Here is a 1,153,433-nt window from a genome sequence, read left to right on the forward strand (position 1 = left end):
TTTGGCACTTAAAATTTAACTTTAAGCAGATGCAGTTATTATACGCAATAAACAATAATTTAAATTATTTTTATTTTTCTCACTGATACTTTGGGGGGGGGGGATGTATCTCCCCCACCTAGTTACGCCACTACCTATATTGTTATGAGCCCTCAAAATGCGTCGTTGAAGTGAAAATTTTCAAGCAAAACAAATTTCTACCGCATCGCAATTATTCAGAATAAACCGTTCGGAACGAAAACCTATCGGAATAATTCCGAACAGAGTCAAGCACATAACCCCCAGGATTAACGAGATGGCAGCCGTCTCTTAATATTGAAAGGTTCAGTTTTGGCAATCCTTTATAGCGCCAGTAACCCCCATTTGGTGCGCTCCTAATAATATTAGTATAACATAAGTATCTCTCTTTTCTGTTTAAATAAATGCTATTTTCTGGTGTAGCGTGATGTTACGCCAAAGCTCCATTCCCCTTCCACCTCCCCCATCTCCTTTGCAACGAACTTCTCGTCAAAACAATGACATCTTACCGATTTGTGAACAAAAATACATGTATAAGAATGTTTGCTACGCGAAAATATCATTCATAACCACAATTTCAGCCCAACACTTGGAGCGTGCAATTGCGATTTATTTCACATGACCATTTATCTATCTATTGATTTTCTATCTTTGGTTGTGTTTATTGTTTACAATTTCTTCGTCAGCATCTCCAAGGGACCATTGCAGTTACGTGATAATTTGGTTTCATGCTACGTGTGCGCTAGTATACCCGCTATAGATACGTGTTGTAATTCCACATACACAAATCCCCCCTTCCTCCTTATCCTCTACATTGGGGATAACACACTTTTGTCACTTTCTCCACATTTCGGAATAATGTTTAAGGCCTCTCTTTCGCCGCAATAATAACCAATTCTTATTTTTTTTCGAAACTCATGATTTTTTATGGCCTTAAGGCTTGATTAAATTTTGAAGTATATGGGATAAAATCAACGTATGAGCGTTGAGGTTGGTTGCGTATTTGTAAGCGTCTGTTTTTGCTCTCAGAAACATAACTTAACCAGTTCTTTTGCAAACGACGCATTTCCAACTTGCAAATCTCTTACAGCATTCATTTTAACACTAACCGTTAGTTTCCGTTCCCGATTCAAAGTTTAGATTTGTTCAAGGAATATCGTAGGTCTCTTAGACTGTTATTACTTAAATATTAATAATTTTTATTCTAGTTTTGTAATTTTATCTCAAAATTTTGTCTAAGAGTCATCAAACACGAAAACGCATTTCAATTTTTATTTGAATACACAAATATTTTAATGAACGATTAAAAATTCGGTCTTTAGACGTGTCGTCACCCACCGCACATTTAAATGGGATGACAGAAATCGCCACTGGCGTCGTTGACGGCCAGGGCCAGTGGCGTAGCCAGGAATTTCGTTCAGGGGGGGGGGTACAAAATCAGGGGGGGGAAATGTTTGAAAAACAGGGTACTAAATAATAGATTTTAAACTATTTTTAACCCTTTTTATAATCGAAACACTTCATTTGTTTAAGAAATATTTTTTAAATTCACGATTTTTCAATATTTTGTTTTCTTTTATGAAGGAAAATAGTTGTGTTTTTATATTTGTTGTGTCGGTGGGAGGGGTCCGGACCCCCTCTGGCCACGCCTCTAACCAAGGGCAATCCTAATTTCATGGATAGATGAACCATGATTAGGACTCTTAAACGAAATTGATTGTCATATTCATAACTTTTGTGAATGTTGCATGGTGAATAATGAAAATAAAGGGATTGTTCTCACTTCATCGCTGCGCAGCGGGCATTTTTGAAACCATATTCCCAAAAAATGCGCCCAAAATAGCGACAAATGTCAAGGATTAACTGGAAGGACTGATAACTCCCCTATTTAAGTTGCCTTGGTTGAGTAGTTCGACTGGAAATCATATCTGTGAAATGCATTAGCCTTCTATAAAGTGGGGTTCTACGCTCCAAATCTCTCGCAATTCGTAGAGAATACGGAATTATTTCCTGCAGCTGTGTCAACACGATATAACCGCCCTTCGGACTGGAAATCATCAACTGAGTTATATGCGATCCTCATTTTTCCGTTTCCACGCTTCTTGAACGCCGCCTGCCGAAACGAAATGGACGCAGCTGCTGCCATCTGAGTCAGCTCGAGTGAAATAGCAGACCCGGGGCGCTACCGTAACGCTTCCGATTGCGGCCGGAGGAGGAACTAACTCGGATCGACTGTGAGCAAGGGCAGTCGATACAAGCAGACGCCGACTGCCGGCGTAGAACGCTTCCGTCGTCGGTTTGTCTGAAGTGAAATGAATTTTTACACAAGAAGCACAGTGCCTGGGTCCGTCAAATCTTATATATTTTAATAAGTTAGTCGGAAGGAAGCGGACGCAATTGTTTCAAGAGTGGTTTGGATAATTGTATGACGTTCTCGACCGTCCAATGGTGTTTGTTGTGCAATGAAGTTGAATTAGCAGGCTCAAGAGGAAGGCGTGTACGGGTGGAACCTCGTGCTGTGAGAATGTGTGTGATCTAATGGATGCATTTCATCCCCGGAAGCATCGTGTGTGCGAATTCTATGGCAGAAGAGGAATCCGTCGATATTTCGGCCAGTCGAAGTGGTTGTGAATGGGTGGGGTGTTGCGACTTCGAGAAATGAAATTATCCCTCGCCAAAGATTGAGAAAGACGGGCCGGGCACTCACTAATAGGGTCTTCGTTTAAAGGGAATCGTGGCCGCAATATTCTGCTGAATGGGCTTCACGTCTTACGTTTCGCACTCCGCCGTCAATGAACCGCCGCCGAAGTGCTGAGGATGTGTCTTGTGCGACCGATGATTGCTTGTTGACAATATTTGCTGCTTGTGTTTGTGTGTGTTATCTTTCCGCCTTCCACGCAATTACGAGTATGAATCATTTGTAGGCTTTATTTTATTTCTTTGGTTATCATATTTTTAAAGGGTGTGTGGTTGGTTCATTGGGCAGCTATTTTGTTTCCAATCTAGATGTATTACTACAGAAAAGGGTTTGTGGCTGACCCGAGCTCCCTTTCGCGGTGATGAAGCAGAATGTCGTCCAGAAGTGGCGTGTGGATTATTTCCATGCGACTGCGATTTTTTGGTATTGAATTATTCTCTTGAAGTTTTAGCGGCGTGGCACTGCAGTCGTGGGCTTGCCTCATTGTCGAGTACTTCCCTACGTCCCGCTCATGCGCCGTCAATAAGTGACTGATGCCTCGCCGAATTTTCTACAATCACCCTAGCTTAACCAACTCCCTTTTTGTTTACAAGAGAAGGTGAAGTGATGCTGGTGTATAGCAGAGGATTTAGCTTAAGTATATTCCTTGCCAATTTACTTGTGCAATAATTACATTGTTGACGTAAAAACAATAGCCGTCATTAATTGTTCGGTCCGAATGAAAAGCTCGTCCCCATTGTTAAGTTTCGGGGATCATCGCTTGTTTTTCTCAAATCTCGTCATTGTAAGGGACGGGTTTAAAATGGACAGAAGACGATAAGATCCCTCTTTCCTCTTGGAGGACGGGAGATAAATAAATGCAAGTGAAGAAGACGGTGCTCTCGATTTCCCGTTGTTGAAAGTGTTCGCGCCGTGCGCGAGTAACTTGTCTTTTTTGTTGTTGTTCCAGGGGTAACCTTCTTTTTAACGGTTCTGAGTGGCGTGGAGGGTGGGAGGGCAGTTTCTGTTTTGCTGGGGGTTGGTTGGTGAGTGGCGTCTGAGAGACAGAGGGAGGGAGGGAGTGGGGGTTTGGGAGCAAGTCAGCTGGTCGCGGGCAGGCGAAGAAGGGGTGGCCGACGACTTCCCGTCGTAGAGGAAGCAGGACCCTGACTCGGCATATTGCGCCGCCATGTAAGCGATTTACTACGTCAGCGAGGGAAACCCCGTGTGTGTCTGTCGACCTGACCCCAACTGTGACAATGGAGTTCGAGCTGGACAGCAGCCTGCAGGAGTGGGCGAAGGACAAGCCGCTCAGCATCCTGCAGCTGGACCCTGCGGACAGAGCCGTACTCCGCATTGCCGGTGAGCCATTCGTCACATTCTTTTGCAATCCCCTTCCCTAACGATTCAGGGGTTTTGGATGGGAATGATAAGGAAATAATCGATGACTTTAGCTTTGCAAATTGGAAAAGGGTAGGTGTAATTTTGATTGCTATGCAATCTCTGACCGATTCTGGAAGTTTTTTGTAATGCATAGAAAAACATTGATTAGGTATCATTTTCTCATGAAGTACGCGATTATACTTTATATGCATATTTTTGTGACGTTTTAGGGCGTGTGACGCAGAATGTTAAGAAACCAGCATTTCTATATCAAAGTGTCGCGAAGTGATTTGTTGTCGATGTGTTTTAAAATATATTTATTAATTAATTGTCGTGGAAATCGGCTGTATATAACCCTGTGGGAGACAGTTCTTCCCTGTTAGTACTTTATAAGTATCACGCGTTGCATTTACCTACCTCGTAAAAACATGTGGCTTTGAGTGTTGTAAAAAACATCGCTACACTCCACAATATTTGGAGAGAAAAATAACTTTATTTTGATTTTTCGTTTGCCTGTTGTCATGGAGATGTGCTTCGTATCCTTTCCAGTAGCGAACTCTCTCCTGACATCTTGTTACCTCATGGCTTTTTCTCAATTGAAGCGAACCTACTCCTGTATTTAATTTTTATATTCCGGTAAGAACTACTGCGATAGATTGTGAAGCACGCATTTCGCTCTCGGCGTGTCCGTCGCGATATAGAATAAATTATTCAGGAATCAGTTGTTTGTCATGCACCCGGTTAAAACCTACAAAATGAATAAATGCTACAGTCATATTTCGTTGTGCGTCCCTTCACATTGGTGTGGGGATTTATCACTCATCAGCATTTGAGCGATTTCTATCCTCTGTATTTTGCTATTTCCGCGTCGTGATGTGAGTTATGGCGGAGATTTTGAAGCGGAAGAATTGGTGAGTCCTGTGAAAGGGCTGATTGTGATGGGGACGGAGGGGGTTACCCCGAATCGCTCTCAGGGCTCCCGCCCCCCCCACTCACCCCCAATTGAATGTTGCGTCATATCTGTATCCCTCCCCTCCTTGATATAAGGTCTGTATGGACCGTTCCCCCCTCCCCTCTTGTGCCACACACAGCCTCTTCCGGATGCTGTGGGAATAAAGCGTCTCTCCTGAAATTCATACTGTCGGATAGCAAGTGGAATCAGTTCGTTCTTCAGCGAAATATAATTCTAGTCGCAATGGCTATTCATAGATGTATTTTATAGTATGGAATTTTGAGGCAAAAATTGACAGCAAGTTTACGAGTTAATTGTTGAATTTCGTCAGTAAGCTATGGCTCGTGTCGATCGACCTGTTAGTGTTCCAGGGACAAGATTTGGTATAAATTCAAGTTTTTGATCAACTGCGGTGTCATCTCGTTTATATCGATGAAATTTTATCCTGGTGTTGTTTGTATTAGTTATAATTCCTAAATGTCTATTAATTTAAATCCAATGAATGTGCTCCATAAGTATTCTCTAATTTTGTTTATTAGGGCACCATCAACACTAACAATAAGTCAAAAGTATCGTGAGTAAGCTTAAGATCATCCAAATCGTCCTGGAATGGTTGTTTGAATGTATTCATCATTCTAAATGAATGCATTCTGAACTGGAATTGTCAAGCTATTGGCTAAAAAATGTACACCCCATCATTGAGGATGTTCATATAATTTACCTAAAATTTGGAAAGTTTTCTCAGTATTATTTCTGATGTATTTTTTAAACATTTGATGAGAAACGGGCATCTGTTGGCAAATGTCTGCTCTTTATCCCTGCAGAATTTCAAGATGATTACATAAGTTTTGAATGACTGATTCTTCGCCAAAAAGGACCAAAGACGACGAGTCAAGAACGAGTGATTCGCCTTCTAATACTGAACTCAAGTAAAAGAAACACTTAGCACAGGCTTGGTCACAGTGAAACCAACCTGAAATGAAGAAAGAAAAACAAAAACTACGGATAAGTAAATAAGAGCCGTCCAGAGTTCGTTGCCATAATTACAAATATGTACGTAAATTGCAAGAAATTGGAATAATTGATATAATTAAATCTTAAGTAATGATAATTTGAATGGTGTGTATGAGTTTTTAATAAAATGATTCATTTTTTTGTAGTACTTGGTTCTTCTAGTGCAATTGCTGTTTTTTTCAGTACCAATTTCTCAATAGATTGTCTCAAAACAGAACTTTGAAAACAATCATTTGTAATTTCATGATGGACCTGTTGTAATTTCCGTCATTCCACTTAATTATTTTGCCTGCGTATTGATCGTAGGAATACGTAGAGAAGAGGGCGTCGTCGCCTCTTCACATCTCGAGACCATTTCTTTTTAGGGGGGGGGGTGCAGGGGATGAGGATATTCCCCGAGCCGTCGCCGCCGCATAAGTAAACACTCCCCTCCACTTACCCCAAATCTGGGCTGCTAGGAATCGATTTTCTCCGTCTGTCTTAGTCACTGCAAGCCACATGGATTGATCGAAATACATAGTGGGGATGTGCGTATTTGCAGTGTTGACGTTTCTTCCTTGCTGCTTCGAAATGCTGATGCATCGATCTGCCTCGCATCAATATATCGGCTGAGTTATCTATGTAATTGGGGCCTGTTAGAAACCATTGTTAGTGGTATAAGTAATTGTGTATATCCAGGAAAAACTTGGGTAATTTCATTGTTTTAAAACTGTATTTGCCTCCGGAAAAGTTTTTCTTAGGGAGATGGGGGGGTCGAGGGGCCTGAAAATTGTCTCCCCCCCATAGTGGATCCGCCGCTATTGATAGGAATTGGCATTTGGAAAATGTCTCTATTTAAATCACTTATCTGCTAACTGCTTACCTAGTTTTGTATCGAAAACTGGCGCTAACTTAAAATTCATGATTTTTATTATTTTCAAAGCCCGCGATAATCGTGTGATTCTTCAGAAAGGTGACTAACATTGACTCCCATTGACTTATAAAGTCAGAATTGCGCGTCATGCTTTCATTCGTTCGAGCTAGTTTCTATTATTTGGTTTATGGTTGAGATGATCAATTATAGCATGGTGTTTCACGTGTTCGCTGCAGCATTGCTCCTATTCATCGGAGCTTCCCCTGGGATTGTCCTAGACCCGTCCGTTGCATCACTTGGTTTGGATTTTCTCTAGGTCAGGGACGCTCGTAAAAATAGACGCTAAACTGAAGTTCCGCAGTACCTATTCCCTCACCATCGAGTAACACATCCAAAAAATATTTTCTTTGAGGGTGCTAACACTTCGCGTAATATGGATGTTGAGACGGTCACCGTTCAATAACTCAGAGCTTTGCTGTTGTACTCCAGGGGGCCTCATGGAGAAGGAGTGATCCTTGTTTTCACAATGGGTGCATTTAATCGGTTCTCAAAAATGTCCGCAACGCGGCTATGAGATGAGAGCTATCCGTTTATCTTCAATATTTATTATATTAAATTCACAATCTTGAGGAATTACGTGTATTGAAAATTTGGTAGATCACATCGTGACGATATATAAAATTCGTTTAACAGTCCTAATTGTGGCCCTCATATCCGTGAAATTGGAATCGCTTTAGCTGTCATCGAATTTAAATGCGTTTTGGGTGGCAAGACATAAAGAGGATGATTGGAGAATCCTCTATTGTAATGTCCGTGGTGTTGTACGACCGTTATTTCAAGATTCTAGCTATGATTGGGTGCAAATTATTAAATTTCTTGCAATCAAGAGTAATTTTTTATTTTACCATGAGGGATGATGGTTAATTGTCGAAAATTCGTCTCAGGAAATAGTATTCCGTCTCCTTTTTCAAATGTCGCGGGCAATAGAATTTTTGGCGCTCTGAGGACCCTGGCGATTCAGCCATCAGCTGTTTGAAGCAGTTTTAGTGATGCGTCATCGTTGCCTGCGACTCTATTTCTTGTGTGAAGTGCCACTTTGTGTTGGACGCAGTCCCACTTCACCCTGTGGATCGAAGCCGAGTGGATCTGAATACCTTGGGAATGACTTGTAACAGTCTGCAAGCCAAAAGAAGATCGAATATTGGACTTCAACTATTTCTTACCCATATCGCGGAGAATATTTTCTTCACACTGGAATATGGAATCTCTTCTCTATTATTGTATTGGATTAATACAGACAAAAATATTTTTTTACGGAATGAGCCGTGGCTCCCCTCAATTAATTTAAGAGTATCTTATAGGAATAAGTTTTCTTAGCTTTAAAAATTGTCTTGCAAATTTGTGGAAATTTTTAATAATTTACATGTAATATGAATTAAATCGTGTGTAGAAACGGGCGTAGAATCCTTCTTTGTTGTGATACCTATAAAGTATTCAACTTATTCTTAATTTGCTATTTCATAAATATTCAATGTAATGTTTATAGCAAACTGCAACGTAAACATTTGAAAAATATGATCATCATTGGTTCATTCGGCATTGAGACCACATACCGCCAGACTTGACAAAGAAAAAGTTTGGTCGTGTATGGAAAAGTATTCTATTTATCCACTCCGTTTTGGAATTCCGAGGTGGACGTCAACAGTGTTCCTTTGAATTCATCTTTACCATTCGGAGAAAATTTCGGGTAAGCGCGTTCGTCAAGGAAGAATATTTCTGTGGTCATTGCGCCGTTTGGTGTGTGCGTTTGCCAAACGGAATCCTTTCTCGAATACCATCGAATGTCATGTATACTCCATTATAAGAAACGTTCGACTACTTATGCGAGCGATATATCTTTGAATAATTTATTAATCGTGAAACAAAGGACGCACGCATCACGCCCGCGGATTTGTCTGGCTCCTGGTGTCTGTTCGTTTCCTCTTTGTGTGGATTCAATCAATACCCCTCTATGCCTAGCAGCCCTCTCTTGCCCCCTCCCTCCCATGTGGCGAGGGGGGGGAGGGCCTCGCCACCGCCCACCCCGTTCACCGTTACGTGGCATTGGGGGGTGAACTCATCTACCCCCCAACCCCTCGCGGAATGTCAATGCCGGCCGGAGCGTGGAGCTGAACCTGGACTAGATTGATTATGTTTCTGTATCTTGCTCGTTCTCTCCTCCACCTTACTCCAAGATGTTTCCTTGCTGAGGAAAAAAGTCCACGAGCCCTGCAAGTAAAATATCTTGTTAGTTTATCTTCCCCTTATGCTCCTAATTGTAGTGACTCACTTGTATAGTACCTATATCAAGGTTTTTATGTAGTAAAAGTTATATCCAAGGAAGTAGGAGCACTTACATTTACTCCAAGTCAACGCCTTAGGCAAGGGTTGATTGATTATTGTATTTTAATTCTAACTGCTATCTATTGATATGTTTGACAAATGAGGAAGCATAACGAAGAATGGGAGAAGAAAGGACACTATGGATCTCAGTAGGACAAGGAAGAGCACGTGGGCTGGTCAGGTAATGAGACAGTACGATGCCTCCACAGCAAAAACGCTCAACAATCGCCCACCGAATCAAATCCGTAGTCATCTAGTAGCCCAACAATACGAATCAGCTCAGCTGGCAATAGCCGAAGCAAAAATACTCACCTCCGAAGCTTGGAGAATAGTAGATGAGCGTTTGTGCGTCGGCTCTTGCCAGCTGAGTGAATTCGTATTGTTGGACTATTAGATGAGCGGATTTGATTCGGTGGGCGATTGTTGAGCGTTTTTGCATTGGAAGTATCGAGGATTTAGGTGTTAAACAATGGATGGAATAGTCTCCAGAGGAAGATCAAGGGCCAGCAACAATGGCACAGATCAAGAAGGAAACAAGGGAGAGGAGCCTCATGGAGAGAGGCGAAAGAACTAGCTGGAGGGCTGCTGTGCACCAATTTAGGATTGCATACTATGTATGTATGCGTTATTTCATTGACATTTTCGCCAGCTTGCGATGTCTTAAGCAACAGATGTTTGCTTTAAAAATAAAAAATAAATATCTGTTGCTGAAAATACTGCAAGATGTCGGTAATCTTAGTGATGCTAAAGTGGCAGTATGATTGTATTATAGCAGAAACACTTTATTTATTCACCCCCGAATGTGATAAATATCCAATAAGTGAGGTCTATCCTCAGCTTTTGATTTTATCCTTGCACGTTGGTGAAAATTTTAGTTATTGACCGTTAGGAAGAAAAAGAGTGAGTTGCAATGCTTTGTGTAGTGAATAAAAATCGTAGAAATTTTCTCTATGTTTTCATTTGACGTCTCCCATTGTTGAATCAGACTCATAATGCATGTTTATTGTCAGATCAATGTGGTAGTATTCGGCAGCATTACATTTTGTTTAACTAATTTGTCGAACTACGATTACTCGTATAACTCCGCAAAAGATTTTATTCTCTGCACAAGCCATCAAATTCGTCCAATAGATCCTCTTTTTCTGTTTAAACACAATTCCCTCGAGACCAAGAAATTGGATGTAAATTCCCGAAGTGGACATATGCTTTGAAGCACAGGAATAAGGTGGAGAAGCCAAAGGTGAAAAAGTGAGTAAAGTTCGAGAGACGTGGTGAAGTCCTCGATTTCCTTATGGTAGTGTTTATTTTGGCCACTTGGATTGTTTCATGCTGTTTGGTTGAATGCTTTACGGGTACTACATCCTAAGTTTCCTCGTTATTACATTCACTCATTTACAGCGGGTCACCCTGGTCTCACTTAAAAGTCAGTCAATTGGAGAGATTTTACTGAACGTGCTGTGGGTGGATTACTGAATATTAATAAAGCCAGCATCCCTGTTTTATTTATGTTTCTTTAACGTGGCATCTTCAAGCGCATTCTCTTGAAGTAATTACCCACATAAATTGCAAAAAACGACAATTATTTACATATACGCTCTTTAATTTAAATATTGCTCTAACTAATTTCTTTGGCTAAGTTACGGTTTATTGTGCCCGTGTGGTATTTATCGTTCAGAATGTATTGATGCTTAAAGTTGAAGTTCATGAAGTATGTAACTACTCCAAGTGTGTCTTTACTGTTGTTGAATTTTGATTATTATTGCTAACTGAAAAGTGACTGATGAAATGTACTGAAAGTTTTACGTAGCATAGTTGGGTATGTTGAGGATCAGTATCAGATGAATTTGATTCTGTTAGGATCTTTGTACGTGACGGTATGGGCTAAACTTCGATTGTACATTATTATTAATGCAACTTAGCTCCCTATTCGCCTCTGTTCGGTATGCTTGGAGTTTACTTCCTTGCCCATGTACTTTTGACATGGAAAAAAGATTGCTATTGTAAGTGATTCACAGGATCTGTGCCACACATGGCATTGCATCGTCGCACACATCTCCTCGAAATATGTAACTATCCATACGAATAGTAATTAGGCAATACTTCACGGGTGCGCTCTTCAAAAATGAACCCAATTAATGGCCGAGACTACGGTTTTATGTGCCTTTGTAAAAATATTTGCGAACTACTTACTACGGAATTGCGAGTGTACTTGAAAAGGCTTCCAGTTCAGCAAATTCGATCGAAGTTAACTTATATCATAATACTCATGTAATGAAATTGTGTAATGTTAGCCTCATGGACGTAACGGGATTGCTACGGAGATGGAATGTTTGAGGTTTTAATTCTCCATATTTCGGGTAGGCAGCGTATGTTATTGTATAGTAAAAAGTAACAGTCTCGCTGGCGCTATTGCCATCGTCTTCAAGTCGAAGAGTCTAAGGTGCTGGCGATTGTGCCTGCCTGAGAGACTTTGTCTTTTACAAAACAGCAACCGACGCGGCAGTAACCGAAGCAATGGTGAATTTGGAATTAAAACTCCGCATAAACCATCGTTTTGTGAGAGTGGAGAATCAGATAGAACAGAATGTGGTGTGCGAGTAAAGACGGGCGGTTGTACGGACACCTCGACTGTGTATGGCAGGTGTATGTGAGTTTTATTTACCAGAATGTATTACGCTGAATGTAGGTACTCTTACGGTGTGAAAGTTCATCATGCTCATCTATGCGGACAATGAGATTAACCTCTTTCCCGGAAAGCATCGCTCCTTGAAGGAAGGAGATTTCAGGAAATGTTGTGAAAAGCTTTTAAAATAACCCAAAACATGCTGGTTTTTAGTGTAAATCAGTGAATAACTGCGATGTATAAATGGAAGTAAATACTTGGGAAAAGTAACGGAGAAACAAAGCTCAAATGGTTTAGTGAAAATGAAAAGCAATTTCAGTCGTCCTAGAAAGTTATCAATGCTAAGAATTTTCAAACTATTTCATTAAATCGTTAAGGAGTCCCTGATGGTCCGAGGAAAGCACCGGAAATATCTAGTATCTCCATTTTTTGGCGTTTTTTTCTTATGTTATGTGGCGTGTTGTAAATCATAGATAGATTATCTCTTGCATGTTGGGTTAGAAGAGATATATTTGTCCACGTGGGCCTTCGATTGCCCAGTCTTGCGTCGTCGCGAACCACGGCATCCGCCGCTCGCCTTTTGTTTTGTGGGGATGTCATCGCATCGGGGATCCGAGGTGGATGATGCAGTGCCTCAGGGCTCCACGTTGGGCCCTCCTCTTTTGTTTTTTTTTTGCTTCAACCCCTCCTCGTTTAATTATACCCCTTTTAAAGAGATCTCTCCTCGTCGAACAGACGGACGCTTCCGGTGCGCTCTGAGGCGGGGCGGAAGTGACGTGCGCGCGTGTCTTTTAGGAACCAAGGCGCGCGCTCTTTTTCCATATTCTTGTTTTTTTTTTTTGAACAGCGATGGGTCGATCGCCTCCGCTTCTCCTCGCTCCATCTTTTTCCTTGTCAATCACCTTGAGTGGCAACCTTACAAATTATGCACTTATTTAGAGATTAACTTGGCATATATTCTCCCTCTATATGATTATTTGTATCACTCAAAAGTATATGTACGAGACTCGTAATTTAAGCGTTTTTCCTCAAAAAGTCGTATTAATTCATTTCGTTCTACTGAGGCCGTCATTTTTGTATGCAATAATGGATTAAGCAAAATTGAAATTATTAGTTATGAATTTTAATGTATTCAAATGCTATTTTATATTTAGCTTCTGCTATATTTCTAGTACATACTTCATGTTAACCCTTAGAATGAAATGCAGCAATGAAATTTCCATTGCTATTTAGCGTGTACATTTGTTTGAACCATGGAGGATACACTGGCTTAGGATGTGGGTGAATGGGGAACTTCCGAGTACCGAACTTAGGGTTGCAATGCTGTAAATGAGTGAAGGTACTAAGGTACTGCGAAGAAGTGAATCGAAATAAAGACAATTTTTATTTCAGTGTTGTTACTTTCCAAATTATAGACATTTTAAATCGTTCTCCCCTTACTCTCCAGAATAGCCATTTTTGGTGTATTTTCAAATGGCTGTTACTTCATGAAATATCGACTTTGCAAGTTCAGCGTGAGAATTTTATACAAAGTGAAAACAGAAATCAGCCAACTTTAGGGCGCATGGGAATATTTTGTGGAATAATGTGGCAGGTGACGTGATCAAGACTAAAGTTTATGTGGACTCCAGATTTTTATTAAGCGACCCTTTAACTACGAGCCATATCTTCAATGACTTCGTTTGTACGAACTACCTTGGGAATGAATTTTTTCGAATCCTGTGCTGACTGATATGAGTGTGTGGACCATACAAACTTAAGTCTGTGGCTAGAAGTCCTGCTTCTTGCTTTTCTGGCGTACTCTCCCTGGTAAGTTATCAAGGTAATCTTTGCCTCTATTTTTTTGCACCACTTAGATGAGTGTGAGCAATGGAAAATAGAAAAATTAATTTAAAACGCACGTTTTTATTCGAACGAAAAAAAGAAACCATTCTGCCTTGGACCAAGGTCCCAAGTCCTATATTTTACAGATGAAAAACTACGTATTGAAAACCAATAACGCCGTGCACATTTGTAATGCATTTAACTGGAGGAATATATAAGTTCATCACCATGCATTGGAAGTTTTAGCTGTGGTATTGCAATGAATATTGGCAGAGGAAGAATTCGACCTATGATGTTGCTATTGATGTGCCCCACGTTTTTAGCTATGAACGTGCAGTCTTTTATCTATGGAATTTGGAACTGGGCAGGGTGATTTATCTTCCTCTTTTTTATTAGAATAAAGTAATTTTTATGTAGTTTTATTTATTTATTTATTCTAGTATTTTCTTCTCAATTTACTTTGTAGAAATGAGGCCTATAAACCGAAAACTCCACCGTAAAAAATACTAAATAGCAAAGCCTGAAAAGATGGTAGACTCACATAGCGAACTTGTAAAAGAGCAACAAATGTACTGAAAAAGTAACTACCCTGCCAGGATTCTCTCCTGGAGTTTTTTGATGCCTCGTGGGACGCGTAATCCTTTGGACCAGTGGGCCCCTTATTTTGATGCAAGGAATTACCTATGTAGTTAAAATTTATTTGGTAGCTAGTCGGGAAGTGGGCTATATTTATTTCAATGTCAGTTTTTTTCAGTCAGATTTTTCCCGTATGGAGAAAAAGAGGCAAATAGACCGGAAAGTGACTTTATGTTAGCGTGGCAAAAAAATGGGTTACAATTTTGGCAAGTTGAAACAAGTTGCTTTCCTTTTCGTTCTTTTGGTTGTCTCCCAGAAGAATGAAAGGGAAATCAACTTGTGAATGACATAGTTTGTCGACACAAGTCGGTTATTTAAAGTATGTGGACGGTACAGACGTTGGTCTGTGACTGTAACCAGCGAAAATCAGGCTTCTCCGCGTCTGGGACTTCCTCTATTGCATGTGGTCCCCTGAGAGGAGAGCGCTGTGTGTATAGCCTGTGAGGATCGAATTTGTGGGGTAATGGAGGCGTGCTGTGTCGTGGGAGTGTATTGATTTTTTGCGTCCCCCTGTGGGAGCCGGCCACGCGCCGCGTCGCCCCTGGCAGCTGCTCCTGCTGCCAAGACACGAGACTGCCGTGCTAACTGACCACGAGGCGAAGGCGGCACGCGCGACCTTGAGAGTGAATGAATATATATGTATGCGATTATGTCAAGCTGTGGCCTCTTCCTGCTGCTTCTGCGACTGCGGTCGCAACGTCTCGATGCCCTCTCCTTCTTGTAATCATAGGTTATTACTTGTAATTAAGTTTTTTGTGAAAGTTCAATCAGTGTTTTCTCGATGCTTTTGCATTCATTAAAGCGCATTATTGCACTGTTCAAAGATAACAAAAAAGGAAAAAAGACATTAAAAACTGCAGCCTACGTCGGTTGAGAAAGTAAATTTGAAAAAATAATGTTAATAAAAAAGAGAGGAAAAAATCAGATAAGTAAAATAAATAACTTTGAATTTGGAGTTCAACACATAGTTGTTGTTTCTTGTTTTCAATTTGTTAGATTTAAGTTTCTCATGTCACACAAACAACATATAATACTGACAGCGGTATACACGTGCCATTTATTTTTTAATTGCTTTTGTCATCTGCTGGTTGGGGTGTTCTTTTTACTCTCCGGCACAGCCCAAATATTCGCGCGGTGATTATGTGACAAGGTACAAGTCAGAGGTATTCCAGAGAATTGTGGTTCTTTGAGGACTTAAATTTTCCTCCGAAATTGTCTATAGTCTCTTTACAAATATAGCAGAGATTTTACTGGTCCGGGGAAGTTCAGAAATTTTGAAACCATTTCGGGAAATGTTAGGGAAAGAATGTTTGATCACATTTATCTGTGGATTGTGTAAAAGTCGATGCCATTCTCATCTTCACGGAAATTACATTTATATTCATTTGGTCTTTATTTATATGACAATATATGGATTCTGAATTTGGCGCGGAGTAATTAATGAATGTCCACCTCTCGGGTGACAAACCGCATAGGGGTTTTGGTTGTAGACGGTTTCGGCAGTGACCGTACCGGTTCTTGAGGTCAAAGGTAGACCTTCATTTCACTGGACCCAGTAGATTCACTGGCGAAAGCGTCGTCAGCCGAAAGATCCTCCACGAAGCGGGTTCCCGAAAGGTGGAGCGCTAATAGTCGCACGATTCCGGGTTCGAATCCCGGGTCGAAGTCTTCCTGCCCCGGACCCCGGATTGAAATCCTGAAAGTGCGTGGCGAGGTGGCCTAGAGGGGATAGGAGCCGAGCCTGTGTTTGTCTGATGTCGTGGTCTTCTATCCCGCCTCATCCCACGGCATGTTGCGACATTTCTGTGGCGTGCGAGATCGCTGATTGTTTGACCCCAGCAATAGCGTTTTTAAACCCCTTTTTTAACGATAGTTGTGTGTTGATTTATATTTATTTTTCATTCGAATTAAGCACTCATGAAGAGTGATATTAATCAGGATTTTAACTACGTATATTTGTTAGTATTCAAATCAATAATTTTTCCATTTTCCTCAATGATGTTGATAAAATGTGGTCCTGTTTCAATGACATTGAAATTGGACCGTATAGTGATAGGTAAAGTGAATGGGGTGTGTCATTTTTTGCTCCATATCAAAATCTACTTGTGCGGAGGTAACTTGGTGCTCCGATCAAGAATATATCCTTTGAAATGGTCACAGGATTCGGAATGCATGGGATTTCTTTATGAGGTTATACTTTCTCTGACGTTATGAGTCGTTACTTATGAGCAATTTTCTCTCTCCGTCATGCATGAACAGCCTCGTCTCGCTTTTACTTTGGGGAGCGTGGTTGTCTATTGGGTAGACCGCTTGGATACTGATCGAAGGGTCCTGGGTTCACATCCCGGATTAGGCCTTCGAAACTTCCCTAGCAGAGTCCTCGTAGGGTGAGGTGGTCGAGGGTAAGGAACTTCCCCCGCCCACCATGGCATGAACGTAAAAAATTCACCAGGCTTATTTTGGGTTGAGCTCTACCCTCATCTATCCGAACCAACCATTCTTTGGTTGAATCATTGATTGAGTGTGTGAATGGTATTTCTTTTCGTCTGTTCTGAGAATAGGCATTAACTCGGAAATCTGAATTTTTACTAAGCCGCTTTGTGATCTCTTGTCCTTGAACTGCGTTCTATATTCTAATCAAGGCACAGAAGTAACCCGTACTAGTAATGCAGGGCGGATGACAAGTTTGCGTTCGGTCGGGTGAGTAAAATAGTTTATGATGACGGTGAATGTTTGATGCGCTGTCCGATCATTGCACCACGTTTCGGCGGAATCATTTGTGCCTTCGGGGTGTTTGGCGGCGCAAGAGCATCGTTTAAAACGGCTTACGTCTTCAACTCCACAGCGTAATGGCCAAATCCAGTGGAAAACCAGTCTCCGGGTTGAAGCAAATGCTGTTGGTGAGTGAGTGAGTGATGTGTCGGTTCAATAATTACTTGAGCCCGAAACACAAAGTCATTTGCTTCCGTCCCATTCGATCCAATAATGGCGACAAAAAATCCGATTCACGCGATTATTTACAGCGTTGGCTCCAGGGATGGGAATAGCATCCCTTTTTTCATCCCAAGTTACACTTCAATTACGAATATTTAAAGTGTGAAAATTTTAAGTAATTTATCAGTGAATATTTAGATGTTGTCCTCTTATCCTTTTCCCCATTACATAGCCTAATCGATAGAATCGACTGAATTTTTATTCAGAAATATACATATGTTTTATTGTGACCTATCATTACTCTAAACTCGGCTCTCAAAACTACAGTCTGCTGGACTGATGTGGCCCTCTTAAACGGCCAGTGAGATATTTTTATCTGCCGAGAATAGTTACGCAAATTTGCAAAGTTTAGTCGCCCGTCACGAAGGCGTTACGTTTATACCGAATGATAAAGAAACTCGAAGTTCCGCGTAATGCTTTCCAACCGTTCACTGCCTACGTAGCACCACGAAGAGGGATTTTAGGCCTCGGGCCCCAACGCTAAACGTTTTTCGTCCATCTCTGGCTCTCGCATTTCAACAACCGCTGAAAGCCGCCTTGATAGGCGTATGGCGGTGGGTGTTAGGGCATCAGAAAATAAAAGGGAATGAGATTCGCCCTCAGATACCCTCGTAGCACACGTTTAATTGCTTTATTGTTATCGAGGGAAAAGCGAATTTCTCTACCTATCCTTTCGGCAAAATATCTCTACCTATCCTTTCGGCAAAATATCTCTCTCGAGTTATCGTATCTGTCGAACCTAGAGGGCTGTGAGAGGATGTTCTCCTTGTAGCTGTGAAAGGAATCTGTTCTTAATTGCTCAAGCAATCCAAGCCAAGCCTCCGAGTCTCTCGCGACTCCCAGCCCAATTCGAGCGAATTCCTTTTTTTAATGGGGAGGCCGTTTATCGCGGAGACAGATTTGCTCGCTATCTGAGGAGTCTGCCACTGCAATGGGTCATCCAAATGCGATGATGCGGTCGGCTGGTGGGTCACGGGTCATCTTGTTCTTGGTCGTGCTGTCACGCCTCGTCTGGCGAATGCGTGAGTCGCACAATCTTCGCACGGGGCGTAAAGTGCTGCCACCCTTCCGGGGTGCGGGTCGATGCGGCGACCGAAGCGTAATCCGCGTGACGTCATTCAGAGGGTTAAAGGGGTCCCCCACCTCCCCCCCCTCTCTCTCTCGTGTGATCGAACCGCCATCCAGGGGGGGGGGGGCGACAAAGAGTGGGCCACGCGTCGTCAATGACGGCATAAGCGGCACGCTGCTCTTACCCACCCCTTTCCGCTCTCCACGATTATCGGATATCCCCGTTAGCGTGTACATCGACATTACTAACATAAGTGGATTGAGGGGGAGTACCGTCTTGTTCTGCAAATGGCGAGGTATCCGTGCGTGTCTCGCCATTTTTTTGTTTACTCTTTGAAGACATTCAAATGAGAATGAGGAAGAAGGTGAGAGGGAATGCAAAACATCTCATGACTGCGCTCTCTTTTCTTTCCAACTCCTCCGATTTCGACTTGGATAAGATGACAGCGATGACATCGTTTGTGGATAGCGAATTTACTTGGTGTGAGTGAATAATTATCAATAGATTGTGTGTATTTGAATCCTGATTCTTCTCGTTCTTCGTCTCTATTAAAGATTGATGGACATGAAATTTTCCAGCGAAATAAACAACACGCAGGGGAGGGATTACTCTTATTGAGCATGTCGAGAGGTATCAAAGGGTATTTTACCATATTTGTTAGCTCTTTGGAAACATTCAAATGAACATGTGAACGGAACTCAGAATAAATATTATAAATAGTGATCATGATGGCTGCGATTTAACCAAAGTCTGTGGACATTATTGAAACCCCTATCTTTAATACTATTGAGGATAAAGGGAAAGGTTAATAATTCAACTACGTAACTATAAATAGAATTAGTGGATGGATTTAATGAAAACTCTGTTTCATACAACATTGAGACCCCTAACTTTCGTATTACTATTTTGAGAAAGGAAATTAGTGAATTAGATATCTATTAATAGATTGGATTTAAGCCCTGGTACCTCTCATTCTTCGTGGTTATTAAAGTGAGGGCAAAATGAAATGTTGAAGCGAAATAAACTACACATAAGCAAACGCTATAACCATTGCTAGCCAGTAAAACCCATGCGATTTTTAAGGTGATCTAGGTTGTTTTTCCATTCTAATCTTGGTCTCTTGCGCTGAATCAAATGGTAGACCTTTTGAGTGTACCTATTTTCTCTATTTGGCACAGGTGCATCACATAGAGTAATTGCGAAGTGTTCTGGCAGTCTCCCCTCCCTTCACGGACTCTCTCTTCTATTAACGATAAGACCTGCTCCCTTTCATTCTATCTAAAAATCCTATTATTTTCCTTCCTCTCCTGCGTTTACCCAACATTCTACCCTCTAACACCGTTTTCAACATCCCCTCCCTGCTAAGTACTCGCTCTAACCATAAATATTGCATCTTCCGTATTTCATTTAGAAGCTGCCTCTCCTCACCCACCATGTCCAGCACTTCGTCGTTCCTCCTCCTTTCCTTCCACTTCTCCTTCTCCAGTTTTCTCTCATCCTCATTCCTTAAATGTCCGCGTTTCCCTACTGTAAATGGCTACACTTCAGGTCAGACTCTTCACCAACCTATTCTTTAAATTCTTGCGTAACGATCTTCTCATAAGCTCCTCCTTGTTCATGAAAGCCTCCTTAGCTTATGCAATTCTCTTCCTAATGACCTTCCTAATGGCCTCTAATGTGCTGCGCAAATAGTTGAATTGCTCTACCTGCTCACATTTTTCCCCACCTACATTCCAAGCTTGCAATGCTCTACAAAACCGCAAACCTTGGTCTTCTTGTGAGTAATTCACGTGTCATGATCTTCTCAACGGTTATCTATCGCATCCAATTGCAGCCCCTTATCTAAATGGCTAATGGATGACTGATCATCCGCAAGCCTCACTGATTTTACACCATCACTTTTACTTCTGCTTATAAATGTCCACATACTTGTATCTTTAGTCATCCGTGTTGTCCCAGAAAATTTCCTAATTCTCTCCGGAGACATATCACATGGCTGTAGTGATGAAATCCCGAATAAGGAAAACGAATCGATTCCGCTAGATCGTTTATTGCGCTAGCTTGGCGTTTTTTCATTAGTTCCGGTGGCTCGGGCAGGAACAGTGGTTTGAGCTTCGACCAGACGCCGCGCTATCATATCATCTCGGGGAAGACTTCAAGCTCTGACGGACGCAGGCCATCTAACGGAAAGTTAGGCGAAATATCATCCCGTCTATTCTGTCCTGCAACAGCGGTGAACAAAATAACGCGTTTTTGCAGATCTAAATATAACCTTATCATATGTTGTTATTATTATTATAATATTATTTTTTATCTTAGAATAAAAGTATTCTGGAATAATCAGGCATGATGGACAAGAACCGAATCATATTCGATTTTGTTACTGCGGTGGGCTTGGACTTTTTCTGGGCATTATTGCATGTCTTAAACGATATGATACCATGACAAATTCAATTTTTGTGATTTTGATTAAACTTGCGCATGATGAAGTAGTTAACGTCTTGGTTCCATTTTATGCGTGCATTCTATCGGCCAGGTAAGAGAGGATCCTGAGAAGCACTTGCAGATGTTGCAGCCAGCATAGGAATTGGATTGCTGCTGTGGTCTTGCACACAACGCGTATTTTTATTATCGTTTCGTTATCAGTTAGATAATGAAATGTGCTGGTCATAGTCACTTTGGAATAACTCTTGTATTATAAAACTACTAGCTGAACCTTCTAGCCTAGTAACACCCAGGAGAATGTTATGATAACTTGGGTACACATCTATTACGTCCTCCGACGAAATGTAATATATCTCCCTGAAATCCTCTCGCGTGTTATAACTGCTGGCGTTTTAATTCCGTTATGATCATTATTTTCCTCTTGGCCAGTTGAGCAGATTGTGTGTTCATATTACAATAGATGTAATACCTGTTAGATTCAGGATAGGGTGATACTTAAGAAAATATGTTTCGTTTGCCCCTCACTAATGTTGGTCAGTTATTAGTTTCTTACGAGAGAAATGCAGATGAAGAATCTTATATCAAGAACAGCATGGGGGAATGAGCTTAACGTAAAATATGGCAGTCGGGTTTTACTGAAGTCCTCTTCTCAGAGTATCGTCCTTCAAAACCATTAAGTTAGGAAAATATTTCTTAAAAATTGTTATCCTACGGCAGTTGAAATCCAACCTTCTGCGTAAGACGCTAATTTGCGTATGGTTGAGGAAGATTTCTGTAAATGCTGTATAGTGGCCGAAAATCCCATAGTATTTTACCGAATTAAGTATCTGTTTCCTCTTCGCTAAGGCCTAAGTAATCGGTTCTATTAATGCATATCTTCTGAATAGTCTGTGTACCTCTTTTTCGTGATGCTCTCGGCTTACTTGTGAGCAGCGACCTTGCGTCCAATTACTGTCTGCATATCGATCTTCTGCTAATTGTATCGTCACTCACACCCGCCTTCTCCGATGTCTACGATGACTCAAGGATGCGTCTCGTTCCAATAAGGCTGGCTGCTTTCCTCCAACGAATTATCTGGAAGCCATAGATGCCACTCCTCGAAGTACAGCCATTGTTGAGGCTATGAAAATTGTTATTTAACCACCTTGAGCACATGCAAATATTCACATTCCGTGATGCAGAACATGACCGTCGCATTTCGGTGGGTGAAACTGTAGTTACAGACTTGATTAAGACCATATTTTTCAGTTCCCCTTGTTGGAAGTGCTGAGAGTTTGTGCTGGGTGCCGCCAGCGTACTAGACTGAGGGCGAATTGAGTCCGTCGTGAGGTGAACTGCCCGAAAGTGTCATTTTCAAGAAAATCCCAACGAAGAATCGCTCTTCGTCGACTGAAGATAAGAAAAAAGGATTTCCGCGGTGTATTTTATGAAAATAAAATGTCTTACATAAAATCCTGTGGCGATGTTGGACTAAATGTGGAGAAATGTAGACTTCTGCTTGAAACAAATGTCGTTGTAACTCAAAACTGGTATGAAGTGCACTCTGTCATAATAAATTATTGCTACTTTTTGAGCTTTGTGAGAACATGAGAGATGATAGATAAGTCAAATCACGTTAGTTGCATGAGTCTAGCCTATCGGTTGACACAAATTGAACAAATTTAAACATAAGACTGTCTTCATACCTTTCTTCTTTGCATCACTGTTTGGCGAATATGGAATCAACACCTATTTTGACAAAATATGTGACAAGTGTTCGTTTTGAGTTGTTCAGGGACCCTGCTTAAAGGCCGTTTTACACGGTACACGGAATTGGGCAATCTGACGTACGTGCGAAGGCGCAATCAAAATTGCGTCGTGTAAAGCGGAGAATTGCTAGAACACATGCGTGGATGCGAGACGGCAAAATAGCCCCTGTTCTAATTTCGTTCATGCATTCGCGCAATTCCACGCCATTTTAGAAATGAATGCAGCTCTAACCTGCGCAATTCCGTGCCCCGTGTAAAACGGCCTTAAGAGGGCGCGCCACCTCCTTAAGACCGTTCTATTTTCATAGCGTATCACTCGTTTACTACTTCATGCTATTATGTTGACAATGTTGTTGTCTATGTTGTATGCTCTGAATATTTCAAGATCATAGCGCAAGTTTAAGATGTGTTAATCGTTGCGAAAAAAGAAAAGAATGTACAACGGGTTGAGGGAGAATTCTGAGCTGTCGTCATAGTGGTTGTGGTGACTGGCTTTGCATGTTGAGGTTAAAAAAGCCATGCTTTTATTACATGAGGAAAAGTTGGGGTCATTTTTTTAGCTTCTTGATTGAAAATAGACCATCCGTGCCATAAATAGAAGTCAATTATATTAGGAGTGAAAGAGAGTAAAAATTCTGACGTAATGCTATGAAATATTGGTTTTGCAAATAATTTTGAGGAGCCGTATTATTTTTGCAATTTTCAGTGTATTTTTTGTCGTGTAATGATGGAACTCGAAGAGAAAAAGATTTCATCTATTTGCATCGGTTGTTGTTGACATGAGAATCTTCCTTCGGGCGTTTTAGTAGGTTTTTCCTAATGATGGTACGATATTCTTAAGTTAGCCTACTTTCTGCAACTGTGTTCGTCGTCCGTTTTTGCTTTGGGGATGCTAAGTTCCCTCGATCTGATCGAGTGTGGCTGTGCTCCCTCCCCTGGAGTCAACCGACGAGTAATAGCGGATTCGGGTGACTCGGCATTTGCTTCTTGGGCCTTCGCTCACAAATTTCCTTTGCACAAATATGTTGCTCGTAGGAGCGTCCTGAGGAAACGTGAGGTATGATTTCTCGGGCAAGTATGACTGTTCTCGACGAGTTGTCATACTTTAGTTCGTGGTTGATACTTTCCGACAGCACCTGCAATTTTAGTCGCACTCTTTCAACATTTAGAATTCTCCATCAGAATCACGTTCTCAAAACAATCTTATCACTCGAGATGTTATTTGTGATTATGACTTTAAATCTTGCTCTCGGAGGGAGTGCAGATAGACAACATCTTATACGGTCTTAGATTATCCAGGAATTTTTCGTTGTCGAAATTCAATTTCCCGGTGCCTTAATATTACATCCATAGTGTACGTAATAATTTCGGCCTCAATCATGAGCTATTTTATCGGCAATGGGATGATGTAGGTTTGTTCATTTTCACTACTATTATCTGAACCGACTTAAGGAATTGGCTGCTGAGGGGTTTTTAATTTTGAAACCTCCAGAGCTAACATCGGTCTTACTTTTACACGCATTTCATATTCAATTTTTAGTCTGTATTTTACATGTTTTTCCTAGAAAAGGGTTCACTTGATGTGCAATGATTATAAAACTTATTATTTTCCTCGCGGTACCTCAAATCCCACGCTGTCTCGCTGTTACGTCAAAGCAAAGATTTTAAGGGTGTGAATCCGATTTGAAAAACAGCATTTGAGAGCAGTTGCGACGCCCTAGACGTCGCGCCGCGTCTTTGTTTTTATTTGCAGCACCGCCGTCTCCATGGGAGATGGAACGTGACTTCTCTTCTGCTGCAAGATTCTTCGCTTGCTATGAGAGCGGAGGCGGCGGTGGCAGGGGGTCGGGGGTTGCGCTGTGTGGGACCCCCTTTCAACGATATCCCGGCTGCTGCGCTTGCATCCCCCCCAATAATCCTATCCTTGGTCCTTTTCCCGCTGCAACATACTCTCGTGCTCTGCGCCGAGGGAAAGGGGTCCTTCTGCAACACACATTTTAAGCGCCTGTTAGGTTTTCGAGGGTGAGGACTGCTGGTGTGAAGAACCTCCTTCAATTCTCTGCGTGTGCAAAAACAGATCCTCTAATCTCTTGCTCCACGTCCTCTTCGAGAGTAAATATTTTCAGATTTTCGGATGCCGATGTACTCTAGAGAAACATCTCTGCATCATCCTTGTGATAGGATGAACTTCCCATCCGGTGGGAACATCAAATCCGCTTTCGCTGGTGGTGGCTCGGGAAGCCTCAATGGCGTCGGCCTGAAGTTCTTCCATTCCTCATCCCTCCATCCGTTTTCCCATTCTGGAGGCGTTGACAAAAGGCATTGCACGTAAGCGCCCGTTTATGTTCATCGTTCACCCGCATGTTAACATTTGCATATCAGCACACGACTCGTACATAATAAGGCATGCACACGCCACCATCTAAAGAATGAGATGCGTCCAATCACCCTCACATGTTCGAACGTACGCATGAACCACAAAGTGAATATAGAAATGCGCAATGCGCATTTTCAGCACACACAACACCGCCGTACAGTAATATCACCACCTTGGCACTATTATACCACCGTTATCAACTCTCGTCTTCACAACACTTTTATGTTACACACACACCCTTACCATCGAACCAAAGGGTAGGTTGAATTTGAGATGGTAAAGCTCACCCCAGGCTATGCCAGAGGCCATGAATTTCACATATTCTTAGGTAAAATTTGATTAACAAAATGAATTGCTACAAACAATTCCCACTCATCGGAAGGATCATAATACGTTTCCAACCTAAATATATTGTCTTTTGAGTTCTCTCTTCTATTCATAAAGCAAACCGTCATATGTAGGGTCCTACGGTATCAGATGAGGAAAGCGCTAGTAGTCTCAGGAAACAAGCCAATTGATCTTAAAACAATCGAACGAAGAGTAATGCAAACAACGGTGCCTAAGTGAAGGCGCCATCTACTATACTACGCTACAGACTTCATTGATTTTTGTTGATTTTTGACGAGCTGTAAAAATTAAACAAAATCATTATGAAAAAAATACCTTCAGTTTTACATGCCCTGGGCATTCCAAAATGCTGATATACTATTCCCGATGCGAAATGAAAAAGTCGATATTTTGATTTTTGGCTTTTTTCGATTTCAGCGGCGCGAGTCTCTCCCTTTCCTCTCATGCGTATTCTTGGAGGTGTCGTCGGCTTCATCATCCCTTCCCATTTCTTCTTTCCCGTATTGTCGTCTTCCTCCTTCCGAGGTACAAGGCGAAAAGACAAGATGCCTACCCTGCTTCAGGAGTGTAACCCCACGGGAGCACTGCAGAATCCTGATTCATATGCCTACTCTGGTGTGCAACTGTAATTACCTTTTAATTTGCTATGGGTTTTAGTCGTATTGTATTTTTTCATTAAATATTCCTCGTTTAAAACTTTCGCAGTCATCTTGAAAATTCCCGTGCATTTTCTGAGCCGGGGTCATCATTTGCTTCGATCTTAAAATTTTGATTCATTGTTTTCTCACTTTTTAAAAATTTACTGTGAAATTGTCATGCTTGATGTACGGATAAATGTAAAGAGCTCCTACTCTCCTTCATCTCATAATGTAAAGCTGAAGATAAAAAAAATCGTATTACATGAAAAAGGATAAAATGTGACCGGAACTCATTACAGATGAAAAGATAATCACAGTTCCACGCACACTGGTGTATTCGACCAAGGCAACTTGCAGGATATTGTATGCATTCTGATTTATGTGAAGATTCATTAGATTTCTTGGCTGTTGGGATAGTGTTCACCAACTACTTAGAAGTTCTTGGTGTCCTATTAATTCCTAACACTAGCATGCTGACATTCATTGAGCTCGCTGAGCGGCAGTGTTAGTTGCATTATAACTACAACGGGTGAAATTGGAGTGGATCGGCTGTCTATGTTGAGCCGTAGAATGCTACTTGTTCGCATTACCTGTCAATCGCCATCCCATCTACTATACGTCGCTTCATCGAAGGTGTCACCGCAGCACGGTCGAGCGAAGCCCACCACAATCGGCTATTTCTTTTTGTCATTTTTTCTCCTCTATTTTTTCATAGATGCGGTGGGCGGCGTTGCCTCATGCCGCATAGCGTCCTCCGTAATAGGATTACCTACAATTCCCTCGTTCAGCGGGGTTCCTCGCTGTGGGATTTCCCCGAACCAGTTCGTGACTCAAGGCGCGGGGGGCTATTTCATTGGAGAAGCTCCCCCTTTCAAGCAATCTCCACTTATATTAGTCCTTCTCCAATGAATTAGCGGCTCTTAGCTCGCCCTTTCTCATCAGCAACCATTGATTCGTCGGGAAACTAGGTGGTGTGGCGAAGAATTAGAGAAGAATAGGAACTGGGTAAAGCCAAACACTACAGAAGGAATTGGCCGGCAGGGCACTTTTTTCGTGATCAAGTGCTACAAGTTTAGAAACTATGATTTTCGATTGAAATATAATCATTTCTCATGCTCTGGGGTTGTCAACTGCGAATGTATCCGGTTATTTATTGAGAATTGTGGAAAATATGGGTAGGAATTTTACTCAACTGTAGATATGACAGTTGAGTAAAATTCCTTGACGACAGTTGTCAGCTTCAAGGACAATAAGATAACACCACTGCCTCTTCAACTGCTTATTTCCTGAGTGACAATGTAAATAGATGCATCATTTTAATTCATTTAGTTGTTAAAAGAATCATTATAAACTTTTTCTTGAGTCATCTGTATCAATTGTGTTGATGTTAAGAATGCATCTTTTACAAAATGAAAAAAGTATGGTTACTTCGGATTCAAACCCTCCCAAAACTTCACCGCAGATATCATGCATGAAATAAACTTACTCGGCTTAGGAGCCACGTCTTTGGCAGACATGAAAGTTGAGTCCAAACATGAGTCTGGAACGAGGAAAAAAAATCGCCACTGAGCCCGAAAGAAAACAAAGGCTGCAGCCTTCGGGCTGAAAATTAATTTTCTAATGCACGCTGAACCATTGAACAATTACGCTCTGCTTCCAAATAAGCGCTTCCATTTTTCTTATCGCTGCTTGTTTAATTCGCGTTGCTCAAGATTTCTTTAGACAAATAATCTCATTGCTGCGAAGTGCATACGCGAGAGATACCGACTGTGAGGCAATATCACTGTCCCTCCATGCCAAGAATACTTGAAAATCATGTTCAAGTGCTTCATATCGTTACGTGTAATCTCCAACGTCATGTGTGCCTACAGACGATATGTCACTGAAGTGAGCGGGCAATTATTTTCGTTCTTGAGATTAAAGTACACAATTTACGATTTTACAATTTCTCGACGAGCTATGGCCGTAATTAAAATCTCGGGCTCTACACCGAAGTGGTAGTAATTCATTTCTTCCTATGTTCGATAAGCCACTCATTCATGCATTCCTTCTATTAAAATCTATATAAAGTTCAAGCTTGTGGACTTAATAATACTTTAAATGTTAGCATACCTTTTGCACGCGTGGAAAAACGGGATAAATTACGTTTAGTTGCAGTGAGCTGTCTAGAATCGTGATGAATTAATATTATTTGTGGTGCATTTATAGCTGCCTCCTGTGTTTCGCTTTATCACTGTCATAAGTGCTTGTAAGTACAAGAATCATGTTTGTGTGATTGTGCCGTAATTGTGACAAAAATGCTTTTTTTGCTCTTGAAAACACATCGTGAACATGAGGAATCATTTATGCATCGTTGCATAACTTCATATACAATTGCAGTTCTATCTATCAGGCCCTCATTGCAGAATTGGTTTTATTTAGTAGATGGACTGCTCAGTGTAGCTCGCTGAAAACCGTCGCGGGATGTGCATTTGGTTGCATTCGGTGACCAATTGATGCACCCGTCATCGCTTGACAAGCGGTTGACCCCTCTCGGCCGCCCTCATTTCCTCCTCATCGGACTCTCCTCTATGCATTCATGGGCACGCTTTGACCCACGCCCTCTTTGTAAACGATGCCCACGAACTAGGACGAAATGGTGATTAAAAATAAATAATACGATGCAGCTCCGCACATCTTGGGTTTAATCATATTGTTAGTGTTTGGGTATGAAGCAGCCTTTCGCGAACTGGCTTTGCATTAGCTAATTTAAAAGGTTCTGTTTGTCATCAAGGCTCTTAACGATGCATAAAGTTGATTGAAGCGGCCGATATTCCGTCGAACTCCATTATTATCACCAGAACGTAATTGTTCTTCGCAAAATTACACTGAACATTGATTCTTTATTGCAGTCAGCATATTTCGCTGCACTGCAGCATCATCAAGGCTGAATTCACAGTTACCGTGGTGAGGAAGATTTGTTTTGGGTTAACCGTAGAAGGTCAATAGGTGGGGAATGAAAGTGAAAAATGTGGTCATTAGTAAGCGGTGTACGTATCATAATAGCTTTAGCATCCGAAGCAATGTATATTTGCTCTTAAATGTCCATCCTGGTCCCTGTATTCTCCTTGTGAACCATTGGTGTGTCTGTGAATTCTGCGTGATGTCCTTGTGTCAAGTGGTGGGGGGACTTTCTGGACAATCTGCCCCTGTTAAAGCGGTAAGTGACGTCATCGCAATCTCTTCTCGGGTTACGCTGCGAAGTGTCGCCAAACCCCAAATTTTGCGCATAGCTAGATTTTACGACTTACCCCAAATTTTACGGCTTTGCTATAAATTATTAACTTAATTTAATATATAATTTGTCCTTAAAAGGTATTTTGCGTGACAATTTGTTGAAGTATGTGAACAATAAGTTGTAGCATTTACAAATATGTGTTTTATTTTCATGAAAATGATTCAGATGGAAACCGAGTTACTTTGGTTGAAGGTGTACTATGAATGCATGATGGCAACTGTTCGTACTTCTTGCTGAATATCCAAGAAAAGATTCGTCGCGCCATCGTTTTCGGCGTCCCCAAACCCACCAAATCTTGACCTTCGAATTGTCCGCCACCTTCCGGAATTCAAATCAGTCATTTTAAAAATGCGATTTTTCATAAGCCTTTTACATAATGGCACAGCATCATATAGCAATCATGATAACCCCTTCTCTGATTCTGCCTTCTTACGTCGCTCAGTGTTTGCCATCCTCTTCAAATACCTACTTATCCCCTAATGTTTACACGGCCTCCGGCACTTTCGTCGGAATACAAGAGAATCGACTTTAAAACCGACCCAAAATTGAGGAAGATCAACAACTGGGCCGCGTATTACCTTATGCCCGCGACGGTCTTTTTATCTTCCAGATGACGTGCCATCCGCCCGCCGCTAGTCATTCAATTAAGCGAGACAGCTTTGCTTTGGGGGTGCCGCGTCATCGCCAGTGTTTTGTTCTGCGCCGCTCGAGTTGAAATGAGATGGTTCCCAGCCTTCTCCAACCTCTCTCTCTCTCTCTCTCTCTCTCTCTCTCTCTCTCTCCGTCGTGGTCTGTCTTGAGTGAATAGGCGATTGGAAACCGATGCTTTCGGATGAGCAGCCCGTAAATGAAGAGGGAACGGGAGCAGATCATGCAATGTGGCGTGTCCACTCCCCACATTCGCATCGAACGAAGAAAGAGCCACGGCAGGCATTTAATGGAGCCCAGTCGGTGGTGCTATTGTGGTGCGGGCACCACAGTGGCACCACCGACTGGGTCGTTGGGCAGCATTTGTCATCTTACAATAGAGATCGCTTTTCCACTGCTTTTATACTCGAGGCAGGTGTATAATCACGCTCGTGCATTTCAAAACGCATCGCATAAGGCCCCGGGTACGAAACGAGCGGCCGGCGGCGAGCGGCGTGAGCGGCGCCGCTCTGATATCGGGCCTCATTTAGTGGCGTGTAAATCCATTGAGGGTGGGTGCGATATATTTGAGCGGCGAGCGGCAGTGAGCGGCGCCGCCCAGTGCCGCTCATGGTTCCAAGTCCAGACCGATTTCTTTTCCACTGCCGCTCAGTAGATTCATCCTTCAGTGTAGTTGAAAATGTAAGCAGAGAAACATCAAAGTAGTGAGAATACGGCCAAACAAAGGAAGACTGAAGTTAGAAAAGGTGAGAAACCTGAGCGGTTAGGAAATTGCCGCTCGTATTGTAGCCACCGCTGCCGCTCAGGTTGCCGCTTGCCGCTCGCCGCTTGCCGCTCGTATCGTACCCGAGGCCTAACTCCGTGAATGAATTTATGCATGCTCAATTGCATCGCCGCAAGGTGGCTGGGGCTGCCCTGTTTCTGAAATGATTTGATGCCCAATTGAAAAAAAGATGATGCTTTAAGATGCGCTATTACGTCTCCGTGTAAAACTGGTTTAAGGGATTGTATCTTCTTGAGGACTGCATAGAGGAGGCCCAATTTCACCACATGAGTAGAAGGCTGTTGCCAGTTGCCAGTTCGATCGAAATTCAATCAGCTTTCAAAAATATCCGCGGTGCCGTTATGTGTGAAATACGATCCAATTTATGCTTTATAATATTTGTAATTACAAGTGACTTCATCATGTATATAAATATCGGTCGAAAACGCTGATTATGCCTAATTTCCCCATGAAACTAACAATAAGATCAATTTGTTCGTCAGCGACGCGAGTGGCGACTTCTGTAAACCCATTTCAAATCGCGGTGGTTGACAACACATTTAGATCTTGAAGATCCTCTTTTGTCAGATTCGTGGTTGTATCGCTCGCTGAAAACTTAACGACATCAGCTTGAAAATTTCAGCGACTGTTGAGTGGGCTTTTTCTGCCCCAATCTTAAACATTAAAAAATGGTATCCGTGGGAAATATTGAATTAAAATTTTCATGTTTTATCAATGTCCTTGGCAATATAATTTGAAGCTTTTAAGGCCATAGAATAAATAATTTTTATTCAAGCATCACATCAGGTAAATCAGAACTGTCGAGCAATGGCACCGTTGTCTGTTCTGAAATTGCAAAACGTAATGGTATGGTATTTGGAAGATGCGATTAACAGCCAAGGTCATTGGCGTCGTAAGGGAAACCCGACGTCGGAATTGACTAGCGCTTAGAAAAAGGTACCAAGGGGTCAGCGGCCTAACGTCTCATCGAACGGACGGAATGCTGTGCACTCCACACAACACTCAAGTAGGGATCGAGCAGTCTCTGAGGAATATCTGCCACTGCCTGGATTTGAACCCGAACCATCGGCGTATGAAGCCATGACACTCTAGCTACCACACCAAACTGTTCCCTTCAAAGCTTAATGCTCTTGCAGCAAACACCTGAAAGGTTTGGAGAAAAATAGGATAAATTCCGGATAAACTCAAGCGGATGTGAGCATTTGAAAAATGTTGATGGACCCGCCTCGTGGAGCAGTGCATGGATTTATATTGCTTTTCACGTTTAACCACGATTTGAAAATTACGAATTGGAATAATCGGAAGAGAACAATGTCAGCAGTACTGTTCATGAGTTGTACTTTTATCTCTTTTTCGTGTATGTGTGTAATGTACTGTGATCGTAGTTCTCCGAAATGTCTAGCTACGCTAACCCTCTTCCGATCGTATTTGCAATATTTGGTGACTATTAATGAATGCTCTATGACCTCCTGTATTTGAGATGATAACTGACGAAGATTTACGGGTATCAGTTGCCTTTGAATGTGGGCTGACATGTGGGCTATTCGGCTGGAATGATAACTGCTCTCATCTTTAATTGAAAATTACAAATTTCAAATTATTAATGTTGAGTGTAGTATTAGTTTGAATTGACATTTTAACTAGTGATAGGTGGTATTAATGATTTCTATTTCGCAGTTTTATTTTGAAAACCAAAGTCTGGCTGCTAGCCCAGTGATTGGGTGAAACGAATCGTAAGCTAGTTATGGATACACTGGTATTCTTCAACACCCGAGAGAAATTCTTCCAAGGCCTCATCCTTTCTTGAACTGTAATGTTGCTTTTGGGGATAAATTAGGTTGAGAGAAATGAAAATTTTGTATGTGTTTCGCTATCGAACTGAATGATTTGTAAAAATGATTAAGGAATTAACGTGAAATTTCTCACGAATTTCTATCATTTATTTTATCTCTAAAACTTGCCGGAGGCATTATTACTTGTTTTTTTTTATCGGTAAAAAAACTCTGGGCAGATTACTGGCTGGAAAAGATGAAGCTAAGTCGAATAAAAAATGTGGTGTACCTATGCTAACTTATTATTAGTGTGAGTTTTTCATGCCTGCCAAGCGGGACGAAATGTCTAGATAGGGTTAGAGAGCAGGGGACATGCTGGAAGAAATGAAGAAGACAAAGGATTCTTTATTAGAGGGTCATGGCTTTCCACCTAGACGGTTTGGGTTCAAATCCTGAACACCTGTGGATGGGGCATCGAAGCAGTTTCGATTAAGAAATGTACCACTTTACTGCGTAAGAGAGAAGGATCTACATCTACATAATACCCTGCGAGCCACCTCTAGGGTGTTTGGCAGGGGGTGATCAATCACTAGCATGCAGCATGCATTTGGACTCCCACATGCACACCACACCGTCCAAAAAACGTCCCGTTTACTAGCAAACTATACTACTATATGCTGTTAGAAATAATAATTGAATTAAGAAACATGCATTAATTTTTACATATGTTAGTAGGCTACACTACAAGTCATGCAATCTATTTACGAGTTCTATTGCTGCCGTTATAATCTCTTATTGATCGTGGAAAAAATTACATTCGGAATCTGTCTGTTCTACAATCTATCTCTCTTATTTTATTTATATGATCTGATCTTTCGTAGTATGTTGGCGTCCGTAATATATGGTTAACTTCGTCAGAAAAGACACTGCTCTTGAATTTATCTAAAAGGTTTAGTCTTTTTTTCAATCTACGGTCCGACAGAGATTCCCATCCGAGTTTAGATAGATGGATGCAGGTACTTGAAATCAGGGGAAATATTTCCTTAAGAAAACCAGCTCCGCAATGACATAACCTTTCCTTACCTATCACTCTCGCCTTAGTCTTGGTGATCTACCCGAGTTACATCATAAACTTAACCCCCTTCAACAACCTTAAAAAACACACTAAACACCTGTAAATAGTGGAAGTTGATACAGTTTATATTGTCCTTATATAAATTATTTCGGGTGTAGGAAGCGCTCTCCGTCCCCCACCCCCAAAAGTCCTCAAGAAGGCAGTGGGATGAGTGGCAGGGAAGAGGGAGGTCAACGACCGGAGAAGGAAATCAAGAAGTCGATGAAATATGCATCCTGAACGCTCGCTTCCTCTCTCCATTCTAATCTCAATTCTGACCTGCCGTATTGGCGATCATGAAATCAAGGTCAAGTTGACGATCAGCTAAAATGTTTGCAACTTTTGTATTTAGTGAAATGCTTCGTTCGAAATATCTAGCGAAGTAGCTTCGTAGTGAGTGGTACCTTCACTCTACACTACACCGAAGGCCATTCATATTGGCTCCTGGAAAGGCATGTGATTTTATTTCTCACTTTGATGAATTCAAACTTAATTATAATTACTGTGATTTGCATTGAACTGGTGTTATTGATGACAGGATTTCTATTGATTTTGAAGCACTTCCGACCTATCGTCTATTTAGGAACTGACCGCGAGGGAAAGAGAGGAGTGGTGGCTATTTACGTCCACGAATCCTTTCAAGTGGAACTAATTGGTTCATCTCCTAGTCTATATTCGAACCGGGCAGAGTATTTATACTTGGAGGTACATTTAAGGAATGTAAATGTGACATTTAATTAAAGGATATATACGCATTGTTAAGACTTATTTTCGTTCAATTGTAATAGGCTCAACTATGTGGAAGTTAACACTCGAAAATGAAAAGGAGACTTCGTTGATTTCCACTGATTTATTTCGTCCGTACGACATGTTTCGAACCATAGAGGTCATTATCCTCTTCTCCATTATCCTAGGATAATAACCTCTATGGTTCGAAACATGTCGTACGGACGAAATAAATCAGTGGAAATCAACGAAGTCTCCTTTTCATTTTCGAAGACTTATTTCCTTGTATTATCGCGCTTTCGTCATTTGCTTCCTTAGGGTTGTACGTATGGTGGTTGACTTTTGTAAGAGAATAGAGATATCATAGGAAAATACTTTAAGCAGGTGAAGTGTTATGATCCTTCCAGTGCGTGGGAATTGTTTCTAGCGATGATTTTTTATGATGTATCTTTATTTAAAAGTGAATTGAAGAAGGCAGTGCTAGAAGGAAAGGGAATTTCCCAGATCACTTCTTTAGTACTCCATGGAAACCTACCTTAATCGGCAGAATACTATAGTAATAATAATTTATTTAACCAAATTGTGCGCAATTCGTGGTCCCTTGCATAGTCTGGGGTGAGCTCTACCATTACCAATCCAACCCAACCGTGGGTTCGATCGACTGGGTGTCAATGTAACATTGATGTTTTGTGTTTTGATAATGAGAGTTGATAACTGTGGAATACAAGTGCTAAGTACATGCATCTTTCGGCAGTGTTTTGGGTGCTCATGACGCATTTCTATATTCACTGCGCTGTTGACGAGTCTGTTTTAATGTGTGGGCGTGATTGGTTGCATCTCATTCTTTAGATGGTAGTGTGTACATTGACGAGCCGTGTGCTGATAGGCGAATGTTTGAGTGCGCGTGATATCCATGAGCATTCACGGGGGTGTACGTGCCGTGCCTTTAGGGTCCCGAGTCCCACCAGAGGACGACGCGACGTAGCGTTTACTGCTGGTATCATTTCCTAAAAAAAGATTATAATTTCATTTTATGTGCCATTCCTTTTTACTCTTCACTTCTCGCTGACCCTTTGTAAATGATACTATTGAAATATGTGATTTTTTTTAATACACTGAGCAAATTTGTTTCATCGGTGCGACCAGTGTCACTTGTTAAGGCAACTTCATGTACAGCGAGCGATCCCAGAGAGAGAATGAGATAATAAAAATTAAGTCATATCATTGAGGCATGCCATGAATTCCATGGCTGAGCTTTCTTGGATCAGTGATCTAGTCAACTTGCAATCAACAAATAAGGACGTACTGTAGAGCTAGAATATGTGGAGCTAGTTGGTTGCTCACCAACGGTTATCTTATCCGTATCTTACATCTCCTGTCTCTTTTGAATATCTGTGGAAATGAAAAATTCCCACGAGCGAACAGAAGGCTTTACACATATTTTAAACAAATTGGGCTGGGAATTGGAGTTGAAAATTTAAATTTTATCATTTGGAGGGATTGCATTGCTTCCCTGTCCTTCTTATGTTGGTCGGAGAGGAACATGGATTGGTCAAAACTTCTGAAGCCCCCGAAGGTTATGTGCCTCACTAATGGGTATGGGGATTTAATACGTATCATATGCCAATGTCATTTTTTCGTGGCAAGACATGTTAAGTTCATCGAATATTTCAAATTTAACTACTTTATCAGGACTATGAGCACAATATAAGTCTAAAATAGATTGGGTATATGGCACGTTGGCTTGGTAACTATAGTGCTGAGATTAAATCCATGTAACATCTCCAATAATGTATTTTTTTAAAGTGAATGTTGAAGCCTTCCATCATGACCAAATTTTCATACATTGAGGCCTGACACCCGTGAAAGTTTTCAGTAAACCTTAAGATTTTGGGGGCTTGTACCCAAAACACATTTACGCGAATGAAACTTTAGGTGGTGGTCGACGTGCCTCTAAGCTTAATTATTCTGGCCGTTTCGAATATAGACTAGGAGACGAACTAATCAGTTCCACTTGGAAGGATTCGTGGACGTAAATGGCCACCCCTCCTCGTTTTCTCTTTCCCTCGTGGTCAGGTCCTAAATAGACGATAGGTCGGAAGTGCTACAAAATCACTATAAATAGATGGCTTCATCCTGTTTTCAATAACACCAATTCAGTGCAAATCACTGTTATTATAATATTGTTTAAACTCATCAAAGTTAGCAAATGGTGATTTTGCGTTAAGGAGAGAGATTTTTTATTTGTATCCGGAATTTGATTCCACCGTTTGGTCGCTTGTTGGGAAATTCCATCACTAATAAAAAATTATAAATCTTTTTTGAGTATATTGCTGAGACGGGAGTTCCCTCTGACTGATTGCCTAGCAAGGATAGTGCCATTTGTTGCCCACAGAAATTTCATTTTGCCTTTCTTTTGCATATCTCTTGCGGATGCTAAGAGTTTCCTGTTGTGTTGGGGGAGTGCTTCTTCAACATATATATGATTTGAGAGGGGGAGGACGATGTGTTCAACTGCCACCCAATCAATGTCTTTGAAACTTCTCTTGGCACGCCGCATTCTTAGTTGTTGATTCCTTGGCTCGTATACGGTATTAATAGTTTCATATATATCGGAAGTCACCGACAACGAATCGAATATGTACCTTGCCAAAAGGAATCGAAAATGCAGAAGAGCCTTTTAATCGTATTTGCGTTAAAAAATCCGGTGTCTCGTCGATTTATGAGATAGGCGGTGCTCAGATGATCCATTTCGAAACTATTCCTAGACTGCAGCAGCGCTCATGTTGTGGAGTTTATTATATCTCGATATGCTCCAATGAGCTCTGGTGTTATCTCTTTGTGGTAATCCGCGTTCACCGAAGAAGCGACGAGTGAGTAAGCTGGATGCGGATTAAGCTCATGCCTTAGATAACACAATTGCATCACGATGAATAAATAAGTGGGAGGCTATCATCATCAGGCAAATATTTTTAGCATCTCTGCATGCTTCAAACGTCATCATGCCGTAGCTTTGAAGTCGCCGTAAGATGTTGAAACTTTAAGACAAGTTAAACATTACCCTGTAAAACTACTTAGTCTCATTTATCCATGAATAAAATGTTTTTTCAATGCTTCGCACTGTCGCGAGTGTGACACGATGGGTCTAAGTCAGTTGATCTCATGAAAATCACGAGCAGATTAACATTTATCTTATATTCAACCGTCTCCATTTTTTGCAACCTAGGATTATCTCTAAGAAATTATATAGGAGGTTGTTACGGATGAATTATAATTTACATTCAGGAGGTTATTTTGATTGCGCGAATGAATTATCTTAATTTTGAAAACACATCGAGGTTAAGTGTTGCAAATAACCCTTAGAATATATGTATTCTCCTGCTATCAGGAACGATACCTGAGATTGGAATGCAATACCTCCTTAAATCTTTACTCCTCTGAGTCTCCCCTGTGATCCATTTTCCTCTCGTCGCCTTCATTTCGCATAACTTGTCCTTGGCTCATCCACTCACCTTGAGCCGCGCTCGTCTTTCTCGCCCGTTGGCTTCCCCCCCCCCCCCCTCCAGCTCATCCCTCATTGCTATGGCTTCCACGCGACCACCCCCTCGCACCACACAAACCCTTCGGCTTCATTTTACGCCCTCGTCTCAACGCTAAACCCGATTTCGGGCACTCACCATCACTCCATCATGAAAGAGAGTTGTGCGTTCGTTCCATTTCCAAGAAAATGTTTCTTCTCGTAATTTAGGGCTCATCATCATGATTAGTGAGCAATCCCATGGTTGGTTAGACGTATTTCTTCTCTAATATGTCCTTTTTTCCCTGTCCTATATGTAATTTATTCGGGGCCATCCCTTGCCCTTTATTCCCTTCCACTTGTCCTATGATTGTTTTAATCACGCCCCACGATGTGCTCAACTAAGTTGTTCCGTCTTCTCCTTAAGATTTTTAGAAGACTTTCTCTTTCCTTAAATATGGAGCGAAGGGATAGTATTCGTGATAAACAAAATTGCAAACTCCACACCTATTTTAAAGTTTCGGCAGCTCAGTAACACTTTTTACGGAAAGTAGAATGTGATGGGGAGGAATGGGGTGTGCATGACGATATAAATAGTGTATATAACTTGACTTTCCCGATGGTTGTAGCGTTGTAGAATGCATTGCTCGTGGCCATAGTTAGAATCATAGGGGAAGGTTGTCTAAATCGCACCAATTTAGGAAAAAACGAATAAACTCAAAAATAAGTGACGCAAAATGAGTTTTTAATCCTGCTTAATATGAATAGGAATGTCTACTTTTCTCACAACTTTTGGGTACAGTCAATTGCAAGTGGAACACATTTATAAAAATTCAATTTCAAACCTCTGCAAACGGCGCGATTGAGGCAACCGGTTTCCCAAATCGCACCACTGGAGGCAAAAATTAGGAAATGATGTTTCAGCGACGATAAGAGGCAGAGAGGCAAGTTATTTTAGATCCCTTGAAAAAGCAAACATTTGCATTAAAGTACCCTTAACATAAGGAACGAAAAAAGTTAAATAAGTCATATCTTTGACTTTAATAATAGATGTAGTTTTTTGCTTGATGAAAAATCTGCAATAATTGAAAAAAAATTTACAAGTTTTTTGTAGAAGTGTTTATGCTTTGAAATAGTCTTTTCACGGCAGCTGTTTTAAGACTTCTTACATCGCACAGGCATAGAGGGACGTGGTGCGATTTGGGAGCGACCGCCATTTTATATGACATAATTTCCACTGCCTAAACACGTGATCATACCATGCTGTTAATAGCACTAAATGAAGCACAATAGAATTAAAAAAGACGATATGTAGCTAAAACTATGTAAATACAACTTATTTGTTTTCAATATTCTTTTAAAAAGACGAAAGAAATAGCAGAAGAGACACTTCTTTTCATAATACTTACGCACCTGACTTGTCACTTCACTGGTGGCAACAATTGAAGTGTGGTGTGCTTGGTGATGCAGGAAGTTCCAATGCAGCCATGGGTTTGAGTATTTATCATCATCACAATCAAGAAATTAAAAAATGTTTCAGGAATACTGCATGAAAAAGTATAATTATGAAAAAAAAACAATGAGAAGGCTACAATCATCGGATTGAGATTATGTATAAAGCGGTACTCCAATTCTTCATATCCTGTGCCAATTTTTTTATGCTCCTGTGAATATTATTCCTTGTGTGAGTACTTCTTGACTTGTCTGCAGTACTTTTCTATTACTATTCTTAATATTTGTGGGATATTTTTCAGTCTTATTTATTTTTATACTGCATTCATAATCAGGTTTTCAATATCTTGATTGTAATGATGTAAAACCATGTTTATTCCGTAATTTATTTCAATGAAACATATGCCGTTTCGAATGTGAAAGTTCACACCCACCATTGCAGTAATTTTGCTCTACAACCTATTTATTATTTTCATTTTATGTGTCTTGTTTGTTTTTTTTTAATTGAACCAAAGGTCCAGTTTCTTTTGTCTGACGGTCTACATTTGGTGTCTTTTTTTATAATCTCTCGCATATTCTCAGAGTAGAACGATTACTTTAGCCTGTTTGTCATATGTCCATCGAGACAATATCGCCGCGATATATTCTTGATTTCCTTCCATTTTGAAACACTGTCGCCTTAGTTTGGATCAGATTCTCGGCTTGTAATCTGCATTATCAATGGAAAAATTTCACCTCGCGGCTACCTGGCTTTAAATAAAAAGACACGGAATTCATTCTTCAGGAAAGAACACGATGCATCACATCCGGTCTTAATAAAAAATAATACGAATGTTCGTGAATTAAACGTTGCACGCCTTCAAAACATCGTCATTGTTTAGGTTGTTGAGAAAGTCTTTTCGCTAGAGTTAAGTTCTAGTCGCCTAATTTGAGGTATTCGACACTTAAGCTCTAGTGGAATCCTAGTCACACTGACTAGAGGTGCTGCTACATTTTTTATCCTGGAAGACTCTGTCTTCACATTTTATCGTATGTGACCGGTATTATCCGTGTTAGTATTTTCTTCATTCGCGTTTATTCGTCAACGCACTTTTCAACCATTTTCAGGCTTAGTTCGATGTAAAAACTAATTAATCTTGAACTCATCTCTGATTTCGATGTCGAATCAAGGAATTACTGAATTTCAACGTAATTATGGTTTACTGCTATTTAGGCTTTTTTCGAAAAAAATTATTGGTTGAGTGGTAGAAGTTAGCTTCTTTTCCTGTAACTCTTTCCGTTGTAAATTTTATTTCAATTGCATTCATTACTCACCAAGAAGAGGAGGTATCAGGATTTGAATAAAATCGAAGTATAGGTGTTTTAATTAGCAATTTTTTTCCATTCCATTTTCATTCATCCATAATAATGCAATCCTAAGATTGATATATGTACATTACTATAGCAGCTATGCTATTTCTCCTTATCTCTCCCATGCCAGTTCTCTTGTTCTTCTGCCTCTCTCGGCCGCAAATACCTGATTATCTTACCTGTCTACCTCGAGGGACTTCACTCTTTGCTCCCATTATTTGTTATGCCGTGCGACATTGCATTCATATCCACCGGGTCCCCTTCTAAATCATGATGCTCAAAAGTCCCCTTCTTCTCCTCTTTACGCCTCCTCGTATCTCGCTCCATCCGCTCGCCTAGTATCCAGCATCCGCCGACTGCTTCTCCTCTCCAGGCCTTCTAATCTTTTCTAGTCAGCTCTTCCGATACCATTTCCCAAATGTTCATTCTCGCTGGGGGTGTTTATGTTGGCACCGGCTTTTGATTTTTGTGCAGCCTCCTCCAGCGATTTCGTTTCTTCACTGCGGTGTTTTGGAGCGTTATTCTCTATTTGCGAATGAAAATGACCTTATTCGGAAAGCGGTTGGATCCACGAATTAACTGTTCATTGAGGGATTCATTTAGGTGACAGCTAAGCCGCGGTGGAAATGAACCTTTCCCGGAGAAGTTGGCAATACTCGCGCGCCATAGGTGGTCACTTATTGAACTTCCAAACACTACTGCCCGTCATTTTCTTTAGTCAGCAATCCTAAAATTAGTTTCATGAAGATCTTCATTCCTCTCTGCTATCAGCTAGCCTTTTCACAGACTTCCCTTTTTTCATACACTGTCTGTACAATTCTAAATCTGTGATTTCATCCGAATTTGAGACTTAGGGCCGTATTCTTAGTCGACCCTACATATCCGTCCCTACATAACAAAAGGCCCCTACATGCGTTTCTCAGTCGACCCTACATAAGTGGTGGGGGGTGATTCCGTCGTCAAGTTCTCTGAAATGACGTAGATGATGGCACAACCAAGAAAAGACGCCCGATACTTTTCGGGCGTATTCTTAGGACCACGGACTTAGAATATGAGAAGGTCTGGAAACTCTCCGTCCAGGCATGGTCATTTAATGAAGCCGTTTCCCGTTTAGGCCGGTAGGGGCGCCACCTATCCTGAAGGGCAAGTTCCCTACGTATCTGTATACGATACTTCAGTAATTATGAACTAATTTATGGCAAAAATGAAGATAAACACATCGACAGTGGTTACAGTCAACAATTTCATATGCACTTAACATCTTGAGCAATGTTGAGCATCTTAACAATGTTGAGAGCCGTCGCACTTCTTGCATTTTCTCAGTGTTACTTCATTCCTCCACTGTGGATGACATTGACCACTGGAACAACAGAACCTGTAATTTAAAATATGTATAAATTTTGGAGCTTAATTGGCACACCCAAAAAAGGAATCGTACAGCTATTTCATCGCTTCTCAGGATCCTTGGGGACTCTAAAAAGCGAAATCCCCGAAGTCTTGTGGCCATAACCAGTGGTGCAACGCGATACCACACACGTCCACGGCATTTTCCTTTTTTCAGTAAATCTACAATATATATCCACGAAATATTAATGTAGAACAATAAGGAAATAAAGCAGAAAACTAACATATGAAAATAAATTAAAACTAAATCTTAATTAATTACAAAAATCACCATTTCCACTCACTTGTAGCACGCACTCAACGATAAGGAAATGGACTTACCCGCTAATGCTTGCCCTCCAGAATACGCAGCCCCAGCAAACGTGCGGCAGATTGAGGAAACGACTTCAATAAAAGACCATGGGTTCCCAATGGAATGGGTTAGGGAGTGTCATAGGGCTGGTTAGGACAACGAATCTAGGTAAATAAACAATCGGTGTAGTTCGCCAGGTCGTGTCGGCACATTAATTATCGCTACAAATAGCCTCATATCGAGCCCGAAGTAGAATCATATTGTCTTTAAATTACTTCAAAAGCGGTATGTACATGATAGTGATAAGTACGGGGCAAATATGATCATTAACGTGAGAACTTAAGTTGCATCATCAAGGTTCGTCATTCGCTTTTTCCTTCCGTAATTAAGTTTATTATGTGGCGAATAGCGGCATGAAAATATGTTTTCTATGGTTGTACGTTAACTATATTGGTTTCTCAAAAGCGTACCAAGTGCCAGACGTAAAAAATATTAATATATATCCGCAGAAACAAGGTGATGTATACCACTATATTTTACTTATTATTCTGCAGCCAATATTATTAATTATTTCACTTGATGGGTATAATGTGGTAGTATTTCTACTGTCTTTCTGTACACTTTTAAAATGGTTCGTGTGAGCTCGTATCACTTAGTATCCATTGTAACGTACATTCTTTAATCGAAGTGATCAGCGGACGAACTTTGGCGTGTAGGGCTGTTTCGGGTACCCTACATCAAGTAGGGCCCGTTTAGTTCCAAAAAACGGCCATATGTAGGGCGAGATATTTTTATGTTGGGGCTGATGACGTATTCAGGGTCGGTTGGCCCTACAGGGTCGACTTAGAATACGGGCCTTAATTTGGAAATGCAGACAGAATAAGCCCCCTGCAGTTGTTTGGCTGGAGAGATGTTTTGGGCCAAATTCAGTCGGGGCCTAACCTCGTATCGTGCAGTGTTTTGATCGACAATGATGATTGAATATCTCCCACGCGTGTCTATTCCGACTGTCCCTTTCATCTCGGTCTGCGCGTGTGTTTGTATGGCCTGTGATTGCGCTTGTGGAGAGTGCACCGCGCCCATCCTGTCTGATTCCCAGAATGCCATTCTCTCTCTCGCTCCCCGATTCGCTTTTATTTCCCTCGCTCGCCGTCGCAGCGTGTCGGTCCGATCGCAAAATCGCGCCTTCTCACTGGAACCTTCAAAAATGTTTATCAGTGTCCTATGTGTTTCCATAGTTCGCGGGTATGCTAACCTGGAAATACTCTGGAAATTATAGTCCCTCTGGAAATACTCATGGATGCGGCAAATGCCCTGGAAAATTCTGATTTTGACTATCAAAAAGCATTCCAATGCTTCTAATTCGTTCGATACACCCAGATCAAAGCAAAATAATAAAATATTTTAAAATATTTTTTTGTACTTTTCTGGGGAATCTAAATCCCTCTAATGAAAAATCCTCTTCAAGTATCTTTCCTATCAAAATAATTACTGCAAACTTGATACTCTTCTCTTAACTACCCACTAAGTTAGGATAACTGTTTGGTAACTGGAATTCAGTTTTAGATCAGATCTCCCAGAATAAACTCAGCAACAAGATGCTTAGTCGATATTAAATCTTAATTATGCACTTCTCAATTCTTAGGAGTCAATTTTCAGCCTTTGGTGACCGATGGGATCACCCAATCAGACCCAAAGTTGCTGCTCATTATGGGAAAACGCGAAAGAGGCGTGTGAATGTGAGGGTATGGATGCCATTGCCTTTCCTTCGACCACCTCACCCTATTATTAGGGGATGTCCGAAGGCATAATCGAAGAAAGGAAATTCAAAAATATTACCATAACATTATCATTTTTAGATAATTTGCCAATTTATATTTTTGAGATCGTCTGCGCACACCCTTAGTCCTGTATCTTGCAATGAATGTGTCCAGGGGCAAATCAGATTTTTTTCTCTCATGTCCAGCAGAAAAGGCTGCACTCACACATGTAGGTATTAAATGTTTGGCTTTAGAACGTGGGAATTCACAATCTCCCAAAGATTACCTTTCTCGCTTCGAATTTATCTCCAGTTTCCCCGATTGTGTATTGATTACAAGACTTTATGGATTTTTCCGCGGAAACGCGCACGTCTCAGTGTTTCATCGTTATAGTGATGATGTCACGATGGCTCTCGGCCAATCAATTGTCTCCACGTATTGACGGTTGTAGCAGCATGTGAACCATGACGTGTGCGATATATTTAACTCGAGAGATGTTTGTGGTTCCAATCCGTGTTCACTTATGTGTCATCAGTGATAAATAACGTATTCTGCGACATCTGGCGGGAAATGCTCTCAGCTAATTGTGATGGGATGACGCACAGCTCCTCCTCCACCAGTAAAATTTCGTCTCCTTACTGAATAACCTTTTAGTTGATTAAAATTAATTGTGTAATCTTTCAGTTTTCAGGTGATGTAAAAGTTTACCCTCTTTCATAACCAGGTTTATGAGAGCACTAAAAATTTCCTCAGCATATTCTCCAGCAGGCCAAATATTCACGTCTGTGATTGATGTGATTCTTAATGGTTCTCCTAGGGTTCGTAATTTTGCCATTTTTTCCTATAAGAAAAATTGTACGTACCTACCGGAAAAGATTTACTGCACCTTCGATATTTCGTATTTAATTTTTCATAGAGATCAATTTTCATCTGTAAGAATTTTTGCCTTCAAGTTTCGTCAGACAAAGAGCAAAAATATCATTTACTTTTTTGGTCGAAGTGGCGTTATACTTTATTTTCAGAATCATTTTTATCGATGAATTCGGCGTTAAAAACTTCAATATGCCATAATGAAACACTGACTTGCAATTTTCCACAAAAATAAAATTTAATTCGACTCGAGTTTCGATGTTACTACATCATTTTCGAGCACTTTCCACCCCATTTCTCCTCTCTCAGTTGTACCTTGAAAATGATGTAGTAACATCGAAACTCGAGTCGAATTAAATTTTATTTTTGTGGAATATTGCAAGTCAGTGTTTCATTATGAATCAATTCCACTCCATCTCGCTTGATTCTTCGAATTTTATATTCAATATGCCAGTTGTGTATCCATTTTTAATGTTTCAATGATTACTTATGCGATGCTCAAGGAAGACGTGACTGTGGTCAATCAGCGACTGGCGGCCACAATTTTGACCGTCGTCACTATTTCTACTCTAAATTACCCGACGCACGTGTCATCTCTGTTGATTACCCAGAATTCGTGACAAAAATTGTTGATTTTAGTCGAAGAGGTGGGGGAGTTACTGTATGTACCATATTTGTTTTGTCAATTTTAACTGATTTTCATGTTTCTTCAAATGTGAAATGTGTGTTTCGAATTTTTCTTTGCAAAATCAGGCTTCATGCCGGTCTGAGAAGTGGGGAAAATTAGGCGATGATCAGGGGTGAGCTCTGGATTCACAGCGAAAATATGCATATTGCGTGCTAGCGGCGAGGTCTGCATTTTGCTGCCATTATTGGCTGGGTGGCGCTGTTCGACTTTGTTTCTACTGATTGACTTTATGGAACAGCATATGTTGCTGCATTTTCCCATAGAATCCACAAATGCCACTGCCATGCCATTGGAATAAACTTAGAGATATTCGATTAGGCACGCAGCTTACCTCATTCCCTTGTTGCTAACCCTTAGATAACAACGCTTTGCAACGGTACGTGCTCAAGTCTTGATCCTGACTCAAACTCGACTTAGTTGCCACGTTGGTTGGAGTCGCCTAGTTTCAAGATGTCCGCCACCATCGCCTCACGCTTTTTTAAATGAAATGTCTCTCCTAAAAATTCTTCCACGTGTAAAATTGTACTCCAATGGTGTCATTTTTTGCGGAGTAGAAGACCATGAATGAAAATAGTTAGTTGGATGTATTACGATACCCCCACTGTAAAAACGCTCAACAATCACCCACTGAATCAAATCTGCTCATCTAGAACTATTAGGGCTCTCTAGATGAGCGGATTTGATTCGGTTGTCGAGCGTTTGTGCAGTGGAGGTATCGATTATTTTTTTAATATTCCGCAGTTTATCCAGGGAAATTGAGTTGACTTAATGATAGTTTTTAAAATACGAACTCAATTTCAACTTTTGATAACTGATCTACAGAGTCAGAGTGAGGACTGAAAGATTGAGTCAGGTTCCGGAATAGCTCCCTAACACTCATTTACAACTCCCTACCAATCCTGCATCGTATGTCCCGATATTGACTGTGTTCGCAACAGGGCGACAGGGCTGTGTTCGCAACTGCGTCGTCTTTTGTCTGTTCCTTCCGTGTCGCTCCTCTGCCAAAGTTAAGTTCCAATCGTGTCTGTCTTTCCTTTATTGGTATCAACTGCTTTGCGTCATACCTGCCTTGTCTCCTTATCCGACTTACGCGAAAAGCCTCTTATCTCGTGTATTTTATTGCCTACCCAATTCGAAGTTCTTGTGATTTCAAGCCTCCAAAAGGAAATTACGAGTAATCGAGGACGGCTGTGGGAATATTTGTTGAACCAGCTGCGGCAACGGCGATGAAAGACACGGAAATAGAGAGGAGGTGAAATACTTGAAGACCGGAAAGCTGATCACGAACTTTGGGCATTCCTGAGGGATTGTTGTTAAACATTAAAATGTAATATTATTCATGGAGGTAATGTGTTGCGGCCAACTTTCTTAAAAGGTAAAGGCTACCTTGCATGAAACATGTAAATTAGAAAACCCAATCAGACAAAAGACTTATATTAAAGTTACCTATAACATGATTCACATGACCTTTTATGTGTGAATTTATCATCTAGAACTTTAATGAGATCAAGTATGCTATTCATGGGTTTTTTACAAAATCTAAAGTTTCAACAAGTGCATAGGGTTATTAGTAATAATTGAGACAACTATAGTATTTTTCCGCGCATTTTTAATTTCACTGAACCGGTTTCCATGCTTACGCATCATTATCAAGAGGTTTCTCTATGCGTAAGCATTGAAACCGGTTCAGTGAAATTAAAAACGTGTGGAAAATACTAGTGTTGTCTCAATTATTACTATCTATGGACTTCCACAAATTCAACTCGTCGACTATTAGTCTGTAAGTATAGGGTTATTTTTGGCATCAGTACCTACAGGTAGGAGGCTGCGCGCTAGGCTTAGATTGCTTGAACAATTGAGAATGGATATCTTTAAGAGCGACACAGAGAACATAATATTAGAGCCACACTATATTTCCAGGTCCGACAGAAGCGATAAATTAAGAGAAATATTTTGCAGAACGGATAGATATGGGAATTTGTTTTTCCCGCGAACCATTAAGGACATTAATAAATGCTATTCCCAACTTCGTAGAGCACTTCATTTTTATGGGTACGCGGTGTAGACGGCTGGTGTCCTAACTCCCACCGCCACACGCCTTTTAGGCGGCTTGCGGGGTATTATGTAGATGTAGATGTACCTATCTCAAGAACCACTGAAACCGAGAATCAAATAGCCCTTGTATTTAGTAATGTCTCCATGTCGTGTTAAGAAAACGAAATTTATCACTGACATTTTTGTACCTACCTACTTATTTTGTAGGTGTACACCACCCGATGATGGGCGATATTTGTGTTAGATCTGCTGTAATGTTCGTGGTGCACACCTACTATTTGAGATTTTGGGAGCTGGGAGAAATATTTCGCTCTTTTCTATGTCTTTATCATAGAGTTTAAATTACCATCTTTATGATGGTGTTCCAGCGCTGTGCTACCAACGAACGTTTCCCCTTCGAACGCGGTGTAGCGACCGGGATGCTTAGACTAGACGTTTTTTGTTCGCGCGTGTTTGCGAAGCGAGGCGGGAGGCGCCCGTCACTTTTTTACTGCCGACGGGGGTCGCGAGGTTGAGGGAGGGAGCCACTCGCTTCAACAATGGCGTATTAATTGAGTGGGGTGGGGTGGGGTCGCGAATTCTGGGTGTTTGGCGCGAGAGGGCCGCGCCCCCATTTCACGCCCCATCTTCACTTGTCTTGGTGGGCGGGGTGCATCGCGCCTGCATGCTGCTGGTGGTGGAAGAAGGAAGTTGGAGATGAGATGGAATGGACAACCAGCCCCATAAGGCACCATAGCAATAGAGCCATTGCTATGGTTATCACTAACTGTATTATTTGACAAATAAATTCCTCAAAGTATGGATTAATTATTAAAAGGCCATCTTAATAGGTAACTTTAATTACTTATGATGAACTCTCGTAACTATTTATTGTACTTCAAAAGTGTTAGTGAACAGGACTCGGTTAGGTCTTGTATGTATTTTTCCGGCTGCGTATGATCAGCTGGGTAGGATGAATTTTGGCGTGAATTTTTCTGCATTTCGATTATTTTACTACTCATGATTTGTTTTAGAAACGTTAATGGCTGTCAGGGATGGGATGCTGTGGTGCATAGAAAGAGTCTGGCTTTTTTCTGGCTTTTTCCATCTACCACAGCACCGTTGTCCGCGTCCTTTTTCTATTGTATGTTCCCATCCCTTTCTTTCCTTACCTCTGAATTTATCTGAATGTTTTCGCGTAAGGCGTCGTGTGAATGAATGAAGTAGTTATATGTGTATAATAGCTTATTTATTTGACTCCATAGGCGGCGTCTGTGTAGGTAGCTTTCGAGGTTTTGCATCCTTTCCTTGGGATTGCCTGGGGAGAGGGGGCCATCGCTCAGGTGGTGTAATTCTCTGAAAACAGTGTATCTGTATCATTAATATCACAAATTTAATCCATTTTCGGGTTTACTTTGCGAGGAATGAACTTTGAATGTTCATCGTTCAATTCCTGCTTCTGGGGACGTCGTCGGGAGACTCGCATTGCGCCGATTGCGTCGACCCTCAATACGACGTTCCCAGCAGAAGGAAGGAACTATACTATGAGTACCTATTAAAAGTTCATTCCACGCATCAGTAACCTGAAAGTGGACTACGCTAGGTGTCATTCACGTGGGAGGTTGCCCGAGAAAAATTCATTTTTTGACATTTGTTTCATCTTGCTATTATATCTTGGTGTGTTTCAATTCAGCCGAAAGATGTACTCACAACATCGTAAAATATGAAAATCAAATGAAATTGAAAACTTTACATGAAATGTCTTTATTTCTACTTGTTGAAAACTTAAAAAATCGAAAGTTTTTTCTCATAGCAATCACACTACGCGTATCTGGTCTGGCAAACTGAGCCAGTAGTGTCCATGTGAGAAAAAAATATGCTTAAAAGTTATCCATCTGCGTAATTAGAGTTTTTCGTGGACTAAAGGTTCGGTTCGTAGGGAAATGCCTTTCTTCCAGGAAATCAACAACTATCTCTGAGTAAGCAAAGATTTCTTATTGTATAGTTCTTATGGAGTTGAGGAAGGCCTGCAAATAATGAAGGAGACTTATATTGACAGCAAACATATTGACGCTCGGTGGAAATGAAATTAGAAGTCTCAAAGCGTCGCGGAAAAGATAGCGTACGACCGGATGATACGGAATGTTGCATTTCAGGTTGTTGAGTTATTTCTCCCCGTGGTTTTTACGTGATTATGTCTTAGGCGAAAGTCGGGAAACCTCTTGAACGTTTTCTGTCGCGCATTCATGCTTGGCGAAGAAGTATCTCAGTCAGCCGTGAAATCATTTCGGTGGAGTGGTGGCGAGAGGGTGCGAGTATTTTCATTCGGAAAGGATTCTAGAATCAGCATTTCCTCGATTCAGTTACGAGCGCCAAAGATATCGTCACTATCCTGGAAATATAATTTATTTCATCACTTGTAAAAAAATTAGCGTAAAATCCAATTGTGGTCAAAATCGAGGTGATGAGCGTTCATCAGCATGTAATGCCACGCGTGTGCACGTCATGGCTATGAAGGGAAAAGAGCAATAATTGTGATAATGTGTACGGATGCATGCAGGCAGTGTGCTCTAGTGCTAGGTACAGAAACCCTTGCATCGAAAGCTAAAATTTGTTTCCAGTCATTTATTGGAATAAGTTAACCCATGTAGGGTTAGAACGAAACTTAACCGAAAAAACCGAATTACAGAATTATGGGGCTGACACTGAAAAATATTAATGAGTCGGGAAGTGAGGAAAACATGGCGAGGGCGGCAAATAATTTCCTTGGTTTACGCAACGGTTGTTTCCCGCGGATAAAATGAAATCTTTCTGTTCTGCAATCTGTCGGAATCCGCAGAGTTGGTTATCGTGCAAATCCCTAGTCTGTCCAGTCACAACCTATTCGACATAAGGTATTGATGTCTTCTAATATTCTATCATCTTTTACCTTAATCACTGCCTGAATCACAAGATCGTTTTTCCGTACTTTAGTGTAATGGCTATGAAAGTGGTCGCTCCTTCACCCATCATCTCATTCAGAATCACGCGGTCACAGAATCACGCGGTCACAGAATCACGCGCTTATTCCGTGCTCACTGCAGCTAACTGTATACAGCTGTGATTCCATCCAAAGCCAAAAGTTGCTTTACAATCGCAGTTGGTGGCCGTGCGTTCTGATTGGATGAATCATTGTACCAGAAATGGTTTCTGTCACGGAAAAAGGACGTGCCAATGTCTGGAGCAAAGGATGGGATTCCCATCCCTGGAGCCATCGCGGAAAATGATCGTGTGAAACGGTCATCCTTCCACCATCATTGGAGCTATCGCTCGAAAGGGACGGAATAAACAGATGATAGTGTGGTGATTCAGGATTTACACTTTCAGCATCTCCACCAATGAATTACTTGGTGACTTCGGTCCTTCCACTCCGATCTCTTCTCTTTTTCCTCATTTCCTTATTTGATTCGCGCTTTGAGTAGAAGTGGGCATTAGTAAGCGATACCTGTAAACGGAATGGACATGAGTGTAAAAAATGGGAAATCTAATTTGACTGTTATTCTCCGCCAGAAGGGAATGAAATGGGATTATAACTCCGCTGATAAATCGGGCGTATGTGTTTCTTCCCTTTTTCTCCTCGCCGCGTCGGCAGTCAGCGACCGCAAAGATTTTGGGCCTTTTTTCCGTTCCCAAATTCATACAAATTACCTTCACCACCGCGGTGCATGCTGTTTTTCGTCAGACCGAATAATGGGATCCAATCCAAGGTTCGTAAAAAGAACTTCGGAGCTCTCATTTTTCATTTGTTGAGAGGTTTGAGAGTTTATTTAAAGGAATCGGTAAATGTAGCGACAAGTCCCCATTCTCCGCATAATTTTTTTAGCTTCTTTTGTGCCGCAAGCTGTTCTACGCGGTTTATTTTATTTTAAGATCTCACTTTACAAATTATATGCATCGATGATGTAGCGAAAACTACGGATAATGATATGCAGACATAATTCAAAGAAACTTTTTTTAAATGAGTGATAGTTCCAGCTGCATGGTGTGACTGTTACGTTTTCCAATCACTATAAAGTAATCAAACTTCCATTGCGGAATTAATTTGCTTTTACCTCCGACATCGGGTATCCAGGAATTCAACTGACTTAGATTCCTAGATCGGTGATGACTTCGATGGGATAATATCTCGTCGTTACGTTGAGTGGAGAAATTGAGACATTCACCCGATATGAAACTCGATGAAACCTAATCTAATGATATACCTGTATTACTCACCGGAAAAGTATCTGATGTTATTAATTGATGAGCGTTCTACGGCAATATAGCAGTGATTGAAATAATTCCCCAAGGCCTTATATACGTACGCAAAAATCCCCGTGCTTTCCAATAATGTGGTGCAGATATGTTGGTGATATCTTCGTAATTTATAATTCTCATACCTTCCCAATATCTGAATGCTCTCTCGATCAGCTCAGTAATGTTCAATAAACTTCACCCGAGAGGTTTAGAAGTACCGCTCCCTTTTACTTTTAGGCATTTAAATAACACGAAATAATAGCGATAGATTTTCGTTCAAAATAACGTATGCGGAAACTCCATTTTTGCTAACAACCAGTGCATACATCCAGAACAGCTTCGTCGACCGCAGCGGTGCCAAGCGCGCAGCCTTCCCGTCATTTGTTCACCGGCTGCTCAATGTACCAATGAGTGAAAAAGAATATGAGAAAATGCGGCCTTGTGGAATTATTTTACACAACTTTATCAGATATGCGGCGGATCCAGGTTTTTTTTTCTTGGGGGGCAAAAGGGTCTGACAAGCAAACGGTATTCTCACACTTGAGATTAAAAACAAGGTACAGCAATTTTTGGGAGGAGTAAAACTTGGTTCATGGATGGATTATATGTGGAGTGGCGAGGGAAAAGTCTAACGAGTTGCTTCGAGTAATTACTTGTGCTTCTAAATCGTTGACTCATCTAACTTACAAACTTAATTCCTAATCGTGGAAAGTGAGGATGTAGTACAAAGCAGTAGATGCGGAACGGGGGTACGTGATATGTTAGTAAGTACCTCAAATTGGGAAGAGGCAAAATTGAATGACAACTTCTGCGGATGGAGTATGGATATTTTGAGCGAACCTTCAGACCACGTGAGGCATTTGCAAATCCACCCAATTTTAGGGGATGAAAAGATTCCCTATTCCCATTCCACTCTCCCCTCGTGCACTTTACCATAGCGACCACCAATCGCCAGTTCACTTCATCACGAATAACTTCTCATTGTGCCTACGAACACCCTTATTCACCTCACAAACATCCTTCCCCGAAACTCTACCCCCACATCACCACTAGCCTGTCTAAAGGCATAAATAGACTGTCACCCATACCTCCTGCGCTGTAATAATGGCGTTTTGCGCTAAAACCTTGGTCGTTCGAAATAATACAAAGCGATTTTATCTTGTGAAAATTGGAGATATTATTGGCTCACGTCATGTTCTAAACGGGGCAGTTCGTGTTTTTGCACATCGGCGAGACGCAATCCATAAGTGAGGGTGGATGGAATTTTTGAATCAGCGCTAAGGAACTGAGGTGGCTCAGTTGCCAGCAGTGGATAGTGTTGATAATAGGGAGTGGTGCGCCTTTTTCGGTAAGTGTAGTTTTATTTCCTAATTTCAACATTCTTTAAATCGAGGATAGTGATCTGTGCATGTGATGCACGTGAATGGTTTGTTGCGCACCGTGCAGAAATGCATAGCTCTATGAGCAGTTGGTAATAATCTCTATTTTGAAACAGTTGGATCAGTTCGTGGCATGGTGTTGAAAGTGCGTTCGATGGTGTGTAAGTGTGGATGCACAACTGGAGAATAGTGTGATATTAGTGTTTATATTGGCACCGTGAGGGTCATTGAAGAGGAACAGCCTACTCAGCGGTCCTCGAATCTTAGAATATAGCTTCAATCCCGTCGAGGTCGAGTGAGGAAAAAATGGCCCCACCTCAAAGGTAACTGTACAATTAATAACAATAACTGCATTTGGAATCTAATATCCTAACCTGGATATGAGCAGTTTTTCATAAGAGAAAAATTGCATTGAGTACATCTAGATTTCTATACGCGATGCGGCGACGGTGAAATTGAATGCATTCAATCTAAAATCTTCTCTTCTGAACGATACCGCTGTAGATTTCTTATATTTCATTGATGTTCGTGCAAGAGACGGCTAGGTGTCTAGGTCGATCATAAATATCTTATGTTTACATAAGGTGTGTGGAGTGGGATCTTTCTCTTACCCGAAATGAGAGAAATGGTGGATAGGTTGATTGCCGCTGACTGAATGTTATATATCTGAATTTGGTTAAGGTTCACTTCATTTACATCATTCGGTATCCCTTATTATGATACCGTGAGGATTACATTTTTATTGCTCTCTGGAAACTGAAACAATACACTATTTTCCGTACGTATTCGGACGGAAACAAAATATTGATTCTATTTTGTCAAATTATGAGATTTTATATGCAAGTAAACGAGAAAGATGTGCGTCTAATGCGGGCTTTAGGGATAACTGCAAGCAATGTAATCCATTCGAAGGGATGCACTTCGTTTTGGCATTTTTCTCTCATCTAATACCGTATGAATGTAACTGTAACTTTATTTGCAAAATAAAAGAGCCCCATACGATAGTTGGAAAAGATGTGTCGTGTATGTTGGAGGAAACCTGATTCTTTAAAAAGTCTATGAGTGGATAAGCGCCATCAACAACTCCAAAGTATGGCTGGGCCTCAACGCAGAGCATAAACTCGGTGACTAGAGGAAATGGCGACTGTCAAGGCACTTCAGGAGAATTCATAAAATATATATAAAAGCTATTTCAGGCCTTCGGGTTGGCCTCTCTCTATCTCTCATGCCTACTCTATGTAACAGTGTTGCGAAATAACAAACGTTGAAGGAACGATTATAGTTATATTTTATATTTGAATATTAAGGGCTAATGAGTAATGTATATGAAGTCAACTGTAAATACATTAAATAGTAGACTATCTATTCTCTATGACATGGTTGTTAAAAAAATACTTAAGAATCGGTGATGAGGGTATCCACGAACTCATGTATAAAAAGGTGTAAACGCAGGCTACATATCCTTAAGGCAAAAAATTTTAAAAAAATGTGTAAGAGTGAATTGAAAAGTTGCTTATAAATGCAACGCAAAAAGCTCCTTCAAATTTTGAAGACTACCGACCATGCGAATGAAATCTTATGTATCGATTTCTTCACTCCCTAATATAAATTCAAAAAGCACTATTTCGACGCATGCGCTTCAACACATGAAAAGAATTATTACGTTTAATTCATTCCTGACGAATACAACTACTCCACGCTTTCACCTTTGTGCGCGAATGTTAGTTGTACACCTCGTCACTAATTATCACCTGAAGCATTTTTTTTCAATAGCCATGCCTTGAGAAGGAGATAGTAAAATATTACACTCATTTACCGCAGGATTCATAGTCAATCCCATCATCGAATAATTTTTTTGTCGAATTCATACCTAATGAAAACATAGTGTAGCTACGTTGGAAGGCAACTAGATATCCCACATACTGATCAGTCTTCGCAATCTATGATAAAAGGGTGTTCAAATAACACATTTTATCGTTCAATACTTCAGGAGTCGATAGTTTTTTTCGAGAAGCTATCAGTAAACGATAAACGCGTACGAATTCGGAAAAATATTGATAATTCTAATTTCTTATACGCTTTTAGACACAGTTAGGAAAATATTGTATCTATGGCAAGTGAAGAAGGTTGGACATGCTGTGTGTGATAAAGTGACGGAAACAAAAAAAAACACGCGAGCTTTAAAAATGCCATTTCTTTATGAGTATTTAGTCTAAATGTTATGGATAGCTATGGTTTTAACGAGATCGCAAGCGTTTCGTTTCACCTGACGTTAGTGTATCTGCTTATCCGACCTATCCCCACTACCCCCCAACCCCAGTGTGACAATTGGAGCACTCCCCCGCAAGAGAGTGCAGAACAACGACCCAATGCTGCCCCAGCGTGTAAGAACCGAGGACTCGGTTAGCCAGGCCACAGAGTATATCTTCGTAATACTCTTCGTAATACTCTTCGTAATATACTCTGTGGCCAGGCCACCCCATTGTCTGTGTGGGACGGGGTTCTGATTTCGAAGCCCTGACCTGCCTTAAGAGTGCAAAAGGCGTGCAATGGTCAGGGGTGTGTGCTTTTCGGGGCCCTCAGTCAGGCCAAACCACTGGTCGGTGGCGACTGAGGGGGTCTTTGTGTAACAGCCGAAGTCTTCTCGACCTTCCGATCTCCAGATTGGAAAGCCTTTCTCTCCAGGCCGGAACAGCGAGTCTTGATTCCCCGGGCGAGGAGACTCCTTCGGAAAGTGAGTGCGAGTGATTTAGCTGCCGTGGGTTAGACCCAGTCGGACCTCTAAGTCGTTCCAAATCCCTGTCCCTATAACGTCGTCCGCCGTCGATTCTTCCATGACACTAAGCTTTCATTAGGTATGAATTAAACAAAAATATTAATTCGATGACGGGATTGACTATGTATCCAGCGGTAGATCCGATAAGCACGAGAGAAAGAAAGACGCCAACCCGAAGGCCTAAAACCGCTTCTATGTGCATTTTACGACTTCTCCTGATATGCCCTGCCGGGGGCCATAGCCTCTCCTCACCGACGTTATGCTCTTCGTCGGGACTTATCTCGTGGAGTTGGACTGCAGGTTGGGTAGCTCGGTGGCGTCCGTCCTCGTCGGCTTTTGGTCCCGTGAATGCAAAGGATTCAGGTTGTTTTGTGTTTCCTTCCAAGTTTTCCACTACCCGGCCCCATTTTTATGTGGGTCTCGTGAGTGTCTACATAATATTGAAATCGATACCACAGTGGCGGAAAATATAGAGCAAAGATCTTTCGCGTCTGATTGCCTCCAGCTCGGGAACTATTAGAAGTCATCCATCCTCCAAGATTCTTTCTTTTAAATGTTTTCATGCAACCGGTTGAAATACATGTCCCACGCACCGGGGAAATTCATTCATATGCATCACAGTGAGACAACGCGTATAAGACCCTACTAAGAATGTTTCGCCGACGTTTTACCTAGAAAGGAGTTTACTCTTATAGGAACATCCGCCGACGCAGCTGATATTTTGGACTTATATACCAGCCGATATTTTGGAATTGAAACTGCTAGAGACCACTAAGTGTCCGTTGGTGTGGTGGTTAAAGGTAAATGGGCCATTGGTCAAATCATGGTGACAGATGATAGGGTGTTGCACAGACTATGTGGAGATTTTTCTAACGGCAAAAACTTCGCATAGCCCAATAAGAGACGCGGAAGATGTCGCATGGCTATTGAACTCATAATCGCTTCTTTATTTGTTGATTTTTAACTCCTCCGTTGCATAATAATTTGGGCAGTTGACTCTAGAGTGAGAGTTGACCACCTTTTCGGTGTAGTCTCCATCCCCCCTTCATTGACCGTAACCACTATTTATGGCCTCATTTGCGATGTATCACGGCCCCTGCTAACTCCCCCATTTCAAGGGAAAATTATTCGCAGTTCGGCAGAGCTGAGTGAAAGCAGAGATTCTAGCCACATAAACCTAGACGTTTCCGGCCGTATTCATAGTTTCCTTAGTAAGCTACTAACGCCCAAGTAGCGTTCTAAGTAGTAGCATACTAGCAAAATGGTATTCATAGATCGTTAGTAAGGGCTACTAAGCTTAGTATGCTACTATCTTAGTAGCCGGTTCTTAGTCGCCCTCCGGCCTTGTTTAAGGGAGCTACTAAATATGGCGGACCGTTGTGAATGATCGAACTCCGGTTTTATTTGTATACTGTTATAGAGTTTTTGTGCATTTGTGCCAAAATGGAATACGAGAATCCATTCTTCAAGTAAGGCAGGCAACGTATGTAGTGTAATTGTTGGCAGGAATTGAAAGTTTTTCGTAGCTGCGAGGAAGCTACGACTTGCAGTGAGCTTGTACCTCTAGTGTAAGAGAACACAATTTGTACATTCAATGCGCCCCTAAGTGAATTGATTGCATATAGACGATGAAGTAAAGAGTGAAGCGACAAGTGAAGTGATTTGTGAGTGTATGAGCTTCGACAAAATTATTTATTTATTTCATACTGGTTTAACCTCAGAGTAAGGATGGGGGAGAGTGCGCTTTGGCTACTGCGCATTTAGTCAAGATCCCGCATATACAGCATATACATCCCACACTTCCCACAATTCTTCCCACAAGGGATTCCCGCACTACTTCCCACGATCACGTGATAACCATGTTGACTACAAGAATCTGTTACTGCGCAGCCTGAAAGCGCCCTCTACCCCAATCCTTACTCTGAGGGTTTAACCATTTCGATCAAAGGTATCTACTAGCTGTTGCGAAGGGGATATGTTTCATATTTGAAGCAGTTGTTCTTTAGGGATACAGCAAACGCTTATAAATTTTCATTCGTTTGTACGCTTATAATTTGTGTTTGATTATATTACTTATTCTAGTCACTTTATCGTGAGCTTTCGGCAGTGTTTACATTTCGCGTATTTCGTTGCGCTGTTGTTTTTGTTTTGGTTACGGTACGAGTGATAGTGGAGAGTGAGATTGGAAGTTTGTTGTTGTTATAATTTCTGGTTTAAAAATTTGTTTCAGCCTATTTATTTCATTGTCTACGTAATGGTAATTTTAAATAACATCAACTGATTCTAAATCATTAGTGATGAGTGGGAAGTGAGATGTGAAGAATTCTTTCGAACGTCAACGAGTGCAAATTCTTTTGGTGTGTGCAGAGTGATTGGAAAACTGATTATCATTGTTTACTAGAGTTACGTTATAGTGTTTTAAATTAAGTGTGAGTCAAGCTTTTCATTGAACCAGTTGATTCAGAATGTACGGATTATAAGTGTCATAAAGACAGCTCGTGAAATGTGAAGTGAAATGTTGTGTGTGTTGTAGTGCTATTTGTGATATGATCAGCAATAAATAAGTAAAACAAGTTACGTTAATTATGCTTTGTTTTTTACATTAACCACCTCTAGTTAACTATATGCCGTATATTTCCGCACGCTGTCAATATTTGAAATATTTAAATGTAGCGAAGCAGATTGTCATTTCCTTGACTAACATTTTAGGAGTTGCAAACATATGTTACTTATTGCTCGCACGTAGGTGTTTGTAACGTAATAAATGTGTATCATTCACACATTTATCTCAACGTTATTTTCTTAACGATTCATTTCTGCATTGCAAAAGTTTTCGTTTCTACTCCGACATTGAGGTGTATTTTTGCTTTCCGAATACATATATGTATAGTACTGACGTTGCTAGTTATGTTTTTCCATACTAATCACGCATACACTAATAGAAACAGATATCAGAAGTGCAAACAATACGCAATGTATATGATCAATAAATATACGGCCGTTTGTAAAGCAATAACTGCATCTCAAACATACAAATGCTTCGGTATTACTCATAAATCTACCCTTTCCCAAAGGTATTGCATAATGTTTGTGTACAGCAATCAAAAAATATGTCTGAGATGCGATATCACATCGAATTATCCATTATGAAGTAAAAATTTCAATGCATTTTGCTGAATCAATTTCTTTTGTTTGATAGTGTTACGAATTTTCCGCGCCGCGGAGGAGTCAGATGCAGTGTTGTCAAGCGTAGCCTAGCGGGTTGAACCCAAATCGCTACCGAGTATCGGCTGCCGAGCTGGCTAGTAGCATACTAAGTTAGTAGCTCTTATTAGCTCACGTAATACAATCCATGAATACCATATCTTAGTAGGCGACTAAAAGGTCTTAGTAGCCGACTAAGTTAGTCGCCCTACTAGCGTGTTTTAGCGGAAATCTATGAATACGGCCCTTCGATTTTGAATGAGGAACTTGCATGGGTCGTAGATTGCTCTAAAAACTATTTTGAATAAGTCAAATGGATACATTAGCTCGCAAAAATACCTTCAGTTTCTCCATTCAACATCAAAAGAAATAAAAAAATTGCATTTAAAATCGAGAAAATTTTCTGAGCCGACCACTGCGCGAAGACAACCGAGCTTTCCGAGGCCAGGCGTGACGTCATAGGTGCCTAAACAACCGTAGGGAGTTGGGAAATACGCTGAGCGCATGGTGTAAAATTTGTTTTGAGGGAGTATTTAGCCGCTCATCGTCACTTCATTTTGTTCTGTTATTCTTGGGCAAGTTTTCCTATTGCTATTGTGCCTAGATTATTACTTGGGATATTAATAATGCGACATCGGGATGATGAAGTACAAGCGTTTCACTTCGTATGTTTTAGTTATCAGAAAAATGGATGATAACGTTGCCACTCGTTCGAATAGTACACCTGAAATTCATCTACATCTACATAATACCCCGCAAGCCGCCTAAAAGGCGTGTGGCATGGGGTGTTAGGACACCAGCCTTTTTTTAGGACACCAAAAATTGATGCCACGACCCTCATGGAATTTGTTAAGACAAATTAGTCATAAGACGTCGACGATAATAAGACGTCGGCGGCAAATCGAGATGTAAAAGAAACTTGTAATACTGGAGGATAACGATCGTAAGCTGTGCTGTTGACATTAGAGTAAGCTGTGCTGTTGAATTTGGCAACGCCGAATTAACGGAGAAGGTAGTCCTATCCGTCCTACGGTACGAATTCACAGCAAAACAGTCTGCACACAATCCTCATGTGAGATCGCGAATCGGTTCCGCTGCCAACACACACACAAGCTACAACCTATTTCAATAATATAGGCAAATCCATAAACAATATACTAGCATATTCCATAAAAATATAGTGGGAAATAGCAAATACTCTTATCAAAAACTGGAAGTCACCGTCACATTCTTATATTCATCACGTACAACTTACAATAACAGAACTCGTTATGATGAAAACAACTATTTATTCACTGATTTAAACCCTTAAATTAGCCCACACAAGTGACACAGGTTACTTTTCTCACTACTATTCTTTAAAATAATGAAATAACAAACTACACACACAGTTTTTATTTCAATAGCGTGATCGTGAAATGTCATATCTACGGTGAACAACGGAGATTAGCAAGCCACTGACAATTTTTACACTACTGTTAGACATTTATCGATAGCGTAATATCACTTTTTACATTTCAATCACGATGGAACACTGATAACTCTTGGCCGATATTTTTCAACCTTGTCCAACTTTATGCATTACAGCCACTGGCACTGTGATCATTAGCTGTAGCTTAACGGGAGATGTCACGTTAAAAATAACACTATTTTGGCACAAAAATGTTCCTAGATGTCTCCAATCAGCGAGGAAAAGTTGCATTGACTGGAATTCACCCCATAATACAAGCACAGACAGTCCTAAACGACGAATTCTCCGGTACCAACGAATAAACGGATGAAGTTATTGTATATAAAAGCTAAGCGGACATTAGTAAACATCAAAATCGTTATAATTGCATACTTAAATGAATGATATGCCGTCGATAACATCAACTTACAATTAACGTATCCCCCTTCCAATGGCCGCGGATCAGACTCCTACAACGATGTTATTTAGGTACTATAAAATTTTTGGTTTAACTGCTCCAGTTTTGTATTTTATGCCCTTACTCAGATATTAATATTATAAATAATGCACAATATGAGGGCTTCCAAGCCTCTATCGTCGGATATTTGTCTTTAAATATAAAATAATCAACACGTCTAACAAACGAAGCTCTCACAACTGCTGGCAACTATTACAAACAATCACAACAATAGCTTCGCGTGATGTTTAGGCATCTTTGACGTCATCGAGGCTTCGTCGGCAGTGGCTCGGGGGGTGAGGGAGTTTTTCCCGCGCTTTAAAATTCGTTATATTTATGATTAAATATCTCGCGAAGGAAAACTCAGATACACATGCGGTTTTCTATGTTGTATTCAGAAAATAATTTTCTGTCCGCTTGTGAAATAAAAAAAAATCATGCAAGTTCCCCATTTTTGAGCGACCGCGTCTGCATTTCATCCGAAATGTTGAGCGAATGGTTGAATGAATAGATTTTTGGGCTTGCACGTCAATTTTCTCACGGAAGCGTATTACACGTATATTAATGTCCTACAGGACTGTATTACTATCAAGCGACTAACGTTATTTTCACTTTAAAAAAATAGTCTGCCGTTGGTGTGTTGTGCTGTTTATTTGGTCCTATTTTTAAATTGAAATGGTTTGTAGCAATGTATTTATTTATTCTCGCGGATTTTCGCGTCAAATATGCGGTAATAATACAATTATGTTAATTTGCATATCAATGTATCACATTTTTTATCTCGTGTAGATTTTGGTCATTTTACAAATATTTAGTTACGAACCAAAATCTTGCACATAAAATATTATTAACAAAGTGGTGCGGTAGTTTTTCTTGATTATCCCGTGAATAGTGATTGGTCGAATCTTGCCGTTGTCTTTGCAAAAAATCGATCCAGTAAGCCGCTGAACGTATGCTAAAACATTCGCATCATGCGTAGCAGAATATTTCTCCTTCACTTTCTTTTTTGCGGAATTTACTTAGGTCTTTACTAGGTCTTTACTTTACTAGGTCGAAGTTCACAAATATTCCGACGAGGGAACATTCCGTTTTAGGTGATACGTGAGCGAAAGCATAGTATTGAAAATTTGAGGGAGAATACTTAGTTTGGTATATTATGTGTTACCTTACTCCGAATGTCATTGAATTTCTCCGATACGAGGGGTACGTTGTTTGAAAATTCACGGTTGTATGGGAACATTAAGTGGACTAACTTTTGGAAGACGGACGTCTTGAAGTAGTTCCTGAGCTGGCAGTATTCAGACACCAATAAGATATGCGTTAATATTTTTCCGCCACTGTTCATTGTACGTATATCACGATCTTCCATTGTTTTCCTTATTATTTTTCGTCTCAGTCTCGAAAGATTCACATTCCTCGGTAAGATATCCTGCAGAAGATCTGAGCTGAGTTGGCACGCTCTTGAATTTTCACGAATCATTTCTTCAAATTGAGTGCATTGATACATAATGACAGTGACACATCCGAAGATGCAGCTTTACATCTAATGGCATATTTACAGCTGCGTCTTGCGGGTAAGGAGCCAAAATCTTTGAGGCTGAGAAGCTTGAATTTACGTTTTATTAAGCTGCTTTCCAAAATGCAACAATGCCTGTGAAATCGGTGAAAAAAAGGGAAATAACATCTTTCTCATCGCTTCTTGAAGCTAGTGTTGGCCCTCTCATTGCGCATGATCTGATGAAGAGTGACGGATTTTGTATAAAAATAGACGGGAAAGAGAAGAGTCACGAGTGCATTAGCTTTGGCGTTAACTTCACTTCAACAAAATTAAGTTAGATTCTCTTTAAATATGTATAAGTATCATTAAGTAGACGACTCTTTTTTCATTATTTGGCAATCCCTACTTACTCATTGTCATTGCATAACAACCTAGAGCATTAATATTAATTTTTTGAATCTTAATCTACATCAGTGTCCAGGTATTAGTCCTCTAAATGCTTCAGTAGGCGTGTTATGTCTTATGTTATATATGTTAAGTCTTATGAGTCAGCCGTTCGTTGGAGAGATGGTGTAATTGATTTAAAATACGATTACATAGAAATTCCTGTGAACACCTATCTCTCCAGAATATGTGCCTTGTTTCATTGTTTCTGCAAGACATGGGAATGTGGTGCAGTTCTTAGATGATATTCTGTGTGCCACTCTCAATGATGTCTGATGATTTTCAAGCATTCAATTATTCAAGCATCATATGCTTCTTACTCCGAGTCTCTAGCGTCCTCCAACTCATTCATGTTGAAATTGTGTCACTTTATAAAATCCCTGAGCAATCCGGAATTTATGTCAGAAATTAAATTCGTTCTTTTTCGTAATTCGTAATGTTTTGGAGGCGTTAAATATTACGCATCTTCGGCGCAGGCATAACGTTTCGATATTGGTACTTTAAAAAAAAATTATCGCAAAAAATTAAACCCGATTTTCGATATGTAGGAACATCATTAGGTCGATAAGTTACATATATTGAGAATTCAATGCTAATATGTTCGCAAAGAAGTGGGCAGAGCACATAAAAGTTTTACATAATTCATTCGCCATAACTTGTTCCACCAAAACTTGCCTAATACAGTTGATCATATCGGGAATTGATGTCAGTTGATTGAAAATGTACAGTATTTTCCTTTCTTTTTTGCACCTGCAATGAATGAAGCAGTTCCATTTGATAGATCGTGGTTTTTTTTCCTGTTTTTTTTTACGCTTTTAAAACTCCCGCAATCATATTGAATGTCAAGGTATACAAAGTGTATCTTTTTCAGCATTTGCCTAATCTTCAAATTTAAACATTTTACCTCGGTATCACCTCATGTTTAATGTATTTATATTCGAGATGGAGGCAAATGTTGAAAGAGCGAAGGAAAGTTTGTGCGTTCTGAAAATTTAAGATGACAGCGTTAGTTTAAAGAAGTTAATATGTGAGGAATTAAGCGGCCGGTAGAGCTGGAGGGAAACGTCTCGTTTTGAGTTTTTATCCATTCACGATGCAAAAGGGCACTCAATAAACTGTGTATGAACTTCTCTTTCATTGGATGATGAAAATTGAATCCTAGGAATAGTAAACAGTTATTCGTTTCCTGACTTTATCAAGCTTCTACGCAATGTTCAAATTCCACATTACTACCGATTTTTGGGCTCCCAAATTCCTTCTGATTGTGCTGGAATAGAGAGAGTTGGTAACACTGTAGTAGATACAAAATTTATTGTTTCGACAATTTTTCCTACGGTAGGTTTTTCATACGATTTTCGAAGGGGTCGATTCAATGAATTCTTGTCGTGTCTCGTCTCGTTCACACCAAACATTTGTATGAGTCAGTGGTCGTAAGTGGGTTTTATCGTCTATAGATTATGTCAAAAATACTACTCGAACGGAAACATGCGTTCTCTCTATGTTCATTCGCCACGAAAATGAAATCTTGTTTATTGTTCATGGGCTCGCTTCTTTTCCCATTTAGGTCGCTTCTTCAACTCCGTGTGGGGACCATGTAACACTATTAGTATCCCTCTTTTATAATCGTAAAGAGAAGTCGAAATTCCATTTAAACCCGTGAGATCTTTTCGCGAGTGGGCATTGTGATATTTGATTGTGAATTTCCGTGACTGAGATCATTAGCCGTGGCTGGCCAGGTTTTAAATCTCCTCCTAGGGTGTGTATATTACCCGCCTTCTCTCCTTCTTGCTTTCTCTAGGCATTTGGTAACCTGAGAGCGAAGACCCTCTGAGGGTATTAAGCCGAAATTCAGCTCCCTCCTGCTGCTCTGATTAAATCACTCCGTCCCCGCGTAGAATATAGCTATCAACCTATTCTCTATGTCTTTATAAGTAGATGGTTAGCACACGTAAACCTGCCTACTCGTATATTAAATACGGTTTAAATTCACGTTATTGAGTATTTGAATCAAGATTATGAATGGGATCCGTGTGATATGAGACTCGCTGAGGATTTAACTGAGAAAAGTTGTTCTTTATTTGTCGAATCATGAACTTATGGCGTGATCGAGTTTTTATCCTCATTTTTACCATAACGATTACTTCTAGGCTCAAAATTGTGTGTCATTTCGGAAGTGTTCGATGTTGCGTACATGGACCAGGAGCTATATCTCTCCAGAAATGGACATCTGTTCTCTAGGGTTTTCCAATTGTAGTCAGAAACATGTAAGCGTTCGCGGCCAGGTTATCAACCGCTTGAGATCTTTTAAAATGAGTAGATACTAGATAGGGCTGCAGATGGTTAGATAGTATACGTTGAACAACATGTCATGCTCTTGTCAGGGCGAATTAATTATTCTTCTTTTGAGCATAGAGGATTCTCATAAGTAGGAGAAATTTTCAATTTTTTTCAAGAAATGAATTTCATTATGACGTAGGTATCCTTACTTACTTACGTAAGTATTGACGTATGTTACTCGGTTAATTAGCAGAAACTGACCAATTTAAGATGTTATTTTGATTTTTTAATTTTAAATCATCTCCTAACTCTTTGCCCATGACGTCAATTTATCCCTCGTTGCAATGGCACGCGACTTCCTTTCTTCATGTTTTTTGACTCATCAAATATCAAACTTAGGTTTATTTAAAAAAAATCGTAACTCCTAATGTGGCACAATTTCATTAGATTTTGCTATTTTTTCCAATTATTCGTCACTAACTTACGCAAGGAGAATTTAGATCCGAATTGAGCGCGCAAGGAGAGAAAGAAATCCCAACTATCCCAGAATTTTCCCAGGACCCATTTTGACGTCGACGACATTGATTGGGCTAATGTCACGCATGAAGCGATGCATTCACAACTCTCGCGAATCCAGCGCTATTTTCGAAAGATACCGCATCCGCCGCTTACCCAAGACGTCAATATCTCTAGAATATTTTTCGAAATTCAAACGCGTTATTTTGAAGTTTGTTCTCTTAATGAAGCGCTAAAAAAAGACAAAATTCCCGAATTGGCGATTATTTTCTGTAGTCGGGGAAATGTGTCGTCCTCAAAAATTTTCGAACACCTCTCATTCCGCGAATCGACTCGATAGGTATTTTCACTTGAAGTTCCTTGTCGAAGCCTTTCCTCTATCACAGAATAGGGACATACGGAGGTTCGGAGGAATTCCGTAGGTCCCCATTCTGTGCCCCTGCGGAAGTACACTACATGTTTCGGGGTCACCATTGTGGTCTCCCTGTCTTTCTCTGCGGTTTCTCTTTCTTGCTTTTGCTATTCAACCTTCCCGAATGAAGGCGATGGTGGTGGAGCTTTATTAACACGTGCACGCACTTCAGGCGTGTCAAAAGCGAAAGAGGACAGAGTGGTGTTGTTTTAAGGCTATCCGATTACCTGTTGTGCTGGGTCCTATTCAAACTCTTCACTGTAGTCAACTCCGAAGTTTCTTTATGATGTCGTAATATTTTAGCAAAGAATTCGTCAGGAAATAACAAACAAATGAGGCTGGTCGAGCGGAAGTGAAGCTCTTGAGAGCAAACCGCTATCGATTGATTTTGTACCGATTTATACGTGATTCGATTAACAAGCCAAGATATTGCATATTGCTAAAAATATATCGCATATATAAGAAAATACATGCTGTTTGTGAGGTTGAGTTCCTGCCTTGGCTAGTATTTACTTCGATGATCATTATGTGGCGTGTATTTGGCAAAAACGAAAGTGCCTCTCCCCAAAAAGCGATCAATCCTATTAATCAGTACATGCGGTACATACGATAATACTTTTTACTCTCCATCGAATTAATGCGCTCATCACCTCTGCATATTATCTTTTTTTTTTCTTTTCTGAGTTGCGTAGCATGGTTCGTCCACCGTGTCACACTGAAAAATGACTTTCCTTTGTATTCATCTAGCGGATTTAGCGTTTCGTGATACTCCTGGAATTGCTTGCGACTCCCAACATAAACCACATGAAGGCTATTAAGCACATTATGTTCCCAGCTGTTCGTAATAGCTTTCTTCTTTTGCTTACTTCTAGAGTTGAATATTTCGATCGAAGGTAACAGACGATGGTTGCATATGCGAGGCGTTGTTTCTCTGAATGCCCATCTCCTATTTTTTAAAATCTATTAATGGTTCTCGGCTGAATATTTTCCCATGCCTCCGATTTTCCGAGGGTCTCCACATTATCCTGCCGTTGATCTGTTGGCTCCCGCCCACACACTATAACATATGGAGTGGTTTCTGAGTAAAGAAATTCGCAGGGGCGTGGGTGGGTGCGATGGTGGCTCCTCTCCCCCGACAGCGGCGCCTTGCCACATCACGGGCGCTTGTCGCTGGGCGTCGCCCTTGGCAACGCATGATTCACGTCTTACGTGTTTGGCGCCACGACGCCAGGATCAGAATCGAGTTTCAGCCATGCTCCTCAATGTGGTCGCCTAGGAGAAGGAAGCCACCGCATTGAGGGTCACTATTTTTACCTCCATCACGAGTAGTCACTGACGGACCCTCAGAAATTCGTGTTCGTGCGCAAATAATTCCCACAACAATGGTGTTGCTCCAATTCCACCAATATGTAGCTGCTATTGAGAAATTTCATAAAGATTTAACGGGTTTTTGGATAGAGGAATAAGACTTATGGGCCTCCTGTATGGAATATTGCGTTTTCAGTACGTACTGGAGCAAACAAATTAGAACTTTTTTAGATATCAGATGTTGAACTCTCTCACATTTTCAGTTATTACAATAATTTTCCCGAGAAAAGTTTCGGAAACAAAAGCTGAGGTATATCATGGTAACATACAGAAGGCGAACTATTTTATCGTCTGCCCAAAAATGAAAAAAAAACACGGAAGGCAACTCGAAGATAATGTTAACCAGTAGAGGTCCCTTACTTCATCGTGGGAGAAATTCCAAAAAAAAAAAATCTATGTTCAAAGCTGTGGTAATCATAACAATTCAGCTTGCCCATTAACATGCAAAAGTAAAACTCGTGAAGAGTACATATTTTATGAATCATTGATGACCCGTAAAAGTTGCCTTTAAATTCATTATGTTCATTGCACCCAGCTTTTTAATTGTAGTAAATTTTGTGGTAGAATTTTATCTTTCGGAACCAATTAATGCTAAAATTAAACTTCAGGTAAGGTTACTTGAGTTTATTTTTAAGCGGAATTTCTGTAGTGTTGTTTAAATAATCGTATTGAGTGTGTCAATGATGTTTTTCTTTGCTAATTTTGGTTATTTTGAGTAATTTATATAATTATTTCTATTTTTTAGGTAAGTACAACCCGTGGGCTTCGAAAACCAGTTGTCGAGAATTTCCTCTACTTGGGAGTTCACAACATCTGTGAGTAATGACAAACAATTGAGAGATCTACAGATCAAGACGATTCGGAGTATTGAGTCATTTAGGAGCGCATTAAAGTGCGCGGAAATAAGTCATACGGCTGTCTCCATTTTTTTGTGCGCAATGACTTTGTTGGGTAGAGAGTTGCGCATACCGAGGGACATGCGACGTCATGCGTGACGTCAACCAGATTCCATTTCCAACGATCGTTTTGAAGCCATCACTGAAAAATGCATTTGTGTGGCGAAATGAATTTGCTGTGTATTTTTGTGCGATATTTAGATTTAGCAATTGCAAAACGTGTGGCGAGTGCCTAGTCATGATCTTGGTCACGCATCCGAGTGTATCATGCATTTGAAGAAGTATTATTTGGTGTGGAATCTCTTAACAATTTCCAGCAATGAAAAAATATAATGTTAATTTTTCATTTGGAGGGAAGACTACAAATATTTCATTCCATTAAGTATCTGTTGGTCCAGGCGTGAAATTTACTTATCATTTTGAAATAATAAGAATGAATAACCTGTTCTTCCACGCACATTGCTCACAATATTTCTCTGCGACCTAATCTCCGAAGAGCACCAATGCAACAACTAAAATCTTAAATATATTATGATGTTGTATTCATAGTATTCCAGCTTAAAATACGAAGCGAATGCGCGCTAAGTTTTTGTTTTTGAACGTGTTGCCTTTTTTCCGTAAAATTTAAACTTGAGATGTTGGGACTAGGCAGGGTGGTTTATTTTCTTGATTTTAGTTCGAATGAAAGCGTGGGTGTTTAAATTAATTTTCAACTCGTTGTAATTTTTTAAGTGTACGATCTAAGGCGTGTCCTTAATTCTCATTTTGTTGATCCTGCCGCATTGCGTGTGGGATCTTGTTCGCGTCACCGTTACCATTCACGCCCATTCCTCACCATCCATTCCTCTTTTGCTTTCTTATTTCTATTGATCTTTCTGAGTCTGAAAAAACCTTAAGAGATCCCATTCACTTCTCGGACTGTTGATTGAGGAGTCCCATGGCTTACAAAGTGGTGAGGTTGGTTAATGTTTTCGGGAGCTATCGGAGTTATTTCCACTTTTCCGAAGAGCAGGGGAGACGACATCTTTCTCAAGTCCAGTGATGGCCCTTGGCCTCTCTTCAGAAATGATTTCACTAGATCCTCGATCTCACTTCAGAGGAGTGAGTGAACTCGCTCTCCCAATTCGTGATGCATTCGTGATGCTTGACAAAGAAATGAAAATCGTGTGCCCTTCGATTGAAAAAATTCCCACTGTTCTCCTTTAAATTTCGCTACAAATATTCGCTCCGCCTAGTTAACCTAATGCGAAGCGCAAAATATGAAGCATGTCAAGTTGTATTTTAATGAAAGGCCTAACATTGCGCACAGTGACGTAACCATGGGGGCATGAGGGGATAGATCACCCCCAATGCATCAGAGAAATTAAAAAAAATATTGCCTAGTTTTGCCTATTAATAAATTTAAATTTTAGTGCCAAAATTATGTAAAATGTATATTCAGGCATGTCATTTTTCAAAATATTTCCCGCCCCAGGCCGTCTCATTCCCCCCAAAGCATATTTCTAGTCACGCCACTGATTGCGCATAAAACTAGTCGTCCGGGTGTCGAATTGTTCGTACTCATTAAGTAGGAAGAAAGAGACGGTGTTGTGCCACGTCACCCAAGATCATTGGTTTTATGCGGAATTATATTAAAGTTTCCACTAAATTAGAAATACGTAATGGACGCATTACAGTGTCAATGGTGTCAGCTTTGTTTCTAACATCGACGAATTGTTGCCTAGAGATCGAATTCAGATGTTAATAATAAACCTTTTCCAGTGGTAATTTATTGCTCTACCGTTGTGGAATCGATAGATGGTTCACCCGCAGCACTACGTTGCAATAGTCTCCGAACGTTTAATTGGTTATTCATTGTCATTTGTATCGGGAAATTTAAAGTCATCATAAAAGTGGCGTGGAAATCAGTGCTTTTTCCAGTTATTGCCCACGTATGCACGGGTTTCAAATGTGTAAGTGTGTGTGAGAGGGACAACTAGCTTTTCTTGCGACATCAATTCTCTGCATAGGGAGACTATTGGGAGAGGTTGATAATTTCACCATCAAAGATGCTCCTTTTGTCTAAGTATTAAATAGTTTGTGGTATGTCTAAGACGTTTGAGAAATGGGCGCATTTTGCCCCTTTTTTGCCACCGGTCGATCTCTCCTGAGTTCCCCCGAGCCAACGAAACAGAAAAGCTTTGAACGTCCGCTATCGATAATCGGCCGATAGCTCATGGCCTCTGGGTATCTTTATTTGTTAAATTGGATATACGTTCTCAAGCTTACTCTCTTAAATGCTTCATAGACTGTTCGAGATGGTATCATCGTTAGGAAACTATATTTAGATCAAATAACGCTCTCCTGTGACCATATCACATGCGGGCATGCAGCAGGCATTCATTTCGATGAGTGGATTGTACGTCATGTTACATAAAATGGTTGGCTTGTCAACTTAGTTCAATATAAATCATTTCAACTGACAGGCAGTGGCAAAATCGGTCTCACATCCCCTGCAGCTGAGTTCGCTTTGGATATATGTACCTATATAGCCCTGCCTGAGGCCTCGTGCGTCGCGTCGTTCCTTTGTTTTCTCTGATCTAGATCTTTTTCCCCTCTGAAATCCGAATGGAAAGCCCTGGGTGGTTTATCGTATTCTAACAGTGTGGTCAGAAGCAGATGTGCCTACCCATAGCGGTTAAAAAACAACAAATGAAATTTTCAGGATAGTTTTGAGGGCGCTTATTAGATAAAATGGTGGTTCTCCGTGGTGGGAATGGGTGGTTTTGTGGCGTAATTTCTTTGCGTGCGTGACAGTGATTTGGGGTGCCTGTTTGAGAGTGCTTCCATTTGATCGTGTGTTCGCGTCTTGGAATGAAGGCCTTGAATCGAGAGAGGGGGGAGGGGATGCTATTCTGGTCGTCAGCGATCATCTCCCACCTCCCCAGCATCCAATCCGTGGACCGCGTGCTCTTGAAATGCTCTTTGTTACGCACCCACGTGGGGACTCGTGAAAATCTATTTTGGGAAGGGGCAGTGGCGAAAATTAAATCCTTAATTATAACACCATTGATGCGTTCGACATGGTTGCGATGAGAAACGAAGACGACGCGACGTCGCTATCTTGAAAATTCTATGATTGGGATTGATTTCGACTTTGAAATTCGTTAATGAGAGGAATCAGTGGATGGACTGATAACATGTGCAAATATAAACAATATTTTATATTTCTCGAGCTCTACCACAAGAATACGACAGGAAGTGACGAAATAATTTATGATTTTCGGGTAATGATTGCCTTAGATTCTGCCTAAAGTAATACTGATGCATAAATATTTGAAATGAATTCGAAAAAAGCTATTCGGACTTCCAACCGGGTGGTCTCCCTCCATTCTGCCGACGCACAGTGGTCTGAAATCGAAAAAAGCTGGACAAAAGTCCAAAATGACGTTTTTTGAGATAGAGACTTCAAACTTGGCCTAAATACTTATAAATGATTACCAACTATAGATGTATGTGCCTTTTTACATCAATACGACTCGTAACCGAGATACAGTGGCCCAAACATGACCAACTTTTTAGAAATACGCGCGATCTCGTTTTTCTTCAGAAACCTTTGAGTTTAATCAGGTGGTGTTGCGTTGGCATGATTTTTATGGAATAAAAAACGCAATATTCCTTTGACCTGATGCTTTGCCTATACTTTCCATGAATTTTGAAGATTTTGGTTCTCATTTGACTGGTTTTACAACGCAAAATGGCGGACCCGTTTTTCACGTGAAATTTGACGTAAAGTAGACATTATCTTTCGTTCACGAAATATATAACTCGGGAAATTCACATTATGGTGTAAAGTAGAGATTTCTTAATAATACTAAGCAGAAATCTTGGAAAAAAGTCTGCGACGAAGGAAATGAGAGCGATTTTTCGATCGCGAGTCAAGACTGAGCTACACGCCGCGGGACCCTGAGGCTCGGTAACAGAGGTCGATGTTTCAAGTTTTTTGAAACTTTATTCGTGAAAACCGTCATTATAAGCACAGAACCTAGTCAGTATTGATCTAAAACACTATACTGATGACATTAACAAGCATTATGGATCGACCGAATTGACCATTTAACGCGTTACTCGAGTGAAAATGCAAGGGATTGGATATTTGTCGGAACCAACGTATAAGAAACATGCTTCGGGTATTGAAGTGAAGTTAAGAGATTAAGTTGGCATACTAAAGAGAGAGAAAAACAAACTGTTTCCGTGAAAGGCAACTACCGATACCCTTTTCCATTTCCAACCTCGCCGAGGTGGGTCGCGCGGAAAGGGGCGTTTTATGACGACGAACAGCCTTTGAAGGTATTTAGCGGATTCTTCCTCAAGGGTTTTTCCCTTTCCTGAGCAAAAATACGTGTCAACTTGCAGTCTTATTTTGGAAAAGGTGAAGTAGTGTCGAGCTTGTTCTCCTAGTGTTGTGTCGTGCAGTAGTGTGATTGTCAAGTTCGTTTTGCCTATTGATTTCTTGCGGGTTTTTCTGAAATTCTACCTTTTCTCGGAGTTTGACGTCGCAGTGATTTTCCAGCTTAAATTTTAAACAGTAAGTTTATTTATTCTTTCCTTTTCAAAGATGAGTTGTTTTAGTTCATTTTTAAAGATATATTTTAATTACCTATCGATTTTTACTATTTTTGTCACTCAGTAACCATGGCAATTATGATGCGTGTTCCTTAACTTATATTTATAATTTTCAATTCGCCTCGTAGGGTTTCGAGCGCTTTTTGACGTACAAATGGATTCAAACCAAGTTACTCGTTTTGAGTTTCATTATGAATTATTACAAACGAAGGAAATGACACCAGGCCAAAAAATACACTTTTTGGATTTTTTGTAGCGGAGATTAAATGTTGAGAGCTACGAGGCTGCTAAAGATGGTCTCCGTGAACGACTTAAGTTGAGATTCTCGTCCTATTATGAAAAAATGTGGAGACAATATTGACGGAATAAGGAAATATTTTAGTGCTACATCTTCGGATCAACAGCTACGGTGGTGAATGATTTGAAGGCAATATAGAATCGACTTGTAGGTGTGATCAAATATCTTTTGGATTATCAACCTCACATTGCTACATCCGATTTTTTTATCGTACAGGATATAATTAATAAAGTTGCAGGCAAGAAAGAATACAACAAATCTGGAATCTAGTTCAATGGTGAAAATGCCTTTTTATTACGGCCAACATTCTTTACAGGCCCGAGGAAATCTGAAAACACTCCTTGTGAACAGAAAATTTATATTTTAGAATGATTTTAGAGGAAAGATGGGGTTTATTGTTCATATTCCAAGGCCTTTATCAGGGAACATGAATGACGGTAACATCGCGATGCGTTTCTTCGATTCCCCAAACTTGACCGATGATTAGACGGGTAATTGAGTAAATGTCGACTGTAATAGCATATGCAAACCATGCACTGTAAAGCATATGTAACATTCACGCATATTTGCATATGAAATGGTAATATAATTTATCTAAATTGTATGTTTTCATAAGAAAATGTAATGCACCATCAGAAGAAAATTAATTTTTCATGATTCCAGCTATCAACTTTGACCTCATTAAACATTTTTCCATCATTCTGAGGGCAATATCAAGTGGCATAACCTTAAATTATATAGCTTTCTCGGACTACTGCCAGAGAACTGCGGAGTTATTCGCTTAGATGTATCCCTGGTATTATATAACAACCACGGTACATAAGATGCATCTGCATAGAAGCGATTTTGCAAAAGAGTTGACTCTTCCTATGGGACAATTATCTGAGGGGGCATTTGGAGCCCGGAATAAGGACACCCGTAAATTCCGTCTGAGATTCAACAGAAAGCACTCCAGAGAGGCCTCGTATGAAGACCTTTTCAAACGACTATTATTATCGTCTGATACATTACTTCCTCCATCCTGGTATCAACTCCGAGGAGACCAAAGGAAATGCCAAAAGATTTAAGAGATCTTATTTTTTATGAGTGTAGAAGAGGAACAAACGCTAGTGAGGAAATAAGTTCATCGGCGGATTGAAGGTGGAAACTCTATAAATGAAAAAAATACAATTAAGCAACTATCAGTTATACAATTCAATACAATTCAGTAAAGGAAGAACAATAATGTGTGACAAATATGCATCCATTCTATTTATATCCCAATTTATGATTCTGCATTGATATTATATGAAAGTTTAAGGTAATCCGTGGATTTCCATCGATGCTATATTTTATTCATATTTAAATATCCCTATACGGAGAGAGCAAAACATTATCAAACATTTTTCCTATGCATTTGCATTATTTTATTTTCAATTTCCATTTATTAGACATGTTGCCACGTATATTGACTTTGCGCTAGACGACCGAAAGTGAAATTTTACCTGGTCAAGTTAACTCTTCATTTAACATAACATTTTATAATAATGAAAAAATTATGAATTTAAATTTAAACTTTTTTCCTTTACACTAAAACGTTCCCCTATTGTACATCTCATGGTTAAATTAAAAATGATAAAGACTGGGGAAAGAATCCGCTAAATACCTTCAAAGGCTGTTCGTCGTCATAAAACGCCCCTTTCCGCGCGACCCACCTCGGCGAGGTTGGAAATGGAAAAGGGTATCGGTAGTTGCCTTTCACGGAAACAGTTTGTTTTTCTCTCTCTTTAGTATGCCAACTTAATCTCTTAACTTCACTTCAATACCCGAAGCATGTTTCTTATACGTTGGTTCCGACAAATATCCAATCCCTTGCATTTTCACTCGAGTAACGCGTTAAATGGTCAATTCGGTCGATCCATAATGCTTGTTAATGTCATCAGTATAGTGTTTTAGATCAATACTGACTAGGTTCTGTGCTTATAATGACGGTTTTCACGAATAAAGTTTCAAAAAACTTGAAACATCGACCTCTGTTACCGAGCCTCAGGGTCCCGCGGCGTGTAGCTCAGTCTTGACTCGCGATCGAAAAATCGCTCTCATTTCCTTCGTCGCAGACTTTTTTCCAAGATTTCTGCTTAGTATTATTAAGAAATCTCTACTTTACACCATAATGTGAATTTCCCGAGTTATATATTTCGTGAACGAAAGATAATGTCTACTTTACGTCAAATTTCACGTGAAAAACGGGTCCGCCATTTTGCGTTGTAAAACCAGTCAAATGAGAACCAAAATCTTCAAAATTCATGGAAAGTATAGGCAAAGCATCAGGTCAAAGGAATATTGCGTTTTTTATTCCATAAAAATCATGCCAACGCAACACCACCTGATTAAACTCAAAGGTTTCTGAAGAAAAACGAGATCGCGCGTATTTCTAAAAAGTTGGTCATGTTTGGGCCACTGTATCTCGGTTACGAGTCGTATTGATGTAAAAAGGCACATACATCTATAGTTGGTAATCATTTATAAGTATTTAGGCCAAGTTTGAAGTCTCTATCTCAAAAAACGTCATTTTGGACTTTTGTCCAGCTTTTTTCGATTTCAGACCACTTTGCGACGTTTCGGAACACGAGTCTAAAGACGAGTTTGAAGACTATATAAGCTGGCAAACTTCATCCACCCACCATTAGCCCTGAGGATGGAACCCGACTCGTGTTCCGAAACGTCGGCAGAATGGAGGGAGACCACCCGGCTGAAAGCCCGAATAGCCTTTTTCGAATATATTCGCCGGGAAAGCATCAGATTTTATTTGAAATGAAATTGAAATGTCAAAAAAAGTGATGCCTACGAAATATTGAAAGGTTTAACATAGTAGAACTTAGGAATAAGGTTGCCATTGGTACAAACGCTTTTCCGGAGCTTCGCTTAGGCCGTAGTCAAAATGAAATTGGAGGGAATATGAGAGATAGTGTTGTCTAGCATGTGCTTACATCTCGAAGGCAACGCTGTGTACAGCTGGAATTTAATTTCGAGTGTTTCAAAACACTTTCGAATGATCCCCAAGATAAGCAGTTAAATATTTTTGAAATTCCTCCATCCCGCTGTCCTTCCCACATGGGCGGCTTCTTTGCCGCGACTTATGATCGCCAGGGAGTTCAATAAGCTGCCTAGGAACATTCGGGAGAACTTTACCTAATAATTTTTTTTTCAAATATGCTACCAAACATGTATTAATCCGTTCTTATTTATTTTCATATTTAATATAACTCTTGCTTTCACCTATATTATATTTCTTAAATATTTTATCTCTTGTGTAAATTCTACGCATGCGTGGGAAAGACACCTGTGGCGGGAGGAGAGGGGGTCGTGTTGTGGCCCCTCTCACACCCCACGCAAAATATAAACAAATGAAAAGCGTTGCGATGCGATGTCTCCAGCGACGTGGCTTCTCATCGCTTTTTCCACCGCTCACCGTGGCTGATACCGATTAAAGTGCGATTTTTGTAGACACTACAAGCTGCGTTTGGGTTTCAATAGTTCGAGAGCGCAGCAATGGAGGGCGATGTGAAAATTTTATGAGAAAAATGGAAAAAGGCCGTGGCGAATGAGACCGTTTGATCCGAAAATTTACTGTAGTAGGTATTATATCTTCACTATTTGCGGAGAAGTCATCGATAGAACTATTTCTGCGAAGAACATAATAAGTGATTCAACGCTTTGCTGTCAGAGGGCGGCACTAATGACCGTGACCCCTCTTGCTCTGATCCACCCGTGCATAAATCTCCCAAATTGCTCGGCCGCACGCGGCATCTTGTGCAATCACATGAGCGGATACCACAATAAGTATACCTGCCACTCCTGCGCCAGAAATATCCCTGGCTTAATATTTCAACCGAAACGTCGTGCTGGTGAAACATTTCATTTGTGGCCATTACGGCAATTCAAGATCCTCTCCGCTCTTTGCGATGAGAATTTTTTCTCGGCTCGTCTTTTATTTTCTCCAATCAAAGCTGTGAAGATGGATTGGTTCTGTCAGTGGGAGACGAAGGAATTGCACGCGTGGGAAGTAAGTACATTTGGAGGGAAATTGCTCCAAGGTTTTTTTTTTAGTTTAAAATCATCCTTGTCTCATAATTTTTGTCAGTTAGGGATGATTTTCTCAACGTGCGCACTGGTGATGTCATGCACGCACGAGTTTTTTTCCAGAAGGTTCTCGTTTTGAAATCCGTCGTTTTTGTTGGAGGAAACTGGAGTGGTGGCTTGTTTACATCATCAGATTCAACTGTTAGCGTCCACGTATTAAGTAATACTGGGTTAAGAACAATGGTTGCGGCCATTATTCTCAAATGCAGAGATATCTTTGTGTTGTCTTAAGTGAGCACTTGTACATATTTGACGCAGGAACGCGCAGTTTTTATTATGTTTCGCGTTGTTAAGTTGTTGATTCAATTGGCGTGGAATTTTGTACTGGTACCGTCTCATTTCAAAGCGAATTTCAACCTTTCTAAGGTAAATGTGACAGCCAAAATGCTCTTTTTTGTTTTAAATAGGAATATTTCATGAAGGAATCTGTCATAAGTCGAATCCGGCTTTGCATGTCGTGTTAAAAGATTTTAAATGAACTCCTTAGGAAGAAATTCACACTGGACAAATCATTGGACATGACCGTTATTCTAATTCACCCATATCCCCTTCCACTTGGTATAGCCTTACTATTTTTTCCAACTAACTACTTCTTACCGTGTAGCTGAGTTCGTATGCGCGAATTATTTTCATCACATAAAATTAATTATTATTTAGAAACAACCGTAGTTAGTATTTTTCCTTCCTTTAACTACGAAGAACAGTCGGTAGCTAAGTTAAAGTTGATACATTTGGCAGTTATATTCATCAATTTCAAAGATAACTTTTGAGTGAAAGAATTCTGTAGAACATACTACATTTAATGCGTATTAATTTTGCCAGTTGCAAAGGCAGCTGTTTCCTTCCTGTCCGAAATTTTGAGCAGCGAGCGGTAGCGTAGGAAGGTACGACATAGTCGTCAGTGCCATTTTTAGGGTTGATTTTGTCATTGGGCCATTGTTGTCCGTGACTCGTTCTTTTGTGTGCGTAGGAAGGGGGTGGGGGTGGGGAATGGAGGCTGGCGTACGTAAGTGCTTGGCGGTAAACATGAGTGGGTTGATAACTAGATAGGCGAGGGAGGGCCTTTTCGCGAGATTTATGGAATGAAAGGAAACGGGTATTTCATGGAATGTGCACTCTTCTCAAAATGGAAACCCATTATGATTATTCGAATGATAACCTGTGCTATTTTCGCTTAAACCTTTTGATTAATGACTTGGTCGCAGTACTTTTACGGCGCATCTTGGTGGAGTGTCATCCAAGACCTATGTTAAGCTTTTTATGGTGAAAAATTGCATGTTTTTTCCATCGTAGCCTTTTCGCATTCCCGTTTATTTCGGATAAAATTATGGTATTAATATAAAAACGATTTATGGGTTGCCTTACTCAAAGATGCCGGTGGAGCAGCATGTTAAAAACTGGAACAGGTGGGCGGAGAACGTTACAAAACTTTAAGGATTCGGTACGAAGACGTAGAAATCCGCGGTTAATTGTCGAGAGATTGAGCAATTGAAAATATACAACTTTTAAAGTGAGCCGGAGAACATCATCTTACAGTGTGTATACCGTAAGTTGGCGCACGGGCCCGCGAAGTACCTGGCCGCGAGCAAAGGAGCGGAGGAAAGGACTGACAAAAACAACTGTATGGGGCCGACAGACACAGGTAGCTGGCGGGTCCGTTCGCCCGTCCCTTTCTTCCCCCCGACGAAGGCAACTAACACCTCTAATAGAAGTATTAACTTTTTTTACCGTAACTGATAAGAACTGTATAGTTTTGTGATTTATTTCCAAATTAACGCTCGAAAATGGCCCATCGCATCGCTACGTTTCAAAGGCGTGACATTGGGATCCAGTTCTTCATTGATATTCTCGCTTCGTTCGGTTGCTCTCTTAATTAGATAATCCGTGTTGGAGGGTGTAAAAACACCTAGATCAAATTCTAAAGAAGTTCCTACGCGTATGTGAGCTGCTGACGCTAGTTAATATCGTTTGTCTACTCATGTAGTTAAGTATTGTGTGATATCGCCGTCTGTGTGGGACGCTTTCTTCCATTCAACAAGGAAAAGATGTCCGAAGTCTCACTCTAAGAAGTAGTGTAGAATGCAGAGGTCTTTAGAGTCCATGGTGGCGAAAGATTGAAAGAGTAATACTGAAATTATGCGAAGAATAGCGATGGGAAAAGTGTGCTTTTTTGTTGGAAGAGATGAATGCTATGCAGTGGCAGGGAGATAAAACCGAGACACATTTTGTCGAAGACATTGAGTTTCTGGGGTATTAATGTAAATAACCAAGGAACAGGTTCGCTGTACTGCTCATCACCATCACCACTGGTCAACATCATGCATGAAGATATGGCCGATCAAATTTCTAATTCCGTCCTTTTCTTAGCTTTTTTGTCTTGCAAAAACGGTGGGGTCTTTTTGTCTTTTTTGTGTCACTATATGCTTCCTATTTGGATCACATTTAGTTTTTTCCATCTCTGGTGAATGAATTAAATTAAAGTGACTGTACGTTGGGCTTTGCAATTGCGAAAATGAATTCGCAACGTTTCTCTACGCATGGCGTCATTGTCATGTTGATTAAAGGCTTAATTATTTATTATTTACGAGTATTTCTTTACTTGTGCTTGTTTACCGACAAGTATTCAATCGAGCTGATTATGACGCTATGCGTCGTAACAATTTATCGCAATCAATATGTGTACAGTATGAAAGAAAGCTTTATTTAATTCATTCATCATTTTTTTCCATCTCATATCGCGTAATACTATTGAAATCATCCATTACTAGTGATAAATTTTGCCCTAGCTATGAAGAAGGTGACTTGGTTTATTTCACAATAAGTATATTGGCATTACTGGAGTGATTCTTGGCATTTTCATGGTGGCTGCTGGCCTTTTGCTGTCACGTGGTCGTTTGTGTTGACCCTCGCCTCTTGCCGCTCCTTCATTCTGCGGTGGTCACCTCGCCATTGAACGACATTCTTCTCCGCTGACGCGACATTGATCGGTCTATCATGTCCACCTTGCGGTTATAATGCGTTGTTACCTGGAGCGCCTGTAGAATTCGAGGAAAGGTTACTCTCGGGGGTTGGAAAATAGGTTTGTTGGGTGTAAAACCATGATGAAACCAATACATGACGATTAATAATTAAGCCTGGTTCAGAGTAGTTAACTTAGCGTAACTTGGAGTAACTCGGGAGGCGTCTGTAGGCCCACAAGAGTTCGAAATGGCTTATTTGGAATTAGGCTAGCCGCTAACGAAGGCAAAGAACGCAAATAAATAAGGACAGAAATCAAACCAGACCTATCCTTGACCCTGTAAAATAGATTGATGCGGGCTTCGTGCTGCGATTAAAGTAGCATGTCACCAATTGGTTTCGACCATAATTAATTAAGCCGCGCTGATTTATACAGTTGAAAAACGAATGAACAAATTGAATTTTAGGTTAGATGATGCCTTTTCTTTATGTTTAGAGCGTATGCTCTTGTACTTGGTTGTTTTATTTTTCTTTGAATTGCTTGCGGCCGCGTATTGATTTAAATGGCACAACTTCGACTGTGAAATTAAAATATATACGCTATTCCAACTCTCTTGTATCTTACGGACATAATTCTGCTTTCGTAGATGACGCAGTTTAATGCAGAAGTTTATTTTTAAGATCGGTCTAATGTCAACATTTCATTCTTTATAAGTGCGATTCTTCCACCCTTTTGAACTCATCTCTTACTTTGTTCGTAGATGACACCTTACGATGGTAACAGCAAAAGTTAGGGAGTATGATTTTATTGTATTAGGAAATATTCAAAGAATATTATTAAAATTCCATCTTAGCCTGATTATTGAAACAACATTGAATTATATTTCTTACATTACTCCATGCTATTTTAAGAACTATAATTAATTTACATAAAGTGTGAATTGCACAGTTGGTAATGTTTGAAATTACTGATTTATCACCTTTATATGCCAACAATGACGCTATGTTGATTCAACAAGTTCATGAGATATATTTGTGGCGGAGACCTGGAGAAGCTTGAATTGGTCTAGCGTTTTTTTTGTAGGCTTTCGGATGGAAAAGTGAGAGAGAAGTGATATTTCGCACTCGCCTGGACACTCTTTTACGCGCAGCAATCGTATGGGATCCGGTGCAGAAATACTAAATCAGTGAACTCAATAAAATACATAGGGAAACGGCGCGACTCCTCAGAAACTGCTGCGAGCGAAGAGGAAGCTTTACACAGCTGTTACGATTTAGGCTGGAAGACTCAAGAGATTAAAACACATATGGTAATCTCCACACTATTTTATTTAACACTCAACGACCGACCATGTTTCCGACACTTTGTGTCATTTTAAAGGAATTGATAGAATTGAATACGAAATTCAAGGTCCTGTGTTTCCTAATGAGGTTATCAGTAAATGTCCTGCAATTATATTGGCAGCAATTCGTACTGCTAAAGTTCCTGGTTGGATTATATTTCTTAGTTTCAATTAAAACCATGAATGGTATTAATACTGCAGGAGTTCCTTGTGGGTACCTTGAAAATGATACAGTGTCGAAACCATGGTCGGTCGTTAAGTATGAAATAAAATAGTTGGGAAATTACCATTTGTGTTTTAATCATGGATATAGCATTATTCCACAAAATTAAGCCTGAAATGATTTTAGACTCAAGAGAGACTGGGACTTGGGTTTCTTGGTCAATTAACAACAGATACCTTACAGAGCGACACGGGTAAAATCATATTAGGACCCCTATTTTAGATGCGAAATAAAATGAAAAATTAAGGGAGAAGTTTTTTTGCCGAAAGTAGATAGTTGCCATAGATAAAGGAAAATGTTAAAGGCATATTTTAATTTTTTAGTCCATGCAGGCTATTTCAACTGTGATCAAGAGCCATTCCACCCATGGGCATTACCCATCACGTGAGAGCGTAAAGATAATTGTGAATTTGTAAGTGCCTTTTACATAAGACATGGCATGAAAACCTCTTGGGAAGTAGAGAAGTTCTCAGAAATTTCGCCATGGATTGGTGAAACTCTGGGACATCGACGACTCGTTTAGTTAAATAAGTGTTCGTTCAATGTGTTTAAAGTCCTTTTGATGGCCTGCATTTCCTCCCATTTCTTTGTGTGGGCTAACAAAGCGTACGCCGTGGAGATTGCGCGCCTTTCATGCTTACGTAAGCGGAATCTCCTTGTGATTTGATGATCATTACGTAAATGCGTGGCGAATCCATAGCCATTTGCTTCTGTTTTGCATACCTACCCCATTCCTGTATCCTTTCTCCCATTGAATGCCTCAAACCGTCGTCCCAAATGTATTTTAAGCCTCACAATGGAACGAATTGAGTCGTTTGTCTCTTGGCTCAATGATTGTGTGGCTCCGTTCGAGACAATATCACTCTCTCCTCTATCCGTTTCATATGGCTTATCCGTTTGATATCTTCCCGTAGTCAATTGGATTCCCTGCTCTTACCTCGATCTCTATTGTGGCGAGGCATTCTAAGCCGATTGGAATATGCCTATTGCTTAAAAGACTCTGCGATTTGCTTATATCCGTCCATTCTCTCTCGTGAATTACTTTTGTGGGTGAATCGGATGTGAATCGTTTTCGTTGGCCGTGAGAACTCCCTCCACAATTATCCTGACTGATATTTGAAATATTCGACTGATGACGGATGGGATTACACATAAATTATAAATCGATTGAAATCACAAAGACTTTGAAATGTTTGTAGAACTTTCGATAGAAATATTGTAACGTTTTAAGAATATCCACTACTAACCAAACAAATAATTTTAGTACAATTCAAAAACCAGCTCTATATTTTCAAACTTTGGAGCAAAAAAACAGCATCAAAAAGCCACCATGATTATCACAATCCCATTTATATTTTGTACTACCACTCACTGAACCACCGCCATGTACTGCACCAGTGTGTGGATCTTGAGTTCTGCCGTATTCCTTCCCTCCCGTTCTCTTCTCCTCTCGTAGGCGCCTCCTTTTCTCTGAATTCTCTTCTTCTCCCTGCCGATCTTGAATTCTGCCGTATCTCTTCCTCTGCTCTCTCAATACACCGCTACTTTAGTCTTTCTCCCGATCTTTCTTTTTAACACGTCTGCCTCCTCCTTCTCTCCATACACGACTGCCCTTTTTCCCTTCACAACAATCTCCCCGTCCCTCACTACCATTGTTAGTTTGAAATTACATACAAACAACATGGTGTCTTGTTTATGTTATGTTACAATATATTATTTCTGTATTGTGCACTAGAATTAAGAGAAATTTTAGTTTTTTTAAAGAAATAATTTATGTGAGCTGAATACCGTTGTTTTTCGGAGATATCACCAAGAAGGGCAAAGACGGTCTAGGTACCTACTAATAGGGTGGTTTCCTATTATTTTTTTATTGCTTTAATCGAAAGATTATTACTCCTGGAGTACGTATTTCACGCTTTTAGATTTTTAAATGACAACATCTATTTTTCGCGATTAAATGAAAAGTGAAAATTTTCAAGCGCGCGAAAACGCGACGCTCAAGTATGAATGCCGGGAAATATCTCCGTACGTCGTATTTCTGGTTCCCCCTCCCACCCGGTGTGGTGACCTTGAGGCGAGACTTAGCGCTGATACGTCGCAGGATGCTAGCGGATAGCCGAGTACCTTGCTGGATGGTAGCGCTTGGCTTAAAAAAGGTTTATTAATACCTTATCAAACGAGGAAAACTTTCCGACCTTAGCCAGTTTCAATAAGTGTTTATTAAGACATGTTTCCCTGAGCTCTGTGCCTCATGCATGCATTGGTAACCTCAGACGATGTATAACTCCTATCCTCTCGTGTAGAAACTAGGTCCCTGTGACGTCATGCGGAGTGGAATCGTATGGGCGCCAATCTGGCCTTTTTCAAATGAGGATAAAATTTGACCCTTGCCATTCGTCTAAACCGGTATTTCAAAAACCAAACAATTTGTGTATTATGAATACACTAATGGTGGGTAACGAATCGCAATCAATGCCTTTGGTTTTCTTTGATGAACGAAACTACCCTATTGTTTGCTACTTAATCGACTGACAAAAAGATAATGAACCACCCTATGAATACTACCTTTCTGAATTTTTTCTCTATTTGATAATGCTGTTTAATATTATTTTTTCGTTGTTTTTACGTTTTGATTACTATTTTTAATTGTTTTCTCTGTCATTGTGAGTCCTCTGTAATTGGCATTGTGCTGTTTTTGTACTGAATTAAATAAATAAATTATGAAGAAAGATCTGAGGTTTTCCCGGCGTATGCTGATGTTGAAGTTTATTCGGGATTGCCACTGGATAAGGTTCTCTATCTCTGCCGACGTTTCGATGGCCGAGTCGTCCATCGTCATGATAATAATGATCGTCAAATAAATTATGGGTTTATACTGCTATGTACCTGCCTATTTTTGGAATTGTATTTTAAGAATGGATAAATTTGCATTTGCGGTGATGCTGGTATCCATGCTGATAAAAATTGTAAATTATGACTTGAATACATACATACGATCAGAAAACTGACTGTACGTGTAAATCGTGTTAAAAATTAACCGCATGTACGTCGACATGCTCGTTAATGGGCACCTTTAGGAAATATTCACTTCAATTGTAGCCAAATCATGTTGTAAACTTGAAAATGGAGCTACGATCGGCTCATAACGCTTAAAGAAGCATTATTTCAATTATTATAGTCCATATTCCGTTGGTGCGTACACAATGGGAGATCTAGGAGGCCCCGGATTCCTCTAAAATTAGGATATGTTTTGGGTTCAAGCTGTGTACCACCCGCCTGTTTGGTTTATCCTAGTATTTCCTATTCATATATATAATGACTGTGTTACTTCATTATTTTTAAATTTCATAGCTATTTAAATAGAATATTTTTTTATGATTTTAATATAATTTTATTTAAAAGCACCTAACTTCACTTATATTAGGATCTTAGCTCCCATCAAATATTATCCCTTTAAGCCATTATTTATTTTCATACCACCGAAAACAGCTCGTGTTGGCCTTTACATCGGGGCTTTTCAACAAATATTAGCATACTGTGAGAGAATATTCGTCTTTTTTTACACCATCGTTTGTTTTTATGGCGCTTGCATTTATTTTGATAAATAAAATATGTAAAGGGAAATTGTATTATTCTGTGGTGACGGGCCTTCCTTAATTTGTGTTGAACTGCCTGACGCTAATCTTAAGCAATCTAGATTAGTTAACTGAAGCTGAGTTGATGTTGACGAGGTATACGTCATTCACTCTATTATTTGCTTTGTGTGGCTTCAGGTAAGTGGTCGTCTCGAAAGTAATGATTGGCTCGCTCGTTCTTGCTTCGGGGACAATTGGTCTTTCGTGCTGCGAGCGTTTCCTCTGCAGTAAACAAATGCAAGGACGGCCGTTTGATCTCATCACTTGCTCCTTTTTTTATTTATTTCTGATTCTCGAGGCCTTCCGTTCATTCACGTACCGGCTCCGCCTCCTTAGTCGTAAAAAATAATATCCAGTGAAGAGAGAGATGACGGAAATCTCTGCCATACATTCAGTGAATGGAATGTGCAGAATGTAGTAGTGGAAGCGTTTTATTGGTCGGATTTACATTCATTCTGTGGGAAGTGAATGTATTCGTAAAGGGAGGGAATTTAATTTGTTGGAGGTTCGATTAAGAGCCGGAGGTTCATTTCGATTGGAGTCGATGTGTTTAATAGGACGACTTAGTTTGGACGGTATTATTATTCGAGGCCGTTATTTCGGCGTAAAATTGAGGTTGCGGGAGGAGCAGTAAAGTTGTCTTGCACTCGCGAGTGGAAACGTCTCCATTTCAGCGTCGTAAAATTCCCAGCAGCGCAGCGGGCGAAATTGGAGTTGGGAAAACAACCTTGTTTGGGAGGAGGGGGTGGGGGAGGATGAAAAACGTTACAACAACTTGTTTCCGGCTTCGTATTTTTAGAGGCGGTCCGTCCGCCCGGTTCTCGAGTTATCGTCTTGATGAGTGCGTGCGATTCCAAAACCGGGCCTCTTACTTCGAATCGAGAAAAAGAAACGTGACAGTCGGAGAAAAAAGCTGCGCAGAATGTGTATAACTGTGAGTCCACTCAGCATCGCTTGAATTTATTGTTATGGTCTCCTCTCGGCGTCGTTGACATTTAAATATCGGCGTTCCCCTTCGCGTAGCGGCTCCATGGGGAGTGCGTGTAATACCTGTTAGATCATCCCTTGAAAATACGCGGGGAAGCGTTTTGTGGGGCGCAGCTTATCGTGTGATCCGTCTTCCAACCGTTTGGCTAATGCCTGGGCATTTTTTGCTGCGAGTGCAATCAGTCGCGGTGGCGGCCGAGTTTAGTCCTCGCATGATAATCCCGGGTTCGAGTCCCTCCCGAGTGGGTTTCTCACCGCTCAGGGCATGGGTGCATGTAAAATTATGCTGATTTGGTCGCTGTAAAACCTACATATACATAGACATAATAGCCTGCGAGGCACCTCTTGGTTGTTTGGCTGGGGGTGATCAATCACCAGCATGCAATGGGATTCCTACATGCAAGCCACAAGGTTTGACGTTTCTGAGGCTTAAAATTACTACATGTATTATTGCAATAGGGAAATTGCATACTTTATATAAACAGTATGCTGATATACTACAGTAAACACTTAGTACCGCAATATACTTTTTTCCGCTTAAAATTCAGTTTATACACTAGAAAATGACTCCCAAAAGTCTCCCGAGTTTCGCGGGCTAAAAAATACCGCCCCCACTAATCTTAGGCCGTGACGTCATAGTTCAGTATGAGTCCAAGATCCAAGCCCATTAACGTCGTAGCTACAGGTCTGGAAGAGCGAAGTCGCGTTTAAAAGAGAACATGGCTGAAATAAGGAAAAACTACAAGTGGTGCATTGATCCTCTGTGCAATAACATCCCAGAAAAAGTTTTCGTCAGCATTCCCACGGAGGAAATTGAACGAAAAGCCTCGATGCATGCCGTCTGTCGGGATGAGCGTTACGGACAAATAAGAGTATAATAAACGGAATGATAAACCCGTGTGCTATGTGAGCCAAGATAACTTTAATATAAATAATATTTCCATATTTCATCGACTGAATAACTTGAAACTGAGATTTTTCGATAATTCGGCCGCCGTAGAATAAAAACTCAACTTCTCAATAAAAATCGAGATAGGTGTTTCTCGATGGTTACGATGGACTCAAATTATTTATGGCACTTGTTCAATTTCAGTTACGGAAGGACATAGAAAATTCCATGATGTTTAAAATCAAGGGAGGAAATGTGAAAATATAGAGCAACGTTGATCCTCATGCATTCGAGTGCCAACCAAGAAGACAGCGTTTTCTTCTACTGTCGGCGTCAAAATGATGTGCCGCTATACTTTGCAAATTTATATCCTGGCTTCATAGCATGCTATAATAATGAATTATACGTCATTTTAAAGGAAATTTTATCCTAAATTCTGATTTATTTTATTAAAAAAAAATTGAAAAATGTAGACACGGCCAGTGCAATAAATGACTCCGCGCACCGAAAAATTAGCCGTTTTGTCAACTTCATGAACTTTGCAACTCAACGTAGGGAAAACTACTACGTCTACAGCATTCATCTTCCACATTAATTTACACTCATCAGTGCGGATTAATAAAATGGCTTTTGGGTATTTTTAGAACTTCTATTTTGTTATAAATTAATGAAAATATTTAAACATTATCTTGTCCCATAGTTTACCCCGAAAGATAAAGGAAGTTGTAGATGGAAAAAGAATGGAATCCAGAGGTGGTCACAAAAAATGAATCGCAGCATTCTTTGATTTTATTCTACGCCGTTGCTTGCTTTTCAGAAAAATTGAGTCACTAGAGGAATGTTCCGCGGCCCTTGATTTGGAAACTGTGGAGATAGAGGAAGACGTGTGAATCAGCAATTTCCATTTAGTTGGTTGTCAGGATTAACCAAGGATCCATTTAAAGGTTGTCAGGCCATCGTATAAAGATAGAACTGATGTGCACCACAGGGGAAATGGGGTGTTTGAGGGAAAGTCAAACCCAAAGTTGCCCAAAGAATGTGCAGTTCTATGTTGCTCTTTCCCCAGTTAAAACCAAATAGAAATTGGATTGGGATGATATTTTCACCACGGGTTCCAGTGGTAGTGAGAGTGCAGGTGATCACGGTCATCGTCGAAGGTCATCCCTCTAGGATTTCCGATACGGAATTTTAAGTGACAACCGAGCGCAATGACGATGAGCTCGCCTTTAGAGTAGGTTTCAGATATATCGTGAGAAAAGCTCCCAAAATATATTAAAGACTCTGTTTGGAAAATATTCACATTCTAATGCTACTTTAGGAAGGCTTTCATTACAAAAGTAACTTCTTAACACCTGAAGACGTTGTGTTTATTACATTGATCGAAGTGCGATTGACCGATTTTTTCTGCAGAATAGGAATTCCTATTCTGCAGAAAGAATCGGAAGTGGCTTCAGTGTTTTTGAGTCACAAGATGGTAGATTGTGTTGGAAATTCGTCTATATTATCGCTACTAAATTGAAACATTGATTGTCTGGCTTCCTCAGAGCTTCCTGTCGCCCTCCAGGCAAGGTATTTTTAAGTTGAAAGTATCATCGACAGCTTCGAGGTGGAAATAAGTTCACCATAAGACTCTCTACCGTACTGCCAAAAGAATACACATTTCACATGAGTATACGCTTTCACCAATATTATACGCAAGTCTCACTTTGTTATAAACTATAAAACATTTCAGATGCACATCAGCTACCTTTCCATATCTCGGCATCGACTTTCGGCGCCGACGAAGTCTACAGTTTCACTAAAATAGCCTGTTATCATGATGGAATCAGTAACAGGAAGCTTGCTAGGATCAGCCTAGGAATAACCATATTCCTTCATCTTTACGCAATGTTTCGCTTTCAATGGAGGAGAAATAGATCAAATAATAGCCCTGAAGTCACAATGAACAACTCCGAGACGTCTGCACTTCAATGAATGAATCATAACCACGCCGTCGCTTATATTCAAGTGTGCAACCTCTACTATGGCCGTGCCTCCTCGTACTGAACCACGACGTCACTTTTCTACCAGTCAATCATCGGGCGTTTTCGATTCTCACTTGCATTTGAAAATTCTCGTGATGCATTAAATATCAATGATCATTAAATATTTGATGCATTAAATATCGCAAACCACGTCATAAAATAATAAAAAAACTTTCACCGAGGTATGCAAACATATATTTTTATATAATTTTGGGGCTATTGATTATATCTGAAATATATGCAAGTTCCCTATTGGTGATGCTGATTCTGAAACGCTGATTTTTCCTTCTACTACTCTATTCTCATTTCTAGAAGAACTTTTTCATGTGAGAACTTTTGAATGTAACCCCTTTATTAATCAACCCACTATTATATCTACACTCTGCCCTACTCTCTACGATATCTAAACACAGGCCTTTTGGATTTCAGGAGCAAAATGGTTAATGGGACAGAATATTCAGATATTAGAAAAATTCTGGGGATAAATGATTACTGTGTGTACCTACTCAATAATGTTTTTAGCACAATTCCAACCTTGACTTCGGTCTCAGCGTATATCTGTAAGTTCGATAAGTTTTCATCCATTTTTATTCTATGAATAAAGTGTAGCTCAACCGTCGCGATATCAGAGTTGGATATCACAAAATTGAATTATGTACACATATTGGCGTTCCAAACTAGCTCCTGCGAATGAAGTCCAATAAGATTAGTACCGGCTTTGAAAAATTTTCTTATGATTAATTTATTGTAAATATAATCATTGAAGGTATTCTACAGGTGAAGGTTGGTTTCCCTGGAGCATTTCACGAATCACTCCGATTACCTCCCCTCGCCATTTTGAACTTCCTTTCTTCAATTCCCAGTTAAGTCTCTCCCTTTTCGCACCATCTACTAATCATATCGTCTTCCTCCCCCTTCCCATTCCTTATTTTATATTCCTTCTGACACGTTTTCAGAATGGCCTCTCCGCTCATTGAGAAGTTTTCTCTTCTCGCCCTCAACCTCCGTTCCTATCCCCACCCGATCACTTCATCTTTTACAATCTCCCCCTTTCGAAATAGCATTTTTTTGACAGACGCACAATTTGTTTTGAAATGTTGAAAGAAGACGCCAAAACATCCCTTATTCCAATTTCTCCATGTGTACGCACTGTAAAGCGCTATACTCCAGATCAGACACTTCACCAGCCTTTTTTTTCCTAATATTTACGTAACGACCCTCACATAAGCTCCTTCCTAATCGCATGCCCCTCTTTTTAACGCAGCTTATTTCCTGATGCCCGTAATGCTACGTCCGTTTTCCTGTAATTTGCTGCCAAACTTTTCCACCTGCTCAAGTTGGTGACCACCGTATTTCATCTTGAGCCTCACGTACTTGGAATGCTTTGCAAAAGGGCGTAACTTGGGTTTTTCGTGATGAATGGTGAGGGAATTGTCACCGGTTAGGGCTAAATCCATGAAATTTGGGGAAGGGATGATAAAGGAGATGGTTTGTGGGCTGCATGACTATGAGGAGGCGGTACATGGTTCTGTAATCTAGCTGTGGTTATAAGGAATTGTATCGTGCGAATGTTACTACCACTATCGTGGCAATCAACCTGTAGGTGCTAGTGAGAAAGGCGATACCATTATGAAGTCAGCATCCGTTGGCTTCCATTTCTTATTTCCTTCTCATGTGCTCGCTTATTTTTATGCTCTGAGGTGAGCGGTAAATATTATGGGTGTGGCGAATGGATATGAATATTAATATCGGTCTACCGGTTTTCAATTCACCCGCTCAAGCTGGTAGGTTACGTTCACTAAAGTAAAAATGGAAAGGTCTGGAGATAATCCGGCCTCACCCTCAGACCGCGTGAATGATTGAGAAGGGGTTTTTTCACCTCCCACCAACTCGCATTCTGTGGGGATGAATTTGAGATGGGGTGGGATAATAAATGAATATCCGCAATCCATATCCATGAGTTATGCATGTTAATGCGTGGAGGGGGTGGTTTTTTGTTGTTGCGGGAGGGGGCGTCTCCTGAGGTCACCCCTCCCCTCCCCCCCTCCCCTCTCTCTGGTGACGTCACCGCCCATTCTGGTCCACTCTCTCCCCCCCACCCACTCCAATTCGTCACCTGATGGATGTGGTCGCCGTTTCCGCCCGTGACGTAATCGTCATCCGCGCTTTCAAAAGGCACCAGCGGGTGTTTGCATTCATAAATGTGGTCGAAACGGTACTTGGCGGTCTCTTAGAGTACATATTAATAATTACGTCCATGATATACCTTCTAAGTCCACGTAAAATGGAGGGACAAATGCAAAGAATTTTGATCTCGGAAACCACAGAAGAATTTCACCTTATATTTTCGTATTCATTAAAACATGATTTTTTCTAACTATAAGGTCAGCAAAAAATATTTAAAAACGTATTTTTTCGATGCATTTTAACAGGAAATTTCTGTAATTATTATAGTTATCTTTGGAATTATATTTTATGCATTGTATATTTGTTAGAAAAAGTTCTGTGCGGTCATAATTGATTATTATGGTAATTCACATTATTCTCCATAAGAATGCATGTCGATGTTGCATTGAATATCTACAACACATTCTTGGTGAAGTATTACGAGTAAAATCCGAAGATTCAAGCATGATGAAGTGGAAAATTTTCAATATTGAAATAAACAAATTTTCCACGACGATTTGATGAAGATGATGAAGTAATATTGAAAACAAGTTCGTAATAAATTTTATTATCTTGGAAAATAGGAAGTATTTATTTCAACAGTTGGTGAAGTATAATTTGTTTCGATTTGATCCTGGGATATCACTTGGCATGCGCGTGTCTTCAACTAATTCAGTGCGTTATCAAGAAAAAAATTTCAGCTAACGTAGTTCGCAGTAGTCATTTTGCTGCGGAGTGGTAGTGGCTAGTATTAATATCTACTAGACCTGTGCAAACATTCGCAGTGCTTCATTGCGTCCCGAAATCTGGTCCGTCTATCTCTTCTAGTAGGATTCAAGGGAAGAAAATGGACTTTGCTGTAAATAGGTTGTTGCGACGGCTGTTTAGCTGTGAAAAATGGACGGAGTTAGGATTGATTTCAGATTTTGAGGGTTAGAAAGAAGATGTGAAAGAATTGCTGAAGGAAATGATTTGGAAATGGTCGCATGAGGCGAGGATAGAGGTGCTGATGGAATTTTAGGTGGCGGTATGGAGGAAATAACTTAAAATGAAAGGAAAGGCAGAGTTGGAGAAGTAACGAAGAATTTACGTGATCCCGCACGATTTAGTAAAAAAACACTCATTGTTTTTTTACTCAATCCTCTCAGTTGTGTAGAAACCTTTGGTGATTTTCAAAGATTAAAATGAAAAAAAACTAATCTTTGTCGGTTTTGCAGAAAAGTTTCTCGGGTTTTCCTCCGGTTGATGTCGTCCATGTCTCCCGACGTTTCGATCCGCGACTTGCTGATCTACCTCATCGGTTTGTCGGTTTTATCTAAGCTGAAATGTATTGTATAAATCGTTTCAGTGAATTTCCAGAAACTTTTAATTCACAAATATGTGAGAATTCCCCCAGATGAAGCCTGAAACAACTGCCTTTTTGAGTCATTCCATCGAGTCCTACCTGCTCCCCTCCATTGGTTCACTCACTATCAGGAGAGGAGGATATGGTGTTTGGAAATGCTCAATGCGCCATATTTCCTGTATCTCGAACCGGCCCTAACAGGGCTTTGAAATATGTGTAAGAAAAATTAGAGAAGATGTTCAGGACTGGTGTGTGCACGAAGAAGTTGTTAAGGTGGACAGGGGTGTTGAGTTGTGTGGTCCAATGCATGGGCGTACCCAGCGAAGGGCAGGGGTAGCAGCTGGCCCCCCCCTAGAGGCAAAAATCGCAAAAGTCTTGAAGCAAAATTAGTACTGAATTGAAACGAAAGTATTCTACAAATGTTCTTTAAACCCACGAAAAATGATATGTATTAGTATTAGATATATAACTAAAATAAAACTATCTTTTCAAGGAAATAATCTCATAGACTTATGAAGCGCTGTTATAATTTTCTAAAAATGTTGGTTTCATTACCTTTTCCCTGCTAAAATGCCACAACTTGGCATGCTCCCCCCTAGGCCATGGCTTGCCCCCCCCACTAGTTATGATCCTGGGTACGCCCTTTGCCCAATGTTTGTGTGATCCTACTGAGACCAAACCTCTTCCTTGCAACACTTCGAACACTAGGTAGCGCGTTTATTTATTGACAAAAAATGTGAAAATAGCGTTTTTGTGGAGAACTTCGGCCGTCACTTTGTGGAAGTCCATTCCACTTGAACAAAATAGTCTAGATTATGGTGAACCAACAAGTAGAACTTACATAGTACACTTCCACAAGATTATTTTCTTTAACGACCATCGAACAGTCGACGTCGACAAGGCGGAAGGTGGACCTGATGATGTTGACTCTTGGACGAGACGAAGCCATCGTCGTGAAATAAAGTGATACTGTGGAAGTGCACGGAGTTCATCTTGTTGGCACAACACGAGTTTTAGATTCCACATGGTTACGCCTCCGGAGAAACTTCAGCTCACGGATTTTAACGACAAAATTTTTAAGCTAGGTTATTTCAAGAAAATTCAGTACCTATAAATCGAAGGCAATCGCCTGAGATTTTGCTTATTAATGATGTGACGTATTTTAAATGCTCACTTTAAGTCCCCACCTCAGTGTTGAAACCGATTTTTGGTAATAAAATAATTGTTAATAAATTTTTTCATTTAAATATAGCGCAGCCACTCATTTTGGTGTGCTGATATGGATTTGTGCTTGCGAAGAAATGGTGCTAACGTCGAAATTTTCTTATGTGAAGCAAAGTAAAATCGTGAAATTTGAGAGCTATTCCTTAAGCTACTAGAATTACTTTGGGTGTCGACCAATATAACTGACAGCTGCGACGCCTACGTCACAACTTCTAGCCGTGGTCACCATAGCTAGTACTGCTTCCATGCAGCTGACTGCCATCCAATACTAGGATGGTCCCAATCGCCCACCCATGTTTTACTTTCCTTCCCATCGCGTCGTTAAGCGTACGCCATCCGCGCACAAAACTGCGCGTGACGATGTTCTTTGGGCGAGTGGCATTTCAGGGTGTCGGCCCTTGAGAGGAATCGGTGAGGAAAACAGATCGGAAAACGAGATTCATCCCTCATTGTCCGGCAACCTTTTTCTCGCCTACACTAGCCATGACCTTTAAAACGGTGGTGATGGTGGGAGGGAGGAACAACCGAAGACATAATCACTTATTCTTCACTCTTCCATCGCTATCCGAAACGAGGAGACATTATTCTCAGGGAAGTCTCCGCTCCTCCTCCCCCCACTCCCTCCCCCCCTCCGTCTCTCTTGGAGACGTAAATAAATAACTGGATTGAGTTGAGATGCGATCCGATGCGAAAGCCAGCGGGAGAAGTGATGTTGTTGGGCGTGTAAGGCGTGGAACTCGTTCGATTGCGTAGCTCAGAGTTTCCTGCGTGGCCTTTTCATAATCACGCGATTAATGGCGAAGCAAGGCAATCTCGTCGATGATAGAATAATCACTCGCGCCGACTCACTCACTTGACTACAAATCGACCAAATGTCATGTACCGACGCTTTGATCGTTGACATTTAGAATAGTGGAATGTACAGGTAAAATATTGATCATGATATAACACACATTTCATCTGTGAAACGCCTGGATCCTGGAAAAAGAAACACCATACCCTCTTGGTTCCACAACTGTACATGAGTGCATTTAAAAATTTAATCAGGACAAATGAATAATATTAGATTTTCAGGAGAAAATTTAGAAAGACCAGCGTTATGAAAGGAAATACTTGAATATGCCAAAGGAAGAGAAATAGAATATGTAGTGGTATGTATACTGGATCGGCTGTTTGGAGAGACAAACTTAGTCTTGGAAGTGTGATCATTTTATGGGCGATATCTTAGGATTGTTGACTAATGATGATGATGAGGCATTGTAATCTCTCCTTGTGTTTATTTTTTCTCCTCTAGCGACCCTGTACATCAAACCACCAAATAAAATTTTTAAATCCATCTTATACAGAAAACCTTAATTGTACTCGTGCAGGTCAAAGTTTTAAATCAACGAAAATGAAATTGATAACTAATTTCGTGTACAACTCAAACCAACCAACTAGAGTGAGGACATCGTTCTGCTACAAAAGTTTTACCTGATTTTCATACTATTAATGGTACCCCAACATTTTCAGTCATTAGCGAATGCCTTCCAAGTAACGACAATTTCAGTCTGTCTTCAAGGAAAAATGATTGCAAACTGTTGTATATGAAAGCAAGCCTTTATGGGCGGTTGTTCGATACCCTGTCCAGGGGATTTTTTTCGGATTCTGGTGAATTTCACCGCATTTCACATGCCAGGGTCGAAATATTACACATAACCCAAACATGAGCGGCTTTAGCGCAGTCTGGAGGCTCTCAACGGGCTGTGGCTTCGTGATGTCCTTTCTCCCGCGCGTTGCAATTCTTGGGTGTACCGCATGGGATTCACAGTCCAGGGGAATTATTTCTCATGGCAAATCACGTGTGCATAAAAGTAATTCACTTGGTAAAAAAATTCACTTGGAAAAGGGTGCATTTTACAAGTCCCCCTAGCTTTTCCTTCCCTTACCGAAATACACAATCAGTATTTAAATCGCCATGAGGCCTACAACACTCAGATAAACCTTGACGCACCGAAGAAAATTTTTTTCTAGTGAGGGAAAACTGGTATTTCGAGTTCACTTCCGCTATTTTTGTAATAATGTCGTCAATATTGACCAACTATGCAGGAGAGAGTCCGAAAGACCAGATTTTGCTCTTCCAGTCCGCGGAAGCCTTATTTGCGATTAATATGAAATAAGGATCGAAGAGAACCACCACTCTCTTTCCATAGAAACTGAGTGTAGTTTCTTGTCATCCGCCTGGGTATTTTTTCCAGAGGTCATTTCTCCAGTCCATATTTATGTCCATGCTTTTTCCATCCCCACATTTCCCACATTATTCCCATATTACACTTCCCACATCCCCACATTATTCATTAAAATCTTGTAAAATTTCATAAAGTGTAAATTTTTTTATTTATTTTTAAGTTAAAAATACCTTATTAAATGACATGTTTTCATGTTTCGATTAAATTCAACTTGATAAGCCGAAACTGAATTATTTACTGTAATATGCTATTTATTTATGTTTATGTGTAATTCACTTATAATTAATATGTTATCAACCGTATTATGTATGTACTTTGCTCACCACTAATGGAGCAAAAAATATTACTATTACTATTATTATTTTGTATCCCATAATTCACGGTTTGAGTGAACATAGCGTAGCTGGAAAGAGCATGAAAAAAATTATTCCGACGAGGCGCACTCGAAAAATGTCACCTTCATTGAAAATATACCAAAGCCAACGATAATTTTTCTGTTAATTTAGCTAGTCTCTGCGCTTATTTCATTTATGAATGTCACCATTGGACTCACGATAGTGGCCTAATCTCATTCCAAGCGGTCTAATATTGTCTATTAATAGGCCTTAATTTCACTAAGCATAGGTATGCCTACAACACCTAGATCACACGAGATTTGTGTGGCTGCCATCGCCACCACTGTGGCATGGAGTCTGCGTCGATTTTGTCGATGACGGCACGCTGCCCCTTCCATAGGAGAGCATGCCGGGAGAAGGAGAGCGCGCGCAAATGCGAGATGACCGCATCCCCCTTCCACCAAGGGATGGGTGGGGCTCTATTGGCGGTGTCGTCGCTGTGGACGACAGGTGGCGCTCGTGTTTCACCCCTCCCCAACCCCCTCGCCCCGAAAAATCAACCATGACTGCGCCTCCCAGAGAATGCCATTCCATTTAGTTGAAGTTCCTCCGTTTCCCTCCGTAAACTTATTCTTCCCCAGGAATTTCATTGAGGCCTTCATTTTTATTTTATTCTGAAATAATGCGTTAATTTCTTCCACTTGGAAATTGGGATCCCCATTTTAATTAAGAAAGAAAAAGCTTCCTTTCAGTGCGTTTTAATCGTGTCAATAGAAAAAAGGCATGTGTATCCAAGGCTGGAAAACTGCTAGTAAACAAGCAATCTCTGCCTAACCATATTTACTTTTAATTTGAGGGTTAATTCATATCATTAGGTATTGATTTTTATTTTGGCGTTCATTTAAAGTTTTTGTTCTAATTGGATTGCGTGGAACGAAGTACTCATTATTTTTTCTGTTATCTCGATACAACTTATCGAGTTTGACAAACAGGGTCGTGCGTTTGAAATACTGGGAGACTGCAAGGAGACTAGAAATGCATGATTGCATGTTCTCTCGTCATTTTGTTCTCAATTTGAGGTTTAGCATTGTGGTGGAGTGTGGCGAACTTGAGGAAATGGTGGAGGAGAAGACGAGGAAGGAAGAAGTAAGCGAATGAGTATACTATATGAGTATGATGAGTGAGGGTGAAGAGATTTCGATACGAATGCTGGAGTTGGTATTTGTTAAGAGAGCAAGCGGAGGAGGGGAAGGAATAGATTGGGATTTGTAGAAAGAGCATTGTGTATTAAAGTTCAAATAGTTCAGGTGATTCGTAAAATACCTTTCATTAATTGTGTTGATAAAATTTATTTTGATTTATTATGGAAAATTAGATATCTCTTCTAGATCACACTCTCAAGTAATACTACAATAATTATTTTTAATCTTTACATGACTATTGCTTCTTGTTAAGTTACATAATGTAAACCTGTAGCAAATGCAGGTACGGCGGAACCTACGCATCAAAGAATCTACGTCATTGAATCACTTGTCTAGACGCTTTAAATCGCAGTTGATTGCGCTATGGATTGATTACCGTTAGCCGCGTGAGAAGTCTCAGTGTGGGCTAGGTATGAAGCGTGCGAGGAATGGAGGACTCTCCGCCGAAATCGTGAGACTCGACCCCGATGGCAACGCCAAGGGCACAGCGGTCGTGATCGAGACCGCTTTCGAATGTTTGTGATCTCAGGTGCGGCGACCTTTTCCTTTGGGAGTCGTATCCCACGGAAATATATTCGGCAGTCGTAACCAAACACTTTTCTTCATAGTTGCTTTGCGGAATGATCAATTTCGTCCAGCTGTGCTGAATGCGTTCATTTCAATGGATGAGGGCTGTCACGATTGAGGCATGAAATCATTGGGGTTGTGCTTTTCCAATTTGGTCAAATTCGATACAAAATTGCATGCTGCGATCATAAAGCATAAGACGCATCCTTACTATAAGTCTATTCACCTTGGGCAGTCCTCTTTCAGTTTTGTATCGGTTAAGGGCTGTTAACTGTGAGGTACTCCATTTGGAGTAATTTATAGCTTCCGAAATATTCATTCCCCAAAATGCTAGTGAAATATTCTCCGCATTTTTCAAGTAGAATAAATTCATTAGAATTTATAGGTGCTATCGCTGAAGAAAAAATTCAATATGTCGAAAATTTTATGGCTTTACGAGTCACTCGCAATGGAAACCGAAGGTAGGTATCAACAATTTCCACGCAGTGTCGTGATTAATTGTTTCTAATATTTTTTAGATGCTGCGTGTCGATGATGATGTAATGATTGATGCGTACGAATGGGGAGATCTGAGGAGAGACGGAGGAAGTGTGGAAGGAGAAATTCGAAATGGCGATGACTGGGATTATTCGACGATGCGTGTTGTGGGCGGATGAAATAAAGTGAATGAGAAGTGCTATTTCGCACTCGTCGGGTCACGCCTTGAATACGCAGCGAGCGGATGGGATAAGGCGGAGAAAGACGAAGCCTAGAACTCAATAGAACACGATGGAGGGCTCAGCGATTCGTCCGAAAGCGATGCGAGCAAACGGAAAGTGTTTCACGGCTTTAACACGAGTCAGGGTGGGAGCTGCGTGAGATTCGGAGGCTGCGCGCTACGCTTAGATTGTTGGAGCAATTGAGAGTGGATAAGTTTCGGGTGGACAATGAGTACATCATCTCTGGACCTCACCAACTTGCTTTTCCCGTTAGAAATTATAAATAAAGAGAGAGATTTTTCCCAACGGAATGTCGTAGGAAATCATTTTCCCCCCGAACAATAGAGGGCTTTAATTACTACCAGGCGGAACTTCTTACGCTCTCCCCTTTTTCTTCCTTTTTCTTTCCAATGGCTGGTGTCCGATCGCCCCCTGCCATACGCCTATTTGGGTGACTCGCGGGGTAGTACCTAGATGTAGATTGGGGTTGCGGTAACACGTGGGACGGCGGGTGAGAAATCGAAAACCTCGAAAACAAGGAATGAATAACTTGGTTGATTGTTCTGGTATTCCCTGACAAATGTCAATAAAGCATTATTTAAAGCGATTGTTTAATGCCATTATTTACTAAATATTTTCTTTGAATAATGATTTACGATTCCGGTAATTTGAAGTTATAATGAACAATTTATGAAATTGACATTTCAGGTGAGATAAAATTTCTTGAAAATAACTTCGTCACATTTGGAATCGATAACGGTGCATTTAGGGAAGAGCTGGCGCGAAATACTACTGCGCGAATCCTAAGTCAAAGCTTTTAAGATTTGTTGTGAATTCCTATTCCTAAGCTTCCATGAAACACTGCTTTTGAAGTCGTTTGATCGATGGTTTTGACATTTTATTGGATGTAATTGTGTCTCGAATGATAGCGAAATCACCTCATTCCATTCGATTCCTCTCTCGTCCGATTGTAAAGTGATTCCATATGATCGTGCTTGGCATAATGGGGTCATTCGAGATCAGCCCTAAACACTCTTGATGCGAGATATGCATTCTAATACCAAAGAAACCTTTGTTTCTTTACCGAGTGTTCACCTCTTGCGATGCACAGGAGAACTCGCTATGTTAGAAAATGAAGAAAACTCATCTAATTCAACGGGTGCTGGAAAGAATCGGTTTCAGGCTCGTTCTCGTTATATTTAAGGTCAGCGAGAATTGTTTTTAAGTTTCTTCTTCACACAAACAACATTTCACACAACAACAGAACATATGCGCACGACACGGTTTTATTGTAATTTCTGTCTGACTGGTTGTGGTGAGGTTGGCTCACCGGTACAGTTTACTCCGATGCGCCTTCGGCGCGACCGTTTCATGTGCAGATCTGTTTGTAAAATAACAATGTTTACGAAACAAGGAATGAACTTACCTGATTGCCCTGGTTTTTACTCGGAAATGTAAACAAATTATTATTATTCAAGGCGAAGGATAAATACATTTATTTGTTAAATATTATGTTTGAAAAATGATCAACCATTCATGAATGTATTCATTTACCTAAAACTCCTCCTTGTTATCTGAGTATATGCATATTGCTTAAAATTCTTTAGGGACATGTTTTTGGAAGGTCGACTATATCAATGGACCTTGCCTGTTGCCTTCGTAATCACCTCGTTTCTGAGCTCATTGGAGCGCAGATCTTTGTCACAAACTGACGGTTCCTTCTGTGGATGCTTCGTGTGTGTCGGGCGGGCGTCAGCCCACGGAATTCCACTCCTTTGTCTTCGCACGTGGTCGTCCGTTTTCCTTTGCTCTTATCACGTCTTAGGCTTTCTTGAATGTGTAAACACGCCTCTCAAATGTCGAGTACTGCTCCGTGTGTGCTTCTCTCTGTTTGCTTTACACCACCTTCCTTCCCCGCAACCCACTCCACCTACTTCCTCCGTTTTTTGAAGGTGCACTGAAGATGGCGACCCTCCTCGTACTTACCTGTGCTCTGTATCGCGGTTCAATAATAATCAGCAGCGTATGATCTGGGCTTGGACTGATCTCTGTGCATCTTTGTACCTTTCTCTCTCTCTTGATCGGATCCTCCGATTTCTGTATTATTTGTATGTACAGTCACTTTCAACAGTTTTAGGACAAAGTTCGTGGCGCTACTTCTATTGTTCCAGAAATTTTTCCCCTTACTCCATTTGCAGTCCTTGGTCATTCACTGCAAATATTTAATTTGTGGGTGAATACATATGGGATCAATGAGAGAAGTAACTGTATATTACAAATTTATTATTGTTTTTCGATTCCTTTTGGTTTGAATGATTCTTCCGTGTACATTTAGTGCACACTTGCCCCCGCATTCACTGTTGGTCTGTATTGTAAGATAACCTCTGTAAATAACTGTAGCACGAAGAACTGAAAATGTAGTAAGGGAAACTAAATTTTCTTGAGCCGCAAAAGTGGCGCCACAAACTTTGTTCTGAAACTGTCGAAAGTGACTGTACTTACGTAAGAAGCGTGCCTGTTCTTTTCTTCGTTACACCCGACTCATTTACGGGTGGTTTGGGGTTTCATTGAATCGGAAACTATATAGATTTTAATTGAAAATATTTTGCAACGCCTACAGGTTATGATGCACCAATTGAAGGGATTTTTTTTAAATAGTGCACGCCAGAAAATGTATGCAGTATGGCCGGCCTTGGGTAAAGCCCTCGTTTGTCAAACAAGAGGTCTCGGGTTCGAGTCCCACATGGGTAGGTGGCCACTATTCTGGGCATGGTTGTTCGTACACGTTTAATTGTTTAATATGTATGTTGAAAACCCCGATGTAAAAAAGCCTATACGTGCAGTTTTCGGTGGAATTGGAATATATAAATTAAGGTGATATTTCTTTTTCGACCTTATTTTTCCCAATTGATTCATTAAGTGATCAATTCAGGTAAGTGATCGATTCCGGGTGCAGGGCAAAGGAGCAACGAGGAAAAGTTGCCCTGTATGCGGAATAATTGCCATTTTTAACATAGTTATTGGAGGTGGGGAAGTTTTAATATTTAGATTTTGAGCTAATATTTTCCGAATCACTTCTAAAAATTGGTATAGTTTTCTTTCATCGTATTCTTATTATTTTCGGATGTTTTTAATGAGCCGTAACTCCCTATTTGTTTATTTCCTGCCAGCTGTATTCAATTTGGAACTTGGATAATTTCACCGTGAAGCGTTTCAAGTGAAAAGCATTGCCAGTGATCGGTTTATCACCGTTTCCACCTTTGTGACGATGAAGCCTTAACCTTTGAAACGGCGATTCTTTATCGATTTCTTCTTCCTTAGATAATGTGCTATATTTAGATGTTCGACAGTGTCAAAACCTGAGGTCGAGTGGTGTAAGAAAATATTGCTTTTGGCTATATGGAAACAACCGGCACCATTTATTTGAGGATTATTATTTCGTTAAGTGTGAGAATTTCACAGGGTAAAAATTATTTATCTTCGACGGAATCCGAACCCAGATCTCCCGATACCGCTGGAGGATCTTTACCAAAACTCCGCTGAGGAAGAACGTCAGCCAATAAACCACGAAATAATGCAGTACAGGCCTTATTTCTGGAACATTTTAGTTGACAATTGTTCCACAGTTATTTGACCCACTTCCTGTGTAATAATCGATATCGCATGAATTTAGTATAATTTAATCTTTGTTTAGGCTTCGAGAGGCTTAATACGTGGTTTATTGGCTGCTAGTGCACGCGATGCGGAATCGTTGGATCCTGGTTCGAATCGCGGCTTATACAAATTACCATTACCCTGTGGAGATTACGGACTTCATCGCTGAGGATAGGTATGTAATTATTCTTAAAATGGTAATATTAGGTATTTAATTGAATCTAGTGTAATGTGTTATTTTTTGGAGAGAAACCTTTTACTCAATGAAATTGTCTCTGAAAACTGTTCTCAAGTTTTTTATTTTCCAATATTCATGGATGTTAGGATTATGGAAAAGACTAATTTATCGGGTCAAATCAAAATGGATTTTCTGTGTTTGTTGTTGTTAAATTATTTCGTATAATTAATCTCAATTGGCTGTAAGTTTTTGGTGAGTTGTTGAAAAGGCTTTCCAATCAATCTGAATAATTTTGAAGGATACAGTGCCCACATAAAAGCATTTGTCGTAGGCTAACTATAAGGATTGCATGTCTGATCGTATTGCTGTTTTATTATCGCAGAGATTCTTCTGGCTTGAACGCAATTTAAACATCGGACATAGGGTAGCGTGTGGAAATACATCTGGGCCTATAGTGTATCCGTAAATAGAGTGATAGTCATTTATCTCATGAATTTGTTGCTCACGGCCGATCTTCATTTAATTCATGGAAACATATGAAACACAACCGAAAATGCGTACCATTAGACTTTTCTTCGACTGTGCAGGCCATCTGTACTTATGGGCTTATTCATAACTCAAATTCTCGTGTGAAAATTAAGGGAGAAAGTTATAGTAATTTGGAGTATTATGTACTATTAATATCTACCCTGGCTTAGTGTAGGTCTGTGGTTTGACCTCCGGCCCGAGAGAAATTTTTCTAATGATTTGAAAGATAAATAGTTGAACATCTGCTATATTCACTCACTGTGTGTTATGTTACATCTGAAATGATTCATTCGTGATAAAGAAGCTGGTGGATCTCACTAAGGTCCGTATTCGAGAACGTCTAATAATGTAAATTGACGAGCTACGATCTGGACTCAGTTTCCACCAAGGAGGTTGTAAATATGTGGAGGGGGCAGCACTGGTTTCGGGCGTGGAGTGAAGTGTGGCCGGAATGGAGGTGCTTTGGTAGGACGAGCCACGCCCACTTTGACCGAAACATTGACAATCCCATGAGGGTCAATGCAAACTATTTGGTGAAAAATTTCGTGATAACTCATTAATACGTTAAAATAAACTGTTGAATGCTCAATGTAAACCTTTTTTCCTTCCTTCATTGGTTGGCTTCGGAGGGAAAAATTATCATCAATCACCACGGTTACGTTCTCCAACCAGCTGCAGCTGAAAATAAAATTTTACGAGAGTAAACTTGTCATCAAACCTGCACTTATACCGGTGTTTAATTTTATTATAGCCAACGGAAATCTAACAATTACAGTAATAAAGTATACTTTCAAGTATATCTCCACCAGTAAAGTGGCTAACAGACACTGAGTTTATACATTAATAGAAGTATCGCGAATGACGGGAAAAATCCGATGAAAATCATCGGCAAAATACTAACGTATATGGTAGCATTTTTCACTTAATGTAGTTCATTTTCAGAACAAAACTTCGCCTCTTCAAAATATCAGTCGGAGACTAAGTCCAAAAACTGTCAAACTAAGATGGCAGAACTTCGGCCGCGCTAAAAACTCAGAAACAGCGCCTCCGAATGTTTGCAATCTCATTGGTTGTCACGGAACCTCTATGGTTGCCACCTTAGACCATATAAGAACTTACTTAAATGGTCTAAGGTTGCCACGTTGCTTTCACGAGACCTCTCTCGGGTCGGAACTCAAATTGAATCGCGAAATCCCAAGATGTCCGCCGCCATCGCCTCACGTTTTTAAAATGAAACATCTGTCCTAAAAATACTTCAATGTGTAAAATTGTACTTCAGTAATGCAGGTTTTTTATGTGCAGGTGACCATTTGTGAAAGAGTTTTGGTGAATGCATGATTTTGCTAATTTTACTGATGTTAATCTACCTCGAGAGAGTTGAGTTGAAGCTAGTTTCTAAAAAAAGGAATTCTAATTCGAAATGGTCTCGAGTTTGAGATCCGAATCACAGAGGTGGAGTGTGATGACTCTAGGTTTGAGTCAGGCTCTGGAATGCGAGTGGCCCAATGCGAATATTTTTTGCTATTATGTTTGGGCGGCCATGTTTATTCGATGAGTGTAAATATTATTACAAGATGAGAAGAATCAGCCGCTGGTCGTTAAACCTGCGAAATATTCTATTTATCTTTGGCGGGCTGAGTCTAATGAAGGGTATTAATGGAGCTCTATTCATAATATTTGTCGGAAGGGTGAAGTTATATTTATGGGGCGAACTCTGACAAAGGATTGGTGGTTATTTGGTCAAGGGAATCTGACGATAGCTGAAGTCATTTGCGTCACTAAGGGCGCGTGGTTTGTACTGCAGAGAAATGGTTATAGATGGGGTCATGGGACTATTGAGAATGTTGTGCACCATCAGGGTAACCTCGTGAACAATATTTTACTTCATGAACAGGAGCAGCCAAGGGAACCATGGTTAAACGCACAATTAGCCTGTTAAATCATTCCGCCGTGGAAGTTCCTGTTTTATGAAAATTTGGAGATGATTAGTGAGTGTAATGTTGAAGAAACTATGTAATTGGTAGTAATTTAGCATTGTCTTTGTTTGTATAAGTCGTCAAATGTGGCCATCTCCGTGAGGATTAGGTAATTCTTGATGCAACGAATTGCTTTTTGCGTAATAATAGTTTGTTCTGAAAGTATCGGTGGTCATTGCCATTGGCACTTCATGGAATAGTCTTGATTTATTTAATGAACTACTCAAGTTAATTTAGTTACATTGAAACTAACCGCGTTGATAACTTTACCACCAGTCACCCGCAATGCACAAATAGTGCTAAAAGTCCACAGAGAAAAACTCATTTGACTGGATTCGAATCACGGTCAAGGCGAATGATTTTTCCTCTGTGGAATTTTCGCAACTACTTAAGTTATTAATTCATACAGATATTTATTTAACCATTATCTTATATTTTTCGTAGTTAACGAAGAAAGTCGGCATCTATAAAGTGTGCTCGGATGCAAATTGCCGAATGGATTACGTGTTTACAGCTGGTTTATATTTTTATTAAAATTTATCGATAGCCTCAATAATAAAAACTTGCACAAAATACATCGGATTTGGCCTGCAGCTTTAACTGATGGAACGAAACCGTTCAATTTCAAATAAGTAATTAATTACGTGCGACATAGCCACACTTGCTGTAGGAGTGTCTGTCGGCTAGTAGTTATGTGGTTCAGACAGTTGGATTCCTTAGGAAACCTCATGAGGTAAGTTTTTGATTTCGTCAGCGAACGGGGCTAACTTAAGCGCAACATCTATAAAGCATTGGGAGAAAATATGGTTCGCGGAGGTGAGAAGATGTCCCCGGAAGTGCACGCCTAATGAATGCTCTTGACGTGACTTTTTCGGTTAAAGGTTATTTCAGTCAAAATGATTGTGTATTAATTGGTGGCCATCGAAACATTGATATCGAACGCAATCTTCTCGGACACCGTCGAAAATTGCGAGTGCTGCATAACCTCGAACAGCGTGGACGCATTTTCAAAGCATAGATTTATGGCCGCCAGGTGTCAGACTTCGTTTGGATTCGGTCTTTACTTTGAGCTTTAGGTTTCACGAAAAATGCCGTTCACTGATGCGGGACATTGTATTGAGGATGGCATCGAGGATTGATTGATTTTCCCACGGCCCAATTGTGAGCGTCATTCAATCGGAGCGGAAAAACTAACATGTCAGCACTCGCTGTTTTTCTTTTTTTTTAACGGCTTTCCTCGCCGCCTATGTTTACCTTAACGCACTCCTCATCTCTTACAGCAGAGCAACGTGAGTAGTGTGTTCTTTTATCAGTTGTCCCTCGTCTGAAGCAATTCAGTTCAAGAATCAGCCGGTGATGTTGCCGAGTCATTCTGTTAATCCAGCTAATTGAACGGGGTTTTTCCCGTATTTTATCTTGTGTCTTAGCATCCGGATGAAGTCGATCGTCGGATGTGTGTATAGTGACATCCTCTGTGGTGTTATCCGCAAAGTATTCTCCACGAAAACTTAAGATGTGCTTCGGGATTCCTAGTGGTTATATTTTTTTTGTTGTGTACGAATGGATGATTCACACAAGTATTACTAATTCTTCGAATGAAACGTATGGTTTTTACTCCAACTCATCGATGAGATACGTTTGATAAGAATCCTTTTCTTCACATCGAATGATCGCACAGGCAGCGTCATGAGTGGCAGCTGAATGATATCATGTGTTCGCTTTCGCTACTCCGTTGGAAGCAACATACAATCCGAGAGTACCTAATCTTTTCACTAGAATTTAATGAAAGTGAAGCGCTACGAAGGCAGGACGAAGGAGACAAAGGTGAGGGTACCTCTATCAATTTTAAAAACTAATACCCTTTCTGCAATTTTACTTTTTCTGATTAAAATTTTGCATGGCTGGTGTTTTTGATGACGATCCGATTGTTTTTAGTAGATGTTTGTAGTCGGTGAAGAATATCGCCAGTAGATATTATCAGGTGAATTGTTAGTCAAAGTTTGGGATGAAATACTTACCCAAATTATTTCGAAGAATATTTTTGTGAAGGAGACGGACCGAAGACCTATGTAATATTTTGAAACCGGAGGATAGTTCTGCATTTACATAGCAGCATTTAGTCCACCGCCATGGTGTTTGGCAGGATATACTTTTACCCAACATGCTCTACGCTGCATATTAAATTGTTTTAGAAGCTGCCAAAATGAAACTTAGTTTTGTTCTGCAATAATTTAACTCTTTATCTAGGTGGAATACAATAAAATACTCTTAGTTAGGTAATAATGAGTTCTTTCACTAATAATTAATCAGACTCTGAATAGCAGATTAATTCGTGATTTTGTTTGGTGAATTTTGGACTGTAGATATTCTTATTATTAATAACAGACACTTTGTAAATATATATTGATAATATGGAGCTCTTACACCACGTACAAACTTTAAGTTTCGAAGGAGATATTCTTCGTCAGTAAACAGCTAACTTGTACATTAAGCACAAAAATCAGCGAAATTTGTTACTTATCAACGCTGTTGTTCCCGTTTTGTGACTGACTGATCTGCTTCCTTTCGCTGGGGGTGCGGGCGATGCTATCTCGCGCCGCTCCGTCACGAGAATGGGTTATTTTGTTCATCGAAGAAATCGAAAGGTATTGATTGCGATTCGTTACCCACTATTAGTGTATTCATAATATAAAAATTATTTGGTTTTAGAAATACCGGTTTAGAGGAATGGCAAGGTTAAATTTTATCCTCATTTGAAAAAGGCCAGATTGGCGCCCATGCGATGCTACTCCACGTGACGTCAGAGGGACCTAGTTTCTATACGAGAAGATAGGAGTTTTACATTGTCTGAGATTTCCAATGCATGCATGAGGCACAGAGCTCAGGGAACATGTCTTAATAATCACCTATTAAAACTGCCTAAGGTCGGAAAGTTTTCCTCGTTTGATAAGGTATTAATAATCCTTATTTAAGCCAAGCGCTACCAGCTGGCATGGTACTCAGCTACCTGCTAGCATCTTGCGTCGTATCAGCGCTCGGAGCCTCGCCCCAAGGTCACCTCACTTGCAGCAGCGGGAACCAGAACGACGTCACACGGGAGTTTTCCCGGCATTCATACTTAGCCGTCGCGTTTTCGCGCGCTTGAAAATTTTCACTTTTCATTTGATCGCGAAAAATAGATATCGTCATTTAAAAATCTAAAAGCGTGAAATACGTACTCCAGGAGTAATTATATTTCGATTTCGGCAGTAAAAAAATTATAGGAAACCACCCTATTGCATGGGGAGAAGCGAGGGACGCCCTTCTCAGTGAGGCTTGAGGGTTGAAAACTGCTATTTTTCGCCGTTGATAACTCGTAAATTTGAGTACGTTTCGTCGAAAAAAATGCATTTGTGAATTTTTAGTCGCTGCAGAATTGGAAATTCAAATCTTTCCTGGATATTAACTATTACTTATGCCACTTCTTTTTTTAAATAGCGCGACCAGGGTTTCGATGAATTATCATAATCTTCAGGCGCATTTCATGATCTATTGATAAATTTATTTAAAAAAGAAGTGGTATAAGTAATAGGTAATATCCAGGAAAACTTATAATGAAATACCACAAAGTTAGTACTAAGTTAGTCAATTTCGGAAATTCATAATTTTGTAAAAGAAATTTGGTGAGAAATTGACTCGGTGGCTGCATCACGCTTGTGTAAAATATTTCCGAATAAAAATGTCATCCCTTGCGATGCCTCTTTAAGTGTTCAGCAGCTTACATGCGCATATATATAATATTCCAATCCTTCCGTATGAACTACGGTGAAATTTATATGAATTTCCATGAGGATTCTCCTAGACTGAGAATCGAACTGCTGGATCTCTGGGTCACTGCGCAGACCACTACGCTATTCAGATCCCCGAATTCTACGGTAATTGTATCCAAGCTGATGGTTTCAAATGATTTTATCTCGCGTCGCCACATTGGGTGGACCGTGAGGTCTTATTATGTAATACTATGAGTCTCAGTGCAATTTCGGTGGGAGATTGCTTAGGCACCTGGATAGCGTAGCGGTCAGCGCAGTGGCTCGGTGAGCCTTTGGTCCGTGGTTCGATTCACGGCGCAGGGGAATTTATTCTCATAACAATTTATGTAAACCTGTGCACTCGCCTAAATTGCTATGACTACCTTGATTCGAAAGCATCTTTTTCTATTATCAATCAGGGATATTTTTAGGTCTTCTTTGTTCTTTCAAATTCTCAAGGGACTCCGTGAATTATGTTACGGTCTTCGATAAATCTTCGTTGAATGGTGAAGAAGAGCATTTTGGAGCCATCTGTTCCTCTCGCCCACGCCTCTCCTCTCTTCACCACTCCTATTATCCAACCCCAACCCTCCCACGACGGTCACGACTACCAATAGAATAACTATCCGTCTATCGTGGCGTATGAGACCTTTTGGAGTCGCGTGGGTGCAGGATAGGGGAGCAATAAAAGTATGAAATAAGTGTGGGTGGTAGTGGACGTGTTGAAATTTTGGCATCCACCCGCCCTCTACCATTCCCACCACGCATTTCCCACGCTCGCAATTCCGATAACAGAGCTTTCCACCGAATATTTTTGCATTCTACGTCTCTAATAGTGGCCGCTTAAGGCGTCAGCTGGCCAATTTAGAGTGAAATTGAATTGCGATTAGCCGGAAATTTGGGTTATGTACGAGGATTTTTCTGTTTATTTATCCAGAGCGAATTTGGTTGAATATATGAGTAATTTTTTTATCCATGTTAAGGGTAATCCTCGTTTCTCGCCGTATTGTAGAGAATCCATTGTGAATTTAGCTACCCACATTTTTCTCTGGCAAGTTGTTTTGGCATTGAGATGGCCATGATACAGGACTACAAATGTTTTTTTCTTACCTCTTTCTTGTGGAGAAAACGTGAAATTATACCAAATCATGGTAAAGTTAGAGCCTCTCCTGCTGTTGGGTCGAAAATGGTGTTTTAATATTACGATCAGTTTATGATACCGTGATACCACCTGTTCTCGTATTTCCAAATATGGGAATACAAATTACTATCTCACAATAATTTTATTCAGTGCAAATTTATTGATGGTGTTATTGTGTTGTGGTGACCATCCTACATTTCAACTAGATATCCCATGCCTCTTTTTTTAGAATATGGATTCAGTCTACATCGTGGTAAAAGGTGACTATCAATTTAGAGGATAAACAAATCCAATTTTATGTGATAATAAGATTCCGCAGACACTACGCTTTCGGGCACGAATCGTATTCGTTTGGTCATCATAGGAAACGCATATTAATTTTTTTTTAATGCGTAACACGACAATTTTACGTGAGTAAACCATATTGTAAATAAAATCATGCAACGATTACAGTGTATTTTTGTAAATTAAAGAATTCCATATGATTTTCAGTGGATGGTAAGAAATACAATGAATTTATGCTTCTTTTTGGTAAAATTATTTTTTTCCAAATTTAAATTTATGGAACTCACTTTACACGATTTTGAAATATGATTAACTTTCTTATTACCATAGTTTAGGATTTTTCCAATAACACAGCGCTGACTCCTGCGGTAATTATATCGTAGAATTGCTGACAATGCAGGTATCACCCTAGATAGCTCAGTTATCCCTCTAAACAACGTCATGATCAAAGCACCATAGAGAGTGTATATTAGGTCGGCTCTAATTTTTCAGAATTGGGAATATTTATGTTTTCCTAGTCTCAAAATGATCTAAATGAGGTTTATATTTAGATGTTAAAATTTGGTTACTTTAAAATAACGGCAACCCGTGCCCCAAGGGCTATAAGTATTGAGGATCCTCAATTGAGATTTTTGGGGCCGAAAAAGTTCTATTTCTATGTAAAACGTAAAAGTAAAGTTCTACAGGGCCGATTTTCTGTTTGTTTTGACCTATCTCTAAGCGTTTACGAGATATCGTCCGTCGTAAAGCAATCCACCCCCATGGCGCCACCCCGCACCGCGGCGCCACTGAGGTACGGCCCGCACCACTTACTAGACACTTCTCCTCCCCCCTCCCCTCCCTCGGCAAAGACTTTGCTCCTGCTGGCAAGATTTACATGCTAGTGGCACAGAATTGCCTAGTCGGAGGTTCTGCGACGCGTCGTTGAGGAATTCGTATTCGGGTGAAAAGGTGGCGTTAAGATGAATGGCTCGTAGCCGAGGGTTAGGCTAAATGTGATAGCATTCCAATTCATTGAAACTTCGGCTTTCGATATTTTCACTCGGGTTTCATTCGATTTTCGGCTGCCATGAGACTTCATTACAGAAGATCATTCATTATTTTTTACGTGGGAAAATTCGCCTCTTTTTCGGGTTCACTGACCTATCAAATTGATATCAAAGCTCAAATATATCGCCGAGAAAGAGACATCGCAGCAGTTACACTCAGTTAGTTGTAGCGTAGTATTGCGTGTCAGACGGCCATTAGCCGCCGTTCGCGAACTGCCTGGCCACTTTTCTGTATCGTCTTTGAGAAGCGATTGAATATAAGAATGCCACACACCACTTCTCGTCCATTTTGTTGAGCAGTTGAAAAGCGTGCCGAGTGTGACATGCCTTGGACATTCGTCTCACTTAACCTAGTCCCTCTGGCGTCATTCCCTGAAGTCATCCCGTTTGAGAGGGAGTGCTTGAAGTCGCCGCTGATGTCATTGCGTCGCCTTAGTCAGTATTTTTGATGTCAGGGAGGGGGAGTGTGGTGGGGGCCCTGCCTTCGGACATATTCCTGTCACGAATCCTGGAAGGGCCCTGGAAAAGGGACTGACCCCCAAACCCTGAATGTGTTATAATCTCACGTGTGTGGCTGGAGTGCTCTTACCAACCATCGAGGCTGAATCTCAGAATGAGAGAGTTTTTACTATATCGGTTTCAAATCGACGTCCTCTTGGAGAATAGCAATGAAATATATCTTAAGTAATCAGGCTGATATTTTTTTCAGATAGGTATTCGTTGTCTGTTAACTCAAATAATGATTTACAATCAGGGGCGGTCTGCGTTATTGGGGGCCCTCGGCTGGGCCTTATGTCGGGGCCCTTCTTCACGCGGGGGGCGGTCTGCGTTATTGGGGGCCCTCGGCTGGGCCTTATGTCGGGGCCCTTCTTCACGCGGGATTCGCAGATCCTTCTCCGGAAAATTTTAGGAAATTGCATGCCGGGAAATGGATTATGACGCTATTCTGCCTCCGAAAAACTGAATGAAACCTGATAAAAAATAGCGATTTCGTAACAAAAAATACTATGATAGGTGAGAATTTCACAGCTTACAAAATTAAATTACAGTCTGTATACCGTAGGGTGGCGCACGTGTCCGCCACCTACATGAGTCGGTCCGCGAGCGCCAAGGGAGGAGGAAAGGACCGACCATAAAAACTCTATGGGACCGACTCAGGTAGCCTGCGGGCCTGTGCACCACCCTACGGTATACAGACTATACGTAAATGGTTATATTATCAATTAAATTCATTTTTCCTTGAAACTGCACTGAAATATATATAAAAAATCCTATTCGAATAAACCTTTCAAAAAGTATCAGGGTATCTTTCACCTTCTGACACCTTTATTATTTTTATAAAATCATTTAACACTGGTAATGTTGTAAATAAATTTGCTAATGGAAACGTAGAATTTTATAATTACAAAAAAACGTAATACAATATGCACTCTACATACGAACAAGATACGTACCGATACCTTGTTCGTAAGTTGAAGAACCTAAGCAAGGCAACGAAAAGTGTAATTATCCGTCAGAATGCAACACTGCATTACAATTTTTGCGTTGACTCACGATGGTGACCAAGGAGGTTGTAAATACATTGCAGAGGGCACCACTGGTTCCGAGCGTTGAGCGCAGTGTGGCAGGAATGGGGGTGCTTGGGTAGGATCAGTAGCCACGCCCACTTTGACCAAAACATTTATAATCCCATAAGAGTCAATGCTATTCGGTGAAATATTCGGTCATGATCGTTGTTACGTTAAAATAAACTATCGCTACCGAACACAGTAAATCTTTTTTCTATCATTATGGGAAGGCTTCTTGAAAATATGCGTCGAATATCTTTTCCCAGGGAAAACGTTTTGTCAATCACCACGGTTCCGCTGTGCAGCTAGCTTAGCCGAAAATAACATTTTTCAATTGTATAATATCCATTCCCCTGCACTTTTACAGTTAATTAATAAGGTTACTGCCAATTGAAATCTTACGATAGCGGACCGGTCGCAATAATAGTAGTTACGAAAGTATGTTCACGACGATATATTATCACCACGATATGTCTAAATGGACAGTTTAATATACAGAGTGGTATGAGGAACGATCGGAAAATTCCTACGACAATCAAGAAGTAATTGTTGAATTTTCATTTTATTAATCAGAGGCGATATAAGGAATAAAATACTTGATTAAATACGTAACTGTTTGAGACTAACAAAAGTCCGAAAATTGTCAAACCAAGATGGCGGAATTATGACCACGTTTAAAACTCGAATATAGCGCCTACAGTGTATGTACAATCTCCTTGATGGTAACGAACTGATCTTGCTGTGCGTGCGACGAGGCTGGAGCCGAAAAAATTTTGCAGCTCGCTAAGGAAAAACGCGCGAAACGCTGAAAAATTCCTAACTTCACAGCGGTTTAATCGATTCTTCGCGTAGACTGAGCCCAAAAAACGAGTTCCTATGCGCTGCACCGCGTTTCCCTCGGACAACGTCACAGGCACCAAATTTGGAATTGCGTTTAATCAGAAAAATTTCAAGTGGAACATCGGAGTCAGTCTTGTCAATTTGCTTAATGAATAAGTACCATAAAATCACACCAATAATATTTAGCCAAGATGAATTAATCGAGAGGGAAGAATCAACTCAATGATGGCACGAGATATCGCCCTTTAATTACTCTCAGTGACGAATAAAATATATAATTCCACAACCTCTGCAAGTGAACATGCATTGATATTTCCGTTATTTCCCCCAAATTACTTCGGATGCAGTGGTTAGCAACGAAAAATTCGTGAGATTTTTTTTCGTCTTGAATAATTAGATTCACTAATTAGATTCCTTGCCAGACCTGCGGGAAGAACTACATCGGCGAAACAGGCAGGTCGGTCAAAACACGCCTAGAAGAGCACGAGAGAGCGATTCGACTGGGGCAATCAACAAAGTCCGCGGTAGCCGAACACGCAGCGCTTGGCCACATCATCGACCTCAAGGAAGTCAAAATCCTCGCCAAAGTTAAAGGTTTTAAACAGAAACTCGTCAGAGAAGCCATTGAAATATCCAAAGAAGATAGAGACACCGGCATTAAAATTAGCCGTACTTGGCAACCCGTAATAAGAAGAAACAAGCAGCAACCCACTCCCCCAACCTCCGGCTCCCCTCCCTCCACCTCCTGACACAGACACCTATATAAAAGGTCTTAAATTCCCATCTCTCCATAATCCCTTGAAAAAGCGACCAGCATCGGTCGGGAAACGTAGGGGCCACCCAAAGCATTGACGCGGCGACATAGCCCAAAAGTTTTTAATCATAATTAGATTCACTGTTTTAATTTTGCGTTTCGAAATGGATTCAGAGTTCAGCAAAATCTTTAGCGTAATAATTAAATGTAGATGGGGAGGAAAAGAGGTGCAGATAATTCTTTTGATGGTGAGGTGAGCATGCACTTACGATCTGTTGCATTCTTGCGGCATGTGATCGGATTCACTTTTTTCTTGAGGAAGGACGCATTTAATCAGTGCTATTCTGAAAGCCTGTCGGCGACACGTAACCCAGAGAATTACATAATTAGCAATTGGCTTTGTGCTCGGTCGCTGTCAAAGTTGCCACGTTATGTAGCACACGTAATTAATATGAAATTACGCGTGGAAGGCTCCTGACATGCATTTCGAAGAAGATAGTTTAAGGGGAGAAGTGATGACATAACTGACCAGGATTAACATTCTCATCAGCAGGCAACAATCCTAAAATTAGTTTGATATAGCTCTGCATTTTTCACAGTGATGTAGTTCTTTTCTTTTATATCCTCAATAATCTGTCCCATTTGGGGCCGCCCCTTGCCCTTCTTCCCTTTTACTTGTCCTTCAACGATTTTCTTCGTCGGGCCATGCTGGTGATTGATCACCCCATGCCAAACACCCTAGAGGTGGCTCGCAGGGTACTGTGTAGATGTAGATGATGCCTCAAATGTGGTCACCTACCTATTCCCATCTTCTCATTTAGGTTTTTTGACTACTTATCATTTCTCCCACTCTCCTTATCTCTTTATCATAGCTCACTCAGTCAATCTGTTTTGTCTTCACCATTCTTCGTTAGCTCCTCTTTTCGAATGCTTTTAGTCTTGACTTGTCTTCTGCTGTCAACGACGAAGGTTCGCTCCCGTAGGGAAACATGTTTCATACATTGGATATACAGAATTTTTTCCTTGGTTATCTATTCTCAGCTGCAAGGAGATTCTTCTTGTTGTGGAAAGCTATCTTCGCCTGTGCTGTTCTACGGACCATTTCTTTCTTGCTTGCGTCGTCCGTCGTTGGTTATTCGACTTTTTATCCCGGCTAGTGAATTTTTCCTTAGCGAATGTCGTTATTTTGTTTTTAGATGAAGTGCATTCCTCTTGGCATTCTAGTATCGGATTTTGCCGTCATTCAAGTTTATTTAGCCATTACATTATATTCGTTAATGAAGTAATGAGCCGTTAAATTCTTCATCGGGTTAGGCTGATTTCTTCTCTCGTCGTGTCTCCTGATTGTTCGGGCGTCTCTCAAGGCTTTCACAAGATGGTCCCACGTTCTATCTAACTGCTGTTTTTACCAATGTAGTATGTGCTCACTGTGTTACTCTCCAGCATTCAAATATTGTGTTTGTTGTATCGAAACATAGTTATTGTTACGTAAAATCTGATGCTTTCCCAACGAATATATTCAAAAAAGGCTATTCTGGCTTCCAGCCGGGTGGTCTCCCTCCATTCTGCCGTGTTCCGAAACGTCGGCAGAATGGAGGGAGACCACCCGGCTGGAAGCCCGAATAGCCTTTTTCGAGCATAATTATTGTTGCTCAAAGCTCGAAGGTTTTTCCATTCTCTGAAGAATATCAACTCCATCACAATCCATCTAAATTTAATATGTAATGAATGGCCAAATTAGGAAGTCATTTACTTTGATGCTCATATTTCACTCTTTTTGAGGTTCTGTTTCATTTTAGCTCGCCTTGGAGATTCGTCTATTTCCTTTGAGCGGTTATGAAAGCGGTTGTGAGTGCACCATGCTGGCAGTGTGATTAAGGGTGCAGCAGAGGGGGCTTCATGTCTTCGTCGCGGCTGTCGAGACGACGCCGTTCTTTCTTCTTCGCGCGTTGCATTGTGGGAGGACGTTTTCAAGAGGGCGTTGTGGCTTGTGACTGTGACAGAAGCATTTGGATCGCGTGACTGAGAGAGCTTGTAGCACGGGACGGGGCTAGCGTGTCTGTATTCTATCGAGGGGAGATCGCATCTAAATGAAATGCTTTCTTCGTTTAATTTTTCCCTTTAGACATTCATGAGACGAAGATTCTAAAAATCTCTTGATCGGTACTTAAAATTCCTTGTTAGTCATGGAAAACTGAAATTTATTGATATAACTTCATTTTTTCATCTGTGCGTAATTCGAACGATAAAAGAATGAACTTAAAATTTAAAAATAAATTTGAAATTCGTAATGACGATTCTTTGGCAGCATTAGGTGAAGTGTTTAAGGCTCAAAACATTCGATTCTCATCGGGTGGCAGCCAGTGAAACTTCGTGAGGGAAATAGCCGTCGGGCCTTCATTCTCAAGATTGAGGAGTTGATATTTTTCGCAAGCAGTGAGAGTTGATTATTAACGAGATGCATGCAATAGTTTGTTTGGCAAATTACATATATCAAACATGAAGATAAATTATGTAGAAGAAACTCTAAAATATTCATAAATTCAAATTTTCTAACAAGTTTGGTGTATTTGTCTCAGGTTAACTCGTGAAGAAAGTAGTTCATATATGTTGCAATTAGGATAATATTTATGGATCTCATAACACCTTTCTTACATCAAATTCTGCAAGTTCACAGTCTAGTATGGAATGATTATTACTTTAAGTCATTGTAACAGCGTGTGTTGAGATCCTATTGGCCAACGCATCAATCATGCTTGAGGAAGTGTATGTTAATAAATGATAAAATTAAACACATCCTTGAAAATAAAAAAAACACCCAATTCTTATTAATAATGAAAGACACTTTGTTTCTTCCACAAGTTCATCAAAATTTCAATCTTATTACCAGTTTCGACTATTACACCATTATCAAATATCCGGTGTAACAGCCGAAACCGGTAATAAAATAGAAATTTTTATAAACTTGTGGAAGAAACAAAGTGTCTTTCATTATTAATATGGAGCCCTTCCACCATGTAAAAGCTTCAAGTTTCGATTTGATTACCCAATTATTCACTTAGCATGTGTTTCTTACTCTAAATATTTCTTTTGCCTAACCGTCCGTTGCGACGATGTGTAATTAGGATAAATTGCGAAGAGGAGGATTGTGCGGAAGGGCAATGAAGGAGTGTGATGTGTTATCACGACGAGTGATTTTCGCGTCTCTATCTCTTGAGGAGGAGGAGGGGCGGTTGGCTTGAGAGGCCGCGTGGGGGGAAAATGCACCCTCTGGCGATAAAGACGCTCTGCTGCCAATTGCAAGGCCACGAAAAACGCATTTTGAAAATGTTGGTGCTCTTCACGTATTTCCATCTTCTGAACACGAACATGGCACTCAATAAATCGCATCACCTGCAGCGTTTGTACAAATCGCACAAACTCTCAATTTATGAAAATGCAAGGCATTGATATTGTTATGTATCCATCTCTCCACTTTCCCATGTGGAAAAATAATACATATAATGAAAAAATGAAATTAAATAAAAACAAAGTGAATGAACTTGTGAAAAATATTCTGCGTGGAATTGTGTGTAAATAATCCTCTTAGCATTTTTAATTCAAGGTTTGCTAACGCAAACCACACACTTCCCAGAAAAATACGCCAAATAATGACTGTAATGTGAAGTGGCGGGTTGTGGAGGAGTGTGCCGTGATGAACTTAGAGGCCACGGGGAGTGATGGTGATGTTTGGTACTATAGTATATGCATCTGTTCGCTGTGTACATTTTCCCAGAGGTTGATGGTTCATGCTGATATTCTACTTTATCATGATTCTTTTGCCTTATAGGTACGATGTACCGACCTACATTTTTGTTACCGATATTGGAGGAGTATACGATTTGCGCCACAATTGTGGGTGCTTTGAATGGATGGACTTTGTGTTTTGATACGATGCTTTGAATATCATCTCTGATTTCTGGAACTTTTTAATTCGCCTATTAGGTACTCCTACTTTTTCGAAAATAGTTTTTCCGCCGTTGCCAAGTGTTATTGTTCACCAAGGAAGAGGCAAGCGGTTGATTCTGTGTCGTCCGACCGGATCGCAAATCCCTCCTGATTCGGTCTTCTTCACTTTAAGCGTTCTTGTGTTTGTGTTCAGGAGGAAGCATCCAGTTCGTTCGTGCATTACGTCGTGAATCAGCGGAAAAATGCTTCCTGCCGCCAGTGAGTTTCGCCTTTCTCCAGACCACCTCTCTTTCTCTCTCTCCTCACCAGCCAACGTCCGCATTTAAAGGCTTTATTTATTCTCTCTGTCGTGAGGCTTGTGTGTATACAAAATTATCGATATAGTCAACTACACTAACCAATTTTTGTGAGATTTATGTGATCTTGAAGTCAATGGCGGCCTTCATAGAAAAAAATTACAGTGCGAAACCGAAGTAAATTACCTGAAAAATTAGCGTAAGGTTTAAACATTTTGAAATCTCTTTTGTGCGCTCTGCCGTAGTCATTTTTTCAGCTTTTTTTTCATTTTATCCTTGAATCAAACCGTGAATAATGGATGAAGGAATCTTGGATTGAAAAGTGACTCTGATTTTATAAGAATAGTCTTGGCAGAAGACAGGGAATATCAAATTTCAATAGTAAATTGCAATTCAGCATGCGCAGTGCTTTGATGTTAGTTCACAGAAGCAGGTGATAGATGGCGTCCAGTACGCGTTAATTTATTTAAGTACGCACAAGAGCTTTGAAGCTAATGAATTGGTGTAATTTTCAGTTTTTTTTTTCAAAAAGCGGCCTTTTCCTCAATACGCCTACTACGCTACGGTCGCTGCTGGTTCAAAGCCACTAGGAAAAGCGAGAATCATTCACCGTCACTGAAGTGAGATTGCCTGGCGAAAGAACTCTCTTCGGTAGTCATGTTTATGAGTCCATATAAATTAAATTCTCTTGTTGTCGTTTATGGCCGATGCTCATTAATTACACGATGTGGGTATGCGGATGTATGGACATAAATGATAAACTGTGCATTGCCCCATTTCTGCTGGCTCTTATTTTATAAAATTGATAATAGCCTTTGCCTGTTAAATATAAATAATTGAAGCAGATAGTGTTTATAGATGAGAATTTCATCTACTGTGTACTGATCTTTGGTTGCCATAGAATGACTTGTTTGAGAGTAGCGGGTCACCCACCGAAGTCCCCCGCTCGGCCCCCATCAAAAACTCTATCGCCCACTTTGTCGCCACCATTGCGAAAATATCTATTATCTCACGTTCTTTGAATAAATGTTATGCGCGATGAAGTTAAAAAGTGATACTCCATCAAGAATCATCTTTCATGTGCTTTTTACATCATCTCTCCTCAAACCATTGCCTATGTTAAATTTAAACCTAGAGAAACACAGAATTAGTAACTAAATAATGGAAATCAAATTGTCTTTAGTTTTTGTGCTTCATTGTATTATGCTAGACCGTAGGTTTCCGCGGCGATGGTTTGATCCCTGCATTTCTTCCGGGTTTCCTTCCGCGTCAGCTTGTTTGTAGAGAACAGTTTCGCTGGCTATCCTGCCAGCGTCTTCAGGTCGAAGGTGTCGGTTGTTGGTTTCTGCCTCGCTTATATACCGTAGGCTGGATGGGAGCTGCTCTGTGATATTATGTATTGTCATTCGTATCCAAGGGGATCGGTCGATAGATGTAGTAACCCCTAACCGTGGTGAAATCTGGGTGGTGGTGAAGATCGCCCGATTCCCTCAGACCCTTCAATTCGAGCACTCCGTGGCCGTGATCTCCCTCGCGCTCTTCCTTTAAATGAGTCTTATTACGACGCTGGATTTCCTTCCACCCCTCCGTCCCAACCCTCCCCTGTGGCGCAGATGGCCTGTCGCCTTTCTCCAAATACTATCCTTCATCCCTTCGCGTCACACCCACTTCTAGGGCACATAATTCCTTCGCCACTATTGGCCCATCTTTCAGGTCGTGACTTGAATCGTGAATCAGTGGAAAAGTGCTACTTACCTGCCAACGCGCATATCATCAATGTTTATATTACAAAATGAAGGAGAAAATAATGAAATGGATTTTTACTTTTCCCTAATAATAGTGTAAAATTAAAAATATTAGTGACCCAGCACATATAATAATAACTCACCTTTCCACCTTCTGGAAGGAAAAAATGTTACTCGCCCTGAATATCGTTCTTTAAAGGCATAGAACGAGGAAAACAATGCTCTGTTTGGAAAAATATTTTTAGACAATATGCCCCGTAGAATCTCCTTTGCGGCAGCGCAGTTTTTTCCCATTGACATTTACCATGGCAAATATTTGACTTTGAACCAACCAGATCGCGTTTTCAGACCACTGTGCGGCGAGTGGCGAGTTTCAGCTTCGCAAAGGTTTTTTAGTTGACCTCAGTGAGAAGCCACAACGCGTCTATCTCTCTCTCTCTCTCGCCCTCTCTCTCTCTCTCCTCTCTGCGCAACAACCCCTTTGCTTCGTGCGCGACCAAGTTCAAGACCATCCATCCGTCGGTCGCAGTGAAACCAGTCCTCCCCCTGCTGTCTTTCGACGTCTATTCGCGTGATTAAGTGGTCGCCCCTGAAGACGGAGTGATTCACTGATGGACTTTCACGTCGTCGTGGACTCCAGCTCCCGTGAAATACCCACCTTCACACCTTAATGAGTGTATTGCTCCGAGGGAAGGTAAATTACGCGCCTTGATAAGTATATTACCGCGTCGATATGACATAGATTCTACGAATGAAAGAGCCGACTGTATGAGGTGAAACTTTGTGGGAGAGAAGAATGTTTTAAATAAATGAAAGGAAAAACTTTTTTATTGCACTGAGGTCTGTGGATGACATGGTAATTCGAAACCGGACTTAAATAAATTTTCATGTGGAATAACAAATTTACGTTTTCATTTATTGTAAATTATAATTTTTGGCTGATTAAGTGGTGGGTCAAGCATGTTTTTGGTGGGTTTATCGTTATTCCAAACAGTCGCACAAGAAAGATGATGTACTTTCCGTAGAGTGCAATTCATAATTGGTATTTGCGGTTTTTCCACTAACATGTACAACCAGTCAAACTTTGACATCGATTTGAGAGGAAAACGCTCGACGAGTGAAATGGGCGATTTTCAAAAAATGCACTCGGCCATAAATTGTTTTCATTGGATTAATCGAATTTCCCAAATCTTGATAAATTTGGCTCATATTGTAACCAAGTTTCATCGCTTATAATTTTACCAATTTTTACCGATTTTAAATGAAACATATTTATGTAGTTAATTGCTCCTGAGCAGTGGCGCAGCGAAGGGGGGAGGGGTTTTGGGAGATAAACCCCCCCCCCCCCCCAAAGCTCAGAGAAATTTTTAATTTTAATTCATTTTACTTAATTGGATTGATATTATTATTAGAATAGTGTAAGGATTAATAAAATATCCCTCAGAAAGCCGTAAAACTCAACATTTTGAACCATTTATCTCAAAATTTCGCAATTTATTAATCCCGCTCCTATCGCTTATCCTGGTGGGTATTCCATACCCCCACACACCCTGATATTAGTTGCACCTAAAACCCTGACAGCCTTAATTCCTAGCTGCGCCCCTGCACCTGGGTACCACTCCGAGACTTCTATTCAAAGATAATAAGGACGATTCGTGCGACGCAATGGAAAAAATATTTTGCTGATCCTTGCACATCTTACTGGTTGAACGATGCAGCTGTGTGCGATTGGCCTCCGTCCTGCCGAAGAGCAGAGTCGCGTTTACGCAAATATATTCGTGCATTTGCTTATTTTTCTTGTGGTTTCCTGTACCTACGGTGAAATGACGTGTGCCTTACGTGCGTTTCTCTAGCGTTGGATTGCGCGCCTCACTCACGAACTTTGAACCCGCAACACGACCTCCACAGAAAATACTTCCTTCCCACAATACCTGCTAAAGCAAGGTAATAGGTTAAAGCAAGCATATAAATCTTTGGCTGCAGAAGGACAGTGGATATTTTGAACCGTGACCAAATTGTCAATCCAGAAATGGTTGTAGCGCGGGGTGAGGGCTTAATCCCTCTCCAACCGTCGAAATTTTTCACCTTTTGGGAATATCCGCGAAATATATATTATAGAGACCAATAGATCAGGGACACATATCCTCAGACTCTCATTTTTCGATATGTATAGTTTCATTTCATAACATCTACTAGTAAGCAACGATGACTTTACATTTATGCATTGTTCGATGGAAATTTAGAGCCTATTTTATGAAATGTGTGGTTTTCCGTTGCAAACCAATCGATAGCAAAATTTTAGTGCATGCTAATCGCATACCACTAATGGATCCCCCGAAGCAAACTTCTGGCTCCTCTTAGTTGCTGTCCTCTTTCTGAGTTTGCGTTGATTGAAGTTCGACATTTGAACCCCCACCAACCCGCTGTGTCTCCGTCTTGCGCCCGTGAGAAACGTGTGGGACGTGTTTATAGTGGAAGAAGGGTCGTGTCCGCTTGGCGTGCACGCACCCCCGACCGCGACCCCTCTCCTTTAAAAAGGCCCGCAACAACCCCCCCTCCCCACCCCCCCTTCATCCCTTTCGCCACTCCGTGGACGGAATCTAATGAAGAGGGAGAGAATTCTGCTGAAGCCATGGGATGTCCCGGACACCATCTTCATATTCTCTTACTCACTTAGTGGTTTGCTATCTCCTTAGACGTCTTCTACATTCGACGAATGAATGTGTACATGGATTAGATCGCAAGGGGCCTGCTAACCATGCAGCTTCGTAGGTTGGAGGTTATTGGTTTAAATCATCGAAGAACGAAGGTAGTCTCTGGGAATCAGGGAGAAGCCTCTTGCTAACGCTCAAATGTCACATAAAGTATTTCAAAAAGTCGTATAATTGTGCGTGCATGCGCTATAATATGACTTAGGCCACAATCAAAACTTTTTTAACTTTTTTTATTGTTAGGCAAGTCTTTTTAATCAAAATTTACGATGGTCCAAAAATATCTCACCAGCATTTATGATGCCGAAAGTCAAATACATATTCGATATATTTTTTTAAATCCTATCCTTTTTTGAATGTAGTCACTTACGACGAGGCATTAAGCTATCCTTTATGTTTGATTGATATTCAAAGTAAAATTTCAAGTAAACTTTATCATTGACGAATTTACATCAGGGTAATGTTTATTGCTCACGCCAGCTTTCGGTGAAAAAATTAAAATATCGGGTACATATTTTCGTACGATTAATTCGTTCATTTTAACAATATGTAGTCAGTTTTCACTTCAATATATCATTTTACGCAGAAATTTTCCTGAATAATTTATGGCCAATGCCGTGAGGGCTTTTAAAGGAACGACTTTTATGGCTGGGATTAGTGAGAAAAACCACAGAATCATATTATCCCCACCATCGCATGACTTGGACATTAAGTTTACCTCGCTCTGAGTGTGTTTGGGAATTTTTAATTATGAATTGAGATTGGGGGAAGGATAGTGGGAAATAATTTATTTATTGAAGTAAGAATAATGAGTTTGTGGGATAATTATAGGTGGCGAGGTTTCCAATGGGGGTGAAGCACCCTCTTCGCCATATTTACTCCTTCTCTATGAGTCGATTTGAGTGCGTGCCAAGGGTCTTCGCCTTTTCATTGATGAGTCGAGATGCCATTTGTAGCATCACCTCCCTTCCCATTCGCCCTGATCTGCCTTTGTCTCTCATCCATTTCAAACAGGCCACGTGTGGAAGCGTATCGGGCTTACCTTGGCGGAAATTTGTTCAATCTATGTCAAAATTTAAACAGTTGGATGTTTTTCGTGCAAAATATTTTAATGACTTTTCCGGCCGTATCATTGACAACTCCTGCCATTACCATCGACCAAACCCCGTCTTTTTCCTTTATTTCGCGGATTGCGCCGGATTCCATTTGCTTAATATTTACTCGAGGTGTGGGCTGATGTTTGCGAAATAACTCATCTCTTTCATTTTTTCTTCGGAGAATCTCACAGCACGTTTAACGAATCCAGGGGTCTTTAGGGCTCTGTAACAAATATTCAATATACTGTGTTTCCCTGCACGTTTTTTTAATCAAAATTTTAAAATTCTACCTTTCGAACCCACTTCAACGACCGATGATCTTAAAAAATAGCGTTACTGAACTTTATTTTCTCGAAGTTGCATTTGAAAACCCCTTTCTTTTCTATTAGATTTTCTTCAGCACTCGTCTATACATACGAAAAATGTTGATATGAATATGCCTAATTTATTACAAAGTATCTAGGCATAAGAGACGCTTTGAGCAAAAATGTAAATAAAGTTCTTTTTAGCCTAAGAAAAGCGATGAAAATAGAATTGAAGCTGGTAGCCGGATAACTTTTTCAGATATTATTACCAAACGAACGCTGTTACTGAAGTCAAATCACTATATTCGGCTCTACTTATACTAAGCTCGGAAGTGGAACGCGTTCGGAGGGGCACTGGTGTTGATATGCGACTGTCCATCTGTAGCATTGTTCCACGGACGGACTGCGGCCCTCGAGTTTGGGACAGGATTTCCTGGATCAACAAGAGGCTGTGGGAACTCTGTGTGAGCATTGGGGCAGAGTTCGTGGATCTTCGGCCGGTGCTTAGATCGTGCCGGGCTCCCCTCAATTCGTCTGGGGTGCATTATTCCAAAGAGGCGTCGGAACGGGTGGCTCGTAGGATTTTTGAGCACTGTAGGTATTTTTTAGACTAGAGGGTAGGTCATCTAGCGGGGTTATCAAAGATTTAATTGAACGTAGCCTCCGAGGAAATCCGCAATGCGAAATATACAAGACAGTAAGCTTAGAAACGTTAACGCCGGACAATAGCGTCATTATTCCCAGAACGCGTGCTCCAGAGAAAGAAAAAATATCAAATATTATTAGTACTGCCAATAAAATTCTCCCGCTGAGTATACAAAAGCCTAGAAAAGAACCAACCGAAACTCTAACTACAAAATATGACATTAACCTTGTTGTAGTTAATTGCCGTAGCGTAAAAAACAAGCGCGCCGAAATCGAGCATATTTTTCAGGACGCAGACGTGGTCATGGGGACAGAGAGCTGGCTTACGGAAGATATAAGCGACAGCGAAGTTTTTCCTCCAGAATATAAAATTTACAGATGCGATCGACGCAATAGAACAGGTGGCGGAGTTTTTATTGCAGTTAAATCCCATTTACAAAGCGCCGCCCACGAAATAATTGACAACGAAATTGAAAGCGTATGGTGTACAATTAAACATCGAAACAAAAGGAGTATTCATGTTTGCTCTTTTTATAGACCGCCGAACTCCGAAGTCGATATTATGTACCTTCTAGAAAATCAAATATCCGCATTTACTCAGAGAGACAGTAAAGGTGTAATAGTAATCGGGGGAGATTTTAATCTTCCATCCATAAACTGGGATACTTACACTGTAAAACCGAATTCAAGGAATAAAGAAATCGGCGAGGTATTACTCAACATACTTGCAAATCACTCTCTCGCCCAAGTAGTTGACAAACCTACGAGAGGAAACAAGCTACTAGACCTTTTAGCAGTAAGCGATCCTAAGTTGATAAAACAAGTCGATATTATTGACGGTATAAGCGACCACAGAGTAATCTTTGCAACGTTAAAAGTTGATGTGGTGTCAGCCGTAAAACCAAAACGCAATATTTACCTATTCGATAAATGTAACTTCACTAAATTTGGCGAGATGCTTAATGACTCCTACAAAAAATTCGTTGTTACATCAAAGGACCAAAGCACAGATGTAATATGGACACGTTTCTTAGAAATTCTGCGCCAAGGAATCAACGAACATATTCCGCAAAAACTGAAATGTGATAATAAGGAACCTCGCTGGTACAACAACGATGTCAGAAGAGAACTTAGGAAACAGAGAAAACTATACAACTTGTACAGAAAGTCCATCACGTCTCGTAATAAATCGAAGGAACTTGAAGCTAAAGAAAGTTACGCTGCTCAACGCTCAATAACCAAGAAATCAATGCGAACTGCAATGCGAAAGTTTAAGAAAAAAGTACTTGGTGAATTACTCGAAGAAAATCCGAAATCCTTTTGGTCGTACGCGAAAGAGCTTCAGGGAAAACATTCAACCGTAGATTCGTTATTTGATAAAGATGGTAAACTTGTCACCGAAAATATTGACAAAGCTAACACTTTAAATGCCCACTTCGAAAGTGTATACACTACTGACGATACTCAATTCAATTTAGACATCCCATATACTGAGGATTTGATGGAAGAAATATCTATAAAACGTGATGGGATAACTAAACAACTACAATCGATTAAGAATAGTAAATCTCCGGGTCCGGAGGGAATACCCGCGCGTGTCCTCAAAGAGTTAGCTCCACAGATCGCGCCTTACTTAGAGATCATATTCAAGAAGTCACTCTCCGAAGGGAAGTTACCGCCCGACTGGAAAATTGCAAGTGTTACACCCATTTTCAAAAAGGGAAACAGAAATGACCCAGGCAACTACCGTCCAATTTCCCTAACATCAATTATAGGCAAGATACTTGAACATATCGTTGTTAGTAATATCATGACTTTCTTGGACAGACGTAACTTCCTCCATGACTGTCAGCACGGATTCCGAAAAAATAGATCCTGCGAAACACAGCTCGCGCTCTTTCTTCACGACGTTATAAAATCTGGTGAATCGAAAAGACAAGTTGACGCACTATTTCTAGATTTTAAGAAAGCTTTCGACACTGTACCTCACAACAAACTTTTATACAAATTACAGTCATGCGGATTAAACGAAACAGTTGTAAACTGGATACGCGACTTCCTCAGAGATCGTAAACAAAAAGTAGTTCTTGACGGAATTAGCTCTGATGTTGTAAAAGTTACATCAGGTGTTCCACAAGGAAGCGTAATCGGCCCCCTGTTGTTCATTATATACATTAACGATCTGTGCTCCCGCATTAGCAGTAAAATACGTTTATTTGCTGACGACGCTGTCATCTATCGCGAAATTAGTGATCACTCTGACTATGAAATTCTATCATCTGACCTAAACAACGTTCATTTGTGGAGTCAAGAGTGGGGACTCGAACTTAATCTGAGCAAATGCATGGCGGTACATTTTTTGCGGAATTCGTCCAACACTAACAATGTTTATGCAGTGGATGGCATTAACATAAAGGCAACAGACGAAGTGAAGTACCTGGGAGTTACGATAACCTCGAACCTCACGTGGGGAACTCATATAAAGAATATTTGCGGCATAGCCCTGAAGAAATTAGGATTCGTCAAGCGTATTGTGGGAAGATTTTCGGATGAGAAAGTAAAAGAAAGGTGCTATTTCGCTCTCGTCCGACCGCACCTTGAATATGCAGCGAGTGTATGGGATCCAGTGCAGAAAGACTTAATCCGCGAGCTGAATAAAATACAAAGGAAGGCTGCGCGTTTCGTCAAAAACCGCTACGGGCGTACTGACAGTGTTACCCAGATGTTAAGCGAATTAGGCTGGGAGCCGTTGGAGACTCGGAGGCTGCGCGCTAGGCTTAGATTGCTTGAACAATTAAGAATGGATATATTTAAGAGCGACACAGAGAACATAATCTTAGAGCCACACTATATTTCCAGGTCCGACAGAAGCGATAAATTAAGAGAGATTTTTAGCCGAACGGATAGATATAAGAATTCGTTTTTCCCCCGAACAATAAAGGACTTTAATAAACGCTTGTCCCAACCTCGTTAGAGCAGTACTTTTTTTTTTTTTTTTTTTTTAATAGCTGTAAACGGCTGGTGTCCTAACACCCCCTGCCACACGCCTTTTAGGCGGCTTGCGGGGTATTATGTAGATGTAGATGTAGATATTTCATGACAATGACGCTCCGGTAGGCTCATATTGCTGAAAAGTTTCAATTTAAATGTATATTTAAAGGATTGAATCAATTATTATTATTTAAATTGTGCGTTTTAATCTTAATGGCTGTTATGCACGATGTCAAACTGTTTTAAACATGTAAAGTTATGATAGAAAACGTTTGTGTGGTCCGAAGATTTTTATTTACCGATCAAGTTTTCATTTCCAAACCTTCGAAATGACAGAGTCTAAAATTCTGAGGGCCACACCAAGCGGTCAACATAATACTTGTTGCACGGCTCCGCTAAATATCGCAGCCTGCTATTCAGTGGACTCTTAATGCGTATGTATTCCGCGAATAGTATTCGTTTCGAATGACTTAGAAGCGAGCCTACCTGCTTAACTTAGTTGGCGTTGTGTTAGAGGTCACGGGGTGGGTGGAGTTGATCTTGGCCTTCTCACTCTCGATATATATCAGAGGGAGAGCTGCTAGTTCTCTCAGGGAGGGTGGAGGGGGGTGGAACGCACGACATTATCCATGCAGCGAGTGGTGGAGTACAGTTAGGCCGTATGTATTACCGGGATTGGAAAGGGGGGGGGCGGAGGAGAGGTCGTTCACTCGGAGGGGGGGGGCGGGGGAAAGGAGGAAGGAGGGAGAAGCAGCCGACTGCGCTGTTGAGAGCGCGACCCACGCGCGCGAAAGAACCCATTGTGAACACTCGGGCATTTTCTTATAGATCCTTAAGCCTGAATCACACAATCATTTTATCCGTCACATTCTAGTGATCACTATCGCGATCACTAGGGTGATCACTCGGAAATGATCTTCGTCGGCAATTGTTTTTCGCGATCGCGATCGCGAAAACCGTCCCTAAAACCCCATATCAGCCAATCGGAACGCATGCCCGTATGGAGAGATTGCAGCGCAACGTTTGATAACAGTGGGAACTACATAGGCAAACATAAACACGCTAAGTATATATTTTCGTGATCGGAAATTATGCGAAAAGTGACGGCGGGAGGGATCGTGTGATTCAGAAAAATGATCACTCGAACGATCACTTTTCCCGTCGCGAAAAGCGATCGCTCTATTGATCACTTTTCGCGGCGAAAGAAAATGATCGTGTGATTCAGGCTTTAGACTCTGTTGTCGGGCGTCATCATTACTTTAAACTTTTCTTCCTTTTCGACCTCTGCTTCGTGTGTGCATTCGTTCAAGGTATTGCCGTCCTAAAATATGTAAAAATACTGCATTTCTCCATTTATCTCTTTGCTTAAGAAGTTACCTCACCCTTTCGATATTCTTTTCCCTTGTGTCCTTCATTATCTGCCCCAAGTGCTTATCTTTTGGATTTTCCCCGTGGAACTTTTTCTTCATATTTTCCCTCCATTACACATTCACGTAATTACTCTGTCTCATTACAAGATCGTTCCACCTACGGCTTCCCTTCTCTGTCGTAATATTTTATTTATTTTTATTATAATCTACCGATTCTGTCCCATTACCCGTACCTGGAATACATAGCCTGTGTTTAGGTTTTCCAGGGACCGGGCCTACAGAAATTTACTTTCACCCATGTCCTCTTGAATTGTGAAAAACCCACGCAGGCGGGACTCGAACCCGCGACCTCACGGGGACTTCACCTCGCCGTCACCGGGTCTGACGGTTCATCTACATAATACCCCGCAAGCCGCCTAAAAGGCGTGTGGCAGGGGGTGTTAGGACACCAGCCGTTTACAAATAAAAAGGAAGTGCTCAAAGGAAATTACGACTAGCATTTATTAAAGTCCTTTATGGTTCGGGGAAAAAACGAATTCCTTGTTGTGTGTTGTTCCTGTGGATCCATTCCTATCTTCTCTAATTCTTCGGTGTAATTCCTGATTTCATTTGTTATGGTAGTTAGTGATGTGAAGAACAGCCGACGCGTGCGCATTTAAATCACGGCCATGCGGAGGTATTTCGGGACGTGAGTGGTATTAATGGGCTAATTGGCGGGTTGGGCTCACATGTCTCATATCACCTCTGCTCAAAGCAGGAAGAGCGGTCCTCGAGGATATTTGTGATTGAGACAGGAACACGTTTATCTTCGTTTCGAAAGGAATTGAAGTTTTGAATTCCGAAGCTCGGCCATTATAATAATTCAGCTAATTGTTGAGACACTTCCACAGAAGACCTTCGTCGAAAATATAGCTATCATTTCGCATTCTCCTCTTGAATAGATTTGTTACTGTACGAAATTTATCTGTCCGTGGAAAAAATCGAATGAATGGCTCTAACACACCCGAAAATATACATTAAAAATGTTCATGCTTAATTTCTTCCAAGTGGACGTAGCCTTAATCGAATTTATGTTCTCATTTTTGACTTGGGCTTAAATAATAATTGCCACAGGTAGAAAGTTCCCTCAGACAAAAATGAAACCGCGAATCTTTGGATCTCTTGCCTGCCACTAAGCGATTCAAGAACCCTTATTTTTAAGACAATTTTAAAAGGTTCTTTATTGGTGTTGGATATTTTCTCTGCGTTCCATTGGGGTGCTAAAAGTGTTTCATGAAATCCACACTACTTTTCAAGCTGACAAGCTTAAACCTCAGCGGGGGAGAGGGGAAAGTACTTGTATTCGTAAAGCAACCTCGGTTATTTTACCAACCACGAAACTGAGGTTTTATTTCTTTGACTTTTTTTTTGGGATTGTTAGCAAGATTTTTAGCATGACTCTCGACTAACCGGTGATTCCCTTTCGATACATCGTGGATTCCTTAACGAGAATTGGTCCTCTGGAATTTTCGGATGTTCAAAACTCTTAACGATGAATCATAACTTCTCACCGCGATTGCTGCCATTATGATATGAAATTCGACCGCTTGGAAAAACAGGAATAGGAAGGAATGCACTGCCCTTAATTTTAAATCCCATCAAAGGACAATGAGGAGGGAATTATCGAGAATATTTCTCTTTTTCCATCTATGTATAAACAAATGAGCACAGCAGCCCGCAATCGTGTGCAGGATTTAGGTTATCCCGCGGAGCTTTTTATCTGCCAATCGCTTATTTTAGTTCTCACTTGATGTTGTGTGTGCTGAATCTTTCGCGAAGAATTTGTGCTTCAGCCTTTCAGAGAAATTAGATCGTCCTGGGGTAAAATAAATTAATCATTTCGTCCACTTCGTGCGGTTGTGGAAATCAACTCGTTTAAGTGTTTTTATTGGTAATAGTTGTAATAGAGGAAGACCAAAATTATGAAGTCAGCTTACTGCTATGAAGGAACAGTCAGCACATATTATTTTCTCTTTCCTTGCGCCAGCGTTACGCTTATTTATTAATTGAAAATATTATTATATACATAAGCGAAAAGTTAGCGAAAGAAAGGAGAAAATCATTTCTGTTGACCCACCCATCATTAAATTAAGTTGATATTATTCATTATAAATTCTACTTCTTTACGCTTCTAAAAAGGCGAAAGGCACTGAATTTTCGTACTTCTCTGAATGCGATACGGCTCCACCTCTCTCTCCCTCACACATTAAATGCAATTTGGACTGAAGGAAATTTGGTGAGGCCGCATCCCTGAAGGTTGGGTCTGGTCGGGGTCCTTCCTATTCTTTGCAGACCGATCCTATCCAAGTAATACGATTGGTGAGGCCTCGGCGTGCGAGCGATCCCGATAGAATAGAAAGGCCCCCGGCCCTCTTCTCTGGGATGTGTCCTCACCTCCCCTCAGCCGCAATTCCCGTCAGTAGCCAATCGCTGGAAGCACCACTGCCGCAATGGTCGGTGGATGTAAATCACAGCGTTGATATTTCGAGAAGACGTGAGTGTGTCTTAACTGCCAAATTGTTGGGTCCTCTCCCCTTGCGCTATTCAAAGAAGGAAGCGGTGGCCCTCGAGGCGATAATGGGCCATTCGCTGCGGCCCGAACGGATCGTTACCGCCAGAGATTCGTCGGAAGGACTATGGCCATGTCTTTAGTGGTTTCTGCCCACTCCCTCGCTGCTGTTACGTGTCTTGGCCCCGAGGGAAGAAAGCCATCTTAGAAAATGATTGGGGCCTTCTGACTCTCGTGTGTGGAAGATGAAAGAGAAAAGAAAAGGGAGCCGAATTCCATGTGTGCGTGCGTTCTCTCGTGTATGCTTTGCTGAGTGGGTGGGGTAAAAAGGGGGGAGATAAAAGTGGAAGGAGTTGGGTGGTGGATCATATTTAAGGGTTTGCAACTTTTATCTGAAAATGCTTGAATGTACGCGAAACATCGCTCGTGTTTGACACACCCATTTCACATCCCTGGGTAAAATTGGATAAAATAAAAGTCACCGACATCATTTCATAGATATTCAGTACTATTTTAAAGCTTGTACAATGATAGCCGCATAAATTACTGCATTATTCAATTTGAAATTTTAACTGCTTTCCATCTTAGTGAGATAAAATGCGTATAATGTGATAATAAAGCTGCCTATGAACAATCAACTTTTCTTTCCCATCGAAACTATCGATAAAAAACATTTTCAAAAAAAATTTTCTCTGACGTCTCGGACCAGAAGTGAGTCAAATCATATTTAAAGAAAAACGGGCAAACATTCAAAATATAATTGGGTCGCTTCACTTAAGTTCGCCCCTTGATAGTTCACCCATTTTCTCAAAATTTGGCGAATTGTCTTCATTTCATTAGGAAATGTAGCTATCATATATTTTTGCAATGCTTATGATATTTTAGAAGTCATTGCAATGTTGTAAAATTGTAAAGGTATTTACCCATGCAAAAGCGCATTTTAAACTTCTTTCGTTTGGAAAGATCCATCATTAATTATTTTTAATGAAATTTAAACAATTAAATAATTTTTATAGAAATACATAATTATAACTGATCGAGTTTTGACGATGTAGCTATCCCTTCTATTTTTCCCATTTTTTTATGTTTTAATGGGGGTTAAGTATTATTTTGCGAAGAATTTGTGTGATTGTAATGATTTTTAGTGTCGTTAATCCCCCCCTATAGATCACTTCCACAGTTTCCCACCCCTGTTTTCGTTCACCCTCACTCTCTTGTGTGATATCTCTTCTCGCTGAGTATTCTCTTCTGGAGTGTGGATGGTCTGGAGCTAAGGGAGCGTGGTTGCCTAGGTTGCTGAGAGAGCGCTCGGCTTGGAGTGGGTCCCGGGTTCCTATCCCATGTGAAGCCTTCGAACATCCCCAAACAAAATTCTCCAAGTGCGAGGTGCGATTTCACACGCCTGTGGATTTGTTTAGGGTGAGCTCTACCCTCACCTATCCTAAGCAACCTTCGGGATGAATTACTTGAGTGTGGGAATAGGGCTGGAGAAATGCTACTTTGATGATGGTTCTACCTTTGTCAGTGGAGTAGTTACATTTCGGATGATGAACTCTTTTCGGGCTCTACACCGGGTGAGTGAATTTAATGCTGCCAACGACGTTTCTAGTAGGACTAAAGGTTACCCATCCTGATGGCAAACGACCCGATAGTAGATTGTCCGCTGGTTTTACACGGACGCTAGTGGTTGAGTTTTTCCCATTCTTTGTATGTTTTATTGGGAGTTAAGTATTATTTTGCGAAGAATTAGTGTTATTGTAATAATTTTTAGTGTCGTTAATCCCTCCTATAGTTCACCTTTCGACCTTCCACAGTTTCCCTCCCCTGTTTTCGTTCACCCTCTTCCTCAGCCTCTCGTATTGTCAGTCAGTTGACCGTTGGCTTCGCTCTGTCCACATTCTATTCCAAGTGCAACCGATAGTTTGGTCCGAATGTCGGAGTAAGGTCCTCGCAGTTCTAATTTCCATCACTCCCCTCGTTAATCTATCTCAAAATTTAGTTTTTTATTTATTTATATTTAAGTCTTACTATGTTTAAAATTGTGTGCAAAATAGCGATTGATATTTAATTTTGACTTGGATATGAATCAATGGTGAAAACATTGTACGAATTCTGTTGTTTCGAGTTTTTCTCTATTGCCATGCCGTGGACACGCTGTTCACGGAGGCGGGAGTGAGGAAGGGAGTAGGGGTGGTCAGAGGTCGCCAGTGCGGAGTCGCTACATGAGTGGCGTTGATAGGAGAGGAGTAATAGCCCGGACGGAGGAGCTGACTGAGCAAACGGCCTATCGCTATCTGCTCCTTGAGTCGCCGCCGCTGAGGAAGCGGATGCCTTTATCTCCGCAATAAAATGCTTTCTCGCTGAAAATACGGCACCGGTGAGGATGGTGGACCGAGATTAGAGACACCGCGTTCTTCTTCCATGGCTTTCTTTTGTTGCCGTCTGCTTGGATGTGTGCCCCCATTGTTGTGGAGGAAATGAAACGTCTGCACGTAGGTTACAAGCCATCTAGAGGTGATTGGCAGTGGGTTGGTATTTTCATCCAACGCCTGTATTGTTTCCCACGGGTACACTGGTGAAGAAGAGGGTCCTTTCCAGCCTAAAAGCGATGACAGGCTTAGTCATTGAAACTTCTGTGCAGCGTCACACATCAGCCTGTTGAGGCACGCGATAAATCTGCTGCTATGCGTATCATTTGCTGGTGAAACCTGAGATCCTGCAAATATGCCTACGCGACGTGTTACATCTTTATTTTTGTCACTAAGAAAGTGACGCTTGGGCATCGCTAATTTTGCGCTCCTTCAGTAGCATCGGCGAATAAAGTGTCTCCAAAATTGGAGTGACGCCGCTCCTCTGCGAAATCTGACCTTCTAAACAGTTGTATGCTATTCTAGAGCCAATAACATGGAGATGGAAATGCATGCACCTTAAAATTGGATGTTCGATGAGGTTAATGTCAATGACTGTTAATAACCAAGCCGTAAGGAGAAATTTGTTAAAGAAATTGTATCATCATATTTGATCTTAGTTAAGTCTATGGAATCACTTTCTGTTGCCGTCGTTTTCCCATATTTTCAAAATATATTAAAATAAGTTATTTGATATTTAGATTTAGCCATGTCTTTGACCAGCCGGATTGTTTATTAAACCTTTCGTGGAAAAAATATTGTGAAATTTAGGTGCCATTTATGGATTTTAAGGACTAATCATTTTTCCGTTGGATGCGTTACTACAAATATTTCAAAGTTCCTTCCCCGGAGAGACTGGCGATTTGATGCTGCGCAATAAGATGCAAAATTCAATTTAAGTATTCAACTAAGTTAGTTACTATGCATATCCTTTCAATTCTATTATTACCGGTGATTCTTACATGTGGACAATTACGTTATCGTCTACAAATACTCGACAGGCCTTATAATGACAAACAGCAATAGAGAATGTCAAATTTCGATTAGGGTCAGAAGTGACGCCACTACTTTTTTGGAGTTATTTTTTGACCGATGGTATCCCGTGGTAATGGTATGCCTAAAACAATCATTGTATGAACCGGTTGTGAGAAAAAAGGCATTAAATTTAATGGTTGTGGAGAAAATTAACTAAGTAGCTACACTTTGTGGTGGCCAGTTTTTTAAATGTAGCATTATTCACGTATTCTTCCTTCATTCTTCGAAATTAATTTTTTTCAATTAGAGTGCCATATTTTTAGTTAAGGTATCTCACTGCATGAAACCATCCTAGTTTGATAACTTGAGGTTCCAGTGAATATTTTATTATAGCTGAATTAGCTATCATTATCTCATTAGGTTATTATTGAATAGTTATTTGTCGAATTCCCACCTCGCTATCCTCTCCATAGTCTTTGTTTTTACGGAAATTTTAGTTTTTAATTTCGATTCCTTTGTGTGACTAAAATATTTCCTTTCTTCTTTCAGGTGAGTTTAATCCGTGAGACGTCGCTAGTTGTTGTGAATGACCTCAACTGAGAAGTCACTAAAATCTGTGAGTAAAAACGAGTATCCACCGATGGAGAGACTTAAGTTCACTTCAAAATTATGATGATTTAACAAATTAAGTCATTTACGGCGTCCGCGGAATGTATCTTTAGTGAAAGAAGCCACGCACGCGACTCTCTTCAAAATGTTTCAAGTTAATTGGAGAAACTGTCTCATTAACGCGGAGAGGCATTGCATTCATGCATATAGCGCCGCGGAAAGCTGTTATCTCCCACACCCAAACAACGACCTTAGTAATAAGAATAATATTTTACTGCTGCGTAGAAGTTTCGACTGCAACAGAGAAACAAAACAGTTTTGAAGCTAAAGGTGACCCCGGAGGCTTTTGTCTGTCATTGGGATCTTTAAGAGAATAATCGTAATATTGGCACATTATTGTATAGCAAAACGCGTTCATCATTAACTCTTGTTAGATAAAGTAGTAAAGCTATTATGTAGTAAATTAAAACGAATGAATTGGAAAGTAATTTGAAATATCGCGAAAGGAGCTTGGAAAGTTTGAAAATGCTTCTATGAAATATCCTCTTTAATATTTTTTATGTTAAGTAACCAGAGTTAAGGAAGGCAGGCTTTGATTTTCTTTCTCTCTTTGATTGCTTTCGGCAAACTGTTGTCAGTTTTTGGTCCCAAGTGAAGAAAGCTCGTTTAAATAAATTAAAATTCGCTTCCCACAATTCACACCAAATATTTAATAATACTAACAATAATATTAATAATATTTATTCCGCTCTTTCAAAGATTACAAAATACATGTATACAATGAATTAAGCAGTGAAGTGTAATATAGGTACCATGTAGTTTAACCTGAATTGGGGTTTTCATTTTATATATTTCCTTTAAGCATTGGATGGTGCAGATTTCTGAACATGTTTTAAAAATCTAATAGCTTAAGAACAATTTAGATATTCCAATATATATGTTTGCTGTGCAAGAGTGGAATAAAGAAAAGAAAATTCAAGAATTATAAATTACGAAAATGCAGTTACAAATTAAATCGTGCATTTGAGGAAGGAAAATGTTGTGAGTGTATTGCATGTATCCGCCGCTGAGAGCACTTTAGAGGGCCTTTCGTCCATTAATTACTTCATTTGGAGATTTTTGGACCACTCCACCGTGAGATATCGTGAGATTTGGCTCAACCCCCTCCCACGGCCCTCTAATCTAAAGTGTGATCGTTTAAAATGTGTAGTTCCAGGTTAAGTACGTTAATCTATGCTTCATTGCGTTGGATTTATAAAAAAAATAATTTTTTAAATTATTACTAGTATTTAATATTACTAAGATCATCGCAATTTTACACTGTTTCGTGCGGATGAAAAATTACGCGATACATGCTTTCCAGGACCCTTCCTCTCCCCCACGTGAGATTGGGTGAGAAACCCCCTCCCCTCCTTTGAACGCCTCGCGTAATTATTGGATGCACCCTTCTTCGACATTTGCCAATCCGTTTAGCATATCTAGGGGATGGACGGACGCGTGCAGCCTCTCTTTCACGTACACCACCGCACAGTGCGGCGGAGAGCCCCCTCTTGTCTAAGAGAGCGAAGAGTGGGTAGTATTTGCGGCGACTGAGATGGCTCAAGGCGGGAAGATCATTTCTCACTCCCGGGATCATACGTACTACTCTCGGGTATTATGTGTGCGGCAGTCACCGTTCCCGGAAGGGGGATTGCAGAGAGCTCCAATCCCATTCGTCCTTTGTCCCCACCAGCAATCACTCGGTCATTCTCTCTGTCATGACGTAGCGTATTAACAATCGGAGGAAGTGTTCCACAAATATTTTAATCATACTTCACGACCTGTTCAAATAAATTTTGTATTACATTCCGGTTCAGATGGTGTATCGAAACCTTTCGTGGAGTGAAATTTAACTATTCGTGGGAATATTAGTTAAATGAGGCATTGCAATATTTCCACTGGATTTTATTTTAACACAAATGTATTTAGTGTTAAAATTAAATTCATTGGAAACATTGCAATGCCTCATTTAACTAATATTGACAGCTTCCACCAAATATCTTACAAGGTAGTCGTGTTAAAATGGTGGAGGTTTTTAATTTTCTGATACTATTTAGAATTCCGCGACATTAATCTTGAAACCACTCTAATTATTCTAATTAGGAGAATGCCAAGTATACTCCATTGCAAATTATGTTCTAATGATAGTAAAATTTTGAATCAATCGAAAAACAAAAAATGAACATTTGAGGTAAAGATAAATATTGACAAGTTTCTACTCTTTTTGAAGATATATTCAATGCGTAGGTTGGTTTGCAAAGGTGAAGCTCGCCCTAGTCTAGGCCACGGTGTGCATGTGAATTTAGCATGCTCAGGGTAGAGGCTCCTTTCCCCGCGGCCACTTCGAATTGAAATTTCTGAGTGAGATGCGTGACGTCATCACCCGAAATTTGAACCCGGGACCTTTGTGTCAGCAGCCAACCTTCGGTCTTCTTTATATGCCCTGAGCATTTGAAAATAAGAGGCGTCAATTATGCGTCACGAATAAAAAAAGCGGCATACACTCGTGTGTGCGTAACAGGCTTGACTTTTTGAAATTCTCTTTTATCCATATAAAAATCAAAATCCAATATTAACTTTCAGTGCAGTGGATATGCCGACCAACCAAGGTGTGCTCGGCACTCTGAACCAATATCAAGGTGGATAATTTGTTAGTCGGGACTTAATAGTGGCATGAATAAAGCCGAAAGCTTAGTCGCCGAAACTTTACTCACCCAATGATTTAAATTTGTGTGGAGAGTTAATATTGGGTTTTAATGTTGATATGAATGGGAAATACTCCCCCTTGGGCTGCACCACTGCATTCCCTCTCTCTCCACTTGATGGTGTCGCTATCCTAGGATCGGTTCACATAGAGCAGTCCTTCATTCCATCCCTCCCGTGCCACTTCTGCAATCCCCATGCAGTTCATCTTTCCCTTGAGTTCCTTCTTGATTTATCTCTCCCTCTCTCTCTCTCTCTACTTGTCCATTTTTCCTTCCATTTAGTTTTCCACTTATCTGCTAACTCTCATTTCGTGGCCAAGACACCGCGTTCTTCATCTTCGGCGCAGTAAAGTGATCCATAGTGTCCTATATTCTCCTGTTCTTCTTGTTATGTTGCCTTGTTCCTGATGTTATGCACTTCGAACATAGTAGCGCCCTCTTTGCCAATTTTTCCCCTTCGATTTGCTTTTGATCTTTTCTTGGGCTGTGCTCGACACTTGATACCTGTCGCGCTTCTTCCGTCCTTGGTAATCTCTATAGAAAATAGGTGATTGTCGACCATGGTGTATTATATGTATCCTGAATATTTTAAGATGTTAGCATAACTTCTGACCTCGTGTTATGTGTGGAAAAAAGGACCGATGGTAAACCCTTGAGTTATGCAGTTCAGGAAATCCTGAACCGATTCACAGTTCTGAAAAAACACCGTTTTCGAGCTCGGTGAACCGATTCAGCTGACTAAATTGGTTTTATGTTTATCTGCTGAACTGGGTTTTTAAAATCTTTTTTCCGAATAAGTTTTACGGAATTAATTCGGTCAGGGGTTTTCCACTAAACACGGAAATAGCGAACGGCTGGACACAGGGGCGCAGCCAGGAATTAAGGCTAGGGGGGTTTCAGGCGCAACTAATACTAGGGGCTTGGGGGTATTGCATACCCGCCAGGGTAAGCGGGAGGTGCGGAGGCCTTCCGCCGGAAAAAAATTAAGGTAAATGGTTCAAAATGGTGATTTTTACAGCCTTCTGAGGGATATTTTTATTAATCCTCACACTATCCTATAAGCAATATTAATCCAATTAAGTAAAATAGATTTAGCTTAAAAATTTCTGTGAGCCCCGGGGGGGGGGGGGGGGATTTTCCCCCAAACGCCACTGGCTGGAGTCACAGAAATGAGAACGTCGATAAATGTGCCCAGTGTGAATGATGAGACCCTATTTAGGGAAAAAACCGGTGCGGCGGTTCGCAATCCTCTTGAGGGAAAACCGATGCGGCACCGGTGTTCCGATTTCATTACCTGGAGTGAAGCGACCTGTCGATGCCGAAGGAAAACGAGCGGCTGAACCGGAAAACCGCGCAGCCCTTGTAAAAGCGGTCGCTCAAGCGGCGGAGGAGGAGAAGACGCCTTCCCTCGACACAAGGGCTGTGCTCTGGGAAAATCACGACCCTATGGTTGTGGGGGAGGGGGATTATCTGCTCACACATCATCCCCCCCTCTCTCTCCACCCCCCCAACCACCCCCCCGCGAAGCAGACCACTCTGGCGAGCGGCAGCTGTTGCGAGACGGAAGAAGTCATTCACCCTGAAAAGGGAAGGTTGCTCCGCTGTGAACGAGTCACTTTCACGGATCTCCGGCTCTATGCCTCTCTTCTTCCTCTCTCTCTTTCTCTGCCTCTGCTGCGAAAGTTAAGACAATACGTGTGTGTCAAAATGCTCGCTGCGGAAAATGACTAATTTTGGGGAATGCCCAGGACGTTTTCTTTAAAATGCCCTTATTGGTGTAAAAATTCGGGCTTGGGTTCACTATGTAATACTTATCCCTGAATTAAAGAGAAACAAATTATATACTTCATCGAGTTAGTTTATACATGTTCACAGTGACTGCGGAAGTATGTTTGAGGTGTACTCGGTTATCAAGTTGGCTCAAGGGCAAATTAACGTATTTTTTTGGGTTCATTAATTCCGAGGCACCTTGATGGTGTGCCCTACCCTTTAACGATAATGCAGCTGAAGTTGAAATACGTAGACAGCTGTTTTTTTATATTCATCAATTATATTTAAATATTGCTTTTTTAAGCTAGTGAAATACAAACTTACTATGGAGAGCCACCTTAAAAATGACTATCTTTTCAAATTTACCAGATAATGCAAGGGTAAGCCCTCCCCCCTTAATCAGCCGCTGAGGCGTTTCATTATTGTGCATTCATTTTGGTGAAAGTTAGCAATCGTGTTTTTTGTGATATCCCAGCGTACTAGAGAAAAAGTTGTGCTTATTCTAGTTAATTTTGTAGATATTCAGCGCAGAAAATAACTCTCTATAACATCCAATATTATGGAGCATGAAATAAAGTACGCTATAAATCATGCATGAATGTTTAACATGATTATCAGATGTCCATGCTGAAATTATGGCTTGTGACGTGGGCGTGAACTACGCGGTGGTATTGTGAGTGTCTCTCGTGTGTGTTTGCATTTCCTCGTGTTTAGTCTTCCCCATTGCAACAAGAGCACGCCCTCATGTAGGGGGCATCGAGGGATAGGGGTGCGGGGGGGCTGCCTTTGACTCTGATCGGGTGCAGCTCTCCTCCTCCTCCTGCGAGCCACATACTTTAGCCCAAGTTTTCTATTTTCCTCCGGGAGTCCCTTAAAATCCTCAGACGGATGACTTTCTGCGAACGACAGGATGTCTTTCCTTAGAGTTACCTCTGTATTGTGCGTTTTCATATTGTATCACTAGAGGTAGGTTTTGCATGGAGGCTTTCACGAATTAATCAATCACCCTGCCCTCCCCGTCTCTTATTCCTGGTTAGGCTGTGCTCATGAAAAATGTTCTAGGGTACAGTTAGCATGCATTCAAAGTCTACTGCTGAAAATTTCGGAAAATTTCATCCCTCATTCTTCCAAGTTTATTTAATCTCGAGCATCGTCGTGTGGCTGGTTTGCTATGGTTGCCCGACCAATGGTTTCGCTTGCCCATGGTTGTGATCCGCGGTGTGCCTCTACCCGCACTGATGTTTTCTCCGGAGATCTGTTTCTTTAAGTCCAGTGCCATCCTCTTTGAGCTAAATGGCGATACTTTAGTAGTGCATGTAAAAAAACCGCTTCTGTTTGGTATGATAGAGCCCATCATCTTCAGGAAAAAAAGTCTGCTTTGGGTCAGGGTATATTTTTCAGCCTTTACAGTCCTAGTGGAAGCTTACAGCGCTACGAGGATTTTGAGCCTCAGACTCAAGAAGTTCAGGCTTATCATTCGCCGGGAAAGTGTTAAAATGGAGAAGTCTATTCTCTAAATACTGGTTATCAGGGGTGAGCGGAACTGTGCTTACAGTTTTCGCTCCTAAGTTAGAAATTTATTGCATGTAAAATATAGGAAAGCGAAATCTTTGTTATTGCACACGAAATAGTACTCATTAATTAATTTTATTATTTTAAATGAAATGGTAGACTTACAGCATGATTGCTTGCTTAAAGTGCACTCATAACAATGGAAAATGAAACAATGAAGCTAATCTACAGCTACATATTACCCTGCGAGCCACCAATAGGGTGTTTGGCAGGGGTGACCTAAGAACTTACTTTTATGCAAAAAATTGACCGCCAACAATGTGCGTCTGTAAATAAGTGTGGGCTGTCATCAACTCTTCGCCCTCCGCAGACTTCTCTGTACACATGGGAATATTTGAGAGTGGCACACAGTCCTTCGTCGAGTGGGCAAATAGCATTGGTCTCCGCTGTGAAGGACTTATCGTTCGATGCCCGCCCGTATTCGAGACAGCCGTCGTGTGCGTTTACTCTGCTTCACGACAGCAAAACATCTTCTTTTGCCTCTTATCATCTCGATCGTTTCTCACTGGCTGACAGTACTCTATGGGGCGACTATCCGATCACAAAATAGTGTCAGAACCATGATGAGGATCATGGCAACTATTCCCACGCTACGCTCGTTTAAACTTGAGTGAGTCTTATTTTCGTCTCGTATTGCATGCAGGAGCTTACAGCATTTAGTCAGATAACGACGTTCCTTGGATCTTAAAATAATACCATGAAATTATGTTAATATTGATGCCTTTTGATGTGACTTGTTAAATGAAATGGAATCCATTATATAAGTGTAAATGTAAGTAAAAATTCCAAGTGAAAATGAGTGCTTGGAATGCATGTTTTCCATCGCAACGAGCCAGACGACAGCTTAGCGAACGGCTTATGAACGTCGGCCCAATATTTGCTTTGCGAGGCAATTGACTGCTGTCGGATAAAAACGCGAGCTAAGCTGTCGAATCCAATCGCGGTTTTATGACACGCTGTTAACTGAACCGACCTTCAATGTGACTAACTCGTTTCAACTCGTTCTTACTTCACCTTTCCATGTGAGATTATGAACCTCTCCACTTCAGCCAGATGCGGAATAAATCACAATTAATGTGTCGTAAATGATAAATTATTACTTCAACTATTTCGAAGCAGCCATTACCCTAAATGGAATTTTATTAAGTGGCCTGCTAAATCAATGAAATATTCTATTCATTTCGTTTGCTCTGATGACACCTACTCAATAAATATTTTTATTTCGACCCATAAGGGTTTTATATGGACTCACGTGCCGTAAAATGTTTTATGCTCTCGGAGGTAATAACTCTTTAGATTATAACCGCGAGCTTCAGCATTTATTTCTTGACACTGTTGAAATTGTGAAAACTGAGGACTCGCTGGCTATGGCAGTCCATCAAGTACTGTCTGCAGTCCATCATGCTCATTTAGATTATGCGATATATGTTAGGGTCACCAAACAACTTGCATCATTCGTTTCTTTAAAGAAAACTTGGAAGAATAGCCATAACATTGGCTGCATCTCGATGTTAATTCAATGGCACCCTAATCGAGATCATGTTTTGGTTTTTATGAGGCTGCATGGCTGCTTGCCTCCTCCAGAAAGAGATACTGTTAGAAAATATTATCTTTCTTGAGATATCCAAATTATCTATTCTGTCGATCGTTTTCTTTGTCTTTTGATGTAGATTAATCAATTTAAGAGCCTAAAATTCAATGTTCCAAGTGCACAAGCCCTCTTTGATTCAAGTCATCAGTACCATTTCTTGGAAGATCTTTTCATGTTACTTGTGCACTGTATTTTTCGTCGATCGTAAGCCGTATAGTTTACAAATGTATTGCGATGTTGTGTTCGTGACTTTAATAGCGTAGCCACTCTTCTAGAAATCCTGGAGAGCCTGAGAATTTCATTGTTCTTTGAAGCTTATGGATTTACTGGGAAAGTGAAAAAAATCCTACAAAAATTATCTTCGATGCTGCAAGTCAAAAGCAGTTGTCCTGTATCTCTGACGCGTATATTTGTGTTTCATAGAGGAGACTTTAGTCCATTTTTACGTTCTAGGGGCTAATTATTGATTCTGCTCCAAGGAAAACATATTTTCAACCATATTTTGTTTTTTTTATTTTCTTATTTTTTCAAATGACATCTCTACTTTTTCTTTTCACTTTAAGTGAGAGAAATGGAGCCTCAGCACTCGGGAAGAAATCCTAGTCGAAATATTTCGCCGAACTCGTACAAAATCTCTATATTTACCCTCGTTACTATGAAAACCACCGTAATGCTTATAGGAGAGTAATCTGGCCTAAGCGAGGATTATATCTTTTTTTGCTCGTGGGATCTGCAGCGGTGCTTTGATTTGTGATCGACAGACACCAATCGTTATTGCGTTCGACTCTAATTCTCGACTTGAGGTCGATGCGTCGGATGAGGTCTCATGCTGCGGTGCATCGTCTTGCGATTGCATCATTGCGAAGTCCTTAGGGAGACAACGCCCAGGCCCTCCCTTTGAGCAATCTTTCATTATCATCTTTGCTATTCCATAGTTTTTTTTTCTCCTTGTGTTTTTTGAGTGGGTGGATGTGTGGAGGACCTCTCTCGTGGCGAGGCGTTGGCCGCTAAGTGCTCTCGAAAAGCACATTCTTTCCTCGAGGAGCAAACAAAAGAGCATCGAGCGAGCGCCCTCTTCCTCCAAAGAGTGGATTGTGTTTATCTTCCATCTCCCCGTGAGCCCTTAAACTTCCCGAATCGCCCACAGAGCGAAGGAAATGGCATCGGATGCCCCTGCGGTGTAATGCAGCCCCTTGTAATTCGAACGAGTGCACAAAATTTGCGAATTTTCATTTTATGAGCAAGGCGGAATGAACGATGATAAAAGTGAGCGAAGTAAGGCAATTGAATGTCGAAGTCACCAAGAGCCACTAGACGATAATTTGTGAGCAAAATTGTCCGTGAGGAGAGTCATTACAATTGATTTGACACTGAAACGGCCTGGGGAATAAAATCTTTTCGATTTGAAATGATTCATTTTGAAAACAGTGAGTCTTAGAGTCATTTTATTTCGTGACATTTTATCATTTTGCAATTCAAACGTCTATTCTATCGTCTAAAACTATAAGCTGTGCCATGAAATCTTACAACTTAGGCCCAGTTTCGCCCACACGGATAATATTCTCTGTTATCTCAGTTTTCAAAAACTCGGTTAAAATTATTATCTCAGAAATGTGGGGATCGTGTTTCACCAACGACGTTTTATCTTAGTTTTCAAAAACCGAGATAATCAGAATAAATGGTTTGGCTCTTACGTTTTTCATAACTCTGACGTGGGAAAAATAAATGACGGTAAGCAACCGTATGACATGGAATCAGATTTAAGTGTGCAATCAAGTACAGAGAGAGAAAATGAACAGCAACAGTGTTAATATTGACCATGAGAGTTAGATAAGCTCAAAAATTACGTTTTCATGGAAGGATTTATTAATTTGCCTTACCGAATACCACGCACGGGTAATAAAAACTAAATAAAAAACAAATAGGGGAACCGCGTTTGGCAAGAGCAAGGAATGCGAGAATATTGCGGTAAAAAACTTGTAAGCACCTTTGTTTAATGCATCGTTATTTAAAAATGAGAATTTTTAATTTACCGAGACTCCCAGATTTAAATAAACACAGTTCTTGGTTATTTTGTGCCACAATAATTAATTACGTCTCACATGGGTAAAATTGCGATTTCGAAGATAACGATGCTGTTACATAGGTATTAATTCAGGAAGAGGACAGAGATTAAAGGTTTTTGTATATACATGCAAGAAAATTCAAAGAAAGGCTTGTTACATTAATGAATGCGAACATATTTTGGCAAGAGTTGTCGGAATCATTGGCTCAAGAGGAGTATAGGCATGGAAAAGCTCAAGTTAAAGTGAAAGAAACGTGAAATTGCTTTGACAAGGGGAGGTCACGAACCCCATGATGATGATAAAAAATTTTCCTCATGTCTATGCTTGCTTCAATTAAAATTATTCATATACTTGTCGCCGTATGATCAAAATGAAGACGACAAAAAAAGCTATGCAAAAGTTGCTCTCGAACCCCACCCCCCTGGGTGAGAGTCGACGACGGTACCACTATACCAACTGCCCGACAAACAAGGTTCCGCACTATTTCAGCAGTATACATCATTATTGTATAAGGCTTGTTAAAAGTACCGCATGAAAATTAATTCATTACAGCCAAACTAAGGCCCATTCATTAGAACCACTACCAGTTTAGAGATGTGTTCGCCATTCCGAATGCTGTAAAATATACGGCATTGGAAACCTCCACCTTCCCTTGTGAGTAAAATTCGTCTTCTTCAATGAGAGCAAGAACTGCCTTTGCAGTTTCATTTGCCATTTTGGGATGAGTAAATAAATGTATTTTACCATGCATATTAAAATAATCTGCACGCGCATTTATCCGTAATGAACGTGGTCTCCGAATAGAATGTTGATATTCTTCATCGCTGTCATTCGTATTTTCCGAGAGCTGATGAAGCTGCATGCGCGCCATGCCACGGTACATCTGCCCTCAGATTAACTCGGATAATAAGCTTTGAACGGCGGAATATCGTCAGTAAAAGTATAAACCGAGATAACAGCCCAAAACCGAGTTAATGCATCTGGTGAAACGCGATTGTTGTAATATCTCGGTTTTTGGAGAATATTATCCGAGTTAATTTAATTATCCTCGTTGGTGAAACTGGCCCTTAGTGTGGAAATATCAAATTTACCGTGAACGGGCGCGGGGATGATCAAATTGATCCAACTGCAGGAAATATTGTTTCGGAAGAGTGGAAAGTTCTTATATGACTTAATTTCGGTTTCAATGTGAAAGTCTAGGCTCTTTTTGTAAAATTATATCATAGGAAAAGAATTATTGCTTAATACTTAATTACAGAATGTGCGTGTTGCTAACGTGAAGGGGGTGAATTAGATCCCTTCTGCCATTGAAAAGGGTTTGGCGAAGTCCGGTCGTTCTTGTTCATACTCTTTCAAAGACTTCCCACCAGCACCATAGTGGTAACTTCTTTTTTTTGGGTCGCGACAGAGATTCACTTGAAGTAAGGAATGTTGAATTTAGACGAGAAACGTATTTGTAACAGTAACTAATGCTGCCATTATAGGAAAGTGGAACGTGTCTACTTTGGATGCTAACCTAACGTTATAAAAGAAGAATTATTCGTAGTTTTTCAGTGTAAGACATACTTCTCGATTCAAATATTCTTAGCTTATGTTGTAGGTTTCCATCTCTGAGCTAGACCGACCATACGACTTTAATATTGAATAAAAACACAACTTCTCGATAAACAGCTGAAACATGACTCGCGTGAATAGGCAGCCCAAAGGGCCGCGAAATTGCATGTTTACACTTCAGAGACCTCTCATGGTGCAAAGTTTCAATCGCTCAAGTGGAGTATTTTAGACCCCACGTGCACGTGTTAGCAACATTGCACGTCAAAATATACAGTAATCACTCGTGTTTTCCTATCATAATGAACTTTTTGGATGATGGAGGTATTTCCTTCTCAAATTTTCGATAAATATGACGCACCCTATGCTTCACCTCCCTGACTTCTGCTCGTAACCTCATTCACCATGCCAACGCATCCACAAAAATTGGCCAGCTTTCATGAGCCAACTAACACGTAGTGGTAAAGTTATATGTCTCCTTTTTTTAGGCGTATATAAATAATTTTACTCATCCTGAGGGTCTTTCTTGATAGCAAAACTACAGCTATTCAAGTCAGGGGTGATGGAAGAAGTAGAGGAGGCCGCTCGCGCAAAAAGTTTGACTCTTCATCCTAACTTTCAATATTTTTTTACTGACGCATCGAAAGAGAGTAACTTTTTTTATTGCTCTCCAATTAACGACTATTTTGCATGTTGCCATTAATTTATACTATGCATTATGAATCCTCGCGAAACTTATTTTTCCATATAAATCCAGGGCCTCCATTCGTCTCTAGAAATATTTAACATTTAGTTTAGTTAATACTGTTTACGGCTTAACATTTAATTCGACTATTCTCTCTCGTGTCGATAGCTATCAGCTATCTTTTTTCTCAATAGTCTCCTATTCTTCACTGTATCTACGTTACTTCTCATTGTCACCGACGAATTAACTGCCGGCTACAAAAATTTAAAGCCGAGCAAAACAAAGATATATTGTTTCGAGTCTTTCGGGCGTTCTTCCGCGTAGTGTTGTCTAAAGGCGACAAATAGATAACACTAGGAAAGCTCGATGGACGCTACTATGGTGGAGAAACGCCGCGGAAACCTCAGATCCTTTTTTTCAAGCTCTTCTGCAATTCTTGATTATTCCAACCTTTGTGCATTTAAAGAATCAATATTTTCACTGGATTAGGGCACGAATCATGCGCCTATTAACTTCTCCCCCCAACCCTCTCTCACCCCTCCCCACCCTGCCCCTCTCCACCGCCCAACGAACCCCGCTCTCCGCTGCGTCCTTGTTTTCTTTATCGACTGCCAGCCACCCTTCTTAAGTCTCCAAAGAACCTCAGTGTTGATTTTTCTTGGAGGAAACTCTCTCTGTTACTCAAATGAAAAGTGTTTCCCGAGTTCTTTCACACCGTCCTAGCGGCTGTGAAAGAACTCGGGTTTGAATTTAAAAAAGGGCGATTTTCGATTTCTGCGCATTCAAAAAAGATTGCTCTGGCGAAGTAAAACATCACGTGGTCTTTGATGGTTCTGATTGGCTGATTCTGCGGCGTTAGATTGAGTCCGATAGCTTTTGTATTCGTGTTGTTCATTTCATTTGGAAATTTTATTTTAATTGCATTGCCATGCTCTCGAAGAAGTTCAAGTATCAAGATTTTTTTTGGTTGGTTTTGGTTTTTTTTATATAATACAATATAATTTAAAGAAATATGTATATATAAACATGTATATAAGAACAGAATGTAATATACAAAAAATTTTGACATACCTCTAAACTTTGAACATATTTATTTATGTTTTGTTTCTAAGGTATTGCCACAACCTAGGTTACCATTAATTTTGATGTATTAAATAAAAATAAATTTTGCTGAGGTTATCGATGTCTGTTTTTTTATTACAACAATTTTTCGTTTTTGAAATATAAACCATTTCCTTGAAAAGTCTTTTTTTCAATATAACTTCATGATCTAAAATTTCGGCGTTCTCATAATCAAAACTATGGCCATTGCTTATGCTATGGCTAGCAAGAGCACACAGAGTTATACCACCTTTTACTGTTGATTTATGTTGTGAAATTCTATTTTTTAAATATTGTGATGTTTGTCCTATATAACAAGTGTCACAATCACTTTTTCTAACATAGCCCTGAAGATGATTTAAGAAAATAAATCGAAACGTTGGCTGCTAACTTTTGTATAAATGACCTATACTCCAGGAAATACCATATTATATATCAAGATTTTTGTGAAATCATCAGTTTCAGCCAGTCTTATCATCTGAACTTGTTTCATTCCATACGGGATTGTAACCCAGGCCCACCAAATGGGAAACCAACGCACTTATTACCGCCCCAACTTAAATCCGCGTACGCTGAAGTTGTCGCACCTCCCACTAATGTGACTTCATGTGTCGCTTTATGCTTTCTCCATCCACTTTGTATACTTGGTGATGATTATTGGGCGCAAGAAATGCACTGACTCTTAATGAGTTACTCGAGAATTTGATCTCAGAGTGGCCGACAACAAGAGAGAACTTTTCTACCCTGTTGCGACTTGCAGTGCGGCCAACATTGAAGTGGCAAAAACCCATATCACGTGGTATCTGATGGGTCGGTTTGGCTATGCCCCACAATGGCCTTTGATTTCGTATGTAGAGTGTATTTGTATTGGAAAAATCTTTTTCATCGAATCTGGTGCTCAAAACAGGAGAAGTATGAGGATTTTAATAAATTTTAATCATTGGTATTCCATCGGTTATCTGATTCCATTTCTTATTCCGATATTGGAGTTGATGATTTCAAATTTGGCCTCACCACCTGTTGTAGTGTATTCTGTTGTAGCCACCTCTAGCGCTCTTTTTTGTGCTAACTCGGAAAAGTGGAAGCAATCGTAAGAACGAACCAGTGACTCCATCTTAGACTTTGGCTCGTGGTCTTAGCAGAAAATATATTAAACGTTTTTTGGACTATCAATGGACTCCGGAAAATTGATCGTAATTGTACTGCTTATGAAAAGCTTGTCACGAATCACGAACTCTTACGATTTTGACCATGTATTGACGAGCAGCTCAATGAGTGGAGTAGTCACATCTCGATCAGCTAAAATAGTCGAGCCTCCTATTTTGATTTAGTTTGATCGAATAGTCAATAATGAATGAATGAACGGATGAATAATTATCGATTGGAACCTAGTCCAAAGGACTCATGGTTCAACATCTTGTACGATAAAAAACACCCTTTCCCCATGCAGTACTCTAGATCCTATCCTTTATCATACCCATTACCTCATCGGGTATTTCCTTGCTAACTAACTTTTTCCACAAACAATTTTTATGTGCATACGATCTTTGATGACCAACAACTTATGCTGATAATAGCATTGGAAGTACATAAGTGGAAAAAAATAGTATTCGGGCATAGATGAACCTCAGATAATATTCATTGAGCGGGTGGTTTGGGTGACAGATAGTACACACATACCTCAACAGCTGCCACAACCGTACCACTTTCCACCTCTAGATTAGGTACATAAGCACACCACTTGAATCACTCCAACATTGATATTGACCCTATTTGTAATAAATCATGTTAACCTGCAGAAAGGTAAAATCACTTGAATGGGTACATCGTTCCACTGCCTCCATGATTAATCTTGTTATTTGAACAATCCATTTTCATCACGATTGAGCCAGCCATCGACTTCAGATAGGATTAACGTCTGATTCATGCGATACCTTCTTGACGTACTCTTGAGTTCGCTGGCGAATGTCCATTCGGAATCGAGCAGGGTCGTGCAGAATGTGGTAGAGTCGAGAGCGGAGCACGCTGGGAAGAGCGGAGTAGTTAGAGAGGAGAAAGTGATTTAGAGTGACGGATAGATATCTATTGCATCTACAGGATACCCTGCGAGCCACCTCGTGCGATTACATCTTAGGATTATTAATTACGCGCAATTACGTGGCTCACACCAAGAGAGCGCCATTCATTCCGCCTCCCACATCAGTACTTCGGACATTAATCTCAATAATGCATGCAGAAATGCCAGAAAATAATCTAATGTTTAGTCGATACTTCTGGGCTTATTATTCGATGATAACAGGTAAAAATAACTAAGTCACTAGTTTTATAACGAGAGATGAGTTTTCATTTCGCGGTGAATTCTGTTTCGGTCTTTTATCGTTCTCGGAAAGAATGAACTTTTGTACCCCTTCGTCCCTGAATCCATCTTCCTGATTTTTTCATTTAGTGATTTAAATTAAAGCATGGATAGGTCATTTCATCTACCCGTACTGTTGGCATGATGACCGCTATGTTGTTTTCACATATATTTCCTGTGACACTTATGGTTTTGGTGTTTGTTCTGTATCAGTTTATTTATCTTTGGTGTTTATTTACTTATTGATGACTCTTGACACATAATAATACCATTTCAAATGAATCCAAAATTAATTTTACCACTTTTTAAAGTACTGCAGTCATAATGACCGCTTCGGTTACGATTCACTCCCCCTGCCAAACACCCTGGAGGTGGCTCGCAGGGCATTATGTTCAATGTTCATGTATATGCTTTAAAATCGATCCCGTTTACCTGTGGCGTCACACATCCACTTGGATTTAGTTGGACACCTCCTGCCACCCGCCTCTCTTTCCTTCCCTCTATTCTCATTCTCTTCCTCCTCTCGCTCTGATGGCGTTTCCGTTCCCCCCCCCCCACCCCTCCCCCCTTTCCTCCCTCCCTCTCCACTCAAGCAAACGGCGCTCACGGAAGAGGAGCCCCTCTCCGGAAGCTCCCTCGCCTCTTCTCTCTCGATCTCGAGTCTTTGCTTTTCGCCCTTCCACACCCGAATGATCCACTGGAAGAGATCCTGCTTGTGCTCTTCGCTTGCTCTTGAGTGTGTGACCTGGAGGTGTCGCGCCATTCAAGTATTATTCTCGGCTCTCTGTTGATTCTTTCTTATACAAGAGAGCACTTTGAAGGTCAGAAAATTCCCCTCAGGAGAGTGTCCTCAAATGCGCCGGAGGTGCCAATTTTCAGCATCTACTTTTATGTTCTACTTGTGTCTCCTTAATGGTAGACTAATGGGTTGACTTTTAGTTTTCTGAGGAAATGTATATCAATTGAGGCTTTCAGAATTCATTGGAGAAGAGATCTTTTCTTGCAATGGTGTCTCCATTTATATATTATGTTATGCTGTAGCCTTCGAAACATGTAATCCGTAAACACTGCTGTTTATAATGGAATGACACACCCATTCCGACGTTCGGGAAACCCTGTCTAGGCGGAAATGGAGCCTATGGTTTGGCATGCGAGGACTTGAGCCACTTAGCTCTTTTCATATCATGTTTGGATGGTGCTCTGAAAGTAAAGATTGCGGAATGATCCTCAAAAGGTGAATGAGAGGTTTCGCACTCGTCATGCCGCATCTCGAGCACGCGGTAAGCATATGGGATCCGGCGCAGAATTATCTAATCCGCCAAATAAATAAAATACAATGGAATGCAGCATGATTCGTGAAAAACAATGCGAAGAGAGAACAGAAAGTATTAAACAGCTTTTTCACGAATTAAGTCAGGAACCGCTAGATACTGAGGTGGTTGCTAGGCGTAGATTGTGTAGGCAATTGAGAACAGATACTTTCGGAATGATTCTGAGAACGTCGTCTTGGAAATGCACTATGTTTCGAGGTTTGACGACTTTAGGCATACAATAAGATTTTTCCGAGCAAATAGGTGAAGGAGTGCGTTTTTCCTTCGTACAATAAAGTACTTTAATGAATGATAGGCTGTCTCAAACTCTAGTTTCCAAATCTTTCAAAATACGCTCCTAAATTTGCATGAAGTCTATTCGGGATTTTCACCACTTCAAAAATTTGTGCATCTCCAACTTTTCAGCGGATGACTAGTCCATCATCATCAGGTCGAATGAGTGATTAAACCAGCCTGCTGACGATGGACGAGTCATTCGTTGAAACATTCATCTTCTTATGCGTCTGCGATGTGCCGTGCAAGTCATCACTAGATTGCGTGGCACGGAGGGATTCCACGCAGCACTCACTCGAGCCTTAATCAGAAACGCGTCCGATTCTTAACGATTTAAACTGGTGGAATCCCCGTGAAGACTTCAATAAAATAATTCCCCGGGAAAGAATTACGTCATATTACGCTCCTAAATTATTTGGTATTCTCTTGCCGGTCAACGGCTGGTGACCTAGCACCACGCGACAATGGAGGCGGATGGTATTAGTCAAGGAAATGAAGCTCAAAAAGTGAAATGAAGTGCAGAACCTTGCAATTTTTTCAAACGGAATCGATTTGCATAAAAAATTTGGATTAGACTAATCATACCCCCTACTTCAAAATCTATATTATGCTGAAGGGCGCTTTTTATCTTTTAGGGGTGAAAACTACCCCAAAATGCTAAAAATTATAATATTATATTTTAAAGCTAAATACGGGTAAAATTTAGCTTAAATTAGTTGTATAATTATTTTTGTATGTTTGGAAAATAATTTTAGAGTATTTCAACCATTAATAATCAACCCTTATTGGGGGTTAATTTAAAAAAATAATTTTCAAACTGAATCGATTTGCATCAAAATTTGTGATTATACTAATCATACCCCCTTCAAAAAAATTTTAACTTCTTCATGGTAACGTAAACAAATGAATGTATATTTATGTAGACATAACATGAAACACTATCAAACGGAGACTGTATGGCTTCCAGTCTTCCCGCCACATGCATGCACACAGGTCATGTGCGAGCGAGAGCACGCATACTCACATATGTGTATGTATACATACATCGTATGTGTATGTCTGTTTATTTTGTAGTAAATTTGAGGGTATCGTTAGCATTGTAAAGCACACAAAGTATATACTGGTTATGAGGAATGTTATGCTCTGAATTGTGGTTTTCGAATTTTTCGAAAATAAATTTGATTGGTATTTCAAACATAGCTCCTTTATTTTTGATTATTGAAAGTTAATTTAAATATTATTTTGTAGGGTATTTTAAGGACTACGAGCTTATGTGAATTAAGGTTCTTTCAAATCTTTATTTTTGAATGGGGAGGGGTTTAAAGGGTTTAAATAAGGTGGTGCTCCCTTGTAAATAGAGGTTCTAAACATCAATATCTCACCAAATATTTATTGTACAGAAAATTTAAACAAACCAAAATATTTGAAAATGAGGAAGCTACAATTCATTACCCCTACATTTTTTTCGTATCTCTAGTTTTTTGGAGTTATTTTGAAAAAAAAGAGCATTTTTAACGAAATTGTAGAAAATGGCTTTTCACTTTTACCTCCAATTTTTTCAAAATTGATTATTGTAAATTAACCAAACTTCTAGGATCAATTAACAATACTAAAATGAAGAGAACTTGTGAAGGGTATTGATCAATTTTAACTAGTGTGCGGTAATAAGGAGTTGTTTTCACTGATTTTTTCGTAGAAAAAAGTAGGGACTGATCTTATTTTTAATCATAACTCGATCAAATCTCAAGATGAAAATTTTTTTCTCATTATAAGAAAGTTTAAAAAAAAAATACTTTTAAACAGATTGCATCAGTTTTCCTCGAAAAATACAGTTTTCCCGCTATTTGGTATTGAATCTTTCAAATTTAGCGTTTGGCAGACAAATATAACCATCAACAAGTTGTACCTCCGTCCGAATTGGTCATATAGAAAATTTAAAATAAGATTTGTACTTAATGTTTTACAAGCTACAGTTTTGTAATTGACAATTTCCTGATAAAATTAATACTGTTCAAGTTATTTGCCAATATCCCATTAAAATCGTTGATTTTTTCGTCAAAAAACTGTTACTTTCAATCGCGAATAACTCGAAAAATATTAATTTGACGCAAAAAATGGAAGGAATATTTTTTTCTTAGAATTCCTTTTTCTGTCGATTTCTATGGTTAAGATGCTTTTTCCAAATGTCTTGAAGATGTAGGCCTGAAAAGGTGACCGCGAGTTTGTGGGTGCATGTAGACCGCACCCGGCGATCGACCGTCTCCTCCCGACCCTATCCTCCCCCATGCTCTGGTCGTCTCTTCTTGATTATCTCTTCGAGGAAATGCGGCGACCGCGGGGACTCCATAAGCAAGGTTACGGCTACAAAAGAATTAGTAACTAGTATGTCAGCAAAATATTTTCAAGGGCTGGCAGCCGGCGAAAATGAAGCCATCGAAACTTTGACTGTTTTAAGGGCACATTTAATTACAAATTCAGCAGACGGAAGGACATTTTTAACATTTGACGGAAATAAGTTTTAAAAAAATTGACGAACGCAAGAGCGTTAGAGAAACGTGAGGGAGAATTAGAAGTGAGAAGACCTCAGTGTCTAATAAACCAAGACCACGCGGAGCGCCTCTGCACCCCCGAACAGGAACTCGTGTGCAGGAGTCGATTTGGACGCCCGGGAAAAACCTTTGTGATCACACGCGCACTTTCTCTTACGGGACCAATCCCTTACAGCAAATATTCCATGTCGCACTCACGCCCGCGAGCACCATCTGGTTTATTTCCCGGAAATGTGGAAAGCTCTCGAAATGCCTCGATTGCCCGTTCACTGTTCCATATTGCAAGCGGTGAAGTCATTGGCTCTCGATTTGAGCCCGTGGACTCATCAACCAGCAAGAGCGTGCTGTCTATGGATAATGGGGTTGCAAGCCTTTTATATTGTAAGCATAGGCAGAAGGAAGTAAGAGGATGATGACTTATGTTAGTGAGTGAAGGGTTTGGCTGCCTATCGAAGGGTTCTGGATTCAAATCCCGGCGGATGCCTTCAAGCAACCCAAATAAAATCATCAAAGCGCGAGATGGCCGAGAGAAAAGGGTACCCTTCCCCCCTCCTACCTTGAATGTGACGTATTCACTCGCCTGTGGCTAAGTCTGGGGTGAGCTCTACCCCAACCAACCTTTGGCTTTAGTCACTGATCGAGTTAGGTGGATGGAAAGTATGTGAGAAGAATGAACATGATATCATTTGCTTAAGTTTCATGTGTGTTACTATTTGGTCTTTTTTCAACTGTTATTCCTGAAAATTGTTGGTAGCTCTGCCTCGTGACTAAAAGTGAGGGCTAATTTTGGGCAATGGCTGTTTTCGGAGTCCCTTATTTATGTTCCCCATTCGGAAAGAGAGTTATTAGGAAATGGCAAAGTATGCCGTGAAATTTTGCCTTGGCCCGTCTTCGAACTTGGATCTAAACTTAATTTTTCGAGAAGGGAATGACATTTTCCTTGAGAATTTTCACGTCGAGATTTGCAGCCGTGCGAGTGATAGCGCTCCTATTTATTCACAAGCAGAGTCTCCACGGAAAGACTCTTTGCTCTTCCCAATAATTTTTATTTGGCACACAATAGTTTTTATCCCAACCCAGCCTTAGCCCTGTCCTTACTAAACAAGGCCGCAGGAAGGCACTTGATATACAGCACTCCGTCCGTCGGATGGGACGATAACTTGTGGCCTCCTTGGCGCATTTCGTTGACACCAATTCAGGCCAATGGCGACGCCGGGTTTTTCTCCTTTCTTCCTTCCTTCCCTGTGGCCCTTCTTTCGTGGCGTAGATTACCTCTGCAGTCTCGGTCGTCTCCTCCAAATACCACATCGATGCACACATTTCCCCGTTTAGCTCTTTCCGCGCCTCGTTCTCGCATGGTGTCACCCGTGGGAGAACATTTCGCAAGCCTCCCGCCTCTTCCTCCTCTGTTTTGGGCATTCCACTGGAGACATTCACCCTCAACGAACCGAATCGTGCTCAAGCTGCTTACGGGAGTAAGCACCATTTCTCTTCACTCTTTGGCTCAAGTACGTAACATACTCGCGCAACGCATGCCGGAAGAGAGGACATTTTTGCAACGTCCGTAAATTTGATCTCCTCTCAGATTGGAGGAGTCTGATTTCCAGCCTCTTGGGGTGAAGCTGCGTATTTTTTTCCCTGAAAATGGAAGTGGTCTCTCAAAAATCCCAATTCTCCGGAGAATGCGGCATGGATATTCGCATAAATATGCCAAGAGATAATTATCTTTAGAGTCGAGGGTATAACCGGGGAAATTTTGGATATCTGAAGTAGCACGCTAGCCGCCAAGCTACCCCTACCCCTACTTTAATTGCCACGGGAAGAAATTACCCTAGACCGGGAATCGATCCACGGATCTTTGGCTTTCCAGGCCACTGTTATGGCCAATACGCTATCCAGGCTCCTTATTTGCTACAGCAATTGTAAGTTAAATCTTATTCTTGATACTATGCCTAATTATCTTATAATAAAGGAACCTGCCTGGACTCCAGCCAGCGCTGGCCTGAACTCCCGGTCCAGGTTCTTTTCTATGGAAATTAATGTGAATTTCACCTCCGTTGACTCGACAAATTGGAAATGCACCGCATAGTACCCGTATCCTTTTTTCCTTTTACGTAACGTTTTTTCTGCCATAGTTGTACAAAATGTCGGAAGAAAATCGGATTTGTAGCGGTAGCGACCTATGGTGGTCCGAACTGGTAAATGCTTTCTTTGTAGGAGTTTGCTGAGCCGGAAACCGCAGGTGGCGTCGCTCTCTCGGTTATGTAATCAGTCATGAAGTTTACTCTTAGTCTATTTTTTTTGAGCAACCATAACATTACACATCTTTAAAGTTCAGGTAAAAGCTGCTTAGTCATTTGTTTCACGCAAACCAATTATTATGAATCCGTCCCTCTTTATGGCTGCTTCTGGGGATATTAAGACCTCGTTAATATACATGTATTCTATATAAAAAAGTTAAACTTTTACTGTACCGATAATCGCAGCGCGAACTTTTAGTGTATGAAACGTTGAGTGATTCATTCCCCATTGGTTTGGAGAGCTGCAAAGCCCATTTGCTCAACGCCATCTCCTGATGATTATGTTCTCGTGGCAACTGTTGTTTAGCAATCCACGCAGTTTGTGTTGAATTTCCTTCCGCCGTTCCATGTAGGTGCGCGTCGTTGAGGCGCAGCGGTGTCACGCTAGCTTGGGAAGCCGCATACATACAGGCGCCAGGCGCCCCTCCTCGTACCCTCCTCCGAATTCCAAACAATTCCCCTCGTGACATATCCTGCTCATCTCTTGTTTTCCTGTGAACTGACGTCACAACACGGAAGAAGTGAAGGCGGTTACAAATTCGATTTCTCAAAACTTGACATTCCATCGTTGCTAGTGTGCACTTTTAATCTCTTGGCCATTGATGAATTATGTTCAGCTGAATAAAATGGAATATTCTTGTTCATCAATGCTTTCGATTTGGAATCAATTTTTGGTTTTGATGGAAGAAAGTTGTGTACATGGTTTAAATCATTGAGTAATTACAATATACCAAGTTACTCTTGAAAATTGAAATATTGAGAACTGTCTCAGAATCAAAATTGTTTCAAAATTGTTTGCGCCTACATTCCACCTTTGAGAAATTCCCCAGTTGAGTCCATCAATGCTTAGCGTTTTTTCATAGCTAATTGCTTATATATGGTTTGCGATTCAGAGTTCTGCCTGATGGGTCTTTGCTTTGTTTATGACACTATTGAGGACTGGAAAAAATGCAAAGTTTTGCGATTGTGGAGATGCAATTGTAAATGCTTGTACGGTTGCACAGAATATTCATTCCGTTTTCCTCCCTCCATTTAATGAGGCATGCGCGGCGAAAAGCGAGGGTTAATCTCTTATTCTGGCGAACCGTGCCTACTTGCCAAAATGGCCTTGGGAACCTTAATCAATAGGCATCAGAGCGTAGCTCCAACCAGATGCTGTCCACTTCCTCTTGCCTCTGTTTGATCTAGCAGTTTCCACTTATTTCTTAAGCATTACCCTAATTGTCGCGGTTCTCATAAGTGATTATTTAGAAGTCTTTCCACTATCATGAATTTATCGCAAAATTTTATTATTGAGTACTTATTTTTCGTATACATGTGTAGAGCTCGCAGGAGGTATGGACGTGTTATTCCACACTTTTCTCATTCTCCCAGCATTGGAGTGATTTTATGGAATCAATGAGAAGATGGAGTCAGTTGATCTACATAATATATTTAGAGTCATATGAAGGATGTTTGGTTACTGGTTACTAATCGCCAACATGCAACAAGATTTCCATTGAATAACACACGGTCATTAAAATGTTACCTATAATTACGAAAAATTGGTGCACACTCATGCAAAGGCTAGACTTGCCAACGTTTAGTAATTCCTATTGTAAATCCATGCGAGGTAAGAGCTACGGAAGAAAAAAAAACACGAAATGAGTTGTCTTGGCGAGTGATTTTCCTCAGTGAGAGAGAGTACATTCCCTTCATGCAAGGTCGATCGTTTATTCTCTCTGTATTTATGATTTCGTCAATCACCACCATTTTTGGTCTTGCCTCTTCCTCCTTGCATAAGAGTATTTTAACCTGTTTTGACGCCGGATGTGCATCGTGCAATGCTGTGAAACTTATTGGTAGCATAATATCCGTGTTTGAACTGTCTTAAATTATATGAATCATAGTTTAAATTTCTGTTGGCATTTTTTAACATTTGCTTTTTTATTTCTTTCCAGGTAAGTCCTTCATATACAGCGGAATGGTGCAGGAAGAGTATTTTGAATTATGAGGTCAGAGGTGCTCCATCCTTTTTGTAGTGTCTTCTAAAAAAGGACTTTATTATTTATCTATATCTGTCTCTCAGTGCTTTATTACTGATATGTGGAAGAGGAAACAATCACCGTATCAAACAATTTTTATCTACATATAAGTTTAGACTATGCTTTCTGACCAGATTATGTATTCCATACAAAAGACTGTATTTCATTAATTTTTTAGTGAGGAAAATTTTCAGTAATTGGTACAAGTTTTCGCGGTCCATGATGTCCTTACACGTTAAGCCGCGTCTTAGTTTAAAAATATATGTACCAACAGTCTTGTTTTCACTGCTGTTGATCTCTTCATTATCATGGTGTGATTGTTTATTGCACGTCAATACAAATGTCCATTGACGTGCATTGTACAGTCGACATCACCATGGGGAAGTCAACAGCGGCGGAAACGAAACTGTAGGTACATATATTTTTTAATTGTGATGCAGGGTTTACGAGTAAGGATATCGCTGAAAGATTAACTCTCATTTCTTAATCTGTCGATAAAATTATATGACCTCTCTTTCTTGGGATTTTATTCCTTTCTCTGGACCCATCAGGCAGATCCTATAAGTTTGTGGAAAAATATTCACCAGTAAAGTAAATATCATAACCTCGAAAAATAGATTTAGAATGAAAAATTGATTAGAAAATCCGTATAGAAGCTTTTCAAATTGGAGTAGGTTAAGAGGGGCTAAAGTTACTTACTCCTATTGCAATATTTATTTCTACTCCACAGTATTAAATATAGGTATCTTCTTTTGCTACATTTGGTTAAAAGCATCCTTTTTGAAAATGTCATGAATGCCAAAGCTAGGTTGCCTCCTGTGATAAAGTGCTGGTGTTTAAAAAGTACCTGTATTTTCTTTATACGTGCTGTTTTCTTAATAGCATTTCAACAGGTGATTCAAATACTGGAAAATCACCATCGAGATGCTCTCGAGTATTCTTTAATGTTATGATCATATTAAATTCCTTTTCTTCTGCTGAGTACGTATATCTCGTGTATAGTGAGTGCACTGATGTTGTTGTGTTGTCGATGGCATTTCATCTGCAGTCGCCCCCGATGACGCCTCTTCAGAGTGAACAGGAATCGCGATCAAAGCATTCGGTGCACCAAATGACGTGTGGTGACGTCGATGACGAAGCGTTGACGTCAGTCCCTCCTTCCGCCGCCCGCATCAATAAATTAGGGTCTACCCTTGGCAATGGCGACGCGACCTACATACCGAAACTGTGCGTACTTCTGTTTCGAAAAAGCGGCCTCATGCATTGACGTGAAAGTTTGCTGAACGAGAATCCAAAAAGTGCGTAAGTGTAGGTGAAAATTCCTAAATATGCTCTGCCAGAAATGGATATGTGAAACTTCATTGCTCCATTAGCTAAGAAACGGAACGGAAATTGCTGATGCGTAGCCGTGGTAGCTATAAGTAATGAGTAGTAGTCTTTGCCCAAAACACGCCATGTATGTTATTTTCTCTTCATTAGCTTCCTCGTCAACATGGGAAATAAAACATGTAAGTCATGGTCAGCGTGTCAGGCAAGATGTATCGAACAATCAAGATAAATCTCTTTGGTAAACAGCGTTGGTTGGGATTTGGCTAACTTTAGGAGGAGCGTACGTTGATTTCGCGTTCAAACTGCTGAGAAAAATTTTGGGGATACGTTCGCTTAAGTAGATTGACTTATCAGTTGTGTAGTCCTTACCTTATACCTCCTGTATGAATGTCCATTTTCCTGACCTTCGATCGACTGAATTTTTTAGGGGTAATATTCATTACCTTCTATCATTAGTTCGACTCATTTTCATCGCTATCGTACTCGGAAGTAACATTGTGATATTTTCTTTCTTGCGGTCATACTTGGACTCCTTGCCTCACTAAGTTCGGAAATGTTAACAAATTGATGCAACATTTCCGCCTTAAGACCTCTATTTCATCCGGCCATTTCCTGGTCTTTGTTTGAGGCACGATTAGCGCTGATTGTCTTACGCAATGATAAGAGGAAAATGACTTTGATAGCGAGCATGATTGATGTCCATAGTGTGGTATGGCGTCTTTGAGTGGGATTTCGTGCTCGGGGACAAATTGAATGTGGGAGTTTTCTCCTTGGAGGCTGTTAAGGGAAGCCGAAAGGACGAGCGACTCTAATGGCATAGTCTCAGCCAAAATGGCTTTCTTTGGGAAGAATAAAGCAAAGAGGCGGGCGGACAAAGGGTTGTGGGCCACGGTTGAACAATTTAGCCCAATTCCGCTATCCTTTGGACTGCGGAGGCACTCAGGGCCTTGGTGATACGAAGAAAAAAAACCCTCCCATCCCAATGCTTTCTTGCCCAAAAGAAATATCTCAGAACTCTGGTGCTTTATGATATAAAATCTCTCTTTATGTGATGGCCCTTTGTGAGGCTATAGAGAAAAGTAAAAGATTTTGACAACCAGTCATTGCGGAACAAGCTTCTTCCGAACCTGTGTGCTTGCTCCGGTTATTTTGTAGCTGAGGGTTGGGATATTGCTATCGATAGCTAGCGCTAAGAAGATAGAATAGGAATTGTTGCTGATGTATTCGCTATCTTGAGTGGGCGACCGCTGAAATGAATGAGAACGAGCACTCATGACTCAGTCCGAAGTTTTCAAGTGTAGGCAAATGGAAAACGCTAATAGAGTAGTTTCCTTCATCAGAGAAAAAGGAAATGCATTGATTGGGATTCGCTACCCACCATGAATGTTTTCATAATATACAAATTATTTGGTTTTCGAATTCCCAGTTTAGACGAATTTCAATGGCCAATTTTACCCTCATTTGAAAAAGGCGCCCATTTGATGCCACTCCACGTGACGTCACAGGGACCTAGTTTATATACGAGTAGATAGGAGTTTTACCTCGTCTGAGATTACCAATGCATGCATGAGGCACAGAGCTCAGGGAAATATGTCTTAATAATCACACATTAAAAATACCTAAGTTCGGAAAGTTTCCTTCGTTTGATAGAGGAATAATAATCCTTATTTAAGCCAAGCGCTACCAGCTACAAGGGTACTCTGCTGCCTGTTAGCAGCCTGCGTCGTATCAGCGCTCAAGCCTCGCCCCAATGTCACCTCACAATGCGGCAGCGGGAACCAGAATGACGTCACACGGGCTTTTCCCGGCATTTATTCTTAGCCGTCGCGTTTTCGCGCGCTTTAAATCTTTCACCTTTCATTTAATCGCGAAAAATAGACATCGTTATTTCAATATCTAAGAGCGTGAAATGCGTACTTCAGGAGTAATAATCTTTCGATTTAGGCCATAAGAAAATAACAGGAAACCACCCTATTCAAGAAGATACAGTGACTGTTGTACAATAGGTTAGGTTCAAACTTGTGTGCTACCCCTAGAATAGACGATGGTGCGACTTTACGAGTAGATAGGAGTTTTACATCGTCTGAGATTACCAATGCATGCATGAGGCACAGAGCTCAGGGAAACATGTCTCAATAATCACCAATTAAAACTGCCTATGCTCGGAAAGTTTCCTTCGTTTGATGAGGTATTAATAATACTTTTAAGCCTAGCTCTCCCTACTATCAGGGTACTCTGCTACCTGCAAGCAGCCTGCATCGTAGTGGCGCACATATCCTCGCCCCAAGGTCACCTCACACGGCGACAGTTGGAACCAAAATTACGTCACACGGGCTTTTCCCAGTATTCATAATTAGCCGTCGCCTTTTCGCGCGCTTGAAAATTTTTACTTATCATTTGATCGCGAAAAATAGATATCGTCATTTAAAAATCTAAAAGCGTTAAACGCGTACTCCATGAGTAATAATCTTTCGATTAGGCAATTTAAAAAGAAATAGGAAACCACCCTATTGCCAGGTTTGATAAGGGAAGCGGTCGAAATCACAAAGAACCCTATGGAATTGATCTGAGAGGTTGGGTGTAACCTTATCTCAAGTCACCGCTAAAATTTCTGATGAATTGGAAAAAAGGCGATCACCACTCAGCAGAGTGGCTATCGATTCAACCTGAAGAAGTCTCCAGGGCTGAGGACGAAACTGTTCTTTCTCTAAGTCAGCCGACGCGATGGAATATTCCGAATATAGTAACTTGGAAGCCAAATGCCTTGGAAACATGCTCCTCCATGACATGGATCTCTCTTATAGCTCATCTTAGAGGTTGTGAGTCACTTATGACCAGAGATGTGTGGTAAATCCGTATATTTTTCATTATTGAGAAGCTCACCCACTTTCCAGGTGTCTTGTTAAAAAGCAAAGATTTAAGTTTTCTATTTAAGGCCTATGAATACATATTTATTATCTTTAAAAACACATGTTTATCCTAAAATTGTAGCATTGGTTGATAAAATAATGTTTTAAGAGCAAATAATATGGTCATACGTTTGGCCCGAGTTTCTTAGTGAGGCTCGTGAAGCTCCTTTAGTGCGCCTTCAGCACTTCAAGCCATACCACCCTCTATTTGGTCGTGAAATTCGTCCAAAGATGAAAAACACTACCGTCACTTCCGGAGATAGGGAAATTTCTGTACGCCTAGATTACCACAAAGTGCATTGGAATTCGCCCTCAAAAGTTTTCGGTGCCGGCAGCCGAAGCCTTCGCCTCTCGTTCCTATGCATCGGGACACAGATATTAATGACTGTATTTCAGTAAATTTATTAAATTTACTAATATTTAATTTCATTTAAATTTAGTAAATTTCAGTATTAATTACAGTATGTCAGTATTTCGTTTTCCGATGTAACGGAAGAATTTTATGCCCCGCTCACCCTTAGTTTACACCCATCCTTAGTTGTGATCTGTTGGACTTAGTTATTATTCTAAGTCCGTGGTTGTGACTTCGGAAGGTTTTGGACAGGTTTTTTTTTCGATTTCTGTGCGTAAGAGACCGTCTCAAACCGGACACTTATCTCTCCGTGGCCACCAACACCAAGGGAGTCATTTGATATCCTCCGCGGGTTGGGTGCGGAAACTTGATCGCCCCTACCATACAAGGCACCAACTTTGCATTCGCCCGCCTCATGGCCTCACTGGAGAAATGTACTCTGTAGATTCGACCCCTCCTCTGACATTGAATTACCCACTCCACTTTTATCCTAGTAAGGATGACTGTAGCATACAGGGAATCATAGAATGATCCTCCAAAATCGTTAGAACATTAATAGCTTTGCTTGGTTTCGCTATTTAGTTGGCCCTCTTCGCATCTATAGCGTCGGGGTGTTTTTCCCTCGTCCCGTTCCTTCCGCTCCTATTCTATCCCAGGGGCGTCGACGGGCTCCTATCGCGGCGGCGCACAGTGAGCGAAATGCCCAAAAATATGGCCAAAATAGGAAAATATGAACTTAGTATAAAAGGTTGTTGAAACTTTGTATTGGCTAAAGGAAGAATGGAAGCGTCCGAAAATACAATTGTAAAGGCTTGTGAATATGTTTACGCGTTGATAAACCACTGTGAAAGTGATCTCCACGTGAGTAAGAACGGCCACTGAGCAGCGCAAGAATAAGTACTTGTACTTCATAATAACGCTACAGCTGGTGTAATTGGGCGATTTTCGTTCTGCAAAATGGATTTAGCCAAGCAATGTAAGTGCAATCTAAATACATTTTTTTAAATTGCTATAGGTTAATAAATTGGCAGCATTTAAGTTTTTTTTTTACTAAAATTATTACAATATTATTCGAAGACTTATTTAAAAATTAAGTCATAAGTTTAGCATTCTGTCGTATTCTGCGTACTAACAAACATATCATCAATCTTACACATTTAATAGTTATTACGAAACAAAAATTTGCTGCCCCAAACTGCCCCTCGCGAAGTTTAAGCCATTTAATTAAGATAATCACGTGGCCACGCACTGGGTTCCATAGTCGGGACTCTACACGCTCATTTTGTTTTCGTTAAAAACATGAATATTTTTATGCGAATGTGTTTAGTTATGAAATTCAACTAAGAGCATTTATTTTCAAGTTTCAAAAATTGTTTATACGTTTTGTTATTGACTACTAAAAATTTCAATGAGCCATCGAAAGACGTTATAAATTTCACTTGTGATTTCTATACTCTCGATCTATATATTTCGACGATTCCGATAATCTTCCGGTGAAAAGTACAATTTGTAGTTCCATATTTTTTTTAGGAGGAATGTGGGCTTGGTTTGGAGACGATTGGGGGAAGAGTCCAATTGGTTTTCAGCGCGGTGAATCGGCTGTTTGGTTTACGGGGAAGAGTCGGTTGATGGTGTGCTGGGACGGGGAGGGTACACCATGCACCCTTTTCCCAACTTGTTTGCGCCGCGGCGCCTCTTTCCTTTTACCCTACCCTCCTCCCCCTCCCCGGGTGATCGGACGTATAAACCACGGGCTTGATTCTAGGCCCCGGTGTGTTGTATCCCTGAAAGGTTCACCTTGAACCCTTATACTCTCTGTAGCATACAGGGTCTACCAGATTTGTAATTGATGCGTCTTGCAAATTTTCATCAGTTTTCATATTTCCTTAACTTTCAAGGCCAGCTATGTCTTAATCATGTAATTTCAGTACTTCTATGGCTTATCTCGTCAGTTTTTCTGCCACGACTCCTACGGTATTGACTAGATACAATACTTTAAGGGGTTATTTTCTGCGGAAATAGATATAAAGCTAATTTGTGCTTTGAGTTGCCTACTTTTTACGTGATTGACCTTTGCAGAGAGTATGAATTAATATCGCTTGCCGGAAAAAAATTACAGTTTGGTCGTTTTCTTATCTAACTTTTAAATTGCTGAGGCAAAAGTTTTGACTGATGCATGACTAGAATTTGTAAAATATCACGTCTCCGTAACAAAAAGGATTGAGATATCAAAGTTTCCTGAGCGTATGTTGTAGCTAAAGGCTTTCGCCTAAACTACATGAAGAGTCATTCTTTTAAGCACATTATAACTGTAGTTGTTTAAGAAAGTGTAAAAATTCGATGTTTTTTGATCAGTACACACGGTGGCATGCCCGCTGAGACCGTCTTCTTGCTCTAGAGTTCATCATAATTAGCACACTAATCATGCATGTAAGTAAATCTGCTTAACAGGTCTCTCGCTGGGTGTCATGCAGATATGTGTGGACGTTGTTGGTATCGTTTCTCATTTATTTCGGGTTTCGATGGTTACTTTTTAAGCTGTAATCGTTGAAAATCCGGTCCCCAATCTCTGCCTGGCCACCAACTGCAATGGAGTGATTTACTTCCGCCGCGAGTTGCACTCTTGAGTGTGTGTTTGGGAGGAGGTTTGACCGTTCCAGACGCAGCCAGACGGAGGAAGAAGTGTGGGTGGGTGGAGCGGGGGGGGGGCGTCAAATCCCCCCCTCTTACTTAACACGGTGGGGGTGGGCGGGCGGAGAAAGAGTCACGGTTGCGTGGCGACGGCAGAGAGAGAGAGAGAGACTCGCCGACCGGAACGAAGACGACGACGACGACGGCTGAGGTGGTGTGGTGTGGTGTTGGTGTGGCTGGAGAGTGGAAGTGGTGACGAGGAGAGCGGAACTATGGGCTGTATTATGCGAGGGGGCAGGTGCAGAGACGCACGGCTCAAAGGAACGACTCACGTGCGTGAGCGACTCCTGCCGTTCACTCTGACCCGCCATCACCATTCCATGAAAAATAAATATTCTTCAGCCACACTCTCGTAAGTTAAAAATCAGAGAACACGGAGTTACTGCCCACTTGTCAACGACGTTGTGGAAGTTCTGGTTCATTTAGTCGTTTCAGAGAGAACCGCCCATTGAGGGAAGGAAACGCTCACGAGAAGGGTAAAAAAAATAGCAAAGAACCGCACACGAGGCTCATTCACAGGGCTGAAAAGCGATGATCCCCTCCCTCCGTGCGAGCTCGTGACGTCAACAACTTATGTACGAAAGGGCTAAGGCCATCAACATTTACCTAATTTGAGGAAGTCGAAAATTACCAATTCATCATTTACAAATTACAAAGTGGGAAGTGGATGGAAAGGATGATACTATTGTCTTTGTAAATTTTAAACCCTCTCTCTGTGATTCAACCCGAGGGTTAGTTTGGCTATGTGAGGGTAGAGCTCATCCCAGACTAACCTACGGGCGTGCAATTTCACGCATTCAGGTTAGGGGGCGTTTTAAACCCTGGACCATCTCGCCCTTCCAGGATTCCAGTTCGGGTGCGTCTGAAGGCTTCACACGGGCTTTGTACCCGGTATCCTTCGATAAGCAGCCGAACGCTCTACCCACTACTTATGCTAAAACGCTCACGCTTTTAAACCCTGTCATAGAAAAAATATATTCTTGCGAAGGTGCCCATCGTAAGGAAACAACGTTTTGTCCGAGTCGTGGCGACAACCCCGAATCTGCTGAAAATGAAAATGGTAAACCTCCCTGAATGTTCTCATCATTTGAATGGATAATGTAATCAATCAAAGGCTCTTCCATTCATGCGACTCAATTTTTATCATCAATTCCATTAATACGTTTGATTTTTCGGGTCTCTGTGAACGACCTCATTTTCAGGAGAATAAAATTCTTAAGACCTGCACCTCGATTGTGTAAATGTCATACGCCCGTCGCTGCTGGAATTAAGATGTTTCTGTCAATATAAATGTGTGCGCGGTTGGACTAACTTTCGAGCGACTACAAAAGCACTCCCCTTCACACCACAAAGGATACTAATTCACCGTGGCATTACGGACCAATTACCAATTTATCGTTTCACGTCGAGGTGCATTGCCGCGGCTTCGCTATCGTCAGATCTCAGCTGTTTTAAGTGTTGACGGGGGTAGTGTTATTTAAGTCAATCAAAAGTAACAGAATCGCTCCATCCGCGCCGGTGTCGAATGTATGGACTAAGAACGTCTTAATGCCAGTCATACCAGGCTTATAAGATTTACAGAATCTGGATGGTGGCGGTCGATCTGATGACTTCCTAGGCAGCCTTTTGTGTTTTCGGGCCGATGCCTTCACCGCAACTTTTCACTTATTGCGGAAGTGGCGAATGGTCAATGTGATATGATAAATATTAGCGTCCTCGACAAATACGGTGCTTATCATAGTTACAGCATGATTTGGCGACCATTACTTTGTCTGCTGGCATTGAAAGCATAAGTGTTTTGTGCTTATTTAATAGAAGTTGAATTTTTAGTCATTAGTTAGCAAACATTTCTCCGCTGTCGAGGAATGGGCTATCGTATCGTGGGCTATGGGTATCCCTCCTGCTTTTTCTACGCACAGAGATATTTTTTACGAGGGGATGAGTTCTGCCTCAAATTTAGTGTTATACATGTATTGATCCGGAGGTTATTCACAGCTTTTCTTTTATAATAGCCTCCCCCTTATCCAAGGTATAATTCACTTTCTTAGATATGCTAATTTTTGACGCTAGTTGATTTGTGCTGGGTGAAGTAGAAGTATGGTGTGGTCATAAAATAAATATTTCCTCTGGTAACTTAGAGGTAGTGTTGACGTTATTCTTCCCTTTTTAGACAGATGAGAGCATGGATAATATGGGGTAAGTATCGCCCCCCATTGATCCCAAATTGAGCTCTCTTCTCATTTTCCTCCCTTACATTCTATCCATTAATCCAATTCTCTTCAAACTCTTTTTCCCCTTTTCTTGCTGCCTGGCATTCTTCCATATCACTCTGCTTTTATTCCCTTCCACCTTGTCCTTCCCGCTTAGCGCTCTCTCGCTTCACTCAAAACAACTGTCTCCACCATATTTCCCCTACAAGGTTCCTCTTCCTGCCACCCCCAACATCATGCACTCTGACGTTTTGAAATCGTTGTTTGGAATTTCAAATCATTTTAGGTAGATTTTTGTTCGAAATCGATTGAAATATAAAAGTAGAACCACTCGTGTGTCGGATCTAAAGCAGTTCCTGAGTTTTGTGGTTCTTATGTTTTTTAAATGTTTACCATCTTCTCATCTGCATGGTACACTGCGAGCCATCTCCAAGGTCCTGAATGGCACTAGACACTTACTAAAAAAAGTAAAATGACACTTTCACCTTTATGTATTGTATCGATCATCGTTAATCGATTGTAAAGTCATATTTCAGTTTTCACAACCTGTTGAAATTCAGCCGATGCCTTTTGCATTGTACACATTATTGTAGTATTGTTCTCGCGCGCATAGTTTACCCCTGAAGTGCACGGTGAGGCGAAACCGCTTCCTCCCCTCACCTCACCTCCCCTTCGGTATCAAACCTGCCCCCGTTGTCTCCACACCCTCCCCCATGTGTGCTGGGGGGGGGGGGGGGTTAGTGGGAACTCGTTGTCGGGCGGTCGCCGCCGCGCCGGAAGATGGCAGCACCGTCGCGCAGCGAATAATAGCCTCCAAGTTGTATTGTCCGGAAAATGTGAATTTAGATAGTCATCTGTTTGAAGTTAGTAGGCTTGTTTTTTTATTGGAGTTGGTGAGAAGCCATTGGGTAAAAGTGTACTTTATTCTAATCAGAGTGATACAGAAATTAGGCAAAGAAAACAGGGGAGATGTACTAGATAATTAGTAGCGTATTTGATTTTCCACTCTATGTTAGCACAGAGCGGAGACTCACGCGTATCCCAAGGCCGCCAAGTTTTTGTTTATTTTTTATGTTTATTTCTGTCCCTAACTCTGTTTAGAAAACATCCACTTGTACCCGTTAGCTCCCCACCCCCTCATTTGTCCTTATGCAAATTTTCTCTCTTCATGTTATTGGGGCAGATAATCGTTGACTGCTACCCTAAATTTTGGTTAAAGTAACCGCTACCGATGGCGTATATAGCGTTTTACGTGATTTGATGCAAAATAGTTGCCCGTCGTCCAAAGAAACACGCCGATCGGAGCAATATTTATATGCCATTTGTCTAGTTATTTTTTCCATTGATGTTTTCAATTAAAGAGTTGTGGCCGATAAAATTAGCCTTTCAATAATGTGTGCAATTCTTGCCGTTTCTCAAACTCTGTCACGTGAATGATATGGGAGTGACGAAACTTTTTATTGTTTTCTGTTATGAATGGCCATAAATTCTGCCTATGTTGTACTAATGCTTTCCCTAGTGCATTATCATTTTAATAAAATTTAATTTGTCCCATAAAATGAGGGTCCGGGCGACTTTATATAACAGTTAAACTTATTGCCGTTTGCCAGAGAAATCTCATTGCACGTTGCAATGGCCGTCAAAATGAAAGCCGGGGGGGAGGGGGGGGAGGCAGTGTTCCTTGCTGTACATCTCGGAGGATACGAGGGAATCGTTTTTGCAGAAAGTCGTTTCTGCAACCTATTGAAAAGATGACCCATGATACACGATTACGGGAGAAATTCACGAGTGTTTATGTTCAGCCGCTATTCATTAATACAAACAGCCTTTTAATGATGCAGCTTTTTTGATCATTACACTAAAAATGATGTTCTCAATAAAATAGTGCACATCTCGCGAATATTTCTGAAAATCCTCGACCACCCGGTTGTATCATCCTTTGCTGTCGTCGTCACTCAGATTGGAAAGCTAAAAATGTCATTAGTCATCGGTTTGCAGAATTTACGTAGGTATGAGTAATCACTGCACGAATCTCTTTGTCCTCTTTGAATATGTAATAGTGAGATTGATATTGAGAGCCGTCGTCAACAAAAGCTCATGTTCTCTGATATGCGGCCCCAATCATATGCACCTGATTTTGTTACAGGACAAAATATGACTGAAAACTGTAGTACTTACAGCCAACGAAATCATTAATGCGCATTACCACATAGTCAATATGCAATACGCACAATGTTTAGACGGGATGTGCGCTGTTCTTATCTTAAAATAATTACCACCATCTGAGGCGTACGCTGCTATTGAAAGTAATAGATTTTTACTTGTGGTTATCTGCCGTAGAAGTTATTGATACTCATCCTACATGAAAATGAAATGTACCAATAATAATTACGATTTACCTTAATTTTTCTAGAAGATAATGAATCCGTTAGCTATGAAGATCATGTTTATATCATAGACGTAAATCGCCTCTACGAAGCATTATTTTTGTTTCTTCTTTTATATTTCGTGTGCTTGTCGCTCTGGTTGTACAAATAGGTGTTACGTTGGTGTAAAATGTATAGGTTTTGAACATTCCATTTTTTTGACTAAAACCAATGAAGATATAATAATTATGCATGGGAGATCGTATCCATTTCATTGGAAGTAAGTTCATTAATATAGAGGCAATATAAAAAAGACAATCGTGTTTTAAATACCCCTCACACCATGGATAAAATATTCGGGTAGTTGTTGTGAGAATAACTGGATTAGCTTTCCTTTGACTCATTGAATGTCCGTGCTATTTTTCATTTGATATTCCAATAAATGTCAATGCGTCTGTCACCCACGATACTTCTTTTTGTCGGGGAAGTGTCTCGTGTGAGATGGCGTCATCATCGAAGGGAATCATGGGAAAGCCCAGTCAGCCAATAGCAGACAGCCGGATGGCGTGGGCAGAATTTTCATCGCTCTGGTCGTCCGTGTTCCTCGTTGGGTTTACGCACGCCATTGGATGTAATTGACGATGTCGGGTTGCGATAAGGTGGGAATTCCAAAAATATGCACTTTCAGTTGAATCACAATTTGTATACACCGTTTATTAACCAATAGTCATTCAATGCCAAGTTTCTGGGAATAGAAATAATATTTCACTCTTTTCATCTTCGTAGACTTAAACGGTTTCGCCGGCATTGCAGCTGCCTTCTTCAGACGTTTGAAGTGCAGAGTAATGATTTCGACCGTCTTTTATACACACCCTTCGCAGTCAGGCGTCTTAACGCAAGAATTTACGAAGGTAATTGGCGTCTGAAAGCAGCCAGCACGAGAACTTTATCCAGACCTCCAAAATGTTGTCCTCTTAATGCTCTCATAAAAACGGGAGTTTTCAAATCACTGTTTTATGAATTTTTAGTACCCTATCCTCGTCGTGCAGCACCGCTGAAGTGCATTTAGTCGCATTTGCGATGCGTCACGGCCTCTGCTTCCTCTCCCATTTCAAGGGATTACTCCTTGAAGTTCGTAAAAAAAACAGCGAAATTTTAAGCCACTTGAAACCTTGGAGAAATCTGTTTTATAATCGGCATGGTAATGCCCTGCTCAATATTAAGTTCAACTGATGATTGGTTTTCGGGTCAATTCCGCGGAAGCCTCCGTAATAATTAAGTTCAACTGATTTAGGTGTTATGTAGTGGAAGTGCGACATATTGAAATAAAATGAATCGTGGAAAAGTGCAAATTTATTTTCAACTGCTCAATATTCTATTTGCAGTAAAAGTTTCATATGAATTAAATTTGGATCACTTAACGAACTTAAATTTATAAAATCGTTGCCGCCTTGATTTGGTGGAAGTCGGATGTATCCATGATGCATTTAATCACAGGGAACGCAAAGCCGAATTGATTTAGATTAAGATAGATTTTAATGCCGAATTTTAGCTTCTGTAATTTCTTTCATATGGTGCCTGAAGCGTTTCATCAATGCAGTCATCAACTGATTGCTCTTGAAAAATGCATGCTTAAATGAAATTTAACCTTTGTTAACCTAAAAATTATAGAATACTTAATTTTTTTCGTATTTATCGAATAATAATTACCATTTGCCAAGCTAAAATTTGATGCATCTTATGGATTTATACATTTTACATGGCAATTTCCTCGTTTAAGCGAAATGTTTTGTAGATCAAATCCAATATTTGATGCCAGCTTTCTTTTTTAAACCCGGCACAATTATCCTCTTTACTCTAAAGCACATATACTATATCGTGCTGCAATTAATTTGTCTTTTCCTTTATTGTGTCTCAATAGTTTCTTGCAAAGCATTTATCTTCTATATTATTTCTACTGTATGGATACCTTTTTCTCAACTCATACGCAACCAAACTCTACAAATGAGGTACCAAAATGCACAGAATTTATCAGAGAACATGCGACGGCACACCTTACTTCCTAAATATTGCTATTTGTACGCGATGGGTACAAAGATAAATGATTTGATAAATAACCGAAGGACCAGGCGGTTTATGATGATTGAAATTGCTATATATTACAAAAAAAGGAGAACTCTCCCGATCGACCATTCTACCTGGCGACCAAAGGCTGACTGCCTACCCTCGTGCCGGAACACGTGGGGGCAGTTACAAAATTTGACTTCACACAAAATTTGACTTACTCTGTTAACAATGGAAAAACGAATTGAACTGGCGGGAACTCAAACTAGATTACACAGACTTCAAACATTCCGCCCACCTTCTCTTCGCAGAAGAGAACCATTACATAACAACAACAAAAATATTTATATGAACATAGATTTTAAACTCAGATTACAATATTCATTTTAAAATTATTAGATTATTCACTGGTCTTTTAAGCACTGAATTTGCAGTTTGAATTGTCACAACTCGGACATATCCATCATCACCCGGGTGAACTTTTATTACTCTGGCTAGTTGCCAACGCGCTGGTGGAGTGTTGTCGTTGCAGGCAATCACGAGATCCCCAGCCTTGATGTTTGGGGTTGATGTTGCCCATTTCTGTCGTTGCTGTAGAGATTGCAAGTACTCCCTCGACCAGCGTCGCCAATAATGCTGAAGCATTTGCTGTACCATTTGCCATCTCTTTAAAGTTGGAATATTTTCCTCAATTAATGCTGGCTCTGGAATTAGATAAGATGAAGATTGAATTAAAAAATGAGCAGGAGTCAACGCTTGGATATCATTAGGATCATCTGATAAGGGAACAAGCGGGCGGGAATTCAAACATGCTTCCACTTGACACAATAGAGTTGACAGTTCCTCGAAAGTCAACTTTGTTTCCCCGATAACCCGTCTTAGATGATGCTTTGTTGACTTGACTGCCGCTTCCCAGATCCCACCAAAATGTGGGGCTGTGGGGGGGTTGAAACGCCACTCCGTTTCATTAGATGCTAAGGCCTCAGCGAAGGTGCGGGTGAAGTTGGAAGATCTCTGGAACAGTTCTTTTAATTCTCGGTCAGCACCCACAAAATTAGTTCCCTTGTCACTTAATAACAAGGAGCAATGACCTCGTCTCCCAACAAATCGTCGGAACGCTGCAATAAATGCTTCAGAAGTGTAATTAGAAACTGCTTCCAAATGCACAGCACGAGTGCTCAGACATACAAAAACACATATGAAACCTTTGTATGAACTTCTACACTTTCCTGGTGAGGTCTTAATGCTCACAGGTCCAGCATAATCAACACCAGATTTTGAGAAAGGTCTGTTAGGCATTGTTCTGTATTGTGGCAAATTACCCATGATTTGATATGAAGTACTTTTTCTGTAACGTTGGCACACAACACATTTATGGATTATCTCTTTGATTTTCTGCCGTCCTTTCAATACCCAGTACTGTGTGCGTAGTGTTGTAAGAGTTAGCTGTACCCCACCATGCAGTGTACGCTTATGGCAGTCTTCGATGATTAAGCGTGTGAGTGGATGATCACTGGGTATGATCAACGGATGTTTCTCATCCTCAGAAAGTAATGAATGCTTTAATCTTCCTCCCACTTTTAATAACTTTTGATCAATAAATGGCGTTAACCTGATAAGCACACTGTTCTTAGGAATAATTTCATTTTTCTCCAAGATCGAAATTTCTTTAGAAAATGCTTGCCGTTGTGTTATGTACACTAATAAACGAGCTCTGATAACTTCACTTGGATTCAAAATTACATCGGCATTCATTAATTCAACATTAAACCATGATGCACTGAAAATTGGATGCACTAGTTTTTTTGCTTGTAGAAAACGTATCACATAAGCCATGACATGCACTGTAGTTTTTAGATTAGAGTACTTTTGAAAGATATTAAAGCCACTAGCTTTAATTGTTGCAGTATTTGTTGATAAAACAATAGGAATTTTAGATTGTTCATTAGTTCTTCTATTAAAAACTGTTTTTGGCCATAGTTGGTCACACTTAGAGAGCCAGTCCGGTCCTGACCACCATAAGTTCTGATTTTTCAGTGCAGATGCTAAGCAACCACGAGATGCTAAATCAGCTGGATTATTCTTAGTCCCAATATGACGCCAGTTGGCAGTTGGCACCAGGGTATGAATATCAGAACACCTATTAGCTATAAAGGTAGGCCATCTTGAAGGATGTTCTTTTAACCAACATAAAACATCTTGAGAGTCAGTCCACAGATGAATTTTTAATAATTCAGATTCAAATCTTTTTGTGTGGTGATTAGTTAACTTAGCAAGTAAATGAGCAGCTGATAACTCCAAACGAGGAATGGTAATAGTTTTCAAGGGAGCTACTCTTGTTTTAGCTTGAATCATTCTCACTCTAAATGATTTTTCTGAAGATTTATCACTTGTGCGCAGATACAAGACCGCACCATACGCTGATTTAGAGGCATCAGCAAATCCATGTAATTCAATAGCATTCATTGTTGCACTATAACCCAACCATCTAGGCACTTTGATATTTGTGATTTGAGGTAAATCGCTGTAGAAAGTTTCCCATTGCTCAGCCTCCGTTCGAGGCAAAGGTTCATCCCAATCTATCTTAAGGAGCCAAAGTTTTTGAAGAAAGATTTTGGCAGTAATTATCACTGGCGCAATCCAGCCTAATGGATCAAATAGTTTAGCTACCTTGGATAACACTAATCGTTTAGTCCATTGCTCTACCTTTTGATCAATTTTAACATTGAAGTTAAAACAGTCTTCACTGGGTTGCCAATTAAGTCCCAAAACTGCAAAAATGGAATCATTCGCAAAAAGTGATTCCGGTTCACTGGCTAATAACTCTTGTGGCAACCACTGAAGTAGAGTAGAACTATTTGAATGCCATTTGCGAAGGGAAAAACCGCCCACCATGCACAAATTAATGACATCTTTTTGCTTAGCCAATGCGGTGTGAATCTCATGATCACCGGATAACACGTCATCCATGTACGTCTCCTTTTCTAACACAGTAGAGCCTAATGGGAAGTTTACAGCTTCGTCTTTTGCCAATTGCTGAAGGACTCTAATAGCAATGAATGGGCTGCACTTCAACCCATAAGTTAAGAGTAGATAAGAGGTATATTTTTATTTTATGCAATGGATCAAATCTCCACACAATGGCTTGCAAATGTCTATCTTTTTCATGAACTATAATTTGCCTGTACATCATTTTAATGTCAGATGTGAAGGCATATCGATATTTACGCCATGATGTGACTAATGACGGAATTTCGGGAAGAAGATTTGGGCCTACATAAAGGCAATCGTTTAGTGACCACCCTTCATTGGTCTTAAACGAACCATTGAACACCGTACGTAGTCTAGTAGTTGTGCTACTTTCTTTAAAAACTCCATGGTGTGGTAGAAAGACATATTTACTTAAATCCACATCAATTTCATTAATTGGCTGCATGTGCCCCAAATCCAAATATTCCTGTATAAATTCACAATAAGCCTTTTGAAAATTTTCATCCCTTTTGAATTTACTTTCAATGCTTGCTAACATCTTAATTGATGGATGATATGAATTTCCAAGATTTCGTAATCTTTCTTGATTAACGGGAAGTCGTACAATATAACGACCTTCTGATGTTCTAGAATGTGTGGATTCAAAATGTTCTTCACACATTTGTTCGTCCGGGGTAAGAAAAGAGTCTTTAGTAGGCATATCTTCTTGCAGCCAAAAACGCTGAAGAAGAGAATCTAGTGGCATCTCACCATCATCTTGTTGAATCGTAAATACAGCTGAAGTGTGCGGTAGGACCGCATTTGTCTCACCAGATAAGATCCACCCTAGGGCTGTGGCCATGGCAATCGGATGGTTTGCTTCCCCTTTGACGACTCTACCTTCCACGACTCGGGCGTGCACCGCGGCTCCAAGGAGTAGATCGATTTGTCCAGCCTGGTAGTATTTGGGATCAGCAAGCTCCAACTCCTTCAGATGAGGCCAGTTATCCCTGGTTAGAAGACTCTGTACAACGTTACCTTGGGTACCACCAGAGCTTCAGTGTGACAGCTAAAAGTAGACATGAATCTTGGCTTAATTAAAACACTAACAGAGCCTTTGCATTTCATATGATGACTGTTACCAAGTCCACTGACAACCACCGAAGCTGATTTTTTATCAAGTCTAAGTCTTTGACAAAGTGATTCCGTGATGAAACTAGACTGAGCGCATTGATCAAGTAACGCTCTAGCTAACACAACATTTCCATGAGGTCCTTGCACTTTTACCCACGCAGTGGAAAGAAGTACTGTCTCAGGCTTGCTATCGATCACATTAGTTAGTTTACGTTCGATAGATTCTTCAGTAAAAACAGGAAAAGAGCTTGTTGATTGGTTCTTCACACAGTTTTTCGAAGATTCAGAATTAGTTGAAGGCTCATGTAAAAATGTATGATGCTTTTTATGGCAAACCTGACAGCTCTTTTTTGATATGCAATTTCTCAAAACATGTTGTCCAAAACAATTGAAACAAAGATTTTTAGAAAGGACAAATTCCTTCCGTTGCTCTACTGATTTATCACGAAAAGTTTCACAATACGCCAACCAATGGCTGCGGCCACACAAAGCACACAAGGGATTTTTCATTACGGTTGATCCGCCCATATGAAAACTCTTTGATTTGTATGATCCACTCTTTTCATGAAATTGACGTCGCTGTTGCATGCCCTTGGGAGATCCCGAAGATTTTTTTTTACCACAACTTTCCAGACTGTCCAAACTCATTATTTTTGTTTTTAGGAAATTTTTAAGCATCTCATAAGTAGGAGGTGCAGTTGAATTCTCTAATTTAATTTCCCAATCACGTCGCGTTTGTGGGTCTAATCTCCTTTCAGTTATAAATACAATTAAATCATCCCAGTGACATACTGGACGTCGCAACGCTTCAAGTGAGAGCAAGGGGTTCACTGTGCCGGCATAAATGCGGCGTAATTCAGATGCTGACTCGTTTTGCATCGATTTAAGATCAAATAGCGCAGCAAGGTGAGCACTAGTTATGCGTCTATTATTCTCGTAATAATTTTGCAAAGATTGCCACGCAAGAGTGAAATTTTCTTCTGTGATAGGAATAGTTCGTACCAGGTCAGCAGCTTCACCAGAAAGACAGCTTAACAGATATTGCAATTTAGCAACCTGCGAAATATCTTTGCGATCTATTATCATAGACTTCAGGAGATCTCGAAAAGTTTCCCAATTTCGGAAATCACCTGAGAATTTAGGTAACTCCGGGACAGGTAATCTAACAAGGTGATCACCCTCACTATGGGAAGTTTTATTCTCACCATTCCGTTCACTTTTACTTGATGCTGATACAAGGTTTATCAGAAATTCCTCAAACTCACCCTTTCGTTGCAAGTACACTTCCTCAGCATTATCTAGGAAATGAGAGCAAAAATAATCATTCTGTAAATCTAAATATTCACTTTCAAGTAATTGTTCATGAGCATCATTAATTTTTTGCCAATAATTGTCAATGCACTCCATTCGAACCTTACAAGATCCGCGATTCATTTTTGTAGCACCTTCTTTTTTAAAGTTTATGAAGGAATTATTAATTTTCCTTAGATAAGTCTTTTGCTTTTCGTAAAAGCCTTCCATTTTGATATGTCACTCAGTCAATCAGATTAGATAGTTCTGCTTGAGTTCGACAAAATTGCGTTCACAATATAACACTTTGATATCATTTACTTAGGTTAAGCCACATTAGCTAGATAAGATTTTCAATTTAGATGAAACTTGCTAAGTAACTTGGGCGTTATATAGATAAATTGAAACAATCTTACTGATTTTCTGATGACTGCTAGCCCCAAAGACGCCCTCTGCTGTCGATGTACGATGCCCTCGTAGACGTCCGATGATAGTACGAGCGGGGATGAATCAGCCGTTGCAAGGACGACGGCACGAAGCACTCCTTCCCCCTCCGATTTCCTCTTCTCCGAGCTGCTTTGAAGAGCTGTCCCTCGTGCCTCCGTCATGAGCCTCACGGTAGATAGGGATGACCAGCGGGACTTCTTTTTCGTCGATGAGTTCCATTAGTCCGCCGATACGATTTTTCTCCGATAAACGATAATTATATGAAACATTGACCGCCAAGATTCGCTAACAACTCCGTTAACGAGTAAACGGGACCGATAATCTGGTAAAGATTAATCCGGCAGAGATATAACCGGAAAGATATGTCCCGAGAAGATAAAACCGGTGATGATACGTACGACCTCTGCAATGCGATGATTTTCAATTTGGCGCTGCTGAGATCAACGATACTGAGTCCGGAAAGATAGGTCCCGAAAAGATGAGATCCTATGTAATTCAGCACCATCCGTCGCGATCCGATGAGTTCCGATATGATCCGACGTATCCGATGAAATCCGTTGACATCCGGCCCGAAGGACCAAAAAATATGTACGCGATGGGTACAAAGATAAATGATTTGATAAATAACCGAAGGACCAGGCGGTTTATGATGATTGAAATTGCTATATATTACAAAAAAAGGAGAACTCTCCCGATCGACCATTCTACCTGGCGACCAAAGGCTGACTGCCTACCCTCGTGCCGGAACACGTGGGGGCAGTTACAAAATTTGACTTCACACAAAATTTGACTTACTCTGTTAACAATGGAAAAACGAATTGAACTGGCGGGAACTCAAACTAGATTACACAGACTTCAAACACTATTGTTTCCTTAAATTGGTTTTTAAATAATAAAAAAATACAAAAACCGGTAAATATTCCTGATGTTAACGGCGCACAAACTAATGCATTTGTTCATTTGCAACAATATCTCGCATTCTTTAAATAACTTTTATCAAAATGCGGCTGATTCCACATCCAAGTGTCCTGTTGATACATAAGTATGAGTCATCATGTGCGTTTAACAGAGAATAGTGTAATTACTTCCAATGTTGTGCTTAAAGAGGTCCTCTCACTTCAGTTTGTACATGAACATTCCAATTAAATTTGTACATAAGACCCTGCCTTTTTTTCTACATTTTAAAATTAGAAACGCGCCTGTGGACCTGCATTGAAAAGAGCGGGGGAAGCCCGTAGAAAAGATAGTCAAAATTCTGTCCGAAGTCAACTGCCCAAATGTTTGTGCAAGGTAAGAGTGAAATATCAACAAATAAACTAGCGCTTAAGAATTAAAAAGTCTTGCGATATCCTCTGAACCCCTTACTCGGTTCTCCGAAGTTTTTAAGGTCGGATTTATTTTACATTGTGTATGCAGCATCAAATCATCCGCTATTGAGATTTGATCCGTAGAACTTCTGGGTCGCTGCCTAATTCTTTATCCACCACACCACCGGAACGATTCTGCTCTCTAGCAGTTTCGTTTCCCAATGTGTCGGTTGCGTTCCCAGATATCCCGAAGAAGAAGAGATCTCTATTCTAGGTGAGACGTGGGCTGAGCATTCTTCGGAGAATATGAGAAAGAATTCGTAGTTTTGTCTTGCACGCGTTGTCATACTGCGACGGATATGATTTTCGCTGTATAAGGGGTACATAGGTTTTAAAGTTCCCGGTTGTATGAGAACACTACGAGGACAAAAAGTTTGGAAGACGGTCGTCTTGAAATAGTTCCTGAGCTAGCCGCATCGAGACGCCAATGAGCTTCGCGTTAATTTTTCCGGCCACTGTACATGTATGTGGATGAGATGATTTGCATCAAATTATGCTGATATGTGCATACGTGCATGCAGCACAACTCAGGTGGTGTGTGACATTCATGTTATTTTGGAGGGGCTCCTTATGGAATAGTTAGTCATGACCGGAACAACATTTGGCCTAAGCAGCTAACGCGTCCACGGAGATGCATATGATCGAAGAGCCGACACAATCGAATCTCAGTGCGTGCGTGCGATTGAGCGTCTTTCCTCTGCGTCCCATTTCGACGCTATTTGTCGCGTTTAAAATGTGTCCGTGGAGAGATTGGCGGTGGCATCAAGGGAGCTCATTCCAACCCGCTGTGCTTCCGCAGTACTTGATTCTTTTTCTTCCGAGGGGTATCGAGAACGAACCAAAGGGTGGAGGGAGTTTCTGGGAATCGCCCATTTGCCCCAGGGGGTCGCTAATTGTGCCTAAGTTGATTCGCTCCTTGAAATGGACACTCGGCACGCTATCCTATCGTTGAGGTCTGGACTTAATTCCCAACGGAGTACCTTTCGCGCGCTGGGTTCGAAACTCGTGTTCGAATGTTCCTAATCGCTATAGCCTTGTTCTCGCGCCGATATCATGGCTTTTGTGCTCTCTGCCCAGGCATCTTCTCGCCTGCTCTACTGGAGCTAGTCGTGGCGAATTTTTGATGTTACTCCATTTCGTTGATCATAATGTGCGCTGTGCTCGTTAATCACAATCTGATTTGGTCGGTGTGGTTGCTGGAGTGTTGGCATCACACCCAGTGGGCCCAGGTTCTAATCCCTGCGGTGGCGGAGTCACACCTTCGCTTGAATGACCTTCGCACTCGGTCACATCTTTCGATTACCACACCATTTCGTTAAAAGATATATGCATGCTAATGAAAATCAAGGACTTCGTAAATCCGCATCATTCAGAAGACTGACCACAGTTTCGACATGGAGCGCCATCGTCGGGGGCATACACAAGACAACAAATGCATTGGGAAGTTTGCATATTTTGGCATACTGAATTTCGTGCTGGCAAGCTGCGCCCTGCGTCATAGTGTTACTGGATTTGTCTTACTGAAATCCTCCTCCTGATTAACTCCTGGTTAATCCAATATTCCATGTAATATTATCCCATCCTTTATATAAAAATGAAGTAGTTACCCAGTGGTGCAGTTGAGCCGGTACAAGCCGGGACGGCGCACAGTGGGCTGAAATCCAAACTTGATATAAGCGTAGCGGTTAAACTACCTTTTTAAATCTGCAAAAAATCGGAAATGATTATGTACTCGTTCAGCGTTATCTCGTGGCACAACTTGGAACTAATATAAGAGTTGGAATTTGACATTTCAATCGCGGACGGATGTATAATACATGTTCAGCTGTTGGCAATTTTTGTTGAGTACCGCCTAAATTTTTTCCCAACTGCAGTAATGTTGTTACCGTATCAACTAGTGAATCGTTATTATGAATTTGACGTACAGAACGCATATGTTAGTTTTAGTTTCCTCGAAATAGACTCACCCGACGTTCGCTCAGGGACCACCCAAGTTATAAACGAGGGATAAGCCTGACTGAATTCCACCTATTTCACTATATTTCCACTAATTTAATTATATTCCATTTATTTAACTCCGTTTTTTTAGGAAAAAACGATTTCCTATTTACATCCGTTCGGCAAAATATATCTGTTATTTATCCTTTCTATCTAACTTGGATGTGTAGTGAGGTTCTAAGATTAGTTTCAGACCTAGAAAGGCAGTTATCACGGTATTAAGTGGCTGATGCACGAGTCCCGTGGGTGGCTTCTTGATGAACGACTTCTGCTACGACTGCGATCATCCGTCCCAGCTGTATCTCTGGATACTTGGCGATGAGGCACGACCTTTTCATTCAGATTAAACCACTTACCCTCATTTCCCCAATTTATGGAATATATTGTGAACATTGAACATGATTTAACTGCAGCAGCTATGCTTTCTATTCCAGAAATTGGAAATAATATACCGTTTTTGTTGGCCATATTTCTTTCCCCTCCAATTATCTTGTCACTCCGATCGGTAACATTCGGACTGCTCCGAAATTGGATAATCGTTATCGATTGGCTGAAATATCGCGGATTTCATTCATATTTGTGGTGGAGAGGAAAATGCCACGGTGGAACAGCGACTGTGCATTCAAGTCGAAAGGACACTACCGCGCTCGATCGAGGCGCCATCCACTCGAGCCCGACCACCGCGCGCGCTTCATTTGTTCCCGCGGTGGGTGGCGGGCGACTTGACCTGATGGTCCAAATTTAGAGGAATCATTGGAGGTTAATAGCGTGGGCGACGAGGGAAACCAATCGAACTCGGAGAGGTAATGGCCAAAGTTTCGATGGCGTGCCTTGAATCACTGTTACCCTTTCAATTGCTGGCGAAGGGAGCGCCACTGGGCGCCATCCCACGTCGCAATTCCAACTCATTGCGAAGGGAAGTGCTGTACAAAGTAGTGGTTCGCGACCCGTGAAAGTGTACAGAGCACTTGGCCGGGAATTCAATCATGTACTGGTCATATCTTCCGCAATTCCTCTCCCGCAAAGCTCAGCAGATACAGTTGTCACCCTCCAAATGTTTTCCTACAGTTTTCACCCCCCCCCCCCGAAATGCACCCTACCAAGCTTTCTAGCCAGGCATATAAAAGATACCACACAAAATAGCATCTATTTACAAAGAAAAATTTGACCTCCTTTCATCAAAACAGAAAGATGGCTTCTTAATCTTCTTTTGAACTTTGGAAGGACTTTAGTCAGTTTTACTTCTTATTTAGGCTATTATATGCCAGACAAATGTGTGATATATTCCTGTAAATCCAAAAATTATTAGCACACATCTTTTTTGATAATTGTGTTAATCTTGTCATGACATGTCATTATTCAAGTGGCCAGGTAGTATGGGGTGGGAAGGTGTGTTTTGAAATCACGAAAACGCAATTCACATCTGTAATTCATATGGAAAGGTCGTAACATATTTCACGCCCGCAATTCGACCAATTGTGGTGGATCCGGTGGGAAACGAACATTTGGGAAATTGAGGATGGAAGTTGGAATGAATTCATTTTTTATGACTTTTGTGTGGGTGGAAATCCAGGAAAAAACATTGACCAAAAGGTTAGCGAGGCCGAACGGGGCATTAGGCATAATCTTTTCTGCTCGTGAGGCCGTCATTTTGGGCTGTTGTAATTTTAACTCTTCCAAGGAAACGAGCTATCAGCCTGTTCTCCCGGGCAGTGATGGATAAGCTGTGGCCATAAGAGATCATTGTGGTCCATTGCTCCTCTGTGCATTGTATTCATGAGATGCGGAACCATTAGCCGAGACTCTGTTTATATCTCCGCCCACCCGCTCGCGACACGCGCTTGCTTTCTCTTGTTCCGTTTGATATTGGATTATGTGCACGATGTGAATGTCATTACGCTATGAAAGAGTTGATTTCTCGATCACGACTCTTCAGTTTCGTCCCATGACGACGCGAATCAATTCATTTCAATGTTTCCCTTTCATCTTTGGCATTACTTTTGTAAATGCGTTGAATATGGAACAAAAAACTTGTTTTGCTCCGAAGATTATGTCGAAGATAAGCCTGGATTTTGTTATTATTACGACGTCGATAATAGGATAAGATGGATATCGGAAAGCGTCGATAGTAGGGATTGAAAAGTCACATGCAGAGTGCATACGTAGATTCTGCATTAATAATTTATTTTGACCATGATTTTGACATTACAGTGTCATTTTTAAGGTCACAATGACATCGTAAATGTTTTTTTTAATCGGTGGTTTGAAGCTAAGTTTTAACGTGCAATGCACAAAGTGATTTTTCATTAGAAATTTCGTTGTTCTGAGAATTAAAGCCGCAAATGTCAAGTGGTGAAGGTCGGTGGTTTTTGGATTTTTTTAAAATATACGTGTAAATTTTGCTCAAGTAATTTTGATAATTCTTTTTTTTAATTCGTCAGAACTTAAATAAACCATTTTATTTGAATATGGAGAAATTTTAAAATGGCCAACTTACATTACGAGGCATCTTAATCTGTAGGCAAGAAGACGGATGCCTTGGGCATAGCGTTTATCGTGAGCCGACTCATTCTCACGTGTGCCTCAACGGACAGAGCCACCACCCTCCATCGCAAAAGCTGCCGTTTTATACAGGTACAATGCCCAAGTCAACAGCTTCAATTTCTTATGTTTCAGCAATATCTGATTAAATCCACCGCATTCTACGACGGTATAACATCAGAATAATATACCACCACCTAAATTAAGGGACCGACTGGTGATGGCGTAGGATCCCATTGTCCTGTGGACACCAGGGGTTCACCAGATTCAATGCGAGTGTTGAAAGATATATTTGAGGGGAGACAGGGCGAACGATTGAGACGAGGCTGAAAGAGCAACCAAGGCGTTTGAGATTAGCGATCACGCCATTGAATGAGGAGACACCAAAATACTCGGAGAGATACTGGGACAGCATAATCAAGGAAGCCAGCGAAATACGCCTCATTCCAAACTAGAATTTCAGTCGTGATACTTGCTTTCGTCTGAGCAATACTTGGATAATGGTGTAAATTGTATGGAACACACGAGGAGAGAATAGAAAATAATTTTAATGAAAATTAAGAAAATCAACCAATCAGACGACGCCTACACTTAATTAATAATTGAGCCGTACCTACGGTAAATTCATTTCAGTGCGTTTGTAGCTGTAATGCAGAAATAATAGGCGTGAGTGTGATTGCCTCGAATAGCAACTGATTCCACTCGGAAGCAGCAATCTACACGAGTTGGAAGTCATGTGATTGCGAGAGAGTTGGCCGCCATCAGAGATAAGCAGGCAAGAAGGCCTTTTGAAAGTGTAAGTTGACGCGTGCTTGGTCACACGTGTTGGCTGTTTTTAGGCGCCTGGCCAGACGTGAACCCTTACCCCCTCCCCCCCCCCCACTAAAAGGGGTTTGCGAGTACGTGGGGTGGGGTGGAACGTGGGGGGTGGGGGTATGAAGGACGCGCCGAAAATAAAACACCATCTATGTTGAGGAGGGGGTGGAGGTGAAAGTTGTTTGAATGAGAGTGAAGTGCGATTACACTCCCACAGACACCATCACAGGAAGCTAATCAATCTCCTCTCCACACCCCTCTTGGAAAGTTCTCTTTTTTTCAATAGTCGGTGAAGTGCATTGAGATGGACATTTTTTGGAATATTCGTGAAAATTACCTTTTCTTCTTTGCTCGGCAGTGCTTTTCAAGTAGTTTTTGATAGTATATTTTAATGCGATCCTAATAATTTTTATTTATACGCTTTTTCTTTACTTGCGTCGTCTGTTTGTTCAGTCGATGGAATCTTGTAAATGACTTTTAATCCGCTTTCCATCGTTGGATCGCCTTGAAATTTCGCACGCATGCTTGCTTCTGATGACAATACAGTTTTAGATAATCAGGCATTTGAAATGCTGTTCCATTGTTCTCTAACTGATTAACTAAATTTCCATATGGTAAAATGTCTTTTAAAATTCTCAATTGCTGGCGTTAGTTATAAATATTTTGCAGAAATTTCTTTAACAGCTCTGGTGTAATAGATTACATTAGGGTGGTCCTTATTTTTCGATTTTTCGAATTTCTTTCGGGACACCCCCTCATTTTATGCCAATTGGTATAAAAACATATCCTGTAAAATATTATTGCAATTGGATGACGGGAAAGCGTGCCGCATCGCACCCAAAGTTGAGAAATTTTGGTATTTTCGGATGTTTTTCGGATATGAATGGCGATAAGAAGGCGCTGGTATTTTTCAACTGATTTTCTATGGTAACTAACGATACAATGGACATTTGGCATACTTCTCCTAAAATATTTTCCAATTGTGACCAGTGGTTCCCGAGATACGGCCCCAAGAGTGAGCGCGCCCCACCCAAGTAGACACTTTGGGTGGCACGCGGGTTGCAAACGCTCAACATTTGTTGATAATTCTCACTCACCGGAAAACCATAAAATTCTTTAGATAAACTTAATATTCGTCAATATAGCCTTTAATGCTATATTTGTCTCTGTTTATTGCCAAAACGAGCTTTTATTTGGACTTAATGATTTATTCTCCATAGGTTTTGAAATATTGAAAACAGAGGAACATTAGTGTCCGACGACTTCCCGATCTTCGCGTCGAGGACACTCTTTAAAACCAACTTGTATATATAATGCCGGCTTGATAGAAGCAGATTATCCTTTTTGAGTATCTGCTCTAACAAGGTGTATGCGTAACTGAGTCTCTCAATGTTGGTTGCATTAGTATCGTAGTAGAATACTTGGACATTTTCATGTAGGTTCCACTGCTTCAGCATCTGAAACACGGCAGCGGCTTGATATTTCCTGCTGCCTGATTATGAAATTGTAACCCCAAGTGAATGATAAGCTCCCGGACTGGTGGCTATGACAGGAAGCCTATCCAGCAGTTCTTTGCCCATCAATGCTGGAAGAAATATTCCGTCCAAGTATATGGTAACTGCATCCAGCTCCTCTAATACGAATACTCTGCTTAGATTTGCTGCGTACTCCTGCCGTAAAAACGCTCGCGGCCGTCACGGATGTAGTGCATTTTACACTCTCTTGGTTGAAAGAGTCTTTTTTTCTTTTTTATTTCATGCCTTATGTCGGAATCTGGAAAGGTTAAGGGGCTGAGAAGGGATCGCAAATGTTCTAGGACTTATGTTGGAGCAATGTGGTCCGTGTATCACTTAGTTTAAGGCTTGCTTAGTGTCCCGTAGACTTCCACGACGTCGACTGCTCTTGTTTATATTTACTCTGCGTGGGGGAGCACACGCGTGACGTGGCCCGCCTTCGTGGGTGGCGCCACCCTTGACGTGACGGCCGGTTGTGGAAGTTCCGCGCATGTCGCTCATGGTAACGCGTTAAGTATCTTTGACGCGACCCGCCTTTCCGTGATGCTCCAGGGGCAGCTGCTCTTCCATCACTCCAATTTGGAATGTAAATATTAATTTAAAAAAAATCGCCGCGCTGTTTCTTCGCATTTGCGATAACGTCCTTGAAATCCGTGCCGTTCTGAGAGTGGAAGTGGTTTTGCGTTTTTCGCTTGCATTTGAGAATTACGTGTGTATAATAATCTACGCCCTTTTCTCCTGTATTACCCCAAAAATTTAAGAGTAGGAAGAAAATGAAAACTATGAATGAAAAATGGTTTCTCTTGGCCCTACTCGCTTTGAGCTTGTGTTTGTATTTCCGGGGTCCATCTTACCAAACACAGAAAGTATTCTTAAGAGCATGGTTATTGGCATCTATGAAATAACTTCAATTCGGAACTATTTTTTTGCCGTAAACATCAGCTGAGCGAAATTCTAAAGTATCGAGACATATTATCTCGCTTCCAAGTGACTGCTATTTATTTATTGCTTAATATTTTTAGTTTTATAATTAGTTTTGTAGCTTGCGTATGCGTGAATTACTTCTGACAACGTATACTCATGTAAACGTTGACGTTGGTAGCCCCTTTTTTTCTCTGTCCAATGGGGAGGCGAGCTTAATGTTCGTGAATTTACATACAAATACGTGAAACTATTTTTTATTCATGTTTGTATGTACTCAAGTTTTTGCAGATTTGTTCATCCTAAATAATTCTGAGGTGAGCCGACATTTCCTCAAAATTATCTAACTTACATAGTATCGCCCAGCATTTAATAGTAATTGAGACAATAGTCTCCAGAAGAAATCCCAAAGTTACCATAAATGATAATAGTAGATCATTTTGTCAGACGGTTAAATTTGGTTAATGTCGCATATCTGTGTTGTTATGCATGTTAAATCTCATGCTTGCATACTGTGATTGGTGCCTTTTTTGTATGAAACCCGAGCATTGTGGTGAATTCATTCATCTTCAGTTTCTCACCTCTGTGTCCATTGTTTTAGTCCCGGTAACTGGAGAAAATTACAACTCTCTCCTCATCCGAAGAATTCTGCATAACGGTCTTCACATCACTGAAGTTTACTTATCATCCGTGCAAATTATGATAGAGAATTATGCTTAATGCAAAAGATGAAATAAATTTTCCTAAATATTTTCCTGAAAATTTTTCTGTCATCTCTGAAAATAAAGCTTTTACCGCATACTCGTATTTCAACAACAATCAGCACAAGTTTCGGATCCCTTCCATCGTGTCGAATAAGTATTCCACGAAACAAAATCCTATGAACTCCATTGAGTAAAATAAATGTTAATCATGAAATGAACGAATTCGTGAAATTAAAATTATATATTTTTAAAAACAAACATTTTGTATCAAAGTTCCAAATTCAAGGTGTGTCCTCAAACGTACGTTGTTGCACGTACGCCCATTTTTCTTCCGTGAATGAGCACGGTTCCTCCGAGAATATTTTTATGGGCAATAGCCAAACAGCGACATGATCGTCTTGATCTCTATTATGTAGTCAACGACCCGGAATATTACCGGGACCACCCAAAGTGTTGGAGCAGTTACTCCCGCAGTATTTTTGTTCGCAATCAACTGTGCATTGGAATTTAACTGAGTAAGGAGTATTCCCAAGCACGGATGAATAAATGGTACTTATGTAATGAAATCGATACTTCGTGGGCATGATATTTTAAGTACGTTTTTTGTGCAAAGCCAAATCCTGTTCCTCCATCAAGTGTAATTTTTAGGTAGATTGACAGAGGAAGTTCAATTCGATTGGTGATTCGTGTCAATCCGAGAGATTTCATTAACTGATAATTTTAATAATCGTCGAAAATTTCGATTCCTGGAAAATTTAGATCTTTCTTGAGATTATTTTTTGGGCGATAAAGTCACGGAAGATATGGAGCCAAAATCTTACGCATAATCTAGAAAATAAGAAAAAAATTAGCCGTTCTAATAAGGTGGGCGACTTAATCTCCCTTTCACTGCCTGAGATGTGTGAACATGTTTTGGGGACAATAAATTCATTCGTTTAATCGGAGGCTGAGTGCATGACGCTGCGCTCATGTGTACAGAAGATGATAAGCGAGGAGAAGTGTGTGTGGGGAGGGGGGAAGCAGATCATTGCTTCACCGTGGTGGGTGCGGGAGTTTTGCGGGAGCGAAGAAGCTCTCTTTGGGCTGCCTTCTTCTTTTTTATCGTCTTGGCATTGGTGAAATGGTGTGCACTTAGCTGCGTGAAGTGGCCGTGGGACCGATGGATGTGTTCGGAGTGACAGATTGTAAGTGTTGAGGAAGGAACATTACCATCGCGAGCCAAGGCATCGGTTCAGGTCAGATTGCATTACTGCGGCTGCCATAGAGTAAACACGAGGATCAGATAGAAGCATACGTGGTGCATTTTGTCGACGAGGTCTAGTCAAGACGAGGGCGAGTCAAGTGAAAATGTCTGCGTTATCGAAGTCTGTCTTCAAGAAATGGATATTTCTTCGGTCATATCGTCGGATTCGGAGCGTTTTCTGTGGAAGACTGGTTTCGTCGCTGGTATCTGGATAGTCTAGAGCTGGCTGGGAGAGAGCAGAGAGGTTGTTGACTATTATCGGAAGGCGAGGAGAATTCGAGGCGGTGACGAGCGAAGACTTTCTGAAAGGAGGAAGCTAATGGAGGCATTTTGATGATTATGCTCAATCAGCAAGAGAATATTTGTTTACAAGTATGTAAAGATCTCGGATTTTCTTCGTGAGAGGGTGGTGCATGTAAACGGCTGATTTCCAACCCTGCACCTCTACCAGCAGGTGTCATCTAGGTTCTCTCGGAATTCCTGGCCTTTCTCGCGTCTTTCTATTTGTCGAGACAAACCTTTTGTGTTTCCTGGAGAGGAAAAAAGAAGCCATCAGAAGAATTAGTAACTTTGACCTTCTTGCTCTTAATTATTGTCTTCTTTGTAACTACGATTACCTCATCAGAAGTTGTCAACACCACATTGAGTTCATGTGACTCCATATTGGTAATTAATCCTTGATATATGATTAATCGTTACTCTGACGATCCTGAGGTTTACTATTATTTTTGGATGAAACCTTAATTACCACGGTCTTTTGGTACCGTCATGGTGGGTTAGCGGTCGTTATGGTGCATCTTTTTCTTGTATGAATGGAAAGTTTCGGATGGACTTCGAAGCTGGCTTAAGGATTCCGGCGTCTATATTGCTGGGCTAGTGCATGTTAAACACCCTCGCTGGAAGCGTTGCCTTTTGTGTATTGCAGCGAGGAATCGTGTGAGAGCCACGAACGCAAATTGCGGGGCTATAAACGTCTGCTGTCGTCTCCTTATCTCGACTTCTGCTTCAGGTGACAGCGAGGCTTTCGCCCGAGGCCCTCTGGGGCTCTTTGCTCGCCGAGTGGGGCGCGACCTTTCCTTTCCTTGTTGTGTGTTTGGCGAGTGGAGGGGAAAAAAGACTTGATGGGGCGGACGACGTTGGACCCGGGAGAGGAGAAGCACGTGTGTCGCATCGCTGACCTCTGATCCGTGTTCTCATTGTTCTCGGGACATCGTTATTTCGTGAAGCCATTCCTTCAATCACATCTCCCGTCTCCTTGTCGACACTCCGCTCTTACACTCTAAGGAACCAACTCAAATAGGGCCAGGACTCCACGTTCCGTGCGCCGAAATCCCTCGCCCAGGAAAGTAAGAACGAAGAAAGAAATAATGTAAGGAAATTTATCCATACATTCCCTTTGTATCGATCCTCAAGTCTCCACGTCGACGTTCATCTCTTACACAAAGGAACGAACGCAAAATAAACTGGATTCCGCGTTCAGGGCATCAAAAATATCACACCACCGTGGACCGTTTTCCTATTCACCTTGAAAGCTTTCCGTTGACATCCTCGGTTCGTTCCACAGCCTCTCGCTGAATGCGAAGCGTCCCACGCGTCGAAATCGCTCACCTAGGAGGAACGCTTTCTGCGTATTGGTGATCCGTGTGCTTGTGTTTTCCCACTGTCGTGAGTGAGTGCCGTGCTGTGGAGATTGTGTGCTGATTGCCCCTGGTCAGCTGAGGGGCGGCGGTGTCTGCTCCTAGACCCCTGGCGCCGGCGCCACCCTGGTGTGGTCCTCGCCCGAGAGCGCGAGTCTAGTGATGCTGCACGCCAGTCGCCAAGACTACCTGCGCCTCGGTCTCCCCTCATCCCACACTTCCAAAGGTACGGTTCAGCCACCATCCCATCTCGGCGTCTCGAGTTGTTGGCTACTTGAAAATTTGCTGCAGAGTGTGTACTTGCAGCTGCATGGGCGTCTTTCAACGTTCTCAAGGACCCTTGTTGCCCTTAGATGCATCCCATTGTAAATATAAACAAGAGAACTTTTCGGGGCCGCCCGCTTAGGTTGAAATTGAAGCCGTTGGACTGCTGAATAATACTGATATCTGTGTAGAATCCTGATGAAGTAGTGCTCTAAAGGATATAAATATTTTGATCGTAAGCGTCATGCCTGATTCTCGTTACTTTCAATTATCAGGAAAATAAAGTGTTCTCTTTGATTTTGCAAACTCACCGATGCTTCTTAAACGGTGCAATCGGTGGAAACAGCCAATCAACGGCGTCTGAAGTCGTCGATTGTGGAGATGGCTCACGTGTTTTCGAGTGTTTTTATCTTGGGCGCATGCGCAGATTTCAATTCTCTTTCTTTTTTTTACCCTTAATCGGAGGGACGCATGTCAACTCTCCTACAAATCCTCCTTAAAATGTCATCTGAATAATTCACCATTGTCCCATCAATAATCTTATGTTTAAAAAAAATGTTTTCTGTTATTTTTTATTTATTGTGCTATTGTTCGTTATCTTTAAGGTATTATTTATTTAAGGAACATGGCAGAGAATCAATGTGACGAACCACCTTGTCAACTCACTTTATCGAACATGCGCGTGCATTCGATATATTCCCATCGTATCACGAGATCTTATCGTTCATTCTCGTGTTTAAGGCGCGCTTTAGAAATGAGGACCGCATCCCCAGCTAGCATGTCTATGGGGAGTGCTAAATGTACATAAACACCCCTTGACTTGCAGGTGCCCGCATTACCACTATCGCCGATAAATCGTCCCATCTACACATTTTGTCGGCGCTGCAATCCTCGCCGTGGACAACGGCCAATCTTAGGATACAGCCCTCTGGTTGTCGCAGCCGGATATTGTTTGTCTGCCTGTTTGTTTTGTGCCGCAGTGCCTCCATTCGGCGATTCGCCTGCAGCCTCTACCTCCCGCCACATTTGTCGCCTCGTAAACATTCCGGGATCGCCGATTTCTATAAAGTGAAAATTCATCGCCTGAGGGAAAGTTATAGCAGTGAAAGGTTTTAGTCGAGGTCAGATCAAGGATCGTAATGTAGATGCTTTTGTGGTGTTCGAAATTGAAGTTTTCAAAAAGAACCATATTTCATAACCCCGTGTATTTTTATGCTGTGTAATTTTAAGCATGTAAACTCGTAGTCAAGTTCGCCAATTCGTCGCCATGACAATTCCTATTCGTGGTTATTATTTTCATAATTTAGGCACACTATGAGTCCCAGTTGGAATGCACATCTGCAAGAGAATGACTTTGGAAGTGGAGTGGAGATCTCTTGAGTGGACTACTGTACGGCTATCGATCCAAATATCCCGGGTTCAAATCCCGAGGGTAATTTCGGGAACCCTGAGCAAAATCCGAACAGGGAACGTCCCGCGGAGTGTCCCAGAGAATGCAATTGAATGCGCGAAATCCACACGCTTTTTGCTTAGCCTGGGGTCAGTTCATCCCTATCATGTAAAAACCAGCCATCTTCGCCTTTAAGTGTTTGGGGGATATATGGTCTCGTTATTAGTCAACACACCCAGTCTTCGGGAGCCAAAACTCTCGTCTTCTCGAAACCGTCGTCTGCGGGAAACTGAGAATTCAGTTCAACGCGATATTTTTTTAAACTTGAATTGTGGAATCGTGTTTGCATTATAAGTGACTTCAAATACATTTTGATTGCGAACTAAGTTGATCTCGCGATATTCGATTCCTCCACAAGTCGCTTTGAGACTCTCAAGATCTTCGGCAGTGATTATTTTCGAACCGCCGGAGCGGGTAGAGAAGAGGCCAGCTTCCCATTGAGTGCTCCAAGAACAGTGATCGTAGCGCCTGTGCACCGACAATTGAAATCGTCGTGGGCGCATTTTTAGCGGCGTCCATGACGATGACATCTACGACGCGAATTGATCTCTAACTGTTTTATAAATTAGTTCTAAGGATTAGGAAGTGCTAATCTAAGATTAAATATTGACTATTTATTATAGCGCTGTGTGTTTTCATGGTGATACATATCTTCCTTTCTGTTTAGTCGGCACCGCGGGCTGGATTCGCTTTCGCTGTCGGCGTCGACGTATAGCCCTCGTTATCTCTCGTAATAGCGTTCTGATGTCACGCTAAATTGGCTCGATGCATAAACCATTGTGATTTAGTTTTTTAGATAAGAAATTTTCGCAATCAAACAAATGAACAGCGGTCAAAATGACTATTTTTTTGGTGTTTTCACTCTAATTTGAGTGTTTTCCAAATTTTTGGGACCGATAGGAGTCTCTTTTTTTCAGAAAGCACCATTATCAATTTTGTGAGACCTTTAAAGCATTAACGAATCATAAATGATAGCAGGCACTAAACCTTTGGCGGCGATAACCCAAAAAAAAGTTGCCATTGCTATTTAAATTAGAATTTCCGAATAAAAGTGCCTTAATAAAGTCTTCGCGGGAAATCAGCCGGGTAAGGATGGACATCAACAGCAACAGCAACATTCATATCAACAGCATTCGCCGGGAAAGCACCAAATCCTTCTTCAAAGTGCCGTAATTCAAAAAACTCCTTTAGTCTCTTTCCACCTAATTGTCGTTGACCCAATGTTTTCTGCTGGTACCAAGGATTTGATTAGGACATTTACCATTCAAAAAATGATTTTATGCTATTACATATTGCTGTGAAACTTTACTGATTAAAAATACTTATTTACTGTTCGCAAATACTTCATTTCATATCGGATATTTTTTTACCTAAACATGACTTACTCTTACACTATGTGAAATTATTTGGAACTTATAAATACGCTTTTAAAAATATTTGAACACATGATTTTCTCCCGCGCGTAGTTTTTGCTCTCCCATTAGAAATAAAGACTCTGCTTTTGAATGAAATTTACGAATTTTCCGTGACCAACAGCTGCGATTGAATTCCATCAAAGCCGATAGTATTTGTTATTTTTATTATTGGTAAAAAAGCTGCCGGCGAAATTATTTCCAGATCTTAACCTGAATATAACATTGAATGAATCATTATTATTAAGTTGACTGAATTGATTCACTTTCATTACGAAGTCTTGGCGCCTATAGTTAATTTCCCATTTAACAAATCTTTGTGGTCTTATGTGGGTGGCACTTATGTTTTTTCATACCATTGGTGGAACATGGATACGAAACGGCTCCAATGAAAATATGAGTAATTGTTCGTTTGATTGCTTCCTCCAGAGAGTGTGTGGCGCGATTGCGAAATTGAATCCAAGCCCACTGATCGGTATTTCGGTATTTTACGTGTTTTTCCAGGAGAGCATCTTGAATGAAGTGTTTGGACCGCTGACCTATTGGTGATGACACGTAGGGTCCTTTGTAGATCCTGTGTTTTTTTCTCGCTCGGGTGCAGAGAAAACTCAAGCAAAATCCAGGTCTTGTTAGGAGAATTGGGCGTTCAATGTGCTTTGATGGAAATGCGTGGAGAACCATCTTGCTTTACTTGTTTCATATTGTAGCTGTTATTCTGACTGAAACTTGGTCTGAAGTTACATGCTAGCTCGCACGCTACCTTAATATGCGCGTTAGAGTACAAACCATTAACAAAAGGATCAAGAAATGGAAGTACGGAGTTGTTCCTGGCATCTAAAAATATCTCTCTAAATATTTCGTTTCTGTTGGACCTGGAAACTCAGAAGGGTTTCTTCGTGTCACCCTGAAAGGTATCTGTTCTTAATTGCTCAAGCAGTCTAAGCCTAGAACGGTAGCCTCCGAGTCTCTAGCGTTATTCTTTTATAATCTCTGTAACGCTTTCTGCACGCCCGCACTAGTTTTTGGCGAATCGCACGGCTTTCATTTGTATTTTATTAAGTTCATGTGAGGGAATGGGACCCTTTTAGGTATATCTTTTACTCGCCTACTCGTTAACTGCGCTTAAAAATAGCTAAATGCAATTTATAACACTTTTCTACGCATATCTATATCTGCATGCATCTACATGATACCCTGCGAGCTACCCCGAGTGTGTTTGGCGGGGGTTGTGTATGTCTCCCTAGCATGCACTTATCTACGTGTGGATGTAACTTCGTGCACCCATATTTCAGGAGTTAGCTCTCCTCATCCGTGCACCATTTGTCCCGCTTCGACGGCATTTTGGGCCAGATCAGCATGCATCGCAAACTAAGGAAATGCGAAAAAGCTAGGTCAATCTCGGTCTTTTAGTTCTGTGGGAAATATTGATCGGCAAAGTGAGAACTCAACTGAATCCTACCGAACTATTGACTATGTTTTGAATGATAGTGAATTATTTTGTGATCATTTAGCGCTAGAACTAACTTGGCCCATAACCCCCTTCAACGGCCGATAATCTAAGTTGGCTGTTCATGCATACTGTAGAAATATACTAACTAACAATTAATTTTCTGCGGTTCATTTCTGCAGAGGATAGCCTTATACTTTAATTTCTTCCAGAAATTGTGTCTCGTAATAACCTTTTATCTTTCCGAAACACAATCTTTCTTGCAGAGAGATCAATTTGATTATCTTTGTAAAGTTAATGTAAATAGTTAAAGTTAAAGTAAAGTTTATTTGGTATTTCCATGCATGGTAGCAGGAATTGATGGTCCCGCTTTGACGCCCATGCATGCACTGCAAAATTGTAAAAGACCATGAAATAAAATGACCATTGCGCCCACCTGCATAGTTGTCTTTTGCGTATATTTCACTCAGTTTACCCTACGGTCGTGAAATATGTCTCGGCGAGAATAAATGACGGCTCGACTTGGATGTTGTCGCAACTATATTTATGAAAAGATGTAGAAAGCGCTAAAAATGCACGAGGAAGTTAGGAAGACGAAATTAAGAGCCGGCTCACGCCAACACAATAAGTGGTTTACACTCATGAACTTAAATTGGCAAATATGTGGAAGGCGAGGGAGCAGTTAATGAAATAATTGCCGGAATTGGTCGTGGGGGTCTTAGGAGCGGATGTCACAGTGTTGAGTGATTTATCTAAAAGGCCAATTTGGGTCACGTGTAAAAATTTGGTACCAGGGAAATCATTGCATTATTAAAGAGATTCCACCCGCGTTCTTGGCAGTTGGCATAATAGATACCTTGAGGGCATTTATAGTGTTAGCAATAGTTCGGTATCAGAAAAGCGGCATAGATTCCTTATTACTTGCTAATGATGATAATTGCATAATATTGAAGTAAAAAATAAATAAAGTACGTGCCGTGACAGTCGCGAGGAGAGCGATGTTATTTACCCAGGTACTACCTGGTCTTTTCCGTCTCTGTTTATACTGTTATCATAATTTCTGTTCTCTTTCATGAACATTCTCGTTGATAATAATGAGTTGCATATAAGTTCGAGACTGTTAGACAATTCAGCGTATAAATAATAATAAAATTATTGAAATTCCTTTTAAAAATCTGAATCAATCAATGAGTAAAAGAAATGACTTCTAATTTATTTTTTTTTTTCGATCTCCTCAAAAGCAATAGACGATCGGTGCCAGATGCCCGTCCATATTACTCGAGCATTGGTCAGCAAAAGGCGCAAACGCATCAGGCTCACATTGAATCAATCATGTTATTTTTTATGAGAGCAAGCAGCTAGACATAAGTTGAAAATGAATGCCAAGAAAAAAAATATTGGTCTGCAGTAAAAGGGAAAAGTCGGAGAGTGGTGAAATTTGAAACCGTAACCTTGAGGAGGTGAAGTAGTTCTGCTAATTTGGTGGCCGAGTGAGCAAAAATGGCCGAAGTGAGAATGAAATAGTCAGTAGAATAGCCACAGCAAAGAGGGAATTCATCGAGAATAGCAGTTTCTTACAGAGACTTCTTATCGCTGTAATTATAAGCGTTGAATTCAGGAGGCAATTTACTAAGATTTACATATTGAACATGCTTATCTATGTACTTATCCATATCTCTTATCGTGGTAGGGAGTCTTGAACGATGACGATGGTGGGAGATTGAAAATTGGGAATCTTTCGTAGTGTGGTGTGGTACGAGAATAATGGAGATTGAATGGATAGATGGTGTGAATTGTGTGGAAGTTACAAGAAGAGTAGGAGAGAAGAAGAATATTTTGAAAGCCTTGGTTGTAAGACTAAGTCTATTTAATCGGCTGCATCTCCGGACGCGATGGAATGGTGAAAATTGTCGTTGAAGAGGGGGGGGGGTGGGAGGGAAAAAGGGCGGGGGTGGGCCAGGGGAAGGGGAGTCAGAGGTGTTGGGGGTGAAAGATCAGTCGGGAGGAGAATCGAGTGGAGAGCTGCGTCAAACGAGGGTTGATAACCATATTAATAATGAAAGACACTTTGTTTCTTCCACAAGTTTATAAAAATTTCTATTTCATTACCGGTGTCGGCTGTTACACCATTATCAAATACATGTTGATGAACCACCAATGTCGATGATGATGATGAAGACAAAGCAAGGCCTGAAATTTAAATATATTGACTCGATCAACTTTTGGTCGCGAAGGTGGCTCCTCAGACGACTGTGCGGGAAAAGAAAGACGGAGTAAGAAAGGAGTAGTGCGACTACCAACCACCCTTCTTTCTCCCTCCCGTCCTTCCGTATCGGCCTCTCCTCCCCCGCAGCAATCGTAACGCGAAAACCAGACACGCCACGGAATCTCCCCCCTCCCCTCCTTTCCTTTCCCGTCGCTGCTGCCACGGTGACCTTGAAAACTCGCCACACCCCCTCCCCCATGCGTCCGAGTGGTGACAATTGAAAATCCAAACGCGCATCACTGGACATCGAAATTATTCATTTGCGGCCGTTTTCGGCGCTTCTCGATCACACGGGTGAATCCCTATTTGGTGATGCCCTTTTCTTCATTTTCGTAGCTGAGCCTCTGCGTCGTCCTGGCCCTCATATAATAGTTGATGTAGGCAGTTAATATAGCTTAATTTAAATTGATAAAGTGTGAAAGCAGTTATGCTTGGTTCTTTCTTGGGGGAGCACGTTCTTGGGGTTCTTTTTTTTTACGATGTCATCATTTTTATATCTTTCACGTCACCGTCAGCTTTTCTAAACATAGTCTCGATAGTTCGAAATTTCTTTCGGTGACTCGCTACGGAAAATTTTTTGATTGACATATTTCCGGGAATTATTGTTGCTCATTTGTTGAATTATAGTCATTATGTTTTGGTGGCATGAAAATACTGGACGCGTAATACTCATGGATCATTCAAAATTCTAGTGCAGATAATTTTGCAATTTTGGAACATGTACTCCTGTATAATGATTTTGAAATGTCTTAAGCATTGAGACCCGAAGTCGGTAAGAGTACGTAATCTAAATAATGTTAATCTGTGTTGGTGGTTGCTTTCGGGAAATGCAGTGTAGGTAACATCATCTGCTCGACGTTTCACTCCTCCTACTGGGAGCGTTATCAAGAGAATGGGAGGAAACCGTTCTCGTCCCGAGCTTATATAGGTTTCGTTCACCCATTGTTGATTCGATTTGAATTTCCCACGGAAGGCGATAGCCGTTGGTCATTAGATTGGGCCAGGAACTCACGGGACAGGCAGCATTTCCTGAAAGCATCCACCAACATTAATAAAAGAAGCTGTGAAAATCTTCATGCAGATGTTAATCTGTGCTTTTAATTTCTCTTCGGGTTTTACTTCTATTAGCCATCATGAATGCCGTCGTGAAAACGTAAAAAAGAGCTCTGTTTTTCCCGTCTACCTCCTATCTTCAGCTGATTATCTGTCACTCTTACCCACTATCTGATCTTACGTCTCTTCCTTGCCATTTGCATCCGCAGCAATCTGTGCTACGAATTTTCCTCGTATATTTTGCCAGCAGCGTCCTTTTTCGCGTATGATAGCGTATTTGTGTCGCGGATGATGAAATCAACTTTGGTGGATTAATAAAGTATTTACGTAATATCTTTTGGGGGGCTGTTTGAAGTCTTTGAATGCTTGATAAGAGTTTCGATGTGGCAAGAATATTTACAGCCGCCTAATTTTGGAACGTTGCGCAGTCGTATAAGCTTAAAAAGGATTTAATGAAACACCTTGGTTCTGAACTTTGATAACTTGCATGAGTGGTGAGCCCTCCAATTCTTGCTCCAGTGCCTGTGCTGGTGAACTGCAGGAGTCATAATTTCCTCTGGCTAAATGCAAAGCGGGCAACTTGCTGCTTAAAACACTCGGTACTATCAATATTACATGAATATTAGTCTCTGAGCAATTGAATTACCTTTAAAGCAAGAGTTTTTTATATCTGTCTTCCAGAAAGCTTTCGGCGGTATAGTAAATGCTTTCGTGGATGAAATATATTTTATGGATTTTTTATGAAACGTCCATTTTACAGATAATTTTTGTAAAGCGGCCGGATAAAGAAGCCTTAGCGTTGTTGTATTCGGCAAAATAATGATCTGTCACCGCCATTTGTGGGTCTTACAATGTACAATTGCGAAATAGTACGTTTCATCTGGATGGCTCCCTGATTTCCACATCCTAGAATGATAAATATGAAATCTCGATTATGTTTAGGTATTCTTAAAATTTAGTAGTTTTGCTCGGTGCTTATTTTTTTTTACTATTTGAAATTTCTGCTGCGACTAAAAGTGCGTGTGCTAACTTAGGATTACAATTTTGTTGAATCTCCCAACCGCGGGGAGGGGAACGTTTTGGGGAAACACGGAGAGAGGGGTGGAGTCAGTGGTAAGCGGGAAGGGGGTGTTAGAAAGCGTGTTAGAGGGAAGAATGTTTGGCTAAGCGTGGAAAGGGGTGGAATGGAATGGAATTTACCGATGCAATGAGAGGGAATAAGCCCGATTGGGAATTGCAGATGGTGGGTTCAATTTGGGGAGGGGATGATACGTGAAATGCCCCATGAGAATTTAATCATAAATAATTTAATAATGATACCACAACATTCCTGCTTCTAATTACCCCTTATACGTATAATTTTCTATTTCCTTTGTCACTATTGGTGATTTTCCTCCTTTGGCTTATTGTTAGTGGTAGTTTTGGTGGCAGCGAGGTATCAAATTAAGTTTCAAATGCCATCATTTCATTGACGTAATATTAATCACACAATTTGGTGTGCATTTCGAATTTCAACGTCAGGAAGCTGTGCAAAGTTATGATGAATCTAGGGTAAAGGATTAATATCAAATTTCATTTGGAAATGGTGTTTTAGCCGGACCTTATGTTGATTGAAGGATGATTAACGTATGATAAGCCGTTATTGGGACTATAAATGTTGGCACTGGTAAAGGATCAGAGATCTCTCGCATTGAGGAGGAATTTCCAGTCTGAATTTTTTTAGACATCCGCTGGTTTTACTTTATTCAATGTTGTGCGAGGGATTGTTCAAATTTCGTTGTTGAGAGTTTTTGAACGTATGTTTCTTGTATTTTCTTTTACACATTCTAGTGTTTAGAGGGCGCAACACTTCCGTTCAGCCGATCTTTTCTGGGAGCGTATTTATCCATTTAAAACTTATGCTATTCGCTTGAAACTTCCAGGGATTTTGAAGACGACCTTGGTATTATTTGTCTGTGCCTCGTTTTTAATATTTAACCTCAGTATTTTTTCATGTGATAATTTGTTATATCTTAGATATAAGCAATTGTGAAAAGAGTTCTGCCCTGAAAATTTAAATATGTTAACTTAAGTTTTTAACTCGTATTTATTGCGTCGCAAAGGGACAAAATGAGATCCTATGAAAGGCGTCGTCTCAAAATTTCATTTTCTTTTCTTTCTTTCTTCCATCGCTCGCATGAGATGCCCTTTTCCCTTCGTGTCCATTCGTGTCATAGGATTCTAGTGTACGTGGCCAATGTGATAGGTTGTTGTTTTGGGGAATTGGGGAGGAGGTCATTGCGAACCGTGGAGCCTTGGTGGTGTATAACTTCTCCCATCGGCTTTGCGTCTGAGTCCTAATATGCGTGACTAGTTGGATTTTAGATATTCATCAATCATTTAAAACATTTCTGAAATAAAAACTTTCTCTGGAGTTAAAGCATCATCACCTTCTCAGAAATTACGGGGTCCGTCCCTTTCTTCGCCAATTCCCATACGGAAACCGCATTAGCTTTTCCTAGAGACACGGAGCCTCCATCCCGTAGAATAATGGGCCATCCGCCCTGCTCTTGATAAGATTCAAGTATAAATTTCGTTAAAATGGCGTATTTTGGTCTCTTTAATTCACAAATTGAGTGAGTCATTTGTAGTAGCAAACAGACCCAAGTTAACTTTATATAAACGCTGTTTTTTACGTGGGGCCAAAGTTATTTCATTTACTGCCCACTAGAATTTAAAAAAATCAATCCTCAAATGTAATGTTAAGACTTGCTAAAGACTGGCTTTTCTCGCAAGAAATAGTTGAAAATTTATTTTGCTGTTATTTATTTAAAACACTCATGTATTATTTACTGCATTATTATTTTTAACTGCATACATTTTTGTCGTCTGATGGTGGCTCAATTCTGGTCCTGTATCACTTTGGAGACCACCTTAAGCTCCTTCTCTTTGTTAATCAGATGTAAAAACAAAATGTAGGAGTAAATAAATTATTATTATTACATTATATAAATTAAAGGTATGAGCGAATAAATCAACGTCTCTTCTGTCTTTCGGATTTTAACACTTTCCCATCTATTTGTTTTGCACTGCGCTTGTCGAAACAAGCGGATTCCAAATGGCCTGCTACTTGTATTGTGGTCGAGAGGTCGCAGTGCTTTAGTCGAACTGGCTTCGTGCCAGAATCGTTGGCGATCCCAAACGGAGAAAAAGTGTTGTCCTCAAGTCTCTTGATTGTGTCCCCCGCGTATGCAAATGCAAAGTTTCGTTCGCGTTGGAGGTGTGAGGAGAGGAGAGGAGTGTTGTCAAAGGGTTTCGCTCGCCCCTTGCTCCCTCGGAGCAGACTCTCACGATTGGAGAATGAGCTGAAATGGCCGCGAGGAGCGAATGTAAAATAAACGCTTCCTTAAAATTTAGACTTCCTTTTTAGCGGGGCAATGTTTCTAACTCGTCGAGATGTCCCAACGGCAGCGGAGAAGTCAACAGAGGAAGCATTCGAAATGCCATGCTCGCAATAACATCTCCATTCATAAACTGTTTACCTGAAAAAGCTGTCCTCAAATGTAATATTTCGAGTAAGAATAAATCTCAATAGCAGTAAGAGTTCTCCCCAGATATCTGGTGCTAACTAAAACGGCGCTCTACGTAATGAATGGGCACAAATATGAAATCTCAAGGAGATTGATGAGATCGTGGATTTTCCACTACTTCGAGGTTTAGTTGGACGAGAAAAGAAAAAATAACCTGCACACTGACTGTTGTGGCACCCGGAAACTTATTTAAGTCGAAAGGAACACATTTTGGTCGTATAGGTGGCGCTAAGGTGTAAAATCCATCTCATTATGATCGCTACAGGACTAATCACCGTCATCATCATACACTAGAACGATAAACGCAGCTAAAATCCCCTTCTTAATTTTTTAGTGCGCCCGATTTTGCTTTTTACAGGATCGCTGATTGGCCTTGTAACAGCTCTTACACATCGCTATCATCTGACCTGAAATCTCAAATGAATTATTGATCAGCAATGCGAAGATTGTTTTCTCTCAGTTCTCGTGTCAGTAGATATTTTTTATTGTCAACCCTTTGCTAGGTTTGTCAACTCATTTGGTACGATTAGGGAAGGTTTTTTTCAATGCTTCAAGTCCGGGAAGAAATATTAAATAATAAGAAAATTAAATTAAGAAATAAGAAAATAATTTTCAGCCTCGCTCATTTCCACGAATGAAATCTCCCAGACGCCAAAAATCCCAATCAAGGGCCAGCACCTATCAATCGAACTGTCTTTTCCTTTTCGTCCTTTATCGCTTTATTCGTGTAAGACATCTCTTTCGAGGTCTTCGTCCTCTTGTCCCACGGCGATTGTCTTCATGTCGCCCAAAGTAGCCGACGATGCAATGCCCCACTTTTTCTTGAAGGATTTCATCAGACTTTTCTTTTCTCGCTCCATCCGAAGCACTCCTCACAAACTTCTTCTGTTGCTCCATTCTATCTTCAGATGCTCTGCGTTCTTCTTCGGACTTCTTTGTCATCATTCCAACCTCTTTCTCTCATTGCCATTTCTTCCTCTTCCATTCTTCGCTTCACTCTTCCGATTCTCGTATGGTCAGCCACCGCCCTAAGTGCTTTCATACGCCTCGCTTCCCGGTGGTCCATGTTTCTGAGCCGTGTTCGGAATCAAATCCTGCAAATTTGTGGAATGCTTTCTCGGGTTTGCTACCGGGTAATGGCCTACGCTTCCACGAGTGACTCTCTCGTCGTTATCGCAACGTATACTGATGAAATATGATTGATTTATTGTAATGTATCAACATTTTTCATCAATTAACTTTCAATATTACTTTGCAATGAGACATTAAAATGAATTTTGATCCTGATAGACTTATATTATTAACGCGTCCCTCGTCACATCCTTCAAATAGCACTACTCATTGTTTTACAGTAGAAACGTATTAAATAGTTTTTAATCACAAAAAACATTGTAAACGTGGCAGCATAAAAAAATACAGGAAAATCGCAGAATTTTAATGCAAAAAAAACAGGATGACTGTTTCAAAATCTGATAAAAAATATTATCTTATAATCTCTCAATTTGGCAACTTTAGGTCTCAGCAATAGCACGAGCAGGTACGTCCTTTCCTTATAAAATTGCATTTTTATTTTTTGCGTGAACAAGTGTCGTAACACGTCTTTTTTAGGTCTAAGGAACGTCTGGACTGTTAAAACGCTAATAATTAAACCAATTTTACTTTTTGCGAATTGCTAAAGGGTAAATTTCGATTATACCAACCATTCTTCTGCAAATTGACTCCTGTTTGACTTCATTAAAGGTAGTTAATTCTCTGAGTCGGACTGGTAACTAATTCAAAATATTTGGTTCTGCTATATCTAAAATTCTGATTTCCTAAGTAATGTTATATTTCTCATTATGAATGTTATATTTTATCTGAATGTGGTACCTTGTTTATTTAGATCTATTGTTTTTTTGTTGCTAAGGAACTTATTTAAAGAAGGCTCACATGTATAATTTCTCCTCAGGCATGATATTCATTTGCTTAAAATGTTCAATTCCTTGATTTTATGGCCATTTTTTGTTTATTCGCCTTAGCTCTTGCGAAACTTTGAAAGATAATCATGGTATTTCATTTTAATCAACGCGTTGCAACGATAAGCCATTTCATCTGACATAGTATGTGGTAGATTATTTCCCAATTTTATAGCATTGACTAATAATGACCATTTTCAAGCCATAGATGTGAGTAAACTAGAAAATATTACACTAATTAGGGAAGCAGACTTTCAAATAACAAATATGGGTAATGTACACATTTTGGTTTCCTAATGTTTGGAGAGTTGGGAGTGGATTTTCCCAAGAAAGTACTTCCAATGAAACATGATGGTTGTGTTATCTTGAACTTATTAAAAACAAAAAGCTCTTTTCTCTTGAGGAAAGCTGTAGATAAGCTATCCAAGCTCATCTTGGGGGAAGTAACAATCATATTTTGTTAAATCGAAGATGAAATTGATATATGGATTTGAATTACGTTAGAGGTATTACTTTACTCATACCGCAACAGACCAAGTTACTCCGTTCCTCAAAGGCCAACTGCCTCATTTTTCCTCTCCAATCACTTTCTTGTCATATTCAGTAGGGTGGTTTCCTATTATTTTTTATTGTCCAAATCGAAAGATTATTACTCCTGGAGTACGTATTTTACGCTTTTAAATTTTTATATGACGATATCTATTTTTCGAGATTGCATGAAAAGTGAAAATTTTCAAGCGCACGAAAATGCGACGGCTAAGTATGAATGCTGGGAAAAGCCCGTGTGACGTATTTCTGGTTCCCGCTGCCACCCTGTGAGGTGACCTTGGGGCGAGACTTTTGAGCGCCGCTACGATGCAGGCTCTTAGAATGGTAGCAAAGTTCCCAGCTAGCAAGTAGCGCTTGGCTTAAATAAGGATTATTAATTCCCTATCGAAGAAAGGAAACTTTCTGACCATAGGCAATTTTAATAAGTGATTTTTTAAGAGATGTTTCCCTGAGCTCTGTACCTCATGCATGCATTGGTAATCTCAGACGATGTAAAACTCCTATCTACTCGTATAGAAACTAGGTCCCTGTGACGTCACGTGGAGTGGCATCGCATGGGCGCCAATCTGGCCTTTTTCAAATGAGGATAAAATTGACCATTGCCATTCGTCTAAAGCGGTATTTCAAAAACCAAATAATTTGTATATGTTGGGTAACGAATCGCAATCAATGCCTTTCGTTTTTTTTAAGAGGGAAACTACCCTATTCGCCCCTTACGCGTATCATTCACACCCTCCTCGCTTGCCCTTACAATTTGGACCATCGTAAGCCCATGCCATCCATTTAATCCATGATTGTTGACTTTAGGATGTTTTTTTTTAATTTATTAAATGCCTGCACCGAAGCTGCAGTTGCTTACTTCTCTACTTAGACACTTGGAATTTTTTCCCGAAAACTGATCTTCCTACGTTATTTGTGATCAAACATTTTACCCCACCTTATCTGATGGCTTTTAAGTCCTGCAGTCTGAGTGTACGTGTACAAACATCCGGAATGGACTATTGCCAGAGGTGTGATTGATGTGCATTCGACAAGATGTGGCCTTTTAGGTTTTTTCGTCATCTTATCTAGGTTTTCACGAAGCATTACTTCTCCTCTACTCTTCCTCGGACTTCCTCATACTAATTCGGTCTGCCCATTGAACCCTCGTCATTCTTCCGTAGCCTCCACTCACATTTCAGAAACCTAAACCCTCGATTTCTCTGCTGCTGTCATTCTCCATGTCTCATTTCCGTAAAGAAATATAATCCAAATGTAAGTTCTGATAAATTAGTTTCTGCGGTGTTGGTTTTTCACAGTTTTTCATCTTCCTGGAAAGTGTCTACTGAAATTATAGAATAGCGTTTAATGCGTTTTCCAGGTGATGTCTATATCATTTCTACGCGAAAACTCAAATGTCTCTTCGTAAGTACCGGATTTATAATATTTTTTTCCCCTGTACATACTGTATGGACATCATTCCTTTTTACGATCTGTGTGTGTGTGTGTGTCACCGTGGCGATCGATGCTGATAAGATGGCAGATTTGTCTTCCGGGAGATCTTCCTTTGATTGAGAGATAAGTAAGATAAGTTTTTTTTTACGATGGACGAATTCCTTTTTTATCTCCACGTCTTCTATCCATCCGCTATCTCCCACTTAGCTTATCTTAGGTAGGCGTGTACTATCAGTTTTCAATATCAAATTCAAACTTTAAATCCAAATGTGAATATTCGAATGCAAATTGAAATAAATGCCCTATTTCGCAATTATCTGGCCCCGCCTTGGATGCCCTGTGAGAATATTGAGTCCGGCTCTGAAAGACGTGGTCCTTGAACTGAATAAAATACAAAGAAAACCCGCACGATTCATGAAAAACTGCCACGGACGTACAGGAGGCATGTTTCACAGGTGTAGAGGGAATTAAGCTGGGGGCCTCTAGAGACGAGGAGGTCACGTGCAAGGCTTAGATTGCTTGAACGATTGAGAATGGATATCCGTAAGAGTGGCATCATCATAGAGCGTCATTATATTTCCAGGTCCGTCAGAAACGATTAATAAAGAGGGATGTTTCGCCTGACCAATAGGCGTACGAAATCGTTTTTCCCCCCAACAATCAAGGACTTCAATAAATGCGAAGTGGGACTCAGTAAGCACATATCCTTTTTTCATGCTTCTACTGTTTTTGCTCGCAGCTTGTGTTCCAGTGGATCAGTACACATCTGGGTGCGAGTGTTGGGGGTAGTTCTACAGAGTCAGTTAATTATGAATTCACTAAACTCATGGTGCCATGATATAAGTTTTGGTTTTGTTTCCCGGCGAGCAATTGCAGTGAAGTTTTCTCGGGTTTCTCACCGGGTCAGGTTCTCCATTTCTCCTTCCAACGTTTCGACGGACAATCGCAGTTTAGACCAATACCAATTCCTCAAAATCTCGGGGTATATATACATAATTCTGAAGTTGAGGGCGGTTCAGCGTCTCCTGATTGGCTGCCAGTCCCCTCGTATTTTTAGGAGGTGGTCCCATATGTGGCTTAAATTATAGCCGCAGTCTCTGTTGATGTTATTTCTGTTTTTCTGAATCTGAATGGATTCTTTTACGAAGCAGTTCCAGTATCCATGAGATCGACACAAAAGCTTCGCTTCTTTCCTGTGAATCATATGATTCTTATGGTGCCATGACTTGGAAATATTAGCCATGTTGTTGATTCAATTTATAATTTTAAATGGCTGTACCTAAGCTGCAGTAGCATACTTCTCTACTTAGACACTTGGAAATTTTTCCCGAAAACTGATCTTCCTACGTCAAACATTTTATCCCGCCCTGTTTGTAAAGTCTCTCAAGTCATGCTGCCGAAGAGTGTACGTATATAAGCATCCAGAATGGACTATTGCCACTGGTGACCGAAAGCTGATGTAGGCTTTGAAATCTGTTGAACGTAAAGAAATGGTGGTATTGATGTGGAAACTGGATGAACGTGGTGAATTGAAGCCTTAAAAATAGTTTTGATTCAGAGCCTGATACTTTTCTCTCTCTGTGAATCCTAAATATGGCGGCATTAAATATTTCACTCGAAATTATGGAACTTAAATCTGCAATTCAAACAATGGTATCCATGGAATCAGCCAATCAGCGCTCTTCCTTTACCACGTACACGTCTGGGTTCGAGGCTAGCCTCGTGTTGTCGGACTTCATTCGGCGGCGCGTTCCGAAATTCAAAAAAGCAGTACTGCTACTGCTGCTATAAAACGGAACGGAAAAAAGAACTGCCACTGTATGCAAGTCAGTGATATCGGAACGGTCAACAGTAGCTTCCGTCGATAATTTCACGGGAAACAATGAATCTTGCAAATACTACTTTCAAAGTAAATTGAATATATAAGTTGTAAGCATGAAACTTCGAAATTGATGGACTGCAGCCGTATGTAATATTTTTTCGTACCCATTGCAATCGAGGAGAGTGACGCAAGAACTTTAAAATTGAAAGTACTTCAATCTCAGGCTAAAAAATGCCTTCAATTTTAAGGTTTTCAGTGCGTAAACATAATCAAGAACACTTTATAAGAAATTGGTACTGGAATTAATTATCTGTCTCTCAATATTCATGGTTGAAGCAAAGTTAAATGCAATATACGCTATACTTCTCATTGTTATTTGTACTTCGTGCACTGACACAATATAAGTAAGTATCCTGAAACTCAAGTTGACGACAAGCTCACAAATTAAACGGTATGGTAGAACAAGAATTAAGTGAATTCCTCGATGCATTGCATTGATGAACGAAATCAAGAAAGATTATGCATGAAATTATGTTACACATACGTGCTTGGAAAACGTTATTTTGATAATGGTACCTTGCGTCGAAGTTTTCAGGAATTACCTGTTACCCACCGCTGGAGTTAGCGAGACATTATTTAAGACACCATCGGTAAATCACACTAAGTTAGCAACCAAATATTTCATATAGGTACATACTCAGTAAATCATTCGGGCACAACTTGCCATTTACACATCCAATACATATTTATAAATGGAAAATAGAGTTATTTTTTTCAGTTTACGTGAATATTCTGAGTTATGTCCATTATATTTCATTTAATTGCGTACCATGAGTTATCATACAAAGCGATTGCTGTGTTCCAAAAATAGGTGAACCGTGACTTCCGTCTGTTTACTGCCGCTGTTCCTTCCCTCGGCAAGAGGCTTTTCACGAGAGTGTTACACCTTTATTGACGGGGAAATTTTTTAAAAATTTTCGGCAATTACGCTGCTAACTGAGTCACGATTTACCGTCGTTTTAACACTTTGTTACAAAAAGCACATTTCATTAGGCTTTAAAAGATTACTAGGAGCCATGAAAGACCTGAATTATCTTTGTCAAAGTTAAGTCCACTGTAAATAGAATATATCCTGAAACGATGGAATAGATGTTAACTTTGATTGGACCATTAATTCCAAGAGAAGATGGCAAAGCAGCCTGATTTACCATCAGGCCCAAGGACATAATTTTTATCGGTTGTTAAACACTTTACGAACAATACCTACTTTTAAAAAGTAGATATTCGACCATTTCAGTCATTCAAAGTAGATATTATATGTGCTTAACAAACATTTTATTACCCTTTCCACTTATTATTTTGTGGAAGTGAAGGGATAACTCAACCATTTATTATAACTTGCATCTTCTCGCGCGCACAATGACTGCACGAAAAAAACACACCAATACATAACGCCAAAATTAAAATTTTCCCGCCAGTCGTCTGCTTCCTGCCGCTACTGCTGCTCTCGGCATGGTTTGGCAGCACTGTCAGCCCTGCCAGTAAATTTCGGAACGTGCCCATTGTTGTAATCTACGCGCGAGATTCAGTTTCAATCTTTTGTTGACTCCTATCCCGAAGCTTCATTTGTGTTTAGTATTCGTTCCGCTTTTCAAGATAGTAGCACAGTTTTTTCAATCTTCTTGTGAGTATTTAGCACGGACTTGTTCGTGAGGCACGCCCTTCGGTCCTGAGGCGGCTGCACGCCGAATTATCGCGTTGGTGACAGAAATGTCCGCTTAATTATTTGCTCAGATTGCGGTCACTAGGAAACTCGGCGAACGATCTCGAAACAGAGAAAGCCGAATTCTACTTAATTTCGATTCGACTGTCGATCATATAGTTCCGACGGTTGGGGGAAAAATCGTAGTCGGCGACTTGCAGACACTTATGATAGGTTACAATGGTCACTTTACGATAGGTAACACCTATTATGGCCTTAGGTCATAGGCATCTAATGCAAATAAATATTCCTCAGAACTCACTCACTCCGAGAATCAACCCGGTGGTTGGTTTTGTTTGGTGAGGGTAGAGTTTACTCCGGACTAAGCCATTGGCATGTGAATGTTTAAAAATATCAGCGTAAGGGGTCCAGATCCTTTCCATTGGCCACCTCGAAATGTGTGTATTAACGTTGGAAGTTTCCAAAGGAGCCTTTGACCTGTGATGTGAACGGCCATGCAGCGCCATGTAGCATCCTCAACGTAAACACTCCGTCCATTCTGTGGACTTTCATTGTAATATTATTTCTATGTAGGGGTAATAATCTTCCCCAAAATAAAATATACATATGCTGCATCAATATACATAGATATTCAAAGGTAAATAATGAGTACTTAAAAATTGCTTAGATTTTGATAAAAATAACATGTAGAAACAGAAAGATAATGCTTATTACAGAAAATATCAGCAATAGTTAAGACTAAAGAAAAAACGGACAATAAAAGAAATAATTTTATATAAAAAATACGGGAAATATCAGCAATGAATCAGTTTTAAAATTTATTTTACATGTAAACGAAACGGATTTGTTCAGTCGTTGGTAGAGAGGAAGGAAAAGGTCATATACATTTTACCTACAACGAAGTGTATTCATTTTGAGATTCTCATACAGAGTTTCTCTGTGTATTATACGGTTTATATGTATTCTTGCTTAATGGTTCAAATTCTTAGGTTTGTATCCGGCACATTTTCAAGCAGTGTTAATTAAATGACATAGCCGTTATAGCAGAAACAGAGAAGGATTTGAAAAATATTCTTGTTAATATGGGTAGGGTAATGAGTAGATATCAACTGAAAATAAGCACGAAGAAAACCAAGATCTTAGTATGCAGCAGCAGAGAAGAAGTCAAGACCAACATTAAAATAGGAAGGCAAAAACTGTTAGAGGTGGATGAATTCTGTTATTTGGGAAGCAAGATAACTAGTGACGGGAGAAGCAAGAAAGAAATTATCAGCAGAATAGCCCAGGCGAAGAGAGCATTCCACCAAAAGAGAGACCTGCTTACTGCGGGAAACTTAAATATGGAAGTAAAGAAACAATTTATAAGAACCTACACCTGGAGTATGCTCCTATACGGAAGTGACGCATGGACAATGACCGCAGCGGAGAAAGCAAGGATAGAGGCCTTTGAAATGTGGTGCTACAGAAGAATGATGAAAATCAAATGGATGGACCGAGTTAGTAACGAGGAAGTCCTAAGAAGGGTAGGAGAGAAGAGAAGCCTCATGAAAACCTTAATAAGAAGACGGAACAACCTTATAGGCCAAATCTTGAGACATGATGGCCTGATGAAGTCAATCGTCGAAGGACAGGTGGAAGGCAAGAATGGAAAAGAAAGACCTCGAACAAAATATATGGAGCAAGTAAAGAGAGATGTGAAAAAGGAGAAATACGTAGGTGTGAAAAGATTAGCTGATAGCAGAACTGAGTGGAGAGCTGCGTCAAACCAACCCTAGGATTGTTGAACAGTGATGATTATGATGATGATGTTCAACTGCCGTTCCTAAAGCGACCAGCCCCACGGCCTTCACTTAGGGGCACAATATAATTACCTAGGGGAATGGGATTACTTTTGGGAATGCTGCCTTTTAATTGGAAACTATTCCATTCTGAAGAGCATCATAAAGAGCGGCTATTATTGCTTCGCTCTTAACCCTGGCAATAGTATTTATGTCATCATCATAATTCATCAATCCGTAGTTTGGTATCTCTATTTCGCTCCCCTATCTGGAAACCACTTCGTAGTATTTGCTCATGTCTTCTATTTTAAATCCCTAATAACCTGTCTCTCCAATTTCACTCTTTTGCCTATCTTCCAGTCCTCTCGTTCATAGACGATTGTGTTCATCAAACCTCTTTTATGTTGTTTAATTTTTCTCCAACCCACTGAAAACATAACACTCTGTAGTTTTGTTTTCGTGCTCGTGGGGCAGTATAACGCTGCTTCGTTTATTACAAACTTTGCTTATTCTCTGCACAGCCATTTTCTCAAATCTCGCGATTCCGACACGATAAATATCGCCTTTATCCATGACAGCATTATGCGAAAAATCAGGCTTTGGACGTAAAATCTTAAGTATTATACTGCTGTAACTGATTCGTGGTTGAACTTTGCCTTTTTTTCGCGCCACAAATGTTTGAATTATCGTCCGCGGCTGCGCCGGCCGCCATTCGCTCATCCCATTTCCTTCGCGTCACGTGCCGCGTATTTGCACGTTTCCTCGCTCTAGGACAGATGTGTCTGCATTTCCTGCAACTCATGCATCATCATCCGGCTTCAGCTTTTTTGATCGCTCGATACACTCATTCTGTGGGGGGGCAAGAACCCTTCTACATCTACTACTAGGCCATTTATCGATTAGACCGAGAGTCTACAAACACACACGCTATCGGTAACAAGTTCGCGCTTCCCTCGGTAGATGGCAGAGTGCTCCGATAAGCTCCGATTTTTCGTGTGTTAGTGTGAGAAAGGACCGTGAGATGGCTCTGCTTTCCGTCCGCTCGCTGCTGCCCCTCGTCGCTGTTATCGTTGAGCAGGTCCGGGCGCGTGGGAAAAGAAGCGGCTTGTGCCGTCCTCCCTCATACCTATTATATATATCTCGGTGGGAAATGAGAGAGGCAGTCAGTGGCGAAGAGTAGATATTGTCTTCCCCGTCCTTCATTCATTCATGAGCTCATCGTGCTTCGCGCAGACGTCCTTCCTTCATTGAGGAAAACTAGCGGTTTGACGAGAAAGTTGCAATTGCAGTCGGGGGAAGAGTAATGCCTTCCTTTCCCTATTTTGTTTTCGGCTGTGAGAGATAGAGAAAAAGTTTGAGAAATCAAATGAAGAAAGAACGGGACTCGTGAAAAGTGGGCGGAAGCTCTCTAATTTCAAAGCTGTGAGGGATTGGCTGAATCATGAAGATTTTTTATCGTCGCAACTTACCTTTCCCTTCAATGTACCGTCTCGTTGCTTTATGAATCTCGGGTCTAAGTGCATAACCTCATTTCAACCTCTGTCTTATTGAAATAAACAAGGGGCTGGGACAATTTGATTGTTAAAACGTGGACGATTAACTATTATCTTCCTCAGTTCAACCTCGCTTTAATTGTAAACAGAGCTGGCTGGCAGCTGACAAAAGGTCTGGAATTGAGTGAAATTATCCACTTTCCATGTTATTGTGAAAATTTGGAAAATTAAATGACATGCAAAAAAATGTATGACGCAGTCAGCAGTGCTGTAGTTGGGCCGGCGTTCCCCCTAACATCCAAACTCGTTATAAGCGTATCGGTTAAAATACCTTCGCGGCCGGGTATATAATACATGTTCAGTAGTTGGAATTTTCGGTGAGTACCGCCTAAATGTTTTTCCAACTACAGCACTGGCAGTCAGCCAAATAGTCAAGAGAAGAAGACCGAGGGATAGGAACCTAGGATAGATCAAGATAGATACTGGGATGAAGAACCTCAAGGTGGTAAAAGAATGGAATTGGAAAAAAATGGAGAAATGAAGGGCTGAAGTTTTCCAATTTTAGGATTGCAGCAGGTACTATCTACGTATGCATATTTGACTAGAAATTGATTTTTCGACAAGTCCTGTTGTATATCCTTCTTCGTCAATGTTATATGCAATGTAAATTAAACTTTTTATCGAAAATTTGAAGAAAACATTTAAATATACCTACTGCTACGCCTCAAATAATGCTGTCGTCGATATCAGCCAATCAGCGGTCTTCCTGGACGCGGCATGATCGCAAGGGACGACTGCCGAGGGATTGAATGAGCCACTGCGATATTTGCATTTCCGTTGCGGTCAAATGGGCACATGCCGAAAACCGATCTCGCTTACTGTGAGGTTGCCACTATAGTTTCATCATTGTATGGAAAAGTGGAAAAATCTATCATATTTCTGTTAATACTTAAAGATTTTCGTTCTACTTTTGAATTTGGGCTCAAATTCGAATGACGTCACAGGTTAAATACGGGCATTGCTTGGAAGTTCAATAAGTGTCCGCCTACGGCGCAAGAGAAACCGCTCACTCAGAGTCCTCTATATTGCCATATAATAACTACGACATGATGAGAGAGTAGTGTTGAGAGAGCAATCTAGAGGACTCTGCGCTCACTTAAAGGTCTCACATCCGCAGGAACGATTCATTTTCGTCGTGGGATTTCTTGGTCCTCGAGCAATGAACGATATTATTGAACGATACATTTCTTGTCGAAACAGCTCTCCGAATGTGGTGATTCTCACTCAGAATTACTGTGTAACCCCCACACCTCTAAATGATGGCCTCTTTTGTGACGATTGTTTGCCAACTGTTAATTTAACAGTTGGGTCGTGGGTATTTTGAGTAAATCATTGTAGCTCACCCCCGTATGTTATTCATTATAGCTGAATGTCTACTTCTCCGAGCATTTGTAAGCATTGGCCCTGTATAATAGAGTTAAGGCAGCTCTAACTCCTCTCTGAACTACTGATTCTACCTGAAGGTTGGTTAGGTTTAACCCCAGACTAAACGTGGGGTGTTTGGTGTCACGTATTTGGAAAGGGTGCATAGATAGTGCAATTCATTTCCCACCTCGCACTTCCAGGATTTTTGATAAGGGGCGTCCGAAGGCTTCATACGAGACCCTTAGATTAGTAGCATAACGCTCTACCCACTAACATTCTCCCTATCACTCGCTTTCTTTAGCTTTTAAACTGCACACCCCTCAGAGGACGGATTCTCATTCTATTCGCCAGCGAAATATGACACTTTCATTGGTATGCAGCTATTTTCAACGTTGTCAAGTTTACCTGACCATGAAAACAGCGGTAGGAAGATTTTTGAATTCAGTCCTCCTTTAGAAGGGACTTTCCTTCTCAAATGATGAAATAATAGTCCGGATATCCCGGATCTGAAAACTCTCGCTGAGCCATCATTATTTCGGCCATAAAACAATTTCATCCACTTATATTCATCCCATATCCAATAAAACAAGGCTAAGTGCTCAGTGAGGAATAATAAAAGGGCCCATCATCGGTCTTACAATCGTGAACATTTCCAAATTTGGCGAGTAATGAGAGAGTTTTTGCATTTAAAATTGTCATCCTGCGTATTTTTGATTCTAAGGCGGTTGCTAATTTGCCTAATGTGTGCTGCTACCAACAATTTCTCTTGAAAAAACCTGAATTCACATGATCTTGAACTAACACTGAATTATTTCTCAATTCATAATGCTAATCATGTATCAATCTCGAAATCGATTGTGGAAGACATTCCATTTAGGTTACAATTTGAAACTGCTTTGCTCAACGAAGTCGATCGTTAAGGTCGACTCATACGTGTGGACAGAGAATTCGTAGAGAACAAGAATCGATTGGAGTATTTTTTCGATCTATTAGCAATTGTCGAAGCAGTCAATTTTGAATGCAGTAGGAGGACATAACAGCAGGTAATGGACATGTCCTATCCCCATCGCTCGGAAAGATTGTCTTTCTTAGAATTTCATGCTTTCTCGAAATTTTCCGATGTCATCAAAATATCTTATGATCAAGGCAAGTGCATATTTAAGGTATGCCCATGGCTCGTTTGCCCTTGAAAAGTCTTAATTACGTCACATGGCGACAGCATGAAGGTTTCTACTCCACGGCAGCAACAATGCTCGGCAATTCAATTGTATCCTGGATGCTTTGCTTGTTTGTAGAAACCGGAAGTTAATTGTCAGATGTAATACAAAAGGTTGAGTCTTTGCTAATCATCCAATGCATAGATTTGGATTTCGTAATGATTATGTGTGTAAATCAAATCTTAGCTATCATTATGCCCGAGACTCATTTCATTCGTTCAATAATTTGGCAAATAAACAATTTAGCTCTGGAATAAGCAAAGTATATCGAAAGGAAATTATGAGATGACACCCATAATCTGAAGTACTTTGTAATCGCTAAGTCTGACGTACTTGCGTTCTTTATTTGAGTGTTACCAACAGCTAAAATAACGTTCAAATGTTACATAAGGGTTACCATTGATTGTCTATATATCGCTAGCCAAGCTTTGCTAAAGTGATAAGTGGCCAAGTGACTTGCTTCATCCACATAGTATACAGTAGCCACCATAAGGGCCATATGAGACATACTCATAAGGGACATACTCATGCCTTGTTGTAAGTATGGCAAAGAACGGTCGATGATTTTTACAAGTACCACCAGCCACGGTTATGCACAGGCCTGGGTGGATAAATTGAAAAAAAAATTTAGAAATATGGAGCTGCTAACTGCCTTTTTTCTGGAAACTACGAGGATTGCCCAGAAAGTAAGGCGCCGTATTTTTTCTGTGACATTTATTCTTTGCACATTATGAGAATTGCACATATGAAAGAACGATGCTACAACTGCTCAGACTATTTATCCACGTAATCTCCGTCCCGTTCTATGGCCTTACTCCATCGCGACACAAGGGCGTTTATGCCCTGTCGGTTCCAATCCTTGTGCTAGTCCCGAACCACTGCAAATCTTGGAGTACAGCCGAACCGCCAACTGATATCCTTGTCCTCTTGAGCCCAGCGTCTTACCATACTCCTATTGACAAGAGATACTCCATAGACTTTGCACAAACGTTTTTGAATATTCCAAACAGTTTCTTTCTCTGGAATGAGAAATTCGATGACGGCACGCAGCGTACATGAGTGACAGAAGTCACTTTGAAACGGTCGTGCGGCTATGCTATCTGTTGTAGAAGATAGAAATTTTGCACGGGCACCCATGAAACTTCAGGTAGTGCATACGTAATGTTTCGTATTCGCACCATTGTTGTCGGCTGAGAAAAAAAGTGTGGTGCATTATTTCCTGGGCAACTTTCGCACAGTAAAGAAGTGATAGTCATTGCCTTTTTGCCAAGGTATAATTTATAATTTAGGCACCGCGGGGAAAATTCCTTTCGATTCGAAGGGCGGGTTCATGAGCAATGACCGAGGTGGGTGTAAAAACTTAAAAGAGTATGGAGCCGAAGGCGCTGGTTATTTCGGCCAAACGCTACGGAAATCCAGAGACCAATTGAAGCAACATAGAAATTTCCTTGATGAATAGAAATGGCCACCCAAAATTCTCTGAACATTTGTATTTTAATTTCAAAATGTCTCATACTTCAGGATATGAGCTGGATTTTTAGAGGAGTGAAATTTTTTGTTGTGAAGCTATTTAATGCTGTAACCATGTACCTAATATTAACCTACGACCTCTCCTAAAATTCATTTAGACTCCCTCAAAATTCATCCCCCCAGCACATCTACTCACCATATTTCTCATTAATCTCCTCAACACACGGACATTGCATTGGACACGATATTTGTTGTACGCACGAAAATGTCACACAACTGCCGAATATCGGGTCGCTAGATATCGAATCCACGATGCAGTTTTTTTTGTGTAAACTATTGTGTTTCATTGTGATTTTTACAACTTCCTCAAATTCTCGGCTAGAACGATTTCCTACATTCTTTATAGTAATAATGTCGAGTAATTTACGGTCAAATTGTGCTTCAATCAATTCCCTCGCCTAATGGGTCAAGCAAACGTTTTTTGGCACCAATGCGCCTCTATTTGCAATAGTATCCGGATTTCTTCATGTGAAAATGCATGCTCATAGGCAAGCATTGTCCTTGTGAATTATCAAAGCTGCGAAAAGGCTTTAATTACTGTTTTGTTGGTCATTGCATGGCTTAGGAATTATGAAACCAAGCCCACGAGAGCGATTTAATGTCTTTCCTTTCGCCGGCTGTGTCTAAGGGACATTAACCCTGGGCTTGCGTCGCTTACATCTTACACTAGGTGGCCAATAATGCATGCTGGGCGCGGAGGATTGTCTAGCAGGTGTCGGATGGGTGGGTGGGCGTTGCTAGGAAACGTGCCTATTAGGAGATGCTGAGCGCGGAGAGGTGAATGGCATGCGCTTACCGTTGCGCCGTTGTTTGACTGAGCGATGGGATGGGAGAACCACCACCCGCTATGTCGCTACTGCTGTTTGCGAAGCGGGAATAAAAATACGGGAGAGTTTCACGCCAAGGAGATGATGTTCATGTCTGTTGGTGTCGTGTGTGCTGCTCGCGATGAAGTCACTAGCGACTCCGTGGGGTGAATGTAATGCCATGCCACGGCGATGCGCTGCTGTTTTGCTGGATTATTTAGTACCCAAAACATATTACAATTCATTAAAAAATTAATTTAAAACGCCACGTTTTTATTAAAATTTAACTGTAATAATACATTCGCAAATTAGCCACGATATTTTAAACATGGAATACATGAAATATAAGAAAATGCCATATTTACCCTGTACACTATGCATCGTAAACAGAAATGTATGCCAAGAAACAGCGCCCATACTGGGATCAAGGGTGTATGGCGAAGGGTGTGCGTGGGCGATTCTGCGATGCGTGTATGTATGATTGAAGATTGCCACCTGAAGGGGAACGTGAGAACTCTTACGGACTCGTGTTTATCATGTTTGCCACCCAACCGCTTCTATCGTGTCGCAAAAAGGGAAGACATGTGTTCTCTCGATGTTACAGGCGTATCTCACGCGGGCGTGCAAATATTTCCCTTCGATGGAGTGGCGACGCATGAGTAATCCTTGTTGGAAGCCATCGTCAGAATACTCTGAAGAAAGGGTGACATTTCTTTGCTCTTTCGCCATACTCGTGGGGTGGTAATAGCATCTTCCGTGCCAACTGTGTTAGCGATCCAACTTTGGCGTAAAACGTGAGCTTTATGGGCTGATTGGAGTGCTGAAGGAGGTTAGGGCTGCGGATAATTATTCTTCTCTGGGCGCCCATAATTATTATTTTTACGGCTGCGTCCCTAAAAAAAACTAAGGCTTTGATGCATGTATGGGCAGATAATTACTAGTTGGGACTTGATACCGCAGCAATAGATGTCGCATTTAAAGCTCCAACAGCAGAAGTCCATTCCGTAAAGGTTTGAGACCGACAACCTTCTCTTCTTACCAACAACTTTCTCGTCTTCAAATGCCGAAGTCATCCCTTGAAAATGTCACCTCAAAGTGGTATTTTACTTTATTTAATGTCTATCTAACAATAAACTTAGCAAAAGCAGTCATTTTAGCCCCAAAGATACAAAATACTTTTCATCTAAAATTCCTGCGAAGTTCCATTGAAATAATGACTTTAGGTGCGTTTTATTTGTCTTTTTAATATCGTGATGCTTTAATGATGATCAAATAGGTTATCACCCCTGGCTCAGGCCTTTGCCCAAGTGTTGTGCATACAAATGTGTTTGATACTTGCAATTGATATAGCTATTTGACTTTGGAGCCATTATGGTAGCATCTTACGTATTTTTTCTCTCTTGGTGCTTGTTTTATTCGTTTATAACCTTGTTATAACGTTATTTCAATGCATCGTAAAATACCTTGGATCAGTTATACTACGTTTTAAAATTGCATCAAAACATCTGTGAATGAGTAGGTGAAATTCAGATTTTTTGTGACGCTGTTTCTAGAACGTAGAATAATAAAGCGTGCGAGAAACGTTACACGCTAATGCTTACGCTTTCGACCGAAAGCTGCCTTAAAATATATTTTTTTGCGCAAGAAGCATTCTCCAATTTGTTTTGATTCCTCTCCTCGAGAGCCAGCTTTTAATTCCAGTCGAACGTGTCTTTTTAAGCCATGTCGAAGATTACGACTCTTAAAAGGAGTGCTGGCGCGATGCGAGGCTCAAACCGTCAATTATGCATCCGAAGGTCGCGTGTTTTTATAGTCCCATCAGAGGGAGAGAGAGAGAGAGAGAGAGAGAGAGCCATTTACGTGCTCGCTGCTAACTTTCGCGCTTAACTCGACGACTCCCGTTTTACTCAGCTTTATCGGCGGGAGTGAAGTGTTGCTCTCCGCTGCAACCGTCGGCCTCCTCTCGATTTCCCACGGCGCGACGCTTTGGATTCCCAGATATCTACTCGTTGTTCGAATGTGTGTTTACGCCGACAGCACTCCACATGTAGGAGTGGGGGATTATTTACAACTGCGTCGAATATTATCTGCAATTGATAAAGTCTTCACGGGAAATCAGCCGGGTAAGGATGGACATTTCTACCAACGTTTCGATGGCCATCGCTGCCATCGTCTTCAGTCGTCGTCATTGTGTTCGCAAATTGTTATTGTTTTTGTTGAAAATTGATTGGATTTAAGTTTGTCATTTCACTCAACAACATATGATACTGCTAACGATACACATGCGCCATTTTTTAATTGCTTTTGTTAAAAGTACAAAACAATTGAGTTATCTTTTTCAGGCCAATCAAAAGACTCCTCTGTGTGTTTGATAAGTATCTACAGCTTCAGCAGAGAACATATCAAAATCAAATCTTTCGGTCGTTACCCGGAAACTAATAAGCCCCAACCAACATGTTCGGATGGGGCGTATAGAATATTTGTAATTCCTCCCCTCCCACCTTGTGCTCTATTATTTAACACATTGAAAGCACTCTAAGCGTGTACGATTGAATCGCATGCACGGACGTGTAACTTTCGTCTCGGATTCCACATGTGCACGTGGTCACCCTGGTGTTTGAGATGGAATCATGATTCTCGAATCCGCCATACATCTCTTCTGCTAAGGTTAATTTTTATTTATTCATCACATTCCGCTCATAGGAGGCTATCACCCGGGTGATTACATTCTCTTAACCGCTCGATCTCTTGGCTCTTTGAGATGGAAAACGAAATGTATCCCATCAGCCCCCTCTTCGATTTGCCGGCCTCATTTTAGGCGGAATCAAATCATCGCTTGCTGATCTCGTTTTGAGCCCCCCCCCCTCATTGGCTATCGTATTTTTATCACACTTATCACGCCCTCAGATAGATTGATACGCATTCTACTCCCCAGTGATGGTTGCCTAATCAAACGAAAAACCGGTTTTGTAGATATCAGGGGCGCAACTAGGAATTAAGGCTAGGGGAGGTTTTAGGCGCAACTAGACCTGGGGTTTGTAATATACCCGCCAGGATAAGCGGGAAGTGCGGTCCCCACTGCTAGATACGCTTCTATATTTCGCCATATTTAAGAATATGAGTATTTGAGTTGGCCTATGATTCTCTGATTCACCACTGTAACATAATGTAAACAAGCCTCCATGTTGTTTGTAAATAATTTAAAACTAACAATGGTAGTGAGGGACGGGGAGATTGTTGTGAACGGAAAGGAGGGAGTCGTGTATGGAGAGAAGGAGGAGGCAGACGTGTTAAAAAGAAAGATCGGGAGAAAGACTTAAGTAGCGGTGCATTGAGAAAGCGGAGGAAGAAATACGGCGAATTCAAGATCGGCAGGGAGAGGGAGAGAACGCAGAGAAAAGGAGGCGCCTACGAGAGGAGAAGAGAACGGGAGGAAAGGGATACGAAGAACTCAAGATCCACAATGGTGCAGTTCATGGCGGTGGTTCAGTGAGTGGTAGTGCGGATACTATAAATGGGATTGTGATAGTCGTGGTGGCTTTTTGATGTTGTTTTTTGCTCCCAAATTTCAAAATATAGAACTTGTTTTTGAATTGTACTGAAATTATTTGTTAAGCTAGTAGTGGATATTTAAAAACGTTACACCACTCATTGTCATATGTGAATTTCCCGCAGAGGCAATTGGTGCCGTTGGTTAAAAATAAGTGGTAAATTATAGATTTGACGTTCTTGCGAGGCAAAGGGGAAATTTGGCACAACCTTCTAATTACAAAAGAAACCACTACTCAACGTCCTTTCCGTCGAGCGGAGAGCTATGTTTGAAGTATTTACAGAAAAGTATGTGGAAAATTCTTTCATTTATAGAATATATTCTATATTTATAGAATATTCTTTTATTTCTGTGGAAGCATGGAATTATGGTTTCGCTAATAGTGGCCCGCATCGCCGCGGGTTCCCTCGTAGCCACCGAGAGACAAGGCCTGAGCAACCAGCCGTGACGTCACGACGAGAAGGGTTAGATTATTGCCACTCGTCGTTCGCTTGAACGATCGCAACTGGAGTGAGCGTAATTCTTTCTAATTAGATAGTCGAATTCCTTCGCATTTACTTTGCTACGTTAAAATATTTACCACAAATATTTCAGGTTTACTTTATTCAGCTCTTAACGTCCTTATAAATTTACGATTGCAAACTAAACCACCGAAAGTAAGCAAACGCAATGCTCAAACTTCTTGTTCAATAACACATTTTTGCTGCGGGGAATTCTTTGAAAAGCAACAGCTCATTAGTTTTCTCCAAATATATGATAAATTATTCCACGAGACGTTAATTAATACGTTTTAAAATCTGATCGGAATGAAGTAGCTGGCAAAGGCTTTCACCAAAATTCTCAGTATATCACTCCGGTAGCTTTAGACATCTCACTTACTTGACGAGCTCCTCTCCGAAATTGATTATCTGGATACCATGGACCTGTTTAAAAATAAAGGTCATAGGGGAGTGGAGGTGATGCATAAATAAGGATGTCAACAGTTGCGTATTAACATGTTTATTATTATCATCAAAACTCGAGTGTAATTGTACACATCACAGAGGACATTCTCAAATGCGGCTGCACACATTTCCCTGTTACTTTTAAGCAGAAGTTGAGAGATAGAGAGAGAGAGAGAGAAGAATTGCACTAAATATCTACATATCTGTGGAATAGTCAGGCTTGTTAACAGATTTCAAGGACAGGTGTTCGCCAATAAAGTAATAACAGGGATCACTGTCTGGCATGAAAGATTTTCAGTAATCAGAGGCAATGACTAAGGAGTCACTGCTATATCTACCAGAAGAGGCAGATCAAAACATTTGGGAGAAAGTCTCACCTAAGATTCCAACATTATAAACATTCTTGCGTAAGCTAAACTTTTTTTTTTTTTAGTTTTAAAATTGGAACTTTTTCAAAATTAACACTAACATTGCGTGCCTAGTTTACCACAACAGAGAGCTAAATTCAAGGTATGGGGTTGAGGATAATGTGTTCGGAACAAGTATGCAGTCATGCTTATGAACCACTGTCCAAACATTTCACAAATCAAGAAACTGAACTTTTCTCCAAGATTCACTAAGCTTGAAATAATATTCTGTCGGTCGTATTCCTCCTTCACCGTAATGCTCTCCTCCACCGTCTCTTCCAATGCAGAAAATTCCTTCACCTTTCTTCATTTGCCTGGGCTCTCCCGTATGCTTGCCTGGGAAGACAGGTAGATGGGGTAATAGGGAAGTTAGGATGTCACAGCGTCTCAATCGTAACCATTTCAATGGTGCGGAGAGTAATCTCGCTGCCCTCTCATCATACTTCCCTAATTCACGAATTATGCCATGAGGAGCAAAATTCTCTTCACACACACCTGTAAAAGTAATGCAATTCACTACTTAGGTCTCAGTGCAACAATCAAATTAAATATTTTACATATTTACGCTCACATAAAAAGTAATCCCTTACTTCCCATTTCATGATACTTTGAATGACTATTAATTTATTTTAAAGCATTTCCAATTCTTTAGACTACTCTATTTTTCCATTCTACCCCTCATGCCTTTAAGTTTTAACCTTGAGAAAACTGAGGCGTGTATAGGGAGACCAATGACTACAATATTTATTACGGAGGCTTCCGCGGTGAGTTATTTGGTGATTGGTTTTCGGGTTCATTCAGCATTGACTCATATTTTGCGGACGACAGGTTCGGGCGCGTTCCAGCTCCCGTCTTCGGGTACAAATGATAATCAATGATAATGTCCAATCATTTGGAACCGAAGACGGGAGCTGGAACACGCCCGAAACTGCCGTCCTCAAAATATGAGACCACGCGGCATGAACCCGAAAAACAATCACCGACAACAATATTTAACTATGAATAATCGAGAACTATGGCTTACAGGAATTAATAAGAATTGATTCACCAAATAGGAGTCATGAATAAATAAAATTTGACGAATTACCCAATTTTTTTACTAGAAAGCAATAAATTTTCTCTCGCTGCGATCAATACAATAAGCCTTCCAATAAAAAAGCTATTAATAAATGCTACTCCAGCCGATTGGATTTTTTATATTTGTTTAAATGATACCACAGCCGTGCTTCTTTTATTTATAATTAATTAAGTAAGTACTTGAATATTTGGCCAGCAAGACTAAATTTACACTCTTTGACTCCACCAAACAATAAAATTAAAATAATTTACACACTTCCAAGTACAGGAAATCTTGGACTGCTGTCAATTAAATTAAAAGAAATTCTAATTTTTTTAAGTGGTAAGTGAATGCCGCTATTCAACTCCTCATCTCTTTAATTATAACCCACAAGATTAATTGTAAATATTTATATTAAATCATGAAAATAATTCATTCACATCAAACGGTGACATAAAAACAAAGATCTTTTATGCAATGGAGTAATTTCACTGTGCTAACTTTACTTATTACTATATTAAGAACCTTTCAGTAATAGCTTAAAGCAATATCAATCTGAATTAAATGATATACTTCGATCCACCGAATGGGATTCATGACTAAATAAAACATGCCGAATTACATATTTAACAATGAATAACTTTTCCACCACTGCAATCATTACCAAAAAAGACTTCCAATAACTAAGGCAGGAACGTTTAATAAATGTTTAATCACTCAGGAGACTTTAAAAGTATCCATCGATTCATACCCTTCAAATTTAAACTCGGCAATTTCATCGAAATAATAAGTAGGCATCTTTAACAAAACCAAAAATTCTTTTGGACACACTTTCATCAAGACCTCTATAATTATACGATACGTACCTTATTGTTCTTTGTTGGCTCAAGTTCTTCTCTCATAATGGCACGAATGGATTTTTGTCAAACTTCTGGATCGCTCGGGAAATTGAAAACAGACACCTAGGGCCCCGTCATGTAATTTCCTCGGCAGTCAGAAACACTGCGGTAGTTAGGCTAATTGCACAACTTTTTACACTTTAGTAGAACTTCAGTAACATCCACTGCTACCGTAGATCGAACCACTGCTAAAAACCTCTTTAATTTCTTCAAATTATAGTTTTATTTTCACGTCTCACTCATTCAAACAACTTCTGTTTATCTCTTCGACAATGCTATTATCCTTCAATCAACAACTCCCTAACAACATTTGTAACCCCACTCGTGCTGACGTCACCGACCTTCTCTGCTCGCTTGCGTAGGCCTTGTCTCTCGGTGGCTACGGTTCCCTGCCCCGTTCCTTCACTATTCCTGGAGGCGTGGTCGGGCTCTCATGGCAACGCATCCTTTTCTTTTTTCCTTCCTCTGTCCTTCGCCTCCCAAGGTGTGCGGGTCAAAAGTCTCGCACTTACGGAGCCGGCCCTCCCTAGTCGAATCCCGCCCTGGGTACTCGATTGAAGTGCCATCCACATGAAACCGTAATAGCGATCGAAATTCCTGTGAAAAGTCTCTTACGCCTCCGGGATGCGAACCCGGAAGGACAGATGGCGGATTTTTTAATATTAAATATAAAAAAATCCGCCATTTATCCTTCTGCTAACGTTAATTTTTATCTATGTACTTATCACATTTCGCTCCTAGGAGGCCATCACGTGTTGGTTGCAACGAAGTGAGTGAAGTGCCTCTGAAAATAAGAGCGAAGAAAATTAACAAAAAATGCATCTACTGCAGGATACGAAAGATACACTTAAACGGATGCATCACCATTCAAAAATGAAATTTGAGCCCAATCTTCCGAAAGTTCCGATATTCCCTAATTACTCTTTATTAACCAATTCACTCTTTCAACGATGTAGGCACAATACCTGTAGCCGGTAATACAATTGGGATCACGGTGACTGCTTTTATCCATTGATTCCTGGGGCCGAATCCTGGTTTTATTGTGTTTTCTCCTATTTTTTTCCGAAAAATTGTGGTTTAATGGCGCTGCTATTGTTATTATTATTATTTAATTTATTTTCACAGCATTTTTGCTGGTTTTAGGCAAGGTACGGGTATCACCAAGCACTCTCGTCTTTTTACTCTGTGTTGAAAAATTTTCTGGCAATCCGACAGGCATTTAAAATAGCTGCTTTTTGTATTGTAATAAACAAGTTTTTCGGCAGTCCAATAATTTCAAGACCTTGATGGATTGAATGAGGCACTGCTCCTGTCGCAGAGATAATGATAGGTATTATGTGTACTTTCTCTGATTTCCACAATCTCTTAATTTCATTTTTAAGTTCTTCATACTTTTCCATTTTCTTGGTGTAGGCTGTAGTGATATGATGCGAATTAGGTACGGATTTGTCTGTCAAGTACGTTCCATTGTGAGTTTTATCTTGCACTACTAGATCGGGTCTATTGCTATGGACTCTTTTATCGGTAATAATTGATCGGTCATAATAAATCTTACAGTGATCGTGTTCAAGGATGGTTCTAGGTGTGTACTTATAATAAGGAACTCCATTTTCTATGAGTTTATACTTTAGAGCTAATTTCTGGTGGATGATGTTGCATATTAGATTGTGACGGTGCAGATAGTCTTTTTGGGATAAGTTAGTGCATCCACTTGTGATGTGCTGTATCGTCTCAGAGGCATTATCACATTTTCTGCATCTGTCATCCAATAAATTTGGGTTTTTAATTATGTATTTTTCATATTTTTTTGTTTTCACCAACTGGTCTTGTAATGCGATCATAAATCCTTCTGTTCCTGGGGAGAGTTGCCCATGCCTGAGCCATGCGTGCGATGCATTTTTATCGATTTCAGGGGCCTCCAGGGCATGAGGGTGTCTTCTGTAAAGGGATTTAGCTTTCCATATTGACATTTTACTGTCTATAGTAACAGTGGTTTCACTAATTTGCGTACTTTCGTCGGATAGGTTTAACGGTGTGTATTTATTGTCTGCGTCACAGATAGTTCTCAGGAGATCCGAGGTAGATTTCTTGCTGAAAAAATATTTCCGTAACTGAGAAAGTTGTGAGTTGTGCTGATTCTTGATATCTACGATAACCCTTCCACCAAATTTTCTGGGCAACTTGCTCCTCTCTATATTCGAGTTTTTATAGAGCATGTTTTTCTCTGTCATTTGGAACCGAATTTTTCTTTGTAGGTCGTCTAGATCTGTTTGTGGCCATTTGATTATACCAAAGGAGTATGTCAGGAGAGGGATGGCAAAGGTATTAATTGAATGGGAGGGAAAACTCAAAATAAAAAATTGGTTTTCGTTATTTAAAACCAAAAAGATATGAATGAAAAACGCACACGCCAAATTTTAGAGCTCAAATTCGATTTTTAACCGAGATAAGTAGCTTTGAAAGTCCGCTAGGAGCTTCGGCCACGCCCACGGCGCGAAACGTATTTCTATTGGCTGACGCCGCGTGACGTGTGAACCTCATGAATGTCGCGAGAGTAATGCTTGAAGAAGCCGTAAACACACTGCGTTCGTAGAAATAATGGCCAAGAGTTTATCGTCATGGCGAAACACAATGTTAATTTTGTTCTGACAGATACCAGAAGTGTACTGACATTATTAACAGGGACTCTGGACAATTTTTTGTCTAAAAAAGAATCATTTCTTTGAAATGAAACTTCTAAAGATGAAATGTTTACACTTTTGAAAGAGACAGTAATCACGGCAATTATCGTGGATGTTATAATTTGTGGAATTACCATCATAAAATCCTTTACTTATCACTGATTTTTAGTTTCCGGATGTAAATTGTGAAATAAATGAACAAATGTGCTATAGCCATAGCTGTTTTCTTGCCCCCTGAAGGGAGGAAATTCGGGGTTCTCTCCGTTTCTTTTAGGATTAGCATTCAAATTTCGTTGGAATAGCATTTTTTTTCAAAGCAGAGGTCTCGCTTTGGTCCACCTATTTTCCTGATAAATGTTCAAGTCAGTTACGTACTATGAAAAATGGTAAGCAATTTTCATCAAAATGAAAGAGTAACTCAGAGATGGGGATTTTTACAAGAAAATATCCGTAAGTTCACTATATTTACATAAGAGTTACACGTACAGTCACTTTCAAAAGTTTTAGGACAAAGTTTGTGGCACCACTTCTGCTTCTCAAGGAAATTTACCATCCTATAATCCTTTCGTAGTTATCTGCTGCACTCCGCTGACATTCCGCTTGTGATTTTATACATGCACACAAAGGGACAAATTATTTTATACTGCAAATTTATCATTACTCTTCTATTTATTTAGGGTGTAATGATTATTTCGTGAGAAGTTACTGAATACTTGCACCGGTTTTTACCCTAAGTGGTTAAAGTAATTATTATATAATTTTTGCCATGTGACGGGTCGCCGCGGCGGTGGCCTAGTGAGCAACGCTTTGAGCTCGGGTAGTGAAGAATGAGGGGTCGGGACTGTCTCTCATAATTTTTTCAGCTCCTTTTCCTACTTATTAACAGTTTTTTATAATTGTAATTTCGCTGTATTTGATATTATGCTTTTATTGTTGCCGACGCGAATTTTTAAAATTAAGAGAAAAATGGTGGATAAAATCCTGTCGTTAGCATCAACGTACAGTTTGAAGTCTGGCCAAAGGAGTCACACACAATTTATTATTTGTCAATTATTCTTTTTCGATTAATGATAGTTCAAACTATTTGCTAGTATTCATTCAGTAAGTATTTGCCTCCGGTTTCTCTGTTTTGTTGTAAGATTTGCAAATTTATCCGTTTTTATTATTTACTATTTGTTCTTCTACTTATAGACCTGGCGGCACCGGGAGTCAAATGTGCTTATTTCTGTTTATTGTGAGTAATTCGATATCGAAGTGTTCCTAGAGTACAAATTTGAGATTATCATGTCTTAGTTTGTACTATTTGATACATCACCAGGTTAGCGTCGAAGAACCTTTCCTTTGCAAAGGTTGGCTTTCAATGCGCAAGATAGAAACAAAGAGTGAAAACCAGGGCAAATATGTAGCAAATGCACACGAAATAATCATTATATCCAACATAAATTGAAGCAGAATGATATATTTGCAATTAAAAAGTAAAATTTCCCGTTGAGTGCGTATCTATTTAAGCACATACGAATTTTTTGCGATGTGTGGTCAAAGACAACAAAAGGAGCAATAGAAACTAAATCTCTTTGAGAAGCAGAAGAGATTTACATTAAAATGACCCTTACACATTCTATAACAGCCTATTTCTGAAGGAATATGCAGTCTTCGAGCAGCGTCGCACCACCGCCTTCCCCGGTCTGGGTCATTTGGCACCGCAAAAAATACTTTTCTGGCGTTTAACGAGAGGTAAATTCACATCTCGGCACACAACGATATACGTAAGGTTTCCTCCCACTCATTTAAAATTCTCCGTTTTATCTAGTATTTACTTATACTCGAAATAGCGAATGCGACAATGCACTCCTTATGCAAGCAATGCAGATATCATGAGGTTCACATGTCATCAACATGGCGTCGCCCGAGAAATACTTTTTTGGCGCGGAACTCAAGTTGAAACTTCAAACTGCTCTAGGGGCGAATTTATTCAGCGCTCAATGGTAAAATTTGGTGAGAGCCTTTCTTACACCCTTTGCTTTATAAATCAGACAAAATATTTGGTGGCGTAATCCCTTCTATTAGTGAGGTTTTTGCTGTTAAATTCCGTGCGAACAGTTTCTTGATTCTATTTTGGAATTCAGTCGAAAGTTTTTGCTTTTTCGTAGAGTGGTCTAGTCGTCTTGCTTGTTGGAATCCTAGGTATTTATGGGTATCTCCCTCATCCATGGCCTCTATTATTTGCCCATCCTGTAATGGAATATCATTCCTTTGAACTTTACCTCGGACTATTGTGATAGTTTTACATTTATCTATTCTATCTATCTATTATTATTATATTATTTTATTGTTTTCTTTAAATTTTCTTCAGTTTCCACCGAGTTGTTGTAGTGTAAAGAGCACGATTTTTCTCCAAGGTAATTCTTTACTGTTGAATTGCGTTGTGAAATTTTCTCGTAATATGACAGGTTGAAATTATTACAGCCTTTTACAATTCGATATATGTATTTGGATGAAGGTCGAGTATTTTGTATATGTTTTGGAATGATACCGGTAGCTGAGATGACAAATGGAGCTATATAAACCTGTTCCATATTCCATATTCTTTTTATTTCTATTGCCAATTCTTGGTACTTATTTATTTTTCCGGCCATTGTCTTTTCGATGATATGCGACAGTGGCACAGCAATATCAACTATGTAACAAGTTCTATATTTCTTGTCAATCAACATTATATCTGGTCTATTATCAATTATAGTTTTATCTGTTTGGATAGGCAAATCATAGTAAATTTCAAATGCGCTGTTTTCAAGCACTGTTTCGGGATGGTATTCATAGTATGGGGTCTTGGTGTATATTATTATATTGCTATGTTATTATTATATTACTATTATTATTATTATTGTTTATATTTCATTTTTATTACAGAATAAATGTATTCTGACTTGTACGGGCAGGAGCTAAGTCATATTCGATTTTGTTACTGCGGTGGTCTATGAGATTTTCTGTCAATATTGCATGCATTTAATCATGTGCAGTTATATCTGTCTCCATTTTTGTGAATTTTTAGTAGGTACGTGCCCATGATGAAGCAGTTAAAGTCTTGGTTCCATTTCATGCGTTCATTTCACTTTCGGTTAGATTGAGTGGTCTCAGTCGTAAGATTCCGAGAAGCACTGACAGATATTGCAGCCAGATTTGGTGTCGGTTGCTACTTTGGACATTGTGGCGGGCTGTGTGACATTATATGGCCAGATATATTTGCAGTCGCCTCTTAAATTGGCTCACCGCGCAATGTGGGAACAGACCTCATGATCAGAATGTATTTTGGGTTCTATTCCTATTTTAATTCCCGCCTATTTCCTTGCATATCTGCCGAGCACTCCGCCACATGGAAACGCACCCGATGGAAAACGAAAAACCCCGCACGGGTTATTATTATTAACGAATTCTGTCCTACTACTGAGATGTCCCTGGGGTTGGAGTACATTTGTCGCACTCCCAGTTGGGAGCCGCTGCCTTTCGTGTCAGGGCCAACAACTTCCGTGAGCTTCTTCCACGGATGGCGGTGTGTTGTTCTGCCGCGGATGGTGGAAGGGGTCGCTTTAAGGCGACCTTCCGTGCCCAAGAAGGGGAAGGTATACTCCCTCTTGGGAATTGCAAAGAATGATGGTCTTCCAGCCGCTACAAGCGCAACATATCAATGGACAATGTTTCCCTCGAAGCGTCCGCGGACCATCCAAGTTCTTTCACACAACGTAGCATGAAATGTTAATGAAATGTCTACATCAAGCGCTCAATGTCTTGGCTCTCATCAGTATTTACCCGACAGTGATGTGTAAGTGATCGTATTGTAGTGCACATCATGAGACACACTAGATTAATGAAAATTATCTTTGAAGGACAGGAGGAACGGCAGAGGTATGGCTCGGGTGAGATTCGTAGGGAGAGCAGGTGATGGAGGAGGTAAAGCAGAAGAATAATGCAGGTGTTAAAAGATTATTCAAGAGGCGGATTGAGTGTAGAGCTGCTATGGCTGTTGATGCTGTGAAATTGGGACACAACTGGTCCATGTTGGAGAGAAATGGAGGTCTATATTATGTCAACACTGGGAATTCAGTCTGATATGCATTCCATTTAGTCATAGAAAATGCCGCAAATGTGGCCTAAAACCTCAAACACTACGACAGGGGCTGAATGTCGCCAAGAATCGTTTTTCATTTTCCTTTATTTCTCAAACTTTGCTTCTCCTCAATTTCTTTTTCCTCAGAGAAAAATAATAATTACATTTTTTATATTCTTTCGTCAGAAAATCTGTAGTCCTGTGTACAATCGACGATTATGAGTTGCCTAAACATTTTATGGGAGAAATATCATTAAAATACACGTTCCATGCTGCTTTGCGTTTAAAGCTAACGCGTTTTTTCTGGATAAGATAATGTTTGCTAAATTTACGAAATCCTTGTCTTTGTGTTGGTGCGAAATGTGTCGTATGAGATTAATAAATTTAGGCTTAAAAGTTAAGCTGCTGACATCGATCCAACAAACCCTTGCTTATACCCTCAAGAAGCGTTTTACCCTCTCCCAGGGAAAATCTTTGAATGCGTGCGAGAATTTGATTGGTCATCCTCTAAGGGCAAAGATGCATCCTTAACAGGGAATAAACAATCGGAGATTCAACATATAAAAAAATAAAGTCAAAAGAAAAATTTTCAGCGTGTGAAGTTATGGAGAACACTTCACAGCCAAAATGCGCTCCAGTAGGAAAATTACGTCACATTAGCTATTCTGCTATCATTTTAAAATTTAAAGAGGTTTGGTTAGATATTTAAATTAGTTCTCCTAAAAGTCATGAGTTCCACAGGAGAAAAATATTCGTTGTTAGCATGAATTAACTAAGTACGACGGTTATTGAAGCATAACGATTCGAATAAATACTGTCTTAGATATAAATAAATAATAAATATATATTAAATACTCTTGAGATTTTTATGCGGTAACATAAATTTTAATTTATAATTCAACCTATGTATAATTCAACTCTGTAAAATTTTTAGATTAGGTGTTCAGCATTTTTCAACACATTCTATTGTTTTTTGTTATTCTAACCCGTCCCTTTCCATTTATTTATAGGTAAGTGCATCGCATGCTGAATGGTCGCTGAGTTGGACCGTCTTCTGATCCGAACGGAAGATGGTGGATGCTGTCCCTGCAACTTCTAGCCAAAGGTTTTTCGAATTTACGTTCTTGTTCTGTTGGTATATCGTGGTGCGCAGTCAAGTGCCTTCGAACTTATATCCTACGGAGACAGCGCGATGAGTGAAGCTGTAGTCCACCTTCCTGATTCATTCACCCCATGCTTCAGCCTTATTTTATCCGCTTTGACCGTATTTCTGAACTGAATAAATATTTACAATTAATACTGCAATGCGATCCCGAAATCACGTGGCGTGTCTTGGTGAACTTGAATGCAGGCGATTGAGAGAAAAGGCGATGCCATTGGGAAATTCTTTCTACTGGTGATGGGCTTTCCAGGTACTCTCTCAGAAAACGGTTGCAATCGTTCTTTTCCCTGGAAGTAACTGCTACTTTCTGGTAGTGAACAGGTATAGGTTCTTCTTGAACGAGACCAACTGCAAATTGTGACGACGCCTCTGTTCTCTATGATAACGAAAAGCATAAAGGACGCCTCAAATGATACAGAATATTATTTAAGCCTAAGCTATCATTTTACTTGTCATTTAAAAGCATAAATAAAACTATCACCAGTGCATTGGCTGTAAAAAAAGTGTGATTTACACAGCATATTAGTCAATTGGTCACTTGGTATTTCGCCATGATCGCGTTTCTCTCGGCGCTTTCTCCTCGCATATTCATGTCTGCCATGTTTTTTTTCTCGTCAACTATCGCCTGAGATTATTTGCATTCCTCGAAGCTCGCCTGTTTTTTTGGGAGGATTTCATTGGCAGAACTCATCTCCTAAGATTTCATTTGTCATTCCTCGCTCCGAATGTATAAATGACACGCGCTAGAGGTGACTGCTAAATAGTGGTCGTATTTGCCTCTCCAGTTCCAAATTCGTGCGTTGAATTCTCCTCGCTGAAACTCCAGTGATGGCAAAGTTTTTTAAGGAGTTGCAGTTTTAACTCTACGGAAAATCAATTACGCTTTTTTGGTGGTCTTAGTGTTCATATTTCAAAGGTGAAATATTTATCACGTTCGTCGTTAGCATGAACTCATTCTCCAGTCGAAGTGAATGCATTCGTTTTTTTCCGAAGTTTCTTTCGTAAAATAAGAAGCGCATTTTCGAAACTACCGTAAATTGGCCAAGTAGTTTTCTGGATAAGCCATTTAGTTTTGATGCCTCTGTAGTCGTTAGGCTGTGAACTGAGTATTTGCATGGACTTTTAATGCAACACATTCGTTTTTAATTAAATCTCAGCATAAAGATCAGTAAACATGTGGATACCGTGACGAGCGAAATTGTCAACGACTGCAATGTATGGAAATTTGAAGTCGTACTTTAAAAAAATCACTTTATAATATGCTACACATCAATATTTATTGTCCTCCACCGTTTGTCTACGTTCTAACTTAATTTTGTTGGTGCAGCTGCCACAGCTGATGGCCTTTGTTTTGAAGTGTTTCAATGGCGTCTAATGTGACGTTTTTACGTTGAAACAGGTTGAGAATAATAAATCCTCAAGTGTTGCGAGTTATTAAGTACCTAATTGAATTTTTCAGCCTGGAAAACTGGTTTGAATCTGCAACCAAGTCTGCTAAACACATTAATAAAATCACCAAGTGTAAGTTATTTCAAGTGATTTTATTGGTGTCTTCAGCGCGTCACATAATTTATGTCTCGGGAATTTATGTATGGAAAACTGGGTACAGGGGCAATTCTCCTATTCTTTCATTATCCTTCTCCTGCCTTTTTTATAATTGGCTTCCTTCGATATTAGGAGCAGGAGATACGGTGGTTTCTCAAAACGTCATTCCCATATTGCAAAGCTTTACCCTGAATATCCGTGTCACGTGCGTTGACAACCTCACTGTTGGGCGACACCAACTTTTCTGCATTTTTTATTTTCATCAGGGATTTTTATAATTCAAGCATAAAATTATCGTAACAAATACTTTTGGAATGGACTGTATAAAAAATAAAATTAATGATGAAGATGTAGGTGCGGGTGATTTATCCGGTGGCATACCTGACCGGCTCTAGGGATATCCGGGATCGAACCCCAGGTAATCCGAATATTTTCCAGGGCAAATGTAGTCTATGGTGTGAATATATGAATGTTCGATTATTGTTGAGTTTAGGGGTTTCAATTATTTCTATTTAAATACTTGTGATACACGAATATGCATAGCTACATTGGGTGAAAACATTTTCTCAGCGAATTGAGAGGCGTCACTTATAGCTGTGGATCATTTGTGATTTCCTCTTCTGCTGCATGTTTTTCCGAGACCACTCGCATGAAGATGGAAGTGTGAACTCCGTAATGCCACTTGCTGTTAGCGATATCCCTGACGTCCACCGCTGTAGGAAAAGGGAGGAAAAAATAAAATTTAAATAAATTTTGAAATAAATGCACTCTCAGTACTCTGTAACATAAGTGAAACGTAAAGAAATGCCTCCTTGTTAAGATATTACCATGCTGCGTGAACATACCTAATGAAAACCCTCGTGGAATCGTCTTAATTTGGTTGGAGAGAGTGATGTCGTGACGTACAAATTGCCTCGCCTTTTGTAAGTTTTGCTAAGTCAAATAACTAAATTCAGTAAATTTACCGTTAGAATTATTGCACGTTATTACCTTCGTCACAACGAGACCTGGGAATATAGACCACCAAAGATAGATATAAATACACCGCTACAGTAGAAGCTGAATTTTAAACGATAATGATTGTGTTGTCGCTTTATGCGTTGGTATACTTTTTTGACCCATAGTGCAGATCCCAAAGTGCTCTCGGTCCTTACTTCTCTTTCGAAATGAAGGCGTCGCGATCTTTAGGCTTGATGTCGCTCAACTTCCGCCTCCTCGTCAAATCTCTTTTCGGAGACTCTGCTTTCTATTCCGTTTTATCGACTCGCATTCATTCATTCATTTATTCGCCTCTCATCCACGAACGTCTTGTCGTTGCTAATCTTGGACACGAGATGGTTCTGCCTCTGCACGTGAGCCTCGTGCGAATTATGTGACGTGTGATCCGATAGCGCCATGTTGGGCGGGAACAAGACCCGAATAGGCCGATCGTGGAGGCCATTTTCGTCCCACGTCACCGCACACGCTGGATAAAACCACCCGGCGTGGAACATCTTCCGAAGCGAATTATATTAAAGTTAGTGCTACTATCAACCTCTTGCATTGGGTAATAATCATTGCTTTTGGATTGTAGTTTTGGTTTTTTTACTGAAACCTGCGTTTTGAAAATTTCTTTATTTTATTCGGAGTTTTTTTTACAATTTTAGCTTGACATAACTTTAGCAAATTTTTTGGAATGGGCGGTATAAAAAATAAGACTTAAGTAGAATAAAAATGAACTACGAGAAATTAACAACAAGGATGAAATTCGCTTTAAGAATATCGCTTTTGTTAGCCTGGATTGATTTTTGATAAAATTAAATAATAATAATTTGTGTTTGATAAACGGCTCAATCAGCAAATCATGGCCACGGTAGTTTAATAGCCAATGAGAAAAAAATATAGTAATCCCTGATACTGGCGAATTGCTTGATCGAAAATTAAAACTTATTCCTGCACCAAAATCCAAAAGACGCATAATTTTCATCGAAAGTTATCGTTCTAGCACTTGTCCTAATGCAAACCAGAACTCAGAGGGTTACCTATTTTGTCGTTTCTGTCGAACCTGGGAATAAAGCGCGCTTTTAAATTTGTGCATGCCTTCCTTCAACATCAGAGAGAATCCCATGCGGTAGACTCGAACAAGTATTCTCTGAATTAAATATTCCGTTATTCCCGGTTAGGAGGTTGCTTCCTCTGGCAAGTAATACATAGTAGCAAGCTGGCGCCCAAGCCGGCAGAAGCAGCGACTCAGGAGTGGACTTTTTTTACTCGTGCGTGGGAGCGTCGCGCCCTTCCGCCATGTTTGCTCTTCTCTTCACACGCAACGGTTGTCGATTCGGTCCGAGTAAAACAAACGCGTCTCGGCAGCCGTGCGCAGGAATGCGTCAGACGGAAACGCTTTTCTCTCTCTCTCAGGTTGACGGAAATCGACTGCTCCCGAGCACATTTTCGTTTCCATCTTTTTTTCACGATGCTAACAACTTGCGTAACTGTTTGCTTATTTTTTTATACCGTATGGTGCATTTTTTCGATGCGACTTCTTATGTGTCTCTGTGGCAAGTCTGTGCCTCGTACTCTGAAATTAAGAATTGGGAGAGGACCATCCACAATGGCCGATATATGATGCTGCCATGCTAAAGCGTCAAATAGTCAATTGCTGGACTTATATTCCGTAAATTTTTATGTCACCCAGCCAATGTCAAGTGGGCGTGTCCGCAGCCCACCCGAGCCCAACTACTCCGTGCCGTGTCGTCGAGACTGCTGACAATCAAATCATGAATATCCCAAAATTCACTAGGGCTCATGCTTAACATATGGCTATCATTATTACCGCTTAAAGCGACATTTTCAGTCGTCATTTCGCCTTTTAGAGCGTAGACACTGAATGCCATCGAATAGGGTAATTTCCTTCATCAAAGAAAACGAAAAGCAGTAATTGCGATTCGTTACCCACCATTAGTGTATTCATAATATACTAATTATTTGGTTTTAGATATACCGGTTTAGACGAATGGCAAGGATCAATTTTATCCTCATTTGAAAAGGACCAGATTGGCGCCCATGCGATGCCACTCCACGTGACGTCACAGGGACCTAGTTTCTATACGAGTGGATAGGAGTTTTACATCGTCTGAGATTACCAATGCATGCATGAGGCACATAGCTCAGGGAAACATGTCTTAATAATCACCTATTAAAACTGGCTAAGGTCGGAAAGTTTTCCTCGTTTGATAAGGTATTAATAATCCTTATTTAAGCCAAGCGCTACCAGCCAGCAGGGTACTCAGCTACCCGCTAGCAGCCTGCGACGTATCAGCGCTAAGCCTCGCCTCAAGGTCACCTCACCGGGCGGGAGGGGGAACCAGAAATACGACGTACGGAGAGATTTCCCGGCATTCATACTTATGCGTCGCGTTTTCGCGCGCTTGAAAATTTTCACTTTTCATTTCATCGCGAAAAATAGATATCTTCATTTAAAAATCTAAAAGCGTGAAATACGTACTCCAGGAGTAATGATCGTTCGATTTAGCCAATAAAAAAAATAATAGGAAACCACCCTATTCTAAGGAGGGCGCAAAGGTCGAATTCCAACGAATGAGGACACTGGGTAATGATTCTGTTGAATGCGGTCGTTTTAGAATTGAAAGTTGTGGATTAACACTGCTACCATGGAGTACATATTGAGTTATTTGGCATCGGGAGAGGAATGGAAAGGGAGGGTCGGTGATTTGATTTCAATAGAGGACCCTCAGATGCGATTTTGTCCCCCAGTTAGCGTGGAACTGGAAGTGGATTATTCTTTAATGTCTGATTGAGTGAAAAGAGCTTTGCGGGAATTTCAAACCTTGAAATGGTCAATTAAACGGATGATCTAACGATGGAATGACTACACAAAAGTAAGCCCTGCCACTCACTTCGTGCATTAACTGTTTGCGTTTTTCTTAATATTGCAGAAAGTCTGGTTTGCTGAAGTTACTATGTCCCAAACGACCTTCGTCTTTAGGTTGAATATCGCCTGAGAGGGCGAGGAATATTGTTTTTCCTCTTTTTTATGTTTTCACTCCCATCGACCGAATTGTTGAAGATCCTTCGGGTTTCACATCGGGTGAGGCTTTGTAAATCTCTTCCCAAAGTTTCGACGAATGGCACGCTCATCGTCTTCAGGACAATTGGATTCCTGGAGGACTGAAACTTTCACCTTATTTGGGAAAGCATTAGATTCCGTTTCAACTTCGACTTCCATTTTAATAACGCATTCTTTCGAGTACTTGCAATTTCGGGTTTGGCTCAACGACCCCTATCGGAGAATTCTGGTTCGTGTTCTAGTCAGTGCAAATGAGGTTTTCTTCTGTGGACCTTTTTCGCCAACATTTGTTATTGATATGCCTTCACCGCGCGCGAGGGAATTCCGCCGATGGGAGCGACTAATTCCCGCCTTTCTTGGGAAGGAGTAGGTGTGACCCAGTGGGGTAGACACTGAAAAATGATTCAACTCTGGAATTAGCCGATTAGGATACGCGCCGCCTCGTTCGTTTGTTTTCACCGTGGAAACCGATCGAGAGGCGCGAGGGCAATGATATTTACAAAACGAAAAAAAAGGTTACTTTTCTTCCTTTCGGAAGGCGTAGCCTTAAGAGATTCGTACGAAAATATCCCGCCCATGGGCAGTAATGGATGTGCGCCCTCAGGCGGCGTCATCAGCAACTATTCGTCTCCGCCCCGTGGCAGTCATTATGATCGGAAGGGGCGTCGCTGTCTCTTGCGACATGTCACCTCTCTCATTTTGCCCGCTTTTGAGGTCACGCCTCGGAGCAAATGAAATGCGTCGCTGCGCAAAGAAAAAACGCCGGAAAAAATAGAGTCGTTGGATCACAACTTGTGAATCGAGGATGGTATTTGGGAATCGTATTGTAAGACGCCCGGAATTGAGGCGCGGTTTTCTTATCGACTGGTTCATTATTACAATGCCGTTTTAATTTATTTCAATTCCATCCTTGTTAATTGAACACTATATATTTAGATGGAATATATTTAGATCTGTAGAGGTGGTGGACTTAAACATATTGGTAGGCTCATGTGAGAAGAATTTGGGTGTTACAGTTGCGGCTTATTAGGAACAGATATGCTACATATGTACGATGAACGGTGCATTAGAAAATGAGATGTTATTGCACTGTTAATGAGGAAGACCTTCGCCCGGTGGCGATGTCACTGAGCACTCCTTGGAAATCCTCGCGGTACTACTATTTACTTTCCAAAAATTCTTGAGATATTGTATTTTTACCAGGCATATTATTTTTATGTTTATATAATTATTGTTCATCTACAGTGGGCTCAGCCATCAGCTAAAAATCCAGCGGTGTACACAAACATGATTTTATTGTCCAAACTTTATTTTTATTGTTGTTTTCATTCATCATAACAAACGTAACATACCCCATAAGATTTTTCATTGCTTCAAGGGTAAAAGTTTTCTCTGCTTGATTATAGTTTAATTAATCACTATTTCAATTGCGTATACAGTTTCTTTAATTGTTTTTCGCTATATTTTGTCGATTGCTGTTTAATATATCTAACTATGAATCTTCACTCTGTACTGACTGGTTTGTTCTTTGATCATGGTATGTATTAGCATCAGGTGATGTTTTTATTACTCCGCATCTATTCTCAAGAAAGAGCGTTTTTCTTGAGTGTGAGGCACGCACTCGATCGGTGGGCGTGACAGTTGGGCCGTGGGTCTCGTCGATGGCCATTCCTCCTTTTAATGACTGAGCGTCGAGCTTAGTTATCAATTTGCTCCCATTTACTCGAGAGAGAGAGAGAGAGAGAGAGAGAAAGAGACTCGCGTGAAATGGCGGAAGCTCTTTTATTTGAGAGCCTTTGAGTGCAAAGTGCCTTAGAGGAGTTAATCGCTAAATGAAGGGTTTGAAGTAATGCATAATATTTAAGCCTGCATTCTCAGTGACCACCTTGCGGGTGAATGTAGCAAAAGCTGGGAGTAAACATGTGCGAGAGCGAGTTTTGTTCTCTGCGCGTGAGACTCAAAAGACGCAAATCAGAGGCGATGGCTTTGATCGGATGAATCCGACGACAACTTTTGTTTTCGTGTTCTGTAATCGATTTTTTTTTTAATCGAATTTTATTTTCATTAAATGAAATACGAATGAGGTGGTAACAGGATTGTAAATTAAATGGGCTTTTTTAATTTGCTATCTTTTTGTTACTTCCCTTAGTAATACTGAAGTTGAGGTATCAAATTTGGCCTCCACCTGTGGTTACCACGTGGCCACCGCTCATGTACAAAATTGCTCTGAGGTTGAAAGTTCTTGATATTCACTAAGTTAGCAAATTCCTATCCTATGTATTTTAATAAAACGACCATTGTTTTGACAAGGTTTTTACTAATATTCTGGAGAATCCATGTATCATTCCTTCTCTCAATCCAGGAAGGAATACTTCGCTATGTTCGAGAGCTGCCTCGTGTGCTTTACCTTATGTATGCTATAGTTTCTTATCTCGACCTTTTCGATTCCCAACCCACTTCTCTCCACGCATGACCACCAATGCATGCATTACGTGCAACCACTAAACGCGGGCCTTTCCTCTATTCTAGTGATGCTCAACTCTCCACTCTGATCATCTCCCTTGTGCCGTTCTTCGATTGAAACATTTCAATCGCAAATCCTGCGGATAAGGCTGAACTCGAAACTGTCGTTTAATCTTCCCTCCTAAACAAGGACTTGCGCGCCGTACTCAAAGATAGGGGCAGTGAAGGCTTTGTGAGCGAAATACATGATTAGTTTTGTCACACTCTTTACCTATGTTATTCTGAGCGGCGATACAGTTCAGTATTTTGTGTCAGCGTTGGTTCGTCTCCTTTTCTCTTCTCGTGTTCCTTAGGCTCTCTTTTTAGTCAAAATTTCATCTCGAATCTCACGTACGTGTTCCTAATGTAAGGACAGCAACTTAGCCACGTTCACTGTCTATGGGAATGAATAATATTCTTCGAATCGACTCGACATTGAAGGCATCGCTGATTGTGTTAGCTGAGTTGGTCGAGTCGTGGAAATTGGCCAATTGGAAATGAGTAATTCGCTGAGACATCCGTACAATATTTGAGTCACGGTGCCCATTCAACTTATCTTTCCTTACTTTGCTGTGGAGAATACAGTTATGCGCTAGTATTAGTTCTGTTTTGTTTTCTGTTCCTTAAGTAATCTCTCAGCATACATCCCAGCGCTCAGGAGTCTCGCAGCGCTAACTGTTTTGCGGAATATCCTTCGTCTGGCACCATTATTTTTTTATTTATTGCTGCAACGGTGGGGTATTCGGCTGCGGGAGAGTTTTTCAATGATTGTGTTTATTTCTCCTTCTAATGCTTTTTATGCTCTAACTGCAGTGCTTACTTGTCGTCTCTGTGAAGTGCTTTAAGCTGCCATTCATCTCTGTGATTGAAAAAAATGCCATTGAAACTCAACGGAATAATTTTATACTGGGACCAAATGCTATTAAACTCTTTGTGGTATGGGCATATTGTAATTGCAACTTCCATATAAAAGCCAGTATAGCAACCTAAAAGTGCCAATTTTACTATAAAAGGCATTGTGTGATAAAATATTATGATCAGATGATGCAGAATTATTTTTACTAATTGAGCATCACTAAGTAGGAAAATGATGTGTGAACCGTTAATTAGTTTTATAAAAATAGAAGTAAATCATGTTAACATAGTTATGCCGTTACCGAAAGTGCCAAAAATGTAATCTCCGCGTAGTAAAGAAAATGTAGAAGAGTATGAAGAAAAGGCCATATCCATAAAAAAAACGCGTACAAGTGAATTGTATCCTTCTCTTTAAGGTAGACGTTAATGAATCCAGTCTCACGTAATACCGGTTTCGGATGAGATAGAAAGTGTTAGCGAGTGTATTTCCTCGCCCCGCCTAAACTTCCGTCCAAGAGACGTGAAAATGGCGATCAAAGGCCCTCAAGTGGAGGAGGCCTCTCCGCCCTTCAAACATGGAAGAAACTCATATTTCCTCACTCGCTGCATTTCCAGGTCCGACGGAAGCGATAAATTAAGAGAGATATTTTGCCGAACGGATAGATATGGTAATTCGTCCTTCCCACCGAACAGTAAAGGATTTTTCATAAATGCTAGGCGGAACTTTGTAATAGAATTTACTTTTTATGCGTAAACGGCTGGTGTCCTGACACCCCCCTCTACTCGCATATTGAGGCGGCTTGCAAGATGTAATGTAGTCTATGTAGAACTCCTCCCCCCCTTCTCCTCTAATGCAAATGTAAATCATATAGAGCTGTATCACGCTGCGTGGAAGCCGAAAACTGAGGCCAATATCTAAATTACTAAAACTTCTCAAATATCTCATTCGAGCGATATTTTATGGAACAACAATTACAATTTCTATTCGGCGTAAAAGAATTTCACACTTTATTTGACGGAACTAGAAAAAGTAGTCTGCAATGGCCCTTATGTGAGGGATCGCGCGTCATAGGTACGAGACAAATTGCTGCCTTGATTTGCGGTAACGGGATGATTCGCAGCAGTGACCAACCCAGCCCATCAACCGGAAACCCTTCGCAAGCCCTCTCTCAACTCGAAGGGCACTTTGCGAGGGTTGAAGGGGCATCGCTGGGGTTGCGTTGGTCGAGATACCACACACGGGCGTACTTATATACAACACTTGCTCCTTGGGCTCAACTCCTGGAGAATATTCTCGAGCGATGGTAAAGTTATCCTCGACAGGGTAGGTGAACAGCTCGGTTTCGAAATCCAAGATTAACACAGTTGAGAGTTGTTTCTTCTCTCGTATCCGACGTGATCCCTGACGGCCATTGGAGACTTCTTTTTCACAATTGAGGCCGTTGAGCTCATCTTACCTGTTCTACCGTCTTTGACACCATCAGATATTACAATACTCTTTAAAGCAGCCATGCATAGATAATACACTCGTATTCTCCTTCCAAATTTCGCCCACCTTATTTACTTTATGCTGCTCAATTGGATGCATTGGATGCCTCATTTCCAAGCTCATTAAGCTTCCTCAATATCAATGTACTTATATATGTCAGCTCGCCAATGATCGAGGGACGACTTCGGTTGCTTTGCGGTCGGAACGACCAAAAAGATTTCGTCCTTCGTTTGAATGATCCAGTTCATCAATGGATCTCGTGAAAGATCTGGGTGGTGCATTTTGGTCGCTCACGAACGACTCATCACTCTCATTGAGTGATATGGAATACTTTTGTAATACTCTGGAAATGGTTAACGGTTTATTTGAGGTGAAAATCATGAGTTGATGTGCCATATGCAGAGTTGTCGGGGCGCGTAAGGATGTCTATCCGCTGCCAGTGGTCCAAACGTACGAAATATCTCCGCGCCTATGCTCCGTGCTGCGGAATAAAGTCGTCGAGGGTCTCAGCACATACTCTGCTCCGTTGACGAAAGCGCCGTTAATATTTATTCGGTTGGACGGGAAAACAGTCGAGGCTGTGGACCGTGGACGATGAGCTTTCGCAATGTTTTCCGTTCCGAATAAAATGTACATAATCGATGGCTCGTCTGACTTTCGTCACATTCTCTCTACGTTTCCTGATTCGGAGATGCCCACCTTCCAGTTTCATCGTAATTTGTCACGATGTCGCAACTTGATGCTTCGTTTTTTTTGTCCCCGTCGTAATGTGGCCGCCAGATGTGGTTCGCGTAGAGAAGAATCGATTTTAATCCTGGGCGCGAAACCTTGCGATCGTGTGCGAATTTCGATATGTCCTCCTCTCGATGCTGCCTGTAGGACTGAACGTATGCGCTATACAGCGACACAGATGCTTTTTTAAGTCGATAATACGATATATTCGATCTAAGTCTCTTCACACCGTTATCAGACATATTGCTCAAATTTAAAAAGTATCCGCCTAAGTTCGGTTATTTAAGTACAAGAATGGTTTTTATGGAGTGGTTTTGTTGAAATATTATCGTTGAAGATTATTGATTAATGTAAAAAATTGTTGATATTTTTGTCAATTAATTTCTTTTTTCCATCGCCAACACCAAGAATTTTTATTCACTTCACCTCACCTAGAACACCTGCAGAGAAACCTTTCAATTTCAGCATTTTCCCTGGACATGTGTTACGTATCAGTAAATGCTAACTCCAACATGCATTCGAGACAAATCGGTCGACGGAGGAGAGCTGCAAATATTATTCATCACGATGAACGAAGAGGTTACGAGGGAAAGTAGGCTTTAGATGAAACATACTTGGAAGAAGACGAAACAAAATAGATAAGAATTTAACATAAAAATTAGCGTAACGATTTTCGGCGTAGTTCTTTAATTTACTTAGTGGTTATTTTATATATAGTACTTTTGGTGTTAGAAGTTATTTTCTTAATGCAAATTGGAAATTTTATTCCATTTAAATTGAAATTCATAATATTCATTCTGAATTGAAACTGGTTATTAAGACTTTTATTTAGTAACTGGGACAGTTATGCTATTTAGGGAGGTATATCGAATGTGCTTATATAGAGTAGACCGAGGCACGTTTACGCGGATGTTTTCAATGAATTTTCTTATTTTTATGCTTTACCTTAGGAAATTTTAGACATTGCGATTTTATGTAGCAGTTGATGAAGTCAAATTTTGTGTAGTCAGTTGTTGGCCTATTTGTGTTTTTAATCGTAAAAGAAAATGCTTATAGGTCTAAGTCCGTTGCGTAAACTTACCTCACTCTCGGGGCAAGTTTACCCAAGTGACTTAAATTAGTTTTTAAATTTTAGTTTACTAGTTTTTTTTTAACATTTTACGAAACTGGCTTTTTAACTTAATTTTTTCCCATCAGTATAGTAAAGAAATTAATTATAGCATAGGATAAATATCAAATTTAAGCTGAACGGGCATGAAGACAGAATCGTATTATTTCTGGCTGTGAGGGACAAAGTTGCTAATTAATTAATCAATAAATGATTATTTTCGATGCAAAAGAGTGAAAATACAAAAAAGGCGGAATGAAGAAAAATAGCACTATAAGCCTACGTGCCTAGTGGTGTCCCGATGTCAATGCGTATACGTGCCCCGTCGCCTTGTTTGAATTTATTTTTGAAATGCTTCGAAAATTACTATTAATATTTTTGTTCATAAAAATGCTTTTCGTAAAAAAGGATAAAATTCTGCTACTATTCATATTTTTGTTGGTCCTTAACTAAGTATTATTAGTTCAAATTAGTTACCATAAATTCAACTCAAAATTTACTCAACTTGACAGAAAATAGGTTATCCTTTCCTCATTTTTGACTGATGCTCGACTGAAAGCTCAAAAACTTCTGAAAATACCCATTTCGGAGTAGCGTCAATGTATCATGACTGGTAGCGCGCCAGTTGTAACTCGTTTCGGAAAAAAGTCCAACTTCCGCATTTCAGCGGGAAATGATAACATCAAATTAAATACCGATGGTTACATTGTATTTAAATCCTGTTACTTTTCCTTCTTTAAGAGCAATTAATTCGATGCGAATGAAATCTCCAATAAAAGTAAGCAACCCGATAACAAATAGGTACTTTCGTCGTAGTCAGCCAGTCAGATCCATCTCCAGTTTTTTCTCCCCCCCCCCTCCTTCTCACGCCGTGGGCACAAGCGCTCCTCCGGATACACTTCCTCTTTGGTTCTGACCTATCATTTATTCATTATGGCCCGTCTGGGCTTGTATGCTGCGACACCCGAAGATACGGAAAGAAGCGGTCCGGTCGGTGAAAGTTCGCGGTTTGGGCGCCAGGGGGGGGTGATGGATGAGTGAATGGATGGATGGGGTGGGGAGGTGGCGGGAGAGGGCTACCGATGCGACTGAGGTCCCGTGAAAAGCTGCTCTCTCTCTCTCGCCTGTGTTAATAGTCACTCGCTTCGATTAGCCACCTTCGTTTTAAGTGGCGTATCAATTAGGCGCATTAAGTGAAAAGATAAGTAACGGGTAATTTTTCCCCTTCCGTCGGCAGGCCTTTGAAGACCTCCCCCTCACTCTCTCGGCTATGATACGAGAGATGAGTAAGAAAAGGAGACATCTGGGCCAAGCGATAATATATCTGGTGAAGTGAAGAAAAAAATCGTCGTTCTAAAGAAGAAAGGAGTTTTTTTTATTAGGTCGAGTGAAATGTCGTGGATGATAAGACTTGGTGGCATTATTAAGGTAAGGGGTCGCTAAAAGAAGCCAGTGACAATTCTGTTCTAGCCCCGCACTATCCTCTTTCCTAATTTTGTCACTCTTGCGACTGTCGTTTTGGGCGGTCTTAGTTGCATTTTCTTGGTCTTGATGTTAAAATTAAACGATGTCTTAAAGATGCTATATCACTTATTCATAACAAGTGGGAGAAATATAAGTCACTAATGAATTGTAAAAGTTAATTTGAGCATAAGGTGGTTAAGTTTTCACCAGATCAAAATCACTAAGAAAATTCCTCAACGTTATGCCTTTCGAATTATCAGCTAAGCGTCGCTATACATTACTTAACTCACAAATCCTTGATGGAATGGAAAATGTGCTGTAGTTATCTCATAAGGCTCGATATAGGTTCGATATTAAATATATTGTTTCGCTAGTCTGCTCCTCTTGAACATTTATAACCCATTTCGTTTCACGTTACTAAGAATGGCTGATGCATGTTGAAGCAGTACTTTTTATAGATTTAAGTATACCGGGACTATCCACGGAGATATCTTTACGGAGTCACCCGCAATGCACAAATTGTGTAAAAAAAACGATTAGATGTTTAGTTTCTGATCGTAGTCATCGGGAATGGTGTGCAGCTGTGTAGCTATAATGCCTAAGAAAGGTTGAAATGGACATATGTTCGGAAGTAGTTGCGTCGTAATCGTCTTAAGTAGTCGTAGCTATTGTTGCAACGAATAGAGGTTTAGTTTTTGGCCTTAGTCGTCGGGAATGTTGTGCAGCTGTATATGTAGTACATATTTGAGGTGAGCGCAGTGGTTGTCCGAGTCCGCTTTAAATTCGTTTAAATGCAGTCTGCGTGGGTGTCCCGCCATTCTATGAGCACTGAAAGCTCGCAGCAGTGCAGTTGGTGGGCCAATGGGAGGCGGGGGTCGAACCGGTTACGGCTTATCCATACGTTGGGAGGAGTTGTGTGGGTTGCAGCTGTTCCGGGAGCAGGAGTCGTTGCCTTCGCCTCTGCTACCCTCGCCAAATACTCGACACACTCGCGGTCAAGCTGTTTTCCCAAGCAATCTCCCTCAAACAGCTTCTAAAGTATGAACCGCCATTTCTTCTAATTTTGCATCAATAGCTTCTGTATTGCTATAAATATTCATCCATTTACAATGAGGCAATTCGAAAAAAGAGTACTGTTCCCTCCGAACGAATGCCGCACTTCGAATGGTAATATTTTATAGCTGGCACGTATTATATTTATCGAATTTGAATGAATAGTGCCATTATGCTATTTCGTGTGGTCTTCGACGGATCCATTTTTAATGCTCACTTATCAGAGCATATTTTGTCGCATCAAATTTCGTTCCTGTGGTCTCGGCTGCCAAGTGGGCTGTGGAGGTACTCTTGCCCGTGTGTGCTATCTCGTCGGGTGTGTGATTGGAGTGTGTCCACTCCCGCGCCGCTCCTTCCACTCCCGCGGAATATGTCCGCGCTTTCTAAACACTCCATCCCACCCCCCCACTGCGCTTTCTCTTCCCCGCCCCTCGTCTCGTAATGAGTGATCATCGGAGACGATAATTCGCCTCCTCGCGAGCCAAATCCATTTGGCAATTAATTTCGCCCTATCGAGAGAAGGCGCGCAAAAAAAAACTCCGGAAGCGTTATTGGCAAGTCCGTAATCAGTGCCCAGGGAAATGTTTCTTCTAATCTCTGGTTGGCTCTCGTGCGGAATCTAATGGATGAGCAGCCATGGTGGAAGCCGTTTCTGCGCAAATTAAGTCCGAATTAAGGTTTGAGCGGAAATAGAGGCACTTGTCGACGTGATATGGGGGATATTTTAATGCTATGAAGAAGACCAGGACTAAAGTTGGCGTGGAGGAAAGTGAGTAGCCTTCCCAACTCGTGATCATGGGTTCAAAGCCAGATAGTGGCGGGGATATATCAAAAGAATGAACCCTTCTCGTTGTGTATTCCGTGTGGGGTACGTCGAGTGCTGCGCGTGGTCAGTTGTGGTGAGTTGTCGTTTGGAGGACCCAACACTCCCGCTCGTATTGTTCGTCGATTTCCTCCCTTTTTACGTGATTCTTACTCAACCTATTATCGTGGAATTTCCAGCGTTTGTAGAGTAGGCCCTGATCAATAATCGTTTGTATCATTAATACTTCATTTTCTTTGAGAAAGTTTCTCTTCACCCTTCTTTCCGACCCATCCCTATGGTGAAAATGACGTTCGCGGTCTGTCCTGTTGACCAATTACCTTAATAAATAGATAATGGATGACTGCCTGATTTTGTTTGTCTGCTGCACTATCCTTTTAATCATGAGAAACTTATAAGATATTTTTAATTCATAAAAATTCTTGCATTGTCATTATGTGTTAAATTATTCCATTTAATAGGTGAAATATAACCCTGACTAAGATCATGACTTGAAAATGTCAAGGTATTAATTGTAAAGAGTGCTTTTACCGTATATCGTTCACGATTGCGTAACTGCAAAACGGCAGCTGTTTACAAATGTTCGAATTGCCGACAAATATAATGCTTCTTGCAATGTGACGAAATCGTATGTGAGTACCGTCTAATTATTGACGCTAATTTAGCATCCGGTGATATCATTTTTATGTTAGCTCTCCCAATAAAGACGCAACGCATTATCCGAATCACCGAAAGCGTTTTCTTGGCTCAATTTTTCCCTCCTTTGCTGTTGTAAAACCTCACCTCGATAACCCGCACTTTTAAGGGCTACTCTTCAGTTTGAGTGACTCGTTAATTCATCAGTTTAATGAGGCACTTTCCGCGCCCGGGGTGCCACTGCTTGATCACCAAAGAAGGTTGAAAATCGGACCCGGCCGGTTTCCATATTCGCCGATGGCAGGGCTCGTGACACACTGGAGGAGACTTCAACGCGCGTCACGACCCTGGAGAGACGAACGCGCGTGGGGTTCCGATCCGCCATATTGGGTCGCCGGGAGGAGTCAAAGGGTGCCGAGGTGGGTCGCATCGTTCGGGAGGAGCGCGTGGCGGGCGTCTTTATTCGTTGTGTGGGTTCGAGTGGTGGTGGGCAGGGGACAAGCCTCTCTCCGCTGGATGCTGTGGGCGAGCAGTCGCCGGTGGGAGGAGCGGTATGCCTTCACCTCGGCAATCTCGCCATCTGTGCACTTTTTCTCCCGGGTGCACGGACGACGGAATGCAGACCACATGACACTCTATCCTTTGCATTCTTTCACTCCATAAAGATGGAATGGAATGCGCAATTTTGACTTCCATACATCTATGCAATGGTCATTTGGGTTTCCTACCGCGTTACTTTTTCATTGTGGACGCATTTTTCGACAGCGTTTTAGTTCTTGTCTTCAAGTCCTCCTCTTTCTGAATACAAAGACTTGAACTTAATCAAAGCATGTTCTCTATCATGGCTGAAACATGATGGAGAGAATCTGAATGACCAGCTCCTTCTAAGTCTGTCTGTGGAAGCTTCCTTGCTGTCACCTATATTAATGTGTTTCTGTTTTCATTTACATTTGTCAGTATCAGAAGTAATGTTGTCATATTCATATGCGCGCAATTATAGCTGATAAATTTTCATTTTAAAAATAAATGATTGCGTAAAATTTAGATCAGATCTTGCATATAATTTTCATATTCAATCACATTAGTGATTTTTGTTCAATAATTGATATTGTCCTGGAACCATATGAGTCATGGGACCCAATGCTGGCTAAAGTTTCACACTAATGCTCAGCGGTTTTACTCGTATTATGGGTCTTCACATCGTAGACTCACCCCTTCAACTGAATCATTCGTCAACAAAAATACAGAAGTTCTTACGTTCACGGTGCGCTTATAACCGATGGAGACAGTGGGTCAAGAATGGACGTAATATTTATTATTAAATGTAAAAAATTGGAAACCGTGCACGCATATCACGTTTTGTTTTCTCAGTCTTTTTGGGGATATGCAGGAATTATTATTTACGAAGACATTCATTTCTCAGTGCGATAAATAAAATGCCACCATCGTCGTCATCACTGCTTGTATCTTTGTCTTCATGAGATTTGATTCGATAAATATCGGCCGGACACATAAAAAAAACCCTCATCCATCATGAATATTTCAATATACTAACTTCCTCATAAACAGTATCAAAACCAATCTCGCGAGGTACTTTATTATGGAACAATGTCGCTCAATAATTCGCTGTGACTGCTTTTATGCGTTGTCACATATAATTTTTATTTGCTCAGAAGGAGAATCGCTCGAATCAAAAGGCAGCTCTCTGCTCGGCAGACTCATGATCGAACTTTAACTCGCAATTTCAAAATTCCAGGTAACAGCCATCTATAAATTATAGTGGAACACCCTCAACCTGGTAGATGATTTGGAAATGCGACCGTCTTTGAACTATATCTCTTGTCATGGATTTATCGTGGCCTTTAAGATAGAGAGAGGGGTAACTGAGGTTTTCTAAGCATATCGTATGAGCATCCAGCAGCAGTTTCATGCATCCATTTCCCAAGACCTTTGCGAGTGAGGAGTTCAAGTAATTCTTCCCCAAATATTTGGGCGATACGGTCTTAAGTCTTCCCCCACTCCAAATGATTTTTTTCTGGCCACGGCCTTGCCATTTCCCTTTAAAGCGGTCGATAGAAGTGCTATCCAATTGAGAAGCAGTCGGCGCATTCCGGTCCAAGCGGATAGTGGTGAGGGGTGCCCAATTTATACGGCATTCTCCTTAAACGGTCAGCACTCGACTCCCTTGGTCTCATTTCGGTCCTTCGTCGTGCGACTGGCCATCGGTACACAGATATTAAGACGAGGTGGAGTGCCTTTTTTACTCTCTTCATTATGTGCAGCAATATTTCACCAATGCGACACCTTTATTGATGAATGCCACGTTATTTGTACATAGACCGAAAGCAAGCCTCATCAATGGCTGCGAAGTATTTATGCGGTGCATTCGAGCGAATTTATTTCAATTCACATCGCTGCCTGCCCTTCGTAAGAAAAATAAATTATAACCGTATTCATCATAGATTGTATGCGTATCATAGGTACTCTTGGCGTTAGTTTTTGCTTCGAGGGAAACGGTGAAAATCCGTTCGTTAACTCTAGCTCATTTTTGCATTGAAAAATACCTACAATGATCAACGATGTCTTTAGTTTCATTGAGGACTGATGACGTTATTGAGGATATAATGAGACTTCGATTGTAAAGATTCTTTCTACGAAAATAACTTGGCATAAAACAAGCACTCGTTGGCTGAAGCAAATCATTCCACGATGAGGAGGAACGTGGTCGTAAAATTCATATTAAACGTGCGAAAAAGCAAATTCACTGATATTTAATCACCAGCAGTTGCATGGGTTCGTGCCAAAAAAGGCAGAAGTGAATAACATTTGTTGCTTGGCGACTCGTATGGCGCAAAATTTTCGTTACGTAAGCTAATAAGTGTAAATGCAAGGAAAGTAAGGGAAAATAGAAATTTCATTCTGGACTTCGATGGAGTGAAATATTTATAATAGTTCTATTTATTTGAGTGAAACCATGTGAGTTACTAGAAATTGATCCAATGGTGGCTTTTTATAGCCAGGAAGAGTGTTCAAATGAATATATAAGGAATTCATGATACACATTCTGTCTCCATAATTTTCTATTTCACCTCGATGGATGTCTTCTTCGGACGCAGCATTTTTTTCATGGACTACTGCAAAGTGTATTTCCTTGTTTAGTCTTTGATGGTGCGGCTAAGAATCAGCGCAGACGTTTTCGGGATCTGCTCCGCGTGTGCCCACCTTTTTAGGACTACAGTTTCGCCGAAATTGCGGCTGGCCTCGTCAGGTGAATGATGTGACCAGATTTCTGATTGATTAGTGAGAATTGAAATAATTTCGCCGGCATCTCAGCAGGCTTCATCATTCTCATGAAGAAGGCAGCTGCAATGCGGGCGAAACTGTCGTCTTTGAAGATGGACATAGGCAGTGCATATCCCGCTTAACTCTCCGCCAAAGAGTACTTGTTTTGAATTTTGCATTCGCTAATCCCCCTGCTTGATATAAACGCACTATTCCAGCATGAAGTCTAACGATTGAAACGCATCTTTTGAGTTTTTTTCGATGATGAAACACCAATCTAAGAATCGAATCAATTGGGTTCCATTCCATCATCAGTGAAAAATGTCGACGTAATTATTTTAAAGCCATAGTAATGAATCCTGTTTACATCCGACGATAAAGGACCAATATTTGGAGCTATTACGTGTTATCTTTATTTTTGGGATCAAAACTGAATGCATGTATGTTGTATTTCTGGGGAAAACGTTCGCATATTTTCCCTCAATCTCGGCGCTTAAGCGAACAATGTGTCGTAATGTCTGCACAAATTCACCTGCACCTTAGAATATACCGGTTTGAATCCATCATGGCTAAAGGCAAGGTTACCGAAAAAAAGTAATCAAGCGTCCGTACTACTTATCTACTTAGCGTGGGATTCCAGGGGCACCGTTTATTTAAAAATGGCACGGATCCTGGTTTATTCAACGGGAAAATTATCGTGAAAATTTGGAACGTGCGGTGTCGTCGTCATTTTTTTCGTGCGCTTTGCAATTATATTTGCAATAGTTTAGTGTTTACCGCAAATATTCGAGGAAAACACGTTGAAATTATAAATAAGATGTATATAACATGAAATTGATACGTAAACTCCGGAAAAGATCTCGATGCAGCTAAGAAACGGCTCCACTAAATTTCAGCAATACCTTCTGTGCGGCAGTTTTCTATTATAGTTTTTAAGAATAATGATCGATGGCATCTAGTCTAAGCAAAGTTTTTCTATGAATAATTTATAACGTTAGTTGTTATTTATATTTATTGCTAATATTTCCTATGAAACGCCCTTAAGTTAAGTAACGAAATAGGAAATCTTCATGGTCTGCAGCTACGCTTTTCGCCGATGCTTTGAGCTCCCGCAAATCCCAAAAATTGCTGTCTCTTAACTATTTAGTGGACCCATCATCGGGAGACATTAATGCGATTTTTATCTGCTTTCCCCTTTGTTCAGCGATCGAGATTTCACGTTGGCTAGCGAAGGAAGAGAAGCCGTGTTATCGCGACGCCCTTTTCCCAATTGCAATGCGCGGCGCAAGTGGTCTTTAGCGCACCATATATCGGATGCAAAGGTCGCTCCGGTTGACGCGAGGAAGAAAAATGCACCGGGCTCCCGCTGTCCAGTGGTGCGTGTTCGCCTTTTAGAGACAGCCCACATAGCCACTATTTTATAAGATTTACGTCGTCGTCGTAATGTCCTTCGATTGGGTTTGCGTTGCAAAGTGACAAAGATAGGCGAACTTGATTCTGGGCCGGGACCCTGGCCACAATATCCACCGCCTTCTCGGAATATAACGATTAGTGTACGCAGTGATTCGCCGGATGTCCACGGTCTTCTCAGGAGTCGCCACTATCGGCAGACGGACTGGAGCGGCATTTGTTTTTATTTCAATTCCCGGAGAGAATGCACTCATCTCGGTGGGGCGTGAGGAAATCCGTGCGCGTGTCGTGGCTTACGCTTTTCTTCCGCCGTGTTTACTTTGAGCGTGGGCGTGCTGCGAGCGACCCGCCGCCGAGCTCGTTGCCGTCTCGCCATAACATGTTTTTATCGGTTTATTTTTGTTTTTGTGAAATGTGTTATTCAAGGGTCCTTTTCCTACGAATTTGAAGACATAATATCGCATAACTTGAAACTGATCGACTATTTTTAAACGTGGAATGCTGTGAATCAAAGATAAATACTGAATTCTGTAGAGGCGCCAAAAATAGTTTTTTAATATTTTAAGATGTAAAATCTTAATATTATTTTTATTTGTGTGTTTCATTCTTGGAGATTCATTGATTTAGGATTGAATAATGATATTTCTAGAACTCCAGAATACTTTAATCACACAACTGGTTTCAACTTATTTTGTATTACCGTCAGGTGACAATACTAAGAAATGTATTGAAGCTGGTTATTAAAATAAAAGTGGCGGTGGAAATTTTCTAGTAAGTTAAAATTGACATTATTTTGAAATTCCACCAGATTAAACTTAATAAACTCTTTGTAAAAGTGTAGAAATATAAGAATAGAACAAGGTATTGATTTATGCATGGTATAGGTACTTCACGTGCCGTAATTAAAATATCTGAGGGCGAGGGAGTTCAAATATATCTAAATTTGAACTCTCTCCCCCTTATTTCAGAATAATTTTACTACGAACGAAGCAAGTTATTTCGAATATTTCGAACTAATAGACGCCTCAGGTGGGGAGGGTAGAAATGCATTTGAAAAACAGTCGACAAGAGTAATCACCGAACCCGAGACCAAATGACCACTGGAAATTCGTCCACATCGAGTGAACTCCAATCTGGGGTCGTATTCTGTATTTCGTCGGTACCGCACCGATCGGTTTCCCTTTCAAGCCCACCGACTGGACATCATTCCGTACCGACAACGGTTTCCTTACCGACGGCACTTTCAGCGATTCTGTAAGGTCGTCGGTTTCAAACCCGTCGGTACGGTTCCCCTTCCTTCCCAAACAGGGAAAATCCGAGTATATCCGAAGTTAGAAGTCATCTAACGTGTTACCACCAATGAAGGAAGGGTAAAAACAAGTGAAGACTCATTGGCACAGTTTGTTGTCGTCATTCTCAATCTTTTTATTTGCGGAAATTACGACTTATTGCTAGATTAAGATAATCGATATGGGATAAGTTGTTAACAATGCTTATTTAATGTGTGGCATTGATGCTGTACCTACAGAATCGAAGGAAACAATATTACATCACAATAAAGTTTGTATGTGATGGAGATTGTTGTTGCTGGAATGAATTATTGAAACTATCCTTGAGGTCGTAGTTTCTTTTTTTAAATATAGGATACGTATATTGCTATTTATTCATGATTTGGTAATATAGTTGTCATTAAGTAAGTTCCGTCTAAATGTTATCAACGGAAGGTTATGCCATTGGCATCGTAGCAGACAAAAATCACATACTATGGAACGTGAACGTAGGATTCAAAAGCAAATGTAAATGTTATATTGGAGGAACAAGTAAGGAAAATGTTATAAAAATATGGACATGGGTGTAATTAAAAGAAGTGTAATGACGAGGAAGTAAAGAAATTGTGATTGGGTGAAATACATATGTTTAATTTGCGCATTCCAAGTGAGAGAAAATTATAATTTTGCGGCAAACCTCATACTTATTAACAAATATCTTCTTTTATCGTCAAGGGAATCAATGGCTGACGATAAAATGAAATATAGTTGCCTATTACAAATGAAAGAAACTGATACCACTGTGGCAAACTTCATACTTAAATAAAAAGATCTTATTTCTATGCCGAGAGAAACGCCAAATGATGATTGAGTGAAATAATAGTTGCCTATTCAGAGTGGGATAAAGTGATAACATTGCGGCAAAACTCATATTTAATCAAAAATATATTTTTTATGTCAAAGGAGCAAATAAAGGATGATAGAGAGAAATAAAGCCTATTACAAGCGAGTGAAAGTGGTAACATAAATGAGAGAAAGTCATTATATGTTAGCAAACCTCATGTTTATTAACCAATATCTTATATTTATGTCAAGGTAATCAATATAGATGATGACACAGTGAATTATAGAGGCGTATTCGAAAGGGCAGAAAAAGATAACATTGCAGCAAACCTTATTATTTACTCGGTTATGAGGTAAAAACAAAATAAAACGTACAATGCGCACCGAGGAGTTCATGAAACCCACTATTCGGTGGCCGTACCGACACCTTTTTGCTGTCGGTACGGCTACCGACGATCTCTCGCCCTCACGTCGGTGCCGCACCGATCGGGTTCGTACAAAATCGCACCACTGCTTGCCGGGAGTCGGCGTGACGCCGCACCCGACGAATCGGTGCCGCACCGATCGGTTTAGAGTTACAGAATACGGCCCCTGTAAGTCTTCGCATATTCCAGCCATCGCGTTGCGTGTGGTTGTGGCCGAGAGAGTGTGCGAAGCGTTGAAGCCGGAAGCGCAGCGGGGGATCGAATCCCGGACTATTGGCCGGATATCCAGCCTGTCCTTTGGTTCTCAGCGGCTTCGTTGTCCGTGAGAATGGTCCTCTCATTTTGTAATAATGGCCTTGGGGGAATTCCGCCGATTAAGGCGGGATTTAGTGGAATTGCGACTTATTAAAATTATACAAATGTGGGAAGGTGGAGTCGTTGTTTTGTTGTTATATCATAGAGGAAAGTGTTGTACGAATTATTAGGTGTCAATATCCAAAGTGACTTGGGCGAAGTGTGCACAAAAAATTTAGCCTCGTGAATTATTATTTGTAACCACTTAATAGCTAGTGATGGGTGGGCGGGAGTTGTAATTGCTGAGCATTTCTAATTTTCAGATTTTTATCAATTTTCAGGTCCTCAGACATAAAATTGAAATGAATGTGCTGCACATTCTCGCTTCGAATGCGCGCATCGAACGGATAAGTATAGCAATTCCTTCTTCCTGCGAGCAATAATGGGATGTGGTGACGAAAGGTTTAATACGCGAAATAAATAAAACAGTAAATGAGAGTACTGGAAGGGAACGCGATGTGTTAATAACTGGTCCGATCGAGCTGAGAACATTACACAGCTTTTACACTAACCAGGTTTGGAGCCACTATTATAGAGACACGGAAACTGCGTGCTTGCGTAGGATGACGGGAGAAATTAAGGAGTGACGTATTATATCGAAGTGTCGCAGATGACAGCAACTTAGAATCGTACTACGTTTTTAGGTCAGATGTGTGAGTGATATTTTGACGGAAGTATGAGTGTTGGAATCCATTTCTTCATCCGAACAATAAAGGTCTGTAATTCTAGAAAATAATGAATAAACTCGTAACGCAAGCCAAGACCTTACTTCCAGTTTAACATTTGATATCGTAACACTCCCCGCCTCACTTCAATGTAAGTGGCTTGCGGAGTAGTGTGTGCATGTTGTTTTGTAATTTTCTGGCATTTAAATTTTAGAGGGTGTTGAGTCACAGTATTTGAAGGGGCTGTGCTCGAGGGCGCTCCGCACCTTTTGTGGGTAAGTCTTAAGTCTCTTGTCCATGGCCTCCTGAGGCTTGGTCTCTTTCGTTATCCTGGAAGTAAAATCCCCGGTTAACAGAAGCGAAATCGTATTCAAATGTTGGGGAATTGGCGATGTGGTGTTCGAATTCTCACAAAATACGGCACTATGCTCATTCTCTCATGGCGCAACACATTATGTTGCGTGCCATCCCCTATTATTATTTCTCTACTCGGAGCTGATGTTTTGTTTTTTTCTCGAAGACTCACTCTCTTGTGGAGTATCTCACGAATTTACCTCAAAGGAGTTTTTTTTTCATTTAATTTTTCTCTCGGGTGGTCTTAATGGCCGTCGGTTTCTCTCGCTGAGGAATTTCTAAATAACACGTTGGAATCAAACGGTCGATTTGTATTCCAAAGCAAATGATGCGTTTCGGAAAGACAGGGGTTACCACTACCCGTTTGCAATTATTCCCAGAAACTACCGTCACACTTTCTTCGCGTCGATGACGAACGCCGCACATCTTCTTTGAACTCTATTCATCGCATTTTCTCCTGATTAACGCATTTTCTCCCGCGGGGCAGCCGTGGCCTAATTGCGGATGTGGCCGACAGAGGCTTTGCGGTCGCGGGCCGGATGCTATTTCGGTCGCCAGCCGCCAGAGCGCGCCCCGGTCGATGCGAGGTCGCTACTGCATTCTATATTGGGCGTTGCGGCGAAGTCAACCCTTTCAACTCCTTGCATGAGAGAGGGTTGGTATCCATCCCACCTTATATTGTGCGGGGAAGTTTCTCGAAGTTTGATTGAGGGAGACAAAGTCAATAGAACCGCGTTTATTTCGATCAAGTCTATGGAGAGTTCCTCTGAAGTATTAATTCAACGGAACCTTTCTCATGAATTTTATCACAATGCTATCGACAAAAGGAAGATTACCTTCTATTTCTTGAGATGATGCACAAATCCTGGTAATCGATAGTCGGTCCTGTCTCTTTTCTTCGCGTATTAAATTTCAAAAATTACTCTATAGTCCGGAATACTCAACAAGATCACGCCAAACTAAGTCGTTGTGAACAGGAATTGACTCACTGTCATTATACCGCAAATAAGAAAGAAATTCATCCATCTTCGGATTGGGACAAACGGGGCTAATTTGAAAAACCAAATTTCTGAGGCCCTTTTAGTCTTTCTTCGTTCAAATTTGTAAGCGATGGATTAATGTTACGTACGTGTCTTTACTCGATCGAATCTCAATCCATTTCTTTATTCTGCGCCTTTCGTGGCATCCGTGTGACCCATGTGGTCGTCGGACGAACAGAAGCACAGGGTCATGGGGCTCAGGGCTCATTATCCCTTGGCGTTTTTCCATTTGGCTTTTCCGGCATGCACTGCAATGCATTACGTCGTCGCGTAGCCACGCCGGGAAACGATCACCCACGATCAATGAGGAGGCACCATTGGGCCCACGAACCAACCACCCTCGCCCCCCTATCAAAGTTACCAATTATTTTCCTTTGTAATTGGAGTTGGGGGGGGGGGGCGATTTTCTGTGGCTTTAGTTGTGTTAACTGACTCATCGTGAGGTTGTAGGTATGCATCTGTGATTGCTCCTGGCCAGTTGTCGTTCTCTTGGCCGTGTCACGTGGCTGTGGTGTGGTCTTCGTGAAAATCTACTTTCTTGGGCATTTCATAATTTCCCTTGTTTTATTAGTATTATTTCAATATCTACGTTATGTATGAGCTATGTATTATGTTTATCTCATCTCTCTCTTCAATGTGAGCATTTTCTGCCATTATTTTTTTTGAGTTTTTTCCTGTTTTTTTTTTCATTCGCAATATCTTTGGATTTAACTTCACATTTTTGTCGAACTTAAAAGAGTAGATTGCGATATTTTGTGGAACCTTAAAACTTAATGACAGAAATACTTTTGTTTGGTTCGCACAATTTTATCTTTATCCGTCCTGGGTTTCGATAACTCACCTCATTTTCAAGGTGACTTTGGAAATGACATAAATTTTCCGAATTTAGGTGGGTTGGTCATAAAACTCTGGGGACCCTACAAACGTTTTTCTGTCATTATGTCGTATTAATTGTTACTCATCCGCTAAATTCTTTATTGGTATTTAATTCCTTGTAATTTGTCTAAGCACTTGATCAAAGCTTAGCGTATCACTTTATTCTGTGCTTCTCGTCGTGTCCGTGTGACCTGTATGGGCGCGGTCGTCGGGCGAACAGAAGCACTGGTTGGTGGTTGGCCGTGGGAGACGGGACTATTACTCCTTGGAGTTGATTTTTTTCTTTTCCATTTGAGTGCGAATGTATTGCCTTCCGCGGGGAAAGATCGTCACCCACGGCCAGTGCGGATTGCGGAGGCTGATCGTCCCACGCCCCCCCCCCCTCCCCCCACATTGACCGTGGATGATTTTCAACCCTCCCACGGCCTAACGGGGAAACAGTGGCCACAGTGGGGAAGGGTTGCTAACCCGAGGCCTCGTATTTAAAAGGAAGAAAAGCGTCCCGTTTCAAGCGGAATATTTAGCGTGGAAAGCGATCAGCAAATGTTTTCTTAATCGTGAATAATTGACCCTAATTCCCAAATGAACAAACCTACCATGCAGAATTTTATCCCCATCGTAGTAATGTCGCGAATGGATATTTCTCGGGCTCGCTACCGGGTTAAAAAAACTGAGGGTAGCTAACGTTTTGGTTTTAGACCTTGGACGATTGTCAGTCTTTTTGGTGCCTTGAGATCGGGTGGCGTGGCGGAACGCGAAGCTTTGGCTATCTTTGATTCTCTAACCCGGTGAAGAGCCCGAGGAAAGGCCATTCATATTATTTGCAGTGATATTTTTACATCATATATGATGTGTTTTATATCCAGTTAACAATAATGGGTTATTTATCGGTAAATAATCGAAGTAATGATGCAACTACATCGCCAAGATGCAAGCAATTTGTGACTAAAATTTAAGAAATAATCAGAGAGCTTATCAGTGAATGAATATGTTATTATTTCCGCGTCAACATCATTACGGTGAAAAATAACTTTCTTGCTACTCGTGTTGTATGCCTATTGAATGCTTACATCGAGAGAGAAAAGACTTTCCTTCGAATTGATGTTTACATTCTTTGAACGCGTCTTCGTGCTATTTTTGGTAGTGGCGGGTGCGGTCGTCATCCATCTTGGCGTAGACATCCGAACGATTTCGAGCCATTTGGAGGACTGCAACAGAAGCGAATAAATGTCACGCGGCCGATGAAGTCATACTCCCGAAGAAACGCTGAGCTGTTGCGGACACTTCTAGGCGAGGAATGCGCCTCTGTGTCATTCGGCGAGTCCATGCGGAAGCTCCAGAGACGCTGACGAGTCTCTCCATTAGGCTATCACTTCAATCATGCTCTTTCAAATTTAATTATGATTATTGTTATAATTATAAGTGTATTTAGACGTTTGGAAGTGTCCGAGGGGTAATTTTATGAATGATGGGAATAAACCAAACTCCGCCAGTGAAGAGATCAATCGAAACCCTCCCCCCCCCCCCCCGCCCTCACTCATTTCCCTTCATTTGCTTTCACCCTTTGAGTGTGTATAGGATTGACATGATGGAATATCACCTGAGGATGACACGAAATGTTCAAACCCGGATCGTGTGATACTTTAAATTCATAATTGAAATTCAAGGTTTGTTTTGTTTCCATCGAGTTTAGTGGTTGTAGTGTTCAGTGGTTGAAACCCCTACAGAAAACTAAATTCCTGCTACCTGTATTTGTATATAAAATCTTGTCATCCAAAACACCTGATTATCTTTATAAAATGATTATACGTCATCAGAGTGAAACTTGTGGCATAGTAAGAGCTAGAAGACGTTTTAAAATTCCAAAATGCCGAACTACGGTGTACCGATTGTCAACCTTAAACTTTGCCATAACAATATGGAATGAAATACCGGAAGAAATTGTTAACTGCTACGCTGTAAATCAATTCAAAATGAAAATTTTTGCTTATTTACTTGAAAAATATAATTGTAATTAAAATACTGTAATACTATACATCATTAATACTGTAAAATTGTATTTTCACTTTTGCTTAGTTGTTCACTGCTGAGACTTATTTGTAAAATTCCATGGGACAATGTCCTATAACAATAAACTTATTATCATTATAACATTTAGGGCCATAAGGTCCTCCATTAGGTTCAATGAACTCCTTTAATGATTAAAGTTTACTCTTTTCGGGTCTTGCCGCGTGATAAGGTTGTCCTGTCGTTTTGTGACCTCTCCTTCACTTCACTTCACCCTCGAAACTTCAAAAGCCTCAAACAATAATTTACTGTACAATCCTTTAAATGCAAAATCGTGCATCCATGTTCTGAGTTGTGGAAAATTCTCCCCAGGTGGCATTCGAAGCTATGATCTTTGGGTTGATTGGCAGGGACACATTATCGCCACCATCGAGACCGGCAAAATGTAAGTACCGGATAAGCACACTGGAGGCGTAATGTGTGCATTTAGCGCGTGTTTTAAGGTGTGCAAGAACCGTGTTATATAGCTCTTTGGTAGGCTAGATCGTGCAGGAAGTGATAAGAGTTCTAGAATGTAATGAAAAGTAACAACCATTATTACGCCCCACAGAAGAAAATTCAGTTCTCGATTGGAGGCAAGCGGTGCTGATTCGCAATGTACATGAGTCGTGATCCATGTATGCCTTAGACTTGACCATAGACTACTCGCAATGAGTAACTATCGATATATTTTTATCGTGTATATTTTTTTATATCGATCGGTGGTATGATGGTGTTTAACGTTTTTTCCGCCGTTCTACAGTGAATATAACCGTGCCAAAATTAGCGGAAATTACCGGAAAAACACCCGTTAAAAAAATACGAAACAAATATTTTTATGATATGTACCTATTTATATTAATCTACTATATTTGGTATCGAGTATCTATGCCGAAGAAATGGAAGCATTGTTGAACTGAATTAAAAGACTCTAATCTGAAGCGCCTTGATTATCCTTGTGGTGTTCACTATCGTGCTGTGTCACATCGCGTTGTGGTTAGGCCCGAGTTTCGGTGTACTCATTAGCCTCTCTGTACTGATCTTATCTATTAAGTCTTCTAAAACCCCTAAAGAGAAGATGGGACAACTTAGTCGGCCACATCACGGGGCATGATGACCTCATGAAAACGATCGTAGAAGGACAGGTGGAAGGGAAGAAGAGCAACGGACGGTCCCAAATAAGTCACATAGGAGAGATTATAAAGGATGTAAAAGAAAAGAAATACGTCGCAAGGTAACGGAGGACGGAATTGAGAGCTGCATCGAACTAATCTTAGGACTGTTGACTTATGATTAAAATGCATTATTATATTATTACGCATTTTATTCATTGCTAAAAGCTCTTTTTTCTGGAAAATTTCAGGGTATAAGTAGTAGAGCTTGGCAACATCACAAAATTTAAGGTCATAGGCCAATGTGACATGCTATAAAATTCTGAAATAAAATTGAGACGTGCAAATATTGCCTAAGTTACTCCCTGTATCCTGAAATTTTAAAGATAATGGCTCAAGTTTTAAACAAAGAATAACTCGCGAAAAGTGGTCGTTGGAGCGGGAATGTATAGTCCCCACGACTTTTCGTGGGCCCTTCAAAACAAATATGCTGACCTCTTCATTCAGTGCGTGACATTATTGCGCACGCACTGTCCATCAAAAAAAAGGTGGCCGAATGTGTGCGTGGTGAATGAATGTTATTAAAGCAAGAAAAGGGAGAGTTAAGAGATCACGACAGGATAGTTTGGGGGAGTCGTTAAACGGTAAAAGATAGGAGCGCTGCTGTTGTTTTGTTTTTCGCCCCATCATCTCATGAAATCCCCATTGGGTGGAAGAAAGGACGTGATATACGTGGAGTGAATAATCCTTTTTTCCTCCGGTTATCCCCCGTTCGGCAGCGGAAAGGTCGCCTTACGAATACTATCTTTATTGGTATCTCACGTCAGCGTATTTTTCGTTGCGCTGCTGGAGAATCGTAAAAGGAAGCGTTGAGGCAATAAATGGACGGAGTCTTGCCTTTGATTACGCGTTGGAATTTGTGTCCCTCGTGCCGACACAGTGTGGAATTATCATCATCATCATCATCGTTAGTAGATTCAACAAGTCTTTCACAAATGAATTGCCGTCTATGGCTTAGCGGATTGGCCGCGTTAGATGATAAATAAACACGAAAATGTGCTTAGGGAAATTCCACGGCTGCTAAGTGTCTTATCGTCATCAGGTTTGCATTTGGAGCCAAGTTTCAACCTCGTGCTCATGAAGGATCCGTGCTTCACTCTCAGTTCGGGTCGTAGCATTGGTTGGTTTCTGATCGCTGGTTTCGTGATTGAGTGCGACGCCGTTCAGTTTTTTAGCAAATTTTTCCTCGATTGCCTTAACCTCTCAGCTTCTTCTTCTCCAATTTCATTTTCATATCCTTATAAGTGCTCCGATCCCTGTGACTATTTTTTGTAGCTCTAAACATTTGTTTATTTGAAATATTTTATAAAATTTGTTTCGGAAACGAGGTTTCAAAACCCGTAAAATCTTCGATCAAATCAATACTTCGGGAGCAAAATGTGAGCCCCTTGGAGTATTTGGGTATCTCGGGTGACCCGCAGTAAGCCGTGTGTTTTTTTTACGAAGAGTTGTATTCAATTTTTAGTGGAAGAGGCATATCGCGTTATCAACATTCATTCCGAAGTACTCGTTGATCATTGTGGGATACAGAAGCCGCCATCTCCGAACTTACCTTACTTTATATTGCTTGACCATACTCTGGAGTTCATATTCATCCAACTGCTGATCTTCAGCTGCGAATAAAAAGCTCTGTTGTTAAGGTTCTCTGGAGACCTCAACGACTGCGCTCCGCCTTAAATTGCCTCACTACGCGCGGCGGTCTCTACTTCTACTCCTGACACTAATTCTTTCAGCTTATTCTATTTACCTAACGCAGCTCTAACGGTACGTCATATAGCTGTGTACAATTTCACCGATTTGACAGTAGTATATTCTGAAATGTTACGTGGAACTTTTGTTTACCCAATCGTTTAAGTTTGAACAGAGCACCTTATGTGTATTTAAAGAGCTGTTTTTTATTTCTTATTTCATGTTTTCATCATTGCCATCCCAATTTTCTTCATGATTTTTGTTCTTTTTGTGGTATTAATGCAAAAGTCTATATGAACATGTTAAATACTTCACTCAAACCATTTCCTTTGGGACACTTATGTAATACTATCCCACCTCAACGGCTTACTTATATATTTAAAAACACGAACCGATTCATAAAGTAGTACATAAATATTGCCACATCGCACTACCCATTGGAATCTATCCAGTGACGTCATGGCAAAATTAGAAGTGCCGGCAAGCACTTTCCTTGACTTTTTTTGGAAGTGAAATATTACTCTGTCTTTTTTATTACGAGTTATTATTTACATTTTATTGCAAATGTTGGTTTCGTGTTAGGCATTTTGAAGTTCGAATTAGAAATATTAGAAATTTTGAGGCAGCGAAATTGATAAAAGTGTTATTTCATATTTGACTAGTATGTCTTTTGTTAACCAATGCCGGAACGGCGTTCCGGCGCTTTCCGGAACCATGACAACTCTGAATCTATCGAAAATTTTGTCTTTTATCCGAAGGTTTCATTTATACTCTATTCAATGCCGCCTTTAAATTGCATATAATTGTCGACAAAATGAGTGCACGTAATTACGAATGGAATCTTAGGTGACGTTACTCAATGTCTGGAGTGGATTTGGGAGCGAATCTTCAGCTTAATTATTTCATTCAGAGTATCATTCAAAGTATCATTATTCAGGGTATCTTCAGCTTTGTATCATTAGCATGTCCTGCTCCATAAACTTCTGGAGGGACCACACGTTTTCATATAAAATAAATACTTTCATTCTAAATTTGGAAACAAACAGCGAAGTCGTCCGCCCCACCGCACGCGATGCCCATTTTTCTCTCCGACGTAGCGTGGATTTATGTCCTTCCGTGGAGGAGGTCGGCGTTCGAATCCCACGCAATCTCTTTCTCTCCTTGATTATTCTTGCCCGGAACTCAACCATTCGCCCTTATTCTCTGTTTTGGTTCGGAGTGAGCGACCTCGTTCCGCTGTTCCTCTTTCTGTCGTCGCGACTGCGGTCTCGCCCAGCAAACAACTCCTCCTCCTCCCCTTCGGACCTTCGAATGCCAAAATAAATTCCAAATGGCAATGTGAATGGCGTCAGGAAGACATGTAGGCCGTGGAAGGGATGGCTCAGGAGACGCACATTAGTTTTGTGCTCTTCGTCCAGCATCCGGGGAACACTTCTTTCCACCTTTGACGACTTTCACTTTTTTCCATCGTAGGTATGTGAGCTTTCCTCACGCTCACGCGTAGGATTATAAAGGTGTTCGTCACCAAGAAGGTTGCGATCAGTTTAAACAACATTGTCGCGGCAGTCTTTGCCTTTGAACTCCACATCATTTTGTCCGTGAATCTTTTATTCAGTTCGTTCACTCTGACCCAAATTTGCAAAAACGAATGAATATATGGTAAACGGAAAAGAGAAATGAAAGTAACTACGGCAAAAAAGTCATACTTTCCTCATTCATACGTTCTCTCAAAGGTTTGAAATTTGTAAATTATGAAAGACACTCGTCCAGCTCAGTGAGCAAAGGAATCGCTCACAAGAGTGTAAACAACTATTAACCATTTGAGACGGATGCGGGAGACCGAGGAGAAGCTAAAGGATCCGCTCGGCAATGGTTTTTGACGTCATCAACTTATCTGGGAAAGGGTTAAGGCCGTCGATATTTCGACGCGAATATTACGAGAAGAAGTCGACGGATCGAAAAATGAAAAGAGTGGAAACAACAATGCTGCTGTTTTCATTTTCGATTCTATCACATTCGGCGATTAAATCTAAATGGTGAAGCAGACCATTGTCCCAACTTCCTAGATCGACAGAAATTCACGTGGCCGCACATTAAATATCGCTGATTCACCCTAAAGGTCGGTTTTGATAAGTCAGGATAAAGCTCATTTCGGGCCTCGTCATTTATTGTGGATGCAGAATACCTTTTAGACTGAGATCTCGCCCTTATACCCAATGCCGACTGAAACTTTTCCCCCGTAACGCCTCTACGTTTCCCTACCGATAATTGTATTCATTTTGTACGAATCCATTTTCAGGTCTGCAAACGGCATCTCTTTAACTATTTATTCCATAATTAGGGCGATAGTTGGTGGTGAAAGTCGGACACGGTTAATAAAACATTCGAAGCTTCTTATATTCCGCTATTGTATTGATGAGCGTCAACCGGTTTCCACGAATGTCACGTGGAGGTGACACGACGGAACCGGTTGAGGAGACTCATCAGCACACCTCTGGAATATTCGGCGTCCAATCAAAACGGAACTTCGCTCGCGTTTTCGATCCGCGCTAATTTTTAAATCGGAGTCGAGGGTGATTGCCCTCAATGTGGCTGAATGTTGCTCCGGCTTCATGAAAGTTAATTTTTGCAATCGAGTGTCGGGGAAAATGAAAAGGGTTGGACTTGTGACTACTGAAACGATGACCTTATGGAGGTGATGCTGTGATGCAAACAAAATGGGAATTCACGAAGGGAGCAAGTGACGAGAGAAGATTTTGACGGAAAATACAAACATTTGAATGTTTCACTTGATAAATTGGGAGAGAACGGAAAATCGGATTGTTGACATGGTTACAGTTTTGGCTTTGCACCCATTCAAATCCCGGCGTTGTCAGAGATTTTTCAAAGATTGGTCCTCCGATCCCTGCTTGATTGTTGCGTGGAAGGCACTTTGAGCGCTCAACTCCGTCCGTTGGAAGGGACGTAAAGACGCGGTTCCCTTGGTGCCTCTCATGTAGAGCTGACTAATCACGACGCCTGGTATCTCTCCGCCGTTCCTTCCTCAAGGCGCAAATAACCTCCTCCAAATGATGATCGGGAAGTCCTGTGAAGAAGTGATAATGAAAGTTTCACGGATTTCCAACCGGGTAATGATATTTGTGTGCACCATTGCTGTAGTGGCGTTGCATTCCCTGGTGACCATAACGCGGTTAGAAACCCGTGCAACCCATATAAGCCCAATATGCCGGAAAGAGTCACTACTTTTCATCTGCGAAGGGGGGCTGGCCTCGCTTGGCATCGTCATTCCATCGAGCAGAGTCGTGCGGGAGTAACACTGTGATTACACCGAGGAGTGTATGAATATCGAATTGTCCCGCACCAAGTGGAAATCGCGGGCGTCGCGCGGTGAATCTTGAAAGAGTGCGACTGACGTCTTAACTCTTTCCTTTTTTTCCAACAGATGTCCTCTCCCTCCGAATGTCGCTCCCCCTCCGCCCTCACTCCCCTTACGCCCCCTTCTGGAATCTTCTGTTCCGCATCAATATACATATATATTCTCTAATGGATAATCCCTCGCAATGCACACTCTATGACTTTTAACTTGCTGTTCGCTTCACCGCCTCGCAGTTTCCGCTCCTTCATACCCTCTGCTTTCCTTTCGAATTTTCCTGGGCCGTCTCCTTCCTTTTATTTCTATCACTTTCCCTTCGTAACTGCTGCTAATGTATTTATTGTGAGTGGCTAAAGGTTCCAACTAAATTTATTTACCTCTCTTCCATTTCCGTAAATGATTTATGTTTGTGTACTTAGTTTGGGACTTTCGGATTCGTTTTTTCTTTTGATCCAGATCTTTCTAATTATCTTCCGCCGTATCCATATTTCAGTAGCTTCCAATGTAGTCCTTATGAATGTGCCTGGGTTGAGCCTCTCTATTTTCCACCAGGTGGCAGTAGCGATTGCCGGGACGCATATGGAGTAGGCACTTGACAATTTGATTGGTTTTGCCAAATATGTTGACGCCAAATATCTCATGCGCCCAGTGTTAATGATAATGTAATTATTCTCTCTCTCTCTTGCGCGGCCGTTGTCGAATGGGCCGCCCAGTCGTCGTCACCCACATTCGGGTTAATTTGATTTCCTTATTCGACCGATGCCATGACGACCTGCGTCGTTTCCTGCTGACAGGCAGTGTGACCTAAAAGGGACAGCTTTCGGACGCGACGAATAAGAGAGAGATCTTCCCTCGTTCGGAAGTCGCTTTTCACAGATACATCGCCCACAAGCATATATCCACCTGGGCATTAAAACCAACGGCCAATGGGAAGCGCCGGTTCATGAGTCCCTTCGGCTGAGGCACAGTGGGATGGGTATCTACGTAGACATTTTCACTTTTATTAATATATTTTGTTTTTTTTAACATTTTGATGAAAACGCGTTAAATGAAGCAATAACACGTTTTAATGTTTTTTATCACAGTAGCGGCACGGAAAAGTAATTCGTGTCTGCATTGCTTTGAAAATAAATGACGCACGATATAGGTTATGGGCAAAGTTCTAGGGTTCAAATTATACTCAACCACGAGTAAATAAAGCGAGGGATATAGTTATTATATAAAAATAGTATGGATTCTGAATAGCTTACAGTTTTCTCAGTGAAATAGTTCATATCTCTCGAATATTTCTCGAATTCATCTACCACCTGGTTTGATCGATCTTCGCTGTCATCGTCACTCGGATTGGAAAGCTGAAATTGTCGTCAGGCATCGTTTTGCTGATTTGTTGTGTAAATAATTGTATAGAACAGTCTTCGACAGCTCACCTACAAGTAGCTGATGTTTTTACAGATATGCAATACACAGTGAGGGCGCTTGGCTTCTGACTGAAAGATCATGGGATCACATCCGTGTTTAAGCCCTCGGACACTGGTGAACAAAAATCCTGCAAGTGCGAAGTGGGAGGACAACAGCCCCTCCCTTTTCACTGCTCTGTACTGACTTCATTCTTCTGTGGGTTCGTCTCAGGTGAGCTCTTCCCTCGCCTATTCAAAAAAGCTTAGCTTTGAACCACAGATTTCTTCAGGCAGGCGCGTGGGCTCCCCAAAGTGATGCCTAGCCGCCCAAATCTCCTTGCTTTCTCTCGTGACTTCGATTGCCTCTTCTCCCTCGCCTTCTCCTCCGCGGTCTACCTCACTCCATCCATTTGGATTTTGTTTTGCCATTTCAACGATTCCCATTCTGTTGGCATGACCCAACCGTGTCGGCTGTAGTGCCTTTGTAGAATCTTATGCGCTCATCTTCTTGACCACCATTCATCTCCGTATTCATTCTAATCCTACAACTTCCTCCTCCTTTGATTGGACCATTAATGCTCCTTATGATCTTTGTTTCAATGATTCCTTAGTCTTCGTACAAGGATATCAGAGGCAGAAATGCCAACAGAAGGAGTAATTAAACCAATATGTATGCGAAACAATTCACTCAAACGTTTTACGAGAGGGAACCCAAGAATAATCAGACGGAAATCGCTGCGCACGTAACTCTTATGTTTCGAGCTTCTCTCACTAGATGGGTGTTATTTCATCACTTCTGAGTCCGTATGCGAAACGGCGTAGATGTAGACGGTTGCAGCGAGCCACTGTGACAGTTTACGTTCGAAGAGTTTTTTTACCTCTTCGATTTTTGAAATGGCTCTTTTTCGAGAACGTCTTGCAGCGTTGAAATTTTGCTCTTTGCTGGTGGAATTGAGTCGGACACGGTTAACATATTTTCCTCAGCTTAAAAAAACCTAGCTTTAAAAATAGCTCAAGTGCGCGAGTAGTATTTGCAATTAAAACGTGGCAATATGTCGATCGAAGTCATTCAACGCCCGGACCGGCCTTCCAGGTCCAGAACTGATGAAAAAGCGGAAAAAAAACTCTTACCCTTGTGTACGAGGATAAGAGGCGTAATATTGACGGACTCGCTGAACTATCTGTTCATTCGTGGAGTCCATCACAGCTGAAGTTTAGCTAATGAGACGAATCGCGGCGAAATTCATCCCCCGTTTGCTTAATCCTGATTAAAATGCGTCACGTGATGCTGCTTGCCGTGACCTGAGTTTTTGGTTAAAAAATTGCATAGTACTGCTTCCTCACCCACCCTACGCACCAGATATCGCACCTTTTCCTAAACCGGATGAAAATGGTGATGAAAGGGAAATGTTTTGGTCAGAGGCGCACCCAGGACCAAAACTTGGGGGGGCAAGATATGGTTGTTCAAGTTGTTGGTAAGATTTAAGCATGGAAAAGGTGAATGAAATCAAAGTTTTAAGGAAACTGTATCAGCTCTTTATTAGTTTTTAAAATTATTTTCTTGAAAAATTTTTAAGACATTACCGATTTTCGCTTTTACGGGGGGGGCAGCTGCCCTCCCTGGGTACCCCCTTGGTTTCGGTCATATTACGGAGGTGAAAAGAAAATTGAAGGCGGCGCTGCATGGCATCGGAAACGACGAGTGCCAAAGGTTTCTCGCTCAGAGGAAAAAACGTTTTAACCAATGTATCTGTGTAATTGGAGAGTTCTTCGAAGGTGAATAACGTATATAAGACAAAAAATCAAATTTCAAATTGTGTCCTATTATTTTGGAAGGAAAACTCGCCAGATTTTACTAATCGCACGGAGTGACAATGTTGGGAGGATGAGGTTCGCCAATAATAATGGCAACCCTATTTCGGTGACCCAATAATCGTGTAATCAAGGGCAGACATGTCGTCTGCCGCTTGAACTCTCCCTTCACGGTCACTCGCCCCCTCCCCCCTCCTCTGTGAACGGCGCACTTAAAGACCGCCGCCGCCGCCTTTGACCCTAAACTGCATCGAATGGGGCATCATCGCTTTCCCATTAACTCCACTCGGAAGGTCACGGGTCGCGCTTAAAAGTGGAAGCCGCTGCCGCCGCACAAAGATGCAGACATTCCCACCTAATTTATGGTGGGAATGATAACGAAGAATGGGTTTTTATCCAGCTTAATTTAATAGCTGGAGGAAATTGACAAGCCTTAAATCGTATGTTTTTTTCATATCGAAGAAGGTGCATTTAAGTAACTTTTCGCGTATCGCTCTGAGGAAGAGCAATTTCGAAACGGATGCATCAGGTTACATCAAGTGAAATGTACGTATGTACTCCTATTTTTGTATTTTTAGCCTTCCAGTAAAACGTGTGTGAATTCAATTGAAGAATTTTCGCTCAGAATTGTATAATGATATTTACGTAAATTAATAAAAAGCTAATTGAGCAGGACATGAAGGAACACCCAATCAGTTGCATTTCGCAAATATTATATACCTAATAATAAATAATAAAAATATAAACAGAAAAAATAATAATATTATAAAATATAACATTACTCTTGGGTTAATCTCTCTCTGAATGAATAATCCAGTTTTCGTGAGTTTCCGATGTTTTGTTAATATACTTAAAATGTAGCATGCATCAATAAAAATGATCGTATTTTAAGTAAATATGGAGCTCGAATATCTTTGTTGTTTCTGAAACTAAATGCTTCAGCTTAGCACTGTATGGATTAATTAATAACCAGTTCCATTCTATCTATTTTTATTTCTCTCATCTTAGACACATACCGTGACAGTTTCATTAAAAATACTTTTTAAAAGAAATCTTTATATATATTTTTATTGTTGGAGATTTTCCACCAACGTTATTTGACCTATTGTCTATCTCATCTCTAGCCGTTGGCAGTCCGCCAAACATTGGAGGAAAGAGCTGAGACAAATGACTGCGGCATTGCGCATTCAAGAAATTTCACGACAATTCAATATCGGCCAAATGTTGCGGTAGTTTGTCCGTTAATATGCTATTGTGACATTTCGCTTTTATGTTTGTATAAACCACCGCCGAAATCATTTTTAGTTTAAGCGTCCTGGTAGCGCAACTAGTAGAGCACCCGGCCAGCAATCGGTAAGTTCTGGGGTCGAGTCCCAGTCAGGCCGCAATTTTACCCTCTGATTTTCTGACTTTTTCCATTTACCACAGAACCGTTGTCCTCGTCCTTTTTCCATTACATTTTCCTATCCCTTTCTTTCCTTCTCCACGGAGAAATGAGATGGGATGGCTAAAGGTTATATAATGTATGAGTATGTACGATGAACTGTGTGCCACAACATCTGGTACATGGTAGAGATTTAAAAAGCTGTTTTGTCCGTTTGGGAAATTTATTGATAAAGACTGCACTCACATTTGAAAATATTTCCTCTAAATTCTGTCTTGCGTTCTTTGGGTGGATAAATTATAAACACACGGGAGCCCTATATTTCGTTTGGGTTGTTTTTCAAACTTCCACCCACTTGTTCTTTATGCGTTTTACAAAATGGCAAGGTCATCCACTGTTTATAAATCACCTTTCTACTTGATTATGTATTCCCTCCATCTCTTTGATCATGAGTCGTTCCAAGGATTGATAATTGGCAATTTAGAAGTTATTTGTATATATATACGGTTCGTTTATCCCAATTGTTTTTATCCACTAACTGGTCTTCAAAAGGGCATAGTCTCATTGGGTGATTATTTACGTATGCGATATCATCTGCCAACCTGTCTGCTACCGGGGACCGCGCACAGCCAGCAAACTCTGCGCAGAGGTCGTGCTTAGGTCACTTAGTCTTGGGTCTTCTCTCCACTTTGCCGACGCGGATTCACCGAAGCGATGGGCGGCCGTGTATTATCCATCCGTGCCGCGACCTTTCCCGATGGAGGAGGTACGCCCTGAAGGAGTGTGGGATTCGAATCCCGGTGCCGTCTCTTTCCTTCCGATTTATGACGGGGCGCACAATGTGCCGTTCCGTCTCCTCCCTTCTCGCAGTCGAGTGAAGCGTGGGTCGCGGGAATCGAGATCATCGCCAAGATGAAGTGCAGTGCCCGAAGATGAAAGGTGCAAGTGAATCATAGACGTCCTTTTCTCATAATTGTGCAATTTGTGCGTTTGATTTGTATCGCAACCGTGTGTTGAAAGGAATAACAGGTTAAAGCTCGTCGAAAAGTGCGGATAACGTATTACAAGTCGAATATGTCGCGTAATCCAAGCGGAGACTTACTCATACTAAGAAAAATGAGCTTAATAGACGATATAAAGTGGCAATATAGGTATAGTCTCCAATAACGAGATCTCAGTTGTAATTTTCCATCTCGTATAAACGTATTTAAAAGCACAGGCATATTTATATGGACTCCTACTGGTTATAATTGTACATTGTTCAATATTTTACACCTAACTATGACGTTTATAAGTTGAAACGAGTTTTATGTTATGAATGAATGCTCTTGAAAGTATCAATAGATTTGCCACTTGAGATTCTGCATTCTGTTGTGTGCTTCATTTCTGTACCTTTGCAGAACTTCGGTAATGGCGGCTTTCCTCGATTATAGAAGTCGAAATGATTATAGAAATTACTTTGCATCGAATTAACATCGGCCTTAATTTATTCTTTCGGACTTTCAGCGTAAAGGGGTGGGAATGGATCATCGTCAACTGTGGTTCGCAAAGCACTTTGATTAGTTTCTGTGATGTTTTAGAAATGAGGTATTATTCTAAAGAATTAGGGTAATTCGCTCAACTTTTTTCTCCCTTTCTTCGACAATTCGGTCTTCTTCTGCTCAGCAAGTTTATCTGTTCTTTAACCCCTTAAGCTTACCTTGTTCATAATACCATAACCTCTCTGTACTGACGAAATTATCTATCGTGCAAAGTGTATTACGTAGTTTGTTTAAGGTTAGAATATCGGGGTAAACACGCTTCTGGTTGCATATGGTTTATCGGTATGTAAATGAAAATCTTTATCAATTCCAAAAGAGATTAAATGCTCTCATAGAGATTACCGTTCCCTCAAAAGAGATATTCGTTTCGTGGAGAGCATATCCTTTCGCGAAAGAACGTTTCTGGGGAATTTTAACTGTTTCGTGAATCAGAGGCGCTGTCCGTATAAACACGTAATTTTTTTCAATCCCTTTTCATGAAAGTCTAGCTTTCGTTGCAAGCTGAAGCGACCGGGAGGGAATGGTCGAAGATTTCAATCCTTACTATCTGGAATTCGAAGTCTTTGGTGAACTGCCTCCTAATAAGCCAGCCTCGAGTTACTTCACCATCTTCAACTAAACCTCACCTCTCTGCAAGAAAAGAAAGGGGCTGCCTTTAGGTTGATCATGATTGTCGGAAACTCCTCGAAACACTATGTAAATGTTTTCGAATCATCGCATGAGATCAGTGATTTTGTTGGCAGTCAGGCGCACGGGTACAAATGTGGAAGGGATGGAATAACTAGAGGGTTCAAGTAGCCTCGAAACCATCGGATAAGCCAAACATTTTTAATGGACCCTTGGTGCGTGTAGGTAAATGTTGCTCCTAAAACCGTTATAACATCAATTTCCGTGTCTTGAAATGGAATGGCTAAAGGGTATATAATGTATGAGTATGTACGATGGACCGTGTACCACAACATCTGGTTCATGGCAGAGATTTAAAAAGCTGTTTTGTCCGTTTGGGAAATTTATTGATAAAGACTGCACTCACGTTTGAAAATATTTCCTCTAAAGTCTGTCTTGCGTTCTTTGGGTGGATAAATTATAAACATACGGGAGCCCTATATTTCGCTTGGGTTGTTTTTCAAACTTCCACCCACTTGTTCTTTATGCGTTTTACAAAATGGCAAGGTCATCCAATGTTTATAAATCACCTTTCTACTTGATTATGTATTCCCTCCATCTCTTTGATCATGAGTCGTTCTAAGGTTTGATAATTGGCAATTTAGAATTCTCTTCGGGCGTATGAGCGACTTGATATGTTAAGGGTCACCGATTTTCTTCGCTAGTCGTTCAATTTGTTTTTCGATTTCTGCTCTCTGCTTCTTGATGAGCACCTACTCAGAATCATAGAATTTCGGAGATACATATCTTGCGTTAGTTCCCTTGTCTTGCCATGCGATACTTTCATTCATTGTTCCGGTCTATAACATCGATTCGAGTATTCACAAAAAAGTTCCCTTCCACCAATCATATCTTGCTTTGCATCCGACTTAGACATAAAAAAACAGTTCTCTTTGTTGTTTTTATTAGCTACCTTGTTTTTTATTGTACCGATTTTGATTTCAGCAGTGGTTTTTTTTCATGAAATACCGTTAAAAAAAGTGTTGTTACGACCAAAAAAGCTGTTTTCAATAGTGGATAACTTGAAAAGTAATGACTCATAAAAAAAACTTCATTCTGCTAAAAGTTAATATTCTCATAGATTAATATAGATTAGAGATAATTTTGAGAAAAAATAGTACTTCTCCCCCCCCCCGAGCAGGGTTGGTGTACACGAGTACGCTATGCAATTAATGTCTGTTGACGAATTCTCTAGCCATGTACGAAATTTTAAGTCAATTGGTTTTGTTTTAAAGAATTTGGAGGTTATGTGTGTACTGCTGATTTTCAGCTTCAATGAGTGGACTTTTTGCGTTTACGATTTTCAGCATTTGGAGGGAGACACATGAACACGCGGAAGAAGCAACTTGAGCGCTGCAAAATCGGCTGTTTGTTTTCAAAAACCTTGTATTCATAAGAAAGTCCTAGTTTATTTATCTCCGGATTATTATTATACAATTGGGTGATTTCATCTGTTATTTTTTCATGATTCTGAAGCCTCAGGCAGTTTTCCCCACCTACAGTCAAAGTACACTCTTTTGCCAAGTGAAGGACTTCATTACGAATTGACATCGACGTACACCAGATCTTCTTTCTTTTTATGTTTATAATTTGATATTGAGTTAATTATTAACATATTGAGGCTTTAAGCAGTGGAAGATACCCATTGTTTAAAAACTGTACCCCGTATTTACGCATAATTCTTGCACCAAAGGATAGGTGTATGGGTTGAAACGTATGCGGAAAGATTTTGAATTTGTGCATAGCTGTTTAAAGAGTATTATTAAGTATTTATTTGTTATTAGCAAGTAATTTTTCATCAAAAAAATGTACTCTTAAAAACCACCAGAATAACCAAAGTCGACAATACACCGCCACGGCGCGCCGTGTGAATTGGAATAAATGCTATTGTACTCGCAATACATTGAATAGCATTGCAGCTATAAGTTAATCATTCCCATGAATTATAATCTGTGGTTTCATTCATTCCATTATATCTTTTATGATCTTCGGCGCGCTCATGGAGGCAAAAAACAGTGAATTCGTATTTTAGGATCTTGACTTATTAATATATTCGAATTAACTGGTAAGTTTTTTGCACATTTGAAGCAGGCGAATTGAATTTTTGTAATCAATTCACAGAAATGAATTCACCGAATTTGTGGTAGTTACCCACATTCGTTATGAAAATCAATTTATATTTATCTATTACAAGTCGAGCTAGCTTTCAAAACCCAGGTGATGGAAAAACTGTGTGGAAGCCCAGGTCGTTTTGAACTTAATTGGAGGATATAAAGTTAACAAGTTTCATTGTGAATTGAAAATATATGGTGGCCCACCGATTTAATATACTACTTCTACTAATGACATATAATATTGAATGTATAATAATACAAAACCGAGTGAAATTTTATGTTTTAATTGTTATGCATCCTTTTAAGTTGTCTATGTCAATGGGTGATAAAACCATGAAGTAGCTTGGCAGGAAAGAAGGTGACCGACGGCTCGCTTTAGGAAAGTGCATAGGATAGGGATGGCCTGCTCACGAAGGAAGGTGCCGAGGAGACGACTGATTCACCATCCGACCATCCGACAGGCAGGGTGTTGCACTTTAAGTGCCCTATACTAAGCACTCACTTAAACCCTAATTTCCGCCAACGCCTGATTTTTTTAGATTAGTAATATAATATTCAATTTTTCATCATGAAATTAAGGCATACACTGAGGTGAGCTCTATCTTTACCTATCCAAACCAATTTTCAGGTTGCCGCACAGAGTAGGTGATATTAAGATGGATCTGATTCAAATTTTCAACGTTTTTGTCCAGCTTACAAACTGCGGTTGCCATTATACACTCAAGGAATTAATCATTCTCGTCATAAACGTGAAATTGATTCATTAGTGCTTTAAGTCGTCACAGGGGGTGGAATTCAAATGTTGGGCTCGGATGGAAAGAATCTGGTTCCGAAAAGTTGAGATGAGGTTTTGAAAGGGCTCGTGTTTGTGAACAAATAAACTCCCTGGTCATGGATTTTAATTGCTCGTCAAGGTCATTCATTTGGTGGAAATATCGCTGGTCATGCACTCCAGCGAATGACGACTGCAAAAATCCCTGTGTGTTCCTTTAGTATTTTCCTTCTCGAGATTTTTCGAAACGTGATGCTGCTGCGATAAATCGGTTTGGCCTGGCAATCAGGCTATGAATATAACTATGTAAGCTAGATACAACTATACAAGCTAAATCCAAGTTCTCATAGGGATAACATTATAAATTAGTCATTGAATACGTATGCTTTTTACGGGCCGCTTTTCACCTTGGGCAGCTGTAATGGTTGGTTTGTCTCTGGTATCATGAGGCTCAGATCCTATTTATCAGGTAGGCATGCGAAGGAGTTGACCCACAGCAAAGGTCATTCGTACCGCAGCAGGGTCAGGGAATAAATGGAGCATGGAGGGAAACCCAGTGTCGTCGCGATCTTAGCGATCGGTTCCAAGGCCACGGCAAACCATTCTATCCGACGGATTGAGCCTTGAAGGGTACTCTCCATAAAGCACTCAAGTGGCGGTTTCTGAAAAGTGTGGTTCCTCTGCCTCCACCGGGACTTGAACCACGCCCCATGGGTGGGAAGCCATCACTCTAGCCTCTAATCCAACATGAACATTTACAGAATGAAGAAAACTTACGATGATCGCTCACTAAGTCCTTAGAAATCCCAACAGATTGCACTCGTTATACGTATCAACTATTAATTTTTCCAAGTAATAAATACTCTTGGCTAGTTCGCTGTTAGAGTTTCAGCTGTATCCATGCCATAGTTTCAGTTTTGTTGCCGATTGTCGTGAACAACTTTAATTTGTTTATTTATTTTATTAAATTGATAAAAGTGAGTTTCGTGTGGTGATGAAAACATTTTGTTAAGAGGGTTAATGCTGAAAGAAATCAAAGCTGAGCAGTATGAAATTAATGTCACATCTGCTCTTGTGTTTGCAATTATTTATGATTGTATAAATGAATTAAAACGTGGCCGTACATCCAAAAAAATGAACACCGTTCCGGGCGCCGCTGTGGAAGTGTCTATACTCGAAATGATTGACAAAATCCACGGTAAGATTTTAACTGATAGACGAATGAAATTGCGCAATATAGTTAGGCCATAGGCGTATCAAAATGGACAATTGCCTTGAGTTTGCTCGAAAAATTGGGTGTGAAAAAAATCTCGGGAATATCGCGACCGCGTTTGCTCACAGTGGAGGATAAACAAAATGGTCGTGTGGTCAACTCCGAGGCTCTGTTGGCTCTTTTCCGCCGCAATCCTGAGAACTTTCCACGTCAATGCATAATTTTTTTATGAAAAAGGGATTCATCACTACACTACAGAGGCAAAAACAGGCAAAAAATGGAATTCTGGAGGTAAACAGGGTTCAAAGCAGGCGAAGATGATGAAATGGGCTGGTTAGGTCATGGCGACGACATTTTGGGATGCTTGCGGAATAATCTACATTGATTACTTATAAAAGATAAAAACAGTTACAAAAGAGTATAATGCAATGTTATTGGACCGGTTGACGGTAGAAATTAAGAAAAGCATTCTTATTGGAAACAGGTAACGTTTCTCCTTCAACAAATTAATGCACGGTTGCACGCCTATGCAATTGCTTTGGCCAAAATTACGGAATTCATGAGTCAATTGCTACAAAATTCACTGTATTCACCCCCAGAGACTTTTTCTCATTTTCTAACTTGAAGAAATGGCTTACCGGACAAAAATTTACATCTTAGCTCTATGTCATCGCCCAAAGCAATGCCTATTTTAAGGATATCCCGAAATTTTACTTTTTGCGCGGATTAAAATGCTTAGAAAAATACTAACAAAAATATGCAGGGCTAAAAGGAGACAAAGTTGAAAAATATAAATAACTTGACTCAAAATAATTTTAAAAAATCTATTTCTAAAGACTTACTGAACGACCCTCGTCTCATGAAACAATTCCATGCGATGTGAAAAACGCGCTCAGGATTCGTAAAACGCACTTCGCTCCTTTACGCACCCGTTTGGCGATTATGCCCGAATCCCACATTGATCTTCTCAGCTCACGGAAAAAATCATTTTGTAATTAATTTTGAGAATGGGCATTACATTTGAGCTGCCTTGTCTGTCGACACTTGGGCCGACTCTAAAACAATGCAGAATCGAGTGCCGTTTGTTTTCTTAGCCCGCTAGATGCCCCCGACCCAGCTTCTTCCTCTTAAGATCTGTGGCTGCGCATATTTCACGCGCATTCCTTATATCGTGTTCCACTAATGATGAAAGCACAAGGTTGCTAAGGTCGCTTATGTTGTCCGCCGTAGTCGCGAATGTCATCTCTAACAGAACTGGAGGCCAAAGGTCCGAGGTTCGATTCCCGGTCCAGGGTAATTTTTTCTCATGGCAATTCTTGTATATTTCACCGCCGTTCACGCGGCAGGGTTAGAAGTATTACACAAAAAACGAGACGTGTTTGGTGATAGATTAAAGGTAATCTGAAGATAAAACATCCCTGATTCGATGGAAAGTGAAAGTGAAGGTAATCTTTTTGAGAAGTTTTGTGCCTTTGACCTCAATAGAAGAACATATTAGCTAATAATATATTTAAAGGATGATAAAATTTTAATGGAAAATCGCATTTCCTAACGGAGATGGAATAGACGCCAAAAATGTTTGATTGCAAAAATCATTTAAACCCGGTCAAGGCGAATGATTTTTTCCCCGTGGATTATTCGCACAATTAAGTCGGATACTTATCTGAAAAGTGGAGAAAAATTACAAAACACGATTTTTTCCTTGTTCAATATACACAAGGAAATATTTATGCGCCTTTACGGCTAGAAATACTCTGCCTTAACTAAGAGCCCGTCGTGTCATGTTCAAATAGCTGCATGCGCATAAAACATTAGCAAATGAGTAGTTTTTTATGTTTGGAAAGCCCAGGACATCCTCGTGTACAAAAATGAAATTTTTTTTTCAAAAATATTGATATGAAGTAAGCAATGTTTATCACGTTAAAAATTCATTAAATTGACCACAATAGTAGCGTCGTGTTTGTCTGCTTTCTGTTTGCCACAATGTCAGCTTCCTCATATCTATGGGTCTGCTGTTGTTCAAATGAGATGCGTGATGGAGGCATATCTTGTGGAGGAAGTTATTGGGTTACTTCCAGTTCACCCACTCACGATTCGTGGTTACCTATGTGCATGAAATTATGGAAATACACCCCAGAACGGTGGGCTTGGAGCTTTTCTTTTTCCTTGTGGGCGATCCAACACCACTATCATTGGAATCGTCAATTTTAATACTTCAGTCGAAGGTTTACGCTCAGTTGAGCTGCTGTTTTGTCTAATGATTCCCATACCTCAAAAGCATAGCTGGTACTAGAAGTTCTATCTTGAATAGTACCATACCTACAATGCATTTATGATCCTGCGAAAGGTTCTAATTGAGGAAGATGTCTGAATTTTTGTGTTTTGTGCCATAAAAGAAACAATTTTATGGAGTTTAACTATTTTCTCTCGGCATTAGTGTCGTCCTAATTAAATATTGTCAAATTAATGGAGCACATTGTAGAATAAATACAGAACTATGAGAATCGGAGAGAATATTTTCTTGTCGTAGTTTTTTAGACGCATTATTGTTGTAATTAAGTTTTATATCTCGTGCCTCAAATGCAGATAAATTTACTACGAAACCAATCCTACTTGTAACTTTGTGCAGAGCGAATCCTTTTCTATTTTGACTGACAGTGCAACTGAAGAAAAAGGTCATTATATCACCATATTGGAAACCCTGACTTCATATTTATCGAATTCTATCATTTCGTTGAAGTTTTTTGTGATATTTAAAATTCTGCTTCAAAAATGCCAAGTTGAGAATTCCAATTATGAAATATTATACAGTAGGATCATTGGACCATTGAACCCCGTATCCATGAACTTTCTGAGTATGCATATGACCTCATCAGCCCCAGACGTATATCATTTCTCTCTGAGTAATTTTCTTCTCGCTCTTTGTTATTCTTATCTCCTCCCTTCCTTATCGCGTTCCCGAAATTCTTCTCTTGCTGTTAATATTTCAGGAATTTCCAATGGAGGTCACATTGGGAGTCGTCTAACAAAAGTCATGTCTTTGCAATTTGCCTCAATTGTGGAATTCGTGTCATCGCCTCCTCATGTTCTCCGAGCGTCTTTTTCTCCAGTCAGCCCTCCTCACGAACGACTGTGAACATTATGAAGGCGTAGATACAAGTTATCTGATTATAATGCGAGCCCAGAGCAAGATGCTGTTACTAGAATTTCTATGTTTCATTTCTAATGAACATTTTGAGAGATATATTTCCAGTACTTGACATTTTATTGGTCATCTTCTGTCCGGCGTTCGGAAAATACTTCGCTCCAGGCCCGCGAATTGTGTTACTGGTGCCAGCGAGCTCTCACACCCTCGAGACGTTCGCTTCTGGTGATGTTTCTAACCTTGCATTGCTTCCATTATTGCATTAGTTTGCTTCCGACTGAAAGAGAAATCTATATAGATGGTAACGTGTCTGTGTTTCATTTTTGAATCGAAATTTTATGGAGAAAGGGATATAATTCAGCAGACTGGTTTTCGGGGTTACTACCGCGTAGATTCATTTCTGTAGACGACAGTTTCGCCGGCATTGCAGCAGGCTTCTTCAGGTCAATGAAGTGGAGATCCGTGGTATCGCCCGTCTCTTATACACCTATACAACTGTCGTCTGCAGAGATGAATCTACGCGGTAGTAACCCCGAAAACCAGTCTGCTGAATCCTCACCACACCGCGAAAGCCTACACAAGGAAAGGCATATAATTTTTCTTAAGATGTTTCGACCGTTCTGGCATTAACAATATTTTCATTTATGTTTACACTGGGAGATGCCGCTATAGCAGCCCTTGTAAAAATGTGAAATAATTTTAAATTCTAATTTTCAGAAGGTGGAGTTGGGAAAGCCTGCCTTTCTGTCAGTTAGTGGATAAAACAGTTAAAGGAGAGCATATTTTGTAATTTTTATGGGGGAAGAAAGCGTGTTTTTCTTTTTTCCTGGCCAACCTCCTTGATACCTCTGGTAATGGTGAGTTTGGCGGTCTCCAATGTAGGTTTATGATTTGGACGTGCTCTCGGGTGGGATATGGGTGGGGTGGGCGCGAGAGGAATACGAAAACGAAGCGACGCCGAAAGCGATTGCGAAACTGAGGGAAGGCAGAGAATGAGATCGGCGTGAGGGAGGGATTTGCGAGGAATGAGGCGGCACGCAGGCGAACAAAAGCCGTGCGGAATTCGCAAAAGAGCACTGCTCGAGCGACGAGGAAAACGCTCTCTGAATTCCCTCTTTCCCACTTGTCATTTCATCGCGTGCATTTCAAAATACTTATCTGTTTCTTATTATGCATCACTGAATACCAACTGGAGAGTGGTATTTTGAATCCCATACATTTTAATAGGATATGAAACCCTTTCAGACCTGGCGTTCTGTAGGTACATCGGACACGCATTTTTAGCCAACTTGTTGATAATAATGACAATCTATGGTTAGCCCTAGGGCACTATGATCAAGATATTTGATGTCCTTAAAAACTATTGACTTCTATAAAAACTTGGCAAAAATTACAGATGAAGTTACATACACTCTTAAAGTTGGAGATAAAACAACAATTTTTTACTTTCTAAATCTATTTTTGTCTCAAGGATTAAAATGTATCAATTTCCAATGGCTCTTACGGCATTTTATACTATGCAAGCTAATTAATTAAGTGGAAAGCAGAGTCGGAAAATGGCATAATAGGGTAATAAACAATCATTTAAGATTGCTCATTCTATTTTTAGCGATCTCTGTGCCGCAGTACACGTTGTTTACAATATATGTGTAGAGCGCTTGACTAACAACCGAAGGTTCCGGGATCAAATCCAAAGCGAACTCTTTGTACACTCCCAAAGAAATCCTCGGAAAATGAGAATCCTGGGAAAGTAACTGCCGACCCTGAAATGTGTGCATTTCAAAATCCGGAGTGTGTCTGGGGTCACTCTATTCCCCTTCCCAAAGTCAAAATTCGTTATTTAATCGAAAATGGTCATTTAGTGCAATGCAATGGCTGGAAAAAGAAAAGATCCAAGAAAATGCATAATTCTCGTTTCTTCGTCGCCACGTGTCTAATTTTGCTTTTTCATGTTGTTGGATTTCGCTTGCTAAATAATAATATTTTTTTAAACAATACGTAACATTAGCAAAAAGAAAGGATGTGATTTGAGACGCTTAGTTATTTTTGAAGGCTTTATCTTGACTCTTAATTTTGAAATCTTTGAGCAATACGATGAAAAGCATTAGAATTTCCGGTAACGATTATATCATAAGGTGATTTCCTTGTGCCAATCAATCCATGCCCTCTGTCACCTTGATGATTTTGATAAACGGAATAATACCTCACGAAGGACTTTTAATTTAGTGCGCTTTTGTTTGCACGGCGAAAATGAGACTAAGACATTGAATCGTGGGATCCAGCCTCGTCGTTTTATGTTCGATGCGTTACGTTTCCTCGCTTTGCGTCGCAGTTGCACCGCTATCCGACCTCTCTCTCTCTCTCTTTTCTTCATTTTACATATATTGGTGGCAGTGATTCGCTTTCGTCGTAGTTTTTGAGAACTTATCCTGACGAAACGTAGGTCTCTCTGCCATAGTAATCGGATCATTACCCACTCAATCTGTTCCTCTACATTCGCCGAGTGATTTATTCAATGCCTCCTTCCTTAACGAGCGCCATGCGGTGGATTCGGGTCAAGCGGGTCATCCAATTTCAGGGGCAGCCGCTTCATTGGTATAAATCTCGAGGAACAGAAACCTACTCAGGAATTACGTTGAATTTTATCCGGTTGCATTGATGAGAAAGCTGTTACAAGGGGACACTTTTGGCCGGCAGCGGCTACATTTTTACAAATCTACTTCTCCAAGACATGCATTTACGGATCAAATCTTTACGTTCTCCGTTTTAACTAATCCTCGCCTCATATTGTCTATCAATGCCTCTGTCTCTCTCTCTCTATCTCTCTTTTACCTCTGCTTTAATCATGATTACACGTTCCCACGCATCGACGCTGAGGAAAATAAGTATAATTTTTTAAATCTACTGCCAGAATTTCAGGTGAATATTTTACCGGAATGTCTGCGTGCACCCAAAAGCAATGCTTGGTTCAAGGAGGACTTCTTTCCTTTAGTAGTCCCTTAATGAAGGTCACCGTGTCGTTTACCCTTTCTTGCACCCTCGCCACCCTACTCCCCTGCATGGCTGTGTCATAAGGGCCCCTGTAATCCTAAGTGCTCGCGCCATGTGACGTAGCTTCTGCCGTGGGCGCTTCCGCCGTGCGTGTTGCATACTCCCACAGGGGTAAGCGCCGGAAATTCCCATAATCGGAGGGGCGCAGATGGTGCGCGCAGAGGGCACGTGACGTATCGAAAGGAGGGCGACGCCCACGCCGCGACGCGGCCGCCCGGAGAACTGCGAGAGCGAACAAGCGACGTCTGCGATCCGTGGGAAGTGACTCGTTCTCCTTTCCTCTCCTTCTGCAGACCCCCCTCCCTCCCCCTGCCTTCTTGCGCGCCCACGGGGGTCACTGCAGACGACGCTAACGCACGCCAGCCAGTCACGCCTCGGGCAGCCCTTCCGCTTTAATTACGCTACAACGTCTAAATTTCCAGCGAACACGCCTACTCTCAAATGCAATGTAGAACTTAAGGAAAACTCTTAATAAACTTAGTATGCACGTGTGCCTACGTTATTTTCCATACGATGGCTCAACTTAGTGAAATTTCACCGTCATAGTGAAAGGAAAACTTAGTAGAAATTTCACATTAGTACTATTTCGCCGGTTTCGATGAGAGAGTCCACATTTTCAGGCCCTGAGTCACGCTTCCATTAAAACGGTTGTGTGCAAAATAATATCCGTCAAATTTTCAACGTACTTTCACTCTCATTTTTACCTGTTTTTATCCGTAAAAGAAATGCTTTCGTCTTGTAGAGGCCACGGAAAAGGAGCGCGGCCACCGGCTCTTCTAAGGGTACGAAAGCCCTCATGGGCTCCCGATACTCTTCTCCTGGAACCACACCATATTTCAAGCGATGAAATTCACTTTTATATAACTTTGCGTGGACTTCAAACCGTTAACAAACGTGTAATGTTATGTATTCCTTATGTTTATAAATTTCATCGTAATCCTAACCAGAGGTACGGCCCCGGCTTCCTCATTGAAGCTGCGCCGTGGACACTGGTGAAATGCATTGACGAGTGACGTCGAAACATCCGACCAACCCCTCCAACGTAGTGAATAAAGGAGGAATACGTGTTTTCAGAGTCAGAATGTAAATATTAAAGCGGAAGCAAAGTTGGAGTCAAAGTTGGACTGACTCCCTACCTTACGGAGATGAATCGTGGTAATTCTTGTAATAAAGTGGAAAATCAAAATCAAGAAATGTGAAAATCTTCAATCAAGATTTTGGAAGGCATTTCATAGTTCCTTTCAAGGTTTTATAGGATTTTGAATTGCTTGCCCCCTTCAAACTCCCTGTTTTCTTCTGAATTGTTGCACTTTTTCATTCCTTACTAGCGTGTTCCGATTTCTTAATTTTTTCATTGGAAGACCTGATCTATCATCACTTCTGTTTTTGCTTATAATTCCTACCCATAGTTAATTATTTTTTGGAGACTTTTTCATTACTTCCAATTTATTTTTAGTCTATACAATTTATGCCTTAGGGGTGGATAGTCACGTTATTCCTTTGCTTTTTTCAGCAACTTTGGGCTTTATTTTAGTGCTTGCAAAATTGATCGATACACTCTATAGCAAAATGTTTCCAATCTCGTCGTATGTTGCCACTAGAATAAGGGCGTCTTCTAGTTTATACCATGTAATCTTGGATAAAAATGATATTTCTGAAGGCGGGAAGTTGTAGAAAATTTACGGGATTTTTAATGAAATGGAGGTTGCCATGTCTTATGAAACTGAAAATTTAATGTATCCTTTAAAACATGCCAGGAGGTTTGTTTGCATAATGGTTGGGTTGAGTTGCATGCTTACCTTATATATTTGGTAGACTACCTGGACTCATAGAAAAGATCGACAGAAAATCTTATCGGAAAAGAATGCTACATTTTGCGACCTAGGACTAGTGGTGAGTGCTTAGATAAACGAAACGAAACGTAAGAAACGAAGAGTTGTACGGAGAAATTAGATGAGAAAGAAAACTGCAAAGCAACATACTCCGGTAAAAGACGCGGTGGATAGGGCATTTCATGCGACGCAGTGATTTCTTGAACTTAAGGAAAAAAATAAAGAAAACTTCCCCCCCCCCCTTCCCCGGGGGGAGGTCAAGGGAAACGTACTGGGGGAGATGAAGGGGGACAAAAGGAAAGAGATGGTTAGGTTTGGTAGTGGAGCATTCTATACTTAAGATTGCAGTTCTGTTCTATGAATGAGTGACCTATCGTAGTAGTGAAAACACTCTTCAGTTATAAATTAAGGTTTGATTAGATTTCTAAAGAAAATCAGGGAATGAACCTTGATTTCTCGTTTAGTGGTGTCACGCAGAGGAGGGTAAATCTGTAATCTAGTTTGTATGGTAGTAGAGCCCATGTGTGGATTTGTCTATTTAAAAACCCGGCCGTGTATACAATGGGTGTGTAAGTCTGCCTGCTCTTCGGCCCACTCTCATTCCGCGTCCACGTGGGATGGACGACCCCTCCCACTCGCTGCTCCTTCTTTCTCCCTTTGGCCTTTTAAGGCGCCACGCGCAGAGAGAGCCCTCATTTGGCCGGTGTGCCTCCGCGAACCTGAAGCCGCCGTGGGCGCGCGGACCGCACTTTGTAGGTGTGTCCCTGCCGTGTATCTTAAACGACCATGCCAGCGGATATCAACCCCTCTTCCTCCCTCCCTCCCTCCCTGTTGTTCACCAAATGAAAGAAACGCCAAGAAACGGAGGAAGTACCACTTTCGTTTTTAAAAATCCTAAACATCCAATAGGGTAGTTTCCTTCATCAAAGAAAACGAAATGTATTGATTGCGATTCGTTACCCACCATTAGTGTATTCATAATATACAAATTATTCGGTTTTAGAAATCCCAGTTTACACGAATGTAAAATGGTCAATTTTAACCGCATTTGAAAAAGGCCAGATTGGCGCCCATGCGATGCCACTCTACGTGACGTCACAGGGACCTAGTTTCTATACTAGTAGATAGGAGTTTTACATCGTCTGAGATTACCAATGCATGCATGAGGTACAGAGCTCAGGGAAACATCTCTTAATAATCACCTATTTAAAAAGCCTAAGTTCGGAAAGTTTCCTTCGTTTGATAAGGTAATAATAATCCCTATTTAAGCCAAGCGCTATCTGCTAGCAGGGTACTCTGCTACCTGCCAGAGCCTGCGTCGTATCAGCGCTCAAAGTCTCGCCCCAAGGTCACCTCACACGGCGGCAGCTGGAACCAGAATGACGTCACAGGGGGTATTCCCAGCATTCATACTTACCCGTGGCGTTTTCGCGCGCTTGAAAATGTTCACTTTTCATTTGATCGCAAAAAATTGATATCGTCATTTAAAAATATAGATGTGGTAAATTCGTACTCCAGGAGTAATAATCTTTCGATTTGGGCAATAAAAAGTAATAGGAAACCACCCTATTGTGACTATATTGCATCCACTGAAGACCAAAATAATTGGTATTTTGGGGAGGCGACCGACGGCTTGAGTCATTCGTGCCATGAGGGGAGGACAGGTGGAGGGAAACCCGGCGTCAACTATGGCCTGCTTTGCATATGAGGCGCCAAGAGTGAGTGCCCTGGCTTAACGCCCCATCCGACGGACTGTGTGCTTCATTTGAAGTGGCTTTAAGAAAGTAGGGATCGGGAATTCACTCTCAAATCAGGGCCATCGCCGGGATTTGAACCGGAGCCCACAGGGTGAGAAATCAGCAATGTAACCGCATTACCAACCAGTACCCATTTAAAGAACAATCTTTACATGCGTTATTTTCTGTAAATCTCATTTGAAAATCTAAAATCTTCATTTTACAATTTACACTAAGGTGGTTCTTGTCGATGATGAGCAAAAATGCTATGATGTGTGTGTGATTTCTGCAAAAACAACTGATATAATTTGTGCACAATTGTGAGTGATAATAGATACAATTGAATCAAATGAATTTTATATAAATCGCGCCAACTGTACATTCGGCTAGGAAAGTGATGCTAGATGGACTAGAATTCAGCTAGGTATACTAGAAAGAGTTGAATACAATTGTTGTCTCATTCGGAAAGAATGCTTATGATATTCTTATCTTTTGCTTGCAGCCTTGATATTTAGATAAATGTAATTGCCAGGATCTTAACTTCAGGTATCGTAAATATAAAAATGTAGGGATGGAAGTGTCCTTATTCATTGTACACCATTTTCGATTGTTAATCTGGATGGAGGATTTTTAAAACGGAATTGCTCTCTCAAAAGGACGCGCGCGAGAGGTGTTTGTTTTAAAATGGCCAAAGTGGGGCAGAGCTTAAAGGGCTGTTCCTTTTGTTCCATCCCCACACGAGAAGGAGAGAGAGAGAGAGGGCGCTTGGGGTGGGCGTTGGTGGCTGTGGGACGGATGTGTCTTTTTGGCTGCTTTGCCTCTCGACGAGGAGGAAAGGCATTTGCAGAAATGTGAACGTGTGCGTGGGATGGGTCGTATGCTTCTCTTCCTTTTTCCCGACGTATAACTTGATTAAAACCTGATGCTACAGACTTGAAGTGTTCTTGGTGAATATCTAATCGTAAAATAACTTGATCAGTGGTCATATTTATCTCATATGTGAAAATTTTCCCGTAGAAAAAATACTGAAGTAAAAATTACTTATTTGAAATACATGCTTAAAAAAACACAGGATATTTCGGAAATTTTAAGGAATAGTGTAAGTGTAATAATTTTATTGGTTATAAAATATCTGTACTGCGTGACATGCCAGGTTGAATTGTCTTTCGGTAACAGCAATAGTATTCAAAAATCTCACCTAAATTTCCATTGAACCTTTATCTTTTCGTTTCTTTCCAGGTAAGTGGATCGTATTTGGCGGAGTTCCCGAGTTGCAGCATTTAGTGCTGTGCGTTTGGACCAGAGGGCGCTCGCAACGCTTCAAACAAAAGGTTCTCTCAATTTCATGGGCATTTATCTGTTAGCAATATTAAACTTTTCTCTTTATGTGTGAAGAGACCAGCCGCAGTTAGATTAAAAAGGACACCTGTTCGGATAAAGAATCTAAAACGAGGTGTTCACTTTACAATGAGGTTAAATGCACGAATGGTGTCGGTATTTTCTTACAGTTCCACTTCTTGAATCAATTTTTCATTAGTTTATTTGAAGCATTGAGTTTTTATGATGCTCTAGGTGACAAATTTCCTGATAATTAATTCCATGCTGAAATTTTTAACGAATTTCTTCAATCAAGCAGAGTGAAAAAAGTGATCAGGATCAAATATTACTTATTTAAGATTTACGTGCTAATACGTTCTATCAATCTTTGGGTTACTAGGATCAAATGAAATAGGTTTTAAAAATGAAGTGACTACTGCATTAGCCGATCGCACCAGACAGACTTCTCGCCCGGAGACTTCAACGCCTGAATGGACCACTCAGTGCTGCTCACGCTCCTTGACGCTCCTTCCGAATCCGCGGTCGGTTGCAGTGGAAGAAGGAGTCCTTTTTCGTGGAAGAGGCCACTCGATCGCTGCTTTGGCAATGGACCGAGCAAGTGCTGCTGAGAGGGTTTGAGAGCCTTGTTGAAATTACGGCTCTCTTCAATTTGAGCCGGCCTTCCCGTTTTCGTGGACCTTAAAAGTTAAAAGTAAGGCCATCTGAGGACAGTCTGTCCAGTTTTACACATTTATCACGTCTCTCATTTTGGGGTCGATTTCTCTGTCCCTCATCACTCCCTGTCTATAATCCCTTACTGAAAATTTTTATTGCGTAGGTTAACCGGAGTGGCAGAATTCATGTCTGTTAGGCCACTAGTTTGACCCTCATTCTAAGGGACTTTTCTTCGCTGCGAATTTATACCATTCTTTAGAAAGGAGACAAAAACTGTACTTAGTTAAGGTATGCAATCACCAGACTTCGTAAAACGGACCAATGTTTTTAGTAGTATTCTAGTAATGCATTCCTCTTGTAGGTCACTCATTTTGGAGATCATCCTCAAGCCGTTTATATTTAGCGAATCCGGTGTTACTATCATGGAGTATTAATAATTAACAGTAATTATTCATGCCTGTGAAAAGTAGTACCTTTCTTATTACATCATGCTACTCGCCAATTCTCAAAGCATATATTACTCGAGACATTCAGTTTTATTTCCCATCTTAGAAAAAATACATAGACGGTGAATGCTTTCTTGCTGACTAATCAGTTTTTCATGTTAGCGTCGAATACTGTGTAATTTTCTCCTAAACAATTCGCAATAGAGTAGCCTTAAATGTGACGTGGTGAACGAAGAGATTAAGAATTTCGTAAGAAATAATTGGGAGAGTTGCGTAGAAATTTGAGAATGTATCGAGATTCAACGGAATGTAAAATCTGTGGCTTAGTATGGACTCCTTGACGGTTTGTACATCTTATTACGAGAATTCTGAAGCTTTAGAGCTCTATATCGTCTTTTAAATTAATTTAAATAAGGCGATTTTGAAAGCGATATCTTAATGATAAAATTCTTTTTAATGTGTATTTTAGTATGCTCTTCTCTATTTTGTCGATTTGATCTCCGTTACTTTCCGTTGGAATTGCTCTCTTAGACATGAGTGGGATAACTCGGAGGGCGAGCTCCTTGGGTGACGTCATTACTTGTGGGCGGCCAGCTCCCCTTCGTGGTGCTGGGGTGGGAGATGCCGAATCCTGAGCCAAGCCATTTAAGGCTCCCCTTCCACCTATTTATGATCCGTACAAAAAGCGTCCCCCTCCACGCTTCCCCGGATCGCATTCCTCTTCCCGAAGCCTCGCGGCCATCTTCCCTCTGGCGCCGCCCCTCCCCCTTCTTCCCTCTGACGGGACATTGCGAGCCCTCTTCCCCATCCGTGTCACCACACACATTTTGCACAGTCTGTCTTCCCCAAATCAAAGAGCGATCAGTTCCCACGCGTAATTGTGGCGTCCTCACTGCTAATGGATTATTTTCGGATCCCAAACAAGCAGGTTGAAAAAAGATACTGGTATAATAGCTGGCGTAGTGGTCTTTCTGGCCTTATTTAATTGTAATTTTGAAAAATAGCCGTGGAAATGTTGGAAATAAAATTGAAAAATTATGAGGTCATGCTGCGACTCTCCGACTCTATGTTTAGCGCGGTGAATGGAGTACTTGCTCTCTCCGCTGAGACTGACTCCTCGTGCTGCTATCTTTCCGAGTCAAAAGGATGCCTTCTCGTAGGCAGAGCACGTGATTACGTTCTCGATCCGCCAGACTTGAATATCCTGTCGCGTTTTGCTGTCATCTGTCCGATACTGTTTTGTTATGAACTGGCCTATCGTTGAGTATTTTCATACCCGAGGAAGGGAGATAAAATGACAAATAGGATTCCAATGTTCTCGTGGATATGATCGGAAGTCTGTCCCGGAAGATAAGCACTTCTTGGGACATAAGCACCTCCAGACCGAACCATTATGCATCATTATTACTTCGATCGTAAGTTGTTGTATTCCGTGATGGATTATATAATATTTTAATTAATAGAAGAGTTTACTCTGTATTATTCATCATGTTTCTAAGCTATCCCGGTACTGGTTGCATCACATTTGATACCCTTTCAAGGGTTATTAATTTTTGGGAAAATAAAAATTGTGAAATATGATAAATTATAATCATTTTCGTCGTAGTTTCAATAGATAATTCCGCGAATTTTCTGCGACAATCGTTTTATCGGACTCGATAAGACGACAGTGATCATCCTTATATTAGTAACTCTTAGGTCGATATCGTTCTATCTAAGTTCGTTATTCATAAGTTATCCATCCTAGTCTGACGTTGAATTTTCAGTATTTCCCTGAACGGGCGCTCAGATATTCACGCGTGGTAAGTTACTTCACTGAGTGTGTGTTCAGTGTGGTCGCAAAGGAATCAGCCTTTAAGCTCCTCCCACCCACTTCTCTCTTCCGAATGCCAAGTTACTCAATTCCATTTGCCGATCAATCGGCTGATTGATTGATAGCATTTAGTGGTGGGCGTGGACGGGAAACGGCTCCCGTGCCACCCCTTAGTCCTGATGGGAATCCGTGCCTTCCTCTCCCCCTCGTGCACGATGGTGCTCCCTTTGGAAGCACGCGCGTGTGAGCGAGCGCTCGGGCCCTCCTCGTGCCTTCGCTGCGGAAATCGCACGCGTTGTGAAACCCTCGCCTCGCTGCGAGTGGCTCCCTCCGTTGAGCAGCCTCCGCTATCTGCGATGCGCGCACTCCAATAGCTGCCGATGTGGAGAAGTTAATAATGATTATGCATAGGGTAATAATGGGATATTTTAAAATAATATAATGCTGAAAGAGGGAAATTCAATGTGGAAATAGGGACAGGCTGAATTGAATCGCAGAATACTCAGTGGAAGCCCACCTTAACTGATAAGATACCTACAATAAAGTGATATGGGATAAATGATGTAATGAATTTTACGTATATTTTCGGCATAGTTCTGTGGAGGAACTTACTAGCCTAGTTGGCGAACGCTGTTTCAAAAACTCTTCACTGAAAATCGGAGTGAAGCTTTTGGAGACTCCCAAACCAAAATCATGACAGTATACGATGACATATACCTACTCGTATGATGCCCCAGGGAAAGTAACTGGCCCCTTTACCTTGAATTCGTGAAATCCACTCGCTCGTGGCTTGGTCGGACGTGAGCACTTCCCTCACCTGTCCACTCTGACTCTTGTTTTAAAGTACTGAGAGAGTAAGTTCACCTGGTTCGTGTGGTATAACTATGGTCAGGCTTCGCAGGGGTTACAATCGTAAGCGTGGCATATTGCAGAAGCACTTATTGGTTTCAAACCCTTCATATTCGGTCGATGTGGTAATGTCGCCATCTAATCAATACGAGTAGATAATTAAATTTTGACCTCCTAAGAGAGATCTACTCCAGATCAGGATAGATTTTATAACTTGCGGGGCTTAGTATTCTTGTGATTTTTTTACAATTCAAAAGCAGTGTACCGCCGAATAATCGGTAATTATTTTCATTGCTTACCCCGTTTGCAAAATTTCGTTGTGCGAAGTCACCTCCTAATATCTCTGCCGAAAGTATATCCGGGCGTTGAAGTCTCATTTTCTCGATGCGACTATTTTCATTTAAGCGTATGGATGTAATGCAGAGTTGTTGTCATCTTCTTTCACGCATGCTTTACTTACGAAGTTGCATTCGATATAAAGTGTAATGATGCGATGCCATGTTATCACTCTCTCTTGCAACCGATCGTATTTGTGCCCACTCCATCTTCCTCACTCCGCCATCCAAGTGTCCTGACTCCGTCCGCCCACGCCCAGCCTCCGCCCACTTCTCACTCAGTTCCGAAGCGACGAGGTGGACGCACTCTCGCTAAGGTTATACCTTCACTCTTCCATGCGCTGCCAAGTTGGACTTTGCCAAATGCTCTCGAGGAGTGAAGGAATTCCAGTTCCCAGATGGTACTCGACAACCCAGACAGGTGCTCCAGTACGCATCTATTCGTCAGGGTAACCGAGAATCCATTCAGCGAGTAAGAAAATAATGATTGAAACGTGACGTCTACGACGGCCTCTTAAAAATAACACGGTATAATCTGTCGTATTTGTAAACCCTAACCCCTCTCATTATTAAGTTATAAAAAGTGCCAACCGGGCCCTTTGAGTATTTCTTAGGGCCATTATTGATAATGTTACCAATCAAATAGCTCAAGAAAAATTAATCTAAAGAAACACCAAAGCATATAATCTAATGGAATTCTATTGCAAATAATTATATAATACGACTATTAATTCTTTTTTCCAAGACAACGGACTCCCACATATAAAGAACACAGTCTAGGCGATGAGCGCTCGATATATCTGTCGAAGAATATAGGAAGAAGATAAGAGATATCCGTCGCCCAGTCCATGTCGAAGAAATGGCAATCTTGACAGTTACCAGACGCGCGACCGACCTCGAAGGTGAAAATTCCGCATAGAATTATATCAAGGGAATTCATGATAAATCCGATGTGAATTCGGCAGTCCCTACTAATCGTTTCATTTTGTAGCAATTTAAAGGCAGAATGAATGAGACACGCGTGTTGCATTCGTCGAAGAAATTGATTGCTCACAAAGGCATTCAGGATTCCGCACCATGTATTAAAGGTATCTTTTCACTCATCTGAGTACTTTTGTGTGCGTATTTAGAGCTAACCAAACGATTTCATGGGCACTCGAGTACCTTTATGGGCTCCAATGATACTTACCTAAGATCCTATCTTGGTTCTTGAGTACCTAACATGTAAATACCTACATTATCTTAAATTGGCGCACTCGTTGTGCCAAGTTAGCTTGTGTGGTCTTTACCGGGCGCAGTGAAAGTATTGCTGTCGGCAAGTCTGGACTGAGAAAGCAGTGATTTTGGTTGAGGTTTGGCATATAATTAGTTATACAACACTTTAATTCTGAGGCAGTTTTTTCAATGTCTTATCCCATATAATAGTTGACCTCTTATTCGTCATTTGATATAAAAAAATTGCATTCTCTTTTCCATATCACCATAACTCCATTACCTATACATAGCTATTAGCATAGCATTTTTTTCGTAATAACCAAAATAGAGAAGCTCATTTAAATGGTAGGATATTAAGGGTTTTACGGCTTTCTTTGTCTCGTAATGGTCAGAAATCAAATATTAGACTCACAGTTTCAGCTGAAAGGTGAACATTTGTTTGACTAATTGAAGTTTCCGATGAATTTACTGTGGAGGTAAGTCTTACTGGGTCCAGTGCTTTAGTGAAATTAAAAAAAAAATATTTTTTGTTGAAATTTCATCGATAAATCGCCAGGACATCGAAAAATAGACTATATGTGAAAACAATCGTGGTGATAGGCACATTCGTTAATATCTCGGCATAAATAAAGACTCGCATTGACCACCTGAATGAGCGTAGGAAATGCGAATCTTTTCTTATAAGGGACGAGGGAATGCGTGGAGAAAGCTTGTTATTGCGTTGGCTATGAATCAAGCGACCTTGAACTGTTGTGCTCATGTCAAACTATTCGAGTGCTTCTTGAAGTGGTAATTGTGAGACGGAAGAAATCCTCGCTGAGAGAGAACGAATGGATAGGAACACTCGGGACGCAGATCGAGAAAGTCTCTCTCGCTCTGGAGATAATTGTCTCGGCTTCTTGCCGTTCGGAAGTCGTCAGAGAGAGAGAGAGACGAGGAAATGCTCAGGGGCCAATCATCATGACGGTCGCTTCATTTGAAGATCCCTTTAAGGAATGACTCCATCGATCCACTTGTCGTTTTGAATAATGTGAATAGTTGAGAGTTGATCCACTTTCCTTCGGCCTCTTCCTTCCGCCTGTCCCCCCTCTGTGTGTCAACTGCGCTTGACGTATCGGGCGCACTGCTTCTCCTCCCGATCGCTCTTCCCTGGCATTTCTGACCGAATAATTAGACTTCTCCTTGCAATAGGGGATTCGCGGATGAGTATTTACGACAGTGTTTGAAGTCGCAATAATGGAATGTGCTTGGTTTGTTAAAGATATTCGAGAGTTAAGTTTGGCTGAGCATTTAACGAAACGACCCGACTTTCTCCCTCCCTCTAATTCTGCTTTCTTCTTCGATTCCCTGTTTGACGAATTTTTTTTCATTCGGTCCATAAACCCTTATCTATTCCTCCGTCACGTAGCTAACATTCTATCCTCTATATCACTTATTATAACATCTCCTCCCCGCTCAATAAACAGTGGGCGAGTGATGAGCAGTGCTCGCTCCATCCAAATCCTATGCCTCCTCCGTATTTTATTTTCATGTTTGTTATTCTCTCCAACCACGCGTTTTTCCCATATCTTTCCGTCCACTTCTCCTTTTTCATTTTCTTCCGTACACACATTCATCTGGATCCCGTCAACTCTTTCCTCGGTCTCTTTCCTCAAATGTCCGCACCGGGAAGCGCTCCTCTCCACTTCAAACTCTTCGCCATCCCCTCTCTTTGCACTCTCACTCAACCATCCTCTCTTTAGCTTTAATCATCTGTGCGCCCCCATGCTGGCAATTGTTGAAATTCAAAAAATCGTTATCAGTTATGAAGGCGCCTCACTCCCGCTCACCCCAACTTATTTCGTATTATGTCGTGAAGCAGTCCTTTTTTTAAAATCATCTTTCATCTTGAAACTTCCAGTGCATAGGAGGGAGACCAATAATTTGTAATTATGTGCTTGTATCTCAGTTATGAAAATATTTTATCTGACTAAATAATGAGGTAAAAAATTTCAAATTTGAGTTAGATGCAAATGTTGACCAGGGTATACCGTGGACATCGCAAGGTGATGACACAAATGTATCAATAAGTGAGACTGGTCGAGCGGTAGTGATGCATCCCATCCCTTCAATGGAAATTAAGAAATCGGTTGCAACGGCAGCCGTATTACCTTCCTTGCGCGTGGGGCGATTGGCGGGATGCGTGCTTGCGTGTGCCACAGGACGCGTGCGCTCGTGTTTCGGTGGGCCCGAGTGGGGGTGGGAGGCAGGTGGCGACAGGGGTGGCCACCCCCACCTGTCCCCCGCATTCTGCTCCCACCAATAGAATGTTGTTCATACGAATGAATGCTGTTCATGTGCACCTTTGAAAATAGCGGAATTGATGCGGAGGGAGTCTCGCATATAATTCAATTACTGGAATATAAATTTGACCGCTGCTAAAGCCGAGCGCTAGGGCTTTACTTTGTAAATAATTTCATTTTCCATCTGTATCCCTATGTATCTTGTTTATGAAGGCGAAATTTGATTGGAAGCAATCTTTTCGTTTAAACGGGATTCGTGGTCGCTCTTCTCAAAGCGACGATCAGGTTTGATTCCAGCTGCTGTACCGCCATTTATATTTTATATCATATGGATTTTTTTGAAATCCGCGTGGTTAATAATTTGTAGGGCATGAAATTTCGTTATTCTTTACTGAACGTGTACTTATTCAAACAGGTTCGAGATAAATTTAAGGGTTAGCTTAAATAAGTTATCTTGCTGATGGGCTATGAAATATGCTCGCTTATTTGGTTCCGCATCCTCGTATGCATGTGTGTTTTATGGGGTGTAGCCCCGTTCTTTCGTTCATATATTCATCGTATAAAGCCATTTACTTTCCTGACGATGCGTTGACCGCAATCGAGACAGGATTGCGTTTCGTGGATGGGGTGAAGAAATGTGTAACTGAGGCAGACATTTGGGATCGCAATCGTGTTCCAATAAGATCTTCCATTTTGAGAAATTTGTGCGTATAGATTTTCCTCCTACTTTCGCCATTAAACGGCTCATCAGGTTGATTGATTTATTGATATTTAACGGACTATTTAGATGGACCTAACGTAGAAATTCTCAGTTCAATAAGATTTCCGTCCTCCTAAAAATTAATATCTCAGAATGTATGTATATCGTCTCGAGAACGCGGGCAGATTTTTCGATGTTAACGTTCCTTCATTGTATTCAGTGCTCTAGTTTGGGCGTAAATATCGATATATCGTAGCGGCATTTATTTGATGCTATCGGTTGTATTGTATTGCTATTGTTGTAGTGTTTGTATGATGCTTTAAGTAGTCATTCTGTCCTTAACCATGATTCTTTGTTTATGAACTCTCTAATGCTCAACGTGAGTTTGAGATCTGGACGACCGAGGTGGAGTGAGGACTCCATATGGAGTGAGGTTCTGGAATGAATGCGCCCCAAAGCCGTGTGCTTTTTTGAGTCGGCTTACACGATCGCTAGGACCAATTCCCTTGCCTACCAATCATCTTTGTGCAAATGGCCCAAGTTTTAGACTGTCCCGTCCGAATAGCAACGTCGATCCCGGGTCACCTCGGCACGAGGGCTATCATATCTTAAAGGTACACACGTCCGCCATCCTTTGCTGTGCTAATGTGTCGCAACATTCTCGGGAAGCGAGTTACGCGCCTCTCCCTCCTTAGACTTTGAATAAAAGGCGTGCTATTAATTCTGGGAAGGAGTGGACTTGCCTCTTTTGGACGGGAGGAAACGGACGGTCGTTCGCGGAGGGGAGGGGGGGGAGAAGAGCGACCGAGGAGTGAAACCGATCGGCCTTGGATGCATTGTTGTGTCGCCGCGCGGAGAGGAGAGAAAGTGACTTTTTGGGCTCCTTTGGGATGCTGTGTCTCTGCCCACTCGACTACTTCCATCGGCGAAATTGGACGTAATAGGGTCAGGATTTTCGGAAAAGTCTGGTCATTCCAGCTCCGAATAAGGGATGCAAAACCCTGCCTTCTTTGTCCGGAATCGATCTGATATTTCGAGAGAGAAAGTTGACGCGCGAGTTGATACTTTATTCGATCGGGTGTGGAATTCATTTTTTGCTTTAGATAACGAGCTTGAATGTCTTTGCAAAAGTTTCAATCGAATAGTGAGCCTGATTATTTCCACAGCTGAATTGTATCAAAGTGATAATTGAATTCTAGCGCATCTCTTAATGGAAGCAAAAACCATTTATATCGAGTTTGGATGCATTTGTGTAAGTTTTGATGGCTATAAAATTTGTCTCCATAAATTTCCATCTCGTTCGTATTAAATGACCTCTGGCCATTTTTTCTGCTGAGCATATTTTTTATATGCATTCAGAGAAACATGTGCATATTTTACTCTTTAACACAATTTAAAATCGAGTCTTTATCTTTTCTTGCTTGGAAAATCCACACGTACTATAAATAGTGAAACTTTGTGTTATATTCGGAACCGAAATTAATTATAAATTATACTTTAAAGTTCTGGATTGACATCCGCGTGATTTTTTTTTCCTGCTTACTCTATCCCTCATTACAGTTTAAGTGTAGAGCAAGTGTATATATTTTTGTCTTTTCATATGCTCCGAAATCTGTCGAGAAAATCTTCCGAACCGGATCCGATGGCCTAATTGCTTCACTTGGAAACTCTCCTCGTCTTGGGGAGCGGGTCGCGAGCGAACGGGATCCCACCCCTTTCTGTTGTTGTTGTTGTTGTTTTAAGCCCATTGTTGGAGACGCAATGTTTTTTCCCCGCTGCCTTTGTGTCCGCGAGATGTCGTGACGCTGAGGTCCTTGTTGTCCGCCCACCGACTCTTGCATTCCCTAACATCACTCATCGCGGTCCCTCGAATTAAGGAGGCTTGCTTTTCATGCGATACGCAATCCACCCTGCAGATGTTCCGACGAAGCGACCGCATTGTTTTTAGGAGCCGTTTTTTAGGCCGGTTCACAGAAAACTAGTAATAAATAAACCTTAGAGAGTGCTTAAAGAGCATGAGATTCCGTAAGAAAAGGTCATCGAAGCAATTTCTGCCAACCTGACTAAATTAGTAGAAGTGATTTGAGCGTGATGTTTGGTCCATTTTGAATTCGTTTGAAATTTTCAGATCGCGCAGTATCGTAATCATTTGTTTCATTCGCTTTTGTTGCCGTGCCTTATTCAAATGAAACCGTATATTGTGGAGCGAGAGACCTCGGTATAAATAATAATACGATTATAATCAGGAGTGGAGAGTTTAACTCCGATAAATACGGCGAGGCAGCCAAGAAACACCTCTGCGCAGTTTCAATATTTCAGTGTGTGTGTGGGGCAGTCTGCTGCTACTTCTTCGGAAGAATGATAGATGGCGTTTAGTATGCGTCATAGTTTTCATAGCCATTTTTCCTGAGCCATTTAGTAAGTCCCTCATTTCATTTTTGGTTATTTTTTTCTATAATAAAGTCTTTCTCGATTCGCTTTGAGCTGCTGGTGGAAACTGGGTGTGGAGAAAGTTTCTCTCGTGTTTTTTTCCTTGCAGCATGTCGTAAAAGGTCAAAAGATGCTCTACGGATGAGGTTGTGGCAAATGACGAAATCGCTCCTAGATGAGAGCGTGTGATTGTGGGTCTGTCTGCTGATATTGTAGGCCACTCCGCCTCACCGCCACTTGTGAGTAATCAATGGAAACCCACGGCTACAATTTAGAAATGTTTGCAGTGTTTGCAGTTCAGTTCAGACACGTTTATATCCACGCATAGCATAGTGCTGATATCAGGCAACATCTTAAATGGTCAATTTGTAGAAAATCTCGCGGGCCGTTATGTCCAAGCGTCTTCTTCTGGATATTCCCGCGACACAGTTTAAAATATTCCCTAACTAGTTCATAATTCTGCTGGGTAATTACGCTTAGGAGGACTCCAGTAACGGAGGCGAAGCTTTAGTTAGGTATATTTAACTGTAACTCGGGTGTAACCTAAATCCTGGACTGTTTAACTGTGACCTAGTCTTGGATCTTAAATTGCGTTGAGCCTTGCGCTTCTCCTGGAATCAACGGGATGGATGGTATGCCTGCTACGGGAGTGGTCTTTTCTCGGCATTCACCCCGGGGTGGCCAGAAACCCGCAATACTACCTGTATGCTACTAACACTTCCTATGCAACTCCTTCTGGCGGTGTCACATCTAAATTGACATAATCTGTGAAAGAGATGTTCAGTGTAAGTTTTAATTATTTGCTTGTTACCCTCGGATTAATTTAAAACTCTTGGCATTCTTTACTTACTCGAGCACTTTCACATTTTTGTTTACCCTCCCCAAATTTAGACTTTATTTTCTCGTTCATCGCTTTCTAAATGTGAAAAAAACTCTACGAAATGAATGCGACGCCTGATGAAGTGAGGTGATGAATCGTTCCGTCGCGACGCAAAGTCAGCCAGAATGTCGACCGGGAAAACTGCGTGTTTTTGCTAATTATGCTTCCATAGCAGCCGACTTTATTTCCATTTGCAATATTTTCTCTCATGCTTAAAGAAAATTTCGATTTATGTTGAAGAAAGAACTTTTAGTGAACGTAGGAGAACGAAACAGTCGTTATTTCATTGCAAAATATCATCTTTAGTTTAAGTGTGTATCTACTCTTTAATTTTATATTTGTTTTTTTCCCGAAGCGTTATGCAATTTCTTAATTTTGTCTTCAATGTTTTTTCACATTCTATCTTTCGGTTTTGTTCCGATTTCTAATCCCCTTTCTTGATGGTGGCAGATGGCCCGAGCAAAGGAACTGACTGCCCGCCTACCTTGAATGCATAAATTAAGCACGTCACTGGTTTAGAGTGGGGTGAGCTATGCCCTCACCTGCCTCTCGGGCGGTTGAACTCGAGCTGTTAATTTTTCCAGCTCTGCGACAGTGATTGTGGCTCCTTTCTTACGTCACCTTATTCATTCCCACCTTTCACTTCCGCGACGTCATTCATTGGTGGTATAATCACTCTTCCTCCCTCCGGAAAAACTTGAAATTTCGGAATTAGCAATAATTGCTGGGCATTGGAGTAAAGGCATATTTGCTGGAAGAAGTGCTGCTAGAGTACACGTATTAAATAATCCACTTTTACTGCTCCCTCATTTAGCGCATTTACCTCGATGGCTGTTGTCTTTGATGGAAGTACTTTTTAATAGTGAAAGTTCATATGTCATTTGAATCGCGCTGTAGCTTACTGACCCCCCAAGGATTGTCACAGCAACGTGGTTAGTTGAGATTCGGAGCCGTGAACTCCAAAAGAGCACGAGTCTGTTCATCAAAATATTGAAGCAGACCTCTTCACGTTTGCGTTTTAAAGGCTACGAAAGCCTTCATTTGAATTGTCTCCATGCCGCTACCTGACATCTAAACTCGTGCAAAGTATTCGAAACAACTGCTGTGTCAGTCACAAAAGTAAACGTGAGAACTATTCATCCCGTGTTCGTGCCAAGTGGAGTTGTACCTCTTTGGGAATCTTGGATTCGTCAGGATAGAAGATCTCAATCAATTTTTTGTAATCCTCCACTTTTCAACAAAAATTTATGCCGACATACGATCCAACGGAAAACCGTCACTGCCCAAGTATCTCATCCTTAAGAACGACGATTATCCGCAGAAACCAGGTCAGTGTAAGTTTGACGGAAGTTTGGAAAATTACTTGAATCTGACGTGTGTTCTTATATCATCATAAGTGAAAAATTTCTAGCTCTTAAACCTGAGCCTGTTGATAGTAATCTTGGATTCAATTGTAGCGGGAGAACTATGAAGAGTGAATGGGGCGTGGAAAACAAAGTCGTCCGAGTGGCTCACTCTCTGCTCGACTCCACCCTAATGTGTAAATCATTCTCCCGTGGCTTAGCCTGGTGTCAGCTCTACCCTCACCTATCCTAATCAACCTTCGGGTTGAATCTCTGAGTGATGAAAAGAAAGGGATGTGATGGATTTTGCCAATAACTTGCCTCTCTTTAATGCATTTCTCATCATGGGAAGTGTGGAAAGAGCTTCTTTGTCAGAGGCGAGTGTCTTCTACGAATGAACGCTCCGTTTGATGTGAGCGATTCCAGACGCTCCACTCGGCCGATCCTGTAAACGGTCCAGTCGCGAAGAAGCTCGACTTCATTGCCCAAGGATCTTAATTTCACAATTATGGGACGGGCCGACCTGCGCAGAAGTGGAGTTGGTTGATACGCGGCCGCAAATAAAAGAAGTTCGCGGCGCGCTGCTCGACAAAGTGTGCAGGACTGGGTAGATTTATATCAACTCGTTTGTTCGACCGATTGTCTCGATCTATCGAGATATCGAGCCGCCACGTGTTCAGGCCACCCTGTAGTCGTTCCTCTCTAGTGATCAAAGATTCAGAAGAGCGAATCTCTCTGGATTAGTCTTCTGTAATTGTTAAGAAACAGTGAGAGTAATCCAAGGTATTTGCGAATCAAAACAAAGTGTCCAACACCTAGAGGTCAATAATAAAAGCTTTGGAAAGGTGATCTTGTGAATAACGCTGTTTGAGCGCGTGATGTGGTTTTCATGAATTTTTGACGGTGTGCGGAAATATTGCGACTAATGTCATCAATATTTTTTGTGACTTCGAAGAAATATACTCACATAAATCAATTCTACTTAAATATATTTGTTCAGCAATTAAGTTACCTCTGAACTGCATTCAGTACCTTTTGGGCACCTTTCGGGCACATAAACAACAACATTCGCGAACCAGACTTCCGCATAAATTTGCACTCTAAACAGCATTTAAGCTGGTATCCTTCGTTTTCAAGATCGGAAATTTTACTGTATGTGGTTTCACACTGAATTGACTTGTCTATGGCACATATCCGTCAGCAGATACTTCTCTAGACGAGTTATCTTTTGTCGTAATTAATAACTTGATTTGAATCGAGAAATTTCTTGCTTTCCCTCATAGGTGTCAGCCCAACGTTTATGTTAATATCCAATATATATGTATTTTTAAAGGTTATAGACTTGAATTCTGGAGATCATCGTTGAATTTTATTTAAAAAAAAACACCACTCGTTAACACGTAACACACAAAGCCGTTAGTACCCGATCAACTCTTTGTCGGCGATGATGCTGCCACCATCGGCTTCCTGATTCATTAATGTGAACTAAACTCTTGAAAATACGAACAGTGGAATTCATCTGTATTTCCACGAATCGAGCGGCTCTAAACTCCACCGTTGTTTTGAACTGGATGTTACGCATCCTCCACTTTCTAAGGAAGAGGGATTTGCGAGTAACATGCTCAACTACCATAATGTCGTAATTACTGCGCCAGTTTGGGTATTTTTTGCTTGCATGCATAAGGTTTAAAAGCGTGCTTACACGATGGATTCTCCCGCCCGAGCAGATGCGTAAATATGTTTACCGTCATAATTTCCCCGTGTAAACACTCAAAATTGCACGAATGCATGTCCAGGAAATAACTCCTCTTCTAATTACGTGCTTCTAACCGAGTAATAGTTCAGCAACCAGCTTGCATGGGAAAATGCGTCTTGTACACACGGCTTAAGTTTATAAAGCCAGAAATCAAATTCCTAACTTTGGAGAAGGTGTTGCCGCTCAATAATTTGACTTCCCTAAAGAAAATTTTTAAAATCTCTGTTGTTAAACTATTCGTATAAAATGCATTTTCCCCTATTTTCCGTCACATAATGAGTTGGCCGTTTTCGGTACACTATATTAAGTATCATTTTCGAGCCTCCCCTCCTCGTATACATATGTAATATGCCTTCCTTGACGCCGCACACTCTGCATGATGACGTTTCGCACGTGACGAGGACATTTCCTGCGCTCTGTATGCTACGTGGTGACGTAATCCTCCTGGGGCGTGGCTTTCGGTGCTCGCCGTCGACTGGGACGTGGCGCTGTCTGCGTCCGTGATTGGCGCCTCGGCTAAGCATTTCCTCGCTTATGCAAACAATGACGAACTGTGCTCAGCTACTAAGCATGACGGCATTCTAATGAGAGAGGCAGCCTCTCTATATCTCCATTTTTTCGCCATGTACTTCAAAGGTTTTTTTTTACTTTTCAATAATTATACAAACAAGTGTTTCTCTATTTTTCACTTTCGCAGACTTTATGAATTTCGGCGTCGCCATTAACGCCTTCCAATTCGAATACTTTTCCTAATATCGTGCTCCTATTCTCCGTTAATTTTTTCTGTGGATCTCTTTTAAGTGGTAGGTAATGAAATTATATTTTGTAATTTGTAATAAACGTAGAACCGTGAAATTAAATGTGATTATTAAAAATGGAGAACACAGCGATCGCCACTCGAATAAAATCATTTTAATCCTTTCAATGCATCATGTTTCATGAAATATTAATTAATCATGTATTTTACGTATGTTTTAACATTTTTAAGATTCCAAAATAATCATATTGTTCCTCTAAATAGTGCTGAAATTATGAAAATCCGATGACGAGATACTAGAGTCATTTCGCGGTTTGGCGTCGAAAGTTCATGACGAGCTAGACTCGTCATTACGGCGCAAGGGGTTAAGACGGGCTTTATTTACTTTTCCGGTGAGGATGATAAAGATGGCGTACTATTGTAGACCTCTGACAGAGTCCTCTTTATAGCACATTCAACACTATTCCCTTAGTTATTAAGAGTCCTGAATATTTTGAGAGAAATTGGAAAACAAGAGCAGGATATATGTGCTTTTCACTTTAATGAATACGTAAAATCCTTGTATAGATTATACAAACAAAGGATATAACCAGCATCTATACCGGAGGCTGAGTGCATTTTTCAGGTTTTGAGTTAATCTTCCATGATTGTCTCGGGGGAACACTATGAAGAGACTAAAATAATAAGAGAATTAGGGTAAAAATATCGTTTCGTTTTCTTGATCGATTGCCAACAAGACCCACTCCAGGGCCGGGCGGCAGGAGAACTTTTTGAGAGGTTTTTGTGTCTCACGCGCCCTCTGGAAAAACTTGGAAGGACAGAACACTTATTAATCCAGTGAGTGGTTTACTTGAATTAGAAAAATATCTATTTTTTCATTTATAAATAAGTAAATGACGTAAAAATGTAATAATTTAGCTTATTAATTATTTATCTGGAACTGTGAGTAACAATATCCATGAAATATTCGCAAACAAAGCGAAATACCAATTAAACCCGCATTAGCAAATTACCCCGATGAGAATACGTCCAAATAAGTACATGGCGTCGTAGGCTTCATTTTTCGGCAAACTGTCGCACTTTGGCGCTCAATCCAGTGATATCGAATGCCTCAACTTCCTCATTATGATGGGAAATTAAAACAGTTGGCAATGGAAATACATATTCACTGATTTTATTCACTTATTAATTCCAATTAGTTTCCTTCCTCTTGAGTTTTAAATTTAATGGAAATGATGTCTCCGATCGAAATAAAAAACATTAAAACAAGTGCAATTGTCGTACTTAGCCAACTAGACCCATCACGCTCGTATTTCCATCACGTGATCTAGGTTTTTGCCATTTCATAATCTTGGCCCTATGCACGGAATCTCATTTGCTTTACTTTTCTTCTGAGCCCTGGGTAACTGCACATACGTAAGCTTGATTTTACTCAGAAATGGGCTTATAGGTCTCGTGATTTCTGTTTTCAAACTTGTCCGCATGCCCAGAGGGTTGAATTGGCTCTTTCCCACCATAACGCCCGAGTTTTAGCATGCCATATTGAGTCACGTGAGGCAGTGATTGACCTTTACGCTGGTCTGGGCATATCTAATCATCCGACGTATTATTCGGAAATGTGTGGGTCTTAATGCTATCGAAAAAGGAAAAGTTTCACGTCTCAAAGTATCGGGATCTGGAATATTTGCTGGAATAATCCAGGGTTTTATCAGGGCAATAAATGGATAATACTTAAATGATATCCAGAAGCCATAGCAGCTGCGTGTGCATGGAAACGGGAGTGGAATATGGGAATAGGGTTGGAGAGGGTGTTGGTATGTCGTGGGCGTGGAATGAGAGGGACCTGAAATGATTGAAGGGCACTCATCGCATCGCCACTTCTTGGCCTCGGCAAATGACAAGCCGCTCTGGCGGAGGAAAAAGGAAAGTTGGAAGGAAATATTTGGCGTGGGAGTATACACAGGAATGAGACATTATAATGGCCCTATATATGTCCATCTATAGGGCAGGTGTGACTTTGTGATAATGCGCTGGAATACTCGTTTAGTGAAGATAAGCTTGATTTTACTTCGGGTGTGCTGTTGGAGAAAGAATGAAAGAGGCTCATTGTGATATCCGATCTGTGATTCACTTGGAATTCCGCGAATACTGTGCTGCTTGCGGTCGTCTCGCCTTGCCTTGGTGGATGTGGAGTTACGTTATTCGCAGATGGACACGATTCTGAGTTCGGAGGCGTCTCGTCTTTTGTCTCCTCTGTTGCTCTTCGATCGCGTAAACAGGAGTCGCCTTGCTTGAGTAAAACATTAGTCCCAGCCGCAAAAAGGAAATAACGTACTAGGCCGTACATTGCTGAAACCAAGAGCCGAGGACAACATTGGAACACCAACTTCTGTGAGGATCGGGTTGGTGTGGTTGATAGGGAGATGGCCTTCCACTCTGAGGATCCGGGTTCAAACACCGACGCGCCACTAAAAGTCTCTGCTTGATTCTGTGTGGAAATGCGCTTCAAGTGCAGTACTCGGTCCGTTGGATAGGGCGTTAAGTTGTGGTCCCCTTGGAGCCTTAGGTAAAGAGCAGGCTAATGGCGACGCCGGGTCTCTCTCCACCCTTCCCTCCCGTCACCATGGCGCTAATGATCTCAGTTGTCGGTCGCCTCCTCCAAATACCACAATATACCCAACTTCTGGATTAGTGGTGGAAATGATAAAGGACTAGAGAAGAAAATAAGGGCATTCTGGTTCGATCCAGGCTCCTTGTAATATCCCATACATATCTACAATATTGGAATACATATTTTCATAATATCCTAATTTCATGTATATCATATTTTCTTATTACTTTTGTCTATATGCTTTTAACCCTTAAGTCATGAGCAGCTACGACTCGAGGATGTACACGTGGTTGTTGGTTTTTTTATTATTTAATTGTGTGGTTAAATCGCCTCCAAAGCGCCCGTTCTAAAATGGTCGCTAATGCAGTCGAGAGAGCAAATCCACACTGAATGGTCACTAAGGAGATAGCGTTGAGGGAAGCTGATTTTCTCCCTCAAATCGTTTCCGAATTTCAACCGCAGATGTTCACCTGCACTCTCAATGCCGAAAATATTGATGGAATATAAATCTGCAAATTTTCTTTATTTTATACGGCTGGAGTTGATTTTTTCTGCGGAAGCTCTCTCTTGATGGCATAGTAACTTGATTTAAACTCTTTCATCCAAAACAGATTGCATCACCGAAGAATTCAGGTTTTGGGAAAAGTGAATTCTGCCTCTGAGATCCGAAACTGGTTTTTACTCCCCATATATCCCTTCAAATTGATCTTAATCAGAAATGAATTTACGATCGTCGACACAAATGTTATCCTGAGTTTATTTTGTGCATGTATCGATTCTGAATCGCTTATTGGATTATTTTTTGATGCAACATCTAGATCATTTCTCTTTCTTTTGTATACCTCTCGTTGATCTTTCGCTTACGTATTTTATTGCGGTGAGTAACGATAAAACTTCGGTCAATGGCAGCCGAAATTATTTTAACTTTTGAGCTGCGTAATCATTCTTTTCCGGAAATATGGGCGAATGTGGGTTTAAAGAATCGGAGGAATGTTGCAATGTATCCCCCTTCCGAGGAAAAGTTCCCCCCTGAGATGTACACTCTCAATCTGTGAGGGATCACGGGACAGTATAATATATGTAGATTCATCTACATGTACGGGGTGTGTGGCACGGGGTGATCCCACATCAGGCATACAGCACTCATCCTAGCCTTAATCAAAAACGGACTCAGGTCAAGCACACAGGACAGCGACACGCGGTTAGACTTGAAACTAGGAAAGTGGAAACGGACATGCAAACATGCAAATAAAACGATTGTATGGTAATATAAACACGAAAAGTTAGCATAGTAATTGATTCATGCGTGAGTTGTAACATGCCAATTAATCCATGCAGATAGTTTGTATTTACAAATGTCATAGATAGATAGATAGAAAAATATTTATTGTTCAGGAAATATTCCGTAAGAACAAAAATAATATTAAATTACATACATAAATTACATTTTGCTAGCAAATAACATTAAATACAACATAAATTATTTCAATGATAGCAATGATAAATGATTACAATGATATTGCATTTCATGACATAACCGATCATAGCAAATGCATGAAATATATAGTAAAAATCGGAAAATTAAGCATTTTTCCAAGCCGTATTTTACACAAACACAAATAAAAAGTCACATATTTCTAATTAAACAAAGAAAAAACAAAAAAACCTACAGCAAAAAAACGAACCATAATAAGCAAAACAAAAATTTGAAAAAATAATAAGTCAAGCAATTAAAAGCTATTTAGAACACACGCAGAACATACATTATTTTGCTTAGTCCGAGTCAAGCCATCCTAGGGCTAAACTATCGCCTGTACTATGATCCCTTATTGTGCGTGGAAAAAACGACATGTTCAATCTATCGGTGTTTTAAGTATACCGGGACTAGCCACGGAGAAAACTTTACGGGAGTCACCAGCAATGCACAAATTGTGCGAAAAATCCACGGAGAAAATATCATTCGCCTCGTCCACAAATATCCACGGGGAAGAAAGTCGCCTCGGTAGCTTAACTGGTTAAAGAGATTCGACGGGAAATCGGGGGATCCGGGCTCGAATCCCGGTGAAGACGAATGATTTTTTTTCTCTGTGGATTTTTCGTTCAATTTATCGGTTCTACAGTCTATTTCCCTTATCCATTCAACGCGGTCCAATGTGTTAATTCATGCTTTGCCCACTGTTAAGGCGTTGAAGGGAATTGACGCGCTAATATCAGTCTCCTTTTAAAGTTGAGTACTGCTAGAACTAATTATTAAATCGCCTTTTTTCAAAACTCTCATCTTGGACTTTTAAATAGTCCATTCAGGTACTTTTTTTGATTTCTCGAAAAGGGTCATCTTTAGAAAATTTGGGGATTGTTGTTTGACTTTTGATCGAATATAAATACCCGAGTTCGAATCCTGGCTGAAGACTTTTGATACCTCCGCTCAAAAATCTTGTAGGTGCGTGGTGGCTCAGACAAAGGAGATGCCCTGAATGTGTGGAAATCGGCCTAAGCCTGTGGATTTGTCTGGGTTCGCCTCTATCCTCACCTACGTTTGGGTTGAATCACTTTAGTAATCGTGTATGTGGAAACCATGAAGTATTTTGAGCGCCTAAGGGTGAAAGCAGAACGTCTAGCGGTGTTACGGCTACGGCCTGAAAGTGGACTTTATGGCGTGGTATTCAGCCAACCGCCTGGAGTTAATATAACCCTCTTTGTCCTCTTCCCGGAGTTTCTATGACCTAACCACATCTCCATATTTGGCTTTCGCAGGGGTCCATGCGTTGGTAGAGACTTCTGGACTCGCTTACCTTTATTGCCTACCGTGATTCTTTTTCATATCCAGGGTGACTGGCTGGCACGAAATATTACACCAAGGGTTAATTGCCACGGTTGGAATTGGTTGCTCTTACTCCATAACGTCTTTTTAGGAAATCACACGTGAAAAATCTTCCAAAACTGTGCACCGGCTTGCTTAAATTCAAGCGTTTTGAAAAAATATCTCATCGTGCGCAGCTGCCATGAATTCGTCCCTCTCTTAAACGCTGTGTGTAAACGAATTTAAAGAGTATCAAATCATCGATGATTATGACCTTTGATAGTCACATTTGACAGTAATAAATGAAATTCAGTGGGTAGCTTTAGGCCTGTTTGAATAGTGGTGGGTATGGAAGACAGAGGGCACAATTCCGAATGCACTACTGTGAGTAATGCATGACTCATTGTGTTAATAGTCTCAAAGCTTTAACATCTTTTTCAATACCAACAGCAGATTTCGAGGCTTTCCTCGGTATTTTTTCCTCTTGTTTATTTTCTCTTCGAGGTGAAGATACCTCTTCTCACTCAATGAAGCCAAAATCCATTAGAATCTTCTATATTATTTCAACTGTATAGATACACCGGACTGGAGCAGACCACCTTTTTCTCAAATTATACGCAACCAAACTCTGCAAATGAGGTACCAAAATGCACAGAATTTATCAGAGAACATGCGACGGCATATCTTACTTCCTAAATATTTCTATTGTTTCCTAAAATTGGTTTTTAAATAATTAAAAAAAACGGTAAATATTCCTGACGTTAACGGCGCAAAAACTGATACATTTGTTCATTTGCAATAATATCTCGCATTCTTTAAATAACATTTATCAAAATGCGGCTGATTCCACATTCAAGTCTCCTGTTGATACGTAAGTATGAGTCATCATGTGCGTTTAACAGAGGATAGTGTAATTACTTCCAATGTTGTGCTGAAAGAGGTCCTCTCACCTCAGTTTGTACATGAACATTCCAATTAAATTTGTACATAAGACCCTGCCTTTTTTTCTACATTTTAAAATTAGAAACGCGCCTATCCCTCTGTGGACCTGCATTGAAAAGAGCGGGGGAAGCCCGCTGGGAGCGGGCGCATCACGCTCGTAAAGTAAAATGGTAAACTTCCACACAATTTTATTTATTTAAGTACCGACCCGGTTTCGACACGTAGTGTTTAGTGCTTGTATAATTGGGGTATGCGCTGAAGAAGGAACATGCCATGTATGTTATATATTTACATTTTCTTTTTACGTAACAAATGACTATTGATTAGGAAAAATTAGTTTCCAGCCGCTATTTATGCGCTCGTGGCTATAAGTATTACGAGGTTTCCGTTTAAATTCATGCTTGACCCTATGAATGATGCGGGTTTACCATCTGGGAAAATTTTCTGAAAATGTTTATCTTAAATCTACATGAATGATTTACAAATTTACCACTTTTAATTTAAAAAAAATCATGAAGTGAGAGCAATTTAAGAAAAACACCAATCATGGTCACTCTGGCTGCGTGGAGGGAAACAAGTCACTTTGCAAATTTCTGCACTTTGGACATTAATAGAACTAAAATGTTGATATTTTTACCTTTGGATTCACATATTGTTGTAATATTTAATTATTATGAAAGAGTTTTACATTGAATGGGGACCGTAATAAGAATTTCAAAATTGTTAAAATATCAAAATTGTGTCAACTTGAACAATATTTACAACCATGAAAAGGGCTTTAAGAGCAAATATTAACTTGATGTGGAGTGCTTAAATGTTAGTGGGAGCATATTAAAGAAACACTTATCCGACTCGATTAATAAGTCTCATAATTCATGATTCCAAATAAGAAAAGGATCATCCGAATTAGAATGGATTTTTTCTCAGTTTCAACGGTTTCGTAAATTCGTTTTGGAAAGTTATTGTAATACGATATAATTATTCTAATATTAATGGGCATTTTTTCGTACGCTTCAACGAGTGATAGCGTAAGAGCCGGTATGAAAATGAGGATTTTCAATTGAAATTATTGAGGAATATATAATATTTCAGTGGGAAAACCTATTTTTTGGCCGTCAGTCGATAAAATAAGAGTAAAGGAGCGAATTTTACATTTTTTTTTTTGCGGAAACGACTCACGCGATGTGTACCGCAATGTTAATACATTTCGATCGGTAGTTTTGGTATTTTTGCTTCTGGCAGATTATTTGTCTAAAGTTGTATTTATCTTCTTGAGATTTTTAGAGAATGAGTAGTTGATACTTCTTGGGTTTGCCTACGAATCAATTTCAAGAACTGCGTATAAGGAAATGCCGAGGTCACATTTTCGGATTTGAGATATGTACAGGGAAATGCTGAGGAGGGTCTCCTAAACATTCTGCCCTCAAAATGACAAGATGACAGCGCAAGTTTTATTCGAGAAATACGTAACAAAGAGAGACGGAACTGTCGAGGATCGAGTCAACAACTGTTTATTACGCGGACATCAACCATTAAATTATATTTCTGGCAGTATTACAAAATGAATAATAACGCAAATTTATCCGCGTAGATGTTTAAGCTTTCGCCTCTTCAGCATTGCTGGCATACTGGAGTTTTGTTGGTTTTATATTTGCTCGATGACGGTGGGAAACCCGTAGATCTCTCGCGAGGCCATCACGGAACAATGAAATCTGTAAAATATCGTCATTCCAATTGTAAACTGTGTTGACGTCAGTTTCGCAGACTATGAATAATAAATGATTTAGCCGGAGTGATGCGTAATCATATCGGAATATCCTCCATTCTTATGAATCCTCTTTGTCGTACACGTCTCGCATTGACACACTGGCGCCTGGCCGGCCCTGCGCCAGGGTCGCTCTGCCCCTCGTGCAGAGTAGAGGGTCCCCGTGTGCCCCTGACCCCCCCTTCCACCCCCCTCACCCTCTTCCCTCTGTGCGTATTCAGGGCGGTGGGATTGACAGAAGGCGATCATGGTCAGTGCCTTCAGTTCAGCCGGGTGCTTCTCTTTCTCTCGACTGTCTTATGTTAGCCTCGGCTTTCGCCCCCTTTCCTGTCTCGCTTGGTTCCGCTCTCCTCTTTTATCCCATTAAAGATCCCTCGATCAAATACGGGAATGGATATGCCCTGCGTACACTTTACCGCTGTAGCAGTGGTCCTAACATCAACCCGAGCCGCTACCGTCTACCCGATAACATACATCAACATCTACATAATACCCTGCGAGCCACCTCTAGGGTGTTTGGCTGGGGGTGATTAATCACCAGCATGCATTTGGACTCCCACATGCACACCTCACAGCCCAAAAAACGTCCCGTACACTAACAAACTATACTACCATATGCTGTTAGAAATAATAATAAAATTAAGAAACATACATTAAGTTTTACATAGGTTAGTAGGCTACACTACAAGTCATGCAATCTATTTACGAGTTCTATTGCTGCCGTTATAATCTCATATTAATCGTGGAAAAAAAGACATTCTGAATCTGTCTGTTCTACAGTCTATCTCTCTTAATTTATGTATATGATCTGATCTTCCGTAGTACGTTGGCGTCCGTAAGATATGGTTAACTTCGTTAGAAAAGACACTGCTCTTGAATTTATCCAAAAGGTTTTGTCTATTTTTCAGTCTTCGCTCTGACAGAGATTCCCATCCGAGTTTATCTAGGAGGGCAGTTACACTAACGAGACTATCGTAACGACCTTTCACATACCTGGCAGCTCTTAGTCAGCTACATAGTTCGTACCTACTTGCTTACTCTGCCTCCAGACCCCTTCCCCTCCGGAAAAGGCCTCTTATTCATGGTCATTCTGCCAGTTCTTACAATTTTGTATTGCGGTTTGCTACTTAATGATATTTTTTTCAAATGGCTTGATTGGAAATAATCTATATTTTCACTTTAACTGGTATAATGAGCGTTTAGTAGATTACATAGATCCATTACAAAAATATATTTTCATGAAAAAACGTATTTCTAAGGAAATAATAGAATAAAATATTTTTTTAGGAGCCTCAGAGAGTATATAAATTATTTGCTTCATATACAGCGAAAAACGTTGGGGGCAAGTTCACTATAACACTCAACAGTATAACACATAATTTGTACTTAACATCATAGCATAATGAAAATACTAAATAAAATGAACGGCAGTTAGTTACACTTTAATTGATATTACGTATAAATTGAGCAATAGAGAGGTACATAGAACTTCTGCTCGCCCACGTCCGGCTTCCATGCGCCTTCTGGTTTTCCTTTGTCTTTTTGACTTCGTCTCTTTGACTGTCGGCGTTAGAATACGTTTGAATTCGCTCTCAATATATATCTGACATCACTCCCCACTCCTAATACCTATGGTCCCTATTTCGCGTGGGAGCTAGCCTTCGCTAAGACGCAGTGACCTAAATTTTAGGCATAAAATCTCCGTAGACTAGGTGTTCTGGGATAACTACTGAAGCTAGAACAGGTGGACTCATTCATTATGTTACTAGTCCTCCTCCGACCTTTGAGTAAAGTCTCTGTTAAGCGTAGAACTGATATTCCCCATAAAATTATAGTTGGTGTGATTTTGATTTTAACCCCATTCTTTCGAGTACCTTTCTGATATGCTTGCTGTGCAGCAGTGGTGTAACTAGGACTTGGCTTTTGGTGGGTGACGAATCAAATTGGACAGTGCATCATACCTAACAATAATACCCGAAATTTTGATTCACATTGAGTGTATAAATAAAATGAACGTGTTAGAATTCGTTAATTATTCAAATGAAGGAAGTAGTCGGAGGACAGGCAGATTGGAAGAAGGGCAAGGGACGGCCCCGAATGAGTTACATGGGAAAAAGTGAATAGAGGTGCAAAAGAGAAAAATACGACACTATGGAAAGGATAGCGGATAGGAGAGTGAAAGTGAGATTTGCATCAAACTAATCTTAGGATTGCTGACTCATAATAGTCGTGATGAATTTCTATTAATTAGTGATTTCAATAAATGAGAGAGGCAAAATAAAAAATAAACCATTTCATAACTGTATTTCAAACAAGTTGGATTGCTGTGATACGAATATACTTTTGCTTGGTTTCTTCCTTTGTTCGTGCACATAAAATTGTTGTCACGTGAATGTGCACGAATTCGCTTGTTTTTGACAGATGCCTTTGTGAGTCTATCCCCTCCAAATGAACTCCGATAATCTCTCGCAAAATAGTGATGACTTAAATGTGTTATTACTTCGGCCCTGCGCAGCATTTCCCTTCGACCGCTTTCCTGCGACTTGAGACGCCATTTTAACGACGTCATCAACAGTCAAACACGGAGGAGTATGAGTATCTGTAGAGATGCATGGTGCGAACTAACGGTGGAGTGCTGAATAGCTTTTTAGTCAAAATAAGTCGATGGGAGCCAAATTGAGAAATTTTGACTTTTTTTTACTCGTTCGTGACCTGTTTTTCTTCCTAAAATGGAAAATTACATGATAGAGAGAAAATTCTTCCAATGAAAGACGTCAATATTATGGAATATGAATAAGTAATATTCATCCTCTAAGTCGTAATAGGAGATTGAATGTCATATATTTGCATATGAGCTAAGACGAATAAAAATATATTTGTCTTCATTTTATGCTTCTATTGACAACATTTGATTTTTAGAGACTCCTCAGCAATGTTTTATCTTTATGAAACGTTTGAAAAGTCATTTAAAATCTCATATACTGTTAAGTAGTTCCATCTTTCTCTAGATATTCGTCATCGCTTTGCCTCCATCCGCTCGCTGTTTCCCCTTGCATCTTGAATTACAAATAAATAAAAGTTCACGTTAATGTATCAATAATTACAACTCCAAAGATTTTTTTCGTTTTTTTTTTTCTATTTCAGCGCTCTGAGCGACATCATTCGGCGTAAGATAGTCCCTAGAAAAAAGTCAAATTTCTCTTTCGAAAAAGACATGAAAGCATGGGAGATCATTGTGTATATCTAGGCGTATAAAAAATATCGCAAGTCGTCTGAAATCGATTTCACTATTTATGCGTGGTTTTTGCTGCCTGATTCATAATAAGTGTAGTTGAGCCAAGTCGAACGGAGCTTAAGCCTTTCCTCTTGAGTTATTTTTTAGGTTTCCTCTAATTTATCATCAAGGTATTCCAGAAAACTCCCACCTCCGCCGTATGCATGTATAACTTGAATCGTGGATGGTGGGGGGACTCTCGTCTCCGTACATGGGCGCGTTTTTCCTCGAGGAACTTGGAAGTGGTTGGGATGGCCTGCCCACGCTTATCTCATCCCGACTCTCTTTATAGCGATTTGCTCTCCTTGTTCCAGTCGTGGGATATTTACAGTCTTCTCAGTGGCGATGATCAGTCGCTGGAATGAGCGTGCAATCGAAGGGGTGGGACCTTGCGTGGGATATCAGACTCTTGGTTTGGTGGCAACATTTCATCCATGCTCGACAGGGAATGATTTCATTGGGGGAGGCGATACGAGGAGCTGGGCCCACGAACGTCCACTGCGCCCACTGTCGTCGAGAATAATCCAATGAAAGACCGTCCACACTCTAGCAATCAAGTACAAACTGCGAACTTCAACCTAAAAAAAAAGATAAGAAATATGACTTCTTAATTTTGTCAACTCATCAATGCCTCAAGAACATTGGTTATTGCAAGTTAATTTCAAGAAAAACATTGGGAAACTTATGGTGAAATCAACTTCATTTTATATGTATTTTAATAATTGAAGAAAGATTTCGTGCTTTCCCGACGAAAAGACTTAGTGAAGAGTTTTCGGGATCGCCACCGGGTCAGGAACTGCATGACTGCCGGGCAGTTATGTTAAAGACAGTTGTGCTTTCCCGACGAATAGACCTGGTGAAGAGTTCTCGGGATCGCCACCGGGTCAGGAACTGCATAACTGTCTTTAACATAACTGCCCGGCAGTCATGCAGTTCCTCACCCGGTGGCGATTCCGAAAACTCCTCACTAAATAATTTAATAATTGCTTCACAATCATCTCGTCAATTTCATCATTGGTCAACAAATCTGAGATTGGTTTGGTGCTGCTCTCCACTCAATAGGCCCATCTATTTTCCCTCTTACAAATTAGCTATTAGATGTATATATATAGATAAATTATATTTATTGAGGGGTGCTCATGAGTACTTCTGGAAACTCCGCGAAAAAATCCAAAGCATGCTAATGGTTGCCCTTGCGCTGAGCAACTCATGAGGGATGCGTCGCTCGTGGTTTTAGATCAACCCCCTCATGACTGCTGGTAAAAAAATGCTATGGACCAATTGTATTTCCCTGGAAACCCACGGGGCGAAAAGAAAATTCGCGAACTCAAGCGATGATCCACTCCCAAAGCTCCTCTGCCCCGCTTCGTGCAGTGAGTAGACTTGCGAACAGGGAAGATCGCCTATGACCGATTCCTCCGTTACAAGGGTTTGAATTCCTATCGGTGGGTCGTTTATTTAAATTCTTTGTTTTCTTCTATTTATATTTGAAATTAAATTATAGTAGAATGATATAAATTGGTCAGATACGTTGGGACCAATTGCATTTTAATCATACGGTGATTTGTTATTGTTTTCACTTGTTTATCAATGGCTTTTATCATGGAATATGGAGCACGTAATCATTATGCGGGTAGGGCCTTGGGTTTCCGATCAGAGGGTCCCAGACTCCAATCCTGACGAAAGTCCTGAATCTGCCTTTCGAACAATCTTAAACGAAAACCCTCTCGATTGGAGGTTTCCATGGGAGTTACGCCCCCCACATGCTGAACGATAAAAATTTGCTTGCCTGTGGCATAGTCTGGGGTGAGCTTTGCCCTCACGCGACCCTCCCAACAGGTGGCTAATCCTATCAGCAAAATCTGATTCATGGGTGATTTTTTTCGTAACCATTACTCTAGCCGCTCTATTTTATTTACTCTTCGACGCCAATTCCTCATGGGACTTTGGCTTAGTCTGGGGTGAGATCTACCCTAACATAACCAATCGATCCTTCGTGTTTGAATCGATGAATATCCTGGATATCGCATCAGTAATTAAACATGTGTGCACAGAAGTTTCGCGCTAATCCTTGCCTTTATGTAGAGAGATCTGCTCCGTCGACATTTTTTTAAATGGTCCCCGCCCCCTTTTCGGTGACGTTTCGCTCGCGAGTGGGAGCATTGTTGCGTCACCGTTGGGGAGGGACGCGTGCTGCGGAGGCCGCGTGTGGGACGCCCCTCGGCGACCGCCAACAACTGGAAAAAGTGCCTTATATGTTGTGCGAAGGGGCCACGTGGGCGGACCGGCAGCATGGAGGAGGAGGCCTCTCCGGTTGCTGCTGAATGGCGGGCGCGTGGGCCGCGGGGCTCCTCCTTCGAAGAGGAGGAAACGAGCAGGCCTTCAGTCGCCTTTGCAGCCGGGAGAGAAGAGGTCGTGCGCCTCCAACACCACCGAGTGTCCATCCATGTGAAGAGTCTTACAGAGAGAGCGAGAAACAGCTTAGGGAGTTTGTCGCGCATCCGAATCTCCAGCGGCGGAGGAGGAGCCGAGCTTGAAGCGGGGAAAAGAGCCCTCTGTTGGAAAAGGGGAAAGAAGAAATTCTCGCGCGCGGGCCGCACCGGGTTTCCCTCGTCGAAAAAAGTCATCTCGTGCGCGCGCATTGGAATTTCATCCCAAGGGAAGATACGAAAGAGTTTTATCAAATAACGTACACACATTGTCGGTGGAGAAATTGGAATACGTCCAGTGTCATCTTAATACGAAGAAAAGCAGAAAAAAACGGAATAGGTGTCGCCATAATCAATTCTAGAGGTCCTCGAGGCGTACAGGAATATTCGGACGGAACAACGTCAAAGCACTGCGAAGACCCAACCAGTGCGGTGTAATTGCTTTCACAAACCCCGCGCTAGACAACACCAAGTGGTTTGCAGAGCGGCCGCCGCACGCCGCCACACTCGCCGAGGTGCTCGCTGGCCCTGTGGTTGGCGTGGCAGTCGAAGAGAGAGAAGAAAAGAGAAAGAACGGGAAGACAGTTGAGTGTCGGCGGGCGACCGGGAGTGTCGCTGGGGTGGGGTGCGCGACCCCGTCTTACAACGAGCGATATAAAGTATTAAATAGATACGCAGCGATTCAGTGTAACGATCGAAATTGGTGTAAAGACAGAGAGACAGTAAGCGAAGACGTCGCGCCGTGTAACGAAGGCGGTCGTCTTGTAGGAAATACAATAGGAGTTCAACGAAAGTGCCTTACCTGAATGGTGTGAAGCCGCCATTTAAAGTGTGAAGATGATGATAGAGTAAGAAGACTGGAAGAAGTGCTGATTTACACGAGTGCCTGAATAATAATCACCGTACTACATTCCCGCTCTTTGCAAAGGCGACTCTCAATTTATAGATATTGTGTGTGCGGATCGGTTGTGTTGTGTGTTTTTTGTATTTGTGTCCGGGAGTTCACGTCCCGATGAGTACCCTTGTGTTGTTCCGTCCGTGTAGTCCTCCTCACCACTGAGAAAGAAGGACACGTTGCCTTCATCGAGGGAAATTCGGCCCTGCCGCTTCTGGATTGAATTCACTTCGTCGAGATGTCCACGCAGGCCTATTACAAGGATCGGCTGGGTTTCGACCCCAACGAAGTCACCGACAACGGCGGCTTGTTCGGCGGTCGCGGCCAGGAGGGCTATGAAGAGAACTTGTCCAAGTTCAAAGGTATTTGGAGTATATTTATCGCGTCCATAGGTACGGTGCAATTCTTATCAAATCATGTGTGCGGTGTTCGCTCCTGCCTGCCTGCCTGTCTGCGCATGGTGTGTTGTTGATGTGTTGCATGCGTCGCCACGCAACTCACACCTCCGACGCCGCCCCTCGGCGGTAACAATCAACACGGCACCGTCAACAAACATCAGGCAGAGATAACACGCCAGCCGCATAGCCCTGTGGTTTGAATGCTCTGGGAACCTCTGCCGCATGAACTCTTTCCTTTCGCCCTTCAGCCGGCGAATCAAACGTTTTTCCTTTGTTCTTGCTGACTTGGCGGCGGAAATGCTCGATTCTTTGGTGAAATTCCAACACACTGAAGAAATGCTCCGCCTCCGTTGCTTATATACATGGGCGATGTTAATGCTGTATTCAGATCGTTTAGAGTTCTTCCTAATGATAATTTAATACTTACTATTAATTACCTAATGAGCGAGGTTTCTTCGTGGCCAAATGTATAGTGAACTCGTTGTGAATGCAGTTATGACAGTAATATGCTGGAGTTAAAATCAAGTTTTCATTTTGTTCTTACTGACATAATGACGGGAACTTTCAGTGTCGTGCTCAACATATAACACTCTCAATACTTTTCCATACTGTATAGTTTGCCTGGCAAGTAGGAGCTATAAGTTCGCTTTCGTTACACCGTGTCATTCTTCCTTAATCATCGCGAAGCATTCCGTGTATAGGTACGCTGTATTAATATAATTTTCGTACTTGGTGTGCTGTTGGAAGTTTTGTCTCCTTCCTGCAAAACCAGTTGGTTCTTCTTTGGATTCGCAAGGTCGCATTTCGATATGTCCATGATTCATTGTGAGCCGGTATCTGTTGCGCCGGCTCGTGCCATCTTGGACCTCTGAGTCCATTCTTCTTCTTATTCCAGTTGGTTCTTCTTTGGATTTTCAAGGTCGCATTTCCATGTGCTAACGCCTAGTGTCCCCAGTATCGGATGATTCGAATTGTAAATTTCAAGTGGACTGCTTTGGTTTTCTTTTTTTTATGATGGCTTATTCGGTGGTATACACCTGACGAGGCAAAATACTCAATACTTCAGGATTGCATACAATTTTTGTTTCGTGAATTGAAATTTGTTGTTATCTAATGTCTGGTGTTTTCGCATAATGATAGTAGAGAGAATTGCAGGGAAAGAAATGATGGCAGTTTTATTGATATTAAGGTTACGTCGAAATGGTGTAGCTCGTATTTATGTTGTAATAATATTTCGGCATTACAGCGTAGGCCTTCACATGCCATGATGTTGTTTCACATCGTGTGGTGTTTTGTTTTTGTGCACCCGTTGTGTGCACTTGGGATCCTCTTTTCGAGGTGAAGGAGCCATCCGGCCTTCTCGCGTAACGGTACAGCTCGGATTCAAAAAAGCCATACATACCTCCTTCCCACCCCCCCCCCCCCGCCCGACTCCCTCCCCCACTCCGCAGATCGTATTTTACAGCAGCAGGCCTTTCCTCCGAATGCCAATGCTTCTCTTTCATTCCATTATTCACAGTAAGCGGAGACGTGATTTAGTAAGATCCGCCTCTTTTCGTTTTGTTCCCGTGGTTATCCGCGTGCGAGATCATCAAGGTTAAACGTCAAAGGTTGCGCCAGCTGTGCCTTAAAACCTCAGATGCGACGCCCTCATACCGCCTTTACCATGCAATTGCATAGCAATAGTTTAGGGCTGAAGTTTATATTGGGTAGTAAATTAGAAACGCAGCAATAAGTAAGGTCAGGCATTCTGCATAAAAGTTCTGTTTTATTTTTTTAAATTCATAGCTGGGTCTTATGTCGTGTGCGGTTACAATGCATAAGCTACTCTATGGTTGACTTCACTATGCATTTGAACGTGAGGAACAACCGAATGGAAGATTTTTTTATTATTTAAAAATAGGCATCATGTTATTTCACGAATATCTTTAGCCTCAGTTGAAAATTAACTCATCGGTCATTCAATTTTCCGCAATTAGTCGAGTTTACTGATTCACATAATATCTAAAAACAGTGATTAATTTCCTCACTAAAGTATCTCAATTACTAAAAATATTAAGCATCGCTTTGGTGCCATCAAGTATGTTTGTTGTTTTTAGTTTCTTTTTAAATTTATTCTTTTGTGTGGAGAAAACAATGGACAAATATATATTTCCACGCAATCGATCCGAATACGCTTTTTTATAAGTTCTTGTGACGTTTCCCTCGGGTGTTCTGGCTGCTATTGTCAACAGAGATTTAAATTTAAAAAATTACTCTCTCCAATTCACTCTTAAAATGTTTTATTACTCTCAATACACCACCAAGAACAGCAATCTACATCAAAACTTACGTGATAAACAAAACACTCACGCATGTGAACGAGCGCTTCGACTCTTGCGCTTCCCATTCACTTCAAATTGAAAACATTTATTCACCAAGCAACAAATCATTAAAAAGAATTCTCAACTATCTCACCTTGCAGTCTGCTCTCCATGCGATAGGTTTAACCTCCCAAACGGTTGTTGTCGCGCGAGCGGAGAAGTCAAGAGAGTGGGTACGCGTTTATTAAAAGCGTGCGTTACGTTTAGCGTGGGTGGGTGGCAGTCACGCGGGTGCTAATGTGGGCTGTCTTGTCGCCGCACTCGCCCTATTTCTCGTCCTTCATGTTTCAAGCGGTCATCTCTCAAAACATGCGCTCCGTAAACAAGGGCTCATATTATATCTTTCAGCCCTTGGGACGATGGAAACGTATTCTATCGAAATGTTGGCGAAAATGCAGAGCCGTTAATTAATACCTTCTCCTCCGTCGTATCGTCTCGATGACCTGTTTTCAAGCGGCGATATCGTTTTTTGCCTTATTGGGCAGTTTTCCATTTTCTGGAATGAGAAGTTTTTCTGAACCAGTTCTCTGTTCAAGGGGAGATAATAATCGGATGTTACTCTGTGGAACGGAGTAATACTGAACATGATTGAAATTTCTCTCAGTGCAATTCGTCTCTAATCATTGCGCTCGTCGCCCACATCGTTATTTTCACAATAACAAATTATTTCTCATTTTTTCATAATTTTATGCGACGCAATATATGACTGGAAGTTATGTTTTTGTTCTGCTTTCTCGAGGAAACGTGGCTGTCAACGTTGGAGCCGTCACATCAATTTGTGCATTTGGTGGGATGGTGAGCTGCATTCTTTATGGGTATTGAGCAGATTTCCAGTACCTATACAATCCTTCACGATTAACTAATATGCAATAATCCTGTGTACTGATATGTACGAAATGGACCCATAGTAAATTTACTATTCAAGGCTATACTATAGGCTACATAAGGCTACCTTTAGCTCCCTTTTTTTAAACAGAACGGTGAATTCTTTGATAACCTCTCTGGTAATTTGTAGGTAACTCAATAAAATATGGCCATAAGCCTCGTCTTACTAGCATCGTAACTCTGGTTGCTTTTCGTTGCAGTTCTCCTCTCTGAATCAATGCATATCGTGAATTATTGTCACGAGGGGCTGTAGATTACTCGTAGTTTCCACGTGCGTTTTAGAACAAGTTTCAATCATTTGCATCGCTGTTTTCTTGTTTCCCGCGAGACAGCTCGTCCTGAAGCACGGACATGTAGATAGTGACCGTGGTGAGTCACAGATGTTTATGCTGTCTCTCATTCCGTGCTTTGCCCGGTGGAGAAATGCGTCTTCCCTTTTATTCTCTTAGCTGCATTCCCTTTCGTCGTCTACGGCCGACCTGTCCTCGCAGCACCACTCGCTATCATCACGCATTCCGATAGCGTTTTGCAGTGTCGCTCGTGCTTTTCTGCTTCGCCTTCCCGACGCATATCTGGGCGGCTCTTTTAGCTGTTTGCATTTCGGCTTTCCCGGAGCGAGCGGCGGGGGGGGGGAGGGGTGAAATCCAGTTCTTCTCCTCCTCCCACGCCGAACTGGAACTGTTTTGAAGTGGAGGGTGGGAGGGAGGTCGCAATCCCCATGCGTTTATACACTCGGGGAGACTCGCAGTGGGACTGAAGCGGCCTATATACGGAGAGTCAGACGCTGGGAAGAGTCGCTCGCGTCCACTCTGCGGAAAAAGTGTTCTGCTCGCACGCCGGCCGGTGGTTTTGTAGGCCGCCCGAATGCTGCTGTTGGCAGTGTAGGTAAACTAACCAGTGAGCTCTTCAAGGAGCCCTTCTTCTTCGTTTTATGCATATGCATACAGAGGCGGACCATCCGTGCAAAGCTCTCTGCTTCAGCATTTCATTAATCTTCATCGCCATGAGCGCGCAGCGCATTTCACGCACTTGTAGCAGAGAGCGAATAATAACGTATGACTAAAACAAACACCCATGCCCCTGGATATAAGTCCCAATCATCGAAGCGATGTGTGCGTGTTGGAGAATTGGTAAAAATGCGTCCCAAGTGGTGACGATCATAAATCAAACGGAATGGACATGGGCCTTTGCCATTCATCTGTGTAGGAATAGTTAGTGGCTGAATTTTATATTGGGTATTGAATTAGAAACGCAGCAATAGGTATGGTCAGGCATTCTGCGTAGAAGTTCTGTTTTTTTTTAATTCATAGCTGGGTCTTATGTCATGTGTGGTTACAATGCATAAGCTACTCTAATGCTGTCTTCACTATGCATTTGAACATGAGGAACAACCGAATGGAAGATTTTTTTTATTATTTAAAAATAGGCATCATGTTATTTCACAAATATCTCTAGCCTCAGTTGAAAATTAACTCATCGGTCTTTCAATTTTCCGCAATTAGTCGAGTTTTCTGATTCACATAATATGTAAAAACAGTGATTAATTTCCTCACTAAAATATCACAATTACTAAAAATATTAAGCATCGCTATGGTGCGATGCGCCATCGAGTTTTTTTTTAGCTTTTTTAAATTCATTCTTTTTGTGTGGAGAAAACAGTGGGCAAATAAATATTTCCACGCCATCGGTCCGAATACGCTTTTTTTATAAGTTCTTGTGACGTGTCCCTCGGGTGTTCTGGTTGCTATTGTCAACAGAGATTTAAATTTTAAAAAATACTCTCTCCAATTCACTAAGCGTAAACATAAATCATTTGGTAGTCATAAATCAATCGGGATGACCTCCTCTTTCCATGGACTCTCCCTGGTGTGTTCGTTGGGGAGATTTTTGAGCTGAGCGAGCTTACTTGAGAGAATTCGCTCGGCGCGGCAAAGCAGGGCAACTCCACTCCACTTGAGCATCGGCCGTGGTCGTCACAGCACCTCTCTCCCTCGTTATGCCCGTCCAGCTAATTAATTCCGAGTGCAAGTAGAGTGACCGTTTGAGGAAGCCCTGCCTGCGCTATCGCAGTGGATTTAGGCCGCGCCGCTCAAGGAAATTATTTCCCTTTGATAATATTAGTTTTGCTAAACCATATTTTATGCTTAAATATGGTTGGCAGGAGGTCTGGGTGGAAGGCATTTACGAATACTTGGTCATATAAAATCGTTTCAGGCTTAACTTAGTGGAATAATGCTATATCCATGATTAAAACACATATGGTAATATCCACACTATTTTACTTAACACTTAACCGACCATGGTTTCGACACTTTGTGTCATTTTCCTTGAAAGGCCATTGAACCATTCCTTGAAAATGACTCAAAGTGTCGAAACCATGGTCGGTTAAGTGTTAAGTAAAATAGTGTGGATATTACCATATGTGTTTTAATCATGGAAATACTTGATCAGTTTTTTAATTTAAGTTTCCGATTTTATTCATATACGTGTCGGGGGGTCGTATAATGTTATTGGCCAATTTTTAATTCTTAATTGAATGCTTTGGTCGCGGGCTTTGCTTGAAGTGCTTTTGTGTAGGGCAAATATACGTCTCCGCATGAAAGTCGTTTCTACTCAGTTCTAGATGTGGTTGGGATGCTGGTTTAGGGATTCCGGGATCAAATCTCAGGTGTAGTCATCGGATGTCCCACGCAGAAATCCTGTTATCAGGTCAAGGCTACTGCCTCCCTCACCGTGCATGTGTGGAATTTTAACGTCAGTGTATTGGATGAACTCTTCCTTTGTCGATCCGTACCGACCATCTGGTTGAGTAACTGGGCGAAAATGTAAGTAGTGCAAACGAATGTATATAAATAGGATAATTAGGCACTCTGATCGGTTGGAAGCTCTGTAGAAATTGCCAGAACTTTCTTAATGTTTTTCTGTACAATTATTCTAATACGTAAGTTCATATTTGATATAGTACGAACGCTATCAAAAATGAACTTTTTGTTGACGTTTTGTACTGACGTTTGGCGTGCGAAACAACTTCACTATAATTTAGACGGTCAACTGTAAGTTGTTTTCCATTGGTTACTTAGCTGTCCCTGCTTAGCTGCTGATCCATGAATTCCACCAATTCAAATGTAGGAGAATTCCATATATTTCCCTCCTGGGGGAGGCGGTGATTTTCTGTGATTATCTTGAATATTGAAAAATATCATGCTGCGGATAACAATAGTTCAAAATGAAAAAAAAATTAAATAAAAAAATGTACTATTATATTTTTGTTCTTGTACTACTAGTTAGTTTTTTAAGCTTCTCCTTCACACAAACAACACTACAGACGACAACAGAGCATCTGCGCACGTCATCTTTTTTTTTGTAATTTTGTCTTACTGGTTGAGGTGAGAACCTCATGGCGTCCGAATAATTGCGGTGATATTTTATGGAGGGTTAATGGCAGAGCAGTATAAAAGGCAAAAATAAAAGTGCCATGGTATGAGAAATATATTCTTCGCGATTCCACGCTCATAGTGTTCGTCTCGTGTGTGTCAGCTTGCTTGCCACTGCCTACCACGCGACAGGATATCGAGTCATTACATTATTTAGTGTTTGCCACCGTCGTGTATATAGATGTGGCGCTGGGATAGAAGTCGTACGAGGTAGAAAATCTGCGATTTAACGATGAGGTTACCCGTTTCCTCCCTCATAAAGCATTCCTTCGCGGTGAATGTCGCCGCAATCCAAATTTCGCGATGCAAATTATTGTTGTATTTTTTTACAATAATGTGACGGGCGCCGTAAACCTATTAAGTTGGTGAAGGGGAGCTAGGCTGAGAGAATAGTCTCGAAGCTGCTTTGTTCTGTATTCAATCGCACTCAGAGAGTTGTCTTTTGTTACGAGGCGGTCTTAAAGTTTCCAAAGCAGCGCATTGGATAGTGGTCTCTTAAATGCCTCGACAGTAATGACGGGGCAAAGAAAAGGCGATAATTTGCGGTAGTGTGTTTTGAAATCGCGTAATGATCATGGCGCTGTGGGTATCATTACTCGATCTATCATTTTCTAGATCACCCGCTCAATTTTGTTCTCCCTCTCTCCATAATAATCCCATAATGTCTGCGAGTCTGATATTGAAGGCGAAAGCGCTGTTACAATCTCTCCTAGTGAATTGAGGACTCTATTGGCTGAGTTAGGTTTTCATATTTTGCTTTGGGAAGAAAATACCCTGGACCGTGATTCGAAGCACGGATTTCCCCATTTCCTATTTATGTTTTGCCTTTTTTGCTTATCCGCTGGCGTGAACCCTGACAAGGGTCTATCTGGGAAAATAAATGTGCGATTCCTGGTTCGAATGATTTTTTTTCCATTCCCAATTTGCATTTTACCACCGTACCCAGGCCAAATGACGTTTTTGTGGACAGAATAATCGCCTGCTCATGGAAGGATAATCTCCATAAAATGAGGCATCCAAGATGTAGAGATGTTCGAACCATTTTTTTTACGAGCCGTTACTTGAGCTATTGTTGACGGTATTGGTCGAAAGATGCTGATAAATCGATTCATGATTTTTTTAGAGAAAGACGCATAATTTGTTTGCATTCTAAGAGTTTTACCTTTTTTATGACTCCGCGGTTCCAGTTCCCGAAGCAGCGGATTGGATCTCGCCCACTAAATGTCTCCACTTATGACGGGGCGAAAAAAGACGATCTTGCGCCTTGCTGTGTGGTGTGTTTTGTAATCGCAAAATGGCCATCGTGTGGTGCGTAGTCGTGGTGGGTTGGCTAGTAGGTTGGTGTGGCTGGGCATTATAATAATAACGCCATAAATTCCTCATTCCAATCTCCTATTATTCGCTCTCGTTATAAGTACTCGAGCGTGGTTCGGCCCCAGCGATGTGGAATTATTCTCGTGGAAATGGCGGGGAGGAAATTACTGTCTTTTGCGGCAGCGTCCGGGTTGATTGGTGGGAGAGCCCCGTTTAAATTTATTCATTGGCAGGTTAATGGCAGGGGTGGAGTTTATTCGGCTATGTTATACCTTGAAGTCGGCCAAGCGTGGATTTCTTTCCTTCGGCATCTTTAGAGGGACGATGTTCTCGATTCCCGCGAACTTATTGGCTCTTTATTCTCCGTCGCTTGCGATATAAATCTGCCGATGAAGGGGTTGTGGTAGTAGATATTCCTTTTATTTTTGGGTTGGATCTTCTTTTGCCATACTCGGGTTCATTTAAGTCTCAACAATGGAATTATACTTAGGACAGGCACTTTATGATATCTATTCATATTTTGCCTTAATGCGGAGATGTCCTTCAGTGCACCTAAATGATATCCTGCGAGGCACCACAAGCGTGTCTGGTGGGAGGTGAGCAATCGCAGCAGAATCCTCTCGTGCACACCACACGGTCTTAAAGATATTACACATGGTATAAAAAATTGCCTACACATTCATGCAGAGCGACCATAGTACATCCATCGTGGCTTAGAAATATGGAAAAAGGTGAACGTGCAATGAGTCATCTTTGGGATGAATACTTCTCTGTGTAATGATTGAGGAAATAGTATGTTTTCCAGGGAAAAATTGTAGCCGCATTCTTTACCAAAAGAGGCCTGCTGTTGTATAAATTTATTCATAAAATCATTTGTGCGTTCGCGTTTGCAGACATTTCAAAGGCTGCATCCAAAAATCGCGGTTACTTATTAAAAAGACGCCGTTAAAAGTATAGGACAGTGTGTGATTGTGGTGTTAATGTGGAATAATCTCGAAAATTTTGAATCATTTTTTGATTCTGCTATAATTATTTTTTTTAAACTGAGCCACACTTCTACAGTTTGCACAGCTGACTTAGGCTAACTTCGCGTGTGAAGCTGTCGCTTTTTATAAAAGAAGAAATAATCACAGTCTCCGAAAACATTCCAATATTTGATAGCCTTTTCCTGGGAGAATCTTTAAAAATAGCTTGCAATAGAATGATGTATTTTTATATGCTGATGGGTTGCTAGAATTAGGAACTTGATTTTTTGTTCATCGAACTTAATATCTCAATTAAAAGCAACTAAAGAAACCCCTCCTCTTTTTAGCTCATCGTACATTACTATTATTTTCTTCTGGAGAACCAGTTCGGGACCAGAATATTTACGTCGGAGAGGGGAAGAATGTATTGCCTCTCCGGCGTTCTCTTCGTCGAATATTTTTCGCCTGTCATCTTTTTCAAGGTTCACGGAATGACCGTGGTGACGCAATGCGTGGGGAAGCGCTTCGTCGGCTGGCGTGCCTGTAATTTGGGCGCGGTGTGAATGGATTGGATTTCCGCGTGAGAAATTCGTCTTCTCGATTCAGATGCTTTACGTAATGGACCTCGAGTGTCGAGTATAAATCAAATCCAATGGCTTTGACTTCGTTGATTGGCGCAACGGTAGTAAAATTATTGGTGGGCTTTGGGAAGTTGAAGCGGAAGTGATTGCACATATTTGTCCGAGTAATTTCTTTCATATTGGAACGTTTACAGATTGCCGTCATTCCCCTAGTTTGTTGCTACATAATTGATGTATCGTGGTTCTTGTAGTTGCCGCCAATATGTCGATACTTTCGGTTGTGCCAACCGTACGCCATGGCATCTGCTAGTGGTGAAGGATAAACTCTAATGCGCTGGTTAAAATCCGACTCCACCGGAATGCTAGTAATATTTTACCATCCCTAGTTTCGGTGTACAGTTCATTCTTTGACGAATTCTTCTTCAATTAAATTGAGGGGGTGACTTCTTCTTGTAGTGGCTACTGGGTACTTATTTAATCGCGTCATTGACTTTTCTTCGAATGTAATCTCCCTCCGGGCTATTGTTGATCCGCTGTGCTTGTATTGAGCGACTGTGCAAGTACCTAGACGAAATACCTAGACTATCGTCGTTTTACGCTTTACGGTGCAATATGATTTTATTACAGTTTCCTGTTGGGCACGAGTGTCCCAAAGTTAAAAATGTTTTTAATGCTACTTATTTCCTTATCATCGCACCATTTTTTTTCGTTCGATTACCATTTTGGGACTACCTTCTTCATTAAGTTAAGGAATTTTTCCTTTCATCGGGTCCTCAATGAATAAAATATTTGTAGCGCATTTACTTTCGCTATGGAAGTTTCTCATGTTAGTTTTTTTAAAATACTGATGGCATCTTTTTTGCCTAATCAGTGTCAAATATCGAATATAATCTTTGTAAGGTTTTCTCCGAAGCTATCTCGTTTAGGACCGAAGTAATTTGGGATTTTTTTAAAGCTAATTCAATATTTTCTGGAATTTTTGAAAGCAGCACACATGCATTTTTTTACTTTTTGAGCGTTTTGCAGAATACATTTTCTTTTGCCGCAAGGACAACCCAACTTTAATTTCTTGTTGAATAGATTGTACAGTTCCATGTGTTGAATCTGTTTGATGGTGTTTTGAGGAGCAGATTGACGAGTCAACTGGAGACTGGAATTACCGGAGTGCTCGCCCCCCCCCCCCTAAAATCCTAATGGGAGGGGGGAATCACCCCAAATGGGAGACCACGCCCCCCTTCCGCTCTCTCTCTTTCTCTAGCAGCGGGGCCGACCACCTGTTGCGCCTCCCGCGATATCCGCCCTCTCTTGCCTGCTTGTTGTCAAGTTGTTCTCTTGCCTATTGTCACTCTTTCTCTCTCCCGTGAGTCACCAATGCACGCGCCTACCCCTCCCCCCCTCCACTTCAGTTCATCAATCATTCGGATCGATAGATGGCATATCGACGCAGTCGTGTCCGTTTCCGCGTGGACTATCGGTCCATACCTCTCTTTCTTGTCTCTCATCTCGTGCGCTCCCCTTAACTGTTTCCTGCATCTATCCCCCCCCCCTCTCATCCTTCCATCCAGCCTAAATCACGCCTACATCATTCCTCCCGTCACTCACAGTGATAGCTACAGCGATAGCTTTTCAGGGATCGAAACATTAATCGCCTCACCCATCCTCAATTTCTAAATCACACCGTCATTCCCACCGTCCCTTTTTTCCATCGCTCATTCCGTCGCTTTCCGTATTACAAATGTGTCATTCCATCAAAATACAAAGGTTGCGTTGCAATCGCTGTTAGCTACCGTGAGTTCTGATTGGTTGAAAGGCGACAGAAATATTGGTTTCAGTGTTGGAAAAAGAGACGTCCCAAGTGATGAAAAAAGGGATGGGATACCCATCCCTGAATCCATCAAGGAAAATGATCTCGGGCATTGGTCATTTTTCCGCTATCATTGGAGCTATCGCTGGAAAGGGGCGGAATAAATGATAGTGTGGTGATTCAGCCTTTGCCCTCGTTTGAAGCCCTTTTTATCTCTCCGCTTTTCTTTTCTTCCGCTAGATCGCTCTAACGATTGCTCTTTAAGAATCAGCGGAACGATTGCCGAAAGAGAACGCATCGCCCACGCTCCATCGCTTGTATTTTCTGTTTTATTTTGTCGTTTCACGTTTAAATTTGTTCCATCGTTTTGAAAGTTTCAAATATATATAAATCAAACCCTTGTAGTCGTCTTAAAAGTGAAAATGCTTTCAGAGTATTTTCTAGGAGCTAATAGTTTTTTTCTGACAAAATGTTTATACTTTTTCTAAGAGTTAATTTATTTATCTCAAATTTGATTTAGGGAAACGAATGAAAGAAAAAACATTTTTTCGTTACCAAAACATAACAATGAGCGGTCAAGCAGGGAGTTTATTCTTACAATATAAGGATTTCAGTCTATTGAAGAATAAATTAAGACTGCAAGAGTCCTCAAATATCATGTTTCTTCTGTTTTTGAGAATCCTTTGTCTACGTCCTCACTTCGTCTTCGTTCGCTTCATAACAGATTAACTTTCACTGCAGTGCGGTTCTACTTTGGACTGTGAATTTTTTTGCCAATGTCGATTGTGATCGGTGCGTGGTTCTCCTGGGAAGAATTTCATATTCGTATGTTTGCCACTGCGTGTTCTCCTGCATCCTACCCTACCCGAAAGATACTGTTTGCTCATTATTTGTTTGTCATGCCATCGTTGTCACTAAATCTGTTTGGTAACGTTTTTTTTAACGTTTGTGCCTCTGTTTGACAAAAACATATGTGCTAATTTGATTTTTTTATTTCTACGTGTGAATTTTTCTGTGCTTTGTTATAGTTTTATGTTATAGTTCTATGTTACTAATTGACGTAACTAATAAAATCGTATCCGCGGAGGAAAATTTAATTTCTTCTTAAGTGAGGAATCGTTATTTTTCGGTGATCTATCCATTAAGAAGAAAAAGATATTGTATTTGTGATTATTGGACTTGGATCTTCAAGTTTTACTTCTAGGATTTTTCTTCATCTCTCCCTCCTATGCAAGTGGTGGGAAAACTTATAAAACCATGGTTATGTCAGTATACGCTCTTGCGTTGTTTTTATGATGAGAAAAGATATGGTCATGTTCGATTTTTTCGTCGTTAAATGTATTCGTCGTGGTGATTGGCTAGTGTGAGTAACATCGGTTTGATGCCATGAGTTTTCTTCGCACTTTTTCTGTGATTTCTGAGGCCCATACTGCGGACATTATGATGCATCATAAATTCCAGTTATTGAGATGGAAATGCTGTGAAATTTTCTTTCTTTGGTTTAGTATTCACTCTAGGTTTCCTGTCGTTTTTTGAAAGGGTAAGTATATCGAAAGTTTTGAATGAGTTTTTTTATATATAATTGAAGGGGAGACACCACAGTTCGAGCAAAACTGATCCACTGACCTTTTTTTCCAAGACTTATTTCTCAATTGCACTCGTCTTGACCTTTGCAGAGTGTATTAAGAAGACCCACGTCGACAATTGCTTGTATCTCGAGCTATAAAAAAATTCTTCGGTATCTTCTCTTATTTAAAATAATCCTAATCCGTGAGATAAATGCAAATGTGTGCAATGGACTATTATGATTTACAGGAAGATTTCACGTCGAATAACTCGAGAAAAATGGCAATAAAGCGGAGGTGATTTGTCGTGTTGATCCCGATACTTCTCCTTATTCGTCGGACCCAAACAAAATGGTTGTGGAATTAAACGCGGAAGAGTAATGAAAGTGTGAACGTGTGTGTGTGTGTGTTTGCACTTGTACTCCGAACTCTAATCCTATTCGCAATTCCCCCTTTTATTTAATGTTTGCCTGGGAAGAGGGAGGCAGCTCTGATCGCACTCCATATAAGTGCATTGCGAAGCAGCGTAACCTCTCCTCCTCCCCTTCCCTCAGCACGCGTGATCCCGCACGGTATCAGTGAACTCGCGCACGGCCGTCCTCGGCGCCATTGGCGAGACCCGTCGCCCCGCCTCTTTCCGTGCGTGACGTCACCGCTCTCGCTGCGGTTGTGCCGAGTGGACTAAATTTACGGCTACGGTTGCAGATGTATTCTGCCCCTCCGTTTGCTTTGTAATCGAGGAGGGGGTCGGGCTGGTGTAAGTGACTAGAGCGTTGGCTTTCCACCTTGTGTGTCCGGGTTCAATTCCTGACAATGGCAGTGATATTTCGGTGAGTGCTCGACCGCTGCCTGAGTCACCTTGAGGAGGTGGAGGCACTCAAAAGTGCAGCACTCCGAATTCCAAGAGCATTCTTCCCGAAGGAGTCAACAATTGTATTCATCTCTCTCTTGTACATCTAGCCGAATTCTAGTCTATCTAGCGTCACTTTCCTACCCGAATGTGTAGTGGGCGCGATTTGTTTAAAAATCCATTTGATTTAATTTTATCTAGGATCATTCGCAATAACATGCAATATATATCTACGGTTTTTGCAAAAATAACGTACACATTCTAGCATTTGTGCTCATCATCGACAAGAACCGCCGTAAGTGTGAATTGTAAAATTAAGGTTTGAGATTTTCAAATGAGATTTACAGAAAATAAAGCATGTAAAGATTGTTCTTTAAATGGGTACTGGCTGGTAATGCGGTTACATTGCTGATTTCTCACCCTGTGGGCTCGGGTTCAAATCCCGGCGATGGCCCTGATTTGAGAGAGAATTCCCGATCCCTACTTTCTTAAAGCCACTACAAATGAAGCACACAGTCCGTCGGATGGAACGTTAAGCCGTGGTCCCCTTGGCGCCTTTCGTAAAGATGGCTAACGCCGACGCTGGGTTTTTCTCCTCGCATCCTGCCTTACCCTTACCCTCCCTCATGGCGGAGATGACTTCAGCTGTCCACGCTTACTACAAGTAACTTACCAAACTATTCCTTTTAATCGGTTTAAAAAAATACCCGCAGCATGGCGATGGGTGCTAAGCGATCCCTTTATCCTCAATATTTTTAATAAAATATTTGCGCTCGCTAGGAACAACTTTTGAAGCTTATGAGCTCCATCGATTGTCATCGCGGACATGAATTTCTTTTTACAGCCTTAGTTTTAGCATATTTCCCCGTGATAATCAGAACAAATTTATGCGTTAACGTCGCGAAGGCGATGAGTCACAATAATACATTTGGTGTTGGAACGGAGACACCTTCCCTTGTAATATTCTTGGATTGAGCTGGAGGATAGAGGGAGTTGTGCTTGCGTTTGTGCGCACGAAGCCCAGATTGAAAGAATAAATAAATAAATATGCAACCCTTCGCCATCGCCCATTTCCGTGAGAGAGAGAGAAAGACAGTTGATTGGCAGGTTGCGTGGAGAGCATTGTCCAATCGGAGTTTAATTCGAGTGAAAAGTTTTATTCTGTAGGATTTGGGTCTTACAAAAAAGAAGTATCATTATTAAGAAAACGATTCACGTTTACCTGTTGTATTTCCTCCCAATTTTATAGTAGGCATTACTTCCTCATTGCTTACGCTGTAGCGGTGACATTCCCCGGCTGGAAGCCCGATAAGGTTGCATCAACATTAATCATAAGCCTTAAGTCCTTCATTAAGCTGGAGCCTTTTTTAGGGTATACAGCTGTAACAGTTTTAGGGTATACAGGGTAGAATCTTGTCAGAATACACTATTATCCCAACATGAAAAGTGTTGTATCAGTATAGCTACTTGGATCGAATTCTCATGTAATTGCTATTTTTGTGAATGGGTCTGGGGTAATATGATGCCGTCCTAAAAATATGACGGAGTAGAAATCCTGAATATCTTAAATAAAGTTTTCCGATCTACTGACACGCCAGGATAATAAGAGTAGGTGCAATATGTTTTGCGGGAGTGGTATGTCTTCTCATAAGATAGAGATATAAATAAGTTGTTAAAACGTTCTCGGTCTAAATTTTGTCAATTGATTTGGGATAAAAGTTTTTGGTTATCCCGCGTCTTGTGGCTGAATAGTAAAAGTTTCTTCCTCACTGACGGGGATCTCTTCAGGACTAATGTGAAGAAAAACATTAGTCCTGAAGAGGTTCTCGGCCATGAGGAAGAAGCGTTGACTTTTAAGCCACAAGTCGAGGGCTGATCCTAAGGTTTGTTTATTATTTACTATATTTTATTGATAAAAATGAGTAACATAAAATAAAAGAATTACGTAAAATCTAATTTTCAGGTGTCCTTTCATTAGCTGTTTTTCATTTCCCGTGACATTGTTGGCGTTATTGCGAAGTCACTTGGTTTCAGTTTTTAGCGCCTTCCGTCGACACGCATTGTGCCGCTCTCATCTGAAGCTCAGACTCTTCAATCCACCCCCTCTCCACACCCACCCCGCCACCCCTACCCCTGTCTCCCGCTATCTCCATGTGAGCAGAGTTGCCGCCGCTGCTTGCTGGCTTGAACTCCTTTCCGATGTAACTAGAGCACGGACGTGCATTTTGATTCAGTTTGGCCGGCGGATTTTATTTATATTTTTTACCCACATTCCTCCGTCGAGAGGAGCACGAGGAATTCCCTCTCCGCGGTGGCGCTTTCTATATCTCTTTGGCACGCTCTTTACGCCAATAGCAGCTTCCTTCCCTTGTGGTAGTGGTGCTGTACTGTTACTTGGAGCCTTATTATTCTCCCATCTGTTCCAATTTTTATCAATATGCACCGATCATCTTCCTTTGCCAAGAGAGTTTGGTTTTATTTGGTGCTGTTCTCCATTAAATTGCACTCTTAGCCTATCACCTGCTCATGCGTTTGGTTTTCTTATCTTTTATATCTTTCATCATTTCTCTTGTTTTAGGCATTATGGTGTCCACTTAGACCCTAAATCGTATTTAATCAAAAGAAATCGGTTGATGGAAGCGAAAGATAAGTTTAGGTGAAAAAATCGTTTTCATTGTCAAGGTTTTTACGAGCCTTCTCTCCTACTTTTCAAAGGGCTTCCTCGATGCTTATTCGTTTGATTCATTTGTCCTCTATCATTCCTCAGTAGCACCGCATTCAGAATTCCCACATCCTTGGTTACTCTTCAATTGAAAAAAAATTCGCCACGAAATGACACTGTTCGTGGAGTGGAGTGTAGTGATGCGCCCTCTTAATGTACCTTTCAGTGAATCTCCCCTTGGTCGTTTGCGAGTGCATTCCCGGTGAACGGCGTCTCGTCCTTCACCTTGTCCCTTCCATGCTAAGCGGCTATGAATAGAGGGCTGCCCCCTAGCCGAGATGAAGGTCGCCACCCTGCTAGCAGCAGCCCATTGCTCTCTATCTATGCACTCGTGTGACCACTGCCTACCTAACTGCTTGCTCTATCCGCTCCGCCTTCACTGTTAGTGTATAGATAGATAACTATTATCGTTCTGGCAAAAAGCTTGACACCATTTCACTGTATCTCGAATATGAATGTTTTACCGTGCTGTTTTCGCCAAGGCAAAAAATTCGTATTTTGATACAGGCTATTGTTGGCAATGTTTTTGTCCTTTTAAGTTTCATCATAATAGAATACGTTTAAATCAAATATTAAAATATGTTTCCTTACCAAAGTATGTAAGGGAAATAAGCCAAATTACCGCAAATGAATCATCAACTGGGTTTGCTCTCAGAGATTTAATTGTCACAACATGCTTCGACAGATCACAGGTCTCTGTGTCTATAATCACACATTTGGAAAATTCGATTCACGAATCTTTCGATTTCAGTGTTAACATCAGTGTGTCATATCTTGAGACATGATGGCCCGATGAAGACGATCTTTAAGGGAAAAGTCGATGGCATTGAACGGAAATGGAAGACCTAGAATAAAATATTTGGAATAAATAAAGAAAAGAAATGCGTAGGTGTAAAAAAGATTATCTGACGGGAGAGTTAAGCGGAGAGCTGCTTTAAGCCTATCCTACATTGCGTCGAAACATGGGTATGAAATAACTTAGGTAATTAATCAGAGGACGGAGATCAGTTTACTATTAAATTTGTAAAATTCAGCTTGCACGTGCTTGAGTGGTGGTTGATCCTTTTCCTTTGTGGACAAAACACGATTTTTCGTGACCCCCCCGCCCGTTAGGTGCGCGAGGTGAAAGAGCACGATAGCATCTGTCGAGTGGCGCATTATTCTCTGTCGATTTGCGTTCGCGGCAGTGTCCGTCTCGGAGCAGATTTGGTCGCCCGAACGAGCTGCTCCATTTAATGGTGTCGGCGTTAGGACACGCCTCTGTCGCGTGCGCGCCGTCACGCCTTGATCAAGTCCTCGACTGACGTGCTGTCGTTGACCGGATTGTCCAGTCCGGAGACCTCGTCGTCGGGTCATTAGGCTCATCGCCACTAGAGAATTCACTGCCCCACACCATTTATTTCGAGCGTGCAGCAATTGAAGTAATATTTGTTAACTGTTTTATTCTGCACCGGGGCCCTGTCGTTATCTGTTTTTTTTTTCCATTTTGCCAAAGATTAAAAGTAGCGATGTCGTTCGCCCTACTTAATGTCTAAACCGTGGATGTTTCTTTAGAGAGCGGCTCCTACATTTTCCCGTGAAAGAGTCCCATTCCCCACTCCACTGAGTTGTAGGCACTTATCTAGGATGCTGCGAAGATTATGGCTGATTATTCCTGTCAATGTGTGCGCAGATTTTGTAATGTCGGTTTTTAAATGCTTTGAGACCGCTGATATGGACGGTGAAGTGTCACTTCTTAGTGATGTTGGTGACACACTTTTCTTCCAAACCAAAGGACAAGTCTTATCTTTGAGCTAGATGCGTTTTGATTCGCAGCACCGATAAAATCTATTGGGTTAGTTGGTAGGAATATAAAGCCATTTGAATGGTTTTTTTAAGCCATTTGCGATGGTTTTCAAAAGTGGATGAAAATATTTAAAAGGGACCGTTAAATCCATCAATTTGTTCTGTTTCTTTCTGTGGATATTAACTCAAATTATCTATTGATTTTATTTTTCAGTTAATCGATTTTTTTTAGATCCGTACCATTTTCAGAGTTTGTTTGTTGTACTCGAAGCAAAAGACAATTCCTTTGCTTTGTTTGCTGTTCACTCTAATGCTGGTATTTGCCGTTTCGCTGCGTTACTTTTTATTTCATCTATGCGATTGTGTAGCAAACCCATCTATGATAATAATAATGACAAATTGTGCGAAAAACTCACAGGGAAAAATCATTCGCCATGACCGCATCCCGGATGGATTTTTCGCACTGTGTGTGCATTGCGGGTGACACCCGTAGAAGTTATCACCGTGGCTAGTCCCGGTATACTTTAAATGATAGTAACAATAATTCAATTTTATTGCTTCATCTTATTGTATACGGAAGTGACTATTACCTGAAATGTGATGGTGATCCCTAAAGCGATCTGACGATGGGGTCACCTATATAGAGGGCTGTTTACTTGGCACATTAGCCCATACGAGTTTATGTCTAAATGTATGAGCGCGTGAATGAACGAAGAGATGAACCACTAAGCAATGGCGAATGCATTTATAGAAAATAGAGCCTCTTATAATTTGGTTCTCGCAATCTCACGTTATCCGTTCCGGTCCACCGCGTACGATCGTGCTTCATGACATTAACTCTCGCTCGGGTTAGCGATCCGTGTAAACAGGCATTTCAGTAATACATTCATAGCATACAGAATGACAACATTTCTCCGTTTCTAGAATAGAAGGAAATTTATCTTGTAACGGTAAAAGCAAAGGATACAGATTGCAAACTAGCCAGTAGTAGCCCACCAAACTTGTAATCACGGCATAAAGAGGGCGTTCCGCTGATTTCGCTGTGAATGAGAGCCTTTTCGCGTTCCTTTTTTTAAGCACCATGTGGATGTGAGCGGCTGCGAATCGGCTTGGCATCGCGGGAAGGAATTTCCCTTTTCCTTCCGGCGTGAGAGACTTCGCGCTCCGAGCGAATGACGTCACGGGTGGGTGTGTGTGTGTGTGGCAGCCGTCGCTTGGGGCGCAGGGGAGGAGCGGCAAGGCGCCGCCGCACACGCGCCCGATGTAATTCAGAGTCCTCTAGATTGCTCTCTCAACACTACTCTCTCATCATGTCGAGTCGTCGCATAGGCTTCCACTATGGCAACCACGACGTCCGCCATTTTCAGTGTAAATACTCCGTTTTCCCATAAGGAGATGTGGTAAAATTTCTTCGTTTTTTTGGTAAGCGAAGAATGTTGGTAATTTTCGGATAGGTAATATTGATTTTCGAAACCTTCAGTAACATAAGTACAAATTTTCTAGGCATGACAACAATGGAAACGGCGAAAATAAAGGTAAAACCAGGGCAAAGGCTAAACGTATTACGACCTAATCGAACCCTTGTTTTAATAGGTTGACACCCAATTGCGCTAAATAATCACTGAAAATACTATTAACGGAAACTCTTACCCTCAATAAAAAGGCTCTTTGCAAAATTTGTACTGACACAAGCAATTCCGCCGCGAGTTTAATGACTGAAATCTGATAGTAGGACAGCGGGTAGATGGGCGTAACCAGCTGGAGACGGCCTTTCAGCGGCGTAGTGCGGTGGGATAGGACCCCCCTGTCCCCGGACAATATGAAAACACAGTTACTTTGATTAATTTAAAAAACAAAATATTGAGAAATGACGAGTTTACAAAAAATTTCTTTGAAAAATAGTTTTTTCGATCATTAACCCGAACGAAATTCCTGGCTACGCCCCCCCCCCCCTTAAAAGCGAAAAGAAATTAAGCTCGTAACGAAAATTTTAAAGCAATTATTTAAAAAATTAAATTCGCATAAGACATGTAACAAATTTAAGTCATTCTCTTCATTGTATAGACCAATGAAACGCTGTCATAATTTACTTGCAATTTTGGCTTCTTCATTCTTTGCAAAAATGTTACTACTTGAAAGACCACGACATGTCCTCCTTGCTTTGATCCTGGGTACCAATGGAGCAGCAAGGGGGTTATGGGGGATAAATTCCTCCCCCAGAGATCAGAGAAATTTTTAATTTAAATCCATTTTACTTAATTGGATTAATATTACTAATAGAATAGTGTAAGGACTAATAAAGTACCCCTCAGAAAGCCATAAAACTCACCATTTATCTTAAAATTCGCCAATTTACTAATCTCGCACCGACCGCTTATCCTGGAGGGTATTTCGTTCCCCCATACACCCTGGCATTAGTTGCACCTTAACCCGCCCCCCCAGTCTTAAGTACTACCTAGGCCCCTGCAGGGTACTCACATGGATGGATGTGCTCAATACCAAATGCCAATGATAGAAACAGACAGAGGGCATATCTGTTCCAATGATAGTAGTATCCAGCGGTCTGGGGCCCTGATGGGGGGAATTCGGAGGTCTTCCTTGGAAAATTTTAGGGAACTGCATGCCCGAAAATGGATTTTGACAATTTTCTCGCTCTTAAATAGTAGATAAAGTGAATAAAAAAATACTATGAAAATTGAGAAAATTAATAATTTATTATGGAGCTGATATCTCTTTAATGAATTTGTCCCAGAAACAGCACTGAAATCTAAAAAAAAGAAACTAAATACAATCTTTCCAAATAACCATTCCAAATAAGCACTTGCAGTTTTTTTTTACCTTCTGGACACCTAACTCACTTCATTTAATTTACAATGAGCATGCAGTAAAGAAAGCAACCAATGAACACAAAAACTTTTTATAATTACAAAAAATATTGGTGCAAGTAACATAAGTAATGAATATCTTTTTTTAATTACACCTTTAACATCCCCTCAAGATGGAGCAGGGCCCCCCTAAGCTTGGGTGACTCAGAGATTGCCAACCTGGCCAGTCCGCCCTTGTACCCAAATACCAATGCAAGCGGGAATCAGGCTTTCAGCAACCTAGAAAAAACAAACTTGAATCACGGTTTAACAACTTGCGTATTATCATCCCTATGCAAGCCCTTCCACTGTTTACTGCATTACTAATTGAAAAAAAATTTAATAACTACAAGCCTAGGTGAACCACTGGGGTCTTTTCCTGGGAAATAAGTCCTTGGAATAGAGAACGCATAGCAAAAGAAAACAATTCTAAAATGAACATCCATACAATTCCTTGAAAAGTAAAAGTAGAACAAAATCTAACAGGGGATCATGTCAGACCATTCTCAAAAAACCTAGTACGTATACTAAGACGCACTCTTGCAATTAAATCAACATAAAAAATTTGTGGGATACAATGAATGAACGCCTAATAACACAACATAGCTCCGTGAACAGTTAATTGTGATTAATAACAGCAGTAGGTAATACTTAACTAGACATATAAAATTAACTTCTACAATCTGAGTTGACACAAGGGTACTAACTTTCAAATTCCAAGCAGACGCATTTGGTAAAAAATTTATTTATGACTGAAAAAGAGATCATTTCTCACATAATATCCCAATCCCAGATAATATATTCGTGATTATAAGCAATTCCCATCTCTGTTTAAGGTGAAATGAAGTGAAACATAAGATAAATAAAGAAGAACCAAAGTGCTCATGTTAAGGCCAAAATGCCTAATATATACCGGGGCAATAATGTAGGAATAAAATTCAATCTATATATGACATGAACTATTTTGCTATTAATCCAAAAAAGATTACTGAAGTCTTTTATGACCAGGACACAATTCCTGTAATGGCATGCCGATGCATTTTGTAACAAAACACTCAAAAGTATATGATAAGATATGGAAATAAGTCTTCCTTCATAGTTAGCTTCAAGTCAGCTAGATTGATATGACTTTTGTCAACAGCAGGCTCCTCATTTAGTCCACTCTTGTCTCAATTCAATTCCGTGAAAGATTTACAACAGGACATCTCTGTTAGCCTAACTGAAATATGCCATGGAATAAAATACAATTTCCATACACTTAGGTATCAATATCCTTAAATTGGAGATTAATGTGAATGACATCCATATCTTAGTAGTCATTTTTTACATCCTCATCATATGCTTAGGATAATTAACATAATTATAGAATGATTTCCATACGTCTGCATAATAGTTACAAAAATTTAACATGCATGAATCACCTAAGTTTATTCATGAGTCCTTTGATGTGATCTCATGTGTTCTCTCTAAACAAGTGGACTAGTAGTAGTACTGTATGGGAATAAATGTGAAAAATGGCTCTTAATCTTGACAATATGTTAAGCAAAGGTAAATAAATTTTTTAAAGACCAAACCATGCACCTTTTAGAAGTGATGTAAGAATCTTTCTCTTACTTGAAAATTCATTAAAATCTTAGGTAAGAAGTGTTCTTCGAAATCATTCCTGCAAATTAAGGACTTCTAAGGATATTTAAACCAGAAAGCTCTGATACTAGGTGGAAAAATTATAATAAACTTTGCTCTTTTTATGCCAAAATAATGAAATATCTGATATAACAGTTGATTTTATATCTCTATACATGACAACTTAATGCAAACATGTTTCACTAGAATGTGTAAAGCCGTCAACAATCCACATTAACCACGACTCAACTGGTAGATAACCAAGTATTCATGGTATAAACATTATACATATTGGTAATGATAAAATGTGTATATGCCAAAGAGGGATATATGCAATAAGAACTGATTAGTCATCGTATCAACACACAACAAACAAAGAGGGAAAAACCACTTAACCAGGCCAAATATACCTATGTCAGAGCATTAGAATAAAGGTGCTTCCATGCTATTGAATAGATTGCGAATTCCATATCAGCAACTCATCTTCAAATTTGATTTAAAGAACTCAAAAATGTAACCACTTATGTGAATTACCTGAGTAAAGCAATGGAATAGGTAGTCAAGAGGTAATCATATAAAAAATTACTCTTGTGTAAAATACATCAAGGCCAGGTAAACACTGACAGAAGTGATTCTCTAATAACTAGCTATGTGGAGCAACATCAAACACTTGCTCATAAATAAATAATACAGATAACACCCTATGGAATCAGTTTTAACATAATAGAAGTTCAATATGATTTAGACTGAGCATTGAACTTGAATATAGAAAAAACAGACAACAAGTTAGAAAATTTATGAAAAAATACATTTTGCTACTCCAGATATATTCTCTCATTAAGCAAAATACATGGTGACACCACAATGCCAATGCAGAAGATGATTGCTGTGAATATAACGCTGCACATGCTTCTTCTGCTTAGGTTATTTGGACATGAAATGCAGTAATTGTATCTTATCGTTGTAGAAGTCGTTCCATTATATAGCCATCAATTCATAACACACATGATACAACAGGCAGCATTGAATCTGGAACAAAGGAATAATCTTGGTGACATCAACTGTGTGAACTTGAGTAACATATAAGAATAAAACAAATCACCACTGGTATTCACATAACATGCATTTCAATTTAATGCACAATATATGCACTGCAGAACACCTTGGTAAGAGGACTATCCACTTAGAAAATAAAAAAAGCTAATCCGTACAATATTATGGGCCAAATTCAGTACCAAAATATTCTTAAGCACTCCATTTAGGAGGATCTGAATTCAAGATATTGCCCACCCTGTTCCTCTAAATGATGCAACAAGATGATGAGCCCAGATATGAAGAAACATTTATGCACATTATTGAATAAGACACTCAAGTTTAATGCAATAGAAGCATAATTATAATAGCATCCAAAGTATATTAATCAAGAAACGATACTGAATTTCAAAGTGTCAGAATGGCTTTAGCAAACACGATGGTAGTTCTCAAATCAGACAGTCACCAAAACAGCTTAACATAAGAGCAACCAGTGACTCCATTTAATTACTCCAGAAGTATTTTGAAAACACTTTTTCAATGTAAAGAAGCAATTTGGATGCTATGGAAGTAATGAAAAATGGTATACCTGAAAAATTGTCAGAATATAAGCAAAGGCAATGTGAAATAAAAGAACTTGCAATAGATATAGTTTAATATTACATTCAAGAAAACTTGTCAATTTGAGAAGCTACCTTATTTGATAGATGATAAGCATTAGCAAAGACTGCATGCTTATTTTACAACAAATGTGCTGACTTCTCAAAATATAATAGATGAATGAGAATGTTAACAAATACGTCATTTAAAAATATACACATGTAGTCATACCTCAGCAAAATACCAAGTCCAGGTGACATGTATGGAAGATAGGAAAGAATTGACTTACACCACCTAAAGACAATAAAATGAGGCATAATAGAAACAGACAAACTATGTACAAGAGATTTTAGAAGTCCATGAGTCAGGGTAATATAGGTGCTTATGACATGAATAAGCACACAAATAAAGACATGCTCAATATCTCCAGCTCATAAGACTGCATGTAGTCTTCAAAAAACACTTAACCTATCCTAGAAACAAGACCTTGGATTCATCCAGCTTTCGACTATGCCAAACATGAATTACACACAGGTGATTTTTTCCAAGGAAAACTATCGAGAAACCACTGGTCAATGATTTTGGTTTCAAACAAAAAATTTGCATCATTTCACATTTTAATATAGCATTGAAGTACTCTCTCAAAGAAGTAAACAAATGGGACTTTAACAATGAAAATAGCAATGAGGTACTTCTTAATTAATTACTAAAAAGTCCTCTTTATTTTCTTCCTTTAGCCGCAGTAAGTTCAAATATGGTATCACAAAATGAAGGTAGTTTCAAAATAATTTGAATTGTCAATATCAGCAATGTTTTTGATTTGTAAATTAGTTCATAGACCCCAAGAATACAATGAAGCTATGAAGGGAAAGTAGAGATATCACTTGCTTGTGCATGCTTGCCACTTCTTACTTTGTACAAACTTGAACCAATAATTAAAGAGTATGTTTAATTACCACTTCCTTTTAATAATAATACTTCAGGCAGCGCCTGACACCGAGAACCTAAACTATTGAATGGACGATGAGGATACATAAATGCTTTGTTGATGCCATTCCCTAATAAATGCCCTGGCATCACTATCAATCCACCAGTTGTTTGTAAGAAACATTTCCAATGAACCCATTTATAAAGGGATCGATAGAACTTGTACAATCATATTTTTACAGGCTAGAGCTAATAGGTAATTGTCTCTTAGGCTGGTTAATAATCTAAACAGGACAGCCGTTCGCGCTACTTTTGAATAATTTCATAATTTAATCGTCATAAGAAGAGATAAGTGGGCAGTGAAACTTAAGTGAGAAAGTAATAAACAATTGTGCTATCTGTTGAGCGTAGGTATGTGGGTGACAGCAAAGGACGATGGAATTGAAAATGCTACTCAAGATGAACAAAAGAAAACAAAGCCCAACAACCAGATGACTGATAGACAATAACCCAATTGAACGGTGCCACAATACTTCGTTATCACCAATAATAATACCGTTCATCACAATGCACTGACACTGATAACATCATAAACACACTCTCTCAGCAAATGCCAATAGTATGAATAACAGAACAACCTTAATACGTACATACCACACTCGATGGCTCTTCAACTTCAGCAAAGGAAAAGACTTTCAATTCAAGACCGGCAATCGAATATTAGAGGTCTCCTCATGGTGTAATAGGCTTCAGACGATTCGCGACGCCGAAAATCGTCGGAACATCATTGGGCTTTTAATATTTTCCAGCCTCTCTTCCGAGCGGATTAAAATTTTGATTCGTATAAGTGCACCTGTGGCAAGGAAAACTCGCAGGAAAATGTTTTCATAATGATTAAATGGCTAAATAAATACATGCATGTAATATATGTTGACTATAATATTAATTAAGGAAGGTTTCGCGGCTTATATAAATCGCATGTAATTACAAGGTGTAAAATCCAAAATGGATTCGAATGCAATTACCTACAAACATTCGTTACCAACAACATATAGTTCCAAAAGGGACATGAATATTACATGATTTCAGTAAGTCTTTAATGAAAACTGGTATCATTGATTGTATCACACGTAAAGTTCCTTACGATATTTCAAACGTGAAAGCACTTATATGTTACAGGTATAACTTTCAAGGACACTTACAAGTATAACTTTCACGCGACGAAATAATAACAACCTACCACATTCCATTGTGTGAATAAGTTGCGTATTCTAGTTTATTGTTTAAATTAATTAATTGAATGTAGCACGGGTTAATTGTATCATTATTACGACACTATCAAAGTTTAAAAACCATTGACACAAATAACCTTAAACCTATACATGAAAAACTCTCAACAATAGCAGGAATTATAATGCACTCTTTTCTGTTTACATTACGTATACAACGTAAAACTGATTGGCAAAGGTATTAATCTTTGAAGTAAATCGCAGCCTTTCATCAAATTATGCCGAAACTAAGTAAGAACTTGATCTTCATATGAATACTTACCCAATACATTGAATTGCATCAACTTCTAACTCACCTCACAAATAGTGGAAGACGGCTATGATTGCCACTCATCCATCCCCCACATTTGTAGCCATTTAGCCCTTACCTGAGGATTACAAGGAAAAACAAAAGCGCGGAACACATCCCTACAACTAATGGAACAGTTTGGTGCAGAAGAACCGCCAATCTATCTTATTTATCAATTACAAAAATGTAAAAAACTGCACCAACTCGACGTTACGCCTATGCTACAACACAGACCGCCATTAATGATGAGAGTGAAGATGGCCGACTGCGACGACTCAACTTCGTAGTTATTATATGGCAATATAGAGGACTCTGATGTAATTATAGCCGCCGCGCCGCCTGGGCTGGCATTCCCCTCCTAGCCGGCGAAACAAAAAACGCGAGGTGTCCGTCTTCTGTGGGCGTATTTTTAGAGGAGGCGACATTTGGATTCCCCTCCGCGGGACAACCACCTCGCTCGTTCAGGGTGCCCACGTGGTCCAGGCGACTGTCCCGGGATCGAACCCCGCCCGCGCCCGTTGTAATTGTGGCCGTGTAACCCCTTGAGATTCTATTTCCATCTCTTTAAGGTTGAACTGGTGCTTCAAATTCTACGAATGCAGTTCCATTGCATGGCTGTCAGCTGCGGTTTAACAATGGGCTGCAGGTTTTTGTTTTTTTTCAGATCGGTTTCTGATGCTCTAATAATCTCGCCTTAATTAACACTGTCCTGTCACGGTTGTTCGCGCCAAAGGCGAAGCTTCACCCAGTTCTCAGTGTCGGAAACCATTCTTAGATATTGCTTTTTGGATAAATTTTGCGGTTCAGAAATTCGATATAATTTACCGGTATTCAAGACATAATTAGTTATTGAAGCCTTTATAATTTAAATTTTAAAACATTCATAGCATGAATAATGTTATAAAATTAGACCCGAATTTTACTGTTGAAAGGCTATTATGATGGGTGCCTAATATTCTTTCTTTTGGCGAAAAAGGCATTTTATCCTATTGCACATTAAGTGGAATTACGCTTGTATTGATAAATTTGATCTCGTTTCATTATTTTACTGTAAGGTCTAATCTGAGGAGAATAAAAATCATCGCGCGCGTAGAATGAAACACCGAATGCGGTATTGCATTGGACTATACTTCACAGAATGCGGTTTTTTCTACATTTCTCTACTTCCATCCTACCTGAAAAAAAAACTTTTCAATTCTTTTTCTTTTCTTGTGGTGGTTATGCTGTTACTTTACGTGTGGTCGGAGAAAATTTACTTGCTTTGTTTGAGAATTTATCTTCGACCATATTTTAAACATTTATTTTCTTTTGTCGGCATTTATTTAATTGTTTGAATGAGTTATCAAATTTATTTTTTGTGAAAATATTCAGGCGTCAATAAGAATGCGTTCTTCATGATCCGTTCTAATGGAATTCGAGATTTTTTTCGCCTCTTTCCGTACAATCGGGACGTAGTATCTTCGGAGGCTGTTTATTATATTTTTTCTATATCTCAGCAAATGGGAAACCGGGTTAGTTGTGGCTTATGACTGCGGAAAACGCATTGGACAGGAGTTCTCGGAAGCGCCTCGTAAAAAAGGCCTAGTCCTACTGTCGTTGAGTGCAGTGGTGTGACTTGTGGAGTGGGTCCATCCATCCATTGTGGGGCATCTGCGCGTTCGCTTTCGCCTTCGTCCGCTTTTGAAAATGGAATTCGCCTCCCTTCCGGCCGTGCGGACTCACTTCTTTGAAGGTTGATGAGCAGTGGGTTAGGGGTTGTGTTCAAATCGACGGATTAGCAGAACCCCGCCCCCCTTACCGAAGGAACGATAATGCGCAAAATGAACTGTATTAATCGCCGCAATGAGAGATGTCGACTTTGCCATCGATCATTGAATTGTAATACGCCTCGTTCAAACATAGAATCAGCCCGAGTTAACTATATAACAAATAAAATGATGGGTGTGTATTTTAAGTCGTGGAATAAAGTCATTCTACTGCCTCTTAAAAAAAAAGCAAGGTACCCGAGTTTAAAGAGCTCTAGCGTCTAAACGAAGCAATCAATTTCAATGCAACAAAAAGCATACGAAAGAGAATTTATTTCTACGTTGTATCATGTACTTAAAAACTCTTCGGCTCAATAGTATTTCCTGTACTTAATTTTTTCTCAAAAAAAAAGTACCCGTTTTTTGCGCGTAAAATCAAGTTGCCCAAACTTTGAGCGCTTGGCAAGTAAGTAATCTATTGGAGATATCGCTACAAAATTCTGGTAGTCTCCAAAGTAAGCTCCTTCACCATCAGCACGCCTGTGGAGGCGAGTTTTTCACACTGCGGTTGCTTCCTGGAAGTGAACAACAGACACGTCCTTCAGAGCACCCGTGCCAGTCGCTTTGTCTGTATCCAGGGCTAAGAGTGGCAGTCCATTTAGGGTGGTTTCCTCTTAAAAAGAGGAAGAAAATGTGCTAGGGCAAGATTAGGACAGTTGGGGAGCTTGGGGATCGTTTTAATGCCATTCATTTTTTGCTAGGGCTTAGTAATCACGAATCCTGGATGCTGTCATAGTGGATAGCATTCTCTGAACGATTCTTCGGATGTTCACTGACAGACGCTTAACAAGCATTTAAGTATCGCCTGCAGAGTGAATTGATGCTGAAGGAGCATACTTTTGAGACTACCATAGTTTTTTCTTAGCTACGTATCATATAAATTTCGTTAAATGAAATTATGCTCATTGCTTAAAGTTTATACTTGGTATGTACCGGAGATAGGTAAAGAATATCAAAATACGAGCCGCCGAAGGATCAAATCCGTGATGGAAGCAGACGACCCCCTTCCCTCATGGCTAAGCCTTCCAGTCCTTTCCTTTCGCTTGCGTCGAGTGCGCGAGGAATTCCCGTCTCATTGCGTCAGCCCCTTCGTCTTGTCCTCCCCTTTGTGTATTTGCACAAGGCAGCGCGAGCCCTCTCCTCAGTCTTACTGCTATCCTCCTCCTCCTTCGTGCTTGGAGAAGGCTCGGGGTAAATGCGAATCAGGGGAGGGCTTGCTTATTTGCGCGCGATCTGGTGTGGAAATGACTGAAACCCCACATCTAGTGATCGGTCTCGTCTTGCTAATCTACGACGACTACGTTTTTTCATATTTTTAATTTCGATTTAATTTCCGTCAAATATATTTATCGCCGTGAAGTTTATCGGTGGATACATTTATAAAATAATTTTCCTTTGAAAAACATTTAATTTTCAATAACTACACATTGGTAACCCTGCGTGGAGGTGCCGATAAAAGAGGTTTTTAATGTCGAAGTTCTCTAGCGAGGATGGATCATAATTCCAAGATAAAGCCACCGAGGAATCTCTCATTTATTCTGAAATTTTCCTTCGTGCATCGGGGATGGTTGGGTTGGAATGGTTTACCGGAGAAACTATTGCAGCCCTTCCCAATTACTCAGATGTTCGTGATACCTCCTTCGAACAACAAGATGACAAGGATTTCAGGGACGGCGGCTCAGAAGTCGCATGTGTGATTATCGGCCCATGCGATGGCGAATCAAGGCGACTCAAATACAGCAGATCTGAGATCACGTGGCGCGAATCATTCCCACGGCGCGCCGGTTTACCATGATTTTCTAAATTTGCTTTCATAAATTCTTCAGTGTTTACGTTTTTTCCCGAACATATATCGCTATTTACCTCGGTGTTGTTTACTATTTACAAACTTTTCGTTGTCGTTTCCTGGTGACCGTGTTAGCCACGTGGTCCTGTGTTGTTGTGTGTATTTACGCGTACTGTCTTCATTGTGGTGGCGATTTCGTGAGAGAATGTGACGTCACCGTTGAGGGGGATGAGGTGCAGCAGCGTAGGTGGGTGGGTGGGCTGAGGAATGTCGAGGATTAATGGATTCCCCTCCCCCACCCCCCAAAGGAAATAGAATTTCGCGACCTCATGGCGAAGGCCTTCCTTCTGCTGCTCGTTTGTTTGTTCTCTTCTCCCCCCCCCCCCAATCTCGTCATCTCTCTCTCTTGTCTCATTACGTGAATCTGTCGTGCCGTTTTGATCGATTCTAATTATCATCGAATTCCTTCCGATGCTCGTAATGGCTTCAAATATACATTCCTGTTAGCACTGTTATTATGTCCACTGTTACTATGGGCCTTCATTCTTATCGTCCTTCCATGTGTTTTTGATTCCATTGTTAGTAACAAAACAGTTACGTGGTTCCAGTCTTTCTTATTCCATTCTTTACTAGTTTCTACGGTTTCAGGTCATCGTTTAATAAGGAGACGTGTGATATGAAATAGAAGTATGTTACAAACCTTACGTTCGAATCGCTGCCCAACTGCAGTTCATTTCTGCCCATTCATTCATTGCAGCAAATTAACAATTGTCATGAATAAAGTGCTTGTAGTTGCAGGTTTTTCTTGAATAACTACTTTTACGCCACTGCAAAATACGGAATACATATAATGATTGTTTTGCTGCATGACGAGTCCACCATTTCGATAATCCTCGACCTTCGCCTGTGGGAACGGAGAGGGGGTGGGGTTGTTGGTGCATTCCTCCCCAGCCCCTTTGAAGCCGTCTCGGCACTGTGGAGGGTGCATTGCCCGAATGCTCTTGCCCCCGCCCCGCCCCCTTTCTGCCCCTGGGGCGAAACGCCAGCTACATATGCGGGCGGAAATTCGAAACGTGGCAATAGTGCGGGATGCCTGCATCAATGGACAATCGACCTCTTATTGTTGCGTCTGTTTGTTTTGGATCGGAGTCATCTACGTACGACTGCAATGGAAATTGTTGTCGCTTCATTTGGGTTACTCCGCTTCGGAATTGACGGATCGGTTTTTCTTCACCCAATTTCTTTTACTGTAGTGGTCGCCCGGTGAGTCATCGTGTTTAGGCAAAATAATGTCAAAGACCTGTCACTGAGAATTCTCCAGTAAGCCAACCCGGAAGGGGAAAACCCGCCTACAGAAGTAGGTTGATGCCGCAGGAGAAAATGTTGTAGACTGCAACTGTGTTGATGCGATATCGCTGATAAATTTCTTTTTCATGGATATATTAGGTATTCTCGTCACTTGAAACACACACCTTGTATTGTACAGAATCGTTCCCAGAACTAGCTCACTGCATTTCTCATGCATTCGAATCATTCCTATTCGTTTCTCTGATTGTAGTCCAAACCTTTACTTTCCTTGGTATCTCTCAGGAAATTCACTCTCATTAGGTTCTCAGGGTGATGGTTGTAAATTAGATATGGCATTTGCCGAGGCCGAAGAAATCATTGCCAATATGGAAAATACATCTCATTCATTCATGTCATATCGTAGGCATTCCATTTCATTGCGACTGGTGCTTTGGAAGAACTGCTAATCCTCCTTAGGATGTTATGTATTTATCGAGTATATAGATGTAACTGATAGAGTTGCTTCCTGATTTAAGGTGATAATCGGTGTCTGGAGATCCGAATGACGATCGTGGCGAGGAATCTGCCGCGTCTCAGGCGCCACCCCTTGGCGCCTCTATCCCCACCCCCATCAGTCGGAATGGAAGCTGGAGCCTCCAGTCGCGGTTCGAGTTCCTCGTCTAGATTTCTGAGCGAACCTCTCTTCTGAACCCAGCTCTTAAGTTACACTCAATTTCGAATCTTTTTTTTTTTTTTACTTTTAATTTTCCTCGTATCCTGTAATCCATTAACGGGGGACGACTGACGAACCGTCGTGTACGTAATTCGCGTGATATCTGTATTATTTCCTGCTTAAATGGGCAGATATTCTAGCCTAGTTGGCAGTGGTACGCATGCTGTTCTAAGCATCCCATTTTCACATCATGATGGAATGGTTGCTATGCGAGAATGCGATGGCTCAGGGAAAATAATTGAATGACTTGCTTTTTCTTGAAATTCGCATTCCTTTAGGCTGCGCTGTTGTGAGATCGTCCGTCACCCGTCCTAACTTTACTTTTGGGCTAAATTTTTTCATAGATAGCATTTCAAAAGCCTATTTTTAATTTGTTCGATCCAGAATATCTCACGTAGTTGCATTTCGTTTGGACGCGTTTCTCCTTGGGGTTTTTGTCTGGGGCTAGGGAGTGAGTTACGGGCGGTGACTACCCTCGTGAGAAGGGTCAAACCCTGCAGGGTGCTAAGCGGTAACTCATGGCTCTGAAGGAAAAGTGAATCCTACGGGGCTGCTATAGATAGTTTATGGATACATTGCCAATAGGGAGTCTTCACTAAAAGAAATCGATGCGGCTAAGAAACAGCTTGCTTTCAATTTCAATAAATACCTTGTTTACGGCAGTTTGCTCTTACAGGTGTGCGGAAGTATGGTGGATGCTCTCCGGTCTGCGCTTTTTTTCGTTGCAACTGTGGTTCTTATTTTATCGTTAATCCGCATTGATATTTGATGGTATTTAATTCTCTAAACTGGCCTTCAATCTGCGGACTGCGTGAGTTTGCTCCTAGCAGAACCTCCTTTCGCCGAGAAGGGATCGCGTGAGATTATGCCTTCCACAAAATGAAATGCGATTATGATTTTTCCTCCACAGCCAAGAAATTGCGCATTTGGCCATCTTGGAAAATGCCGAGAGTATTAAACTTCCTTGCCGGGGATTCTTGCCAACTTGAATTTTTAGCTAACCAAATTTTTCAGATTGAACCGCGATTTTGATTGTAAAATACTTGGGCCCTTAACAAAGAGTTTAAGCAGCACAAAAAAACCTTTATGGTACAATTTTGAATTTTGCTTGAATTCCTATTTAAAGTACATGGCAGTCGGCTGTGTTGGGTTGTCTCGAACGGGTCTAAGCTGATTGGTTTGATGGTATAAATAAGTTGTTTCTAAGCCCTGATGAAGCTTTCATTGTTAACCAAGGAAGATGCTGTTTATCGAATTGTAGAAATATTTAGTGGAAAAAATATTATGTTATCAAATTTATTTTTCTAATTGTATGAGAGGCAGTTAACAAAATGCTGGGAACGATCCTGTTCTGATTTGTTGTTTTGTACTCCTTGCTGCTTTCCTGTGCTTCCGCGATTGCCGTGGTGTGTTGGAGCCCCTTATGCTATGATTGATCAATTCATTAATGCTCTTTGCTTTTGCGAGGACTCCCTTCCTCGCTGGGGTCGGACGCTGATCTCAAGCAAAGTCTTCAAGAAGAGTGACAAGCAATAACGAGGCGTTGCAGTCATTCTTGTTGATTTCCTCCAAGAATACTCTCCATTGCCCCATGATTGATATATTTCCGCAGTAAGGCTCCATTAGATCTTACGATAATTTTTCATGTTTATGGTTTTGTCGTCTTTTTCATTCAGTTACTCGAAAGTTGTCCAGTTTTTAAATGCTTGCGGTATTTCAATTATTTTCATTAGGCTTCACACAACAGAAATAGCATAACAGATTTGAATATATACGTAGAGAAGGAGTTTTACGTATATTTTCACGAAAATACGCATTATTTCACTTCAGTTAACAAAATGGTTTTCCAAAGACAATGTTTCAAACGTGATTTTTTCCGGCATATTTCGGGTAACTGTACTTACCACCGGTTTCTGCCTTGAGTGTCCCGGTAGTGGGTCGGCAACCAATGGCGATTCATCATGGTGCAAACCATACCATTAGGGCTGGCCGGGAGACGCGGAGAATTATGACTTCTTTTGTTGCAGTTGATGTTCCAAATGGAGGGGGTGAGAGGCCTTACGCATTCTGTGACATTTTGGAGATTTTTTCGAGGATTTCCTACTTCTCACAGCATGCCATTCCCATCTGGAATGCTTCGTAAATAAAATGTTTCTAAAATCGCTCATTCTCTTTGGAGCACCTCCTATTAACGAACTGGAAAGAGGGCTTTTACATGCGAATGGTTTGCTACGACAATATAAAAATATATTCAGTTAAAATAGCACAATAAATGAATTTTTCTGTGAAAAATATCACTCTTGTCCAGGATTCGAACTCACATTCTCCCTTAGCAGTTCATTTATGCTACCACTGATTTCTCCTAGTCACTTCAAGTTTTTGACTTGAGGTTCATGCCCCTGACTCAAACCCAGAATCCGCACTCAATCTTGCTGCTGCAGATCTCAAACGCAAGTGGAGTTTGAGAGAGATAGTAATAAGACTTTAAGTAACTAACTTCAAGTCAACTCACAATATCGAGGTAAACTGTGGTGAAGATTACTAAATAATGTATTTGCTCAAAATATTTCCATTCAAGGTGTTCTTCTCATCAGAAACTAGCGTTACTGGACTACAATTTCACGCGTGCAAATATTTTTACGAGAGGTATTTCATTGTAAAAGTGTGAGGCGATAGCGGCTGACATCTTTGAGCTTGGCGACTCAAATGTGAGTTGGGACTCAACTGATTAACTGTGGAGTATAGTCTGCGCGAGTTTCGGGATAAGAGTGAGTTCTCGTCATACCATCGTGGCAAACAAGTCGAGTTTCAGTCGGGAGCATAACCTGAGTCACGTTCTGTTATACGGCCCTTTTTTATGATAATTGTGTTGGGAAAACACATCATTGGTAAAGAATTGGGTTTCCTTGGGTTGGTCGGCTCCCAATTTTGAATAATTCGATAATCGCTGCGCGCGTCACTCGTGGGGATGACGTGAGGCGAACACTTGTGAGAATCGCGGCGTGGTTTTGGCCGTGAGGAACACGCGACGACCGTTGGAATGGAATCGGCCGTGCGCGCCCACAACAGACTGCTCAAGTGCTGGGGGGAGGGGGTGTGTAGAGGGGTGGCCGTGCGAATTTCCCGTGGGAACGGTTGAGCAGAGGGGGAGTGTATATCGCCTCTTCCTTGCTTCCGAAAGCAGCCGCTGTCCTTCGGAGGACTCTGCCTTCGTCGCCCTCCTCAAGCGAATAGGACACCACTTCATTCCGAAGACCACGTGACCCCTTGGCAGCGGCTTTTTGCAGTGGCGTAGCCAGGAATTTCGTTCGTGGGGGTCCAAAACCAGGGGGGGGAAATTTTTGAAAAACAGGGTGCTTAGTAACGGGCTTTAAACTAATTTTAACACTTTTCATAATCGAGCAAACTTCATTTGTTAAAGAAATATTTTTAAATTCATGATTTTTCAATATTTTGTTTTCTTTAATGAAGGAAAATGATTATGTTTTTATTTTTCGGGGGTGGTCCGGACCCCCCCTGGCTACGCCACTGGCTTTTTGCCTCTCATAAAAATTCTATGTTACAAATGCATTACGCTATGCGAGCCGTTCATTGGTTACTTTACGGCGACATGTGGCAGTTTCGTTTGTACATATTTCTTTATAACTTATGGTGTATAGCACGCGCATTCTATATGTATTCAGGCCTTTTCTCAACTTCTCCTTCAATTACACTGGAAAGATAAAACTGGTCATTTTGTCGCCATCTGTGCTCTTGCGCGCATAAAAACGCTGAAGAGTTAGTAATCAAACTCACCTTGAACACATCAACAGATGAGATGCTATCGTGTCTCCACCCTTCATGTGACGGTATTCTTTTGTGGTGACTCTCACCTTACAATCAGTATTAATTTTATTAAGAGGACAAATCACTTCCGTGAGACCGGTCATAATTTTTCCTCGTTGTTATATTGATGCATTACTGTGTTGATGCCGTTGTTAGTAATCATCTTTATCTTATGCTAATTTATGGTACCTATCAATATATCTAAATATCAATAACGGGGTCCATTAAATACCAATGCAATTTTAAGGGCGGACTATTAGAATTAGGGACTCTTTGATCTCGGATTATTATAAACCACGAAATAATTTTATTTTGTATATTAGTCTGGAGTAAAACATGATCTGACTTACTTCTGGCTCGTGGTGGCTGTAAAAATGGCAAAGAACATATTTTTCCCGCACATTTAATCGGCAATGTTCCTCGATTTTAGTTGGGTTCGTTTGTGATAATATTTTACGTATTATTCATTCACTATGAAGAGTTATGAACGTTTGTAACTTTATTACTGTTTTTTCCCTCTCTAGGCATTGTGTATTTTAGTTCTACGTGTTTTCATTTCCGCAGTTTATTAATTTTGAAATTATCCTAAACACGGGCTTGTTGCCTTACAGGCTTCCTGACATCCTTGAATGGATATAATAATCTGTAAAAAATATGTATGCATGGAAGAATAAATTAAATTAAATATCAATTCATATTATGCTCCTTTAGTATGCAAAAATGCTTTGAATATCAGTATCAGCTACCACGGGAAAGTATGTTTATTTATAACCTTGGGTAGAAGACGGAACAATTTATTTGGCTACACCATGGAATAATGAAAATTATTGTGAATGGGAAGTGCGGCCAGATACATGTAGGTGTACATACACTTACGAGCTAGGTGAAGAAAGATGCGAATCAGAAAAATAATGTAGGTGTTAACAGATAAGGCAGAAGGAGAATTGCTGCGTGTAAGGATTAATGACCGTTTATGATGATGATCTTAGAATGAGCGCGAGAGTGACGTTTTCCCGCAAATGTGTGAATTATCAAGGGAGCGCTCTTTAATCGAGACTGCTTGCTTTCTTCCTCTTTGTCTGTCGCCCGCTCTCCGCTGTCTCTCTTGACTGGATGTGTGTGTGTGTGGAGGGCAATGGCTCTTTGGCAATACGTATTCCGCTCTGCCGCCGTCGCTCTCATTGCTCTCGCGAGCCACTTACGGAACATTTCCCGACTTTGGAGTCGAAAGTGAAAGTCTCGGGCAGGCAGTGGGGAAGTGCAGTGCATTGCATTGCATATCCGCCTGACGACCACTCAAATGAAACGAGAACTGCCCTGGAATTCACTAGGACAACGTTTTCGGCGGAAGGGCGGAGGTCGTCCGCTACCAGCTGATTTTAGACGATGGATTTTGTTTTTCAGGGACCAGTTGGCTCATTCGGGTATATGTTTATCATTTTTGTTCATTTGGAGTTCTACGCGTAGAGACGTCTGTTCCGAGTGCAAAATGCCGTCGGCTATCGTTTTGATTCGTGCAATAGTTGGTGAGTGATGGACAGGGACGCCGACTTACAAAAAATATTGGGAGGGCCCAAACTGGGGATCTTTCCCCGGGAAATTTTATAGGTAGTGAGTTTTAAGTTTTTTATGCATTTTAGAAGAGTTATATGATCAACATTAGAACCCTTATAACTATAATCTCGATATCTGGACACTCAGGAGAAAATCGACAAGCCTGACACATTTTTTCCTCACACCCATAACGAATTTTTGAGGGGGCTCGGGCCCCCTCAAGCCCCATGGAGTCGGCGCCCCTGGTGATGGAACTTCGCACGCGGATGATTTTGTGTGGCTAATATTTACGAAGTTCCCCAACGAGCACGACCGCCTCAAGTCTAGTCTGCTCCGTTGGCGTCTGTGTAAAGTCCTTGCCTGCTTATGCTGTGGTAAGGGGTTCGAGCCTTGCCTGGGTGGCTTTTTCTCCACTCAGAACATGGGTGTACTTATGGAAACTTCTACTGGTTCATTCAGTGGAAAACTTAAGGGTTCGCTTTTTAGGATTTCGGGGGAATAACGGGCCACGGGCAGAATCGTCAGTTTTTAATTTTTTTTTATTATTTAAAGTGATCGGGTCCAAGGAGAGGTGCAGTTGTAACTTTGAGGGATGTCTGCGTTGACAATTGGTTTAGAATCTCAGTTTTTATGTATGTTATCAATATGGGTTTCCAATGATGCCTCGTTTGAAATGCCTCGTTTTTAAAAATGCATGTGTCCTTATTCCAGCTGTAAATAGTTTTCCCGACTGTGAGTCTAATCTAATTATCGGTCAGAAATTCTTAAGGAAGACTGTCCGGAATTCAATTATGTTTACTATTACGTAGTCATCAGAATTGAATGATCGATTTATATTGGCTGGAGAGAGGTTTATCTAATCTCGTTCTATTAATCTCTTTCCGTCTTATGAGGATCGCAAATGTGTCACCTGATCCATGAATAGTTCTGCATTCACTACGTCCGATGACAATTTTTTGAGCGACTTGGCACATTTTCTTTTGCCCAAGGCGTGAGCTGAATTGAGGCCTCTCATACGATTGCAGAGGGAATTTATTACCACGGGAGCGACATGTGTTTCCGAAGTTTTAGAGTGATTTTCGTTTATATTGGATGTAAAAATTGGATAAACCCTCCTTGCTTTAACGGCCCTAGTCACGCGCGAGCTACGCGCGCGCGATACTGTCTCTCTCCTATGTCCTTCAGCTCGATGGAGTCACCTCTCGTGCTGTATAGGAACCATGCGCCTTTGGACATCTCATTTGAAGTTGCGGGTCATCATCACGTGATTCCTTCAAGTGGAGTTGTAGGGGAACGTTTAATGAGAGCTGTTACTTAGGCATCCACCCAGGGGGGAGGGGAAATCACTGGCACTATGGAAAGGTTATTTGACACTTAGGCGAAATTTAGTTTCTATTTTTCGCTCTCTGCATATTTCGTCAATTTTCACTCAATTTTTGACATGCCTGAGGTCACTGCTTTGGTTTCCTCTGGTCAACGGTTTCCCCGATCAGATTCCCCAGCAGATTAGACATGTATTGAGGCCAATTTTCCTGTTCTTCAGTCATTAGAAATTTTTTACGATGCCTTGAGTTAAAAAATAAATAGAATGTATGTTATTACGCTGTTTTTTACCCAAGGCCTCATTTTTCATAATTTTTTATTTCAGTATTTTTGTTACGTTCCCACGGAACAGATTCGCTCCCTTAGAATTCATTTGGGGCGGCCATTCATTTGGATTTTTCTGTCACCTGATGTATTCATTCACGTTTATGTACCACCTATGTATGTTGGGTCCTCCACTAGAGTGATCATCTTCATCTTCCGATCCTATCCTCGTAATGCATTTCGCCGAAGAGAATATTAACTCCCTCTCCTCTTCTGCCAGGGTCCGGCTTCGTATCCCAGTCAAGGAAAATGATATTCAACTGTCCACTTTACGCTCTTTACTCTTTGCATATGCGAGTGTCTCTCTAAAGTTACACTACTGGATATTCCATAATTTTTTACCGCTGAATGGTACGTTTCGTTTCTAAGAATCACTTCCTCTGCTCCAATGTTGCGTTAGGACGTCGCGTATTAATGTAAGCCCTATAGTGTCTTGAAAGCGTGGGCTTTGTTAGCCATTGAGTTATTTCCTGGATTAAAACGCTTCATTTCTTAAGCATATCGTAAACAATGGAAATCGTTTGCGAAGGATGATCGGGTGTTCTGGAGACTTCACCTTCGCCTCAATTCGCGAGTGTTTTTTGCTCCACAGAACAGTGGCGCTTGTATCCCTATCGTCCTGTCTGGCTCCAGCAGACTCCATTTCCTATAGCAACGGAGATGGAGCGGAAAAAGGATGAACGGACAGTTGAGAGGAGAAAGGCGCTTAGAGGAAAAAAAACATCGGCCAGGGAACCGATAGCCACTCATAGCTTTATCGACTGCTTTCACAGTCACGACATTTGGCGTCGTTAACGCTAAATTTGATATGACTAATTAACACTCAGGTTTGAATTTAATTTTAATATGAATAAATATGTACTACTTTCGGAATCCCAAACGTATTTCATTTTATATTTTTGTGCCAGAGTAATATTCATCGTATAAAAGTTAACTTCGATCGCCAAAAGTTATGTTTTATGGACATTTGTAAGTGGTGTCTATCTCGCACGTTCCGTGAACTCGATTCCTTAATTCCACTGGCGTAATTTTCACGCTTTCAAGAATCTGTGCACTTTTATTCCGAATTGATTGCTCATTTTTAACCTCGTCATTTATTACACAAATATGTCCATATTTAACAAGCACGCTGCACACCGCAAAGATTTTTATTGCAGTATCTTCGAAATGATTAGCCGCGTCGATGAGCGCTTATTTATTCCCAATGCATGCGATAGAGTTCTTCACTCGCGCATAGACATCACTGGTTACAAATCCCATGATTGGTTTAAACATTGCTCTCCACCCAATTCTTCTCTTTCGCATTATTCTTTACCTCTTCCATATATTTCATTCGAGCTCTGCCTTTTCCATTTTTGCCATCCACTTGTCCCGTCTACTTCTTTCGCGAGGCTTCTCTCCTAAGGACCTACTCTTCTAAGGACCTGCTGACTCGGTCGATACTCTACATTCTTCTTATGATTCGGTATGATGTATAATTTAGAACTTAGTATATGTAGTTCATTTCCTCGCGATATCCCTTTATATAATTAGCGTCGCGACTTTAGGCGACTTCTGTAAAACCATTTGAATACCCGGTGGGCGATGATATGATGTACATCAAATTGCCGAGAATCCGTTGCTGCAATAGGTATTCGTGACTCTGGTATCAAGGTCTTCGAATCTCATGAATTTTGAACTGACTCAGATTATGAAAGGAGCGTTTGCCACGCATATTATTATCATCTCGAGGTGATTTCATTAATGCGCCATAATGAATGAATGAATTTATGAAAGATGTGAAATATGCGTTGAGTCACCATGAGAGGAATGCGTGGATAATGCTCAAGAGAAAGTGATGATTAAGGCGGAGGACAGTCATGCTATTCAAAACCGCCCAGGGGAATAGATAAGGCGTGCTTGTGTTGGAATTTCTGTGGATCCAGGTGGGTTGGATGCGATAGGGACCAACCTCCCTCTGAATGATAAGGCGTATTTCTGCTCTGCAGCGCTTCATTTCCAACTCCTTAGCAGTCTGACCTTTTTCCCCGACGTCTCAAAGGTCTCTTCCACCGATGCTAGATGCTAGTGTCGTCCTCTTAGGCGGTATTTATTGGTGCCAGGAATGTTTTCTAATGCCGTGTTTTTATTAACGTGGGGTCTGATCCAGAAAATTCTCTTTTACATCCAGCAATCGAAAGTTTGATCTGGAGATTTTCCAGCGCAGAAACGTGCAACTTTAAACAGCCTAATTTTGAAACCGCCAAACTTAATATGGGGAACGAGGTGGTGTGGCTTTTTTGCCACTGTATTACAGCATGTAATCTCGTACCTCAAATAGACTACTTAGTGAGCCATGATAGTTGAAAATGCGATGCTGATCTTTGCCTTTCGCTAGACTGCTCTTAAAGAATAACCCTCAATGTCCTTTGCTTTTCAAAGTCGTGTTTCGAGCCCGTTGGCTCCCATCGGCTGTTTGTTTCCGTAGAGTGCTGTCGAGGCTCCGAAACCGGTTTCCACCTGTACTTATTGCTATCATCCCTTCTTGTCTGCCTCGTTGATACAGCCACCGCCTGTCCAGTGGCGCCAGGCGCTGCTCAGTTGAATTTGCACACTCGGCAGGGGCATTCCCGTCTTGCTGGTCCATGGGAATGCGGTGTGTGGCATTCTGGGAAGGGTCCCGAGGACATTCCTTCGCCCCCACCCATCGGGCCAGACCGGTTGGGGAGGAGGAGGAGAGGTCCCGAGATGCCGTGCGCCGATATTTCCCCTCGTGTCTGCGTGCGTTGGGTGTGGGCCGTGGGTGCTCCCTTGGGATGCATCGCCATGACGATACCAACTGAAGAAACGTCCTCTGGACCACAGGGTGCTGCCATTGCTGAATCGAAGACATGTGCGGTAACGTAACGACGACGAAAGGCTAATGTAACTCCACGGAGGCCGTCAACAAGACGTAGTTTCGGCAACATCTACATACTATACGTAATGCGTTAAATACTGCTTGGGTGTTTAACAGGGGGTGACCAATAAGCAGAATGCAGCATGCAACAAGATTCCCTCATGCACACCACACGGTTATAAAAAATATTACGCGTGTTAGCATAAAATACGCACACATTCATGCAAAGGTAAAACTAGTCAACAGTTGGTTATTCCTATATTAAATCCTACAGTCAAGGCTAGAGCAATGGAAAAATTATAACATGCAATGAGTCATCCTAGCTCGTAACGCATTAATATTATTTATTACGACACCGTTGTTTTCTCTGATAGTAAGAGGAAAGAATGGAATTTAAAATCTCTCGGGTTTTCACTCTATTTCCTTTAATTTCTTCTGTTGATTTCGTCTACCATAGCACGACGTTAAACGGAGAATATTTTTCCCGTTCTGGACTGGACATTTTTAAAGGTCTTAATTAGTGCTAGGCGGAACTTCGCACGCGCATTTCAATTAGGACACATTAGGGTTGTTAGGACACTATATTGAGGAGAATTTTGTGGATGTGGCTGAATCTATGATTTTGCATGAGGAGTTCGCTGTGGACCACTGACGTTAAAAACCTACTTAGTCTAGGAATGCCTGCGCAATGCGAAATAATTATCTCGATACCATGTCACGAATTGTATCTTCTGGGGAAAATGTGAAAGAAATAACGTCGGTTGGATCGGTACTAACATTGGTATTAGTGTGTGAAGTGTCGCATACGTTTACGGATATTTTCGTAGGAAAGAACTCTCGTGTTACGAGCCAGTTATGTTTTGGAGACGAAGTTATAACACATGGAGAAATCAGGTGCCAGTGAATTGCGTGGAATCCCCAATCACTATCTGGACGTCCGAAAGGAATCGACAAAGTTTGGAGTATTGGCAACTCTCATTCCCAATTCTATTTTCGTATTCTTAACTCTTATTGGCAATTATCCTCGACCACTAGCAAAATAGTTTTTATCGAGTATCTTTTTTTAGGTTGTGGTCAGTTTCTGAGTACCGAAAGCCAAATCCTTATTAAATTTATTAACCACTTAAAAGGTCTATAGTGTGTATTTTATTAATTCAAGTTTTAGAGGTGAATAAAGCTATTTTTCCTGAAATTCTATGTTTCATTTATTCGAAAAAGGATCACCATCATCAAGAAATCAACAATTTCTCAATTCCACAAAATTAGAAAAATATAATCTCGATTATTACCCTAGCTTCGCCTTTGTTCACATCGTCAGCTCAGTGCTTGTAATAATCATTGTAATCTTCAGGTAATAAATAACTTGGGTCCTAATGAGAGCTTTTAATAATGTGGAATGGGTGAAATTTGATTTCTTATTGATGACGTAACTGTGCATTATATCGCTACAATTCCTGAATTTTTACGAAGCGGGATTCTTATTTTCCTCGGGGTGATGGAGAAGGGCTGTTTGAGAAATGGCGATGAGCAGTCGTGAGCACCATCGTCGCCTCGCCCACTCCTTGTTGACACGCTAGTCGCTCGGAGGGGAAGGTGACGTCATGGATTGCCATGACGACACGCCGACGCCTCCCTCCGGCGGAGAAGGGAAAGAACTCTGTCTGTATGTGGAATCGTACAAATGCCGAAATTTTATGAGGTTTCATTTGCCGTTGTGAGTAAGGGGTCGGACCAGGAAATTCGTCAGTGCGTTAAATAATAATCCACTTGGACTCGCCCTCTTTTCGTAGAGGAGGGGTGGAAAATATGTTGTTGCGGAGCGAAAGGGTTGTTATGAGGGAGGGGGATGTATAGCTCTGGGGTGGATCGAAGGCAAATGTGATCCCGTCATCCCCTTGGGGGTGAACGGAGTGCGCGGTGACGAGAGAAATGCAAATTCGAGTCTTGAAATTGCATGCTTCTTCTCCAGTAAATTATTACCTGCAAGCGGATTTGCAGAGGGGTGGGTTTCGAGAAATCTCACCCCTCGTCCGAGGCCGCGCACACTTCATCGCGGAACACGCATGACCTCTAAGCCAAGGAATGTTCGTTTCGGTGACGAACGGCGCATGACACGCGTGAACTTTAGATCAACAGCCATGGCTTCTACTCGTGGTCACCGCGCAGTAACGCCTGGAAACGGTTTTGGTAAATGTGGCATCACTCTTGGTGACGATATCGACTTGGGAGTTAGAATACAAATTAGGAATTTTTCGTAGTCAAAATAATGTCGCCTCGCTTTAATCTGAAGAAGAGAAATTTCGCGAAGGTGGTGGGCTACGTTATTTTATACTTACGCTGATGATGCTCATTTTTTTGTTCTATATGTTTCTTCATTGCAATCGTTATTGTTGCGTTCCATAATTATCCCCAATTCGTTTCTTGTCCACGCATTATTGCGTTTGGAAAGATCAATGGCGTTGGCCCATTTCCGTGGCAACCATAGTTTGTTTGTAGAAAACAATAACGACCGTTAATGCGTACCCTTATATTATCTCGACTGAATATTTTACAGTTAGTTTATATCATTGAATATAACTTGGTACATAGGAGCTATGGATACCAAAGTACTGCAGTACTATTATAAAGGGTAGTACTTCGAGAGGGTAAATCGTCGAGAAATAGTTTAATCCGCGCTTCGGGATTCATGTCTTCCTTGTTTTGCTTTTCTTTCTGTATTTGATTCGGGTAGGGTTGCTCCCTTTCCCCGCTCCTTGCCTGCTGCGGTTTTCGGGCGATGTGGCATCCGGAGTTCGCACGCGTATGGCTGCTTTGATTTTGCCCCCCGCCCCCTGCCACTCGCTCGCCCCTGCGATGCCTTTAAAATTCGTGGAGACGCGTTCGTTGGAGTTAGCCCACTTTGGCTGAAATCAGGATGCCTTTCTTGGAGGGAGTTTTCAACGAATTGATCCTGCCCCATCGTCTGCGTTGTTTTTTCATTCTTAGCGCGCGTAATTTCTCACTGTACGAGGTGAGTTTCATCGAATTCCTATTCCTCTTTTTTCAATTAATTTTGTTCGTTATTTTTTGTAAAAAGGAATAGTAAAAGCTCGTCAATGCAGGATGCGCGCAGTGAGAGGGAACGTGTATTCATTCAGCGTTTGTTTGACCATTTTTCTCAGACGAAAGCGCAAGAGGGATGACTGTGATGGATGCGTTAAAGCTAACTATTTCACTTAAGCGTGACGTGATTTTGCGATTCTTGAGTGTGGATTTCTGCAAAGTGTCTGCTCTCGGTTTTATGTATATAGAGTACAATTTGTAGATATTGGTACTAGTTGTGTTGTTAACGGTAATGCCTTCTGCATCGAAAGAAATCATCCGAAATGGATGAATTGCTCCACGGATTAGAAAGAAACTGTACTTAGTTCAGTTTTCTAGATTGAAACATAGCTGGCAGGATGGGGATAAATACGTCTAAAGTGAGTGCCTTACGTAAGATACATTCTATTTTGTGGAAAGCACTAGATATAAGTATGATGGGTGAAGTCTGAAATGCCTTGATATCTCTTGCAAAGTGTTGAGAGTGCCAACCGTTAAGTGCTTATCGTTACCTTCGCTACCCAAGTGTTTATGCCAGTAGCTGTACATATAAAGGACCATTTTATATTTGCGCACCATCGTTGTTATTAAGAATAGTATAAGTCGTGAGACATTGGTCTATATCTCCTACCATCGTATTACTGGCTGAGAGTATCCCTTCCACCATACGGTACTGGACACAATTGACCACCCAAAGTTGACACCGGAAGCTCTTTCGTTGTGGTTGCGAAGGGATTGTGGTCGGCTCAGATCTTGCCTCGAGGAGTCGATTAAGGACCGGGTAGAGCGGACAGCCTCGACATATGAAGTGCGCCCAAAACAGAAAAAATTATACTTGTGGACTAATCTTGACAGTTTAATATCATCGCCGGCCCATGTGAGATAATCATGCCTTTCAATCCAACTGACAACACTACGAGCGATTGCTTCTTCAAGAATCATTTGAAAATGCTGCTAGCCGGCAGTCAGATCGGTGGTTCATAGATACGGAAAAGGTCAACCGATTCTGACGTGATATGGTGGAAGTCAGACATATTGAAGTTAAAGTTAGTTGCACTTTTCCGCAATTGTTAAATGCGTACGAAGCGTTTTGGCTCACAGAGACATCATTCGGCTCAGGACGAATATGCAAGACAAGTGGCACGGCTTCGCGTCTACATAAAACCATAGAGGTATTATGTAGATGCGAAGCCGTGGTATCGCTAATCACAAAAATCCCTGCCGCGTCGGACTAAAAAGTGTGAAATTCTAACGGCTGGCTGAAATATTGTATTTGAAACGCCGCGTGTGCTGCTGTTTGGCTAGACGTGTTCACGACGCGACGCCTTACGTGTCTGTGAGACAGCCTCTCGGTGGTCGTGGTTGGGGAGTATGAAGCCGAAAGAGCCAATAATCGAATCGATTTCCACCTCACTCGATTAATGACGATGGACAATGAATTATGAACTGCATTCGGCGGAGGAGATCATCGCGGTCATCTAGCGGTCATCGCCGTTTTAATGAATTCGGTACTATAGGTACAATTGGAAATTCGAGTTCATTTTTTTTAAACTCGACGATGTCTTTAAGATTGGTGCTTTTGAAAAAGCGCGGAGTGTGTAACTGAGGGAGGAGTTGATCCTGGTGTCGCGTGGCGTGGGGAAGGGGCGTTGGGTGATGGGGGATTCGTGCCGTGGCACGCGTGCGCGCCCAAACCGGAATCCTCCTCGTCCTCTCGATTAGAAGTTCAGTTCGCTCATGGCGCTGTCCACATCTGGTTTTGGCAGTCCCCTGTCTTTTATGTATAGTGAACACTCTAGGAATGCACAATTGTGACCAGAAGTGAACAGTTGCATGATCCCAGTCGTCAAAAATGTGTTTGTGATAGTTTGCATGTATTTCTTACCTAATACTTTGATAGTTCATCCATTGTTTAAGAATAAAAAATGTAAAAGGAAAACCAAAACTTGTTTTTAATAGAGTTTGAAATCGTTCCGGAACTATTATAAAGTTCTATGCTTGGGAAGTTGTAAGTGAGAGACTGTCCCTCCGAGTGAAATGCTTTGTGTCATTTAGGTTCCATTGATTTTTTTCCTCTCTCGTCTCTTGAGATTAAAGAAAGAAGAGGAACTGCTTTTCTTTCTTCCGTTATAATGATTTATTGCAGCAGTTGCACGCGTCAAACATTGCTACTAATTTAAATTGACTCTTTACTGGTTAATATGTTGATGTAAACAAACTAGAAAAACTACGAGGTAAAAGCTGAAAATATGTGAGCATGCTAAAGAAGTGTGCGCAGCAAAAGGGTGGTGTAGTTAATTAATTAGAAAAAAATTATATTTAATAACGAAATCACCAGGTAGCTTGAAATTTATTGCTTTAAGTAAAATGAGATTTTTACATGTGGATCGTGTTGTAATGATATTTGCAAGATTAAACTCGCCGTTTTGATGCATTGAGTTTCATTATTTCCAGAGAAAGTTTTGTATTTGGTATTTTAAACTTTACGTTTTTAAATCCGTTGAATGTAAGCTAGCAGTGCGAACAGAGGGTGTCGAGGCAATAACCGTCGTTCCAAGTCGATGCTTTTCACCCATTGAAAATATCGTCCGGTTAACACAACCCCTGAACAGGGTTGCGTTGCTTCGGTACTGCATGCATCCACTTTTGGCATCACATGTGATTGCTTGCTCTTGATTTTGATAAAATACCGGCCGTTCTAGAAATCAGGGTGTCTAGAGATTCCAAAAAGGCAGGATCATGGCTAAATGTGCCACTCCTTGTAAAAGACCTTGACACCATCTCATTATTATGTAACAATTGGCTCGATTCCGGGCACCTCCTGTCACGTGACCTATTGGCGGTTGGCTTCGTATCACGCACGTGTATTAATATATTCTCGGCTACATAGCCTACTTTCTAAGCGGAGATATTGAGAGGCAAAAGCATTTATGATTTTTTTGCTCTCACGTCGTTGTTCCGTTTAGAAGGGAATTTTTGAGCGATTTTGTTCGGGGCGTATATCGCTATCATCACGTGTGATCGCCACGATCACCGAATTGCGGTCTGATTTGTGAAAATATTTCAGATGAGTTGGATTCAGTTTTAATTTCGTTATTAAGTGGATGATGAATGTGAAAACTCGGCGAGTGGGTTAGATTCATACTTTCCTTCGATGTGTGCGTGTTTCGGCTTATGATGTTCTCTCCTGTCTTTCGAGTCTCGATTCTTCCACCATTCAATTTTATTCTCTCCTCTTTCTCAATTATTTCATCGCTGGTAGCAATTCGGGTGTTCGTACCTTGAATTTAAAAGTTCCCAGCAGATAACGATGAGTTTAAAATGCTGTACGTTTCGATGTGTTTCCGCCATTCGTATTGAGTGTCCTACAGCCTCAGTTTCAGGAGAGTAGAGGGGGGTGGAGGGGAGGGAAATGGATGGGAAAGGAGGGTGGGGTGGTGTCTTTAGACGCGCGCTGATGTCACCGCTCGCATTTCTTCGCGTGCCGCCGCAGAGGAAAATTACTACTGCCCTTTCGCAATGTGCTGCTAGCGGCGCGGTGGGTGATAACCACTTCCTCCGGTGTGCGCCGCGCCGCCTTCTCTATGCTGTTATGCCTTGATGTTGCTCCGACCTAGCCCCTTCTGTCTGCTCTGGTAATAATAATACTAGACTTCACAAAAACAATGTGAAATCCTTTATCCATAACAACATGTACTCCTAGGTGGGTCCTGGTACGGTATTGTATTTGGAGGAGGCGACCGACAGCTGAGGTCATTTGCGTCATGAGGGAAGGGAATGGAAGGAAGGTGGGAGAGAAAATCGGCGTCGGCATTAGCCTGCTCTTAACGAAAGGCGCCAAGGGGACCGCGGCTTAACGTCTCATCCGACGGACGGTGTGTTGCGCTTGAAATGTCCTCCACACAACACTCAAGCAGGGATCGAGCAGTCTCTGAAAATTCTCTACCACTGCCGAGATTTGAACCCGAGCCCGCCGGGTGGGAAGGCAACACTCTAGCCACCACACCAACCCGATCCCCTAGGTGTGTCCTCTGAGGCCCCTTTCAGACGCAACGGCTTTTCGCCGGCCGCCGTCCACGGCGCCGCGCCGTGAAATTCAGGCAGCTTTCAGACGAGACGACTTTCCGCCGGTCGCCGTTCACGGCGCGGAGCGTCGTTAAATACATAGAACAGTACGGCAAGCAATCGGCACGGCCATCAGCGACATTTATTCAATAGTTCTTGAGTCGTTATCATGAATAGGAGCGAATTTTAAAATATTAAATAAATTATTATTTTAATTGTTTATCTATACTGCTGATATAAATTTTATCTATGCTGCTTATATATAAAATTTAGTTTAGGGAACCTCGATACAAATATAAAATCTGTAACTAGCCAATGAGTAACTCATTTGATAGGTTATTATTATTTAATATCTTTTTAAAATTATTTATTTAAGCATTATTTTACATAAAATTGTTTTTAGACAAAGGAAACATAAAATTTCATTACTAAAGAAAGATAATGTAATAGATCTTAACACTTTCGTGTGAGCTGGGGTGTGTATCATAGTGATTTTTTCATTCAGTCCGATTTTAGAATTTTTTATTGTTTACTTCTCAAAACATTATCTATCAGAAATTCTTTCCAGTACTTTCAAATAATTAAAAAGATCAAACAGGAAGAAAAAAATACAAAGAATTTTTACAAAATACATAAAATATTGATAAAGTTGAAACCTTTCGCTGCATCCCATATCCCAAAACACTATACCACTTCTCTCACAGAATAAGTTGACTGGTTTGACGGCGTAGAATTAAGTGATGTCGGAGAATGAATTGATCCTGCTAGAGGAGAAGAAACTGCTCGCAACTGCTGTATCCTCTCCAGAATGTTCAATACCTCGATTTGGTAGTTAACTGTTTCCGCGTCCTTGAGGTTATGCATGCTTGGTAGAGTTCCTTTAAAAAAGTTTAAATTACTAGGCTCCTCTTTTCCTCAGGCTCAACTTTTATGTCCATGTAGGATTATAAAAAAAGGATCACCGAGTTACCTCGAGATATTTACACCACATATGCAACAAAACCTATAGAGAGTGATACCAAAAGGAGAAAGCGACCACTCGCGACGCCGAAATTAAGATCGATTTTTCGAACGTGCGGCACAGTTCGGAGCTTTCAGCTGTCCACGGGGAATACCGTGCTCGACGGACGTTGGAAAGTGAATTTTTTAGCAAGTTAATTACATATAAGATATAATTTATTTAGTGCCACCTTCAATTTACATTTCATATAACCTAATTTCTTCGTTATAATTATCGATATTTATCGTCGATACGATACAAATTGTAGGACTGTTTTTCGTCGAAATTTTGTGTTTATTTGGGATCATAAGAAAAGGGTCACCGTGCTATCTCAAGATATTTACATTTAATTACATCAAACATTTTAGAGTGTCCATCAAAAGAAATCAAATACGACCATTAGAATCAACTAAAAATAAAAATCGATGTTTTTGCCGCGCGCGCAGTCCGCGGCAGCTCCCCGATCGTATGGAATGTCTAGACTCGGTGTAATTTACAATTGATATGTACATAAAGTCATATAGACTATTTTTGCGTATATCGTTAGTCTTATTATTTACTTAATAGAATACACATATTTAAGCCTTTTTTTCTCTATTTCTCCATTTAAATAAATGATTAGCTCTAGATAGGTTGATAGCTGTTGGACATATCGCACACGTAATTACATGACTTGGATTTGGTAGAAAAGCGTCAACATCCACTATAAAATCTCCCATCTCGTTCAAAAACACAATTTAAAATTTGGGAACGATGAAATATTATTCATGTCCGCATTTCTTCGCCGATCACGCTACTCTGAATTCTATAGAACTACGCGGCGGACGGCATAAGTCGTCGCGTCTGAACAGTCCAATACACCACAGTGTTTATTTCACGCCGTGGACGGCGTACGCCGGGCCGGATTGAAATGGGAGCCGTGGATACCACGGCGGCCGTCCACGGCGTCGTGTCGTCCACGGCGTGATTCGACTCGTCTGAAGACACCCATTGCTAACAATGGTTATTTAAAGGCATTGTGCCGTGCCGTGGACGGCGGCCGGCGAAAAGCCGTTGCGTCTGAAAGGGGCCTGAGGGAAACAACGCACCGGGGCCGGGACCCAGTAATTCAACTGATACGCCCGCGTTCGCGGGGAGGGGTTTGGATGGGAAGGAACGAGGAAAGAGGCGCCCGACGACGCCTCTGGGTTAGGGATGGAAGGGAGGGACGGGGTAAACACCTCTCCGCTACAGAAGCGGAAATAACAACATGTACTATTGGAAATTTGACATTTCCATCCATTTAATTGCTACGAACTGCAAATGCAATGCAATGCGCCCATTCGGCAGCCAGAAAAGTGCGCCGCATTTTTGGTTTTGACTTTGGCTCGATGAAATTATTGCTCACATCAAAGTAGTTTGAGTGCTAATTGTCATTGCAGGAATGAAAGAGTTTTAGTTTGGTGTACTTAGTTTTGAAATCGAATGATCAATCTTTGATATATTGAACATGAAACTCGGGTTGCAAATTGTTTCAACGGATATTATTGTGCAGATGTACTATGTGCGCGGGCCTTTCCCACCCGCAGAGAGAGCCATTGTATGTCCTCGTGGGGAGAAAGAGAGAGAGGGTGTGTGTTTTGAGGGGCGAATGCAATGGAACCTCAACTCTCTCTCCCTCTCTCTCTGTTGCCCTTCAAAGTCGGAGGGCGTTTCGCAGCGTGGGGGGTGTTTCCTCGCAGAAGGTGAGGTGTCCACGTGGCTAGGGGTCGTTTTTCTCGGATCACCGAAGATTACATTTTCAAACTAATGCTAGAAAAATTCCATACTTCAATTGAATTCACTGCTAATACATGTAATGAGAGCGGATGCCCATTTCGGAGTCTCGGAGCTTTTATTTTTACGTTTGGATTTCGTTTGCTTGTGATTGCCACGAAACCCATAAAATGGCTGTGACTATTCATTATTCTGGCGCTTTCCCCGCGTGTCAACAGGATAATTTTTTCTCGGGTATCCAACCGGGTGAGGAAGTCCATTAACTCCGACGTTTCGAACTACCTCACGTACCGTTATCTTCAGCGAATGAGTAACTCGAAACTTCTGTCATAATGTTCCACTCGTTTGGAAACCCGAGAGCTCTTATTCAAGTCCATGTTTTCTACTAATCACTATGTTCTGGGATTTAATCGTCGTTTATCTCGGTAAGATTGCGATTACCTGCGTCATCATTGCCATCCTCTTCGCGATGCGGTACCGTGCTGATGTCACGAAAGCCGTTACAGAGAAATCGGTTGTAGGAAAAGGGAGCGGCCCTCCTTGAGATGAGGACCGGAATGCAGCCTCGTTTCGGCGAAGAACGTTTCGGGTGCCGTCATTTCCCTTTGGTTTTTTCTGTTGCCACCCCTCCGTGACCTGCCACCCCCGGCAAATCCCCATTTGCATCCGTGATCACATCCACATGAGTGGATGGGGGCCTCGTCTTCATCTTCGGTTCGTTCCGCTGGCTGATATGCAAGAGCCATCGCTCGTTCCAAGCGATTATTCCCGCCCGTGAAATCACTCTTCAAGCATTTGGGTCGAGCTCATGTTTTCATCTCTCTCTTTCTATGTTCTCATGAGTTACATGTTCTCTATCGAGTGTTCTCATGATCTCTTCCCCCTTTCTCTTCTCTTGCCGATACCTCGGGAGAATTTTTGGCTTAAAGCAGCGCTAATTTAGCCTATAATCATAAAGGCTGGATCGAATAATTTTGCGCTAAGTGAAATCAATGATTCGCGAAGAACACGCTTTATATATCTGGGACGATTGTAAACAAAACGAAGCTGGATTCACTGGAACTTATTAATTCACCCTGATGACGATGGACGCGTTGTCTGTTGAAACGTTGGCGATATACTGCGATTCAAACTTGCGATAATTCTGGGAAGATTTAATGCAAATAATGTGCCGGGAAAGAGTTAAATCATATTTTGCGACCTATTTCAATCAGGATATTAAATCGAGGGTCTCTTACGTTCGGAAATTGCAGCGCGAGGCATAAAAAGATGGTGGAATTGCCAAAAACGAAGGTGGGAGAATGAAAGTCGTGTCGCTGCAAATAAATGCCTCAAAAACACGAACGATATTTGTCAAGTCGCTCAGAAAGTGAGATGGAAGCGTGTGAGATTGTTTTCTCCTCGTGCATTTTCTCACGGAGACCGATTTCTTCAATGGACAATCAAATTTTCTGTATTTTTTTAAATATATTTATTCCCGCTCTAATTACTTAACAACCTTATAAGATAATAATTATTATTTGCCCACATTTCGAGATGAGTTCCTGCGTTTTAAATCGTCTTTTCAAAATTCATCTTTGGAAGCGGCCGATTTGGGTTGAGTAAAAAGTCCGTCTCAATGGAAGTGTCTGTTGGACCCCCGGCGAGTGCGAATTCGTGGAGGAAGTTTGTCTGATCCATATTTTTCATGTCGCGAGAAGTGTTGCGGGCAGGGAAAGGAAGAAAGGCCCATGCGTCACAACAGGAAATGCCTCTGTCTCTTTAGCGGGTGGAGACCACGCAACGGCCAATCTAGAGGTCTGTGTTTATTCATCTGCGAATGATGTGTTCGCCACTGGTCTCATCTGCGGGACCTATCAATAGTCGATCGTTCATTTAGAACTCATGAATCACATATTTCGGGCATGACTTCATGGAATTTATTCATCATTTTGAAATAATAAGAATAGCATTGTTTTTCCGCATGGATTTATTTTAAGACTTTACAGTGACCGAGGTATCGAAGGGTATCTTCATCATCGGTCACATTGATGAAAGAAGACATTGAATGTATTTTCACAAAAAATTGGTGGAGGTAAAACAGGGACGAAAGGAGCCGAATTTTAGACGCCATGGAGTGTGGGGGGGAAAGCAAAGTCATCCATATAATTTCATTTTTTTTCTTTGTATCTTTAGAAACTCTGTCTAAGTTCCTCTTATCCTCAACATAGTTTCCGTGGAATTCTCTTCGACGGAGTAGTTTCTACGGAGTTATGCGAAGAATTCTCTCGGTTCTGCATTTTATATAATTTTCACTTTGGTAATTAGTGTCTTCTGGAAGTGATTTTGTAATCATTTTGATTTTTTATTTACAAAGCGTATGCTATGATGGACCAACTGATGCAGTGGAGAACCCAAGTTAAAGTTATCTCCGACACGGTTGTGAATGAGCAAAAGCAAGAATTAAAGTGTCTGTCGCATTGCATAACAGTTAGGAAAGCCGTAGATTTTTGCCTCTTCTGAGGTTTATGTTTTACTCTCCTGCGATCACTTATCTGTCGTGGTCTCTAATCGTTCGTTAACCTCTTGCGCTCCTCTACTAATATCTAGTCATTCATAGACTCGCACGGTCATCCGCTGTCTCCGGCGTGGAGGCATTGCATTGGGGAAACAACGGCGCTCACCCCCTTCCAAACAGTTGAAGGCGTCCGGGCGCAACTGCTTGCCCTCTTCCCTTTGTTTGGTCTACGTTTGTTTGGGCAAAGACAGCCGCGCAGCGGGCGGCGTCGTGCATTCCGCAGTCATTATATCTTAGGAAGAAGTTTCTCTGTCTGTGCCTGCGTGTTTTTCTGATCGTTTGTTTTCTTTTCACTTGTTTACTGAACTCATAAATGCTTGTGTGTCGACCAATCGCTTGCAATGCCCTCTTGGCGTTGAGTAGTGCCTGCATGTGGATTGAACTCGTTGTCTTATTTTCCTTTTTGTTGTCTTAGTTCCTTTTTGCCGAGCTTCAGTGAAGTTAAGCCTAGATTGTTTTACGGATGAGACCTTTTGCAATCCGTCAGGATGCCCGAAAGAGTCCCCTAAGGACCCAAAATACTGTTCTTCCTCAAATAAACTGCCTGTAAAAGTAACTTTCATGATGCTTTCTTCGGATATCTTTATATTTTAAGATAATTGTCCAGTATGCTCTTTTGCGAGCCTATTTTACTGTTGTCTGTGTATTAAATGGATACTTTACAATACGGCCATAGTGTTGATTTGATTTTCGGCGGTTCGTGGGTTTATCTTGAGAGTAGTTGTTTAAACTAATTCCCAGATGCAGTCTTTGAGGTGTTATCTCTTGAGAAGCACGATTTTAGATGCTCCTTTTTTTTTGTTCTGGGCCTATTTCAGTGTTGCCATCTGCCAAAGCCGCAGATGACGCGCGCACTTCTGACAGTCATTTGTTTAACTTGTTCATGTGAGTGTCTTTCCTCTCCACTGATCCCTCGCCTCCTCTCTTTTGCAGACGAACGCGATGCCATACAGAAGAAGACCTTCACCAAGTGGGTCAACAAGCACTTGAAAAAGGTAAGCGGCACCACCCTCCTCTCTAAAATGAAGTCACCCCGCTTCTCTGGAAATATGTGTATGGACTTGAGGAGCGCTTACGAAGTCCGCGATGGTCAACAAGTAAAAGCGGTTTGGCCGGCGACTCTCCTGCGACCAGCTTCTAGGAGGCAGGCGCGGTATTACGTCACTCAAAAGAGTCGTAAAATACAGAGAAAAAAGGGGAAAACATTGGTTATATTTGTGGCTTGGCTGAAGACACGTATGCGCGAGTAGTGAAAACAGCTCAAAGTAGTAACATCCCTGCTTTCTTTTCTGAGGTAAAGCTTGAGGATGAATAAAATAATAACATCCCATAAATCCGTCTATTATATATCTCATTTTAATTGTTGTGGTAATGTTAACATAGCTCTTGAAAATTATTAATTTACTCCATGTTTCATATGCCCATTTGTGTAATCTTTCTTTGGAGTAGCTAGACATTCCCATTGGTAAATGAAAAGTTTCCAGGAATTACTAGCTCTTAAGAATTCAAATAGATTAAGGAAGTGTGAAACAACTCTCTGTAATAGACATTCGTAAACAGGTAATCGGTGAAAATAATTGCAATAAAATGCACAGAAATATTATTAGAAAATAAGTTGTCTAACGACTATAATCACAACTAGAGTATTTACCCAATAGAGTCATTACATGTATATATGTACATCAGAATAGAAAAACATCGGAAACATTTGTTACTTGACGCGTAGGTATTTGAATTCCTGAGTCGGTATGAGTATATAATTGGTCAATCCAAGTTGGGCATTTCTGCTTTCTTTTCTCCGTCAAAGGTTGCGGTTAAACATTTTTTATAATCATGAATATTTGGGGGTTTAATTATTGCCATAAGGTCAGAAATGATTTTTGAAAAATATGTATTTTAAGTCAGCCTTTCGTGTCCTCGTTCCTGGAATATAGCCGCGGAGTAGCTAAACATTCCTAAATGAAGAATTGGTGAAAACCATGGCTTATACGTGTTTCTCTCTCCACTGTAGGACATTATAGCCTGCCCATCATCTGTGACCTTTTTTTTGGCTTTTTAAAGGTTGAAATTATAAAGACAACATTTACCTTCTAACTCACATTTTCAGCTCAAGAAAGCATGTGACACACCTAAATTTCTTTTAAAATTTAGTCATGATTATCATCAAAATTTCAAAGAATTTTTATTCATTCCCAGTGAAACCAGACGTCGAGGTGAATTTAAAGGCTGGAATTAAGCCTCTCGCTTTAATTTTCAGTATTTTTCCCTGAAAAGTTTCTTTCCTTCGTGGAGAAATTCATGAAATATAGCGATGCTTGTGCTGTATGTTATCAGTGTGAAAGGTCAGCTATGGCCCAATATTGACCTTTAGTTAACCGTTTGTATATTATCCAGACTCCTGAAACAACCGTTGTAATGTAATTATATTTTAATGCTTACTTCTTCAAATACCGATGCAATATAGTAATAATAATGGTCATGGAGTTTGCTGTGTATTCACCAAGTATCATGTGCACCAGATGGATTCTTTTGCCGCATTTCAAATTATTGAAACTCAAGTGTTCTAATCTCAAGATATGGTAATGGAAAAATTCGTAATAGCCGCAATTTACGGCACCTAATCAATAATTAATTAGTAATCATGCCCATTATCATATTTCAGGCAAGGATAGCGTGTGCATCTCTCTGATGGCCTCACTATATATGCATTTCACCGTGCAAGACGCCTATTAGTGGTTACAATTAAGGGTGAAGTTTTCTTAACATTTTTGATTTAATGCATCGGGTAGGTTTTAAAAAAGTCTCCCACCATGTTTGTTTATTTTTGGTCAGATGGCCCATTTTGCTGCTTGAAATCCTCATCAAAGAGTTAGGGGATAGAATATTAAAAATAATTTATCCACGTGTAGTTGCTAGCTGGTTCTTCTCCACTATTTTATATTTTAAAATGACATCGTCTGCCTCGCCTGGCTCTGAAAACACCAATCTTCAGAGGTGTAAATATAGGAATCCAGCTGACGCGACGATATAAGTGAAAACGAGTGGCAATAAATAATCCGAAAGCATTGCGGAAATGTTGTCGGATGGATTATGAATTGAGCGTTTTATCTTATCCGACCGATTGCGAACGATGATAGTGGGAAGGGAGCAGCTAATCTCTAATGGACACCGAGTATCCCGAGCCTATACCTGTTACGTAACTTTTTTCTTTAGCCGAAAAACCGATGAGGGTTTTATAAATCATCCTCCAAACCACTCGCGGTCCATTCTATCTCCTAACTCTCTGATGAGGATTCCAACTCTGCTGGTGGGAAGTCGAAGAACCACGCTAGCAGCCTCGCACGATTATAATATTTTTATGTGTGTACTTTCTGTTATTTTTAACGTCCATTTTCTTATGCCTGTGACCAGAAATAAATTGTCATTGTTTGGCTGAAAAGTATGGATTGGGTGAAACTGCTTTAAGGCGAAGAAGCTCATGGCATTCCGCGTGATTCAGTTGGGAACTATTTTCGATGCGGCTAATCTTGCCTCAATATTCATCTGATAGTTTTTGAACGTGTATTAAATCAAGGTGTGCCTATGAATGAATTAAAAAGAAAGTTCTGCTCAAAGTACATGCTTTTTTTGTAAACTGCAACATCTCTGAACTCGTAAATTATCTCTCTTAGCGCATGTAGACTCATCACCTGTTCGTCCATCCTGTGGCTCGCCAAACACGAAAAACTTCGTAGTCCGTTTTTAATTTGATTAAATCTGTGGGTAGAGGTTTTTTTTTCAATTTGGCCTGTGATCGCAATATTATGTTCGTCCTTTTTCTTGTACGATATGTAATGATATGATCATTTCATCGTATAAATAGTGATAAAATCTTTAGTAGGTGAGAATTGAGATGTCTGGTTGAGTTTAACTCAACGGGTTTGTAGGGCTCTTAATGTGCGTTTTGGAAATTAAATAAAGTGCAAGTCAAGGTGACGCCACTGTCCCAAAAACTGTCCCAAACGAGCAGAGAGCGTTATTCAGGTTTTACGCGATTTATGTTGGTGGTCGCTAGAGACCCATTGTCTTTTTTCTAGGCTGAGATAGTCTGAGCAAATGGGAAGGGCAATGTCTGTTTGAGTAACTTCGAAGAATTCATTTTGGAACCGCATTACATTTCCCGGTGAGATAGAAACGACAAAATTAGAGGGGTACTTTGAACTTTAGAAAAAAAGGCTTTGGCAAAATACAGTAAGAATCATTGCCACGAATTTTCTAATGAATTTTTTTGCATTGATTCAATAATTATTTTTCAAAATGCTAGTTTATGTAAATGTTTTATTGGATCAGTACGATGATAATCATAGGCAATTGAAGTGCAAATGATTGTTATTGTATTTTTACAAATGTTTTTACAGCGTGCGGATCAGAATAGGAATGATACCTTAGGTTTATTGTTTTTTTCTCCCTTTGATAAATAAAGGACTTCAAATCGAACCGAGGACTCAAACGAAACACCCACAACCACACACTTATCTCCATGACAAGTACGCGGCTAATTTCCATGCATCCCTTGCCATACTCCTATACTCCTACCGAGACGGTTTGCGGGGTAACTAGTGCTTAGGTAGATGCAGGTTTGTACTTCCCCTGGCTGGACCGTGTCGCTCCGTGGATTTTTTTTCCGTTTCCCGCTGCCCTTATATTCTCCCTCTGGTGGTTGAACCCCCCCCTCCCACCCCATCCCACACCCCTCGCCTCTGTATCGCTGCCACTCAGAATCTCCCTCATTATCTATTTTTCCCACTCTCTCTCCCCTTGCTTTACCCGCTCCAGTTTTCCCCTCAGTCAATCGTTTCATTTCGGACCGTAATCTTAAATTCTCGAGTGTTTGATTTTCGAAATATGGAGCGGTCCATTTCGGAGATTCGCAGCACCGATATTTTAGGATTCGGTTTAGGTGCCTCCGAAAATCCGGTTTCGACATTCGCATGAAATTGTCTGGGGGGGCGGGGGACCTATGGGGTGGGGGGGGTGGTTTTAAAGGGACTCGATAAGAACACCGCTAGGCCTCAAAGGTGCTCGATCGTTTCGTGGTTTCATTTTTCAAGTCTTCCGCCTCGTGTTTCCATAAGTGGCTCTCGGCAACGTTACAGGCGGCGTCAAATTTTGCCTCAAAATTGAGAGCTTTTTTTCTTCTTTGATCTCATTTCGTATAAGTGGAAAATCTTTAATGGATATATAATCTCCTATTCAAATGAAGTTGGAAATTTTAGAGAAAGTGATTTTGCTCCCAGCACCTGTTCATATGCCCTCTGCTGTGCTCCAGTTTAGAAAGTCAATTGATTTAGATGCCGCGCATTAGTATTTATTCAGTTTCATGTTTTTTTTGAACTCATGCACACTCTTACCTGTGCTCACGTTTCTCCATCGAAGTGTTTTTCGTACTCCTTATAGCTTTCAAGCGATGCAGTAATTGATCCTTCATAGGAATGATTTAATTAGTTTCCTTGTTATGTAATGCCTTCTCAATTGGATTGGAACGATTGGCATTTGATGATGGTGATGGATTCAATTGGAAGAAAATCCTGTCTTGAAATCAAGTTATTCAGCCTCTGAACTCCTCCAACAGGGAGTGGAAATCAACCGGTTTAATTTTTGCGCAGGATACGGGCGCAGCATTAGGATTTCAAATGGCGGCTATGGGTAAATTATTTTGTCTTAAAAGTGAGATTTGTGCAAAGGAGATGAATAATCAGCTACGTCTCTTTTTTGTATTTCATATGAATTTTTGTTTTGTTTGGCAAGTCTGGAAAACGTCCTAAAAATAGCGCAAGTCATCACTGACAAGAGTGTTTTTTATTCGCTGATTTTGCATTGCATGACCTAAAATTATCTTTTTTGCTCATAGGCACTAGCTCATAGAGCCAACTTGTGAATCTAACCATTTTTACCTCTCGCAGATTGAGATCCCACTCCCGAATCACGATGAATTAATCGCATTGCCCTATATTTGCGCGTGATTGGCTGTAATTGAGTATCTCCGATGGATTGAATTCCAAATTCTCATTACAATACGAAATAAAATCTCCAAAATAAGATCACTCTGACCACCAATTGGATAAAAAACTTTTAAAATTAGCTTTGAGGATTTAATTGTGTATTTTAACTGTAATTTGGATTTTCTCATCTTCGTGAATAGTCCCTCTGACTTGCCTCGCTATGGTTTTGCTAAAATTTACTTGTCAATATAAGGACAATCCCGTTTAACTAAATTTCACACAGGTAATGAGAAAATTGCTGTACTAATGATTGTCGTTTTTCCATGAATGCGCAACAGAAAATGCATTCGGGGCTACATCCGACCTTCTGTGGCCAATTTCGTGTCCGCTTTCTTCTTTCGTCGCCTTCCTGGTCGTTCTCTTGCCCTCGCTACTTGATTATTCGTTGGCGTGGAAACCCTCTTGTCAGGCTCTGCCACTTCCTGTTTCCTCCCTCTGGCTGCCGCCGTACGCAGATGCTCCACTTAAATATCCACCCTCCCTATCGCTTCACTTAAACTCTCTTGTTTTCGTGCGATGGCCTGCGGCTAGTCGTTCGCCAGGCATATGGCTGCCCTCTGCGTGGTGGGTGCTTCCCCTAGCTTCTTATTCAACCTCTGTGTCCATGCGAAGTGTACCAGCTCCGCAAATGTGCGAATTTACTAAGCTAGAACTAGGAGCATGTTTTTTTAGACTTTATCTGGTGGAAGCCTAACATTTCTATATTTGATACTAGCTTTTTTTCAAAATAATTTAGGGAAATCATTTTTTAGAAAATTTCCTGTATCTTATATTACTATAATTATCACGGTTGAATTCCCCAGATAGGTGTCTACAATAATGGTGACCCTATACAAAAAATATTTAGCATACGTTGTAATTGTTGGGAACTAAATATTTGTAAATATTTCTCGAATTTCGTACTATTTAATCGTATACAATCATTTGTAGCGCTGCTTTACTATAATCGTCATCTCTGAAAGGATTTGGATGTGAAGATTCTATGCAGACCTTTTGGATATTTTGATGCTAGTGTAGCCTTTCACTAGAAACTACGGCCATGATGATTATATGTTGACAATCACTTCCAATCGTTACAATTCGCATCAGTTTCACAAAAAATGACAAATTCAACATTTGCATCAATTATTTTCAATTTTATGAAACGGAAGAATATTTTTAACATAGATTAAACTCTTGTTTTTTGGATGAATAGAAGAACTCAAATGTTTTATTGCGGGTGGTATATGATGGAAATAATTTAAATATCGGTTGGCCATCGATATCAACTGTACGATTCTGTCGATTAATCCAAGTTTGCCTGAGTATGTCTTCTCTATTCTAAATAGTGTAAGGAGGGCAGAAATGGCCATATACGGTATTTCAGGCGGTTTATCGGCTCGATTGACGCCCCTTCGCCTTCTTTTCTGTTATTTTTCCTCCGTCTCGTTGGTCGTATGCGGCATCTGAGATGCCGACGCCCCCCAAATGTGTCACATATATAACTATATATCTGTCTCAGTACTCTTTTCCCTCGATTGATCTCCGCCTCCGTGACTACGCAATGTAATATCCTCTTTGTGCTTCGAATGCGCTACGACGAGGAACGCATCGCCAATTTTTTTCTAGGTTAGTTGGCAACAGTGGACAGCAGCGTTGAGCAACCGGATAAACTTCGATTTGTGCTTATTAGCCGCTCCGCTGACTAGCAAAGCCGCTTGTCATTGTTCCATCTGCGGGGAGAGATTTTGAGGTGGATGAAACTGTAATGGCTGGTCTCTGTGGGCCCATATTAATAGGCAAATCCGTCAGATACTGATGCCATATTATCTAGAAGGGCCGATCGGTTCAATTTGGAACTCAAAATTCTCGTAGCGGTGAAGTTCATGAAAGAATTTTATCTTACATTTTCGTCTTCTTGAAAGAATAATTTTACTTGCCGCTCGCCAGTGGCGTCAGTAAAAATAAAAAATAACATGTTTATTGATACTTTAAATCGACGAAGTCCATGGATTTTTAATGGGGTCTTTATTTTTAAATTTTACGTAATATTTTTTACTATGGAAGTAGATCAATTCGTTTGTAATTTATTATTACGGCGATTCATGTAATTCTCTGAAAAACTGTTAAAATTCAATTGAATTTCTATTAAACTTGCATTGTCATTCATTATTTTATTTTGCTTTCATTCTGAGGCGTGGCAAATTAGAATGTGCGCGAACTTTCACATAATTCAACTCAATTTCATGATAATATCAATTAAATCAGCAAACACGTCTTCAGGGGGTGGAAACTGAGACTAAATAAACTTTTATAACTATTAAGTCGATCTATTCTTTAAAATCCCTTCATTGACAGAGTTTAAGTATATTCTCAGTCACAATAAAAATCATTTGACGTAACTTGTCGTGACTTAAGCGTTGAGATGTTGAGATTAGAGTTCGCTAATTCACAGCAACTTCGTAGTGTCGTAAATCGACTTGGCGTCACATTTAGTTGAAAAAGTTCTAGTATTTTCTTTGTTTCAACCAAAAGTTAGGAATATAGCAAATTATTTAATAGTCCTAAGACTACAACGAAATTCCTTCAAAATATATATTTATCTCTTTGCTTTGAATGTCGAAAAATTCACTCCTCGATGTGATTCATTAGAAGTTAACTCACGAAAACTTAAATGTTTTGACTTAAATAAAAAACGCAATGGATAGTAATGCGTCTTATAAATTTTTGACGAGTTCACTTATCAATGCAGAAAATTAACAACAGCGGCACTGAACATTTTCTGCAGTCTTTTACCTTGTAATTTATTTTTTTAGATTATTTTTCTTTTTGAATTGTCTTTGGACTTTTATTAAATTTTTCTTGGTAACAAATGATGGCAAAGAATACCACCGTCTTTTTGTTTGTAGTTAATTACCTGAAAATTATTCATGCACCTATGTCATGCACTGCTTAAGTGGGCAATTAATTGACCGTAATTGAATTTACTAATTTCCTGATAATTCTCGGGTTTAAAAATAATGTATTACCTTCGTATAGAGGTGTCTCCATAATATAAATATAGTCTCCATAATATAAAATATTTTTTCGTTCAGTGAACTATCTATATGTCCCTAGTTGCTCATACTTTGGTTAATATCCAAAACTGGTGACTTGTTTCACCGACCTAGGGCACATCCTAGGAGACGACCCTGATAGTAGCAGCCGAGTCATAAAGTTTTTAATAGAGACCTAGCTAATCAACAGTGTTTAAATTCAAACCTTTTTATCATTTGACTACCCCTTTTATTTCAAAATCTTTATGAATGTTTAAATGCCTTTTTAATGTATCTTTTAAAATTTTGATTATATAGATTGTCAGTGGTGCAAATGAACTTAGTTGTCAAGGCACCCTAAAAGCAAAATACTACTAATACTTGTTTCACCGAAATTTATCAAAAATATTTTAAGTGTGAATATGTGAAATGTTTTCCATGGTTATCCTTCGAGTAAATTTTCAAAACACCGTGGAGATGTGTTTCTCGTTGGGCAGGTATTTACTGAGCACGGGGGGGGGGGGGGGGTGGATTGTTGCGTAATGGATGGAATGCATCGCGTTGACTATTTTCTTTATCTCCGCGGCTGCTGTCTCCTCACTTCACGCCCTTGATCGAGTGGACGAGCGATGGCGTGAAATTGAATCGGAAATAATTAACACGCTATCGGTGTTCGGATAAGCACTTTTAATACGCGCTATATGTACTTACATAGCTCTTAAAGTACTGCGAACATGCCCGCATGCGTTACTGATGGGAGTGTGACTAGTGAATGCTCCTTTGAATTGCTCCTCAGCGATCAATTCGAAGAGCTTGTGCGCGCAAATCCGTGTTTGTCCGTATGAGTATGGGGTGACCGGTGGTGATTACGGCCGCCATCAATACACTTAATGCTATTATAATGAAGATTAAAAGTTTTCTGGTGCCAGGAGAATGGGTAGTATCGTCCCTAAAGTGCTAACTTATTTCTTTCGCCACAGAAAATTGTGATTTCATTTTGAAAATGCTTTGAACTCTGAGTTACGGCATATTATTTTCTATCAAAATCACTGGTCAACATTTCCTAAGATTGTCTTGTCGCAGGTCTCCACTCAATCCTCCTCACCGCTTATCTTTGCACATTTGCATATTTCTTCTATTACACTTCATTATTTAATTACTCCTAGTATTTTATTCCAGTTCTTCCTTTTTTATGCTTACCATTTACTTGTCCCTAGACGATTGTCCACATCAGGCCACATTGCCTCAGTGTATGGCCGATTACATTGTTTCAATTACTTATCAAGATTTTCCATAGATATCTCTTCTCTCCTACTCTTCTTAATACTTCCTCATTGCTAACTCGGTCGATCCATTTGATCCTCATCATTCTTCTGTATCACCACATTTCGAAGGCATCCTCCGTTAATTTCTCATAATAACATTGATTTTATAATAAAAAATCAAGTAAATTTGTTTTCAACTAGAAGTCCTAGAACTTCTACTAGAAGTCCCAATCTTAGGTATTCCCTTTCGATAAGCCTCTAGTGATAGTTGACAGTCTTCTGTCACTCAAAGAATGCTACGATTCTTAGTAAAAATGCAGGTCATCCACACCACAAACATCTCATGGTGTTATTTGTTGAAACATAAATGTCACGCAACGCGTCGAAAATCACTCATCGCTTAACCGTAGGTTAACTTATTGATTTGAAAGCATTGTATGTTTTTATTGATATTTTTTCTGAGCTTCCACCGAATAATACTGTGTTGGAAATTGAAATTAGATACTTTTGGTAAACTTATTGCCCTTTTGATGCTAAGACTGTAGATGAGTTGCTTGGGAAAAATATTGGTCCTAACATCACAGCTTGAGAAGCTACAAATCATGAGGGGTTTCTCTCGAACGATTTTAGTCACATTTTTACGTCTGACTGCATCGTCTCCAAAGAGCTGCATCAATTTATGATTAAAACGTGTTAAAAATGTAATAAAAGATGCCGTATGTGGCAAAGAAAACTTTTAATTATGTAATGGGATTAAATTAAAAGGGATGCAATTTAAAAAAATGTTCAGCGTTTAAAAAAAAGAAGTGGAATTCAAGAAGATGAAGGCTAAAATGTATAAGTTGCCACCGTGTGTCGGCATTCGATGAGGAACGCGCTTTTGATTGAAGAATGCGATGTGTCTTGAGATCTTGGGTGGCTTTCTGCAATTCGATTGGTCGCCGTACATCACTGTTGGTTAAGAGCAAGGTTCTTAGAGTAAGTCTAAGAACCTTGGGTTAAGAGTACCTCCGCTGTTGAACGCTGTGTCGAAAACAGATGGCAGCAGTGTCCCTTAGAGAGGGATTCAAAAATCGACGCCGTCGTGATGTAAACAGGAGGGAGTGTGCGAGATTGTGGCCTCCCGAGGTGTTAACGCAGGAAGATCCGAATCTTGATTGTCATCTGTTTGAAAGTTTTTGGTCTGTTTTCGTGTATGTCCTTATGAGGATAGTATGATTTTTTTTATTGGACGTTGTTTGGGCAGCTAATATTGGGTGGTTAGCGCCGAAAGTTTCTGTAGAATAATTATCATCGCTATCAAGTAATCGCTGCTGTTGGCTCTTCAATTGTACTACGGGATTTTATCAAAGAGCACGTCGTTCAAAGAAAGACGTCGATCAAAATATTTTATTTTTGCATTCGGTAATTTTTCCCCTTTAAATATAAGAATATGTTTTTTAAATGAAAGAGAATTGGCGAATAAAATAAACCGTGCGGGCTTATTTATTTGTAAATGTTTCTCGATCTCTGCCATAAGGATACTCTGTCGCAAGCGACGATATTTTATATTGATTTCTCGTAATAATGGCGTCAAATTCCGCCTTTGAGTGTACTGATACTTTTACTAATTCATAAATGTATTAAATGAATTTGAATTGTCCCATAAAATGAGGCGAGCGACCGGATGTAGCAGTTAAACTTTATGGAGCTTTCCCATAATAATGCCGTTGGTGTAAGTGCATTTCCCGCCCTTCGAATTAAAAGTGGTTGGGGGAGTTAGTGTTTCGGCATCGAGAGGACATTAATTTCAAGTGCGCTCTGAAAGGGAGGCTTTCCTTCTCATCGACACTCTCGCTATCCTCCCACGCTGTCCTCGACTGACTGAGTGGCTCACTTGCGAGATGCACGCACTCCCTGCCCCCGTTTCTGATCGTGGGCGTGAGTTATTGCTCCGTGAACTCTTCGCCCTGCTAACTATCACTTAGGCATGGACCAAGTACCCCACTCCTCTTTGTTGTCATGCGTTATTCCTCATAGATGTTTGATGTTGGCTTTGACTTGTTCTTTTCACTCGTGAACACGTGAATAACTTGCGAAAACAACACCAATAAATACACTAATTTGTAATCTCGAATCGTAAATGTGCGATATCGGGCAGAGAGTTGCCAGACGAATTGCAAGCTTAGGCGTGTAGAGACTAGAGTAGGAAGTAAAAAAAGATGCGACACGATTAGGCCTTTTTCTTCCTCGCATAAGTATTCTAAAGAGCCCTCGCGATTCGATAATAACACGGGGGATAGCTCAGTCGTACTTTTCTGTTTATTTGCGGCTCTGCTCCCATTTCCGATCGCTCGTCCTCACACGCCTCTTCTATTTCCACGTGGTCTCCTCTTTTGGCAATTGGTCCATCTGGAAAGGGGTTGAATGCTCCTGTGGTTACCTCAGTATTTTGTGACGTTTCTCCTCATTAATATGTGACATGGAGCTGCATTGGTTTTGCGATGTTCTCTCAATTTAATCGAAGATGATGTCATGGGGTGAAATTGCCATTTGAAGTAAAGACATGAATGAAAATGTGACTTTTCCTTCATTTTCATGGATTACAAATTAAATTATTTTTGTAATAATATTGCTTTTGACTTTAAGTTAGCTTCCTGGCGTCTTAATATATTTGGAGTATAGTTTTTACCTAAATGCTTAAATTTATTTACTATGTATCATTGAATTAGTTCCTACACATCGTGCCGAAAGCTATAATTCAAATCGTGACTAGCGACGCATATGTTGTAGTCTCTTTAATTTTACTCCGTGACCGTTTTTCTTACGACCCGTTGCTCTATCGTATCAATCTTCCGATTTTTTTTCATCTATCGTATTCATACATGGGTCTTTCGTATGATGACGGCGTCTCTTCCAAGTGAATGTGTATATGGAAGTAATGTAGGGTGTACGTATGCGTAGTATGTGGTCCAGATACAAGAGTGCGCCCTTGTATTCTGTGAGCTTGCATTCTTTCCGCGAGGATAGAGGGGCATTAAGAGGAGGCGAGTGACGCCTACGCTCTCCATTAAGAGGTGGCAGCACCGTCGTCGCCGTGGCGTGTGTGGGAGGGCGCTGATTGATGAGTTGAACGTCGGTGAGCGTGGATCCATTTCAAGGCGATGACGGAGCGGGCGATATCGGCGAGGGAAAAAGAAACGCTGTTAGAGATCAAGTGGTGTTTCATCACGATTAGTGGCTCATATGTGCAGGAGAGTAATGGATCATGAACACACGTACGTTTAGAAAGAGCTCACAATCAATACGAGTGCGTGGTAGGCGAATTCCGAGGGCAACATTATCGACTTAACATTAATATCGATATTATGGCTCCTATCGAAAGTGATTGGACGTGAGGGTTCGTTTGGATTGGTGTGGATAGAGCTCACCCCGGACTAAGCCACATGATTACACATTCATGATAGGGGCAGATTCTTTTTATGGGGATCCGCGCACATCGAGTATTTTGGTTTCGAAACTTCATTCGAGATTTAAAACCCTTACGTTAGGAGCCCACGACTCTACCCTCGGGGCCACCATGCTTCCATGATTTACAACTTAGTTCACTCGCACGGTGATTCAACCCGTAGGGTAGTAGAGATAGGTAAGGGTAGAATTCACTCCAAGCCAAGATACAGGGGTTAGAACTCTCGCACAATGACGTAAGGGTGGCCCTTGTTGTTCCTTTCCCTGGGATAACTTCCGGGATTTTTTGAGAGCACAGGACAGGCTTCAACCTGCATTTGAACCCTGTACCCTCTGGCTATAAACCAAGCTCTCTAACCACATTTCTATGGTCTCCAGTTTTCTTTAAAATTCTTTCGCTATGTCTATGTCTCCGCTCCATTCATGCTCAAAAGAAAAAAAACTCACTCGTATCTTTTATCAACTTTTATTTTAGAGCTCACGCGATAACACGTCTCCTTTTCCGATTGACTTCTTCGATAGAATTCTTAAATAGCCGTCTCTATTATTGACTTCTTTGGAACACGAAATGTCTTCAGGCGTGAGTACACTCTTTGATAGTGAAATAAAGGCGAAAAATAGTCAGTGTTTAAATCCTGTTTCCTCTCCCTCCACCCGAGTCTTAAATTTTTAGTTGAGAATGACTCATTCACTTTAAGTGTACGGTCGAGCCTTTGGCTCATTCTTCATTCGCTTTCCCTCGTGAGCTTAAAATCACTCTAACCGCTCAGTTTACAATTGGAATTTACTTGTTCGCTAAAAAAAGTTGCGTTGTCAGTTTAGTGTTGTGCTTTTGTGAACAGGAAAGTTAAGGTTAAAAATTAATAGCATTGAATGTAAAATCGTGCTGGAACTTGATTATGGCATTTCCGACTTATTCTAATAATGTATCATTTGTATGAATTATTCTCGGTTGTTACACTGGGTCTGATGGTCCATGTTGGCCAACGCTAGACTTCTTTTCTAGCATCCTCAGGGCTAAGGGAAGAAGGCGAAGATCTGTATTTCCGATGAATAAGACGATTCTGCATTATCGTGGTCGTCGTTAATCGGAGGACGACGACCAAGTTGATGCAGAAACATATAAGCTACCTGTAAAGACAAAACTGCGGCATCTTCCTTTACGCCTTGAAATGATGGAAAATAATTCTAGCGAAACGTCGGCCAACATCATACCCGTTGTAGTACCCGAGAAGAATTCATTCAAGTCATCAGCTGGGAAAGCATGGAATATTTTATGTATTGTTTTAGTTTGGTTTTTAACTCGCCGCTTCAATTTAAACTATTAAATGGGCGGAATCAGCCAATCAGCGGTCTTCTCAGTTACGGAGTGCTTAGGGATGTGGGCTGGGAGATTAAGCTTTCACTCTCGGCCGCCGCATGGCCTCGTGTCGTCTTAAGATCCCTCTCTCTTTCTCTTTCTATCCTATTATGCTTCTTTCAATGTAAGATAGGGGCGGGCCGTCGCCGCCTTTGAAGCTTCCTCTCTTGCTCGCTCGGAGATTTCAGGATTAGGTGTTATTTCATCGCGATGGAAGTGCAGTAGCCATCTCCGACCATCATCGTGTCGCCGCCCATGAAATGAAGCTGATATATCTTTCCCAGGGCATTAAAAAAATCTATTCGGGACTGTGTGAGTGAGTATGGTTTTCTTGTTTCTTTTTGTCGGCCCTCCATATCACTGCAATGGAGTGAACTATTTTATTTCGAGCCGGGCGGGATGATTTATTTCCTCTACACTCGAGGCGGCTATTCAACTCTCGATCCTGAGTGTAGCACATACATATGTGCGTCCCAGGGCTTAGCAGGATGATCGGACAATACTTAGTCAAGTGGTGGTGTGTCGTCCCAATGCAATGTCAACTGTGAATCGGATGCATCTCCCTCTATCCCATATTTTGTATTCATCGCGACGAATTACTCGTTTTACAACCTTTGGTTACATTAGAGAATTAGCTGAAACCACTTCGCATCCTGAAAATCAATCAAAACGGAATTAGTTTAATTCGTGACAATTTTTTTATAGAAACCTACTGTTATCTCCCTCCCCGGGGAATTCTTTGTTTGTAGTGATTTACTCGTTACTTTATATTTTTTACGTCAAATCATCCGTGGATCAAAGCTATCTTAGCTTACACTTATGTACAAATTACTATTTTCCCTTCTATTTTTCCTGCATTTGTTTTTGATTATTCATGTTAAATTTTCACTCACGGGAATGAATACGGGTAGATTTTTTTATTCAAAGGGAATTTTATTTATTTATTTGTTGCTTTAACCCATTAATGCCCAGACGTATCTTTAGATACGTCACTTTTTAAAAATTCATAAATACTCTGTGGTTTGTTGCTTATGAGATTTCTTTACGTAATATGAAAGAATAAAGTCTGTAAATGGTATACAAGTGATTTAGATAATTTAAGCCAATATTTGCAATTTTTATGCTTACTTACACATGGCTGGTCATGAACTACTCAGAAATCGCTTCGTACGTACAATCGCTAAAATTAAATTTTCACATAAACCTTTGAGTTATCTGAATCCAGTTTTTACCTGGTTTATTTTAAATGTATAAGGAATATTATCTTTTTAAAAAGATTCATTTTTCCTTCAAGCTCATCAAAAAACTAATCAGTAAAGTTTTGACGTATCTAAAGATACGTCTGGGCACTCGTGGCACTAAAAATTCAAGTTTTGACTTATAGGTATGTTTCATTCTATTTATTGATTAGATGAATAAGTAATAATTTTATAAACCTAATTATGTGATAGATCGAAGACATTTTTATATTCCTGCCATTTCATGGAGTATAATATTGAACAATTAGGTAAATACAGTAAAACAGGAATTTTCTCAGAATTGTTGTGCATCCTCATTTGAATTGTGATAAAGTGATTTCATTGGAAGCAGGAAATTAGTCAGTATTTGATTTCTGGGAATGCAAATACTCGCAATATCAATTTGCTTATCCTGGCACAGTAGCGGATACAGAAAAGAAATCAAGGGGGGCACAAAAGATATCTTGAGCTATCTTTACTTGTATCCTAATGAAAAATAATCAAGTCACGTGCAAAGTTTGGGAAAGTTTTATTTAAAATGATTATAAACAAGGCATTATTATTATTATCATATGTATATTATATACAAGGCAATGCCATCTTATGATATGAAAGAGTTACAATTGTAGTTCTGCCCTGTTAGGCAATGCGGGCGGCCACGTAAGAGAGGGGCGCGCTCCCCCTTCGCCCCCATAAGTATCTGCCGCTGTCATGGCATTACTTGTATTCTGTATCGCCGACGGTTGAATGGATTTATTACTTTGTTTCTCGTTCAACTCTTCCCTGGCAATAATATCCAATTTTCAAGCCGATAATCACTGTACGAAATAAGCAACTTTAGTGAACATTGATAAAGAAACTTTGTACTACGCTCCATCACCAAAAACTCTGTACTTTGTATTCAAATTCGAGTCTCCAAAAGATATACCTGATATAAGGAGGAATCTGCGCTTTAAAAACTTTTCAACCGTCGATTCTGTAAATACATTTTTTTATTACTTTTGGTGCACACACCGCAAGCTATATAAGTCAAGAAAACAGCATAGTGGCTCCCATTTACCGCTGAGAAGAGAAGACGTACCTTAGTGATGGAGCAGAGGTGAAACAAATCTGAAATAGCTCTAACATCAGCGCTGTCAGCAGAAAAAATTCAAGACAAATTTTATGAACAATTGTAAAAAATGTTAGTACATTCTTCGTACGTACAAATCGAAGTGAATTATGAAGTGTTTGGAATATTGCTTCTCTCAGGTCACCGTCTACTTAGTTGATGGCTTTATCGGAGGTCATCTCCATACTGCACCATCGAAATACTTTATCAGTCAATGCGAAGGAACAGGTTTGAAGAAATGTTAAGGTTTTTGCATCTGGCAGATAATTATTATAATGGGAAGAATGATGGCAAGGATAGGCTATATAAAATTCAACCTTAGTTTGAGGTTTTGAACTAGACTTTCAAAATTTTAAGCGCTGGAGAATACTGTTTGGTGGATGAAACAATCAACCTCTACTATGGTAGATATGGCTTCAAGCAATGTATTAGAGGGAAACGAGTAGGATTATGGTTAAAATTACGGTGTATTTTCGAATCAAGTCAACCTTTATCATGCTGTAGCCAACCTTCAGTGAACAGATCTTGGTCAAGGAGATGTACTTTTAGGACTAGTGGATGAGTGAAAATTACCACTAGGTACAAACATATTTGCTGACAACTTATTAATATCAGAATTGATTACTATTAGCATACATAAAAAAATGAAAACTCCTGTTTGTTATTCTGTTTCCGAAATGCCAGAGGCGATCGCGGACTACAATTCTCACATGGGTGGAATGGACATGTGTGATCAATTCCTGGCAAATTACCGGACAACAATCAGGAATAAAAATGGTGGTTAAAATATTTCAGATGAGACTTGAATGCATCAGTTGTACAAGTATGGTTACGGTATAAAAAAACTCTGATACAGTATCACACTGCTGTAAAATTTCAAAATGCAAATGTAAATTGTTCACGTTACAATACTATAATAATACTCAAAATTATATTATTTGATGTATAATAACTCAAATTCAAGTATTAAAAACTACTGAAGAAGGCATGGGTAATGAATTATAAAGCAAAAACGTGCATAAACACATTTAAATGATAATGTGCATTTTTGACCCCTTAAGTGCCCAAATGTATCTTAAGATACGTGTAGAATTAAGTACTATGCAAGTGCTAGAGATTTTTTAAAATATTTTTTCCCGCATCAGGTATGTTGCCTAACCATAATTTAAGCAAAAAAAGTAAAATTTTTAGAAAAAAATCTTCTGGGCATTAATGGGTTAATATAGCAAAGTAGAAAACCCACAATACTATGGTTTCGAGCATTTACTATCGTCTGCGTTGCCATCTTAAAGTTTTATGGGTACATAGACTGCATCTTTGGCAGTATTTTTGTGCATATCAAGTATAAAAAGTTCGCATCTGTAAATACATAGAGGTGAAATACAAATTTGAAGCAAGCGTAGGGAATGGTCTGTTTTAACGAAGAAGATGGAGCACTTTTCCGCTAGTTTATTGCATAGCGTAAAACGCGTTTCGACCGTAAGGTCATTCTTAAGTGCACTCCTTCCGTTAACTCAGATAGCATAACTATTATATGATATCTACATTTTCTTCGGGCTTATTAACTAGCATTTGGGCTAATTAACTAGCATTTCGTAGTTCCATTATTTTATGTTGTTAAGTATAAAATGAGGGTTATAGTGGAACATGTGCCCAACATTTTTCGTTTTGTATGAAGCAATTTATTTAAAGACTGTATCAGGCACGTAGAAAATTTATTATATTCTTTTTAATTCGCGATAAGAACGTCGTTTTTATGTAAAAATATTTTTATTCTATTATTATTTCTTAGTGATGTTTTTCTGTAGAAACTAACGTTCCCATGACCATTTCTTCGGCTGTTGTTAAAGCCAAATACGGCGCTGGATGGCATTAGCCGAAGAAATGTTCCTCCCGGAATAAAAATGTCCCCGACTTCAATTAAGTTCTTTATTCAGAAAGATCGAACGACGCCCGTCAAGCCGTATCCTCCACAATGTGTCACACAATCGAAATTATCGCATCTCGGAGGTATATCGATGTACGACTAAGATGCACAATGACTTACTTACCTAAAGCATTAGTACCATGGTCACTCGTTTGGTCTGTATAAATTCGCGCGTCTACGTATCCGTAAGCCAGCCTCTTATTGAGTAATTGCAAATCAACATTCGTACCCAATCGGCTATGTGTTTTATGGTGCTTTATAAACTCTTTGTGTACTCTCTCACGTACATTCGCGGCCGGTATTCACGAGCTCAGTACCCATTCCGTGTTACTTCTGTGGATTTAATATTCGAATCATGGGAGACAAATGCTGTTGGAAACGAAAGAGAGGGCGATATTTCACGTTGATGTTAGAGCTGCTGGGAATTTCAATTTAGAATAAATGAATATTTTATCAACAGAAGAGTTTAGATTGCCTCACGCAATGCTATAATTTAAATTACCCAATGACAGTTATTGCAATCTTTTGTCTTCTGTTAAAAAAAGTTAATTTCTAATCCTCTCATTTGCGAAAACTGTTTTCACTGCGCATTGCTTACGATTCGAGTCATGGGCCTTTTGAAATGTCTTGACATCGACTGTAAATATGTAACCTCGGACTGGCTTTAGAAATAATTAGAATTCTTTAAGGTAAAACAGCGGTTTATAGAATGAATGCCGTCGCAGTTATTGCAAAATACTATAGTGTGTCTTAGCGCATATTTCACCTCATAGAACTTAGTTTCGTTTGTCTAATAGGCGCAGTTGCAGTATTCTCGTTCTGAATTTAAGGAATTCTGTTTTGATTCGCATTCTAATCATTCTCAGAGTAGTGCTTTTAATTCGTAGTTTTAATAAATTTAAGATATAAACATAAACAATGTTGCTATCTCTGGTTGCATTTTCTTAATTTTGAGTGCTGTAGTTATATTTAAGCAAGTTTAGGGAATATTTGAAAGAATTTTTCTTGAGATACTGCCTATTTCGATTATGAAATAATTTAATTTTTCAACCTTCTGAGTCATAAAATAATAGAAGTGCAGCAATATTGTACGTTGTACGGGTTTAGAAAATTAGGTACATTAGTGTTCGTGAAGTGAATTAAGTGTTCATGTTAATCCCACTTATAATAGAGGATAGTATCACAGTACAACAATGGAGGAACTCACTATTCCAAAGATTCTCGTTGGAGGCAGGCAGCAGCCGGACACAACCGGGGGCCTATGGTAACCTGGTCGCTAGTAGACGAAAACAATTAAAAGAATTCAAATGCTAATAATTGAATAATTGGCAGGGGTTAAAAAATTGGCATTAAAACGAATAATTATTTCGTATGAAGCTGATTTTTGTTCTTATAGCACTCTCCATGGCTGTAAAAATATGGAAAAAATTTATACGATTTATTGATTTGTGAACATCTGTGAAATTTTTATTCAGATTAAAGTTTTTCTTGGTAATTGAGGAGAATAATAAGAAATCAATTCAAAGTGAAGATATTTTGCGATATTCCTTATTAATGTTCAAATTGTGAACATTTGAAAAGTGACTCTCTTCCTCCCAGCTCGCTAGAAAGGTCGTTTTATCAACGGCTGTTATTTCTTGAATAATTTAATTAGAAAATGTGGCCAATTTTAAAAATTTTTAAAAATTAAAAAAAGGTGGCCAATTTTTAAATCATTCACATAAGTCTTTCGGAAAAACCACGACGTGACTCTGCGGCTTTTTTGCGGCTTGCATGGATTTTAATGGGGTATTCGGAAAATAAATCATTTATTAAAAAATCATTGTAGATTAATTCATCACGTTCGAGTTATTCGTTAACATCATCAAATCATGCCTTGTTTTCGCCTTGATATCCATAGACATTAACTGACACTGTGGCTTACGCTGATCTGACATCACTGTCGATGATTGTGGGTAATTCTTTCCGTTAGACTGTTAGTGGCTGAAAAATTTCACGTTCTCAGTCGAATGAGGACTTGTATGCAAGCGCCTTCGAGGCGTTTAATCCGTAGGGAGAAATGATCTGAAATCATATTTTACTGGAAATTTAATAAGTCGGTGTGAAATAAAAATGAGCTTTTACTATTTTTTCTTTCTTAGCATTATTTCGTATTATTTCTTTCTCGGGAATTGTGAACCATTTATCGGATTTTCTGGCTCCCTGATATCTCGAAGTCATCGATAGGGGTTTCAATTATATCGCTTTCATTCTATTGATTGAGCTTTCTGGGCGTGTCTTATTATGTGAAAAGTATTGGTGGATTTGAGTTGAGGATTTGCAAGTGAGCAATTGAATCACCCGGTTGGCCTTGTTATGATTATCCTTATTGATTGGAAACGACTTTTGCTCATATCTAGGCGCGCCCATTGGCTTGCTTTTAGTCAGAACGAGGAAATGTTAATGGGATGGCCGCTCAAGGTGTGGTCCATGGCCTCTTCAAGGTCATAGGCCTTCCAGCCATGGAGCCCACGACAGTGAAATGACCGTTTCGGTGCGAGTTCGGGAGGCTTGCTTAAAAAATTTGCAGATATGCCAAATATATGCAGTTTTTTTGTTTGAAAGTTGATTGAAACTCTTAATCCTTGTTCCTTCTTGTGGATTTTCGCACCGCGTGGATCCTAGTTTTCCCGCGTGAAAAAATGCGTCGCGTTTGTGTTCGAGTGCAGTGCCTTTTTTAATTCTTTGACTCCAGTGAAGGCTCTGTATTTTTTGTGTTCTGTACTTATTTCTCGAATTAAATTAATGATCGTGTAACGTTTGATGTTTGACATTCTTTTGGCTATGTTTAGATATTATTTTTAGGAAGTATCGTCGAAATATCCCGCGAAATACATTAACGGAGTCAGCCGCAGGAGCTCTTAAAGTTGACGTTCCCAAAAACGTTGATGATATCCAAGGAAGTACTATGGAAAATAATAAATACAACTCTTCCATCAAACACTAATGGACGGAGTCAACTTAATGGAGTCAGGTGAAGCCAATTACGGTAACTTTCCAATGCATTTCCAGCTCGTCTGGTATTAATAGTGCCATTTTTTATTACGTTTATTGTAGTTATTTCAAATACACAAAAGAAAAGCACAAAAATATTATGCGATAAAACTTAATACTTATAAAAATGTAAAATTTAGCTAGTAACAATAAAAATATAAAATGATTGAAATTAAAATAATTATTTAATTTGTGAAAAGCACTGTGTGCAATTGTTGAAAAATGCTCCAGTTCAGTTTTTTAATATTTAATTCTTAAGATTCTGCTAACACAAACAACACACTATAGACACAGAACAGAAAAATGCGCGTTAAAATGTTTGAATTCTCCACCGCCAGGCTTCGGTGAACTTAGATTTGCTGGAACTACCTCCGTACGCGCGTGCGGCGTGATCAGTAATGAGAAGAATATCCGCAAAAAGTGAGAGTGATAGCGGAAGTTCTCAACTATTAATTCGCTCGGGGAAAAGCACGGTCGAGTTGCCGTTAGGCATTCCTACTCGAAAGTTAAAGTTCATCATCAACCCATTTGCTTTCACCAACCCATCATCGACGCTATGGCGAGGCTCAGATGTTGGTTCATTTTGCTTGTTCACTATGTAAACGCATCCTAAGTACCCTTTAGTGGCTGCCGTGAGGAAGGTCGGGCAAGAATTCTCTCCGATTAAGGAAAGCACGATGATTTCACGGTATTCGTTGCTATGCGAACTGCGCATACTTAGTTCATTTCTTTCTCTCTGCAATGCACTCTCGTGTGGGTTTGCCGTGAATTTGCACAAGTTATCTTCCAGCACAATCGCCCCACCGTTCGCATTCCGTTCCCAGCCGCGCATTCGTAATTCTCGAGGCGCCCTCCGCTCCTCTTCTGTTTCTCATTTTTTTCGCATTGGTCAAGTCGTTGCCGTCGTCACTTGGTGCTCAATTTATGCGATGGCGGCGCTGCGCAACCTTGGGAGTCCTTCGCAAGTGGATCATTGCATGGCGGCCACCCTCTTTCTCTCCTCTGCAGAACGAACCCTTTTTATTTTTGCCCCGGCGAGCCTCTCCTCGAAGAAAGATCCTATAGTATTCATCTCCCCGCCTTGCTTTTCATGCACGCGCACCATAGGTATTCTATATTTCCGAATGAAACGGTCACATTCGGAGAGCTGTCGGATCATCAAATGAATCGTTCGATGATTAATCCATTGCTGGAGTGGTATCTAATTGTACCTCCAAACAATGTCCTTACTCGGCTAATGTTGCGACATTATCTGAATATTACTCCAAATTCGGAAACACAATGACCCCCCCCCCCCCCCTGGCGTAAGTTTTTGGAGTGCGCATCAGTTGATTTTGTGAATTTAATTAGCCCATTGCCTATAACCAGGTTATTGCTAATGGAAGGCTATTTCTTGTGGGCTTCTTCTTCTTCTTCTCGGCGTTTAATCCTGGGATTGCTCCGAAACAGCCTTCCACTTCATCCTGTCTTGGGCCAATCTTTTCACTCCTCTGTGCGATTTACATCCAAAGTCCTTCACCAACTGTCCCATCAAGTCTAGCCCAGGTCTGCTCTCATATTTTATTCTTCCACTGTGTCTTCCAGTTATGGTTTTGACCAAGCTTTCTTGTTAGAGGCCATGGCCCATCTGAGTGCTCTTTCTCTTGGTTAGCATTCTGTTCAGACACCGTTTTCCTCATCTCCTTTTCATCCGGTGGGCTTACATTTTTCATGTGCCTTTGTTGAATCTTAACGCCTCCTGCTCTGGATGGAGGGAGCTAATTCCTTCCTTAGAGGTGGCCAAATTCCGTGAGGAATCGAATTGTTCAACTCGACAACCATTTCTTCGTTGTGTTAGTTAGTGTGTTAGCTGCTCCTATCTCTCTTTCCTTCCCTCCCTTACACCTATCCATCCATCCCCGCTCTTTATGGCGTGAGATTTATTTTCCATGCTTTTTCTATTTTCCGTAGTAATATCGATGTTTTAGTTTCATTTTTGTCTAAATTTTCCGGCTTTTGCGCAGCCACCTTGATTGCCTTCTTTATGTTTAATCTGAGCTTTGTAACTTCCCTCTGTAACGTCTTTTATGCACCCTTGATTTTTGCTTCCTCTCCTACACCTCGGAGGGCAGCTTATCTCCGCGGCAGTTGGCAGCAGTGGGTGTCTTGGATTGCCATTGAGGCCCCAACCACTCGTGGCTTTCGATTCCGGAAGGAGGGAGGGGGTGCTCGAATCAAGTGGAGGGTGCACTTGAAGTCATTGAATGAATGCCCTCTGGTGCCGAACAAAATACAGTCGCCCTCATGACGACGCGAATTGAATGCTATTCAGCCCACCGCTCCACATCGGGCCACTCCCTCGCAAACGGACGAATACTGTAGTTTTCTTTTCTCATTCGAGAGACTCATCACTTGTTTAAAAATTGCGGTGACATCTTGAAACATTCGGGGTACATTTAAATAATGCCCTGTGAGCCGTCACTAGGGTGTGTGGGAGGAAGTGACCTATCGCCGGCATGCAGCGGCGGAATCCCCACATGGCTTTAAAAAATGCACACAATAACAAAATAACACCTGCCCATTCATACAAAGCCAACATTTTTCCAACGCAACGGTTAGTTATTTATGCATTATAGTAATGAAAGGTTTGTAGGTACATAGTCATTAGTCATCACCACAATTTCCCGTGCATAATACGTGGCTAGAGTGGCAAAAAAATTGAATTCTCGCTCAGATTAACGGCTGGTGTCCTTACACCTCCCGCCAAACGCCTATGGAGACGGCTTAACATGTAGTAGTAGGTTCTTCGTCTTGCTCGCGTGTAGATCCATCAATCTTCATGTGTCGCCCTCTTTAATGTAGACGTGGAATTCCTCTGAAGTGGCTGTCCCGGATTAGCGGACCAAGCCTAGGAAGTTCCGTGATTCACTATACATATACCCGGGGGAGGGCGTCACCGGCCGCATTTAGTGCGTGCGTAGAGGCTACCGTGACGTAACCGTGACTCACGCACGGAGTTCCCCGCTCCTTTCAATCGAAGGGCCTCCTCTCCCTGCTGCACCCGAGGGACGGAGTAGGGATGGCAAGAAGAATTATATATCAATCGATTAATCAATCATTTGATTAATCGTAAAAGCGCTCGAAGTTATTTGATTAATTGGTGGACAATTAATCGATTATTTCATAATCGGTTGTAGATCATATAATTCAGTTAGCACGATTTTTAATTTAAAAACAATAAAGAACTTAGATATTTTTACAAACAATTACAAAATAAGTTACATGCAATTTTTTATATTACTGATAGGATTGAAAAATACATACATACGTAATTCTTGGTAATTTGAAACCTCCACGTTAAAAAACTCCTTCCCAAACCCGAGAGTTCAGAAACAATATTTTTGGCTGCATTTTTTGTGGTCAGTCCTTTTCTTTTTTCGCTGGCCGTCGCTCTAGCCTCTGAGGACAATCGTTCAGCTGGTACGGAAGTACCTGTAAGGTGGCAGTAAGTTCATAAAGCCTGGGATAAGTGAACTTCATATCTTCCCATGCTTCACCTTTATTTTGCTTCAGTACAGGGGTATTAACTTATTAGTTGTCAATTGAATGAAATAATTTCCTTAGGGCGCGCTTTTTAGCAGGAAAAAAGAGGAATGTTAATAATGAGAAGTATAGGATAGGAAAAGCAAAGAAGTGATTGATGTGCCAAGAGCGAAAGGGTTTGAAAAAGGGAGGAAGAAATTGGACGAAAGAAGGCGCAAACACACACTCAATTAAGCAGATTTGCTCTCAAGGGCAAATTTCCGCGGAGGTCTGTGGCACTCACGCGCACACAGGTTTGCTAAGATTTCTCTCAAACGCCTGTGACCACACTCGCTCAAAAAATTTCGAATTATTTCACTCAAGAGCTACCCGGCTTTGAAACAGTCATTTATTGATTACAATTGTCAACATTTACCAGCGTCTCAAATTTGGACATTTTACCCCGGTATTTTCTCAAATTTAAATAAAGGGACATGAAAATGGACTTTATTTTTTGTTTAATCTCTGTAAAGTGTAAATAGCATAGCTTTAAGCTTGCATACGCACATCTTTCAAAAATGAGATCCAAATAAACTATCACGTAGTTTAGAAATTTTGTTGTAGCTTTTTGTAAATGTTCAATAAAAAATGAACCTAGAAAAAATTAATTTTAAATAAAATAAAAAATCAACAAAATTGCAAACTCTAAAATTACGTTATTAACAAAAGCGAATCCTACTGAAATAACTCTTCCTCCTCAGTCTTCATCAAATGCGAGATAAAGGTTATTTTATCTTCTGATGAAAACTCTTGGTCTTGACTTAAATTTGAGGAAACAATGTTGTAGGACTCTGAATTCTGTTTATTGCTCACCGCAGATATCTCTTCGCATTGAGAATCGTTCACACAACTCTCTTCCAAAACACGATCTAGCCCAATATCAGACTCCACGTAGATAATTCGTCGTTTGGTAGGTATTCGTCGTCTGACATACCTTCCTCCAACCAGGTCGCGATAGAATCATCAGTTAGCGCCATTTATTACTAAAACAACGAAAAATTAATAATTTAAGAAAAATCACTTCACCACCTAGTATGGATCTCTCAGACCCGATGTTTTAGTTTTTTACTAACCCGTGACAAACGCGTGCATGTCGGCTGAGGGATGAGAGGAAAAGGTACAGACACGGACAAGTCCATACAAAACTGAGGCAACGAAATACTTTCGATTATTTAATCGTTGAGATCTATGAGACCCGCGGTAGGTGGCTAAGGGTTAAGTTTGCTTTTAACAGCCGCTCACTATCATTAGTGTCTGAAGATGTGCACAGTGACCCATCCGCTGTCCCTTTCATCTGATCTCCGTGTTTTGAATCATCCCGAACGGCGGAGTGCCCTTTAAAACGCTCGTTGCACCACGAGGAGAAATCTATTTGAGTCACAGTATGGGATGACCGACTGCCGTGTCATGAACTTCACGGGGACTGTGAACTCCGAAGTGAAGCGATCGTGATGGCAGAATCATCATTCACGTCTGCCGCGCGAACCGGCAAGAGCCGTGATTGACATTTATAGCGTTCGGGTCACATGCAATTCTCGTCTCTCGTCGTCGCAGTTTGATCACGAGCCATCAATCACCGTGATGACTGACTCACTCGACGCAATGTGTGGACTGAGCGAAATGAAATGAGCGACATGGCGAAACGAAGCATATCGGCTCTTGCCTCTTGGAACGACAGCGCTTGTCTGAGCTCAGTTGTCATTGCACTGCAATGGCGCATCTGCTCGACCTATTCACGATATTGTTGCGTCTTCGCGGACGGCCGTTATTTATAGTCGCATTTGGCGAAAGATGAGGAGAAAGAAAGAGGAGAAAAGGCTTGGGAATTATCCTCAAACGGAACCTAAGGATTTTAATCCGTTACTCAATCTCTTGGCATGGCCGATATTCGGCTCAATCCCGTGAAAGGATATTTAGTCTGCTCGCCATTATAGTTCAGTATGCACACAATTATGAACAAGGGCATGTTTAAATACACTATTTTGGAGCCAAAAACGTTACTATTTTGATCTTGGTCCATTACCGTGTGGAAATAAAATGATAGAATAAGATACTTCCTTCTTCTTTCCATCAAATGGCGAAAGTTAGTTACCCACCTATCCTCAGCAGCACTAATTAAAATAAAATAACCCTTGGCATTCCACCTATAATTTCTGGTTTTATTAATAATTTATTTCCTGTACATATACCTACGATTTTAAAGTAATTGAAATGTTTCTCAAATCGCTCTCCTATAATGTGTTCTCGTAGATTGTGTGCGCATAATCAATCGAAAAGCAGTGTATGTTTCAAAATTCAATTTAAACGCTGAAACCGAAAGGGCATGCAAAAGAGGACGTTTGAAAGTGATTGTGTGAGGCTTGCGAATGAAATCTGTCAAAATTATCGCCACGAATTACCTCAACACTTTGTTTTTTAACTTGGATGATTTTGGTTTTGGTTCGTCAACTCTGCTACGATGCGGATCAATAGATTCGTGGAATGTTTTTAGAAAGATAAAAATGTATCCGTAAGTGATTGAATTTAAAGTCAAAGACGAAGTGGTGTCATTCATCCCTCGAGTCTCCAAACTGGGCAAGGGTTGAATTTTTCCCGTTTCTTGTGGTATCCTATGCAGTTCGTGAAGAAACATTTTTATGCTTTGATTTTTGACTTAAATAAATTTGATGTGATATAGATTGTCTAAAAAATTGTCGAGGAGGGAAGTGAAGTCGAGAACGATAAAATGGGATCCAGTATCTTAAGATAGAAATTTGACGCTCTAATAAAGAGACCTGCGAAATAATAAAGGCTCCAGGAATAGATAATATACGGTAGAGCTTATCGAAAATGCAGGAGAGAAGATTAGGGTGTCTTGCGACCGGGAAAATAGGATATTGCGCCTGAATTATTAGTCCCTGGAATTCATGAATTTTTTCTCCCACCCATTCTTTTATTTCAAACTTATTTGAAATAAATTTTTTGTGAGTTCAACGCTCATTTTTTGGCCTAAAATGCGTTTGTCGTAATTTTAAGTGCAGTAGTGCTGGGGAGAATTTTTACTGCCGCATCGAAACATAGAATGTCAGACCGACAACAGAAGCGAAATCGAAATATTTTTCGCAAATAAATGTGTTGTTACGAAGTTGCTTAGTATTTGTATGTATGAAATTAATGAATATTTTATGCCTGGATTTTTATATCTTATCTATTTATCAAGAAATAATTTGTTACGAAGTCAGATATGAAATTGTTAAGATGATAGTCTTAGTTAAGAAGAAAATTGAAATCGAAAAAATCTAAAAATGAAATGTTTTACAATGATCGAGGAATTGTTCGTAATTTGTATAAAAATCAAACAGCTGTGATCAAATGTGGACCCAACTGTGCAGAAGCAACACTGGCTAATTATTCCTCCGGGGCTCATTGAAGTTTAAATTTCCCACGTCACGTGATACGTACGGTGGGCACACATGTTTACTGAAGAAGTGCTAACCCCCCATCTCCCTACTAGTCCTAACGCTTGCAAACAGACAAAGATGAAGAGCATGCCTTTCCTTATAACTCCCGCCCATCACCCATCCAAAGTATCTTTCCTTGTCATTGACCTTTCGTGCGAGATCAGAACTCGTTGAACGTACGCCTTCGATTTGATGAAGTCGAAGAAGGGGTTGGTTGGGCGTTGCCGGATTTCTGGGAATGCGGATGTGGCACTTAATATGTATAGCACAATTAAGAGCACGTAATTAGATAATATTTGGCAACACGGAGCATGACCGAGTTGAGATGACGTATGTTGCGCCGTCTTTTGTCTCTTTTGACGACGTGTCACTCATCCTTGAGTTACCATCTTGAAAATTCTCGTGGATAAATATGTCCTGTTTTCGGAAGATATCTTTATCTAAAGAAGTGGAAATAATCTTGAGATTCCATTTCTGCCGAATTGTGTCACTAATGCTTATTGCACGCTTTTTCTGGCGTACCCACGGTTGTAAGCAGAACTGTTCATGAGGTGTTCTTCGCAAAATAATATCTTACGATATGGAGACCGCAGCTGCGGTGGCTTTTTTCCGGATGTCCTCTTCATTCAACGAAGTGGCGGGAACATTAACTTCCGCCTCCTGGAATAAGTGTATGTTATCTCTTTCATGAGTGTGCACATGTGGAAACTGCATTTTAACGAGAGCTGTATACTTCACTTATGTCCTCTTTATTTCATGAGTAATGAACGTATGGTATGAGAATATTGAAGGAAGGGAAAATTTAAGTAAAATATGGTAGCACTTTTCCACAATATTTTGGGAAAATGCTACCATCTTTAATGTAAATATGCCGAACTTCCACCATATAACGCCTGTATCTGTTGAACTGAGGTGGAGTATTTTTGAAGCAGCATTCGTTTATTTTTGAAGCATTTAATTCATTAAGTTCGTTGATTGTTTATGCATTTTGGCGTATCTGCTACCTTTTCTCTTAAATGTTAACTCCTAATTTGCCTTACGATTGAGTGTTACCTAATTCGCCTCTTTCTCCCTATCAGTTTTCCGAAGTGCACAACGGCCTTTTTATCCTGTTCCCTCAGCTTATTTCCGAGTTGAAGGCTTTGTGTTCGAGGCGTATCGAAGGGCGAGCCTCAACAATCCTATAGCGCAGTGAATAATAGCTTTTTCATTGAAATTGTGTATTCATTTTTTGTGGTTTAGTGGTATTTTCATTTCTGAAACGAGCTCTTGGTGAGGTTTAGCAGAAAATAGGCGAGAGAGAAATTAAAGCGGTGAAGGAAACAGAGAATTTTGATGGCCACTTTTCTACAAGACTGTGCGACCGACGTGGGTGTTTGGCAGAGGGTGGCGAATAACTAGAATGCAGCATGCAACAGGATTCCCTCAGCACACCATACGGTTATAAAAATATTACGCGTATTTACAAAAAATATGTGTAAATTCATGTAAAAGCAAATCTTACCAACCGTTAGCAATTCCTATTGCAAACCCTACAGTAAAGGCTGGAACAATGGAAAAATTGAAACATGCAATGAGTCATACTGGCAGGTAAAGCATTAATTTTATTAATTTAAGACACCGTTGTTATCTCTGATAGTATGAGGAAAGAATGTCATCTCTCGATTTTTCACTCTATTTCCTTTCCTTTCTTCTGTCATTTTCGTCCACCATAGCACGACGTTAAGGGAAGGATATTTTTCCCGTCGTCGTCTGAGAAAAACTTCTCTCCGAATTAACTTCGTTAATTTAGTCTCTACTTATGCCTCTCCGTTTTTTAACATGTTTGCATTGACGCTATCGAGGGGTTAGGTGGAAGAGAGGACTTCTTAGCCTCAACCTCGCCCGAATAAAGGCATATTATTATTATTATTACTTATTGTTAGCGATACGGTCCTGTGTACTCTCACTCGCTTAACATATTGCAAACGCTGCACTTTTTATCGTAACAACTCATCACGAGTATCACGGCCACCCTGTGTTGTATAATGTTGTGATTTCTGCTATCTCACCTACTTCATAAGGGCCCCACACGGTAGCAGAATACTTCAAGTGAGATATTAGTACGAATAGGCAAATGCTGGTTCACTGTCAGTGAAAATACAGAATTCCTTATCGAATGGACTTGTTCGTAGGATTTGAAAAGGGAGGGACTTTTGAGACAAATATATGCACGTCCTTGTGCCACAAGATAGATTAGTAGGTGAATGAAAATGAAAATAGCGTCGTGCATGACGTAATGAACATTCTTTGATCGTTACGAATTGCTCAGAGAAGCTTTTGTCCATCATTTGCGATGACTGTGGATAAGTGCCGACATGTTTTGTTCACGTGAGAGTTAGAGAGCCAATTTGGGGCCATTCACACAATCTCTGGTCATTAGTAGGCTCGTTAGAGTAAGGTCGTCTTACTTTCTAACGTTCCGCGTCTAATTAGAGACCTTACGTATAGCATACATCGTTAGGAAAGTTCTCGTTTGTCCTCAGATGTTTCAAATGTCCGAAGAATGTCTCAGTCAGCGAAAACGATGGAATGACTTGTGAGAAGGCACGAGAAATACTGAAGTGATTTTTTCATCTTGTTTTATGGACGAAAAATGTCCCACATTTGGTGATTAGTGTCTATGTTTTGTAATATTCGATTGGGAGTGGGCATTTTGGCTGAAAATCGGTATTTTGTAAAAAAAAATGTTTAATTTTCACGCTTGTGATGAAGTGAACGATTTCTTCTTCGGTCTCTCTCCGTTTACACTCAGACGGAGCTGCGAATTGACCTGCGCATACATATTATGTACATATGATGAGGGTATTATTATTATTATTATTGATGATTCGCCTAATGTGATGGGCCGCTGCACATTAGGCTGTGGGCGTTGTCCATCTCTCTCTCTCTGAGTTGCATGGCGTTGGAATATCCCACTCACGCGCTTATAATATCCCTTCTCGCGGAATATCGCCTCTTTTGCGCGATGAACACTCAGTTTAATCTGGCTAATGGGATTGACCGCCGCCCTCATTAGTACCGTAACACGCCGGGATTCACGACTAACGTCCAGTGATTTGATGGGTGGGAGGCGATTTTCACCCGATTGGTTCGGGCACCGCTTTTGCTGTAGAGATCCTCTCTCCATTCTGCCCCACCCGCTGCGCATTTGAATGCGTTTACAGGAGTGGCCACTGGCGTCTCTTACGGGCAGAGTGACCCGAATTTCACGGAGAAATAAGCTATCATTTAGGATATTAACTATCGCAAGCCAGAGAAGAGAAAGTTTTGGACAATAGTTTATATCTTTTGCGTACGATTTTGTGCCTGTAGGTTCATAGATAATTGCATAATTTACACGAGAAGACATTTGTGTTACCATTGATAGGTCGTTTAGCAGTGTCAACCCTATGTTCATTGAGGTCTCAACATTCTGAATTCCTCTGCAGGCGCATGAAGGGGGCATGTGGTAGGCGGTGACCCTTAACCCTATATTGACCACTTAAGCCCGAAGACCATTACAAGCGCCCGGCACGGCTACGGTCGGTTCTTTTGATTTTTGTGGAAGCCAACCTGAGGAACCCATTCTGAGCGTTCCGCACGGCACGGCTACGGAGTGGCCGGAATGTGTGATTCCGTTCACGCGGAATGGCATTTTGGTAATAGTATGAAGATTCATAATCTTCCTCCCTTCCTGGAATTCTTTTTTGCGGGCGGATAATTGAGACATTTTAAGGGCAGTATCCCTTCTAATCATTCTAATTTTTCTTTTCCCGGACAAAACTATGCTCTTAAGTTTTTTCATTATTACGAAGGGATACAACGCTTGGAATCAATTAAAGATCGTTTTCAAGGGTAGATTGTGAACCCCTTACATTGTGGACGTATGTTTACAATCCCATTATATCGCTATGAATTCATAGCTGTGATGAAGTCGGCGTATGTCAAAAATTACTTTTTATCGCGATTTAGTGATTTTTTCATTGGGTCACTTACGACGTGATGGAATATTTTATGAATAAAGCTTTTCAATTTATTCTTGGTTGCGTCGATAGTCCGTGATTGCTTCTCCACCCTTGTAAACCCGCCATTCCACCCTTCATCGCATTCATTGCCACCCCATCATCCACTCACTTCCCGTGTTGCTATAATACACCTCCAACGCCTCTTTCCTTTGATTAATCGCACTTTCCATTCTCATTTGAGTTCCCACCCACCAACCTCCCTCGCATTCCACCCCCTCTTCGCTTCCTCCTCCAGTCGACCACTCCTCTTGTTCGCCCGCCCTCTGTCATTTGTTTCGTATCGCTGTCTCGGATTATTGCGGCCAATTCCTCCGAGGATATCATATTTACTTCTGTATTTATTGCTGTGCTTTTCTCCTGGAACGATTTTGCTTTTGGAATCGGGGATCGATGGAATGATATCTTTATTTTCTGTTTTAATTTACATTTCATCGATGATAAATGTCATCATTATTCTCATGATTGTATGGCTGGAGGAATGAAGTTTTTTACCATTTTATTTTTGTATGCGATAGCATTTGTCTAGATTTTGCGCCTAAACACCAGAATAATTAAATTGTCCCTAATTTCTGCTGTGCCATATTTTTACTTGGTTCATTTCGATGTTGAATTCTTAGAAATAGATATTGCCTTTGTTATTTCTGCAAATGGCTTGAAATTATCCATGATTTAAGTATGTACGCTTCCGAATTCAGTTGAAACTCTTTTAAGTTATTTGAATGGACTGGCAAAAAATTTGGCTACGACTTCCTGGAAGCATATTTTTCAATTTTTTTTTGTAAGAGAGCAATTGTAACCCTATAATACAAGTATATTTTATCGCGATAAAGAAGAAATAAAAGTACTTCTCTTCCATCTGCTTGTAGAATAGAATCTCTCAAAAAGGCCAGGATCTTATGCTCTGTTCTCTGCTGAAGTAGTCTCCGTTTCCTGCTTCGCCTTTCCGCTATCACGTACGTATTTACGCTAATGGTGAAAAGCGTGGTAGTGGATCTAATCCAAAATTCGTCGATTACGTCTTCCGATATCTTTCGTGAGCTTACTCAATCATTCTCTTTCATCCCATTTGGAAGCTAAGCGGATCGGCAGATAATAGGATTACCCTTAAATCGATACCTGATCCACTTATCGAAATATCGCGATGTTGAAATAAATGATGGAACCTGGTACGTTGCTAGTGAATTAAAGAAATATTGGATATAAATTGTAGAAAAAAAGGGAACCAAAACGTTTTTTTTTTTCATGGAAATTGGTCATTTTTTACCGAATATGATGATATTACATCCGAAGACGGCTCCCTTTGATTATTTAGTCAGGTTTCAGAATTTAACCGCGCTTTCTACATATTGGAAGCATTCATAAAAGGCCGTTTGACACGGGGCACGGAATTGCGCAGGTTAGAGCTGCATCAATTTCTAATATGGCGTGGAATTGCGCGAATGCATGAACGAAATTAGAACAGTGGCTATTTTGCCATCTCACGTCCACGCATTCTCGCATGTGTTCTAGCAATTCACCGCTTTACACGACGCAATTTTGACTGAATCTTCGTACACACGTGAGATTGTGCAAGTACCTGCGCCGTGTAAAGCGGTCTTAAGTGTGGAATTGTGATTCAGGAAGTTTGTTGTTACATTTTGCAGGAGAGGAATGTAATTGAAGTCTGTTCACACTTATTGGTGGCGGTGCTCGCTGCTCAATATATTTGCCATGTTCATATTCCTAATTTATTTGCCCTCCCTTGCTATGTACGATGAAAGGCGGGCTCAGCTGTAAGTGGCCCTAGACGCAATTTTGCAGTCCAGCCCTATTGCCCAGCGAGCAATGGAATACTATGTTTTTGGCCAATAACAGTTCATATTAAATTTTATCAATCATAAAAATTTATTTCTGAAAATATTTTCTGCTCTGCAAATATCTTGCACTATTTCTGAGCACAACCTGCTATTGCCAGAATCGACTTTTGGCGAAACCTCATTACGTTTTTGTGGTTATTTATAGACATAGGATGTTCATAAATTTGTGTTCGTTGCGTCATTCATATATGATTTTTGGACTAAAGTGTATTGCTATCACTAATACTGGTGACGGAGCTCTTTTCGTGGTTGTTTTGTGTTTGAACTTTTTGTAAAGCTAACTTCAAATTGCTGTCTTGTACGACATTGCTTGGCATTTAAAATATTTCTCTCACTGATCATACTTCTCTTCTTTCTCTTTTCAGGTGAGTCCATTGTTTTTGTCCGGCCCTTCCACCAAACGGACCCCCTGTCATCAATGCACGGTAGTTACGGTAAAATGATTGTCCCTCACCTGAGGTTCGGAGTTATTTCTCTCCAACGAGTGTCCTCCCTGTTTTGCTTTTTCACTCGATTTTGTGAGCGAGATTATTTCCCTCAAGTTGAGTGCTAAAATACCATGGAGATGCAATCATCCGTTTTTTAACTGGACTCGAATTAGGAATGTTGCTTTCGTGCCGACTGATTTTTTTAAGCGGAGACTTTTTTCATTTAAACCACTCATTATTATATTGAAAATTTCAGGCTGCAGGTACATAGCATAAGGCTTATGTCAGCATTTTCCTGTATCTTAAAGTAAATCATTTATGTATGCGAAAATATTAGATACCGAGATAACAGAAATGTTCTACCCAAATAACAGAAATGTTCTATAGGATTAATATAAATTACGACTTTAGAGTCGCATATGACGGCGTCTAGGAATTTATAATTCTTGTGGAAAATTGTCTGTCTCGTTCGTTGTGCCTTTTTCAATATTTCAGCCTGTTAACTCATTCTATTCGGAAATCACGGATCCCAAACGTCTCGTCGAAGCATCACGTAACTGAATAACCATTATTGCTTCAAACTTAAATTAAAATGCTTGGATCAAAAATGTCGTATTCAATCTTATTTGAAGGCAACCCATCTATAATTGCATATTAATCATTTCATTATCTTTATATCATTATTATTCTCATCTTGGACGTTTCTTAAAACGTACAATTTGAATCTTGAATCGGCTTGAAACTTCATAACCATTATGTCCACTTTAAATTACTCAACTTCATTACGTCCAACAGGACAATTAGGTCCACTTTAAATTACCCAAATTACCTCTCTTTTGCGCATTAGAAAATTTGATGCTGTTGGATTTTATTCACTTTAAATGTCATTCCACACGCTATTTATTCTCACCTTTAGCAACTTCAGCAAGTCGCCTAAATTATTTGCGTTCGAATATCTCCCATCTCGAGTTTCTGATTTGAAATTTTTCTTTTTCTAAGTTTGAATTTTAGGATTTCATGTTCAAGCTAACTTGAGGAAAATTCTAATCGGCATCTCAGAAGGATAGCCTGTTGAGTCCAACTAAATGGGGATGAGCATTTTCTCTGTGATATTTTAGCACTTAAATAGTGCTTGCGACTTCTTTGAAAATGGTATTCAATCCTCTGCCTATTCCACAGTCTCCTCCTGAAATGTGTGAAATGGTGTTGTCAAATGGTTGATCAAGTGTGTGCCCATTGACGTGTGTGTTGGCCCTTCTTACAAGAGGCATTTTAAAGCGCATTCATAAGGACTTACTGAGCCCCGGTGACATTGCGGCGAATTGCCAGAACGAATGCACACACTCTCGATAAATATGTACGGTTAATTGATAAATATGCCTTTGCGGTTTAAAGTTCTCGAGGGTTCGGTCGAAATAACTTTCCCAGCCAATATTTTCATGGATTTCATTTCACATAATAATTTTCGTCCTTCGAAATGCTCTTTCTTTGCCTCATGAATGCTTTCTGGAAACAGAACGAAACGTTGGTCAGGCGTGTTGCTTTATCATTTCCACTTAAAAAAACTTATGTTGGGGGATTCACCTGGGGATGTTGTATTTACATTTCGGGTGGGAGTTAGTTGTATGGGGTACCATAAGTATTGGACTACCTTCCAACTCGGGAGGGGTTGATTCTCTAAATTTACTACATTTAATAATATTTCTTGGAGTTTTAGGTCGATTGACCTAAAACTCAAAGAAATATTATTAAATGTATTGAAAAAGGTCAAGAATAGAAGAAGAAAAAAAAGTAATAATAATAAACTTACTTCGGCTTTGATTTGGAACCCTCTAGGACTTTAAAATAGATTCAAGTGTAGCATGGTGGGAATGGTGGATATTCATGATGGAATGAGTAAATATTGTAATTTTCACAATTTATGTGATGATTACAAAGTTTACCAGCTAAGGAACTTAATTTCATACGTAAATATGGAAGAAGTAGTCAACAGAACTAATTTGTTAAAAAAATGGCCTCTGTGCTAATTTCTGTTGTGCATTGACTGGGTATGCATCGGGTTGTTAAAGTGAGTGCCTCTTGTGAAACGGACTCAAGTGTGATTGTATGTGTGTACGTGTGAGTGTGTGGTTTTCGTATTGCCTTCAGATGGGGTGTGTCCATTCCATTCATATTGATTCCCGCAGCAGTCCACTTTGAATTTGGGGCTCGCGTTTTAAAATGACTGCAGTCGTCATCGGCTGGCCACTTTCATTTTCTAAAACCCCCATCCCACCTTCCACCTACCCGTAGAAATGAAGCTCGATTTATCGTAAAGATTAGTTAAAAATATAAATTAGGATTAACGACAGCGCCACAGCATTCATGAAAATGAGCGTGGACAAAACGCCATCTGTCTCTCTTCTGCAGAACTATAACAGCGAACATCCGCACGTAACGTAGTATTGAAATGGAATTCAGTTGTTTCTTAGCCCCATTTATTGCTTTTCCGGAGTTAACTTTTCAATCCCATTTTATATCCATGTTATTATTCATTCTTCTATTATACACGTTTAGGAACAACAAAACACGGATGAAAGGCGTTTGAAAACAAAAGGCTGCTGCACTGCATGTTTCAAAGTTTCGGGCAAATTTCCCCGCTTATTAAAAATCGAAAACCCAACGCTAGTTTCACTCCAGGTGCTAAAGTCCGCGCTATTTTTTTTCTATAAACGCCGCCATTGAAGTATTAGTAAGTACTGGAATCTCACGCCTAGTACTTTTGATGCACGGTTGCACGGATTGCTATTTTTTTCTCTAAAGCGCCGTTAAGGCTTTTTTTGGGCCCACGTGGCCCTTGTGGAGTCTTCCGCTGTCCAATGACGACGGATGATCTGGTGCGATCGAATGCTTTTGCTGCGAATCGTTGGCGTCGACTTTTCTCAGGTGTTCTCCATCCGGGATTAAGGTTCCTTTATTTCCTCTCCCCCTTACTCACGAATGACTCTGTTGATTCGGATTTGAGGTGAGAGAAGAAATCGTGTAGTAATGGGATGTAAGAGAGCTGTCATTCAATCTTCGCATATAATTGTGCAAACTTCGTCCGATCACCTTCTGTAACTCCTAGTTACATTCTTGCTGATGCCTTGTTCAATGCATGTTGTGCACGCGTGAAAATAAAATCTGGATTTTTTTACACCGCGTCTACTTCTTTTATATTTTTACAACTATTTTTAATTTAAAAAAATACTTTTGTGAAATAATAGAGCGTCATTTGTTATATTGTTAAATAAAGAAAAAATATTATTTTAATGTTTATAATTTCTGGGAATATGTTATGGTAAAATTTTAATTAAAGAAACTGGTAAATATTGAAGGTATTTATTGGAAAATTGTGGGCGTTAGGTCAATTTCCACTCAATATTTTGCTGTAGATGCTGTTTTATAGATTTCCGAGTACATGATGCTGTTTCGATAGTTCATTTACTTGTGTAAATTAAATATTAATAGGTACGCACTCAATTCTATCGCCTTATGCGGATTGTTTATAAGCGTATCGGAGAGTTACTAATCCACTTTGGTTCTTAATGTTACAGGGCATAAACGTTAAACGTGAAATCAATTACTTGACCCAGATGTACGCGAACGCGTCGCTCTAGGATTTGCAATGTTTTTATCAATATTAAACCTGAAGTAGACAATGTACTCAGATGCTGTCGTCGTATTAACGTTTACCAGAGCCTCTTCTTAAACATTTCAGTTCTCCCAGTATGTGAAAGGACGTATGAAAATTCTCTTTTTTTATTTTTTTTAAGATCGGGTCAGTTGAATATCGCCCGTTAATGTTTTCCTCTTTTATTGCGTGTCAGGAGGCCTCTCAATTGGCTGGCGTGAATGAGGGAGAATTCTCAAGTGATGTATTTATCAACGCCTTTCCATGTTTTTTATTTATTTTAGTGCTTAGCAATACGCGCCCTCTTAAGCAAATGGAGAAAGAGTTCTCGGCTTTTATTTCGCTCCGAAACGTGATATGCCAGTAAATGCGCTAGCGATTGAATTATATCGTTTCCTTTTCAAATAAATCACTGTGCCTCTTAGTGTATCTGCATTTCTATCTCGAGATGTGTGTCTTACGACCCAACTCTATGAATTCTCCCCCTCCCCAAAAATTTCAAGGGATAGATAGACCGACCCATCCCGATATGCGGCAGTTTCGTCCGAAATTCTCAGCTGGGTTATTCGTCGAGATTAGTGCCCAACTCGGCCGTTGGGTAGGGCGCTGCTGCGCCGTTCCATTTAACGACGACCACTTCGGTCGAATATTAACTGCGATTGATTCGTAGTGGCTGTTGATAGGGCGATCTGTAGTGTTTCACTCATCCGTTAGTATCTATCAAGTGGAGCACTTTGTGATATCGGAAATAGTAGGCTTTTGAAGTACAATTTTCCGCTGCGCATAGCTTTTTGGTTGGCCTAAATAATATTCTGTAACGCTGTTTTACCCTCGTAATTGAGGCGGGATACGTATATGTATTGAACATGCTGGCAATGTAGCCACCGTGTTAGTCACGTGACTCTATTGACACCCATAGAAACGAGTGAATACCGTAAATAAATTATACACGAGGAATAGTAAATGTGAGAAATTGATGATCTTTACTTATTTGGAGTGGTGAAATGCGAGCGAATGCTGAAATTCATGTGTTTGGCATTCTTTAAACGTACTTACATGCCTTCGCCGTTTTAAGTTTTTTTATAGAGTTTATTTGAAATTTGATTGCAATCACCAATGCCTCTGAGAAATAAAGAAATGGCGACATTTCTTCGTCGCCTTACTCGAAATTTACAAAAATGATAATTAGTATAATTTTGGGGGGCTTTTGATCATCATTATTATGGAATTTAATTAACTTTGGACAGCGCCCAATAAATTGGACACTCAAGGTCCTCTATTCAGATTACTAATGTGATTGGAGATCTTTCTGGTTGTACAATGTGCACCCCCTAGTGCAATTTTCACCCCCCTTGTCTCACTTCCCACCCTCACGTGCGAGTGGGTTTTTTTCCCGGATAGCGAGGCTTGCGTTCGCCCGTGTTTGTTTGTCTGCGTGTCCTCCCTTCATCTGTGTGTTCTTTGTGGTCTCTTATTCCCCGAGGCAGCGTGCTGCATTTATCCATTCTCCTCGACTCCGTTATTCTATATCTCCCGATATAAATGACCACAATCGGAGAGCTGTCGGATCTTCAAATGAACCGTCCAATGATTCATTCACTACTCGAGGCAAAGACGCTGCAGCAATGGAAAGTAACCGTTTACGTAGAAGTGAGTCGCTGATTCGCGCGCACCGTAGGCGGTCACTTATTGAACTTTCTAGCAAAGTCCGTGTTTCTATTAATCTGTGACGTCATCCGAATTTTTCATCGAATGTAACATTATTTTTATATTTTACCATATGCCTACTTAAAATAATAACAACTAATTATTACAGGTACATTCCTACTATAGAACATACGGAAAAAGAAAAAAAAGTTAACGAAAATAATAAGGTGAAAGTGATTAATTTGCTATCGGTATTTCATCCCAATTCGTCGGTATTTAGTGTATCAATAAATTGAGTATCATCAGGATTAGGCGTAATTATATCACCGTTTATATATTGATTGGTGACAAGGACGAGGTACTAGGAAATTAAATTACCATTGAATTATAATTGAAAACCTTACTAGGAAGTGAATGATATCGTGGTAGTTCAATTATATTCATGTCAGCATTCACATTTATCATATTTAGCAATTTTATTGGATTATTTCCGCGTATTTTGTACGTTACTAGATCTAGGCATCCATGATTTACGTCATGTTGTTAATAATGCTAACGATAAGTTGATAGCAAAAGTAAATGCTGTGATTGAGGTGAAACAGCCCATGCCGTTCGAAAATGTCTTCTCCGTGTCCATAAACACTGCTGCTTCGCCTCCTACTCCAGGCCTGGATTCCATGATTCACTTCTCAAACGGCCTTGCACGCATTGCCCCGTGCATTGGTTTCCCGTATTTACTGAGAGAGGCTTTAAAAAAATGAAGTCCTAGGCGCGGCTTATGGTGCACGTAACCACTTTGTCCGCGGAAATCGCGTTTTTTTTTCTGAGCTGCGGTAAAGTCGTTTTGGGGCGAAATTGTGCGAGGACCTGTAGTCAACATCTCCTCCTTCCTCCGCTCTTGTGGTTTATCCCGGAGCCAGGCGTTTTTTCTCCACCGTGACCTGAATTTCATTCATCTGTTAACGAGGTTCCCGCGAAAAGTAAATGCCATTTTCATGAAAATTCCAAAGTATTCCGAGTTCCCCGAAGTTCTTTAAAAAAATCCAAACGTTTCCATAAAATGTTGCGATTATGCTGATGAAAGCTTTGGACGGGGGGAGGGGATGTTCCTTAACAGCTGATGAAATGCTGTTTCGATATGAAAACGATATAAGGTGCATTTAGCGTAATGGAAATGTTGCAAATAAACGTTAGTAGGTATGCCATTATGCTAATTTTTATGCTTTTTTCAAGTCAGTGTCGAAATTGAAGTAAAACACGCCATTTTAATGGCAATCGCAATGCGTTATTGTTGGGAGGGCCTGGAAAAACATTGCATTGAATTATATGCATATTCTTTTAATTTTCCGCATTGTTGGTGTCCTAATTTTGGTTTTTGACGCCGCAGGATGACACTTGTGGAAGGAAAATTATTTTAACTCTTTCGCTCTTTTTTAATCATTACTAATTAAGAAAAAGTGTTTGTTTTGAATCGCTGAGGTCCCGAGGTATCTGCTCAACCCGAAGAGCCAATATCTCTCCCAACCGTTTCTCCATCACTGACCTCTTTCCGATTAATCGGTCATAAGGTCGTTGCGTACTTCGCTTTTCGTCTTTCACTTGCTATTTCACGCACCATCGCTCCTCCTGATCGCTGTCGCGTGGTGCTCTTCTCCATGTTGGTGCACGCCCCGTCTTTATGGAAGACACCCGTCGTGTCTGGGCGCCACTGTTTCTTGCGCCTCCCGATCGGAACTAATACGGCGCCGCCTACCGCCAGGCAATTGTCTTTTCTTTTCGCTCTCGTCGTCCGCGAGGCGTGAAGGCAAGAACATTGGTAGAGTGGGGGACCCCTTAGCCCCCCCCCCCCCCCGTCATCGGGACGCGCTCATTGTTGCGTCGCCATTGTTGCGCTCCATCGACGTCAGTGGCGCCCCATTGTTCTGCGCCCAAGGGGACGAGAACGGCGGAAACACCTCGGAGAGTCAATAATGAAGTTGCACCATTAAAAGGATCGGCCCGCCATGATGATTCTTTTCACGCTAATTAATTTGATTGCGGCAATTTTGCTGACGTATTTTTTTATGTAGCCGTGGGCAAGGTTACGCTTCTTTATTTTCATGCACATATTGTTTGCCTTTTGGCGGATGCTTCCAATGTCCTTTCCGCTGTCGTGTGTCGTGCTCCATAGGTGCGGTGCATTTCTCGTTCTTGGACCCCTTTGCTACGTGACCGAGATATCGCTTGCGATATGAAGACATAGGGAGAGATTGGAATACATTACGGATTACTATTATCGCCCCTAAAATATGTGGAAGGGCCCGTAGGTGTTGATGTTTTGACTATGCTAGCCAGTGGATGCAATTAAAAGCCAATTTCTCCTTCAGAATCTTCCGTCCTCGGAATTTATGATTGTGGGGAAATACTAAACAGATACTAATGGAAAAACTATAATTCAATGAAAAGATTTTAATGCCAGCGTTAAACTTTTTCGCATATGTATTGCTAATTAAATGATTTGACGTAAATATGTCGACGGATAGAGGTATCATTGAACTTGGCAATGACGTTTTGATGAAGTAATGAGGAACATTTCATTACAATTGCGGGGGAAATCCTTTGTCGTCACACGGTCTGTTGCGTTTGAAATAATTTCGAGCGATAAAAAATTTGCACCGTCAGGGTGAATGCTGAAACGCTGACCGAATCAGTTCATTTCTCCCCATGTCCAGTTGTTTTCTCATCGAACTTGCGGTTCGAACTTCCCTCGAATTGAATCGGAATATCTCGATATCACGGCATGTCATATGTTTACCGTTCCCTATTTCCCTGTCGTGTCCTTTTAAACCTTCCCGGGGTAATCTTCGAGGCAATCAAAGCAGAAGGTCGTAATAATTCCTAATTCTCGCTAAATATGGTGGAAATGGTTACCACAGAAATAGTTAACAAAAGTCTAACTTCCGCCGGAATAGAGTGCGCGTCGGATTTCAATTCTAGTACGTGACGCTTAAGAATCACCGTTGAAATCTAGGTCTAATTAAATGTTTTTAGTGGAATATGGCGCGTTGTTATTTCAGTAATATGAACGAATCGGTGTTTGCCCTGTACTGTGTTGAATTGATCTTCGGACGGCTGGCACCCCCCTGGTCCCTTATTCTGTAAACTCGTCGCAGCAATGCGTTGTCGTGTTCGACAGTTTGTATGCAATTAGTTTAACTATTGTGGCTTGCCCCACTCTTCCATTGTTAATTGTCTCCCCCAACAATCCACCCAGTGTGTTTTTTGTGTGTAACTGTTGGCGTGAATGTTGTTTAATGATTGTGGCGTACCCCATCCCATTGTTTCCCCCAACAATCCACCCTTTCGATTGTTGGTCTCTTATAAATCTTGCTGTCAGTGTGTGTTTGTGTTCTTGTCTTGTTTCGAATCTAGTGCTAAAACCATATCTCTCTTTCTCCATTTCTTTCGCACGCTGCCAAAAGCACTGGAAGTATGTCAAGGTCAGTATACTTATGGATGTCCGCATGGTCTTATCTGTACTGCCCCTGCCCCCTCCTTCGTTCCGTTACTTGTATGTGCGTGTAGATGTATGTAAATGGTACGTATGTACTCGATGGTGGCGTAGTCAATGTGTTGAGGAGTGCCTGAACCGTTTTTCTTCTTCAGAGGAATTCATCTGGGAGAGAGAGTCGTGGGAATAAATTCGTTTCGGAGGAATGCCGTAGAGGATGGATGATGTTATACTTAATCTGTTACTTTAATGGCAATTGTATTCTTCGATCGTTTGCATGTGATACGTTGCATAAGTAAATGGTGTAGTGTGTATTTTGAGGCGGGTAGAAAGCATATTACTGTAGGCTTTTTTTATTTGAGGGATCGATTGGCGTCCTTTCCTGCTGCACCCATCGTGATTGGCTCTTTTTTTCGCTTACCTCCTCAGTTGGTTAATGGCGATTAAATTACTCGATCCCATTAACTTTCGCTTTGGTTTTCCACAATTAATTTCATTCGCCGTATTATTTTAACATAACTCTGCGTGCAAATCACGCTTTTTCACTTCGCTTGGTCATTTTAGTTCTTATCCCATTCTCTATCTTGCTTCAGGCATCGTCCATTAAATTTGAATATTCTTCTATCTCTCAAAGTATGATTATCGAATTCGGAAGTTCAAGAACGCACTCATGTTTTGGGGCTCTGTTTGCACTTTGCTCACCGACGCCGTGAAAGTGAAAATTGCCATTTATTTATCTTGTTAGAAACGTATCATCACCTTATTTTAAATTTGTTTCTTTTAAAATTTAAAAATTAGATAATATCCTTGAAATTGAGTTCATTACATCATCCTTGTCTTGTTTTTTGAACGACTTTTTTTTAATTGTAGGATCTTATATCCATGGTGGATACATGGCGCGTGTATGTTGACCACGTATCGCGTAATTCTTTTATTGATTTTGCTGTGTTGCCAGATCTCATGTCTAATTAGATTATGGTCTCTCTTAAGTGTCGTGTGAGTCGTAGTAGTGATTTATGGCGCAGTATCACGGTGATGAATGATATTTATCCCTGGAGAATGAAGTTTCTTCGGTTCTTAGGATGATTAGCACTCCGGTCAGGCATTGGCTGTCTTTCACGCGCTCGTCTTTTGGGCGTGGACTACGAATGGGCGGTCACAGCGACGGATGGGTGGTGCGAGAACCACCCTACCCACCTACCCGCAGCAGCAGCCCCCTTTTCCGCATCGCTGGTGGCGATCGTCTCTTAAACCATGGGAGTGTCATCCTGTGCTCGTGGAAGAATTAGAAGGCACGAGAAGAATGAGCCGGCCGTACTAAAGACAGCTCAATGAAAGAACAGAGGTCGCCACTGTAGCGCACACGAAAGTGAAACGGATACAGCAACGAGGACATCTGGAAGAGAATGCGTTTGCACTGGAGCCGTTCACGAACGGGGAAGACCTGATGAGCTGGGATGTTCCTTTAAATTCTAAAAAAAAAAAAAAAAACGATCTGTTTATGGAGAATTCAAAGAAAAGGCTTTACGGCGCAGATACTTGGACTCTCCGGAAGGAAAACGAAAAAAACTGGATGCTTCCGAGATATGAATGTGGAGAAGAATGGAGATGGTGAAATAGACGGAGAGGAGGGGGAACGATGAAGTGCTGGACATGGTGGGTGAGGAGGGGCAGCTTTTGTATGAGATACGGAGAAAGGAGGTGTGGATGGAGCGAATGCTGAGTAAGGATGGGATGTAAAAACAGTGTTAGAGGGTAGAATGTCGGGTAAGCGGGTTAGAGAGAGGAAAATAAGAGAGTTAATTGATGGAATGTTGAGGAGTAGGCCTTTATTGTGAATTAAGGAGGGAACTCCTAATTTGGAGAGGATGTAGAAATCAGAAAAAATGCTCTATGAAAACCTATCTCGATCGGAATAATCCTTTAATAGTTATAATAAATCAGTAAAATCCAAACCAAATCAATAAATTCAAATGATGTGACATTTTCGTTATGAGCAATGTGAAGTTTAGTAAGAGCGGCTGATGAGGCTGTTCCCATCGTTAGTAGTGAGTGAAAGTAGGAAAAATACTTGTGAAATACGTACATTGGTGAATCAAATTCTCACTAGAAGCGTCTTTAGATTTCCTGCGAACAAACGTTCGAATAATTGGCATTCTCTCCTGATGAAGTCACTTGGCGAAGCGATGGTTTCTTGAACTTGAAATTTCGCTGCATTCCTCCAGAAGAATCCTGGAGCAATGACTTTTGAGTACATCACGTGAGCGAACGTTTCCAGGAGACAAATCCACGAGTTGAATGCGAAAGTGGCGGTGGAGGTGACCTCTCAGTGAACTAAACGATGGTTGGGAAAAGACGATTGTTGGCTTCTGCGCATGCAGCCATGTTGGAAAAAGAAACTTAGTCACGTTACCCATCCCCCAAACTTCCATTGGCGTGAAAGAACGGCTATTCGCTGATTCTGTCAATAGCTTCATTTGATGAGTATCGGTGAGCTTAGTAATTTTGAGAGTGACCTTCATTTCATATGTTTTTCGGACATACTGTAGTGAGGTGTTTCTTCGAAAAATGATTATGGCATTTATTACACGGTTGCCGTTGTCGGAGGACTTGTTGGAAAGTTGGTATTTCCGTGTCTTCCGTGGTGGTGGCACGCGCGAGTACACGCAATGGGCCCGTCCCTTTTTTTGGCGCCCTCAACCGCGTGCGTCGTGAACCGGCATCCGACGCGGACATTTTCGATGCCAATTGTCCTCTCGGTAAAAATCGTGAACGGTATGGAACGGAAAATTATCTTATATCAGCTGAAAATCAACAAAAAGAAAGCAATGGTATTAGAGTGCAGCTCAAGAGAGGAGACTGGGACAAGCAGTGAACTATAGAACATTAAGAGGTGAAAGAGTGTGTTATCTAGAAAGCCGAATAACCAACGGCGGACGAAGCAAAAAAGAATTAGTACAATAGCACAGGCTAATAGGGATCTTCCTACAGCTGAGGACACAAGCATAGAAGTAAGGAAACAATTCATCATATGCTACGTATGGAGTATGTTTATCTATGGAAGCGAGGCTTTGACGTTGACAACAGCAGAGAAGTCAAGAGTGGAATTCGAAATGTGGTTTTACCGAAGAATGGTGAATGTAAAATGGATCGACCGCGTAAGTAACGATAAAGTCCTGAAAGAGTGGGAGAAAATAGAACTATTCAAAAACTCTTACAACTCTTATGGAGAAGATGGGGCAACTCAGTTCGCCAAATTTTGAGGCATGATGGCCTGATGAAAACAATCCTAGAAGGACGTGTGGAAGGGAAGAAGGGCAAGGGACGGCCCCGAATGAGTTACACAGGACAAATGGTTATAAAGGATGTAAAAGAGAAGAAATACGTCGCTATCGCAGGAGGGCAGATATCCGGGCGTTGTCGCTTTATTGGCGAAGTTTCACCAACAACACGGTGGTGGAGACTTTATGCGCTCCATATTTTTCAGATACCTCGCAATGCCTACAAGTCATTATTGGCTGGGGATAATTTAGTGGGAGCTCTTGAGCTTGCCAAGCCTTAGCTTTGGAGATTTCTCTCCTTTGTTCATTCAATTTAAAGACGTACAAGTTTTCCTATGAGCTAATGCAGTTAAACCTTTAGCAATTTGCGGTTCATAAATATTTTTGCGATTTATGATTGGCTATTGCTTAAGATAAAAAACGACAATTTTTCCTATTTAATTAGGCAGAATGTGAAATTTTCCAAGTATGGAATAGCTTCAGATATCTTTAAATGTGGAATGGGGTGAAATTGGAGCGAAGTTTCCATTCGTGGCTCGGCCTCATTTTTTTAACTGTGTCTATTGTTTCTTCCTTGCCTCGGTGTTGGTGTTACACTATGCAGTTCTAAAGCCGCAGGGGAAGCCGCGAAACACCGTAAATAATCGCCGAGAAAAAATCAATTTTGAAATTATCTACTTGTAGGTCATAACAGGGTTCGTGCCAATTTTTCTCACTGCCTCTCGATCGAAACAAACATGTTTAGTGGTCAGTGCCTACATTTTTTTTAATCGTCAGTTTTCTCAGTGAGATTTTCTTTCCCCCACTTGCATTGTGATGGGGAAACATATTATTCACCTGCTACTTCCCGAGCTATTTTATAGGTAGTCGTAAGGTGATAAAGGCGTTCAGGGGGAAAAGAGAATGGAAAACATGGGTAATGTGTGGGAAGATTTTTTCATTGCAGCTGAAATAATAGCAATGATATTGTATTGTGCGTTAGGAGCGTACGAAGTTTTTGTCTCTGATAATGTACCTTCTCTATTTACTCTTATCTGTCAGGCATATATATATAATGAACAAAGCTGAAATGATTCGCGGTTAAAAAAACCTGACCGGGATTTCAATGCGAATATGCTCATTGCCGGTGAGATACGCCCTGTGTTAATCTACTAGTTGATCTTTCGAAGCGAATTGCCGGGAAGGGTTTATACTGAACTAGGGCGTTTTCTTTTCCCAAATTTACATGTGTGTTACTGGAACTGTTTGAGTGCTTAAGCCATTCAGTATGAATCGAGTCATCATTTCGTCTTCAATAAAATGCTGGCTCCTTGGTGGCACTTCCTCAGCACTATTGATCGTCATAATCGGAAATGCTCATACCTCAACATATTGAGTATCCGTAAATCGTGTATTCCAATCTCAGTTTGAAGATATTCATGGCATTGGTTAATTTATTTAAGGCGGAAGGTCATTTGAAGATATATTTGTATCCCTTTGCTTCGTAGAAACTGTGTTTGGAGGAGTGATGTTGAAGGAATGGAATCGTGTAGGTTTCTATCAGTTCAGGGTCCGAGACACTAATTTCTTAAGTTGGGGTTAATGTTGATTTCATTTCGGTCATTCAGTTTGTTCGTTTTGACGAGAACAGCACCAGTTACTTCGCGTATGAATCGTGGTAAGATCAATTCAAAAGACGTTTACGGCAATGGTTCCGCAGAGCGGCAGCATAGCTGTCGGTCAGCTTGTTTCCCTGCGGAAGGCAAGGGGTCCGCAAGACGGAAGGAGGCCGCGGTCCATCCGTAGAAGCTCGATTCGTGTCCGTCGCCACTCAGCGCGCATTTTAGTATCGCTTTTCAAACACGCGCAGCGCGGCGATGACTGCAGATCGCGAGTCGTTTGTTTTCAACGTTCGCAATGTGGTGTTTGCTACCGCGAGAAGTGGTATTGAAAAGTAATTAAAGATTTTGTCATTTACGATTGTAAATTTCGGATAATAGTCCTATTCATTGCTTATTTATCCGTGTAATTCGGATCGCTTTGCCTGTCAGCGACGCTAGTGGCGACTTGAGTAAACCGTTTTAAAAGCAATGCTGTGAGTGACAACCAGGTTAAGAGGCCTACGAGTGGCGATTCCTCCCGTTGATGTTTTTCACGCGAAAACTTGCGTGAGTTTCGCCTCTCTCTTTTGTTTCCTTTCCTTCACTTGTCTAATTGGTTGTGTTTTGTTCCCCCTCCCTGCGGTGGTGCATTGTGGTGCTGGTGGTGGACACCCAGGCGTACACTTGTCTCCACGTTTGCTCAGAGTCTCCCTCGTCTGCCTGCTGTTCCCCCACCGTAAGTCTTCCTCCTATACGCACCGTCCTCTGCTCCATGCCTGCCTGCTCTCCATGTTATCGTTCTCGCTTCGTATCTATCTATCCTTCTCGCTTGCGTCATCAACCGTTATTTCGGCTTCTGTTATTTTTTTTGCTGACGAAGGCGTCCGAGGGTCGAGCCCGGGACGCTTATATAAATAATTGCACGTTTAGTTACCTGATCAAATGGTCGATTCCCGATCGCTTCGTTCGCATTTCGTTGTTTTTTGCTGTTGTTGTGGGCATGTCTTCCCGTTGATATTTTTTACGATTTTGTGTCCTCGTTTCTGTGTTTGTGTTATTTTTTATCGTTTCACATATTTCTTTTAATCCTGCCTGTGTTTTAAATTTGTGTTTATCGTCACGATTGGATGTTTTTTAATGTTTCTGATTATTGCATGAAGAAATTCAATGTGAAGGAACTTCACTCATCGTCTTATCTGTTGACAGTTAATTGGATGATCCTTGCCTTCCTGAACCCTTGAATAGCTTTGCTATGTTTTAGCTAGCGTAAAAGTTAGCTCACCTGAATGAAGTATAACTGGTGTGATCCTTTCTGTACCGGCAATATTAACTGCTTGTGATGGTGTAAGAAAAGTATCCCATTGTTTTGAGGCTGTCAGCCTTTCCGTTAAAGAACGAAGCCAAGTTTCTGCTTTCCTCATGTGTTTGTGTAGATTACATTACTATTTTTAGCGTTGTAAGATTTCTTGTCCCTATAAATTCCTTTGATTTCAGATTTACTGGCATTCATTGTTTTGAAATATTTCTTGTTGTTATGGTGAAGGAGTCCAGTTATATAAATAAGACGTCTTACCGATGAATGAATTCTATGCTTTGTGCTGTATCCGATTTTCTTCTCCCTAATCAACTTTGGAGTGATCACTTATCATTGGGAGTAGAAAAAGAGCATTATTTAAATTAAAAAACGCTCATTTATTAAAAGGGGTGCAATTAACTCGTGCCCGAGGCTTTTCTTTTTCTTATGTCGTAAAACATGTCTTGCGAACGCAAAAAGGCGATCTTGTCTCTGTCCCGTTCTTTTTCGATTGACGAACGAACGAGCGCAGCCCTTCCATAATTCACCGTTGATAAGCCACCCCAGAAGGCCGTCGAGTGTGTTATCAGCACTGGTGGGTGATTGCATCTTTGGCAGTTAACCCGATTGCTTCTTTGAAGCGTAATTGCACGAGCTAAAAAGGGATTTTTATGACTGCTCGTTTCCAAGTGTCTGAGTCGGTGGGTCCGGGTCGCATCGCCGAAAGGCAGTAGTGAGCACTTCTTCATCTTTGATCTCTCAATGCACACTCTGTGCTGCGCTGAATTTGATTTGTACTGAGAGTTCGTTGTCTGGAAAGGAGTGTGATTTTTACTTTTAAAAGGGCTGTCCTTGTGAACTGATCGACATTCACGAAAATTTACTGAAGATAGTTTTCTATCAGTTAGTGTCGATTTTTAACAGATAAAATTTAAAAGTTGACTTTTATAAAAAGAAACGGTTAAAGTTAAACCTTAGCTCCATTTTAAACTATTAGTTTCAGTTGTTAAATCGTTAATCCCAACATTGTGTGGTTGTTTCATTTGCCACCGGCTCATTTGGTCCATTTCTGTGGCGTCGTCGTCGTCGCTTGGTGTTGGAGCTGCGAGCTCAGCGTGGCTAAGGCATCTCCGCGCTGTCCACTAGAGAAAGGCTCGCTGCTCTCTCCGCCTAAGGAAGCCTTAAACGGGAGCGACTCAACTTGCGAGTCTCGATCGGCATTTTTCCATTTCGATCGCTGCTTCCAGTCCTGCCAACGTCTTGCATTTTTCTTCCTGATCACTCGTTTACTCTGTCTTTCAGCCAGTGACGTCAGCTTCTGTATTCTTTAGGATGTAAAGTGATTGGCGGAAACAAAGTAAAACTTGAAGTTTCCCGAGTTAAAAATGTATCATTTAACGTGTCATTCTATAAAATGACCGCAAAGTCATGATCAATTTCACTATTATACATTTCCGTAAAAGATGAAATGCCTTCGTTCTTTTATCAAGGCCGAAGGGCTCTGGGAGCGGTCTAGAGGGATATATTTGGAGGGTGGGACACTAGCATTTTTCATTTTTTTGAGTTGGGTACACTCTTTCGCATGGCGTTTTGTAAATGATCTCATTCCTAGTGCACTCTCCCTCCAAATGAGCATGTTGCAAATATTTGTCCTGATTATAAGGTTTGGTCGTATCCCTGGATAAAAAATTCATACCTAGCGATGAACACCAGGGAGCTCTATGCCAACTATTCCCCGTGATTACAAGCCCTAGGAAAAATGGGGATTGAATTCGCCAATTAATTTTCAAACGCTGCTCTTCACGAATGGTTTGGGGCTATTAGATGATGGGATGTTAATTTTTATTTTTTAGTTCCCAGAGGCAAGTGGTCATTTCTTAACAGAAAAAAAATCAACTCTCGTGGCTGCCATATTTTGTGTCAACTGCCTCGTTCAGCGATAATTGCTGTCTTTTAAATATCAGCTAGTTATTTGTCAATAAGTCAGTTCCGTCGAAAGAAGTTCGTCGTTTTTATCTCTTTGCACATATACTCGGGAAATTCAGTCCCCATATTAACTTGGTTCTTGCAGATTTCAATCGTCGCTCTTGCTTCTACGCATTCCCTACACGAGTCCCTTAAACCCTCCTGATGCTCTTCTTTGAGTCATTTGTCTCATCAGAAAGACGCCTTCTGCATTGTATAATGGATTTTTATAGTGCGAGCCTTTTTTTATCACGTCTATGGGCGTAATCTTTACCTCATATCGTTTCTTTGATTTTTTTATGATATTCCAGCGTCTGATTTTAATTTTTTTTAATGCTTTTTTGATTTTTATTACTTTGTATTTATCCTTTTTTGTATTTCATCGCTAATAATGTGCATGCGTGTGAGTCTGTCTGTTTGATTTGTCATTTGTGTGCTTGCATTGCACTGGGCTGCAGTGGGAGATGTGTGGTGGGGTATGCTTGATTATTGCATCTCCATCATTATGGCTCCGTCCAGCAGCCCTGTTCCGCTCCAAATGTTCTCCTCCTCTAATCACGCCCATTTCTCTCTTTCTCTCCATCCTACATCGATCGCTGCTGCTTCCTCCGTCTGCCCATGATGCAACATCAGGCGAGTCGCCATGTCAACAACCTGTTCGAGGACCTCCGCGATGGACACAACCTCATCTCGCTGCTCGAGGTCCTCTCGGCCGAACACCTGGTCAGTACCGCCCCATCCACACTCTTTTTTCTTTTTTTTTGCTTCCTCTCTATTTCATTGGCCTCGATTCCTTTGAGGCTGTTGGTTGAATTCATTGATTAATTTGAAATGTTAATTAAAATCAAGACAAGGAACAATGTCATTAAGAATTGACATGTAGGTCCTGTATGTTGACCAGGAATTGAAAATTTTCCAATTAATCTCTTTAAGATTGTATTCCTCCAAAGGGGGGAATCCCTCCCCCTCCCTCCACGAGATCTCACACAGCCTTATTCTTCTCACTTAGTGCTGTTGAAATTCTATATTTACAGATTTATTTAAATAAAATATGATTGACGCATTGTAAACTTACATTACGGGTGCTATTTTAAAGTTAATCCGTAGTTTTAACAAATATTAGCTTTGAAGGTGGGGGAGTGTTGGCTTCCCATTTAGTTGGTCCGGGTTTGAATCCCTCCGGCGAAAGAGATTTTTTTTTCAGTTTCTCCCCGATCCCTGCTTGCGTGGAGTGGTTCGTCCGTCGGATGGGACGTGCTCCCCTCGGCGCCTGTCGCTAGGAGCCGGCGCGGCGCCTCCTCTCTGCTTCCCCCTTGACTCATCTTTCCATCCTGGCGCCGCTGCAAATAGGGTGGTTTCCTATTATTTTTTATTGCCTAAATCGAAGGATCATTACTCCGGGAGTAAGTATTTCATGCTTTTAGATTTTTAAATGGCGATATCTATTTTTCGCCATTAAATGAAAAGTAAAAATTTTCAAGCGCGCGAAAACGCGACGGCTAAGTATGAATGCTAGGAAAACCCCGTGTGACGTCATTCTGGTTCCCGCTGTCGCCGTGTGAGGTGACCTTGGGGCGCGGATATGTGCGCCACTACGATGCAGGCTACTAGCAGGTAGCAGAGTACCCTGCTAGCAGGTAGCAGAGTACCCTGTTAGCAGGTAGCGCTTGGCTTAAATAAGGATTATTAATACCCTATCAAGCGAAGGGAACTTTCCGACCTTAGGCAATTTTAATAGGTGATTATTAAGAGATGTTTCCCTTAGCTCTGTGCCTCATGCATGCATTGGTAATCTCAGACGATGTAAAATTCCTATCTACTCTTTTAATATCTAGGTCCCTGTGACGTCACGTGGAGTGGCATCGCATGGCCGCCAAACTGGTCTTTTTCAAATGAGGTTAAAATTAACCATAAACATTTGTCTAAACTGGGATTTCTAAAACCAAATAATATGTATATTATGAATACACTGATGGTGGGTAACGAATCATAATCAATGCCTTTCGTTTTCTTTGATGAAGGAAACTACCCTATTGTCTCCTCCGCGCTGCCATACCACGGGTATTTGTTAAATAGCATAAGATTCATCAGGAGTTAGCTAATGCTCTCAAATTTGCAAGAATGCAATAAAATTTGCATAAATTAGCCGATCATGACATAAACCAGTGCTGGCAATGGGTGATAACTCCGCGCATCGTTCAATAAATTCATTTGTGGTCAATTGCGGTAATCGTTAGCATTGGCGATAAACGTAGTGTTCTTCCCTCTGTTGAATCGATGGAAAGTTACGATGTACGAAGCTTATTGCAATGCCGTTGATGACCTTTAGCTTCTATTGAGGAGTTTTCGTGCATTGTCTTACTAAATATTTCCTCACGGGTTTGAAATTCGAAATCGGAGCTTTCACTCCTCTGAACCGAGCTGTGCAATTCGTGATTCATTCGTGATCATTGCAAGTGGTGCGAATATTTTTCGAATTTCAATTTTAATGTTAAAATTTTAAATGTTGTTGTAATTATCGTCATTTTAGTGTTGATGTAAGTGGTTTTACTCGAGTTAAATGTCATCCTTGGCGATTGATATGGTTCACTGTCACAGCAGTTGAAATAGTATGGTTTATCGAAGCTTATCTTCAGTAGGTATGTGGATAGCGAAACACACTCAGCAAATCTCTCAGTCGCCATTCATATGTCGTTAATGCCATACAATAGTGTAGTTTCCTTCATCAAATAATACGAAAGGCGTTGATTGCGATTCGTTACCCGCCATTAGTGTATTCATACTACACAAATTATTTGGTTTTAGAAATCCCAGTTCAGACAATAGTTAATGGTCAATTTTAACCTCATTTGAAAAAGGCCAGATTGGCGCCCATGTTATGCGATTCCACGTGACGTCACAGGGACCTAGATGCTATACGAGTAGATAGGATTTTTACATCGTCTGAGATTACCAACGCAAGCATGAGGCACAAAGCTAAGGGAAGCATCTCTTAATAATCACCTATTAAAATTCCCTATGGTCGGAAAGTTTCCTTCGTTTGATAGGGTATTAATTATCCTTATCTAAGCCAAGCGCTAACTGCTAGCAGGGTACTCTACGCTACCGCCATGCTCGGCAGCAAGCAGCCTCCACCGTAGCGGCATTCATAGCCTCGCACCCAGGTGGCCTCACACAGCAGCAGCCAGACGTCACACGGGGTTTTCCCAGCATTCATACTTAGCCGTCACGTTTTCGCGCGCTTGAAAATTTTCAATTCTCATTGAATCGCGAAAAATAGATATCGGCAATAAAAAATATAAAAGCGTGAAATATGTCCTCCAGGAGTAATAATCTTTCGATTTAGGCAATAAAAAAGTAATAGCAAACCGCCCTATTCTAAGTGTCACCTAATGAAAAGATCTGCTTTGGCATATTATTGCGTCAACCTGTGCTAAATGATGCAGTGAATCCTTAGTACTCCTATTTGTAGTATAATAACTATTGTTTTGTGTCGACCGCGAAATGATTCGTCCGTAGCCGAGAGCTCCGGTACTTACTGATGCACTGGCAGAACAGTATTAGTCAATGGATCGCCTTCAAACAGTTCAAACGGTTGATTGAATGAGCTTGTGCTTTCGTTCCCAGCTTAACTTTGGCTAGACGTTGTTGCGGGGGCTTCGCAGTCCACTGCTTTGACCTCAGCGACACGGGTGACCTCCGCTCGCGGCGTCCTGTCGCGCCACCCCTGGAAATCCTCCCTCTCCTCCGAGTTTCTCCTTCTCTTTTAAATTTTGCTTCATTTTAACTGGCGATGGGTCAGAACTTATCATCAAAGCTCCTTAGAAAACATATGCTTTGAAATTAAGCTCTCTCTCCGTCGAGGGATAGTATAGTTTCCCTAGAAATTAATTTCGATGCCATCATTTTGAATTTGGCGGAAGGGATAAAATGACGTGATTCATATGGTGACAAAAATAGATCGTGCATTTTCCGTTAAGAAGGTCGGAGAAAATATTGAGGTGGTAAATTTGATGTTGCATGTAGTCGAAAGCATCCGAAATCGTTTATTCGACCGCATGTTTTAGCTGTTTTTCGACTGGGCACTTAGCTGGCAGCTGAGCAATCAGCTGAGCGTTTGACAGCGCGTTGGCGAATTTTATGAGAGTGAGTTGAGCGTTTGAAAGCGCATGGCGAATCAGCTGAGCGTTTTTTTAGGCACCCAGTGATGCAGCGTTGTTCAGAGGGAAGCTTTATCAATAATTTATTCATTAAAAACGGCCCTCAAATGCTGTATCTTTTTTCGCGTTTGAAGTGATGTTTTTTTTCTGAAAATTGATCATTATCTCACTTTGTGATATTTAATTACGATCACTACATGTTGAATAATTGACTTTTTTTTATAATATTAGTCTTCTCCCAGCAGCACATTTTAACGGTAGAGTAATAATGATAATAATAAAGTTATGGGTCACACGACCATCAGCCTCAGAAGTTATAATTGTGTAATTTGGAGTGTATTGATATATTTTTATGCGCCAGATATGCGATTACATGCTTATGAAATGTGTGTATGTATAATGTATTTTTTCCTCTGTTGCAGCCGCGGGAGAGGGGCAAGATGCGTTTCCACATGCTACAGAACGTACAGATCGCCCTCGATTTCCTCAGATACAGAAAGGTGAGTCACTCCACTCCTCTCCTCCAAGTATTTTATCCAAATGTTTTATGCAATACCTTTTCCCATTGATTAGATTTTCATCAAGTTTTTTTACGATTGACATGTCAACTACGTCCGTTACAAAGTTTTTGGACGTTTATACCAAAGTTCCTGGGGAAATGTTTTAATGTTATATTTCTTGGGACTCCTTTGTGTTTTGATTAAAGTTTAATTGTTTAACTAAATTTTCCGGCCTATGTGCCTTATGTTTTAAAGGGATTAAAGTCTCTAAAATTATGTGGCTGAATGATGACTACAGGCTTGGGAAATGTGTGATCATAAAGATAAATAATGGACCGAAAAATAACCGGTCATGAACATATAGTATACTTGTATCCACACTAACCTTTCTTGTGGCCTAAGTGGGACCTCAGTCATGAAAGCCGTGTCTCACCTGCAAGCCATGTCAATCACCCGCCATCAGTAAGTTCTCCACACTTCTCTACCCGCTAAAAAGTTCATCGAGGGTGAATGATTTCCCTTCAATGTGGGACATATGGAAACGGATCTTTTTTGCCAGTATTTTTTTGCTCTATCTTATGACTGCTCTATGAAATTTACGTTACGAGCAGTTGAATTTGGTAAGTGTTTTTTTCATTTCATTTTTGGAAAGCTTGAAGAAATGCTGTAGTGCAACGTTCATTGATTCTCGTTTCGCATTTGTCGATTGCAAATTCTCTTTGATCTACTCTCTTGTTCCCATTTTTGGAATCGACCAAATATTAAGTAGTTTTGAAGTACGTTGCATGGCTGACGTTTAACTTAAATAAACCTAATTTCATCAGGGCATCTTGGCATATTATTTAATTATTCAACGTAAAATAATGCCACCTTAAAACTTCAGTGTGCTCCTCTGAATTTTATAACTAACCGACGTAGGTTTCGGCAAATTTTACCATTGTGAAGGTGAAATTACACCCGCTGGAAGGTTTCAACTGTGAAAATTACATAATTTGTCGAAACCTAGCTGTGTTGATAATGAAATTATGTGGAGGAGCATAGCAAGCATTTTTCTGTCATTAAACGATTGCCTGTAACGCGGTTCCACCAAATCAAAAAACGCCGTTCGTAAACGTCTACTCTTTTAAGTTTTCTTCAGCATTATTTTTGTGTGATTGGATATCATGGGTATTTTTTTCATAATTCACGATTGGTTTGAACAATATATTCTCGCTTCATGCTTCTTCCTTTGCAATGCCACTCGCCTCCGAATCATTTCTTTTGTGGATTTAATGCCCTGCGATGAGTGATGTTTGTCCTCGTGGCTTTGAAAATGAGCCATTATCCTCTTGTCTGACACTGTTTTCTCCTCTCTCCGTCCTCCCTTGCAGATTAAGCTCGTGAATATCCGCGCGGAGGACATCGTGGACGGCAACCCCAAGCTCACCCTTGGCCTCATCTGGACCATCATCCTCCACTTCCAGGTCAGTCAGTCAGTCAGTCACTCTGTCATCGCGATCTCATCAGCCGTCTCTTCGTCCTTCCTTCAATATCCACCCGTCTCAAAACTGGACGCGCTACCCACAGCACTAGAGCACACACAACAACGAAAACAACAGCATACCTACCCTACGACCCCTCTCTCTACCCCTTCTCTGTATGTGTATTAAACTGCCCCTACGGATATTTCTCAGAATTTTGAAATCCCTCACTCAGAGATTCGACCTGAGGGTGGTTTGGGTAGCGCTCTCCGCGGGTTAAGTCTCAGGCGTGTGAATACATCGCGTTCAGGGTAGTGGTTTGGGGTCATCAGTCCCTTTCCTTGAGCCACCTCGCACGTGGAAGATTTATTAATTTTTGGAGTTTCCAAAGGACTCTCTGCGGATTGAAAACCGGGACCCCTCGATCGGCTGCCGAGAGCTCTACCCAAACTACCACGCTCCCCACCTAACAATATAGCCAATTGCAAAACTCGAAAAGGTAGGAGTTTCAGAGAAATATATAAAATCTGTTTTATTTTTTATCTGTTCTGTAAAAAGCGCTTTCAGTGCGATTTGTGCTATTTTTTCCTTCGCCTCCGATCCAATTTTTCTCTCACTTTTTTTCAATATTTTTTAGCTGAAGCTTTCTTTTGATCCGAACCAAACCTACTAATGCCGTACCTACACAAGATTGAATTGACTTCTATAAATATCTCGTAGTCACTTCATATGTGAATAGTGAAGATTAAACTGTACTAAAATTCCCGGTTACGATTAGATGCACAAGTCGGATAGAAATTTAGTTTCGAAGCTTACATTGGTTGCATGCATAGGTAGTTTGTTAATCATGAGTTCGCGTTAAGTAAGCACATGATAAAGATATTTTATTCTCATCTATATTGTTTCTTTTTTGCCATAAAAATCCTGAACAACGATGAAGTGTGTGCAACTTTTGCTGATGTGTTTAGGGACCTGTGCCGAGAGGCGATATTCTTCAAGTGAATTATTGATTATAGCGTATTGGTGAATGCCATTTCATTTATTGTCAACTTAGAGGCTGTAAAATAATTTAAAAAATTCCAGAGTTCGATAGATGTGTTTACTCAGCTTGAATTAATTGGAAAAGTCTAAATTCAGTAGCTTCCTTCTCCTCCTTTTCGCCCTCGTTTCAACGGCGCGGCGCGGGTTTCGCTTTCTCCCCTCCGCTCCCTTCGTTATGAGCAGAGATGTGCGTGTTCCAAGTGGAACTCCTTACCTCCTCCCGAGAGGATCGTCTTCTCAGCGAATTACTCCCAGTCGCTGTTTCGCAACCTTCATCTTCTCGTGCCACGTAGACCCGTCGGGAGTAAATCTTCATGAAGTGTGTTCGTTAAGGGTGCTTCGTCAGTGAAACGAAGGAGGGTCCATTTAAGTGGCGAAACGGGCGATCTTCATGACCTCCCCCTCTTTCCCGTTCGTCTGTTGAGCACTCTTCGTACGTGGGCGCTGCGCGAATTCGCTCATAGGTGGCGGCGGCGGCAGTTCCACCCCATCTTCACTCAACGGCCGACGAAAAAAAAACAATAACTCCTTCATTCTACTAATATCTCTGTCTCAAGGCCGTTTTATGTAAATTATTAGCGATAGGTCATAAGCGTAGGTAGCACTTGGCGAGAGATTCCGGTACACATTCCAGCATGTCAAGTCCAGCCTATTTTTTTACTGTAGCCATTGAAGCTACCTAAAGCTCCATTAATTTTTTGTTGTTAAAAAAAGTGTACATTCAAGGCTGGAGTAATAAATTCATTCATTCATTCAATTGCAGCGTTCAAGGAAAAATAAAAGCGCTTAACTCGAATTTGAGTGAAAGCGATAAAGTAGCAGCGTGAAATTTTGGAACGCGCGGTGCCGTGGCCATTTTTCTTAGTCTTTCAAGTGTGTGTGTTTCATTAATTCTAACCGTGGTTCATGGAAGAAGAGGCCTTTGGATGGAAAATGACATTTGGAATGAAATGGAGGAGGTAACTCCGAAAATTTCAAAGTGCTGTAAAAATTCACTTCAAATTGAATCAAAACTTGGTTCGTCCATCACATTCAGTTTGTTTATTTCGTCGCTGAGAGACTCCGCCATCGTATGCCCCCCGATTCTTTATTTTTTTTAGCTTATGTAAGCTGGGTGCCAATCACCTCGTATTGCGATTCAGGGAGTGCCAGACCGTGAGCTATGGGTGTGTTTTACGTGGAATGAAAGGCTTAAGAACGATGGCTTATCTAGCCTCTCAACAAAATCGCCTCTGAATTATGATTCCCTCCGAGCCGAGTGTGTTTTGTTTTCATCATCGCGTGCTCGTCTTCAGGTGTTCCTCTCATGCCTTAGTTTTGTGAAGGGAACGGTCTGGGCGATCGTTTCACGATTCCATCCTGCATTCACTGATATACATCTACCTACGTTTACATAATACCCTGCGACCCACCTCTAGAGTGTTTGGCAGGGGGTGACCAATAACCAGCACACATCATGCAATACAATCCCCACGTACACATTACACGGTGATGGAAATATTAAGCGCAATAGCAAAAAAATTATGTGCACTTTCGTGCTAAGGGAAAACTTGCCAACGTTTAGTAATTCCTATTTTAAATCCATTCGAGGTCGGGACAATGGGAAAAGATAAACATTCAAAGAGTCGTCCTAGCGAGTGACGCCACTAATTTTATTGATCGTTACACCTTTGTCGTCCATAATAGTTTGAGGAAAGAAGGACATGCTGAATCTCTCTGCTTTGCCTTCAATTCCCTTTATTTTCTTCTGGTGATCACGTCTACCTTGGTACGATGGCAAACGAAGGATGTTATTCGCGTCGCCCCAAACTCTTCTCCGAATTTACTTTGGACATTTAGCCTATAATTAGCCCTGCGGTCCTCTATAGATTCCGATGCAGTCAAAAATTAAAGATTCTGGTAAAGTCAGAAATAGCCAGAAACATTAAATCAGTCAATGATTTACGTCATTTGCATTTAAATAGTGATATGTAGTAATAAGGCTAAGAGAATCTCAAACAATTTCCGAAACTGCATCAGTAGATATTACAATAGACGTTATGTGGTGCTGATGGCGCATAATACAAACACCAATACAAGTAAATATGTGATAAAATGAATAAATTCCAAGAGGAATGGCCACAATAAGGAAATCACAAATGAAAAGGACTCTTACACGATACATTTTTAATTTTCCGCCCTGCATTTGACTTACGTGGCATACCTCCTGATATTTATTTGATTTATTCACCTGTCGTCCCATTCCAAAGTAAAGTAAATATGTATGTATTCCTTTTTATTTTCTAATAATTGGACTTCATGGAAATAGAAATTCACCCAATACTACTGTACACCTTCCTCCTCCTCATCCATCATTTTCCCACCATGTACCTATGTAATTCGGACTGACACCACTTCCTGCCATACGCCCATGCGACGGCTCGTGTGTAGATGTAGAATAATTATGCCGGGGTATACCATCCGCGGACTTGTCGTGTAGTGTTATAGCTAGATTTTAGTGTAATCCTTCGATTGATCGGTGCTTCAATGCGTTAATTGATACGTTGCTCCACTTTTCTCTGCTAGAGTATTTTCTCCATCAACGTACGTCACACTCCAAAGAGCCATGGACGTTGCTCGCGCACCGCTACCTCCACAAAATCCTCTAGACGCTGATTTATATTAAATCTTCTCTCTTTATATTAAATGCTCCTTCATCGCATTAGTGCGAAGAAACATTTTGCGAGGACTTTTGTTGTATTTAGTGGAGGAAAAGATAGCCAAGTATAGCTCTTATAGCCATGTGAAGCCTGCCGTTTGAAGAAACCTTTTGGCGATAACTTTTCGCCCCACTTCGATTTGATTTTCGGACGATTGGTCAAAAAGGCGGAAGGGTGCGATTTTTGTTAGTATGTTTCATCAGAGTGCATCGTAAGATGACGTAAGGTATCAAATATTTATCATCCCTTCACCTGGGAGATCTCATCTAATTATCTCTATCACTATGTTGCCGAGACAGAGCGTTCGAATCAAAAAGAGAGAAAATTTCTCTCTGAAACCATTAACATCATCATGGTAATTAGAGGCAAGCCCTCACTACGTGTAATTGATACTTGTATGATGTCAACTCTAACAAAATATATCTCCTTAATGATTTGCATAAAATCGTGGGGATACGCTTATAATCCGTGGTCGGTGATGAGCGCGACTCGGTCTTCATTTAATTTTTATTGCCATGGAAACTTTTCACCGGTGGGAATGAGGGTGGAGATGCTGAAGAATGCTTTGGTCCATTAAGTTAGTTAAAACACTACTTATCGTTACTATCAAATCATTTAGGTCTATGAATTCATCGTGGTAGTTAGAGACAAACTCTCTCCGTTTGTTTTTCCCTAATGCATCTGTGGCTTCACCAATGCTTATAATCTCCTTCCTTCACGATTTGCAAAAAAAAGCGAAGGGATAGGCGTGAAATTCGAGTTCGGTGTAGTGCGCGACTCGATCTTCGGTTGTTTTAACGTTGCCATGGTAACTCTGCGCCGGTTGAATGAAGTCAAGAGATGGTTGTCGTCTGCTTACCTCTCTCTCTCTCCCGCACCAGGCAACCAACCCTTCTTTCTCTCTCTCTCTCTCCTGACTCCAATCAGTATTCCTCTAGGCTGTCGACCGTCTTTCTTCCGCCTAGTGCTTTATGTCGCGAGCCCTTCGTTGAATATAAATGGGGAGGGGCGAGGGGGACTCTTTATATATTCGTCAAGTTTATGCACCGGGTCCGCCAAACCGCGAAGGGGGGGGGGGGGTGTAACTCATTCCACTCGCCTCCCTCCCTGCACGCCCCCCCTCCTCCCACTGCCAAGGTCACCTCTGTCACCGTGGGGCCGAGGCACCGGGCCAACAGCGGCATTGTCGGGCGCCATTGCGGCTTTCGCTTGGAGACGACCTCACCCACCATCACCTATGCATCCGAGTTCTCTCGCCTGTTTATTTCGCATTCGGAATTGATTTTTCCACTGCATTGAATCGAAATGGGTAGCTTTAATGTATCTGAGTAATTATTTTCACTGAAATTAGAATTTTAGTCCTAAAAATATTCCTTTGTGAGAAAAAGGCTGCTCCTAAAAGTGTGGCTGTTATAGTCGGTTGTCGTTCGCGGAAAATCAGAGATTTCTTTAATAAAACAGTGAAACATGAATGCTTTAAAAATGCATGTAGCTGAACTGAGAAATTGTGCTTGCTAGATTTAGGAAGGTGAGGTCAAATATGTGCAAAAATGTGACAGTAATTGATAGATAATCCTCCATGGTAGAACGAGGGTGATGATAGGCTGTTATATAGTTTAAGTTGGGGACCGCTAGAATCAAACTCAATGGCCACGAACGTTAGACCTAATCACGTGATTGTTTCAGTGGGATTTTGGTCGTTCTGGGTTACTGATGTGAAATGTGTGCTGGAAACCGTCCTCAGAAATATAACAGGATACTTAAATATTTTCTATGTTTATTATTTTATTTGATTTGAACTTTGTAGTTATGTATGGATTTAAATCTTCTATGGATCTTATGTTATGACGTATCTTACATTTATTGTCTGCTATGGCGAAAAATATAGCCCTGGTTTATTTTGCATTTTCTTACTCTTATGAAAAGCATCTTTGTTCGTGCATGGAGGAGTTTGTAGTTTTTAAAATGACTTCTCCAAAATAGTTAGCTTGAAGAGTTCAAGTATTAAGATAAAATTCTTTTATGCAAAAGGGAAGGATTTATTAAAAATATACTAGCTATAATTGTAATTTCATATCCTACGGTGAAAAATCGTCCTTATTTTTGAATAAATTGGTGAACCTTATTCAACTGTGGGTGGCTAAACTTAGGATTCGTGCTCGCTAGCTTTTGTTAAATCGCCGTAAAGTTAGATTTTTGTTCCAACGGTTGCCACGGACTAGATCGTTTCTCTTTTTTCCCTGATCGTCATTTGTCGGGCCTTTACTACCACTCCGTTTGAAAAGTTATGACGATAACGGCTGAAGCGGTAATTTAATGTGCTGGTTTCGTTCGTTGCCTGAGAGTTTTCTCCCCGCGGAGCGTTTCGGAGATATGTTAGAGTAAGTAAGCAGGTACCTACGCAAATTCTCATGCACTAGTACCAATCTGGTTACTAGATTACATCCTGGCCACTCGAATGCATTTAATGTGCTCACTCACCCCTCTTTGTATCCCCTCCTGGAAGCTACCCCTTCTCATTCTGCCCTTCCCGTTGTGGAACAAACAGAAAAAATCGCATCGCATCCTCCTCCGCGGATGATTTGTCAGATCATCTATGTACAGCATCTGATCGCTAGTCAGTATCTGACTGGCAGTGCTTCATCGAATGTACTTCGATCGACCCGTACTTGGTTTACCCGTCAACTACAAGATGTAGTTGCGCTTAGTATTTATGAGCCTGTAATTAGTGAATGGGGTTTATATTATCCTTTAATGTCTCATTTCCATTGGTGCGCAGCCAAAAGTTTATAGGGTCACCCACTTTTTAATTCGGTGAATGGATGTTATGGCCATAAACCCAAATTCATGATTCCCCTAGCGGAATATTCTCATATTTGATGTATGAATATTTTTGCTTACTTCCTTTAATGCCTGTTAATTACTTTAGTTCTTTACTTCGAAAATGCTTGTGCACCTGCAATCAGCATTTTAATTCCCAAACTATAATATCTCTGCGTGAATGCTTAGGTTCACTCCATTCAGTTTGAATTCGTGATGGTAGAAGACCATTTGCCTCACCAGGCTCTTGATTAGCCCTTATTTGAAATAAATATTTTATGTGTAGTTATATTAATTCCACGAAGTATCGCATCGTTGCGAAAAATATGTATATTCCTCGGATATTACTCGACTTCGTAAGTTTAGATGAAATTTTGGGTCATACGAGTGATATCTTGCGACTGGAATTTTCGAATGCGATGGCCCTATGAAATGTTGATATTGAGAGAAATATTATAGCTTACAAGATGGCCAAGTTGAAAATCCATTAAAAGTTGCAGGCCTACTAGTTTTTTTGTCCTGGAAGTGAGCGATAATTTTGATTTGACGATGTGTCACGCTAGAATGATTTTTTCGACTCGCAGATAAGAAGGCTTTCAGCTTAAGTTCTTTTTGCTTTCGCTTGGCGTTTCTTCCCATCGGCTGTGTTTCATTTCGTGTTTATCCGCGATAACCGTGTTTGCGCCTCTCTTTATTTCGTTTGCCCCGTCGCAGTTTCCTGTCAATCGTCACTTTGTCGGTGAATTCCTCGTTGGTGGTCGCGCCTTTTTCCCGAAGATTCGTCGTTATAGTAAGGCGCGTTTCTTTTCATTTCAATACAATTACATCCGAATATCGGAATCCAAATCCACCATTATCCCCATCGATGCGAATCTTACGAAATTTCCCCTCTTGGCATTTTATTACTCCAATTATTCATGCTATTTCCTTTCGACTGTTATTAGTATGGACAGCACGTGTAATTGATTGCGCTATATTGGGACCTTTGTGGTCATTATAACCAGGTAATACATTCCAAATACGATGTATCATGTGTAATCATTTATAATGTATCGTATATTTCAAAACTCTCACGGGAGAGGAAGACTTTTTAGATCACTTTCCTCGTATAAATATATGTATAATTACTGAAAATGAGGCTACTACAATTGTTTTGAACGACCCATTACTAATCCCCGTTTGGATAATCCCTTTTTAACTCGCTTTTTTCGCTCGGAGAAATGAATTGGCGGCTTTAATTCGCTGTCCCGAATCTTTTGTTGGGCCTAGTTCAACTCTTCTTTCTCTTTCGCCTGTGAATCGCATTGGAATCCCTCGTGAATTCACAGCGCCCAGTGCATGCATTCAGTGAGGCAACCGGTTTCTATAGACGCATTGTCGTTTTCGAGATGGAGATGTAGTTAAACAAAAGTGTAGGTCGCCCTTGGAGATCTTCGTCGGGTGCGGGAACCGGTCCAGTGGCTCAATAAATCTCTTCGGGGGTTCCAAGTTCATATTTATTTACGTCGAGGGAGAAAACCTCCCTTCGGCTAATACATCCCTTCTGCAGCAATATCGCCTTCCTTGTCCGACCTTTTTCCGCGAATCACTCGCAGCGCCCTCAGGCGAGCGAGGGGAGAAGAAGAAACAAGCGAAGGCGAGGCGGCGCTGTTGTCGCCGCGAGTGCTCCGTCTGATCATATCTGGAGGGCTCATCTCATTGGCTGCCTAACCGGTATGCGGGAGAGAGAGTACGAGAAAAGTCAGTGCCTACGTACGCCATGCCCATGCATTGGGCTTAGTAAATCTATGCAAATGAAGCACTATCTGTCCTCTTGTACCGAGCTCTACAGGTAGGGAAATAAAAATCGCCTTTTAAGTTCCACTGATATACTCTATGGTTTGGGTGCAAATTTTTACAGTCAATTTCTTCTTAAATAACGGAAAATCAGAGAGAGAAAAGGAGAAGATAGATGAGGTTGTGTGGGGGTGGGTGACCCCTAACCCCCGTAACGCAATCCCCATATCGCTCTGATTTTCGGGTATTTTAGAATTTGACTAAAAAAATGGTACTTTGATTCAAGTATCGCAACCACAGCAATGGCCTGGAAATATCCTGCGTCAAATTCGCGAGATGATTTTTATTTCCTTACATCGTGGTTCGACGAGCTCTATGTAATGGAAAGATTCCACTCATCTCCAGTGGAGCCGATAAATTTCGCATTGGATGGTGTTAGGCAGGAGCCCACCAAGTACTTATCTACTATTTGAGGTATGGGAAATTCGCTAGCATTGATACAATGTGAAGGACTAAACGCACTTTCCGGCTAATAATATGAGTGGAGTCTTCGAGAGCTCGCAAAAGACTCATCGGCTGGCCTCAGAATATATGGAAAATTCAGGAAAGTTATCACATCATTCCACGCACCTTGTTTATCAGAATGGATTGCAATTCAGATGGTATATCGCTGACCTCCGTCTCGATAATTTGCTCGCTTTTAATGGATCCAATATATCTTGCATTTGAATTGTTCACAGTTTACTCCATTCTTATGCTATCTCATAAGATAGAGTCTCTATGGATTAAAAGTTCTTGACACGATGTGGCCATTCGTAGGGTGCCAAAATGTTACAGTCCATGGTCTCCTTTGTCAACCCCTGTCGTTCAGCAAAGACTCTGGGATCCCGTGCCTTTCCTAAACTGTTGCTGTTGTTGAGGTTCCATCGTCTTCACTTTAATGTGCTCTGCGCACGCATTTCTCTCGTATGTTACGACTTCGGAATTTCGTCATCCGCAAAGATTGTCGGTCGCAAGGCGGGAAGCACTCCCATTGGCCGTCGAGTGCCATTGTTGCTCGCACGCACCGGATCACTGACTGCACAAACGCACACTTTTCACTCTCCAATTGAAGACTTGAGTCCAAGAAGCAGATAATAACCGAAGGTGAAGCATCGAGAAAAATGAGAACAAAACGATGTACTCGGAGAGTAGAATATCAGATTTCCGCAATGGATGCTGAACTTATTTGGAGGTTATTTTTGGAGAAAACAGTGTCTGGTGGTAAAGGGGTTTCATAATGTAATATATGCTGCTATTAGTCATTATTATTATTAATATCTGTTTCTTGCACACGCGTCTTCAATAACTCACTCACTCACGGTGGAACACGTGCGGCAAATGCTCACTCTGGTTATGCCTAGTTGTTGTTGTTCTTGTTGTTCATGTGTGTTGTAGTCGTAGATGTTGTTGATGTTTGATGTAGTGTGTTTAATTAGAAGAGACTCAAAATGTGTTTGTATTCCCGCACGGCACTTTTGACTAATCGAAGGCTCTTTTCTGCTCTCCCTTTGTGGCGTTCCAACCGAGTGCATAGGAGAGAAAGGTAAGCACATCCATCCATCACAATCACATACGCAACAAACAAAAGCTTTTTTTTATGATTTGCGCACTTTTCTCTCTCTATCTCTCTTCCTCCTTCACTGTGTGTTCGCTATGACTTTATATTTTTCTCGAATGTCAAATGACGCGAAGAGGCTAATCCTGAGCTTAGTGTAATGCCTAATTGATTGATTTGCTGCCCCCTGAACGACGTGGCTCTTGGGGTAACTCAAGGCATTAATGTGTGGGAAGCGTTTGTGGTTGTCCAGAGAAGAATAGAAAGAAGTGCAGTGATTAGTTCATCACTAAAATCATGTGCATGAACAGCTATGCTCCGACTCGAAAAATCCATCGTTCTGATGAATGAAAAACAGTATGAACGTATGGCGCAAAACGGTTGCTACCCTTTCACGGCCACTACTTTTCTCTTTACATTCACAATATTTGATTAATTAATCATACTGTAAATGAAAAAATAATACTTTTTCGTTTATTTCCTTTAATTCCATTTCTTTAGACTTTAATTTGAACTTATTTGGTGCGAACGCCCGTATTATCATGTAGGAGTCAGAACTTGATGATATGTCGTGGAAACGATGCCAGCTGTTGGCAAATATTATACGAGTGGACCTAAACATTTTTACCTACTGGTCCTGGCTCTGCTCCTCTTGATTGGACGAATATTTTTACTTAGCAGCAACTCATGTGCTGCTTACTTGATCCAAGGCGGGTCGCGTGGCGGCCTTCTGAATTTCCGTCATGGGGGCGGCGGGGCGGAAGTCGATGCTCCTCTGTTTATTCACTTGCACCCGCAGGTTGAATGGTCCCATAACCACCACTCGATGCACTTTGCATGTGCGTGCGAAGGCCCTTTTACTACACCCCTGCTCTCAATCATTGTTGGCTTCTTTGCTGAAAACCCGCCTGTATTTGCATCGTATGAATCGACGCGGAGCTCTTGAATTTGCACGTGAATGACACCGCTCGTTCCAAAATAGAGCTACCATAATTTTTATTGCATTATTTCGCTATTTATCACCCAATGAATATTCAAATTTGTAGGTGCTTTGTAAATGTTGAAGCGTTTTCTTATCGCTTTAGTACTTCCGGATCTTGCGCTGAAAAGTTGTCGAGAATATTGATAGGTATCCGCGCTGGTTCCCCCGTCGTGTTCCTTGTTTGACGAGACACTTGGGGGAAACACATCTCTCAACGGGAATGATTTTCGTCTAGAATGCGTGGTGTGCTGTGGTGAATACGTGAACTAACACTCCTAGAATATTTGCCTTTCACTTTTGCCACTGTCATGATTTATTTTTTTGGATTACACCGCCAAATATTCACCAGTGTTTGCAACTTTCTGCTTTTCGATGAATTGGCGGTCTGGCACCGCTCTCTAGAGCGACACTTCGTTTGTGAAATTTAATACCTGTCTCTCGACGACTTTTTTCTTTCTCTTTGGTTTAACGTGTCTTCGTTGATTTTTCTGATTTTCTATTGATCGAAACGCCAATTCAGGTTTTTACATTTTAGGTCTGCTGCGTAACATTCCCCCATTTGTATCGACTTATTTGGCTTCTCTGCTTTTCATGGCATCTTAATTTTTGCGTTATTTAAATTTTTCCTAATGTATTATCAATTGCGTCTTTATTTCTTGAAGCATGGCAATGTAACTGATGAATCATTTCTTTTCCGCGATAGGAAACTCATAGCTGTGTCGTCTTCCTGTAATGTCTCATGAAGGTTGTGCTCATGGGGTTATACAGAGGTGAAGGCCATCTTAGTCGATAAAGCGACACATATTTCACTACGGACGTGGTAACGTTTACTTTAGCGGCTGTAGCACTCCAATGTGGAAGACTAGGAGAAACCACAACATTATCATCCCGATTAGATTAGTTACGCCACTATTTTTTTCATATGTTGATACGATGAAAACAAGGCTTTGAAAATATGTATTTGTACATTTTATGATTTCTCCGCGCAAGTTCCTTAACTTCCTTACGGTTCGTCGTCTCTCCCGTGTAATTCTTTCTCTGACGTAAGTACTTAGTCTTTTTACGAGGATCTCTGTGTCTTTTGAGGCGAGTTTCAATTTTATCCGCCATCAATCCGCAATTGTCTATGGATTTGTTGTCTATGCATTTGGTGAACAAAACCTCCCTGACGAGCCATGATTCCCGAAAGGCGTAGAACGCTGTTAGTTTTGTTTATAGTCTCTCGTGCCTTTGATTTTTCTGATGAATCACCACTAGCACTAGAATAATCACCAGAATATTTGATTTCTTTACACAAACCATCATTTTTTTATAATCATAAGAGGATCTTTTTTTATCGTTTTGCTTTGGGTTGGCCATGGTTGGTTTCCTCAGCCTGGAGCCGTTCGCATTCTTTCTCTCATATAAACTCTAGAAAACCACAATTTCTCACACATCCCTAATTTTTCACTCACTCCGAGACCCAACACCCGATCACCATGAAACTGTTTATGAAGAGAGACGAACTTTGAGAATGTGGAATATAGACTTAAGAACGTTGTTCGACAAAAGGTGTTTAAGGATTTGTTTCATTTAAATACTATTGTAAAATTTCAGTCGCTCTTAGTTACGTTTCACTGCATTTGGAAGATGACTCCAATGAAGGAAAATTCCAGCGAAAATTAAAGTTTTTGACTGGAAAAAGATATTTCAACTCTGCCCGAATTTTTTTCCAACCATTTGTAAATATTAAACATCAATCGTTTTGTTTTTAATCTCGTCACCCCCGGCAGAACCTCCGTAAAATTCGACTATTCGTATCTGGCTGCGACAGATAGTAGTGCCTACGCGTGCTGAGATGATATTCCGTGCGTCCTGTTGTGTTGTGTTGGGCGCCTGCATTCCGACCGGCGCGCCGCCGCGAGTGCTCCTGCTCCCTCGCTCGTCTTCTCTAGTGTGGGAGAAAAAAGATCGCCTTCGCAGTGTCCTCGAGAGAGGGCAGCACCGTAGAGGCCTGGAATCGTGGTTTGGGTCGCCGCGGAGAGATGGCGGCGGCTGCCTTCTGGTGTTCACGTCACGGTGTGTCTTTCGCGGCTAAGCTTCTTTCCTCAGAGGAGCGTTCATGTCCCCCTTCCCCTGCTGATGATGGCTTATTCCTCACAAAAACAATGGGAATTTCATCCAATAAATTTATCAAATTCCCCGAATTTGTCACATGTTATGCGCATGCGTATCTAAGCCGAAAATCCCCCTGCGAGCGAACCGGAGGAAGCTAATGATTTCCGTCTAATTTGATTACAGTTTACAGATAAATGTTCAGTGAAATAACAAAATATTTAAAAATGTTCGGTCCATTATGCAATGACTGTTGCCGTGGGAGACGGGAGAAGAACTCTAATTGACGGAATTAGGCATTGAAGTCTCTAAATACTATGGGATGTCAAGCGTGAGGTAAATTAAGCAGCTTTTTTCCGGCTGTTAGGAGGAATAGGAAAAAATAATGCTTATTCGACGAATATTCAAATATGCTGTTGTGGTTATTTTTGTTCTCTTGTTTCGTTTTGAAAACATCTTCTGTATGGGTCTGCGTTGATTTCTTCGTTTCTTGTATGTCCAAACGAAGAATTATTGTGGTGAAGGTAGTCATCTGCCTTTAATTATTTTTTCAGGTTTTTTCAAAGTTTCAAACGATGTTACTCACATTAATTATCGCAGATTAAATCGTGAAGTTCTGCGCTGTAAAAGTCCTTTGGTGTTGGCGTTATCTCACACCCTTCATATTCCTGGTGGACTTCTCTCCATACACGTGGATGCGTAGTACCTCGGTGCCCAATGACCTTGTGGCTTTGACCCACTGACCCCGCACCGCCCCTGACCATCCCTCACTCCCCCTGGGTGGCCGGAGTGAGCGGGACGCCACCCGCCGATCATCAGAGCGAGGAGTGTTGCCGAAGCTGCAGGCGCGGTTGGGGGAAAGGGGCCTATGATGAATATCGAAGGGTAATTCTCGCGCGTCATAAATTGTAAAAAGGGTCGGGGATTCAGTGAAATGTTATGGACTTGTCTGTTGTGATTTTCGTTTTTCTAGAATAGACCCCCTTCCTCACTTCACTTGGGCACATTTGACCAAGCGCTTGAACACAATGCGAACCAATACGAGCGCCATACGGTCCCGTGATTGTTTGTCACTATTTCACTAATTTTTTGTCTCCTGGAGAATTCAACGTAAACCTTTTTTTAGGTCATTGGCCAGAAAGAAAATTATCGATTTGATACATTTGGGCATTTTAATGCGAAAAGCTGTTTTTATTTGTATAATTCTTGTGGATTTGACCAATTAATACTTGGTATGTGAAAATATACGCGACTATACGTAGGCCAACCAGACCAGGGTTGCGATGAATTAGCGTTATTTTCAGGTGCTACAAAAACCTACAGCGCTCGGTACTCATGTGTCAACATCGGTTGTTAGTCTGTTTAAGATCCCGAGTCATAAATTCATTGGCGAAGAATAACTCTTAAAGTGGGCCTCTTAACTCTTTAGAAATCGCAATCAGTCGACTGCTTAAGTCTAGAGTGGTTAGAAAGAGATTTATTAAAAAAATACTTAGCAGAAGACGTGAAAATTTAGTCGGTTGATGAAGGCAATCGTCGAAGGACAAGTGGATGAAAAGAAGGTCAAGGGATGGCCCCGAAGGAGTTACGTATAGGATAGGATACGTTACGTATAGGAGGGTTGTAAAGGATGTGAAAGAGAAGTAAGTCGCTATGAAATGGTTAGCGGATAGAAGAGAGGAATGGAAAGCTACGTCAAATTAATCTTAGGATTGTTGACTGCTATGATGAGTGTGATGAAAATTCCCGGTCGTCTGGAGGTGTTCGTCACTTGAGCTGTCTGGCTCTCAGGAATAGAGGGAATTTTCTCACTTTTGAAGCGATACTCTCATTACATGTGGCCGGAAGAAAATCACTGCGTGCTTGTTCCGAGGATAGCTTTTCCTTCATGAGAAGCAACTTCTTCCTTTGATGTGAACAAATGAAAAGTCCCACACTTTCCTCGAATTACTTTCCTTTTTCACATTCCTTAGCATATGGAAAGTACAAGTACCAGATTTCGTGTGCACTGAATTCGGCGAAAAACTTGGCCGTTTTAAATGTGCGGAGCTCCGATTACTTCGTCTTGATTTTTCAAGTAATGGTGTATTCGGAGCAGTAATCCTAAGATGGTAGGATGATTGCGGAGCATTTAAATTTTTATCGCCGACGTGTTATTGCTATTTAGTTTATTACGTCATCACTGACGATACATTATTCCTTAAATGGCTTTAAAAAATCATCTTTTCTGGGTTCTCATGCTGTATGATTTGCCATCATTGTACGATTGCGTTTTTGCGCAGTCTATGAAAAATGTAATTTTGCGAAGATTAGTGCGAGCTGGGTAAAGAGAAGTTTTCTTATAATGTTGCTATCGATGTTGCTGGTTGCAAGCCCTGGCTGCTGCAAGGCGTCTGGTACTGTCCTTGGAATGCCGTGTTTCCTACAATATCATTTCCGCAAGGATTTAATTTTTTCATAGTGATAGCGTACTTGCACGCGAATCGGTGAAAATGAAGGTGGTTTTATCGCAAATACTATTTTCAAATTGCTTCGTTTTGGTGTGACCTCATTTTTTTCCGATTTTCCCTTGTTTTCGACTCGGTTCTCCCACGTGGAATCAAACGCGCGATTGTTGTCCCCTTCCCACTCGTGTCACTCCCCCCCCCCCCTCCCTCCGAACTTCTTTCATTTCCGGCACCAAAATGGCTCCTTCCACCCCTCCCGCGATTGTTACGCCTCCGACACCAAGTACCGCACTGCGCACCAATCACATGCAGCCCTCCCCCCTCCCCTCAACACTGCAGTCTTTTGTTGGTGCAGTCGCGTTCGTGTGGCTCGCGTGCGCGCTAAAGTCACGCGGAGACAGAGTCCTCTAGATGGCCCTCTCAACACTACTCCCTCGTAGTTATTGTGAGGGAGGCCAGAGGACTCTGTTGGGAGAGTGCTCCGAAATCACAGGGTATTACGATCATCATTGTCGATAGAGTTGGAGTTACGTGAGTATTACCCGTGACGTAATGCCTCGCGTGACTCCCGTGCGCCCCCCTCAAGGGCACGGCTGCTCCTAATGGCTGCTGACCTCGAATGTAAATTCATCAATTCCCCACGCGAACACCCTATCGAAGATGCTAATGGGAAGAGTATGCGGAGTAAGTGCCATCAAGCTATCTTGATATAATAATCTTCTATGCGTGCAAGTTATTAGTTATGCTTGATGAAATCATTCACTCTTACTGATTACTTCTTTTGCCCCGCAGTTTTCTAATTTAGTCTGCTCGGACAGAAAATTTTGCAACCTTATTTCTGTTACCGGAATTTTTTTTTTTAGTTCTAGAGTCGGTCTTCACCCGTTGGAAATGAAAGAGTCTCGTCGATATTAAATACTCTAATCGTATTTTCGCTACTTCAAACCATCGATGTTAGTTTCGATTGCTTGAACCACGTTTAAGTAGTGGAGAAGTGATCAAGTCTTATGAAGCAACTGTCGGAACAACGCCTGTAAGAAGTATTTTTCACGAATAGTAGCTGGAATTAAATAAATTTAAGATCTATTTTCAGGTTCTGAAAGAGTTCTGATTTCAGGAAATGCGCTCGTTGCTTTCAAATGCTCCGCTCTCCTCAGCCCGATTCGGATAGAAATCCGTTGGCGACCCAATCCTTAAAAGCCTTATTCGTCGCTGAGTGATTGCGCCAACACTTGCAGCCCACGCTGCTCACTGGCGGCGAAAGTTTCATTTATGCCTAGACGCCTTTCTGTGTGTGTGTGTGGGCGCGTCGTATTTAGTGCGCTTCGCGCCATATTTCTATTTGACCTATCGAGGCGGAGGCGTTCGATTGTATGCGAGGATACCGAGCCACGGAATTCAAAACAATGGAATGGTGGTCGCTTAGCACCGAAATGCACCATGTGAGCAGTTGACAACAGACTTAGAAGCAGGGGCGTAGCCAGGAATACCGTTCGGGGAGGGGGGGTCCAAAACCAGGGGGGGAAGTTTTGAAAACCGGGGTACCAAGTACTGGGTTTTAAACTAATTGTAACACCTAACTTAATCTAAAAAACTTCATTTGTTAAAGAAATATTTTTAAAATTCTTGATTATTTAATATTATGTTTTCTTTTACGAAGAAAAATAATTGAGTTTTTATTTTCCGGACCCCCCTGCCTACTCCACTGCTTGGAACCACGGACGACTCTTAAAGTGAAAAATAAGCTAAAGTCGATTGAAGTAATAGTGCATTCTGAGGTGCAAAAACTATCAAATGAGACACAAGCAATTTTTATTCAAATCCGCAACCACATCCGAATTATGGGTGCGGAGAAATAAAATCAAAATAGCTCGAATACTCGTGTATGGAACGCAAATTCAGAGGTCCTCGTCATGATGGCTTGATGCGCAATGTCTTGGCTTCACTCAGAGAGGGGTCATCAGCATTATATTCTTTAGAGTATTTCCACTGGCATATTTCTTTTCGACCTATCGAGGTTCGATTATACGCGAGAAATCCTCGCGCACGTTGTGCAACCGCCGATCGGGTGCGGCGCCAGAAGAAGAGAATGGTGAACTGAAGCGCGGAATTTGTGTTTGTGTGCGTAGGCGCACGCTGCTTCCTTTTGCGTGGGGCCTTCCCAACTAATCCCTACGCATGTGCTGTTAAACCTCGTCTCGGTGGCTTTTGAATCGAATGTTTTATGGCGCCATAAGTTTCTTCGTGCTTGGACTCGTCTCGCCCGTGCGGCGACTCGAAATCTTTCTTTGCCCAAATTTTCCCGAGGAGTCGAAAAAAATACGGACGTCTATTGGGAAATAAACGCTCATTGTATTCGCTGTTTGTAATTTATTGTTTGGGTGGTACAACTGTTGACGTTACGCCACTGTTCACACGCCTAAACACAGATCTTAAGTGTTGCACTAGATGGATAATATCTGATTGTGAGCTGAGATTTTCATGCATGTATTTGTTTTATAATCCAGCTAATATATTACGAATGGAATAATCGAGGGATTTCCCTAAGTGTTATTACAATGTTTCCTTTCTAAATTTGACATTGCGTCACCTAACTCATTATATAATATCAACACTCGCCAAGTTTGTATATTGTCCTTGAAAATTTACGCAATGCAGTTTTTCCTGCTAACCTAAGGTTACTGCGCTAAATTACACATGGCATACGTAAAGGTCGCTGCTGGTTAATGCTGAGGAGTTGAAACATGATCATCGTATTCCAAAGCATTTTTTTCTGTTAAACTATTTTGGTACTCCGAACGGTTTGAATTGAACTTCCCTTACAATCTTCCGTTCGTAATTTTGCTTACGCTGTTGGTTTTTTGATCGCAAAATGGTTTCCTGGCGATAGAAGCTCAATAATTGAAATGGTAAATCACTCCCCCTGATGTTTTCTGCAGCTAGGGACTTCAAAACGGTGGGAGACTATTGTTGACCCTATCCAAAGCCCACAGCAAGGATACGTTGGAAACGGGAACCCAGGGCTGGCCCGCGGGGAAACACCTCTCGGGAAGTTTTTTTTTTCGAAAGAAACAGTGTAATATTGCGATATTTGTAATCTTAAATACTAGTCTTAACTACTCTCGAATAATAATAATTTTAAAAGTAGTGTTTTTTATAAATCAAACGCAATAAAGCAAAGGTTAAAGTATTTACGCTGAAAATACCAATTTTGAACAATCTCACATGAGATTAGAGGGAAGGGGTCGAGCCAAATCTCGCTAAGGGGGAGGCGGTAGGGGCTCCGAAAATCGCCAATACGTTAAGAATGGACCTCCTAAGAGCCTCCAGGATAGGGGAGGGGGGTGAAGGGGATGGGGAAATTTCAACGCAAATGTTGTTCTCTATCTATGTACTACATATATCTTATGTCTAGTCAACAGCATCTTCCCGTAATTATGTTGCCACTTTGCTCCTTTCTGATCTGGTCTGAATAATGTCCGCACCGCGGCGGTGAGCGCAAAGTGATCCATTTATTCCCAATGCTTGAAATTAATTATTTACATTCGCGGGGAAGAGCATCGAAAACGTGCTAATCGATGGATTATATTGTCTCGAAAGTAAATTTCAGTTAACGCCCCTAAACGGTGACGGATCCAGGATTTTTTCTGGAGGAACACAGGGTGTGACAGGTCTCCTCATATTTGAGATTTAAAATAAAATACAACAATTACTGTGGAAAATAGTCTCTTTATTTTGATATGAAAGTTATTAATATTAAATAATGATTGAGGCTCCGCAATACACAAAATAAAACGAACGTAATGATAGCCGTATTAAAAATCTTGTCTATTCAGGATCGGATTTAGGTGGCTGCTCCTGTGTACCCCCCTAAATCCGCCTATGACTCGTTATATAGTTTAATTCCCGTTGAATATCGAATCACTCTGTCGTGAATGGCGACTTTTGTGCAATCGTTTAAGTGCGCGGTGGGTGACAGCACAACTAATATTAGCCGACTATATAATCCTTGTCTAGTATCCCATTGACGTTCGATGTCACGTTATTTTCCGCGATTGGTAAATGTGACTGTATTTTGTTTTCTTCCATCCCGATTTCATGTCCATTCGGCGAACTGAGCTGTTGTCGGGAGGCAATGAATCACATTTTTCTCGCTAAGAATGCCTGCCTCTCGTTTAATCAGCTTGCTGCCACCCCAAAAGTCTTTCTTCCCTTCCTGCGGTTGGCATTAATCACCGAATGAACGGCAGTGCTTTTTAACCCTTTCGGAAAAGTAGACCGGAAAATTTTCGGCCCGGAGGGTGCAATCGCTCGGAACGAAAGGCAAGTGGCGTTCGCGTCTTTAGTGGCCAAAGGAGGTGCTTTATGACGCTGGGATTGATTCAGTGCGGAAGGCGGCATAGGAGAGCTCTTCGAACGGAATCATGCAGTGTGTTAATTCATTCCAGATTGTTCGAATGAAATTGCGTAAATGCGCATCTGGGTCAACTGCTTAATTACTTTTTAGATGTATTTTGTCATTCCTCTGTTGCCTACCACGTGGATTTGTTGATGTAAGCGACGGAATGTGTCCAAAAAGAAATACTAGGTCAATTAAGCTAAAAAAAACATTGATAATAAGCGTTGAACGTTGATAATACGCTTCGAACTCGCAGAGCTATGGAGCCAATGGAGTGAGTACCTTATCATGAACACTATCTAGTAATTCACGTGCTGGCGAAAAACGCGAATTGTCAGAAACAACGTCACTCCTACCAGTGACGTAATCTCCGCAATCATTGCTATGGCTCCAGACGGTCTGTCGCCGGTATCTCCCTGCTCAAGCGATTAGAGTTACGGTGACTCCAACAAGCGCCTATCATTGCGCGCAGTTGAATTCCGTTAGGTTTCCGATTCATCCCAATATCAGGCTCTGTGGGCACTACGTTCGGCAGTTTTTGTAATTCGAATAAATTATTTTGGAAATTGCGTCGTTCAGGGTCTTTTTTCAACGGATTTATTTTCAACATCGTGAAAATTCCATGAAGTAATTGGTATTTTGCCCGTTATTGAGCGTGCGTGGGCGATGAGCTTGCGCCCTCCGCGTTGCGATTCGTTTGTGATAGGCTTGCCGACTGTGTCATGAGATGGACGCGTGGGCGTGTTGGTAGTCACACGCTCTTAACATATATATCCATGGTGGTGGGTTGGAATTGCGTCTTCCACGACGCCGAGGGCTGAGTGTGAGGCAACCAATGAACTCTGCAATGGACGGAAATTATATACACGGAGTGTGGAATGGCCCTCCGCTTAGTTTCCATTTTCTCCGATTGACCGTCTTCCGAAGTCGCGTGGGCCGCTCTATAACCATTTGCCCACGCACTGTTCCGCACCTGTTCGCTGTAATGAATCCCATTGCGCAATAATCCTGCGCTTTCCTTTTTTTAATACCCAGCTGGAGTGATCTACTTATTCCATCATTTTTCCTCTTTAGCATACCGCGTGGAGGGCATGATACGACCGACGAAAACAATGACTAGGTCCATTTAGCAAATAAATATCGAGAATAAGTGTCGAAGGTTCACGTTTCACTACGAAATCGCATTTTAATACTCGAGTGTGAAAACTTCTGTAAAAAATATATTTTAATACTGTTAACATTTCCTTCAGGAGCACTTATATGCATTGATTTATTTTTTAATCAATTTTGAAGACAAAATTAAGCATTTCATATTTCTTTAAATTTAATCATTTTAAAAGTATGGATTTAATAACCACGTGGAGATTTCCATTATAGTTTGCTATGACTTCGCCTATAGCACTCAGATGGTTATGCAGTCGCGATCAGTGGAAGGAAGGGGTGAAACCGTAGGGAATGCGAAGTGATTTATTTACTTATCGCAAGTCCAATCAAAAATTTCACGTCTTATCCTTGTGATAAACGCACAATTAAGGAGTGTGTGCAGTTAGGTCACCTCTTATCGCTTCTTGAGCGCCCATGTGCCATTGTGCATGCGTAGACCGAGTGCTTTCATAGTCGGATCTGCGAAACAGAGCATTGCGCTGATGTCAAAAAAAATGAAGGGAAATGGAATTTGAAGAATGTGAAATAAATCTTGGAGATGGAGGGAAGCTTGTATGATTTCACCTTCCGCGTTGGCTGTGTGACATAACGAAATACACACATGGTCATCATCCCCTTTAGCATTCGTCCGGCTCTCAGCGTGTTCGGCTGGGGAGACTTCTCGTACCACTGACGACATTCCAATGACATCAACAATGCGAACTCCTTGTGCGCATGCGCCGTCCTCTCCTCTCTGCGTCTCCTTATACGCGCGCGGTGTAGTCGGACGGCCACTTTCGCCTATTTCGCCTTTTTTGGACATTCCCTCGGCCTCCTTCTTTTTTTCTCTCTCTCTCCATCCGTGTCGCAAGTCGCGATGATATGGCGCCCTGCCGCACCTTCGGCCGTGGGTGCCTCTGGGAATATATAGTGTCTCCGTTCGGTAAAGCGCGCCTTGCTCACTGCTTGTTAGCGGCGGACCTTTGACGATTCACATGAGGATGGGTTCGCTGCTGCTGCTTTACTTTCTCTTCGCGTCCAACTCCATGTCGCCTTTGTCGCTCTTTGCGTGCGATCGTCGTCAACTGATTGTCAACCTGGCCACTGTTACGTCCCTGCCTCCTCCTGTCCTCCATCTTCATTTCTCTTTCTCTTACTCCGTTCATCCTCACTTTCTCTGCCACTTCGTCTTCTCTTTTCTTCCTCCACTGTTCCCTTGACTGCTGTATTCAATATGCTCTTCCCACTCCAAATATCCTCCATATCCAAATCTTCTTTCACGAGTCACTTCCACTGGAGCTTTATATTTCCATCGTGTCTTCGTTGCTACCTCGAGAAATGGATTTTAATGATAATATGATTTAATATTTTATTGTCCATAATGTCTTGTTTACACAAACATAGAAATCGTCCACTACAAGCGTAAAATTTTAGCAAGAGTAGCTTGCAATTCAAGGTTCATCAGTTTGATATTGTATTTACGAACTACTCTTCCACAGAGTAAAAACCATTTTTTGTTAAAAAAATCTTAGATGCTATTTTAAAGTTATTAATGTGGGTAAGTTTATTTCTTGATGGAGACCATTTCATATTTTCCTGGAGCAATTATCTGGGCCATTCTGATGTATTGGTGGGCTATGGGAATTGACGTGAAAGTCACTCAAGTCCTTGTATGATGACTCATTGAACGATTCATTTGAAGCTCCAAAACCTCTCTCCGGATGTGGTCGTTCCCATTGACAATGAGATACACAGAATAACCACGCAGTGCCGAAGCAAACGTATTCGCATTTTCGCATTCCTTCTTTTTTACGCTTTACTTTTTATGCTTTCTTCCACTCCTCGTGGTTTTGCCTCGTTGGAATTAGCGGCCTCGCCCCACCAAGCTCTTCCAAAATGGAACACGCACGCACGAACGTGACTCGGAGGGCTCCAGGGGCGTGTTGCGGCGGGCGGTGATCCTCGACTGTTTGTCTGTTTTTTGTCTCTTCTTGCTCTTCTCTCGTGTCTATCGAGTCACACGTGTATCGCGAGTGAGCCTACCGAGAGGAAATAAATGAAGCTACCCGCTCTACTTATCCTTAAACGATTTACATTTTACCCGCTCCTCCTGTTTACATGTAAGCATTTTAAAACTCTGCTCTCATCCGTAAGTTTTTGCTAAATGCGTTGGAATTAAGTTGTGACTATCACTTGTAATCAATTTGTAAACTACCCTTTCAGACAACTGCCGATAGCGAGACTCATCAAGATACAGTCTGTGACTATATCTTGATGAGTTTCGCGGTCACCAAAGCCGCAACTAATTCGTACCAATTTAGTGTGTACGGCGGAGTTGAAATTTGCATTTCTTCTGCAATTCTTTCTGCTTCAATGAGACACTTAATGCGATGCTTTTCTGCGACGGTATCAGTTTCAGCTCTTGAAGCAGCTCCTTGATGAGCTTCAATGTATGCCTGAGAGAGAGAGAGAGAGAGAATAGCACGGAAGTGTGTGATTTCCTTTGAAGCGGCGCCGGGCGACTATCTTTTCTTTCTCTCTCTCTCGTATGGAATGGATAGTGAAACGGGACGTGACTTGCAGTCCGCGATTCAACCCCGTGAAGGAAGAGTTATTAAATAAGCGGCTTGCCTGTTGGCTTTTAAATTTGTCACGTGTCCTGACTGTCTGGAAGCACGCTTCAGGTTTTCGAACCCTTTTGGTCAGACGCCCTCCGTTAAAATTTGAATGATTTCTGCTAGAGCAAGAGGAAGTTATTTTCCGAATTTGCTGAATTTTCTTCTTCGCGGAATGTGACAGAATATGTCTACAATCTGTCGTTAAAATCTTTTGGGCACATTAAATTACGAATTCGCTGAATCATGCACTAATTTAGTGGCGTGAATAGAGAATTGCTAACGGAAATTGAGGTTATATTAGCCAACGAAATGAGTTGTAAACGGTGAGCTTAGTCACAAAAAATATTTTTTAAGCACCAATTGTATATTATTGTTTTAAAAATTGAAATTAAAAGTCCAAAATGCAATAACACTGGAATACTCATTTGTTAAGTGTAAGAATTGTTCTCATCAACGCTTCCCCTTATTCCACTGCGACCCCCATTTCCACGCCCCCCTCTTTCCTTAAATGTTTCCTTATCGGCTTCTGGCGTACGGTAGAGGCACAATCGAAGTATGGCTAGCGCAGGGAAAATATGCCAACATCCATCGGGGGCTTACACATCCCCACGTATTTTTGGGTGTCATTTATAAGTATTTTTGGCACTAACATTTTTATTTTCCAAAGAAAATGAAAAAAACGGCTCGAGTCCAGCGCCTCTTTTTGTGTGTAGCGACCGCACTAACCGCGCGGCAGGAAAGATTCTCTTGTTTTTTTCTCTCTCTTTCCCTGGGCGTAATGGGCCGATCTCGCAATGGGATGATTGCTCCGCGAGGGCTAAAACTCCACGACGCCGATGTGACGATGCCACCGGAACATTAATCGCGTTCCGTCTTTATTTTCTTTTCCTCTTTCGACCTCGAGAATGGTGTGTGTTAGTTTAAGTCGAGCGTTGAAAAGACAGGGAAGGTAAGCGGTGGTCGGTGAAGTATATAGAGTTTTGGACGTAGCATTAAAGAAACTATAACCAAGGGTAGTGGGATTTCCGTAACCAAATGAAACGTCGTTCGCAAATGAACTTTTTGCAGCTTTATTTGTGGTGAAACAAACCAATTTAATCCTTCAGTCATTACAATGCATCAATTGTAATCCAGTAGTTCATATGCAGTTGTCAATATATTACTTACACCTCTCTACAAACCAATCATCAATCGTAAAATTGATTTTGTAGGTTTTGCGATATAGTTTTATCTTTTTCAGCATATTAATTAAGGGTAGCCTGACTTATGATGATTCATTAAAATCGATGAAATTTCCTTCAATCACTACTCAAAATAACACTCATATCGATTTTATAGGACTTACAATTAGAAGAAAGCTTTTACGTCTTTCAGGAGGCAAAAATGTATTCCTAGCTAGGCATTTTTCGATTCCACGATAAATTCTCGTTTTTCTCTACTGAAAGCGAACATGAGTCGAACTTCACTCTTTTGAATCGTTTTAATGCTGCACAATTTCATTATCCTAATGTATTTTTGAAGTCATTTGTGCTGGAAATGCGTGCAAAATTCACGGCTTTGAAAGACTTAGCATTCCCCTTTTTTTCATCTGATAATTGCTTCCCCGGGATGAAACTGTTACCTTCGTTCGATAGCTGCTGCGTGTCCTCCCCGTTTTCCGCTCGGAACCTCATAACATTTTTTTGAAATTATCTATCCGCCGTCTCTTTAATTGCGCGCGCAATCTTTCCTCGGGCAGTCGACGTGAATTCGTAAAAGCGGCGAAACACACAACTCTATCGCCAAAGCATTCTCACGTTCCATCTGAGGAGGAGTGGGGCGCCCTCTCCACTATTAGCGGATCGCAGCGAGTGAGTGGGCAATAATCTCATCCCCCTCTGAATCCATCCACGGCCTGAAACGCCCCCTGTCGTCCACCTGTCGACGTCGCGCCCGTGATCGCGGCCTAGATGACACCGTGCGAATCACTTTGGTCGGCCCAAGTGGGAGTTGGGGGGGAGGGAGCCGGCCCTGGGCCCCACGCCCCCTCGCCCCCCGCCCACGCCGCCCTATCGCCCCCTGAGCACACAGTTGTACGCCCCCTCTATCATTATTGTTATTGCTAAGACCCTCTCTCGCCACTATAAGTGCTTTCATACTACCTCGCGATGGCCTTCCTTTCATTCTTTCCTCCTCGGCCGTTGAAGTCTCCATGGCTTCGGCGACGGCCACCCACCCACTCTTCGGGAATGCTCGCGCTTTTGTCCGGAAACACCCGACGCCCTTAACGCATACCACCATCCTCTGGTCCGACCCATCATCTTTGCTGACGGATAATTTTGTGCGGTCATCAAGAGAGATTCCACGCTTTCCCAACGAAACGCGTTGATGAGCTCTTCTCGGGCAGGCTCTACTCCATGTGATGATGACGTTTAGGGTAGCGACTCGTTACCCATCCTCAAGGCAAATATCACGAATCCTGACTGTGCGCTGGCTTTATAAGGACGTATTATTCAATGCATAGTCTAGATTCGTGACATTAGCCTTGAGATGGGTAACGAGTCGCGATCCGAAACGATTTAGTAATTAAATTCACTGACTCTGTGAAGAGCCGGAGAAAAGTTCATTTATTCAATCGTCTGTAAATTTACTGGTCTAGCAGAGTAGACCTTGTTCAATATTTTCTTGTATCAAAAATATTTCAAAATACGCGAGAAAATAATTAAAAGGCAAAATTATCAAATTTGAAGTGCAAGCAAACGTTGACAACGGTGTGTTTTATATTCCTCCATTGAAAATGTCTCAATGGTAGCTGTAAGTTTTGATAGAGTAGTCACCAAAACAGATCGGTTGTGAGAAATCGTTCTCTTGAAAGGGTCTCATCTTTCTCTCTGGACCATAATATGTTACCCGAATTATTACTTGCTTACAATTAACGCCCTCATTTTTAAATTTCCACATTAAAATTATTGTCTCGCCTTCCTTGTAAACGTATCTCTTTCGGTTGGTAACCTGTATCATAACAGTGAGTAAAATTTATAATGTCCTCTAACTATCCTTCTGTAATTCATTTGAACGAAAGGTTGAAAAAGCACGAATATTTTTCAAAATTAATTGTGAAAATTTTGCTCTGTGGCTAAATTTCCATTGAAAGAATGTTATTTATTTTCACGGCGCACAATAATTTATGACCCTCGTTATCATATTTATGTGCTAGAATATAGGTGACGCGAGCGGTAAACATTTTATTGCCGTCGGAAGATTGTTGAACACGTTTAAAGTCGTCCAGTCCTCAAGAGCTCTACGCTTTGCAATGATGGCACATTCTAAGTGCGTTACCCTAAATAAGGCGTATTGATTATTGTCACCATCGCGAAGTGGCTCCGTTTTTTCTCTCGACTTCTTTTGCGATCTTATTGCTCATGCAGTCCATGTGATGGTAACTGTATGGAATAAAGGAAGTAATGTATCGAAATACCTCATGAAAGAGTTGTAAGTGTCTTGAAATAGTTTTTTGTAAGTGTCTTGAAATAAAAGTGCTGTAAATACTATTTATACAATAATGCAGGAGGGGTCGAAGTACTTACGAAGATATCCGTGTGTTAATGTAAGTAAATGCCGCCTAATGGAGCAAGAGCAAAACGAAGAACGAGCAATTGAAACTCTCCACCATGGCTGAGTTCACAAAGGAGAGGTTCCACGCACAAGGTTACATTAGAAGAGGTCAAGCTAATATCCGAAGAACAGAGATAATTTCCAAGGATGATAGGCGAGGTCGTAGGAAACAAAAGAAAACGACTTAAAAAGGGAAATTTCTCTCGCCCAGGAATGGAAATGTTCATTTATGAAAGAGGCCATCTCCAACAACCAATCAGGAGCTATTGCTATGGGTAACAGCTAATTAGAAGCAACTAGTATATAAAGATTACTTCAGTAACCTGAAGAAGCCGGTTGTAACATTGACGAAACTGTTGTCTGGAAGAAATGTGGAGCGACGTGGAGTAAAGCCCGTAAGAGTTTCTTCTTTTATTGGGGGTCGAATATTTCAATAAAGGAAAATCATTTGCCCTATCCTGAGTTCTAATAAGCTAAAAACCGCATTCAGAGCAGGACATGACGTTTCCATTGTGATATATTTACATTTCGTGTGTAGGTACTTGCGGGTGACTCTGTGAAAGTTTATCGTCGGCTTTTCGTCGCTCATTCCGTTAAATAATTTTTAGAGAAGTATTTGTGAATATGTCAACCATCCCTTGTATACTTCTGTTGAGAATCATTTTGCCACCATTTTAGGCCGAAGTGATAGATTATTGGAGGAGGTACAGTTTGTGGAAACAAGTTAACTGTTTCACAGGAAAAATTAAGGAAATTTCATTTTCATAATTATTCCAGCATAAAATATTCTATTTGTCCTTTTTTGACGAACGAAAAAAAATAGCGCTTTGAAATCTGTATTCTGTGACTATTACCTTTTGCTAATCTGATTTTTAAACTGGCGATGCTGGTGCAACGATATGAATAATTTTTATTAATACTAGAATAATGAAGTATTCGGAAATTTTTGCTGCAGTGGAAGTACAATTAAGTGACATGAAAGTGGCGCTGGAGTGGACTTATAAAAGTTCAAAACGCTTTGGTTATAAAACGTTGACATTGAAATTTCCTCATTCTATTAATCCATATTATATTTGGAAACACCAGTTAATGTGATTTATTGGATAAAAAATTTAACAAAGCATTCGAGAATTATATATTTTGAGATGTTCCGTCGCCTGGTCACTTTCTTAATTTTCGCTTCTTTTGTCATATTTCTTTTGTTGTTTTTCACTTGAATCTGTACTATGGAGTGCTCATTCCTTTTTTCCCAAAGGAAGGCAAGAAATCGTGCGTTTGTCCATCTTGAAAAAGACCTCTACAACCGCCATCCATTTAATTGCTCAGGAGATCGCGCTACTTTTCCTCACCTCGTATGATAGCCTGGCTTCAAGTGCTTCACCTGCATTTCGGCGCATAGTGACCAGCTTTCCGTTATTTACATTTCATTGCTGTCGATGGGGTCTCGTGTGGGAGAGTGATGTCCATATCGACAAATAGAATCGTGTGATTGAGTTACCTAGAGGGTCCTATCATATCCATCCAGTGAGTGACTGTCTGGCTTTGTGGAAGGCCAGGTTGTCGGCTAGTGAGTTCCCTTCCCATTGTTGTCCCCTCCCCCACTTCCGGCCACCCTTCGCCTTCCGTTAGCCACGTCCGCGCCTCGCCCCCACCCCCTCCCCTACTTCCACCTGCTTCCCCGCAGCGGGCTTACTTACCCCTTGAAACTGGGGATGATACTTGAGGAGGCCTCCCTCTTCCCCCCAAACAATTCATTCACACGCCGCCGGGGAAAAAGGAAGGCTCATAAAATGAGGAATATTAGGAAAGCAATCGAATCACCTGCACGGTGGTGTTCACCTGGAACATCCTGAACTTACGAAAGTACCTCGTCTTGGCTTATCATTTCTCCAGCTCTTAAGATACCGACGTGACTGTTTAATTCATATTAGCATTCAATTATTTATATACTTTTTTGTCTTTTGGGATTGCATCCAGACGTATTAGTGAGCCTAATTATGTCACGCTTTTAGAAAGTGGAGACCTTGTATCCTGACAGTTCCTCACCAAAATACGGATCGTAGGCAGCCTCGAGAAATGAAACCGCTCCCCCACTGCATCTGTTATTTGCCAGGAAAGTGCCTGGCGAATCGCGTGCCTAAATTTAAAAGCACCAGCAGGAGAAGATATGGAAAAGTTATCTTCATGGGCGTCAACGTTTACAGATAACAAAATGTAGTTACGGAGGATATTGCGGAATAGTGTGTTTCTGAAAATCATTCGTCATGTTTCTTCGAGAGTTAATTCATCGCTGCGGATGAGAAATGGATTCGGGGAATAAATATTTGCGAACGATAACATTAACGTTTATAAAGATTTAATGACTCCCTCGTGTGTTTTATCTCGTGTTTGCGATTTGCCGCTTGGATTTTTCAAGTCGAAATCTGTTTTCATCTCCTGCTCTTTGCATTTCTTTCTTTTCACTCTTAAACTGCTCCGATGAAGGCGTCACGTGCGTGGTCACGCGATCGTCTCCAGCGAGCATCCTGTTCACTGTTTTTTTTTCTCATGCCTAATTTGGGACTTGTGGAATTTTGTCTATTTCCCGGTGTATGATTTGCAGGGAATTTTCTTGAGTTTGCTACCTGGCGTTGATTAGGGTATATGGCCCTGACGTTTCTTCGGCTAAGTCTGCCATCGTCTTCAGGACTGCCCTTACGTTAGGGTTCTACCCCTGTAGACGATGGTAGACTTAGCCGTAGAAACGTTGGGACCTCATATCATATCAACTCCGGGTGGGACACCCGAGAAACTTTCCTATCCTGGCAGTGTTAAAAAATTAACAAAAGAGACCCGTCTGGTACCGTTTCGGGAACCGTCGCCAACTTGACGTCACGCCGAGCGTGTGACCGCTTCTCCGAGACCCCTAGACGCTCGTGGGCACTCACTCGGCCTCGCGTGGTTCGCTTGCACGCCGTGTGAGCGAGGACTTCCCTCTCCGAGAGCTATTGTTGGCCTAATTAACTAGAGCACCCCTCGATGTCCAAAACAATGTGGCGGCGGCCACAATTCAGCGTAGTCGGTTACTGAGGCATCCTTAAACATATGCCTTTCAGTTAGTTGTCACAGTCATCAAACTTTGATCGGAAGTCGTCCTTAGCTAAGCGAAAGTTATTTATGCGTTTGTTCAGATTTCCTTATCATGTTCCAGGAGTACCATTCCTCATTGTTATTCATATTTCCGTCATCAAGTCTGTGTTGGAATTCTTTCCTCCCCTCGTCACCTTTATGGGTCATGGTGTAACTATTTAAAAAATACTATTCGACACTGGCTTGGGTTCCCGTCTACTTCCAGGATTTACGGAAAACTGCTGCTTATGTTTATGGTGAATCTGCTGCTTATATTCCGTCCTCCGTGTTGTGTCTTCGCTTCGCTATTGATCCCTTTATGGCCATTCGGGTGGCAATTGACGTTACGAAAGCAGGCTGACTTAAATGGAGACCTCTCCGTGCGGTGAATCACGGCATGTTGTCGTCCCTGAGATTACGTCATTCTATTATTCTCCGCGCGGCGTCCTCGTCGATTGATACTGAATGCCGCCGCCTGAAAGGAATACGTCTCTCTCCGTTTACCATTCTCTCGCTGCTCTTACACGCATGCGCGCTTGACGTGACGTCAAGGGAGGTACTACACATGCGCACCCAACTACATGAAGGCGAACGTAAATTCGACTGAATTTTGTTTAACTTCATGGAAACATTTAAGAAGATGTATTCAAAAATGTCGCTAATTGCATCGTAACTCGTCGCGATAAAAAAATGACCGTTGGACGGTGCAATGTGTGGTTCGTAATCGTTGATTATTTAAAAAAATCTGCTATTCATAATTCGGCAATTCTTTCGTTTTGTGGCATGGATTTCTGTGCAAATCCACAACGTTAGGGAATATAGTTGCCCCTTGGGTTTATGGAGGTGTCATTTCTGTTTTTGGTTGAACTGTAGTTGATGATATTTAGTTGATGGCTTATTCATTCTTAGTGTGGTAATTACGTGCCTATGGATTTTTTGTGGAAAAGTTGTCTTCAAACAATTAAGTAGGTATGTGACAATATATTTCACGAAAAACGTCTAATTGATGCAGAACTTTAACATTAATTTACTTAAAAGTTTAACCTTTGGTTACCATTGTTGCGGTAGGTTGCTTGAATATGTTTGGGCTGGGTTTACATTATCACAAAAGAAACAATTTGAAGAGAATAAAAACACGACAATCGCTTTAAGAGAGGCGGCGTTTTATGTGTGTGTGTGTGTGTGTGTTTGGTTATTGCTGTCTTACGCAAAGAGGAGGGACCTCTCTTTCTCTCTCACTTGTATGTCTTGGCTTTCATTACACCGCTGCTCTTCCTCTCTCCGATGGGCAACGGGAAATTTGTGCTCGCATCGCCGACAACAGGTGTGCCCCCGCCTGTGGCGGTGCCTCTCGGCCGGATGGCGCAACTATCTCTGGGAAGCGCTGCGGGAGGGCTCTGATTGGTCGGCCACGCACCTCCCCCTCCGTTCCTCCTCCTCCCTTGAGACCTCTCTCGGTCTCTGATCCAGGTGAGGGAGTCCTTCATCCGCGAACGGGGTGACGGGAAGACATCTGAAGGAGCGTTACGCGCAACACAACAATAGATATATTGACTCGCATCACACCGAAAGATCAACAAAGTATCATCAAAGAGGATAAACACGCACTGCTACACGAAAATAGAGAAGTTGGATGAATTCGCTCTTCAAATCGTAACAACAAGAGGAAGGCAGATAGGCGTGCACGGCAGCAGCCATCTCCATGGTCGGCATGGCGCAGCGGTGACGGATCGGCCATGTATCAGTTCGTGCGGGGCCCTCGTCTCTTCCTGAGGGCCACGCGAGAGGATGGCGACCCCGGTGACCTCAAGGGGGCCTCGTCGCCAGGCGCCGAGGAGGACGACCTTCGTCGGGTGTCTACTTGGCGCCGCATCACCACGCGTTCCTCGGGACACTCGAACTGGAGCGCGTCGACCAAGAGGAGGCAGGGCCCGGGGCCGGCCAGCACCCGGGTGGTTCGCCGCACCACCACCACGACGCTGGTGACGCGCGGGGAGGAGCGCAGCTTCGAGGAGACGTTGGTGCGGAGGCACCGCGACGCCGCGGTTGGAACCAGCACCTCCGCCGCGGCCATCGACAATGGCGGGCACCACAGGCGACAATGGGCGACACCCGGCCAAGAGGCTTCCTCGCGCTCCGTCGTCAAGGTATCTCCCTGCGGCCATTGTTGTGGGTCACTTTGTTGGCTGTGCCACTTGTGGATTACATCTACAGAAGATAGTGGAAGGATTACCGTATAACCCGATACATTTTTCAACAGTTTCAATTGTCTCTCTACGCGTTCATTGCACTGTCACGCGGGTGTGATGCACCTGAGGTGGTCTGTGATTTTCAAACGTGTAGTGTGATAATTTACTCTGTATTAAGTACTTCAGATTCTTCATTGGCAGTGTTGTAGTTTTGATTATGTGAAGGCAACGGTTCTACAGCGCTGCATCGCTGACGTGGAGTGTCTTTCCCCTCTTGACGGGTGTCTACCGCCTTCTTTCAATTTCGTTGACGAGTTTCGTAGTTGCTCCAGTCTCCAGTCAGGCCAGATGATCAGTCTAGGCTGTGCTCTTCTCTTTTTTGAAGAATCTGGTGTGTTGTGCTTTGACCTCAACCTATCGTTGAATGTCTTGTCTTTACCGGGTCATCTGTATATTTAGAATGGAATTGGTGTTTATAGTATGCCTATGCAGTATTACTAGTCTTATGTTTTCTGTTGCCTAAGGGCCCCAATGTTTTCGGGGTATTTCTCTCCTCTTCTCTTGGGATGCCCACCTCCTGCAGGACCCCCCCAGCCCCTCCCATCGTCGTGTCACTGCGTGTAGTGGGAACCCGAAATGTTTCTATGCGAATGGGTTTCGGCCCCCTCGTTTTGGAATGAGTTTCGAACCCGCGTTCCGGAGGCGCGAGTGCCCCTCCCCCTGGCCACACTCCGGTCGACAACCCCTTCCCCGACAACAATGGACGTGTGATGGGCGGGGCTTTCCCCCCACCCCCGCACCTAATTGGTCCTCTTCCGTCCGTCGCGTCGATGGAATTCGACTGGTTGGTGGTGTTTGACGGCCTCGCGATCGTTATCACAACTCGGTTTGATATGTCAACACCGCTGCTTATCACAGTTCGAAGTTCTCTTCTTTTGGATCTTATTCGTTTACTTTTTGTGCGTCATAACCTGCGCTCCACCAATCGGATGTTTGGCTGGAAGTGTGCGTTTGTATATAATATAACCTAGGTACCATTTAACATAATTCCTGCTAATGACAATAAAACAATTCTGCTCTTTCCCACTTTTTGATTTTTAAAGCACTCTATGTACTAGTTTCGCACTCTTCACCAGGGACATTCCGCCAATCACCTCTGCCGCTTTTTCGCTATAATCCGCCACTCCTAGAATCTTTATTTATAACAGATATCATGATAAAATAATTGTCTTGCAGCCGATGTTGGCTCTGTGAAAGTGATCGGTGCAAACACTGGCCTTGAGAGTTTCAAAACATCCCTCATGTAAACACTCGACAAAGAAGCTACGTTGATATCGACTTGTCACCTTACGTGTGAACATTGTTTGCTTATCAATTGAGTGGGCAAAATACATTATTTGCTGCAGTGCCTAACGCGGGAGATCAGCTTTTCAATTACTGCCTACACACTTGTGGTCTTTTGTAGTTCAAGATTAAAATAAACATTGGAATCGAGTAGAAAGGTTCATGTGATGTTTTATGAAACATGGTTTTAAAAATACGCAGTCCAGTTCCTCCTCATTTATTCCTTGCTGTCGCCTTCAGTGTCGTCTGCGTCATTTTAAAGATCTCATTGCCGTTGAATTGTTTTAACCTCTCGGTCATAGAGTCTGTTTCCATTCCGTGATCATCTTTTGTGTTTGGCCCTCAAATTACTTTCGTCTTCCGTCCATTGCCCGCATCACCGTCCATCGCGTCCGTCGGCCTCTTGTTTCATCCTTGGGCGTTCCCTAATAAGCTCATCCCGTCTCGTCTGCCGACCATAACCACCCTCTGCTGCACTGTGCGTGCGTGTCATGTGCAGCACTGGTGCGTTTGTGCGTGCGTTCGTGCCGGGCGTTAAAATCTCCCGACGCCTGCAGCGCCGCCGGCGGTGCCCTCGTGACTTTGCGTTGCGAGCGACAACGAGAAAGAGGGATAGTAAAACGACGCCCGAACCTCCTTCCCCCCCCCCCCCCCCACGTCCATTCACGCGTGTACGGAGCACGCATTGTCGCCGACGGATGGGGGCGTAACGCGCTGTGTAGATCCATCCCTCTGCTTCCAAGATCATAGACGCTCGGGATATTTTCATTCCCGCCTGTCGTCTTCGGCCGTGTCCCAAAGTGTAGAAAATGCTTCCTTCGCTTCCAGTAAAATTTTGACTTAATTATGTCAGTATCAATAGATAAATGCTGAAGGGACCATTTTCGTAATTGCCTTGCTTCTCTTTCCTGCCCCAAATACGCTGCATAGCTTCGCTAATTTCCGTTCAAGTTTCACGATTAATCCCTCAAAAACGCAATTTCAAGTTATTTCCTTTTGAATTTCAGTAGCAGTCTTTTCAAGACACTGCACGATAGACCTCATCCATCGTACACCTGATCTCCTCGTACCTCATGGTGTATGTGACGTTGAAACCAATATCCTTAGCAACGCATGCAGCCTAGAGGGTTTGCTGTCCTTCACCCTGGAGTTTTTCAGCTAAAGAGCCGTGACACTTTCTTTCTCCGTTGTCTTCTGCCTATTTTGGGCACGCATCCCGACAGCGTCACGTCTGATTATCAGAAGAAGTGACGTCCAACTAAGAGTGCGCGCGTGCGGCCGGCTCCGCAGAGCCTCGCTCCGAGCCGAATGAATGCCTTCTTTTTTTTTTGCACGCCCGCCGATGGGCGATGGGGCGTCCCGCGCTGCGACCGTTGTTTCTAACGACCTTTCTTTCCTTCAAACTCGGCTGCTCCCTCTCCCTCTCTCCCCCTCCTCATTGTGGCACCGTGATCCCGGGTCGTTGATCCTCGGATCTCTATTGGATTCTGCATGCGGTTGGTTCCTTTGGTCGCTCCATCCACCTTCTTTCCCTCCGCCTACACGTCTAAACAGCACATTCAGAGCGCCCAAGACATCTACATTGCATCTGCATGTTATTCCGCTAGCCGCCTGTGACGGGGGGTGTTCGGTCATTAGCTGCGCGGGGATTATTCAAAACATTTAATTGTGCGTTGTGATATATTTGACGATTCTCCTCATTACTGGTCGCGCCGAAGGCTTGTACAGGTGCTGTAGTCTGTTAACCAATGCTCACCACAAACCAGCCAGTTAACAATACAATTATCATTTTTCGCATTTGTCTTTGTAGCGTGTTGGTTGCGGTAGCAGAGGTTTAAAATTGATGTTTAAAAATGTGATTTAGAACATTTCTATGTAATCAATTGCGTACATAATATTATTCACATGTTAATCTATTTTTGACGTTTTTTATTAATATAATTCATTTTTTTCGTTATTGTCTATTTTTGTTCACTTTTTATAGCAATCAGCTATGTTTGCCTGTCTTTTTTAATTTGAATACTATGAGGATATTCAACATGTGATGTAATTAAATCTATAAGCAGTTGAAAGGCATAGACAAACTAGTGGGAGACTAAGTTGATGAGGCAGTGTGTACGTATTTGCAACTGTAAGTTTTGGCGAGATATACTTGGCTTTCATCGAAGTCCTTAATTGTTTGGGAGAATTACGAAATCCTTTATACCTATCCGTTTTGTCTGACCGGGAAAGAAAGACTAATATAATATTCCCCGGGTCATCATGTTGCCAAAGGTAACTGTCATCATCGGCATTCTCTCTTTATATCTCTTCTTCTTAAGTTATCTCTTTCCGACCTCTATATGCTCACTGGCTGAATGCTTTCTAAATCAGTTTTCGTTGTGTTCGTGGCAGTCAATATTCTTTCAATGCAACTTCCATCTCATATTTTTTTCTTTGACACACGTGTCTCCCCTAAGGCCTGTTGCGGTCCTTGTTATTCTCGCTTTTGTTTAGTTCCAATATCTCCGCAAAATTTAATCGATATGAGTCACCGGGAGGAAGAGATTTAGGCGTTGAAATAGCAATTTTAACAATGCTTTTCCTGTTCATGTTTCTTCAACTTCAGAACTGAAAGTTATTAACGCTGACCCTGGAAATTTCGTGTTATATTTTTTGCATTGAATATTGTATGATACTGATTACTGGATTTAAAAAAACTCAAATAATGGTCGCTCCTCTCACATCGAATTTGAATTTTTTTCCGCAAAATGTGTAAACAATTAATAAACAATAACGAAGGCGACAATATCCGAAGTTTGAAGTTATTCCAATATAAGGTCGCTGTTTTATTTGCCTCCTTTTTGAAAGTGACGGAGCAGCTCCTCTTTGCGTGACCTGATCGCTCATCACCCAATGTAACTCTCTTTATTCCTCCACTTAAATCATTGTTGAGAAGTCTCTGAACAAAGAGAGAAAACGGAAAGCCTAAAATGAAGCCGTAGTTAGTCAATGAAGTGGTTGAGGGGAGGTTTTGAATGCGTTATTGAAAGTTATGGATATCATTAGTAGTAGTAAAAACAAATTTATTTTTCTTGGAATTCGCCCGTTAAGAGCGAAGTGGTGAAAATAAATTAATTTGGGGCTCAGTGTAGGTACGTTTTAATCTGGAAGAGTTCCATTTTTCTGTTTCGTTCATTTTAATTCCCATTCGTTCGAATTCACCAGCAATTCACCATCTACCCTCTCAATGGATTCGCTCGCCCTCAGGGTCTCCTGGGTGGCCTTCTATCCTTCCATTTCGACCCCCAATGGGCCCCATCGCCCTCCGTGGCCCCCGCGTGGGCAAGGAGGAGTGCGCGTAGGGCCCCCTGAGGCCATTGTGGCTGACCCACCGAAGGGGGCGTGGCCCAACAATGCGGCCCCCGCTCTGCTGAAGGTTAATAAGGCGATCCCACCAACGCGAGCTTTGCGTCTGCCATCCATCTGCATTTCTCCCCTCTCGTCACCGGCGGGGAATATTCGGATTTGGGAATGTAAGATTCATCCTTAAAGCGGAGAAACGGGCACACGAGTGCTTTGCGGGATCCATATGAAACGCAGTGGCTTGCAAGGGGTTTTAAGGATTTCTTTTTTATTTCACTCGCAGTAAAATGTTGACATCAAGGGTTTCTTGTAATGTATTTCCACTAACTGGCACGGGGTGTTGTGAGGATCCTTTAATTGTGTGCCTATTTGTGTGTTTAAGGACGTCAGACAGGTATTGTATTGCTTCGTTGTGCAGATGTCAGCAAGATCCTTCTGGTGAAGACTGACTCGATGTCATTTGGTCATCGACGCGGGAGTAATCTTCGTCAGTGCAATGTTTCTTTTCCGAAAGAGCAATAGATCTAGAAGATAAAATTGATTTTGCTTCGGTGAGTTCTTCCTAAAATCATTCGTGTGAGAAGCTAGATCAGTTGCTCTTTTTTTACAAGTGTAGTTTGCACCCTCTCTGCATTTGGTGGTGGTATTTGAGGGGTGGTGTTGGTTCGGTGGGTTGAGGGAGGATTATAAGGGATTGTTTTGCCTGGGAATGTGGTGAGGGAGGGGGTTTTCAGAGGCGTCTGCCGGTTGGATGGCGAGCGAAGGAATTGAGGAGAAGGAATGCCACGGCCACATTTCACTTTCATTTCAATCCACTTTGGCACGCAAAGACTTTCAATTTATAACGTGATAAGGCCAGATATTAGGTTGTTGGAATCATTGCTAAAATGTTTGATCTAACTTTGTAAAGTACACTTATTTGAAATTCGGACGAATTTTTTCGTCGCAGTACATGGTACAGTATGGTACTTCAATTATGCGTCAAAAATTATTCACAAGTAAAATTTACAAAGATTTTTCTTTAGAAGGTAGAAATTTCTCCTAGTGATACCTCAAACTTTTGATTATAATTCGTCTAAAAAAACAAACGGAAGCGTTGAAATAAGCGGAGGCGTGTGAGTTGGGAGAGCATTGGGAGCAATGTGGGGAGCAGTGGTTAAGTTTGCAGGCATTAGCGCGAAACTGATTGCGGCTGTTTAAGGAAGGTTGGGAAGAGGAAAAAATATCTAATTACAACCAATTGTTTCATGTTGATGAATGTTGAAATGGTTACATTTTATCACTTAAAAATCTCTATTTGTCTCTCCTATTTATCTAGATTTGATCTGATAGATAGTTCCCCACATTGCTATTATCTCCTCTGATATTTATGTTACTGCTGGCTTCCTCGTCGAGTGATACCCCACTGCAAACTCCGAAATTTTATGGCCTTGAGAATTCTCACTCCCTCGGGGTATCACTTTGATTGCTCACGGTAATAAATCCCAGGTATTACCCGACACGACGAATGAGTGAAGAAGCTCGAGTTTCTCTGTGACCAAATGCGGTGGAGAGTGTTGTCGTTAAATGAAGGCATTTCCTCGGATTACTTTTATTGCCCCTTCGCTTTTCGTTGAGTGTACAGCACTTGAAAACATTTTATAAATGCGACGAAAGGGGGTGAGGTAGTGAAATTATTCTGAGCACACGATAGATATGGACCTCAATTGAAGATTTTTGGGTACTAGTGGCGGAGCAGAATATAGATATCGAGAGGAGTATTAAACTCTCTTACGACTATCCGTTACGGGATACTATAGGAAGTAGTATCAGCAGAGGTTTCATTTAATTTATTAATATTGAAATAAAAGGCTGGAATATTAATAGTGCTTTTATTTACAAAGGAATGATTCTTAATTGCGTATGAATCTCCGGCAAAGAGATATAGTTTGAGTGGTAGCTTAGTTTTGTATTTTTTTCGCCTTGAAATGATTTTGACTAAGTGAGGAACAGCAGTGAATAATCTTGTATGAATTAGTGAAGGAAGTGGGTGTATTTAACGTATATTTGGAATTAACGAGTTTAAAAATAATGATTAAAGCAAATACTTAAAAATGTTTTTAACTATTCGATTTAACTTTTATTTTTTATAAAAGTTAACTCATAAAATTTAAATTGCTTATTTTAAAATTAGCTTAAGCTATTTTATTCGTTTAATTTTGCCTGTTGGAATTTGTGCGCGAAGCTTGTCCCGCAGAAAAGGAGAAAGTGAAGCAGAGTCTTAAGTGTGCGATATAGTATGGGAGTTGGAGAAGAATGGATGCATTTATGTCGAAATATAAGGATCATCTAACAGCCAAGAGTCATTTTCAGTTCCAAGACGGGGAAGAAGTAGTACATATTTACGAGTTTAGCGGTGTTGACTATGTCTCGAGCTATTCTAGAAATATCTTTATCGAGTACAATACTGGTATTCTTTCTTCAGCTCAATGTGAAAATATGTTTATAGCTGCAGAAATTCCTTTTTCGGGCAAGAGACGGATGTCCGATTCTAAAGTTGAAATGAGAATGTTATTTAATTGTAATGACTTATTTTATTTTAACGACTTTATTCACTGTTAAATAAATTATTCTTGGCCCTAAATGATAAAATAACGTTCAACGTACGAGTTGCTTGTTTAATTTAAGCGGTTATTCTTTTAGAAAAGTACATTTTTATTGTAATTTCTAACTTTCCACCGGAGTTTATTGTAATTTTATTCAGTTTTTTTATTTTGGCAACTTTCACAACTCTGAGTTCGTGGTACGTGTGTTTGACATGGAGTGGTTTGAAAATTGTTCAGTGAGGGACTTGAACTGGTCATATTAAGCTGCATAGCGTGATGGTTTTTTTGGTTGAAGGGTCGTCTGTGCCATTTTTTCCTTTCTTGTGATAACTGTGAGTATAATAAATACAAAAAGCTTTGTCGAGCTCCATAGGCGACTGTTACGTCACGCTACTGAAAGCGCCAATTCGCGAAAACAATACCATCTTATCTGCATTGTTTCCCGTCTTCGCTATTCTTACTTTGAGTCATCGTCATGGGTGAACATTCTTGAGATCTTATGTCCTAGACATTCCACTTCGATGTCGTAGACTCATCTCTCCTATCAGCTAACCCTTTCATATTTTAATTCTTACATCTTATCTTTCGCCTCATAGTCACTGTATCTATGTTCGTACATTTGTGTGTGTTTCATTCGGAGGAGTCTTATCTTTTTCCGTCATTCCCGCCCACTTGCTCTTCGATGATTCACCTGATTATTACGATGTAGCCAATAGAGTTGTCCCTTTTCTCCCTTGAAGGATTTTTAGAGGCTGCTCCCACTCCGTTTAGCACTCATTCCTTCCACTCATTTTATCACCATCATTATTTTGTTCCAGTGTATTCCGAATGCATGAAAATAAATTCCAATTCGCTTCAGGCGTGCTTTGTGTGTGTAAAGGAGGAATTCCTCCTTGCTTAGACGAGCGCTTTCCAGCCTTCTTCTTTCTTTTGTTTCGATAGAAAGCAGGACGTGCATGTCGAGCGTTGAAGTCACCGCCGTCGTCATTATCTGCGATCGTGTCATTTTTTTCAGTTAGCGCGCGCGCGTTTTTTAGCGGCGCTGCGCCGTCACGTGACCACTCCCACGCACCAGTCTTTCAGTCGCTCCACTTTGGGACGCTTGTCGACTTTCTAAGATCCACCGCCACTTTGAGACGCACATGTGTGAATACTCGCACCGTGAGTTAGCTCCCGGCTTTTGTGGTGTCGATTCATTTTTTGGGAGGCAGCCGCGGAACTGTTGTCCTTCCAAAAAATGAGTGAACGCGGCAAAAACCCTAAGATGCGGTCATTAAACAACGGCGAAATCCTCCGTACTATTTATCCTCTCAGTTATTGATGGGACTCATCACTCGTTTTTTTTTTGTCTTCTTTTTGCGACGTGGTATGACTGCTTTAAATGTACGCTATCATCTCGAAACTTAACCGGATGCGGAGAAAAACCCACGACAACACTTACCTTCCTTTCTCTCATACTGTATAAAATCATTGCATCTTTGAGGAAAAAAACTTTCGAGCTTGAGATTCAGGCAAAGATTTGTTAGCAAAGCTCTAAAGTTGGGTGCCCTGAAAACGTCTATGAACAATCGAGCGTAAGTGATGCGTCCTATTAATTGTTGTTGCCGGCAGAAGAAGGTGCTGACTACTTCCTGTATATTTCGAAATATGCTGTTCTGATTGGTCGTACATACTTCATCGACTGACGAAAAAACATGCCGCTCTCCAAGTTCTCAGAATAATAGGATGGAATTCATGATTTTAACAAACCCCTCCTCATACTTCGATGCTGGCCTTAAGATAGCATAAATGTTGATTACGTGAGCTACAGTGAAATTAAGCTGTGGTATCTTGGAAAAGACTATAACCTATTAAATATGCGGATGAGATTCTCTCATTTCTTATACCTACTTGATAGCGTGGCGAAGCCCTTATTTATTTCATTTGGTGTCGTTAATATTTGTTTTAATAACTCATACGTGATACGTGGTAGTCAACGCATATCCGCAGTCAAATTCGTAACAAAAGGTGTCGAGATCTGAAGTTATTACTAGTTTTGAGGATTAGATTGTATCCTCGTGCGTCCAATCTATTTCTTTACAATAGTTCCCAGTTTCCACAGTGATATCGGCATCACTCCTAAGTCTCATGGAGTCGATGTTGTCTTCGGGTTTTAGCTTCTGCGCAGCCGCATTGGGATCTCTTTTTACACGTCTATATCTACATCTAGCCGCCTCGATCGGCGGGTGGCTAAGAGTGCTAGGTCACCAGCCGTCAACAAAAAAGGAGGGGAAAAGGAGATGCGAGTACTGAGTCCCACCTTTCCCCGGAATTCATTCAAATCTTGTTGTTATCGGGGTAAAAACGAATTCCCATGCCTATCGTCTCGTCAAAATATCTCTCTCAGTTATTCGTTTCCGTCAGACCTATAAATATGGTTGGATTCCCAGGTGATTTCCTTCGTGTCGCTCTGAAATTTATGTACTCTTTAATTGCTTAAGCAGTCTAATGCTAGCGCGAAGTCTCCGAGTCTTTATCGTCCCTCAGACTACTTTGTGCAAAAACATGTGTAGTGTTTTCTGTTCGGTTGTAGCAGTTTTTTAGGAATCGCGCCGCTTTCGTTTGTATTTTATGAGGTAAACTGATGAAATCTTGATGCGCCTGATCTCGTATGCTCGCTGCGTATTAAAGGTTTGGCTTGACGAGCGCGAAATAACATCCCTCTTTCTCTTTTTCGTCCGAGAATTCTTCCTCTGTACTCTTTAAAGAATCCTGGCTTCTTGAGGGCTGTTGCTCTAGAGATGGCGGCGAGAGGTTGCCATGGGTTCTACGTGAGCGCATCACCTTTCAAAGTCCTTCCTGTTTGCTCATTGCGACCTGCTCCAACTTCCTCGCTTTGAGTTGAAAGACAGAGAGAGAGAGAGATGCCTTCATTATTATTCCGGAATTGTTTCGTTTTTGGTGATCGTCTCGCCGCGCACAAACGAAATGGAGCCGCTGTGGAAATGGCACGTGGGAAGAACCGAGAAGAAAAGGGTGACTCCACCCAACCCTAACTTCCCCTCCCCTCCCTCTCTCCACCCTCAATCACCACGGGCGATAACCCAGCAGGGACCAAGATCCCCATTCAGGCAGCATTATTAAAGGCATTCTTCCGGTTAAGGTAGACTTACGTGCTGCTAGGCATTATGCGAATTGCCGCGGCCTGTCTCCACTCTAACGTCACTCTCCAATTCACAGTGAGGGGTATTCTTTTTCATTCTAAGTCATCCAGTCAGCAGGCGGCAATCCGGTGATTTTTATGGGGTTTCGCAGTGATTGGATACAATATTGTAGTCCATTTTCATTTTTACTGCTGGGTTGAATGAATTTTCATTCAATGCACCGGGAAAACCGATAGTGGATTACAACAGCTGGTCCTAAGAATGCTTTGACGCAGATCTCCACTCTTCTCCCCTTTTAGCTTACATTTTCACATTTGCGTGTTTTTTCCCTTTTCCATCCTTAATAACCGGATGCATGTAACTCATCAAGGGGCTTTCCTCCTCTCCTTACACTATTGTCGTCATTTCATTCTATATGTATCTATGAATCCCAGTCTCTTCCTTCATCTACTTTGCGTACCCAACATTCTAACACTATCTTCAACATCCCCTTTGCACTCAGTAATCCATCCGTCCGTCTTCTCCACAACTCATCTAGAGGTTTCCTCTCCTCGCCCACCATGTTCAGCACTTCCATAATTCCTCATACTCTTCGTCCTTTTCACCTTCTCCTTTGTTTTCCAAACCCACATCTCGAACGTCTCATCTCAATCGAGGAAGATAAGGAGTGGTAATTTTCGTGAAATATCGGCGAAAAGTTGAAGATTGATCAGGACTTTAATAAGAAGTATTTGATTTACTTTTACTAGTTTTCTAATGATTTTTAATTTGGGGTTTTTATTGCACTTTCTTTCTTAGCTTTCGGCCACTTCGCAGCCACCTTGAGCTCACTGTTTCTGTTTAGGTATTCTGAGGACTACTATAAGGGAGATGTGTCTAATATCTTAGTGCATGCCTCAGTCTTTACGAACCGCGAGGCAATTCCATTCCAGCAAAAGGTTTCCTCTTATCATCAGCTCGTTTTCGGGGTTTCATTGGCACCGAAAAATCATCCGCTTTTACGGCCCCCTTCCTTTCTTGCGATGCCACCGCCGCCGCACGAGCGACATACGCAGCTTCTCTTTTTGCTTTTGCGACCTTCTTCTCGCGGTGACCTCCTTCTGGTTTTCGCACCTCCCCTCTCCGCATGACGAGCTTTCGAATGTCGCGCTATTACTGTCCTGGGCATCCTAATCGACACCCGATGAAATGGTACGGGACGGAAGATCCGAATTGTGATTACCAAGTGTTTCAAAGTATAACGCCTCGCTTTGTGCATGTCCATATAAGTATAATGAGACTACCGTCGGAAGCGACGAAGATTTTTATTGTTACATTGTGATAGTTGCTTAAAATTCCGTCTTCAGTAACACTAACCTCTCCCTTAGTTCATAAGTACGATGAATGTAATTGAATTGGATTGTAAAATGAAGCGAGCGAATATATGTATACCTGATGGTCAATTTTAACGAACTCGTGCCGTAAGAATGCAATTTGGAAGCCCTTTTCCCGCGCTTCGCGGAGGACTGCTGAATGGAAGTGATAGTGTTCCGACCTGTTCATCTCGGGAGGCTATGTCGTCACCCAATATAGGTCTTTCCTTTTATATCACATGCTGGTTAATGAGATTGAATTTTCCAATTAAAAAAACTCCCTTGAGACGACTGGTCCCAAATCCGTGTCATACCTCCCGACTACAAGCGTGCGTTGCTACGCGAGCGATGGAGAGGTGTGGGGTGAGACGGGGAGGATATTAAGAGAGGTGAGGATTTTTGTTTCTGGAGGGAAAAGACCTTTGACCATTTAGGTCAATCCAGCTTCATGTTTTTTTTTTTTTTTTTTTTTTTTTTTTTTTTTTTGAAGGTCCGTGAACAAAATAAAATGCGAAGGGAAGAGGTGCGACTCTTAAAAACTGCTGCGAGCGAACCGGGAGCTTTTATTCGTTGGGATGGAGTGAGTTTATTTTGAGGTGAAGGATTTTATTTTGGAGACGATTCGAGAGTGAGGGAAAGATTGGAAATATGTAATGAAGTGGAGGTGGGGGGGAGGGGTATTTAGCGGAGGCATGCGCGTAAAGGGGTCGCCTTGGTCGGAGTGGTGGTCGTAATATGAGGAAGTGAGAACTTAGTTTCAAATTAGTTTGTAGATGATACAAGGGTGCTGAGACAATTTTAGAAGAGTATTACATTGTTGGAGAAAAACTTGTCATTATGCCCACCTCTGCAGGTGAACCCGGGCTCTTGGTCCTAAGTTTAATTCAATTTACTTCACATTTAATCACGTGGGGCATTTCTGGCCCTTGAGGCGTTAGAAACATGAAAGTGAATTTTACAACGAAGATAAATGAAAGCATGATTAAATTCAAAGGTTTCAATAGGAGGAAATAATACCAAAGAAACAATAAAAATTTGTCGTAGTGGAGTTTAAATCTGCTTAGAAAATCTCCTCGTTACGCATTTGTTTAGCGTTTTGCTCTCCTTCCGCTGAGGACAGCTGGCGCTAGGTGGCGTTTATGCTTTTTTCCGCCCGAGGTGGAATTGTAACTTTTCCGGTTGGAAGACGGACTCTTATCGCTCGTCGCGTCTTCTGAATACCCCTCCGATCTCATCTCCCTCCCACCCATCTTATCTTCGCACCTCCGTGATCGTGTTAGCGCGCACACGATCAAAACAACGGCAGCGACGCCATATTGATCTCAGTCGACGCGGCCGCCCGCCCGCCCACCGGCGCCTCGGCCGGCGCCTCGTCATGCATCGTCCCCTGTGGTTCTACCCGGGCGACTTCCCACCCATTGCAGTGGACCAGGTGAGGCTCTGATGCGTCATGCGAAGGCGCGATCCTTGCGGTGTCAGCGCCACTGATCTCTGAAACAATTGAATGCTGATAATGCTGCCCCCCGCGTGAAGATAAAAGGGTTGCGCGTTTGGACGCCGGGAATCGCGCTCATTTTCAATGCATCAGACACCACACCCCTTTGAATATATTCTTTTCTTAAAGTAAGGTTTTATAAATCGGATTCAACTGTTAGGTACCTGGATTATGAAGCACTGGGGCCGTATGCGACAGATTTATGCAATTCAGGGAGCACTATCCTTAAATTTGAATATTGCACATTTGCAGTAGATAGTGGTCGGACAAGCTAAGAGGTCCCCAACTAGCTTTAGCCTGCCTTCAAGTGCATTCATGGCGACCATCATCCCATTGTTTGGTGTTATGCGCATTAGGCCGAGATAGGTATTGTATAGCATATCACGTGTGGTTTGGCTTTCGGTCACTTGGCGCCGTCACGTCTTGTTTCAGTTGTGACCGTTGAGCAAGAGGTACGCCGTTCGATGCTCTCCTCGTTGTCATCGACAGCTTCTCGTCGTGGGAATGGGAGGTTGAGGGGAATGAGTTTTTCCTCGCTGTAGCCCCCAAGCACGCTGCCACCCCTTATACATCTTCCGATCAATTCACAGCCTTGACCGTGATCAGGTGCGAGGATGTTTGCGATCACGTGATTTCCGTTTACAAACTGATATTGTTAATGACGGTATAGCACTCAGTTCTTCGGAGCCACGCGGCAATTGACTTACACGAAGTTTTGTTTTTCGAGGAACCGATTGCAAACTGTGATGTAAACAAAGGACTATAGTAGCATTAACTTCGCCTTCTAGGTTCAAACTTATTTTTTTACGGCTTCTAGGTCCTAATGAGATCAAGAACCGCTACAACGATGAGGACTGGCTTACTTGCAAGGGTGAATTTTCTGCGTGCTTGACGCACCACGAAACTTTGCATGGAAGGAGTCCATTGATCCTCACTCGCTTGTACGCCTACTCAGAATATTGTTAGAGTGCGATTTTGCGATCGAGGTTTCCATAAGTAACTGTAGCAGCCGTACATATAACTGCGACTCGAAATGTTCCCACTTCCGATGCATTTCACCTTCTCCATTCTCTGAAGTGGCTATCGCAATTGGAATTCCGCCGTAATCGCCAAAAACTAGCTCTAATAACCATCGCTAGTATTACGTTGAGCTTCAGGTGTTTCGTATTCTAGGTTTTTCGCAGCGTGATTTTTTTCCTGTTTCAGGCAGCCGGCTCTCGTGTTGTGTTTAGGGTCACATATACCCCCTCTATCAAGTTATTTTTTTTCGTTTTATTACGGTGTTCGGATTTAGTATAAATATATGTATTTTCGTCCCTCCAATATAAGCGTCGGCGAGTGGTGTGGTGAATGATGAAGAGCCGTGGTGCCCCGTGTTCTCTTTCCTTCGAGTGCTGAGGCCTCGTTCCAGCCGGTTACATTTGAGGCCGCCCTATTCCCCATCCGGAACGATCTCCCGCGTGCTGCCGCACTCTCAAAGCATTCCACGCCAATCGACGCTCCGCACCCGCTGCTCCTTCGGAATGCATCACAGTTGGGCCCGGACAGAATTAACATATCAAAGTTGATCTCGGTGTAAAGTAACCAGTTTAAGTGAAAAGCTACTGATTAAATTTAAACTGGCGCATTTGACTGATTCGTTACTTTGAATGTTAGCCCCCTTAATATCCCTCCATGCCAGCCAGAGGTTTTTATTGACTCCCTTTCTCATGTTATACAACACTCTTGATGTGGACAATACACAATAGGATTCCGCCGTGCCATTGCGAACATCGTCTTTGATTGGTCTCGTCGACTTTCGTCTTGTGAGGATGCGTTGGGAGACCAATCAACTCAATCCCGATTTTGTTTGGATGCATTCGTGTAGGCCTATGAAAAGCACAAGCTCAACTAACCTGCTACATTCTTAGGTATCATTTTATTTTTCCCTCTGTCAATCGGAAGAGCTTCGTGCCCAAATTCGAATTGATCGATATTCACCAAAATTTAACGACAACTAACCAGATTTTGTTTGAATCGCTTAGTTTGAAAAATTTAATAAAAGATAGAAGTTAACTTCAATAAAATTAACATTTAAATGAAGTAATTAACTAAATTTTTAACAATCAACTGCAATCGTCAATTTTTTATTAATGGCAAAGTGAAATGGAAAGGTATCACTAGGTGAATCCCGAAGCTATTATTGATTTTTTATTTTTACTTCGTTAGTCGATATTTTTCGCGTGATATGATTTGGATTACCCACCTCATAGTTACGCGGTATGTGTGCTTTTTTCTGATAGTTTGCGCACGGATAAATTCCCGTTGTCTATTTCGATGCATACTTTTGAGCTAATTCTTCAGAGATTCGTAGTCGCGCGCGCGGCTCGTAAATGGGTCAAAGGAGAGAGAAATAAGTGGTGCTTGCTTGGTGGGTTTGACGCTGATTGCAATGACGCTGTCTGCTCCTCCGCTTCCGTCCGATGCGCCACCCCTCCTGCAACACAACTGCCCTTGTGTGTCTGCGCGCTTTGCTGTGTGTGTCCACGCCGACTCATCGTGAAGTTACGGAACCATGTGAAGACGGCGGCTCGAAAATATTTATGAAAATATGCCTTGATAACCCTGCTCATATCCAAAGTAACTCGATTATGAATTCCGGTGACTGGCCGAGATGGAAGCCTAAAGTATTTATTTTTGAAGGGGAACGAACCCCAGCGAAACACCTTGAATCTCTTTGCTATTGTTTTCTGATGTCATTTGACGCATAGCTTTTGGCGGCGACCATGGCGGCGACTGACACGGGCAGATCGTCTGCAGCTGATAAGCCGAGCTGCATCTCGTCTGGGTCCACCAAACGTGGACGACTTCCATGTATTTTTAACGGGAACGAGTGCAACCTTTTAATGTTGGTTTGAAGAGCATTTGTGTTTTGAGTTAGGGACTCAAATCGTCGTATGGTATCCAAGTACTTTATCCTCCAAATCGTCAACTTCTCCCAATTGAAGAAGCTGAGAAAAAAGTCGAAGTAGCAGGATTTCCCATGAATTTGAATGAATCGCCATCTAGAGGTCTTTCTCAATAAGAGGTCGACATCTTCTTGGATTTGCTCAGAGAGGGGCATCCCAGTGTTTTGCGTTCAGCGGCATTATAGGACTGTTTCGAACGGGGATGGTGTTTTTCTTTAGCATGCGAAATCTTATTGTTCAAAGTTAATCTATTTACTCTTTTGCGGCGAGAACCTATCTTTGTTAACTATTCTCATCATTTGCTAATTAAATTTTGGAAAATATTTTCGTATTCCTATAAAGTAATAGTTCTTTGGAGTCCTCTCACAACTCTTCAACTATTGATGTCATTTCAGAAATTTTGGAAAGTGAGAGTTACGCTTTGAGAGGCTGGAGCAAATGTTGCGAAGGGATTTTTCGATTTTTTTTCTTACAGGGCAAATTATCTTCTTGGGCGTATGGCAGAGGTCCACTTTTTCTCTCAGCAGTCTAGCCATGCCACTTATCCTCTCGTCCATTGGCTGGCTCATGCCACTTTCTCAAAGAACACTATCACTAGACTTTTTTCTCACCTGAGCCTTTGGAGAGACTTGGAATCAGGAAATTGAACCAACCATTATTCATCCATCCATAAAAATCTCTTCAATTTATAGCCATTAGAAAGCCAAAGTTCTCTTCAGAATGTGGTATGCCTTTAATCGCGGCCAAATTTTCTGCTCCTCAAACTTGTTGAGTCAAAGAAGGGAACTTTGCTAGCGAGGCTGTCACAGACAAGAATCTAAGCTCCTGACATGAGTATAATCTGAAAAATTCATATTTTTAGAGGAAAAGTTAAACAAAGAAGGGAAGTACATATGTGCACACATCTCATACGAAATATTTGAATGGTGCTATTTTTTAGGGAACTCTTAAATCATATCGTATTTCGCTTTGTGGAGAAAGGAAACAGGTGGACATACTTCTTATGTTGATGTACTTGACCTAGATCTATTTTTGGTAGCTCTTCCAACTCTTTTTTGGCAGTTCCCCAAGGTATTCTCTTCTGACTTTCCATGCTTTCTTATACTTTTTTATGCAATATATTAAAAGCCAAGTTTTTATAAATGTTTTATGATGAAAGGGCATGTCAAAAATAATGCTATGTGATTTTCATCTGCCTGTTTTAACTTTCCCTCGTGTGTTTTAATATTTGTGGTAATTCGATAGGTGAAGATAAAGTTTTTGCGCATGGGACAAACTCAACTTAGCTTTCATACTTACTCTGCTTGACCAAAGCTCATGTTGAATGTCAACATTGCATTGATTTCTTTTCCTCCTCTTTTTACCTGCTTTAGTGCATAGAGTAAATTGAATGCCTGATATTTTTGATGTGATTTATCATCATTTTTCCATAAGGTTATAATTTCACTCTTTCTCTTCCTCAACAGATCTCGGACATTGTCGTGGGTCAAGAGCCGAACGTGTCTGCAAGGGAGGCACTCATGCGATGGGCCAAGCGCTCCACCGCCAAGTATCCAGGAGTTACTGTCAGGGACTTCACATCATCATGGAGGGATGGTCTTGCATTCAATGCACTCATACACAGGAACAGGTGAGTTGCTGAATAATAATTAATTCACCCCCATTTGATGACAAATTGGTCATAGGATTTTCGTGATGGGTGAAGTGGGCATGAGTACCGAGATGAATACCAATGGTTATGTTTAGCCTGCACACTCACTGGTGCAAATTTTCTGCTGAATACTTCATAATAATAATAATAATCTTTATTATTCTAAGACCATATTTTACATGGTATAGGAGTCATCCAATTAACTATATTGCATGAATAGTTCACGATAAAAAACAAGCTTGTTTGTATGACAATACACAGTATCTACAATACACAGGGGAAATGGATCATTTGGACGTATTTTATATTCTTCTATAGAGTAGTACAATGTTGTGTATAAAAGTTTCTTCTCTCTAGATTTGAAACAATGAATACCAGTAATGCCTCTTATTTCTGTATGTAATTTGAATAACCACATTGATCATTTTCCTTTTTTTAGGCCGGACCTTATAGAGTGGAGGACCATAAGGTCTCGCCATGTGCGCGAGAGACTGGAGAGTGCGTTCCACGTCGTCGAACGAGAATATGGGGTCACAAGGCTCCTGGATCCAGAGGGTACGTTGCGTCCAAAATTCCTCTTACATTTGTGTTCATTTTTCACTTCTCATAGGCTCATCTCCTCTTTGGATTTCTGAAACGGTTCTTGTGTGACCAAGCTCTTTGTGTATCATGAAGCAGCTGAGAATTTTTATTGCCTTAAGGCTTTTGTAATTGAGTAATAATTTTAGATCCTTGATACTCATATGAATATTAATTTCATTGTATTGTCCAAAGGATAAAGTTAAATAGAAATATGGTTCATTGGATGAAAGAGTTGGCTGTCCACAAAACCCTATTGCCCTGTTAGGTTTTTTTTAATGTTTCACAAGTCTCATGGCAAGATTGGTTGTCTGTCTTTTATTGCCAAACTGTGAGTTTTAGATGGGGATCATAATCTTAAAAAATGATATCAGTTCATGATTAAAAAGGGGACAACCTGTTTCTTGTGGGCATTTGTTGTTGCTTTGTGTTGATGAGTTATTCTTTGTTTGCAAATCTTAGGGATGACAAAAGTGACACGAGAATGTACTGAATCATGATCTCGCTTTTCTCCAAGGAATCCCTGAGTGTGAGTGAAACTTTCTTTTATTTACAGATGTTGACACTCCGGAGCCGGATGAGAAATCCCTCATCACTTACATCTCTTCCCTGTACGATGTCTTCCCAGAGCCCCCTCCCATTCACCCTCTCTACGACCCGGTAAGCACCTTGCACTCAATTCAGGGGCGATGCTATTCAAATAATGGCTGACAATTAGTTTGAGGCAGATAAAGCCTTTTTTAGCCTGTTATCCAATCAGTTTCCTGAAGTTCAAGCTGCAATATATTATTCAATTACATATCTCATGTTTAAAGATGACGCTAACACATCCTCCTTCATATAAGCTGATATTGTGAATCACCATTGCAGATAACATTTTAACAATCCAGAGTTGAAAATATAAGGAGTGGAATGCATTTTAAATATGAATTAGAATGGCAGTGCATAGCTGAAAAAGTCTCTGGGTTGTTTTGATGATTTGATTAAAAAGATATTATATGTTATGTTGGGAGATGTGTTATTTCATACAGTCATGGAAATACATACCATGAGTATCTAGTGAGGAAGTAGTCATTGTCGACTCATTTTCTTCCCTCTAAGGTATGCCCTTTTCCTCTCTGATGGATGATTTTAATTGTTTATTTAAATCTAGGATTCTCAGCGGCGACTGGAGGAGTACCGTGAGGTAGCAAGTAGCTTACACATTTGGATGCGAGAGAAACTCTCGGTGATGCTTGATCGAACATTCCCCCCGACTTTGATCGAAATGAAGAAGGCAGCGGCCGAGTCGGCTCGCTTCCGCAATGAAGAGGTGCCCCCTCGACTGCACGACCGCAAGCGCCTCACGCAGATGTTCCAGGAACTAGAGGTGAGTGCAACTCTATTCAGACAGATGTGCAACATTCTCCTCTATTCATCTTGTTTATCATCCTAGGGTGGAATTGCTTATTCAGTGGGATCTTTTCCTGCGCACAGATATGAAGTGAACGCTTTGAATCATATTTTAAATGTGAGTGATCATCTTGGTCATAGTTTGTTGGCGTGACGTGCAGCAATGAAAGTTCTCCTCACATTACGACTTCCTTTTTGCTGAAGAGGTGGATAAGACTCAAAGCAATTCCTTGTTTTATATTGTAATGCTTGCAGTGAGTTCTCAATAACTCATATTTCATAAAAACTGTATTTATAAACATAGTGAGGGCTCCAATAAACGCTGTCATGAACAAAAGTGCTTGTTACTTGACTGCTCTATTTTTCTTTCTCATGGAAATGAGCTGTCTGTTTAGCTTGTGGAATGACTTGTTGGCATCATTTTTTTCAGAATTACTTTTCTCAGATTGGAGAGATTGACCTTCCTCCTGAGCTGCATGCCCATGCTATTGATAAGAATTGGACACGACTGATGATGGCGCATCAGGAGAAAGACCAGGCAATCCAAGAGGAGATCAAGAGGTACGTAGCGGTTGACCCAGCCCCACTGTAAACATGACTTAATTCTTCATTTTCCTCTGTCCCAACATGTGTTTTGCTGCTTGAGGATACGGATGAGGTGTTTTTCAATGGAAATTACAATTAATCTAGCACTGCAATGATTTTGGTGTAAAAAAGAAATTAAAAAAATATCAATTGGTAATTGCATGAATTATTTGGTCAGTCAATCGTCAATTTCATTGGCTATCAGAAGAGGAGTTATTCATAAATATCCTTCTTTGAGGTAGTTTTGCTTGCATGTGGTAGGTTTATAATTTTAGCCTTGGATGAGTGTCTTAATCTGCCCGCTCCCTTCGCCCCTCTTGTCAATATTTCTTCATGTCTTGCTATTTCTGCTCAAGTGATTCAATTCATCAATCTTCTCCTCAACCACTCTTCCAAACCCTTAATCCATTGTATATCCTTAACTGCTGTCCATGTCTTGCAGTCATATGAATCATTACTTGATCTAATTGGTTTTTTTTATGTTGTTAAGGAAATGATCATTTAGGTTTTGGTGCTGTGAATGGCAATGTTTGATATGATTTTTGTCTTTGGTTGTGTAGGTTGGAGAGGTTGCAGAGGTTGGCGGAGAAGGTCCACAGGGAAGTGAAACAGTGTGAGAGCCAATTGGAGGACCTGGAGAGGCGTGTTGAGGAGGAGGCGCGGCGATTGGACCGTCTGCACCCTCTGGATGCCAAAGCAAATGTGGATGCACTTGAGCGAGACATACGAGCCGTGGAGGATGCCATTCAGGGCATGTTCAATGACGTGCAGTCTCTGCTGGACGGACGATATCCGCAAGCACCTGAGCTGCACAAGAGGTGAGGTTGCGTGGCTCCATGCCATTGCAGGAGGATCGCTCTTGGTCTAATTGCTTGGGTTTCAATGAAAAAAAAACTTCTTTTTTAAGCTTGTGGCCATAGAATTCAGTCCAATAAGGATTTAATAGTTTGGAAAATCCATTACTCTTAAATCGTTATTCAGTAAGCAGAAATAATTTCCATTTAAGTATTTTACCAGAAGTTCAGTTTTAGACCATTCTAATGGTATATTAATATAAATCATAGCAGCACACTTGCCAGCCTTTCTTCTGTCATACTTATTTAAAGCTTACCAAACAGTTTTTTAGTGGATGGTAACTGGAGCAAAGACTTGAAAACATACTTTCCAGTTTAAATTTTTGATTTTGATGCCTTTTTGCTTCAAGCTGTGGTAATCTTTGTGAGCAAGTTATGTTTTTTTAATTTAAGAAGCCTTGCTCCAGCTCATGCCAATGCCTGTCTTTTCTCTCTCTGTCATTTGTCTTAAAAATGTTGTGGTGGTTTGATTGCAGAGTGACCAAACTCCACCAGCGGTGGGTCAACTTGCGCTCCCTGCTCCACTCGCGGCTCATCTCGGTGCTTGCGTCACTCTCGTTCCCCGTTGAGGAGAGGACTGTCACGAGGCAAACACGAACCGTGCTCGAGACCAGACTGGTGGAGACGAATCGGCATTTCCGGCAACTCCAAGAGTGCACGGAATGGGTCCTGACCAAATTGGTAAGCGTTGTGCCTCAAAGTCATTTGGGCAGTTTGCCATTGTGAATGTGATTTTATGACTGTCATTCTCATGAGTTGCGCTTCATTTTATGTCCGTCATTTTTCTGCAGAAACAACTTCAAGAAGCCGAGTATGGCAGTGATCTTCCAAGTGTTACTGAAGAACTAAAAACCCACCAAAGGGAGCACAGAACGATTGAACAGTACCATTCCCGTGTTCAACAATGTGTGGAGGCAAAGGTTGGTGTAAATTCTTCTTCACTCTCACAAAGTATTTACATATTTCCAATGCTTTCGATGCAGAAGTAAGCACAGACTTGGCTCCATGTTATCCATACATTCTGTTTTTTTTTTAATTTTATTTTATCGTAATTTCCACATTCAGCAATATGGCCAATATATCCAATATGCCTGATAGCAAGACAAAACTATAAATCAAATGTGTAAAACAAATACATATAAAATGTATAGCAAAGGTAATGGAGCAGTTGGTAAGAAAATGTATAAGAAGTGATGCTGTTGGTGATCAGAGAGTTGGGATGGAGCTGAGTTTATGATGAACACGTTAGAGGAGGAAAGGAGTGATTGTATTGTTCAGAGGAGGAGAAGGGAATGATGGAGAGTGAGGGGGGAGAGAGTGAAAAAAGAGTTGAGTTGATAATATGGGGACGTAGGGTATAATGTGGAGTGGAACGCTTATGGCAGGAGGGAAATTCATAAGGAATAGAAGTTCAGGATAGTCTGTGGTAGAGTTGAGATTGTAGTAAATTGAAATGGCATCAACATGACAGGTTAAGCATTTCTAATGTATTTGTTATGGTAACGCATGTTTTATTCAGGAAATTACTACTATATAATGCGTCTGGCCATTTTGATGTTTTAGTTAGCAAATTAATACATTTAACATTCCTTCCAGCATTTTAAATGGAAATAATCAGGCTATGTATCGGCATACCGAATGGCATGTCATTGATAAAGTAAAATGGACAAAGACAGTGGTGCTGTGATAGATAGTAAAAGCTGGAAATCAGAGGGTGAAAATGTAACCTGACTTGGACTCGAACCGACAACCTTTCATTTTCTGGGCAAGTGCTCTACCAGTAGTGCTACCAGGGCGCTTAGATTCACCATAATTGCGGTGGGGGTTAGAAGAATGGAAAAACCCATTACTTGGGTCTGCCAGAGTTTCTAATAGATGGCACTGAAGCAGCTCACCACTCACCAACTGAAGAAGAAACATCAAACTTGTGAATGAAAGTTGCCAACTGAAAAATTGTCACAATAGGCACTAGCCTTACTCTCTTCCTTCACCTGTCATAGTGTACTGACAGTGCCATTACACTTAAAGCCATAGTTTTCTTCCTGAGCTATGGATTTTTTCTGCCTGTGTTGAATATCTTCTTTTTGGTAATTTTTCCTCTTCCCCTAATTTGATGCAATTTATTTTTTGAATTTTGATAATCGCTCTTACGTTTGCTTGGAAAAGTGTTGTGTCAATGCTTATTTGTATTGCAGAGTCACTTCCATGGTGAGGAGCTGCAGCTGTATATGCAACATTTGGGACAACTGCAGAAGCACTATGCTGACCTACTGTCCACCTCAAACAAGAGGCTCGTGGATCTCGAATCATTGCAAGATTTTGTCCAATCTGCCACAAACGAACTGATCTGGCTGAATGAGAGGGAGGAGACAGAGGTGACAAGAGACTGGAGCGATAAGAACCTTGACATTCCATCCATCGAACATTACTATGAGGTGAGTACCCACTTGTTTCACTTGGGTATTCTCATTGATTTGTGCAATCAATAATCACTACATAAATTTTCATTTCATGATTGCATTCATTCAGGGAAATTGGAGGAGTATTCAAAATTCATTCAATTTTTTAATAATCCTTTCTGTTCTCTTAAGTTCTGTTTATTCAATGGGTTTTTATCAAATAACCATTTTAACTTACATTGAAATCAGGTACCTACGTTAACTCAATGGGAAAAATTGTAATGCAAATGCTCTCGGGAGCTGTCTACTCATGTAGGTACTATCTACCCTATTGTGACACCAGCCTGGGAGAAACCTACGTCTTTCAAAGTGTCTCTTTATTTATTTTGACTGAAGTTTAAATGCTTGGTATAAGTTTCATGGGTAGAAACATGGGTTATTTTGCTTGAAATATATCTAGTGTAATTATTAGAGATGGGTTTAATGGCATTTTTCTCGAATTCGAATGTCGAGTACAAATACCTATTTTTATTCCCGAATACCCCACTCGAATATCAAATAAGTACTGCAATACTGAATACTGAATATGCATTCTTCCACCATTTGAAATACAAACGGCAATAAAAAAATTCTGAATACTTTGCCTGTCATTCTACTTCAATATGTCACCTAAATCCTAACGTTACTATCATCCACGATTGGGTACATCAAACTTGCGTGCATGATAAGCACCGCAATTCTTTTGGCTTTTATCACATGCATATTTAAGGTTATTATATTAATAGTGCTTTTTTCGTTTATTGCAAATGTTAAATTAAGTAATGAATTGACAATTACTTTCAAATTAGAATATGTTAAACGAATATTTCGTCATGCAACGGAGTCATAAAAGGAAAAGCCAATATCACGAGCATTTGAAAGTATACATTCATTCTTCTTAATGTTGTTCTCATGGAGTCATCAGCATTATGCATGTTATAATGCTTAATGTTAATGATAAGTTTTCGCAAAGATATTATTAAAGAATTTAACCACCCTAATGTTAAAACCTTCATGTAAGACCCAACCACTGTCAATGGATTTAACTAGAATTATGGACGATCTGTGCTGTGTATTCGAAATTTGAATAATTGATAACTTTGTGTCATCGAATATCGATCAGTGTAAAAAGCTAATTGTTCGAGGTATTCGGTGATTTGACTATTCGAACATCCTATCCGTAGTGTACATGTTTATGAATTCATAGGGTAGGAAAGAAAGTGATAGGAACGCATGATTTTAAGAGGACGTGGACAACGGTGCAGTGGCAGATGGGAAAATCCAGAAATCAGAGGGGAAAAATGCAGTATGACTGAGACTTGAACCCAGAACCTCCCGGTTGCCGGTCGGGCTTGTGCGGAATATCATCTGGTTTAAAAAGCCCTCGTGATGCATTTAGTGCTCTTGTTTACTCATTCATGTGTGATCCAATGAGCTACATAGTAAGGAATCCATTAGATTTTTTATGATAAGAGAATTAATGTCCATACATATAATCTAGTTTTTACATGCCTGAAGTTGCACATGGATTACTTTTGTAATTGGTGACTACATTTATGTTCCCTGAGACCTTTTTCCTGTAATTACCAATTATTCGGTGAAGTTACTGTGAAGGTGTAGTACGTAATTGCATGACCCTGTTACCATTTCATATTGTGTAACTCTTCTTTTTTCCTTCCCTTTCCTCCTCACCCAGTTTACGTATGGTTCTGGATGTAAGGTCAGTCGTGTCTTTATGTGCAACGCTTTGTCTGCTGTGTGAACGAGTCTTTTTTTTCTTTCAGTGGGGAACAAGACTTCCTCATTATTTCAGTACACCTTGATGTCTCTTTTCCTTCTTCTTTGAACTTTCAGCCATTTGCTTTTTACAGCCATAACTCATTGTTGCCATTCTTCCTGTCGCTTTAACTTGATTTTTCCTCTTTGCAAACTCTTACTAAGTGAATGGCAATATATATCTGTGCTTTTCTTTCATGGCTATTTCATTTTATTCAGTGCCTGTCGTGCACCTCAATTAAATTTTATTCCATCTGTTGCCACATTTATGAAGTGGTATTTAAGAAATCAGGTCAATTGGTATAAAAACATATTTTAATAATTGTTGTGATTCATTGATGAATTTAGTTAACCAGATTTTATCTTTCCTTCATTAACGTAATTTTATCCCTCTTGGGTGCCTTAATATTCCATTGATATGGCATTTTTAGAAGCAAAAGTTAATCAGAAAAATATTATCCCATCATATCTCCCTATCTCATATACATATGTTGAAATGCAATTTAAGGCATGATATGCTGTGAATTTTCTGCTTTTTGGTCTTTTTCATTTTATAATATTTACATTTTTTGTCCTGGTTTGTAATAATTAGGTTTAGGAGTACATAATTGGGAATTTTGAGTTGAAAAAGTTACAACTGAGTTGAGAATTAGTTTCCAAATACCCTGATAATTTGTTAATACATGAGGCATTAAGTAAGCCAGGTCTGTAAATCAAAACTTTTATGATACCCATGCCTGAAGCAAATACATATGTAAAATCATGACAATTTAGCAATTTATTCTTGTCTTCATTATGGATGAATACGCAGTTTATTTCTCATCCCCACCAAAGGCAAACATTTACAAATGATAATGTTTTTGAGGAAAGGCTACAATTAGCTCTAATTTTTCATTGGAGGTCAATTTAACCCTTCTCAATCATGAGAAAATATTCATTTGTTGGCATGTGGAGGTTTTGACTGTATTTATTGACTTCAGCTGTGGTAGCTAGATGGCAAGTCTTCCCCCCTGTGCAGTGAATGTTCTGAAGAGCCCTGAAGAGGGCTAGAGCTTGTGGACGAGCCTTGTGATCCCCTCCTGTTCCCACTGGTTGAGGTTTTACGGCCTCTGGTCATTAGGTAAAAGATTAGTGCAACTTCTATTCATGGAAATTTCAAATGTTTTTATGGACATTGATTTATTAAACTGTTATTTTATGGAGTTTTGAAGGTCACTTTCTGGTCGATCCAATGCTAAACACCAAGGAAATCCAGTAAAACTTTTGCACAACAAGTAAGAATAGCAGAATGCATCATGTGTAGGCAGTTGTGAAGAAAGTTTGTAGTTCATTGTGCAGAATGGTGATGGAATGCTAGATGGTGAGGGAGGGAAACATATGTGTTAGAATAGAGTTTTGTCCCCTAAATATGCCTCTCAAGGAATAAGAATATGTGGAGGGGCTGGGGGAACAGGTAAGAACAGACAGTCAAGCCTACAAATTTGTTTTTCCCGCCATTGCCTCTACACACATACAGGTACATTCCACGCAGCTGATGGATTAAACCCTTGTAAAAAAGTTTTTTGGAAGATTGGTGAATTTATTGGTGTTTATTCTACTGGAAGTTCTATGAGTTAGCCTTGTGTGGAGTTTGTGTGTGTGTGACTAAGCAGCTATTTTTCACGTTCCAGTCCCTGATGAGTGAGCTTGAGAAGCGAGAGATTCAATTCAGCGCCGTTCAGGACAGGGGAGAGGCATTGTGTTTGCAGCACCATCCTGCCTTCAAGTGCGTTGAGGCATACATGAATGCGATGCAGTCACAGTGGAACTGGCTGTTGCAGTTGACTCTTTGTCTTGAGACTCACCTGCGCCATGCCAATTTCTACCACCAGTTCTACAATGAGATCAAGGATGCCGAGCAATGGATTTCAAAGTGAGTTATTCCCTTCTGCTCCTTTATTCCTGTTTGTACATACATACGTGTGCCATGATTGTTGTAGATGGGTGGGCTTAGCCATGGGATTCAACCTACCCTCCTCTGGGCTTCCCCATGGTCTGGGGCATCGGAATTAGTACCTATTTTCTAGATTGAAGGGTGTGGAGATTAGAATTTTGATAAAAGAGCCAGTAAATGTGGGACAAAGTGATTCAGGGAAAAAACAGTACATAAACTGAAAACAAATGAAAATTAATGTTATCAATGAAGAAAACGGTTTGTGGGATATAGGGGAGTTGGATGAGTGACTTCATGGCAAAATTAGCAGTGTCGGAACGCACTTTTGTCAACTTTCTTTAAGAGTGAAATATTACTCAGTGTGTGTTTTTTAATTACAAGTCATTATTTACATTTTATAACTAAATGTTTTGTTTTGGTTACGAATGTATATATTAGAAATTTTGAGACAACAAAATGGATAAAAATTGTTAAATGATGATTATGTCTTTTGTAAACCAGTGCTGGAACGGCGTTCCGGCACCATGACAACACTGAGTGGGGTGTGCCCTGTTGGCTTATCCACTTTGAATCCCATTGCCCCTGGATCGTTTTCATACTGCTGCAAATTCTCTTGTCTTTCAAGCCTGTCCTCAAAACTTTCTGCTTTCCTTGCCCCTAGAGAGTTATGGTCTAGCCTCATGAAAATCAGGTATCCATGTCTCATATTGCTCATGCATTTGTGTATTCTGTGATATTTTAATCAACTTTCATCAATATTACTGTGAGAATACTCATCAATGAAATCCTTACGTTTAGACGAGGGAATTGAACGACTTTTTTGAACACAGATGTGGAAATCACTTTAATATGCAAGAAAGATTTTGTTTCTCAAGTATTTGTGTTGGTTAATAAAAAGAAATTGGGCTCAAAACCTGATTTCAAATATTGTTGTAGCTAACTGATGCATGAGAGGAGATCTGCCAGAATATGCATGCCTACAATAATTTATTTTGGTTTTTTCAGGCGAGACGAACAGTTGAATTCGGTGTACAGTCAGTCTGAGTTCTCTCTGGATGAGGGTGAGCGTCTCCTCAAAGGAATGCAGGAGCTCCGAGATGAGCTCAACGAGTGTGGTGACATTGTGCAGGGCCTCGTGGAGAAGAGTGCAGAGGTGATGCCTCTGAAGCAGCGTCGACAGCCCATCACCAGACCCCTCCCCGTCATTGCCATCTGCAACTACAACCAGCTTAAGGTTCGTTCCTAGCAAATGCTTCAGCAAGCATCTCATCTCAACTTCAGAATTAGAGTTGTCCAAGTTTAGCATTAATCTCCTCCAAAAATTGTTGATGTGGTCGAGATTATTTGTTAAATTCATGAAGCAAAATCCTTCGTAGGACATAATTTTACTTACAAAAGTGTATAAGCACTGAATTTGTGAATTCATTGGCTATTCATGTTGAAACATTAACTCTTTTACACTCCATACAAATTACCCAACTAACTGCTAACTGACCATGGCTTTGGCACTTAAGACATCATCAAAGTCGACAATGATATCATAAAGTGAAATCATCTTCCATGGTTGGTCATAGCATAAATGTAAGAACTGTGCCTATCTTCATATTTCAATACGCATTGGTCATTCATGCTGATGACTATTTTGGTTTAAATACTCTCCCCTTTCCTTTGCCACTTTGCCTTTGCCTTTTCCTTTGCCACTGACCGTTTTTTTTAATGGATATTGTTGACTGCAAAAATGCTGATCTCCTCTCTCTCTCTCTCCCTCCAGATGAACATTGAGAAGGGAGACCAGTGCACGCTGCATGACAACTCGCAGAGGGTCAAATGGCGAGTGCGCAACGTGGCAGGAGAGGAGGGAATAGTGCCAGGAGTGTGCTTTGTCATTCCACCTCCGGACAAGGAGGCGTTGGAAGCGGCCGAGCGCCTTCGCAGGATATTTGATCGCTCTGTGGCCCTCTGGCAGAAGAAGCAGCTTCGCCTGAGGCAGAACATGATCTTTGCCACTATCAAGGTCGTGAAGAGCTGGGATCTGGCCCAGGTGAGAACTTCTTTTATTCATCATGCTGAAATGAGTGTAACTTTTTTTTTAAATGGTTATTGCTGTCCTTCATCATGAATTCAATTTGTAAATGATTGAATGATAGGAAATTCTTTAATGCTTCCTGGTTTTCTGTTAGAGGCCTTACAATTTGAAGAGATTTTCATTTACCTCATTAGACTCTTTGCTTATTGAGTTCTTAAAAACTGTATGTTGCTTCTCTCATTCACATTCTCAAATTAAGTATTTTCTATCCGTTTGTTAAATAATCATTGGTATGTTATAATTTATTCCTTGCCTCCCTTAATTGTCAGAATGTTGGTTTTTAAATGTGGAGTGTATGATTTGGACTTGGCATTGAGATTGTCCATTTGATATTGGAGTTGGTCCAGTACAGTTTGTCCAAATTCATCTTCCTTTTGTGGACAGTTCCTTGCCATGGGCCAAGAGCAGAGGAATGCCATTCGCAAAGCATTGAATGAAGACGCAGACAAACTGCTGCAAGAGGGTGATCCCAGCGATCCTCAACTGCGGCGACTTCGAAGAGAAATGGATGAAGTCAACCGTCTTTTTGATGAGTTTGAAAGGAAAGCCAAAGCTGAAGGTAACACACTCAATTTTCATTGCTAGGAAAAGTCATTGCTTATTGTGAGGAGGGAATTTTTTAAATCATTTTTGTTTATGCTGTATCTTGTTGATTTATTTTGTCAAAATATTTGTAGTTTTTGTTCGTGGCCATAATTCACCATCTTCAGTATGCAATTGGAAGCAACATGTTCTAAATACTGAATTACTTAATGATGGACTTCATGATGCCGTAGTTACCTTGTGTTCTAAATGTTTGTGGTCTAAATGTAAATTTAGATCTAGTCTCCCATCTGAATTTTAAACAAGAAGCAGATATTTTGAAAATCCTTTTGGCTTTTGGGAATACAGACTTAGTGAAATCAGAGGTTCACAATTTCTTCTGAATGTGTCTTGTGTAAGGAAAATTCTCAGCAGCGCACAAGCAGTTTTACTTTCTCTTCCACGAATTTCCAAATTCCATAAAGTAAAATCAATTGCGCTTCTTGGCCTTAAAGTTTCTCTTGAAATATAGGCATGCTACTTAACGGTTTCTATCGTTGTGAATTTATCTATTCTTCAAGTTCAGTGGCATGACTTCCTGTTCAATTGAAATGCAACTGCTGGTCTTGGTGGATGGTGAAGTGAATGTCTTGCCTGTGAACCATAAGATTGCAGACTCTTAACTCACCCTGATAGTTTTTAGTACTCTATGGGCATTTTATTAATGAATAATCAGAAAGACATACAATTATGCCATGTATTCATGTGTAGGCAACATGTAATTTACCTAATGTTGTATGCTCTCACTCTTTGTTTTCTCTGTGCAGCCCTTCCTTTGGAGGTGAATGCAAATACTTTTGTGGAGAGTGGACTGAGCGCCACGTCATTTTTTGTGTTGGTCATTTCAGAGGAGAACAAGAATGCGAGTCGTACGTTTGGGGAGCAGGTGCGCTCCCTGCAGGAGGACTTGGATGAGGCAGAGAGGGAGCTGAACACGAGGGCAGCTGCCCCGTTGCCACGGGACCTCGACTCACTCGAGCACCTTGTCGTGGAGCACAAGGACTTTGAGATGAGGCTGAGTGCACTGCGACCCAAGGTGGAGGCTACACAGGCGACCTCTCGCACGCTCACTACGCGCAGGTCATCGCAAACGACCATAGTCACGCTGCAGGCCCAAATGGAGCGGTGCACCATCAAGTGGGAACAGATCTGGAGCCTCTCACACATCTACGTGGAAAGGTATGCACACAATACTTAATGTTTTCTGCAGTTTTTGTATCAATGGCCATTTTGTCTTGTTTCTTTGCCGTGAGTGGAAGAACATCATTTCACATTTTGCTCTCTGAAACATTTACCTGGAGTAGATTTATTTTATTTCTGTGAATTTCTCTGTCTTTCTCTTTATGGATTTCAAATCAGTCCCATCACCATCTTTTATCTTTGGGGATTGGCTGTATTATCTATTTCAAAGTTTCATATGCTGTTTAAATGATTTATGCTGTATCAAGACCAGGAAGTAGGAATTTGAAAAAACCATAAAAGTTTTTTGTAGGGCATATATTTGAGACCTTATTTTTATAGTTAATTTTATTTTTTCTTCATGCCTCTTGAAGATAATTCTTTGTTGCCTATTCTGCTGTTGCTTTCTTTGCCAGACACTGCAGAAACTCCAGGAGACAGACTGATTTACCAATTAATCCTAGGTCATTGAATAGGTTAATCACTAATGCATCTCTTTATCTTTTTAGGCTCAAGGCTGTGGAAATTGTCATAACAGGACTGGAAGAGTCATTCGCCCTTGTGTCAGAGTATGAGACAAAGCTTGCTACTTATGATCAAATGCCATCGGAAATTGATGCCCTTCAAGCTGTAAGTGTTGTCTTATCAAGTGCTTCCTTTTTAAATTTATTTGGAGTCTTTTATCACTTAACTTGTTTGAGTTGAATAAATATTTAATATTTCAAGTGGCAAATATTTCAGACCATCTTTCATGTTGGACATGTTATGCTAAAAGGCTTATGTTCTCTCCCAAAATTATTTCAGGTGCATGAGGACCTTCTCAGGTTGCAGAATTCAATGCAGACTCAACAGACTGTCATTGATACTCTTAATGACGATGCCAATAATGCACGGCGCATTGTGGAGAAGACTCGTCCCTTGCAGCGAGGTCCACACCCAGACGTGGAGCGCATGGAGTCGGAAGTGCATCGCGTCACGTCTCGATGGAGTTCTGTCTCCAGCCAAGTGGTCGACAGGTAACAATGCCTTCTAGTGCTTCAATTTATTTTTATTTTGTCGCGGTGAAGGTTCGAGGCTGCTTTTTTCATGCATCTTGTGTAAATTCTGGATCGCAAGTAAAATTAGGTTGAAAGATATGATCTTGTGTAAATTACAAGGCCAGAATAGAGATATGAGGCAATTTTTTTGGTGACAGAATGTGTAAATTTTCCTGTGGTGAGGTTAAAATGAATGTAAGAATTTGTTAAGGTACAATAATTTCTATTTGCTAACGAACTTCAATGACAGACTGGCAAGAGTAGTAGTGAGGTCTCTCTTAACGTTCCTCCCAAAAACAATAGGAAAATCATGCATAGAATTTTGATCACTTGGGGAAGGGCAGGCTAAGCTCTGACCATGATCAAAAAATCTAAGCCGATAAATTTTTTGAAATATATGCACATGAGAGTGATTGGTAAATTTTATTTGTGAATTATCTATATTTCTTCTGAGAAAATTTTTTCCACATTGTTTCCCCCAACTTATATACTTGAGATCAGTAATTTCATTTATCTAGGTAATTGAATTATGGTGACTTCTATTTCATTTCAGGCTACGTAGCTGTGAAGCAGCGTATCAACTGCTTCAGAAGTATGCGACATCATACCAGACGGAAAGCAGCTGGGTGGATGAGTCATACACGAAGTTGAAAACAATAACTGTGACGGAGGAAGCAAAAGAAGTGGTTGAACCCGTGAAGGTGAGCAATGTGCTATTATTACGCTGAGAAAGAAAAAACTGATGGACTGAAGAAAGTTGCGATCACTTTGGTTTCATTGCCATGGTCATCATTTTTCTTGATGAAATGCATTTGCATTTGAATGCTTGCTAACTTTGTAACGTGCAATCTTTGCAGGCTCTATTCAATAATGTTGTGGAGAAGACACCAGCCATAGAACAGGTGAACATGGTAGGAGGACGATTCATTCGGGAAGCCAAGGTAATTATGTGTTGTTGTCGTTGCGTTGTGACGTCTCACTTCCAGGACGGCATGGGCGCAAGAGAGTGAGCGTGGATGCAGCTCCTTGTTTGCCTCATGTTTCATGCACACACAATTATGAACAGAATGGATGTATTTTGCCATTCTTTGTATATACTCCCAAATGACCCACCAACAAATTTAAACCATGCACCTCATGCACACATAACCATGTGAATCAAAATATAAAGCTATCTGTACATATTTAATTATTAATTGGCTAATACATCAATAATATATGTATTTTGTAATGAGGTAGTTGGGGATTGTAATGACTGTAATAATATTTGTGTCTGCATGACTTTGAATAGGGCATATTAAATTTCATAGTTTGCCTTAATAATCAAATATCCTCTTCCTAAGTAAATTATATGAAAGTGTAGGAAAAATCATGGTATAATTTTGGTGTATTGCTGCATAACTACCCATATCCAAGCCAGAGATATTAAATGTATCATATTCATAATAATTATATATTTATGCATAAGATGCCAGTCAAGCTTTGTTCCAAATGTTTTAACCTTTCACGTAACGAACCTCAAGGAACCTTAATGGTATATCCATTGCTGTTCATTCACAAAACTGCCATGTAAATTTCCCCATTCAGTTCACCACCTGCCCCAATGAAATGCCTCTCCTCCTCACCCGTCCTTTGCTAGACCGCTAGTTAATCGACCCTCTGGATTGGTCCCTCCAAATCCACAAAGCCATGGTCCCAGCCCAGCGCAGCCCCAAAACGACTTGACACACACTAATATGACTAACCAGGGGCATAACCATTAACTTGTCGCCCCCTTGTCACCCCCGCCCACCAATCAACGCGCAGATCTACGACCTGAGGCTGCAGAGCTATCGGGATGCCCTGGAGGACATCCACCCAAGCCTTGATGGGGAGGTCTTACTCGGCGCAAAGAGAGCCAGGCGCCAGCCGGGTGCTGAAGTGATCAGTGCTGAGCTGGACCTTCTCAACCGAAAATTCCAGAGCCTCTTGGACATCTTGTTGGATATCCTGCGGAAGAGAGATCCAAGCACGCAGGTCAGCAAGCCCTTTGTTTTCTCTTCACATGACCTCATTCCTTCATGATTATACAGGATTATAGAGAGATTTCATCGTTAGTCTCTTGAAAATATTTGGTCCATAAAATAGAATGAGTTTTTTATATGAAATAATTTTGGAAAATACTTGCCAAAAACTAGCTGTCATTCAATTGCTGAAAACATCACACTGAAAGAACATTGGAAATTGTAATTCGTTGTTTTTATGATTCAAAACATTTAGTATTGTTGTCTGTTTATTATTATGTATTGTATAATGTACATGCACTTGAATCCCATAAAATATTCTGATATGACCACATAAAATATTACCTCTCATTTCAGCCTATGAATAATTCTCAATTTCAGTTTTATTCACCATTAGTTATTCTCATGAGTTCTCAAAAATTCTATGCTTTCATTTCTTTCATTTAATAATAATAATAAATTTTACTGTCATTAGGTCAAATTAGATAGAGACAAAGTCAATGATGAAATTAATTCAAAGTTAGATAAATATATCAACTGAAATCATACAGAAAAAAATTCAAGCACTATTCATACAATAACATAGTTACATCGATGCAACACCTTTGCATTCCAGAAATTCAGCAAGATTATAGGAGGGATGTGCGACCAACCGGTTATAAATTTTATTATTATATACACCCATGTCTCGTATAGCGCAAGGGATGCGTTCCTTGGGGTCTTTGCGCTATACGAATTTGCGTTGTACGAGATCGTTTTAACATTGGGAAGATAGGGATGCGTTCCTGGTAGCATAGGTCTTGGGCATTGAATTTCCTCTAAAACATATATATTCCCATAAATAGCCTTAGAAAACATTATTTATATAAATTATTATAGTTTAAAACATCTTTATAGATAGTATGCACGCATTTGAAGACTTTTATTCACGTTAAAAAAAATTCTTACTCTTACTAAAAAAATCTCAGGGGTTCGTAATGCATTGCCGGCAGTTGACGATTTTTCAAACCAGTCTAAAAACAACTATTGTGTCACCCAGGCCCTTTTGTCGCTCATCGAAATGACAGGCAAATGCTACTTTGAATGCCATTTTATAGCTAGCGGAGTTTATGAATGATAAATCATTTTAATTTGAAGTCCTCCGAGTCTTTAGCAGCTACGTGAAACAGTCTTTAAATGCCTTGAAACCTGACCCAGGTTTTCCTTCCCTGAAAATGAATGAACGAGAATGCATTCTTTTCTAAAAGAATGTCGTCTCGTCAACACTAAAAACTAGTTGAGGGGAAAAGGAGCCACTTTCAATCATAGCTTGGAGTTCATCAGAAAATGTTGTGGTGACTGCGCTATCAACACTTGCAGATTCACCTGATATCGCCGCACTGAAAATGCCTGCTTGCCGTTTAAATTCTGGAACCAACCGGAGCTTTCACTAAATTTCTCGGAGCGTTACCACTCTCGTCTTTTTGTACTGATTCACTATGAACTTTCCGTATGTGTAGACCGCTTGGTTGAAGTTGGTGCGGCTGAGGTCACTGATGTTTTAACTTCGTCTTTATTCAGAATAAGGCATCGTGCGTTTAAACTTCCGCGCAATATCGCTTTGACGTTCTCCATTTTCAAAGCAATTGACCTATATCAATTTCTCTTCAAGGTTTATGGTTTTTCTTGATAAATTCTTGATTTTTCTACCCGCATTCCTATTTTTTGTCATTTTCTCTTGGTTTTTACTCTGCATGGCTCTATGGAAATCACCTTCTACTGCTGAACTGTATTCTTGAGACGCAGAGGGCCTACGACTGCGGGGAGGGAACGAAGCTATTGTGTTTGAGACTCTATAGCGGACCCTCTTACATGTTGATGCTATTCATGCGCAACTCGGCCACCACTCCATTTCTCCCCCGTGAATACCGATGACCTTGAAGGCTTTAGCATAGACCCTCTACCTTGAAGTCAATCGCCCGATAACCTATGGCGGCAAAAATTACGTCTCAACCAGTATTGCTTAAAAAAAACTCATTTCCACTAGCCCCACGCTTAATTAATGATCTAAATTAACTCATTCTGTTAAGGAGACGAGATAAATCACTTCGGTAGGCCGGCTATCTGGACCCAATGACGAGTAATACATTTGGCCATTGCACAGCAATGGATTTCGATTAATATATAAACAAAAAAGAAAATTTGAGGCAAGCAATAATATTAATATGCGTAAAATGATAGAAATTTCGTGTGTACTTAGCGCAAGTTCACGTTTTATCGCGAGAGCGTTTGATTAGGCTACACTGCGTTGCAATGTTTCCCCGAGGAACGTATTTGCGCTATATCGAAATTGCGCTAATCGAAATTGCGCTATACGAGACATGGGTGTACATTGAATGACATGCACTCCTTTGCATGTGAAGCAAGTCTGTTAAACAACTTGATATCCACGGTCTCATGGATATTTCTTTGTCCATTACTGTCATGTAGTTTTTTTATTGCAGAAGTTGGTGTCTAATGAAATTAACAAAAGTCTGTTATTTTGATTGAATGGGATTATTCATTATGTCCACTTTGTCTGCCTTTCTTGTTAATTGTATGTCATGGTATTTTGATTTGATTGGAAGGTAGTTGTTCTTCTTTACTAAAATTTGATCTTTTTTGCAGTATTCAAGAGAATCAAAGACTCTTCGTACATTCCGAACAGAATTCAACATCACGGAGACTACTGATAGTGAATCAGTAACCTATACCTCAACAAGTCACTTCAAATCACATCAGTAAGTATTTTTAATTTCAGTTCTTTTGTTGCGTTGAGTTAATGCCTTTTCTAAATCCTATTTATAAATGGATAAATAGGTGTTGGATGCCATTTACATATTACACACTCATAGTTTATTGTTGTGCACCATTTAGATTGTGCTCGTTCGTATTGGATTTGGTGATGCTACGTATTCTTATTTTGTTTAATGTAGGTACTTGGGAGGAATTTATTTTTCTCATAGAAAACGTAATTGCTGAAGTGGGAGCAACCTATTGAAGGACGCATTTGGGTACCAAAGGACGTAGCTCCTTAATTTCCTTGTCCTCTAAAACTTCAACAGATTTTGCTACCAGTATATACCAGAATACCAATTACAGTTTTGGCACTTTGATGATACTTAGGTATAATTTTATAATTTAATTTTCTTTGCTTAGCAGTGGTAAAGTCTCATTTTTTATTCCTCCTGTTTTTGATGACACATTATATTTTATGCATTTTTCAATTGAAGTATTCTATAATAATTCTGTTATTTACTTTGACTGATGCAATGTCTTGTGATTGCAATCATTATTAATTCTTGTCTTAAGATTGTAGATTGACTGTTAGTTAGAGAGAATATTAGCAATGTAGAATCCCTGAGCAACTCACAGATAATGTAATATTTTCACAATGCATCCTTAATTAAATGTTGACTTTTCCATTAAAATTATGCTCCATTCTAAGACAGATAAAGCTTATTTTAGTGAGCATGGTAAAGAGCGAGAATCTTTTCATAGCAAGTGATCAGCTGTGTACCTTCAAAAGGCCTATGATTTTCATGTAAAGAAATACAGTTGGATCCAGATCCAAGGGGTTGAGGTCCCGAATGCCAAACTATGCTAAATCCCCCCCAAACTATGAAAACACAATTACAAAATGTTGAAAAATCATGTACTTACTAAAGATTTCTATGAAAAATGCAGTTTTTTCCATTATGAACAGTGTTAAAATAAGTTTAAAACCCTCTATTTTCTGCTCTATTTTTAAAAAATTATCCCCCAGACCCCTCTGGTTTTGGAGCCCCCCAAACGAAATTAATGGCTACACCACTTTGTGTCATCTTTTAGTGGTTTATAACTAGTTGCCGTGAAAGGAAATGGGGGTGTGGATCATACTAGCGATGGCAAAACTAATAAAATTGAAAACAAGCAGACAATATAAAATAGACTGTGGCATGATTTTGTGAGAGATTGATATACAGGCATCCCCTGAGTTACGTAAGAGATGCGTTCCGGCGTAAGTCGAAATTTACATAAGTCGAACCTTTGCATTAGTGCTTCAGAGATTTCAATCGGCACGGTGAAATTCTCAGCGGAGAAATGCGCTGTAAATTCTCAGTGAAGTTTCATTCAATTCACTGCGATATTCATGAACTCTACCGCGTATTCTTGCATTATTAGATACAAAATCGATAAACATTAATATAGTCTGAGAGTTGCATCTCGAGCAATGCCAATCAAAATGCGTAATATTATTCTCAGAGTTGACCGATCGCGTGGATTCGGGAAAGTATGGTATCTCAACGCTACATTACTAAACTGAATACAGTGGAACCTCGTTAAAGCGAGTGTGGGCTATAGCGACACCCCCGATATTACGAGAGATAGCCTATGCACCGTCAATTGACCCTATAATAAGCGTGTTAAAAAATTCGTTTTTACGAGACCCTTTCGGCGTTGGCTCTCGCCATAGCGAGGGATTCACCGCCGGAAGACTTTCATCAAGACTCCTTAACCTCTGTAATTGCTAGCGATCTGTTAGAAATGAAGTTAATGGAGTGCTCAGTCTCAAATTTATGTGGTTAACTGTCGTTCGATAAATATAATGATTGACAAAACAATGCTTTCCATAATTTTCATTCAGTGCGGCGCTTATAAATTGTTTGAATAGTTAGTCGTTATTTGAGTAAGGAAATTTAGTGATGCAAAAAAACATCGCCTTTCGTCTGGATTTATGCTTACGTTTATCGGATAGATGTTTATCTGTCGCCGCACATTTCCTGTTCCTGTATATCTGTTCGCAACAGCTATATTGGCTATTATTTGCTCCACCTCCGGTAAAGCGACAATTCGCTATAGCGAGTGTTTATTAGTGCACCGTGGGGTGTCGTTATATCGAGGTTGCACTGTACTTAAATTGATTCACTATGTTATACTGCGATCTAAGGGCCCAAAGAATGCATTCTCTACCTACCTATAATCATTATATCTTCTGCCTTTTATATATTACGTTGATCAATGAATCTGGTGGTTTCACTGTCACAGTTAATATACGTAGGAGGAGTGTCAAGGATTACGAGCAAATGACACCCAAAAAAATACCCGTAAATTACTATATTCTTAGATACATTCACACACACATACACTCAATCTTTCACGCATGGAAACATAGTTTCATTCTCTCATATCTCAATAAAATAACATGAAAATATCATCATTTGAATATTTACTTTGCTGGAAACATTGAAGAGTATTTCCAAAGCACGAAGCTAATTAAAAGTGAGCTTTTATTCGGCCAACTCCGTCATTAACGTGCTACAAAGTTAGTGGGGAAAAGCTTTCAATGACGCAATATTCATTTACAGTTGCACACAATATGAGAGAACGAGAAAATTCAGCTATAAAATCTTCCGCCAGAAACATGTAAACAACTATGCAATTAATATTGTGTGTCAACTTTTTTGCGGTGTTCATTGCTAACACTCAAAATTTCAATGCCGTTACGTGGGTACTAAACAATTCTTTTCCGCAATAAAGATTTCTGCTTGAACTTCATTTTCTTATAATTCCACAGATGGATATGTCCAAACTTAAGGATACAATTTTTAAATAGTTGAAAGCCTGTGTTCGGGTGTGCATGCTGTTTAACATGTTGTATCGTACAGGAATGAGCACAACCACATCCATCGCTAGAACTGCAAATTTTCATGTTGATTGCTGACTTGGGATTAATAAGCGATTTTTCTACAGAAATTAATGAAAATTCCTTCGAGGAATGACAAATATGGGTCACTTTGTTATTTTTAGCGCGTAAAAAACTCGATAACCTTTCGATATTTTTTCTACCATAGGTTGTACGAGCGAATATCTACGTCTTCGCACTCGCATTCGAAAATTAACGTAATCATTTGAAATACGGTTATCACTTACGTAAGTACGGATTTACGTAAGTCGAGACATACGTAACTCAGGGGATGCCTGTATCCATGTTAGAAGAACACAAATGGTAATTTCCACACTTTCAATTCAAAACTCAACAACCGATTATGGTTTCAACACATTGTGTCAATTACGTGGTGATCCAACCAGCTCTCTCTCGATATATTTACCCAGGCCGAGGTAGGAGGGAGGTGGGGGCATGTGGAATTGGAGTGGTGGGAGTGGGAGGGGGAAGAGTTTGGGTGAACAAATGAATGAAGGCCGACAGCAGAATAAATTATGTCATCACTTGGTCATGAATTTTGTTTTTCACTTCTTATTTCCTGAAGCGAAACTCTTGGTCGTTAATCAATAATTGATGCTGAACTAATTCCCGGTGTTACCAGAGTGCTCGCTAAGGTGCAAAAAATAGATACACAGGTGATTCACTCATTTAATATTTATAGTCTTCCTTGACAAATGTTTTTGTGAGATTGCAATGTTTTTTAGTCGTTTTTCATCAATCAAAATGCTCAAAGTGGAAGTCAGGGAAGCATGTAGCCAATCAGACAACAGTGGAGAGTGACGTTGTGGGTAAAGGGCCGAGTTGTTGGAGTTGTGCCAGGTTTGCATGGGTTACATTGTTTGGAAAACAGGCAATCGGAAAAGAATCTAGTTGACATCAGTCTTTATGTGAGTTACGTCTTCATGTATTAAATCAGAAGATGTTTCCATGCCGTATAGTGTTGGTCATTCCCATTCTTGAAGAGCGAAATGGTAAGCATCACTGACTGATAGCAATTACAAAGGGAAACTTAACGTACAAAAGTACCTGTGACTTCAAGTGCTTGTATCCAAGCAATTGAAGTCACAGGTATTTTTGTAGGTCACAGGTATATCTGTGGCTGCATGATCAGCACATGCTCAGGCGCACGATAATTGCCTTCATGAGAGGTATAAGTTTATTGTTTCCAAGTGATGTTGTTGGTCATGTTGTGGATGATATAATAGTGCCACATTCTCATGGAAATGCTTCCCACTATGGCTTTCTGAAGCATTTTTAGATCAAGTTAAGGAAAATGTAGGTTATATGAAAATTGGGTTATTTATGCTTCAATGCTGCAATTGATTGTTGGATTTTACCATTAAAATATAATTGTGAATATATGGAATTAAAATAAGTTCTTCTGGAATGGCCATCCATTTTTTTAATAATCTGTGCACCATTGCTATCCTTTCCAAATACCTTTGCAATTGAAATGAGAGCGTGCGGGGGTGAAAGAAAGTTTTCTATCTCGTGACTTCATGTTGGCCAAGAGCAATGCAGTATGCAGAATCTACACTGTATTTCAGTGGGTTTATGGGCAGGGATTATTTTCCTCCTTTTTATTTTTCCCATCTCAGTTACAAAGATATTTGAATGGGATGGTGGTGCATATGATCAAGAGTTGCATATCTATGTAAATTCTCTGTGAGACTTTATAATTGTAGTAAATGAACTTGCATCCATTCAACTGCCTATGTTCACTCAGGGATTCAACCTGAAGGTCATTTTTGGTAGGTGAATGTGGAGCTCCACCTGAAACTAAGCCAATCCCATGTGATATCAATCTGAGGTTACCTTTGGCCACCTCAGACTTTATGAGAATTTTTATTGAGGAATGTTGAAGGCCTCACCTGAGAGTTAAACCCAGGAGCTTACAATGAATTGCTCAGTTGTGTAGCCCAATGGGTTGTGGCCCTTGCTCTACCCTCAAATATGCTATCATTTCACAATGTTTTATTCTCTTGCAGGGTTACCACTCGTACGGTAGAAGGCTTTGATAGTGGTGATGGGCCACAGCAACACGTTGGCGCTGTTACCAAGGTAATGGTTGGCAGTTCTCCAGAAGACCCTCATAATGAAAGGTTTTCAAGCAATCTGTCAGGGAATGGGATCACAGTGGAAGTTGGGGATAGGTCAAATGCCAGTCCAGTTGCGAAAGGTGGCACAAGCATGCAGTTTTCCAAGTACCAGTCGATCAGTCGGGTTGAGCACGCTGACGAGAGCGTGCTGGGAGGGTTGTGTTCCGTGCGGGGAGTCAGAGACCCTGTGACAGGGTTGGTGCTCACGTTGGGCGAAGCGATCTCGAGGCGCATATTGGACGTGAGGACGGGACAAATCCTGTCCCCAGGCACCACCAAGAGCTCGGAACCACGCAGACTGAGTATCTCAGAGGCAGCGAGGGCTGGGCTCATAGAGCAGGGGCTTGCTGATGCTCTGCTGTCTCCATCGGGCGTCGTCGTGGACCCTGTCTCAGGGAGAAGGATCTCCATGCTTGAGGCTATCCAGAGGGAGCTGTCGGAGGTGGAGGGTCATGGGGAGAAGGTAAGGCAGGGCCCTTTGACACTGGCCGAAGCGCTCTCCAAGGGACTGGTTGATCCCGAGAAGGGCCAGTTTGTAGGCGAGGACGGTTGCCCTATGGCATTGGGAGATGCTTTCTCCAAGGGTTATCTGAGCAGGAAGGGCATGGGATCTGATCAGAGTGAGCAGTGGGGTGGCATTGCTCTCTCTGATGCTCTTGAGCGTGGTTTGGTCAATGAGGATACTGGAAAACTCGAGGATCTAGATACAGGGGAAATGTTGCCGATAGACGAAGCCATTTCCAGGCCTTCCGTTCTAATATCAGGAATAGCTGAGGTGGTAGACCTTGTCAATGATAAGCAAGTGACTGTTCCAGAAGCATTAGAGGCTGGTTTGCTTGATCCGCAGGGTGGTCATTACAAACTCGTGTTGCCTGGAAAGTCAGGCGTTGAAATTTTAAGCCTTTGCGATGCGCATCAACGGCAGTTCATCTCCCGACCGTTGACTCTTCGTGATGCTGTGGATCATGGACTTGTTAATACAAGTGGTCAGGTGCTCGGACCATCACGCAAACGAGCAATGCCCCTTCTGAAGGCCATTGCGTCAGGTGTTCTGGATGCAGACTCATCTTGTATTTCAAATGGTGCGGGAAAGATGTTGTCGCTTACTGAAGCTCTTGCGGAAGGAGTTATTTTACCAGATGGAAGATATAAAAATGCATCAACACAGGAGGTCCTTTCTTTGTCTGAAGCCGCAGAACAAGGCTTGCTAACATCAGTTGCCCGTCGAAGAATATTTGAAATAGGTGCATTTAGGGATCCCAGCACTGGAGACTTTGTTGGATTGGAGCAGGCTCTAAGCCGAGAAATTGTGGATCCAAGAACTGGAAGTTATATTACTGAAACTGGTGCAGTAGTTCCCATGGGTGAAGCGGTAAAGAATGGATGGGTTCGACAGGAAGTCTTAGACATGTTATGCCGCCCAGTTGGAGTTATGGAAGATGATGGCAGGGAGATGACTGCAATGGAAGTTGTCATGAAAGGGCGCGTGGACCCATGGACGGGCCAAGTGTTGGATAATTCTTCTCTGGATGCCAATGGACTTCCAACTAGAATCCCCAACAATGAGGCCATCCAGAAGAGACTGATTACACCAGAGGGGGCTGCTCGATTGCGCTCGCTGCTGAATGTCACGGTAACAACTTCAACAGTTACTCGCACAATCAAACGATTTGTTACAGTAACGTCAAAGGGTGGTGGAGCTTCTGTGACATCAGCTACAAAGGAACTTCACATGTCTTTTGGTGAGGAAGATGAAGGGAGTCCGATGGAGGTTAGCCAACCATCTAGAGTAAACGCTGAGGAGAAAAGACCTACTGTTTCCAAAGTAGTGGTGAAGCTAACCGGGGATAGCAGTACTGATGGACCAAGCTTACCTTCTAACGTTACGACTGACAAGGAATTTGTAAAGGTGATCACTGACAGTTCTTCGACTTCCACCAAGAGGGTCATTATAGAAACTACAGAAAATTCAACCAAAGTCATAACATCGGAAACAAAAATGTATGAACTTCCTGCCAATGGTTGGTATCTCACTGAAGCAATTGAAAGGAATCTTTTTGATGCAGAATCAGGGCTTTTTACTATTCCTGGAACAGACAGATTGGCATCGTTTGAAGAGTGCATCAAATTGGGAATAATCGATCCTGCTTCTGTTTCAGTAATCATTCATACTCCATCAAGAAGGACAGCGACTATTCAGCGTTGCCTGGAGAAGCGTATTGTTGATTCAACAGGTCATTGCCTGCCCCCAAAAGGTTTCTATAAAGATCCTGAAAAGGAAGATATTCGCGTCACCTTGAAGGAGGCTATAGATTTAGGGTGGGTGATAGCGGAAAGGCGACCTTTTGAAGTAAATGATGATAAAGTGGAAGCACCCACTGTGCAAACACGCCACATTCAGGTGACCAAAGTCAGTGGGCAACCGGATGTCATTGAATTGGCAATGGGCCCAGTAGCCATCCCCATCTCAGAAGTCACGGGAGTGCAATCTCTGGAAGATGTGAAACTGGAACAGGAAGAAAATATGGAAGTCACCGTGAATGCTGAGAAAGTCAAACCTGAGAACATGGCCGAGATAAATGTGATTGAACCAACTTCATCTCTTGGAGATGATGATGACGAAGAAATGGGACCTTCAGAAGGTGAGCTGACGCGTGGTCGAGTTACCACGGAGCCAAAGTTCAGCGTCACGATTGGCAGGGCACGATCTTTCTCCCAAAGTCCTGAGAGGGAGCCAAAACCAGTCATTCTGCAACGCACAAGGAAGAAGTCTGTCCGAGTGCGTGACGCAGCCGTAGCAGGACTCATGGATGCTCCCACAGCACAAGTTTTGGAGGGAGTAATGTCACCCCTGACGGAAGCTATGGAGAAGGGACAGGTGGACGGAGGTTCTGGATCGATAGTGGATCCTCAGCGAGGAGATGTGCTCACCATATCACAGGCCATTGACCGTGGAGTCCTCGACGGGGAGTCTGGGAGGCTGGTAGTTCCGCTGGCCCACTCCCTATCCCTACCCCAGTTAGTCGAACAGGGGCTAGTGGCACGAGAGGGAGAAGTGATGCCTGATGGCCGCAAAGGGAACATTGTCCACCCCGAGACCGGAACTATCATCACTCTGAGGGAAGCCCTGGCGTGCGACATTGTGGATCCACTATCAACCATTCGGGATCCCAGCTCAGGGAAGTCAACGACTTTGCAGGAAGCAGTTGATGCTGGATTGGTGGATGCAGATGAAACGCAGGTCGTGGGAGAAGGTGGCAAGATGAAAGACCTCATGGAAGCGGTCAAGGATGAGATGTTTCAGGAGAAGGACAGGGAAGGAGGCGATGTGGAAATGGTGGCACCTAACTTCCTACCACCCATTGGCATGACCCTCAGCGTGGCACTCAAGCGAGGCCTTGTTGATCCCAAATCAGCGGAAGTAATCCACCCAACCACTGGTCAGCGATGCTCTGTGGTGGATGCTGTCGAAAAGGACTTCCTGATGACTCTCCTGCCGTGCGCTCCTATTGCAGGAGCAATCTCGTTGACTCAAGCTCTGGTGGGAGGACTGATAAATCCAGATGCAGGAACATTCAAGGATGTCCAAACGGGGAAGGAAATACCATTGGCTGAGGCTGTGGAAACAGGACGTTTGATCGTTGCCAAGTCTGGACCTCCCTCACCTCTGCTGAAAGTTCTGGAAAACTCCCCAGAAGTCCCCAGAGAATCTGTGATTGTCGAACGAGGCAGTAAAGTACCGAGAAAGATGAATTTATTGGAAGCATGCGAAGCCATGTATGATGAGAAATCGAAAGGATTTTTCGATCCTGCCACACGAAAAATCATGCCCCTGAGAGAAGCAATTGAGGATGGATTGATCGATCCCAATGAAATGATTTGCCTGCCAAATGAAGAAGGACAAATGGTTCAAGTCACCACGATGGAAGCGATTGAATTGGGCCTCTTGGATCCTCTCACTGGTAGAGTCAGAGACCCCAAGACTGGCATAGCAGTGGGACCAGCAGAAGCTGCACGCAGTGGCATCCTGTCGCTGCCAAAGGCCGTGGAGGAGGAAAAGGGGGAGTTGATGCCTCTGGTTGATGCACTGGTGGAGAAGGGAATGGACCCTAAAGTATGCACTGTGATCATTCCGTTGCCTGGTGGGGGCAAACAGAGGATGACTGTGGAAGAGGCCCTGGCATGTCGAGCCCTTGGTGCCGCCGATGCCGTCGAGGTATTGGGACCTGATGAGGTGCGGCTGGTTGTCGAAGACGATGAATCCATACGGACTCTGGTTATTGTTCGAAGGCTCCTTGACCCACTTGGTGCAGAAGCAGCTGGCTTTTACGATCCCAAATCAGGAACTTTCACGGAACCGTTCCACCGACTAGTTCACGAAAATGCTTATCATCCCGATATAGTGGTGGTGAAAGATCTTAGACAGGAAAATGAAGGAGAGGGCCAAAGTGAATACTTTCCGCTTGGTGAAGCACTTGGAAAACTGCTGATCGATAGGCACGGTGGCCACATTGTGGATCCACGAACAGGAAGGCGTGTGCCATTTTTTGAGGCTGTGGAGAGGGGATGGATCACGACGGTTCAAGGTCCAGGATTTGAGTCTGATAGCGCCACTTACACGCTGTTACAGGCCGTGGCTCAGAATATATATGACAAGGAAACAGGATTGGTGAGGGACGTGAAAGGACTTAATGAGGCTATAACTCTTGGCGAGGCCCTTGGCTTGAGAATAGTGGACCCTAGATCGATTCTAGTGAGAGACCCCGACCAGGAGGAGGTGGTAGTGCCCTTGCTTGAGGCTGCAGTCAACTTACGTAGGAGTGTTTTGCTGAGAGGTAGCGTAGGGGGAGAGATGGAATTGAAAAATGCCTTTAATTGTGGTTTTCTCTTGCCTGCAGAAAGGGTTCCTGTGTCATTGGAGGCTGCTCTCCACACTGGTTTATTTGATCCTACAACTGGTGAAGTCAGGGACAATCTTACAGGACAATCTGTCAGCATAAGTGAGGCCATAAAGAGGCGTATTATCGATCCCGACTTGTCGTATGTGTTGGATTCAGCATTAAATCAAATTACTTTAAGATTAGCTTTAGCATCTGGTTTAGTGGATGGCAATAATGGTGTAGTATTACTTGAAGATGGAAGCAAGATACCAATTGGGGATGCAATAAAAAGTGGTCTCATTAAAACTGGTAAGGCATTGGTTCCATTGGTCGATGCAGTGGCCTCAGGGTATTATTCCCCTGAGTCCGGTTTAATTTTAGACCCTTCCACTGGTGAGCAGCTTACCCTTGAAGATGCCGTGACCACGGGTGTGATAGATATGCAGGAAGCTAAAGTATTGGACTTGCGGCAGGATCGCATTGTTGAAGTAATGGAAGCCGCACGCACAGGTCTTCTGGATATGAGGCGAGGCTGTTTATCGTCTCCAGTGCCTGGAACTTCTCTTGATGTTGCCCTGGAAGAAGGACTCCTAATGACCACTCGGAAGCCGCTTGCTTTACCAGAAGTCTTAGCTCACGGGTGCTATGACATGCGCTCAGGAATGATTGTGGTACCACGCAAAGGAGGATCGGAATACCCTACTGAGAAGGATGATGAAGAGAAGGTCACTATTGAAGATGCCATCAAGGCTGGTGTGTTGAGCAACAATGCTGCTTCTTTCAGAGATCCCAAGTCGGGTGAGGTGATATCCCTTGGAGATGCTGTACTCGCTGGTGTTGTTGATCCCAAATCAGGAATGGCCATTGACCCTACCTCTGGATTTGAAATGAAACTTTCGGAAGCTCAAGAACGAGGACTGGTTCTCATGGCCAAGAGTCGTGTTTCGCTCCCCGAAGCGGTGTACTCTGGTCTGTACGATCCGGCATCGGGCACATTCATTTGCCCTCCTGGTGCCCGGCCTGGTGGCTCAATTCCTCTTGGACGATCTGATCGCCTTCCCACCGACCATGCCATCAGGGCTGGCTTCATTTCACCATCTTCCACTCTGGTGAAGGATCCCTCGGATGGTCGTCTGTTATCCTTTGCAAGGGCTGTGGAACAGCGTGTAGTTGATGCGAGAGCTGGTATGCTGCGAGAGGGAGGGAAAGGTGTTGCCGGAGTGGACTTCAAGGAGGCTCTGGACAGGGGTCTGCTCATCGAGGTCCGCAGGCCGATGCCTTTGAGTGATGCCATAGCAAAAGGAGTATGTGATGAGCGCACTGGACTCTTCTTGGACCCAGCCACGGGTTGCAAGATCACTCTTGCCCAAGCGTTTGATGAAAATTTGATTGACGGAGATTCGGTTCACATTAAAGACAGCAGGGGAGGAATGAAGAAAAAGATGTCATTGACGGAAGCTCTTCGCTGTGGTTTGGTGGATGGAGAGACTGGTAGGGTGCAGGACTTCACCGTTGCACCCCCGAGACAAATCACGCTCACGGAAGCAATGGACACAGGACTTGTTGAGGACGGAAGAGCTCCTGTTTCGTTACAGCACGCCCTGAAGAGTGGCTGGTATGATCGAGCCACGGGAACCCTCACAGATCCTAACACTGGGTATCCAGTTTCTTTGTTGGAAGCTATTCGCAGGGGTGTGATCGATTCTCGCCTACCCCTCTACTGGGACAGATCCAATTCTGGTCGCCTGCTTTCTCTTGCGGAGTGCTGTCGCTCGAACATCATCGATGCACGTGCTGGAATGTTTTTGGATCCCACAGTTGGAACTGCATTGGACCCCCTCCCTTTGACAGATGCCTTGAGCAAGGGTTACATTGTTGACATTGAAGGTTCTTTTGGATTATGGGAAGTACTAGCTATGGGATTATATGTTGCTGCTAGTGGGCGCTTTATGAATCCATCTGACGGACGCCATCTAACACTCAATGACTGCATTAAAGAGGGATTCGTCGATCCTAACCTTTCTATCATACGCCATGCTACCACTGGTCGCTTCATGAAACTTCCGGATGCCATTGCTTCAGGCCTTGTGGATGTGCACAAAGGCACCTACGATGTTCCAGGGAAGGGCTCAATCAGTTTGGAAGAAGCAAGACAGCGAGGCCTAGTGGTCACAGCTCGACGGCCTGTCTCCCTGGAGGAGGCTGTGAGGGGAGGCCTTTGGAATGCTGGAACATCTCGCTTCACTGATCCCGACCAAGAGGGTGACCTTGATGTCGCCACAGCATTGGCAATTGGGCTCATTGATGGCACGACGTGTGCCCTAAGGGACCCAGCCACCGGCCGCCTCAAGAGTCTTGGCTCAGCCATTCAGGACGGACAAGTGGATGCCACTCGTGGCACGGTTGCTGATCCACGCTCTCCGGGGCGATGGGTACCACTGGATGCTGCCGTGTTGCGACGAGGTCTACTTGTCACTGTTGGCCGACCCTTGACCTTTGGGCAGGCAGTCAGGCGTGGCTCAATTGACTTTGAGAGAGGAACGTTCCGCGATCCTAGGTCGGCAAGAGAGTATACAGTGGATGAAGCTATCCGTGCAGGATTAATAGACCCAGAAGAAGCGGTGGTGAGGGAGGCATCTACTGGCAGATTCAAATCGCTGAAAGCCGCCATTTTGGAGGGAAGTGTGGACCTCAGACGACGTTGTGCAGCGACGCCTGGAAATTCGCAGAAGGTGACTTTTGAGGGAGGCACTGCCATCTTCCTGAGGGAACCCCTGTCATTCGACAAGGCCGTGGAGCTGGGACACCTGTGTACCCAGACGGCACGTTTCACTGACCCAAAAACCAAGGAAGTGATGACCCTCAAGGAAGCGATAGATGCCAGCTTGATTGATCCAGACTCGGCCCTGATTAAAGACACGGAGAAGCACCGTCTGGTGCGCCTCCCTGATGCGTTCAGGCGAGGCCTCATCGATCCCGAAACGGGCAGCGTGCTGGACACTGCGTCACGTAGGTTGGCATCGGGCCTCTCTGGAGCATTGGAAGTTGGCTTGATTGCAACGCCCGGCCGTGGCCTGTCACTCATTGAAGCCCTCCAATTGAGTCTCTGCCATGCTCCCACTGGTCGATTCGCTGATCCCTTCCTACCCCTCCCGACTGCCGGTCAGCAACCTCCTCGCCGTTTGACGTTGTTGGAGGCCATTGACTCTGGTTTGATTGAGCCATCGTCAACAGTGGTGAAGGATCCAAGCACGGGCTGTGTGTCGGCTCTGTTGAAGGCAATGGAATCGGGCGCTGTGGATGGAAGGCGTGGGGAAATGCAGGACACGGTGGCAGGAAAGCGGATAGGTCTGCCCACGGCCCTGGAACGAGGCTATCTGTTGCCCGCTGAGGCGAGGGTAAGGAGGGTGCTCTCGATTAGTGCAAAGCGTGTGTTGGCCTACCCTCCCTGCACCCTTGTGCGCTTGGTGGTCTTTTGCGGGTTTGGGAACGATCTCCTCTTGAAGGCTGTCTTGTCTACAATGTCTACTCCCACTCCCACCTCTCTCTGTTTCGCTTTCGCGTCTCTTACAAGTCGGTTGCCATGAATTGTTCACATTTTTTCGTCTCAATTTTTTGTTGTTGTGCTGTCAGTTTCATTGTGAACACAGTGTTTTGCTGTTGGTGTACATCATTCACCTGGTAACAGTCCAGTAATTTTATCATGAACGCAACCTGTTACAGAACTAAACAATCAATTTTATAGGGTTTTGTTACTAACAGAGAGATGAGTGTGCACTCTATAAAATGAAACATTTAGTATTGAAACTGTTCGTGTTCATTGAAGAATTCTTAAAATATTACTGAGTGAATCATGTCTCCCAACATGTACCTTTTTGATAAAGTTGAGCTATTATCAGATCAAGTTCAAATAGCTTATTTGTTATAATCTAACTTTCTAAGTAACCAGTATTTGCTGCTATTATGTGCCCACATCATATCTTTTGGTTGAATAATTAATGGAGTACATTCTCTCCTTTATTTTAATGAGTTGATTCCAAGGGAGAGGTAACTACCTATCCCAGGTCTAATTACTTTCTATTTTTTGCTCTTGTAATAATCTTTTCATTGCTCGGAGTAAAAATGCGACGGACAGGAGGGGTCAACTCTTTCAGATTCACATGTAATTCCGGTATGACTCATACATTCCATCAGGCTGTCGTTTTAAGTCCTTATCTCTTGTGACTTTCTAAAGGCTCAGAAAAGGTATGGGTGTGAGCGTCAGTTTGGTAGACATGCCTTCAAAGGGATGGTTCTCCTTGACCTGAGTTGAACCTTCTTTGCTGCTGCCCTGCATTCATTTATTGAGTTTTGGTGTGATTTGAGTTGGGATTTTACTGTAGAAGCTTTTATGACTTGATTTCACTTCCCTGCTGGAGTCTTTCAGTGAATATATACATATATTCAACATTACTTTAATAACCTCTAGGCACCGAATGAAGAGGGTTTGCTGGCTGCATTTTGTCGAGTTGCCTGTGTGCATTCTAGGTTGTGGCTTTATTGAGGGCTCATGTTGTCTGGGACTGCCTGTGTAGTGGCTTTGGAAAGTTATTATCCAAGATCCCACCTCTCCTTGAATAAGTTGAATCAGAAACTTAGTCATGTGGTGCACAAAATTTATTCTCCTAATAATTTTTGGGCTATGAAAATAATAAATATAAATGATTCCTTTACTTAAAAAAATTTTGAGCATGTTGTGGAAGCACAAGCATTAAATTACTTACAGTAAACAGTTTCTGAGCGACATTGTTGTTTTCAAGCACGAGACTTGACTTTTTAGCAAGTCACCCCTTGAGTCAAAGCATTTGTTGTGCATTTTGTGTGTGTGTGTGTGTGTGTGTGTGTGTGAGTGCAAGAAAATATTTTTTTGAAGACTTTGTTGTGTTTGCTTGTGTGCCTCTCTTTGCAGTTGTGATACTTTCCTCTTCACAGGTCATATTCATCAAGTACTTCAAGTTTTGGTATGTGATGAAAGAAAACTTGCGTATGTGCCTTATCCACGCCTCTATACCTCATGTGACCACCTCCCCATCACCTCGCTAAGCGCTAAGGTCTTAAGGCTTACTCCTCACATGACATGCTAGCCACTAATGCAAGGAAAGCGGTGTGGATTGTTTGGGTAGGCTGAGAGGCCTGTCCTGGTTTATGTGTCAGTTGTGTTATGATATGGCTTGTGCTAGAAAAAAGGCTTTAAAATGAGCATAACAAAACTAACTGCCGTGCAATGTCAATAACCGATGATGATTGAATGATTAGTGTAATGGTTGAGAGGATAAAGACTAAAACCGAACTCACCTACTTGTAAGGTCATTCAAGAAGGGGAATGTGGTGTTCTAAGAACTTTAACGTTTTAACTCCGCTTTTTATGAATGAAACTACAGCGTTAAACATCATAGACACGTCCTTACTCTCCTTATTTGCCTCTGGTAGTGTGTGCTATTACAGATGATTGTGTGTGTTACATTGGATTTCTTTTGAAATTGAGTCTTACCTGCATATTTTTTGTATGTGCATCATGTTCTTTGTTCTTAGCACAGATGTCACTCTTTAAGTATCCAGTCCATTTTGTTCTGCTTTGCTTTGGTCATCATTTCATCAAATGTTGCTACTTAGATTGAGATGAAGCATTAAATAATTTTAGCTTTTCTGTGTGAATAAGATGTCAAACATAGATTCAAAAGTATGGCTAATTTCTTGACTGCCTAATACTAAAAAAGTTAGTTGACTTTAGTGGATAGTATGGTGCATTTAATGAGAGTGTTTTTCTTTTCTTCCAATCAGCAAGCTATTGAGGAAAAATATAAGCACTGTGATGATACAATTGCCAAGCTTCTATCTTGGATTAGTGAAGTGGAGGAAACGATTGCTTCACAAGGCACTGTGAAGGAAAATATTGACCAACTTAAGGGTCAAATTACAGCTTTGAAGGTATGTAGACTTCTTTTACTGTGTTGCTATTGTATTCCTTGCAGACACTGTAGAACCTTGATCATTTTTCATTTGGTATTTACGGTGTATTTCTGTATTATAATCAAGAAGGCTGTAATATGACCTACTTTGAATTGTTCTGAGTGGATGTAAATTTCCCTTGTTTTCTGGAGGGATAACACATTTCTTGCCTTTGGGCATGGTACCACTAATATTAGGTGAGTTGTCCTCTCATGACCAAATATGTGTGACCATTTTGTGCATGACGTCACCGGAGTGCAATTTGTGAGAAAGGTAAATAAATAAACAAAAGTATGTGGAAGGCATGGACATAGGCAATGAAGTTGCTGATGAAAGCTCATGAAAGAGTAGCAACAAAATTGTGAAAGCTGAACATAGTTCAGATTGTGATTGGTTCCTGAAAGTTATCGAGATTGAAATTTTGGGTTAGCATTTTTTTATTCTGTGCTGCACATAGTGATACCATTCTTGTTTTGATGAAAAGTTACCTAAAGCTTCTGTGAAAACCAATGAGGGAGTACATATATTTTAAGATCTACATGATTAGTACCTACATCTGTGAAACCTCAGTCAATTTTGGTGAGGAAAGCTGTCTTTAGTCTTTCTGATTTGAGACATGAGTAATGAAAACATTGTCATGTACTATACTTAAATTGAAGCTCTTTGTTGATATATTTCATCCTCCCTTCACTATCGCCTATCTTGTCAGTGTTCTCATATGCGCCAAAGACACACTTGAGGCCTTGCATGGGATGTTCTGAGCTTATAGAGTAGGACTAATTGCAATCTGGCTCAAGTTTCCAAGTGGCAGTTTGCCCTCCTCATCTGAGCGACTGTGCTGATTTGATGTGCTTAATGTTGTGCAGGAAGTGCGCGAGGAGCTTGCTGAGCACCAGCGCCCAGTCGCCTCTTGCTTGGACCAGGTGGCTCAGGTGGTGGCATCTGGCGCCGATGTTCTGTCTGCAGACGAAGTGCGTCTCCTCGAGAAGGGTGCCAGGTCACTCAAGAATCGTGTCGAGCATGCCTCCGATCGCTCAGACCGACTCTTGCGCAAGCTTGAGTCTGCTCGGGAGGAGTTAAACAAGTTCAGGTGATCAAGCTTTTTCTGGTGCCATAACAATTCACTGTAGCATGTTTCAGATTTTGTGTTTGTGAATATCACAAACACAAAATCTGAAATAAACAAATCCACATATCATGTTTTCTTGGATCTCAGACACTCATTGTAGTTTAGTTGCCTGATAATATTGAGAAAAAGCCAATTTTGTTACATCTTTGTGGAAGTTGAAATTTTTTCTTTACTTATTCTTCTTTCTTAAGTCTTAACTTATTTTCATTAAACTTTTCAACATTTTATACTTTATGTTTCCTTTAATTAGTATGGTAGGAGTTAACACATTCTAAAATAAACAAATCTTGAAACGAAATGTCCAAAAGGACACAGGTCTACTTGCCACAGATTTTGATTTAACAGTTTTTTTTGGATCTGTGGGGCCTCTAAGTCTCTTGATATAATATTTTTCTATAAAAAGTAATACATGTCGTAACATAACTATTTATTGCTGTGTGTGGAAGTGATAGCTTGTACAAAAAACTGGTCTCAGACTTTGCTGCATAAGCATGTGTTATTTTGGAATGCTTGGCTGCAGTATTTTTGTATACTTATTTCCAATGTTAAGTACAATATGGTGTCTGAGATTCCAAAATATAGCTTTCAAGGCTTGTGTCATTTTTTTGTAACATAATGAGTCTTTTTAGAAACGAGCTTTCCACGTTCAACACATGGCTGGAGAAAGCGTGTCGCACTCTGGAGGAGAAGGAGAGGTCGCTGACCAAGAGTCTCAGTCGCCAGGGCACCCTCGGAGTGGACACCACCAAGGACTTTGTGAGTGATGTCATCGCCCACCAAGCAGACCTGCGCTTCATCACTATGGCTGCACAGAAGTTCGTGGATGAGTCAAAGGTCAGGAAATATTCACTCTGGTTTTCTTGCATTCAGCCAGAATATTTTGCCATGACAGTCATATGAACAGGTTTTTTTTGTAACATTTAAAATCTCTTTTCTAGAATTTAATTAATTAACATAAAACTCGGGTTGGGTCGGCTGCACTTTATTTGGCTCCGATTCTGCTCTTGCCTTTGGTCTTCAGTTCCTGTTCTTACTTCTGATTCAAATTGCTTAATTTTTAATGGTAAATGGATTTTTTTGTCCAATTGGAATGCATATCCGGGATAATAATAACTGCATCTTTGAGTTAGTTTCCTTTTCCTGTCACTGTAAAAATTGGAATGCTATCAGAACCAAATCAGGTGAGAAGCGATTATGATGATGGTCCTCAAATCAAGAGCTATTGCTGAAATGAACTTTCAAAGGGACAAAAATATTTCATTCCACATAAGCAGAAAGTAACTTTCCCCCACATCCATCTTTCCCCCAGAGAGGTAGTTTAAGACAGAATAAGACAATGTATGCTATCTTTGCCATTGTATACAGTAACCAGCAACTTAATTTGAGTGCAAGAAATTAGATTCTCTTTTTCTGATGACTTTTGAGGACAACTTGTGTGAGAAGGAGATGTTTTAAAACCTCACATGGTCTTTTTTTCTCTGGGTTGATAGAAAAAACAAGGTCACGAAGAAAGCCTTCAGCATACAAACGTCAATAGTTTAGATTTCTGCATTAAAGGTCTTCAACTGTATGTCATGTCATGATTTTTTGTCGAAACTTTACTTTCAACAAATGAACAGGATTTAAACAGGTTTTCCTGCAATTTATTTCCATACTGATTATTTTTGGCATCGGCTTTGTTCTTACCCTTAAGGACTGAGAACCGAGGAACCAAACTGCATCGTAGAAAAGGTTGGGCAGGAAAATTCATGGATAAAAAATGAACCTTATATTCAATACTAATCCCTAATTCTCTCATTTTTTCACCATCATCTGCATTAAAAGAGAATTCCTTCTTCCAACGTTTAAGTGAATGAGCGTTGTTCTGGTCATATTTTCACCATCATCTGTATTAAAAGGGAATTCCTTCTTCCAACGTTTACGTGAATGAGCGTTGTTCTGGTTTCTCATTGCCCGCCTGTTTAGAGTGAATGCATCCTTTCACCTCTGCCCACAGGAATACCTCACGACTCTCAATGAGTTCAGGACAGGCCTGCCTCAGCGCCTCCCTCATGTCGAGCCTCTTGTGGACTCGGTCGTGAAGCGAGAGGTGTCGACGGCCAGTGCCACCTACCAAGACCTGCTCGCTCGCACCAACCGCCTTTCGGAGAAGACGTCTGGCGTTGGGGGGCGCCAGCGGGACCAGAGGGAGGCGCTGGAGAGGGCGAGGGCGTGGCTGCGTGAGGCGGAGGGCAAGGCGAGGCGCCTCCTCGCAGAGCCCATTGGTGCAGAGCCGGGTGCCATCTCGGAGCAACTCGACAGGACCAAGGCCATGTGGTCGGAATTCGTATCTCAGGAGAGGCTCATTGATGCGGCCAAGAAGGTTTGTGTGATGCTTGCAATTTGAGTTGTGAGGCATGAATTCATTATTTGTCCAATTCCTATTCAACGCGAATTTCCAATCTGTGTTGAAACCTGTCTAAAATTAGAGTTCGCTATTAATTAAGTATTCAAGTACAGCATGGAGCTCATAGAATACTCTGCTATATATATGTTAGTCCCATGCTGTAAATTTTTTGAAGGAGAGGCCCTCCTTCATGGTAACTTTTATTGTACACACTCATCAGTGAAACCTATTTCATATTGTTGTGTAAATTCATTTGAAGAGAGCCAGGGACTCATGAAATGATTTTGTCAGTATGAAGTTCCTCCAGCAGTGGTTATAAAACTTCCTCAATTGCAGGCAACAGTTGCCCTTGTTGAATCGCTTGAGGGGCAGTTGTCAGCCGAAGAGCGACGTGCCCTGGAAGAGCCAGTGGACGAACTTCAGGGCAAGTACACGCAGTTAACGGAAGCTCTTGGTGAGCGGTGTGGACAACTGGATTCAGCACTGGTGCAAAGCCAAGGGGTGCAGGATGCTCTTGACGGGCTCTCAACTTGGCTAGGAAATGCTGAGAATCAACTGAAGTGAGTGCAGGGCACAATTTGGCCTCTTTATTCTCCTCCCCTCTTGCATCAAACACATTGAATCATATCCATCCCTTTATGGGCTAAAACAGTACATTTGAGTTGGGATGAGGTGGAACTATTCCATGGAAGATCCTGTGCAGGTTCCACTTAAAAACTTATTCAAATGCACAGCAGCATTGGGGATTGTGTCCTCAGCTCTTCTTTTCTGTCCATATGTGGCATTAGCATTGGAAGGGGAGGCAGAAGGGTTAGGTGGCTGTTAGCTGTGGGAGAATACTCTAGGAATAGCATACAGTGCTCAGGTTGGTGAGATAATTAAATCCTTAACCCTCTTTAATGCCAAATATCCTTCTTCCTGGGGCACTGGCGAGAAATACTGGAGGGTATTTCCATAAAATGTAGCAACTAGGAAAAAAAGAACAATACAAATCTATTTTATTACATATCCATGTGCGGTTTTTTTTAAATTATTAAGGTTAAAATTGTTTATATTGACAAAATATATTTACGTTTACTGAAATAAAATATATCAATGCAATAAGTTATAGCAAATTAAATGATGCTCTGCATATGAGCCGATATATCGACCTGCCGCACTTTTCGCCGGAGCAGCAAAATCTGATATATTGGCCTGCTGCAGTAAAAGGGTAAACTCAACTGTCCGGGACTCAAATGGAATGACTTTTGAATAAACAGCTACGGCTGAATCCCAATGTGCCACAGATGCCAGCGTATTTTGGTGAATTCTTTTGGTATGTTTGCATAGGTGCAATCGTGCCGTGATGGATATGGAAAAGTATGAATGAATCATTAGGATGGTTATTGAATGGTATATTGCTATCTTTCATTCAAAACCAGATTCAGTCTGTATGTCTCAAAATTTAATCTGTTGGGAAATTAATTTGCATTAATGGAATAGTTTATATTCATTTTTATTTGAGTTAAAACTGTGAATAGTATTAGAATTAATTTGGCCCATTACTTTCCTGCTTTGCAGCTGTTAGTATAGATTGTTTGTAAATTGACATCAAATTGATTTTAATGGGATGTAAAAGTTCACTCACTATAAGAAATTTAGGTTTTTGAGTGTGGAGAATATAGAATGTGGCTAAATAACTTTGATGCTTTTTGTATCAGGAGTCTGATGAGGCCCGTCAGCCTGAGCAAGGAAAGACTTGAGGATCAGGTGAGGGAGCACCGAGTGTTGCAAGCGGACGTGGATGCCCACCGGGCAGGCGTGGAAAGCGTCTCCCACTCGGCTCAAGAACTCATGGCCACAGCCAGCAACCCACGACTTGCCAAGAAGATAGAATCCAAGCTCAAAGATGTTACCTCAAGGTATGGCAACTCGCTCAGCATATTCAACGGTTATGTATGTGTATGCATGAATTAAAACATGTCGTGAGTGATCATGGCTGGGACAAAGATTCAGTTTGAGTGAATGGCCACTGATGGAGAAGGGAAATGTTCATTTGAGCACCCTGAATATCTGGCATCATAGGAGTTACATTTTGCTCAGATTAAGGGTAACTTCTTTCAAAGATATCATGTTGCATGTCTCCCTGAATCATATTTATGGAATGCAAATATTAATACAAATTTTGGGATAGTAGTTTACCTAAATAATAATAGCTGAAAACGATTATCCATCATTTTGGTGGATGAATTTTCCAAATTTTGGTATGTTGACCTCCAAAGACTCAGATCATGCCTCATTCAGGTAGAAAAAACTCTTTGCTTGTCTCTGCCAAATCAGTGCACTCATATTTAACAGTTACTTACTTAATATCTGACTGAGTGTTCAAATTTAAGTATCTTTTCTCTTTGATTTTCCAGTGTGAGACTTGATTCAATTTTATCAGTGACTTCGAAGCATGAACGATACTGCATGTTTACTGGGGATCTCATGTGCATGATTCTGCCAAAATTATATACATACGTTCAAAATTCATGGTCTACCATTGTGTTTGTTAAATTTCCAGGTATGACAAGTTGGTGGAGAAGGTAGCCAAGCGAGGTGAGTTCTTGGATGAAGTGCGGTCTCTGTTGGACAACTTCTCCGTGTCTGCCACGAGGCTAGAGAAGTGGGCCTCTGAGGCAGGGGACTCTCTCGTGGAGTCGTCGAGGAACAGTGCCATTGACGTGGTTGATGGTAGCATGAATGGAGATGCAACCAACATGCGGATTGCTCAGATTGCTGCAGCAAAGGAGGGGCAGAATGCAGAGTTTGAGAACACGCTACGCTCTGGCCGATCTCTCCTATCGAAGAAGGACGTGACTGACGGAGGCCCTGTCCGTGACCGCATTAAGGTAAGCCCTGTTCCACTCCAAAATCTCTGTGTTGTTAGTACAACTATTGAACAGTTTGCAACATGTTAGTCAGATCAGATTTTTACCGCCTTCCTGTAATATGTCAGAAAATGTTACTTTAATTTCATTTTATTGTCTTGTACCAGCCTTGTGATCATTATTTGTCCGAAGATCTTGCCATCAATGATTGGAAATTGAGTTGTAATTGACAGGATATAACCTTCGGTCTAGTTTGTAACACAGTCATTAATTCTGGTTTTTATCATCTTCTCTTCGGTTATCCATCTTGAAATGTTACTTTAATATTGAATCTAGCTTATTTAAAATTAATTTTTTGTTAAGCTTGTGGTATTAATTCATTTTAAGCTAATTTTTGGAGATTGTAAGCTCTGGTAAGATTTCATTTGGCATAAATATGCAATAATCCGAGGTTGTATACTTTCAAAATTTTTGGGAGCAACCGTTTTCAGGGAACTCTTAGAGTGTGACTACCCCAAAATTATTCTGGCTTCAACCATTGTGTAATCTTAGGATTGTAGACCGCAGCCCATGCCTTTTCAAGAGTCAGACTAAATGGGGATAATCTGAACAAGACTTCTTATTAGCAAGTATTTATTTGAGCTGGACTTTTCATGCTTAGGCATGGTGTATCATCCACCTCTAATTTAGCTTCTACCGCACCAAGAACTTAAATCTTCATTTCCTTATTTACATGCAGAGTATGAAAGGTAATCTGCACCTACATTTTTCTTAACATGCCTCTCTCTGTATTTAATGATAGGATAGATCTTAATTAATAAAAGTCTTCAATATGAATATCATTTTCAAGGAAATTTATTATTCCGTGATTCTCATAAATGAGGTGTTCATGAAATTTCCTTGGTACTCTCAGCAGCTCTTCAGTTAGGTAGGAAAGGCCTTTGGACGATTGATATTTTGTTTTCCGCAGGCGCTGGAGGCGCTTTGGAGGGAGCTGGCAGCCATGCTGGAGGAACGGCAGCGCCTGGGCAAAGTGCGTGCCGAGCAGATGTCTGCGTATGAGCGGCTGCGTGAGCAAGTGATGGACTGGCTGAATGCAGCGGAGAGGGCGTTTGCGCACCTCGAACCTGTGGCCATTGACGTGGACGTCATCAAGAGGCAAGCCGAGCAGCTCAAGGTGGGTTAATTAAATTTAGTGCTCACTGCGCTCTAAGAGTTTGAAAAATGAAAAGACGTGATTTTTCCATTTTTCAATCCGTCACCCACTTCTTGAGCTATGTGTTGTGACAAATTGATGCCCTTTAACAGATGAGATGTTGTCACTGACACATGCAAAGTGGGTCTCTGCTTCTCAGCGACTCCCTGGCCTTGTGCCGTGAGTGCCACTTACTTATTCTTTAGATTTTAGTGAACCCTTAGCAGTCTTTATGGAGCCAATTTTGTGTGAATGCTTTTGATGAATGATGAGTCAACTTTTTTACTTCTTTATCAGTTTCAACTCTGGTTCGAATCCTAGCATTGGTTATTAGTTATCATTATTGATCAATCGTTTAATTGTGATTGCTCATATTCAAAAGCTATTAATGATTTTCATAATGGTGTAATGAAAACTGCCTTGAATAATGCATCATGCTATCTCACAAGTGATTGTTTCCTAACATCGCTCTGGTTAAAGTACGTAATGTAAATTGTATTTGGGAAAAGTATGCAATGTTTTCTCGGCTGAAGAACCCGGTTGAGCAGAGAAATGGAGAACCAAACTGGCTCATCCATGCTTTAGATATTCTGAGGATTTTCTCATTTGTGTGGTGCTTTGGTTCACAGCCCATGATAAAGGAGCACCGTGAGTATGCCAACACAATGGACCGTGTCAATGATCTCGGCAATGCATACGATGCCCTCCTCAGGGGTGAACGACCTGATTCACCAGCTCGCAGGCGGTCATCTTACAGCCCTGCCAAACGGCCCTCAGTGACAGCCAGTCCGAGTGAGTACCTGTGTTTATGTAAATTGGCTAGTAGGGACAAGCATTGGCATAATGGGTTCCAGAAGTTAAAGCAATGCTAGGCCCAGACTTAAGATTGGATGGGTGACCGACCATTCATGCTTTAACCATTGTGTTCTGGATCAAGCAATTTCTTAGTATCAGGGCATCTTGCCCCACCTAGTATGCTATGTAGTGACCTTCTTGTTAGTGTTGTAATATCAGGTCGAGCCGTACTGTTTTTTTTTGAGATATTAGGGGAGAATCAAATTGAGGAGGTGACTTAAAGTGTTGGCTTCCCTCCTATTTGACCTTGGGTTCATATCCAAGCAGTGGCATTGAGTCCTTTGCTGTGGCCACTTCCAGTGCAGCTCTCTCTCTATCCGTCAGATGGGACATTGATTAAGCTGTGTTCCTCTTGATGCTTTTCAATCAGAACAGCTTCTGCTGACTGGTTTCTTTCCACCCATCCCTCGTGGCACAAATGCCCTACCTAGCCTTCAGTTGCCCCCTCTAAATAAGTTCCTGTCTCCCGGGCAATTGGATGAGCCCCAGAAATCATATTTAAGATGATATTTATGTGTCTGCCATCTGATGTCTAATGCAGCTTTGAAATGGCAAACTTTTCAGTATAATATCCCAGCTTTTGATGAAGTACTTACATTATTTAGAGTGTTTTTTAATCAATTGATGATATAAAAATAATGGATCATTTCTTTCAAAGAAACTCCACTGCTTACTTATGGAAAGTAAACTCTTTGCTTTAAGAAGCCTTATGAAATGGATTGTGTAGCTATGAGGATGCTTTGTCATGCTTCATTATTTCGTCATGCAGTGCGTCGGCCATCCCAAGATGCTCGAAGCCCATCTCCAACGAAAGTTGGCCTGTCAGCTGTTCAGAGTCCCATGTCTCCCAGTGGGTCAAGTGGATTCAGCAGCCGACGCTCCTCCCAAGATGGATTCCACCTTGAAGGTAATATTGCCACCGTTATTATGTATCAGTAGGCCATAGTCATTTATCCTCCAGCTATTGTCATTCATATCCAATTGATGATTGTCATCTATCCGTACCTTGGAGGGTCATATTTCAAATCACTGTTGAAACTTTTGTACACTCTCGACCAATCAATAAACTGGAAGTATAAAGTGACTGCCTTTCCTAAATTGCCTTTCCCAAAATTAATCTCAAGCTGCTTTTTTTCTTCCATTTCTGTTTTCTCTATTACACCTATGATTAAAATCCTTTTGTCATCACATTATTTACAAGTGAATCAATAATAATTTCATATTTAGAGTATACATTATTCTAATTTATAAATAAACGTAATATGTACTTACTTAAAATTCCTGTGCCGAACCAACTTTTTTGATATTTTAATTTATTGTTGAGTTTATCAACATCGTATTCTGTAATGAGGGTCCTCAAATATTTGGAGCAACCGCTAAGAGACACTCATTAAGATTTTTAGGATCTTGAATAAAATATTGCTGAGCAAAGGCTTAACAGACTGAGTGTGAATGGTACGACAGGGAATTTTTGTCAGCACAAAAGGTGTTGGATTTGCAAGGGATGGTCGCATGGGTCCCTACTTTGTAAATGTTTTCGGGCCTTGAATAGTGATAGTAATAATAACTCCTTTTCTTCAAGAGGTTACCGATGCTAATGACTCAGTTATATTCTTTCTCCCATATCTGCCTCAAGATAAAATGGAAGCTTTAGCTCTTAATTGTTTAACATTATTGCTACTATGAAATTGTCACCCGTTGTCTTAGATGAAAGAAAAAAATTGTCACAACAGGCCTCAATAAGTGAAATTCATATAATTACATTTTCCAGCCATAATTTATAAGAGCAATGTATCATGGGTTGAGGTATACGTGTAAACTTAAGTACATATATTCAAATTGGAGATTCTAATCCATGTGATATTTTTCAATTGAGGAAATAAGCAAGCTAAACTCATTTTCCAAAGTAAATTATCTATTGCTCTGATTGTGTTCAATCAGTAAGCTAAGTTATCTTTTCTACCAGGTACCTACTGCAACTCATGTGCCTGGTTGCTGCAGGAGTTGATTGACTTTCGTTATACATAATATAATTACAAATACTTACAGTTGTACTTGAAGTTTTCTCACAAGTGATTGAGTGACTCACTGATGGCATAGCATCTGTCTATTTAGGGTAGGTAAAGCAAAGTATGCTCAAAGAAGTTTTCAAACTGGGTTTCGCATGAATTACTTTGGTACCAATTCTCGGCTCCTATTTCAGCTCGCTCAAGAATTGGTAGTACGAAAACTAGAGGACTAAACTGGCCTTAGATACATAAATATTTTATTTTTGTTTTTTTCTGAATGATTCCTTTGAATTTTTTGTTCTATTCATGCTATTTCTTTATATGTATGTATATTTTTGTTTTCCCAGATCTTACTCCAGTGCAGCAGCAGCTAACGGAGATGAACAATCGGTACAGCCTGCTTGGAGTTCGCCTTTTGGATAGGCAATCTGAGATAGATTCACTGCGGGAGGAGGTACGGAAGCTCTTGGAAAATCTCCGCCAATTAGGGAACTTCCTGGATCGTGTGCAAAGGCAGTTGCCCAGTGGCAAGGAGGAGAGCTCGGTCCCAGTCACCAAAGAGGATGCTGACAAGTTAGCACGGCAAATTAAGGTACGGCACTTCTGCTGTGATGACATTGTTCAATTTTATTTGCTTCTCTAAACATGCTGTATGCACCCAGACAGAGGACCAGGATTTTCCTAATTGGGCCTTTGCAATGTCTGAATGTTTGTTAATGTGGAGAAGACAAAAACTTCTAGCGGTAGCAGGGATTATTCGCTAAGCACATTGTTCATGCAATATCTTGCCTCAATTTTTAAGCGTTAATTTACCTGCTTTAAAAGTGTGTGTGAAACTTTTAATATACTGTTGTTATGATATTAAACTTTTGCTTTGAGAGATACTGAACTTTAGCGAAAATTATTATAAGCCTCTCTTTTTCCTAATCTGAAGGGCTGACTTCAAAATGTTGAAGCTTCTTATGTTATTATATCATTTGGTAAATAACGCAAATTTTTGGGATTTTTTTCAAGAGATGAGGCTTTGTAGTGGATGAGGAAAGATTATTTAAAGTATACTGGGGGAAGCCACAGTGATAATTTCACGGAGTTATCTGCAAATAATTAATTGGAGGCATAAGAAATTTTCTCACTTGTATTGTCTTTCTGATTAGTACATCCTGTATTGCTGTAAAATTTCTTTTTTTCAATTTATATACAGTGGAACCCCGATTTATCGTTCCTGCATTCATCGTTCGCCGCTCCTGGTCCCAAATTAAGTTCCATAAAGACAATGTAATTTTTTCCCGCATCTATCGTTCCCCGAAGTATCGTTTTCCCGCATTGATCGTTTGAAGATCGCGGTCCCGTTGAATAATTTTCCCGCATTCATCGTTTGATAAAAATGAGACAAAGTGTTTACAAAGTGTTATTTATGGCTAATAACAACAGACACATAGTTTGAATCTTCCCCAGGAGATTGAAATGCGATAGGGAGAAGCAGAGTGCCGTGGGATAGCTACATTAGCGCATTTCCCAAGATCCGGTATTCCCCTCCATTCAGCACTCGCCTCCCCCCGGTTGAAGCTTTCTTCTTCGCCGAAATAAAAAAAGGTCCCAGCTCGAGCAGGGATTGTATTACGAAGACCTTAGCTTCGAAAGAAAATATCAAGTTACTCGAGAACAAAAGAAACCTTTTTCACGCCTCCCCCTTTCTTGACCGCTGACTTTTTCTTAGCTGACTCGCTTCAAAGATCCCCACCTCTGGAGGTCAACTGCTGCATGAATCACCGATTAGCCAAAAAGGGTTGTAAAAATGAATTTCGGCAATTGGTATTATACTTTTATTAGATTGAGATATTAGTGATGTGCACGTAATTCAAAAAAGAATGATACCAAACATGACGTATTTCTAACGTTATCTAACCATTTTAAGCAAGGAAATAGTTGGAATAATACGATGGTGATTTCTGGCGAATATCGATATCCTCGCAGCTGATAGTGAGCTTCACGGCAGTTGATGTGGATTTTTTTCGAAAACGAAGGGCGTCTGGTTACAATGTACGAGTTATTCTACAAGTCTCACTTGTCTGAGGTGCTAACGAAGCGACATCTCAGGATATTTTGTTTCTCCCTACTAGCAATCTGAATTCATCTGCTCATCTAGAGCTACGCTACTTATTGTTAGAAATGAGTGGGTAAGTTGCCTTCTCTATAGGATAAAAAATTTCATTGCGAATTCATATGGTCATGCTTCACCCTCTGCAGTAAGCTCTGCTTACACCGTACGCAATAGCATTAGTGCCGGACTTCACCTCGTACGAGTGGTTCCATACTTTCCGGGGTGGATTGACTTAAAACTAGCGAGTGTTTTCCGTGTGGGTTCAATGGAGTCCGGTTTCATTTTCATTAGTTTTATTCTTATTCGTCTTCGGGCCATGGCCCTTCCGAAGACACAAGTGAGAACTTTAAAAGATGGACTGAAAATAATTGATGATGAAGAAAAGAATCCGGGCTAGAAATACGTGAATATTGCGGAACGCCTCGGTATATCCGGTAGCACATGACGGCAGGGGTGGGGGTAGAGCGAGATCCCTGGTGAAAACAAGAAGTGGGATGAAGCCGAGAATCAGGTGGGCGTGCCACAAACGATTAACGCTACATTGCCTCAATCATATTAAAAATTTAATTGCTAGAAAGGAACATTTCAAATAATAAACTATTTTTGGCCTTCTTGATCCATCTCATAACCAATCACTGCGACAGCGAAATCAGTTGTTTGAGGCATAACACGCACCTTTCTCTCGTAAGTACATGTACTTGAAGTGGCATTTGATGGATAAGAATTTTTACGTCAGACTGAAATGCATAATAGCAGTGAAAATTCCGAGTGGAGTGCAAACATTTTTTTAGCAAGGCGGCTTGTTCCTTTAGGATATTAGAAAGAGAGATAAGTCGAATCAACAATATGACCTAAGTGTTTCGATTAAGTAATAATATTCCTGTAATCAGCTGAAATCTCGTTTGAATCCATTAATGAATATCATAATTCGCAAAAATCCAGCGGATCCTGGAACATAGGCAACCCGGACAAACTTTTCCGCATCGATCGTTTTCCCGCATTCATCGTTTCTTTCATCCATCCCCCTGAAAAACGACAGATCGAGGTTCCACTGTATATGTTTTTGAGCCTATTGCTTCTGGATGTGCCAAAGAAATTACCCTTTTCCATGCCTGCTGCTGTACCCTTGTCAATATTTTCCATACTAGTGAATTCTGACTGAATATTGTTCTAATTTGAATTTAGAATGTGGTTGAGGACATGTATGAAAAGCAGTCACTGCTTGACAGCACCAAAGGGCAAGTGACTGACCTGCTTAAGAGAAAACCTGGCGTCAGTGGAGCTGACACATTACAAGATGAGCTGACTGAAGTGGCCACCCGATGGAAGAGTCTGCATGATCGGTGTAAAGAGAGGTGAGGTCCTAATTTAAAGATGAGGAATTGGGTTGTGAGCATTGGTTTAACCCTTCAACTTTGATGGCTTGATTATATTGTCTACCATAGTGTGTGGGAAAGATGCATTAAAGGCCAGAGCTCCTGAGACTCAGTGTTGGTAGAAGATCCTTAGAATGCAATCCAGTCCTCGAAATCCTGATGCAAGACATTAAGTAACTGATCATCTGCCCTTCTAATCTTTGGGTCAATTTCAAAGTGGGTGTTGATCGATAGAGCAAGTATTTAATTGAATTTTTCTGTAATTTTCTATTATATTTTATGCCTTATTTGTGGGAAATCTGTAAATATTTACTTTCAAGTGAGACTATTTGAGCACTTGTGACATATTTTGGAGAGGGAGGTCATTGTTGCGGACTTGAGGGATGAGCCTGGGACTAATTGGGTTGACAGAGGGAGAGTATACTTTATCTCAGCAATGATGAGAACAAAACTTTTGCCATGAACGACTGTGAAATTGAATGTACTCACTCTACATTTCTTTAAGCCAAAAATAATTTTCACAAGCACATTAAGGTCAGGTTTTTCATTTTTGTACTCATAATTATTGAAATAGAAGATGCCTAATTCTAAATTATCAGTTTGGGAAATGTATTTTCTTTTTTCTTTGCCTCCAAGATCAATATTGGCACTAAGTTTTGCTCCCTTTCACGTCGAAGAATCTTCTCGAGGCTGAATAGTTGTTTTCAGTGGACTTTCTTCATTTCAGGATCAAATTCATGGAAGACATGAAGGAATTCCATGACACGCACGACGGGCTGTCCAATTGGCTTGCGGCTAAAGAGAGGATGATGACCGTCCTGGGTCCCATTTCCTCTGATTCTCGAATGGTCCAAAACCAAGTTCAACAAGTACAGGTATCAGATGCAGTAGAATGTAAATTGTCACATGTATAACCAAAAATTGGTGTATGCTTTAGTCGTGTATTTTATATTGGTGAATGTGATTTACTCTATAAGAATGCAGACATGGTATCGATACTATTCACTAAACAAATTTTTAATTGAAATTCTGAAGCTTGAAGTGGAAATGAAGTTATTTTTTGTATTATCCATTGTTATATGTGGAGATTTATTGGCTTGATTACAAATCCTGTACCTATTTCTATGCAAGAAGATTTCTATTAGGGAAGTAATATTGTTAATACTAGGAATATAATTATTTGCAATTGCTTGATTTATTTATATGTACAATTATCTAGATGAAGCTAGGAGAAACCATGATTCGCATAAGACAAGCAGAAAATCGCATTTGTTGGCATAAAGCGAGAACTATACGAACCATAAATTCATAATTTTTTTAACCTTATAGATACGCATTGGCACTTGAATTTTATGAAGTGACTAATGTGGGCACTGATCCTTGGCAGGTGTTGAGAGAAGAGTTCCGCACGCAGCAGCCGCAGTTGAAGCACCTTGTTGAGGTTGGTGAGTCCCTCTTGAGCCGTGTCGATGAGAGTGGCAACGACGGACGACGCATCAGTGGCAAGATGAAGGGCATTCAAGACAAGTGGTCGGACCTCCTCGGACGTCTTGAGGAGCGGGCTGAGTCACTTGGCGCTGCTGCCGACACGAGTAGGGAGTTTGACGCTGGGCTGGCACGCTTGCGAGACTCGCTGCAGACGATCTCGGATGCATTGGATGACCTTCCCACGGACAGGGAGCCTGAGGAGACTCTGAGGAAAGTGGAAGTAAGTCTCAATGGAACATGCTCTTGCATCAATGGTAACAGAGATCTAATATTTTTTACAAGGAGTTTTGTCCTTATTGGACCAGATTCAAATTTAAATGTACATTCTTAAAAACTAGCAATCTGCCAATTTGCCCTTCACACAATTCATGCAGGCCCGATTTTCATGAAAGTCGTCAGAATTGGTTGATTGAAAAATTTGTTTTTTACTCAATTTGTATGTGATGCCGTTCCCTCTATATATATTTGGCACAGCATCGATTGACTTGATCCATATTTCATGAATGCCAGGATAAAAAATGAGCGCGTTGACTAGATTTCAGGATAAGCACAAATGTTCAACGAGTTTGCAGTAAAGCTATTTGTATTCCTTAGGCAGTGGGCTTTTGTTATTGTTGTTGGGGATTATCATATCTGAAAGGATGCACATTCTGACTTATGAGATTATTATACGTCGATGCATCCAGGAACAAGTGATAGGATGTTTTTTCATTGGGCGCAAAGTTTGAGTACCAGCCTGACACATTGACCATGTCAATACTCCACTTGTCTGCAACACTCATTTCTGGGAAAATCAAAACGCGCTCCCGTGCCGCTCACAACGGTACCCTTCAACATTTAGTGAACAACTTTGTCCGTATGTCCAACACAGCCAAAATCAGCCTTCGTGGAGAAGAAACAGATGAACTAGTCCATCTGGCTTCGCCAATACAAAAAATTTCACATTAAATCTGTGGCGTTTCATTTTTATGTCCTGGCAGAACAAAAGATTTCTTCTCCAAGCCACCATGTATTCATCTATGCTCAGATTCTACTTCCATAATTTGGTGGAATTATTCAACAATAGGCCTAATCTTGAAAATAGGGTTCTTAGAAAGAGTCCTTCAGCAAAAAATTTGTTTTCTCAACAACTGACTGAAAAAACCTATCTGTAAATGGGAAATCAAAATAATTGTGGCCTGTTATCACCGCGAAAAAGATCTCGGTTGGGAAGAGACACTCTTAACAATTCCGGAAAACAATCTAAAATAATAGACAATGTGCATAAGTAATAATTAGTGATGGGTCGGTTCGATTCCTCGATTCTTCGATTCCTCGATTCTCGGCCAAGAACCGGAATCGAAAACGAGTACTTGCCAAGGCAAAAAATCGATTCCGATTCCAGTAGTACTTCAAACAACAGTATACGACCGCGTTTCGAACAGTCATTTGAATTTTCGCGCCACGTAATCGTAATAACAAAACACATATCTTCTTGGGATGTGCGAGTACTCGAAAATTCAAGTCGATCGAGTAGTTGGTACTCGACTCGAGCGTTTTGAGTCGCATTACGAATGTCGAGTCGAGTAGTTAAGGTTACAGTGCTTTCGAGGCTAGTAGGTCCAGCAATCTGCTGACAGGAAGCGCTATCATGAAACTCATGTAATAATGCAGTTTTTAAAGCCGATAAGTCATTCTAATGCCTTGGCCTGGTAGTTTCAGCTTGCCGAATACACTTATAGTTGTCGACGTGGGCGCCGAATACCTTTACGCCAGCCGCAGCGGCCGATCGTCTTCCTACCCGGCGAACACTAGTCCGAAATCGGAAAAAGCTGGAACAAAGTCCAAAATGACCTTTTTGGGGATAGAGACTTGAAACTCAGCGTAAATACTCATAAATCATAAAGAAATATTGCTTTATATGCCATTTCACATAAATACGAACCTTAAGTGAGATACAGAGGCCCAAGCATGACCAATTTTTCAATGCCACGCGAGATATCGTTCTTCCTCAAAAAATCTTTGAATTTATCCAAGTGGTTTTGCGTTGGTGTGAGTTTTATGGAATATGAAACGCAATATTCCTTTGATCTGGTGCTTTGCCTAACTTTCAATGACTTTCGAAGATTTTGGCTATCATCTGTCGGGTTTTACAACCCAAAATGGCCGACCCGTTTTTCACATGAAATTTGACATAAAGTAGACATTATCTTTCATTTACGAAGAATATAACTTAGAAAATTTGAACCACAATATAAAGTAGAGATTTCTAAATAGTACTAAGAAGAAATCTTGAAAAGAAAGTTTGCGACGAAGGAAATAAGAGCGATTTTTCAATCGCGCGTCAAGGCTGAGCTACACGCTGCGGAACCTTAAGGCTCGGTAACTGAGGCCGATTTTTCAAGTTTTTTAAAACATTAGTCTTGAAAATCGTCATTTAAAGCATAGATAATCGTCTTCATTGACTTAAAACACTAAACTGATGATGTTAAAAAGGATTATGTATAGATCGACTTGACCATTTAGCGCATTACTCGAGTGACAATACTAAGGATTGAATATTTTTGGAACCATCCCACGCATAAGAAATATGCCTCGGGTATTGAAGTAAAGTGAAGAGATTAAGTCAACATGCTTAAGAGAGAGGAAAAAGAACTATTTCCGTGAAAGGCAACAACCGATACCCTTTTTCCCTTTCCACCTTCGCCGAGGTGAGTTGCGCGGTAGGGGGAGTTTTCACACCACAAGGCTCTTTTAGCCTTTTTTATTACTGCGACCGTCCGATGTGATATTCATTTGTAGTGTTTAGTTTCTTTCTTGAACTTAAAAAAAAGCAAGAGATTTTAAGGTTGATTAAATGACGTGAGAAATATAGCATTTTTTTTGGCTCTACAAAACTAAAGTTTAGTTCTATAGTTGTTCGCTTCGACCACTTGAATTCTATGAAGATTCAAGATCCAAAAAAATCGTTGATATAATTTTTAATAAAAATTCCAAAGTCTCCGAAATCTTGCAATTTTGGTGGGAAAGTACTTGCCCAATAACACACATGTGTAGCAAAAGGCAATTTTCTGCAGGCAGTAATACTGTAACATGGAGACGTCAAAACCTGCTGGCTGAGCATGTAGAATAATTGGTTTTTCTGCTTGAGAATTTGAAAGGGCCAAATATTACATGATTCATATACGTAGTATGTAATCTTTATTACAGCTATGAAAATTTCTGTACTCAGGTATGTTCTGTTTTGAAATTTAGCTATTATATTTTAATTACATAGTAATTATTTGAAAGATGCTTTTGTCAACTGACTCTTTCACAGGGTAATATTTTTTAAAGTGATTTTCTTGTTGCCTGGAATTAAGTGATATTTTTATTGGAGCCTATGGCATCAGAATCGATGGAATCGGTATCGGTAGAATCGGAATCGAAATGTCAGAATCGGAATCGGGATCGGAATCGATAAAATTTTGGAATCGACCCATCACTAGTAATAATAGATTGTTTGATTTATATACAATATGAAAATTACAATAAATAAAAGTAAAGTTTGGATTATCAGTGTGTTCCGATTTTGCCCCCCCCCCCCCCTAATTTCGAGACTTTAGTTATGGGGAAAATTTAAAAGATGCGTTTGAATATAGTCCCCCCTTTACTTTTACTTTGGGCATTTTTGGAAAAAAGGGGGACAATATTCAGAGAAATACAGTACTTTGTCGGAATTAGTCACGTATGGAAGTGGAGAATTAGATCTTGTGGCCCGACTGGCAGAGCGTGTCAATTTGGCATGTGAATGAGACAGTTAAGGTGTTTTCATTGTAAATCTTTGCTGAAAACAGGGAAGTATGTACGGTGTGGTTCAGGAGGCCCTGGTCCACCCTCCTCGCAGAATGAGAAAAATTCGTAGCTTTTAAACCGTGTAATGCATGCTGCTTAGGGATATTATAGTACATCCTTTCTCTCTACTAGTACTTGCTTTTTTGAATTTCTCATTTATTTTAAATGAAAAATATCATGAAGTATCCTAATTTGAAGTGATACTGAACCTGACATTGATTTTGCCCCTCCACCCCAAAGATATAATCCATGTCATATGGGTACTACTGTGTCAAAAGTTGACTCTTGAATTTTTTTCCTGTTTTGCTAGGGTCTTGAGCGTCAGCTAGAAGGCCTGCGACCACTCCTTGCGGATGCAGAGGCTGCTGGTGAACAGTTGTGCAGGGTGCTGTCTGACGCAACGTCTCGCTCTGAGATTCAAGGCAAGGTGGGCAGGTTGAACCGTCAGTACGCGACACTGCAGAGGAAGTTGGATGGGCGCAAAGCAGAGCTGGAAGCAAGCTTGCGGGAGGGGAAGCAGTTTGGAGAGAGTGTGGCTCGTACGCTCTCGTGGCTCGCTGGCGAGGCATCTGGGCCCCTTTCGGATCGGCTGCTCGTGTCCGCTCACCGGGAAACTCTGGAGCAGCAGCTGGAGCAACATGAGGTGCGTATTTCATTGCAACAGGTTTTCTCTTACGTCATCCCTCCGTATTCCTTCTTTCACTCGCAAGCCGCACCACACCCACTCAACTGCCATGTTGGCTTCAAGTAAGACTGCAGTTTTGTGATTCCGTCTGCAATATGTGGAATTGGAAAGTTCTCTCTACCCTCAGTCACTTGGTGGTGGAGAAATTCCTCTCCCTCAGGACTATTTAATGCACTCAGTTGTTTACAGTGATGACTTTTTATCAATCAGTTTCAACTCGTCAACAAATCCACCCTCAAATGAGCTCTTGAATAAAAAATTGTCTGTGGAAATGTTTTTCTATGAATGTGTTTTTCCCTCCCTCCTAGCCTCTCTACCACGAGTTGATGGCCAAAGAGCACGAGATAATCATGCTGCTCAACAAGGGAAGAGACGTGCTGCAGCGCCTGGCGCAGCAGCAGCGAGGTGAGGCACGCAACTTGGAACGAGACCTGGACCGCATCCAACAACAATGGGATCGCCTCAAGAAGGAGGCATTGGACCGACAGACTCGCCTCCAAACATGCATGGTGAGTGGGGGGGAGGGAGGGAAATTGAGATCAGATAGATGCATTGATGATGATGGGCTAGAAACATTGGACCCCTCTCAATTGTGTACAGCCTTTATATTTAGAGAATGGAGCCTTTTGTTACTGATCCGGTTTTGTAACTGATCTAATATGATCGAAAATACTTTTGATTGGGCAGTAAATCAATGTATTTAGGCAATATTTGTGTCCTATGCCTATTGTCAAATGGCTTTCATCTTGTGTAAAATTTTCAGTCTTAGCAGTCTTAAAACCATGCCTTCTTTGTTCTGTTTTTCCTTCTGGCCAGAATGAATTTCTTATCAATAAAGTTCTGATGTGCTGCATTTGTTTGTAAAATCCTTAAATAACAAAAAACAAATTGGGCCTTATGGCAGCTGAATGCAATCTAAGTTTCTAGGCTTTTTGGTTGAGATGAGAGAAAAAGATTGGTGATATCTTCTTGGAGTTGGAAGTAGGGAGTTATGGTTAGCCATTATCTTATTAAGTTGATTTTTTTATTTATTTCCAATACTTATTGATATGTATATTTTTCAGGAACACTGTCGCAAGTATCACAGGGCTAAGGATTCCTTCTTACCTTGGTTGACGGATGCAGAGGCTCGTTTGGAAGATTTGCAGATGGCCTCCAGCTACCAGAAGCGGGACCTTGAGCGGCAGATAAAGGAATTGCAGGCATTTTCAAACGAGGCGCTGAGGCACTCTGGAGAGTATGAGAACAACAGGACTCTGGGGGAAACATTTGTTGGGGCGTGTGACATTGATCGGGAAGTTGTGCGAAATGAACTCTCTTCTGCCAAGGACCGCTGGGATAAACTCAACAAGGGTAAGCATTGTGGATATTATCTTTTCTCGGTACCATCTCAACCTTAGTGAAATCAATGCTCTCTTACTTATCTATTTATGCTAATGGAACATTTATAATTTTTTCCCTCCACTCTTGAAGTAATATTTACTGTTGGAGAATAGGCATTTATAAAGGAAGTAGGTGAGGAACTGTTATCATTTTGTGGATTCCATAGTTTGTTTATCCCTTTATTTTATAGTTTTGCCTCTATCAATAATCAGGATTAGTAAGTTTTAACGGATGAAATATAATGCGTCATTGTGATTAATTCCAATTCTTTGCCCAGTTTTGAGGCTTAGAGTTGAAGTTTGAAGTGACGGCTGGAAATTTTTTGTTGCTGGACACCCATAATTACTTTTGGGCCCAAGGATTCATTTTATATGTGCACTCTACGGCCTTGTCTATCTTTTCCATAGAATGACTCGCTTAGAAGTATTTTATGTCCACTCATTCTCATCGTCTCTTCATTTGTGGATTGTTTGATGCATCCTCTTATGGATGCAAATGGATTTTCAACAGATTACAGTGGAAGCCCCTTATAACGACAGCTGTTGGGAACAGAGAAATCTGTCGCTATAGTGAGTTGTCGTTGTTACCGAATGCAATTACATCATCACAAAAAAATCACTCATCAGGCGTCACCACGGCTGTTACTGCTGAGAGGCGAAAATTACAGCATGATAGCCGTTTTAAATCATTATTTTGAACATTTAATTCACTAATGATCATATTCACTTTCAATCTATGATCAAATCATATGTAATTATGCAGGATGCTATATGCCGAGGCATTAAGAAGTCGATTTTAAAAGTCCCAGCTTCAGACTCACTCGTACTGAACTGTGCATTATGAGCTGTTATTATCCTTATTTCTTGGATGCTCCAAATATACATGTCATAACTACCAGTTATGGCTATGCATCAGACTATTAAATGCTAAAACTTCGGAATATGTTCAAAAATTCATACCTTCTATCTTTCCGAGTAGTAATGAAAATGATGGGTGGCTGCTGCAATTGGGTGACGAAAGGAGCGTGATAAAATTTTAGGGTTCCACATGAGCATTGCAATTCTATCTTTTTCAGGTTAACGGCGGAATAAAGGTGGAAGTAATCTTCTTATGCTTCAAGTCTGCCTGTATGAATGGTTTAATATCGTGTTTCAAAACAGCCGACTCAAATGCTATCGGAATCATGAAACCGAACAGCAATACGGCATCTAAAAGCATATTAGTCATATCAATTATCTTCGGTGGAAAGGGTGAAAAACTGTTTCAAATAAATAGAAGGACAAATGATAAATGAAGTCCACTCTTTGTCTGTCTGTTAGCAATATTTATGTTCCGTAGAGATTCACGCAATCAGACGCAATATCAGCGGACGTAGAGACCTCTAGCGGCAGTAGCGCACACTTTTTGATAGGAATGCTGACTGGAACTGAAGAACGCTTGTAGTGTTAGGCGGCAATAACACAATTTTAACGTTTCTTAGTTCTATTGGTGGGTGGGCTGGGCAATTGTCAATGAATAATAGTACTTTTTTATTCCTTCCACCAATCCTGGCATCAAACGCTCGTAACCACTGCGTGAAGATAGCAGCCGTCATCCAAGCATTTTAATTTGCTTCGTAAGTGCAAGGGAGAGTATTAACTCCCTTAAAACATCGGGGATGGGCGGATTTCCCCACCACGAACGGTTTTAACTTATCTGAACCATCCATATTGTTTCATAAAAGAACAGTTAAGCGGTCTTTACTTTTCTTCCCTCCTTTGCAGGGGTCCGTTCGAGTGGTGAGAGTTTTGTCCGGGAGAAGGTTAAAATATATGCCCGTCTCATCCGCGTTGTAAATATCGCAGGGGCTGTAATTGTCCAAATAGTCTTTAAGGACCGGAGCCCAGCCTTCCACAGCATTAACGTCAACACTTGATGATTCACCGGATAGTTTGTGAAGGGATATCCCCTTCCTATTTTTAAATCGTGCAAACCATCCATCCGAGCACTTAAAATTGTCTTCACCAAGCCTCTCACACAAATACTCAGCTTTAGCCTTCATCATTGGGCTGGTGATAGGAATCCCTGCGGCTCTTTGCTGGCAAAACCACGAGAAAAGAGCAGTTTCTAGCTGCGGATGCTCTCTGGGCCGCAGGTGTTTTTGAGTGCTTGGACGCCCTTCTTTAAGCACTCTCGAACGAATTTGTTCTTTTTTCATTAAAATAGTGAACAATGTCGATGTATTAATTCCAAATCGCCTCGCTATTTCACTCTTTGAACACTCTCCACTTTCACGATCTGCAATAATTCTCATTTTGGTTTTTAAATCCAAGGACTTGCGTTTACCAGCCATGGTGCTAGCAGACGGGCGGAATAATTTTTAAACTCACTGCGGAGGCGCGGGAGGGAGATGACAAAAGAGCAATGAAATGTGTACTCGAGAAATTTATTAAGGAAAGAAGAATAGGAGAATACGGAACATGTAGACGTCGACGTTGGCGGAAAAAATGCCGTTTTAAAAGCATTGAATTCCAGAGATGTGGCACGTGGTCAAAAAGTCAACCTGTCGTAATTACGAATGGCGCAAGAGAGGAATCGAGCCATTATCGCTAATACGAATTTATTTTACATTTAAATCATAGGGTTTAAAATGGTTCCTTGGGTAGCTGTCGCTAATTCGAGCTTGTCGCTATATCCCGTACTCGTTATAAGGGGCTTCCACTGTATATGCTCATCTTTGGCTTTACAAGTATTAATCACTTTGTATTTTGCCCATTGTTAAATCAACAGGTCTTCTTGAAACAACTCAGTCGTTAGAGGAGACTTTGCGGAAACTCTCACAGTTCACAGACAGTCTTCGGGAAATCCAGCATGCCCTGCAGCGATGTGAGGACCGTCTCCACTCCCATGATGCTCTGGGCGGTGCAGCTAAAGATCCAAAACTACTTGAGAGAATAAAGGTGGGTTCGTAGACTTGCTTGTCTCTAATATTTCAAATTCAAATAAGAGAAATTTCAATGCCTTTCTTGCAGTGATGGGTTAAATTTCTGATTTGTAGACTTGATTGAAAATCAAATACACCTCTTTGTAGAATCACTGTTTCCTGAAGTATTTTGTAATTTTCTTTATCCTGTAACTTCTACTTTTGTTTTTAACTGATTTTTTCATGTTTTGTAAGGGTTTAACTGATAAGCGGGATTCAATTTAGGTGATGGGCTTGAAATCATGAATGCTCATGAATCAATCATGAATCTGTTGATTCTAAGTTCACCATATCATAATATTCATGATGTTTATTTACTCCTCTTTTCATCAGCAAATAGTGCTTCCTTCTTCATCAGTCATCTTTTTCAACCTGGTTGATGGAGAAATTTTCAACTTAAGTGGTGATTGCATAGAACCTGCATGTTGAATATTTGGAACTCCTGCCCACGAATGGGATTATACTCAGAATCCATGTATTTGTTAGGATTATATTAAATCTTAAATCTATGCCCCAGCTGTACATTATCTACAATCTGGAGCTCAACCTACTGTTTTTCTATTCTAGGCATTGCGTTCTGAAGCGACTGGCTTGAAGAAGCCGTTGTCAGTTGTGCGGCAGAGTGCAGGAGATCTAGCGGCTCAGGCTGCGGCGCATGGCCTTGATGCAGGTCACTTGAGGGAAGATGTTGATGATCTATCAAACCGCCTGGATGACCTTGTGGCCAAACTGGACGACCGACTGAGTGAACTTCAGTCAGCTGCCACGGCTTTCACGCAGTTCAACGTAAGCAATTGTTGACAGAGGTTTTCAGTATTATCAATTTTTTGTATGCTTATTGTGCCACAAGATACCTACTTAAGAATAGTTCCCCAACCAATGGAAAATCAACCTGATGTGGAAGGGTTGAGCACGTCCATCATAAAATTTTTGTAACTGAGCTATGAAATCTGAGGTTGAAAGAAACCTCTGTCCTATTAATTCATTCATTATCATATTTTTTGTTGTAGGATCAAGTTAAGGCCTTGTCCCATGACTTATCTGGTCTTGAGGAAGAATTGGATTCTATGAAACCGCCTGGCCGAGACTTGAAGACCGTGCGTGTGCAAATCGATGACATCACCAAGCTGCTTAATAAGGTAAGCAATCGCTTCTTGGATTCATTAGTTTGAGGTGTAAGTTTGCTTTGTCTGTGGTAGAAAACAAGATAATTTGTAAACAGTGTGGTTTATAGCAGGATCAGTTATTCTCATGAGAGGGTCACAGTTTGCTAGGGCGGGAAGATACAGAAAGGGTATTCAGTTGAAATTAATTGCTGCCTAAAGTTTTTTGCTGAAAAATCTATCTGGAATCTAACTATGTAAATGGAACGTAGCGGTTTGAAACCATTCATCAAATCATCAAAAACATTGATACTATTCAGGAACTATTTTATTTAGTGTGATGTGAGCTTGTCTAGGCTGAACTATGTCACTCAACCGACCCTCTCACATATGCTCTTGGTTCAAAGGTCGGACATGAGGGCAGATTCACTGATATGTGCTCCTATTCAAAGGAATTGCGATATATTTATATTTTTATGGTTGTTTCATTAATCTATTTTGCTATGAAATATCATGTACATTAATCAGAATTTTCTTAATAATTTGCATTAGCATAAATATTATTTTGGTTGATTAAAATCTGTATGGAAAATTTCAATGTTTCTCTTGTTTGTGCAACAGATTGCAAGAACATCGAAGGATGTGGCAAGTGCTGCACAAGCTGGTGAGGAACTGGTTGAGAGTGGTTTTGTGCCAGATGCGAACGCCACTCGAGAACAGTCGGAACTCCTTCAGAGGCAGCTGACGAGGTTGGACGAGAGGGCGAGGTCTCGGGATGCAGAGTTGGAGGCGACACTGCAGCGCCTGGAGAGCTTCTACCAGCAGCACACTGCTCTCATGGAAGACGTCAACGATGTAATTACTCATTAATCATTATGACGCTATATTTCTCCAAATGTAGTCCTCCAATTTTTGAGGGGTAAATTTTGGAAGATGTAAGCCACTTGTGCTCCAATATAGTCCACCATTTACTTTACCCCAGGAGATTTGGGGTCTATAGAAAGGTAGACTAAATTCTGAGAAATATAGTGTGCGCTTTCATGTAATTTTATCCCATGAAAACCATTCACTCAGATCAACTTTTTATTTCTCCTGTTGATTTGGTCATGTAATTGATTTTAAATGGTGAATCATCTTCCTGATAATGTGTTACTAAGTATACTCTCAATATTAAAGCCCTTTTGTAAGTGAATTAAGACTGCCAACATTAAATGCCCTCATATTCAATAGTGTATGGCTCATCTATGTTTACATTGAATTTCATAAATGAAGCAATAACTTTTTTTTCTTCTATAGATTTAGTGTTATGTTGGCACAGATGTGTTGAAACATGTTGTGGCAATAAATTAAATATGTGGAAGGAAACCTATTATGTGCAGCTTTATATGTGTTATTAAATGCCCTATTTATAATTATTTGGTCTTGATATTCCCTCCACAGTTTAAAATTGTTCAACCATCAGCTTGAGCCTCCATTACTCTTTTTGCGTTGCAGGTGTCTGAGCAGTTGAGAAAGCTGAAGGCGGTTGGGTCGGAGGTGGAGACAATTCGCTCGCAGCAGGAGGAGTTTGCGTCTTTCCGAGAGATCCACGTGGATGGGCTGACGCACAGGGTGGAGGAGTGCAACCGTGCTGGCCAGGGGCTGGTGCAATCGGCTGCTGCCGGAGTGTCGACCACATCGCTCGAGAAAGACCTGGAGAAGCTGAATGAGAAGTGGAACAACCTGAAGGAGAAGGTGAGCTGGGAGTGGTGTTGTCTCTCTTTATTGGCCGAAATCGTTTCAAGTCGTGGGATGATGGCAGTTGTATGTGATAAAAAATGAGCAGAATTTGGGAAGCCTTCTGTAAGTGGATGCAATGCGGGACTTCTGGTCTAAAAGTACCTGAAAATGACATGAATGGTCTAATCATGTTTTTTTTCTTGAAAATCCATTTGGATAGTATGTAGAGTTTTTTTTTCATTTTTTTCTGCCCCCATTTCTTATTTTCTCTGTCTTGAGAAATTGTCCCATTTGCAATGAAGTGTTCTGTTGCATTCTACCTCTGTGCTCGCTTTGCCAAGCTAGTTTTGAGCTGAAGCATAAGTGATCAGTTACCTCTTTTCTTTGCGGTGGGATGTTGCTAATGTTTCAGGTGCCTTTGTCGTCATAGTTTCTTCTCATTATTCATCTATTTTTTGTGTTAGATTGTGAGTTAACTATGTGAAATATCACTTGAACGTCAAGGGGGTATTTTAATGACCATAATGATTACTAGAATATGGTATAAGTTTTTTTAATGAAATCATTTAATGATTTCTTATTTTGAGGATTAGTGTACTGATTTATATGTATTTCTTTACTGCTGTTAACTGTTTTTATTGATCTATCTCTATTTTGCTCATTCTCAGCTGAATGAGAGAGATCGCAAATTGGATGTTGGCCTGCTGCAAAGTGGGAAGTTCCAAGAGGCCTTGGATGGGCTCTCCAAGTGGCTTGCTGACACAGAGGAGATGGTGGCCAATCAGAAGCCTCCCTCTGCTGACTACAAGGTCGTCAAAGCCCAGATGCAAGAACAGAAGGTAATTAGCTTGCCAATTTCGTCTTCTGCACAAGTATTCTGGCATGTGTCTAAAATCTAGAACAATGATAGATATTAAGTCCACCATCAATAAATCAGTTGGAAGCATGAAAAGTTCATTTGTCCAATGAATTGCTTCCATTTAAATTTATAAACATGGCACTAACGCACCATAAGAAATCATATGTTGGGTATTGAAAAAAAAATCATCACAGATGTTTGATTCACTCCGTATCATCTATACACTCTTTTTAGTCATCAGTAAAATGACCTAATTACCTTGTCACTTTCTTTTATCTCATCAATCCATTTTTTAATGAAATATGTGTTTGAATCGCATTTTTAATGGCATCAAAACTACCCATGATATGAAGGCAACATTTTATTATTCTAACTTATCAGTTTTTATTAATTTCTCAATTAATCATAAAAAAACTTATTGTGTAAGTGGTAAGAAATTGCATGAAAGCTAATCTGTTTTGGAAACATTTAGTATTGTTTTTGGGTGGAAACTGACCCATAGCATACAGATTTCATCATTGCTTCTTATTAAGGGCTTCTTCCAATTAATAAATATATTTCATTTGGTTGAATTTGTTTCCATACTTTGGCTAGGGACTTGCGTGATCACTTCCCTTCTTCATTGTAGTTCCTCAACAAGATGCTCTTGGATCGTCAAAGCTCGATCTCATCGCTGTTTGCCATGGGCAACGAGGTGGCGGCCAACGCAGATGCACAGGAGCGCAAGCAGATTGAGCGCCAGCTGAGGGAATTGGCCGATCGCTATGAAGCCCTGCAGGATGGTGCCCAGCGACGCATGGAGGCCCTCACGGAGGCAATGGGTGTTGCCAAGGACTTCCAGGATCGGCTCGTGCCATTGGTTGACTGGCTTGACCGCACAGAGAAGAAGGTGAAGGATATGGAGTTGGTTCCCACAGATGAGGAGAAGATTCAACAGAGAATTCGAGAGCATGATGTGAGTGATGTACATTGCAGCTGTCCTCTCTTTTATATTTCTGCCGCTTGCCTCTCTCTAAATTAATACATATTTTAAATCTCTCAATTTTCCCAAGCAGTGAATTGAGCTCTGAATTGCAGAGTTTTGTGTTTGACCATTTTTTAGGGAGAGCAGCAAAATGCACTTTTCCTGCTCTTATAACCCAATTAAATCTCTATGGTCAATAATTTTTCAAAAAATTCTAATCCAGGTACAGAAAATTCAGAATAATTTTGATATTTTTAGTAGGCCATGTTCATTTATCTCCATGCTAGTTCAGTCAGGCTATTTTCATTATTTTTATTGATTAACAAAGTTTTAATTTGATCTCATGTCATTCTCATTAGAACCTTATTTATGCAAATGAAGAATGATATCTTTCTCCTTTGAGCATGTATAACTTTGGTTCATTTTATGGTCTCACGTCACTTCACTGGGGAAGTACACATTTTTCTTACCCTTTATTTGGCTTCATGATGTTAAAAATTTAATGTTTTAAATATTTAAATTCCTTTGGTCGTAACTATCTGATGAAAGAGCTCCTTTACGAATTGGAAGGCAGCTGTGATAATTTGGACCGATTGTTTTCTTTCCCCAGGCTCTGCACGGCGAGATCCTGAGCAAGAAGCCAGCCTTCAATGAGCTGACTGAGGTTGCCAGCACCCTGATGTCACTTGTGGGTGAGGACGAAGCCTCGATGCTCGCTGATCGCCTCCAGGAGGTGGCCGATCGGTACGCAGCCCTTGCCAATGCGTCGTGCAGTGTCGCTGACCTCCTGCAGGAATCTCGAGCTGGCTTGCGACACCTCGTGCTCTCGTACCAAGACCTGTTGGCCTGGATGGAGGACACGGAGCGTCGCTTGGGACGACACAAAGTCCCGCCTGTGCACGTTGAGCCCCTCCTCAGGCACATGGACTCGCTGGCAACCCTAACGGAAGAGGTTGCCGGGCGACAGTCAAGTGTTGATTCCACCGTGGATTCTGGCCTTGAGCTGATGAAGCACATCTCTGGTGATGAGGCCCTCCAACTCAAAGACAAGCTCGACTCCCTGGGACGCAGATACGCAGACCTCACTGCTCGTGCTGCGGATGTCCTCCGCCAGGCACAGGAAGCCCTGCCCCTGGCCCAGCAGTTCCACGATGCCCGACGAGACTTGGTGGCGTGGATGACTAATGCAGAGTCGACGCTCCAATCGGTGGACTCGTCATCTGGAGGGGGAGGAGGTGGAGGCGCTGGAGGACTCTTGGGACTTGGGGCTGAGTCTGAAGTGTGTCGGTTGGAGGAGGAAATTGCCGAGCATCGTCCCCTGCTGGAGACGGTGTGTCTGGTTGGCCCTCAACTCTGCCAGGTACGCAAAAGAACCAATCCATGTGAGAGAGCAATTGGAGGTGTGTAGGTTTCAAGATGTCCAAAAGAGAAGGAATACGTTGAAAACCCTTATTGTTGCCCGCTCCCATTGGAAGTTTCTTACTCCCGACCTCAGCCAAGTTTCCTTTTCCTCATTCTGGCTGTAATTGAAACCGTATGTGCCCTTTAAAGTGGATTTGAGCGTGTATGTCACCTGAAGAAATTGCTGCCAAATCAAAAAGCATTTAATTAAAGCCGAATTGGAAGGGCGTGCGAGCTCCTGCTCTATCCATATCACTGAGAACCAGAATCGTGAGCTTTTAGGACCATGATCTCATATTCGTCTTCCAAATTAATATATCCATGCGGTAAGTTGTTAGTGGTTAACCTTTTTATTAGAAGTGTATCTCAAGGGATGATATTTTGGAAAAAATATCTTTGTTAATCAGAAAAGAGTTATAAATATAGAGTCACCTATGAATGATCTTTACCTGCTCACAACTGGAATGGGTATCCAAATCTTAAATGTCCTAAGGTTCTAATGTGTTAAATAGATAATTTATTTATGTTTCAAAAGTATTTAATCATGAATAAGGTTTCACTCATAACTAGTTTTTACTTCAGCCTTCAAATCCTATCTAAGATCAGTTTTATTTTGGTAAAGCAAATATAGTGAATGAATTATCAAAATATATCCAAATTTCTCATATATATATATCCAAATTTCTCATACCCTCTCATGCATCTTTGCAGGTTTCCCCTGGAGAAGGTGCTGCCACTGTCGAAGCACTTGTGACAAGAGACAGTCGGCGCTTTGAGGCAATTTGCGAGCAAATTCAGCGTCGTGCCGAGCGTTTGAGGCTCTCGAAACTTCGTTCCCTCGAGGTTGTGGCTGATGTGGATGAGCTCCTGGAATGGTTCCGTGAGGTTGAGGCCCAGATCCGAGATGCAGAGCCTCCTGGCTCTGAGCCAGAGGTGATTCGTGTTCAGTTGAAGGAGCACAGGGCACTGAACGATGACGTCTCCAGCCAGAAGGGACGAGTGCGGGACGTTCTCTCTGCTGCAAAGAAGGTACGAGCTCAAAGACTCATTCTTCCTACCCCTGAATATGATATGTTGTTTCCACTCAACTAGTTTTTATTCATGACCTATTGCTATTTGACAGTTGAGCCAACACCTTGAAATTTTTACGGCGTAAAAAGGTGGTCATCGTCAGCATTTGCTGGTATTATAAATTTTACCCCTGTATTTTCTGTAATATGCTGATGTAGAATATTTTCTAGAAATTTATAATTTTCTTTGGATTATTTCCGGAACGTATGTTGATTTTCAGACCCATATTAATATAAGTCAAATTTTTTTGGTGTCTTCAAACTGGATTAAATGAGGTTTTACTGTACATCATATACGTGAGCTGGTAATGATATTATTACATTTCATAAAGGAAGTGTGTACTTAATATTTCAGGTGTTGCGTGAGTCTGCTCAGCATGAAGATGCTCCATTGATCAGGGAGAGGACTGAAGAGCTGAAGGAAGCGATGGACTCTGTGTGCAAGCTGAGCGGAGAGCGATTGTCAGCATTGGAGCAGGCACTGCCCCTTGCTGAGCACTTGCGTGACACTCACGGCACGCTCTCTTCGTGGATGGATGATGCAGAGAACCAGATTGCCTCGCTGACCACCCCTGCTTTGAGGCCTGACCTGATTGCGCAACAGCAAGATCGCAATGAAGTATGCTCTCGCTTGCCTACATCATTCTCAAGAATTTCATTGCTTACTGCAAACACATTTGCCTTTTCCAATTTGCCAATTCACCACAAAGTTATGTTTATATGGTCTGCTCTTTTTATAAATGCCAACACAAAGCTTAATGGGGAACTTGCATGAATTTTTTTTATTTCATAGGCGGACAGAAAATTATTTTCTGAATACAACAAAGAAAACCGCATGTAAATCTGAGTTTTCCTTCGCGAGATATTTAATGATAAATATTACGAATTTTAAAGCGCGGGAAAAACTCCCTCACCCCCCAAGCCACTGCCGACGAAGCCTCGATGACGTCAAAGGTGCCTAAACATCACGCGAAGCTATTGTTGTGATTGTTTGTAATAGTTGCCAGCAGTTGTGAGAGCTTCGTTTGTTAGACGTGTTGAATATTTTATATTTAAAGATAAATATCCGACGATAGAGGCTTGGAAGCCCTCGTATTTTGCATTATTTATAATATTAATATCTGAGTAAGGGCATAAAATATAAAACTGGAGCAGTTAAACCAAAAATTTGATAATACCTAAATAACATCGTTGTAGGAGTCTGAGCCACGGCCATTGGAAAGGGGATACGTTAATTGTAAGTTGATGTTATCGACGGCGTATCATTCATTTAAGTATGTAATTAGAACGATTTTGATGTTTACTAATGTCCGCTTAGCTTTTATATACAATAACTTCATCCGTTTATTCGTTGGTACCGGAGAATTCGTCGTTTAGGACTGTCTGTGCTTGTATTATGAGGTGAATTCCAGTCAATGCAACTTTTGCTCGCTGATTGGAGACATCTAGGAACATTTTTGTGCCAAAATAGTGTTATTTTCAACGTGACATCTCCCGTTAAGCTACTGCTAATAATCACAGTGCCAGTGGTTGTAATGCACAAAGTTTGACAAGGTTGAAAAATATCGGCCATGAGTTATCAGTGTTCCATCGTGATTGAATTGTAAAAAGTGCTACTACGCTATCGATAAATGTCTAACAGTAGTGTAAAAATTGTCAGTGGCGTGCTAATCTCCGTTGTTCACCGTAGATATGACATTTCACGATCACGCTATTGAAATAAAAACTGTGTGTGAAGTTTGTTATTCCATTATTTCAACGAATAGTAGTGAGAAATGTCACCTGTGTCACTTGTGTGGGATAATTTAAGGGTTTAAATCAGTGAATAAATAGTTGTATTCATCATAACGAGTTCTGTTATTGTAAGTTGTACGTGATGAATATAAGAATGTGATAGTGACATCCAGTTTTTGATAAGAGTATTTGCCTATTTCCCACTATATTATTATGGTATATGCTAGTATATTGTTTATGGATTTACGTATATTATTGAAATAGGTTGTAGCTTGTGTGTGTGTTGGCAGCGGAACCGATTCGCGATCTCACATGTGGATTGTGTGCAGACTGTTTTGCTGTGAATTCGTACCGTAGGGCGGATAGGACTACCTTCTCCGTTAATCCGGCGTTGCCAAATTCAACAGCACAGCTTACTCTAATGTCAACAGAACAGCTTACGATCGTTATCCTCCAGTATTACAAGTTTCTTTTACAACTCGATTTGCCGCCGACGTATAGCAATAATTTGTCTTAACAAATTCCATGAGGGTCGTGGCATCAATTTTTGGTGTCCTAAAAAAAGGCTGGTGTCCTAACACCCCATGCCACACGCCTTTTAGGCGGCTTGCGTGGTATTATGTAGACGTAGATGAATTTCAGGTGTACTATTCGAACGAGTGGCAACGTTATCATCCATTTTTCTGATAACCAAAACACACGAAGTGAAACGCTTGTACTTCATCATCCCGATGCCGCATTATTAATATCCCAAGTAATAATCTAGGCACAATAGCAATAGGAAAACTTTCCCAAGAATAACAGAACAAAATAAAGTGACGATGAGCGGCTAAATACTCCCTCAAAACAAATTTTACACCATGCGCTCAGCGTATTTCCCTACTCCCTCCGGTTGTTTAGGCACCTATGACGTCACGCCTGGCCTCGGCAACGCTCGGGTGTCTTCGCGCAGTGGTTGGCTCAGAGAAATTTTTCTCGATTTTAAATGCAATTTTTTTATTTCTTTTGACGTTGAATGGAGAAACTGAAGGTATTTTTGTGAGCTAATGTATCCATTTGACTTATTCAAAATAGTTTTTAGAGCAATCTACGACCCATGCAAGTTCCTCATTATGTAACGGCCTCCATTCCATCAGGATTAAACTTTGTGCTGGGGAAAAATGTGTACTTAATAAAACAAAAATCCTCACGAATAGCTTCCGCAAAAGACCTACTGGGCAAACCTATGTCACCTGAGACAAAGCACAAAAATAAGAGGGCCTCTTTAAGAGAAGGTAATCAGGTTGGGGGGTCCCTGACCTTGCCCAAAATTTCATGCTCTCTGGCTTCACTGCTGGGGCAGAGCATCTAAAAAGCAGTCTTAAGTAAAGTAGTAGCTACTTGATGTTCAAGTAAGTCTGTGATGATTTAATAGGTTTGAATGAATCCAATCGATAAATAATGAAAGTTTGTTTTTCTTTTCATTGACTCGCTTATTGAATCATTATGAGAGGCTAGCCTATTATTTCCCTTTATGTTTCACATTCAGCTAGTGGTTACATTAGATTAGATTAATGGCAAATGGGTGTGAATAGCTAATTGAAATCTGAATTTGTCTTCCCAGCTCTTCCTACAATCCATAAATGAGCACAAGCCTCTGGTGGATAAGTTGAACAAAACAGGCGAGGCTCTGATGGGATTGTGTGGAGACGAAGAAGCCATGCGTGTGCAAGAGCTCCTGGATGCTGACAACAAGAGGTATGCGGCGCTCCGAAGCGAGATTCGTGCCCGTCAGCAGGAGCTGGAGCGAGCCCTCCAGGAGAGCAGTCAGTTCAGCGACAAGTTAGAAGGGATGTTGAGAGCCCTGGGCAGCGCTGCTGAGCAGGCAAGTGTCTCTTCTTTCATGTGTTCCCCTCTCAAGTCAAAGAAATAAAATCTAAATCAAGTTGCCATTGGAAATTTGGGATTAGTTGATGTTGTGCTTATTTTCACTAATTGCATTACATTACTATTACGGGGGGTTATAAGGGGACCATAGCCTTTGGGTCAAAACACACACTGGATAAAATCGAAATTTTTGGGGGTTGCTACTTTGTACGAAAGCATTTGGTTATATTTTTCAATATATTTACCAACTTCAACAAATTGAAATGCATATTAGCTCTAAACGTAAGGTCTATTTTGCACGCTTTTGGCATACTACAATCCATTCTCAGATGAAGAGAAGGGCCATAGCCCCTCCTTAGGTATCCAATTTACACTAGGAAGAATGGAAATATTGTTCAGACCCCCCTTAACCATATCCTGTATCAGCTGCAGCTGGTGGTTGCTTAGTGAATTTCCTTTCCCCTCCCTGTGTGTGTAGGTGTCGGGAGCAGAGCCTGTGTCTGCTCACCCTCCAAGGATCCGAGACCAAATGGATGAAAATGCTGCTTTGGCCGAGGATTTGGTGGAGCGTGAGTCGGCTTACGAGGCTGTGAAACGAGCTGCGGACGATGTGATCAGCAAGGCTGGAGGGCGGGCAGACCCTGCCATCAATGGTGACTCACTTGCATTCTATACTTCTCCTGTAGCACTGTACTGATATATTTGGTCACTATCTTCTCTAATCTTGGTATTCCTTCAGAGAGCCAACTATAATTGATGTTGAAATTTAAGTTATGGTTGGTATTGCATGTTGGGAAAAAAATTTTCATGCAATCCGTTTATGTTGGGTGATATTTTTGTCATCAAGGAGGACACCTGTCTGTAAGAAGTATACATTTAACCACCTTTCCCTTATGGCATGAACCACATGCAATGTTCATTGCCTCCTCCAAGCACTTTAATATTTTACAATCCCATCCAAAGTAAGATTTTTTGGCTTGAAAAAAAGCTTCGTTCTTTCTTTTCTCAACTATTCATTGATGACATTTTATTTGTTATGTCTTAAAATATTCTTTACAATAATTAATTAAGAAAGTTTAAGGTAATTTAAATTGCCTAAAAAGGTTATGCATACATATGTTCTTATTTGGATGCTTATTTTTTTCTGATTCGGGCTCTTTATGAGTTTTTCATTTCTTTTGAATTGTTGTTGTTGATTCTCCTGCTCTCATGAATATTCTTGCACTTCAACTCTAAATAATCATATGGAGACTACTTTTAGGCTGACGAATAATAAATTAAAGGAGAGGATGAGTTTTCATTGGATTCTTCACTGAAGTGTTGCTAATTGTATAATGTTCTTTTTCTCTGAGTAGATATTAAGCGCAAACTGGAAAAGCTGAATAAGTTGTGGAATGAAGTCCAAAGAGCTACAAATGATCGCAGTCGCTCATTGCAAGATACATTAGCTGTAGCTAATCGCTTCTGGGATGAACTTCATGGAGTTATGAGGACCCTGCGTGACCTTCAAGATTCATTGTCTTCGCAAGAACCTCCTGCTGTTGAGCCCAAAGCTATACAGCAGCAGAAAGAGGCCTTACAAGAAATCAAGCAAGAAATTGATCAGGTAAGTTTATGGGAATAATCTAATCCCTTCCTAATACAACTCAGTTGAGATATTTTCATATTCGAGAAGTTTGAGATATTTTATTCCCATTGTCAACTCTTTAGAGTGGAAATATTTTTGTGCTTGAAGGAAAGATAATTTCAGTAAAAATTTTGGCATTATTATTTCTCGTTTTAGTTACTTCATTCATATTTTAATAAACCAATTTCAATTATTATTCTGTATTGTTAATGTTTTTTGTCAAGTTTTGACATTCATCATGAATATATCTTGCCGAGGCAATGAATTCAAAATTGTTGCATATATGTGGTCATACAAACTTCTAAGCATCAATTTCACTGTAATTTTGAAATTTCATTTCTGTTAATTGTTCTGCTTGATGTTTCTCCAATGTTGATTTCTTTGCTCTTCAAATCCTTCAAATTAGACCAAACCTGAAGTGGAGCAGGTTCGTCAAACTGGGCACAGCTTGATGAGCCTGTGTGGTGAGCCAGACAAGCCAGAGGTGAAGAAACACATTGAAGATCTCGACTCTGCGTGGGACAATATAACGGCTCTTTATGCCAAGCGAGAAGAGAATCTGATTGATGCGATGGAGAAAGCCATGGAGTTCCATGAAACTCTTAAGGTAGGCGTCTTTTATGTTAATGGTGGTGGATTCACAATTTTGATGTGATTACTGTGGAGGCTTGCGTTAATGAGTGCTCTAAATCCCTAGAAAATCACTCTCTATATCGGGTGCTCCTCAATTCCTGTATTCACTTTTAGTTGCAGCTTTTCTTTCGTATTGGTTCTATTTCACAGAGGAATAAGATCTGCATTTCCCTTTATTTGGGCTTCAATGTTATGGATCGATTAAAGACTCTGCGCCCTCAAGCTGAGAAGTCATTCAGTGGAGTTAAGCGTAGTGATGTAATCGGCATAGTTATGTGTATTGTATCCGTGATACTTCGATGTTTATTGGCTGATGAAATGAACCTCGTGCACTCCTTTTTGTAGATATTCTTTCCTCTGTCACTGGTAACATGAGTGACCGCAATAACTCTCTATTAATATTTATGTACCGCTCTAAAGGGATGTGCTTCACAATACATAGTACAGCCTGAGAGAGACTTCTCAGCCTCGATATCTCCATATTTTTACTGGTAGTAGCTTTTTGAAGGTACACTGTCAGTCACTAGTTATAATGCGATTCTTGCCAAATACTTAATTCACTTGCAATCCACTGTTGTTAATATTCACTCTGTGGTTCATTGTCCTAGTGAGAGATATCTGTCGTAATACATAGCTTATACCTTGGAGGGTACGTATCGGCCTCACTATATCCAATTTATTTTACATGTTAAACATAGGCTGTATGGGGGTACAAATACCATCACTCACTATAATGTGATTCTTGCAATGTGCTGTACTTGCTATACTGGGCTTACACTGTGTCTTTGGAAAATATTCACTATATTCAGTGCTCCAAATGTAATTTCCTCTCTTTATTTTGTCATCAGCTTATATTTAATGTTGTGTCCTTTTCAGAACCTTTTGGAGTTCCTCAACAGTGCTGAGGATCGGTTTTCACGCATGGGTGCCTTGGGCAGTGACATTGAGGCTGTGAAGAAGCAAATTGGACAGCTCAAGGACTTCAAAAACGAAGTGGATCCACACATGGTCAAAGTGGAAGCCCTCAACAGGTCAGCCTTTCATTTTTCACCTGTCGGTGGTGGTCATTCACTGGGTTAAATTTCTTGAAGAATGTAGCAAGATTTATCTGGTAGCCATTGGTATTAGGGTGGTAAATTTCTAAAATATGTATGTTTAAATTTTGTGAAACGAAATGTTGATGGGTGAAAAATTCAATGCACCAATAATCCTGGAAATGTTCCAGAATAGTTGTTCTCATTTTTATACGGTTGGGATGTTTTTAGGCAGGGGATTTCTCTAATTTATTAATTCTTGGAAAATTAGTGAAATGAGAGCTCTGATTTTTCCTTCTAAAAATTTGATCTGTACTACTGAGGCTGACCATTGATACATATAAATACTTTTCACCGGAATTTTCAGAATGAGAAAGATTATCTTGGGAGTTCTTAAATGCTGTTAAATATGATATGGTCTCTATTTCACATTGGTAGTGATTTTATTGTTGGTAATGGAATAGCTGTGATAATAGTGATTGTTTAACAATTGAGGATTTTTTTGTTGGTGCAGTATTGATGTTGGTGGGTTTATTTCAAATTAATTGAGAACAATTTCTACTATTAATCAGTAAGGATTTTAGTTGAGGAATACTGGAAGATTTGATTTGTGATAAGGTAATGAAAAATTGAAGGTAGATAGTTTTGTAGATCCAGCCATTTTGAAATTAAATTTAAACTCTCTTCTTCCATTGCATTCCAAATTAATAATCATGTGTTCTTAGGTTCCATTGAATTTTTGTAGTATCATGTGTAATATGCCCCTTTGCAGTACAATAAAATATGTTTGAAGTACCTTCATATGCACGTATTGGGCAACCTGTTGATTGCATTGAATTGAAGTGAGTCCCTATTTCAGTATATATATAACTATTTACGAAAGACTCGAGATGTATGTGTAAGTTTTAAATATTTCTAATTTTTACCCATGGTAGTTTATAAACCCTTTTGTGTCAAGTTAAGATTTATTTTACATGTAGTCTCTTAATCCTGTAGGATATGTGGCATTTTGCATTTTTATATTTTACAAATACATGTGTATTTGTGGTCCATGTGCACATACATTTTTCTGAAAACTGAAGAAGAATCATCTATTCTAATTGAATTCGAGAATTTTTTTTGAGGCAATAAACCAAATCAGTTGCAATTTGTTATGGTTTCATTTTAAAGGATTAATTGATAATTCTCCTTTTAAAAGTAAAAAAAGTTTACTCTTTTCATCCTTATGTCATTCTTCAATGAGGTTTTAATTCCACGAGAGGTGTGCAGTAACACCTGAATTAATATTTTCATATTGTGTCGGGAATGAAAACTTAACGAATTCATGACTAGTTTTGAATCATTTTTGAATTTGAGTTTTGCATTAATTGTCTTTGTCTTTCAGAGGTGCAATTAATATAATTTTCAGCCCCAAACTTTATACCCTCTGATATCAGTCAATCTCTGGAAGTATCTTACATCATGAGAAATCTCATTTTGGCTGAATTTTTGGCATAGTTATATCTGTTTTTAATTCCTTTGGTGATTTCCTACAGTCAAAACTTGGTAATTTAATGTGTGACTTGTCTCTCTTCCCCTTTTGCTGGCACATGCATTGAATTATTGAACGGTGATGATGAGGACAGGAGTTTAAGAAGGCAAGTCGTGTAGTGAATCAATAGAAAAACTCAATGTTGGCATTGCAGCAAATAAAGCGGAGCATAATGAATATGTTCCCATGCATGGCTTCTAGTATTCCAGTAGCATGTGCTGTGTGTGTGTGTGTGAGGCTGATTAAGGCCTGCTGTAATGGTGCGTATCATTCCACATGTATGCAATTTGAAGTTTGATTAGAAGAAAATCTGTCATTGCCTGAAGGTGAACCGTTCCCCTTGCAAAAATGGGTTTGACACATAAAAATTCTGGTGTGTGACTAATATGGCTTTACAAAATTACCTCGGTCACATAGTGGACTGTTGGTGCTGTTTTTGTTATTTATTTGCAAGCTCCCATTGGTCCTTGCCTCTGTCTTTGTTCATTTTCCAAATGTGCCCTATCATCAATCAGTAAACCGAACCTATTTGATTTAGTGCCAATTTAATTGTACAGGAACTGAAGCTGGCTTGTGTTAGGTGTAGACAGCATTGCATGTGATTTTCAAAGCTGGAGAAGGCGCTGAAATGATCTTGCAAAGGCAAAGAATATCTTTGTGGCTGTAATAGCTGTTGGCCTTTTTGGTAGAATGGCCAGGAGCTGAAATGGAGTGGCTTTATTTACCCCTTCTTAATTTCTGATTTGACTTCACTTGAGCCAGGCTAATATTGATCATATATGTACTTCTTAGTGGATGAAATGAGCAAATTCAGCTTGGTGTTATTTCAGATTTGTAATTACTGACTCAGGTGTCAATTGCTCTGCAGTCATTATAGAGGTCTTGATCATGTCATCAAGGGCTTTTATAATAAGGGTTGAGCAATTGACCGTGGCAGTACCCACCCTCTGGCCCACCCAAATAAGACTGACAAATTTCAGAATCAAAGTCCAAAGCTAGACTTTATTTTATAAAATCAAAATAAATAGTATACTACCATAGGCATATGAAAAACCACTCTGCTAAATTGTTAATTTGCTAAACAATATGTATTACCCATATTAACTCCATAAAATAAAACAAATGCAATCGAAGGGCATTTTATGATGACAAAGGCCCACTCATTTTATAATCTGGCCCACCCATGTGATGTATGCTAGAGCCAATGCTGGCAGTTGAAGCATCAGTTGATCATCGCTGATCTATGAAAAAGCTCGTTATTTATATTGTGTGGATATACATGTGACTATGTGAAACTCCGTTTCACGTATACACTTGTGACATGGAGTGTCACATAGTTACTGTCCAGTCTTTCCTTCTTTCTTGGGAGAGCCATTGTGTAATGTTTGCTCTATAATTTGGTTAATAACTGTAGACTGAATTTTGAATTGCCCTTTAGCTTACGATAACTATTTTGCACCTGAAGGCAAGCTCAAGAGCTGACGGAGAGAACATCGGCCGACCAAGCAACTGCCATCAAGGAGCCTCTGTCCACGGTGAATCGTCGCTGGGATGACTTGCTCAAGCGCATGGTTGAGAGGCAGCGGCAGTTGGAGAATGCCCTGCTTCGTCTCGGCCAGTTCCAGCACGCTCTCCAAGAGCTGCTTGTGTGGATATCACGGACAGACGGCACTCTAGATTCGTTGAAGCCAGTCGCTGGAGATCCTCAGGTGTTGGAAGTGGAGTTGGCCAAGCTGAAGGTAAAAGTCACCATTTCTCTCTCTTGTGATTAACTTTAGATGCTGGCTCTCACTTTAATAATAATAATAATTTATTCCCCGCAGACCATACAAATGTAGGTATCAGATTCGTCAGTATATAAAGTACAACATAATTATTTAAATACGAAGTACAAAAGCATCACAGTATACATGGGTCATAAAGAAAATGATTCAATTTAACATTGTTTGTGATCATCACTTAAGAATTCATTTACAGTATAATAACATTTCATTATCAGATACTCTTTTAAGAGTTTTTTAAATACTTTTGTTGATTTTGTGCACTTCACACTGTCAGGTAGTAAGTTATAGATTTTAGTACCCATAACCATAGGATTATTTGAAGATATCTTCTTTTTGTGAAAAGTTACATGAATATTGTATGCATTTCTTGTGCCATAGGGGTGAATTTCTTCGTTAGTATTAAATTTATGAATATTTTCTTTCACCAAAATTGCTACACAATATATATACATAGATGCAATAGTTAACAGTCTTAGTTCTCTCATTAGTGGTTTACGAAGTCCTTTGTGAAACACCCATTATACATCTAATAACTTTTTTTTAACTAAAAAAATTTTTTGGAGGAGGCTAGAGGAGGATCCCCAATGGACTATTCCATAAGAAGCTCTAGTGTAAAAATTTGAAAAATAAACAGTTTTCAAAACATCTTGAGACAGTGTTATAAAGAAACCTAATTTGATAGAGAACAGAATTTAGAGTAGAGCACAACTCTGAAACATGTATTCTCCAGCTTCCATTATTTTGCACATACAAGCCTAGAAATTTCACTTCCCTGGCAAGTGAGATAATGTTATCTTTAAGAGTTAATTCTGGCATATTATTTATACCGATGTGGTTGAACAGCAGAACTCGTGTTTTACTGGCATTAAGTTTTAGTTTATTGTTTTGACACCATTTGCAAATCTCTCTAGCAGCTGCTGAGTCTCTTTAAATAGCCCCTCCAGCGACTACAAAGCTATTGTCATCTGCAAATAACACTGTTTTCACATTACATGAATTTGTTATTTTGGGCAAATCATTTACATAGAGTAAGAAGAGGATGGGCCCTAGAATAGATCCCTGAGGAACACCTGCAGTAATTTCATAAGGATCAGACAAGCATTTCCCAGTTTTTGTAGTTATTTCAACTTTTTGTACTCTATCAGACAAGTATGAGGATAGCCATTTCAATGCTACTCCTCTGATACCTAATTTTTGACACTTACTTAAGAGTATTGCATGGTCTACCATATCAAATGCCTTGGAAAAGTCTAGGAATAAAGTCAACACATTTTAATTATTGTCCAGAGAGCTAGACACAAAGTTCATGGTGTTGAGGAGTGCTTTCTCTGTTGATCTGTCTTTTCTATATCCCCATTGACAGTCAGATAATATATTAAATTTATCCAAGAAGGCTATTAGTCTATTGTAATAAATAAGCTCAAATAATTTGGAAAATACAGACAACAACGATATGGGTCTGTAGTTAGTTACATCATCACTTGTGCCTTTTTTTGTGAATAGGTATTACTTTACTTTGTTTCAACTCACTAGGGAAAACTCCAGTATCAAGAGACTTGTTAATTAAAAGTACTAATGGCTGAATGATTAAGTCTTTGCTCTGTGGGACCAAATTTGGCTGAATAATAATAATAATAAATTTATTTCACCATTGGCAAATTATACATCTGCAAGGCTAAAGTCAATATGAGATACCAACATACATACATGATTGAATATGAGATACCAACATACATACATCATTGAAAATTTTCCAGGTTCTTGGAAATTCTCAAGATAATCATTTCACTATATGTACAAAACATTAGAAACAGAGCTGAGAGGGTTATAAACATACTAACAGGAAGTATGGAAAATTATTGGCATTCAAGTTGCCATCTAGAAAATTTCCTTTATAATGCATCCTCCAGGTATTCATTAATACTGTAATAGCATTTTTCAGCTAGGAGGATTTTTAGTCTCTTTTTGAATTCGGAAGGTGATTTGCAATTTTTTATTTCATCGGGAACTTTATTGTATAGGATCGAGGCAGAGTGGTAGGGACCTTTTAGGCAGAGAGAGCTGGAATATTGGTTTGAATGGATGTTATTTCTAGAACGGGTGAGGTGATCATGGTAGGTAGAGTTTTGAAGAAAATGGGAAGGGTTTGATTTGACAAAACAGGCACATGTAAGGATATATGTTATCAGTGTTATCAATTCCTGGAGATTGTTTTTTATTTAACTTTTGGAGGCAGGAAAATACTTCTTTTTCATTAGTGGGGGATAGATATAAGGAATTAGTGGGGTAAGAGTCATTAGCATTTCCATCATTGATGTCAGTTGTACCATAGTTACTTGGGCTAATTTTTGGGAGCTCAAGCATAAATTCATTAATTTTATTTGAAATTGTTTTTGGGTCAGTTATGGAAATGCCTTGCTTATCAAAAAATATTGGTATGCATCTCTTTTGAGTTTTTCCAAGCATATCATTAATTATTTTCCAGGATTCCTTTGTTTTATTCATAGCTGAGGATAACCTTGAGTCGTTAAAAGATTTTTTTGCTTGTTTGATAGCTGAAGCATAACTTTTCTTAGTTTTTACAAAATCAGAATAAATTTCAGGGGACTTGTCCAATTTTACATTAATTGCTTTCATTTTTATTATTCTTGAAAGTTCTATAATTTGAGGGGTTAACCAAGGTTTTTTTTATTACTTTGTTACTGCATTTGGTCACTCCGGTTGTTGGTATAGCATATTCAGTTATTTGGCAATATTGTGAATAGAAATTACTGAAATCTGTATCTAGAGAATCTCCGCCATTATTCAAAATGTCCTCCCATTTTACCAATGAAAGTAGATTTTTAAATTGGTTAATATTATTTTTAGTGAAAAATTTCCTGTAGTAGTAGTTTGTATCAGAATTATTTTCTGAATCTAACATTAACTTTGTTTCTATGTAGCATGCAATGATCTGATAGACCCTTATCAATTACTGCAGATTTACATTTTGATACATCATAGTTTGTAATAATATTGTCAATTTGAGAACTTGAATTACTGGTAATACGAGTTGGACTATTAATTAAACAATGCAAACCATACGAATGTAGAGTATTCATGAGATCTGCAGCCTGATGCAGATCGGATAAATCACAATTAAAATCACCAGTCACAACCAATGTTCTGTCACGCTTGTAAAATGAATGGAGTAGTTCATCCAATTTTTCTATAAATTGATTTAAATCACTAGTTGGTGTGTTTCACTTTATTGTTACATGAATGCAATGTTAGGCGTGTGTCCTTAGTGGGTGCCTTGCACTATCTCCAGAGGGAATTAAAGTGGCCTTGTAAACCTAAATAGTGTAGAATAAATTCTTAACTTTGATGAGTCCAAGGTAAGCTATGGGCAAAAGCTGTAAATGTGTCTTCTAAGTCATAGATAGTTAACTCTCAGGGTGTCAATTGCTACACTGCACAAGATGTCAAATTCAGAGATAAAATGTTACATCAATCCATTACTAGCTTAAGAATTATTACCAGAATTGGCTTTACAGGAAGATACCTCACCTTCAAGAAATGATTGTTCCAATAGATATTTCCTGCACAAAGAGATTAAACTGAATGAGTCATTCTGAGAATAAGATGAAAAGTGTAACCCATCAAGTCTCCTTCAAAGCTTCTCTAACGCCCATCTTTATGTCCTTTGAATGTTTGGCCTCTCTCAGACCGTGGACATTTTGCCAATTTGATTTGGCAGAGGACACTGCAGGTTTGCCAATCTATTGAGACCCCCTTATTCTCCACCTTGCTTAATGCCTTTGTGAAAAATCCATTGTTTGAGTGGAAATTCTATAATTCTAGGATCCAGGGTGTACGGCCAACCTTTGTGGCCATTTGTAGAGCAGTGGGCGATTTAGATCCTCTTTTGCACTCATCAAACTGAGTTACAACATTTTTTTCATGCTATTAGGGCTGTGACCTAGGTTTGTATTTTTGAGGCGCTGAAAAATTTGACATATTCTTTATTTTACAATATGTTCACACATCCCTTTGAGCAGGACCATGACTTTTCTTTTTAACTACGAAAACTTGTAATAACATTGTTGGTATAAATGAGAGTCTGCTGTATCTATTGCACCAGTTGGAAACCCAAGAAGTCTTCCTGCACACTATAATATTCATGGGAGTTATTAATGGTCTCTTTCTCTATTTGGTGTAGGTGCTGGTGAATGATATCCAGGCTCACCAGACGAGTGTGGACACGCTGAATGACGCAGGCAGGCAAATAGTGGAGTCTGAGAAGGGCTCGGCAGATGCGTCGGCCACGCAAGAGCGGCTGAATCAGTTGAACACGCAGTGGCGTGCCTTGCTGGGCAAAGCGGCTGACCGCCAGAGGGAGCTGGAGGAAGCCCTGAGGGAAGCGCAAGCGTTCAGCGCAGACCTCCAGGACATGCTTTTGTGGTTGGCTGACGTGGACGGAGTGATTGCTGGATCGAAGCCCGTTGGTGGTCTGCCTGAGACAGCCACTGAGCAGTTGGAGAGGTTCATGGTGGGTTTCATTGCAACATGTTGCGACTCATTGCAGAATATATGTAACATGCAATAGAAACATTGTTTGCGGCATTCCCGTCGTCATCATACTGTTGCAATCCTAGGATTTGTATTTAATGTGTAGCTCTCTCCCCATGTGTCCATTTCATCTCTTCCACCAATCCTTTTACCTCCCTTAGGCTCTTCTCCCCCCCCCCTATTCTTCTTGATCTGTGCGTTTGGCACTTGTCCCTTGATCATCCCCTTTGGAATTTTCCATCCATTATGTTTCCCACGTAGCTGCTGTGACTTAAAACGTGGCCAATCCATTGTGTTCTTTTGAGGCAAACAGTGATCCGTTGTGTCCTTCCTTCTCCTATTCTTCTTTTTACCTTTTCATTTCTCTCCCTATCCCTCTGTTTTATCTTCATCATCCACCAGACCAGGACCAGCCTCTATTCTTTTCTGATCACTTTTTCAAATGGTCGAAGATTCTTAACCATAGTGAGTCACTGCCCACAAAAATGTTTTCACGCATTTTTATCCTGCCTTATGCTTCTCAAGCCTAATAGGAGCCTTTGTGTCTTGAATGACATCTTGGCTTGTGCTGTACGACACATGATGGCTGTTGTGATTCTTCCATTCCTGGTAATAGTGCTCTCTGGATAAGTAAATGACTCACTCCACTTTCTCAAATCTCTCTCCTTTTAGGTGAAATTCGGCCACTTTTTTCACTCTTCTGCATACAGCATCTTGGTTTTCTGTCTATTTATTTTTGTATTTTATTCCTGAAATGGTATTCCCATCCATTGAATTGTAGAACTTGTGTACAGGGTGAATGACATCACGTGAAAGAAATTAACATGAGAAAAGGGCTCATCACGTGGTGATTGCTGGGAAAAATCAGAGTAAAGATTGCTCTCAAATTCTACAAACGATGTTTAAAAAATGAAATGTATCACTCACAATTGTCCTAAATCATGGAAATCCTTTGTTCACTGCAGCTCCCACAAGATTAATTAACATAATAGTTTTATAAGTTACAAAGCTACGGCTTTGTTTCTAAGCTGAAACATTCTCAGCTAAAAGTTTTCCTCCCTGAGAAATCTACCAAGATGCGTGAATTTTAAATTCTTCAATCCTCAAATCTTTTTCTATATTCAAAGGATTCAAATATGAAAATTTATAGTCATTGCCGGTTGTTGGCAGTGTTGCTCTGCCAATGTTTTTTTATTTGCTAATTTCTGTGGCTCTAATCTTTCACTCTCACTTACAGGAGGTGTACAACGAATTGGAGAACAATCGACCCAAAGTGGAAACACTTCAACAGCAGGGCAACGAGTACCTCAAAAAATCTGCTTCTGGTGCTGCAACCAACCTGCAACACAGTTTAAGGACGTTAAAACAGCGTTGGGAGAGTGTTATGTCGCGTGCGAATGACAAGAAGATCAAACTCGAGATTGCTTTGAGGGAGGCAAACGAGTTCCATTCGGCCCTCAAAGCGTTTGTCGACTGGCTGACCGAAGCGGAGAAGACACTGAGCAACTTGAAGCCTGTGTCGCGGGTGCTGGAGCAGATCCTCTCACAGATCGAAGAACACAAGGCTTTCCAGAAAGACGTAGGGGTGCACAGGGAGGCGATGCTCAACCTGGACAAGAAGGGTACGCACCTCAAGTACTTCAGTCAGAAGGCAGATGTGATCCTCATCAAGAATCTGCTGGTGAGCGTGCAGCACAGGTGGGAGCGCGTTGTGTCCAAATCGGCTGAACGGACGCGTGCGCTGGACCACGGCTACAAGGAGGCTAAGGAGTACCACGATGCGTGGTCCTCGCTCATGAATTGGTTGGTGGAGGCCGAGAAGGGTCTTGATGATGCCGACGCCGCTGGTTTAGGCTCGGCCGCACCAGGGGGCACTGCTGGCAGTGACCCTGACAGGATCAAGGCCCTGCTCTCCAAGCACCGTGAGTTCCAGAAGGCACTGGCAGCCAAGCAGCCCACTTATGACGCAGCCATGCGGTCGGGGAAATCTCTGCGAGAGAGGGCGCCCAAGACGGATGAGGCGCCTCTCAAGCAGATGGCGCTTGAGCTCAAAGAGAAGTGGAACAGCGTGTGTGCCAAGTCGGTGGACAGGTGAGTGCGAGACAGTTTTCAGTTTTTATTAAGGGTTCATCCTTTGATGCGTTTTGCTCCATTGTAGTGGCTGTGTTCAATTTAGAGATGTGTGAATAGTATCTGCGAATACTCGATTACCTCAAATGCTAGAAAGTATTCAATATTCAATATCTCGAATAATTATGCTTAAAGTATGATATCGAATACCTGTAATACTTGAATTTTGCGCCATACACTGTCACTTGCACGTCGTTCATAGTTGACTAGGAAACCACGTAGAGGACTAGTCGTTTAGTACATGCAGCCCTGTTTTAGGCAAGTTGATCAATTATATCAAATTGGAGAATAAGAGTGGTAAATAGGTATCGTTCAACATGGGGGACTGATAATGATCGGGGGAAACTCTAAAAACACTCGATTTCCCCCTTTGAACCACTCAAAAAAATTGAAAAAGGCGGGAAAAATAATCTACTTATGTGAGGGTGGCCTTCTGTCATGCATTTAGCTATTGCTTCCAAACCATTCCACTCATCGGAAAGATTGTCACAGATTTGAAGACTACAAGGATGAGGGCTTCCCCTGACAACGTCAGTTTTGTTATTCTATGCCGAACAATGGTTCCGCAATGATGCGTCAAAGTTGAAAAAGGATTGAAATTTTCGTTAAAATAATAGTAAAAAATAACGGTGGGTCTCGGTGACTTCAACGATCGCATGCGCGGGCTGAGTGCTGGGTGCATACTATCAATACACCAATATTCAAAAAAATTATTTTCACCACCTCTCAATTTATTTATTTATTTATTTATTTATTTATTTATTTATTTATTTCATACACCACCGAAAACAGCACTGTTCGGCCTTTACATCGGGGCTGATAACATTTAACAATCACAAACATCCATGCCCTGGATAAGGGTAATTTACCCAGGCGGGACTCGAACCCGCGACCTTCGGTTTGGCAGGCGAGGACTTTACCCCGCCGCCACCGAGGCCGGCAATATGAGCTCATCCAGGATGAACCCACAATATGGAACTTGCCTTTGAAAATGATTAGGTGTCTTCTGAAACAGAAGCAAGAAAAAACATTAGCTGCGTCTAACCTGAGTTTTAATGTAGACATAGCTCCACCACAGTGCGATGCTATCAAGCAATCAATTAATGCTTTGGATGTTTTTGAAGGAGCAACATTTCTTGCCAGTGGAAGTGCAGTCACAGTTTCTTAAGTTATCTCCCTTGTGAATAGCATTATTAACTTCCTTGAAACTAAGAAGTTTTCGCATAGTCATCTACAAGGTTTCATCATTGATTTGCTGTTTTCCATTAAAAGTCATTATGAATTTCTGGAAAAAGAACAATTATTCACTTATGCCACAGTTCTTGATCCACAATTCAAAATCAGTGTGTTTCAAGATTCAAATAAAGTTGAGATGATAAAAAATTAATTGGCGTTTGAGATGACAAGTCTGTCAACACAAGTTAAAGGATTCTTTTTTCTGCATACCATGTGATTTCCCCTACCAAACCTGTGAAATTTTCCATTGAAGTTATTAGGTATATGAGTTGGATAATGTGAAAGATTTTTGACTGCTTGCTATTTATTTTTCTTTAAGAGAAGGATTTCCAAGGATAGAACTCTGTCACTTTCAAATGCATGATAAATTCTCAAGTTGGATCTGGGATTCAATTATTTATTTGATTGGATATAAAATCCTTAGATATTAAATTTGGTCAAGTACATAAGTTTTACCCACCACTAATGCTTACTCATCTGTATTCACAAGTATCCTGTTTAACGTCACTCTGCACAATCAACGTGGTGTAAAATACAATGGTTTGCATTCATGTGAATCTCTTTTCAATTCCATATTTGTGGGAAGCTATGGTAATCATTAATACATATCATCATATCGTCGAGGTGTGAAATAAGATTTTTCTCTCTGCTTAAACAATTACAGGCAGCGTAAGCTGGAAGAGGCCCTCCTCTTTTCTGGCCAGTTCAAAGATGCTGTCCAAGCTCTCATGGATTGGATGAGGAAAGTAGAGGGTGGCCTTGTTGCGGATGGTCCTGTTCACGGAGATTTGGACACAGTGATGGCTCTCGTGGAGCATCACAAGGTGAGCTTTGAAGGTCTTCTATTTTATTATTACAGTAGAATCCTGATTTAAGGTTTTTCAGGGGGGACAAAATTTAAAACACTAAATGCGGACAAACACTAAATGAGGACCTGCCATTTTTTCAGGTTTTAGGGTCTGTAATGATTGGAATGGCTTTTTATTAATAAAAAATATTATTTCAAGTACCTAAAAGGTGCTGAATGCAGCAAAAAATTCTTTAATGAAATTTTCTCTGCCCTATGAAGGTCGGATAATACTTTTCAGGAATCGGCTAAAAAAATGGGTAGTAAAAATAAGTAATGAGAGGATGACAATTGTTTTAATGAAATATTTTAAGAAAATTCTAATAAACATCAACTTATAAGCATTCCCACACGGATTATTATTGTGCGCATTAGTGATTCCATTTTTATGCATATTTCAGCGATCTCGATGAAATTTAGAATTTTTTCTGTAAAAGTGACCTGTAGGTGACTATAGCATTTCTAATATAATAAGAAAAGGTGTAAGTAGGTACTCGAAAAATCATGAGGAATGAGTGAAATAAAGGGGCAGCAGAAGATCGCTAATCCCGAATTCTCAACTACCTGAGGTTTTCTATATCTATGCCCCCAATTGTCCCTATCCTGGATCCGCTTTTGCATTCAACCTCTATCCAAAAGCAATTTTACTTCATTATTGCATAATTATTATTTTTTCCTTATCTTGACCTCGTTTAATACATGCTAAAACGGAGGTTTTCTGGAATTTTGCCAACTTAACGTTTCCTGTTGCCTCGGCGAAACAAGGGATTTATGAGCCTTCAAAAAGCCTCCTATGCACACATTTTGGATTTCGAGGTCATCCAAAAAAGTAGAATCTTATTTCTAGTATGCGTACAAGTCGATGGTGATTTAACACGATGATAACACCAGATTCGTTGTCATATATCCGCGGCCTTATGCAGGTCGAATGGAGCCGGGAGAAGTTGCTTACGCGGCGCGCTGATCACCTTGACTCCGACTCGCCTTGTTTCTCGGCAGCTTTTAATAAAATTTGGTTGGACCTTGAATGACGATTAGCTAAACTCTGTTAAGTGAAAAGGTTTAATCTTCAACAGAACTGGATTTCATCCGAAAAATTGTCAGTGCCTCTGGAGTTTGGCAATTTCGTCAGGGTTATGAATTCGAAGTCAACCACCAAGGGATACCTGCCGGATTTTCGTATTTTTCCGCGCTCATCTATTCTACCGTGAGTATGCGGTGATTTTTTTCCAGCATGATCGATTTATTTTGAGTAATGGACCGTGATAGTTCGTCAAAACTCCGATTGTCATTATCTTTTGACTTTAATTAGCACCAGATAGATATTTTTGAATCGACATCGATATCAACCAGCCGCATGTCGGTAAATTGGCTCCGGGATATCTAAATTACGATGTAAAATAATGTTGTTCCATATAGGGAAAGAATGCTATCACTCACGATCACGACAGGGGAAACACTTCCTCGGTTATTTCGCTGTTCCTCCGTGGAAATTGACCTTGGAATGGATTATAGAAAGAATCTTCTAGCGAACTGCGCAAATGATATTGGGCCTCCTCTTTTGAAAAGAGAAAGTAGCCGACTGAAAAAATATTGGGCTCATAATCGACTGCCCGTAGGTAGTAGAGTTGAAAGGGGCATAAGCCATCAATTGAAAACATAACGAGAAAACCATTATTGTAGCGGCCCTCGGAGGATAACTCGTGTCATCAGTCGTCACGTATCTTCGAAGTCAAGTTCAAGAAGTGAAGGATAAGGTAGTTCGAGGTTATTAAGGGATGACTTTGCTCCATTAGATCGGATCTGATACAAAAAGTGCCTGGTGTTTGGATCAGAAGGGGAGCGAAACATTACGAGAAGACAAATCACCCAGCTTGCTAGTTGAAGGTCGCAGCGCTGCGCTCGCGGAAGAAAGCAGTTGAAGAAGCGTTCCCCGGTAGATTCTATCGACTCTTGGTAAACTTTCATGAGACTGTTCTTGTTGATGAGCATAAATTCGAAGATTTGGATGAACCGTAATGAAAAAACGTTAAATCGGGCAAAACAATTTTGAGCGGGACAAATTTTTACGACCATAAATGCGGAAAAACGCAAAATGCGGAAACACTAAATACGGATAATTTTTACATTGACCTAATAGGGAATGAATCGGGACCCAAAAAAATAAACGCTAAATGCGGAAAAACGTTAAATGCGAAGACGTTAAATCCGGATCCGACTGTATTTTTAAATGAGAAATTACAGTATCCAGAGATGATTAGGGTATGAAAAAGTAACAAAACTCAGTCACGATTCCTCGTATATTTTTGGGATTAGTGACAAGTTCAATAAAAATTTTTTAAATGCCGGCCTCGGTGGCGGCAGGGTTAGGTCCTCGCCTGCCAATTCGAAGGCCGTGGGTTCGAGTCCCGTCTGGGTAAGTGCCCCTACCCAGGGAATGGTTGTGTGTGATAGTCCTTGTTATATGTTATTCCCCCCGATGTAAAAGGCCTCAAATGAGCTGTTTTCGGGGTGATGAAAATGAATTTTTTTTTAATGAATAAAAAACTTCATCATTGCCAACGGTCATCAATCCTAAGGTTGGTTTGTCGTGGTTCTCCTCACAATTCTCCTGTTTGCTAATCTCTCAACACCTAAATAATTCTTCTGCTTCACACCCTTACTCACCTGCTCAGTGTATCTCATCTGTTGCCTTACTCTGCCCCTCTTCCCTTTTACCTGTCTCTCAACAGCATCATTTGTTCATTGTTCCATTGCGTCTCAATGTGGACAATAAAATTGACCTGGGAGATCTTCTATCTCTACTTCAAAAGACTTGTCTTCTATCCTGCTTTTCTTAGAATATAGACACATTTTATCATCAACATTCTTCTGTAACACCTCATTTTGAAAGCTTCCAACCACGATTACTGTGATACTGTTCATGTCTAAGTACTACTACAAGACAAATATAGCTGCCTCTCTTGAACTTTTTAAAATGCTCTTATAGGTAGATCTATAGCATTTTCTGATCATAATAATTTTTGCTCACAATTTTCCCTGTTTAAAAGTACAAATTTAATCCTGACTAAAATTCCCTGCTCGAGCCATTGTATGCATTCCTTCGATTTCAGAACGTATTACTAGAGGTATAGGTAATGAAAAGTAGAAGAGTCAGAAGATTTTATAACAAATCTCAGAGTGATCAAGCTAGATACATGTGAGCACCCAAATTGTCATTACCATTCGTTCATTTTATCCTCTCAAGTAGCTCTTGCAAGGAGAAATAAATTGGCTTGAAAAGAGTTAACTTAATGGTGTCAGTGGTAGCATTCTGTCCCTGCAGGTTTGGAGCAGGAAGATCTAACCTGAGTCTCTGTCAGCTCTATTGATTTTTTTTGACAAATTTCTGTTTTTGATTTTACGTTATATAAATTTCGTGGAAATTGGTCTGTACCAGTGATTTGGTTACTTTAACCCTGTCACTCTGTATTCCATCTTTGATTTAATCATGCTCAACACAAAGTTGAACTTCACAGTCATCGAGAGTTTTCCTAATGCTTCCCAGGCCTTTGAAGAAGATCTGGAAAGCCGGTCTGCCCAAATGGAGTCAGTGCGTCGCACTGGCAGGGAGCTGCAGGCAAAGGCATCACCCTCTGATTCTGCTGCCATTGAGTCTCAGCTGAAGGAACTGGATGATTTATGGAAGCGAATCAAGGAGCTCGGTAGGAAGAAAACCCTGCGCCTTGAGGAAGCTTTGAAGGAGGTAAGGAGAATGGCCAATAGCCATGCCATTGCATGCTGATGGGATATACCTTGAGTGCTGGTTCCCGAGAACCACAGGCCTTTGGCTTTTGGGCCTGTGAACTGCTGAATGATTTTCATTGCTAATAATAATAATAACATCTTAATCGTGGTCAAAAGTATTCAGAAGATGCACAGACCTCATCAGAAAAAAATCAACTGCTCATAATTATACAAGAAAAGTTAAAAACGATTCTAGTTTATAGGCTGCATAATAGAATACAATGTCACAAGTGTTGTGCGTGAAAAATTCACCAACAGCACAAGGCATGTAGGGATTCCCATGAGTGAATCGTGCTCTTGAATTTAGTCATTCCGGATGAAATGGGTGGATGGTTAAATAGCCTGATACCTAAATATAGGGAATATTGGGTTTTAATTAATCTGCTTTGGTTAAGGGATAAGAAATTATTATTTCTTGTGCTGTAGTCTTGTCGCATGAAATCAGAAGGGTATTTCTTTAGCTTAGCTTTCTTAAAGTAAAGAGAGCTTTGGAAATATTTTTGTTGACCGCAGTGATATTGATAGCTCCTGCTGAGTTTATTGTCTAGGTAAAACCCGTAGAAACCCATTTGTTGTGCTGTCCATTGTTAGAATTGCTTTAATTATTGAAATTCTGAAACCCATAAATTCTTTTCAGATTTTATATGCTATTCAAGAGGCATCAATTAGAAAAAATCACATTTTTTGACCAAGCTCCACCTTAAAATATCACATTTTAAGACGTGAACATTGAAATTTGTTTTAAAATCAATTCTTAGCATTCTGTGCTATAGTTCTAACATTTTTGACGCATTTATGCTGGCAGTATGAGTGCCCCTGTAAAGTCTACAATTGAATTATTCCTTTTCCTCCACTCAAAGGCGGAAAGGCTCCACAAGGCTGTTCATATGCTCCTGGAGTGGCTGTCAGATGCTGAGATGAAGCTGCGCTTTGCTGGGCCTCTGCCAGAGGACGACCAGGAGACGAGGAATCAATTAGCTGAGCATGAAAAGTAAGTGTGTTTCTCCATTGCTATGCACCAGTTAATCTTTCTAACTAAACTTAAGATTCCTTTAGTGGATGGCTGTGGCTCTTATCAAGGCATTTTGGTGATCAACTGTGAAAATTTTGGGATTTGATTTTTGTCCAAATAATGAAAATAAAAAACTTTGGATTCACTCAGGTTCATGCGAGAAATGGCCGAAAAAGAACTGGAGAAGGACTCTACCATTGCCTTGGCCCGAAGCATTTTGGAAAAGGCACATCCAGATGGCATCACTGTGATCAAACACTGGATAACCATCATTCAATCACGGTGGGAGGAGGTGTCCACGTGGGCGAAACAGGTCAGTACATATTAGCGTCTGAAATTTTGAATTTGAAAAATTGGAAGGAAGATTTAACTAAAGACTAAAACACAGGACGTAAACGCATCTTTCCTAGTGGCAGTTTATGAGAACTCAAATAAATATGGAGAATAATGGGCTCTCCAGAAAAAGTTGTATACAAACCACATACATTTGATGCTTCTCGGTGAATACCCATTGATGTGTAGACGTCGTTTGTCACTGTATTCGTGCATCACGTTCATGTATCTTTTTCCCTTTCCCCTCCCTACTCTTGTCTCCCTCTCTCAGCGACTCCTTTTAGTGCCTACAAAATTAGCTATTCTCTGACATCTTGTATTCACAATACCTTGTAATATCCCGTAACTTACCCATAAATATTTCGTTAGTGCAAGCAAGTATCACACTTATGGAAAGGTTAAATAAACACATTCTTGTTTTGACACAATATAACTCTGTGCAATTTTAGTAATTGTTAGATATCGCAAGCAATGTCATCGTCATTGTAAAAACTGATAACTTTTTTTGTATGCAGCGAGAAGTGCGCTTGCGTGATCACCTGGGTTCACTGCGTGACCTCGACTCGCTCCTTGAAGAGCTGCTTGCATGGGTTGCTGGCCTCGAGGGCACTCTGATGACCTTGGAAGCAGAGCCACTGCCTGATGACCAAAAGGTGCTGGAATCGCTCATCGACGACCACCGCGAATTCATGGAGAATGCTGCCAAGCGCACACCTGATGTGGACCGTGTTTGCAAGTCCCGCCAAGTGAAGCAGGCGCAGGTGCCGCCTTCGGCAACTGCAGCTGCTGCCGCTCCGAGGAAGTTGTCCAAACCGAAGACATCAACGTCAAGGTTCATATTAATCTTTATCAGGGAATGATCCACATTAGTGTCCTCAAAGTCTTACTTTCCACTTTTGTATGTGCACTTTCAAGAAGGGAGCTTAAATATTGTTGCTATTTTCTGCTGTTGCACCATGTTGAACTCCTTGCTGGTCTCTGTAGTATTGTGGCTTCTGTTCTCCTCTTCACAGTTCGTAACTGAATTATCTATTCAGTTGTCTTGATTTTAATAAATTCATCCAATTTCAAGCTATTTCCTATTTGTTGCTCATGATCATATCTTCAGTAGAGGCTGTTGTGCACTATAAATTATGCTGTTATATGTGTATGTAAAATCACATTTGTGTTATGTATATTCCTTGCATGAAAGAAATCATCTCAGATGCTCAGTCACTCTCATAAAAACATGGTAATTCTAGTGTTTATGTTCAGAGTAGAAAAGACTTTGGGTTCATAAATTTTTTTGAGTTCTTTTTCGTAGTTTACTTGACATTTTGTAGGTAATTTAGGCATTTTTTTCTTGTTATATTTGGAGTCACTGTCTTTCAATTGCAGGTTTTGGGCTTGTAATTTTTTGATAAAATCAATTTACTTCTAAGGTTCAAAAAAAAAGGATTCATATAACAGGATATGGTCCATTTTCATGAGATTTGGAATTACATATATGCCTTTTTAAAGTGAAATAGGACCACTTTGTAATATTTTAAGCCAAAATGTTTCATCAATCCGTATTCAACTATCATAATATGTATTCTCAAAGAAAATTGAGCTCTCCCACTAGAAGCTGTGCGAAAGTATTTCTAGATCTTTGGAAAAAAAATACTTTGTTTCAGAAGTCAAAAACAGTTTAAATCCAGTTTTCTCTGCAGTCAATTATCTGTGTACTATGAAAAATTATTATCATTTGCAATATTCAATTTTCACAGAACATGTGTGTCCCTGAAAAAGCTCTTCATACTTGCTGTCCTCATTCATTCAGAATTTGATCTGTCGCTAAAATTAGGCTAATCGAACCCAAGTAAGGTAGATGAATATGAATCCAAAGTCTTTTTTTTTCATTTTTGATATTAATTGTGGAAATTTCAACAATTTTAGTTTTTTTTCCACCATGTAAATCATTAGTTGTGAGAGCTTGGTGAATCAATGTTTGTTTAGAAGTTAGTTTGCATGCTTTTTCCTTTGTTCTGGGGGTTGCACCAAGTAGGGACAACCTTGACCAGGACGTGAATGCTATGGATGGTTCCTCCCCTGGTGACACTGGACGCAGAAACAGGTGAGTTAGTCCACGAGTCTAGACACTTGCACCTTCCCATTCCTCCTCTCTCTCCTTGCTTCTCTATGTTTGGGATGTTCACCCATTGTAGTTCACATGTAAAACTGGCCTCCTTAGTTTAGGGAAAACGCATGAATTGTTGCACCCTGGGAATAAAATATGTAGGCATGTCTAATGGAAGCTCTATGTCATGAGGCTTCTGTCGGGAACTGAAAAAAATTATGAGAAATTAATATTACTAATCATGAAAGATTTATGGGTATTCTATGAAGCTCAAACGTTAAAATTTGACCATAACAGTGGGTAGTGTGATACATTAAATGCAATTTATGTTGCACTTGACTACAAAGTTTACCTCTGGTCATCTGAATGACTGCAGTTGAGGCAAGTTATTGTCCTCTCTAGCAACAATCTATACTGAACAAAAAGCAAGGGATTCTAAACGGTTTGTCTTCCATCCCTAGCAATTCCCTCAAGCTTCTCTTTAAAAAGCTGTGTTCTTTACATGGGGCTTCCACTGTAATTTAGCAAGTCATTAAAAAATGTTGCTGCTCTTCTGTTGTACAGGTTGGAATTCAGAAATCACTGCTTCTGCATTGCATTCTCAAATAAAATGTCTCAATTGCACTGAGGTTGAGCTAGATTATTTGTTGGTGTCTGTTATTTTAATTAACATAATTACCATTTTGAATAGGTGGAATAGTTGAAAACATGGATGATTTTATGCATTCAATGTCTTGTCTGACAACATTATGCATAATTTTGTCCTGTTTAAGAAATAAAACCTTATTAATGTTTTAGAATTGATAAGATCCCAGGAATCGTGCATTTTACAAAACAATCCGTAATAGGCGTAATTTACAGATGATTCAATTTTTTCAATAGAAATGACATCTGTCAATGTCATGAATATTGAGTGATACATTCATATGTCTGAATGATATTGATAATTCTATATTTGAGGATAGAAATGCACTTAATATAATGGATTATAATACATTCTGCGTCATTGTCTCCCCTGGTGCTTAAAGTTGCTAATACCTTTAACACATTGCTTATAATCTCCTTTTATTCCTCATAATTTGATTCTTCTTTCTAGATTAAATTCATTCCTCAAATTCTTTAAATTCATCTTTGTCATGCATGATGTTCTATCATGCAGTCTGCAATTGTGCAAAATGCTGTTGCATATGAAGACTAGAAGTTGGTAGATCTAGCTGTGCTCCTTCCCAACCATAAAGATTCATCAGGTTTATTGTATACGGGCAGTCCCCAATCTATGGACACAGCCAGATTTATCATGGCCTGGACATATGGATGAGCTCTCAGAGATTTTCATTGAGATACAGTTGAAGATTGATAATGCGGAACACTTGGGACCAGACACATTCTGGATGAACGATATTTCCAGTGAATAGATCAGCTAGGTACCTGTACGTAGGCAACTGCAAAACAGAAATGTTGTTTAAATCATTAAAAACATTGACATTTTTTCGGAATATGTGCTGACGTCAGTGGAGATGATACATTGTTGAGTAAATGGGGTCAAGCAATAAGAAAAACCCAATCAAATTCACAAAATTTATGATTAAATACATGATTCATAATATATGAAAAAGTTCTTTGTAAATCGCTAAGTTAGATAAGTCATGAAAGTAATCTTGATGAGATCAATAATATAATTATGGAAAATGGCAAAACAATTTTACGATTTGACTAGATATACATATGTCAATATTTTCAATATTTTGCCCCTCCATACTTTTCGAGGTGTACTTTTGGCAAATTTCATGTCATTTTCACTACTACTGATGTACAGGGGCACAGCTAGGAATTAAGGCTGGGGGGGAGTGGGGGTTTAGATGCAACTAATACCGGGGTGTGTGGGAATATGGATATGGAATACCCCCACACACCCACCAGGATAGGCGGTAGGTGCGAGATTAATAAATTGCGGAATTTTAAGATAAATGGTTCAAAATGGTGAGTTTTACGGCTTTCTGAGGGATATTTTGTTAATCCTTACACTAGTCTTTAAGTAATATCAATCCAATTAAGTAAAATGGATTAAACTTAAAAATTTCTTTGAGCTCTGTGTTTTATCCCCCAAAATCCCTCCCCCCCTCGTTGCGCCAATGCTTAGGTATAGGCCGATCATTATTGAATCCTCCGATTGGAAGGAATTCCCCTTCAAATACATTTCCATGAATAATAACCGTGAATATTAATCACTGAGAATTTTAACTCTTCCATTTAATAATAGTGGGCACAGTTTATCTTATAAGAGCAGTATAATGTGATTATTTTGGAAAGACTATTTGGCATTGACTTCATAAACAATGTTCAACTAGTCTGCATGATTCATGTGGAGTGAGGCCCTTCAGGCTGCAGGCTTTGTAGTCGGGGTTGCTAGCGTAACGACCACCTCAAGAGCGTAATGCAGGGTGGCCTATTACTCCTCCCATGGAACTGCTTATCTCAATCGTAGGTTTCAAACAAATGCCATTAGAGAGGGGTAAAAATGATTTGATAATGTTTACTTGTGAAAAGAGATTTACATATCTGACACAAGGGCTACTGCAAGGCTCCTGTGCTTGAAGCAACTGGGTATTCCACTTGTGGAGTTTCAAAAAAAGACAAACTTTTATTTGAAAAAGAGTGCTTTCACCTGGGAAAATGACATCTGAAGAAATGTATTTTAAACAAAATGTTGATTCTCGCAGCTGAAAAATGAGTGCATTTAGATGAAAGGGGTCAGTAGAACGGCTCGTGAATGATGGGTGCAGCTCATTGAATGAATAAGTAGGCAATCGCATTTCAAGGAGGAAGTAAAACAATTATCATTCATGTGCCACACATTTTTCATAAAACTCCAAATCTTCTCTTGTACATTTGAAGTAATTTTGGGCAATTTAACCACATGCATGGCCCTATTTTCAGCAATCCAAATTTGATAAATAGAAAATTTTGAAAAACTTTGGAAATCCTTCCTTTGTTTAGATTATTTTTTTATTTAAAGTTCCAGATTATCGATCTACTACTGTATTTAAAATAACTTTTAATATTCTCGTTTTTACAAATAAGTTTTTTTTTATCCCCCGTATTGTCAGTATGTCATGTATAAAGTTTGTTTGCATTCTCCTCTTATAATATAGGCATTAATTTGCAAAAACTGTTGTTTATACAGAAATAATCATTATTTTGCCTTTTCTAAATTTGAGATACGATATGCTAGTACTTACATGATTTTATATCTGTAAACTATAAATGTACATATTGAGTACTTCCTGAAAATATCTCCTTTCTATCCTTATGCTCTATTTTTGTGTTATTTGAATTATTGAAATGAGTTTTTGCCGCATTATTGCTAATTTTATAAATTTTCTTGTGTGTTGTTCATTAAAATCAGAATCGCACTCAAATCTGATTTATGGACATTTTCAGGAACCTTACTTGTCACTATCTTGGGGACTACCTGTATTTTCCTATAATTTGGAAGGACCCATTTCTATGTTCATAAGTCCCATTACCATTTGTCCTCCAAGTCATTGGATTAGTCATGTATACCTCTATAATATAGGTATTTTTGCTTAAGCTTTTTGTGGCATATGTGATTGGTTGGGCTGATGGGAAATAGATTTTTAGACTTCACTGTCCAACGCATGTGCTTCCCATTTTTTTCATTTTGATCACTTGCTCAGCCCTAACTAAAGTTTGCTGAGGCTGTTGCCGTGGTTGGATATTTTAACAGTTGAAATACAAGTATATAATTTTGATACCAAAGTTGTGCGCAAGATTTAGTTCACTCATCCAGATTGTCTGTGTGATTGCTTTGGTTAGTTGTCATTACATTTACATTTTGTTTCATATTCTGATATGATTTTGCAACACCAAGACTGGTCTGATTCTAATCAAAATCATTACGTAGTCCTTGTTTTCATTGTTGTGACAGAAGTAGTTCAGCAGCATTCTATATGATTTAAACTGTCCATGTAATGAATCATGTGCTTGAAGGTAGCTGTAAGCATGTATAGTAATTAGCATGGTGGGGATTGTATAGGCTCTTCATTTTGTACTTCATTTATGTTATCATCAGTGTATTTTGATTTGGCTCACTGGCAGCCTGTGTTATGATTATTTCCATTACGTACAAGTATGCCCGTAGTTTGTCATATTTGTTTTCATTTTGATTGCATGGTCCATCCTCGTGAATGATATATTCGTGTTGTGTTTGTGTTTGATGTGTCATCATGCAGCCGAGTGAGCCCTGGCCGAGACAAGTTCCTCGACTCTCTACCGCACATTGGGCCACGTTTCTCTCCAAGAGGAAGGTTAGAAGCCACTCTCTCTCTCTCTCTCTCCACCACTCCATCCTCACGCTTCTTCTCTTTCTTCATTCCCTGCAATCTGCCAAAATCAAACTCCACTGGAGAAGCAGTTACTCTTTATTTCTAGGGCCGGGTCGGTTTGTTTCTTCGTTTCTACTGGTTCTTGAGCATGGAACCGCAATCAAATCAAGTTTTTCAACCCACAATATTTCGGTAGTACAATGTGCACTTCCAAAGTACTGTGGGTGCAAAAACCAGTTTGAAATTTTTTTCTCAAGTATTATGATTAAAATTAAGTGATTTTTAGGAACCAATCTCATGAGAGATAACTTTATATTAGGTAATCAACATACTTAATGTCTCCACAAAAATGATCAATAACTTTTGAAAATCACGCTTGGAAATGAAAAATTTGATTGAAAACCAGAACCAGGAGCCCGGAATGTCCAGAAACAAATTGGAATAGGAACCGAAAAAATGGTAGAACCGACCCTTCCTTACCACTTTCTCATTCAGATTTTTCTGTGGAGCTGAGTTTGGGCACTATGTTCAATAATGGCTTGATAAGTTGTAATAAATTATTTTCATTTTAGTGCATTAAAGTTTCCATCGCATATTCACTTTGTGTGGGATAAAGTATGTCGTCTTTTAACTGATTATTCATCTTAATAATTCATTACTATGGAGAGAAAATTTTACATTAGACTTCTAAGGAAAATGTTGTCAGTAACTTCCCAACAGAATGAACATATAAATGCCATTTATGTATGTGTGGGATTTGAGTTTGAGCCTGTAGTAGTGTTTTCATCTCGTTGCATAAACTTTGTATTGCTGCTCTAAGAGGAGATTTTGCATTCATGCGGCCATGCTTCTTTTTGTGAGAGAGTGTAGCACATCATGAAGCTTTGCTAATACCCTTTATTTTCCCCTTCAAAATGAGCAGCAAGGGTGGTGATCCTCAATTCCGTAGTCCTCGCGTGAAGCAGTTGTGGGATGGATGGCGTAACATGTGGATGATGGCCTGGGAACGACAGAGGCGTCTCCACGACCGCATGACGTACCTTGAGGAACTCGAGAAGGTTCGAAACTTCAGCTGGGATGACTGGAGGAAGCGGGTATGTAGTATTGAATATCTGTTTGTTATCACTCATCCACTGAAATACAGTGAGTTCATTTCATTGTCGGGAGAATGAACAGAGATGCTTGGTTGCTCCACCTGTACAATTTCATAACACAACCTGACCATCATCATGGATAGTCATCATCAGGTGTATTTAGATGTTCTCTCGCCATTTGAATGCACCTGATGATGTTGATCCTCTATGATACCTGGAGGGGGTTCAGGTTGAAAGGGTAGGTTTAGCGTTGGCCTCCCGCCCTGAGTGTGCATATCCTGGCAGTGGCAGATACATATTTCCCGGAGACTGCCCAATTTCTGCTGGAGTGCTTTGTGAAGTGCTTTTCCTGCTCACCTCTCCATCTGCCCAAGGGAATTTCAGTCGTTGTCCCCATGGTGCTGAGAGCAGTCTTTTGTTGAGAGCAGGCTGGTGTTTCTCTCGGCCCTTCCCTCCCCGTCTCTCTCTCTGACCTAAGCTGTTGGCTGCATCCTCCGAGAACCAACCAACCATTCGACAACAAAAACCATCACATGCATGATAAAGGTGGACGAACCAAGTATCTGATCACGTGACTACGTAGGTTTCCGCGGTGTTCAGGTTCCAATTTCTCCATGTTTTTCGGTGCAACCGCGTGGGTTTGTTGGTGATGACAACAGTTTTGCTGGCATCACCAACAAACCCACGCGGTTGCACCTGAAACATGGAGAAATTGGAATCTGATCACGTTTTCATTTTGAACCTGTACCACTAAGTTGGTATTGATGCAGTGGACTCCATCAAGAGTTCATTTCACTCATCGATATGCTTCTAAATATTTTTCCATATTTTTTATTCTAGTTCCTCAAGTTCATGAATCATAAGAAGTCAAGACTCACAGATCTCTTCCGTAAGATGGACAAGAATAATGACAACCTCATTCCTCGTGAAGATTTCATCGATGGCATAATGAAAACAAGTAAGAGTTTATTTCATACTTTAGAACCCTGGGATTAATATTAGTTTTTCTGAACAGTAACTTCCCTTTTATCAATCTTCTAGTATTCATTAGGTCAGAAATATCTTTCTACTATTGATAATTTTTTTGTAACTTACCACATTTTTAGTCAACATTTTACTGATGTTTTTTACTGAATTCAACAACTTTAAAATAACAAAGTATGCATGAACTGTTTCAAGGAAATTTGATGGCAGTGTGCCATTTTGTACGCCACAAATTTTTGTGGTAGCCACTTACTGTGAACATTTTATGTATTAAAATGGGTGAAATCATGAAATATAGCTGTACTCCAACCATTAAATTTCTCTTTTCCAGAATTCCCCACCAGTAAAATGGAGATGAATGCTGTGTCTGACCTCTTTGATAGAAACTCTGAAGGTTACATTGACTGGAAGGAGTTCATCGCAGCTCTCAGGCCAGACTGGGAAGAAAACAAGCCAAAAACAGAAGCGGATAAGATTCACGATGAAGTGAAGCGTTTGGTGATGCTCTGTACTTGCAGGCAGAAATTCCGGGTGCTGCAAGTTGGAGAGGGACAATACAGGGTAAGCATTTTCTTTGGGTTGAGCATTATGGAACTTAGACTGTTTGTAATCATCACTATTTGGCTTTGCCGTTGGTGAGTTGCCTTGGGGATCAATCAATTCAGATAGCATATCAGTCTGCAATGTAGTCTGGGAAGTCCAAGGTCCATGGTTTGATTCCTGGTCGAGGGGAATGAATTTTTTTCCCATAGCAATTAGTTTGAATTTCACTGCCGTTCAGACCAGAAAAATGCATCATACAGTTTATCAGTCAGTTTTTTTTTATATTTTCATCACATTTATGTCAGTATTCACTTTCATGCATGTGAGTCAAATACGACTGTAAGCATTTTCCTATTATTTACATACTTTTTACTTGAAAAAATTTGTCTCCTCTATTTCTGTTTAGTTTGGTGAGAGTCAAAAACTGCGTCTTGTGAGGATTCTCCGTTCGACTGTGATGGTTCGTGTCGGAGGAGGATGGGTGGCCCTGGATGAGTTCTTGATCAAGAACGACCCATGCCGAGGTAAGCCCTCCTCTCGTCTCTGCCCTTTTGGCTGAGATTGAAACGAATCTCGCCCTCACGTTCACTTATACAATGAGCATTTTTCTATTCTTGAGAAAAGATTGGATGTCTTGGAAGTCATTGGTTGAGCATCTGAGTCATTTGTGCAGGGGAGTCTCACCATTTACCCAATGCAAATTTTGGCTGCTTACAATTACTGCAGTCATTCTTCTTATTTATTTCTAGATTTAGTCACGATTTATTTCTTAATGGTTCTATGGAAATATTGTGAGTGATCTGGACGATAAATATTCTTTCTCTTTTTCCTGTCTATCAAGGCTTAATGACAAGATTTATTGACTTGCGTGAGTTCCATTGCTTAAATGTGAATGGTATTGACAGATTGGAACGTGTACGAAAGCATAGACCAAATTATAGGGCTTTTTTTATTATCCGTTCTGACATTAGCACAGATTGGACGGCCACTCTGCATTCTCAAGATCAATCTGGCATTCATGCATTTGCACATTTGCTAGTATGTGTGCATACATCTTGCATTAAGTGTACAGTTTTTTCCTGCCATCGTTTGCAGAATCCTGAGAGATAGTGATGTCTTGGAAATCGGGAAACTAAGTAGAATGTTTATTTACTGCATATGAATCATCCCTTTTACAAACTTACTTGATAGAGGGATATCAAAGAAGCTGTCTCTTTTGATAACTGCTCGTTGAAATGTTGATAACTTCCTTTTGAACATACATAATTAGCTTCTGTGCAAGTATATTATTGAGATTATATTGGCCTATTCCATATGTGATAGAAGTTCTGTTGACTCCAATTATGAAAATATCACGGCGAATGGTAAATGTTGAGGCTCTACCGAAAGTTTTTGGCTCTTTTTATAGTCTAAAAAAGTATTCTCTGCAGTATTAAATTTCATTTTTCAAAAATTGTCATTGATATTCAGCTTGTGTCTTATAATGCATTAGAAGAGATTTTTAACTTTCTATACAAAGTATTTTGACATTTAACAATATATACACATAAATGCTGTTTATCATTTATGGCAAATGTTCTGTCAATAATTTCATCTGTGTTTCATATAAATTTATTCAGTTCTTGGTTTATTATGAATTGCTGTTTTAATATTTTTTTATGTTCAGAGTCACCAGGGAGGACTTTATTTTTGCATTTTAACCTCTTTTTGTTTGTCTGTGCTGGCAAACAGTTGTTATGTTGATATGATTGTTTATGAGGAGAGGAGGTGAAATTTGGAGATTTTTTGCAGTGTTTGAGGTCATTAAAAAGAAGAATTTGAGTGCTTATATTGGCTACACTATATGCTTTCCAGTTTTACCATTGGGAAAATGCTTCCTATGGAATAATGCAAGCTTTTTGGTCTGTTAAGCTTTGTCAAATTTTTCTTAGTTGCTTAATGGTATGACACTTCACACTTTGCACTAATTCAGAAAGCAGATGTTGTACTTTACTACATATTCTATAAAATAAGGACTAGAGATAAGAAAACAGTGACATCTACTCATGAAATTATTTTTACTGATTTATACCATACGTTCACATAATGTTAATTACTGACTCCACCTTCTCTATCTTCCTTTATGTATTGCTTTCCAAACTTTGATTCTTAAAGCTACTATTACTTATAGTGAAGTATTTAGTATTTTAATGGGTATCTGTTGGTGGTTGGTACTATATTTGAAGTCCTTATAGTGCTTATGATTGGGGATGCGGAAAATCACTGTGGTCAAATAGCAATTTTGTTAGCAAGGGAGAGCAGAGCGCTGTTTTCACAGAATAATTTTTCTCTCGATTACATATGTGGTTGTTTTGGATCACTGTCCTTTCACCTTTTATGAATATTGAAGTTCATTAAAAGTGCCTAATGTTCCTTCCCCTTATTCTAGCAAATCCTAAAATTCCTAGAAGTGCATGTCGTTTTAAGTTAAGGTATGGCCACTGGATGATGCGTCTGATGGGTGTAGAGTGAGGGGGAAAATTACATTTTATGTGCTTGAATACCTGCAAGATATCCAATTTAACTGTAATTCCATACATTATATAGCATTTCATGACATTCTAAGTGTTTGTATATACTACATGGTGTTTAATTTTCCTACTTTTGTGTTAAAATTGATGAAAAAGTTCCCTAGGTGGCCTGTTGAAGTAATATATTGTGTGACATTGCAAATCTCTTTTTATAGTACGTATGTCACCGCTGTCATTACTTGTAGTTATTTTCTCACTTTTTATTGGAGTTTATGTGAAATATCTTAAATTCAAGTCTTTGTGGTTCCGATCATTGTGTAGGAAAAGCCCTTTGAGATACTCCTCTTTGCAATTCTTGACTATCTCCCTCACGTTTCGTTGATATTGTTGAAGTGCGCATGAAATGTGACATCACTTTGCATTGCTTAGTTACTTGATAAAAGTGATTTCACCCCTCCCCCCCCCCCCCCCCCCAGGTATTCCAGCTTTGAAAATCTCAATGAATATTGAGCCAATTTTAAAATTCTTTTCATCCTGTAGGATGCTCCCTGACCCACATTATCATTTTAACTTCTGTACACGCAAGTTTAAAATTTTGGTAAACACCCAAATGGTGAAGGATTCCTCAGGTGCTTGATAGTGGCCGCTGTCAAAAGAATGTTGCACCCATAAAAAATAGACTATTTCTCCTTTGATAATTGTGCAAACATACAAGCTTGTATTGCTCATTGCAACCACAGATATTTGGTCTATAGCTTTTGGAAAGGCACGTGAATTTAAATCTACTCCTCATTCAAACTTTATCTTTGTTAATTTTGCTGTGAAAAAATACTGTCTTGGGAGGAAATCTTGAGCTCTGAGTTGTGTTGTGCTCTTTGCCATCAAAAGAACATCGTTTTATTATTCAATCCTATTCTTCTTTCCCGCATTCACCTAGGATGTGAGAAATTTCATGCAGTCATCAAAGTATTGGACTGGACTTTGTTCCCGAGGTATAACCTCCATTCAGTTAAAACTTTCGCTTTCATATTATCATATTTTTTTCTGAAAGTGGTTGTTTGAGCTTTGCAGATTATGAAGCGGTGTCTTGCCATTTAGTTTACCCTCAGATCAGTTTGAGGGGGCCACGTTGGCTGATATATTTTGCCTGTGAGCAATTTTTCATACCCAGAAAACTGCAAGAGTTTCATCTATTTTTTTCTACCATGCAGTGATGTAAATAGGCATGTATTAAAATGAGTATTGGCATTATGACCTTATAATACCAATAGTATATCAACGTCTCATCAAGTAGACTTTACCTAATATGGTTCCCTTGGAAGTTGTCATTGTATGCAGTAGCCTCAATTACTTTCATTGCTGTAAGAATCTTATTTAATTTTTCTGGGGGAGACCATCCTCATAAGTAGATGATGGCAAAAGTTGACTTGTTTAGTGTGATATGTCCTTTTAAATAGGTAAAACTAGGTTAATTTTTGCCATTTACATCAGTGTACATGTAGCTAAGTTTGACCGTTCAACTTATAATGTGTAGGAAATAGTTTATTTTTGAATGAGTTTTGGAGGGACGTATAATAGTCATTAAAAGATCATAATAATGTCGTTAACGAGGAGGGTAGTAGGTTACATTGTATTTTGAATCTGCTCCTTTTGCGTGTCTTGTTCTATGGTTGTGGTGTTCTGTGATGTTTACAATTTTCCCTTTTTCGTATGAAACGATGAAAAGTGCCAAAAAGGATTCCGCATCCCTACTTAATTATCTCTGCTGATTGTAACTCCCTTGGCTTCCTTTAAATACCCAAACTCTGTAGTATGTCTACATTAAAATGGACTTGTTTCTTACTTGGTTTATTCTTAGAGCATACCTATACTAACATTTAGTAAATACTTGGTACTAATAGAGGAATTAACATTCTATTCCCTTGAGTATGCTGCCCATTGTCTGTCAGTACATTTGTAACTTGTTTGGGTGTTACCTTTGAACAATGGGCATGGCTAACTTAGATGTAGTGGGTTTTGTGAGTATGATGGTGATTACTACATGCACTATTAATTAATTGATTGTCATTATGTAAATTTCCCTCCCTCCCCCCTCCCAACCTCTCTCGGTCAATTTCCCCCTCGACATATCTCACAACGTCATCAACTGTCTTCTTCCCCCTCCCCCCTCTCCTCCTCTAATTTTTATTCCTTGGAAATGCCTCGTGTGTGCTTTCTTACTTTTCTTTATTTCTCCCTGCTATTTTCTCTCTCAATTTGCTTGCATATTTCTCTATTCCACAATTTTCTATCAATCATGTGCTTGTGTCCTAAAATATTCTCTTGTGTCGTTCTCGATATTGTTATATTTTCGCGAATTGTTGCGAATTGCCATCGCTGCATGCTTTTGTGATGATTTATTCATTCCTCTTTTTTTTTGTACAAAATTTAACTTTTTAAACTCAAAATGTGATCTACCCCCAATGCCACCTTCTTTATATATCGAATGTGTGTTGTCGGATGAAAAAAAACACTAGTCTACCTTCTGCCCATCCCTGACCCTAATAAACCTGAAGAACACGAGCCTTGGTGCCCGTTGGGCCCAATTGAGAAATCTCGCCGAGGACATCTTCACTTGGATTTTGGACGTATGTATTCTCACGCACAAACATGCGCACACCTCCTGGTCTGTGCACCTCCCTCCATCCTCTTTGCTCACAATGCCTTCATTCCCTCTGGGTGCATCCACATAGATCTCCTCAGACACGCTGCTCTTTTGTGTCTGTGTATCAAGTATGTGCTTCATCATTGCGTAGAGTTCATGAACCATTTAATATGCACAACACTTGAAGTATCAAGATAGACTTTGGTTGCTTTTTGGCTTCAAGTACTGATAGCATTCTATCTTCCCGTGGTTTGGTGAATTATAACAATGTTAAATTGGTGTTGGGACTTTTAACATGACCACTGGAAAACTTTTTATAATGCATTTTTACCTCATTAGGTAGTTAAAAATATAGTGTATGTGTGTTAAAAATAATTATATTCCTGCTGCTTTGGCTTGTGCACAAGTATGCTTATGTTTAAAGTATACATTAATATCTTGCCGTAATTTTCTACACAAATCCTTCTGCTATGCTTTGGGGAAACTTGAAATTACATAATTACATTAAATATCGAAAGTTATCATTAAAGTACATTCATTTTATGTCTATTCAGTGGAAAGGTCAAAGTAATAAATGTGGTCAAATTGTGTGCCCTCTGTGCTAAGACATTAGACAGAAAAATCCCTGCACAAAGTTTGTGAGCTAGGTCAATTCCATCAATTGGATATTTAAGTTTTTGTTAAACCATTCTTACATTGTTGATTATGTGATATGAATTCAATATACAACTTTTGTCTTCTTGAGCCATGAATAATTGAAAAAGAATTTATCATCTTATCAAATTATAGTGAAAATAATCAGCTTTCATTATGTTGTACCTCTACTCTGTGGCTATCAGCCCTCACTACTTGTTATTTTTTCTCCTTGAAGTTTATCCAGAGTGATTGGTCCAGAATATTAGACATTCACAGTTGCTGTGATATATACCTTGTGATATTAATTTTTAAATTATTTCCTTGCAATTTACCATCTCACAAATTAGAAATGTTCCTCTTTTTTGTTAACCATCTTCAAGCAATTCTTCGAATGGTTGAGGAAATTTTTTTTTCCTAGAAATTTTCCCCTCATGTACAGAGATAGTGTTATTATTGGCTTCTATCAGGCCATTTCGCTTCCAAATATGTATTGCTTTTGCCACAAATAAAACCCTTTTTTCTCTCTGATTAAAAAAAATGAGTATCATGGAGAGGGTAAGGCACCTTTTGTCACCATTTCTTGTAACACACTTGTGTTTCAATGCACTTTTTAAGAGATTTATATGAATAATCGCTGCAGTAAGTTGCTGGGCCTGTCTTGCCTGTCTTACCTGTATGCTGTGCCTCTCATGCTTGGCAGCACACGCTGTCAAATCATTTGAATGAAGTCATTGGCTATGGCTTCCATACAACAACGTTATCAAACTAGTGAAGTAATTGGACTAGCTTAAGACAATGAGTAAATAGCATTTTCTCTGTACTAGAACTGAGCTCATCATAGTTTTAAGGCTGGAGGATGGGAGAACGAATCGTTGGTGACTTTGGCTAAGTGTCCATGTGCTCAAGAAGTGAAACTTATGAGGGCAAGGCATCAGTCTGTTCTTAATCACATTTTGTATTATTGTATAAAAATGAGGAGTGGAATTAGAAGCTTATTTTTTAAATATTGCTTTTATTATTTTAGAGAAAAGAATTCTTTCTAAGTTGCAAATTTTATGTGTTTGAATTTTGCAGCATGGTATGTTTTTGTGCCTACCACTTTACTTTCAATATGTGTACACAAACTTAAATATTGTTCAAGTTTATTCATTTATTTCGTGTAATGTTTCTTTGCTGCATTTGATTGTAGCCTTAATTCACATAACAATTGCATACAACACTATTAATGGTACACTGTTCCACTTGGACTCATGTCAGTAGATAAAATCTTTCAAGAGAAATTCGTGCCAACTATGGAGTGGGGCAAATTTCAACAAGTTAGAATGGATAAGTCGTTGATTACATGTTTTCAAATTTTCGAATTGAATCATTAAGTGGGTCTCTGGTAAATACATGTAAATGTATGGACGAGCGATAATGTTGCACTCACGCATTTCTGCTATTTTTTTCTTTTAATCCTTGATTTTTGATCATTTCCGACTACACTTGAGCACAATTTACTCAACTATTGATGATCGGTGTTAAACAACTTTGTGCTTCTATTCATTGACTTAATCCCTTGCATTATGAATTTGGCATTGGATGATTCATTCTCTGAAATGACTGCAGACTGGTCAGCCGTGTACCTTATGAAAATCACCAGCTATTTTGCCTGTGGTGCCAAAATTCAATTGAGGGAATATTGTTTGACATGCTGTAATTGAAACATATATTCCCCAATTCTTGCTAGATTTGTTTTGTTCATTATTCACTTACCGATTGATTCTCTCTCCATGTTAGAGTCTGGAACACAATGCAAATACACTGACACACTGACATCTCATGCAAAGACCTTGCATTTTCAATTTTTAAGTGGGCACAGTTAGCTTTAGGTACTGCTGCAGTAGTTTGTTGAGTGGTGTCTGTTTTTTTGCAGTTGACTTCTCTGTTTTTACAATGAGTGGAGTGCCATTGTGCTACCAAAAATCATGCAATGTGTAAATATTGGTTTTGAATTGGAAGTGCACCACAATGTTCTTCCTTGCTTGATGGCATGTGATTTATTTTTTTTGTTTGAATTTTGCAATTTTTCTTTTTATAGCATGTTAGTTATTGTTTTGTATTTACTTAGTTTTGCCTTATTTCTACCCTCCCCCACCCTCTCTTCTCACCCTCTTTGATTTTGAACCCTCTCTCCTCCCCTCCCCTTCCCAAATTGTATTCCTCAACTACAAAACATGCGTGCACACACACACACACACACACACACACACAAACGTCATCCACACGTGTACACCACCACACTCATTTGTGGGCCTTATGTCATGTTTCCATCTTACATTCTTTCCATTCCACCCTCTTCCCCCCTCAAAACTCATTCTATCATCAATTCTTCTGCACGCCCTCTCTTCATCCTGGTGCTCCTCTTCATTCTGAAATTCTTTGCCTGACAATCCCTCTCCTCTTTTTGATTTTTTTTTAATATTCAATTTACTCATTCACGTATGTATCGGGAAACCTCCTACCGAATTGTCATTTTTTTTGGCCTCTTTTCTTTTTTTGTATTCCATCGCTTGTTCATGAATCAATTTGCCAATCATGTGGACTTTAAATTTGGCTACAAATGTATGCGAACGCACATTATGCTCAACTCACACAATGACACACGCAACGCATTCCTCTCCCCTCCCTCCTTGCCTCTCTTTCTCTCTCTCTCTCTCCCCCCTCCCCACTCTCCAGCCAAGGGACGCACCAACATTGAACTCCGCGAACAGTTCATCCTGGCCGAGGGGGTTTCTCAGAGCATGACCCCCTTCAAGGCCAAAGCGAGCCCCAACAGCTCGGGCTCTAGCCAGTCGGGCAGCAGTCAGCTTCAGTCAGCTCGATCTCCTTCTTCCCAGACCTTATCCGCGACGGCTGGTCCAATCACTAAGGTTTGTTCCGAACATGCTCCCCCCACCACCAACCCACGTTGTCTCCCCCTCCCCCCTCTTCATTCTCACTCACCACGACAAAGCCAGCGGAGAGATATGTATATATGAATATAAATCTATATGTCTTCCGTACATTGTATTTGAAAAAAAATGGGTATATTTCGATGGATGTGACATGTTCGAGAAATTTGTTGGCATAGCCGTGGATAATTAAGGAGTGAATATGGACAACCTGCTTGGAAAACAGCTCCCCCAAAGAAGTCTCCGAGAGTGATTCAGATTTTCCATCTGACTCTTTCGACTGCAAAGAAAGCAATGGGTTGAACTATTTATGGAAATAACTGCAGATTAGTCAGCAATGTGTTCTTTATGGAATCACCCATAAGTCACAATTGGTGTAAAAATTCCACGGAGGAAAAATCATTTGCCTTGACCGGGACACGAACCTGGTTCACAAGAAAGACAAGTAATTTTTTCCTCTGTGGAATTTTTGCTCATCTGTTGAGAGTGCACAACTATCACTCTTGGACTGTTTCTATGTGGGAATCCTTCGCAGGTTGCAAGTGATTCACAACCTTTTCAGATGAAGCGCTTGCGTGCATACGTATGTGCTAATATGCACACAAGTGAAGAGAAGGACACAACAACATTTAGTGATTACTCCCTCTTTTGTTTATTGTTCTTATACTTTTGTTTATGCCACAGTGTAGTGTCTCTCTCCCATTTGGTAGATATGAATCGCATGAATGTCTTCTTAGAGTCTCTCTCTCTGTTATTTATTTACCATCACTAGTTGTCGTCTTTTATTTGCATTTTCCGAATGGGTTGGGTCGCTCTTCTTGCGCTGCCTTTTTACGTGAGTTGCACATGCAATTACCTCCTTCACTCCCCTCTCGGTAGTCATCCAAATTGGTTCATCTCCTGTTGCAGGTCATCAAAGAGTAATTACGGTCATCTTTTTGTATTTCATAGCACTTGCTTCTTTGTTTGAGGTTGCATTTATTTGTACATATGTAATTGCTACAGTATTTTCTGGTGGAATGCTTAGAAAGAGTATTGCTGCAGATTCTTTTTGTCGAGTCGTGCTGTCTGTATTGTGTAGAGTGGGCCAGTGCAGAAATCCAGGTTTGTACATCATGGTCATTTGGTACTATTTTAAGCCTTCTTCCTTCTCTTTACTTTCGCTAATATTTTTTTGTGAGGTCACTTCCTTTCAGCATCTTTGCTCGGGTCTTACCACTGCTACATCAACTTCATACCTCGTTTATTTTGACCTTACTCCTCTGGTAAGAAGACGTTGCAGATTTTGACGTTTGACTCGCGGACTTATTTTGGCATTGCCAAAGTTTACCATCAGAAATCTTAGCTATTTAACCGATGGCATTCATTTGAACACCCAATCATCCTCGATTGAGGCGTACCTCCTCATTGTTTCACTTTAGTTGTCTGTGCTTAAGATGCACAACATTAGGGTGACAAGCTAAAAAATCAAGGTCACGTGCAGCTCTGAATATACAGTAAAACCTCTTTACATCGTTATGGAGGGGACCAAAATTTGGGCAATTTGATGTATGGAGGTTCACTATAGAGTGGTTTTAGTGATAGGCACCATTTTTTCATATCCTTTGGATATGAAAGGTACTGCTGTCTTTTACACCATTAAATTTATGGGTTTAAACAAACATGCATGCATTAGTGAACATATTTTTATTATTTAATAGTAACAGAAAAGGAGCGCTATCGCATGATTTTTACCATGATTCGAGAGAAAACAATGTGAGCTCTCTTAATTCAACAGTCACTTAAAATTATTAGGGTAGTGGGATACCTTTTTTCTCATTTACTGTTGGCCATAACTAGTGGTTAACGTGAAAATTTACAGCATATTAAAGGTATATCAGATAAAAAATAAGCATTAAACATTTATCGCTGAAAATGTTATTCCATGTACGTAATGGCGGCTGCATTAATGGTCTCTAGTTGTCTCAGTACGATTTGCGGAGGTAGTTTGGCCATCTTGTCTCCTTGGTTTGATAAGTGGAGGTTTTATGGGATAAAGAGGTTCACTTCAAAGAGGTTTGCCTACAAATTTACGTGTAAATCTGACGGGACCGTAGGGGTCGTATGAAGAATGGAGGTTTACGATGTAAAGAGGTTCACTACGTAGAGGTTTTACTGTATATACATTTGCAGCGCACTCCCGATTATCCCAATGGCTAATGATGGGGAGAGATGGGACGAATTATTGGAAAACAAAGATAACCCAAACTCTCACTTTAATGTCTAGTAGTTTTCATAATTTCTCCTATGAATGGAGCGAGTGTGCGATTGCGCCATCGTGCAGCTGTGGTTCTAGGCTGTCCACGCCAGCGAGTGCCTGGGTGTGACACGTGCAATCTCTCCTTCCATTGTTTCTGCTTCCACTCTCCCCACTGCCTTCACTTCCCCCCCCCCCCTCCTCTCCAGTTTGACTTTGAATGGTCACGGCTTTAGCATGCCTGAGTTCGAGACCACATCAATAATTGCACATTTGCGATACGAAGCGTACATTTAAAGATGGTGGATAACATTTTTCCTAACTTAGGATTGCTTAACAGTTGAAGAATCTTTTAAAATTGATCAAGTATTTTTTTCCCATGGCTTATCGTCTTTTTCAATACCGGAGCAGACATCCAAGTTAACTTGAAACATTCCTCGTCTGCAAGTAAATAAAATAATTCCGTCTTACAAAGGGGATTCTAATGGAGATAATTAGCCGAATGTAGCCTAGCATTAAAATGAAGTAATTCTGGTGATTTTTCGTCCAATTATATTTTTTTATAAAGATCATAGAAAACGTTGAATGAGAGTGAAAATCATGCGTGGATATTCCGCATAGTCGGGAGTCTGCTGCATTTATTGAAATAAGCAGTACAAGGTATTAAAGAGGTTATTTGGTGTGATCTAGTTAAAATACAAAGTGCAAATTACATGCGTGTACTCATAGCTGTATGTGCTCGTGAACTTTTGTCTCTGCCCACCCTGTCTCCTAAAATTATCTTTTCTTTATTTCTTATCGGATTATGCCTGATGCGTCAAGTAGAATATCTTGCGAAAAAGTAGGCAAGTGTTTTAATGCAGAAGATTTTGCTTGACTGAGTTGTCGTGGCTGCTTTCTGTATTTCAAATGCAGAATTTGCGTAATACCTGAGAAATAATGGTAACTTTTCAGTATGAATGAAATACCTGCCTTAATACCTACTCTTTTTGATTTTTTTTTTTTTATGGTTCCCTTCATCTACTCTTTAAATTACTTCAATGAAGTGGACATGTTAATGTCAGAAAAGAATTCATTCATCTCCATCATGAAACCAATATATTTTTATGAAGTTTTTTATATAACTAAGATTCCTGCGAAGTAAACAAAATTTCATTAGAGTACCTTCCTTTACTTATCAAACCCATCACCTTTCATCAATGTAAATAAACTAGTTGAGTCTAATTTTACTGTGGTTTTTAACCTCACGTCATAATTAGGAATGCATACCACTGCCGGGACTCTAGGTGAAGCCTTCGTAAGCCATCCCACCTCACTTAGAACTCTCCATCCACTCTATCTATCGATCTGAATTTGCTCGGTTAAACAACAGAATTCTTACCTTATAAAATATAGTTGCCTTCACTGTGTGAAACTATTTTATGATTGTACTTCTGAGAATTGAGATTTATGTCTTTGCCAACTTTAGATAAAGTTACAAATATCATGCCCAGTTTTCATACTAATGGCTTTCAAAAACAATCATCAGTGAAGTTATAAAGATGAGGTCTAGAGCAAGAAACCTTCCAAATACGTAACTACATATTTCGTTGGGTGTGGATATTGGAAAATAACAAAGTTTTTCAATAGCATCAATAAATTTAACTCTAATGGGAAAGAGAAGACGAACTTAAAAAAAATATTGTAAAAGCTGTTCCATATGAGGGGGAAATTTTGGCATCTCAATCTGTTTTGTTGCTGCAAAGCCAAAAATGAGCCATCCAGGCAAAAACCAGAATAATAGGCTGAAATTCCATTTCTGAAACTATTATGGAATTATTATCAACACAAAAATAGTTTCCATGTCATCAATCAATGCAGGAATAAAAGAGTTTGAACATGTTTGCTGTGGAGCTGAATCTCCTTTTCTGGGCTCAGACTTGGGCAGGATATTATTGGGTTGGTCATGGTTATACTTCATCATGCACGATGTCTGGTCACTCGTAAGTTAATCTTGTAGCCCATTGGTGGAGGTGGTATCACACTCGGGGGCCTGCAGCCAATTGGGGCGGGAAAGTGGAGGAATGTGAAGCAGCCACTGCAGTTAGGGACTGGAGTGGAGACCCTTTATTTTGAGCATTTAAATGTTTAAATATGTATTGTTGCAGTGCCTCAAGAATGTGGTGGGGATATCCTGGACACTGGGCTTCTTATATCTGGGCTTTTGCAAGCATGAGTGTCTGAGATTGAGGCCACTGTCGCATGGAGTCACCACCCAGGTAGAGGCATTGCAATTCATTTCAACTCTAGTTGTCAATCTCAATTCTGAAATGATGTTTGGGTGTGGGGTCGTGCAACAAACGGAATGTATACATTTCATACAAACTTGGGATGGGTATTCTCGGATCATAAGCGGTGGGCCAAGTTGCAAATGATCGGCCATTTTGCATGGTGTACCACCCAGTCTGGTGAGCATGTGGTTCGATGGAGAGTCACACACGGTCGTATTACATAGATTGCCATGACCCACCAAGTTCTATGTCTCCAGTTCCCCATCTTGCGAAATGACGACAGCTGTATGTGTAACCCACGGTTGGGTCCCACCCGACTTCCTCCTGTTGAGACATTCTCCCTTCTTGCCGCAGCGTACGTGTTAATATCAAATGTAGAATCAAGTGATCTGTCTTAGTGATATTGGGCTTCAAATTTGGTTGAAATAATTTTGCAAAGGATATTAGGAACTTTTTTTCTCTTATCCACCGTTTGTCAAGCGTTGGCAATTATTGTCATGTAAACTATTGAGTGTTTAGTGTGAGTTTCCCTCTTGTTTACTGAACAAATTCAGGATAGCTATTTTGTCAAATTCACATCATCCAGTGAACATTTTTTAGTCTCAGTATTGCATTAACGCAGGTCGTGTCGTTTGGCTAAAGTAGTATGTATTGTAGTTCCACCCTCCTTTCTTGGTTTGAACTTCCGTTGTTGAATTACTGTTGACATTCAGAATTACTCTTTATTTGTGTGTAGTTAGGTAGGTTGGAAGCATTTTCTTAAGGAAGAGGAAGCACTTGAAATGCTACTAAGTGAGTAGGGGTATGTTGAGCAGCATCTTGACCTGGGGGGTGTGGGTGTTTGGCGTTGTTGTTTTGGATGAGAAAGTGAGGCAGGGGTGATCGCGCCATTGGAGTGTGCCATTTTATTGCAGCCCAGTACTTCTTGGCCCAGCTGATGCCCATCTTTGAGAGCCTGAGGCAACGAGAAGACATCCCATGCTCTTATCCACTGGCGATGGGACCCCACGCCCCCGTTTACCACTGGGTAAATAATATAAAAGGCACATGGGTGGGACGACCACACTACTCACCGAGAACAGTTTGTCTTATTGTTGTGGCTGCCATGGCATTCTGATGTGGTGGCACATGAATATATATATATATCCTTGCAGTAGTGTCTGTGTGTGTTTGAGTGCGTGATTGTATGTTTGCATTTGTTGTGCTAGTTTGCGTATCCCTCACCAGAGTTTGCTGTCGTATTACCCAAAACATTAGGCACTAAATAAGCATTCCTGTTGTGATGTTTTTACTAATCGCATCAAGTGATCAGAGTGATCTCTCACTTGTTGATTTTGAGCTTGAGACCTTCTTATCTTGTCGTTGCTTCCTGTTTGACGTTGAATGATGGTTGTTTGACATTTTGCTCCTCCCGTTGTTGCGCTCAAGCAGACTGTGGCTGTCCCATTCCTGTCACCACGGCATCTCCATCCGACAATCCGTTGCCTTTCAAAGCTGCATCAAGTGGTGGAAATCCTCATGAGAGGACTCCTCCCTCTGAATGCTCCCTCCCTCTTTGCAATCCTTATCTCTCATCTTCAGAGATCGTTCACCATGAAACACTCCCCACTCCATGCTATCCCCATTCCCACATCAAGGGATCTCTCTCTCTCTCTCTTCTCACCCATTGCCCTTTGGGATGGGAAGTAGGTGTATGTACTGTGGCATTGCGATCAGTAGAAAGAAGACATTGGATGATGTTCAATCCAGTTGCATCGAGTGCTGTTGCATTGGGTACATAACTTACACTGATTTCATGGGAATACCGTATAAACATAGTAGAGGCTACATCCCATCTCAGCGTTTGCCTTACATTTTTGGTTTTGCTTGAAATTGCAGCACAGCCTTGTTTTTTCCAGAGCTATTGAATGTCCTCATTTGAGCATTCCTCCCACTTATCCAGCGTGTTTATTTTGCTTACTTTTGTGATCATTATACATTCACGTCCATAAATCATTTATTTGTGACATGGTAAGCTTGGACATATAGGGTATACGTAGAGAGAGGTAAGAAGCTCATATGTCCTCTCTCATGAATAGAGTTCCTCTTGTTTTAATTGATGGTTTTCTCGCTCATGCTAGTCACTCTAGTTGGAGTAGAAGACCATCACCAGTTGCTATATCTCTCTCAGTTACCGGTGAGTTTCCTAATTATTATTATTGCATCACTTAATCTCACATCCTTTAATGATTGAATCATTGAGTAGGAAAAGTGCCCAACCTGTGTTCAACTCCATTGAATGAGTTTTTTTACAATTTGGTTGAAAAAGTTTACAATCACATTTCATCATGCCTGCATATGGAAAGAATGATGCAAAGATTTGCCAATTGTTCCATCTCAATTGTTGCCTCAGTTTTATCAAGCATGTTGTAAACATTTTGTTTCAAATAAACAAGAAAGAGTGAGACTAAATGCATTTTTAATCGCATTAACATGCATTTTGAGTGCTTGCATGGTTTTCAAAAGGTTTTTCTTGTGACTGTGATTGGCCTATAATGAATAATCGAACATGTTTGGAGTAAATGAAATACAATGCTATCTCAGGTACATGTTTTTAACCATAAAATTCAGTTCAATTATAATAATTTCAAGTGATCTGAAAAACAGTTTTCATTCTAAGTTTTTCATTTTGCTTTTGGCATCTATGTTCAGAACTCTTTGAAGTATGAATGAAGTTAAATTAGTAGAATTATTCAACTTAACTATGGTCATTATTGGCATGCCTGTTGTGTTTCTCTGTTTAGCAGCAGTTAGCATAAGGAAGTTAGTATTCTTCCTCTTTTCTTTGTCATTCTCACCATTCATGCGTGTTCACTTTTTCTTCCCCATCAACGTGATGTGCGTGGGTTGCGTGATACGTACATCGCTAATAATTAGGTTCGAGAACGCAGTGTCCGCAGCGTTCCAATGACTGGAAAAGGACGCACCTCATTTTCTGCCGGCACTCCTGACTCCCTGAGCGACTCGGAGGGGTCGTTGTGCCGGCCGCCCCTGCGGAAGGCATCCGCCCCTACCTCGTCAGGCGGAAGATCAAGTCTCACTCCAGGTAATGTCAGCTCTCTGGCTCAACGGAAACTTTACGCATTATACATCTGAGCTGGAGTGCATTGCAGCTTTATTAGAACTAAGAGAATTGTAATCCTTAACTTTTTTACGTTTATATTCTGTAATTGATGTGGCATATTAGAATGTCTGTGTGCTTTGATACTCATGTGCAATGAGATGAAGTACCTGAATTATAACACTGATGAAACTAACTCTTACTACAAAAGGAAGTAGTGTCCTAAACATTTAATAATGGGAAAGTTAATTAGAGCGTTTTGTATGCAGTGATAAAACATTTACATACTAAATCATTTGGCTCTTCTACATACTCAGCCTTTTCTATTTGAATGCCTTCAGCTTCCGATGTTGTCTTCATTGTGTAAAGGTCCATCAAAGATGTGAAAAGTTATGAAGCAGATTTAATCGAAAATGGTTGTGTTTCATTTGTCTTTGCAGGCGGCAGCCAGCCCGGCAGTAGGCCAGGAAGTCGGCCTGGTAGTAGACCCCCTAGTCGACCTGGCAGTAGACCACCTAGCCGTCATGGTTCCAACCTCTCATTAGATAGCACAGGTTGGTAGCTCTGATTTCTCATTTTCAAAGTGACACCAGTTATTCCTGAGTGTTTTTTTTTATCATATTGGAATCACCTTCCATGCTAACAATTATTTCATTTCTGCGAATGGCAGTCAAATTCAGGTTAATTAGGCACCGTAGAAAAGCATTGCCTTTGCATTGTTAACTCCGAGCTCTATGAAGCTCTGTGAATTGCCAAAACAAAACTCTTGCAGTGGTTAGGTCCCTGAACCAGGAGAATATTTTCTCAAGGCAATTAATGTGAATCTTTGGCTTTCGTGAGGTGTACCTGAAAAATACTTTAATACATTTGCAGCCAATAGTGGTTTTAGTACTGGTATGGGTTTCACCACTGATGGTCGCATCTTGGAATGGTGAATCTTAGAAATGTGGTGAAACGTGTAATTCCTTTGCTACAGAAGAGATGAATTCCTTTGCAATGCCATCCTTGATGGGCCTCCAGCCCCTTACACCTTAGCCCTGTGATGCATGGTAAATATCCATCGGAATCTAGGGACCTGGATAGTGGAGTTGCCTAGACAGCCAAAGATCTGTGGTTTGATTCCCAATCCAGGGAATTTTTTTGCCAATGGAAATTAATGCAGATTAGCAGGTGACTGACATTCATCAACACTTCAGTAGCATTGGAGTTATATCTTTAAGTTTAATTTTTATGCTTTAAATTTCATTAGACTTCAAAGGCTTTTGATAATGTGATTGATGTTTTTTGATGCTTGTTTGCAGACGATGGCACCCCAAGTCGCATTCCCATTCACCAGCGCCGTGTGACGGCGCCCTCTGCCTCTGGTCGCTCCACCCCTTCCTCTCGAAAACTCACGGTTCCCGTCAATGGCACGCCCCTCAGCAGTCGACCTAGAACACCCACGGGATCCTTGACCACTACCCCCACCAGTGGAAGGTAATGAGGGAGGCAAATGCCCCAAGCAAGTGACACTATCTTCATCCTGTGTGAAATTGTTGTGAACGCAGCATCTCTGTGGTCACATTTAAAATTTCTGATGTACATTTGATAATCTGTTCAATGCTATTGGTCCTGAGATGATTGTGAAATATGAGAGGGGTTGCCCTGCTATAGAAATTGAAGCAGGAACATTTCTGGTCGGGTGTGTTTAAGAGCACGCATCTTTCCCCATTGTTGAGTCATTTTTCTTTATGCATTACTTGTTCGAAACTTAATGCTCTCATCTTGAAATTATCCTTGGGTATACATACTACATATATAGACCCTTGCCAACACATGCCTGTGTCCGAAATGTGAAACTTCTCGCCTTTGTTCTCAGAGGTAAACTTTATCATTTTTGAGAAATGGATATAGTTCAATGCAGTCTGCTCAATGTATTCTGATAAGTTAAAGATTTAGGCTCTCCATATGACCCTAGAGATTGTGATTTGACCATTGTGAATGCAGTTTTGTTGTGAACCTCTTTTGACTTTGTTCTCTGCTAACTGGTACGCAACAAAATACATAATATACTGTATCACCATAAATCAATGTGGTTTGCAGTTGAATGCAAGTGACCTTAAAATGGTATTGAATAGACCTTATTTTTATGGTGGCAGTGATTGAATCTGTGGGAGCATTTGTTGGTGCGCTGAGGTCAAGTTTCTATTTCAGTTTTGTGCTATAGTGCAGATCATTAATTCCCCTTTTGTCTGTCCGCTATTCAATGGTGAGCTGTCCTTCCATTCTTCCCTCACTGAAAATTTCAGTGCCAACACGTCAGTAGGGAGGTATTAGTTATGTATTTAAAGTGTGACAATTGAGAATATTCTGCATATACATAAGTCATTTTCCATTGTTTCTCAAGCAATTGAGTTAGTTATGTGTACTTATTCTCAGTGATGAGTAATTGCCACCTCAAAAGAGTAGAGGTAAAAAATGAATTTATTCAATTCCTGAAATGACTGTGACTCGCCTGCTGTGATATGGAAATTGCATATATATTATTGCTTGTAGGGGTGGACTAATTCATCGAGCAACGTCTGCATCAAGCATTCCATCACTACAAGGATCAGGCATTCGGTAAATAACTGAGCAGTGTATTGTATTCCACGTAGGCTTTCTTGAGCATTCATATTATTGCATTAGGTGTATGCTTTATCTCAAGTCTGAGTTTCTCCATTACGTTGTAATTGTTTGTTTCTAGGTGGCTTTTGGTTTGTATATGGACCTGTAGTCACATTTTCCATGAATTATTGATGTAAGCTGACAACTGATCCTGTGGCTAAGATTTTTACTGGAAAAAGGAATTAGCATCTTGTGGAATTCAGTACAATTTGACGTGGTGATCACACTAAGGTCGGGATGTTTGTCAGTTTTACTGGTCAATGACTGAAGGATGGAGTGTTTGTGGCAGTGGTGGATTAATGAAAAAAATTTTAGGTGTATCTTTGTGGGAGTTTATGCTAGACATGAAAAATATATAATTAGGTGCTAAATGAGTCCTCTAGGTGACAGATTTTGTATTATTCAATAATTTTGTAAATGTTTTCTAATAGAGGGCTTTTGCTTTGGAATCAATTGGTCATATCATCTGTGGATGATACTTGGACTCTAAGATCGTTCGTTATCATCAGAAAACAGCATCTTCATTTGGATTTTTGGTGGTATATTTTACCTTTAGAAACCCTCATCCTTGGAGGCTCATTTCTACGACAATCTCTCAATTTTATTAACTGTCATTTAACTTTGGCTCCGATATTTTAATCTCATCATTTTCGTACAATAGGAGGGTATAAATGAAGGATTCACAGTGTGTAGATGAATCATGTTAGTTGCGAATGATGAGACGATGGCAGAATTCTGTGGAGAGCTGCATCTAATCCATCCTTGGATTTTTGACTTTTGATTTGCTAATATGATGGAAATCGTATTATTTTTGTGAACTAATGTTTTAATCCCTCCGATTCCTTAAAATTTCACCAAGGTTATTTTCGTGTATTGTTAGCCAAGTTTGAATGTTTTGGCCAATCCACCTCACTACGTCGTCAGCTTACAATCAATTTTGAATGGCATGTGATTGCACTTTTCTTTCGTATCTTGCGGTCATAAACTTGTGCTGCACCATGTAATTTTCTGAGACATCTTTCTTGAGCATAATGTACCTTTACATATGAATACTGTATTTGTGAACTAAAGGAGTTGATTTAGGCTTGTATGTATGCATAATGCTACAATTTCTTTACTTCTTCAGTTGAGGGTTCCTGCAATCCTATGTCATTGTATTAGTAAGCTCCATTTTACCTATGTTTTGTAGGAGTTATCTCCGCCATGCCTGAGTATGACATGGCAATATCATGTACATTTATTTTTGGGAAAAGAGGCTGAAAAGTGATAATGGATGCTGCCAGTAAAAATGAGCTTCTGCAACCATTGGTAAAAGAGGAGTGGGGAAGTGGATTGTTGATTTTTGAAAGCACATTATTGTATTTCTTTGGAGTATTTTTCTTCCCAAGCACCTTTCCTACTCCTTATCTTGGCATCGGACACATCTCCTCCTTCCCTTCTCAAACAGCACAATTCATTTTGGAAACGTGTATGCTGAGGATGCATTTAGCAATACCTATCTACATTTTGAGGATATTCTCGGAAAACTTTGTGTTTGCACTCATATCTTTGCAATCTTTTGCTGTAAACATTGAAAATATATTTGGACCTATTCATGCAAATCCAAATGATTAAAATAGGTTTCTGAATGTTTGGGATATTTTCCAAAGTATGATACACATATGGAATTGGCCCATTAAGACATTCCTATTTTCTGGTGTGAACTAGCTCTTCCTTGCCTGGAAAAAATTTTCCCATAATCGAATCAAATTTGTCTTAAGAAAAGCTAGTTATCAGTAAAAGTAACAAATATGAATGCACCAATGAAATATGGCATGAATTTCCTTAGAGTTTAGACAATTGGTGAGTGATTCCAGAGCGATTTTCAGCCTTGAGATTTTTGCTAGTTATTAATTATATTAGCCCATTTTTGTGAACGAATTATTCATCTAATCTGTTTGCTCCAAACACATCGTGGGAAAGTGCCCAATCATTTGGAAACCCAATTCATTCTTTCAGGGTAGAATTTGAACCACATTTTTGAAGAATGATTAAAAAATAGATTTATGAAGTATCCTAAATTCACTGAGCATACATTTGCTTTGAATGTTTTGTGCTGCCAATGATTGTGTTCCACACTCCTTTCTGTGGTACATGTATCTCACTCCTCCTCACCTTGTCGCTGCAATGCACTGCTGTGTTGTGTCATGGCTTTCCAGCAGGTTCCAGCAGATATTTTTGGCCATTCCTTACAGGGTGTATAGCCAGGTGGAAATGAAGCTGTCTCCTTTTTTTTCTGGTTATGGTTTATATGAATCCTTGGGAGCGATATCTAACGATGTGTCTCTCTCTCTCTTCTTTCCCTCTCTCCCTTGCTCTCTCTCTCTGTCTCCGCTGGCCACTAACACGCAGTCGGAGCGATAGGTCGAGGATCCCCGTGTATGTGGGTGGCAGTGAGCCTATCTCGCCTTCGCCTCCCTCCGTTGGGTAAACACTCGCATCTATCTCGTTTGGATTTTTTTCTTGCATGCTGCATTTCATTCTTTTCACCTGCAACCATATTTTGAGTGCACCCATCTCCACCATTGCGTACGTTAGCCCTGCAATTCCTGAGCGCATGCAGTTTTTCAGTGATCGTTTTTGGAGTTATTGATATTTTTATTTCTATGAAAAAAAGGACAAATTTGAGCTTCATAGAATTTTTAAGCGCACTCAAATATTTACCTTATTGTGGAATAATTAAAATAATCAAGGATACTTCCGAAGATTTTCCGTAAAATTCTGAACAGATTTTATGAATGCATTAATTTTGATTTTTCTGTGAAAACAGCAATGGAATTTGTGCATATTTTCTTGAGGAGAAATTCGTGTGTACATACAGGATAGTCTCATCATACTTGGAGTTCATACTCATACATAGGGTCTTTGTGGTCTGTATTAGATGTCATTTCAAGGGAGGTTATGCTTAGCTCCAACATAAAGGTACTTCCTCAGTATCTTTTATGGTACCACTCTTGATGGACCAGGAGAGCATAGCACCAAGTGCGATGGGACTCCGTATTGCAATTGGAAATACTGAACGTGGAGAATTTTGTGGCCAAAGATGCGTGACTGTGAAGTTGCGCATTCTGATGGCTGTTTCTTCACGGCAACAAAATCAATCAATGTCTTGAATGATCAAGTCAGGGTTGTAATAATTAGTAATGGGGAATTCTTTTAAGGCAGCTGTCGTTTACTTTTGTGTTTGCCATTTAATTTTTTTGAGTCATGATGCATGAATCACATTGACGACGAAATGAAATTAAATAAATCCCTTACAAGTGATTATAGGACTTTTTTCCTCTTTCATTGAGCAATAATTTATAATATCATAAGTAAACTGGCAATGTAATTATTTTGAATACCAGATAATTAATTAAGGAATGATTTATAGCCATGGTGTGCCTAAGCATGTTTTGTTGAGCTATGTTTGAGTGTTTTAAAAGAAGGTGGTAGAATGACCCCAGCTACCATGTAATGCTGTTTTACTTTTCAAGTAAATACTTACCTTATTCTTTAAAGTTAAAATTGAAGTTACAATAGATACATAGTGAAGAAAATTTTTGGCATATTGCCTTAAATTTTATTGCTAGGTATGTTAACTAAATTACAAGTAAAGCAACTGAAATTCTTATTTTTATATCAATAGTGGTTTTGTCGTAGTCATTGCCTGAATAGTTCTTTTTTTAAAGAATTCAAATATTTCCATTGGCATTGATTTGCACTTGCAAACAGCAAACAGAGAAAATGATTCATGATGAAAGAGCAAACTTTTATTTCCTTCAGAATTTTATTTTCAACCATGTTTGCATTCCACCACACTGTGGCATGTATATGTAGTGACACATGCCACAAGTAAGGCAGTGTGGTTAAATCTGATGTGGGGCTGAAAGTGAAAATTTTGTTTGTCCTCTCATCTAGAAAGTATACTAGCTGTATGTAGTATGAAATCTGAAGTCATGAATTTTATTAGAGAAAGTGATTTTCATTTGCCGTAAATTAGTACATACAGTGAAAATTTCTCTCCTGTTTTACTCTTTGTGAACAGGAAAATAATCCTGTGCATAGCTGAGGCATATTTGTGTGCTCAGTGATTGCTTTGAGTGTGGTGGTGTGAAGATTGGCATGCACTTAATCAGTGTAAATGATCTTTGAAGAAAATGTTTTTCAGTGGTTTTGGTATCTTATTCTCATTACTTTTCAACTTGCTTCTCCTAAACTCTCTCTTGATTTCTCTCTTGAAGCAGCTCTGTTAGGACTACTTCTTCATCTAACATCCCAGTCCTAATGAGACAGCCCATTAGGTAATGAAAAACTGCTTTTTTTACTAATTGAAAATCTGACTATTATCTATTGATAAGTTCATTCAATGTGCATACTTGAATGGTTGTGGTTAAGGTTTACTTCGATGCAAATTCATTCATGCTTTGCTTGATACTTACCTTTTCTCATTTTCTGAGACTTATAATATACATGTGTGTGAAATTTTCCACTGCAGGCGTAGCACCTCTTCTGCTTCAAGTTGCTCTACTTCTGTTAGCTCTTCAAGGTCAGTTGGTGGCTTGTATGTCTCTAATGCATTAACTCTGGAAATCATCCATTGTTTTCCTACCAATTATTGTAAACATGATGATCTCTAAATGCAATTATTGATTTTTTCACTACTAAATATGTTTTAATATAAAATATATTAATTCTACTACGAAACAAAAATTATTGGTTTTGGAAAAGTAATGGTCACAACTACATGGTGAAAAGAATATCAAATTTAACAAAGTTACCTGCCTGCAATTTTTGTAAATGTATATTTAAATTTATGCATAAAAATCCCTAGTGCTTAACAACTTTCACAACTTGCTATTGCTTTTCAGATCAAGAACTCCGTCAGCTTCAAATATACCAGTTTTAGTGGCAAACTCCAGGTAAAATATTAACTTGGTGAATGGGTTTTAAAGTAATAGTTGAGGCATGATACGAGTATTGGTATAGCATTTTTATTATTTGAATGCAATGTTTTTACTGCCATTTCCAATTTTGTAGGTTATATGTGCAGCTTTGCCAAATTTTGTTCATTCCGTAGCGAGTGAAAGTATGTAATTCACTCTGTGCGAATTTAGTACACTGCTAAACATCATATGAGCTGGACTCAAGTGAGCTGACCACCTACATCACTTGCGTACGTGAGCAATTCCAAATGTAATTTAGCAATATTTGTCGACCTCGGAAAGTTTCAAGTTCTTTGATTTTTTGCATAGTGTTTACTAGGATTTAAATGAGTACACTTAGCCGTTAACTCTTGGGCTGCAAGGGACACAAATGTAAGTTTGTGCCAGAAATGGGGGGAAGCATATTTGTCCATTTGACCATGTCATCTTTGGTGCTCTTGCATTCATATCTTTGTGACCCAATCTCATCCTTTCGCAATGGGAACAATTGGCCACCCAACATCCCTCACCCTTGCTGGTAGCCACACAGTCATACCGGCTCCTGTAAGATCCTGTAAGTTTTTGGGCCTCGATTAAGATAGTTAGGGTGGCTATTCATGCCATAAGTGTTGTGCTCTTGTCTGCTAGTGACTGGCAGGATAAACGTGGGGTTGGCCCTCAGGATCAAAAAGGAGTGTCTCAGCACCTGACGAACATCCCCCGCCCATGATTGACCAGTGTATAAAATCGTTTTCGGGCTTCATTTGGTGGAAGTTCGATACATCCATGATGAAAGAATACAAATTTCCACACTTTTTAATTCCAAAACTCAACAACCGACCCAGGTTTCAACACATTGTGTAATTTTCAAGTAGATACTGGAAGAGGCTTTGCTTATCTGCTTATATAATATCTACTTCACCCTGAAAATGGCACAATGTGTTGAAACCATGGTCGGTTGTTGAGTTTTGGAATAAAAAAGTCTGGAGATTACCATTCGTGTTCTTCATCATGGATGATTGACCAAACTTCCTTGATGTTTATTGAAGTGGCCAAATATGGACAGATTTTTGTATGGTGTAGATTTTAGCGGAAATTTGCTGTGGAAACCTAATACACTAGTTGATTTATGGCTTCCATGAAGTTGGGCTTTGTGATGTTCTACCTTCAGAACTTATTGGAAAGGGTCACCAGGGAGATCATCCATGTGGTCGTCTTCCCTATCAGGCCTTGGTTGAATATTTTTTATTATAAGTGGTAAAATGAGATAGACAATTTGCCTAATGGTTAGGTGTAGGGATTTTTTTCTATCGATCGATTAAGACTTGAGTAAATAAATGCTAGACCATGGTCAAATCACCCTCCCAACGCACCTCCCAACCCTCTCCAATCGAGGTGGCAACCAGGATACGTGAATGTGTGGATGCATCGCGTCAAAACGGAAGAGAGAATTCCCATGCATGCAACTGATGTAGGTGGAGCTCCTATTTAATAATTTCAGAAGAAAATTTTCAATCCAGTCCATAAGCTGGATAGTTACCGTCACTTCTCATTGTTATACCTTGTTTTTGTGAGCAGTACGGTTGAGTGACTTGTTTCACATTTTAGAGCTATTTTGGCATTAATTTCAGAGAAAGAAAAACTAGTGTGGCCACGCTGCATTCCTTGAATTCAGGGTCTGTCCCAAAAGTTCTTGTGATGAATTTCCGCAGCCAGCTATTAATGCTTTCTCATTGTGGCTCTCGGTGAAAAAGGCTTTAGTGAGAATGGTGATGCCGGCCATTGCCCGTGGACAGTGGTTTAGTGGAGCTTTGTGAGAACCAACTTACCTTGTTTGTTAGAATGATGATGCGGTATTCAGAGCCACTTTCTATCATTGAGTTTTGCTTTGGTAATAATGGTTTAGATGAACATGCGTATGTAACATACATTCCAGTTAATTAGAACACATTTGAGCCTGTACACTTCCTCCCTACGAAGTGGCTGTCTCATTTATGTGAGTCACGCAGTAAACAGTCATTCATGGTGTGTCAAGTAGACTAATTTAGTCAGCATTTATTTTATTGCCTAAACTAAAATAATGGACAAATTCATAATTATATGTGTGTTTTCTGAAATTCTGGGAGAAAATTAAAAATGTTATGCTTAAATTAATTCTAGGACATAGTCGAGTCAACTTACCAACTTACCTAGATCAATGCCTCTCATCCTTCATAATAGGGAAGTACACTAGTGTTTCAAATGCACCAAATACATTTTTTAAATTAGAGTTCAGAATAACATAATGTCGTAAAACCACAGTTTAAATCCTAATAGTGAATACTTGATTCGAGATGACCGTCTGAAATATGGAAAAATTCAAAAGCCGCTAAAACGGGTGTCCATGTTGAATATTGGCCGTGACGTCACAAGGCAGTAGCAGAAGGCAGCTTCTACGCCGTTTAGTTCTACCTCTATTATTGCATAGAAAAATTACTGAATTTGAGGGTATCCGTTTTTTGCTGTCATAAAATATCTTCAGAATATATATGTGGCTGCTTCTCTTTTGAGTACATGACTTCATCATAGCATAATATATTAATATTCATTTACGTGTCAACTTCAAGTTTGGAAAGAGTAGTGCGAATAGCAAATTGAATCTTTGATAAATAGATGATGGTATTTATTTTTCGCTGGGTATATTTTGGCACAATACCGTTTATCATGCGAAAACATTTTTTGTAAGAACTGAGTCAAACTAATAAACCTATTTCAGACGCTTGCTGCAAGACTTATTCGTTGCGTATGTATTCACGCCGGCCGGAACGTTTGCCCTTCGCAGCTAGAATCATGGGATGTTAGCCGTACTTCCGTGCTGGCTGGTTGTTGCAATGGTTCGCTGTTCAGGATGGCTTCAAGAAAAGTTAATCTTGGTTGGGAGAAGGAAAATTCCAACGATTTATAAATGGTATACCAAACTTATTGATGTATTTATGGTCACTGAACTTTTGAAAAAGGAGGACAGGTTCATCGCTCCATAGAAATGCGAGGCGTTAAGGCTAACAAGGGGAGACCACGTACCTTGCTCCTTATTTTTCAATTAGGGCCTTAGTTAGGCTGTAATTAATTAATTTTCATGCGGTACTTTTCACAAGTCATATATAAATCCAAAATATCATCAAAATGTCATTGGGATAGTTGGGGTAGTGATAGCGTGTACGACTCCCACCCTAAGGACCAGGGTTCAATTCTTCGTTATGGAAGTATATTTTGTTGTCTTCATTGTGATCACACGGCGTCAAGTTTATCATTAATTTTAATTGCAGCAATAATAGACATGAGTCAATTTTTTTTATCATCATAATGGCGTTTAGGTATTTTAGCAGTGTCATTACAAACGCAGAGATACGACGACTACAAGAGTTGGTGTGCGCTAAAATATTACTTTTTTCTTTGCTTATACTGACCAACTTCCACATTAAAAATGAAAACCACTCTTGCAAGAACACATATCATTAAAGGCTCGCGGCAAGCAACAATATGCGTACAGACATAATTAATAAGAACACAAAGCGAATATAAAATGCCATATATCTCGAACACTTGTAATTCACATTACTCCAAAGGGAGTTTACTTACTCAGTACCTTGTACTCACAATCAGTACCTACCAGTTTACCTCATTAGCAGTGCTAAAAGAACCACTCCGAACATAGGCGGATCCAGGGGGGGGGGGGCACGGGGGCATGGGCCCCCCCCCAGACCCTTAAAAATATGCTAGATTTTTTAAAACAGTCCCATTATCATTTCGTTCGTTTTGTATGGCGAGGTATCCTTGTGCCCCCCCCTGAACAAAATCCAGGATGCTGCCTTGCTTGTGCCCCTCCCAGAAAGAAATCCTGGATCCGCCCCTGACTCTGAAGTATAATTTCAATTAACAAGTAGGATGAAATAAAAGTTGATAACCCTGGACCGGGCGCGCTGGCGTATAAAATACGTCAACCTTTGAAAACCAAGGATCTCAACATCGTACGTACATTCTAGGCTAGAATGGTCTCGTGTATTCGTATAATGTACTTTGACTGCCTATATTGCGAGTTTTCAAAGTTCGAGGTATTGTAGCTAATTTTTTAGATCAGCAAGATGAACTCTTCACCAGTGGAGTACAAATTACGCCGCGCGACCTGCCGTGTACCTTTATATCTGTATCACCTATAAATCTACTAATTTCAACAAATAAATATTAACCTCAACAAAAATCATTTGTTATCATATATGCACATATCATGGGCAAAGTACGCATTTTGCCCGGTCGTGTAAAATAACAGTTGCGCCATAATTCTTTAACCAAATTACTTTCAGTTTATACATTACATAGGTCTACGCGGAAGATGCTATATTTTGACTCAACACACTTTTTGATATGACTGAGGTACCTACTAAGTAAATTATTATAATATAAATATCAATTTGATCTTACAATACCTTCAAATGATCTTCAAAACAGAATATCATCGATAGATAAGAGTCAGGAGCAGCCTTGAACCATTTATTCCGTATGGCTTGTGCTTAAGGCACGGGAATGAATATCTTCTCCAGGCTTTTGTTTTGACGTCGAGATGAAATTTGGAACAAAAAATCATTTATAATTCTTTTTTGAATTCATGTTTTCCATACTAGCGGACAGTTTTAGGAAGCAAACTCCACCGATTCCCGGAAACTCTCGCCGCGCTAAAGAAGGCGACGGAATTTAGCGATACTCCACTGGTGACTACTGCCTTGTGACGTCACATTTCAATCAAGATGGAGGCACTGTGTTTCAGCGCAACATGAAATTTTCCGACTTTCAAAACGTTTTAAAGTGCATACCCCAGATGCAGGAAAAAAAGTGACTATACTAATGTTTCTTTTTTAGGCTAAACTTTCAAATTCAGCAATAAAAAAAAATTAATGCACTTCCCTATTGTTTGAGTTTTAATTAAAATGACAATGGCAAATGGGAAGCCTCAACGCTGCAAAATTTCAGTTGCCTCCTGGCTAGATTACAATCCTTAAAGGCTCTTTAGACTTAATCTGGCATTGAAAGTGTGTTTAAGCCAACACTTATAGAAATGGTGAAAGAAGACAGGTGCTCAGCAGAAGTTCAGTATTGAGGGAGATTGCAGAAAACTGATTTTTAATTTGTTTTTAATTCCGTATCTTCATTCACATGATGGCGAAATACCAGAGGTATGCAGCTCACTGCTGCATAAAAGGCTTTATGTTATAATAATCTGGGGAAACTCAAGGTAATCCTTTGAATGCATTGACCAACCACTAACTAGAATCCAAGTAATTAAATGCTTAGGCAAGCCTTTGGTTAGGTCCATAAGCATACTGTGGAAAACTTAGAAGCATTGCAAAATGTACGTCAAATAATAAGTGGTGTTTTAAAGGTTCTGAAGAAAATAGAAGTTTTTTTATGTAAATGATTTAAGACTTTTGGGACATATCCTGTATTTCAGTCTCGTACATGTCCGAGTTCATGGTGACTCACCGATCGCTAGTATCATTCACTCTCCCCATCAAGGAAATGGACCAGTCTGCGTTTGCAAGAGAAAACAGTCATTTTTGCCTTTGTAGTGGTGCAAAATCACTTTCCCTGATGGTGTGTTCATGTGAAAGGAACAGCAGGCAATCTCACTCAGCCTCACTGCAGCAAACAGAAACAAAAGATCCAAATGACTTTGCTGGTGGTTGTAACTAGGGATGGGAGGGTCACACTGCATTTGCCTGGTTCATGTTCTATTGATCGTTTTCGTGTCCTCTCACTTGGTTTGCTGCTCTCCACTCCACTTCTACTTTACTATTGGCCATATTAGGTAATCTTGAAAATTAAATGCTGAACGAAATGAATTTTTGTCACTTCAACTTGTGTCGTTCAATATGGAGGCTATTTTTCATGACCCTTCATAGTTTTTTCATTAAATTAGCAAATTAATAGTGAAGGTATTCTGAATTTGCAATCCTCACTAATGTGTGCCTCAGTTATTGGTGGTTTCAATCGTTTAGAAATCGCAAAATGGAGTTGAGCAGGCACCTTGGCCTGTTCCAGTGCCGTTGGTTCCTCCCATAACTGGTTGGACCAAAATATCATGCAACCAGCCATCCCATCTCTAGTTATAACCTGAAATAAAATGCACTAGCCTTTTGTGTTGCCATGCTAATGTATTTAATAAATGTGTTGGATTATTGGTGAAAAATAACAAAAAATCCCATAACAATGCCTTTATATATATATATTTGTAAATACAAAATGCTTGTATAATTTCTGGAAATTATTAGTGTTTTACATGACTTTGTTTTCCCCTCTTGTGAATCTTATCCTGTTCTTTTTAATTATGCATTTTTTTCACCCAAAGTTTGTTGCATGTACCCTTGTGCTGTTTTCACCCTTGAGTAGTCTTTGCGGCTCTTCCTTCAGTTGTCAGATCTAGGAGGAGACGAGACTTCTAATAGTCGCTTTCTCTTCTTCTATGTCCACAAGGACCCGAACACCCTCTGGTTCTGGTGCGACGGGTGGCACCAAGCTCACAAGGAAGTCATCCGGTGCCTCTGACACTAGCACTGGTGCTTCAAGGAAAGGCTCGACGACAGAGAAGGCCCCGTTCAGGCTGTAAAGCTGACTCGCTAGTGAGGAATCAAATTGGGCCCCTTTGGGTGTCGCTCCGCTGTGTTGCACTGGATTGAGACGGTTCAGAGTTGTTTCAGTGCAGATGCATGAAAAATGGCAGATGTCGTTCTCTTTAATTCGTATTCTTCCTGCAAATTAATTTTTTTTTTTCAATTGACCATCTGTGTAGATTTCTGTCATTTTCTCATGTAAAGATATATCATTCCCATGTATGTTAAATATTTTTCTATTTTTTTGTTTATCTAAAGGAAAAACAAGAGGGGTGCAATTGTTTTTCTATGAAGCTAATCAAAAGATTTTTACTCTTTATTTATACTACCATGTTTTCATTAAAAGTTTCATTTTGCAGTTTAATAATTATGGCTTTGCTTCACAATACTCATTATTTTATTATATCATGTGCTAGAACTAAATTATTTTTAATTAATTTCTCAACGCAAATGATGAAGCCTAAATGCAACATACTACTCATTCTATTTTCATCTGTTAACAAACTAATTTATTTTCTGTGGAGATGGTAATTTGCATTTGGAACTTTGTTGAATGTTATGTTTACTTTTTTAGGAGATATTTGTGCCAATTGTTTTTTTCTATATCACCTGAAATTCTGACTGCAGAATATTGTTTGTGTTTGTTTTATTCATAACGGCTCCATCTATTTGAAATATTTTGAATCATCTCAAGTCCTTTTTTTTTTTTATACACATTTAAGCTCTGTTTGCAGTCGATGTGGCTGTGATTTTTTTATACCAGTAAAAGGACGCTACGCTGCATATGTGTTGTGTGCCCTTGACTCTTGTGGTTTTAAAAAGAAAAAACCAAGTGGGCGATTTTTTTCCCCTTTTGGTCCGAGTGACAGGTGTGGTGTTTTGAGTACGTGTACGTGTACATAGGGTTGGTATAAGTGGAATTTGTTAATAAGACTGTACAGAAAAATTTTATGCACAAAGATGCATGTTGGCACAAAAGTAATTAAAACGATGCACACAGTCTTAAAATGTGTGATATGAAATGGGCTCGTTTCCACTCAGAAAGTTACCCCTTCAAAGGTTAAAGGATTTTTTAAAAATTGTGTTGATGTGGAGTTGCCTTTGCCCATGCACTGTTACTATTTGAGGAAACGAAGAAGAGAATTTTAAATTATGCCTTAAACATGTGCTGTTATATTTTGTAAAAACATTTGATCATGTTGAAGTAAAGCAATTACGCTGTGCTTATGAAGAATGAAAAACTACAGTGAAATGTATTACATATTATAGTTTAACATAATTGCTTATTAAAATTCTCACTATGAAAAGTCGTGTATTTCCCTTCTATTCTGGAATGGCTTTCCATAACATGTACGTACGCATTTAACTTCCCATTTTAAATCGAGCAAGGTGTCTGATGCAGGTAGGTCTCTCTTGAAAGCACTCTGAGAATCTCTCATGTGAAACTGGTGAGGTGAAATGTTTACATACTTTATTCGCACATATAATAATAATAATGATTTTATTTCTCTAGGTCAGCAAGTAACATAGAAATCGTCGCAGGGGGAAAAAAACCAAAAATGATACATAAAGATAATGATACATAATAGCAAACAGCGTTGGTTAAGTAGAAAAAAATAAAAACACAATAGGACTTGGTAAAAACAAATATAATAAGTTCAAGTATGACAGCAGTCACACTTTGATTCCATGAATTCAGAAATGCAGTGATATGCTTTTTCAAAAAGTAAATTCTTTACACAGTTTTTTAACGCTGGCCTTCTATTATGAATCTTGTCGCCATAAACTCTCATAAATCTCTTCACCTACAGTTCCACCACAAAAAGTGTCTAACGTCGGTCCACAGCGTGAAATACAGACAATGCTTCATCAAGTCCGCTTTCAGACCAAATGCCTTTTCATATGTAGCCATTCACGTGAAATTCAGGTGGCTTGCAGACAAGACGACTGGAGACGACTCTCTGCAATGCCATGTGCCGTCTGTTTCATCTGAAAGTGGTCTTGCGATTGAATCATATACAGTATATTACATATACAGTAATTCTTCGCCATGCCAGCAAGATGCGTTCCAATTGGAACTTGATCAACTAGCCTAGGTTTATCAACTTACGAACAAAGTTTTAAGACTTAAGTTGACAAACCTATGCTAATTGTAAGCATCGAAAGGTGTGGTTATCCTACCGAATGCAACACTGCATTACAATTTTGAGCTGACTCAGGTTATCAAGGAACTCACCCACAAGTTACAACAAATTAATGGATGATGTCGTCAGAAGTTGAGAGAGTTTCCCTATTGATCCTGATGATATGTATACTATGTAGTATATATATGTATACTATGCAGTAAACATATATGCATATACTACTATATATAGTATGTATACTATGCTCCAAGCATATTCTACGCGGCCCTCCAAAATCAACAATGACCTCTACTGTTTTCAGTGAACGGCTGTTCGTGGCAATATTTCTGCCAAAAAAAAGAATAGATTAGACGCAGATAGGATAAAAACGTCGAATGTTGAATCAAAACTTGGGGAAAGAACCAGTGGCTGCCTGATGTAATGTGACATTTTGGTCGATCATGTATTCTTTAGCGTGTTATTTAAACTTTTTTGCTTGGCAAATAAATTATGTAGACGATCTAAATTATTTTACAGAGCTTTCTTGCTAATTTACATCTTTAGTGAAATTATTTTCATTCACTTTGTGCTGTTGTTCATTTAAATTTGCCAATAATTCAGATAATAAGAGTTCATCCTTAGAACCAAGTATCGAGAACCAAGAACCGTTGGAGGAGAACTGGACTGGTACCGAAAACTGAAACAATTCAAGAACCAACTCATCCTTAATTGATACTATCAAAGGCCTTACTAAGAACATAGAGTTCTCTAGTGTAGCATTTCTACTGTCAAGGGCCTCGTGGATATGGCTAAGTAGTTGAAATGTGGCAGTGGTGGTGGATTTCCCAGCTAGGTTAAGGCATGCTGGACTTGGTCCAAGGGCCGGAATGACTGAAGAAGGTTTGTGAGACAATTGAGAAAAATTTTGGAAAGACTAGGAAGCACTGATATTGGCCGGTAATTGTTAGGGCTAGTGTGAGGATAGGCTAATTTCAGGTAGTTAGGGAAATGGCCTTCATCGAAGGTAGCATTAATTATGTGAGCTAGGGGTTCACATATATAATCTTTGACTGCCTTCAAGATAGGGATGGGGATTTCGTTAAATCCTGAAGACCATTTGTTAGAGAACGTATTCAAGGCTTTGCTGACCTCGAATAGATTGGTTGGGAAGAGAGAGTAGGTCTTAGATGACGAGGAACTGTTAGGAAAACTGGGATAGGTAGGGTGATCTTGATTTCCATTGCAAAACATGAAGTTGAAACAGTCCACAACATTCAAGAGATCTGCAACTGGAGGCCACCAAAATTGAATTCTTTCTTTATGGGTGTTACGTATTTGAGCTGCTCTCGTATTGCACTTGATGACATCCCAAGCAGACTTTATGGGATTAGTGGATAAAAGGATGTAACTTTCATTGACGATTTTCCTATAATTCCTAACACATTGTTTGAAGGCCTTGAGGGAAGTAAAAATTGCTTTTGGCAATAGGTCGTGGGAGTATAACCTTCTCTTAGTACCCTCTGGCCGGCAATGATAAGTGTTCTTTGGGGAAGTAGCATTGAAATGCACTATGAACGTATTGACAAACTTATTTAACTTATCATCTGTGTTTTTAGTTGCATAAACATCACCCCAATTTTCAAGTGGTATTGAGTCTACAAAATTAAGGATGGAGTCAGCATCAAACACTTTTACAGACAGTGTGAGGGGAGTATTAGTACTGATGCTGCATGATTTAAGTGAAAAATGAAAGTGCATGATGGTCGGACAGAAAGGGTATTGCAAACTAAATTTGAGGAGGGTATGTTGGAGATAAGTAGGTCAATTAATGTTGAGGAAGATTTAGTTATTCTAGTAAGTGAATCATTTATGATCATGAAGCGGTGGCTATCAAACAAGTTGCTAAGATCAGACCTGTTATGGGAGTTAATCATAATATCTACATTTAAATCACCACACAACGTTAGATAGTCGGCACTTTTAGACTGAGCAAACAGGATTGCATCATTTAGTCCACCAATGAAATTGTTAAAGATACCACTAGGAGAATGATATATGTATACAGGAAGTAGCATAGGTCACTGATCTCACTGAAGTTTATGCCAGAGATGTCAATGTCAGGCCTAGAATATATGGCAACACTACCTCCCCTATGATGGGAACGACAAAAGTATAAGATGAGGACATAACCTAATACACTGAATGAAGTAACCTCTGATATTCACAGTAAGTAATGAGAGTGGGTATGAATGAAGCAATTTTCACCCTTTCCACACAGACCTTCATTCTGAAGCGCTGGCAAGAAATTCTGAAGGTAATTCATGAGGTGTAGCACCTTGGAAGAACTGATAGTTTTTATTATTTGATGATATCTCTTGCTTGAATTGGCTTGACTACTATAAATAACCTAAGTCATTGCGGTTGATTAAGAACTGGAATTAAGTCTGTGTTACAGTTTGTACACAACAATTTACTGTGTATTAAATTTTTGTGTCAGCAAAATAACCTTTTTAAGATGAGTATCCTGAGAAGATTTGTGTTTTCTGTTTACAAGTACATACAAAATTCTTGATTGGTGCGGAAACCTCATTAATTCAACAACTAAACCATTACTTGCTTGCAGAGCTATCTCACAAGTGTTTGGCTGGGTTTGATGGTCAGTACTTAACAAACTCTCAGCACTTTCTTGTTATGAACAAAATATCACAAATATGCTCATGAATGTGAATGTTGTAAGCTCTACCCTAAGATTAATTACTTCACGTACAATGTAAAACTGTCAATCAAGCAACTTGTTAAGAGTAAAAAGCAAGTGGCAAAATAAAACCAGTAATATTGTACAACTTAAATTTCTGATTGTGTAATTCTAAATATGTATGCAGTTAAGATTTATATTTAAGGGATCATTCAGCAGCCCTCGGGAGTAATGATTTTTGTAACAATAACTATAATTGGCATTCAAGTTAAAAAGTATCTCAAGTATTGTAATTTTACATTAATCTTTTCTATTTTTCGAGCCATTCCACTGATGGATAGTGTGTTCAACGGGGATGGGGGTAACCAGATCACTTCAAATTCATTGATTCAAATGTCCTCAGGGCTAAATATGGGTGTATCTCTAACCGTCTTGGGTGTGAGTAATGTTGAGCCCAGTCGTATGTTGAAACCGAGTCCTCGTAATAGCAAGGTGCTCTTGTATTGGATTTGCTGTGCTTTCCTCCTCCTTTTATCTGCATCTGGCTGGGCCTGCAAGATGCAGGTGCCACACTGCATGGCAGTGAGCAGTTGTAATTTGGTTCATAAGCTGTCTCCTCACGAGGAGGTCCTCCAATGAGGAGTTTGACCTGTTTCTGACCTTGCCAGATCTTTGCGCGATGGTTGAGACACCACTCCCCGATGTCAGCCTTTCCCATCGAGGGTGTGATCGGCACATGAGGTTCAGAGCCAATGGGATCTCTGCCGCCAACAGCCTTGGATAGTTCATCAGCAATTTCATTTCCAGAAATGCCCACATGTTCCGAATACCTGAGAAAAGTTTCATTTTACATTGGCTATCCAATTGGTATGGAGTGCCTTGTGGAATTAGCTTAGAATTTTGTCGTTGTGAAGTTATAGCTTTCAATGCAATATCATGACAGGGGTACTCCCCAGCCACAGGCAGGGTACTAGTGGAAACCCTCTAGTATTCTGAACTTGATCACAAAATAGCCTGCTCCGACTTTTCTTGGCAAGTTCATCTTATCAATTGATAAAACATTCAATGCACTTGCATTACATTTCTGTGTTCACCTAAATTGACTCCCAAGAGTTAGTTTGCCGCAAATGTTGTCTTATTCACCCTCTCGGCTGTGTGAAATTTGTATCCACTGAAGTAAATTGCGATGCTGATGAAGGTTCATTTATATTTTCATCACTCTGTGCAAAAGCTGAGTTATGTGACAATGATACACTAAGGATAGTTATGGTATAATATTAAGGTTAAATAGTAATTAATATATTCTTGGAATATCAGTCAGGGTAATGAAATGCAAAAATGTTCGCTGATGTTTCAATATTTTCTTATCATTAATCCGAGGTTACAGAAGGATGTCTGCTGGGGTGACTTCAGGACTATCGGGGGTTGGGACAGCATTTGAACCTCGTCTTTTGCCAAGAACTTGCGGTGTTATAGCAAGATGTTGGAAGGCACATTGTCGAGATGGATTTGCCAGATAGCGTAGATGTCTTTTCTTGTCCTGAACACCCTTTTCCCGATGCTATACAGCACGTACATGTAATATGCAGTATTGGTTATCTGTCCTTGAGAAACAATTCCTTTGTAGACAACTCATTTGGTTTCTATAAAAAACAGTGAGCTCTGATTTCACTTTTGATTTGCTCATTCTTGCAATTTTGGGGATTCACCTCTTCCCAGTCCTTCTTGAAGGCCTTTAACCTCCTCAAAACTTTTGAGTAGGACAGAGCAGAATCCTTGTAAACCTTGGGAATTTTATTTGTCTCCTCAGGAGATTTTTTCAGTTTAACGCAATACTTAAACTTCGCTCGATTGCAGATTCCATTTTTTTCGTGACACGGTAGGCGCGTGGAGTTTTACAACAACTGACGTCCTGCCGATTCCACAGCTTGGATAGCAATGAAACTAGTATTGTGGTAAAGCTTAGCGTTGAGCCCATCTACTCCAAGTGTTTTGATCCCACTCCAACCATTAGAGGAGGCACAAGAAATTCAGTTGCATTACTTTCGGAACGCATCCTGTATCTCTCAAGCTCGAGTTTCCCTGAAGGCTGATTTTGAAACTACCGCCCGAGATTTAAAACTATCGAGCTACCGATCATAATCGATTTCGTCGGAAATCGGCTACCATTGATTCAAGATGTCCACCAGCAACATATTACCGGCACGGCTTGTGGCGTTTCCTATCTCATTTGCATTATGTGTTACTATCACACGAATACAGTTTCAATTATCTTCATTGAGCTGCGAATCAATGGTCATCTGACTCGGCGCTGTTTTGTTTGCCTTCAGTGGAATCCTCCCAGATTCCTCGGATGGGTATCAACCGCCGAATGGGTGAGTGGATTGTTTAGTATTACAATTCATATTGGACAGAGTTTATACTATTCATATTATTGTGAACCATTTTTTACCAAGTGGATTTCTTGAATGTGTTACCTTCGCAGATATCTGGTAGACTCGAGGGCGCCCTGACTTTTGATTGTCGAGAGTGAGTAGGTTTACAAACTATGTACGCGCCTTCGGCGAAATTAATAAATATAACGAAAGCCTATAAGAATGCGCAGTAAAATTTTGAGACTTGGCTACATAGTCCAAAGAAAATATTTGGGCCTCATTGCATTAAATTTTCATTTTTGTGAAACTCTTCCCTGTGACGTTACTCTAACGCTAAAAACTGGAAATTGTATTAAAAACTTAGTTAATCGAAAAGAGTTAGGTACCTAAATGGTGATACGCATAACGCGAAAATGAAAGAGATATTTAAGTTTGTCTTCAAGAATTCGTCTTTGGCCACACACATTCAAGAATTCCATATGGTGAAAATGGTCCCCAATATAATGTGTATAAATTTCTGGCTAATGGGAATTTTAATAGTCTACTCACCTATAAACCTATTTTTTAGGCTCAGATTATGCATAGATTAGGCATTTTCATTTTGTATGGAAGATCTATGGGTATAGGCATAGGCGGGTCCAGGGGGGGGGCACGGGGGCACGTGCCCCCCCCAGACCCTTAAAAATATGATAGATTTTTAATACGGTCCCATTATAATTTCGTTCGTTTTGTATAACAAGGTATCCTTGTGCCCCCCCCCCCTGAACAAAATCCTGGATACGGCCTTGCTTGTGCCCCTCCCAGAAAGAAATCCTGGATCCGCCCCTGGGTATAGGTGCCCATTCATAAAATCTTTGCCGTGACTGCATTAAATATCCACTGTAACTGGACTAAACTTTGTGCTTAGCGCAGTCACAGTGCACTTTTGTGTGATGGACTGTACTGTGGTACCTGGACTTAAAGAAGAGCTATACTGTAACAGTGCTGAGGCACTGTGCTGGAACTGTACTGGAGCTCTGACTGCACTGTGACAGACCTATGCCACAAGACTGGAACTGTACTATGGCTCTAACTGTACTGTAACAGTGCTGGAACTGTGCTAGAGCTCCGACTGCACTGTGAGAAGGCGGGGTAACATGACTGGAACTGTACTATGGCTCATAGGTGTATCCCACATAGCACAAAATATCTTCTAGATATCTAGAAAATATCTCCAATGTCTTGGATATCTGAAATATCTTCTAGATGTCTAGAAAATATCTTCAATGTCTTGGATTTTTTAAATATTTTCTAGATGTCCAGAAAATGCCTTCAATGTCGTGGATATTATAAAAATCTACTAGATGTCTAGCATATGTCTTTTTGAGCAGAGACTCTTTTTGTATATGCCTGGTGAAATCAAAATGGATAGGTAACTATGAACTGTCTCAGCTTAGTTACTATCAATAAACAAATACAATTCAATGGAATAAAAGTTATGTCAAAATTCTAGTCTCTGCTTTTTATAATTAATTTACAACTAATTTTTTTACTATCATAACCAATATTGCCATAACCTTTTACGTATCACAGTTATGTACTCATTCATATAAATACTTTGAATTTGGTAGTTGTCTTTGGTTGGTCTCACAACAAGTTATGGAAAAATAGTGATGGCGCTTTGATTTTTCAAAGATTCAATGATACAAAACACACAACTATAGTGTGTATTAAGTTTTGATATAAATAACATCTAAATAAAGCAAAAATACAAAGCACACTATCATTAGTCCCGCTCCTCTTAGACTACACTTAGGATTCCATAGGAGACAGAGAAGAAACCTCTTAGACTACACTTAGGATTCCATAGGAGACAGAGAAGAAATATTTACCAAGTGTTTAAAAAACATTTCTGGTATCAGCCGGGATGGTAGTAGGCTGGACCAAAGTGAAAGTATCTGCACCATCTTACCAAGCAATATTGATATTGTATATGTATGCATTTTGTGGGCTGTATATAATATTTCTCTGGTTTATTAATTTTTTTTCACACCATTTATATGATGTATGTATCTGTATACAGTATTTGCAACGTGCTTGGAAATTTGCTATCAAATATATTTATGCATTGTTGATTAAATGTGGCTAGATTTTATACGTAGACTTCCTTTACACAGTATACTGGTATCTTCTACAGTATACATGGTTTACACCAATTTTATACATACATTGCGCGCATGCTGTAGAATGTATGCTTATTCCAGGAAATGAAGCTCATAAAAGTATAAAACCTTGCAATTTTTTCAAACTGAATCGATTTGCATAAAAATTTAGAATTTGACTAATCCTACCCTCTCCTTCAAAATCTATATTATTCTGATGGATGCCTTTTACTTTTTAGGCGTAAAAACAACCCCTATATGCCAATAGTTGAAAAAACTACATTTTAAAGTTTTATATCGGTAAAATATGTATAGTTTGGATTAGTTGAATAATGATTGTTTAATGATTTGGAACATAATTTCAGAATATTTCAAGTCTCATTGGGGGTTAATGTAAAAAAATTATTTACACGAAAAAATTAAATATTGGACGCAGTGTTTTAATTTAGGAATATTATTGCTTAACTGATATGTAATAATTTTATTTTGCAAATTTTCAACCCTTGAAAACCACCTCATGTAACATGGCATAGCTTATAAACTAATTTAATAGGTATAAATAGGAAAAAAAACTAAAATTAAACAAAAGATAATTTACACAAAAATATAGTAAATATTTATATGCATAGAAAAAATAAAAATTATATAAATACGTCATCCTTGTCTTCTAATACAGGAAAATCCTCACCAGAGCACACAGAAGAAATAGAATTGCAACATTATACTACTTTTCTTCAGCCAAATGAAACGGCACATCCTTGTTGTGATTATGAAAAAAATTATTTCGAGAGTTTTTTTCAGGTGCAGGCGGTTTGTGCATTTAAATGGATCAACTAAATGGATATTTATACATACCCATACAAAAAAATCTGCACTGTGACTGGACTAAACTCTGTGTTTAGCACAGTCACAGTACACTTTTCTGTACTAGACTGTACTATGGCAGCTAGAATTTGAGAAGAACTGTACTGTAACAGTGCTTGAACTGTGCTAGAGCTCAGACTGCACAGTGACTGGGCTGGGTAACATGACTGGAGCTGTACTATGGCTCAAACTGGACTGTGACTGGGCTGGGTAACTGGACTGGAACTGTAATATAGCTCAAACTGGACTGTGACAGGGCCAGAAAACATGACTGGAAGTGTACTGTGGCTAAAAGTGGACTGTGACTGGGCTGGGTAACATGACTGGAACTGTACTATGGCTCAAACTGCACTGTGACAGGGCTGGACTTAAACTAGTCATTGACGGGAGAAAGTATTTCCTTTATTATTTCATATTACGATCAACTATCATTTCCATGAGAATATGAATGCGTAAATTATATAAAAAATTTATGTTGACTTTACCGCGGCAATGCATAGCTCCAGCTTGCTTATTATTTTGGTAAAGTATGGTCAAAAGAAGAACTTCCGCCGATACTCAGCCATCTTTGTTAGACAGCATTGGTGTTGAACCGGTTGTAACATTACTTGTTTACATGCTCTGAATTCTACGCTGTGCGATGGATGCGTCGATGTAAGATCGACGCGAAGAACGTGAAGAAGTGAACTTTACTTCAATTACATCAAAATTAGCTACTTAGCCGGGAATTTTTCTTGCGGGTGAAGTGATATCGTCGATTTTGCTGAAATCCGTGTGGTTCGCGATAAATCAACTTTCCACGATTGATTCCGACGACTCGCAATCTACTCCTTGCGAAGCACGAGAGAGTTGAAAAAAGACATACATTTATTTATACTCTGCTGCTGGGGGTAAGTACTCAACTTCTTTAAAATTAAATTCAGACAAACTTAAACAGTCAAATTTTGACGTAACACTTTATTAGATATCAGTATGTAATGTGTTTTCCTTTTAATTTCAGGAAGGAAGCCAAAGAGGCAAATTAATTGAGCGGCCAAGACTTTTATTAGCCATGAATATGACTTTCATTTTTATGTTTATAATCATGAGTATATTTGTATTTAATAAAATTCTTTTATTTTCATATCTTATTGTCATTAATTGTGCTCCACGGCGTTAGTACTTAAACTTCATCAACAAAAACTATCGAGGTGGGCATATTTGTGGCAACTAGACAAATAGCATTGATGTGCGAAAAATCCACAGAGAAAAAATCATTCGCCTTGACCGGGATTCGAACCCGGATCACTCGATTTCCGGCCGAGTGCTTTAGCCAGTTAAGCTACCGAGGCGTCATTCTTCCCTGTGGAAATTTGTGGACTATACCGGACAAGGTGGTATGGACTGCTGACATGAGCATATTATGCGACGAGCAGTCCAAATCGTGCGCACGGCGCCACAGCCGGAGAGTCAAGTCCGAACTTTGAACACATGTAGGTGTTCTCTCTTTGACGAATTTAAGTATACCGGGACTAGCCACGGTGATAACTTTTACGGGAGTCACCCGCAATGCACAATTGTGCGAAAAAATGTGAATTTCCTGTACTTAATTTTTTCTCGAAAAAGTATCCGTTTTTTGCGCGTAAAATCAAGGTGCCCAATTTTGAGCGCTTGGAATTCCCGTAGTTTTCGTTCTTATAACTTGCAATTTTGATATAAAGAAGCCACATCTATTACTAGTAGTTTGCCGAAAACAAATTGTTTATACTACAAAAATTAACGGAGTTGTTGTAAACAACGCAAACCTCTGCTAACTTCGAAACCAGTGAGTCAATTGAAAATTGATTGGTACTGTTGTCTTTCGTTGAATGTTAGTAATGCAAGCACATATGAAATGTTTATTAAATATCAATAATAACGTCAATATCACTTATTATTTATCTAGATGTTTCTATGCGCGTACCGGCAACTCCGTCGTGGGAGGGGGAGGCGAAAAGAGGCGTGGTTGCCATCGACTCAGCAGAGGGCGCGCTTCCTTTAAATGACCAACTCGCACGATGAAAGTATCGTTGTTGCACCCTTCAGGTAAACTTAAGGTCAGGTTGGGCTGAGCTTCCATCAAAATGCTTTTCTACAACGTAAATTCTAAGCCATAATAGCGTAAATTTTATCGGATGGTAAAAACTTTTTGTACCTAAATCCCATGTCTAACAGAATGGATCTTAACTTTGGGAGAGAGAAACGTGGGCAATCGGGAACATTCTCTAGCAGGTAATCCATCATTCTGCGTAACGTAGGAAATATATTCCTCAAATAGAAACCGTGCACTGTCCTCCTTATTACTCCAATCGTGAAGTCGTCGATGAAGATCTTCGGCCTTCCCAAAAGACGAACCCTCTTCTGTGCCGTAGGAAGGTCACCACTTGTGTTCTCCTTTTCACAATCCTTCTGTTTAGCCGCGACTCTTCTCACTGATATCAAGCTGATGCCAAGACAATCAGACACAGTTTGATACACAGGATATCTTTTGTCCATACTTTTTTCTGCTTCGCAGCGAAAAAAGCAAATTGCACTCAATACCATTTGGACTTCCGTCTCCGAAAAACCCGTTCTTGGACGATTGATTCACCGAGGGAATCTGCACTAACAATAGTCGAATCATCCCTAAAGGTAAAGTTTTAAAGCAACCAGCGAATGATTCATTAACTGCTAGGGTACTGTGAGTCACGATGCGCTATGTGGCAACTGCGCACGACTTCGAGAGACTTTCTCTTTTCTGTTGCTTTGTTTAGGCCATTCCCGTCAGGCAGGGAGAAGGCGACAACAAGAGCTAAAAATAAATATAAAAAGAAATTGAATATACTGCTGACCATTAACGTGTATGATCTACGTATATACATTACTAACATTCTACGGAAGACAACAGTACCAATCAATTTTCAATTGACTCACTGGTTTCGAAGTTAGCAGAGGTTTGCGTTGTTTACAACAACTCCGTTAATTTTTGTAGTATAAACAATTTGTTTTCGGCAAACTACTAGTAATAGATGTGGCTTCTTTATATTAAAATTGCAAGTTATAGGAACGAAAACTACGGGAATGCCAAGCGCTCAAATTTGGGCACCTTGATTTTACGCGCAAAAAACGGGTACTTTTTCGAGAAAAAATTAAGTACAGGAAATTCTATTGAGCCGAAGAATTTTTAAAGTACATGATATAACGTAGAACTAAATATTCTCTTTCGTATGCTTTTTATTGCATTGAAATCGATTGCTTCATTTAGAAGCTTGAGCTCCTCAAACTTGAGTATCTTGCTTTTTTTACAGACAGTATATACTTTTCGCTATTAAATGAAAAGTGAAACGCGAAAACGCGACGGCTAAGTATGAATGCTGGGAAAACCCCGGGTTACGTCATTCTGGTTCCCGACGTCGCCGTGTGAGGAGATGTGCGCCGCTGCGATGCAGGCTGCTAGCAGGTAGCGTAGAGTACCCTGCTATAGAGCGTTCCACATTTAGTTGACAGTAAGGGCTCTTATGGAGAATCGTTTCCCATGTTAATCTCCGTAAGGCCAGGAGCGCGGTGTTGTCAATAACAACACAAAAATTAATGTTGCGTTATGCAAAGATTAAAAATTGCATTCTAATGTAGAATGAGATCCTGCATTCATTGGTGCCAATAGTTTTTCGATAAAAATTATTAAAAAAGCTATAAAAAATATTTCCTTAAATTTCCGTCAGGAACGTGTATTTTTTTACTTTATCTTCTTCTCGCGATTTCTGCCTGACCGTTGTCTGTATCGAATTGAATCTTCTGCACAAAATTCTTCACACTATTCTCTCATAGAAAGTCTTCATCAATTGTCAGGGTTCCCACTCAACCGTGAAAACCTTAAAACCGTGAATTAGCCGTGAATTTCGTCTACCGTGAAAAAACCTGGAAAAAGCCGTGAATTTCGTCCTTAAACCTTAAAAATCTCTCAATCTTGATAATAATACCTTCCCAGAAATTTTCAACTTCATTCGTAGCGAAGGCACTTCTATTCATTGTGGCGAGCATCGTCGCATGTGCCAGAAAAGCGTGGGAACAAATGTTGCCTGAAGAAAAAAAAATATTTTCCCAGCGCAGGCCTTTTCTCTCCCCCCACCTGAAATATGACGCCACTTCTCATCAGCTTGTTTATTTTCCTCGACTGTCTTGGTTTCCCCTCCCTCGGTCACTGCTTAGTCCCCCTTCCACCCAAATAGGCGTCCCAATGGCTGCAGCGACCACTTTCGAAACTAAATCTAGATGGCATTTGTGTCGAAAAATTTGAACGTTTATTCAACACCCTCAAACCTGTGATTGGAAGACCGCTAACCTGGACAACTTGCTATGCGCTGTGGACACTACGCTCATTGCGTTTGAACCGGGCGACAGCGAGCTTTCGGCGCGACGTTACTAATTCTCGCGCGTTGCGGCCTGAAAATGAGAGAAGATTTCCGCTTATGGCAATACTGCATTACACGATTTCCGCATGCGTCGACCTGGGACTTGCCAGTTTTACGTCGTAATCGGAAAGTTTGTGTGGAAATATTTGACGAGTGATCAAGTAAAGTGAATGTGAAAATAACATGTTTCAGCAGGTATTTATTATGTCTTTATATATGTACTTATTTCAAACCATGTGAATTATAATGTACTTATTTGCACCTATCGAAGACAAGGTTTTTTTCCTCCTAACTCCTGCAGAAAAGAGGGTTCGTCTTACAATCGAATGCAAAATTCTCGACGTCAATTGGGTTGCATAATTTTCGTCGGAAAAAATTATGGATACCTGAGGTTGTCACCTAATATATATATAGCCATACAACGAAAACTCGACGTCAAAAATACCTGAACAGTAATTTAGCTTATTTAATTTTGTGTTAAAGTGAAAAACTATTGCCATTTTAGGCAGCAGGTAAAGCGTGCGTGCCAATCAATCGCCGGGTGCACTTCTGCCGTGTCCGCGAGATCGCCTGCTTTACCCTGAATTCGGCTCCATTCAAGTTAGAGCTTGATCAACTTACAAAATTTTTGTGTGATTGATTACAATTTACCTAAATTTTAACCAGAGGCGGATCCAGGATTTCTTTCTGGGGAGTGGGGAGCACAAGCAAAGCCGTATCCAGGATTTTGTTCTGGGGGGGGGGGGGGCACAAGGATACCTCATGATACAAAACGAGCGCAATGATAATGTGACCGTATTCAAAATCTTGCATATTTTTAAGTGTCTGGGGGGTATGTGCCCCCGTGCCCCTCCCTATATCCGCCTAGGATTGTTACGTTAAAGCCTCAATGCCGTCGCGATATAAACTGCTACAAAGTCGTTCCATTTTTCCCAGAGCAACAGTATGAAGGGAACATGATTTGCCTCTGATTAGAGTGATCGATTCAGTTTTGGTTTCAGAATATTACGATAGCAGAGAAAAGAAGTCCTTACACTGCCGCTTTCAAAAGAAAAGTTATACGGTGGAACCTCAATCTATCGTTCCCGCATTGATCGTTCGCCGTTTCTGGTCCCAAATAAAGTTCCTTATAGACAATGTAATTTTTTCCCGCATCTATCGTTCCCCGAAGTATCGTTTCTCGCATTGATCGTTTGAAGATCGCAGTTCCGACGCATAATTTTCCCGCATCCATCGTTAGACGAAAAGGAGACGAAATAAATACAATGTGTCATTTATGACTAATAACGAATAGCCCATTGTTGGAATCTTCCCCAAGAGATGGAACTACCATTGGGAGAAGCTCAGTGCCGTGGGAAAGTAACATTAGCGCATTTCCCAAGATTCGTTATCCCCTTCCATTCAGCATTCGCCTCTCCCCTTCTGAAGCTTTCCTCTTCTTCAAAATAAAATAAGGCCCCAGCTCGCGCAGGGATTGTATTACGAAGACCTTAGCTTCGAAAAAAATATCGAGTTACACGAGAACAATAGAAACGTGTTTCGCGCTCCCCCCTCTTCTCGCCCACTGACCTTTTTCAGCCTAACTCCTTCAAAGTTCCTAGTTCCTGGAGGTCAACTGCTGCATGAGTCACGTATTAGCCCAAAAGGTATCTAACAATGATATTCAGCAATAGCTATTATGCTTTTATTAGATTGGAATGTTAGTAATTTGCACGTAATTAAAAAAAAGAGGCCAAACGCGACGTATTTTAAGCAAGGAAATAGATGGAAAAATACGATGGTGCATTTTGGCGAAACGCGATATCGTCGTAGCTGAGCTTCTCGGCAGTTAATTCGGCATTTTGACCCGGAAACATGATATCAGGTTGTTATCAGTTATAAATTTACGAGCTATACTATAAGTCTCACATGTCAGAGTTATTGACGAAGGAATATCTTCTCAGGATTTTTGTTTCTCTCTACTAACAATCCGAATACATCTGCTCATCTGGCGCTACGATAGAAAAGAATGGGTATCTTTAGGGTAAAAAATTTGATGGCGCAGTCATACGGTCACGCTTCGCCCTCTGCAGTATGCTCTGCGTACCCCCGTATGCGATAGCATCAGTTCTGGAACTTCACCTCGTACGAGTGGTTCCCTACTTTCCAGGGTGGCTGGACTTCGAACCACCGAGTGTTTTCCATGTGGGTTTAATAAAGTCAGGTTTCATTTTCACTAGTTTAATTTTACTCGTCTTCGGACCTCGGCCCCTCCGAAGAAACTATTGAGAACTTAAAGAGATGGACTGAAAATAATTGAACATGAAGAAAAGAATCCGGGCTGGATGCGCGTGAATATTGCAGAGCGCCTTGGGTTGTCCGCTAGCACATGACGGTAGGGGTGGGGGTAGAGTTGGAGAAAACAAGTAGAGATATGAAGGCGAAGATCCAGATGAGCGTGCCACTGACGATTAAGGCAACATTGTTCACGCTTTACACACTACCTCAATTATATTAAAAATATATTCAATAGACAGGAACAATTCAAGTAATAGACTATTTTTGGCGTTCGTCATCCATCTCACAACCAGTCACTGTGCCGGCGAATGCGGTTGTTTTAGGCACAACATGCACATTGCTTTCGTGAAAACGTGTACTGGAAATGGTGTTTGATGGATAAGAATTTTTACATCAGACTGAAATCCATAATAGCAGTGTAAATGCCGAGTGGAGAGCAAACATTTCTTTAGTGAGGTGGCGTTTTCCTTCAGAATTTTGAAAGGGATATGGGTCGAATCAACAATATGATCTATGTGTCTTGATAAAGTACTACTATTCCTGTTATTATCTAAAAATATTGTTTGAAACCTCTAATGAATATCTTAATTACTCGCCAAAATCCTGCGTTTCCTGGGACATAGGCAACCTAGCAAAAAATAAAGCATTGATCGTTTTTCCGCATTCATTTTATAATCGTATCGCTATTAGGAAAAAAAAAATTTCCCCTAGTGGAGTTCCAAAAAAGGAGGGTAGTCTTAGAATCGTGTTCGTCTTAGATGTGTGCTAATACGGTGTATGAAATTATTTTTCGATTTATTATGTTCTATAGACAATTTTCATAAAATATTTCCCGTTAAATAGGAGAGAATCAATTTATTATATTCTATAAACAATTTAAATAAAATATTTTCCGTTAAATAAGAATGATTGGGGTGGGAAAATTCGATTACTGTACAGTAATAACAACGTGCGCAAAAACAATCTCTCGGCGAGGAATTACAAAAGGACCTCGGGTGTCCGGACGGAAGGAGGTCCGAAGGGTATTTGGCGTCCAAGCAGGAGCGCGGTTGGGCTGGTCCTTTAGCCGGCCCTGAATTTTGCAAGCGATAGATCACGTCATAACAGATATCACTTTTCATTGCGGCGTTAACATTCACAGCGTTTGCCGCGTACGTTAATTTTCTGTTGATATACGGCCAGTGATTTCCTTACTGTTGGCTTATTAACGGTCCGTGAATTTAGCGAAATTGTGACCGTGAAAACCTGAAAAAAACCGTGAAAACGTAAAAAATAACTGTGAAAACCTGGAAAAAGCCGTGAATTTCATTATTCAGGTAGAGTGGGAACCCTGATTGTACAAATATTGAGTTAAAATGTTGTTATGCCGACGTAACACCCATTAGGACAAGAAAATTTTGATTTTTGCAAGGTAAAAAGTAGTCGCTTACTAACTTACGTTTCTTACGTCGTAGGTCCCTATATGCTGCGTATTAAATGTGAAGAAAACTACAAAGTTATTTTTGGTGAAAAAATCATTAACTTACATCAATTCGGAAGCGAGTTACAAGGTTTTGATCTTAAGAAAAAATATTACAGCGCCGCTGGGCCGGGCTTCTTGCTTTTTCTTGCGCGCAGAGGGAAAATTCTCGGGCGGAAAAGGAGTGTTTTGTCAATGCATACTATGAAATGTATTTATCTATTCGTTTGATATCCTAAACAGAGAACACTCATACGTCGTAACAGCAGTGTTTTATCTGAATACATTGATACACGAAAGTAAGCAAGTGGCTTGGAAATAAGACGCTTTCGCCTTGGGTGTTTCGGTCCCATCGCGGAAACCAAGAAAGTGAATATCTCATAATCTGTGCGAAACACTTCCACATTCAGTGCATGCCTTTTACAAAAGGGGGCTTGGGGTTTTTTCCTTTCATAGGGTACCAGAAAACCTGCACCGAAATCGACCCTAACCGAAGGGGACGGGGGAAGAATTTACGAAGGCGTTCAGTTTGTCATTGCATTTTTTGGTGTGAACAAGTGTTGTGTGGTCTGCTGAATTTGAGAATTGTGATGTGTGTTTTACACGTATCTCTGCTGTAACACGCCCAATCAATATGTCCGAAACAAAGAAGAGGAGAAAAGGTGAGAAGCTCATAAGCCGCGAAAGACAGTTGGTGCTCAAAGTCTTCTCGTACTTCAGGAAATCTCTTAGCATTAGTGGGGCCTGCCGAGAAGCTTGGAAGGCTACTGGGTGCTCGAAGTCCACTGTTTACAAAGTGAGAAAGGAAAGCTCCCGTGGTCTATTGGTAATTCCTTCAAAAAATAAAGAAATAAGACAGCCTAACAAAAATTCCAGATCAGTGATTTTCGACGATATTGTGAGATCGGGAATTAGAAGGAAGGTACATGAATCCTTCGTGAAAAATATTCTTCCGACTTTAAAATCCATCTTAACTCGGTAAATATGGATAGTATTCTCCCAGGTTACAAAAGGACAACACTATATCGGCTTCTTTTGGACATAGGCTTCGTGTACGAACGCAGGCGGAATAGAAGCATCCTTATCGAAAGGGATGATATTATTATTTGGTGGCACAATTAATTATTTATGGCAGCTAAAAAAATATCGTCGCGAACACAGGACGAGTGTATTTACAGGCGAAAGTTGGATTAATGTTGGACAAATAGTGAACATTAGTTTGCGAAACAAACAATTAGAAAATCCGCGTTAAGCGTTCCTTGCTGGACTAAATTCTGGGCTTGGCCCCCATTTCCCGAGGAGGACGATTTGCAATTATACACGCAGGAACGGAAAATGGGTTTATAAAAGAAGCATCGCAAGTGTTTCTGTACAAAAAGAACTCAATGGATGAGCATGAAGAAGTGGGTGGCGAGTGTTACGAGAGAAAAGTGTCAGATAATGCCTCTTATTACCCAAGGAAATTGGAATCCTTGCCTAATACAAGGTGGAGGAAAAAGAACATTAAGGAAATCAGCTTCGAAGATGTCAGCTTGAAAAGAGATCTTTAAATGACAATAAACCAAGTACGGGAAATTTTTGAAAAATTAAAGATTGATGATGTCGTATGCAACATCGCCTCTCATGTAATAGCCAGAGTCAAAACAATATAGCATAATATGGAAAGAATAGAAATTTTGTCTCATTCAGGAGTGGCGATAATTTTTATTATCCTTCAATTTATTGTTATTTTTTACATTACAGATTATTCATTATTCAGCTTGTGCATTGAATAAGTACATAATAAAATAACAAAAGACTTTTTCTTATATATTGCGGCAAAGGTATTGTAATTTACGCTGAAAAATTCCTCAATTTACGCCGTCTTTCGTGCGATCCCTAACTCCGTTTTGAACTAAACCATTTTGGCGCTCTATTATGTGTGGTTGCATACGATGTTAGGATGCCTGCCGGCGGAGCGGAAGCTTGGCAACACTGTTATCCAAAAGGCCCGTACTGTCAACTAAATGTGGAACGCTCTATAGCAGGTAGCGCTTGGCTTAAATAAGGATTATTAATACCTTATCAAACGAAGGAAACTTTCCGACGATAGACAGTTTTAATAGGTGATTATAAAGAGATGTTTCCTGAGCTCTATGCCTCATGCGTGCATTGGTAATCTCAGACGACGTAAAACTCCTACCTACTCGTGTAGAAAATAAGGTTGATGTCGATCTCGTGGGGACTACCGTTCCTCTAATGAGGGTTCAACCTCGACTCCGAGCCTAATCCGACCCTTTCCCGAGGACCGGAGCTCGCGACGGAAGGACCCAAAACACCGGGAGGGCCCCCACCCATGTGGGCCACGTGTAGTACAATTTTGATTTTGTAGTTCCTCTTGTGCTATCAACAATTTATTGCCTTTATTGTCTTCTTGATCACACCAGAAATACGCTCCTTTTTTGATCTTCTTTCTACAATGATTTGCAAGAATTTTGTCCAAACTGCTGTATAAGTCCCCTTTTGACTTGGCAACGCTGCAGCCATCATCTGTGGGGTGGGGTGAGAAAGTCCTCTCGGGCCCAAAGCGTCCGACAGCCAAGAATGCCAAACTGTGCTCTGACCTGGGATTTGTAAAAAGTTATGCGTACTAACTTGAATGTAGGTGGAGATTTCAACATAACTTGTATGGAATGGGAGACTTTCCGCTTTATTCCTGTCCTAGCATGCCAGGATATAATGAGCAGAAGCCTCGTCATTTGGTCTACTCTACATACTTCGAAATCAATTTCATTATAAAATAATACAGTATCTGGTTTACGTTTAGTACCTAAATTAACGGTCACACTTGGTCATATAATAAGATATTTTAGTTTTCTGCCTTACAAAATTGCGAATGTGATATGATCCATTTTCTGAATTTTTGCTTTGTTCAGCTGCAACTGACAGGTTTTGATTTCAGTCGGGATCTTCCCTCTCGATCTGTTGATAGTTCCAAATAAACTAATAAGCTTACTCTTCAGTCTCTGCAAGGTAAAGAGAAGTAAATGAACAAGTTATAATCCTTCTTTTTCATAAATAGATGGAAATCAACTGTATCACCACATTTTCCAAGATAGGGAAAATCATTCATGAAGTAATTTTTATCCGTATCCACAGTAACCCACGCTTTTTGAATGTACTTACCGGGCTTTCTCGGAATAAATTACGAAAATGGATAACGGGTTTTTGTGGTCAAAAGTTTTTATAATTAACCCGAGGTGAATATACACACTATTACATCTAATTCATTGTTTCAAATAGCATCCGTACCACACAGAGGAGAAAATATTCTTGATTTATTAGTGACAAATATACCACATCAGGTAATAAATGTTGGCACTGTCGAAGGAATAAGTGACCATCGGGTAGTAACTGCAAAATTTCTCTAAATACCGCTGTAAACTTTAAAAAAGAGCGTAAAGTTTTCATTTTTAAAAGAGCTGATTTTGATGGGTTTAAGAGTCATGTGAAAAATGCTTTCCCAGCGTTTAAACAATCAATAATAAAGTTAAATGTAGAGGGTATTTGGAAAGCTTTTCTCTCGCTCATAACCTCGCCAATAAATAGCTGCATCCCTAGTAAAACAAAAAAGAAGGCAGCGAGCCGAAATGCTATGACGCGGAAGTGAGAAAATCATTTAGGCGACAAAGAGCGTGTCAAGCTAAAATGAAAAAAGCCAGCACAGATTTATTCGCTAATGAACGCGAGTTAATAATTCATAAATATAGGTTGCCTGAAGCCGCCACGAAGAATGCGTTCAGGAATGCGTTCACGAATTTTAAAAGAAAAACACTAGTAGATCAGTTAGAGGATAACCCAAAAGCATTTTGGTCTTATTTTCGGGAAGCTCAAGGTAAATGATCTACCGTATGTTCGCTGAGAAACGATAATGGTTGACAAACAGTTGTGATAAAGCCAATTTATTAAATTCCTACTTCAAGAGCGTGTTCACCGAACCTTCTGAGAACTCATCCGAGAAAGCTGACAATCTCTGCATACGAAAGATGCCGCCTATTGACATTAGTGCCCACGGAATAGAAAATTCATCGAAATCGCTCAGTCCAAATACGAGGGCGTTTAATTTTTCAACCTCGGATAGCTCAGCAAAAACACCATACAAGCGAAAGGCAGGTACTGCACAGGTAGGATGGTTGCGTGCCCTCCGTACCACACGCTCTAGCCATTTCTCACCGTGTTATTAGTTTGAGGTTAATAGCAATCTCATTAATTACACTGCCTCAATAGATTCTCCCGCCAAGAGTGCACTGCGGAGAGAGAGCCGGAAAACTGGTGGAATGGCTTCAGCATTCCTTAATTCCGACAACAATATTTTTAATGGATTAAAATAAACCCTAGTGTGTGCACCAGTGTAAAACATAACGTCCATTCCCATTCAAAACAAAAGAAGAGACATGCTGACTTCTGGAAGTATTCATCTTCATCTACATAATACCCTGCGAGCCAATTCTAGGGTGTTTGGCAGGGGGTGATCAATCACCAGCATGCAATTGGAATGCAAATTTATAAGCGCCAAAATGAGGTAAAATGCTTTTTCAGGCATGTTATTTTTCAAATATTTTCCTGAACTCCCCATTTCCTGGGGGGGGGGGGTTGCCTCCACTAATCCTCCTTCTAAGCATATCTCTAGTTACTCCGCTGGGGTCCCAGATGGACCCTATTTGGTAACCAACGTTCCAGTCTGAATGTTTGACTGTTTTGAAAATGTTTGCGTGTACAACTGAATCTTTGTAAATTAATTATTAATATATATTAATTATGTTAATAACTAATTTAATTATAAACAATTGATACTATTAGGCATTATTATTTTTATGTACTGTCATCAAGAGTTGGATTTTGGCGATTTTCATGAGTAACATGTGATCAAGAAAATTTTTATCATGGGGTTGTGTTTACTTAGCCCACTGTCAGTCGTCTCACACTGTGTGAATGTTCTTAGAGTAATATTACAATTACCGCACGGTCCTCTGTACTTTACGTTCCTTCACTGGTGATCTTTAGCACATGTTGTCCGTACGTAAAATCCATACATTTTCCTTGTGGAATACTGTTTCGTCGTATCGGACTACACAAAATTTGTGATAGATGTAAAATATATATCTGTAATTGAGAGTTCGTGTTCTTCACAGTGGTAGTTCTTTGCTCGTTTCAGCTATATCCCCTATTACAGAGGTAATTCACATTCGAAATAGTAGACGCCATTTTTCTTGATATCAAAATAACATTTGATGAAGTACACCTCGGAAAGTTAACAATAAAACTGAAATCTTATGGCCTAGATGAAGATGTCATTTCTTGGATAAGAGAGCTTTTGAACGACCGCGTCCAAAGAGTAGTATTAGATGGTGTAGTCTCCAATGATGTTAAGGGTATTTCTGGCGTCCCCCAGGGTGGTGTCATTGGCCCACTCATATTCCTTCTTTACATAAACGACACCGGCGAAGTAGTACATAGTATGCTACGATTATTTTCGGACGACTCTGTAGTTTACAGGGAAATCCGTTCCAGTAGAGATAGGGATAAACTAACGAACGACCTTGCTGCTATCCAAGCGTGGTGCGATGCGTGGCAGTTAGAATAAAATTTGAAAAAAAATGCGTAGTAATGAATTACTGGAAAAAGAACAACTCCCCAAAACATAGCTATATCATTCGGGGTATCCAATTAGAGACTGTTGGGTCCGTGAAATATCTAAGAGTTAGACTCAATAATGATCTATCGTGGAATAAACATATTCGGGAAATAACAGGTCAAGCCAATTTTAAATTGGATTTGGCTAAAAGAATATTAGGAAAAAGTGAGGACAAAGAGAGAGAAATTAGCTACTTCTCCCTCGTTAGACCACATTTAGAATACGCTGCCAGTGTTTGGAACCCTCACGAAAAAGGCTTAAAAACATAGAACGCGTGCAAAAAAAGGGCTGCCAGGTACGTGAAAAGTCGCTACGACAGTCTTGTTACTGTAACTGACCTCTTCATGTTAGATAAACTCGGATAGGAATCTCTGTCAGACTGTAGAATGAAAAATAGACTAAACCTTTTTGTTAAATTCAAGAGCAGTGTCTTTTCTGATGAAGTTAGCCGTATCTTGCGGGAGGAATGGAGTGAATTCAAAACAAAATTATTTGGCGAGTATTTAGACGACATTTCTAAGGCTCTCTGGCCATACGTAAGGGGGATGCAGGAAGATAGCTCTAAAGTCTCTTCAATTATAAATGTAGTGGGCGTTAGCGTGACGAACAATCGAGATAAAGCTGATCACTTAATTTTTTTTCATAGTGTCTTCACTAATTTTACGACGAATATACTTACTGTACTTCCACTTCTTGCAAAATATTGGAACATATTATTTTACGTTCGATAATGGGTCACCTAGACAGCCAATATCTGTTAGCAAAAGAACAGCATGTATTTAGAAAAGGAAGGTCTTGTGAAGCTAAGCTCATTCTTTACAGGAGCGTCGACCTGAGTATATGCAAAATTTACATGGGAAAATTGGAGAAAATGTTTTCTCAGACGACGTGAAACATTTTCTACGGTTAATGTCGCTCTCGTGGGGACGACCGACGGTCAGTCGCGCTAATGAGGGTTCAACCTCGACTTCGAGCCTAATCCGACCCTTTTCGGGGACCCGAGCTCGCGAGGGATGGACCCAAAACACCGGGAGGGCCCCCACCCATCTGGGCCACGTGTAGTACATTTTGCATTTTACAATTCTTTTAGTGCTATCTACAATTTATTGGCTTTATCGTCTTCTTGATCACACCAGGAATACGGGCGTTTTTTGATCGTCTTTCTACGATGATTTATAAGAATTTTATCCAATCTGCGATAAAAGTCCCCTTCTGACTTGGCAACGCTGCATCCATCAACTTTGGGGTGGGGTAGGAAGGTCTCTCGCTCCACGCTGAACAATGGCATTCCCAATTCATGCAAAGGAAAAACTTGCCCACTGCTCATGCAGGCATGATGAGAGGGCATAAGAGAAGAGGTGACTTCTCATGATCACGTCATAGTGCGTTGGTAAACGTAACAACTACATAATACCCTGCGAGCCATTTCTAGGGTGTTTGGCAGGGGGTGATCAATAACCAGCATGCATTTGGACTCCAACATGCAACAAATTATACTATGTACTATATGCTGTTAGAAATAAAAATAAAATTAAAAAACATGCATTAAGTTTTACATAGGTTAGTTGGCTACTCCACAAGTCATGCAATCTATTTATGAGTTCTATCGCTGCTGTTATAATCTCTTATCGATCCTGGAAAAAAATGACATTCTGAATCTGTCTGTTCTACAATCTATCTCTCTTATTTTATTTATATGATCTGATCTTCCGTAGTATGTTGGCGACCGTAAGATATGGTTAACTTCGTCAGAAAAGACACTGCTTTTGAATTTATCTAAAAGGTTTAGCCTATTTTCCAATCATGAGGGTCCCGAACACTGGCAGCGTATTCCAAATGTGGTCTAACTAGGGAAAAGTAGCTTATTTCTCTCACTTTGTCGTCGCACTTTCCCAATATTCTTTTGACAAAACCCATTTTACGATAAGCTTGACCGGTTATTTCTCGAATATGTTTATTCCACGATAGATCATTATTGAGTCTAACTCCTAGATATTTCACGGATTCAAATCAATACCGGTAGCAGCTCTAAAAAGAGCTTTGTCATCGTCTCACTTCTAACCAAGAAGCCTCGTCCCGTTGCCCACTCTACCCTCCATCCTCACCTCTTTACCTCTCAGTGTAAAAGCAGTTATGCCCTGCAACGAAGTCGTAGAGCAACTCTTCCTCACACCGAGCCCTGCTTCTCCAAACATATTCCAGTAGATATGTCTCCAGGGATCCCACGGCAATTCTCCCTATTCTCCTCCTCATATCCCTTTTAATGATGGACCACAAATTTTCAATATTTTCATTCAATATTCAATGTATTTTCTGAGAGTTCATATGCATGAGGATGGGGTAGTGATGCAGCTCAGATATTGGCCCTAGAATTCTCTTTCCACACCTTCACTTTTTTAGGCATCATCGAACTTCATTCGCCGTGGTGACTTCCACACGAAGTGGTTCTCTATATCACTTCCCTATCTTCATTCTTGGTGTCAACATGGAGTGCTTAACAAGCATATCTGCTTTAAGAGCCCATCTGCTAGGCGTAGGTGTAGCGGAATTCCTCTGCATGTTGGGATTTATTCGAGAGAGTAAAGCCTGTCATTGCGGGGGAATACGCCGCATCGTCTCCAAGGGTAGAGAGAGGCTTCTCGTCATCGAGAGGCATCGCTAGAGGTGCATCGGTGCAAGACGTGTGGAAAGACGTCTTCAATTATTCCAGTACTTTAAAAAATTATGCATTTTCCCCATTGAGAAAGGATGTCTTTAAGAGCGACACAGAGAACATAATATTGGAGCCACACTATCTTTCCAGGTCGGATAGAAGCGATAAATTAAAAGAGATGTTTCGCTTAACGGATAGATATGGGAATTCGTTTTTCCCCCAAACCATTTAGGACTTTAATAAACGCTAGTCCACATTTCGTTAGAGCACTTCATTTTTTTTAAAGCTGTAAACGGCTGGTGTCCTAACACCCCCTGCCACACGCCTTTTAGGCGGCTTGCGAGGTATTGTGTGGATGTAGAACTCTTGTGTTTCATTCTATGAAGTGCACCTGCATGAGCACTCATCCCCTGACACACTCTTATGGGAACCTGCAGGACATTATGTAAATGTAGTAAGCCCAAAAACTAGGCAGTGTTGCTGGAAAAGAGGATAAATACCATCAGAATTAGCTAAGGATGCGCAATTCATTGAAACGATCGCTGCTCCTGTAAGTGTATCATTCAAAATCGTTCACTGTTTATCGGAAAGATAGAATTAATCGAGTTGGGGGCGGAGTTTTTATAGCTGTAAAGAATTCAGTCGTCAGCCAAGCGATAACCGTAACTGAGACCAGCGTTGAATCTGTGTGGTGTTTAATTAAATGTCCAAAATTCAAAACTATTTTATTATGTTCGTATTACAGACCACCTAACACAGATATAACGTCAGTGTTGGATTTTCAAAATCAAATAAACAGCGTAGCATCCAAGTATCCTGAAAGAAACTTGATTGTAGGTGGAGATTTCAACGTACCTTCTGTAGAATGCTTTCCCCGAGTTTCAAGAATCAGTATTAAAGTTAAATGTAGAGAATAGTTGGAAAGCTTTTCTTTTGCTCGTAACTTCGGGAATAAATAGCTACATCCCTAGTAAAATAGTAAAAGAAGGCAGCGAACCGAGATGGTACGACGCGGAAGTGAGAAAATCATTGAGGCGACAGAGAGCGTGTCATGCTAAAATGAAAAAAGTCAGCACGGATTTATCCGCTAATGAACGCGAGCTAATAATTAAAAAATATAGGATGACTAAAGCCGCCACGAAGGAAGCGTTCAGGAATGCGTTCACGAATTTTAAAAGAAAAACACTAGTAGAGCAGTTACAGGATAACCCAAAAGCATTTTGGTCATATGTTAGGGAAGTTCAAGGTAAACGATCTACCGTATGTTCGCTGAGAAACGACAATGGAGATGTGTTGACAAGCAGTAACGATAAAGCCAATTTATTAAATTCCTACTTTAAGAGCGTGTTCACGGAGCCTTCCGAAAACTCACCCGAGACCGATGACAATCCCTGTATGCATAAGATGCCAGCTATTGACATTAGTACGCTCGGAATAGAAAATATATTGAAATTGCTTAGTCCAAATAAATCACCTGGCCAGACGAAATCCCTTCTCGCGTATATAAAGAACTAGCCTCAGTAATTGCCCCCTACTTGCAGTTAATATTCAGTAAATCCATCAAGCAACACGAAGTGCCTAAGGACTTGAAAATCGCTAATGTAACGCCAATATTTAAAAGTGGAGACAAGGAACAGCCATCTAATTACAGGCCGATATCTTTAACGTCCATCTCTTGCAAAGTCCATGAACACATCGTAGTCAGCTCGGTAATGAAACACCTAGACGCGCAAAACTTATTAATGGGAACTCAACATGGATTCAGGAAAAGCAGATCGTGCGAAACTCAGTTAGCGCTTTTCGCCCACGATATTTTAGTTAGTCTCCGGGGAAGACAACGTTCTAGTAGACGCGATTTTTCTTGATTTCAAAAAGGCATTTGATAAAGTACCCCACGGGAAGTTAATAATAAAACTAAAATCTTATGGTCTAGACGAAGATGTCATTTCCTGGATTAGAGAATTTTTGAGCGACCGCGTCCAAAGAGTAGTATTAGACGGTGCAGTCTCCAATGAGGTTAGAGTCACTTCTGGCGTTCCTCAGGGTAGTGTCATTGGCCCACTGCTATTCCCTCTTTATATAAACGACATTGGCGAAGTAGTGCAGAGTAAGTTACGATTATTTGCTGACGACGCTGTAGTTTACAGAGAAATCCGTTCCAGCAAAGATATAGATGAACAAACGAATGACCTTGCTGCTATGCTTGGTGCGATGCTTGGCAGGTAGAATTAAATTTGGAAAAATGCGTCGTAATGAATTTCTGGAAGAAGAATATCTCCCTACAACGTAACTATATCATTCGGGGCACCCAATTAAAGGCAGTTGAGTCCGTGAAATATCTAGGGGTTAGACTCAATAATGATCTATCGTGGAATAAACATATTCGAGAAATAACTGGTCAAGCTAATCGTAAAATGGGTTTTGTTAAAAGAATATTGGGAAAGTGCGGCGACAAAGTGAGAGAAATTAGCTACTTTTCCCTCGTTAAACCACATTTGGAATACGCTGCCAGTGTTTGGGACCCTCGTGAAAAAGGCTTAATAACAGAGTTAGAATGCGTGCAAAGAAGAGCTGCCAGGTATGTGAAAGGTCGTTACGATAGTCTTGTTAGTGTAACTGACCTTTTAGATAAACTCGGATGGGAATCTCTGTCGGACCGTAGATTGAAAAATAGACTAAACCTTTTAGATAAATTCAAGAGCAGTGTCTTTTCTGACTAAGTTAACCATATCTTAAGGCCGTTTTACACGGTACACGGAATTGCGCAATCTGACGTACGTGCGAAGGGGCAATCAAAATTGCGTCGTGTAAAGCGGTGAATTGCTAGAACACATGCGATAATGCGTGGACGCGAGACGGCAAAATAGCCCATGTTCTAATTTCGCTCATGCATTCGCGCAATTCCACGCCATTTTAGAAATTAATGCAGCTCTAACCTGCGCAATCTCGTGTACCGTGTAAAATGGCCTTTACGGTCGCCAACATACTACGGAAGATCAGATCATATAAATAAAATAAGAGAGATAGATTTTAGAACACACAGATTCAGAATGTCATTTTTTTCCACGATCGATAAGAGATTATAACAGCAGCGATAGAACTCATAAATAGATTGCATGACTTGTGGAGTAGCCAACTAACCTATGTAAAACTTAATGCATGTTTTTTAATTTTATTTTTATTTCTAACAGCATATAGTAGTATAATTTGTTGCATGTTGGAGTCCAAATGCATGCTGGTTATTGATCACCCCCTGCCAAACACCCTAGAAATGGCTCGCAGGGTATTACGTAGATGTTACGTTTACCAACGCACTATGACGTGATCACGAGAAGTCACCTCTTCTCTTATGCCCTCTCATCATGCCTGCATGAGCAGTGGGCAAGTTTTTCCTTTGCATGAATTGGGAATGCCATTGTTCAGCGTGGAGCGAGAGACCTTCCTACCCCACCCCAAAGTTGATGGATGCAGCGTTGCCAAGTCAGAAGGGGACTTTTATCGCAGATTGGATAAAATTCTTAAAAATCATCGTAGAAAGACGATCAAAAAACGCCCGTATTCCTGGTGTGATCAAGAAGACGATAAAGCCAATAAATTGTAGATAGCACTAAAAGAATTGTAAAATGCAAAATGTACTACACGTGGCCCAGATGGGTGGGGGCCCTCCCGGTGTTTTGGGTCCATCCCTCGCGAGCTCGGGTCCCCGAAAAGGGTCGGATTAGGCTCGAAGTCGAGGTTGAACCCTTATTAGCGCGACTGACCGTCGGTCGTCCCCACGAGAGCGACATTAACCGTTTCTACGTTTACCGACGTACCTACTATGACGTGATCACGAAAAGAAACTAAAAGAAACAGACTGCAAATCAGAGATATTTAAATCGTTATTCTTCCCTCGTACTATTAACAATAGCAACGGTGTCTCAATCACTAGAATTATTCGCGTCACTCCCTCGGACGACTCTCTGCATGTTTTGTTTTTCTTTTTAGTTCTACACTTGCATTGAGTGTCATCTTCAATGCTGCATTTTGAAGATTGGTCGCCCCCTGTTAAACACCATGGTGTTAGGTGTACATGTAGAACTTACTAATAGGTTTGTTGGCTTTTTGTGTATCCTACTGACTTATGTCTTCCTTAATTCATGATTCAGAAATTTTTCTTTTTTTAAGGCCACTTTACACGGTGAATTTTCATTCGCCAAGATCATTCGAATGATCTTTCGAATGACCATCATTAACCGTGTATAACAGAAATTTACTGCGTTCGAATGATCATTCGAATAAAATTTTAGGCCTGTTCTAATTTGCTTTAATGATTTCTGTGAATGATATGAGCGCACGGCGTCCATCTTGCCATTGGCATACACCTCGGAATTTTAAGATCGTGTGTAAAAACTTTTGAAGCATAGTAACCCAATACAAAGCTCAAATAATAATATTTACTTCGAGAGAACATAAATTCACAGACATCAATTGTCTACAATGGGTAATTCGGAAATAACATTCGGGATATTCAATGAATAAAAACGTCGTTTTTCTCCTCTATTTCTTCTATATTTTGTTTAATTTACAATTATTAAAATATATTACATGATTTTAGCGCTAAAGTTTGGGGTGAGAGTCCCAATTAATGAAAAAATCTCTGTTTATTCGGTGAACACAATAGAACGAAAACGAGCCGTTACGTTATCTTGGCTCCCCTATGAAATCACAATATTGCCTGTCTCTCATCATTCAAGGAACATATCCGAATTAAATTTCGAGCATGTCCTAATTTGCTTGAATGATTCCGTAAATGATATAAATGATACGGCCATTTGAAGAGTAAGTTGCCTTATGATCATGTTCTAGAGCGCACTATCTTGAAGCATAATCATCGTTGCTCTGCAGCGAAAACAACTTATGTACTTCGTTACAGGATCACAAAACGCACGATTCATTAAAGTGGTTTTCTACTATCAGTTCGTACCGTTCTAATCTCTACTTAGTACATCATACCCCACCGAAAGACGAATGAATTTAATTCGAATGATCTATCGAATGAAAATTCACCGTGTAAAGCTGCCTTTATGCCTTCTCATCTTGCCTGTATGAGCAGTTGGCAAGTTTTTCCTTTGCATGAATGTGAACGTATAATTTGTTAGCATGCAATTTTCAATTCTTTGCAACTTTCCAATTCCCAGGTCAGAACAGGGTTTGCCATTGTTGAGCGTCGAGCGAGAGGGCTTTCTCACCCCACCCCACAGATGATGGCTGCAGCGTTGCCAAGTCAAAAGGGGACTTTTAGCGCACATTGGACAAAATTATTGAAAATCATCGTAGAAAGACGATCAAAAAAGGAGCGTATTTCTGGTGTGATCAAGAAGACGATAAAGGAAATAAATTGTTGATAGCACGAGAGGAACTATAAAATCAAAATAGTACTACACGTGGCCCACATGGGTGGGGGCCCTCCCGGTGTTTTGGGTCCTTCCGTCTCGAGCTCCGGTCCTCGGGAAAGGACTGACCGTCGGTAGTCCCCACGAGAGCGACATTAACCCAATCCAACTCCCTCTACACACTATCCCGCGCCGTCAACAACAATCGCCCCACTCCACCTCTGCTGCTTATTATTGTTCGCTCCATTGTTCTCCTTCATTCCATCGTCACACCAAAATCCAACTCAAAACAACTCAGAAATAAGTGTTACATTTGCCCCATTAAAATAATGACTTAGAATTACATGAAAGGAATTATTTTAAAGCCTTCAAAATGAGTACTAACGCAGCCCCAACGCCTTCAAACTTTAGCCTCCCTCTGAATACTATCTATACATGAGTATATATGGCGTTACAGCAGAAATTAAACACGAAAACATTAATATCAACCAACATACTTAAAAATAGCGTCTCCTTCTTTCACTCATGACATATGATACACCACGTAAAAAGAGAGTCTCTTCCATTTCATCCTTGCTTGAAATAAGCAAATTAACACATAACCAATGAAAATATTATACACGTAATTGAAAAACAAGGACATATTATATAAAACGATATTATTAACTGATACATTGAACGTGAATATAAAATGCAAATAAAGAAACTCTCCGTCCTCTTCTCAACATTCATTCTCACTTTTAACCCTTTAAACCTCTGGATAATCAACAGGCCATACACATTTTCACTCCACAGCACTTAAAGTTCCTTCATTAGGTCTAATCTCTCTCCTTCCGGCTGTATTTACATCCACGAGCCCATTCACACATAAACAAACACGAACCAAACAATGGCAACATGACACTGAATATACACACGACTGAAAAAGTAATAGAACGAAGCATACGAATCCACCCGCCGCCTATTTCACCCTCTCTCTCTCGTACGTAAGCTCCGCTCTCATGTCGGGCCCTGATACAATGTATAACATCGGTTAACAGTTCTCTCTTGCTAAAACGGATAAAATTATTATGTTGCGTAGCCCCATACACAACTCACGTGATGGCTCTTCCGCAAAGATTATGGCAATCAACGGTTCTTCAGTTGGAAATCCTTCCTCTTCATTCACTCCATACGGTTGCCGGCTCAGGACATCTGCAACTACGTTATCCTTGATCTTACAATAAATTATCTCTATGTTGTATTCTTGAATGCTCATAATACAACGTGCTAAAGTGTTGTCCAGGAGTCTACATTGAAAAAGAAATGATAACGATTTATGATCAGTTATCACGAAGGTCTTTGCACCAAGGACAAAACTTCTATACTTATTCAGGGCATGGGTTATCGCGATTAACTCCTTCAACGTAGTACTATATGTTAGTTCGGCGCCTCTCAGGCAACGGCTGGCAAAATAAACCACTCTTTCTTCTCCATCTTCATCCTTCTGATACAAATGGCTTGCGATGGCGTATCCACTGGCGTCCGTCTGAATGTAGTAGGGTTTCCTCGGGTCGGGGTGGTGTAACATTACAGATTTACACATTTCGTTCTTTATCTTCTCAAATGCTTCTTGAAGTCTCTCCGTCCACTGCCATTCCCGATCTTTCCTCGTAAGCTCATTCAATACTGCCGTCAATTCTGCGTGGGCTTGATGAAACTTTGAATAATAATTAATTAATTAAACCTAAGAATGCCTTTATCTGTTTCCTGTTTCGAGGCCTAGGATACTCCTTCTTAATTAATTGGTGCCAACTTCGGTTAAAGTGCGTTTGGTGGGGCCATGGAGCAGGTAGTCCGAAGATGGGCGTGGTACACCTTCTTCCTTAATCCTCAACCCTTTCCTCGACGCGTTCGCCCTCGCTGGCCCGTGTCTTGGACCCTCCCAGCGGGGCGCCTCCATCCCGAAAAGTGACCGCTATGACTGCAATTTGGAAATCAATCAATCAATCCAATTATCAAAAGATGATTGTTTGCATAGTACTCCTGTCAATTGTGCGATCAAGTAAGTCTTTGAAGCGTGATTCTGCGATGAAAAATAACGATTTTGTTAACTTTGCTAAACACGTGGCTGCGGACCACCGGAAAATGGCAACAGCGCTTTGGAATGGGCAAAGTAGCGGGCTGTTTGAATAAGTTAAGAGCATGATTTGGCCATCTGGTACCGCTCATTTGCACGCCAAGGCTTCAGTTAATTTACCTTCAGTTCCACATAGTCTCCGATTAGATAACCTGCGTCGAGATAAAGGGTCAATTATTCCCTAAGTCAGATATTGAAGGGTTAAAGCAGTCGAACTACTTCAAAAAGTCGAAAAATACCCGAAAGGTGGATAGGTTGTGTGAATTTGAGACGGTGACTGCGAGTCCCTTTACGTATTTTCTCCAGAAAAATGAAATAAAATTGCACAGTGTTGCTACTATTGTACTGTACCGATTAATGCTCAGCATATCGGCAAAGACAGTTTAAGTTCATTGTATGAATTGCTGTCTCATATGCTCATGGAAAAATTATGTATGCTTTGGGGTTATTCTTAAGACTAGCTAATTTTTTGCTACCTGCTCGAAACCCAAACTAGTCCTGACCGACTTTCATCAGGATGAGAGTCCAGATCGGTATTTCCGACATCGCCTTCATTCTTGCTACTCTCCCTGTATAATGCAAATTGCACGACATTTTGGATGGTCATTAATGGGGTGCATTTTCTTAACGCTTTAGAGTCCATATCTACAAAGAACTTTGCTGCAATGGCTGACAGAGGACTGAGTAGTATATGCGAGCATTTATGTGTGACAAATTCAAAGAATACCTGTCAGTGCGATAGTTAACGTATTCTTAAAAAAAGTCTTTCCTTTCTCTGGGGAGAATATAGGTATGAAGGGCCTCGCAATCACCGTCTAAAACTCACGCAGCCTAACCACCTTTAGGGTGTTTGGCAGGTGATTTTCAACCATTATATGCTATAGCGTTATTATTACAGCGCTATTTACCTGTACCTCTCTTACGAATAATCAGAAAGCCTTAGGGTTAACGTCTATGTATTTGCCCAATATTTTTAGTTTGAATTCATTCGATGCCCCCAGAAGAGTTTCCTTTGCATCATTTTTCGATTTTAATAATTTCCCCGCATTTATTTTATTTTCACACAAGAAAGATCTACACGTGTCTTTTTCATTTTTGTGACAGAAATTAGCTACTTCTCCCTCATTAGACTCCATTTAGAATACACTGCCAGTGTTTGGGATCCTCGTGAAATATGCTTAAAAACATAGAACGCGTGCAAAGAGGAGCTACCAGGTACGTGAAAAGTCGTTACGATAGTCTTGGGTGACTGTTGCATACTTCACATACGATGCGGATATGGAGAAGAATGGAGAAGGTAAAATGGACGGAGAGGAAAAGGAACGACGAAGTGCTGGATATGGTTGGCGAGGAGAGGCAGCTTTTAGACGAGGTACGGAGGAGTCAGAATGTATGGATGGAGCGAATACTTAGCGGGGAGGGGATGTTGAAAATGGTGTTAGAGGGTAGAATGCTAGGGAAACGAGGAGGGAAGAAGAAGGAAAGGATTTTTAGATAGATTAAACGGGAGTAAGCCATACTGTGAATTGAAGAAGGCAGCGCTCGAAGAAAAGTGAGGCTCCCAAATCACTTCTTTAGTACTCCATGGAAACCTACCTTAATCGGTAGAATACTATAATAATATATGATAAATTAAAGAGCAGTGTATTTTCCGACGAAGTTAGCCATATATTACGAGCGCCAATATACTACAGGAAATCAGATTATATAAATAAATTAAGTGAGATAGGCTGTAGACCAGTCTGATTCAGAACATCTTCTTTTCCACGATCAAATAGAGACTATAACGGCAGTGTTAAAACTCACAAAATGATTAGATAACTTGTATTGTTGCTTATGTAGAGCAATGGCTAGGTTCTAAAAACAACTATCTCAAAAATTGCAACCTTTCAGGAGAGCAAAAGAAAGTATTCATATTTTTAATTGTACACTGAAATTCAATATCAAAAATACATTTATTAAATAATAAATTCAACAACGATTTCAGAAGGGAACTTAGGAAGCAGAGCAATTTATACAACATGTACAGAAAGTCCATTACGTCATGTAATAAATTGAAGGAACTTGAAGCTAAAGAAAATTACGCTCCACAACGCTCAATAACTAAGGAGTTAGCTCCACGAATCACTCCTTACTAAGAGATAATATCAAGAAGTCACTATCAGAAAGAAAGTTATCGCTAGACTGGAACATTGCAAGCGTTACACCCATATTTAAAAAGGAAAACAGACATGACCCAGGCAACTACCGTCCAATTTCAAAAACATCGATCATAGGCAAAATACTTGAGCATATCGTCGTTAGCAATATGACTTTATCGGACAGACGTAACTTCCTCCATGACTGTCAGCACGGATTCAGAAAAGGTAGATCATGCGAAACACAGCTCGCGCTATTTCTTAACGATCTTCTAAAATCTGGTGAATCGAAAAGACAAGTTGACGCATTATTTCTAGATTTTAACTTAATCTGAACAAATGCATGTCGTACATTTCTTGCGGAATTCGACCAACTATAACCATGTTTATTCTATGCATGGTATTAACCTAAACACAACAGACGAATTGAAGTACCTGCGAGTTTCCATAACCTTGAACCTCTCGTGGGGAACACGTTTAAGGAATATCTGTGGCATGGCCCGGAAGAAATTATGATACATCAAGCGTATTGTGGGAATATTTTCGGATGAGCAAGTGAAAGAAATGAGCTATTCCGCAATCGTACGTCCGCACCTTGAATATGCAGCGAGTGTATGGGATCTGGTACCGAAAGACTCAATGCGCGAACTGAATAAAATACAAAGGAAGGCTGCGCATTTCGTCAAAAACTGCTACGGGCGTACAGACAGCGTTTCGCAGATGTTAAGCTAATTATACTGGGATCCGCTGGAGACTCGTAGGCTGCGCACTAAGCTTAGATTGCTTGAAAAATTGAGAATGGATGTCTTTAAGGGTGACACGGAGAACAAAATATCAAAGCCAAACTATATTTCCAGGCCCGATAGAAGCGATAAATTAAGAGAGATGTTTTGCCGAACGGATAGATATAGGAATTCGTTTTTCCCCCGGACCATAAAAGACTTAAATAAATGCTATCCACAACTTTGTAGAGCACTTCATTTTTTATACGTAGACGGCAAGTGTCCTGACACCACCTTCCACACGCCTTTTAGGCTGCTTGCGGGGTATTATGTAGATGAACCATGAGGAATAAAATATGTGCTTTGTGGTCAATAATAGCAGCCTCAGTTCTGATTTCGCACTCGCTGCCAAGAGGTCAAGCTTGTTGTTACCCCTGGTAGGTGTATTTTGCGTAATAATATAATACGTAAAGGGACTCGCAGTCACCGTCTCAAATTCACACAACCTATCCACCTTTCGGGTATTTTTCGATTTTTTGAAGTAGTTCGACTGCTTTAACCCTTCAATATCCGACTTAGGGAATAATTGACCCTTTATCTCGACGCAGGTTATCTAATCGGAGACTATGTGGAACTGAAGGTAAATTAACTGAAGCCTTGGCGTGCAAATGAGCGGTACCAGATGGCAAAATCATGCTCTTAACTTATTCAAACAGCCCGCTACTACTAAGGCGAACGCGTCGAGGAAAGGGTTGAGGATTAAGGACCCTACGGAGGGTGTACCACGCCCATCTTCGGACTACCTGCTCCATGGCCCCACCAAACGCACTTTAACCCCTACTTCTACTCCGAAATGGTGATTCCTCTCGTGGATATTTTATGGCCCAGGAATCTTATTTTTTGACGGCAGAATGGGGAATTTTCACATTTTTTGAAAACTCAGTCAAAATGTAGTAAACCTCTAGGAAAGAATATCTACCGGGGGAAATTTCAATACTAGCGGTAGTTTTTAAGATATTAAAGGTCAAAGTGGAGGAGTGGGGGGAGCGAGCGAAAGTAGTGTGTCCAAGAGGAGTGACGTCATTTCTCCCCAAACAGAGTTGCTAACGCCCGAGGCGTGGAGTTAGGAGATTGTTGCGGTATACGTACGCCAGGAAGACGGTATGTTTACCTACGTGAAGTGCTTTTTATAATCTCGAATAATAAATATTGCTTGGTGCCTATGTGTTCAAACCTATCACGAAATTCTAATAAAATATTCGTCCTTATGCCGAATAATAAAGCGAGAAGAAAGAACAAGGCGATGAAGAGGAAGAATGATCCGTCGACGAAAACGACGAGATTTTTCGTTAAGGTCACTTTAACTTAAGTAATTACAACAGAATTATGCGGAGAAATGACTTGAGCGTGTGGTGCGGAGGATTTGTAGCTGCCCTGTTCGCGCAGTACCCGCCAGTCGCTTGCATGCTGTTTTTGCTGAGCTATCGCAGGTTGAAAAAACGGTCCTCGTAGTATCCGATGTCTTATAATTATTGTATTTTTTGAATTTATCAATGATTAATCATGATAAGAATACTTAAAAGGTACATACAGTAGGCTATCCCCCCTCTCTCCGGAATAGAATGATTAGCATGCATAGTATTCCTATCTGAACTCCTTCAAAACCGTATTTGCTAACTAGGAGTGTACAATTTGTAAGAAACTCACTGGTATATAATAACTACCTCCTCCAATCAACTTACTAAGAGCCACAGGAACAACCTGAGGAAGTGGTTGAAAGTCAAGATCAGGAAAAGTCCTGCTAATTGAAACCAGAATCAAAAACTGTTGGTGTTCTGTTAAGAACCTGTTTCCGCCAATGCTACTGCTTCTCCTATGAAGTTATTCCGCCTAGAAAAGCTAGATGGTATTGCAGCTAGTGAGAGTTGAAATTCGACTACTGATAAAGAGTGAGATAAGTGATTTGGCGGCAGCAACAGCAGCTCTGACATGGAATCTGACAGGGAGATATGTAGCCAAAGGGCCAAGTATACTTTATTTTTGATGGAAAAAAATCCAGCGTTTAATTCAAGGGTAGACAGTGAAAATTATTTTATTAGTAATTTGCTATCAGGAAAGACTGGGTTACTTGTTATGGTTATGTTAAGGAAACTTATACTCAAAGAATCCTTCAATATATTAGCCCAGGAGACCTCAATGTCACGCCATCGACAGCAGCACGATATTTCTCTGCCTCCATTATTCCTGTGGCTAGTTTTTTTTTATCTAGTTTTTTGGGTTGACAAAAATAAGATGTTGCTTAATATGCTAATTCCCTTTCCTGATTGAAAATCCAGGTGACCCAATTTGGCAAAGTAAAACCTGAATGGGAGCATAAAAAAATAGATCAGTACTCACTGCAGTGATTGACGTATAACACATTTTCTCTTGTAAGGATCAGTTTTTTTTACTGCGATGAGAAAATAAAATTGCGCAAATTTTATTATACTGCGATAGGTATAAAGTAAAGAAGTGAATTGCAAAGGACACTCTAAATACGTTTTTTTCTACAGTGATCAGAGCATTATACTGCTGATAGTGAAGAAAAATAGAAATAATGTTATTCAAACGCAATTCTTTCAAAAGGAATCATTTTTAACATTACTGTAAATTAATGAATTGTTTATTGCTCAAATACTTCTGTCTAAACTCAATAAAAAAAATCATATGATTCTTCTTCAGAAAATTTCATTTCGAGGGGTAATGGTGGCCGGGCAATAGATAATGTCATTCTCATAGACTGGATTTCTTCAGCAAATTCCAAAAGGCTGCGAGGTAATGGTAGATGAGGGTTCAAAATAACTGCTCACTCATTCAGTGGAAAAATTTGAGAGTAAATTAGACCACCAAGTGTTTTCAAGAGTGTAAAGATGAAGTTAAGCTAACTAAGCAAATAGAAAGCTTTAGGATCCATGTAGAGAGGGTTATAAGAAAGGTCATAGAATATAAGTTGCTTGTCCTTCATTCCTAGGAATGCAGCTGCATTGATAACCATTTGGTGCAAGAAATCAGGATTAGAGGATAGCTTTAAAAGACGAACACTTCCACGATAACGATATTACGGCTCTGCATCAATGATGGGAAAATTTTATAGGTAGCGACGGAAAATACTTTGAATGATTCATTTGAAACCATTTTTTTTCTAAATAAAGCTGTATTTTTCATTTAAAAAACAGCGAGATATTGAAGAAAGATTTCGTGCTTTCCCGGCGAATGGACTTGATGAAGAGTTCTCGGGATCGCCACCGGATCAGGAACTCCATAACTGCCAACGTTTCGATGACCGAGTTGGCAGATTTGGAGTTCCTGACCCGGTGGCGATCCCGAGAACTCTTTACCAGCGAGATATTAATTGCGCACCTAATATTATTTAATGTAAATGATTGAATTTTGTCTTAAGTTTGCTAAATAGCGTAATTATTTTGTATGCATCTAATAAAAATTTCATAGCTAATTATAAAAGATGTGTTATCTTATTCTTATCATTAAACAGCCATTATAAAAGCGGCTCCAAAAGCACATAACCTGTCAAAACATGTACACCTTTCAGACAGTATGCACACAGAACACACCTTAAGATTGTACATAATATAATGAGCGTAATGTGTACAGAAAAATTACCTTTAATCGGCGCACAGAAAGTATTTCCCAACATGCTGAATCAAAAAGCTGATATCATACTGAAAGCAAAAAATCATAACTCCTGCCATATAAACTATATTTTCCCTAATTAGATGCATCAATATTTCATGCAGAAATTTTTAACGGAGGCCAAGTAGCTACTTCTGTATTCGTAAATGCTGATCCAGGAATGACATAATAAACTAGAAAAACTTACCGTGAAGCCTTCACTTCTCTAAATTCTGCAGCCAAAAAGTTCGGGTTACTTTAAAAATATAATACCATCATTATGGAATCCACCTTTAGGAAATTATCGCAACAGCCTTTCACGAAACCGTATTCCATTTCGCATATATTCGATGTATTCTTTTCCTAAGAATACAGAGAATGGATAAAATATACTTGACGTGACTAAATAACTTCATAAAATGTCTCAGAGAAAACACGGATTAAAAAAATACCGAAATATTCACTTACTCAACGACTGCTTCATTGTAGCTTCTGCGGCCGTGCATGCAAAACGAAAACACCGTAGGGAGAAATGACGTCAATCAAAAATCAGAGCTAACTTCGCGTTTTCAGACGGATTTCAGTTTCAAATGAATTTTAATGATGAAATCAATGGTTTACGAAAAGTTTGATCGGTGAAAATGGATTCCTGGTGAAAATTGCTATAAGAATCACGTATTATATCGATGAAAAAAATTTCATGCAACTTCCCCATTCTGATTTCTTCACATTTACTGTAATACCCGATTCATATAACTTCTTCAAGACAGTGTTTAAATTCTATAAATGCTCGGCGAATGATCCAGAAACAATAAGCAAATCATCTACAAAGTTAAGGCAATATTCCTTCACTCCGTCGTCCAACACATGGTCAAGTGCCCTTACTAATGCGCTACTACTTATGCTGCATCCGAATGGAACCCGTTTGAACTGGTTGATTTTGCCCTCGAATGAGAAAGCGCAATATTGTCTTAATCCTTGTGCTGCTGAATCTGGTAAAAGCTCTGCGTTAAGTCGATGGAAGTCACAAACTTTGCTCCTGCACATTGCTGGAAAAGTTCCTCAGATCTTCTGCATGTCGCGTAATCAGGCTTTATAAGTTTAATTATCGATCGGGCATCGATACACAGCCGAATGTATCCATCCTTTTTAACCACGCATACTAATGGCGAGATATATTGGGATGTACTTCCCTCAATTATTTCATCCTGCCGCATTTCTTGGATTCTCTGTCTTGCCTGGCCACGGAAGTTCAGCGAAATTCCATATCCCCTCTGGCAGAACTCTCCCTCTTTCACTTGAAACTTATATTCGAACCCTCTTATTACTGCGGGTGTATCGCTGAAGATATCCTTATACCGCCTGACCAACGCCGCCAACTTTTCTTTGCAATCTTCTGACATTTAATTTATTCCCGCGACAGCCGCTCGGATCCGTTCTTCTAAGCTTTGTTCTCGTGCCTCTTCCTCGCCATCCGTCTCCCCATACTCCTCGCTGTTTTTTATGTGCATGTTGTCATATTGTGGATCCACGGACATTTCCCTAGACTCAAATGTCACCTCTTTCTTTCCTTCACTTAGGGTTATAATCCTGCGATCGTACTCAATCTTCGCGGATAATTTCGCTTATATGTCCGTCCCGATTATGAACGGTTTGATCAGTTCCGGCACCACCGCGCAAGCCATATTTGTGGTGATTCCGTCTATCTCTACACTCGGACATATCTGCTTCCTTATAACTCCGCTCCTCCTTCCAATAGCTCCTGCTATCCGGATTCCTTTGACTGGTACCTCCAAAGAGTTCCGTAGTGCATTCTGATTCTCCCGATAAAACTCCTCGCTAATGCAAGTTAGCTCCGATCCCGTGTCTACCAGTGCATTCACAGCTACTCCTTCCATTCGAACTCTAATCTCCGGGCATTTAATTACTTCCGGCACATTCGCTTCTCTCTCCGTCAAGAAATCCTCGTGGTGACTCAAAAACATTGCATATTGTTCCCTCCTCCGTGTGGAATTCCATCTTCTCCTCCTGTGGTAGTGTCCGCTTTGTTCTCATTTTCCGTGTTTTCGCCCGTTGCTCCTTGGGTATGTCCCAGAATCCATTTTCTTCTTCCGGTTTCGGCATGATTGGACCTTCTTCATGCCTTGCCGCTAATAGTTTCCCTGCTCTGGCTTCCCTGTGGCGTCGCTCCCTTCCGCCATCATGAATTTGAGAGAGTGCTCTCGCTCCGGTTGGTGAACCTCCGCCATATTGTTTTCTCGTCGCCGCTGATCAGCTGATCTCTCGCCCGGCCGGTGAACGTATCCCTCGCCGAGAAAGTTATTTTCACGCCGTCCTTCTCTCTGCTGGTTCGACGCTTGACACGCCCGTGGTTGTGATCTCTTCCAGTCCCATCCGTGCTGCTGGTTGTGTTGGGATGTGCTTTCCGATGTCCTCCACGTACGTTCCTCATGGGGCCTTGGGTGTTGACCTTCCCACCTTCGGTGTCCGGTCGCTTCGGAGTATCTGTCTTCTTGCGGTATGTTATCATAGCGGGCCAATAACGCCAAGAATTGCGGAATTGTATTTATGCTATGCGAGATCATGCCGACGCCTACTTCCACGCCAAAGTGTTTTTTGAGAATCAGAAGGATCATTTCGTCCTCCATTGGCGGCGTCAACACCCTCGCCATGCTACTTTGGCCGTCGCGTATTCTACTCGCGTGAGCCCTCCGTTCTCCTTGTATCTTCCTGTGTCGAAACTCCGTTTCATTAGCAGTTGTCGTTCCTCTCCCCAAAACTGCTCCGTAAAAATGGCTTTGAAGCGTTCAAATCCTCATACAGGTGTCGCGTCGCGGCGAACCACTCTTCCACTCTCCCAACCATTCCTTTTCTGATGACCTGGAGCATCATCTGGTCAGGCAACCGGTATACCTCCTGGTATTCGCACAGCTCCTGTAGGTATTTCATGGGCCTTGATGCATGCCTCCCGTCGAACGTCGGGGCCTTTAACTGTATCATTCCCGCGGATGCCGTTGTGACGTTGGGTCTTGTGATTTCCTCACCCACGATGCGTTGGACTGCTTCCGTATCTAGCCCAGCTGCTTTTGTGGTGGATTGTTGTCCTAGCTCGTCCTCTATGTTTTTGAGCCTTTCCTCCACGTTCTCACGTAACTCGCTTCTAACTTTCGGACCTTGACATCGCTCACCTCCAGCCTCGCTCCTACCCCGTTAATTTTATTCGTGACGCCTTCGCATATCTCTACCCCTTCTATTTTGGCAAACCTTTCATCACAGTCATGTTCAAATGTTGCAAAACGTTCCTGCGTCCGTCTCAGCTACCCTACTATTTTTTCCAGAAGATTTCTGTTTCTTTCCTCTGCTTCTTTTTCCTTTCTCCCTTCTTTTTCTTCTCTCTCCCTATCTCTTAATGAAATTAATTATTAAATCTTATTATATGAAATACATTTCAAAGCTTTAAGGTAACCGATTAATAATTTTATGAATTATTGTAAATAAATATCATTTTATGGCTATTTTTAATTTTCAAACATTCTAAACGAATTAATTTCGGTTATTGTTACATGTATCTTAATGTTTGTACACGTTATAAGCATGTATGCATACTTATGACTTAAAAATACATCCTGGAACATAATAAGGTAGCAAAGAAATTATAAAGCATTATTGTATAACAGTCAATCTGCGTAAAAAATGAACAGGCCCGCGACCACTCACTTAAAAAAATGCAAACACTAAATATAATCCGTCTCTAATTCGTCCCATGAATAATTATCTTAGCACAAAACTGCATTATTGAATAAACCCACTTGTTATTTTAAATAGTAAATGAAAACTAATAACTTAAATGTCTTTTTAAGAATGTATAAAAAGTTAACAAACACATTTACATCACACATTATTATATAGTAGGTTTTCTACGTTGAATATGAAAAGAGCTGCGCACATAGGCTTCTAAACGTAACCACAAATTTCAATCAGACTTCGTTCCATCCAAAGAATCGTCTACCGATTCCGATGAAGATCCTGATTCTATCAGGTAGGATTCATACAAAATATTCATGGCTCAGGAACATAACTGTCGATGACTTGGACCGCATCACAATATGACTTTCATTAATCGAGTCGGAATGTAACATCAATCTCACGACGAAGTCCACTACAGTTTTATTCCTCGAGCACTTTCGGGTAAAATCTTCCCTGAATTTCCTCAACAATTTGTTGTACGCTTCCTGCGCTTCCTCTGACATTTTTCCGATTGGTAACGATGAACTTTGTATGGCATTCCTTTCGTGCAACAGTATTTAGGGTAAACATTGTTGGCATGCAAAACCAGTGATATAATTCAACAATAGCCGTGCTGTTTAGATAGAAGGCACTTCGCAGATATCTATATTTATTCTATAGCCAGAAGAAAGCTTGTAAAACAGTATTAATCCTCTGAAGAAGCTCCAAATTGAGGCCTGTTTAATTGGCGGAAATTTCAGAGTTCTCGAGCTTTGTTGTCGTCATTACTACTACCATACACCTGCTTTGGCCGGTTTAAACTAAGCTCCTTTTTAAGCTCTTCTCCTTCTTCGGCTCCTCCACCCATTTTTTAGCGTTTGTATTGCAGATCTGCCAGGTTTTAACTTACATTCTGAAAGCCACTTGCAAAGCAGCATTCGAAATTACGAATGCATGCATGCAACGTGGTTAAACTACATTAGCGATATTATTCTTTACTGGACGAGATATTATAGCATTAACTTTGTACATACTTTGTCTTGAGTCTTTGTTGCGGCAATTTAATTCAAAAGAACTCATTTTGTTACGCCGATTATAAAGTAAGTGCTCCCTCTTGCATGCAACGTGTCAACGAGCTGCGCGCTTCGGCGTCCATACGGTTGGAGGTTACTTACGTATTTCTTCATTAATTCACGAAGGGGCGAGTTGGGGCGGTTAATTTTTTTTGTTTTGATAGCCGAGAGTTGTGGCTACAATAATATAACTATATAAGAGCACTGCAGAGCACTGCTATATAACTTAATGATGTTCGTATTTTTATTTTTGAATAAAAGTTGTGCAATTTATTGGTTAATATTTATGTTAATAATAATTTTAATATTGTTTCAATGTTATGGTAAAGCAACATTTTTTATCTATGCACATTTCTGCGTTGATTCTATTTTTAAAATTTTAAATTTAGCCAATTGGGTAGCTGAGGAGGAGTTTAGAAGATGAGGGTATTTCGAAGCGAGAGGTAGGCTATGTATCCCACCAGCGCACATGTCACTTTGAAAGTGATTTTTACGAAGAGGTGCACACTTACCTGCTTCACGAACTTATTTCTCAGCAGCTCAAATAAGTGTCTTCCCAACCATGTATAAAGAAATCAAAACCCCGAACTTTTATTTTTCTAATTATGGCCACCTTTTATGGATTTGGCCCCACTGTGCGTCGTGTGAATGAATGAAGTAGTATATATATATATATATATATATATATATATATATACTACTTCAATTTGTTGTCGTCATTACTACTACCATCCTTTCCCCCCCAAACCCACATACTCCACATTTTTACATTTTGCCAAAAATACATAAACCCAACCACCCTGGCCGTCCTATTGTCTCATCTTGCAACTCACCCACGGAAAGAATATCCGCTTTCATTGACTATTACCTCCAGCCACTAGTCTTGTCTCTACCATCCCATATCAAAGACACATATAACTTCCTAGACCGTCTCCAATCCACCCAAATTCCTCCTGACACCCAAATTACCATGGCCACCATAGATGTCACTTCTCTCTACACATCAATTCCTCATTCTGAAGGTCTTTCCTCCCTCCGCCACTTCCTTTCCCAACGCCCAACTCCTCATACCCCTAGCACCGACTTCCTCTTAGACCTAACTAATATCGTCCTAACGCACAATTCGTTCTCATTTAATAACAAGCATTATTTACAGATAAAAGGTTGCTCAATGGGTAGTAGATTCAGTCCCTCCTACGCAAACCTCTACCTAGGCCACTTTGAACAAATTTTCCTTTCCCAATATCCATTGAAACCCCTCCTTTGGCTCAGATTTATTGATGACATATTCCTCCTATGGCCACATGGTAATGATTCCCTCGAAAATTTTATTGCTACTCTCAATTCCTCATCCTCTCTTTCTTTCACCTCAACCATTTCTAATTCCCAGATTACCTTCCTTGATGTCAATATCTCTCTTGTCAACAACAAATTTCTCACCTCTGTCCATGTAAAACCCACGAATAAGCAGCAGTACCTTCATTTCAGCAGTTGTCATCCTTCCCATACTAAACGCTCCCTTCCCTATTCCCTTTCCATTCGAGGCCACCGTATCTGTAATAATCCTGATGCCCTAAATAATTTTCTTCACAACCTTCACCGTTCCCTCCTCCAGAGAGGCTACCCAGAGTCCCTCCTACGTAAAAAAATTCTCAAACACAAATGCCCCCCAGAACCGTGCAATAGTAACAAACCACGAGACCTTTCCCTCTGCACCACTCACTTTCCTGGAATACAATCCCTGCAATCTATTCTTAAAGACCTCTTCCCTATTCTTAAAAACAATAAGTCGACGGCCAATCTTTTCGCCAAACCCCCTACTGTCACATTCAGACGACCTGCAAACCTTTTAAATTTATTCCGTTCTACTAACCCCTTACAGAAGTCACCCAATACTCCCATTAGCACACCTTCGCCCTGCGGTCGTCCTAGATGTAAGACCTGCCCTATTTTTACCCCTCCTTCTATCCCCAGTCATCTCGTCTCCTACCTACCACCACCTCCTGCGGCCTCCTGTACCTCAAAAAATGTAGTTTACCTTATTCAATGCAAGCACTGTCCCTCCTTTTATATAGGCAAATCCTCAACTCCCCTTAACCTTAGAATTAATAACCACAGAGCATCATGCTCTTCCTCTGACTTTGCATCCTTCCCAGTGGCGAAACATGCGGCCACTCATCAGCGTCAATTCAATGATTGCTACAATGTTTCAGTTTTAGCCTCCCTTCCCCCCAATGACCACCCACTCAAACTTAATTCTATTGAATTAAGCTACATTTGGCTATTCAAAGCATTTCTTCCTCCCGGCTTAAACATCCACCGCTAATCCCTTAATTGCCTCAACCCACTTCTTTTTCCCCCCCTCTTTGGACCCTACCTCCCCTCTATTTCCCCTTCCCTCAGCTATCCTTTACCCTCTACCTACAGTCTTTAACCTAACTCCGAGGAAGGTGGTAATGCCACCGAAAATTTAGTTATTTAGTGAGTGTTAGTTTCTATTCTTTATTGTGTGTTCTGATACTGCCCACCCTAGGGTTTTTTATGATATTTACCTCGCCGAGGAACATTTCGAAGTGTATATATATATATATATATACAAATAAATTCACAGGTAAGGAAAGAAAGGGAAAGGAACATGGAATAGAAAAAGGACAAGGACAACGGTGCTGTGGTAGATGGAAAAAGCCAGAAATCAGAGGGTAAAAATGCGGCCTGACTGGGACTTTTTTTACGCATTTTTACCCTCTGATTTCTGGCTTTTTCCATCTACCACAGCACCGTTGTCCTTGTCCTTTTTCTATTCCATGTTCCTTTCCCTTTCTTTCCTTACCTGTGAATTTATTTGTATGTTTGCGCTTAAGGCGCCGTGTGAATGAATGAAGTAGTGTATCGGCCATATTGGCTTATTTCACTTGGGCTCTGCGTGCCCCGAAACGCATGTCTCTTTCCTGCTATCGTGTGAGTGTGTACCTTTCCTTTCATCCTTGTGTCCTCGTCCATTCCTTCCGTTGGTGAGTGGTGAGCTGCCCCAGTGCCATCTATTGGTTACTCTGGTGGGCCATAGCAAAGGGAGTTTTCTGTGTATAAACCCCCGCCGAAATCATGGTGAATCTAAGCGTCCTGGTAGCGCAACTGGTAGAGCACCTGGCCGGCAACCAGGAGGTTCTGGGTTCGTGTCCCAGTCAGGCCGCATTTTTACCCTCTGATTTCTGGCTTTTTCCATCTACCACAGCACCGTTGTCCTTGTCCTTTTTCTATTCCATGTTCCTTTCCCTTTCTTTCCTTACCTGTGAATTTATTTGTATGTTTACGCTTAAGGCGTCGCACAGTGGGGCCAAATGCTTAAAAGTTGGTCATAATTATTAAATATCATGTTATTTGCTTGAAATTTGGAATATAACAGTTTTCGAGGTCGCTAATTCCGAAAGAAAGGGATAAGAACATGGAATAGAAAAAGGACGAGGACAACGAGTACCAGGAGGTTCTGGGTTCGAGTCCCAGTCAGGCCGCATTTTTACCCTCTGATTTCTGGCTTTTTTCCACCTACCACAGCACCGTTGTCCTCGTCCTTTTTCTATTCCATGTTCCTATCCCTTTCTTTCCTTACCTTTGAATTTATATGTATGTTTGCGCTTAAGGCGCCGTGTGAATAAATGAAGTAGTATATATATATAAACCCAACCACCCTGGCCGTCCTATTGTCTCATCTTGCAACTCACCCACGGAAAGAATATCCGCTTTCATTGACTATTACCTCCAGCCACTAGTCTTGTCTCTACCATCCCATATCAAAGACACATATAACTTCCTAGACCGTCTCCAATCCACCCAAATTCCTCCTGACACCCAAATTACCATGGCCACCATAGATGTCACTTCTCTCTACACATCAATTCCTCATTCTGAAGGTCTTTCCTCCCTCCGCCACTTCCTTTCCCAACGCCCAACTCCTCATACCCCTAGCACCGACTTCCTCTTAGACCTAACTAATATCGTCCTAACGCACAATTCGTTCTCATTTAATAACAAACATTATTTACAGATCAAAGGTTGCTCAATGGGTAGTAGATTCAGTCCCTCCTACGCAAACCTCTACCTAGGCCACTTTGAACAAATTTTCCTTTCCCAATATCCATTGAAACCCCTCCTTTGGCTCAGATTTATTGATGACATATTCCTCCTATGGCCACATGGTAATGATTCCCTCGAAAATTTTATTGCTACTCTCAATTCCTCATCCTCTCTTTCTTTCACCTCAACCATTTCTAATTCCCAGATTACCTTCCTTGATGTCAATATCTCTCTTGTCAACAACAAATTTCTCACCTCTGTCCATGTAAAACCCACGAATAAGCAGCAGTACCTTCATTTCAGCAGTTGTCATCCTTCCCATACTAAACGCTCCCTTCCCTATTCCCTTTCCATTCGAGGCCACCGTATCTGTAATAATCCTGATGCCTTAAATAATTTTCTGCACAACCTTCACCGTTCCCTCCTCCAGAGAGGCTACCCAGAGTCCCTCCTACGTAAAAAAATTCTCAAACACAAATGCCCCCCAGAACCGTGCAATAGTAACAAACCACGAGACCTTTCCCTCTGCACCACTTACTTTCCTGGAATACAATCCCTGCAATCTATTCTTAAAGACCTCTTCCCTATTCTTAAAAACAATAAGTCGACGGCCAATCTTTTCGCCAAACCCCCTACTGTCACATTCAGACGACCTGCAAACCTTTTAAATTTATTCCGTTCTACTAACCCCTTACAGAAGTCACCCAATACTCCCATTAGCACACCTTCGCCCTGCGGTCGTCCTAGATGTAAGACCTGCCCTATTTTTACCCCTCCTTCTATCCCCAGTCATCTCGTCTCCTACCTACCACCACCTCCTGCGGCCTCCTGTACCTCAAAAAATGTAGTTTACCTTATTCAATGCAAGCACTGTCCCTCCTTTTATATAGGCAAATCCTCAACTCCCCTTAATCTTAGAATTAATAACCACAGAGCATCATGCTCTTCCTCTGACTTTGCATCCTTCCCAGTGGCGAAACATGCGGCCACTCATCAGCGTCAATTCAATGATTGCTACAATGTTTCAGTTTTAGCCTCCCTTCCCCCCACAGACCACCCACTCAAACTTAATTCTATTGAATTAAGTTACATTTGGCTATTCAAAGCATTTCTTCCTCCCGGCTTAAACATCCACCGCTAATCCCTTAATTGCCTCAACCCACTTCTTTTCCCCCCCTCTTTGGACCCTACCTCCCCTCTATTTCCCCTTCCCTCAGCTATCCTTTACCCTCTACCTACAGTCTTTAACCTAACTCCGAGGAAGGTGGTAATGCCACCGAAAATTTAGTTATTTAGTGAGTGTTAGTTTCTATTCTTTATTGTGTGTTCTGATACTGCCCACCCTAGGGTTTTTTATGATATTTACCTCGCCGAGGAACATTTCGAAGTGTATATATATATATATATATATATAATATTATTATTATATTATATAATATATATATATATATACAAATAAATTCACAGGTAAGGAAAGAAAGGGATAGGAACATGGAATAGAAAAAGGACAAGGACAACGGTGCTGTGGTAGGTGGAAAAAAGCCAGAAATCAGAGGGTAAAAATGCGCATTATAACCTATTAATGTATTTATAATTATAACAAAATTAAATTCTTATTATTTAATTATGTATATAAATATTTAATATATTAATATTTATTTATTAATATTTATTTTACTTACTTTTTACTGAAACCGTATTCATACCAACAAAATTAACTTCAGGAATGTAATTTAACATTTTTCTTACGTCCTTCTGATATCGTGTTTTTAGAGAAATAATTGTATTTGAGTGTATTCTCGCATTTTTCCTTTTTGTACTTAAATCGTGATTTAAGAAAACTTCAACCTCTGGAGCGTTATTTCAAATACTCAACTTTGTACTGAAATCATGTTTATAGCAAAAATATTCTCTTCAGAGTGCAATTTTGAATATTTCTTACTTTTTCTGAAATCTTTTTATAGGAACTTCATTTCTGTGGTAAAATTCCTCTTTTTCTTACCATACGCTGCATTCCTGCTTATAGAAAAAATATTCACCTCTGAAGTGTCATTTCGTTATTTTCTTACCTTGTTCTATAATCCTATTTAAAGCCACAAAAGTAATCTGTTAATGTCATTTTTCATTTTCTTACTTTGTGTTAAAATCGTGTTTATAGCTAACTAATTCTCTTCTGGAGTGTTATTGCTTATTTTTCTTATTGTGTTGAAAACGTTTTTATAGCAATAAAATCACTTCTGGAATTTAATTTCTCACTTTTCTTAATTTGTGCCTATTCGCGCCTAAAACAAAAAAAATATTCGAAATTTTTCATTTTCCTTACAATTCTAACTTCAAGAAGGAACTCATGGTGTCACGAGGGTGATAGATCTTTCAAGGTCAACAAAGGTCATATACATCTCGACTCCACGAAGGTGAGTGGCATTTTAAGGTCATTGCAATCGCTATTCCACGAATGTCATTGAACATTCGAGGTCAAAGATGTTCAAGGTCATCCCGACTTCACGAAGGTCATTGACCGCAAGGAGATGACCTTAAGGAAGGACCCTTCAAGTTATACGAAAGTCATTGACCTTTCAATATCAAAAAAGGTCATTTACACCTCGACTCCAAAAAGGTCATTCACTAATCAAGGTCAAAATAGGTCATATTAATCTCGACTCCACGAAGTTCATTGACCTTTCAAGGTCAAAGATGGTTATTTACATCACTGCTCCACGAATGTCATTGACCTTTTAAGCTCCAAGAATGTAAATACCTTTCAAGGTTGTTGAAGAGAAGGTTGTTGTTGAAAAGAAGGTTGTTGATATCGCGACTCCACGAGGGTCATTTAATCTTTTAAGGTCAAAGAAGGTCATATACATCTCAAATACACGAAGGTAATTGACATTTTAAGGTCATTGTATCCTCAACTCCACGAAGGTAATAGAACTATCAAGGTCAAACTTGGTCATTTGCATCTCGACTCAACTAAGGCCTTTTAAGCTCGACGAAGGTCATTTATATCTCTAATTCACGAACGGCATTTACCTTTCAAGGTCAAAGAAGGTGTTAACGCCTTTTTCAAGGTGTAAACATGTCATATACATCTCGACCCCAGAAAGGTTATTGACCTTTAAAGGTCAAAGAAAGTCATTGACGAACTACTCCACGAAAATCATTGACCTTTCAAGCACCACGAAGGTCAAGGTCAAAGAAGGTAATTGACATCTCGACTCCGCGAAGGACATTGACCTTTAAAGGTCAAACAAGGGCATTGGCCTTTCAAGCTCCACTAAGGAAATTTACCTTTCAAGGTAAAAGAAGGTGATTGACATCTCGAATCCACGAAGGTCATTGCAGGTTATACAAGGTCATTGACATCTCGACTCGATGGAGGTAATAAGCATTTCAAACTCCGCGAAGATCGTTGACCTTCAAAGGTCAAAGAAGGTAATTGACATTCGACTCTACGAGGGTCATTTTCAAGGTCAAAAAAGGACATTGAAATCTTGACTCCACGAAGGTGTCTTCTTTGACATCAGGACCCTACCAAGGTCATAACTTTTCCAGATAAAAGAGGGTCATTGACATATAGACTTCACGAATGTCATTGACCTTTCAAGGTCAAAGAAGGTTATTTACATCACTGCTCCTCGAAGGTCATTGACATTTCAAGCTCCACGAAGGTCAAGGTGAAGAAGGTAATTGACATCTTGACTCCGAGAAGGACATTGACTTTTAAAGGTGAAACAAGGTCATTGGCCTCTAAAGCTCCAGTAAGGAAATTGACCTTTCAAGGTAAAAGAAGGTTATTGACATCTCAAATCCACGAAGGTCATTGACCTTTCAAGGTTATACAAGGTCATTGATATTTTAAATCCACGAAGGTCAATGTCAACTTTTCAAGGTCAAAGAAGGTCATTTTCATCACTGCTTTACTAAGACTTTAAAAGCTCCACGTAGGTAATTGACCTTAAAAGCTCCACAAAGGTCATTTACATTTCAAGGTAAAAGAAGGTTGTTGACACCTCTACTCCATGAAGGACATTGAACTTTCAAGGTCAAAGAAGGTGATATAATTCTCGACTTCTTGAAGGTCATTGACATATCAAATTCAAAGAAGGTCGTTGACATCTGGATTCTACGAAGGTCATAACTTTTCCAGATAAAAGAGGGTCATTGACATATAGACTTCACGAATGTCATTGACCTTTCAAGGTCAAAGAAGGTAATCGCTTCACCAAGGTAATCGCTTTTCAAGGTCGAAGAGGATCATATAAATCTGGACGAAGTTCATTGACCTTTCAATCTCCACAAAGTTCATTGACCTTTAAAGGTCCACTAAGGTCATTCACTTTTCAAGGTAAAAGGTCGTTTTTGACATCTCGACTCCACATAGGCCATTGACCTTTCAAGGTGAAAGAAGGCCATTGACATCCCTACTCCTCGATGGTCATTGACCTTTCAAGCTCCGCGAAAGTCGTTGACCTTTCAAGGTCATAGAAGATCATTGACATCTCGACTCCACGAAGGTCATTTAAGGTCATTAACAGTATTGCTCCACGAAGGTCATTGACCTTTAAAGCTCCGCTTAAGTCATTTAATTTTCAAGGTAAAAGAAGGTTTTCGAAATTTTAACTCACCAAAGGTCATTGATCATTCAAGGTCAAAGAAGGTCAATAACATCACTGCTCCACGAAGGTCATTGACCTTTAAAGCTCCACTAAAGTCATTTACTTTTCAAGGTAAAAGAAGGTCTTTGAAATTTCAACTCCACAAAGGTCATTGACCTTTCAAGGTCACAGAAGGTCATTGGCATCTCGAATCGATGATGGTCATTCACCTTTCAAGGTCAAAAAAGGCCATTGACATCTCGACTCCACGACAGTCATGGACCTTTAAAAGTCAAAGTACTTTATTTACATCACTGCTCCATGAAGTCATTGACCTTTAAGGCTCCACGATGGTCATTGACATTTAATGCTCGACTTAAGTCGTTAACCTTTCAAGTTAAAAGTTGTTTACATATCGACTCCACGAAGGTACTTTCAAGGTCAAAGATGGTCACATACATCTCGACCTCACGAATGTTATTGACATTTCAAGGTCAAAGAAGGTCATTGACATCTCGACTCCACGAAGGTCATTAATTGTTCCAGAGAAAAAAAGTCATTGACCACTCGACTTCACGAATGTCGTTGTCCTTTCAAGGTCAGACGTCATTCATGGGGTCGATATGTCAAGGTTATTGACATATCGACTCCACCAAGGTAAATTACCTTTCAGGCTCCTCTAAGGTCATTGACCTTTCAAGGTCTAAGAAGGTCATTGACATCTCGCCTCCGCGAAGGTCATTGACCTCTCAAGGTCAAATAAGGCCATTGGCATCTGAACTCCACCAAGGTCACCTTGCAAGCTCCACGAAAGTCATTTACAGGTCAATGAAGGTCGTTGACATCTGAAGGTTTTTGTCTTTTTTTAACCAAGTTCTGAAATATTGTTTAATGCTACAAAATTAGGTACGTAGTGTCATATCGTATTTTTCTTATTTTATTCCGAAGTCGTGTTTAAAGACAAAATATTCACTTCATTTATATATATCTTTTAGTATTTTTCTTACGTTTTACTGAGATCGTGATTATAGAAACAAAATTTATTTCTGGAGTTTCATTTCGTATTTTTTTCTACTTTTTACTGAAACCATACTCATACCAAACAAATTCAATTCTGGAATGTAATTTAACATTTTACTACGTTACGCTGAAATCGTGTTTTGAGAAAAATTATTCACTTTTGGAGTGTCTTTTCACATTTTTCTTTCTTTGTACTAAAATCGTGATTATAACAAAAACTTCAACTTCTGGAGTGTAAATTCAAATTTGTCTTACTGCGTACTGAAATCGTGTTTATAGCTAAAATATTAACTTCACGGTGTCATTTTAAATATTTCTTACTTTTTACTGAAATCGTGTTTACAGGAACAAAATTCATTTCTGGGGTAAAGTTCCGCATTTTCTTACCATACATTGCAATCCTGTTTATAGAAAAAACATTCACTTCTGATGGTTCATTTCTTAATTTTCTTACTTTGTTCTTAAATCCTATTAATACCAACAATGTGTAATTTCTTTTTTTTCTTTTTCTGTTGAAATTGTGTAAATAGTAAAAAATTCACTTCTTGAGTTTAATGTCTTATTTTTATTAATTTGTGCCTTACCTTTCTTTTAATCTTACCTTTCAAATTTCAAGAGGTTCATTGAACTCAGAAGGTCTCGAAGGTCATTGACCTTTCAAGATCAAAGAAGATCATATACATCTCGGCTCAACGAAGGGAATTAACATCTCGCCTCCACGAAGGTCATTGACCTCTCAAGGTCAAATAAGCCCATTGACATCTGGACTCCACCAAGGTCACCTTCAAGCTTTCAAGGTCAAAGAAGGTCACTGACCTATCGACTGCACCAAGATAATTTACTTTTGAAGCTCCACGAAGGTCGCCGACCTTTCAAGGTCATAGAAGGTCATGGACATCTTGCCTTCAAGAAGGTCATTGACCTTTCAAGGTCAAAAAAGATCATTTACTTCTTGACTTTACGAAGGTCATTGACTTTTCCAGGTCAAAGTAGGTAATTTACATCACTGCTCCACGAAGGTCATCGACCTTTAGAGCTCCGCGAAGATCATTGACGTTAAAAGCTCCTTTAAGGTCATTTTCTTTCAAGGTTAAAGAAGGTTGATGACATCTTGACTATACGAATGTCATTGACCATTCAACGTCAAAGATGGTCATTTACAACTCGACTCCACGAAGGTCATTGACCTTTCAACCTCCACGAAGGTCATTGACTTTTCAAGGTCAAAGAAGGTCAGTTACCTCTTTACTTCAAAAAGGTCGTTTACCTTTCAAGGTCCACGAAGGTCATTCACATCTCTACTCCACGAAGGTCATTGACCTTTCAAGGTAAAAAAAGATCATTGACTTCACGAAGGTCATTGAGTTTATATTGAGAGCTTCGTGGAGTCGATATATGCATCTCGACTCCACGAAGTTCATTGGCCTTTCAAGCTCTACGAAGGTCATTGGCTTTTCAAGGTCGAAGAAGGTTGTATTCATCTCGACCCCACGAAGGTCATTGGCCTTTCAAGGTCAAAGGTCGTTGACCATTCAAACTCCTCGAAGTTAATTAACCTTTCAACTTCAAAAAAGGTCATTCATTTTACGGCTCCACGAAGGTCAATGGCCTTCGTGGACCTCCGCTTCGCTTGGGTTTACTTCGTTTTTTTTCTTATTTTCTTCCGAATTCGTGTTTATAGACAAAAAATATAGTTCTGGAGTATCATTTAGTAATTTTCTTACAATTTTCTGAAATCATGATTATAGCAAGTAAATTCTACGCTGGAGTTTCATTTTGTATTATTCGTATTTTCTACTGACATCGAATTTATAGCAATAAAATTCATTTCTGGAGTTTCATTTCGTATATCTCTTACTATTTAATGAAATTGTATTCTTAGCAATTATATTCACTTTTGTAATGTTATTTTGCATTTTTGCATTTGCAACTGAAATCGTGATTATGTTAAAAATATTCACTTCAGGAGTGTCTATTTAAAGCAAACATTCATTTCACAGTGTCATTTAAAATTTTTCTCACTTTGTGCTGAAATCGTGTTTATGGGAACAAAATTCATGTGTGGAACAAAATTCCGCATTTTCTTACTATACACTGGAATCAATTTTATAGAAAAGATATTCATCGAAGAAGTGTCATATTGTTACTTTCTTACTTACTTCTAAAAACCCAATGAAACCCACATAGCATCTATGTAGTGTAATTTTTATTTTTCTTACTTTGAATTGAAATCGTTTTAATAGCAAAATGAATCACTTCAGGTGTGTCATTTCTTATTTATCTCGCATTGTGCTACATCTCGTTTATGGCAAAAAATACACTTCTGGAGTTTAATTTCGTATTTTGCAAAATTTGTGGCTAATCTTGTTTATAGTAACAAAATCATTTAAATAGTGTCATTTCCCTTACCTTTCAAATTTCAAGAAGGAGCTCATAGTGTTATGAAGGTCATTGACCTTTAAAGGTCGAAGAAGGTCATACACATCTCGATTCCACGAAGGTCACGAAACATTTTAAGGTCATAAGGTCATTTCAATCGCTACTACACGAAGGTCATTGAACTTTCAAGGTAATTATTAACATCTCGACTTCACTAAGGTCACTTCTTCGACTTCACTTCACAAAATTCAACTTCCACGAAGGACATTGACCTATCAATTTCAAAAAAGGTCATTACCATCTCCACTCGAAGAAGATCATTTACCTTTCTAGGTCAATGAAGGTCCATGAAATCTCGACTCCACGAAGGTTATTGACCTTTCAAGCTCCAAGAAGGTCATTGACCTTTCAAGGCCATAGAAGGTCATTGACATCGCGTTCGACGAAGGCCAAAGAAGGTGATTTACAAGTCGACTCCACGAAGTTCGTTGGTCTTTAAAGCTCCACGAATTTCTTTTTCTTTTCAAGGTTGAAGAAGGTCACGACCTAATGAAGGTCATTGACCTTTTAAGGCCAAAGAAAGTCATTGACATCTCTACTCCACGATGGTCTTTGACATTTGATGCTCGCGAAAGTCATTTACCTTTCAAGGTCGTAGATGATCATTGACATCTCGACTCCACCAATGTCCTTGACATTTAAAGCTCCACGAAGGTCATTGACTTTTGAAGGTAAAAGAAGATTTTTGACATTTCAACTCCACAGAGGTGATTGACCTTTCAAGGTCACAGAAGGTCATTGACATCTCGCATCGACGAAGGGCATTGACCTTTCAAGATCCACGAAATTGATTGACCTATCAAGGTCAAAAAAGGCCATTGACATCTCGACTCCACGAAGGTCATGGATCTTTCAAGGTCAAAGAAGATTATTTACATCGCTACTACACGAATGTCATTGACCTTTAAAGCTCCACAAAAATCGTTGACCTTTCAAGATAAAAGAAGGTTGTTGACATCTCGACTCCACGAACGTCATTGACCTATCGCCCTCCACGAAGGTCATTGCCTTTTCAAGGTCAAAGAAGGTGAGTTACCCTCTTTACTTCAAGGAGGTCAGTTACCTATTTACTTCAGAACGTCGTTTACCTTTCAAGGTCCACGAGGGTCAAGGTTGTATACATCTCGACCCCACGAAGGTCATTGACTTTTCAAGGTCAAACAATATCATTGACATCGCGACTTCACGAAGTCATTGTGTTTTCAAGGTCAAAGACGTCATATACATCTCGACTCCACGAAGTTCATTGGCCTTAAGGCTCTACGAAGGACATTGGCTTTTCAAGGTCGAAGAAGGTTGTATACATCTCGACCCCACGAAGGTCATTGGCCTTTCAAGATCAAAGGTCGTTGACTCCTTAAACTCCTCGAACCTTCAACTTCAAAAAAGGGTCATTCAATTTTTCGGCTCCACGAATGTCAATGGCCAATTTATCTCTCCTCATTAAAATCGCGTTTACAACAAGGATTTTCCATTTAAAGTCACATTTTTAATTTTTTATCTCTCCACTGTAAAATCGCGTTTATAACAACGATTTTCTATTTCTAGTCACATTTTTTAATTTTTTATTTCTCCTCACTAAAATCGCGTTTATAACAAGGATTTCTCCATTTCAAGTCACAGTTTTAATTTTTTATTTCTCAACTGTAAAATCGCGTAAGTAAAAAAAGATTTTCCTTTTCATGTCACATTTTTAATTTTTTATCTTCACTGTAAAATCGCCTTGTATAATATGGATTTTACACATGGAGTTACATTTTTCATTTTTTTCTCTCTCCGATGTAAAATCGAATTAATAAAAAGGATTTTCCATTTCAAGTCTCATTTTTAATTTTTTATCTCTCCTTAGTAAAATTGCGATTTTTGCACATGGATTTTCCATTTCAAGGGACATTTTTAATTTTTTATTTCTTCACTGTAAAATCGCGTTCATAACAATGATTTTCCATTTCAAGTCATATTTCTAATTTTTATCTCTCCCCTGAAAAATCACGTTTATAACAAGGGTTATCCAATTCAAGTCTTATTTTTAATTTTTTATCTCTCCACTGTAAAATCGCATTTTTAACAAGGATTTTCTATTTCAAGTCACATTTTTAATTTTTTATCTCTCCACTGTAAAAATGAATTAATAACAAGGATTTTCCATTTGAAGTGTCATCTTTAATTATCTGTCCTCTTATCCTCATCTTTATTTATCTGTCCTCAGTAAAATCGCGTTTTTTAACTAGGATTTTCCATTTTAAGTCACATTTTTAATTATTTACCTCCTCAGTAAAATTTTGTTTATAACAAGGATTTTCCATTTGAAGTGTCATTTTTAATTTTTTATCTCCTCAGTAAAATGGCCATTATAACAAGAATTTACCATTTCAAGTCGCATTTTTGTATTTTAATCTCTCCACATTAAAATCCTTGAATGGAAAATCCTTAAAAAAAAACGCTTGTTGATTGGCCTTAAGGCTCTACGAAGGACATTGGCTTTTCAAGGTCGAAGAAGGTTGTATACATCTCGACCCCACGAAGGTCATTGGCCTTTCAAGATCAAGGGTCGTTGACTCCTTAAACTCCTCGAACCTTCAACTTCAAAAAAGGTCATTCAATTTTTCGGCTCCACGAATGTCAATGGCCAATTTATCTCTCCTCATTAAAATCACGTTTACAACAAGGATTTTCCATTTAAAGTCACATTTTTTATTTTTTATCTCTCCGCAGTAAAATCGCGTTTATAACAATGATTTTTCATATCAAGTCAAATTTTGAATTTATAATCTCTTTTCATTAAAATCGACTTTTAAACAAGAATTTTCCATTTAAAGTCACATTTGTAATCTTTTATCTCTTCTCAGTAAAATCGCATTTATAACAAGGATTTTCCATTTCAAGTCAAATTTTTAATTTTTAATTTCTCCACTGTAAAATCGCGTTTATAACAAGGAATTTTATTTAAAGTAACATTTTTAAATTTTTATCTCTCCGCTATAAAATCACGTCAATAACAAGGATATTCCATTTGAAGTCTCATTTTTAATTTTTTTCTCTTCTCAGTATAATATCGTTCATAACAAGGATTTTCCATTTCAGGTCATATTTTTAATTTTTTATCTCTCCCCTGTAAAATCACGTTTATAACAAGGGTTGTCCATTTCAAGTCATATTTTTAATTTATTATCATTCCACTGTAAAATCACGTTTATTACAAGGATTTTCCATTTCAAATCACATTTTTAATTTTTTATCTCTCCTCAGTAAATTCGCGTTTTTTTACAAGGATTTTCCATTTTAGGTCACATTTTTAAAATTTTTATATCTCCTCAGTAAAATCGCGTTTTTAACAAGGATTTTCCATTTCAAGTCATATTTTTAATTCTTTATCTCACCCCTTTAAAATCACGTTTATAACAACGATTTTCCATTTCAAGTCATATTTATAATATTTTATCTCTCCACTGTAAAATCACGTTAATAACATAGATTTTCCATTTGAAGTCTCAGTTTTAATTTTTTATTTATCCTCACTAAAATCGCGTTTATAACAAGGATTTTCCATTTCAAGTCACATTTTTAATTTTTTATTTCTCCACTGTAAAATCGCGTAAGTAAAAAAGATTTTCCATTTCAAGTCATATTATTAATTTTTTTCTCTCCACAGTTTAATTGCGTTAATAACAAAGATTTTCCATTTCAAGTCACATTTTTAATTTTTTATCTCTTCACTGTAAACTCGCCTTGTATAATAAGGATTTTACACATGGAGTTACATTTTTCATTTTTTTCCCTCTCCGATGTAAAATCGAATTAATAAAAAGGATTTTTCATTTCAAGTCTCATTTTTCATTTTTTATCTCTCCTTAGTAAAATCGCGATTTTTTCAAATGGATTTTCCATTTCATGTCACATTATTAATTTTTTATCTCTTCACTGTAAAATCGCGATTATAACAAGGATTTTCCATTTCAAGTCACATTTTTAATTTTTTATCTCTCCGCCGTAAAATTGCATTAATAACAAGGATTTTCCATTTCAAGTCATATTTTTAATTTTTTATCTCTGCACTGTAAAACCGCGTTTATTAAAGGGATTTTCCATTTGAAGTCACATTTTTAATTTTTTATCTCTTCCCTGTAAAATCGTTTTTATAACAAGAATTTACCATTTCAAGTCACATTTTTGTATTTTTATCTCTCCGCATTAAAATCGCGATTATAACAAGGATTCTTCATTCATAGACTTTTTCTTTATTTGTAATTTCTCCACTGTAAAATCGAGTTTATAACAAGGATTTTCCATTTCAAGTCACATTTTATTTTTTTATATCTCTACTGTAAGATCGCGTTTTTAACAAGTATTTTCCATTTCAAGTCTTATTTTTAATTTTTTATCTCTCCCGAGTAAAATCGCCTTCATTTTATGGATATTACACTTGAAGTCACATTTATAATTTTTTCTCTCTCCTCAGTAGATTCGCGATTTTTAACAAGGATTTTCCATTTCAAATCACATTTTTAATTTTTTTATCTCCTCAGTTAAATCTTCTTTCTAACAAGGATTTTCCATTTCTAGTCACATTTTTAATTTTTTTATCTCCTCAGTTAAATCGCCTTTCTAACAAGAATTTTCAATTTCAAGTCATATTTTTAATATTCTATCCCTCCCTGTAAAATCACGTTTATAACAAAGATTTTCCATTTCACGTCATATTTTTAATTATTTAGCTTTAAACTAAAATCGCATTTATAACTAGGATTCTCCATTTCTAGTCATATTTTTAATTTTCTCTCTCTCCCTGTAAAATCACGTTTATAACAAAGATTTTCCATTTCAGGTAACATTTTTAATTTTTTTATCTCCTCAGTAAAATCGTCTTTATAACAAGATCTATTTTAAGTCAAAATTTTAAAATTTTTATATCTCCTCAGTAAAATCGCGTTTTTAAAAAGGATTTTCCATTTCTAGTCACATTTTTAATTATTTTATCTCCTCAGTAATGTTTCGTTAAAACAAGGATTTTCCATTTCAAGTCAAATTTTTAATTTTTTATCTCTCCACTGTAGAATCGCGTTTATAAAAAGGATTTTCCATTTCAATACACATTTTTAATTTTTTATCTCTCCTCAGTAAATTCGCGTTTTTTAACAAGGATTTTCCAGTTCAAGTCACATTTTTAATTTCTTATCTCCTCAGAAAAATCGCCTTTATTACAAGATTTATCCATTTCAAGTCATATTTTTAATCTTTATATTTCCCCTGTAAAATCACGTTTATAACAAAGATTTCCATTTCAAGTCATATTTATAATTTTTTATCTATCCAATTTAAAATCACGTTAATAACAAAGATTTTCCATTTGAAGTCTCAGTTTTAATATTTTATCTCTCCTCAGTAATATCGCGTTTTTAACAAGCATTTTCCATTTCAAGTAGCATTTTTAATTTTTTATCTCTTCACTATAACAAGAATTTTCCATTTCAAGTTAAATTTTTATTTTTAATCTCTCCACTGTAAAATCGCGTTTAGAACAAGGAATTTTATTTAAAGTCACATTTTTAAATTTTAATTTCTCCGCTGTAAAATCACGTCAATAACAAGGATTTTCCATTTGAAGTCTCATTTTTAATTTTTTTATCTTCTCAGTATAATATCGTTCATAACAAGGATTTTCCATTTCAGGTCATATTTTTAATTTTTTATCTCTTCCCTGTAAAATCACGTTTATAAAAAGGGTTATCCATTTCAAGTCATATTTTAAATTTATTATCATTCCACTGTAAAATCACGTTTATAACAAGGATTTTCCATTTCAAATGACATTTTTAATTTTTTATCTCTCCACTGTAGAATCGCGTTTATAAAAAGGATTTTCCATTTCAACACACATTTTTAATTTTTTATCTCTCCTCAGTAAATTCGCGTTTTTTAACAAGGATTTTCCAGTTCAAGTGACATTTTTAATTTATTACTCCTCAGAAAAATCGCCTTTAATACAAGATTTATCCATTTTAAGTCAAATTTTTAAAATTTTAATATCTCTTGAGTAAAATCGCGTTTTTAACAAGGATTTTCCATTTCAAGTCATATTTTTAATTCTTTATATCTCCCCTGTAAAATCACGTTTATAACAAAGATTTTCCATTTCAAGTCATATTTTTAATTTTTTATCTCTCCACTAAAAAATCACGTTAATAACAAAGATTTTCCATTTGAAGTCTCAGTTTTAATTTTTTATCTCTCCTCAGTAAAATCGCGTTTTTAACAAGGATTTTCCATTTCAAGTCACATTTTTAACTTTTTATCTCTTCACTGTAAAATCGCGTTTATAACAAGAATTTTCCATTTCAAGTTACATTTTTAATTTTTAATCTCTCCACTGTAAAATCGCGTTTATAACAAGGAATTTTATTTCAAGTCACATTTTTAAATTTTTATCTCTCCGCTGTAAAATCACGTCAATAACAAGTATTTTCCATTTGAAGTCTCATTTTTTATTTTTTTATCTTCTCAGTATAATATCGTTCATAACAAGGATTTTCCATTTCAAGTCATATTTATAATTTTTTATCTCTCCACCTTAAAATCACGTTAATAACATAGATTTTCCAATTGAAGTCTCAGTTTTAATTTTTTATTTCTTCTCACTAAAATCGCGTTTATAACAAGGATTTTCCATTTCAAGTCACATTTTTAATTTTTTATCTCTGCACTGTAAAATCGCGTTTACTAAAGGGATTTTCCATTTCAAGTCACATTTTTAATTTTTTTATCTCTCCTGAGTAAAATGGCCTTCATTATAAGGATTTTAAAATTGAAGTCACATTTTTAATATTTTCACTCTCCACTGTAAAATCGCGTTTATAAAAAGGATTTTCCATTTCAAGACACATTTTTAATTTTTTATCTCTCCTCAGTAAATTTGCATTTTTTAACAAGGATTTTCCAGTTCACGTCACATTTTTAATTTTTTTATCTCCTCAGAGAATCGCCTTTGTAACAAGATTTATCCATTTTAAGTCAAATTATTAAAATTTTAATATCTCCTGAGTAAAATCGCGTTTTTAACAAGGATTTTCCATTTCAAGTCATATTTTTAATTCTTTATCTCTACCCTGTAAAATCACGTTTATAACAAAGATTTTCCATTTCAAGTCATATTTATAATTTTTTATCTCTCCACTGTAAAATCACGTTAATAACAAAGATTTTCCATTTGAAGTCTCAGTTTTAATTTTTTATCTCTCCTCAGTAAAATCGCGTTTTTAACAAGGATTTTCCATTTCAAGTCACATTTTTAACTTTTTATCTCTTCACTGTCAAATCGCGTTTATAACAAGAATTTTCCATTTCAAGTCAAATTTTTAAATTTTAATTTCTCCACTGTAAAATCGCGTCTATAACAAGGAATTTTATTTAAAGTCACATTTTTAAATTTTTATCTCTCCGCTTTAAAATCACGTCAATAACAAGGATTTTCCATTTGAAGTCTCATTTATAATTTTTTTATCTTCTCAGTATAATATCGTTCATAACAAGGATTTTCCATTTCAGGTCATATTTTTAATTTTTTATCTCTCCCCTGTAAAATCACGTTTATAACAAGGGTTATCAATTTCTAGTCATATTTTTAATTTATTATCATAACACTGTAAAATCACGTTTAGAACAAGGATTTTTCATTTCAAATCACATTTTTAATTTTTTATCTCTCCTCAGTTAATTCGCGTTTTTTAACAAGGATTTTCCATTTTAGGTCACATTTTTTAAATTTTAATATCTCCTCAGGTAAATTTCGTTTTTAACAAGGATTTTCCATTTCAAGTCATATTTTTAATTCTTTATCTCTCCCCTGTAAAATCACGTTAATAACATAGATTTTCCATTTGAAGTCTCAGTTTTAATTTTTTATTTATCCTCACTAAAATCGCGTTTATAACAAGGATTTTCCATTTCAAGTACATTTTTAATTTTTTATTTCTCCACTGTAAAATTGCGTAAGTAAAAAAGATTTTCCATTTCAAGTTATATTATTAATTTTTTTCTCTCCACGGTTTAATTGCGTTAATAACAAAGATTTTCCATTTCAAGTCACATTTTTAATTTTTTATCTCTTCACTGTAAAATCGCCTTGTATAATAAGGATTTTACACATGGAGTTACATTTTTCATTTTTTTCTCTCTCCGATGTAAAATCGAATTAATAAAAAGGATTTTTCATTTCAAGTCTCATTTTTCATTTTTTATCTCTCCTTAGTAAAATCGCGATTTTTTCAAATGGATTTTCCATTTCAAGTCACATTATTAATTTTTTATCTCTTCACTGTAAAATCGCGATTATAACAAGGATTTTCCATTTCAAGTCACATTTTTAATTTTTTATCTCTCCGCCGTAAAATTGCATTAATAACAATTATTTTCCATTTCAAGTCATATTTTTAATTTTTTATATTTCCACAGTAAAATCACGTTTATAACAAGGATTTTCCATATCAAGTCATTTTTTAAATTTTTTATCTCTGCACTGTAAAACCGCGTTTATTAAAGGGATTTTCCATTTGAAGTCACATTTTTAATTTTTTATCTCTTCCCTGTAAAATCGTTTTTATAACCAGAATTTACCATTTCAAGTCACATTTTTGTATTTTTATCTCTCCGCATTAAAATCGCGATTATAACAAGGATTCTTCATTCATAGACTTTTTCTTTATTTGTAATTTCTACACTGTAAAATCGAGTTTATAACAAGGATTTTCCATTTCAAGTCACATTTTATTTTTTTATATCTCTACTGTAAGATCGCGTTTTTAACAAGTATTTTCCATTTCAAGTCACATTTTTAATTTTTTATCTCTCCCGAGTAAAATCGCCTTCATTTTATGGATATTACACTTGAAGTCACATTTATAATTTTTTCTCTCTCCTCAGTAGATTCGCGATTTTTAACAAGGATTTTCCATTTCAAATCACATTTTTAATTTTTTTATCTCCTCAGTTAAATCGCCTTTCTAACAAGGATTTTCCATTTCTAGTCACATTTTTAATTTTTTTATCTCCTCAGTTAAATCGCCTTTCTAACAAGAATTATACATTTCAAGTCATATTTTTAATTTTCTATCCCTCCCTGTAAAATCACGTTTATAACAAAGATTTTCCATTTCACGTCATATTTTTAATTATTTATCTTTAAACTGTAAAATCGCATTTATAAGTAGGATTCTCCATTTCTAGTCATATTTTTAATTTTCTCTCTCTTCCTGTAAAATCACGTTTATAACAAAGATTTTCCATTTCAGGTAACATTTTTAATTTTTTTATCTCCTCAGTAAAATCGCCTTTATAAAAAGATCTATTTTAAGTCAAATTTTTAAAATTTTTATATCTCCCCAGTAAAATCGCGTTTTTAAAAAGGATTTTCCATTTCTAGTCACATTTTTAATTATTTTATCTCCTCAGTAATGTTTCGTTAAAACAAGGATTTTCCATTTCAAGTCATATTTTTAATTTTTTATCTCTCCACTGTAGAATCGCGTTTATAAAAAGGATTTTTCATTTCAATACACATTTTTAATTTTTTATCTCTCCTCAGTAAATTCGCGTTTTTTAACAAGGATTTTCCAGTTCAAGTCACATTTTTAATTTCTTATCTCCTCAGAAAAATCGCCTTTATTACAAGATTTATCCATTTCAAGTCATATTTTTAATCTTTATATTTCCCCTGTAAAATCACGTTTATAACAAAGATTTCCATTTCAAGTCATATTTATAATTTTTTATCTATCCAATTTAAAATCACGTTAATAACAAAGATTTTCCATTTGAAGTCTCAGTTTTAATATTTTATCTCTCCTCAGTAATATCGCGTTTTTAACAAGCATTTTCCATTTCAAGTAGCATTTTTAATTTTTTATCTCTTCACTATAACAAGAATTTTCCATTTCAAGTTAAATTTTTATTTTTAATCTCTCCACTGTAAAATCGCGTTTAGAACAAGGAATTTTATTTAAAGTCACATTTTTAAATTTTAATTTCTCCGCTGTAAAATCACGTCAATAACAAGGATTTTCCATTTGAAGTCTCATTTTTAATATTTTTATCTTCTCAGTATAATATCGTTCATAACAAGGATTTTCCATTTCAGGTCATATTTTTAATTTTTTATCTCTCCCCTGTAAAATCACGTTTATAAAAAGGGTTATCCATTTCAAGTCATATTTTAAATTTATTATCATTCCACTGTAAAATCGCGTTTATAAAAAGGATTTTCCATTTCAACACACATTTTTAATTTTTTATCTCTCCTCAGTAAATTCGCGTTTTTTAACAAGGATTTTCCAGTTCAAGTCACATTTTTAATTTTTTTACTCCTCAGAAAAATCGCCTTTAATACAAGATTTATCCATTTTAAGTCAAATTTTTAAAATTTTAATATCTCCTGAGTAAAATCGCGTTTTTAACAAGGATTTTCCATTTCAAGTCATATTTTTAATTCTTTATCTCTACCCTGTAAAATCACGTTTATAACAAAGATTTTCCATTTCAAGTCATATTTATAATTTTTTATCTCTCCACTGTAAAATCACGTTAATAACAAAGATTTTCCATTTGAAGTCTCAGTTTTAATTTTTTATCTCTCCTCAGTAAAATCGCGTTTTTAACAAGGATTTTCCATTTCAAGTCACATTTTTAACTTTTTATCTCTTCACTGTCAAATCGCGTTTATAACAAGAATTTTCCATTTCAAGTCAAATTTTTAAATTTTAATTTCTCCACTGTAAAATCGCGTCTATAACAAGGAATTTTATTTAAAGTCACATTTTTAAATTTTTATCTCTCCGCTTTAAAATCACGTCAATAACAAGGATTTTCCATTTGAAGTCTCATTTATAATTTTTTTATCTTCTCAGTATAATATCGTTCATAACAAGGATTTTCCATTTCAGGTCATATTTTTAATTTTTTATCTCTCCCCTGTAAAATCACGTTTATAACAAGGGTTATCAATTTCTAGTCATATTTTTAATTTATTATCATAACACTGTAAAATCACGTTTAGAACAAGGATTTTTCATTTCAAATCACATTTTTAATTTTTTATCTCTCCTCAGTTAATTCGCGTTTTTTAACAAGGATTTTCCATTTTAGGTCACATTTTTTAAATTTTAATATCTCCTCAGGTAAATTTCGTTTTTAACAAGGATTTTCCATTTCAAGTCATATTTTTAATTCTTTATCTCTCCCCTGTAAAATCACGTTAATAACATAGATTTTCCATTTGAAGTCTCAGTTTTAATTTTTTATTTATCCTCACTAAAATCGCGTTTATAACAAGGATTTTCCATTTCAAGTACATTTTTAATTTTTTATTTCTCCACTGTAAAATTGCGTAAGTAAAAAAGATTTTCCATTTCAAGTTATATTATTAATTTTTTTCTCTCCACGGTTTAATTGCGTTAATAACAAAGATTTTCCATTTCAAGTCACATTTTTAATTTTTTATCTCTTCACTGTAAAATCGCCTTGTATAATAAGGATTTTACACATGGAGTTACATTTTTCATTTTTTTCTCTCTCCGTTGTAAAATCGAATTAATAAAAAGGATTTTTCATTTCAAGTCTCATTTTTCATTTTTTATCTCTCCTTAGTAAAATCGCGATTTTTTCAAATGGATTTTCCATTTCAAGTCACATTATTAATTTTTTATCTCTTCACTGTAAAATCGCGATTATAACAAGGATTTTCCATTTCAAGTCACATTTTTAATTTTTTATCTCTCCGCCGTAAAATTGCATTAATAACAATTATTTTCCATTTCAAGTCATATTTTTAATTTTTTATATTTCCACAGTAAAATCACGTTTATAACAAGGATTTTCCATATCAAGTCATTTTTTAAATTTTTTATCTCTGCACTGTAAAACCGCGTTTATTAAAGGGATTTTCCATTTGAAGTCACATTTTAATTTTTTATCTCTTCCCTGTAAAATCGTTTTTATAACCAGAATTTACCATTTCAAGTCACATTTTTGTATTTTTATCTCTCCGCATTAAAATCGCGATTATAACAAGGATTCTTCATTCATAGACTTTTTCTTTATTTGTAATTTCTACACTGTAAAATCGAGTTTATAACAAGGATTTTCCATTTCAAGTCACATTTTATTTTTTTATATCTCTACTGTAAGATCGCGTTTTTAACAAGTATTTTCCATTTCAAGTCACATTTTTAATTTTTTATCTCTCCCGAGTAAAATCGCCTTCATTTTATGGATATTACACTTGAAGTCACATTTATAATTTTTTCTCTCTCCTCAGTAGATTCGCGATTTTTAACAAGGATTTTCCATTTCAAATCACATTTTTAAATTTTTTATCTCCTCAGTTAAATCGCCTTTCTAACAAGGATTTTCCATTTCTAGTCACATTTTTAATTTTTTTATCTCCTCAGTTAAATCGCCTTTCTAACAAGAATTATACATTTCAAGTCATATTTTTAATTTTCTATCCCTCCCTGTAAAATCACGTTTATAACAAAGATTTTCCATTTCACGTCATATTTTTAATTATTTATCTTTAAACTGTAAAATCGCATTTATAAGTAGGATTCTCCATTTCTAGTCATATTTTTAATTTTCTCTCTCTTCCTGTAAAATCACGTTTATAACAAAGATTTTCCATTTCAGGTAACATTTTTAATTTTTTTATCTCCTCAGTAAAATCGCCTTTATAAAAAGATCTATTTTAAGTCAAATTTTTAAAATTTTTATATCTCCCCAGTAAAATCGCGTTTTTAAAAAGGATTTTCCATTTCTAGTCACATTTTTAATTATTTTATCTCCTCAGTAATGTTTCGTTAAAACAAGGATTTTCCATTTCAAGTCATATTTTTAATTTTTTATCACTCCACTGTAGAATCGCGTTTATAAAAAGGATTTTTCATTTCAATACACATTTTTAATTTTTTATCTCTCCTCAGTAAATTCGCGTTTTTTAACAAGGATTTTCCAGTTCAAGTCACATTTTTAATTTCTTATCTCCTCAGAAAAATCGCCTTTATTACAAGATTTATCCATTTTAAGTCAAATTTTTAAAATTTTAATATCTCCTGAGTAAAACCGCGTTTTTAACAAGGATTTTCCATTTCAAGTCATATTTTTAATTCTTTAACTCTCCCCTGTAAAATCATGTTTATAACAAAGATTTTCCATTTCAAGTCATATTTATAATTTTTTATCTATCCAATTTCAAATCACGTTAATAACAAAGATTTTCCATTTGAAGTCTCAGTTTTAATTTTTTATCTCTCCTCAGTAAAATCTCGTCAATAACAAGGATTTTCCATTTCAAGTCACATTTTTAACTTTTTATCTCTTCACTATAACAAGAATTTTCCATTTCAAGTTAAATTTTTAATTTTTAATCTCTCCACTGTAAAATCGCGTTTATAACAAGGAATTTTATTTAAAGTCACATTTTTAAATTTTTATTTCTCCGCTGTAAAATCACGTCAATAACAAGGATTTTCCATTTGAAGTCTCATTTTTAATATTTTTATCTTCTCAGTATAATATCGTTCATAACAAGGATTTTCCATTTCAGGTCATATTTTTAATTTTTTATCTCCCCTGTAAAATCACGTTTATAAAAAGGGTTATCCATTTCAAGTCATATTTTAAATTTATTATCATTCCACTGTAAAATCGCGTTTATAAAAAGGATTTTCCATTTCAACACACATTTTTAATTTTTTTACTCCTCAGAAAAATCGCCTTTAATACAAGATTTATCCATTTTAAGTCAAATTTTTAAAATTTTAATATCTCCTGAGTAAAATCGCGTTTTTAACAAGGATTTTCCATTTCAAGTCATATTTTTAATTCTTTATCTCTACCCTGTAAAATCACGTTTATAACAAAGATTTTCCATTTCAAGTCATATTTATAATTTTTTATCTCTCCACTGTAAAATCACGTTAATAACAAAGATTTTCCATTTGAAGTCTCAGTTTTAATTTTTTATCTCTCCTCAGTAAAATCGCGTTTTTAACAAGGATTATCCATTTCAAGTCACATTTTTAACTTTTTATCTCTTCACTATAACAAGAATTTTCCATTTCAAGTTAAATTTTTAATTTTTAATCTCTCCACTGTAAAATCGCGTTTATAACAAGGAATTTTATTTCAAGTCACATTTTTAAATTTTTATCTCTCCGCTGTAAAATCACGTCAATAACAAGTATTTTCCATTTGAAGTCTCATTTTTAATTTTTTTATCTTCTCAGTATAATATCGTTCATAACAATGATTTTCCATTTCAGGTCATATTTTTAATTTTTTATCTCTTCCCTGTAAAATCACGTTGATAACATAGATTTTCCATTTGAAGTCTCAGTTTTAATTTTTTATTTATCCTCACTAAAATCCCGTTTATTACAAGGATTTTCCATTTCATGTCACATTTTAATTTTTTATTTCTCCACTGTTAATTCGCGTAAGTAAAAAAGATTTTCCATTTCAAGTCATATTATTAATTTTTTTCTCTCCACGGTTTAATTGCGTTAATAACAAAGATTTTTCATTTCAAGTCACATTTTTAATTTTTTATCTCTTCACTGTAAAATCGCCTTGTATAATAAGGATTTTACACATGGAGTTACATTTTTCATTTTTTTCTCTCTCCGATGTAAAATCGAATTAATAAAAAGGATTTTTCATTTCAAGTCTCATTTTTCATTTTTTATCTCTCCTTAGTAAAATCGCGATTTTTTCAAATGGATTTTCCATTTCAAGTCACATTATTAATTTTCTATCTCTTCACTGTAAAATCGCGATTATAACAAGGATTTTCCATTTCAAGTCACATTTTTAATTTTTTATATTTCCACAGTAAAATCACGTTTATAACAAGGATTTTCCATATCAAGTAATTTTTTAAATTTTTTAATTCTGCACTGTAAAACCTCGTTTATTAAAGGGATTTTCCATTTCAAGTCACATTTATAATTTTTTCTCTCTCCTCAGTAGATTCGCGATTTTTAACAAAGATTTTCCATTTCAAATCACATTTTTAATTTTTTTATCTCCTCAGTTAAATCGCCTTTCTAACAAGTATTTTCCATTTCTAGTCACATTTTTAATTTTTTTTCTCCTCAGTTAAATCGCCTTTCTAACAAGAATTTTCCATTTCAAGTCATATTTTTAATTTTCTATCCCTCCCTGTAAAATCACGTTTATAACAAAGATTTTCCATTTCGCGTTATATTTTTAATTATTTATCTTTAAACTGTAAAATCGCATTTATAACTAGGATTTTCCATTTCAAGTCATATTTTTAATTTTTTATCTCTCCCTGTAAAATCACGTTTATAGCAAAGATTTTCCATTTCAGGTCACATTTTTAATTTTTTTATCTCCTCAGTAAAATCACCTTTAATACAAGATCTATTTAAAGTCAAATTTTTAAAATTTTTATATCTCCTCAGTAAAATCGCGTTTTTAAAAAGGATTTTCCATTTCAAGTCATATTTTTATTTTTTTATCTCTCCACTGTAGAATCGCGTTTATAAAAAGGATTTTCCATTTCAAGACATATTTTTAATTTTTAATCTCTCCTCAGTAAATTTGCGTTTTTTAACAAGGATTTTCCAGTTCAAGTCATATTTTTAATTTTTTTATCTCCTCAGAAAATCGCCTTTATAACAAGATTTATCCATTTTAAGTCAAATTTTTAAAATTTTAATATCTCCTGAGTAAAATCGCGTTTTTAACAAGGATTTTCCATTTCAAGTCATATTTTTAATTCTTTATCTCTCCCCTGTAAAATCACGTTTATAACAAAGATTTTCCATTTCAAGTAATATTATTAATTTTTTATCTCTCCACTGTAAAATCACGTTAATAACAAAGATTTTCCATTTGAAGTCTCAGTTTAAATTTTTTATCTCTCCACTGTAAAATCGCGTTTATAACAAGGAATTTTATTTCAAGTCACATTTTTAAATTTTTATCTCTCCGCTGTAAAATCACGTCAATAACAAGTATTTTCCATTTTAAGTCTCATTTTTAATTTTTTTATCTTCTCAGTATAATATCGTTCATAACAATGATTTTCCATTTCAGGTCATATTTTTAATTTTTTATCTCTTCCCTGTAAAATCACGTTTATAACAAGGGTTATCCATTTCAAGTCATATTTTTAATTTATTATCATTCCACTGTAAAATCACGTTTATAACAAGGATTTTCCATTTCATGTAATATTTATAATTTTTTATCTCTCCACTGTAAAATCACGTTAATAACAAAGATTTTCCATTTGAAGTCTCAGTTTTAATTTTTTATCTCTCCTCAGTAAAATCGCGTTTTTAACAAGGATTTTCCATTTCAAGTCACATTTTTAATTTTTAATCTCTCCACTGTAAAATCGCGTTTATAACAAGGAATTTTATTTAAAGTCACATTTTTAAATTTTTATCTCTCCGCTGTAAAATCTCGTCAATAACAAGGATTTTCCATTTGAAGTCTCATTTTTAATTTATTTATCTTCTCAGTATAATATCGTTCATAACAAGAATTTTCCATTTCAGGTCATATTTTTAATTTTTTATCTCACCCTATAAAATCACGTTTATAACAAGGGTTATCAATTTCTAGTCATATTTTTAATTTATTATCATTCCACTGTAAAATCACGTTTATAACAAGGATTTTCCATTTCAAGTAATATTTATAATTTTTTATCTCTCCACTGTAAAATCACGTTAATAACAAAGATTTTCCATTTGAAGTCTCAGTTTTAATTTTTTATCTCTCCTCATTAAAATCGCGTTTTTAACAAGGATTTTCCATTTCAAGTCACATTTTTAATTTTTAATCTCTCCACTGTAAAATCGCGTTTATAACAAGGAGTTTTATTTCAAGTCACATTTTTAAATTTTTATCTCTCCGCTGTAAAATCACGTCAATAACAAGTATTTTCCATTTGAAGTCTCATTTTTAATTTTTTTATCTTCTCAGTATAATATCGTTCATAACAAGGATTTTCCATTTCAGGTCATTTTTTTAATTTTTTAACTCTCCCCTGTAAAATCACGTTTATAACAAGGGTTATCCATTTCAAGTCATATTTTTAATTTTTTATCTCTCCACTGTAAAATCACGTTTTTTCAAAAGGATTTTCCATTTCAAATCACATTTTTTATTTTTTATCTCTCCTCAGTAAATTCGCGTTTTTTAACAAGGATTTTCCATTTTAAGTCACATTTTTAAAATTTTTATATCTCCTCAGTAAAATTGCGTTTTTAACAAGTTTTTTATTTCAAGTCATATTTTTAATTCTTTATATCTCCCCTGTAAATCACGTTTAGAACAAAGATTTTCCATTTCAAGTCATATTTTTAATTTTTTTAATATCTCCACTGTAAAATCACGTTAATAACATAGATTTTCCATTTGAAGTCTCAGTTTTAATTTTTTGTCTCTCCTCAGTAAAATCGCATTTATAACAAGGATTTTCCATTTCAAGTCACATTTTTAATTTTTTATCTCTTCACTGTAAAATCGCGTTTATAACATGGATTTTTCATTTCAAGTCACATTTTTTAATTTTTATCTCTCCGCTGTAAAATCACGTCAATAACAAGGATTTTCCATTTTAAGTCTCATTTTTAATTTTTTTATCTCCTCAGTAAAATTGCCTTTATAAGAAGAATTTACCATTTCAAGGCACATTTTTGTATTTTCATCTCTCCACATTAAAATACATTAATCTCATTGACATATCAAATTCAAAGAAGGTCATTGACATCTGGATTCTGCGAAGGTCATAACTTTTCCAGATAAAAGAGGGTCATTGACATATAGACTTCACGAATGTCATTGACCTTTTAAGGTCAAAGAAGGTAATCGCTTCATCAAGGTAATCGCTTTTCAAGGTCGAAGAGGATCATATAAATCTGGACGAAGTTCATTGACCTTTCAATCTCCACAAAGTTCATTGACCTTTAAAGGTCCACTAAGGCCTTCACTTTTCAAGGTAAAAGGTCGTTTTTGACATCTCGACTCCACATAGGCCATTGACCTTTCAAGGTGAAAGAAGGCCATTGATATCCCTACTCCTCGATGGTCATTGACCTTTCAAGCTCCGCGAAAGTCGTTGACCTTTCAAGGTCATAGAAGATCATTGACATCTCGACTCCACGAAGGTCATTTAAGGTCATTAACATTATTGCTCCACGAAGGTCATTGACCTTTAAAGCTCCGCTTAAGTCATTTACTTTTCAAGGTAAAAGAAGGTTTTCGAAATTTTAACTCACCAAAGGTCATTGATCATACAAGGTCAAAGAAGGTCAATAACATCACTGCTCCACGAAGGTCATTGACCTTTAAAGCTCCACTAAAGTCATTTACTTTTCAAGGTAAAAGAAGGTCTTTGAAATTTCAACTCCACAAAGGTCATTGACCTTTCAAGGTCACAGAAGGTCATTGGCATCTCGAATCGATGATGGTCATTCACCTTTCAAGGTCAAAAAAGGCCATTGACATCTCGACTCCACGACAGTCCTGGACCTTTAAAAGTCAAAGTAGTTTATTTACATCACTGCTCCATGAAGTCATTGACCTTTAAGGCTCCACGATGGTCATTGACATTTAATGCTCGACTAAAGTCGTTAACCTTTCAAGTTAAAAGTTGTTTACAGATCGACTCCACGAAGGTACTTTCAAGGTCAAAGATGGTCACATACATCTCGACCTCACGAATGTTATTGACATTTCAAGGTCAAAGAAGGTCATTGACATCTCGACTCCACGAAGGTCATTAATTGTTCCAGAGAAAAAAAGTCATTGACCACTCGACTTCACGAATGTCGTTGTCCTTTCAAGGTCAGACGTCATTCATGGGGTCGATATGTCAAGGTTATTGACATATCGACTCCACCAAGGTAAATTACCTTTCAGGCTCCTCTAAGGTCATTGACCTTTCAAGGTCTAAGAAGGTCATTGACATCTCGCCTCCGCGAAGGTCATTGACCTCTCAAGGTCAAATAAGGCCATTGGCATCTGAACTCCACCAAGGTCACCTTGCAAGCTCCACGAAAGTCATTTACAGGTCAATGAAGGTCGTTGACATCTGAAGGTTTTTGTCTTTTTTTAACCAAGTTCTGAAATATTGTTTAATGCTACAAAATTAGGTACGTAGTGTCATATCGTATTTTTCTTATTTTATTCCGAAGTCGTGTTTAAAGACAAAATATTCACTTCATTTATATATATCATTTAGTATTTTTCTTACGTTTTACTGAGATCGTGATTATAGAAACAAAATTTATTTCTGGAGTTTCATTTCGTATTTTTTTCTACTTTTTACTGAAACCATTCTCATACCAAACAAATTCAATTCTGGAATGTAATTTAACATTTTCCTACGTTACGCTGAAATCGTGTTTTAAGAAAAATTATTCACTTTTGGAGTGTCTTTTCACATTTTTCTTTCTTTGTACTAAAATCGTGATTATAACAAAAACTTCAACTTCTGGAGTGTAAATTCAAATTTGTCTTACTGCGTACTGAAATCGTGTTTATAGCTAAAATATTAACTTCACGGTGTCATTTTAAATATTTCTTACTTTTTACTGAAATCGTGTTTACAGGAACAAAATTCATTTCTGGGGTAAAGTTCCGCATTTTCTTACCATACATTGCAATCCTGTTTATAGAAAAAACATTCACTTCTGATGGTTCATTTCTTAATTTTCTTACTTTGTTCTTAAATCCTATTAATACCAACAATGTGTAATTTCTTTTTTTTCTTTTTCTGTTGAAATTGTGTAAATAGTAAAAAATTCACTTCTTGAGTTTAATGTCTTATTTTTATTAATTTGTGCCTTACCTTTCTTTTAATCTTACCTTTCAAATTTCAAGAGGTTCATTGAACTCAGAAGGTCTCGAAGGTCATTGACCTTTCAAGATCAAAGAAGATCATATACATCTCGGCTCAACGAAGGGAATTAACATCTCGCCTCCACGAAGGTCATTGACCTCTCAAGGTCAAATAAGCCCATTGACATCTGGACTCCACCAAGGTCACCTTCAAGCTTTCAAGGTCAAAGAAGGTCACTGACCTATCGACTGCACCAAGATAATTTACTTTTGAAGCTCCACGAAGGTCGCCGACCTTTCAAGGTCATAGAAGGTCATGGACATCTTGCCTTCAAGAAGGTCATTGACCTTTCAAGGTCAAAAAAGATCATTTACTTCTTGACTTTACGAAGGTCATTGACTTTTCCAGGTCAAAGTAGGTAATTTACATCACTGCTCCACGAAGGTCATCGACCTTTAGAGCTCCGCGAAGATCATTGACGTTAAAAGCTCCTTTAAGGTCATTTTCTTTCAAGGTTAAAGAAGGTTGATGACATCTTGACTATACGAATGTCATTGACCATTCAACGTCAAAGATGGTCATTTACAACTCGACTCCACGAAGGTCATTGACCTTTCAACCTCCACGAAGGTCATTGACTTTTCAAGGTCAAAGAAGGTCAGTTACCTCTTTACTTCAAAAAGGTCGTTTACCTTTCAAGGTCCACGAAGGTCATTCACATCTCTACTCCACGAAGGTCATTGACCTTTCAAGGTAAAAAAAGATCATTGACTTCACGAAGGTCATTGAGTTTATATTGAGAGCTTCGTGGAGTCGATATATGCATCTCGACTCCACGAAGTTCATTAGCCTTTCAAGCTCTACGAAGGTCATTGGCTTTTCAAGGTCGAAGAAGGTTGTATTCATCTCGACCCCACGAAGGTCATTGGCCTTTCAAGGTCAAAGGTCGTTGACCATTCAAACTCCTCGAAGTTAATTAACCTTTCAACTTCAAAAAAGGTCATTCATTTTACGGCTCCACGAAGGTCAATGGCCTTCGTGGACCTCCGCTTCGCTTGGGTTTACTTCGTTTTTTTTCTTATTTTCTTCCGAATTCGTGTTTATAGACAAAAAATATAGTTCTGGAGTATCATTTAGTAATTTTCTTACAATTTTCTGAAATCATGATTATAGCAAGTAAATTCTACGCTGGAGTTTCATTTTGTATTATTCGTATTTTCTACTGACATCGAATTTATAGCAATAAAATTCATTTCTGGAGTTTCATTTCGTATATCTCTTACTATTTAATGAAATTGTATTCTTAGCAATTATATTCACTTTTGTAATGTTATTTTGCATTTTTGCATTTGCAACTGAAATCGTGATTATGTTAAAAATATTCACTTCAGGAGTGTCTATTTAAAGCAAACATTCATTTCACAGTGTCATTTAAAATTTTTCTCACTTTGTGCTGAAATCGTGTTTATGGGAACAAAATTCATGTGTGGAACAAAATTCCGCATTTTCTTACTATACACTGGAATCAATTTTATAGAAAAGATATTCATCGAAGAAGTGTCATATTGTTACTTTCTTACTTACTTCTAAAAACCCAATGAAACCCACATAGCATCTATGTAGTGTAATTTTTATTTTTCTTACTTTGAATTGAAATCGTTTTAATAGCAAAATGAATCACTTCAGGTGTGTCATTTCTTATTTATCTCGCATTGTGCTACATCTCGTTTATGGCAAAAAATACACTTCTGGAGTTTAATTTCGTATTTTGCAAAATTTGTGGCTAATCTTGTTTATAGTAACAAAATCATTTAAATAGTGTCATTTCCCTTACCTTTCAAATTTCAAGAAGGAGCTCATAGTGTTATGAAGGTCATTGACCTTTAAAGGTCGAAGAAGGTCATACACATCTCGATTCCACGAAGGTCACGAAACATTTTAAGGTCATAAGGTCATTTCAATCGCTACTACACGAAGGTCATTGAACTTTCAAGGTAATTATTAACATCTCGACTTCACTAAGGTCACTTCTTCGACTTCACTTCACAAAATTCAACTTCCACGAAGGACATTGACCTGTCAATTTCAAAAAAGGTCATTACCATCTCCACTCGAAGAAGATCATTTACCTCTCTAGGTCAATGAAGGTCCATGAAATCTCGACTCCACGAAGGTTATTGACCTTTCAAGCTCCAAGAAGGTCATTGACCTTTCAAGGCCATAGAAGGTCATTGACATCGCGTTCGACGAAGGCCAAAGAAGGTGATTTACAAGTCGACTCCACGAAGTTCGTTGGTCTTTAAAGCTCCACGAATTTCTTTTTCTTTACAAGGTTGAAGAAGGTCACGACCTAATGAAGGTCATTGACCTTTTAAGGCCAAAGAAAGTCATTGACATCTCTACTCCACGATGGTCTTTGACATTTGATGCTCGCGAAAGTCATTTACCTTTCAAGGTCGTAGATGATCATTGACATCTCGACTCCACCAATGTCCTTGACATTTAAAGCTCCACGAAGGTCATTGACTTTTGAAGGTAAAAGAAGATTTTTGACATTTCAACTCCACAGAGGTGATTGACCTTTCAAGGTCACAGAAGGTCATTGACATCTCGCATCGACGAAGGGCATTGACCTTTCAAGATCCACGAAATTGATTGACCTATCAAGGTCAAAAAAGGCCATTGACATCTCGACTCCACGAAGGTCATGGATCTTTCAAGGTCAAAGAAGATTATTTACATCGCTACTCCACGAATGTCATTGACCTTTAAAGCTCCACAAAAATCGTTGACCTTTCAAGATAAAAGAAGGTTGTTGACATCTCGACTCCACGAACGTCATTGACCTATCGCCCTCCACGAAGGTCATTGCCTTTTCAAGGTCAAAGAAGGTGAGTTACCTCTTTACTTCAAGGAGGTCAGTTACCTATTTACTTCAAGAACGTCGTTTACCTTTCAAGGTCCACGAGGGTCAAGGTTGTATACATCTCGACCCCACGAAGGTCATTGACTTTTCAAGGTCAAACAATATCATTGACATCGCGACTTCACGAAGTCATTGTGTTTCCAAGGTCAAAGACGTCATATACATCTCGACTCCACGAAGTTCATTGGCCTTAAGGCTCTACGAAGGACATTGGCTTTTCAAGGTCGAAGTAGGTTGTATACATCTCGACCCCACGAAGGTCATTGGCCTTTCAAGATCAAAGGTCGTTGACTCCTTAAACTCCTCGAACCTTCAACTTCAAAAAAGGTCATTCAATTTTTCGGCTCCACGAATGTCAATGGCCAATTTATCTCTCCTCATTAAAATCGCGTTTACAACAAGGATTTTCCATTTAAAGTCACATTTTTAATTTTTTATCTCTCCGCAGTAAAATCGCGTTTATAACAATGATTTTTCATATCAAGTCAAATTTTGAATATATTATCTCTTTTCATTAAAATCGACTTTTAAACAACGATTTTCCATTTCAAGTCACATTTTAATTTTTTATCTCTCCACTGTAAAATCGCGTTTATAACAAGGATATGAGTATTCTTGCTAAACACTCGAATTTTCACACGAAATGAAAAAATTAAAAATGTGAGTTTGATATTAATATTCTTGTTACATACACGAATTCACCTCGCGAAATGTAAAAATTAAAAAGAGTGTTTGATATGAATAGTCAAGGTCAAAAAAGGCCATTGACATCTCGACTCCACGAAGGTCATGGATCTTTCAAGGTCAAAGAAGATTATTTACATCGCTACTCCACGAATGTCATTGACCTTTAAAGCTCCACAAAAATCGTTGACCTTTCAAGATAAAAGAAGGTTGTTGACATCTCGACTCCACGAACGTCATTGACCTATCGCCCTCCACGAAGGTCATTGCCTTTTCAAGGTCAAAGAAGGTGAGTTACCTCTTTACTTCAAACTTTACTTTACTTTACATCAAACACGAGTTAGCAACTCGAATTTAAAAAATTAAAAAAGTGAGTTTGATATGAATATTCTTGTTACAAACGCAAATATTCACTCGAAATGAAAAAATTAAAAATATGAGTTTGATATGAATATTCTTGATCCAAACACGATTTCCCAACTCGAAATGAAAAAATTAAAAAAGTGAGTGTGATATGAATATAATGGGTTGGGTTGGGTAGGTTGGATATCGATGATAAATTTCATTTCTAATGCTTTAAGAGCTCTAAATATTCTACGATCTGTTTTCCCTTTGCGAGATCACTGAAGGAGATGAACAAAAGTCGTTGAAGGTCATTGACATTTCAAGGTCATATAAAGTCATTGACCTTTCAAGGTCATTCAAGGTCATTGACCTATCAAGGTCATTCAAGGTCATTGACCGTTCAAGGTCATTCAATGACTTGAATTGAAAGGTCTTGAAGGACTTGAAAGGTCTGCAATGACCTATCAAGGTCATTCAAGGTATTTGACCGTTCAAGGTCATTCAAGGTCATTGATCTTTCAAGGTCATTCAAGGTCATTGACCGTTCAAGGTCATTGACCTTTCAAGGTCATTCAAGGTCATTGACCATTCAAGGTCATTCAAGGTCATTGACCTTTCAAGGTAATTCAAGATCATTGACCGTTCATGGTCATTCGAGGGCCTGACCTTTCAAGGTCATTCAAGGTCATTGACCGTTCAAGGTCATTAACCTTTCAAGGTCAATCAAGGTCATTGACCGTTCAAGGTCATTCAAGGCTATTGATCTTTCAAGGCCATTCAAGGTCATTGACATTTCAAGGTTATTCGAGGCCATTGACCTTTCAAGGTCATTCCAGGTCATTGACCTTTCAAGGTCATTCAAGGTCATTAACCGTTCAAGGTCACCCAAGCCTATTGATCGTTCACTGACATTCAAAGTCGTTGACCATTCAAGGTATTCAAGGTCATTGACCTTGCAAGGTCCTTACGGGGCCATTGAATGTTCAAGGTCATTCAAGGTTATTGACCTTTCAAGGTCATTCAAGGTCACTGACCGTTCAAGGTCAATCAAGGTCATTGACCTTTCAAGGTCATTCAAGGCTATTGATCGTCTAAGGTCATTCAAGGTCATTGAACTTTCAAGGTCATTCATGGTCATTGACCTCTCAAGGTCATCAAGGTCATTGACCGTTCAAGGTCATTCAAGGTTATTAATCTTTCAAGGTCATTCAAGATCATCGACCGTGCAAGGTCATTCAAGGTCATTGACCTTTCAAGGTCATTCAAGGTCATTTACCATTCAAGGTCGTTCAAGGGCATTGACCTTTCAAGGTCATTCAAGGTCATTGACCGTTCAAGGTCATTCAAGGTCATTGACCTTTCAAGGTCGTTCAAGGTGATTGACCTCTCAAGGTCGTTCAAGGGCATTGACCTTTTCAGGTCATTCAAGGTCATTGACCGTACAAGGTCATTCAAGGTCATTGAACTTTCAAGGTCATTCAAGGTCATTGACATTTCAAGGTCATTCGAGGCTATTGGCCTTTCAAGGTCATTCAAGGTCATTGACCTTTCAAGGTCATTCAAGGTCTTTGACCTTTCAAGGTCATTCAAGGTCATTGACCTTTCAAGGTCATTCAAGGTCATTGACCTTTCAAGGTCATTCAAGGTCATTGACCTTTCAAGGTCATTCAAGGTCATTAACCGTTCAAGGTCACCCAAGGCTATTAATCGTTCAATGACATTCAAAGTCATTGTCCGTTCAAGGTTTTCAAAGTCATTGACCGTTCAAGGTCTTCGAGGTTATTGACCTTTCAAGGTCCTTCAAGGTCATTGACCGTTCAAGGTCATTCAAGGTCATTAACAGTTCAAGGTCATTCAAAATCATTTACCTTTCAAGATCATTCAAGGTCATTGGCCGTTCAAGGTCATTCAAGGTCTTTGACCGTTCAAGGTCATTCAAGGCTATTGATCGTTCAAGGTCATTCAAGGTCATTAACCGTTCAAGGTCACCCAAGGCTATTGATCGCTCAATGACATTCAAGGTCAATGTCCGTTCAAGGTCATTCAATGTTATTGACCTTTCAAGGTCATTCAAGGTCATTAAACGTTCAAGGTCATCCAAGGCTATTGATTGTTCAATGTCATTCAAGGTCATTCTCCGTTAAAGGTTTTCAAAGTCATTGACCTTTCAAGGTCATTCAAGGTCATTGACCGTTCAAGGTCATTCAAGGTCATTCACCGTTCAAGGTCACTCAAGGCTACTGATCGTTCAAGGTCATTCAAGGTCATTGACCTTTCAAGGTCATTCAAGGTCATTGACCTTTCAAGGTCATTCAAGGTCATTGACATTTCAAGGTCATTCAAGGTCATTGAACGTTCAAGGTCATTCAAGGTCATTGAACTTTCAAGGTCATTCAAGGTCATTGATCTTTCAAGGCCATTCAACGTCATTGACCGTTCAAGGTCATTCAAGGTCATTGACCTTTAAAGGTCATTCAAGGTCATTGACCGTTGAAAGTCATTCAAGGTCATTGACCTTTCAAGGTCATTAACCGTTCAAGGTCACCCAAGGCTATTGATCGTTCAATGTCATTCAAGGTCATTCTCCGTTAAAGGTTTTCAAAGTCATTGACCTTTCAAGGTCATTAAAGGTCATTGACAGTTCAAGGTCATTCAAGGTTATTGACCTTTCAAGGTCATTAAAGGTCATTCGAGGTTCGTTCAGGGTCATTCAAGGTCGTTGTCCTTTCAAGGTTTTCAAAGTCATTGATCTTTAAAGGTCATTCAAGGTCATTGACCGTTGAAAGACATTCAAGGTCATTGACCTTTCATGGTCATTCAAGGTCATTAACCGTTCAAGGGCATTCAAGGCTATTGATCGTTCAATGTCATTCAAGGTCATTGACCGTTGAAGGTAATTCAAAGTCATTGACTCTTCAAGGTCCTTCAAGATCATTGACCGGGTAAGGTCATTGAAAGTTATTGACCGTTAAAGGTCATTTAAAAAATTAAATTTAAAGATAATAAAAGGTTAGTTTGCTATGAATATTCATACTTATAAACGCTAGTTCTCTACCGGAAATGATAAAATGAAAAACGTCAGTTTTATATGAATTTCTTCTTAGAAACACGAATCTACACTCGAAATGAAAAAAGTGAAATTGAATTAATATTCCTATTACAAACGCAAATTCACTTCTCAAAATGAAAACATTAAAAAAGTGAGTTTGATATGGTTTTTCTTGTTACAAACACTAATTGACCACTCCAAATAAAAAAATGAAGGTGAGTTTGGTATTTTTTTCTTGTTACAAACGCGAATTCACCACTCGAAACGAAAAAATTAAAGAAGTGATTTCGATATTCTTGTTACAAAGGCGAATTCATTTTTAAAAACGAAAGTAATAAAAAAGTGACTATATCTTACTACAAACGCGAAGTCATCACTGGAAATGAAAAAAATAAAAAGTAAGTTTTATATTAATTTTCTTATTACAAACGCAATTTCAACTCTCGAAATGAAAATATTTAAAAAGTGAGTTTGATGAGAATATTCTTGTAACAAAATGCGAATTCACTACTCAAAATGAAAAAATTTAAAAATGTGAATTTGATAGAGTTTTTCTTGTTACAAACAAATTCACCGCTCGAAGTGAAAAAATTAAGAAAGTCAATTTGTTACAAACACGAATACACCACTCAAAATAAAATAATTAAAAAGGTGAGTTTGATATGAATATTCTTGTTACAAACGTGAATTCACTACTAAAAATGGAAAAAATTAGTGTCTTTCATATGAGTTCAAATGAAAATATTAAAAAAGTGAGTTTTACATGTTTTTTTTGCTACAATTGCGAAATCAGCACTCGCAAAGCAAAACTTAAAAAGTGAGATTGATCTGAATATTCTTGTTACCAAAACGAACGTTTACTCGAAATGAAAAATTAAATAATTGAGTTCGATAAAGTTTTTATGTTTGAAACACGAGTTCACCTCACGCAATGACAAATAAAAAAATAATTTTATATAAGTATTCTTGCTAAACACTCGAATTTGCACACAAAATGAAAAAATTAAAAATGTGAGTTTGATATGAAGATTCTTGTTATAAACACGAATTCACCACGCGAAATGTAAAAATTAAAAAGTTTGTTTGATATGAAGTCTTGTCACAAACACGAGTTAACAACTCGAATTGAAAAAATTAAAAAAGTGAGTTTGATATGAATATTCTTATTACAAACGCTAATATTCACTCGAAATGAAAAAATAAAATATATGAGTTTGATATGAATACTCTTGATCCAAACACGATTTCCCAACTCGAAATGAAAAAATTAAAAAAGTGAGTGTGATATGAATATAATGGGTTGGGTTGGGTAGGTTGGATATCGATGATAAATTTCATTTCTAATGCTTTAAGAGCTCAAAATATTCTACGATCTGTTGTCCCTTTGCGCGGTCACTGAAGGACATGAACAAAAGTCATTGAAGGTCATTGACCATTCAAGGTCATTCAAGGTCATTGACCGTTCAAGGTCATTCAAGGTCATTGACCGTTCAAGGTCATTCAAGGCCATTGATAGTTCAAGGTCATTTAAGGTCATTGACCTTTCAAGGTCATTCAAGATCATCGACCTTTCAAGGTCATTCAAGATCATCGACCTTTCAAGGTCATTCAAGATCATCGACCTTTCAAGGTCATTCAAGGTCATTGACCGTTCAAGGGCATTCAAGGTCATTACCCGTTCAAGGTCACCCAAGGCCGTTCAATGTCATACAAGGTCATTGTCCGTTCAAGGTTTTCAAAGCCATTGACCTTTCAAGGTCATTCAAGGTCATTGACCGTTCAGGGTCATTCAAGGTTATTGACCTTTCAAGGTCATTCGGGGTCATTGATCGTTCAAGGTCATTCAAGGTCATTGACCGTTCAAAGTCATTCAAGGCTATTGACCGTTCAAGGTCATTCAAGGTCATTGACCGTTCAAGGTCACCCAAGGCTATTGATCGTTCAATGTCATTCAAGGTCATTCTCCGTTCAAGGTTTTCAAAGTCATTGATCTTTAAAGGTCATTCAAGGTCATTGACCGTTGAAAGACATTCAAGGTCATTGACCTTTCATGGTCATTCAAGGTCATTAACCGTTCAAGGTCATTCATGGCTATTGATCGTTCAATGTCATACAAGGTCATTGTCCGTTCATGGTTTTCAAAGTCGTTGACCATTCAAGGTCATTCAAGGTCATTGACCTTGCAAGGTCCTTACGGGGCCATTGAATGTTCAAGGTCATTCAAGGTCATTGACCTTTCAAGGTCATTCAAGGTCATTGCCCATTCAAGGTTTTCAAAGTCATTTACATTTCAAGGTCATTGAAGGTCATTAAACGTTCAAATTCATTCAAGGTCAATGACCTTTCATGCTCATTCAAGGTCATTGACCGTTGAAGCTCATTCAAGGTCATTAACCGTTCAAGGTCATTCAAGGCTATTTATCGTTAAAGGCCATTCAAGGTCATTGACATTTCAAGGTCATTCAAGGTTATTGACCTTTCAAGGTCATTCAAGGACATTGACCTTTCAAGGTCATTCAAGGCTATTAACCGTTCAAGGTCAACCAAGGCTATTGATCGTTCAATGTAATTCAAGGTCACTGTCCATTCAAGGTTTTCAAACTCATTGACCTTTCAAGGTCATTCAAGGTCATTGACCGTTCAAGGTCATTCAAGGTCATTGACCGTTCAAGGTCATTCAAGGTCATTGACCTTTAAAGGTCATTTAAGGTCATTCAAGGCCATTGACCGTTGAAAGCAATTCAATGTCATTGACCTTTCAAGGTCATTCAATGTCATTGACCGTTCAAGGTCATTCAAGGTTATTGACCTTTCTAGGTCATTCGAGGTCATTTTAGGTCATTTACCGTTCAAGGTCATTCAAGGTCATTGACCTTTCAAGGTAATTCAAGGTCATTGACCTTTCAAGGTCATTCAAGGTCATTGAATGTTCAAGGTCATTCAAAAACATTGACCTTTCAAGGTCATTCAAGGTCATTCAAGGTCATTGACCGTTCAAGGTCATTCAAGGCTATTGATCGTTCAATGTCATTCAAAGTCATTGACCGTTGAAGGTAATTCAAAGTCATTACCTCTTCAAGGTTTTTCAAGGTCATTGACCGGGTAAGGTCATTCAAGGTTATTGACCGTTCAAGGTCATTTAAAAAATTAAATTTAAAAATAATAAAGGGTTATTTTTGTATGAATGTTCTTATTAATAAACGCTAGTTCTCTACCGGAAATGATAAAATGAAAAATGTCAGATTGATATGAATATTCTTCTTAGGAACACGAATCTACACTCGCAATGAAAAAATTAAAAAAGTGAGATTGAATGAATATTCCTATTGCAAACGCAAATTCACTTCTCAAAATGAAAACATTAAAAAAGTGAGTTTGATATGGTTTTTCTTGTTACAAACACTAATTGACCACTCGAAATGAAAAAAATTAAGGTGAGTTTGGTATTACTATTCTTGTTACAAACGCGAATTCACCACTCGAAACGAAAAATTTAAAGAAGTGATTTCGATATTCTTGTTACAAAGGCGAATTCATTTTTAAAAACGAAAGTAATAAAAAAGTGAGAATATCTTACTACAAACGCGAAGTCATCACTGGAAATGAAAAAAATAAAAAGTAAGTTTTATATTAATTATCTTGTTACAAACGCAATTTCAACTCTCGAAATGAAAATATTTAAAAAAAGTGAGTTTGATGAGAATATTCTTGTAACAAAATGCGAATTCACTACTCAAAATGAAAAAATTTAAAAATGTGTATTTGATAGAGATTTTCTTGTTACAAACACAAATTCACCGCTCAAAATGAAATAATTAAAAAGGTGAGTTTGATACGAATATTCTTGTTACAAACGTGAATTCACTACTAAAAATGGAAAAAATGAAAGTGTCTTTCATATGAGTTCAAATGAAAATATTAAAAAAGTGAGTTTTACATGTTTTTTTTGCTACAATTGCGAAATCAGCACTCGCAAAGCAAAACTTAAAAAGTGAGATTGATCTGAATATTCTTGTTACCAAAACGAACTTTTACTCGAAATGAAAAATTAAATAATTGAGTTCGATAAAGTTTTTATGTTTGAAACACGAGTTCACCTCACGCAATGACAAATAAAAAATTAATTTTATATAAGTATTCTTGCTAAACACTCGAATTTGCACACGAAATGAAAAAATTAAAAATGTGAGTTTGATATGAAGATTCTTGTTATAAACACGAATTCACCACGCGAAATGTAAAAATTAAAAAGTTTGTTTGATATGAAGTCTTGTCACAAACACGAGTTAACAACTCGAATTGAAAAAATTAAAAAAGTGAGTTTGATATGAATATTCTTATTACAAACGCTAATATTCACTCGAAATGAAAAAATAAAATATATGAGTTTGATATGAATATTCTTGATCCAAACACGATTTCCCAACTCGAAATGAAAAAATTAAAAAAGTGAGTGTGATATGAATATAATGGGTTGGGTTGGGTAGGTTGGATATCGATGATAAATTTCATTTCTAATGCTTTAAGAGCTCAAAATATTCTACGATCTGTTGTCCCTTTGCGCGGTCACTGAAGGACATGAACAAAAGTCATTGAAGGTCATTGACCATTCAAGGTCATTCAAGGTCATTGACCGTTCAAGGTCATTCAAGGTCATTGACCGTTCAAGGTCATTCAAGGCCACTGATAGTTCAAGGTCATTTAAGGTCATTGACCTTTCAATCTCATTCAAGATCATCGACCTTTCAAGGTCATTCAAGATCATCGACCTTTCAAGGTCATTCAAGGTCATTGACCGTTCAAGGTCATTTAAGGTCATTACCCGTTAAAGGTCACCCAAGGCCGTTCAATGTCATACAAGGTCATTGTCCGTTCAAGGTTTTCAAAGCCATTGACCTTTTAAGGTCATTCAAGGTCATTGACCGTTCAGGGTCATTCAAGGTTATTGACCTTTCAAGGTCATTCAAGGTCATTGACCGTTCAAGGTCATTCAAGGTCTTTGACCGTTCAAGGTCATTCAAGGCTATTGACCGTTCAAGGTCATTTAAGGTCATTACCCGTTAAAGGTCACCCAAGGCCGTTCAATGTCATACAAGGTCATTGTCCGTTCAAGGTTTTCAAAGCCATTGACCTTTTAAGGTCATTCAAGGTCATTGACCGTTCAGGGTCATTCAAGGTTATTGACCTTTCAAGGTCATTCAAGGTCATTGACCGTTCAAGGTCATTCAAGGTCTTTGACCGTTCAAGGTCATTCAAGGCTATTGACCGTTCAAGGTCATTCAAGGTCATTGACCGTTGAACGTCACCCAAGGCTAATGATCGTTCAATGTCATTCAAGGTCACTGTCCGTTCAAGGTTTTCAAACTCATTGATCTTTAAAGGTCATTCAAGGTCATTGACCGTTGAAAGACATTCAAGGTCATTGACCTTTCATGTTCATTCAAGGTCATTGACCTTTCAAGGTCATTCAAGGTCATTGACCTTTCATGGTCATTCAAGGTCATTGACCGTTCAAGGTCATTCAAGGTCATTGACCGTTGAAGGTCATTAGGTGGTCATTGACCGTTCAAGGTCATTCAAGGTCATTGACCGTTCAAGGTCATTCAATGTCATTAACCGTTCAAGGTCACCCAAGGCAATTGATCGTTCAATGTCATACAAGGTCATTGTTCGTTCAAGGTTTTCAAAGCCATTGACCTTTCAAGGTCATTCAAGGTCATTGACCGTTCAGGGTCATACAAGGTTATTGACCTTTGAAGGTCATTCAAGGTCATTGACCGTTCAAGGTCATTCAAGGTCATTGACCGTTCAAAGTCATTCAAGGCTATTGACCGTTCAAGGTCATTCAAGGTCATTGACCGTTAGAGGTCACCCAAGGCTATTGATCGTTCAATGTCATTCAAGGTCATTCTCCGTTCAAGGTTTTCAAAGTCATTGATCTTTAAAGGTCATTCAAGGTCATTGACCGTTGAAAGACATTCAAGGTCATTGACCTTTCATGGTCATTCAAGGTCATTAACCGTTCAAGGTCATTCAAGGCTATTGATCGTTCAATGTCATACAAGGTCATTGTCCGTTAAAAGTTTTCAAAGTCGTTGACCATTCAAAGGTCATTCAAGGTCATTGACCTTGCAAGGTCCTTCAAGGTCATTGAATGTCAAGGTCATTCAAGGTCATTGACCTTTCAAGGTCATTCAAGGTCATTGCCCATTCAAGGTTTTCAAAGTCATTTACATTTCAAGGTCATTGAAGGTCATTAAACGTTCAAATACATTCAAGGTCAATGACCTTTCAAGCTCATTCAAGGTCATTGACCGTTGAAGGTCATTCAAGGTCATTAACCGTTAAAGGTCATTCAAGGCTATTTATCGCTAAAGGCCATTCAAGGTCATTGACATTTCAAGGTCATTCAAGGTTATTGACCTTTCAAGGTCATTCAAGGACATTGACCTTTCAAGGTCATTCAAGGTCATTAACCGTTCAAGGTCACCCAAGGCTATTGATCGTTCAATGTAATTCAAGGTCACTGTCCATTCAAGGTTTTCAAACTTATTGACCTTTCAAGGTCATTCAAGGTCATTGACCGTTCAAGGTCATTCAAGGTCATTGACCGTTCAAGGTCATTCAAGGTCATTGACCTTTAAAGGTCATTTAAGGTCATTCGAGGCCATTGACCGTTGAAAGCAATTCAATGTCATTGACCTTTCAAGGTCATTCAATGTCATTGACCGTTCAAGGTCATTCAAGGTTATTGACCTTTCTAGGTCATTCGAGGTCATTTTAGGTCATTTACCGTTCAAGGTCATTCAAGGTCATTGACCTTTCAAGGTCATTCAAGGTCATTGACCTTTCAAGGTCATTCAAGGTCATTGAATGTTCAAGGTCATTCAAAAACATTGACCTTTCAAGGTCATTCAAGGTCATTCAAGGTCATTGACCGTTCAAGGTCATTCAAGGCTATTGATCGTTCAATGTCATTCAAAGTCATTGACCGTTGAAGGTAATTCAAAGTCATTACCTCTTCAAGGTTTTTCAAGGTCATTGACCGGGTAAGGTCATTCAAGGTTATTGACCGTTCAAGGTCATTTAAAAAATTAAATTTAAAAATAATAAAGGGTTATTTTTGTATGAATGTTCTTACTAATAAACGCTAGTTCTCTACCGGAAATGATAAAATGAAAAATGTCAGTTTTATATGAATATTCTTCTTAGGAACATGAATCTACACTCGCAATGAAAAAATTAAAAAAGTGAGATTGAATGAATATTCCTATTACAAACGCAAATTCACTTCTCAAAATGAAAACATTAAAAAAGTGAGTTTGATATGGTTTTTCTTGTTACAAACACTAATTGACCACTCGAAATGAAAAAAATTAAGGTGAGTTTGGTATTACTATTCTTGTTACAAACGCGAATTCACCACTCGAAACGAAAAATTTAAAGAAGTGATTTCGATATTCTTGTTACAAAGGCGAATTCATTTTTAAAAACGAAAGTAATAAAAAAGTGACTATATCTTACTACAAACGCGAAGTCATCACTGGAAATGAAAAAAAATAAAAAGTAAGTTTTATATTAATTATCTTGTTACAAACGCAATTTCAACTCTCGAAATGAAAATATTTAAAAAAAAGTGAGTTTGATGAGAATATTCTTGTAACAAAATGCGAATTCACTACTCAAAATGAAAAAATTTAAAAATGTGTATTTGATAGAGATTTTCTTGTTACAAACACAAATTCACCGCTCAAAATGAAATAATTAAAAAGGTGAGTTTGATACGAATATTCTTGTTACAAACGTGAATTCACTACTAAAAATGGAAAAAATTAAAGTGTCTTTCATATGAGTTCAAATGAAAATATTAAAAAAGTGAGTTTTACATGTTTTTTCTTGCTACAATTGCGAAATCAGCACTCGCAAAGCAAAACTTAAAAAGTGAGATTGATCTGAATATTCTTGTTACCAAAACGAACTTTTACTCGAAATGAAAAATTAAATAATTGAGTTCGATAAAGTTTTTATGTTTGAAACACGAGTTCACCTCACGCAATGACAAATAAAAAATTAATTTTATATAAGTATTCTTGCTAAACACTCGAATTTGCACACGAAATGAAAAAATTAAAAATGTGAGTTTGATATTAAGATTCTTGTTATAAAAACGAATTCACCACTAGAAATGTAAAAATTAAAAAGTTTGTTTGATATGAAGTCTTGTCACAAACACAAGTTAACAACTCGAATTGAAAAAATTAAAAAAGTGAGTTTGATATGAATATTCTTATTACAAACGCAAATATTCACTCGAAATGAAAAAATTAAATATATGAGTTTGATATGAATATTCTTGATCCAAACACGATTTCCCAACTCGAAATGAAAAAATTAAAAAAGTGAGTGTGATATGATGTAATGCGTTGGGTTGGGTAGGTTGGATATCGGTGATAAGTTTCATTTCTAATGCATTAATAGCTTAAAATATTCTACGACCTGTTGTCCCATTGCGAGGTCACTCAAGGACATGAACAAAAGTCATTGAAGGTCATTGACCGTTCAAGGTCATTCAAGGTCATTGACCGTTCAAGGTATTCAAGGTCATTGACCGTTCAAGGTCATTCAAGGTCATTGACCGTTCAAGGTCATTCAAGGCTATTGATCGTTCAAGGTCATTTAAGTTCTTTGACCTTTCAAAGTCATTCAAGGTTATTGACCTTTCAAGGTCATTCAAGGTCATTGACCGTTCAAGGTCATTCAAGATCATTGACCGTTCAAGGTCATTCAAGGCTATTGACCGTTCAAGGTCATTCAAGGTCATTGACCGTTAAATGTCACCCAAGGCTATTGATCGTTCAATGTCATTCAAGGTCATTGTCCGTTCAAGGTTTTCAAATTTATTGATATTTAAAGGTCATTCAAGGTCATTGACCGTTGAAAGTCATTCAAGGTCATTGACCTTTCATGGTCATTCAAGGTCATTGACGTTTCAAGGTCATTCAAGGTCATCGACCGTTCAAGGTCATTCAAGGCTATTGATCATTCAATGCCGCTCAATGTCATTGACCGTTGACGGTAATTAAATGTCATTAACTCTTCAAGGTCCTTCAAGATCGTTGAACGGGTAAGGTCATTCAAGGTTATTGACCGTTAAAGGTCATTTAAAAAATTTAATTTAAAAATATAAAAAGGTTAGTTTGGTATGAATATTCTCACTAATAAACGCTAGTTGTCTACCGGAAATGATAAAATGAAAAATGTCAGTTTTATATGAATGTTCTTCTTAGAAACACGAATTCAACACTCGAAATGAAAAAATAAAAAAAGTAGGATAGATATGAATATTTTTGTAACAAACGCTAATACACCACTCGAATTGAAAGAATTAAAAAAGTGAAATTGAATGAATATTCCTAATACAAACGATATTTCACTTTTCAAAATAAAAACATTAAAAAAGTGAGTTTGATACGGTTTTTCTTGTTAGAAACACTAATTGACCACTCCAAAAAACCATTAAGGTGAGTTTGGTATTAATATTTTTGTTACAAACGCAAATTCACCACTCGAAACGAAAAAATAAAAGAAGTGATTTCGATATTCTTGTTACAAAGGCGAATTCATTTTTAAAAATGAAAGTAAGAAAAAATTGAGTAAATCTTACTACAAACGCGAAGTCATCACTGGAAATGAAAAAAATAAAAAGTAAGTTAATATTAATATTCTTGTTACAAACAAAATTTCACCTCTCGATTTGAAAAAATTAAAAAAAGTGAGTTTGATGAGAATATTCTTGTAACAAACGCGAATTCACAACTAGAAATGAAAAAAATTAAAGTGGCTTTCATATGAGTTCAAATGAAAATATTAAAAATTGAGTTTTACATGTTTTTTCTTGCTACAAACGCGAAATCAGCACTCGCAAAGCAAAACATAAAAAGTGAGATTGATCTGAATAGTCTTGTTACCAAAACGAACTTATACTCGAAATGAAAAATTAGATAATGGAGTTCGATAAAGTTTTTATATTTGAAACACGAATTCACCTCACGCAATGACAAATAAAAAATTAATTTTATATAAGTATTCTTGCTAAACACTCGAATTTGCACACGAAATGAAAAAATTAAAAATGTGAGTTTGATATTAATATTCTTCTTACATACACGAATTCACCTCGCGAAGTGAAAAAATTAAAAAGTTTGTTTGATATGAATAGTCTTGTCACAAACACGAGTTAACAACTCGAATTGAAAAAATTAAAAAAGTGAGTTTAATATGAATATTCTTGTTACAAACGCAAATATTCACTCGAAATGAAAAAAATTAAGAATATTCTTGATCCAAACACGACTTCCGAACTCGAAATGAAAAAATTAAAAAAGTGAGTGTGATATGAATATAATGGGTTGGGTTGGGTTGGTTGGATATCGGTGATAAGTTTTATTTCTAATGCATTAATAGCTTAAAATATTCTACGATCTGTTGTCCCATTGCGAGGTCAATGAAGGACATGCACAAAAGTCATTGAAGGTCATTTACATTTCAAGGTCATGCAAGATCATTGACCTTTCAAGGTCAATCAAGGTTATTGACCGTTCAAGGTCATTCAAGGTCATTGACCGTTCAAGGTCATTCAAGGTCATCAACCGTTCAAGGTCATTCAAGGCTATTGATCGTTTAATGTCATTCAAGGTCATTGTCCGTTCAAGGTTTTCAAAGTCATTGACCATCAAGGTCATTAAAGGTCATTGACCTTTCAAGGTCCTTCAAGGTCATTGACCGTTCAAGATCATTCCAGGTCATTGACCTTTCAAGGTCATTCAAGGTCATTGCCCATTCAAGGTTTTCAAAGTCATTTACCTTTCAAGGTCATTCAAGGTCATTAACCGTTCAAATTCATTCAAGGTCATTGATCTTTCAAGGTCATTCAAGGTCATTGACCGTTGAAGGTCATTCAAGGGCATTGAATTTCAAGGTCATTCAAAGTCATTGACCGTTCATAGTCATTCGAGGTCATTGAATCTTCAAGGTCATTAACCGTTCAAGGTCATTCAAGGCTATTTATTGTTAAAGGCCATTCAAGGTCATTGACATTTCAAGGTCATTGACATTTCAAGGTCATTCAAGGTTATTGATCTATCAAGGTCATTCGAGGACATTGACATTTCAAGGTTATTCAAGGTCATTAACCGTTCAAGGTCACCCAAGGCTATAGATCGTTCAATGTCATTCAAGGTCACTGTCCTTTCAAGGTTTTCAAAGTCATCGGCCGTTCAAGGTCATTCAAAGTTATTAACTTTTCAAGGTCATTCAAGGTCATTGACCGTTCAAGGTCATTCAAGGTCATTGACCTTTCAAGGTCACCCAAGGCTTTTGATCGTTCAATGTCATTCAAGGTCCGGTCAAGGTTTTCAAAGTCATTGACCTTTCAAGGTCAATCAAGGTCATTGACCGTTCGACGTCATTCAAGGTCATTGACCTTTCGAGGTCATTCAAGGTCATTGACCGTTCAAGGTCATTCAAGGTCATTGACCTTTCAAGGTCATTCAAGGTCATTGACTGTTCAAGGTCATTCAAGGTCATTGACCTTTCAAGGTCATTCACCGTTGAATGTCATTCAAGGTAACCGACCTTTCATAGTCATTCAAGGCCATTGACCGTTCAAGGTCATTCAAGGTCATTGACCGTTCAAGGTCATTCAAGGCAATTGATCATTCAATGTCATTCAGGGTCATTGTCCGTTCAAGGTCATTCAAGGCTATTGATCGTTCAATGTCATTCAAGGTCATTGTCCGTTCAAGGTTTTCAAAGTCATTGACCATTCAAGAACATTCAAGGTCATTGACCTTTCAAGGTCCTTCAAGGTCATTGACTGTTCAAGGTCATTCAAGGTCATTGACCTTTCAAGGTCATTAAAGGTCATTCAAGGTCATTGACCGTTCAAGGTCATTCAAGTTTCGTGTTTGGATCAAGAATATTCATGTCAAACTCATATTTTTAAATTTTTCATTTCGAGTGAATATTTGCGTTTGTAACAAGAATATTCATATCAAACTCACTTTTATAATTTTTTCATTTCGAAATGTTAACTTGTGTTTGTGACAAGACTATTCATATAAAAAAAACTTTTTAATTTTTACATTTCGCGAGGTGAATTCGTGTTTGTAACAAGAATTTTAATATCAAACTCATATTTTTAATTTTTTCACTTTGTGTGAAAATTCGAGTGTTTAGCAAGAATACTCATATAAAACTAACTTTTTTATTTTGTCATTTCGTGAGGTGAATTCGTGTTTCAAACAAAAAAATCTATATCAAACTCAATTATTCAATACTTGAAAGGTCAATGACCTCGAAAGGTCATTGACCTTTCAAGGTCATTCAAGGTCATTGACCTTTCAAGGTCATTCAAGGTCATTGACCGTTATAGGTCATACAAGGCTATTGACCGCTCAAGGTCATTCAAGGTCATTGACCTTTAAAGGTCACCCAAGGCTATTGATCGTTCAATGTCATTCAAAGTCATTGTCCGGTCAAGGTTTTCGAAGTCATTGACCTTTCAAGGTCAATCAAGGTCATTGACCGTTCGGAGTCATTCAAGGTAATTTACCTTTCGAGGTCATTCAAGGTCATTGACCGTTCAAGGTCATTTAAGGTCATTGAACTTTCAAGGTCATTCAAGGTCATTGACCGTTCAATGTCATTCAAGGCCATTGATCTTTCAGGGTAATTCAAGGTCATTGACCGTTCAAGGTCATTCAAGGTCATTGACCTTTCAAGGTCATTTACCGTTGAATGCCATTCAAGGTAACCGACCTTTCATAGTCATTCAAGGCCATTGACCTTTCAAGGTCATTCAAGGTCATTGACCGTTCAAGGTCATTCAAGGCAATTGATCATTCAATGTCATTCAAGGTCATTGTCCGTTCAAGGTCATTCAAGGCTATTGATCGTTCAAAGTCATTCAAGGTCATTGTCCGTTCAAGGTTTTCAAAGTCATTGACCATTCAAGGTCATTCAAGGTCATTGACCTTTCAAGGTCCTTCAAGGTCATTGACCGTTCAAGGTCACTCAAGGTCATTGACCTTTCAAGGTCATTCAAGGTCATTGGCCGTTCAAGGTCATTCAAGGCTATTGATCGTTCAATGTCATTCAAGGCCATTGTCCGTTCAAGGTTTTCAAAGTCATTGACCATTCAAGGTCATTCAAGGTCATTGACCATTCAAGGTCCTTCAAGGTCATTGACCGTTCAAGGTCATTCAAGGTCATTGACCTTTCAAGGTCATTCAAGGTAATTGCCCATTCAAGGTTTTCAAAGTCATTTACCTTTAAAGGTCATTCAAGGTCATTTACCGTTCAAATTTATTCAAGGTCATTAAACTTTCAAGGTCATTCAAGGTCATTCAAGGGCATTGAATTTCAAGGTAATTCAAAGTCATTTACCGTTCAAGGTCATTGACCTTTCAAGGTCATTCAAGGTCATTAACCGTTCAAGGTCATTCAAGGCTATTAATCGTGAAAGGCCATTCAAGGTCATTGACATTTCAAGGTCATTGACATTTCAAGGTCATTGACATTTCAAGGTCATTCAAGGTTATTGACCTTTCAAGGTCATTCAAGGACATTGATCATTCAATGCCGCTCAATGTCATTGACCGTTGACGGTAATTAAATGTCATTAACTCTTCAAGGTCCTTCAAGATCGTTGAACGGGTAAGGTCATTCAAGGTTATTGACCGTTAAAGGTCATTTAAAAAATTTAATTTAAAAATATAAAAAGGTTAGTTTGGTATGAATATTCTCACTAATAAACGCTAGTTGTCTACCGGAAATGATAAAATGAAAAATGTCAGTTTTATATGAATGTTCTTCTTAGAAACACGAATTCAACACTCGAAATGAAAAAATAAAAAAAGTAGGATAGATATGAATATTTTTGTAACAAACGCTAATACACCACTCGAATTGAAAGAATTAAAAAAGTGAAATTGAATGAATATTCCTAATACAAACGATATTTCACTTTTCAAAATAAAAACATTAAAAAAGTGAGTTTGATACGGTTTTTCTTGTTAGAAACACTAATTGACCACTCCAAAAAACCATTAAGGTGAGTTTGGTATTAATATTTTTGTTACAAACGCAAATTCACCACTCGAAACGAAAAAATAAAAGAAGTGATTTCGATATTCTTGTTACAAAGGCGAATTCATTTTTAAAAATGAAAGTAAGAAAAAATTGAGTAAATCTTACTACAAACGCGAAGTCATCACTGGAAATGAAAAAAATAAAAAGTAAGTTAATATTAATATTCTTGTTACAAACGCAATTTCACCTCTCGATTTGAAAAAATTAAAAAAAGTGAGTTTGATGAGAATATTCTTGTAACAAACGCGAATTCACAACTAGAAATGAAAAAAATTAAAGTGGCTTTCATATGAGTTCAAATGAAAATATTAAAAATTGAGTTTTACATGTTTTTTCTTGCTACAAACGCGAAATCAGCACTCGCAAAGCAAAACATAAAAAGTGAGATTGATCTGAATAGTCTTGTTACCAAAACGAACTTATACTCGAAATGAAAAATTAGATAATGGAGTTCGATAAAGTTTTTATATTTGAAACACGAATTCACCTCACGCAATGACAAATAAAAAATTAATTTTATATAAGTATTCTTGCTAAACACTCGAATTTGCACACGAAATGAAAAAATTAAAAATGTGAGTTTGATATTAATATTCTTCTTACATACACGAATTCACCTCGCGAAATGAAAAAATTAAAAAGTTTGTTTGATATGAATAGTCTTGTCACAAACACGAGTTAACAACTCGAATTGAAAAAATTAAAAAAGTGAGTTTAATATGAATATTCTTGTTACAAACGCAAATATTCACTCGAAATGAAAAAAATTAAGAATATTCTTGATCCAAACACGACTTCCGAACTCGAAATGAAAAAATTAAAAAAGTGAGTGTGATATGAATATAATGGGTTGGGTTGGGTTGGTTGGATATCGGTGATAAGTTTTATTTCTAATGCATTAATAGCTTAAAATATTCTACGATCTGTTGTCCCATTGCGAGGTCAATGAAGGACATGCACAAAAGTCATTGAAGGTCATTTACATTTCAAGGTCATGCAAGATCATTGACCTTTCAAGGTCAATCAAGGTTATTGACCGTTCAAGGTCATTCAAGGTCATTGACCGTTCAAGGTCATTCAAGGTCATCAACCGTTCAAGGTCATTCAAGGCTATTGATCGTTTAATGTCATTCAAGGTCATTGTCCGTTCAAGGTTTTCAAAGTCATTGACCATCAAGGTCATTAAAGGTCATTGACCTTTCAAGGTCCTTCAAGGTCATTGACCGTTCAAGATCATTCCAGGTCATTGACCTTTCAAGGTCATTCAAGGTCATTGCCCATTCAAGGTTTTCAAAGTCATTTACCTTTCAAGGTCATTCAATGTCATTAACCGTTCAAATTCATTCAAGGTCATTGATCTTTCAAGGTCATTCAAGGTCATTGACCGTTGAAGGTCATTCAAGGGCATTGAATTTCAAGGTCATTCAAAGTCATTGACCGTTCATAGTCATTCGAGGTCATTGAATCTTCAAGGTCATTAACCGTTCAAGGTCATTCAAGGCTATTTATTGTTAAAGGCCATTCAAGGTCATTGACATTTCAAGGTCATTGACATTTCAAGGTCATTCAAGGTTATTGATCTATCAAGGTCATTCGAGGACATTGACATTTCAAGGTTATTCAAGGTCATTAACCGTTCAAGGTCACCCAAGGCTATAGATCGTTCAATGTCATTCAAGGTCACTGTCCTTTCAAGGTTTTCAAAGTCATCGGCCGTTCAAGGTCATTCAAAGTTATTAACTTTTCAAGGTCATTCAAGGTCATTGACCGTTCAAGGTCATTCAAGGTCATTGACCTTTCAAGGTCACCCAAGGCTTTTGATCGTTCAATGTCATTCAAGGTCCGGTCAAGGTTTTCAAAGTCATTGACCTTTCAAGGTCAATCAAGGTCATTGACCGTTCGACGTCATTCAAGGTCATTGACCTTTCAAGGTCATTCAAGGTCATTGACCGTTCAAGGTCATTCAAGGTCATTGACCTTTCAAGGTCATTCAAGGTCATTGACTGTTCAAGGTCATTCAAGGTCATTGACCTTTCAAGGTCATTCACCGTTGAATGTCATTCAAGGTAACCGACCTTTCATAGTCATTCAAGGCCATTGACCGTTCAAGGTCATTCAAGGTCATTGACCGTTCAAGGTCATTCAAGGCAATTGATCATTCAATGTCATTCAGGGTCATTGTCCGTTCAAGGTCATTCAAGGCTATTGATCGTTCAATGTCATTCAAGGTCATTGTCCGTTCAAGGTTTTCAAAGTCATTGACCATTCAAGAACATTCAAGGTCATTGACCTTTCAAGGTCCTTCAAGGTCATTGACTGTTCAAGGTCATTCAAGGTCATTGACCTTTCAAGGTCATTAAAGGTCATTCAAGGTCATTGACCGTTCAAGGTCATTCAAGTTTCGTGTTTGGATCAAGAATATTCATGTCAAACTCATATTTTTAAATTTTTCATTTCGAGTGAATATTTGCGTTTGTAACAAGAATATTCATATCAAACTCACTTTTATAATTTTTTCATTTCGAAATGTTAACTTGTGTTTGTGACAAGACTATTCATATAAAAAAAACTTTTTAATTTTTACATTTCGCGAGGTGAATTCGTGTTTGTAACAAGAATTTTAATATCAAACTCATATTTTTAATTTTTTCACTTTGTGTGAAAATTCGAGTGTTTAGCAAGAATACTCATATAAAACTAACTTTTTTATTTTGTCATTTCGTGAGGTGAATTCGTGTTTCAAACAAAAAAATCTATATCAAACTCAATTATTCAATACTTGAAAGGTCAATGACCTCGAAAGGTCATTGACCTTTCAAGGTCATTCAAGGTCATTGACCTTTCAAGGTCATTCAAGGTCATTGACCGTTATAGGTCATACAAGGCTATTGACCGCTCAAGGTCATTCAAGGTCATTGACCTTTAAAGGTCACCCAAGGCTATTGATCGTTCAATGTCATTCAAAGTCATTGTCCGGTCAAGGTTTTCGAAGTCATTGACCTTTCAAGGTCAATCAAGGTCATTGACCGTTCGGAGTCATTCAAGGTAATTTACCTTTCGAGGTCATTCAAGGTCATTGACCGTTCAAGGTCATTTAAGGTCATTGAACTTTCAAGGTCATTCAAGGTCATTGACCGTTCAATGTCATTCAAGGCCATTGATCTTTCAGGGTAATTCAAGGTCATTGACCGTTCAAGGTCATTCAAGGGCATTGAATTTCAAGGTAATTCAAAGTCATTTACCGTTCAAGGTCATTGACCTTTCAAGGTCATTCAAGGTCATTAACCGTTCAAGGTCATTCAAGGCTATTAATCGTGAAAGGCCATTCAAGGTCATTGACATTTCAAGGTCATTGACATTTCAAGGTCATTGACATTTCAAGGTCATTCAAGGTTATTGACCTTTCAAGGTCATTCAAGGACATTGATCATTCAATGTCGCTCAATGTCATTGACCGTTGACGGTAATTAAATGTCATTAACTCTTCAAGGTCCTTCAAGATCGTTGAACGGGTAAGGTCATTCAAGGTTATTGACCGTTAAAGGTCATTTAAAAAATTTAATTTAAAAATATAAAAAGGTTAGTTTTGTATGAATATTCTCACTAATAAACGCTAGTTGTCTGCCGCAAATGATAAAATGAAAAATGTCAGTTTTATATGAATGTTCTTCTTAGAAACACGAATTCAACACTCGAAATGAAAAAATAAAAAAAGTGGGATTGATATGAATATTTTTGTTACAAACGCTAATACACCACTCGAATTGAAAGAATTAAAAAAGTGAAATTGAATGAATATTCCTAATACAAACGATATTTCACTTTTCAAAATAAAAACATTAAAAAAGTGAGTTTGATACGGTTTTTCTTGTTAGAAACACTAATTGACCACTCCAAAAAACCATTAAGGTGAGTTTGGTATTAATATTTTTGTTACAAACGCAAATTCACCACTCGAAACGAAAAAATAAAAGAAGTGATTTCGATATTCTTGTTACAAAGGCGAATTCATTTTTAAAAATGAAAGTAAGAAAAAATTGAGTAAATCTTACTACAAACGCGAAGTCATCACTGGAAATGAAAAAAATAAAAAGTAAGTTAATATTAATATTCTTGTTACAAACGCAATTTCACCTCTCGATTTGAAAAAATTAAAAAAAGTGAGTTTGATGAGAATATTCTTGTAAAAAACGCGAATTCACAACTAGAAATGAAAAAAATTAAAGTGGCTTTCATATGAGTTCAAATGAAAATATTAAAAATTGAGTTTTACATGTTTTTTCTTGCTACAAACGCGAAATCAGCACTCGCAAAGCAAAACATAAAAAGTGAGATTGATCTGAATAATCTTGTTACCAAAACGAACTTATACTCGAAATGAAAAATTAGATAATGGAGTTCGATAAAGTTTTTATATTTGAAACACGAATTCACCTCACGCAATGACAAATAAAAAATTAATTTTATATAAGTATTCTTGCTAAACACTCGAATTTGCACACGAAATGAAAAAATTAAAAATGTGGGTTTGGTATTAATATTCTTCTTACATACACGAATTCACCTCGCGAAATGAAAAAATTAAAAAGTTTGTTTGATATGAATAGTCTTGTCACAAACACGAGTTAACAACTCGAATTGAAAAAATTAAAAAAGTGAGTTTAATATGAATATTCTTGTTACAAACGCAAATATTCACTCGAAATGAAAAAAATTAAGAATATTCTTGATCCAAACACGACTTCCGAACTCGAAATGAAAAAATTAAAAAAGTGAGTGTGATATGAATATAATGGGTTGGGTTGGGTTGGTTGGATATCGGTGATAAGTTTTATTTCTAATGCATTAATAGCTTAAAATATTCTACGATCTGTTGTCCCATTGCGAGGTCAATGAAGGACATGCACAAAAGTCATTGAAGGTCATTTACATTTCAAGGTCATGCAAGATCATTGACCTTTCAAGGTCAATCAAGGTTATTGACCGTTCAAGGTCATTCAAGGTCATTGACCGTTCAAGGTCATTCAAGGTCATCAACCGTTCAAGGTCATTCAAGGCTATTGATCGTTTAATGTCATTCAAGGTCATTGTCCGTTCAAGGTTTTCAAAGTCATTGACCATCAAGGTCATTAAAGGTCATTGACCTTTCAAGGTCCTTCAAGGTCATTGACCGTTCAAGATCATTCCAGGTCATTGACCTTTCAAGGTCATTCAAGGTCATTGCCCATTCAAGGTTTTCAAAGTCATTTACCTTTCAAGGTCATTCAATGTCATTAACCGTTCAAATTCATTCAAGGTCATTGATCTTTCAAGGTCATTCAAGGTCATTGACCGTTGAAGGTCATTCAAGGGCATTGAATTTCAAGGTCATTCAAAGTCATTGACCGTTCATAGTCATTCGAGGTCATTGAATCTTCAAGGTCATTAACCGTTCAAGGTCATTCAAGGCTATTTATTGTTAAAGGCCATTCAAGGTCATTGACATTTCAAGGTCATTGACATTTCAAGGTCATTCAAGGTTATTGATCTATCAAGGTCATTCGAGGACATTGACATTTCAAGGTTATTCAAGGTCATTAACCGTTCAAGGTCACCCAAGGCTATAGATCGTTCAATGTCATTCAAGGTCACTGTCCTTTCAAGGTTTTCAAAGTCATCGGCCGTTCAAGGTCATTCAAAGTTATTAACTTTTCAAGGTCATTCAAGGTCATTGACCGTTCAAGGTCATTCAAGGTCATTGACCTTTCAAGGTCACCCAAGGCTTTTGATCGTTCAATGTCATTCAAGGTCCGGTCAAGGTTTTCAAAGTCATTGACCTTTCAAGGTCAATCAAGGTCATTGACCGTTCGACGTCATTCAAGGTCATTGACCTTTCGAGGTCATTCAAGGTCATTGACCGTTCAAGGTCATTCAAGGTCATTGACCTTTCAAGGTCATTCAAGGTCATTGACTGTTCAAGGTCATTCAAGGTCATTGACCTTTCAAGGTCATTCACCGTTGAATGTCATTCAAGGTAACCGACCTTTCATAGTCATTCAAGGCCATTGACCGTTCAAGGTCATTCAAGGTCATTGACCGTTCAAGGTCATTCAAGGCAATTGATCATTCAATGTCATTCAGGGTCATTGTCCGTTCAAGGTCATTCAAGGCTATTGATCGTTCAATGTCATTCAAGGTCATTGTCCGTTCAAGGTTTTCAAAGTCATTGACCATTCAAGAACATTCAAGGTCATTGACCATTCAAGGTCCTTCAAGGTCATTGACTGTTCAAGGTCATTCAAGGTCATTGACCTTTCAAGGTCATTAAAGGTCATTCAAGGTCATTGACCGTTCAAGGTCATTCAAGTTTCGTGTTTGGATCAAGAATATTCATGTCAAACTCATATTTTTAAATTTTTCATTTCGAGTGAATATTTGCGTTTGTAACAAGAATATTCATATCAAACTCACTTTTATAATTTTTTCATTTCGAAATGTTAACTTGTGTTTGTGACAAGACTATTCATATAAAAAAAACTTTTTAATTTTTACATTTCGCGAGGTGAATTCGTGTTTGTAACAAGTATATTAATATCAAACTCATATTTTTAATTTTTTCACTTTGTGTGAAAATTCGAGTGTTTAGCAAGAATACTCATATAAAACTAACTTTTTTATTTTGTCATTTCGTGAGGTGAATTCGTGTTTCAAACAAAAAAATCTATATCAAACTCAATTATTCAATACTTGAAAGGTCAATGACCTCGAAAGGTCATTGACCTTTCAAGGTCATTCAAGGTCATTGACCTTTCAAGGTCATTCAAGGTCATTGACCGTTTTAGGTCATACAAGGCTATTGACCGCTCAAGGTCATTCAAGGTCATTGACCTTTAAAGGTCACCCAAGGCTATTGATCGTTCAATGTCATTCAAAGTCATTGTCCGGTCAAGGTTTTCGAAGTCATTGACCTTTCAAGGTCAATCAAGGTCATTGACCGTTCGGAGTCATTCAAGGTAATTTACCTTTCGAGGTCATTCAAGGTCATTGACCGTTCAAGGTCATTTAAGGTCATTGAACTTTCAAGGTCATTCAAGGTCATTGACCGTTCAATGTCATCCAAGGCCATTGATCTTTCAGGGTAATTCAAGGTCATTGACCGTTCAAGGTCATTCAAGGTCATTGACCTTTCAAGGTCATTTACCGTTGAATGCCATTCAAGGTAACCGACCTTTCATAGTCATTCAAGGCCATTGACCTTTCAAGGTCATTCAAGGTCATTGACCGTTCAAGGTCATTCAAGGCAATTGATCATTCAATGTCATTCAAGGTCATTGTCCGTTCAAGGTCATTCAAGGCTATTGATCGTTCAAAGTCATTCAAGGTCATTGTCCGTTCAAGGTTTTCATAGTCATTGACCATTCAAGGTCATTCAAGGTCATTGACCTTTCAAGGTCCTTCAAGGTCATTGACCGTTCAAGGTCACTCAAGGTCATTGACCTTTCAAGGTCATTCAAGGTCATTGGCCGTTCAAGGTCATTCAAGGCTATTGATCGTTCAATGTCATTCAAGGCCATTGTCCGTTCAAGGTTTTCAAAGTCATTGACCATTCAAGGTCATTCAAGGTCATTGACCATTCAAGGTCCTTCAAGGTCATTGACCGTTCAAGGTCATTCAAGGTCATTGACCTTTCAAGGTCATTCAAGGTAATTGCCCATTCAAGGTTTTCAAAGTCATTTACCTTTAAAGGTCATTCAAGGTCATTTACCGTTCAAATTTATTCAAGGTCATTAAACTTTCAAGGTCATTCAAGGTCATTCAAGGGCATTGAATTTCAAGGTAATTCAAAGTCATTTACCGTTCAAGGTCATTGACCTTTCAAGGTCATTCAAGGTCATTAACCGTTCAAGGTCATTCAAGGCTATTAATCGTGAAAGGCCATTCAAGGTCATTGACATTTCAAGGTCATTGACATTTCAAGGTCATTGACATTTCAAGGTCATTCAAGGTTATTGACCTTTCAAGGTCATTCAAGGACATTGATCTTTCAAGGTCTTTCAAGGTCATTGACCATTCAAGGTCATTCAAGGTCATTGACATTTAAAGGTCATTCAAGGTCATTTTAGGCGATTGACCGTTGAAAGTCATTCAAGGTCATTCAAGGTCATTGACCGTTGAAGGTCATTCAAGGTCATTGATCTTTCAAGGTCGTTCAAGGTCATTGACCGTTCAAGGTCGTTCAAGGTCATTGACCTTTAAAGGTCATTCAAGGTCATTCAAGGTCATTGACCGTTGAAAGTCATTCAATGTCATTGACCTTTCAAGGTCATTCCAGGTCATTTACCGTTCAAGGTCAGCCAAGGCTATTGATCGTTTATTGTCATTTAAGGTCATTGTCCGTTCAAGGTTTTCAAAGTCATTGACCTTTCAAGGTCATCCAAGGTCATTGACCGTTCAAGGTCATTCAAGGTTATTGACCTTTCTAGATCATTCGAGGTCATTCAAGGTCATTGACCGTTCTAGGTCATTCAAGGTAATTGACCTCTTAAGGTCATTCAAGGTAATTGACCTTTCAAGGTCATTCAAGGTAATTGACCTTTCAAGGTCATTCAAGGTCATTGACCGTTCAAGGTCATTCAAAACATTGACCTTTCAAGGTCATTCAAGGTCATTCAAGGTCATTGACCGTTCAAGGTCATTCAAGGCTATTGATCGTTCAATGTCATTCAAAGTCATTGACCGTTGAAGGTAATTCAAAGTCATTGCCTCATCAAGGTTTTTCAAGGTCATTGACCGGGTAAGGTCATTCAAGGTTATTGACCGTTCAAGGTCATTTAAAAAATTAAATTTAAAAATAATAAAAGGTTAGTTTGGTATGAATGTTCTTACTAATAAACGCTAGTTCTCTACCGGATATGATAAAATGAAAAATGTCAGTTTTATATGAATGTTCTTCTTAGAAACACGAATCTACACTTGAAATGAAAAAATTAAAAAAGTGAGATTGGATGAATATTCCTATTACAAACGACAATTCACTTCTCAAAATGAAAACATTAAATAAGTGAGTTTTGATATGGTTTTTCTTGTTACAAACACTAATTGACCACTCGAAATGAAAAAAATTAAGGTGAGTTTGTTATTACTATTCTTGTTACAAACGCGAATTCAACACTCGAAATGAAAAAATTAAAAAAGTGAGATTGGATGAATATTCCTATTACAAACGCAAATTCACTTCTCAAAATGAAAACATTAAAAAAGTGAGTTTTGATATGGTTTTTCTTGTTACAAACACTAATTGACCACTCGAAATGAAAAAAATTAAGGTGAGTTTGGTATTACTGTATTTGAGTAACAGTGTTGCAAAATATTCAGCCACTGTCACTTAATGATTGCTACAATGTAACTATTTTGGCCTCCCTTCCCACAACATACCACCTACTCAGTAGACTTAGTTCACTGAAATTAACTTACATTTGACTTTTAAAGCTTTTCATCCTCCTGGATCAGCAGGTAATTACTTTAATTGCTTTTACCCATTCAATTCTTCCCCTACCCTGTTACCCCTTACTATCCCCCCTCCCTCAACTCTCCCTGGTCCCCATCCAGCATATTCATACTTTTGTTCCCAAAGCTGAAGGTGGTAGTGCCACCAAAAATTTAAATTCCGTGGTTTGAGTCTTTATTTTATCGTATGCCTTGTGCCTGACCTGGATGCTGATTGACTAATCGTTAATATTGGATACATTTTACATAAATTATATACAATTTATAAATCTGTACACAAGGTGTACTATACCATAAAATGTTTGCTTTTTCTTCAAATGATACATATAAGTATATAATCAGTTTACTATTCACTACCAGGGTTGAGATCAATTTATAAATAACTGATTATGTAGTTGTAGGCTGTACAAAGTGTTGTAGATGGGAGAATTTAAGACTACAGTTGCAAAACTCTCTCTGGACTTAATGACACATGATACTTGATATGTCAATTGAGAAAGGTTATTCACTTGCAAATGCATTCTTGCATATTTTTATATTCTACACATATTGATATGCATGGTTTTTTAGTTCAATAGATGAAATAAATACTTTTTGTAAACATAAGTGCATTAACTTCTTGCTATGTTATAATTCAGTATTTTTTTGCTGATACAAAATATTTCTAGTTATAAATCAATTTTTATTATTAATGTAAGGCAGACCTACATAAATAAATAAAATTTTATGTGTAAAGTAATTGTTGTAGTGTAAGGTTCAGTATATCGATAGCATCAGGGAAAGGCAGGATTAGTTTAAAGGAAAAACTCCATTACTCAAGCAGGTTTATTGGGCACATCCGCACTCTACAGCCGCCAAACACACTCTCCGCTCTTCGTGGACGCAACTCCGATGGCCGGTCTCATAGCACGCCTCTCCGCGTGATATCTGTATTTCTCATTCGCGGCCACCCAAGAGGCTGCCTTCTGCTGACGCTGCACGGTTCTCACGCCTAAGGAGATGTGGAGTGGGGTGCGTGACAGGAAGAGTGATAAGACGAGAAGCAAACCGCCAATGCAGCGGCACGTGGGTGGTGGGTGGCGAGAGGTGGAAAAAGGAGGTCACGTCCCATCTTCGTGATACTTACATCATCCTCCCTCCAAACAAAATTTAATCCCCCGATTAAATGGGGATGGCCGGGAACTGAAAAATGGTTAATAAGTGACACTACATACCAAAGAACCAAAAACATCCAAGCAATTGGGATTACCCATACGATACAAAGGAAAAAAATTAACACTCAAAAATGGTAAATCATGTCCCCAAAATAAAAGAAAAAACATAGCATTCAAGGAATAATGTTCACAAAAAAATTAATTCTGAGAGATAATAAAAAATAAACATTATCAAAACCATCGTGGAATAATAATTACACTTCTACCATTACACAAATCAACAAACTCAGTACATCAACAATAAAAGCACAAACCAAACTATGAAAGTACAATTCAAACGCCCCCGTGAAAGAAAGAATAGGAAAGAAAACAAATTATTCAAAGCTTTCACGCGTCTTTCTCCTTCTCACTTCACTTCTCCTCACTTTCATTTACTCTACGCGATACACAATAAAAATTTCGTCACTTTTCTCAGGATCTCTGATAGCCATGAAAAAGCTCTTCGGGGCAAGGGGGTTGGGAAGGGCAAACGGTTTTATTTTAAATCATTCACACACTCTGAACATTTCACGCTACGGGACAAACACTGGCCCTTGAATTACTTTTCTCGTCTCGGCCGTAAGTCGTAGACACGGGTACCACTCACACCCACTGGGACCTCGTCGGGGGGGGCAGGGGAGGGTAAGGGCGTCTTCTCGTCAATGACGTCTTCTCCAGCTGGCGGCGAGACGTCCTGCCGTCGCGGTCGAGGGCGGAGATGATATGGGGGTCTCCGCGGAAGTGCCGGCGTGTCGACCTTCGCAGGAATGCAGCCTATCTCACGCTCACCGCCCAGATGATGCCGCACTGTTTGTTGACACTCTTCTTCGCCGGCCGCCGAGTTAACACTCGATTCTTCGTTACACTCCGTATTCAAGTCTGGGCTTGATGCTTCCTCTCGAGAGACAGTGGACTCAGGGGGGGAAACTTGAGGGATTTCACCAACACTAGGGGTGGGGGAGTGCTCACTTTGGGAAGGGGGGGCTTCAATTCGCGTATTCGGCGATTCTTGAGGACATGTGGAATTAGTCATATAAGGTAAATTTTTCCTTGGTCTTCCCCTCCCCCTTCTAAACACCTCAGGGCGGAAAATACAGTCAGCTTCTCGCTTTTGTTTTTTGCACGCTCGATCAGCACACGCAAACGGAATTTCGCCAATGCATTCCTCCCATTCACTATCGGATACGGCCTTTCTCGGTCTGCCACGCCGTCTTTCTCCGTGGGGTGGGGGAGGAATCGAAAGATGACTAGGGTGGGGTTTCACTCGATCCTTATGTACGATCACAGTCCTATGCTGAAGCTGCAATTTTAAATTGGAGGGGGAAAGTACTTCTATCACCCTATACGGTCCTTTCCAGGGGCTGTGAAACTTTCGCACTTTGCCCGGTTTAAGAACTGGGTCCGTCAAGTACACATACTCACCCGCGACATAATTTCTCCCCCTTTTAGTGTTTTTTAATCCTTTAGCTTGTTCCTCATGGGCTCTGCGATTATTCCGTTTACAATCTTTCCAAATCACTTGCAGTCTATTTTGTAGCTGGGACACAAAATCGTCCACGGAAACAGGGGCGTTTTTCACGCACTCAAAGGGGGTCTTTAGTCTTTCCCCGAATATCACTTCATGAGGGGAACGACGTACGCTTCTATGCCAGCTTGAATTGTATGCACAGACTGCATAACCTACCCACAAATCCCAGTCATTGTTTTTGCAATTAACATAGTGGGAGATGATCTGAGCTATTGTACGGTGTACTCTCTCGACCCTGCCGTTACATTGGGGGTGGAATGGGGAGGTTTGTAACTTCTCTATGCCCAACAACCGACACACATTCTGGAAGAGTTCCGAGGTAAAATTACTACCCTGATCGGAAAGTATTTTTTCCGGGACACCGAACTTAAGTATCCAATCGCGCACCAGAGTAACGGACACAGATTCCGCGGTTTGATCCCCCAAGGGCGCCATCACCAAATACCGTGAAAAATGATCTATGATGGATAATACGTAACGATTTCCGCGTTCCGTTTTTGGGAGCGGCCCCACGATGTCTAGTGCAATGAATTGGAATGGTCGGTTCGCCTCCGGCAGCGGCTGCAATGGCGCCTTTGTCTTCCCATATGGCGACCTACGTAGACATGACACGCACCCCCTGACGTAATCAGTACAGTCTTTCTTCCATCCCGGCCACCAATACTGACCGCCCACGCGATACTTCGTGGAATTTACACCCATGTGCCCAGCGAGCCTATGGTCATGACACTGCGTTAGTATTTGCCTCCTCAAACCAGCAGGAACAACTACTTTGTGCACCCCTTCCTCAATTCGACACAGCAAGCCATCCGCAAATTCAAACTTATTCTTCCCGATCCATTCGATGCACTCTGCGTCTGCTTCTTGCGCCTCCTTTAGATTCAGTTCCTCCTCTGCAGCGACTTTTCTTACCTTGCGGCTCAACCCATCGGCATTCCCATGCAATTTCCCCGGCTTATGACACACCTCGTAATCGTATTCCGACAATTTTAATGTCCAACGAATCAACCGGCTATTAGGATCCTTCAGACTAAATAACCATTTAAGAGCCGCATGATCAGTGATAATGTTAAATTTTCGCCCATATAAGTAACACCTGAAATACCCTACGGCCCAAACGACGGCGAGTAATTCTCGTTCAGTGGCAGAATAATTTTGCTCCGCTTGATTAAGCCTACGAGATGCAAAGGCGACGGGATGTTCTTCTCCACCAATCTCTTGTGATAACACGGCGCCGAGGGCGTGATTACTAGCATCGGTAGACAACGTGAACGGTTTCCGAAAATCAGGATATGCCAGCACAGGGGTGGAAGTTAGAGAGTATTTCAATTGACTCAAAGCAGCCTCGCATTCAGCGTCCCACTCGAATGCCCTCCCCTTTTTAAGAAGATTTGTGAGCGGCTTTGCAATCGACGCGAATCCCTTTACAAATCGCCGATAGTAGTTAGCCAGGCCGAGAAATGACTGCAGCTCTCGGACGTTCGTAGGTGTTGGAAAATCTCGCACCGCTTGAATTTTTTCTGATTCCGGTCGCACCCCTTCACCACTTATCACATGACCCAAATACTTCACGCTGCTTTCCGCAAAATTGCATTTCTCTATTTTTAACGACAACCCAGCGTCACTTAGCCGCTGGAAAACAGAGCGTAACCGGACAACATGATCATCCACCGTGTCACTGAATACGATAATATCGTCTAAATAGACGAGACAACGTTCCGGCTTAAGGCCTCTAAGTACGCCGTCCATCATCCGCTGAAAACTTCCCGGCGCGTTCCTAAGGCCGAAGGGCATGCGTTTATACTCATACAGGCCACTATCGACAATAAACGCGGTTTTCTCCTGCGAGTCTTTAGCCATGGGTATCTGGTGATAACCACTCGTCATATCCAAAGTAGTGAAATAGCGACACCCCCCTAAATAATCCAAAGTTTCTACTATGTTAGGTAGCGGGTACACGTCAGGAATTGTGACAGCATTAAGTGCCCTAAAGTCTACACAAAAACGGTACGCCGGCTTTCCATCGGTAGACTTTTTTGGAACAATAACAATTGGGCTCGCCCAAGGACTGGAACTAGGGGATATTACCCCAGTTTTTAACTGCTCTTGGACGAATTGTTCAACCAAGGGCTTCTGGTGAAAAGGAATCCGATACGGACGTCGGTATATTGGACGAGCGTCACCAGTAGGAATATGATGTTCGACGAGATTAGTAACAGGGATGGATTCCTTTTCACTAAATAGTCCCCGAAAACTTTCTATTAGTTCCTGAAGAGGTTTCCTTTCCGACTCTGATAGGTGTGCAAGTTTTTCCGTGAGATCCCACCCCGACTTGTCCTTCTCCGCGCGTCTAATTGCTCTTTCCGAAACTTCACTAATTTCCACACCGTTTGCCGCGGCAATCGTCGTACCTCGACGTATTCTAATTCCCTCGTCACTCCAATTAGACATCATTACTATTACCCGGTTTTCCTCATCCACCCTACTCAGGGTCCGGGCAACGGCGCACCCTTCCACTTCGATCAATCTGGGTTCTATCACAACCATTTCTGCGCCCCCTACCGCCGCGCGTGGTACAGTCACTAGAAACCTTTTTTCCGACCGCGGCGGTATGTACTCCTCATCTGAAAGAATTACCGCATGGCCCTTGTCCGTAGTGATCCGGAACGCACTAAATGTCTTTTTCGAACGATCATTCTCTACCCCATCAGCCCCGTGCAGCGGAATTACACGCCCGTCTAGTTTCATTGCCCTTTCTGGAAGGTTGATTACACATCCGTATTTACATAGAAAATCTAACCCCAAAATCCCTTCAAAACCGCCCAATGTTTCAACTACTTGCACATTGATTGGATAAACATAACCGCCTATTTCTAAAGACACCGGCTTCTCACCATAACTTTTCAGCACCCGCCCCGCGACGCCTCGGATGCGATATTGTGACGGCTTCATCCCGCTCCCTCTACACGATCCCCGCACTAATAATGACACTTGGGCCCCAGTGTCTAACAGAAACGAGCACATTTTCCCTTCAACCACCGCTCGCACGACTAAGTCCTTCACTCCCGCACTCACCTGGACGGCTGGAATCAGCACTTCCTTTACCAGGGGTCGGCGCCGGCGGGACGGTCGACCCCTTTGCCGTTTAAATTGGCCGCCCGGCTCGATGACCCCTTCCTGCACTCACGAGCAAAATGGCCCTCCACGCCGCAGCTGTAGCACTTCCCACGGCGTTGGCTGCGACACTCACGGGCGAAATGGCCAGTGCGCCCGCAATTGTAGCACTCACGAGCCGTCACCTGGAACGCTCGACGACTGGGCGATGGATTACGCGGCGTCCTCTCAGCCTCCCGGATTCTCACTGCCGTCGCGACGGCGGCGTCGAAACTCTCGGGCATAGCGAGTCGGCATAGCCTGCCCAATTCGCCCGAAAGGCCTCTCAAGAAGGCATCCAAGGCTCGCTGATCAGCCTCGTATCTCATTGCCTCCATCCGCTCCGGAGTTCCGCCAATTTCCGCCGTCCGCGCGTTGATCCGCCTGACTCGATCCGCGAACACTTCGATGTCCTCCTTCGGCTCCATGTGAATGACTGTTAGGAGCTCTCGGTAGAAACGAGCGGTCTTTTTCGAGTGATAGCGGTCGAGAATGATGTTCTTCCATGCCGAGTAAGTGGCCGCCGTCTTACATTCTAGTCTCGTGCGCTCGTACACCGCGGCTTCCCCACCCAGACGTAGCCGCGCGGCGGCGAGCGTTTCCCCATCGCTCCATCCGCTCAGGGACGCCACCTGCTGGACTCGCTCGAGGTAGGCACCGACGTCATCGCCGGGGCGACCATGGAAGGGTTCTATGGAATTTAGGAGGGTGAATTTTGCACTCGCGGGTGAAGCGACCTCCTGCCCTTCTCCCCTGGCGACGACGGCTCTCAAACGCTCGTTCTCAGCACCCAGCTGCTCAAGTTTGTCTGAAAAGTCGTCGATCACCCGTTGGAGGTCCACCTCTTGCCCGCCAAAACTAACCCGACTCGCCATCTCGCCTTAGGTCGTCTCGTGTACTGCCCCGTGATACATATCGATCCCACTTCGGACACCAGATGTAAGGTTCAGTATATCGATAGCATCAGGGAAAGGCAGGATTAGTTTAAAGGAAAAACTCCATTACTCAAGCAGGTTTATTGGGCACATCCGCACTCTACAGCCGCCAAACACACTCTCCGCTCTTCGTGGACGCAACTCCGATGGCCGGTCTCATAGCACGCCTCTCCGCGTGATATCTGTATTTCTCATTCGCGGCCACCCAAGAGGCTGCCTTCTGCTGACGCTGCACGGTTCTCACGCCTAAGGAGATGTGGAGTGGGGTGCGTGACAGGAAGAGTGATAAGACGAGAAGCAAACCGCCAATGCAGCGGCACGTGGGTGGTGGGTGGCGAGAGGTGGAAAAAGGAGGTCACGTCCCATCTTCGTGATACTTACAGTAGATAAAAATTATTGCTAATTTAATTATTTAATCAAGCCCTTGTTTGCTCACTTGCACTGCACGAGCGCATGAAACGGTAGCGTTTTTTTCTGAAATTCACTGCTCCACTACTCTAAATGTAGTAGAGTCTCAGTCATAATATTATTTGGAGATGTTTTTATGTGTCTAAATAACATTATGTAAAATTTTTGCTTGTTTTCACTCAGTCCCTTTTTAGATATTGACCTGCGAAAATTGACGTTAAAAGGTTTTCAGCCATTTTTGATAACCCGTATTAAAAAAAGGAGTGCATTCTCAGAACTAAAACTTATGCTGCAAATAGTTATTTAAGTATTTAACACAGAAATAAAATTTGATTAGTGAGTCTCATTTCCTTCATAAAAATTTTAGGTCTTAAAAAGTTAATATTGACTAATTTTTCCCGAGTTTTTGCAGAAAGAGTTTGACTGACTCTCTTTCATGATAGATAAATTAAAACAATGAATTCCGATAGCTCATTTCATGCTAAACTCACTGGTTTTTGAATTATTCTGATATCTTTTAAAATAGCTTCGAAATTTAACTTTATGCAAACCACGTTTTTCATCAAGATTTGCCCAGCCGCCCTTTTAAAAATGGCTGCCAAAAAAAAAATATAGCTTCTAAATTTTTTTCAAATAGTGTTTTGTGACTGTCTACCCATAGGGAACTCATGATTAAAAAATCAAGAAAATTAAAAATGTTGAGCAACAAATTTTATTTATATTGGGTGATTTGAAATGGATTGACCCAATATTAAAAAAGTGAGTTTTACATGTTTTTTTTGCTACAATTGCGAAATCAGCACTCGCAAAGCAAAACTTAAAAAGTGAGATTGATCTGAATATTCTTGTTACCAAAACGAACGTTTACTCGAAATGAAAAATTAAATAATTGAGTTCGATAAAGTTTTTATGTTTGAAACACGAGTTCACCTCACGCAATGACAAATAAAAAATTAATTTTATATAAGTATTCTTGCTAAACACTCGAATTTGCACACAAAATGAAAAAATTAAAAATGTGAGTTTGATATGAAGATTCTTGTTATAAACACGAATTCACCACGCGAAATGTAAAAATTAAAAGGTTTGTTTGATATGAAGTCTTGTCACAAACACGAGTTAACAACTCGAATTGAAAATATTAAAAAAGTGAGTTTGATATGAATATTCTTATTACAAACGCTAATATTCACTCGAAATGAAAAAATAAAATATATGAGTTTGATATGAATATTCTTGATCCAAATACGATTTCCCAACTCGAAATGAAAAAATTAAAAAAGTGAGTGTGATATTAATATAATGGGTTGGGTTGGGTAGGTTGGATATCGATGATAAATTTCATTTCTAATGCTTTAAGAGCTCAAAATATTCTACGATCTGTTGTCCCTTTGCGCGGTCACTGAAGGACATGAACAAAAGTCATTGAAGGTCATTGACCATTCAAGGTCATTCAAGGTCATTGACCGTTCAAGGTCATTCAAGGTCATTGACCGTTCAAGGTCATTCAAGGTCATTGACCGTTCAAGGTCATTCAAGGCCATTGATAGTTCAAGGTCATTTAAGGTCATTGACCTTTCAAGGTCATTCAAGATCATCGACCTTTCAAGGTCATTCAAGATCATCGACCTTTCAAGGTCATTCAAGGTCATTGACCGTTCAAGGTCATTCAAGGTCATTACCTGTTCAAGTTCACCCAAGGCCGTTCAATGTCATACAAGGTCATTGTCCGTTCAAGGTTTTCAAAGCCATTGACCTTTCAAGGTCATTCAAGGTCATTGACCGTTCAGGGTCATTCAAGGTTATTGACCTTTCAAGGTCATTCAAGGTCATTGACCGTTCAAGGTCATTCAAGGTCATTGACCGTTCAAGGTCATTCAAGGCTATTGACCGTTCAAGGTCATTCAAGGTCATTGACCGTTGAACGTCACCCAAGGGTAATGATCGTTCAATGTCATTCAAGGTCATTGTCCGTTCAAGGTTTTCAAAGTCATTGATCTTTAAAGGTCATTCAAGGTCATTGACCGTTGAAAGACATTCAAGGTCATTGACCTTTCATGTTCATTCAAGGTCATTGACCTTTCAAGGTCATTCAAGGTCATTGACCTTTCAAGGTCATTCAAGGTCATTGACCTTTTATGGTCATTCAAGGTCATTGACCGTTCAAGGTCATTCAAGGTCATTGACCGTTGAAGGTCATTCAAGGTCATTGACCGTTCAAGGTCATTCAATGTCATTAACCGTTCAAGGTCACCCAAGGCTATTGATCGTTCAATGTCATACAAGGTCATTGTCCGTTCAAGGTTTTCAAAGCCATTGACCTTTCAAGGTCATTCAAGGTCATTGACCGTTCAGGGTCATTCAAGGTTATTGACCTTTCAAGGTCATTCAAGGTCATTGACCGTTCACGGTCATTCAAGGTCATTGACCGTTCAAAGTCATTCAAGGCTATTGACCGTTCAAGGTCATTCAAGGTCATTGACCGTTCAAGGTCACCCAAGGCTATTGATCGTTCAATGTCATTCAAGGTCATTCTCCGTTCAAGCTTTTCAAAGTCATTGATCTTTAAAGGTCATTCAAGGTCATTGACCGTTGAAAGACATTCAAGGTCATTGACCTTTCATGGTCATTCAAGGTCATTAACCGTTCAAGGTCATTCAAGGCTAATGATCGTTCAATGTCATACAAGGTCATTGTCCGTTCAAGGTTTTCAAAGTCGTTGACCATTCAAGGTCATTCAAGGTCATTGACCTTGCAAGGTCCTTCAAGGTCATTGAATGTTCAAGGTCATTCAAGGTCATTGACCTTTCAAGGTCATTCAAGGTCATTGCCCATTCAAGGTTTTCAAAGTCATTTACATTTCAAGGTCATTGAAGGTCATTAAACGTTCAAATTCATTCAAGGTCAATGACCTTTCAAGCTCATTCAAGGTCATTGACCGTTGAAGGTCATTCAAGGTCATTAACCGTTCAAGGTCATTCAAGGCTATTTATCGTTAAAGGCCATTCAAGGTCATTGACATTTCAAGGTCATTCAAGGTTATTGACCTTTCAAGGTCATTCAAGGACATTGACCTTTCAAGGTCATTCAAGGTCATTAACCGTTCAAGGTCACCCAAGGCTATTGATCGTTCAATGTAATTCAAGGTCACTGTCCATTCAAGGTTTTCAAACTCATTGACCTTTCAAGGTCATTCAAGGTCATTGACCGTTCAAGGTCATTCAAGGTCATTGACCGTTCAAGGTCATTCAAGGTCATTGACATTTAAAGGTCATTTAAGGTCATTCAATGCCATTGACCGTTGAAAGCAATTCAATGTCATTGACCTTTCAAGGTCATTCAAGGTCATTGACCGTTCAAGGTCATTCAAGGTTATTCACCTTTCTAGGTCATTCGAGGTCATTTTAGGTCATTTACCGTTCAAGGTCATTCAAGGTCATTGACCTTTCAAGGTCATTCAAGGTCATTGACCTTTCAAGGTCATTCAAGGTCATTGAATGTTCAAGGTCATTCAAAAACATTGACCTTTCAAGGTCATTCAAGGTCATTCAAGGTCATTGACCGTTCAAGGTCATTCAAGGCTATTGATCGTTCAATGTCATTCAAAGTCATTGACCGTTGAAGGTAATTCAAAGTCACCTCTTCAAGGTTTTTCAAGGTCATTGACCGGGTAAGGTCATTCAAGGTTATTGACCGTTCAAGGTCATTTAAAAAATTAAATTTAAAAATAATAAAGGGTTATTTTTGTATGAATGTTCTTACTAATATACGCTAGTTCTCTACCGGAAATGATAAAATGAAAAATGTCAGTTTTATATGAATATTCTTCTTAGGAACACGAATCTACACTCGCAATGAAAAAATTAAAAAAGTGAGATTGAATGAATATTCCTATTACAAACGCAAATTTACTTCTCAAAATGAAAACATTAAAAAAGTGAGTTTGATATGGTTTTTCTTGTTACAAACACTAATTGACCACTCGAAATGAAAAAAATTAAGGTGAGTTTGGTATTACTATTCTTGTTACAAACGCGAATTCACCACTCGAAACGAAAAATTTAAAGAAGTGATTTCGATATTCTTGTTACAAAGGCGAATTCATTTTTAAAAACGAAAGTAATAAAAAAGTGAGAATATCTTACTACAAACGCGAAGTCATCACTGGAAATGAAAAAAATAAAAAGTAAGTTTTATATTAATTTTCTTGTTACAAACGCAATTTCAACTCTCGAAATGAAAATATTTAAAAAAAGTGAGTTTGATGAGAATATTCTTGTAACAAAATGCGAATTCACTACTCAAAATGAAAAAAATTAAAAATGTGTATTTGATAGAGATTTTCTTGTTACAAACACAAATTCACCGCTCAAAATGAAATAATTAAAAAGGTGAGTTTGATATGAATATTCTTGTTACAAACGTGAATTCACTACTAAAAATGGAAAAAATTAAAGTGTCTTTCATATGAGTTCAAATGAAAATATTAAAAAAGTGAGTTTTACATGTTTTTTCTTGCTACAATTGCGAAATCAGCACTCGCAAAGCAAAACTTAAAAAGTGAGATTGATCTGAATATTCTTGTTACCAAAACGAACTTTTACTCGAAATGAAAAATTAAATAATTGAGTTCGATAAAGTTTTTATGTTTGAAACACGAGTTCACCTCACGCAATGACAAATAAAAAATTAATTTTATATAAGTATTCTTGCTAAACACTCGAATTTGCACACGAAATGAAAAAATTAAAAATGTGAGTTTGATATTAAGATTCTTGTTATAAAAACGAATTCACCACGCGAAATGTAAAAATTAAAAAGTTTGTTTGATATGAAGTCTTGTCACAAACACAAGTTAACAACTCGAATTGAAAAAATTAAAAAAGTGAGTTTGATATGAATATTCTAATTAGAAACGCAAATGTTCATTCAAGGTCATCAAATGCAAAACATTCAAGGTCATTCAAGATCATCGACCTTTCAAGGTCATTCAAGGTCATTGACCGTTCAAGGTCATTCATGGTCATTACCCGTTCAAGGTCAAACAAGGCCGTTCAATGTCATACAAGGTCATTGTCCGTTCAAGGTTTTCAAAGCCATTGACCTTTCAAGGTCATTCAAGGTCATTGACCGTTCAGGGTCATTCAAGGTTATTGACCTTTCAAGGTCATTCAAGGTCATTGACCGTTCAAGGTCATTCAAGGTCATTGACCGTTCAAGGTCATTCAAGGCTATTGACCGTTCAAGGTCATTCAAGGTCATTGACCGTTGAACGTCACCCAAGGCTAATGATCGTTCAATGTCATTCAAGGTCATTGTCCGTTCAAGGTTTTCAAAGTCATTGATCTTTAAAGGTCATTCAAGGTCATTGACCGTTGAAAGACATTCAAGGTCATTGACCTTTCATGTTCATTCAAGGTCATTGACCTTTCAAGGTCATTCAAGGTCATTGACCATTCATGGTCATTCAAGGTCATTGACCGTTCAAGGTCATTCAAGGTCATTGACCGTTGAAGGTCATTCAAGGTCATTGACCGTTCAAGGTCATTCAAGGTCATTGACCGTTCAAGGTCATTCAATGTCATTAACCGTTCAAGGTCACCCAAGGCTATTGATCGTTCAATGTCATACAAGGTCATTGTCCGTTCAAGGTTTTCAAAGCCATTGACCTTTCAAGGTCATTCAAGGTCATTGACCGTTCAGGGTTATTCAAGGTTATTGACCTTTCAAGGTCATTGACCGTTCAAAGTCATTCAAGGCTATTGACCGTTCAAGGTCATTCAAGGTCATTGACCGTTCAAGGTCACCCAAGGTTATTGATCGTTCAATGTGATTCAAGGTCATTCTCCGTTCAAGGTTTTCAAAGTCATTGATCTTTAAAGGTCATTCAAGGTCATTGACCGTTGAAAGACATTCAAGGTCATTGACCTTTCATGGTCATTCAAGGTCATTAACCGTTCAAGGTCATTCAAGGCTATTGATCGTTCAATGTCATACAAGGTCATTGTCCGTTCAAGGTTTTCAAAGTCGTTGACCATTCAAGGTCATTCAAGGTCATTGACCTTGCAAGGTCCTTCAAGGTCATTGAATGTTCAAGGTCATTCAAGGTCATTGACCTTTCAAGGTCATTCAAGGTCATTGCCCATTCAAGGTTTTCAAAGTCATTTACATTTCAAGGTCATTGAAGGTCATTAAACGTTCAAATTCATTCAAGGTCAATGACCTTTCAAGCTCATTCAAGGTCATTGACCGTTGAAGGTCATTCAAGGTCATTAACCGTTCAAGGTCATTCAAGGCTATTTATCGTTAAAGGCCATTCAAGGTCATTGACATTTCAAGGTCATTCAAGGTTATTGACCTTTCAAGGTCATTCAAGGACATTGACCTTTCAAGGTCATTCAAGGTCATTAACCGTTCAAGGTCACCCAAGGCTATTGATCGTTCAATGTCATTCAAGGTCATTGACCTTTCAAGGTCATTCAAGGTCATTGACCTTTCATGGTCATTCAAGGTCATTGACCGTTCAAGGTCATTCAAGGTCATTGACCGTTGAAGGTCATTCAAGGTCATTGACCGTTCAAGGTCATTCAAGGTCATTGACCGTTCAAGGTCATTCAATGTCATTAACCGTTCAAGGTCACCCAAGGCTATTGATCGTTCAATGTCATACAAGGTCATTGTCCGTTCAAGGTTTTCAAAGCCATTGACCTTTCAAGGTCATTCAAGGTCATTGACCGTTCAGGGTTATTCAAGGTTATTGACCTTTCAAGGTCATTCAAGGTCATTGACCGTTCACGGTCATTCAAGGTCATTGACCGTTCAAAGTCATTCAAGGCTATTGACCGTTCAAGGTCATTCAAGGTCATTGACCGTTCAAGGTCACCCAAGGCTATTGATCGTTCAATGTCATTCAAGGTCATTCTCCGTTCAAGGTTTTCAAAGTCATTGATCTTTAAAGGTCATTCAAGGTCATTGACCGTTGAAAGACATTCAAGGTCATTGACCTTTCATGGTCATTCAAGGTCATTAACCGTTCAAGGTCATTCAAGGCTATTGATCGTTCAATGTCATACAAGGTCATTGTCCGTTCAAGGTTTTCAAAGTCGTTGACCATTCAAGGTCATTCAAGGTCATTGACCTTGCAAGGTCCTTCAAGGTCATTGAATGTTCAAGGTCATTCAAGGTCATTGACCTTTCAAGGTCATTCAAGGTCATTGCCCATTCAAGGTTTTCAAAGTCATTTACATTTCAAGGTCATTGAAGGTCATTAAACGTTCAAATTCATTCAAGGTCAATGACCTTTCAAGCTCATTCAAGGTCATTGACCGTTGAAGGTCATTCAAGGTCATTAACCGTTCAAGGTCATTCAAGGCTATTTATCGTTAAAGGCCATTCAAGGTCATTGACATTTCAAGGTCATTGAAGGTTATTGACCTTTCAAGGTCATTCAAGGACATTGACCTTTCAAGGTCATTCAAGGTCATTAACCGTTCAAGGTCACCCAAGGCTATTGATCGTTCAATTTAATTCAAGGTCATTGTCCATTTAAGGTTTTCAAACTCATTGACCTTTCAAGGTCATTCAAGGTCAATTACCGTTCAAGGTCATTCAAGGTCATTGACCATACAAGGTCATTCAAGGTCATTGACCGTTAAAGGTCATTTAAGGTCATTCAAGGCCATTGACCGTTGAAAGCAATTCAATGTCATTGACCTTTCAAGGTCATTCAAGGTCATTGACCGTTCAAGGTCAATTAAGGTTATTGACCTTTCTAGGTTATTCGAGGTCATTTTAGGTCATTTACCGTTCAAGGTCATTCAAGGTCATTGACCTTTCAAGGTCATTCAAGGTCATTGAATGTTCAAGGTCATTCAAAAACATTGACCTTTCAAGGTCATTCAAGGTCATTCAAGGTCATTGACCGTTCAAGGTCATTCAAGGCTATTGATCGTCCAATGTCATTCAAAGTCATTGACCGTTGAAGGTAATTCAAAGTCATTACCTCTTCAAGGTTTTTCAAGGTCATTGACCGGGTAAGGTCATTCAAGGTTATTGACCGTTCAAGGTCATTTAAAAAATTAAATTTAAAAATAATAAAGAGTTATTTTTGTATGAATGTTCTTACTAATAAACGCTAGTTCTCTACCGGAAATGATAAAATGAAAAATGTCAGTTTTATATGAATATTCTTCTTAGGAACACGAATCTACACTCGCAATGAAAAAATTAAAAAAGTGAGATTGAATGAATATTCCTATTACAAACGCAAATTTACTTCTCAAAATGAAAACATTAAAAAAGTGAGTTTGATATGGTTTTTCTTGTTACAAACACTAATTGACCACTCGAAATGAAAAAAATTAAGGCGAGTTTGGTATTACTATTCTTGTTACAAACGCGAATTCACCACTCGAAACGAAAAATTTAAAGAAGTGATTTCGATATTCTTGTTACAAAGGCGAATTCATTTTTAAAAACGAAAGTAATAAAAAAGTAAGTATATCTTACTACAAACGCGAAGTCATCACTGGAAATGAAAAAAATAAAAAGTAAGTTTTATATTAATTTTCTTGTTACAAACGCAATTTCAACTCTCGAAATGAAAATATTTAAAAAAAGTGAGTTTGATGAGAATATTCTTGTAACAAAATGCGAATTCACTACTCAAAATGAAAAAATTTAAAAATGTGTATTTGATAGAGATTTTCTTGTTACAAACACAAATTCACCGCTCAAAATGAAATAATTAAAAAGGTGAGTTTGATATGAATATTCTTGTTACAAACGTGAATTCACTACTAAAAATGAAAAAAATTAAAGTGTCTTTCATATGAGTTCAAATGAAAATATTAGAAAAGTGAGTTTTACATGTTTTTTCTTGCTACAATTGCGAAATCAGCACTCGCAAAGCAAAACTTAAAAAGTGAGATTGATCTGAATATTCTTGTTACCAAAACGAACTTTTACTCGAAATGAAAAATTAAATAATTGAGTTCGATAAAGTTTTTATGTTTGAAACACGAGTTCACCTCACGCAATGACAAATAAAAAATTAATTTTATATAAGTATTCTTGCTAAACACTCGAATTTGCACACGAAATGAAAAAATTAAAAATGTGAGTTTGATATTAAGATTCTTGTTATAAAAACGAATTCACCACGCGAAATGTAAAAATTAAAAAGTTTGTTTGATATGAAGTCTTGTCACAAACACAAGTTAACAACTCGAATTCAAAAAATTAAAAAAGTGAGTTTGATATGAATATTCTTATTACAAACGCTAATATTCACTCGAAATGAAAAAATGAAATATATGAGTTTTATATGAATATTCTTGATCCAAACACGATTTCCCAACTCGAAATGAAAAAATTAAAAAAGTGAGTGTGATATGATGTAATGCGTTGGGTTGGGTAGGTTGGATATCGGTGATAAGTTTCATTTCTAATGCATTAATAGCTTAAAATATTCTACGACCTGTTGTCCCATTGCGAGGTCACTCAAGGACATGAACAAAAGTCATTGAAGGTCATTGACCGTACAAGGTCATTCAAGGTCATTGACCGTTCAAGGTATTCAAGGTCATTGACCGTTCAAGGTCATTCAAGGTCATTGACCGATCAAGGTCATTCAAGGCTATTGATCGTTCAAGGTCATTTAAGTTCATTGACCTTTCAAGGTCATTCAAGGTCATTGACTTTTCAAGGTCATTCAAGATCATCGACCTTTCAAGGTCATTCAAGAGAATCGACCTTTCAAGGTCATTCAAGGTCATTGATCGTTCAAGGTCATTCAAGGCCATTAACCGTTCAAGGTCATCCAAGGCTTTTGTTCGTTCAATGTCATACAAGGCCATTGTCCGTTCAAGGTTTTCAAAGCCATTGACCTTTCAAGGTCATTCAAGGTCATTGACCGTTCAAGGTCATTCAAGGTTATTGACCTTTCAAGGTCATTCAAGGTCATTGACCGTTCAAGGTCATTCAAGATCATTGACCGTTCAAGGTCATTCAAGGCTATTGACCGTTCAAGGTCATTCAAGGTCATTGACCGTTAAAGGTCACCCAAGGCTATTGATCGTTCAATGTCATTCAAGGTCATTGTCCGTTCAAGGTTTTCAAAGTTATTGATATTTAAAAGTCATTCAAGGTCATTGACCGTTGAAAGTCATTCAAGGTCATTGACCTTTCATGGTCATTCAAGGTCATTGACGTTTCAAGCTCATTCAAGGTCATTGACCGTTCAAGGTCATTCAAGGCTATTGATCGTTCAATGCCACTCAATGTCATTGACCGTTGACGGTAATTAAATGTCATTAACTCTTCAAGGTCCTTCAAGATCGTTGAACGGGTAAGGTCATTCAAGGTCATGGATCTTTCAAGGTCAAAGAAGATTATTTACATCGCTACTCCACGAATGTCATTGACCTTTAAAGCTCCACAAAAATCGTTGACCTTTCAAGATAAAAGAAGGTTGTTGACATCTCGACTCCACGAACGTCATTGACCTATCGCCCTCCACGAAGGTCATTGCCTTTTCAAGGTCAAAGAAGGTGAGTTACCTCTTTACTTCAAGGAGGTCAGTTACCTCTTTACTTCAAGAATGTCGTTTACCTTTCAAGGTCCACGAGGGTCAATGTTGTATACATCTCGACCCCACGAAGGTCATTGACTTTTCAAGGACAAACAATATCATTGACATCGCGACTTCACGAAGTCATTGTGTTTCCAAGGTCAAAGACGTCATATACATCTCGACTCCACGAAGTTCATTGGCCTTAAGGCTCTACGAAGGACATTGGCTTTTCAAGGTCGAAGAAGGTTGTATACATCTCGACCCCACGAAGGTCATTGGCCTTTCAAGGTCAAAGGTCGTTGACTCCTTAAACTCCTCGAACCTTCAACTTCAAAAAAGGTCATTCAATTTTTCGGCTCCACGAATGTCAATGGCCAATTTATCTCTCCTCATTAAAATCGCGTTTACAACAAGGATTTTCCATTTAAAGTCACATTTTTAATTTTTTATCTCTCCGCGTTAAAATCGCGTTTATAACAATGATTTTTCATATCAAGTCAAATTTTGAATATATTATCTCTTTTCATTAAAATCGCGTTTATAACAAGGATTTTCCATTTCAAGTCACATTTTAATTTTTTATCTTTACTCAGTAAAATCGCGTTTATAACAAGGATTTTCCACTTGGTGTCACTTTTTTAATTTTTAATCTCTCAACTGTAAAATCGCGTTTATAATAAGAAATTTCCATTTCAAGTCAGATTTTAATTTCTTATCTCTCCACTGTAAAATCGCTTTTACAACAAGGATTTTCCATTAATAGTCACATTCCTAATTTTTTTCTCTCCTTACTAAAATCGCGTTTATATGAATGATATTCCATTAAGAGTCACATTCCTAATTTTTTTCTCTCCTTACTAAAATCGCGTTCATAAGAAGGATTTTCCATTTTAATTCACATTTTTAATCTTTTATCTCTCCTCAGTAAAATCGCGTTTTTAACAAGGATTTTTCATATCAAGTCAAATTTTGAATTCATTATCTCATTTCATTAAATTGGCTTTTAAACATGGATTTTCCATTTCAAGTCACATTTTAATTTTTTATCTCTCCACTGTAAAATCGCGTTTATAACAAGGATTTTCCATTTAGAGTCACATTCCTAATTTTTTATCTCTCCTTACTAAAATCGCGTTTATAAGAATGATTTTCCATTTCAAGTCACATTTTTAATCTTTTATATCTCCTCAGTAAAATCGCGTACATAAGAAGGATTTTCCATTTAGAGTCATATTTTTAATCTTTTATCTCTCCTGAGTAAAATCGCGTTTATAACAAGGATTTTGTATTTCAAGTCACATTCCTAATTTTTTATCTCTCCTGAGTAAAATCGCGTTTATAACAAGGATTTTGTATTTCAAGTCACATTCCTAATTTTTTATCTCTTTTTAGTAAAATCGCGTTTAAAAAAAAGATTTTCCATTTCAAATCACATTTTTAATTTTTTATCTCTCCTCAGTAAAATCGCGTTTATAAAAAAGATTTTCCATTTCAAGTCACATTTTTAATTTCTTATCTCTCCTCAGTAAAATTGCGTTTATAAAAAAGATTTTCCATTTCAAGTCACATTTTAATTTTTTATCTTTACTCAGTAAAATCGCGTTTATAACAAGGATTTTCCACTTGGTGTCACTTTTTTAATTTTTAATCTCTCAACTGTAAAATCGCGTTTAAATTAAGAAATTTCCATTTCAAGTCACATTTTAATTTCTTATCTCTCCACAGTAAAATCGCTTTTACAACAAGGATTTTCCATTAAGAGTCACATTCCTAATTTTTTTCTCTCCTTACTAAAATCGTGTTTATAAGAATGATTTTCCATTAAGAGTCACATTCCTAATTTTTTTCTCTCCTTACTAAAATCAAGTTCATAAGAAGGATTTTCCATTTCAATTCAAATTTTTCATCTTTTATCTCTCCTCAGTAAAATCGCGTTTTTATCAAGGATTTTTCATAACAAGTCAAATTTTGAATTCATTATCTCATTTCATTAAAATCGACTTTAAAATATGAATTTTCCATTTCAAGTCACATTCTAATTTTTTATCTCTCTACTGTAAAATCGCGTTTATAACAAGGATTTTCCATTAAGAGTCACATTCCTAATTTTTTTCTCTCCTTACTAAAATCAAGGTCATAAGAAGGATTTTCCATTTCAAGTCACATTTTTAATCTTTTATATCTCCTCAGTAAAATCGCGTACATAAGAAGGATTTTCCATTTAGAGTCATATTTTTAATCTTTTATCTCTCCTGAGTAAAATCGCGTTTATAACAAGGATTTTGTATTTCAAGTCACATTCCTAATTTTTTATCTCTTTTTAGTAAAATCGCGTTTAAAAAAAAGATTTTCCATTTCAAATCACATTTTTAATTTTTTATCTCTCCTCAGTAAAATCGCGTTTATAAAAAAGATTTTCCATTTCAAGTCACATTTTTAATTTTTTATCTCTCAGTAAAATTGCGTTTATAAAAAAGATTTTCCATTTCAAATCACATTTTTAAGTTTTTATCTCTCCTCAGTAAAATCGCGTTTATAAAAAAGATTTTCCATTTCAAGTCACATTTTTAATTTTTTATCTCTACACTGTAAAATCGCATTTATAAGTGGAATTTTCCATTTCAAGCCACATTTTTAATATTTTCTCTCTCCACTGTTAAATCGCATTTATAACAAGATATTTTCCATTTCAAGTCATATCTTTAATTTTTTATCTGTCCTCTGTAAATTCGCGTTTATCAAAAGGATTTTCCATTTTAAATCACATTTATACTTTTTTATTTCTCCTCAGTAAAATCGAGTTTATAACAAGGATTTTCCATTTTAAGACTCATTTTTAATTTTATCTCTCTCCACTGTAAAATCGCGTTTATAACAACGATTTTCTATTTCTAGTCACATTTTTAATTTTTTATTTCTCCTCACTAAATTCGCGTTTATAACAAGGATTTTCCATTTCAAGTCACATTTTTAATTTTTTATTTCTCAACTGTAAAATCGCGTAAGTAAAAAAGATTTTCCATTTCATGTCACATTTTTAATTTTTTATCTCTTCACTGTAAAATCGCCTTGTATAATATGGATTTTACACATGGAGTAACATTTTTCATTTTTTTCTCTCTCCGATGTAAAATCGAATTAATAAAAAGGATTTTCCATTTCAAGTCTCATTTTTAATTTTTTATCTCTCCTTAGTAAAATTGCGATTTTTGCACATGGATTTTCCATTTCAAGGGACATTTTTAAATTTTTATTTATTCACTGTAAAGTCGCATTAGTCGCATTAGTCACATTTTTAATTTTTTATCTCTCCGCCGTAAAATTGCATTTATAACAAGGATTTTCCATTTCAAGTCATATTTTTAATTTTTTATCTCTTCACTGTAAAATCGTCTTTATAACAAGAATTTACCATTACGAGTCACATTTTTGTATTTTTATGTCTCCACATTAAAATCGCGATTATAACAAGGATTCTTCATTCATAGACTTTTTCTTTATTTGTAATTTCTCCACTGTAAAATCGCGTTTATCAAAGGGATTTTCCATTTCAAGTCACATTTTTAATTTTTTATCTCTTCACTGTAAAATCGTCTTTATAACAAGAATTTACCATTACGAGTCACATTTTTGTATTTTTATGTCTCCACATTAAAATCGCGATTATAACAAGGATTCTTCATTCATAGACTTTTTCTTTATTTGTAATTTCTCCACTGTAAAATCGAGTTTTTAAAATGGATTTTCCATTTCAAGTCATATTTTAAATTTTTTATCTCTCCACTGTAGAATCGCGTTTATAAAAAGGATTTTCCATTTTAAGTAACATTTTTAATTTTTTATCTCTCCTGAGTAAAATGGCCTTCATTATAAGGATTTTACAATTGAAGTCACATTTTTAATATTTTCTCTCTCCACTGTAAAATCGCGTTTATGTAAAGGATTTTCCATTTCAAGACACATATTTAATTTTCTATCTCCTCAGCAAAATCGCCTTTATAACAAGATCTATTTTAAGTCAAATTTTTAAAAATTTTATATCTCCTCAGTAAAATCGCGTTTTTAAAAAGGATTTTCCATTTCTAGTCACATTTTTAATTATTTTCTCTCCTCAGTAATGTTGCGATTATAACAAGGATTTTCCATTTCAAGTCATATTTTTAATTCTTTATCTCTCCCCTGTAAAATCACCTTTATAACAAAGATTTTCCATTTCAAGTCATATTTTTAATTTTTTTTATATCTCCACTGTAAAATCACGTTAATAACATAGATTTTCCATTTGAAGTCTCAGTTATAATTTTTTGTCTCTCCTCAGTAAAATCGCATTATAACAAGGATTTTCCATTTCAAGTCACATTTTTAACTTTTTATCTCTTCACTGTAAAATCGCGTTTATAACATGGATTTTTCATTTCAAGTCACATTTTTAAATTTTTGTCTCTCCGCTGTAAAATCACGTCAATAACAAGGATTTTCCATTTTAAGTCTCATTTTTAATTTTTTATCTCCTCAGTAAAATCGCCTTTATAAGAAGAATTTACCATTTCAAGGCACATTTTTGTATTTTCATCTCTCCACATTAAAATACATTAATCTCAATGACATATCAAATTCAAAGAAGGTCATTGACATCTGGATTCTGCGAAGGTCATAACTTTTCCAGATAAAAGAGGGTCATTGACATATAGACTTCACGAATGTCATTGACCTTTCAAGGTCAAAGAAGGTAATCGCTTTACCAAGGTAATCGCTTTTCAAGGTCGAAGAGGATCATATAAATCTGGACGAAGTTCATTGACCTTTCAATCTCCACAAAGTTCATTGACCTTTAAAGGTCCACTAAGGCCTTCACTTTTCAAGGTAAAAGGTCGTTTTTGACATCTCGACTCCACATAGGCCATTGACCTTTCAAGGTGAAAGAAGGCCATTGACATCCCTACTTATCGATGGTCATTGACCTTTCAAGCTCCGCGAAAGTCGTTGACCTTTCAAGGTCATAGAAGATCATTGACATCTCGACTCCACGAAGGTCATTTAAGGTCATTAACATTATTGCTCCACGAAGGTCATTGACCTATAAAGCTCCGCTTAAGTCATTTACTTTTCAAGGTAAAAGAAGGTTTTCGAAATTTTAACTCACCAAAGGTCATTGATCATTCAAGGTCAAAGAAGGTCAATAACATCACTGCTCCACGAAGGTCATTGACCTTTAAAGCTCCACTAAAGTCATTTACTTTTCAAGGTAAAAGAAGGTCTTTGAAATTTCAACTCCACAAAGGTCATTGACCTTTCAAGGTCACAGAAGGTCATTGGCATCTCGAATCGATGATGGTCATTCACCTTTCAAGGTCAAAAAAGGCCATTGACATCTCGACTCCACGACAGTCCTGGACCTTTAAAAGTCAAAGTAGTTTATTTACATCACTGCTCCATGAAGTCATTGACCTTTAAGGCTCCACGATGGTCATTGACATTTAATGCTCGACTAAAGTCGTTAACCTTTCAAGTTAAAAGTTGTTTACAGATCGACTCCACGAAGGTACTTTCAAGGTCAAAGATGGTCACATACATCTCGACCTCACGAATGTTATTGACATTTCAAGGTCAAAGAAGGTCATTGACATCTCGACTCCACGAAGGTCATTAATTGTTCCAGAGAAAAAAAGTCATTGACCACTCGACTTCACGAATGTCGTTGTCCTTTCAAGGTCAGACGTCATTCATGGGGTCGATATGTCAAGGTTATTGACATATCGACTCCACCAAGGTAAATTACCTTTCAGGCTCCTCTAAGGTCATTGACCTTTCAAGGTCTAAGAAGGTCATTGACATCTCGCCTCCGCGAAGGTCATTGACCTCTCAAGGTCAAATAAGGCCATTGGCATCTGAACTCCACCAAGGTCACCTTGCAAGCTCCACGAAAGTCATTTACAGGTCAATGAAGGTCGTTGACATCTGAAGGTTTTTGTCTTTTTTTAACCAAGTTCTGAAATATTGTTTAATGCTACAAAATTAGGTACGTAGTGTCATATCGTATTTTTCTTATTTTATTCCGAAGTCGTGTTTAAAGACAAAATATTCACTTCATTTATATATATCATTTAGTATTTTTCTTACGTTTTACTGAGATCGTGATTATAGAAACAAAATTTATTTCTGGAGTTTCATTTCGTATTTTTTTCTACTTTTTACTGAAACCATTCTCATACCAAACAAATTCAATTCTGGAATGTAATTTAACATTTTCCTACGTTACGCTGAAATCGTGTTTTGAGAAAAATTATTCACTTTTGGAGTGTCTTTTCACATTTTTCTTTCTTTGTACTAAAATCGTGATTATAACAAAAACTTCAACTTCTGGAGTGTAAATTCAAATTTGTCTTACTGCGTACTGAAATCGTGTTTATAGCTAAAATATTAACTTCACGGTGTCATTTTAAATATTTCTTACTTTTTACTGAAATCGTGTTTACAGGAACAAAATTCATTTCTGGGGTAAAGTTCCGCATTTTCTTACCATACATTGCAATCCTGTTTATAGAAAAAACATTCACTTCTGATGGTTCATTTCTTAATTTTCTTACTTTGTTCTTAAATCCTATTAATACCAACAATGTGTAATTTCTTTTTTTTCTTTTTCTGTTGAAATTGTGTAAATAGTAAAAAATTCACTTCTTGAGTTTAATGTCTTATTTTTATTAATTTGTGCCTTACCTTTCTTTTAATCTTACCTTTCAAATTTCAAGAGGTTCATTGAACTCAGAAGGTCTCGAAGGTCATTGACCTTTCAAGATCAAAGAAGATCATATACATCTCGGCTCAACGAAGGGAATTAACATCTCGCCTCCACGAAGGTCATTGACCTCTCAAGGTCAAATAAGCCCATTGACATCTGGACTCCACCAAGGTCACCTTCAAGCTTTCAAGGTCAAAGAAGGTCACTGACCTATCGACTGCACCAAGATAATTTACTTTTGAAGCTCCACGAAGGTCGCCGACCTTTCAAGGTCATAGAAGGTCATGGACATCTTGCCTTCAAGAAGGTCATTGACCTTTCAAGGTCAAAAAAGATCATTTACTTCTTGACTTTACGAAGGTCATTGACTTTTCCAGGTCAAAGTAGGTAATTTACATCACTGCTCCACGAAGGTCATCGACCTTTAGAGCTCCGCGAAGATCATTGACGTTAAAAGCTCCTTTAAGGTCATTTTCTTTCAAGGTTAAAGAAGGTTGATGACATCTTGACTATACGAATGTCATTGACCATTCAACGTCAAAGATGGTCATTTACAACTCGACTCCACGAAGGTCATTGACCTTTCAACCTCCACGAAGGTCATTGACTTTTCAAGGTCAAAGAGGGTCAGTTACCTCTTTACTTCAAAAAGGTCGTTTACCTTTCAAGGTCCACGAAGGTCATTCACATCTCTACTCCACGAAGGTCATTGACCTTTCAAGGTAAAAAAAGATCATTGACTTCACGAAGGTCATTGAGTTTATATTGAGAGCTTCGTGGAGTCGATATATGCATCTCGACTCCACGAAGTTCATTAGCCTTTCAAGCTCTACGAAGGTCATTGGCTTTTCAAGGTCGAAGAAGGTTGTATTCATCTCGACCCCACGAAGGTCATTGGCCTTTCAAGGTCAAAGGTCGTTGACCATTCAAACTCCTCGAAGTTAATTAACCTTTCAACTTCAAAAAAGGTCATTCATTTTACGGCTCCACGAAGGTCAATGGCCTTCGTGGACCTCCGCTTCGCTTGGGTTTACTTCGTTTTTTTTCTTATTTTCTTCCGAATTCGTGTTTATAGACAAAAAATATAGTTCTGGAGTATCATTTAGTAATTTTCTTACAATTTTCTGAAATCATGATTATAGCAAGTAAATTCTACGCTGGAGTTTCATTTTGTATTATTCGTATTTTCTACTGACATCGAATTTATAGCAATAAAATTCATTTCTGGAGTTTCATTTCGTATATCTCTTACTATTTAATGAAATTGTATTCTTAGCAATTATATTCACTTTTGTAATGTTATTTTGCATTTTTGCATTTGCAACTGAAATCGTGATTATGTTAAAAATATTCACTTCAGGAGTGTCTATTTAAAGCAAACATTCATTTCACAGTGTCATTTAAAATTTTTCTCACTTTGTGCTGAAATCGTGTTTATGGGAACAAAATTCATGTGTGGAACAAAATTCCGCATTTTCTTACTATACACTGGAATCAATTTTATAAAAAAGATATTCATCGAAGAAGTGTCATATTGTTACTTTCTTACTTACTTCTAAAAACCCAATGAAACCCACATAGCATCTATGTAGTGTAATTTTTATTTTTCTTACTTTGAATTGAAATCGTTTTAATAGCAAAATAAATCACTTCAGGTGTGTCATTTCTTATTTATCTCGCATTGTGCTACATCTCGTTTATGGCAAAAAATACACTTCTGGAGTTTAATTTCGTATTTTGCAAAATTTGTGGCTAATCTTGTTTATAGTAACAAAATCATTTAAATAGTGTCATTTCCCTTACCTTTCAAATTTCAAGAAGGAGCTCATAGTGTTATGAAGGTCATTGACCTTTAAAGGTCGAAGAAGGTCATACACATCTCGATTCCACGAAGGTCACGAAACATTTTAAGGTCATAAGGTCATTTCAATCGCTACTACACGAAGGTCATTGAACTTTCAAGGTAATGATTAACATCTCGACTTCACTAAGGTCACTTCTTCGACTTCACTTCACAAAATTCAACTTCCACGAAGGACATTGACCTGTCAATTTCAAAAAAGGTCATTACCATCTCCACTCGAAGAAGATCATTTACCTTTCTAGGTCAATGAAGGTCCATGAAATCTCGACTCCACGAAGGTTATTGACCTTTCAAGCTCCAAGAAGGTCATTGACCTTTCAAGGCCATAGAAGGTCATTGACATCGCGTTCGACGAAGGCCAAAGAAGGTGATTTACAAGTCGACTCCACGAAGTTCGTTGGTCTTTAAAGCTCCACGAATTTCTTTTTCTTTTCAAGGTTGAAGAAGGTCACGACCGAATGAAGGTCATTGACCTTTTAAGGCCAAAGAAAGTCATTGACATCTCTACTCCACGATGGTCTTTGACATTTGATGCTCGCGAAAGTCATTTACCTTTCAAGGTCGTAGATGATCATTGACATCTCGACTCCACCAATGTCCTTGACATTTAAAGCTCCACGAAGGTCATTGACTTTTGAAGGTAAAAGAAGATTTTTGACATTTCAACTCCACAGAGGTGATTGACCTTTCAAGGTCACAGAAGGTCATTGACATCTCGCATCGACGAAGGGCATTGACCTTTCAAGATCCACGAAATTGATTGACCTATCAAGGTCAAAAAAGGCCATTGACATCTCGACTCCACGAAGGTCATGGATCTTTCAAGGTCAAAGAAGATTATTTACATCGCTACTCCACGAATGTCATTGACCTTTAAAGCTCCACAAAAATCGTTGACCTTTCAAGATAAAAGAAGGTTGTTGACATCTCGACTCCACGAACGTCATTGACCTATCGCCCTCCACGAAGGTCATTGCCTTTTCAAGGTCAAAGAAGGTGAGTTACCTCTTTACTTCAAGGAGGTCAGTTACCAATTTACTTCAAGAACGTCGTTTACCTTTCAAGGTCCACGAGGGTCAAGGTTGTATACATCTCGACCCCACGAAGGTCATTGACTTTTCAAGGTCAAACAATATCATTGACATCGCGACTTCACGAAGTCATTGTGTTTCCAAGGTCAAAGACGTCATATACATCTCGACTCCACGAAGTTCATTGGCCTTAAGGCTCTACGAAGGACATTGGCTTTTCAAGGTCGAAGAAGGTTGTATACATCTCGACCCCACGAAGATCATTGGCCTTTCAAGATCAAAGGTCGTTGACTCCTTAAACTCCTCGAACCTTCAACTTCAAAAAAGGTCATTCAATTTTTCGGCTCCACGAATGTCAATGGCCAATTTATCTCTCCTCATTAAAATCGCGTTTACAACAAGGATTTTCCATTTAAAGTCACATTTTTAATTTTTTATCTCTCCACTGTAAAATCGCGTTTATAACAACGATTTTCTATTTCTAGTCACATTTTTAATTTTTTATTTCTCCTCACTAAAATCGCGTTTATAACAAGGATTTTCCATTTCAAGTCACAGTTTTAATTTTTTATTTCTCAACTGTAAAATCGCGTAAGTAAAAAAGATTTTCCTTTTCATGTCACATTTTTAATTTTTTATCTCTTCACTGTAAAATCGCCTTGTATAATATGGATTTTACACATGGAGTTACATTTTTCATTTTTTTCTCTCTCCGATGTAAAATCGAATTAATAAAAAGGATTTTCCATTTCAAGTCTCATTTTTAATTTTTTATCTCTCCTTAGTAAAATTGCGATTTTTGCACATGGATTTTCCATTTCAAGGGACATTTTTAATTTTTTATTTCTTCACTGTAAAATCGCGTTCATAACAATGATTTTCCATTTCAAGTCATATTTCTAATTTTTATCTCTCCCCTGAAAAATCACGTTTATAACAAGGGTTATCCAATTCAAGTCTTATTTTTAATTTTTTATCTCTCCACTGTAAAATCGCATTTTTAACAAGGATTTTCTATTTCAAGTCACATTTTTAATTTTTTATCTCTCCACTGTAAAAATGAATTAATAACAAGGATTTTCCATTTGAAGTGTCATCTTTAATTATCTGTCCTCTTATCCTCATCTTTATTTATCTGTCCTCAGTAAAATCGCGTTTTTTAACTAGGATTTTCCATTTTAAGTCACATTTTTAATTATTTACCTCCTCAGTAAAATTTTGTTTATAACAAGGATTTTCCATTTGAAGTGTCATTTTTAATTTTTTATCTCCTCAGTAAAATGGCCATTATAACAAGAATTTACCATTTCAAGTCGCATTTTTGTATTTTAATCTCTCCACCTTAAAATCCTTGAATGGAAAATCCTTAAAAAAAACGCGATTTTACTGAGGAGAGATAAAAAATTAAAAATGAGATTACTAATGGAAAATCCTTTTTATTGACCCGATTTTACAGTGGAGAGATAAAAAATTAAAAATTTTACTTGAAATGGAAAATCCTTTTTATAAACGTTTTTTTGATGTCAATAGAAAAAATAAAAAATGTGACTTCAAGTGACTTCCTTATAATGAAAGCAATTTTACTCAGAGGAGATAAAAAATTAAAAATGTGTCTTGAAATGGAAAATCCATGTTATAAACGCGATTTTACAGTCGAGAGAGAAGAAATTAAAAATGTGACTTGAAATGGAATATCCTTCTTATGAACGCGATTTTACTGACGAGAGATAAAAAATTAGGAATGTGAGCTGAAATGGAAAATCCTAGTTATAAACGCGATTATACAGTGGAAAGATAAAAATTAAAATTGTGACTTGAAATTGAAAATCCTTGTTATAAACGCGATTTTACAGTGAAGAGATAAAAGATTAATCATGTGACTTGAAATGGAAAATCCATGTGAAAAAATCGCAATTTTACTAAGGAGAGATAAAAAATTAAAAATGAGACTTGAAATGGAAAATCCTTTTTATTAATTCGATTTTACATCGGAGAGAGCAAAAAATTAAAAATGTAACTCCTTGTGTAAAATCCTTATTAAAATATTAAAAATGTGACTTGAAATGGAAAATCCATGTTATAAACGCGATTTTACAGTCGAGAGAGAAGAAATTAAAAATGTGACTTGAAATGGAATATCCTTCTTATGAACGCGATTTTACTGAGGAGAGATAAAAAATTAGGAATGTGAGCTGAAATGGAAAGTCCTAGTTATAAACGCGATTATACAGTGGAGAGATAAAAAATTAAAATGTGACTTGAAATGGAAAATTCTTGTTATAAATGCAATTATACTGAGGAAATAAAAAATTTAAAAAAGTGACAACAAGTTGAAAATTTTTGTTATGAACGCGATTTTACTGAGTAAAGATATAAAATTTAAAAAGTGACTTAAATGTAAAATCCTTTTATAAACGCGTTTTTACAGTGTAAGAAATTAAAAAAATGACTTGATATGGAAAATCCTTGTTATAAACGTGATTTTACTGAGGAGAGATAAAAAATTAAAAATATGACTTGAAATGGAAAATCCTTGTTATAAATGGAATTTTACGACGGAGAGATAAAAAATTAAAAATGTGACTGGAAATGGAAATTTCTTGTTATAAACGCGATTCTACATTGGGGAGATAAAAAATTAAAAAAGTGACACCAAGTGAAAAATCCTTGTTATAAACATGATTTTACAGTGGAGTGATAAAATATTTAAATGTTACTTGAAATGGAAAATCTTTTTTATAAAGGCAATTTTACTGAGGAGAGATAAATGATTAAAAATATGACTCTAAATGCAAAATCCTTCTTATGAACGCGATTTTACTCAGGAGAGATGAAAAATGAAAAATGTGACTTGAAATGGAAAATCCATTTTATAAATATGATTTTACATCGGAGAGAGAAAAAAATGAAAAATGTAACTCCATGTGTAAAATCCTTATTAAAATATTAAAAATGTGACTTGAAATGGAAAATCCTTGTTATATACTGAGGAGAGATAAAAAATTAAAAATATGACTTGAAATGGAAAATCCTTGTTATAAATGGAATTTTACGAAGGAGAGATAAAAAATTAAAAATGTGACTGGAAATGGAAATTTCTTGTTATAAACGCGATTCTACATTGGGGAGATAAAAAATTAAAAAAGTGACACCAAGTGAAAAATCCTTGTTATAAACATGATTTTACAGTGGAGTGATAAAATATTTAAATGTTACTTGAAATGGAAAATCTTTTTTATAAAGGCAATTTTACTGAGGAGAGATAAATGATTAAAAATATGACTCTAAATGCAAAATCCTTCTTATGAACGCGATTTTACTCAGGAGAGATGAAAAATGAAAAATGTGACTTGAAATGGAAAATCCATTTTATAAATATGATTTTACATCGGAGAGAGAAAAAAATGAAAAATGTAGCTCTATGTGTAAAATCCTTATTAAAATATTAAAAATGTGACTTGAAATGGAAAATCCTTGTTATAAACGCGATTTTACAGTCGAGAGAGAAGAAATTAAAAATGTGACTTGAAATGGAATATCCTTCTTATGAACGCGATTTTACTGAGGAGAGATAAAAAATTAGGAATGTGAGCTGAAATGGAAAGTCCTAGTTATAAACGCGATTATACAGTGGAGAGATAAAAAATTAAAATGTGACTTGAAATGGAAAATTCTTGTTATAAATGCAATTATACTGAGGAAATAAAAAATTTAAAAAAGTGACAACAAGTTGAAAAGATTTGTTATAAACGCGATTTTACTGAGTAAAGATATAAAATTTAAAATGTGACTTAAATGTAAAATCCTTTTATAAACGCGTTTTTACAGTGTAAGAAATTAAAAAAATGACTTGATATGGAAAATCCTTGTTATAAACGTGATTTTACTGAGGAGAGATAAAAAATTAAAAATATGACTTGAAATGGAAAATCCTTGTTATAAATGGAATTTTACGACGGAGAGATAAAAAATTAAAAATGTGACTGGAAATGGAAATTTCTTGTTATAAACGCGATTCTACATTGGGGAGATAAAAAATTAAAAAAGTGACACCAAGTGAAAAATCCTTGTTATAAACATGATTTTACAGTGGAGTGATAAAATATTTAAATGTTACTTGAAATGGAAAATCTTTTTTATAAACGCAATTTTACTGAGGAGAGATAAAAGATTAAAAATATTACTCTAAATGCAAAATCCTTCTTATGAACGCGATTTTACTCAGGAGAGATGAAAAATGTGACTTGAAATGGAAAATCCATTTTATAAATATGATTTTAATGTGGAGAGATAAAAATACAAAAATGTGACTTGAAAAGCAAAATCCTTGTTATAAACGCGATTTCACAGTGAAGAGATAAAAAATTATTAATGTGACTTGAAATGGAAAATCCTTTTTATAAACGCGATTTCACAATGAAGAGATAAAAAATTAATAATGTGACTTGAAATGGAAAATCTAGTTACAACGGCGATATAACTGAGGAGAGAAAAAAATTAAAAATGTCAATTGAAATAGAAAATCCTTGTTAAAAGCGCGATTTTACTGAGGGGAGATAAAACGGAAAATGAGACTTCAAATGGAAAATTGTTGTTATTAACGTGATTTTACAGACGAGAGATACAAAATTAAAAATGTGACTTGAAATGGAAAATCCTTATATAAATGCAACTTAACAGAGGATAGATAAAAAATTAAAAATATAACTTGAAATGGAAAATCCTTGTTTTGAATGCAATTATACTGAGATGTTAAAAAAATTAAAAATGAGACTTCAAATGAAAAATCCTTGTTATTGACGTGATTTTACAGCGGAGAGATATACATTTATAAATGTGACTAGATATGGAAAATCCTTGTTATAAACTCGATTATACAGAGGAGAGATAAAAAATTAAAGATATGACTTGAAATGGAAAAATTCTTGTTATAAATGCGATTAAACAGTGTAGAGAGAAAATATTAAAAATGTGGCTTGAAATGGAAAATTCTTGTTATAAAGGCGATTTTACTGAGGAGATAAAAAAATAAAAAATGTGACTTAAAATGGAAAATCCATTTTATAAACGCAATTTTACAGTGGAGAGAGAAAATATTAAAAATGTGACTTAAAGTGTAAAATCCTTATAATGAAGGCGATTTTACTCAGAAGAGAATAAAAATTAAAAATATGACTTGAAATGCAAAATCCTTGTTATAAACGCGATTTCACAGTGAAGAGATAAAAAATTATTAATGTGACTTGAAATGGAAAATTCTTGTTATAAATGCAATTATACTGAGGAAATAAAAAATTTAAAAAAGTGACAACAAGTTGAAAATTTTTGTTATAAACGCGATTTTACTGAGTAAAGATATAAAATTTAAAATGTGACTTAAATGTAAAATCCTTTTATAAACGCGTTTTTACAGTGTAAGAAATTAAAAAAATGACTTGATATGGAAAATCCTTGTTATAAACGTGATTTTACTGAGGAGAGATAAAAAATTAAAAATATGACTTGAAATGGAAAATCCTTGTTATAAATGGAATTTTACGACGGAGAGATAAAAAATTAAAAATGTGACTGGAAATGGAAATTTCTTGTTATAAACGCGATTCTACATTGGGGAGATAAAAAATTAAAAAAGTGACACCAAGTGAAAAATCCTTGTTATAAACATTATTTTACAGTGGAGTGATAAAATATTTAAATGTTACTTGAAATGGAAAATCTTTTTTATAAATGCAATTTTACTGAGGAGAGATAAATGATTAAAAATATGACTCTAAATGCAAAATCCTTCTTATGAACGCGATTTTACTCAGGAGAGATGAAAAATGAAAAATGTGACTTGAAATGGAAAATCCATTTTATAAATATGATTTTACATCGGAGAGAGAAAAAAATGAAAAATGTAGCTCCATGTGTAAAATCCTTATTAAAATATTAAAAATGTGACTTGAAATGGAAAATCCTTGTTATAAACGCGATTTTACAGTCGAGAGAGAAGAAATTAAAAATGTGACTTGAAATGGAATATCCTTCTTATGAACGCGATTTTACTGAGGAGAGATAAAAAATTAGGAATGTGAGCTGAAATGGAAAGTCCTAGTTATAAACGCGATTATACAGTGGAGAGATAAAAAATTAAAATGTGACTTGAAATGGAAAATTCTTGTTATAAATGCAATTATACTGAGGAAATAAAAAATTTAAAAAAGTGACAACAAGTTGAAAAGATTTGTTATAAACGCGATTTTACTGAGTAAAGATATAAAATTTAAAATGTGACTTAAATGTAAAATCCTTTTATAAACGCGTTTTTACAGTGTAAGAAATTAAAAAAATGACTTGATATGGAAAATCCTTGTTATAAACGTGATTTTACTGAGGAGAGATAAAAAATTAAAAATATGACTTGAAATGGAAAATCCTTGTTATAAATGGAATTTTACGACGGAGAGATAAAAAATTAAAAATGTGACTGGAAATGGAAATTTCTTGTTATAAACGCGATTCTACATTGGGGAGATAAAAAATTAAAAAAGTGACACCAAGTGAAAAATCCTTGTTATAAACATGATTTTACAGTGGAGTGATAAAATATTTAAATGTTACTTGAAATGGAAAATCTTTTTTATAAACGCAATTTTACTGAGGAGAGATAAAAGATTAAAAATATTACTCTAAATGCAAAATCCTTCTTATGAACGCGATTTTACTCAGGAGAGATGAAAAATGTGACTTGAAATGGAAAATCCATTTTATAAATATGATTTTAATGTGGAGAGATAAAAATACAAAAATGTGACTTGAAAAGCAAAATCCTTGTTATAAACGCGATTTCACAGTGAAGAGATAAAAAATTATTAATGTGACTTGAAATGGAAAATCCTTTTTATAAACGCGATTTCACAATGAAGAGATAAAAAATTAATAATGTGACTTGAAATGGAAAATCTAGTTACAACGGCGATATAACTGAGGAGAGAAAAAAATTAAAAATGTCAATTGAAATAGAAAATCCTTGTTAAAAACGCGATTTTACTGAGGGGAGATAAAACGGAAAATGAGACTTCAAATGGAAAATTGTTGTTATTAACGTGATTTTACAGACGAGAGATACAAAATTAAAAATGTGACTTGAAATGGAAAATCCTTATATAAATGCAACTTAACAGAGGATAGATAAAAAATTAAAAATATAACTTGAAATGGAAAATCCTTGTTTTGAATGCAATTATACTGAGATGTTAAAAAAATTAAAAATGAGACTTCATATGAAAAATCCTTGTTATTGACGTGATTTTACAGCGGAGAGATATACATTTATAAATGTGACTAGATATGGAAAATCCTTGTTATAAACTCGATTATACAGAGGAGAGATAAAAAATTAAAGATATGACTTGAAATGGAAAAATTCTTGTTATAAATGCGATTAAACAGTGTAGAGAGAAAATATTAAAAATGTGGCTTGAAATGGAATATTCTTGTTATAAATGCGATTTTACAGTGGAGAGATAAAAAATTAAAATAGTGACTTCATATGGAAAATCTTTGTTATAAACGCGATTTTACTGAGGAGAGATAAAAAATGAAAAATGTGACTTGAAATGGAAAATCCTTTTTATAAATGCAATTATACTGAGGAGTTAAAAAAATTAAAAATGAGTCTTCAAATGGAAATCCTTGTTATTGTCGTGATTTTACAGCGGAGAGATATAAATTTAAAAATGTGACTTGAACAACAAAGATTTTCCATTTCAAGATATATAACAAAGATTTTCCATTTCAAGTCACATTTTTAATTTTTTTATCTCCTCAGTAAAATTGCCTTTATAAGAAGAATTTACCATTTCAAGGCACCATTTTGTATTTTTATCTCTCCACATTAAAATAACGTTTATAAAAAGGATTTTCCATTTCAAGTCACATTATTAATTTCATATCTCTTCATTGTGAAATCGCGTTTATAAAAAGGATTTTCCATTTCAAGTCACATTAATAATTTTTTATCTCTTCACTGTGAAATCGCGTTTATAACAAGGATTTTGCATTTCAAGTCATATTTTTAATTTTTATTCTCTTCTGAGTAAAATCGCCTTCATTATAAGGATTTTACACTTTAAGTCACATTTTTAATATTTTCTCTCTCCACTGTAAAATTGCGTTTATAAAATGGATTTTCCATTTTAAGTCACATTTTTTATTTTTTTATCTCCTCAGTAAAATCGCCTTTATAACAAGAATTTTCCATTTCAAGGAACATTTTTAAATTTTATCTCTCCATTGTAAAATCGCGTTTATAATAAGGATTTTCCATTTTAAGTCACATTTTTGATTTTTTATCTCTACTCAGTAAAATCGCGTTTATAACTAGGATTTTCCATTTAAAGTCTCATTTTTAATTTTTTTTTCTCCTCAGTAAAATTGCGATTTTTAACAAGGATTTTTCATATCAAGTCACATTTTTAATTTCTTTATCTCCTCAGTAAAATGGTCTTAATAACAAGTAATAACCATTTAAAGTCGCATTTTTGAATTTAATCTCTCCACATTAAAATCACGTTTATATAAAGGATTTTTCATTTCAAGTCTAAATTTAATTTTTTATCTCTCCTCAGTAAAATCGCGTTCTTTAACAATAATTTTTCCATTTCAAATCACATTTTTAATTTTTTTTCTCCTTAGTATAAATGCGTTTATAACAAGGATTTTCCATTTCAAGGCATATTTTTAATTTTTATCTCTCCCCTGAAAAATCACGTTTATAACAACGGTTATCCATTTCGAGTCATATTTTTAATTTTTTATCTCTCCACTGTAAAATCGCATTTTTAACAAGTCTAAATTTAATTTTTTATCTCTCCTCAGTAAAATCGCGTTCTTTAACAATAATTTTTCCATTTCAAATCACATTTTTAATTTTTTTTTCTCCTTAGTATAAATGCGTTTATAACATTTCAAGCCACATTTTACATTTTTTATCTCTCCACTGTAAAAATACATTTTAACAAAAAATTTCCATTTGAAATTCATTTTTAATTTTTATCTGTCCTCAATAAAATAGCGTTTTTTAACAAGGATGTCATTTCTTGTCACATTATTAATTTTTTAGCCCCACAGTAAAATTGCGTTTATAACAAGGATTTTACAGTTGAAGTCAAATTTTTAATTTTTTCTCTCTACACTGTAAAATCGCGATTACAAAAGGGATTTTTCATTTCAAGTCACATTTTTAATTTTTTATCTCACCGCTGTAAAATCACGTCAATAACAAGGATTTTCAATTTGAAGCCTCATTTTTAATTATTTTATATCTCCTCAGTAAAATCGCGTTTTTTAACAAGGATTTTCCATTTCAAGTCACATGTTTAATTTTTTATGTCTCCACTGTAAAATCGCGTTTCTAGCAAGGATTTTCCATTTCAAATCACATTTTTAATTTTTAATCTCTATTCAGTAAAATCGCGATTTTAACAAGGATTTTCCATTTCTAGTCGTATTTTTAATTTTTCATCTCTCATGAGTAAAATCGGTTTCATAATAATTATTTACACTTGATGTTACATGTTTAATTTTTTATATCTCCACTGTAAAATCGCAATTATAAAAAGGATTTTCCATTTCAAGTCACATTTTTAATTTTTTATCTCTCCTCAGTAAAATATCGTTTATAACAAGGATTTTCCATTTCAAGGTACAGATTTAAATTTTTATCTCTCCACTGTAAAATCACGTTTATAACAAGGATTTTCAATTTCAAGTCACATTTTTAATTTTTTTATCTGCTCAGTAAAATCGCCTTTATAACAAGGATTTACCATTTCAAGGTACATTTTCAAATTTCTATCTCTCCACTGTAAAATCACGTTTATAACAAGGATTTTCCTTTTCAAGTCGCATTTTTAATTTTTTATCTCTCCTCAGTAAAATTGCGATTTTTAACCTGGATTTTCCATTTCTTGTCACATTTTTAATTTTATATCTCCTCAGTAAAATCGCGTTTTCATCAATTTCATCCATTTCAAGTTTCAATTTTAATTTTTTTTCTCTCCTCAGTAAAATAGCGATTTTTAACATGGATTTTCCATTTCTTATCACATTTTTAATTTTTTTATCTCCTCTGTGAAATCACGTTTTTTTAACAAGGACTTTCTATTTCAAGTCACATTTTTAATTTTTTTATCTCCTCAGTATAAGTGCCTTCGTAACAAGAATTTTCCATTTGAAGTCTCATTTTTAATTATTTATCTCTTCTCAGTTAAATCGCGTTTTTTAACAAAGATTATCCATTTCAAGTCACATTTCAAATTTTTTTACTTGTCAGTAACATTGCGTTTATAACAAGAATTTTCCATTTCATGTCATATTTTTAATTTTTTATCCCTCCACTGTAAAATCGCGTTTATAACAAGGATTTTCCATTTCAAGTCACATTTTTAAATTTTTATCTCTCCACTGCAAAATCACGTTTATAACAAGGAGTTTCCATTTGAAGTGTCATTTTTAATTTTTTTCTGTCCTCAGTAAAATCTTTAACAAGGATTTTCCATTTCAAGCCACATTTTTAATTTTTTATCTCTCCTCAGTAAAATTGCGATTTTTAACGTGGATTTTCCATTTCTAGTCACATTTTTAATTTTTTTATCTCCTCAGTAAAATCGCCTTTTCATCAAGGATTTTCCATTTCAATTCTCATTTTTAATTTTCTTTCTCTCCTCAGTAAAATTGCAATTTTTAGCATGGATTTTTCATTTCTAGTCACATTTTTAATTTTTTTATCTCCTCAGTGAAATCAGGTTTTTTTAACAAGGATTTTCTATATCAAGTCACATTTTTAATTTTTTTATCTCCTCAGTAAAATCCTTTTTATAACAAGAATAAACAATTTCAAATCGCAATTTTGTTATTTTATCTCTCCACATTAAAATCACGTTTATAAAAAGGATTTTCCATTTCAAGTCACATTTTTAATTTTTTGTCTCTCCTCAGTAAAATCGCGTTTATAACAAGGATTTTCCATTTCAAATCACATTTTTAATTTTTAATCTCTCCTCAGTAAAATCGCGATTTTAACAAGGATTTTCCATTTCTAGTCGTATTTTTAATTTTTATCTCTCCACTATAAAATTACGTTTATAACAAGGATTTTCCATATCAAGTCACATTTTTAATTCTTTATCTCTCCACTGTACAATCACGTTAATAACAAGGATTTTCCATTTGAAGTGTCATTTTTAATTTTTTATCTCTCCTCAGTAAAATCGCGTTTATAACAAGGATTTTCCATTTCAAATCACATTTTTAATTTTTTATCTCTCCTCAGTAAAATCGAGATTTTAACAAGGATTTTCCATTTCTATCTTTTTATAATTTTTTCATCTCTCATGAGTAAAATCGCTTTCATAATAATTATTTACACTTGATGTTACATGTTTAATTTTTTATATCTCCACTGTAAAATCGCAATTATTAAAAGGATTTTCCATTTCAAGTCACATTTTTAATTTTTTATCTCTCCTCAGTAAAATCGCGTTTATAACAAGGATTTACCATTTCAAGGTACATTTTTAAATTTCTATCTTTCCACTGTAAAATCACGTTTATAACAAGGATTTTCCCTTTCAAATCTCATTTTTAATTTTTTATCTCTCCTCAGTAAAATCGCGTTTATAACAAGGATTTTCCATTTCAAATCACATTTTTATTTTTAATCTCTCCTCAGTAAAATCGCGATTTTAACAAGGATTTTCCATTTCTAGTCGTATTTTTAATTTTTTATCCCTCCACTGTAAAATCGCGTTTTTAACATGGATTTTCCATTTCAAGTCGTATTTTTGATTTTTTATCTCTCCACTATAAAATTTCGTTTATAACAAGGATTTTCAATATCATGTCACATTATTAATTTTGTATCTCTCCACTGTACAATCACGTTAATAACAAGGATTTTCATTTGAAGTCTCATTTTTAATTTTTTATCCCTCCTCAGTAAAATCGCGTTTTTTAACAAGGATTTTCCATTTCAAGTCACATGTTTAATTTTTTATGTCTCCACTGTAAAATCGCGTTTCTAACAAGGATTTTCCATTTCAAATCAGATTTTTAATTTTTAATCTCTCCTCAGTAAAATCGCGATTTTAACAAGGATTTTCCATTTCTAGTCGTATTTTTAATTTTTCATCTCTCATGAGTAGAATCGGTTTCATAATAATTATTTACACTAGATGTTACATGTTTAATTTTTTATATCACCACTGTAAAATCGCAATTATAAATAGGATTTTCCATTTCAAGTCACATTTTTAATTTTTTATCTCTCCTCAGTAAAATATCGTTTATAACAAGGATTTTCCATTTCAAGGTACAGTTTTCAATTTTTATCTCTCCACTGTAAAATCACGTTTATAACAAGGATTTTCCATTTCAAGCCTCATTTTTAATTTTTTTTCTCTCCTCAGTAAAATTGCAATTTTTAGCATGGATTTTCCATTTCTAGTTACATTTTTAATTTTTTTATCTCCTCAGTGAAATCACGTTTTTTAAACAAGGATTTTCTATATCAAGTCACATTTTTAATTTTTTTATCTCCTCAGTAAAATCGCTTTTATAATAAGAATCTTCCATTTGAAGTGTCATTTTTAATTTTTTTCTGTCCTCAGTAAAATCGCGTTTTTTAACAAGGATTTTCCATTTCAAGCCACATTTTTAATTTTTTTATCTCCTCAGTAAAATAGCCTTCATAACTAGAATTAACCATTACAAGTCGCATTTTTAATTTTTTATCTCTCCTAAGTAAAATTGCGATTTTTTTACATGGATTTTCCATTTCAAATCACATTTTTAATTTTTAATCTCTCCTCAGTAAAATCGCTATTTTAACAAGGATTGGTCGTATTTTTAATTTTTCATCTCTCATGATTAAAATCGCTTACATAATAATTATTTACACTTGATCATACATTTTTAATTTTTTATATCTCCACTGTAAAATTGCAATTATAAAAAGGATTTTCCATTTCAAGTCCCATTTTTAAGTTTTTATCTCTTCTCAGTAAAATCGCGTTTTTTAACATGCAATTCAAGTCATATTATTAATTTTTTATCTTCTCCCTTTAAAATCGCGTTTATAACAAAAATTTTCCATTTCAAGTCACATTTTTAATTTTTATCTCTCCACTGTAAAATCACGTTAATAACAAGGATTTTCCATTTGAAGTGTCCTTTTTAATTTTTTATCTCTCTTTAGTAATATCGCGTTTTTTAACAAGGATTTCCATTTCAAGTCACATTTTTGTATTTATATGTCTCCACATTAAAATCGCGTTTATAACAAGGATTTTTCGATTCAAGTCAAATTTTTAATTTCTATTACTCCACTGTAAAATTGCGTTTTTAAGAAGCATTTTCCATATCAAATCACGTTTTTGTATTTTTCTCTCTCCACATTAAAATCACGTTTATAACAAGGATTTTCCATTTGAAGTGTCCTTTTTAATTTTTTTATCTCCTCAGTAAAATCGATATTCAAACAAGGGATTGCCAAGTCTTATATCGCTTCTAACGATCCCAAACCAACCCATCGTTTTTCTAGTATATAAATTCAATTCTGGATTGTGATATGGCATTTTTCTTACAACGCACTGAAATCGTGTTTCAAGAATTAATTTTTAACTCCGTACTGTCATTTAGCATTTTTCTTACAACGCACTGAAATCCAGTATAGAGCATTAAAATTCAATTCAATTTTGCATTAAGCTTGAATTGCACTGAAAGTGTTTCCAGCAATAAAATTCTATTTTGAAATGTCATTTCGGTTAGTCCTTACTTTGCACTAAAATTGTGTTCCTATCAACAAAATTCAATTCTGGAGTGTCATTTTTCATTTCTCTTACATCGCAAATAAATAATCTTTCCAGAATTAAAAAACAATTTTAAATTGTCTTTTCGCAATTTTCTTACATGGGATAGAAGTCGTGTTTCTATTAATAAATTTCAATTCCGGGGTGTCATTTCCCGTTTTTCATACATCGCATTGAAATCATATTTCTAGCATTAAAATTCATTTCTGGAGTGTCATTTCACATTTTTTTTTACCTAGGCCCGAAATCGAGTTTCTAGCAATAAATATCAATTCTGGGGTGTCATTATTCATTTTTCTTACATCGCACTTTAAACGTGTTTCTAGTATTAAAATTCAATTCCTGTGTGTCATTTGGCATTTTTCTTACATCACACTAAAATCGTGTCTCTAGCAATAAAATTCAATTCCGGTGTGTGATTTTGAAATATTCTTTCAACGCCCTGAAGTCGTGTCTTTAGTAATAAAATTCAATTCCGGAGTGTCACATCGCGTTTTTCCTACATCGGACTGATATCGTGTTTCTAGTATTATAATTCCAATCTGGGGTGTTATTTCGCATATTTGTTACAATGCCCTAGAATCGTGTTTCTAGCAATATCTAAAACTAAAATCGTGTTACTAGTTATAAAATTCAATAGAGGAGTATCATTTCGCATTTTCCTAACATGGCACTGAAGTCTTGTTTTTAGTATTAAAATTTAATTCTGGAGTGTCATTTCATATATTTCTTACATCGCACTGAAATCGTGTTTCTAGCATTTAAATTCAATTCTGGAGTTTCATTTCAGTTTTTTTTCTAATTCGTACGAAAAACGTGTTCATTGCAATAAAATAGAATTCAGGAGTTTCATTTCGCATTTTACTTACTTCGAACTGCAATCGTGTTTATAGCAAGAAAAGACATTTCTGGAGTGTCATTTCACGATTTCACTTTGTGCTGAAATTGTTTTTAAAGCAATAAAATTCGATTTTAGTGCGTTATTTCGCATTTTATTTCTTTCTACTGAAATAGTGTTTAGAGAATTCAAGAGTGTTATTTTGCACTTTTCTTATTTTGTCATGAAATGCCTTTCCTAGAGTTTTAAAGTTCTATAACCTTGTTGTACAACAATAATAAGTTGTAGATGTTGGACCTTCTTGGAATTTGGAAGGTCGATGACCTTCTTGGCTCATGAAAGGTCAATGGCCTTTTTGGAGTCGAGAGGTCATCTTTTATCTTCATTTATCTTGGAAGGACAATGACCTTCCTGGAATTTGAAAGGTCACTGACATCCGTGGACTTTGAAAGGTCGATGACCTTCGATGAGTTTGAAACATCAATGAACTTCGTGGAGTTTGAAAGGTCAATGACCTTCGTGGAATTTGATAGGAGGATGAGATTGGAATTGAAACTATTAGCTTTTTTTAACGCCATTGCAGTTCGAAGATTGAAAAATTTTAAAATGTGACAGGGAATTGAATATCCATGTAATAAACGCGATTTCACTACGAAGAGTGTAAAAATTTAAAATGTGACTTGGAATTGAAAATCCTTGTTTTAAACACGATTTCATTACGAAGAGAGAAATCGTCTTTATTTCAATAAAATTTAATTCAATTCAAATTCAATTCTATAGTTTCATTTCGCAATTTCTTACTTCATACTGAAATCGTGTTCATAGCATTAAAATTCAATTTTAGTACGACATTTTGCATTTTTCCTTCTTCGTACTGAAATCGTGATTATAGAAAAAAATGTTTTCTGAAATATCATTTCGAATTTTTCTTACTTCGTACTGTAATAGTATTTAAAGCAATAAAATGTAATTCTGGAGTGTCATTTCGCATTTTTCTTACCGTGTACTGAGATCGTGTTTTTAGCATAAAAATTCAATTCTTATTCGGCATTTCGCATTTTTCCTACTTCGTACTGAAATAGAGGTTATAGCAATGAAATTCTATTCTGGAGTGACTGGAGTCATTTCGTATGTTTTTTTCTTCGTACTGAAATCGTGTTTATAGCATTGAAAATCATTCCTCGAGTGTCATTTCGCGTATTTCTTACTTTGTACTTAAATCGTGGGTATCGAAATAAATTTCAATTTTAGTGCGTCATTTCGCATTTTTCATACTTCGAACTGAAATCGTGTTCATAGCAATAAATTGAGTGTCATTTCGCAATTTTCCTCCACCGCGGTGAAATCGTGTTTATAAAAAATAAAATTCAATTCTGGATTACATGACGCATTTTTCTTACTTAGTACTTAAATCGTGTCTATAGCAATAAATTTCATTTCTTTAGCGACGTTTCAATTTTTCATACATCGTAATGAAATCATTTTAAGGCATTAAAGTTCAATTCTGGATTTTAATTTCGTATTTTTCTTACTTCGCACTTTACACTGCTACTTTTACTACCAGCATTTACAGTTGTAAAGGCTGGTGAATATGTTCACGCGTTGATAAACCGCTGTGAAAGTGATCTCCACGGCCACTGAGCAGCGCTAGAATAAGTATTTGTACTTCATAATAATGCTACTGCTGGTGTAATTGGGCAATTTTCGTTCTGCAAAATGGATTTAGCCAAGCAATGTAAGTTCAATCTAAATACATTTTTTTTTAAATTGCTATAGGATAATAAATTGGCAATAAAAATCAATTCCGCAGTGTTATTTCGAATTTTTTATGCTTCGTACTGAAATCGTTTTTATAGAAAAAAATTCATTTATGGAGTGTCATTTCGCATGTATTTCTTTCTTCGTAGTAAAATCGTGTTTATGGCATTAAAAATAATTTTTGCAGTGTCATTTCGCGTATTTCTTGTTTCGAACTGTGATCGTGTACAAAGCAATGGAATTTATTTCTAGTGGGTCATTTCGCATTTTTCTTACATCGTACTGAAATCTTGTTTATAGCAATAAAATTCCTTCCTGGAGAGTTGTTACGCAATTTTCTTACTTCGTGTTAATCGTGTTAATAGCATCAGAATTCAATTCTGGAGTGTCATTTAACGTTTTTCAAACATCGTAATGAAATCGAGTTTATAGCAATAAATTTCAATTCAGGATTAAATTTCCCATTTTTCTTACTTCGTACTGAGATTGTTTTTAAAGGAAAAAAATTCATCTAAAAATTCATGCGTCATTTCGCATTTTTGTTACATAGTACTACAATCGTGTTTATAGCCATAAAATTCTATTCTAGTGCGTCATTCCGCCTTTTTTTTACTTCGTACTTAAACGGTGTTCGTAGCAATAAATTTCATTTCTTGAGTGCCATTTCGCATTTTTTTACAACTTACTCATGGTATTGAGATCGTGTTTATAGGAATAAATTTCATTTCTGGAGTGTCATTTCGCTGTTTTCATGCTGGGTACTGAAATCGTGTTTATAGCAATGAAATTTTTTAGGATTTCATTTCGCATTTTTCTTACTTCGTACTCAAATCTTATTTATAGCAATAAAATTCAATTTTTTTGCGTCATGTCGCATTTATTCCTTCGATTTGAAATCGTGTTTAAAGAAAATAAAATTCAATTCTAGAGTCTCATTTCGCATGTTTTTTTCTTCCTGCTGAAGTCTTGTTTATAGCATTAAAAATCATTTGTCGTGTGTCATATTGCGTATTTCTTACTTCGTACTTAAATCGTGTTTGTAGCAATAAATTCAATTCTGGTGCGTCATTTCGCATTTCTCCTACTTCGTACTTAAATCGTGTTTATAGCAATAAAATTCAATTCTAGTGGGTCTTTTCGCATTTTTCTTACATCGTACTGAAATCGTGATTATATCATTAAAATTCGCCTTTTTCTTACTTCGTACTGAAATTGTTTTTAAAGGAAAAAAATCCGAAAATGCGAAATACTCGTATCCTGGAATATTTCGCATTTTTCTAAATTTTTATTAAATCGTGTTCATAGCATCAAAATTCATTTCTTAAGTCTCGTTTTAGGTTTTTCTTACACCGTAATGAAATCGTGTTTATAGCAATAAAATTCAATTCTATATTACATTTCGCATTTTTCTTACTCCAACCGAAGTCGTGTTTATCGCAATAAAATTCCATTCCTAAGTGTTATTTCGCATTTTTCTCACTTGGTATTTCAATGCAATCTTTTTAATTGCACCAAAATTCGTCTTCGGAGTGTCATTTGGCATTCTTCTTACCTCGTATTATATCGTATTTATAGCAATAAAAGTCAATTCCGCAGTGTTATTTCGCATTTTTCTTAATTCGTACTGAAATCGTGTTTATAGCAATAATATTCAATTCTGAAGTGTAATTTTGCATGTTTTTTCTTCGTACTGAATTCGTGTTTAGAGCATTGAAAATTTTCGAGTGCCATTTCGCGTTTTTCTGACTTCGTGCTGAAATCGTGTTTAAAGCAATAAAATTCAATTCTAGTGTGCCATTTCGCAATTTTTTACGTCGTACTAAAATCGTTTTTATGGCAATAGTATTAAATTCTTGTGTGTCAATTCAATTTTTTTTAATTGGTACTGAAATCGTGTTTTTAACATGAAAAATCGATTCTAGTGCCTTATTTCGCATTTTTCCTGCTTCGTACAGAAATCGTGTTTATAGCATTGAAATTCAATTTTATTGCGTCATTTCGCATTTTTTTTCGTACTAAAATCCAGTTTATAGCAATTAATTTCATTTCTGGAGCGTCATTTCGCATTATCTTAATTCGTACTGAAATCGTGTTTATAGCAGTAAATTTCAATTCTAGAGCTAAATTTCGCATTTTTGTCACGTCGCACAGTGAGCGAAATGCCCAAAAAGGTGGCCAAAATAGGAAAATATGAAATTAGTACATAAGGTTGTTGAAACTTTGTATTGGCTAAAGGAAGAATGGAAGCGTCCGAGATTACAATTGTATAGGCTGATGAGTATGTTCACGCGTTGATAAACCGCTGTGAAAGTGATCTCCACGTGAGTAAGAACGGCCACTGAGCAGCGCTAGAATAAGTACTTGTACTTCATAATAACGCTACTGCTGGTGTAATTGGGCGATTTTCGTTCTGTAAAATGGATTTAGCCAAGCAATTTAAGATCAATCTACAATACATTTTTTAAAATATTGCTATAGGTTAATTAATTGGCAGTATTAAAGTTTTTTTTTACTAAAATTAATACAGTATTATTCGAAAAATTATTTAAACATAACAAGTTTAGCATTCTGTCGTATTCAGCGTACTAACATATCATCAATCTTATACATTTAATAGTTGTTACGAAACAAAAATTTGCTGCCCCAAACTGCCCCTCGCGAAGTTAAAGCCATTTAATTAAGATAATCACATGGCCACGCGCCGGGTTCCAGAGTCGGTACTCTACACGCTCATTATGTTTCCGTTAAAAACATGAATATTTTTATGCGAATGTGTTTAGTTATGAAATTCAACTAAGCGTATTTATTTTCAAGTTTCAAAAATTGTTTATACTTTTTGTTATTAACTATTAAAATTTTCAATGAGCCATCGAAAGACGTTATAAATTTCACTTGTGATTTCAATACTCTCGATCTATATATTTCGACGATTCCGATAATCTTCCGGTGAAAAGTACAATTTGTAGTTTCATATTTTTTAGGAGGAATGTGGGCTTGGTTTGGGGACGATTGGGGTAAGAGTCTAATTGGCTTTCAGCGCGGTGAATCGGCTGTTTGGTTTACGGGGAAGGAGTTGGTTGATGGTGCGCTGGGACGGGGAGGTTGCACCATGCATGCACCCTTCTCCCAGCTTGTTTGTGGGCTCATGCCCGTGATTTACAATGTTTCTTCCTTCACTGTACAAATGACACATTGTTTCTTTCTATTGTATTTAATGCTGTCAACCGTGAGGCGGATCGGGGTATATATGCACATGCCATATTACTAGTAGGTAATAATAATAATAATAATAAATTTATTGTTCTAGGACCTTGTCCTATGGAACATATCAAATTTTACAGTTAAGTCTCTGCAGTGAACAACATAGAAAAAGTGAAAATACAATTTAACAGTATTAATGACAAATATATTACAGTATTTTAATTACAATCTTATTTTTCGAGTAAATAAACAAACTTTTTCATTTTGAATTGATTAACTAATTCATTAATTAATTAATTTCTCGGTTTTTTATACTCCAGAAAAAGTGTTTAGATTTCCTCCTTGTGTAACTGCGGCGAATTATGTCCCTTTCATTGATAATATTTTTTATTTCCGGGGTTATCCATGGAAGTTGGTTTCGTTTCGGAGTAAAACTTTTTAGTGGGACATGAATAGTTGATTTAAATTAATCATAAGGGTTGATACCTTGGTATCTACAGAATTGGTGGACATGAAGTCTGCCCATGGCATATTATCAAATTCTTCTTGAAAATTACGGAGAACAAATTTACTGAAATCGCGGTAGCAAATTACCTTCTCTTTCATTTTTGGCACCTTAAGATTAAATTTTATGTATATTAAATCATGGCCAGATAAGAAAGGAACTGGATATTGGCCATGTTCCTTTATTTTAGAAAGGTCATCTATAGTAAATTTATCTAATAGAGTACTTGATGTGAGCCGATGATGAGTTGGATGAGATGGTACTAAAGACAGATTGAACCTGAAACATAGGTCTCTTATGTAGTTACTGTCATGCGTAATCTTTAAAAGATCCGAGTTAAAGTCACCACAAATTAAGTATGTTATTACATGACGGAAGGAAGCCTGCCAGCGTACATTCAAAACATTCACTCAAGTAACCAACCTTAGGAGGTCTGTAAACAACACCGAGTAAAATCTTTCCAAGAGGACATGTTATTTCAACAAACATAAATTCAAGCTTGAAGTTTTCATTGACACAGGACAGTATCTTTCCATTGAGATTCTCTTTGATATATACACACACACCTCCACCACTTCGTTCCAACCTGTCGTTTCGTAACAATATATAATTATCCAAATTAACATATTCAGTGGGCACAGATGGTTTCAACCAGGATTCAGAAATTGCTATCACATGATAATCACCACAAACAAAGTGGTTACGAGTGGTCAAAGTGGTCATTGAAGGGCATGGAGATCGCCTTCGGTGCGTAAAAGAATTCGCTCACACCCATCACATTCCCTTGCAAATATTTTCCCCCCTCTTATCCATAAGTATTTAAGTTTACCGTTCTTTTTAAGCTCTCTCGCCTTAGCATACACTTTACGATTCAAAGCACTGAGTGATTCATTGACATAGATGGGGTAGTTAGGGGAATCACTGAATCCAACATCTCTTGTTGAGAAACTCCTTTTTGCTTTTCGAGCTTCCAGTATTTCTCGTGCTAAATTCGATCTCATGAACCGAACCCGGATGGAAGGGGGTCTGTTGTTAGGTAAGTTTGAACGGGCCTTCAGTCTATATGCATAATCGACATCACTGGCATCTAACTTGACCCCAAGGCCCAGCCCAACTTGACAGACAAGGGTCTCCAATACCTCATCAGACTCAAATGGGATCCCGTGAATTTCTACGACATTCCGTAGAGAGTCCTGCTCCCATGTGTTCAACTGAGCTTCAAGGTTAGCGACTCGCTTCAACAAAATTTCATTTTCAGCCACCATACCGTCGAATTTACCACTTATATTTGATAGTGACTCGCTAATTAGAGAAATAGTTTTGCTATGTTCGTTGATTAAGCTTTCCCAGGTTGATATAACTTTCTTTAGTTCACTTATGTCGTTTTTTATAGAATTCACAAACTCACTTTGGTTTTCTTGGATTACCTTGACACGATCCAATAACTCCTTCAATATGGGATTGGAAACCTCACGTTGACTCTTGTCATAGAGAGATCCAGGGTCCAGGGCTTTGATCGGGGTGTCATCACCGCGGGTGGAGCGACACTTCGCTATGCAGGTGGCGCAGTTCCAGGCACGACTAGTGTCCTCCAGCAGCTGCAAATCCGCGGCGTTGAGCGAGGCGCAAGCAGGGTGGAACACTTTTTCACAAGTGCGGCAGGTTACAGTTTTCTGCGTGCGCTTAAGAACTTGGCTGCATTGCGAACAGGCAGGCATGATGAAGATCACCAAAGAATACCACCAAAACCACCAGATGAAGATCACCAACAACACCACCTTAATACCGTCGGCTAGCACCACCTTATACTCAGGCAAATATTCGAGACTTGGAGGCACGACCAAGGCCGGGGAAACGCGTCCGTTCACTGCGAGAGCGCGAAGCAGAATCATGGGTATCATGGGAATCATGGTACGTATAGTAGGATTCAATGCTTTGAATATTTCATACATCTGTCCAACAGACTGCACATAAAAAGTTGGCAAGTCCGAGAGCCTGGTTTAAAAGCAGCAATGGAGATTAGGAGGAAATATATTCAGGAGGGATTCAGGTCTCACCTAGGCCTCATTGTTGACAGGCCAAAGCAAAGTTTTGGGAGAAGCAATGGCGGAAACACAGCTCGTCGTTTCTTTGAAAATAGCAGCGTTTCTGCGTCCATTACTGGCTTGGACTTTGTAAGTCATACCCTGCGGCCATCAAATAGATCTAGACATATTTGAGGAGTATGCAATTGAAACTGCCCGTTTATTCGTGCACTTGTATCCCTGGTTCAACATGCCAACAAAGGTGCATAAACTACTTGTATATAGAAAGGAATTAATTATAAAATCCTTATTGCCCATTGGGCAGATGTCAGAAGAAGCCCAAGAGGCGTGCAATAAATATTTTAAGACGTTTCATGAAGATTTTGCACGGAAATGTTCACGCCAAAAAAATATGCTAGATGTTTTTTCCAGGCTGTTAGTTTTTTCAGATCCGTTAATAAGCAGCCAAAGGCCATTGCCAAAAAAGAAATTGCAATTCTTAAGCAACGAGGCGTGGCTTATGATAATGCCACCGAGTGTTACAATGTCTGAAGTTTCATGCTCATCCTCATCGACCTCTCCTGAAGTATATTCCAACAACTCTTCAGACGCCTGTGACTGATGTCTACCTAACCTCATTGCTTACAAAGATGAGATCAGTGCAATAATTAACATTTGTTTGTATCATGAATTTAATTGCTACGCATTTAACTACCCTTTCATTGTTATTTATATAATAATAATGCCAGATAATTTTTGTTCATCTATGTTATTCCATTATGCATTCATAGTTTATGTCTTATTTATTCTGAACTTTAATTTATTTATTTATCATACGTCGTATTACTAAAATCGAGTTTTTAGCAATAAAATTCAATTCTGGAGTGTTATTTTGCATTATTCTTACTTGGCACTTAAATCATGTTTTTAGCATAAAAATTCATTTTAGTACGTTATTTAGCATTTTTCCTACTGCCTAGTGAAATCGTATTTATAGCAATAAAATTTAATTCTACTGCGTCATTCGCATTTTTATTACATCTTACTGACATTGTGTTTATAGCAATAAAATTCAATTCTGGAGTGTTATTTCATATTTTTCTTACTTCGTATTGAAAATGTCTTTATAGTAACAATATTCATTTCTGGAGTGTCATTTCGCATTTCTCTTACTTCGTACTGAAATCGCATTTATGGCAATAAATTTCAATTCTGGAGTGTAATTTCGCATGTTTTTTTCTTCGTACTTAAATCGTTTTTACAGCATTAAAAATTATTTCTGGAGTGTCATTTTGCGTTTTTCATACTTCGTACTGAAATCTTGTTTATTGCAATAAAATTCAATTCAGGAGTGTCATTTCGCATGTTTCTTACTTCGTCATGAAATCGTGTTTTTAGCATAAAAATTCAATTCTATTGCGGTATTTCGCATTTTTTCTTACTGGTACTGAAATCGTGTTTCTTGCAATAAAATTCATTATTTGGTGTCATTTCGCGTTTTTCTAACTTCGTAAAGAATATTTTTTAGCAATAAAATTAAATTCTAGTGCGTTATATCGCATTTTTGTTACGTCGTTCTAAAATCGTGTTCATAGCAATAAAATTCAATTCTCAAAAAAGTAAAAAAATGCGCAATTGTCATTGCGCATTTTTTTACTTTTTACCGAAATCGTGCTTTTAGCATAAAAATTCAATGCTAGTCTGTTATTTCACATCTTTCCTTCTTCGTACTGAAAGCGTGTTTATAGCAATAAAATTCAATTTTAGTGCGTCATATCGCATTTTTCTTAATTCGTACTGAATTCGTGTCCATAGAAATAAATTTCGTTTCTGGATTTTCATTTCGCAGTTTTCTTACTTTGCACTGAAACCGTGTTTATAACAATATAATTCATTTCTGGAGTGTCATATCGCATGTTTCTTACCTCGCTCTGAATTCGTGTTTATAGCAATTTGAATTATATTACCCAAGAAAAATGTTTAGAATGAATGTAAAAAAAAGTGAGATTTCAGATAATATGAGTAAGAATGTATTGTCACGAATACTTAAAAAAATAAATGTCAATAATGTCTTTAATTTGTCACGGTCACATTTTTAGTTATGCCTCGAAGGTGATTAATCTAATGTTAAAGATGGTTTAATTAAATACAATAAAAAGTTGACATCTGCTATGAAATGAATGAAAAGATAGATTTACGGTGATGAAAGTTAAATTTCAAATACTTTTCATAATCGAAAAAACTTCATTTGTTAAAAAACATTTTTTAAAATCATGATTTTCAATATTTTGTTATCTTTTATGGAGAAAAATAATTGTGTTTTTATATTTCGGAGAGGGGGTCCGGACCCCCCTGGCTATGCCACTGAAACGAAGGAAAACATACGCATGGAAAAACATTCTAAACAAAACTAATTCACTAGACCACAAAATTGGATAAAATTCTCTCACAATACATTTTCCAAGTACATAGAACAATATCATTATTCCGTATTGCATCATGATACCGCCAAGGCAAAGTCGCACATCACCATTACATTGGGAGTTTGCAGGCAAAATAACTGCTTCACATTATCAATGTAATATTCAAGTAAAAAATTTCCCTCGAAACAGCTGATTCTGGGCTGAAACTCCATTGAATGTGTGGAAACTACCTCAAAACAACCTTGTAACTGCACTTCACTGCCTCGTCCTCAACAAGAAAAAGGGCTGAACTCTGAAACTGAAACTCTGATGCCATTCTCCCTTGCAAGTCGATTGCATTTGAACTGTTTCTCCCTTGCTGCACATGAGCTCCACTGACACTTAACTGGACGGTAGGCTCATAGGCCAGGCCAACTTAATAACTCCACTGAATCTCTCTTGCCGAATGTCTTTACTGCCTTGCCACAGAGCTGCTGCAGCATTTGGGTATCCCATCTCCCTCATGAATTTGAACTGCTTCTTCCTTACTGCACGTGTACTACCCATCGCAAGTTTTTCCAACATACGAAACTCATGTACCGGACATGAACGCGACCCCTGATGTCAGCGGCAATGTATTTTTTTTTAATTTAGCTTTTGGCAACACGTATATCTTTTCCGCGCGTCAAGCTGTCGGTTGCCGTTATTTCTCTCAAGTAGCGAAAGACGAGTGGTGAGCGTGGGTTTTGGCATGAAAGATTGATGCCAGAAATATTTTCCCGGTACTCCGACGGTTGTTAACGGCAAGAATTAATCGCAATTAAGGTGAAGGGGAGAACGAGGTCGGTGGTGGTGACTGCAGTCAAAATTGGAGGTAAGCGTTTGAACTTCTCTGATGGCATTCCTTCCATGTTGACATTGAATTCGTGTTTTAATCCAGGCCGGGTTAAAGATTTAGAGCTCCTTTTTCGGGGGTCATGCAGCCAATAACCAATTCTTCTTTCAACGCCTTGGCGACTGCTGTCCACTTTTCCTGCCTAATGGATACCCCGGACGAGGAGGAGAATACACCGACCGGTCATCAATGCCGCGGATGCCGCGCCGTCCGATAGACATCCTGCGGAGGACACAGTGAGCTCGAGCGGGCTTTTGAAGAAATAATGAATGCGGGTGGGTATCGCCATAGAGGGACCTCTATGGGTATCGCTATAGTGCAATGTATATTAAAATGTATGAACCTTTTATGTAACTATCGACTTGAATAACTTCCTTCTTCGATTGAATGTTCGTATGCAAAGCCATATGTAATCGATAGAATACTGGGATACGTTCTTATACGTAGCGTCGCATTAGGAACGCTTCACTGAAGAGTGATATTTCACGATTTCAGAAAATCAAAACTCCATGGCCGACGCCACATATCGCCTGTTCCGGCGACTGAAACCAACAGGTAAATCACCCATCGTATATTCAGTTGCTGATTGGTTAATTAGGTTCTGTAAATTTCCTTAAAGTTTTGTCTTGAAAAATGTTGTGGCCATTGCAGTTATAACTATTGTTGATCGCAATCACCTCTCCCCCCTTTATCTTTTATCTTGCATACAAAATTGTGGGAAAAACCTGTAATGTGATCATCCACTGTTTGCTGGGTTGCGCAAGTTGTTAATTTACTGTGTTTCATATGATTTGACAAGGGAACTTTAATATATTGGGTAGGAAAATTATATTCAGCCAAAAAAGGGAGTTTGAGCCTGGCATACAAGGAGTTTCAGTCCAGCTAGCCAATGAAGTTTCAGTCTAGCTATCCAAGGGAGTTTCACTTTAGTTGGCCAAGGGAGTTTCATTGAAACAGCTGGAGTACTTAATTGCACTGCTACTGCTCTGCCATCCCTCTTCCAAACTCCACTGGTTTTGTTTCAATATCAATGAAGTTTCAGCATAGAAGCAAGGCAGTGAGTTTCAAGGTTGTTTCAGCCTAGTTTCAGTCAAGTTTCAAGGTAGAAATTTTTACTTGATATATATTGCATTGACTTTCCTCTGTTACTCCCCTTGCCTACATGGAGGGAGCAGTATGCGTTTGAGGGGGTGGAAGGGATGGTTAAGAAGGCAGTTAGTGCTATTACAGCAAGCACACTAATTCACTCACTCACACTAAACAAAATGCAGCATTCACAGATCCACAATTCAACCCATGCCAATAGCCTATGAAAGTGGCCAATGAGGTCATATATACGAATCTTAAAACAATACTCCTAGCCAACGTACGCTTGTCGACAACCTGAGAACTAATTAGGTATCATCTAGTATCCTGGTGGACAAGCTAAGCATTTTGACTACGACTACCTAAGATCTAAGCCGATACGACCTTATGCCCTAGTAGACTGATTCCTACGCTCCTGCCTAAATCCCACCAAAATCTGTAAAACAACAACATAGTACGATAAAACACTCAACAATGAAAAGGCACGCACGCACAGTCCAGTAATAAAAAGAACACGACTACGGAGCTTCTGCTACATTTCTTCGATCTTGGTTTACAGTTCGGTGCACCTCTTGCCAAGAGAATGCGGTTTTCCGCAGTGTCACCTGTTGCAAGAAAAAAACATCAACTTTGCTGATAGTGAACTGTCGCATACTTTTTCACTACAGTGTAGTATATTATATCCAGACAAGTTTGCATAATGGAATTCAAATCAATTCATTCTGGGTACGATATTTGCAGGTGACTGAATTAGTTGATTTTAATTGTGTCTGAAAATGTCCATGTGAATTAAGTTCTAGCACAATAATTTCCTAAACATTTCATGGCTGCTATTCTGGATAAGCGTTGCAAAAAATAGCATATGCTATTCTGCGGGTCATTATTGCAACGACCCCGTATTCAGAATGAAGCGTAGTAATAATTTTGTTCGGAATAGCAGCATGCTATTTCTTGCGTGAGCTATTTGGAAGCTCCGCCCCTTCCCGTATGAAAAACTTTCTGAACAGTTTGCGCAACCAATGAGGGAGAAGATATTTTATATATTTTTCTGTATTTTATGGAATATTGACTTGCAATTACAAATAATTGCTTCATTTGCATTTAAAAATTATATTAAACCGTGGATTTATATAATATGCTTTGAAAATCCCGTTTAGGAAATCAGCTGATTGTTGTTGTTTTGATAATATCACAATGGCTTCAGACAGGTGGGTTAGGTCATAATTTTACTGTTATAATGATGATTTATCGGGCATAAATATTGAATCATTTACCTATATCCGATCGGTCCTTTATCGTGAGATATATGTTATGCGAAATAATCATTGAAACCTAAATATGTTTGATTTTCTTCGTAATTGTCTTAGGCTTCGAAGTCTGTCTGTTCGTTGCATGTCAAAATAAATATGTACCAACTTTTATTGCTTTGATCGTGACGATATAGCTTTACTGTATGAACTAGAAGCTTTCGTTTCTAATACTAGCTTTATATTATATGACTCCCTAATTTCAATTCATTCTCTGTTTAGGAAATGAAGTAGGTGGCAACGTCACCGCTGTGCTTTCATGTAATATGATGGAATAGTATCAATATTTCAGCTGCAGATTTGGAAAAAGCAGAGGGATGTGATGGTGAATTTGAGGATGGATGGAACAACTGTGAAAAAGTGAATCGTGTGGAAAGTGCTGTTGTGTCACTTATTATTGTTTTCGTATCAGCTGATTTTAATATGCTCACTGAAATTTTTGATAGACCCTGAACTGTGCCGATATACTGAAACTTAATTGTGTGAATAACTTACTTGCCTATAGAGGAAACAATTTGTATTGAATTCCACATGATATATATTGCATTAATGATGTACATGGATATTCCATTAAACGTTTGTGGCGAATCATATTTGTTCGGAAACTTTATTGGTGTTCGGAGATATCCTTTGTTTTCAAGCAAGTAATTCAAGTCGACTGCCCGTGTTATAAGTTTGTAAATTTTAAGTTTTAATTGTAGAAGGTAGCGAATAGTGGGGAAAATAATTTCGACTCGTTGTATGTATTTGTATATACTGTCCAATTGAGGAAATGAACGGCTGATCAAAGTATATGGTATTATTATGGTAATATATGGTTTTCATTGAAAGCTATAACTGTTATTATATTTGGCGAGTTAGTGTGTTCACACAAGCTTGAAATTTTTCAAGAATCGACCTGATAGCCTACATTGAGGATATTTTTAGTAGCAAGTCAAGTGATGAAATAAAATTATGAGTTGTAAATATGAATAAAACACGGAAAATTTGGGCTAATCGTAGTAATTCTTTGCATTAATTGTTATTGTTTTCGTACTGTCGATGAAGCAAGCTTGAGCTTCATATATTAAGCTCGAATGTTAATTTCTAACCAATTCACTTAACTAGTGAAATATTCATCACTTATGCTACTATTATTTAATTAAAATAAAGCAGATAACATTTTATTTTTGGCTATTATTCCATTTTTCAATGCTTGATTATGTTACTTTAACCTCAGAAAAACAATTCGACATCGCAATGCGCACGTTTTCAGGGTTGCAATACCGAATAGCTCGGCCTCGAAGACTGCGTAATATTATAGCAAGCCTACCGGTTGCAATTCGCCGTTCAGAATAGTGAATTGCTACGGGCCTATGCTATTCTGAGAATTACGTCTTCCGGTGTAGTAAAAACACGAATTGCAACCGTTCTGAATACCAAATAGCATAGGCGTTGCAATACGCTATATTATAGCAACATCGGTTGCAATATCGGAGAATAGCATAATGCTATTCCATCCAGAATAGCAGCCCATATACTGAAATTCATTGTAACATAATTTCATTATAAATGAAGTTTCATAATATATTTTTTATTCATAATTTAATTTGGGAATGTATCACAAGAAAAAAACAAACAATTTGGCTGCATGCCAATGAAGGTTAATAAATGCTAATGATTTCAGAATTTGTCCAATTAGTGAAGACAAAAAAATGAATAGGCAAGAAAAAACTGGAATAAAAGATAAGTAAAAACTAGAATGATTTTAGTGCAAATTGGATTTGATATTTATTGGGAAGGAGAACACATTACTTACACAAGAAGCAAGAAATAAATTATTAGATGAACAGCACTGGTGAGGAGAAGCAACAGTAAGATGAATAGGCAGAAGGAAATATAAGCATAGAAGCAAGGGAAAAAGTTATCCCAACTAAGACTATGCTTCAACACCATACCAGGAGCAGGTAAAGAAGGAAGTATAAGAGAAAAAAAACATAGAAGCGAAAAGTAATGGATTGGCTGACTTTACAATTGAGTGGAGAGTTGCATCAAACCATTCTTAAGCTGAGTAGCGACGATGATTGATGAGTTTTAATTTAAATTTGATTAAAAAAACAAGACTGAAAAAGATCCCTTGCATATCCGTTTTTGGAAATGTAAGTACATTATCAAAGAAAATTCGTACTTATGATTGGAAGACTATTTGTTGTTGAAAGAAGAATGTTTTACTGTACCTGGTTTGATATTTATGTAAATTTTTAATTCAAAATATAAAGGCTTAATGATCTAAAGAATGAAGTCTTTAATTTTCATGCGAAGGACCAATACATGTTTCAGTATAAATAAAAAATAAATTAAAGTCAATCTTACCACGAGGTAACTGCACCCTCATAAGCCAGAGCCATACTGTCTTTTACCTAGCTTTTCCCATAATTCCAGTGATGTGAAGAATGGAAAGAAGTTAATATTATAACTGGCAATCTGCATTTTAATGTTGTGTAGACAAAAATACAATTTTGTAGTCAAATACATAAAGTAGCTTCTATGAAATATCATGATAGATATTGGTTTACTAAAAAATGAAGTTGCAAAGTTTCAAATGCCCAAAATAGGGCAACATTATTTAACAGTCTCTTTAACATTTAACACTCGTGTCATTAATTACTCGATAACTGCACTCAAAAATGTTTAAAAATTTAAAAATTTTTTCACCAAAATTTTCTTGTGTACAATAACATTTTACAGGAATATATGGTACACAGATGTTGCAACAAATAAGAAATAAAAATGTGAGGTAAAAATAATAGAACATTGTAAAAAATCGTTTTGACATCGCTAACTTTTACCATTTGAGTATAGTATTAAACTAGAAAGTAGTAGTTGCACATAAATACACATAAATTAAAATGGACCTTAATCTTACTTGTCAGTTGACCTTTGTCTTCCGATCTTGAAATCCAACGATGACTTCCCTTATTTCATAAATGTGTCCACTTAGGCAGCTGTCTTCCGTCTTCTACTCTTGATAACCGGGGATGACAATACTGTGGACAGTAAATAGTAGTCGTAAGTGGCCACATACGAAAATGAAAACCCTTGCATTTAAATCCCAAAAGCTTGGCAGACACATTAGACCAACATACAGGCAGATCTTCAGGCTAAAACCATGTGAAACTGCTACTTCTGTACACTGCTATGGATTAGAATGCATGCCAAAAATTTCTCCAAAAGGCTTAAGTAAACGCATGCTGTAAAATTGCCTAGTTTATATTAAGGTACTATTTTGGCCCTAACAGCCCAAATGAGAGCTGCATCTTCCACAGTGTCCTTCTGTGACTTCTCTGTCCCGTCCACTCCCAAAAATGTAATCGGTCAATCTTCGGTCAATAAAAGTCATTAACATCCCCTCCCCATAAGGGTCTTCCACTTCTCCATTCCCAAAAATGTCATAACCTCAAGACACACGACAAGGACATTGACCTCTCTACCGTCGAAAAGGTCGTTGATCTCTCCACAGCAAAAAAGTACCTCCTCGCTACCAAGACGGTCATTGACCTATTAACTACCAAAATGGTTAATTGACCTCTACACCTCCTATTGGTCATAAACCTAACCACCTACAAATAGGTGTTTGGCCTCTCCGTTCTATAAAATGTAATTGACCTCAACAATACCAAAGAGGTCATTTGCCAATCCCACTCCCAAAAAATTCATTTACGTCTGCCATCATATAAAGATATAAAACAACTAAAACATAAAAAAGGTCATTGAACTTCCAAACCTAAATAGTTAATTGACATCTCTACTTCTAAAAGGATCGTTGACCGATTAGTTACCAAGAAGGCCATTGACCTCTCCATATCCAAAATGGTCATTGACCTCTTCAATCTTAATAAAGTCAACCTCACTACTAGATACAAGAAAGGTCATTGGCCTCTCATTTCCAAACAGATATTGGCCTCTCCGAACGATATCATCAACCTCACTATTCAGAAAGTGTCATTGAACTCTCCTTAGCCGTAAATGTCAGTGACCTCTTCTGCTTCAAAAAGTTCATCGACCTCTCCACTATGAAAATAGTCAACGTGTTTAAAAAATATTATAGAACTCTTCACTACCGAAAAGGTCATTCACCTTTACAATCCGAAAAAGGTGAATGTTTTCTACACTACCAAGAGGTCATTCACCTCCCCAATTATGAAAAGGTTATCATCCCTACCAAAAGGTTCAATGACCTCGCCACCACTAAAAGGGTGTTTGACCACTCCAATCCTGAAAAGGTAATGAAAAACCTTAAAAGACCAGAGCGTTTTGGTAGCGAGGCAGTCCTTTTTGCTATGGAGAGATCAATGTCCTTGCCGTGTGTCTTGAGGTTATGACAATTTTGGGAATAGAGAAGTCGAAAATCCTCATGGGGACGGGATGTTAATGACTTTTATTGATTGAAGATGTCGATTACATTTTTGGGAGTGGACGAGACAGAAAAGACAGACAAGACCAGGTCATCAAAAATCAGACCTTATCAATGCCTAATTGCCAGAGACCTCTCCAATACCAACAAGGTCATTGACCTCTCCACATCCAAAAAGTCATTGACCTTTCCTTCCCAATTGTCATATGACTCCTCACTACAAAAAGGTAAATGTCCTCTGCTAACCGAAAAAGGTCACCCGACCCCTTAATACCTAAGAGGTCATTGGACTCTCCAGCCCCAATTCAACTTATTCACTTTTTTCTGAAAACGAAAATCAAGTTTAGTTTTTTCACCTTCGGAATGGTTCGCAATCAGTTTTTTAGCATCGCATTTTTCTACCAGCGCACTGAAAAGAAATTTTCAATTAATATTCACTTCTGTTGTCTCATTTCGTATTTTTCTTCCGCAGCATTAAAAACCAGTTTTTCCTGAGATTTTTAACCTTCATACTATTATGCCGCATTTCTACTTCCTCGCTCATATCGGATGAAAGACAAAAGAAAATTGAAAATTTTGTTTTATCAATTCGTATTTAATTCCTGTGCATTAAAATCGTATTTAATACAAGAATGCCAGTATATTATTTTGAATTTTTTTCTAAATGACCATATTATCATACGACGTATTGTCATTTCTGATTATTCTACTTGCGCACTAAAATTAAGTTCTAATAAATAATTTTCACTTCTGTGTTTTCGTTCGCATTTTCCTTCATGCGCGCGGAAATCGTGGCAATGAAAAGAATTTTCACTTCTTATTTATCATTTCGTTTTTCTTTACTGGAAATAAAATAGAGTTTAAAACAGGAATTTTAATTTCCGTTTATTCATTTCGAATTTTCTTCTTGCGCAATGAAATCGAGTTTATAACAAAAATTTTCACTTCTATACGATCATTTGGAATTTTAAATCCACCTCCGCAATTAAATCGAGTTGAGAAAATTTTCACTTCCGTATTATCATTTCGCGTTTTCTCCTAAGTAGTAAAATTTTGTTTAAAAATTTCACTGACATTATAATATTCAGCATATTTCTAACTACTAACTAAAATTCTTATGGATTTTGACTTCTCTATAGTCATTCCGTTTTTTCCCGTGTCTAATATTGTGTTCATAGCTATAATTTTCAATTTCGTATAATCGTTTCGCATTTTTATTCCTTCGCACTGGAAATGTAGTTCATAAAAAGAATGTTCACTTCATGATACATAATTTTTCATTCATCGCTTCGCGTTTTTTCTAATATTTTCAATTCTGAATTATCATTTTTAAGTCGAGTTTATAACAAGAACTTCATAAATCCCAAATAAGTCATTGACCTCTCATATCCCAAAGACGTCAATGACCTCTCAAATAACAAAACGGTATTTGACCTCACCAAAAAGGCTAATGACTACGTCTCTACAAAAAAGATCATTGACCTCTTCGCTACCAAAAAGGTCTTTGACCACTCCAAACCAAAAGAGTTCATTGAAATCTCCTTTATAAATACATATAATATCGCGACGTGAAAAATCTAATGCCAACAATTAAAATCGCCGCAGAACACATATTGTTTTCATTCCTTCGAAAATTATGAATATGAATTATGAATGCCTTTGTAAGCTTCTTCGAAAGAGTACCAAGTCTACAAACTACAAAAAAGTAATTTGAGGTAAGTTGGAGCCAAATCTGTATTTCACAAAATCATCATCTCAGATCTCATAAGGCAACCCAGGGTAATATATAGGTCAGCCCAGGTAAAAGTTAATTCCATTACGAATAATTTAATAACAAAATGCACAGTGCAAATAACATGATTTCACAATTTCTGCCTAACTTTTCCGTTTGGTAAAACAGATATTTTGCATTTATATAACTAATCAAAAACACTTAAACCTAATGTTTAAATTAAATTTGAACCATAGCAAAAATTACGAAAAAATTACCGGCCCCCTTAAATCGACCGCGAATCTGAACCAGCGCATCGAAGCAGTGGTGCCGACTCCATGGGGCCTGAGGGGGCCCGAGCCCCCTCGAAAATTCGTTATGGGGGGAGAAAAAGATTTGTCAGGCTTGTTGATTTTCCCCAAAATGTCGAGGTATCAGGGTTCTAATGTTGATCTTATGACTCTTCTAAAATGGTATAAAAAAAAACTTTAAAACTCATTATTTATAAAGTTTCCCGGGGCAAGACCCCATAAGCCCCCATATGAGCTCCCAATATTTTTAATGCTTCGTCACCCCTGCATCGAAGGCTAATGTTCCAATGAACACGAAATCAAAACGAACGTGAGATCCCAAATGAACAGCTGGAATAAACGAACGACCTCCAAACCATGAACCTCCTTGGAAAGCGAACAGCTTCCGATAAATGAACACCAGTTCCAAACATTGCTTTTCATGGGCGTTGGAACCGTTCAGCAGGGGAAAGGATACTTCGGGAGAACTCCGCGACAACGGTCACAGGCATTTAGTTTCGAAAGCGACCGCTGCAGTTTGAATTCGAGGGGAAGTTGTTTGAGTGGAAGGGGGCATCGAGAGCGAAGAAAAGCATGGTGTGGGAAGAAGACTGACTGACATGAGCTCCTCCCTCTGCGGTGTCAGATTTCGCTCCGCTGGCGGTCGGGATCTCGGATGGCATTGGGACGCCTCGAGTTTTTTGTGCATCAAAAATGTGTTTTGCGTTGGTTGCTCAGCCCCTCGGTCTTTTGCTTTGGGTATTTCCTGCATTGAATTCCGCTCACTGTGTTCAGGGTCTCTTGTCTCTCTTCATTCTGCACTTCAGTGAATTCGTCGGTGCATCGAAAATAAAAAACCGCATTGTAAGATCATTAGACGACAAGATATGACGAGAGATATTCCACGTCGATAATCAATACTGCACAACCTAAAAGATCGTAACGAGAACGCGAGAGATCATACATCACTTTCGTATATTGCCGTTTCATTTTTCTCGCTGCAATTTTTTATTGCAATCAATCACAAAATCCACGTTTTTATCACTTCATTACTGCTATTTGTTGTGTACTTCAATTCTAATTTAGTTCTAAGAAGGCAACGACGGAATTATTTCTAGTACAGCTGGGATGAATCCAAAATTACCTTTATTTCGAACGCTTCAACTGCAATGGTGAAAAGCTAATAATTAGGAAAAATATCATAAAACTCCAAAATTTTGACGATGGGCGAAACTCAAAAGAGTATTCTATAAGAGATATATACGTGATTATAATGAAATTCATTACAATATAGTTATATCTATATATAATCTATAGTTATTAAAGGTGAAGTCCCCTGAGATCCTGCCAATTTCACTTTTTTCTTAACTGTCAAGTCTCTAGCGCTGTCACCGGAATTAAATTCTTAGTAAGCTCATTTTACTCTCATATCCTCATTTTATCTCATTCATTTGAAAATAATCGGGGAAAATGAAAGTCGTGCCTTAGATTTTTATCTTTTCTAGGAGAAAAATTTCGACTCTGTTCATAATTGGTGGAGGTAGGTATTTAGAGACCACCTGTGGTATTATTAACTTCATGTATTGCAATCTCATAACCCTGTTGGAGTCCCATGACTAAAGCCATGTCCGGAAAAATTTGGCCCGCATGTGACTCGCAAAACAAAGTGGTTCGCGCGGCTGTTAGCAAATAATTATTTTAATGTATAGCATATTCTAAGCATTTATAGAGAGAGGGTCGTAGTTAAATTAGTTACAATTTTAATTAATTTATGAAATTCATGATGAAGAAATTGCCCTACAAAGCTAGGTATGTCATATTTGCGATAATCCGGAAAAAACCAGTGGCGGGGGCCGGAGGTTTCTGTTGGCCGCACCGCGACATACAGGGATAAATACCTCACCATACTTAGGGCCGATTTCACCAACCTCTCTTTGATCGGCGATCAGTTGATCGGCTTCAATTTCCTGATCCGAGATCAAATCTCGTATCCGTTTCACCAACATCTGATCCTTGATCAATAATCAGAATTACTTGATCGGCAATTGCGTAGCATTATTATTCTCATAGATTTGTAAGTAGCTTTCCTATTGGCTGTCTACAGCACATTACAACGGCATATGTTATTACCTACGTGAAAACCGCGAATTTCCAGTTTAAAGGACAAAATGTCCACAGAGGAAGCCAATAATTTCTCTGAGTTGGAGGAATCTCGTCTCGTAGAACTGGTAGAAACGCATTCAAATATGATGCAAAACAAAAGACCAGATGCAAATACATGCAACGAGAGAAGCATGGAAAGCATAAGCGTAATGTAATGAATAGAAAAATAGCTTTGGAAAATAAAAAAATATAAATTGAGATAAAATAGGCTATCCTAGCCAAAGTGATGGAAAATAAATATATCATATTTCTCAAATCCTAGGTTTTTATATCCTAAATCATGTCATCAAATCTAAATCCCAAGTTATACTTTTTGTGAATTGAGGTAAAAAGCGATTTCTGTTATTTATCTGCAGGATTAAAATGCTATTAAGTGTTTAAAATAGATGACATTTACCATTAAAATTTTTATACTCAGGTAAAATGTAAAAACGGGGAGAAAACCATTTACCACGAGGAACTATGCTATGGTTTTCATGAACGAAGAATTTATTTTTAAGAAAACTCATAAAATTATGCCATTAATTAAGGCTAGTCAAACAGCTGCTCCTGTGGATCCATCATTTCCCTCTCCCGTAGATTGATGAAGATTCAAATCGGCATTTTGAATGACTACCTTCTCTTTGAATATAATTGAAATTTTGTGTAAAACCCCAGTAGTCACAATGATGAGGAATTATGTATTTTTTTCATTCTTAGTCCAATGGAGAGGGAAGGAAACCTCCGTTTCAACACCCCAAAACCATGGGCGTACCCAGCGAGGTGGCTGCTGCTTCCCCCCCTCCCCCCGCAAGCAAAAATCACAAATGTCTTTAAGAAAAATAATATTTTTTCAAGCAAATAATTTTAAAAATTAAAGAAGAGCTGTTTCCTTAAAATTTTAATTTTATTCACCTTTTCCATGCTTAAATCTTACCTACAACTTGAAATACCATGGCTTAGGGTGTCCCAAAAAAACCGAAAGTTTGAAAGTTGAGGGGGCATCTCCATTTTCCTATGCGAATGCATAAAAAAACATCCCATAAAAATTTTCAGCTCAATCGGACAATATTTGACCCTGCCGAAACGCTTTCAAAGTTTGAATTTTTGAGTTTTCCAAATTTCATGCAATGTTGCCTAGCTCTAAGGGTCTTGGGGGATTTAAAATTATAAACCTCTGAAATAAAATGCTCTCTTACTATTATACTGTCACAATGCGGATACAAAAGCACTGGGAACAAAAAGCAATATGAAAAACTAGAGTTTTTTGCCACTTTTTTCATACATTTCCCTATGCCACTTAACAACTAGTGACAGATGTTGCCTCTAAGCCTCATCATTTATCAATTTTTTCTTGACTAGAGAATCTTTTATTAATTGAACTCCTCTCTCTGCAGTATCATTAACAACCTTAAGGTGTTGAGCTATAGATAGGCCCTTCTGATAGTCTACGTCACTTTTCCATGTGCACGGATCTCGCGACAAAAATGTCGGCGAAATACCAATAATTTTGAAAAACTTCACAGAATTTTTCGAAGCGAAGTCAGCGAGAGTCAGCTCACTAATAGGTCGATTAGGCGGAAGAGTAGCCCGAGGTGCGTCATCATAAGACCCCTCATTGTCTCTGATTGATTCCGCAATGTCTCTTTTTTCGTCGTCAGAAATCATTTCATCGAAGAGGGCCCTACAAATCAAGTTTTCGGAAAGATACCATAGATGGTTACAAAACTTGGCCAAAGCTGCTGCGTAGTGAGGGTATTTCTTCCGAGCAAGGACTTTAAGTTGCTCAAGATCCATTCTCGGAGCGCTCACTGACAGGTGTACCATGTTTCATAAATGCACTTGCAATGAAGCAACACAATTTGAAGAAATTGTCACTGTCATGTCTCGACTAACGCAATTGCTTGCCAAACATCCACGTTTTAAAAGAGTAGAGCTTATTCATTCACCGTGATTTGTCAGTTGGGCCTGGGGGCGAATCACATACATCTCTTTCTTGGGAACCACACCGCCCTACCACACTATACACAACTCCAAAAGTTCTTTGTAATCGTCTCGAGGATGGTGGTTCTAAAATAATATGGGGCATAATTTAAATACTAATCCTGAGGATGGACTTTAAATCACCCTGAACATCCTGATATTTACCATTTACGAACGTGCAGCTGAAGAATACAAAATTTGATAATGCCATCTACATTTGAAAAATCCTTCAAACAGCCTCTTGTCGTTCCCGCTGTACGGTAAGCGTCTGCGAAAATCTGGAAAAGCATGTGAGTAAAAAAAGCTCGAGTAAACATTTAACAAATTATATATTCTTTAAAGTGACAGGTACCTTTGTATAATTTCGGCCATTCTTTGCGCAAGGTGTCAGTAAACGGCAGTACAGGATTATTACTTGTTCCCATCAAGGAATCGAACATGGCACCAATCACAAGTTCAAAAATGTGGTGTCGGCATGCAAGGTATAATAGTTCTTTGCCAAGTTGCTGCTGAAGAAGTGTGCAAGCTCCGTTCCATCGGTCGGAATTTTGATTAGTTGTATCGAACACCATGGCAATGACCTGACTGTCTAGTTTCCAATCCTTGATAAGACCTGCGACTGCAAAGGCTGTGTTGAGCCCGGACCCGGACGCCAACTCCGGAACGCCTAGAAGCTGCTCTATACCTTGCCCTGTGACCAGCACAGGCAATCGATCGGCCAGTTTGTTTTTTATCTACAATCAAAATATTAAGTATCACAATTTTTAAGAGAAAGTATGAGTAACAATTAAGTTTTTTTAAGTAAACAATCAAGTTAACAATTGCCGCCATAAAAAGAAAGTATTAATACCTTCATTGCTTGGAAGTAATTTCCCATCCCAGTGCACTGCTAAAGGAACTTGAGGGTCTTGCTTGATAAGCCTTACTGTCTCGGTCCTTTTATTTACTTTCATTCTATGTAGATGAGATTTGGAAGATACTAAATGGATTTCATCCCCTTTGTTATTTCTCCCTTTCTTTTGCCATATTGGTCACCCTTCCCGCACCCGGAAAAAATTACCTTCTTCCGAATCCGACGAGCTTGTCGTGATCATCGCAGACATATGCCGAACGAGGTCCACTTTCTCAGCCAATATTTCCTTTTCTTTCTCATGCAGTTTTTTCCTTAAAAATCCTCTTCTTGAAGTCTCTTGCGGTTTTCTAAACGCTTACACCACTTTATATCAATACCCGCCAGATATGCTTTTCGATCAGTTTTCATAGATATGTAAAACAACTTATCCTCCTCCACAGTAATTTTTGAAAGGGCGTCTTTGCAGCCGATGTCAAACAGACGGTCGAGAACTTTGCTGAATTCCTCTCTTGCGGATACTGACTTCTCCTCAAGTAGTTTTATTTTTGTCTTTCCCAAGGGCACGGTAGTTCTCGTAAGCTGTCAGGAGCTTCGTAATGGCTGCTCGGACCTCCTGCGTAGACATATTAGACTTTCCCCACACAACAAGTAACTCTTTGATTGTAATCCTTGCTACATCTGCCGCTGACATCAATTCTGGAGAACAGTGTAGGTTGTAAAAGAAAACTTTGAGAACTTCAAGCAGCGTTGGGAGTTTACCGTTGCCGGGCAAATGTTTGGACTCATTACCCACTAACCACACACTTGTCGCACTTCGCATAATCGGCGTACCCTTCGACTTCACGCTCATTCTGGCCACCGTCGAAACAGCCTCGACCTCGGAACACACGACAATACCTCACGTTCTTAGTTAGTGCACAACACTAAACTCCATGAGTGACTGATAGACTAAGCTGGGATACTTTTAACATAAACAGAGCGATGTTCCGAAAGCGCATAACTCGAATCTCAACGCGACACGGCGGGGCCATTTCAGCAATATGCCCTCGACTGGCGCTTGGCGGCCGCAACGGCGAGCGGGACTTGTAAACACACCGAGTTGTGGCTATAAAGCTCATTTTGACTCAAGTGTTGCTGTCAACGACTATAGAGCTAGAGGAGATGGTTTTAACTTAAAATTGGTTGTTTTTTAACGCTCGAGCCTCCCGCAGGGTAGGCAACATTGCATGCATTTTGGAAAACTCAAAAATTCAAACTTTGAATACATTTCGGCAGGGTCAAATATTGTCCGATTGAGCTGAATTTTTTTAAGGGATGTTTTTTCATGCATTCGCCTAGGAAAATGGAAATGCCCCCTCAACTTTCAAACTTTCGGTTTTTTTGGGACACCCTAACCATGGCTAGCCCCCCCTCCCCCCCATAGTTTTGATCCTCGGCAGGCCCTTGCCCAAAACAACGTTCAAATGGGTTTGGGCTTTGCTCATGAGCAAGGATGTACTTCCTCTCTCCTCTGTTTACAGTGTAACAAGGGAGTTAGGAGGTATGGCCAGAAGGGATATCCGCCATCACCTTATAAATACTCATCTGGTATCTCTGCACTTTAAACTTTAGCCCTCAAATGAAAATTTTTGAAAATATTGCTCTGGTAAACAGACCCAGGGGGTCTATTCTCGAACTCGAAGCTCCCGTCGTGGTAGCTTCGAACTAGCTACCAGAATTGGCTACCAACCTTATTCTCTAACAGGGAGTAGCTTTCTCAGACCGAGAATTTCTGGTAGCTTTCTCAGACCGGATATGGGGTATGAGAAATATTTCGTGCGAACTCAGTTTTTACTCTTAGAACCAATGAAATCGCTCGTTTCATTTCGTAACCTACGGGAAAATCATAATGTAGTCGTTCTCGGCTGACTTTTTCTTCTAGTTGAAATTAATGTGCTTTGTAAATTACGAAATGCTGAGTGCCTTCAGCTTTCATAATAATATAAATACGTAGAAATAATTATATTTGGCTAAGCGGCTTTTATATCAATTCAATAGTTTCGATCGATGCAGCAGTTTATGTCACGATTGATAATCATGTAGGCCATGTAAATATAATGAAGAGAAAATGTTAGTAAACTACCAACACATTAAACCAATGCTATCACATTGTCGTTCTAATTCCCGAGAACTTTACACTCAGCGCTCCTTATGCTTTTGCCTGTTTGATGCAAAAATTTTGATGACCAACTGTTACTGTGCAGAGATTGTTCCTTCTTGCACTGCGAGAGAATATCGCAATAACATGTGCATACGATAAATGTATATTATTTCGGGAATATTTTCAACAAAGTTAATGGGAAGGTGGAGAAAATTATGTTTGAAAGTTACGTCATTTCACTCAGATTGGCCTAAGCAATCATTTTAGGCTCACAATATGCTTCAAACGATATTTACACAAAACTCTACTGTCGTGCCGTTCTCACGACGGCTAAATTAATATTTAAATGGTTTTATGAATAAGTATTATATGCCAACCGCCAAGCTTGCACTATTGCAAGCGAGGGCGATTCATTAGAACTTGACCATCATTATGAAAAAACAACCTATTAAACGTAGTTCCTTCTCCCAATATTAAAGTAATATTATATTATTGTTTTTGTGATGACTTCCTCCGTGGGCTTCTGGAATATCCATGGCTACACTTTCTCAAAATTCAAAACAAATACACCAACTTAACTACTGGCACTGAAATTAAATGCGTATATACGGCCAAAGACACACAAATGAAAGCAGAATGATATCATGAACACATTTATTCATTGTAAGAGCAAAAAATTTATTAATAACTATCATGAAACACCTTACATTGCATTATAACACAATAATATATCCACCTCTCTACGGTCTGCATCTATGTAACACTAAACTCTCTTCACACAATCACTTCACAACAAAGATCGTTGCTAATAATGCACGGTAAAGTTTATCATAAATGTATAAACACTTGCAAAAATAAGACATCCATCTCTGTGCAGTGGATACATTGGCATTGGTAATGATTTCAACGCATCAATTTGTACCGTCACTACAACAGTCTCTCGCAACATCAATAATAATCACTCTTTTCGGGGTTTTTCTTCTCACTAGTAATGACTTCATGCAAAATAAGATTTCACGTGATATAAAATGATTGAAAGCAACATTTTTCTTCTCCAAATAATGAAATCAACTAGCTAACGCGATCGATAGTTCACTCCGAAACATATATGTTTAGTCACGAAATTTGTCACTCATGCCCACTACAGTGGAACCTCGTTAAAGCGAGTACGGGCTATAGCGACACCCCCGCTATTACGAGGGATAGCCGATGCACCGTCAATTGACCCTATAATAAGCGTGTTAAAAAATTCGTTTTTACGAGACCCTTTCGGCGTTGGCTCTCGCCATAGCGAGGGTTTCACCGCCGGAAGACTTTATCAAGACTCCTTAACCTCTGGAACTGCTAGCGATCTGTTAGAAATGAAGTTAATGGAGTGCTCAGTCTCAAATTTATGTGGTAAACTGTCGTTCGATAAATATATTGATTGACAAAACAATGCTTTCCATAATTCAGTGCGGCGCTTATAAATTGTTTGAATAGTTAGTCGTTATTTGAGTGAGGAAATTTAGTGATGCAAAAAACATCGCCTTTCGTCTGGATTTATGCTTACGTTTATCGGATAGATGTTTATCTGTCGCCGCACCACTCCTGTTCCTGTATATCTGTTCGCAACAGGTATATTGGCTATTATTTGCTCCACCTCCGGTAAAGCGACAATTCGCTATAACGAGTGTTTATTAGTGCACCGTGGGGTGTCGTTATATCGAGGTTGCACTGTACTTTGTTAAGAATACAATAATTGAAGGCTTCAAATAATTTACGCAGCATTCCCGACCTCATTAAAGAAAATAATTACGCAAAACAACAAAAATAGTCAACACTTTTCTTGTTTACCACTCAATCGCTAGCCGTGTCAAGAAAGACTGATGGGATAGAACAAAAGATTAGCGACACGCGCCACTTGGTTCACGGCGGTTCATAGGAATTCGGGAATTCCCATGGCCCTATGGGAATTCCCTATGTATTTTGATGGTAGCTAGCTGAAGCGCGGGGTTCGAGGGCGCGCTTTGCGAAGCTACCGTGGTAGCTAGTTTGAAGCTACGGAAGTAGCTTCAAATCCCATAGAGAATAAGGGTTGGAGCCTAATAAGCTACAGGTAGCTTCTGCAAGCTCCCTTCGCCGGAGCTTCAGCGTTAGAGAATACAAGTGGGAGCAAGTAGCTTAATTAAGCATCTTTCCACCAGAAAGCTACCGCGCTTCGAGTTAGAGAATAGACCCCCAGGCCACCTAATAAGTATGAGGAAATATGTATTTTTTTCATTCTTAGTCCAATGGAGAAGGAAGGAAACCTCCGTTTCTAGAGGGTAGGGGAGCAAACTGCCTGGGCATTGATAGAAAATTAGGACTTCTTATTTCCAAATAATTCCACATTTTTCCTCCAGGTAAAGTTATTGGGATGTGCGTGCAGTCTGTTGCCCCAATGATGCCTGGGAATCCAGCAATCCCAAAAAATTCTTTTATTCTCCCAAATTCCTCTCTTCCACTAGGAAATTGTATAAATTCTTGGTACAGCATTGCTATACAAAATGGGATCTTTAAATTATCCTGCAATGCTTGATTTACTCACTCTGAGTAGCTCACCAATTACTATGTATCTACAAAAACTTTGAAATTGCAGGAGCCTCATAGCTTCCTCTTACCTAATCATATAATTGTATATTGCAACTTGAGGCAGGTTAAATGAGTGTCAGCTACATAAAATAAATCTCAGTGTGAAAATAGAATGTCAATTAAGCTCATTCAGACTATAGTTTGTTAGGCAATTTACAATGCAGGGTAAACATTTTTAATGAGACACAATCAAGAGTGCTATTTAAGATATATTGGAGCAATTTATTTAGAAATTTTAAAATTTATTTTCAACATAAATATCAAAAGTGTACAAGAGAGTAAATATCAAGAAAAAACCAAAAAAATATATCAAGAGTGTCATTTGGTATCCACTGCTACCATTGAATTATTCTCACCACCACTACTGCCACTATTGAATTATGATTAAAAATAGATCTGAAGGATGTCATATTGCCATGAAGAATTTATAAATATGTACGTAAAAGGTTGGTAAAAATTTCAATCGCCTAAATCAGGTCAATTGCTCCCTAGGGAACTAGCAACTGACCTACCAGTTACATTTGGTATCTTATTATTGTTTAGTGAGAAGTATATCGCAATACATAATTGCAATAATCTGTATTATTCATTTTAATAACAGTCTAGCTACTAGCTATGTGATGAGCTACACTTTTAGGTGTACATAATTATTTCAAGGCCTAACTCTAATCAACTCATACAGTCATTACAAAGGTCATAGCATCAAAAAATTCTAACAGCAATTTTTTTCTTTTTATTTTATTCACTTGTATTATATAATGATAACATGTGAAGATTATAGACCAAATGAAGAAAGAGATTGCTCCATTTTCAGGCTTTGATTTAAAAAGAGAATCCTTAACATAATTTCCGAACATGTATACAGAGGATGGTTATGATGAAATGATAACAATAACGACACAACATAATAAACTAATGAAGTATATACTAACAAAGCTGCAGTATATATCAAGCTATAATTGATGAGTGAACAATGTAGCTTGTTAAAATTTATACTTCCCATATCTAAATTGTTGTGAACCATCACATACTATAGTTAAACAACACTGTTTTATACTAACACAATTTATGAATTTGCACCCACGATCTTACCTCACATCACATACCTGACATCTATTTATCGGTTCGTTATATTAGGAGCGACTAACTCATCATGCCAAAGAATTCATGTAAAATAAATTGTGATATACATCCAACAGCAGTCAACAAACATTTTGAAGATACATTACTCAAAAACAATTTAATGTCATTGATACATAATATACTTAATTGAAGATTATGGTAAAAAATCTCTAGTTTACATTGCCAATATCTTATTAATACCACAGCTGTATATGTAATGTATGCAATGAAATTGTCGATTGCCATGATTTTACACCTTAACCCTTGTATTTATTACTATGCTGAGTATTCAATAGGTAGTAAAGAAAATTAATATGATTCTTTCACTGGTTTATGATTAGCCATTTATTCAACTTTTACATAACATTGTGGGTTATGTGACACCCTCACCTACATCACCTTTATGAAGTAAGGTTTTTTAAAGTGCACAACTATACATTAATCATCTTTACGATACAATTAAAAAACACTATTACCAGTTTGCTCCAAATCCTGTGTGGCAGTGTTATCTGAGCGCATCACTTAGCTGAATATGACTAACACCTGAGCGTACAAAATGAATAAGACTACATCGTTCATTACTTCATATCTCTTGACCATTAATAAAATCTATGACCATTAATTAATAAAATCTACCCAGAATTTATAGTACCACAATATAGTATTAACATACCGTAATACCATTATCTTCGGTTACCATTAAAAATCATGAACTATTTTCATATTTGCCACTGTAAAAATAATCAGCGAAGGTTATATTAAGTTCACTCATTAAATTTCTAATTAAAATGTGTCATGTCAAACATCACCGAAAGGCAATGCCAACATCGATCAAGCGAAGGATGGGACACATAATCTTGAAGATACTTTTTCAATGGTTTTGATTTGTATGGCCATCACACTTGATTTACACACATGAAACTAAAATGCGAAAGTGAACTCCTTATGTAAGCTGAGGTACCAAAATGCTTATCTTGAAATCGAGGTTAACTTATGTACTTACATAGAAACTTGACGTGACTATTATCATACGCACCATATAATTAATTCTACATACTATTTACTCTAACAGCAGCACTGATATTAATACTAGCTAATATAATAAATGTATTTCCTCAAGATAATATCCTTCTAACAAACAACTTGAAATTTAACGTTACAAACCTTCGCAACTACTGACCGATTGAACTACCATTTGATTCCATGCAAGTATACTTTATATCACATACTATTACCGCACACATAGCATTTATAATAAAACGTATGACTTAAATACAAAACCATCGACGAAACAAGACCGACAGTAGTAATATCTTCCAACAACATACCGGTGTCTTCATAAACAACGCCAATCTCAGCGTTACGATATTCGTTACTCTCATGTTGAAAACCCGCTAAATTTAATTACCGTGTGATCAAGCCACTCAATTTAACTGAAGGCTTTCCGTCACGTAGAACCTCGGAGCTATTAAAAGCTATTCCACGGGTGATATGGATGATTCCTTCTGTTTCGGTTGTCCTGTTACGAATACGCTCTTGGAGGAAATCAACGGCAGGTTTGGATAATCTAAATTTCATTTTTAAACTCCTTATTCTTTCTATATATCATACGCGTTTTATTCCAAGGACCTGTGGTGTGCACGTAAGTTAAAATAATCTTGATGATTTCATTGTGTGGTATTCTCATGGTATTTTAATTAATATAATAACAAGGAAAAATCATTTTCGGGCCAAAGAAATGGTGGGAAAATAAAAGAAGTTTTACGTGAGCTTTATGTTGCGCAAATTATGCCGGAATGCGTCAGGTTACAATAAATAGTTGTACCGAAGTTGATGTTTTTTCATTTGAACAAACACTTTCCTCTCAAATATTTATCCCTAATTTTCTGCATGCCCACAGGACTCCTGGAGTAGTAAATTCTATCAAACCAAGTTTGCATAACAAGGTAGAGTTTGATAATTTTTACCAATCAAGCAATCACCTTCGTAAAAATAAATTATAACTTCGATGAAAGTTACCAAACTCAGAATCGTATAACATTACTTCAGTTATTTTTACCCAAATCTTTCGTACAATTGACCAAATTATGAAATATCAAAATGTGTGATGAAATATATCAAGAGCGTTTGGTAAAATAAATCAAGTGCTTAGTAATTTACAGCAGTTTAAGTATATTAAACATACTCCCTGTCACACCAGTTTGATAGTTTTAATCAAATCTTTTTTCCGTGTAGGGAGGAAGAAGTAGATGAGGTGTATGAACAGCTCCTGGAAATTATTAGAGACACACCGGGTAAGAAAAATCTGGTAGTAATGGGGGATCGGAACGCCTCAGTCGGTGAAGGGAGGCATAGAGTTTACATTACTATGTAGAGTATTTATGAAGGGAGAGATGGACACGAAAAAGGAGAATTTGGACTAGGAATACGGAACGAATGGGGGGAGGAAGCAGCAGAATTTTGCAAGAGAAACAAGTTATTCATCACAAGCACGTGGTTCAATCATCATAAAGGGCGATGGTACGCATGGAAAAGTCCAGGGGATGTGGGAAGATATCAAATAGACTACATTATGGTAAGACAAAGGTTTAGGAATAGTGAGAAAAACTCGCGCAGCTTCCCTGCAGCAGATGTGGATTCAGACCACAACCTAATGCTCATGAAATGCAACATAAGTTTCAAAAGACTCATGAAAGTTAGGAAGGCGAGGAAATTGAATATAGAAGCGCTGAATGGGACTATGAGGAGATAATACCAGGAACTAGTGGACGATAGTATCCGGGAGATTGGAAGTACACAAAGAGGGGTGGGATAATATGAAACGGGAATAGTCAAAGCGGCTGAGAAGTCAATTGGTTACGTTGACGACCGAAGGATAATGAAGCCTTGGGTTACGGAGGCAATGGTAAAAGAAATGGTGGAGAGAAGGAAGTGGAATGGACACAGAGCAGGGCAAAAGAATGTATAGGGAACTAAATAATCGATTACGACGTGAAACTAAGAGGGAAAGGGAGGGTTGGTAAAAAAAACTGTGAGGAAATGGAAAAGTTCCAGAAGAATAGAGAATTAGGCGCGTTGTACTCCAAAGTTAAGTCGCTATCGGGCGTCAAACGACGACAAGCCAAGTTAAAATTAAGGCTAAAGATGGGAGGATGCTATCTGAGCGAGAAGAGGTACAGAGTAGATGGAAGGAATGCGTGGAGGACCTGTATGACGGAATGAACAGACCAGAGAGATTGAGTTTAGAGAAGGAAAGTGCAGTGGAGGAGGGTAATCTTGGGCCGGAGATATTAGATTCGGAAATGGAGAGAGCACTTCGTGATATGAAGGCTAGGAAAGCAGTGGGCGTGGACAATATCCCGTGTGAGCTTCTGGAGAATCTAGGGAAGGATAGTAAGAAAAGGTTTTTCGAACTAGTGCACAGGATCTATGAGGAGGGATTTTGGCCGGAGGATTTCGTGAAGACGATCTTAATTCCGCCCCCAAAAAAGAAGAAAACTGAGGAATGCGGAGATTATAGGACTATCAGCCTAATATCGCATGCGGCGAAAGTGATGCTGAGGATATTGAACAGACGAATGGAGGCGAGGGCAAACGAGTATTTGGGCGAAGATCAGTTTGGTTTCAGAAAAGGGAATCCAACTCGTGATGCAATAGCAGTAATGAGGTCCCTCGTCGAGAGGAACCTAGAAAATGACCAGGACGTATATGCCTGTTTCCTGGATTTTGAAAAAGCGTTTCATAGGGTGAAATGGGTCAAGATAATGGATATTCTTAAGAAAATAGGTGTAGATTGGAGGGATAGACGACTAATTCGTTACCTGTATATGGCCCAAACTGTACAAGTGAGGGTAGCGGACGGAGAATCTGGATGGGCAAGCATTGGCCGAGGTGTGAGGCAAGGCTGTCCTCTAACGCCGCTGCTCTTTAGGGAAAATGTTGAGGAGATGGTAAAAGAAGCGTGGGACGAGTTGGAAGCTGGAGTGACAGTGGGAGGAATGATGTTTAAATCGGTAAGGTTCGCGGATGATCAGGCGCTTATTAGCCAGTCAGCGAGGGAACCACAGGCTTTAGTGGATTCGTTATTCAAGCGTTGCGAGGAGTATGAGATGAGGATTAAGCACAAGAAAACCAAAGTTATGCGGTTTTGTAACGCATCGTGAGCGAGGAATGTGAGATCGAAGGTAAAAGATGGTGGGGAAAAGTTTGAGCTGGTAGAGCAGTTCAACTATTTGGACAGCACATTAGAGGAAAACGGGCATCGTAGCATGGACATCAGGAAGCGGATTGCACTAGCAAAGGAGGCGTTCATGAACAGGAAGGAGCTTCTGAGAGGATCGTTATGTAAGAATTTAAAGAAAAGGTTAGTGAAGAGTTTTATTTGGATTGTAGCTCTCTACGGTGCGGAAACGTGGATACTGAGGAAAGAAGACGAGAGAAGATTGTAGGCATTCAAGATGTGGGTATGGAGAAGAATGGAGAGGGTGAAATGGACGTAGAGTAAAAGGAACGACGAAATGCCTGATATTGTTGGCGAGGAGAGGCATCTTTTAGATGAGATACGGAGGAGACAGAAGGCATGGATGGAGGCAGTACTTAGCGGGGAAGGGATGTTGAAAATCGTGTTAGAGGTAGAATGTTAGGGAAACGAGGGAGGGGAAGGAAAAGAATAGGATTTCTAGATAGATCGAAAGGGGGTAGGCCTTACAGTGAATTGAAGAAGGCAGCGCTGGAAGGAATGGGAGGCTCCCAGATCACTTCTTGAACACTCCATGGAAACCTATCTTAATCGGTAGAATACTTGTCTATTGCAATATGAAGACTAATGGTCTCAACCCCTGAAGACGCTAAAATCTTCTATTTCCAAAGAAATAACGTTAAATATCTTCTGATATTTTACATGCAGATTAAATGAATTTGGTGTGTAATTAAATTATTTTTTCTCCCCTGAGCATAAAATTCTTGTTTAAACGCCCGATTGTGCTATGAAAACTGAAGTTTTCAACGCCTGGCAATGATAAAATCTTCGATTTCCAAGCTAATGATGTTAAATATCTTCCGAGAACTTACGTTCTATTCCATCACATCTGGAGTATAATTATATTTTTCTAATTTCTTCGAGGAGTAGATAATTGTTGCTCATGTAACTGGTATGGTAACTGTGAGGTAATGGCACCTTCCTCCAATCTAGGCCCCTTTAATTCAACACGAATTTTATCTTCCCCATCTTCTCGTGCAAGGCCACCGATTTTTTAAAGATATCACTCGATATGAAATGAATCTCACACACCTAAAATTAACAAATAAGAAAATGCCATGTACATTACTCGGTCATTTCATTTCCAATTTTGGGCATTTTTTCGTGAGAAATATATCTAAGAACTAGGCTACTAAGTACAGTAGATAATTATATACCTCAATATTTTTTTAATTAAAACTAGAGCATAAGATAATTTGAGATGATGACAGTCGGACATAGTTAAATTCCGGTTCATTACACCACTCACAGTTGTAAGAGAAAAACGCATATTTCCATTCACGGCGGTTCAGACACAAACAACCGTACGAGACGCAATGAATTTCTCATGATTAAATGCTTCCCATGCGACAAGTGATCATGTAAGTGTCGTTGGTCAAACGAAATGATACATGAGCTGAAATTAATCTGAAAGCAATAATAGCTAAAAATGTATGAGCTTTCCCTCGTAATATAAGGCACTACGCCAAAAATTAAATGGCTCTGGAAGTTTCATCGAAAATACTCGAGTATATAACTTATGGCGTATATATTTCAAACAGCTTTACAAATCTAAATTGCTAAAGTATGGTTAAATAAGCATTTTTACTGACTGAGCACTGAGTCTCCGACGTATATCACACCGAAGGGCTTGCTAAGAAATAATATTCGATTCATTAAACTTGGCTGTTAAAAAATAATTAATTAAAGGAAAGAATACAAAAATTACGACTAAAATACAAGAATTTTCAAAAGAATTGCCGCCACAATGCCAATTCCAATCACCAATTTCAGTGCTGGAGTCGTTCATCAACATCCTCAAGATCTATCCATCCATCTGGCTAGAAATTACATCAAAATTATTACAGCGAGAAAAGTTACATACCTTACTGTTTTCCCTGGTGGTGAAATCGTCTCTCCTGATCGCCCAAATCCACTTGGTCTTCAACTCAGTATCTTTTGGAAAGCTAAAAACTTGAAATTTGGGTCCAGCCCTGGAGTTTTCTTTGCATCCCGGCACTACACATTGAATGGCATTTTTTACAAATATGCCTCACAAACACGTTTCTGAAGCCGAGTGAATGAAATTCAAGAATAAATGAAACTTCTCTACCCTCAGAAACTCCCAATTTTCTCCAACTAACAGCAAATAATCAAAAAAAATGTGGTAAAACATAAAGTAAGTTCACTCTTAAACAACGTGGTCTCCAACGGCAGCCAGCACAATTCAGCATTTCTCGTGCTGTCGTCAGCGCCAAAGCCGTCGCTTGTGATCGGGCCTTCTCCCTAGGTGGCTCCGGGAGTGTCATAAGTAGTAAAGAAAAGACGAGCGCGCAAGCAATTCACGTACGTCGTCGAAGCCACGTAAAAAATTGCAAGAGCCCTCCGGAAACATGACATCACGACTACATTATAATGCGTCACCAGAATGGCGAATATCCTCGTCAATACGAAAGACCGCCTCCCAAAAGATATTTTAGAGGAATATACCAGATAGAATGCACCTCCTACATCGGCCTGGAATCAAGAGCACTGAAATGCCGAGTTCAACAGCACAGAAGGGCCGTAAAAAACAGACGTCAACGAACAACACTCCATCAGTCAGCGGTGGCTGAAAACCAATGGAGTGGGCCTACCCATGACGTCGATTTCAACATCGCCACTTCATTGAATGAAGAAGGCAGCTACAACCCAAGGGTCATCAGGGAGGCAATTGAAATTGAAGAAAAAACAGTGACTAACTTAAACCGTTAGGACCCCTCGCCAGCGCGTGGAAACGGTCTTCAAGAATTTCGACCAATCAGAGCCCACCTGCACAAATAAGGTGCCAAACAGGGTGTATATACCATAAATACGTACCTATACCTAGGAGACCAAATTCTGCATCGGCACTTCAGCGGAAGCCAATTCGAACATTAGCTAAATAATGTCCAGAAAAATGGATAAACGCGGAAGAAAACCCAGGAGAATCACTGCTTACAGTCAACATCTCCGTGGAAACAGTACAGAGGCTGTTAAAGTGGTTTCTGCGAATGGTAATAGTTGGCCACCTAACGTTGCATTGTGACTCGTGTGATTACTAGTAAACGAATGGCAGAAGTTGACGGGAGTAATTGCCTTATGAAGGCGATTCTGAAGACGCGGATGTTCATTACTACAAGAGTGTAAGAGCTGGTCGCGGCTGCCCAGATCGTGGAAACCCAAACAAGTCATAACTTATGAACTATGAGGACAAGAAATATTCACCTTTTGTCGTCGTTAGAGAGGAATTTTAGAGGAACGATGGACGAGTTAGAAATCCTATGGTCAATGCATAAAGATGCTACATGCGGTCAATCTATGAAGATGATAGCAACATTTCCGATGAAAAACGTAAAATGCGAAACAGCTTAATGGTGAAAAAATCCCACCAATGGGAACCCCTCTGCCTTGTTGCTGGTGACCAGTATTGAGCTGCGTCGCCTTTGAAGGCGATTTTGAACCGGTGGATGCACGCACTCCCGTCGCTAACAATAAGAGCTCATGCGACGATACGATCTGTATTCGAACCGGTCGAGTGAATAAAAGTGTGTGAGGAGGGTAGCTAGCAAGTTTTCATTTGAAACAGTGGTTTTACACAAAAATTCTTCTCATAGAAGTGACATGAGTATAAACTGATTATTTTCATTACCAAAACGCATTTAAGGACCTGATCAGAGCAAATTCAATAAAGTTGGAAGCACAAAACTTCATTGGAAATAGATATCTCATAAAATGCTGACACTGCAGCGTTCTTCTTTCTTTGATCCATCACTGGGCAATGTCAGTTCAGCACGTGGGTGTCTTCGCTATTTCCACTGCGGTCTATATTAACAAAATCCCATTCACCACTCCTCAACGCCGACATTTTCTGTCGCTTCAACATATTCTCACGGGGCCGAAACGGAAATATTTCTGCCTTCATCGCTCATCTCCGAGTCGCTGTCATCTTTTTATATTGGCATTTGCAAGGGTTATGGGATGTCGACATTTTTGGGAGAAATGTTCTCAGGGTTTCGACGCCGGCCTCCGATTCCAAGGATTTCACACCACTTTCAGCGTTCATGGGTCTTGCATCAAATTTGGCCGCGGCGGAAGAGCAGCATTTTCATACCCATCGTGAGGATGTTCAGCTGTGAGGTCCGTTCCTGTGTCTAAATCCACTGACTCCTCTTTGATATCGATATCTTCTCCTTTAGACTTGTCTCTTCCTAAAGAGGAATGCCGCGTAGTTGCATGCGATGCTTCTTCTTCAGCATATGACTCGCAAGTTACACCACCGTTAAGTTTATCCCTTTGGCCATTTTCTGTCGGAATTTGCGTTGGCAATTCGTCATCCGCGGCGGGTGACGATAGCACCAATTCAGAGCCACAAGACTCGTCTATTTTTATCAAGTCGTGTGGAAAGTAGTCCACGTTTTCGTCCCAGGCTTTGCGACAAGTCTTCCCTATCCTTTCAGCTTCGGCGTTCGTTGGGATTCTGAAAAAGGTAACGGGAATTTATGATTTGAGTTATTAAATTAAAAATTAATGAGAAAGCTAAAAATGAAGTGGAGAACTCTTCATTTTTATTTATTTCTTTCAAAATTTCAGATAGCCTATTATGAGGAAATGATTACGAATGCCACCAGAGGCGGATACAGATGGTGGCGCAGGGGGCGCGCGCCTCCCCTTGTAGAGCCGCCCGTATTGCCAAACATTGCAGAACCACAATTGTAACTTTTTTATATCATAAGATCGCAGTCTTGTATTTTTACATTTTCACTTTAACTAATACCTTCTAAACTTGACTATTTTTATTACGATAAAAGTTAAGGTAACTCAAGGTATCTTTTGCGCGTTTTTTTTGTATCCGTTACTGTATTCCACCATAAGTGCATTAGATTTTCAACGTAAAGGCTCGGATTTTATTCACGACGAAATAATTCTTTTAGGATGTCGGGGAGAGATTTTCATGTATATATTAATTGGCCAAGAGGATATGGTATGGTGGCGATAGCGGTTGGCTGTTAAAGCTGAGACGGTTACGATTGCTTTGAGGAGAATGCATTTCCTCCTCAATGTTCAGCTGTGAGTCCGTTGACTCTTAGACTTTAGAGCACAAAACGGCCTTTCATTCTGTCAAAAAGTATCCTGAACATTCTCCCCTCCACCACAGTTTAAACCCCCCTCCCCCCCAACACACTCCGTACTTGGTAAATCCAAACCCTCTGTCTTTTCCGAAACTTATGTAGAATCTTTCTCTCCTCTCCCACTATATCTAGCACTTCGTCGTTCCTCCTCCTCTCCGTCCACTTCACCTTCTCCATTCTTCACCACACCCATATTTCGAACGCTTGTTCTGTTGTTTCGTTAACCGACTTCAACCGTACCGTGAAACGCCGCGATTCAAATTAGACCCTTCATCGCTCTTTCTCTCACCAGCTCCTTCCAGTTCAATAATGTCTCCTTTGCTAACGTAGTCCTCTCCGTGATGCGTAAGTTCTCCTCTAAAGTTTTGCCCAAATACTTCAACAACTGATTACCCTACTCAAAACTGTGATCTCCTAGAGTCTCGCATTCCCAGCTCTAAACCGCATAACCTCGCTGTTACATGATAAATCTTTATGCCACATTCATAACAATGTCTCTCTAAGAAGTAAAATCTGATGCTTTCCCAGCGAATATATTCGAAAAAGGCTATTCGGGCTTCCTGCCTTTAAATATTAACTATAAGCTCCCTCGCCATTGCTTTTGCATACACGTCAAACAGTAAAGTCGATAGCGGATAGCCCTGTGTAACATCTCCGCCATCCCTTGCCCTCTCCGCTTGCAACTATCATTTGAGCAGTCTTACATATGTACAGCACGACGGATCGGGAAACATCGATACATTCGGCTAGAAGCTTAAAAAATCTGTCTCAACTGACTCAGAGTGGTGTCCAAAATAAACCAGGCTGTCTCACCATAGAGAGCGATTGGGTTTAGGTGCCAAAGCAGCCCTGGAAGAGCGGGTCGCTCGCACCCCCTGCCGCCTGCTCGCCAACAACGGAGCAAAATTCACGTTCCGTTCGTCTTCCGTCGAACAAATGAGCGACGTATAAACAATTTAGAAGGAGCGGAACGTCGCAGACCCGAAGGAAAGCGAGCGGGGCGGATACAGTAATTTCAACGACACCACTATTTCGCTGCCCAGGAAAATGCGAACGCCCACAATTGGGCTGTAGTACCTACGCAGATCTAATCGGGCATGTTGGCATTTGCGATTGACCTTTCACCCCTGATCACCTTTGGAGGCTAATAAATCAATAATACGATTATTTGGACCGCATCATTGATCTGGAAATGCTCTTGCAAGTCTTTGGTTCTGTGCCTTTTGTGCTGCGATTCTTATCTTACAGCCCCCGTGTCCTTAAAGGCTGGATTTTCATAAGTGGAAGTGGTATCGATGTGCTTTCCATGCCCAATAACCTCACGGCTGATATTAACACAATGAAATTCGGAGAAAATCATACATTTTTCCTTACCTACCAAGTATCATAACACTGAAAACCCAGGAGGAAATATTGATTAGGTGGTTGGACGGGTATCATGGAGCCAAAATATCACATATTTAAATTCGGTCGGCACAAGATAAACGCCACGACGTCCTCCGAGGCCTTTTACAAATGTCTTCATAATCCTCGAGTCTCCAGCGCCGAACCGAGGTCGAAAATGACACGGGAATAATGGGCGAGTGTGTGTGTACATGTTAATGGCTTCAGCCGAGGGGGGGGGGGGGGAGCCACCGCCAGTGCCCCCAAGAATTCTATCAAACTGATTTGGTAATTGTTACCAAAATGGCCACGGCAGTTCGATAAAAACTATCAAAATCGAAAGGATAATAAAACCGATTAAGCGTGCACATGTGAAAGATTTTCAATCCAGAAAACACTTTTCTGATTGAAAATCATAGAAGTAAGAGTAGAACTTAAGTTTATGAAAAAGAAATACAAAAAAAGTGGAAAAATAGTACCCCTTCATGGAGGATTGAACATTAGGTTGCAATGATAAATGCACATTCAAAAGCTGTAATATATATTATTAATGTAAATAATGAACCTTAGTTTTGAAATGTGAATAAGGTCTGACTACAGCTTCCCTTTGTAAGCTTAAGAGGAATGCATGATGCACATAATTGCATTGCGTAGATACTCCATATAAATATCCAGTTCAGATGCGCAAGAAAACTTTATTTGCAGGCTTATTACATCGATATAGAGATGACTTTAACGTGCTGGGTGATATCCTTAGCATGGATTGGGTATAGTATGACGACTTTTATCACATATTATTAAACAGAAAACATTATACCTCAGAAATACCTCTAATTAAAGTTTTTATGTGTCGGAATACACAAACATCTCCTTACAGCTTTAATATCCATGATAATACGCTATCCAATCATTGTCTTTGATGCACCAGCTTACGGATAACATTGCAATTTAAAGCAGGAACAAACAGAAAAAATGAAAGTAAAAACATTAAATTTTAAGTATATTTAACAAAAATAACAATTATATTCATGATTTGCACTGAAAATTTTCATTCTGTGCGAGTATTTTATTTTTGTACACGTCTGATTTTTTCCAGTTTTTTTTCACAAGAAAGCTTCCTTTGAATTACTTCATTTTCGTCTCGCAACACGGCGCATTATCAAGATACACATGTATTTGGTTTTCTTTAATGTTGCAATATGATATTGTGAACTCATTCTTGCCATTCATGCCTCGTTTTAAAATCGGTTTTCGTTGACAGTTGAACTAATAGCACTTTGCGGAGTAAAAAAAATTTAACGGAAAAGCTATATTGTTTGGTGATTAAAAATTTTCCTGATGGAAAAAGCAAAATTTACCGACAAGACGCTTCTCTGAAGCCTGTTGTTAGATGAGTGACGGTTCGCTGAGTGAAAAGATGATTGACCGTCCCCAACTCCGGAGGAAGAACTCATTCCCTCCCTGCCTCGCTCTATCTGGAGTTCAACGGTTCTTTTCCAAAGATTCGAAAACTAGGCTTGAATTGCAAGAGTCCACTAACCCGGGTTTCAATATAAAAGGAATCCAAGCACATGTGTGTCTTAAAAATGCGTCTTGTTGCGAAAAGGAAATAAAATGAAGCAAAGAGAAAAATTGGATAAAGATCACGTGCCACATGAGCACAAAAAATCCTCGCGCAGAAAAAGTGAAAATTGCAGTGAAAATCATGAAATAATTGCGAAAAGCAGGCTTCTGAAAAAGAAAAAGTAGACAAGGATACAAGGCAGCATAAGTATTAGCCCCAAGAGATACGCTAAGCGTTGAATGTAACGTTTATTGCTCAAACTCAAGCTCAATTAATTAACATTCAGCTCAATTTCATACCTAATATTAAATACCTAATAAATATATTCCATTACGTCTTATTCCAATTAGTATATTCCATAATACCTAATAAGTATATTATATAAGTATAATACCTAACAGAATATTTCATACCAAATATTGAAATAAATACCGTGGACGAGACTCAATCTTAGACTTTCAGCGTGGGAGTCAATCACCGTAGCCACTGGGCCGTGACAGTATTTGTTTCATACGGAGTTCTGAAGGGAATTTAAATCCAAAGGCATTGACAGCTACCGATCCTTGCGTCAATAGTGACTTAAGTTTGAGTGCGAATTAATGCGCGGAGGCCGGTTTCACAGTAACGCGGCAACTGCTCCCCATTGGAGCCTCCTGTAAAATTATAAACTACGGACCCAATCCTTCTACTTGAGCAACCGTGTGTTATGGCATGGCGAGGACCAAGAACCCTACATGATTGCGCTTTAGCACTTACCGTGTTTGCAAATTTGTTTTTTTGATTGTGTGACCTACACTTTCGCCCTGAAAACATCACATAATTGATTATTTAGGCGTATAATTATTTTAATTTGTGATTAGTAGTGACAGCATTGCTTTTATTGTGTTGGTGTGTATCTTTTAGCGTGGCTTGTTTACATCGATTGCGTTAGTGTTCGCTACGAATCTACAACTTCCGCAGAAGTTTTTATGCTGTAAGAAAACCTTTCTGTGGCTTGAAATCACATGTGGAACGATGAAAAGGTCATTCGTAGAGAAAAAAAATGATTGAGTGTTGTGATTGTGAATTCATGTGATACAATTCTCTGCTGATTATAATTTCAGTGTTTTTAGAAACGATTATTGAAGTATAAATGTTTGCTTTTTAATATTATTTGTATGTCACTTCAACCACCTTTGCGAGGATAAGGCCCGTATCCAGAAACCTCACTACTGCTAGATACGTCATCAGATGATGACGTAGCCGCTGTAGCGGCCGAGCACCGCTACGATCACCGCTACGATCACCGCTGCAAAAGTCCAGTGAGGTCCATGGCAAGCTACGAGTACCAAGTGCGAGATTTCTGAGCACGCAGATTCTTCAGCATGTACCAGCTGGTTCTCAATGATAACTTTGCCGATTTAAAGGGACACTTTTCACACAATGAACGGAACCAGATTCACAAAAGAAACTTGAAGGACCAGGAAAATCCCATGGAACCGAGAATAAATTCCGTGTGAGATACCGTATCTCCAAAGACACCATATTTCCATGAACACCACTAAAAAGAGAAATTTTTATCAATAATTTCCATTCAGATTTGAAGAACAAGACACAAGGTTTTCCCTCGTTAGACCATATTTGGAATACGCTGCCAGTGTTTGGGACCCTCACGAAAAAGGCTTAATGACAGTTAGAACGCGTGCAAAGAAGAGCTGCCAGGTATGTGAAAGGTCGTTACGATAGTCTTGCTAGTGTAACTGACCTCTTAGATAAACTCGGATGGGAATCTCTGTCGGACCGTAGACTGAAAAATAGACTAAATCTTTTAGATAAATTCAAGAGTAGTGTCTTTTCTGATGAAGTTAACCATATCTTACGGACGCCAACATACTATGGAAGATCAGATCATATAAATAAAATAAGAGAGATAGATTGTAGAACAGACAGATTCCGAATATCATTTTTTCCACGATCAATAAGAGATTATTACGGCAGCAATAGAACGCGTAAATAGATTGCATGACTTTTAGTGTAGCCTACTAACCTATTTAAAACTTAATGCATGTTTCTTAATTCAATTATTATTTCTAACAGCATATAGTAGTATAGTTTGTTATTATACGGGACGTTTTTTGGACGATGTGGTGTGCATGTGGGAGTCCAAATGCATGCTGCATGCTGGTGATTGATCACCCCCTGCCAAACACCCTAGAGGTGGCTCGCAGGGTATTATGTAGATGTAGATGAAGTGTCTCGACAGTGTCGATCGCCGATGATTGCCGGCTGTCCTCGGCTCTGCCGCCGGGGAAAGCCGGCCGATGCCCCAGGCCCCGCACGCCGAAAATATACCAAGCGGGGTGGAAAAGAGTAACCTAATCAAGTTTTGTTCAGGACACCCAAGTTTCGGTGCTGACTTTATTCATGATTTTTTAAATAAAATGTTTTCATCTTTTACAATTATAGTTGACAATGCGAAATGAAAGGAAATTGAGCATTTTTTTTAAATAGTGCCGTTATTAAGTTGTACGGGTCGTCGCTGCCGATGTTTCGCTCTAATTACTTACTTCTTGTGTTCGCTATGTGTGTAATTTGATTTGTGAAGTTACAGTTAGTGTTTTCGCTCCCGATTTTCTTCGTGTGAACATTTCCTGGACCATTTTATTTGCAATTATTGTTAATTAGACTTGTGAAGTAATAGTACGTGTCGTGTTGATCTCGATTTTCTTCGTGAGTACTTTTCTTGGACAAGTGTTCTTGTAAAGTGTGATCATTTTATTAGTGGAATTGAAAGTGAGTTTTACGACGTTAATAAAGAAAAGTTTGTGTACTCAGTATTTCTTGTGATGGTATTTATTGCTGAATAACCCTTGGCGTCACTAGCGCAATTCGTCATTGTGGTTGACAAATATACTCGTACAACTGTCGATCGTATTGGTGTAGTTGGATACATTAGACATTGCGGTAATATAATAGATATATTTATTGTATTTTAACGTCCAAAGATATACGAGACATTCATTATGAGATGAATATAATGCGCGATTGTAAACGGACTGAGAAGCAATATGCCATTTCCATCGACCCTTCCCTTAAACTTTAACTCATCATTTTTGTGACGGCATAAATCACTATAGGTAAGTTTTCACGTAATTGAACATGGTTTTCAATGGCTCGGAACTGACATTACTTAAACTAGCAGTAACTTAGTATGGATGCAGCTGACTGGAAGACGGCTTTGTTGCTTTGAGTATTTTACGCAAATTTTGGATGTCAGAGGCACAAAGCTGGTGATTGCAACTTTATTTGGGCACTTATATATGTATAATATTAATGGTTTTCAAGGAAAGCCACGGTCTATGTCAAAGTTAATAGCTATTAGAATCGCAAAGCCGAAGAGGTTTCAGCATAGTTGCGGTGACAGTAGTTATTTTTCGTAAAAAAGTATTTCACAAGCATTAAGGCGAGACATTACTAATTTGTTTTTCTTTAATTATAAATGGTTTTCAAGGCATGACAGGGCCCGTTTTGAAGTTAATTGCAATTAAAACGGTGAATCCTAAGAGGTTTCATCACGGTATTGTTGACAGTATTTATTGGTAGTTAAATTAGGTAAAATATTTACTCATTAGCATAAAAGCTGGTTATTGAAGCATTCTTACTATATTTTTAAGTAACAATAAATGGTTATCATGAGCTTATAGCCCTTTAAACATCAATAATTATTAATAATAAATGCGAGACGATAAGCAGACGAAAAAATATTACTTGTAGCGAGTAGCATGCCATGGACCTCACTAGACTTTTGCAGCGGGTGATCGTAGCGGTGCTCGGCCGCTACAGCGGCTACGTCATCATGTGATGACGTATCTAGCAGTAGTGAGGTTTCTACGCCTTGTTCTAGTGCTATGTATGCTGTTTCAAGATGGATAATTCATTAAATTTCTTTTTGTCTCGAGCAATCATTCTGTTTATTGCCCCTTTATTCCGTTGGAATGCAAGGTACGTATTCGGTGATCTTATAATATAAAAATCTTTTTTTAAATCGTTTTAGGTGTTCGGTTAGCACCTATGGGGAAAGAAATAGTATTGCTTGATGCAAAATCCATGGGCACTGATATCGGCATCAGTGAGGGTGAGTGTGTTGTCTTTTCAATGGGCGATGCTGTATGTGTACGTGAAAGAATGCCCGCTAAGGTATTTTTAGTACAATGACGGTAAGAAAGTTTAAGGTATTTTCGTTTTAATTCTATGTTCTGCTGGTCACAGTATTTATTGAAGTTACGTAGAAAGTGAACTGAATACATGAAAATTTTTCAATAACGATGCATCGATCTTGCATAGCAGACCAGTGGTTTTTTTTAAGTATAATTTGATTTCAGAACCATATACTTATTCAACCGTGGATACCTATGGACTCTTTTCTTAATGAGTGATATCGAAGCAATTTGTTTCCATCGTGAAATGAAGGAATAAATATAGATTCGTAATGTATTCATACGACGTGCTAGAGTGTAATGTGAGTGTAAAATTATAAATTATTAAATAACATTTTTACGTAAAAATATTTTATAATGTTGTTATCTTTGTATTTTATATTGTTCTTATGTTTTTTCTTTCATAGCCCTGATGATGATTTATAATAAATCGAAACGTTGGATATAACTTGTTTTCATAAAATACATTGACCTAAACTCCAGGAAATATTATAACAAGTGTAAATTTAGCAATTAGTAAAGTTAATCACTGCTCCCACAACGTAAATTTTATATTTCGAGGGTTAAATCAATCATTTACTATACATAGCCCTAAAATGTGAGCGCTTCCATATGTGTATAGCGTGCGAGATAATGGTGTAAAGTCATCAGCTTGTACCGAAAAATTGTAAGCAAAGATCCGCCATGTTAAAGTTGTGTCGATAGGCTGCACCTGAGCTTTTCTCGAAATAGTCTGTCAAGGTATCATAACAAACAAACTTCCGTGCTGCAAATTTCTTGTATATTCATTCATTATCGATTTTATTCCTTGATTATTTCGTGCACCTGAGGTTCATTGGCGGATTTTCAACTTTTTCAGACAGTTAAAACAGTTTCTTGTGGAGGGCACCGGTGTGAATATAATTTCACTTAGCTGTACTATCACAGGCATCTGGGTCTATTCCATCCCATCAAATACAGATCTGACTATTATCTAACTCATCCTATCAGAAAATTATTTAAACTCATCATTGTTCGCCGTAATTTGGTAAAACAAATTTGAGAAATAACATTGTTTCCCAATTGTAACGTCTGCTAACTGTCTCGCCTGCGGTTGGTGACGCCACAGCGGCCAAAGTAGGAACTTGAATTACTTGCGCAGCTATTGATAACATGGATAACACATTTGAGATAGAAGATATTACGAGTCTTAGAGAATGGAGAAAGAGTCAACCTCAAGGTATACCCGACGGAGCGCCACGTACGGCTAATATCGGTACTGCTTCCATTTTCTAATTGCCGTTTTCGCAATAAATAAGAAGTAATTGATGAAATCTTGTAGTCTACCATAAATGTTGACTCTTTCTATCGATTAGTTTTGATTAAATACTGAGGAATAGATGAAATCTTGTAGTCTACCAAAAAGGTTGACTCTTTCTGTGGCATTGTTATGATTACTAAAGAAGTAATTGATTAAATCTAGTAGTCTACCAAAAAGGTTGACTCTTTCTGTCGATTTATCTTCATTGCATTAATGAGGAATAACCTAATTGTTTATAGTTGAGCGAATCTAAAAATGTATCTATTTCTCTCACATTGTTATGGAAATGCTCTTCGTGTCCCTACACACAATATCTTCTTTAACATGTTTCATTCAATGAAACGGCTTCTTATTCCTCTATAACCTTTCGTACATTCCCCGCAATTGCTTTATTATTGTTTGTGTGGTGTCCTGCGTATTTAAGCGTAGTTCTTTTACCATCCGTTTTGGCGCTGCTGTCGTGTATACCGGACGGTTGACTCTTTCTCCATTCGGAACGACTCGAAGATTACCGCCCTCATGTAGGGTTCTTGGCGTGGACTCACCGCAGTACAGATGGTGGCCGCGGGGGCGCGCTGGTGACGCATCGGGTCCTCGCGTCGAAGAAACCGTCTCCGGTGTCGTAGCAGCCTTGCGGAATGCGCGGCGTGGGATAGGCGTTGGACAGGTGGACGCGCCCCGCACCCCTCGCACCGTACAGCCGCTCCACCTGAAACCTAAAAGAAAGAAGCGCTAGATCAACAAACGCAATTGCTTCCCCCTTCCCTCCTTCCACTGCGCTCCAACCACACCCTCTGACTCAACGCCAACAAAATAATCCATTTATATATTCAATACCTTTATGAGTACATTCGCAGTAGAAAGTGGGTGCCATTATTTTTCAAAGCAATTATAACACCCAGATATTTTATTTATTTCTCTTAGTAATGTAATTTATTTGATTTCTGTGAAATACAGCGAGACAAGATAAAAATATTAAAAGTGGAAAGAGTATTAATGGCCATAATTTATTCTAAAATAATTATCACTCGGAACACAAAATCATCAATTCGTCATCAATCCTATAATGAGTTATATGCTGCCCCCAATCGGATCATGGTTCAACACCTACATAACTCTTCCGCCATCACCTGCCCGAGATGAGTGCTGCCCCCAACCCTCTTCCCTTCAACATCCATTTTCATAAATGTCTCATGGTTTGGCCGATTGAATTCTCCTCTCTTCGACGCCCTTTGCACAATACACGTCTTCGCCCTCGTACGCGTTTGAATCGTGGCCAATTGCTTCTCATACCGTACAATTTTAATCAAGCAAAAAGATTATTTTATTAGTTCTGTTGAAAGTAAATCCGGGTAAAGCTTTTACTATGAATCGTGAGCAAATCATTGCAATGTGGATGGTTTATCGCCGTAGGAAAAGACGAAGGCGCAATCGCTTTCAATGGGATCATCCAATTAATCAGAGACACCAGGAAGTAGTTATATTTGACACATTATTATTTGAAGACCTAAGAAATGATGATCAAAAGCTCCCGTACGACTGAAACTGCCTAGAGTTAAAGAGTGCGTTTGGTTTTGCGTAGATCATAGAAAATGGGCAGAAAGACGACACGAGTGGATACAGTGGCACCGGACGGCTGCAATGCGACTAAAAGTCGTGCCCGCGTTTTAACTGTACTCCGCGGAAAGTCTCGCGAACTTCCTGAGGGGACTGATAGAAAAAGGCCCGTGCGATTTATTCCCGCGCGCGCGAAGACGTGTAATGCGCAAGGAGTGCTAATGTTTTCAAAAGACTTTTCTCCCGCTCTTCTTAGAACCTCCACGTCACTCGCACCATCTCTCCATTTGATCTTCACCAGCATTAAAAAAAACATTGCTGCCAATTGATTTGTATGTGAGACGTGGTGCTGCGTGGTGTGGTAAACAGGGAATACTTAGCGGACGCTTAAGGCGGGTGAAGGACTCGAGGTGTGGGTGTGGAGAGGAGTGGACACAGAAAAAGGCAAAGGTTTGCTTCTCTAGCAGATGAGAAGAAGTCAGGCATTCTAAAATGAATGTTATTACGAACTATTAGAAATTGTTTTAAGAGTAGTAACTTGAAGGAGCCTGGGGCAAGCAGGGTATTGATGCTGACAATCGACATAATCTTGAATCACAGGATCATTTTTTCCGTCCCTTTTGAGTGATAGCCTAAGCGACAGGGATCAAGAAAGTGATCGCCCATAGACCAATCATATCCTGGACCACTCGGGGACCCCGCCGTTTCTATTGCATCACTTCCCGTGCTCGCTACGATAGAATCCAAACGTACATGCATTCTAGGTACGTGAGAGTTTCAGCGACGGCATGAGGGACGAGATGGAAAAATGGATAGGAATCCCTGTCCCTGGAGCCATCGCAGACAACGATCTCATCGTTCGGTGACATTCACGCTTGATTCAGTGCAATGCAGAGAGAGGCCTGAAGAGGGAGACTTTTGAAGTTGAAGACGATGGTTAAATACACAGGATCGATAATGCTGGGTTAGGATAGTGCTCAGAAAGGGCGCCTGAAAGCGAAGAGAACACGAATTTAAAATGCCAGGGGACAAAAAAGATTTCACGTATGCCATATTTTAGTGAAACAGAGGTTTAGAAACCAGATAAAGGACTGCAAAAGCCACCCAGGGGCGGACATTGACAATGATCATAATCTAGTGATGATGAAATTCCATCTGAAATTCAGCAAATTAAAGAAGCTAGTGGAAAACATGGCGATTAAAGAAACTAAAAGAGCCAAGAAACTAACAGGTATTTCAGGAAGTAGTGGTCAGAAAAAAGGAATAGATCAGAAATCACAGAGGAAATAAACTACCATTTTTTTATTCCTCATCGTTGTCCAGAAATTGATTGCAAAGGTCTACTCCACCCACGAGGGAATTCTGCGATAGCCAGTGGCATTGGACCATTATTTTTTATTCTTTTCGGAGACAGAATAACGAGCAGCAGTTTTCATTTTATTAAGTATACAAGTAATAATCATGCTTATTATCATTCTACCTGGTAATGTGTTAGAAACTACCATTTGATTTAACCTGAGCAGTTTTGATTTTTGAAATGCAGTTTATTCTGGAAGGTTATTCTCTTCATTCTATTTTCACGAGGGGTTACAGTGCCACGCAACCTTATTCCACTCAACTCTCTCTTAGCAGCTTTTCTGATGTGAATAAGTTGTCAACGAACATTTTTGTATCTGGTGGTAATTTAAAATCGTCCACAAGTCCTAAAACTACATATCCTCCTTGACCAAGATCTGTTCTCTCAAGTTTGGTGTCGGCTCCAGCATACGGCTCAGTATGGTAAAGGTAGCCACTTGATTCGGCCATACACCATAATTCAAACCCAAATGTTACTGGTTTCCCTCTAATGCATTGCTTGCAGACCTCCATACTACCATATTAGTGGTTGATTGAGTCATCCATCGAACAGTATTCTCCAGCGCTGAACATTTTGAGAGTCTTGTTCAGAATCTCAAACGAAGGTCGCATGCTATATCGCCTATCCTTGCCATCATTCTTTCCGTTATCTGCTGGATTCAAAACCCTTAAAATTTCTTCAAACCTGTTCCTTCGCATTGACTGAGAAACTATTTCGATGGTGCAATCTGCAGATGAGCTCCAATAAAGCCATCGACTGGGTATATGGTGATAACCTGAGAGTAGCAATATTCCAAACGTTTTATTAATCTCTTCGATTTGTACGTTAAAAGAATGTACTTATATTTTTAACAATTTTTCTGAAAACTTGTCTTGAATTTTTGTGCTGACAGCGTTGATGGTAGAGCTATTTCAGATATATTTCACCTATCTCCATCAATAATTAGGATTATAAAATAATCATTTATTTATTCGATCAATAAATAGAATGTAATAGCTATAAGTTAAACATTGAGTGCCACAAGGGCCCAGGCGCATCTTTAGATACGTCAAAACTTTACTGATCAGTTTTGTTATGAGATTGACAGAAAAATGAATGTCTTTAAAAAGATAATATTCCTCACACATTTAAAATAAAACAGGGAAAAACTGTGTTCAGAGAACTCAATGCTTAATAAAAATTTTATTATCACATCACCATAGTTTGGCGATTTCTGAGAAGCACACGTCCAGACATCTTTAAGTAAGCATAAAAATCGCAAATATAGGCTAAAATTATAACTGGACGGCATGAAAATCGGTCCTGACACCATTCCTGCTGAATCTCATGTAAAATGACCTTCTAAATCCGAATATGAACTCCGTTTTTTTTTCATCACCCACCATTTTCGGGGGACCTCCCCCCTTCCAATTTTTACCTCTTTTCGGTCATTTGGAGGAATTAAAAGGATTATTTTAGCATTCAAATTTATTCTAGGGGTTTTGAGGGGAGCAAAACCCTAAAAAATTACTATTAATGGTAAAGAGGTAGATTTTGGGGGAAATATTCTCCGTAAATTGTGTAAAAACGCATTGAAAATGATCAATTTTGTATCGCAAATTTTCACGTATTTTAAAAAAATGTCCAGTTTGCATTTCACATCACCCTCGCCCGAATGATAAAAATATATAACAACTAGAAACATCAGCAATGAAAAAATATTTTCCTACATAGCATAGCAACAATAATTAAAATATGTAGCAATAGCTCGGAAGATTCACTTTACTACGCTGGCCTGTCCCGCTCAGGCTTTGACGGCAATTCTCTTGCTTTCGCAGCTAAAAAAAGGAAAAGAAATACTTTCTAATAGGGTGGTTTCCTTCATCAAAGAAAACGAAAGGCATTGATTGCGATTCGTTACCCACCATTAGTGTATTCATAATATACAAATTATTTTGTTTTAGAAATACCGGGTTAGACGAATGGCAATGGTCCATTTTTATCCTCATTTGAAAAGGGCCAGATTGGCGCCCATGCGATGCCACTCCACGTGACGTCACAGGGACCTAGTTTCTATACGAGGAGATAGGAGTTATACGTCGTCTGAGGTTACCATTGCATGCATGAGGCGCAGAGCTCAGGGAAACATGTCTTAACAATCACTTATTAAAACTGGCTAAGGTCGGAAAGTTTTCCTCGTTTGATAAGGTATTAATAATCCTTATTTAAGCCAAGCGCTACCAGTCAGCAGGGTACTAGGCTAGCCGCTAGCAGCCTGCGTCGTATCAGCGCTAGGCCTCGCCTCAAGGTCACCTCGCAGGGCGGGAGGGGGAACCAGAAATACGTCACGCGGAGAGACTTCCCGACATTCATACTTAAGCGTCGCGTTTTCGCGCGCTTGAAAATTTTCACTTTTCATTTAATCGCGAAAAATAGATATCGTCATTTAAAAATCTAAAAGCGTGAAATACGTACTCCAGGAGTAATAATCTTTCGATTTAGGCAATAAAAAAATAATAGGAAACCACCCTATTATACGAATAATATACGATTGAGATTTTTATACTCCCATAGGAGTTAAAAAGTATTCTTTCTTCTTAATCATGGAGTTCCACAAAGCATCAGCCTCTCAAATCAATTATGTATATTGAAGCTGTCGTCACCTTCCCTCAGTATACCTCTAATGATCGCAGAGTCAACTCTTTTGGTGTTCTGTACAAGGGTTCCTTTTTGAAAGTAGTTTCAATTGTGCAAAACAATAAAAATTGTTGTACTCCGGATTTTTCCGAGTGAATGTCAGTATGTGAGCTTGAGTTGTGATTATTACCGTGATTTAATGTGTAATTATGTTACGCGTGTGTAAAAATCATCCTCATCGCTTCAGCTATGTTTGCGGTGAATTGACTTAAACATCGCAACAATGGCCTCTTTCTATAATTCTTAAAACTGCATATAAATTTTACTCTGACTGCCAAGTTGGTGGTCAGGGCTAGGATTAAGCTTCAAATGTTTGCTGTACCACTTGTTACAGTAATTTGACGAGATACTTGGTCAAACTACTACTGCTGCTTCTGAACTGCTACCTTTGTGAATACAATAGCCGCGCCTGAGAAAAACATTACATCTTACGGAACTGGCCTCTGCGAGAAAGCTTCACACATGGTTATAAAAATGTCGCTCATGTTTCCCTGGTTCCGACAGAAAATGTTCACTTGCCACCATTGCACATCAAACTAGGACAGATTAAATATTTTGTGAAAGCAATCGACAAGACAGGAGCTGAATTTCAATTTTTATCTTAAAGTCTTCTTTTTAGTGATGCTAAAACCAAGGAAGAAATTCGTGGGCCCCCAGAATAGGAAACTTTTCCAAGATTCGACGTTTATGAAACACTTGAATCATAAAGAAAATTGAGCTTGCCTTGGATTCTGAAACGTGTGTTAGAACTTTTTGGGTGACAATGAAGTGATGATTATGTCGCCCGTGTCGAGGAATTGCTGTCAGCGTATTATGCAATGGGGTGTAACATTTCACTAAAAATGCATTTCCTTCATTCACACCTGAACCTTTTCATAGAATATTTTGGAGCAGTTTAAAATTAACATTGGGAACGGTTCCATGAAGATATTACTAAAGGAGAGGAGATTTTCAGAGAAGTTGAATGCGGGCATGTTGGTATGTATATGAGGCCTACTGCTGGTTTTTGTAAGAGAAACTTCTACCTCAGTGTATAAAGGGAAATCAAATACCAAATTACTTTTGTTATTCATCGTTCTTCTCATTTGCTATTTTTCTCTTTGTTGATGCGCGTGTGGCATTGAGGGCGCCAGCGTGGTATCGTACCTTCTGAACTGTTGGCACAAATTTTCATTATTTTTTCTATGCCGTGTTCTTAAATATTTTTATTATCAATAATATGAGCTTTTGACGTATTTTTCCATCATTCTGCGATATTTCGGGTAGGGGAAGATGAAATGGGAGCTGAAAAATGAAGAAAATAAGTGAAAAAATTGCGAAAAAAGGAAAAGATGATAATTTTTAATGCGTTTTTTTTAATCATTAACAGAAACTAATCCCCCCAAATCTACATCCTTCTCATAAATTATCATGTTTTAGAACTTTTCACCTCTCAAAAATCTAGTAAGAAATATAAATGTTAATATAGGTAATCCTTTTCATTCCTACAAATTGTTGCAAAAGTGATGAAAATCAGAAGGGGGCTGCCCCCGAAAATGGTGGGTGATGGAGGAAAACGGATATCATATTCGGATTCAGGAGATCATTTTACATAAGAATCAGCAGGAATGGTACCAGGGCTCGAGAAAAAAATATTTTTTGCCGTCCAGAGTTATCTAACTAACTTGTACACCACTTGAATGCTTTCTTCTGTCATATAGCGTAATGAAACTGCATAAACAACAAACTAGAGAGTATTTAGGAATTTTAAAAATATGACATATCTAAAGAAACGTCTGGACTTTAATGAGTTAAAATTACAACAAACACATCTTAAGCAGCAAATGGCCGTTGAGCGGGAAATATTATCTGTGAAATGAATTTGGTATTCCAAGTTGGAGCAAAAATTGATGAGTAATTCATGGATAATTCCCGACTTTCCCGGTCGATGGACACCCAGAGATTCACATGCATTCAACGTTCATTCGGATTCGACATTCACTCGCTTTGTTATAAACGATTTGAAGAACGGAATCATTGATCCGAATCAAATGCCATCCAAATCCACGACATTTCCAACTCCAACGGTTTTAGTCGAAGGGTTGAAGAGCGGGTGAGGGTTAATCCTCGCGCTCTCTCGTGCTCTTCGACTATGCGCTCTTCAGAGCAGAACCTGGAATGGATTGGAATCGCACTACGTCACGTCACTTCCGAAACGTGACGATCGAAAAGTGCTGGTATGAACGAAAGAGTGCATTTACGGTGGATTGAAACACCGCCTATATCCAAAAAGAAGAGAGCAGAGAAAAGTGAATGGTTTAGGACCATAAGCCTGGAGACACATGCGTCGAAGATACTCACGAGAATAATTTACAGGAGAATAGAACAAGGAGCATTTTAAGATCGGAATTTGACGCGCAATCTGCGAAATAATGAGGTCCCGGAATGGATGATATTTGGGAAAAGCAAGTGCACAAGAAAAATAAATTTTGGCTCTTAGGCTGCTCATAGATAAGAGAATGGAGAAAAACAAATCGACTTTCATAGCATTTGTCGATTCAAAGAAGGCATTTGATAACGTGGAATGGAATTCAATGCTTATAATCCTGAAAGAAATCGTATTGCTGAACAATGATCGGAGAATTATGCACAGTTTGTATAAAAACCAAGTAGCTGTGATAAAATGTGGTCCTAACACTGCTGAAGCAAGAATAGGAAAAGGAGTGAGACAAAGGTGTGAACTGTCCCCGTGATTTTCAATGCTTACATCCAGAAAGCCATCACTGAAATCAAAGAGTAATTAGTATTCTGCGATTTGTTGACGACATAGCAGTCATAGCCGAGACAGAGAAGGATTTGAAGAAACTTTGACAAAAATGGCAAGGACACTCTCCAGATATCAGCTGAAAATCAACAAAAAGAAGACAAAGTATTAAATACGTAATGGAGAAAAGTAAAAAAATTCAAGTAAGTAGCAAAAGGGAGGAGGCTGGGACAAGCAATTAACTAGGAAAACAAAACCTTGTTGATGGGGAGAAAGAGTTCCGTTTCCTAAGAAGCGGAATTAACAATGATGGACGAAGCAGGAAAGATATCGACAGCAGAACAGCACAGGCGAAGAAGGCATTCTACAACGAAAAGTATCCGCGTACAGCTGAAAACCCATTCATAGAAGTAAGGTAAAGATTCATCGGGTGCTTTATATGGAGCATGTTTCTCTATGGAAGCGAGACTTGGACATTGACCACTGCAGAGAAATCAAGAGTAGAAGCAATCGAAATGTGGTGCTACCGTTCAAGGATGAAGATAAAATGGATTGACCGTGTGAGTAACCAGGAAGTGCTAAGGAGAGTAGGAGAAAAGAGAAGCCTCCTAAAATCCTTCAGCAGAAGATGGTACAACTTAGTTGGCCACATTTTGAGGCGCGATGGCTTGATAAAGACTATCGTTGAAGGACTAGTGGAAGGGAAGAAGGGCAAGGGACGGCCCCGAATGAGTTACACGGGACAGGTTACGAAGGATGTAAAAGAGAAGAAATATGTCGCTATGAAAAGGTCAGCGGATAGAGGAGAGATACTGAGAGCTGCGTCAAACCAATCTTAGGATTGTTGATTATTGGTGATGATGAAAATAATAAATGATCATCTGAAAATAATTCGCTCTACATTAAAAATTCAAAAAAACATCATTACTATAACTCAAAACAACTTTTATATAGGAATTATGCGCTCTATTTTGCATTTTTATACCCAATGTTGCTGGAGAAGAATCCTTTAGCAGTTCATTATTTTGCCTCCTCGAGAGTATTCCATCTCACGTGATATTTTTAGGGAGATAATATTTGCTTTCCTGAGTAGAAACATGAGCAGCGTCATTGCTGGCTGGGAAAGTACAATATTTGAGATTTGGGAGCATCATCGCCGAAGCAAGCATTTTGGAATCGCTAACGGGAATGAGGAGGCCAGTGACCTCGTCGTCGCCCCAGCGGACCCACCGCCCCGCACTGATTTGCAAAAATCCGCGTGCGAACACCCGAAATAACGCCAAGACGTCATCGAGCGATTCGGACAATCTGCGCATTCCATTCGACTTCCTTCGCGCCAACTTTTCGGGGAACTAAACGGTTGTCGCGCGCCCGTGGTTGATGCCAATGCATCAGCCAATAGCAAAGCGAGGCAAAGGAAAGAAACTGCACGAGATGGTCAACATATATATTGTGGAAACAAGGCATCTAGATGAGCAACTCGCGTCCCACCAGCACCACGGACACCTCAAGTCCCCTTCACAAAACAGTCAGACTCGAGGGTCTCCGATTGAAATCTCGCCTACCGCCGCGAATAGCTCTCGAGCCCAAGGAGAGGGATGTCCTCTGGCCACCAAACCAACCCGATCCCCACTTCAATGCAATGGAGATTCGGCATTCGACGAAGTGAACCGGAATAAAATCAAGTGAAGAAAACTAATTCTGTCGTACCAATCAGCATTCAAGTCAGAATAAAATTCGAAATGTCATTTTGGGAAACCATCTGCCGCAACTACAGCTTCGTACCATTTAGATAATGACATCGATTCCCTGATCTATTTTCATCACATAACCATGCTTGATTAGATTGAATGATTGAAAGAATGAAGGGACCAATAGCAAGGATATATGTTCATTTCCCTTCACAGAAAACCAATTCAAACAAAGCAATAATTAATTCAACTGGACAAATCAAAGACAACATAAATGATAGCTTCGGTTACAAAATGGAATTTATTTTTTAGTGTGAGACTAAGTTTTCCAAAGATTTCGCAGGATACGATTATGGCATTAGCACATTGCATACTTCTGAAGGTGAGTTCACTGGACGCATAGTAGACAACCTCTGACCGTTATCTTCTTAATGATTGCGCATGAAATTAGAATGAGTTAGAGAATCGATGGACAAGTATTGCCAAAATCAACGAAGGTAAAACGAGATAAAGCTATCAAAGACGATGATCTGAAACACCATCATCCAAATCAATGCGTTGCCGTGGAGAAATAAATCGCCGGATGCCTCCCTTTCCCCATCTCTTGCTTCAGACGCGCCATCTCTACAAAGTGATCAATCCATTGTTCTCGAGCCATGAAGACCTCTCTAAATGCATACGTCCTTCGTCATTATCTTTGCGTTTATCCGGCTACCGTTAAAAATGCACGGATGGGCGATTATACCTGCGTCCATTCCACTCCACGAAGACGTAAGGAAGCGATATAAGTGGAATCTAACTGATTTTTAAAAATGCAATAAAATTATCGAAAAATCGTTCGGGAGACGGAGATTTCGTTACTCGCAGTGGGAATATGCGTCTCGGAAATCCAAGTCTCTTTACTGAGCTTAACTTTGACCTTTAATAGATAATAATGATTGAGTAATTTAAATATTAACGCAAAAATCGATTTTAAATATATGCTTGTACGATTCAATCGTAATGTTGCCGATGAGAAATTAATTAATTATCATTAATGCACAAGGATCCAATCATAAAATTGTGAAATATTCTTGGCCAAGGATATTCTGTAACAAGAAATCTTATATTGATATGAAACCAACTATGATGAAATAATTGGCTATGGAATAAAAGACGGCGGAGTTGTAGATAAATTCGATAAATTTTAAACCATGACATCTTTAGTTAAAATTAATAACAACAAATGACTTAAATAGAGCAATAAAAGGACAACTGCACTAGGATCTAGAATGAGTCGAGATACCAGAGTGGCGTTCTGTCCGGGCAACTATGGGCAAGAGGGTTCGAATGAAATCGGAATAGGCAAATGAAAGGGAATTCATTTTTTAGTTTCCTCAATATCATCAACATCATCAGAAACTCATTCTTGCATCAATTTTTTTTATCCGACTTTGTATGATAAAACGTTCCGGTTTACGATAATCGGATAACGTAAGGTCGATATTGAATAATCATTGGCACGTTCATTTATTTTATGGATTCTCTGGTCAATAAATGGCCGAGTTTTCGAAAAGAATAACACTCGAAGGGGGAGTATGTAGAATGTTTATGACGGTAAAAAAGCACCTTTTTCACAGAAAGTCGGATAAAAAAATTTTAACTAAGTATGAATTTGTGATAACGTGGAGAAAGTCTAGAAACTAATTTCCTATAATTTGCTCTCAACCGATTCCGTGGTTATCGCGACACAAGTCTTCAAATCCGGGTTCCTCGGCTTTATGCAAGGACATCGAGTGCACATGTGAGCATCTACCAACGCCACGTCCTCTTGTTGCGCTCATCTCTCAATCGATCTGGCCGATTGTTCGGCAGCTGATGGTGGAGAAGTGATTCCATGCGCGTACATCTCTTGAGGATGGAGCCTTGCCTCTTTCCATTGTCATCATCTCAGGAGAGGCTCCTCATCAGCTTATTCATTTTGGAAAACTTCGGCAGATATTATCGTTCTCAACAGCCTTTCCCGGCTTCATAACTTTTACCGTCCGTAGCTTTCTCACCAAGCAGTACTGTGGTTATTGAGAGAGCAGTAATAATTATAATGGTCATTTCGATTAATAAATGCAGCGTAACTGTAGCATAAAATGAGATTCCGAAAGGGAAAAGGGTTCAAACGGGTTATTCCTATCCAGATTCAAGAGAGTCTCAGATAAAGAGAAAACTATACACGACCCAACGAATGAAATATAAATATCAACATTGTTTTCTTTAAACACGGCCATTAATTAACCTTCGTGACTGAGGCTTCAATTCTTGCATTGAGATATACTCAGATATATAGATTGAGAAATATCTCAGATATTTACCTGTGAGATGCAATTTTAAGTAATGCAACGTACGATTAATAATGTAAAAGGAAATACATCTATGAAATAGAATTCCACTGTTAAGCATTGGTTAGACGACAATTATTTGGAAAATTCAAGGGTGCTCCACAAAATACGATCGAAATTAGATGATGGAAGTTCATAAGCAAAATGCCAACTAGTAGGATTACGCACGCCATGGTAGAACATCCGCAATCTGTAAAAGCGAAAATCCCTGTAGTAATAAGAGAATGAATGAACAGACGCTAAAACGATCAACGAACTGGCGAATGAAATCCTATTAGAAATGAAAGCATTCTATGACACATGCATTTTTAGACATAAAAAATATGAAACACGTAAAAAAATAGACAGGAGAGACAACCACCTAGTAAACGTCATAGTTATTTTCTTTTTTTTAGCAATGTAGCCAAATAAATCGACATAATTACTTTTGATAGTCAATATTAATAATAAAATGACAAAAAACAAATTCTGATGAAAAAACTGATCTACATTCCCAGGCTCATTGAAAACGGAGGTATATGAAATTTAGCATACAAGCAACAAATAGTGAAAGTATCTTTTTGCAACAATTTAAAATATTTAAAGAAAATTTAAATTGTAGTATGAAGCCTCCCTGTGGTCGCCCGAGCGATTTTTTTTTAATACAGCTTAGAGTAAAACTTTTCACAAGTGTTTCATTTAGTAACTTTTCCGCGAATATTTCCCATTCAACCTCTATATTTGTAAATACTCAACGCAATAAAGTAGACACATACATTTCAAAATATTGAGTGGACTTCAGTCATATACTAATCAATCCCCTTCTATCGGAGACAAACAGTATACAATACAATTGGAATGCTTCCGCGATGAATAAACGTAACAACAATTTTCAATAACTCTACATAATTTCTGCAGATTTCAAAGAATAGAAGCAGGTTATATGACTTTTTAAGGAAAATTAAACTATTGTTCATAATAACAAACACCAATTATCTTTCACTCTTACTACGAGGGGTATAACCGGTATCTGTTGAGCACAATATTAAATTTATGTTTATTTCATCATGAATGCGCAACCCTTAAACAAAGTAATATAAGAGACTATTCCATGCATTAGATGTAAAAATTAATAGGCATTTGGAGAGATAAAATGAAATGAATTTTATTTTGCGGCTCCAATTGCTGCGGTGTAAGCAAGTCCTAACTTGTCACTACCACTACTTATACTAATTGTAAGTAAAGAATAATTGTCAGGTATCCAGCGTTAAAAATGTAAATTAATCAATCAATAATGGATGTACTACTGATAATTTTGAACTATTTTCTATTGAGCCATTGGTTTCAAAGTTAGCTGAGGTTTGCGTTGTTTACAACAATTTTAGTGGCATAAATAATTTGCTCTCCCGAATTGCTTGGAAAAGAAATAGCTTCCTTTTATCGAATCTGCAAATTATAATCAGAACAAAAACTACATGAATACCATGCGTTTTAAGTTTGGCCACGTGATTCAACACGCTAAATGTGGGTACACTGTTTTGAGGAAAAAATGAAGCACAAAAAATGCTACGGGACAGAAATTTTTTAAATTAAAAGATGTAAAGCATAAATCAACTGAGTTTATTATGTATTTGTTGCACTGAAATTGGTTGCTACTTTTTTCGATATAACTCCTCAAACTTGGGTGTCTTGCATCGTTTTACAGGGTGTAGTTAAAAAATCTTTCCCATCGCATTGAATGCTATCATGGGCCAGCAGTTATTGCATAGATCGACTGCATGCAAGCCGGTTTGGGGAGGGATGGGATGATTCAGTCGGTGGGACAACCACTTTCGCCGGACAACGACCACGAGAGTGAGGTTATGCAAGGGAGAGGGATGCGTTGATTACGCTGCGGGGCCGTGCGATGGGATTCACTCCTCCTCGGGGAAATGAAACGAGTGGAAGAGTGCGATTCCTTCCGCATCGCTCACTTCCTCATCGAGCGACTCATTCCAGACATCTCTGCGCCCCAAGAAATCGTTAGTCACACGATCGCGGAGTAATCAATGTTAAGGCATAAGCACCCACGGTATACCTCACCGTTGGACAATTGCATTAAACCGGAAAATGATTGTGTATGCCTCCCAATGCTCGCCATCCCAATGCCCATAAAAAATTACCTTCAGCAGAAAAAAAGCATTTTAAGGCCAAAATTTACGCGAATCATATTCAGCTCGTCATCTTCATCTACATCTACATAATACCCTGCGATCCATTTCTAGAATGATTGGCATGGGGTGACCAATTACAAGCATGCAACTGGATTCCCACATGCACACCACATGGTCCAAAAAACGTTACGCATGCTAACAGATTATACTACCACATTTATGCAAAGGTAAAACATGCGAAAAACAAATTCAAATCATCTGCCAATAATGCTAGAACACACTCAACATGCTGTTAGAAATAATAATAAAATTCACAAACATGCATTAAGGGATACATAAGTTAGTTAGCTACACTACGAAGTCATCTAATCTATTTGTGAGTTCTAACGGTGCCGTAATGCTCTCTTATTGATCGTGGAAAGAAAGACATTCTGAATCTTTCTGCTCTACAGTCTATCTCTCTTATTTTATTTGTATGATCTGATTTTCCGTAGTATGTTGGGGTTCCTAATATATGATGTTTAACTTCTTTAGAAAAGACAGTCTATTTTTCAGTCTTCGGTCTCACAGAGATTCCCATCCGAGTTTTTCTAAGAGGTCAGTTACGCTAACAAGACTATCGTAACGACCTTTCACGTACCTGGCGGCTCTTCTTTGCAAGCGTTCCAACTTTGTTATTAAGCCTTTTCATGAGTTTCTCAAACACTGGCAGCGTATTCTAAATGTGATCTAACGAGGGAGAAGTTGCTAATTTCTCTCACTTTGTCGTCGCACTTTCCTAATATTCTTTTAACAAAACCCATTTTACGATTAGCTTGACCTGTTATTCCCCGAATATGTTTATTCCACGATAGATCATAATTGATTCTAACTCCTAGATATTTCACGGATTCAACAGTCTCTAACTGGCTACCCGAATGAAATAGCTATGTTGTAGGGAGTTATTTCTTTTCCAGAAAATCATTACTACACATTTTTTCCAATTTCATTATAGCAATCACAATGCTTGGGCAGCAGCAAGGTCGTTCGTTATTTCATCCCTATCTTTACTGGTACGGATTTTTCCATGTAAACAACAGCGTCGTCTGCAAATAATTGTAGCTTACTGAGTACTATTTCACCAATGTCATCGTCCAATACTACTCTTTGCTCGCGGTAGTTCAAAAGTTCTCTTATCCAGGAAATTACATTTTCATCAAGACCGTATGATTTCAGATGTATTAATAACTTTCCGTGGGGGTCTTTATCAAACGCTTTTTTGAAATCAAGAAAAATCGCGTCCACTGAAATGTTGTCTTCTTCGGAGACTAAACTATCGCATAAAATATAGACAAAAAGCGCTAACTCGGTTTCACACGATCTGCTGTTCCTGGATTCATGTTAAGTTCTCATTGACAAGTTTTGCGCGTATAGGAGTTTCATTACTGAGCTGACCACGATATGTTCAAGAACTTTGCATGAGATGTACGTTAAAGATATCAGTCTGTAATTAGATGGCTGTTCCTTTTCTCCACTTTTGAATATTGGCGTTACGTTAGCAATTTTCCAGTCATTAGGTACTTTGCGTTGCGTGATGGATTTGCTGAATATTAATTACAAGTAGGGGGCAATTACTGAGGCTAGTTATCTACACACGCGAGAAGGGATTTCGTCTGGACCAGGTGATTCGCCGTGTGGTATGCATTTGGGAGTCCAAATGCATGCTGCATGCTGGTGATTGATCACCCCCTGCCAAACACCCTAGAGGTGGCTCGCAGGTTATTATGTAGATGTAGATTTATTTGAGCAGAGTGATTTCAATAAATTTTCTATTCCGTGCGCACTAATGTCAAGAGGCGGCATCTTTCGCGCGTAGAGATTGTCTACTGTCTTGGATGAGTTCTCAGAAGACTTGGTGAACACGCTCTTTAAGCGGGAATTTGATGAACTGGCTTTATCAGACCTGTTTGACAACATATCACGACTCATCCTGTCAATGGATTGCAACGTCTCCCAATCAATAGAAGGTACGTTGAAATCTCCACCTACAATCAAGTTTCTTTCAGGATACGTGGATGCTATGCTGTTCATTTGGCTTTCAAAATCCAACATTGATGATGTATCTGAGTTTGGTGGCATATAATGCGAGCATAATAATATGGTTTTGGATTTTGGTCATTTAATGGAACACGTTACAGATTCAACGCTGGTCTCAGTTACGGTTTCCGCTTGGCTGACGATTGAATTTTTTACAGCTATAAAAACTCCGCTTCCAGCTCGATTAATTAATTGACCGTTGAAAATGTAATTTACTACTTAATTTAATAGCTTATATTTGTAAAAATTAACTTTTATTCTTGAGATTTTTTCATCTACTGGTTGTAAATATTTGCTCTGTTTCTCTGATTGTGAGGAGGGTTGATTATTACGTTGGCTCTCATTAAAAGCATGCTTGTGAGAGGGCGCACTGATTCGATGTTTTCTTAATTTATGCGTCTAATACATAATTTTTTCCACCATATGATTTTACTGTTAACTGTTTCTTTTCTGTGACTAGACTTTACCTCTGAATTTCAAACATATTGGCGAAGAATAATTATTTTGATTACTTCTAAATTACCACAATCCACGAGGAAAAGAGCTCGCCTATTTTTCGCATTTCGGATGGACGTTTTTCCATGTGTAGTTGGTTCTCATTTAGATTCTGGCAATCGATTTTCTAGATGAAGGACCCGTAAAGGTATTCCAAGGTTTTCTTGCCAAATTAGATGGTCGACCGCCGCTTTGGAGTTATTGCCTGTGTAGGCTTTGCGATCAAGTTAAAGAGCCCGGCTATGTTTCCCTATTATTGACCCTTTAGTCATTTAAGACAAAGATAGGTTGCTGATGGGTTGACATGGCTGATTCTTTATTTCGTATTTACTACCTAATTTGTCGGTCTCCTAAACCGGACTAACTTACTGATAGAAAAAAATTAAACACTCGACATTAGGACAACACCATTAGGACACCGTGATACATATATGTGTGCGTCAAATAAAAAGCGTCAGAGAGAGCACTAGTTTGATTCAACTTTAATTTCGGGTGCATGTATGACTGGGTTCATCAGTAGATTACTAACTTCGAGGACCTACCTTTCTTGTGATTAAAGTGTATCAAAATCGTTCATTTGAGGTGATTGCTCACGAGCCTTGCTTTTCGAAATTAGTACTTCTTTCCAGCCATTTATTGAGGAAAATTCTTATAAAGCCTAGTTATTTTTCATATTAATATATAAATCGCGTTTCAGCCTCAATTCCCTAAAATTCCATAGCAATTTCACTCAGTCAGTATATTTGAATATTGAATGTATATCTGCACTTTTTCATAAATGTATTTGGTACTGCAATTTGCTTCTAATGGAACGGCCTTCCTTCTATGTAATCCAAATAACTAGATTACGGCACGAATCCAGGTCTACCTTACGCGAAATGTGGTAGTTAAGACTCCTTTGGAAGGAGCACAGTGTCTGCATGTCAAATCGCGCACAGTCATCACCTCATTATTTGTATTCTTGCGTGTTTTAAAATAAGTGTATTTTACAGCCTACGGTTTGAATCAGATTCCCATCCGAGTTTATCGAAGAGGTCAGTTACAATAATAAGGCATTAACGAAAAGATCATTGGCGTCTGAAAGTCACCAGCTCAGGAACTACTTCAAGACATCCGTCTTCCAAAATTTTGTCCACTTAATGCTCTCATACAACCGGGAATTTTCAAACAACCTACCCCTTACACCGGATGAATTCAATTACACGCGTCGCAAAAGCACGCATTACATTCGGAACATTAGCTCTACGGATCAAGTCCTGGTGACGGATGATTACCATGATTATGGCTGAATGGCTTGGAACTTGGCAGGTATGAGGAAGTCGCATGACTTTCAGATTCTTAACAGCTTACTTATTTGATGAAATGCGGTGGAATCGTCCTTGACAACTCGGATTATTTATTTTAACGACGGCGAGATCAAAACGGAGGATTAAAGATATTGTTTTTTTGGGAACGAAGTAAGAGTTACTGTGTACCACTTCTTACGGAAATAAATGTGTTAAGTGTTCCGGAAATAGGAATAGTTGTTTTTAGAACCCTCGCACGTAACAATATGTATCTCCTGCCGTGTTTTGCCCACGGGGCCAACGGGCGTGAACCTTGACCAGCTTATCCGCGTCACCCAGCCCTTCTTTCAGTACACGTAACCATTAACTGCATGTGTGAAGAATCACGTCCTCTGCTTCCAACCCTATCTCAAGGGATATTACCCTCATGGCTTGTCAAATCAGAGCGAATGCATGTATTTAAGCCACGTTGAAGCCTCGGAGGAATCCGTTATCTGTCTTCGATTCAATATTGCATTGCTCTGCAGCAATATTCTATACCAGTAATATATTCTCTTGTATAACTTTGTAGTAACGTATAATGCTTCCATTGAAAGGAAATGAGAAACTAAAATATTTTAGTAAAATGATATTATATGTAAATTGACCTTTATGAACCTCATAATTAAAGAAAACTGCATTTTAAATCACCTATGTTCCCTCCAAACCCATATTTGAATAAGAAAATTATTAAAAACTAGAGCTTGATAATAATAGGCCTACCTGAGCCTATAGCTTTTAATGTAGCTATAGCTTAAAATAAAGTATACATCTTGATATTAAATTGAAATCAGAACTAGTAGTATCCAAGATTTTTAGCAACACCCAAATCGACAACATCTAAGAATGCAGAAATTTAATTTGGTGGAAAGTAATTTGTTGGACTTTCCAATTTTCATGATTGAGTACATAGGAGAGGAATACTTTTATTTCTAGACTTTGTTTTCCGTTTTCAATTCAATTTGAGCTATTATCAATTTATTCTTGGATAAATGTCCCCTTATAACAGAGATTTTTTTCTGGATCAAATCCGATCTTTAAAGTGAATTTCCTTTTTCAATTTCGACACACATGTTTTACCGCACTGTTGCATTCGTGTATTTTCCTTTCTTGTGTCTGAATGGTTTCCTGCCCAGCGTTTAATATAAAAAAATTCAACTCTTTTATTTTCTTTCTGGGTAGTGTGATCGACCAGTTCATCTTCAATACACATTTAAGTTCAGCATCGATCACCTAAGCAAATTCCTCAAAAAGGTAACGAAGGACAAATATTCTGCTATGCATGATGCGAGTACTTAAGCATACGTTCAGGAGCTTACTGGATCATTTTTTTGCAAAGACAACGGCAAGATACGACCAATCACTATTCACGGGATACTCAAGAAAAACTACCGCGCCACATTGTTTAATAAATAGGTGTTACAAACCATTTCAATTAAAAAATAGGAACTAAATAAACAGCATAAAAAACCAAAGGTAGACTAAAGGTTCTCTGACTCGGAAATGACGTTAGACCCTTTTTTATTTTTTTATTTCCAAACCGCCGTATACAGCTCATGGGGGCCATTTTACACCTGGGTATTCAACAAGTTAAACAATTACGCATACACGAACAAGCATTTCCTGAATAGAGAAAACCTACCCAAGTGGGACACGAACGCGAGGCCTCTTGTTCGGAAGGCGAGAACTTCACCCCGCCGCCGATTGATATAGGTACGAAGATCTACGTGTAATACGCTTCCGTAAGAAAATTGACGCACAACCCCAAAAATATATTCAATCATTTGCTCAACGTTTCAGATAAAATACAGACACGGACGCCCAAAAATTCAAAAAAGAAAAGTCAGGGTTTATGTGGCTAGAATCTCTGCTTTCACTCAGCTCTGCCGAACTGCGAATAATTTGCCCTGGCAATGGGGGAGGAAGCAGGGGCCGTGATACATCGCACATGAGGTCATAAATAGTGGTTACGGGCATTGAAGGGGGGATGGAGACTACACCGAAAAGGTGGTCAACTCTCACTCTAGAGACAACTGCCCAAACGATTATTCAACGTAGGAGTTCAAAATCAACAAATAAAGAAGCGATTATGAGTTCAATAGCCATGCGACATCTTCCGCGTCTCTTACGGGGTTATGCGAAGTTTTTGACGTTAGAAAAATCTCCACATAGTGTGTTCAACACCCTATCATTCGTCACCATGATTTGATCCATGGCCCATACATAGCATTACACTTTAACCACCACACCCACGGACACTTAGTGGTCTCTAAGCAGTTTCCAAGTCCAAAATATCGGCTGCGTCGACGGATGTTCCTACGAGGGTAAACTCCTTTCTAGGTAAAGCGTAGTCGAAAAATTCTTAATAGGGTCTTAAGCGCGTTGTCTCACTGCGATGTATATGATTGAATTTCCCCGTGACGTGGGACATGTATTTCTACCGGTTACATGAAAACATTCAAAAGAAGGAATCTTGGAGAATGGATGACTTCTAATAGTTCCCGAGCTGGCCGCAATCAGACGCCAAATAGCTTTGCGTTATTTTTTCGCTACTGTAGTATCGATTTGAATATTATACAGACACTGTGTCTGCAAATAATCTAAATCGATAGTACTAAGATGGGGCCGGGTCTGTGAAAACATGGAAGGTTGGCACATGAAGCGACCTTCATCCATTGCCTTCACGGCACCAAGAGCCGACGAGGACTGTGCTCGTGAAACTGGAGACAAACTCCTCGAGTAAAGGCCCAATCTAAATTAAGATAAGCGGATGGAACGCTATGAGGAAACTCACGTCCACACACACGTTGCGCTGTCTGACTGTTTTCTTTCGGGCTCAGTGGCGAAGTTTTTACCTATCTTTAGATTCATATTTGCACTCACTGGGTATGTCTCACTGTTACGAGGCTCCGTGGCCGAGTAGATCTACTACATGCGCGGTAGGTGTGGTAGAGTTCTTGGTGATTTCGAGTCCGATGTAATTATTTCATTTTATAAAAGAGGCATTCTTATTATCAATATAATCTTTGCAGATGAATCAAGAAATAGTCAAGACTGAATTTTTTGAACGATTTAATTCATTTAACTTAACGTAGCCGCAGAAGTAATCCGCATTGCAAAAATGTTCACATCAAATTAATTCTGGAAAATAAAGAAAATTCCAAAACGCGTACTCCAGGGAAAGCAATCATATCAAATGTAACGAGCACTTCCAATGATATCCGTCCTCTAATACGCATAAGCGTGGAAAAGAACCAACCGAAACTCAATCTACAAAATATGACGTTAACTTTGTCGCAGTCAATTTCCATAGCGTTAAAGACGAGCGCGCTAAAATCGAGCATATTTTTCAGGGTGCTGACGTGGTCATGGGAACAGAAAGCTGGCTTACAGAAGTGACAGTGGAAACGAGACTCTTGGGCGGGCTCGCAGGGATACACTCCTGGGGCAGGGACTGTAAGCGCGAGCTTTTCTCCTCTGCACCCAGAACAAGGAAGGAGGCGCCGCCGCGATGAGAGCCCGACGACGCCTCCTGGGAGGGGATAGGGAGGAGAGGAGGAATCCCGCACCGTCACAAAGGCGGGCGGGTCCTACTATTAGCGAAACCAAGCAATATGCAATTAATGTGCCAGCGATTTTAGTGCATTTTCCTATGAGGAAGAAAAATCCATCGATCAAATCGCTAGATGCAGAAGTGACAGCGAAGTTTTCCTCCAGGATGTATTATAAATTATACAGATGCGACAGAATTTTTCTAGCATTTAAATCACTTTTACATAGCACCGCCCATGAAGTAATTGACAATTAAATGGAAAAATTTTAAAGGTTGAAGTAATAATTTATCATTATGACTATAAATCTATATTATCATAACTGTATTAACTCGTTCATTACAAAGCATTCATTCACACAGAGGAAATAAGCAAGGTAAGTGCCAGTGGTTATATCTTCATGTCCTTTCGACTAATTACTGTCACATTTCCATTGGGTGAAATTCCTTCTCGTAGGAACTGCAATCCTCACTAAATAACCATACATACTCGTGGCTGAAATAATTTTGGTAACCCTCGAGTAAAATTAATAATTGTAATTCGATCCATATTTGTATTTTTCAAATTTCTGGTACTTGGTCAAGAAAAAATGTTAAAAGCACCAACGCTTTTCTTCCAGTGGGTGGCCGTGGATATGGTCGAAAGCGACCATAACCACGGCCTCGAGGCATACGTATGGCATCGAGCGATTCTACTCTGAGCGAAAGGCCGCAAGTTGGGCGGTAGTTATTGCCTAATACTATGGTCTGCCTAGGAGGCCGTCATAACACGGGCCATACGAAATAACATTGCTCGCCTAATGAGTTATTAAAAAAATTACGGAGTGTCGTCGATTATATAGCGATTGTTTCAAGAAATATATGAATATTGCGGGGGAGTACATATGCGGATTCAACGGGCATTGGCTAGATATATAAAATAAAGACGCCGATTTCATCTGGAAAGAAGGAGTATATGGAATAGGTGTAATCCGTTCGCATACGATGATGATATTTTCACTAAATATTTCCGCGAGTCAAAAGAAGTTGTTACTCACTTTGTTAGTAGATATAGTGAATGAACTACAAGTTCGCGTATAGTTGAAAAGTTAGAAATACTTTTTTAATGGATGATCTGTTACAGTGAACGGAGGAACGGGCTTTTATTTGCTTTCTGTGCTACATTTGCTAGCAGATTTCTAACTTATTTGTTTCGAAAACCTGTAGGTAGCTTGAAATGTCCGCTATGAAATTTTTTATATTTTAAGATTCTCGTTGCATTACGGTTCACGAGGGAGTATATAAAAAAAACATAGGAAAAGACATTTGTATTTGTAATAAGGCACTATTCAGTTATTCGATGCGTAAAGGACAAATACCGTCGACAAATAAAGGAAAGAATGGTAATCTCAAATTGATGCAATAATTTTATACATCTACCTAAGCATAAATCTCTGATAACAAAATTAATGAAACTTGTTTGTTTGAAGTTGAAAATGAAATTTCAATTTAATCCTTAGATTTCGTGCATTTGCTGGAGGAGGAAGAGAGAGGAAGGGGGTTAGAGCTACAATAGGATGTCATCATCTAACTCTATCCATTACATGTACAATTCACAAATATTAAAATAATGTGCGATACAAATCGTTTACAAATTTGTTCTGCTTCATCTCGTCCGTGATTTGCGTTCTTCACTTTTTTTAAAGATCTCCAGCGTCTGCCGCCAGATTAGTGTTCAAAGAAAACCCAAATTTATCCTTTAATATGAGTCCATTTCGGTTAATGAACATAGAATTAATTTTCTATCCCCCTTGGAACCAACTTCCTTCTCAAAAAATAACTAGTGTTTAAAAAAGTGAGCCCAACTTATAGTACCAATTATAATTCTCATACTCGCCTGCAGAAAGGGCGTTAAGACTTCTTGCCGGATATGATATTGTCCCTCGAGAGTGGAATCAGTATAGGCCGTAATTACGGGTCAGGCCAAACGAAACTTACGGCCGGCCATACGTATGGCCTCGTTAAGCAGAACAGCCCTGTAGGTGGAAATAAATTGGTGAATGTTCTCTTTCACCTAAAATTATGCGAAGACTATTAATCAATGTGCACATATGAGCGAATGGATATCATCCACTTCTTCAATATTTCAATACCTTTTTAGTAAGCATACCGTAATATTTCTATTTGGAAATCTATTCGTCTCACCTTCTGATTTCACCGCTGGCATCTTTAGAAAAACACCGTGTCCCGCCCATTGACCCCACATAAATGCATCAGAGAAACAACCACGGGTGAGCGAGGTTAATAAGTTTGAGGGTATGGACATAGAGTAAGGATATTCTTGTAATAATTATACAGAGTAATTATATACTTACTCTATGGTATGGGTGACATCTATTTCGCTCAGAAATATTATTAGCATAATATTTCATAAGCATTTTTAAAACATCTTAATACTAGGGCGAGGGGGTGTGGATACATTTAAAAAGGAAATGCGCCCACGAAATCACGCGTAGCATTTATTAAAGGCCCAACAATTGTTGTAATGTGAAAATTAATATTTGTAGGGTTTTGCATTTTTACGTTCAAGGTGATGATGAATGTTTGTTTTGTTATTTATTTACGTTGCCAATATAAAAAGTGATTGTTGTTACGGCCTTGGGATATAGAAGACGAATAAAATAGTTATTTGTAACGAAGACGTAAAGAAGATTTTTTCTTCCGTTTTTTGACAGATTATGAGACTTAAACACTAAGTGTTGATGCGAAGCGAAGTTTTTCTTTTGATGGTGTGAACGGCGAATACGTTTGAGGTTAGAAGAAGTGAACCCCATAATTGTTCTTTGTAAGTTCGGAATCATCAAAAATGGCGGAAGAAAAGAAGACGTGTATCCCAATACTCGACAGCGATAATTACGATGTATGGGCTGTAAGAATTGAAGCTTTTTTAATGAAGAAAGATTGTTGGGAAGCGGTAAAAGGTTTCCATCCATACATAACATTCGGCAGTGATGGAAACGAGATAGAAATGGAAGACGAAAGCCAACTCCCACCACAAGAGGTTAGGCGCCGTCAGCGACAAAATCAACAGGCCAGAGCCATTATCATACAATACGTAGATGATTCATTTTTGGATGATATCGTGGGGCTGGACCTAGCGAAGGATATGTGGGAGGCATTAAGAGACATGTGCACCACTTACGACGTGTTCCAGGAGATAATGTTCCTAAAGGAAATGGTAAATACCGAAAAAACGGAAGACCTTTCCATGATGGAGTACATGAGCAAGATCCAGAATTACAACCGTAAAATTACTAAGTGTGGCATTAATCTCCCGGATAGAGCACTGGCTGCGTTCTACCTCATGGGTCTGCCTCGAGAAAAATATGCTGGGTTTATACGAAGTATTTACAGAACAAATGAAGGAGACATAACATCAAAATATGTTAAGTCCCAACTCCTGCTAGAAGAGAAGAGAATGAAAAATGAGGATTACGCGAAGACAGAAGAACACAAGGCTCTCAAGGTAAAGAAGAAGCCAAACATACCTAAAGTAAGCAGTGAAAATAAATCACAAAATGCTCTAAAGAAACATATTGGGAGGAGATACATTTGTTTCAAATGTGGAAAGGAGGGGCACACTGCAAGATTTTGTCCTGCCATACAGAAGCAAGATGAAGAAGAGAAGAAGTCATCAGCATCAGTAGTATCAAGAGGCTATAAAGTACTCTGCATGCAAAGAAATCCAAACCATGCAAACAACGGCATATGGATACTGGATTCAGCAGCATCGGATCACATGAGCCCCAGGAAAGATTTGTTTGTTGATTTCAAACCCCTCTCTGGAGAAGTAACTGTGGGTGATGGTACATCACTAAAAATAGAAGGTCAAGGATCAGTGACCATCCAGATGTCGAATGAATGTGGTGGATGGAAAATAAAGTTAACTAATGTGTTATATATTCCTTGCCTCCAAGACAATTTGATTTCGGAAGGGAAATTAGAAGAGAAGGGCTTGACCATTGTGAGGAGAGACGGAAAGACTACTGTTAGCGACGAAGAAGCTACTCTGTTCCAGGGGTATCGCGTTGGTTTCCTGTATTACCTCACTACTGAAGGGAGTGCTTCTATTTCACAAATAAGAAAAAAAACTGAAGAACATGAAGGTATGAAAGCATGTAAAATTGCAGCAACAACATGGCACAACCGTTTGGGACACCTGCACCATGAAGGGGAAAGAATCGTAGTCGAGCAGAAGAAGGCTTCCAGAGTTTCTTTTGCAAAGAGGCACACACACCTTGAACCAATGGACCGGGAGAAGAGGTTGGCTGAAGTAGAAAAGCTGGAGGCATCGCTTCAGGAGGCAGAGAAAGAGGCCAGCGATTGGAAAAGGAAAGCAGAAGTTAGTAAGGCAATATCAGCGGCTGACCAGGCAGAAATGGATGCCTTCAAAAGTCGTTTGTCCACAGAAATGGCCAAGGAAGAGCATGGTGACCAGCTAATACTATTCCTAAATGAGTGTTTGAAGAGCAAAGATAGTACTATTAAGGAGAAAGAATTAGAAATGAAGGCAATGGCAGAAGAACATAGGAAAGAAAAGAAAAATTTAACGATGCAGCTGATGAAAGAACAGGCAAAAGTCAATAATTTGGAAGATACACTGGAGATGAAAAATATAATGGTAGAAAAGTTACAAGAAGCCCTCCATAGCATGAATGTTTCTCAAGGCTCAAATGATAACTCACTGGTAATTGCCGCAATGAGATCCGGAAATTTCAAGTCCTCGGAGTATGCTTTAAGAGCCATGATGCAGGCTGCTGAGGCTGAAAAGCTCAGATTAATGGAATTGATGGCTGTATTGAATAAACGCCTGAAGGAAGAGCAATCACAGAAAGACTACGCCTTGAAACAACTGGAGATGGAAAAACGAAAGCAGGAGAAGACGATGACTTGGGAGGAGCTCGAGGCGAGAGGTGGAGAGCCAGAGGAGGTGACACCCATCCAGGGGCCAGGGGAGGTAATCATCGCCTGTGAAAATGAGCCTGCCTATGAAGGAGTAGCGGAAGGTGGTCTACCACATAGGTCTCAGAGACAGAGGAATCCCAAAACCTGTCCCTGCTGCAGAAGGTCCAGATAGCAACATTCCGGAGGATGCAGAGGAGGCACTGAGTGGACCAGATGCGGAGAAGTGTCATTATATCATATATCAAGAAGTATTATTAAATATGATTATATGTCATACATCAAGAAGTATCATTGTATCAGGGAGATGGTAAAAACAGGGGAGGTTTCATTCCAGTTAGTCAGATCAAAAGATAATGTCGCTGACATGTTGACAAAGCCACTGTCAGGAACTAAGACAAAAGAATTTTGTAAGATGTTAAATCTTAAGGAGTGCTTAGAGATTTATATTTCAAATTATTATTTTGTCAATCCCGAGGGGAGGTGTTAGAATACGTTATTAACAAAATAAGCAGCGCCTGCCAACGTATTGTTTATGCATGATGTTTTTTGTGTTCCTTTCCATCATCCTCGAACGAGGGGAGGTGTTGTAATGTGAAAATTAATATTTGTAGGGTTTTGCATTTTTACGTTCAAGGTGATGATGAATGTTTGTTTTGTTATTTATTTACGTTGCCAATATAAAAAGTGATTGTTGTTACGGCCTTGGGATATAGAAGACGAATAAAATAGTTATTTGTAACGAAGACGTAAAGAAGATTTTTTCTTCCGTTTTTTGACAACAATAATACTCTTAAATAAGATAATGAGTATTTGGTCACTCCCGCCCAAACACCCTAAAGTTGGCTCGCAGATATCTCGGCACCTCAACGGACTTCCTATTAATATAAGATCAGCTGAATGTACAGTCACTTTCAAAAGTCGGTCCTCACGGCCAGCGCCAGCAACTACGTTTTCCGATGAGCTCGAACTTCGGGTATTGCCTATGCCTTCTGTTTTTTTTTTCCTTTTCTTGACCTTATTTAATATATAATATGGTATTTCCTGGAGTATAGGTCATTTAAACAAATGTTAGCAGCCAACGTTTTGATTTATTTTCATAAATCATCTTCAGGGCTATGTTAGAAAAAGTGTGAAACAATATAAAATACAGAGAATAAGACGATACACAATATTTATACATAAAGAAGGAACAATTGGTTTTTTTATATAATACAATATAATTTAAAGAAATATGTATATATAAACACATATAGAAGAACAGAATGGAATATACAAAAAATTTTGACATACCTCTAAACTTTGAACATATTTATTTATGTTTTGTTTCTAAGGTATTGCCACAACCTAGGTTACCATTAATTTTGATGTATTAAATAAAAATAAATTTTGCTGAGGTTATCGATGTCTGTTTTTTTATTACAACAATTTTTCGTTTTTGAAATATAAACCATTTCCTTGAAAAGTCTTTTTTTCAATATAACTTCATGATCTAAAATTTCGGCGTTCTCATAATCAAAACTATGGCCATTGCTTATGCTATGGCTAGCAAGAGCACACAGAGTTATACCACCTTTTACTGTTGATTTATGTTGTGAAATTCTATTTTTTAAATATTGTGATGTTTGTCCTATATAACAAGTGTCACAATCGAGGCAAGAAATTTTATATATTATATTACTGTTTAGATTTTTAGGGGTTTCAGATTTTATTTTTGTGTATAGGAGCTTGTTTAGAGTGTTATGATTTTTGTGTGCAATTTTATAATTTATTTTTTTGAATACCTTCGTCATTTGTTCAGATAATTTACCAATATAGATGATTCCACGGTATGGGGATGTTGTATTTGCTGGATCATTTTTGTTTAGTGAATTTTGAGTACGTGAAAATCTAGTGTTGTTTTTGTGAAGTATAGAATGAACAAGTTTCTTTGGAAAATGGTTTTTCTTTAGAATATCCTCAATTATTTTAAGGTTTTTTTCCGTGAAATATATTATCGCTCAAATTCAGAGCTCTAAATTTTAGCGCAAGTGCTACATTTACTTTATGTTTAAGAGGGTGATGTGATTGGAAATTTAGAAATCTGTCCGATTTGTGTGGTTTCTTCCACCAGTCTACTTGAATGGATCCATCGTGATTTCTAATTGTTAGCATATCAAGAAATGGTAGAGTATTATTTTTTTCATATTCTATTGTAAATTGCAATTTAGGGTGGAAACTATTAAAATAATTTAAAATGGTGTCTTCCTTGATGTCATTGGGAAGTGCTAAATATAAGTCATCAACAAACTTGTAAATGAAAGGAATTTTGAAAGGCAAGCTAGTGATTACATTGTCTAAGAGATGGTTCATCGTCAAATCAGCTAAAATGGTCGCTACTGGGGAACCCATGGGAACTCCATTTTTTATTTGATATTGACGGTCCTTATATTAACGTCCCTATAATAGCTGCAATTTGATTCACTGATTGGGTGATTGATACAAATTAGTAGCCTAAACTGTGATATGTGTGGCTACATGGAATATTGGACGTAAAAGTAAAAAAAAATTCATCGGGAGGAAAAATCTGAAAAGTTGAAAAAGTCGATTAGTTTTCGAGATATATCGACTTGAATTAACATGGGAGCCTTATGGGACTAAAACTTTTTCACTTTTTTTATGTATTTCTAAATATGTGAGGAACATGACATTCCCTTGACATAAACTAGATTTTTAGGTTGATTTTTTGGTGTGGTTGTCATTGCGATAAATTGATATTTAGTATTTTTTATGATTTTTTGAAAGTGCCCCATGCTTTTCTTATGGCACTACGTTAGGATTTTTTTTAACCAACTTGCAATCATCACAGGACAAATTCCTTGAAACGCAAGATACTAGATTTTTTGGTTGATTTTTTGGCTATCTCGAAATTTTCATATGTCGAAACAATTCCGAGGAATAAACGATTTCGACTTTCCATTGTAGAGGTGGTCGAATTTTCAATCTTGGATTTCGGCGTTGAGACATGTGCCATATGAAAATTTGGAATCTTTAAGAAAAACCGTTAGAGGGTTCTCCGAACCCTCACGTTTGAGCTTACTTTCGCCGTAACCCTCTTGGGTTATTCATAATTAAATTCCGAAAAATGTCCTGCAAGCGAAAAATCATTGTCGCCATTTTTTTGTGGAGCATGCAATCTTGAATATCTTAGCAACCGTTTAAGCTAGAGGAATGAAATTTTCAGAGTAATAATATTATTAAAATGGTCAACTTTTGCAATGATGACCATTCCGCTCGATCGATTCATGTGCGAGTTATATCGATACGAATCTCCTTGGATACGCTTTAATCGCTAATAACTTTTTTATTAATCAAGTTTTGAACATGAATGTCATACAAAATACGACTGAAAATGTCATTCATCCGACAAAAGTTAAATCAGGCCAATCGATTGATTAGACTCGAATTTATGATCGATACAAGGTTGTATTCGATTGAGCCATTTTTTGGGCTTATTTACATAGTTACGGAAATAAAAATTTTAACAATATGTAAGGAAAAAAATGAATTATGCGCATACATAAATTATTTAGATGAATTATGTTTCCTAATGAAGATACATCGATTTGAATTTATATCTTTTTGTATTAGGCCCCCGTAAGAAATACACGCATCCCGTCCAATTACGTCACCAATATAAGAACATAGGCTAAATTTTGAAAGCGGGGATATTAGAGAAGGACGGGATAAGGGAGTGACCATAGAAGGGATATCAATAGGATTGCGGATTTTACAGTACAGATGTCAGCAGTGTCTAAAGTACGATTCGATTAGTATAGCAAATACGCAAATTGGCATAACTTGATAAGTGTGTACGTTGGACCAATGAAACTTGGTAAACAGGTACATCTTGGTATTCCTCACTATGCACAACAGAAATATGTTTTGTATGTAGTCTAACGTGCGATATATATCGAATATGATTTTTCTTCAAATATATCGAACTGCTATAACATATAGGATTTTAAATCCAAGGGCATAGTTGACCAGGTATTATATAGAAGATGCCCATAGACTGAAAATTAAACCAATAGCATTGCGGATTTTACAGTACAGATGTCAGTATGATCGAAAAATCGATTCGATTATTATAGCAAATACGTAAATGGGCATAACTTCCATAGATTTACCGTTGGATCAATGAAATTTGGTGATTGGGTACATATTGGTATTCCTCACGATGCCCAATGAAATTTTGTTTTGTACGTAGTCTCACATTCGATATATATCGAATCTACTTTTTCTTAAAATGTATCGAATTGCTATAACATGTAGGATTTTACATCCAAGGACATAGTTTACTAGGGATTAAATAGTAGATACCCATTGACTGGATTTTAAACCAATAGCCTTGCGGATTTTACAGTACAGATGTCAGTATGATCGAAAAATCGATTCGATTATTATAGCAAATACGTAAATGGGCATAACTTCAATAGATTTACCGTTGGATCAATGAAATTTGATAAATGGGTACATATTGGTATTCCTCACGATGCCCAATGAAAATTTGTTTTGTACGTAGTCTCACATTCGATATATATCGAATCTACTTTTTCTTAAAATGTATCGAATTGCTATAACATGTAGGATTTTACATCCAAGGACATAGTTTACTAGGGATTAAATAGTAGATACCCATTGACTGGATTTTAAACCAATAGCCTTGCGGATTTTACAGTACAGATGTCAGTATGATCGAAAAATCGATTCGATTATTATAGCAAATACGTAAATGGGCATAACTTCAATAGATTTACCGTTGGATCAATGAACTTTGGTGATTGGGTACATATTGGTATTCCTCACAATGCCCAATGAAAATTTGTTCTGTACGTAGTCTCACATTCGATATATATTGAATCTACTTTTTCTTAAAGTATATCGAATTGCTATAACATGTAGGATTTTACATCCACAGGCATAGTTGACCAGGTATTAAATAGTAGATACCCATAGACTGAAAATTAAACCAATGGGATTGCGGACTTTACCGTACAGATGTCAGTATGATCAAAAAATCGATTCGATTATTATAGCATATACACAAATTGGTATAACTTGAAAAGTATATCCGTTGGACCAATGAAATTTGGCGAATGTGCACATCTTGGTAATCCTCACACTGCCCAACAGAAAAATGCTTTGTATGTTGTCTAACGTGCGATATATATCGAATATGCTTTTTCTACAAATATATCGAACCGCTATAACATATAGGATTTTACATCCAAGGGCATAGTTGGCCAGGTATTGTATAGTAGACACACAGACTGAAAATTAAACCAATAGCCATGCGGATTTTACAGTACAGATGGCAGTGTAATCGCAAGATCGATTCGATTATTCTATCAAATATGCAAATTTGCAAAACTTGATTAGTTTATACGTTGGTCCAAATAAATTTGGCAAATGGGTACATCTTGGTATTCCTCACAATGCCCAAATGAAACATATTTTGTGTATAGTCTCACGTTCGGTATTAATCGAATCTACTTTTTCTTAAAATATATCGTATTGCTATAACATATAGGATTTTACATCCAAGGACATAGTTGACCAATATAATTATGTGGAAGATAGCCATAGACTGTAAGTTAAATCAATAGCATTGCGGATTCAACAATACAAATGCCAGTATAATCGAAGAATGGATTCGATTATTATAACAAATACATAACATTGGCACAAGTTGAATAGTGTATCCGTTGGACCAATGAAATTTGGTGCTTGGTACATCTTGGTATTCCTCACAATTCCCAAAGGTAATATGTTTTGCATGTAGTCTCACGATTGATGCATATCGAATATGCTTTTTCTTAAAATATATCGAATCGTTATAACATAGGATTTTGCATGCACGCACATAGTCGACCAGGAATTTTAGTGTTGATGATCAAATATTGGAAGGTAAATCAATCGGATTGCGTATTTTCAATGCACGTGTCAGTATACTTGATAATTCGATACGATTATGATAGCAAATATGCCAAATCTTAATTGCAAATTGGAATATCTTGAGAATAACTATTTTTTAAGACCAAAGAAATTAGAGGAATCGTTACAATTCAGTATTTTACAAACTGCATTATGGACATTCGTTTAGCAAGTGGAATATCTTTATATATTTATCTAAAGAATCTGCGTTTTATTTTCAAGAGTGGCTTATCACAATGCTTATGAACTTTAACAGTTGAAAAATAACCACATAATCAACACTCTCTTGAAATTTTTAAAACCTTATTCCGATTATGTGTCAATGGTTAACTTAATGGATCAAAGAATCAATTATCCGTCAAATAAAATCACATTGAAAATAACAAATATTTCTAACAGTGAAAAATTTAGTTCCTTACCCTTTCAAAAAACGGCGGGGAAATTTTTGAATATTAAACCACTTATGGGCACATGACTCGAAAATATGTGACACAACTATGTTTCCACCCCCCCTAATTACCCGCTTGATGAATTCAAGCGCCCAATCGACTCGTTCATTACATATATAAAAGCTGCATTCGGATTGTTACATATATTAAAGCTGCAATGTCATTGATCACTTATTCATTGATACAAATTCGCAGCCCAAACTGCCGGGCCGATCGAGATGAAATTTCCGGTAGTAAAACTAAAAAAAAATTCATCGGGAGAAAAAATCTGAAAATTCCAAAAAGTGCGATACTTTTCGATATATATCGAGTTGAATTAACATGGCAGCCTTATGGGACTAAAAATCTTTCCTTAATATCGTCGCGAATAAAAGGCCCAGAGACATGTTCTCCCATTGACGTAAACTAGATTTTTTGGTCGATTTTTTGATACCTTGGTTTTCCATCGATCTCTCTCGATCACGGTCGAAATAATTTTTGAAAATCGACAATGCTTTTCTTATGGACCATCTTTGGAATTTTTTTTGACCCACTTGCAAAAGTAGTAGGACCGTCGCCGCCTAATACAATTTATCTTATTTTTTACCTGATTTTTTGGCTATCTCGGAATTTTCGTATGTCGAATAAATTTCGAGTTATTAGCATTATCGAAATAACATTGTCGAGATAGGACGATCGATAAATATCGATTTGAGAGCTGGCGCTTCAAAATTAGGCTATTCAGCTCAAAAAAGCATGCCTACAAACGTACCTCCGGTACGTCCAGGTTTTCATTTTTATTTAGATTTCGTAATATTTAACGAGTTATTTCATTCCGAATTTTTCCCAAATTATTTTCTTGAGCCCGCGGCCATCGCCGCCATTCCTCTCCGCCAAACGGGCGGTGGTCGGTGCCCGTAAGATATACACGCATTTCCCTATCTCATACGTGCATGTATACGGATGAAATTTGGAGACGGCTAACATAGGACTATTCCCAGTAAAGCCTCACCGCCCAACTTTTTAAGTATTGATTTTTTCATTACGTAATTGGTATCGCCTATGCAACAGTCATTTGTTATGTATACGGATTATGCATTGACATGGGCCCATATCTTAGAACGTGACTTTACTGCTATGGTGAAACGGAAATGAGCATAACATCCAAAGTACTCCACCTAGGCCTATGAAATTCGGCCAGTAGGTACATCATAGTATTCCAAATATTACTATATAAAATAGAGAACGTAAATGGACATCACTTTCGATATATATCGAAACTACGTTATCTTGAATTTTATCGAATGCTACTAACTTTTTGGAATACTCATCTCCGGGTGTTGTTGTGCCGGCATAACATGTGATACGACCAACCAATGGAGAATATAAACAAATGACATGCGTATTTCAGATATCCGGACTCAGTAAAATCGAATATTCGATTCGATTATTATAACTAAAATGAATATTGAGATAACTTATTAAGTATTTGTGGTAGAAGAATGAAATTTAGTAAATTGGTACATATTGGTATTCCTCATAATGCAATGGGGAAAAATGTTTTGCATGTAGTCCCATATTCGATATATATCGAATCTGCGTTTTCTTAAAATATATCGAATTGCTATAACACATACGATTCGGCATCCTTGGGCAAATGTGCGATGGTAATAGATAGTGGATGACCATAGAATGAATTTCGAATCAATAGCTATGAGAATTTTGCCGTACAGATGTCAGTTTAATCGAACGTTCGATTCGATAATAATAAGAAATAGGAATATTGACATAACCTGAGAAGTATTTGAGGTAGAAGAATGAAATTTGGTAACTGATTACATATTGGTATTTGGCATAATGTACAGGGGATACACGTTTTGTATGTCGTCTCACATTCGATATATATCGAATCTGCGTTTTCTTAAAATATATCGAATTGCTATACTACGTAAAAATTAAGCATCCACGGGCATAGTTGTGATGGTAATAGATAGTGGATGACCATAAAATGAAAATCGAATCCATATCTATGAGATTTTTACCATACAGATGTCAGTATAATCGAAGTTCAATTCGATTATTATATGAAATACGAATATTTACATAACTTGAGAAGTATTTCAGGTAGATGAATGAAATTTGGTAACTGAGTACATATTGGTATTTGGCATAATGCACAGGGGATATACGTTTTGTATGTCGTCTCACATTCGATATATATCGAATCTGCGTTTTCTTAAAATATATCGAATTGCTATACTATGTAAAAATTGAGCATCCACGGGCAAAGTTGTGATGGTAAGAGATATCGGATGACCATAACATGAAATTGGAATCAATATCTATGAGATTTTTATCATACAGATGTCAGTATAATCGAAGTTCAATTCGATTATTATATGAAATTCGAATATTAATATAACTTGAGAATTATTAGGGGTAGATGAATGAAATTTGGTGAATGGGTTTATATTGGTATTCCACATAACGCACAGGGGAATTACGTTTTGTATGTCGTCTCACATTCGATATATATCGAATCCGCTTTCCATTAAAATATATCGAATTGCTATATCATATATAATTTAGCATCCATGGGCATAGTTGTGATGGTAATAGATATTTGATGACCATAGAACGAAACTCTAATCGATATCGATGAGTATTTCACTGTACAGATGTCAGTATAGCCGTAAGTTCGATTCGATTATTACGGTAATACGTACATTGATATAACTTGATATGTAATTCAGGTAGATCTAAGAAATTTGGCAAATGGGTACCTATTGGTGTTTCTCTTAATGCAAAGGGGAAAAACGTTCTGTATATAGTCTCACATTCGATATATATCGAATCTGCGTTTTCTTTAAATTTATCGAATTGCTATACTACGTAGGTTTTAGCATACACGGGCATAGTTGAGTAGGTAAAAGATAGTGTATGACTATAGAATGAATCTCTAATCAATACCTTTGAGTATTTTACCGTACAGATGTCAGTATATTCGAAAGATCGATTCGAATATTATCACAAATACGAATATTGACATTACTTCATAAGTATTTGAGGTAGTGGAATGAAATTTGGTAAATGAGTACTAATTGGTATTCCTCATTATGCACATGGGAAATATTTTTTATGTAGTCTCTCATTCGATATATATTGAATCCGCGTTTCCTTAAAATGAATCAAATTGCTATAGCACATAATATTTAGTATCCAGGGGCATAGTTGAGGTTTATAGATAGTGGATGAATAGAATGAATCGGAATGGATAATATGATGAATGTATGACTAGATTAACGTATTTTGCAAACAGATGTCGCTTTATTCATAAGTTCGACTCGGTTATTGTAGCAAATATTCAAGTTGACATATCATCATGACTATTTAAATTAGATCAATGAAATTTGGAATATGATTTTTTATTAATATTCCTCTTACTGCCAAGTAGAAAAATAAGGAAGATAATTGGCTAACTTTTGATTAGCATCGAATATCAATTTTCATAAAATATATCAAATTGCTTTAACTTAACGTGATAGATTTTTCCAAGTTTTCAACAACTTATGGACCCAAGACCAAACTACTTATGACACAACGATACACACTATACCCTTCACTAACACGCTTGAAGAATTCAAGCGATAAAATACTCGTTACATATATAAAAGCTGCAATGTCATTGATCACTTATTGATTGATACAAATTCACAGCCTTAACTACCGGGCCGATCGAGTTGAAATTTTCGGTGGTAAAATTAAAAAAAAATTCATCGGGAGGAAAAATCTCAAAATTCAAAAAAGTGCGATACTTTTCGATATATATCGAGTTCAATTAACATGGCAGCCTTATGGGACTAAAACTCTTTCCTTAATTACGACTAAACTTGGCGTCTCAGGGTAATCGTCTCCCATAGACGTAAACTAGATTTTTTGGTCAATTTTTTGGTACCTTTGTTTTTCGTCGAACTCTTTCGATCACTGTCGAAATAATTTTTGAAAATCGACAATGCTTTTCTTATGGACCAACTTTGGAATTTTTTTTGACCCACTTGCAAAAGTAGTAGGACCGTCGCCGCCTAATACAATTTATCTAATTTTTTACCTGATTTTTTGGCTATCTCGGAATTTTCGTATGTCGAATAGATTCCGAGTTATTAGCATTATCGAAATAACATTGTCGAGATACGACGATCGATAAATATCGATTTGAGAGCTGGCGCTTCAAAATTAGGCTATTCAGCTCAAAAAAGCATGCCTACAAACGTACCTCCGGTACGTCCAGGTTTTCATTTTTAATAAGGTTTCGTAATATTTAATGAATTATTTCGTTCCGAAATTTTCCCAAATTATTTTCTTGAGCCCCCGGCAATCGCCGCCATTCCTAGCCGCCAAACGGGCGGTGGTCGGTCTCCGGAAGAATTACACGCATTTCCCTATCCCATTAATGTATTTAGACGGGTGAAATTTGCGGAGGGCTAACATAGGTCTATACCCAGTAAAGCCTCACGGAAAAACTTTTTAAAGTATTGATTTTTTCATTACGTATACGGTATCGCATATGCAACAGTCATTTGTTATATATACGGATTTCCCATTGACATTGGCCATAGGCTTAGAAGGTGAATTTACTGCAATGGTGTAATGGAAAAGAGCATAACTTCCAAAGTATTTCACCTAGGCCTATGAAATTTGGCAGGTAGGTACATCATTGTATTTTTATTATGACTATATAAAATTTAGTCCAATAATGGCCATAATTTTCGATATATATCGAACCTACGTTTTCTTAAATTCTATCGAATGTTAATAACTTATTGGAATACTCATCTCCGGGAGAAAGTTGTGCCGGTTTACACGTAAAAACGACCAATCAATTAAAAAAAAACAGATGACATGGATATTTCAGAGAGCCGGTGTCAGTATAATCGAATTTTCGATTCGATTATTATAACTAAAATGAATATTGAGATAACTTTATAAGTATTTGCGGTAGATGAATGAAATTTGGTAAATTGGTACTATTTGGTATTGCTCATAATTCAATGGGGAAATTTGTTTTGTATGTAGTCCCATATTCGATATATATCGAATCTGCGTTTTTTTTAAATATATCGAATTGCTATAACACATACGATTCGGCATCCACGGGCATATGTGCGATGGTAATAGATAGTGGATGACCATAGAATGATTTTCGAATCAATAGCTATGAGCATTTTGCCGTACAGATTTCAGTGTTATCGAACGTTCGATTCGATTATAATAAGAAATAGGAATATTGACATAACTTGGGAAGTATTTGAGGTAGATGAATGAAATTTGGTAAATGGGTAGATATTGGTATTTGGCATCATGCACAGGGGATATACGTTTATTATTTTGTTTCACATTCGATATATATCGAATCTGCGTTTTCTTAAAATATATCGAATTGCTATAACACATACGATTTGACATCCACGGGCATATGCGCGATGGTAATAGATAATGCATGACCATAAATTGAATTTCGAATCAATAGCTTTGCGCATTTTGCCGCACATATGTCAGTGTAATCGAACGTTCGATTCGATTATAATAAGAAATAGGAATATTGACATAACTTGAGAAGTGTTTGAGGTAGATGAATGAAATTTGGTAAATGGATACATATTGGTATTTGGCATAATGAACAGGAGATATACGTTCTGTATGTCGTCTCACATTCGATATATATCGAACCTGCGTTTTCTTCAAATGTATCGAATTGCTATACTACGTAAAAATTAAGCATCCACGGGCATAGTTGTGATTGAAATAGATAGTGGATCACCATAGAATGAAATTCGAAGAAATAAATATGATAATTTTACCATACAGATGTCATTATAATCGAAGTTCGAGTCGATTATTATATGAAATACGAATATTGACATAACTTGAGAATTATTTGAGGTACATGAATGAAATTTGGTGAATGGGTACATATTGGTATTTCTCATAACGCACAGGGGAAATACGTTTTGTTTGTCGTCTCACATTCGATATATATCGAATTCGCTTTTCATTAAAATATATCGAATTGCTATATCACATAGTATTTAGCATCCACGGGCATAGTTGTGATGGTAATAGATATTTGATGACCATAGAACGCAACTTCAATCAATAGCAATGAGTATTTCACTGTACCGATGTCAGTATAATCGTAAGTTCGATTCGATTATTACGGCAAATACGTTAATTGATATAACTTGATAAGTATTTCAGGTAGATCAAAGAAATTTAGTACATGGGTACATATTGGTATTCTTCTTAATCCAATAGTGAAATATGTTTTGTTTGTAGTCTAACATTCGATATATATCGAATCTGCGTTTCCTTAAAATGTATCGATTTGCTATACCACGTAGGTTTTAGCATCCACGGGCATAGTTGAGAAGGTGAGAGATAGTGGATGACCATAGAATGATAATTAATCAATATCTATGAGCATTTTACATTATATATGTAAGTTTTTTCGAAATATCGATTCGATTACTATAATAAATACGAATATTGACATAACTTGAAAAGTATTTGAAGTAGATGAATGAAATTTGGTAAATGAGTAAATATTGGTATTCCTCATAATGCAATTAGGCAAGATGTTTTGTATTTAGTCTCTCATTCGATATATATCGAATCTGCGATTACTTAAAATGTATCAAATTGCTTTATATCATAACATTTAGTATCCAAGGGCATATTTGAGAAGGATAATAGATAATGGATGAATGTGATGAATCCGTATGGATATAATGATGAAAGTTTGAATAGATTTGCGTATTTTTCAACACAGATGTCACATTAAGCATAAGTTCGATTCGATTATTGTAGCAAATATGCAAATTGACATATCTTCATAACTTATTCAGTTAGAGGTATGAAATTTCGTGTGTGAGTACATATTAGTATTCCACTTGCTGTCAAATAGAAAATAATGAAGACAATGGGCTAAGTTACAATTAATATCAAATAAGAGTTTTCATAAAATTAATCGAACGGCTTTACCTTTGACATGGTGAATTTTTCGAACTTTTCAACAACTTATGGACCCAAGACCAAACTACTTATGACACAACGATACACACTATACCCACCACGACACGCTTGAAGAATTCAAGCATTATATACTCGTTACATATATAAAAGCTGCAAAGTGATTGATGACTGACTGATTGATACAAATTCACAGCCCAAACTGCCGAATCGATCGAGATGAAATTTTCGGTGGTGAAACTAAAAAAATATTCATCGGGAGAATAAATCTGAAAATTCAAAAAAGTTCGATACTTTTCGATATATATCGAGTTGAATTAACATGGCAGCCTTATGGGACTAAAACTTTTTCCTTAATATCGTCATAACTAAGCGTCTCAGGGCAATCGCCTCCCCCTGACGTAAACTAGATTTTTTGGTCGATTTTTTAGTACCTTTGTTTTTCGTCGATCTCTTTCGATCACTGTCGAAATAATTTTTGAAAATCGACAATGCTTTTCTTATGGACCAACTTTGGAATTTATTTTGACCCACTTGCAAAAGTAGTAGGACCGTCGCCGCCTAATACAATTTGTCTAATTTTTTACCTGATTTTTTTGCTATCTCGGAATATTCGTATGTCGAATAGATTCCGAGTTATTAGCATTATCGAAATAACATTGTCGAGATAGGACGATCGATAAATATCGATTTGAGAGCTGGCGCTTCAAAATTAGGCTATTCAGCTCAAAAAAGCATGCCTACAAACGTACCTTCGGTACGTCCAGGTTTTCATTTTTATTTAGATTTCGTCATATTTAACGAGTTATTTCATTCCGAAATTTCCAAATTATTTTCTTGAGCCCGCGGCAATCGCCGCCATTCCTCCCCGCCAAGCGGGCGGTGGTCGGTCTCCGGAAGAAATACACGCATTTCCCTATCCCATTCATGTATTAAGGCGGGTGAAATTTGCGGAGGGCTGACAGGACTATTACCAGTAAAGCCTCACGGCATAACTTTTTAAAGTATTGATTTTTTCATTACGAAACCAGTATCGCATAGGCGACACTCATTTGTTATGTGTACGGATTTTGCATTGACATGGGCCCATGCTTTAGAAGGTGACTTTGCTGCTATGGTGAAACGGAAATGCGCATAACTTCCAAAGTATTTCACCTAAGCCTATGAAAATTGGCGAAACGGTACATCATTGTATTGTGCATTTGACCATATAAAATGTAGTCCAGTACTGGTCATTACTTTCGATATATATCGAAACTACGTTTTCTTGGATTTTATCGAAAGCTAATAACTTATTGGAATACTCATCTCCGGGGATAGTTGTGCCGGCATAACATGTGAACCGACCAACCAATGGAAAAAAACAAATGACATGCGTATTTCCGAGAACCTATGTCAGTATAATCGAATTATTCGATTCGATTATTTTAACTAATATGAATATTGAGATAATTTGACAAGTTTTTGTGGTAGATGAATGAAATTTGGTAAATTGGTACATATTGGTATTCCTCATAATGGAATGTGGAAATATGTTTTGCATGTAGTCCCATATTCGATATATATCGAATCTGCTTTTTCTTAAAATATATCGAATTGCTATAAAACATACGATTCGGCATCTACGGGCATATGTGCAATGGTAATAGATAGTGGATGACCATACAATGAATTTCGAATCAATAGCTATGAGCATTTTGCCGTACAGATGTCAGTGTAATCGGACGTTCGATTCGATTATAATAAGTCATTGGAATATTGACATAACTTGACAAGTATTTGAGGTAGACAAATGAAATTTGGTAAATGGGTACATATTCGTATTTGGCATAATACAAGGGGGATAAAAGCTATGTATGTCGTCTCACATTTGATATATATCGAATATGCGTTTTCTTCAAATGTATCGAATATCTATTCTACGTATAAATTAAGCATTCATGGGCCAGGTTATGATGGTAATAGATAGTGGATGACAATAGAATGAAATTCGAACCAATAGGTATGAGCAATTTGCCGTACAGATGTCAGTATTATCGAACGTTCGATTCGATTATAATAAGGAATAGGAGTATTGACATAACTTGAGAAGTATTGCAGGTAGATGAATGAAATTTGGTAAATGGGTACATATTGGTATTTGGCATAATGCACAGGGGTTATACGTTTTTTATGTCGTCTCACATTCGATATATATCGAATGTGCGTTTTCTTCAAATGTATCGAATTGCTATTCTACGTACAATTAAGCATCCATGGGCATAGTTGTGATGGTAATAGATGGCGGATGACCATAGAATGAAATTCGAATCAATACCTATGAGCATTTTGCCGTACAGATGTCATTATGATCGAACGTTCGATTCGATTATAATAAGAAACAGGAATATTGACATAACTTAAGAAGTATTTGAGTTAGATGAATGAAATTTGGTAAATGGGTACATATTGGTATTTCGCATAATGCAAAGGGGATATACGTTTTGTGTGTCGTTTCACATTCGATATATATCGAATCTGCGTTATCTTCAAATGTATCGAATTGCTATGACATGAAAAATTAAGCATCCATGGGCATAGTTGTTATGGTATTACGTAGTGAATGGGCATAGAATGAATTTCGAATCCATAGCTACGAGAATTTTGCCGTATAGATGTCAGTGTAATTGAAAGTTCGATTCGATTATTATATGAAATACGAATATCTACATAACATGAGAAGTATTTGAAGTAGATGAATGAAATTTGGTAAATGGGTACATATTGGTAGTCCACATAACGGGCAGGGGAAATACGTTTGTTATGTCGTCTCATATTCGATATATATCGAATCAGCGTTTTCTTCAAAGGTATCGAATTGAATTACCACGTAAAAATTAAGCAGTCACGGGCATAGTTTTTATGGTAATTGAGAGTGGATGACCATAGAATAAAATTCAATACAATAGCTATGAGATTTTAACCATACAGATGTCAGTATAATCGAAAGTTCGATTCGATTATTGTCTGAAATACAAATATTGACATAACTTGAGAAGTATTTGAAGTAGATGAATGAAATTTGATAAATGTGTACATATTGGTATTCCACATAACGCGAAGGGGAAATACGTTTTGTATGTCGTTTCAAATTCGATATATATCGAATCAGCGACCCCGGACTAGGCTTCTTGTGACACTACACTATCTCCACACCCTTCACTAACACGCTTGAAGAATTCAAGCATTATATACTCGTTACATATATTAAAGCTGCAATGTCATTGATCACTTATTCATTGATACAAATTCGCAGCCCAAACTGCCGGGCCGATCGAGATGAAATTTCCGGTAGTAAAACTAAAAAAAAATTCATCGGGAGAAAAAATCTGAAAATTCCAAAAAGTGCGATACTTTTCGATATATATCGAGTTGAATTAACATGGCAGCCTTATGGGACTAAAAATCTTTCCTTAATATCGTCGCGAATAAAAGGCCCAGAGACATGTTCTCCCATTGACGTAAACTAGATTTTTTGGTCGATTTTTTGATACCTTGGTTTTCCATCGATCTCTCTCGATCACGGTCGAAATAATTTTTGAAAATCGACAATGCTTTTCTTATGGACCAACTTTGGAATTTTTTTTGACCCACTTGCAAAAGTAGTAGGACCGTCGCCGCCTAATACAATTTATCTTATTTTTTACCTGATTTTTTGGCTATCTCGGAATTTTCGTATGTCGAATAAATTCCGAGTTATTAGCATTATCGAAATAACATTGTCGAGATAGGACGATCGATAAATATCGATTTGAGAGCTGGCGCTTCAAAATTAGGCTATTCAGCTCAAAAAAGCATGCCTACAAACGTACCTCCGGTACGTCCAGGTTTTCATTTTTATTTAGATTTCGTAATATTTAACGAGTTATTTCATTCCGAATTTTTCCCAAATTATTTTCTTGAGCCCGCGGCCATCGCCGCCATTCCTCTCCGCCAAACGGGCGGTGGTCGGTGCCCGTAAGATATACACGCATTTCCCTATCTCATACGTGCATGTATACGGATGAAATTTGGAGACGGCTAACATAGGACTATTCCCAGTAAAGCCTCACCGCCCAACTTTTTAAGTATTGATTTTTTCATTACGTAATTGGTATCGCCTATGCAACAGTCATTTGTTATGTATACGGATTATGCATTGACATGGGCCCATATCTTAGAACGTGACTTTACTGCTATGGTGAATCGGAAATGAGCATAACATCCAAAGTACTCCACCTAGGCCTATGAAATTCGGCCAGTAGGTACATCATAGTATTCCAAATATTACTATATAAAATAGAGAACGTAAATGGACATTTTTTCGATATATATCGAAACTATGTTATCTTGAATTTTATCGAATGCTACTAACTTTTTGGAATACTCATCTCCGGGTGTTGTTGTGCCGGCATAACATGTGATACGACCAACCAATGGAGAATTTAAACAAATGACATGCGTATTTCAGATAACCGGACTCAGTAAAATCGAATATTCGATTCGATTATTATAACTAAAATGAATATTGAGATAACTTATTAAGTATTTGTGGTAGAAGAATGAAATTTAGTAAATTGGTACATATTAGTATTCCTCATAATGCAATGGGGAAAAATGTTTTGCATGTAGTCCCATATTCGATATATATCGAATCTGCGTTTTCTTAAAATATATCGAATTGCTATAACACATACGATTCGGCATCCTTGGGCAAATGTGCGATGGTAATAGATAGTGGATGACCATAGAATGAATTTAGAATCAAAAGCTATGAGAATTTTGCCGTACAGATGTCAGTTTAATCGAACGTTCGATTCGATAATAATAAGAAATAGGAATATTGACATAACCTGAGAAGTATTTGAGGTAGAAGAATGAAATTTGGTAACTGATTACATATTGGTATTTGGCATAATGTACAGGGGATACACGTTTTGTATGTCGTCTCACATTCGATATATATCGAATCTGCGTTTTCTTAAAATATATCGAATTGCTATACTACGTAAAAATTAAGCATCCACGGGCATAGTTGTGATGGTAATAGATAGTGGATGACCATAAAATGAAAATCGAATCCATATCTATGAGACTTTTACCATACAGATGTCAGTATAATCGAAGTTCAATTCGATTATTATATGAAATACGAATATTTACATAACTTGAGAAGTATTTCAGGTAGATGAATGAAATTTGGTAACTGAGTACATATTGGTATTTGGCATAATGCATAGGGGATATACGTTTTGTATGTCGTCTCACATTCGATATATATCGAATCTGCGTTTTCTTAAAATATATCGAATTGCTATACTATGTAAAAATTGAGCATCCACGGGCAAAGTTGTGATGGTAAGAGATATCGGATGACCATAACATGAAATTGGAATCAATATCTATGAGATTTTTATCATACAGATGTCAGTATAATCGAAGTTCAATTCGATTATTATATGAAATTCGAATATTAATATAACTTGAGAATTGTTAGGGGTAGATGAATGAAATTTGGTGAATGGGTTTATATTGGTATTCCACATAACGCACAGGGGAATTTCGTTTTGTATGTCGTCTCACATTCGATATATATCGAATCCGCTTTCCATTAAAATATATCGAATTGCTATATCATATATAATTTAGCATCCATGGGCATAGTTGTGATGGTAATAGATATTTGATGACCATAGAACGAAACTCTAATCGATATCGATGAGTATTTCACTGTACAGATGTCAGTATAGTCGTAAGTTCGATTCGATTATTACGGTAATACGTACATTGATATAACTTGATATGTAATTCAGGTAGATCAAAGAAATTTGGCAAATGGGTACCTATTGGTGTTTCTCTTAATGCAAAGGGGAAAAACGTTCTGTATATAGTCTCACATTCGATATATATCGAATCTGCGTTTTCTTTAAATGTATCGAATTGCTATACTACGTAGGTTTTAGCATACACGGGCATAGTTGAGTAGGTAAAAGATAGTGTATGACTATAGAATGAATCTCTAATCAATACCTTTGAGTATTTTACCGTACAGATGTCAGTATATTCGAAAGATCGATTCGAATATTATCACAAATACGAATATTGACATAACTTCATAAGTATTTGAGGTAGTGGAATGAAATTTGGTAAATGAGTACTAATTGGTATTCCTCATTATGCACATGGGAAATATTTTTTATGTAGTCTCTCATTCGATATATATTGAATCCGCGTTTCCTTAAAATGAATCAAATTGCTATAGCACATAATATTTAGTATCCAGGGGCATAGTTGAGGTTTATAGATAGTGGATGAATAGAATGAATCGGAATGGATAATATGATGAATGTATGACTAGATTAACGTATTTTGCAAACAGATGTCGCTTTATTCATAAGTTCGACTCGGTTATTGTAGCAAATATTCAAGTTGACATATCATCATGTCTATTTTAATTAGATCAATGAAATTTGGAATATGATTTTTTATTAATATTCCTCTTACTTCCAAGTAGAAAAATAAGGAAGATAATTGGCTAACTTTTGATTAGCATCGAATATCAATTTTCATAAAATATATCAAATTGCTTTAACTTAACGTGATAGATTATTCCAAGTTTTCAACAACTTATGGACCCAAGACCAAACTACTTATGACACAACGATACACACTATACCCTTCACTAACACGCTTGAAGAATTCAAGCGATAAAATACTCGTTACATATATTAAAGCTGCAATGTCATTGATCACTTATTCATTGATACAAATTCGCAGCCCAAACTGCCGGGCCGATCGAGATGAAATTTCCGGTAGTAAAACTAAAAAAAAATTCATCGGGAGAAAAAATCTGAAAATTCCAAAAAGTGCGATACTTTTCGATATATATCGAGTTGAATTAACATGGCAGCCTTATGGGACTAAAACTCTTTCCTTAATATCGTCGCGAATAAAAGGCCCAGAGACATGTTCTCCCATTGACGCAAACTAGATTTTTTGGTCGATTTTTTGATACCTTGGTTTTCCATCGATCTCTCTCGATCGCGGTCGAAATAATTTTTGAAAATCGACAATGCTTTTCTTATGGACCAACTTTGGAATTTTTTTTGACCCACTTGCAAAAGTAGTAGGACCGTCGCCGCCTAATACAATTTATCTTATTTTTTACCTGATTTTTTGGCTATCTCGGAATTTTCGTATGTCGAATAAATTCCGAGTTATTAGCATTATCGAAATAACATTGTCGAGATAGGACGATCGATAAATATCGATTTGAGAGCTGGCGCTTCAAAATTAGGCTATTCAGCTCAAAAAAGCATGCCTACAAACGTACCTCCGGTACGTCCAGGTTTTCATTTTTATTTAGATTTCGTAATATTTAACGAGTTATTTCATTCCGAATTTTTCCCAAATTATTTTCTTGAGCCCGCGGCCATCGCCGCCATTCCTCTCCGCCAAACGGGCGGTGGTCGGTGCCCGTAAGATATACACGCATTTCCCTATCTCATACGTGCATGTATACTGATGAAATTTGGAGACGGCTAACATAGGACTATTCCCAGTAAAGCCTCACCGCCCAACTTTTTAAGTATTGATTTTTTCATTACGTAATTGGTATCGCCTATGCAACAGTCATTTGTTATGTATACGGATTATGCATTGACATGGGCCCATATCTTAGAACGTGACTTTACTGCTATGGTGAAACGGAAATGAGCATAACATCCAAAGTACTCCACCTAGGCCTATGAAATTCGGCCAGTAGGTACATCATAGTATTCCAAATATTACTATATAAAATAGAGAACGTAAATGGACATCACTTTCGATATATATCGAAACTACGTTATCTTGAATTTTATCGAATGCTACTAACTTTTTGGAATACTCATCTCCGGGTGTTGTAGTGCCGGCATAACATGTGATACGACCAACCAATGGAGAATTTAAACAAATGACATGCGTATTTCAGATAACCGGACTCAGTAAAATCGAATATTCGATTCGATTATTATAACTAAAATGAATATTGAGATAACTTATTAAGTATTTGTGGTAGAAGAATGAAATTTAGTAAATTGGTACATATTGGTATTCCTCATAATGCAATGGGGAAAAATGTTTTGCATGTAGTCCCATATTCGATATATATCGAATCTGCGTTTTCTTAAAATATATCGAATTGCTATAACACATACGATTCGGCATCCTTGGGCAAATGTGCGATGGTAATAGATAGTGGATGACCATAGAATGAATTCCGAATCAATAGCTATGAGAATTTTGCCGCACAGATGTCAGTTTAATCGAACGTTCGATTCGATAATAATAAGAAATAGGAATATTGACATAACCTGAGAAGTATTTGAGGTAGAAGAATGAAATTTGGTAACTGATTACATATTGGTATTTGGCATAATGTACAGGGGATACACGTTTTGTATGTCGTCTCACATTCGATATATATCGAATCTGCGTTTTCTTAAAATATATCGAATTGCTATACTACGTAAAAATTAAGCATCCACGGGCATAGTTGTGATGGTAATAGATAGTGGATGACCATAAAATGAAAATCGAATCCATATCTATGAGATTTTTACCATACAGATGTCAGTATAATCGAAGTTCAATTCGATTATTATATGAAATACGAATATTTACATAACTTGAGAAGTATTTCAGGTAGATGAATGAAATTTGGTAACTGAGTACATATTGGTATTTGGCATAATGCACAGGGGATATACGTTTTGTATGTCGTCTCACATTCGATATATATCGAATCTGCGTTTTCTTAAAATATATCGAATTGCTATACTATGTAAAAATTGAGCATCCACGGGCAAAGTTGTGATGGTAAGAGATATCGGATGACCATAACATGAAATTGGAATCAATATCTATGAGATTTTTATCATACAGATGTCAGTATAATCGAAGTTCAATTCGATTATTATATGAAATTCGAATATTTATATAACTTGAGAATTATGAGGGGTAGATGAATGAAATTGTCATTGATCACTTATTCATTGATACAAATTCGCAGCCCAAACTGCCGGGCCGATCGAGATGAAATTTCCGGTAGTAAAACTAAAAAAAAATTCATCGGGAGAAAAAATCTGAAAATTCCAAAAAGTGCGATACTTTTCGATATATATCGAGTTGAATTAACATGGCAGCCTTATGGGACTAAAACTCTTTCCTTAATATCGTCGCGAATAAAAGGCCCAGAGACATGTTCTCCCATTGACGCAAACTAGATTTTTTGGTCGATTTTTTGATACCTTGGTTTTCCATCGATCTCTCTCGATCGCGGTCGAAATAATTTTTGAAAATCGACAATGCTTTTCTTATGGACCAACTTTGGAATTTTTTTTGACCCACTTGCAAAAGTAGTAGGACCGTCGCCGCCTAATACAATTTATCTTATTTTTTACCTGATTTTTTGGCTATCTCGGAATTTTCGTATGTCGAATAAATTCCGAGTTATTAGCATTATCGAAATAACATTGTCGAGATAGGACGATCGATAAATATCGATTTGAGAGCTGGCGCTTCAAAATTAGGCTATTCAGCTCAAAAAAGCATGCCTACAAACGTACCTCCGGTACGTCCAGGTTTTCATTTTTATTTAGATTTCGTAATATTTAACGAGTTATTTCATTCCGAATTTTTCCCAAATTATTTTCTTGAGCCCGCGGCCATCGCCGCCATTCCTCTCCGCCAAACGGGCGGTGGTCGGTGCCCGTAAGATATACACGCATTTCCCTATCTCATACGTGCATGTATACTGATGAAATTTGGAGACGGCTAACATAGGACTATTCCCAGTAAAGCCTCACCGCCCAACTTTTTAAGTATTGATTTTTTCATTACGTAATTGGTATCGCCTATGCAACAGTCATTTGTTATGTATACGGATTATGCATTGACATGGGCCCATATCTTAGAACGTGACTTTACTGCTATGGTGAAACGGAAATGAGCATAACATCCAAAGTACTCCACCTAGGCCTATGAAATTCGGCCAGTAGGTACATCATAGTATTCCAAATATTACTATATAAAATAGAGAACGTAAATGGACATCACTTTCGATATATATCGAAACTACGTTATCTTGAATTTTATCGAATGCTACTAACTTTTTGGAATACTCATCTCCGGGTGTTGTAGTGCCGGCATAACATGTGATACGACCAACCAATGGAGAATTTAAACAAATGACATGCGTATTTCAGATAACCGGACTCAGTAAAATCGAATATTCGATTCGATTATTATAACTAAAATGAATATTGAGATAACTTATTAAGTATTTGTGGTAGAAGAATGAAATTTAGTAAATTGGTACATATTGGTATTCCTCATAATGCAATGGGGAAAAATGTTTTGCATGTAGTCCCATATTCGATATATATCGAATCTGCGTTTTCTTAAAATATATCGAATTGCTATAACACATACGATTCGGCATCCTTGGGCAAATGTGCGATGGTAATAGATAGTGGATGACCATAGAATGAATTCCGAATCAATAGCTATGAGAATTTTGCCGTACAGATGTCAGTTTAATCGAACGTTCGATTCGATAATAATAAGAAATAGGAATATTGACATAACCTGAGAAGTATTTGAGGTAGAAGAATGAAATTTGGTAACTGATTACATATTGGTATTTGGCATAATGTACAGGGGATACACGTTTTGTATGTCGTCTCACATTCGATATATATCGAATCTGCGTTTTCTTAAAATATATCGAATTGCTATACTACGTAAAAATTAAGCATCCACGGGCATAGTTGTGATGGTAATAGATAGTGGATGACCATAAAATGAAAATCGAATCCATATCTATGAGATTTTTACCATACAGATGTCAGTATAATCGAAGTTCAATTCGATTATTATATGAAATACGAATATTTACATAACTTGAGAAGTATTTCAGGTAGATGAATGAAATTTGGTAACTGAGTACATATTGGTATTTGGCATAATGCACAGGGGATATACGTTTTGTATGTCGTCTCACATTCGATATATATCGAATCTGCGTTTTCTTAAAATATATCGAATTGCTATACTATGTAAAAATTGAGCATCCACGGGCAAAGTTGTGATGGTAAGAGATATCGGATGACCATAACATGAAATTGGAATCAATATCTATGAGATTTTTATCATACAGATGTCAGTATAATCGAAGTTCAATTCGATTATTATATGAAATTCGAATATTTATATAACTTGAGAATTATGAGGGGTAGATGAATGAAATTTGGTGAATGGGTTTATATTGGTATTCCACATAACGCACAGGGGAATTACGTTTTGTATGTCGTCTCACATTCGATATATATCGAATCCGCTTTCCATTAAAATATATCGAATTGCTATATCATATATAATTTAGCATCCATGGGCATAGTTGTTATGGTAATAGATATTTGATGACCATAGAACGAAACTCTAATCGATATAAATGAGTATTTCACTGTACAGATGTCAGTATAGTCGTAAGTTCGATTCGATTATTACGGTAATACGTACATTGATATAACTTGATATGTAATTCAGGTAGATCAAAGAAATTTGGCAAATGGGTACCTATTGGTGTTTCTCTTAATGCAAAGGGGAAAAACGTTCTGTATATAGTCTCACATTCGATATATATAGAATCTGCGTTTTCTTTAAATGTATCGAATTGCTATACTACGTAGGTTTTAGCATACACGGGCATAGTTGAGTAGGTAAAAGATAGTGTATGACTATAGAATGAATCTCTCATCAATACCTTTGAGTATTTTTCCGTACAGATGTCAGTATATTCGAAAGATCGATTCGAATATTATCTCAAATACGAATATTGACATAACTTCATAAGTATTTGAGGTAGTGGAATGAAATTTGGTAAATGAGTACTAATTGGTATTCCTCATTATGCACATGGGAAATATTTTTTATGTAGTCTCTCATTCGATATATATTGAATCCGCGTTTCCTTAAAATGAATCAAATTGCTATAGCACATAATATTTAGTATCCAGGGGCATAGTTGAGGTTTATAGATAGTGGATGAATAGAATGAATCGGAATGGATAATATGATGAATGTATGACTAGATTAACGTATTTTGCAAACAGATGTCACTTTATTCATAAGTTCGACTCGGTTATTGTAGCAAATATTCAAGTTGACATATCATCATGACTATTTAAATTAGATCAATGAAATTTGGAATATGATTTTTTATTAATATTCCTCTTACTGCCAAGTAGAAAAATAAGGAAGATAATTGGCTAACTTTTGATTAGCATCGAATATCAATTTTCATAAAATATATCAAATTGCTTTAACTTAACGTGATAGATTTTTCCAAGTTTTCAACAACTTATGGACCCAAGACCAAACTACTTATGACACAACGATACACACTATACCCTTCACTAACACGCTTGAAGAATTCAAGCGATAAAATACTCGTTATATATTTAAAGCTGGAAATTCATTAAAATTGCGTGATTGACCATAATTAGTAGCCCAAACTACCGGGCCGATCGAGCTGAGATTTTTTGTGGTAAAACTAAAAAAATATTCATCGGGAGAAAAAATCTGAAAATACCAAAAAGTGCGATACTTTTCGAGATATATCGATCTACTTTAACATGGGCTCTTATGGAAAAAAAATAAATTCGCGATATGACCGACTAAATATCGCCGCACGCGGACGAGATCCAAATGGGAAACATTAGTTTTTTGACCGATTTTTTTGACATGCGAAAAAAGCACCTAGGTCGAACCGTTTTCGAGATATCGATTTACACGCGTTCTTATGTGATTTCGATTTGAGAGCTGGCGAACGAAACTTAAGCTATGTAGCTCGCGAAGATGTTGGCACAAGCCTAACTATTCGTTAGACTTTGGGTTTTCTTTTTTAATTCGGTATTGTAATAGTTTATGAATTATTTCATTTTGAAATTTTCCCTAATTATTTTTTTGGCTTCCCGGCGATCGCCGCCATTCCTCCCCGCCAAACGGCTTGAGGTCGGACTCGGTAAGAAAGACACGCATCGCCTCATAGGAGGGAGCATGGCAGTAGACGGGAGAAATACGATAAGTATGGGACGATACCCAATCAACCATCGCGGTCCATTCTTCGAAATGCATTGCTCTTTTGTTTTCAAATTATTATCTTAGGCCTCATGCACCATGGGTGGGTATATGAGTTTGATATAAGGGCCGCCATTGCCTGTTCGCCTAACCTATGCTGCCATTGAAAAACGCGAATTTGCACTACTTGGTTGGTATTACAGGTAGACCAATGAAATTTGCAGGAATGGTACATCTTGGTATTCTTCACGGAGCAATGTTAAACATACTACTGCTGGTGGGCTAACCTTCGATATATATCGAATCTACGTTTTATTGTATTTTATCGAATGCTAATAAGTACTTGGAATATGCATAAATGGGGACAGATTAGCCAGCCTAACATTGAGAAAGACCAAGAAATGGAATATCAACCAATGAAATTGCGTATTTCAGAGTTCCAGGGTTAGCATAATCGAAAGTTCGATACGATAATTATACCAAATACGTAAAATAGCAAAACTTCTTAAATATTTTTGATAGACCGATAAAATTTGGTTATTTGGTACATCATAGTATTCCTCATAATTCACTGAAAAAATATAATTTGTATGTAGTCTCATATTCGATATATATCGATTCTTCGTTTTCTTAAAATGTATCGAATTGCTATAACACATAGTATATAGCATCGAAGGGGTAAGTTGAGGTGGTATTAAATAGTTGATGAGCGTAAAAAGAATTCTGAATCATTAAAATTGCGCATTTCACCATACAGGTGTCAGTGTAATCGAAAGTTCGATTCGATTATTATACCAAATAAGTAAATTGGCATAACTTGATAAGTATTTTCGTTACACCAACGAAATTTGGTAAATGTGTACATCTTGGTATTTCTCATGAAGTACACTGGGAATAAGTACTGTATGTAGTCTCACATTCGATATATATCGAATCTGCGTTTTCCAAAAATATATCGAATTGCTATAATACTTAGGATTTAACATCCACGGGCAAAGTTGAGGAGGAATATTGTAGTGTAAGACCACAGAATGCAATTTGAATCAGTAGCATTGCGCATTTTACTATACAGGTGTCAGTATAATCGAAAGTTCAATTCGATTTTTATAGCAAATGCGAATATTGGTATAATTTAATAAGTATTACTGTTAGACCAATGAAATTTGGTGAATTGATACATCTTGGTATTACACATAATGTGTTGCGTAAATATGTTTACTATGTAGTCTCCTATTCGATATATATCGAATCTGCGTTTTCTTAATATATATCGAATTGCTATAATACATGGGATTTAACATCCACGGGCAAAGTTGAGGGGGAATATTATAGTGTAAGACCACGGAAGGTAATTTGAATCAGTAGCATTGCGCATTTTACTGTACAGGTGTCAGTATAATCGAAAGTTCGATTCGATTATTTTACCAAATACGTAAATTGCCATAACTTAATAAGTAATACTGTTATACCAATGAAATTTGGTGAATTGATACATCTTGGTATTACACATAATGTGTTGTGTAAATATGTTTACTATGTAGTCTCATATTCGATATATATCGAATCTGCGTTTTCTTAATATATATCGAATTGCTATAATACATGGGATTTAACATCCACGGGCAAAGTTGAGGGGGAATATTATAGTGTAAGACCACGGAAGGTAATTTGAATCAGTAGCATTGCGCATTTTACTGTACAGGTGTCAGTATAATCGAAAGTTCGATTCGATTATTTTACCAAATACGTAAATTGCCATAACTTAATAAGTATTACTGTTAGACCAATGAAATTTGGTGAATTGATACATCTTGGTATTACACATAATGTGTTGTGTAAATATGTTTACACTGTAGTCTCACATTCGATATATATCGAATCTGCTTTTTCACAATTTATATCGAATAGCTATAACATATAGGATTTTACACCCATGGGCATTCTTGACCAGGAATTATATAGTAGATGACCATAGACTGGATATTTAAAAAATGTCATTGCGGATTTTACATTACAGATGTCAGTATAATCGAAAGATCGAATCGATTATTGTAGCAAATACGCAAATTGGCATAACTGGATTAGTATATACGTTGGACCAATGAAAATTGGTGAATGGGTGCATCTTGGTATTCCACACATTGCCCAATGGAAATATGTTTTGCATGTAGTCTCACATTCGATACATATCGAATCTGCTTTTTCACAAATTATATCGAATAGCTATAACATTTAGGATTTTACACCCACGGGCATTGTTGACCAGCAATTATATAGAAGATGACCATAGCGTGGAAATAAAATCATTATCGTTGCGGATTTTACAGTGCAGATGTCAGTATAATCGAAAGATCGATTCGATAGTTATAGCAAATGCTGAAATTAGCATATTTTGATTAGTACATACGTTGCACCAATGACATTTTGTGAATGGGTACATCTTGGGATTCCTCACTATGCCCAATTGAAATATTGTTTGCGTTTAGTCTCACGTTCGATATATATCGAACCTACTTTTTCTTAAAATATGTCGAATTGCTATAACATATAGGATTTTACATCCAAGGACATAGTTGACCAGAAAATATAGAGAAGATTTCTATTAACTGGAATTAAAATCCACGGCATTGCGGATATTACAGTGCAGATAGCAGTTCTATCGAAAGATCGATTCGATAATTGTAGCAAATACGCGAATTGGCATAACATGATTAGTATTTACGTTGGACCAATGAAATTTGGTGAATGGGTACATCTTGGTCTTCCTCAAAATGCCCAATGGAAATATGCTTTGCGTGTAGTCTCACGATCTATATATATCGAATATGCTCTTTCTTAAAATATATCGAATCGTTATTACATACAGGATTTTCTATCCACGTACATAGTTGACCAGGAAATTTAGGGTTGATGATCGAAGACTGGAACAGGATTGCGAATTTTCAAAACAGTATACTTGATATTTCGATACGATAATGATAGCAAATATGCCAAAGCTATTTTTTTCAAATTGGAATATCTTGAGAATAACTATTTTTTAGTACCAAAGAAATTTGGGGAATCGTTACAATTTAGTATTTTACACACTGCGTTATGGACATATGTTTTTCGAGTGGTACATCTTTATATATTTATCTAAGGAATCTGCGTTTCATTTTCAAGTTTCGCTTATCACAACGCTTTTGGACTTTAAGAGTTGAAAAATAACCACAAAATCATCACTGTCTTGAAATTTTAAAAACCTCATTCCAATTATGTCTCAGTGCTAAACTTAGCCTATTCAAATAATGAACTATCCGTCAAATGAAATCATTTTGAAAATAACAAATAATTTTAAAAGTAAACAATTAAGTTCCTTACCCTTTCAAAAACCGGCAGGGAAATTTTTGAATATTTTAAATACTTATGGACACAATACTCGACAACACGTGACACAACAATGTTCCCACCCCCCTAATTACCCGCTTGATGAATTCAAGCGCCCAATCGACTCGTTGTAAATATCCTTGATTGACAGTAATATCATTCAATTCAAAGAATTCTTCCTTGTTTAATACTGTATGATCAGATATTAAAAGCCAATTTTCTATAATAGAATATATATATTGTGACGGTACGACTAGCACCGTCGTTTTTTTTCAATGATTTCATCGCGGCCAAATCCAGGTGTGAGCCATCGCTCATTTTAAATTTAGCGGGCACAGCACTGTTAGAGCGGCGTCCCCATCAAGTACAAGGGTTTTTCGAGTGTCATTTTTTTTGTTATGTCACGTGAACGCCGCTATATAACGGGTGTTCACGAGGAGACGGGAGGACATTTGTGTTTGGAAGTGCGCGGAAGCAGAGAGACCTTCCAAGCCGAGATAAGGCCAGCGCAAAAGGAACGAGAGTCAACGGGAGATAAGGAGTCAGTCGGAGTTCACGACTCAACGTGGGAACCACCCGCTGTGCTTCGAAGCCGCAGGCGGAGAGTAGCCTGTTGGGCTCAACCAGCCGAGACGGTGATTCGACAGAGAACCACACCATTGACGCGGTAAAATACTCAGACCCATCTCCCCGGATAGTGTATTATCCACTCTCCCTGCTCGATCCAACATAATTCCTCAAGAAGAGATCCCGAGTGCTGTTCACTCGAAATTAGTGATTTGTGGAACGATATCACGCAACCCTTTGCCAAGCTTTTTCAACATTCAAAGAGAAAAGTTGTATCACTAATCTCCCGTCCACGAGGTTTGCATATTCAAAGCGATAGTGCTGGACATTTCGCAGAACTGGACGAGGAGCCTGTACATTCTTTGGCATTTGTAAATTCATCATTCATCCATTCATCCTATTATTTTTTGTATTAGAATTAAGTAATTTTGGTGGGGTAGTGTTCTTCGTCTTTTGATTCATTTATTTTTCATTTATGTTTCATCACAAAAGCAAATCATTCATCCCTCATTAGAACTAGGAAAGGGTATTTCTCTGATTTTTGTTTTTTTTGTACGGTCAATTTTTGCAAATAAATGTGTAAACCCGATCATTTTGTAAGAGGTCGTTTCTATCTTGTGCTGTGCTCTGCACTGAGGTCAATCCATCCCCAGTATTTAGATACCTTTATCGCGAACGCGCGCCGCAGAACTTCCACGATATTATTGTATAGACCCGTGATCTATCACAATTGGCGCCCAACGTGGGGCCGCTCGAATAGTTCGTACTGGCATGGAAAATTCCTTTCAGTTGAAAGTGACCTTCAGTCAGCACCACTTTTTTGAGATTGAATTTAATGACCAATGGTCGCAATTGACGTCCATGAACGCGCGGTCATATTTCGTATGAATACGCGATTCATTTTGTCAAAAGGGTTACGTCGAATCAAAATTTTCAGATTCCGTATCATTGGGTTTTGCAAGTTTAATTTAAATAATGGCAGACAAGGAGGATCAGATGGCAGCGTTTAGACAGTATCGGGAGAAAAAGGATGACGAGGTCGATACGGACGACCAGAGCGTTCATTCAGATACCGATGGGTTGGCGCTCGGACTAGCGGGTATGGTGTTAGAGACCCCCGAAAGGAAGGAGGTTGGATCTTTATCCGTGCAACCCGGCGAACCCGGTAGTCTCAATGTCAGTCAAACGGAGTCCCGCGAAGACCCGCTTAATACTCTCCTTTCCTTAATGCATTCAATGCGTCAGGAGATGAAAAAAGGCATTGATAAATGTAATGAGAGTCATGAAATCACGCGTCAGGAGATAAAAGAGATAAAGGGTAGTAATGATACAATGCGTCAGGAAATAAAAAGTAGTAATGATACCATGCGACAGGAAATACGTGAGAGTAAGGAAAGTAATCAAGCCATGTTTCTTGAAATCAAAGCTGAGATGAATAGGTGGAACGAAGGTTTTTCGCAAGAGATTTCCCAAGTAAAAAGGAAAATTAATGAGGTAGAAACACGGTATGCAGACGGTGTAAAAACGATAGGAAGGGCCGTTCGCGAAGAATGTAGAGAAATGGTAAGTGCGGAGATTGGCGATGTAAAGGTTCGTACCAGTGCGTTGGAACAGGCTTACGATGCAGTGATCGCGACGCAGAAGGAAGTGAAAGTACACTGCGACGTTAGAATCAACTCTCTTGAGTCTGAAGTGACCGCTTTAAAAGATAGGGGCACGACCACGCAATCAGCGGCCGTATCAACCCACTCTCTCACAAAACCCACCTTTTCTGCCCTTAGCAACGAGCACCCTATTGCCTTCCTAAAGGAAGTTAATAATTATTTTTCCATAGTCTCTGTGCCAGAGGCGTTGCAACCACAAGTGTTTTTTCAAATGTTGAGCGGTGATGCCAAGATATGGAGTAACTCGCTATGGCCAGTTCCGTCAACACTTGCGGAATTTAAGGAAAAATTTTTGGCTAACTTTTGGGATACTGACACCCAGTATAATTTCCGCATGCAAATCATTACAGACAGGTATGTGAGGGGGAAGTCGAACACGATGAAACAGTTTGCGATTGAAAAAGTAGCGCAAGCGCGATTGTGTTCCCCTCCGATGAGTGAAGAAGAAATTATTCAGGTCCTAATTAGACAGTTTTCCATTCAGATTCAGAATATGTTAAAGTCAATTGATCATTTAACGGTTGAACGACTGATTGTATTACTAGGATTGTATGACCAGTCTTATCAGACAGGCACGCTGGCTACTCAAAATTCGTTCCATCCAGGTGCATTGCAAGGTTCCGAAAATACGAGGCCGCGAGCAGCTGATAAGGGTTATCGCATAAATTCCGTCACGTTTGAGCGAGGACGCAAGGTTGGGAAGGAGCGACACAAGGAGAAATCCCCCAGTCCGCCTCCTCCCAGCGCACCTCGAGTAGAAGGTCAAGACTTCGCGTTAAACTCGCGTCGACTGTGTGACTCACCTCCAGTCCCCAGCCGAGACAGATGGGAAGAAGGTTGGTCCTAATGCTTACTTGTTGTCAAGGGAGGATGGATCCGAATTAGGCATTTATAATGCATTTTCCTTGGTTCCTTATAGGGGATAAGGAATCACTAAAGTAAATTGTTTCTTGATTTTTTTTTTTTTTCGTGCAGAAGCTCGAACTCATTTTTCATTTTTCTTGCATTCATCTTTCACCCAGCAAGAAAAAGGAAAAATTCGTTCGTGCTGGGGGGCGATGTGACGGTACGACTAGCACCGTCGTTTTTTTTCAATGATTTCATCGCGGCCAAATCCAGGTGTGAGCCATCGCTCATTTTAAATTTAGCGGGCACAGCACTGTTAGAGCGGCGTCCCCATCAAGTACAAGGGTTTTTCGAGTGTCATTTTTTTTGTTATGTCACGTGAACGCCGCTATATAACGGGTGTTCACGAGGAGACGGGAGGACATTTGTGTTTGGAAGTGCGCGGAAGCAGAGAGACCTTCCAAGCCGAGATAAGGCCAGCGCAAAAGGAACGAGAGTCAACGGGAGATAAGGAGTCAGTCGGAGTTCACGACTCAACGTGGGAACCACCCGCTGTGCTTCGAAGCCGCAGGCGGAGAGTAGCCTGTTGGGCTCAACCAGCCGAGACGGTGATTCGACAGAGAACCACACCATTGACGCGGTAAAATACTCAGACCCATCTCCCCGGATAGTGTATTATCCACTCTCCCTGCTCGATCCAACATAATTCCTCAAGAAGAGATCCCGAGTGCTGTTCACTCGAAATTAGTGATTTGTGGAACGATATCACGCAACCCTTTGCCAAGCTTTTTCAACATTCAAAGAGAAAAGTTGTATCACTAATCTCCCGTCCACGAGGTTTGCATATTCAAAGCGATAGTGCTGGACATTTCGCAGAACTGGACGAGGAGCCTGTACATTCTTTGGCATTTGTAAATTCATCATTCATCCATTCATCCTATTATTTTTTGTATTAGAATTAAGTAATTTTGGTGGGGTAGTGTTCTTCGTCTTTTGATTCATTTATTTTTCATTTATGTTTCATCACAAAAGCAAATCATTCATCCCTCATTAGAACTAGGAAAGGGTATTTCTCTGATTTTTGTTTTTTTTGTACGGTCAATTTTTGCAAATAAATGTGTAAACCCGATCATTTTGTAAGAGGTCGTTTCTATCTTGTGCTGTGCTCTGCACTGAGGTCAATCCATCCCCAGTATTTAGATACCTTTATCGCGAACGCGCGCCGCAGAACTTCCACGATATTATTGTATAGACCCGTGATCTATCACAATATATATAATATATAACTCTGTGTGCTCTTGCTAGCCATAGCATAAGCAATGGCCATAGTTTTGATTATGAGAACGCCGAAATTTTAGATCATGAAGTTATATTGAAAAAAAGACTTTTCAAGGAAATGGTTTATATTTCAAAAACGAAAAATTGTTGTAATAAAAAAACAGACATCGATAACCTCAGCAAAATTTATTTTTATTTAATACATCAAAATTAATGGTAACCTAGGTTGTGGCAATACCTTAGAAACAAAACATAAATAAATATGTTCAAAGTTTAGAGGTATGTCAAAATTTTTTGTATATTCCATTCTGTTCTTCTATATGTGTTTATATATACATATTTCTTTAAATTATATTGTATTATATAAAAAAACCAATTGTTCCTTCTTTATGTATAAATATTGTGTATCGTCTTATTCTCTGTATTTTATATTGTTTCACACTTTTTCTAACATAGCCCTGAAGATGATTTATGAAAATAAATCAAAACGTTGGCTGCTAACATTTGTTTAAATGACCTATACTCCAGGAAATACCATATTATATGCCTTCTGTGCCTTGAAAGGGCCAGTTTGACTTTTAAAACATCTAAATACCTACTACCCAAATTCGAGCTGCCTCGATAGGCGTTTGGCGGGTGTGAGTGGACACCAGCCGCTTGCATATAATAAATAGGAAATGCTCCCACGAAATCACGCGTAGCACTTATTAAAGGCCATTATTGTTCGGGGGAACCCTTTGGTGGGAGAAAGGACTTTAATAACATTATGAGTATTTGGTCACTCCCGGCCAAACACGCTAAAGTTGGCTCGCAGATGTATAAATATGGCGTCTCAACGGACTTCCTTTTAATATAAGATCATATGAATGCACATATAACGCCCGAAAGCGATCTTAGCACTTCTCGGAACACATTTATTTATTCAAGAGGTAAGCTATGTCACTTTTAGGTCTCCTCTACCGCTACACAGAAATAACCGATCCCACAGCTCTAAAACAATACTTCTCAGCATTTATCCTTCCAGTCACCGGATATCGCTCTCCCATATTGTCCATCGCAGCTCCCTCTAACCTAACCTCTCTTAACAGGATAACTAGCTTCTTCGCCAGAATTGTAGTAAAACGCAGAGTTCCCCACTTAGGCGACATGATTTAGCAAAGGATTCTCCTACAAAGGATTAAAACAGATTTAAAATGTATAAACAATATTCTAAATTCACACAGTTATTGTCCCGATTTGCTTTTTTCCATTAATTTCAGAGTGCCTTGCCGAGTATTCCACATACACATTCCTTGCTCCATACGCCTATCCCTCGTTAAGCGCTCACTCCAACACCGCCTTTGCTCCCTGCTCAATTCATTACCAGACAATATTGATCCGTTTCTTCTGCCCTTAAACTCATTTGTCAAACTCGCCATGTCCCATTCCCCGGCTAATAAATAAACCTCCCTCTCCACGTGTCCTCTATTCTTGTTCTTTACTATCTCATGCCTGTACTCCTTGTTTTGATTTTTGAAGTGAAAACTTCATATGTCGTGATGAGCACTTTTGTAAATGGGTAAAAGACATTGGACTCGCGTCAACGTCACCGTCACCGCTACTACATATTGTATAATTGTGTATACTCAGTACATACACAGTACTTGTGGAGGTGTACACGCATTAGACTCGCATCACCGTCACCAATCCATACTCGTGGAGGAGAGTGTACCCGGTACAAGAATGAAGGAGGTTAGTCCAAAATAACTCAATTTCTTTTAATACGTTCAATTTGAGTAGCTTATTCGAATGCTGTGCCATAAAATTAATTTATCAATGTGAAGTGTTTACAATAGAAGGGATTACACTACCAAATATTTTTTTCTGATTTACATAGCAATGGGGGTAAGAAAGGCTCTCACCAAATTTTACCATTGACCGCCGAATAATTTCGCCCCTAGAGCAGTTTGAAGTTTCAACTTGAATTCCGCGCCAAAAACGTATTTCTCGGGTGACGCCATGTTGTCCTTCGACCTGAAGACGCTGGCAGGACAGCCAGCGAAACTGTTGTCAATCAACCAACAACCTGACGCGGAAGAAAACCCTGGAGAAATGCAGAGATCAGACCATCGCCGCGGAAACCTACGCTCTAACTATACGTTAATGCTAACGCCAGGATTGTATCCACTATTTTTCTCTTAATTTTAAAAATTCGCATTGGCAACAATAAAAGCATAATATCAAATACAGCGAAATTACAATTATAAAAAAACTGTTAATAAGTAGGAATAGGAGCTGAAAAAATTATGAGAGACAGTCCCGACCCCTTAATCTTCACTACCCGAGCTCAAAGCGTTGCTCACTAGGCCACCGCCGCGGCGACCCGTTGTATTTCAAAAATCACATAATAATTACTTTAACCACTGAGAGTAAAAACCGGTGCAAGTATTCAGTAAATGCTCACGAAATAATCATTACACCCTACATAAATAGAAGGGTAATAATAAATTTGTAGTATAAAATAATTTGTCCCTTTGTGTGCCTGTATAAAATCACAAGCGGAATGTCAGCGGAGTGCAGCAGATAACTACGAAAGGAGTATAGGATACTAAATTTCCTTGAGAAGCAGAAGTGGTGGCACAAACTTTGTCCTAAAACGTTTGAAAGTGACTGTAAGTGTAACTCTTATGTAAATATAAGTGAACTTACGGATATTTTCTTGTAAAAATCCCCATCTCTGAGTTACTCTTTCATTTTGATGACAATTGTTTACCATTTTTCATTGTACGAAACTGACTTGAACATTTATCAGGAACATAGGTGGACCAAAGCTAGACCTCTGCTTTAAAAAATGCTGCTCCAACGAAGTTTGAATGCTAATCCTAAAAGAAACGGAGAGAACCCCGAATTTCCTCCCTTCAGAGGGAAAGAAAACAGCAATTGCACATTTGTTCATTTATTTCACAATTTACATCCGGAAACTAAAAACCAGTAATAAGTAAAGGATTTTATGATGGTAATTCCACAAATTAAAACATCCACGATAATTGCCGTGATTACTGTCTCTTTCAAAAGTGTAAAAATTTCATCTTAAGAAGTTTCATTTCAATGAAATGATTTTTTAGAGACAAAAAATTGTCCAGAGTCCCTGTTAATAATGTCAGTACACTTCTGGTATCTGCCAGAACAAAATTAACATTGTGTTTCGCCATAGCGATAAACTTTTGGCAACTATTTCCACGAACGCAGTGTGTTTACGGCTTCTTTAAGCATTACTCTCGCGACATTCATGAGGTTCACACGTCACGCGGCGTCAGCCAATAGAAATACGTTTCGCTCCGTGGGCGTGGCCGAAGCTCCTGGCGGACTTTCAAAGCAATTTATCACGGTTAAAAATCGAATTTGAGTTCTAAAATTTGGCGTGTGTGTTTTCCATTCATATCTTTTAATTATGAAATTAAAATGGAAAAGTATAAGATATCGAAGGGCAATTTCAAGTGGAATAATTTTCACCTGATGTTCAAGATATTTTGAGAGACCATCATTGCGTACCTAGCGAGGGGCAGGTGGGCAGCTCCACCCCCCACAGAAGCAAATATCGCAAAATCTTTTTTTTTTTAATTGCAACGAGAGCATACAACAAATTATCATTACTAACTGGTGGTTATATTAGCATCAAACCATGCTCGTGTCCTTAAAAATCTCCTAGTTTCAAGTCTGGCTGCATCTTTCTGCAATGAGTGCCCGGAAGTGTTTGACAAGGTAGAGATAGTCTGATTAAGACTAGGATGAGTGCTTGACGTGTGATCACCCCTTGCCACACATCCTGGAGTCGGCTTCACCTGGTACGTAGCTGTAGTCATTTAAAGTCGACGAAGATAATCTTATTTCATATCCTGTTTTGCTTTTGCTGCCACAATACCGGAATTGACTCCTTAATAACCTCTTGCAACGATTTACATGACCACTGAGGTAAAATCAATTAATACGAATTATGATTTGGCATGAAACAGAACAATACAGAAGGAGTCATTCAACTCAAGTCATCACTGGACATCCTGTTACAAAATCTACACCACTTCGCACGAAATTAACTCATTGTGATATGTAAAGGAGCAGAGCAATTGTAAATCTCTCTTCCCCTTAACCAATAACGCAAAATGATTGAACTAAGAAATGTTGCTAAAAGTAATGCAATTTTTTAAAATAGGATCATTGTCTTTCGGGCGATCTTTTTCAAAATATTCCTCTCTATGTTTCCTGATAAGTATGAAATTATAACTACTTAAATAAACGTAAATCTCTCTCTTCACTGGCAAATACATCCTGTATTAAGTATTAAAGAAGAAATGAATACACATTGCATGCATTAAAAACATTAAATGCCGTAAAATTATGCAATGGCATTTCCTCTGAACCAATTTCCATGTCCATAGTATTGAGAACATTATAGAACGTCGATATTTCCGTAAGAGTTCGGTTGGAAAAAGCCAGTGCATCAATTTTTGAAATTGCAGCTCCGTGATTGGACGATGCAAAGCGATACACCATACATTGATCTGAGGGCCAATCAAATCACAGCGGCACCCCATATCGACTACATAAAATCGCGAATTCCGTTTAATTCTCACGTTCCGGCAGACGACGTGATGATCCACTGCAGACGACGAGATAGGGACAGGGATTTGGAACGATTGAGAGGTCCGACTGGGTCTAACCCACGGCAGCCAATCACTCGCACCCACTTTCCGAAGGAGTCTCCTCGCCCGGGGAATCAAGACTCGCTTTCCGGCCTGGAGAGAATGGCTTGCCGATCTGGAGATAGGAAGTCGAGAAGACTTCGGCTGGTACACATAAACCCCCTCAGTCGCCACCGACCAGTGGTTCGGCCTGGCTGAGGGCCCCAAAAAGCACACACCCCAGACAATTGCAAGCCTTTTGCACTCTTAAGGCAGGTCACGGCTTCGAACTCAGAACCCCGTCCCTCACAGACAATGGCGTGGCCTGGCTAACCGAGTCCCCGGTTCTCACACGCTGGGGCAGAATTGGGTAGTTGTTCTGCACTCTCTTGCGGGGGAGTGCTCCAATAGGCACACTGGGGTTGGGGGTAGTGGGGATAGGTCGGATAGGCAGATACGCTTAACGCTTGTGGTCTCGTTAAAACCATAGCTATCCACGGATTTATAAAGGTCTGGTTACATGGTATTTTAGAATGTACAAGATTCTGTACATTTTTCTGAATGGATTTCTGAACAGATTCTTGTACATTCACATGGACAAGATCCACGAATAGGTGGTTACACGGTACATTTTTTCGGACATTTTTAAATGCGCAACAAATTATTTCAACTTCAAATATAAACCAATGGGGAACACGCAAACTTTTTTAAAAGTACTAGAATAATAAGATCCTTACCTTAAATGTACTTGCCGAAAATTTCGCGGATGAATAATATTTTATAGCTGACAATGAGTTATAAGCCTTTAAAAATAATCTTCATCGACTGTTTGAAAACATGTGACGGAGCGTGCGCGCGTTACATCACGGCACGGTATCCAATGATGACAGACTGAGGAAGTGGATAGAAAAACTGTCTATGTAGGGACTCAGACGCAAAGGGTCTAGCCTTTAAAGATGGTGAAAAGTGCCCCCCGATGTTTTGAAAAATAAAAAATATACCCTTTAAGTGCATCAAAAATTATGTGTTTCCCCAAAGTTTCAGGCCTAAACAATGGATAATAACCCCAAAAAAATTGAAACATATTTTTAGTTTTTTGACTATATCTCCAGTTTTTATTTTTGTAAAATCGTTATCTTGATTTTAAAATGTAAATACAATTACGTTCTACGACCCTGATTTTTTTTCAAACTTTTTAGACCGAAAACTAAACTTTTACATAAGTTTGAAATATTCAATATTAAATTAAAAAATTTAGGAAACAATAGACACGACGAAAAAAATATATGTTGTTATTCCTACATCAAAGTATGTTCCTGATTTTTTTCAGATTTTTAAAATTAGTGGAACACTGTCAAAAACACGAATAACTGCTTTCCGCCATTTGCATCTATGTATTCCAGGAGGATATTTAAATTGATTGTTGAGAGCAACGATTGTTGATCAGTTTATAATATTATTGATTAAGGCTACAGATTAGCATAAACAATTTCTATCACATTTAGATTAGTCGTAATTATTGGTTATAACCATACTGCTAAGCTTTAAGTTCGTCTTCCAGCTTCGAGAAATACAATGACTGCCGTAAATGTTTTTATTTCATCTTTCCTTACTTTAATTACCTTTGAAGTTATCGCCAGCATTTGAGCCAATTTCTTAATTACTGCGCGTATATGAAAGAAGTGGTGATAATTAGTACATCGTCTTTTCAAATATGAATAAAATCCTTTTTACGCGGGGAAAATCTTTGCGCAGGTTAGCATTGAAAACATTTGTTGTATGTGAGAATCCGAGCCTGCAATTAGAGCAGGGGCTATTTTCCAAATTTTAAAAATTTGCAAAATTTGGAAAATATTTTTTTTTTTTTGAAAAAAATCAGGGTGGTAGAACGTAATTGTATTTACATTTCAAAATCAAGATAACGATTTTACAAAAATAAAAACTGGAGATATAGTCAAAAAACTAAAAATCGTGTTTCAATTTTTTGGGGTTATTATCCATTGTTAAGGCCTCAAACTTTGGGGAAACATAATTTTTGATGCACTTCAAGTGTATATTTTTTATTTTTCAAAACATCGGGGGGCACTTTTCATTATCTTAACCGGCTAGACCCTTTGGCGAATATAGTTGCTGTTTTAACGTCAAACTTCGGATTGTGAATATATTGGGTTGCCAAGGCGTTGTTGAAATAAATAAAGGCGATTGTTCGGGGAGCTTTGGAAAGATTAAATTAAAATAAGTTGATTACAGATATTGATCTACGTTACACACCTACATCATTTGATTAATGCAGTACGCGTATTGCAACATGGACCTTCAATTGAAAAACATGTGAAAACCATATGAATTGTGTATCCCATAAAACCATATAACCGTCGTCTAGTACCTCTACCTGTATTTACTAGCCGGAGAAGTTTTTTGCTTGCGTTCGAAAGGATTAAAATAAGAGGAATAAGTGGTTGATGATCCACAGAATGGAGTCAAATACATTATCTATATTGTCAACGGGATGTCCTCAACGTAAGTACACTCTTAAATCAGGGTTACCGCAGGATTTTATCAAGTTACTTATTTCACATTGTAAACAACTCTATAAATGTACCCATCATTCTACCCATTGCAGGATCAAATTATAAGGAAAGTGGCTGTTTACGAGAATAAATACTTGTTACGTTTAAACCACGGGGAAAAATAAGGAATGTAATGGGCGGCCGGCCTCTCGTCGCAAGGAGCCCCTAACAAGGAATATACACTAAGTGTCTTTCGCTGATATCGCTCAAATTTTGCTGTATTGGATTGTTCCATAATAAAAGCACATTTTCAAAATTTCTCGTGCCCTAAAGCCTTGTGATATAATAAACAGGACATAATAAAGGCAGTTGAATTTTAGACTTGAAAGCGAGTGTGTCGTGATTTCTCTCCATCCTTCTCCTGTGAATCGGCGCACGCTACAGGAATATACGAGAAATATGAGGCTTTTGGCAAGGTAAATTCAATATTTATTACTGCGATGCCCATAACGTTCGCTGCATGTCAAAGCAAAACCTTAAATTTCGACTCGTTTCGCAGTCAGTCTCGATCAAAAAACAGGAACTCGAGTGAATACAGCGTAAATATTACTTGAAACTTATTTCTTTGTCTATCAAATGCTTTTTTATGACCTGTTAACGATCATTTGGATCTCAATCTTGGACAATTCTCGCGGTTCATACATTAATGGCCTTTCCATTTGATCCTTCCTTTTACCCATCCCCTTTTCTTCTGTTCCATCCTTTCACTACCCATATCCAATCAGTGAAATATCCAAGTCAAGCAATATGTCAAAATCCAAATAACTATCGGGGCCGTACGTAAACGAAGAAGTCGCCAATACAAGCCAGATGAACTGAATGTGTCGTTTTCGTAGTCTGCAACCAGGTGATTCTGTTATGAGTCCAACTTGTACGATTGTCTGAACGAAATTAGAACAGGCGTTCAGAAATTCATACATTCTTACATTTTGCGTGGTTACACGGTGCATTTTCGCGTTCATTCTGAGATTCAGACATTCTCGCATTTTCTTGTACATTCTAATGTACCGTGTAACCAGGCCTTAAAAAAACAGCGTACACTAAATATTCATAACGGCATGGTAATATTGAAAGCTCTTGCTTTTTTGTTTCCGTCACTTCATCACACCATGCAGCATTTCCAGCGTAGTTTACTTATCATGAACGAAATCTTTTCCTATCCCTATCAAAATTCGTTTGAAACATTTGTTAAGAATAAGCAATACGTTGAGTCCGAATATACACGTTATTTCTGTTTACCGATAGCCTCTCAGAAATAACTCCTGAAACATTTAACCCTCATATTTATATTTGAACTCCCTTTTACCACAGCAGGCGAAAACTCATTTGTATTGGGGTATTCAGTTATCTCCAAGAGTACCGTGTCTTTACTAGGGAATAAAGAAATCTATATGCAATATTACATTCTCAATCGCGTTAGCTATCAAATTTTGAAGGAAGTTTTGTTAGCATTATTCATTGCATTCATAAACAACTTTCCTATTCTCTCTTAGGCAATTTTTTAATTCTTTGCCTCAAGAATATATATTCCGAGTGTACACCTTTTCGCACAAGGGTTCGTGGAAATACTCATCAATAACTCTAAACCGTTCTTTTAATGACCGTGTCTTAACTAATAGACAGTCTATCATAACCCGTATTTACAGATGATGATTCATAAGGATAATTCAGTATCCCTTGAGATTTAAAAAATAATTGCTCTGAGGTGCCTTTTTCGAAGAAAGAGATAGCGCCACCATTTAGGATCCCCAACTATAATAGATTCTTCATCGGGTGTTATTTCGCAGCACTGTTAGCTTGAGTACGCAAGAGAGATAGAAAGAGGCCAACCCGAAGGCCTGAAATCGACTTTTTGTGTATTTTACGAATATTCCTGAAGTACCCTGACAGTCGCCATAGCCTCTCGTCACCGAGGTTACGCTCTGCGTTGAGGCTTAGCCAAAGTTTTGAGTTTATGATCGCGGTAATCCCCTCATAGGCCCAAATGATGAAGATATCTTGTTCATTATTACATGAATTCCAAATCTTTTCGGACTATCCCATAGAGCTCAAGTATTTAATATACCATATTACAGTAAAATTCATGCGGTATTAGGTGAGAGAAAAATGCCAAAATGAAGTGCATTTCCCATCCCTTCAGATGAACTTCAATGCTTGGGGTAATCCCTAAAGCCCGTTTTGCACGACGTTTGTAACTGCACATCGAATCTCATCAATTGACGGAATATAATCAATACATTTTTCCCGTGTAAAGAGTAAGGAAAATAGTGAACTGCGTCAGTTTCCAGAGAGCAATAAAAATGTAATCCACACGTTCATAATTAGCGCACCCTTCAATATATTCGATGCTTCAGAATGATTAATTTTACTGCGCATAATATAATATTTAAATGATTTACTTAGCTAATTTAACATTCAGTCAATGGTGATCAATCTTCTCATTATTTCTATCATATAGGTGAGGAGGTGGGTCCTCTCCTTCAATCCTTTTGCACCCATCCGATATTTATGATCGACCCACACACAGTGTACTTTAACCATCGTGTTATTGGTAGACACTCGTCAGTTTATTTAGACAATTACAACAATGCTAACTACCCATCGTGGGTTCATAAAGGAAGTGAGGCCGACTCTTGCGCGAAAGGCAAAGAAATATAAGAAATCTATAGCGGTATCGTTCAGAAAAAATATTAAATTCATTGCATTCAATTTCACCGTCGCCACATCGCGTAAGAAATATAGATGTACTCAATGCAATTGATCTCTTATATATAAAAAAAATTGTAGTGTTACCTTTAATGTGGGGCCATTTTTTCCTCACTCGACGGGATTGAGGCTATATTCTAAGATTCGTGGACCGCTGAGTAGGCTGTTCCTCTTCAATGACTCTCACGGTGCCAATATAAACACTAATATCACACTATTCTCCAATTGTGCATCCACACTTACACACCATCGAACGCACTTTCAACACCATGCCACGAACTGATCCAACTGTTTCAAAATAGAGATTATTACCAACTGCTCATAGAGCAATGCATTTCTGCACGGTGCGCGACAAACTATTCACGTGCATCACATGCACAGATCACTATCCTCGACTTAAATAATATTGAAATTAGGAAATAAAACTTCGCTTCCCGGAAAATGCACACCACTCCCTCGTATAAACACTATCCACTGCTGGCCACCGAGCAACTGAGCTAATTTCGTTTCGTTACCGCTGATCCACAAATTCCATCCACCCTCACTTATGAATTGCGTCACACCGATGGGCAGAACACACGACCTGTCCCGGTTAGAACATGACGTGAGCTAAAAACATCTCCAATTTTCACAAGATAAAATCACTTTGTATTATTTCGACCGGCCTAGGTTTTAGCGCAAAACGCCATTTTCAAAGCGCAGAAGGTATGGATGACGGCCTATTTATGCCTTTAGATGGGCTAGTGGTGAGGTGGGGGTAGAGTTTGGGGGAAGGAGATTTGTGAGGTGAATAAGGGTGTTCGTAGGCACAATGAGAAGTGATTCACGATGACGTGAACTGGCGATGGGTGGTCGCTATGGTAATGTGCACAAGGGGTGAGTGGAATGGGAACAGGGCATTTTTTCATCCCCTAAAAGTAAATGGATTTGAAAATGCTTCACGTGGTCTGAAGGTTCGCTCAAACTATCCATACTCACACCGCAGAAGTTGTATTAGACCATTCAGTTTTGCCTCCTCCCAATTTGAGGTACTTACTAACATATCACGTACCCTTGTTCGGCGTCTGCATTGCTCACTGCATTGTGTACCATTCTCACTTTCGACGATTAAGAATTAATTTTGTAAGTTAGTTGAGTCAACGATTTAGAAGCACAAGTATTAACTCGAAGTGATTCCTTCCCAGGTGTGCAACGAATAAACTGTGTAAGGTTGAAGCGTGGAGAAATGAAATGTTTCATTGGTAGGAAAAAAAACAAATCCGAAATGAATAATCTAAAAGAGATGAAGCAAATAGCAGTGAGACAGCGAGACACAGATGAAATAATTGAAAATGGAATAGAGAGCGTATGGGGTACAAGTAAACAACGTAACAAACATAAAAAACAAGCGCGCCAAAATCGAGAATTTTTTTCAGGACGCAGACGTGGTCAAGGGGACAGATAGCTGGCTTATGGAAGATATAACCAATAGCTAAGTTTTTCCTCCAGGATATAAAATTTACAGACGTGATCGACGCATTAGAAAAGGTGGCGGAGTTTTTATAGTCGTTAAATCACACTCACATGTAAATGAAATAATTGACAATGAAATGGAAAGCGTATGGTGTACAATTAAACAACGTAACGAAAGGAGTATTCATGTTTGCTCTTTTTATAGACCTCCGAATTCCGAAGTTGATATTATTTACCGATTAGAAAATCAAATATCCGCATTTATTTGGAGGGACGGTGAGAGTGTTATAGTTATGGGAAAAGATTTTAATCTTCCATCTATAAATGGGGATACTTACACTGTGACACCGAATACATGGAAAAGAGAAATCAGCGAGATCGTACTCAACGTACTTGCCTCAAATCACTCTCTCGCCCAAGCAGTTGACGAGAGGAAATAAAAAGACCTTTTAGCATTAAGCCATCCTAAGTAGACAAAACAAATCGATATCATTAACGATATAAGAGACCACAGAGTACTTTGCAACGTTAAAGATTAATGAAATGCCAAACAAAAATGAAAAAACAAGCATAAAAAACAAGCGCGCCAAAATCGAGAATTAAATGAAATTTCGGATTAAATGAAATGCCAAAGCTGTTGAACCAAAACGCAATATTTTCTTTTTTGATAAATGAAAATTCTTTAAATTTGGCCTTATGCTAAACGACTCGTACACAAAATTCGCATCTAAAACAGAAAATAAAAGCACTGATGTATCAAGGAAACACTTCTTTAAAATTCTGCGCCAAGAAATCAACGAACATGTTCCGCAAACACTGAAATGAGGTAATAAAGAACCACGCTGGTACAACGACGGTGTTAGGTGGGACGTTAGGGCACAAGAAAAACCTGAACAAATCAAACAAAAAGTCCAATGTGTTAGGTTATAAATCGAAGGAAGTTGAAGCAAAAGAAAGTTATGCTGCACAAATCTCAACCAATGCGAACGGCACTGCGAAATTTCAAGAAAAAATTACTCGTTGAATTAATTGAATAAAATCCTAAATCTTTTCGGTCGTAAGCGATAGAGCTTCAGAGAAAATCTTCAAACGTAGATTTTTTATTTGTTAAATATGGTAAACATGTCATCGAAAATATTGACAAAGCTAACTCGTTATATTCTTACTTCGAAAGTGTGTACACTACTGACGACACTGAATTTAAGGTAGACATCCCATGTACTGAGGATTCGAGGAAATAAATCTCTACACAACGTGATAAGATAATTAAATCGAAACTTGAAGCATTTACGTGGTGGAAGGGCTCCATATTAATAATGAAAAACACTTTGTTACTTCCACAAAATTCACAATTTCTATTTTATTACCGGTTTCGGCTATTACACCATTTTCAGTATTTGAAAATAGTTTAATAGCCGAAACCGGTAATAAAATAGAAATTGAGAATTTTGTGGAAGTAACAAAGTGTTTTTCATTATTAATATGTGATAAGATAACTTAACAACTACAATCGATTAGGAATAGTAAATCTTTAGGTCCGTAGGGAATACCCTTGCGTGTGCTCACGGAGTTAGCTCCACAGATAGCACCTTACTTGGAGATAATACTCAAGAAGTCACTATCTGAAGGAAAGTTACCATTAGACTTAAATTTGCAGGCGATACACTGATTTTCAAAATGGTAAAGAGACATGAACCAGGCAACTATCGTCCTTTTTCATTAACATCGATTATAGGCAAGATACTTGAGCATAACATCGTTAGCAATTACATGACTTTCTTGGACAGACGCAACTTCCTCCATGACTGTTAGTATGGATTCTGAAAAGGTAGACCTTGCGAAACACAGCTCGCGCTCTTTCTTCACGATATGAATCGAATCTGGTGAATCGAAAAGACATGTTGACGCATCATTTCTAGATTTTAAGAAAGCATTGGACTCGGTGCCTCACAATAAACTTTTACATAAATTACAGTCATGAATTAGCAGTAATTCATAATTAGCAGTAAATTCGTCAAGCGTATTGTGGGATTTTCGGATGAGAAAGTAAAAGAAAGGTGCTATTTCGTAGTCGTCCGACCGCACCTTGAATATGCAGCGAGCGTATGGGATCCGGTGCAGAAGGACTTATTCCGCGAACTGAATAAAATACAAAGGAAGGCTACGCAAAAACCGCTACGGGCGTACAGACAGCGTTACTCAGATGTTAAGCGAATTAGGCTGGGAGCCGCTGGAGACTCGGAGACTGCGCGCTAGGCTTAAATTGCTTGAACAATTGAGAATGGATGTCTTTAAGAGCGACACGGAGAACATAATTTTAGAGCCCCACTATATTTCCAGGTCCGACAGGAGCGATAAATTAAGAGAGATGTTTTGCCACACGGATAGATATGGGAATTCGTTTTTCCCCCGTACCATAAAGGGCTTTAATAAACGCTTGTCCCAACTTCGTAAGTGCACTTCATTTTTTAAAGCTGTAAACGGCTGGTGTTCCAACACCCCCTCCACACGCCTTTTAGTCGTCTTGCGGGGTATTATATAGATGCAGATGCAGATGTCTATGATTGATAATAAAATGTAATCTTTGAAAACCATCCATATAAAAGACAAAAAGGGGTTCATTAATATGGTATAATAATTTTGCGAGTAAATCAATTCCTGAAACCACTGAAAGATGATAAAGTTGGCAATTTTCATAAAGAATCTAGGGTGGTATTTTTTCGTTGAATTTCTTCAACTCGTTAACGTGAGAACACAGGAAAAAATAAATTGGGCAAGTATTCCAAATTTATTTGAGAATATTTATTCGAAGTTTCAATTTCCTACCTAAAAAAAAATTGCTTTTGAGGTTTAGGCCATCATTTTTCGATAACAGCCTACCTCGCGTCGGAATGTTTTCTTTCGGGCTCCTTGCGAGTTTCCTTCCTATCTTTAGACATATTTGGAGTCGCCGCTTACTAAGAACTCATTCGCTCCCAGGACTTCACCGTGGTAGTCCGGTAAAGTTCTGTGTTGGCTCAAGCATTAGTTGTCTTACTGCGACGCATGTGGTTGAATTTCTGCGGTACAAGTGGCGTGTGGTTTGTAAATTCCCGGATGAATTCGAGAACATTAAGTGGACAAAACTTTGGAAGGCGGACGTCTTAAAGTAATTGATGTGCTGGCCGCATTCACATTTCCCGCCACTTCATATTGGGAGCAGCGATCATTAGGATTTTCCCATATACTGAGGAATCGATGGAAGAAATATCTATACAACGTGATGGGATAACTAAACAACTACAATCGAATAAGAATAGTAAATCTCCGGGTCCGGAGGGAATACCCGCGCGTGTCCTCAGGGAGTTAGCTCCACAGATCGCACCTTATTTAGAGATCATATTCAAGAAGTCACTCTCCGAAGGGAAGTTACCGCCAGACTGGAAAATTGCAAGCGTTACACCCATATTCAAAAAGGGAAACAGACATGACCCAGGCAACTACCGTCCGATTTCATTAACATCGATTATAGGCAAGATACTTGAGCATATCATCGTTAGCAATATCATGACTTTCTTGGACAGACGTAACTTTCTCCATGACTGTCAGCACGGATTCCGAAAAGGTAGATCATGCGAAACTCAGCTCGCGCTCTTTCTTCACGACGTTATAAAATCTGGTGAATCGAAAAGACAAGTTGACGCACTGTTTCTAGATTTTAAGAAAGCTTTCGACACTGTACCTTACAACAAACTTTTATACAAATTACAGTCATGCGGATTAAACGAAACAGTTTTAAACTGGATACGCGACTTTCTCAGAGATCGTAAACAAAAAGTTGTTCTTGACGGAATTAGCTCCGATGTTGTAAACGTTACATCAGGTGTTCCACAAGGAAGCGTAATCGGCCCCCTGTTGTTCATTATATACATTAATGATCTCTGCTGCCGCATTAGCAGTAAAATACGTTTATTTGCTGACGACGCTGTCATCTATCGCGAAATTAGTGATCACTCTGACTATGAAATTCTATCATCTGACTTAAACAACGTTCATTTGTGGAGCCAAGAGTGGGGACTCAAACTTAATCTGAGCAAATGCATGGCGGTACATTTCTTGCGGAATTCGTCCAACTCTAACCACGTTTATGCAGTGGATGGCATTATTGTAAAGGCAACAGACGAAGTGAAGTACCTGGGAGTTACGATAACCTCGAACCTCACGTGGGGAACACATATAAAGAATATTTGCGGCACAGCCCTGAAGAAATCAGGATTCGTCAAGCGTATTGTGGGAAGATTTTCGGATGAGAAAGTAAAGGAAAGGTGCTATTTCGCTCTCGTCCGACCGCACCTTGAATATGCAGCGGGAATATGGGATCCGGTGCAGAAAGACTTAATCTGCGAACTGAATAAAATTCAAAGGAAGGCTGCGCGTTTCGTCAAAAACTGCTACGGGCGTACAGACAGTGTTACCCAGATGTTAAGCGAGTTAGGCTGGGAGCCGTTGGAGACTCGGAGGCTGCGCGCTAGGCTTAGATTGCTTGAACAATTGAGAATGGATATCTTTAAGAGCGACACAGAGAACATAATATTAGAGCCACACTATATTTCCAGGTCCGATAGAAGTGATAAATTAAGAGAGATGTTTTGCCGAACAGATAGATATGCGAATTCATTTTCCCCCCGAACCATAAAGGACTTTAATAAACGCTAGTCCCAACTTCGTTTGAGCACTTAATTTTTTTTGCTGTAAACGGCTGGTGTCCTAACACCCCCTGCCACACGCCTTTTAGGCGGCTTGCGGGGTATTATGTAGATGTAGATGTAGGATCACTTCGGCAAGAGTCTCAATGTCATCAGAGTGATGGAGAGTGATGCCACCACTACCAAAAGTCCGAGCAACAATTCGAGGAATGGTCCATGACATTTTAAGTTGAAGTTTAATAAATTCTTCTTGATATTGAAGCTTGCATAAATTTTTACGTACTTGGGAAAAATACATTTTAAAGGTTAATTTTGATAATTTTTAGAGTACCTGAAAAATAAATTAAGATTCCTACTTTTTCACTTTAACTTTAATGTGTTATTTTTTCAGAAATATAGCTTTTACCTTTTACTGGTTACTTTTTACCAAAATAAAATTTAATCGTTTAAGTTTTCTTGGTGGCTTTCTCAACTTTGGTGGTTATAAAGATCCATTATCTTATTTCTTCACACTAGAGTATGTACTGGTACACTTGTGACATAACTATTACCTTTACTCGCAGTACAAAAAGTTCTAGGTATAAAGGAATACAACGCACATTCAAGAGCACATGAACACCCACCAACCTGAAAACCTTCTCAACGGCCAGAAGGGGAGGTACACTGTACACAGCAGGAGGAGCGACAACGTTTCTCGCCTCGCGACGCCTTGGCAATTGGTCAAATGCGTCCATTTGAATGGGCAATTGGACGAGCGAACACGTCGCCAAGTTCAAACCTGCGCTGCAGACGCGATCAGCCAAAAGAAAGGGCGTAAGAACAAGTGATGGAGTCACACGAAGTCTCTTCTCAATGTCCCTTGAATATGCACAGCGTCGCACCAGCTCACGCTCCCAGCCATCCCAGCATTCCCTGCCACCGTAAGATCTCCCCCTTCCACCCCCACGATAGCCATTCCAAATCAGAGCAGTGTAAGAACGCAGGGAAAACCATGGCCGCATTATAATTGATACAGAAATTTAAATCGGTATTATCCGCGATCGTAAAAATGGAAAATATAAATAAAAATTGTAGTGGTTAATTTCGACTTGACTCCATTAAATAGCGTTGTGCTAAGCCAACTGAATTTTAACCGTGCATTTGTTCAATTCCATACAATTCACTATGTCGGCAACTTGTTTTAAAGTCGTTAGTGATTCGTCCACGAGGATGTTATGTTGAATTTAGATTTTAGACTTCAACAGCATGATAATGTGAAGCATTCATTTCTCTAGACGCACAGAAGGTATGACTTTTGGCCACGGCGGCGTTGTTTCGACTTCCGCTCACTGCGTGTGCAGTGTCCTCCTCCTGCTCGTTCACTCCCTCTTCAGTAAGCACCACTTGGCTGCATGCTACTCACAGCAGACGGAAGCCGAGCACGCACTCCACTCAAACGGACTCTCAGATTATTTCGGGGATTCCAGAAATGCGACGTCACGCACCATTGAGTCAGGGGGCCTTCACAGTTCGACGTTGCGTTGACGCCGCGGCTAGCGAGCCAATCAGAGCCCGTCTTTGAGAATTGATGACGTCACGTCTCCAGCTCGCTGCGTCGTCGCAGAAAAACTGAACCTGTTCAATTTTCTCTGCGTCAAGGCGGCAGTACGCCGACGATTTCGAATTGGTGTTTATTTATGGGTATACAAATATGCAAGATTAGCTCTAATGGGAGTGGCAAATGCCATTTATTTCTTTATTTACTATTATTTTGAAGTTTTCAGCTTAGATATTTCGTATCTTTCCTAAACATAAGACAAATGTTAACCCTAAATTAGATTACAATCACTGAGGAGCATAGATTAGCGTAACACATACCCGTAAATGGAATCAAAAGCTAAATACAGCGTGAGAGGTGCTTGTTGGTGACTAAGGTCGTTTAAATTCCATTTTATATCCAATAATTGTGCCCTCATGATCTACTCAGTTAGAGCTATTTAGATAACATGACTAGGACACTCTGTTTGAACAACAGTTATCATTAATAAATATTCCTGATAATATTCCACGTTACTCATGTTCATTGAGTGTATGTAATTAGCTATTTTTCGAATATTCCGAGTTAGGAAATAAAATTTAAAGGTCATAATAATGCATAGGCAAGGGCCATCACTACATGCATTATTAACGACTTTATGGTCGCCATATTAACTTCAAATGCTATTGATAGTTAAGAAGAACATTTTAAGAAATGAAATTGGGTAAACATGCAGAAAACAGCATATGTATTGTGCGTTTGGTTCGAAATCCTAAGATCGTATGCTCACAGGCCGATTTTTAGGAGCCGACGCTTTTTGCCTTTCATTTGTTTTTGCAACGCAGAGCTGTGAAGGGCTCCAACTTGCTGCGATGAGTTAGCTCCGCCCCCAAGTACGCAACGCCGAGCTATGAAGGCACCCTAAGTCCCCTTTCTCCCCAGGCGCACACTCCAGGGAGGGATGACGGCATAGAGTGCTCTTCGTGGGCCGGTCATTTACTCCTTTACATTCATAATTTCCCCGATATTCACATTTTTACGTAACACGCACGATTATTCGTGTGGGGTGTCCATAGATGGCGGATTTAGGGGATGCTGGAAATCTTTTTTAAACGGGTAATATTATTTCATAAATGTGGTATGATGCGTACAGTTTTATAGATATTGTTAAAACGTGAGCTAAGGCATATTTCCCGCAAGACGTAGCGGCCGCATTTCAATAAGCTGCAGCGCAAATTCTTCCACAGTGATTCTAAACGGAGACAGCATGATATTTCTCTCGCAAGATCTGTTTTTATTTATTAATTATTACTCAAATTCAAATACATTTTTAATGGCAATGATCATCACCATTGAGTAACAAACTTAAGATTTGTTAGAGACAGCTCTCCATCCAGTCCTCCTATCAGGTAATCTTTTCACTACTACGTATTTCATCTCTGTCATATTCTTCTCTACCTAATCCACATGCTTCATTCGAAGCCATCCTTTCCCGTTCTACTTGTCCCTCGACGATTGTCTTCACCAAGCCATCAAATTCTGGCCAATGCTGTATCATCATCATTATTATTATTGCATATTGCTTCAATTAGGCTCTTGGCTGGTGGCACCATTAGATTTACCTACACACCTGAATAATAAATGTACCAATCTAATAACTAAGCAAGAAACAGAAAAGACACCCAAAGTTAACAAACAGTATATTAATTCTAATATCGTGCAACTAACAAATGAACATTGACCCCATTGCAAACACACCCTAAGAAACCAGTATGTAATTACCAAATAAATGATGAACACTTGTTCCTAAAAAATTTTGAATTTGCAGGGAAGATCATAAAAATAAGTTCAGGTAGGTCGTTCCACTCCTTTATTCTTCTCTGTCGGAAGGATTTTTTCAAAATGTCTGCTTTCTGTTCTTTTAACTTAATTTTGAATGTTTGATCTTTCTATCGTATGTAGCGGGGTGAGTCCAGCTTAAGACCGATTTCTTTACAGCCCCGTTCTTTAGTAAATGCTTTGTACACTCCGCATAACCTATTTATGGCATGTGACCTGCAAGGTTGTCCCGTCTTCTTGTTAAGGTTTACATGAGGCTTCTCCTCTCTTCTTTCTCATCACTTACTCGGTAGATCCATTATATCCTCATCATTGCACCACATTTCGGAGTCCTCTTTTATCCTTGACTTCTCCGCTTCTGTCATTGTCCATGCCTCACTTCCGTATAGGAGCATACCCCAAATTTAAGTTATGATAAACTCCTTCCTTACTTCTATGTTTAAATTTTTCGCAGCAAGTATATCTTTTTTTGCTGAAATGCTCTCTTCGCCCATTTTGACTATGCCGATTTTGCTTTTCAAGACATGACTCAGGTGCTGTCAACTAAACTTCAAAGCTCATTCAACGCCTGCATAAGTTACATATTTAATTTACATACTTCAGACCGTACTACCAATTATATTAACAATCTCAACTGGTCAATACCTAGTTCACAACAAATTCACTACTGCATATCCTTAGCCTTCTCTATCAAATTTACAAACAAATACTCGCGTACCTAAGAGACGAAATTTAAACACTTTAAAGAGTACACGACTCAAATACGAGGGGAAATGAAAAGCTCGTTATACCTCACCACCGGACAGTGGAAACGAAACCCTAGGGCGGGTTCGCGGGGATACACCCCTGGGGCAGGGACTGTAAGCGCTAGCTTTTCTCCTCTACACCCAGAAGGGGAAGGACGGAAAGGAACAAGGAAGGAGGCGCCGCGGCGATGAGAGCCCGACGACCTCCGGGGAGGGGCTAGGGAAGGAAGGGAAGGGACGAGGAATCCCGCACCGTCACAAAGGCGGGCGGGCCCTACTAACAGCGAAACCAAGTGAAACGCAATTAATATGCTACCAATCCTGGTGGATTTTCCTGTGAGGAGGAAAAATCCATCGATCGAATCGATAGATCTCACCAACGGACAGTCAAATTCAATGCATCATTCATTGTGACTGCATGCCGCGAGTGGAACAACACTGACTTACCGCTAAGTAAATCATCATCACTCGCCTCATTCAAAAGGGCACTACACGTAAAACTTACCCGAGAACAACAACGAGACATGTAACATCATGGGAACAGTAGGAAAGATTCAACTCTGAACTCCTCCTGCTTCAATTTCTCCATGTTTCCGGTGCAACCGCGTAGGATTGTTGGTGATGACATCAGTTTCGCTGGCACTGCTGCCAGCGTCTTCAGGTCGAAGATGATGCCGGTCCACGATTTTTGTCCTCCTTTTACAGGGGGTCAGTCCCGCCAGTTGTGGCTGCCGCTCTCTTATTGGTCCGCCTAATGAGCCTCCTCCAATGGGCATCCAGATGGTAGTCGTCGTCTCTGTTAAAATTGTCCGTCCGGGCTATCTCAATGGATTCGCGGATGAGACTGGGAAAATATCTGCCTTCTTTCACTATTATCTTGGCGTCGTCAAACTTAATGTCATGTCCCGGGGTCCAGGCGTGCTCCGATATGGCAGACAGCTGGAATTTCCTGTTTTTCGTTGCCCTTCGGTGCTCTTGCATCCGTATCTTGAGTGAACGGCAAGTCTCACCGATGTACGCCTTTCCACACGAGCAAGGGACCTTGTAAACACCTTCATGAAGGTCGTGCTGTAGTCTGTCTTTGGCTGTGGGCAGCAAGTCACCAATTTTTGTCGTACAGTTAAACCTGGTGGTGACGCCGTGCTTTTTCAGGGCCCTGGCAATCCTTTCGGTGGTCCCTGCGACGTAAGGAATGACGGCCCAAGCTCTTTCGTCTTCCGTTTTTTCACTTGAAAGTGGTTTTCTTTTAATGGTCCTTTTCAGGGCCGGATCCGGGTTGCCATTCTTTTTCAATGCTGCAATTAGATGTTTCTCTTCTTCTGCCAGCGACTCAGCATCCGAAACACGGTGGGCTCGGTGAAAAAGTGTATTTATCAAGGATGCCTTTTGCACAGGATGGTGGTGCGAGGCATAGTCCAGTCCTCCTGCTTCATCTAATTTTCTTTTTCTGGCCATGTACTGGGTGATATTTTCTTGTAATTTCTTGTATTTGTAGACACCCATGTTTGCATCCGCTCTTTCTCGGTAGGTTTTCGTAGGTATTTCACGCCCCCCTTCTTGCATGGGTGTTTCTGCGGTGGGTTCTTTTTCCAATGAGGACGAAAGTCAATATCCATAGGTTTTTTCCACGTTTTTTCGCATCTTTTTACACTAACAATTAATAAATGGTATAAGCTTATAATTTTATTTCGTGATTGAAAAGCGTATTTCTATGTCTCTTCTGCTATAATTGACTGCATGTAATATCAAGAGCAACTTGACACTGTATTTAACTGCAAAAGTTTCAGGTATGACGAGGGTTTAGATGGAAGATGGGAATTATTAGTGCTAATCTCGCCCAATTAATTCGATTTATTACTATTATTATTCGCCTGGGTTATTCTTCCGATATTTTATTTTTTGCTTCTCCCATCGCTTACTATCCTGCTTCCCAAATGACAGAATTTATCCATCTCTTCCAGTATTTTCCTTATTTACCCATTAACCTACCCATGTAATCCAGAATCATTTTCAAATCCTTCTCTGTCCCTGCTATGATGACCTTGTCGATGGCAAATCTTGGCATGTTAATTATTTTCCCATGGATATTCACCCCCGAGGCCTTTTCTTTGACTTCATTGATGGCCTTCTAGATGTAAACGTTGAAAATTACGGGTGACACAGAACGGAGAAGGAGAGATTTAAAACAGAGGAACATTAGTGCCCGAAGACATCCCGAGCTTTGCGTCGAAGATACTTTTTAAAACCAGTTTGTATATGTAGTGCCGCCATGTGAGAAGCAAAGTATCCTTTTTGAGAAGCTGCTCTAATAAGGCACATGCGCAGCTGGGTGTCCCATTTTTGGTCGCAGTTGTAGCACTTTCATGCAGGTCCCACTTCTTCAGCATCTGATACACGGCAACGGCTTCATATTTCCCAGTGTCTGATTGTGAAGTTGTAACCCCAGGTTAAATGGCAAATTACAGCCAACTATTTGATTCTCATAAAGTCCAACTTAGAATAGTTGTTCGGCGTTTCTGGTTTCCATTTCCAAATTCTAAATACCATTCTCTCATTATTCAAATTCTATTTCTATGTGCTCATTACAAACCACCTTTCCCTTGGACTACAACCTTGTCGCGGTGAAAAGGCTTGCGCGTTCCTATGACCCCTAGAGCTGCACTGGCGGGATTGATTCTAAATTATTCCCGGTAGGGCCACCCATGCCAGATAGGTCGAAGGGTAGGAGCCAGACGAAAGGTAGTCCACGTGATGGTGTCACGTGAAAAACACTGTTGGAATGGAAGTGGGAAACCCTACCAACTATGTCTTCCCTGAAAACATGGAGTACAACCAAATGTGCCTCGGAATCTCATCGCCCGGGACCTGTCCGCAAAGGGCGGGTGTCGGGCACGGCAGCGAGGTCGCCAAGGTCCTCAGGGTCGTCAACATGCGAAATCCTTGCAGAGACTTATCATCATCATCAGCAGCAGCAGCAATGAAGAAGGAAGAAAAGAAGAGCAAGAAGATGGAGAAGAATAAGTCGGCTATAAATGTAGGGACGTGGAATGTGAGGACAATGATGAGGGCGGGGAAGTTAGAAAATATCAAAAGGAAATGGATAAAGGAAGGATAGATATCTTAGGATAATGCGAAGTGAGGTGGAAGGATGGTGGGGACTATTGGAGTGACGGGTAAAGGGTTATATATTGTGGTGGGTAAGAAAGCCAGCGAGGGATAGCTTTTGTATCAAACGGGAATATGGCTAAACGAGCAGTAGGTATAGACCTTGTAGGCGATAGGATTTCGGTGGTAGAAATTAAGGCGAGGCCCACCAACCTTGTGGTGGTCCAAGTTTACATGCCCACTAGCAATCATAGAGAGGAAGAAGTAGATGAGGTGTATGAACAGCTCGAGGAAATAATTAGAGACACACCGGGTAAGAACAATCTGGTAGTGATGGGGGACTGGAACGCTTCAGTCGCGGAAGGGAGGGATGGAAACGAAATAGGAGAATTTGGATTAGGAATTCGGAACGACAGGGATGAGAAAGCAGCAGAATTTTGCAAGAGAAACAACCTATTCATCACAATCACGTAGTTCAATCATCATAAAGGGCGAAGGTACACATGGAAAAGTCCAGGGGATGCGGGGAGATATCAAATAGACTACATTATGGTAAGACAGAGGTTTAGGAATAGTGTGAAAAACTCGCGCAGCTTCCCAGCAGCAGATGCGGATTCAGACCATAACCTAGTACTTATGAAATGCAACGTGAGATTCAAAAGACTCATGAAAGGCAGGAGGGTGTGGAAATGGAATTTAGAAGCGCTGAAGGGGAGCATGAGGAGAGAATATCAGGAACTAGTGGGCATGAGTAAACGGGAGATTGAAGATACGAATACTGTTGAGGAAAGATGGGATAATATTAAAACGGGAATAGTCAAAGCGGCGGAGAAGTCAACTGGCTAAGTAGACAGCAGAAGGATAAAGAAACCTTGGGTTACGGAGGCAATGGTAAAATAAATGGAGGAGAGAAGGAAGTGGAAGAACATGGACACAGAGCAGGGCAAAAGAATGTTTCGGGAACTAAATAATCGATTACGACGTGAAACTAAGAGGGAAAGGGAGGGTTGGTGAAAAAAACAATGTGAGGAAATGGAAAAGTTCCAGAAGGATGGGACATTGTACGCTAAAGTTAACTCGCTATCGCGCGGCAAAAGAGGACAAGCCATGTCTAAAATTAAGGCTAAAGATGGGAGGATGATAAAGGAGCGAGAAGAGGTACAGAGTCGATGGAAGGAATACGTGGAGGATCTGTATGACGGAATGAACAGACCAGAGAGATTGAGTTTAGAGGAGGAAAGTGCAGTGGAGGAGGGTAATGTTGGGCCGGAGATATTAGATTCGGAAATGGAGAGAGCACTTCGTGATATGAAGGCTAGGAAAGCAGTGGGCGTGGACAATATCCCGTGTGAGCTTCTGAATAATCTAGGGAAGGATAGTATGAAAAGGTTTTTCGAGCTAGTGCGCAGGATCTATGATGAGGGATTTTGGCCGGAGGATTTCGTGAAGACGGTCTTAATTCCGCTTCCGAAAAAGAAGAAAGCTGTGGAATACGGAGATTATAGAACAATCAGCCAAATATCGCATGCGGCGAAAGTGGTACTGAGGATATTGAACAGACGAATGGAGGCGAGGGCAAACGAGTATTTGGGCGAAGATCAATTTGGCTTCAGAAAAGGGAAGTCAACTCGTGATGCAATAGCAATAATGAGGTCCCTCGTGGAGAGGAACCTAGAATATGACCAGGACGTATATGCCTGTTTCGTGGATTTTGAGAAAGCGTTTGATAGGGTGAACTGGGTTAAGTTAATGGATATTCTCAAGAGAATAGGTATAGGTAGAGAGGGATAGACGACTGATTCGTAATCTTTATATGGCCTAGACTGCTCAAGTGAGGGTAGCGGAAGGAGAATCTGGGTGGGCAATCATTGGCCGAGGTGTGAGGCAAGGCTGTCCTCTATCGCCGCTGCTTTTTAACGTATACGCTGAGGAGAAGCCTGGGACGAGTTGGAAGCTGGAGTGACAGTGGGAGGAATGATGTTGAAATCGGTAAGGTTGCCAATGATCAGGCGCTGTTTAGCCAGTCAGCGAGGGGACTACAGGCTCTAGTGGACGGGTTAGACGAGCGGTGTGAGGAGTAAGGGATGAGGATTAATCACAAGAAAGCTAAGGTAATGCGGTTTTGTAAAGTATCGCGAGCGAGGAATGTGAGACTCTAGGTAAAAGTAGGTGGGTAAAACTTGAACAGGTAGAGCAGTTTAACTATTTGGGTAGCACATTAGAGGAAAACGGACACAGTAGCAAGGACATAAGGAAGAGAATTGCACTAACAAAGGAGGCGTTCATGAACAGGAAGGAGCTTCTGGTAGGATCGCTATGTAAGAGTTTAAAGAAAAGGTTAGTGAAGAGTTTGATCTGGCGTGTAGCGCTCTACGGTGCGGAAACGTGGACACTGAGGAAAGAAGACGAGAGAAGATTGGAGGCATTCGAGATGTGGGTATGGAGAAGAATGGAGAGGGTGAAATGGACGGAGAGGAAAAGGAACGACGAAGTGCTGGATATGGTTGGCGAGGAGAGGCAGCTTTTAGATGAGATACGGAGGAGACAGAAGGTATGGATGGAGTTAGTGCTTAGCGGGGAGGGGATGTTGAAAAAGGTGTTAGAGGGTAGAATGTCAGGGAAGCGAGGGAGGGGAAGGAAAAGAATAGGATTTTTAGATAGAATGAAAGGGATTAGGCCTTACAATGAATGAAAGAAGGCAGTGCTGGAAAGAAAGGGAGGCTTCCAGATCACTTCTTGCACACTCCATGGAAACCTACCTTAATCGGTAGAATACTGTAATAATAATATTACTTACAAACAAACTCTCTGATCAAATTTTGTCGTTTGTGCTGCTGTAAGCAGTAACATCGAACTTTCTTTATGCTATTGAAATTAAGTTGTCTCACGTTTCTTGTTTTTCCTGATCATATTTTTTTATGTTACGATTATATTATAAAAATTTTTGTTATTGGCATTAATTTTTGACAATGATGTTAATTCACTATGTTTTGTGCATTTTTATGATACTATAACGGTGGATTCATCGAGAGCCTTGCGGAGTAATCATCGACAGCGTTGGCAACGGAGGTTATTGACGAGGAGAGGAGAATGAACAAGAAGGGATTGAGAAAAATTGTGTGTTTGGAGTGAATCTTATGTAACTGTGTGTTTATATGTTGGGAATAAATGTTCTTTCTAGGGTTCTACAAATAGGGATATTTATTTTTCCACCCACGCGCGTTACAATGTGATGAATTGTGTGATAATTGATATTATGACCACCAAAGAGCTAGGCTCTCTCATTTTTTTAGTTGCACTGTCCTAGTGGCCTATTTCAAAATGGGTTGAAAGAGAACAATATTAAGGTGTAGTGGGGCTGAAAAGGAGGGAAGAAGGGGTAGGGGCGCAATCCTTTGGGCAGGTGAGCTAAAGTTTTCATTTGGCATCCAAACGTTGTTCTGATGAGCCACCCAACGCTTTGGTTCTCACACCCAAAGTACTCGTCCATCTTCTTTGGATGTAGCAACCGAAGTAGTAATTGGAACATCCAACTCCTCATCACCCATTCCCTTGGGGTGACACATCCAAATGTATGGGCAAGTACTTTCCTTCACCTCAGGCTTGGGTGTGACATCCAAACCTACGATTCTCACATTCAAGGTGTTTCTTTAAGTGTAAGTTAAAAAAAACACCACCAACCTAGGATACCTTTTTAGGTACTGGTAGCAATTATAACAACCGAGAGTAAAAGAGCATTAAATTTAAAAAGTGGATTTACCGGCTGTGATTCAATGTGGACCAGAGAAGATCAGATGAATCAAAAGAATTGGCATGAAATGAGGGGGTGTCCCGAAATAAATTCGAAAAATAAGGACCACCCTAATGTAACATCTAGGGAAACAAAGAAAAAAACCTCTAAAATTAATTACGCCAACACTGTATTTCCATAGAACAATTTAAAACGTTTTATATCGTTTACGTTATCAATGGCCCGCGATCTGCTTCAGTGGGAAATCTGAACCGCGGCACTGAATTTTCGTCTCAATGAAGAAAATGGGAGAATTAAATTCATGATGACATAAGAGAATGATGACTTTCTCAATTGGTTTCTTTTAGTTTGATGAGTGTGCATTCCTCATATTACATTGTATAGAGCAGAGGTCTCCAAAATACGGCTCGCGGGCCGGGTTCGGCCCGCGCACTCGTTTCAAGTATTGAATATTGTATACTTCAGTAATCGGCAAATTTACTATCCGGCCCGCGGGGCGATTCGGAACTTGGTATGTGGCCCTCGTGGCCTAGTAAATTGGAGACCCCTGGTATAGAGTATTCAAGAGAGGAATGATATGACGAAAAATCTTGGACAAAATTTCTCACACACAATCTTTATCATTGAATTTTGTTGGTGTTAAATAATTTTTTCTCTTTGCCTTATAGTTTTACGAAGATATACGTAAACAATATTGAATAACTGCGTTTCCTCACCAAGGCAACGTCAAATTATTGTTGAGCCGGAAGTCTGTCAGATGAATGTTTGAACCGCCAAAATTGACAGATAAATCTCAGGAAGCAGTTAATGTATTCTTTTCCATCCAATTTTAAACCTCTCTCTGATAAGTCACCGACGAGCATGGAGTCTTAAAAATCGTCCTAGCACACAACTCTTCCAACGCTGTGAGATACGGCTCATGGTTTCATCTCCGGATCGTCGCATTCAAAAGGAAAGCTTAGCAGCAGAGGTTGATTTTTTTTAATAGATCCTATAGAGGCAGGAAGGTTCACGGATAGCGTGCTCGCCTCTGCACTGAATGAGGCAAATTGGAAGGTTCAGCGATGCAATCTTCTGGAACTGCTCCATTCTGAAGTGAAATAACGGGATACCTCTCGATGTGTCGCCGTCGTCAGTGACCTGTGACACAGAGGAGAGCCGTCGTGCGGAGACGAGCAATGCGTGAAGAGAGGCAATCTGGGGTTTGGGGGGGGGCATCCTAAGGGGGGTCACCACCTCGGGGACAGAAGCGCGGCGACGCCACGAGAAGAGCAGAGTTGAAAAATCAAGAGACGCAGTTAATGCAGGCGAATGGATTCCTGGCGCCTACTATTAATTGTAAGTGACTAAATTTCCAATTTAGAATAATTCATGCCACCACATCAAGAGTATTTAGTAAAAAAAAGTGTAACCATGGCCACCATATTATTTTTGTCTCCAAAAAAAACCTGCCAGTCCTTTAACACTCATAAAAAATAAGATTTCAAAATTTGTTTGCGACAAAGATCTGCGCAACCTTGATATTAAGACCGGTATCGGTCTCAAGGCACTTGGGCACACACGAAACGCGAAAATGCTTGGGACGAAGAAAATCTGTTGAAATGAATATTCAAGAGTGAAATTAGCAAGTGCATATCTCTCAACACATTTGCGACTAAATTCTATATTTCGGACAACTAATGCAACAACATTAGAAATGAGATGGCACCAAGTGAATAGTAAATTATTGAATTTAAATCCAGAGTGATAATTGTGACAATTAGTTAGACACTGCATTCTAATTTCCATACATTACCTGACATGGAATAATTCCATTTCAATGCCGGTTGCGCATATCGTAAGATCGTCCCTTACCTTCTATCCGGAGGAATACAGTAATCCCAGTCCCCAAGGTCAAAGGTGAGACCGTCCCGGAAGGTCACTTCCAGCGATTCCTCCAGCAGGTGACCTTTACTCCAGTTCCCCTCGACCGTGGTGCCATCTGGATATCGCAGCACGCCGTGTCCGTCGAACCGTCCGTCGTGCAACTCTCCAGCATACGTCACGCCTGCGGCAAAGACGAAGAGAACGTTTCGCTGATTAACGGTGGCGCATGAATCAGACGACGAGCGAGGACAAACTCTCAATAGTTATCGTATCATTCGGCAATTCTGTGGATAGAGACAAAACATATGTTGATATATTTTGAATGGTGGAGTAGTAATGACTCCAAGGAATAATATTGTGGTGGTTACTCCTTGCCATACACATTGCAGTACTACAGCCGTTTGAGTAAATTTTACCACGCCTGCAATACAAAGCGTGTCTCTTTTTCGTTTCCACCTTCATTCACAAGAGGAAGAGCTACTCTGCTCTATGGGAAGCATAATTACGTATTTCGGCCCATCGTCCCATAGTCAGGACATCTCCACAACCTTTGCCTGTTTTTACCTAGTCTAGGGATAAACGCCTCGCAACGCCATCGCTTATCGTTCAAGACTGCTTATTCGAGAAGGAATTTGGCTTCAATAGATGCTAACACGTATGTATATCCAGTGGTTGAGCCACTATCCGCAACTCAGTGGTCGCACTCGGTGGCTTCGAGATTAGTGGCAAGGCAAGTTAGCACCTGAAATTATTTAGGTATAAAACGTTATGAACAATAAAAAGTTATGGTACCTTTTCACACGATTTATTCAATACGACCGGTTTCGTCGCAGAGGCGACATCATCAGGTACGGAAATCGTTATATTGATTATAACGATTAACATTATTTGTTGTATAATCGTTAATCGTTACTATTCAGAATGGATTTTCACAAGGTAAAGCCAGAAACAATCGAGTTTATTAAACGTTATGTACAAAGGTAGGTTTTTTTGCTAAATGTAGAAATAGAGTCATGGCATAATTGGACAAAAGAAATCCTTCTAGTCCATATTGAAGTTTAGATTGTTGTTAGTTATTCGTATGAGAGGCAGCGCTCATTATATAGCGAATCGAAAATGAGTTGCCTCTACATGTCTTGCAACTTTCATTATAAATTTATAACCTTTCACTTCCAATTCACTTGTTCTATTATTTCATTCTTATTATATTTAATACCCATATTTATATTTTTATGCAACAGTGGTGTTCTACAGTACTTGGGATGTATGACAAGTACCTGGCTATGAATTGCAGCAAAAATTATGCTAGGCTGCATACGTAGATTTATTAGTCGACTCTGACGGAAGTACTTTTCCGCATATAAAACCATATCATGGAACCAATTGATACAATTTGAGAGTAGATTGAGAAGATGCCTGGAGAATGGAGTGATTAAAATTCAAGCCTCTTTTTCAAGAATGTAAGCCTTTGATGGGTTATTTAGAAGCAATCCGTGAATAGGGAATTAAAAACATTTCCTCGACCTTAAGAAGGCACGTGAAGAAAGAATGCAAAGCTCTTTTTGAAAATGTCTGAGGGAAACAAATTTCACGAAATGCCAAAAATATCAGATTGTAGGCAAACGATTTTAAGAATTAACCGCAGCACTCGCGAAAGCGTTTTAGGCCGCACAAAATTGATAAAAGTGTCAATTGCAATGGCGATGCACTCTTTCCTATTCCCATCTGCACTTCTTTTTCCTGTTTTCATTTGAACGACATTCCTTCTTTTTCTTCCTTGTCATTTTTGAGGACTCATTGGCCTTCATACCTTCGCCTTCAGTTGTTAATATTCTTGCTTGCATTCACTCCTTTTAATTACTGACCGTCAATTAACTTTAGAGCAACGCTTTCTTTTAGGCAGCTCGCACCACCACCATCTCAGGGATCCCATTTTTCATTAATGCGAGGGATATTTAAATTTTTTGAAGGTCCAATCAGGCGCTAAATTAAAAGCACAGCGATACTCCAATTAAGTTCAGCGCAAATTGAGCAGAACCTATAGTATATCCGTCGACCGCCTCAAGTCGCAGTAATTACTTAGGTGATCACTTTTATGAAATGCCTAAAATAACAGTGTCTCCCGCTAGGCGTGAAGTGCGCGCCGCAGTCTCATTTCCGAGTATATTATGTGTACGGTGACACTATCATAAGTGAAAGCAACGTAAGGTAATCGTTTAGAGTTTTGAAAGCTGAAATGTTTGAAGAAACTTTTGTCGTCCGTTGTGCAGGCCAGAGGAGGAGGAGGCAAAGTGTGCCAAGCGAAGGTCTTCTTCAGCGAGTGGATCGGTTCACCAGTTCTGTTCTGAGGTCTTCATTTCCCTCATTTTCCCTCGTCTCTTTGCTCATTTGAAACGCTGCCCAAGGGGACGACGGCACAGACCACGTAGAGCTGCACACCAGCAGTGGCTGCGAGCGATGACGGCCACCTCCTGTAACGGGGGTATTGGAAAATAGTTGGTCGGCAAATGCTTACGTCCGAACGGCGATTATGTCGATGAGTGTAAGTGGCTGGATTGTGTAGCAAGGTATAGTTTTCATTATTATTTTATGACCCATCGGACTTTGGAAATAGAATAATCCTCGCATTGTGCATAAATCCTATTTAGTGTATAGTATATGAGGCGTATTGTATATTATACACTGGTGCTCACACTTTGGTCTCTCGAATGGTTAAACGCTTTTTTAAAATTGTCGATACGAATTCAATACATTTCTTTAGTACGAGTACGTACTGACTTGTTCTGGCAATTTCAAAGTTTCCAGAAAACCTTTTTCCCAAAATCACTAATTTTGGCGTGCTCGCTGATGATCACGCTTCACGACTGCTCAGCGGTTCGGGTGATATTATTGCTCACGCGTAAACTGCTCGTAATTGTTATGGATCAGGCGACCTGATGCGCGATTAGCTCTTGGAGCGCGTCGTTCGTCATTGATGACGGCACTGAACCTGAAAAAGATTCGCCACCCGCGGAGGGGAATGAATGCGGCGGAGGGGGATTCGGCTGAGATGGCGTTCAGCAAGCGGAACGACGCTCACTGTGGGAAGACGTCGCGGTCGGCGGACTCTCCGCAGCATTCTCAAGTGTGCAATTGGTTTCGTTGAGATGAGAAAATAGATTCAGCTCCTCCTCCTCGTCGTTAAATGGCCTTCACCCCAGCCGAAAGTTTAGCTCTGACGATGAACGACGCCACGAGGGAAGTCGAGCAGGGGAAAACTCAGGAGCAACCCGGCGAAAATAGAAACATCTGTGGACAGGAGATAACCACCATGCGGGCAGAGCTATTCAATCATTTTTTAATTCAAAATCAGTGAATCCTGTAGTAAAAAAATGCCTTCGACAGTGAGTATTCCACCACAATTTCATTTTTCGTTCCTTACCAGTCGCGGCGAAGACTTTAAACTTAAGCGCAGGCAACCTCCATTCGGATTCATAAATAGATAAGTATCCCATTTCTTTCCTGTTTCCCTTCCATTGCGATATTGTGCTCAGAACACGTCACAGGACACGATTGAAAGTAAACGGACACGCGTGAATAGTAGCTCAGTGAGAATCACTACAAAGGCAAACATTAAAAATTTCAATGATTATAACTTCACCAAATCTGTCCAAAAATAAAAACATGTAGAAGATGTTTTACAAACTTTTAACCTAAATGTAAGTAAAATTTAATGTTGGCGAGTTTTAACCATACCCCAGTAGCAAAAAAATTAGAAAATTTTCATTTCATTTATGTCCTTTATTCCTTCTTTGCACAGTAAAAGAAGAAATTAAAATACGTGATATCTAAAAACATTCGTGAGGGAGCTTCCTTCATTGGAAACTTTCGAGAGGAGGTAGTTTAAAAATTTCTGCTAGAGAAGCTTATCGAGACAGACACACAGATGGATATGAGTGAGATAGAGTTAGAAACTGAACTATAAAACTGATCCACGTTGTCACTCACTCGGAGAGGAAGGGAGTGAGCGAAGAGATGAATTGAATGTACCTACTAACACTGCCCTTCCGCAGAGAGTGATTCTGTCTTTTCGAAATTCCGTTGAACGGAAAGGCTTCGATTGAGCCACGAGCGACGACTACAACGCAGGGCAGTCTCCACTCAGCCATTGCACGCACCGCGAATTTTAATGCGTTTTCTTAATTGGCCACACGCGGCGCTGACGATCCACGAGTGATACGCGAAGGAATCATCCATTATTTATTATTAATGCTGTTAAACCTAAATTTATTTTTAGACGATATAATTGATCGAATTCAAAGACCTTCCGATGCTATTCCTTCCGAGTTTGAATGCTCCAATGCGAACTTGGGGAATGAATGAGTCACTCTGCGCTGAGGATAAAAAAAAAACAATCAAAAAGCGAGAGAAGTGACAACATGGATTACGGAGGGACGGATAAGGGCCGGCCGCCCCTATGTGTAGTCCCACAAAATAGCACTTCGGATGAAGGCCATTCACTGCTCCACAGTCACAGAACGAAGCAATTGCAAGCAGTCTTTTCAAAGTTGAATTGAATTCTTGATATGTAAACGTTAGATTAGCCATGCCATTCTCTATCATTTAACTTCAGCCACAAATATTTCCATCTATTTTTTAAATAATTTTACTTCTCTTGTGGAATTATTCAAGGCTTAGTAGATAGCGTTGTTTTTTTATTTAACATAATATTTTATACTAATAATAATCGTGCGTAGGTAGAATCTTTGCACTGAATTGAAATAATAATTTACCAAAAAGTACAAGAAAGTTCAGCGGTATTTTTCCTCTGCATAATGGTATTCTTCCATGAAGACAGAAGAGCTACCAGGAAGGTAGAGCATACTCTGCAATACTCGCTTGGCGCGGAAGGAAATGCCGAGGAATTCTGTGGAAGGTCATCGGAATTCTTCTTAAGCCGCTATCGGTCACACTAGGACGCCTTTGATGGTGGCAACGATCCCAAAAGATACGCCGATAAACAGCTTTTATCTCTCGTCGGCATTTTTATTCACATATATAATAAATGGCGGAAATTATTAACGACCGTTGCTTTTTAGTTACAAAAACCTTCGAAACACTTATCGTACGTGGAGAAGGATTCTTCGAGGAGAAGGCGAGAAAGTTAATGAAACCTACGGCAGTGCGCTGGCCATGGTAGAGGGAAACTAATGAGATTTCTCGTTTTAAGGACAAAGCCGGACTCAAACGTCAACAAACATCAACTGCTTCAAGGTAGCTTCGGATTATTTTTGGACACGAAAACATCGAGGGTGGAGGCGTCCTGAAACATTATTTTCGGGTAGCGGCAACCAGGTCTATGGTCTCAATGGCCAGAATTCGTCATTTATGATTAAAATTTGAGTTCCAAGGATTAAAAAAGGTTGAGGTGCAATATCTGGGGCCATATATCAGGTATGAGATTACGGACTCTTCCATAGATACTCGTAGGGAATCTTCTGGTCGACTACTACACACTGTTATCGATGATGCCAGGTTAGGGATGGGACGGAGGAAAGAAAACGTATGAAAGATTGTTGAATAATGGAAAAAATGGAAGAATTAATTGTGATGCAAGACTCCGCTGTACACATTTCTCTTCGCCTTCGCATCAACTATATCAGAATGGAAAATAAGGGAAAACAGGAGGGCAATGTCAATTCATAAAATCACATTCACAAGAAATGAGCATCTATGAATTGATCCAGCATCTGACGCAATGACTATCCAGCAAAAGAGACGGAAAGTTAATAATTGAAAACGTTCATTTTCTAACGAGCAATGATTCAGCAATCCTAAAGTGAAGCCTAAGTCTATGTGAGTTCTCTCATTTTATGCATAGGTTAAATCTTTAATAGCTGCGTTACGACGAATCCGCAATAATTCCGATCATGCTTTCATTTCCTATTACAAGCAAGCCAATTACGCTAAATCTGAAACTTTGAGATAATCACTTTGCCTACGATTCAATCTTAATATTTCACACATTAGTTAGCCCCGAGTAAGGCACGCCCACCCCCGGTTCTCTTCCTCGATTCCCTCGCCATTGCCATTCATCTCCCTCCATAGATGGATCCTCCTCATAGGCCTCCATAGATAGATCCTCCCTCCCCAAAACTGACCGCTCTGACTGCATCTTTTGCATCGACGAAACGCAACAAAAAATGATCTTTTTCATTGTATCACAGCCAATCGTTCGTGTTCAAGTACGTCTTTGAGCCTTCTTTCTGCGAGGCCCTCCTTGAAGTGAGATATATGCTAGACTTCACCAATTTCTGGCCTCTGGCCATGGCTGAGAATGCACCCCTAACCCCGATGATCCTCTCCACGCGTCATCTGTCATAATTGTCCGTATCACTCATCAATGTCATTATTATTTCGTTCAGGTTAGCTGCACCTAGTTGCACATTGTCTTTGTGATTGCTCGCGGTGGCTACATTAGTTTCTAGTAATGGCGAAGGATAGATCATGCTTCATTCCATCAAAACTGCAAAGAACGGCCGTTGGTTGCGGCGAAAGAGCTGCTCGTGCTCGGGTGTTTACTTGTTTAGAGTGTACTTGTGTACTTGTTTAGAGGCGCGAGAACAAGAGAGAGGAGTGGATGCGATGGATTCATTTGCAAGGAAAGGAGAGAAAGATGGCGGGAATGTCATCATCGCCAAGATGAACATCAGCCACTTTTTGGTGATTGCATTGCGAAACATGCCATAGGATTTCGTGGGTGGGAATTCTAGACTGTCTTACGAATGAAAAGGGAAAAGAGGTTTAGTCAAATTGCAAAGTGGAATCAACCAGATGAGGTAATCCATTTGGAAAATATTGATGGCCAATCACTCTCACCTCCGTAAACGTCTCCCAAGACCCAAAAGATGATAAGTTAGGTTTTTATTCTACCATTTATCAATCAAGTCGTTCAAATTCATCCCAGCGAATGTCTACAAAAAGAACATCAGATCTATGTTTCACCTGTTATGTGACAGTTTATATCTTCATCACGAGAGAGCATATTTGCGGTCGCTGGAGTGCACGCCCACTTTCACCTAACCAGCTGGAGCAGAGATTTTTTTACAGGGTCAGGGTCGACGTCAATCGTGTTACGCAACTAAGGGAAAAAAAGGAGTGACGGCTGCAAAGAATTCCGCGCTCACCGTCGCTAATGTTTTGGTGATATTTTCCAGAAAAACGACTTTTGAAACTTGCTCAATTTGAGCTTTTCATTTACGCCGCACTTGCAAAACACATCTGCGCAAATCAAGAGATGGTGATGCTGAAATTCAAACCGTAGATGTAATTGGGAAACCTGAGGGGTTCTATCTGAGTCATATGATCAAGAAGACAATTTCAAATCCCGTAGTGTAAGACAAATTCACATAATGCTTGTCTTATATTTGCATATATCTTATCTTACATTGATTGGGATTTGAAATTGTCTTCTTGATCACATGACTCAGATAGAATCACTCAGATTTCCCAATTTAAGCGCAAATATACAAATAAATTCACTGGCAAGGAAAGAAAGGAGGAACATATGATAGAAAAAGGACGAGGACAAAGGTACTGTGGTAGATGGAAAAAGCCAGAAATCAGAGGGTAAAAATGCGACCAGCCTGGGACGCGAACCAAGAACCTCGCAGTTACCGACCGAGTGCTCTAACTGGTTGCACTACCAGGACTCTTAGATTTCAAATGATTTCGGCGGGGGTTTATCCACAGAAAACTCCCTTTGCTTTGGCCCACGATAGTAACCAATAGACGGAACAGGGGCAGCTCACTACTCACCAACAAGAGAAATGGATGAGGACACAAGGATGGAAGGAAAGGTACACACTCACACGATAACAGGAAAGAGACAGGAACATGCGTTTCGGGGCACGCTGAGCCCAAGTGAAATAGGCCAATACGGCCGATACACTACTTCATTCATTCACGCGACGCCTTAAGCGTAAACATACAAAGAAATTCATAGGTAAGGAAAGAAAGGGATAGGTAGATATATAGAGGGCATTCCTAAAAAATGTGAATCCCCTTATACCTGAAATTATATATTTAAGCTAAGTCCGGGTGAGATGCCCCACCGGTAGAGATCGTGTTAGTTTCAATGAAAACCATCAGATTGCTCTGCTGATAGTGTCCCTCAATTAGTTGGACAACTACATTCAAGCTACATGAGTTTCGCGGTGATTCGTTTTTTTCGCAGCATAAAATAATCACTTCAAGTGAGTATCATCAGTTTGAATACTTTGAATTTACGGGTGAAAACATGTAGCAGCATGTTCTTCAAATGCCCACGTGCAGTGACAAGCCATCTTAAACAATGTGTTGGCCTGCTGGCTGTAAGGGCAACTCTCCCGTACTGAAAGGAGAGACGCCCCACCTCTCCTCGGGATATATGCCCCAGTGCATAAGGTACAGATGCAGATAGAGGTACAGGCATTAAGGTACAGATGCCCTACTTGTATTGTTTTCAGTTAATTATAACCAATACGATAGAAGTAATATTAGTAAGTACGTCAATAGAAGAGTGCTAAAGTGAAAGATCCTCCTAATTTTTAAATTGCTTTGATACAGCTTGATTTTGATACGAAAACGAGAGGGAAGTGGATACCGATGACATGGGAGCCCCAATTTTAAGATCGGAATTTGATGCGGCTGTAAGAGACTCAGGATAAATAAAGCGTCTGGCATTGATGACATTCCTGCAGAGCTAATTAAAAATTCAGGAGAGAAGACGTTGAACCAGCTATACAAAATCATTAGTGAAATGTATACGACAGGTGAGATACCAAAGGATTTCGAGAGGAACATTATAATCCCTATTCCTAAGAAGAAAAGAGCGGAGAAGTGCGAAGATTTTAGGACCATAAGCCTTACTACACATGCGTCAAAGATACTGACAAGGATCATCTATAGAAGAATAGAACGAAAAGAAGAAGAGTACTTGGATGAGGGCCAATTTGGATTCAGAAAAAACAAAGGCACAAGGGAAGCAATATTGGCCCTAAGACTGCTCATAGAGAAGAGAATGGAAAAGAACAAGCCAACGTTCATTGCGTTTGTGGACTTAGAGAAAGCATTTGACAACGTGGATTGGAGCACAATGCTTGGAATCCTAAAGGAAATTGGGGTTCTTTATAATGATAGAAGAATCATCCACAGTTTATACAAAAACCAAGTAGCCGTGATGAAATCAGGGCCCAGCTGTGAAGAAGCAAGAATTAAGAAAGGAGTGCGACAAGGCTGTATATTGTCACCCGTAATTTTCAACGTTTACATTGAGAAAGCCATTAATTAAATCAAAGAAAAGGAATTGGGAGTGAATATCCATGGAGAAAAAATTAGCATGCTAAGATTTGCCGATGACATAGCCGTTACAGCAGAAACAGAGAGGGATTTGAAAAATATTCTGATTAATATGGGTAGGGTAATGAGTAGATATCAACTGAAAATAAGCACGAGGAAAACCAAGATCTTAGTATGCAGCAGAAGAGAAGAAGTCAAGACCAACATTAAAATATGGAGGCAAAAACTGAAAGAGGTGGATGAATTCTGTTATTTGGGAAGCAAGATAACTAGTGACGGGAGAAGCAAGAAAGAAATTATCAGCAGAATAGCCCAGGCGAGGAGAGCATTCCACCAAAAGAGAGACCTGCTTACAGCGGGAAACTTAAATATGGAAGTAAAGAAACAATTCATAAGAACCTACATCTGGAGTATGCTCCTATACGGAAGTGAGGCATGGACAATGACCGCAGCAGAGAAAGCAAGGATAGAGGCCTTTGAAATGTGGTGCTACAGAAGAATGATGAAAATCAAATGGATTGACCGAGTTAGTAACGAGGAAGTCCTAAGAAGGGTAGGAGAGAAGAGAAGCCTCATGAAAACCTTAATAAGAAGACGGAATAACCTTATAGGCCACATCTTGAGACATGATGGCCTGATGAAGACAATCGTCGAAGGGCAAGTGGAAGGCAATAATGGAAAAGGAAGACCTCGAACAAAATATATGGAACAAGTAAAGAAGGATGTGAAAGAGAAGAAATACGTAGGTGTGAAGAGAGTAGCTGATAGGAGAAATGAGTGGAGAGCTGCGTCAAACCAATCCTAGGATTGTTGACCAGTGATGATGATGATGACAGCTTGATTTTTGGAGATGGGTATTCAGACGATCTCCACATTTATCGAATCAATTTATTAGAACTTTTTACGCCATGCTCATTATAATATAAAGACTTATTTACTTGAGCATAAACAAATCAGCAAGGCCTCCTTGGCAGCAAAATAAATTATGATAGAACCATTCGCAGCATATTCATCATCATGTTCTAAAGGTAATCCCATGTTGCAATAGGCATGACCCTCTTTTCAGCGCTGCCTCCTTATGACCGGCCAAAGATTTAAATCCCATCCCAAGAAAAAAACCACGAAGAGTCCCCTCTCGGACTCTTCGCCGTTGCAGACAGAGGGGTAATGCAAAAAAATTTATTTAGGTCCTCAAGGTCTATTTTCCAAGGAGCAGGAAAAGCGACTTCTCCTTCATAATCAACGCCGGCGGGTTGTGACTGGCTTAATTCATTTTTAAGAAAAAATCCACAAGTCATTGTTGGGCAGTCTCAAGGGTTGTCAGTTGCTAGAGGTGAAGGAATTAATAGAAAGAGCGTTAGTCACTTTTCTAAAATACTCTCAAAATTGCTTCAGGAGAATGACTTCTTCACCAGGCTGGCCAACGTCTACAATATGGACAAGTGTGGTTGTCGGTTAAATAACGTCCTTAGGAATTTTTTAGCCACAAAAGGTGCTAAAAACGTTCAGATTCTGACATCTACGGAGAGAGAAAATAACAACACCGTGATTGCGTGCTGCAATGCTGAAGAGCAATTCCTTCCTCCGGCATTGATTTTCAAACCTTACACATATTATTTCAAACAAAAAAGTATGGTCAAAGGCATCTGCTGTTTATACGGCTGTTAATGCTTTCAGGGAGATGGACATATTTCCTATGGATCCACCATCAATACGCGAACCTTTTTCAACAGTGATGGAATAATATCTGGAGAAACCCAAAGCTCTAAGCAACTGTCCGGAGTACATGACCCTAGTTCAATGCCTGGGACATCCAGAGAAGCCTTTAAGCAACTTGTAAGTCTTTGAAAGATCACCAGAATTGAAATATGGCACCTACCATACTGTTAAATCAGATATCACCAGTCCCCACCTTCGAAATAAAATCTATAACATTGAAACAGACAGCGAAAGTATTGACGTTCGGCGAACACGTAAAATAAAGAAGGATGAAAGCAAAGAGTAAAAAATACAACGTTAAAAAATGGTAAATTTGGAAAACAAAAAAGAAAAACTAATCATTGATGATGACCAGAACAGATTTTTGGAATGTGAGGATAGCTATTTTACAACAAAATTAACAGTAGATTTGATCAAATGTTACAATTTTGATCATTGGCTGCACGAATCATGCAAAACATACGGAAATCTCTGAAAATAAATGTGGACGAACCAAACTGATCGAGGAAAAAAGAAGAGCAATGTTTAAACAATTTTTTGAGTAAATTAGGTAAGAAGCTCGTGCAAAATATGTTATTTATAGGCATTCATTAACACATGAACGAGTTTCAGTGCAATGTTTAAAGAATATTTTCCCTGAAATAATGCAATTCTGAAAAATACTTTTACAAACGATACTTCAAAATGTGTTTAAATGCTATATTAAAACCATAATTTTAAGTTAATTTGCAAGTGCTAATTCAGATTTAATTCAGCTTGAGCTGCATGGGGCATCTCTCCCACAGAGGTGGGACAGTTGGGAGAGATGGCCAAATGCTATGGAAAAGTTAAATTATTTAAAGGTGAATATTTTTTAATCAAAATTTGTTCGTACATTTTTTATTCTTAATAAAGTTTGTATTATAACGTGAGTTCCTACATTCTTACCATTACCTCAGTCATAGATATGAAGACATTTCCTCAGGTGAGGCATGTATCCCTACCTCATATCTGTAACGTAGGAAATGTCCTCAGGGGAGGAGGAAGGTAGAGAAGTCACTTATAAGCCTTGCATTGATGATGGGACAATTTAATCGACCAGATGAAACAGTCCAATGAAACTATCGTTGGAGGACGGAACGACAAGGGTAGGCCACGCATTAGATACTCAGCGCAGCCGATGTGAAGCAGAAGAATGACGTAGGTATTTAAAAGATTAGCGGATAGTAGAATTGAGTGGAGAGCTGCGTCAATATACCTAATTTTAGGATTGAGGATAGACCTTTGATGATGACGATGATGATTCGACCCATTCTAACAATTTCCTGTACCTGAAATTGGAAAAAATTACGCTTGATAGTATTTCCTGTAATGTTTGCATGATTTACATGTCCATGTTGACTAACTCAACATGCCATTAAAATTTCAAGATTTCCATTGAATGAATGACGTCCTATTCCTGAGAAAGTGAGCAAGCAGCACCTTCTTCACGCCACTTTACTTCAACAAGATATCACTGGTGATATATTACATTCATTCGTCGATAATGACAACACTATCATCACCACACTGACATGTGCCAGTGGGCTTTTCGTACCATGCCTTAAATGCCAACAAAAGAAGATAACGTCTTGTCTTCAACTTCACAGTTCATAAATCCTGCGGTGCGTTGCTGTGAGGAATTAGAGCCAATGTTTGGCCGGTTACTTTTACTTTATCCGGTGATTATTTAATAGGTTATTTAATAGGTATCCCTTTTCCAATATTTGTAGCGCTGATATTTTGATACATAGGGTTATTTTTTGTCATAACCTTTCCACAGTATATTGTTATCAAATTTCAATATCCAAAGTGATGCTTACAGTACATCACTTTAATGTCGCCTAAGGACGGAATTAATGGCTTTTAGAATGAAAATTACACAAGAATTCTTGGCTCGAGTGCACAATTCATAATTGAGCTCTTTTGGATAAAACGTTGTATTTCGTGGAGTGTCGTTAATGTCGTTGTGTGAGGCATTTTCAGGGAAAGAGCAGCGAATGAATGTATTTCCGCGTCCGCCTCGCATCCCTGAGCAACCCGTCGTCGTCGTCGTTGCTGTCGCCGCTCGTCCGCTGTTTTTGCTCACGTCGCCTTCACGGTCCGCGGCAACAGCGCAACGACCCAAAGAAAAACACGGCGATATCAACTCGACCTCCCCGCGAAGAGAAAAAAAACAATTGCCGTTCGCCGTGGTGTTTATTCTTTGATCCAATGAGTTTGGCAAGAGTATTCGCAGCTCCGATGATACCAACGCGATGGGCTGCTCGTTTCGGGAGAGCGATTAAATTCACGAATTGCGTATTCAGAATAAAGCGAGTTTAAAGGAGAAAATAATATTCACGACACGCGACCGATTCGACATTTTCAAAAAATTGCGTTCAGGCCATTTTAAATTCCTTCGGCAGATGAAAACATAGCAATCTGAAGAATTTTGTGCCAATTTTGCATCAATTTTTATTTGATCCTTAAACTTCTTAAATTAACACGTATTTTATTTACTTTGTAGAAGTAAGCCATCAAAAGAAAGGCACATTAGTAAAATGAGTTTTGGATTATTTGAGGGTAAATAAAAATGAGTTTATTTAAGTTACTTGAAGCGATATCTTTCAATTTTTCTCAGATTTATTCCGCCATAGGTATACCTTAATAATAGTATAGAGTAAGTATATATAATATACTTACTCTATGATAATAGCTATTTTTTTAAGTCGTTAATTATATTTTTTGTTCGCCATGGAAGATTATTTCGTTCTTCTATTTCTTAATTACTTATCGTAGAAGAAATCACTCGGCTGATAGTATCCATTCACGTATTGATAACAACCCGATGAAAGAAAACATGCGAAGGCATCTTCACGCTCCCTCGTCATCTACACTCATTTAGAAATCTTACATTCACCTAAAACCGACATTAAAAAAATATTCCCAACTAAAATTTTACATAGAATGTGATCTGAATAAAGTGAGGAATTGAAGGGAAAGAATCATCGTGGAATTGGTTCCGTGGAACGTGCTCCTTTTCTAACGAACTCTTAGGGATAACTGGCTCACATTCCGTTCAGATCTGTAAAGGAATGGACGGACACCCTAATCCACTGTTTCCTTACAGCTCCCGTACTGTTCTGTAGAACTTGGTAAACTGCTGAACCATTGTTTTAATACTCGTATTTGACCGGTTTCTTATACTGAACCTTTTGCTCTAATCAGTGTTAAAGAATGTAATTACAATCATCAGAATATACCCACTAAAGGTGGGAATGGCGAACTACTTGCGATATGGAAATGATACCATCCATATACTGTATACCCCTAATTTCACATTGATTGCCTCGTGGAAAAATTCTCCTGGACCGGCAAATGAACCACGGATCTTCGGCTTTCCGAACCACCGTTCAGACCAAAACGCCAGCCAGGTACCTCAATTTCAATGGCAATTTTACCGAGATTTACGGCGCTATTTGTGTTTATGTCTTTGCGGTCCATCCAGAATGGCAACACAAGGGAATATGGGCATCCAAGAAGCCTCGGTAAAATTGCCATAGGAATGAAGGTGGACGTTAGAGCATTGTTACACCACGGACCAAGCGAGGCTCCGAACCCGAGGAAGCGACCGGCGACTCCTTCACCTTTTAGCCTTTCGGAAATGTCGCGAAATGGGAGTTCCCTGCGTGTCGCAAGGGCCGTTCGCAGGGAGACCCACGCGCGCCGTGTCCTCGCCTTCGATTGGGCTCGTTAGCAGCCGTGACAAGCGACACACACGGCGCGCATGCAGCCGAGCACGGGACCATGCCGGAAAACACGCGACCCGCCGCTGCTTTCCCCGTTCCGAATAAAAGAAGTAGGCGCTCGTTTGAGCGGCGATGGAAATAAGAGGAGGGTGCGCAGATGCAAGACGCTCGGACGCGGAGGAATCTCAGCAGGACGGGAGCAAATTGGGAAACGCGGGAACACTCGCGTCCTAGAGAGTGCGACGCTGGTGGGGATGAAAAACACGAGATGAGAGCGACGTGGAGTGGGTGGCCGATCGGGAGGGGAAGATATCTGATCAAGTGAGGATGCAGATGCATGAAGATAAGACGGAGGGAACGAAATTCGCAGGTGAAGAAGGACCGCGTGCATTGAGTTTGCTATCAGATAACCATGAATAGCATACACTGCTTTAATCCACAGATTTCACTTGGTGCTGTTGCGTCGTCATCGTCAGCTGCAAATTTTAAAAAACCACAGTCAGTGGTATTAATATCGGGCGGAAGGAGAGAGGGAGGGAGTAAGGGGGGAGGAAGTACATAGAAGCGGGGGTGAATTCTGTTTAGTCATTACCTCGCTTTGACTTTCTATGAGATGGCGGACTCTTTTCATAGATACTCGTAGGGAATCTTCTAGTTGACTACTACACACTGTTATCAATGATGCCAGGTTAGGGATGGGACGGAGGAAAGAAAGTGTTCGATTGAAATGAAAGATTGTTGAATAATGGAAAAATGAAAGGAATAATTGTGACGCAAGACTCCGCTGTACACATTTCTCTTCGCCATAGCATCAACTAGATCTGAATGGAAAGTAAAGGAAAACAGGAGGACAATGTCAATTCATAAAATCACATTCGCAAGAAATGAGCATCTATGAATTGCTCCAGCATCTATTTCTGATTCCCTACGCAATGACTACCCAACAAAAGAGACGGAACGTTAATAATTGAAAACGCTCATTTTCAAACGAGCAATGATTCAGCAATCCTAAAGCGTAACTTAAGTCTTTATGTGTTCCCTCATTTTATAGACAGGTAAAACTTTAATAGTTGCGTTACGACGAATCCGCAATAATTCCGATAATGCTTTAATTTCCTATTTCTAAAAGCAAGCCAAATAGGTTAAATCTGAAACTTTGATATAATCACTTTGTCTAAATTTCAATATTAATATTTCTTCACTTGGCTTAATTAAAAAAAATCCAATCGCGTTAAATGAGAAATTTTAGGATTTTCACCTAATTTAAATTCCTAATTTTCAGTTTAATTCAGTTCCAGAGGCCGAAAATTAATATAAATTTATAAGTTATTGGCCGTGCTCACCACCGTTACAGAAGGCGTTGGGCTTCATCGACGCAAGTTTACTCAGGTAACCTCACAATCAAATAAAGGCCTAAGAATACGCTGAATTAAATAAGATTCCACTAACTGTTGAACACATGGCTACATGCACCAAATATGAGTAGGTACGTCAGTTAGCCACTAGGGAAATAAAACGCGATAAAACTATCTGCCAATGAAGGGAGCATTTTAGGTTACATTCGATGGTGGTTACTATTATCCATGTAACTTAGAAATAATAAGGCTAAATCAAGGGTGTAAAATTGGATATCCTGTCTAATCAGACTTTACAGTCGCCCACTATCCCGACTTTACGATATGCGAATTTAACTACTATAAAATTTTTCTCATTATTATTTGCGGACGAAGTTATACCTAATGAAGATTGTTGAAAAGAGGGATTTGATAAAACGAAACAACGGTAATTTCTGAATGATCGTAAACAAAAAGTAGTTCTTGACAGAATCAGCTCTTATGTAGTTAGCGTAACATCAGGTGTTCCACAAGGAAGCGTAATCGTCACCCTTTCGCTCAATTTATGAACTAATGACCTCTGATCCTGAATTAGCAGTAACATACGTTCATTTGCTGAAAACGCTGTCATCTATTGCGTAATTACTGATCACTCTGACTATGAACTTCTATCATCGGATATAAACAACGTTCATTTTTGAAGCCAAGAGTGGGGACTCGACCTTAATCCGAGCAAATGCATGTCGGTAGATATTTTGTAGAGTTTGTCCAATTTTAACCATATTTATGGTGTGGATGGTTTTAACATAAAGGCAGCAGACGATGTGAAGTACCTGGGAGTTACGATAACCTCGAACCTGTCGTGGGGAACACATATAAGAAATATTTTCGGCAAAGCACTGAAGAAATGAGGATTCATCAAGCGTATTGTGGGAAGATTTTCGGATGAGAAAGTGAAAGAAAGGTGCTATTTCGCACTCGTCCGATCGCACCTTGAATAAACAGCGAGTGTATGGGATCCGGTGCAGAAAGACTTAATCCGCGAAATGAATAAAATACAAAGGAAGGCTGCGCGGTTCGTCAAAAACCGCTACGGGCGTACAGACAGCGTTACCTAGATGTTAAGCGAATTAGGCTGGGAGTCGCTGGACACTCTGAGGATGCGCGCTAGGCTTATCAGAGCCCCACAATATTTCCGGGTCAGACAGAATTAAATTAATAATAATTTTATTTTTTCTTTCGGGGTAAACTGTAGGACTAGATAATGTTTAAACTTTTTCGTTTTTTGCAACCAAATATGCGTCCTAAAAATGCGCAAATGCCTTCCAACTCACGCCTCTATATTTATCAAAAGGATAGATAAAATTGAAGTTTGAGGGCTTTGTAATCGTATTTTTTTTTAAAGCCCTTTTATTAATGTACATTAATATTTGCAACTTATTGTGGAAGGTGAATGTTGTAGATGTTGTAGTTTTCCATAGGTTGAGTTCATGAAGTTGACAAAGCGGCTAATTTTACGGTGCGCGAAGGCATTTATTGCACTGGCGGCTTTGCACAATGCCGTGAAGATCGAAGGTCGACTACAACTTAATAATTTAATACAACTAAATGTGTATAGAGGTAATGGGTAACTTCGCAATAGCAGCGATGTCACAGTGCGTTGCTTGAATTACATCATACCCATATAAATATTCAGTAAATGTAGAGAGAAAATGTGCATCGCTTCGAGAGCGTTTGGAAGAAGGAAAAAAAACATTAGCTCGCCGATTCCAATGATTTTATGAATAAAGTGACGGAAAAATTCACTCACAAGGAAACGTCTAAAATATAAAGAGTCTCATTTATATTCTAAAGCGATACTTTTTTTATTCGCTTGCAAATTAAAAGGGCAACGTCATCAGAAACCACTCCATAATATCAACCAATGAAGTCCTATTTCGACAGCTCCTTCTAACTTCGATTCCATTAATATCAAACCCCGCCCAGAAAATTGCAAAGAAATCCCGAGGCTTGCCGATTGGACTGATGAATTAAGTCTTATTATTAGACGATTGGTATGACATTCTGTAGCATGGAAGTGGAAAGGACAGTACTTTTACCGAATCCAAGTCATGCAATTACGTGTGCGGTATGTCCAACAGCTATCAACCTATCTAGTGGTAATCCTTTATTTGGAAGATAGAGAAAAAAGGTTAAAAGACTATGAAAAAAGGCAATAGGTATCCTATTGAGTAAATAATAAGACTAACGATATACGCAAGAAACCCCTATGTGACTATACATAGCAAATTGCAAAGTACGCCGCGTCACGGTATTCCATACCATCTGGGTCATACATTATATCTTATACACAATTCACTTGCTAAAAGATTCACTTACCAACGTCCGTCGAGCACGGTATTCCCCGTGGCCAGCAGCAAGCTCTGAACTGTGCCGCACGTTCGAAAAATCAATCTTAATTTCGGCGTCGCAGGTGATCGGAATTCTCCTTTAGGGTAGCATTCTCCATAGATTACGTTGTACATATGGTGTTAATAGCTCGAGATAACTTGGTGATTCTTCTTTGTAATCCTTTGTGAACACAAAATTTCGACGAAAAATAGGGTCCGCCATTTTGTATCGTATCGGCCACAAATAACACAACTGAGTCGTGAAAGTTGCCAAGAATTAACAATAATAAACTGTTTCATTATATTTTAAAATTTCGTTTCTATTGAAGTACTATAGAAGGTATGGCATTAGTTTTAACATGCTGAATTTAGAAAAAAATTCAATGCGGGTAATTTTTGCGAAATTTGTTCAACTTTGAGGCCAATTAATTTGTTTAAAAAAGTAACCTTTGAAAAACGGTTTAGGTCAAAAATGCACTAATGCATTGACAACAACTGTGCAAAGTTTCAAATTCCGCACTCAAAAAAATCGTTTCTGGAGTTTTGTCCAGCTTTTTTCGATTTCAGCCCGCTGTGCGCCGTGGCGTTTGCGAAACAGTTTTTGAAAATGAAAGTCTAGCGAAGAGCAGCGATATACGGCGCCGAGGAAGATAGGCTGCAGGTCTCTAATTCATTATTTCTATCGAACCTCTTGCATGCTTTTTCTGAAAAATGCTTTTATCTGAAAAAAAAACTAATCCAATTCCCTGAAATAGCATTAACAGATTCCCATAGCAAACAGTAACACAATAAATAATGCTGAGAGTTTCATGACAACTAAAGTTACATATTTTGATGTTAAAATTCTGATTTTATTATATATGAGCGAGTAATTTGAACAAAGATACCTGGAATACTCTTACCCGATGTTTCGCAAACTTCATTTTTGCATCATCAGGCCCTGAAAATGTTTATTAACACATGACTGAAAATTCTCCAGCCCTCCACCAAACTTAATTAACCATATCTCTCGCATCTAAATTATTATTCGTTCAACTTAATAGGAGTGAGACATTTTCAGCAACTTGCTAGTCTGTAAAATCCCACATGAAGCAGAGTTGAAAGTTGTGCAACTTCGACAAGAGGAATGGTTAATTATATTTTAATACTGACCGATAAAATTGAGACATATAGTAACAAATTGTTATCGTGGGACTTTTGAGAAATTGGTGAGTGAGTATAAGATGTAATAGCATTTTCATTCCAATGGGATTCAGATCTAGCCATTCAAATAAATAATTATTTCTCTTTCACAGGAAAGCGCTGGAAAATAATTTGCAACTGGCTACCTGAATCGAAATGCACTTTCCTATCTATTTGAACAGCGCTAAACTCCGTTTTATTCAGTTGACTGTTTCGAGAATATAATATGCATCAAACAACATCTAAGGAGGATATAAATATTTTTACGCGGTCTTTAAAAATATTTATGGCATAGTTGTAAACAGAAAATTATTTACCTTCAGAATTATTTTATATCCTCCTATAAATAAAATAGCTTGGTTTACTTCTTTATACTCGCCATTAATGTTCATAATTTTTTATCTAAATAAATAAAATAAAATAAATCCGTCACTAAACACACACAACGCAACAAAATTTTTAGGACAAAAATATTTAAAAAATATAACTTAAAATATACCATATCTGAATCGCTTATAAATATGTACATTTAATTATGTTTTGAATTTATAAAAAGTAAAAAAAAGAGAATTCTAAAAATTATTTTGTTGCTTTAATAAAGCAATTAATTTTTTTTTCATGTATAATAGGTTGTTACCAACTTTTACCACAATGCTTAATTTGAATTATTTATTTATTTAACTGATTATTACGAAGAGGGTATAATTTGTCTGTACTGAACTCAATGTTCTCGATAAATGATGATGATTGCAATGAAAACCAAGATAGAAGGCTGAAGAAATTCCTGTGTTAATTATTAATTCGTGACAAATGAACGACCAACCCCCTTGGGAAGCATTGCATCTAATTGTAAGTACAAGTGGTTCGACATGGCGGGGAAAGAGTGGGCAAGTGACGCACCGTATGGGAGCCTGTAAATGCCCTTGCCGCTCGCCACGTCAAGGTCCTCGTCCCAAAAGCCCTCGTATCGACTGCGGGACCAGAATATCTCGGCCCGCTCCCGCCTCTTAAACCTCGCCTCCGTGCCTTTTGCCGTGGCGGCCTTCGACCCTTCAACCACCGGCGATCCATCCGATTGCTCATCAGCCGATGAATCCTGCAAACGAAATAATCGCATTCCATTCATATGAAATGAAAATCTCTCTAAATTTAAGGGCGGCCTCACCACCTCGATTTTTTTACAAAACAATGTACATATATGTTTTAGGCGAGTGCACATTTATATTGAAATAAGTATTGGTCTAAAATATATATTAAAATATCATATTTAATATTTATCAAAACTATCGAAAATATTACCACAACAATTAAAAACGTGTCAACTGGTTGGGCAATATTTTTGTTGCTTATTATTTTACGATTTTTTAAAAGTTTTCATTCAACACACGTTCACCAAGCTGGCATGAAGTGATTGTTGATAATACTATTTTGACTTATAAGAAGAGGTAGGGGCTGTAAATCTGATTGGATTTTGACAGGCTTTATACATACACGAATTTACTTTAGTTTATAAATTGATCTTCATAATTATTAGTTTGTCGTAGCCATAAAAAAGAATCAGGCCTAAATTTTCCACCTTCATGGAGCGTCTTACTATTCTAATGGAGCTGTAGTAGTCTCTAATAATTACTGTTAATAGATTTAATTTTTTTATGTGAATAGGTTGTATTTCACCGCTTGCTATTCTGCTGCGTGCGGTCGGACGGGTAACAATTTGCTCTCGAGTAAACTGAAACTTAAGTCAACCTCGACCTGTACATTGGGCTGAACATCTTTCCTGAATATATCCTGAGAGCGAAATAGTTGCGCACGCAAATAATGTAATGATGGAGGCTTCTCAGGTGGGCCTCTAGCTATATTTCTCCATCTATGTTGTCTCCCAGCGCGCTCTTCAACGGGTTTGCGCCAGCCATTGCCACTCCGAGCGATGCGATAAGATAAGGTGAGAATTAGGGATGCAAACCGAAATTTATAATCTCGATGATGTGACCTATCGCATTAATGATTTTTCAGTGCAATTTTTGGTGATTCCAACTGCTATGTTGAGAATAAACCGCTCTGCTAGTGGGGAAGAGAGGATCGACGGGACGGGGTGAGCAATTGGAGCGGCACGAACCGTCAAGGAGCGCGTCGATCCATCCGCTGAGTGGGTGAGGGGGCGGTAGAGTCTGGCGAATCCCTGCTGGCTCTCGAGGGTGTCGAGAAGGTGCAGCCACCACCGCGCCTCCATTTTTCCCGCACCCAGAGGGTCCCGCACCCTCTGCTCGTCCACCGACACGGCTCGAGGGCTGGGTTCTTCGGGGCCCCACCAAGCATCCCATTCACTCGTGTGCTCCGGCAGCCTCTCCAGAGAGCTGTCCTTCGACGCTCGCCAGCGTCTCCTCTCCTTGATGACGCTCTCGGGGTATTTGGTGAACAAGCACGCCCCCTCCTTCAAATTCTCGCTCCCCTCCACGCCCGCGTCTGTCTCGTCGGGGAATTCGGTGACTGTGGAGATAATGCGGCCCTCTTCCGTCACGACGAAAGTCATCACGCCCTGAACTCGAAGTATTTCCTCTTCCTCCTCCATATCGGGTTGTTCTGCGTTGGGGTGAACCCGTTGGAGTTCCCTGGGCTTTCCTTGGCTTTCGCCCCTCTCATCTGGGAAGACGGTGTTCTCCATCCCGGGGACTTTGCTATCGGAGTATATTCTGTAAAAGTTGCTCGATTCCCTCTCTTCGCCTGGGAGAACTTCCTCCTCTATTATTCCCGAGAGTTTGGTGGTTGAAAGGACCGTTGACTTTGCGATGCGCTGTCCCCCCTGACCCGGCAGTACCCTCAACTTCGTTTCGGAGAATTTCGTGATGGAATACATTCTCTTGCCGTCTTCCGACATTCCAAAGCTCTTCACGCCCAGTGCTGAATGTGATTCTTCCATCTGGGGATATTTGGTGTCTGAGGAGGCTCTTTGAACGTCGCTTTCGTACTCACCTTTCAGATCTTCCTCGACAATGTCGGGGATATCAGGCACAGCGAGGATGTCTTTGGCGTGCATTGACTCTGGGACCCTCAATTCCGTATCATGAAATCGGGCAAAGGAGTAGAGTCTCTTGGAGTCGCTCGACATTCCAAAGCCCGGAATTAGTGAAACTCGAGGAGCATTCTCATCCTCGTGATATTCGGGGGTTTGCACTTGAGGGTCCCTGGGCTTTTCGCAGCCTCGATCTCCATCCTGCGTCTGGGGTTGATCGCTGTTCGAGGAGGCATTCCCGCAGCCCTCCCCTGCAAGCAACCCCTTCTTCTCCCCCTCCCCCATCTCGGCGTCGGAAACGATTCCTAGGCGATCAGAACCGTTTGGTCGGTCTTCCCTGCTTGAGGGAACGTTGGAATTGTCGTTCAGCGGAGGATTGGAGTCCGTCTCGAGAGCTTCTTCCGTTGACTGCATCGTGGTGACAAGGATGACCGATTCTCCGGAGGAAATGAACCGAGATAGTGCTTTCCAGCACGAGAATTATTGCTTCCCACAAATAAACACGACACAGATTCCTTTTCCTCTGTTTATCTGTCGTCAACAATGTCGCCAAGATGTGTATCTAGGTCAAATGTTTACATGTTTACATCAATTTTATAAGGAAAGGACTGTGATTCCGCATTTAATTACGATGGAAATTTATTTTTGTTTCGAATTGCCTCGAATTCGTAACTTCAAGATGAGAATATGACCCTTATTATTTCACTAAATCGGTGAGTAAAATTTATTCCGTTATTTAGTAGAAAATACTAATTCTTTGTATTCTACGCAACGAGGGAAAACTCACCAATAAGTCTAACCGATTCAGGCGTTAATTGAAACGGATGGACTTATTACTGCCACTTATTTCATTACGTCGAACTTCTACTATATCACGCCTAAATCGGTTGAACTAATTTGGAATGCTAGCGCAGGAAAACTTAACGATGAATTCCGCCGCTCATCATTAGCAGCCCACTTGATAAATGGGTATATGCGTAGTAAAGGTTGACCTTCCAATCCAATGAAAAACCTACAGACAGCATATACGATTCTTCGAAGTTCGAATAGCCCTTATGATTGCAGTGTAACTCATTATTTACTATTTTAAAGTGATGCATAGTCAATCATTTACTGTTGTTAATTTCCCAACGCTTTAGATATCGAAATTACATGGGCGTATCAGATTCACTCAATTTTATATCAGAAGGAATTCAATATTTATCTATCGTACTCTTCCTTTCTCGATTTATTAAGACATACACTAGCTAATATCAAAACCTAAATTATCCGTTAAATCATAGAAATAAAGTCAAGAGTACTTTAAAGGAATTTATGAATGTGTTTCTCTATTCAAATAAGACTTAGGTAGTATACTAAAACTATGGTTGGATTTTTGCGTCATACCTCACTTTAACGCTAAGATGTTAGTAACAGAATTTTACAAGCAGCATTTTAAGCTTCATTATCGTGATCTTATTCCAAGATCTCCCCGTTTTCTTACTTGAATTGACCATTTATAAAATCAGACCATAGAAAAGAGCAAAAACTTAATAATTCATACCAGAATTAAATAAAAATTATTGATGACAATTCTTGCTGATTCTAATTATAAGAAAAGGTCCTAATTAGAGATCTTAGACAGGAAAATACAGGTTCTGCACGTCAAAATATAATTCCACCACTTGATCCCATATTTATTCAAGGCAATTAGTAAATGATTATGGAGAACGTTTTTCAAACCAAAAAGTTACAAGAATTTGAAAGATATTCGCAACGAGGGTATCATGAGACGGATAAATCTATTGATCACTTACTTCCCCTTCAATATTCCAACTTTCCTCAATCACATCATGTGAGCCATGCACTATGATAAATGAATCTATTTGCTCATAGATTAAACGAATGCAAACTGTCTCTAAAAAGTTGAAATGTTGGTTTTCACCCCCTTGTATGAATCTCAGCCATAAAAATAAATCTCTTCCTAGTTACACTAAAGTATGAAGAACAGAAGAAGATAATCCGATATGATAATGTTTGTATATAGTTGAAACATATACCAGTGGAAAGATACATAAAAATACATTTTTATTCTTGCATTAGAATTTCGTTTTTCAACTATTTTTAAAGGTGAATTTTGAAAAAAAATCATAAAAATGCTCACATTTTAACGTTTTTGCCTTAATAATGTCCCCTTGACGACCGTCAGGATCGTTTATGTCGCTTGGTATCTCTTGGGCACGCGATTGGGCATTAAAAATTGATATTACAGAAAAATAATTTGAAATTTATTCTTAAGATGATAAAACACAACGAATGCAAAAAAATTAATGTTTGCTTTTTGTTATTTTTATAGGTCGTCATCGTTCACAGCGCGCCATTCGGTCGGATACCCTATCCCCAAACACTTACAAAAGTCAGTGATTTTATATTTTACTACCAAAATTAATTACTACCAGATATAATTTATACGGAAAAACAAACCTTGCCAGGTCAGCTAGGTTTTTTATAAATGTGTTCGGGTAGAGAGAGCTAGCAATATATAAAATATTTGGGAATTAATATTGATGACCAGTTTGAATGGAAAAAAATAACCAATTGAAATCAGAAATGTTATTTTTTATTGAGATATTATTTATTTATTGATATTTATTTATTCAGATATCTGTAACCACTATCTACTATGAGATGTGCTTACTATGCTTTCGTTAATGTTATATTGCACTACGGCATAATTGCCTCGATTTGGGGAGGAGCTTATGTAACAAATATTAAGCGATAGCCCAGAAAAAGATAATCAGGGTGATGAAGATGAAGATAATGTTGAATACAATAATATTGAAGATAATGATAAATATGCTTCCGCTACGGCCCACTGCTACCCACAATATTAAAAAAATTATAATCTAATTTTGAAACATTTGCCAGTATATGAAGTGTTATGACCGTGGTGGGGAACTAATTCAGCCTATGGAGCTTAGGAATAAGTATTTAACAATTATTTGCATATTCCGAGGATGTGATACTATATTCTTCAGAAGTGCATGGGATACGTATAAAATATTCGGGCCAAAAATATCAAGTGAACTTAAAAAAAGTAGGAAGCCATTGTTAGGTCCGTAATGGTATTAGCAATTCCAAAGCACTGCAATGAAGAAGTAACTTTGTTCACAGTCACGCGCACGGGTAAAAGGTTATATTCATCGAAGATGAAGTTCGCCTTGAAGAAATCATTTTCTTAGCGTTACATTTTTTTCCTCCAACACCCAAAGCAAATGTTGAATTGGCTTTCCATGCCGCGAGGAAACATTTTCTTATTTCGTTAAATTTTATCGTACAACTTCAAAGATAAAATCATACAATAAAACGCTGATCGATCATGCTCCGGAAGCATAAAAATGTAAGATGCCACATTGAGTGGTTCGCTATTGAGCTCTGCACTCTTAGCAATTGCGGTCCCTTTCCTCAATGAGCGATTCTGCTCGAAATGAGCCGCCACTCTAATGACCCGTCACTAACTCATGAAGGGTGAGCGGAAAATTTCGATTTCTTAAATGGTGAACTTGCGATTGAACGGCTGAAAGACGCAACCTGTTTTCCTTGCAAATAGTAAACTCACTCCAGCATCATCGATTTCTTTCCAATGAATTGCAGTTTTGGATATAACCCCCTTCAAATCATTGCTTGATTCGTGCTTCACGTGAAATTGCCTTATCTGCTCTCCGCTATTTATTGCCTACACAATGATACACCGGATGATTTCAATCCATAAATATCTGATGACATTATTTCAATCTTCATAAATTAAAAATAAAATATCTGATGAACCAGACTTGCTCAGAAAATAGAAAACTTTTGGTGGCGTTCACAAAAATTTTGCTCGTACTTATACGTCCTGTAATACTCAATTTCATTCTAAAAAGGCATAAAAAGATGTCATAGAGAAGTATTTTTGGTGACATTAACAAATTTCCATTAATTTTCACCATAAGCTTTATGGGCTAAATGGACTTACAATATCATAATATTGGTATCTTGAGTGAAAGAAAAAATAAGAATTTGAGGCAAAGCACTCACTTTAAGAATGGGTCGAAACTCAATGACTGAAATGCCATCCAGCAGTTCATTTTGAGACGAGTTGCTCATTTATTTTTTTCAGTCTTTCGATACGAAAAATAGAATGGAGTTTGAGCAGAGTTTGAGGCAATCTGATCAAATATTAGCATTGCTAATGCATGCAAATATTAGGACTTCATGTATGTTCGGAGGAATGTGACAAAAATGAATTGCATTTTCCTTCCTCATACCCACCCCAATACGGCTTACTTAATAGTATTGCAGTGCTTTTACTCCATGTGAATGTATTTAGGGGTAAAGGCCTTGCCCGGTAAACATGATCCACTAACAATGCATACGTACACGGAAAAAAAGTTTAGTTAGAACTATCGAATTCTGATGAAATTTATCAAATTTCTCGGTACATTGAAAAATTCAGTAACAATTACCACACCAGTTTGATAAATCTATCAAACTGGTTTGGTAATTGTTACCGAGCTGGCCACAGCAGTTCGATAAAAACTATCAAAATCGAAAGGATAATAAAACCGACGCTACGTCGCGACGTAGCGTGCACATATGAAAGATTTTCCACCCAGAAAAACATTGTTCCGATTAAAAATCATAAAATTAAGAGTACAACGTAAGGTTCTGCAAAATAAACACAAAAAAGTGGAGAATAAATACGCCTGCACGAAGCATTGAATGTGGGCCCCCCGCGTGGTAGAAGCGGACTGTAACAACTAGGCTAAACCAGTTGCCATAAAAATAGCTTACACAAACGACCTAATATACTCTAAATTGTAAATAATCAACCTTGGTTTTGAAAATTTTTTTTTGTTTGCATTTTTGTTAAAAGTTCCTTTCACGTGTGTAGTGCCGGGATGCGAAGAGAACTCCACGAGTGTGACCCGAAGCTCAAGTTTTTAGCTTTCCAAAAGATCCTGAGTTGAAGAAGGAGAGTATTTGAGGGATGAGAAGAGACAATTTCACTTCCACGAAAAACAGTAAGGTATGTACCCTTTCTCGTTGTAATTATTTGGATCTATTTTCTAGCTAGATGTGGCTTGGGGATGTTGACAGTACTAAAAGTGGTGATTTAAACATAGAAGCGACAATTCAATAGGAAATTCTTGTATTTTAGCTGTATTTTTTGTATTATTTCGTTCAGTAAACGTGAGGTTGAAGGAGTTTCTGGGAATTATAGAATAGCAGCCAAGTTTATAGTAACGATTATTCTTCCTTATCTTGCCCTCTGCTGTGCTATGCGTCTGAAACTCAGTAAAACAGTGCTCATTTAACTATACTTTTGTAACTTAGAGTTGAAAAGCAATTTGAATTATTTACGCGATAAATTATGTACTTGGGTATTTTCGATAAAACTACCAGTGTCTTTTATTTTTGGCGTAGTACCTTATATTACGGGGGAAAGCACAAAAATTTCTAGGGTTCTTGAGTTCAAATTAATTTCAGCTTATGTATCATTTCGTAAGACCAACGATATTTACTTGATTAATTGCATGGAAACATCTAATCATGAGAATTTCATGAGTCTCGTCAGAAACGTATATAGTATGTTATTTGAGTGTATGAACCACCGATAGTGAAAATATGCGTTTTTCTCTTACAATTGGTGAAATGAACCGTTATTTATCTCTTCGCGGCTTTCATCATCTGAAATTATCTTATGGCCTAGTTTTCAATAAAACATTTGTTAAGGTATATGATGATCTCCTATATTTACTGGCCTTGTCATTAGATACATCTCTCATGCAGAAACGCCTAAAATTGGAAATGAAATAACTACGTAGTAATTTACATGGTATTTTCTTATTTATTAATTTTAGTGGTGTGAGCTTCACTTCACAGCGAGTGACATCAGACAAGAATCTGTGGCCTTGCCGGAGAAGATGGGGAAGGTAATTCGTGTTGAATTAAAGGTGCCCAGATTCGAGGAAGGTGCCATTTCTTCATAGTTACTGAATTATCATCTTGAAGACAGAATGACATAGCGATTGAAGTGACCTTTAGAACTGTGGTGGATTTGGTTTTTATAAGTGGATGCTGTGACAATGGACATTCGTCGGAAAAACTATTGAAGATAGTTATTGTGGCTTCTGCTAGTGCTCTTTTAAATAATTTGTGTTCAAAATAGAATATCAGTATTTTTTTCACCAAATTCGTTCATGGTAATAAGAGGAAATTGCTGGTATTATTGTGATTGACTAATGAAAATACAAAACATATGTATTTTATTTCTGTGTTTTTTTTCTTTCCCGCCACCAAAATTCCTTGTGGTGATTAATTCATGCATGTTAAGTAAGATCTTAGGTGTGATTTAAGAGATGTCGTGATCTTTATACAAATGTTTATGCTCGTGATTTGGCAGAACTTTCAGATTTTTTATTAGGTTGATGCATCTACTGAAGTGACATCGAACCTCTTGCTCATGCCAAATAATATTTCAATTACTTAAGCGCCTTGGACGGGTACGTTTTATTAGCCGAGGCTGGACTATACGTAATTTTTGGCTTGCATTTTGATGTATTCGAGCGTAATAAAGGCTGATGTGTCAACGATTTTATATTTCACAAGTAACTATCATTGAAAATCTTATTTCGTCAGGCTCTAGGGTAAGATTTCCATAGCCCATTTCAGTGTCAAAATAAAGAATAATTCACTCTTAATTAATAGATCCATTTCGGACCTTGTGTGAACACCTTTTACTCTGCCAGAAAGAAATTATTTATCCAAAGAAAGTATATGGAATGCAACCAGGTTTAATCAAATACTTGACGTCACCTTTTAATACTATCGAATTTTGAGACGCTTTTGTGTTGAAGAATAAATTCTCTTTGGATGCAAACAGCCTTTTCTAGATAGTTATTTCAGATTTTAATCTTGCTATGTAGTACTTCTAGTTTATGAATCAGTTATAAATAGCTTTTTTCTGGAGAACGGCGAAGCTATATGGTACGTGGATTAGACGCAATATTAACGAATAACTTCAGATTGAAAAATATTTTTTTATGCGTGTCAGTATTTTCTCGGAATACGCTGACTATTTTCTGACTGATTGAGTAAATTAGGTATCAATTATCTTTTTATTACGGCGGCTAAACCACCATCGCAGGCAGCACCACGACTACTTCCATTCTGCCATGCTCTCTCTGGCGATAGCACTGCAATGAGTGACGTCACACGCCAGTGAACAGGCCTTCTCTCTAGGTGGCTGTGGCTGCATAGAGATTGAGGCGGTGTCCACGTTGTCGCTGATGTCGTCATCACCCGACGACTCCTCCGAATCGGCGTCCGAGAGGGAGAGGCTGAGGGCGACCGGGTCATCGGGCTCCCCAGAGTCGTGCCATCGGAGCAACTCACCGATGACCGGGTCGTCCTCGGCCTCCCTGTCCACGTATTCCGGTGGGCCCGGAGACGGAGAGCCCGGCAGGTGTAGCACGGGCGGTGACGAGGGCTCCGCAGCAGGTACGGACGGCGTTTTAGCGGCGTCTGGGAGGGGCGAGACTCGACCGGCCGCGTCGTCGGCCTCGGAATCTGGAGGGCTGGCTGTAGGTCCGCGGTGCATTTGTGGTGCTTGGGGCGCGCTCCCGGATGACCTCGCGGATAATGGTCGTGGGCTGTGCTGCCGACGGCGGGAGGCGCAAAATTTCGTTTGGGGCAAGCAAATGAGCAGCAGTGTCCCACCCGTGGGTGGCGGCAATTGTCAGGATCCGTGCGCGGTTGTAGACCAAGGAGCGGACCGGTCCCGGGAGTGCGTCCCAATCAGCAGCAATTCCCAGCAATAGGGAGACCTCGTGCCCATCTCGTTTTGTAAGCTTGGAGCTTGAGGCGTTGATCCTCCGGAGGAACAGTAGCTCGAGACATTCCTGTTCTGGAGGCAGCTCCATGGTGTTTGGTGGGCGTTCAGGTCTGAGATCACGAAAGCGGCGGTCCTCTGTCACAACTTGGGATTCAGGGGTGCAGGGCCGTGGCGGCTGCGTTGCTGGAAAGGAGACCAGCGGAGGAGTGGGCTCCGACATCAGCCCAAGTTGTGTCAGAGGAATGCCGCGGCTGGTGCTGGGGCCAGGGTCCAGGGGCTGCGGTTGCTGCGCTGGCAGCGGCTGAGGGACGCTGACCGTCACCGGGGCCCTGGACTCAGTGATGGCCTTAAGGAGCCAGGAGGGAGGCGCTTCCGACGTAGGCGACTGGACTCGCTTATTGAGCAGGCTGGATGGCTCAGAAGACATGTGAGATCCCGTAGGGGATGTGTTGGGGATCAAGGTCGGAGAAGGCGACCCTTGTCGCGGTGAGCGGGAGCGAGAGCGGCTCCGTCCCCTGCTGCGGCCCCCCGGCGAAGCGGGGGGGTTTGCAGAACCTCCTTTGCGAGCTTTCGGACCCATGGTGGCTGCGAGCGCATTAGCCGCTAGTGCTTAAGACGCGAGCGTATGGTAAGAGCGAACACAGGTCAGTATGGTGAGCAGTTCCTCTCGAAACCATCTGCAAGTCTCGACTGTCAGTAAGAGTTTTCCCCGGCCTTATTTAGTCCAGACCGACCAAAATGGCCGGCCTAGGCGCCCTTAACAGCTCTTTTACTCAATCAGATTGCCCCAATTTCAGTATTAATAACAATGAAGGTGGTGCTAAAAAGTAAACCAAGGACAGTGAAATGCTATCGATTTGTCGCAGTGAGTGGCTTTACAAGTCTTTTTGGATCGGAAGACTGAAGAATCAGCTGAATCAGTTGTCAAACTCTGTCGCAATTGATAATAATGACAAAGAATTGGTGGACCAGTCCTTATTTGACATTGGTAAGTTTGCTCGATAGCCACCGCTCACTACTGTGGAGCCTAAAGGGACACTGCCCGCCGATGCTCACAGCCAGAATTAATATTTTGGGGAAAATGGGTGCAGCATTAGCCGTACCATGTGCTCAGAACGGACCTTGGTTGAATAGTATGGGATGGATATCATTTCTACTCCCATCGTTTTTTAGCTGATGAATCCGCATCTGAGATTGATCTGGAAAATTTGGTTACGCATTGAAAACATGGAAAAACGTCTTATTAGAATTTATAACTCGGAATTTATGAATTTTAAATACACATCTTTCCGAATGAAAACATAAGTGCCAATAACTTTGTTCCCCATGTTTTTTCTCCGATCGGGCACGACTTTGGGGCCGTATCCCGATTCGAGCCTAAAGGGCCAACGCTCTACCGACACCTAATTCGTCATCAACCGCTACTAAATCAATCTTGCCCCTTATGCGCCATGGTATGACCTTTTTGTGGCCGTTTTCAGAATAGGGTGGTTTCCTATTATTTTTTTATTGCCTTAATCGAAAGATTATTACTCCTGGAGTATGTATTTCGCGCTTTTAGATTTTTAAATGACAACATCTATTTTTCGCGATTAAATGAAAAGTGAAAATTTTCAAGCGCGCGAAAACGCGACGCTTAAGTATGAATGTCGGGAAATATCTCCGTACGTCGTATTTCTGGTTCCCCCTCCCGCCCGGTGAGGTGACCTTGAGGCGAGGCTTAGCTCTGATACGCCGCAGGATGCTAGCGGATAGCTGAGTGCCTTGCTGAATGGTAGCGCTTGGCTTAAAAAAGGTTTATTAATACCTTATCAAACGAAGAAAACTTTCCGACATTAGCCAGTTTTAATAGGTGATTATTAAGACATGTTTCCCTGAGCTCTGTGCCTCATGCATGCATTGGTAACCTCAGACGATGCATAACTCCTATCCTCTCGTGTAGAAACTAGGTCCCTGTGACGTCATGCGGAGTGGAATCGCATGGGCGCCAATCTGGCCTTTTTCAAATGAGGATAAAATTTGACCCTTGCCATTCGTCTAAACCGGTATTTCAAAAAACCAAATAATTTGTGTATTATGAATACGCTAATGGTGAGTAACGAATCGCAATCAATGCCTTTCGTTTTCTTTGATGAAGGAAACTACCCTATTAAAATGTCCCCACTTGGTGCTGAGGAAACAAACATGGCGGAAATGTTTGAATACCACTGCATTAATCCATAAAATGACAAGTTAAAGCATTGGCTGTTTTCAACTGCGTAGAATACTTGTGCCTTTTTGTCTCGCATATATAACATTATTAGTGCGTGTGGTATTCGGTATGAACTTGGAAACCATTACATCATACGTATATATGTATATATGATCGTTCCCTATCGAGTCACTATCACTAAAAACAGAAAAACGAGAGGAAAAACCCTCAAACGGGGAAAACATTATGCTGGAGCTTTCGAAGCCAATATCTTCATTCTCAACGTCTAAGGAAAAACAGTTTGGATATGTGGGGAGCGCCAATTCGAGAGTGTGGAGTCAGTGGGGGGGAGGGACGCAATAACTGATACTTTGAAACATTCATTGAAGAGGGAGTCGTGAGACAAAGAATGTGTGGGAACTGGGTGGGATGCGTAGGGGGATGATGGACAGCAGGAGGCGCGGCGATATTTATTCTAAGGTTAAGGGGGGTGATGCATTGGCCTACATAAAAAGCGGAGAAGAAGTTGCAATGAATGAGGTAAGTGATATTGGTGGAAGTACAGGTGGTAGAGGTAAATATTGGGAGGCATTTAAGTTTGGGGTGGAAAGAGGCTGGGGGTGGAGAAAATCTTGCTGTTATTACATCCGGGACGGTTTCACGGTGAGGGTGGGGTAGTGGTGACTAACTGCGATTTATAAAGAGGGTGGGTGGCTTTGAAAATGGAGCTTAGATTAGGTGGTATCTTAAAAGTGATCCGTGAAGTGGAAGGGAAAATCTGGGAGGTGGATTTGTGGTTAGAAAGAATGGGGTAGAAGTCCTTCGTGATATCCTGAGGGGCATGAGCGCCAGTAAAGTAGGTAGTGAGCACATATGAGGAGTAATTTTTATCCGAGTGAGGTTTATTCGAAATATACAATTCTTTCTTATCGTATTATTTAAGAGTTTTTCGGGGTACCCGCGGCGGAGAAGAGACGTGTGTAGTTTGGAGAGGAACTTCTGCAGATCGTCGGGGTCATTGCAAATCACGTGTCCACGGATTGAGAGAAAATACGGGATGGAACGTTTAGTGTGATGGCAGCTATTGTAGTGGAGGTATTGCTGCTTGTTAGTGGCTTTGATTTGAACCGATGTCTTGACTTTGATATTGCTAGAAAGGTGTATGTCCACATCCAAGAAAGTGAGATTAGTGTTGGAGATAGAAGAAGTGAAAGAAACAGAGGCAGAAGAGTTGAGTGAAGAGACAGAGGTGTTCAGAGAGTTTACGTCGTGTGACAAGAGAAGAAAAATGCCGTCTATGCATCCAAGGCAAAGAAGAGGTTTTAGAGGGTAATTTTTCAGGAAGTTTTATTCGAACCGGCCGAGGAAAATATTGGCATAAGAAGGGCTAAACTTACTTCCCATTGCATAGCCGGACATTTGCAGATAGTAGTTATTATTAAAAGAGAAGGCATTGTGGGTGAGAATAAAATGGGAAAGATTACGAAGAAAGTCAGTGGTGGGGTTTTCAGGTGTAGGTCGTAATGACAGATAGTGGCGGAGAGCAGCGAGTCCATCGGAATGAGGGATTGTGATGTACCGTGAGGTTACATTAATAGTGGCCACGGTAATGGTCTGATTGGGGGGGAGGGAAATAGAATTGAATTTAGAGAGTAATTCATGAGAATCTTTGATGCATGATGGAAGGGACTGAACGAAGGGTTGGATATAGAAATGCGTTCAACGAATGCAGAAATCTGTTCCGTAGGAGAGTATCGGGAGGAACTAAGAGGCGGTCTGAATTATTTGCTTCATGAATTTTAGGAAGGATATAGAAAGATGGCGAAGAGGTGTGAGATGGTGGAATAAGGGAAATGTCCGACTGGCTTAGACCCTCGGAGGGACCTTTTGTTCAATCCCGGTCATGGAATAATCAGGACTGGGCACTTAAAGCTTCATCTGTCGTCGCTATTGTCTCAGACGAGAAATTATTCTCATAGATGGCAGCACTGTAGCTCGCCCGAAACAACTAGGGAGTGTTATGGTGATTGTACGGGAGTGATCTTTTTTCAGCAAACTTTTGAATATAGAAGCTCCTTTAAAATGATCAATTTTCTTGAGATACCAAGTGCGATGTATAAGGAAATTTTTCTCGGTGAAGTTTTTGGACTCTTTCGAGGGAAAGGACGAATTCCTTGCAGCAGAATTTACTGCGTTGACATTTCCATATCTATCCCGTAAGATTTTCAGCCTCAAACTTTTCGACTACCGCAGTGGGAATCTTTATAGGAAGCCCCTATTCCTGTTGAAATAGGGCACTTTAAGCTAGCATATTAGATAGGGCTTTATCATTTTATCCCGTTCCTTCCGACTCGATTAGTAAAACAACTATGGCGTGCAATAATTTTTCAGTCTAGCATTCACTTTCATAGCATCACTTATGCTATGAAACGGAGTTACCTGTTCACCACTTAGAAGGTGAATTTCCCTGATAAACTGTTGAGATGAGTACTAACTGTTTATCCATACATTTTGTACTTAATTTTACATTGTTGATTGACCTAATGAAATCCTAGCAGATGATATTTAATGATACCCTAAATGCGAAGTTCGGGGGACTACACTTGGGTTTTTCCACATTTCTGCCGCAGGAAAGAAATTTAGTGTGTTAAATATGCTATTCAGGGCTTGATTTGATATTTAAAGGTTTTAAATTTGTTGTTTAGAACCTCGTTCATAACATACGTTGATAAAATACTATCACCTGTAGTCTGGGACTGTTTCATAGCATGCTATATCTCCTTGAATCGGAATTACGTGCTTATAACTCAGGAAGTTGAATTCCACTGATATGCTGTTGAGATAAGTATTAGCTATAATCCCATTCTGTAGAGTTTGTGCTTGATTGACGCCGTTGATTGATCTGTTTGTAGCCTAGTGGACGGAATTCAATGAGGCAGAGAATGTCATGTTCGGGGACTTATTTCATGGTTTTCCACGCATTTATTTCACAGAACAAAGATTTTTTATTGTGAAAATACTTTTCAGTGCTTAAGTCAGTATTTAAAAGACATAAATTCATATTGAGAGCCTTTTCCGCCAAGTCCTAACAAGGCAACTGAATAGGAGCACACGGGTGAGCTTTGGTGCTGCCACCTATGTTTGAAACCATCGCCGGGCGACATTAAGGACGACATCGCTTGGCATTATCAGGGTTCGGGAGTTGCACTGGGCTGATCCCGGTGAATATCAGAGTTAGGCTCTGATTAGAGAGGAGAATAGTAGGACGAGTCTCCTAATAGCCTGTTGCACTCCGCCGTGTAGTCGTGGATGTCGAGTACAACCACCGTGGAACCTTTGTCGGCCGAGGTAATCACTATATTCGGGTTTCCTGATGGCAGCGGACTCCGAGGGAGTGAGGTTAAGTGGTGGGTTAAGAGCAAGGTGCGTATAATAGGAGGTGGTCTCAGCTGAAAGTGGGGGAGGAAGTGCGTGACGTCACAAGGTTCCTCGTTTCCTTTCCGTTCGTTAGAGTTACTAGCAACTGGCGAGGTATCAGCGTGGCGTTTGAAGAAATTCACCCCAAAGATAATATAATTGCGCTAAAATACCTGGAAAAAGGTGTTCCGTTGCTGTGTGCACAAACAGCTTCTACAAAACTCGGGAACTTAGTGGGGAGAAGCACGTAGGATATTTTAATTTCCCGAAAGATCCTCGTCTAAGAAAACAGTGGGTAGAAGCCTGCAAGAGGAAGGATGTATGGAATCCTGAAAACGGCCGCGTGTGCTCCGTGCATTTCAAAGATGAGGATTTCGAGCGAAATCTCATGGCTGAGATGAATTTTTCGAGGCAGAAGAAGATTTTGAAACCTGGGAGCGTCCCTTCGCTATATTTGTTGCCTCCGAAAGCATGTAGCACGAAATCCCCGAACACTCGAGAATTTCGCCACAGAAGGAAAGAGAACAAGGCTATTGTCGAGGAAGTATTAATGCTTGAAGAAGCAAGTGGAATTACTCTGGAGCATCATACTGTACCTTGCGTAAGTGATGGAAATGTTAACAATATCTATGCTAAAGTTCTTGAATGTAATGTGTTGGATATCATGTATTGCTTTGATAAAATTTTTAATATTTTAGGAACTTGTTGAGGAAACTGTGGAGGAGAAATATGCGAATCTTCTCGAGGACCATATGAAGTTACTAGAGGAATTCAAGGTATTTCATGTAATGATTGGTTTTAGGAGATGTTTATTACCTTTTTGATGGCTTGTGTGTTACACATACATTATTGAGAATTAATCGAATTATACTATCTATTATCACGGCAGGCCTTGACGCTGGAACACAAAGCCTGTATAAAAGCTCATCAGAGGGAGATTGATGAGAGAGAGGCATTGGTGGAGTCCAGAGTGAAGGAAGTCCTTTCGAAAATTTTCACAGACGGTCAGATTTCCCTCTTACTCTCGGACAAGAAGCAAGTGAAATGCTGGACCTCGGAAGAGATTGGAAGGGCATTTTCAATTCGATATTTGAGTAAGAGGTGCTACATTCACTTAAGGAACCAGATGAAGTTTCCTCTTCCAGGTTAGTGTAGGATAATTTTTTATGTTATAGTACTGGAAATATCGGTGCTATAAAATGTGAGTTTTTTGGGTCATTCCATGTCAGTTCATTCAGGCATGGCACCCACCAAACGTATTTGATACAACTTCATGATTTTCATCCTTCTATTTAGGGATGTAACTATGTAAAATTTTTCTTCTTGTCTTGATTGAGGTTCATTCAAGGTTCAAGGAGGGTCATTCCATGTCAGTTCATTCAGGCATGGCACCCACCAAACGTATTTGATACAACTTCATGATTTTCATCCTTCTATTTAGGGATGTAACTATGTAAAAATTTTCTTCTTGTCTTGATTGAGGTTCATTCAAGAAAACGCTCATATTTCAACTAACAGTTATTCTGTCATTGATTCCCACATACCTTAATTTCAAGTTTTCCTGTTAGATCTGTCAGACCATGGTTCATGTGTTTGTGTTTACTTTCCGAGACATAATATATTCGTTTTGGGCCTTTCATGGTAGGAGCTTCAACATAAACAATGATATTACTTATTGGCAAATGGCAAATAATTCTTAAAGTGTAGTAAGTATTGTTTTGGTATAGGAATATGCACTGCCCTTTTGAAGGTCTATGTTAATAGTTTCTTGTCTTTTCCAGTTTTCATTGCATCCTGTTTTGTATTGAACTCTGTTGACTATGAGGAATGTGTACGACACATTCCAAGCTTGTAATGTTTGGCTACCATTTACTTTGACTTGAAATCTCTTGGGACGTGGGAGATGATGTTCAAGATACTTCATCATTATGGCAAATATTTCTTAAAGTGTAGTAAGTATTGTTTTGGTATAGGAATATGCACTGCCCTTTTGAAGGTCTATGTTAATAGTTTCTTGTCTTTTCCAGTTTTCATTGCATCCTGTTTTGTATTGAACTCTGTTGACTATGAGGAATGTGTACGACACATTCCAAGCTTGTAATGTTTGGCTACTATTTACTTTGACTTGAAATCTCTTGGGACGTAGGAGATGATGTTTAAGTAACTTCGTCATAAGTGGGAATATTTCTTAAGATAAGTATGCATTCCTTTTATATATGAATATGCACTGCCCTTCTGAAGGTCTATTTTAATATTTCCTTTCTTTTCCAGTTTTTACTTCATCCTGTTTCGTAATGCACTCAGTTGACTGCTGTGCATGAGGAATGTGTACAATACATTCCATGTTTGTGCTGATTGTGACGAAATGGTGGTTATCATCGTGGAGATGAGTGTCTGCACAGTGTGACGCTACCATATACTTTGACTGAAATCTGAAAATGTAACATTTGAATGGTGTGGACATTATATAAGTTTGAAAAATGTGAATTGTTTTCTTTTTTAAAACCTATCTCATTTGATGTAGCTGTTATCCATGATCCAACATTCATGACAAGGACATGCACTGCATGTTCGGTTGTGGTTTCTGTTATAATTCTTGTTTTCCTTGGGGAATGATAATATTTCTGAATAGTCAGCCCTTTAAATTGACAAGTTTCGTGCTCTATTCTTTTTGTTGTACTGCCTTGATGGAAGTTTACTTGGAAATTATGTGTGGAATCCCTTCGATCTCCGTTCACAGCCTATATTTTACTTTCATAAAGCTCTAATTATTCCATAGTAAATATTGCTACTTTTAGGGCATGGGGTTCATTTTAGAACTTTCAAATTTCAGTTTTGTTTTTCTATCTAAATATGTAAGTTACATACCCGGAAAAACGTCCTGTAAAAATTTTGAAACTCGACTAAAGCACGCTTGTTTTCCCTTCATTACTTGTTTTCGGCGAAATAACAACTGCTGGTGCTCATTTATCTCAGATTAAGGTCATCAATTAACAGAGGATATTTATTTTTAGCCGAAGTAATTGTAGTGATACATATTTACGTTAGATGAAAATCTTTTTTCTCGATTGCAATAGATTTCCATTTTCAACTTTGAAGTGGCCATGAATCTGCAGTCGCCGTTTTCAGTTAAAATTTTATGCCTGGAAATACTTAAATAAAATAGATGTGTTTACACATTCTTTACGGTAGCTTATGAGTTTCGAATTTCAAATATGATGATGCGTTACGATATTTTACGGATGAAACTATTGGATGTAAGAACCGATAATTCTGCCTACTTTGCTAGTCTTATGATGCGATTTAAAAGGAAACAGGGCCATTCCGGAAGAGTAAACAACATAATATGATGGCTAGTATCGATATTTTTGTTGTAACTCATAAAAATTTGATGCGGAAAGGCGATAACAGGACCCGGTTCCTGCTTGTTATTCCCTGGCATACGTCTACGTTGGGAACCTCGTGACGTCACGCCCGCACGGAGTTTCAGCTGAGACCACCTCCTATTATACGCACCTTGGGTTAAGAGAGCGTAGAAAAGAATCGCTCGAGACCCTAGAAAGGAGACAGTTGATGACTGCAGTTTCAAGCGGGTGGTGGGTGGAAGGGATTTGGGCTGGTGGGAGGAAGGGGAACGGAATTTGAAAAGAACATTGTGAACACCCTCGGGACCCTATGCATGTTAACATACATGTATATTGTAATGGTTTAAGCCCCATTATAATTCTTTTTACTCGGCGCATTTTCTTCCCTACCATTTTACCCACTCTTTCCACAGACATCTGCCAAACCCCCCCCCCCCCCAGACCACGGCCCGTGGAGGAAAGCGTGGATGAGTAAGTGGGGGTGAATGTGTTTGCGCCGATTTTTGTATGGTTGTGTGTGAGTGTGTGTGTGTGGGAGGAGGGGAACTCGGGTTTTTCCCGAGTGAGTGGCGTGTTACTCCCCTTTTTTTCATTGCGCGTTACCCCCACCCCAAGTTGAGGGATAATAAAAGGTGGTGCGCGTAAGAGAACGGAGAGAATTCTTAAGTGACTGTCGGGCGGAGCCCATGCCCGAATTTTGAGTGCGAGACACGGCAGAGGAGACGAGGGGCCCAAACAGATCATTTCAGACTGATTGATCTGAAAGAAGAATCCCCCCTGTCCGAAGGAGCAAGGACCAGCTGAAGAGGACGCATTACCTCCGTTCCGGATGCAGCTTCCTCCAACAAGGGAGAAAGGAGTGCAGTAAATGGAACGAGATTTTGTTGGATCCAACCTGGTCCAAACTCGGACAACGATAAAGTAAGATTGTAACTACCCCCCCCCCCCACCCCCCAAAGCCCCCTCTTGTCTCCTGCCAAGTGTTAAGACAAACAGTCACGGAACGCACCCGTTACTCAGTGAAAGTGAAATTAATCACCAAGTAAAATTAACGTTCGCACCAAAATTTACATTCGTTGGGATGGACTATCATTTACCTCCCCAGTCAAGAAATCATTGAAAGTGTATCATATTTACGTGTTCACAACCGAACTTTATTTTGTTGTTATAATTTGCTATATTGATTTTCACCTCGAAACCAAGTTATATTGTTGTGGTTTTTTTAAATTTATTTATCATTGATGTTTCATAAATGGCTCTCACCAATTCATACTTCATTAGTGTATAAGAGGGTTTCTTTTAATTTTGTCATATGCAACCTTATTTGTTTGAATTATATTTTGTTTAGTTGAAAGTGTTGAGTAAGTATTGTGTTTTGATTCCTTCACGGGTCACCTCAAGGAAAAATATCCCTCGCCTTTCCTTTCGCCCCGTCCGTTTTTCTTTCCGTAAATGCGTGTTGGACGAGTGTATCAGCGCCCGAACGTCACCCATCAGGTTGAATCGGGTACCCCCCACCCGCAATTATTTCCAAAGAAGGGGAATATTTTTAATTTACGTGAATTACACGAAGAGAGTGGCAAAGTTTTGTCCCGTAGGTCCCATGCGGGAGGGATCCATGCGGATTTGTATATTTTCTTTTGTTTTGTTCGACGTCTCCCCCCGGTTCTATTTTGGTATCCAGGCGAGCCGGGGGTGGGATGCCACAATATATATACCATAAATATTTAGTTTCATTCCACTATTTGCCGAAATTTAAATTTTTACGGAAAGTAAAACCAATTACCGAACCTTAAGATACAAAGTCACCGTATCAACGACGATTCGCATGTTTACCTACCCACCATATCTTCATTCTACCTTCTCAATAAAGCTTTTGAAGTAGCAAGTAGTATCTATTTCATATAATAAGATTCCATCTGTTTGTTAGACACATGGACATGTGCGACAATATTCGAAACTATATTTTGCATCAATAACCCCACCATGTTGACTGCAAGGGAAAAAAGGAAGGAAGTAGATGAAGTGTATGATCAGCTCGAGGAAATAATTAGAGACACACCGGGTGAGAAAAATCTGGTAGTGATGGGGGACTGGAACGCCTCAGTCGGGGAAGGGAGGGAGGGACACAAAATAGAGATTTTGGTCTAGAAATACGGAAAGACAGGGGAGAGAAAACAGCAGAATTTTGTAGGAGAAACAAATTAATCATCACAAAAACGTGGTTCAATCATCATAAAGGGCGAAGGTACACATGGAATAGGGAAGTGCACTAGTGTTTTAAAAGCACCAAATACATTTTTTAAATTAGAGTTCAGAATAACATAATGTCGTAAAACCACAGTTTAAATCCTAATAGTGAATACTTGATTCGAGATGACCGTCCGTAATATGGAAAAATACAAAGGCCGCTAAAACGGGCGTCCATGTTGAATATGGACCGTGACGTCACAAGGCAGTAGCAGAAGGCAGCTTCTACGCCGTTTAGTTCTACCACTATTATTGCATAGAAAAATTACAAAATTTGAGGGTATCCGTTTTTTCCTGTCATAAACATCTTCAAAATATATATGTGGCTGCTTCTCTTTCGAGTAAATGACTTCATCATTGCATAATATATTAATATTCATTTACGTGTCAACTTCAAGTTTGGAAAGAGGAGTACGAATAGCACATTGAATCTTTAATAAATAGATGATGGTATTTATTTTTCGCTGGGTATATTTTGGCACAATGCCGTTTATCATGCGAAAACTTTTTTTGTAAGAACTGAGTCAAACTAATAAACCTATTTCAGACGCTTGCTGCAAGACTTATTCGTTGCGTCCTTTGCAACTAGAATCATGGGATGTCAGCCTTATTTCCGTGCTGGCTGGTTGTTGCAATGGTTCGCTGTCCAGGATGGGTTCAAGAAAAGATAATCTTGGTTGGGAGAAGGAAAATTCCAAAGATTTATAAATGGTATACCAAACTTTGATGTATTTATGGTCACTGAATTTTTGAAAAAGGAGGACAGGTTCAACGCTCCATAGAAATGCGAGACGTTAAGGCTAACAAGGGGAGACCACGTACCTTGCTCCATCTTTTTCAATTAGGGCCTTATTTAGGCTGTAATTAATTAATTTTCATGCGTTACTTTTCACAAGTTATATATATTAATTCAAAATATCCTCGGCTAGCTAATGGGTCGGTTAGGGTAGTGGTAGCGTGTGCGATTTTGAAGAAATATTCCCACTCTAAGGACCAGGGTTCAAGATTCCGTCATGGCATTATTTTTTGTTGTCTTCATTGTGATCATACGGCGTCAAGTTTATCATTAATTATAATTGCAGCAATCATTGACATGAGACAATTTTTTTATCATCATGATGGCGTTTAGGTATTTTAGCAGAGTCATTACAAACGCAGAGATACGATGACTACAAGGGTTGGTGTGCGCTAAAATGTTAATTTTTTCTTTGCTTATACTGACCAACTTCCACATTAAAAATGAAAACCACTCTTGCAAGAGCACATACCACTGAAGGCTTGCGGCAAGCAACAATATGCGTACAGACATAATTAATAAGAACACAAAGCGAATATAAAATGCCATATATCTCGAACACTTGTAATTCACATTACTCCAAAGGGAGTTTACTTACTCAGTATCTACCTCAGTACCTTGTACTCACAATCAGTACCTACCAGTTTACCTCAGTAGCAGTGCTAAAAGAACCACTCCGAAATATAATTTCAATTACCAAATAGGATGAAATAAAAGTTGATAACCCTGGACCGGGCGCGCTGGCGTATAAAATACGTCAATCTTTGAAAACCAAGGATTTCAACATTGTACGTACATTCTGGGCTAGAATGGTCTCGTGTCTTCCTTCAATATACTTTGACTGCCTATATTGCGAGTTTTCAAAGTTCGAGGTATTGTAGCTAATTTTTTAGATCAGCAAGATGAACCCGTCACCAGTGGAGTACAAAATATGCCGCGCGACCTGCCGTGTACCTTTATATCTGTATCTCCTATAAATGTACTAATTTCAACAAATAAAGATTAACTTTAACAAAAATCCTTTGTTATCATACATGCACATATCATGGGCAAAGTACGCATTTTGCCCGGTAGTGTAAAATAACAGTCGCGCCATAATTCTTTAACCAAACTACTTTCAGTTCATAAATTACGTAGGTCTACGCGGAAGATGCTATATTTGGACTCAACACACTTTCTGATGTGACTGAGGTACCTATTAAGTAAATTATTATAATATATATCAATTTGATCTTACATTACCTTCAAATGATCTTCAAAACAGAATATCATCGATAGGTAAGAGTCAGGAGCAGCCTTGAACCATTTATTCCGTATTCGAGACTCAAATGACCGATGGCGGCGCTGCTGTCAGTGACGTCAATTTCCAATATGGCCGCCAGAGTGATGGTAAAATCAAAACAATCATAAAGCTTTGGCATACGGAGAGAACATAAACCATAATATCAAGAGTTAATAAGATAGAAATATTCTTTTAAAACCTTCGTACGGTGTATTTCTCGGCTTCTTTCGTCCGTATGAAGATCTAGAACTGAAGAAAACTGCTTGAAGATGTAACTAAAGGTGTTTATAATGTACCTAATCATTACGAGTCAGGTTTGATTCTCGACTCTATCCGACTCGTATCGCGTTACTTCCTAACCATTTCTATGGAATACACCACAAAAGAACTTAATAGTATTTCATACACAATCTGCCGCTTCAATAATTGGAACCATAATCCATTTCAGGCAGTTTTCGTGTTGTATTTGGATGCCACAGCCGTCTGCTTCAGTGATGTGGATTGCTGTGTTCACCTATATTATTATCATATTTCCGGATAAGAAATGAACTAAATAGTTATTAGATGTGATTTACCATTGGGAAATGAAATTGTTTGGTATGATTTAGAAATTTAAGGACGACTTAAGGATCTTTACTGTCGATTCCCTGTTTTTGGTAAAATCATGAAGACGATAAATCTTTATTCTTTATCCCCAAGTTGAAGTATGTACATACGAGTTACTGAACAGCAAGGTTTCAGATAAATAATGTCTACTACTACTAATTTAGCTATATTTAATAATTTTTTAATAATTCCTCAGATGAAAATATACCAGTGGTTGTAATTAATAATTTGCAAAAGGCTCGTATGTATGTTAGGTTCTATAAGTCGTCTGCTTTGACTAACAAAAACACATTCATTTGCTCAAAGTATTGCATTCAGAACTAGTATGCCCTATTCTCGAATTTAACAGAGTTATATGGTATCCTTATTATAAAGTGTAAATTATTACAACTGAAAGGTACAAAGCAAATTTTAAACTACTATGATGGATTCAATACTAAACATACCCCATACAGAAAAACAATCCATATTTTGGATATCCAACCGCTGATGGTTAGAAGGAAACTGAATTACCTGATATTTTTACATGAATTATGTCATAGTATGATATGTTGTACTTAACTTAATAATATTAGTTTTAATCGTTCGGCTACCACAGAAAGGAATTGCAATATTATCTTTGTAATATTCTATAGAAACAATATTACTTATAGCAATCTTATTAACACCAGTTTATGGTTATTCGACAGAGCATCACATGAAATTGGCTAGGTTTTGAATTTAAATTGGGTATCACAGTTAAATAATAATCCGTTGAATGAGTTATTGTAATTGTCTACGGGGAAAGGAATTTGGGGACTAAGTTTCTTTGCCCACTATTACATTTCAAAGTCGAAATGAAACTCGGCATTGCCTTGAATAGGTGAAAGTCGTCCATTTCTTGTCTGAAAGCAGTATGTTCTGTGACTATGTATGACTCTGGAATCGATCAAAATAAGCTAGCAATGTTTACCATAATGCATTTATTACTAATTTACATCGTGAGACGCTGTTAAAAATCGTTCGTTCAATGGTACAGTAGATACATCCTCCTTGCAATTGAAACTTAACGTCAATCTTGAGTTACTATACTCAGCAACTTTAGGTAAATTGTTCAATAGCACATCGCGCACAGAAGAAAAAAACACATTTATCAGACTAACACGGGCAAATACCATCCCGCTCATAATAATGGCGATGTAAATATTGTGTGTTATATTGAAAATTTCGAAAACAGCGATCACGGATATCGGATACTTTGATGCATTGGATATATGCTATATTTCCTACTTTTTTCTGCGTAACCTGACACATGAACGATTTTCAATTGAAATAACACTACATTAATAGCTATAACATGTAAAACCAACGTATCTCCATTAAAATCGTCCTAAGCAAGAGCTTTCTGCTCCTACCTACGTGCGGGAACAACAGCCGTCGCTTCGCTTTGAAACAATTCCACTTGTGCTGCAGTTATTACAGGGTCGCAGAATTACAGAATATTTAACCTCAAGTAACGGTAATAATTGCTTTGAAACCAAAAAGTAGGTATCACCTCCTAACTAGTCAATAAAACAGTGTAAAGGTCTCATATACACTATTCCTCATAGCACTACCGCGTCATGACCATCGTTCCTCTGTTTCGAGCGTTCTCCGCCAGGTGGTGTCTCCCTTGGCTGGAATCGCGAATAGCTTGTGCTTAAGGCACGGGAATGAATATCTTCTCCAGGTTTTGTTTCGACGTCGAGATGAAATTTGGGGTTAATGTCGCTCTCGTGGGGACTACCGATGGTCAGTCGCCCTAATGAGGGTTCACCCTCGACTCCGAGCCTAATCCGACCCTTTCCCGGGGTCCGAGCTCGCGACGGATGGACCCAAAACACCGGGAGGGCCCCCACCCATGTGGGCCACGTGTAGTACAATTTTAATTTTATAGTTCCTCTCGTGCTATCAACAATTTATTGCCTTTATCGTCTTCTTGATGACACCAGAAATACGGTCCTTCTTTGATCGTCTTTCTACGATGATTTTCAAGAATTTTGTCCAATGTGCGCTAAAAGTCCCCTTTTGACTTGGCAACGGCGCAGCCATCATCTGTGGGGTGAGGTGAGAAAGCCCTATCGGGCCCAAAGCGTCCGACAGCCAAGAATGCCAAACTGTGCCCTGACCTTGGATTTGGAAAATGTTATGCTTACTAACTTGAATGTAGGTGGAGATTTTAACATAATTTATATGGAATGGGAGACTTTCAGCTTTATTCGTGTCCTGGCGTGTTTGGATATAATGAGCAGAAGCCTCGACATTTGGTCTACTTTACATTCTTCGATTTCATTTTCATTATGAATTAATAGTCTATGGTTTACGTTTAGTACCTAAATTAACGGTCACACTTGGTCGTATAAGGAGATTTTTTAGTTTCCTTGCCTTGCAATCAGGGATGCCGACTTAGGAAAAATATTGGGGGGGCCCAAACCAGGGATATTGCCCCAGGAAATTTTATAAGTATTGAGTTTTATATTTTTTAAGCATTATAGAAGACTCATATGATCAACATTATCACAGTGATAACTTTAATCTCGATATCTGGACACTCCGGGGAAAATCAAAAGGCTGACACATTTTTTTCTCACACCCATACCGAATTTTTGAGGGGTCTCGGGCCCCCTCAAGCCCCAAGGAGTCGGCACAACTGCTTGCAGTATTACGAATGTGATATGATCCTATTTCTGAATTTTTGCTTTGTGTAGCTGCAAACGACAGGTTTTGATTTCAGTCGGGATCTTCCCTCTCGATCTGTTGATAGTTCCAAATAAACTAGTAAGGTTACTCTTCAGTCTCTGCAAGGTAAAGAGAAGTAAATGAACAAGTTATAATCCTTCTTTTCCATAAATAGGTGGAAATCAACTATATTACCACATGGCATCCGGGACGCATATCATTTGGCCAGAGATGATATTTTCCAAGATAAGTAAAAAGCATTCATGAAGTAATTTTTATCCGTATCCACAGCTACCCATGCTTTTTGAATGTACTTACTGGGCTTTCTCGGAATGAATGACGAAAATAGATAACGGGTTTTAGTGGTGAAAAGTAATTGTTACGTAGGGCCCCAAAATTTAGAATACACTACAAAGTCATGTAATCTATTTGTTCTGATCCTTGACAATGCCCGTCACCTCAGTGCTGATGCAGCCCAATAGCTCCTTTAGCAATTTCAATGGGACGTTTTCGAGCACCCGTTCAATGTCGACATAGCGCCGTGTGACTTCATATTTGCGCTGAAATGAAGAATTGGCTAGGAGGGAAGCGTTTTCAAACGGGCGATGAGCTTCAAGGGAAAGGCAAAATTCGCAGCAAGTCATTGGCGGCAACAACCTATGAAAAAGTATAGTAAAGCTCGTCCTCAGGCTCGATATATCCTTAATAGCCGAGACGATTCTGTCGACAGGATACCACAATTTTACTCAACATTTAGCTATGAAATAATTTTTAATCGATCACTTCGTCTTCTGTTCATAAACCATTGGAGGTTGAAAACATACGGGCCCTAGTAAATCCTCGGGTCCAGACGAAATCCCTTCTCGCCTGTATAAAGAACTAGCCACAGAAATTTCCCTCTACTTGCAGTCAATATTCAGTAAATCCAACAAGGAACACGAAGTACCTAATAACTGGAAAATTGCCTAAGTTAAGTAGTATATGATTCCTTATTGCACGCGGGAAAAACATCTAAAATATTTCGGTTTTGCAGTTAATTTCTCAAACCTTATCCTTGTGATCGTTTATACCATAATAAATTTTCACGCTCATGTATCTCCAGGTTTGTGAACAACTTTTAAAATCCGTATTATTGGCCAAAGTAGGATCAAAATTACGTTTATTTGGAAGCTATATCAATTAAAATACGAATGGGGTACCACAGAGGCGTAACTATGGGGAGATGAGCGGATGTATCCCCTCAAAGCTTCAGAGAAATCAAAAAATTATTTAAAATTTCGTTTGGATTGGATGCATAATAACTGCCTCTGTTTAAAAATAAATTATAAGCGCCAAAATGATGAAAATGCTTTTTCAGGCATGTAATTTTTCAAATATTTTCCTGAAATCCCCATTTCTTGGGACGGGGGGGGGGGGGGGGGTTACTCCCACTAATCTTCCTCATCCTCCTGCAAAGTATATCTCTAGTTACTCCGCTGGGGTCCCAGATAGACCCCATTTGGTAACCAACGTTCTAGACAGAATGTCTGACTGTTTTGAAAATGTTTGAATGTGTAACTGAATCTTTATTAATTAATTATTAATATATATATTAATTCTTTTACATAACTAATTTAATTATAAACAATTGATACTATTAGGCATTATTATTTTTGTGTCCTGTCATCAAGATTGGGATTTTGGCGATTTTCATGAAAAACATCTAAATCTACATCTACATAATACTCTGCGAGCCACCTCTAGGGTGTTTGGCAGGGGGTGATCAATCACCAGCATGCAGCACGCATTTGGACTCCTACATGCACATTGCACACCACACCGTCCAAAAAACGTCCCGTATAATAACAATCTATACTAATATATGCTGTAAGAAATAGAATATCGATAGAAATTCAGAAACATGCATTAAGTTTTACATAGGTTAGTAGGCTACTCTACAAGTCATGCAATCTATTTACGAGGTCTATTGCTGCCATTATAATCTCTTATTGATCGTGGAAAAAATGACATTCGGAATCTGTCTGTTCTGCAATCTATCTCTCTTATTTTATTTATATGATCTGATCTTCCGTAATACGTTGGCGTCCGCAAGATATGGTTAACTTCGTCAGAAAAGACACTGCTCTTGAATTTATCTAAAAGGTTTAGTCTATTTTTCAATCTACGGTCCGACAGAGATTGCCATCCGAGTTTATCTAAGAGGTCAGTTACACTAACAAGACTATCGTAACGACCTTTCACATACCTGGCAGCTCTTCTTTGCACGCGTTCTAACTCTGTTATTAAGCCTTTTTCATGAGGGTCCCAAACACTGGCAGCGTATTCCTAATGTGGTCTAACGAGGGAAAAGTAGCTAATTGCTCTCACTTTGTCGTCGCACTTTCCTAATATTCTTTTAACAAACCCCATTTTACGATTAGCTTGACCGGTTATTTCTCGAATATGTTTATTCCACGATAGATCATTATTGAGTCTAACCCCAGAATTTCACGGATTCAACTGCCTTTAACTGGGTGCCCCGAATGATATAGTTACGCTCTAGGGAGTTATTCTTCTTCCAAAAATTCATTACGACGCATTTTTCCAAATTTAATTCCAACTGCCAAGCATCGCACCAAGCTTGGATAGCAGCAAGGTCATTCGTTAGTTCATCTATATCTTTGCTGGAACGGATTTCTCTGTAAACTACAGCGTCGTCTGCAAATAATCGCAACTTACTCTGCACTACTTCGCCAATGTCGTTTATATAAAGAAGGAATAGGAGTGGGCCAATGACACTACCCTGTGGAACGCCAGAAGTGACTCTAACCTCATTGGAGACTGCACCGTCTAATACTACTCTTTGGACGCGGTCGCTCAAAAATTCTCTAAACTAGGAAATGACATCTTCGTCTAGACCATAAGATTTCAGTTTTATTATTAACTTTCCGTGGGGTACTTTATCAAATGCGTTTTTTAAATCAAGAAAAATCGCGTCTACTGGAATGTTGTCTTCCCCGGAGACTAAAATACCGTGGGCGAAAAGCGCTAACTGAGTTTCGCACGATCTGCTTTTCTTGAATCCATGTTGAGTTCCCATTAATAAGTTTTGCGCGTCTAGGTGTTTCATTACCGAGCTGACTACGATGTGTTCAAGGACTTTCCAAGAGATGGGTACGTTAAAGATATCGGCCTGTAATTAGATGGCTGTTCCTTGTCTCCACTTTTAAAAATTGGCGTTACATTAGCGATTTTCCAGTCATTAGGTACTTCGTGTTGCTTGATGGATTTACTGAATATTAACTGCAAGTAGGGGGCAATTTCTGAGGTTAGTTCTTTATATACGCGAGAAGGGATTTCGTCTGGACCAGGTGATTTATTTGGACTAAGCGATTTCAATATATTTTCTATTCCGAGCGTACTAATGTCAATAGCTGGCATCTTATGTATACTGGGATTGCCATCGGTCTCGGGTGAGTTTTCGGAAGGCTCCGTAAACACGCTCTTAAAGTAGGAATTTAATAAATTGGCTTTATCGTAACTGCTTGTCAACACATCTCCATTGTCGTTTCTCAGCGAACATACGGTAGATCGTTTACCTTGAACTTCCCTAACATATGACCAAAATGCTTTTGGGTTATCCTGTAACTGCTCTACTAGTGTTTTTCTTTTAAAATTCGTGAACGCATTCCTGAACGCTTCCTTCGTGGCGGCTTTAGTCAACCTATATTTTTTAATTATTAGCTCGCGTTCATTAGCGGATAAATCCGTGCTGACTTTTTTCATTTTAGCATGACACGCTCTCTGTCGCCTCAATGATTTTCTCACTTCCGCGTCGTACCATCTCGGTTCGCTGCCTTCTTTTACTATTTTACTAGGGATGTAGGTATTTATTCCCGAAGTTACGAGCGAAAGAAAAGCTTTCCAAGTATTCTCTACATTTAACTTTAATACTGATTCTTGAAACTCGGGGAAAGCATTTTTCAGATGACTCTTAAACCCATCAAAATCAGCTCTTTTAAAAATGAAAACTTTACGCTCTTTTTTAAAGTTTACAGCGGTATTTAGAGAAATTTTGCAGTTACTACCCGATGGTCACTTATTCCTTCGACAGTGCCAACATTTATTACCTGATGTGGTATATTTGTCACTAATAAATCAAGAATATTTTCTCCTCTGTGTGGTGCGGATACTATTTGAAACAATGATATAAATGTAAAAGTTTGTATTAAAGCCTCTCAGATCTATTTATCCCTCCCACCAGGAATGAAGCTATAAGTCTCCCAATCTATAGAAGGTACGTTGAAATCTCCACCCACAATCAAGTTTCTTATAGGATACTTGGATGCTTTGCTGTTTATTTGATTTTGAAAATCCAACATTGACGTTATGTGTGTGTAACATGTGATCAAGAAAATTTTTATCATGGGGTTGTGTTTACTTATCCTACTGTCAGTCGTCTCACACTGTGTGAATATTCTTAGAGTAATATTACAATTATCGCACGGTCCTCTGTCCTGTTTTACGTTCCTTCACTGGTGATCTTTAGTACATGTCGTCCGTTCGTAAAATCCGTACATTTTCCCGGTGAAATACTGTTTCGTCGTATCGGACTACGCAAAATTGTAGAAATATGTAAAATATATATCTGTGATTGAGAGTTCGTGTTCTTCACAGTGGTAGTTCTCTGCTCGTTTCAGCTATATCCCCTATTACAGTGGTAATTCACAGTCAAAATAGTAGACTCGATTTTTCTTGATTTCAAAATAGCATTTGATAAAGTACACCACGGGAATTTAATAATAAAACTGAAATCTTATGGCCCAGATGATCTGATGATGATGTCATTTCCTGGATAAGAGAGCTTTTGAACGACCGCGTCCAAAGAGTAGTATTAGATGTAGTCTCCAATAAGGTTGAGGTCATTTCTGGCGTCCCCCAGGGTGGTGTCATTGGCCCACTCATATTCCTTCTTTACATGAACGACACTGGCGAAGTAGTACACAGTAGGCTACGATTATTTTCGGACGACTCGGTAGTAATAGACTGCAAATCAGAGATATTGAAATCGTTATTCTTCCCTCGTACTATCAACAATAGCAATGGTGTCTCAATTACTAGAATTATTCGCGTCACTCCCTCGGACGACTCTCTGCATGTTTTGTTTTTCTTTTTAGGTTTACACTTGCATGGAGTTTCGTCTTCACTGCTGCATGTTGAAGATTAGTCGCCCCCTGCCAAACACAATGGTGTTAGGTGTAGATCTAGAATTTACTAATAGGTTGACTGTTGTGTATCCTACTGACTTATGTATTCCTTAATTCATGTTTCAGAAATTTTCCTTTTTTTAAGGCCGCTTAACACGGTGAATTTTATTTCGCAAGATCATTCTAATGATCTTTCGAATGACCATCATTAACCGTGTGTAACGGAAATTTCCTGCGATCGAATGATCATTTGAGGAAAATTTTAGGCCTGTTCTAATTTGCTTCTACATCTACATTATACCCTGCGAGCCACCTATAGGGTGTTTGGCAGGGGGTGATCAATCACCAACATGCAGCACGCAAGAGGACCGCCACATGCACACCACACAGTCAAAGAAATATTATGCACACTAGAAAAATATACATGCTTATTCATTAAAAAATTGCTAATGGTTAGTAATTCCTAGAGCAAATACATGCAAGGTTAGAACTACGAAAAACATGCAATGGGTGATCCTAGCGAGCGTTGCCATTAATGCTTTCAATTGAGACAACATTGCTATCCTTAATAGCACGAGGGAAGAATGACATTTTAAATCTCTCTGTTTTGCAGTCTATTTATTTTATTTTATTCTCACGATCACGTCTACTATAGTACGATGGTATACGAAGGATATGATTCACGTCGTCTGAGAAAATATTATCTTCGAGTTTCCTAAGTAAGTTAAGCCTATACTTCGATCTACGCTCCTGTAAAGATTCCCATCCTAACTCGTTTAACATACTTGAAACGCTGCACTTTTTGTCGTAACAACTCATCACAAATCTGGCCGCCCTGCGCTGTACTCGATTAATTTCACCTATTAGTCCTACCTCGTAAGGGTCCCACACGCTAGCAGCATATTCAAAGGGAGGCCTCACTAGAGTCAGGTAGCTTATTTCTTTCACCTTTTTTGGGCATTTACCGAGAATTCTTTTTACAAATCCAAGTTTACGGTTGCTTGAATGATTTCCGTGAATGATATGAGCGCACGGCGTCCATCTTGCCGTTGGCATACACCTCGGAATTTTAAGATCATATTTAAAATTTTGGAAGCAAAGTAACCATATGCAAAGCTCAAATAATAATATGTACTTTGAGAGAACATAAATTCACAAACATCAATTGTCTAAAATGGGTAATTCGGAAATGACATTCGGGATATTCAATTAATAAAAACGTCGTTTTTCTCCTCGATTGCTTCAATATTTTGTGTAATTTACAATTATTAAAATATATTACATGAGATGAGCGCTGAAGTTTGGGTTGAGAGCCCCAATTAATGACAAAATCTCTGTTTATTCGGTGAACACAGTAGAACGAAAATGAGCCGTTACGTTATCTTGGCTCCCCTATGAAATCACAATATTGCCTGTCTCTCTCATCATTGAAGGTAAACATAAGAATTAAATTTCAAGCATTTCCCAATTTGCTTGAATGATTCCGTGAATAATATAAATGATATGGTCATTTGAAGAGTAAGTTTCCTTGTGATCATGTTCTAGAGCGCACTATCTTGAAGCAGAATGATCGTTGCCCTTCAGCGAAAACAACTTATTTTAACTTATGTACTTCGTTACGAGTTCACAAAACGCACGATTTATGAAAGTGGTTTTCCGCTATCAATTCGCACCGTTCTAATCTCTACTTAGTACGTCATAACCCACCGAAAGACGAATGAATATAGTTCGAATGATCTTTCGAATGAAAATTCACCGTGTAAAGCGGCCTTTATGCCTTCTCATCTTGTCTGTATGAGCAGTTGGCAAGTTTTTCCTTTGCATGAATGTGGACGTATTTGTTAGCATGCAATTTTCAATTCTTTGCAACTTTCCAATTCCCAGGTCAGAACAGGGTTTGCCATTGTTGAGCGTCGAGCGAGAGGGCTTTCCTATCCCACCCCAAAGTTGATGGCTGCAGCGTTGCCAAGTCAAAAGGGGACTTTTAGCGCACATTGGACAACATTCTTGAAAATCATCGTAGAAAGACGATCAAAAAAGGACCGTATTTCTGGTGTCATCAAGAAGACGATAAAGGAAATAAATTGTTGATATCACGAGAGGAACTATAAAATCAAAATTGTACTACACGTGGCCCACATGGGTGGGGGCCCTCCCGGTGTTTTGGGTCCATCCGTCGCGAGCTCGGACCCCGGGAAAGGGTCGGATTAGGCTCGGAGTCGAGGGTGAACCCTCATTAGGGCGACTGACCATCGGTAGTCCCCACGAGAGCGACATTAACCAAATTTGGAACAAAAAATCATTTATAATTCTATTTTGAATTTATGTTTTCCGTACTAGCCGACATTTTTAGGAAGCAAACTCCACCGATTCCCGGAAACTCTCGCCGCGCTAAAGAAGGCGACGTAATACAGCGATACTCCACTGGTGGCTACTGCCTTGTGACGTCACATCTCAATCAAGATGGAGGCACTGTGTTTCAGCGCAACATGAAATTTTCCGACTTTCAAAACGTTTTAAAGTGCATACCCCAGATGCAGGAAATAAAAGTGACTATACTAATGTTTCTTTTTTAGGCTAAACTTTCAAATTCAGCAATAAAAAAAATTAGTGCACTTCCCTATAGTCCAGGGGCTGTGGGGAGATATCAAATAGACTACGTTACGGTAAGACACACGTTTAGGAATAGTGTGAAAAACTCGCGCAGCTTCCCTGCAGCAGATGCGGATTCGGACCATAACCTAGTACTTATGAAATGCAACGTAAGATTCAAAAGACTCATGAAAGGTAGGAGGGTGAGGAAATGGAATGTAGAAGCCCTGAAGGGGAGTATGAGGAGAGAATATCAGGAACTAGTGGACATTAGTATACGGGAGATTGAAAGTACTAAGATTGTTGAGGAAAGATGGGATAATATTAAAACGGGAATAGTGAAATCGGCGGAAAAGTCAATCGGTTACGTTGACAGTAGAAGGATAAAGAAGTCGTGGATAACGGAGAACATGATAAGGGAAATGGAGGAGAGGAGGAAGTGGAAGAACGTGGACGCAAAACAGGGCAAAAGAATGTATAGACAAATAAATAATCGATTACGGCGTGAAACTAAAGTTAAGTCGCTATCGGGCGGCAAAAGAGGACAAGCCATGTCTAAAATTAAGGCTAAAGATGGGAGGATGCTAACCGAGCGAGAAGAGGTACAGAGTCGATGGAAGGAATACGTGGAGGACCTGTATGACGGAATGAACAGACCAGAGAGATTGAGTTTAGAGGAGGAAAGTGCAGGGGAGGAGGGTAATCTTGGGCCGGAGATATTAGATTCGGAAATGGAGAGAGCACTTCGTGATATGAAGGCTAGGAAAGCAGTGGGCGTGGACAATATCCCGTGTGAGCTTCTGAATAATCTAGGGAAGGATAGTAAGAAAAGGTTTTTCGAGCTAGTGCGCAGGATTTATGAGGAGGGATGTTGGCCGGAGGATTTCGTGAAGACGGTTTTAATTCCGCTTCCAAAAAAGAAGAAAGCTGTGGAATGCGGAGATTATAGAACAATCAGCCTAATATCGCATGCGGCGAAAGTGATGCTGAGGATATTGAACAGACAAACGAGTATTTGGGCGAAGATCAGTTTGGTTTCAGAAGAGGGAAGTCAACTCGTGATGCAATAGCAATAATGAGGTCCCTCGGGGAGAGGAGGCTAGAACATGACCAGGACGTATATGCTGTTTCGTGGATTTTGAGAAAGCGTTTGAATGGGTGAACTGGGTTAAGTTAATATATTTTTTATTCTCAAGAGTATAGGTGTGGATTGAAGGGATAGACGACTGATTCGTAACCTGTCGTCTATCCCTCGTAGTCTGTAAAGCGGACGGAGAATCTGGGTGGGCAAGCATTGACCGAGTTGTGACGCAAGGCTGTCCTCTATCGCCGCTGCTCTTTAACGTGTACGCTGAATAGATGGTAAGGGAAGCGTGGGATGACTTAGAAGCTGGAATAAAAGTGGGATGAATGATGTTCAAATCAGTGAGATTCGCGGATTATCAGGTGTTGATTAGCCAGTCAGCGAGGGGGCTTCAGGCTCTAGTGGATGCGTTATACGAGGGTTGTTAGGAGTATAGAATGAGGATTAATCACAAGAAAACTAAGGTTATGTGGTTTTGTAAAGCATCACGAGCGAAGAATGTGAGACTTAAGGTAAACGTGGGTGGTGAGAAACTTGAACAGGTTGAGCAGTTCAACTATTTAGACAGTACGTTGGAGGAAAACGGATACGGTAGTAAGGACATAAGGAAGAGAATTGCATTAGCAAAGGAGGCGTTCATGAACAGGAAGGAGCTTCTGGGAGGATCGTTATGTAAGAGTTTAAAGAAAAGGTTACTGAAGAGTTTGATCTGGGGGGTTACCATGTAAATTCGAGACCGTCTTCGGATTCGCCTTCGGCAGGGAATTCGACTTCGAGTCCGCTTCCGAAGGCTTGCCGAAGACGAAACCGAAGGTGCTTCGGCGCGACCACGTAACAACCTTCGACTCGTCGGCTTCGAATTCGAAAAGCTTTTCGAAGAGACGCAATAACTGAAGGATGAAACAATGACGTAATCATTTGCAGCCAATGAAGAACGTGTGCCGCATTGGGTGTGTCTGCTTCCGTCTGCTTCACAAACACAGAATAAGAGGTAAGTATTTCCATATGAGGTAAGTAACTCGGATAATTGCTCGTATTGTAAATATCCTTCATTACTTTCAAGGCGCAAGAAGTTGTTTTTATTGTATAAACTTATTTACTTCGATTACGGTAAATAATGAAATGCTGATGATTGATAATGAATAAACAAGTCAACGAAATCGAGGCCAACGATGTCGGAATGCCAAACAGCAGCTGTTTCAACATTCTGAGGCTTTTATTTTCGTCCCAACAATAGATAAACAACCTTTTAAAATGTCAAACAAAGTATTTATCCCATAATACGTGATGCGTATTTCAACAAAGCAAACGTTACATGCCGCCTAATTCGTTCGTTCATCCACTGTTGGGACTCCTGAATTTAATCAATGTGAAATCAAGCGACAATTAAATTAAGGTATCAAAAATAACTCAATAGCCGAATATATCACCTGACCATAGCATTGATTCTTTAATATCCATTCATTCATCAGATACCGTTGCGGCTTCATCTATTCGCCAGTTTTGGTTGCAATTCTCTCTGCACAAATTATACTAATACTGGTATTTTATTTTAGATTTTGCATTTAGAAAGTGAAGAAGACTGGAGCCATGGAAGGACAACATCATAAAGGTGAACGACGATGTTTGTTAAGCTACTCCTTTTGAGGTAACACATACTTGATCATTTTTCAATTTCTGTAACAACTGTGAGCATACCCTGAATACTGACGGGATAACCGAGAAGGCAAGTGGTATAAACCTAAAGGTATGACATAATCATTTGGCGCATTTTATGATTTAAGTGCTCTATATTACTGAGATGGTATGTTTCGCAATCACTGCATGTCTTCCTTTACCAACGAAATGGAAGTCTTATCCCGGAGAGGTAATTTGTTTGTTTATTTATTGTGTATACGGTGGTGGGAATATTTATTTATATGATGGGAATGTGAGGAAATATAATAAGCTGTAAATGAATTTGCATTATGTTTTTGTGCATACGAAAGGCGTGCTTGATACCATGAGGAAGGTATTTACCAGAAAATTAATATTTAATGGATGATAGTTACTTTGGCTGTAATGATACTTGCATTGAATTGAAATAGTTGGTAAAAATGCCTCTAATTCTGTAGTAAAAGCATAGACAGTGACACAAATGGTTGCAATCCTCCTGAAAGATGAATTATATACATCTTTCGTTTGAGTGTTAGTGTCATTGATGCCATTCCATGATTAGATGGCATGATTCCTGTGAGGCCCTTTTTTACTGTGTTACCCAACCTGGGTTATATTTGTGGTAAATACCTCATCGTGGAATATCAAGAAGTATATATATTAATTGAATGCCTTTCTACTTAGTTTATAAAGTATGCTGTATTTTAATTAGATCATAAAGCTACTGTCAGTACATGCAGATGTTCCGCAGTAACAAATGTCATATATTTTTACAATAATGGAAGTTATATTTGTATGCCTGAGAGGTAAGATGTTTTTGCAGTATGTAATCATGTTATTTCTATTGCTTTATTATGTTTTCTACTCAATGCTTGTGTTTCTTTACCAGCAAAGATTACATGCTGTTGTTTGTTACATGAATGGAAGGCGTGCTCATACTCAAAAGGAAAAATTGAAACCTTAAAATGCTTTTTAAAAACAGTTTTACCTAACAAATACATCTTTAAGATAATATTTTTTCCCTCAGCATTCATATGTCGTCTAATCCATTATGATATTTCTAAACGATACCTTTATTGATTATATTTTGTTTACAAATTGTTTTGGCTAGTTAAATGAATGTGAATTATTATAATTGAATGAGATAATTGTTTTATTGTGATTGATTATTCACAATTCATCTTTGCAGAGTACTTCAATTTACAATTTCAGAACATGATGCAGGCAAAGGAGCCAATTTCAGGGTCTCTGTAGAGCAGCGAGCCATAATGCTGCAATTTATGGAGGAGCACCCTGCATTTGCTCGTGACCAATTATGTTGCCCAAAAAGAGCTGCCTCCTCCTGCCTCATCTCATGTACCTTCTACTTCACATGACCCCTCCCCAGTTCCACACCCAAACCAGCAGAGCGATGAAGGCTCTCAGGGAAAGGGGACAAAGGAAGAGGGAAAAAAGTGGTGAGTTTTCTGGCTATCTAGGGATAAATGAATGTCAATTACTGTGCTAGAAATGAAGTGATCTCTCGAAACATAGTGACTGAAAGTAGCTGGCTCAATAAATACGAAATGCATAAGTAAGGGATGTTCAAATAGTGATATGTTTTCTCATAATAATATTCTATTCTTCACTCTTTTAATTTATTTTGTTAAAAAGTATAGATATATCCGGAGTGTATTTGGGTTACCTTTGTCTCCAATCCAGCCAGCACTAAAATACCATTAATACGGATGACATCCGTAGAAACTTTTTTCCCAAATAGCAATATGTTTATGGTTGTTAAAAACTTTTATCTTTGAATGGAATGAGATTAATACTAAACATTATTTGTAACGAAGCCTCAATTAAGATCATTCATGTGTAATTTCCTCTGTCATAACAAACATTTTGATGTTCATGACTTAGTGAGTATCTAGTTCAATTAGATTCAGCCAGTTCATTCCTTTGAGAATCTTAGAGAAATTCTCACCTTAATTTGGATAGCCAATACATTTTCAGTATTCCATTGCACTGTTGCTATGTCAGGGTATTTATATCTGAGCCGTAATTTTCTATATTAATATTTGTTTCACAAAAATACATTAATTTAAATTTTTTGAGAAGTCTAATGCGTTGTGAATAAATTTATTTCAGACGATAACTCCACATTGCTCGATGAACGCATGGTCAAGGCAGCTGATGTGAGAAGAACTGCTGTGGCCCAAATGGCGGAGACCTTCCAGGCTGTTGCGAATGAGTAAGTTAAATTGGAGAAAGGGAAAGGTATCCATACATCTTTCAACATTTCGAGAGATTAGAGATGTCTCCAAGTTAAAAAAATGCTTTATTATTTCATGCTAACATTTTCCACTGGCCACTGCCTACATTGGCATAACATTGAATTAAGTCTGCAAAAAGGCAAATTTCCAAATTTCACAATCTAAGAACATACAAACATTATATAGAGATAATTGAAATTTCATTAGTCGTTCTTAGAAATAATTCAGTCCTAACGGTGAACTATTTTTTGAATTGGATTTATTTGAAAAATACCATGTCAGTAGATTTCCACTAACTATCATAACATTGATGGGATGAACTGATTTTCTATTTAAAAATAAGTTTTCCTGCTCTTTTGGTGCTTTGATGACTAAATAAGTTCCATCAACATAGCCTATTGTGCCAGGTATTTGTGTGACTAGGTAATTCCTGGGTGAAAAGAAAGTATATGTTATTATTATTAATTCTTGATTTCTCTCTTTTATAGATTCATCGAGTACCTGAGAAGGCATTAACTTTGAAATTTTTTAATGGTAGTATTTCATGTAAACCAAATTGATTTTTTTATTAAAAGTAAATGTATATTTTAATTTATTAATTTATTAAATGTATTGATAACTTTGTAATGTTATGGATAAATAAATCAAGGATTAAAATATAATGTATCCATGCTTGCGAATGATCCTGCTCATTTCCTCTCTCCTCAATGGTAAGTGGATCTATTTAGCAAGGATTTCGTTTGAGTTGAGAGCTTCTGTTAATTCCTCAATGGAATTGGACACGCTACTTTGGCAGAGTCAGAGATTACTATCGGTTCCGGTGCTTTTTTGGTAGCTTCCCTGACCATAAAAGTGAAGTGCATAGAGGACCTACGTAAGTAATTGGAATAAGTTAGTAGCGTATAAGTCACATGCAGAGATCATTTTCTTAGCCTTGATTTATTTTAACTAACTTTTGACTTAATGGGTATGGCCATGCTCCTCCGTGCTACTGCCATGTGTGGTCTCAAACCTGCCACAAGTTCACGCACCATATCTTTTGTCAGGCGGTAGAGCCCCTTGAAGACGAGATCGTCCACAGCAAAAGGGTCTGAGGAATCTGATTCCACGCAACCTAGCGCGATTGTGTGCAACATTTTTGAGCTCTCTCTCTCTCCCCCTTTGCCTTCTTCTCAAAAAGTTGAGTCCCCATATCTCATCCATAGCTTTAGTTCAGAGTTTCATCATGCATCACAGATCAATCAAAGATAAGATTTTTATGTTAAAAGAAATAACATGGAGATTAAAATATCAAAATTATTCTAAATGGCAATGTCCACAAATCCTTTTCACCATTCGAATTGTAGCTCCCATTATGTTATATTAGCCTAAAATATGAAAGTTCGCGAATCATCACTACTGCCACAGCCAAAATTGCAATATTTCGGAAATTAATTAATGAATTCATCGAAAATGTTTAGTGTCATCATGTTTTCGTGACAGTAATATTCCAACCTAACTTCATCAATGTGAATTGATTGTCCATATTGGACTTTTATTGAGATAATTGATTGGCTATGGCATTATGGAAACGTTAGTAATGACGATGATTACTTACCGATGCAGCTTAAAAACTCCATATTTAATTAATCGTGAAGATGCCGGCCCAAACAACGCGAATGTATTAGTTGCATTCCAACTTTCATGAAGTAAATTCGAACGATAACATAACTTGGGCATTTTAATTTGAAAACTTGACTATTTCATTACTTCAAAGGAAGCTTCAGGATATTAGATATATTCAATTTCTTACTCATACCTCAACGTAACTGTAATCAACATAATACGATAAACGGAGTCATCATCTTGGCCAAAACACACAACCGGGAATTGATTCAAATATCTACAATTCGAAGCCTGTAAATGGATTATGTTATCGTGCCATGTTTAAAATTGATTAAATTAAATAGTAGCATCATATAAGCAGCGTGGTTAACCTCAGAGGACACAAAAATTACGATATACGAAAGCTCGTCAAACCTTGAACCGAGAATCCGTGTTCGGCACTGAGTATTCGAAGCCTCAAACCCCTTCGAATTCGCATGCCGAAGTTCGATTCGAAGGTCGTGCCGAAATTCGGAATGAAATGCTTACGTGGTCGCAACAATCGGGAACCACTTCGAATGTGACGTAACTTCGGCTCCGCTTGCCGAAGTCGAAGTCGAGAGTTCGGAATCGGCGTTTACGTGGTAACCCCCCTGGAGTGTAGCGCTCTACGGTGCGGAAACGTGGACACTGAGGAAAGAAGACGAGAGAAGATTGGAGGCATTCGAGATGTGGGTATGGAGAAGAATGGAGAGGGTGAAATGGACGGAGAGGAAAAGGAACGACGAAGTGCTGGATATGGTTGGCGAGGAGAGGCAGCTTTTAGATTAGATACGGAGGAGACAGAAGGTATGGATGGAGTTAGTGCTTAGCGGGGAGGGGATGTTGAAAAAGGTGTTAGAGGGTAGAATGTCAGGGAAGCGAGGGAGGGGAAGGAAAAGAATAGGATTTTTAGATCGATGGAAAGGTAGTAGGCCTTACAGTGAATTGAAGAAGGTAGTGCTGGAAGGGAAGAGAGGCTCCCAGATCACTCCTTAAATACTTCATGGAAACCTACCTTAATCGGTAGAATACTATAATAATAATAATTATAATTATCAATGCCTTCTTTTTAACATTTTGGTCAGCCTATTTTTACCATTTTCTTTATCTTATTCAATTTATTCCTCAAAGTGGCTCAGTTTGCGTATTTTTCAAAAAAAGGTCAATGGGTGTCCTACATCGAAAGAAAAAGAAGCTTCGTGTAAAGAAAATTTATTTTGTAAATACGACCGGTGAACTTAACCCGAGGATGCCTGAAATACCCGCACCCACAAGAAAAGCTTCTGTTTCGTCATAACCTGAGATGCAGGAATTTTTTGGACGAAATTTCTGGAGGGAAAATTTCTTTCGGCAGTAGTTAAATGGCGATAAAAGAATGCTCGACTCGACCCGCGGGTCAAGCCATTCTTGCGAGAGAAACCCTCCCGAGCGCAATATCCCTCGACATTTCAAGTCGCCCCACGCAAACGGTGTCATTGCTTGTTTATGGTATCCACGAGTGTTTTTCTTCAGGGCCACGAATACCGGTGTCAGATATCCCGCATACCTTCACATAGGGCACGTTACCCGAATCTGCCGAAGCCGAAAAAACTAGCTTCGCACGCTCGTGAGCTTATCGCAAAGCGAAAATGTGAGAATGTTAGCTCGGTGAGGGTCTGCCAAACGGTATTGCAACACATTCCATCGCGTGGATGTAAATTATGATAGTATCAAGAGGTGATTGGCAACGCGTTCACAACTTTCCGGGCTGAATTCACTTTCATTCGGACATCAAGTTGAGGCCTTGGGTGACGCGGAGCGAGGAATTGTTGTATTTTCCATCAATCAAAGATTGTATCGCCATTCCATCCATTTCGTTCACCAATTTCAATAAATCTACATTAAATCCCTGTTCACCGACGAGCCTTAAGGAACATAGATGCCAACTGACATTGCTATTTGTACTGAGGAGACATTTATTTTTGAGTACTTACCGGGAAATCTACTGCCACAGCAGGGAGTTTTCATTTGCAATCAATGTTACAACAGAGCAATGTAAGTCTCTAGATGCGTAAAGTATTTACCCAATGAGAAATTGAATGATGCACGTAGTAAAAAAGAAATATTTAGTTGAATAGCGCCGGCAAAGCGGCTTTCTTCAAAAAGTAGTATCTACTCACAGCTGAGAATGCTAGTAAGTATAGATGGGAGGAAACAATTCATCAGATGCCTTATATGGAGCACGTTTATGCATAGGCGTAATCAGGATCAAAACTGGGGGGGGGGGCAAGTTGTGTTCGTTCAAGTTGTAAAAGTTTAGCGCAGAAAAGTTTAATGAAATCAAAATTTAGAAATTATGAAAGCACTTTATTATTTTATAAAATTATTTGCTTGAAAACAGTAATATTTATAATGATATTTATTTCAGTCCCATGTCTTATACTAATTTTTCTTTATTTTTCAAAAGAAAATTAGTTCAAAAGTTTCGTTTTGAACCAAATTTATTTTCGCTGTTAGGGGGGCAGAGCAATAATTTAATGATCCTGCTTGATTAAGTGCTGAAAACTATAAGGAATCTTTGATTTTATGAGGTGAAGTTAACACTGAGTTCTCAAACGAAGAACGTTATCAAGTAAGAAAATGTATTAATCTAATTGAGAAGTTGAATGATGCACGTAGTAAAATAGCACGTAGTAGATGCACGTAGTCGGGGGGCAGGATGGGGCATCTGCCCCATCCTGCCCCCCGACCCCGCTGGGTACGTCTATGTGTTTATGCATGGGAGCGAGGTTTAGATATTAATTGCTGCAGAGAAAGCAAAAGTGCAACCGAGGAGCGATGAAGATTAAATGGACCGACCGAGGAAGTGCTGAGAAGAGTGGGAGAAAAGAGAAGTGTTCCAAAAAGCTTAAAGAGAAGACACGACAACTTAGTTGGCCACATTATGAGACTTGATAGAGACAATCGTAGAAGGACAGGTGGAAGGGACGAAGGGCAAGGGACGGCCACAAATTATCCACGTAAGATAGGTTATGAAAGATGTAAAAGGGAAGAAATACTTCACTATGAAATAAGCTAGCGGACAGGAGAGAGAAATGGAGAACTGCGTTAAACCAATCTTATGATTGTTGATTATAGGTAATGATGACGATGAGGAGCCAAATTAGAAAGAGAGATCTTACAAAACGATGAACTATAAAGATTTTCTGCAGTAAAGGTACGCGTGCAATGAGAATGAAGGTGAAAAATGAACGATTTTGAGGTATTATTCCACGAATACATCAATGAGTTACATTACCATATGACGGCTATTGAAACTACTAGTAAGCTATTTGTATTACAAGAAGCAAAAATGGAAAAATAACAAAGAAACATGTGGTATCTCTCAAATAAAAGGGGAACAAACTTAAGAGCGATAGACTTCTCTAAAGTCCTATTTATAGATAAAAATAGAGGTAGTTTGAGCGAGATAGATCCGTAGTCATAACAGCGACTGTATCTTCTCAAAATTTACAAATATAAAGAGTTATTAAGGTTTTTGATACAATTTTATAATATTTTATCCGGAAAATATTTGCTTTAGTTACTTATTTTTCACGGTAATGAACAGAATATACGTATTTTCAACTCTATCTTGACTTATTACCAAAGGTACCAACGGTACATTTAGTAATATCATGCTACGTTTCCCTAATGTAGTATGGCCTTAATCCCGACTTGGAGTACGGTATACTGGCATCTGAGGTGTTCAAGAATAAAACTATAAGCATTACTCATATTAGAAAGCAATTTTAAATCATTGTATCGCAAGAAATGACATATGCTAAAGAGACGCTAGACTTGGCAACAACGTCAAATTTCTTAGGTTGGTGCGACTCTCAACTAGCCCTGAAATTCAGATAAACAAGTGAATGGCTTGAAGCGTTAGAGGAGTGCAGAGATTTCGGTGTTGAAATATATTTTTGAAAGTCGAGTATTTCTCTAATTTTTTACTGAAATAAGCCAGTATTTCAGCCTTCTCTTCTTTAACGATGAAGCCATCCACTAGTAAAGACGAGCGGTTTGTGCGGAAGAAGGAATTTACGAAGGGCTCTAGTAAATACCTCATTGCGAATTTAAGAATGGAAGTATGTTATTAGCTGAAAATAAATTTTTGTTTCATTTTTAGTGTGCGTCGTGTCAGATGTTGGGCACGAGCAAATGATGCGGGATTGGGCAACCCTAATTATTCCGTCTGTCGCCAATTCCACCTGGAAAAGGTACGAGCGGTCTGTGGGGTCAGAGGTTGAAGATGCAATCGCTTAGAGAAGCTGAAGAGGAAGAGAAGCTTCTCACTTTTACCCTAACACCGTAAGTTTCACCGCATCAGTTTTAAAAATGATCCTGTAAATAGCAGTGTTATTGGTCTACCGAAACCAAATGTGAATGTTCATTCATTCTTTAAAAATGTGCCTCTTGTGGTTGCATTACGTTCTTTCATATCACTTGGAAATATTCTGTCGGTGTGCTTCTTATTTCCATGTACATTGCATTCCAAGAACATTACCAGTAGTAGACATGTCCAATATATAAACTAAAATTTAGGAAATACAGAGGCTTTAATTTTTTGATGATTTCTCTGTTCAAGTGTAATTTTAAATTAGTTTCATTTAATTTTTTTATTGTCCTTCAGTGTAACTTGCTATTGATTCCTTCGGATGAAACCATAGTTGATTAAGTAACTGTTGACTGGAATTCGGTGATGTGAGCCATATAAAGTGTTTGAGATTTTGAGCGAGAGAATTACTACAGATTTGTTGTTTTTAACATAGAAAATCAATAATTGCTGGATTGTGTTAATGTGGATTATAAGTTGATTAATTATGGTGATCTGTTATCACGTCATAGGATTACATATAAGTCTATCTAACATACATTTTCAACTGTAGTATCCATATCCTAAGTATTTCAGCAATTAAAGACAATGTAATTTCTCCTTGATTATTATTCCTTAATCATTGTTTCTTAAGGAGGTAAAGTACTCAGCACAGCCCTTTTACTGGTGTGCTCAGTGTTGCAACTATTATTCTATGTCATAATTTTACATGATACTTATTTATCTAAGACTTTCAATATTTTTAGTGGATCAAAAACTTTTTCTTGATTACTTAAAGGGATTACCTGACTCCTCTAACAGCTATTTGCACGTGCTTGCCAGAAGAGGAGTATTAGTTTTAATTCAGTCAGCTTTGCTTTCATGGCCATACCCTTTCCACTTTTGATGTTCATCCTTCTCTCACAACCTGTTTTTCCTCTCCTCAACCACACATTTTTTTTATGCCATGTGAATAAATGTTTTCTCTGTCGTTTAAATTTTTTTAAAGCCAAGGCTGGACATGCTAATTGCAAACCCTTATTCATTTCAAATTCCTAATGTTGCATTGAGTGAAGGCTAATGATCAAGCTGAACTAATCTTTCTAAAAGAATTGCATTTAATAATCATATTTTAATAGTGAAAATAGTATTACAGGAAAATGTTCCTATCTATCGACATCATCTCCCTGTTTTTCTTGATGGTGCTGTCCTGATAGTAGTTGCTTTCCTACATTTATCATAATTACAACCTACTTCACTATATCCTGTATGGTGTTGGGCACAATATGGTGGAAGTTTTTAATATTAGTACAATTAGGCATTGCAATACTTCCACTGAGTTTTATTATGACAACAACACTTGATAATGTTGTTTGTAGCAATGAAACGCGTTGTGCCATAATAAAACTCAGTGGAAACATTGCAATTTCTAATTTTAGTAATACTTCACTTTACATACTGATTAATGTTCCTGTTAGACTAATGAGTTCCAAAGTGGCAAAATATATTTTTGTGTCACATTAACCAATGATGGGGCATAAATGTCTGACACATATACAATAGCCTTCCTAATGTTGAATCAAGAACATCATAAGTGAAGTGGTAGATAACCTTCAATGTAATCATACTATTTCTATTCCTTAGTTTTAATTCCACCCAGTCACCGAAATCTGAATGCAGAGCATTGGCTAATTAATATGTGGCACCTCATTCAGTATGCATAATTTATTTCAGTGGCATGACTCCCAGTGAAGTCTCTCCTATGCAAGGCAATGATGGAGCTGAGGTAGATATCATTGCCTCTTATGATTATGGATGGCAGAAGAGAGGCAATGGGTAATCATATGACAGTAAATCTGGTAAATTTCATCATATTTTCTGGGAAATAAATTATGTATAAATTGTTCCTCTTTATTATGTTAACAGTTAAAATGTCTTTCCTTTTACATTTACAGGGCATGGATCTGTCATTGATCACCACTCCAAAAAATAACTTGCATATGATGTATGCAAGTAATACACTACTACCTGTGCGATGTGTAGAAGACACAGAGGGTGGCAATGTTACAAACCCTGAGGAGTGTTATTTCAAGCTCAATGATTTCCCAAATGGCTACAGCTGGCATTAATATGGAGAATCTGGTGGAAATTTTCAGAATATGTGGAACTGAGGGAGTAAGATTAAGTACACATGGGAGAGAGTATCTTAGCCAACACTTAGTGACTCTAAAAGTGTATTGCTGCATTTATGTAACATTGTGCATAGAGTGGTTTTCTGTAAATATTTTGTAATTTTTGTTATATAATAACAATGAATATGTATACCAGAAGTGTAGTAATATACCATTTTTTGTCTACTTCCTTCCTACAAATCCTAAATTGGTAACTATATGTGCATATATTTCCAAAATAGGGCCTTGAGATGAAAAGCAGAATGTTGAAATTGTATCCAGTTTAACTAAAGGTAAGGGGGTATTGCAGTAGGCATCAAGGTGAATGGCAAGCTTCATTTAGAATTATTTTATTGAGATTTTAGTGGTTGAAGCACAATATTGTGATTTTTTTAGCTTTTAGTATCTTTGTAATGACATAAGCAGAAGTCCATTTGGTGTGAAGCTCTTGTTCCTAAGGGATTGTTGTAAGGAAATGGCAAAATGCACTTCCTTTGAGACTCAATAATACTATTATTGGAAGATAAATTTATACTTTGGTTATGTTCTATCTAAAGATTAGATACATTTGATTGCATTGTAAATTGTTAGTAGTGAGCTCAGCATTCATGACGTGGAAGTCTACAGTTATTGGAGCAAGAACTTTCCAACAGTGTAAGTCTTGTAATTTTGCATAATGTGGAAGAAAAGGTAATTGAAAATCGATGTCGACCAATGTTAATATTTCGGAGGGCTGGTTATACATTCATTTTTTAGAAAGGTTTCCTCAAATTCGGTTAAAGCAACAAGATTTAGTAGGTTTTATGCATTATAGGATGAATTCTGTTTTCCAAAAGGGAGATGATTCAACAGAATTTCACCATATACGAAATGTGTTGTTTAACTTAAGTGTAAACGCATGACTACACTCATAATATCTCGCTAAGAATTCTGTCCGTTCATTTATGTAAGGTTCGAACTGCGTTGACTTAAATATAAAAAGCACATATCAATAACTACCTGTTAACGTTGTTCAATAGGTTTCACGCACGGCTCATACCTAAAAGATTGTTTGAGCCACTCGCTTTCATCACAAATAGCAAGTTCATTAATGCGAATGGATAATCGTACTTGTGAAATTAAATACGCAGACAACTTTTGCGTAAAATCGGTTATATCTTTGCAGCCAAAGCATGCAAAATAATATTCATATAGATATAAGAAATCTCTTCATTCGAAGTTTACAGAAACCCAATTAGTATCAGGAATCGCGAGTCTCATATTTCACTTCCCAATGTCCACCACGAAGTAATTTTTTTACTTGGAATTTACTGCGACAATATGGGTAGTCAGTACGCTGAACTCGTACGCAATCAATTACCTCCAGTAATGCTTATTTCTTGTATGCTGTCGTATGCGATCATGTTTGTTTACAGTTAATTCTAAAGCAGCGTTGCCAAGCCGAATCTTCCGGCATCCGGTCGTCTGCAGGAAATGCCTGTTCGACGAAAAGTTTTTTTCAAATATTTTAATTATACTACCGGTGACCTATGAATTTAATGTGACCAAAAATTCATAAATGAAGTTTACTACACTCAGTTTTTTGTCGATTTCTATGTACGAGAAATAATTCTATTTAAATAAATTCTGCCGTCAAAGCGCATGGCTCCCATCTATGCCATGTAAATCAGCTTCTCTTTACTCACAAATATCTCTGAATTTAGCCTGGTAAGGGGTGTATATTATGATATCATTGGAAAGATCAAAACTTTTTCTTTGCAATGAGATAAAAATCATAGAATTCTATGATGATTGATTTTTCGCTCAAACTACCTTAAGATTAACGAAAAAAAATATCTTCACAGTTTCGGGATGTTGATAGAAATCCCTAGCGTTGACTGGACGACATCTATGATTCTTCTGGAGAACCACAACTGCAAACAGCCACATTTTATGCGTTGAAATTGTTTTGAGCTATTTATCATTCGCCGCATCGATTTCTCTTCTTGACTTTACTTCTCATAAGCACGCAACTTTTTATTCCGAGGTGCCTTCTTCCACGATTCATGATCGTAACTAACAAAACACGATCACAAGGCGCATGAAAAAATGAGTACGACACTGCACGTAGCAAAGTCTTTCGCTACTTTTCTTTATCATTCCAAATTGACCAAACACAATTACGCTTATTTTCATGCTAATTTCTCCGCAATGATTTTCAATGAACGCATTCTTTGATGCCTTGGTGCTGGAATCTCACGCCACGTTCTCTGTGCGGATAATATATTGATAATTCTTTTAATCGGCCTTCACAATGCTTAGACTAGACTTCATACAAAGCGAATAGCCAAATTTCTATAGCCACTTTAGCCACTTACGACCTAATAATAGGTACGCTCGAATATCAGGGGCGTCTCCAGGACGATGTGTTGGGGGCTTACTGGTTAAGGAGAATGGTACCTCCCTCAGGGAAAAATGTATCATTTTAATCTCTAGAACTCACATTTTATGATATTCTGGCACAAGAAAACACAATTGATGGGACTTCGGAAAGCTATATTGCTAAAACATACGGGTGGAGTAGAATAAATTTGTTTTGTGGGTTGATATTTTTTTTATATTTTATAACCCCCCCCCAGCTACGCCACTGCCAAATGTAATTAAACTTTGATGCACAAGAATTTTCTACATACTTCAGTCACAAAGGAGATCCATTTATTACGGTCCAACTTCTCCTTGTAACAGAAAGAATAGTTCGTGTTTGGTTATGGTTTGTGAGTGCAAAGGTACGATAGCTGGAAAGAGACAGGAACATGCATTTCGTGGCACGCTGAGCCCAAGTGAAAGAAGCCATTAGGACCGATACACTCCATTCATTCACACAACGCCTTGAACGCAAACATAGATAAATAAATTAAAAGAGAAGGAAAGAAAGGGATAGGAACATGTAATGGAAAAAGGACGAGGACAACGGTGCTGTGGAAGATGAATTAAACCAGAAAATCAGAGGGTAAAAATGTGGCCCGACTGGGACTCGAACCCAGAACCTCCAAATTGTCGACCGAGTGCTCTAACAGTTGCGCCATGTGAGAGAAGAATTATTGTGAGAGCTGCGTCAAGCCAATCTCAGCACGGACGACTGTTGATGAAGACAGGTAATTTATTTCTTACACGAAATATAAAAAATCTAAATTAGACCCTTATTTTTACATTAAATCATCATAACATCGTCCAATATTTACGGCAAAGAAGTGAAAAATTAATCACCAGAAAATTGACTTGTTTACAACTAAATGTGTAGGTATTTAGCAAGAAGACAGGCAGAATCAAGGACTTGGCCTTCACGTCAGAGGCCAAAGAAATGCACACAGATGACATATCTCATCCAAACATGGTAATTACATCAGAGAGAAAATACTGTTGCTAAGAGAATATACAAAGATTTCTCCGTTAAAATTCTTAACACAAATGTAAAGGGAGAGACGGGAGCCAACTAGCAATAGAATAGGAAAGCTAAGAGAGGCTCGAGGAATACGTGAAGTTTTAGATAGATTTTATCTTAAATTAATAATATCGTTGCACGTAGAAGTTAATCTCATCTATACCTTTCACACAATGCTCTGCATTATATTTCAAAGAGTATTCATACTGTACTCTTTCATTCCAAATTTCCCTAGAACAACTTGCCCGTTTGCTGGTGTAACAATCCTCCATATTCCATGTGAATGAATGATTTTTTTCATTTATTTCGGCTTCGAAACGGGTGGCATAGGATTTTTAAGCACTAAAGGTATTTTTTAGGCCAGAGGTTGTGCTATCGAAGAGCGTCAATAAAAGCATCCTATCCGGAATTCAGTGTTGCGAAAGTCGAAAAATACTCACCGTGCATTTCCATTGTTCATATCAACGGCTGGTGTACTAACATCCCCTGCCACACGCCTATTGAAGTGGCTTACGTCGTTTGCAGGTGTAGGCCTCTGATTGGAATAGAGTATTTGCACTTTTTTGGTGAGGCCTGTTAAAAATATCAGTTTGGTTGAATTAAGCAAAATTCCAATTCCTACAGTCGTACGACCATGGGTGAATTTGTTATTAACAAATAAACATTCCAAAATCAATGTTGCGCTTAAAACACTCCGCCGCCATGTTAGACGGCTTGTGACGTCAATCCCCATACTCAACTGACTGCAGTTCCTCCGATCACCTGCGATTGATGGAAACCTTGTTTATTGTTGTTTACGAACACTGAGGGGAATCTGACGGAATAAACCATCTGTCCGACTATAAATTAGTGGTATATTTCGTACAATAATTCTCTAAGTTCGTAGCCATGAGCGAAGATAGATTAATGGCTTGTAGGACAAAATTCCGGAATGAATATTGTTTTGTTCCGATATGTGGGAGCACCCGTGTTTCTACACCGAACAAGATTTTTGTGGATGTTCCCGATAAGCCTGAACTACGACGGAAATGGTTATTGGCAGCCCGGAGGGATCTTAAGTCGATGCCATTATTACATTATTCCATTCAGAAAGGAGAGACTAATGCGTAATACTGAAGCATATGTATGTTTGAGATGCAGTTATTCTTGTATACAAACGGCCTTGAATTCATTGATGATATACATTGCATATTTTTTCACTTCGGATGCTTACTTTCATTATGTACGCTTGATGACTATGGAAAAACATAATTAGCAACGTCAGCATTGTAAGCATTTATTCTCGAAAAGCAGATGTACACAATGTTGGAGTGGAAAAGGAAAATTTAAAAATTTTACAATGCAGTAAAGAATCGAAAAGAAAATAACGTTACGGTAAATGCATGAATGGTACAAATTTGATGCATTGCAAATACCTACATGCGAGCAATTAGTAACATATGTTTGCAACTCCTAAAATGTTATAGTTGAGGAAACACAACAACCTGCCTCGCTACATTTGAATTTTCAAATATTGACAGCATAAAAGTGCGGAAACATAGGGAAAAATAGTTTACTTGAGGTGTTAATGTATAAAAAACAATGCAAAATTACCCTTACTTGTACATATTTATTGCTCAACATATCACAAATAGCACTACCACGCACACATTTCATGAGCTGTCTTTTTGATACTTATAATCAGTAAATGCCGAATCAACTGTTTCAATGAAGAACTTGGCAAACAATAAATATAAAACACCATTATGTAACACTAATAAAGCATAATTATCGGTTTTCCAATCACTCTGCACACCACACTAAAAGAATTTGCACTCCTTGAAATTCGTAAGGATTCTTCACATCTCACTTCCCACACATCACTAACGACTTAGAATCAGTTTACGTTATTTCACGTTAACATTGCGAAGACAATTAAATGAATAGGCTGAAACAAATTGCTAAACCAGTTATTGTAACATCAAAAAACTTCGAATTTCACTATCACTCCTACCGTAACCAAAATATGACCAAAACAAAAACGAACAACAGCGCAACGAAATGCGTGGCAATAGGTTCAATACGTAATAAAAATCAAACAGAACTTAGAAGCGAACGAACGAATGAAAATTAATACGCGTTCGATGTATCCCTAAAGCACAACTAGTTCAAATATGAAACATATCCCCTTCGCAATAGTCAGATACCTTTGATCGAAATGTAAACAGTTGGTTGAACCAGCATGGAAGAAATAATTTCCTCGAAGATGTTACATTCACAACTCACTTCACTCTTTACTTCATCGTCTATATGCAATCGAGTTACAGACTTAAGTGTTGGATGAAACGCTTCACGAGTCTATTTTCTCCCAACTCGGGAGAAAACGAAGTTACAGACCTTAAAAAAACGAAGATAGGCCCTGGGTATACACCGATCACGAAGGGGTCTACGTCTGGGAGGTTATTTGAACAAGCCTTAACGAAACCAAGTTCCATTTTGCAAATTTACTTGCAGAAAAATGAAGAAATATCACGTAAAATACGTGAAATATAAGTTATTCATCAATGCTCCCGTCCGCTTGCAACTATACTATGGGAGATGACGTCACGTAACGAATAGCCAATTACAGGTCGTTTTACCCTCCTGAATTTCGATGCTAAAACAAAGTTTATTAAAACTTATATAATAAATTAATAACAAAACACATGGGATTTTCATTAAACATATGTGAACTTCAAACATGTATGCACTAAATGCTTATTCCTCACCCATGCAAACAATCTATTCCTTCATGCACATACCGAGATAGTCCCGTGAGGTATAGCAACAGGATTTCCCGCCAGCGCAGCGTTTGGAAACCCAGATGAAGAAAATATCCGGTCAATAAGACCTCGGGTGCATTTTTTTCTTACCAAGGAATGATACAGTATCTTTTACTAACAAAGTTGCAATAAAATTATGGGCCCTTTGAGAAATTTATTTCAATGATGAATTATATTTTTAAGGTAAAGAATTAGAATGATATTGCCTAGATAACTGTCATATATATGAATTAAAAAAATGAAATTTAGGAATTCTTTATACCCCGAAAAATAAAGGACTCCAATAAATGCTAAGGCCCGTATCGTCAGTCGCTTCTTTAGCCATCCTTCATCTTCCTCGGCTCCTAAAGGATAGATTTCAGTTCGAGAGACGTCCGAAGGTCTTCTTCAGCGCACTTTGCTGAAGGACTCCTCGCCAACGTAGGTTGGTCTGGCCCAGCCTTCACATCCACTTCACAACCATTTCATCACTTTAAAGATTTTTAAACAGGCCTTACATAAAAGATAGGTTGGTAGAAATGATTTTGTTTTTATTATTTGTGATGGCGATAACGTTTTAATTTTGTTTACGTTCATTTTTCTGTTTATTTCTGCTTTACATTGCTATGTTATCCGTAAGCCGGTGCATCAAAGGCAATGATTGAACAGCGTATTATCATGGATATTAAAGCTGTAAGGAGATGTTTGTGTATTTCGACACATAAAAACCTTAATTAGAGGTTTTCCTGAGGCATAATCATTCGCGATCATGTTGAATGACATGTGATAAAAGTCGTCATACTAGACTCAATCCATCACCCAGCACGTTAAAATCATCTCTACATCGATGTAAAAAGCCTACAAATAAAGTTTTCTTGCGCATCTGCACTAGAAATGGATATGGAGTAACTACGTAATGCAATTGTGTGCATCAAGTATTCCTCTTAAACTTAGAGTTTTGGTTTATTAATATATTTTAAGCGTGCATGATAAACTCTCACGATATTCTCGTTATAATTAGTTAGCGGACGTGGTAAGCTAGCATGTTTGCATCATAACTCATCTAAAAGTGCTTAATAGTTTGATATGCTACAGAATAACGAATTTTTATATAAACGAATATTTTTAATGCATCTCATGTTTTATGATGTTGGTTTACATAATTGGATTTTCCTTTTTCTCTTTTCTTGACCTCTTCTAATTAACGATTAAATAATTCCTTGAGTATAGTTCATGCAATGCAAAAAGTTTTTTGCCAACGTTTCGGTTTATTTTAAAACCTTCATCAGGGCTATGAATGAAAAAATGAGACGACAATAATATACAATATTGATACATACATGAAGGTTACAAAACACTTGTTTTACAATATTACAATAAAAAAATGAGAAAGGAATGCACAAGAATTTTGACATTTAAAAAATATTTTTTTAATGTCAAAATCCTTGTGTATTCCTTTCTCATTTTTTAATTACATTGTTGTATAAGAGATTTTTTGTATCCTTTATTTATGTATCAATATTGTACATTATTGTTCTCTCATTTTTTCATTCATAGCCCTGATGAAGGCTTTAAAATAAAACAGCACGTTGGCAAACAACTTTTTGCATTATATTACCTACACCCCAGGAATTATTTAATCATCATGTTGGCTTAAGTTAATGCTGGATTGTTTTGGTGTATGTTTCGACTACTAAAGACTATAGTTGATATTTACTAATCATCTAACTGAGGAAACTTGTTGCTTTTTTCCCACGCTTCGGTCTGTTGTATATTTGAAGTATGAATTATCTATGAATTTTCGGTGAATTTAATTTCTGATTCCAATGCAAACTGTCACTGCGTCCGTTTTCTTATTTTCTTGAATATCCCTATGTTTGATTACCAAATTAAACAGAAAAACTCTTTCCGCGTTACCCATTCGCTCCATTTCGGCATATTTTGTGACCCATGTGACGCTAGGTGAGTTATGCTTTGTCTTTGTTTGACTGGATTAACGGATCTCAGAACCGGACATTCCATGAGCGACGAAAATGATCCAAAAGACCAGCTTAAGTCGGAAGATAAAGAAGAGCTTCACTGAGGATCGTCTCTCGAACGTAATCGCGTCCTTCGCGAAGGAGGCCGCCGAAGGAATCCTAAGTGAAGACGAGATCTGAAGGAGCGACTGACGATATGGGCCTCAGTGTATCTTGGTATACGCATTTCTATTTTTGTAATCGGCTGTTGTCCTCACACACACTCCGCCACACATCCAATGAGCCGGCTTACGGGGTGGTCAGGAGATGGATAGTCATGCCATTCCGAAATCCACCCACCCACCCGTTGGAAAAACGGTGCAGTCTTGCGATTCCATCACCACGGGACGACATGAGCAGACAAGTTTCCCTCGCGAGCGATGCAGGTGCCGAATGAAAGGAACGGCGGAGGAGCTGCGAAACCCTCTTTTGAAGTCGGGAGAGGGGGTGCGGAAGGGTTAGCGATTCATGGTCGCGGAATGATGGTCATAAAGAAAGCCCCAGGGTGCCAACCATAGAGGTTATGGTGCCAACGGTTCCCTGGGAAACGAGAGAGAAAAGCCAGAATAACCTTATCAGCAAGCTGACTGGGTCTTTTGTCCCAAGTGCCTCGTCGAGGCGTGTACCGTTTGTTTGCATTGGTTTCAACAAAACCTCAAAGGAATGGTGACGACTGTGTGGCGACACATCTTCCAGCTGCAACCTCAAGAGAAAGGAAGTCAGAGTACAGTAGGGAAGGAGCCTCGCTGAGCCTAGAGAGGGCACAGCACTCAGACGCCTTCCAAACGGTCTGCCCTGGCGAAAAAACCTCATCCTTTGGAAATGTGTAAGTGGCTACTGGTCGGTTAGTCGGTGAAAGAAGAATTTCCCATGAAATCAGTATTTTGATTCCATAATAAATTTCACCCCAGGAGATGTTCACCTTACAGTTTTTTTGTGCTTTTTTAGATCAAGTAATGAAAGATTTGGCAAAATGTTTTAACAATGTCATACCATTCACGCGTCATGTAAAATCACTACGTGCACTTTGTAGTATTTACATTTTTGTTGTCAATTCCCGTTTAAAACAATTCTTGAATATGTACTTTCAACACGATATTTTTATTTACTCGTGATACAAGTTATCGTTTAAGTTCTTTACACACGGTATCCCTTTTAAAACGCTTACAATTCATCGTACTTCTTAGATTTTATTTTTTATATTTTTTCCTACTTATGTTACGATTATTTCTGATGATTTACTTATGATTATTTCTGAGGATTTACCTGGATTTTTAACATTTTTTGATGTCTAGAATAAAAAAATGTGTGGAGTGGACATACCTAGAGCGAGTAATAGAGATGGAGAAATCAAAGCTTCAAAAACGTCAAATGAATGGGTAAAGAGTGAAATTTGAGATTGATATTATATTATTTGTCAGAAGCCAGTGACTCAAAGTTTAAAATGATACCTCATTTATCACTGTTGGTGCAGTATTAACAGAGAGTATATGGAATGACAGAAAAACACCTATCTGTAATAATATACCTACAAAACATATACGATACGAAAGCAGTTTTACTGAAAATGGACTTTATACATCGTTGCTAATATTTGTATGTTATGTTTTCCTTTTTGTTTTTACAAAAAATGAAGAAAATAAACCACCATGCCTTCGCCCTAGGTCCCGCGCTTAAATTTGACAGCACAAGTCTACACATATAGAACAGAAAACTTGGCGGGCGTCCGCTTTAAATTTGACATTGTAGGATGGAAGGTTTTCGTTAATTTTAGCTTTAGTTATAGTTCATTGGAGATTTTTGCTGTGACATTGTAATGAATATTCACAGAGAAAGAGTTTAATTTATGATGTTTAAATGAATGCACAAATAATACAGAGAATTAAATCCTTAAAATGTATGCTGCAGCTGAGCAATGAATACAGGTGTCATTTGCCTAAAATGGACTGAAGAACTAGAAATAGCCTCAGAATGTATTGTCATTTGGTTATGATCTCTACGGAGAATTTTAAGAGGATTGAGGAAGTGGGTGGCAAGATTGTGACCGGGAGGGCAAACAAACAAAAAAACCTAGAAAGTGGCTTTATAATAACGGAGTAAAAATGAAATCGTCCCGAGGTACCCGTGACAATATCACTAATCGATCGCCTTTACAAGGACTGAAATAACTGAAGAGGGTTGCCGCACGCGAACGCACACCCTCATTAGAAGTCCTATACGTCTCCTGACCTCATAGTGCTCATAAAGGTTCCGGCCCCCCTTCTCTGATGTGATCCGATGCATCGCATAACTGCGCACGTAATCATATCTTAGATGGAGCCCTACATGGACCCAACAGACCACCCTCATTCCGACACATCTGCCACCGTAGCCATGACATTCATCCCTACGGCCTATTGCTTGGAAACCTTCCGTGATACTAATAACTCCTACAACTATAAGCAGAAGCCTACAACATCGAGCGCTACGGAAGCTCACTTACTCTTAGTCCTTCTGTATTATTCATTGCAGTACTTCTCCTCCAATCAAGGAGATTAACTATAAAAGCGGTTGTTTCCGGCAATATTGCGAGGTATTTTAACATATCGTAATGAAAAGAGACAATGAGCAACAAGAAATCATTTGACAGGAGAAATAAACATTTTCATCCAAACCGAAATTCAACCAACGCTGCAGTATCTTCAGATCCGGGTTGTGATCAAAGTTCTTTTTTTTTAACTGTGGGAAAGTTAGCATTTTTTCGTTTTGACGGTTTTTATGAATCGCACCCACTATTTTCACTACAATAGAGACGACGCTTAATCTAAGGAAAAGTGAAATGAATCCACTTAAAGACGCAAAAATGAATTCTAGCAGGAGAATGATGAAAAATGGATGGACAGAAAGAAGAAATAATGATTATATCCCAAATTGAAACCAAACGGAAAGAAGATATTTGAAAAAAAATCAGGACTAGGGCAGCAAAATTCGCTGTGATCTCACTCCGGCAGAATAACTTTAAGCGAAGCTTTGAAAGGCAAAATACTTGCTCGCAAACCAAGAGCCCGATCTCTCGTGCCTGAATTTGAATGTTGTTGATATTAGAGGCCCACCACTCGATTTTTCTGCCGCTGCTTCAGGGTTCTGAGCCCAGGCTGCAGCAGGCGAGTGAATTGCATTTAATTTCCGACAATGAAGTACGATTTTATTACATAAGGGCTGTCGAAAATAAATGCAGTCATTTTCTTTTTTCTTGTAGGTGATCTGATACAGTTTATTACCTGGTCATTTCCTTATATGTAATAAAATCATCAGTTCATAGTCCATATAATTTTACAATGAGGTTTTCTCGAACGAATCCAACTATCGATTTTCTCCAAGGATAAGCCAAGCTGTTGGGCAGTTGTTATGGTAGGAATGGTAGGTTAGAGCAAGACTGCCTGGTCCAGGAGTCAAGTAAAGCCCCAGGTCCCCAGGAAATCCCATCCCTGCAGTAAAAAAGTGATCAAAAATTACGGATGACAGAAGCAATGGACGTGAAAGCCTGGTGTGGTCAACTGGTGTTGTTTAAATCTTTCAATAACGCGTGCGCCGTTCCGGTGACGCCCGAGTTTTCTTTGCTTCCGAGAGGCTCTGCACATCCTCGCCTCCTTCGCTTCCACTCTGAAATTCGATGCCCCTCGCCAACATAGTCAAGAGAGGGGATCGCATTTCCCATCGCCCGGTGGACGCATTGAGCACGCGAAGGACCCGTCGTGCGCTTAAAAATGGAAACATTACAAATGAGAACAAGTTTTAAAAAAGTCCCATTTAACAAAACTACTATTATTATACTGTTTAAGAAAATACTTAATCGGCTCATCGGTGGGTGTAAAGCCCCAGGAGCGCTATTGAAGGTGACCCCTGACAATTTTTCCACCGGAGTCCGTGATAACGAGTAGATATTAAATGACACGTCACACCCAAAATATTCAGTATGATGAATGGGAAGTGAATTCGTGTATTAAGGCGAATGCATCGGTTTTTTTCGGAGAATTTAAGTAGACGCAAAGCACATCCACGAGGAACTTCATTTCCTTTTTGGACTCACTGCTCGCGATGTTCTTACATGGGCTCCAGAAGTAACTACAGGCACATGCGGAAAGCAGGAATATGTTTACGGATTTCCGGAAAAAATTAAAAACAGCGTCTGCTGTCCCTGTCTCAATTAACAGCGGCACGATAAAAATGTTAGTTCCCACATTGTAAAATTAGTAAATACTAGTTATTAATACAAGCCATACTTTCAAAGTGTCATTTTTTTAAGGCGATGGATATTTCATGTAAGGAGATCATATTCAGTATTATTTGTTCTGCATATTGTACTCTAAACTTCATTACAATGTGACTGCAAGACAAGCGATTGTGCATTTTCCCTCAGCGCGTAATTAAATTACCTTTGGTAATGTGACTGCTCTGGGCTCATAATACGAATAAAGGCAGACGAGCGTGCTTTCCCCGCTCTTTTCATCTACATCTACATAATACCCTGCGAGACACCTCTAGAGTGTTTGGCAGGGCTGGTGATCAATCACCAGCATGCAGCATGCAATTGGACTCCCACAAGCACACCACACCGACCAAAAAACGTCCCGTACACTAACAAATTATACTACTATATGCTGTTAGAAATAATAATAGAATTAAGAAACATGTACTAAGTTTTACATAGGTTGGTAGGCTACACTACAAGTCATGTAATCTATTTATGAGTTCTATCGCTGCCGTTATAATCTGTTATTGATCGTGGAAAAAATGTAGGTCCACAGAGGGATAGGCGCGTTTCTAATTTTAAAATGTAGAAAAAAAGGCAGGGTCTTATGTACAAATTTAATTGGAATGTTCATGTACAAATGTACATGTCAGAGGACCTTTTTAAACACAACATTGGAAGTAATTACACTATCCTCTGTTAAACGCACATGATGACTCATACTTACGTATCAACAGGAGACTTGAATGTGGAATCAGCCGCATTTTGATAAAAGTTATTTAAAGAATGCGAGATATTGTTGCAAATGAACAAATGTATCAGTTTCTGCGCCGTTAACGTCAGGAATATTTACCGATTTTTTTTTATCATTTAAAAACCAATTTCAGGAAACAATAGCAATATTTAGGAAGCAAGATATGCCGTCGCATGTTCTCTGATAACTTCTGTGCATTTTGGTACCTCATTTGTAGAGTTTGGTTGCGTATAAGTCGAGAAAAAGGTATCTATACTGTAGAAATAACATAGAAGATAGGAAAAGAGCAACGCACACGTTGGACGTATTCATTCAAGTCACTCCTATTTCAAAATCCTCGTGTCGAGAAGAAGCGCTGGGAGAGAGCGTACATTCATGAGAGATTGACCACTCGGCTGCCCCCCCAAAACTGAACGCAATCGCCTCGACAGTTTATCCATGTATTTATGTTTTTATTTATAAAAATACTTAAAACAAAAACATATATAATACTTACTTAAAATACTTTTTTTCATTTCATGTGTATGGCTAGTCCCGGTATACTTAAATATTTGATGTATATTTTGGGGTGTTACAAAAGAATGTTTACGCTGACATGGATCAACCGAGTAAGTAATGAGTAAGTCCTAAGAAGAGTAGCAGAGAAGAGAAGCGTCATGAAAACCTTAATATGAAGACAAGACGGAGGTTGAAATTGATGCGCAACACGCTTTTGGTTTTGAACATGCAGTATTTATCGCTAAAAGCTCAACATGGGACCTTAGGTCAAGGCACACAAGGTGGTTTTAATTTTTTCTATTTATTTCGAATGACTACGTGGTTATTTAAATGAATTCGTCATTGTTTATGCTTTATTATTTCTAGTTTAAACAGAAATGTGTTTTTCTAAGTTTTTAATTCTTCCCAATATTATAACTAATCTCGATGTTTACATTTGCTGAGTGCTGAATAGCCGGAAACAGTTTTGACTAATTGCAAATATTTAAAATTAATGCTGCAGCTATAAAATTAATACAAATGTTAACTAGTAATATGAATACAGGTAGATAACAGCCAGGGATGATGACTTTCAAAAAATATTGGGGGGCCCAAACCGGGTATCTTGCCCCGGGAAATTTTAAAGTAGTGAGTTTTAAGTTTTTTAAGCATTTTAGAAGTCATATGATCAACATTAGAACCCTGATAACTCGAATCTCCATATCTGGATACTCCGGGGAAAATCGACAAGCCTGACACATTTTTTCCTCACACCCATAACGAATTTTTGAGGGGGCTGGGGCCCCCTCACGCCCCATGGAGTCAGCGCCACTGATAACAGCAACGTATTCGTTAGACTTTTGCACTCATTTAACTCCTTATTCAGTTTCCTCGCGTCAAGTAGCGCTGGGAAAGGAAATGGCTCAAAATGTGTGAAAATAATAGGTAAGGATTAGAGAATCCTCAAGTTGATCACTCGGCTCCTCGATCAGCTGCCCCTCGAAAACTGAGCGCAATCGACCTGAACTCACATCCATGTATTTACGTATGTGTTCATGCTTTTATAGAAGCATTTCAATTGAAAATGAGGGCTCATACTGCCTCTGAAGACTAGACATATATCTTATTAACGCGTCCGTTCCTGATCTGTGCTGAAAATTTTAGACGATAGCAAATAGGAAAGTGGGTTAAATTTGAGTTGTGAGATTTTTCTCGTTGGTAAGGACAAATAAATAGACAAGAGAGTGACTTAATGAAAACGTGATGCAATGAAGACTGTCAAGGAATCGTTCACTTTGACGGCAAAAGCGAGCTGAAGACGAGAAATCTCGGTCCGATGTGTGACAGCGCGCTGTGGAGGCGACCATGTCTCGCGTTGGCTTTGGAGTCGCCTACTGGAAGAGCGTTGCTTCGGGTCAAAAAGTGGAACATGAGAAGGGTTGCTCGCAGGAGAGACGCGTGCCGCCAAGAAGTCTAGCAGCCTAAATCCGGGCGACGGAAAACCGTAGTCCTTTAAGGCCTGGTTACACGGTGCATTAACCCGTACGGGTTAATGTCTAAATGTATGAACGCGAGAATGAACGGAAAAATTCACCGTGTAACCACCCCAAAATGTACAAATGCATGAACGCGTGAACGGAAAATAGAACCTGTTCTAATTTCGTTCATGCATTCGCACAAGTTGATAACAGAGCCACCTGGTGGGAAACGACACATTTAGTTGTCATCTGCAGGGCTATTCCACGGCCGTCTTGGCTATTCAGTAACTCTTTACGCGTATTTGTTCATTTGTACTGTATCGTAAGTGCTTGAATCCTACCACAAACTCACCATTTGCATCTACACTAATATTCGCGTAGATTATCCCTGTATGTATGCCGGACATACCAAGTTTATGCCTATGGTATCTTATTGGTTGTATTATGCCGGAACAAAACAATCGATGAGGTTGTCACAGAGTTTTCAACGCGACATTTGTGAAATACAACGGCTATCATACGACTTATAGAACACATTTAAACATAATTTATATCTTACGAATTAACGACAATTCTACCTTTTATACGTCCGAGGTGGGAATGCGCTGGCTCACCACAAAAATACGACTCACATTACGCAAGTTCATAAATCGACAAGACCTCTAAACCAACATCTTTTCCATCAACAGCAAATATCTTCTTAACTTTATAACCGTCCCGGACAAAAGTAGAACAAGGTATTAAAAATATCTACTCTCATACATCATCTACACTCAGTGAAACAGATGACAGAAAAATGTCAAGTAAACACGGCTTAAAAACAAGATGCGTCTACAAATTTTCAGCCTAAGTATTAACTTTGATAACGGTTTGAAATAAATAGAGTACTATTGAGATATAGCATTAAGCGAGCGATAACGATAAATATTAAATATAAATAAATATTACTGGCACGAAATGAAATAACTTCGGCAACTACAATGAAAACCACTGTTTAAACGGCAGCGAAAATATATTACCAGTATGTGAAATTTCCTGGTCCTACATGAAACAACGAAAAGGGAATTATTTTCTGGTAGGTATCGTCTGCTTCCTACCTAATGATACTGTTTTCACATTTAAATTTTGCGCACTGAAAAGGGAATAAACAAAAACTAAACGCCTCGCGTTACGAGAAAATGTGTGAAAACTTGTGCGAACGCATGTACCGTGTAACCGCTCATTCATGCTCCTCGTTCACGCAAACGTCCATGAATTCAGACATGCAAACAGACACGCATTCATACATTAACCCGTACGGGTTAATGCACCGTGTAACCAGGCCTTTAGAGTTGGCTACGCCATATTGTGCACAGCTAACGGTGAATATCCCCATGGGGACCTCTCTTGGCCACGCAAAAATACTAATTGAGATAACCGACAAAAATGGCAGGCTATATTCATTAATTATGGAAGATCCTGTTTCATCTCGTATTGAAATAGGAGAGGAAACGCTAACAGCACACTGTAATCCCGTCTTTTCGGCAAAACAGAGAAGATTATGTACGTTTGTATGATATTCACGCACATTACGATAAAAAATTGAGAGATGATAAAAAATGTATTAAGTTGCTAAAGGTGTCACGTTGAATGACGAAGGCGCAGGAAAGATGGAATGAGTGGATGAGGCAAAACATGAAAGAACAAAGAAAGTAGGGGGACGCCGAAGATTTTATCGCTTGAACGAGAACTTGATGTATGAAGGAAGGAAACAAGCCGAGAACGCAACGAGCACTCCACTGCTAGGCAGCAAAGCTAACATATCTATAATTAATAGTAGCGGGCGTAACTTGATGGAAATCCATAATCGTAGGAATAATAACTTTGCTATTTCCACATGCTAATTTATTGAGACCGACAATGGTTTCGTTACAGCGTAACACTGACAAGGTGGATTGGTGGAAGGAATTATTGATAATGTTACGCTGTAACGAAACCAATAATAAATAAATAATAAATTACCATGGTCGTTCTCCATAAATCACCATGTGGAAACAGCAAATTTATTATTCCTTCTATTCCTACGCTAAAATATTTGTTTTTTATTTCAGTATTTGGTGATTTCAGTGCAGGCCAGCGGACATACCGTTAAAACGCACCAGTTACACCGGCCAGGATTCCCTTCATTTTGTATAGGCATCCTCATATACTGCTGCTCAGATAAAATTGTGATTATTAACTAAATTACCACATCATCAGGATGCGAATGTGAGTAACCCGAGGCTAAGTAGTCACCCCACCAGGATCCGAGTCTGGAATCTTCTGAGCCACAGCCAGACGCTATATCCGCTGAACCAAAATGTGAGGGCTTCGGGGAGTCCTTCGAGGACACAACGCACCGGGGGCGGGAACCAAGCCAGTGGCTTATACGCCCAATCACCCGGGGAGAGTGAGGAGGGGAGGGTAAAAGGAAAGAGGCGCCGCCGCGATAGGAGCCCGACGACGCCTCTGGGGTAGGGAAAGGGAAGGAAGGGACGGGACGGGGGAAAACACCTCAACGCTATAGAAGACAGAAGCGAAAAGGGCCCAGTAAATAGCGAAACCAGGCAAAGTCATTAATATGCCAGCGATTTTGGAGGATTAACCTATGAGGAAGAATAATCTAACGATCAAATCGCTAGATATCCGCTGAACCATATGACTCCATTTTAGAGTAGGATTATAGTAGTAAATCAACCATTTAAACTCCAAATCTAATTTCATAATCGTCGGCCCTGGGAAAGGAACTGCGCCCATCCTCCCCGAATATATGAACTGCACCTTAAATCATGAAGTGCATCTTAATGCCGGTTTATGGAGAAATATTAGCAAGAAATTAAGGGCACTGAGCTCTTGGGGTGAGACTATAATTTTCACAGCCCAAAGGGGGCTTTCATAGACAACTCTATTATTATCGGAGCCAGCTTGGAATAAGGGTGTAAAGTTTTGGTGGATATTCAATTAACAGAAAAACTAATGTGAAACTTTTAGTGCACAGTGTATTCATTTCTTTCATACGCTTCGCAATCGTGTTTTGTTAGTTCCAACTGCGAATCGTGGAGCACTATAAAATGAAAAATAACGAGGTTTTGAAATGAGTTTGAGAAGTAAAGTCATGAAAAGAAATGTTCGTTGGTTTGCTATTACAGCTCTACAGTCTCCTGCAACTCTCTCTCTTGGGAAGTTCTAGAAATCCCCATTGGGTTGCAATGTGTTCTCCCAAGAGGTATTCGTTTAGATTGGCAAAAACCTCTTCCATCTGCGAGTACAACTTTTCAGAAACCTCTCCCACGTAATCTACTAATTTTCGTCGAGGATAACACGTAAAATCACCGCATGACTCTCCCCGCACGGCGTGATGTTCTCCGCGAGGCGATCCGAATGAATGAGTAAACCAAGCTGAAGAGAGAGGGATGCACGCTTCTCCCACGCTCCCCACCTCCCCTCCGCCGCCACCACTGTTATTGTCTATCTCCCCCCCCCCCGCCATTCCTCCCCCTCCCCTCTCCAACCCCTTCTCCCCCTCCGAAGCGGTCCCGTATAAAACCGGTCGCCAGGGTGGCGGCCGGCCGTTGGTTGTGCGCTGGCTCCCGCGGAGCTCTCAGTGACCCAAAGGACGACGATCCCTCAACACGGAAGGCATTCTTTACTGGAGACTTGTACGCTCGTGGTGCGATCCTCGCGGGTGCAGCGAGAAGACTTTTGGGTGTGGTGGAATGGACTGTTTGCTGGCGGCCCTCTAGTACTGTCCTTCGCCTAGTACTATCCCGGCCCTGCTCCCAAGTGACCATCGCCTTTCGTCGGTTGAGGTGAGTGGTGTTGCTTCGAGGCAATGGCCTCTCTCCCCCTGCCATTCCTCCGCGCCCGCACTCAATCACACTGTGCTGCACTCCATCCTTTCCGGTGGTAAGGATTCCAATCGCCGCTGGCCACACATGATGTGCGACCTTCACTCTCTATGATTTAAACATGACGTGGATTTCAGGGGATCTTGTGTTGCATCGCTTTGCCTCGGAATATCCATTCAGTATTCGGAGAATTTAACGGAATTGATGGCGCGACGATCTTCTCTTCTTCTGATCTATGCGTAAGGTTGGATTATTTAGTGTGTGTTAGGGTTTCATCTCTTAGATTTGAAATATTTGAGGAACATTCCGAATCGAGGGTTTTCTAAAGCTTTTTTTCGGAGGGAGCGCGACTCAAGTGCATTCCTAAACCCTTTTTACTTGAAATATGGCCTGGAACTTTAATGCATTAAGACTCGTAAGCTGATTGTACAAGGGCGCAGATTAAACTCGGAATACAGTGATATTTAATCATGAGAGTGAGTAACATGCTCGTTTGGAGCACTTAATGATGTATTTAGAAACACCACTTTTGTTTTCTGTTACGCCCAAAGGATTCCTTTAACATGGCCTTCAGCATCGAGGTAAGAATTGCCCATCTGGGACCATCAGGTGATGCTATCAAATCAATTGAAATCGCGGCATTAACAATTCTTTAGCGCAAATTTGGATATACGTATTTCATGAGACATAAATTACTTTTGAAAATATTCCCATTTATGAGACCGAGATAACCACGGCACATTGGATAGCGATAATAACATGAAATCGTTGCAATGCAATAAGGATGGGTTGGAGTATCCTTTCCGCCGCGAACAAAAAAAGAGCGCAACATGTACATGATTTAAGAGGAGACCTTTGGCGGGGTATTGTAGGTTGCTGCCATTAAATTCTCTACTCTTTTTATCCCTTGACGTGTTTTTGGCCCAAGTGTGATCACCTTATGTCCCTCCGGAAATGATTTTTTTCTCTGAAAGTGACAATGTAAACACTAAGATATGGACTCACCACTATAAATCTATCGAAGGAAGACTTTCCGCGCTTTTTTGATCTGTTTTTGCGGTGCTGCGATTGGTTGAGTGCTTTCCTCGGAAAAGCTACTATTTACAAAGTAATTTATGATATTTAAAAAGTCAACTTGTTCCTAATCAGTCTAAATATTAGTCGAGAGATACTGGATCGGTTTTTACTATATTAATGATTTAATAACATGTTTTCAAATATTTGCGAGAAAAAGGCGAGGATTTCGGAAAGCTATGTAGCTTTTCTTGGGAGGTTCGTGTTCTTTTCCTCGACGTTGCAGCCAAATCAATAGGGGAGGTGATAAAAGCACTTCTGGCTTAGGCTCTCCGATGTTCATCGGTGGCTGTGGCTATGATCGCGAACGAGTGCACATGTCGAAACTTAGCATTTAACTCTTTCCCTCGGAGCTTCTCATCAAGCTCAACTTATATGCGCCGGCAAATCTTTTATGGATGAGGAGTAATTTTCAAAGGGAGAGGCGAGCAGGGGTCGCTTGCTGTGTGTGTCTAGCGGAGCGGCGATTCGTGGAAATATGCGTTTCGTTATTTCATTCTCCAAATCACTGAATTCGTTTGAGGAGCACCCAAGCAGCCATACGAGCCTGCATTCGCTCGTAGTCATATAACGGGTTCCCAATGACCATGACTTCATTTGCTTACGTTAAGGCGAAGAAAAAATCTCGATAAATATTGATGAAAGTCCCGAAGAAAATAACTAAGAGTCTTAAACTTGAACAAAGGTGTCCCTATTTCTTGAATGGCTTTATATCTCGTTTGCATCCCATTGTTAATATATTTCCGCACCAAAAAACGATTACGTTCATGTAAGATTTCACACGTGATCACCACTTATTTCGATTAAAAGATTAGCATATTATTAAACTCTTGTAAGAGCGTATCACCATCACAGGTAGAGAATCGTCACTCACATTCTATTCAATCATCCATTCACTCATTTAAGTTACATATATTTTTCAATTCTACCAGACGTAGTGATGATTCCCTGGCAAGGGCAAGCGTCCCCTCATCAAATGTGCCTTTTGAATCATTTTGTTGATGTATTCTGTAACAAAAATCTCATATTTGAGCTGAAACTGAAAAGGACCGACATGAACTGAAAAAAACAGCTAGCTTTGTCCCTAGCGGGAGGATCGTAATATTTCTCAGTAGAAAATATAGCATTACGTCCGTATTCTTGTAACTAATCACAAAATATAATTATTCGCTCTTCGACTTTTTCTAAACAGTATAATATTTCGATAATTTGAACAAATTTTAAATGGGTTACTTTTCTGATCAATGGCTTATTCATTTGATAATTTATTCCAAGGAAAGATGATATCATTCCATGAAAACTTCTGATCGTCAGTTTCGTGAATGCGTATAAAAACACCTGCTTAGGATTTGAGCCTAATAGGATGTAATACCCGCTGTGATGGAGTGTTGTCTTCCTAATTCGGCTCGAATCTCTTTCGCAACCGGCAGTATTCTCATGGAGAAAGAAAATCGCAATCAATCATCTCGAAGGGAAGAGAGTGCTCCTCCGCGTTTGCAGCCGCACGCGAAACACTTTCCATTTCATCGAGAACAATTACGACGGCGCGGCGTTTGGACCCGTCCACTTTCCACCGTCTCCTTTCGCCCTGACGAACACTGCAATTGCCGAGGGCGCGCCGCCCATCAAACCGTCCCAAGCCGAGATGAGGGAAGGGACAGACATCTGCGAGGCTGACTCCCTTCAGCGTACGGAAACTTAGGCGAAACGTTTTCACTCGTGGTATCCGTGGGCAAAAAAGGGAACGACTAATTTTTTATGTGCGATGCAATTATAACAATTAGTGTTGAGGTATATTATTCAAATTACGGCGTAGTACATTTCTAAACAAAATGGAAAAAAATGATCTTGTATTAAAGAGGGAGTTTGTATATGAGTATTTGAAGGATTCTCAAGACTTATTCAGTAACTTTATGATTTATAAGCATCGGTATGGCATGTTTTAATATGTTTTAAACGTCGATGGCAAGTAGGCAATCAAATAATATTTCGGCGAAAACAAAATCACGAAGAAGTGCATGTTATACTTTACATCCCTTACATATACTTTTGCTGTTTTCATTGTTGTGTAATTCGAATACGCCCTATTTAAATTATTATAGTTAGTTGCAAAGCTTATTATCACAGACTTTTGGAGACACGATTGTTTACCTTTATTACTCGCTTCTGTTACCTTGATTCAGGTGACACTTTCGCGAATGCTGTCATATATTGTACGGGATCTACGAATGAATATTATCGATATTATTCACGGGAATAGTTTCCGCAGGGCACCCCTTGATCTCAAAAGGCACATTCCACCACACTTCTCCCTATTCTTTTTCAAAACCGTGTCCCTGACTCGCTAATCCCTGAACCAATTCGCCCTCCCCACCAACGAAACAAACAGTTGGCCCTGAAGGAGTCATTTTGCGTCTTTTCCGGGATTTTAATTTTGGGTCTGGAATGCCAATACTCGTCAAAGTAGGAGATCTGGAATGCAGTCAAATCCGTTGAGTAATCCGCGCGAGGGGAGACGGACGGAGTTACATAGACTCACACGGTTAATCGGCCACAAACCGTACCACGGCAATCCTCTTGAAAAACTATGGAGAAAACGCCAAAAATCAAACTTCTACACGAATTCTTAATTATGCTTTTTCAAAATTAATCCTGAATGGTTTAAGCTATCGCCCACGATCCACTTCGGACGTAACTTAAATCATCTGACGTTTATTTTTTCGCGCGAAAGTCTTCCTTTGCTCATTCCCACTGCCAATCCATTCCTTCCTTAACTTTGTCGCGAAACAAAGTATTCAACGAAGAGAAGCCAACAGAAATACGAAGCCACTTGCTCGAGCCTTCTGCGGTGCCGAGAGCGTGCTGGTGTCCTCGCGATCACTGCCCCGATTTTCAGATCGAGTTTCAAAGAACTAGCGACCGATTCTTCGGGCTGTAAGTTCCGTTCCGTTCAAAACAATGTTGGCTTAGACACTGTCGCCCTTGGGCTCACTTTCGGCATTCAGTGACGCTTTCAAAGTCGCCAACCGCTTTGCCGTGATTTGGACGACAGATTGCGAAGCATTGTGCTCGCTTGTAGAACAGTAGCGGACACAGAAAAAACTCCAGAAGGGGGGGGGGGGCGCAAAAGATATCTCGAGCTAACTTTACCTTTGACGTAATGACAGATAAATAAAAGTCACATGAGAGTTTAAGAAAGTTTTACTTAAACTGATTATACGCATACTCAAGACAATGTCATCTTATGATGTAAAACAGTTACAATTGTGGTTCAGCAATGCTATGCAATCCGGGCGGCCCTGCAAAGGGGGGGCGCGCGCCCCCTGCGCCCCCGTATGTATTCGTCACTGTTGTGGAAGCGCCCCCGCAACGCCTGGATGTTAAACTTCTAATGGATAATACGAGGAACAACTTTTATGGGATAATTATCGTGGCCATGGTGACACAAGGCGCTGCGCTATTCTTGCTGTCCGCGTTGATCGCTTGACGCTGCGCTATTGATACTGGCGCACCGGCTGGTAGGTTAGGATAAATGTCGCCTAACAGTTATGCACAAGCGGCGATTGCAATGGTAATGTGAAAAACTGGTACCCGTGGTGCACCACGATTTGGCGTGGCGTGTTATAAGAGATTTTTACTGTATAAATAAAAATCAGAGAAACTTTCTTAACTTTGAAGCATTCAACTATGAGAGAGAAGCCAGTAGAAATACTCGCTACCTTCTGCGATGCAATTTCCTATTTATCGTCCTGCTATCAGACCATCCGCCATGACGATGTGTTGGGGGCACGACCCGGGGGGTCAGGGTGGTTGAAATCCCTCTGGGGGAAATCCCTCTTTGAATCAAATTTATTCTATTTTGGCACTTAAAATTACAAAATTGTGAGTGCCAAAATAGCATTGGTGGGGTTGAATAAATTTGTTTCATGGGTTAATATTTTTCTGCTGAAATTAATTTGTTTGGGTAGCCATGGGATGCAGGGGGGTTTCGGGCCCCTCTGCATCCCAAGGAAGCCAACCACGCCTTCAGAACGAAATAAATATTAGGTGCGTCATTCCCATCAACGTACGACATATATTTCATTTAGCAAAGTTTGGGTGCTCAATGAATTGATTTTTGGGCCACTTGAGAGCTAACGTTTCGGACAAGCCACAACAAACTCAAAACTCTAAGGAAACAAAAATAATATTTCAGGAACGAAGGCTAAAAAGCTGCCCAATTCATTCGTATATTCATATAATGCCGTATCAAATTCCTCAAAAGCGAAAAATATATGCATCAACATATAGCGTTTACTACATAAACAGTGGTGCGGTTTTTGTCGTAAATGTCGCCGCGTCCGAAGGCGTGGATTCTTTTGCTGCAAGTGAAAGACGCTCGTCCGTTGGCAAAATCCATTCATTAGCGGAACAGGAACTGCAGCAGTGGGGACGAAGGCAGCGCCAATAGCGGTGGCTGGAGCAACTCGGTTAGTGGCTTATGGTGAGGTCATTTGCACCTTTTAAGGGGAGGTGGGTAAGGAGGGCAGGGGGGGCAACCCACTTGATTCTGGATCTTCCGTCTTGAGCATCGCAAACCACCAACTCATAGGCGGATCCAGGGGGGGGGCACGGGGGCACGTGCCCCCCCCCAGACCCTAAAGGCCTGTTTACTCGATACATTAACACGTAAGAGTTAATGTACGTTTGCGTGAATGTTTGAGTGAAATTTTGGTGGACTGGAACGGAACATGTACGAATGCATGAACCAAACAAGAACAGGTTTTATTTTCTGTGCATGCATTCGCACAAGTTGGGTGCATTTTGGCGTTCATTTTCGCATTCATACATTCAGACATTAACCCGTACGTGTTAATGTACCGTGTGAACAGGCCTTTAAAATATGCAAGATTTTTAATACGGTCCCATTATCATTGCGTTTGTTTTGTATTATGAAATATCCTTGTGCCCCCCCCAGAACAAAATCCTGGATACGGTTTCGCTTGTGCCCCCTCCAGAAAGAAATCCTGGATCCGCCCCTGCACCAACTCATCATCTGCTCAAAGGCCACACACACACTTGTGTCTGTCTTTGCCGTCGCACCCAACGCTCCCATCTCCTCTGTAATTTATGTCCAATCGATTGAGCGCACCTTCGTTTTCCTCAAAGAGGCTAGTGCATTGGGAGTGTTCTTATTTTTTGAAACAACAGTGCTTCAGCGGATTTCAGTCCACTGAAATCACGAGTGAGGCCGACGCATTGGTTGGCTGTCGCTCTTCTCTTGGGGTTTTCATCTTCGAAACCTTATTCTTTCATCAATAAATTGACGAGGCATTTCGCATTGACGACCCTTGTCACCAGTGGAATGTGTCTCAAATTTTACTTAATAGAAAATTATGTGATTTAATGCGATTTAAATTATTGTGAGTTTAATAAATCAACCGAAGGGGAAGTGGTATTTAATTTAGGGTAAGTCGATAACCGATGTCGTTATCAGCGATCCCTCTCCCCGTCCTGAGATTAGGATTCACATCATGTCATTGAAGCAAGTTGCTCGGGATACAATTCTTATAATACTATTATTTATAAGAAAAGGTCCAGCCTGTTTTAGATATGGAATGCGGCGATAGTGATCACCACACAGGAATATTCTAGCCTTGGGTAGCCAGTCAGTGGGCTAAGTCTGGCCACGTAGCTGTCTCTCCTCCAAAGGAATCTATGCCAGTTGACGATCTGATCAGCCAGCAGAGTCTCTATCGACGACACCTGACCGCCTCGTCCAATGATTCGGCCCTTCGAGATTCGAGTCCAGAGGAAAGGTCGGACAACACAAAGGTCAAGTTATAATTACAGTCGAAAATTGCCGTTTATCGAGTTCAAATTTCAGAGTTAAAAAAAATTAAATGTGAGGCAATTGGATGGAAATGGTGTTGAGTCACAGGAAAAGGGTATAACGGTCACTGATTTTAAAGTTATTCTCAGTATGCTCGCTCACATGAAAACGAAGCGAGAAAGTTGGGGAATTCGGCGAGTGTGCAGGAAATCGGTTTTTGACTATACTGACTGTGTACCAGCAAAGAAAACAGAGATATAATACTGGAAATCTAATTGAATATTGCAATTGCTACATATTAAACACCCTGACACTGTTTGGCAACGATGGTAATGATATAGTGCGCTATAGCGCGCTAATATAGTGCCAAATAGTGCGCTATGCCTTCGGAGCATTCATTCGATGTGATTTTACAACTGCCAATGAGATACTAGCACTTCGATGTTAATCCGGATTCATAATTCCATTTGTTTCGTGCATATAATGATTGATGCATCCTCTCTCGTAAACACGGATTCATTCTCATCTTTCGCCATACATATTCTCGACCAATTAAGACGTCAATCATCGCGCCCCCTCTTCTTTCAAGCCTCCGAGTGACATTCTCGATGGGTGAGCTTTTACGCACGTAACCATCTGCACGTAGCTGTATTTAGGTAATTTCTTCTCTTCTATAACCACATTTAAATTTCCGCAGTAGGTACTCTATTTCCACATTGGCTGGTTCCATATTGATTTTTTATTTCCCCGGATAGAAATGGGCGAAAGTTAAGATTTCGTAAATGTAAACATTTTATCCGAATCCATAACATCCAACCCATCGTGATGAGCCACAATTTCTCAGTATTGCAGACAAAATGCGAGCAATTTTCGCGCGACTGATTTCCTGGTAAGGATAGTTGAATACTCCAAGACAATTGACCTCAAAGCGCAAGATGTCATCAAAATTCGCTTATTCGCTGAAAAAATTAGAAAGCAAAAAGTTATGTAAGAAGGTTTTTTTAAGAAATGATATTGGAAAAGTAATTGATTTGCATGAGCTCTTGGTAAAGTGAACGAAAAGGAAGATTTCTGGCAATATCCTTCCTCAGGATACCGTTGGTCTTCACCATGCTGAGGTTTATTTAAGGACGCGATCGCCAGAGTATTTTCCTGCGTAGTGGCTTATAGTTTGTGACCCACATAGCTAAAAGATATGTTGCAGCCACTATCGTCTATGCGGCCCCTTCCGATTTTTTCTTGTTGGCCGTGCTGAGTAATCATGGATAGGAAGTGAGGATTGAAACTTGAATTGTACAAGTAGCTCGACGAAACCTTGGGATGGTGAAAGTAGGTGAAACGTAATTGAACGACTTACATTTTAAATTGCCTTGTTTCTCTGCATTACAGGATGCTATTGACTGGAAATTTAATTGTGCGCTACGAGTGAGACACTCAATTACGCAGCGACTTGGTAAACGTCGGCGGGACAGATAATCCTCGGATCAGTTTTTAACTAGTATAGTTAAGCAATCTGCATAGACAAGAAAGAGCTGTCGTTCAACAAGTCACCTCTTCTCTCCTCATTCCTCCCCACCCACGACCGATCGCTCCAACGACCATCGCCTCCTCCAATTATCCGAGTGTCCTTATCACCCTCATCTCCTCTTATTGTTAAACTTCTCAGTTGTTCTTTTTATACGACGAATAAAATTGCATAGCCATGCATGGCATTTTCACCTCCAAATTCGATCAAAATCACATTTTCGGTTTGCAGTCGTTTTCGAGATAATTAACCCTAAAAGGCCAAAATGCTCATAAATTAAAGGCATTTTAAACGAATTGTGTAATTTATTATAGTTTTTCTATAATAGGACCTGTTAATATGGCCAATGGCTGGATTTAAACATGGCTAAATCGAGAACAGTAGAAATGGAGCTAGTGCATGTACAGAGTTGATTTTGGTCACGTTTGGTGGAACTTTTGTTTACGATAAAAGTTGTAATAACTGATTACCTCAAATTAATCAAAGATCAGGATTAAAATAAAATATAATTGCCAAATATAGTTGCCAAATTTTCTCATATTTTCGCCAATTTCCAGCCGCATAAACTATGAAACGTTCGCTTTATACTCGGTTTGAGCCCTTACTGCAGTGGATAATTTCACGTAAAGGTCTGGTTGATATTTAGTCGCGACATGTTAGGACATGGTGACGCGTGCCTCACCTAATGACTCATTGAGTTCCATCGCCTCACGGAAATTATAAATACATATTTGCCCAGGTATTACTGCGGCGCTAGATTCATCAATGCAAACCGGCTTCTGGATAGCCACTTGGTACATTCATTACCATAGCTGGGATTAACAATTGAAAAATTAACGATTGCAATTGAAAATGTGTTCACTATTTACTTCAATATTTGCTTTTTATGTATCATAACTTTAGACTGACTCAGAACTAACGTCATTTAATTTTTTTGGTGCAATTCGATCGGTTCGAATCCAGGCGTGAAACTACTTCATTAGGCAAAGGGGAAATATAAGAAAAATACTTACAAAAAGTTACACCCTCATAATAGTGAGACGAAGAACAAAATATTTTCTGAAATGGATGCATTTTGTTTGAAAATTAAAGCCTCAAGGGAATTATACCAACCAGGATACACTTGCATCCTTTACTCTGCACTTACTTACTTTTTTATTGCGGATGGGGAAGCGGTAAGGTATTTTCACGAGAGTAGCACTGTTGACAAACATTCAAGCTATAATAGAAATATTTTAATTAATTGTAATACTGGTACTCCACTATCAGCACAATGTGAAAAGAAGTTCCTGCTACAGGAATTCTTTTTTCGGATAGGAAAGCACGGATTTCCGATATCAATTTTGAAGTGAGAGCATTATTACAGTTTAACTTTTCAAGATAAAATTAATCAAATATTCCTGAATTCGTTTTCATTTATTTTATCGTAATTTCAGAAAAATAGTTTAAAAGTTACTCTCAGATAATTATTTTAAATATTGAAATTATTATCATAACTTTAATCAGTTCTTTTGGGTAACTTCTCCAGCGATGTAGATTATTAAAGACTCCAATATAGCCTTAGATCAGCCGCACTCCTAACTAATACGTTGCATTCTACTTCCCTAATAGCGGCTCTTGAATTTCATGGAAAACTGTCGCTGTATCAAGAGTAATCACTTCTGTCCAATTTAACATCTCTTTCGGAAACTCTTGGAGTGTTTGTTGAATTTGTTAATAGTGTTGGGCCTCGTGAAAAATGTAATCGGAGTAGATCTGACCCACTGTGAGAAAGGGGCATTTTGAGAAATAGTATATCGACTGATCCAGCTTGCTTGTAAGGAAATACGTCTTTTATTAATAATGTTGTAAAAGAAATTGAGGGATGTTCAATCGATATTTTAATAAAGACAGCACTACGCGTGGGGTACACCATTTGACGCTTGGCTTTTGACCCGAGGGCCCTTGGGCTGGTCTAATCCTTCGCACACCATCTAATAAAAGCCCTTTAAGTTCGATCTGGCCGACGGTAATTTAACACATTCCCTTAATGCGTGAATTTCACACGCCTGGGGCCTAGTATCGGCTGAGTCTTACCCTCTTCTACCCTAAACAACCTTCGCCTTGAATAATCACTAAGTATGCGAAACACGCTTTGAATGCGTATCATCTCAAAATCGTCATAAGGTACACCTTTTTGAAATGGCAGTGCAGCTGGTTATCACTTAAAAAAAACAAGTAAAAGCACTTCAAGCTTTTCATTAATGTTTTGGAGGTTGATAAATTCTCAACGGATCACGGCGGGCGGAAATCGGAAAAAGCCGGACAAAATTACAAAATTGCTTTTATTGAGATAGAAACTTGAAACTTCGCATGCAAAATCAAAAATGATTTAACTTTATGGAAATGCACCATTTGACATCATTCTGACCCGTTGCTGAAATACAGAGGCTCAAACGTGGTAAAATTTCCAAAAATATTCCCGTGTTCAATTTTCACTGAAAATCTTCCAAAGTAGATAGTTAATTTAAAGGTGAATTCTGACAGAATAAAAAAACTATATAAGCTGTCAACATGGTGTTTTTCTTTCAGTTGCCGTAATCTTAAAAGAAATAAACGATAAATTCTTCCAATATAGTTACGAAATAGCGAACACTGTTTTTCGACAAAATTTTACGTTTATAAGAGTTTCAAATGGGTTTTCGGTAGAGTCACGCAAAGTAACTTATATCATATCCTAATTAGGAGATTTTTCAAGGTGTATATACAGTTACCATTGAAATACGTTTGCGATGCAGGAAATAAAATTGATTTGATTGATTTTCGATCGCACGGCAAGGTTCTCAAGGGTCACCGCTTGCCGGAAGCTGAATTAGCCACACACGATACGTTTTTCGAAACTGCATGGATTTTAACGCTCAATATTCAAAGTTTTTCAGCTGTGCTTCAACATACCGATCCTCAAATTGTTTGCAGGGAAGAGAGCGTAAAATTTTCAGCCGAGGTGAGTGCACGATTCATTGAAGTTGATTTAGTTTTCCTTGGATACGATTTGGGACCATGCTTTTATTAACGGCGTACAAACCTCGAAAAAGTACGTTGTTCTTCTGAGGCTCATACACAATTATCTCCTAGAAAGACACCAGCTGAGATCATTTCACCCTCAGATTCCTATCCCCCAGAATTCACCAGCGAAAACGGTCTTTTTGTGACATCGCGGAACGGTGACTTTGACGGGCTTATCGGCGTTATTTTCTGTCCAACAACTTTCTGTCTTTACGTCGTCGTTATGCCCTAAACTTGAAATTTGTCCGTCGGAGTAGCACAACAGCAGTAAAATATTTTTGCTTAATTCATCATGTTATTTTTAGAACGAAAAACAAGGAAGCTAAACCTATAAGTAAAACAAATAAACGGCTTTTGAAATAGTTATAATTGGCAATCCATTTCAACGATAAAAATGAAACATTACAGCGCAGAATAAGATAAACAATAGAAAATAAGCACGAAAAAAAGCACGAAATCTTTCTTCAATAGAAAATAATATCAAAAGGAGGGCCGAAAAGCCAGCCACGGACAAAGCCGAAAAGCCTTGTAAAGTGTGATGACGTAATAATATTTTTCAACTTTTCCATTTTTCAACTGTGTGTATATAATTATAACTTATTCATTAGGGCGATTATCATCCTCCCATTGCAACTGCAGTCACCTCTTTTTGCATCGAGTCTTTCTTAGAATCATTAGATTTTCCTCTCTAATGTTGGTCGGCAGATGGATTATAATCGACAGCAGTGACGTCTTGGCATAATCAGCAGTGCCGGAACGCATTTTCCTGAACTTTCTTCAGAGGTAAAATATAAATCAGTGTGGTTTTTTATTGCGAGTTATTACTTACATTTCCTTACTGATTTCTTGTTTTTGTTACTAATTTATACATGAGAAATTTTAAGGCAACAACATTGATAAAAGTGTTATTTGTCTTATATGTCTTTCGTTAACCAGTGCCGGAACGGCGCGGCGTTTCGGCAACATGGCACCACCGTGGTGACTTCAACGCCAGGAATAGCCCTTCGTATGGACAAAAAGACATACCCACTTCAAGGAGGCGATACCTTTTCCATTTCTGAAACAAGTACCTCCTGACATAAGAGCCTGTGTAAAAACACGCATTTTAACGTTGGAATTGCAATTTCAAAAAGCCAATTTTGGTGGCCGACCGCAGACAAAAGCACTTAAAAACGCGAGATATATATTTTGAAATTTTCGGGAAAATAATGCAGGCATATTCTTCGCATTTCTCGCGCCCTTTCAGACAACTCGGTCGCTCTGTGGGTCCGCTTGAGCTGCTACGCGCCGCGTAATGTTCCGGATGACGCGTCCGTGGGCCAAGATGAGGAAGAAGGACTCGCGAATGCCAAGGCGGAGACAATGACCCCGGCGCGGAGCAAAGCAAACAAAGTGCTGGGAAAATCGCGGGTCACGCTTTTGACGGGGCAGCGTCGTCTGTTGACCGGCTCCGTTAACGGTCGTCTCCCACTCTGCTGGCCAGCAGAGAGCAGCGTTTGAAAAAAAAAGGGTTCCGGAAGCATCGGACGAATCGGCTCCTTCCGCCCGAGAGCCAGCGAACTGCATCGGGCATTCCTTCCAATTGGCGCCGACGCAACGAAAGAGCATCCTCGTCTTCACCGTTTCTGGAACCCTATCGCATAACCCATCCACACCTCTTACGCAGTTAGCGGTCTACGACTACATGTGGCTGCGAAAGTGCACTTTCACTTCAATCTGAAGTCAGGGTTGATATGAGCAGCCATTTCCCCCCTTAATTATCTTTATTTTATGCATTTTTTAAGCAAAGAAGGAATCGATAGCTCCGCGCATCAACTCCCTTTTTCCAACATAGTCGTGCGTGCCACGAATAACCCTCCTCTTTATCCCGAGAGGGTAGGATTCGACAGAAAGCGCCTGGGAAGACAATTTCCAACGTCATTGCTTAATTTAGGCACCAGTGCTCTTACATTTTTCATTCTATTTTGAAGTGAGGGTTTATCTGTTCAGCCACCACGATAGATTGTCAATTTCAGATGTTATTTTGAAGGAATAAGACGTTAAAAAAACTGGAGATTTTTTTCCCGTCAATCGTCATTATTTTGTGTTTTTTGGCCTTACAAAGAATGGATCAATACCTACGAAAAATGAATCATTATCTTCGTGCATATGAACAGCATGTGTTACCTACTCGATTTGTGAGCACGAAGTTATGGTATGGTGTACTGAACACAAACGCATGTTTCAAGATGTGACTTGAGTGAAGTCTTGTAATACCATCGCGACAAACGGGTCGAATTCGAGTCAAGATCAACACTTAAGTAACGTTATGGAGATGGACCCTTACAATTAGAGTGCCTTCACGGCTCTGCGTTGCGTCGACGCCACGAGACGCCCCCCCCCCCCCCCCCCCCAACAAATTATGCCCTTCACAGCTCTGCGTTGCGAAAACAAATGAAAGGCAACGAGCGTCGGATCCTAAAAATTGAGATATGAAGTGAAACACTTTGCACTTTCCACATAAAAATTTATTACTCTAGAAGTCGACATGTTTCGTTGCACTGCAGCATTATCAATACTGCAATGCAGCGAAACATGTCGACTCTAGTGTAATAAATTTTTATGCGGAAAGTGCAAAGTGTTTCACTTCATATCTCATAATGGATCTCCACAAAGTATCTCCTCATCTATCCAATTTCCTAAAAATTGGCCCGGGAGCACATTATATTATGATTTCGAGCCAAACGCATAATAAAGATGTTGATTAGTGCATTTCTAAGCAATTTCATTTCTTATAATATTCTTCTTCATTATAAATAGCATTGGAAGTTAATATGGCGACCATAAAGTCGATAATTATGTATGTATGGATGGCCATTGCCTAGCATTATTATGAACTTTAAGTTTTATTTCCTACCTCGGAATATACGAAAAATAACAAATTATATACAGTCAGTGAACATGAGTAACGTGAAAAGTTATCAGGAACATTTAGTTATGATAACTGTTGTTCTAACAGATTGTCCCAGTCATGTTATCCAAATAGCTTCAACTGAGCAGACCATGAGGGCACAATTATAAAATATAAATTGGAATTTAAACGACCGTAGTCACCAACCAGGAGATCTCACGCTGTACTAAGCTTGTGATACTATTGACGGGTGCGTGTTACGCTAATCTATGCACCTCAGCGATTTTAGCCTGATCTAGGGTTAACATTTGTCTTATGTTTCGGAAATATATGAAATATCTAAACTTAACACTTCAAAATAATATTGAATAATGAAATCAATAGCATTCGTCACTCCCATTAGAGCTAATCTTGCGTATATGTATACCTAAGCTTCCCACAAACAAACACCAATTCGAAATCGCCGGCGTACAGCCGCCTTGACGCTGAGGAAATCCAACACGATCAGATTTTTCTGCGACGACGCAGCGACCTGGCGACGTGACGTCATCAATTCTGAAAGACGGCATCTGATTGGCCCGCGAGCTGCGGCGTCAAAGCAACGCCGAACTGTGAAGGCACCCATAGTGAAGGAAGTTGACGATTTGGTCAGCTATGCTGCCAATGTCTATCTACCTATCTACCTCTCCTGCGGTAGTAGCCCGCTTGATACTGGGTTTGGGAACATCAGGAAATGTCCAGGAAAAACTTACAGAAGAGGCGCAACATAAGAGTGAAGAAAAATTGAACGCTCTGAGCAGTGCTACCATCTAGCGGCATGGTGGGCATTTCTTGTTTGGGTTCAGTAAAAGGGAAGAAAGCGAAGATGAGGTCATTGGAGAAAAATGCGACTGATAGGAAGGTCAAGAGGGAAACTGAAAATAGGGTGGTTTCCTATTATTTTTTTATTCCCTGAATCGAAACATTATTACTCCTGGAGTACGCATTTCACGCATTTAGATTATTAAATGACGATATCTATTTTTCGCGATTAAATGAAAAGTGAAAATTTTCAAGAGCGTGAAAACGCGATGGCTAAGTAATAATGCCGGGAAAAGCCTGTGTGACGTCATTCTGGTTCCCGCTGCCACAAAGTGAGGTGACCTTGGGGCGAGGACATGGGCGCCGCCAGGCGCAGGCTGCCGATGCAGATTGCTAGCAGGTAGCAGAGTACCCTGCTAGCTGGTAGCGCTTGCCTTAAATAATGATTATTATTACCTTATCAAACGAAGAAAACTTCCCCACCTTAGCCAGTTTTAATAAGTGATTATTAAGACATGTTGCCCTGAGCTCTGTGACTCATGCATGCATTGGTAATCTCAGACGACGTAAAACTCCTATCTACTCGTATAGAAACTAGGTCTCTGTGACGTCACGTGGAGTGGCATCGTATGGGCGGCAATCTGGCCTTTTTCAAATGCGGTTAAAATTGACCATTGCCATTCGTCTAAACTGGAATTTCTAAAACCAAATAATTTGTATGTTATGAATACACTAATGGTGGGTAACGAACCGTAATCAATGCCTTTCGTTTTCTTTGATGAAGGAAACTACCCTATTATGCTAAAATTTGATCAAACGATGACAAGGTTGCAGCAAGTCTGCGAGAACTTTCTTTTTTTCTTACTATATTATTATACGATTCTCAATTGTCTCTTATTTTTTAATAATGACCGCTTAAATTTTTATTTTTTCGTTTTTGAATTTAAACTGGAATATGTCACACGCGTGGAATAAATAAATTCATTTCTCAATCTTGATCTTGCTGTATTTTTCTGCTCATTTTTCATTTAAGCCATGCGAGACCTTTGCCATTATAGAAAGTCGCAGAAATAAAAGGATTGGAGTGGTAAGCAGATGATGCTAATGGACATCGATAGCGAAAAGTTTTCATACACCCTTTGAAACTGATAGCAGGGATAGCTGTAACCATATGTCACACTCGACTGTCGCATTTAGAGATCGCGATTGTGTGTTGTTTTTTAAAATGCGGATTCATCTGGTCGAGTATTATGTCTTAGAGGGCGCATTGCGCATCCTCTGTTTTTTTTCATCCTGCTGTTCCACTAGATGCGTCGACCTTGCCATGGAAACTGAAGGAGAGGACATCAAGAAGAGGAAGGGGAAGGAGTCGTTGGCGGTGGTCCTTTGTTTAGTTTTAATTGGGTATGCTCACGGAGTTATAACTCCCACGAAAAGGCTAATTGGAAACGGAAGTCCTTTAAGATGATCATCTATTTCTTTTTATATTCGTCCTCACGCTGAACAGGTGACCACGAGGATCTCTGAGTGAGTGTCGCCTATAATCAGTGTTATATTTCCTTCTATTCTTTTATTAAATCTGCGTCTGAGCGAAAGGCAGTAGTGCGCCTGAATTAAATTCCGTAACCTCAACCAAAGCACCACATGTGAATATAATTATTTTGGCCAATGGGAGGAAAGGTTTTCAACCTTTTTATTCCCCTATTCACACATTGAAGGCCGTGTTATGAGATAGGTACTAGCTGAGCACAAGATCCGGGACACTCGCAGACAACATTGCTACCAAGAATCGTGCGAGGTAGAATCACAGGCCGAGGTAATTGCGCGACACTTGGCACTTTATCTTGAAGAATTCTTGGATAACTTAAGCACTTGAGTTTCCGGAAACGTTTGCTTCAGAGGCAAAAAAAACTTCACAATTGATCAATTAACTACATATTTGGCTGTCAGTGTGTGAGTTTGTGTACGGTTATCCAGTCATTGGGATTGGTGGAGTGTTTTGAGAACAGCGTGGTATGGTTTAGACATTTGCATCGGATACTTTGATTAATTTTGAATCGGTAGCCGCATCCAAATTTCCTGTGACGGTAATTCTTGAATTGGGACTGTAAACGTCCAAATTGAATAATCACTGGATATCATAAAAGAGCTCACAACCTCCGGAATCCCAGAGGATTATCCCCAACTGATAGAGCACTGCCTACGAAACGAGCATACTTCCCTTGCAATGGGAGTTTCTTTGAGCAACGCAGAGGAGAGGTAATGGAGTCCCCCCAATCCCAGGTTATATACATGGAAAGATTCAAACAAATGGCGATCGGACCCTACGAAAAGAAACCCAAGTTATGGCTAAGATACATGGACGATACATTCGTAATTTGCCCGCATGGACCCGAAGACCTGCAGAGTTACCTGAAGCACATCAACTCCCAGCATCCAGCAATACAGTTCACAATGGAGATGGAATTCAGACCAAAGGATCCCATTTCTGGATGTGATGGTGAATAAGAGGATCGACGGGAGTCTCGGCTACGAAATATACAGAAAGCCCACCCACACTGACCGCTATCTGAACGCTTACTCACACCATCATCCATCCCAGAAGGCTTCACTGGTGGCAACACTATTGCACCGCGCTTACAAACTCTCGGATGCAGAATCACTGGCCAAGGAAAAGGAGCACCTGATGACGACCCTCAAAGAGGAATGGATACAACAGAGAAATGATCCTGAAAAGTACCGCGCATGTAGAGAAACGCAACAGGACACGAGACAAGGAGGAGCAGCCAAATGAAAAGCCAGAAACATACGCTACCATCCCGTACGTCGCCAGCACAAGTGAAAAGATCTCCAGGATCCCAAAGAAGAAGGATATCGTCACGAGATTCAGATGCGTGACGAAAATAAACCAGATTATTCCAAAACGTAAAGATAAGATTCCAAATAATCTCAACGAAGGAAATCCCTCCGCATAACATGCTCATGTGGTAAATCCTACATCAGTGAGACATGTAGATCCATGACGATCCGCCTGCAGGAACACTAGAGATCCACGCTGAACAAGAAATTCGACCTCTCAGCCGTTGCCGAGCATGCTTGGAGCGAGCCTGGGCATAAAATAATATATGACGAAACGAAAATCATCGCAAAGGAAAAGAGGTATCACCCCAGGCAGATGAGGGTGGCAATAGAGATCATTAAAACGTACCACTTCGACCAGAAGACGACTGGCGAAACTGTCGTCACCGCTGACGACAAAACGCGACGAAATTCGGGAATTGGAGAGATGCGCGAATTCTGAACGCCACGCAAGACTACGAGACAACATCCTCTCTTATACATACATGTAGATGTCTTTGATTGTATATGCCACGCATGTGGCTTATAATTCTGCAAACTCCAAGAATGGCTCAAAAAAGGGCGCAATTCGGACACGACTATGTCTGGCTGACGTCTTCAAGACGGTGACGCCCACTGACGTGAAGACTGCAACGTCTGCGCCAGTCGAGGCAATGAATAGACGCGGAGTGAAGGCGCTGCTTCGTGGATAGGGGGCGCTGTGTGCACGGAGGGGCGTGACTCATGGCGCGTGGGGTGCAGTGCTTTTGAAATCCACTGAAATGTCGTCCGAACGCGTGGAAGCGTTGCAAGCTAGCTCCGTGGGAATTCTCGATACGTATGGAAAGGAGAAAGACCGAAATAGTCGACACCGCAATAAATTCCAACCGATTCGCCTCGCCTCGCCTAGGCAATATGGCAAGCACTGAAGGAGTACCTACATAAGTTAAACCGAAAATTGGGGCAGGCCATGGTGTTCTCGGAATTTACGGGTCTTGCTTTACGCAAGGCTTTCTGAGTTGGTAACGTACCCCACAAAATAGTCAATACTTAAAAAAAAGTACGTGATTACTGGTACGCGCAGACACTGTGGCATTATACTATGTTGCCGAGGCCAGGTTTGTTTGTACACATGACGGTTCGACTTTCAATTAGCGCCGCCGTGAGGGTGGAATGTTCTGCGATCTGACAGCCAGGAGCGAAAACGGGACTTACGGAGGAAGGGGAGGGGGAGGACACGAGAGAATTCTATACTCATCACTAACAGCTGGGAGACACATCCGACTGAAAGTCCCTCTATCGCAAACGACTGTTCCATGTTGAATACCAATCTCTGTCGTTAGTAATTTCAACATCGGGAAATAGAATTAAGGAAATAATTTCTTCTTCATCAAATAGCATCTGAGAGAAGCTAATATAACCTCATTATGAAAATGGGGTAATCGTGAACTAAAATTAGTGTCTGGTGGTTCATCAAACGTAATGCTATTGATTCGACTAAAGCACCACAAAAAATCACACTACCAGAATAAATAAAAAGTAATCAAAATATCCTTAACTAACTACCTTATTAAGGTCACGTTATAATCGGTCTATTTCCTAATATATATTTATTTATCAAGTATATTCTGGAACTGCCATAACGTCTTCTAAGCCCTTTGACCTCCTCTAGTCGGCAAACACCCTGCCTCCCATCATGCAATCTACATACCTACGTGGCCTTTTTTCTCTCTAATTTCGCGCTCCCATTACTCGGCATTCCGTGCAATTGAGTCACCCCATTCCTCGAACTGCATATTCTGCGAGCACAGTCACGCCTCAACCTTCACCCTCAATAATGACCCCTTGGTGAGGATCGTGTTGGTGTGATGGCTATTGGAGTATTCGGTTCCCAACGAGACGGTCTGAGTTCAAACCTCGACGGTGGCAGTGATTTTTCAGAGGGTGCCCGATCCCTGCTTGAGAGCAAAGGACTTCACTAAGTCCGTCGCATGGGACGTCGAATCCATGGTCCCCCATGAGTTTTTCGTTAAAAGGAGGCTAAAGCCGATGATTGGTTTCTTCCTTCATGGGGCATGACCACTGCCGGTCGCACCCTCCAAACATCTTCACCCCTGACGAAATATGCTGGCTCTAAGCGGAATTAAGATCTAACATTTCAATCGTTCTGCAATCGATTGAATAACCGAATGCTGGATGCCTGTTTTAAGAGTCATTACTGCGGGCACAATATGTCATTTGAGCATTCCCTGAGAATAAATAAGTACACGATATTTTTAAATTTTTATTCTTTGAGTGGTTACAGTTTGCGCCACGTTCCCCGTCTGCTTCTCTAAATGCGCATTTGACCTCGGGTGTCGTGACCGCGCCGTCGACCGGAAACTCCCCATAGCTACGTGGAGAAGGTCGTTGCCTTGGTTACCTCATGGATGCTAACATTTGGCAACTTGACCCCCTTTTTCTAATCCACGGACCTTTAAGAGGAGGAGGACCTTTTGCCTCCGCGACAGGTGCTAATCCGTGGTGTCACGAAACTGCAAACGAGCCGTTGTGAATGAGGGAGTAAATAAGCGAACGGTGCTTCTCGTTTATTTATTTTTTTGTTTTTCAATCTCGAAGTCGTGTTGGATGCTGGCGTGTCCTGCTTTGCGTGCCACCTGGTGGTTGAGTGGCGTGACATCAGTTGCAATGACATCTAAATTTGTCGTACAACTCTATATTGAGGCTGATTCATATTGGACGTGGAAGAAGAAGAATTTCCTACACAAGATGATGGTTGAAAATATCATTTCCCCAGAAAAAGGGGAATTTTGAATTCCTCTTCTTTTCTCATTGAGGATGAGGAACTGAGAGACGCAGAGGTTCCGAGGGAAACATAATGGATAAAAAAATGATGGACCACTCTCCGTAGGGACACCAAGGGACCTTGAACAGATGAACAAGGATTCGGGGTAGAAGGGAGGTATCTAACAGAACTAGCTTGGATTGGAAGAATGGAGTGCTTACAATTAGCATGCATGCCAACCATAGGGTCGTAACATAATTCACAGTGTCCGGCGATATCTGGTGGAAATGTTTTATATCCATGAGAATAAAATAAAATGGTAAATTTGCTCACAATTTTATTTACAAAATACCGACCCGGTTTCGACACGTAGTGTCATTATCGAAAAATATTATATATGTGTCATATTCGAAACGGGGTCGGTATTTTGCAAATAAAATTGTGTGGAAATTTACCATTTTATTTTATTCTCATAGGGTCGTAATACTATCTCCCTATGTAAGTATATGTAATTATTTTCATGAAGTCAACCCTTAGTGATGAATTTTTGGCACAAAGATCACGGCATTGTGACAGAAATTATTTTTCTTCTATGATTAGGCTCCACAGTCATATGTGGCTATGAATTGGAGCTTGACACCATTCTGATATCATAGAGAGATGAAGCTAATTGATAGATTCCTAACAATTCGTAACTTCGTAGGAATCAGTAGTGATCCGATTAAAAGAATATCTTTTGGACTGCCCTCATTGCTGCTTCTATTCTTCTCACACCCGCATGACCACACGAAACATTTGCTGCAATAATTTCTCTGCCATAAAGACCTCTTCACCATTGAATTTCTGATTTTTACGGTACCTTTCAGCCTTCTCATCGCTACTGAAAGTTGCTATAAGTAGCATCGCTGAAAGTTGCTATAAGTAGCATGCAACTCAGTTAATTATTCATTCGAGTCTAGTGCTAAATTTCTACCTACAAAATTTTTTACGACCGGATAAGACGACTTTGTGCAAGCACGTGGCGCTTCATTTACGTGGCGCTTCAGTCTCTTCTCTAGCGTTCCCGATGCGAAAACGTAATCAGTTCTACCAAATGCTGTGGGTATCGGAACACCGTAAACTCTTCAAAAAAAAAAAAAAAGATTACCTATGCTCTTTATTATCATGATGTATGAGTAAATATGCGGAGTTAATTCACTTTGCCTCAAAACTGACGTGGTGCAGGCAAGTTGCTTTTTCAGCCTCTAGTTCACTTGTTTCTCGTACGCAGGGAGGCTACCGCTTAGATGCTAATGAAAGTTAAAAATTCCCCGTAAGGATACAAACACGAGTGTAAACACGAGCATTTATGAGTGAATTTATGGAGTGATATTAGAACTTTTAATATCGCTCTAATTATTTGAAAATACAGCTAAAAGTTAAACCACCTTTCGGAAACATGGCCGCACTGCGCAAGGTTCTTCACATGAAAGCTGAATTTCCAGTTCAATAATACCTGAAAGTGCGATATGATTACAGAAAAAATAAATTCCATGGCTAACGACGATAATTCCAGTGAACTAAGATGCCAAGTATTCCACTTTAGAAACACGAGTAATGTGTAAACTTTCACTCAATATTTAATGATAGGCCGAAAACATTTATTAGAAAATAAACAAGTCAATGACGCAACGATTGTACCAGTCCACCGCATGCCATCAAAGAGGAAACGTATTTTGTCCCCGAGTCAGATAGTGGCGGCATGTACTTTATCGGTACACATTTTTCGTTGTCCACGCTTATATGCATACATTTAATGCCTTTTAGACTACCCATGATAATAATAATGGGTGCTCCTGGGAACTAGTCCGCCATTCGCATGGACCCCTCGGGACACGGGCGTGGCTTATTGGCTTTGGACGGATGTCGCAATCGGATTGGCCAATTGATGAGACTGGGACGCTTCAATTGGCCGCTCACAATCCCTCCCCAACATCCGGTCATTCCCTGAGTGGCAAGGTTCGCATTGAGGTACCCATTTGTTACTTTTTAATCGACGCTCCACTATTGCGCAAAGGCGTCGTTCATTTTTATTTTATTTTAGAATTTTGGAGAGAAACGGGTAAGGATGATTAATTTGCCGTTTGATATCTTTGATGTTTATGGAAAAAGGCATCGGCATCGTATGTTCCTATCTACAGGTTTTAATGCATATCTGTGCTCAAATAGATTATCTAATTAATCTCGTCATACAATATTTTTCCATTAAAAGGCTTACGTAAAATGTAAAAAAATTTCCCAATCAATTGTTGTTAGGAAATATTTCCGATAGTAAAACCTTTAGGGTAACAAATTTTGTATGTCTAAGAACTCTGCTAAATTCCTCAACGTGTCGAATTGAGTAATAGGTCGAAGACTGTTGGCTTATTTAATTACAAAATGGGATACATATCACTGAAATAAATGCCTGCGTGATGGATTAATGCGATAGATGTAGGCCAAGCTCTTTAATTTAATAAAATATAGCATATTTTTCACGAAATCGAATAAAATCAATCGAATATATAGACGATAACTGACCCTAACCTATCTGCGAATTATCGCAAGCGCTTGAATCGTTCGATAGCCATATATATCGTGAAATGTTCTTGGGTTACCAACCGAGATAAGCGCTCCATTTATAACCGACATTTCGAGATCTTCTAAATTAGCTTCGCCTTTTTTCCACAAGAAAACGGAAAACACGCGAAAAATGTCCCTGACCACGCAGTCAGCGGTTTAGACATTGCTTCGACCAATTCACCATGAAGAAATCAATTCACCAAACGCTACGGATCGGTGGCTCGTAACATGCCTGATCTCCAATCGGGAGGTCCGAGATCGAATCCCGGCTGAGCCGAATGATCTTTTTCTTGTGGAGTGTCACCCTGGAATGCGCAAAGGCACAAGGAGTTCACCGATGAGCACGGAAACGCGACCGCTAAATTGGCACGCAGACGTGGTTTGTCTCCGGTTCGCCGGTGGGGGGCTAGTTGGCTGCCAAGGGCGGAGGGCCACCCAGTCTCCACAACGATTCCAATCGCAGCGAATGCGGAGTGATGGTCTCCAATCAAAAGTGACGTCGAGTGCACGTGTCACGATTTCTGCTTGGCTCACGGTTACGGCGTCGAGTCGATGCATGACCACGATCTGGAGGAGCGTTGGCCATTTGGGGCCAGGATCCGCGTTGCCAGGGCGACTGGGAATCCCTCTTCCGGGACCCCTGGGCACTTCCAACACCTACCTTCCATCTCCCTTGGACCATTTCAATCTTTCGTGAAAATCACGTTTTTCTAGAGGTGCGCTCACAGAAGTTTATTTCAAGGAAAACATTCTCGAAACACAGTGGAACAAAGAAAAACGTTTATGCCCTCGGTAACACTTCTAAAATTAGCCTTTTTAAAATCGCGAACAAAAAAGGCTTACTTTTTTAGGAGGGCAGAACCATGTAGAATTATAATTGGATCGACGGCGTTAATAATGAGGAGGTTCTCAGGAGAGTGGAAGGAAAGAGAAGTCTTTTGAAAACCTCAAGGAGAAGACGCGACAACTAAGTTGGCCACATTATAAGACATGGTGGCCTGTTGAAAACAATCGTTGAAGGACCAGTGGAAGGGAAAAAGGGCAAGGGACGGCCCCGAATGAGTTACACAGGACAAATGGTTATAAAGGATGAAAAAGAGAAGAAATGCTTCGCAATGATAGCAGATGGGAGAGAGGAATGGAGATTTGAGTCAAAATATCTTACGATGCTTTTTATTACCAATGTATTCCTTATTGAGAATCACTGGCAATGAATATTATATTTTAATTTTCTCATAAAGAAGATGATGTAAGATTATTTCTCCTTCGCAACCTTCTCTTCTTTTGTTTCTCTGCCGTCGTGAAGCTCATTGTCACTCGTGGGGCGTTGATGATAAAAGAGGTGAATATATCCCCCGAGCCATGGGCGTACCCAGCGGAGGGCAGGAGGGTACAGTTGCCCCCCTTGAATCACAAATCGCCATATTCTTTAAGGAAAATGAGGACTGGATTAAAACGAATGTTTGGAGCAAATTTCCTTTAACCTGCGATAATGACATTAATATAAGACATGTAACTAAAGTAATTTTTTACGAGCAAATAATTTTTAAAAACTAATAAAGCCCTGTAATAATTTTCTGAAAATGTTGGTTTCATTCATCTTTTCCGTGCTAAAGGGTTACAAATTCAACTGCCATTTCTTGCCCCCTCCCCCAGATTTGATCCTGGGTACGCCCTTGCTCGCAGCTATTTCTCCATATAAAGTCTATTGCGACGGTTACACCATGCTTGAGAGGGCGATCCCGGATCACAAAAGACAGCAGTCTGATGTGAGCGAGCACGCATAATAACGGGTGAATCACTCTCAAGGTCGTTCGGATGCTTTGGCCGTTTGCGCGTGGGCGTGTCCCGCCGTTGGAAAGTCGCGTCGCACTCGACAGCGATGAACGGGACCCGCAGAGAGACGACTACTTCCGATTCCACGAACGAAACCTAACCCCTTATCAAATCGAACGGTCGTTTAGCTCATTTTCGTTCTTAAATTCATGAAACGACACAGTGATCACTGTCTTGCGTTCGTCCGCTTGTGATCTACATATCTAATTAGGCCGATGCACTCCTTGCAAATCGAGGATAAATAAAACTCCTTACTATTCTTTCCTTTAAGCGCAGAAACGGCGTCAATATGGCAACGAGTGAATGCAACTGTCGGAAACTCGGGCTGAGGTTTGGACGACGCGTCGCCACATTGACACTGTGGAGGATCCGAGAAAATCGAGTCATTTGGGAGGACTCAACCACGGGATTATTATTATTACTATTCATTCGCCACGACAATAACACCCTTAAGAAATACACCAAACCAGCAATTCGTAAAATCTACAACTTCTTTTACACATGAAAACCTTAGATATTATTCAGCAAAAATTTAGCTTTTAGAGTTCACATTAGGCAAAAAATATTTTTCGACTCATGATTTAGTTGCTTTCTTAGACCAAATGGTATTGCTGATGGTGTGGTTGTTAATGGTATTGTTGGTGCAGGATCTACCACAGTGAAACATGCATATTTGAGATTTGCATACATCTAAAACTAAAATTAATACACAAAAATATGTGTACAGAAAATCAGACGGAAATGTGAGTATGGAATCCAAAAGCAGCGTGCAGTACGGTCGATCCGATGAGCTGGCTCACAAATTATATCGCCATCGGGTGATTAACTTTCACTGACAATCAATGTGCGCAATGCCTCCTCCGTTCTGTCCTTACGAAAAAGTCGAGATGCCGTCGAGTTGTTTGAAGTGCTTTATCTCGATGACACACCAAACGGTGGCACTGCGATGAATTGCAAATGGAGGGAAATGAATTTCTGCAATTCCTCAGCGTCATCAGAAATTCATCCTTTCATTAAAAATGATTTATCCGGATTTATATGAAAAAAGATACGGCTTTTCACGCTCGGATTGCTGCCTCTCTTTTTTGAATACTTCCTCAAAATATTTAGGTACATACTTTGACATCAGGTTTCATACAATGAAGAAACGGATTCATGTACATTAGGGCGGATCGGAAAAATCGATTTTTTTCAAATCCATCTGGCCCAATGAAAAAAAGTTGTGGGACCGATCAAAAATAAGGCCTGAAAAATTTGAGACCTCTAGGTGAACCCCTGACCCTCGCTCAAATGCAATTTAGGGGGGGGAGGTCGAAATTCGAAAAACATAGTATTTTATGGTCATTTCCTATAGATTTTGCCGAGTTACTGCCCTTTTGGGCAAAAATTTCATGCATTTTGACGTATCTGCCACCGTTTAGCCACAAAATGCCTAATTTGAGTCCGCGTCCGCGAAGAAAATATTCCAACGCCCACGCAACGTCGCGGATACAAGAGCCGCAGGCCGATCCCCTCCCCTCCCCGCTCGCTTCTACCCCTCCCACGCCTCCAATACATCAAAATTCATCCCGCGTATGCTGCTAGGAGGTCGTTTATCTTTGATAATATAAATCGGAAGATGGTAGAAGGTAATAAAGGAAGCTTAGTGAGACGACTTGTCGCTTATTAGGCGCCTCCTCGGGGTTAAACAAATCGATGTTACCAACTTTCAGAGAAATGGTGAAATAGTTTTAGATCCGAGAACGCAGGAAAGGAGCCTACGGTCCATGAAAAGGCCTCTTGAGTGGCTATAAAGTGGTGCTAACATCGGATATGCGCTCCAATTTCGGCTTTGTCCGAAAGATGTGATTAAATGGATTTTTGGCGAAAGCCGCTCGCGTCCCCTCCCCGCAAGCTTCTCCCACGCGCCAAATGCACAAAAATTCACACCAATTGCGTCTTACTTCGTTAGTCTAAATATTTAATGTTTCAGTATCGTCTGTGGAGGAACAATCACGAAAGAATTTTTCAATTAGCTGCTTTCCAATCTGTATTTCTTATGTCAGTGTCATTCCTCGTCTTTCGCTGTTGTCAACAAAGTTTTGGTGAATTTCTTCACAAATCTCTCGTCCGTATGTATAGTAAAAATAAATATTTAACTTCAAATTTGAACGTTCATCAATAGGTTTTTGAAAATCCACAGCACTAAGGTCAGATGTAGCCGGAGGTACTGCGGTCTCTCTCCAATATGTCATCAGCGAGTAGTCCTTAAAGTTGATGTTAAAATCCAGCACTTTAAAAAATCTCGGATCGGCCGCCAAACGCATACTTGCAACAACGCAAATTCGGTCCTTAGATTGCCCTCCCAACGTTTATGTCGCAAATCTAAGTCAACTTAGTGCAATTAGCAAATAGACCCCTGTAAGGGATGAAGTATGATTTGATGCTTTCCCGGCGAATGATGTGGGTAAACTCTTCTCGGGAATCAACGAAATTTATCCCTGATGATGAGCCCCGAGTCGAAGTTTGAAACGTTTGCCATTATGGAAAAATTAACCCGGTGGGAATCCCGAGAAGAGTTTACTCACATAGCAAGGGATGTTGGAATTATGCTTGTAGCATAGGGATGATGCCTCCTTTTCGGGCGGCATTCACCATCGCATTCAAATCCTTTTTATTTTTGTGTATCTAATTTTCACCCAGAAAGGAATCGAGAATCGTAGATTTTATAACTTTTGCTAATCCTCCGACGGGGGAGGCAAACCCAAAAGTGGGACCCTGTTTCTTCAACTAACATCACACATTCCCCTCTAAACTTGGATTGATAAGTGCTCTCGCCTTTTTTATCAGACAAAAGTATAGTCATTCACTCCATAAAAATATAGCCCTTTGATGACACCCTTTGATACCTCTCTTTTCGTATTCACAATAATTAGCATCTTTTTCTGTCTACGTAAGTAATTCTTGCAAACTACCTTGGATGTTTCTGTCGAAGTTATGATTTTTGCGTCAACTAAAGTTACGGGGACGATCATTGCTGTTTCTTGGTTCTTGCATATACCTCTATCACATTTGGCAGACGCATTTTCCACGCAGAAGTTCCAGTTTGAGCTAAGTCCTGAATTTTTATTTGATGAGGAACGTAGAGATAAAAATCGGATGATTTCTCTTCAGTTTAATTTTCTTCGGATGAATTGATGAAGAAAATTTTTGATACTATTTTCCCATACAAGAATTGACGATGTCAACTCAACGCTCTTCGACGATTCCCTTTTTTTTCCTCAGTTGTTGAGTTTCTTTAGGACTCAATCTAGCAGCCATCATCTTTAGTTTCGTCCGCTGGTCTCTCAACATACTTCATTGTGGGGAACCTTATGCTCCTTCTTACACTTACACGCAAAATATCGCATAATTTCAAATGTTCTTTCAAAAGTGCTTGAGTTTTGTACTTCAGCAAAAACCCTACTTTTGGCCTATTTGCATTTTCCGTAAGTTTTAGTACTTCCTGTTGTACCGCTAAATCCATTTAGTCACACTCATAATGGAAGGGGAGCGTCACCATAGTTCGCACACCTTTATAGCCACTCGAGAGGCCTTTTCATGGACCGTAGGCTCCTTTCCTGCGTTCTCGGATCTAAAACTATTTCACCATTTCTCTGAAAGTTGGTAACATCGATTTGTTTAACCCCGAGGAGGCGCCTAATAAGCGACAAGTCGTCTCACTAAGCTTCCTTTATTACCTTCTACCATCTTCCGATTTATATTATCAAAGATAAACGACCTCCTAGCAGCATACGCGGGATGAATTTTGATGTATTGGAGGCGTGGGAGGGGTAGAAGCGAGCGGGGAGGGGAGGGGATCGGCCTGCGGCTCTTGTATCCGCGACGTTGCGTGGGCGTTGGAATATTTTCTTCGCGGACGCGGACTCAAATTAGGCATTTTGTGGCTAAACGGTGGCAGATACGTCAAAATGCATGAAATTTTTGCCCAAAAGGGCAGTAACTCGGCAAAATCTATAGGAAATGACCATAAAATACTATGTTTTTCGAATTTCGACCTCCCCCCCCTAAATTGCATTTGAGCGAGGGTCAGGGGTTCACCTAGAGGTCTCAAATTTTTCAGGCCTTATTTTTGATCGGTCCCACAACTTTTTTTCATTGGGCCAGATGGATTTGAAAAAAATCGATTTTTCCGATCCGCCCTAATGTACATGCATGCCCCAGGAAATGGCTTAACAATATTTTTTAGGCGATAAAAAGTGTAACTAAAGAGAACTCCGATATTTTCGTAATTTCAGCGTCATACGAAGCACCAAGCTCCGTGAAGAAAACCACGTTTCTATGTTTACATACAAGTGCGCAAACAGCCCAGATGGGTGAGTGGCGGGTAGTGTTAGGGCACCAGCACACCGTTTCGAAGTGCAATTCTCCAGGTAGTTTTAGTGGAATAATGTACCCATATGCACGAAGACTCGGCTTCGACACCAGCTGAGGAGGTTTGGAGGGTTTGAGGAGAACACTTCATTTTCGCCAGCCGTCTGTTTCGTATCATGAGTGATGTGAGTGGGTTAGTGCGGCCAAGCAGGCAGGATGGTTGCCGTGGGTTTCATCGCTGTTGCCACGTGTACCACTCCCATTGTTCGCCGGCTGTCCCATTCAGCCGCATTCGCTTTTTACGCTGCACCCACGCGAGCATTATTTCGGGACGCACAATAGCGGACACGCCCTGACCTATCTCACCTACTCTTGTAATGCTTTATTGGTCGACGCCCGCGTGACACATGGTCGCTTGTGGGATACGCACGGTCAGTGGGCTGAAATCGAAAAAAAAGAGGTAATGTAAAAAAATATTGTTTTCCGAAGTAGGAACCCGAAACTTTGCAACAACATTTAAAAAAAACTGCGGACAATCGATGAAACAGGTGTCTCTTGCCGTTTTAATTCTTCGTTTCTTAGGTACAGGCGAGCAAACATGACAATGCTTTAAAGAAAAAAAAGCGTTTTTTTTTTCTTTTGTCTCACGTCACTCTCTCGAGTGGAGACATAGTTTTCTTCATTAAATGTTCCATTTTTGCGCTGCTTTGCTACACTTGGATATTTAAAGGTCGTATCGCGATGCAATATCGTGCAAACTGTCTTACAACAACTTAAAATTCAACAATATACGATGTATATTTGCAGTTTGCCCAGAAAAAACTTTACATTCTCTCCCAAAAACCTAATATAAACATAATAGACCAATAAAAACATAATAGGAACTTCATTAGTATTCTATGCATCAATTGAATGAAAGGAAGTTATCAAAACCTGAAACATCAACTATTCCTCCAATAACACATCGGTTATCAGCCACCTGGCCATATGGTCCTTTCTCCTCTAAAAATTGGATTTACATTGCTCTGAAATTGAAGATAGAAAATCGAGGTGGCATGATTTATGGATGGATCTGACTACGGGTCTGTTATGACCAATAAAAATCCACCCTGAATGAATCTGGGATAATCCATGGGAATTAAAAATTTGATACGAATAGCCACCCTTAAATTTGTAGGCCTTTGTTCATGCAGCTAATCAGAGGAGTGGCGTAGCTAATAATTAAGGCGAGGGGGGTTTTAGGCGTAACTAGTACTTGGGGGTTTGGGGTATTGCATACCAACCAGGGTAAGCTGGAGTTGCGGGGGCCCTCCAACAGAATTTTTTTTAAGAATAATGGTTCAAAATGGCGGATTTTACGGCTCTGTGAGGGATATTTGATTAATCCTAACACTATTCTATAAGTAATACTGATCGAAATAAGTAAAATGGGTCAAACTTAAATTTTTTTCTGAGCTCCGGGGGGGTTTTGTCCCCCAAACCCCACCCCCCCCCCCTCGCTGCGCCACTGAATCAGAGAACTCCCCGAACGGGCAAATAATGGCGGCCCACGCAATTCACACGGACTGTGAAAATATTGGTTGACGTAACCGTTGACAGTGTCCGCTGTGACTGCGCAGGAAGCGAGACGCACGATTGGTGCGTGAAGAACAACCGCCCCGATGCAACCACGCCGTGGAAACGTAACGGACGTGGAAAGTGGCGCCTCTACTCCACGGGAACGTAACGTTTTAGAGACAGCGCACGCATCACTCGTAATGAATGGCAAATCACGAATATCGGTCACGGTTGGGCGGACGCGAGAGCGTACGAATCAAAACTATTGCTAAAAATAAAGCAATACACTCAGGTTTGAGATATGCTCTGTCGTCCAAAAAAAGCAACAACGCCAGGCGGAACTTCCTTCGCGCATTTCCCTTTTAAGTGTAAACGGCCGGTGTCGTATTGAGGCTGCTTGCATTGGTGTAATGTGCAGATGTAGAAATACTCCCCGAAAATGCCACCAGCATTGAGGTGAGGACTGTGGGGAATTCGCGTATATCTGGATTCAACAAGCTTTCAAACCAAGCTTTTTATGTCTTTTTATATTGTTGATTTCGAGGACGAACTGATGTCGTAATTTTAAATTATGGACTTGGTATTCCTTTGGCCGAATGGACGTATTACATCCGAAAACCATTTCCTTTCTCAATCTTCCGCCCCAGTTTATCCAGATGATTACCTTATTCTTCAGTAAGTAGATCAAAATAAATTGAGAAAGTGGTAAGTATACTCCTAAATTTAAATCATACCTTCTTTAAAATAGCTTTTTTAAATATGCTCCGAGAGTAAGTATCAAGAAAATTTCTGACTAATTAGGTACTAAAATTACGTTTCATGGTTTTGATAAGAATGAAATTTAATGCATCATTTCGGTGGTTAGACAACTCAAGGGTAACAATAGTCAGCTTTCTCCTAGCGCGATATTTGATGATAATAGTTCCGATACATGTACCTAGATCACCTCTTGCCATTTCATCCGAAGAGAGCGCATAGTGTGTGTTGCACAAGGGGTCGTTATAGCAGGAAGGTCCAAAAAAAGTGAAAGTGCTCCCAAGTTGCATGCCTAATTGCGTGACAAATAGCCGCTTTTTCCCTTCGATACCAGCAGTCATCGTGTGGAGCATGACAGCCTCCTACAGTGGCCGTAATATTAGGCCGTTGATCGAAGGTTCACATTCTAGGCAAAGACTTCGGACCCACCCGAACAAAACCCTCGAACCCCTGTGTGACATTCATTCAGACTGTGACTTAATTCGGGGTGACCTCTACCCTTACCTATCCAAACCAGCCTACGGGTTGAACCACTGAGTGACAATCACTAGATGTCGTGCCACACGTGTGTTTTGTGTTTTGGCGTGTACTACGTCCTTTGAATCAACTTATTGCGCGCGCAACACACATCGAAAGAATGTTTTTTCATATTCCTTTCCGGGAATACTGAAGGCGTGACCTGGGACTTATCGGTGTTACCCATATGAAGTTACTTTGTTAACTCTTCTGAGAAATAAATACATTTTTCAATATGAATGCATTAAGATTATATCCACGCAGAGCTCAATAAGTTAAATAGTATAATAGTTGGCAATCAATGGGGATGAGCGTACCTTAAAGCTCAAGCAATATTTGTATGTAGTGTGCACTAAAAATTAAGAAAAGAAGATAGGTACTTTTAAGTAGCACCATACTCTTTAAAAGAATGTCCCTAGCGTGATACTAAGGGATATACTTGGAAAACAATTTTGATCAGCCATGAACTTTCCAAAAATGGGAGAAAATAGAAAATAATGCAGCCTTAATATGGTTTGAAGTAGTTTTAATTCTCAGGCACGCTAAGGAAATTAAGTAACTTTTCATATCTCACATCAAGTGGCAAGACATGGATACTGGAGTAACCTGAAGAAAGAAAACAAATCTCCCGATCCGTGTTGATAAAAATATATATATTGTGTGAGTGTATATATACCAATAGGATTCAAAGGACGTGCACGCCAAAAAAATAAAATTACGCCCTGCACGATAACACTGTTACACAGTCGTTGCGACAATTATTAATGCATTTGAGCGGTTGTTGATGCAGGGTTACATTCTGAGGTCACAGGGACTACTAGATACTTTCTTAGAAGTGACGGAGGAGAAGAATTAAAGTTAAATTCACCAAAGACCTCATTACCTAGTAAAACTTGTTATCATAGAAGTTTTCACAAGGAAATGAAAAGAATAGTTCCATAATGAGAGCAAATTCTACAATGTCAGACAAGGAGTTGTTTCTGGTTAGCTTTGATGAAGCTCTTCAGATGAGCTATGAAGAAATGGAATTTTAAATAAAATCATTTGTTTAATTTCCAACCTGGCGACATCTAGTCACTCACAGGCACACTATATACACCTCCGTAATCCCTGTGTCTAGATGTCGCAAATAAGAAGACTTGGTAATATGTACATACAGTGTTGGACGACCAGTATCGTCACGGTTCGACGTCATCTGGTATAGATACGGGAAATGCCAACTCTTAAATGTAGGCTAGGGGGCAGAAGGTGAGGGAAGGAAAAAAGGTTTTAAAGGAAAAAGACAGTTCGTGAAAGTATGTGCATCATTCGGGACAACCCTTTGACAATCAAACGAATCTGTGAAAATATAAGAAACATGGTTGATTAATGTTGTGGCGAATAAAGTTGATTGTCCGGGGGAAGGAGAGGGAAGCTATTAGGGAGACGGATGTGGTGTTTTTGTGAGTGACTAGATGTCGCCAGGTTGGGAGGAGGGATCCCGCCAAAAATCAAATCGTCCAAACGAAATACACATACTTGCATATACACACACGTTCGAAAGCGCATAATAAACGAAACTTCATCCTTCCCTGGGGCGGACACACAAATCACTTGATTAGGTAGTAAAAATGAACAAAAATAAAAATATGGAGGTAAAGGTGGAGAGCCAGCCCTAATTTTTGATGGGACCCAACTTTCTCAAGAGAGGAGAGACACGGGAAACAAATGAGGAGCGAAAGAAAGGTGTAAGGAAGCTCCATCTTTTATTAATTTGCTTATTTTTAACTATCCAGCTAAGTATTTTCATGTGCCATCCCTTGGGAAAAAAGAAGTTTTTTATTTATAATTACGCAATGTCACCAAGTGACTATTGTGGACTGGAATATTTTTGGCTCGTAGGAAGATTAAAATTTTGAATGGATGTGCAGGATTATTCGGCATTGAAAGTGATAGCCATAGATGAGAAAGGAGCCAAGGCTAGATTCGCAAAAATGAAGCAAGGCGAAGAAACAGTTTTTATGTCACACAAGGCATTGAAATTTCTTTAAAGACTATTACGAAAGGACTCAGCGGGCTTACTCGTGTGATAAACACAGTGGGTAATACACGCATTGTTTAAAAGGGGAGATTTATAAGCTGGCGCAACTGGATACCGAATGGACATGTTGTTGCACATTTTTACTATATTTGGCCCCTTTTTTGGTATTGTGCTTGAAGATGAAGTGGTGTGGACAAATGTGGCGAAGCAATTCTTACCAAAGGAAAAATGAAACTTTTTTCAAATTGAGCTATTTACTAATATTAATTATTTGCAGAAGTTGCTGTAATATCTTATGCTTCCGTTTCCAAAATACGGATTTGTTGCAATTTGCGACCACGCTCGACCGTATGTATCACGTCCAAGTGTGTCTGTTATCGTGGCCCCGTTTGAAACCGGATGGGAATCTCTGTCAGACCATAGATTGAGAAATAGACTAACCCTTTTAGATAAATTCAGGAGCAGTGTCTTTTCTAACGAAGTTAGCCATATCTTACGGACGCCAACATACTACGAAAGATCAGATCATATAAATAAAATAAGAGAGATAGACTGTAGAACAGACAGATTCAGAATGTCTTTTTTTCCACCATCAATAAGAGATTATAACGGTAGCGATAAAACTCATAAATAGATTAGATGACTTGTAGTGTGTACTACTAACCTATGTAAAACTTAATGCATGTTTCTTAATTTTATTATTATTTCTAACAGCATATGGTAGTATAATTTGTTAGTATACGTGACGTTTTTTGGACCGAGTGGTGTGCATGTGGTAGTCCAATTGCATGCTGGTGATTGATCACTCCCTGCCAAATACCCTAGAGTTGGTTCGCAGGGTCTTATGTAGATGTAGATAACCAACGCAGCGACCTTGAACTTTACTTGGGGATTTTAGATTAGACCCGCGTTAGGGTCTCGCATTGCTATTTTTTTAAATGTTAAATTTCGAAAACTCTAGCTCGCAATCATTCGTTATTGCACAACCACATACAACAGACGTCACAATGTTGGTATGCGTCGCGAAGTCCTCGATTGGGCGATGTAAAAGGAATGATTTGAGTGAGCGACTTGCTCGTCTTAGGATTCGAACATTTTACTTGAGCGCCCTTTCTGCGTTTGCCTCTCAAGAATGAAAACTTAAACTCAGGGGAAATGCCGAGATGAAATTTGATGTTCGTGCACACGAGGTTGACAAGGGTCTTCTGTCAATACATGACCTAAAGGATGGAAGAGGAAAGCTCAACTTTTAGGAAAGTGATCCGTCACAATAAAATACCGGGTCAGCGGGAGTAATTAGTCCTCTCAAGACCTAATTAGACATATGTTGAGATTTAATAATTGTTCACAAGTACCTAAGCGGCATTGTAGATGAGGCATTACCATAGGATTTCAGTATTCATAATAGTCTCCGTGTATAATTTGCTGGCGATTTGATATTTGTACTCGCGAGATGAATTGGGGGACAGTTCAAATTTCAATTGTTATCTGTTGGAAATAAGTAGGCCTTTTTTATGCATGTCTTCTTACGGGGATACTATAAAATACAATTTACTTAAAAAACTTTATTTGGGTTGCTAACATTTGAATTGTGCCGTCAATCGCTACCGGTGGCTCAAGAAGCGTGTTATGCCACTTAACACGTCGTTCTGAGAAACATATATCGATCGGAATGTTTTACCATTTCTCTGGTTATTTTTTAAAATCGAAGAGGGGCTCGGCAAGAATCAGTGACGTCATTACCTCAGTAGTGAAAGGGCCCGTCGATATTTCTCGAGAAGTAAGTGACGGATCGGAAAATAAGGGTCCCTTAATTTTTCCTACTCTTTGGCATTCCACATTTTTAAAAATAGCGAACGAACGCTTTACCCGAAAGTCCACCTCAAATAACAAACACTCTTTCCCTCTTGGTGCACGTGTTAAATAAAATGAGGCGTGTCGTTGAAATATTTCAAAAGCTATTTTACCATTGGTAGCGCATTGCCCTCGCCTTCGTCTAGTTCGTCCAAATAAAAAGTGGAGGGGTTGGTGTTCCTGCTTGTGATTACTCAGCAGCCTACGGTCCTACATACCGGATCTTACCTTACGAATGCCTGTTTCCCCATGGCAGGCAGATAATAATAAATTGAGAAAGTGTTTACCTGAATTCAGGTCGTGCTATTTATTAAACCTATCGTATAAAATCTCCTGTCGAAAAAAAACAACGCGATGGCATCAAAAAGTGTGCGATGAATTGTCCGATCGAGGCATTCACAACTCGTCATTTCGACCGCTCGTTTCCCAGAGGAAATAAAGGCGGCCCTCATTCCCCACACGTGAGTGAATCGCATCGAGAGAGGCGGTGACGCAACCCTCCAAACGGTACATAGCAGTCTCTCTCTCTCCCTCCGAAATAAAAAACGAGTCCATAGTGAAGCAGCGATAGAAATTAAGCAGGGGAGTAATGCATGAGGAAGTAATAAATATTCACCATCACCACTAGTCAACATTCCTAAAGAGAGAATCACTCGAGACATGTTGTCGCACGGTGATCATTTCAGCTATGCTTTTTAACCATAGGGAAACTGTTAGCTTAAGCCATCGTTTTCTATATATCACGCGGTAATTAGAGCCGTCCTCGATATTTGCTATGCTTGTCATCATGAAGCCCAATGGCGTCGTCAGAATCTACGTTTGGTCTTGTGAGCTGATTGGCTGCTGCATTTCACGTGCGTGTTCACTCGTGCAACAAATGATGGCCACAGGGGCAGTGATCCCTACAGTGATGCCTTCCCTGAAAATGATGAAGTCAGAGATTTATTATTTGAGCTGTTATTGCCACATCCCCGAATATGCACCTGAAAAACTGTGGTGTGATTCAGGGTTGGGACTGGTTTGATGCAGCTTTCGACTTGATTCTCTTTAGTATCTAATCTTTTCACACCCACGTACATATTTCATCTCTTTCACATCCTTCTCTACCTGCTTCATATAATTATTCGATTCGAGGTCCTCCTCCTCGAAATCTTCTAGCTCCTCAACGATTGTGGTCATCCGGTCATCATGCTCAACATACGACCGATTCGGTTCTTATTTGACATTTATTTTCTCATGGCGAACTCCATCCTCAGTTTATATGTATTCTTTTTTGGGATTTCACTTGGGCTTTCATAACAAAAATTCTCTTTAATGTTGAACTATAACTCTCTTCAAGGTATTAGATTAAAAATGAGAGGAAAAAACCCTGTTCCTCGGGTGACTTCATAAACATCATAATCTAAATAAATAACTCTCGCGATAGAAATGCATTAGCATTGCCTCAATTCCAATCTCAAACCAATCACTAACGTGCCGTGGCGCTGCTGTCGTTGAGTATTGTACTGGGCAGCGGCGGTGGTCTGCAGCAAGCACGTGACTGAAACTATAACTGTATTCCGCCCTCAATTGGCGTTGGGTGCACATACGCCACATTGCACCGCCGCCGCCGGGGGTCCAGGCGACGCGTGTGAAGGGGGACCGAGAAGATCAATTGTTGCGACAAGTGTTTCCAGGGCGACCGTTGGCTCCGACTGGGTCGCCAGCATATAACTGGTACTAACAGGCCAGGTGAAAATTCATCGAAACGCAGCAATAACGACAGAGTACATATACAGATGTTGGTGAGAGTGGCACCTATCGTCCAAAATGCACCTCCATCACACGCGGAATATTATTCTTAGGCCACGTCACGACGACGGAAATAACGCGCTAGAATTTTAACGTTACGATTGAATTGCATGCAGTTAATCTATTTTTCAAAATTAATGAAATAAGAAGCGATTCGTTTTCCACCAAAATACTCTTTCTAGCTCAATTACGAACATTCCAAAGCGGGTTTTTAATGAGTTTCTTTTCTTGGCATGGCAACAGAGAGGGAATTTGTTAACTTTCCACCCAAATGTCAGGGTACTGAAAGTGTAATTTTCCGTATATTTTTTTATTCTTTCTTTTGTTTGGCCATTGCCGTCAGTGACCTCTGCCAAGTGAAGCAAAAAGGATATTCGCATTTCGATCGTCATGCGAGTGGAAATGAAATGACATGGAGCCGCAAAGGATTTTCGTTCGTGGTCCACAAGCGTAAGTGACGCAGCCAAGTATTTAAAGAAATCGGCGTTTGATAGTTGGACGCTGTAACTTCTTATTCAAGAGACTTCATTTTCTCAAAAACTCATCGCATTATACTTTTCTAGATTTAATTGTAACTCCCAAGAAGTGCAGCATTGACATATGGCGGCGATGGTCTTATATTATGCCCATGCATCGCAATTACCATAACTGTATACATCTCATTCGTGTTTGTTCCCCCACGCAAATGACTGTGTCTCCGAGGTCATTTTCTACAGTTTTTGTTTCGTGAGCTACGAAGTGCTTTGAAGTATCGACATCATCATCACGCTGAGTCCCCAGTGGAGTGGAGACGCCCGAGGCTGAATTATTCCCACCCCCATTCACATGACACTGGATTGCCACGCGTCTCCGCCTGTGCTCGAACCAAAAAGCGAAGTGTGAATCCTCGTGCGTCGTAGTGGAAGCGCCCAAATTCGCTATAATGTAATAGCGGCCGTGGTACTGTCAATTCCGGAATAAAGCGTTCCTCTAATCCTCATTTGGTTTTCCAATGACTGCATACAGCTGAATATTAACTCATGAGTTTCAGTGCAGCATAAGCATTCATTCAAAGTGGATGCCTTTTCGAAATGTGCCGCCATCTGCGACGAATGTTTTCGCTGGACAACTATTCTCCCCCTCTGAAGAGAGCCCTCGGTCCGATAGCCTCGCACAGACCCCGCAATATCCGCGCGCCTTATCACGGCGAAATTTTGTTATCGCAGTTAACATTTAGCGTTTTCTTGAGATCATTAAGGGCTCATCATGTCGTTTTTAGTATTTTTTGTTGTCGTTGCTGCGATAAATTGCAGTGAAGCTACATTTTCTGACTTGAAATCAGTTCCCATTGAGGTATTTCTAAGTATGATCACTCAGATTTAGAATGTTGCGTAGAAGAAAGGGTGGATGGTCCGCCGCCCCTGGGGGCACCCGCTGAAGGCACGGTCGGTGGTGAGGGGGGGAGGGCAGCAACCTCAGAATGGGGCCCTTCCTTACTCTGAGGGCCCAACGCAGAGCGGCGAAGGGTCCCTTGCGAAGCCCTCGCTGGCGATAACTACCTGCGGTCCACGTTGAGTGGGCAACCCTTCCATGAAGTGCTCCATCACTTCCTTCGGCAGCGCTAAGCCCTTCCCTCTGGTTCACCATTCAGATTCCCTCCCGTTTTTAAAATAAAAGCTCACAGCCGAGTTTGAGGAGGTGAACCGTCTCTTCGAAGCAATGAATTTCAATGCGACCACAAGCACAAGAGAAACTATTCCTTTAAATCATTTTTCCAAGGCGCCATTGGTTTCGAAGATAGCAGAGATTGTATTTGCTCACAACAAATTCATTAACTCTAATGATAAAGGCTATTTGTTTTCTGTAAACAGTTCCGAGTAGATCTTGCTTCCAAATTATCAAAATTTCAATTCATCGGAAGGATAGGAAGAACAAATGCGCGGTAAATGAGTATAAATGAGCGGTCTCTCTTATGCCATTTGTTTCGTTGCAATTGTTTGCTTCGCTGGGGCGATAGAACTCCTCTAATTAGGGTCATTGCTTTTTTTTATCGGCGGCAGTCTTCAAATATTTTCAACGATCCATTCCATCCAAAGCTTATCTAAGCAAATCTTCTCTTCGAATTCTGACGTAACATAACCTGTATTCGCTGTAATGTAATAGTATTCATGAAAAATAATTTTTATTTCATAAACAGAAATTTTAACATAAAATAAGGGATTGAAATGAAACGGATAATCAAGAAATCTTGAATTTACGATTTTTCCGAGTCCTCCAAGAAATCTGAGAAATCCGACCTCCGCGAGTTCAAATCTAAGTAATGTCTGCAATGAAGCAATCAATTTATTCAACCTTAGACAAACTCAACCATTCTTCTCGTAACGAATGCGATGAGATTTCTAATGCTGAGAGGAGCCAATGAATGAAGCTTCATGTTTTCATTGCTGTGTTAAATATATTGAGAAAGTGGATTTCTCCATTTTCCGGGTTATCGCCGCGTTCCGTTGTCAGAAGTGACGATAGTTTCGCCAGGATTCGCCACTTCGACCTGAAGACGCCTGGTGGAATCCTGGCGAAACTGTCCTCACCTCTGACCACGAAACGCGGCGATAACCCGGAAAATGGAGAAATCCACAAATTCTGTAGGCCACGGAAGACTCCGAGACAACATATTGAGAAAGTCACTGAATTGGCTTACAATGACGTATGAATGAAGTTGTGGACGAATTATGAGTAGCGCACGTACGAGGAAAAGAAAAATATTCGATAGGGAGCAGATTCGCATGTCATAAAATTTCCCCTCTATTACTGAGTACTGCAATGAAACTCCGGGATTGAGCACGCCTAGAAATGCTGAATTTACTACTAGAATATCATAAAAAAAAGATACGAAGTGGAAAAGAGATAAAAGTAACTAAAAACAGGGGGAGTGGAGATGGGGATAATTCTATAATTAGGAATGAGTGTGACCTCATTCGGAGAGCTGTTGGATCTTCAAATGTATCGTTCAATGAGTCGTTCATTGTCCACAATGAAAACACGACGAAAATCAAGCATTCCCGCGGAAGTGAACCGTTTAAGTAAGCTTATGCTTGAGTCCAAATTCGTGAAAAACCATCCCCCAGTAGATCACTATTGGCTTAGTACCCATGTCATTGGCAACGTGTCTCCCAAGGATTGTAGAAGCACGTCGAGGCAGTCGCAGAATAGAGCACCCTCACGTGAGAAGTCGGAGCAGCTCCCTTTTCCAGGAAGAACTTTGGCGTAACCTCCTTTTCAGCGGAACCGGAGATACCTGCAGTGGCGACGGAGACGCAGTCGCAATCATTCTTGTTTTTCGCGCTAATGAACATTTCGTCGTGGTAATCGGCGTGGAGTGAGAGAATACCTCATGAGATGAGCAGCGCACGAGATGAGCAGCGCACTTGATGCCGAATGAGAGAGAGGGGAAAGGGTGTCTTGGGGAGAAAGCCCTCCTTTCGGAAAGTAAAGGAAGTCGCTTCCTCCGTTCAGTGTAGACAGCCGTGCGTGATTCTCCAATTCACGCTGCCCGCCGACAGATAACGTTACCTGTCCGCTATGAATTGGGGCGAAAGAAGGTCGCAAGATGATAACGACGAGTCAAAGCGGAAATACACCTAATGAGGTGTAACAGCTGGTGGGTACGAGGGGTCTCTCTAGAGAAACGGAGCAAACGTGAGAACTTTCATGAAAATTGCATATCATGCGCAGTTAACAGGAAGGACACTATCGTTCGTTGCTCATACATTATTTCCCATAAGCTCAAATGACAATGAGATAACCTATCCCAAAAGGATATTAATATGACAAGCGATAACATTTTGTTGTGACCGAAGATGGCATCCCAGAGGGTCTGCGTGGTAAATAATTGAGAAAGCTACGAAGCACTGCATGGAAGAAGCAACTTAATGCACGTTCTACATGCGTGCGGGTACGAAGTTTTAATTTTTCGTAACATTTGTTTAAAAGTAATAATTTACAACATCGTTTAATATCCCTTGCTGTGCAAAAGCAGTGCCGATGCTGCATTAGACACTATTTTGACGAAGAATGTAAATCTCAAATAGCTTTCCATTTGCTTGGGTCTTGAGGTGACCTTAGGCTTAGCCAAATGATTTTTTCATGGTGAATTTTATCCTTGAAGTTACGAGTTTCTCATAGTTGCCTTTGGATATTCCCAAAAAAAAATCCAATCGTTGGTCTCACAGGGAAAGGAGCTAGTCTTCCATTATGCCCATTTTCAGTTGCCATACACTCGTGGTTTGGACCAGGTCGAGGTGTACCCTCATTTATAGAAATCAGCCTTTCGATTGGTGCATCCATACGTTCAATAATAAGTTCATCGATAAGTTCAAAAAAGACTTACATGTTCTTACATGTCTTACAGTTCGGTGCTACGTCATGGAGGAGTCACGCTTAAGAAAACTGAAGTAATTCGTCATACTGCTCTTCAAATCGAATCAAAACGAGTCAAATCGTGAATTAAATATGAAACCGAGTTAAGTTGTTCAAGTTTAAAAGAAGTTGAATGAAAAGGACTACGAAAACCGTAGCAATGAAATGTCTGGATATTTGCTCTTTGAGAATGATGCTCTCCGTCCGTTAGAGTAAGGTGTCTTTTGCGTTTTGCCCGCCTTGGCAAACGCCCTTGGGACACGGCCCATGCGGATTGCATCCAACACACGACGCACTCGGCTTTGGCAGGACATTTTCCCATCATGATTTGCGGGCATCTGCACCGCGAGGAGAGGCGACGCACAGTGGGCGGAAATCGGAAAAAGCCGGACAAAATGGCTTTTTTTGAGTTATAAACTTGAAACTTTGCAATTATACTCAAGAATGATTGAAATTTATGGATATGCACTTCATTTGACATAGATCCCACCCGTTACTGAGATACAGAGGCTCAAACGTAAACAAATTTCCATAAAAACGCCCGTCTTGAATTTTCTCTGAAAATCTTCCAAAGTGAGTAGATGGTGAAGTTATGGGTGGATTTTTGCGGAATAAAAAACCACATAATATGTTGGCTTGGGGTTTTTTCTTTAATTTTCCGTAATCTTAAAGAATATCATCGATAAATTGTTTCCGTGCAGTTAAAAAATGGCGGACACTGTTTTTCGACAAAGTTTTACATTTAGGTAGAGTTTCAAATGGGTTTTCGGCAAAGTCACGCGGAGTAACTTATATGAGAGCATTCTTTAAAAATTTCTTGATGTGCTTATGCAGTGCATCTTTGAAATAAGTTTGCGTCGCCGGAAATTACATCGATTTTTCGATCGCGTGGCAGGGTTCGTCTCCGCGCGTCGGGAGTTGGATTAGCCGCGACGCGGTAAGGTTATTGAAGCTTTATGGGTTTTAACGCTCAGCATTCACCGTTTTCATGTTTTGCTTCAAGACACCGATTCTCAAATGGTCTATGGTGAAGACGTTGGAGGTTTTTCAGCCGAGGTAAGTGCACGTTTCATTGAAGTTCATTTCGTTTTCTTTGGATACGATCGAAGACCATGCTTCTATTAAAAGCGTTCAAATCTCGAAAAAGTGAGTTGTTTTCCTGGGTCTCATACAAAAACACCTACCAGAAAGACACCAGCTGAGACTCTTATACCTTCTTTACTCTCCGATCCCTGACCCCCAGGATTCTACTGCGAAAACGGTCGTTTTATGACACCGCGGAGCGGAGCCTTTGACCGTCTTAACGGGGTATTTCCACGGGAACTTCTAGGTTTTTAAAATGTGTGTGTGACATGGCACCCATATTTGTTTTTTCACTCGTATCGCTCATATTTTTTTGTTTTGTTCCCAACGCGTGGTGTGTTTACGCTATTGTCTTAACCAATCCATCGTCAATAATGTATCATCTTCAAAGCTACCATTAAGCGTATTTTTATAGGCATTCACAGAACGAACTTTGAAGATGATCGGGAAAGATTTGAATGAGAAATGCGTCAAGAAATTAATCGGTTGAGGGGGAAGAGCGGAATCGGTTCTGCTCGTATTTGTAGCTCGTAGTCTGCTCGGTGTGCGAGAATTCGAGATGAAATCGGTCGCGGAGAAGGAAAACTCGAATCGGAGGTGTTTGCCAAAAACAGAAACTTAAGTATATTCCCCGTCAAGGGCGTACACAGCGAGGGGCAGGAGGGGGCAGATGCCTTGAACCAAAAATCCCAAATGTCTTTAAGAAAAATTGGGGATGGATTAAAACGAAAGTTTTGACAAATTTTCTTTAAACCCACAAAAAATTATATTAGCATAAGACATGCAACTATAATAATATTTTTTCGAGCTTATGCCGTTTATTTTATTAAAACTAATGAAGGACTGTTATAGTTTTCTTATAATTTTGGTTTCATTCTCCTTTTCCATGCTTAAATGTTACAACTTCAACTGCCATGGCTTGCCCCCCCCCCCCCCACCCTAACTTTGATCCTGGGTACGCCCCTGTTCCCGTTGATATTCCATGTGATGGAGAAATTAGGGCCAATCCACGGATTTGTGGCAAGAGTAAGGCAGAAAAATATCTGAAGATCCTCGCTATGGTGGAATCAGGGGGAAAAGAAGTTGAAAGCGTTCGTTTGGCAAATGAGGTAAATTTTTTTTTTCGTTAAAACTTTCGCGGGTGCTCGTCATGTTGAATTAAAACTTTTGGGCTATGTCGCCGCGTCAGATTTTGGGTGGCCCCAACGTTTCCCGACCGATGCTGGTCGCTTTCTCAAGGGAATCTGGATCAGATTCCCTTGAGAAAGCGACCAGCATCGGTCGGGAAACGTTGGGGCCACCCAAAATCTGACGCGGCGACATAGCCCAAAAGTTTTAATTCAACATGAGGTAAAATTTGTATGGTGGATACAACTAATTAAACCAGATGTTGCGGTCAAAGAACTCGGTCATCCGGCAATAAGTCATGGAGACAAAAATCGTTCTCATTCAGTCATTCTCTCATAACTTTAAAATAAAAAACCGCAAAAAATGCCTCACTTATCATGAGTTGGCAACGTAATTTGGGTTTTGTTGAATAAATTCCAACTAGTGGAACCTTTCCCTACGGGATGGAATCGGTAGCAAGAGTGGAAACAAGGAAGAGCCGCGCGAGGTCGATGCACAGGTCCGAGGAGTAGAAAACATGCCGTGCCAATCTAGGCATAAGGTAGTGACGTCATCAACTTATCTGCGAAGGGGGCTTTTTCGCGGTGGATAGATGGAGAAGCATGCAACGGATCAGAAAACGGAAAAATGCTGGTATTTGGTGCATCACGAGCGTCGCCTAGTCATGATTGGCCAGCCTAGTGCTGCTCCCAGGCGGAGACGGGGAGAGTCTCAACTGCGCGGGGGCGGAGAAGTGACGAACTATTCACATAGATTCGAAATAAAAGAAAAAAGGTGATTGGCGAGGATGGTTACGAACGGAATCAGAACGTACGTGGAGATTTATGAATGAAATTGTGATGAAGATTCGGTCGTCGAAGATATAACCGTTCTCATGGTCGATTAGTTATCACGCAAGTGCTCACTTTTTAGCGTAAAGTTATTTACTTCAGTAGAGTTTATTTTACTTTTACTCTAAACAAACAAAACAAATTTAAACGTGCAAAACAAAATTAAAACGTTATCGCCATCACAAATAATGAAAACAAATTCATTTCTAATAACCTATCTTTTATATAAGGCCTGTTTAAGAATCTTTCAACTGCAAATGTGCATTGGTATAAATGAAAGAGGAACGACAGACCGTTCGATAGATTACAAAACGCTTATTAAATTCTATCGAACCAAATTTGCACAGCAATGTAGAGTTTGATAATTTTTACCAAACAAGCAATCTTCTTCGTAAAAATTAATCATAACTTCGAAGAAAGTTACCAAACTCAGAATCGTATAAAATTAATTCAGTTATTTTTACCAAACTCTTTCGTGCAATTGACCAGATTATGAAATATCAAAATGTTTGATGAAATATATCAAGAGCGTTTGGTAAAATAAATCAAGTACCTAATAATTTACATCAAACTTTAGGTATATTTAACAAAAATACTCCCTATCACACCAGTTTGATAGTTTTCATCAAATCTTTTTTTTCCGTGTTGCATTCATTGTTTTTTGATGATGATGCGGGGGTTAGTCCAATGTCGAGTAGCAAGACAGGATGGCACGTAGTTGCTGTCTTTATTTCACAATTTTCAAGAATTACCTAATATGTATGCTGTTATACGCTTTAGTAATTATGCCTTGTGTCTCCGTTTCAATTCTTTGATGCTTATTTTAAGCAATTTCAGTGAACCCTAGTATCATTTCAATGCCCATTTACTCCAAGGATTTAATCAACCCTTGATGATTGGTGTGAAGTGTGCCTATGTGTACTTCCATGTAACTTAAATTAATTCTACTAATAAATCAATTTGAACATTTTATAAGGGTCTTTCGTAAACTTTGTTCTGAACCCAACATTTTACGCGGCCGTTCCCCGCCCTCTATACACTCGCTTCAAACTTAAAACTGCAATGCTGAAGGGACGCAAGCCCTCTTACAATAACTTCATTTGCTAATACGCATTCCTATTCTAAAATTTCCTAAACAGTTCCTGATTAATTATACAAAATGTCATTCCGTGATAGGACTATTTTGCTGATGAGTAAAGTGGATTTCCGAGTACCAAGATACAAGTTTGGATACAAGTACAGCCAAATTCAAAGCCTATCGAAGACATGTTTAAAACTATAAAATTAAATGTGTCACAATTTCCTTTCAAGCGGAGTCAGAGACCGAAACGAACGAAAAGAAAAACATCCCCCAATTATATTCTATTTCAATCCCTCTCTAGGTTTTCCAATGAATGAATTCGTCTAGGAAGGCATACGGAGGTTCCAGAGTCTCAGGCATTCTTGTTTCCATGGTCGCTCAATTCTCACACAAGTGTTCACTATTTCGTGTAAAATTATTTGCTAATTATTTACCTTCCGTTGTCCTCCTCGCCGAGTAAGATTACCATTGTAAAAGTCACCTTGAAGTGATGTTACTAGTAGAATAGCATTCCTCAACATTGCGGTGAATACCTGATGTCCGAGCGTTAAGCTAATGCCTATACTATTTAAAATATTTTCCAGCGGAGTCCAATGTATATCGCGACCATCTTTACAATCCCTCATCGATTAAATTCGTGCGCATAAAACGGATTGCATTCAGCGATGATATAATGATAAGGTCGTTAAAATGAATTTGGCCCAGAATAAAGCTTTCCATTTTTAAAATGCCTTCTTTAATGCCCGCGATTTTGAGCTTGCTGATGTATAATGAGGATGATTTGGCCAGGAATTCAAGAGAGAAAGCGATATGATATACCAGTAGGCTCAGCCGGTTAAGTCACCTGTTCAAGGATATATTGGGAGGAAGGAAGGAAGAGTTTGTATTGCTATCCTTGAAAAAATATATGTCTGAGAATTCACGCGCTTCCGTTCCAAGAAACTTCGCTTTCCAGGGAATTGTGGTGAGTCAACATTTTATAACGACGGCGGCGAACAAATATTTGGGGGGCATTTCGTTTGGCTGACGAAAGGAACACTTGGAATTGGATGATTATGATTCAGAGACTCATGTGATCAGACGATGGCAGTTCAAGAGGAGAGCAGGGGATGATGCATCCGACGCATTGAGTAAGCGCTCCTGATTCCCTATCTTGGGTGAGTGCCCCGCAATTGAGCCAGTGACTGCGCCTCGATCGATTCTTCTTTTCCGAATTCGCTCTCTCTCTATGCTGCCTCCTCATTTCCACTTACTCAGTCCTCCAGACCAGTTTTCGGATTAGCAGGAAACTAGGGCCCGTTTCCCAGGCGGTGGTTTATCGCCCGTCTTCATCTAACCTTGGGGAGGGCACATCTTCTGAGAAAGTCCACCTCAGAGTGAGGTTGATCTGAGCAGGTCATTCGCCAAAAGGATTCGTCCGCAAGGTGGCATAAAAATGATCGATAGCTCTTTTGAGTCATCTTCATATTCTGGGATTTTTCATAAGAGGTTTCACGATAAGAGATTATCGCTTAAAACGTTATTTTTTCTCGTGCGGGCTACAGCAGTTCAGGTTAAAAATACCTTGAAAATTTCAGAGTCCTCGATTACAGATATATTTTCTGTGGAAACCAGCGAGGAAATATCTCGTTCTTCTATTGTGACACCATCCTTTGATTCGACCCATACCTTTGGCTAATAAAAGAATACTTTTTCGTGGCTCACCGCGTCTACACCTACATAATACCCTGCGAGCCACCTCTAGGGTGTTTGGCAGGGGGTGATCAATCACCAGCATGCAATTGGACTTCCACATGCACACCACACGGTCCAAACAATATCACGCAAGTACGCGTGATCAGGTTGGGCTGACGTTTCGCCACCCCTGCTGGTCGTTCCTTCAGGGGCAATAGTACTGCGGTAAGACTCGAAAAGGTTTCCTTTATTATTACTATGAACATTGGCGGATCCAGGATGTTGGGTAAATGGTTGGCTAAATGTTGAGTAACCTCCCACCAGTAGTGGGGGTCCGAGCAAAATTACTATTCTATCTAGTGTAAAATGGATACCGAATGGGGGGACTATAGCCCCCTTACCCTCCTCCCCCTCCCCCCATAGATCCACCACTGACTATGAACCGTAAAAGTCTCAGCGAAGGATTGTTACTCCATTTCCCTCTCATCTTGTCCACGGCCCCCGTTTACTCTTAATTGTAATCTAGACAGTGTGAAGATTAGTGACACGTAGAAATGAAGGATCTTTCTTATGCTATTGGTTGCATTGAAATTGTTTTTTTTTTAGTTTGGACGATAGGCCTCGTCAAACTCGGGTGTCTTTCTTTTTCCTCGTCAGCTATTAAATAATAATTCGTGGGTCCCTCGCAAGCAAAATGAATCGCAATGAACGAAGGACATCTGAAGGGGGTCTCAGCCCACTGCCCTCCGCTTGCTTGGGGAATTCCATGTCAGATAAGCCGTGAGGAGAGTCTTGAGGCGTGGGACCGCGGGGGCATTTGCGTGCTATGGCAAGGGGGGCTGCGGAGGGGGGGGGGGGCGGGACAATCCTCATTGTTGTCTCTCCTTCCCCGCAACGTAGAGGCGAGCGTGGGCAACTCCCTCTAGAGGGCTCTGAATGGCTATAAAGCTGTCAGTTGAGAGAGAGAGAGAGAGGTCAGCACCACTGATGCAGATTCAGATGGTTCGCACCAACTTCATGATTGCCCCTAAAAGCCTCCGAGTGAAATGTTTCGAATTAACTGATTTTGAGAGTGAATCGTAGTTTACGTAATCAAATAGATCCAATGTCAAACTATATTAACAATACTTTTGTGAGAATTACTATGGTGACAAATATTTAATGTAGTGAACGAGGAACACAGTATGATGACTAGAAGTAACGCAATTAATGGAGTAATAGACTTCACAGCGTAATCCCGAATTTCCAAACAATTTGCCTATTCATTTGAAGATGATATAGGATTAGGTGAGGCTAAATTTAATGTGAAGCAATGGTTTCAAATATTGAGGGCGTCACGCTATAGCGAGTAGCGAGCGGACTTTGTAAAGATCTTACTTTGTTTGGAGCAGATCAAATGTCAAACATTTCGTTGTAACCAGAGGCAAATTGCGAACCTTGAGATGAACCTTAATTAAAGAGGCTCACAATAAACTCACTTGAGGCTATTGTGAAGTGAAAAAGAGGATGCAATTAAATGTTCGTTATTCAACGCAATATTTTTTGGCTGCGTCTTCTCTACAGTTGACCATTAAAGGTTCCAGAGATTGGATTTTATTGAATGAGCGTATTACGCACTAAGGAGGCCCGAGAGGTCTTTCTCAGGGTATCGTGTGGGTTGATCGTCATCTTTCCCAGGTGTGAAGACTGCTATTATCAAAATCCTTTTTTGATTTTCGTAAACTGTAATCGCTCTAGCTTTTCATATATCATAGAACTCTATTATTTTCCGGCTGTCACTACTGAATTTTCAAAACTCACGGGCAAGATGCAAAATATTCACGATTAATGATGATGCAATCGTATCAGTTCCAGATAATTTTGACTTAAGGTATTCGCAAAGTACTTTCCACGCGATTAAATATTTCTTATTCATTTGCGCCTAAAAAGAGAACACTCGCAGAGACTTTCCAATTGGTTATAGTAAATTTTGTCAGTGGCCTACGACATTAATGCATGCAAAAATGATGACAAAAATAATGATGGCATGCGCACACGTTGAATCTAGTCTATGAGTCATTCCGTGCCTTCTTTCCAAACAGTGCAAACGCTGTAGAGGGGTTCGCCCCAATGAACAAGCTATGCCTAAATAAAAAACACCGCACGAAATGACGTCACAGCTCTGAGAATATGGCTGCCTGGCGTTTCAGCGCAACATTAATTTTACAAATTTTAATAATTGATATCTCGAGAAGAATTGATATCTAAAGACTTGGGATTTCGCCTAATCGAGGTTTAATTTTTTCTTAAGATCACTTCCCAAAAACGTGCAAATACTCTATTTGCGCCTCTTTAATTTACCGTGAATATGTTCTTTTGTAGTTACCAGCTCTGTAGTTACGCCATGTTAAGTTATTGTACACGTGGCTTTGGTTAGTCTACGAGTAGCTTGATATGGTGATTTTGGTTGGTCGTCTCAAGTGAATGGAGGGCGCGTGTTGGAATGGGGAATGAATGCGCTTTGAATGGGGAATGAATGCGCTTTGAATGAGGAATGAAGGCGCTTTGAATGAGGAAGCGTGGGCGACACTCAAGTGAGTGCGGAGAAGGACACTCAAAATTGCCACTAGAGCCCGAGGGACGGCACAGACATAGCTATGAAGGGAGAGTCCGCTTCAAACTGAATATTAATTAAAGGATTGATTTCTCAAAAAGCCAAGTTTATATTCGAACTAGAAAGATGAAAATAAACCACACTGCCTCGGCCTAAAGTCCCACGTTAAAAATTTTAAAGATGAAATACTAGCTCCTAAAAACTTCAATAAGCCACTCGAACTACAAAAAACTTTAATCATAAATTACATTCAGCTGCAGGAGGTTCTTTGAAGTGGCTAAGTATTTGCTTGTAAGTTAATCGGCTTCAAAACCTGCGATTCTCCGATATCTTTAGGCATGGTTGGTCCAAGTCAAATACTTTATATACCCGTTTTATCTTTGAACTACATCAGCACTAAATATAAAAATACATCCTAGAAAATTATTTTAAAACCCTCACTTTTATTCGGACTAAAAAGAAGAAAAATCACCACCTGCCCTTGGCTCAATGTCCCACGTTTAAGTATTACGGACTATATGTTCAACACCAAGAACTTACTGCACATTCGCTTTGCATTTTCAACTAAAATGATATAAATTCATCATCACATATTTGAGATTTTACATGAAGTATCGTAATGAGTATTTACAGACAAAGAATTCGATTTACGATGTTGGAAAAAATACATATAATATAAGATATTCTAATATATTACAATAATTATTAAACTCTATTGGTTAGATTCACTCATCGCCGATTAGCCGGAAAAAGTTTTTAATCATTTCAAATCGTCAAAATTTATGCTGCAGCTCAGCGATTACTGATTAAGGCGGCTGACATACTCTGTAGAACTAGAAATACCGTGAGAATGCTATTTTCATCTGGTATGAAAATTTTAAATAGATTGCTAATCGGTAAGTGGATTGGATTTGAGTTACGAGATTTTCCGAGGAAGCGCAGCAAAAACAAAAGTAAGTGACTTAATGGAAATGTGGTCAAATGGAAAGCCTTCTTGATTGGAAACGAAATCAGCCTCATCAACCCCTTTTATTACTCGCTTTGGGAATCGAGCCGCCAGCCTACCTATTTACAACATTTATTCATACTGTTTATAATAATTTCACGCTGATTTTAAAGGAAAAATGAAGTTGGCACTGTGAAACTTGCGGTTATGTTCGGAATTAAAATTTAGCTATCTTTTGAACTTTGTATTTCACTATTTCACATTAAAATATTTTCATTACCGACTCCAATCAACAAATTTCTTTTGATTGTGTATTTGCTACAAATTTTCCATTTCATTGATTTTTAATGCGTTCGAATTATATGTTTTAATAATGCTAATATTCTCAAAGAATTTTCTCCTTCTTTTTACGATTTTTAATGCAATATTTTATAGTGAATGTAACTCCGATCACTTTTTTATAGTAAAAAAATAAAATGACAGAGCGAAGATTGGAATGAAGGAAAATTTTATATTGAATTGATCCGACAAAACTAATTCACTCAACGTACGCAGACGACGTCGCTTTCAAGACGTGAAGTGCGACGTCGGTGAGGACGCAGCACTACGTGTTGAAGCTTAAGCTTAATTTTGGCCCTTGCCGCTGAGGGCGCACTTTAATCAGTTCCCAAAAATGTCCGAAGCAAGGCGACGAACGCAGAGCGATACATATATGCTCGATGTTCGCAATTGGGTGTTTGGACTCAGAATGAATTGCATTGTAACTTTATGAATAGCGTAAATCAGAAATATGAATTTCGCTTAAGCTGTGGTTGTTTTCACCGCGGATCGCTTTGATGGGTGGGCCAATTTAAATACGCAGAGAGTGAAAACAACAAATGACGTGGAATTCAGATTTGAGAATCCTCCATTAGTGTAACTAGCATAAGTGTAGTCTGAAGCAGCGTGCGCGTGTCGTTCATTTCAACGGATGAGGCCCTTTGGATCGGTCTCGTTCACATCCGCCCCCCACCGCAGATTCCTATCCTGCCGTTGATTGAGGCGGGTGCAGAGAGGGGTGCGGCAATTGTGTGTGGTTGCAGCCCTCGTACCCATCGGCTCCCGATTCCAACCAAAGCAATCCGTACCCTCTCCTTGCTCTCCTCGACGCGCAATTCATTTTGACTGCCTCGCGAGCCGTTAAGCTACATTTGCACAAATCTTAAGGCATTCCTGGTTCAGAGAGTTAACGGAGTTTTGGTCGTTGGTAATGGTGAAGAATATTCAACTCATCGTTTCCTTCCTTAACGCGATTATTATAGAGAGATGTACTTTCTTGAACTTGAGATAATTTCCAAGCTGAATCACTACCTTGTTGTTAATCACTACTTATTTTAATACCGTAGAAAAAAACAGTAATTCTATGAAGTATGAAGACGATGTCTCAAGTTCCGAAATTACTCCCCGATCCTCTCCCTGATGATTTTTTCCCTGGCGCGTTAAACGACGAAACGATAAGTTCAATGCTCTTTAGTATTACCGGCGACCAAAACCCCATTACCTTTCTGAAGTATTAAAAATATCAATGAAAAGTATTCAACAAAAAGAATAGTAATTCTCAGTCCTTTTAAAGTCGTCTCATGTTTTAATTTTGGGAATTGACTATTTCTTCATGATTTCGTCGTTAATTATGAGGTAGTTAAGACATTTTTCCTGTATCGTTCCTTGATTTCTATTATTCCGGCGTTTTTGATGAGCGCTTCAGTACTACTAATAGAGTACCGCTGTCGTGTATTCGATGTAGATCCTAGACATTTCCGTAGTATATTTTTTCCCGATTTCATTTATCAGCCAATCCAATCCAAAGTGATATTGCGTATAGAAATTTTGGTTTTATATACGAATTATATCTATGTACTATATCAGGTGGTGCCGAGTTATTGTTTAAAATTGGGACTGATCCAGCTTTTGCTCTCAGCGCCTTTATCGTGTTATTTTTAGTGTGGTCAATAAAGTTTGATCGGAATCACCTCGAATAACGTGGCGCTGTCGGCATATTTGATGCTATTTTGTTTATTGTTTGGTACGGAGGACTGGGCATTACGGTGTTTCCATGCGTGATTTTTGGGAAACTACTGCTGGCATTTTGTCAGAATCGACTCATGATTCTCCATTTGTTACGCCACACGTTTACTTCGTCAAATTTGTCTCATGCCATTTCGGCTGCGAACCCCGCAATCCTACTTATAATAAATTTAGCAGCCGTCAATAAACGACACGAAAGGTGCTATCCTGCCACCATCCAGGATAAAATAGTGTTGGATCCAAGATGTAGAATATATTCAGTGCCAAAAGTAGGTCTTCGCTGTCACTGAAAAATGAAGCACGCCCTTCAAATAAGGCTGCAAAGATACGAGGTAAATACCAATGACGTGATTACTATGGAAAATATCCTTTAATTAAAAGATTAAAATGAAAAGTAAATATTCAATATCAGTGAATTACGATATGAAAGTATCATATCTGCTTCGATCTATTCCGACATTTAATTTATCAATTACTTCATGCATATGATGGTAATGATCATGGTAATATTATTCTTATTCTCCCTGTTATTATTCATTTTAAAATTACATGGATGGTAAATAACTTTATCGTGACTACATGATAGTGCATTTCCAAAAATAGGATTTACGAGGGCTAATTAACAAGATGATTTATTTCCTTCTAGATTCGCTGACGGGAGGGGCAGACGCGTTCTCCTGATTTTCCTTCGCAGTGCCGCCTGGGTAAGTTCTTTGCACATTCTTCCAATTCTTTTTTCCTTCCAATCAGCGCGAGTAAGCCCTCAAATGTCGGCACCAACATGTACCGAACATCTGTTTGAAATCACTTGGTCTGTTTTTGTGTATGTCCTATGTGCATTTACTATGAAAATTTCATTTATAACGTTATTTAGGCGGTTATTGTTTGACTAGTGCCGAAAAATGATGGATAATAATTGTCATGGTTATCAAGGTATTGCTAGTGATAGCTAACAATCGTTTTACAAGATTTAAATTCAATGCATAAGCAAACCTTTAAAAGAAACAAGTTGACCAGAATGTGTTTTTCTTTACCATTTGTATGGCTACTTTTTTTACTTGAGATATATAGAAATGAATTGATGTTTTCTATGAAAGAGAAGTGGCCCTTAAAATGAGTCGTGCGAATATGATAATTGCATGTTTCTCGATCTCTGCCAAAAGAATTGTGTTGGAAGCGATGAAACTTTTTATTGCTCTCTGATAAAAATTGCTTACATTTCCATCTTAATGCTTTCCCTATTGAATAAATGCTTTCAATTCAACTGTTATTGGCACATTAAATGCGACGGACTACGAAGAGTAAAAAACTTTACTTTTTCATTTTCTCGACCGTTTTCAATGTGCATTATTAAGGGGCTGTCTCGTGGTGACGCGTACACATTGAGAACGATTGAGAAAATGAAAAAGTGTGGAAAATTACCACTGTGTCATTACTATTTATTGTGGTCAGCCCACAAGAATTATGCGATTGGCATAGGCGCATCTCCTTCTCGTGGCTTTAGGCCGTTGTCTAAATGAAAGAGGCAGTGTTTCAGCCTGCCCTTCGCGTTTCGGAGTCCGCCAAGAAATCACCAATATCATGAGACAAGGAAGGAGACGCCACTTCGGAGACATGTCTGGTCCTCGAGTGTGCTGCCCCGCGGATGTAGGCCACCCGGGCAATCCATCCGTCGGGCGCATCAGAAGTGCTGTGCTGCTGTTGATGCGAGTGCACTCCACCGAAGACTTCGTTTTTTGAGAGAAATTCCGCAGATTTTCAAAATGGAGGTCGCTCACTCACCCACGCCCGAAATCTCAATCCAATAAGATAATTCGGAAGATGAATGGGAAACATAAATTATTTTAAACAATAAAATTCATTTGAAAAGAAAGCTTTTCATATACGCATAATTTTGTAGGACTGGTTTCTTCGCGGGTGATTTAGGATTTTAAAAATTATGTATCCGTGAAATTTCCTTTTTTTACTTTCAAATGAAGCAAATGCGCCAAGTGACGCCTCAAAATATTGAAGACAAGTTATTACCAAAAATCTTAACTCATTCAGGCATTTTTTATAATTTTAATTATAACAGTTTTCGCTCAATTTTAATGAGCTAATATCGTCGATTAAATTCTGGTTCATTAATTTTCTCAGGGAAACTCGATCATTAATGGAAATAATCATTCATTTGAGTATAAGTGATAACAAACCATGATCAATGGAAAAGCGGGCGACGCGTCGGTGAAAAAACGGAAAAATGCATGTGCCTTTATTTCTATATCGCAATCGAAAATAAGAAAACCAAATGGAGAATGAGCCCCCTAATGTGATATATTATCACTAGCAATTAATAGAGCGGGACCTCGAGAAATAAAAAAAAATCATATTAAAAACATTGAGAATGAGGACGCAGGCATCTGGGTGATTTCTGCTTGGAATAACGTCTTGATTCATTGATTGTCGCGAGAATTCCGGTTTCGGCGGCTTCGAACAGGAGACATTTAGGCGGAGGAAGCAGTGGCGTAGCCAGGGGAGGGGTCCGAACCCCCCCTGAAATATAATAGCACAATTATTTTCCTTAATAAATGGAAACAAATTATTGAAAAATCATGAATTTACAAAGTATTTTTTTTAACAAATGAAGTTTTTTCGATTGTGAAAAGAGTTAAAATTAGTTTAACACCCATTACTTAGTACCCCATTTTTCAAAAATTTCCCCCCCTGGTTTTGGACCCCCCGAACGAAATTCCTAGCCACTGGGAGGAAGGCGATCATTTTCGTCGCAATTTTCTATTCCTCCGGAACGAAGTGAGGGCGAAAAGCCTTCGTCGTTGGGGGAGTGAGACTCGAAACGTGGGCATCGCTAACGCCATCAACTAAATTCTGCGGAAGTAGTCACAGGCTGAGGGGGATTTTCTGGGTTGCTGCGGGAAATTAGACCAAACAAGAAGTACTCTCTCTTTAACGTTGTTTACCCTTTAGTTCGGTGCCGGATGGCTTTCTCTTGATGGGCGTTTCTTGATTGATTTGTTCAAGCAAAGTGTTTGATAATTACTTTTTATGAATAACTACCAGTTATGGCACTGCGAATATGGTTAATTGGGGTTTTGGATGAGAGAGGGTTAGGAGCACATTTAGGGAATCTATATTTATTAATGAAATTTGCAGTCCAAAAGGTTTTCCTAAAGTCTGTCACTTGTTCTTGAAAAAGATTTTGAAAAACTCAATAGTGCACGTATCATTATAGTGGAGGCATTTTAGGATACGTTTTAGGATTTTAATGATCCTTTATAATATTTTCACTATTAATTAGCCAGGGTTATCCGATTATTCATCTGATGATGATATTTAAAGATCGTGCACATCTCTAAGAAAAGAAACCACTTTATATTCTTGAGCTCTATTGAAATGTCACAATGATGTCCACACGGCAAAGACACTCTTAATGCATTAAAATATTTTCCGCTTTGTCTCGATGTTCGTAAAGTAACCACACCTTTCTGAGGAAGTAGAGAATAAATGACGTGTGTTAGAGGTTAGCCCAAAGATGAGAGCCAATTTTACTTCACCACATGCCTTGTCTACACTACAGACTTAACTTAAGTGACTTCACTTAAATATAATCTTAAATGTGGTGCGGTAGCTACACTTGAGCTTTAGGTCGACTTCAGCACCGTGATTGTCTATATCGGGAAACAGTTATGTTGACAGATGAAGGTCTAGGAGAGCAATTAGTGAGTCTTTGATCCAAAGCGACTGTTATTTGAAATAAACTTCCAAACTCCGTGAATTAACCATTTTGGATTTAGAAGGTTAAAAGGAAAGACCAATTTCAGTTCCTGAGGGAACGCTATATGGCGAGAGGTGATGGATCCAGAGGAATTTAGAATTACTAAGCGTGACTTCGTGGAATGACATATTCATAACGTAAACAAAAACACTTATTGCTAGTCAAATTCCACTGCTTTATTAAAACCATTGATGTTAAAGTTCAACCAATAATTCCTCCCACGTTCAATGAAATCGCCACATCTTATCTCCCTCGGCATCCCTAGGACTAAAATTAAAGCCCTATGCAATAGTTTCAATAACAGTGTGTGGGAAGTTACTGAGTGCATTCGTTTACGTTATTTTCGATTATGACACCATGGAAAATAAACTGTTTTACCGGATCCTCTGCCGTCGTCTCATTGTCAGTCTTAAAATTCCTTAAAACGTTTCTAAGTTTTATAAATCGAGTTTCACCGTGAGCAACAGGCATAGCAATTAGTTTTCACGGAAATAAAACCAACAATAAGATGAGAAACACTACAAAATAAATTCGTCGAATTAATAACCCCAACACTAGAAATTAACTAACGAAATAGAACACTCAATAACCACATCATAGAATACAGCACAACTTAGAACATAATCAACGGGAAGATTCAGAAGTGAGATGGGTATTATGTGCCATTTACAACACTTGAAGAGCTTTAACCGTGCGGAAACAGCTGCCTACGCAATTTAAGTTGGGTTCTAAGATGACTTAAGTGGAGGTGTACTTAAATGAAGCTGGTGACACCTACACTACCAACTTAAATACGGAGCCAACTTAAGTAGTCACTTAAGTTACTAGTGTAGACCCGGCAACAGGCAGCCTGAAATGAGAAATCAAATGACGAACGCACTGCGCGACAAGAGTTCGCCGCAAACAGTTGAAGGACGGGAGCGCTCCGTCTGCCTCAGTCTCCGCTTAATTTAAGTCGTGCCTCCAGTTCACGTCATACGGTCCAGCTGATTTTCCGCCAATGCCAGGCTCCCGCCGCGGCCGCGGACCTAATCAGCGATTTCCCACCGATTGAAGTGGACTCGTTGTGGGCCAGGAATTGTTCGTGAATGCCTTGTTTGTTCTAACAAGTGGTTGGTAAGGTCGACCATTTCTTTATGGCCGTGGTGGAATTTGCAATCCTGAGAAAGCTGTTGCCGAGAAAAAATATCTAAATCTATGGTAGGAAAGAAAGTGAATGCTCATCACGACGAAAAAGAAGAGCGTTGGGCTATCGAGTCATTGTAGGGGCTGCTAGGATACCAACATGCTCGGAGCAGAAGGGTTAAATGAATAATTTCTATGAATGCGGCAAAATTAAGATATGATGATGAAGAAAAGCTGGCTGTAAGTGAAGTAAAATCAACTGGCTGATAAAACGCAGCTGAGGAGAAAAAACCTTCAAGGCCTGCAACACTTGATCATACTCACAAAGAAGAACGCAATCACTATGACGTCTTTTAAAGCCCTGAACAATTTTGGGCCGACAAAAAAATCAATATCTCCATTCCAAAACAACGAAAAATACTGGCGAGTTTTCCACACAAAATACTTAAATAGCTTGCTGACTCTTAGAAAGGAAGACGATAAGAGGGTGGAAGCAATGGAGCAAAAAGTATAAAGAGGAGAAAACGAAACGGAGAGAGAGGGAAGAATTAAGGAAATGAGCGCTTAGACAGGTGAGTGAAGAAACATTTTGATTCGGAGGAGACATGGGGTGATGCTGGAGCGAGTATTGCGCGGGGAAAAGATGTTCAACACTGCGTTGGAGGGAGGAATTCGGAGGGAGGAAATTAGATTTGAGGAAATAGTGAAAGGGAAAATTTTGAACTCAAGACCGAGGAGGTTCAATTTGAGGGAATGGTTGGGCCGATTTTAAAATGCACCCAACTTCACCTTTATATACCTCAAATAATTACACTGCAACACAAAAAATATTGTAAAGGCCTGGTTACACGGTACATTAGAATGTACAAGATTCTGTAGATTTTTCTGAATGGTTTTCTGAACAGATTCTTGTACATTCTCATGGACAAGATCCACGAGTAGGTGGTTACACGGTGCATTTTCGCGTTCATTCTGAGATTCAGGCATTCTCACATTTTCTTGTACATTCTCATGTACCGTGTAACCAGGCCTTAATAGCTGAGTAAAAAGGAAGTTCTTCTTACAGAGAGGAAATTAACCCACAGAAATAAGGATACAATTTATAAGAACTTACATTAGGCTTATCTACGAAAATGAGACATGGATAATGAGAGTAGCGGTAAAATCGAGGGTGGTTGGTTGCATTTTAAATGTGGTGCTTCGCTCAATCTAATTACAAAGAGTGCATTAACTTCTTGAATATACTTCTGTCGTCGTGTAATTCATATTTCAAGTGTTCCATGACTTGGGCATGCGTGCGTCTTTACGTGTACCAGAACTGCAATTTGATTTTTATTTAATTGCAAGTAACAGAGAATGTTGTATCGCAACTATAACTGAAAATTTACAAAATGTTTGCACCTGGCCGACATTTCATCGAGAGATGGGTAAAGTTTTTAATCTCTTGCGGCACAGTGACAATCATCCGTGATCCGTGCTCCCTCATCACGACTATGCTATGTTTCTCATAAAATCACCTTGTGTTCTATCAAATCCAATGGCTAGTTGTGAAGGAAACTTCAGGATTTGGTATCCACATCGCCATGACTTTTCCTTAATGTATAATATACGGAGAAGCGACTCGAAGCACCCGAGTGGCAATTATTCAAATATATTTTTTTTATTAACTCAAAATGTGTGGAAGAGGTCTCTTCAATACAAACTCATTGCAATTTCGTCGTCACTTGCCTTTGATATCCCCAAAAAATGGTCATTGAACCTCATACATGTTTTTTTTGTGTAACATGTAATTCTTATACGGTATTGTATTAGTTTCTAATTTTTTTTATATATTCTCCGGAAACTTGATGAAAAAAATATTTAACTCCAAAGTTGCTCTCAATTAAGGAACCATATTCCATTATAAAAGTGCTATCTATCTATATAAACTCCCAAATGATAGCGCAAGTCAAAAATGCGTAGAGAGCAATCTATAAAAAAAATTAGGATTGACGATAAAATTAGGGTCACAACTTCGGGGGTCCATAGAAACGAACAGCGTGGAATGTACGTCATCTATCGTTATTCAGCGGAATTATAACAGCAGGCTGCTGCACATCAGGAAAATGATTATTGATTTCAGTTGTTTCTTAGCTGCATCGATTTCCTTTCCGGAATTCACTTCTCAATTTCATATTACAACCTCGTTATTTTTCAATCCGATATGTCTTCTTCAACGATTCACGGTCAGAACTAACATAACACTGTCGCAAACGGAAAAATATTAATACCACTCTGCTCGATCCAAATTTTCACGATAATTTTCCCGTTAATTAAAAACCCACGCGCTGGTATTGGCGCTTTATTGTATTTTCTGGTGAACACCATCTGTGATATGTATGGATACATGTGTCCATAATTGCGGATAATTTGTTACTTATTTCTTCTGTTAATGGGCCTCAACAGTTCACGAAAAAGATCGGTGAAGTGGGGAGTGATGCACCATTTTGATGCAAATCACGGATTCGAGCGACCATCACGGGGAAGTTGTCTGATTGTGAGTGGCTTGATCGGGTAAAAGATCGCAACAAGGGAAATGTGCTCGCTGTGATTCCCACGCACATCCCATCGCAATGGAGGGGGCGATCACGTTTCATAATTTGCAATTCCATGCATTACCATACATCGCATTCAATCATCCACCTTCTTCTACAGCGTCATTCTCCACACGTTCCACTGCTTACTGCGAACTGATGCCAAATTTTTGCCTTGTAAAATAGCGGAACTTGGCTCGGCGTCACAATTCTTCAGATTAATCATCATTCCTTTACGGCGATAAACACGGTGATTTTTAAAAGGCTCCTCAGAATCAGAGGTAGCAAATCAATTCGAGAGATCAGAAGCGATTCGTTTTCATTCACGGTGGTTTACGCCATGAATATATTTAAATGATGAATCAGGTTAATTCGATGAAATATAATATCGGTGATTAAGATCGATTAATTTCGCAGTCATAAGGGAAAGCGATCTCAGTTCTACAGTTAAGCATTTCGCGTTTCGCGGATTATACAAAAGCGCTCTTGATTACTAAATAGCTAGTGTACCATTCTTGACAGTAAAGATACTATTCTGCGTATCATTATATTCCTGCATTGTTAAAATGCGTGACGGAGCTCCTACGAAGCTTCCAGTTGATAACGTATCAAGGTCTTTATTCCGCAGATAGAGTTTTCATCATGTTTCGAAAAGCAGAGGCAATTATCAAATTGCACATTTAACAGTAGCAATAATCTTCACATTTCAATTGAGGAAAGTTTTAAATTATCTTTCAAAATGAAATTATACAAGGATTTCACTTGAACCAGCATAAAAATTTACAGAAAAATATTCTTCCGTGTCTGCAAATCAGGGAACTCAGTGTAAGAATTTATCTTGATTAAGTGGAGGAGGGAAGTATGACCAACGCAATCCATATACATGAGAACTTACTCATTTCGGTTGTAAATGAGGCCTCGAAAAATATTACTTTAAGGTAAATTCTATAAAACTGCTCAACATAATAAATTTCTCACAGCGGAATCCGGCAATGTTCCGCAACAGTGGCACGTACACAGCAAGCGAAATAAGTCAGTGGGGTCTAACATACCACGAGGTTAGTTAAAAAGTATTAGCCGGAAGGCGCAAGCTCACGTTGACTGTCATAGCAATATCGATTGCTTCAGGCTCGGCTTCCAATGCCTCGTTCACATTACGATTGTCCGAGAGATCGTCCTAACGATAGTTTCCCGAACTAGCCGTGTGAATGCATGTCCTGACAATAGTTACTGTATTTCCGAACGTTGCCACTTTACGATGGTTAGGCGCTGGGAGACCGGAAGAGGAAGCGACAAGAGAAAGGCGAAAAGTTCGTGGAGCTCCCTTCGCCCTATTTTATCATGAATTTGTCCAAGCAAGGAAGAATATGGGCGAAAGAAAAGTTATTCGTTTCATACCCGTTGAACACAGTAATATCTTGACCCTGCATACCTCAACAGCTTTGCTAACCGTCAATTTCTCTTTCACTTCAGATGCCAGCACTAGAGGGAAGCACAGGTATTAACAATCGTTGTGTGAATTGGAGTCGATAGCTATGAATGTATCGAAAGCGGAAATTTGTTGATGTTTCTATACTGGCAAAGAATATAATTACAGATTGCTTTGTTTCAATTTATTCGTTATCAGAGATCACTGATAAGCCACAATATATTTCAATTTTCTCATGGAGGAGAGGAGATGACAATATTTCTCCTTCGCAACGGACACTTCTTTTATTTCTCTACCTCTGTCGTCGTGAAGCACATCACTCACTCGAGGGGCATTTTAGTGCAGATTGTGGGTAATAGTGGCGAACTATCGCATCGGAGCTATTACCAGAGAGGAGATTATCTTCGCTATTACTTAACATACAGCGACACGGACTTGGACGTCCAACCGGGGATACATATCCATCGAGATATGGTGGGGCCACACTGAGGCTGGAAGCCTTGGATGATTTGAAATTCGACGGCGGCGATGCGAAATGCAAGAGACGGTGTACATGTCGCGACGAATTCCGAATTGCGTACTACACGATGTCTCATTCACCCCTACTCTTTCCCAACTCCACATCGTGAATCACTAGAGGCGTTCGCGTCGCCTCCGCGCTTCAAAACAGATCGGGGGCACACTTGGCGAAAGAGGCGCTCGCCTCCGACACACAAAATAGTTCCTCTCCCGCGTTCACTTACAGTGTCTTAAATGATCTATAACGTTATCGTTCCGTTGAAATAGAACATTGATGTGGGGGTTGCTAAATATTCAGTCTGAAATATTGAATACGTTTCGATACGAGGATTATTTGTAATATTATAAGGATTAGTTACATAGTCCATTTCCCAGTTAGAATTATAGGCAAATAGCCATAGTTAGAAGTGCCTTTTAGTCTATCAATTCTTTAAGAATCCGTTTAATTACTGTATTCCCAAATGTTTAAATGCCTTTGGATAATTTACATGCGTAAAATATTTTCCTAAGTACACGTTTCAGTATTGCTATAAGGTTTAAGGAATCTATCAAATAGATGTTTCGGGGAATTGTTCGCGCCTAGAATACAACTCAATTCCCGAATATTTGTTCGGTTAATTAGAGAGAGGATTAGATTACCCATGAATGCTTGGTGGTTGAGGATAACAGAGTTTCTTAAAAATACATATATTATTTTCAGACTGTCATGAACTTGCTCTGTTTCGTTCCATTTCCATTTATTGTTAAAATTTGTTTTACATAATGATAATCAATAAAATTTCGGTCATTTCGTTATTTTACACCAATTCAAGTGATATTAAGGGCTATGGATATATTTGTACATTGAAAATATGTCTACAGTTAATTAACTCCAAACGCAAAACAGCCATTATCCGGCTGTAAAATCTCATTATAATTTAATAAGAAAAATGATCCGTAAAAATTAATATAATATCTGTTGGTTCGCAATAATGAGTAACAACTAAAATAATGAGTGACGTATTTTGGCAGATGTTATCTAAGATTAAATTGCTCGGTTTATTATCTAAAATTAATTCAATCGATTTCAACCTAATATGTTTAATTTTTCACGTTTATTTCCTTAGATTTGAGTTCCTTATGGATTATTAAATAGCATCAGGCTCAAGCGATGAATGGGGAACATGCACAATTTTTTATAACCAGATGAATCGGAAGACAACTATCTAAAATGGATCTGGTAAAAATTTCACAGGTGACCTGCGGTTTTTTACTGATATATCACTCTTTAAAAATAATTCTTTTTCGGCAGCCTGAAAACACTGCGTCATGGGGCAATGGACACGTAACGTCACAGAACGATATCGCTAGACACCATTGTTTATATTTAGACAAGAAAGTAAGTGGATGAATCATGGACCGGCATTTCGAGTAAATTATTGCTTTTGCTTCTTAATTAGTGATTTTCACTAATCTTAATTGATTATTTCATTCAAGCATAACAAGCATAATGGATGTAAATGAGAAAAAAGAGAGAAAGTTTTACAAATCTTGCGTCGTGCCCTGTAGCTCAAATACCTCAAATTCCACGCCGAAGAAGGTTTTCATTTATGTCCCGAAAGATTCGAAGAAGAGATTAAAATGGTTGAGAGCCTGCAGAAGAGACGTAAATTCTATATCGAAGTTATCAACAGCTTTCTATTGTGAGGATCATTTCAGCGTACGTGCCAGTTAGGTTGCAAATCTTATTTTTGTGAGCTAAAAAAGATTGAATTGAGCCAAAGGATGTTATTGCCACGTAATATAAATTGAAAAGTTACAAACAATCACATCAAAGGAAAATCTTAATTATGAACGGAAAAAGTGTTATTATATTTCAAGAAAAGTCTATTATTTCATTACTTATATTTTAACGACTATGGAGCTGATATAAGAGAACCGCATGATAAGTTTGGTATTAAAATTATAGGCAATTAATAAACCGCTGATGAAGGATTGTTTATTTGATTTCAAAAATAAGTATTTATAAACAGAAAACAATGTTAAAACTTAAAAATTTTCCTATGCATTAAATAGCTTGCTTACCTGCTTGCTTTCACTCCACGCATCTCGGCGGCGACGAAAGAATCACTGTTTTTAAGGAAGGCGGCCACAATAAAGGAGTCAACCATAGGTAAATTGTCTGACTGCGCCTTCTTAAATCCCACTTCAGTCATTTTGTCAATCAGTTTTCTTTTCACCTCATTCCTCCAACAATCCCCCTCTTTTTCCATCAAAAACTCCCTAACGACATTAAAGATCAGTATTCATTGAAAAACAGCAGTATTTAGACATCGAATTTTACGGAGAGCTGAGGCCACTGAGACTGAATATTGTTCGGTGACGTCAAGCCAATGAGAAAGCGTTCCGGGTCACGTGACTTTCGTCGATTTTTTTTAGAATTTCATTAGCATTTTACAGCATTTATGATTGACGTAGACAACTTTGGCTTATATATTCGGATTGGTGAGAAAATTCTCTATAAGATAGGCTACAATAACGGGAGAAACAAAGTTCATGCATGTTCCCCATTGGTATTTACATTACGATATGGTCGCTTTGAGGGGGAAAATTTAAAAAAACTGTAATTTTCTCGTCGATATATCTTAGCTTTTAATGGGAAAACTCTTGTCAGAACATGATTTTTAATTTGGACAAAAATATTAAATGCCATTGGTTGGCAACACGAAAGGAGCGAAAAGGGGCATCGAAGTATAAGTCGCGATCACTTTCGAGTTAAACTGCCGATGTGGTGTCGGAACAAAAGAGGAACGATTTCTCGCGTGAATAGTCGCGTGACGAGCAGACAGCGCACTTTTCGCATTCCGTGCGGCAGATTTCTCGCGTTGCCATGGGAGCGTGATCGCAGAGCGATATGGGATTGGCCAATCGGGCGGCGAAAAGAGAAACAAAACTGCCGTTCCTTTTTTCTCCATTCCGAAAAAATTGAATCCATGATCGCGCACCAATCGCGCATCTGACTCACCATGGTGACCCACACGTGGATGTACTTAATTGGACCAGTTTAGAATTGCTAATGAATCTTTGTTAAATGCTTAGCTTTTCCTTCTTGGTCTTTTTCGAGCTATAAAAAATATCACTTCGACGCTGTTTCCAGTTGCGTCTAATTCCTTTTAAAGCAAATACCGAGAAGATCTCCTCGCGCAAATACTTTTTGAAAACAAACATTATTATTCCAGTGCTGGTATGAATAAATGGCCCGAGGCAGTCGGCGAATTCGATTCAGAGGGAATACGCATTTGGCTCAACAAAGCCACATAACGTTCTACCATATTTTTAATAATAGTTCACTTGTGAAATTTAGGATAAAATTGTAAGAAAAGACTAAACTTGTGTACCCTGAGACTGATGAGCAGCAGGGAGAAAAGACAGTTGTCAAGGGGGATTTTATCAATATTTTCGTAACATTGAATTTCATTCATTGAAAGCTAAGGACAATTGAACTTTCAACCACTGCGGTTCTTCCCGTCACTTATTTATTTTTCTGTGTGCAAATTAAGGGAGTGGTGGGTGGCCACGCACGTATGATCGGAATCGTTTCATAATCCAAGGACATGGTCAATTTAAAAACATCAAAAGATCACAATTTTTAGGCTTTGATGCAAAGGAATGAAGAGAAGCTCTCGTCATAAAGCGAGCTTGCGTCGTTAATAATTCTGTGGAACTTAGTGGATCAAATATGAGCCCCAACTTAGATTATTATCAATGTAAATTAATTTTATCTTTGATCTAAATGCCATTATCAAGTGCCACATTTCTTCTTGTTCTTTCCAACATTGGCTTCTTCATTAGACCCCTGCGCCATAAATAAAGTTAAGGTGGAATAACCAAATTGTTGCTTCCACTTCATAATGACCAACCTTACACCCATGGTCTAAGAAACTCTCAAAAGCGGTCCCATTTACATAGCTTAGCTATTCCCCAGAATTACTTCTTCGTAGATAGCGTAGGTCGTGTAGTATTTGAATAACGGCTAACCAAATACAGTCTAAATAATCTAGATATCTCCTCCAGTGCCGGGAAAGCCCTTAAATTACCTTAAAAATTGCGTGTACTCTCATTTTGCGACCTATGTGCATGGTAACATAACGCTGCACATTCGCAATATCTTTCGCCTCTTCCCCTGATACTACAGTTGAATCCCGCGGATAAGTATAGTATAACTACAAGCTGAAAATCAAGAGGTCAGCTAATTAGATAGGTACATTTTCTCATCAGTAGGAGGATATAGGGATATGCGAGTAGTGCTTTTTGATGTCGAGTCGAGTTTGGTCATTTCTGGATCTGGCAATATATGCGCCAACTTTTTCCCAATGTTCCAATCCCCTTTTGAGAATTTGGCAATTTTGAATGCTCAGGTTGATGTAAAAAGGAAAGGATAATGAGGAATGTTGATGGTAATTGTGTCAGAATTAGGAGATGAATGAAAATTAATGTGTCACAAACAGTTCCATAAGTAGAATTGAAATGAACTAACCTCTAGTAATATGTTGTCAATAATTAATTAGTGCATCCTAATTGCTAGTAAGAGCCCTGAATAAAAGCATTTGCACCAATGTAATAAAGGTTAAAGGTGAATCATGTAGTATTCGATTTTTTCAAATTCTCATGCAGACAAGTCACTTGTTCTACATGATTACGTAGCAGGTTTTGACGTCTCCATGTTACAGTACTACTGCCTGCAGAAAATTATCTTTCGCCACTCGTGTGACTGGACTAGTGCTTTCTCGACAAAATTGCTATATTTGAGAACTCTAGGAATTTTTATTAAAAATTATGTCAACGATTTTTAAGGCTCTTGTATCTTCATGGAATTTAATTGGACGATGCGAACGAACTACAGAACTCAGCTTTAGCCATAGGGACCAATTTTTTTCCTTAAATTCTCACTTTGTTTAATCAACCTTAGCAACTCTTGTTTTGTTAGTTCAAGAAAGAAAGACAACGCAGCAAAGGAATGAACGAAAATTAACATCGGACGTGAGTAATATTCAAATATGCAAAAAGATAGCAATGTTTGTGACTTCAAACAGGGAAAAACCGGCATTGTCCGATAAAGCCGAAAAGTTACATGTTTATTCCTAGAAATTTAAGCATTTTTTACGTATTCTCCCAGCGATTGAGTTAAGAAAGTAGGGTGGGGTAAAAAAGGCACGGTAAAGTCAGAGCGACGCTGAGGTTCACTCCGATTATTCCGAATACGCCGCCGGGTAAGGAAGACGGTCGGCCGCCGCGGCTCACGGAAAGGTATTCGGCGCCCACGTCGACAACTGTAGTCTATGCAGCAAGCTAAAACTCCCCGGCCAAGGCATTAGATTGATTTATCGACTTTAAAAACGATATTATTACCGTATGTGTCTAAATATAGTCCCCCCCCCCTTTTTCCAAAAATGCCTGTGGTAAAAGTAAAAGGGGGGGACGCATTATTCAAACGCATTATTTTAACTTTTCCTGAAACTGAAGCCTCAAAATAAGGGGTGGGGGACTAAATATAAGAGAAATACGGTACATGAGTTTTATGACAGCGAATCCTGTCGGCAGATTTCAGAACCTACTGGCCACGGTAACTCTGTAACCGAAACTACTCGACTCGACATTAGTAATACTACTCGAATCACTCGAGCCGATTACCAACGACTCCACTCGAATTTTCGAATACTCGTACATCCCTGGGAGGATAATAATCTGAACTCATTATTGAAAAAAATTTCCGAAGATAATGGCGCAATGCTAATGTTTCTCAACGGCTGAAATTATTTCCTCGTCTCTCACGGCAGCTTGCGTGATTTGCAAAAGCAGTTATTCGTGACCTTCGTTTACTTTCTGCAAGCAATTTCATATTGATAACCTATATTACCTTTCTTGGAGGATTGGTGAGGTTTGGTTACGAACGAGAATATGTTCGGCAGTGAAAAAACGGTCGAATGCTAGACGCAGCAAACTGTCTTAATGGGTAACGACATAGTTCTCTTAATAATCCTTGGGAGCTTTTAATCGCATTCCAGTTCCTACAAATGCACGTGAAAAATGGAAACAATGGACTAAGGTTTAATGAGATGGAATAATATTTTGGGGTGGTCGGATCGGGTACCTCGGATCCAAATATCCGCGGATATTGCCCTTCATCGGATACATCGGATCCAAAGTCGCGGAAGACATCGGATCTGGATCCGAAATTTTGAATAATAGTTTCAGTAAATGCATCATAAGGGTGGAAAGAGTTCAGATTCTATCTTCGAATGCGCCATCGCATGCGATTCTTGTCCTACTCATGAACCGTTTTGTTTGAAAGCTCTCGCAGAGGTTACGCAGGAGAATTTCAGCCGTGGAAAATAAAAAAGGTAAAATACGACTGGCACATAGTGTGACTCTTCCCAAGAGATTGAACAACCATCGGGGGATTCCCAGGGTCAGGACTTTGAAAATGCATTTGGATCCGAATATATCCGATCCGAAGGATCCGGCTCCGAATATCAAGGATCCGATCCGAATCCGGATCCGAAAAAAAATCCTGGATCCGTCCATCCCTAATAATTTTTTTATAGGGACACACACCCTTTTGCAATTTTCCATGCTCAAATCAAGCATGCACCGACCTGAAACGGGTAACCGCTATTCCCAAAGTGCCGAACACACCGCAGAGCACCGAAATATCTAACAGTTACAGTAGGGGTAAGATAAGAAATTCCCCCAGGGGGCGGAGGGATGAGGGATAAGCAATCAGAACATTAACGGTACATGGCACACAACAAACGTTTCTGGTGCATACACGCATGTCGCATTTGTCATACATATTGGCATTTTGCTGGTGTTCGACACCACGAAAATGACGGTAATCCGTTGAAACAAAGGAGCGTCAACACTTTGTGTTCTCCATTCACTGAAGCTCGGAGGTCCCATTTATGCTTATAAATTAAAAAAGCGCGACGCTGCAAGCGAAACCGTTAGCTCAAACATGCCCACGAGCGCCAGGCGATGTCACAGAGCATTACTGAGACATTTCCTCTAGTGCCGGGAAAGCTCTCCAATTACCTTAAACATTGCGTGGACTCTCATTGCACGAACTATGTGCATGGCAACATAGCGGTGAACATTGGCGGCATCTTTCGCCTCTTCCCCTAAATCTACAGCTGAACCTTAGCGGTATACAAACCTCCAAATGCAAAGAAAAAAACATCTTACAAATAAGGGGTCTTCCTTTACAGCCGCTTTACACGGGGCACGGAATAGGGTAGTTTCTTTCATGAAAGAAAACGAAAGGCATTTATTGCGATTCGTTACCCACCATTAGTGTATTCATAATATACAAATTATTTGGTCTTAGAAATCTCAGTTTAGACGAATGTTAATGGTGAATTTTAACCTCATTTGAAAAAGGGCAGATTGGCACTCATGCGATGCCACTCCACGTGACGTCACAGGGACCTAGTTTCTATACGAGTAGATAGGAGTTTTACATCGTCTGAGATTACCAGTGCATGCATGAGGCACAGAGCTCAGGAAAACATCTCTCAATAATAATCACCTATTCGACACTCGAAATATTGCCTATGGTTGGAAACTTTCCTTCGTTTGATAGAGTTATAATAATCCTTATTTAAGCCAAGCGCTACCTGCTAACTGGGTACTCTGGTACCTGCTGCCCTCATCGCAGCGGCGCTCATAGCCTCGCACCAAGGTGGCCTCACATGGTGGCAGCCGGAACTAGAATGGCGTCATACGGGCTTTTCCCAGCAATCATACTTATCTACATCTACATCTATCTACATCTACAAATGATGTTAATGATACTTATGTTAGCCGTCGCGTTTTCGCGCGCTTGAAAATTTTCACTTTTCATTTAATCGCGAAACATAGATATCGATATTAAATTTAAACCTAAAAGCGTGAAATACGTACTCCAGGAGTAATAATCTTTCGATTTAGGCAATAAAGAATAATAAGAAACCACCCTATCGCGCAGGTTAGAACTGCATCAATTTCTAAAATGGCGATGAATTGTGCGCATGAATGAACGAAATTAGAACAGGGGCTATTTTGCCATCTCACGTCCACGCATTCTCGCATGTGTTGTAGCAATTCACCGCTTTACACGACGCAATTTTGACTGCGCCTTCGTACACATGTGAGATTGTGCAACTACGAACCCAGTGTAAAACGACCTTCAAGAAGACCTCTTATTTGTACGACATTATAGGAAGCCTATTCATCGTAATTTTGAAATCAACCGAAATGAGAATCGATATCTTTTTATTTTAAGATGTCTGGGATTTAGAAGTTCGTCTGTAGATTTCGCTCGTGGCCACGGTGGTACTGTCATTATAGTGACCCCTAAGTATTTCACGAAGTCAATTAACGAAATACAAAACTGAGCAGGCCGACCTAGATGAATGGATTCCAAAACAGTGGAATTCTACGTCGTGTATGGGAATTTGGGGTGGCGCTTTTTCAGAGATGCGATCTTCGTGTTCGCTTACGTCTTCATGCGTTGAGCACCGGTTTGTCCAGCGGTGAGTTGAATAGGGGAGAGGGAGGGAAGGGGGGGCAAGGTCGGGTTTACCCCCCCCCCCCCCGCACCCCCCGAAACGTAATTCGAGAAGACAAGCAGGCGCGTGACGTAGACCCGTGACGACATGGAAAGCGTCACCTCCCCTTGGGCCAATCACGCCTCGCCCTTCCTTGTCCACGGTTGGAGGGTTCGATGAACTTTCTCCACTCTCGCTGGGAATGAAAGTGTGGGGGGAGTGGGGCCGACTCCCCCCCCCCCCTCCCTCCCTCTCGATCGTAAAAGAATGAAGGAATAAAGCAGCAATCGAAGCGAGATTTCAGTGCGGAAGGGGAACGACCTTGCGCCGCGCCTCTGTTGGTTGGCTGGTCGGTCGGTTGCACCTCGAGAGCAGAGCAGAGCAGTCGACAGCGAGTGAAATATACGCACCTTTTGATGCTTCAATATCTCAATCACGTTCGTCCGGGTCGTTCATTATGATCTCTGGTTTCTGTTCCACTTAATAAATATAACCACTTTTTTTTTATTTTAAATCAAGCGACCCGGGTTTCAGCGAATAATCATCAGGCAGAGGACGGGAAGCAAAAATTAATAAATCCAAATTTCATGCCTGATGATGGCGATTAGCTAATGAAATCCGGATCGCTTACTTTGAAAGAAATAGTGGCATTCGTTGAAGCTACTTGTCGACAAACCTTATTATGGAATTCTTAAAAGTAGAGGAGGAATAACTGATCTTTCTCGTCAACTTAGACCAGAAATATCAATAAAATTATGGAATTCTGTAGAGGGAAGGGAGAGAAAGGTTGTGACGATTAAATAAGCCCCCAATCTTCGCATTTCTCTCAGCAATTCCATGATAAGAAAACGCGAAAGTACACGCCCTCTTTTCAAGAGCTGGTGAGGTCACTCGAGTTTCGGTTCTTTTCGCGAGTGTTCTCATCGAAGAGTCTGCACTCGGCTCGTGGATTTCTAATCACAAACCGCCAGCAGGGTGAGCGGAAAAGTCAGAGGTTATTATTAGGGGTGTGGACCAAAATTTACTCTCGCGATGACATAATACAACGAATTAATCACTTCTCAATGCTATTCCTTGCGATTGTAAGTATTATATTGTAAATATAGGGAATGAATGGATAACTCTCGCCTGATGGCCTCGCTGCTGCGGACATTTCTGAACTGGTGCCTTCTCTTGGTGCCCCGCCTAGGTTTCTTTAGGTCTTGCTCCTTAAGAACGTTTCTCCGATAGAACTTACAAGAGTGGACCACGCGAGGTCGCTGCGCAAGAGCGAGGTAGTGGAGGCACGCTGGGAGCGAGTGGGTGACGTCATCCACTCGTCTGTTAAAGGGTTAAGGCTGTCGACACGAATCGCTCGAAGGTTGGGCGACAGATCGAGAAACGAAAAATACACGTCTCGTCAATTTTCAAACTAAATCAACGGAGTGGATCTGAGGAAATTCTAGATTCCCTCCGGGATCTGAATGCCGAAGTGAAGCGGGTGGGTGGGACCATTGGGGTCGGCATAGAGCTTTCGATTTGCAGTCTTGTCCCGAGGATCGATCGTGGTTCTCTGGTTCGGAGCCGAGTGGAAGGCATGAACCAGAGGCTGCGTCGTTTCTGCACGGACATCGGAGACTCCTTCGTGGACCTTAGGCCGGCAATCCGATCGTGTCGGATCCCTCTGAACCGTTCGGGAGTCCATTGCACGGCCGAGTCGGCTAGTCGTGTAGCGAGTAGCATATTTGAGCACTGTATGTCTTTTTTAGAGTAGAGAGTAGGGCAGAGTGTAGATATATTAGTGGGTTGAAAAATAAAGGGGTAAGTTCAAAACTTTTCACAGACAAAAATTCTTCCAGAAATGAGAATAGAGTAGTGGAAAGAAAAATCAGCGTTTCAGAATCAGCATTACCGATTTACAATAATACAGGTATTACTTTTAAGCACGAGTAGCGTCAGTCGAGCAATACTTTCAAAGGCAGTCAAGGCTCAAGTCATTTTAATAGTGACACAATAACACATGCATTTCCATTTATCAGCGGTATAGAGCCTGTGAATAGTCTATTCGACAAAAGCAAATCAGAATTATTCCCGAATCGCAATAATACTAGTTCCGAAGTTTTAATCGTGGCTGTGGTTAATTGCCGTAGTTTAAGAAATAAGATTCCCGAATTCCACCATTTAATTCATAGTACGAAGTGTAACGTCATTTTTGGAACAGAAAGTTGGCTAACAGATGATGATTCAGACAATGAAATCTTCCGAAAATCGTTCATTGTTTATCGGAAAGATAGAATTAATCGAGTTGGGGGCGGAGTTTTTATAGCTGTGAAGAATTCTATCGTCAGCCAAGCGATAACCGTAACTGAGACCAGCGTGGAATCTGTGTGGTGTTCAATTAAATGTCCAAAATTCAAAACTATTCTATTATGCTCGTATTACAGACCACCTAGGATACTCAGATATAACGTCAATGTTGGATTTTCAAAATCAAATAAACAGCGTAGCATTCAAGTATCCTGAAAGAAACTTGATTGTAGGTGGAGATTTCAACGTACCTTCTATAGATTGGGAGACTTATAGCTAAATACCTGGTGGGAGGGATAAAGTGATCTGCGAGGCTTTATTACACACTTTTACATCTAATTCATTGTTTCAAATAGCATCCGCACCAAACAGAGGAGAAAATATTCTTGATTTATTAGCGACAAATATACCACATCAGGTAATAAACGTTGGCACTGTCGAAGGAATAAGTGACCATAGGGTAGTAACTGCAAAGTTTTCTCTAAATACCTCTGTAAACTTTAAAAAAAGAGCGTAAAGTTTTCATTTTTAAAAGAGATGATTTTTATGATATCTGAAAAATGCTTTCCCCGAGTTTCAAGAATCAGTATTAAAGTTAAATGTAGAGAATACTTAGAAAGCCTTTCTTTCACTCGTAACTTCGGGAATAAATAGCTACATCCCTAGTAAAACAGTAAAAGATGGCAGCGAACCGAGATGGTACGACGCGGAAGTGAGAAAATCATTGAGGCAACAGAGCGTGTCATACTAAAATGAAAAAAGTCAGCACGGATTTATCCGCAAATGAACGCGAGCTAATAATTAAAAAATATAGGATGACTTAAGCCGCCACGAAGGAAGCGTTCAGGAATGCATTCACGAATTTTAAAAGAAAAACACTTGTAGAGCAGTTACAGGATAACCCAAAAGCATTTTGGTCATATGTTAGGGAAGTTCAAGGTAAACGATCTACCGTATGTTCGCTGAGAAACGACAATGGAGATGTGTTGACAAGCAGTTACGATAAAGCCAATGTATTAAATTCCTACTTCAAGAGCGTGTTCACCGAGCCATTGTAAGAACTCATCCCCTACAGTTGACAATCTCTACATACGAAAGATGCCGCCTATTGACACGGGATAGAAAATATATTGAAATCGCTCAGTCCAAATAAATCACCTGGACCAGACGAAATCCCTCCTGCGTATATAGAGAACTCGCCTCAGAAATTGCCCCCAACTTGCAGTTAATATTCAGTAAATCCATCAAGCAACACGAAGTACCTAATGGCTGGAAAATCGCTAATGTAACACCAATATTTAAAAGTGGAGACAAGGAACAGCCATCTAATTACAGGCCGATATCTTTAACGTCCATCTCATGCAAGGTCCTTGAACACATTGACAAATCGTAGTCAGCTCGGTAATGAAACACCTAGACGCGCAAAACTTATTAATGGGAACTCAACATGGATTCAGGAAAAGCAGATCTTGCGAAACTCAGTTAGCGCTTTTCGCCCACGATATTTTAGTCTCCGGGGAAGACAAAATTCCAGTAGACGCGATTTTTCTTCATTTCAAAAAGGCATTTGATAAAGTACCCCCACGGAAAGTTAATAATAAAACTGAAATCTTATGGTTTAGACGAAGATGTCATTTCCTGGATGAGAGAATTTTTGAGCGACCACGTCCAAAGAGTAGTATTAGACGGTGCAGTCTCAAATGAGGTTAGAGTCACTTCTGGCGTTCCTCAGGGTAGTGTCATAGGCCCACTCCTATTCCTTCTTTATATAAACGACATTGGCGAAGTAGTACACAGTAATTTACGATTATTTGCAGACGACGCTGTAGTTTACAGAGAAATCCGTTCCAGCAAAGATATAGATGAACTAACGAATGACCTTGCTGCTATCCAAGCGTGGTGCGATGCTTGGCAGTTAGAATTAAATTTGAAAAAAAATGCGTCGTAATGAATTTCTGGAAGAAGAACAACTCCCTACAACGTAGCTATATAATTCGGGGTACCCAATTAGAGACTGTTGAATCCGTGAAATATCTAGGAGTTAGACTCAATAATGATCTATCGTGGAATAAACATATTCGAGAAATAACCGGTCAAGCTAATCGTAAAATGGGTTTTGTTAAAAGAATATTAGGAAGTGCGACGACAAAGTGAGAGAAATTACCTACTTTTCCCTCGTTAGACCACATTTGGAATACGCTGCCAGTGTTTGGGACCCTCATGAAAAAGGCTTAATAACAGAGTTAGAACGCGTGCAAAGAATAGCTGCCAGGTATGTGAAAGGTCGTTACGATAGTCTTGTTAGTGTAACTGACCTCTTACATAAACTCGGATGGGAATCTCTGTCGGACCGTAGATTGAGAAATAGACTAAACCTTTTAGATAAATTCAAGAGCAGTGTCTTTTCTGACGAAGTTAACCATATCTTGCGGACGCCAACGTACTACGGAAGATCAGATCATATAACTAAAGTAAGAGAGATAGATTGTAGAACAGACAGATTCCGAATGTCATTTTTTCCACGATCAATAAGAGATTATAACGGCAGCGTTAGAACTCGTAAATAGACTGCATGCCTTGTAGTGTAGCCTACTAACCTATGTAAAAATTAATGCATGTTTCTTAGTTCAATTATTATTTCTAACAGCATATAGTAGTATAGTTTGTTAGTATACGGGACGTTTTTTGGACGGTGTGGTGTGCATGTGGGAGTCCAAATGCATGCTGCATGCTGGTGATTGATCACCCCCTGCCAAACACCCTAGAGGTGGCTCCCAGGGCATTATGTAGATGTAGATGAACGGAGAAAAAAAGTTAGGGGCCATTCTCTACGGGTCGTCCACCGCGTCACATTTGAATATTCGGTTGACTCGGGTGCATTCGTAAATGATTGCAGTGGTCGCCAAGTCATAACACATTTGTGATTGCACAAAACTAATATTTCGTATTTCTTTCATAACTGAGAGTGACGTTATTAAATACGATAACTCCAACAGTGGCGAATAGTTTTAATGTTTAAGTGGTATATTTTCTCACTAATGCACGTATAATATGAATTCAGCGAGCTGTTCCGTGATTTCCAATGCTTGAATTCCATTTTCGACTCGAGTAACTTGGAGAGTAGTTATTGAATTCATTCCTCTTCTGCGCCAATACGCCCAGTTCTTTCAGGCATTTGCTCAGTTTAGCGCATAGATTCAATTCTAAAAGTAAATTGACGATCTGATTTCGCAGACTGATTTATTTCCTAACGTCGACCACTCTTGGATTTGCTTCGGCATAACCGCAAAGTAATTTCGGACAGATCGAGTGGATTGCATGAGGATTGCCGACTCCTGCAACCACTTCCTGCCCTCCCTCACTATTTTTTCCTCGACAACTACTCAAGAAAGACAAAAAGATTTCATCGTGAAATATACAGAGAGCATAGGGTACACCTTAGAAAAAGCATTTTCCCGTTTCTAAAGTTGAAATCTTCTCGTTTGAGATACAGGTAAAAGGTGTAGAAGTTGTTTCGGGTTTCCCACCAGGTGAGGTTCTCCATCTTTTTCGACGTTTCTATGGCAGAGATGGAGAACCTCACCCGGTGGGAAATCCAAAACAACTTCAACATCATCATACGCCGGGAAAACCTCAGATCTTTCTAACGTGCAAAAAGGTTTTACTTAATACATCCTGAATATTTTGTGATGACGGCTCGAGTCTTGAGCGCAAAACACGCGAACATTTTTTATCCCTCTCTTTTGAGCGAAATCTCCAGGGATCCCTCAAATGATGGCGATGGCCCCTGCAGTGGTGCTCCTATCTATTTTTCCATCAACTTCTAGTTCTAAAGTTCAAAAATAGTTTATTTCACGAACTTGCCACGTCTCTCTTATTGCCGCTGGCACCGTCTTACAGCCAATCAGAGCGCAAGTCCTGTAACAGCGTTTGTGACGCCACGTTTTGCTTTCAATGCAATGTAAGCTTCCAATAGGGAAAGCGAGGGAAGAAGCGATGGCGAATGGGAATGGCCGTGTGATTCAGATGATGATGCAGTCGACCCATCTTTCTTTTGTCGGTCCCTGATCGCTTCAGCTATCACTGTGATGGGCGGAAAAAGTGATTACGTGACTCCGGATAAATATGTCACGCAATGTAATGTAATGCGTCACGAAAAATGACAAAATATGATCGGTCAAATGGGAGTGATGCTCAAGAAGCTAAGTTCCTGCATACGCGAACCAAAATTAAATAAATACCTTGAATGATGACACGAAATAATAAATGGAGTAAACGGAGAGCGTATTTTTTCATGTCCTCAGTCGATGATTCACTAATAGAGAGGAGAGAATATTTTGACATTTTCATGTACAGTGGATTTCAAAAGTATTTGCAACGAATAAAGTGGAGCCACTTTCGCCGCAGTTTGAAAATTGAGTTTCGGTACTTTCTATGTAGGTACCAGCAGGAGGGAAATTTGAACAGCAATCCCATTTCCCGCAATATCATGAAAGGGAAATGTATGCAATGTTTAATGGAACATTAATAGGTTATTATTTTTATTAATTTATTCTCTACCTTGAGCCGCATAATTTACGTGGTATTAAACATTGCACATATCCCACATACCTTTCCCTTCAATGATGATGTAATAAAAATATTGCGGGAGATGGGAATGTTGTTCAAATTTCCCTCCCACTGGTACATAGAAAGCATCGAAACTCTATTTTCAAACTGCGACTTTCCTTTGAGTGCAATACCTTTGAATCGGAGTGTCCATGACAGGCACTTCGACTGCCGCGTCCTAAGTAAGCGAAGCGGTCCTATGAATGAGACTGGATTAAGGCAACGCAGCCAGCTGACCGCTACCACCGTTTTTCGTGACATGTTTACACCTTCCCCTCTGCTGTGAGACCGCTGTCTCGTGTGATCTACGGCTGAGGAATGCAAGAGCAAGCCCAACATGTGCCCCGGGCGAAATATCCTGCCCACGCTAATAAGTACCGACCGCAATCAACTCATTTGGAGCACTTCCAGCTCGCAGGCTGAAATCTGAATGGATGATGACAGTGGGCGTGCATATCGTTTGCGTGATTGGGAGAGACGGGCTTAAGACCGACTGGCTTAGATAATAAAATGTGCATTAGGATTAACGAAAAAATTAGCTTCGGAGTGCTCGTAGAAAATATCACTGGATGTCCCCCATCGCTCTTCCGCAGTGTCGTGGCACCAAACTGACACTGCACCTTGAGTACGTATTGAAATTGAGTTGTGCTGCGCTCTTCACTGCATCGATTTCTTTTCCGGAGTTTGATTCGCAATTGTATCCACGTTATTTATAATTCCACCGAGGAGTCCTCTTCCACGTGAAGTTTTGAGCGGGATGGATGGAATAGCAGATTAAACATATCGAAATCTTTCCGTCGCGTGCTCCAAATGTTTGAAATGAAGGTATTGAGGGATGTGGGACCTAAACAGATCAAAGGACCATTTTCTCTCTCCCAACGCCTGATTACAGGAGTTAGCGTTTTAAAAAGGACATAATATTTGGAGAAAGGAGGAAACATTTGTGAGGAAATGAAAAGAGCCGAACGCACTTGCGGCATTCAGATGCGAAGGCTGACGCTCCGATTCCGTTTGAACTTAACGCGCTAAACGCTGTAATACTCATGGTTGCAGTTAGGTAGTTGTCAGTGTTGATGCTATAATATTGCATTTTAAATTACAGAATACGGTTATAGTTCATTGAATCACATCAGAAGAATGCAACTTAGAAGTTGCATTCTTCTGATGTTGCATTCTTCTCCTTTCACCCAATCATTTTTTTGTCTACATAGGGTGGTTTCCTATTATTGTTTATTGCCTAAATCGAAAGATCTCCTGGAGTACATATTTCACACTTTTAGATTTTTAAATGATGATATCTTTTTTTGCGATTAAATGAAAAGTGAAACTTTTGAAGCATATGAAAACGCGACGGCTAAATAAGAATGCTGGGAAAAGCCCATGTGACTTGGCTGCTTGATCCCGAGCAAGGCGGTAGCATAGAGTACCCTTCTAGTATGCATTGCTTGGTTTAAATAAGGATTATTTATACCCTATCAAACAAATAAAACTCTCTGACCAAAGGCAATTTTAAAATGAGATTGTTAAGGGAAGTTTCCTGGAGCTCTGTGCCTCATGTGTACATTGGTAATCTCAGATGATGTAAAACTCCTATCTACTCGTATAACGTCTAGGTCCCTGTGACGTCACATGGAGTGGCATCGCATCGGCGCCAATCTGGCCTTTTTCAAATGAGGTTAAAATTGACACTTATCATTCGTCTAAACAGGGATTTCTAAAAATAAAGTAATTTTGTATATTATGAAAACAGTAAAGGTGGGTAATGAATCGCATTCAATGCCTTTCGTTTTCTTTGATGAAGGAAATTACCCTATTCGGCTAGTTTAACATGTGTTAAATGGAAAAGTTTGGCATTAGGCAAGGATATACTCACATGCTCTACAAAGGACTTTTTTGAATTTACTTGCCACAATTGAAATATCTATGGTTTTAGGCTATGGCATAATTTTTTACCAATTCTTACAACTCTATCAGATGGTCCCTATTCATTTCCAGTTGCATTGAACAACCACCTATGACTTTCTTCCTGTTTAAGACCTTTCCCCAAGTCAAATATCTGAAATCTTTTTCTTTTTACACCATTGTTCTTCTATTTGATTCATCCTAAGAAAAGCATGTGCAGTGTCATGTGAGAAATCTTCTGAAGTGCCTGCATACCTTAGTAATTATATTCCACACAGGTAAATATTGATGCCTGTACTTTTTACCAGTGATAGGGTTGCACTTAATCTGAAAGAATCACACTCCAATTCTCGGAAAATTCAAAATGAAGAACCATTGCCAAACCGATTAGTGTTACCAACTTCTCTTTTTGAATAGCTTCCCTTTCTATTTTCTGGATATAGTGGTGATACACACCATTCTTGGTTCAATCCTAAACTTCAGCAATGAATTTGTCTGAATGTATCTTTTGCCTGAGTGTATCTTTTGTCTGAAGGATTCTCAATGGCAGTGAACACATCTTGCTGATTAGGAGTTACACAAGAACAATCTTTATCATCATCCAAGTAAAATGAGAGCACAGTGTTGATTGAGCACTATGAGGAAGAGGATGCCAACAGTATACATCAGCATTGGCCCATATTCCTAGTTGTTTTTTAGCTCTGCATGATATGTCAATTGTATGTTTAGTTGAAACTGGAAAAGCAGCCATATTATGTTGCTCAGATTATCTTGTGGAAAAGAATGATAAAATTTGAACATGGTCACTCAAAGACATTTCACTCTCGCTTCTTCAAAAGCTGCTGACACATTATTTTCCCATGAAGTACATGTTTGACATTCATCACTTTCTTTAAGTATATTCTTGCTTATTATGAAACTTTCATTTTACACATGTTAACTAGCTCAATTTAGACAAAAAAATAATATGGAGAAAGGAGCACTTGTACATGGCATCAACAGTTTCATGTCTTGGTAGTTAACAGGCACGGGACAGCTATAGCTCGATCTGTAATGCACACAATCAAACAGGCTGTGACACTAACAAATTCAGATATAAAGACATATCAAAATCTCACCATGAATGTCTTCATTGTGTGTTTCCGAAAAACCTGGTTAATTTCTAAAATCACTGCAGTGTGTTTCGAAGAGAATGACATTAGTGTCCCGATAATGCATCCACATGGTCAATCAAAATGTTCCACATGGCCCAAAGTAGAAGAAAGACTAATGTGAAGTGCCATTGAAAAATACTCTGTGCAAATTGCCACTCATTCACCGTTTCCAGCTGATAGCAGTGGGTGTTTGCACACATTGGATGCCATGGAAGTAAACAAGATTGAACTTGCTTTCGCTCAATAGATGTAACCAGTCATTCAGATATGAACTTTTCACTGTTGTGAATGCTAAGTAGAATGAAAATTCATTTTTTGCCCCCTTGAGGGTATGCAATCTTGGTGTAAAAGAGTCATAAACATTCTTAACTTTGACATGTCTTAAAACAAAAAGTATAAAAATACTACCTTTTTTTATTTTTTTATTGAAAGCAGAACATTTAAACTACCCACTGAGAAATTTTAAAGGAAATAAGAGGTGGCCTTTTTTAGTAATAAATTGTTAAATAATGACTAATTTTTATTGTTTAAACTAGTCATATTTGTTTATTATTGCTTCAAATGACTTGCATGTTATGTTATAGTTATATGTTATGGTATAGTTATGCCATAATGTGCATAAATAATTTCTCTTCAAAATGAAACAATAACCACTGCTTTACGGGCCATGGTTCCTTAGTAATCAGCATTTATGCGATTTTTCATTTTTTACTCTGAGGCCTGACACTGCAATGTTCAAAGAACGGTAACTTTATGATGGTTGAGTTCTGAGCTGAGATAAAGGCATCATTATTCATCATAAGGATACTGCTTTCACATACATAAATTTCAAAGAAATCGGTGATGGTCACCTGCCATGATTTTGCACTATCTGCCTGATTTGAGATGAAATGGCCCTACTCCTAATACCATACCTTATATCATTAATCTGGAGAAGCCGTATGGATGATTGAAAGCCGAGATATTGAAGAGACTAGCAGTGTACTAGAACTGCACTTCTTCTGGTGCATGTGGATATTTTGTCCATTTTATGCTATGACTTGATTCTAAACATTCTTCATTACATCTATGAAATGATCCTTTCTGCAAGTCCTTTTAAATCATCCTTCGTCCATACAAGGGAGCTCTCAAGTTGGAACTTAGTGAGGTCCGAGTCTCACTCATTGTAAATGAGATCCACCGATTCCAACCATTTGTTCGGTTGCGATGCGATTTGTTACGAAAATAACTATGCATTATATGGAGTGAAGCATCAGTTTATATTAGTCGCTGGAAGCCACTCCTCCAGCGTAACTTGGTATTGCATATATCTTGTTGATATTTTTGAAGATAGATAACAACCTATCGGCATGAGCATTTATTGATTTTATTAACAAAAGATAGTGACAACCTCTAAAGTAACAACAAGTTATCTGCTGGAAACATAATAAAGATACACAGTTGTATATTCCACAGAAGTTTTAATAACCGACCCAGGTTTCGACAATACACTATGTCATTTTCAAGTCATTGAAAAATTCAATATTAATATATCAATTCATATTTTCAAACCTTGAAAATGACATAATGTACTGTCGAAACCTAGGTCGGTTATTAAAACTTCTGTGGAACATACAAAAGTGTATCTTTATTATGTTTCCTGTCACCAAGTTCCACCAAATATCGCCGTCCAGCCTTAAGTTGAAAAGGTATATGCTACTATAATAAGGTCAATAAATATTCGTACAAATTGTACGAATAGCGTAATGGAGAAAAAAAATCGCTTTTAACGCGCCCCACCAAACCGTAATTTCGCGGCCCCTCTCACCTTGTCTCACCCCGAAGACATGACGTTGTTATTTGATTGACACTTATCTACCTTTTAGGCGAAGTTTTCCATAACGAAAAGTAGATATCAGATTATTGCAGTTACTCCCGTTAAAGTCAGTCTTAGGCCATTATGTTTAATTTTAAATGGTATTATAGAAACAGATTCGTGGTAAATATAGTTACAGAGCCTTTTCTTTGTTTACGTGCAAGATTCCCGGAGTGACGCGAATGTAAACTCCGTCACCCGAGCCCCTCATTAAGGGAGACTTGAGGACTAAAAGTCTCGGCATTGAGTCTCGAGAGTCGAGTGAGTCACGTGAGTGGAAATGGGAGCGAATGAGTGAGACCGAGCCGCGAGAGACAAAAGTCAAAGGATGGGTGAACACGCGCACCTCCCAACTCTAATCGGCGACTAAGACTCATTGTCAGAATCCGAAGCGATATCGTTCCTGTGCCTCATAATACTAATAGAGCCGTATCTCTAAGTAATTTTCCTTCGGTGGACAAATGGTGGAGATAATCCTATCAGACTTGAGTCTTTGAGACATCTCTTTGAGGCTGAGGCAATCTAGTCTCCAATAGATACGGTTCTGAGAGAACAAGTCTCGAACTTTGGTCTCCAGTGGAAAAGGATTTTGTAGTGTGATAGCAACGGGTTCCTATCTCCGTCTTCTTGCACTGTTGGCGCGGCCGGCACCCTGCCAAATGGACCCCTCCGCTCCGCGCATCGTCATTTCCTGCGGCCGCCGGCCGCAGCGAATCCAGAGCCAAGGGCGACCCCGACCCAATTTCCAGCGCTCCGTCCGTTGGGAAACACGCCCCCCCCCCCCCTCGTGTGTTGTTGCGTGCTCAACGGCGAAAATCGCACGATCGCTGTCGGTCAGTCACTGGCTGATTCGGTGATGGGGTTCGTGGGGGGGGGGGGGGGGAATTGGGGGATGCCCATTAAAGCGGAACCTCAGATGTGCGACGTTCCGGATTTAAAAAATAATACGTCTAACAAATGGGAAATCTACAATTAGGAAGTCTTTTTACCATAATGTCAAAATAAAATCAAATGACAATCGATATTATTACATTTCAAGATGTCTACGGTTAATGAATAAATCTGCAGACTAAAAACTAAAATTTGTTTTAAAAACAATTATGTACTTCATTCCACGAAATTACCCATTCTGCAGCCTCGAACAGATTAATGCTTTTCTTGAAAATAAAAATTAAATAAAAGAAGCATAGGTTGCGCGCTTCAATGCCATACATGCAGATATTAAACCTTTGCTCATCCGCAGAATTATGTGAATGTTTATCGACTGCACCCCTGAGAGCCCCTATCAGGGTGCGCCCTTAGTCTCTGCGGCGCGCGGGCCAACCCAAGGACTGCAATTTGAACTTGGCACATTCTCAACGGCATTAGAAAGGTCAAACATTTAGTATGCCGCTCAGAACGCATGATGCAGATTTGGCGAATATTTTTCCTTTCCTGGGAAGTGCCAGAGATGCTGTCGGACTCATATCATTGTACATTCATACCCCTGCACAGTTTATTCAAAATTTCATCGGTGAAATGCAGGTCGTCTCAAAATGCTTCATGTAAGTAAATTCCTTGGTGCATAGACCCCACTCCTGGGAGAAATTTTACGGAAAATGATAGACATTTACACCTACGATATGCGAATGTTTAACTTTGTGTTCAGTCGGTCGCACATAAATTTTTATTGAGAGCTAAAAAAAATGTCCGGGGTTGCTTATTACCCTAGAGCAGCATCCCTATATACATATACATAAGCGATGTACACAATGGTTCCAGAAGTACTTCCCTCCAAATATCAATCATAGATATCATTCAGACAATGAATGGGTGACCTACACTTTACTCTAATAGATTCAAACAGCAAATCGTCTCGAAAAAACCATTTCCCTCTTTTAGCCGTATGAAGCATTGAAGTCAAATAGGTACTTGCTGCAATTTCTACCATCCTCCAAATTTCTGTTTTCCATTTCTATGTAACTTCTGGTAAAATTTTTTACATCTATCCTCATTTTCGATAAAAATATCAATGGTACACTGTCAACGTATAAAGTGACCGATTTAGCACACAAAGAAAAAGGATTCGCCTCTTTAATAAATAATAGGATAAAGAGAGGTAACATCACCACAAGTACACTGCGAAACAGCCTCCGCACTCGATTACAATCGCTCGGCTGCTAGTGAGACTCTTTCCATTCCACGTTGTCAATTGAGACATCTATCGGCAAAGAGCGCGCACTCCGGTTGAGTATTCGGAAACCTGCGCCCGAGTACGATAATATTCGACGATGAATCGTCGAGTGAGACGTTCTCGCCCGAGAAATCGTGACTTTTTTCGCGGTACTCCTCAGAAAGCTCCACTAGATGCTGATTTGAGCAAATTCGAGAGTGAACTGTCGAGTCTCCCGATGCCGTTCATAGTCGGGGTTTGAGTCGATGCGAGTGAGTGGTCGAGTGCAGCCGCACTCGGCTCATTCGAGGCCCGATTGGCCAGCCGAGTACAAGGTGGCGAGTTTGGAAATTGCAGGGCACCACGAAAAGATTTGACACAGTGCACACATCTATCGGCTTTTATCAAACGCCTGCATTAACAATAAATTAGCACGGATTAATGGCGCTAACCGCCTATCTATGTGATGATGAGAATGTCGTCGGGTGCAACATGCTACATTGAATGCCATTTGTTCGAAAAATGCTGTTACTTCCGTCATGACGTCTCCTACGTGCTCTGCATTTCCCTTCACATCGATCACTTAGTTTTCCACTCAATTGTGGCTAGATTAACTTCTAAAATGATTGATTCAATTTTAATGGGAAAAGTGATGCCCATGGAAACTATCAGTGAAAACATGGATAATACGGAATTGCCAGCACTATTCTAAATTACTATATTCTAAATATGGATAAATGGGTGCCAACGCCATGAAGCTACAGTGAGGAAGGAGCATAAAATATATGTCACTTTCTAATGATTTCAGTTGGACAAATTATGGCTTAAAAATCACGGAATTTAATGAAATTTTGATTCAATCGCTAAGATTTTATCCCTTCATTCCGCTTTTGCATTAGTGTATGCTTACGTTCTGATTTGTATCCATATCGACGTTCCACTTAAAAAATAATTCTCTAAGTCATGAAAGCCCAATAACTCTGATTAAATTAATTTCTTATTATGTGCATATCTCTTTCACGAATTACCATTCAGTCTATCGTCACCCAGAAGCCTTACGTGTTCGACGAATGCAGATAGGAGTGTAACACATGACGTTCTGCGATTATCAAGAACTATCTTGGGATAAATTAGTTGACCTGCATCGCGGATTATCGCGGACCTGCACCACGGAGTTATTCCATTGAATGAAAGTCGCTATCATGAAAACTGCTCATCGCCTTTTTGCCCAATAAACGTATACCTATTTAAGCCTAAGCATTTAATCGAAACAAGCGCGTATATTTAAGGAATTAGGATAGCAATATATCAAGAAAATTGAAAAAAACAGGGTTTTATTTAAACTAAACGGAAGAAAATAAACCACCCTGCGTTAGCCCAATTCCCCACACCTAAATTGTACAGTTAAAAGACAACATGTTCAAAGCCAGAGGTCAGAGTAGATATGTATCCCTAGGGTAGATCCCTAGAGTAGATAAGCATCCCTACTCTGTGACCAGAGACGCGGTACACATTCGCTTTGCATTTGACACTGGAGTGATAGACGTATATTCACCATCATGCACTTGAGATTTTAGCTGTAGCATTGTAATGGATATTTATTGAGAAATAATTTGGTTTAAGATGTTGAAATTGACGCGCACCACGTTTTTCGTTTTGAATGTGTAGTCTTTGTCTGTAATATTTAAAAGTGGTCGTTGTCATGGCGGTTTATTTCCTTCTCTCTAGTGCGTACATAAGCGAGGCTTTTTAAATGTATCTTATAATTCGTCGCGATTTTTTTATTCCAGTTTAAATAAAAGAGAGATTTTTTATATTCATATTTTTACCCATTGTAATATTGTTACCTAATCGACTGGTAACATTCGCTCATTACCGAATTGCCGTAAATGGCTTTGAATTATCTCAGATCGTTTAAATTAATGCTGCGGCTACACGATAAATACAAATGGTAATTGTGGAATATGGTGGCTCATACTGCCACTAAAGAACAGAAATTGCATAAGTATGCGTTGTCTTTTGTTTATCATCTGTTGTGAATTTTTTAAGCCGATACCAAATCGGAAAGTGGTGAAATTTTGGATGAAAGATTTTGCCCGGAAGGACAAACAAACAGGATAGAAACGTAATCATAAAAACGGAATGAAAAGACGACTCACGGCAGTAACTGTTTGGCTTGCAGGTGACATCGCCGGGAGGGGCGGAAGGACCATGTTTCCCAGGTTGCTGGCGGCGCTGGCCGTCGTGGGGTTGGGGGCGGTCGCCCTGCCCACGGGTCGACACGAGCAGCCACTGCCCGGTGAAGTGGACTCCGACGAAACTCGAAGAGTTCTTGGATCAAGGTAACCTTCTCCTCCGTTTATTCTGCAATCAAAGAGACCGGAACTATGATAGCAGCCCTTGCTGAACCCATCAGACATTGATGTTGGGAGAATTTAACCAATATAGAAGCAAGGAGAAAGTATTCTACTTAAATCCAACCTAATCAGATACATGAAGCACCTTACCTATTCTTTGTTTCCAGAAGCAATCTCAACTTGGCCAAGAGAATTCTGTGCGGATCAAGTAATAATAATAATAAATTTATTGTTCTAGGACCTTGTCCTATGGAACATATCAAATTTTACAGTTAAGTCTCAGCGGTGAAGTATCCTCTTAAATAGAGATTTGCTATCAAAAAATAATTCCTCATACGTACTTCCCAAGGGTGATTTCTAAGAACTCATATGAGCTCAAATTACATTCATCGGTGAGAGACCGCATTAGATATTTTTCTCCGATTTGACTCGTCATGTGTACGCCGATTTCCCGAACTCAGTTCGATATTATGCATAATTCGATACTAGACAAGAAGTGAGTATTCAAACCTTCAACTCTTTTTCAGCGTGGTGACGTCCGTGTCCGTGATTATGGACCTGGGCCACGGCGGAACGGCACTGCTCTCTTCCGGTCAGCACGATGACAGCGTCGTCGGAGGCAGCCAGCAGTCGGAGGCGTTCGCCAACAGCGCGATGCCGACGCTCAAGCGGCCGGTCGGCAGTCCGCCCGCCCTCATGTCCCCCGACCGATACGAGTTCTACACCTTCGACGAGTCCGGCGAGCTCGTTCGCCGTCTCATGACGCTGGAGCAGATCCAGAGCCTGATAGCGGGCGGAGACGACGCCGATCGACTGGCAAACCCCAGCGTGGACGTGGACACAGCCAACACACAACCGTCGGCCGGCGGCGACCCGCAGAGGGAAGTGGTGGCCAACGTGCAGCAAGTGCTCAAGGAGGAACTGCAGAACTCCATGCATAGGAACGGGACGGAGCCCCTGCAGGGAGAGTTCGAGCCGGAAGCCGACGTGCAGGAGGTGCCTTCCGAGGAGGAGGAGGAGTTCCCTGCGTTGGTGCAAGAGGTGCCTGCGCCTCCGTCCTCTTCGCAGAGACCGGAGCAAGGCGATGCCTCGCAGCCCCTACCAGACGATTCTTTGGGCGATTCAGACGCGGCGTCCCTCGAAAACGAAGACTCGAGCTCATCACTCCCTTCAGGAGAAGGCGCTCAGATGTCGGAAGACGAGAGCTCGCAGCCGTCCGCGAACGACTCGAGTGACGGCGAGGAAAGTGCAGATTCTGGAGTATCAAGTGAATCAAGTGCCTCGCAAGACGACACTAAAACGAGCTCTGAAGAACACGGTGATCACGAGGATTCGTCAATCCACGATTCATCGACAGATGTCTCCCTTGAGGAAGTCACTACTCCTTCAGAGTTTGTGTCCGAAAAGTATGGAATTTATCACATAAGCGTGACTCATAAGCCTCCCTCCGTTATGGATGATTTTGAAGACTCTACGTCGGCCAATATGGAAGATAAGACAACTCTGAAGGCACAAACGGTGAATTTAGAAGAAGAATCAGCATCCACTGAATATATGGAAGTGCCATCTAAGAATGAAACTCAAGTGAAGGACCACGCCAGTTTCGGAGACACCTCGGGGCAGGACGAAGTAAGCGAAGATGTGACGGAGGAGTCAACAACTAGCCACGGTCATACGACCCCACCTCCAGACTCAACGGACGATGCTGAGCTAACGAACAAAAATCCTCCGGGAATCCATCACGACGAATCCATTTCCGGTCCGATTCCAGAAGTTGAGGTCATGCCCAATTACCCTGGTCAAGATGACGACACATCGGTAAGCGATCAAGACGGAAATTTCGGTGCCACAACACAAATGACCGGAGAACCCATCTACCATAATACACAATCTTCTGACCATCAACCAGATGAGATTCCGAATCACTCTCAGACAACTGAATTCCAGCCCCCGGAAGAAGCGGACCTGACACAGTTCTATAATGAAGGTAACCAGAACGTAAGCAACGCTTCTGACGAAAAGGAAGAGAATCCTATGACAGTGCCTGGTTTACCTGAATTATTTGAGCTGTTAGATAAAATAACTGATAATAAAGATCAGACTTTGATGAGTATTGCTGACTCTCTCAATGAAGAGGAAAGCTTAGAAACTACAACCACAGAACGAGAAAATCTGGCATACCAAGGTGAGGTGGAAGATAATAATCAATCAGAGATAGCAGAACCTTCAGCATCTCTTTTACCCCCTCTTATCGACGATGAGGACGTTTCCACCACAGTTCACACCGGAGAGGAGCAATATCAGTCAACTGAGGTTTCCATCATGAAAGATAAGGATACTCGACCATTAGAGGAGGATGAATACGACAGCGATGAAATTGCATCTCAATTTTCAAATTCGGAAGACAGCACGTCAAAGAAACCATTTGATACAACAGTGTCTCATTCAGCCCAAGAAGCAACTTCAGATGAAGATATAGAAAAGAATACCACACCTGCGCCAGACTCGATCGTTGAAGTCCTTTCACCAGAGACTTCAACGCATGTGCCTGTCACCTCTCAAAACGACATGGTCCCCACCGGCGAAGGAAGCGTGATGACAGATGAAGTGAATGGTAGTGCATCAAAGAAACCAGAGCACGGTGATCGTTTCACATCTATTTCTAGCTCTTCCACGGAATCCCTTACCCAATCAAATCCCGTAACTTACGAAATGACATCTACTGACTCCACCACGATGCCCTCAATGATAGTTGACGTCGTGACAGATAATGCAGCTGGAGAATCTCATGAGCATCAGGCAGATATTTCCCAACCAATCAAAGAAGATGAGCCCGTGGAAAGTGGCGACAGATACACCACAATCACGCCGGATGGAGGAGCATTGACGCTCAATATAGGCATTTCAGGAGGCACTGGAGACTCCATGGGTGTAGGTACTCACGAAGGAGAGAAAACCAGCGGAGAAGATGTCAATGAAGACAGCGACGGATCCTTGATCGAGGATACTGTCAACTCTGGAGCAGATGAGAGGTTTGAGAGCAGCACTTCAACGAATAGCGATGGAGAAGGCTACGAAGCAACTGCAACGACACGACGCAGTGAGTTAGAGGGGGAAAGTCACGCAGATGACGGTGCTGAAAGAGTAACGGACGTTGCTGGCAAAGATAAGTACGTGAGTGACTCGGTGACAACAGAAACAATAAATTTAGAAGTCAGCTCTGAAAAGACACCCGAGAATGTTGGATCTCTTGCCATCAAAGAGTCAGCGACTCATAAGACCACCGAAATTATGCCGGAGCATACGGCAGTCGGGACTTCCGAGCAGTCAACGAAGTCCACAGTGGACAAAACCGACGAAGATTACCTTCTGGGAGAGATGCACAAGGTGGCGGAGGAGCAGAGTGACCCCTTGCTCAGTCCATATGATGAGCAGACGGAGGAAATTAAGTCAGCGCTGAAAGACAAGCCGACGCCGGTAGCGAGCAATGATGACGAGAATGAAACTGCCGAGGGCACCACTGAGCCTACCTCGGATAACCAAGAGTCTGACCATTCCACGACGGAGGTCATTGCCGAGGCTGAAGGAGACGCACCGACGACGGCGTCATTCGCCCAGCAGGAAGTGGCCTCTTCGACACCAACACACCACGAGGAGGAAGTGAAGCCTATCGCATCCCAAGATGAGGATCCTTCAACGGATTCCGTGACGCAGATTGCAATCAGCCATTCCTCAGAAGAAAAACAACCATCGGAGGCGACCTCCGTGGATGCCACGACGTACCGTCCGGTGTACATACCCTTGGGAGGAGCCGTGTCTGACGGCTTGAGCGACGCTGCTCCATCCGTTTCCCCAGACGATCTGCCCGATCCCAACGGACTCTCTGGGCCTCTGCTGGGCTCGCAAACGAATAAACCCACGGCAGAGCCACCCACCTCTGTCAGCCCCGGCCTGGCGTCACACGTCCCACCCCTGATGCCCGCCTTCCCTCCAGCGCCCTCTGGAAATATGGGTCTGGAAGCCACTTCCTCCTCACTCGACCCAGACGTCAAACTGTTCGTGGACCTCTGCAACGATTTGGCCTTTTCCTTATATTCGCAAGTAAGTGCCTCGAAATAATTACAATTAGCCAAATGCCGTTTTGTTCATACATCCAGTTCATAAATGGATAAATTCATGCAAGATTTCTAACAAGAGGTCACGCAATTTGGAAGCTTTGTCACTAATCTCCCTTTATGATAAGTTTTTATGAACTTCTGCACGCCTAGTTTCAAGCAATGCCTGCCTGTATTTCTTGCAGATAGGGTTAGATACTTAGGGTATTTAATTTAACCTTACTCCATACAATTAGCTTGCTGATTATTCCACGTCGTTGAAATGTTTCCGTTCCGAAAGTTGGAAGAAAAATTGCTGAAATGAAGTGCAGTTAGGAGTTGTTGTAGGAATCAAATTCAGTAAGCATAAATCTCACCATTTCTTTCTACTGCTATGCGCTTAGTCCATTCTTTTCCACTTTTTATTTTAATGCACTTTTAACACATTAGATCGTCATTTTCTAAACTAAGTATTTAGCGTTGATATCTTGTTCGGACGCACTTCATGTTCCCTTGTATAATTCCTACGAAATGAGTCTACGAAGGTGTAAACTTGAGACTCACTGGGCATTTCCTTGGGTTGGGACAGGTGACCGGAGCCTCTCAGTCCATCCCCAACATCCGCGGCACCCACGGCAGCGGCGTGCAGACGCGTAGCCTCGTTCTCTCGCCGTTCGCCATCTCGTCGCTGCTGGCCATGGTGTTCCTGGGGGCTCGCGGCCCAACCTCCGAGCAGATGAACGACCTGCTGCACCTCGACGACGTCGTCACCTTCAACCCTCACCTCGTGCTGCAGAACGTCACCGAGTCGGTGATCACGAGCCCAGGCGTCTCCGCGGCCGCTTTCGTCAGGGAACTGTACAGCGACAAGGTGGGTCCACCCTTCGAGGGCCTTCTTTCACACCCCTTTCAACCTCCTCCTCCAATTCCGCCTAAAACCCTATAATAACATTGTATTCGCCTTCGATATTAAAAGTATATCAAATTCATATGAAAAATACAAAGTGCGAGGGGAAAACGAGACCCAAATGATTTCTTTTTTTACCATTTTTTATTAAGTTTCATCCGCCAAAAATTCATATTGTAATTAATATACATTTTCATACAGAAATTTTGTAGTTGAGAGTAAAATCCGCTTTCTCTCTTTAAATATTGAAATAAATATCTGGGACCTACCCCGCAAAATACGATGCAATACATATTTGAATAGTATAAATAGCTAAAGATACTATTTCTTTGCATGTCTTCTCTCACTGCCAACTATTTCATTCCATTTTGAGCACTTAAAATCCATGCAGTGTTTCCAGTGTGGAATTTCCTGTGATTTGATTGAGATGATCACGTTTGATTGAATGCGCCAAACCAAACGCGATTGCTGGGTGATATTCTCATCGTTGTCTCCCCCCCCCCTCCACAGAGCAAGGGCCACCTGCTGGAGTTCTACAAGCAGAGGGCCAAGGCGTTCTACGAGGGCCACGTGGAGGAAGTGGACTTTGCCGAGGTGAACGACGTCATCCGGCGCCGCACCAACCACCTGGTTCGCTGGCAGACGAGGGGCCGCGTGCCAGAGTACTTGCGCGGGTCGTCGCTGCGCCTCCGGCCGCCGCTCGCCGCGCTCTCCGCCAACTTCTTCGAGGTACGCAATCCGAAAGAATTATCGCCTTTAAGAGAACGGATTCGAAGAGTTCTCTCGTCATAACGAAGAGAACGATTTCAATGAAAGTAAGCGAGAGAGAGACGCAACAATAGATTTTCAATTGAGCCATTGGATTCGAAGTCAGCAGATGTTTGCGTAGTCTACGTTAACATACTTATCAGATTTATGTGGCAAAAACAATTTGTTTTCTACAAACAGTTAAGAATAGACCTTGCTTCCTTACGTAGGAAATGCAAGTTATCCGAACGAAAACTACGGTGATAGCAGCAGTAGCGGATTCAGAAAAAAGTCAAGGGGGGCGCAAAAGATAAATAGAACTAATTTTTTGTTTTATCCTAATAAAGAAATAATCAAGTCACGAGCAAATTTTAAGAAAGTTTGACTTAAACTGGTTAAACACATTTACAAGACAATGCATTGGCATGCCATCTTATGATATGAAAAAGTTACAATTTTAGTCCAGCAATGTTAGCCAATGCGGTCGGCCCCGCAAGGGGGGTCGCCCACCCCCTGAGCCCCTCCCCCCCTATGCGTATCCGCCACTGGGATACCAAGTGCTCAAATTTGGGAAAAGTAATCTCACTCGGACACTCATTTGACAAAATAATTAAGTAGGACAAATACTACGGAGCAGCGGATGGATTTTGTACAAGCATAATGCTCCAATGTAGATATAAAGCATCTCTCTTATGCTTTTTATTGCATTGAAATGGGTTGCTGCGTTCACTCGCTGGAGCTCCTCAAACGCGGATGCCTGGCTCGTTTTGTGTAGACAGTGGCATGTACTGGGTAGAGAGATATATTAGTCATATTCTTCTCAAAGTTGCTTTAGTTGTTGCTGTCATAACTTCCGAAAAACTTTACCTCCAGCCTTTTTTTCATGTCATTGTCATGTACATCTTATTTCCAAGAATTCTTAGGCCGTCCTCACTGTTATTCGCCAAGAATTGACGATTCTTTTATAATCTCTATGAAGTTGTCGTACCGGATTCCGATGGCGGAAACCAACGCATATCGAATTGTAAACATTTTTTGTGTCTAAGGTGACCGCTCAATTTTGACATTTATCCCATCGCTCGTGAAAACCGTTCAATTGCGACAGGGTCGATCTTCAGCGAGGTAGACGAGCAAAACACGATGGAATATTGCACAAACATGATGAGTGCGATACTGTTCCCAAGATATACTGCTGAGCCGTGTTGCCCTTGTATTCCGTGGAATGCGGGAGAAATGCCATCGTACATTGCGTCCGTGACGAGGAATAGAATGGAATGCTGTAAGAATACGAAGTAATACCAGAGGAATGCTGTTGCCATTCGTCTAATACTCGTGAAATAAAGTGAAAATGTAAAAGCTAATCCTAAAAAGGAGCGGGACTCCCATCCCAAGAGTACCACCTATCTTGATAATTGCAATGTCGAGAGAGCGTTGAAGAAGGACAGGCGAGGTGTCTTTCATTTCGCAGTATCTGCGGGATGCAAGGAAAATGCGAGTTGCGCGCAGGGCTTTTCGTTAGGGGTACGAATGTCAGCGGTGATTCCCGGCCAATGCACCCGTGCTCAATTCATGGACTCGACGGAAAGATGAGAAAGGAGACCTTTCGCGAATGTTGAGAGGATGCGCATAGTGAGTGATGAGAAAAGACTTCCCGAGGAAATTCGGTGAAATTCTGCAGAGATTGATTGGAAGAGCGGAGCACTTCCACATTTCCCACTGAAAAAGTAATCGTTTCCAATGAGCGTTTCTCTCTTCTTATAGCGTCATCCACACTCAAACCCTAGTCGATGCAACGTTCCCATTGCGGTTGAGCTTGCCGACAGCATTATTTCCAATACAGTTAATTGAAAAATTCATAACAAGAATAGTTATTTAATTTATTTGATTCAAGTAATTTTTTACATACAGCCTTGACGCCAATTTATAGTGCAACGAGTATTTTAGCGCTAGAATTCTTCAAGCGGGCACTAATGGCCAAAGAGACATTTTTCTGTGAAGTGTGTTCGGGTACTGTGTCCATGAGTGGTTTATACAATCACAAAGTCACCAATTATTTCGTTTAAAGTCAAGAATCTTGCAGTAAATATGCTTGTTCGTATCTAATTAACAATGATGGATTTAGCCTTGGCAAACACTCAGTAAATGAGAAGCAACTGTTTGAGCGTCAAATTCAAATTAGCGATTTACGAAATCGATGCGAGAAAAATGAATGGTGTGGTATAAATACAAAAAGGCATTACTTCTTTTTTCACATTTTTCTTCGTACCTGGAAATTATATTTCTTATTTTTTTCTAAATTTAATAATGCTAGGAGTGCTACTTTGGGGTAAAAGAGTATGTTTTTAGCAGTTAAGTGCGATGGAAATTATTCAGTATTTTTTTTGTCTCGAAATTTAAGGTATTGACGCGAAGCAATGTCCGTTGATCACGCTCCCTGCAATTATCAGGCATTGAAGATTGAAATGAAAAATTCCTTGGAAATTGAAATTTTTTCAACTAAAATCCTCCAACAACGACGTTAAAAATAATGACCAATAATCAATAATGTTTCTGAAACAATATCCTTACGTACAAAGTTTAAAAAAATATATTGCATAGAAGAAATTTATTGTACGAAGTACGCTTTCAAATCTCACGTTCGTAGTGATAAAAGTTATGAGAAAACTCACACATTATTATTTCAGTGCAATGCATAAAATTAATTCAGAGGTGAAATGATTCCACAATGGTTAATAAATTGTGCGCGGAAAATTAGCTTTAGTAATGCAAAGTGTGGGAAAGACCTCCACGGACTTCACCTCACCGATGTATTTTGCTCATTATCCTCTTAAGTGTTATGTAGAAATAACTGCAAAGAGTCTAAGAATTACTTTTTCAAGCGATTAAAATAGAAATTATGGTGATGTACACACAATTAAAAGTGTGAAGGAATTAGGTTATTGAAATTGTCATACGCTTTTTATCTTAGAAGCCCATAATAATTTTCTACCCAAAACTGAATGTTCATTACAAACGATACGTTAAATGCTGTAGGTCGCTTTGCCAGCCATTCCGAAGAGGAATACTCACAGAACATGGCATTTAATTATATATGTAATTATGAGATGAAGAGTGGTAAATAAATGCATTGACTGATTTATACAAAAACAATTCATTATTTATTCCATGTTTTTACAATGTCTGGAGAAGCTTTCTTTGTTTTAAATTTAGTTAATGGAGAAGCACAACCCTGCTGTAAAATAGTCAGTGTGACTGGTTTACTTGAAATTATTAAGCGAATTTAGCAAGTAAAAACGTTGGCTGAAATAATTTGGTTTAAGAATTAGTAACAATATGCCTTGAATATTGAATTTTTCTTCCTTTAATGGCGCATATTGCATAGCACTTTGGCGACGGAGTTATTTAGAAGGAACGTAAGGCTGTTGAAAACAATTCCATTATAATAATAACAGAAATACAGTTAAGTAATGTGAATTGGTGTATCGCGGGCGAACGTCGTTGAAAGTAAAAATGTAAGTCTGTATTCACAACAAAGTAAAGAATTTGTTTCGTTTAAGTGCATTGGAGATGGCTTACCAACAAATGTGAATGAAATCTTTCGTAAAAATATTGCAGCATAATTTCCATTTACTGTATCGATCATAACTTCGACTCTAATTATTCAATTCGTTTGATTTAACTTTTATCTCATTACGCGTATTAATTGTATTCTTCTCTATGACTTTCAGTCTCATACCTTGTACAAGAAAAGAGTTATTAGCCTATAAAACATATCCAAGGAAATTGGTATCGATATAACTTGCACATGATTCGATAAAGCTGTATGATCGTCTTTGAAAAATTGACCTTTTCGGTAATGGTTTTACCCTGAAAATTTCATTCATCTATCCTAAACTGTTACTGGTATGTGAAGTATCCTAAACTGTTACAGTAAGTAATTCAAGGCCGTATGCTCCAGAAAAAATGGCGACAATGATTTTTCACGTGCAGGATATTTTTCGGAATTTCATTTATGAATTAAGCAAGAAGGTTACGGGAAAAGCAGGGTAGATTGCGAGGGTACGAAGTACCCTCAACGGGCTTTCCTACACATTCAAAATATTCATAGGCCAAAGTCTCTAGGCTGAAATCCGGAATTTAAAAAATGGCCTATCTCGACAATGGAAAATAGAATATCGTTTATTCCTCCGAATCGGTTCAACGTATTTAAAATATATTTAAAAAGCAAACAAAAAAGGTATCTTGCGTTTTAAGGAATTTGTCCTAAAATTATTGCAAGTTTGACAAAAAAATCCAAAGTTAGTCCCACAATGAAAGCATTGGAAATTTTCAGAAAATCATAAAATATACTAAATAATTCTATCAAATACAAAAAAATATCGCAATGAAAACCAGACCGAAAAATAAACCAAAAATTTAGTTTGCGTCGAGGGAATTTCATATTCCTGAGACATTTATAAATAACTGATAATAGCGAAAACGTTTTGGTCCCATTAGGCTCCCATGTTAATTCAAGTCGATATATTTCGAAAACTACTATTCGACTTTTTCGAGTTTTCAAATTTTTCCTCCCGATGATTTTTTTTTTACTTTTACGGCCCATAAGCTAAATACCCACACCTATCACGGTTCGGGCTGCGAATTTGTATCAATCAGTCAATATGTCAACGAGATTGACATTCCATATAGCACCAACATGAATTAGATACAATTCAATAAAAATATAAAAAATAACAAAGAATTAACCAGTAGGTAAAGTATAACATTGAAGAGGGTAGTTTCCTTCATCAAAGAAAACGAAATGCATTGATTGCGATCCCTAACCCACCATTAGTGCATTCATAATATACAAATTACATATTTGGTTTTATAAATCCCAGTTTAGACGAATGGCAATGGTCAATATTAACCTCATTTGAAAATGGCCAGATTGGCGCCCATGCGATGCCACTCCACGTGACGTCACAGGGGCCTAGTTTCTAGACGAGTAGATAAGAGTTTCACATTGTCTGAGATTACCAATACATGAATGAGGCACAGAGCTCAGGGAAACATCTCTTAATAATCACTTATTAAAATTACCTTAGTTCGGAAAGTTTCCTTCGTTTGATAGGGGAATAATAATCCATATTTAAGCCAAGCGCTACCTGCTAGCAGGGTACTCTGCTACCTGCTAGCAGCCTGCGTCGTATCAGCGCTCAAGCCTCGCCTCAAGGTCACCTCACAGGGTGGCAACGGGAAACAGAAATACGTCACACGGACTTTTCCCATCATTCCAACTTAGCCGTCGCGTTTTCGTGCGCTTGAAAATTTTCACATTTCGTTTAATCGCGAAAAATAGATATCATCATTCGAAAATCTAGGAGCGTGAAATGCGCACTCCAGGAGTAATAATCTTTCGATTTAGGCAATAGCGCCCTATCCGTCCTCGAGGAGTGCTTTGCCTCGGTTCTCCGTGTCCGCTCGCTTGGTGATGTGATCTTATTTGGGGACTTCAATCTATCTATTCAGTGGACATCCCGCACCGATGGTCGCACCGCCACCCCCGCTGATGACTTTTTCATTCATCATTTTATCCATGGGCTAGGGCTTGAGCAGTGCAACTCCTCTCCCACCAGAAATCTGGCAACACTGGACCTAGTGCTATCGTCCTTCCAACTTCCCTCAATTACTGTTGGGAGAAACATTTTTACATCTGACCACGAGTCGCTCGAGTGCTCCCTTGTTCTCCCCCTCCCCCGACTGTCGCATTCATCCCAGCCCCCCAGGGTCCTCAGAGCATGGAACAAAGCCGCTTGGCCAGAGCTTAACCATGCACTTTCACTTCTTCCTTGGGCCCTCTTGGAGGGAGGGTCTCCCGAAGACGGCACGGAAGTCTTTTATGACCTACTCCATGCTGCCATTGAGGATTTCGTCCCAGTTCGCCGTCTATCCAAAAAAAGACCCATCTGGCAGTCCCCGGAGACAACACTTACCCTGAGAAATAAACTCAAGGCTTGGAAGCATTGGAAAAAACACCCCAGCCCCCTGTCCCGCGCCTTGTTCGTTACGCTACGGCGCCATGCTAGCTTCCTCATTCGCCGAGACTACAAAACCCACATACAGGACATTTCTGTCGGAATTCGCGACAATCCGAAGCGATTCTGGACGCTCATTAATGCCAAAAGAAAGTCACACAGAATCCCTGCCTCTGTGTCCTGCAATGGAAATATTTCTAATAGTGATGAACGCCCGGAGGTGTTCAATGAGTATTTTTGTGCAAACTTTAACTCTGCCACTCCAACACTCCCTCTCCCGAAGCTTCAACCCGTATGCCACCAGTCCCTTTCATCCATCTCCACCGATCCTAAAGAAGTTCTGTCCTTTCTAACGGCTCTGCCCTCCTCGAAGGCCACCGGGTCCGACAATATCGGCTCCCTCTTTCTCTCTCGCACCGCTAATACCCTTTGCATCCCTATATCCATCCTCTTCAATAGGTTCTTCTCCGTTGGCGCGTTCCCTGAACAATGGAAGAGCGCAAATGTCACACCAATTTTAAAATCTGGCCCCAAAGGAATCGTGGAAAATTATCGTCCGATTTCCATTCTCCCTGTTCTGTCCATTATTTTTGAGAGAATCATACATAGCCGTCTTCTTCACTTCTCCCTCCCCTACATTTCTCCCCATCAGCATGGTTTCCTTCCCGGCGGGTCGTGTCTCTCTAACCTTGCGGTACTGCACCACCATATTACCAAATCTTTCGAGTCTAACTCACAGCTCGATGTTTGCTACGTAGATTTCTCCAAAGCTTTCGACACCGTTAACCACACATTACTAATACATAAACTTAAACACCGTTACAATATACATTCGAAGTTTCTATCTCTGATCAACAGCTTCCTCAGCTCACGTTACCAACGGGTATTGATTGACGGCATCTCATCCTCTTACTTACGAGTTAAATCTGGTGTACCGCAGGGAAGCGTCCTCGGTCCCCTCCTATTCGCACTCTTCATTGACGATATTACGGATGGTATCAGCCCTTTTGGCTGCAATGTTCTGTTGTACGCGGACGATTGCAAGATTTTTAAAAGAGTGGATCGCCCCACCGACTCACATTCCCTTCAATCGGCACTCAATTTTATCACCGATTGGTGCTCGACTTGGCTGATGCGGGTCAACCCCTCCAAATCGGTGATGATGACATTCACGTTGAAAAACAATCCCCTGAAGCACTCCTACTGCCTTTTAAATAAGCCTATCCCCCTTGTAACCTCCCACTGCGACCTAGGTGTGATTTTTGACGATAAATTAAAATTTCATGATCATATTTCGCTGATCGTGAGGAGAGCAATGGCCATTGTTGGTATGCTTTATAGACTAACAGACCTTCACGACCCTACCGCATTAAGAACAGTTTTTTTCGGTTGTATTCTCCCCATACTTGAATACTGCTCACCAGTCTGGTCTACCGCCTGCCCCACTACTCTAAGCTTGCTCAACCGTCCTTTAAACTTCTTTCTTGCAGTAGTCCGCCATCGAATCCCCACACTCAGATATTACGCCCGTGACGCTATCCTTTCCTCCCTCAGGATACCTAACATAACAAGCCGCCGTTTCTTATCAGATCTCATGTTTCTACATAAAGTCTTTAGTGGTTCTCTACGGACAAACGAAATTCTCCCTCTTTTCCGATTTCATATTCCTCCTCGCCCCTTACGAAATAACTCTCTGCTTCACATTCCGCGATTCCGTCTCTCCATCTCTCAACGCTCTCTGTTCTTCCGAATCCCCTCCTTGTTTAACTCCATCGCTTCGAAAATCCCTTCCCTGGACCTATTTTCCTCTGCTACTAGTTACAAAGCCACCTTAAAATACCATCTCAATAATTCACCATTGTCTAATCAATAGTGCCCCTTCTCACGTTTAAAAATTTTGTTTACTGTTACTTTTCATTTACTGTGCTATTGTTTGTTATCTTTTATATATTATTTATTTAGGAACAGCCAATGTAAAGGCCTTTGTGCCGTTTTTGGTGATGAAATAAATAAATAAATAAATAAATAAAATAGGAAATCACCCTATTGGCAGACAGATGGGACAGAGCTTGTGCAGTGAATTTCTTGAGTTAAAAGTGAAAAGAGTCGATGGAAAAAGAGTGCGAATTTAGAAGGGAGGATTTAGAGGCGATATACTTAAAGGTGAGCGCTTGTTCAGGGAGAGAGATTCTGGGAATAAGAAGGTGGAGTAGGAAGAGCAAAAGAGTCGGTATTCTGAAATTCAAGAGAAAGAGGAGTTCAGGGCAGTCAGAAGTCGAGTTTAGGGTATTGTGTAGAAATTTTAAGCCCGTTTTAAGTCTGACATTCTGCAGATTAGACAAATAGACTGCAGAATATACTCAAAGAGAAGACAATACAGCATCAGAGGACATATTGCGTAAGTGAGGGATTCTATGCCTAACTATTTTGGCAAAGAAGTGGGGGATCCAATCACGGGATTTTAGGTTATTCGGGGCTGACTAGTTATCTAAGTTCCAACGGCACTTTCACAAATTTCCATTCCAACTGAATATTACCTACGCGTCTCCAACAGCGAACTTGCAATCACGAGACACAGGCATTGATTGCATTGCAATTCCTCCACCACTGGTCTTAAAAGCACGAGGACCACCTTCGAAGGACCACCTCTTGATCGGAGGATATACGGTTCAAGGTTTTCAATTCAGTCGGAATTCACATTCACCGTGAAAACTGACGTGATGAGAGGAGCGGAAGCAAGTCGTTCTCCGAATCGTCGGCGGATGGAAATGAAGCCAATGAACAACGTGGTGGAGAGCCCCGGAGAAATTCCAAAACTTGATCAGAGTCATTTTCCGTCGCTCGAATCAATACTATGATCTCAACTTTTGCATGGCGTAATGAATTCGCAGTTGAATTCATAGAGGCGTACTTCAATGCAGGGATGATGACCTTGTTAGGGGGTGTGGGGGTGAGCATCTGCAAAGGGCCGCAAAGAAATCTCTCTCTCATGTACACGTGTGAAGGGGCGTGGGTGCGCTATAAAGCCGAGTCCCGTTGCGGAATGAATTCGATGAGTCATGGCGGTCGCCAACATTTCTCTCGCCGAGGCACTGTGCGCTGACATCCACCAAAAAATACGAGGAGAATATTATGAAATGACGCTGTTGGAGTTAAGTGGCTCAAAAACATCCACATGACTCAAAAATGCGGGCAATCAATGAAGGCGATATGTATATTTCCATGTAAATTCGCCATTGTCTACTGACAGGCGTGAAGTGGCGCCGACTCCATGGGGCCTGAGGGGGCCCGAGCCCCCTCAAAAACTCGTTATGGGGGAGAGGAAAAAATGTGTAAGGCTTGTCAATTTTCCCTGGAGTGTCCATATATCGAGATGCGAGTTATCAGGGTCCTAATTTTGATCGTATGACTCTTCTAAAATGCTTTAAAAACTTAAAACTCACTACGCACATTTCACCAAAAAACGAGCAGTTCCATCCATCACCTTAGCCCACCGTTTTTGCCACAATGTTGCCTAACTTCCAAAAGTCAGGGGGCACACCCTTGCGTCTAGCCCATGAATGTTACAATCCATTAGCTTCCCCTGCATCGCTGGTTCAACAATATTTGATCCTCTGAGACGACTAATATGCTATTCTGCTTGGTTCCCCATGAAGCCATCCGTAGCCTAGCGCAGTGGCGCAGCGAGGGGGGGGCTTTGGGGGATAATAACCCTCCAAGAGCTCATAGAAATTTTCAAGTTTAATCCATTTTACTTAATTGGATTGATATTACTAATAGAATAGTGTAAGGATTAATAAAATATCCCTCAGAAAGCCGTAAAACTCCCCCCCCCCCCCTCCCCCCCGCCTTAATTCCTAGCTGCGCCCCTGGCCCAGCGGACTCATTTTCCCAAACAACAGAAATTAGGGAGTAGCAAGTAGTAATGGTAGAAAGGTATCTCAGTGGGAAAAGTACCATTGGACTGGCATTTCACGCGCTTTGCGCAGTCTAAATGAAAGCAAGGGCGTACCCAGGATCATAACTAGGGTGGGGGGGGGCAAGCCATGGTCTAGGGGGTAGGGGGTAAGTCATGAGATTTATGAGATTATTTCCTTGAAAAAATAGTTTTATTTTAGTTACGTATCTTATCCTAATATGAATCATATTTCGTGGGTTTAAAGAAATTTTAAAAAATACTTTCGTTTCAATTCAGTACCTACTTATTTTGCTTAGAGACTTTGTGATTTTTGCTTCTAGGGGGGGCGGCAGCTGCCCCCACAACCCCTCGCTGGGTACGCCCATGAATGAAAGTGCTAAACATCTCCTGCCAGTAGCCATGAGCGTGCAATTAGTGCCCTATTCACCTTGTGCTTTGGATTGCAGGCCGACTGTCAGAGGGCGTCCAGCGTAGACACCGACGGTGAGATGTACTTCGAGGTTCCTGCGATGGGTCGCCGTCGGCGTCGCCTGGTGCCCGTGCCGGCCGTGGTGTGGCGTGGAGTGTTCCTCGCGGGGTTCGATCCCGGGCTGGACGCCACGGCGCTCGAGCTGCGTCACGGCGGCGGCGAGGTCAGCACTGTGCTGGTGCTTCCGGGCAGACACGGCCATTCCGTGCCGGACGAGCCGAGCGGCGGGCTGTCCCGGCTGGAGGCGTGGCTGTCGAAAGGGGGGAAGGCGTCGTGGTCGTCCCTGCTGCGCAGCGCCGTCCCGCGCGGGCCCATCGAGGTGCAGCTGCCGCGCTTCGCCCACCGCTCCGTGCTCAACGTGACGGGCGCCCTCACCCGGATGGGGCTGGCGGACCTCTTCACTGGAGGCAAAGCGGACCTAAGGTAAGCACAGTTGGGAAGAAGCAAGTACAACGATTGAAATCAATATCGGTGAAGAGTTACTTCTCTGAAAAAAGTAGCTGATTAATGTTAGAATCTTTTATTCCTCCCCTTTTCATATTCCTACCGATTGGGTAAAAAGAAAAAATTTTGATGATCCGCCCAGTACTTAGTCTCTGCATGGTAAAGTGCTTTTTTCAATTTGGGATTACGTTCTGAAATTTTCACGGTCACTCCATTTGACCCTGCTGAGGAGTGGATACAGAAAAAACTCAAGGGGGTGGGGGGTGCAAAATATATCTTGAGTTGTCTTTACTTTTATGGTAATAAAAAATGATCAAGTCACGGGCAGAGTATAAAAAAAAATTATTTAAAGTGATTACACACATTTAAAAGACAATGCCATCTTATGATATAAAAAAGTTACAATTGTGGCTCTGCAATGTTCGGCTATGCGGGCAGCCCTGCAAGGGGGGGGGGGGGGGGTCGCCCCCCATATGTATCCTCCACTGCTTAACACTTAAATTGAGCTCCTTCCCCTCGTTAAGATCCACTGCTTTGTTGTGACCAGTTTTTCTCACGTTCAACATTCTCATATGTTTAAAGTATACCGGGACTGGCCACGGTGATAACTTATATGGGAGTCACCCGCAATGCACCATCATGCGAAAGATCCACAAAGAAATATTTTTCTTTTGGATCTTTCACACAATTTGTGCATTGCAGGTGACTCCCGTATAAGTAATCACCGCGGCCAGTCCCGGTATACTTTAAACTAGTCAAGAGCAAACACCTCTTTGTGATCTATGTCCGGGCCTGCTCTCCGGCTGTGGCACCGTGCGCACGATTTGGACTGCTCGTGGCATCATATGCCCAGCAGGCCAGCAACACCTTGTCCGGTAGTGTCCACAAATATCCACTGGGAAGAATGACGCCTCGGTAGCTTAACTGGCTAAAGCACTGGACTGGAAATCGGGGGATCTGGGTTCGAATCCCGGTCAAGGCGGATGATTTTTGATTTTTCTCTGTGGATCTTTCACACGATTCTGATATGCATAACACGATGTCACCAAAGAGGCTTTCCAGCCATCTCAGACAATGGGCAAATGAAATCAATCGATTCAGCAATTAACTTTGTGAAAATCCATGTTGAAATGAAAAATATACAACCTTGGTGACTTTTCACTGGAAATCAAAAATGGAAATCCTGATGTATCTTTAAATAATTGTGTCAGTCTGGGTTGTCACTTTCTTGGGAACCACGGAAAGTGAGAAATAAACCCAATCAAAGAATCAGGGTGCTTCTGGAAATACAGGGAAACCCATGGGTGATCACGGTGTCCAATTCATGGAAATCCATGGAAAACCAAGTATAAAAGATGTCGGAAGAAAAAAGGATTTTTTTTACGGTAGGTATCCATGGAAATCTGTAATATTTGGTTTCCTTGGGGAAGTTAATATTATATCAGAAAGGAAAGACAGTGGCAGGATCCACAATTTATTAATTACAACGACTGGTTTCAATTACATAGTATCATCATCAGGTACTTTTAATAGAATTATTTCCACATACATATATAGCAGTCAAGAGGGATGATGTGATACTATGTAATCAAAACCGGTCGCAGTAATTAATAAAATGTGGAACCAGCCATTGTCTTGTCATTGCCTGACATTGTCTTTCCTTTCTGATAGATCATGAAGGTGTTACATCATGTTTCGCCTGACACGATTGAAGTTAATATTTTCATCCATAAAGCGTAAAGCTGTGAACAGAGTCTGGCTGGTCCAGTGCAGATATATGCTCCTACTTCTTGCTCCATATATCTCTGATTTAACCCACAAGAGCTCACTATTATTCATCCGATTTTTAAGAACAAGGGTGTTCATCCTAAAGTTGCAATCTCCAAAGCTGCTGACAGAAATTTTCTCACAGCATAAATATGAATGGTTAACAAACACCCTCTGTAGCAAAGTTTACCTATTTGTTTGCATATTATTCCAAGCAGATGCTGGGAAATTCAATCAGCTTCCAATTATTTTTTTTAATATCTTACTACTGACAATTTTGTCGTGATTATTCAGGGGGCTGGATGGGAGCATTGGAGGCACTCTCCACTTGTCTGACGCCATCCAGATGACCGCCTTTGGCGTGTGCGCTGAGGACGGCAATTCCAGAAGGCACCTGGAGACATACCCATCTGCACAGAGGACAGGCAGATCAGAAGGCAGTGAAGAGGTGGAGGAGGAGTATGCTTCGTCTGCGGAAGCTCAGCAAGCGACGGAGGAAATGCCAACGGAAAGGACGACGGAAGCAGTGGCCGACAGCACCACAGACAGAGAGAGGTAATGTATTGATGAAGTATAACTACGCTTATATTTAGTAAACACCATAAAACTCTTCTTCATGAAATATCCTGCGGTAATCACTTGAAAATAACACAAAGTGGCCTTTTCCACCATTTAGTGCCCAAAAGCCTGATGACTAACACATTAGGCAAATGAATGGCATTGGAAATTGTTGTTAGTGAACCATTCTGGCTTCATAATGGTACTAGCACATCCCTGGTTTCTGCATTGAATAGTTTTTCTCTGTTAGTAATTAATGGTCACTCCCCTGGGCAGGACATTTCATTTGTGAGACTGTCTCTTTTATCGGCCATTTGAGTGGTAGTTCCAGACTCCACACATGTACCTATTACTTTCCTGCAGCTTCACAGGCAACAGAGAAGTCCTATTCTCACCATGTCCTTATTCCTGTTATTATTTTGCCCAGTTCTCCCCTTTGCAGTCCAACCTTTACTATTTTTTTTCTGCCATTCGGGGCAGTCTTCTGAAAAATGACCAAACGGGTGGCACTTCCAACACTTCCACAACGGCTCCTTTTTCTTCCTTTCACGCCATTGGTTGAAAAATAAATGTGATTTGTTGTGGGGCATCGGTCCGTCACACCCCCCTCAAAGGTTCTCCTGAATGAGTTTCAACTTCACCTGTTGGCTCAAAATTTTCACTGCCGAATTTTTGAGAGCCATTATCATTCGGCTGAATTGCCATGGAAGACTACTTAACTTTATCACTGCTAAAAACGTGTCTTCTAGGGATGCACCAAAATCTGAGAGTTGCTAAGCCACTGAAATAGCTTTCATTACATATTCCTCCTGCTGAGAAAACCATCCAATTTCAGGCTGAAAAGCATTCAAAGAAGCTCAATCCGCCTCGTCAAACCCCTGCCCCTGCAAGCACTCACCTAGTTCTGCAATGCCTCACTCACTAAGAAATCATGCCTGACATAATGTCCATACACAACTAATTAGTCATAATAATAAAACGTTATTGTACTTTTCCACACGATTTAATTAATACGACCGGTTTCGTCGCAGAGGTGACATCATCAGGTACAGAAACCGTTATAATAACAGTTATTTTGTTCTTGTTTATCTGGTTGCTATTACGTTGGTAGGGGAGGGTTGTGTTGGGGTTGGAGCGTCACTCAGCTTCAGGGGAATCTCCAAGAGCGGGGAATAGTTTACAAAAATATTTTCATTTACTAAAATTCCATTTTTTATATGCTTCCTTATCTCCAACTCCTCCAAGCAGTCCATCCTTCTTCCCTTTCCCTCAAGGTGGAGAATTCACTAACATTCCAATTTCCGAGGCTGTTAAAATAGCAGAAGAAACACTGAGGAAAGCCGGAGCCGATCCACCCTTCCTCGACGATTTTGTGAAATTGCTGACATTGTGTGTGGAAGAGAATTATTTTAAATTTAATAACAAATTCTACAGACAGAAAGAAGGTTTGGCAATGGGGTCTCCGCTATCGCCGCTTTTAGTGGAACTATATATGGACATGTTTGAAGAAAAACTTTTCAGTGAAGATTCAGTGAACACCAATTTTATCCATTGCTGGTACAGGTACGTTGATGATGTGTTTGCCATATGGACTGGTACTATGAGGCAACTGGACATATTTTTGAATAAACTGAATACACAAGCCAAAAACATAAAGTTCTCATGTGAAAAGGGATCCAACCATAGTATCAACTTTCTCGATATCACTATTTCAACCTCGGAAAAAGGCTACGACTTCAAAATCTACAGGAAAGAGACTACCTCCGACCATGTCATCCCCTCCGACTCCCGCCACCACCCCTCTCATAAGCTAACCGCCTTTCATGCCATGTTAAACAGAGAACTCAACATCCCCCTCTCTGCCGAGAACCTCGCCATGGAAATCAAAACCATCAAAAACATTGCAGTTAAAAACAGATACGAAGAAAGTGTCATAGATAAATTGTTAAGGAAGAAATACTCCCTTCGGGCACAGAAAATGATATACCATTCATCCATTCATAATGAGCATAAGAAACGCTGGTGCAAACTGAGTTATTATGGAAATATTTCACAGGCAACCGCAAACCTTTTTCCCAGAGAAGACTTTAAAATTGCATATTATAACACATCTAACTTAAGGGCGTTATTATGCAATACAAAAGATAAAATTGACTTAAATGATAGAAGTGGCATTTACAGACTCAAGTGCAGTGACTGTGAGACCTGTTACATAGGCCAGACTGGACGTTCGTTCCGAGTAAGAGCAGAGGAACACGGAAGGCATTTGAGAAACGGGGAGTTAGAAAAATCGCATTTCGCGAAACATCTATGGGAGAGTGACCACAGGAGCAATTTTGTTCCGGAAATTCTCCACCTTGAGGGAAAGGGAAGAAGGATGGACTGCTTGGAGGAGTTGGAGATAAGGAAGCATATAAAAAATGGAATTTTAGTAAATGAAAATATTTTTGTAAACTATTCCCCGCTCTTGGAGATTCCCCTGAAGCTGAGTGACGCTCCAACCCCAACGCAACCCTCCCCTACCAACGTAATAGTAACCAGATAAACAAGAACAAAATAACTGTTATTATAACGGTTTCTGTACCTGATGATGTCGCCTCTGCGACGAAACCGGTCGTATTAATTAAATCGTGTGGAAAAGTTCAATAACGTTTTATTATTAAGAATGGATTTTCACAAAGTAAAGCCTGAAACAATCAAGTTTAATTAGTCATAAATATTTTGAGCAGGGCTTTCCTCTCCTTCGCACCATCTGCATTTATTCACTTATATATTCACTTCACCAGTGGCACTATGCAGTCCCAAAGGACATCATACATGATATACATTTCCATTCGAAAACTTCTACTCACTATCTTTAGACATACCCTCTTGGTTCTTGATTGCGGGTAGCAAGCTGTTCCTTACTTGGCTCGTTGTGGACGATTGCATTCATTAAAAGAATTTTGAAATATGAACACAACTTGACCAAAAAAAATGGTTCACCTTCAAAGTTTATAACTTGAGACTGGCTTAAATTGATGTGTACCGAAAAAATAATTACATCGACCCATGGAATGGAAATGCAGATGGGCAAATGGAAATACAGATTACAAATACGCTATAAAAAATCCATTGTTCCAGTGCTAGGAAAGTCAAGATTAAGAAAAAATTAGTGAGAAAGCCCTCAGTCAGTATCAAATAATAATCGCACTAACTTCATTTACAAGATAAAGGCAAAATGGAGTGTATAATTATGAAAGTTCCTTACTATATTGCTTAGTTTCAACAAAACATCATATAATTGCCTTTACAATGGGTTTTCATCAGTAACAATGCCCTACACTCAATAGGATAGTTTCCTATCGTGAAAGGGATTGATTGCGATTCATTACCCACAATTAGTGCACATATTCATAATTTAAAAATTATTTGGTTTTAGAAATCCCAGTTTAGACGAATGGCAATGGTCAATTTTAACCTCATTTGAAATAGGCCAGATTGGCACCACTCCACATGACGTCACAGGGACCTAGATGCTATACGAGTAGATAGGAGTTTTACATCGTATGAGATTATTACATACCAATGCATGCATGAGGCACAGAGCTCAGGGAAACATCTCTTGATAATCACCTATTAAAATTACCTAAGGTCGGAAAGTTTCCTTTGTTTAAAAGGGTAGTAATATGTAATCCTTATTTAAGCCAAGCGCAACCTGCTAGCTGGGTACTCTGCTACGTGCTAGCAACCTGTATCGTAGTGGCATTCATAACCTCGCACCAAGGTGGCCTCACACAGCAGCAGCCGGAACCAGAGTGATGAAACATGGGCTTTTCCCAGCATTCATACTTAGCTGTCGCATTTTCGTGCTCTTTAAAATTTTCACTTTTCATTTAATTGCGAAAAATAGATATCTTCATTTAAAAATATAAAAGCATGAAATACGTACTCCAGGAGTAATAATCTTTCGATTTAGGCAATAAAAAATAATAGGAAACCACACTATTATGTACTTCACTTCATGGAATGTAAATATATATTCATCATAATAACTTTGTATTTTTACAGTTATGTTTGTATTCCTTAGTTCAACCAGTTTCACTGACTGATCTATGCCATTATCATCCGTAATTAATCTGATATTGATATCAATTTGAATTGTGCCTGATGATGCTCAACATTTGCAACAATAGTTGCAAATAATAAGAGATGTATACATATCATTTTTCAGGATATAATACCTTTTCTCTTGGACCGTTAATGCCCAAAAGGGAGAGGTTTCTCTGTATTGCAACTATTTGTTACTTTCTTGAAAACGTGATGATTTCAATGAAGAAGTAGCTGCGCTAAATCATTTCTGGTGCTCACTTTAACTCATGGCTTACCCTTCCAACCTGCAGTTCAGCAGCAGAAGCAGCACCAAGGGATGGCAGAGCAGCCGCTTGGGGGGACCTGGACGTGCAGTCGTACGCATTTGCTGCTGCCGAGGCGGCACGGGATTTGCCGCTGGCACTGCGACCAAGGCAGGCGAGAATCCCAAAGCCCACGGCAGTCTCACTACTGCCCAGGCTCCGCTTTGATCGGCCCTTCCTCTACTTTGTCCGCCACAACCCAAGCGGCTTCATCCTACTCATGGGAAGGTTCAACCCTCGCCTCTTCCCTTAAAATCCCCTCCCTCCTCAGATTGCACGCAAGACTACTATAAACAGTGCGCTGCGGAACTCCCATTTTTTTAAATATTATTTTGAGTGCAAGTTTGAGTGCCACGACAAATCTGCAGGTGCTCAGCTACACGCAGTGCTGCTCACCTTGAAGACGCCCTGCGCTGACGAGTTCGTTCAAGGAGAGCAAAGCAGTGGATTCTGTAGTAGGAGTAATAAACGGTTATTTCCACGAGTGATTGCAATCGTGTGTTCACAATGCCATGAGCATCATAAAGACGACAATGACTGGATGCAGTGGATGTTAGGTGAGAGACGAGGGCACGGCCCGTGGATGAAGGACTAAATAACGTCACCAAGCATCAGTTAATCCCCATGAAAATTTAAAATCGCCCACTCTTCTGTGTTGCATGGTTATTACTCTCATCATCTCATCGTACGTATCACCTTTGATTATCCTCATCAACTCATAAAAGGCCACTGTTTCAATATTAAAATACTTATTGTCACAAGATGCTTTCAGGCAACTACGTTTTCCACTGATTAATTCACTTAAATTTATATTCACGCTAAGAGTAATATGTACAGGAATCATTTTCCAGACCATAGGTCATGATCATTTCGAATAAGAAATAGGTCATGAAGATCTTCCAATTTTTTCCCATGTGGTTCTAACCCATTAGATTGGGTGCTGGAGAAGAGTTATGAAGAAGAGATGAAGCTGGTTTAGAGCACTTTTTTCAGTTCCTTGTGTCTGACCATTAATCCATATTTTTGACTGCGCATCCAGCACATAACCAGGCAGGCAGACATGCATTCCATCCCATTATGCATCGCTATTTTACTAAAGGTGAATTGAAATGACATCTTGTATTTGCAAAGTGGAAAGGGTGCTCTCTAAACAAGCAATGTTTATTTTTTTAACTTCTGAGGGAAACGTGAATTTTTGGCAGCAAAAGATGTATCAATTCCTTCGGCCTCATTAAAGCTACTTTGATTATGTGGGGTATTATAAGAGTCATTATTATGCCTAGCAATATGTAGTACAAACAATATTAACCAATGAGCATCAAACACAATTTTATAATGAATGAAAATCCATTTCAACATATTTTCTTGCGTAAATTCAACTGTGGGATGTTTTTTTTTTCAGCCTCAGTGGTAACTGTACAAATTCTGAATTTTACCTTCATTTTTTTCATCTGAAATGATCTCATCTAAAATGAAAACATTAATCCTCTAGATCTTTTGCAGTGCCTCCATTCATATACATAGGTATATATTTTTGATTGTTTGGTCTGTAAGGCCATATTCATCACTTTATTCACTAAGGCTTTTTCAGCTACTTATTTCATAATATGTTTACTGCATGCTATCAATCATTATAAAATTATGCATTTTCAAAATATGTGCTCTTTCTTGAGAGTTATAATAATGAATACTCTCCCAAGTACAATGATTTTATGTATGCTCTATGCTGCATACGACTTTACATTATTCATTCCATCAAATTTATGAATGCTCTTTGAGAATTTTACATTACCCTTCAAGCCACATTTGTGGAGAGAGAGCAGAATTCATTCCTTTCGCCCTCTTTCATGCCGAGTGTATTATTGCATTTGTAACTTGTTTATGTGTAAAATTTTGAGAAAAATATACATACAAAAATTCTTCATTTTTAGAAAATTGTTGTTTTTATTTCCTATTGGTGTTAATTCACCAAGGGAATCAATACTTTGCCCACATGCATGTAATCAGTGGTAAATTTTTGACCCATAGGATGAAAAATTCAGGTGTCTTCATTTAACTTACAAGTTCTTATCATCCATCATTATTATTTCAAATTATTACCTAAAGTGTGTAACTTGAAAGAAAAGTGTAGCAAAGAGTCTGATATGGAGCACAGCACTTCACAGGGCAAGCATAAGGATGTGGAAGAGGAATGTGAGAACAGTCTGGAGGGGAAAGAAAACAAAGGAGTAGGGGAAAAGAGTCTGGAGGTCTTTTTCTAACGAGGGTACAAGGTGCAAACATGGCCCAGCGATGGAAGGATTGGCTAATTGACTTCAAGATGTACCTGACAGCTGCTGATAGCAAGGGCAATGACAATAGCTGATCAAACCAGAAACAAGGCAAGCCGCTATATTTGGAAGGACTGGACATGAGGAAAATATACGCACAAATATTGTGGGACGCAGCATTAGAGCCGGAGTATGTAGGTATATCTCCCCACACAACCAGTGGCCTCATATTTGGAGGCTGCGCAAGTTCTTACTAATCATTTTGTGTTGCAGTCGAACGAAACTTTCAAGGGCCTCCAGCTGAGAGCTAAGAAGCCGTGATACCATGCACATATGCCTATTTCTCCCTTCTTCATCAAAAGCTTCATTTTGTGGCTATGCTGGAGATAAATATGACATGGCCTTAAGCAACCAGTTCATGGAGTCCTGGTCTTGGCTAGACTTGAATCGGGAACTATTCCCAGAACAAACAAGGCGAAGACAGCCCTAACGCTAAATAAGACAAAGGAGTTAGCCAGGTTGCACGACGCTCTTTGCACTCAGTCCAACCTGGCAGAGGACAAGGCTCAGGGTGAGGCGGTGATCAACGAACGAGTTGGTTCTGACAACTAAGCCAACGCCACAATTTATCTGAGAATTCCAAAGTGAGGTGCTATCAATGTGGCAACCAGGGACATTTGATCAGGGATCCAAGCTGCCCTGTTGGGGGAAAATTGTACAAGATGTGAAATGAAAAATCACCAAACGGAAGTGTTCAAATCTGATATCTGTGTACCGGAAGTGCTCCAAAAATATATGATGCAAATATTCCAGGACCTAAGTGGCACTAAATTCATTTTGATGATTTATTGGTGCAGGGAATCAAACAGAGCATGATAAGAGTATTGTGGGAGTACTTCATCAACTGATTAGACTTGCATTGAATGAGAAATATGTATTGGGCGTAACTGAAGTGAGGTTACTTGGCCATGTCAGACCAGGTGTTGGGAATCACAACCGCTAGACTGAAAAATTGCAAGCGTTACACTGATATTCAAAAAGGGGAAAAGACATGACCCAGGCAACTATCGTTCAATCTCATTAACATCGATTACTGGCAAGACGTTTGAGCATATCCTATATATGTTCCGTTTGAGCACGGGTCCTATATATGTTTTTGCATATCTTTTGGCACCAATAAATTTATTATTATTATTATTATTATCATCCTAAGCAATTTCATGACTTTCCTGGAACATAGTAACTTCCTCCATGGCTATCAGCACAGCTTCCGAAGAGGTAGATTGTGCAAAACACAGCTCGCACTCTTTCTTCACAACGTTCTCAAATCCTGTGAATCGAAAAGACAAGTTGATGCATCATTTCTAATTTTTAAAACAGCATTCAACGTGGTACCTCACAATTAACTTTTATACAAATTACAGTCATGCATATTAAACGAAACAATGGTAAACTGGATACGTGACTTTCTGAATGATCGTAAACAAAAAGTAGTTTTTGACAGAATCAGCTCCAATGTAGTTGAAGTGACATCAGGTGTTCCACGAGGAAGCGAAATGGGCCCCATTTTGTTCATTATATACAGGGTGAGGCATAATAGACTCCTCAAATCAGGGAGTTTCTCCTTAAATGAGGGAGTCCATTCTACCCCACCCTGTACATCAATGACCTCTGCTCCCGAATTAGCTGTAAAATCGTTTATTTGCTGGCGATGCTGTCCTCTTTCGCAAAATTAGTGATCACTCTGACTATGAAATTCTATCATCGGATATAAAAAATGTTTATTTTTGGAGCCAAGAGTGGGGACTCGAACTTAATCTGAGAAAACTCATGTTGGTGCATTTTTTGCAGAGTTTGTCCAACTATGTATAACCATGTTTATGCTGTGGATGCATGGGCGTACCCTGCCAGGGGCAGGAGAGGGCAGCTGCCCCCCCCCCCCCCCCCACCCCTAGGATGTGGGGGAAAATGTTTTTAAGGAAAATAATATTTTTTCAAGCAAAAATTTTAAATACTAATAAAGAGCTGTTACAGTTTCCTTAAAATGTTGATTTCATTCACCATTTCCATGCTTAGATCTTACCTACAACTTGAGCAACCATGGCTTGCCCCCCACCCCTAGTTTTGATCCTTGGTAGACCCTTGTGTAGATAGTATTAACATAACATGGTATAAACATATAAGCAACAGACGAAGTGAAGTACCCAGGAGTTACGATAACCTCGAACCTCTCATCATGGGGAACACATGTAAGGAATATTTGCGGCATAGCCCTGAAGAAATTAGGATTTGTCAAGTGTATTGTGGGAAGATTTTCAGATGAGAAAGTAACAGAAAGGTGCTATTTTGCTCTCGTCCAGCTGTACCTTGAATATGCAGCGAGTGTATGGGAAAATATGGGTCAGAAAGTCTTAATCTGCGAACTGAATTAAATACAAAGGAAGGCTGCGTGGTTCGTCAAAAACTGCTACAGGCGTACAGGCAGCATTAGCCAGATGTTAAGCGAATTAGGCTGGGAGCCCCTGGACACTCGGAGACTGCGTGCTGGGCAGTGGCATAGCCAGGGGGGGGGGTCTGGAACCCCCCAAAATATAATAATACAGTTATTTTCCTTTATAACAGAAAGCAAAATATTGAAAATCACGCATTTACAAAATATTTCTATAACAAATGAACTTTTTTCGCCTATGAAAAGTGCTAAAATTAGTTTAAAACCCATTACTATGAGTACTCCATTCGTAAAATATTTTCCCCCCTGGTTTTAGACCCCCCAAATGAAATTCCTGGCTATGCCACTGGTACTGGGCTTAGATTGTGTGAACAATTGAGAATGGATATCTTTAAGAGTGACACGGAGAACATAATAGAGTAAAACCTCTTTACATCGTTATGGAGGGGACCAAAATTTGGGCAATTTGATGTATGGAGGTTCACTATAGAGAGGTTTCAGTGATAGGCACCATTTTTTCATATCCTTGGGAAATGAAAGGCACTACTGTCTTTTAAACCATTATATTTATGTATTTAGGCAACCATGCATGTATCAGTGAGCATACATTTATTTTTAATAATTACAGAAAGCGAGCACTATCGCTCACTTTTTACCATGATTCGGGAGAAAATGATGTGATCTCTCTCAATTCAACAGTCACTGAAAATGATTAGGATAGTTGGATACCTTTTTTCTCATTTACTGTTAGGAATGCTCTCATATAGAACAAAATGGCCACAACTAAGTTTAGGTTTCATAGACTGATGTAGACGTCGATGCCTCTGCCAATGATTGGAACCTAGGCAATCAATTCAAGGCAAAAAGGCAAGTTCTTCTTCTAGAAGAGTTGCTTGCCAAACTAAGGCAGCACAAGGCTTTGGACGACTTAAAGAGAACAACACAATGGCACAAAATCATTTGAGGGTTTCCCATTCACATCTAAGTAATGGGTTAGCGGAGTTTGTCTAACCTTTCTTATATTTTACGTCAAAGGTAAAGCATTGGAGTCTAAGAGTGCATCAATCAACCATAGCACAACTGAAAGGTCCTGAACCAAAAATTGACTCAAAGAGTTTATGGTCGGTTATTAACTCAAACAGTTTACCATTCATTTGGACATGCTTGCATGCATGCTCTGAGGCAAGAGCCTCCTTCTCGGTATGTGAATATCTTGTTACAATCTCAGGTAAAGCTTTACTAGCATACTGCACAATGCCATATTCCCCATTTAAATAATTGAGCAAGTACGTATACATGTTGAACATTGTGCAAAGAGTTGCCATAATTGTCAAATTACTCAGACCTTAGGCCCATCTAAACCTGTGATTAGAACTGAGATCTCATCAAAACCATGGCAACACTTGGTTGCTGATTTTCAAGGACTTTGGCCTCAGGCCACTAAATTCCCGTTATTGCTGATTAATATGCATAGCAGATTCATAGAAATAATAATAACTAAAATTGCAGCACCTGCTGTGGTCAAAGACTTCCTCGTATTGCTGTTTAGGCATTATTTGCTCCCTGAGGTTGTTGCACGAAAAACAAAGAGTTGGTGGGCAAAGTACGAGTGAAAACTGCTGATTCAACATCAAATATATTATGATTAAAAACTTTCATCGATAGGGCCGCGCCAATTGGAACGGCGACATAGGGAGGCCCTATCGATTATTTTTGGAGTAAATATAGTTTAGGATATATGTATTTCGTGGGATGATGTTTTGAAATTGCTACTGATCAATAACCTCTCTTAGAGATATTCCAGCAGGGAAAGCATATTTCAGATGCACTGAGCCCATTGATGCTGCATTGGGTGTTATTGTTGATTGATCATAATTACAAATTAACAGGTTGCATTCGGATGACAAGAATTCTCGTCATTTAGACGCATCAACATTATAACAATTATGTAGCATGATATACATATTCTGTACTAATTTTTTAGTCACTTTTTGTTACTTATTATGAGTAGATGTATCATAGTTTTTGAAAAGGTAGTGTATTATTACAAAATTTAGCCATTTAACCATATTTTAATTTGAGGCCATTTGTCCGTAATGTCAAGTAACGTCAATCTCAACAGCGGCAGTCTAATGAGTCTTCCCTCTTCTTTTGCCGTTGATATTTTATTTAATACGGTTCTTGGGGTACACGACACTCTTGCCCCATAATTTTCTGGGAGTTTAGCCATACGGCCCTAGTTCAGCCAGCAAGCTTGGCCCTTATCTCTGTCGCCGCTCCTCCGAGATGCACTCTCAGCGAGAGGACATATCTGCTCCGTCAACATAAACATTCATGATGAAAGGAACTGGGGGACTCAAAATGAAGCTCTCTCACTTATTTGTCGGACTTGGGTCAGTTTGCTTTGCCTGGAGCACAACGTGTTTCCTTGAGTCTCAGTGAAAAGTGAATTTGGTATTTGGTTTTTCCACCACAAAGGTTTGTTCGTATTTCTACTCGTACTGTAAGAAGCATTCACAGGAATATTGCATATAATGGCAACGCTTAGGAAAGGCAGTGCTTTGCATGAAGAAGAAATCATGTTAGAACTGTTAGCTGATGATCTATCGCAGATGTACCATTAGAGTACGATGAAGGGAGCGACGAGAGTGAAAGCGATTCTGATGTGGTGAACATGAAAACTAGAAAATCTATTCCTCTAGTTATCAGTGAAAGCAACTCCAATATGAGTGCACACGAAGACAATAATTTCTACAACATGGGAAAAAATAGACTTAGATAGAGACTAAGAGCAATTTTTGGGCCAACCTGGAGTGAAGCGATTACCTGAAAATTCCACCAGTATCCTCGACGTAGTCTCAATATTTGTTGTAAATGACTTTTTTTTTAAATAATGTGCTATCAATCCAATTTGTATTACTGTCAAAATAAGTATAAATATGTATAAAGAATCGCCAAAAACAGGGAACAGGGTGGTCAAATATAACAGTAGTTGAGATGAAAAAATTCTTTGCTATTTTGATTCTGATGGGTAAAGTGAGAAAAGATGCACTAATGGAGAATTGGAGCACAGATCCTTTCGTTGTAACCAACATATTTAGAGAACTATTGACGAGGAATAGATTTGAGCTGATGGAAAGCATGGCACTTCAGTGATAACGAAGAATTTTTTAGATACTATGCATGGCCTCTATGAAATAAGACCTGCTCTATAATAGCTTACTGTTAGTTGAAAAATTTCAGACTGTGTATAAACCAAAGCGGGAGTCATCACTTGATGAAGCCATGATTCCATGGAGAGGAAGATTGAAAATCCAAACTAATAATCTAGTTAAAAATGTAAAATATGATAAGTGATTCTGGTTACATTAGTAATTTGGAAATATATTCAGCCAAAGGAAAAAAATTAGAACAAACTATCATTTCTCTTTTACAGCCTCATCTCAATCTTTGGCATCATAATTATCAAGACAATTATTATAATAGCGTAAAAATAGCAGAACTACTATTGAAGAATAAGGTGAGAGTTTGTGGAACCATAAGGCCAAATCGGGTACTCCCTGTCACGTTGAAGAGCGAGGCAAAAACTTTGAATAAGGGACAGAGCACGTTCTCTCGTAAAGGTGAAGTGTTAATTGTGGTTTGGAAGACAAAAGGGACGTGAGGATGATTAGCACTATTTACAATGCTAGCATGGGTAACTCTAAGATAAAGGATAGGGTCACAAGAGTGGCAATCAAAAAACCTATGTGTATTTTGAAATACAATGAGTGTATGAAAGGAGTAGACAGAGCAGATATGTACCTATCCTATTACTCCATAATGAGAAAAAGAATGAAATGGTTGAAGAAAGTATGTAGTACTGTGGCTCATAAATTGTGATCTTTTCAATGCTTTTAGGGTTTATAAAACTGTAAACGTTTCAAGTAGCATTTGTTTCAAAGGATTTTTGTTCTAGATTGTCAAAGAGTGGGTAGCGAGTAAAGAGTCAGTTGAGTCATCCTCGGATGGCGAAGATAAGCCAACAGAGCATGTCTCTTCAAGAGATCACCCACAATGCTTCTTGGTAGACATCATCTCATCCCTATCATTGGAGAGGGGAAGAAAAAATACCTCACCAGAAGATGCAAAGTGTGTGCTTCAAGAAAAATTAGGAAGGAGACTAGGTATGTGTGCTCAACTTGCGGTGTTCCACTCCACAAAGGAAAATGTTTCATGGAATATCACACGAAGAAGAAATGCTGAAATTATTTGTGACTACTTTTTAAAAAAGTTATGGAATTTTGACTATGACTATGCACGTTCTAAGATTGAAGTTTAAAAATCCGCCGGAACAGAGGGTTAAAAGGCATTTAAATGCCCCGGAATGCAACGTGTTCACTCATCGCCCTGAAAAACAGCATGCCAATGCAGATTTTTTTCAACTGGTTTCCCACTTGTGAGTCACTTGTGATGTTACTGTAACATGTGTACCTAAACAAGCTGTTATCCTTTTACTGGAGCAGGCACTGGTAGGATCTCCTCTCACAAGTGAAGCCATTGCCTTGGGAACAACCAGAGATCCAGTTTTGGCTGAAGTCAGGGATGCTTTATCACGAGGATGCAACTCTGCGCAGTTATCAGAGGCTGACCGATGGACTTTTCTTCAAGGACCCCCTCGGTACGCTGACAGTAATGGATGAATGCATTTTGCAAGTAAGCCGGGTTCATCAGGGTGTGCTGCGTTCAAAGGCATCAGCTAGGAGCTATGTTTGGTGGCCAGGCATAGACAAAGACATGGAGTGCATGGTTTCGTCGTGCTGTGCATATTGTGAAAATAAATCAATGACTTCAAAAGCATAAGTAATATCATGGAGAGTGCCACAGAAGCCGTGGTCAAGGTTTCAACTCCATTTTGCTGGACCCACCAATGGCTGCACATTAGGGCGGATCGGAAAAATCGATTTTTTTCAAATCCATCTGGCCCATTGAAAAAAAGTTGTGGGACAGATCAAAAATAAGGCCTGAAAAATTTGAGACCTCTAGGTGAACCCCTGACCCTTGCTCAAATGAGATTTAGGGGGGGAGGGTCCAATTTCGAAAAATATAATATTTTATGGTCATTCCCTATAGATTTTGCCGAGTTACCGACCTTTGGGACGAAAATTTCGTGCATTTTGACGTATCTGCCACCGTTTAGCCACAAAATACCTTATTTGAGTCCGCATCCGCGAAGAAAATATTCCAACGCCCACGCAGCGTCGCGGATACAAGAGCGGCAGGCGAATCCCGTCCCCTTCCCGCTCGCTTCTCCCCCTCCCACGCCTCGAGTGAAGCAAAATTCATCCTGCGTGTGCTGCTAGGAGGGAGTTCATCCTTGATAATATAAATCGGAAGATGGTGGAAGGTAAAATATGATGAGTAGTGGGACGACTTGTTTCTTATTTGGCGCCTCGTCGTCGTTAAACAAATCGATGTTACCAACTTTTAGAGAAGTGACGAAATATTTATAGATCCGAGAACGCAGGAAAAGAGCCTACGGTCTATGAAAAGGCCTCTTGTGTGGCTATAAAGGCATGCGACCTATAGTGACGCGCTTCTCATCCATAATGTGTGACTAAATGGATTTAGCGGTACCACAGGAAGTACTAAAACTTACAGGAAATGGGAATATGCCAAAAGTAGGGTTTTATTGAAGTACAAAACTCAAACACTTTTAAAGGAACATTTGAAATTATGTGATATTTTTGTGTGTGTGTGAAAGAAGGAGCATAAGGTTCCCCCCAATGAAGAAGCATTTTGAGAGACAAGCGGACGAAACGAAAGATGATGGCTGCTGGATTGAATTCTAAAGAAACTCGACAACTGAGGAAAAAAGGGAATCATTTGAGAGCATTAAGCATACATCGTCAATTCTTGTATGGAAAAATAGTATCAAAAATTTTCTTCATCAATTCATCCGAAGAAAATTAAACTGACGAGAAATCAGCCTATTTGTATCTCTGCTTTCATCATAAAATAAATATCAAGGGCTATAAACTCACATTAGAATTTTTTCGGGGAAAATGCGTCTGCGAACTGTGATAGAGGTATATGCAACAACCAAGCAACAGCAATGATCATTCCCGCAACTTTAGCTGACACAAAAGTCATAACTTCGTAAGATACATCTAAGCCAGTGTACCAGAATTATTTACGTAGACAGAAAAAGATGCTAATTACTGTGAATACGAAAAGAGAGGTATCAAAGGGCTCCATTTTGATGAAATAAATGCGTAATTTTGACAAATAATTTTGTCTGATGAAAAAAGGTAAGAGGACTTATCAATCCAAGTTTAAAGGGGAATGTGTGGTGTTAGTTGAAGAAACAGGGTCCTACCTTTGGGGGTTTGCCTCCCCCGTCGGAGTATTAGCAATAGTTATAAAATCTGCGATTTTTCGATTCCTTTCTGAGTGAAAAATAGATACAAAAAATTAAAAAGGATTTGAATGCGATGGTACTAAGGGAATACCACCCAAAAAGGAGGTATCATCCCCCTGCTACAAGCATTTTTCCAACATCCCTTGAAGTGTGGGTAAACTCCTCTCGGGATTCCCACCGTGTTAATTTTTCCACAAAGGGCAAAGTTTCGAGCTCGGGGCTCAACATCGGGGATAAATTTTTTTGAATCCCGAGAGGAGTTACATCATTCGCCGGGAAAGCATAAAATCATATTTCATCTTTGCAGTGGTCTATTTGCTATTTGCACTAAGTTGGCTTTTTTCGACTAAGAATTTTCGACAAAGACTTTTCGACATAAACATTGGGAGGGCAATATAGGGACCCAATTTGCGTTGTTGGAAGGATGCCTTTGACGACCAATCTGAGATTATTTTAAATACTGGATTTGAATATCAACGTAAAGAACTACACGCTGATTATGTACTGGAGAGAGACATGTATATAGGTTATGTCAGACCTTAGCGCTGTGGAAATTCAAAAATCTATTGGTGAACGTTCAAATTTGAAGTTGAATATTTCTTTTATTATACATCCGGACGAGAGATTCGTAAAGGAATTCACCAAAACTTTGTTGACAGCAGCGAAAGATGAGGAATGACACTGACATAAGAAATACAGACTGGAAAGCAGATAATTGAGTAATTCTTTTGTGATTGTTCCTCCACAGACGATGCTGAAACATCAAATATTAGTTAGACTTACGAAGAAAGACGCACTGGGTGTGAATTTTGGTGCATTTGGGCTGAGGCATGTATAAATATTTCATCACTTCTCTAAAAGTTGGTAACATCGATTTGTTTAACGACGACGAGGCGCCAAATAAGAAACAAGTCGTCCCACTACTCATCATATTTTACCTTCCACCATCTTCCGATTTATATTATCAAGGATGAACTCCCTCCTAGCAGCACACGCAGGATGAATTTTGCTTTACTCGAGGCGTGGGAGGGGGAGAAGCGAGCGGGGAGGGGACGGGATTCGCCTGCCGCTCTTGTATCCGCGACGCTGCGTGGGCGTTGGAATATTTTCTTTGCGGACGCGGACTCAAATAAGGTATTTTGTGGCTAAACGGTGGCAGATACGTCAAAATGCACGAAATTCTCTTCCCATAGGTCGGTAACTCGGCAAAATCTATAGGGAATGACCATAAAATATTATATTTTTCGAAATTGGACCCTCCCCCCCTAAATATCATTTGAGCGAGGGTCAGGGGTTCACCTAGAGGTCTCAAATTTTTCAGGCCTCATTTTTGATCGGTCCCACAACTTTTTTTCAATGGGCCAGATGGATTTGAAAAAAATCGATTTTTCCGATCCGCCCTATTGCACATTCTGTCTGCTATTGTTGAGACCAGTGGCTTCCCACACAGCACATCGTTGCCAGAGGACGTCCGCTGCGCGTCCGTCGCGTCCTCTCAGTGTCCGCGGATTTTCAGGACAGCCAGAGGACATCCGCCGGCTGTCCTGGCCATCCGTCCGCACACTGTCCTATCTCGGATGTCCAGCGGACGTCCAGCTAGTGTCCCATTACGCAGGGTTTGGGAGTTTTGGTTTCCTCTTAAAACACTCACCTCCTCAAGGAGGAACTCCGAGAGAAAGTCTCGTGATCCTCCTCCGAGTAGGGAGTATAGGAGAAGGGAGAAAGAAAAAAAACTCTCTCTCGTTTCTGAAGCCAGAATACTTCCTCCCGATCGAGGAAGAGGAAATTTTTCGTGGAGGAAGAGATATTTTGAGGATTATTTTAGGTAACCAAATGTAATCCTCTTGTTGGAGTGTGGACTCGGAGGAAATTATAAACTATTTAACGAAAAAAAAATTGACATTTTTACCGCTTCTATAGTTTAAGAACAACAAATGTACGCTATTTTTAAGTTTTATATTGTTTATAACAATTAATCAAGTTTAAACAAAGTTAGCAACAATTTAAGTAACATTTACGAGCGTTAAAAATTTCTACATGCCTCACGGGTTAAACAACAACAATTGAACGAACTTATGACTCTCTACATTATTTATAACAATTTTTAAAGTTTAAATAAATTTAGCAACAATTTTAGAAACTTTCAAAAAATTAAAAATTTCCGCATGTTGTACGGTTGAGAAGCGTTGGATGAACAATAAACCCGTACTTTTCATGATTATAAAAATTACTTAAATTTAAACAAATTTAGCAACTTTTACAAAAATTAACAACAGGAATAATGGAATTTATCGATTTTTACTGAAATTTTATATTATGTACCAATGTCCTGCGGACGTTCGCGTCTCGGGGACATTCCATTCCTACAGGTTAAATGAACTCTTTCAACTTATTGATTAATTAATATTTACTCTCTAGGGATTAAAAAATCTCAGAGGCGATTGATTGGAAAGTATTTTAATGAAACATAACGCTTTAAATTCATTTTAATTTTAATGGTAAGAATTCTCCTAAAATTATCACGGCATCGATGGCCTCATTCCCAGATTAGAAATTGTAATTGTCCAATTTAAGGATAGGCAAGTAGAAGAAGTAGTAGAAGATAGAAGGTAAGTACTGCCGTACCTTTACTTTATATCGAAATTCTAGTTTTTTTGGTGGCGAACGAATTTTGAATCTACCGCTACTCCGCGATTCAGGTGTTCTACCATGGTTCTCCACATTCCTCCGTTCCTCCTTTCCAACAGAGGAACCGGAACGGAACACCGGAGACAGCATGGTGGTTTGGCGGTTACAAAGATGCTGCTGCAAGTAAGTTTGATGTGACTTCTAAATAATTTTTTCTTGGCGTTCACTGGCGGCAGTATAGTGTTTCCGCATGCTCCTTATATTTCTTATAACTCAGCCTGTAACATCTCGAGGAAAAATATGGCTCTGCTTGGAACAACATTACCGTCTTGGTAAAACCGTTACTTGGCAACTAAAGGTAGCGTCTTTTTCCGTTGTTCATGGTGAAATTTTCGCTTTTGTTCCTTGTTTACATGATATAATTTAAAGTGGAAGTTCTTGTACTATAGTCTCTGTACGCGAGAACGTATAGGAAATAATGTAAGTGCTAGCGCATAAAATAGAACCTGTTGTTTTGATAGCGTAGGTTACGGCTGAATTTGTTGGAAGTCCCAACGGTCCGTTTGGTTCCGTTCCTAAATCAAATCAAGTAGGGTTCTTGGCAATAAATATAACTAGGAATTGTACTTACGTGTAACCGGGGGATTTTGCAACACGCATGTATGATTAATAGGTTTCACGTAAATTATTAATTCTTTGAAATCGGACTACACCGTGTGATTTCTTTCGATATGTATAGTTACGCACGCATCGAAAAAGAACAATAATGTTATGATAGGATAACCACCAATGTTTAGCCTTTTTACAAAAAGTTTTTATACTCTTTATCTGTTTGATGGAACTAGGTTAATAATTAAAAATTTTAGGTCCTAAATAAATAAATGATCTATTATGTCAGTAAAGATAAGGCTTAGGGATTGAAAAATTACAATGCCGACGTAACTTTTATAGCGTTTATTATATTTTTTCTGCCAAACTTTGCTAACCTAATAAAATATAAACTAATTTAACTACAAACTAAGTAACTGTGCTATTAGTCATCCATGCATTTAATTTAGTGGAAACTATAGGACGACTGTAAGAAACTCGGGATGAATCTAAACAAGGTCTAATTGTAAGTGATATATTGTGTAAACAAACCTTAAGGCTATGTTTCATGGTTCATTTATTTGCTCAAACTGCTGCATGAAATCTTATACCCAGAAAATAGAACTTGTGCATCTTTTCGTACAGCCATCGGTACACATTTTGGTGTAGAGTATCGTGAACCTGATATATTTACCTGGAGGCATTTACTGACTATAGCTTTCATGTAGTGGAGTTGAATAAAAATAGTTCATCTGTATTTTTATTTATTTCCTATCTCTATTTATAAGTTTGTATGTCTCTCTTCTTATAATTGTCTGTATACTTATTTGTCTTCATTCTTTACAGATGTTGCATTTAACCAGGACGATACAGCCACCAATTCTAGTGTGGAAGTTACAGTGAAGAGTTGGCTGGAACATGCTAAAGCGAGGCATGTGAGAGAGGTGTAAGTATTCGTTTGATTATTATATAGGTTTGAGCAAGGAGGAATAATTTCTGGATACTTTTTTGACAAGTTGCTCCTCTAAAGGGAGCTCATATAAAGTAAATTTAAATAATTATTAAACATCTTGTAATACAAGGTTCACCCTTCCATGCTAAAGGTAGAGAAAATAGTATTGTTATGTATTATTTTCAGATGCAGATTCCACTACCAAGTAATTCAAACATTTGAAAACAATTTTTGTTCTGCATATGGGAGGTATAATTACCAAAAACGTGGTTGAAAAGGATCTCATGCTCTTTAAAAGTTCGATGTATAGCACCTGTAGAACTTAAGAATGGGATAACTTATTCAACAGGGATGGTAGTTGCACAGTACTACAGAAGCTACTATTTTCTGGTAGCTCTAGCTAACTAAGATGTTTTGAAGTAGGTGTTTTTGTAGGAGCTATAGAAATTTCAGTAGCTCACAGCAGGCCTTAGCTGCTATTCCCCTGTTATGTCTCTGTCGAAATGTGAATATTGCCAGTGAGCTAGGTTGTCACTTTTGCCTTGATACCAGACTACATTAGAAGATCTATTTTAATTATTAAGATTGGAAGAATTCGGAGATCTAAATCATGGAATGGCCTTAACTACAGCAAGTTTTTGCTAGTTTTTCAAAGTTTCTATTTTTTTAAGTTGCATCTCGGCCAATGCAGCTAAGTGGTTTGTGTGCCAAATCAGTGTGGCTGTTTTCACACTAATCCCAAGAGATCTAGTTCACTTAAACTTCCTCCTTTAAATTTTCTAGTTTCCTTTACTCCTATATCATATTCAGCTCTTCTGCATTAGTCTTCCTTAGCTCCAGCTTATGTAACACTTTTCTTCACCTCCACAATTCACTCTAGTGTAGTCATAATCTTCAAGGGGAGACCAATTGTTCAGAAATATTATCCTCCATTTGAATGCTTTTTCCAATATCTTTTTCGAGACCTCTACTAAGCTGTCTGGCAAGGATGGATCAAAGAATTTTTTTCTAGATGGTGCACCAGGGTCTAACAGGCAACAGTCTTCTCATATTTGGGATTAAAATCTAGTTCAACAATTGTTCTATGAAAAATGTTCTTAATCATAATATATACATTACTAACACATTAATAATTGTACTCAAAATCTTTTCTTATTTAAGAACAAGAAAAAGTCAAAGAAAAGTTTGTAAAATGTATTCAGCCTGTAATGGACAGGTTTCCTAATTTTGAAACCTTAAGAATGTTAAACATGTGACTAATAAGACTGTAGCGTCCTGTCTTATGTAATCTGCTTGTTACGTACAAGATACAATTTCTTGCTACAATGAAATGTTTATATACTTCATTATTACAGGAGCAGTGCAGGAGAGCAAGACAGCCCCTGAAAAGGATGTGGAGGTTGCCATCCAAAGCTGGCTAAGGCACGCCAAGGAGAGGTTACAGGGGAAGAAGAAAGTTAAATAAATCGTATGTAGTTTCTGGCATTGTACTGTTTTAAGAAGCCAAATAAATATTGTGCATGAAATTGATGCCTTATTTATTTAAATTCTTGTCTGGACCTATTATTTATTAGTATCGAACAAAATTCAATCCTAACCTAAACGTGTCCTGAAGGTGTCCAGAGCGGACAATTTCAGGTCGTCCATAGGCCACCTTTTTTACTGACATGCGGACTTGCAGCGGACATCATTTTGTATGAATTCGGCTGTCCGTAGGATGTCCATAGGCCACTTGGCGGACAATCACCGGATGTCCGAAAGGTGTCCGTGTGCTGTGTGGGTTAACTAGGAACCCAGTAAACACAATGTGTTGCGGAAATGTTGCAAAAGGGTTGCGTGAGGTTGCAAGATGCAGCTAGGCGTTAGACGACATTGCTGCAATCTCCTAATTACCTAGCTGATACACTCGTTTGGTCTTAAAAATTTTATAATATAATATTTTAGCCAGAGGATATACATACATATTTAAATCTGATTCATCCAATTCATGAGGCATTGATTGTATGTGAAAGTGGAATATGTATGTATTCACTAGGTTGCAGAAAGGTTGTAACATGTTGCTAGTGGCTTAGCAGAGTGTTATTTGGACATACTTTTCCCCAAACATATATTCAAAAATGGGAATCTTAAAGCGTATTTTAATCTTCAGGAGCAAATTGGCTCTTATGAAAAAATTTTTTTTTTCGCCATTAACACAGAGTTAGTAAGAAGAGGAGGAAATAACCTCACCAATGGATTGTTTGGCATGATGTACTTCATCTTTACGGACTATATTGTGAGGTTTTTGTCATACTTAGGGAATTGAAAGACCGGCATGAGAAAAAGGCAGTTTAGCACCACGCTAACCTGTGCCTGCATTTTTGGTGCGTTAATTGTCTTTGAATGTACCTATTTGGGGAATAATAATTATCACCATCCTGTAACTGAAATCAAAATCTTTTATTTCAGATGCTTTTCATTTAAAACTAAATTGGCATCTTACAGCCACAAAGATGTTAAGGAGAAGGTAATAGATTGGCTGAGACATGCCAATTCAAGGCACCAAAGAAATGAGAATATGGGTCAAAATAATCTGTTTTGTCATAAATAAATATTTTTTTTCTTTAAAGGCATACTGTAAGTATTATTTTAAATGGTTGCATAAATGTTGCAAGTGCATAGCAGAAGCTGCATAAATATTGCAAATGTGTTTCACCAGAGGTAGCAGTTATGTTGGTTGCCATTACGTTGCAAAAACGTGACGGAGAGGACTTTTGGCTGGTTTTGCAGTGTTGCCACTGAGTTGCAGCACAATGTCTCTGCAACATTTTTGGTTTACAGGGAATATGTTTTTGGGGTAAGCAGGGGTTGGGGGGGTGACCTCCACGCCAGGTAACAGGGAATCCGGGAAAATTTTTGAAAAATGCCTGAAAATACATTTTACATCATTTTAGCTCAAAAAATTTAACTCTAAGCACATGCAGTTATTATATGTCAAAACTAGACAATAGTCTTAAATATTTTTATTTCACTGAGGCTTTGGAGGGGATGTATCCTAGTGGCATAGCCAGGTCCGTACCCCCACCAAAATATAAAAACACAATTATTATCCTTCATAAAAGAGAACACAATAATATAAAATCTTGAATTTACAAAATATTTCTTTAACAAATAAAGTTTTTTCGATTATGAAAAGTGTTAAAATTAGTTTAAAACCCATTATTTTTACTCTTATTTTTCAAAAATTCCCCCTCCCCCCTCCTCCCAAACGAAATTCCTGGCTACACCTCAGATCTATCCCCTCATAGTTACACCACTGGTTGAGACAATATTGTAGAAGCATCAAATTTTAGACTAGTCAATGAGTTAGTGGGGTCATTTCATACGTGCAAATTTAGACTTCTTTCCTGAAAATCTGGGTGTGATTGGTAGAGAGACAACTGAGAGAATTTGGCAGGACGCCAAAGCAATGGAAAAGCATTACCAAGGCAGATGGAATGCTTTTCTGGACGTTGAGTAGTGATGAGCCCATGCAGCACAGAAAAGTCTGACTCAAAGCTGATGGCTGATCCAGAAAGACATGGACACAATGACTAAAATGTGGATCGGCCAATTCTCTGTCATATATTTCTTTTTGGTCTGGGAGCGTGGCAGCCTTGTGGGTAGAGCGATAGGCCGTGGATCAGGCGCTAAGTCTTCAGACACCCCCAAATCAAAAATCCTCCTGCATAAGTGCAAGGTGGCCCAGGGAATCAATCTTCCCCCATTGCTGAACGTGTGAATGCCAGTGACTTAGTCTGGGGTGAGCTCGATCCTCACCTATTGTGAACCAACCGACGGGTTGAATCACTGAGTGAGAATCCTTTTTTTTCTAATTATTTTTTATTGTAAAAAGAATGTAATAATGTTGCACTATACCGCAAAACCTCTATGTGGTGAACCTCTTTATATCATAAACCTCCATACTTCATACCACCCCTACGGTCCCGTCAGATATTCTTCTTCTTCCTTCCAGGATTAAGCTACTAAGCCTGTTCTGGCTCCACATCACCATCTTTTCCTTGGTCTTCCTATACTTCTCTTGCCAAATGGTTGATATTCCATTGCTTGCTTTGGAATTCTTTCATTTGGCATTCGAAGTAAATGTTCCTTCCACCTATGTTTGTAGTCTTTTAGTTTGTCAGTGACTGCTTGGACACCCAGTTCATCTCTTATTTGAGTGTTTCTTATTTTATCCAATATTGTGCAGCCTTTTACTGATCTTAAAAATTTCATTTCAGACCATTCTATCTGCCTTAATTCCTTCTTTTTTGGTACCCAACATTCTGATCCGTTGAGTACAGTAGGGACTGCCATCACTTTGTAAAATTTTATTTGTGTTTCTTTCCTTGTTTTGTTCTTTAGAGTTCTTCTAATAGTGCCACATATTCTCTGGAAAGTGTTAACCTTATTTATAATATCTTTTTCCTCCTCATATGTTATGTCGCATCCTAAGTACTGGAAGTGCGACACTTGCTCCAGGACTTGATCCTCAATAACAATTTTTGTTCGTATCGGGTTGCTTCCTAAAAATGCCAAAGTCTTTGTTTTGGTTTTTGAAATTCTCAGGTTGTATAGCTTGCTCAACTCGTGTAGTCTGTGTACTGCCATCCGGAGTTTGTCCTCTTTATCTTGTATTATAACCTGATTGTCAGCAAACACCATTGTATTTAAGTATTGAGATGGTCCTATTTCTATGCCTGGTGATACATTATTCTCTTTCCACATTCTTAGAACGTCATCTATATATAGATTGAACAAGGTTGGGGATAGGCTGCAACCCTGTCTAACTCCTCGGTTAATGATAATTTCTTGGGTGATCTGTTTCCCTGTGTCAATTACAATTCTGGTGTCTCTGTATAGACTCTGGGAAGCTTTTATCAGATGTCTAGGAAACCCTCTTTTCTGCATAACTGTCCATAACATTTCTCTATTTACATGATCGAATGCCTTTTCAAAATCTATGAATGCCAGGTGCGTTTCCAGATTGAACTCTCTTCGTTTTTGAATTATTTGTTTTAAAGTAAAAACATCGTCAATGCAAGATCTTCCCTTCCTAAATCCAGCCTGTTCTTCTAATAAAATGGTATCAGAGATAGCTTGTAGTCTAGTATTTATTATTCTACTGTAAATTTTATATGCAGTATTTAGTAGACTTATACCTCTGTAATTCTCTGGATTATTTCTTTTTCCTTTTTTAAACAATGAAACAACCTTCGCCACATTCCAATCCTTTGGGATTTCAAGCTTTTTCCAACACATGTTGTATAGATGGAGGATTCTTCCCAAGTAACATTTTTGGTTGGCCCTCTGTTGGCAGATGGTAGGACACAGCGGTTGGCCCATGGTATGATTTGGCCACCTCGCCAACCGTATCCCAACCAACGATTCCCCAACGATGGGCCAACAGACAATTACAGTCGGGCCTTCGTATTCCCAACCCAAGGCCAACAAATCTCCAACCGTTGGCCCTTTTAAATTCTGCCATCCGTTTCCCAACAAAAGCTATATTTTACTGGCATTTCTCATTTTTATAGAATGAGAGTTAAATTAATTTACCTTCTCACTTGATACGATATCGGTAGATAGAATCTTTACCTTTAACTCCCTATAAATCAAAATGAAATTAAATACATTAACAATCAATGCTATAGGACAAAGTAAGGTTACAGTGGTTAAAAGTGGAAAACAAAAAATCAATATCAGTTCAGAAGGTTTTATTTTCACAAATTAGGACAATTTTTATTAGGACAAAATTAGGAAAATTTCAACAGCACCTTTCCATATTACAATATGGCACACACAAAAACTGTCCATCTTCTTCGTAGGGCAACAAAACACACTTAGATAAAATCTGGGTGGACTGCAATTAGCATCCAGGTACTAATTTTTTCACTACAAACATACCAATGGTACCACTTCGAAGAGGTAAATAAAAGAAATCCTACTTAATTTCAAACATGTCACACTACAAGATGTACACCCCTGAGTTATTTATTCCTATTCTCTGGTCTTCGGTAACGAAATCTTTAAGTTTAGTCCATTTTACTTAATTGGATTAATAAGTGCAAGATTTAGGGATATTAATAGGTTGATGAATTTTCCATAAAATAATAGTAGTGCAGATGTTATTTAGGTTTACTCATACAAATTCAATCTCATTCTCTTCAGAGGGGACTAAATCACTCACTTTGTCCATTGAAACACTGTTTTCATTAAAACTTCCACTTATACTAGATATGCCACAATCTGAAAAAAATATACATATCGATCTATCTAAATTAATGATGAAAAGTTTATAATTCCACGAAACTATCTGTTTAAGGTAACATGATTTTAGGAATGCCAGTTTTGTAAGACTTACCAAATGAGGTCAATGACTTATTTTTGTTAGAAGCACTCGACTTATTTTATTTAACTGCTATCACAAAGACATAGTGAATGATTAACATATAAAAGCAATCCCTAACAACCAAAACTTGTTTGGTTGTTAGGTTGCTAGGGAACCATGTGAACCGTATCCTGCAACGTATGCAATCGTAGTATACATCGTGCTTATTTTCGGCCCATATCGAACTTCCATCGGTTAAGTTAGACTCGAAACAGACATCTTATAAGTCTACAATTTTTCATGTGCCCTCCGGGATATATATACTAACAAGTTACATTAAAGAAGCCTCCACTTCTTGGAACCATTTATGTCAAATACCATGCTGAAAACACCAGAAAATTAGCAGAACATTACTCAAAAAAGAGATACATAATTTCCAAAAAATTATCCTATGTAGAATTCCTTAAATAATTATCAGTTGCCAGCATAAGTTATGGTGACACGCCTGCTGGATAAAAACCCGAAAGGTATGCGACCCGCACCACATTCTTATAGAATTCTGAGAAATGCAGTTCTTATAAGAATTTCTGTGAGACTTATGGAATCCTATAAGAATTTGTGTAAGACTTATAGAATTCTGTAAGTCTTACAGAATTCTTATAATAATTTCTGTAAGACTTTAAAGAATTTTCCAATAGGGCCTAGCCTTAATTCTTAGCTGCGCCACTCCCGGCGGCTATATATTGTTATTTTGAAATTTAATCCAAGTAGACTGGATATTCTAGTGAAAGAAAAAATTTATACGGCTCCCTTAGAAAGTCAATTATGGAAATTTTTTCATAAAAACTAGGGAAAAACTGCGACATGTCGTTATTGCAGTAAATTTATCATTACGTGTAGGAATACCACTAATTTACAAAGCCACGGACACGTGAATCGGACGCATTATGATATGATGAGAGATGAGGTAAAGCTTACCATTTGTTTGGCATTATCTTCATTTGATTGTATCAACTTGGAGTATAATTGGATACATCAAAGGTAAAATAATTATTCTGCCTGCACATAGTCGGTAGCACTGACTGTCAAAGGAATCGATTATGCCATCCCTATTTTTTAATGAATTAGATGCTACCGATCCAATAACCATTTGATACGATAAATCGATTACAATGGAATTTCGCCCATCTCTACGTCTAAGATCTTGTCGGGATTTTGTTTGCAGCGCTCATGGCGGAAATTGAGGAAATGGTATGATGTCCCAACGGTGGCCCAACGATAATCCATTTCGTAGGGCCATCGTTGGGGATTTCCGTTGGGCCAACAGCATAAACCGTTTCGTTGGGCCAACGAACAATATCTGCGTTGGGCCAACAGCGGAATTTGGTTGGCATATCCACCCACAATGAGCCAACCGTGACTACGGTTCCCCAACAGAGGCCCAACGGTCAATGTTACTTGGGTTATTTGTAGGGATGTACTTCCATATTTTATCAGCTTTGATTCAATTCCATCTATGCCAGCAGCTTTCCTATTTTTTGTCTTATTCAGAGCATACTCTAGTTCTTTCAAGTCAATAGGGTCTACTCCTATTGTTTCCTCTGGAGTGTTGATCGTATCATCTAATGTTGGATCATACCATAATCTCCTATAGTGTTCTATCCATTCTTCCTTCGGTATAGCATTTAGTTGAGCAGTATCTTTCTCTGCTTTATTGAGCTGTTTCATCAGTTTATATGCTATTTCTTGCCTACCATGAATATCATCCTCTACTCCACTTATAAATCTATCCCATGATATCATATGTGCATTCTTTATTATTGCTTTCGTGCGGTTTCTGACCCTGTGATATTTTTCTTTCGTTTCCTCTGTTTTTCTCTGTAGGTATCCTCTGTATGCTTTGTTTTTATTTTCGATGGCCTGTGCTATCTCTTCGTTCCAGATTTTGAAACCTCTTTTCCGTTTCTTTTTATTTCTGGTGCCCAAAACTTCATTAGCCATTTGTAAAATAGCTTTCTTAAGATTTTCCCATTCATTAGTGATGTCATGTTCTGGTTTTATCTGTTCGAGTTGTGTAATCCTGTGTTGGTACAGTTTTCGAATACTACTCTCCTTCAAAAGGTATGTTTTGAAGATTTTCTTTACTTGACATTGTTTCTTTTCCGTATTTTGCTTTTTCCACCTTGCCCATAGTTGTATTTTTGCCTTAACAAGGAAATGATCGGTGCATATATTTGCTCTTCTATATACATGTGCATCTGTTATCCTTGAGGCTAATTTTCGGTTTACAATTATGTAATCAATTAAAGATCGGTGACCCCTGGCTGACCAGGTGAATTTATTGATATCATTTTTCTTGAAAAATGTGTTTGTTACTTTTAATTCGTTGAAAGTTATAAATTCTATTAATTTACTTCCATTTTGGTTCAGATGGTTTTCTCCATGTACTCCAATCAATTGTGGAATTGGCTCTTTCCCAATTCTAGCATTAAGATCACCAGCTATATTAACCCATTAATCCCCAGCGTTGCGTAAACGCAACATTATTGAATTGAAATTATTATTAAAAACCTTTGCTTCAGGATAATTTTTTCTCAGGGGTTCTGAATTCCTGAAATACCATTCGCTCTTTTTCAGTTATTTTTGGAAAAATATTCATTTAAATAATAATTTTTATTTTACTTCGAAATTTGCCTATTTCGAAGCGCTGAAGTACTACAAACTGTAAATATCTTTTTACAAAAATTTATTGGGCGATCTTGCTAGAGGTAATGTTTTCTTTTAGTTCTAAGCTTCTTTATTCATCATGTTTATTTTTGTCACGAACTTTCATCGTTACTGGTATAAATATGGTTGTTGTAAATAATGTTGCGTTTACGCAACGATGGGAATTCTCTAGTAGACCAGAGGGTTTGTCTCAAAGCATAACGAAAATCGTCAATATGGCTTTTAATCGACAACGTAGTCTTTTGGAGGCAGTTTAGATGCATTTGTGGCACTCACAGGTTGTGAGTTTGCATAGTAAAGGGTGAATGGTATCTTGAATTCCAACATGGCCATCGGTACGAATTTTACATCGAACACTCTGGTATTTCGTAGAGTCAAACTGTTGCGCGCACACGTGGAACCGATACAGGGCAATGTAATTCCCATGTCGTTGAGTGAAAGGATTACTTCGTTGACGTTAAATTCAGCTTCAGATGCATTAATTTTCAGAGATGGTAGAATGAGAGGGTGAGAAACCTATTAGTTGAAGCAGGATTGTGATGGAAGGTGGAGCGTTCCTCTAGTCGCTCATTGGAATTTTCTCCGTGCAATCCTGAGTTACCTATTTTTTCTTCTATCGCTTAGGTGATGTAAGGCTAATAATCTAGCTTCAGTTGGGTTCGTATCAGTGAAATTGTCCTCTGAAATGCATCTTTAATTCTCATCCAGTAATTATATCAATCATACCGCAGTAGTTTTTGCTCGGCTTTTTGCTAAATAATTTATTCAGGGGTTTCCTTCAGATTTAAAATCGAAGAAAATTTTATTCGTTATTTCTACGCCTCAGGCGTATACTTTATAAGAAGCGTCAAGAAGGTAACTGAAGAATATAAATTGACAGGAGAGGCGATTTATAATATTTTCTTAACTTTGGAACTACAATGGGGATTACATCTTCTCAGTATTTCGAATATTGCAGGAGGTGCTGCAAGGTAAATCAAAATTTACCCAAGCAGTATCAAAAGAAAAATCGTCCAGTTAACGCGCACGCCCAGGTAAAAGATGCAGAGAACAAACAGCGGTTCATCTAAATGTGAAAAAATAGAATCTACCTCCGTAGGAGTCCCGAATTTCTGTGTGAAAAAGGGAAAAGAAACACTTATTACTCAGTATGGAGGCCAATTGAGCTCCGTCACTTATTTCTGTGGAAAATTAATTGAATTAATTTTGAGCTACTCAATAATTACGCTGAGGAGATAAATAACCATACATTTACTCAGAGTGAGGCAGATGTAAAAAAAATAATTGGAATGGTAATGTTGTCGAGGTATCATGTATTACCACGCACTAAGTTGTACTGGACAAGCCAAGAGGAGATGTCTGTCGCAATTGTGAGGCAATTTATGACGAGGATTTGGTTTGATGAATTAAATAAATATCGACAGCTCTCCGATAATTCTCAACTACACAAAGTGATACATTTTTGAAAGTTGGACTTTTTCTCAATAGACTTAACCAAAATTCCATTCAGTTAGGAATTTTCCCAACAAATGGTTTCATATTTCAGGAAGTACGCAGCTAAAATGTTCATTCGTGGGGAACAATTTAGAGTAGGTTATACATTGTGGTGTCTGACCTCATCTACAGGCTTTTTCAATCAATGTTTGCCAAATGGTGAGGCGGAACTTGAAAGTGATATGCCTAGGATTTGTAAGTTAACTAGAAGAAAGGGTTGTAATAAATTTGCTGAATTTTTTTGTTAGTCTCCGAAAATTCTTGCGAAGTATTTTGATAATTTCTTCATCAGTTTCAATCTATTAGTAACTCATAAGTGATAATTGTTATTTTTCAACGGGAAAAGCAAGAGGAAATCGAACGGAAAACTGCGCACTCATGTCTTCGAGAGATTTGACAAAAAAACCTAACGGGGATTTCTACTATTCGTTTGACAGGTCAAAAAATATTCTCTTAGTGCGACGGCAGGATAACTCTGTCATCGCTGTTGCTTTAAAATATGGGAATATGGTACCCATAGTAAGGACGAAAAGATATTCCCGGAGATTCCCGTAGAAAATCGAAATATCATCAACGATTACAATCAGGGAATGGGAGGGGTAGATTTTTTCGATAATTATGTTGCATGTTACCGTATACACTTTAGGAGCAAAAAATGGAGGTGGCCTCTCCCAGGTAAAAATATTTGGTCTGTAACTGAGCTGGAACAGGTCTGGAACGGGGGTGGAGCTAAAGGTCTGTAGCTGGTCTGGAACTGGGAAGAAATTGAAACATTGCTCCAGACCAGTTTGGTCTGCAACTGGTCTGGACAACGGGTGGGTAAACTGGTCTGGACCCAGGTCTGTAACTGGTCTGTACTGCTCTGGAACTGGTCTGTTCTCAGGGAGACTATGTGGTCTGGAACTAATCTGTTCTAGTGACTAGTTGGTTTATACTACTTAACCTGAGACTCAGGATAACTAAAAGATCAGTCAATCTCATTGATCTTACTGGTTCAGTTCAGCAAGTAAGGAAAAGGGAACAGCCTAAGCAAATAAATCTGAGAAGCATACTAGGCATTTCCCAGCCAGCCAAATATGACAGAGATAAAGGCATACTGGATAGCAATAATCTCCAATTGTTACAATAGCATTCTTACATAATCAATTTAATGCATTGTAAATTTTGAAAAGCGATGATACATCTCTATGGATGTCTTCAGCTGCAAGGTGCAAGAAAGTTAAGTAATTATTACTACAATCAAAAGCTCAGAGTTGATGTAGCTCCAGATTATGCCAGTATGAATGCAAATGGAATTCAGAATTTAACAAATGTCAACCCGATCGTAAGATATTCATTGTAATCACACATGGCAACTGCATTTCAGCTGTGAACTCCCATCAAAGTTCTAAGTTGATAAAACATGTTAGCATATGACTTTTGACAAACCATCAATAACATATCCCCTGCAACAGGAAATTTTGGATTCGTATGGAGGTGGATGATTTTCTGTGCAGTAAAATAAATCCATACCGGCAATTTAACATTTATTGATGTACTCAAAACATTCTCTAGTATTAGTAACTCAGTTAACATGTATTGTAGTAGAGAAAACGTCTAGTGTCCATCGCCATCAATCCTGGAAAATGAGAATTGTAACATTTAATAACCAGCTAAGTAATAAGTACTTAAAGTAACTTAAAATTGTTCCACATATTCTCTAATATGGTTATTCAATTTCAAGAAAAACCCTTCATACACGAATGAATTTATAGTGAGACTAATACTTTTATGCCATGAAAAACTGCTAACAATGTGGTTTCTAACGCGAGAACAGTAATTTGAAATATTTCAACTTAATCGATCTGAATGAATAGTATTTTTAATATACAAGTTAAGCCAAAGATCAACCTAAATTGTAACCACAGTGAGAACGTAGTAATAAATAATCTTATATAGCTATTGGGTTGAAAGAAGTAGTTCATTAATTGCATTAGTCCTAAAAATTGTTGATACTCAAGTTCGTTGATTTACTATCGATTGTAAAAATATGTTCCATGTACTTACATTAAAATAGTCAGCGCAGCAGAGATGGGTTGATGCTGACCAAGGCATCTTCTTTAGATCTCTACGTGCTGCAAGGAGCCACTTTTTCCGCAAACCCGGTAAATAAAAACTTTATCCGGCGTTGATTTCATTGTGATAGTATGCAATTGGCATGAAACAGTATTTTTTTCGATTCCTTTTTGGAAGTTTTCACTTTGAAAAACGTTATATTTTCCCCATCCATATGTTCTTAAACATACAGTTACTTGTAAAATACGGTTTTAAGGCACAGATTAATTCACAAAGTCGGAAACTACTGTATCTACGAGTGTAAACATTCCAGTGCCAATGGCTGTTAGGTCACGTGGTATAGAAGATGGCCGCCGGTTGTTTTGGCGCAAGTTTCAAAATACGATTTTTAACACGTTATAAGTACGTTATATAATGGGAAAAAATTGTAACTCAAATTTTTAATCCGCAAAATATGTATTTACCGCAGTTACTACATTCTTTTACAGAACTAAATTTCTCTGGAGCAGGTGCACCTGCTTCTTATAGGTGCGAGGTGTACCTTCACGAAGGTACCTGAGGGACTTTTCAGATATTTCAGACTTTTCTTCAACAAATGCTTTAATTTTAATGGGTTACTGAAATGATGCATTACGTTCACCTTATTACCATTTTATACACGGTGTTCTGAATCGAGAACCATTTGCATTTGAGGGGGCAAATAGATACTTAAGTTTATTATTTTATGCTTCCATAGCCCAAATAAAGTGTGTAAGCGCTACTAGCTGGAAGATATTAAATTTTTCTTACAATCAGCTCATTAACTGCACCCCTTCCCTACAGATATGCAATGCAATTTTTTGAAAGAAGAAGGTATGTTAGTATATAACATGTAAGTGTAGATGTTTGGTGAGTGAAGGAGATCTAAGGAAAGATAGTGCCATGGAAGAATCCTTCTTCCACGGTAGTGCTACCCTTGCCTTACCCTCCCTGGAATGTAGAGCATGGGTTGATGGAGGGTTAACTACACACCATGGAGGGTACTACCCTTCATTTACCCTATGTCTACCCACCATGGAGGAGTTCATTTTTATTACAGTGGAAGTTGCGGGCAAAAAGTTTTGCCTGATATTGGTAAATACATTGGAATTAGAATAAACCATTGCAAATTATTTTATTGACTGCTAACTACTTTCTAAAACCCTATTTAATATTTCAACCTTCATTGCTTGTGCAATCATTTAGAAGTAATATTTATTTTTACCTCGCATATTCATTTTTTACTATCTTACCTAGCTTGCTTAAATGCTTAAAGTTTGCATCATAAATTGAGACTAATATCAGAAGTACTTCTGATATTAGTCTCAATTTATGATGCAGCCCTGTCTAATGCCATCCAAATAACGCAACTCTCCACAAGCCATGATTGTGGGCAGTGGGTACCTTTGAACCCATGTGAAATTCATCTATGAAATAACAAATATAAAATTGTAACCCTTCTTGAAAAAAAATTAATGGACATTAAAAATTGACCACTCCATAGCCCAGGATTCCTAATTCCATTAAGTATCAATGCCTGATATACATTGTAATAATTTCACTGTTACAAATAAATTTAAGAGCAATTGCAGATGACCGAATAAAATATCAGATCTCATGTCACATCAGAATCCAGACCAGTTGACTCACTTGGAATTTTTCCAGAATAGTTCCAGACCAGTTGAAACTCATAGAATATTTCAGCATAGTTACAGAATAGATCCAGACTAGATGCAGACCATCGAATATTACAGCACAGTTACAGACCAGAATTCCAGACTAGTTACAGACCATTTTCCTTTGCCTCTCTGAAATCCAGACCAGTCCAGTTCTGTTACAGACCAGTTACAGAACAAAATTTAGCCTTTCAGACCAGTTACAGACCAGATCCAGATTAGTTACAGACCAAATATTTTTACCTGGGCTATTCCAAAAAGGGGTTGACAGTGCAGTGGTGAATCCGTGGTGATTTTACGCCTAAGTCACGGGCAAAGCAATTCCTCAGTTAGAATTTCGGTCCGAGATCGTAAAACTTTACTGAGACTAGAATTCGTTTCCAATACAATGGCTGATGACATTTGGCATAAAAATCGATGTCAACATGCGGGACACCTTAGGAAAAATAACATGTATGTGGGGTTAACCGCAGCATGCCCGTCAAGGGAGAATACGGCATTTCATCCGCAGGCTACATATAATCCCCGGCGAAGATGTCAAATTTGCAAATCAAGGATAATTATGTTGTTCAAAGCGCTACGTTTGATTCCGAGCAGCATATTATTGAACATTACATCAGAAAAGACGATGAAAAATAAAATATGCAACCTAAGTTTTCAAAAATTTTTTTGCTTTTATTTTCCGGAGTTTTCCCAGCGTTGCGTAAACGCAACATTATGCAAATCATATATTATGCTGAATATATTAATTTTGTCCGAAAATTAATCTTAATTAGGCCATAATTAACCGTAAAATACGAAATAACCGGAGTTAAAAGCCCTATGTGCAGTCTGGGGAATAATGGGTTAAGTAGTCCCTGTAAAAAATAAGTTTGACGTCACGTGTGTTTCTTGTGAAAAAATAGAAGGTAAAAGTGTACATGGTGCATTCAAACTCGGCGTGGAATACAGTGATTTTAAACAGGTGATTAATCCGCTTCACTGGCCTTCTGGCGTGATCATCAACAAATTTACAAGACCAAGACAACAGTCGACTGACACGAGAGTCGAACCTAAGGGTAAGTCTTCCTGACTAGCTTTCTGTGACTCAAATCAGCAAAAGACACACTCAGGGTTTAAATTACTGGTTTTAAACATTCAGTGCCTGAGTAACAAAATAGCAGAGCTTGAAGCACTAGCAGAGGCAGAGAAACCAGAATTTATATGTTTAAGCGAACATTGGATGAGTGATATAATTATATCAATACCAGGCTATGTGATTGGTGACTTTTATTGTCGGAAAGATCATCGTAATGGAGGTGTTGTTATTTTTGTAAAAAGTACATTAGTTTTTTCTAATATGTCGCATTTGGTGCATAATCTAAATGCTGAACTTATTTTTGAATGTGCAGCAGTGAGGTACACTGTAGCAAGTAATGATTTTATTGTATTATCTGTATATAGATCCCCTGTTAGTAGCTTTAATAGTTTCCTAGAAATTTTAGATAATCTGTTGTACACCTTGACAAGTCAATTGTCAAGACCAAATATTATATTGGCAGGAGACTTCAACTGTAACCTTTTAAAGGACGGACAAGATAAAAGAAGATTTTTGCGAATTTTACAGTCCTATCAAATGAAACCACTGGTAAATACTCCAACAAGGATTACTAATGGCACAGGGACACTACTGGATAACGTTTTCACTGATTACAATGAATCTAATGTTAATACTTCAGTATTTGACCCAGCAATATCTGATCATTCAGCTATTGTATCCATCTTTCATATACATGAGGAGCATCCTCAATCAAAAACCCTAAATCAATGTAGGTTCTTTAATGAGCATAATATGAATTATTTTTGTGTATTGTTGAATCAAGAAGATTGGAAAGACATATATGGTGGAAGACCTCTGAATGTTAACTTTGATGAATATCTTTGTAGATTTAAGTATTACTTCAACTTAGCTTTTCCGCTGCAGTCCGTGGAACACAGGAGTGTCAGCACAAAAAAATGGGTTACAAAAGAAGTTCAAAACTTATCCAGAGTTCTAAAACAAACATTTTTGCAAATACGGTACTCAAATGATGATGGGTTGCGACAGAAGTACTCTCAACTTAAGAAAGAATATAAGATATTTATAAGAAAAGCAAAAAGGGAGTATAATGACCAAAGGTTTAGGAATGCCTCTAATTATTCCAAAGTAGCCTGGGACATCATAAAAAGTAATGTCAATGCCAACCCAACAGTTCTGCCAGATCAAGTTACAAATGAACAAGGGGAAATTACTACAAATCCCATTGAAATCTCCAATGCCCTAAACCACTCATTCTTGCAACTTCCTAAGAGGGTGATTACCACCCAAAGTGGAGCTACTCTCAAAAACCATAAAATAAGTAGCTCATTGTATCTTAAGCCTTGCTCAGAAAGAGAGTTGTCTCTCTATATAGCCAAGATAGGAAAGAAAAAGTCTGCTGACATTGAGGGAATAACGGGAAAAGTAATTAAAGACTGTGAGTCCCTCATACGAAGACCCTTACTCTCGTTAGTCAACCAGTCCTTGTCAGAAGGTGTATATCCTGATTCCTTGAAGGTATCTAAGGTGGTCCCAGTGTATAAGAACAAAGACAATAGAAATAATCTGCAAAACTACAGGCCAGTATCTATAGTGCCACAATTTGGTAAATTATTTGAGTATGTATTCTGTAAAAGGCTCATTGACTATCTTGATAAGCAAAACATAATATCACTCCATCAATATGGCTTTCAGCAGGGAAAATCGACAGAATTGGCTCTATTTAATGCAATTGATAATATTACACAGGAAATAAATAGTAAAAATAAGGTAATGGGGATATTTTTTGACATGAGCCGAGCCTTTGATGCTGTGGATCATGACAAATTGCTAAAAAAATGTGAATCAATAGGTATTAGGGGCATTCCTCTAAATTGGCTTAAGACATATCTTCATGGAAGAAAACAGAAAGTAGCATACAGGAAGGATGGGACGGTCTATTTCTCCTCCACATTAGAAGTCAAAAAGGGTGTACCACAGGGGTCAGTATTGGGTCCTCTTCTCTTTCTAATATTCATCAATGACCTACCTAATAAAATTGTAACCCAAGATAATAAGTGTGTATTATATGCAGATGATGTGACCATCTTGTCAAAAAGAAAAAATCTGACCGCGTTAATTGATTCCAGTCAATGTATAATAAAATGCATGCAAACTTGGTGTGATGTCAATGAACTGGGGCTTAATGATGATAAAACCCAAGTGATATTGTTTTCTGCTGGGCACAGCCCAAAGGACAATGATCTACTGCAATGTAAAAATAATTATCTTAATGATATGGAATGTGTAAAGTTTCTAGGAATTTATGTGGATAGAAATATGAAGTGGGATGCACATATAGAGCACCTATGTAAAAAACTGAATACAGTGTTTTATCTTATATCAGTATTAAAGCATAGTGTAAGCCAGTATGTTCTGAAAACCCTTTACTATGGACTATTCTACTCAAGAATTTCATATGGAATTATAATATGGGGATCTTCGCCCCAACTTCATGATGTGTTTGTTATACAAAAGAAATTTGTGAGAAGTATGTGCAAACTAAAGTATCGAGCTCATTGTCGCCCTTTTTTTAAAAGCCTTAAATTACTCACTGTACCTTGCGTATATATATATCAGAGTGTCATATATGTAAAAAGGTATAAAGGTTGTTTTACTATGAATAATAAGATACATTCCTATGAAACAAGGAGATGTTGTGACGTTCATGTCAAACAATCGAACCTAGCTCTGGTATCTAGAGGGCCTGAGCACATGTGTACAAAATTGTATAATAACCTACCTGTAAACATTAAAAGTATAGAAAATATTGATGTTTTTAAAAAGAGGGTCTTTGCTTACTTAATAGAGAAGTGTTTTTATAGTATAAAAGAATATCTTCAATCTGAAATGTAGCATTTTCTTATGTTAATTTGTTAATTTTGACGTGCCCTATATACTTGTTTAATGATTTTATCATGACATATTGTATCCTTGGGCAAATAAATATTATTATTATTATTATTATTATTATTTAACTTCCCTATTTCTTTTTGCAGTTGCTCATAGAAAATCTCCTTATCTTCCTTTTTCCCATCTTCAGGTGCATACGTTCCAAGTATTGTTAAATAACCCCTATCAAATTTGAGTCGCACAGTTATTATTCTTTCGTTTATGAAAGTGTATTCCCTGATATTATTTTTCCATTTTTTGTCTATTAAAGCACTCACTCCACAACATGCTCTTTTATTCTGATCAACTCCACTGTATATCATTACGTAATCTTCCAAGTCTTTTGTCCCTTTGAGTTTCTTCTTTGTTTCAGTGATGACCGCCATATTCTTTTTGTATCCTTTAAGGGTGTTGTTAAGTTCTAACTCGTGATTGCCTAAGCCTTGTACATTCCATGTGGCTATGTTTAATATATCCGTTATACCCATATTCATGTCCTTACTTTTGCCTAATCGTCGTCTGTTGAATCCTAACCTATTCTGAGGCTCTCTGTGAAGCTTATGAGTTAAAGAAGGTTTTACATGGGCAGGTTACCTGCCTGTCACACAACCCCCAACCTGGAGGACCAGTGGGCTACACTTAGTCAGTCCCCTACCCTTCGACCTGTCTGGCTTGGGTGGCCCTACCAGGAGCATACGCTCCCGCCAGCATAGCTCTCCGGGTCATAGGGGCACTCAAACCTCTCCACCACGATAAGGTGGTAGCCCTTGGAGAGGCCCGTCAGATTTACATGTAAATTTATAGGCAAACCTATATGTAGTGAACTTCTTTATCTCGTAAAACCTTCACTTATAATACCAAGGAGACACCCCCGAGGCAGCCTAACTACCTCCCCAAATCGACCAAGACAACTAGAGACCGTTAATGCAGCCGCAATGACGTACATGGAATGACATTTTCAGCGATAAATGTTTCACACTTATTTTTTTCTTTTGCACTTTTAATATGCTGTAATTTTCATGTTAACCATTCGTTGTGGCCATTTTGTTCCATATGAGAGTATATGTACCTAACAGTAAATAAGAAAAAAGATATCCAACTATCCTAATCATTTTAAGCCACTGTTGAATAAGGAGAGATCACATTGGTTTCTCTCGAACCATGGTAAAAATCACACGATAGCGCTCACTTTGTGTTATCATTAAATAATAAATATATATGGTCACTAATGCATGCATTTTTATTTAAACGCATAAATATAATGGTTTAAAAGACAGTAGTGCCTTTCATTTCCGAAGGATATGAAAAAATGGTGCCTATCACTAAAACCTCTCTATAGTGAACCTCTATACATCAAATTGCCCAACTTTTGGTCCCCTCCATTAAAATGTCAAGAGATTTTACTGTATCTTTTGTTTATTGTTAGCCACAAAACAATACATTTTATACAAAAAAAACCTATTTCAAACTGTCATTAGGCCTCATATTTGTGATATTTTTCGTAAGCTACCACATTTGGCACATCTTAATATAATAATAATAATAATGAGATGTCTTCATTTGGGCGAGGTTGAGATTAATAAGTCTCATCTTCCACCTAACCCCTCGATAGCATCATTGTAAACATTTCAAAACGGTAAATAAAAGTTTACGTAACGAAAAATATACAATATACACTATTGGTGAAATGAAAGGGAAAACGTAAATCAAATAATACTATGCTGATCTATTAATCCTCTCAGAGCAAATATTTTTGCTCGTTTACTTGACGTTTTTGGTCAACATACGTGCGGACACAGCATAGCAAACATGAATGGGGGTTGGGGGCAGTGGCGTAGCCACGAATTTCATTCGGACTGGGGGGGTACAAAACCAGGGGGGGGGAAATTTTTGAAAAAACAGAGAACCAAGTAAAGGGTTGAACACTAAGATTAACAATACATATGTATTTATAATAAAAAATATTAATTTTTCAAAGAAATATTCACACTATATGCGTGTTGAATTTAGCCTTAAGGAGCATATGGGAATTAGATTGATAGATATTTAAACAGGAGCACAGGAATTTAATGCCCAATTTTTATTATGCTCTTGTTTAGCTGTGGTGAAGGTTTTGAATACTTTCAAAATCGTTTTATTTTTAGAAAAATAGTATAATTCAGTTATTTGATAAAAATTCACTGTATAAAACAATCAATACATGCATTTTGAGTAAGTAATATTGACTAAATTTATATTATTTACAAGTGCCCACGTCTACCTTGGCTATCTTTTGCACATGTGAACTCGTAAAAGTATTTTAAATTTACCAATGTGTTCCCACATGAAATTTGTGAAACTTTTATATTTTATATTTACTAATCATAGATTATATTTTTCATTTTTATATTTAGAACCTAATTCATTTTTTGCATTTGGTTAGACTGCACATATGTATCACTCAACTTGCTATGCACTCAACCTCAGGAAGACCCTGTCATCCGCACTCTGTCTACAAGTGCATTTTCAACCTCGTATCCCAGCGCTGAAAAACGTGATGGTAGACGCATGCAGAGGCCACCTCAATCTAAGGGCAGTGGACAACTTGTTATTTGAATGCGAAAGCAATCGCCGAGACAGTCTGAGCTGTTCCGCTTATAGCAGGTGAGAAAAATACAATCATTGTAAAAGAACGTTTTTCAAATACATAGGAGGAATTGTAGGAAATATTTCAAAATCTAAGGACTTAAATAAAACACTGTACCACTTGTAAATGTTGTTAATGCGATAGATGTAATTCCGTTGCTGTGAGAGTGGAAGAGCTTTATTGTTGGCATGTCTCAGCCAATCTATTACCTTCTCCTTTGTGGCTGTAAGATGCCAATGTTGAAGTTTATAAAGAAGCAAAGGGTTGTCAAGGGTAAGAAAAAGTTGTTGACAAGTTACCAGGGAAGATGAATAAATAAGTTAAAAGAGGCAACAACATCGTGTATAATTAAGAAGAATAATTGAGTTACATTAGGTCATGGGCTCGCAGGCACTTCGTCAAAAGTGAAAAATATGGATTTAGCAAAACATATCAAGCCGCTGGCGGGTGAGAGAGACTGGCCACTGCGGAAGAGGAGAGTTTGTGATTGGCTAGATTACCATGACGGTGCTGTTGACATCATTGAAAAAAGGTTAGAGAAACCAGGTGCGCTGAAGGTGCAGGTTGGCTGAAGATGCGACGGATAAACAAATCAAGGAACATAAGATAAAGTCTGATTTGTACCGTAAGGCAAACAGCTATGCAAAGTCAATGATTGCAAGCTCAGCGACAGATGAGGTCTATCTAAAAATTATGGACCAGGAAACTGCGTATGAGACTTGGGTGGCATTGAAACAACTCTTCGAAGCATCAAGTAAGGACCAATTATTTCAATTTGCACTGATTTCTTTGCTTTTGTTTGGACATCAGGAGAGGATGTATCTGTTATAAGGAGTTATGGCAGTGGTAATAAGAGTCACACAGCGTTAGTTCAACAAGATATATTCGGATATAAACGGATACAACTCAATTGTATCCGTTTATATCCGAATATATCTTGTTGAACTAACGCTGTGTGACTCTTATTACCACTGCCATAACTCCTTATAACAGGTTATGGGCCCAGGGATCGTGCTGTGTGGTGATAGACGTTAGTGATTCGGTAAATTGGACATAATAGAAAAGGCGAGACCATGGCGGATCAAGATGAGTTGCTGGATTCGGATAGGCAAATGAATCCAATCCTGAGCAAGGATAATTACGAATATTGGAGGACCATGTCGGAGGCGTCGATGATTTTTCTGAACTGCTGGGACGCAATCAACCCGGGGCTGAGTGCAGACGAGTTGAAGAGACCAGAAAATATGCGCAAGGACAACAAGGCTCGCGCATACATTTTCCGGCATGTGCGCCCGGAGTATCTCACAGACATCAGCCATTTGAGGTCAGCCAAGGAGTGTTGGGACACCTTAGAAGAGATTCATGGGAGGGCTACATCCATGGATATAGCTATGTGTCTCCGAGAGCTGGGTAGCATTGAGAAGACAGAGGCGATGGACATCTCAGCGTACACTGGGAGGATACAGGAGCTCTGCGGTAAATTAACCAAAAACGGCATCGTATTCCAAGACCACGTTGTGGCCTCTTTTATATTGGCGGGACTCGTGAAGGATCCACAGTATTCTACGTATGTGAGAATAACAAAGATCAATGAGAAACTGACGTCTAGGGCGGTGAAGGCAGACCTTCTGCTTGAGGAGAGAAGGATTAATGCTGCGGAGTCCTCTGAACATGGCAGTGCGTTGGCAGCGCGGAAGTTCAGCAGGACGAGAGCAGCCAACAACGGAAAGCAGAGGAGCACTGCTGATCAGAAATGCTATAAGTGTGGTAAGTGGGGCCACATTTCTTACCAGTGTGGGGCGCCAAGGGGAGACAAGTCGGAGGAAAGAAAAGAAAAAGGCGAGGAGTCACGGGAGAGACAAGAGAAAGGAGGGGACAAGCCGAAGTTTAAAGGACTCATATCTGCGTTTGCTTTGGCTTGCTCCCAAAGAAAGTGTGTTAGTTACCCAGATTCATGTGCTTCGAACCACATGACGCCAGACCGTCACCGCTTCTTTGATTTCCAACCTGCCACCGGAGAAGTAAAGATTGGAAAGGGACGTCTGGCCGTGAAGGGGAAGGGAACTATTGTCATCAAGTTAGCAAACTCTTGTGGGGGCTGGACCTTGTCACTATCAAATGCTCTGTGGGTACCTGAGTTGGACGTGAATCTTGTGTCTGTCAGACAGCTGGCGAAGAAAGGTGTACAGACCGTGTTCAGATTAAATGAAGCTATTGGAGAGCATGATGACGGTGATGTGTTGTTCAATGCCTTAGTGGAAAATGGTGTATATTATTTAGAGACTGAGCCAGATGAGAGCTACGTCGCAAATGTTTCTGTCAACGATGAGTGCAATGGTGGTACAGAAATCGAAGTATTTCAGGCCAAAGCCTTCAAGAGTACGTTGTGGCACGAGAGATTAGGACATCTCCATGAAGGTGCTATGAACAGAATCCCAGGTCTTGATCTCAAGAAAGAGGATTCCAAAAGGGACGATGAATTATGTGAAGTCTGTGTGAAGGGTAAAATGACTAAGTTGCCATTTCCGAAAGTTGCTCATCACAATTGTGAACGCCCTTTAGAAATTGTCCACAGTGACGTAAGTGGCAGGGCACAGTGTCAATCGTTGGGGGGAGGTCATTATTTTGTGACTTTCATTGATGATTTCTCTCGATTCACAAATGTCAGGATAATCAAGAAAAAAAGTGAAGTATTTAAATGCTTTAGAGAATACCAGAGAGAGGTTGAGGCTCAGCATCAGGTGAAAATAAGTGCTTTTCAATCAGACAATGGTGGCGAATACACAAGTGTTGAGTTTGAGAATTATTTGAAGGCTGAGGGTATTCTGCATCGGAAAAGTGTGCCTAGAAACCCCGAGCAAAATGGTGTGTCTGAACGTGCCAATAGAACACTAGTGGAAATGGCAAGGTGTTTGCTCATTCAAGCAGGGCTTCCTGTTTTCTTGTGGGCTGAAGCAATAAGTTCAGCATGTCATATCAGAAATTTGTGTCCATCGTCTGCAATTGAGAACAAAATTCCCTTGGAATTATGGAAAGGAGAGAAGGCTGACATCCAAGGGGAGCTTTCTAGATTGCGGGTGTTTGGTTGTAAGGTCTGGTATCTGGTGAGTCCAACTGGAAATAAGTTTGACTGTAGGGCAGATGAAGGTATTTTTGTGGGATATGATAGAGAAGTGAAGGGGTACAGAATCTATTTGCCAAAAAGTAGGAGTGTCATTATATCATGTCATGTACGTTTTGAGGAGAGGGTGTTCCCGTGTAAAGAGATGTGTGAAATCACTCACATTCCAAGGAGATGTAATGATTGGATATGGCATGTGGATGATGAAGGGACCTTTGACCCGGATGAGCCTGAAGTCCAGAGTGATGGTGAGTATGAGGAAGGAGATGATGATTTTTTCTTGGAGAACTTGATGAATGGAGATGAAAATCATGAGGGGGTACTTGACGATGGGGTTAACTTGGGAGTTGAAAATGTACTTGCTCCTAGGAGGTCTTCCAGACTTCGAAAAGAAAAGACTCATTCTTGTTGTGGGAACATTGCAATGATTTGTAGGGCTCAAGATCTGTGTGTGTCCATTTCTGTAAATGATGCCTTAAGGGGAAATGAATCTGGAAAATGGAGATTAGCTATGGAGGCTGAATTAGAGAACCTTTACAAAAAGGATGTCTGGGACATTGTCAAGAGACCGTTAAATACAAATGTGATCGATTGTAAGTGGGTTCTAAGTATTAAAAGGGACTCAAACAGACCTAAGGCTAGACTTGTAGCAAGGGGATTCTGGCAGAGACCTGGGGTGGACTTCACTGAAACCTTCAGTCCAATTGTAAAACGCAGAACATTGAGGATTTTACTTGCTCTCTGTGCTGAGAATGAATGGTGTTATGAACACATTGATGTTGAGTGCGCTTACCTGAACAGTGTCTTAGATGAGGACATATATATGGAGCAACCTGAATTTTTCAAAATTGAGGGAAAGAATAGGAACCAATATGTGTGCAAACTAAAGAAAAGTCTCTATGGGTTGAAGCAAGCAGGGAGAATGTGGTTCAAACACATAAACAATATTTTGAAGGGTATGGACTTGAAACCTTGTTTGAGTGATTCATGTGTATATGTAAATGAAACTAAGGATCTCATTGTGGCTGTGTATGTTGACGATTTTTTGATTGTTGGGAAAAAGTCTATGATTGAAGGTTTTAAGGGCGAGATTAAAGAAAAGTTGGATGTCAAAATGTTGGGCTCTGACACCCAATTTCTTTCTGTTCATCTAACTATGCCTGACAGTGAGACGGTTGTGTTCGACCAATCTGCCCAAGTGAGTCAAATGTTAGAGTTATTTGATATTATGAATGAGACTGGGGTGTCAACACCTTTAGCTAAGGAGTGTGAAGCTGGTTTTGATATTGATTGTGATGAACCCTTTGATAAAAAATTGTATGAACAAGCTATTGGTCATATAATGTATGTTGCCACGGTAAGCCGTCCAGATGTTGCATGTGCCATAGGTAAACTAAGTCAAAAGTGTGTAAATCCTACTTTGTCTGATTGGAGAGCTGTGAAGCGTGTGTTTAAGTATTTGCTCAAAACGAAAGAGTTGAAACTTGTTTATTGAAAGAATTGGGGCTGCAACTATGAGCAAAGGGGAGTGTTGAAGGGTGTGCTCAATAGTTTCTTAATGTCTGTCTGCTATGATCCTGTATCGATTGTTCGATACAGGATCATAGCAGACAGACATTAAGAAACTATTGAGCACACCCTTCAACAGTATCAACGCGCATCGCAAAGCTAAAGAGCCTGTGGAACGAGATAAATAATGGTTTAAAGACGAAGGGTGAGAACGTCATGCCAGAGGTGATTTTAATGAGTAAAATTTTGCACATTTTTCTGAGCACATTTGAGACATTCAAATCAAGTTGGATGTTGTTGACAAAAGACGATGTCAAATCTATTGAGGAACTCACAAGCCAGTTGTGCATGTTCAAGAGGAATTGCAAGAAAAAACACTACGAAGAAAATTCCCAGGAGGCACTTGTGGTCAAGAAGGACAAACAGAAGAGGGAAAGTAATTTCGGTCCGGGTCACAAAAATTCAAGAAAAGAGGACTGCTGCAATTATTGCTTCAAGAAGGGCCATTGGGTTAAGAACTGTAAGAAGTGGAATGCTGATGGACGACCAAAGAAGAGCGCTCCTCAGAGCAACGCCGTGGACACCAATGTAGCCCTGAGTGTTATTAGTGAAGATATGTTTAAAGTCGAGACGGTTCCAAAAGGATGGTGGATCGACAATTGAGAGACGAAGCTTGTGTTTGTCGAGTTCCAGGAATTACTTAGTCCCTGCATAATTAAGGCTGCTGGAAATGAAGTTCTCAAGGCCATCGGGAAAGGCATCATTGAAATATTATCTTTCACTGAAGAAAAGATCTTGAAGATGACTTTAAGAAACACTTGGTACGTTCCAATTACTTCTAGAAACCTGTTTTCAGTTTTAGCTGCCCAAAATAGGAATGAAAATAGCAAATTTCATTCCACGAAAACTAAGTGCTGGTTGGAAGTTAACGGAAAACTAGTGCTGTGCGGAAGTCGCGAGAAAGGAGGAACTCTGTACAAGGCAGCCATTGAACCAATGGGTCAAAGTTGTTGAAGCAGAAAATTCGACACGGCAGCTGTATCACGAGAGATGGGGACATCAAGACAAGAGGCATGTGAAACAGATGCTTGAAAAGGAATTGGGAATCAAGGTATCTTCAAAAATGGATCTGTGTGAGCCTTGTATTGATGGCAAAGCTCATCGCATGACATTTGGCACAAGAAAGAAGACTTCAAGGCCTGGAGAGCTGATGTCGGGTGATGTATGCGGTCCATTTGACGATTCGTTTAAAAAAAGACGATAATTAGTTGTGTTAAAGGATAGTTACACAAAATATCGCTATGGTTACGTCGTTCAGGAAAAGTTAGACGTGAAGGACGTTCTCAAGGCGACGATTGCACACGCAAAGAACCAAGGACACATCATTAAAGAGTTCTTGTTCGATAATGGAAAGGAGTTTGACAACGAGGAAGTCAAAAGAATTCTTCAAACAGAAGGAATCACGCTTAGGCTGACAGCACCGTACACTCCAGAGCAAAACGGTGGCACCGAGCGTGAGAATCAGACAATTGTGGAGATGGCTAGGACCTTTCAGTACTCTAATCCAGAGGTTCAGTTTCCAAAAGCTATTTGGGCTGAATTAGTAAGTACTGAGTTCATATACTTAAAAAGACTGGCAAATCATCAGTGGAAGGTTGGGGTCCTCATGAGTTATGGTTTGGAGAAAAACCAAGGATAAAACACCTTCGAATCATCGGATCAACGTGTTTTGTCCATATTCCCGTTCAAAAGAGGAAGAAGATGGACGTGAAAGCTGTAAAAGGATGTCTTGTTGGATACGACGGAGAGGAGAGGTACAGACTACGTTAAAGAGAAGCACAGCGTAGTTATGTCCAGAGACGTCAAATTTCAAGAGAAGTTTACCGAATGCACAGAAAGAGTAAAGTTACCTCTTCGAGACGCAAATTTGAAGGAACCGCAAGACAATTCTGAAGAAGAGCATGCTCAAGAAGAAGTTCGCAATGAACAGCTGCAACAACGGGTTAAGCAACAAGACGGTAAAGAAGATCAAGAGTATCAAGACAGCGAAGACGAAGGAGAATCACAATACTCAAGAAATGAGCCTCCAAGTGAAGCAGCTGAGCGACCAGGAATGCTAGGAAGACTGAGGGATCGTTTCTCATGGAGAAAATCACTTTCATACGCAGAGTGCATCATGATTGCTGAGGAGTTTGTTATTGAGAATATTAATCCAGATACCGTCACAGAAGCTTTGAACAGACGAGAATGTGTTGAATAGAAGAAGGCCATGGACAGCGAAATGGATTCATTGCTTAAGAATGAAACATGAGAGCTGACAAATTTGCCAAAAGGAGAAAAAGCAATTCCCTGCAAATGGCTTTTTCGGTTAAAGATGAAACCAGACGGAAGCATTGACAAGTTCAAAGCAAGAGTAGTTGCCAAAGGCTGCGGTCAACGTCAGGGAATTAATTTTAATCAAACCTACAGTCCTGTGGCAAAGATGGGAACGATCAGGTCGATTTTGAGCATAGTTACGAGCGAGGAGATACTATTAGCTCAAATCGACGCCTCAACCGCGTTCCAGTAGACGAGGAGATGGAGGGAAACAAGTTTCCTTACCGACAAGCAGTAGGTGCATTAATGTACATCATGACTGGAACCAGACCAGATTTGGCGTACACCGTTGGATTTATCTCAAGGTCGTTAGAAAATCCATCATCAGAAGATGTTGCAAGAGTGAAGAGGGCCTTTCGATACTTGGCACGGACGCTTGATTTGGGTATTACTTCTACAGTTCTAAAGCAAAAAAAGGCATTTTAGAATATTACTGTGATGCAGACTTTGGAGGGTGTGTCAAAACAGGAGATAGACTACAGGAGTAGTTGTATCTCACGCTGGAGGAGCAATTTCGTGGCTAAGTCAAAGACAGCCGATGGTTGCTACTTCAACAACAGAAGCTGAGATTGCAGCAGAACTGAAGCAGCAAAGGAAATTATTTGGCTGACGAGACTTTTCAGGCAAATTCAACCGTTGAAATCACTCCCGATTTTGCAAGTGGGTAACTCAGCAGCAGTTGAACTGGCCGAGAATCCAGAATTCCATAAAAGAACGAAGCATATAGCAATCAAGCTTTTTTCGTTCAAGAAAAGGTTGCAGAGGGCAAGTTGGGCATTCAGCAAGTTCCAACTGAGAAGCAAGTAGCAGACATCATGACGAAGCCATTGTCAAGGGTTCGATTGAAGATATTGAGCTCTAAAATGGGTCTTTTATAAATTAATGAATCCAAGAGTTGTATTATTGATTAATTGACAAGGGAAAAAGTTTGCGAAATTGTTTTAATGAAATGATAACTTAAATCAACAAGGGAAAATGTTGAAGTTTATAAATAAAGCAAAGGGATGTCAAGGGTAAAAAGTTGTTGACAAGTTACCAGAGCAGATGGACAAATAAGTTAAAAGAGACAACTACATCGTGTATAATTAAGAAGAATAATTAAGTTGCATTAGCTAATTTTATTTTTAAATGAAAAGCACCTGAAATGAAAAGGTTTTTGATTTCGGTTACGGAATGGTGATAACTATAATTATCCAAATAAGTACTCACTCAATGACAATTAACTCACCAAAAATGCAGGCACATGTTACTGTGGTGCTAAACTGCCTTTTTCTCATGCCGGTCTTTGAATCCCCAAGTATGACAAAAGCCCCACAATATCGTCCGTAAAGATGAAGTACATCATGCCAAACAATCCATTGGTGAGGTTATTTCCTCCTCTTCTTACTAACTCTGTCTTAACACCGAAAAAAAAAAAAATTCTCATAAGAGCCAATTTGCTTCAGAAGATTCAAATATGCTTCAAAAACCCCATTTTTGAATATATGTATGTTAGGGGAAAAGTATGTCCATATAACACTCTCCTAAGCCACTAGCAACATGTTACAACCTTTCTGCAACCTAGTGAATATTCCACTTTCACATACAATCAATGTCACATGAATTGGATGAATTAGATTTTAATGTACATGTGTATATCCTCTAGCTGAAATATTTTGCCATAAAATTTTTCAGATCAAACGAGTGCCTCAGCTAGGTAATTAGGAGATTGCAGCAATGTCGTCCAATGCCTAGCTGCATCCTGCAACCTCACAAAACCCTTTTGCAACGTTTCCGCAACCATTGTGTTTATTACTGGAATATGGGGGGCACAGGGAGCACGCCCCCCCTGCGGGACAGCCCGCACTGCCGAAAATTGCAGAACTATGATAGTAACTTTTTCATATCATAAGATGGCCTTGTGTTGTATGGTGTATGCTTGAATGGAGCATGTCGGTCGTGAGCCATGATTACTAGCTCATTCATTTCCCCCATTTTGACATCTCTCTCTGTACAGTGAGCTGTAGAAGAGGCTCTCTTTATTCGTCGAGATGACTCAAGAGTTGTCGATTGTATCTCATTGTCAGTGCACTGCTGGAGTAGGTAGATATTGCACCACAAGTTTATGGAAAAGTATGCACAACATTTTATGAAAGAAGCTTAACTAAAATCCCTGAATATTGTAAATTAGGTATGAGAAGATTGGCCTCCTCATTTAATCTCTGAGAACAGAACTTAACACGCACTCGTGACTCACTGGGGTGTGATAAAGTCTGGGCTCAGCTTTGAAGATACAAGGGTAAGGAAAGGGTGTGCACTAGGGTGGGCCGGAAAATTACTTTTCTCAGGACCAATAGGGAACTTGCATATATTTCAGATATAATCAATAGCCCCAAAATTATATAAAAATATATGTTTGCATACCTCGGTGAAAGTTTTTTTATTATTTTATGACGTGGTTTGCGATATTTAATGCATCAAAGTTCACGAAAATTTTCAAATTCAAGTGAGAAGCGAAAACGCCCGATGATTGGCTGGTAGAAAAGTGACGTCATAGTTCAGTACGAGGCACGGCGGCACGGCCATAGTATAGGTTGCATAATTGAATACATGCGACGGCGTGGTTATGATTCATTTATTGAAGTGCAGACGTATCGGAGTTGTTCATTGTGACTTCAGGGCTATTATTTGATCTATTTCTCCTCCATCGAAAGCGATAGATTGCGTAAAGATGAAGGCATATGGTTATTCTTACGCTGATCCTAGCAAGCTTCCTGTTACTGATTCCATCATGATAACAGGGTATTTTAGTGAAACTGTAGACTTCGTCGGCTCGGAAAGTCGATGCCGAGAAATGGAAAGGTAGCTGATGTGCATCTGTAATGTTTTATAGTTCATAACAAAGTGAGACTTGCGTATAATATTGGCGAAAGCGTATACTCATGTGAAATGTGTATTCTTTTGGCAGTCCGGTAGAGTCTTATGGTGAACTTATTTCCACCTCGAAGCTGTCGATGATACTTTCAACTTAAAAATACCTTGCCTGGAGGGCGACAGGAAGCTCTGAGGAAGCCAGACTATCAATGTTTCAATTAAGTAGCGATAATATAGACGAACTTCCAACACAATCTACCATCTTGTGACTAAAAACCCCGAAGCCGCTTCCTATTCTGCAGAAAGAATCGGTCAATCGCACTTCGATCAATATAATAAACACAACGTCTTCAGGTGTTAATAAGTTACTTTTGAAATGAAATACTTCCTAAATTAGCATTAAAATGTGCATGTTTTCTAAACAGAGTCTTTAATACATTTTGGGAGCTTTTCTCACGATATATCTGAAACCTACTCTAAAGGCGAGCTCATCGTCATTGCGATCGGTTGTCACTTAAAAATTCCGTATCGGAAATCCTAGAGGGATGACTTTCGACGATGACCGTGATCACCTGCACTCTCACTATCACTGGAACCCGTGGTGAAAATATCATCCCAATCCAATTTCTATTTGGTTTTAACTGGGGAAAGAGCAACATAAAACTGCGCATTTTTTGGGCAACTTTGGGTTTGACTTTCCCTCAAACACACCATTTCCCCTGTGGTGCACATCAGTCCTATCTTTATACGATGGCCTGACAACCTTTAAATGGATCCTTGGTTTATCCTGACAACCAACTAAATGGAAACTGCTGATCCACACATGTCCATTCTTATCTCCATAGTTTCCTAATCAAAGGCAGCGGAACATTCCTCTTGTGACTCAACTTTTTTTTTGAAAAGCAAGCAACGGCGTAGAATAAAATCAAAGAATGCTGCGATTCATTTTTTGTGACCACCTCTGGATTCCATTCTTTTTCCATCTACAATTTCCTTTATCTTTCGGGGTAAACCATGGGACAAGATAATGTTTAAATATTTTCATTAATTTATAACAAAATATAAGTTCGAAAAATACCCAAAAGCCATTTTATTAATCCGCACTGATGAGTGTAAATTAATGTGGAAGATGAATGCTGTAAACGTAGTAGTTTTCCTTAGGTTGAGTTGCAAAGTTCATGAAGTTGACAAAACGGCTAATTTGTCGGTGCGCGGAGTCATTTATTGCACTGACCGTGTCTACATTTTTCAATTTTTTTGTAATAAAATAAATCAGAATTTAGGATAAAATTTCCTTTAAAATGACGTATAGTTCATTATTATAGCATGTAGTGAAGCCAGGATATAAATTTGCCAAGTACAGCGGCACATCATTTTGACGCCGACAGTAGAAGAAAACGCTGTCTTCTTGTCTGGCACTCGAATGCATGAGGATCAACGTTGCTCTATATTTTCATATTTCCTCCCTTGATTTTAAACATCATGGAATTTTCTATGTCCTTCCGTAACTGAAATTTGACAAGTGCCTTAATAATTTGAGTCCATCGTAACGATCGTAACCATCGAGAAACACCTATCTCGATTTTTGTTCGGAAGTTGAGTTTTTATTCTACGGCGGCCGAATCATCGAATAATCTATGTTTCAAGTTATTCAGTCAATGAAATATGGAAATATTATTTATATTAAAGTTATTTTCGCTCACATAGCACACGGGTTTATCATTCCGTTTATTATACTGTTATTTTTCCGTAACGTTCATCCCGACAGACGGCATGCATCGAGGCTTTTCTTTTAATTTCCTTCGTGGGAATGCAGACGAAATTTTTTTCTGGGGTGTTATTGCACAGAGGAACAATGCACCACTTGTAATTTTTCCTTATTTCACCCATGTTCTCCTTTAAACGCAACGTGGCTCTTCCAAACCTGCAGTTACTGGGCTTGGATCTTGGACTCGTACTGAACTATGACGTCACAGCCAAAGATTAGTGGGGGCGGTATTTTTTAGCCCGCGAAACTCGGGCGACTTTTGGGAGTCATTTTCTAGGGTATAAACTGAATTTTAAGCGGAAAAAAGTATATTGCTGTACTAAGTGTTTACTGTAGTATATCAGCATACTGTTTATAAAAAGTATGCAATTTCCCTATTGGACCTATGCGGGAAAGTTGCCTGACAAAATATTTTATCCGCTCGACCTAGTTTTATGCCCTGTTATTTCGATGAGGTATTAAATATTGAAATGTTGCCCATTAACATTATACTGCCCACCTTTACGCGATTTTTTTACAAAACAAATAATGAGATTTAAATTTTTTATATAAAACCATTGGTATTTGTGACGGACTTGAATTCAAATGAAGAAACAATCAGGCACCTCCCATACAGAGCCAATGATACTCTCTTTGGCTCCTCAAGTATTAATTTGCAAAAATATCGGCCTTAATCTTTTCCAAATGACTCGACTTCTTTGCCATGTCAACATGGAGGAAGCCCTGCTTACGCTCAACGCAGCAGCGGAATTTCGAGAACACGGAAAGAACGATATTAGCATCCAGGAAAAAATCCGCGATCTTCGCCAAATAGTTCCAGATTCAAAAGTAAATAAAATTGATTACCAGCAAATGCGGTCACATCAGTTCGAGATATCATTCACAAGCAAGGTTCCATCATGACTCACGAACGGTTCTCTCACGAGATATGCGATGTGATTGATGCATGCCCTCCTCCATCAAGATTGGCAGGAAGTGTTAGGTTAGCCAACGATATCTGTGAAAAGTCATCGCAATGGTTGCAAATCCCCCACGACGCCTTCACATTAACCAGTGGTGATTGATTCACTCGGCAGTCATTGGTGGGTCACAATCACACATTCACGCAGTGGCGCAGCGAGGGGGGGTGTTTTGGGGGTTAAACCCCCCCCCCAGAGCTCAGATAATTTTTAAACTTTAATTCATTTCACTTAATTGGATTAATATAACCATTAGAATAGTGTTAGCATTAATAAAATATCCCTCAGAAGACCGTAAAG

General features: G+C 39.6%; 6 protein-coding genes and 2 long non-coding RNA genes across 15 annotated transcripts; 4 read left to right on the plus strand and 4 right to left on the minus strand.

Annotated features, from left to right (window-relative positions):
* The first annotated feature begins 3,782 nt into the window (after positions 1-3,782).
* LOC124156605 (dystonin) lies at positions 3,783-618,490 on the plus strand. Of its 7 annotated transcripts, none has more exons than XM_046531247.1 (82): positions 3,783-4,057; positions 378,737-378,798; positions 431,113-431,202; positions 435,062-435,139; positions 436,510-436,602; positions 486,785-486,948; positions 487,409-487,524; positions 488,105-488,208; positions 488,702-488,917; positions 489,371-489,501; positions 490,086-490,343; positions 490,856-491,060; positions 491,171-491,299; positions 492,575-492,814; positions 496,264-496,505; positions 497,532-497,760; positions 498,298-498,567; positions 498,997-499,171; positions 500,043-500,373; positions 500,883-501,003; positions 501,178-501,389; positions 501,964-502,111; positions 502,268-502,351; positions 503,217-503,426; positions 506,060-506,172; positions 511,127-511,700; positions 521,938-522,084; positions 522,972-523,195; positions 523,864-524,068; positions 525,231-525,596; positions 525,957-526,180; positions 527,321-527,521; positions 528,166-528,493; positions 529,443-529,649; positions 530,297-530,459; positions 531,292-531,429; positions 532,879-533,123; positions 535,818-535,987; positions 536,736-536,883; positions 537,396-537,716; positions 541,620-541,952; positions 542,303-542,503; positions 543,059-543,347; positions 546,147-546,316; positions 546,907-547,125; positions 547,350-547,478; positions 548,064-548,297; positions 548,937-549,176; positions 549,830-550,000; positions 550,649-550,975; positions 551,595-552,344; positions 553,097-553,414; positions 553,811-554,074; positions 556,793-557,053; positions 557,534-557,708; positions 558,411-558,661; positions 559,089-559,289; positions 560,192-560,346; positions 561,975-561,986; positions 563,346-563,619; positions 567,866-568,195; positions 569,453-570,306; positions 572,246-572,405; positions 575,976-576,173; positions 577,075-577,205; positions 577,377-577,539; positions 578,075-578,391; positions 579,583-579,654; positions 583,911-583,985; positions 584,926-585,097; positions 585,938-586,055; positions 586,413-586,642; positions 587,031-587,148; positions 595,133-595,326; positions 602,770-602,938; positions 603,394-603,507; positions 604,255-604,429; positions 607,991-608,065; positions 609,862-609,921; positions 610,116-610,166; positions 610,489-610,539; positions 617,047-618,490. In XM_046531247.1, exons 1-82 carry the CDS (start codon positions 3,955-3,957, stop codon positions 617,177-617,179), a joined length of 16,719 nt encoding a protein of 5,572 aa, XP_046387203.1. In that variant the 5' UTR covers positions 3,783-3,954; the 3' UTR covers positions 617,180-618,490. The 7 variants fall into 7 exon arrangements, with proteins under 7 accessions (XP_046387203.1, XP_046387202.1, XP_046387200.1 ...); XM_046531246.1 differs by lacking the exon at positions 3,783-4,057 and adding an exon at positions 321,621-322,902; XM_046531244.1 differs by lacking the exons at positions 3,783-4,057; positions 378,737-378,798 and adding exons at positions 422,148-422,348; positions 427,897-427,956.
* Positions 618,491-726,220: 107,730 nt separating this feature from the next.
* Positions 726,221-732,223, minus strand: LOC124156607. Its single transcript, XM_046531251.1, has 2 exons — positions 731,105-732,223; positions 726,221-726,490 (listed from the first exon to the last, which is right to left on the minus strand). The coding sequence occupies exon 1, from the start codon at positions 732,055-732,057 to the stop codon at positions 731,131-731,133; it is 927 nt and encodes a 308-aa protein (XP_046387207.1). The 5' UTR covers positions 732,058-732,223; the 3' UTR covers positions 726,221-726,490; positions 731,105-731,130.
* A 50,642-nt stretch (positions 732,224-782,865) lies between these two features.
* On the minus strand, positions 782,866-928,996 carry LOC124156609. Of its 2 annotated transcripts, none has more exons than XM_046531255.1 (5): positions 927,587-928,996; positions 926,371-926,566; positions 905,767-905,959; positions 816,224-816,394; positions 782,866-783,627 (listed from the first exon to the last, which is right to left on the minus strand). In XM_046531255.1, the coding sequence occupies exons 1-5, from the start codon at positions 928,892-928,894 to the stop codon at positions 783,600-783,602; spliced, it is 1,896 nt and encodes a 631-aa protein (XP_046387211.1). In that variant the 5' UTR covers positions 928,895-928,996; the 3' UTR covers positions 782,866-783,599. The 2 variants fall into 2 exon arrangements, with proteins under 2 accessions (XP_046387211.1, XP_046387210.1); XM_046531254.1 differs by lacking the exon at positions 782,866-783,627 and adding an exon at positions 805,661-806,583.
* Positions 928,997-935,660: 6,664 nt separating this feature from the next.
* On the minus strand, positions 935,661-936,915 carry LOC124155295 (vegetative cell wall protein gp1-like). Its single transcript, XM_046529013.1, has 2 exons — positions 936,277-936,915; positions 935,661-936,158 (listed from the first exon to the last, which is right to left on the minus strand). The coding sequence occupies exons 1-2, from the start codon at positions 936,913-936,915 to the stop codon at positions 935,661-935,663; spliced, it is 1,137 nt and encodes a 378-aa protein (XP_046384969.1).
* A 5,718-nt stretch (positions 936,916-942,633) lies between these two features.
* LOC124156610 lies at positions 942,634-943,870 on the plus strand. Its single transcript, XM_046531256.1, has 3 exons — positions 942,634-942,719; positions 942,833-943,088; positions 943,725-943,870. The coding sequence occupies exons 1-3, from the start codon at positions 942,696-942,698 to the stop codon at positions 943,796-943,798; spliced, it is 354 nt and encodes a 117-aa protein (XP_046387212.1). The 5' UTR covers positions 942,634-942,695; the 3' UTR covers positions 943,799-943,870.
* A 27,358-nt stretch (positions 943,871-971,228) lies between these two features.
* Positions 971,229-973,927, plus strand: LOC124156611. The gene is made up of 3 exons (XR_006864359.1): positions 971,229-971,667; positions 973,406-973,530; positions 973,627-973,927. It is a non-coding gene; the product is annotated as an uncharacterized LOC124156611 (long non-coding RNA).
* An 18,658-nt stretch (positions 973,928-992,585) lies between these two features.
* On the plus strand, positions 992,586-1,106,262 carry LOC124156608. The gene is made up of 9 exons (XM_046531253.1): positions 992,586-992,828; positions 1,047,362-1,047,419; positions 1,080,837-1,080,996; positions 1,081,539-1,085,112; positions 1,085,695-1,085,976; positions 1,086,523-1,086,741; positions 1,097,142-1,097,587; positions 1,099,670-1,099,930; positions 1,104,316-1,106,262. Exons 3-9 carry the CDS (start codon positions 1,080,866-1,080,868, stop codon positions 1,104,578-1,104,580), a joined length of 5,178 nt encoding a protein of 1,725 aa, XP_046387209.1. The 5' UTR covers positions 992,586-992,828; positions 1,047,362-1,047,419; positions 1,080,837-1,080,865; the 3' UTR covers positions 1,104,581-1,106,262.
* Positions 1,106,263-1,131,693: 25,431 nt separating this feature from the next.
* On the minus strand, positions 1,131,694-1,132,623 carry LOC124155139. The gene is made up of 2 exons (XR_006864156.1): positions 1,132,231-1,132,623; positions 1,131,694-1,131,802 (listed from the first exon to the last, which is right to left on the minus strand). It is a non-coding gene; the product is annotated as an uncharacterized LOC124155139 (long non-coding RNA).
* Positions 1,132,624-1,153,433: the final 20,810 nt, after the last annotated feature.

This window comes from Ischnura elegans, chromosome 3 (genome assembly GCF_921293095.1).
Source record: "Ischnura elegans chromosome 3, ioIscEleg1.1, whole genome shotgun sequence".
NCBI lineage: Eukaryota > Metazoa > Arthropoda > Insecta > Odonata > Coenagrionidae > Ischnura > Ischnura elegans.

Coding starts and splice junctions, on each gene's coding strand:
- LOC124156609 (XM_046531254.1), bottom strand. CDS start 928,894: ATGCAGTCAACGGAAGAAGCTCTCGAGACGGACTCCAATCCTCCGCTG. Junction 926,567..927,586: donor GATCGACGCGCTCCTTGACG/GTTCGTGCCGCT, acceptor TTTCGTTTGCAG/GATTCATCGGCTGATGAGCA. Junction 905,960..926,370: donor CATTTACAGGCTCCCATACG/GTGCGTCACTTG, acceptor TCTTTGCCGCAG/GCGTGACGTATGCTGGAGAG.
- LOC124156608 (XM_046531253.1), top strand. CDS start 1,080,866: ATGTTTCCCAGGTTGCTGGCGGCGCTGGCCGTCGTGGGGTTGGGGGCG. Junction 1,085,113..1,085,694: donor CCTTTTCCTTATATTCGCAA/GTAAGTGCCTCG, acceptor GGGTTGGGACAG/GTGACCGGAGCCTCTCAGTC. Junction 1,085,977..1,086,522: donor GGGAACTGTACAGCGACAAG/GTGGGTCCACCC, acceptor CCCCCTCCACAG/AGCAAGGGCCACCTGCTGGA.
- LOC124156605 (XM_046531244.1), top strand. CDS start 422,163: ATGATTGTGGCGTACCCCATCCCATTGTTTCCCCCAACAATCCACCCT. Junction 427,957..431,112: donor CTGCCTGCTGTTCCCCCACC/GTAAGTCTTCCT, acceptor ATGCAACATCAG/GCGAGTCGCCATGTCAACAA. Junction 609,922..610,115: donor CTAATGAGACAGCCCATTAG/GTAATGAAAAAC, acceptor TTTCCACTGCAG/GCGTAGCACCTCTTCTGCTT.
- LOC124156610 (XM_046531256.1), top strand. CDS start 942,696: ATGAAGTTACTAGAGGAATTCAAG. Junction 942,720..942,832: donor AGTTACTAGAGGAATTCAAG/GTATTTCATGTA, acceptor TTATCACGGCAG/GCCTTGACGCTGGAACACAA. Junction 943,089..943,724: donor GATGAAGTTTCCTCTTCCAG/GTTAGTGTAGGA, acceptor TGTCTTTTCCAG/TTTTCATTGCATCCTGTTTT.
- LOC124156607 (XM_046531251.1), bottom strand. CDS start 732,057: ATGGCGAGTCGGGTTAGTTTTGGCGGGCAAGAGGTGGACCTCCAACGG.
- LOC124155295 (XM_046529013.1), bottom strand. CDS start 936,915: ATGGGTCCGAAAGCTCGCAAAGGAGGTTCTGCAAACCCCCCCGCTTCG. Junction 936,159..936,276: donor GGGACGCACTCCCGGGACCG/GTCCGCTCCTTG, acceptor CGCCGTCGGCAG/CACAGCCCACGACCATTATC.